Source organism: Schistocerca cancellata, chromosome 11 (genome assembly GCF_023864275.1).
Source record: "Schistocerca cancellata isolate TAMUIC-IGC-003103 chromosome 11, iqSchCanc2.1, whole genome shotgun sequence".
NCBI classification, from domain to species: Eukaryota; Metazoa; Arthropoda; class Insecta; order Orthoptera; family Acrididae; genus Schistocerca; species Schistocerca cancellata.
This window is the reverse complement of record NC_064636.1, coordinates 78332216-79485648: the sequence shown is the minus strand read 5'-3', so window position 1 is coordinate 79485648 and position 1153433 is coordinate 78332216. Positions and strand designations below refer to the sequence as shown.

At 45.7% G+C, this 1153433-nt stretch overlaps 1 protein-coding gene, 2 non-coding genes and 3 pseudogenes across 3 annotated transcripts; 3 read left to right on the top strand and 3 right to left on the bottom strand.

Annotated features, from left to right (window-relative positions):
* The first annotated feature begins 207156 nt into the window (after positions 1-207156).
* LOC126108225 (uncharacterized) lies at positions 207157-1134511 on the top strand. The gene is made up of 6 exons (XM_049913457.1): positions 207157-207918; positions 293404-294997; positions 372692-372788; positions 526408-526531; positions 662647-662713; positions 1134293-1134511. The coding sequence occupies exons 2-6, from the start codon at positions 294257-294259 to the stop codon at positions 1134509-1134511; spliced, it is 1248 nt and encodes a 415-aa protein (XP_049769414.1). The 5' UTR covers positions 207157-207918; positions 293404-294256.
* Positions 335224-335341, bottom strand: LOC126109030 (5S ribosomal RNA; annotated as a pseudogene).
* Positions 646537-646611, bottom strand: Trnas-cga (transfer RNA serine (anticodon CGA)). Its single transcript has one exon. It is a non-coding gene; the product is annotated as a tRNA-Ser (tRNA).
* LOC126109045 (5S ribosomal RNA) lies at positions 675210-675327 on the top strand (annotated as a pseudogene).
* LOC126109063 (5S ribosomal RNA) lies at positions 677259-677376 on the top strand (annotated as a pseudogene).
* Trnas-cga (transfer RNA serine (anticodon CGA)) lies at positions 746463-746537 on the bottom strand. Its single transcript has one exon. It is a non-coding gene; the product is annotated as a tRNA-Ser (tRNA).
* Positions 1134512-1153433: the final 18922 nt, after the last annotated feature.

The window sequence follows — 1153433 nt, the reverse complement described above, 5'->3', positions numbered from 1 at the left end:
TCAGCTGGTGCAGCTAGCCTGCAGTGGCGTGGCCAGCTGCAGCTCACACGTAGAGAGGGACGAGCAGAGGAGCAACACGGCTTAGAGTGGCGTTTAATTTTTAACCAGAATGAAATAATACACTGCAAATCTCCCACAATACGCTCCTTTGACGACTAGACGAAAACCGCAACACGTTATCGTTTTTAGCTAACGTACTATTGTAATTAAAAACAAAGGTGATGAAAATGACTTAACAAAAGGGTAATTTTGCTCCATAGCTGTGTGTAACGTAAGAGGGAATGAAGGATATCGCCGTATAGTTAAATATTGAAGCCACTTCGCTCCTTTCTTATCCGATTCCGAGAAACACTTTCTCGTTATGGAAGTGTCTCCTGCTACGTTGATAACGATAACAGAATCCACGAAGCCAATCAGGCACAGAATTTTCTCTTCGTCTTTTTATGACGAGCTGTTCTATATACCGCCAACGTTCGGCAGTGGCGTGTGAAAAACCTGCGTGCGTTACTTCCACTACGTCTGGGACCTCAACAATCTTGTCACTTCTCGGACCAAATCCCGCAACTTGGCTCCAGATCAGTTCTGTTGGGTTCATATTGTAATGGTACAACAGCAAATGTAAAAAATGCAGGATTTGTATGATGTGCTCGATGTTGTGAAAATGACTGTTTTTCATGTTTCTACGATACTTATCTACCTCTGTGGCATAAAACGATGGACATACTCCTAATAAAGAGGATTTGGTCTTTCATTTTTGTCTTAAAACATTAAACTGTAATGTTTCCTTAACTTAAACAACTTTTGTGAACAGTCTTTCATAAAACATTGATAATTAAGAATTGTATTTGAAATGGAAACAGTAATTTCGCGCCCAATATGTAATTAGAAACAATAAGATGCGCATTATTCCTAAAAAAAATGATGATGAGTTTTATAACTACGAGATGTAGGTATTTCAAATTGGACGAGAAAAAAGTGATATTGTGAAGATTTGAACTAACGCACGAATATCCGCTTAAGGTTCACAATCCATTACGCTTTTTTTGCTTTTTGTTTTTTTATTCCCACAAAAATAGGAACAAAAATAGCTAGCTTATAATAGAATGATATAAATAAGGTGGCAGATAATTGCAGTAATAGAATGAGGAATGATATTCAGTCTTTAGCAGTAGCAGCCGGCGGTTCTAGGCGCTACAGTCTGGAACCGCGCGACCGCTACGGTCGCAGGTTCGAATCCTGCCTCGGGCATGGATGTGTGCGATGTCCTTGGGTTAGTTACGTTTAACTAGTTCTGAGTTCTAGGGGACTGATGACCTTAGAAGTTAAGTCCCATAGTGCTCAGAGCCATTTGAACCATGTAAGTGCCGTATCTTACAGATTGCGCCGTCTATATTACGCGCAACAGCATTCAAAGAAAAATAACCAATAAATCCGCAAAAGATGTCGAATGTTAGGTGTTCACGTGCACTTGTGCTATTACACGGGAGCCGCCACTGATTTTAATTTATAATCGGACTTCGTAATGTAAAAATAATTGCAGATTCTAACGGAATCTAAGACAAAAGATAGCTGCGCATGAAATGGTGCCTGGAAAATTACGTGGACAAAAAAAAAAAAACATCCTTATATTATTATTTCACAATTACTAATCTTGAAAGGAAACCAGTGGTATTTTAAATGAAGTAAAAATGAATTTAACAATACATTCAAAGTAACTCACACACACACATTTGATCATAACAGCAAGTAATCGATAGTTATGATGGAAAAGCAATAAATGTTATCTTTCAACGCAATACTTTCATATGATTCCTATTGTAACATCCACGAGATAAATTTTAGCTGCAGTGCGGCGAAAGGAAGTTATACCTCTGACAGTTATAAACATCATGTGTTCGACATATGAAAAAACAGTGAAAACGATGATAAATATTAATTATTTATGTAATGTTTTGTGATGTGGTTAGACATATCGATGTGTGTCATGCAAAGACAATGATAATTGTAAATTCCTTTTATGATCTGCGTTTGTCTTCCTTTGTTTTTACCTTTGGTTGGTTGGCTTTTGTAGGTTCAGGACGCAAGACGCATATCAAACTGAGGTCTGTTAAGAAATAGTAATTATTTGTTAATTATTTCTTGAGAATATAGTTCATTATTATTATAAATATGAGTGAATAGTTATTTGTAACTTTAATTCCTCTCTCAGTAAGCATTATCTGTGTTCATTATTTCTTTCCGCTGCAAGGAGCGCAGCCATTGATGACAGCGATTTGTATCGCGTTTTTTGTCTATGTTTTCCTTAGAAAAAAATCAAATGTTTGCTTGATGAAGTCTAAATAGTGCACAATACGAAAGTAAAGTTTAATAAGCATTTCAAATACTTATCCTATTTGCTCTAACAATAGAAAGTCTCTATCAATTGTCTGCCGCCATCTTAACAATTATCTCAGCGGCAAATTCAAATTACACAACTCTACAGGCATAAATGCCGAAGGTACAAAAATGTTTAAAAATAAATGTGCATCGGTGGTCCCGAACTCATTTTAATGAAAATAATTCGAATCAGATTGGTTATTTAAAAATAGTGCTCATAGCGCGATCCATATAACAAACTTTTCTAGCTGATGTATGGAGCCGAAATTAATTAAGCACGAATTGCGAAGAATATCGTTTCAGGTAACATACGTCAGCGTTGTGCGCGGCTGATATTCGGTGGTTTTAATGATCATTTTGCTGAAGATAACTGTTTCCATCATAATCTGAACTGCGATTTAGTGACACTTACACAACTTACAGACAACACTTTAACACGACGTTAACTTGGAGTTCTTTAGCAACTCGACCAAATCTTTAGCCGGGAGAAAAATTATTTAGTAATTACTCAATGTAATAAAATAAGATTATCATTTTCATTTACAAATTAATAAAATACCAAACCACCGAATAACACAGCGAACGCCACACTATACATTTAATTATTCTCGGAATCTGTGTAAACATTTATTCTCTAGGTAGGAATTAAAGCCGAACACCCAGCTAAATTAACATCATATCAAAGCTACAGCAATTCAGAACCGAGCGCCCTTAAAATACGAGCGAGCAAAGTAAGCAATGAGATCCAAATGTGAGACTGAGGACCTTCGTACAATGGTTTATAAAACCACTTATGTCCAAGGGCGCTGAATTTCCAAAATTTCTGTGGGTACATAAAAAATTGGAAATACGTGAGTTCCCATGGGACCAAACTGCTGAATCGGTCCCTAGGCTTACACACTACTTAATCTAACTTTAATCAATCTACGCTAATTACAATACCCACACTCACGCCCGAGGGAGGATTCGAACCTCCGACAAGGGGGGGGGGGGCGAACCGTGACAAGGCGCCATACACCTCACGTCTACCCCGTACAGCTGTGGGTACATGTCAGGGGCGGAATGTAGTATATGTTTACTAGGGACTCTCGATATTTTTTAAAATGATTACTTCTGAAGTGAGACGAAGTGAAGGGATACGAAAATTTAATAGTCATTGGTGACTGGAATTCGAGTGTAGGAAAAGGGAGAGAAGGAAACGTAGTAGGTGAATATGGATTGGGGCTAAGAAATGAAAGAGGAAGCCGCCTGGTAGAATTTTGCACAGAGCACAACTTAATCATAGCTAACACTTGGTTTAAGAATCATGATAGAAGGTTGTATACATGGAAGAACCCTGGAGACACTAAAAGGTATCAGATACATTATATAGTGGTAAGACAGAGATTTAGGAACCAGGTTTTAAATTGTAAAGACATTTCCAGGGGCAGATGTGGACTCTGACCACAATCTATTGGTTATGACCTGTAGATTGAAACTGAAGAAACTGCAAAAAGGTGGGAATTTAAGGAGATGGGACCTGGATAAACTGAAAGAACCAGAGGTTGTACAGAGTGTCAGGGAGAGCATAAGGGAACAATTGACAGGAATGGGGGACAGAAATACAGTAGAAGAAGAATGGATAGCTTTGAGGGATGAAGTAGTGAAGGCAGCAGAGGATCAAGTAGGTAAAAAGACGAGGGCTAGTAGAAATCCTTAGGTAACAGAAGAAATATTGAATTTAATTGATTAAAGGAGAAAATATAAAAATGCAATAAATGAAGCAGGCAAAAAGGACACAAACGTCTCAAAAATGAGATCGACAGGAAGTGCAAAATGGCTAAGCAGGGATGGCTAGAGGACAAATGTAAGGATGTAGAGCAGTATCTCACTAGGGGTGAGATAGATACTGCCTACAGGAAAATTAAAGAGACCTTTGGAGATAAGAGAACCACTTGTATGAACATCAAGAGCTCAGATGGAAACCCAGTTCTGCGCAAAGAAGGGAAAGCAGAAAGGTGGAAGGAGTATATAGACGGTCTATACAAGGGCGATGCACTTGAGGACAATATTATGGAAATGGAAGAGGATGTAGATGAAGATGAAATGGGAGATACGATACTGCGTGAAGCGTTTGACAGAGCACTGAAAGCCCTGAGTCGAAACAAGGCCCCCGGAGTAGACAACATTGGAACTACTGACGGCCTTGGGAGAGCCAGTCCTGACAAAACTCTACCATCTGGTGAGCAAGATGTATGAAACAGGCGAAATACCCTCAGACTTCAAGAAGAATATAACAATTCCAATCCCAAAGAAAGCAGGTGTTGACAGATGCGAAAATTACCGAACAATCAGTTTAATAAGCCACAGCTGCAAAATACTAACACGAATTCTTTACAGACGAATGGAAAAACTAGTAGAAGCCAACCTCGGGAAAGATCTGTTTGGATTCCGTAGAAATACTGGAACACGTGAGGCAATACTGACCTTACGATTTATCTTAGAAGAAAGATTAAGGAAAGGCAAACCTACGTTTCTAGCATTTGTAGACTTAGAGCAAGCTTTTGACAATGTTGACTGGAATACTCTCTTTCAAATTCTAAAGGTGGCAGGGGGAAAATACAGGGAGCGAAAGGCTATTTACAATTTGTACAGAAACCAGAAGGCAGTTATAAGAGTCGAGGGACATGAAAGGGAAGCAGTGGTTGGGAAGGGAGTAAGACAGAGTTGTAGGCTCTCCCCGATGTTATTCAATCTGTATATTGAACAAGCAGTAAAGGAAACAAAAGGAAAATTCGGGGTAGGTATTAAAACCCATGGAGAAGAAATAAAAACTTTGAGGATCGCCGATGACATCGTAATTCTGTCAGAGACAGCAAAGGACTTGGAAGAGCAGTTGAACGGAATGGATGGTGTCTTGAAGGGAGGATATAAGATGATCATCAACAAAAACAAAACGAGAATAATGGAATGTAGTGGAATTAAGTCGGGTGATGTTGAGGGTATTAGATTAGGAAATGAGACACTTAAAGTAGTAAAGGAGTTATGGTATTTGGGGAGCAAAATAACTGATGAGGGTCGAAGTAGAGAGGATATAAAATGTAGACTGGCAATGGCAAGGAAAGCGTTTCTGAAGAAGAGAAATTTGTTAACATAGAGTATAGATTTAAGTGTCAGGAAGTCATTTCTGAAAGTATTTGTATGGAGTGTAGCCATGTATGGAAGTGAAATATGGACGGTAAATAGTTTGGACAAGAAGAGAATAGAAGCTTTCGAAATGTGGTGCTACAGAAGAATGCTGAAGATTAGATGGGTAGATCACATAACTAATGAGGAAGTATTGAATAGATTTGGGGAGAAGAGAAGTTTGTAGCACAACTTGACCAGAAGAATGGATCGGTTGGTAGGACATGTTCTGAGGCATCAAGGGATCACCAATTTAGTATTGGAGGGCAGCGTGGAGAGATAAAATCGTAGGGGGAGACCAAGAGATGAATACACTAAGCAGATTCAGAAGGATGTAGGCTGCAGTAGGTACTGGGAGATGAAGAAGCTTGCACAGGATAGAGTAGCATGGAGAGCTGCATCAAACCAGTCTCAGGACTGAAGACCACAACAACAACAACTTTTCATTTAAAATCTTTTATAAGCACTGCCTGTGTCATAAAGATCTGTGTTCTGATAAAGTAAAATATACCGGTTCTATTAGCGTTTGAAGAGACTGCCCAAGCTCAGTATCGCAGCTGATTTAAAAGCAACAGAAATGAGATCAGACTCGGGCTCAACCGTACTTGGGCGAACCTGCATATCCGGAGGCGTCACGTACGTCATAGGGGCACCCACCTGCAAAAATAAAAATCCTGACCCCTAACATAAAATAAGTAACCTACATTAACGAGCGCAACTTTCATTACAGCAGGTAGAAACAGAAATGTAATGGAGTGTGTTGTGAATTGTTGTTGTTGTTGTGGTCTTCAGTCCTGAGACTGGTTTGATGCAGCTCCTACTCTATCCTGTGCAAGCTGCTTCATCTCCCAGTACCTACTGCAACCTACATCCTTCTGAATCTGCATGGTGTATTCATCTCTTGGTCTCCCTCTACGATTTTTACCCTCCACGCTGCCCTCCAATACTAAATTGGTGATCCTTTGATGCCTCAGAACATGTCCTACCAACCGATCCCTTCTTCTAGTCAAGTTGTGCCACACCCTTCTCTTCTCCCCAATCCTATTCAACACCTGCTCATTAGTTATGTGATCTACCCACCTAATCTTCAGCGTTCTTCTGTAGCACCACATTTCGAAAGCTTCTATTCTCTTCTTGTCTAAACTAGTTATGGTCCATGTTTCACTTCCATACATGGCTACACTCCATACAAATAATTTCAGAAATGACTTCCTGACACTTAAATCTATAATCGATGTTAACAACTTTCTCTTCTTCAAAAACGCTTTCCTTCCCAGTGCCAGTCTACATTTTATATCCTCTCTACTTCGACCATCATCAGTTATTTTGCTCCCCAAATAGCAAAACTCCTTTACTACGTTAAGTGTCTCATTTCCTAATCTAATTCCCTCAGCATCACCCGACTTGATTCGACTACATTCCGTTATCCTCGTTTTGCTTTTGTTGATGTTCATCTTATATCCTCCTTTCAAGACACTGTCCATTCCATTCAACTGCTCTTCCAATACCTTTGCTGTCTCTGACAGAATTACAATGTCGTCGGCGATCCTCAAAGTTTTTATTTCTTCTCCATGGATTTTAATACGTACTCCGAATTTTTCTTTTGTTTCCTTCACTGCTCGTTCAATATACAGATTGAATAACATCGGGAAGAGGCTACAATCCTGTCTCACTCCCTTCCCAACCACTGCTTCCCTTTCAGGCCCCTCAACTCTTATAACTGCCATTTGGTTTCTATACAAATTGTAAATAGCCTTTCGCTCCCTATATTTTACCCCTGCCACCTTCAGAATTTCAAAGAGAGTATTCCAGTCGACATTGTCAAAAGCTTTCTCTAAGTCTACAAATGCTAGAAACGTAGGGTTGCATTTCCTTAATCTAGCTTCTAAGATAAGTCGTAGGGTCAGTATTGCCTCACGTGTTCCAATATTCCTATGGAATCCAAACTGATCTTCCCCTAGGTCGGCTTCTACCAGTTTTTCCATTCGTCTGTAAAGAATTCGCATTAGTATTTTGGAGCCGTGACTTATTAGACTGATAGTTCGGTAATTTTCACATCTGTCAACACCTGCTTTCTTTGGGATTGGAATTATTATATTCTTCTTGAAGTCTGAGGGTCTCCTGATAACAACGTCCTCTTGAGTAGTCCCCATCCGGAGATCCGAATGGGGGACTAGTTTACCTCCGGAATATTTTACCCAAGAGAACGCCATCATCATTTAATCATACAGTAAAGCTGCATGCCCTCGGGAAAAATTACGGCCGTAGTTTCCCCTTGCTTTCAGCCGTTCGCAGTACCAGCACAGCAAGGCCGTTTTGGTTAGTGTTACAAGGCCAGATCAGTCAATCATCCAGACTGTTGCCCCTGCAACTACTGAAATGGCTGCTGCCCCTCTTCAGGAACCACACGTTTGTCTGGCCTCCCAACAGATACCCAACCGTTATGGTTGCACCTATGGTACGGTCATCTGTATCGCTGAGGCACGCAAGCCTCCCCACCAACGGCAAGGTCCATGGTCCATTAGGGGGGAGGGGGGTTGTGAAATCCCAAGTAATATCAACTAACCAGGAAAGTACTTGTGCTCGAACAAACACAAATGCGTCAAAATCGTGTGAGAAATAATGTAAAGGTCTCTTATTGCACTAGTGATACTCCCGCATCTGCAAAACTCTGCAGTCGTCCGTTATAGGCCTCTGCCGCATTGCACACTGACCTGCCGGTACGCCAGTCGGGACCAGTAGGGACGGTACAGTGTGCCTCTGAAGTTACGCTTTGTGACATTATTTGTGTGTTGAAGCGTCAGATGGCTCGGCAATTGGTAATCAATCCTGCTAATGTATTGCGATTGGTTGAGATGAAGTTACGAAGAACCCTTCTTCGTGAAGATGGTATTGGTGAAGAAGACGAATCATTCGCATGTTTTCTGGTATCTACGAGGTGCATATAAGTTCTAAGGCCTCCGATTTTTTTTTCTAATTAACTACTCACCCGAAATCGATGATACTGGCGTTACTTCTCGACGTATTCGCCCTGCAGACGTACACATTTTTCACAACGCTGACGCCATGATTCCGTGGCAGCAGCGAAGGCTTCTTTAGGAGTCTGTTTTGACCACTGGAAAATCGCTGAGGCGATAGCAGCACGGCTGGTGAATGTGCGGCCACGGAGAGTGTCTTTCATTGTTGGAAAAAGCCAAAAGTCACTAGGAGCCAGGTCAGGTGAGTAGGGAGCACGAGGAATCACTTCAAAGTTGTTATCACGAAGAAACTGTTGTGTAACGTTAGCTCGATGTGCGGTTGCGTTGTCTCGGTGAAACAGCACACGCGCAGCCCTTTCCGGACGTTTTTGTTGCAGTGCAGGAAGGAATTAGTTCTTCAAAACATTTTCGTAGGATGCACCTGTTACCGTAGTGCCCTTTGGAACGCAATGGGTAAGGATTACGCCCTCGCTGTCCCAGAACGTGGACACCATCATTTTTTCAGCACTGGCGGTTACCCGAAATTCTTTTGGTGGCGGTGAATCTGTGTGCTTCCATTGAGCTGACTGGCGCTTTGTTTCTGGATTGAAAAATGGCATCCACGTCTCATCCGTTGTCACAACCGACGAAAAGAAAGTCCAATTCGTGCTGTCGTTGCGTGTCAACATTGCTTGGCAACATGCCACACGGGCAGCCGTGTGGTCGTCCGTCAGCATTCGTGGCACCCACCTGGATGACACTTTTCGCATTTTCAGGTCGTCATGCAGGATTGTGTGCACAGAACCCACAGAAATGCCAACTCTGGAGACGATCTGTTCGACAGTCATTGGGCGATCCCCCAAAACAATTCACTCCACTTTCTCGATCGTGTCGTCAGACCGGCTTGTGCGAGTCCGAGGTTGTTTCGGTTTGTTGTCACACGATGTTCTGCCTTCATTAAACTGTCGCACCCACGAACGCACTTTCGACACATCCGTAACTCCATCACCACATGTCTCCTTCAACTGTCGATGAATTTCAGTTGGTTTCACACCACGCAGATTCAGAAAAAGAATGATTGCACGCTTTTCAAGTAAGGAAAACGTCGCCATTTTAAGTATTTAAAACAGTTCTCATTCTCGCTGCTGGCGGTAAAGTTCTATCTGCCGTATGGTGCTGCCATTCTGGGACGTATTGACAATAAACGCGACCTCATTTTAAAACAATGCGCATGTTTCTATCTCTTTCCAGTCCGGAGAAAAAAAATCGGAGGCCTTAGAACTTGAATGCACCTCGTATTATAGTATGAGCATAAGTTAGAAACAGATACTGTTGTAACACTAACACATAATGATGATGATAGGGATGATAATGACGAACGACTCATTGCAAACGGTAGTGCTACGGCAAGTGCGGGAAGAGGCGATTGAAGCAGTGACAGTGAATACCAACCGTCTCCCAAGAAGGAGGTTAAAGTTGCAAGTATCATCACGGCGTTTGATGACAACACACTGGAGAACATGTACGATGATTATTACGTAAGAGGTTTCGACACACACGACAAGCTTCTGAAAAGATACCCTAAACTGAAGTCTAAAAGCAATATACTGGATTACGTGGCAAAGAAAAGAGAAGGAAATATAGTTTTCAAAGGAAATCGTACACTGCTGTTCGAGACCATCAAGGAGCGTGTAATGGCGAAATTCGATGAAGCGCGAGAATGCGGTTCCGCCGTTCATTATTGGTATTTACAGCATTGGGCATTGGACGTAGCCAGAAATCTCGGGTGTACAAACTTTACAGCTTCACTAGGATTTATTACTAATTTGAAAAAGGAGTTTAGGATAACATCATGCCGTATCACTATGCTCCAAGCACGAAAAGATAAGGATGACGAAGTAGAGCTGATTGAAAGGGCTCAAACGTTTGTTGCTGACGTCAATGAGCATATCACGAGAGAAAACATGGATATTAGTTCTGTATCGAACTGGGATCAGAGTCAGTTCAACTATGAACTTTCTTGTGACAGAGCACTATCCATGAAAGGGGAGAGAAACACTGTCGCGATGTTGCAATCAGTTAACTGTGCAACACATAGTTAGATCGATGTTGCTATATCAATGGACGGACGATTGGCAGACAAACTGCTTCCAAGAACCCAGTGGAAAGTTTGGACCCCGCGTGTCAGGGGAAATAGAAACGCGGTGCCCTCCAAATGTCGTCGTCGACGCAAGTGTGAGTGGGAAGATGACGAAACAACATCTGAAGACGTTTTCTCTGTCAGTTTTGAATCCACATTTGTCGAGAAAGTCATTAGTACTTTGTGACTCCTGGTCTGGACATAAGGACGAACGAGTACTACTGGAAGCAACTGGCGGAAAACATGTAGACTTAAAAAATCATTCCGTGTAAAACTACAAAATATGCACAACCTCTGGATGTGTGTTTCTTCTACATCTACATCTACCTACATGTCTACTCCGCAATTCACATTTAAGTGCTTGGCAGAGGGTTCATCCAACCGCAATCATACTACCTCTCTACCATTCCACTCCCGAACAGCGCGCGGGAAAAACGAACATCTAAACTTTTCTGTTCGAGCTCTGATTTCTCTTATTTTATTTTGATTATCATTCCTACCTATGTAGGTTGGCCTCAACAAAATATTTTCGCATTCGGAAGAGAAAGTTGCTGACTGAAACTTCGTAAATAGATCTCGCCGCGACGAAAAACGTCTTTGCTTTGATGACTTCCATCCCAGCTCGCGTATCATATCTGCCACACTCTCTCCCCTATTACGTGATAATACAAAACGAGCTGCCCTTTTTTGCACCCTTTTGATGTCCTCCGTCAATCCCACCTGGTAAGGATCCCACACGGCGCAGCAGTATTCTAAAAGAGGACGAACGAGTGTAGTGTAAGCTGTCTCTTTAGTGGACTTGTTGCATCTTCTAAGTGTCCTGCCAATGAAACGCAATCTTTGGCTCGCCTTCCCCACAATATTATCTATGTGGTCTTTCCAACTGAAGTTGTAACACCCAGGTACTTAGTTGATTTGACAGGCTTGAGAATTATACTATTTATCGAGTAATCGAATTCCAACGGATTTCTTTTGGAACTCGTGTGGATCACCTCACACTTTTCGTTAGTTAGTGTCAACTGCCACCTGCCACAATATACAGCAATCTTTTCTAAATCGCTTTGCAACTGATACCGGTCTTCGGATGACCTTACTAGACGGTAAATTACAGCATCATCAGCGAACAACCTAAGAGAACTGCTCAGATTGTCACCCAGGTCATTTATATAGATCAGGAACAGCAGAGGTCCCAGGACGCTTTTCTGGGGAACACCTGATATCGCTTCAGTTTTACTCGATGATTTGCCGTCTATTACTACGAACTGCGACCTTCCGGACAGGAAATCACGAATCCAGTCGCACAACTGAGACGATACCCCGTAGGCCCGCAGCTTGATTAGAAGTCGCTTGTGAGGAACGGTGTCAAAAGCTTTCCGGAAATCTAGAAATACGGAATCAACTTGAGATCCCCTGTCGATAGCGGCCATTACTTCGTGCGAATAAAGAGCTAGCTGCGTTGCACAAGAACGATGTTTTCTGAAACCATGCTGATTACGTATTGCATTGTGCATCTCTTCGTCGGAAACAGAATTTATAAATTTTGGGAAAATGATTTTGAAGAAATGCTTAAGATTATACATACCCTCACATTTGCTCTGTTACTTGGCTACAATAACGTCCAAACAGCCATTAAAATGTCTCATTTCTTTGTCAAAGATATAATCGACGGCATTGCTTCTTAAAAATTGTGTCGATAGAAAGATAAATTATCAGCTGCATCTGAACAAGAGAATTCGCTTTATCAAGCTCTACATTTTCTGATTGCATAGATTAGATGCTAAATTGCAACACTTTGATTACAGCGCTAATCTCAAAAATGAATACACATTCTGTAATTGGTTTTTCAAATCAATAGCTTGTTCTCTTTCTTCCCTTGACTAAGATATCAATATTACTGTTTACGGAGCCTTAAGCAGCCTAATAGACATAAGCATAACGAAAGTCTTTTACACACTGATATCTCGAAGACGAACGTGTTGGGTCAAGCTTTTTTAAGAGCAAGAAGATACCAGAAGTTCCCATCTTTTAATTCTATGACTGATGACAAGCTAAAACGTTTCTACTGCGTCGTACAAGGACCTGACTTCTTGAGTTCCACATGTAGCATCGTCAATTGCTAGACTTAAAGTGTTCACTGCACAGTGTCTATATTTTGCAGTCATTTGTCTTTGTTGAATTCTTGTCCTTGATAGCTCTGTGTATGCCTGACATATTGGCACAACCGTCATAACCCTAACCGCAACAGTCCGTTAAAAAGTTTTTTTTTCAGCTCTTGCACTTAGTATTTGCTTTACTGTTCCTAATACACTTTGATCTTTTGTTTCAGGAAAACTAAAAAAGCTTTCATTTATCTTTACGTCACAAGCCTTTCCAAGGTTCTTTTCTTCTTCTTTCGCTTACGCCATAGTCCTGCAGCGATCGCAGGGTCGGCGTAGTTACAACGGATTTAACGTATCTAAATATCTGAATTAGCTGATATCTTTTGCAATGTCTTATATTGTATGTGTAATCATAGAAAATAAAAGGCAACGTTAATGTCACTGATAACTTCTTTTTCAACTGCATGGCATTGGGTATTTCGAGTGGAAAGGATAAGATATTTTTGCGTGTAAGCCTGTTTTGGTTTATTTAGTAGATAGCGTAGTACCGGGGAGTTTGATGGTTGCCAAAAAGTGTCCACTGTTTGATTTTCCTGTATTCTCGCTGTGTCTCCGAAAAGCTATATTATTGGATTCCATTGTTATTGTCATACTCACAATAAGCTATTCACACGTTGTGACTTTTCGTTAGCTATGAATACATACTGGCGTCCACTGTATTTTTCTCACACCATGAATTGAATACAACGCATGCATTCAGACGTGCATATAGTTTTGTGTCACACTACGCTTTTGGTTAGCCACGTCTAATTTCACACCACTTCCCTCCAAGCTGAAGGATTTTGTCAAACAAAGAACTTTTTAGTTTGATCATTTACATCCAATTGATAATCTGCGCGAATCGTCTGCGATATTATAACAGGTCTAATTACGTTTATGGCGCTTTTGCTACCATCTTCTAATCCGCCTTGATAATTTCCGCTGTAGTTTTTCACTTCAGAATAGCACTCACTTGATACTGCAAACTTCTGTAACCGTTGTGCTATAGTGAGTAGACAGCCCGCTATTATACTACTACTTCTTACTGGGTAATCGACAGTTTCTGGCACTCTAAACATCCAGAATGGATAATTCTCTACGTAAATGTGATATTTTGGCATACATTTTCATTGTCGTCATTCTTTTGTAATAATTAATATGAGCCACATTTCTCTGAGATCCGAGGAACATGTTGCAGTTAAAGCACTATTAGAGACGCCAGGGACAAGCATTGTTTACATATTCTGTGCTAAGCTCAATTTAGCGTTGACTGCTTCTAAGAAATCGTGTTGATCTGACCATTTCTATGCGTTTGGCTTCACTGTTTATCGTATACATATTTCTTGTTTACATTTGTACACTCCTGGAAATTGAAATAAGAACACCGTGAATTCATTGTCCCAGGAAGGGGAAACTTTATTGACACATTCCTGGGGTCAGATACATCACATGATCACACTGACAGAACCACAGGCACATAGACACAGGCAACAGAGCATGCACAATGTCGGCACTAGTACAGTGTATATCCACCTTTCGCAGCAATGCAGGCTGCTATTCTCCCATGGAGACGATCGTAGAGATGCTGGATGTAGTCCTGTGGAACGGCTTGCCATGCCATTTCCACCTGGCGCCTCAGTTGGACCAGCGTTCGTGCTGGACGTGCAGACCGCGTGAGACGACGCTTCATCCAGTCCCAAACATGCTCAATGGGGGACAGATCCGGAGATCTTGCTGGCCAGGGTAGTTGACTTACACCTTCTAGAGCATTGTCCTGTTCGAACAGCAAGTTCCCTTGCCGGTCTAGGAATGGTAGAACGATGGGTTCGATGACGGTTTGGATGTACCGTGCACTATTCAGTGTCCCCTCGACGATCACCAGTGGTGTACGGCCAGTGTAGGAGATCGCTCCCCACACCATGATGCCGGGTGTTGGCCCTGTGTGCCTCGGTCGTATGCAGTCCTGATTGTGGCGCTCACCTGCACGGCGCCAAACACGCATACGACCATCATTGGCACCGAGGCAGAAGCGACTCTCATCGCTGAAGACGACACGTCTCCATTCGTCCCTCCATTCACGCCTGTCGCGACACCACTGGAGGCGGGCTGCACGATGTTGGGGCGTGAGCGGAAGACGGCCTAACGGTGTGCGGGACCGTAGCCCAGCTTCATGGAGACGGTTGCGAATGGTCCTCGCCGATAGCCCAGGAGCAACAGTGTCCCTAATTTGCTGGGAAGTGGCGGTGCGGTCCCCTACGGCACTGCGTAGGATCCTACGGTCTTGGCGTGCATCCGTGCGTCGCTGCGGTCCGGTCCCAGGTCGACGGGCACGTGCACCTTCCGCCGACCACTGGCGACAACATCGATGTACTGTGGAGACCTCACGCCCCACGTGTTGAGCAATTCGGCGGTACGTCCACCCGGCCTCCCGCATGCCCACTATACGCCCTCGCTCAAAGTCCGTCAACTGCACATACGGTTCACGTCCACGGTGTCGCGGCATGCTACCAGTGTTAAAGACTGCGATGGAGCTCCGTATGCCACGGCAAACTGGCTGACACTGACGGCGGCGGTGCACAAATGCTGCGCAGCTAGCGCCATTCGACGGCCAACACCGCGGTTCCTGGTGTGTCCGCTGTGCCGTGCGTGTGATCATTGCTTGTACAGCCCTCTCGCAGTGTCCGGAGCAAGTATGGTGGGTCTGACACACCGGTGTCAATGTGTTCTTTTTTCCATTTCCAGGAGTGTATATATTTTAATTTTCTTATTTTAATTTTATTTCTTAATCAGATAACAATAATCTTTTACTTTCTGCGGACCGCTTAAGTACCAGGCTGGCACGCATTGCAGCCCTAACTTAACACCACAGTTTAATAAATAGTGACGGCGCTCTCTGGTACGAAAGTTGTTACCGTTTGACAACTGGAGCGAGACTAGCACTCCAAGCGGTGAGAAAGCAGACAGTCAGACGCGTCGTAAGGATAATGTTTGGTTTTAATTATTTTCTACTTAATTAACGAAATATTTGTTCTATTTCTGCGTTCCACGTGCTAGTGGGTTACTAAAAGACATGAATTATCGTGAAATACATGTAAAAACAGCGGACTCACACTGATTGGAAGACATAAGCCAGAACTCATTCATGCAGAAATATTTCTGAATACGTCTATATTTGCAGGTTATTCTGCTGAAAGCAAGAGAATATAAACACATGTCATGAATGAGAAGCACATATTTCTGTTGCTACACTACTGGCCATTAAAATTGCTACACCACGAAGATGACGTGCTACAGACGCCGAAATTTAACCGTCAGGAAGAAGATGCTGTGATATGCAAATGATTAGCTTTTCAGAGCATTCTCACAAGGTTGGCGCCGGTGGCGACACCTACAACGTGCTGACATGAGGAAAGTTTCCAACCGATTTCTCATACACAAACAGCAGTTGACCGGCGTTGGCTGGTGAAACGTTGTTGTGATGCCTCGTGTAAGGAGGAGGAATGCGTACCATCACACTTCCGACTTTGATAATGGTCGGATCGTAGCCTATCGCGATTGCGGTTTATCGTATTGCGATATTGCTGCTCGCGTTGGTCGAGATCCAATGACTGTTAGCAGAATATGGAATCGGTGGGTTCAGGAGGGTAATACGGAACGCCGTGCTGGATCCCATGGCTCCTGAAACTCAATCCTTCCAAGACCCAGGCAATCATCGTAGGTCGTACCACTCGCTCCTTCTGGCTCCTGGATTTCTCCCTTACTGTCTGCGCCTGTCCTGTCCACCTCACCCCCACCCTCACCTACCTTGGCCTCACCATTGACCGTCACCTCACCTGGATCCCTCATCTCCGCTCCATCCAATCCAAAGCCCAAAGCCCACAACCGCCTCCGACTCCTCAAACTCCTCTCTGGCCGGACATGGGGGCTGCACCCCTCTACCATCCTCCACACCTACAAATCCTTAATCTGTCCCATCCTCTGTTATGCCAGTCCTGCCTGGATATCTGCCCCCCCCCCCAAATTCTATCAGTCTCTCCAAATCCTTGAGCGTAATGCACTCCGCCTCGCCTTCCGTATCCCCCTCCCGCCCCCCACGCGGATCCTCTATGATCTCATTCCTTTCCCCCATCTGCTCCTATTCCTCGAACATATCCGCATCCTCTACACCTCCCGCCGTCTTGAACCCCCTCACCCCCTGGTTGCTCCTCTCCCATCCCCGCCCCCTGCCACGTATTCACCGTTGTGTCCCCCCTACCCTCCATATCTACACCCTCCATCTCCTTTCCCAAGGTGGCTTCCGTCAACTCCCCCTCCCGGACGATGCCCTCTCTCCCTCCATTTATCCTTCCTATCAACTCTGATTCTCACTCCCCCTCCTTTCCCCTGTCCTTTCCCTGGGCTCCCTCTTCCCCCCCCCCTTCCGTCCTGTTTTCTCCCCATTAAACCTCTCCCTACCTCCCTTCTCCCCCCCCCCCAAGTCCTTGTGTATTCCCCTCCTCTGCCTACCCCACTGCCTGTCGCGTCTGCCCCCCACCCCTCTTATGGGTCCTCATCCTCCATCAGCTCCTTTCCCGGTTCCCCCCTTCGATTTTACTCTCCTTTCCCCCCTTTTTTGTTTTCCCATCTTCTGTCCAGTTTCCCCCCACCTGCTCTCGACTGGGGATGTCACATTTGCCAACTTTTTAGTGCAGTGTTCCAGTGACTATTCAGTGTTGTTTGTCTTTCTCGTGTTGCGAACAGAAACCATGCTGTCGCTAGGTGTGAATTTTATGTCTTTTGCGAACAGAATCCAGACTGTCGCCGTGTTTTTTAATTGTCTGTCTATTGTTTTCCCTGTCTGCTTCGTATGTATTTTATTAGCATCATCATCCCTCTGTTGTTTGTTTTAAGTTTCACGATTTCTTTTCGCCATGTTACTCTTTAAGTCTCCGATTTTATCGCCTGTTTTTTATTACTTATTCTCTTGATCTTACTCACAAAATCTGTAGGCTGAAGAGCGGCATACTAAGCTGCTGCCAGCTCGCCCCCTTCGGGGAGGGAATTGAAATTCAATAAAGAAAAAAAAAAAAAACTGGATCCCAACGGCCTCGTATCATTAGCAGTCGAGATGACAGGCATCTTATCCGCACGGCTGTAACGGATCGTGCAGCCACGTCTCGACCCCTGAGTCAACAGATGGGGACGTTTGCAAAACAACAAACATCTGCACGAACAATTTGACAACGGTTGCAGCAGCACGGACCATCAGCTCGGAGACCGTGGCTGCGGTTACCCTTGACGCTGCATCACAGACAGGAGCGCCTGCGATGGAGTACTCGACGACGAACCTGGGTGCACGAATGGCAAAACGTCATTTTATCGGATGAATCCAGGTTCTGTTTACAGCATCTCGATGGTCGCATCCGTGTTTGGTGACATCGCGGTGGACGCACATTGGAAGCGTGTATTCGTCATCGCCATACTGGCGTATCACCCGGCGTGACGGTATGGGATGCCATTGGTTACACGTCTCGGTCATTTCTTGTTCACATTGACGGCACTTTGAACAGTGGACGTTACATTTGAGATGTGTTACGACCTGTGGCTCTACCCTTCATTCGATGCCTGCGAAACCCTACATTTCAGCAGGATAATGCACGGCCGAATGTTGCAGGTCCTGTACGGGCCTTTCTGGATACAGAAAATGTTCGACTGCTGCCCTGGCTAGCACATTCTCCAGATCTCTCACCAACTGAAAACATCTGGTCAATGGTGACCGATCAACTGGCTCGTCACAATACGCCAGTCACTACTCTTGATGAACTGTGGTATCGTGTTGAAGCTGCACGGACAGCTGTACCTGTACACGCCATCCGAGCTCTGTTTGACTCAATGCCCAGGCGTATGAAGGTCGTAATTGCGGCCAGAGGTGGTTGTTCTGGGTACTGATTTCTCAGGATCTATGCACCTAAATTGCGTGAAAATGTAATCACAGGTCACTTCTAGAATAATATATTTGTCCAATGAATACCCGTTTATCATCTGCATTTCTGCTTGCTGTAGCAATTTTAATGGCCAGTAGTCTATTATCGCACGCACTTTAAAATTTTTGATGGAGTGCAGCGATTCGCCGTTTCTTACACTTCAATCGATTTTCTAATGCACGCATATTTTTGTAAATGTAATTACTTTCGCTTCAAAAGCGAATGTGTTGAACATTCTTGCGGTTTGTGGCTCGTATTTAGCAACAATTGTAGAATTCAAAATTGTTAAGGCTTTCGTGGCCACTTGTTGACAAACTGCCTATTGGCTTCTGTCTCGGGTTCCTCGGCCGACGTTCATCTAATGATTTTTCTGACGTTTCGCCAGCCACTCGTGCTGGAGAAACGTCAGAAAAATCATTAGATGAACGTCGGCCGAAGAACCCGAGACAGAAGCCAATAGGCAGTTTGTCAATTGTAGAATTGGTATCTCCTTTGTTGAGAAAGTTTTATTGCTTTTGACGATTTGTTATGATGTCTGTGTGGTTTTCCCTTAACCTAGAGTTGAAGTGGCATATTCGATGTTTTAAATAATGTAGATATTGCATTCCCTATAGGTATTCTGTGTTCCGCACTCACTCATTTGACTTTATTGGATAGATGTCAATCTTTGTGTAAAAGATGAGGTCTTCTGGTGTCTACTAGCAATTTTTTGTAATTAATGGAAACTGACATTATTCAGTAAACTTCTGTAACTCACAAGAGAATTGTAAATAAACTGTCCTGTAATGCACCGTTTCTTATCTCCCACGGTCCTTAGGAAGCTAAATAATCACAAATGTGGTGTAATGGTTTGGCTATTCGACTTTAACGGGACTTCATACACTTATATTGTCTCCAGATTGTTATCCAGATTGTGGAATTTGCTCAATGTGACCCAGTGAAGACTATTTGCAACAAACGTTTATATTGATTTGTGACTACATACACTTATATTGTGTATGTAGTCACAAATCAATATAAACGTTAGTTGCAAATAGTCTTCAGAGGTTTCCCACTGGGTCACATTGCGCAAATTCCACAATCTGGAGACTAGAAATCTACTCTGTAGGTATCAGCATGGGTTTCGAAAAAGACGATCGTGTGAAACCCAGCTCGCGCTATTCGTCCACGAGACGCAGGGGGCCATAGACACGCGTTCCCAGGTAGATGCCGTGTTTCTTGACTTCCGTAAGGCGTTCGATACAGTTCCCCACAGTCGTTTAATGAACAAAGTAAGAGCATATGGACTATCAGACCAATTGTGTGATTGGATTGAAGAGTTCCTAGATAACAGAACGCAGCATGTCATTCTCAATGGAGAGAAGTCTTCCGAAGTAAGAGTGATTTCAGGTGTGCCGCAGGGGAGTGTCGTAGGACCGTTGCTATTCACAATATACATAAATGACCTTGTGGATGACATAGGAAGTTCACTGAGGCTTTTTGCGGATGATGCTGTGGTACATCGAGAGGTTGTAACAATGGAAAATTGTACTGAAATGCAGGAGGATCTGCAGCGAATTGACGCATAGTGCAGGGAATGGCAATTGAATCTCAATGTAGACAAGTGTAATGTGCTGCGAATACATAGAAAGAAAGATCTCTCATCATTTAGCTACAATATAGTAGGTCAGCAACTGGAAGCAGTTAATTTCATAAATTATGAGTACGCATTAGGAGTGATTTAAAATGGAATCATCATATAATGTTGATCGTCGGTAAAGCAGATGCCAGACTGAGATTCATTGGAAGACTCCTAAGGAAATGGAATCCGAAAACAAAGGAAGTAGGTTACAGTACGCTTGTTCGCCCTCTGCTCGAATATTGCTCAGCAGTGTGGGATCCGTACCAGATAGGGTTGATAGAAGAGATAGAGAAGATCCAACGGAGAGCAGCGCGCTTCGTTACAGGATCATGTAGTAATCTCGAAAGCGTTACGGAGATGATAGATAAACACCAGTGGAAGACTGCAGGAGAGACGCTCTCTAGCTCAGTGCGGGCTTTTGTCGAAGTTTCGAGAACATTCCTTCACCGAGGAGTCAAGCAGTATATTGCTCCCTCCTACGTATACCTCGCGAAGAGACCCTGAGGATAAAATCAGAGAAATTAGAGCCCACACAGAGGCATACCGACAATCCTGCTTTCCACGAACAATACGAGACTGGAATAGAAGGGAAAACCGATAGAGGTACTCAAGGTGCCCTCCGCCACACACCGACAGGTGGCTTGCAGAGTATGGATGTAGATGCAGATGTAGAACGTGATCCGGTGGCAAACCCATGAAGACTATTTACAACATATCCGCCGGGGAACCTTGAAGAGTCCAATACGTTAGTGTTCGCACTCGTCCGATATCGTATTCCGAAGTGTCGCTTGCTGGCCGCTTGGCGCGCTACTATCGCTGGACGTAACCATAGAGTAATTATCTCTGGAGTGAGCATTCACATGCGCTGAACAATTTTGTGTTGTCAAGATACATTGCCGGTCTGGTCACGTGATCTCGGGACGTCGTGTGTTTGTCCGTATGGCGCCCTGTATATTTCGAATGTCACTACATCCCTACTACAGAGGGATTCTTTTCGTACGTGTCGTGGATTACTTATATATGTTGCGCAGACATTTTAACAGTATCCATTTGATACCGGGAATAAACCAGCTACGTAACTTTTAAGGACAAGTGATATTGTATTCTGCTTCTTTGCGATAGGTGTTGTAAGTAGGCTGTTTATGTTTTCTTTATGTAAGTAGGCTGTTTATGTTTTCTCTATGTAAGTAGGCTGTTTATGTTTTCTCTATGTAAGCAGGCTGTTTATATTTTCTTATTGGCAAAGTTACGTAGCGCTCTATATGAAAATCACTGGCTGTGCTGTGTGCAGTCTGTGGCTAGTTTGCATTGTTGTCTGCCATTGTAGAGGGGCAGCTGGATGTGAACAGCGCATAGCGTTGCGCAGTTGGAGGTGAGCCGCCAGCAGTGGTGGATGTGGGGAGAGAGATGGCGGAGTTTTGAAAAATGTCATGAACTGCTGTATATATTATGAATATTGAGGTAAATACAGTGTTTGTTCTCTATTAATATATTTCATTTGCTAACTATCCCTATCAGTAGTTAGTGCCTTCAGTAGTTTGAATCTTTTATTTAGCTGGCAGTAGTGGCGCTCGCTGTATTGCAGTAGTTCCAGTAACGAAGATTTTTGTGAGGTAAGTGATTTGTGAAAGGTATAGGTTAAAGTTAGTCAGGGCCATTGTTTTGTAGGGATTATTGAAAGTCAGATTGCGTTGCGCTAAAAACATTGTGTGTCAGGTTAAGCACAGTCTTGTATAAATTGTTCTAAGGGGACGTTTCATATGTCGACCCTTAGCCTAGGATACCTCACTGGAATCTTCTGATTTTTTCTTGTAGTTTGTGTATTTAGTGTAGCTTATGTTTATTGCTAGCGCGTAATTGTAGAGAGAATCTCCTTTGTAGTTGCAGTCTTTCATTGTTGTCTTGTGACAGCGAGAGCGAGAGCACCAGCAGCAGCACAGTACTGTTTGTATAAAGCGTTTATTTTGCATTTTGTTTACGACCTTCCACTAAGGAAGGGATTCTATTTGTGTTTATCTGCTCTGCATAGTAACTAACAGTTCTTGATAAAACTTTACGTAGTTTCCGTGTTAGATTTCTTAGTGTTTTCTTGATCGTTTAGAACAGAAAGCGCCCTAAAACCGTCTTTGTTTGTTTCGCGGCCGTTAGCCACTAGTCACTTGAATCAGCAGTTGTCTTGTGACAGCCAGAGCGAGAGCACCAGCAGCAGCACAGTACTGTTTGTATAAAGCGTTTTTGTACTTATTTGCTGCGCTTAGCTTTTAAATAGTTTTTCTGGGAAAACCTAGCGTAGTTTTCGCGTCTCGTATTTCAGTGAGTGTTTCTTGATTATCAGAGTAGCTCATCAGAAGATTATCTTGGGAATTTGTCACCGTATAGGGTAGGTTAAAAATAGTCATGTGTAGGGACTGTGGTTGTTGTGAGCGGACGCAAGGAGAATTGGCCACTCTTCGGGGGCAGGTGGAGGCTTTGTCTGTTAGGCTCATCGAGCTCGAGGCGCAGGCGTCGGCTCGTAGTGGCGTTGGGGCAACTGTGGTGAGACCTATGCCTACTTCGGTGGCCTTGGAATCACATGGAACCCCTGATGTCGCTGCGTCTTCCGGCAGTGAGCATCTTACCAGTCAGCCATCACTCCAGGGTGAATGGCGGACAGTGGTGGGCTCTCGCGTGCCTGGCCGAAAGGCGAAGGTGGGATCTGGCCGCGTGGCAGCTGCCTTACCCCTTTCCAACAGGTACGGGGTGCTTCCTAGTGGTGATGACATCGTTTCCGAGCCACCACAGGATGCCTCGCCTGTTGGGCCAGTGGCCGATTCTCCGGCAAGGTCCCGACAGTCACAGAGGGCGGGCCTATTAGTTATAGGGAGCTCCAACGTTAGGCGGGTTATGGAGCCCCTCAGAAAAATAGCGGGTAGGTCGGGGAAGAATGCCAGTGTGCACTCGGTGTGCTTGCCGGGTGGTCTCGTCCGTAATGTGGAGGAGGCCCTTCCGGCAGCTATTGAACGCACTGGGTGTGACCGGCTGCAGATAGTAGCACATGTCGGAACGAATGACGCCTGCCGCTTGGGTTCTGAGGCCATCCTTGGTTCCTTCCGGCGGCTGGCTGATTTGGTGAAGACAACCAGCATCGCACGCGGAGTGCAAGCTGAGCTTAATATCTGCAGCATAGTGCCCAGAGTCGATCGCGGTCCTCTGGTTTGGAGCCGTGTGGAGGGTCTAAACCAGAGGCTCAGACGACTCTGCGACTATAATGGTTGCAAATTCATCGACCTCCGTTATTGGGTGGAGAACTGTAGGGCCCCCCTAGACAGGTCAGGCGTGCACTACACACCGGAAGCAGCTACTAGGGTAGCAGAGTACGTGTGGCGTGCACACGGGGGTTTTTTAGGTTAGAGGGACCCCCCCTTGGGCGAAACGATAAAATACCTGACGGCTTACCAGAGAGGACATTATCATCGTTGATAAAGAACGTCCGTCCTCAGAGACCAAAAACAGGAAAAGTTAACGTAATATTGGTAAACTGCAGGAGTATCCAGGGCAAGGTTCCTGAATTAGTATCTCTTATTGAAGGAAATAGTGCGCATATAGTCTTAGGAACGGAAAGTTGGTTAAAACCGGAAGTGAACAGTAACGAAATCCTAGACACAGAATGGAATATATACCGCAAGGATAGGATAAACGCCAATGGTGGAGGAGTATTTATAGCAGTAAAGAATTCAATAATATCCAGTGAAGTTATTAGCGAATGCGAATGTGAAATAATCTGGGTTAAGCTAAGTATCAAAGGTGGGTCAGATATGATAGTCGGATGCTTCTATAGACCACCTGCATCAGCAACCGTAGTAGTTGAGCGCCTCAGAGAGAACCTGCAGAATGTCGTGAAGAAGTTTCGTGATCATACTATTGTAATAGGGGGAGACTTCAATCTACCAGGTATAGAATGGGATAGTCACACAATCAGAACTGGAGCCAGGGACAGAGACTCTTGTGACATTATCCTGACTGCCTTGTCCGAGAATTACTTCGAGCAGATAGTTAGAGAACCAACTCGTGAAGCTAACGTTTTAGACCTCATAGCAACAAATAGACCGGAACTTTTCGACTCCGTGAATGTAGAAGAGGGTATCAGTGATCATAAGTCAGTGGTTGCATCAATGACTACAAGTGTAATAAGAAATGCCAAGAAAGGAAGGAAAATATATTTGCTTAACAAGAGTGATAGGGCACAAATCGCAGAATATCTGAGTGACCACCATCAAACGTTCATTTCTGAGGAAGAGGATGTGGAACAAAAATGGAAAAAATTCAGAAACATCGTCCAGTACGCCTTAGATAAGTTCGTACCGTCTAAGGTCCAAAGCGAGGGGAAAGATCCACCGTGGTATAACAATCATGTACGAAAGGTACTACGGAAACAAAGAAAGTTTCATAATAGGTTTAAGAGTAGTCGAATCATAGCTGATAAGGAAAAGCTGAACGAAGCGAAAAAGAGCGTAAAGAGAGCAATGAGAGAAGCATTCAACGAATTCGAACATAAAACATTGGCAAACAATCTAAACAAGAACCCTAAAAAGTTTTGGTCATATGTAAAATCGGTAAGCGGATCTAAATCCCCTATTCAGTCACTCGTTGACCACGATGGCACCGAAACAGAGGACGACCGAAGAAAGGCAGAAATACTGAATTCAGTGTTCCGAAACTGTTTCACTGCGGAAAATCGTAACACGGTCCCTGACTTCAGCCGTCGCACGGACGCCAAAATGGAAAATATTGAAATAAACGATATCGGAATTGAAAAACAACTGCTATCACTTAGTAGCGGAAAAGCATCCGGACCAGACGAGATACCCTTAAGATTCTACAGTGATTATGCTAAAGAACTTGCCCCCTTTCTATCAGCAATTTATCGTAGATCGCTGGAAGAACGTAAAGTACCTAGCGACTGGAAGAAAGCGCAGGTCGTTCCCATTTTCAAGAAGGGTCATAAATCAGATGCGAATAATTATAGGCCTATTTCGCTTACGTCAATCTGTTGTAGAATAATGGAACATGTTTTGTGTTCTCGTATTATGACGTTCTTAGATAATACAAATCTCCTTCATCATAACCAACATGGATTCCGCAAACAGAGATCATGTTAAACTCAGCTCGCCCTATTTGCCCAAGAAATTCACAGTGCCGTAGACACTGGCGAGCAGATTGATGCCGTATTCCTGGACTTCAGGAAGGCATTTGATACGGTTCCGCACTTACGTTTAATGAAAAAAATACGAGCTTACGGAATATCGGACCAGGTTTGTGATTGGATTCAGGATTTCCTAGAAGAAAGAACACAACATGTCATTCTTAACGGTTCAAAATCTGCAGATGTAGAGGTAATTTCGGGAGTACCGCAAGGAAGCGTGATAGGACCTTTATTGTTTACAATGTACATAAATGACTTAGTTGACAACATCGGTAGCTCCGTGAGGCTATTTGCAGATGACACGGTTGTCTACAAGAAAGTAGCAACATCAGAAGACTCGTACGTACTCCAGGAAGACCTGCAAAGGATTAATGCATGGTGCGACAGCTGGCAGCTTTCCCTAAACGTAGATAAATGTAATATAATGCGCATACATAGGGGCAGAAATCCATTCCAGTACGATTATGCCATAGGTGGTAAATCATTGGAAGCGGTAACGACCGTAAAATACTTAGGAGTTACTATCCGGAGCGATCTGAAGTGGAATGATCACATAAAACAAATAGTGGGAAAAGCAGGCGCCAGGTTGAGATTCATAGGAAGAATTCTAAGAAAATGTGACTCATCGACGAAAGAAGTAGCTTACAAAACGCTTGTTCGTCCGATTCTTGAGTATTGCTCATCAGTATGGGACCCTTACCAGGTTGGATTAATAGAAGAGATAGACATGATCCAGCGAAAAGCAGCGCGATTCGTCATGGGGACATTTAGTCAGCGCGAGAGCGTTACGGAGATGCTGAACAAGCTCCAGTGGCGGACACTTCAAGAAAGGCGTTACGCAATACGGAGAGGTTTATTATCGAAATTACGAGAGAGCACATTCCGGGAAGAGATGGGCAACATATTACTACCGCCCACATATATCTCGCGTAATGATCACAACGAAAAGATCCGAGAAATTAGAGCAAATACGGAGACTTACAAGCAGTCGTTCTTCCCACGCACAATTCGTGAATGGAACAGGGAAGGGGGGATCAGATAGTGGTACAATAAGTACCCTCCGCCACACACCGTAAGGTGGCTCGCGGAGTATAGATGTAGATGTAGATGTAGATGTAAAACAGTTGTGGCATGCATGTAGATTTGCACCAAGTATTTCGCAGCTGCAATTAACTAGATATTATTTTCAGTGCTATATTAATTTGTTCTCCTATTTTTGCTCTTCAAATTGTGTTTTTCTGTGTTATCGTGTGAAATATTGTCACAATAATGGCGTGTGAAAAACGTAACACTCGGCTCCAAAGTAAACTGAGAAACGACAGTGAAGACGAAAGCAATGTGTTAGCGCCACTGTGTAATGAGTTAACTAATGTTCAAAGTAGTAATTTGGTAACTGTGCATAGGGAAAAGGAGCGGGCGTCAAACAATGGCGTAGACAGTCAAACAGGTAGTGAACAGGGAAGCATTATCGATCGATCGGTCGGCAACAGCTCGCCTCAGGAATCCGAAATGACAGAACACAATATTGCAAATACTGTAGACTTAGGTTTTGGGTCCTCACCGGTTTCTCAAATGAGTCAAGACACATTTTCTGCTTGTCAAAATGTGAATGCTGCCGGTGACAACGCACTGCCGAAAAGAGTAGAGGAACAGATTCCAGACACTAATGCGTTGTTATTACAACTAATGCAACAAATGGAACAAAATCAGAGACAAACACAGCAACAGTTAGACACAATGGGACAAAATCTTCAAAAGTTAGACACAATGGAACAAAATCAGAGACAAACACAGCAAAAGCTTCAAAAGTTAGACACAATGGAACAAAATCAGAGACAAACACAGCAAAAGCTTCAAAAGTTAGACACCACACTTGAACAAACACGTGAAGATTTAACTACTGAGTTACATAACATTGAATCGAAATGTCAAAAAGTCTGTAATGACGTAAAAACACAAATTTGCGAACATTTTCAACCTATTTTTTCGCGGCATGAAAATGCATTACAGAATCACGAAGCAGCCATAAAAGAACTGCAAACTATTGTTCATGAAAATCATGAGACCTTGCAAGCTAAAATGGACTCAGTTGCATCTACCGATTCGGTTACGCAACTTGCAAAAACTCAGGAAAACTTAAAGGACACAGTAGAAAGACACATGGAGGAAATTAGTTCATTATCAGAGAAAGTAGCCGAACTTTCGGATCAGGTCACTAACTTATCTACAAAGGTAGATGATGATCTGAATGTCACAAGACCCGTAGCCTTCACTGACACAGAAGAGTATGAACAAATAAGAAAATTCAAACAACATCAGAATCAAATTAATACGCAATACAAAAGAGAAATGCGGGAAGTACAAGATCAGCTGACACAGGTAATACAAGAATTACGTATTTCAGAGGACACTCGCGCCCCAATAAGGGAAGAGGGACATAGAAATACGGAACAGCCACAAAATAATAACACAGGGCGTTTCGGTAATTATGAAAGAAATTGGCAAGGTACACCGAATTTTGAGATGGAACCGCCGACACGACGTAACAATGACCGATATGCTACTCGCCGACACGATGATTTTGACTATAAGCTGTTCATTACTACACGTAAATTCAAAACGTTTAAGAATTCTGCCAACGACATTCATCCACAAGCATGGCTCCATCAATTCTCTCATTGTTTCCCTCCCAACTGGTCATTGGAGCACAGGTTAGAATTTATGTGTGGCTACTTAGAGAATGAACCAGCTGTAAGAATGCGATCGGTCATTCACAATTGCCACAGTGAAGGAGAATTTTACCATGCCTTCCTCTCAGCATATTGGTCTCAAACCACACAAGACCGCGTAAAACATAGCATCATAATGATGAAACACTTCGAACAATCTGAATTTTCCAGTCTTGTGAAATATTTTGAAGACATGTTGCACAAGAATCAATACCTGTCAAACCCATACAGCCCCTCAGAACTCATCCGCATTTGCTTAATCAAACTGCCTGAACATTTGAGACATATTATTTTAGCTGGGCGTTGCAAAGACGACATTGAAGCTTTTCAGGGACTCTTACAAGAATTAGAAATTGACACAGACAGTCGCGGGATGCGAAAACAGGAAAACAATCACTATAGGTCACATCCGTCACAATTCCGTGACGACAGAAACAATAACAGGACACGTCAATTCTATTCTTACAACGTAAATCGTGACCCAAAGAGACACCACCCGTATGACAACCACTGGCAGAGTAATATTTACAGAGAAAGATCGCATTTCCGTAGTAATGAATATGACAGAGATAACCATAGAAACAGACAATATGGTAATCAGAACTATTATTATCAAGGGAGACAGAATAATTTCAGACGCAACAGTTCAGCGCGCAGTTACGATTCCGTGAGAAATTCTCCACCACATGACCGACAAACAAGAAACTATGTAAACTACCGACAAAACGACAGACGTGAATTTCATCAGAACTGGCGGGTTTCTAACAGAGCTGGGCCCTCTGGGCAAGGTGAATTTGTGGAAGTTAGGCCTCCTAATCCCAGTAACGGCGCGCGCCAACAAAGAAACAGACAATGACTCGCACCACAGGCAGCCACCTGCGCCCGCTGGCTCAGGGAAAAATAACATTGACGCTAACCTTGAGCAAAGTTCCAGTATTCTTTACGGACGAATACCGCATGATAATTGCATTCAAGTTGAAATTCTGCATACTGAGAAGAGTAAAGGTTTACACCACATTTCACATGTAGAACCGTTTATTGAAAGATAATCTGCTTTTTAACTTTGTCTTTGCCATAAAATTTTTCACTTCACTTTACTAGTACTCTTTGTCACACTTACAAACTGTTAAACAGGCAACTATGTTTTAAAGCTAACTAACCATCCAGTCAAGAACATAGGTAACTTAGACAAGTAATTGCGAATGCATTGTTATTGCGAACAGACGACTCAGTGTTGTTATTTATACATTCCTCCTTGTTAGTTGCACGATTACGTAACGAATATACGGTTTACATACTTAGAACATATACCAGCACTGCTAATGAAATTTTCATGCAACATTTTGGTTTGCTTGAGAGTGGATTCTGGATTTGAGGTGCTTTCTGTGAAATGCCAGATGACACAGTGGTTAGTTTATGTGACAGCTACACGATTTTATCACGACGCTGCTAATGCGTGACAATTTACAATGTTGCTTTTGCGGTGTATCTGTTTTATATCTGCACAGTTTTTTCTGAATTCTTCTATAAAGTGAGACATGTTTTAGTGGTGACTTTTGTGGTATAGCTACAAGGAAACAGCCTTTTCTGTAGCACAACAATACGTTACAGCACAGTACTTTCTTCATCACGGCAATAAGCGTAATAAGTATGATATCTATACGCAAAGCATTTCACTTTGTTTATCATGAGGTAAGTACATTGACTTCTGCAGAACTTAGCTTTCGGAGGACAATAACTACGACACTTCCCAGAGATTATCTTACAGCAAGACGCACATTCAGCGCTACAGGACATGTATTTGAGTGATTAATTTTGTACTTAAAACATTTATTTTTAGAGATTTTTGAATTACAAAGAAAGTTTTTCGTGATACATTTCATTCCATTGCTGTAATCTGTAATACCTGAGGGTACAATTACAATAAACCTCAGGGGGGTACACGCCTACTTTGTGTACCATGTGTTTGGCAAGCACAAGGAACCCTAGCTAATATGGTATTTGCTTATACAACTTTACACATCGGTACCATATTTCTCTAACACATAAATTACACAGCTATATGATCATTTAACAGAGAAACAAACATCTTTTTACTACGTCAGTGACAGATGTTTACGCAATTACACAGTTGGGTAACTTCACACTTAAGAAATTGTATTTTGTCTGTACTTTGTGCACTGTTCATATTTTTTTGGTACCATTGTGATACTATGAGAGCTTTGAATGATGTATTTGGTAAAGGAGCATGATTTTAAAGTACGTTTGAGGCAGATGACACTTTTGACATGAGCAGAGAATTTTCTTTAGGTTTTGAAACAATTGCAGAAAGCTACGACATTTTTGAGATTTGACTGAGGTGTTATGATGTTATTATTACGACGACGATGTGTATTATGCTGCTGATGTATGTTTATGATCAATAAGCTAATGCTATATGAGTTATTTGATTATGCCACATATGTTATGATGAAATATTGAAGAAGTATTGACGAATAAGGTAAGGAATAATGAATAGAAGTTAGGGACTCTTGACTTGTGAAAAAGGATGTTGGAAACCGAGAATCGTACTTTAAGAGTTATGAAATGTGCGTGTAAATGCGTGAATGTATCACAATGGCGGCGAAAATTTTTTTGGACAATGTTATATTCATAGGATTTTGTTTCTACACATTTGCAACGTAAATTCTCGACCTGTGAAATTTTTATATGAGACTGTCACTGTAGCGGAAACTGCTGTCGTAAATATTTCCGTAAGAAAGTTAAGTGACCACCTGCACGTGCGTCGTCGGGACACAGCTGTGTCAAACACCTGGAGAACAAGCCATTAGGGTGTGCCTTTCATCGCTAATGCGACACCCTTGTTACTTGAAAACATATGATTACTCGCACTTTGTGCTAATTATTGAAATGTTTATGAATTGATGGGAAATATTCGTACATCTGCACACCTGATTATGACAAGTGTCTTTCTCCGAGAGTTGAGTGCTACTGACTTACGAAATGCCACATGACTATTGAATGATATTTTTATGCTTTGCTTTTCATAGTTGCTTATTTCATTTAATATCTGGTTTCCAGCTGTGTTGCAGCATTAGTTTTATAAAATAAACTTAGATGCATTTGCTAATGTGAACTCTTTCTGTCAACAGATCTATTAAATAATTATTTTATGATCCACATTCTTTAAAAAAGGAGCACTTGGAAAGGAAAGAACAATAAGAAGGAACTAGTAACAGTAATACATAATTTTCTTTTCAAGTACATAGTAATATTTTTTTTTACAATCAGTTGTTATGGTGCACCACTTTAATTACATATACATTAAGATGTGAATAGACATTTCCCTTTTCTGCATTGTAGTTTTTACTGTAATATTTTTTCTGCTTGAGCTATGTCATGTTTAGGTATAAGTTGCTGCTGTTTGCCAGGCATAGTGTTATTGAATTTGACTTCTGCTAATTTCTTAATGCTGCTTGCTTCGCAAATCTGCGTTTTTTTTATTGCTGTTTATATTAACTGTTTTATGTGCTGCATTGCCTCGTCCCTTAGTTTAGCATCTGAGCTCAGTAGATTTAAGTTAGCTTAAGAGGGGGTAGACTATATAAGAAACTGACTATGGAGAATAGGTAAAGAATGCAATGCGAAGTTATATGAAAAAGATTTGGCCCCAAATGAGTATTGTACAATCAGAAATAATTATTTTGAAAGAAATATGAATAGAATACAGGAAGGAGGTATAGATAGGACTTTTTGGGAATAATGATGAATGAAGGGCGATCTCCGAGAAGTAAAGAAAGTTTTGTTTGCAAAATACTGCAGTAAAACAAACCTTGTCCTTTCCTTCGGTGTTATCCCACTATATGTTTGTGTACCCTTGTGTATTTGTGTTTTTCCTGTCTTTATGTGTTTAGCTGATGAGAGCTATGTTGTAGAATTTTTCTAATACTCTGTTATTTTCTTTGTAAAGATGCTTAGACATTATTTATTCTGTGTTGTTTTAATGCTCATGTGTGAAGTTGACGTTTCAAAAGTGATTCTGATCTTTTATTTTTGTACTCATGTCATCATTCCTGTAACACTGATGTATATGTTTATTTCTATTCTTTTGTAAAGCCTGTACTACAAATGTAATCTGTACTGTTATGTTTTTAATGATGTATTTTGTATCTTTGTAATTGTATTCTTATGTTATATAATTGTAATTGACGCCAGTTAATCAAATTAAGTAACTTGTAAGCATTCATTTCACTGCACACATTTCTGTTGGTCATAGTATATGGACAATATGTGAGAAGTAGGGACTGTTAGTGTTTGCACGTGTGTTACTAATTCAGCAAGGGACTGGATAACAGCATTGCTGGTTCTAAGGACAATTCCCTAAAACTTTGTGCGTGCACAAGTGATGGTTTATGGACTTGCTATCTTCTCTGCAAGATTCTTCGATGGTGATTGTGCACCTGCACAGTCGCAGCAGATGGCTGCTGGCCATCTCAACCAGGACTACAGTGGGTCTACACCTTTGATGACCCACCAATACCATTATTTCTACAAGGACTACAGTGGGTCTGTCCACACTTTCTACAAGGACTGCAGTGGGTCTGCACCTCTGGTGGCCCACCAATACCACAATCTCTACCAGGACTACAGTAGGTCTACTCTGTGATGACCTATCTACCAATCTTCTTCAAAACGTCGAATGACTCTGCTGTGGGTTTGCTCTGTTGTGGCCCATTACCTGTCTGCATGTCAAGAGTCAGCACTGTCTTTCCGTTGGAAGGACCACACTACTTCTTCAAGACTGCATGGAAATCCACTACTTCTGTGTGCAATTTTTTTTACTAATGAGACAATGTGAAAAAAAAACTGTAATTACTATTATGATGAATGAGCAGGACTATCTTTATGGACTGTGAGAAAATTTTAGCTTTTGACCAACATTGTATCAATAAGTGTGTGCATTTTATATCTTTGTTACCGTAATTGTGAAAAAATTTTTTCAAATCTGTATTGGCCACTGGCCAAAAAAATTTGTACATTTTTTTTGTGGGGAGCATGGGGCTATGTAAGTAGGCTGTTTATGTTTTCTTTATGTAAGTAGGCTGTTTATGTTTTCTCTATGTAAGTAGGCTGTTTATGTTTTCTCTATGTAAGTAGGCTGTTTATATTTTCTTATTGGCAAAGTTACGTAGCGCTCTATATGAAAATCACTGGCTGTGCTGTGTGCAGTCTGTGGCTAGTTTGCATTGTTGTCTGCCATTGTAGAGGGGCAGCTGGATGTGAACAGCGCATAGCGTTGCGCAGTTGGAGGTGAGCCGCCAGCAGTGGTGGATGTGGGGAGAGAGATGGCGGAGTTTTGAAAAATGTCATGAACTGCTGTATATATTATGAATATTGAGGTAAATACAGTGTTTGTTCTCTATTAATATATTTCATTTGCTAACTATCCCTATCAGTAGTTAGTGCCTTCAGTAGTTTGAATCTTTTATTTAGCTGGCAGTAGTGGCGCTCGCTGTATTGCAGTAGTTCCAGTAACGAAGATTTTTGTGAGGTAAGTGATTTGTGAAAGGTATAGGTTAAAGTTAGTCAGGGCCATTGTTTTGTAGGGATTATTGAAAGTCAGATTGCGTTGCGCTAAAAACATTGTGTGTCAGGTTAAGCACAGTCTTGTATAAGTTGTTCAAAGGGGACGTTTCAGTGTCACAGTTCAGATGCACTCGATTTTTGGTAGTTTTCGGTATGATACGGCACTTTAGAGTATTACAGAGCCTGACGTACGTTTTTGCAGGGATAGTATTGCAAAACGACTTGACAGTACGCTAGTACTTTTGCAAGTGTCCGAAAAACACCGAATTTGCCTCACATTACCGATTATAACCCTGCTAATTCGTCCTTTTTTCTGCTATTTCTGCGTACTTATTTTCTCGTTTTTGCGACCTAAACCACAATTTTTCTTACTGGTGGCACTTTGAAGTATTTATTTACCGCATTTGACTTACTTGCTCCCAGTTTATTAAATAAAGAATAGACTGAGTAATCTATATACGTAATCGACAAGTCACTGATAAATGCATGGAGGATGGTATTTGCTGAAACAACTAACCATACCTCTTCCTGTTCCACTATCAAATTTACGAGAGGAAGCGATTGTTTGTAAGCTTTTGTACGAGCCGTAATATCTATTATATGGTCATAAAATCGTAGAAAAATAGGTCTACAAAATCAAGCCTTCATTATAATGTGTCTCGAAATTTTTAAACGTATACTGTGTCTCTTACTAATATGATAACTATAATTAGAGCTACACGTTATGTACCCATGAAAAGTTACTATCCCTGCTTTCACATGTTTTTCTTTGCATCTGTAGGAACAACAGTAATTCACCATCGCTATTACTCTATCAACAAACGGTGAAACACAGCAAAAACTCTTGATATTATAAACTTCAAACGCTGCAGAAAGCACACACGCACAGGGAAGTCCCGAAAACACGTGACAATCCTGGTTTAATGTTGACAACATGCGCAGAACACAATGCTCACTCCAGAGATATTTACTCTATGGTTACACCCCCTGCACACCTGAACTGGCCGTATATTTCCGAGATCTTCTTAGTCTGAAATAAGAACTGTGGGCAACCATGGGACCAAAGCGACTCACTGACCACGTGTCCGCCCGTTCGACCATAAATATAATAGACTGGCCCTGACGTCATTTTCGTGGCTCCAACATCTCTGAGCTGAAGTCACGTGAATGTTGGCAAAACATGGTTGTTTCGTGTTGTGCTTATGGCTGTACTCAGCGTTTTATGGGGGAAATGGCATTACATTTCACGTGTAAGTGTTTCTATGATAGTGCAGATGCGTTTATTGAAATCTGCTGAAGTGACTTTTATATGTTTTTTACACTTGAAATAGAGTATCACATAAATTAAAGTGTTGAAAGTGATGCCTGTAAAGTTAGACTCATATTACATTTTGGAAAGTATCTGTAATAATTCGGTTGCAGAAGTAAGTATAATCGTTTCTCGTTCCTACTCATAGGTTCCCTAAGGATGAAAACCGAAGGCGGCTTTGGATACAGGCCCTGAAACGGAAAACCTTTAAGCCATTTGCACATACGCGCCTTTGCTCGAAGCACTTCGCGGAGAAGTGTTTTGATAGGTTAGTTATTATTTACAATTTATATCTATAATTTGTATTTACAGTGTCTGTCATTTTTAAACCTAGGCTCCAAAATTATTTTCTGAAACTGCAAAGTCTCACCTTTCATCTAAAATATCATTTTTTTAAACTGATAGTTTAAACTTTTGTAAAAATAGTGGGAACTGAACTTTTGAAGTGCACCTAAAATTGATACTCTAAAATGGACCTGCTCCTAAAGTAAACAATTTTGACACCTATAGTTGACATAATTCCCATAGCCCATTTTCTTTTATAAGTTACTAGAGCTCGAAACGTGGCCAATACAATGTTTAAAGTTTTGACACGAGCCCACTCTTACTGTTTAAAAGAATTTAACGACATTTTACTATAATTGATAGTTTATAGTAATTTCGTCCCGCTGCCCACTAGAGTGGCGTTCGATGTATTTGTTAGATTTTATAAATGGTACTTTGAACAAATCCAGGTCAAATGTAGTTCTGGCTTAATTTTTCACAAGTAAAAAAGTAGTTTTTGTTGGAAGCGTTTGGTAGTCAATTGAGAAATGTGGGTAAAATCCGATACAAACATAGGATGGCAGACCGCTGATTTGAAATCCCACCACGTTTTGCCAACAGTCATGTGGTTTATGTTGGAGCCACACTAGCCCCATAGCTTCTGCACAGCAAGGCCAGTCTACTAGTATCTATGGTCGAAGGTCCGCCCACACAAAGGCCTCTGTGACAGGCTCTGGCCTGCAAGATCTGTCGCGCTAGTGGGTTTGGGTTATAAGGATAATTTACACGTTGTCTTTGTACGCCAATTGGCACGTGTTTCACGGCATGAGCGCCACTTGTCCTGGTTTCAGAGTAACTACGCTCGCCGATTACACTCAGTCGGTTGTGAGCTCTGCAAGATCCATGAGCTATTTTTTATTTACGTGACAAACCCTAATTCTAGGGCTATCTTTTATTTTTGACAAATAGATCTATGCCGACAATTGTAAAAACGGCGATGGTACATTAGTCCTTACTAATGTAAAATTGTAAGTACCAGTCGTCGTTATCATATTTCTGTAATGCAAGAGTTCTCTAATTTGTGTTAAAATTTGTTCTTGGCTTAAGTTTCATACTTTTCTAATGCAAGCTATGATTTTCATTGTCCTTAGGCTACCTTCTGAAGAAGACAAATTTATATTTGTCGGAACCTAGGTAAAGAATTTCTTTGTCCATTGAAACTGGTCGGCTGGTCATAATTCTATTATAAGGATAAGTTAAAAACGAATATTCTCGAAGTTTGTGATCGTAACATTAACCGATTCCTTTTGCATTAAATTATTTGTCTTTTTACAACTTTTAATTCACTAGCAAAATGCCAATTAGATCTGTATCAGTTATTGTATACTTTAAACAACTCACATGCACAGTGATTGCAAGCTGCAATGATGGTATCAAAATGTTTCTAAAGGAAAATACCACATTCGTACAAATTAAAATGAAAAATATAAATCAGATAGTTTTCATTTATTGGAGAAAGAACTATGCAAAGATTTATTTGCCAACAGAACTGCAAAATAACTCACTTTACATACCAAATAATAATCACGACATATTAACTTTGAGTATAAACACTTTCCTTCCTAAGTCATTTGCACATATGTATTTGTTTGCAACTTTGGTAATATCAATATTTTTAGTCATTTATTTATGAACATGCAAAATTGCCAAATTATTCAGTCTTTTCTGTGTCATTGTTGACCGCAAAATCGTTTTCAGTCTAATAAGTGCTGAAAACGATCGCTCAGAGGTACGAGAAGTAACAAGTATAGTAAAAATCATTCGAACAAAGTTCACAAATTCTGTGAGTTTTTCACACGTCGGGCCACTGTTTTCTCCACTTAAAATATTTGTAACGTCTGACAGGTTGGCCACTTCCTCTTTCTTCGTTCTGTACATATCTAGAAACATGTTCGTGTGCAATGTTACCTTGTCTTTATCAAATTCTGCCCCATGGAACTGCAGAATTCGATCAACACCAATTTGACTGAGAGCAAACGTTTCGAGTTGTCAAATTAGTTCCACAACCTTTGAGTCAAATCTGTGATTTAACGATTCCACACATTTATCAATTATTTCAAAAAATATTTATCTGTACATTCCCTCTGACATTTGATACGTATGAGGATCACTACCTTCATCGTAGTGTCTTGGCATCTTCCATCCTCCTTTTTCTAGACAAAACTGGTTCATCAATTTTAAATTCTTCCGCTTACCCAACGGTTTCATTGCACAACTCAAAAAATATATCCCTTTGTGAATCTAAATTTGCGGATTAAGTCCCTACCAGTCTCTTCTGAAATGAAGAATAAAGTCGCTCAACCCTGCCGAAAACTTAAATTAATATTTTGAGGGAAATACGAGATATGAATTGACGTAAGTTTGAAAAATATCCTCTAGCATTCCCAACGGCTTCATCTTTTTCTTGTGACAGATCTTCCAGTAATTTCAAGAGAACGTCATAACTAGTGTCCAGTAATTTTAGTGACAGTAGGCTGACACACCACCTCATATGACAGAATGGTCGCAAAGCCTGTGAAAGTTTTTGACACCACCATCTTTGTTGTCTTCTTGTAGCGACTGAAATACCGCTAGCCTCTTTGGAGAATGTCTTACAAATGATATTAATTAGCGAAGAATCACCAGAAAGTCTCGCACATAACTAATACGTTGCATCGAATCTTGTACTACCAAGTTCAAATTATGCGCCGAACATTGAACAAAAGTATAGTAGCCTTCGGCTCCAACTGAGTAATCCTACTTCGTAGTTCTGTTAAATGTCCACTGACACTGCTCGTCCGCAGCTCGTGGTCGTGCGGTAGCGTTCTCGCTTCCCGCGCCCGGGTTTCCGGGTTCGATTCCCGGCGGGGTCAGGGATTTTCTCTGCCTCGTGATGACTGGGTGTTGTGTGATGTCCTTAGGTTATTTAGGTTTAAGTAGTTCAAAGTTCTAGGGGACTGATGACCTCAGATGTTAAGTCCCATAGTGCTCGGAGCTAGTTGAACCATTTTGACACTGCTCGCGTTATCGTAACATTGACCACGACAGTATTTTAAGCCGAGGGACAAACGTCCTGTGATGTCTTGAACGACTTCAAACTGTGTCGTAGAACTCGAAGCTACTTCATAGAAGCCCATAGAAACTTCTTCAACTTGAAGATTTTTATCGATATATCTGAAACATACAAGTAGTTATCCCTTTACTGATATGTCTTATCTACAATAAGAGAAAAATATAGTGCCTCCTGACTAGATTTCACAATGTTTTGCTGTACATCGCTGCATAATAACGGGACAATTTCGTTCAATATATCGTGAGAAACACACTTATGTGAAGTTAGCTGCAGCCAAGATTTCAAGTCAGGAGCATCTTCTGCTCTAAGCAGCAGCAGCTCATGAACATTTGATGCTTCATCGGTCTGACCACAAATTGCTATTCCTTGCTGACCTGCAACCTGGAGGGTCGATGCTATCTTTAAAATCGCCTTGTATATCTTTTTCATATCTTCAAGTTTAGCCGGCCTCCGGTGGCCGAGCGGTTCTAGCCGCTACAGTCTGGAACCGCACCACCGCTACGGTCGCAGGTTCGAATCCTGCCTCGGGCACGGATGTGTGTGATGTCCTTAGGTTAGTTAGGTTTAAGTTGTTCTAAGTTCTAGGGGACTGATGACCACAGTAGTTAAGTCCCATAGTGCTCAGAGCCATTTGAACCATTTTGCAGTTACCCTTGACGCTGCATCACACACAGGAGCGCCTCGATGGTGTACTCAACGACGAACCTGCGTGCAGGAATCGCAAAACGTCATTTTTTTCGGATGAATCCAGGTTCTGTTTACAGCATCATGATGGTCGCATCCGTGTTTCGCGACATCGCGGTGAACACACATTGGACGCGTGTATTCGTCTGGCGTACCACCCGGCGTGATGGTATGGGGTGCCATTGGTTACACGTCTCGGTCACCACTTGTTCACACTGACGGCACTTTGAAGAGTGGACGTTACATTTCAGACGTGTTACGACACGTGGTTCTACCCCTCATTCGATCCCTGCGAAACCCTACATTTCAGCAGGATAATGCATGACCGCATGTTGCAGGTCCTGTACGGGCCTTCCTGGATACAGAAAATGTTCGACTGCTGCCCTGGCCAGCACATTCTCCAGATCTCTCACCAACTGAAAACTTCTGGTCAATGGTGGTCGAGCAACTGGCTTGTCACAATACGCCAGTCACTACTCTTGATGAACTGTGGTATCGTGTTGAAGCTGCATGGGCAGCTGAACCTGTACACGCCAACCGAGCTCTGTTTGACTCAATGCCCGTGCGTGTCAAGGGCGTTATTACGGCCAGAGCTCGTTGTTCTGGGTACTGACTTCTCAGGATCTATGCACCCAATTTTCGTGAAAATGTAATCACATGTCAGTTCTAGTATAATATATTTGTCCAATGAATACCCGTTTATCATCTGCATTTCTTCTTGGCGTAGCAATTTTAATGGCCAGTAGTGTATGTTTAGTCATGTAGTGATGTAGCGTAATTGCTGAATTTTGTAATTCCTAATGTAATTTGTCAAAAAAATTGTCATTGAATTAATTTTACATTAAGCCAAGAATCGATACTTTAAGAAGTTGGGGTGAGTGCCTTATCATCATGTTTATCTTTGCAGTATCATCTTTGGAATCAATGACGTACTTTGAAAATGGGTTTATAACCCGAAACCCAGATTGTGCAGTAACCATAATAAAATTTGTGAAACAAGCCAAGAAACAGTGTTTGTTTAAATAAAAAAAATAACTATTGAGGAAGTTTATAAGAATCGTCTTCTTTGTATCTCGGATTATTCATTAGTATTGCTCAATGCTGCCAAGCAGATATTTTAAAACAATTGACGAATGGAGTGGGCGTATTGTAGCGTGTCACTTTTAAGGATACATGAGAGGAAGCCGAAAAGACGGAATTTCATTCACAGCTTAGTGCGACTGTTATTCTGGGGAGAGCCTTTGAGATGGCCACAGAAAGGCAAGGAACGGGGGAGTCTGTTGCTTGGTTGCCTTTGCACAAAGACACCCGAAACAAACACATGTGTTAGAAGTCAGAAATTTTAACTTTTTGACGAAGGCAAGTGAGAAATATTTGTTTTTATCAAACTAAACTTTTATGGGTGCGGCGCACCGACAAGATTATTTATGTGGGTGCTCTAGCCTCGGCCCACCCTCATAGCCGGTGTGCATGCTTATGTCGATGATCTTTGTCACTTAGACATTACATTTATTTCCAATTCTAGTATCCCTGATATATAGTTCCTATATCCCTGAAGTTTTATACTTTTCGTTTGCGCACTTTACAGCGTCTGAATCCAAATACACTGGTGTCCAAAATTACAGCAACAAACTGCTATTTTCCCGTCCTGTAGTTAAGTCACGATATAATAAGACAAACTGTCAGAACTTTCGTGTTCTGCAGGGAAGATGGCATTCCGATCAACGGACAACCACACCAGTAATGACGCCAGGAGCGGGGTAGTGTTAGCAGGGTAGTCCCACATTCACAATCGCTGTGCGTACAGGCACAGACGGTGCAGTGTGCCACAAAGAAGACGCCTATAAACTACGCTATGTGATCGAAAGTGTCCGGACACCTGGCTGAAAATGAATTACAAGTTCGTGACGCCCTCCATCGGTAATGCTGGAATTCAGTATGGTGTTGGCCCACCCTTAGCCTTGATGACAGCTTCCACTCTCGCAGGAATACGTTCAATCAGGTGCTGGAACGTTTCTTGGGGAATGGCAGCCCATTCTTCACGGAGTGCTGCACTGAGGAGAGGTATCGATGTCGGTCCGTAAGGCCTGGCATGAAGTCGGCTTTCCAAAACATCCCAAACGTGTTCTATAGGATTCAGGTCAGGACTCTGTGCATGCCAGTCCATTACAGGGATGTTATTGTCATGTAACCACTCCGCCACTGGCCGAGCATTATGAACAGGTGCTCGATCATGTTGAAAGATACAATCGCCATCCCCGAATTTCTCTTAGTGAGAAGCAAGAAGGTGCTTAAAACGTCAATGTAGGCCTGTGCTGTGATAATGCCACACAAAAACAAGGGGTGTAAGCCCCCTCCTTGAAAAACACGACCACACCACTACACCATCGCCTCCGAATTTTACTGTTGGCACTACAAACTCTGGCCGATGACGTTCACCCGGCATTCGCCATACCCACACCCTGCCATCGGATCGCCACATTGTGCACCGTGATTCGTCACTCCACACAACGTTTCTCCGGTGTTTGTCATTTACCGGCGTGATGTGTGGCTTACGAGCAGCCGCTCGACCATGAAATCCCAGTTTTCTCACCTCCGGCCTAACTGTCACAGTACTTGCAGTGGATGCTGATGCAGGTTGGAATTCCTGTGTGATGGCCTCGACCGTCTATAACACATTACAAATGGCCACAACTGTCAGTGATCTCTGTATGCTTTTGTGCTGTGCGTGTCCCTTCACGTTTCCACTTCACTATTACTTCTGAAAGAGTGGACCTAGAGATGTTTAGGAGTGTGGAAATCTCGCGTACAGGCGTATGACACAAGTGACACCCAATCACATGACCACGTTCGAAGTCCCTGAGTTCCGCAGAGCGCCCATTCCGCTGTCTCACGGTGTCTAATGACTACTGAGGTCGCTGATATGGAGTACCTACCAGGAGGTGGCAGCACAATGCACCTAATATGAAAAACGTATGTTATTGGGGGTGTTCGGATACTTTTGATCACATAGTGTATCTGCTGTGGAGAGTCATAGGAAGAATGGAAGCAGGAAAGTCACAAACTGATGTGGCCCGATGGCTTAATGGGAACCATTCTTTTGTTTCTCAGATGAGGCGACAATTTATAAGAGACCGAAACTGTCGTATGGTCCAGGGGTCGCTTAACAACAAAAAATGTAACCCGAAACTATAAACGCGTTTTCCAAATAGTCGGCAAATATAACCTGAGAATGGTACATTCGGTTTTCATAGGAATTTGATTCTCTGTCAGCGTACGTAACTGTTTTGCAATATCTTCAAAAGTATACTTTCGATCTCGATGTTATCTACATCTACATCGACGTAATTACTCTGCTATTCACAGTAAAGTGCCTGGCAGAGGGTTCAATGAGCCACCTTCAAGCTATCTCTCTACTGTTCCGGTCTCGAAACGCACGCGGGAAAAACGAGCACTTAAATTTTTCTGTGCGAGCCCTGATTTCTCTTATTTTATCGTGATGATCGTTTTCTCCCTATATAGGTGGGTGCCAACAGAATGTTTCCGCAATCGGAGGAGAAAATTGGTGATTGAAATTTCCCGTCGCAACGGAAAATGCCTTTGTTTTAATGATTGCCACTCCAATTCATGTATCATGTCTGTGACACTATCTGTCCTATTTCGCGATAATGAAAAACGAGCTGCCCTCCTTTGTACTTTTTCGATGTCATCCGTCAGTCCCACCTGATGCGGATCCCACACCGCGCAGCAATACTCCGGAATAGGGCGGACAAGCGTGGTGTAAGCAGTCTCTTTGGTAGACCTGTTGCACCTTCTAAGTGCTTTGCCAACGTATCGCAGTCTTTGGTTTGCTCTACTCACAATATTATCTATGTGGTCGTTCCAATTTGGGTTATTTGTAATTGTAATCCGTAAATATTTAGCTGAAGTTACAACCTTCAGATTTGTGTGACTTATCGCGTAATCAAAATTTAGCTGATTTCTTTTAGCACTCATGTGAATAACTTCACACTTTCCTTTATTCAGGGTCAACTGCCACTTTTCGCATCATACAGATATCTTATCTGAATCATTTTGCAAGTCATTTTGATCAGGTGATGACATTACAAGACGGTAAATGACAACATCATCTGCAAACGGCTACTCAGATTGTCTCCTATGTCGTTAATGTAGATTAGAAACAATATAGGGCCTATAACACTTCTTGGGGAACGCCGGATATTACTACTGTTTTACTCGATGACTTTCCGACTATTATAACGAACTGTAACCTTTCTGACAGGAAATCACGAATCCAGTCGCACAACTGAGGCGATACTCCGTACGCACGCAGTTTGGTTAGAAGACGCTTGTGAGGAACGGTGTCGAAAGCCTTCTGGAAATGTAAAAATATGGAATCAGTTTGACATCCCCTGCCGACAGCACTTATTACTTGATGAGTATAAAGAGCTAGTTGTGTTTCACAAGAACGATATTTTCTCAATCCGTGTTGACTGTGTGTCAATAAATCATTTTCTACGAGGTACTTCATCATGTTTGGATACAGTATATGTTCCAAAACCCTACTGCAAATCGACGTTAGTGATATAGGCCTGCAATTCAGCGGATTACTCCTACTTCCCTTTTTCAGTATTGGTGTGACTTGAGCAATTTTCCAGTCTTTAGGTACGGATCTTTCTGTGAGCGAGTGGTTGTATATAATTGCTAAATATGGAGCTATTTTATCAGCATACTCTGACAGGAACCTGACTCGTACGCTATCTGGACCGGAGGTCTTGCCTTTATTAAGTGATTTAAGCTGTTTTGTTACACCGATGATGTCTACTTTTATGTTTCTCATCTTGGCAGTTGTTGTTGATTGGGATTCAGGAATATTTACTTCATCTTCTTTGGTGAAGAAGTTTCGGAAAACCGTGTTTTATAACTCTGCTTTAGTGGCACTGTCATCAGTGACTTCACCGTTGTTATCGCGCAGTGAAAGTATTGACTGCGTCTTGCTACTGGTGTGCTTTATGTATGACCAGAATCTCTTTGGGTTTTCTATCAGATTTCGAGACAGAATTGTGTTGTGGAAATTACTGAAAGCATCTCGCATTGAAGTACGCGCTATATTTCGAACTTCTGTAAAACGTTGCCAATCTTGGGGATTTTGCGTTCTTTTAAATTTGGCATGGCATTTTAGTTCCTTCTGCAACACCGATCTGACCCGTTTTGTGTACCTTAGGGGATCAGTAGCATCACTTATTAATTTATGTGGTATATCTCTCTCAATTGCTGTAGATACTATTTCTTTGAAAACATTCCACATCTTTTCTACACTTGCATGATCAGATCGGAAGGAGTGAAGACTGTCTCTTAAAAAGGCGTAAGGAGCATTTTTTATCAACTTTTTTTACATAGATATACCTTGCATTTCTTTTTTATGGTTGTAGGTGTTACAGTATTCAGCCTAGCAGAAACTGCCTTGTGGTCGCTAATCCCTGTATTCGTCACAATACTCACTATACTCACGAGGATAATGGAATGTAGTCGAATTAAGTCGGGTGATGCTGAGGGAATTAGGTTAGGAAATGAGACACTTAAAGTAGTAAAGGAGTTTTGCTATTTGGGGAGTAAAATAACTGATGATGGTCGAAGTAGAGAGGATATAAAATGTAGACTGGCAATGGCAATGAAAGCGTTTCTGAAGAAGAGAAATTTGTTAACGTCGAATATAGATTCTAGTGTCGGGAAGTCGTTTCTGAAAGTATTTGTATGGAGTGTAGCCATGTATGGAAGTGAAACATGGACGATAAATAGTTTGGACAAGAAGAGAATAGAAGCTTTCGAAATGTGGTGCTACAGAAGAATGCTGGAGATTAGGTGGGTAGATCACATAACTAAACAGGAGGTATTGAATAGAATTGGTGAGGAGTTTGTGGCACAACTTGACTAGAAGAAGGGATCGATTGGTAGGACATGTTCTGAGGCATCAAGGGATCACCAATTTAGTATTGGAGGGCAGCGTGGAGGGTAAAAATCGTAGAGGGAGACCAAGAGATGAATACACTAAGCAGATTCAGAAGGATGTAGGTTGCAGTAGGCACTGGAAGACGAAGAAGCTTGCACAGGATAGAGTAGCATGGAGAGCTGCATCAAACCAGTCTCAAGACAGACCACAACAACAACAAACTCACTATTTGTTCAAAAATGGTGCAAATGGCTCTGAGCACTATGGGACTTAACAGCTGTGGTCATCAGTCCCCTAGAACTTAGAAGTACATAAACCCAGCTAACCTAACGACATCACACACATCCATCCCCGAGGCAGGATTCGAACCTGCGACCGTAGCAGTCGTCACTATTTGTCCAGGATTATTTGTTGTTAAGAGGTCAAGATGCTATCGCAACCAATTACGCTTCGAGTGGGCTCATGAACTAATTGTTCAAAATACACTCCTGGAAATGGAAAAAAGAACACATTGACACCGGTGTGTCAGACCCACCATACTTGCTCCGGACACTGCGAGAGGGCTGTACAAGCAATGATCACACGCACGGCACAGCGGACACACCAGGAACCGCGGTGTTGGCCGTCGAATGGCGCTAGCTGCGCAGCATTTGTGCACCGCCGCCGTCAGTGTCAGCCAGTTTGCCGTGGCATACGGAGCTCCATCGCAGTCTTTAACACTGGTAGCATGCCGCGACAGCGTGGACGTGAACCGTATGTGCAGTTGACGGACTTTGAGCGAGGGCGTATAGTGGGCATGCGGGAGGCCGGGTGGACGTACCGCCGAATTGCTCAACACGTGGGGCGTGAGGTCTCCACAGTACATCGATGTTGTCGCCAGTGGTTGGCGGAAGGTGCACGTGCCCGTCGACCTGGGACCGGACCACAGTGACGCACGGATGCACGCCAAGACCGTAGGATCCTACGCAGTGCCGTAGGGGACCGCACCGCCACTTCCCAGCAAATTAGGGACACTGTTGCTCCTGGGGTATCGGCGAGGACCATTCGCAACCGTCTCCATGAAGCTGGGCTACGGTCCCGCACACCGTTAGGCCGTCTTCCGCTCACGCCCCAACATCGTGCAGCCCGCCTCCATTGGTGTCGCGACAGGCGTGAATGGAGGGACGAATGGAGACGTGTCGTCTTCAGCGATGAGAGTCGCTTCTGCCTTGGTGCCAATGATGGTCGTATGCGTGTTTGGCGCCGTGCAGGTGAGCGCCACAATCAGGACTGCATACGACCGAGGCACACAGGGCCAACACCCGGCATCATGGTGTGGGGAGCGATCTCCTACACTGGCCGTACACCACTGGTGATCGTCGAGGGGACACTGAATAGTGCACGGTACATCCAAACCGTCATCGAACCCATCGTTCTACCATTCCTAGACCGGAAAGGGAACTTGCTGTTCCAACAGGACAATGCACGTCCGCATGTATCCCGTGCCACCCAACGTGCTCTAGAAGGTGTAAGTCAACTACCCTGGCCAGCAAGATCTCCGGATCTGTCCCCCATTGAGCATGTTTGGGACTGGATGAAGCGTCGTCTCACGCGGTCTGCACGTCCAGCACGAACGCTGGTCCAACTGAGGCGCCAGGTGGAAATGGCATGGCAAGCCGTTCCACAGGACTACATCCAGCATCTCTACGATCGTCTCCATGGGAGAATAGCAGCCTGCATTGCTGCGAAAGGTGGAGATACACTGTACTAGTGCCGACATTGTGCATGCTCTGTTGCCTGTGTCTATGTGCCTGTGGTTCTGTCAGTGTGATCATGTGATGTATCTGACCCCAGGAATGTGTCAATAAAGTTTCCCCTTCCTGGGACAATGAATTCACGGTGTTCTTATTTCAATTTCCAGGAGTGTAATTTTCTGAAAAAGCATTCAGTACAATTTCGGATGACGTTTTATGCCTGCCGCCGGTTTTGAACGTATAATTTCTCCAGCATACCGAGGGTTCATTGAAGTCACCACCGACTATAATTGTATGAGCGGGGTACTTACTTGAAATGAGACTCAAGTTTTCTTTGAACTGTTCAGCAACTACACTCCTGGAAATTGAAATAAGAACACCGTGAATTCATTGTCCCAGGAAGGGGAAACTTTATTGACACATTCCTGGGGTCAGATACATCACATGATCACACTGACAGAACCACAGGCACATAGACACAGGCAACAGAGCATGCACAATGTCGGCACTAGTACAGTGTATATCCACCTTTCGCAGCAATGCAGGCTGCTGTTCTCCCATGGAGACGATCGTAGAGATGCTGGATGTAGTCCTGTGGAACGGCTTGCCATGCCATTTCCACCTGGCGTCTCAGTTGGACCAGCGTTCGTGCTGGACGTGCAGACCGCGTGAGACGACGCTTCATCCAGTACCAAACATGCTCAATGGGGGACAGATCCGGAGATCTTGCTGGCCAGGGTAGTTGACTTACACCTTCTAGAGCACGTTGGGTGGCTCGGGATACATGCGGACGTGCATTGTCCTGTTGGAACAGCAAGTTCCCTTGCCGGTCTAGGAATGGTAGAACGATGGGTTCGATGACGGTTTGGATGTACCGTGCACTATTCAGTGTCCCCTCGACGATCACCAGTGGTGTACGGCCAGTGTAGGAGTTTGCTCCCCACACCATGATGCCGGGTGTTGGCCCTGTGTGCCTCGGTCGTATGCAGTCCTGATTGTGCCGCTCACCTGCACGGCGCCAAACACGCATACGACCATCATTGGCACCGAGGCAGAAGCGACTCTCATCGCTGAAGACAACATGTCTCCATTCGTCCCTCCATTCACGCCTGTCGCGACACCACTGGAGGCGGGCTGCACGATGTTGGGGCGTGAGCGGAAGACGGCCTAACGGTGTGCGGGACCGTAGCCCAACTTCATGGAGACGGTTGCGAATGGTCCTCGCCGATACCCCAGGAGCAACAGTGTCCCTAATTTGCTGGGAAGTGGCGGTGCGGTCCCCTACGGCACTGCGTAGGATCCTACGGTCTTGGCGTGCATCCGTGCGTCGCTGGGGTTCGGTCCCAGGTCGACGGGCACGTGCGCCTTCCGCCGACCACTGGCGACAACATCGATGTTCTGTGGAGACCTCACGCCCCACGTGTTGAGCAATTCGGCGGTACGTCCACCCGGCCTCCCGCATGCCCATTATACGCCCTCGCTCAAAGTCCGTCAACTGCACATACGGTTCACGTCCACGCTGTCGCGGCATGCTACCAGTGTTAAAGACTGCGATGGAGCTCCGTATGCCACGGCAAACTGGCTGACACTGACGGCGGCGGTGCACAAATGCTGCGCAGCTAGCGCCATTCGACGGCCAACACCGCGGTTCCTGGTGTGTCCGCTGTGCCGTGCGTGTGATCATTGCTTGTACAGCCCTCTCGCAGTGTCCGGAGCAAGTATGGTGGGTCTGACACACCGGTGTCAATGTGTTCTTTTTTCCATTTCCAGGAGTGTATATCTTCTGAGTCGGGGGTCGGTAAAACGATCCAATTAATAGTTTAGTCCGATTGTCAGGTATAACCTCTACCTATACCATTTCACACGAACTATCTACTTCAGTTTCACTACAAGGCAAACTACCTCTGACAGCAAGGAATACTCCACCACCAACTGCGCCAGACGCTTGTTGTCGCGTATAGCGTTTTTGGCGCTTCAGTGTATAAGCTTCGTGCGTTCTCTTTCTGGACTACATGCGTGATTTTCGTGGTGTACTTTCACAGCCAGAATCCATTTTCTTTACTGTAACAATAGTAATAATAAGCGCCCAATGTGTGTGTTGCCAAGAGTTTGGAGCGGATGTCAACGTTTTTCGACAGCTGAAACTAGTTTTAAGCTTGCAGAACTCGCAGCAGTTTGCTAAACTTGCAACAGTCGTGTGGTTTTGTTTGATGGAGTTGCTTTTCAGTGTGAAATTAATTCTCTATGCAGTGATTTATGAGGAATTCATAACGTGAGTAATCACTGATCTTGCGCAGAGGCGAAATGTATTGCATGGAACTCATAACGTGAGTAATCACTGATCTTGCGCAGAGGCGAAATGTATTGCATCAAAAGCGGACACCATATTCCCCGATCGTTTCAAGCGGACATTGCATCAAAAGCGGACTCCATAATTACCTGCTATTTCAAACGACGATTGTACGCTTATTCCTTCAGGCTGTTATGGTTATATAACATTCACACGCGTAAATCGCCTGCGCGAATTACCCACTGAGATACAGGGTGTCCAGAAAAGGACTCCCTGATTTCAAAATTAAATATCTCGAAAACAAAGATCGATAGAGGAATGCAGTAAACGGTATGTTTATTGTGAAAGCTGTAAGAAGTTTATACAGCAGTTTGAAATAATAGTTACGAAAGCTGCTAACAGATGGCGCTGTACGCTGTACAGCTCATATCAGCATACATAAGTGAAATAATCGTATGAAAACAATCTTTGCAAACAATCACATCACAATGTTTTCAAAATGTTCACCATTGGCACTACAGAGGTGGCGGAAACGAAGAATGAAATTCGCCATCACATTTCGTAGTGTCTCAATCGAAATGGATTCATGTGCCACAGAGATCGCCGATTCAAGCTCGTCCAGTGTGGCGGGATGCTTCGGGTAGACCATGTCTTTCATTGTGCCCCACAAAAAAAAGTCACAGGGAGTCAAATCCGGCGAATATGGAAGCCAATCCATGCCTGCACCAGTAAATTTGGGATATTCCAAAGCAATGACGCTATTCCCGAAGTATTCCTCAAGAAATCGAAACACTTGTTCGGTTCGATGTGGTCGGGCTCCATTTTGCATAAACCATTCAGTACCTGGTCGATCCTCTAACGCTTGCTGTGCGGCGACAAATTGTTCCAAAATTGCAACGTAACGTGGACCAGTAACCGTTTCTCGAATGAAAAAAGGGCCAATAATTCCTCTGCTGCATACTGCAGCCCACACAGTAACTTCAGGAGAATACAGGGGTTTCGCTTCGCACCAATATGGCTTTTCGGAACCACAAAATCGCCAGTTCTGCTTATTCACGTATCCATTCAGGTGGAAGTGTGCTTCATCTGTAAACCAGATGCAGCCAACATCAAATCCTTCACTATCAATCATTGTGAGCATCTGATTAGCAAAGGCAACCCTTTGTTGCACAGCTTGTACTGGTATGGCATGGTGCGTTTGAATTTTGAATGGAAACATGTGTAGGCTCTTTCTCAGTATTTTCTGCGTGCTGGAACGCTTCAAACCAGTCTCAGATGCAATTCTACGGACGGATGACATTGGATTTCGCTGAATAATTCCAGAAACTGTGGCGATATTTTCAGGCGTAACTGCGGTTTGCTTGCGGCCAACATGCCCCACTAGATCATCAGTTACGCTGCCCGTTCGTTGAAATTTTGCGAAGAGCGTACGAATGGTTTTCGCATCGGGTCCTTTTGGAACATTAAATCGTGCTTGAAAACTTCGCCTTGTTGCCGTAGGACTCTCTTCTAACCTGTGGTACTCTTAGCACCAGAAAAACGCGTTGTTCAATGGAGTACATGGTTTTTATCTCTTCCTTCGGTACGCTAACCTCCTTTCACGTTTCAGTAGTGGAACCGATCGCTCTGGGCTTCGGATCACTATTTACACTAGGCGTTACGTATGGCGATTACAGCGCCATCTGTTAGCAGCTTTTGTAACTATTATTTCAAACTGCTGTATAAACTTCTTACAGCTTTCACAATAAACATACCGTTTACTGCATTCCTCAATCGATCTTTGTTTTCGAGATATTTAATTTTGAAATCAGGGAGTCCTTTTATGGACACCCTCTATGAACCTGCTGTAACTTTGTCTATATACATCTACAAAAGAGGGGGAATTATTCTACATTAGTGTCATATCCTCCAAAATAAGTCCGTGCTATATATTATACAGCTATTAACGCGCTTTTTCATCCTGTACACCTCCCGTAAACTTGATCCTCCTCACCCGCTCGTGTCCCCGATCCTCTCCCACCCCCGCCCGCTGCCGCGCCTGTATTCCCACATCCCACCTGGTCTCCATCTCTCCACCCTCCTTACCCTCTCCCAAGGTGGCTTCCGCCAGCTCCCCCTCCCTGATGATGTCCTCCTCCCCTCCATATACCCCTCCTATCAACTTTGATCCTTCCCCCCCCCCACCTCCTGTGTCCTTTCCTTTAGGCACCCTCCCTCCCCCCTTTCCCTTCCCTTCTCTTTCCTTTCCCCCCTCCCTCCTACCCTCTCCTCCGGGCTTCCCCTCCCCCTTCCTCCCTCCCCCCCTCTCCTTTGCCCATGGCATCTCTGCTCTCCCCTCTCCCATCTCCCCTTCCTCCTCCTTCACCTCCACTCTTGGCAGGTCTCCGGACTCGTACACGCTGAGTGAACATTCGCGCGCCGGAGGTCATCGCCATCAGTGTATCGTGTGTGCCGTCGTGTTTAGTGTTCAGTGTTGCCGTCGTACTCCATCGTTCACCTGTGCCATCGCCATCTTCAGTGTTCGTGCGTCGTGACAACAGTTTGCAGTGAATTATCGTCGAGTGTGAACGGCTCCGTGTTTGTCTTTATGTGTCTCCTTTTTATTAACCAACGTTATGTCGCATTTGTGTATTCTTTCTGTTTTTTCTTATCTCCTCTACGGCTGAAGAGCGGCGTACCATGCTGCTGACAGCCTGCCTGTTTGTGCGGGTTTTAAAATAACAATAAAGAAAAAAAAAGCGCTTTTTCCAATTGATCTTCTGGGTAGCTATCAGCTCTCTCAGCGATGCGTTTCTACTCCACATAGAATTGTAAAGCTCACATCGCACCATGTCTGGCAGATATGGAGGTTGAGGCGTCATTACACTACTGTTTTTGGACAAAAATTCACCAACGAGCAGAGAAGTGTGAGCAGGTACATTATCGTCCTGCAAAAGACATGACTGTTTCACCAAAAATACGGGCGTTTTTTTCGGATTCCTTCAAGGAAACGTCGTTGAACTAGTAAGTACAGCGTGGTGCAAATAAAAGTGGCCCGGACGCGTCGATACGAGTGGACGTCAAAGTATGCATTTAACGGAGGAGGAAAAGACCCGCAGTTACTTCCAACAGGACGGAGGAACTGGCGAACGTTGGAGCACACAATCTTCAATCCTGACGATTTGTTGATGTTCATCTTATATTCTCCTTTCAGGACACTGTCCATTCCGTTCAACTGCTGTTCCAAGTCTAGTCGAATTAAGTCGGGTGACGCTGAGGGAATTAGATTAGGAAATGAGACACTTAAAGTAGTAAAGGAGTTTTGCTATTTGGGGAGCAAAATAACTGATGATGGTCGAAGTAGAGAGGATATAAAATGAAGACTGGCAATGGCAAGGAAAGCGTTTCTGAAGAAGAGAAATTTGTTAACGTCGAGTATAGATTTAAGTGTCAGGAAGTCATTTCTGAAAGTATTTGTATGGAATGTAGCCATGTATGGAAGTGAAACGTGGACGATAAATAGCTTGGACTAGAAGAAGCTTTCGAAATGTGGTGCTACAGAAGAATGCTGAAGATTAGATGAGTAGACCACATAACTAATGAGGAGGTATTGAATAGAATTGGGGAGAAGAGGAGTTTGTGGCACAACTTGACTAGAAGAAGGGTTCGGTTGGTAGGACATGTTCTGAGGCATCAAGGGATCACCAATTTAGCATTGGAGGGCAGCGTGGAGGGTAAAAATCGTAGAGGGAGACCAAGAGATGAATACACTAAGCAGATTCAGAAGGATGTAGGTTGCGGTAAGTACTTGGAGATGAAGAAGCTTGCACAGGTTAGAGTTGAATGGGGAGCTGCATCAAACCAGTCTCAGGACTGAAGACCACAAAAAATAACTCTGAGCACTATAGGACTTAACATCTGAGGTCATCAGACCCCTAGAACTTAGAACTACTTAAACCTAACTACTCTAACGACATCACACACATCCATGCCCGTGGCAGGATTCGAACCCGCGACCGTAGCGAGTGCTACAGAAACAACGACTGATTTGTTAGCAGAGGCCAGCCCCGTCGTGGCCCTAGCTTAGGGATCCAGATCATCTGATCTCTCAGTGTGCAGTTAGTTTCTGTGGGGAGCCCTCACGTCTAACGTGTATCGCAACAACCCTCACAGTGAAATTTCCTGGTAGATTAATACTGTGTGCCGGACCGAGACTCGAACACGGGACCTTTGCCTATCGTAGGTAAGACCATGTAAGAATGCATGTTGAATGTTACTTAATTTCTTCTACCTGGTCCATTGATGAATGAATGCGAAATTTACATGCTTCACAGAATTTATTCGCGTTAATTGGCATTCTAACTGCACACTCGTCATGTGCAAACATAACACGGACACACTTCACTGATGTCTTTGACTTCCAAAAGTAACTTTCATACTGACTGCCCACAGAACCGCTGCATATCTTTATATACAATTCTAACAGTAACTTACAAAATAAAGCATTATTAATTTTGTACATTTTGATGGTACAATTAAAATTTACAAAGCGTTACGAAACTGATGTTACAGCCAAATACGGTATAAAATACAATATTCTATAAGAAAATCATTCTGAACTTTAATTACAATAATGTCTCTCGTATTATTTTAGTTACGTAATTAATTACAGTTTGGATTTGGTTACTAATATTCAATGGTAGTAGGCATCTCGTGTTCTGTCCGATTACATACATAAAATGCACAAATAAGGCCACATATTCTGGAAATTAGAAAACTGTGAGGTGTAAACAATTCGTGAGTTAATTAGAAAAGTAATTACAAAGAATATTAATTACAGGGGAGGACATAAAAATAGATAACAAATGAAAATACATCGCCTGGTAATAACTTTTAAGCTGTTTCTCAAGCTAGTGAGGCCTTCTGTTACTGGATTTTTAGATTACCATTTTGTTAATTAGAAGTATTGATTTTCCATGTTAACATCTCCGCAGTCTCTAGTTATTTATTGCTAAGGACTTATTACTTCAGTATCTTGATTAGTTACTTAATGTAGTATATGTACATAATTTTATAAATGACAAAAATAAATGCGACAACGCACGTCCTTCCAGAACATTCCACATGCCTTCGCAATGAACATCAATTTTTTTTATTAAGTAGGATAGAATGATACATATAAAGACACACATACAAGGCCTTAGGAAGCACTGAATTGTCCGGTAACTATCCGGATGCATCTTCTTCTTCTTCTTCTTCTTCTTCTTCTTGCGTTCCGGCCTCTGTAGGACCACGGGTAGTCCCTTCGTGGACTGCATTTTCCTCTTCTTCTCCCAGAACCTCCTCATTCTTTCTCTTTTCCTCTCCCGCTCTTCTTCCGAGATCTTCAGTTTCCGTTTCTCCTGGCGGCTCCACTGGTGACATTCTCATCTTTCCCTGTATTCTTCTCTGTCATTGATCTCCGGCATATTTGTCGGTGTATATTTGTTCCTCCAGTTTTCCTTTCCTTCGACCTTGATCCCCAATTCCAACCAGTCCTTCCGAAGTTCAACAATCCACTTGGTTCCTGTCTTTCCGGATGCATATAAAAAAAAGGTGGTATCGAACATTTCATATGAGTTCTGGGGCAGCCTGTGCCGTTACAACCGTTTGAAAAGGAAAGAGATGGCAAGGGAATTTAAGAACATTAAGAAAGAAAGCGCAGGAAACGGCGAATCTTTGCTAGCTGAAACTGATTTACAAGCTGTGCTTTGCTGCCCTAAAATGACTGCAAATGCAGTATTGTATAAAAGAAGGCTCTCCGTGCACAATCTCACAGTTCTTAGTGTAGGAGAAAACAAAACCGATTGCTACATGTGGGACGAGACAACAGCAAAAAGGGAGCCCACAGATGTAGCTTCATGTCTATGGGATTTTTTGAAAAATCCTGCACAAGGAAAACCGATGACCTTGTTTTCTGATACATGTGGGGGCCAGAACAGTAATGCCAACACGAGCACCGTGTGTTTGCATGTAGTGAATACACTGGACATTTCCACTATCGACCAACGCGTTTTTGAGCGCGGACATTAACAAATGTGCTTGCGAGCGTCGAAAGAAAAAGTAAACATATGGATCTTTTTTATCCGATTGGCTGGTGTGCAACTGCAAGAATGACCTCCAACAAGTACAGAGTGACATAAATGGATTGTTGTTGTTGTTGTGTCTTCAGTCCTCAGACTGGTTTGATGCAGCTCTCCATGCTACTCTATCCTGTGCAAGTTTCTTCATCTCCCAGTGCCTACTGCAACCTACATCCTTCTGAATCTGCTTAGTGTATTCATCTCTTGGTCTCCCCCTACGATTTTTACCCTCCACGCTGCCCTCCAATATTAAATTGGTGATCCCTTGATGCCTCAGAACATGTCCTACCAACCGATCCCTTCTTCTGGTCAAGTTGTGCCACAAACTTCTCTTCTCCCCAATCCTATTCAATACTTCCTCATTAGTTATGTGATCTACCCATCTAATCTTCAGCATTCTTCTGTAGCACCACATTTCGAAAGCTTCTATTCTCTTCTTGTCCAAACTATTTACCGTCCATGTTTCACTTCCATACATGGCTACACTCCATACAAATACTTTCAGAAATGACTTCCTGACACTTAAATCTATACTCGATGTTAACAAATTTCTCTTCTTCAGAAACGCTTTCCTTGCCATTGCCAGTCTACATTTTATATCCTCTCTACTTCGACCATCATCAGTTATTTTGCTCCCCAAATAGCAAAACTCCTTTACTACTTTAAGTGTCTCATTTCCTAATCTAATTCCCTCAGCATCACCCGACTTAATTCGACTACATTCCATTATCCTCGTTTTGCTTTTGTTGATGTTCATCTTATACACTCAAATTTTAGATTTCAACCAGCTTCAGAAGATAATGATTCAGAATAGGTTAAAATGCTGAGAACGGAGAAACTGTGAAACGGCTTGTTTGGATGGAATATACGAAAGATCAGCCTTATTTTTTGATTTTTTTTCGAGTATTCCTACAATGATCGTGACTTTCCGGTTTTGCACACCAAGAAAAGAGCTGACGTACGAAATTCTTTGAATTCAGGACCTGAAGACATTAAATACACAACTGGCGATTAAAATTGCTACACCAAGAAGAAATGCAAATTGGACAAATATATTACACTAGAACTGACATGTGATTACATTTTCACGCAATTTGGGTGCATAGATCCTGAGTAATCAGTAGACAGTACAACCTCTGGCCGTAATAACGGCCTTGATACGCCTGGGCATTGAGTCAAACAGAGCTCGGATGGTGTTTACAGGTACACCTGCCCATGCAGCTTCAACACGATACCACAGTTCATCAAGAGTAGTGAGTGACTGGCGTATTGTGACGAGCCAGTTGCTCGGTCACCATTGACCAGACGTTTTCGATTGGTGAGAGATCTGGAGAATGTGCTGGCCAGGGCAGCAGTCGAACATTTTCTGTATCCAGAAAGGCCAGTACAGGACCTGCAACATTCGGTCGTGCATTATCCTGCTGAAATGTAGGGTTTCGCAGGAATCGAATGAAGGGTAGAGCCACGTGTCGTAACACACCTGAAATGTAACGTCCACTGTTCAAAGTTCCGTCAATGCGAACAAGAGGTGACCGAGACGTGTAACCGATGGCACACCATACCATCACGCCGCGTGATACGCCAGTATGGCGATGACGAATACACGCTTCCAATATGTGATCACCGCGATGTCGCCAAATACGAATGCGACCATTGTGATGCTGTAAACAGAACCTGGTTTCATCCGAAAAAAATGACATTTTGCCATTCGTGCACACGGGTTCGTCGTCCAGTACACCATCGCAGGCGCTCCTGTCTGTGATGCAGCGTCAAGGGTAACCGCAGCCACGGTCTCCGAGCTGATAGTCCGTGCTGCTGCAAACGTCGTGGAACTGTTCGTGCAGATGGTTGTTGACTTACAAACGTCGCCATCTGTTGACTCAGGGATCGAGTCGTGGCTGCATGATCCGTTACGGCCATGCGGATAAGATGCGTGTCATCTCGACTGCTAGTGATACGAGACAGTTGGAATCCAGCAGGGCGTTCCGTATTACCGTCCTGAACCCACCGATTCCATAGTGTGCTAACAGTCATTGGATCTCGACCAACGCGAGCAGCAATGTCGCGATACGAATAACCGCAATCGCGATAGACTACAACCCGACCTAATTTTGGCTCGTTTAAATGTCTATGTTGTATTATTTTCTGAAACAGTAATCCACGAGCAGAAAAACAGGTGTGAGGGAGCACTGCGGATTCCTTAAAATGATTTTTCTTATGTTTGTTATGTGAAGATTAAAAGTTTACATGAAATAGCTAAGGTGACGAACTAGCAACAATAATAAAGGAGATAAAAGCAGAAAATAAACATGAAGTCTATTCCTGTGATTCTTCGTTTTCCTGATTTTCTAAATCGTTAGCAGCATTGAGTCCATGATATAATGTGTGATACCTAGGAGGTATAATACCCTTATTGCATAAATCTATAAGATCTTTTTCTTTTCTTTACTTGTGCAGAGAGGACTGTGATATGCTGGGCACAGAGTATTTACTGTCTTCAGGTCCTGAATTCGAAGAATTTCGTAGGCCAGGTCTTCTCTTGGTGTGCAAAACTTGAAAGTCACAATCATCGTAGGAATACTTGAAAAACATCGTTAAGGCTGATCTTTCATATATTGCATCCAAACAATGTTAAGCCGTTTCACAGTTTCTCCATTCTCAGCATTTTTCCTATTCTGAATCATTATCTTATGAAGCTGGTTGAAATCTAAAATTTGAGTGTTATCCATCTACGTCACTCTGTACTTGTTGGAGGTCATTCTTACAGTTGCACACCAGCCAATCGGATAAAAAAGATCCATATGTTTACTTTTTCTTTCGATGCTCGCATGCACATTTGTTAATGGCCGCGCTCAAAAAAGCGATGGTCGATAGTGGAAATGTCCAGTGTATTCACTACATGTAAACACACGGTGATCATGTTGGCATTCCTGTTCTGACCCCCGCACGTATCAGAAAACAAGGTTATCGGTTTTCCTTGTGCATGACTTTTCAAAAACTCCCTTAGAAATGAAGCCACCTCTATGGACTCCCCTTGCTGTTGTCTCATCCCACATGTAGCAGTCGGCTTAGTTTTCTCCTACACTGCCGGCCGGAGTGGCCGTGCGGTTCTAGGCGCTACAGTCTGGAGCCGAGCGACCGCTACGGTCGCAGGTTCGAATGCTGCCTCGGGCATGGATGTGTGTGATGTCCATAGGTTAGTTAGGTTTAAGTAGTTCTAAGTTCTAGGCGACTGATGACCTCAGAAGTTAAGTCGCATAGTGCTCAGAGCCATTTGAACCAATCTCCCACGCTAAGAACTGTGATATTGTACACGGAGAGCCTTTTTTTATACAATACTGCCTTTGCCTTCATTTTAGGGCAGTAAAGCACAGATTGTAAATCAAATTCAGCTAGCAAATATTCGGCATTTCTTGCACTTTCTTTCTTAATGTTCTTAAATTCCATTGCCATCTCTTTCCTTTTCAAATGGTTGTAACGGTACAGCCTGCCCCAGAACTCATATGAAATGTCCGATACCACCTTTTTTTCTATGCATCCGGATGGTTACCGGACAATTCAGTGCTTCCTAAGGCCTTTAATGCGTCTCTTTATATATATCATTCTGTCCTATTTGATAAAAACCTTGATATTCATTGCGAAGGCATGTGCAATGTTCTGGAAGGACGTGCGTTGTCGTATTTATCGGTGGATTGTTCTCATTGATAAAATTATGTAAATATCCTAAATTAAGTAACTAATCAAGAAATAGAAGTAATAAGTCCTTAGCAATAAATAACTAGAGACTGAAGAGATGTTAGCATGAAAAATCAATGCTTCTAATTAACAAAATTGTAATCTAAAAATACAGTAACAGAAGAAACAGCTCAAAAGTTACTACCAAGCGATGTATTTTCACTTGTTATCTATTTTTATGTCCTCCTCTGTAACTAATATTTTTTGTAATTACATTTCTAATTAACTCTCCAATTTTTTACACACTACAGTTTTCCAATTTCCACAATTTGAGAGCTTATTGGTGCATTTTATGCATGTAACCGGATAAAGCACGAGCTCCGTAGTACCATTGAATATTAGTACCCAAACCCAAATTGTAATTAATTATCTAAGTAAAATAATACGAGAGACATTATTGCAAGTAATATTCAGAATGATTTTCGTCTGGAATATTGTAATTTATACCTCATTTGGCTATAACATCAGTTTTTTTTTACGTTTTGTAAATTTTAATTGTAACATCAAAATGTACAAAATTAATAATGCTTTATTTTAGAAGTTATTGTTAGAATTCTATATAAAGCGATGCAGCGATGCTGCGGGGAGTCAGTTTTGAAATTACTTTTGGAAGTCTAAGAGATCATTGAAGTCTGTCCGTGTTTTGTTTACATGACGAGTGTGCAAAATGGTACAAGTGGCTCTGAGCACTATGGGACTTAACATCTGAGGTCATCAGTCCCCTAGAACTTAGAACTACTTAAACCTAACTAACCTAAGGACATCACACACATCCATGCCCGAGGCAGGATTCGAACCTGCGTCCGTAGCGGTTGCGCGGTTCCAGACTGAAGCGCCTAGAACCGCTCTCACGAGTGTGCAGCTCGGATTACAATTAATGTGAATAAATTTTGTGAAGCATGTAAATTTCGCATTCACTCATCAGTGGACCAGGCAGAATAAACTGAAGTTAGTAACATCCAATATGAATCGTTACATCGTCTTGCCTACGATAGGCAAACGTCCTGTGTTCGAGCCTCGGTCTGGTTCACAGTTTTAATCTGCCGGGAAGTTTCGCTATGAGGGTTGTTGCGATACATGTTAGACGTGAGGGCTCCCCACATGACCTAATCGCACACTGACGAATCAGATGATCTGGATGGCAAGATAGGGCCACGACGGGACTGGCCTCTGCTAACAAATCAGTCGTTGTTGTTGTTGTGGTCTTCAGTCCAGAGACTGGTTTGATGCAGCTCTCCATGCTACTCTATCCTGTGCAAGCTTCTTCATCTCCCAGTACCTACTTCAGCCTACATCCTTCTGAATCTGCTTAGTCTATCCATCTCTTGGTCTCCCTCTACGATTTTTACCCTCCACGCTGCCCTCCCATGCTAAATTGGTGATCCCTTGATGCCTCAGAACATATCCTATCAACCGGTCCCTTCTTCTCGTCAAGTTGTGCCACAAACTCCTCTTCTCCCCAATTCTATTCAATACCTCCTCATTAGTTATGTGGTCTACCCATCTAATCTTCAGCATTCTTCTGTAGCACCACATTTCGAAAGCTTCTTCTTGTCCAAGCTATTTATCGTCCATGTCTCACTTCCATACATGGCTACACTCCATACAAATACTTTCAGAAACGACTTCCTGACATTTAAATCTACACTCGATGTTAACAAATTTCTCTTCTTCAGAAACGCTTTCCTTGCCATTGCCAGTCTACATTTTGCATCCTCTCTACTTCGACCATCATCACATATTTTGCTCCCCAAATAGCAAAACTCATTTACTACTTTAAGTGTCTCATTTCCTAATCTAAATCCCTCATCATCACCCGACTTAATTCGACTAGATTTGGAACAGCAGTTGAACGGAATGGACAGTGTCCTGAAAGGAGAATATAAGTTGAACATCAACAAATCAGTCAGGATTGAAGATTGTGTGCTCCAACGTTCGCCAGTTACTCCGTCCTGTTGGAATTAACTGCGGGTCTTTTCCTCCTCCGTTAAATGCATACTTTAACGTCCACTCGTCTCCACTCCTCCGGGCCACTTTCATTTCCACCACCCTGTACTTACGAGTTCAATAACATTTGGCGGAACAATCATGTCTTTTACAAGATGATAATGTACCTGCTCATACTTCGTTGCTCATTGGTGAAATCTTGGCCAAAAACAATAGTGTAATGATGTGTCAGCCTCCATATCCGCCAGACATGGTCTAGGTGGAGTAAAAACAGTTCGCTGAGAGAGTTGATAGCTACCCCGAAGATCAATTTCGAGAAATTTTTTGGTGGTTGGAAAAAGCGCTTTAGTAGCTGTATAATATGTAGCGCGGACTTATTTTTGAGGATATGACACTGATGTAGAATTATTCCTATCCTTTTGTAGATGTATATAGCAAGAGTTACAGCAGGTTCATATCTCAGTGGGTAATTCGCGCAGGCGATTTACGTGTGTGAATGTTATATATAAGTTCAAGTAAAACGAGCTCCAATGAGTAATAATACAATCGTCGCTCGAAATAACAGGCGAATATTTAGTCCGTATTGCAATACATTCCGCGTCTGGACAAGAACAGTCACTTCTTACAACATAAATTACTCAGAAGTATTTAAATTTAGAGCTAACTTAAAGGCAACCTCACAGTGAAAAACAACAACTCCATCTAACAAAAACGCACCACTCCTGTAAGTTTAGCGAACTTGCAACTGTTGGGAGTTTTGCAAGCTTACAACTAGTATCAGCTGTCGCAAAATATTGACAACCGTTCAAACTCTTGTGAACACACACTATGAGCATCTTCAACTTTTTTAGTCCTGTCTTCCTCAGTTGCGTGTAATATTACGGAATATTGATAATTTTTACTTACGGACCGTCTGACAGCAACTGAATAAAACACAATTTTAGTGCCATACGCGTTTCGCCTTTATTTTCTGCAAGACATCATCAGAGGCAGGTTGCGTGGACAATTTCTTGCATATTACGCTCCTGTTGCATTTTTGGTGTTGTTCTTCTTCTTATGAACGCCAATGTGCGGTATTTTCCACAGCACTCTGCACTAAACTCTTGTTTTAATGCAATGTTTTTGGTTTCTGCCAAAAATGCAACAGGAGCGTAATACGTAAGAAATTGTCCACGCAACCTGCCACTGATGATGCCTTGCAGAAAATAAAGGCGAAACGCGTATGCCACTAAATTTGTGTTTTATTCAGTTGCTGTCAGACGGTCCATAAGTAAAAATTATCAATATACCGTAACACACAATGGGCGTTTATTATTATTATTATTATTATTATTATTATTGTTACTACAGTAAAGAAAATGGATTCTGGCTGTGAAGGTACACCACGAAACTCAAGCATGTAGTCCAGAAAGTTTTTGTTGCAAAGAGAAACGCACTGAAGCGCCAAAGACACTGTTATAGGCATGCGTATTCAAATACAGTGATATGTAAACACGCAGAATACGGCGCCGCGGTCGGCAACGCCTATAATGGTTGTGCTGCTACAATGGCAGGTGATCAAGATTTAAGTGAGTTTGAACGTGGCGTGATAGTCGACGCACGAGAGATGGGACGCAGCATCTGCGAGGTAGCGACGAAGTGGAGTTTTCCCGTACGACCATTTCACGAGTGTACCGTGAATATCAGGAATCCGGTAACACATCAAATCTCCGACATCGCTGCGGAAAAAGATCCTGCAAGAACGGGACCAACGACGACTGAAGAGAGTCGTTCAACATGACAGACGTGCAGCCCCTGCGCAAATTGCTGCAGGTTTCAGTGCTGGGGCATCAACTAGTGTCAGCGTGCGAACCATTCAACGAAACATCGTCGATATGGGCTTTCGGGGCCGAAGTCCCACTCGTGTACTGCACGACACAAAGCTTTACGCCTCGCCTAGGACCGTCAGCATTACAATGGACTGTTGATGACTGGAAACATGTTGCCTGGTCGGACGAGTCTCGTTCCAAATTGTATCGAGCGGATGGACGTGTACGGGTTGTAAGGTGTCAGGCAAATCCAACACCTTCCATGAAAACCCTGACATGATAAGCAAATCCAGTAGTATGTCACATAGCTCCGAATAAATCGTGACATTAAATTAACCAAAGTAATACGAGTAACGAGCGAGCAAATGGAATACCACAGACTAACACAAGAATGCCTAAATGCATGCCATACCTTCCCACCGTGAGACAGACGCAGTTCCGAGGGGAGAAACGAGAACGGAAGCCGAGAGCAGAACCGTGTTAATCTAGAAGGCCCTACGATAAGGGACGGACTGGACATCCACGTTGCCAGCTAACCACTAGGACCACCCCAGCTGCAAGTTTTTAGCGTGAGACTTTTTCGCGTCTCTGTTACGTCAGGACCACCCCCCAGCCCAAAAATGGTTCAAATGGCTCTGAGCACTATGGGACTTAACATCTATGGTCATCAGTCCCCTAGAACTTAGAACTACTTAAACTTAACTAACCTAAGGACAGCACACAACACCCAGCCATCACGAGGCAGAGAAAATCCGTGACCCCGCCGGGAATCGAACCCGGGAACCCGGGCGTGGGACCCCCAGCCCATGTTAAAAGCTAGAGCCCTCCAGAAGAACAGTACAGATCTTACGATAACACAAAAAGGGCCACACACCACCCGCAAGTTTTTAGCATGAGACTTTTTCGCGTCTCTGTTATGTCAGGACCACCCCCCCGCCCATGTTAAAATCTAGAGCCTTCTAGAAGAGCAGTATAAACCTTATGATAACACTAAAGGGGCCACACCAGCCGCAAGTTTTAGCGTGAGACTTTTTCGCGTCTCTGTTACGTTGCAAACGTTAAAAACATTGCCCCACCACGAAAAGTAACCGCCAGGACCACCCCCCCCAGCCCATGTTAAAAGATAGAGCCTTCCAGAAGTATAGATCTTACGATAACACTAAAAAGGCCACACACCACCCGCAAGTTTTTAGCATGAGACTTTTTCGCGTCTCTGTTATGTCAGGACCACCCCCCCGCCCATGTTAAAAGCTAGAGCCTTCTAGAAGAACAGTATAAACCTTATGATAACACTAAAGGGGCCACACCAGCCGCAAGTTTTAGTGTGAGACTTTTTCGCGTCTCTGTTACGCTGCCAACTTTAAAAACATTGCCCCACCACGAAAAGTATAACATTTCTCATTGGATAGATAGAATTTTTGTAGGCTGCTTCCGAGACGGCGAGGTGAGCAGAGCTGTGCCGCCTGCCGCCCCCTGACGAACACTGACAAGGTAATGAACACACGCGATGTCGCATAACAGCGCATAAGGCTTCACTCAGAACTGCAGAAGTCTCATCTGTTACACCCCCTTTTTTGCGTAATACTAGTGTCGATCGTCAATTAAAGCTCATGGTGTTCACATTTGTCACTTGAAGTAAAAATCTGAAACGCGATGATTTTTCTGTTATATAGTTATTGAGAAGCCACATCAGCCACTGTAATTTACGACAAGTTAGATAAGTAATTAAAGATAATTGAGGGTCACTGTAGACCGTTTTTGATAGTTTTCTCTCTTGTCAAACTTAATTTAAACCTAGATTATAGATGTCATATGGCATAGGTCATCCTTCGATCCATTGTAGAACTTGGAAAACCACTCAGGGAATATTCGTTCACATTTTTGTTGAACGCAGTTGGTTTTTATCATCCTGTATTAAAACATTTCCTTTTATCAATAGTGCAATTTATAAACAATGTTTTGTGAGTAGAATAAAATTTCCAATGGTAAACATAACTGCTTTTTCGACGTTATTTTACCAGCTAACAAAAAATAGGAAAGCCTTGAACCCCTTCCACTAAATTTAGTCAGTATTAAGATTCTTTTACAGGGAGTGTAGTGGAGCTGACGCTGAAATCATTAAGTATTTGGTTATATCATCGCTAGTCTCACTGAACTCTTCTGAATTCTACATCTCATGTGTGGTCTGGCGTCTCCTTACCAGCAACAGGTACCAGGTTCAAACTAGTCAATTCCCTACAAAACACGCTCAGAGCGTCGGTTCGCGAAAGTGGTAGGGAGACACGACATAGAACAGACAGACACCACGCAGAATGTTAGAGGGTAAGGAAATAATGTTACGAATCCGTGGACCCTGCATGTCAGTGGGGACTGTTGAAGCTGGTGGAGGCTCTGTAATGGTGTGGGGCGTGTGCAGTTGGAGTGATATGAGACCCTGATACGTCTAGATACGACTCTGACAGCTGACACGTGCGTAAACGTGCTGTCTGATCACCTGCATCCATTCGTGTCCATTGTGCATTCCGATGGACTTGCGCAGTTCCAGCAGGACAATGTGACACGCTAAACGTCCAGAATTGCTACAGAGTGGCTCCAGGAACACTATTCAGAGTTTAAACACTTCCGCTGGCCACCAAACTCTCCAGACATGAACATTATTGAGCATATCTGGGATGCCTTGCAATTTGCTGTCCAGAAGATATCTCCACCCAATCGTACCCTTACGGAGTTATGGACAGCCCTGCAGGATTCATAGTGTCAGTTCCCTCCAGCATTACTTCAGACATGCCACGTCGTGTTGCGGCACTTCTGCGTGCTCGTGGGGGCCCTACACGATATTAGATAGGTGTACCAGTTTGTTTGGCTCTTCAGTGTAATTAGGTATTGCAGGTATATTGTATACAGTTAAGGTTTCAAGAATTTTTTCGGTAACATGTGTGCAATTCGAAGAACGCTTGAGCCTAGTAGCATCAGATATTCAACGGAAAGACGAATTTTAGACCTCCAGAACAGCTTACTGTAAACCTTCGATATTTGGCAAAAGGTGACATATGTACAAGTTTAATATAGGCCTACTCACTGGGCACTCACTCTCACTGGGCAAGATTAATGAAACGTGATTTAGAGTGGGCTGGATTATCGTGAATGTGCTCGAGGACTTTGTAAAAGTACTCTGGAGTCGCCATTGTACAAACACAAGAACGAAACAATGCAGACGAGATGGCAGTGCGCATACACCAGTCACCCAACTCTGCCGTGTTTTTGCTTACTGATCATAAGCTACAAACCCGAGACAAAATTTCCCTCAAATATGTTTTTCAAACTCGCAATTTCGAACTGCAGTTGAATACTAAGTGAAACACAGAATTGAAAACATTTTTTGAAGCGAGTTTGTTGGAGTTGGTTTTCGTTCTGAAGGTACCTTTATGAAACTTGCTTTAAATTTCAGGTAAGCATTGTCGGTAGAAAATTCCACTATATTTTTCGCCCCGCTGGGCCACTCCACATGTATTTTTGAGCGACAACTAAAAATTGCCGGTTTTCGACTTCTGTCACTTTTCTTGCTGGGATGTGTGATACGTACAAGAAATACCCGCATTCTTTACGGTTCAGCAGTTTCTAAACTTCTTTCAGGCTAACATCTTAACATCAGACATGTAACACATTAACTCATTTGTAAACTAATCAGACGTCCGACGTTGTTTTATATTCGGGGGTGCGATTCTTTAAAGGAACGAGGCCGGGTGGTTCTACTGGGTAATTTCCGAAGAAGCTGAGGTGTGAATGTTATCCTTGGATTTGTTCAGGAAACAGTAATTTGAGTGCTGTTTCTTCTGCAGAAGTCTCACGAGAGACTGATCTTGCCTGTACCGTCTTTCCCAGCTCAGTTTTGCGTTCAACTTTGGTATTAATGGGAGGGGAAAAACTGTTTTCTGTAAAAAAAAAAAAAATGGTGGAAATTACGAAGATTACAAATGGTTCAAATGGCTCTGAGCACTATGCGACTCAACTGCTGAGGTCATTAGTCGCCTAGAACTTAGAACTAATTAAACCTAACTAACCTAAGGACATCACACACATCCATGCCCGAGGCAGGATTCGAACCTGCGGCCGTAGCGGTCGCTCGGTTCCAGACTGTAGCGCCCAGAACCGCACGGCCACTCCGGCCGGCACGAAGAGTACAGATCGCACATTTAATTCAACTGTCATTCCTCTGTCTCATTTAATCTCGACAGTTCTACAACGTGATAATCATTTTCATATAAAGTAAAGAGGAGTGTCCCAAACGTAGGAACAGCATCACATTGCTGCTAAAGTACCTTATTTGTACAAACAGTTGGGGTCGCCAGATTACCATCAGGTTCATAAAAATATTCAGAGCATAATGGTAGGCAAAATATAAAATTGTTAATGGTTTCATCACCTGGAGTTAACAACTTTATATTTCGCCTAACATTATGCTCTGAATATTTTTATGAACCTAATGATAGTCCAGCAACACATTCCCAACTTGATGTCCACACACTACATTCGTAGTGCCCCTGCCCATTACAATAATTACTCGCGGCAGACAATCTTACCGAGTCCCGTAGGAGTTTGGGCAGTGCGTGTGCATCCAGCACAGAATAAGAAGGTCAATGGCCGGTTAGCCTTAACTATATGAAGATGGCATCTTTCGGAAATGACCGAACATCAAGTTGGAAATGTGGGTCTCACGGGGAGCGCGCAAGGGATAGATCCCTGCAGTCGCACTATCCTCTGTGTCCTCGGCGGCTCAGATGGATAGAGCGTCTGCCATGTAAGCAGGATCCCGGGTTCGAGTCCCCGTCGGGGCACACATTTTCAACTGTCGCCGTTGACTTCTATCAACGCCTGTCGACAGTTTAGGGTCTTGATTTAATTATCATTTAATGACATTGATGACGTTATTGACAGCATGCTCCGTATTTGTCAGGACGACGGTTCAATCCCGCGTCCGGCCATCCTGATTTAGGTTTTCCGTGATTTCCCTAAATCGCTCCAGGCAAATGCCGGGATGGTTCCTTTGAAAGGGCACGGCCGAGTTCCTTCCCCGTCCTTCCCTAATCCAATGAGACCGATGACCTCGCTGTCTGGTCTCCTTCCCCAAACAACCCCAACCCCCGTATTTGTCAGGCCTGTACTGCTGCCAGAGGTGGTCACACCCCATACTGAGCATGTTAACCAGTTGGAGCGTGTACAGAAATCTGTTAAGTTGAAAAAAAAAAAACCGAAGAACGTTTTCCTCTATTGTTGTGCACGTTACGGTTGTTAACGTTCTGTATCCTATTCATTGTTTCTACTTTGCTATCATCTGTTTAAACTATTTTGTGCCGGAAACAAAAGATGCCTTGCAAAATTTCCAATTCTTGCTTTAATTTTGGGTAGCAGTCTATTAGTTTGGTACATAAGTTTGTACCGTTATTCTTTTGAATGGTGGTATTCCGGTTGCTATGGGTTTATTTATCGATTCTCATTATTTAGTTGTTTTTACATATTGTCATCCGGGGACGCTAGAAAATGGAGTGCCAGATGGAGCAATCGGAAAATTTCCGACGTATCCCTCTGTTTGTATTCAACGGAAGGGTGACGGCAGAGGAGACAGCCACAAACACTTGCGCCGTGATGAATTCTTCTCGTGCTATCAGCCGAGTGGTGGCGTCGTCTTGTCGCAACGTTTCAATGCAGTAGAAAGAATTCTAAAAAAACAGTGGAAACACACCGTCGTTTGTCCACTTGGGAGAACAAGACCATTCACCTCCAAAATTTTTGCGCACTTAGAGAGTGACGTAGGACAGGAAATTAAAACTCCAATGAGCTATTTCAGCGAGTACTACCCAGAAGATTTTTTTCAGTTAGCATCTGACTGCACTAACAGTTACTACTTTTCGAAGAAAGGGAAGTTGCTTCATACAAATCCTCACGAGATAAAAAAGCTGTGTGGGATGCATGTACTTATGGGATGCATTAGATATCCTCGTACACGTATGTACTGGCAGAAGTAATTGCGTATGCCAAATACTGCAGATTGTATGCCTAGAGACAGGTTCTTCACTCTCAGAACAGCACTGCATGTTGTGGACATTAACAACATTCCACGTGAATCAGAAACTAATACACTCCTGGAAATTGAAATAAGAACACCGTGAATTCATTGTCCCAGGAAGGGGAAACTTTATTGACACATTCCTGGGGTCAGATACATGATCACACTGACAGAACCACAGGCACATAGAGACAGGCAACAGAGCATGCACAATGTCGGCACTAGTACAGTGTATATCCACCTTTCGCAGCAATGCAGGCTGCTATTCTCCCATGGAGACGATCGTAGAGATGCTGGATGCAGTCCTGTGGAACGGCTTGCCATGCCATTTCCACCTGGCGCCTCAGTTGGACCAGCGTTCGTGCTGGACGTGCAGACCGCGTGAGACGACGCTTCATCCAGTCCCAAACATGCTCAATGGGGGACAGATCCGCTTGCCGCTTGCTGGCCAGGGTAGTTGACTTACACCTTCTAGAGCACGTTGGGTGGCACGGGATACATGCGGACGTGCATTGTCCTGTTGGAACAGCAAGTTCCCTTGCCGGTCTAGGAATGGTAGAACGATGGGTTCGATGACGGTTTGGATGTACCGTGCACTATTCAGTGTCCCCTCGACGATCACCAGTGGTGTACGGCCAGTGTAGGAGATCGCTCCCCACACCATGATGCCGGGTGTTGGCCCTGTGTGCCTCGGTCGTATGCAGTCCTGATTGTGGCGCTCACCTGCACGGCGCCAAACACGCATACGACCATCATTGGCACCAAGGCAGAAGCGACTCTCATCGCTGAAGACGACACGTCTCCATTCGTCCCTCCATTCACGCCTGTCGCGACACCACTGGAGGCGGGCTGCACGATGTTGGGGCGTGAGCGGAAGACGGCCTAACGGTGTGCGGGACCGTAGCCCAGCTTCATGGAGACGGTTGCGAATGGTCCTCGCCGATACCCCAGGAGCAACAGTGTCCCTAATTTGCTGGGAAGTGGCGGTGCGGTCCCCTACGGCACTGCGTAGGATCCTACGGTCTTGGCGTGCATCCGTGCGTCGCTGCGGTCCGGTCCCAGGTGGACGGGCACGTGCACCTTCCGCCGACCACTGGCGACAACATCGATGTACTGTGGAGACCTCACGCCCCACGTGTTGAGCAATTCGGCGGTACGTCCACCCGGCCTCCCGCATGCCCACTATACGCCCTCGCTCAAAGTCCGTCAACTGCACATACGGTTCACGTCCACGCTGTCGCGGCATGCTACCAGTGTTAAAGACTGCGATGGAGCTCCGTATGCCACGGCAAACTGGCTGACACTGACGGCGGCGGTGCACAAATGCTGCGCAGCTAGCGCCATTCGACGGCCAACACCGCGGTTCCTGGTGTGTCCGCTGTGCCGTGCGTGTGATCATTGCTTGTACAGCCCTCTCGCAGTGTCCGGAGCAAGTATGGTGGGTCTGACACACCGGTGTCAATGTGTTCTTTTTTCCATTTCCAGGAGTGTATGTAAGATAATCCCGACCCACACAATCGTGTGGGTTCAAAATTTGTGTCAAAATTAAAAAATAAAATTTTCTAAGCAATTGGTCCACGATTCTTTTTTTTTTTTTTTTAGTTACAAAAATGGATTTGTTTCAAAATTTTCATTTCAGGTTTGGGTGGGGGTCTGAAAGCGCTATGGAACTTCTGAGGTCATCAGTCCCCTAGAACTTAGAACTACTTAAACCTAACTAAGCTAAGGACATCACGCATATCGGAGGCAGGACTCGAACCTGCGATCGTAGCGGTCGCGCGGCTCCAGACTGAAGCGCCTAGAACCGCTCGGCCACCTCGGCCGGCTCTTCGCGAAAAGATGGGTACGAATCTCGTTGAAACGTTGCGACAAGACGACGCCACCACTCGGCTGATAAAGCGAGAAGAATTCATCAGTGGAATACGCCGAGAAGAACTGCAATCGCATACTTGCGCCAAGTATGGGGATAATGTCACTGGGCAGAGAAGGGCAAAAAATGGTTTTTCTCTTTTTAAGGAGGATCGTTTTGATATTAGTGGCTCTGCACGTCTGCACGTTCGAAAGACCTTTAGGGTTTGGTGAAGATCGTTTAAGCATTTTAATCCACAACAAACCACATCACTGTACTCGAGAGCTGGCAAAAGTGATGAACTGTGACCTTTCCATCATCGCGCTACTTTTCCACGCGATGGGTAAGATCGAATATCGGATGTATGGCTACCGCATGCTCTATGACAAAAGCACAAAAACCAATGGCTAGCCGCATGTGTGTCTCTGATTGCTCGTCGTCAATTGACTCGTGAACAACATCAAAAATGGGTTCAAATGGCTCTGAGCACTATGGGACTTAACAGCTATGGTCATCAGTCCCCTAGAACTTAGAACTACTTAAACCTAACTAACCTAAGGACAGCACACAACACCCAGCCATCACGAGGCAGAGAAAATCCCTGACCCCGCCGGGAATCGAACCCGGGAACCCGGGCGTGGGAAGCCAGAACGCTACCGCACGACCACGAGATGCGGGCGTGAACAACATCGCCCATTCCTATCCCGTAACGTTACTGGTGATGAGAAATGGTGTTTTCATGCTAACACCAGGAAAAGCAAGGAATTATTGAGCCCAAACAAAGCAGCAACTTCCCGAACGAAGACCTGCGCGCATCCACAAAAAATAATGTTCTGCATCTGGTGGAACAGCGACGAATTGCTCTCCCCTATGTGTGACATTCGGGAGGACGAAGGTTCAATCCCGATTTAGGTTTTCCGTGATTTCCCTAAATCGCTTCAGGCAAATGCCGGGATGGTACCTTTGAAAGGGCACGACAGACTTCCTTTCCCATCCTTCGCTAATCCAATGAGACCGATGACCTCGCTCTTTGGTCTCTTCCTCAAACAACCCCAAGCTGCTGTGTGTAACCGTCACTGCTGACACGTATTGTCAACAAGTGAGACGTCTTGCAGATGCAATCCGAGAACAACGACGAGGAAGACTGCGTGAAGTGACTCTACTCCACGATAACGGCCGCCCGCATTCTGCTAGACTGACCAAAAAACACTTTACTGGAGTTGGCTTGGGAAGTCATTCCGCACTCACCTCATGCACCTGATGTTGCCCCATCAGATTGTCACCTTTCCGCTTCTTACCGCACAACCTTCAAGAACCTTCGTTTCCCTATGAAAATGCGTTCTGCACGTAGTACGACGGGATCTTCCCCTCAAAACCATGTGATTTCTACGGACGCGGAATCGAAATGTTATCCCAGCGATTGCAGACTGTCGTAAATAACGAAGGAGAATATATCATTGCTAAGGTCTCTGTTATGTACACTCCTGGAAATGGAAAAAAGAACACATTGACACCGGTGCGTCAGACCCACCATACTTGCTCCGGACACTGCGAGAGGGCTGTACAAGCAATGATCACACGCACGGCACAGCGGACACACCAGGAACCGCGGTGTTGGCCGTCGAATGGCGCTAGCTGCGCAGCATTTGTGCACCGCCGCCATCAGTGTCAGCCAGTTTGCCGTGGCATACGGAGCTCCATCGCAGTCTTTAACACTGGTAGAATGCCGCGACAGCGTGGATGTGAACCGTATGTGCAGTTGACGGACTTTGAGCGAGGGCGTATAGTGGGCATGCGGGAGGCCGGGTGGACGTACCACCGAATTGCTCAACACGTCGGGCGTGAGGTCTCCACAGTACATCGATGTTGTCGCCAGTGGTCGGCGGAAGGTGCACGTGCCCGTCGACCTGGGACCGGACCGCAGCGACGCACGGATGCACGCCAAGACCGTAGGATCCTACGCAGTGCCGTAGGGGACCGCACCGCCACTTGCCAGCAAATTAGGGACACTGTTCCTCCTGGGGTATCGGCGAGGACCATTCGCAACCGCCTCCATGAAGCTGGGCTACGGTCCCGCACACCGTTAGGCCGTCTTCCGCTCACGCCCCAACATCGTGCAGCCCGCCTTCAGTGGTGTCGCGACAGGCGTGAGTGGAGGGACGAATGGAGACGTGTCGTCTTCAGCGATGAGAGTCGCTTCTGCCTTGGTGCCAATGATGGTCGTATGCGTGTTTGGCGCCGTGCAGGTGACCGCCACAATCAGGACTGCATACGACCGAGGCACACAGGGCCAACACCCGGCATCATGGTGTGGGGAGCGATCTCCTACACTGGCCGTACACCACTGGTGATCGTCGAGGGGACACTGAATAGTGCACGGTACATCCAAACCGTCATCGAACCCATCGTTCTACCATTCCTAGACCGGCAAGGGAACTTGCTGTTCCAACAGGACAATGCACGTCCGCATGTATCCCGTGCCACCCAACGTGCTCTAGAAGGTGTAAGTCAACTACCCCGGCCAGCAAGATCTCCGGATCTGTCCCCCATTGAGCATGTTTGGGACTGGATAAAGCGTCGTCTCACGCGGTCTGCACGTCCAGCACGAACGCTGGTCCAACTGAGGCGCCAGGTGGAAATGGCATGGCAAGCCTTTCCACAGGACTACAGCCAGCATCTCTACGATCGTCTCCATGGGAGAATAGCAGCCTGCATTGCTGCGAAAGGTGGATATACACTGTACTAGTGCCGACATTGTGCATGCTCTGTTGCCTGTGTCTATGTGCCTGTGGTTCTGTCAGTGTGATCATGTGATGTATCTGACCCCAGGAATGTGTCAATAAAGTTTCCCCTTCCTGGGACAATGAATTCACGGTGTTCTTATTTCAATTTCCAGGAGTGTATATCATTTTGTTCATTCAGACTTCTGCAAAATAAAATGTAAATCTCGTCTGACTATGGCCTCCCGTCGGGTAGACCGTTCGCCAGGTGCAAGTCTACATCTGCATCTACATCCATACTCCGCAAGCCACCTGACGGTGTGTGGAGGAGGGTACCTTCAGTACCTCTATCGGTTCTCCCTTCTATTCCAGTCTCGTCTTGTTCGTGGAAAGAAGGATTGTCGGTATGCCTCTGTGTGGGCTCTAATCTCTCTGATTTTATCCTCACGGTCTCTTCGCGAGATATACGTAGGAGGGAGCAATATACTGCTTGACTCCTCGGTGAAGGTACGTTCTCGAAACTTCAACAAAAGCCCGTAGCGAGCTACTGAGCGTCTCTCCTGCAGAGTCTTCCACTGGAGTTTATCCATCATCTCCGTAACGCTTTCGCGATTACTAAATGATCCTGTAACGAAGCGCGCTGCTCTCCGTTGGATCTTCTCTATGTCTTCTATCAACCCTATCTGGTACGGATCCCACACTGCTGGGCAGTATTCGAGCAGTGGGCGAACAAGTGTACTGTAACCTACTTCCTTTTTTTTCGGACTGCATTTCATTACGATTCTTCCAATGAATCTCAGTCTGGCATCTGCTTTACCGACGACCAACTTTATATGATCATTCCATTTTAAATCACTCCTAATGCCTACTCCCCTATAATTTATGGAATTAACTGCTTCCAGTTGCTGACCTGCTATATTGTAGCTAAATGATAAAGGATCTTCCTTTCTACGTATTCGCAGCACATTACACTTGTCTACATTGAGATTAAATTGCCATTCCCTGCACCATGTGTCAATTCGTTGCAGATCCTCCTGCATTTCAGTACAATTTTCCATTGTTACAACTTCTCAATATACCACAACATCATCCGCAAAACGCCTCAGTGTCTTTCGATTTGACGCCACTTCGGCAACTTGAGCGTTGATGCGCATGAAATAATGATGCTTAGGACAACACAACAGCCAGTCCCTGAGCGGAGAAAATATTCGACCCAGCCGGGAATCGAACCCGGGCCCTTGGGATTAACATTCTGCCGCGCTGACCACTTTTTTTTTAATCTCATTTTGTTCGTTAATGGTCGTTGTATTTGTTCGGGGCGGACGTCCGATGACGCTTGTTCAAGCACATCGTTGGTCCATTAACTCAGTTTTTTTACTGCAGAGAGCAGCTTACCCTCTGAGTGAACACCCTGAGCTATCGTGCGGGCTTTTATATTCGATATTGTTGGCTGAATTTGTTCGGGGCGGACGTCCGATTACACCCGTTCAGGTTGTTTGTTGATCTGTTGACTCAGTTCTTATTTTTATTACAGAGGGTAGCTAACCCTCTGACCGAACACGCTGAGCTACAGTGTCGGCAGATGGAAAACCATCCACAGAGGGGCCGGTTCACAGGACCTCGACACAAGTCCGCCTGGCGGATTCGTGCTGGGGACCAGGTGCTCCTTCCCAGTCTGCAACATATGCAAAAACGCAACGAACATATGCACCAATCGAATATTTCACGGTGAATTTCGAACGACTTGCACCATTTTACTTTGGCAAAAGCATTTTCTTCGTGAGTAGATCGTTGGTAGGTTTCTCGATTTTTCTTCAGTCTTGCACAGCGTCAGAACTGTGTAAGTCGTTGTGGTCTTCTGACCTTCGTTGCTTACATGTTCCGCCCTCACAATCATATTCTGCACATCAAGACGCTTCATTCGAACCCAAATTCGATAAGATAAAGTCAATGTTGTATGAATTCATGAAAACGATATGCAAAAAGCAAGTAAGCGCACCTTGGTTGAAATACTCGAGGCTGGCGTACACACATACATTCCAGACACGACGGTCACAGGAGCTTTTAGTTCGACAGAGGCAGACCGCACGCTGGCAGGCTGGTCCCTTCAGAGAACGAATCAATCTTGGCCACCTGTGGAGTGGACAGTGTTTGCCCGAGTGAAAGGGGAACGACCCCGTGTTCTGCTTAAAAGCAAATTCGGCTACATTGTGTGGGAGCGGCCAGCCTACGAATTCTTTACAAATATACCATGCAGTTTCAGAGATTTTCATAGGGAGACAGCAAACGCCAAACGCCGATGCTACAGATTTCCGGATTGGTCGCCTTAAACGAAACGTCATTCTACCGTTTTAGAAGAGCAATGCTGATTGGCAGACGATATTTCTGACGCCTTGAGCTGAAGGAATAATGGAAGAGACCGAAAGATATACCCCTTCACATATGGCATGGAGAGGCGCCGTTCCGTTGTCGCTCTTGGAGCGAGAACGCGTAACGAGAGCGTGCGCGCTCGTACGTCTACTCAAAGAGCGAGGAACAAGTCTCTCCTCAGTACTTCACTGGGAGAGCACCTCTGTCGAGAGCGAATCGGAGTGTGATTCTACATTGAGTCCTTGCGATTAAGTGTTGTTCACTGTGTTGGCCGCCACACTTATTGTGCAATGTGAACGGACAGAGTAACAGTTAATCACCCGCGAGCGAATTTTTGAGTGGCATCATGGTGGACTGGTTATCTGACTGGTGTACCACGCTGGTAGTTAGACTAGGGGCGAATAGCAGTCCTCGACTTCATCAAGGTGTATAGAGAGTTTGATTGGCGAAGGTCAACCCAGATAGAACGAGAGTTATCTTATTTGTCGGCAGCGAGCAGCACAGACAGCAGTCATCGCAGCTTATGGTATTGTGCGCTACAGCTCTTGTGAGCCCCATATTTCCTCCGCAACAGTACACTTCACTGCATTTCACACGTGACAGCCTCGATTGTATCTAGTAGCATTCTAATGGATAATTATTCAAGTTGAGTAGGCGCGGCTCTAAGCCATTCTGCCAAGTTAATAACAATCTTAAACTTTGTATAGAAATTTCCTTAGCGAATCCTATCCTTGAGAAGTAACTTCACATTCCGAAAAAAAACCGGAAATAAATTGTTCAGTTCATAACTAAAGGTGACATTGTGATTTCTCAGAATTTTAGCAAAATAAATAATAATTTTCGTTAGTTTCATGTTTTTCTTACACGAAGTAGCACTACTACTCCAGTACCCAAGTATCCCACTAGTTACGTAAGAAATTTTCTGAATTTTTGTGTCATTTCCTTACAGTGGACAACTCCAGAAGATATTTATCGCAGAAAATTTTTCAGGCATTTCTCTTTAGAACGTTAGGAGGGTCTGTCTGACTTCTGTAGTAGTGTGGGGGTGGAAACTGCATCTTGCAGGAGCCACAGGGTAAAGGGTACATCTCAGATTAATGACAGAACAGCACCCACACGCTCACAACTGCCTTTCTGGTACCTTACCGTTCCTAAAGCCAAACTGATCCTTCTTTTCCACGCTTCTGTATATTATTCTCATCAGAACATTTAGGAGAATTAAGAAAAACTCCTTAAAAAAAAACTCAACGAAGATGAATGAATAAAATTCTTACCAAAATAGAAATATTGTCTTAATTTTCTGCATTCAGCTCGTATTTGGAGATAGAAAAAGTGATAGCAAAAGTTCAGACAGTGCTCTCAAGAACGGGCAGCCGCTCTCACCGCCAGTAGATGTTGCGCCTCCATTGGTGCCGGGGGCTTGCCGCCGCTGTAAAACAGGCTCCCGCGGCGACGGGTCGATAGATTGAATCGTGCGATACCTCGAGTTGCTGAAGTCTCCAGGTTTCTGAGCTCCTCGGTTCTACGCTTCGAAATTAGCAGCCACGTCTGGCGAGAAAAACAGCGAGGAAACCGCGCAGAAGGCGTGTGCCACCCTGGGCTGGCACTGTGGGCTGCAAGGGGAGGGATGGGGGGGAGGCCGGGGGTTAAGCAGGGTAAAAGTACTCCTGGCCCGCACTCCCGAAGGGTGCCCGCTACCTAACTGAATACAGATCAAACGCGAGTTTAAAAATCTGCACCTGTGGTTCTGAATAAAAGGTCTGAATGCTGGAGGTCGTCACTGAACACGTGCGTGTGTGTTTTTTTTTTAAAATAAAACATCTTTATGGAGCAACGGGACAACATATACACACATTAACCCTTTATTTGGCAAATGGTGAAAATAAAAAAAAATTTCACTGCTTATACAGGGAGCTACAAAAAGGTACGGCCAAACTTTCAGGAAACTTTCACAACACACAAATAAAGAAAAGATGTTATGTGGACATGTGTCCGGAAACGCTTAATTTCCATGTTAGAGCTCATTTTAGTCTCGTCAGTATGTACTGTACTTCCTCAATTCACCGCCGGTTGGCCCAATTGAAGGAAGGTAATGTTGACTTCGGTGCTTGTGTTGACATGCGACTCATTGCTCTACAGTACCAGCATCAAGCACATCAGTACGTAGCATCAACAGGTTAGTGTTCATCACGAACGTGGTTTTGCAGTCAGTGCAATGTTTACAAATGCGGAGTTGGCAGATGCCCATTTGATGTACGGATTAGCACGGGGCAATAGCCGTGGCGCGGTACGTTTGTATCGAGACTGATTTCCAGAACGAAGGTGTCCCGACAGGAAGACGTTCGAAGCAATTGATCGGCGTCTTAGGAACATTCCAGCCTATGGCTCGCGACTGGGGAAGACCTAGAACGACGAGGACACCTGCAACGGACGAGCCAATTCTTCGTGCAGTTGACGATAACCCTAATGTCAGCGTCAGAGAAGTTGCTGCTGTACAAGGTAACGTTACCCACGTCACTGAATGGAAAGTGCTACGGGAGAACCAGTTGTTTCCGTACCGTGTACAGCATGTGCAGGCACTATCAGCAGCTGATTGGCCTCCACGGGTACACTTCTGCGAATGGTTCATCCAACAATGTGTCAATTCTCATTTCAGTGCAAATGTTCTCTTTACGGATGAGGATTCATTCTAACGTGATCAAATTGTAAATTTTCACAATCGACATGTGTGGGCTGACGAGAATCCGCACGCAATTGTGCAATCACTTCATCAACACAGATTTTCTGTGAACGTTTGGTCAGGCATTCTCTCGATTGGGCCCCATGTTCTTCCACCTACGCTCAATGGAGCACGTTATCATGATTTCATACGGGATACTCTACCTGTGAAGCTAGAACATGTGCCTTTACAAGGGCGACACAACATGTGGTTCATGCACGATGGAGCTCCTGCACATTTCAGTCGAAGTGTTCGCACGCTTCTCAACAACAGATTCGGTGACGGATGGATTGGTAGAGGCGGACGAATTCCGTGGCCTCCACGCTCTCCTGACCTCAACCCTCTTCACTTTCATTTATGGGGGCATTTGAAAGCTCTCGTCTACGCAACCCCGGTACCAAATGTAGAGACTCTTCGTGCTCGTATTGTGGACGGCTGTGATACAATACGCCATTCTCCAGGGCTGCATCAGCGCATCAGGGATTCCGTGCGACGGAGGGTGGATGCACGTATCCTCGCTAACGGAGCACATTTTGAACATTTCCTGTAACAAAGTGTTTGAAGTCACGCTGGTACGTTCTGTTACTGTGTGTTTCCATTCCACGATTAATGTGATTTGAAGAGAAGTAATAAAATGAGCTCTGACATGGAAAGTAAGCGTTACGGGACACATGTCCACATAACATGTTTTCTTTCTTAGTGTGTGAGGAATGTTTCCTGAAAGTTTGGCCGTACCTTTTTGTAACACTCTGTATTTATTTATTATGCTTAAAGAAATGCAATTCAGTCAGTTTAAAATTTTTTGACAAAAATTATGAAAATTGTGAAATGTTGCTTACAAGCAACATTGCCAACAGTAGACCACATTTATACATATTATAGAAAAAAAGTGTTTGCCAATAACCTCAAGCAAAAGGTTTCCTGTACGTGAGTAATTTAATTTATAAACACATTTATGCATTCCTGTTGTGTAATAGAACTGTTTCATTTTCCCTTCTAGTTCTTCTTGCAATGGAATGGAAACAGTTCCTCTTTGGAACGAAGCACAATACTAGACTGCATTTTGAACACATGATTGTAGAAAATCCAGATGGACAATAACGACAATGACCTTTGGGCCTGTATACAGGCCAATGCTCCATATTATCAAATCGGACATCTTGTGTAACAGTCGGAGCTGTTGGCTTCCTCTTCTTCTTTTGTGGTGGTGTTATGTCTATTGAGGGCCTTCCTACTTTTCTTTTCCCTGAAAACCTCAAACCATTGGCAATGTCTACCCTCAATGACTTCCGTTAGGTCTTCTTGTCCAGAGATTCTCTTCGAAATACCAGCCAGGCATTTACAACACTCAGATCTAGCATAAACCCAAACAATCTCATGTACCAACACCTAGTTTTCATTGGTACTCTGTAGAGCTCTATCAGCATACCAGCAAGATCAACTCCTCCCATGTGCTTGTTGTACTGACATGAAATACTGGGACAGGGCACATCGATTCTTCTTTTTTCATTGCTCACACCACAAAATGAGCTTGCAAGTGTTACGATTTTATTGTTTTGAACATCCGCCATGTTGTTGTTGTGGTCTTCAGTCCTGAGACTGGTTTGATGCACTTCTCCATGCTATTCTACCCTCTGCAAGCTTCTTCATCTCTCAGTACCTACTGCAACCTACATCCTTCTGAATCTGCTTAGTGTATTCATCCCTTGGCCTCCCTCTACGATTTTGACCCTCCACGCTGCCCTCCAATACTAAATTGGTGATCCCTTGATGCCTCATAACATGTCCTACCTACCGATCCCTTCTTTTGGTCAAGCTGTGCCACAAAATCCTCTTCGCCCCAATGCTATTCAATAACTCCCCATTAGTTATGTGATCTACCCATCTAATCTTCAGCATTGTTCTCTAGCACCACATTTCGAAAGCTTCTATTCTCTTCTTGTCCGAACTATTTATCGTCCATGTTTCACTTCCATACAAGGCCACACTCCATACAAATACTTTCAGAAACGACATCCTGACACTTAAATCTATACTCGATGTTAACAAATTTCTCTTCTTCAGAAACGCTTACCTTCTCATTGCCAGTCTACATTTTATATCTTCTCTACTTCGACCATCATCAGTTATATTGCTCCTCAGATTGCAAAACTCCTTTACTACTTTGTCTGATTTCCTTATCTAATTCCCTCAGCATCACCCGATTTAATTCGACTACATTCCATTATCCTCGTTTTCCTTTTGTTGATGTTCATCTTATATCCTCCTTTCAAGTCACTGTCCATTCCGTTCATCTGCTCTTCCAAGCCCTTCGCTGTCTCTGACAGAATTACAATGTCATCGGTGAAACTCAAAGTTTTTATTTCTTCTCCATGGATTTTAATACCTACTCTGAACTTTTGTTTTGTTTCCTTTACTGCTTGCTCAATATACAGATTGAACAACATCGGGGACAGCCTACAAACCTGTCTCACTCCCTTCCCAACCGCTGCTTCCCTTTCATGCCCCTCGACTCTTATAACTGCCAGCTACTTTCTGCACAAATTGTAAATAGCCTTTCGCTCCCTGTATTTTACCCTTGACACATTCAGAATTTGAAAGAGTGTATTCCAGTCAACATTGTGAAAAGCTTTCTCTAAGTCTACAAATGCTAGAAACGTAGGTTTGCCTTAGCTTAATCTATTTTCTAAGATAAGTCGTAAGGTCAGTATTTCCTCACGTGTTCCAACATTTCTACAGAATCCAAAGTGATCTTCCCCGAGGTCGGCTTCTACTAGATTTTCCATTCGTCTGTAAAGAATTCGCGCTAGTATTTTGCAGCTGTGACTTATTAAACTGATAGTTTGGTAATTTTCACATCTGTCAACACCTGCTTTCTTTGGGATTGGAATTATTATATTCTTCTTGAAGTCTGAGGGTATTTCGCCTGTCTCATACATCTTGCTCAGCAGACGGTAGAGTTTTGTCAAAACTGGCTCTCCCAAGGCCGTCAATAGTTCCAATGGAATGTTGTCTACTCCCGGCGCCTTGTTTCGACTCAGGTTTGCTCTGTCAAACTCTTCACGCAATATCGTATCTCCCATTTCATCTTCATCTACATCCTCTTCCATTTCTGTGATATTGTCCTCAAGTACATCGCCCTTGTATAGACCCTCTATATACTCCTTCCACCTTTCTGCTTTCCCTTCTTTGCTTAGAACTGGGTTTCCATCTGAGCTCTTGATATTCACAACCATACAGTAAAGCTGCATGCCCTCGGGAAAAATTACGGCCGTAGATTCCCCTTGCTTTCAGCCGTTCGCAGTACCAGCACAGCAAGACCGATTTGGTTAATGTTACAAGACCAGATCAGTCAATCATCCAGACTGTTGCCCCTGCAACTACTGAAAAGGCTGCCGCCCCTCTTCAGGAACCACACGTTTGTCTGGCCTCTCAACAGATAGCCCTCCGTTGTGGTTGCACCGACGCTACGGCTATCTGTATCGCTGAGGCGCGCAAGTCTCCCCACCAACGGAATGGTCCATGGTTCATGGGGGGAGGATATCCGCCATAAGCATATGTAATATACTAATGGCACATGTCCCAGCCGGCCGCGGTGGTCGTGCGGTTCTGGCGCTGCAGTCCGGAACCGCGGGACTGCTCCGGTCGCAGGTTCGAATCCTGCCTCGGGCATGGGTGTGTGTGATGTCCTTAGGTTGGTTAGGTTTAAGTAGTTCTAAGTTCTAGGGGACTTATGACCTAAGATGTTGAGTCCCATAGTGCTCAGAGCCATTTGAACCATTTGAACCACATGTCCCAACTATGGGCAATGTTGCTCACAGGCAACATAAAAGTTTTATACTATTTACGTAATTCAAAACAATATTAGATTGAAATATTTCTGCTGTAAACTCACCTCTGGGTATTTCTTGAAGAAAATCTGCTAAGATTACTGCCAATTTATTGAAATCCACTCTTTCAGAACCAAAATAAGACACTCCTGTTGCTCACACGAGGTGATCTCTGTAACACCCCTGCACAAACTGCCATCTCGTGTGGAAAACCTTGAACTATTACAACAACTGGCATTCGCAGTGTGTAAAGGAACGTTGCCTGGAGGCAACAATGCCAGTAAAAGGCACTGGGAAGTGTTTGTTGTCCCATAAGGGCAACGTAAATTTGATGTTGCTCGAGAGCAACACTGCCAAATAAAGGGTTAAAAGAAGTTTTACATCACCTCGGTTCCGAGAGTTCCGGAACCTGTAGAGACAAATGGAACAGAGATAAACATAAACACTATTTCCGCCCTCTTTATTGCTCATGAAAATGGCACATTGCATGTTGTACCACCATACAGCGAGATCTTCCCAGGTGGTGGTCCCGATTGCTATACACACCGGTACTTCTAATACACACTAGCACGTCCTCTCGCATTGACGCATGTCTGTATTCGTCGTGGCTCACTATCCACAGGTTCATCAAGGCACTGTTGGTCCAGATTGTCCCACTCCTCGACGGCGTAGACCCCTTAGAATGGTAGCTGGGTCACATCGTGAGGCAGTTTCTCGCGTCACCCGAGCACTGTGGGAGTGGAGGAGAGAGGAGGGTATAATGTATTAATTTAAGGAGAATAGATGCTGAATGTTGAATGCGTGCAGCTTGCCGCTATCTTTGTGTAATGTCTTGTCTGTATAGACGTGTATCTGTTGCCTTTAAGATCCCTTCACTTTCACACATAAAACTATACAGTAAAGTAAGGGCCTCCCGTTTTGTCTTTAGGCTGATCCGTGATAAGACAGGCGAAAAATTAGACTAATGGAGGATTATTAGTATTTTCTCTAATTTTCATTCGCTCTCTCTCTCTCTCTCCTTTATCTATGTACAGTTTTAAATATAATATTTCATTACGTGAAATCAGCCCAATAGAATCTCTGGTGGAGCCCTTCGTCTTAGTATTCAGCGGCTGGCTTGCTGTAAAAGATCTTTACATTTATTATTATTGTTAAGCGCTGCATTCAGTTGGGAAAAATCAATCGTTTGAACAATTCGTTCCTTTTACGAAAGATTTCGAATTCCAGATGTGTACGAAGCCTTTTTGGACGATTTAACAAAGACTCGGTGATTGCAGGCTCTCTTCGACACAGCTGAAACTTCCCCACTAATTACAGGGCCAACGCGATCATCAATGATTCAGACAGAGAACTCATTCGTTCATTCACTCCAGAATAAAAGGGTCACAAACCTTATTTATGAAGGAAATTGTATATTCAATCCATCTCCATTATATGTCCAGATTTCTGTTGATTCCAAGTCTTAATTAATTTCCGTTTACAGTCTTTCTCTCTCTTCAAATAACCCGTTAGTGGCACAAATGTTAATAGCTCACTTTAGCGAGAAGAAAAGCAAATATGTCTCTTTTAGAAACCCGTCAATCTTTCGACAGATACTTCCGAAGCTGTCCTCGTTACCCGTCTAACAACCTAGGAGAATACATACATGTATCTCCGTTATTCCAAAGAATAAACGTTCTAGAACATACTTTGGCGTCGACGAGCTGTCGGCGCATATATTACTAGAAAACCAGATCAGATACTTTTCAAAAGTGAATAAATGTGGATGATTTGATTGACAATGATTAATTGGTGCGTGGTAGAGGGTATTTTTCTGTGGGGACATTACAAGGGGGAAGGCAGCTCTGCCGTATGCTCACTCCGGCATGGCGCATATGGGCAGCGGAAGTATTGCCCATCCGAAAAATACGCCCTTACTGTACACTGAATTCTATTATCACTGAGTAGTGTCTCGTTTTTTCGGCATTTAAGCGCTCCATCTCTTTTCGTTAGTACATAATACTTTTCAGTTACATATATCTGCACAGTTCATATCTACATCTACATCTACATTTATACTCCGCAAGCCACCCAACGGTGTGTGGCGGAGGGCACTTTACGTGCCATTGTCATCACCTCCCTTTCCTGTTCCAGTCGCGTATGGTTCGCGGGAGGAACAACTGTCAGAAAGCCTCTGTGCGCGCTCTAATCTCTCTAATTTTACATTCGTGATCTCCTCGGGAGGTATAAGTAGGGGGTAGCAATATATTCGATACCTCATCCAGAAATGCACCCTCTCGAAACCTGGCGAGCAGGCTACACCGCGATGCAGAGCGCTTCTTTTGTTTTGCTTCTTCTTTTGTCCACAACAATGATCAGTTCAATAACTGGTGAGCCATTAGCCTCTGGGATTATATCTTCTGCCTCCACAATGTTTTAAGATCTAAAAAAGGGGCAGACGATTCATCGTGAGGGTATTGAACAAGGAAGTAAGCAATATTGTAAAATCACGTGATTTAGAAGCAAGGCGGGAAAATAAAACTCGCTGCTTGTCACGCTCATATATCTCTGCAATCTGTTACAAAAAGTCGAAATGGCGTAAGTTCGACAAGTATGACCCCCTTGTGCTCCTGGTACAAAGCGTCCAAGATATGAAGTACATAAGTTTCACTATCATTACTTGGTTATGCACGTAATAAGAGACATTCATTATACTACATACATGTGGACACTGCATTTTCACTGCAAACTAGAAACAGTCGAAAAGCCCTCACAAATAACAGTGTTTCAATCAGCTTGTCGTGACGTGAAAAAGCACTTCAGTGATTGCATACACACTATCAGGATTAATAAACTAATTACACAACAGGCTACACAAATGAAGTAGTGGTCGGAATTATTCCCAAAATATGAGTTTCCTGAAAGATGTGGTGATTAGATATATTTAATTTGTTGAAATGTATTGCTGACAAAGGCAAAACTAGTTTCGTGACAATGTTACTCGAACGACGTCAATTTTTCCTCCCACAAGACAATTGACTAGCTTCCGCATGCCTGTCGTGCGCATTATTCTCAGCTGCTGACGATACACTGACCATCCTGTTGCGCGACGAATCAGTTGTTTACTCTTCTCAAGAACAACTATTTTATACGACAATCACACATTGTCAGTTTGGCAAGCCGTAGGTGAGTAACCAGCATCTGATATGAGCGTGTCATTATTTTCACACTACTTAGATGAACAAAAAGAATAAAATCCTTTGGTTCAAATGGTTCAAATGGCTCTGAGCACTATGGGACTCAACTGCCGAGGTCATTAGTCCCCTAGAACTTAGAACTAGTTAAACCTAACTAACCTAAGTACATCACAAACATCCATGCCCGAGGCAGGATTCGAACCTGCGACCGTAGCGGTCTTGCGGTTCCAGACTGCAGCGCCTTTAACCGCACGGCCACTTCGGCCGGCTAAAATCCTTTGGTAATCATGTCCATTATAATTATCTGGGCTGTTATGCCGTGGTCGGTTGATGAATTCTGTGGTGATTCCCAACGTTTCGTCTCCGACTGCGGGAGACATCTTCAAGGGGGTCCTTAGCTCGATGGAAGGTCCGACACACCCACTGGCTCGCTACTGACTGCCGCTAAATTCCGTGTCCGCGCGCTCCCGCGCCGCGGCGTGACGTCACGTGTTTTGAAAAAGTCAGTGCAATTGGCCGCTGTCCGCTGCCATCACCCAGTAGTGGACGGGTGGTACACATCTTCTTCAACACCGGCATCCATATACCGTTTAATTTCACGCCCTCCTCCTTTCGACTGAAATTATTTGGGTGTTTAGCGATTTCGATTGCTTCCCTGTAGAGCCTTTCGTAATATCCGCTCGTGGCCGCTAGTACTTGCGTCTCCTCGAAACGAATATTGTGGTTCCCTGGCTGGAAAGCATGCTCCGCAAAAGCTGATCGTTCCGTTTCTCCTCTTCTACAATTTCCCTCGTGCTCTTCCAAACGTTTAGAAACAGTTCTTTTAGTGGTACCCACATAAACATCACCACAGCTGCATGGGATCCTATACACTCCAGATTTTTCCAATGGTTTGCGAGCGTCCTTGGCAGGCCTAAGGTATTCCTGTATTTACAAGCCCACCAGGAAGATACAGGAATACCTTAAGCCTGCCAAGGACGCTCGCAAACCACTGGAAAAAGCTGGAGTGTATAGGATCCCATGCAGCTGTGGTGATGTTTATGTGGGTACCATAAACGTTTGGAAGAGCACAAGGGAAATTGTAGAAGAGGAGAAACGGAACGATCAGCTGTTGCGGAGCATGCTTTCCAGCCAGGGAACCACCATATTCGTTTCGAGGAGACGCAAGTACTAGCGGCCACGAGCGGATACTACGAAAGGCTCTACAGGGAGGCAATCGAAATCACTAAACACCCAAATAATTTCAGCCGAAAGGAGGAGGGCGTGAAATTAAACGGCATATGGATGCCGGTGTTGAAGAAGATGTGTACCACACGTCCACTACTGGGTGATGGCAGCGGACAGCGGCCAATTGCACTGACGTTTTCAAAACACGTGACGTCACGCCGCGGCGCGGGGGCGCGCGGACACGGAATTTAGCGGCAGTCGGTAGCGAGCCAGTGGGTGTGTCGGACCTTCCATCGAGCTACGGACCCCCTTGAAGATGTCTCCCGCAGTCGGAGACGAAACGTTGGGAATCACCACAGAATTCATCAACCGACCACGGCATAACAGCCCGGATAACTATAATGGAAATGATATTTCCGGCCGTGAAAGTCTACATTTTAGTATCCTTTGGTAAGTTTCCATTCCAGACGTTCACTGTTAAAAATACGATGGGTTACGCGGATTCAACCATAATTCCAACAGAATTGGCGATTTATTTTTGTCTCAATTGTTTCTCATTCGAACAAGCATCAGCATTTATGAGTATCGGCTACATTTCTCTTGTTGACACGTTTAATTGTACTTATTTTGCCAAAACACAGTATAATTTGCACAAAGTCATTTTTGCAGTAGCTATTCTGACAGCATTCTGAAACAGACTGGCCGGCAGGAGTGGCCGAGCGGTTCTAGGCGCTACAGTCTGGAGCCGCGCGACCGCTACGGTCGCAGGTTCGAATCGTGCCTCGGGCATGGATGTGTGTGGTGTCCTTAGGTTAGTTAGGGGACTGATGACCTCAGAAGTTAAGTCCCATAGTGCTCAGAGCCATTTTTTTTTAAACAGATTGTCTCATTAAACAAGTAAAGTTACAGTCACTAGAGGAGAAAAAATAAAAAATAAAGTACAACTTCTGATATACCCCCATAAATAACAAAATTCAGTGTGTACACGAACCAGCAAAATACTCTCCTCTGTGCCGTCATTCGCCAAAATCTCGTTTCGATGTCTCGAGCGGTTTAGGAGATACGAGGGATGTAAGAATATTTCATTCCCGCGGGCGTGAGATCAGGAGTGAACTCGCTTCGTACACTATGTGATCAGAAGTATCCAGACACCTGGCTGAAAATAACTGACAAGTTCGTGCCGCCCTCTATCGCTAATGCTGGAATTCAGTATGGTGTTGCCCCACCCTCTATCTGTATCCCTCTAGTGCCATGGATGTCATTCCCTTATGTCTTAACAGATGTCCTGTCATCCTGTCCCTTCTCGCCAGCCGCAGTGGCCGAGCGGTTCTAGGCGCTACAGTCTGGAGCTGTGCGACCGCTACGGTCACACGTTCTAATCCTGCCTGAAGCATGGATGTGTGTGATGTCCCTAGGTTAGTTAGGTTTAAGTAGTTCTAAGTTCTAGGGGACTGATGACCTCAGAAGTTAAGTCCCATAGTGCTCAGAGCCTCCATCGGTAATGCTGGAATTCAGTATGCCGTTGCCCCACCCTTAGCCTTGATGACAGCTTCCACTCTCGCAGCCGTACGTTCAGTCAGGTGCTGGGAGGTTTCTAGAGGAATAGCAGCCCATTCTTCACGGAGTGCTGCACTGAGGAGAGGTATCGATGTCGGTCGGTGAGGCCTGGCACGAAGTCGACGTTCCAAAACATCCCAAAAGTGTTCTATAGGATTCAGGTGAGGACTCTGTGGAGGCCAGTCCATTACAGAGATGTTATTGTCGTGTAACCACTCCGCCACAGGCCGAGTACTATGAACAAGTGCTCGATCGTGATGAAAGATGCCATCGCCATCCCCGAACCTGCTCTTCAACAGTGGGAAGCAAGAAGGTGCTTAAAACATCAATGTAGGCCTGTGCTGTGATAGTTCCACTCAAAACAACACAAGGGGTGCAAGCCCTTTTTCATTGCAAACTTTTCGAATTTTGCGCAGTGTCTTACTGAAATGTCTATATCAATTACCGTTAGCGAGATGTTTGGCACTTCGCCACGAAGCTGACATGTAACGCTACAAGTATGGCAAAAATAAAATATTTTTACTGAATAGTTTGTGTAAAATCGGTTGAGGAATATTACAGTGCGCGCGCTCTCTTCGATTCTGTCGCCAATCGGCGTGTGCGGAATACGTGTACGCGTCTCAATATGCGCAGGACCAGCACGACAGGTGCGAAACTTGGGCGTCGCGCTGTAGTGTCGAGTCACGTCACACGTGCTACAAATGTCTCAATTGGCGCTTAGTCCAGACCCAAGAGGACGCCATCATCATTTAACCATACGGTAAAGCTGCATGCCCTCGGGAAAAATTACGGCTGTAGTTTCCCCCTGCTTTCAGCCGCTCGCAGTACCAGCACAGCAAGGCCGTTTTGGTTAGTGTTGCAAGGCCGGATCAGTCAATCACCCAGACTGTTGCCCCTGCAACTACTGAAAAGGCTGCTGCCCCTCTTCAGGAACCACACGTTTGTCTGGCCTCTCAACAGATACCCCTCCGTTGTGGTTGCACCTACGGTACGGCTATCTGTATCGCTGAGGCACGCAAGCCTCCCCACCAACGGCAAGGTCCATTGGGGGGGGGGGGTTGATTGTCTACATCTCGTAATCATCATTTTTTATGAATAACGCACGTCTGGTTGTTTTACATATTGGCCCGCCGGGGTGGCCGGGCGGTTCAAGGCACTTCAGTCTGGAACCGCACGACCGCTACGGTCGCAGGTTCGAATCCATCCTCGGGCATGGGTGTGTGTGATGTCCTCAGGTTAGTTAGGTTTAAGTAGTTCTAAGTCTAGGGGACTGATGACCTTAGCAGTTAAGTCCCATAGTGCTCAGAGCCATTTAAACCATTTTTTACATACTGCAAGTGAAATACGTGTTTTCATTTCAAACATTAATTCCCAATTATCGATATTTTATGAAAGACTTAATAACGGCTGCTTAAAATAAGAAAACATAAAAACTTAATTACTTAAGGCAAAAATTAAAAAATCAGTATACATTATTTGGACTATGTCCACTGTTTTATAGCACAGATGTAGATATGTCCCGTAGAAACATGAAAAACAATCATTTTCACAGAAGCGATCTCACGATACAAATGCTGCATTTTTACATTTGCCACTGTTCCATTACAATATGAATCCAACAGAACTGACCTGGAGCCAATTTGAGGGATTTGGACCGAGAAATAACTAGACTGTTAAGCCGACAGACATACTGGAACTAACGCAGGCAGCTTTTTCACACGTCACTGTCGAACCCTGGCGGGATATAGAACGGCTCGTCATGAAAGAAGAGCAGAAAATGCCGCGCCTTGGTGTCTTCGTGGACTCTGTTGTTGATCTACTCGTTATCAACGTAGCAGTTGACAGACAGTTCCAATACTGAAATGTATTTCCCGGATTCGGATAAGGAAGGAGCTAGAGACCGCAGGTGACTACTATAGTCTAGAGATGAGTTGTTCGCCAACTAACGGGTGGAACGGTTCACCAAGATAAACGGAACGAGCGAGGAACGAATTCTAAGGAACGGTCTTTCATACACTCCTGGAAATGGAAAAAAGAACACATTGACACCGGTGTGTCAGACCCACCATACTTGCTCCGGACACTGCGAGAGGGCTGTATAAGCAATGATCACACGCACGGCACAGCGGACACACCAGGAACCGCGGTGTTGGCCGTCGAATGGCGCTAGCTGCGCAGCATTTGTGCACCGCCGCCGTCAGTGTCAGCCAGTTTGCCGTGGCATACGGAGCTCCATCGCAGTCTTTAACACTGGTAGCATGCCGCGACAGCGTGGACGTGAACCGTATGTGCAGTTGACAGACTTTGAGCGAGGGCGTATAGTGGGCATGCGGGAGGCCGGGTGGACGTACCGCCGAACTGCTCAACACGTGGGGCGTGAGGTCTCCACAGTACATCGATGTTGTCGCCAGTGGTCGGCGGAAGGTGCACGTGCCCGTCGACCTGGGACCGGACCGCAGCACGCACGGATGCACGCCAAGACCGTAGGATCCTACGCAGTGCCGTAGGGGACCGCACCGCCACTTCCCAGCAAATTAGGGACACTGTTGCTCCTGGGGTATCGGCGAGGACCATTCGCAACCGTCTCCATGAAGCTGGGCTACGGTCCCGCAACCGTTAGGCCGTCTTCCGCTCACGCCCCAACATCGTGCAGCCCGCCTCCAGTGGTGTCGCGACAGGCGTGAATGGAGGGACGAATGGAGACGTGTCGTCTTCAGCGATGAGAGTCGCTTCTGCCTCGGTGCCAATGATGGTCGTATGCGTGTTTGGCGCCGTGCAGGTGAGCGCCACAATCAGGACTGCATACGACCGAGGCACACAGGGCCAACACCCGGAATCATGGTGTGGGCAGCGATCTCCTACACTGGCCGTACACCACTGGTGATCGTCGAGGGGACACTGAATAGTGCACGGTACATCCAAACCGTCATCGAACCCATCGTTCTACCATTCCTAGACCGGCAAGGGAACTTGCTGTTCCAATAGGACAATGCACGTCCGCATGTATCCCGTGCCACCCGACGTGCTCTACAAGGTGTAAGTCAACTACCCTGGCCAGCAAGATCTCCGGATTTGTCCCCCATTGAGCATGTTTGGGACTGGATGAAACGTCGTCTCACGCGGTCTGCACGTCCAGCACGAACGCTGGTCCAACTGAGGCGCCAGGTGGAAATGGCATGGCAAGCCGTTCCACAGGGCTACATCCAGCATCTCTACGATCGTCTCCATGGGAGAATTGCAGCCTGCATTGCTGCGAAAGGTGGATATACACTGTACTAGTGCCGACATTGTGCATGCTCTGTTGCCTGTGTCTATGTGCCTGTGGTTCTGTCAGTGTGATCATGTGATGTATCTGACCCCAGGAATGTGTCAATAAAGTTTCCCCTTCCTGGGACAATGAATTCACGGTGTTCTTATTTCAATTTCCAGGAGTGTATTTCACTTCCACTGCCGACTGCTCATAGTTCAGTATCGAGTTGTTCGTTTTGTTCGCTTCGCACGCCCATTCTAGATCTGTTTCAAACCGTTTTTGGACACTGAACCTCTACTTCTTTTCGTATTCTATTCAGCGTCCACGACCAGTAATTAAAATGTATTTTATTATTACGTAAATTACTTAAAAATTACGTGGTATCTCATACATCTTTTCATGTATCAAAACGGCACATCAGCTTACTTCACTATTTCGATAAACAGCAGAAGAAGTACTTGTAAAAAGGCGAAATTTTTTTGTTATTACACATGCAAAGAAAGTCGGCACGGCACACACGAGTGGCAATTTTTTTTTTTTTTTTGATCCAAGGTAAAAGAGCACGTTCATTTTTATGGAAGGTAGACCGACTTACAACCGACTGAAGCCCGCGCTTCGTAATCGAGTGTCTGGTGTCACATTTTGTAAAGAGAGTATGATAACTCCTACAATATCATTTCAGTGGTACAGGGTGGCGCCACGAAAAATCGGCCCCGAGTCCTAGACTGCTCAATGTCCCCCACCAATCTTCATCTATTGTTTCGAAGTTCTTTGCATTAGCCTATTTGAGATTTCTTCACTGCCTAATTATTACGTGTTTATCTATTCTGCACGCAGCGGTCAACGAATCGTGCGTAACTGGCGAGCAGTCTGTACTCGGGGCCGGTTTTTTCGTGCTCCACCTTATACACTACCGGCCATTAAAATTGCTACACCACGAAGATGACGTGCTACAGACGCCAAATTTAACCGATAGGAAGAAGATGCTGTGATATGCAAATGATTAGCTTTTCACAGCATTCATACAAGATTGGCGCCGGTGGCGACACCTACAAAGTGCTGACATGAGGGAAGTTTCCAACCGATTTCTCATACACAAACAGCAGTTGACCGGTGTTGCGTGGGGAAACGTTGTTGTGGTGCCTCGTGTAAGGAGGAGAAATGCGTACCATCACGTTTCCGACTTTGATAAAGGTCGGATTGTAGCCTATCGCTATTGCAGTTTATCGTATCGCGACATTGCTGCTCGCGTCGGTCGAGATCCAATGACTGTTAGCAGAATATGGAATTGTTGGGTTCAGGAGGGTAATACGGAACGCCGTGCTGGGTCTCAACGGCCTCGTATCACTAGCAGTCGAGATGACAGGCATCTTATCCGCACGGCTGTAACGGATCGTGCAGCCACGTCTCGATCCCTGAATCGACACATGGGGACGTTTGCAAGACAACAACCATCTGCACGAACAGTTCGACGACGTTTGCAGCAGCACGGACTATCAGCTCGGAGACCGTGGCTGCGGTTACCCTTGACGCTGCATCACAGACAGGAGCGCCCGCGATTGTGTACTCGACGACGAACCTGGGTGCACGAATGGCAAAACGTCATTTTCTCGGATGAATCCACGTTCTGTTTACAGCATCACGATGGTTGCATCCGTGTTTGACGACATCGCGGTGAATGCACATTGGAAGCGTGTATTCGTCCTCCCTATACTGCCGTATCACCCGGCGTGATGGTATGGGGTGCCATTGGTTACACGTCTCGGTCACTTTTGTTCGCACTGACGCCACTTCGAACAGTGGACGTAACATTTCAGATGTGTTACGAGCCGTGGCTCTACACTTCATTCGATCCCTGCGAAACCGTATATTTCAGCAGGATAATGCACGACCGCATGTTGCAGGTCCTGTACGGGCCTTTCTGGATACAGAAAATGTTAGACTGCTGCCCTGGCCAGCACATTCTGCAGATCTCTCGTCAATGGTGGCCTAGCAACTGGCTCGTTACAATACGCCAGTCACTACTCTTCACGAACTGTGGTATCGTGTTGAAGCTGCATGGGCAGCTGTACCTGTACACGCCATCCGAGCTCTGTTTGACTCAATGCCCAGGCGTATGAAGGCCGTTATTACGGCCAGAGGTGGTTGTTCTGGGTATTGATTTCTCAGGATCTATGCACCCAAATTGTGTGAAAATGTAATCATATGTCAGTTCTAGTATAATATATTTGTCCAATGAATATCCGTTTATCATCTGCGTTTCTTCTTGGTGTAGCAATTTTAATGGCCAGTAGTGTATTATTTCACTGCGATCAGCCACAGAATGCTACAATTGGCTAAACGAGATGTTTTGCAGAATCACGTAAATTACAAGTGTGTGAGAATTCCTTTATGAACAAAAACTCTGTACTCCTGAGGGGAGGCAAGTGCTCCCCCCCCCCCCTCCGCTCTTGGCGCCTTCCAACCTTCACTCACCTGTGCTACTAATTTTCAGTTTTTCGTGAGAACTATATACCAAGCACAATGAACGGTGAACGAGTAAAAATGAATGGTTGCCAAAAAAGAGCACTCGATCACCAGTGAACTAGTTCCCAAGGATGAACGACTTTGCCCACCTCGTATATAGTCCGATTCATGAACGATGGTGGCTCGCGCCTACCGAGGCACGGAGGGGGATGGCATCGTTGATGGCATTCCAAACGACAGTTGCGGTACGCGCATGCGCGTCCTTTCGACTTGAAGGAAGCGTATATCCCGCAAATTACATCTCTCGCTTCCATATGCAGCATTTACCACTTACAACCACCATCAACGATAACAACTAGCAATAAATGAAATCGAAATTCACTAAACAACTCTCTACGATCATAAACGTTCGTGACATAAGCTATAATTTTTAGAAGGTTTTTTGTTTTTATAGGACACCAAGGATACCACTCCCCCCACGCATGGAGCACGGTCAGAATGACTGGCCGGCCGGTGTGGCCGAGCGGTTGTAGGCGCTTCAGTCCGGAACCGCGCGACCGCTACGGTCGCAGGTTTGAATCCTGCATCGGGCATGGATGTGTGTGATGTCCTTAGGTTAGTTAGGTTTAAGTACTACTAAGTCTAGGCGACTGATGACCTCAGATGTTAAGTCCCATAGTGCTCAGAGCCATTTGAGCCAGAATGGTTGTTATGCCGATCTGCGTGAGTCTTGCTATAGTCTGGTTTAACGTGGACGATGTTCGGCAGTATTTGGTACATTCCAGCTATAGCGGTCGGGGGGTCTTGAATGACGCCCTCTGTGTGACTGATGAGAAGCTAGTGCTGAATGTCTGGAACTGGGGCCTGACATCTGTACACGTGGTCGTACGGACGAGACCGAAAATTTTTAAAGTAAATGAATCCAAAACAGCTATCCAGTTACAACAAAAGGCGGTGTTATTCGAACATTGATTCGACGGACATCTACCAGTCTTCTTCTGAAATGCGTGTAAATAAAAAGGAGTATATGGAGGGTCTATGCAAGGGCGACGTACTTGAGGACAATATTACGGAAATGGAGATGAAATGGGAGATATGATACTGCGTGAAGAGTTCGAGAGACCTATGTCGAATTAAGGCCTCGGGAGTAGACAACATTCCATTAGAACTACTGATACCCTTGAGAGAGCCAGCCCTACAAAACTCTACCATCTGGTGAGCAAGATGCATGAGACAGGCGAAATACACCCCAGATTTCAGAACAATATAATAATTCCAAGCCCAAAGAAAGCACGTGTTGACAGATGTGGAAATTACCGAACTATCAGTTTAATAAGCCACGGCTTACACGAATTCTTTACAGACGAATGGAAAAACTGGTAGAAGCCGACCTCGGGGAAGATCAGTTTGCACTCCGTAGAAATATTGGAACACGTGAGGCAATACTGACCTTACGACTTATCTTAGAAGAAAGATTAAGGAAAGGCAAACCTACGTTTCTAGCATTTGTAGACTTAGAGAAAGCTTTTGACAATGTTGACTGGAATACTCTCTTTCGAATTCTGAAGGTCGCAGGATCAAATACAGGGAGCGAAAAGCTATTTACAATTGGTACAGAAACCAGATGGCAGTTATAAGAGTCGAGGGACATGAGAGGGAAGCAGTAATTGGGAAGGGAGTGAGACAGGGTTGTAGCCTCCCCACTGTGTTATTCAATCTGAATGTTGAGCAAGCTGTAAAGGAAACAACAGAAAAGTTCGGAGTAGGAATTAAAATCCACGGAGAAGTAATAACAACTTTGAGGTTCGCCGATGACATTGTATATCTGTCAGAGACAACAAAGGACCTGGAAGAGCAGTTGAACGGAATGGGTAGTGTCTTGAAAGGATTATATAAGATGAACATCAACAAAAGCAAAACGAGGCTAATGAAATGTAGTCGAATTCAGTCGGGTGATGCTGAGGGAATTAGATCATGAAATGAGACACTTAAAATAGTAAAGGAGTTTGGCTATTTGGGGAGCAAAATAACTGATGATGGTCGAAGTAGAGAGGATATAAAATGTAGACTGGCAATGGCAAGGAAAGCGTTTATGAAGAAGAGAAATTTGTTAACATCGAGTATAGATTTAAGTGTCAGTAAGTCGTTTCTGAAAGTATTTGTATGGAGTGTAGCCATGTATGGAAGTGAAACGTGGACAATAAATAGTTTAGACAAGAAGAGAATAGAAGCTTTCCAAATTTGGTGTTACAGAATAACGCTGAAGATTAGATGGATAGATCACATAAGTAATGGGGAGGTATTCAATGAAATTGGGGAGAAGAGGAGTTTGTGGCACAACTTGACCAGAAGAAGGGTTCGGTTGGCAGGACATGTTCTGAGGCATGAAGGGATCACAAATTTAGCATTGGAGGGCAGCGTGGAGGGTATAAAGCGGGAAATCCGGGTTCGAGTCGTGGTCCGGCACCAATTTTCATTGTCGTCAGTCCATTATACAGTTGAAGATAGTATTTATTACTAATTGCGAATTCATTTGATGTGCTTCGTAGCGTCTGTGGTCGCCACAGTGCCTGTTCCTTTGGACATGCATGCATGCATGTATGATGCAGCAGTCAGGTTGGTATACCAGCGCTGTTTGAAGCGTCTTCAGACATCTTCAGCCTGGAACCCCACTGACGAGAGTAGAATTTTTGTGAGTTGATTGCCACGTTATTTGTCAGATTTGCTCTAAAATAGTTTGTTAATTGTTATGATTTAAAGATTTCAGGTGCATCAGGAAAGGAATTCGACTATACAAGTTGGTCTATTGATAGTGACCGGGACGCATATCTCACGAAATAAGCATCAAACGAAAAAACTACAAAGAACGAAACTCGTCTAGCATGAAGGGGGAAACCAGATGGCGCTAAGTTTGGCCCACTATATGGCACTGCCATAGGTCAAACGGATATCAACTGCGTTTTTTTTTAAATAGGAACCTCCATTTTTATTACATATTCGTGTAGTACGTAAAGTAAGACCCACCATAAGAAGGTAGACAGTGGGTCATAACAAATAAGCAGCTAGTGAAAAAAAAGTACGTAAGGAAGTATGAATGTTTTAATTGGACCACTTTCTTCGTGTTTTTTTTTTTTTTTTTTTTTAATACATGGCGCCGTAAAACGTAAACGTACGTGGTATCACGTAACATTCCGCCAGTGCGGACAGTAATTGCTTCGTGATACACTGCCCGTGTTAAAATGGACCGTTCAACAATTGCGGAAATCCCGGCGGAGGCTCGATTCCTCCCTCGGGCATGGGTGTGTGTGTTTGTCCTTAGGATAATTTAGGTTAAGTAGTGTGTAAGTTTAGGGACTGATGACCTTAGAAGTTAAGTCCCATAAGATTTCACACACACCAATTGCGGATAAGGTCGATATCGTCTTGACGTATGGCTATTGTGATCAGAATGACAAACGGGCGTGTGCTATGTATGCTGCTCGGTATCCTGGACGACATCATCCAAGTGTCCGGACCGTTCGCCGGATAGTTACGTTATTTAAGGAAACAGGAAGTGTTCAGCCACATGTGAAACGTCAACCACTCCTGCAACAAATGATGGTGCCCAAGTAGGTGTTTTAGCTGCTGTCGCGGCTAACCCGCGCATCAGTAGCAGACAAACTGCGCGAGAATAGGGAATCTCAAAAACGTCGGTGTTGAGAATGCTACATCAACGTCGATTGCACCCGTACTATATTTCTATGCCCCAGGAATTGCATGGCGACGACTTTGAACGTCGAGTACAGTTCTGCCACTGGGCACAAGAGAAATTACGGGACGATGACAGATTTTTTTGCACGCGTTCTATTTAGCGACGAAGCGTCATTCACCAACAGCGGTAACGTAAACCGGCATAATATGCACTACCGGCAAGGGAAACTCCACGATGGCTGCGACAAGTGGAACATCAGCGACCTTGGCGGGTTAATGTATGGTGCGGCATTATGGGAGGAAGGATAATTGGCCCCCATTTTATCGATGGCAATCTAAATGGTGCAATGTATGCCGATTTCCTACGTAATGTTCTACCGATGTTACTACAAGAGGTTTCACTGCATCACAGAATGGCGATGTACTTCCAACATGATGGATGTCCGGCACATAGCTCGCGCGCGGTTGAAGCGGTATTGAATAGCATATTTCGTGACAGGTGGATTGGTCGTCGAAGCACCATACCGTGGCCCGCACGTTCAACGGATCTGACGTCCCCGGATTTATTTCTGTGGGAAAGTTGAAGGATATTTGCTGTCGAGATCCACCGACAACGCCTGACAACATGCGTCAGCGCATTGTCAATGCATGTGCGAACATTACGGAAGGCGAACTACTCGCTGTTGAGAGGAATGTCGTTACACGTATTGCCAAATGCATTGATGTTGACGGACATAATTTTGAGCATTTATTGCATTAATGTGGTATTTATAGGTAATCACGCTGTAACAGCATGTGTTCTCAGAAATGATAAGTTCACAAAGGTACATGTATCAAATTGGAACAACCGCAATAAAATGTTCAAACGTACCTACGTTCTGTATTTTAATTTAAAAAACGTACTTGTTACCAGCTGTTTGTCTGAAATTGCGAGCCGTATGATTGCGACTATTACAGCGCCATCTGTCACAAATCGAAAAAAGTGATCCAACTAAAACATTCATATTTCTTTACGTACTACACGAATATGTAATAAAAAATAGGGGTTCCTATTTTTTTAAAAAAAACGCAGTTGATATCCATTTGAGCTATGGCAGCGCCCAACCACAGCGCCATCTGGTTTCCCCCCTTCAAGCTAGACGAGTTTCGTTCTTTGTAGCTTTTTCGTTCGACGCTTATTTCGTGAGATATAAGTCCAGTCACTATCAATGGACCACCCTGTATAACATTTTAGGGCTATGATTTTTTACCATTTTAAATTGTCATTAATGGCCAAACAATTTGAAGGTTGGCTTAGAGATGCATTTACCGAAGAAGCTCAATCTAAAAGCAGCTATCCATAATTGGTACAACGAATGAGCTTGAGTGACATAAAAGTACAGGGCTATTACAAATGATTGAAGCGATTTTATAAATTCACTGTAGCTCCATTCATTGACATATGGTCACGACACACTACAGATACGTAGAAAAACTCATAAAGTTTTGTTCGGCTGAAGCCGCACTTCAGGTTTCTGCCGTCAGAGCGCTCGAGAGCGCAGTGAGACAAAATGGCGATAGAAGCCGAAAAAGCGTATGTCGTGCTTGAAATGCACTCACATCAGTCAGTCATAACAGTGCAACGATACTTCAGGACGAAGTTCAACAAAGATCCACCAACTGCTAACTCCATTCGGCGATGGTATGCGCAGTTTAAAGCTTCTGGATGCCTCTGTAAGGGGAAATCAACGGGTCGGCCTGCAGTGAGCGAAGAAACGGTTGAACGCGTGCGGGCAAGTTTCACGCATAGTGATGTGAAAGATTCAGTGTTTAAACCTCCTCTACCAAGAAACGTGCCAGAACTGCGAGCTCGCATCAACGATGCTTTCGAACTCATTGATGGGGACATGCTGCGCCGAGTGTGGGAGGAACTTGATTATCGGCTTGATGTCTGCCGAATCATTAAAGGGGCACATATCGAACTTTTGTGAATGCCTAAAAAAACTTTTTGAGTTTTGTATGTGTGTGCAAAGCATTGTGAAAATATCTCAAATAATAAAGTTATTGTAGAGCTGTGAAATCGCTTCAATCATTTGTAATAACCCTGTGTATATGGTAGGTGTTGCGAAACAACTCATATCACTTAAGAATAGCAAGTCTTCCGGTCCAGGTGGTATACCAATCAGGATCCTCTCAGAGTATGCAGACACAATAGCGCCTTTCTTAGCAATCATATACAACCCCTCACTTGAGGCAAGTCTGTTCCCAAAGACTGGAAAGTAGCACAGGTTACACCAGTATTCAACAAAGGAAATAGGAGTAACCCATTGAATTACAGACCAATATCACTGACGTCAATTTGCAGTAGGATTTTGGAGCATACACTACTCGAACATTATAAATGACGTTTAAGATAACCAACACGGATTCAAGAAATATCATCTTGTGCAACACAGGTAATTCTTTATTCGCATGAAGTAATGAGTCCTGTCGACAAGGGATCTCAGATCGATTCCATATTCCTAGATTTCCAGAAGGCTTTTGATACCGTTCCTCACAAGCGACTATTAATCAAATTGCGTGCATATGGGCTATCGTCTCAGTTGTGTCACAGGATTCGTGATTTCCTCTCAGAGAGGTCACAGTTCGTAGTGACAGACGGTAAATCATCGAGTAGAACAGACGTGATATCTGGCGTCCCGCGAGGTAGTGTCATAGGCCCTCTGCTGTTCCTGACTTACATAAATGATCTAGGTGATAATATGAGCAGCCCCCATTCAATGTCTGCAGATGACGCTGTAATTTACCGTCCAGTAAAATCATCAGAGGATCAATTCCAATTACGAAATGGTCTAGAGAGGATTTCTGCATGGTGCGAGCCAGCCGGAGTGGCCGAGCGGTTCTAGGCGCTACAGTCTGGAACCGCGCCCCCGCTACGGTCGCAGGTTCGAATCCTGCCTCGGGCATGGATGTGTGTGATGTCCTTACATTAGTTAGGTTTAAGTAGTTCTAAGTTCTAGGTGACTGATGATCTCAGAAGTTAAGTCCCATAGTGCTCAGACCCATTTGAACCATTTGTATGGTGCGAAAAGTGACAATTCGCACTAAATAAAGAAATGTGCGAGGTCATCCACGTGGGTACTAAAAGAAATCCGATAAATTTTGGGTATAGATAAACTGCGCAAATCTAAGAGCTGTCAGTTCGATTAAGTACCAAGGAATTACAATTACGAGCATTAAATTGGAAATACCACATAGACAATATTGTGGGGAAGGTCAAACAAAGATTGCGCTTTTTTGGCAGAACACTTAGAAGATGCGACAAACCCACTAAAGAGACAGCCTACATTACACTTGTCCGTCGTCTGCTGGAATACTGCTGCGCGGTGTGGGATCCTTACCAGGTAGAATTGACGGAGGACATCGGAAAAGTCCAAAGAAGGGCAGCTCGTTTCGTGTTATCGCGCAATAGGTGTGAGAGTGTCACTGATATGATACGCGAGTTGGGCTGGCAGTCACTGAAACAAAGACGGTTTTCTTGGCGGCGAAATCTATTTACGAAATTTCAGTGACCAACTTTCTCTTCCGAATGCGAAAATATTTTGTTGACATCCAACTACGCCGGGAGAAATGCTCATCATAATAAAGTAAGAGAAATCAGAGCTCTAACGGAAAGATTCAGGTGTTCCTTTTTTCCACGCGCTATTCGAGAGTGGAATGGTAGGGAAGTACTATGAAAATGGTTCGATGAACCCTCTGCCAGGCAGTTAAGTGTGAACTGGAGAGTAACCATGTAGATGTAGATGGAGAATTCAGAAGCGATCGGTGTTTCGTCAGTGACGAATTTCGAGATGGCCGCTCAAGAACTGCTGATGAAAATATTGCCGCTACTCCAACAGTGTTTGAAGGAGATCGACGGACATCTTATGAATTTATTTGGGCGAGATTGGGCACTGGTATGAGTGAAACCCATAACATTCATTTTACATCTACTGTTAGACGTGAGAGAACTTCGTTGTCTATGGATTCCACATAAACTGACTATCGATCAAAAACAATACTGTACTGACTGGTGCTGAAAAAATCTGGAAGAATTGGTTGCTTGGTTGGTTGGTCTGGGGGATGGGACCAAACAGCGAGGTCCCATCGGATTAAGGAAGAATGGGAAAGGAAGTCGGCCGTGCCCTTTCAAAGGAACCATCCCGGCATTTGCCTGAAGCGATTTAGGGAAATCACGGAAAAACTAAACCAGGATGGCCGTACGCGGGTTAGAACCGTCGTCCTCCCGAATGCGAGTCCAGTGTGGTAACCATGGAAGAATTCCAAGACGTCATTCCACATTTGCTTTGGAATATCGTTACTGATGATGAATGATGAACTATGATTCATAGTTGTGATTCCGAAAATGAAGAGTCAGTCAACTGAGTGGGTCTTTCAAACAGAAGCTAAGCCTAGAAAAGTTCGACGAAATTGCAGTATTCGTAAGAAAATTGTTGCTAGTTCTCTTTTCTTTTTTTTTGTAAAACGGGCCGTATTGGTTCTGTAGCATTAGGAAATGGACATACTGTTACTGCTGATTGATACACAAATGTCCATTTACCGAAAGTTTTTGAACAAATTCGTGAAAGAAAAAAATGGTTTTCCATCTTGACAAAGCATCATGGCATATAAAAAATTAACGACTGAGTATCTGTATGCATTAAAGGTAAGCGCCATAGGCTCTCCACCACACAGCCCTGATCTAGCACCTTGTGATAATCATTTTCTTTCTGTCATCAGCTAAAGTAGGGGAACCAGGTCTCAAAAGTACCTAAGGACCGGTTTCTTCGAATAGAAAAATGTTAAGATGTAAAATGGGAATATTGGAAAACAATAAAATCACTTACATTTCTGGAAGGTGACTATCAACAGCCGTCAAATAATGTATAAAATGCATGTTTGACCATCAGTTGCTTTTATTTTAAGTATTGGTATGTTTACTTCTATAAACCCTGTGTATATATTTATATTCTTGACATGCTCTACACATTATTCAAGTAGTGACAAAGGTAATGTTGTGGATTAACCCTTCTTAACCCTTATCCGTGAATATGGTCCAAGACTGAAACTGGTTGATATTTGGGTTTAAAATAAATATTTAACAATTATATACAACCGCTCGTTCGTAGAAAGATCCGTACCTAAACACTGGAAAATTGCTCAAGTCACACCAATACCCAAAAACAGAAATAGGAGTAATCAGTTGAATTACAGGCCCATATCACTAACGTCGATTTGCAGTAGGGTTTTGGAACATATAGTGTGTTCGCACATTATGAATTACCTCGAAGAAAACGATTTATTGACACATAGCACGAATTCGGAAAACGTCGTTCTTGTGAAACACAACTAGCTCTTTATACTCATGAAGTAATGAGTGCTATCGACAGGGGATGTCAGTTTGATTCCATATTTTTAGATTTCCAGAAGGCTTTCGACGCCGTTCCTCACAAGCGTCTGCTAACCAAACTGCGTGGCTACGGAGTATCGCCTCAGTTGTGCGACTGGATTCGTGATTTCCTGTCAGAAAAGTCACAGTTCGTAGTAATAGACGGAAAGTCATCGAGTTAAACAGAAGTAATATTCGGCGTTCCCCAAGGAAGTGTTACAGGCCCTATATTGTTCTTGATCTATATTAACGACATAGGGGACAATCTGAGTAGCCGTCTTAGATTGTTTGCAGATGATGCTGTCATTTACCGTCTTGTAAAGTCATCAGATGACCAAAACGAATTGCAAAATGATTTAGATACGATATCTGTATGGTGTGAAAAGTGGCAATTGACCCTGAATAAGGAAAAGGGTGAAGTTATTCACATGAGTACTAAAAGAAATCAGCTAAATTTTGATTACGCGATAAATCACACAAATCTGAGGGCTGTAAATTCAACTAAATACTTAGAGATTACTATTACAAATAACCTAAATTGGAACGATCACATAGTAGAGCAAGCCAAAGACTGCGATTCATTCACAGAACACTTAGAAGGTGCAACAGGTCTACTAAAGAGACTGCTTACACCACGCTTGTCCGCCCTATTCTGGAGTACTGCTGTGCGGTGTGGGATCAGCATCAGGTGGGACTGACGGATGACATCGAAAAAGTACAAAGAAGGGCAGCTCGTTTTGTAGTATCACGAAATAGGGGAGATAGAGTCACAGACATGATACGTGAATTGGAGTGGCAATCATTAAAACAAAAGCGTTTTTCGCCGCGACGGGATCTTGTCATGAAATTTAAATCACCAGATTTGTCCTTCGACTGCGTAAACATTCTATAAACAAAGAGAAATCAGGGCTCGCACAGAAAAATTTAAGTGCTCGTTTTCCCGCGTGCCGTTCGACAGTAGAACGGCACAGAGACTTGAAGGTGGTTCATTGAACCCTCTGCCAAGCACTTCATTGTGAATCTACATCTAGATCTACGTGATTACTCTGCTATTCACAATAAAGTGCCTGGCAGAGGGTTCAATGAACCACCTTCAAGCTGTCTCTCTACCGTTCCACTCTCGAACGGCGCGCAGGAAAAACGAGCACTTAATTTTTTCTGTGCGAGTCCTGATTTCTCTTATTTTATCGTGATGATCATTTCTCCCTATGCAGGTGGGTGCCAACAGAATGCGGAGGAGAAAACTGGTGACTGAAATTTCATGAGAAGATCCCGTCGCAACGAAAAACGCCTTTGTTTTAATGATTGCCACTCCAATCCACGTATCATGTCTGTGGCACTATCTCCCCTATTTCGCGATAATACAAAACGAGCCGTCCTTCTTTGTACTTTTTCGATCTCATCCGTCAGTCCCTCCTGTTGCGGATCCCACACCGCACAGCAATACTCCAGAATAGGGCGGACAAGCGTGGTGTAAGCAGTCTCTTTAGTAGACCTGTTGCATCTTCTAAGTGTTCTGCCAATGAAACGGAGTCTTTGGTTTGCTCTACCCACAATATTATCTGCATCTACCTCTACATCTACATCCATACTCTGCAAGCCACCCGACGGTGCGTGGCGGAGGGCACTTTGAGTACCTCTATCGGTTCTCCCTTCTATTCCAGTCTCGTATTGCTCGTAGAAAGAAAGATTGTCGGTACGCCTCCGTGTGGGCTCTCTCTGATTTTATGGCATCTTCGCGAGATATACGTAGGAGGGAGCAATATACTGCTTGACTCCGCGCAGAAGGTATGTTCTCGAAACTTCGACAAAAGCCCGTACCGAGCTACTGAGCGTCTCTCTTGCAGAGTCTTCCACTGGAGTTTATCTATCATCTCCGTAACGCTTTCGCGATTACTAAATGATCCTGTAACGAAGCGCGCTGCTCTCCGTTGGAACTTCTCTATCTCTTCTATCAACCCTATCTGGTACGGATCCCACACTGCTGGGCAGTATTCAAGCAGTGGGCGAACAAGTGTACTGTAACCCACTTCCTTTGTTTTCGGATTGCATTTCCTTACGATTCCTCCAATGAATCTCAGTCTGTCATCTGCTTTACTGACGACCAACTTTATATGATCATTCCATTTTAAATCACTTCTAACGTACTCCCAGATAATTTATGGAAATAACTGCTTCCAGTTGCTGACCTGCTATTTTGTAGCTAAATGATAAGGGATCTATCTTTCTATGTATTCGCAGCACATTACACTTGTCTACGCTGAGATTCAATTGCCATTCCCTGCACCATGCATCAATTCGTTGCAGATTCTCCTGCATTTCAGTACAATTTTCCATTGGCATAACCTCTCAATATACTACATCATCATCCGCAAAAAGCCGCAGTGACCTTCCGATGTCATCCACCAGGTCATTTATGTATATTGTGAATAGCAATGGTCCTATGACACTCACCTGCGGCACACCTTAAATCACTCTTACTTCGGAAGGCTTCCCTCCATTGAAATTGACATGCTGCGTTCTGTTATCTAGGAACTCTTCAATCCAATCACACAATTGGTCTGATAGTCCATATGCTCTTACTTTGTTCATTACACGACTGTGGGGAACTGTATCGAACGCCTTGCGGAAGTCAAGAAACACGGCATCTACCTGGGAACCCGTGTCTATGGCCCTCTGAGTCTCGTGGATGAATAGCGCGAGCTGGGCTTCACACGATCGTCTTTTTCGAAACCCATGCTGATTCCCACAGAGTAGATTTCTGGTCTCCAGAAAAGTCATTATACTCGAACATAAAACGTGTTCCAGAATTCTACAACTGATCGACGTTAGAGATGTAGGTCTATAGTTCTGCACATCTGTTCGACGTCCCTTCTTGAAAACGGGGATGACCTGTGCCCTTTTCCAATCCTTTGGAGACCTACGGTACACCGCTGCGAGAAGGGGGGCAAGTTCCTTCGCGTACTCTGTGTAAAATCGAACTGGTATCCCATCAGGTCCTTCGGCCTTTCCTCTTTTGAGCGATTTTAATTCTTTTTGTGTCCATCTGTCATCTATTTCGATATCTACCATTTTGTCATCTCTGCGACGATCTCGAGAAGGAACTACAGTGCAGTCTTCCTCTGTGAAACAGCTTTGGAAAAAGACATTTAGTATTTCGGCCTTTAGTCTGTCATCCTCTGTTTCAGTACCTTTTGGTCACAGAGTGTCTGGACATTTTGTTTTGATCCACCTACTGCTTTGACATAAGACCAAAATTTCTTAGGATTTTCTGCAAAGTCAGTACATAGAGCTCTACTTTCGAATTCATGCCTCTCGCATAGCCCTCCTCACACTACATTTCGCTTCGCGTAATTTTTGTTTGTTTGCGTGGCTGTGGCTGTGTTTATGTTTGCTGTGAAGTTCCCTTTGCTGCCACAGCAGTTTTCTAAATCGGTTGTTGTACCGCGGTGACTCTTTTCCATCTCTTACGATCTTGCTTGGCACAAACTCATCTAATGCATACTGTACGATGGTTTTGAAATTTGTCCACTGATCCTCAACGCTATCTGTACTTGAGACAAAGCTTTTCTGTTGAGCCGTCAAGTACTCTGAACTCTGCTTTTTGTCACTTTTGCTAAACAGAAAAATCTTCCTACCTTTTTTAATATTTCTATTTACGGCTGATATCATCGATGTAGTAACCGCTTTATGATCGCTGATGCCCTGTTCTGCGCTAACTTTTTCAAATAGTTCGGGTCTGTTTGTCACCAGAAGGTGTAATATGTTATCGCCACGAGTCGGTTCTCTGTTTAACTTCTCAAGGTAGTTTTCAGATAATGCACTTAAAAAAATTTCACTGGATTCTGTGTGATCGTTCCAATTTAGGTTATTTGTAATTGTAATCGCTAAGTATTTACTTGAATTTACAGCCTTCAGATTTGTGTGACTTATCGCGTAATCGAAATTTAGCTGATTTCTTTTAGTACTCATGTGAATAACTTCACACTTTTCCTTATTCAGGGTCGATTGCCACTTTTCGCACCACACAGATATCTTACCTAAATCATTTTACAAGTAGTTTTGATGATCTGATGACTTTACAAGACAGTAAATGTCAGCATGATCTGCAAACAATCTGAGACGGCTACTCAGATTGTCTCCTATGTCGTTAATATAGTTTAGGAACAACAGAGGGCCTATAACACTTCCTTGGGGAACGCCAGATAAAACTTCTGTTTTACTTTATGACTTTCCGTCTATTACTGCGAACTGTGACCTTTCTGACAGGAAATCACGAATCCAGTCGCACAACTTGGGCGATACTCCGTAGGCACGCAGTTTGGTTAGAAGACGCTTGTGAGGAACGGTGTCGAAAGCCTTATGGAAATCTAAAAATATGGGATGAATTTGACATCCCCTGTTGATAGCACTTATTATAGTAACAGCAACAGCCGAGTAATCACGTAGACGTAGATGAAAAGCACCTGATGGTCAAACATGCATTCTATACAAAATCACCTACATTTTTTTAAATTATCTTACTAAAATTATTTTACTAAAACGTTATTTTACTAAAACGTTTCAGTGCTGCCGTCGTAACAGTGCCAACTGCAGCAAACTTTACATGCGCCTCAGCTCTGGTAAGACGCGGAATTCGTCGCTCTTCGCAGAAATTATTCACGGTCTCCTGTGGAATGCCGGGTGATCTCAAGGTGAAATTGGACCGTTACTTCAACCTCCCCCCCCCCCCCCCGCTCTTAGCACCCTCTGGGATTGGTCGGCGAATTAACAGTTCCATTTCGTCGCGAAGCACTCGGCGCGGGAGTTGCCGCGTCACAAAAACGCTCGCGAAAGCTACAGGACGTTCCTCAAGTCACACCGCGCCGACGGAAGACGCTCGGAATTGCTCCCGCCAACACTCTCGCCGCCGAGTCATTGCTTTGGGAACACCCTGTGCAGAGGCGCGCGGCGCGCTAGCCGACTAATGAAAAACTCGTCAGGGGACGGCTGTACAGCTGCCGCGCTGTCGGCGTCGTCGTCTTCGTCGCTAGCGACCGGAGTCTGCTTCCGCGTCTGCTCTCATGTACATCTACATCTACATTTATACTCCGCAAGCCACCCAACGGTGTGTGGCGGAGGGCACTTTACGTGCCACTGTCATTACCTCCCTTTCCTGTTCCAGTCGCGTATGGTTCGCGGGAAGAACGACTGCCGGAAAGCCTCCGTGCGCGCTCCAATATCTCTAATTTTACATTCGTCATCTCCTCGGGAGGTATAAGTAGGGGGAAGCAATATATTCGATACCTCATCCAGAAACGCACCCTCTAGAAACCTGGACAGCAAGCTACACCGCGATGCAGAGCGCCTCTCTTGCAGAGTCTGCCACTCGAGTTTGTTAAACATCTCCGTAACGCTATCACGGTTACCAAATAACCCTGTGACGAAACGCGCCGCTCTTCTTTGGATCTTCTCTATCTCCTCCGTCAACCCGATCTGGTACGGATCCCACACTGATGAGCAATACTCAAGTATAGGTCGAACGAGTGTTTTGTAAGCCACCTCCTTTGTTGATGGACTACATTTTCTAAGGACTCTCCCAATGAATCTCAACCTGGTACCCGCCTTACCAGCAATTAATTTTATATGATCATTCCACTTCAAATCGTTCCGCACGCATACTCCCAGATATTTTACAGAAGTAACTGCTACCAGTGTTTGTTCCGCTATCATATAATCATACAATAAAGGATCCTTCTTTCTATGTATTCGCAATACATTACATTTGTCTATGTTAAGGGTCAGTTGCCACTCCCTGCACCAAGTGCCTATCCGCTGCAGGTCTTCCTGCATTTCGCTACAATTTTCTAATGCTGCAACTTCTCTGTATACTACAGCATCATCCGCGAAAAGCCGCATGGAACTTCCGACACTGTCTACTAGGTCATTTATATATATTGTGAAAAGCAATGGTCCCATAACACTCCCCTGTGGCACGCCAGAGGTTACTTTAACGTCTGTAGACGTCTCTCCGTTGATAAGAACATGCTGTGTTCTGTTTGCTAAAAGCTCTTCAATCCAGCCACACAGCTGGTCTGATATTCCGTAGGCTCTTACTTTGTTTAGCAGGCGACAGTGCGGAACTGTATCGAACGCCTTCCGGAAGTCAAGAAAAATAGCATCTACCTGGGAGCCTGTATCTAATCTTTTCTGGGTCTCATGAACAAATAAAGCGAGTTGGGTCTCACAGGATCGCTGTTTCCGGAATCCATGTTGATTCCTACATAGTAGGCTACCACAAACTACCGTATGCGAGGGGCGTTTGAAAAGTCCGTGCAGTCCGATAGATACATTGATGAACGATTGAACTTCCACGAACGCATGCGAATATGCACAAACAAAGCAGAAACGATACTACACAAACTGGCTAGGCTAAATTCGGAACAGTTCAGACTACTACCCCTGTCAGTGACACGAACATACCATTGCGCTCTCCTCGAGTCAGTACTACGCTTTGCTGCCAGTACGTGGGTCCACAGGTTAAATCTGTCAACCAACAGAACCATTGTACGTCGAGGCCAAAGAAGTGTTCTACTTCGACTAATGCGGGCATTCAACACAACATCAAATGACGCACTATACAGTGTGTTACAAAAAGGTACGGCCAAACTTTCAGGAAACATTCCTCACACACAAAGAAAGAAAATGTGTTATGTGGACATGTGTCCGGAAACGCTTACTTTCCATGTTAGAGCTCATTTTATTACTTCTCTTCAAATCACATTCATCATGGAATGGAAACACACAGCAACAGAACGTACCAGCGTGACTTCAAACACTTTGTTACAGGAAATGTTCAAAATGTCCTCCGTTAGCGAGGATACGTGCATCCACCCTCCGTCGCATGCAATTCCTGATGCGCTGTTGCAGCCCTGGAGAATGGCGTATTGTATCACAGCCGTCCACAATACGAGCACGAAGAGTCTCTACATTTGGTACCGGAGATGTGTAGACAAGAGCTTTCAAATGCCCCCGTAAATGAAAGTCGAGAGGGTTGAGGTCAGGAGAGCGTGGAGGCCATGGAATTGGTCCGCCTCTACCAACTGTTGTTGAGCAGCGTACGAACATTTCGACTGAAATGTGCAGGAGCTCCATCGTGCACGAACCACATGTTGTGTCGTACTTGTAAAGGCACATGTTCTAGCAGCACAGGTAGAGTATCCCGTATTAAATCATAATAACGTGCCCCATTGAGCGTAGGTGGAAGGACATGGGGCCCAATCGAGACATCACCAACAATGCCTGCCCAAACGTTCACAGAAAATCTGTGTTGATGACGTGATTGCACAACTGCGTGCGGATTCTCGTCAGCCCACACATGTCGATTGTGAAAATTTACAATTTGATCACACTGGAATGAGAACATTTGCACTGAAATGACGATTGACACATTGTCGGATGAACCATTCGCAGAAGTGTACCCGTGGAGGCCAATCAGCTACCGATAGTGCCTGCACATGCCGTACACGGTACGGAAACAACTGGTTCTCCCGTAGCACTCTCCATACAGTGACGTGGTCAACGTTACCTTGTACAGCAGCAACTTCTCTGACGCTGACATTAGGGTTATCGTCAACTGCACGAAGAATTGCCTCGTCCATTGCAGGTGTCCTCGTCGTTCTAGGTCTTCCCCAGTCGCGAGTCATAGGCTGGAATGTTCCTAAGACGCCGATCAATTGCTTCGAACGTCTTCCTGTCGGGACACCTTCGTTCTGGAAATCAGTCTCGATACAAACGTACCGCGCCACGGCTATTGCCCCGTGCTAATCCGTACATCAATTGGGCATCTGCCAACTCCGCATTTGTAAACATTGCACTGACTGTAAAACCACGTTCGTGATGAACACTAACCTGTTGATGCTACGTACTGATGTGCTTGATGCTAGTACTGCAGAGCAATGAGTCGCATGTCAACACAAGCACCGAAGTCAACATTACCTTCCTTCAATTGGGCCAACTGGCGGTGAATCGAGGAAGTACAGTACATACTGACGAAACTAAAATGAGCTCTAACATGGAAATTAAGCGTTTCCGGACACATGTCCAGATAACATCTTTTCTTTATTTGTGTGTGAGGAATGTTTCCTGAAAGTTTGGCCTTACCTTTTTGTAACACCCTGTATTAATCAGCAGTCTGAACACCTGAAATCATTAAGTTTCTCCCTTTATCACCTGACATCTCGAAAATGGAGAATTATTCCAAATCTGACATACAATTTCCCTTATCTGAAAGATTCGTCTAATTTAAATCTTTGACTCCGAATTCCCTGTACTTCTAACAGCCGTGTACCGCAAGTGTCTAGAGGAACGGAAGGTTCCAAATGATTGGAAAAGAGCACAGGTAGTCCCAGTCTTCAAGAAGGGTCGTCAAGCAGATGCGCAAAACTATAGACCTATATCTCTGACGTCGATCTGTTGTATAATTTTAGAACATGTTTTTTGCTCGCGTATCATGTCATTTCTGGAAACCGAGAATCTACTCTGTAGGAATCAACATGGATTCCGGAAACAGCGATCGTGTGAGACCCAACTCGCTTTATTTGTTCGTGAGACCCAGAAAATATTAGATACAGGCTCGCAGGTAGATGCCATTTTCATTGACTTCCGAAAGGCGTTCGATACAGTTCCGCACTGTCGCCTGATAAAGAAAGTAACAGCCTACGGAATATCAGACCAGCTGTGTGGCTGGATTGAATAGTTTTTAGCAAACAGAACACAGCATGTTGTTCTCAATGGCGAGACGTCTACAGACGTTAAAGTAACCTCTGGCGTGGGAGTGGTATGGGACCATTGCTTTTCACAATATATATATAGGTGACCTAGTAGATAGTGTCGGAAGTTCCATGCGGCTTTTCGCGGATGATGCTGTAGTATAGACAGGAGTTGCATACATTAGAAAATCGCAGCGAAATGCAGGAAGATCTGCAGCGGATAGGCGCTTGGTGCAGGGAGTGGCAACTGACCCATAACTTAGACAAATGTAATGTATTGCGAATACATAGAAAGAAGGATCCTTTATTGTATGATTACATGATAACGGAACAAAAACTGGTAGCAGTTACTTCTGTAAAATATCTGGGAGTATGCGTACGGAACGATTTGAAGTGGAATGATCGTATAAAATTATTTGTTGGTAAGGCGGGTGCCAGGTTGAGATTCATTGGGAGAGTCCTTAGAGAATGTAGTCCATCAACAAAGAAGGTGGCTTACAAAACACTCGTTCGACCTATACTTGAGTATTGCTCGTCAGTGTGGGATCCGTACCAGGTCGAGTTGACGGAGGAGATAGAGAAGATCCAAAGAAGAGCGGCGCGTTTCGTCACAGGGTTATTTGGTGAGCGTGATAGCGTTACGGAGACGTTTAGCAAACTCGAGTGGCAGACTCTGCAAGAGAGGCGCTCTGCATCGCGGTGTAGCTTGCTGTCCAGGTTTCGAGAGGGTGCGTCTCTGGATGAGGTATCGAATATATTGCTTCCCCCTACTTGTACCTCCCGAGGAGATCACGAATGTAGAAGTAGAGTGATTCGAGCGCGCACGGAGGCTTTCCGGCAGTCGTTGTTACCGCGAACCCTACGCGATTGGAACAGGAAAGGGGGTAATGACAGTGGCACGTAAAGTGCCCTCCGCCACACACTGTTGGGTGGCTTGCGGAGTATAAATGTAGAAGTAGATGGGAATATTCCCCATAGATATCACCATCAGGTACCGCGCAGCAATGTACTGGCTTAGGATGGGGAGAATAGACCAGGTTCGGCAGATCACTGGTCTACCGATTGAGACGACACGTCAACTCAGAGCATGGCGAGTGGATACCTGGCAGAGCGAGTGGGCCAACAGCGATAAGGGCCGCCGTCTATACAACTTCTTCCCTGACATCCGGGAAAGACTGAAACTAAGACATATCGATCCCAGCCGCGGTATGGTACACTTCATCACAGGACATGGCCCTTATCCCACGCACCTGTACCGCGTGAGTCTGCAGCAGACTAATAGATGCACCTGCTGGGAAGAAGGTTCCCGTGAACATACTGTCTTCTTCTGCGGATAACGCACAAACATAAGACACACAGTACACATAAATCGCCTGAACACACGGAACGAACTACATGCCATAATACGCGACCCGGAAAGGTGGACTGAACTCAACAAACTGACGGACGAAATCTCGAAGATCCAACAAGTAGAATACTTGCGCAACAGACCCTGCCGAAGGCAAGTCGGTGCAAACAGACATCGCGATGCCCAGGGGCACACAGATATGATTAGCAGCACGGGTGATGAAGAAGGAACAGATACAGACCAGGGCACCAACACAGCGTCCAGCGCGGATGATCCGTAGTGTCAACCAAGTCAACTTCAAAGAACAGAGTGGAACAACCGACAAGAGTTGCACAAGTCACACACAATCCTAAAAACAGATTGCACCAATTATGTAAATAGTTAACAGCATCTCCATGTCTAATAAGAGCTTAAAGCTAGGTACCTCTTCAAGGGACATACGCCTTCCGTTAAGAGGCAGCGCACGGTCTGGATGGAAGGATCTTAATTGTGGTCCCTCTCTTTTGAGCCCAACCCGACGGATACCTATGGTAGATCGGGGAAAACCACCGTTCAGGTCATGTCGCCAGGGCCGGGAGGTGCTTGCGCCTGATGTACTCTACCAGGAGCCTTGTAGGCTCAACACAAACCGTTAGCGTCATTACCTTATTACTTTTACCAGAAGTACCCTTTCATTAGCAACTTTGAGCCAAGCACAAAATCTGTTATCTCTCTATTGTATATCGTAAATAGTTTAGCAGGCTGGACATTGAGGTCTTAGTCTTAGTTTCTAGCTTTGTTGTTGTTGTTGTGGTCTTCAGTCCTGAGACTGGTTTGATGCAGCTCTTCATGCTACCCTATCGTGTGCAAGCTTCTTCATCTCCCAGTACTTACTGCAACCTTCATCCTTCTGAATCTGCTTAGTGTATTCATCTCCTGGTCTCCCTCTACGATTTTTACCCTCCACGCTGCCCTCCAATGCTAAATTTGTGATCCCCTGATGCCTCAGAACATGTCCTACCAACCGCTCCCTTCTTCTTGTCAAGTTGCGCCACAAACTCCCCTCCAATTCTGTTCCTCCTGAGTTACGTGATCTACCCATCTAATCTTCAGCATTCTTCTGTAGCACCACATTTCCAAAGCTCCTATTCTCTTCTTGTCCAAACTATTTACCGTCCATGTTTCACTTCCATACATGGCTACACTCCATACAAATACTTTCAGAAACGACTTCCTGACGCTTAAATCTATACTCGATGTTAACAAATTTCTCTTCTTCAGAAACGCTTTCCTTGCCATTGCCACTCTATATTTTATATCCTCTCTACTTCGACCATCATCAGTTATTTTGCTCTTCAAATGGCAAAACTCCTTTACTACTTTTAAGTGTCTCATTTCCTAATCTAATACCCTCAACATCACCCGACTTAATTCGACTACATTCCATTACTCTCCTTTTGCTTTTGTTGATGTTCATCTCACATCCTCCTTTCAAGACACTATCCATTCCGTTCAACTGCTCTTCCAAGTCCTTCGCTGCCTCTGACAGAATTACAATGTCATCAGCAAAGCTCAAAGTTTTTTATTTCTTCTCCATGGATTTTAATACCTACTCCGAACTTTTCTTTTGTTTCCTTCACTGCTTGCTCAATATACAGATTGAATAACATCAGGGAGAGGCTACAACCCTGTCTCACTCCCTTACCAACCACTGCTTCCCTTTTATGTCCCTCGACTCTTATAACTGCCATCTGCTTTCTGTACAAATTGTAAATAGCCTTTCGCTCCCTGTACTTTACCCCTGCAGCCTTCAGAATTTGAAAGAGAGTATTCCAGTCAACATTGTCAGAAGCTTTCTCTAAGGTTTCTAGCTTAAACGTACCCTAATCTCTTCTAGTGAAGTTAGTTTTTAGGATGGTAGGTGTTAAAGGCATGGTGAGCCATGGCCATCGTCTTGAGGGTCATTCCAAGACCCGGGCCGCCGCCTACAACCAGGTGACAGACAATATTACACCTATCTCTTCTCTATTCAATTCCCTTCCTTCCTTCTTTCTAAACATTTAATTTCGTTTTGTTTATTAATATCTCACTTGATTTTGTATTAGTTATAAGTTTGTCTAATGCTGCACAAAAAAAGATATCAAATGGATCTAAACAATTAGAGCCCACCTCCATGTGGCGGGACACGGGCAACGGTGTGAGTGGGGACGGGAGCCGGTGTGGTGTTACTTTCAGTCACTCCGGACCCTGGACCCAGTCACAGCAACATACGACCCACCATAAGAAATTAGACGGTGGGTCACAAAATATAAGCAGCTAGTGAAAACAAAAGTCCGAGAGATGGCACCACCGGCGCGTATCGAGGTCATGCTTAGTTACTAGCATCTTTGGAAAGAACGCACAGCAAGTTTCAGCCATATTGGTCTATTTCTTTGTGTTTGGCATTGGTGTGAATCAAGGAAATCGAGTGGTTGTCAAAAAATGGACGAAAAAGAATTTCGTGTAGTGATTAAACATTACTTTATGGAAGGCAAAACGCCTCGGGAGACTAAAGAGAAGCTTGATGAACATAACGGTGATTCTGCACCTTCGATTAGAACAGTTTATAAGTGGTTTCAAAATTTTCGCACTGGCCATATGGGCACAAGTGATGTTGAACGTTCTGGACGACCTGTGAAGGTTACGACTCCAGAAATCATTAATATGGTGATGGATGACAGAAGAGTTATGATGTGTGGGATTGCTAGTGCTGTGGGCATCTCGAATGAATGGGTACATAATATTTTGCATAAACATTTGGCATGAGAAAGCTATCCGCAAGATGGGTTCCGCGATTGCTCACGCTTGACCAAAAACGAAATACTGTGAAGTGTTGCAAGGATGGTCTGCAGGACTTTAAAGCGTAGTTTCGTCACTGTGGATGAAACATGGATATATTACTATACTCCTGAGACCAAACAACAATCTAAACAATGGGTTACCAAGGGAGAATCTGCACCAAAAAAGGCGAAGACCATTCCTTCGGCCGGACATGTTATGGTAACAGTCTTTTGGGATTCGCAAGGGATAATCAAATGGTTCAAATGGCTCTGAGCACTATGGGGCTCAACATCTGAGGTTATCAGTCCCCTAGATCTTAGAACTACTTAAACCTAACTAACCTAAGGACACCACACACATCCATGCCCAAATCAGCATTCGAACCTGCGACCGTAGCAGTCCCGCTGTTCCGGACTGAAGTGCCTAGAGCCGGCCGCGGTGGTCTAGCGGTTCTAGGCGCTCAGTCCGGAACCGTGGGACTGCTACGGTCGCAGGTTCGAATCCTGCCTCGGGCATTGATGTGTGTGATGTCCTTAGGTTAGTTAGGTTTAAGTAGTTCTAAGTTCTAGGGGACTCATGACCACAGATGTTAAGTCCCATAGTGCTCAGAGCCATTTGAACCATTTTTTTGAAGTGCCTAGAACCGCACGACCGCCGCCGCCGGCAAGGGGATAATCCTCATCGACTATCTGGAAAAGTGTAAAACTATTACAGGTGCATATTATTCATCGTTATTGGACCGTTTGAAAACCGAGCTGCAAGAAAAACGCTGGCGATTGGAGCGCAAAAAAGTCCTTTTCCATCACGACAATGCACATACATACACCTCTGCATTTCTGGTGGTAAAATTAATGGAAATAGGATTCCAACTCGTTTCACATTCCCCCCATTCTCCAGACTTGGCTCCCTCGGACTACCATTTGTTCTCCAATTTGGAGAAATGGCTGGTGGGGCAAAGATTTTATTCAGACGAGGAGGTGATTGCAGCAACTAATAGCTATATTGCGGACTTGGGCAATTCGTATAATTCGGAAGGGATCAACAAATTAGAACAGCATGGGACGAAGTGTTTAAGTCTAAAAGGAGACTATGTCGATAAATAAAAAAAGGTTTACCCCAAACACGTAACTAGTTTTTATTTTTGCATGGACTTTTCAAATGCTCTTCGTATTTGCATGTTAGCAGGAATACGGTACAAGAATTAAGATTCAGGAGGAAGGAATATAGAACTTTAAAAATATCTTGTGTCATATTGCATTATATGCTGCGTTATCCTAGCCGCCTACCGTCAAGGGTTTTGTTCCTCCGAGGACTTTATAATACCTCGCTTTCCTCTCCGGTGGTAGACCAGTTAAAGAATTACCATGTCGCTAATGCTCTGGTATTAACTTGGAATAAGGCATCAGATCCGAAATGGAAGTATTACACGTAAGAAGCCAGGTGCTGTCATAACTTGACCATTATTGTGCGATTTGTTTCGCGTAGTAACGATCGGCAGTGATACAAAAATGTACAAAATAATACGGAAACCAGCTAGTGAAATGTTGCTCCGAAATGATGAATTAATTTTGACTCTGTTTGCAAATTACTGAAAATAAACGGTCGCCACTTCACTTGGTATGAGCGAAATCATCTATACGCCGTTCATCATACGAATAAACTTGATGTAAACAAACAAACCAAAAAAGGCGATGGTTGGTCAGAAGCCGTAGCACACACAACCGGTGTTGTTACGCTCTTGGAAGTCCTAGATACACTATGTGATCAAAAGTATCCGGACACCCCCCAAAACACACGTTTTTCATATTAGGTGCATTGTGCTGCCACCTACTGCCAGGAGCTCCATATCAGCGACCTCAGTAGTCATTAGACATCGTGAGAGAGCAGAATGGGGCGCTCCGCGGAACTCACGGACTTCGAACGTGGTCAGGTGATTCGGTGTCACTTGTGTCATACGCCTGTACGCGAGAATTCGACACTCCTAAACATTCCTTGGTCCACTGTTTCCGATGTGATAGTGAAGTGGAAACGTGAAGGGACACGTACAGCACAAAAGCGTACATCGAAACTCGTCAGTTGACTGACAGAGACAGCCGAGAGTTGAATAAGGTCGTAATGTGTAATAGGCCTACATCTATCCAGACCATCACACAGGAATTCCAAACTGCATCAGGATCCACTGCAAGTACTATGACAGTAAGGTGGGAGGTGAGAAAACTTGGATTTCATGGTCGAGCGGCAGGATCCACTGCAAGTACTGTGACAGTAAGGTGGGAGGTAAGAAAACTTGGATTTCATGGTCGAGCGGCAGCTCATAGCCACACATCACTCCGGTAAATGCCAAAACACGACTCGCTTGTTGTAAGGAGCGTAAACATTGGACGATTGAACAGTGGAAAAGCGTTGTGTGTGCAGTGACGAATCACGGTACACAATGTGGCGATCCGATGGCAGGGTGTGGGTATGGCGAATGCCCGGTGAACGTCATCTGCCACCGTGTGTAGTGCCAACAGTGAAATTCGGAGGCGGTGGTATTATGGTGTGGTCGTGTTTTGCAAGGAGGGGGCTTGCACCGCTTGTTGTTTTGCGTGGCACTATCTCAGCACAGGCCTGCATTGATGTTTTAAGCACCTTCTTGCTTCCAACTGTTGAAGAGCAATTCCGGGATGGCGATTGCTTGTTTCAACACGATCGAGCATCCGTTCATAACGCTCGGTCTGTGGCGGAGTGGTTACACGACAATAATATCCATGTAATGGACTGACCTGCACAGAGTCCTGACCAGAATCCTACAGAACACCTTTGGGATGTTTTGGAACGCCGACTTCGTGCCAGGCCTCACCGACCGACGTCCATTCCTCTCCTCAGTGCAGCACTCCGTGAAGAATGGGCTGCCATTCCCAAAGAAACCTTCCAGCACCTGACTGAACGTATGCCTGCGAGGGTGGAAGCTGTCATCGAGGCTAAGTGTGGGCCAACTCCATACTGAATTCCATCATTACCGATGGAGGGCACCACGAACTTGTAAGTCATTTTCAGCCAGGTGTCCGGACACTTTTGATCACACAGTGTATGTATTAGATATATTATTACTAAGTTGCATTACATGAATCTTTAAGATATTTTAATTTATTAACAGCCACCAACGTTTGTCCCAATCACGCTTTAGCTATGTAAATTTATTTCAAAAATCGTGTACAGTCACAGCCTCTGCACTATTGTGCTCCGATGGTCGCCCTGTTGATGCGCAGTATGAAAAGGGCTGAGGCTGCTTCCTGTGACGTAGAGAAACATGCGTGTGGAACACGGTTAAAAAGTACCAAGAAATAGGTTCTTCTTAATATTTTTCATAAAGTTACAAAGATAGTCGGCTTTGAAGTTTAGCCAGCCACTGTATTCCATTCAGTTGAGACACACATTCATACTGTACATGTAGTAGAATCAGTAGCGTAATTGATTGGAAATATTACAGTCCATGGTTTGCTGGTTCACATCTACATCTACGTAATTACTCTGCTATTCACAATAAAGTGCCTGGCAGAGGGTTCAATGAACCACCTTCAAGCTGTCTCTCTACCGTTCCACTCTCGAACGGCACGCGGGAAAGACCAGCACTTAAATTTTTCTGTGCGGGCCCTGATTTCTCTTATTTTATCGTGATGATCATTTCTCCCTATGTAGGTAGTAGATGAACATCAACAAAAGCAAAACGAGGATAATGGAATTTGGTCGAATTAAGTCGGGTGATGCTGAGGGAATTAGATTAGGAAATGAGACACTTAAAGTAGTAAAGGAGTTTTGCTATTTGGGGAGCAAAGTAACTGATGATGTTCGAAGTAGAGAGGATATAAAATGTAGACTGGCAATGGCAAGGAAAGCGTTCCCGAAGAAGAGAAATTTGTTAACATCAAATATTGATTTAAGTGTCAGGAAGTCGTTTCTCAAAGTATTTGTATGGAGTGTAGCCATGTATGGAAGTGAAAGGTGGACGATAAACCGTTTGGACAAGAAGAGAATAGAAGCTTTCGAAATGTGGTGCTACACAAGAATGCTGAAGATTAGATGGGTAGATCACATAATTAATGAAGAAGTATTGAATAGAATTGGGGAGAAGAGGAGTATGTGGCACAACTTGACAAAAAGAAGGGACCGGTTAGTAGGACATGTTCCGAGGCATCAAGGGATCACAAATTTAGCATTGGAGGGCAGCGTGGGGGGTAAAAATCGTAGAGGGAGACCAAGAGATGGATACACTAAGCAGATTCAGAAGGATGTAGGTTGCAGTAGGTACTGGGAGATGAAGAAGATTGCACAGGATAGAGTAGCATGGAGAGCTGCATCAAACCAGCCTCAGGACTGAAGACCACAACAGGTGGGTGCCAACAGAATGTTTTCGCAATCGGTGGAGTAAACTGGTGATTGAAATTTCATGAGAAGATCCCGTCGCAACGAAAAACGCCTTTGTTTTAGTAATTGCTACTCCAGTTCACGTATCATATCTGTGGCACCATTCCCCTATTTCGCGATAATACAAAACGAGCTGCCCTTCTTTGTACTTTTTCGATGTCATCCGTCAGTCCCACCTGATGCGGATCCCACACCGCACAGCAGTACACCAGAATAGGGCGGACAAGCGTGGTGTTTTTCTCGTTCAATTTGAAATACCAGCATGTCACAGTTGTAACAGTCATCATCATTTTTTGTGAATAATGCATGTATTCTTGTTTCTAATTACACATTGGACGCGAAATTCCTGTTTTCATTTCAATTACAAATTCTTAATTATCGATGTTTTATGAATGACTGTTCACAAAAGTTGCTTAATTTAAGAAAACATAATAATTTAATTTTTAAGGCAAAAGTGAAAAATCAAATACCGTCTATTTGGACTATGACCATCGTTTTATACGACAGATATATGTAAGTGTCGTAGAAACGTGGAAAACAATTTTCACAGCATCGAACACACCATACAAATGCTACATTTTGCTACTGTACCAACTGAAAGAACCAGACGTTGTGCCGGCCGCGGTGGTCTAGCGGTTCTGGCGCTGCAGTCCGGAACCGCGGGACTGCTACGGTCGCAGGTTCGAATCCTGCCTCGGGCATGGGTGTGTGTGATGTCCTTAGGTTAGTTAGGTTTAAGTAGTTCTACGTTCTAGGGGACTTATGACCTAAGATGTTGAGTCCCATAGTGCTCAGAGCCATTTGAACCATTTGAACCAGACGTTGTACGGAGTTTCAGGGAGAGCATAAGGGAACAATTGACAGGAATGGGGGAAAGAAATATAGTAGAAGAAGAATGGGTAGCTTTGAGGGATGAAGTACTGAAGGCAGCAGAGGATCAAGTAGGTAAAAAGACGAGGGCTTGTAGAAATCCTTGGGTAACAGAAGAAATATTGAATTTAATTGATGAAAGGAGAAAATATAAAAATGCAGTAAATGAAGCAGGCAAAAAGGAATACAAACGTCTCAAAAATGAGATCGACAGAAAGTGCAAAATGGCTAAGCACGCATGGCTAGAGGACAAATGTAAGGATGTAGAGGCTTATCTCACTAGGGGTAAGATAGATACTGCCTACAGGAAAATTAAAGAGACCTTTGGAGATAAGAGAACCACTTGTATGAACATTAAGAGCTCAGATGGAAAGCCAGTTCTAAGCAAAGAAGGGAAAGCAGAAAGGTGGAAGGAGAATATAGAGGGTCTATACAAGGGCGATGTACTTGAGGACAATATTATGGAAATGGAAGAGGATGTAGATGAAGATGAAATGGGAGATATGATACTGCGTGAAGAGTTTGACAGAGCACCGAAAGACCTGAGTCGAAACAAGGCCCCCGGAGTAGACAACATTCCATTGGAACTACTGACAGCCTTGGGAGAGCCAGTCCTGACAAAACTCTACCATCTGGAGAGCAAGATGTATGAAACAGGCGAAATACCCTCAGACTTCAAGAAGAATATAATAATTCCAATCCCAAAGAAAGCAGGTGTTGACAGATGTGAACATTCCGAACAATCAGTTTAATAAGTCACAGCTGCAAAATACTAACGCGAATTCTTTACAGACGAATGGAAAAACTGATAGAAGCCGGCCTCGGGGAAGATCAGTTTGGATTCCGTAGAAATGTTGGAACACGTGACGCAATACTGACCCTACAACTTAGAAAACAGATTACGTTTCTACCATTTGTAGACTTAGAGAAAGCTTTTGACAATGTTGACTGGAATACTCTCTTTCAAATTCTGAAGGTGGCTAGGGCAAAATACAGGGAGCGAAAGGCTATTTACAATTTCTACAGAAAGCAGATGGCAGTTATAAGAGTCGAGAGGTATGAAAGGGAAGTACTGGTTGGGAATGGAGTGAGACAGGGTTGTAGCCTATCCCCGACGCTATTCAATCTGTATAATGAGCAAGCAGTAAAGGAAACAAAAGAAAAGTTCGGAGTAGGTATTAAAATCCATGGAGAAGAAATAAAAACTTTCAGGTTCGCTGATGACATTGTACTTCTGTCAGAGACAGCAAAGAACTTGGAAGAGCAGTTGAACGGAATGGAGAGTGTCTTGAAAGGAGGATATAAGATGAACATAAACAAAAGCAAAACGAGGAGAATGGAATGTAGTCGAATTAAGTCGGGTGATGCTGAGGGAAGTAGATTAGGAAATGAGACAAAGTAGTAAAGGAGTTTTGCTATTTGGGGAGCAAAATAAATGATGATGGTCAGAGTAGAGAGGATATAAAATGTAGACTGGCAATGGCAAGGAAAGCGTTTCTGAAGAAGGGAAATTTGTTAACATCGAGTATTGATTTAAGTGTCAGGAAGTCGTTTCTGGAAGTATGGAGTGTAGCCATTTATGGAACTGAAACATGGACGATAAATAGTTTAGACAAGAAGAGAATAGAAGCTTTCGAAATGTGGCGCTACAGAAGAATGCTGAAGATTAGATGGGTAGATCACATAACTAATGAGGAGGTGTTGAATAGGATTGGGGAGAAGAGGAGCTTGTGGCACAACTTGACCAGAAGGAGGGATCGGTTGGTAGGACATGTTCTGTGACATCGAGGGATCACCAATTTAGTATTGGAGGGCAACGTGGAGGGTAAAAATCTTAGAGGGAGACAAAGAGATGAATATACTAAGCAGATTCAGAAGGATGTATGCTGCAGTACGTACTGGGGGATGAAGAAGCTTGCACAGGATAGAGTAGCATGGGGAGCTGTATCAAACCAGTCTCAGGACTGAAGACATCAACAACAACAGGGAAACAGAGACGATTTATGTCGTTAGTGAGTCGGATGTCTGGTGTTGTTGACGTTTCTTCGGCGAATTGTCTCACATGGAAGGATCTAATTCCATGTTTATCCAGCGTAGAAAATTGTTTGAATTTTTGTCGCTAATATGGAGTACTACCGGACGAGGAAAGAAGGGACTGTGCAGGCTGTGGTGGTGCGAAGTGTGTAGAACTTGCTAAGAACATTTTCGATGCTGAAATACCGTTACACTTTCATTACTGACAGTGCGGAAAAGGAACAAGTATCAGAAAGAATTCATGGTTCGACTCTACCAAATTATCCATCCAGAACACCGTAATGGACTTTCTCGTGACAACACCGACGACGTGTAAGGTAAGTCATCTCCTTTGCAATCACAAATATTTTTGTAACGCTCTTCTTTTGTCGTTGCTGTAGTGACGAACGTAAACATACTCATAACGCCCGCCACCGGAGTCGCATGATCGATGTCCGATGGCACATTCGATATGTATCTTTTGGACCCAGACTTCGATAGGCAATCATTCTTGGAAATTACCCAGGAAATTATCAAAACGTATATACATCACAAAAATATACCCAACATACTTATACAGTTTATTTAAATATACATAGTTGATAAAGCAGGGAAAAATTTGTATGTGGGCGCTTCGTTGTTGTGTTACAGCTCCGCTCCCTTTCCTTTCCGATATGTGACATTGCTATTCTCAGTGGAAGTGAAGAAGAATTACAGGATATGCTTGAGTGGAATGAATAGTCTAATGAGAATAGAGTATGTACTGCGGTAGAAGAAAGACGAGAGTAATGAGAAGAAGTAAAAAGGTGTGCTGTTACCGCCAGACACCACACTTGCTAGGTGGTAGCCTTTAAATCGGCCGCGGTCCGTTAGTATACGTCGGACCCGCGTGTCGCCACTACCAGTGATTGCAGACCGAGCGCCGCCACACGGCAGGTCTAGAGACTTCCTAGCACTCGCCCCAGCCGTACAGCCGACTTTGCTAGCGATGGTTCACTGACAAAATACGCTCTCATTTGCCGAGACGATAGTTAGAATAGCCTTCAGCTACGTCATTTGCCACGTCCTAGCAAGGCGCCATTACCATTTACTATTGATGCTGTAAAACATGTACCGTCAAGAGCGACGTTCACCATTTATGGATTAAAGTTAAGTATTCTACCAGTTACCTCCTTTTTTGCTAGTCTCATTTCCTTGTCCTGTTCCAGACCTCACGCCAGCCTGCGTGAGCTTAAACGCGTGCCTTTCGGCTTCCTGTCATAGTGGGTTGGCTGTCTTGCCAGTCCACAACAAAAGGAGAACAGCGAGCTACGCAACATCAGCACTGGTGATCGCGAAGTACTTAGGTTGGGGTTGGGTTGATATTGGCGGAGGACACCAAAAAGCGAGGTCCTCGGTCTCATCGGATTAGAGAAGGATGGGAAGGAAGTTGGCTGTGCACTTTCGAAGGAAGCATCCCGGCATTTGTCGGAAGTGAACCTAAATCAGAATGGCCGCACGCGGGATTGAACCGTCGTCCTCCCGAATGCGAGTCCAGTGTGCTAACCACTGCGCCACCTCGCTCGGTGATCACGGAAGTAGATGAAGTTAAGGAATTCCGCCAGCTAGGCAGCAGCAAAATAAACTATGACGGATGGAGGAAGGAGGACGTAAATCGCACACTAGCACTGGCAAACAGACGATTCCTAGTATCAACCATAGGCCTTAATTTGAGGAAGAAATTTCTGAGATTGTACGCATGGACCACAGCACTGTATGGTAGTGAAACATGGACTGTGGGAAAACCGGAACAGAAGAGAATCACAGGGCTATTACAAATGATTGGAGCGATTTCATAAATTCACTGTAGCTCCATTCATTGACATATGGTCACGACACACTACAGATACGTAGAAAAACTCATAAAGTTTTGTTCGGCTGAAGCCGCACTTCAGGTTCCTGCCGCCAGAGTGCTCGAGAGCGCAGTGAGAGAAAATGGCGACAGGAGCCGAGAAAGCGTATGTCGTGCTTGAAATGCACTCACATCAGTCAGTCATAACAGTGCAACGACACTTCAGGACGAAGTTCGACAAAGACCCACCAACTGCTAACTCCATTCGGCGATGGTATGCGCAGTTTAAAGCTTCTGGATGCCTCTGTAAGGGGAAATCAACGGGTCGGCCTGTAGTGAGCGAAGAAACGGTTGAACGCGTGCGGGCAAGTTACACGCGTAGCCCGCGGAAGTCGACGAATAAAGCAAGCAGGGAGCTAAACGTACCACAGCCGACGGTTTGGAAAATCTTACGGAAAAGGCGAAAGCAGAAGCCTTACCGTTTACAATTGCTACAAGCCCTGACACCCGATGACAAAGTCAAACGCTTTGAATTTTCGGCGCGGTTGCAACAGCTCGTGGAAGAGGATGCATTCAGTGCGAAACTTGTTTTCAGTGATGAAGCAACATTTTTTCTTAGTGGTGAAGTGAACAGACACAATGTGCGAATCTGGGCGGTAGAGAATCCTCACGCATTCGTGCAGCAAATTCGCAATTCACCAAAAGTTAACGTGTTTTGTGCAATCTCACGGTTTAAAGTTTACGGTCCCTTTTTCTTCTGCGAAAAAACGCTACAGGACACGTGTATCTGGACGTGCTGGAAAATTGGCTCGCGCCACAACTGGAGACCGACAGCGCCGACTTCATCTTTCAACAGGATGGTGCTCCATCGCACTTCCATCATGATGTTCGGCATTTCTTAAACAGGAGATTGGAAAACCGATGGATCGGTCGTGGTGGAGATCACGATCAGCAATTCATGTCATGGCCTCCACGCTCTCCTGACTTAACCCCATGCGATTTCTTTCTGTGGGGTTATGTGAAAGATTCAGTGTTTAAACCTCCTCTACCGAGAAACGTGCCAGAACTGCCAGCTCGCATCAACGATGCTTTCTAACTCATTGATGGGGACATGCTGCGCCGAGTGTGGGAGGAACTTGATTATCGGCTTGATGTCTGCCGAATCACTAAAGGGGCCCATATCGAACATTTGTGAATGCCTAACAAAACTTTTTGAGTTTTTGTATGTGTGCGCAAAGCATTGTGAAAATATCTGAAATAATAAAGTTATTGTAGAGCTGTGAAATCGCTTCAATCATTCGTAATAACCCTGTACATTTACATCTACATGTTTACTCTGCAATTCACACTTAAGTGGCTGGCAGAGGGTTCATCGAACCATTTTCATACTGCTACTCTACCATTTCACTCTCGAATGGCGCGTGGGAAAAAGGAACGCCTAAATCTTTCCGTTCGAGTTGTGATTTCTCTTATCTTATTACGATGATCACTTCTCCCTACGTAGATGGGTCTCAACATAATATACACGCATTCGGAAGAGAAAGTTGGTGACTGAAATTTCGTAAATAGATCTCGTTGTAAAGAAAACCGCCTTTGTTTCAGTGACTGCCACCCCCAACACGCATATCATATCAGTGACTCTCTTGCCCCTACACCGCGATAACACGAAACGGTTTGTCCGCAGCTCGTGGTCGTGTGGTAGTGTTCTCGCTTCCCGTGCCCGGGTTCGATTCCCGGCGGGGTCAGGGATTTTCTCTGTCTCGTGATGACTGGGTGCTGTGTGCTGTCCTTAGGTTAGTTAGGTTTAAGTAGTTGTAAGTTATAGAGGACTGATGACCATAGATGTTAAGTCCCATAGTGGTCAGAGCCATTTGTACCATTTTTTGAACACGAAACGAGCTGGCCTTCTTTTCACTTTTTCGATGTCCTCCGTCAATCCTACCTGGTAAGGATCCCACACCGCGCAGCAATATTCCAGCAGAGGACGGCCAAGTGTAATGTAGGCTGTCTCTTTAGTGGGTTTGTCGCATCTTCTGCCAACAAAGCGCAGTCTTCGTTTCGCCTTCCCCACAATATTATCTATGTGGTCTTCCCAATTTAAATTGCTCGTAATTGTAATTCCTAGGTATTTAGTCGAATTGACAGCCCTTGGATTTGTGCGATTTGTTGTATACCCAAAATTTATCGGATTTCTTTTAGTACCCATGTGGATGATCTCGCCCTTTTCTTTGTTTAGTGCTAATTGCCACTTTTTGGACCATACAGAAATTCTCTCTAGATCATTTTGTAATTGGAATTGATCGTCTGATGATTTTACTAGACGGTAAATTACAGCGTCATCTGCAAACAATCTAAGGGGGCTACTCAGATTATCACCTAGATCATTTATGTAAGTCAGGAACAGCAGAGGGCCTATGAAACTACCTTGCGGAACGCCAGGTATCACTTCTGTTATACTCGATGATTTACCCTCTATCACTACGAACTGTAACCTCCCTGAGAGGAAATCACGAATGCAATCACACAACTAAGACGATACTCCATATGCACGCAATTTGATTAATAGTAGCTTGTGACGGGTGGTATCAAAAGCATTCTGGAAATTTAGGAATATGGAATCGATCTGAGATCCCTTGTCGACAGAATTCATTACCTCATGGGAATATAGAGTTAGCTGTGTTGCATAAGAACGATATTTTCTGAACCCGTGTTGTTTTATGTATCAATAAGTCAGTTTCTTCAAGGTGATTCACAATGTTCGAGTACAGTACATGCTGCAAAATCCTACCGCAAATTGAGGTCAGTGATATGGTTCGCTAATTCAATGGGTTACTCTTATTTCATTTCTTGAATATCGGTGTGACCTGTGCTACTTTCCAGTCTATTGTGTCTGCATACTCTGAGAGGATCCTGACTGGTGTACCATCTGGACTGGAAGACTTGCCTTTTTTGAGTGATCTGAGTTGCTCCGGAAGCCTTTCAGTTGTGGTGCTACAGAAGAACGTTGAAAAATATGTGGACTGATTAAGGTAAGGAATAAGGAGGTATTTGCACAGAATCGGCGAGCAAAGGAATGTACGGAAAATACTGAGAAGAAGGAGGGACAGGATGATAGGACATGTGTCAAGATGTCAGAGAATGACTTCGATAGTACTAGACGGGGCTGTAGAGGGTAAACGCTGTAGAGGAGGACAGAGATTGGAGTACATCCAGCAAATAAGTGAGGACGTAGGCTGCAAGTGCTACTCTGAGATGCAGAGGTTGACACAGGAGAGGAATTCGTGACAGGTCGCATCAAACAAATCAGAAGACTGATGACACGTAATGCGCAGGTGCACATAGTGGACGTGTGTGTAGCTTGGTGTTGTGCTTGTACTGTATGGAGAAAACATACAGTCTACTCCTCTCGAATAGCATCATCTGCATGTCATCACTACTCCATAAGCCACCTGAGAGTGTGTGTCGGAGGGTACTTCTGGCACCGCTAACTGATCACCCCCTTCTCTGTTCCACTCACGAATGGCTTTGCGTGGGAGGAATGATCGTAGCTAAGCCTCCGTTTTAGCTCTAATTTCTCGAATTTTCTCATGTTGGTCATTACGCGAGACGTATGTGGGGAGAAGTAATACGAGGTGCATTCAAGTTCTAAGGCCTCAGATTTTTTCTCTCCGGACTGGAAAGAGATAGAAACATGCGCATTGTTTTAAAATGAGGCCGCGTTCATTGCCAATACGTCCCAGAGATGGCAGCACCGTACGGAAGATGGAATTTTACCGCCAGCGGCGAGAATGAGAACTGTTTCAAATACTTAAAATGGCGACGTTTTCCCTACTCGAACAGCGTGCAATCATTCGTTTTCTGAATTTGCGCGGTGTGAAACCAACTGAAATTCATCGACAGTTGAAGGAGACATGTGGTGACGGAGTTATGGATGTGCTGAAAGTGCGTTCGTGGGTGCGATGGTTTAATGAAGGCAGAACATCGTGTGACAACAAACCGAAACAACCTCGGGCTCGCACAAGCCGGTCTGACAACACGATCGAGAAAGTGGAGAGAATTGTTTTTGGGGATTGCCGAATGACTGTCGAAGAGATCGCCTCCAGAGTTGGCATTTCTGTGGGTTCTGTGCACACAATCCTGGATGACGACCTGAAAATGCGAAAAGTGTCATCCAGGTGGGTGCCTCGAATGCTGACGGACGACCACACGGCTGCCCGTGTGGCACATTGCCGAGCAGTGTTGACGCGCAACGACAGCACGAATGGGACTTTCTTTTCGTCGGTTGTGACAATGGATGAGACGTGGATGCCATTTATCAATCCAGAAACCCAAAGCGCCAGTCAGCTCAATGGAAGCACACAGGTTCACCGCGACCAAAAAAATTTCGGGTAACCGCCAGTGCTGAAAAAATGATGGTGTCCATGTTGTGGGACAGCGAGGGCGTAATCCTTACCCATTGCGTTCCAAAGGGCACTACGGTAACAGGTGCATCCTACGAAAATGTTTTGAAGAACAAATTCCTTCCTGCACTGCAACAAAAACGTCCGGGAAGGGCTGCACGTGTGCCGTTTCACCAAGTCAATGCACCCACACATCGAGCTAACTTTACGCAACAGTTTCTTCGTGATAACAACTTTGAAGTGATTCCTCGTGCTCCCTACTCACCTGACCTGGCTCCTAGTGACTTTTGGCTTTTTCCAACAATGAAAGACACTCTCCGTGTCCGCACATTCACCAGCCGTGCTGCTATTGCCTCGGCGATTTTCCAGTGGTCAAAACAGACTCCTAAAGAAGCCTTCGCCGCTGCCATGGAATCGTGGCGTCAGCGTTGTGAAAAATGTGTCCGTCTGCAGGGCGATTACGTCGAGAATTAATGCCAGTTTCATCGATTTCGGGTGAGTAGTTAATTAGAAAAAAAAAATCGGAGGCCTTAGAACTTGAATGCACCTCGTATGTTGCTTTCTCGAAATTCCAATAGTGTATCTCCCTATGATGTACAAGGGCTCTCTTGTATCGTCTGCCAGTGCAGTTTTTTTAGCATCCCCGTAACGCCCTCTCGCCAGCTAAACGATCCCTTCACGAAACGCGCCGCTCTTCATTGGATCTTATCTATTTCTTCTATCAGTCCTATGTGGTAGGCATCCCAGATTGATGAACAATACTCAAGAAAAGGGCGAATAAGCGCCTTATAAGCCAGTTCCTTCGTGGATGAGTACAGTTCCTTAAGATTCTTCGGGTCAACTGAAGAATGGGATAAAACCCGTGAGCTTTTACTAATGACGTCGTGGTTTACCCATGTATATCAATATCTTTATTTTCGACCCACAGATAATAAATCGGTTGTCTTCTGTGGCGAGGCGTCATCACTGTAAATCGAAATAAATGAACGTGCTTTTAAAAAGACAAGGTTAGACACAGTGTACGATATTTGTCTCTTATATTAATTTAAATCATTTGTTCGTTCCAATACATTCTTAATGGGTTTTAGATATTTTAGAAAAAAAAATTTTTTCTGGTCACTTTGTACTTTTTGATTTTCGTTTGTAGGTACGGATTTATCTGTTTCTACAAATATGTAAGACTTGAAGCATGATAACAATAATATTATCTTGGAACTCTTCCATTTGGTCCGTGTTTGCATAGAAAAACAGTAATATCACAAACTGAGTCCGCCTTGAAGCAAAACGCCTTGTTATTCGTTTATTTAGTTATTATCCCAAACTAGTTTCGGCGACATATATCACCATCATCAGTTTTTTTTTTAATCTAAAAATGCAGAAACTGTGTACAAACACAGTAAAACTTTATTACATTTTTACAAACCATCTTTTGAAATATAGTTTTATATTGATACTTTCATACTACCTTATTTATTGTATGCTTCAGCATGTTTTAAGCAATTATGCGCGCTGTTTGTGACGAAACTCTGTGTTCTTTTTTCTGTTGCCGTCTTTTTACTTAGTGAACATCATGTCATGTGCAACCATGTGAGCGTCTGTTAGTAAACAAATACTCAAAGGAGAACTTCGTATGTCAGCAGTATATACTTGGGGTTGTGGTAGCGTTGTGGAAAACAGTTATTTTGGTGTGTATTTAGCTGTTGCTTGGCCATTCGTGTGCTCACGTTCGTTGGATGGTGTGTGGCTGCTTTTTACACAGGAAAACAAAACTTTTGCACTTTATTTCAGATCCTGAATATAACTAACAATAGGAGAAAATTACCACATACAAAAGGCTATAGTCGAAGGGAGAAATGTAATAAATCAAAACACAACACTCTGCAACAACACACTATTTACTGCTCTGAGAGAACTGACCAAGGACACAGAATAGAAAGTACACACACGCAAAAGAACCACTTCCCCATCACACACAGAGACATAAATAATCAACAGAAGTCGTCGTAATTCGGACTACACTTGGGATACGCCTCTCGCGACAAGCGCGAACAGCAAGATGGCGTAATATTCTGGATCAGAAATAAAGTGCAGTGTCAAATGCATGGCATCAATCTAAGTGCCATTGTCTACAGCAATATGCATTTCATGGAGGAACAGAGCGAACTGAGTTTTGCGCGATCTACACTCATGCTCATAAATTAATGCTGATAGATGGTGAAACAGCGCTCTGGTGGGCGGTTTTCGGGTTTAAATCACCTCGGGATGTGACCGTCCGGTGCATTTGACTTGTGGTCGTCGCACGGTGGTGCTGGCAGCAGTCCACATACGCAGAGGTGTGTTGGTGCATGTCAGAGTACGGTGCAGCGAGTAAGTGTGCAGACGTTTTCACACGTGCTAATGGTGACTGTGTGTTGAAAATGGCTCAAAGAACACATATTGATGACTTATGAGGGGGTAGAATACTAGGGCGATTGGAGGCTGGTCAAACACAGCAGGTCGTAGCACGGGTGTGCCACAAAGTGTGATGTCAAGACTATGGCAACGATTCCAGCAGACAGGAAACGTGTCCAGGCGCTACAGTACGGGACGTCCACAGTGTACAACACCACAAGAAGACCGATATCTCACCATCAGTGCCCGCAGACGGCCACGGAGTACTGCAGGTAGCCTCGCTCGGGACCTTACCGCAGCCACTGGAACAGTTGTCTCCAGACACACAGTCTACAGACGACTGAACAGACACGGTTTATTCGCCCGAAGACCTGCAAGGTGCATTCCACTGACCCCTAGTCACAGGAGAGCCCGTAAAGCCTGGTGTCAACAACACAGTACATGGTCATTGGAAGAGTGGTCCCAGGTTATGTTCACGGACGAGTCCAGGTATAGTCTGAACAGTGATTCTTACCGGAATTTCAACTGACGTGAACCGAGAACCAGATACCAACCACTTAATGTCCTTAAAAGGGACCTGTATGAAGGTCGTGGTTTGATGGTGTGGGGTGGGATTATGATTGGTGCACGTACACTCCTGCATGTCTTTGACAGAGGAACTGTAACAGGTCAGGTGTATTGGGACATCACTCACCAGTATGTCCGCCTTTTCAGGGGTGCAGTGGGTCCCACCTTCCTCCTGATGGATGATAACGCACGGCCCCACCGAGTTGTCACCGTGGAGGAGTACCTCGAAACAGAAGACATCAGGGAAATGGAGTGGCCTGCCTGTTCTCCAGACCTAAACCCCATCGAGCACGTCTGGGATGCTCTCGGTCGACGTGTCGCTGCACGTCTTCAAACCCCTACGACACTTCAGGAGCTCCGACGGGCACTGGTGCAAGAATGGGAGGCTACACCCCAGCTGCTGCTCGACCACCTGATACAGGGTATGCCAACCCGTTGTGCGGCCTGTGTACGTGTGCACGGTGATCATATCCAATACTGATGTCTGGGTACAAGTGCAGGAAACAGTGGCGTTTTGTTTCACGTGTGTTTCGGGACGGTTTTTTCAAATTATCATTAATCATTATCTTTAATACAGCATCCTCTTTCTCTCCCAGACTGATAGACACTGAATGCTGGGCGCCATGCGCTCTGTTACTCCAACACTACAGTCTCAGACCAGAAGCAGTATCTTTGGTTCTGCAATCGTGCGAAGTCAGCGATCCGCTTTATAGAACCCACTAGAGACATAAATCATTTACGATATAATAGTTTCATTTTTGTTTATATTAGTATCATTACAATATCCGGGGGGCATATACACTCCTGGAAATTGAAATAAGAACACCGTGAATTCATTGTCCCAGGAAGGGGAAACTTTATTGACACATTCCTGGGGTCAGATACATCACATGATCACACTGACAGAACCACAGGCACATAGACACAGGCAACAGAGCATGCACAATGTCGGCACTAGTACAGTGTATATCCACCTTTCGCAGCAATGCAGGCTGCTATTCTCCCATGGAGACGATCGTAGAGATGCTGGATGTAGTCCTGTGGAACGGCTTGCCATGCCATTTCCACCTGGCGCCTCAGTTGGACCAGCGTTCGTGCTGGACGTGCAGACCGCGTGAGACGACGCTTCATCCAGTCCCAAACATGCTCAATGGGGGACAGATCCGGAGATCTTGCTGGCCAGGGTAGTTGACTTACACCTTCTAGAGCACGTTGGGTGGCACGGGATACATGCGGACGTGCATTGTCCTGTTGGAACAGCAAGTTCCCTTGGCGGTCTAGGAATGGTAGAACGATGGGTTCGATGACGGTTTGGATGTACCGTGCACTATTCAGTGTCCCCTCGACGATCACCAGTGGTGTACGGCCTGTGTAGGAGATCGCTACCCACACCATGATGCCGGGTGTTGGCCCTGTGTGCCTCAGTCGTATGCAGTCCTGATTGTGGCGCTCACCTGCACGGCGCCAAACACGCATACGACCATCATTGGCACCAAGGCAGAAGCGACTCTCATCGCTGAAGACGACACGTCTCCATTCGTCCCTCCATTCACGCCTGTCGCGACACCACTGGAGGCGGGCTGCACGATGTTGGGGCGTGAGCGGAAGACGGCCTAACGGTGTGCGGGACCGTAGCCCAGCTTCGTGGAGACGGTTGCGAATGGTCCTCGCCGATACCCCAGGAGCAACAGTGTCCCTAATTTGCTGGGAAGTGGCGGTGCGGTCCCCTACGGCACTGCGTAGGATCCTACGGTCTTGGCGTGCATCCGTGCGTCGCTGCAGTCCGGTCCCAGGTCGACGGGCACGTGCACCTTCCGCCGACCACTGGCGACAACATCGATGTACTGTGGAGACCTCACGCCCCACGTGTTGAGCAATTCGGCGGTACGTCCACCCGGCCTCCCGCATGCCCACTATACGCCCTCGCTCAAAGTCCGTCAACTGCACATACGGTTCACGTCCACGCTGTCGCGGCATGCTACCAGTGTTAAAGACTGCGATGGAGCTCCGTATGCCACGACAAACTGGCTGACACTGACGGCGGCGGTGCACAAATGCTGCGCAGCTAGCGCCATTCGACGGCCAACACCGCGGTTCCTGGTGTGTCCGCTGTGCCGTGCGTGTGATCATTGCTTGTACAGCCCTCTCGCAGTGTCCGGAGCAAGTATGGTGGGTCTGACACACCGGTGTCAATGTGTTCTTTTTTCCATTTCCAGGAGTGTAGTTCAATAACACAGCTCTGCCAAAAAAAAATTTTTGTCACCTGCTTGACATATTTTTACTGAATTATATGTTTCAGAATGCGCTGATTTCAGAAGTGATGTCCATTTCTTTCTATCACATAAGGTTTTTTTTTGCAAATTCAGACACAGAAAATTGGTAAAAGCACTCGTTTGTTCGAAATTATCAAACATAATATTTTTTTACGACCAATTAAACATTATTTTGAGACATATAGTAACAATATTATACTGATTCATGTTTTTTATGAAACCTTTTCTTGTTTTCCTTGATACTTCGTAGAGTCCTTTTGCGATTTCCATCTTTAGTTTCCGGCTTAAGCGTCCAACAGTAGTCAGCATGCCTAGTGACATTCCATTTTCCTTGGTACCGTCTCTCAATATGTGAGACCCCTCCCTCTGTTCTTCACTGTAAGCTCCCAGGTGTAAAAAAATGGGCCTTCAAGCTCATCTTGCAGCCTTGAGCTTCGTATGCTGCCAGCAGCCGTTGAACCATGGTTTTGTAGTCAGGATCCTTAGTATTTCCCAAAAACTTTCGCACTACATCCTTGAACGATACGCAAGCTTCTTTTTCCTTCTCATTCATGCATTCCACAAAGAGGATGTCGGTTAAAAGTTTTCTTATGTCGGGGCCAGTGAAAACTCCCTTTGCTTCTGACAGCTTCGAGAATTTTGTACATAGATAATTAAAACAGTCCCCACCCTTTTGCAGCGATTTTACAAATTGTTTCATCAGTTACAATTTGATATGGAGAGGGGGCAACAAAACCTTTTCTGGTGGTACCAAAGTAGTATTGATAACATTTTTCTCTCCAGGTTTTAAAGTTTCTCGGGGTGGCCAATCACTTTTAGTCCGGTGCTGTTCTCTGGCACTACTATCCCACAAGTATAAGAAGCATGGGTATTTAGCAAATAGCCTCCCTGCTGACCCAAAAGCATCGTGAGTATTTTGACGTTCCCACAAACCATTCATTGATGGTCCTGATGTTTTCCAGGATAATATCCAAATCGTTATAGTTTTCGTCCATATGCACAGAATGTCCCATCGGAAGCGATGCAAATTTGTTTCCATTGTGCAATAATACTACTTTGACACTAGTTTTCAATGAATCAATCAATAGGCGTCATTCAGATGAGTTATACTGAATATCAAAGCAATGCGCGAATGCTGCCACATCACTGCAAAAAAATAAATTTCCTTCTCTTGAGAAAAACTGGATAAATTCTTTTTCCGGGTGTCTGTACCATGAAAATGAGGTGCCAGATGATAAAAGGTTTTTATTTTTTAACCTGGAAAATAACAGTTCGGCTGCATCTTTTGAAAGACCTAAATCTCTTACTAGATTATTGAGCTCACTTTGAGAAAATAGTTGAGGCCTTTCATATTAATCTGAAGAAAAATAAGAGCTTGATGCACACTGAGGAGGTAATGTAATTTCGTCCTCCAACTCACTCGGGTATTCATCCAAACTGGAAGGTGGCTGTGGGATAGGTGCTTCAGAGATATGAGGCACTGGACGTGTAGCTGAGTCAAGGTTAAGATAACTTATGCTTCTTTTCTTGTTGATTTGAATCCCTTTACCTCAACTGAATCGAAGCAGCAATCAGTGGTATAGTTTTTCTGCTCACGCCATATCATAGGAATTCCATATCGAAATGCATTTCTCTTGCCCTTAAACCACAAACGAAGATCTTCTTCAAATCTTCTACATACATTATGCGTGGCCCATGGTTTGTCTAGATCACCAAGTTTTAATTTAAAGTAAGCAAGATAAACTTTCCTCACAAAATCACTTATGTTTCTCTATTGACTTTCAATTGTGTATTCACCACAGATATAACAAAAAGTGTTTGAATAAATAACACAACCTCTTGTAGCTACAGCTAGACAGACTGTTCACTTGAATAGCAATATGTCTACTGAGAGTTTTTCTTCATTTCATGCGAGATACAAATCATCATTTGAATTGTCGCAACACTATAAAACTGAACAATAAGATTGTTGCTTTTGCTTCTGGCGCCCAGGAGTTCACAGTAAAACCTGCAAGTAGTAACAAAGAATAGTTAACATTGTAAATTTTTTAAATTTAGGTTTATCAATTATAATTGATACAATTTTTAATAATTATTAAATTAAAAAACCACATAGGTTTATTACTGTTGTTGTTGTTGTGGTCTTCAGTCCTGAGACTGGTTTGATGCAGCTCTCCATGCTACTCTATCCTGTGCAAGCTCTTTCATCTCCCAGTACCTACTGCAACCTACATCCTTCTGAATCTGTTTAGTGTATTCATCTCTTGGTCTACCTCTACGATTTTTACCCTCCACGCTGCCCTCCAATACTAAATTGGTGATCCCTTGATGCCTCAGAACATGCCCAACCAACCGATCCCTTCTGCTAGTCAAGTTGTGCCACAAACTTCTGTTTTCCCCGATCCTATTCAATACCTCCTCATTAGTTATGTGATCTACCCATCTAATCTTCAGCATTCTTCTGTAGCACCACATTTCGAAAGCTTCTATTCTCTTCTTGTCCAAACGGTTTATCGTCCACGTTTCACTTCCATACATGGCTACACTCCATACAAATACTTTGAGAAACGACTTCCTGACACTTAAATCAATACTCGATGTTAACAAATTTCTCTTCTTAAGAAACGCTTTCCTTGCCATTGCCAGTCTACATTGTATATCCTCTCTACTTCGACGATCATCAGTTATTTTGCTCCCCAAATAGTAAAAGTCATGTACCACTTTAAGTGCCTCATTTCCTAATCTAATTCTCTCAGCATCACACGACTTAATTCGACTAATTACTAATGAACATAAATACTGCAATATACATAAAAAACTATGTGACAGAATTTTTTAAATATTTTTCCTGTTTTTGGGAGGTCAGAATCTATAAGAAAATGTTAAAAAATTCTATGCAGCTTTTTAGTCGCAGACCTGTGTAATTATCACCCTGTACACTGTTGGTATGTTGTGACAGAGACTAACTTGCTTCCTGGCGAAGTGGTGTGTGTGTTTGTGTTAGTTAGCTAGTTACGTGTTCCATTGATGAATAGCACGAAAAAGCCTTTATGATGTGGAACGTGTCAAATGCGCACAGGATACAAGTTTTTTTATTGTTTACAGTATAATGTTGTACCTAAATATTTCTATTATCTATTCCATTCCCTTAAATGGCACAAAATGCATATATTATATCTCCAGATTTATTTACTCATATTCAAGAATTCATCTGTGGTATAGAAGGAGTTGTCAAGGAGGTATGATTTCAATTTCTTTTTGAAACTATTACTGCTGTCTGACATTTTATTTCATCTGGTAATTATTCAAAAAGTTTTATAGCAGCAAATTTTACCCCTTTCTGTGCCACAGATAGGTTAAGTAAAGGATAGTGTAGGTTTTTCTTTTTTCTGGTATTGTAATCATGAATGTCGCTGTTGATTTTAAACTGGTCCATGTTGTTGAGAAAAAAACTTCATTACTGATTGAATGTACTATTTTTTTTTTTTTTTTTTTTTTTTGGTCATCAGTCTGCTGACTGGTTTGATGCGGCCCGCCACGAATTCCTTTCACCTCAGAGTAGCACTTGCAACCTACGTCCTCAATTATTTGCTTGACGTATTCCGATCTCTGTCTTCCTCTACAGTTTTTGCCCTCTACAACTCCCTCTAGTACCATGGAAGTCATTCCCTCATGTCTTAGCAGATGTCCTATCATCCTGTCCCTTCTCCTTATCAGTGTTTTCCAAATATTCCTTTTCTCTCCGATTCTGCGTAGAACCTCCTCATTCCTTACCTTATCAGTCCACCCAATTTTCAACATTCGTCTATAGCACCACATCTCAAATGCTTCGATTCTCTTCTGTTCCGGTTTTTCCACAGTCCATATTTCACTACCATACAATGCTGTACTCCAGACGTACATCCTCAGAAATTTCTTCCTCAAATTAAGGCCGGTATTTGATATTAGTAGACTTCTCTTGGCCAGAAATGCCTTTTTGCCATAGCGAGTCTGCTTTTGATGTCCTCCTTGCTCCGTCCGTCATTGGTTATTTTACTGCCTAGGTAGCAGAATTCCTTAACTTCATTGACTTCGTGACCATCAATCCTGATGTTAAGTTTCTCGCTGTTCTCATTTCTACTACTTCTCATTACCTTCGTCTTTCTCCGATTTACTCTCAAACCATACTGCGTACTCATTATTCTAACTACTTTCTTTTGAGCAGTGAATACCTTTTGCCTAAGTGTTGAGTTGCCCCAGAATATTATTCTGTATGACATCAGAGAGTGGAAGTATGGAAAGTATGTTAGCTTACTAATTTCTACATCCTCAAAATTGGCAATTATTCTGATTGCAAAAGTTGTTGAACCTAGTCGCTTTAGGAGATACAAAATATGACTTTTCCAATTAAGATTCTCATCTATATGCACACCCAAAAACTTAGTATGCTCTACCCTGGCCACTGACTTCTTTTGATGTGTTATGTTTATTGAAGGAATTATGCTTTTTGCAGCAGAAAATTGGATTTACTGTGATTTTTCAAAGTTCAGAGCAAGCCCATTCCCGGAAAACCAATTAATAACTTTTCCAAAGACCTTATTTGTGTGGCTAGTGCCATTGCCAACTGTGGACCACGCAGGCAAACTGTTCTCTGCTATTACTGTAAGAACGACAGCACTCGGCAACTGTATTGCTTTTAATGGTTTAGTGTGATTTAGCATTCTGCTTAGTCTTGTGTGTTGCAGATAACGCGCGCCATCTTATCTTGCTATTAAGTGGTGCAGCTAATGTACTTGCAACACTCTTATTTCAATAGCTGTTTGCCTAAGGTGGGCCGCTTAACCGGTCCGCAAATATCGAATATTTACTGTGGTTCGGTTGCTAATAACATGTGTCTGTTGCAAATTTTGCTATGTTAACCTGTATCTTAAATTACTGTCTACCGCTGCAGCTGTGCTGGTTTCGAATGTAAATTCAGTAGTTTTTGTTATTGTTTAGCAAGAAAACTGGGCGAGTTTGGTCAGAGGTTGAAAATTAAGCTTTAATACTTAGCTTTTGGTGTGCCTGCTCTGTTCAGTGTTAAATTTTAAATTTTTGAAGTCGTTCTTAAGAACCTAATTTAATTCTGCAAGATGCTTAATTCTTGTAACTGCATTTTGCTGGTATCGTTCCGTTTGTGCTTGTATTTTAGTGTGCTTGCTCTTTTTCATATTCAATTCCTGAAGTCCTCCTTGAAAATCAGAATCAAGCAGTAATTTAATTCTGCAGGAGGCTTAATTCTTATAATTGCATTTTGCAGGCTTCGTTCTGTTTGTTCTTATACTTATATTTCGGTGCGCTTGCTCTGTTTAATGTTAAATTTTAAATTTTCTGAAGTCGTTCTTGAGAACCTAATTTACTTCTGCGCGAGGCTTACTTCTTAGAATTGTATACTTCTCGCCCCGTTCTGTATGCTTGCTATGTTCAGTATTAAATTTTAAATTTCCTGGAGTCGTTCTTAAAAACCCGGATCAAGTAGTAATTTAATTCAGCAAGACGCTTAATATGTATACGTTTCTTTGGGTGGCCATCTTCCGCAGCAGCTGTTAAAATCTCTTACTATTGGTTATCCGCCTTGAGCTGACTGCAATTTAATCAAAAAGAGTTACACCAGACGCGTTTCGCTTACATTTATAAAGCATCTTCCGTAGTTATTCTGCAAACTGGATACGTACGTTTGTACATTTTCGGTTGTTTTAGATTAAGAGCAGCGTTTCGTTTGTAAAGTTGGCGTGCAAGTTACGTACGGTGTTCCTTTACATATTCTGCTCCCTCCCTCCTTGCTAACAGCGGTTCACGTCGAAAGACTTTTCGATTCACATTTTGCCATTCTGCAGTATTTCTTGCGCTGCTTCATTTACACTTCACTTTTGTAAAATGTTTCTCATTCCGCAAAGTAACAGTGTTCATGTCTGTTCGTTTGTTTTCATTCACGTTGTGAGTGCTGCCAACCTCTGAAACTATTTGTGTGATATATATATATATATATATATATATATATATATATATATAGAGAGAGAGAGAGAGAGAGAGAGAGAGAGAGAGAGAGAGATAAACAGAGATGGAGAGAGGTAGTGAAAATTTGTGAAATTGTCCGTATGTTAGGTAGAGATGTGAGAGGAGTGGGAGTGGGTTGACAAAAAAAAAGTCGTTTCACAGGGTTGGCACCACTCACAACGTGAACGACAACAAATGAACAGAAGTAACAAAGTCACTGTGGCTGAATGAGAAACAGTTTAAAAAAGCGAAGTGTAAACGACGCAGCGCAAGAAATACTGCAGAATGGCAGAATGTGAATCGACGCTTTCGATATCAACCGCTGCTACCAAGGAGGAAGGGAGCAGAATATGTAAAGGAATACCGTAAGTAACTGACACAACCAGCTTTATAAACAAAACGCTGTTTGAACCTAAAACAACCGAAAATGTACAAACGCACGTATCCAGTTTGCAGAATAACCATGGAAGATGCTTTATAAATAAAGGCGAAACGCGTCCAGTGTAATTCTGTTTAATTAAACTACAGTCAGCTCAAGACGGATAACCAATAGGAACAGATCTTGATTCTTATAATTGTGTTATTCTGTCCTCCCTCTGTTTATGCTTATACTTGTATTTCGGTGTGCTTCCCTGCTTAATATTTAATTTTCTGAAGTCGGTCTTGACCATGTGGAGAAAGCAGTAACTTAATTCCACAACAGGCCCAATTTTTTATATGTTGCCTCTTTTAATTTTTTAAAATTTTACAATGTAAATTTTAAATTTCAATTTAAAGATTCAGTTGAACACTAAGAGTGTTGCACGGCCGGTACCCTGTGTTGGTGGAAGGTATTTTCCTTAATTACTGCGGCTAAGTGCTAATGTAGTTCCATTTTGTCAAAATATCATGCCGCTTCCAACCCAGGAACCTTGTTTCCTGGCTCGACCGGCTTTGAGGTCAATTTCCTTTCGCCTTGTGGAAGGAGATATCGCCGTAATTCGTGAGCATTAAACATGTTATATAATTCTACTACAGCAGACAATAGTGATATAGGCGTATAATTACGTGCATCTGTGCTACGATTTGAAAACGGGAATGACCTGCGCTTTTTTTTTAGTCGCTATGTACCTTTCGTTGCTCCTGCGATCTATGAGGGCAGAAAAGAGAGCAAATTCATTCGCTTAATCTTTGTGGAATCTTACAAGTACCTCACCTTGTAATGGTACTTGAATTTACGTAACCATTATGGTACCTCACCTGAACCTCTCGATACCAGTAATATTCTACTGTATTTCTGTTAACTACTTAACATATTTCTGAGACAACATTCAGATTTGATTTCACTTTTGATACATCGATATGTTTATATTGCAATGATATTATTCTTATGCGTATTCTTTCTTTTGTCACTTCGATCTTTGACGTACTTGTAACTCTGATTTTTGGGCGCGTAAGCGATAGTTAGTTAGTTGTTGAGTTGTTAGGGAGTGGGACGTTGAGAACGTCAAGTCTTGGACGTCATGTTGGAAAGACGCGTATTGTAGTCCGTTTATAAAATGTGAACTTTAACAGTGACTGTGAGGGGGATGTTATCAAGTATGTTTTGTATTGTGAAGTGATGTTTTGTGTGTCACGTGATATTGCAATTAAAAGGAAGTGTAACTTAAATTCGGAGTGCTGATTGCTTTTTTTACATCACCATTGTCCTGCAAAAGTGTGATCTTCAAGAATGATTTGTGAAGCGCATCTACAAAACTTTTGAATATAGCAGAATAAAACCTAGGCCCCTTTGCATCCGAGCTTGGAATCATAACCACCTAGATTTTCAACGATTGAGCCATGATTTTACGACGAGACCAGCGTGAGAAACACAAAAAGATGATTGCCTAGTTTTGTATTATTACATGAAATGAGTATTAACTGTGCTCTAATGACACTTGACACATAATATGACTGTTGTTGCCCGAAAATGCAGTATTTACCAGCGTGAGCAACACCACAATCAAAAAGAAGTTTTGCATCACCCCAGTTCCCAGAACTCCAGAAGACAGACGTTTACTTTGGATATTGTCTCACATAGACTGTTCAGAGATGTCAGTAACCCCGCCGAAAGATCTAAGCAACCATGTATGAGCAGCGCCTATTAGACGGAGGGAGTCCGACAGGCGATCAGTTCCAGTCATTCCACCAGGAAGGAGGTACACGGTGCCTAGAGGGTCAATACCGTGGTTCGATCGCGTCCGCATTGTTACTTTGTGCCAGGAAGGGCTCCCAACAAGGGACGTATCCAGGCGTGTCGGAATGAACCAAAGCTCGGACATGGAGGAGATACAGAGAGACAGGAACCGTCGATGACATGCCTCACTCAGGGCGCCCGAGGGCTACTGCTGCAGTGGATGACCGCTACCTACGTATTAATGTTCGGAGGAACCCTGACAGCATCGCCACCATGTTGAATAATGCTTTTCGTGCAGCCACCATGTTGAATAATGCTTTTCGTGCAGCCACAGGACGTCGTGTTACGACTCAAACTGTGCACAATAGGCTGCACGATGCGAAACTTCTCTCGACGTCCATGGAGAGGTCCATCTTTGCAACCACGACACCATGCAGCATGGTACAGATGGGCCCAACAACATGCCGAATGGACCTCTCGGGATTGGCATCACGGTCTCATCACCGATGGAGTGTCGCATATGCCTTCAACCATACAATCGTCGGAGACGTGTTTGGAGGCAACCCGGTCAGGCTGAACGCCTTAGACACACTGTCCAGCGAGTGCAGCAAGGTGGAGGTTCCTTGCTGTTTTGGGGTGGCATTATGTGGGGCCGACGAACCCCGCTGGTGGTCATGGCAGTCGCCGTAATGGCTTTACGATACATGAATGCCATCCTCCGGCCGATAGGGCAATCATATCGCCAGCATATTGGCGAGGCTTTCGTCTTCCTGGACGACAATTCGCGCCCCCACCCAATTCGCGCCCCCAACGTGCACATCTTCTGAATGACTTCCTTCAGGATAAAGACATCGCTCGACTATAGTGGCCAGCGTCTCCATACATGAAGCCTATCAAACATGCCTGGGATGGATTGAAAAGGCCTATTTATGGACGACGCGACCTATCAACCACTGTAAGGGATCTACGCCGATTCGCCGTTGAGGAGTGGGACAAAAAATGGTTCAAATGGCTCTGAGCACTATGGGACTTAACATCTGTAGTCATCAGTCCCCTAGAACTTAGAACTACTTAAACCTAACTAACCTAAGGACATCACACAGATCCATGCCCGAGGCAGGATTCGAACCTGCGACCATAGCAGTCGCTCGGCTCCCGACTGAGCGCCTAGAACCGCGAGACCACCGCGGCCGGCAGGAGTGGGACAATCTGGACCAACAGTGCCTTGATGAACTTGTGGATAGTATGCCACAACGAGTACAGGCATGCATCAGCGCATGAGGGCAGCTTACTAGGCACATACTTTCCACATCAGGAACAGTTCTGTCACTGGTTTCTTCATCAGGCAACCACTCTCACCCATCCTATTCACAGATTATGCCACCTTTACACAGAGGGGTATCTTCAGCTTTCGTAACAGTTATCACTGTGATAGTATGCAGAAGCCACATGGCATGGTGACAGCGAATCATCAGCATTGGTGCAGCCGGAATGTGTAGGCCGGAATAATTGGTCACCGTATTTTGGGACCAGTCTTCCTTCCACGTCGCCTAACAGGCCGGAACTATCGGTATTTCTTGCAGGTCACTTTGGAAGCGCCATTGATGATTCGAAGGGTTACGAGGCTGCTCCAGCCCACTTCGCCATTAACGTCTGGACGCATCTCAATCGTTTCTTCCCTGGTTGATGGATCGAACAGGGGGGTGGGGGGTCCAGTTGCATGCTTGTTCGCCGGATCTTAACGCGTGTGATTCATCTCAGAAGTATCGTGTATGCAGAGCTCATTCCAGATGTAGAGACACTGGAGCAACGTGTTCATGCTGACTCTGACACTGTTCGGATGCAGCCTGGCCGATGTGAACGTGTGAGGCAGAACATGCTACAGCACATACATGCATGTGTTGAGACACACGCAAACCATTTTCAACACATACTGTAACTGTGGCTGCATGCTACAGCGCATATTAGGCCACAGTCTCTGTAATAAAGTGTTGTTGTTGTGGTCTTCAGTCCTGAGACTGGTTTGATGCAGCTCTCCATGCTACTCTATCCTGTGCAAGCTTCTACATCCCCCAGTACCTACTGCAACCTACATCCATCTGAATCTGTTTAGTGTATTCATTTCTTGGTCTCCCTCTACAATTTTTACCCTCCACGCAGCCCTCCAATACTAAATTGGTGATCCCTTGATGTCTCAGAACATGTCCTACCAACCGATCCCTTCTTCTAGTCAAGTTGTGCCACAAACTCCTCCTCTGCCCAATTCTATTCAGTACCTCCTCCTTAGTTATGTGATCTACCCATCTAATCTTCAGAATTCTTCTGTAGCACTACATTTCCAAAGCTTCTATTCTCTTCTTGTCCAAACTATTTATCGTCCATGTTTCACTTCCGTACATGGCTACGTTGAAAATTAGCCACCAATTAAGCATTTATATTTGTTCATGAAATAATTGCGAAGTTTGCGCTCATTCCATATTACATCAACTGAAAAACACGAAATGGGACTCGAAATGCAAACACATATTTAAAATTTTCAAAAGAAGAACTGGAAGACTTTCTCGGTGGCACAGTAGCCGTTGGTGAGCCGCGCATCCATCACTACGGATCACAGAATAAGCTCCAGAGCGTTCATCTATACAAGAAAATTAAAAAGCCGAGCTTCTGCAATAAAGATGTCAGTTGCAGTATGAAAAGTCCATTGTCAATCAGTTGCACCGCTAAAGATCGAAGAGTGATTTTAGCCGTCCAGTATGATGTTTTTCTTATGCCCCATTGAAATTCACTGTCTGACAAAAAGATGAAGCAGCCAGAAGACGTGATCGGATCTCAAAGTAACTTCCAACACGTACACACCGTGGGCAAGTATGTTAATGATTAGAGTTGTAGTTCTGACAATATTATGAAAACGATAGTTGCTCATTCGTAGATAGGCACAACGAAAAGTCTGTCTGCAAGTGAGCTTTTGGCTAAAAAGGCCTTTGTCAGAAGTAGACAACGTACACTCACACAAATGCAAGTCATACAAACATGACCACAGTCTCTGGCTACTGAGGCCAGACTGTGAGCAGCAGTACGTGATGGGAAAGGCAACTGTGTGGTGGGGGCAAGCAGGAGGCTGGGGTGGGGGAGAGGGAGGGATAGCACAGTAGGGGTGGGGGGCAGTCAAGTGCTGCTTCTGGGAGCATACAGGGATGAGGTGGGGAGAGCGTAGGGCAGCTGGGTGCAGTTGGGAGATTAGACAGAGGATGGTGGCGAGGTACCAGAAAAGGAGAGAAGTAAAAAGACTGAGGGTGCGGTAATGGGATAGAGGGCTGTGTGGTGCTGGAATGGGAACAGGTAAGACGTCAGATGCGTAAGGACAATGAGTAACAAAGGTTGAGGCCAGGGTTACAGGAATGTAGGATATTTGCAGGGCAATTCAGGAAAGCTGGCTTTGGTCGGAAGGATCCAAATGGCACAGGCTGTTAAACAGTCATTGAAATGAAGAACGTCATGTTGGGTGGCATGCTTACCAGTGGGGTGGTCTAGTTCTTCAAAAAAATGGTTCAAATGGTTCTGAGCACTATGGGACTCAACTTATGAGGTCATTAGTCCCCTAGAACTTAGAACTAGTTAAACCTAACTAACCTAAGGACACCACACACATCCATGCCCGAGGCAGGATTCGAACCTGCGACCGTAGCGGTCTCGCGGTTCCAGACTGCTGCGCCTAGAACCACATGGCCACTTCGGCCGGCCGGTCTAGTTGTTTCTCAGCCACAGTTTGTCAGTGGCCATTCATGCAGTCAGGTTGGTTGTTGTTGTGCCCATGCAGAGTATAGCACAATGGTTGCAGTTTAGCTTCTTCATCACATGACTGGTTTCACAGGTAGCCCTGCCTTTGATGGGACGATGCTTGTGACCATACTGAAGTAGGTGCTGGTGGTAGGATGTGTGAGTCAGGTTCCCATTTATGTCTTTTACTGGGCTATGAATCATGAGGCGAAGGGTTGATAACAGGGGTCGTGTAGGGACAAATAAGGATATTACATAGGCTCGGTGGGCAGTGTAATAACATTGTGGGAGGGGAGGAAAGGAAAGTGGGAAGGATATTCCTTTTTGGCCATAGGCTGACTTTTTGGTGTGTCTATTTGTGACTCAGCATCTCCCCTAACGGGGAGTAGGAACAATCCTTTTCATAGTATTGTCATTATTCTATCCTGTAAAAAGAAATGGAAATGAGCATGTGGCATTGTTGGCCGGGAGGCCCCATTTGGGAAATTCAGCCTCCGAGTGCTAGTCTTATTTCAGTCAATGCCACATCAGGCGACTTGCGTGCTGGTGATGAGGATGAAATGATGATGAGGACAACACAATGCCCAGTCCACGAGTGGAGAAAATCCGACCGAGCGAGGTGGCGCAGTGGTTAGCACACTGGACTCGCATTCGGGAGGACGACGGTTCAATCCCGTCTCCGGCCATCCTGATTTAGGTTTTCCGTGATTTCCCTAAATCGCTTCATGAAAATGCCGGGATGGTTCCTTTGAAAGGGCACGGCCGCTTTCCTTCCCCATCCTTCCCTCACCCGAGCTTGCACTCCGTCTCTAATGACCTCGTTGTCGACGGGACGTTAAACACTAATCTCCTTCTCCTCCTCCTTGGAGAAAATCTCCAACGCGGCCAGGAATCAAACCCAGGCCCGCTGCATGGGAGGCATGCACGTAACCACCCAGCTAGGCAGGTGGACTTGCATCCTGTATTTTCCATTGTTAGAACTGTAGTTACCTGAGACAGGTAGAATGACCAGCAGAACACATTAGTGTAGTTTGTCTTTAGCATTGTTCCAAAACCATGTGGGGTATATAGGAGGCGTGAACAGTGTCAGGCGCTCAGTAGTCCCTATCAAGGACCGGGAGATGCAGCATACTCATATGAGACAGCATCATCAGCAATCCACACTTCTCGGTCATGGCTCCACTTCTAAAGCAACCTTTCATACTGCTGTGTTAATGGCAGCTGCAACTGGTCTCAGGTCAGAATGTTGCACAAAGACCATTACCGGTTCTCTGATGGCAGACGCAGATGTGTAGGGGCTATGATGTGGTCGGTGGACAGTACGGTAATCCTCCCTCGAGGGAGTTAGAAAGGGAGTGACTGTGAGTCTCCATTTGGCAAACTGTTGTACCATGAAACATACAGATTTATGGTGTATTAAGGTGAAACAGTGGCCCAATGTTGGACTTCACAGGTTCTGGTTGATCGGGCCTGATCGCCTTGAGGACCACCGTACTATCCACTGACCACATCATAGCCCCTACGTGTCTGCCATCCGAGAACCAGTAACGGACTCTGTGCAACATTCTGGTCAGAGGCCATTTGCAGCCGGACTAGGCCGCCACTGTTCCGAGCTCAGGCTGCTGTTAGCACAGCAGTACGAGGGGTTGTTTTTTGAGTGATACCATCACCAGGAAGGGTGGACTGCTGATGAAAGCCATCACATTGTCTTCAGTGACAAACAGCGTTTCTGCACTGCACCGGCTGACCGTCATCGGCGGGTATGGTGGGGACCTGTCTAGAGGTCTCACTGTTCCAGGTGCAGTTGTTTCACTCCAGGCCTCATGGTGTAAGAAGCCTTCAGGTCGAAGCTGGTACTGACTGAGGCAACTCTGACGGAGCAGCAGTACGAAGTGCTGCAACAAAGAAAATGGGCTGATTGTTGCGAACACTTCTGGCTTTGTTGATGATGAAGACAAGAGTCTGGGAATAACCATAGAGCCGGCCAGAGTGGCCGAGCGGTTCTAGGCGCTACAGTCTGGAACCGAGCGAGCGCTACTGTCGCAGGTTCGAATCCTGCCTCGGGCATGGATGTGTGTGATGTCCTTAGGTTAGTTATGTTTAAGTAGTTCTACGTTCTAGGGGACTGATGACCTCAGAAGTTAAGTCCCATAGTGCTCAGGGCCATTTGAACCATTTAATAACCATAGGACCCTCACTGAGACGCGTACAAAATTTCACGCCAGTGTGGTGGTTAGACTGGCTGTAAGCCATCTCAGAAACGGTTCGTGTGTTTGAGCTTCATCGGAATTATGCCATGCTCTAAAGTGGAACAGAACGGGTTGGCGCAGTGGTTGGCACACCTGGGTTGCCACAAGTTTCCCGAAGTGAAATTCCCTGATAGTTCCCTGATTTCCAGACAAGTTTTAGTATTTTCCCCAGACAAATTTTGAGATCTCAGTGATACATTAAGACCTAAGTTGACAATCTGTCTTCCCAGCTATGGTACAAGAAACAAAAATGCAAACGAGGAAATATAAAAAAAATCTTGCAAGCAGATAGCATTCCCTGATGTGAGCAAAAGTCTTAAGAACTAACATCAACGTCTTTTGTAATGGACTGTTTTTAGACGGAGATAGCAAGCCATATGGTGTATGTGGTTTATTAAGACCACTCATGTTATTTTATTTCAATAGAACGAAACAAATTTGGTGAGAAAATACGCATTTGCTTGGAGTCGAAAGACTGGTTTAAAATACCTTCATTGATTTCAGTAATAACGTCAGAAAAAAGTAGGCTTCTTGAAAGAAGTGTATAAGGCCGGGAAGAATTGTGTAAACCCTTACTGTAGGTAATCGCTAAACACCCAAATAATTTCAACCGAAAGGAGGAGGGCGTCAGATTAAACGGTATATGGATGCCGGTGTTAAAGAAGATGTGTACCACTCGTCCACTACTGGGTGATGGCAACGGCGATCGACGGCGACGGACAGCGGCCAATTGCACTGACGTTTTCAAAACACGTGACGTCGCGCCGCAGCGCGGGGGCGCGCGGACACGGAATTTAGCGGCAGTCAGTAGCGAGCCAGTGTGTGTGTTGGACCTTCCATCAAGCTACGAACCCCCTTGAAGATGTCTCCCGCAGTCGGAGACGAAACGTTGGGAATCACCATAGCATTCATCAACCGACCACGGCATAACAGCCCGGATAATTATAATGGACATAATATCAGGTATTAAAAAATGGGAGTATTTAAAAGCTTAAGCGACAAGCCGTTATTCTAATGGATAATAATATAGGCGTGGAACATTGTAAATCATTATTTTTTTAAATTTTTTTACATAATGAACTATAAAAAGGAGAACATACGCATTTCCAATCAGACATATGTTAGGTAAACTTCATTGTTTACTATTACTGAACGGTGGGCAAGGTACATTAGTGTTACGTTTGCAAAATTCTGTACTGTCGTCATACTAAGGTAACAGTGGCGTAATTTACTTAGACAACTTCGTTCCTAACATCACGAAAGGAATGATAAGAGACCGAATAAAATAGTGTGAAACCCAGTTGATACAAGGTAGTCAATAGTGTAAAATACAAACTAATCAATTTAAAAAACTCTTCATTCCAATACATTGTTCATCGCCCTCCCTCGTACCACTGTACAAATATTTGCGACTATACGAATTATTTCCCATATTCGACCTTCTTTGGTCTTCATTGACTGGGCTACTACGCAACCGTCTTGGTGGCGCATTTAAAAATTGTAAAATGGACGTTTGTGTAAATTTTGCCTCACAGTTCTTGTGAATGTTAACGCTATAAAATTAAAGCAATTAAATCGTTTTGTTTGTCTAGCGTTCTTACTACGAAACTACTGTGCTTGTAATGTTTCAGTTTAGACCGATACGTAATTATCTTTAGAATAATGTTACAAAAACGTTTTTCCTTTTGTTACCTTCACGGGAAAGTTGAAATTAATAATATTAATAAAACAGCTGACTAAACCAGTGGCTAAAACACACACACACACACACAGTATTACGTAAATATGCCTACAGTGAGACAGAAGAAAAGTAAAAACAAAAAAAAAAATCTGGAAGTTAGCGTCACTTACAGAAACAAATGATATACAAGACACGAAAAATAACGGCTGAAGTAATATTATCTTACGTAATCACAGTGAGCGTACAGAAACAAGTACGGCTTTCAACTGTTTTTGAACCTGATGGCATACTACATGATCTTCAGGTGATGAATTATATGTTTTATCATAACCAGCTTTCCATTTTGTTACAAAATAATTACATGAACTGTTTCAAATTAAAAAACGAATAATTATGTGAAAATGGAACGTCATGCAGTATTCCGGAATACTCACTGTGGGTGTCTTTGAGATGAAAACCGACTGGCCGTATAAATAAAATAAAAAAATTCATGTGCAGCATGAAAAAAGGCATTTCCTCTCTAACTACTACAATTTACAAATATGTGCATACACATACATAAACATTTGCTCACGGATATATGTTGTTGTTCTTGTGGTCTTCAGTCCTGAGACTGGTTTGATACAGCTCTCCATGCTACTCTATCCTGTGCAAGCTTCTTCATCTCCCAGTACCTACTGCAACCTACATCCTTCTGAATCTGCTTAGTGTATTCATCTCTTGGTCTCCCTCTACGATTTTTACCCTCCACGCTGCCCTCCAATGCTGAATTTCTGATCCCTTGATGCCTCAGAACATGTCCTACCAACCGGTCCCTTCTTCTAGTCAAGTTGTGCCACAAGCTACTCTTCTCCCCAATCCTATTCAGTAGCTCCTCATTAGTTATATGATCTACCCATATAATCTTCAGCATTCTTCTCTAGCACCACATTTCGAAAGCTTCTATTCTCTATTCACTTCCATACATGGCTACACTCCATACAAATACTTTCAGAAACGACTTCCTAACACTTAAATCAATATTCGATGTTAACAAATTTCTCTTCTTCAGAAACGCTTTCCTTGCCATTACCAGTCTACATTTTATATCCTCTCTACTTCGACCATCATCAGTTGTTTTGGTCCCCAAATAGCAAAACTGCTTTACTACGTTAAGTGCCTCATTTCCTAATTAATTCCCTCAGCATCACCCGACTTAATTCGACTACATTCCATTATCCTCGTTTTTCTTTTGTTGATGTTCATCTTATACGCTCCTTTCAAGATACTGTCCATTCCGTTGAACTTCTCTTCCACGTCCTTTGTTGTCTCTGACAGAATTACAATGTCATCGGCGAACCTCAAAGTTTTTATTTCTTCTCCATGGATATTAATACCTACTCCGAATTTTTCTTTTGTTTCCTTCACTGCTTGCTCAATATACAGGTTGAATAGCATCGGGGAGAGGCTACAACCCTGTCTTACGCCCTTCCCAACCGCTGCTTCCCTTTCATGTCCCTCGACTCTTATAGCTGCCCTCTGGTTTCTGTACAAATTGTAAAGAGCCTTTCGCTCCCTGTATTTTACCCCTGCCACCTTCAGAATTTCAAAGAGAGTATTCTAGTCAACATTGTCAAAAGCTTTCTCTAAGTCTACAAATGCTAGAAACGTAGGTTTGCCTTTCCTTAATCTTTCTTCTAAGATAAGTTATATATATGTTAAAAAACCGGAACACCTTGAACGTCTAGGGACAGGACGTACATATTCACAGGAACCTATACATTAGTATGTTCTGCAGAAATGATTAGCATTTCAGTCACCTCGATTCAGCATCGGTCCTGTGGCCTAGTTGGCACAGGGTCCGCCAAGAGCCCTAATAACTTTTTCCATGCGTTGTGGCATCGCCCCGTACAAGGCGCGAAAGGTGTCCCGCGGTAATAGCATCCATGCTGCCATTGACATGGTTCCAAAGTTGCTGGCACTGGGTCACAGCACTGCACCATGTGCCACACATTTTCGATTGGTAAGCTGGCGGGCCCTGTGACACCAAGAATGCAAGTGTTCTTGCAAAACATGTGATCGTGCATTGTCTTGCTGAAAAATGGCGTCTGGGATACTGTGCAGGAGGGGTATGGCTACAGGTCGCAACATGTCATTCATGTAGGCCACACTGGTCACAGTGCCCTCGACCAACACCGACTCAAAGGAAGGCCTCGCCGCTTGCTGGTGACGTCACGTCAGCTAGGCACGGCGAACGCCAGGTCTGTTGCAGGCAGAAACGCATGGCCGTGCTTATCCCCATAAATCTCTTATTTTTGGACAAACTGTTTGGTATTGTTTTGGATTCTGCAGTTCTATTTAGATGAAAGATTTTCTTACTATCGTAAAGCTACAAATGAAGATCGTAGTTCTGTATTACTGAATCCTGTCGCAACAAACGTAGATCAATATGAGAAGATGCTTTGCCCCACTGCAAGATTCGGAAATTTTACATTCGAGTAACTATATTTACTTGATCCATTTTGTTATCGAAACTTACCCCAACCCCCTTACAATGAACTCGTTTCTTTTATTTATTTATTTATTTATTTTAGTTCGTCATCGTCACTGGAAATGTGAACTAATTTACATGTGAACTATGTCCAACTGTTGCCAGTCATTAGATTACAGTCGTTTTCAACGAAAGGAATTCTAAACAGGAAATAAAATAGCTTCATACATCGAAAATGCTGCTGAGCTTAAACTTTTTTAAACATGTACATTAGAAAAGATCCATATTCCCCTCTTGCAACTGAAAGGAGAAACTTTATAAGATAAAAAAATTTTATTTGATACAACAAGTAGCTCTCTTTTGCCTCTTCTTCTGTCCCCCACCCCTCCCCCAGTGTGTACAATCGCAAGATATTTCATTAACATTCAGTGCTCCTCACCCCATAGTCAACCAAGATACCTAAAGAAGAGCACCAATATGTCCACAGTTTCTTGTAAAAGCAACCCAGTACAAACGTAACTTACTCGGATTTACAAATAAGGTAAAGAAGCACGAATTCTGTTGCTGCTGGACCACGAAGTTGTTTTTGTATGTCAATCCTTAAAACAGGTGGAAATTTAAGTTCAGGAGTACACTATTTGTTAAGAAGTGTAATGAATTGCACAATTAATTGATTGCAGAAATCTCTCAGAACAATGTGTGTTGGTCAATTACCGCCAATAGCTTCACATTTTCCTGTGTCAGAGAGGGAGACACCACCATTATGAGTATGCCTGCAACAGACCTGGCGTTCGCCGTGCCTAGCTGACGTGACGTCACCAACAAGCGCCGAGGCCTTCCTTTGAGTCGGCGTCGCCTCGGCACGCAACAGCTCTGACTTGCGGCTGTACCCAACAGCACCCCTCACCGTAAGGGCTCGAGTTGGCACTGCATGTCTTCTGCGAATGCAGTCAGTGTGACGCCTGTCTCCCTGTCTGTAGTGAACCAAAATGCGGCCATCATTTTCAAACAAACAGAACCTGGATTCGTCGAAAAACGCTGTCTGATGCCTTTCCTGTTCACAGTGACATCATTCCATTCACCGTTGTCGTCTAGCACGCTACTGCACATAGGTCACAGGCAGGCGGAAAAGCGGACGACGCGCCTGTACGCCGTGCCACAATAACCGGCGACGAACTCTGACCCCTGATACTGTACGATGTCTTCCACTGTCCCACTGTTGTGCCAGAGCCGAAAAGGTCGCAGATCTGTTCTGGAATGCCATTAGGATGAGATGTCGATCTTACCAGGGAGTGGTCTGCGTTGTGCCACCTGACCCATCTGCCGGCCGGAGTGGCCGTGCGGTTCTAGCCGCTACAGTGTGGAGCCGCGAGACCGCTACGGTCGCAGGTTCGAATCCTGTCCCGGGCATGGATGTGTGTGATGTCCCTAGGTTAGTTAGGTTTAAGCAGTTGTAAGTCTAGGGGACTGATGACCTCAGAAGTTGATCCATTACCCTCGGTCTATACCTACAAGGAGACCCAAAGGCACATTTTACTGGTGGGTGATATTGCACCGCGATATCGATATTGTCGCTGAATCCGAGGGCCGACATGGTTCAAATGATAAATACTTTTGCAGAACATAATACTACTATACATGTCCTCTGAACATGGACGTCCTATGTCTACTCCTTCAATCTGTTCTGTTTTTTCTGAACACACACACACACACACACACACACACACACACACACACACACACACACACACATATATATATATATATATATATATATATATATATATATATATATATATATATAAAGTTTTGCATCAATCACCCCTGTTCCCAGAACTATGCCTATTCACTGCTTTCATATGGCATCATATTTTGGGGCAATTGGTCATCAAGAGAGAAAGTATTCATTGCACAAAACCATATAATCAGAATAACAAAAAATGGTTCAAATGGCTCTGACAAGGGAACATCCCCATCGCACCCCCCTCAGATTTAGTTATAAGTTGGCACAGTGGATAGGCCTTGAAAAACTGAACACAGATCGATCGAGAAAATAGGAAGAAGATGTGTGGAACTATGAAAAAATAAGCAAAATATACTAACTGGGTCGTCCATGCGTAAGATAGGCAATATTAACGGCACTGTAAGGCGAGGATGTCAGTGGTCCCGTGATTAGCGTGAAAAGCTGCGGAAAGAGAGGTCCTTGGTTCAAATCTTCCCTCGACCGAAAATTTTAACTTTTTATTTTCAGTTTATGTGAAAAACTCTTATGTTTTCATCACTTTTTTTGGAGTGATTATTACATCCACAAGAAAACCTAAATCGGGCAATGTAGAAGAAACTATTCACCTATTCGCCAAGTGTACTAGTTAGGTGGGTCGACAACATATTCCTGTCATGTGACGCACATGCTGTCACCAGTGTCGTATACAAAATATCAGACGTGTTTTCCTGTGGAGGAATCGGTTGACCTATGACCTTGCGATCAAATGTTTTCGGTTCCCATTGGAGAGGCACGTCCTTTCGTCAACTAATCACACGGTTTTGCGGTGTGGACGCAAAACACAGACACTAAACTTATTACAGTGAACAGAGACGTCAATGAACGAACGGACAGATCATAACTTTGCGAAAATAAAGAAAGCAAAATTTTCAGTGGAGGGCAGATTTGAACGAAGGACCTCTCGCTTCGCAGCTGTTCACGCTAACCACGGGACCACGGCGCTCCTCGCTTGACATTGCTCTTAATATTGCCTATCTTACGCATGGACGACCCAGTTTGTATATTTTGCTTATTTTTTCATAGTTCTACACAATTTCTTCCTGTTTTCTCGATTGATCTGTGTTCAGTTTTTCAAGGCCTATCCATTGTGCCAACTTATAACTAAATCTGAGAGGGGTGCGATGGGGATGTTCCCATGTGAGCACTATGGGACTTACCTGCTGAGGTCATTACTCCCCTAGAACTTAGAACTACTTAAACCTAACTAACCTAAGGACATTACATACATCCGTGCCTGAGGCGGGATTCCAACCTGCGACCGTAGCGGTCGCGCGGTTCCGGATGTAGCGCCTAGAACCGCTCGGCCACCACGGCCGGCTCAGAGTAACAGCTGGAGCCCATTCGAGATCACCTTGAGACATTTATTTAAGGAACTCGGGATATTCACAGTACCTTTGCAATACATATATTCACTTATGAAATTTGCCATTAATAACCCACCCCAACTGAAAAATAGCAGCGAAGTGCACAGCTGCAGCACTAGAGGAAAGGATTATCTTCACTATTCTGGATTAAATCTCACTTTCGCACGGAGAGGGGTGAATTATGCTGCCAGAAAAACCTTTGGTCATTTGCTAAATAGTATTAAAAGTCTGACAGATAGCCAGCTAGCATTTAAAAGTAAATTAAAAGAATTTCTGAATGACAACTCCTTCTTCTCAACTGATGAATTCTTAGATATGAAGTAGGAACTGTAAAAAAATATATATATAAAAAATAATTAATTATTTTGTGTAGAGAAAACATATGTTACAGTGACACATTCCACATGTTTACCAAATGTCGTATTCCTGATCTATGGAACAAGGATTAATCTATGTATGTATGTACTCCTGAAGATTCACGTTGACTGTGGACATTACATCACAGACCCAATCCGTTTGACTGTTCAGAGATGGTACTAAACCCGCCCAAAGATGTAAACAACCATGCATGAGCAGCGACTATTAGACGGAGGGGGTCCTACAGCCGATCAGTTCCAGTCATTCCAGCAGGAAGGAGGTACACGGCTCGTGTTGTCTGCAGTTCAACCGTGCCTAGACTGTCAATACCGCGGTTCGATCGCGTCCGCATTGTCACTTTGTCCCAGGAAGGGCTCTCAACGAGGGAAGTGTCCAGGCGTCTCGGAGTGAACCAAAGTGATGTTGTTCGGACATGGAGGAGATACAGAGAGACAGGAACTGTCGATGACATGCATCACCTCGGTTCCGAGAGCTCCGGAACCTGTACAGAAAATTGGAATAGAAATCAACATAAACACCATTTCCGCCCATTTTTATTGCTCATGAAAACCACACATTGCATGTTGTACCACCATACAGCGAGACATTCAGAGGTGGTTGTCCAGACTGCTGTACACACCGGTACCTCTAATACCCAGTAGCACATTCTCTTGCGTTGATACATGTCTGTATTCGTCGTGGCATACTATCCACCAGTTTATCTAGGCACTGTTGGTCCAGATTGTCCCACTCCTGAACGGCGATTCGGCGTAGATCCCTCAGAGTGGATGGTGGGTCATGTCGTCCATAAACAGCCCATTTCAGCCTATCCCAGGCATGTTCGATAGGGTTCATGTCTGGAGAACATGCTGGCCACTCTAGTCGAGCGATGTCGTTATCCTGAAGGAACTCATTCAGAAGATGTGCAAGATGAGGGCGCGAATTGTCGTCCATCAAGACGAATGCTTCGCCAATATGCTGCCGATATGGTTGCACTATCGCCCGGAGGATGGCATTCACGAATCGTACAGCCGTTACGGCGCCTTCCATGACCACCAGCGGCGTACGTTGGCCCCACATAATGCCCACCCTTAAACAGCGGGGAACCTCCACCTTGTACACTCGCTGGTCAGTGTGTCTAAAGTGTTGAGCCTGGCCAGGTTGCCTCCAAACACATCTCCGACGATTGTCTCGATGAAGACATATGCGACACTCATCGGTTAAGAGCGCGTGATGCCATTCCTGAGCGGTCCATTCGGCACGTTGTTGGGCCCATCTGTACCGCGCTGCACGGTGTCATGGTTGCAAAGATGGACCTCCCCGTGGACATCTGGAGTGAAGTTAAGCATCGTGCAGCTTATTGCGCAGAGTTTGAGTCCTAACACGACGTCCTGTGGCTGCACGAAAAGCATTATTCACCATGGTGGCGTTGCTGTCAGGGTTCCTCTGAACCGTAGTCCGTAGGTAGCGGTCATCCACTGCAGTAGTACCCCTTGGGCGGCCTCAACGAGGCATGTCATCGACAGTTACGGTCTCTCTGTATCTCCTCCATGTCCGAACAACATCGTTTTGGTGCACATCATCGAACAGCGGTATTGACTGTCTAGGCTGAACTACAGACAACACGAGCCGTGTACCTCCTTCCTGGTGCAATGACTGGAACTGATCGGCTGTCGCACCCCCTCCGTCTAATAGGCGCTGCTCATGCGTGGTTGCTTACATCTTTGGGCGGGTTTAGTAACATCTCTGAACATGCAAAAGGGACTGTGTCCGTGACACAATAACCACAGCCAACGTCTATCGTAAGTAGTTCTGCGAACTGGGGTAATGCAAAACTTTTTTTGATGTGCTTATACACTCCTGGAAATTGAAATAAGAACACGGTGAATTCATTGTCCCAGGAAGGGGAAACTTTATTGACACATTCCTGGGGTCAGATACATCACATGATCACACTGACAGAACCACAGGCACATAGACACAGGCAACAGAGCATGCACAATGTCGGCACTAGTACAGTGTATATCCACCTTTCGCAGCAATGCAGGCTGCTATTCTCCCATGGAGACGATCGTAGAGATGCTGGATGTAGTCCTGTGGAACGGCTTGCCATGCCATTTCCACCTGGCGCCTCAGTTGGACCAGCGTTCGTGCTGGACGTGCAGACCGCGTGAGACGACGCTTCATCCAGTCCCAAACATGCTCAATGGGGGACAGATCCGGAGATCTTGCTGGCCAGGGTAGTTGACTTACACCTTCTAGAGCACGTTGGGTGGCACGGGATACATGCGGACGTGCATTGTCCTGTTGGAACAGCAAGTTCCCTTGCCGGTCTAGGAATGGTAGAACGATGGGTTCGGTGACGGTTTGGATGTACCGTGCACTATTCAGTGTCCCCTCGACGATCACCAGTGGTGTAGGGCCAGTGTAGGAGATCGCTCCCCACACCATGATGCCGGGTGTTGGCCCTGTGTGCCTCGGTCGTATGCAGTCCTGATTGTGGCGCTCACCTGCACGGCGCCAAACACGCATACGACCATCATTGGTACCAAGGCGGAAGCGACTCTCATCGCTGAAGACGACACGTCTCCATTCGTCTCTCCATTCACGCCTGTCGCGACACCACTGGAGGCGGGCTGCACGATGTTTGGGCGTGAGCGGAAGACGGCCTAACGGTGTGCGGGACCGTAGCCCAGCTTCATGGAGACGGTTGCGAATGGTCCTCGCCGATACCCCAGGAGCAACAGTGTCCCTAATTTGCTGGGAAGTGGCGGCGCGGTCCCCTACGGCACTGCGTAGGATCCTACGGTCTTGGCGTGCATCCGTGCGTCGCTGCGGTCCGGTCCCAGGTCGACGGGCACGTGCACCTTCCGCCGACCACTGGCGACAACATCGATGTACTGTGGAGACCTCACGCCCCACGTGTTGAGCAATTCGGCGGTACGTCCACCAGGCCTCCCGCATGCCCACTATACGCCCTCGCTCAAAGTCCGTCAACTGCACATACGGTTCACGTCCACGCTGTCGCGGCATGCTACCAGTGTTAAAGACTGCGATGGAGCTCCGTATGCCACGGCAAACTGGCTGACACTGACGGCGGCGGTGCACAAATGCTGCGCAGCTAGCGCCATTCGACGGCCAACACCGCGGTTCCTGGTGTGTCCGCTGTGCCGTGCGTGTGATCATCGCTTGTACAGCCCTCTCGCAGTATCCGGAGCAAGTATGGTGGGCCTGACACACCGGTGTCAATGTGTTCTTTTTTCCATTTGCAGGAGTGTATGTGTTTCTGCTGTACGTCTCCCCACGCAGTAAAATTAATCTCCATGTGGAACGGATGAGTAACATTAACATGCATGACGGAATTAATTACGTTGCAAAGCGGCAAATGTCGTTTCGTGTTTTTCATTCCGCATACTTGTGTCTCCCTCTTTGCTTTGGGAGACTTTTGGTGCGGACGCGCTGGCTGTGTGTGTGTGTGTGTCGGCGCCGCTAATTTAAACCGATCCGCCGGTCGGCGCACTTCACAGGCGGAGCCTGTAATAAGATTACGCGCGCGGCCGCCCGGTGTACCCCACCGGTTCTAAGCGGGCTGCAACTGGCGATGTAATTGCCGTCTATAAGCTGATGCTGAAAGCTGCGATTGGCTTCTACCGCCGGCCCGATTCGCGTTCACAGCCACAAAGAGGCCGCTCCCCCCCCCCCCCCCCCCCCCCACACACACACATACACCAGAGTCACGTAATGCAAGGCGTCTCTTAATTACACGCTATTAAACACTGGCTCTCCGCAGCGCAATGCGCTAATTTGATTGCGCACTCGATGCGGAAGTAATGTGACTGCTAGGTGATACGTTCCAGGCAATGCTCGGTGTTGGCACGGATACTACGAGTGAAAATTGGCATCAAACATCCGTATTACTGAACTCATAACGCGATGGACTATCCCAGTCGCAGCTTGCGTACCTAATTGATCCTACGGTCTACAAAAATCTAATTTTCGGTCTTTCGTATACCAAGGACATCCAAAAAGTACGCAACACGTTTGTTCCGAAAGCACGTCGGTATCAAGTCGTATTTTACTTATTTCACCTTCATACTGCGCAAACATTGTATAGTGTCATACTAATTCTATTTTGCGCTAAATTCTTGTCAGGTATTATAAATACAAAGTTTTTGTAATTGATGTATCTATTCTTAGAAACTATACCGTCCCCAGTGAAATACCAAGAAAAAAAAGCAGTATTTATAAGGAAGAGGCATTTAAAAATTAAATAATACACTACTGGCCATTAAAATTGCTACACAACGAAGATGACGTGCTACAGACGCGAAATGTAACCGACACGAAGAAGATGCTGTGATATGCAAATGTTTAGCTTTTCAGAGCATTCACACAAGGTTGGCGCCGGCGGCGACACCTACAGCGTGCTGACATGAGGAAAGTTTTTAACCGATTTCTCATACACAAACAGCAGTTGACCGGCGTTGCCTGGTGAAACGTTGTTGTGATGCCTCGTGTAAGGAGGGGAAATGCGTACCATCACGTTTCCGACTTTGACAAAGGTCGCCGGCCGCAGTGGTCTAGCGGTTCTGGCGCTGCAGTCCGGAACCGCGGGACTGCTGCGGTCGCAGGTTCGAATCCTGCCTCGGGCATGGGTGTGTGTGGTGTCCTTAGGTTAGTTAGGTTTAAGTAGTTCTAAGTTCTAGGGGACTTATGACCTAAGATGTTGAGTCCCATAGTGCTCAGAGCCATTATTGATAAAGGTCGGATTGTAGCCTATCGCGATTGCGGTTTGTCGTATCGCGACATTGCTGCTCGCGTCTGTCGAATGCAATGCCTGTTAGCACAATATGGAATCGGTGGGTTCAGGAGAGTAATACGGAACGCCGTGCTGGATCCCAACGGCCTCGTATCACTAGCAGTCGAGATGACAGGCGTGGCTGTAATGGATCGTGCAGCCATATCTCGATCCCTGAGTTAACAGATGGGAACGTTTGCAAGACAACAACCGTCTGCACGAACAGTTCGACGACGTTTACAGCGGCACGGACTGTCAGCTCGGAGACCGTGGCTGCGGTTACCCTTGACGCTGCATCACAGACAGGAGCGCCTGCGATGGTGTACTCGACGACGATCCTGGTTGCACGAATGGCAAAACGTCATTTTTTCGGATGAATCCAGGTTCTGTTTACAGCATCACGATGGTCGCATCCGTGTTTGGCGACATCGCGGTGAACGCGTGCATTCGTCATCGCCATACTGGCGTATCACCTGGCGTGATGGTATGGTGTGCTATTGGTTATACGTCTCGGTCACCTCTTGTTCGCACTAACGGCACTTTGAACAGTGGACGTTACATTTCTGATGTGACACGACCTGTGGCTCTACCCTTTATTCGATCCCTGCGAAACCCTACATTTCAGCAGGATAATGCACGACCGCATGTTGCAGGTCCTGTACGGGCCTTTCTGGATACATAAAATGTTCGACTGCTGCCCTGGCCTGCACATCCTCCAGATCTCTCACCAACTGAAAACGTCTGGTCAGTGGTGGCCGAGCAACTGGCTCGCCACAATACGCCAGTCACTACTCTTGATGAACTGTGGTATCGTGTTGAAGCTGCATGGGCAGCTGTACCTGTACACGCCATCCGAGCTCTGTTTGACTCAATGCCCAGGCGTATCGAGGCCGTTATTACGGCCAGAGGTGGTTGTTCTGGGTACTGATTTCTCAGGATCTATGCACCCAAATTGCGTGAAAATGTAATCCCATGTCAGTTTTAGTATAACATATTTGTCCAATGCATACCCGTTTATCATCTACATTTCTCCTTGGCCAGGCGAACATATATTTTTCTCATATATCCGTATTATAACAATATCTCTAAGTAAGTTTCGAGGGCAAATAAATATACAGATGCACCCGAAACAAAATGATCTAAAGAGGCGACAAGATGGGCTCTTTTGTTAATTTTTTTAGTCGTCTTCACTTCTCTTTTCTTGGTTTACACTGCAACAATCGCAGCGGCCGATGCAGCCAACGACGCCGTTACAGGGCGATATTCTTTTGTTTTGCTTGTGCCTGTTTTCCCGCGGAGAGGGGGTCGGCATGGTTAATCCGATTTGGCAATGGTAGTTTAAGGGGTGGTGGGATGCCCTTCCTGCCGCCACCCTGTACCCCCCGGGATGGAATTAGTGTACCCCAACAGTCAGCGACTAGTGTAATCCATGAAATAGTGCGAAAGTGTTCAGATATCTGCGAGCCATGTAACTGACGCGGAACGTGGGGACCAGCCCGCTATTCATCTAGTGGGATGTGGAAAACCGCCTAAAAACCACATCCAGGCTGGCTGGCACACTGGCCCTCGTCGTTAATCCGCCAGGCAGATTCGATCCGGGGCCGGCGCGCCTACCCAAGTCCAGGAAGCAGTGCGTTAGCGCGCTCTCGGCTAACCTGGCGGGTTCATTACGGGGCGATATTAACTTGTAAAAATTAGCGGAAGCGGAAGACTCGCCCGCTATTAACATAATGCCCGACGCTGCAGAAAATACGTAGCTTTAAGGTTCTTGTTTTCAGTACAACAGCCGAGAGCCAGGGCCAGGACTCCGAGTACAATGCAGTGGTTAACGGAGGTAAGCAGAAAACCTCTCGCGCGTGTGTGGGCCGCAATTGTAATTGATAACTAAAGATTTTTTGCTTTAAAGTGAACTGACTAGCCGAGGAAATTAATATGAAAAGTTTATTCCATTGTTCAACTTACAGGGTGTTTCAAAAATGACCGGTATATTTGAAACGGCAATAAAAACTAAACGAGCAGCGATAGAAATACACCGTTTGTTGCAATATGCTTGGGACAACAGTACATTTTCAGGCAGACAAACTTTCGAAATTACAGTAGTTACAATTTTCAACAACAGATGGCGCTGTGGTCTGGGAAACTCTATAGTACGATATTTCCCACATATCCACCATGCGTAGCAATAATATGGCGTAGTCTCTGAATGAAATTACCCGAAACCTTTGACAACGTGTCTGGCGGAATGGCTTCACATGCAGATGAGATGTACTTCTTCAGCTGTTCAATTGTTTCTGGATTCTGGCGGTACACCTGGTCTTTCAAGTGTCCCCACAGAAAGAAGTCACAGGGGTTCATGTCTGGCGAATAGGGAGGCCAATCCACGCCGCCTCCTGTATGTTTCGGATAGCCCAAAGCAATCGCACGATCATCGAAATATTCATTCAGGAAATTAAAGACGTCGGCCGTGCGATGTGGCCGGGCACCATCTTGCATAAACCACGAGGTGTTCGCAGTGTCGTCTAAGGCAGTTTGTACCGCCACAAATTCACGAAGAATGTTCAGATAGCGTGTGCAGTAATCGTTTCGGATCTGAAAAATGGAGCAGTGATTCCTTTGGAAGAAATGGCGGCCCAGACCAGTACTTTTTGAGGATGCAGGGACGATGGGACTGCAACATGGGGCTTTTCGGTTCCCCATATGCGCCAGTTCTGTTTATTGACGAAGCCGTCCAGGTAAAAATAAGCTTCGTCAGTAAACCAAATGCTGCCCACATGCATATCGCCGTCATCAATCCTGTGCACTATATTGTTAGCGAATGTCTCTCGTGCAGCAATGGTAGCGGCGCTGAGGGGTTGCCGCGTTTGAATTTTGTACGGATAGAGGTGTAAACTCTGGCGCATGAGACGATACGTGGACGTTGGCGTCATTTGGACCGCAGCTGCAACACGGCGAACGGAAACCCGAGGCCGCTGTTGGATCACCTGCTGCACGAGCTGCGCGTTGCCCTCTGTGGTTGCCGTACGCGGTCGCCCTACCTTTCCAGCACGTTCGTCCATCACGTTCCCAGTCCGTTGAAATTTTTCAAACAGATCCTTTATTGTATCGCTTTTCGGTCCTTTGGTTACATTAAACCTCCGTTGAAAACTTCGTCTTGTTGCAACAACACTGTGTTCTAGGCGGTGGAATTCCAACACCAAAAAAATCCTCTGTTCTAAGGAATAAACCATGTTGTCCACAGCACACTTGCACGTTGTGAACAGCACACGCTTACAGCAGAAAGACGACGTACAGAATGGCGCACCCACAGACTGCGTTGTCTTCTATACCTTTCACATCACTTGCATCGCCATCTGTTGTTGAAAATTGTAACTACTGTAATTTCGAAAGTTTGTCCGCCTGAAAATGTACTGTTGTACCAAGCATATTGCAACAAACGGTGTATTTCTATCGCTGCTCGTTTAGTTTTTATTGCCGTTTCAAATATACCGGTCATTTTTGAAACACCCTGTATACGCTCATGTTTTAAGATTCAGCAAGTCTTACGTCATTAACATAACAAATAATTTCCACTGAAGATTAATATTGTTAAAAAAAGAGACAATTTCACAAAAGCATTTAATTGTAAGTCAAAATTGAATGAAATATCATTTTGTATAAGGCCCATCACGTAAGTCGGCAACAATCACTATTACCAATCCATTTGTGTAGTAAATAATTAATTAAATTACGACGGCCGACGGACGCGAGAAAACGTAACTATACTTCAATATCTTTGCAAAAAATCAAAATGGTCGAAACGAAAAAATGCTACTTTTCTGTCAGTTTTACAATTTTCTGGATCCCAAAATTTTTGTGTATGCATTCTGTGATAACCAAGAACTCCACGTATGGATTTGAAAAAATTATAATTTTTTCAAAAATCAGAAGTTAAGGAAAAAAAAGAAACAGTTGGGAAATTGGCGTCGGCACTGTTGTGGACCATAGGACGCTAACATTTACGAGGGACGTCCAATTGGTAATGGAACACTTTTGTTGTGAAAGCGCGTTGGTTTTATTCAGGATTCTAATACACCATATTATCCCCCACTTTTTTGGCTGCAAAACTCTACTTTTTAACGCAATCTCCGGTCAATATCACGGTCTTACGCCATCTTTCTGGGAGCGTCAGTATGCCCACATGGTCCAGTCCGCAGTTCGAGGTCCCGCGGTTGCGTTCTAGCTTCCCGGGGTCCCGCGTCCGATTCCCGGCAGTATCAGGGATTTCCACCAGCCTCGAGATGACTGGGTGTTTGTGTTGTCCTCATCCTTTCATCCTCATTCATGAAAGTGGCGAGTTTGGACTGAGCAACGGTTGGGACTTTGTACGGGCGCTGATAACCGCGCAGTTGAGGGCCCAACAAACCAATCATCATCATCATCATCATCATCATCATCATCATCTACTGGTCGACCTCGAAGCGAACGTTTTGCAGTATCAACAACGGCCGCCTGAAACTTCCTGGCAGATTAAAACTGTGTGCCGGACCGAGACTCGAACTCGGGACCTTTGCCTTTCGCGGGCAAGTGCTCTACCATCTGAGCTACCGAAGCACGACTCACGCCCGGCACCCACAGCTTTACTTCTGCCAGTATCTCGTCTCCTACCTTCCAAACTTTACAGAAGCTCTCCTGCGAACCTTGCAGAACTAGCACTCCTGGAAGAAAGGTTATTGCAAGGACATGGCTTAGCCACAGCCTGGGGAATGTTTGCAGAATGCGATTCTCACTCTGCAGACGAGTGTGCGCTGGTATCAAACTTCCTGGCAGGTTCGCAGAAGCGTGAGTATGGATAGTAAGAGACGAGGTACTGGCAGAATTAAACCTGTGAGGACGGGGCGTGAGTCGTGCTTGGGTAGCTCAGATGGTAGAGCACTTGCCCGCGAAAGGCAAAGGTCCCGAGTTCGAGTCTCAGTCCGGCACACAGTTTTAATCTGCCGGGAAGTTTCATATCAGCGCACACTCCGCTGCAGAGTGAAAATCTCATTCTGCAAACATCCCCCAGGTTGTGGCTAAGCCATGTCTCCGCAATATCCATTCTTTCAGGAGTGCTAGTTCTGCAAGGTTCGCAGGAGAGATTCCGTGAAGTTTGGAAGCTAGGAGGCGAGGTACTGGCAGAAGTAAGTCTGTGAGGAGGGGGCGTGAGTCGTGGTTGGGTGGCTCAGTTAGTAGAGCACTCGCCGGCGAAAGGCAAAGGTCCCGAGTTCGAGTCTCGGTCCTGCACAGAGTTTTAATCTGCCAGGAAGTTTCATATTTTCTAAATGTTCTCCCAATAAGACGCAGTCTCTGGTTTGCCTTCCTCACATTTTCTACTTATTGCTTCCAGTTTAAATTGTTCGTAATTCCTAGTTATGTATTTGAATTTACGGCCTTTATATTTGACTGATTTATCTTGTAATCGAAGGTTAACGGATTCCTTTTAGCACTAATGTGGATCATCTTACACTTTTCATTATTTAAGGTCAATTACCAATTTTCGCACCATTCAGATAGCTTTTTGTAAATCTTTTGCCATTTGTTTCGATCTTCTGCTGAGTTTACTAGACGATAAACGATAGCATCATTTGTAAATAACCTAAAACGGCTGTTCAAATTGTCTCCCAAATTGTTTATATGCAGTAGATAAGGAACAGCGGAGGGCCTATAACACAATCTTGGGGAACGGCTGAAATCAATTGTACTTTACTCGATGACTTTCCGTCAGTTACTACGAACTATGATATCTTTGACAGGAAATCAAGAATCCAGTCGAATAACTGACACGGTATTCCGTAAGCATGCAGTTTGACTACAAGCCGCTTGTGAGGTGCAGTGTCAAAAGCCTTTTGGTAACACAGAAATTCTGCATCAATCTGAAATCCCTTGTCGATAGCACTCAACATTTCGCGTGAGTAAAGAGCTAATGCTGTTTCACAAGAACTGTGTTTTCTAAATGCTTGTTCACTGCGTGTCAATACACCGTTCTCAATGAGGTAATTCATAACGTTCGAACACGATACATGTTGCAAAATGCTATGCATATCGACGTTAATGATATGGCCCCGTGTTTTAGTGGTTTACCCCTACTGCCTTTCTTGAATGTTGGTGTGACCTGTGCAACTTTCGTCGAGCGAACGGTTGCGTATGAGTGTTAACTATAGAGTTATTGCATTAGCCAAGTCTGAAAAAAACTTTACTGGTATACAATCTGTACCAGAAGACTTGCTTTTATTAAGTGATTTAAGTTGCTTCACTGCTCCGAGGATATTTACTTCTACGTTACTCATGTTGGTACCTGTTCTTGATTCGAATTTTGGAATAATTACTTCGTCTTCCTTGGTTAAGGAATTTCGGTTGGCTGTGTTTAGTAACTCTGCTTTGGCAGCACTGTCATGTGCAGTATTTCTATTGCTATCGCGCAGACAAGGCACTGATTGTGTCTTGCTGCTAGCATAGTTTACATACGACCAGGATCTCTTAGGACTTTCTCCCAAGTTTCGAGACAACGTTTCGCTGTGGAAACTATTATAAGCATTTCGCATTGAAATCCGCGCTAAATTTCGAGTTTCTGTAAAAGATCGCCAATCTTGGGGACTTTGCGTCTGTTTAAATTTGGCATGTTTGTTTCGTTGCTTCTGCAACAGTGTTCTGACCCGTTTTGTGTACCAAGGAGGATCAGCTCCGTCGTTTGTTAATTTATTTGCTATAAATCTCTCAATTGATGCTGATACTATTTCTTTGAATTCAAACTACATCTGGTTTACACGTACCGGGTGATCAAAAAGTCAGTATAAATTTGAAAACTTAATAAGCCACGGAATAATGTAGATAGAGAGGTAAAAATTGACACACATGCTTGGAATGACATGGGCTTTTATTAGAACCAAAAAAATACAAAAGTTCAAACATGTCCGACAGATGGCGCTTTCGGTTTCGCTGGCATTTAAAATTGATAGTTTAATTGCTGTTTTGTAATAAGTAATTTTGGCAATTAAAGATAAGCATTTTCATTATAGAGGTTTTGCACTAATCCTAAACTTTTATGAGCTTTTTGTATTGTTTCTTGTTGTGCATATTTTTCAGAGAAAATTTCTGCTAGATATTTAAAGTGTTATACTCTGTTAATTTCTCCATATTTTGTTTGCAATTTGAAAATTTCTAAATTTGTTATTGTTAACACTGTCTTTTCAAATGATATGTGCAGGCCAACTTTCTCTGCGCATTCTGTTAGAGTTTCTATCTGGATTGTAGCCATATCACAAGAATCTCTCATTATTGTGAGATCGTCCGCAAAGGCGAAGTACGGGATTCGCAGGTTATTTTTTTGGTTCCTAATGAAATTGGTTTCCACCAATTTTCTTCTTCAAGTTTCTTTTCCCATTCTTCCATGACTCTATCTAGAATTACATTGAACAATAAAGGCCATAATCTATCATCTTGTCTAACCCCAGTTTTTATCTCGAATGGTTTTGAAAGTTTTCCCACAAATTTCTCTTTGGATGTTGTATTTGTTAATGTCTGCTGAATGATTTTCTGTACTTTCCGATCCAATCCTTTTTCTTCAAGTATAGGCCTTTTTGAAGTCAACAAAGTCATATACCACATCTACACATCTACATCTACATTTATACTCCGCAAGCCACCCAACGGTGTGTGGTGGAGGGCACTTTACGTGCCACGGTCATTACCTCCCTTTCCTGTTCCAGTCGCGTATGGTTCGCGGGAAGAACGACTGCCGGAAAGCCTCCGTGCGCGCTCGAATCTCTCTAACTTTCCATTCGTCATCTCCTCGGGAGGTATAAGTAGGGGGAAGCAATATATTCGATACCTCATCCAGAAACGCACCCTCTCGAAACCTGGAAAGCAAGCTACACCGCGATGCAGAGCGCCTCTCTTGCAGAGTCTGCCACTTGAGTTTGCCAAACATCTCCTTAACGCTATCACGCTTACCAAATAACCCTGTGACGAAACGCGCCGCTCTTCTTTGGATCTTCTCTATCTCCTCCGTCAACCCGACCTGGTACGGATCCCACACTGATGAGCAATACTCAAGTATAGGTCGAACGAGTGTTTTGTAAGCCACCTCCTTTGTTGATGGACTACATTTTCTAAGGACTCTCCCAATGAATCTCAACCTGGTACCCGCCTTACCAACAATTAATTTTATATGATCATTCCACCTCAAATCGTTCCGCACGCATAGTCCCAGATATTTTACAGAAGTAACTGCTACCAGTGTTTGTTCCGCTATCATATAATCATACAATAAAGGATCCCTCTTTCTATGTATTCGCAATACATTAGATTTGTCTATGTTAAGGGTCAGTTGCCACTCCCTGCACCAAGTGCCTATCCGCTGCAGATCTTCCTGCATTTGGCTGCAATTTTCTAATGCTGCAACTTCTCTGTATACTACAGCATCATCCGCGAAAAGCCGCATGGAACTTCCAACCCTATCTACTAGGTCATTTATATATATTGTGAAAAGCAATGGTCCCATAAGACTCCCCTGTGGCACGCCAGAGGTTACCTTAACGTCTGTAGACGTTTCTCGATTGATAACAACATGCTGTGTTCTGTTTGCTAAAAACTCTTCAATCCAGCCTCACAGCTGGTCTGATATTCCGTAGGCTCTTACTTTGTTTATCAGGCGACAGTGCGGAACTGTATCGAACGCCTTCTGGAAGTCAAGAAAAATATCATCCACCTGGGAGCCTGTATCTAATATTTTCTGGGTCTCATGAACAAATAAAACGAGTTGGGTCTCACACGATCGCTGTTTCCGGAATCCATCTTGATTCCTACAGAGTAGATTCTGGGTTTTCAAAAACGACATGATACTCGAGCAAAAAACATGTTATAAAATTCTACAACAGATAGACGTCAGGGATATAGGTCTATAGTTTTGAGCATCTGCTCGACGACCCTTCTTGAAGACTGGGACTACTTGTGCTCTTTTCCAATCATTTGGAACCTTCCGTTCCTCTAGAGACTTGCGGTACACGGCTGTTAGAAGGGGGGCAAGTTCTTTCGCGTACTCTGTGTAGAATCGAATTGGTATCCCGTCAGATCCAGTGGACTTTCCTCTGTTGAGTGATTCCAGTTGCTTTTCTATTCCTTGGACACTTATTTCGGTGTCAGCCATTTTTTCGTTTGTGCAAGGATTTAGAGAAGGAACTTCAGTGCGGTCTTCCTGTGTGAAACAGCTTTGGAAAAAGGTGTTTAGTATTCCAGCTTTACGCGTGCCATCCTCTGTTTCAATGCCATCATCATCCCGGAGTGTCTGGATATGGTGTTTCGAGCCACTTACTGATTTAACGTAATACCAGAACTTCCTAGGATTTTCTGTCAAGTCGGTACATAGAATTTTACTTTCGAATTCACTGAACGCTTCACGCATAGCCCTCCTTACGCTAACTTTGACATCGTTTAGCTTCTGTTTGTCTGAGAGGTTTTGGCTGCGTTTACACTTGGAGTGAAGCTCTCTTTGCTTTCGCAGTAGTTTCCTAACTTTGTTGTTGAACCACAGTGGGTTTTTCCCGTCCCTCATAGTTTTACTTGGCACGTACCTGTCTAAAACGCATTTTACGATTGCCTTGAACTTTTTCCATAAACACTCATCATTGTCAGAACAGAAATTTTCGTTTTGATCTGTTAGGTAGTCTGAAATCTGCCTTCTATTACTCTTGCTAAACAGAGAGATACTGCAGGCTCCCCTCACTTCTTTCTTATTCTTGTGATTAATTTTAGGTTTGAAATTTGCTCCGAGTACGATCCGTTTGGCCTGAAACCAGCTTGGAAATCTGAGAGTTTGGGTTCTAGCAGTTGTTGTGCTCTTTCAAGAATACAAGCTGATAATATACGTGACAGGGAGTAGAGAAATTCCTCTGTAATTATTCACGTCACGTTTGTCCCCTTTTTTATGTAATGGGTGTATTAAGGCACACTTCCAATCTGGGATTTATTCGGTGACCCCTATAATTTGAACAATTCTTACTAGCTCCTTTCTTGAATTAGGCCCTAGACTTTTGAGAAATTCGGTTAAAATTCCATCCTCCCCAGAGGCTTTGTTATTTTTGAGTTTCTTTATGCGTTTGATAATTTCCACTTCTGTCCGCCTCTGGTAGCTGAATGGTCAGTGCGACAGAATGTCATACCTAACGGCCCGGGTCCGATTCCCAGCTGGGTCGGAGATTTTCTCCGCTAAGGGACTGGGTGTTGTGTTGTCTTTATCATCATCATTTCACCCCCATCGACACGGAAGTCGCCGAAATGGCGTCAAATCGAAAGACTTGCACCAGGCGAACGGTCTACCCAACGAGAGGCCCTAGCCACACGGCATTTCCATTTCATTTTGTTCTTCTGTTGGTGATGTAGAACATTTTTGTGGCGGACCTATGATGTTGGATATTTGGAAGATTTTTGTTGGTTCTGGACAGTTTAGTAGCGTTTGAAAATATTCGGCTAGTACTTCACAATTTTCTGCATCGCTTGATGCTAAATTCCCATCTGGTTTACGGAAACAAACATTTTGACTGTTTTACCCAATAATTTTGTCTACAGAGGTCTTTATTTTTTTATTTCTTTGCGAAGTTATTTATTATTATTATTATTATTATTATTATTATTATTATTATTAATAATATTACTACACTCCTGGAAATGGAAAAAAGAACACATTGACACCGGTGTGTCAGACCCACCATACTTGCTCCGGACACTGCGAGAGGGCTGTACAAGCAATGATCACACGCACGGCACAGCGGACACACTAGGAACCGCGGTGTTGGCCGTCGAATGGCGCTAGCTGCGCAGCATTTGTGCACCGCCGCCGTCAGTGTCAGCCAGTTTGCCGTGGCATACGGAGCTCCATCGCAGTCTTTAACACTGGTAGCATGCCGCGACAGCGTGGACGTGAACCGTATGTGCAGTTGACGGACTTTGAGCGAGGGCGTATAGTGGGCATGCGGGAGGCCGGGTGGACGTACCGCCGAATTGCTCAACACGTGGGGCGTGAGGTCTCCACAGTACATCGATGTTGTCGCTAGTGGTCGGCGGAAGGTGCACGTGCCCGTCGACCTGGGACCGGACCGCAGCGACGCACGGATGCACGCCAAGACCGTAGGATCCTACGCAGTGCCGTAGGGGACCGCACCGCCACTTCCCAGCAAATTAGGGACACTGTTGCTCCTGGGGTATCGGCGAGGACCATTCGCAACCGTCTCCATGAAGCTGGGCTACGGTCCCGCACACCGTTAGGCCGTCTTCCGCTCACGCCCCAACATCGTGCAGCCCGCCTCCAGTGGTGTCGCGACAGGCGTGAATGGAGGGACGAATGGAGACGTGTCGTCTTCAGCCATGAGAGTCGCTTCTGCCTTGGTGCCAATGATGGTCGTATGCGTGTTTGGCGCCGTGCAGGTGAGCGCCACAATCAGGACTGCATACGACCGAGGCACACAGGGCCAACACCCGTCGTCATGGTGTGGGGAGCGATCTCCTACACTGGCCGTACACCACTGGTGATCGTCGAGGGGACACTGAATAGTGCACGGTACATCCAAACCGTCATCGAACCCATCGTTCTACCATTCCTAGACCGGCAAGGGAACTTGCTGTTCCAACAGGACAATGCACGTCCGCATGTATCCCGTGCCACCCAACGTGCTCTAGAAGGTGTAAGTCAACTACCCTGGCCAGCAAGATCTCCGGATCTGTCCCCCATTGAGCGTGTTTGGGACTGGATGAAGCGTCGTCTCACGCGGTCTGCACGTCCAGCACGAACGCTGGTCCAACTGAGGCGCCAGGTGGAAATGGCATGGCAAGCCGTTCCACAGGACTACATCCAGCATCTCTACGATCGTCTCCATTGGAGAATAGCAGCCTGCATTACTGCGAAATGTGGATATACACTGTACTAGTGCCGACATTGTGCATGCTCTGTTGCCTGTGTGTATGTGCCTGTGGTTCTGTCAGTGTGATCATGTGATGTATCTGACCCCAGGAATGTGTCAATAAAGTTTCCCCTTCCTGGGACAATGAATTCACGGTGTTCTTATTTCAATTTCCAGGAGTGCATTTCTCACCAGAATTCCAGCAGTCGCTCGTGCCTTCGGATGGTGGAACATCCAAACGTGTCTTCTCGAAATTTTTAAAGGAGATTCCGTTTGTAATTCGTCTCCAAAACAAGCAACCGCATCTCAATCCACTTGAGTTATTCGAGCACGCTTTCCGGACTGACCCAAAGCTCTACAGGTCACCGTCTGACCACGTACTGCATCCGTTTAGTTGCCTTGATTCCCGCCAGTGTATGTGTCTTACGGTGTACTATCCAACGTCCTCAAGATATCAGTTAAAAACAAACATTGTAAAATAGTAACTATCTAACAATGGGGAGAAGCTACTTTCGCCCGGTTGTCATTGGGAATTGGCGTCAAAATGACTCATCGTCCATAAAAATCGATAGCAGTCGACAAACGAAGAACTATGGACTCCATATTGCATTTCGTCTTAGTTCGTTGTTATCGTATTTAACTTGCGTTTTATGACAGTTCGCCATTTCAAGGCAACGATTCATTGAAGACGTATTTATACAAGTGCACCACTCTTGGTACGATTTAGTATAATTAAATGTCAGCGGTAAAAATGTTCACGAGAGTCTAATGTGGCAGATACTGCTGTTGAAAACTGTATTTATTGACCGTGGTGTAAGGGTCGGCGACGTGGAATTCCGAAGCTGAAGGAATCAGTTTCACTTCCTGCAAAATTTTGTGCGTCTTTTTTTTATTAATGTTGAAATGTACGTGTGTACATTTTTCTGGGAATTTTTCTTGTTTTGGATGTCTGGAATCGCGCTCGTAACGTCTGAATTGCTTAAGCTGGGTTCACACACGCATTTAATGTGGCGCCACAGCTAGCGGCTTGCTGTAGTGGCATCGTGAGCTACCGTTCACACAGCATGCCACAAATTCTGCGTAACTTCTCAGCTTTCAATATGGCGTCAACCTGAAATCATATGGGTGGGTACTGCAGGTTATGGTCTTAGAGCTGTGACAGAAGTTAGATACAACTAAAAACAGAACCCACATGCTGGATCCGAAAAGAGTTTTTGCACAGGAATAAATCAACGGCAACAAACACATTTATAAAAGAGATTTCAGAGATGAAAATGCTGTCTGTAAAGGCAAACTATCCAACAGTTGGCATGTAAATATCATCTGCAGACGCGCTACTCTTCCAAGATTTTAGAATCTTATTGTATTCGTTGATATAGACAATTTGAATTACTAACTTTTAGTCTAAACAGTTGCTGAATCACCCTCTGGAGCTATCTCCTGCATATAACCTACACTTTGGTCTCACAAATTACGAAGTTTATACGACACGCTTTATTGGTTACATACAAACAGTGAAGGAAACAAAAGAAAAATTCGGAGTAGGTATTAAAATCCATGGAGAAGAAATAAAAACTTTGAGGTTCGCCGATGACATTGTAATTCTATCAGAGACAGCAAAGGACTTGGAGGAGCAGTTGAACAGAATCGACAGTGTCTTGAAAGCAGGATATAAGATAAACATCAACAAAATCAAAACGAGGATAATGGAATGTGGTCGAACTAAGTCGGGTGATGCTGAGGGAATTAGATTAGGAAATGAGACACTTAAAGTAGTAAAGGAGTTTTGCCATTTGGGGAGCAAAATAACTGATGATGGTCGGAGTAGAGAGGATATAAAATATAGAGTGGCAATGGCAAGGAAAACGTTTCTGAAGAAGAGAAATTTGTTAACATCGAGTATAGATTTAAGTGTCGGGAAGTCGTTTCTGAAAGTATTTGTATGGAGTGTAGCCCTGTATGGAAGTGAAACGTGACGATAAACAGTTTGGACAAGAAGAGAATAGAAGCTTTCGAAATGTGGTGCTACAGAAGAATGCTGAAGATTAGATGGGCAGATCACATAACTAATGAGGAGGTATTGAATAGGATTGGGGAAAAGAGAAGTTTGTGGCACAACTTGACTAGAAGAAGGGATCGGTTGTTAGGACATATTCTGAGGCATCAAGGGATCACCAATTTAGTATTGGAGGGCAGCGCAGAGGGTAAAAATCGTAGAGGGAGACCAAGAGATGAATAATACACTAAGCAGATTCAGAGGGAGATAGGTTGCAGTAGGTACTGGGAGATGAAGAAGCTTGCACAGGATAGAGTAGCATGGAGAGCTGCATCAAACCAGTCTCAGGACTGAAGACCACAACAACAACAACAATATTAAGTTTATTTATTTATTCCTCCGTGGGATATGTTTGAAAATATTGCTCGCACACACACACACACACACACACACACACACACACACAGCTCCAGAAAATCAAACATAGGTTGCTGATCTTATAGTTCTAGAAGCTGCCGACCATTGTTTTCACTTTTTTTCAGATATAAAATTAAAAAAATACTGACATCGACTTGAGTACAGCAGCAATTACTGCACGATAATTCATGTTTCGCAATACTGCCGCCAGGGTGCAGTGGTGGTAGGAAAGTGGCGCAACTATGTGCAACCAAACTGAACCTTTTGTAGTGTGACAAAAATTTCGTGTGTTAAGTTGCGCCACTAAAAACTGGGAGTTCACACATGCAACTGCAATGCAACTGCAGTGAGCCATTAGCAGTAGTGATACCTCTGTTGCGTGTATGAACTCGGCCTTGACATGCACGCGCGGGCTCGGTAGAGATGCTACGCCATACAGAGATGAGTCAGAGGTGATCTTTGCTCTGCAAAGATGCGCGCCAGATTTATCTGTTGATCGCGAGGAGAGGACAGAATACAGACAAGTGAGCTTTGCTGTTAGATGTGAACAGTCGAGTAATGGCAGTAAGCAACAAACAATGTAGATTTTTGGGAACTATATTACGGATTAATGGATGATTTATTGTGGAGAGAAAAAGAATCGATTTTTACATTGGTACGATACACTCTTGGTGAAGAATGGATTACAGGTAATGATCAAGTTTTTTTTTTTTTTTTTTTTGCGGCAGCCGTTTCATGATACAGTATTTTTGGTTCGACAGACATTCAGATCAAGAATCTTTTTTTTTTCATTTTTTTATTAGGGTTTATCGATTAGTGTGAGAGAAATGGATTTAAGAATTAAGTTTTAGAGTTTTGTCCAAGGAAATATTATACATGTGAAGTTTAATTTTTGTAATTTTTGGATTATAGTTACGTGATTTCAGAGGAAGCTTAACTGCAATTGAAGTTTCATTAAATGTTATGAAGTCAAATGATATGAGATTGCTATTGAGTTCATTTAACACAGAGATATTAACCACATCGCAAGAGTCAACTAATTCTCAATTCTTTAAAAACCACAATCAAGAATTATGAACTTAATATGACAGGAATGTCTTTAGAGAAAGCATTGCACCTTTGCGTATCTCAGTAGTTAGATTTTGCAGCTGTGTTATCGCCACGCGCTGTAGCTACGTGAGCCGGCCGGAGTGGCCGAGCGGTTCTAGGCGCTTCAGTCTGGAACCGCGCGACCGCTGCGGTTGCAGGTTCGAATCCTGCCTCGGGCATGGATGTGTGTGCCGTCCTTAGGTTAGTTACGTTTAAGTAGCTCAGATGTTAAGTGCCAAGGGCTCAGAGCCATTTGAACCATTTTTTTGTAGCTACGAGAGCGGTTTGCACGGTGTTATCCAGTGCGACCCAGGTGAGCGAGATAGTGTAGAAAAGATATTATTTCTTTAATTAAATTTCACAGAACCAACTTTAGTATCAAAGTAATCAGTTTTTCGTCAAATTTCAAAGTCGGATTTTGTGATAACAATAAGTTTCAGGCAGTGCACGATTTTGTTAAAATTCTCGTTGTCAGATTTCTCTATGCATTATCGCATTTGCCGCCGGCCTTGCCACAGTGGTAATACCGGTTCCCGTCAGATCAGCGAAGTTAAGCGCCGCCGGGCTTGGCTAACTCTTGGATGGTCCAACAACCCTACCACAACAGTGGTCAAAATTTCATAATATACACTCCTGGAAATTGAAATAAGAACACCGTGAATTCATTATCCCAGGAAGGGGAAACTTTATTGACACATTCCTGGGGTCAGATACATCACATGATCACACTGACAGAACCACAGGCACATAGACACAGGCAACAGAGCATGCACAATGTCGGCACTAGTACAGTGTATATCCACCTTTCGCAGCAATGCAGGCTGCTATTCTCCCATAGAGACGATCGTAGAGATGCTGGATGTAGTCCTGTGGAACGGCTTGCCATGCCATTTCCACCTGGCGCCTCAGTTGGACCAGCGTTCGTGCTGGACGTGCAGACCGCGTGAGACGACGCTTCATCCAGTCCCAAACATGCTCAATGGGGGACAGATCCGGAGATCTTGCTGGCCAGGGTAGTTGACTTACACCTTCTAGAGCACGTTGGGTGGCACGGGATACATGCGGACGTGCACTGTCCTGTTGGAACAGCAAGTTCCCTTGCCGGTCTAGGAATGGTAAAACGATGGGTTCGATGACGGTTTGGATGTACCGTGCACTATTCAGCGTCCCCTCGACGATCACCAGTGGTGTACGGCCAGTGTAGGAGATCGCTCCCCACACCATGATGCCGGGTGTTGGTCCTGTGTGCCTCGGTCGTATGCAGTCCTGATTGTGGCGCTCACCTGCACGGCGCCAAACACGCATACGACCATCATTGGCACCAAGGCAGAAGCGACTCTCATCGCTGAAGACGACACGTCTCCATTCGTCCCTCCATTCACGCCTGTCGCGACGCCACTGGAGGCGGGCTGCACGATGTTGGGGCGTGAGCGGAAGACGGCCTAACGGTGTGCGGGACCGTAGCCCAGCTTCATGGAGACGGTTGCGAATGGTCCTCGCCGATACCCCAGGAGCAACAGTGTCCCTAATTTGCTGGGAAGTGGCGGTGCGGTCCCCTACGGCACTGCGTAGGATCCTACGGTCTTGGCGTGCATCCGTGCGTCGCTGCGGTCCGGTCCCAGGTCGACGGGCACGTGCACCTTCCGCCGACCACTGGCGACAACATCGATGTACTGTGGAGACCTCACGCCTCACGTGTTGAGCAATTCGGCGGTACGTCCACCCGGCCTCCCGCATGCCCACTATACGCCCTCGCTCAAAGACCGTCAACTGCACATACGGTTCACGTCCACGCTGTCGCGGCATGCTACCAGTGTTAAAGACTGCGATGGAGCTCCGTATGCCACGGCAAACTGGCTGACACTGACGGCGGCGGTGCACAAATGCTGCGCAGCTAGCGCCATTCGACGGCCAACACCGCGGTTCCTGGTGTGTCCGCTGTGCCGTGCGTGTGATCATTGCTTGTACAGCCCTCTCGCAGTGTCCGGAGCAAGTATGGTGGGTCTGACACACCGGTGTCAATGTGTTCTTTTTTCCATTTCCAGGAGTGTATGTGGTGTTGCTCACGCTGCTAAATACTGCATTTTCGGGCAACAACAGTCATATTACGTGGCAGGCGTCATTAGAACACAGTTAATAAAGTCATTTCATGTAATAATGAATAAACTAGGCACTCATCTTTTTGTGTTTCCCACGTTGGTCTCGTTGTAAAATCAAGGCTCAATCGTCGAAAATCTAGGTGGTGATGATTCCAAGCTCGGATGCAAAGAGGCCTAAGTTTTATTCTGCTATATTCAAAAGTTTTATAGAATTGTTTCAAAAAACCATTCTTGAAGATTAAACCTTTGAAAGTTAGCACAATGGGGACGTAAAAAAATAATCAGCACTCCGAATTTAAGTTACACTTCCTTTTTATTGCTTTTGTAGCAATATCACGTAACACACAAAACATCACTTCACAATACAAAACATACTTGAAAACATCTTCCTCACTGTTAAAGTTCACATTTTATAAGCTGACTGCAATATGCGTCTTTTCACCATGGCCGGCCGCGGTGGCCGAGCGGTTCTAGGCGCGTCAGTCCGGAGCCGCGCGACTGCTACGTTCGCGGGTTCGAATCCTGCCTCGGGCATGGATGTGTGTGATGTCCTTAGGTTAGTTAGGTTTAAGTATTTCTAAGTTCTAGGGGACTGATGACCTAAAATGTTAAGTCCCATAGTGCTCAGAGCCATTTGAACCATTTTTCAACATGACGTCCAAGACTTCACTTTTTCAAGGTCCCACTCTGTAACTAATAACCGCTTACGCGCCCAAAAATCAAGAGTTACAACTACGTCGAAGATCATAGTGACAAAAGGAAGAATACACACAAGAATAATATCATTGCAACATAAACATATCGATGTATCAAAGTACGAGGGCAGTTCAATAAGTAATGCAACACATTTTTTTTCTGAAGCAGGGGTTGTTTTATTCAGCATTGAAATACACCAAGTTATTCCCCAATCTTTTAGCTACACAACACTATTTTTCAACGTAATCTCCATTCAATGCTACGGCCTTACGCCACCTTGAAATGAGGGCCTGTATGCCTGCACGGTACCGTTCCACTGGTCGATGTCGGAGCCAACGTCGTACTGCATCAATAACTTCATCATCCGCGTAGTGCCTCCCACGGATTGCGTCCTTCATTGGGCCAAACATATGGAAATCCGACGGTGCGAGATCGGGGCTGTAGGGTGCACGAGGAAGAACAGTCCACTGAAGTGTTGTGAGCACCTCTCGGGTGCAAAGACTTGTGTGAGGGCTTGCGTTGTCACGAAGAAGAAGTTCGTTCTGATTTTTGTGCCTACGAACACGCTGAAGTCGTTTCTTCAGTTTCTGAAGAGTAGCACAATACACTTCAGAGTTGATCGTTTGACCGTGGGGAAGGACATCGAACAGAATAACCCCTTCAGCGTCCCAGAAGACTGTAACCGTGACTTTACCGGCTGAGGGTACGGCTTTAAACTTTTTCTCGGAAGGGGAGTGGGTGTGGCGCCACTCCATTGATTGCCGTTTTGTTTCAGGTTCGAAGTGGTGAACCCATGTTTCATCGCCTGTAACAATCTTTGACAAGAAATTGTCACCCTCAGCCACATGACGAGCAAGCAATTCCGCACAGATGGTTCTCCTTTGCTCTTTATGGTGTTCGGTTAGACAACGAGGGACCCAGCGGGAACAAACCTTTGAATATCCCAACTGGTGAACAATTGTGACAGCACTACCAACAGAGATGTCAAGTTGAGCACTGAGTTGTTTGACGATGATCCGTCGATCATCTCGAACGAGTGTGTTCGCACGCTCCGCCATTGCAGGAGTCACAGCTGTGCACGGCCGGCCCGCACGCGGGAGATCAGACAGTCTCGCTCGACCTTGCGGCGATGATGACACACGCTTTGCCCAACGACTCACTGTGCTTTTGTCCACTGCCAGATCACCGTAGACATTCTGCAAGCGCCTACGAATATCTGAGATGCCCTGGTTTTCCGCCAAAAGAAACTCGATCACTGCCCGTTGTTTGCAACGCACATCCGTTACAGACGCCATTTTAACAGCTCCGTACAGCGCTGCCACCTGTCGGAAGTCAATGAAACTATACGAGACAAAGCGTGAATTTTTGAAAATATTCCACAAGAAATTTCCGGTTTTTTCAACCAAAATTGGCCGAGAAAAAAAATGTGTTGCATTACCTATTGAACTGCCCTCGTACCTCTACATTAGTGAAATCAAATCTGAATGTTGTCTCAGAAACATGTTAACTACTTTACAGAAACACCGAGCGGGGTGGCGCAGTGGTTAGCACACTGGACTCGCATTAGGGAGGACGACGGTTCAATCCCGTCTCCGGCCATCCTGATTTAGGTTTTCCGTGATTTCCCTAAATCCTTTCAGGCAAATGCCAGGATGGTTCCTTTGAAAGGGCACGGCCGATTTCCTTCCCCGTCCTTCCCTCACCCGAGCTGGCGCTCCGTCTCTAATGACCTCGTTGTCGACGGGACGTTAAACACTAATCTCCTCCTCCTCCTTTACAGAAACAGCAGAATATTGCTGGTATCGACAGGTTGAGTTGAGGTGCCGTAATGGTTACGTAATTCAAGTACCATTACAACGGGTCAGCGCCCAATTTCCCCAAGCCCTGGTGGCAAGCGGGGTACACTGGGGCCTCTTGAGGCTAACTGAGGAGCTACTTCACTGAGAAGAAGCGACGCTGGTACCGAAAGCTGAAAATTGCTGGGAGAGCTGTGTGCTGAAAGCATGCCCCCTCTGCCCCCCCGCCCCACGCCCCCCCCCCCCGCCACTCTACCTGCATCCGGTGACGCATAAGCCTGAAGACGACACGGCGGTCGGTCGGTTCTGTTGGACCTTCGAGGCCTGTTAGGACGGTATTTATTTGTTTTGTTTGTATTCTCGCATTTGAATTTTGACTCGAGCAGTTACCGTTACACCAGCTATCAGCCTTAAGGTCTGATATGCGCAGCATTCAAAACAGGAAGCCTGAAGTTTACCGTATAAGAGACAATTTAACATAAAAAACATAATCAGAATTATAGACCCACTTTCACTATAATCAATTCAAACGGATAACTTTCAATGTAACAGAATAATGTTCTGCAGTGTTCTATGTTACGAGGGCTATCCACAAAGTACAGGGCTATTACAAATGATTGAAGCGATTTCATAAATTCACTGTAGCTCCATTCATTGACATATGGTCACGACACACTACAGATACGTAGAAAAACTCATAAAGTTTTGTTCGGCTGAAGCCGCACTTCAGGTTTCTGCCGTCAGAGCACTCGAGAGCGCAGTGAGACAAAATGGCGACAGGAGCCGAGAAAGCGTATGTCGTGCTTGAAATGCACTCACATCAGTCAGTCATAACAGTGCAACGACACTTCAGGACAAAGTTCAACAAAGATCCACCAACTGCTAACTCCATTCGGCGATGGTATGCGCAGTTTAAAGCTTCTGGATGCCTCTGTAAGGGGAAATCGACGGGTCGGCTTGCAGTGAGCGAAGAAACGGTTGAACGCGTGCGGGCAAGTTTCACGCGTAGCCCGCGGAAAATTGGCTCATGCCAGAACTGCAGACCGACAGCGCCGACTTCATCTTTCAACAGGATGGTGCTCCACAGCACTTCCATCGTGATGTTCGGCATTTCTTAAACAGGGGATTGGAAAACCGATGGATCGGTCGTGGTGGAGATCACGATCAGCAATTCGTGAGTGAGTTTCTCCCGACTTAACCCCATGCGATTTCTTTCTGTGGGGTTATGTGAAAGATTCAGTGTTTAAACCTCCTCTACCAAGAAACGTGCCAGAACTGCGAGCTCGCATCAACGATGCTTTCGAACTCATTGATGGGGACATGCTGCGCCGAGTGTGGGTGGAACTCGATTATCGGCTTGACGTCTGCCGAATCACTAAAGGGGGACATATCGAACATTTGTGAATGCCTAAAAAAACTTTTTGAGTTTTTGTATGTGTGTGCAAAGCTTTGTGAAAATATCTCAAATAATAAAGTTGTTGTAGAGCTGTGAAATCGCTTCAATCATTTGTAATAACCCTGTACATTACGTTTTGGAATTAAAAATAAATAAAGTATTGGAATTTTTTTATTATATACAGATGAAAGCCACACTTAAATACTAGTTTTCTACATAGTTGCCATTTAAATTAAGGCACTTATCGTAGCGATGGACGAGCTTTGAAATTCCTTCGTCGTGAAAGACGGCCGCCTGCGCCTTCAACCACGTGGCTACCTCTGCTTTTGGGACAGAAAAGGCGTGATTTTTGTGGATTTCCTGGAAAGAGGCACTACAGTAAACTCTCAGAGGTATTGCCAAACTCTGCACAACCTCAGAAGAGCAATACAAAACAAGCGCAGGGGAAAGTTGGGCTCAAAGATCTTGCTGATTCACGACAACGCCCGGGCCCACACGGCAAATGCCACTCGTGAAGTTCTCGAATCTTTTAAGTGGGAGTCGTTTCCTCATCCGCCGTACAGTCCCGACCTGGCACCGACCGACTCCCACTTATTCCCAGCAATGAAGAAGTGGTCGGCTATGCAGTGTTTTGATGACGACACACAGCTTCAAGAAGAGGTAACCACGTGGTTGAAGGCGCAGGCGGCCGAATTTTACGACGAAGGAATTTCCGAGCTCGTCCATCGCTACGATAAGTGCCTTAATTTAAATGGTAACTACGTAGAAAAGTAGTATTTAAGTGTGGCTTTTATCTGTATATAATAAAAAAATTTCCAATACTTTACTTACTTTTAATTCCAAAACGTAATGTACTTTGTGGATAGCCCTCGTACTTGCACATCAGACTACTCTGCTCCAGGAGTGAGTTTCTTCGATTTTGTGACTTAACTGTGATTAAAAAATGAGATATTAAAATCAAAAAATCAAATGGCTCCAAGCATTATGGGACTTAATATCTGAGGTCATCAGTTCGCTAGACTCAGAACTACTTAAACCTAACTAACCTAAGGACATCACACACATCCCTGCCCTAGGCAGGATTCGAACCTGCGATCGTAGCAGCAGTGCGGTTCCGGGCTGAAGCGCATTGAACCAGTCGGTCACAGCAGCCGGTAGAAATTAAACTGCTGCGAGTGGAACGAGCACTCGAATCCAGTCAACAAATGTGCAGCGTCATTACAACGTCGCTTTCCATTAAGAATCGGGAGAAAGTAACTTCTCCTCCAGCAGTTACTCTGCGCGCTCTCTAGAAAGGGGACTATCGATACTGCATCGAGGTAGACAGCGATATTACAGTTTTTCACAATCTGAGGAGACATCTGAACCGTGGCAGTACACCATATATTATATGTCTTGATAGCAATGAAAAAAAAAAAAAAAACAGGTAGATAATTGATATCAGTTGTTTGAACAACTATCTTTAGAGCTACGAAAAATGCTGTGAAACAGTTATCGGCAAGGGAAATCACGTTGGTCGATAGCTCAGGATGTGACAAATTAATCTTTTTTTAATACATTTTAAAATTAGCTCTGATCAGGACAACAGGGTACAACACCGAATGCAGCCGATACCGTAGTGCACATTGTGAGATATATCCAAAACTCTGTTATATCTTAACCTGTCGCCATATACATCTACATATATACTCCGCTAGCCACCAAGCGGTGTGTGGCGGAGGGCGCAAATCGCGCCAAAATCATATTTTCCCCCCTCTGTTCCAGTCGCGGATCGCGCGAAAAACGACGGTCTGAACGCCTCAGTACGAGCTCTAATTTCCCTTATCTTTGAATGGTGATCATTGCGCGAGCTGAAAGCTGGTGGTAATAATATATGCTCTACATCCTCGGTGAAGATTGGATTTCACAATTTAGTGAGCAGCCCTTTCCATTTAGCGCGTCGTCTATCTGCAAGTGTGTCCCACTTCAAAGTTTCTATGAGATTTGTAACGGTCTCACGATGGCTGAATGTACCAGTCACTAATCTTGACGCTCTTCTTTGGACCTTCTCAATCTCTTGAATCAGACCCAACTGGTAAGGGTCCCATACAGACGAACAATACTCCAAGACTGGACGAACTATTGTAAGCTATTTCCTTTCTTGAAGGACTGCATCGCTTCAGGATTCTACAAATAAACCGCAATCTAGAGTTCGCCTTTCCCGTTACTTGTGTAATCTGATCATTCCATCTGAGATCATTTCGAATAGTCGCACCCAATTACTTGACGGACGTTACCGCTTCCAAAGACTCATCATTTATTTTGTACTCGTACATTAATGGGGATTTTCGCCTTGTTATACGCAGTGGGTGACACTTACTAATATTGAGAGATAACTGCCAGTCATTACACCACGCATTTTTTTCTGCAAATCCTCATTGATTTGCTCACCACTTTCGTGTGGTATCACTTTCCTGTAGACTACAGCAACATCGGCAAACAGTCTAAGGCCGCTGTCAACACCATCAACCAGATCGTTTATTGTTGTTGTTGTGGTCTTCAGTCCTGAGACTGGTTTCATGCAGCTCTCCATGCTACTCTATCCTGTGCAAGCTTCTTCATCTCCCAGTACCTACTGCAGCCTACATCCTTCTGAATCTGCTCTTGGTCTCCCCCTACCATTTTTACCCTCCACGCTGCCCTCCAATACTAAATTGGTGATCCCTTGATGCCTCAGAACATGTCCTACCAACCGATCCCTTCTTCTGGTCAAGTTGTGCCACAAACTTCTCTTCCCCCCCAATCCTATTCCTTACTTCCACATTAGTTATGTGATCTACCCATCTAATCTTCAACATTCTTCTGTAGCACCATATTTCGAAAGCTTCTATTCTCTTCTTGTCCAAACTATTTACCGTCCATGTTTCACATCCATACATGGCTACACTCCATACAAATACTTTCAGAAATGACTTACCGACACTTAAATCTGTACTCGATGTTAACAAATTTCTCTTCTTCAGAAGCGCTTTCCTTGCCATTGCCAGTCTACATTTTATATCCTCTCTACCTCAACCATCATCAGTTATTTTGCTCCCCAAATAGCAAAACTCCTTTACTACTTTAAGTGTCTCATTTCCCAATCTAATACCCTCAACATCACCCGACTTAATTCGACTACATTCCATTACCCTCGTTTTACTTTTGTTGATGTTCATCTTATATCCTCCCTTCAAGACACCATCCATTCCGTTCAACTGCTCTTCCAAGTCCTTTGCTGTCTCTGACAGAATTACAATGTCATCGGCGAACCTCAAAGTTTTTATTTCTTCTCCATGGATTTTAATACCTACTCCGAATTTTTCTTTTGTTTCCTTTACTGCTTGCTCAATAACATCGGGGAGAGGCTACAACCCTGTCTCACTCCCTTCCCAACCACAGCTTCCCTTTCATGTACCTCAACTCTTGTAACTGCCATCTGGTTTCTGTACAAATTGTAAATAGCATTTCGCTCCCTGTATTTTACCCCTGCCACCTTTAGAATTTGAAAGAGAGTATTCCAGTCAATATTGTCAAAAACTTTCTCTAAGCCTACAAATGCTAGAAACGTAGGTTTGCCTTTCCTTAACCTAGCTTCTAAGATAAGTCATAAGGTCAGTATTGCCTCACGTGTTCCAATATTTCTACGGAATCCATACTGATCTTCCTCGAGGTCGGCTTCTACCAGTTTTTCCATTCGTCTGTAAAGAATTCGTGTTAGTATTTTGCAGCTGTGGCTTATTAAACTGATTGTTCGGTAATTTTCACATCTGTCGACACCTGCTTTCTTTGGGATTGGAATTATTATATTCTTCTTGACGTCTGAGGGTATTTCGCCTGTTTCATACATCTTGCTCACCAGATGGTAGAGTTTTGTCAGGACTGGCTCTCCCAAGGCCGTCAGTAGTTCCAATGGAATGTTGTCTACTCCGGGGGCCTTGTTTCGACTTAGGTCTTGCAGTGCTCTGTCAAACTCTTCACGCAGTATCGTATCTCCCATTTCATCTTCATCTACATCCTCTTCCATTTCCATAATATTGTCCTCAAGTACATCGCCCTTGTATAGACCTTCTATACACTCCTTCCACCTTTCTGCTTTCCCCTCTTTGCTTAGAACTGGGTTTCCATCTGAGCTCTAGATATTGATACAAGTGGCTCTCTTTTCTCCAAAGGTCCGTTTAATTTTCCTGTAGGCAGTATCTATCTTACCCCTAGTGAGATAAGCCTCTACATCCTTACATTTGTCCTCTAGCCATGCGTGCTTAGCCATTTTGCACTTTCTGTCGATCTCATTTTTGAGACGTTTGTATTCCTTTTTGCCTGCTTCATTTACTGCATTTTTATATTTTCTCCTTCATCAATTAAATTCAATATTTCTTCTGTTACCCAAGGATTTCTACTAGCCCTCGTTTTTTTACCTACTTGATCCTCTGCTGCCTTCACTACATCCCTCAAAGCTACCCATTCTTCTTCTACTGTATTTATTTCCCCTATTCCTGTCAATTGTTCCCTTATGCTCTCCCTGAAACTCTGTACAACCTCTGGTTCTTTCAGTTTATCCAAGTCGCATCTCCTTAAATTCCCACCTTTTTGCAATTTCTTCAGTTTTAATCTACAGGTCATAACCAATAGATTGTGGTCAGAGTTCATATCTGCCCATGGAAATGTCTTACAATTTAAAACCTGGTTCCTAAATCTCTGTCTTACCATTATATAATCTATCTGATACCTTTTAGTATCTCCAGAGTTCTGCCATGTATACAACCTTCTATCATGATTCTTAAACCAAGTGGTAGCTATGATTAAGTAGTGCTCTGTGCAAAATTCTACCAGGCGGCTTCTTCTTTCATTTCTTAGCCCCAATCCATATTCACCTACTACGTTTCCTTCTCTCCCTTTTCCTACACTCGAATTCCAGTCACCCATGACAATTAAATTTTCGTCTCCCTTCACTACCTGAATAATTTCTTTTATTTCATCATACTTTTCTTCAATTTCTTCGTCATCTGCAGAGCTAGTTGGCATATAAACTTGTACTACTGTAGTAGGTGTGGGCTTCGTATCTATCTTGGCCACAACAATGCGTTCGCTGTGCTGTTTGTAGTAGCTTACCCGCATTCCTATTTTCCTATTCATTATTAAACCTACTCCTGCATTACCCCTATTTGATTTTGTGTTTATAACCCTGTAGTCACCTGACCAGAAGTCTTGTTCCTCCTGCCACCAAATTTCACTAATTCCCACTATATCTAACTGTAACCTATCCATTTCCCTTTTTAAATTTTCTAACCTACCTGCCCGATTAAGGGATCTGACATTCCACGCTCCGATCCGTAGAACGCCAGTTTTCTTTCTCCTGATAACGACGTCCTCTTGAGTAGTCCCCGCCCGGAGATGCGAATGGGGGAGCATTTTACCTCCGGAATGTTTTACCCAAGAGGACGCCATCATCATTTAATCATACAGTAAAGCTGCATGCCCTCGGGAAAAATTACGGCCGTAGTTTCCCCTTGTTTTCAGCCGTTCGCAGTACCAGCACAGCAAGGCCGTTTTGGTTAATGTTACAAGGCCAGATCAGTCAATCAACCAGACTGTTGCCCTTGCAACTACTGAAAAGGCTGCTGCCCCTCTTCAGGAACCACATGTTTGTCTGGCCTCTCAACAGATACCCCTCCATTGTGGTTGCACCTACGGTACGGCCAACTTGAAGTTACCCCATTCAGTCGACATACTGCTCTCTGTCAGAAAACTTTCTATCCAACCGCATATGTCATCGGATGGACCGTAAGCTCGCACTTTTTGTGCCAAGCAACAGTGCGGAACTGAGTCGAACGCCTTTCGGAAGTCGAGAAATATGGCATCAACCTGGGAACCGGTATCTAGAACCTGTTGAATATCATGCACAAAGAGGGCCAGCTGTGCTTCGCATGACCGCTGTTTCCTAAAACCGTGCTGCTTTCTGCAGATGAGCTTCTCAGAGTCTAGAAATGTCATTATGTCTGAACACAAAATATGTTCCATGATTCTACAACAAATCGATGTCAGTGAAATTTTCCGGTAATTATGTGCATACCATTTTCTACCCTTTTTATAGATTGCCATGACCTGGGCCTTCTTCCAGTCCCGTGGAACTTTCCGCTGTTCCAATAATCTCTGATAGATGACGGATAAGAACGGTGCTATATTTGTAGCACAGTCAACATAAAATGTTACGGGGATACCGTCTGGGCCAGATGCCTTTCTGGCGTCTAAGGATCTTAACTGTTTTACAATCCCAGATACACTAAACACTATGTCAGCCATCCTTTCGTTTGTTCAATAATTGAAAGGGTAAATGGTGTTGCAGTCCTCTACCGTAAACGAGTTTTTGAAAGCTAGGTTTAGAATTTCGGCCTTCTGTTTATTATCATCCGTTACTTTATCTGTACTGTCAGCAAGAGAAGGTATTGAATTATTTGTAACGTTCATAGATTTTACGTACGGCCAAAATTTTTCGGGGTTATTTTTAGAATCTGCAGATAAAATATTTCATTCGAATTCATTAAAATAATCTCTCATTGACCTTTTCATAGCTGCTTTCGTTTCGCATAATTTCTGTTTGTCAGCGGGGCAATGACTACGTTTAAAACGAGTGTGCAAAATTCTCTGCTTTCTCAGCAACTTCCTAATGTTTGTTGTACCAAGGTGGATCCTTTCCTTCCCCTATACTTTTGCTAGGCGCATACTTCTCTAGCACATGGTGGACAATACCTTTAAATTCCGACCAAAGATGCTCAATATCTTTGTGTCCCGCGGTGAATGCTTGGAGCTGACTATGAAGATATTCATTAATGACACATGACACTTTTATTTGCTTTCCCAAACAAGAAAACTCTACGCTGTTTTTTTTTGTTTTTTTTTTCCAACTTCCACTGACATAGAAGCCACAACGACATTATGGTCGCTAATACCTTCTTCTAGCTTAACTTCCTCAAAGAGATCAGGTCTGTTTGCCGCCAAGATATCTAATATGTTCCCATCTCGAGTTGGTTTTCTAACCAACTGCTCAAGGTTGTATGTTGAGAGCGCTCCTAGAATAACGTCACACGAATCTTTGTTTCTGCCCCCTGTGATAAACGTGTAATTTTCCAGTCGATGGATGCTAGATTAAAGTCTCCACCTATAACTAGTGGATAACTTGGATATTTACTTCCTATGTACTCAAGACTTTCCCTGAAAAGTTCTGCGACGTTTGTTGCGGATGCTGGTCGTCGAGAAAGACATCCTAATAGAATGGTCAATCCTTGTCTGATTGGCAGCTTTATCCAGGCTACCTGACAGTCCGACGCAGTATCGATCTCAACAGCGTGTAAACAGCTTTGAACTGCATTGTGGTTTCCCTTACTCACAACCATAATTTATCGTACATGGTTGTTGAACAGCTGTAACCTGTTCCTACCTGGTTCTTTATACTGCGATGCAGCTAAATACAGGGTGAACATTTTTGAACTACACTCCTGGAAATTGAAATAAGAACACCGTGAATTCATTGTCCCAGGAAGGGGAAACTTTATTGACACATTCCTGGGGTCAGATACATCACATGATCACACTGACAGAACCACAGGCACATACACACAGGCAACAGAGCATGCACAATGTCGGCACTAGTACAGTGTATATCCACCTTTCGCAGCAATGCAGGCTGCTATTCTCCCATGGAGACGATCGTAGAGATGCTGGATGTAGTCCTGTGGAACGGCTTGCCATGCCATTTCCACCTGGCGCCTCAGTTGGACCAGCGTTCGTGCTGGACGTGCAGACCGCGTGAGACGACGCTTCATCCAGTCCCAAACATGCTCAATGGGGGACAGATCCGGAGATCTTGCTGGCCAGGGTAGTTGACTTACACCTTCTAGAGCACGTTGGGTGGCACGGGATACATGCGGGACGTGCATTGTCCTGTTGGAACAGCAAGTTCCGGTCTAGGAATGGTAGAACGATGGGTTCGATGACGGTTTGGATGTACCGTGCACTATTCAGTGTCCCCTCGACGATCACCAGTGGTGTACGGCCAGTGTAGGAGATCGCTCCCCACACCATGATGCCGGGTGTTGGCCCTGTGTGCCCCGGTCGTATGCAGTCCTGATTGCGGCGCTCACCTGCACGACGCCAAACACGCATACGACCATCATTGGCACCAAGGCAGAAGCGACTCTCATCGCTGAAGACGACACGTCTCCATTCGTCCCTCCATTCACGCCTGTCGCGACACCACTGGAGGCGGGCTGCACGATGTTGGGGCGTGAGCGGAAGACGGCCTAACGGTTTGCGGGACCGTAGCCCAGCTTCATGGAGACGGTTGCGAATGGTCCTCGCCGATACCCCAGGAGCAACAGTGTCCCTAATTTGCTGGGAAGTGGCGGTGCCGTCCCCTACGGCACTGCGTAGGATCCTACGGTCTTGGCGTGCATCCGTGCGTCGCTGCGGTCCGGTCCCAGGTCGACGGGCACGTGCACCTTCCGCCGACCACTGGCGACAACATCGATGTACTGTGGAGACCTCACGCCCCACGTGTTGAGCAATTCGGCGGTACGTCCACCCGGCCTCCCGGATGCCCACTATACGCCCTCGCTCAAAGTCCGTCAACTGCACATACGGTTCACGTCCACGCTGTCGCGGCATGCTACCAGTGTTAAAGACTGCGATGGAGCTCCGTATGCCACGGCAAACTGGCTGACACTGACGGCGGCGGTGCACAAATGCTGCGCAGCTAGCGCCATTCGACGGCCAACACCGCGGTTCCTGGTGTGTCCGCTGTGCCGTGCGTGTGATCATTGCTTGTACAGCCCTCTCGCAGTGTCCGGAGCAAGTATGGTGGGTCTGACACACCGGTGTCAATGTGTTCTTTTTTCCATTTCCAGGAGTGTATATGAAATGAAATTGTCATTACTTGCCGGCCTAGGTGGTCGAGCGGTTCTAGGCGCTTCAGTCCGGAACCGCGCGACTGCTACGATTAGGTTCGAATCCTGCCTCGGGCATGGATGTGTGTGGTATCCTTAGGTTAATTCGGTTTAAGTAGTTCTAAGTTCTGGGGGACTGATGACCTCAGATGTTAAGTCCCACAGTGCTCAGAGCCATTTGAACCATTTTGTCTTTACTTCTGAACTGTTTGCGTTACGACGTTCAAACTGCATAGCTGGCCACGGGGCATGGTGGGACCATGCGTATGCATGGTTTGGTTTACCAGTGAAGCTCACTTTCATTTGGATGGGCTCGTTAATAAGCGAAATTGGCGCATTTCGCTATCGAGAAGTGTCTTCACCCACAACGGGTGCATGTATGATGTGCAACGTCCAGTCACGGAAGAATTGGTGCGATATTCCTTGATGGCACGGTTGTAAGTAGGCTGTTTAGGTTTTCTTATTGGCAACGTTATGTAGCGCTCTGTATGAAAAATCACTGGCTGTGTTGTGCACAGTCTGTGGGTAGTTTGCATTGTTGTCTGCCATTGTAGTGTTGGGCAGCTGGATGTGAACAGCGAGTAGCCCAATGAAGGACGCAATCCGTGGGAGGCACTACGCGGATGATGAAGAAGTTATTGTTGCAGTACGATGTTGGCTCCGACATGGACCAGTGGAATGGTACCGTGCAGGCATACAGGCCCTCATTTCAAGGTGGCGTAAGGCCGTAGCATTGAATGGAGATTACGTTGAAAAATAGTGTTGTGTAGCTAAAAGATTGGGGAATAACCTGGTGTATTTCAATGCTGAATAAAACAACCCCTGTTTCAGAAAAAAAATGTGTTGCATTACTTATTGAACTGCCCTCGTACTAGTCCACCGCATGGCTCGGGGTCACAGCACGAACTAATAACACCAGGAGATGGGCGTATAAGTGCCCGAAACCGGACGTCTAAATAAAAGAACCTTACAACTGTAGCGGTGTTTGAAACCTCTGGTATAGTGCTCAGTTGCGGATGTTCGTCCGACAGGTTTGTTTGGCCCAAAACCACTGCCGTGCTGAAAACAGCCATTCAAGAGGTCATCGACGGCATCGATGTTACGAAACTTCAGCGGGTCATGTAGAATTTCGCTATTCGTCTGCACCACATCATCGCCAATGACGTCCGCCGCTCGTGGTCTCGCGGTAGCGTTCTCGCTTCCCGAGCACGGGGTCCCGGGTTCGATTCCCGGCGGGGTCAGGGATTTTCACCTGCCTCGAGATGACTGGGTGTTTGTGTTGTCCCCATCATTTCATCATCATCCAGGAAAGTGGCGAAATTGGACTGAGCAAAGATTGGGTAATTGTACGGGCGCTGATGACCACGCAGTTGAGCGACCCACAAACCAAACATCATCATCGCCAATGACTGCAGACATATCGAACACGACATAACCTAAATCTGAATATCTGTAGTGACGTTTACATGTTGAATAAAGTGTGTGCAAGACGTACTTTGTAACTAATCTAGGTTTTTTTTCGTATAGTTCAGTAACTGTCACTCTAAGTTGATAACGAATTAGCAGGATCCACCTTCTTGCTAGAATACAGTGACGTCATCAGTTAATTTTCCTTTCACTGCTTCTGAAATATATACGTACAAAACTTTTTGTGGATTAGGAATATGAATATCTTGATTAAAGTTTTTTTGTTTTGTTTTTGCACAGGGTGTATCGAACAGGTCTCAGGCTACGTAAGACACAAAGGAATTGCAGGTTTTAGCTGCGAGTGGCCATTGATTCAAATCAATGGGGAAAGTTTAAAATTTTCACCAGGCAGGGATTCGAACCAGGGTCTCATGCTTAGTAGGCAGATACGCTGACATGTCCGAAAGAACAGATACCACATACTATTTCTCTACCGTTCCTCTCTAGTCTGTCACACGGCAAAAAGCAAGGAGGGAAGGAAGATTGGGTTTAACGTCTGTGATGACCTCAACCCACAGGAAAAATTATCATCAAAATCTGAACTGTGAAGTCATCCGAAATTCTAGTTGGGAAACCACACTCTTTCTTATACTTCTCCATTGGTCATGATCCCACTTTGTTTATGAACTGAAAACTCTAATATTCACGAGAAACTGCTCTGAAATCAACCTGAACCGACAAAATTGTGTATATATTCTCTGAAACTTCAAAGACATCTAAGACAATATCTGAAAGGAATTAGAAGAAGTGACACAATTTCGTGAATACTACTGTTAATAATTGCATGAACACTGGGGGGGGTTCACCATACATCTACCCACTTTTGAGTATAACTGGTGTCCTTTAATACTACAACTCGTAGCAATACAGTACCAAAAACTTTTATTACTGGGTAAACAGTCCCTACGTGATTTGACAGCTGACATTTATAAATCACGCCCACGTCAGGAAATGCACCAATACTTTTACGTTATTGGTCAGAACACAAGCAATTACGGCGGTCGCCGTAATTTTCGCGCGAAGCCATATTTCGCGATAAAATACTCTTATTAGTCATTGTCATATATCTAGTCTCATAACAATACATAAAACTACATAAAATAACTACAATAATTTTGACATGCAAGGAGAATTAGTTCTAATGAGAGGAAGAAGTTTATACACTCCTGGAAATTGAAATAAGAACACCGTGAATTCATTGTCCCAGGAAGGGGAAACTTTATTGACACATTCCTGGGGTCAGATACATCACATGATCACACTGACAGAACCACAGGCACATACACACAGGCAACAGAGCATGCACAATGTCGGCACTAGTACAGTGTATATCCACCTTTCGCAGCAATGCAGGCTGCTATTCTCCCATGGAGACGATCGTAGAGATGCTGGATGTAGTCCTGTGGAACGGCTTGCCATGCCATTTCCACCTGGCGCCTCAGTTGGACCAGCGTTCGTGCTGGACGTGCAGACCGCGTGAGACGACGCTTCATCCAGTCCCAAACATGCTCAATGGGCGACAGATCCGGAGATCTTGCTGGCCAGGGTAGTTGACTTACACCTTGTAGAGCACGTTGGGTGGCACGGGATACATGCGGACGTGCATTGTCCTGTTGGAACACCAAGTTCCCTTGCCGGTCTAGGAATGGTAGAACGATGGGTTCGGTGACGGTTTGGATGTACCGTGCACTATTCAGTGTCCCCTCGACGATCACCAGTGGTGTACGGCCAGTGTAGGAGATGGCTCCCCATACCATGATGCCGGGTGTTGGCCCTGTGTGCCTCGGTCGTATGCAGTCCTGATTGTGGCGCTCACCTGCACGGCGCCAAACACGCATACGACCATCATTGGCACCGAGGCAGAAGCGACTCTCATCGCTGAAGACGACACGTCTCCATTCGTCCCTCCATTCACGCCTGTCGCGACACCACTGGAGGCGGGCTGCACGATGTTAGGGCGTGAGCGGAAGACGGCCTAACGGTGTGCGGGACCGTAGCCCAGCTTCATGGAGACGGTTGCGAATGGTCCTCGCCGATACCCCAGGAGCAACAGTGTCCCTAATTTGCTGGCAAGTGGCGGTGCGGTCCCCTACGGCACTGCGTAGGATCCTACGGTCTTGGCGTGCATCCGTGCGTCGCTGCGGTCCGGTCCCAGGTCGACGGGCACGTGCACCTTCCGCCGACCACTGGCGACAACATCGATGTACTGTGGAGACCTCACGCCCCACGTGTTGAGCAATTCGGCGGTACGTCCACCCGGCCTCCCGCATGCCCACTATACGTCCTCGCTCAAAGTCCGTCAACTGCACATACGGTTCACGTCCACGCTGTCGCGGCATGCTACCAGTGTTAAAGACTGCGATGGAGCTCCGTATGCCACGGCAAACTGGCTGACACTGACGGCGGCGGTGCACAAATGCTGCGCAGCTAGCACCATTCGACGGCCAACACCGCGGTTCCTGGTGTGTCCGCTGTGCCGTGCGTGTGATCATTGCTTGTACAGCCCTCTCGCAGTGTCCGGAGCAAGTATGGTGGGTCTGACACACCGGTGTCAATGTGTTCTTTTTTCCATTTCCAGGAGTGTATTTACTGGTGTTTCAACAATGACTACCAGGCAACTTTTAATTCACTGATTGTAATTTTATTTAGCAGAAAGCAAACATAAACTAAACAAAGAATTCATTTTAATAGAGTCTGTAGTTCTTATACTTTTAATAGAGAAAGAAAGTTTCTAGGTGAGGGGATAGCGTTCGGCGAAATCTCTTAACTTTTTGTTGCATACGAAGCGTTGCGTTGGGCAGCACGATGTCGGCGGGTTACGATGATGAGAGCAGGATACAGGCAGTTCCGCTGGTTAAGCTTCTCCGGCGAAACGCAAATAAAGTTCCGGCACAGCTGTATCATTAACCCCGTGGTGATTAACAAACCACAAGACGCCGGTATACGAGTCCTCTCTTTCAAAGTACATTACGCAGACATCGCTCGTTTTTACACTTTATGCACTGTCCGTGACGGTATCGTCCATAATTACACAGTTCGTCACATTCATATAGTCTTAGCCGCAAATACACAGTTCATAGAATTGCTCTTCGTGTGTCAAGCACACCGTAAACAATGTCCACTCTGTTCTCGCATCTCAAACTTCGACAACGACACTGAAAGTGGTTTATATTGTACAGTTAACTAAAGTCTTCACTTTCACGGCTTGATAGAATGTGATAGACAACAGTTCCACCACCCAAAACCAATATCAGCAAAGTTCATTCGCATAAAAGCACTGTTCGTGTCGGCCACAACAAAGTTATTGCTAGCGGCACTTTCACAGTCCGGTTTATTTGCAATAATGTTCGCTGGCGATGGCGTTACATACCGCAGTGGTAAAGAGAATTAACAATCTGATAGTTCGGTATCACTGTCCATAGAATTACGTATGCTTTTCATAAAACACAGTACTATTTTTCCGCGCACGCTTCACAGACACCATCCACCATCCCCTCTACTACACAACCAACTATCTACTATCGATATCACTATCGCTGTCCCCTGTCTATAGATGTTATATTGTTATCGTAAATAACATAAATCTTTATAAATGTTATTGACTGCATTTTTTACAGTTAATAATACTCCAAAAGAGAACTTTACAAACTTTACCACAGGTACAAAGTAAGAAACATATTTATCCATTGGCAAACGAAATAATCACATCTTTACATTTAAAAACCACAGTAGAATGTTACATAATCACAATTAGAAATGCCCATATAAACAAAAGAAAAAAAAATAGAAATCTAAAGAAAAGCACGAAATAATTTTATATGCGTAATTAGCAACGCCTTCACACGTCCCGTCGACATCGAGGTCATTAGAGATGGAACACAAGCTCGGATTGTGTCAAAGATGGGGATGGAAGTCGGCCGTGCCCTTGCAAAGAAACCATTTCCGCATTTGCCTGCTGCGATTTTATCACGTGGCAAAAACGAACACTTGAATCTTCGAGTGAGAGCTCTGATTTCTCTCATTCTATCACGATGGTCATTCCTCGCTATGCAGCTGGTAGTAACGAAAATATTTTCGCGTTCGAGGGAGAAAGTTGGTGATTCAAATTTCACGCAAACATCTCGTCGCAGCGAAAAACGCCTTTGTTTTCATGACTGCCACCCCAACCTGCGTTTCATATTCGTGACACGCTCTCCAATTTTTCGCTCTTCGTTAAACTTTCTTGATGAATTCCGTCAATCCTATCCAGTAAGGATCCGAAACCGAGCAGCAATACTCCAGAAGAGGGAGGATAAGCGTAGTGTAGCCAGTCTCCTCTTTAGTAGATTTGTTACATCTTCTTAGTGCTAAGCTAACAAAAGCAGCTTCGTTTGGCCTGACCAAAACACTATTTACTTGACCGTTCCACTTTAAGTTGTTTCCTAGGTTCACTCTACGACAATAAAATTAAATAAAAAATTTAAGACTGACATCAAAGATGCACCTTCTGATCTCAAAACTGGTAATAACTACTCGTACATCTCTCGAGTAGAAGAATTTAAATATTTAGGTGAATTGACTGCAGAAAATTGTAATGAAAAGAAATCTGTCAGATCAAGAGTCCAGAAAATGGAGACGGCGTTTCAGTTAACATTTACAACAAAAAGAGTCTCTCGTGGAACTGTAAAATACGACACTACACAACAGTAATTAAATCCGAAGCTCTCTACGCATCTGAAACACTAAACCTTCAACACAGAACACTAAAAGGCGAATTAGAAGTGAAAGAACGTAAAGTAATGAGGAAAATCCTCTGACCAAGAACTAAAGATGGTGTGCATTATCCAAAACCCAATGCAGAAATATATAAAAACATCCCCAAAATAAGACACAATACGCATGAGAAGAATCCAATTCATGGGGCATTTACAAAGAATGAACTCAAACAGATTAACAACACAAAATCCATACATTTTTAAAGAACAAAACTACAAGACCGAACTGGTACAAACAGACGGAAAAAGACCTGAGAGAATTAGGGTCTCCAAATCTACATGACAGAAATGAAATCAGAAAAATCACAAACACTCGGGATTTTGAGGAAGAAGAGAGAAAAACTAACCGACATACGTGGTCTACGTAACGAAAGCAAGCCCATTCGTTGCTTATGAAGGAATACTGGGCGAAAAGGAAGGCCGACAAATGTTGATTACGCATGGTCCTAACTGATCCATCCGCGAAGAGGAGGAGGAGGAAATAAAATAAAATAAAATAAAAGAATAATCGCGCGACGAAGTAATTACCCGAATGGGACAGATATCGGTAGACATGACGTACCTTTACAGAAAAAATAATGATTACGATTTAAAAAAAAATCATCTCTTTCTTCAGAGACAAACAATGACCGATACGACAATTAGTGTGAACAACATTAAGTCGCGACAAGACAGCCTCATCAGCTGTAGCCATTTCATTCGACACAAATATTACAAGCCCCGAAAGTATAATTGTTAGGCCTGGCTTATTTTTTACATTAACAGTTACAGGCCGACCTCCAACAGTTCTTTTTAATGTACCTACGTATTGCTCCCTCCTACACCTCGCAAATTCCTCAAACAATATTAACGTGTTGGTCCACTTCTGGCCCTTACGCAAGCAGTTATTCTGCTTGGCATTCACTGATATTGTTGGATGCTCTTATGAGGGACAAGGTGCCAAATTCTGTCCTGTTCTGTCATTTAAATTTATTTAAGTGTCTTTCCCATTTTTGAAAATTGTGATTTTGTACGCCTGTTATATGTCCCCTCGGAAGGACTGTAACCAGATAAATTAATAAGAGCAGAATGTTCAGCTACAAAGCAATGAATAATATTTCAAGTCACTGGCATTTCAATTACGTTAATCCATCGTCCGAATTAATTTAAATGAAATTAATATTGCCCATTGAATTAATTATTCAACTTATGTTTCAGTTCACTCATTCTTAATAGATAGGAAAGGCTAGGGTTGGTGGCAATCCTGTTTTACTATCCTAGATTTGTCTCTAATAGTGGCTTAACCACGCAAAAGCGAGGACCTTTGCGAAGCTTGTACGTGATAACAAAATCGCTGCAAACTTTAAAATTCGTTTTTAGACTAGGTCCTGATTAGTCCCTCACTAATCTCCCCTTCACCCCCCTCCCCCCTCCCCCCCCCCCCAACGAACCATAGACCTTGCCGTTGGTGAGCCTCATCGAATCAGATAGCCGTACCGTAGGTGCAACCACAACGGAGGGGTATCTGTTGAGAGGCCAGACAAACGTGTGGTTCCTGAAGAGGGGCAGCAGCCTTTTCAGTAGTTGCAGGGGCAACAGTCTGGATGATTGGCTGATCTGGCCTTGAAACAATAACCAAAACGGCCTTGCTGTGCTGGTACTGCGAACGGCTGAAAGCAAAGGGAAACTATAGCTGCAATGTTTACCGAGGGCATGTAGCTCTACTGTATGGTTAAATGACGATGGCGTCCGCCTGGTATAATATTCCAGCGGTAAAAAATAGTTCCCCATTCGGATCTCCGGGCGGGGACTACTCGAGAGGACGTCATTATCAGGAAAAAGAAAACCGCCGTTCTACGGATCGGAGCGTGGAATGTCAGATCCCTTAATCGTGCAGGTAGGATAGCAAATTTAAAAAGGGAAAAGGATAGGTTAGAGTTAGATATAGTGGGAATTAGTGAAGTTCGGTGGCAGGAGGAACAAGACTTCCGGTCAGGTGAATACAGGCTTATAAATACAAAATCAAACAGGGGTAATGCAGGAGTAGGTTTAATAATGAATAAAAAAAAATAGGAGTGCGGGTAAGCTACTACCAACAACATAGTGAACACATTATTGTAGCCAAGAAAGACACGAAGCCCACGCCTACCACAGTAGTACAAGTTTATATGCCAACTAACTCTGCAGATGAGGAGACTCAAGAAACGTATGATGAGACAAAAGAAATTATTCACATAGTTGAGGGAGACGAGAATTTAATAGTCATGGTGGAGTAGAATTCGATAGTAGCAAAAGGATGAGAAGGAAAAGTAGTAGGTGAATACGGACTGGTGGTAAGGAATGAAATAGGAAGCCACCTGGTAAAATTTTGAACAGAACATAATTCAATCATAGCTAACACTTGGTTTAAGAATCATGAAAGAATGTGGAAGAGGCCTGGAGACACTGGAAGGTTTCAGACAGATTACATAATGGTAAGGCAGAGATTTCGCAACCAGGTTTTAAATTGTAAGAAATTTCCAGGAGCAGATGTGGACTCTGACCACAATCTATTGGTCATGAACTGCAGATTAAAGCTGCAGAAAGGCAGGAATTTAAGGAGGTCGGATCTGGATAAAGTGAAAGAACCAGACATTGTAGAGAGTTTCAGAGGGAGCATTAGGGAACGACTGACAAGAACGTGGGAAAGAAATACGGTAGAAGAAGAATGGGTAGCTTTGACAGATGAAATAGTGATGGCAGCACACGATCAAGTAGATACAGAGATGACGGCGAGTAGAAATCCTTGGGTAACAGAAGTGATATTGAATTTAACTGATGAAACGAGAAAATACAAAAATGCAATAAATAAAGCAGGCGGAAAGGAATACAGACATCTCAAAAATGAAATCGACAGGAAATGCAAAATGGCTAAGCACGGATGACTAGAGAACAAATGTAAGGATGTAGAGGGATACATCACTAGAGGTAAGATAGGTACTTCCTACAGAAAAATGAAAGAGACGTTTGGAGAAAAGAGAACCACCTGTATGAATACCAAGAGCTCAGACGGAGAACCAGTTCTACGCATAGATGGGAAAGCAGAAAGGTGGAAGGAGTATATAGAGGGTCTATACAAGGGCGATGTACTTGAGGGTAATATTATGGAAGAAGAAGAGGTCGTAGATGAAGATGAAATTGTAAGTAGGCTGTTTATGTTTTCTTATTGGCAACGTTACGTAGCGCTCTGTATGAAAAGTACTGGCTGTGGTGTGTGCAGTCTGTGGCTAGTTTGCATTGTTGTCTGCCATTGCAGTGTTGGGCAGCGGCAGCTGGATGTTAACAGCGCGTAGCGTTGCGCAGTTGGAGGTGAGCCGCCAGCAGTGGTGGATGTGGGGAGAGAGATGGCGGAGTTTTGAAATTTGTAATACTGGATATCATGAACTGCTATGTATATTATGATTTTTCAACACTATTAAGGTAAATACATTGTTTGTTCTCTATTAAAATCTTTCATTTGCTAACTATGCCTATCAGTAGTTACTCACTTCAGTAGTTTGAATCTTTTATTTAGCTGGCAGTAGTGGCGCTCGCTGTATTGCGGTAGCTTGAGTAACGAAGATTTTTGTGAGGTAAGTGATTTGTGAAAGGTTAATGTTAGTCAGGGCCATTCTTTTGTAGGGATTTTTGAAAGTCAGATTGCGTTGCGCTAAAAATATTGTGTGTCAGTTTAAGCACAGTCTTGTATAATTTTTCTAATGTGATGTTTCAAAATGGGAGACATTATACTGCGTGAAGAGTTTGACAGAGCACTGAAAGACCTGAGTCGCAACAAAGCTCCGGGAGTAGACAACATTCCATTAGAACTACTGACAGCCTTGGGAGAGCCAGTCCTGACAAAACTCCACCATCTGGTGAGCAAGACGTATGAGACAGGCGAAATACCCTCAGACTTCAAGAAGAATATAATAATTCCAATCCCAAAGAAAGCAGGTGTTGACAGATGCGAAAATTAGCGAACTATCAGTTTAATAAGTCACAGCTGCAAAATACTAACGCGAATTCTTTACAGACGAGTGGAAAAACTGGTAGAAGCCGACATCGGGGAAGATCAGATTGGATTCCGTAGAAATGTTGGAACACATTAGGCAATACTACTGACCCTATGACTTATGTTAGAAGAAATATTTAGGAAAGGTAAACCTCCGTTTCTAGCTTTTGTAGACTTAGAGAAAGCTTTTGACAATGTTGACTGGAATACTATCTTTCAAACTCTAAAGGTGGCAGGGGTAAAATACAGGGAGCGAAAGGCTATTTACAATTTGTACAGAAAGCAGATGGCAGTTATAAGAGTCGAGAGGTATGAAAGGGAAGCAGTGGTTGGGAAGGGAGTGAGACAGGTTTGTAGCCTCTCCCCGATACTATTCAATGTGTATATTGTGCAAGCAGTAAAGTAAACAAAAGAAAAGTTCGGAGTAGTTATTAAAATCCATGGAGAAGAAATAAAAACTTTGAGGTTCGCTGATGACATTGTAAATCTGTCAGAGGCAGCAAAGGACTTACAAGAGCAGCTGAACGGAATGGATAGGCTTAGTGTCTTGAAAGGAGAATATAAGATGAACATCAACAAAAGCAAAACGAGGATAATGGAATGTTGTCTAATTAAGTCAGTTGATGCTGAAGGAATTAGATTAGGAAATGAGACACTTAAAGTAGTAAAGGAGTTTTGGTATTTGGGGAGCAAAATAACTGATGATGGTCGAACCAGAGAGGATATAAAATGTAGACTGGCAATGGCAAGGAAAGCGTTTCTGAAGAAGAGAAATTTGTTAACACCGAGTATAGATTTAAGTGTCAGGAAGTCTTTTCTGAAAGTATTTATATGGAGTGTAGCCGTGTATGGAAGTGAAACATGGACGATAAACCGTTTGGACAAGAAGAGAATAGAACCTTTTGAAATGTGGTGCTACAGAAGAATGTTGAAGATTACATGGGTAGATCACATAACTAATGATGAGGTATTGAATAGGACTGGTGAGAAGCGAAATTTGTGGCACAAATTGACTCGAAGAAGGGACCGGTTGGTAGGACAATTTCTAAAGCATCAAGGGATCACCAATTTAGTATTGGAGGGCAGCGTTGAAGGTAAAAATCGTAGAGGGAGAACAATAGATGAAGACACTAAACAGATTCGGAAGGATGTAGGTTGCAGTAGTTACTGGGAGATGAAGAAGCTTGCACAGGATAGAGTAGCATGGAGAGCTGCATCAAACCAGTCTCAGGACTGAAGACCACAACAACAACAACAAAGGCTTCAATCTTCAATCCATCACACAAGTCGTAGCCAATTTATGGAATTGGGAAGATGTTAAGTTAATAAATTGTTATACCGTGGTCAAGACGTCGCTGCGTCGCGTGTTCAATAACTACAGGACGCAATTCCAGAGCCGGCCGGTGTGACCGAGCGGTTCTAGGCGCCTGAGTGTGGAACAGCGCGACCGCTACGGTCACAGGTTCGAATCCTGCATCGGGCATGGATGTGTGTGTTGTTCTTAGGTTAGTTAGGTTTAAGTAGTTCTACATTCTAGGGGACTGATGACCTCAGATGTTAAGTCCCATAGTGCTCAGAACCATTTGAACCATTTAAATCCAGAGATAACATATACTTAAGCAATGTTCAGAATGCGTCGTAATCTTGGGACAAATCGATGACTGTTCACTGTTAATTAATCATGAATTCACTTTTCACTTCACAATATTCTAACAGTCAATTAATTTTAACTAATAAACACGATAATGTCTATTCAGTTATGTAGGCGACAGGAAGAATTACAATTTGAATCCAATTTCATTGTTCCTCGTAATTAATTGTTCCTACGCTGAGCACGCACGGGATCTCCCACTCAGGGAATTGCTTCCGTTTGCATCAGTAATCCTGTCGTTGACGACAACTTCTGACAACTCGGCGCAATTGTACGTTCTTCGTGTTTGCGTTTGTCTGTTACCTTGTCGAGACTAGTAATTGTTTTTCTGTCGGCGATCTTTCCTTTTCAATGTCCTTGAATGTTGCTTATTTAGCATTACGAAGGCTAAAGTCCCATCACAAACGTCACACGATTTAATTTCGTCGCAAATCTCCGTATCCTGTTATCTTGCTAACGGTAAAAATGACTTTGCTTTAGTATGAGCCGCGCGGGATTAGCCGAGCGGTCTAAGGCACCGCAGTCATGGACTGTGCGGCTGGTCCCGGCGGAGGTTCGCGTCCTCCCTCGGGCATGGATGTGTGTTTTTGTCCTTAGGATAATTTAGGTTACGTAGTGTGTAAGCTTAGGGACTGATGACCTTAGCAGTTAAGTCCCATAAGATTTCACACACACACACACACACATATGACTTCTGAATAATACTTCAGTCTATATCGCAAAACTATAAAACTTGCGATTAGCTTAAAACAATCTAGTAGCGCTTACGTACATGCTGCTATAGTAATAGTAGTAGAGAGCGACTAGATACCAACTGAAGCTAACATTTCCATTTCCGAGTTACGTTGTAGTCACATCGACCTTAATTTTCGATGAAGCTACAACACTCTTCTATGGTAAATGTTTTGGCCAATTTACCATCTGGGCTTTAACCTTCGTTATTAATTATTTTGCATTTCTTTCTTTCATGTTTTTGTTGCGTATCCTATCGTATTCTTTCATTTAGTCTCTATTTCACGATAAATATTATTATTCACATGACATTCCTGTTGATCAATTGTCACAAGTGTAAATTTTGTAGTCAGTAGCGGCCGTAACCGCCAGGATGACTAATTTTAGTACTTCAGTTACAACAAAGGGTTGTTAATTAGCGTTTCTGTAATTGGGCGTTGTACCATTTTCTGCAAGAAACGAATTTCTAGTTATAAGTCAGATACAAAGGTTCCTGCGTGAGAAGTTGTGACATGTGGCTTGTGTTAAATGTGTGAATGTACGAAGTATACCACACAGTTTAACTGGAATTATATATTTTCTAATGCCTATGTTATGTGTGGTATATTGTATACCACAATATTGGTATATTGTATACCAAATTTGTAGTTAATGATCTCTCTGGCTATATGGTTAATTCCAAAGACCAATAAATTACCAAAAAAAACCGCTACGAGTAATGTCTAAGTCCGATGAATGTGGAGAGTAGTTGACAGGTGTAGCTAACTGTTCCAAAGAAAGTATTTCTGCTTATCACTATGGGTTCCATTCGCGACCTATACGAACTTACTTTCTGGACAACCGTTGTATGACAACCCCCGCCCGCCACCCCTCTCTCCGATACGGAATGTGAAGATGAGAGTAGATTTATCCATCATTTTGATTTGCAGCTCCTTGTATTGGCCGTGTTTGCAGTTAAAGTTGTTGGATGTGAGGTCCACACCGTTTTTCTCAGTACCAAAGCACATTTCGGGACCACTGTGCCATCATCAGTGGGTTTTCGTTTTTATTTATTCTGAAATGTGAAAATTTTTGTTAAATGATTATGAAATTATGTGCATTTTTAGTTCAAACAACAGATCGTTTCTTTTCGTAAATACCTTTAGTGTGCATGAATTTTCTGGATCACTTGTGTGTTAATTATTATAGGTAGCTTGTCATCTGCAACCAAACGATGTTGATGATATTTTTTTTCTTTTTTTTCTTGCTGGGTGTTAACCTATCTTCTAGAATGTAATTCAGATTAACTACAGCAGGCACAGAGGCATTCAATCATTTTTCACGCTCTCCATTCTTGAACGGGACAAGGCTCTAATAAACTGGCATACACGTACGTACCCTCTGCCATGCTCTTCACAGTGGCTTGCAGAGTATTGATATAGATACAGAGTTCTAATTGACTAATGGTTCAAATGGCTTTAAGCACTATGGGACAACATCTGAGGTCATCAGTCCTCTAGATTTAGAACTACTTAAACCTAACTAACTTGAGGACATCATAAACATCCGTGCCCGAGGCAGGATTCGAGCCTGCGACCATAGCAGCAGCGCGGTTCCGAACTGAAGCGTCTAGAACCGCTGGGCCACAGCGGTCGGCTCTAATTGACGAGCCCTGGGCGTAGATATTGCGCAATAATATTGCGCTGTTCGTGACCCATCCGCTCGCGCAATATATTGACACAATTTTTTTTTTGCAAAATAAATATTGAGCGTGTGAGGGCCCCAGAAGAACCTGAAAACATATACGAATGTCATTTGTTTTGAGAATCATGGCATTCAAAAATTTTCTAGGTCTCCATCGTAGATGAAGCTGTCGTGTAGCTGAAGCGGCCAGTCGCCAGATTTCGACGCAGAATCTTATTACGGGCGACAAAATGAGAATTGTATCTCTCGTCGAGCGCCTTTGCCAGCGGCTAGCGATTATGCCTACGCTGAAAGTGGCTTGCCGGCGCATCTGCCAGCTGGCCGTAATCCCACCGCCACTCCTCCCTCTCCCTCTCTCCCTCCCCTCCCCTCCTTTCTCCTAGTGCTCTCGCAAATCCCTCCCCCCCCCCCCTTATCCAACCATCCGCTCACGTGCGCGCCGCACCTGGTGTTATCAGCGCCGCGGCCAGATTACGACTGCCGGGACAGTAGAATGCCGCCGGAGATAAGACGCTCAGTCGAGTCGCGAGCTCCGCTCGGGCAACTTCGCGACACTTCGGCGCCGCTCCGCTCGGGCCACGCGCGCAACAGCCACCGAACGATACGAAAATATTCGCTGGCGGATTTCGCGACTCGCTCGCTCTCTCTTTCTTCGCGTTCCGTTCTCTTTCTCCCCCGTCCGCGGTACGGAAGTGACCCGGTTCTTCCTCTCGGCGTGTTCTAACCGCTCACCGGCTCTCTTCTTCGTTGTTTCCGCGTTCTCCCCTTTCTCGACTTCGTGTTTTCTTTGTGGAGTGCGCTTCGTGCCGCATTTGTTCCGGCGTTCTTGTGCCCCCCACCCAATTTTTTTTTTTTTTCTTACGCCCAGCTGTGCCTTTTCGCTGTACGAAGAGACTTGCTAACGCGAGTGACATAGAAATACACAGAGGCGGGAAATAATATTTTCTGTGCGACTTTCCAAACACGGGTAGGCACTCAAGTGTTGTGTTGACTCTGCAGACAGACTTGTGCATATTACATTGCGCACGGAGCGCGTAACATATGTGTGAGTGAGCGTGTGCGTTTCTTCACGACGGATGTGACTGAGCTCTTGCAGCGACTGCGGAAGATGAACAAACACATCATTGCTGTGCGGGCCTCTACGTAGAATATTTATAGACGCGCTACAAATAACCCCTGTCTGCGAGTTATTCGCGGCAAGAAGACAATGAACAAAGCGCCTGAAGAAGTTCCCAAATATCCGGTTGAAACGTCTGCCTCAGAGATTACTTCAAGGACAAATATGGCATAACGAGTGTAAACTAGCGCAATCCAATGAAGACGAGAAAACATAGAAAAGGAACCGGAATACGGACTACATGCTGTCGCATTTCTTCACAATTTGAAGTGATTCCCGTGTTTGCTTCGCTACCGGCGACGAATGTGAATAACCGTTGCATCTCATTCGCTGTTGATCGACAGTGAGAAGAAACTTTTCGTTTCAACTGGGATGTGCCGCCGTTTCATTAGCCGAGAACTGACAGACAGAGATAAAACTGGTTCTTGGTATTGTTGACCTTCGCAATTGCACGTGTCATAGACTGAAAAGTTACGTAAATTCTGAGAATAGCATCGGAGAGAGTGTCTCATTGAAGCAGTAAATGTGTCGGACTGTTCGTTGCAGACAAGAGAACGTATTATAATACAGGAGTGTTCAGTTGCTCAAACTTCTGTGGACAGTGAAACCTAACTCAGGGCCCCTTTACAACTTTTATTGGATCTGTCCCTTTCTGTGTGCTATCTCCGGAGTTCGGCGATTAAGTGGGAGTGTTATCAGTTAAGCGTTGTTCCCGATGGATGGGTGACGTAAGAGTTTTGGCGAAGTACGCAACAGCTGAAACTCATCGGTCAACAACGGTGCCGCCATTTTAGGTAAGTGAATTTCGTGTACGTCTTTTGTTTGGCTTATAGTCGACTGCTTATCGCTGAATAGCATGCTTTCGACGGGAAGTTGTTTCAAGCGAGTGACGTATTTGTAGAGACTTGCCTGATGTCCTGTTTCATTCGGCGCACTTGTATCTTATCTTAGTGTACATTTATCGCTACTCTCACGCACAGCGAAAATTTCCAAATGACTGGCAAAATAGTTCCAGATATTCCTGTTTATCATAAGATTATATGTTATTTACCAAAAATTACGTACATGGCCTCCTCTGCATTTTTCGTAGTTCATATACGATGTGTTTGCGTAACAGGCATGAAAATACGCGTCGGAGACTTGTCCGTTACCTAATATACCCAGTAGTTTTAATTTTTTAAATATGCCGCTGAAGTAAACATTAGGATACGCTATAGGTCAGTATGTTACCGCAGCCTTTCTTTGGCATTCACATTTGTTAGCTCCGCTGGCTGTAAACCACATTATCACCATTCAACCAAACCTTAAACTTAAGCTACTCTACAGATCAGTCAAGATTTCAGCGGGGGAAGGAGTGTCAAACATCAAACTAGCCTATTATTTTATGAAATAGAGAGTGTCCGATTTATGAAAATAAAAACGTATCAAGAAAATGTTGTTTAGCTACAATGAGGACATTAACCAGCATGTCTGCCTTCCTTATAATTTCGTTCGTTACAAAGATAATCAACAGTAGCAGCCCAAATTTGTTTATTCGGCAGTCCATTTCCTCTCAGTAAGACCTGTTCAAAAACGCATCGCAGTGTACCATTCACGTAAACATTACGTCATTAAAAACGTAAAACACAGAGTCTACAGTGAGGTTACGCGGGGTACATTGCAAACACTAAACAGATGGAAAACAAGGAAAATGCAGACGTATATTCCATATTGATGAGTAATAATGCTACATTCAGGTCAGTCGTATGTGAACTTGCATGCAACACGTCGCAGTCAGTATACATAGGACTAAATGCAGTAACTTTGAAACTAGATATTCAGAAGACCTCAGAGCGGTAAACATTTTACAATAGAAACAGACTGAAAAATACTAGATGCAGCTACAGCGTATACCATAAACTAACAATAGAGAAAACTTCCACATCCAGAAGGCAGTATCGTAAGGAAAAGAGGTTATAAGTGAATACACTACACTATACAAAGGCACACCCTTTGCTAGATTAAAGGAACTCCTCAAATATGTGTGTACAGCCAGTAAGTACACACACACACACACACACACACACACACATACACACACACACAGAGGGAGAGAGAGAGAGAAAAATAGAAGGTAAACATATTTCAAAGTCGGTGCCAAACTCACTTGAGAAAAAGTGAACGCTAACTAGATTGGGACACAGAATCATTACATTTATACCGTGTTTTGGTGAAATAAAAATTATTAGTTACAAACAAAATTCTGCAAAATATGTTTTATTTGTGCGTGGCTCTGTGCCAAAGAAATATATGCGCGAAATATCTTGACACAAGAAAATTACATTTAATCATAAAGTGATGTGTTAATTCGTCAACCAAATTCACGTTATCACCACTTGGTTGCAAATGACAAGCCATCAGTGCGTGATAATGTGCAAATGGTCCTGCGTAACCGTGTAATGTAACATTAAGGTAATGACAAAACAAACAAAAACCGTCTTTAGGCTTAAATTTCGTAGATTAGTTATTATTTAAAATATGTTCACATTTCACACATTTGAATAAGGAAAAACCTAATAAGATGACACAGAGCTGCTGAAACACGAAAAATTTGGGTTTTGCATAATAGGCTGACCTCATATTCATTAACCAGGTGGCAAACCCGACATTATCCGGGTATTCATTTTGGCAGTTTCCTATCAGAAACGAAAACAAAAAAGACTTGTGTCTGTAACGTAATATAGAAAAAAAAAATTCCTTTCCGTGTAATCGTGAATATTTTTTATTTTATTTTGAGCTTTTCCTCATAACATAATAATTTACTCGCAAATTACAATACAAAGAATAACAGTTCTTAAACTATATTTTCAAAATATTCCTCCAGGTGTTTCGATTTTTGTGTCTGTCCTCTTCGGGCCGGCCGCGGTGGTCTCGCGGTTCTAGGCGCTCAGTCCGGAGCCGCGCGACTGCTACGGTCGCAGGTTCGAATCCTGCCTCGGGCATGGATGTGTGTGATGTCCTTAGGTTAGTTAGGTTTAATTAGTTCTAAGTTCTAGGGGACTGATGGCCATAGTGCTCAGAGCCATTTGAACCATTTGTCTCCTCTTCCTTTGCGCCCATTCTCCTCATTGTGTGCTGTACATTTTGGAGCCAGATGGTCATTGGTCGTCCTTTTCTTCTTCTCCACCTCCGGTTCCCACTCCAGTATCAATTTTGGTTTTCTAGCTTCCTCAATTCTTCGTAAATGCCCGTACCACTGTAATTTCTTCCTATCCATTACGTCATATATTCTTTCTTTTATTTCCATTCTCCGTATTATTTCGGTGTTCCTTACTTCTCTTTCCTGGAGAGTCTTGCGATTTTCTCCAGAAGTCCATCTCCAGAGCCTGTAATTTTTTAATGTCCTTCAGGTTAATTGGAGGCCAACAGGAACGGGAAACAACTCTTGGATTTCTGTGCCAGTATGGGCTTAGTAATCACAAACTCCTTTTTTAAACATAAGAACATTCACCGGTATACTTGGGAAGGCAGGGGAACCAGATCTGTCATTGACTATATAATAACAGATCAGGAATTCAGGAAGGCTGTGAGGGACACACGTGTATTCAGGGGATTCTTTGATGACACTGATCATTATTTAATCTGCAGTGAAATTGGGATTGTGAGGTCGAAAGTGCAGGAGGTCAGGTCCATATGTAGGAGGATAAGAGTGGAGAAACTTCAGGATAAGGAAATCAGGCACAAGTACATAACAGCGATCTCAGAAAGGTACCAGTTAGTTGAATGTAGTCAATTACAGTCATTGGAAAAGGAATGGACAAGGTACAGGGACACAGTACTAGAAGTGGCTAAAGAATGTCTTGGAACAGTAGTGTGTAAAAGTAGGATGAAGCAAACAGCTTGGTGGAATGATACGGTCAAGGCAGCCTGTAAAAGGAAAAAGAAGGCGTATCAAAAATGGCTACATACCAGAACCCAGGTAGACAGAGAAAGTTATGTTGAAGAAAGAAACAAAGCCAAACAGATAATTGCAGCATCCAAGGAGAAATCGTGGGAAGACTTTGGAAACAGGTTGGAGACTATGGGTCAAGCTGCTGGAAAACCATTCTGGAGTGTAATTCGCAGTCTTCGAAAGGGAGGTAAGAAGGAAATGACAAGTATTTTGGACAGGTCAGGAAAACTGCTGGTGAATCCTGTGGATGCCTTGGGCAGATGGAGGGAATATTTTGAAGAGTTGCTCAATGTAGGTGAAAATGCGATCAGTAATGTTTCAGATTTCGAGGTAGAATGGGATAGGAATGATGATGGAAATAGGATCACATTTGAGGAAGTGGTAAAAATGGTCAATAGATTGCAGTGCAATAAAGCGGCTGGGGTGGATGAAATTAAGTCCGAACTCATCAAATACAGTGGAATGTCAAGTCTTAAATGGCGACACAGGATAATTGAAATGGCCTGGGAGTCGGGACAGGTTCCATCAGACTGGACAAAAGCAGTAATCACACCAATCTTTAAACATGGAAACAGAAAAGATTGTAACAACTACAGAGGTATCTCTTTAATCAGCGTTGTGGGTAAAATCTTCTCAGGTATTGTTGAAATGAAAGTGCGAGTATTAGTTGAGGACCAATTAGATGAAAATCAGTGTGGGTTTAGGCCTCTTAGAGGTTGTCAAGACCAGATCTTTAGCTTACGGCAAATAATGGAGAAGTGTTATGAGTGGAACAGGGAATTGTATCTATGCTTTATAGATCTAGAAAAGGCATATGGCCGGGTTCCTAGGAGGAAGTTATTGTCTGTTCTACAAGATTATGGAATAGGAGGCAAACTTTTGCAAGCAATTAAAGGTCTTTACATGGATAGTCAGGCAGCAGTTAGAGTTGACAGTAAATTGAGTTCATGGTTCAGAGTAGTTTCAGGGGTAAGACAAGGCTGCAACCTATCTCCACTGTTGTTCATATTATTTATGGATCATATGTTGAAAACAATAGACGGGCTGGGTGAGATTAAGATATGTGAACACAAAATAAGCAGTCTTGCATATGCGGATGACTTAGTTGTGATGGCAGATTCGATTGAAAGTTTGCAAAGTAATATTTCAGAGCTAGATCAGAAATGTAAGGACTATGGTATGAAGATTAGCATCTCCAAAACGAAAGTAATGTCAGTGGGAAAGAAATATAAACGGATTGAGTGCCAAATAGGAGGAACAAAGTTAGAACAGGTGGACGGTTTCAAGTGCTTAGGATGCATATTCTCACAGGATGGCAACACAGTGAAAGAACTGGAAGCGAGGTGTAGCAAAGCTAATGCAGTGAGCGCTCAGCTACGATCTACTCTCTTCTGCAAGAAGGAAGTCAGTACCGAGACTAAGTTATCTGTGCACCGGTCAATCTTTCGACCAACTTTGTTGTATGGGAGCGAAAGCTGGGTGGATTCAGGTTATCTTATCAACAAGGTTGAGGTTACGGAATGAAAGTAGCTAGGATGATTGCAGGTACTAGTAGATGGGAACAATGGCAGGAGGGTGTCCACAATGAGGAAATCAAAGAAAAACTGGGAATGAACTCTATAGATGTAGCAGTCATGGCGAACAGGCTTAGATGGTGTGGTCATGTTACACGCATGGGAGAAGCAAGGTTACCCAAGAGACTCGTGGATTCAGCAGTAGAGGGTAGGAGGAGTCGGGGCAGACCGAGGAGAAGGTACCTGGATTCGGTTCAGAATGATTTTGAAGTAATAGGTTTAACATCAGAAGAGGCACCAATGTTAGCACTGAATAGGGGATCATGGAGGAACTGTATAAGGGGGGCTATGCTCCAGACTGAACGCTGAAAGGCATAATAAGTCCTAACTGATGATGATGATGATGATGATGAGGTTAATTGTCCAGGTCTCCGTTCCATATAGAACCACACTCTATAATACATATCTGTATATTGATTTTTTAGTTCTACTCATTACATTCCTGGTCCATAAGACTGAGTTAAGCATCCCAATGGCCTTCCGTCCGCTACTAATTCTTTTATTGATTTTTGACCCTGATTTTCCCTCGATTTCTAAAATGAAGTCCGAAAAACAAAAAGGGTTTATCTTTTTGATTTTCTTTCCTTCAATGTATAGCTCATCTGGATCATTAGTCAAGTATTCTGTTTTTTGGTAATTAATCTTCAAACCCCAAGTTTTGTATGCTGCTGCTAGTTGATTGCACATATAGTTAGCATCCTCCCCATCTTGTGCTACGACTACTTGATCATCAGTAAACAATAAATGATGCAGGTAAACTCCATCTCTTATTTCTGATCCCATACTATTTCATTTACGTGACCATATTCTAAGGCTAATATCGATATAGGTTTTAAATAATGATGGTGACATGGGATAGCCCTGTAAAAGGCCTTTGCTTGTTCTAAATTTCTGTGAAAGTTTATTACCAACTTTCACGTGGCAAATTTTATCTTTACACATCTCTTGTATTATTTTAATCAAAGAAGGATTTATGTTTGCCATATGTAGTGCGCTACGAACACTACAATCGTGCAATTGTTGGTGTTGTTGTGGTCTTCAGTCCTGAGACTGGTTTGATGCAGCTCTCCATGCTACTCTATGCTGTGCAAGCTTCTTCATCTCCCAGTACCTACTGCAACCTACATCCTTCTGAATCTGCTTAATGTATTCATCTCTTGGTCTCCCTCTACTATTTTTACCCTCCACACTGCCATCGAATACTAAATTGGTGATCCCTTGATGCCTCAGAATGTGCCTTACCAACCAATCCCTTCTTCTAGTCGTGCCACAAACTCCTCTTCTCCCCAATTCTATTCAATACCTCCTCATTAGTTACGTGATCTACCCATCTAATCTTCAGCATTCTTTTGTAGCACCACATTTCGAAACCTTCTGTTCTCTTCTTGTCTAAACTATTTATCGTCCGTGTTTCACTTCCATACATGGCCACACTCCATACCAATACTTTCAGAAACGACTTCCTCACACTTCAATCAGTACTCGATGTTAACAAATTTCTCTTCTTCAGAAACGCTTTACTTGCTATTGCCAGTCTACATTTTATATCCGCTCTACTTCGACCATCGTCAGTTATTTTGCTCCCCAAATAGCAAAACTCCTTTACTGCTTTAAGTGTCTCATTTCCTAATCTAATTCCCTCAACATCACCCGACTTAATTCGACTACATTCCATTATCCTCGTTTTGCTTTTGTTGATGTTCATCTTATATCCTCCTTTCAAGACACTATCCATTCCGTTTAGTTGCTCTTCCAAGTCCTTTGCTGTGTCTGACGGAATTACAATGTCATCGGCGAACCTCAAAGTTTTCATTTCTTCTCCATGGATTTTAATTCCTACTCCAAACTTTTCTTTTGTTTCCTTTACTGCTTGTTCAATATACAGATTGAATAGCATCTGGGAGAGGCTACAACCCTGTCTCACTCCCTTCCCAACCACTGCTTCCCTTTCATGTCCCTCGACTCTTATAACTGCCATCTGGTTTCTGAAGAAATTGTAAACAGCCTTTCGCTCCCTGTATTTTACACCTGCGACCTTCATAATTTGAAAAGAGTATTCCAGTCAACATTGTCAAAAGCTTTCTCTAAGTCTAGAAATGCTAGAAACGTCGGTTTGCCTTTCCTTAATCTAGCTTCTAAGATAAGTCGTAGGGTCAGTATTGCCTCACGTGTTCCAATATTTCTACGTAATCCAAACTGATCTTCCCCGAGGTTGGCTTCCACCAGTTTTTCCATTCGTCTGTAAAGAATTCGCGTTAGTATTTTGCAGCTGTGACGTATTAAACTGATAGTTCGGTAATTTTCACATCTGTTAACACCTGCTTTCTTTGGGATTGGAATTATTATATTCTTCTTGAAGTCTGAGCAGACAAACTATGTTTCTACACCTGTTAACTCGTAGCTAGGTGCGTACGTACAAACGAGAATTGCATCTTGTTCTAGAAACCGCTATTATGGAGACCTACAGTTAGTACTCCTACAATGATAGAAAGTGCCGGGTGATCAAAAAGTCAGTATACATTTGAAAACTTAATAAACCACGGTATAATGTAGATAAAGAAGTACAAATTGACACACATGCTTGGAATGACATGGGGTTTTATTAGAACCAAAAAAATACAAAAGTTCAAAAAAATGTCCGACAGATGGCGCTGGACAGCAAAACGTCAGTGACTGCGCATGCCAATCGTGTATAAAAGGAGCTGTAATGAGAGAGAGGACCAGATGCTCCAGCAGTCGCAGCATGTTGACGTTACCTGAAAAGGCGCTTTTAGTGAAGCTGTATTATCAGAATGGGGAATGTGCTAGTTCAGCGTTACGATCCTATCGCCGTAGGAAGGGGATTCGAACGGGTAAAGGTCCGTCGACAAATGCAGCTGTGGCGAGAATGATTTCGAAGTTCGAAGCCACGGGTTGTTTAGACGATAGACCCCGTATTGGCCGACCGAGCACAAGGCGTAATGCTGCTGAGACAGTTCAGGAAGAAATGGAGACTGTAGCGGGTTCGTCTACGCACGGGGAAGTCAGCGCTCGTGCAGTCGCACGTCGCGCCGGCATTCCGTACACTACTGTTTGGTTGGCACTTAGGCGAATCCTCCGGTGCTATCCGTACAAAATCCACCGGCATCGTGAACTGTTACCTGGCGATTTAGTGAAGCGGAGGGCATTTGCGGTGTGGGCGTTTGAAAAGATGGCGGAAGATGACGATTGGTTGAGTAACGTGTTGTGGACCGACGAAGCTCATTTCCGAGGGTCTGTCAACGCCCACAACTGCAGAATATGGGCTACCAAAAGTCCTAGAACTGTCGTGGAAACCCCATTGCACGACGAGAAAGTCACGGTACGGGTTGTATTTACCACATCTACCGTTATCGGGCCTTTTTTCTTCGAGGAAATGCGTGATTCTGGTTTTGTAACTGCTACCGTGACGGGTGAGAGGTACGCCGATATGTTACATAATCGCATCATCCCCAGCCTGGCTGATAAACACCTGCTGGAACGTTACGATGTTTATGCAGGATGGCGCTCCACCACGTATTGCTAGACGCCTGAAAGATCTCTTGCGCGCGTCTTTTGGTAATGATCGTGTGCTCAGCCGCCAGTTTCGTCATGCTTGGCCTCCCAGGTCCCCAGACCTCAGTCCGTGCGATTATTGGCTTTGGGGTTACCTGAAGTCGCAAGTGTATCGTGATCGACCGACATCTCTAGGGATGCTGAAAGACAACATCCGACGCCAATGCCTCACCATAACTCCTGACATGCTTTACAGTGCTGTTCACAGCATTATTCCTCGACTACAGTTATTGTTGAGGAATGATGGTGGACATATTGAGCATTTCCTGTAAAGAACTTCATCTTTGCTTTGTCTTACTTTGTTATGCTAATTACTGCTATTCTGATCAGATGAAGGGCCATCTGCCGGACATTTTTTGAACTGTTGTATTTTTTTTGGTTCTCATAAAACCCCATGTGATTCCAAGCATGTGTGTCAATTGTTACCTCTCTATCTACATTATTCCGTGATTTATTCAGTTTTCAATTTTATACTGACTTTTTCATCACCCGGTTCATAGGCCTACTAATAACTTATTACGGCTCTACTGACAAGGGAACCTCCCCATCGCACCCCCCTCAGGTTTAGTTATAAGTTGGCTGAGTGGATAGGCCTTGAAAAACTGAACACAGATCAATCGAGAAAACAGGAAGAAGTTGTGTGGAAGTATGAAAAATTAAGCAAAATATACAAACTGAGTAGTTCATGCTGAAGATAGGCAACATAAAGGACAATGTGAGACAAGGAGCGCCGTGGTCCCGTGGTTAGCGTGAGCAGCTGCGGAGCGAGAGGTTCATGGTTCAAATCTTCCCTCGAGTGAAAAGTTTATTTTCTTCAATTTCGCAAAGTCATGATCTGTCCGTTCGTTCATAGACGTCTCTGTTCACTGTAATAAGTTTAGTATCTGTGTTTTGCGACCGCACCGCAAAACCGTGCGATTAGTAGACGAAAGGACGTGCCTCTCCAATGGGAACCTTGTTATTGAAGTCGCGAGCTACACTCCTGTAAATTGAAATAAGAACACCGTGAATTCATTGTCCCAGGAAGGGGAAACTTTATTGACACATTCCTGGGGTCAGATACATCACATGATCGCACTGACAGAACCACAGGCACATAGACACAGGCAACAGAGCATGCACAATGTCGGCACTAGTACAGTGTATATCCACCTTTCGCAGCAATGCAGGCTGCTATTCTTCGATGGAGACGATCGTAGAGATGCTGGATGTAGTCCTGTGGAACGGCTTGCCATGCCATTTCCATCTGGCGCCTCAGTTGGACCAGCGTTGGTGCTGGACGTGCAGACCGCGTGAGACGACGCTTCATCCAGTCCCAAACATGCTCAATGGGGGACAGATCCGGAGATCTTGCTGGCCAGGGTAGTTGACTTACACCTTCTACAGCACGTTGGGTGGCACGGGATACATGCGGACGTGCATTGTCCTGTTGGAACAGCAAGTTCCCTTGCCGGTCTGGGAATGGTAGAACGATGGGTTCGATGACGGTTTGGATGTACCGTGCACTATTCAGTGTCCCCTCGACGATCACCAGTGGTGTACGGCCAGTGTAGGAGATCGCTCCCCACACCCTGATGCCGGGTGTTGGCCCTGTGTGCCTCGGTCGTATGCAGTCCTGATTGTGGCGCTCACCTGCACGGCGCCAAACACGCGTACGACCATCATTGGCACCAAGGCAGAAGCGACTCTCATCGCTGAAGACGACACGTCTCCATTCGTCCCTCCATTCACGCCTGTCGCGACACCACTGGAGGCGGGCTGCACGATGTTGGGGCGTGAGCGGAAGGCGGCCTAACGGTGTGCGGGACCGTAGCCCAGCTTCATGCAGACGGTTGCGAATGGTCCTCGCCGATACCCCAGGAGCAACAGTGTCCCTAATTTGCTGGGAAGTGGCGGTGCGGTCGCCTACGGCACTGCGTAGGATCCTACGGTCTTGGCGTGCATCCGTGCGTCGCTGCGGTCCGGTCCCAGGTCGACGGGCACGTGCACCTTCCGCCGACCACTGGCGACAACATCGATGTACTGTGGAGACCTCACGCCCCACGTGTTGAGCAATTCGGCGGTACGTCCACCCGGCCTCCCGCATGCCCACTATACGCCCTCGCTCAAAGTCCGTCAACTCCACATACGGTTCACGTCGACGCTGTCGCGGCATGCTAGCAGTGTTAAAGACTGCGATGGAGCTCCGTATGCCACGGCAAACTGGCTGACACTGACGGCGGCGGTGCACAAATGCTGCGCAGCTAGCGCCATTCGACGGCCAACACCGCGGTTCCTGGTGTGTCCGCTGTGCCGTGCGTGTGATCATTGCTTGTACAGCCCTCTCGCAGTGTCCGGAGCAAGTATGGTGGGTCTGACACACCGGTGTCAATGTGTTCTTTTTTCCATTTCCAGGAGTGTATATTTGCTGGATTCATATTGCCCACGGAATACATCTCACATATTTAATGCACTCCCGTCCAAACTGCCAGCAAGCCAGGGAGCCTCGTTAGCAGGAATACTCTCTCTTCCGTGCGCTGGGGTCCACTGACGTCGTGTGTTTCGATGTTTGTTTAGGTGTGGCGTCCCCATACTACGGCGCGGTTACCTCGCATCGGACGGACGGACGGACAGGTCTGAAAATAAAAAAACTAAAATTTTCACTCGAGGGAAGAGTTGAACCAAAAACCTTTCGTTCCGCAGCTGCTCACGCTAACCACGGGACCACAGCGCTCCATAGCTCACGTCGTCCTTAATGTTGCCTATGTTGCGCATGGACTACCCAGGTTGTATATTTTGCTTATTTTTTCATACTTCCACACAACTCCTTCGTGTTTTCTCGATTGATCTGTGTTCAGTTTTTCCAGGCCTATCCACTGTGCCAACTTATAACTAAATCTGAGGGGGTTGCGATGGGGAGGTTCCCTTGTGAGGTACAATAAAATTAAAATCATGTCAGAATGAATGTCAGTAGCATAAGGCATCACATCCTGTATGAAATGAGGACTGTTAAGCAGAAGAGACTAAATACTACAAACAAGCCGTTATTTCATTTATGCCGAGAACTGATCGTAAGTTTTGTTGTACGAGTAGTAATCAGTAAGACTTGGTAATACCAGATTCCAGTAGAAGATGCAATTCTCGTTAGTACGTACGCGCTCAGCCGCGAGTAAACAGGTTTAGAAACGTAGTTTGTCTGCTCAGCTGAGCGAGCGAGCGAGTTCGAGCCTGTGTTCGTGACGCACGCGCCGCAGCCTGTCTTTCTCGTGGGCCACGTGCTCGCCCCAGCAGACTACACGGTAACGTTTGCGCGCCCGTTTCAACCGTGGGCGGGTTCCTAGCTCTGCTTAGGCCGATATTACACTGTCAAATTTATTTATCAAAGATTTGATCAAAGAGGTCATCAAATATTCGTCAAATACACTCCTGGAAATGGAAAAAAGAACACATTGACACCGGTGTGTCAGACCCACCATACTTGCTCCGGACACTGCGAGAGGGCTGTACAAGCAATGCTCACACGCACGGCACAGCGGACACACCAGGAACCGCGGTGTTGGCCGTCGAATGGCGCTAGCTGCGCAGCATTTGTGCACCGCCGCCGTCAGTGTCAGCCAGTTTGCCGTGGCATACGGAGCTCCATCGCAGTCTTTAACACTGGTAGCATGCCGCGACAGCGTGGACGTGAACCGTATGTGCAGTTGACGGACTTTGAGCGAGGGCGTATAGTGGGCATGCGGGAGGCCGGGTGGACGTACCGCCGAATTGCTCAACACGTGGGGCGTGAGGTCTCCACAGTACATCGATGTTGTCGCCAGTGGTCGGCGGAAGGTGCACGTGCCCGTCGACCTGGGACCGGACCGCAGCGACGCACGGATGCACGCCAAGACCGTAGGATCCTACGTAGTGCTGTAGGGGACCGCACCGCCACTTCCCAGCAAATTAGGGACACTGTTGCTCCTGGGGTATCGGCGAGGACCATTCGCAACCGTCTCCATGAAGCTGGGCTACGGTCCCGCACACCGTTAGGCCGTCTTCCGCTCACGCCCCAACATCGTGCAGCCCGCCTCCAGTGGTGTCGCGACAGGCGTGAATGGAGGGACGAATGGAGACGTGTCGTCTTCAGCGATGAGAGTCGCTTCTGCCTTGGTGCCAATGATGGTCGTATGCGTGTTTGGCGCCGTGCAGGTGAGCGCCACAATCAGGACTGCATACGACCGAGGCACACAGGGCCAACACCCGGCAACATGGTGTGGGGAGCCATCTCCTACACTGGCCGTACACCACTGGTGATCGTCGAGGGGACACTGAATAGTGCACGGTACATCCAAACCGTCATCGTACCCATCGTTCTACCATTCCTAGACCAGCAAGGGAACTTGCTGTTCCAACAGGACAATGCACGTCCGCATGTATCCCGTGCCACCCAACGTGCTCTAGAAGGTGTAAGTCAACTACCCTGGCCAGCAAGATCTCCGGATCTGTCCCCCATTGAGCATGTTTGGGACTGGATGAAGCGTCGTCTCACGCGGTCTGCACGTCCAGCACGAACGCTGGTCCAACTGAGGCGCCAGGTGGAAATGGCATGGCAAGCCGTTCCACAGGACTACATCCAGCATCTCTACGATCGTCTCCATGGGAGAATAGCAGCCTGCATTGCTGCGAAAGGTGGATATACACTGTACTAGTGCCGACATTGTGCATGCTCTGTTGCCTGTGTCTATGTGCCTGTGGTTCTGTCAGTGTGATCATGTGATGTATCTGACCCCAGGAATGTGTCAATAAAGTTTCCCCTTCTTGGGACAATGAATTCACGGTGTTCTTATTTCAATTTCCAGGAGTGTATATTTGACAAAGATCTTTGACGTGCCGCTTAAAAGGCGTATGACACTGTCATCTGCCTCGGGCATGGATGTGTCTGATGTCCTTAGGTTGATTAGGTTTAAGTACACTACTGGTCATTACAATTGCTACTCCACGAACATGACGTGCTACGCACGCGAAATTTAACCGACAGATGCTGTGATATACAAATGATTAGCTTTTCAGAGCATTCACACAAGTTTGGCGCCGGTGGCGACACCTACAACGTGCTGACATGAGGAAAGTTTCCAACAGATTTCTCATACACAAACAGCAGTTGACCGGCGTTGCCTGGTGAAACGTTGTTGTGATGCCTCGTGTAAGGAGGAGAAATGCGTACCATCACGTTTCCGACTTTGATAAGGGTCGGATTGTAGCCTATCGCGATTGCGTTTTATCGTATCGCGACATTGCTGCTCGCGTTGGTCGACATCCAATGACTGTTAGCAGAATATGGAATCGGTGGGTTCAGGAGGGTAATACGGAACGCTATGCTGGATCCCGACGGCCTCGTATCACTAGCGGTCGAGATGACAGGCATCTTATCCGCACGGCTGTGACGCATCGTGCAGCCATGTCTCGATCCCTGAGTCAACATATGGGGACGTTAGCAAGGCAACAACCATCTGCACGAAAGTTCGACGACGTTTGCAGCAGCACGGACTATCAGCTCGGACCGAGCGGGGTGGCGCAGTGGTTAGACACTGGACTCGCATTCGGGAGGACGACGGTTCAATCCCGCGTCCGACCATCCTGATTTAGGTTTTCCGTGATTTCCCTAAATCACTCCAGGCAAATGCCGGGATGGTTCCTCTGAAAGGGCACGGCCGACTTCCTTCCCGATCCTTCCCTACTCCGATGAGACCGATGACCACGCTGTCTGGTCTCCTTCCCCAAGCCAACCAACCAACTATCAGCTCGGAGACCGTGGCTGCGTTTACCCTTGACGCTGCATCACAGACAGGAGCGCCTGTGATGGTGTACTCGACGACGAACCTGGGTGCACGAATGGGAAAACGTCATTTTTTCGGACGAATCCAGGTTCTGTTTACAGCATCACGATGGTCGCATTCGTCTTTGACGACATCGCGGTGAACGCACGTTGGAAGCGTGTATTCGTCATCGCCATACTGGCGTATCATCCTGCGTCATGTTATGGGGTGCCATTGGTTACACGTCTCGGTCACCTCTTCTTCGCATTGATGGCTCTTTGAACAGTGGACGTTACATTTCAGATGTGTTACGACGCGTGGCTCTACCCTTCATTCCATCCCTGCGAAACCCTACATTTCACCAGGATAATGCACGACCGGACGTTGGGTCCTGTACGGGCCTTTCTGGATACATAAAATGTTGGACTGATGCCCTGGCCAGCACATTCTCCAGATCTCTCCCCAATTGAAAACGTGTGGTCAGTGGTGGCCGAGCAACTGGCTCGTCACAATACGCCAGTCACTAGTCTTGATGAACTGTGATATCGTGTGGAAGCTGCACGGGCAGCTGTACCTGTAGACGCCATCCAAACTCTGTTTGACTCAATGCCCAGGCGTATCAAGGCCGTTATTACGGCCAGAGGTGATTGTTCTGGGTATTAATTTCTCAGGATCTATGCACCCAAATTGCGTGAAAATGTAATCACATGTATAGTTTAATATATTTGTCCAATGAATACCCGTTTATCATCTGCATTTCTTCGTGGTGTAGCAATTTTAATGGCCAGTAGTGTAGTTCTAAGTTCTAGGGGACTGTTGACCTCAGATGTTAAGTCCCATAGTGCTCAGAGCGATTTGAACCATTTGAGCACTGTCATCATATTTTCCGTCAAAGTTCAAGATGGCTGTCAACAACAATCCATTATTAACCGCAGCTGTTTCATGTACCACAATTGCACTGTGTGCACATGCGGAAGAGAAGTGGGGTGGGGGGGGGGGGGGGAAGGAAACGTATCTGGGTGAAGCAGTGGGTGTTACGACGACACGATAAAAGCATTCAACAGAACTTGTTAAGTGAGCTTATAGTGGAGGACGTCACGTCGTACATAAATTACTTAAGAGAGGATGAGCATACATTTCAGTATGTGCTCAGTAAAGCGTATTGTCATATCACAAAGCACATACTCACTTAAGAAGTGCTGTATGTGCAAAAGACAGGCTCACTGTAACAGTCCGATTCCGTGCTACAGCCGGCCGTTGTGGCCGAGCGGTTCTAGGCGCTTCCGTCTGTAAGCGCGCTGCTGGTACGGTCGCAGGTTCGAATCCTGCCTCGGGCATGGATGTGTGTGATGTCCTTAGGTTAGTTAGGTTTAAGTAGTTCTAAGTTCTAGGGGACTGATGACCTCAGATGTTAAGCCCCATAGTGCTCACAGCCATTTGAACCTTGCTACAGGAGAGAGTTTGGTTAGGTTAGGATAGGTCTCCAATCTTCTTAATCTGTTTTTGTATTCAGGGTGCCTCACATTGGAAAACGCCTCATCAGCTTCATACACCTCTATTAATTTTGTAGTTGTCGCTACACACCAATTTACCGGCAATGTTTATAAAAACACTACAGACGAAAGAATGCTGCAGCGATGCTAGAGCTTGATGTGGTAACATGTCACATTCCAGTGAAAAGAAGACAAGCGACTTCTTTGAACAAATCTAGAGCGAGGCCCTAGATTTCATCAAATATTTGACGACATTTCACCAAGTTCCCTATTACACCATCAAATTTCTTTGACAAAGGTATTGGACAAAGAAATTTGATCGTGTAATACCGGCCTTAGCTACAGGCCGGCATCTTTATTGACGGTGTAGTCACAAATTTTTTAGTATGGGTCGCTTCTTTTATGACGCTATCCCAGAAACTATTACAGTAGAGTCTCGATTATCCGATCTTCCGTCATTCGACCTGCTGTGTTGTCCGACCCACCCTTTTCACCGCACCGGCCGTGCGCCAGCCGACGGGGGTCAGTGACGTAACATGTTGTTTGTTGACACTCAGTTCATTGTCGCCGTCTGCTACTCCTCACTTCTCACAAGGGAACATCCCCATCGCACCCCCCTCAGATTTAGTTATAAGTTGGCACAATGGATAGGCCTTGAAAAACTGAACACAGATCAATCAAGAAAACAGGAAGAAGTTGTGTGGAACTATGAAAAAATAAGCAAAATATACAAACTGGGTCGTCCATGCGTAAATAGGCAATATTAAGGGCTATGTGAGGCTAGGAGGGCCGTGGTCTCGTGGTTAGCGTGAACAGCTGCGGAACGAGAGGTCCTTGGTTCAAATCTGCTCTCCACTGAAAATTTTGCTTTCTTTATTTTCCTCAAAGTTATGATCTGTCCGTTCGTTCATTGATGTCTCTGTTCACTGTAATAAGTTTAGTGTGTGTGTTTTGCGACCGCACCGCAAAACCGTGTGATTAGTTGACGAAAGGACGTGCCTCTCCAATGGGAACCGAAAACATTTGATCGCAAGGTCATAGGTCAACCGATTCCTCCACAGGAAAACACGTCTGATATATTCTATACGACACTGGTGACAGCATGTGCGTCACATGACAGGAATATGTTGTCGACCCACCTAACTAGTGCATTTGGCGAATGGGTGAAAAGTTTCTTCTACCTTGCCCGCTTTAGGTTTTCTTGTGGATGTAATAATCACTCCAAAAAAAGTGATGAAAACATAAGAGTTTTTCACACAAACTGAAAATAAAAAGTTAAAATTTTCGGTCGACGGAAGATTTGAACCAAGGACCCCTCGTTCCGCAGCTGTTCACGCTAATCACGTGACCACGGAGATCGTCCACTGACATTGCCCTTAATATTGCCTATCTTACGCATGGACGACGCAGTTTGTATATTTTGCTTATTTTTGCATAGTTCCACACAACTTCTTCCTGTTTTCTCGATCGATCTGTGTTCAGTTTTTCAAGGTCCATCCACTGTGCCAACTTATAACTAAATCTGAGGCGGGTGCGATGGGGAGGTTCCCTTGTCAGTGCTAACTTAGATCTGTACTGGAGTGGACGTGTTGCACTTTGTTTATCGCAAAAATTTGTGGTGATGGCTTCAAAACGGAAAAATGTGTTTCTTTTCAATGGAAGAAAAACTTAAAGCTTTAAAAAGAACAGACAATGGTGAAACTTTATTAAAAGTGGCGTAAGATTATAACGTCGGGAAAACAACAGTTGGAGACTGGAAAAGGAACCGCAATGAAATTGAGAAGTGGTGTTCGCAGCGAGCAACCTCGGCTGTTTTGGAAGATCGGAAAACCGTGAAAAAATGTGATTATGAAAAAGTAAGTGAAGCTTTGTTCCTATGGTCCACTCAGCATAGAGATAAAGGTGTACCCATGTCGGCACCTATTTTGCAGGAAAAAAGCCTTAAAAGTTTCGGAACGAACTAAACGAAGGTGAACCTGATTTCACAGCTAGTGTAGGCTGGCTCGATAGATGGAAGAAAAGATACGGAATTCGGCAACTTAATGTCTGTGGTGAAAAGCTTTCAGCAAATTTTGAAGCTGTTCAATTGTTTAGGAATAAACTCCGCAAGGTATTGGACAAGGAAAACTTAACAGGCGATCAAATTTTTGACTGCGACGAGACTGGTCTCGATTGCAAAATGTTACCGGAAAAAAGCATTAGCGTCAAAGGCCGAAAAGGCAGCGCCAGGCTACGAACGTGGCAAAGGAGTGACAATTCTTGCATGCAGTAACGCCACAGCAAATTTGAAAATGAAACTGTGTGTGGTGTCACCGCCAGACACCACACTTGCTAGGTGGTAGCTTTAAATCGGCCGCGTTCCATTAGTACATGTCGGACCCGCGTGTCGCCACTGGCAGTAATTGCAGACCGAGCGCCACCACACGGCAGGTCTAGAGAGACGTACTAGGACTCGTCCCAGTTGTACGACGACTTTGCTAGCGACTACACTGACGAAGCCTTTCTCTCATTTGCCGAGAGACAGTTAGAATAGCCTTCAGCTAAGTCCATGGCTACGACCTAGCAAGGCGCCATTAACCATATCTGAGAGTATCACTTGTATTATCAAGAGCGATGTACCACAAGGACGAATTAAAGTTAAGTAAACAGAAGCTCCGTACTTTTCTTTATAGGATTCAATAAGTATCCTGTTTCAGACCTCACGCCAGCCGGCGTGTGTGTACGCGTGCATTTCGGCTACTTCCGAGTGGCGTGGCTGTCTTGCAACGCCACAACACTGTGTATGATAGGTAAGCCAAAAAAAAACCGAAGCATTTAAAAATTTATGTACAAATGCTTTACCGGCGAAATATTACAACAAAAAAAAATGCTCGGATGAGATGAGACATTTTTAAAGGATGGTTTTTTAACGAGTTCGTGTCACAAACTGAAAAGTTTTTGAAAGCCAACAAAACTTGCCCTGCAAAGTACTGTTGCTTCTAGACACAGTAGACACAGTAAATATCTATTCAGTCTAATTTGATTTCTATTGTATTAAATATTTTAACTCGTGTGGCCTACTTTAGTTTAATTTTTGTGTTTTTTTGTGTTATTTTCCGTGTTATGCTCCCCGCTTTCCCACCTTGCCGCGGCCGGTTTAGGTCGGATAATCGAGACTCTGCTGTAATCCGTGCAATGACGGACGTCCCATCGAACGCAATGCGGCGACCTTTATCCACAGCATGCTCCGCTACCACCGAATTCTCAGGATACCGGAGGCGAAAACATCTCTCTCATTCTAAACTGCGCTGTTTAGTAGTATGCACATTCCGTAATACAGGAAACTGCCCACACCCACACGGTATTTTACACACTCCCGACGTTCTGACGCCTACACCGTCATTCACAGGTGTCACGAGTTGCGGAATTTTTGCTGGAGCCCTCAAGACCGAGACAGTTTTACGCCTCTTTAGAAGCAGGCTAATCTTTCCTGTTACTGGCAAAGGAGAGCTCCACATCGCAATCCCCTCAGATTTGCAGATGCCGCTCTCGTTTATCGACTATAAAAGTCATTAGAAGTGTGGTGTCACCGCCAGACACCACACTTGCTAGGTGGTAGCTTTAAATCGGCCGCGGTCCATTAGTACATGTCGGACCCGCGTGTCGCCACTGTCAGTAATTGCAGACCGAGCGCCACCACACGGCAGGTCTAGAGAGACGTACTAGGACTCGTCCCCAGTTGTACGACGACTTTGCTAGCGACTACACTGACGAAGCCTTTCTCTCATTAGCCGAGAGATAGTTAGAATAGCCTTCAGCTAAGTCCATGGCTACGACCTAGCGAGGCGCCATTAACCATATCTAGAGAGCGTCTCACTTGTATCATCAAGAATGCTGTATACAAATGATGGATTAAAGATAAGTATTTCAGCAGCTACGTACTTTTCTTTATAGCATTCATTACGTATCCTGTCTCAGACCTCACGCCAGCCGGCGTGTGTAACGCGTGCATTTCGGCTACTTTCGAGTGGCGTGGCTGTCTTGTTACGCCACAACAAGAAGGTCAAAACAAACTGCAAAACGATTTAGAAAAGGTATCTGAATGGTGCGTAAGTTGGCACTTGACCCTAAATAAAGTGTGAGGTCATCCATTTTAGTGCTAAAAGGAACTCGTTAAACTTCGGTTACACGATAAATCAGTCAAATATAAAGACCGTAAATTCAACTAAATACCTAGGTTCTCTGCCTCGTGATGACTGGGTGTTGTGTGATGTCCTTAGGTTAGTTAGGGTTAAGTAGTTCTAGGGGGCTGATGACCATAGATGTTAAGTCCCATAGTGCTCAGAGCCATTAAACCATTTGAACCTAGGTATTACAATTACGAACAACTTAAATTGGAAGGACACATAAAAAATGTTGTGGGGAAGGCTAGCCAAACACCGCGTTTCATTGGCAGGATACTGAGAAAATGTAACAGACCTACTAAGGAGACTGGCTACACTAAGCCTGTCCGTCCTCTTTTAGAATACTGCTGCGCTGTGTGGGATCCTTAGCAGATAGGACTGACGGAGTACATCGATAAAGTGCAAAGAAAGGCAGCACGCTTAGTATTATCGCGAAATAGGGGACAGCGTGTCACAGAAATGATACAGGATTTGGGCTGGAAATCATTAAAAGAAAGGCGTTTTTCTTTGCGACGGAATCTTCTCACGAAATTCCAATCACCAACTTTCTCCTCCGAATGCGAAAATATTTTGTTGACGCCGACCTACATAGGGAGAAACGATCACCATGATAAAATAAGGCAAATCAGCGCTCGTACGGAAAGATATAGGTGTTCATTCTTTCAACGCTCTGTACGAGATTGGAATAATAGAGAATTGTGAAGGTGGTTCCATGAAACCCTGCCAGGCACTTGAATGTGATTTGCAGAGTATCCATGTAGGTGTAGAAAATTCTCGAACAGCTGTGCAACTAAGATGTTTCCAGAATGAGATTTTCACTCTGCAGCGGAGTGTGCGCTGATATGAAACTTCCTGGCAGATTAAAACTGTGTGCCCGACCGAGACTCGAACTCGGAACCTTTGCCTTTCGCGGGCAAGTGGTCTACCATCTGAGCTACCGAAGCACGCCGCACGCCCGGTACTCACAGCTATACTTCTGCCAGTATCTCGTCCCCTACCTTCCAAACTTTACAGAAGCTCTCCTGCGAAACTTGCAGAACTAGCACTCCTGAAAGAAAGGATATCTCATTCTGGAAACATCCCCCAGGCTGTGGCTAAGCCATGTCTCCGCTATATCCTTTCTTTCAGGAGTGCTAGTTCTGCAAGTTTCGCTGGAGAGCGTGTGTAAAGTTTGGAAGGTAGGAGACGAGATACTGGCAGAAGTAAAGCTGTGAATACCGGGCGTGAGTCGTGCTTCGGTAGCTCAGATGGTAGAGCACTTGCCCGCGAAAGGCAAAGGGCCGAGTTCGAGTCTCGGTCGGGCACACAGTTTTAATCTGCCAGGAAGTAACTAAGATGTTATTTTATTTTGACGACAACCAATTTCGGCATTCCATTATGCCATCTTCAGGCCCCATATGCATCTCTTAAAATAAACGATATGCCATACAGTGCCATATATCCGTGGATTTCGTGAAATCAAACCGTTTCACATGTGCTTCATTTGAAGACTTGATAACAATCTCACAGTTAATGGTAAAATGGCACAATGGATAGCCCGCTGTCAAAAACTGAACACAGATCAAGCATGAAAACAGGCAGGAGGTGTACTGAAATGTTAAAAGAAAAGCAAAATAGAAACAGTGAACGGTCGAGGCTCAACATATGCAAAATCGAGCTAATAACAAGAACCGCACCGTTGTGGTCGCTTGGCCATAATGTTGGACTGCAAACCGGGATATCCGTGTTGAAATCTCCCTCATGTTTCTTTTTTTTTCACAAAATTATGAACTTTCCGTGTGGTCACCGACGTGTCTGCTATCCTGCTGTCTTTGCAATTGTCATAATACAGGGTGTATCAAAAAGAATCGTCCGATTTGGCAGGTCTCTATTTCTGAAACTAATAAACAAATACGATTGAAAGTTTGCAAAGTAATATTTCAGAGCTAGATCAGTAATGTAAGGACTATGGTATGAAGATTAGCATCTCCAAAACGAAAGTAATGTCAGTGGGAAAGAAATATAAACGGATTGAGTGCCAAATAGGAGGAACAAAGTTAGAACAGGTGGACGGTTTCAAGTACTTAGGATGCATATTCTCACAGGATGGCAACATAGTGAAAGAACTGGAAGCGAGGTGTAGCAAAGCTAATGCAGTCAGCGCTCAGCTACGATCTACTCTCTTCTGCAAGAAGGAAGTCAGTACCGAGACTAAGTTATCTGTGCACCGGTCAATCTTTCGACCAACTTTGTTGTATGGGAGCGAAAGCTGGGTGGATTCAGGTTACCTTATCAACAAGGTTGAGGTTACGGATATGAAAGTAGCTGGGATGATTGCAGGTACTAGTAGATGGGAACAATGGCAGGAGGGTGTCCACAATGAGGAAATCAAAGAAAAACTGGGAATGAACTCTATAGATGAAGCAGTCAGGGCGAACAGGCTTAGATGGTGGGGTCATGTTACACGCATGGGAGAAGCGAGGTTACCCAAGAGACTCATGGATTCAGCAGTAGAGGGTAGGAGGAGTCGGGGCAGACTGAGGAGAAGGTACCTGGATTCGGTTAAGAATGATTTTGAAGTAATAGGCTTAACATCAGAAGAGGCACCAATGTTAGCACTGAATAGGGGATCATGGTGGAACTGTATAAGGGGGGCTATGCTCCAGACTGAACGCTGAAAGGCATAATCACTCTTAAATGATGATGACGATGATGATGATGATGATTAACAAATACAATCAATTTTGATGAACTCAAAAAGTTATTTTTTCATACCTTTTCAGAGGTCATCATTTCTTCTGTTTCCCTCTTTCGTTGCTCCAAATTCATGGAGATATGTACCGTCTATGCAACTAAATGAAGGCAGTTTGTTTATTGTCTTCATTTAGTTGCGTAGACGGTACATACCTCCACGAACGTTTCATAGATGTTCAATGTGCCTGCCCTTTCAGATGCACGGTATATGTCAATGCGGTATGGCGGTTGTGTTCGACGCCTGTGTCAGACACGCTGGCATAGCCAGACGATTTGCCTTTACACAAAAAAACCTGTTTCTTGGAATTGTTCGTGTCATCGTCTAACCCTCTGTGCTGTAGGAGGATCTGGACCATTGTTGTTGTTGTTGTGGTCTTCAGTGCTGAGACTGGTTTGATGCAGCTCTCCATGCTACCCTATCCTGTGCAAGCTTCTTCATCTCCCAGTACTTACTGCAACCTACATCCTTCTGAATCTGCTTAGTGTATTCATCTCTTGGTCTCCCTCTACGATTTTTACCCTCCACGCTGCCCTCCAATACTAAACTGGTGATCCATTGGTGCTTCAGAACATGCCCTACCAACCGATCCCTTCTTCTAGTCAAGTTGTGCCACAAACTTCTCTTCTCCCCAATCATATTCAATACTTCCTCATTAGTTATGTGATCTACCCATCTAATCTTCAGCATTCTTCTGTAGCACCACATTTCGAAAGCTTCTATTCTCTTCTTGTCCAAACTAGTTATCGTCCATGTTTCACTTCCATACATGGCTACACCCCATACAAATACTTTCAGAAATGGCTTCCTGACACTTAAATCTATACTCGATGTTAACAAATTTCTCTTCTTCAGGAACGCTTTCCTTGCCATTGCCAGTCTACATTTCATATCCTCTCTACTTCGACCATCATCAGTTATTTAGCTCCCCAAATAGCAAAACTCCTTTACTACTTTAAGTGTCTCATTTCCTGATCTAATACCATCAACATCACCCGACTTAATTCGACTACATTCCATTATCCTCGTTTTGCTTTTGTTGATGTTCATCTTATATCCTCCCTTCAAGACACCATCCATTCCGTTCAACTGCTCTTCCAAGTCAATTGCTGTCTCTGACAGAATTACAATGTCATCGGCGAACCTCAAAGTTTTTATTTCTTCTCCATGGATTTTAATACCTACTCCGAACTTTTCTTTTGTTTCCTTTACTGCTTGCTCAAGATACAGATTGAATAACATCGGGGAGAGGCTACAACCCTGTCTTACTCCCTTCCCAACCACTGCTTCCCTTTCATGCCCCTCGACTCTTATAACTGCCATCTGGTTTCTGTACAAATTGTAAATAGCCTTTCGCTCCCTGTATTTTACCCCTGCCACCTTCAGAATTTGAAAGAGAGTATTCCAGTCAACATTGTGAAAAGCTTTCTCTAAGTCTACAAATGCTAGAAACGTAGGTTTGCCTTTCCTTAATCTTTCTTCTAAGATAAGTCGTAAAGTCAGTATTGCCTCACGTGTTCCAGTATTTCTAAAGTCACGCTGAACGGTTATTATTGACTTACACTGCGCAAAAAGTAGAACACAAAACGGCTTTCTGTTGTCCCGACAACGTTTTTACTAGAACTGAAATCGGCGCACATTGCTGCTAGCGGGAATCATGTAAAACTCGAGCGTTTGCTCTTTCGAACAGTACGTCGGTCAAGAACATATCTCAAATTACATTCCGAGCGAGGTGGAGCAGTGGTTAGACACTGGACTCGTATTCGGGAGAACGACGGTTCAATCCCGCGTCCGGCCATCCTGATTCAGGTTTTCCGTGATTTCCCTAAATCGCTCCAGGCAAATGCCGGGATGGTTCCTCTGAAAGGGCACGGCCGACTTCCTTCTCCATCCTTCCCTAATCCGATGAGACCGATGACCTCGCTGTCTGGTCTCCTTTCCCAAACAACAAAAAAAAAAAAAAAAAAAAAAAAAAAAATCGAATTACGTAATAGTTATGATATTTTTAAACCAGATGATTCTTTAAAATACATAGGTTATACAGGGTCGTCCGTTGATCGTGACCGGGCCAAATTTCTCATGAAACAAGTGTCAAACGAAAAAACTACAAAGAACGAAACTTGTCTAGCTAGAAGGGGGAAACCAGATGGCGCAATGGTTGGCCCTCTAGATGGCGTTGCCGTAGCTCAAACGGATATCAACTGCGTTTTTTTAAACAGGAACCCCCATGTTTTATTACATATCCGTGTAGTACTTAAAGACATATGATTGTTTTAGTTGGACCACTTTTTTCACTTTGTGATACATGCCGGTGTAATAGTCACAAACGTATAAGTACGTGGTATCACGTAACATTCCGCCGGTGCGGACGGTATTTACTTCGTGATACATTGCCCGTGTTAAAATGGACTGTTTACCAATTGCAAACAAGGTCGATATGGTGTTGATGTATGGCTATTGTGATCAAAATGGACAACGGGCGTGTCCTATGTATGCTGCTCGGTATCCTGGACGACATCATCCAAGTGTCCAGACCGTTCGCCGTTATTTAAGGAAACAGGAAGTGTTCAGCCACATGTGAAACGTCAACCACGACCTGCAACAAATGATGATGCCCAAGGAGGTGTTTTAGCTGCTGTCGCGGCTAATCCGCACATCAGCAGCAGACAAATGGACTATCCTGTAGAATATGGGTCATGTGGTAAGAATATACCGTGGCAAGTAAATGTGGCCGAGCGGTTCTAGGCGGTTCAGTCTGGAACCGCGCGTCCGCTACGGTCGTAGGTTCGAATCCAGGCTCGGGCCATGGATGTGTGTGATGTCGTTAGGTTTAAGTAGTTCTAGGGGACTGATGACCTCAGATGTTAAGTCCCATAGTGCTCACAGCCATTTGAGCCATATCACAGAGACATCTCACAGAAATGAAAACAGCAAATAAACGGGTGTGAATTCTGTTACAACAAAGGAATTCAAAGGAATTGAAGCGGCAAGACTTCCAAAACGGAACGCAAGAGTCATAACATGCAGTACTTGTGTAGAACGAATAGGAGGTAGCTGCGTCTCGAGGGCCCTTCCTTGAACCTCACTGTCGCTAACGAATCTTACACCACGACACAGGCACAAATCTGAATGCAGCGAACAGATATGTCAATGACAGGACGGCCCGTCGATAATTTTGTGAAAATAAATGTGGGGCGCGAGGGAGATTTGAATACCGATCTCCCACTTCGGAATCTGACACACTGATCACACAACCACGACGACGCGATGCCGATGATTTTTGTAATTATATAATAATGGACTGCAACATGCATTTCGGAGATGCTGAAGCCTTTCTTAATGAAAAAGTGTACAGTCAAGAGAGGTAATGCAATCTGCGAACAGACACTGTCAGCTGCATTCCGAAATAAGTGATGAAACACGTAAGCGGAAGGGTCGCGAGGCGGAATATAAGAGGCTGCGAGGGAAACACTCCATCCCAAGCGGCAAAACTAGATTTAGTGGTAAGATGTGGAACTTCCCCTCTGAATGTAAAGAATGACTGTGCTGGTAAACTTCTACGTCATTTGATGCTGAAACAGCTGAGTAAAACTGAACTCACTCAGACATTTATCTCTTTACTTATTCTGAGCCGGCTGCGGTGGTCTAGCGGTTCTGGCGCTGCAGTCCGCAACCGCGGGACTGCTACGGTCGCAGGTTCGAATCCTGCCTCGGGCATGGGTGTGTGTGATGTCCTTAGGTTAGTTAGGTTTAAGTAGTTCTAAGTTCTAGGGGACTTATGACCTAAGATGTTGAGTCCCATAGTGCTCAGAGCCATTTGAACCATTTTGAACTAATTCTGAACCAAAGGATTGGAAAAGGGCACAGGTCATCCCCGTTTTCAAGAAGGGACGTCGAACAGATGTGCAGACCTATACACCTATATCTCTAACGTCTATCAGTTGTAGAATTTTGGAACACGTATTATGTTCGAGTATAATGACTTTTCTGGAGACTAGAAATCTACTCTGTAGGAATCAGCATGGGTTTCGAAAAAGAAGATCGTGTGAAACCCAGCTCGCGCTATTCGTCCACGAGACTCAGAGGGCCGTAGACACGGGTTCACAGGTAGATGCCGTGTTTCTTGACTTCCGCAAGGCGTTCGATACAGTTCCCCACAGTCGTTTAATGAACAAAGTAAGAGCATATGGACTATCAGACCAATTGTGTGATTGGATTGAAGAGTTCCTAGATAACAGAACGCAGCATGTCATTCTCAATGGAGAGAAGTCTTCCGAAGTAAGAGTGATTTCAGGTGTGCCGCAGGGGAGTGTCATAGGACCGTTGCTATTCACAATATACATAAATGACCTGGTGGATGACATCGGAAGTTCACTGAGGCTTTTTGCAGATGATGCTGTGGTGTATCGAGAGGTTGTAACAATGGAAAATTGTACTGAAATGCAGGATGATCTGCAGCGAATTGACGCATGGTGCAGGGAATGGCAATTGAATCTCAATGTAGACAAGTGCAATGTGCTGCGAATACATAGAAAGATAGATCCCTTATCATTTAGCTACAATATAGCAGGTCAGCAACTGGAAGCAGTTAATTCCGTAAATTATCTGGGAGTAGGCATTAGGAGTGATTTAAAATGGAATAAGCATATAATGTTGATCGTCGGTAAAGCAGATGCCAGACTGAGATTCATTGGAAGAATCCTAAGGAAATGCAATCCGAAAACATAGGAAGTAGGTTACAGTAGCCTTGTTCGCCCACTGCTTGAATACTGCTCAGCAGTGTGGGATCCGTACCAGGTAGGGTTGATAGAAGAGATAGAGAAGATCCAATGGAGAGCAGCGCGCTTCGTTACAGGATCATTTAGTAATCGCGAAAGCGTTTCGGAGATGATAGATAAACTCCAGTGGAAGACTCTGCAGGAGAGACGCTCAGTAGCTCGGTACGGGCTTTTGTCGAAGTTTCGAGAACATACCTTCACCGAGGAGTCAAGCATTATATTGCTCCCTCCTACGTATATCTCGCGAAGAGACCGTGAGGATAAAATCAGAGAGATTAGAGCCCACACAGAGGCATACCGACAATCCTTCTTTCCGCGAACAATACGAGACTGGAATAGAAGGGAGAACCGATAGAGGTACTCAAGGTACCCTCCGCCACACACCGTCAGGTGGCTTGCGGAGTATGGATGTAGATGTAGATATAGATCATTTCTGAACTGACACACAATATTTTAGCACAACGCAATCTGACATTTAATAATACCAACAAAGGAATAGCCCTGGCAAACAACAACCTATCCTTCGCAAAAATCTTCTTTTCTGGAACTACTGCAATACAGCGAGCGCCAGTACTGCCAGCTAAATAAAAGATTCTAACTACTGAAGGCACTAACTACTGATAGACGTATAGTTAGCAAATGAAAGATTTTGATAGAGAACAAACAATATATTTATCTTAATAATGTTCAGAAGTGATAATATATTCGTGACATCCAGTTTGACAAATATCCTTTTTCTCACGGACATACGTCCAGATCGTCCGCTCATAGTAACCTCTCAAAACTCCGCCATCTCTCTCCCCACATCCACCACTGCTGGCGGCTCACCTCCAACTGCGCAACGCTACGCGCTGTTCACATCCAACTGCCCAACACTACACGAGCGAATATTTCAACAGTGAGTCCAACCAGCCACAGACTGCACACAGCACAGTCAGCGATTTGAATACAGAGCACTATAAGGCGTCACCAGCATAAAAACCTAAGCAGCCTACTTACAGATGGCCCAGCGCATAGCCTGTCAAAAACTGAACACGGATTAAAAATGAAAACAAGAAGAAGGTGTACTGAACTGTGAAAAAAAAAAGAAACGAAATGGAAATAGTGGACGAACCAAGCTCAAGATACGCCACATCTCGCAAATTACAAGAACCTCAATGTTGTGGTTGTGTGGTCACGGTGTTGAACTGCAAAGTGGGAGATCCGTGTTCAGTCTTTTCACGTGCCCCTGTTTTTCACAAAATTATTAACTTCCCTTCTAGACATTGTTGTCCTGTAGTCACATTATGCACTGATTAAAGAACATGAGTCACGTGGTAAGAATATATTACCATTGCAAGTAAATGTGATGAATAGTGACAACAGGCGAGATCCCGCACAGACCTCTCACAGAAATGAGAACAACAAATAAACAGGTGTGAGCTACGTCACAACAAAGGAATTCAAGAGCCAAAACTTGCAAAACGAAACGGAAGAGTCATAACGTGTGGCACTTGTGTAGAACAAATACACTCCTGGAAATAGAAATAAGAACACCATGAATTCATTGTCCCAGGAAGGGGAAACTTTATTGACACATTCCTGGGGTCAGATACATCACATGATCACACTGACAGAACCACAGGCACATAGACACAGGCAACAGAGCATGCACAATGTCGGCACTAGTACAGTGTATATCCACCTTTCGCAGCAATGCAGGCTGCTATTCGCCCATGGAGACGATCGTAGAGATGCTGGATGTAGTCCTGTGGAACGGCTTGCCATGCCATTTCCACCTGGCGCCTCAGTTGGACCAGCGTTCGTGCTGGACGTGCAGACCGCGTGAGACGACGCTTCATCCAGTCCCAAACATGCTCAATGGGGGACAGATCCGGAGATCTTGCTGGCCAGGGTAGTTGACTTACACCTTCTAGAGCACGTTGGGTGGCACGGGATACATGCGGACGTGCATTGTCCTGTTGGAACAGCAAAGTTCCCTTGCCGGTCTAGGAATGGTAGAACGATGGGTTCGATGACGGTTTGGATGTACCGTGCACTATTCAGTGTCCCCTCGACGATCACCAGTGGTGTACGGCCAGTGTAGGAGATCGCTCCCCACACCATGATGCAGGGTGTTGGCCCTGTGTGCCTCGGTCGTATGCAGTCCTGATTGTGCCGCTCACCTGCACGGCGCCAAACACGCATACGACCATCATTGGCACCAAGGCAGAAGCGACTCTCATCGCTGAAGACGACACGTCTCCATTCGTCCCTCCATTCACGCCTGTCGCGACACCACTGGAGGCGGGCTGCACGATGTTGGGGCGTGAGCGGAAGACGGCCTAACGGTGTGCGGGACCGTAGCCCAGCTTCACGGAGACGGTTGCGAATGGTCCTCGCCGATACCCCAGGAGCAACAGTGTCCCTAATTTGCTGGGAAGTGGCGGTGCGGTCCCCTACGGCACTGCGTAGGATCCTACGGTCTTGGCGTGCATCCGTGCGTCGCTGCGGTCCGGTCCCAGGTCGACGGGCACGTGCACCTTCCGCCGACCACTGGCGACAACATCGATGTACTGTGGAGACCTCACGCCCCACGTGTTGAGCAATTCGGCGGTACGTCCACCCGGCCTCCCGCATGCCCACTATACGCCCTCGCTCAAAGTCCGTCAACTGCACATACGGTTCACGTCCACGCTGTCGCGGCATGCTACCAGTGTTAAAGACTGCGATGGAGCTCCGTATGCCACGGCAAACTGGCTGACACTGACGGCGGCGGTGTACAAATGCTGCGCAGCTAGCGCCATTCGACGGCCAACACCGCGGTTCCTGGTGTGTCCGCTGTGCCGTGCGTGTGATCATTGCTTGTACAGCCGTCTCGCAGTGTCCGGAGCAAGTATGGTGGGTCTGACACACCGGTGTCAATGTGTTCTTTTTTCCATTTCCAGGAGTGTATTACCATTGCAAGTAAATGTGATGAATAGTGACAACAGGCGAGATCCCGCACAGACCTCTCACAGAAATGAGAACAACAAATAAACAGGTATGAACTACGTCACAACAAAGGAATTCAAGAGCCAAAACTTGCAAAACGAAACGGAAGAGTCATAACGTGTGGCACTTGTGTAGAACAAATAGAAAGTACACTACGTGATCAAAAGTATCCGGACACCTAGCTGAAAATGAATTACAGGTTCGTGGTGCCCTCCATCGGTAATGCTGGAATTCAGTATGGTGTTGGCCCGCCCCTAAGCCGTCGGCACACGGACCGTGCTGTCGAACGTTATTGTTGAGCGTGCCGAGTTCAACGTGCTGCTGAACGCTCAGGAACGATGCGACTTGTGCACACGGTGCTTGGGTCCCAACGTGGTACACGCCATCGCAACGCACTCCAGCGGCCGTTGAGGGACGTTTCTAGTTCGTAAATCACACTGTTCACTCAACGGGCGCGCGTAAAATTCCCATGTTAGCTCTATGGAAACGCACATTTCCTCCATCGTCCACGAAAAGGAAAGTACCATGTCCAATCAATAAGGACACAGGCGTATGAAAGTTCCATTAAAAATAGTGCGGTGCAAATTTGAAATACTTCTCCGCATAAGATAAACATTATTTCATCATTCCCACATTTTAGTAAAACCCCAGGGTCTGTCTTACTTGATCACTGTTCCTACCCAGTAGCAGAATCTTTGCAACATGTGAATTACGAAGTGTAAAATGAGCAGAATATCTTTATACAGGTAGCGCAAGCTGTCCTGTAGATTAAGCCAATCGGACAAAGTCACCCCTCAAAAAATGGTGAACTTATATTTACATAACATCAAATTTTATAGTATATACTTATATTAAATTAATAATAAAGTATCAGAACCTTATAAAAACGCGAATGTTAGGGGAAAAAAATTGGAAATCTTACGACGCGAACTACCGCCCCCACAAATAACTATTATAGTTATACGCTAAACCAACAGTACCTCTGAACTGTCTAATATTTACTTAGCCGTTAGTAAAAACGTTAATCGTACGTAATCATGTTACTAATTGAAATTTAATTATAACATTGTACCAAGAACAGTGCGTTTTGGGTGGATCTTCAGTGTGTCGCTGCCTTCAAATAGCGTACTCTCATAATACGCAAGTTACAATAATTCTTTGGCTTCGAATATGATGTTCGTTGGTTGGTTTGGGGAAGGAGACCAGACAGCGTGGTCATCGGTCTCATCGGATTAGGGAAGGATGGGGAAGGAAGTCGGCCGTGCCCTTTCATAGGAACCATCCCGGCATTTGCCTGGAGTGATTTAGGGAAATCACGGAAAACCTAAATCAGAATGGCCGGACGCGGGATTGAACCAAATATGATGTTTCTCATTAATTTATTGGATCGAATCACACAACTAACAACGGGTTTTCCAGTGATTCTCAATTTGCTGGTGCTCAGAAACGGCATATATACATATAGGTTTGAATTGAATTCCAAAATGGCGCCTCACAACTCTGTACTGAAGGGAGACGGCTTGCGTGTGACGTTGTTCCATCTCATTGGCGAACGCTCAGACGCACGCTCAGAATATCTGACACGCCGGATATTGCTCTGCACGTTCGGAAAGACTCCCGAGCGTGCTGTTCCACGCTATGACGTCAGAAACTCGGCACGCTCAACGTTCGGATGCACGGTCCGTGTGCCGACGGCTTTAGCATTGATGACAGCTTCCACTCTCGCAGGCATACGTTCAGTCAGGTGCTGGAAGGTTGCTTGGGGAATGGCACCCCATTCTTCACGGAGTGCTGCTCTGAGCAGAGGTATCGATGTCGGTCGGTGAGGCCTGGCACCAAGTCGGCGTTCCAAAACATCCCAGGAATGTTCTATAGAATTCAGGTCAGGCCAGTCCATTACAGGGATGTCACTGTCGCGTAACCACTCCGCCACAGGCCGTGCATTATCAACAGGTGCTCGATCGTGTTGAAAGATTCAATCGCCATCCCCGAATTGCTCTTCAACAGTGGGAAGCAAGAAGGTGACTGAAACATCAATGAAATCCTCTGCTGTGATACTACTACGCAAAACAACAATGGGTGCAAGCCCCCTCCATGAAAAACACGACCACACCCTAACACCACCCCTTCCGAATTTTACTGTTGGCACTACACACGCTGGCAGATGACGTTCACCGGGCATTCGCCATACCCACACCCTGCCATCAGATCGCCATATTGTGTACCGTGATTCGTCACTCCACACAACGTTTTTGCACTGTTAAATCGTCCAATGTTCACGCTCCTTACACTAAGCGAGGCGTCGTTTGGCATTTACCGGCGTGACGTGTGGCTTATCAGCAGCCGGTCAACCATGAAATCCAAGTTTTCTTACCTTCTGCCTAACTGTCATAGTACTTGCAATGGATACTGATCCATTTTGAATTCCTGTGTGATGGTCAGGGTAGATGTCTGCCTATTACACATTACGACCCTCTTCAACTGGCGGCGACCTCTGTCAGTCAACAGACGATGTTGACCTGCATGTTTTTGAGACGTGCCCCTTCACGTTTCCACCAGACTATTACATCGGAAACAGTTGAAAGGTGGCTACACTGAGCCACAGCGCCAAAGATCGCGCCAGAGAGTATTGTTCCGCCGCCTCCACTGGCAGTGCTTATTGAGACGTAGCGGCAGGCAGTTCTTACCGAGAAGTTGTGGTGGACACTGCTTGTCGTGAAGTCAGAGTGAGACGTGGTAGTGGAGAGTGTTGTTCCATGTTTTATGCAGTGGTTTGATGGGAGAGATAGCAGATGTTGTTCTAATGGAGATATTGTAATGGTCAGAGTGCACTTCGTCAATATATATGGAGGTATTTTCTTTTATTCTTTTATTCTTTCAGTGACCTGAATAATGTATCATTACAGGTTCAGTCAACAAAGCATCTGGCGTGTGTTCTTGTATTCGAGTGTAATTTTGGTTTTCTTGCACAATTATAGTATTTGTAATTTTCTTTTATCACGTCAGTATAATTGGTATTTAAAAATTCTTGTCTTGTTGAAGAAGAACCGTGCCAGATGTGCGTTGAGTCATACTACCACATACAGAACAGCTACACTTGTGCTTTGTTGGTTTCGTAGGTTTTATAGTTGCTGGGGACTTAATTAATTAACTGTGTTAACGAAAATTTTCTTTCATTGTTTGTTGTTATTCTATGCAGTCAGATTGCGTACTAAAACTAGTCAGGGCCAGCCGTTTACGAGACTTGCGTAATCGGACATACAGTTACCAAAAAATATTTTCATTAATATTTAATAAAGCCCCCATGCACAGTGGACCTAGGAACGTTTAGGAGTGTGGAAATCTCGCGTAAGTGCACCCAATCACCTGAACCACATTCGAAGTCCGTGAGTTTCGCGGAGCGCCCCATTCTGCTCTCTCACGATGTCTAATGACTACTGAGGTCGCTGATATGGAGTACCTGGCAGAAGGTGGCAGCACAATGCATCTAATATGAAAGACGTATGTTTTTGGGGCTGTCCAGAGACACAGTATACGTACGGCTGGAGATCGCTTCCTTGCAGCTCACTGTTACCAACGGACGTTACACCACGACAAAGACACAAATGTGAATATAGTGAATGGTCACGTGAGTTATCTGATGCACAGTTCATAATTTTGTGAAAAAAAATGGTGCACGAGGGAGATTGTTCGCAGTGCAACACTTTCACCATGTAACGATGACGCAGTTGCTATTCAACCTCGCTCGATGATGCTCATGTTGAGCCTCGACGGTTGACTGTTTCTGTTTTGCTTCTTTTTTCTACAGTTCAGTACTGCCTACAGGAAAATTAAAGAGACCTTTGGAGAAAAGAGAACCACTTGCATGAATATCAAGAGCTCAGATGGAAACCCAGTTCTAAGCAAAGAAGGGAAAGCAGAAAGGTGGAAGGAGTGTATAGAGGGTCTATACAAGGGCGACGTACTTGAGGACAATATTATGGAAATGGAAGAGGATGTAGATGAAGATGAAATGGGAGATACGATACTGCGTGAAGAATTTGACAGAGCACTGAAAGACCTGAGTCGAAACAAGGCCCCCGGAGTAGACAACATCCCATTGGAACTACTGACGGCCTTGGGAGAGCCAGTCCTGACAAAACTCTACCATCTGGTGAGCAAGATGTATGAGACAGGCGAAATACCCTCAGACTTCAAGAAGAATATAATAATTCCAATCCCAAAGAAAGCAGGTGTTGACAGATGTGAAAATTACCGAACAATCAGTTTAATAAGCCACAGCTGCAAAATACTAACACGAATTTTTTACAGACGAATGGAAAAACTAGTAGAAGCCGACCTCGTGGAAGATCAGTTTGGATTCCGTAGAAATACTGGAACACGTGAGGCAATACTGACCTTACGACTTATCTTAGATGAAAGATTAAGGAAAGGCAAACCTACGTTTCTAGCATTTGTAGACTTGGAGAAGGCTTTTGACAATGTTGACTGGAATACTCTCTTTCAAATTCTAAATGTGGCAGGGGTAAAATACAGGGAGCGAAAGGCTATTTACAATTTGTACAGAAACCAGATGGCAGTTATAAGAGTGGAGGGACATGAAAGGGAAGCAGTGGTTGGGAAGGGAGTGAGACAGGGTTGTAGCTTCTCCCCGATGTTATTCAATCTGTATATTGAGCAAGCAGTAAAGGAAACAAAAGAAAAATTCGGAGTAGGTATTAAAATCCATGGAGAATAAATAAAAACTCTGAGGTTCGCCGATGACATTGTAATTCTGTCAGATACAGCAAAGGACGTGGAAGAGCAGTTGAACGGAATGGACACTGTCTTGATAGGAGGATATAAGATGATCATCAACAAAAGCAAAACGAGGATACTGGAATGTAGTCGAATTAAGTCGGGTGATGCTGCGGGAATTAGATTAGGAAATGAGACGCTTAAAGTAGTAAAGGAGTTTTGCTATTTGGGGAGCAAAATAACTGATGATGGTCGAAGTAGAGAGGATATAAAATGTAGGCTGGCAACGGCAAGGAAAGCGTTTCTGAAGAAGATAAATTTGTTAACATCGAGTATAGATTTAAGTGTCGGGAAGTCATTTCTGAAAGTATTTGTATGGAGTGTAGCCATGTATGAAAGTGAAACATGGACGATAAATAGTTTAGACAAGAAGAGAATAGAAGCTTTCGAAATGTGGTGCTACAGAAGAATGCTGAGGATTAGATGGGTAGATCACATAACTAATGAGGAAGTATTGAATAGGATTGGTGAGAAGAGAAGTTTGTGGCACAACATGACCAGAAGAAGGGATCGGTTGGTAGCACATGTTCTGAGGCATCAAGGGATCACCAATTTAGTATTGGAGGGCAGCGTGGAGGGTAAAAATGGTAGGGGGAGACCAAGAGATGAATACACTAAGCAGATTCAGAAGGATGTAGGTTGCGGTAGGTACTGGGAGATGAAGAAGCTTGCACAGGATAGAGTAGCATGGAGAGCTGCATCAAACCAGTCTCAGGACTGAAGACCACAACAACAACAACAACAACAACAGTACGCCTTCTTCGCATTTTCATGCTTGATCCGTGTTCAGCTTTTGACGGGCTATCCCATGGACCATCTTACCACTAAATTTGAGGGGGAGAGCTGAGAAACTGTGTATATGACTGGAAGGAGCTTACCTCACGGTGCGCAATATTACCTAGACTGTACTTATCAGGTATTTGTGAGTGAGAGCATTTAATGATTTCCAACCAACTTTACACATAATTTCAAATCTTTTCTCGGTGCTATTTTTAAACCAAGTATTTACACATCAGCTCATTTGTAGCGCAGTCAAAACTTTGAAGCCGTTTTCTACATTGGAGATCTATCCTCTGAAGAATCAGAGGTTCACTGGTTATAAGATAAGAGAGATTAGAGTGTGCACGCACGTACGGGGTGATTTACAACTTCGGAATGATATAGAATTGAGATATGTTAGGGAACCGGTAGATGTGTCATTTTTTGTAGCAAACAACCTCAAGTTTTCACCAGCTGCGACGTAGTCGCCAATACCAGCAGTGATCCAATACTGTCAAATGTTTTTTATTCCAGTCTTTGATCACAACATCAATTCCTCTGACGATGACGAGTAGCCATTTGCAAAAATGACTGTTTGGACGGTGTGGCCTATTCTACACCTTGTTTTAGATCTTTGTGCCGACGCTGTGCTGACTATATTTATATGTTTTGTCGATGGCATTACGGCCTTATCACATTAGGACATGGTGTTGAACACATCTGACGATGGTCACTGCGGATTGAAACCGGTCATCGCCAAAGGAATTGATATTGTGATTAAAGACTGGAATAAAAAACATTTAACCTCAAGAAACTTCCTGGCTGATTAAAAGTGTGTGCCGTGCCGAGACTCAGGAGAGGTTCTGCAAAGTTTGGAAGGTAGGAGACGAGGTACTGGCAGAAGTAAAGCTGTGAGTACCGGGCGTGAGTCGTGCTTGGGTAGCTCAGTCGGTAGAGCACTTGCCCGCGTAAGGCAAAGGTCCCGAGTTCGAGTCTCGGTCCGGTACACAGTTTTAATCTGCCGCGAAGTTTCATATCAGCGCACACTCTTCCGCAGAGAGAAAATCTCATTCTGGAAACATCCCCCAGGCTGTGGCTAAGCCATGTCTCCGCAGTATCCTTTCTTTCAGGAGTGCTAGTTCTGCAAGGTTCGCAGGAGAACTTCTGTAAAGTTTGGAAGGTAGGAGACGAGGTAATGGCAGAAGTAAAGCTGTGAGGACGGGGCGTGAGTCGTGCTTGGGTAGCTCATTTGGTAGAGCACTTGCCCGCGAAAGGCAAAGGTCCCGAGCTCGAGTCTCGGTCGGGCACACAGTTTTAATCTGCCGCGAAGTTTCATATCAGCGCACACTCCTCCGCAGAGAGAAAATCTCATTCTGGAAACATCCCCCAGGCTGTGGCTAAGCCATGTCTCCGCAATATCCTTTCTTTCAGGAGTGCTAGTTCTGCAAGGTTCGCAGGAGAGCTTCTGTAAAGTTTGGAAGGTAGGAGACGAGGTACTGGCAGAAGTAAAGCTGTGAGGAGGGGGCGGGAGTCGTGCTTGGGTAGCTCAGTTGGTAGAGCACTTGCCCGCGAAAAGCGAAGGTCCCGAGTTCGAGTCTTGGTCCGGCACACAGTTTTAATGTACCAGGAAGTTTCATATCAGCGCACACTCCGCTGCAGAGCGAAAATTTCATTCTGTAATTCCTAGGTATTTAGTCGAATTGACAGCCCTTAGATTTGTGCGATTTATCGCATACCCAAAATTTATCGGATTTTTTAGTAGCCATGTGGATGACATCGTTGTTTAGTGCCAATTGCCACTTTTCGCACCGTACAGAAATTCTCTCTAGATCATTTTGTAATGCGAATTGATCGTCTGATGATTTTAGTAGACGGTAAATTACAGCGTCATCTGCAAACAATCTAACGGCGCTGCTCAGATTATCACCTAGGTCATTTATGTAAATCAGGAACAGCAGAGGCCCTATGACACTACCTTGTGGAACGCCAGATATCACTTCTTTTATACCCGATGATTTGCCGTCTATCAGTACGAACTGTGACCTCTCTGAGAGGAAATCACGAATCCAGTCACACAACTGAAACGATACTCCATATGAACGCAGTCTGATTAATAGTCGCTTGTGAGGAACGGTATCAAAAGCCTTCTGGAAATCTAGGAATATGGAATCGATCTGAGATCCCTTGCCCACAGCACTCATTACTTCATCGGAATAAAGAGCTAGCTGTGTTGCACAAGAACGATATTTTCTGAATCCGTGTTGGTTATGTACACTCCTGGAAATGGAAAAAAAACACATTGACACCGGTGTGTCAGACCCACCATACTTGCTCCGGACACTGCGAGAGGGCTGTACAAGCAATGATCACACGCACGGCACAGCGGACACACCAGGAACCGCGGTGTTGGCCGTCGAATGGCGCTAGCTGCGCAGCATTTGTGCACCGCCGCCGTCAGTGTCAGCCAGTTTGCCGTGGCATACGGAGCTCCATCGCAGTCTTTAACACTGGTAGCATGCCGCGACAGCGTGGACGTGAACCGTATGTGCAGTTGACGGACTTTGAGCGAGGGCGTATAGTGGGCATGCGGGAGGCCGGGTGGACGTACAGCCGAATTGCTCAAGACCGTAGGATCCTACGCAGTGCCGTAGGGGACCGCACAGCCACTTCCCAGCAAATTAGGGACACTGTTGCTCCTGGGGTATCGGCGAGGACCATTCGCAACCGTCTCCATGAAGCTGGGCTACGGTCCCGCACACCGTTAGGCCGTCTTCCGCTCACGCCCCAACATCGTGCAGCCCGCCTCCAGTGGTGTCGCGACAGGCGTGAATGGAGGGACGAATGGAGACGTGTCGTCTTCAGCGATGAGAGTCGCTTCTGCCTCGGTGCCAATGATGGTCGTATGCGTGTTTGGCGCCGTGCAGGTGAGCGCCACAATCAGGACTGCATACGACCGAGGCACACAGGGCCAACACCCGGCATCATGGTGTGGGGAGCGATCTCCTACACTGGCCGTACACCACTGGTGATCGTCGAGGGGACACTGAATAGTGCACGGTACATCCAAACCGTCATCGAACCCATCGTTCTACCATTCCTAGACCGGCAAGGGAACTTGCTGTTCCAACAGGACAATGCACGTCCGCATGTATCCCGTGCCACCCAACGTGCTCTAGAAGGTGTAAGTCAACTACCCTGGCCAGCAAGATCTCCGGATCTGTCCCCCATTGAGCATGTTTGGGACTGGATGAAGCGTCGTCTCACGCGGTCTGCACGTCCAGCACGAACGCTGGTCCAACTGAGGCGCCAGGTGGAAATGGCATGGCAAGCCGTTCCACAGGACTACATCCAGCATCTCTACGATCGTCTCCATGGGAGAATAGCAGCCTGCATTGCTGCGAAAGGTGGATATACACTGTACTAGTGCCGACATTGTGCATGCTCTGTTGCCTGTGTCTATGTGCCTGTGGTTCTGTCAGTGTGATCATGTGATGTATCTGACCCCAGGAATGTGTCAATAAAGTTTCCCCTTCCTGGGACAATGAATTCACGGTGTTCTTATTTCAATTTCCAGGAGTGTATGAGTGAGTCATTTTCTTCAAGGTGATTCATCGATCTGGAGAATTAAAAAGTTTTCAACGATATCCAGGTACACAACAGCAGTGACAGTGGTCGCTACGAAGAAGAAAGGACTGTACACCTTCAGTTTGCTAAGGGTGCAAAACACCTTAACTTCGTGGCTGTCTCGAACGTGATCCAGAGTTGTAAGTTGATATTCACTGCCCCGTATTCTGCAGTTGTGGAAGTTGACTATGCCACATGTTGACTGATCGCTGAAAATTGTGTACAGGAATGTCTAGTCGTCGTCTATCCGATGCAACATTTCCGCACATAATCTCCCAAGAGCAACATTATGTTCTGTGCCATTGAGAACCTGTACAGTTTCAAATGTAAGTTAGTTGTTAGTTAGTTAGTTACGTGTTCCATTGATCAATAGCAGGGAAGAACCGTTATGATATGGAGCGTGTCAAATGCACAAGAAATGCGCACAGGAAACAGGTTTTTTTATTGTTTACAGTATAGTGTTATACCTAAATATTTCTATTATCTATCCCATTCCCTTAAATGGTACAAATTGGATATACTATATATGCAAATTGCATATATTATATCTCCAGATTTATTTACTCATACTCATGAATTCATCTGTGGTATAGAAGGAGTTGTCAAGGAGGTATGATTTCAGTTTGTTTGTGAAACTATTACTGATGTTTGTCAGACATTTTATTTCATCTGGTAATTTATCAGAAAGTTTTGTAGCAGCATATTTTACCCCTTTCTGTGCCAAAGATAGGCTAAGTAAAGGATAGAGAAGGTCTTTCTTTTTTCTGGTATTGTAATCATGAATGTCGCTGTTGATCATCCATCTTGCTGAGAAAAAATTTCATTACTGAGTAAATGTACTGTGAAGCAGTTGTAAGAATTCGTAGCCTTTTAAACAGATCCCTACAAGATGTGCGACTATGAACCCCACACATTATTCTAACTACTTTCTTTTGAGCAGTGAATACCTTTTGCCTAAGTGTTGAGTTGCCCCAGAATATTATTCCGTATGACATCAGAGAGGGGGAGTATGGAAAGTGTGTTAGTTTACTAATTTCTACATCTTCAAAATTGGCAATTATTCTGATTGCAAAAGTTGCTGAACCTAGTCGCTTTAGGAGATCCAAACCAAGACTTTTCCAACTAAGATTCTCATCTATATGCACACCCAAAAACTTAGTATTCTCTACCCTGGCTACTGACTTCTTTTGATGTGTTGTGTTTATTGAAGGAATTATACTTTTTGCAGCAGAAAATAGGATGTACTGTGTTTTTTCAAAGTTCAGAGCAAGCCCATTCCCGGAAAACCAATTAATAACTTTTCCAAAGACCTTATTTGTATCATTTTCTATCGGACTTTCTTTTACTGGATTAATAATTGTGCTTGCATCATCAACAAACAGTGTCAGTTCAGTATCTTGTTTCACATAAGAAGGGAGGTCATCCACATATATCAAGAAGAGGAGAGGACCCATGATCGGACCTTGTGGAACACCTAATGTCCGATTAAATCCGGAATCAGCGCTTCCTCAACACTGTAGAATTACGCTGTATCTAGAACTCATCCGAACAGTGCTAAATACGAATTCGCAGTGTGGGGAAACTCAGACAATACCCCTATTAGTCGGCAAGGGTTACAACGGGGAACCATGCGACTCGCCTTCGTAAGTAATAGAACCCAATACGTTGTCCTCGATGGTGAGTGTTCGTCAGAGGTGAGGGTATCATCTGGAGTGCCCCAGGGAAGTGTGGTAGGTCCGCTGTTGTTTTCTATCTACATAAATTATCTTTTGGATAGGGTGGATAGCAATGTGCGGCTGTTTGCTGGTGATGCTGTGGTGTACGGGAAGGTGTCGTCGCTGAATGACTGTAGGAGGATACAAGATGACTTGGACAGGATTTGTGATTGGTGTAATGCATGGTAGCTAACTCTAAATATAGATAAATGTAAATTAATGCAGATGAATAGGAAATAGAATCCCGTAATGTTTGAATACTCCATTAGTAGTGTAGCGCTTGACACAGTCACGTCGATTAAATATTTGTGCGTAACATTGCAGAGCGATATGAAGTGGGACAAGCATGTAATGGCAGTTGTGGGGAAGGCGGATAGTCGTCTTCAGTTTGTTGGTAGAATTTTTGGAAGATGTGGTTCATCTGTAAAGGAGACCGCTTATAAAACACTAATACGCCCTATTCTTGAGTACTGTTCGAGCGTTTGGGATCCCTGTCAGATCGGATTGAGGGAGGACATAGATGCAATTCAGAGGCGGGCTGCTAGATTTGTTACTGGTAGGTTTGATCATTACGCGAGTGTTACTGAAATGCTTCAGGAACTCGGGTGGGAGTCTCTTAGAGGAAAGGAGGCGTTCTTTTCGTGAATCGCTACTGAGGAAATTTAGAGAACCAGCATTTGAGGCTGACTGCAGTACAATTTTACTGCCACCAACTTATATTTCGCGGAAAGACCACAACAATAAGAGAGATTAGGGCTCGTACAGAGGCATATAAGCAGTCATTTTTCCCTCGTTCTGTTTGGGAGTGGGACAGGGAGAGAAGATGCTAGTTGTGGTACGAGGTACCCTCCGCCACGCACCGTATGGTGGATTGCGGAGTATGCATGTAGATGTAGTGTGTTTATTCTCGTGTGGCTAACAAGGAAAATCGATGAGTGACTTTACTCATCTGTAAGCATGTAATTGTGGTACTCGCAACAGGTGTGACGGAGCTGTACTAAGACGGAACATCTCCCTCCACCGGGGTGGGGGGGAGGGGGGGAGTGAGAAAGAGAGTGTGATGGCGGGGGGGGGGGGGGAGTAGGCGCAGAGAGAGAAAGGACACGCATATGACGTCATCGGAAGACAAGCGAACAGCGAGTGAATCATAACGGGATGATGAGACAGCTAATCGCAGATGTTCACCGTCTTTTTATATCCCCCGCAAGTGACGTCACCATCGCGTCACTGCAGATGGCTTTGTAAAGCCGGTCACAGACAGCAGCGAATGGAGGCGAACACAAGGAGAATTAGTCTGCGCAGACAATTCGCCAGTGTTCGCTAACATTCGCTTGTGTCTGTGAACAAGTATTCACACTAGAGGGTTACGGTGGAGAACGCGGGAACGCGCTGGCTTACTGCTTTCTGGCGCCAATAATCGTCAGACAGGATACAACGCTGTGTGGTTACGGCCACGCTGCAAAACCCTGGTGTTGGGAAAGGATTATTTTGCACGGCGAACACAATATTTTTGCTGCCTTCTCATTACAGTAGAGAAGGAAATTTAAATGCAAAACGCTGATCAAATCGCTCTGAGCACTATGCGACTTAACTTCTGAGGTCATCAGTCCCCTAGAACTTAGAACTACGTAAACCTAACTAACCTAAGGACATCACACACATCTGTGCCCGAGGCAGGATTCGAACCTGCTACCGTAGCGGTCGTGCGGTTCCAGACTGTAGCGCCTACAACCGCTCGGCTACTCCGGCCGGCGGAACACTGATCACGGACGACCAACATAATATGAAGAAAGGCTAGCGTTTACACTCTGGTTATTAGAAACCTTACATTAGCGATTCTTTCACAAAGTACAAAGGCAACTCGTGTCAACAATGTAAGTGGAGAAGACACCTGACGAAAGTTTTGCGTACTGCTAGCGGCGAAGTGAAGATGAGGCGAACTTCCTTTGATGGTTCGCTGAAAGATGTACAATCAGCCGAACATGTCTGAACACTGGCGAATGCGAGCCGAACAGGACCGAATGCAGTTGGCACGCGCTCGCCTACACAGGAGAGAATTCTCGTTCGCTACTGCATGTTCGCTTGTGTTCGTTCCGGTTCAGACTAGGCCTTAGACTGGATTCCTCCCATCACAGTAGACCAGAATCTTCTCGCAGTTTGGATTGTTGTGTTCTCGTGGTTCAAACGGCTCTGAGCACTATGGGACTTAACATCTGAGGTCATCAGTCCCCTAGAACTTAGAACTACTTAAACCTAACTAACCTAAGGACATCGCACACATCCATGCCCGAGGCAGGATTCGAACCAGCGACCGTAGCGGTTACGCGGTTCCGGACTGAAGCGCCTAGAACCGCTCGGCCACCACGGGCCGGCACGTAGCGCTACTTTTCACTAACCTTGTCCATGCAGAATTAGTAAATTTTATAATTTTGGAAGTACGTATAACAAAATAAAGCATCGTTGAATAAAAATCATATAAATGAACTGTATTGACTGAAAAAAAAGCGCGGAGTTAAATACACTCCTGGAAATGGAAAAAAGAACACATTGACACCGGTGTGTCAGACCCACCATACTTGCTCCGGACACTGCGAGAGGGCTGTACAAGCAATGATCACACGCACGGCACAGCGGACACACCAGGAACCGCGGTGTTGGCCGTCGAATGGCGCTAGCTGCGCAGCATTTGTGCACCGCCGCCGTCAGTGTCAGCCAGTTTGCCGTGGCATACGGAGCTCCATCGCAGTCTTTAACACTGGTAGCATGCCGCGACAGCGTGGACGTGAACCGTATGTGCAGTTGACGGACTTTGAGCGAGGGCGTATAGTGGGCATGCGGGAGGCCGGGTGGACGTACCGCCGAATTGCTCAACACGTGGGGCGTGAGGTCTCCACAGTACATCGATGTTGTCGCCAGTGGTCGGCGGAAGGTGCACGTGCCCGTCGACCTGGGACCGGACCGCAGCGACGCACGGATGCACGCCAAGACCGTAGGATCCTACGCAGTGCCGTAGGGGACCGCACCGCCACTTCCCAGCAAATTAGGGACACTGTTGCTCCTGGGGTATCGGCGAGGACCATTCGCAACCGTCTAGTTGAAGCTGGGCTACGGTCCCGCACACCGTTAGGCCGTCTTCCGCTCACTCCCCAACATCGTGCAGCCCGCCTCCAGTGGTGTCGCGACAGGCGTGAATGGAGGGACGAATGGAGACGTGTCGTCTTCAGCGATGAGAGTCGCTTCTGCCTTGGTGCCAATGATGGTCGTATGCGTGTTTGGCGCCGTGCAGGTGAGCGCCACAATCAGGACTGCATACGACCGAGGCACACAGGGCCAACACCCGGCATCATGGTGTGGGGAGCGATCTCCTACACTGGCCGTACACCACTGGTGATCGTCGAGGGGACACTGAATAGTGCACGGTACATCCAAACCGTCATCGAACCCATCGTTCTACCATTCCAGGACCGGCAAGGGAACTTGCTGTTCCAACAGGACAACGCACGTTCGCATGTATCCCGTTCCACCCAACGTGCTCTAGAAGGTGTAAGTCAACTACCCTGGCCAGCAAGATCTCCGGATCTGTCCCCCATTGAGCATGTTTGGGACTGGATGAAGCGTCGTCTCACGCGGTCTGCACGTCCAGCACGAACACTGGTCCAACTGAGGCGCCAGGTGGAAATGGCATGGCAAGCCGTTCCACAGGACTACATCCAGCATCTCTACGATCGTCTCCATGGGAGAATAGCAGCCTGCATTGCTGCGAAAGGTGGATATACACTGTACTAGTGCCGACATTGTGCATGCTCTGTTGCCTGTGTCTATGTGCCTGTGGTTCTGTCGGTGTGATCATGTGATGTATCTGACCCCAGGAATGTGTCAATAAAGTTTCCCCTTCCTGGGACAATGAATTCACGGTGTTCTTATTTGAATTTCCAGGAGTGTATATTAATGTGCTTAATAAATACAAACTGTGTAAACTTGGTGAAAATGTTGCACATAACAAAATCGTTAGCTTATTTTTTATGGCAGCTGCTGTACATTAGTTTTAGTACAGCTACCTCTACATCTACATCGATACTCACCAAGCCACCATAAGGTGCACAGCGGACGGTACCTGTCCACGATAGTGGTCAGCCTGGTGCCTACCACGGTTTAACTCTACAACTGGAGAGTTAAGTTGATAATGAATAGAAATGTTAACTTTGCACGAAATATTGGAAGTTGCGGGAACAACTAGGTGTGTTTCTTATTTTCAGGACTGTGTCTGCTTCGAACCTCTCAAGTGCGCCAGTGTACTGTTCGCACTAGCAAGTCGGGCTTCGTAAATTAAAAAAAAAAAAAAAAAAAAAAAAGCAGTCTGGTTCTGAATGATTGATACAGTTTGTAGCAGTCTCAGTGAGATGGTAATGGTGGCTAAGCAGGCTTCGTACACACTGGTTATTCGCGTTTATACGACCAGCCTCTACCCGGACTGTCACTGTAAAACCTGTGAATAACTTCCCAATATAGTAACATGACACAAGCTGCTAGCAGAAAGGAGTACTATTCTCAATTAAGGAAACCTACATTGATACATGCGTCTTGACAGATAGCAGGTAGGAGGAGTGTAAGTGAAGAGGGGCGAACAAGTGAAGTATCGGTACGTCAGACCAGAGACGGATTTTGTTTTACAACGATAACGTTTTCTAAACTGATTACTCTAGACTTTTCGCATTATGACTGAATGTGTCATGTGTTTTTTTAGTTGAACTATTATATTATTTTGTACGGGGTCTTCAAAAAGTCTCTGCGCAGTGCCTTATGATTGTTAGCCGCGCGTGTCGTATGCCACAGTGAATATACTGAAATGAAACTCAGTGAAATACAAGTTATTAATTTATTGAATATTCACTTTTACTTACAAATTTTGACAATAAACGTTGAAAGTGTCCCCCCCTGTTCTTGAATACGCAATTCTGTGACGGAAGCAATGAAAGTGGATATTGCAGTTTTCAATTCATCGATGGATTTTGGAAGGTTTTTATAGACAGTTGCTTTCGCTGCACCTCAGAAGAAAAAGTCAGGTGGTGTTAGGTCAGGCGATCGTGGAGGCGAAAGTCCCTGTGAAATTATGCGATCACCAAAAACATCAGCAAGCAGTGACACTGAAGCGCGAGCTGTATGCGCGGTTGCACCATCTTGTTGCAAATAACCGTTCAATATTTGACTTAACACGAGTTCTCCTCTGAAAGGGTACAGAATATCACTGCAGTATCGTTGTGCGTTTATTGTTTCGTTGAAAAATATGGGACCCACACTCCGACGTCTAGAAATTGCAATCCAAACTCCTATTTTCACAGAATGAAGTGGATCCTCATGAATACACAATGGATTTGCAGTATCGCACATACGAGAATTTTGCGAGTTCATGTACCCGGCTAAATGAAACCACGCATCAGTGAATAACGTTTCATTAAGAATACCCCTTCGACTTTGTTGAACGAAATTTTTGAACCGTTGACAATAATCCAGTGTCTTGCCATGATAAATATTTTTCAGTTCTTGCACGACTGTCACTTTGTATGGGAAAAGTTTTGTTTCCTTACAGCTGTGTGGGCCGTTCCGACACTAACACCGATTTCCTGGGCGAGTTTTCTCACTGACTTGTTCGGACTCGTGGACGTTTTATCGGAAATATCGAGCAGTTTATCCTCAGACAAAACGCTAGGACGACCACTTCTCGGTGCATCTGTCACTGAACCCGTACTTCGAAATTTGTTGATCAGATCTCGCTCAGTATCGCGATGTGGGAGTGTGGTCTCCGGGTAAACTGTGTTAAATTTTTGACGAACTGAAACTGTGTATTTACCGCCAGCTTTGAACACTTGTTCGACTAAAAACACACGTTATTCAATGGTTAGCATTGTAACAGCGACAAAAACGAAACAAACGAACAAAGGAACTAAACTCAAACGCTCACGTCGACACGTAACGACACACACCAACGATGTTACTGACGCTGTGTGAGATAAACGAAACAGTGGAATGTTGGGAGAGTCCACTTGGAGGGAAGTAACCAAGGCAGGCGAACAATCATACGGCAAGCGCGGCTAACAATCACACGGCACTGCGGAGAGAGAAAAAAAATGGCTCTGAGCACTATGGGACTTAACTTCTAAGGTCATCAGTCCCCTAGAACTTAGAACTATTTAAAGCTAACTAACCTATGTTGCTTAAAATCCGTCTTGATTGCAAAAAAAAAAAAATTTTTTTTTTTTTTTTTTATTATTCATATGACCGGTTTCGGTTGATTCAGAACCATCTTCATATCTGATATTTCAGTTACAGGAGTAACCCGTCCATGTGACGTAGCATGTGAAAGTTGCTGGATTTGGACGGGTTACTCCTAACTGAAATATCAGATCTGAAGATGGTTCTGAATGAACCGAAACCGGTCATATGAATAATAAAAAAAAAAAAAAAATTTTTTTTGCAATCAAGACGGATTTTAAGCAACATTATAAAATCACTGATTGCTGTTATCCCATAAGACATTATGTCTGTTTTTGCTAACTAACCTAAGGACATCACACACAGGATTTGAACCTCCGACCGTAGCGGTCGCGCGGTTCCAGACTGTAGCGCCTAGAACCGCTCGGCCACCGCGGCCGGCCTGCAGAGAGAGTTTTCGAACACCCCGTATATTATATTTGCCCTAAAATAAAATTGTTTTATCAAAACAAGAAAAAAGGAGAAAATTACTAATATGTCGTTATAGCGGTAGGCGGTCAGGGGTTAATGATATTGATAATTACGTTTTGGAAAGATTTTAACGTAAACTATTTCGTAAGTCATTGTTATTATATGCTTGCAACTCTGCTTAATAGATTTTGTAACACAAAGTAACTTTCATAATTTGTAAATCGCCATTAACATAGAACTGGTAACAGAGATACAAAAGTGGGCGATAGCTAGAAAAAGTTGACTACCCCTGTTCTACCGCTACTGGTCATTTAACCTCGGAAACAGAGCGAGGGAAAAAAAAACGACTGTCTATATGCCTCCTTGTGAGTCCAAATTTCTCTTATCCTCTCTTCGCAGTCCTTATGCGACATGTACATTGCCTGCTATAGAATCGTTCTGCAGTCAGCTGCATATGCCGGTTCTCTATATTTTCTCAATTCTGTTCTGCGGAAAGAGTGCCCCTTTTCATTCCTGGGATTCTTATACGAGGCATGACCCTAACACTTAGGTGTTGTTCGAATCACCGGTAACAAATGGAGCATCCCGCCTCTGAATTGCTTCGATGTCTTCCTTTAATCAGACCTGGAGCGGATCCCAAACCCTCGAGCAGTATTCAAGAACGGTTTCTGCTACTGTTCAATACGGGGCCTGCTTTATTCAGTGCTTGACAAGTAATACACTTGCTGGTACATGACAACATTATAATACGGTAATACACCGCACCAAAGATCTCTACGAAATGTGAATACATAAAACTGCAATCAGTCACTTTTTTTGAATAGTTATTTATTATTCTATGAGCCGGTTTTTGAACCTTTTCAGGTTCATCTTCAGATGGTTTTCCGGAAGTTACGTATCTATTTCTAGCATAAAGCTGGGTGCTGACTCTGTGACGAGAAGATGGAACATGCTTTAATTTTTTTTTTCTGACCATCTGTTTGCTTCCGTTTTGATGGTCAGTTGGTACATCACTTCATACACTTTTACACAATCTGTGTGCATTTACACCGTGACAGCGAAACTTTGCCAGCGTCCAGAATGTGCTGTACAACTGTTGCTTGTTACAAAGATCCCGACAAAAAGATATGGCATAGGCATACTTTGCTCAGGGATATTATTTGTATTTGTTTCAATGTATTAAAATCAATGCCGGCCGCGGTGGCCGTGCGGTTCTGGCGCTGCAGTCCGGAACCGCGGGACTGCTATGGTCGCAGGTTCGAATCCTGCCTCGGGCAAGGATGTGTGTGGTGTCCTTAGGTTAGTTAGGTTTAAGCAGTTTTAAGTTCTAGGGGACTGATGACCTAAGATGTTGAGTCCCATAGTGCTCAGAGCCATTATTAAAATCAATATGTGGGCAATCAGACTGGCGTTAATATGAGAGCGTAAAAGAATAAACTTCATCGTTAATGCTGGAATTCAATATGGTATAGGCCCATCCTTAGCCTTGATGACAGCTTTCACTGTCGCAGGCATACGTACAATCAGGTGCTGGAAGGTTTCTTGGGGAATGGCCGCCCATTCTTCACCGAGTGCTGCACTGAGGACAGGTATCGATGTCGGTCGGTGAGGCCGGGCACGAAGCTGGCGTTCCAAAACATCCCAGAGGTGTTCTTTAGGATTCAGGTCAGGACTCTGTGCAGGCCAGTCCATTACAGGGATGTTATTGTCGTGTAACCAGTCCGCCACAGGCCGTGCGTTATGTAGAGGTGCTCCATCGTGTTGAAAGATGCAGTCAGCATCCCCGAATTGCTCTCCAACAATGGGAAGGAAAAAGGTGCTGAAAACAAGGGGTGCAAGCTGTCTCCATAAAAAAACACGACCACACCATAACACCAGCGCCTCAGAATTTTACTGTTGGCACTACACACGCTGGCAGGTGACGTTCATCGGGCATTCGCCATACCCACACCCCGCCATCGGATCGGCACATTGTGTACCGTGATTCGTTACTCCACACAACGTTTTCCCACTGTTCAGTCGTGCAGCCTTTACGCTCTTTACACCAAGCGAGAAGTCGTTTGGCATCTACCGGCTTGATATGAGGCTTATCAGTAGCCGCTCGACCATGAAATCATGTTTTCTCACCTCCCGCCTGTCATAGTACTTACTGTGGATCCTGATGCAGTATGGAATTCCTGCCTATTACACGTTACGACCCTCTTCAACTGTCGGCGGTCACTGCCAGTCAACAGACGAGGTCGGCCTGTACGCTTTTGTGTTGCACGTCTCCCTTCAGGTTTCCACTTCACTATCACATCGGAAGCAGTGGACCTAGGGATGTTTAGGAGTGTGGAAATCTCGCGTACAGACGTATGACTCAAGTGACACTCAATCACCTGACCACGTTCGAAGTCCGTGAGTTCCGCGGAGCGCCCCATTCTGCTCTCTCACGATGTCTAACAGCTACTTAAACCGGTGACATGGAGTACCTGGCAGTAGGTGGCGGCACAATGCACCTAATACGAAAAAACGTATGTTTTTGGGGGTGTCCGGATACTTTTGATCACATAGTGTATATGGGAACCAGTCATTGGCAGTTTTATTTATTCGTCCGCAGCTCGTGGTCGTGCGGTACCGTTCTCGCTTCCCGCTCCCGGGTTCGATTCCCGGTGGGGTCAGGGATTTTCTCTGCCTCGTGATGACTGGGTGTTGTATGATGTCCTTAGGTTAGTTAGATTTAAGTAGTTCTAAGTTCTAGGGGACTGATGACCATAGATGTTAAGTCCCATAGTGCTCAGAGCTATTTTTTTTATTTATTCCTAATGATTCTAGGTTATTGTTGTTGTTGCTGTGGTCTACGGTCCAGAGACTGGTTTGATGCAGCTCTCCATGCTACTCTATCCTGTGCAAGCTTCTTCATCACCCTGTACCTACTGCAGCCTACATCCTTCTGAATCGCTTACTTATTCATCTCTTGGTCTCCCTCTACGAGTTTTACCCCCACACTTCTGTACGATACTAAACTGGTGATCTCTTGATGCCTCAGAATGTGTCCTACCAATCGATCCGTTCTCCTAGTCAAGTTGTGCCACAGTTCTATTCAGTACCACCTCATTTATTACGTGAGCTACCCACCTAATCTTCAACATTTTTCTTCAAAAGCTTCTTTTCTCTTCTTATCCAAACCGATTATCGTCCATGTTTCCCTTCCATTCATGGTTACACTCCATACAAATACTTTCAGAAAAAGACTTCCAAATTCTGAACTTATGCTCGATGTTAACGAATTTCTCTTTTTCATAAATGCTTTTGTTGGTATTGCTGTTTTGTTCTTCGGCCATCATCAATTACTTTGCTGCCGAAGTAGCAAAATAAATCTGCTACCTTTAGTGTCTGATTTCCAAATCCAATTCCACTAGCATCTTATGATTTAGTTCGACCCTCGATATTCTTCTGTTGACATTCATCTCTCAAACTCTTAGCAAGACACTGTAAATTTCTTTCAACTTCTCCTCCAAGTCCTTTGCTGTCTCTGATAGAATTACAAGGTCATCGGCAAAGTTTTTATTTCCTCTCCGTGAACTTTAATTCCCTTTCCAAATTTGTCTTTGGTTTCCTTGACTGCTTGCTCAGGATACAGATTGAATAACACCAAGGATAGGCTACAACCCTGCCTCACTCCCTTCTCAACCACTGGTTATCTTTCATGTCCCTCGACTCTTTATAACTGCCGTCTGGTTTCTGTACAAGTTCCGTACAATTTTTTGCCATCTGTATTTACTTATTCCTTTTACCTTCAGAATTTAAGACCATATTGCCGTTAACATCGTCAAAAGATATATATTAATCTAGAAATATTGTTAAGGTAGGTTTGAATTTCTTCAAACGTCTTTGCTAAGGTGAACACCGTTTCGCGTGTTCCGCCATTTCTCCCCAACTCAAATTGATCTTTCCCTACGTGGCTTCTACCAGTTTTTCCATTCTCCTGCAAATAATTCAGTATTGATATCTAGCAAGTACTATTGTGTATGTGACTTGAATTACCTATTCTTTCCATGACAGACTAGCCTTGGAAGAAACTGAAATTTGAAATTTGTGGTAAGGTTCTGTGAGACCGATTTGCTGAGGCCATCTGTCCCTAATTAATGTAACTTAATCTAACTTACGCTAAGGACAACACACACACCCATGCCCGAAGGAAGACTCGAACCACCGAAGGGGGGGGGGGGGGGGGGGCGAACCGCGCGAACCGTGACAAGACGCCCAAGACCGCGTGGCTACCCCGCGCAGCGAAGAAAATGAAAGTACCACTGTCTGCACCTAATCTGGAAAGTCCGTGGAACGTGAAACCGTTTACGGCGTGTTATCTGTAACAGACGTATCATAAAGTGGTACCGCTAAAGAGAGGAATGTGGTTTTTTATCTCGCCTACAGGTGTCTCACCGGTGGTTATCTGACGGCACTGATCTATGGCCCAGTTTCGGCGAAATCACTTTCTCTTAACTTGCCATCGGCCAGCAAACCTGCCCTAGTTAATCTGTAGTGTTATTTTGGGAAAATCACCCAGTACAATGATGGTGTACTACATAGTAATCGCAAACTGTTTCGACACATTTCGTTTATCTTCAGGGCGCATACAAACGACTTTTTGTGAAGCGTGCTAAGCGACGTTGTTGTGGCATAATAACTCGGTCACTCATTTCCGTTCGTCGTAAACACGCCCTTCATGTAACACATGCAGGTAGCAGCCTTATGTGCCTTGTTGCGCTCCACTGTTTCGTTGTTTCTAGAAGCATATACTGATGCTACAGCTTCATCTTTGGCACGCGGATGTAGTGGATGCCGCGACACCAGCTAACTCCGCGCAAGTCCCACACTTATCTGTGTCTTGATACCCTTCCCAGCAGCTATGGCATCTTCCAGCATGATAACGCTCTCCATCTACATCTACAGGGTGGTCCATTGGTAGCCACCGGGCCAAATATCTCACGAAATAAGCATCTAACGAGAAAGCTACAAAGAACCAAACTTGTCTAGCATGAAGGGGGAGCCGGTTCTAGACGCTTCAGTCGGGAACCGCGCGACCGCTACGGTCGCAGGTTCGAATGCTGCCTCGGGCATGGATGTCTGTGATGTCCATAGGTTAGTTAGGTTTACGTAGTTCTAAGTTCTAGGGGACTGGTGACCTCAGAAGTTAACTCCCATAGTGCTCAGAGCCATTTTAAAGGGGGAAACCAGATGGCGCTATGGTTGGCCCGCTAGATGGCGTTGCAATAGGTCAAACGTATACCAACTGCGTTTTTTTTTTTTAAAAAAGGAACCCCCATTTTTATTACATATTCGTGTAGTACGTAAAAAAGTGTGAATGTTTTAGTTGGACCATTATTTTCGCTTTGTGATAGATGATGCTGTAATAGTCACAAACGTATAAGTACGTGGTATCACATAACATTCCGCCAGTGCGGACAGTATTTGCTTCGTTATAAATTTTCCGTGTTGAAATGGACCGTTTACCAATTGCGGAAAAGGTCGATAACATGTTGATGTATGGCTATTTTGATCAAAATGCCCAACGGGCGTGTGCTATGTACGACTCAAATTGTTCAAATGCCTCTGAGCACTATGGGACTTAACTTCTAAGGTCATCAGTCCCCTAGAACTACTTAAAGCTAACTAACCTAACGACATCACACACATCCATGCCCGAGGCAGGATTCGAACCTGCGACCGTAGCGATCGCGCGATTTCAGACTGTAGCGCCTAGAACCGCTCGGTCACCCCGGCCGGCTGCTATGTATGCTGCTCGGTATCCTGGACGACATCATCCAAGTGTCCGGACCGTTCGCCGGATAATAACGTTATTTAAGGAAACAGGAAGGGTTCAGCCACATGTGAAACGTCAACCACGACCTGCAACAAATGATGATGCCCAAGTAGGCGTTTTAGCTGCTGTCGCGGCTAATCCGCACATCAGTAGCAGACAAATTGTCCGAGAATCGGGAATCTCAAAAACGTCGGTGTCGAGAATGCTACATCAACATCGATTGCACCCGTACCACATTTCTATGCCCAGGAATTGCATGGCGACGACTTTGAACGTCGTGTACAGTTCTGCCACTGGGCACAAGAGAAATTACGGGACGATGACAGATTTTTTGCCGCGTTCTATTTAGCGACGAAGCTTGATTCACCAACAGCGGTAACGTAAACCGGCATAATATGCACTATTGGGCAACGGAAAATCCACGATGGCTGCGACAAGTGGAACATCAGCGACCTTGGCGGGTTAATGTATGGTGCGTCATTATGGGAGGAGGGATAATTGGCCCCATATTATCGATGGCAGTCAAAACGGTGCAATGTATGCTGATTCCCTATGTAATGTTCTACCGACGTTACTACAAGATGTTTCACCGCATGACAGAATGGCGATGTACTTCCAACATGATGGATGTCCGGCACATAGCTCAAGTGCGGTTGAAGCGGTACTGAATAGCATATTTCATGACAGGTGGATTGGTCGTCGAAGCACCATACCGTGGCCCGCACGTTCACCGGATCTGACGTCCCGGGATTTCTTTCTGTGGGGAAAGCTGAAGGATATTTGCTATCGTGATCCACCGACAACGCCTGACAACATGCGTCAGCGCATTGTCAATGCATGTGCGAACATTACGGAAGGCGAACTACTCGCTGTTGAGAGGAACGTCGTTACAGGTATTGCCAAATACATTGATGTTGACGGACATAATTTTGAGCATTTATTGCATTAATGTGGTATTTACAGGTAAACGCGCTGTAGCGCCATGCGTACTCAGAAATGATAATTTGACAAAGGTACATGTATCACATTGGAACAACCGAAATAAAATGTTCAAAGGTACCTACGTTCTGTATTTTAATTTAGTAAACCTACTTGTTACCAACAGTTCGTGTAAAATTGTGAGCCATATGTTTGTGACTATTACAGCGCCATCTATCACAAAGCGAAAAGAGTGGTCCAACTAAAACATTCGTATTTCTTTACGTACTACACGAATATGTAATAAAAAATGGGGGTTCGTATTTAAAAAAATTAGTTGATACCCGTTTGAGCTATGGCAGTGCCATCTAACGGGCCAACCATAGCGCCATCTGGTTTCCTCCTTTGTAGTTTTTTCGTTTGACTCTTATTTCGTGCGATATTTGGCCCGGTCACGATCAATGGACCACCCCCTTATACTGGCGGTACTTATTATGTCAGCCAATCAGTTTGTCACAAGCAATTTAGACTAGATATTTTGTAATTCCGAAAGTAGATAAAATTTACTAAAAACAAAATGCAATTCGTTTCTATGAAATAAGTAAAGGAAGTTGCTTGAAGGTTCTTCAATAGAGGGCGGAAAAGGTGAAAATCTGAGAGCGCATGATTAGGTGTGAAGAAGGTGGGTCGGAATGACTCCCACAACCAACTCTTGTGCGGTGTTTTTCGTCAGTCTAGCAGAATGCAGGCGGACGTAATCCTTGAGTGGCGTCACATCACGCAGTCTTCCTGGTCGTTGTTCTTGGATTGCGTCTGCAAGAATCTGTCTTCGTATGTTGTGTCGCTGTTTTATTTCGGCTCAACCATTCCTTTCTTGTCCTTGTGTCACCATCAACACACCATTGCTCATCACCAGTAAGGATGTACGATAAGAATGGTCGGTGTCGTTCACGAGCCAAATGATGACGAATTGAGTGGCGTCACATCACGCAGTCTTCCTGGTCGTTGTTCTTGGATTGCGTCTGTAAGAATCTGTCTTCGTATGTTGTGTCGCTGTTTTATTTCGGCTCAACCATTCCTTTATTGTCCTTGTGTCACCATCAACACACCATTGCTCATCACCAGTAAGGATGTACGATAAGAATGGTCGGTGTCGTTCACGAGCCAAATGATGACGAATTGAGTGGCGTCACATCACGCAGTCTTCCTGGTCGTTGTTCTTGGATTGCGTCTGTAAGAATCTGTCTTCGTATGTTGTGTCGCTGTTTTATTTCGGCTCAACCATTCCTTTATTGTCCTTGTGTCACCATCAACACACCATTGCTCATCACCAGTAAGGATGTACGATAAGAATGGTCGGTGTCGTTCACGAGCCAAATGATGACGAATTGAGTGGCGTCACATCACGCAGTCTTCCTGGTCGTTGTTCTTGGATTGCGTCTGTAAGAATCTGTCTTCGTATGTTGTGTCGCTGTTTTATTTCGGCTCAACCATTCCTTTATTGTCCTTGTGTCACCATCAACACACCATTGCTCATCACCAGTAAGGATGTACGATAAGAATGGTCGGTGTCGTTCACGAGCCAAATGATGACGAATTGAGTGGCGTCACATCACGCAGTCTTCCTGGTCGTTGTTCTTGGATTGCGTCTGTAAGAATCTGTCTTCGTATGTTGTGTCGCTGTTTTATTTCGGCTCAACCATTCCTTTATTGTCCTTGTGTCACCATCAACACACCATTGCTCATCACCAGTAAGGATGTACGATAAGAATGGTCGGTGTCGTTCACGAGCCAAATGATGACGAATTGAGTGGCGTCACATCACGCAGTCTTCCTGGTCGTTGTTCTTGGATTGCGTCTGTAAGAATCTGTCTTCGTATGTTGTGTCGCTGTTTTATTTCGGCTCAACCATTCCTTTATTGTCCTTGTGTCACCATCAACACACCATTGCTCATCACCAGTAAGGATGTACGATAAGAATGGTCGGTGTCGTTCACGAGCCAAATGATGACGAATTGAGTGGCGTCACATCACGCAGTCTTCCTGGTCGTTGTTCTTGGATTGCGTCTGTAAGAATCTGTCTTCGTATGTTGTGTCGCTGTTTTATTTCGGCTCAACCATTCCTTTATTGTCCTTGTGTCACCATCAACACACCATTGCTCATCACCAGTAAGGATGTACGATAAGAATGGTCGGTGTCGTTCACGAGCCAAATGATGACGAATTGAGTGGCGTCACATCACGCAGTCTTCCTGGTCGTTGTTCTTGGATTGCGTCTGTAAGAATCTGTCTTCGTATGTTGTGTCGCTGTTTTATTTCGGCTCAACCATTCCTTTATTGTCCTTGTGTCACCATCAACACACCATTGCTCATCACCAGTAAGGATGTACGATAAGAATGGTCGGTGTCGTTCACGAGCCAAATGATGACGAATTGAGTGGCGTCACATCACGCAGTCTTCCTGGTCGTTGTTCTTGGATTGCGTCTGTAAGAATCTGTCTTCGTATGTTGTGTCGCTGTTTTATTTCGGCTCAACCATTCCTTTATTGTCCTTGTGTCACCATCAACACACCATTGCTCATCACCAGTAAGGATGTACGATAAGAATGGTCGGTGTCGTTCACGAGCCAAATGATGACGAATTGAGTGGCGTCACATCACGCAGTCTTCCTGGTCGTTGTTCTTGGATTGCGTCTGTAAGAATCTGTCTTCGTATGTTGTGTCGCTGTTTTATTTCGGCTCAACCATTCCTTTATTGTCCTTGTGTCACCATCAACACACCATTGCTCATCACCAGTAAGGATGTACGATAAGAATGGTCGGTGTCGTTCACGAGCCAAATGATGACGAATTGAGTGGCGTCACATCACGCAGTCTTCCTGGTCGTTGTTCTTGGATTGCGTCTGTAAGAATCTGTCTTCGTATGTTGTGTCGCTGTTTTATTTCGGCTCAACCATTCCTTTATTGTCCTTGTGTCACCATCAACACACCATTGCTCATCACCAGTAAGGATGTACGATAAGAATGGTCGGTGTCGTTCACGAGCCAAATGATGACGAATTGAGTGGCGTCACATCACGCAGTCTTCCTGGTCGTTGTTCTTGGATTGCGTCTGTAAGAATCTGTCTTCGTATGTTGTGTCGCTGTTTTATTTCGGCTCAACCATTCCTTTATTGTCCTTGTGTCACCATCAACACACCATTGCTCATCACCAGTAAGGATGTACGATAAGAATGGTCGGTGTCGTTCACGAGCCAAATGATGACGAATTGAGTGGCGTCACATCACGCAGTCTTCCTGGTCGTTGTTCTTGGATTGCGTCTGTAAGAATCTGTCTTCGTATGTTGTGTCGCTGTTTTATTTCGGCTCAACCATTCCTTTATTGTCCTTGTGTCACCATCAACACACCATTGCTCATCACCAGTAAGGATGTACGATAAGAATGGTCGGTGTCGTTCACGAGCCAAATGATGACGAATTGAGTGGCGTCACATCACGCAGTCTTCCTGGTCGTTGTTCTTGGATTGCGTCTGTAAGAATCTGTCTTCGTATGTTGTGTCGCTGTTTTATTTCGGCTCAACCATTCCTTTATTGTCCTTGTGTCACCATCAACACACCATTGCTCATCACCAGTAAGGATGTACGATAAGAATGGTCGGTGTCGTTCACGAGCCAAATGATGACGAATTGAGTGGCGTCACATCACGCAGTCTTCCTGGTCGTTGTTCTTGGATTGCGTCTGTAAGAATCTGTCTTCGTATGTTGTGTCGCTGTTTTATTTCGGCTCAACCATTCCTTTATTGTCCTTGTGTCACCATCAACACACCATTGCTCATCACCAGTAAGGATGTACGATAAGAATGGTCGGTGTCGTTCACGAGCCAAATGATGACGAATTGAGTGGCGTCACATCACGCAGTCTTCCTGGTCGTTGTTCTTGGATTGCGTCTGTAAGAATCTGTCTCCGTATGTTGTGTCGCTGTTTTATTTCGGCTCAACCATTCCTTTATTGTCCTTGTGTCACCATCAACACACCATTGCTCATCACCAGTAAGGATGTACGATAAGAATGGTCGGTGTCGTTCACGAGCCAAATGATGACGAACAAGCCGAGATGCAAATAGGACCACGCGCTTATTTTCGCGATTTTGGCTTAGAGCATGCTGCACACATACACCCGATATTCGAATGCACTGCATGCAAATGTCACACGGTGGTGGAACAATCACAGTTCATGACATTTGCCACTTATCGCGTTGCACTGAAGTGGATCACTGTGGATTTATGCGTTTAAACGATCTTCATCAAACACCGAATACGCTCCTGAACGTGGAGAGTCACTAAGATCTACATCTACATCACTCACTCCGTCTTCAGGCCACAAGTGGCCGACCGGGATCATCCGACCGCCGTGTCATCCTCCGTGGAGGATGCGGATAGGAGGGGCGTGTGGTCAGCACACCGCTCTCCCGGTCGTTATGATGGTTTTCTTTGACCGGAGCCGCAACCATTCGGTCGAGTAGCTCCTCAGTTGGCATCACGAGGCTGAGTGCACCCCGAAAAATGGCAACAGCGCATGGCAGCCCGGATGGTCACCCATCCAAATGGCGGCCACGCCCGAGAGCGCTTAACTTCGGTGATCTCAGGGGAACCGGTGTATCCACTGCGGCAAGGCCGTGACCCACATCTACAGGGTTGCTCTGCAATTCACAGTTAAGTACGTGGCAGAGGGTTCATCGAACCATTTTCGTACTACCTCTCTACCATTCCACTCTCTAATGGCGCGTGGGAAAAAAGGAACATCTAAATCTTTTCGTTCGAGCTCTGATTTCTCTTATTGTATTATCATGATCATTTCTCCCTACGTAGGTGGGTGTCAACAGCCGGCCGCGGTGGTGTACCGGTTCTAGGCGCTCAGTCCGGAGCCGCGCGACTGCTACGGTCGCAGGTTCGAATCCTGCGTCGGGCATGGATGTGTGTGATGTCCTAAGGTTAGTTAGGTTTAAGTAGTTCTAAGTTCTAGGGGACTGATGACCTTAGAAGTTAAGTCCCATAGTGCTCAGAGCCATTTGAACCATTTTGAGCCATTAGGGTGTCAACAAAATATTTTCGCATTCGGAAGAGAAAGTTGGTGAATGAAATTTCGGAAATAGATCATCTCGCCACAAAGAAGAGCTCCTTTGTTTCAGTGTTTGCCACCCCAACTCGCGTATCATATCAGTGACACTCTCACCCCTACTGCGTGATAGCGCGAAACGAGCTGGGCTTCTTTTCACTTTTTCGATGTCGTCCGTCAATCCTACCTGGTAAGGATCCCACACTGCGCAGCAGTAAAATGGTTCAAATGGCTCTGAGCACTATGCGACTTAACTTCTGAGGTCATCAGTCGCCTAGAACTTAGAACTATTTAAACCTAACTAACCTAAGAACATCACACACATCCATGCCCGAGGCAGGATTCGAACCCGCGACCGTAGCGGTCGCTCGGTTCCAGACTGTAGCGCCTAGAACCGCACGGCCACTCCGGCGGCCGCGCAGCAGTATTACGGCGGAGGACGGACAAGTGTAATGTAGGCTGTCTCTGTAGCGGCTCTATCGCATCTTCTAAGTGTTCTGCCAACAAAGCGCAGTCTTCGTTTCGCCTTCCCCGCAATAATATCTACGTGGTCTTACCAATTTAAGTTGCGCGTAATACGAGGTGCATTCAAGTTCTAAGGCCTCAGATTTTTTTTTCTAATTAACTACTCACCCGAAATCGATGAAACTGGCGTTACTCCTCGACGTAATCGCCCTGCAGACGTACACATTTTTCACAACGCTCACGCCACGATTCCGTGGCAGCGGCGAAGGCTTCTTTAGGAGTCTGTTTTGACCACTGGAAAATCGCTGAGGCAATAGCAGTACAGTTGGTGAATGTGCGGCCACGGAGAGTGTCTTTCATTGTTGGAAAAAGCCAAAAGTCACTAAGAGCCAGGTCAGGTCAGTAGGGAGCATGAGGAATCACTTCAAAGTTGGTATCACGAAGAAACTGTTGCGTAACGTTAGCTCGATGTGCGGGTGCGTTGTCTCGGTGAAACAGCACACGCGCAGCCCTTCCCGGACGTTTTTGTTGCAGTGCAGGAAGGAATTTGTTCTTCAAAACATTTCCGTAGGATGCACCTGTCACCGTAGTGCCCTTTGGAACGCAATGGGTAAGGATTACGCCCTCGCTGTCCCAGAACATGGACACCATTTTTTCAGCACTGACGGTTCCCCGAAATTTTTTTGGTGGCGGTGAATCTGTGTGCTTCCATTGAGCTGACTGGCGCTTTGTTTCTGGATTGAAAAATGGCATCCACGTGTCATCCATTGTCACAACCGACAAAAAGAAAGTCCCATTCGTGCTGTCGTTGTGCGTCAACATTGTTCGGCAACGTGCCACACGGGCAGCCGTGTGGTCGTCCGTCAGCATTCGTGGCACCCACCTGGATGACACTTTTCGCATTTTCAGGTCGTCATGCAGGATTGTGTGCACAGAACCCACAGAAATACCAACTCTGGAGGCGATCTGTTCGACAGTCATTCGGCGATCCCCCAAAACAATTCTCTCCACTTCCTCGATCGTGTCGTCAGACCGGCTTGTGCGAGCCCGAGGTTGTTTCGGTTTGTTGTCACACGATGTTCTGCCTTCATTAAACTGTCGCACCCACAAACGCACTTTCGACACATTCGTAGCTCCATCACCACATGTCTCCTTCAACTGTTGATGAATTTCAATTGGTTTCACACCACGCAAATTCAGAAAACGAATGATTGCACGTTGTTCAAGTAAGGAAAACGTCGCCATTTTAAGTATTTAAAACAGTTCTCATTCTCGCCGCTGGCGGTAAAATTGCATCTGCCGTACGGTGCTGCCATCTTTGGGACGTATTGACAATGAACGCGGCCTCATTTTAAAACAATGCGCATGTTTCTATCTCTTTCCAGTCCGGAGAAAAACAATCGGAAGCCTTAGAACTTGAATGCACCTTGTAGTAATTCCTATGTATTTAGCCGAATTGACAGCCCTTAGACTTGTGCGATATATCGTATACCCAAAATTTATCGGATCTCTTTCAGGACCCATGTGGATGACCTCGGATCTTTGTTTAGTGCCAATTGACACTTTTCGCACCATACAAAAATTATCTCTAGATCATTTTGTAATTGAAATTCACCGTCTGATGATTTTACTAGACGGTAAATTACAGCATCATCTACAGACAATGTAAGGGGCCTGCTCATATTATCAGCTAGATCATTTATGTAAATTAGGAACAGCAGAGGGCCCATGACACTAACTTACGGAACACCAGATATCACTTCTGTTCTACTCGATGATTTACCGTCTATCACTACGAACTGTGACCTCTCTGAGAGGAAATCACGAATCCAGTCACACAACTGAGACGATACTCCATATGCACGCAATTTGATTAATAGTCGCTTGTGAGGAACGGTATCAAAAGCCTTCTGGAAATCTAGGAATATGGAATCGATCTGAGATCCCTTGTCCACAGCAAAGAATAAAGAGCTAGTTGTGTTGCACAAGAACGATGTTTTCTGAACCCGTGTTGGTTATGAATCAAGAAGTCATTTTCTTCAAAGTGATTCATAATGTTCGAGTAGAGTATACGCTCCAAAATCCTACTGCAAATTGAGGTCAGTGATATGGGTCTGTAATTCAATGGGTTACTCCTATTTCCTTTCCTGAATATTGGTGTGACCTGTGCTACTTTGCAGTCTTCGGGAACAGACCTTTCGTCAAGTGAGCGGTTGTGTATGATTGCTAAGGAAGGCGCTATTGTGCCTGCTTACTCTGAAAGGAACCTGAGTGGTATACCGTCTGCACCGGAAGAATTACCTTTCTTAAGAGATTTGAGTTGTTTCGCAACACCCAAGATATCTACTTTTATGTCACTGATGCTAACAGCTGTTCTGGTTTCGAATTTTGGAATATTTACTTCGTGTTCTTTCGTGAAGGAATTACGGGAAACTGTCTTTAGTGACTCTGCTTTAGTGGCACCATCATCGGTAACATTTCCATCGCTATCGCGCAATGACGGTATTGACTGTTTTTCTGCCACTAGTGTACTTTACATACGATCAGAATGTCTTTGGGTTTTCTACCACATTTTGAGACAATTTCATTGTGGAAACTATTAAAAGCATCTCGCATTGTCGTCCGCACTAAATTTCGAGTTTGCGTGAAACTTAGGGAGTCTAACGTCGAAACCATCCTCCTCAAAACGAGAAAACAATTTTCTTGCCGTGCTCCTTCGACTGGCATTAGCCGAACACACGGCGCAAATGTTTCTGGTTGCCTCGGCTACTGTCAGCCTTCTGCTGAAGTTAAGGGCGGTAGGAGGTCAAACGGGCCGACTTGGAGCAGGAGATACACCACAGGACATTTTAAATTCCACTGCCTATACTTCTACAAATAAATTCATAAAACTGTGTCAGTATGACGAGGAAGGATTCAGGATTCACACTCGTAGCAGTGAAAGCTCAAAAACATAAAGAAATAAATTTTTTTACATGTGTAATTTCATACTTTTTCACTTACTATTGGCTTCATTTGTTGGTATAGGTACACTTTTCTTCATAAGTAAGTGAGACTCTTCCACGAATTTTGCACTGCTTGTTAAACACAAACTCCTTAATGGAAAACTCTAGAATTTTCCAAATCTATTAAAATCTGTGGTGAAAGTTGAAATAAAGAATTTCTTCTAAACATGAAGTTTAAAACATAACAGCTTATTCATTTTTCCACAAATTAAATAAATTCCAGAGTTTCATACTCAAGTAAGTATGGTTTGTATGCTGTCCAAAATTCACTGAAGAATCTCTCTTACTTATGAAGAAAAGTGTACCTATAGCAACAAATGCAGCCAATAGTAAGTGAAAAAATTATGAAATTTCACTTCTAAAAACAATTATTTGGTTATTTTTTTGAACTTTCATTCCTATAAATGTGAATCTTGCATCCTTCCTGGTCATGCTGACAAAGTTGTAAGAATTTATTTGTAAAAGTATAGACAGTGGAAATTAAAATGCCCTGTGGTGCCTCTCCTGCTCCAAGTCGGCCCGTTTGACGTCCAACCCCCCCCCCCCCCCCCTTAAAACTGGAGATTACTGTATCTCGGAAGTGTTGCGATTTCTCCACTTGGCACTCCGGTTTCTGGCGTCCACATTTCGACCCACTACTAATAAATCAGAAAATGGCGATGGGCAGCCTCAAATAGCGACAGTGAATTGCCCCCTCCCCCCCCCCCCCCGCCCAAATGTGCCAATTTTGTTTATTGACTAACCCGTGGAAATGAAAGTCGGCTTCGTCGCTAAACGAAGCCATAGAGCGCAAACTAATCCCTATCATGCCCCGCGGCCAAGAGTGCAGTTTGAATACCCAAACGCAAATCCTTCCGATATTATGACGATTTTATTTCATGTAGTTCACAATTGTCACCCTTTGTGCAGAGTAAAAAGAAGAAGAAACACGCGAAGAGAATTCGGTCGCGACGTCTCCAGTTCGAGTGCCGGTGCTGTGGGCAGAGACGAATGTAGGGGATTTGTGAGCGGTCGGATGTTTGTAGGAAGCGGTAGCTGCGGGCCGAATGGAGTTTTGTGGGCGCGGCGCGGTCGCGAAACTGGCCGCGTCTCCGGGGAAAACTTGTGGCGTTGCGTTGCGGAGCTGCGCGGACCGATAAGATAAGCCGGGGCGAGGCGAGCGAGCCAGGCCGGCTGTGGGACTCTGCCAGCTGGCGAACGCAGTCTCAGGGCGACTTCTGCCCTCTGCCCCCACATCTTGCACTCTCTGTCTCTCTCTCTCTCTCTGTCTCTCTCTGTCTCTCGCGCGCACGCACGCACACACACACACACACACACACACACACACACACACACACACACACACTTCGCGCCGGCCAGGGTGGTCGAGCGGTTCTAGGCCCTTGTCCAGAACCGCGCGACCGCTACGGTCGCAGGTTCGAATCCTGCCTCGGACATTGATGTGTGTGATGTCCTTAGGTTAGTTAAGTTTAAGTACACTCCCGGAAATTGAAATAAGAACACCGTGAATTCATTGTCCCAGGAAGGGGAAACTTTATTGACACATTCCTGCGGTCAGATACATCACATGATCACACTGACAGAACCACAGGCACATAGACACAGGCAACAGAGCATGCACAATGTCGGCACTAGTACAGTGTATATCCACCTTTCGCAGCAATGCAGGCTGCTATTCTCCCATGGAGACGATCGTAGAGATGCTGGATGTAGTCCTGTGGAACGGCTTGCCATGCCATTTCCACCTGGCGCCTCAGTTGGACCAGCGTTCGTGCTGGACGTGCAGACCGCGTGAGACGACGCTTCATCCAGTCCCAAACATGCTCAATGGGGGACAGATCCGGAGATCTTGCTGGCCAGGGTAGTTGACATACACCTTCTAGAGCACTTTGGGTGGCACGGGATACATGCGGACGTGCATTGTCCTGTTGGAACAGCAAGTTCCCTTGCCGGTCTAGGAATGGTAGAACGATGGGTTCGATGACGGTTTGGATGTACCGTGCACTATTCAGTGTCCCCTCGACGATCACCAGTGGTGTACGGCCAGTGTAGGAGATCGCTCCCCACACCATGATGCCGGGTGTTGGCCCTGTGTGCCTCGGTCGTATGCAGTCCTGTTTGTGGCGCTCACCTGCACGGCGCCAAACACGCATACGACCATCATTGGCACCGAGGCAGAAGCGACTCTCATCGCTGAAGACGACACGTCTCCATTCGTCCCTCCATTCACGCCTGTCGCGACACCACTGGAGGCGGGCTGCACGATGTTGGCGCGTGAGCGGAAGACGGCCTAACGGTGTGCGGGACCGTAGCCCAGCTTCATGGAGACGGTTGCGAATGGTCCTCGCCGATACCCCAGGAGCAACAGTGTCCCTAATTTGCTGGGAAGTGGCGGTGCGGTCCCCTACGGCACTGCGTAGGATCCTACGGTCTTGGCGTGCATCCGTGCGTCGCTGCGGTCCGGTCCCAGGTCGACGGGCACGTGCACCTTCCGCCGACCACTGGCGACAACATCGATGTACTGTGGAGACCTGACGCCCCACGTGTTGAGCAATTCGGCGGTACGTCCACCCGGCCTCCCGCATGCCCACTATACGCCCTCGCTCAAAGTCCGTCAACTGCACATACGGTTCACGTCCACGCTGTCGCGGCATGCTACCAGTGTTAAAGACTGCGATGGAGCTCCGTATGCCACGGCAAACTGGCTGACACTGACGGCGGCGGTGCACAAATGCTGCGCAGCTAGCGCCATTCGACGGCCAACACCGCGGTTCCTGGTGTGTCCGATGTGCCGTGCGTGTGATCATTGCTTGTACAGCCCTCTCGCAGTGTCGGGAGCAAGTATGGTGGGTCTGACACACCGGTGTCAATGTGTTCTTTTTTCCATTTCCAGGAGTGTAGTTCTAAGTTCTAGGGCACTGACGACCTCAGAAGTTAAGTCGCATACTGCTCACAGCCGTTTCAGACCATTCTCACAAACGACACCATCATCTCCAAACAAGCTAATACGGCTGCTCAGATTGTCTCCTAAATCGTTTACATACACTACTGCCCATTCAAATTGCTACACCACTAAGACGACGTGCTACAGACGCGAAATTGAACCGACAGGAAGAAGATGCTGTGATATCCAAATGATTAGCTTTTCAGAGCATTCACACAAGGTTGGCGCAGGTGGCGACACCTACAACGTGCTGACATGAGGAAAGTTTCCAACCGATTTCTCATACACAAACAGCAGTTGACCGGCGTTGCCTGGTGAAACGTTGTTGTGATGCCTCGTGTAAGGAGGAGAAATGCGTACCATCACGTTTCCGACTTTGATAAAGGTCGGATTGTAGCCTATCGCGATTGCGGTTTATCGTATCGCGACATTGCTGCTCGCGTTGGTCGAGATCCAATGACTGTTAGCAGAATATGGAATCGGTGGGTTCAGGAGGGTAATACGGAACGCCGTGCTGGATCCCGACGGCCTCGTATCACTAGCAGTCGAGATGACAGGCATCATACCCGTATGGATGAATCGGATCGTGCAGCCACGTCTCGATCCCTGAGTCGACAGATGAGGATGTTTGCAAGACAACAACCATGTGTACCAACAGTTCGACGACGTTTGTAGCAGCACGGACTATCAGCTCGGAGACCGTGGCTGCGGTTACCCTTGAAGCTGCATTACAGACAGGAGCGCCTGCGACTGTGTACTCGACGACGAACCTGGGTTCACGAATGGCAATAAGTCATTTTTTCGGATCCATCCAGGTTCTGTTTACAGCATCATGATGGTCGCAACCGTGTTTGCCGACATCGCAGTCAAGCATATTGTTGTTGTTGTGGTCTTCAGTCCTGAGACTGGTTTGATGCAGCTCTCCATGCTACTCTATCCTGTGCAAGCTTCTTCATCTCCCAGTACTTACTGCAACCTACATCCTTCTGAATCTGCTTAATGTATTCATCTCTTGGTCTCCCCCTACGATTTTTACCCTCCACGCTGCCCTCCAATACTAAATTGGTGATCCCTTGATGCCTCAGAACATGTCCTACCAACCGGACCCTTCTTCTAGTCAAGTTGTGCCACAAACTCCTCTTCTCCCCAATCCTATTCAATACCTCCTCATTAGTTATGTGATCTACCCATCTAACCTTCAGCATTCTTCTGTAGCACCACATTTCGAAAGATTCTATTCTCTTTTTGTCCAAACTATTTATCGTCCATGTTTCACTTCCATACATGGCTACACTCCATACAAATACTTTCAGAAGCGACTTCCTGACACACAAATCTATACTCGAAGTTAACAAATTTCTCTTCTTCAGAAAGGCTTTCCTTGCCATTTCCAGTCTACATTTTATATCCTCTCTACTTCAACCATCATCAGTTATTTTGCTCCCCAAATAGCAAAACTCCTTTACTACTTTAAGTCTCTCATTTCCTAATCTAATTCCCTCAGCATCACCCGACTTAATTCGACTACATTCCATTATCCTCATTATGCTTTTCTTGATGTTCATCTTATACCCTTCTTTCAAGACACTCTCCATTGCGTTCAACTGCTCTTCCAAGTCCTTTGCTGTCGCTGACGGAATTACAATGTCATCGGCGAACCTCAAAGTTTTTATTTCTTCTCCATGGATTTTAATACCTACTCCGAACTTTTTTGTTTCCTTCACTGCTCGCTCAATATACAGATTGAGTAACATCTGGAGAGGCTACAACCCTGTCTTACTCCCTTCCCAACCACTGCTTCCCTTTCATGCCCCTCTACTCTTATAACTGCCATCTGCTTTCTGTACAAATTGTAAATAGTCTTTCGCTCCCTGTATTTTACCCCTGCCACCTTCAGAATTTGAAAGAGATTATTCCAGTAAACATTGTCAAAAGCTTTCTCTAAGTCTACAAATGCTAGAATCGTAGGGTTGCCTATCCTTAATCTATTTTCTATGATTAGTCGTAGGGTTAGTATTGCCTCACGTGTTCCAACATTTTTGCGGAATCCAATCTGATCTTCGCCGAGGTCGGTTTCTACCAGTTTTTCCATTCGTCTGTAAAGAATTCGCGTTAGTATTTTGCAGCTGTGACTTATTAAAGTGATAGTTCGGTATTTTCACATCTGTCAACACCTGCTTTCTTTGGGATTGGAATTATTATATTCTTCTTGAAGTCCGAGGGAATTTCGCCTGTCTCATACCTCTTGCTCACCAGATGGTAGAGTTTTGTCAGGACTGGCTCTCCCAAGGCCGTCAGTAGTTCCAATGGAATATTGTCTGCTCCCGGGGCCTTGTTTCGACTCAGGTCTTTCAGTGCTCTGTCAAACTCTTCACGCAGTATCTATCTCCCATTTCATCTTCATCTACATGCTGTTCCATTTCCATAATATTGTCCTCAAGTACATCGCCCTTGTATAGACCCGCTATATACTCCTTCCACCTTTCTGCTTTCCCTTCTTTGCTTAGAACTGGGTTTCCATCTGAGCTCTTGATATTCATACAAGTGGCTCTCTTTCCTCCAAAGGTCTCCTTAATTTTCCTGTAGGCAGTATCTATCTTATCCCTAGTGAGATAAGCCTGTACATCCTTACATTTGTCCTCTAGCCATCCCTGCTTAGCCAATTTGCACTTCCTGTCGATCTCATTTTTGAGACGTTTGTATTCCCTTTTGCCTGCTTCATTTATTGCGTTTTTATATTTTCTCCTTTCATCAATTAAATTCAATATTTCTTCTGTTACCCAAGGATTTCTACTAGCCCTCGTCTTTTTACCTACTTGATCGTCTGCTGCCTTCACTACTTCATCCCTCAGAGCTACCCATTCTTCTTCTATTTCTTTCCCCCATTCCTGTCAATTGTTCCCTTATGCTCTCCCTGAAACTGTGTACAATCTCTGGTTTAGTCAGTTTATCCAGGTCCCATCTTCTTAAATTCCCACCTTATTGCAGTTTCTTCAGTTTTAATCTACAGTTCATAACCAATACATTGTGGTCAGAGTCCACATCTGCCCCTGGAAATGTCTTACAATTTAAAACCTGGTTACTAAATCTGTGTCTTACCATTATATAATCTATCTGATACCTTCTAGTATCTCCAGGATTCTTCCACGTATACAACCTTCTTTTATGATTCTTGAACCAAGTGTTAGCTATAATTAAGTTATGCTCTGTGCAAAATTCTACCAGAAGGCTTCCTCTTTCATTTCTCTTCCCCAATCCATATTCACCCTCTATGTTTCCTTCTCTCCCTTTTCCTACTCTAGAATTCCAGTCACCCATGACTATTAAATTTTCGTCTCCCTTGACTACCTGAATAATTTCTTTTATCTCATCATATATTTCATCAATTTCTTCATCATCTGCAGAGCTAGTTGGCATATAAACTTGTACTACTGTAGTAGGCATGGGCTTTGTGCCTATCTTGGCCACAATAATGCGTTCACTATCCTGTTGGTAGTAACTTACCCGCACTCCAATTTTTCTGTTCATTATTAAACCTATTCCTGCATTTTTTATTTACAACCCTGTATTCACCTGACCAAAAGTCTTATTCCTCCTGCCACCGAACTTCACTAATTCCCACAATATCTAACTTGAGCCTATCCATTTCCCTTTTTAAATTTTCTAACCTACGTGCCCGATTAAGGGATCTGACATTCCACGCTCCGATCCGTAGAACGCCAGTTTTCTTTCTCCTGATAACGACGTCCTCTTGAGTAGTCCTCGCCCGGAGATCCGAATGGGGGACTATTTTACCTCCGGAATATTTTACCCAAGAAGACGCCATCATCATTTAACCATACAGTAAAGCTGCATTCCCTCGAGAAAAATTACGGCTGTAGTTTCCCCTTGCTTTCAGCCATTCGCAGTACCAGCACCGCAAGGCCGTTTTGGTCAGTGTTGGAAGGCCAGGTCAGTCAATCATCCAGACTGTTGCCCCTGCAACTACTGAAAAGGCTGCTGCCCCTCTTCAGGAACCACACGTTTGTCTGGCCTCTCAACAGAGATACCCCTCCGTTGTGGTTGCACCTACGGTACGGCCATCTGTATCTTTGAGGCACGCAAGCTTCCCCACCAACGGCAAGATCCATGGTTCATGGGGGTAGGTAACGCACATTGGAAGTGTGTATTCGTCATCGCCATACTGGCGTATGACTCGGCGTGATGGTATGGGGTGCCATCGGTTACACGTCTCGGTCACCTCTCGTTCGCATTGACGGCACTTTGAACAGTGGACGTTACGTTTCAGATGTGTTACGACCCTTGGCTCTACCCTTCATTCGATCCCTACGAAATCCTACATTTCAGCAGGATAATGTACGACCGCATGATGCGGTCTGAATGTTCTGGATACAGAAAATGTTCGACTGCTGCCCTGGCCAGCACATTCTCCAGATCTCTCACCAACTGACAACGTCTGGTCAGTGGTGGCCGAGCAACTGGCTTGTCACAATACGCCAGTCACTACTCTTGATGAACTGTGGTATCCTGTTGAAGCTGCACGGGCAGCTGTACCTGTACACGCCATCCGAGCTCTGTTTGACTCATTGCTCAGGCATATCAAGGCCGTTATTACTGCGAGAGGTGGTTGTTCTAGGTACTGATTTCTCAGGATCTATGCACCCAAATTGCGTGAATATGTAATCACATGTCAGTTTTAGTATAATATATTTGTCCAATGACTACCCGTGTATCTTCTGCATGTCTTCTTGGTGTAGCAATTTTAATGGCCAGTAGTGTAGATAAGGAAGAGCAGAGCACCTACAACATTGGCTTGGGGAACGCCAGAAGTCACTTCTGTTCTACTCTATGACTACAACGAGCTTTGTCCGCGGCTCGTGGGCTGCGGTAGTGTTCTCGCTTCCTGCGCATGGGGTCACGGGTTCGATTCCTGGCAGGGTCAGCGATTTTCGCTGCCTCGTGATGACTGGGTGTTGTGTGTTCTTCATCATCCGAAGTGGCGTTAAAGAACTTGCAATACGGCGACCGAACTTTCCCTCATAGGGCCTCCCGGCCAACAATGCCAAACGCTCATTTCATTTCATTTTCACAACGAACTTTCACCTCTCTGACAAGAAATCACGAATGCAGTCACATAATTGAGACGATATTCCATAAGCACGCAATTTCACTAGAAGCCGCTTGCTTGGTACCGTTTCAAAAGCCTTCCGGAAATCCAGAAATACGTAATCCATCTGAAATCCTCCCCATTTGTACTCAACACTTCGTGCCAGTATAGAGCTACTTGTGTTTCACAAGAACGATGTTTTCTAAATCCGTGTTGACTGTGCGTCAGTACACCGTTTTCACTGTTGCAGAAACAACAAAATAAAGCACGCCAAATTTAAACGGACGCAAAATCCCAAGATTGGCGATCTTTCACAGAAGCTCGAAAGTTAGCGCGGACTGCAGTGGGAGATGCTTGTAACAGTTTCGACAAGGAAACTTCATCTCGAAACCTGGCAGAAAATCCAAAGACATTCTGGTCGTACGTAAAGTTGTAACCTCCCCACAAAATATAAAATTGAAATTAAAAATAATTATTATGGATGTTGTTGTTGTTGTGGTCTTCAGTCCTGAGACTGGTTTGATGCAGCTCTCCATGCTACTCTATCCTGTGCAAGCTTCTTCATCTCCCAGTACCTACTGCAATCTACATCCTTCTGAATCTGCTTAGTGTATTCATCTCTTGGTCTCCCTCTACGATTTTTACCCTCCACGCTGCCCTCCAGTACTAAATTGGTGATCCCTTGATGCCTCAGAACATGTCCTACCAACCGATCCCTTCTTCAGGTCAAGTTGTGCCACAAACTTCTCTTCTCCCCAATCCTCTTCAATACCTCCTCATTAGTTATGTGATCTACCCATCTAATCTTCAGCATTCTTCTGTAGCACCACATTTCGAAAGCTTCTATTCTCTTCTTGTCCAAACTATTTACCGTCCATGTTTCACTTCCATACATGGCTACACTCCATACAAATACTTTCAGAAATGACTTCCTGACACTTAAATCTATCCTCTATGTTAACAAATTTCTATTCTTCAGAAACGCTTTCCTTGCCATTGCCAGTCTACATTTTATATCCTCTCTACTTCGACCATCATCAGTTATTTTGCTCCCCGAATAGCAAAACTCCTTTACTACTTTAAGTGTCTCATTTCCTAATCTAATACCCTCAACATCACCCGACTTAATTCGACTACATTCCATTATCCTCGTTTTGCTTTTGTTGATGGTCATCTTATATCCTGCCTTCAAGACACTGTCCATTCCGTTCAACTGCTCTTCCAAGTCCTTTGCTGTCTCTGACAGAATTACAATGTCATCGGCGAACCTCAAAGTTTTTATTTCTTCTCCATGGATTTTAATACCTACTCCAAATTTTTCTTTTGTTTCCTTTACTGCTTGCTCAATATACAGATTGAATAACATCGGGGAGAGGCTAAAACCCTGTCTTACTCCCTTCCCAACCACTGCTTCCCTTTCATGTCCCTCGACTCTTATAACTGCCATCTGGTTTCTGTACAAATTGTAAATAGCCTTTCGCTCCCTGTATTTTACCCCTGCCACCTTTAGAATTTGAAAGAGAGTATTCCAGTCAACATTGTCAAAAGCTTTCTCTAAGTCTACAAATGCTAGGAACGTAGGTTTGTCTTTCCTTAATCTTTCTTCTAAGATAAGCCGTAAGGTCAGTATTGCCTCACGTGTTCCAGTATTTCTACGGAATCCAAACTGATCTTCCCCGAGGTCGGCTTCTACTAGTTTTTCCATTCGTCTGTAAAGAATTCATGTTAGTATTTTGCAGCTGTGGCTTATTAAACTGATTGTTCGGTAATTTTCACATGTGTCAACACCTGCTTTCTTTGGGATTGGAATTATTATGTTCTTCTTGAAGTATGAGGGTATTTCGCCTGTTTCATACATCTTGCTCACCAGATGGTAGAGTTTTGTCAGGACTGGCTCTCCCAAGGCCGTCAGTAGTTCCAATGGAATGTTGTCTACTCCGGGGGCCTTGTTTCGACTCAGGTCTTTCAGTGCTCTGTCAAACTCTTCACGCAGTATAGTGTCTCCCATTTCATCTTCATCTACATCCTCTTCCATTTCCATAATATTGTCCTCAAGTGCATCGCCCTTGTATAGACCCTCTATATACTCCTTCCACCTATCTGCTTTCCCTTCTTTGCTTAGAACTGGGTTTCCATCTGAGCTCTTGATATTCATACAAGTGGTTCTCTTTTCTCCAAAGGTTTCTTTCATTTTCCTGTAGGCAGTATCTATCTTACCCCTAGTGAGATAAGCCTCTACATCCTTACATTTGTCCTCCAGCCATCCCTGCTTAGCCATTTTGCACTTCCTGTCGATCTCATTTTTGAGACGTTTGTATTCCTTTTTGCCTGCTTCATTTACTGTTTTTTTATATTTTCTCCTTTCATCAATTAAATTCAGTATTTCTTCTGTTACCCAAGGATTTCTACTAGCCCTCGTCTTTTTACCTACTTGATCCTCTGCTGCCTTCACTACTTCATCCCTCAAAGCTACCCATTCTTCTTCTACTGTATTTCTTTCCCCCATTCCTGTCAATTGTTCCCTTATGCTCTCCCTGAAACTCTGTACAACCTCTAGTTCTTTCAGTTTATCCAGGTCCCATCTCCTTAAATCCCTACTTTTTTGCAGTTTCTTCAGTTTTAGTCTACAGGTCATAACCAATAGATTGTGGTCAGATTCCACATCTGCCCCTGGAAATGTCTTACAATTTAAAACCTGGTTCCTAAATCTCTGTCTTACCATTACATAATCTATCTGATACCTTTATGGATAGCGATTCTAATTTTTGTGTGACCTCAGAACAAAATTGGTTCCCATTTATAATCTCCGCGCACAAATGCATTCACATTTAATGTACCCACAAAATTCTTTTCTCATTTAATGTAAGCTCGAAACAGAAAAATTCTTAAACCTCATAATAAAATAAATAAATTCAGTAACCTGGTAAAATTTGGACGACACCCCACTCGTATACCGTTCACCAATGCAGGACACGAAGCTTTACGCCTCGCCTGGGCCCGACAGAACCGACAATGGATTGTTGATGGCTGGAAACATGTTGCCTGGTCGGACGAGTCTCGTTTCAAGCCGGCCGGTGTGGTCCTGCGGTTCTAGGCGCTTCAGTCCGGAACCGCGTGGCCGCTACTGTCGCAGGTTCGAATCCTGCCTCGGGCATGGATGTGTGTGATGTCCTTAGGTTAGTTAGGTTTAAGTAGTTCTAAGTTCTAGGGGACTGATGACCTCAGATGTTAAGTCCCATAGTGCTCAGAGCCATTTGGACCATCTCGTTTCAAATTGTATCGAGCGGATGGGCGTGTACGGGTATGGAGGCAACCTCATGAATCGGTGAATCCTGCATGTCAGCAGGGGTCTATTGAAGCTGGTGGAGGCGTGTGCAGTGGGAGTGATATGGGACCCCTGATACGTCTGGATACGACTCTGACAGGTGACACGTACGTAAGCATCCTATCTGATCACCTGCATCTATTCTTGTCCATTGTCCATTCCGGCGGGTGGGCAATTCCAGCAGGACAATGCGACACCCCACACGTCCAGAATTGCTGCAGAGTGACTTCAGGAACACTTCCACTGGTTAGCAAACTTTCTAGATACGAACATTATTGAGCAAATCTGGGATGCTCTGCAACGTTCTGTTCAGAAGAGATCGTGTGCGGGTATGGAGACAACCTCATGAATCCACGGACCCTGCATGCCAGCATGTTACTGTTCTGGCTGGTGGAAGCTCTGTAATGGTGTGGGGCGTGTGCAGTGGGAGTGATATGGGACCCCTGATACGTCTACATACGACTCTGACAGGTGACACGTACGTAAGCATCCTGTCTGATCACCTGCATCCATTCTTGTCCATTGTCCATTCCGACGGACTTGGGCAATTCCAGCAGGACAATGCGACACCCCACACGTCCAGAATTGCTGCAGAGTGACTCCAGGAACGCTCTTCTGAGTTTAAACACTTCCGCTGGTTAGCAAACTTTCTAGATACGAACATTATTGAGCAAATCTGGGATGCTTTGCAACGTTCTGTTCAGAAGCGATCGTGTGCGGGTATGGAGACAACCTCATGAATCCACGGACCCTGCATGCCAGCATGATACTGTTCAGGCTGGTGGAGGCTCTGTAATGGTGTGGGGCGTGTGCAGTGGGAGTGATATGGGACCCCTGATACGTCTACATACGACTCTGACAGGTGACACGTACGTTGGCATCCTTTCTGATCACCAGCATCCATTCTTGTCCATTGTCCATTCCGACGGACTTGGGCAATTCCAGCAGGACAATGCGACACCCCACACGTCCAGAATTGCTGCAGAGTGACTCCAGGAACACTCTTCTGAGTAAACACTTCCGCTGGTTAGCAAACTTTCTAGATACGAACATTATTGAGCAAATCTGGGATGCTGTTCAGAAGCGATCGTGTGCGGGTATGGAGACAACCTCATGAATCCACGGACCCTGCATGCCAGCATGATACTGTTCAGGCTGGTGCAGGCTCTGTAATGGTGTGGGGCGTGTGCAGTGGGAGTGATATTCGACCCCTGATACGTCTACATACGACTCTGGCAGGTGACACGTACTTAGGCATCCTGTCTGATCACCAGCATCCATTCATGTCCATTGTCCATTCCGACGGACTTGGGCAATTCCAGCAGGACAATGCGACACCCCACGCGTCCAGAATTGCTACAGAGTGACTCCAGGAACACTCTTCTGAGTTGAAATACTTCCGCTGGCCACCAAACTCTCCAGGCATGAACATTATTGAGCATATCAGGGATACCCTGCAACGTGCTGTTCTCCACCCCCTCGTACTCTTACGGATTTATGGGCAGCCCTGCAAAATTCAGGGTGTCAAATACCTCCAGCACTACTTACTTCAGACATTAGTCGCGGCCATGCAACGTCGTGTTGTGCCACTTCTGCGTGCTCCCGCCGGCCCCTGTAGCCGAGCGGTTCTAGGGGCTTCAGTCCGGAACCGCGCTGCTGCTGCGGTCGCAGGTTCGAATCCTGCCACGGGCATGGATGTATGTGATGTCCTTAGGTTAGTTAGGTTTAAGTAGTTCAAAGTCTAGGAGACTCATGACCTCAGATGTTGTCCCATGATGCTTAGAGCCATTTGCGTGCTCGCGGGGGCCCTACACGATATTAGCCATGTGTACCGGTTTCCTCGGCTCTTCAGTGTATAATGCAGTCGAGACCACAACATATATCAGGCCTCCAAGCCGGCGGCACGAACGTAGAGCCGAAGAGACAAGATTATACAACCATAGTAACAGACATTAGAGTAGATGGCGTTGGTTAAACAACATACTTAAGAAAAGCAGCTGGGCAGCTAAATTACATATGCGAAAGCAAAGAAATTAGGCAAACAATCAAATTATTTACATTAGCGCGGGTATAGTGATACAATAAGTGGGGGTAAAATGACTTCCGTAAAGCATGAAATTGTCAAAACCTGCCTGACAATAAAGCTTAAAATGAGAGTGGAACATTAAGTCAGAACATAAAAAACCAGTTAGAAGAAAAAGCAAAGAATAAAGTAGCGTAACGTCCACGATAAAGAACTATTGATGGCGTAGTATAGTGGGTGCCAACAGCCTTACCGCAATGGTTACACTGGTTCCCGTCAGATCACCGACGTTCAGCGCTGTCGGGCTGGGCTAGCACTCAGATGGGTGACCATCCGGTCTGCCGAGCGCTGTTGACAAGCGGGGTGCACTCAGCCCTTGTGAGGCAAACTGAGGAGCTACTTGACTGAGAAGCAGCGGCTCCGGTCTCGGAAACCGACATAGGGCCGGGAGAGCGGTGTGCTGACCACGTGCCCCTCCATATCCACATCCACTGACACCTTTGGGCTAAGGTAGACATGGCGGCCGGTCGGTGCTGTTGGGCTCAAATGGCTCTGAGCACTATGGGACTTAACAGCTGTGGTCATGAGTCCCCTAGAACTTAGAACTACTTAAACCTAACTAACCTAAGGACATCACACACATCCATGCCCGAGGCAGGATTCGAACCCGCGACCGTAGCAGTCGCACGTTTCCGGACTGCGCGCCCACAACCGCGAGATCACCTAGGCCGGCGCTGTTGGGCCTTCATGGCCTGTTCGAGCGGAGTTTTTTAAGCGTAGTGGGTATCATAATACAACTGGTTTCTGCCTACCAATTGATCATTCAGTAATCTACCTTTATGTGCGCCAGAGTGCTTGAGACCATCCATTTCCTCTAAAAGATTTAGCCTTTTCCCTTTGCGGGCACATGGAGTCCATTTAAGTTCTTCAACGTCGGGAGCCGGTGGCCACTAGATTTTAGGTTGCAAAAGCTGAATGCTGTTTAATCTGTCCTTTTCTTGATCAGTAAATGTTCACTAAATCTTGGTCAAAATTTTCTGTCAGTCCCGGTTTCTGGTCCCGTATGATTTTATTTCCCTAATGACGATAGGACGATATTTCCTTGTGCTTTTGTCTTGATACCTTACTCCGGCATTAAAGGACCGATATTGGCTCACCACATTACTTCTTACGTAAGTTCACAGTTGTTGTCACTTGTAGAGACGGCTACACATCCTGGAACTTTCCCTCACAATACCTCCAGCCCCCATTTCTAAAGTACCTACGCCTCACAATGTTATTTGACATCCCTAAGTTAATCTGAAGATGCCCCATAAGGGCGAAACGCCTCGTAGCCAATAAATAGATAAAATAGTTTGCAACTAAGACTGTCTATACAATGGATCCAGCATGGAATGGAACCAGTTTTACTTGAATACAGATTTGTCTGCCATTTCTATGAAATGATAAAAGAGAAAGAAAATTATGGTATGTTGTTGTTCTTGTGGTCTTCATTCCTAAGACTGGTTTGATGCAGCTCTCCATGCTACTCTATCCTGTGCAAGCTTCTTCATCTCCCAGTACCTACTGCAACCTACATCCTTCTGAATCTGCTTAGTGTATTCATCTCTTGGTCTCCCTCTACGACTTTTACCCTCCACGCTGCCCTCTGATGCTAAATTTGTGATCCCCTGATGCCTCAGAACATGTCCTACCAACCGGTCCCTTCTTGTCAAGTTGTGCCACAAACTCCTCTTCTCCCCAATTCTATTCAATACCTCTTCATTAGTTACGTGATCTACCCATCTATTCTTCAGCATTCTTCTGTAGCACCACATTTCGAAAGCTTCTATTTTCTTCTTGTCCAAACTATTTATCGTCCATGTTTCACTTCCATACATGGCTACACTCCATAAAAATACTTTCAGAAACAACTTCCTGACACTTAAATCTATACTCGATGTAAACAAATTTTTCTTCTTCAGAAACGCTTTCTTTGCCATTGCCAGTCTACATTTTATATCCTCTGTACTTCGACCATCATCAGTTATTTTGCTCCCCAAATAGCAAACCTCCTTTACTACTTTAAGTGTCTCATTTCCTAATCTAATTCCCTCAGCATCACCCGACTTAATTCGACTACATTCCATTATCCTCGTTTTGCTTTTGTTGATGTTCATCTTATATTATCCTTTCAAGACACTGTCAATTCCGTTCAACTGCTCTTCCAAGTCCTTTGCTGTCTCTGACAGAATTACAATGTCATCGGCGAACCTCAAGGTTTTTATTTCTTCTCCATGGATTTTAATACGTACTCCGAACTTTTCTTTTGTTTCCTTTACTGCTTGCTCAATATACAGATTGAATAACATCGGGGAGAGGCTACAACCCTGTCTCACTCCCTTCCCAACCACTGCTTCCCTTTCATGCCCCTCGACTCTTATAACTGCCATCTGGATTCTGTACGAATTGTAAATAGCCTTTCGCTCCCTGTATTTTACCCCTGCCACCTTCAGCATTTGAAAGTGAGTATTCCAGTCAACATTGCCAAAAGCTTTCTCTAAGTCTACAAATGCTAGAAACGTAGGTTGCCTTCCTTAATATTTTTCTAAGACAAGTCGAAGGGTCAGTATTACCTCACGTGTTCCAACATTTCTTCCCCGAGGTCGGCTTCTAGCAGTTTTTCCATTTGTCTGTAAAGAATTCGCGTTAGTATTTTGCAGCTGTGACTTATTAAACTGATAGTTCGGTAATTGTCACATCTGTCAACACCTGCTTTCTTTGGGATTGGAATTATTATATTCTTCTTGAAGTCTGAGGGTATTTCGGCTGTCTCATACATCTTGCTCACAAGATGGTAGAGTTTTGTCAGGACTGGCTCTCCCAAGGCCGTCAGTAGTTCTAATGGAATGTTGTCTACTCCCAGGGCCTTGTTTCGGCTCAGGTCTTTCTGTGCTCTGTCAAATTCTTCACGCAGTATCGTATCTCCCATTTCATCTTCATCTATATTCTCTTCCATTTCCAAAATATTCTCCTCAAGTACATCGCCCTTGTATAGACGCTCTATATACTCCTTCCACCTTTCTGCTTTCCCTTCTTTGGTTAGTAATAAATTAAAAATCTAACAACAGTTCGTGCATAGTGTACAGTAACAATGGAAAGTATCTGCTCTGCCGCCTTTGTCTAGATAGTATGCCTTTATCTGCTTGTAGTCCTTGAAAACGGACAAATTAACACGAAATAACTCTTCAGTCTCAGTTTTCACCCTTTAGTACTGACTGTTCGGAATGCCTGAATAGTGGCATGATCCCCGATACAACATGATTTTTAGCAGAGTTTCAAAAAACTGGAATTAACAGGAAATTTTTTGTAGTATTCAACCATATTTCAATTTTCGAGAAAAGCAGCGAACGGTGACTGGACTAAGTTTTCTTTTATTTGCGTACTTAGCTGTGGTTCTATGTGTCTTGAAACTGAATCAAAATATTTCTTTGTTTGTCTGATTTCTACATTTCTTCCTCTCCTCTGCCAATCTTTTCATCTCAGAGTAACATTTGCAAACTAATTCCTCAATTATTCGCTGGCTGTATTCCTAATCTCTGTCGTCCTCTACAGTTTTTAGCCTCTACAACTCCCACTGGTTACAAAATGGTTCAAATGGCTCTGAACACTATGGGACTTAACTTCTGTGGTCATCAGTCCCCGAGACTTAGAACTAATTAAGCCTAACTAATCTAAGGACATCACACACATCCATGCCCGAGGCAGGATTCGAACCTGCAAGCCGCGTGGTTCAGGACTGAAGCGCCTAGAACCGCTAGGCCACAGCGGCCGGCCACTAGTAAGTACCTGGGATGTTATTGTCTGATGTCTCAACACACACGCTGTCTTTCTGTCACTTTTTGTTCTCAATGTTTACCGTATGTTCGTGCTACCGTACTGTTACTTCTCCTTGTCAGTGTTTTCCGTATGTTCCTTTCCTCCCCAATTCCGCGGAAAAGCTTTTCATTTCTTATCTTATCGTGCACCTAATTTCAACATCCTTCTGTACCACGTATCGCAAACATTCCGGTTTTCTACTTTCCTGGTTTTCCGCACAGTTCGTAATTCACTATTGTACAACGCTGTGTTTCAAACGCGTCAGAAATTTCTTCCTTAAATTACGGCTTGTAACCTCCCCCTCACTTATCGACCTTAATGACAGTGAAAAATTAAACCGCGTGTACCTAATGGAAATTTGGGAAAAAGCAATCGTGACCGAAGTTAATTTGTCGGTAAAGAGGGAGGAAAGGGTTACATCTAAATGAAAGGAAAAATGCAAATGAAACAGGTGGAAATTAATTTTGAAAAGGGGTAAAGTTAATAAAGAAAGTAAATGTGCGGCCGTTACGTTAACAATTAACTAGCGGTAATTAGATATTTGAGATTTGGGGAAAATTACGGTCACCAGTCCTAAGGACAATTACTACAGTAACTGAAAAAGAAAGGTTATTACACATATAATTAGCACTAGATGTGTGGCAACTGAAGGTTGACACGTGTAGTGTGAAAACTGAAAGTTTGTCAGCAGTAATAAATTTCGCTACACTCTGACATAATTTAGCAAAAGAATTAATAAAATCGGAAAATCGAAAGTTAATTTAGTGACTGAAGTTAGTAGTGAGCTTTCTTTCTGAAGCACATCGAAATTCAGTAAAATACGGTTAGTCTTGGACTACCTCAACAATCATTCCAAAAACTACTTGAATCTACGCAATTTAGAAATAAGGGATTTAACTTTGATCTTGAATTAAATGATTCTGAACAATTAACAGTAGTAAAATTTAGTACGTACCAAGCTGAGCTGCAGTCACAGGTAAGCTAAAATACGGTAACAAAACTCGCACTCTTAATTTGTGCTTGTGTAATCTGAATATTGTAGCCAGCTATGAATACCTTAACTGAACTTTGAAATTAAAGCAGTGAAATAGAATAATGTTACTTTAATGCTGGCGTTTGAATTTCAACGACACTCGGGTTCATTCCGGAAAAGGAAGGGACCCTGCTTGGTAATGCAATTGGGACAATGAGCAACAAAGGTTCATGCTAAGTTGCTGTAATTTTGTGATGCAACAATTTTAAAAGTTTGAAAAGCTGAGGTCTGCCATACAGTTCTAAAACTTTACGTGCTTCCAGTCTTCCTTGTTGGTTGATTGAAGGTTTGAAGCTGTCGATCGAGGAGGTGGCGACAGTCACTCATTGTCGGTCGTCGCTGTTGCAGAAGCTGCATGTTGGCGCGCCTTCTTCTCGACGCGGTCACCAGGCGAAACGGGCTCTCGATGTGCGCCAGCTAATGCTTCCCGTCCGCGACACTGTGTCAGAAACTATCATCGCAAGTCGAGTACAATTACATGCTGCCCAACCCCGAAAGCGCGGCAACTCGAGGGAGCTTCACACAACACACCTGCTCCACTGCACCACCCCAGCCAGACTCTCTCTGCCCGCGCTCCACGCGACAGAGTTAAACTACCAAAGATCCTACACACTCTGGTTCTCCACACGACCTATCGATGTATTCGTTCGATAGCATAGTTTTCCCTAGGCCAGACCCAGCGTGAAAATACAAATAATATTTACAAAAAAAAAAAAAAACAATTATACATCGACATAAATGCATAAATACATACAAATAGTAAAACAATTACAATATACAAAGACACAGAAATGTTATATCTTCAGGTAACAAAATAAGGGAAAAAAATTTGCAGTGCGATAGATGGAAATAGGAGGATATGCATTTCCGGCGTTACAGGCTGATTTTTGATACTACTGGACATTTTTAGCAGAAAAGCCCTCTTCATCTCTGTTCTCCGTCTCCTCCTTGCTTCGTCTGTCATTTTGCTTCCAAGGCACGAGAATTCCTCAACTTCGTCTACTTGGTGGTCTACCATTTTGAGGTTCAGTTTATCCCTCCTTTCACTTCTGCTGCACCTCATTATTTTCGTATTTCTTCGAATTATTCTCAGTCCTTATTCTCTACTCATTCACAGAACCTGCAATTTTTCCCACTTTTACTGAGTACAGCAAAGTTATTAGCGAATCTTATCATTGATACCTTTTCTCCCATAATTTTTAACCGATTCCTGCACTTTTATTTCCGTCATACGTTCTATCTGTTCCATTAATCTAGTTCTTGATATATTCTCCAGATATCATAATAACGCTCAAGAGCAGAATGAATGAGGAGTTTGTTAGCGACTCTCCTTACGGTTGAATTATACCCCTGTAAAAGTATTTCCATAACTCTGCGTTCCACACTGCTAGATTTTTACATTTATTTCCCTTAAATCGGTCTGGACAGGTACTACAAGATTCCTGGCTAATTGCGACAATGACACTTGCTTCTTAGCGATCAACAGTTGGCACGCAGTCAAAACCTGGCTAAAACCTTGGACAACGTGTTTGTTAGAACCTTTTAACAATATAAGGAATAGTTTTGTGAGAATGTTATATAATTTGCATTGAGGCTTATACTTTGGTGCAAAAGCAACCATATATTGGAACAGGTCACTTCCTAGCAATAGCAGAAGTGCATCTGTTTTTCAGATGTCTATGATTAGCAGAGTAATACGAGAAAAAAATCCTAAGTAAAGCTCAATTTTTTGTTATGATTTAATAGGAGTAGTTGTGTATTTAAATGCATCGAGAAAATTTCTACTTTTGTGTTGAAATATACACTGCTGGCCATTAAAATTGCTACACCATTGGACAAAATATTATACTAGAACTGACATTTGATTACATTTTCACACAATTTGGGTGCATAGATCCTGAGAAATCAGTACCCAGAACAACCACATCTGGCAGTAATAACGGCCTCGATACGCCTGGGCATTGAGTCAAACAGAGCTCGAATGGCTTCTACAGGTACAGCTGCCCATGCAGCTTCAACACGATACCACAGTTCATCAAGAGTAGTGACTGGCGTATTGTGACGAGCCAGTTGCTCGGCCACCATTGACCAGATGTTTTCACTTGGTGAGAGATCTGGAGAATGCGCTGGCCAGGGCAGCAGTCGGACATTCTCTGTATCCAGAAAGGCCCGTACAGGAACTGCAACATGCTGTCGTGCATTATCCTGCTGAAATGTAGGGTTTCGCAGGGATCGAATGAAGAGTAGAGCCACGGGTCGTAACACATCTGAAATGTAACGTCCACTATTCAAAGTGCCGTCAGTGCGAACAAGAGGTGACCGAGACGTGTAACCAGTGGCACCCCATACCATCACGCCGGGTGGTACGCCAGTATGGCGATGACGAATACACGCTTCCAATGTGCGTTCAACGCGATGTCGCCAAACACGGATGCAACCATCATGATGCTGTAAACAGAACGTGGATTCATCCGAGACGTTTTGCCATTCGTGCACCTAGGTTCGTCGTCGAGTACATAATCGCAGGCGCTCCTGTCTGTGATGCAGCGTCAAGGGTAACCGCAGCCACGGTCTCCGAGCTGATAGTCCGTGCTGTTGAAAACGTCGTCGAACTGTTCGTGGAGATTGTTGTTGTCTTGCAAACGTCCCCATCTGTTGACTCAGGGATCGAGACGTGGCTGCACGATCCGTTACAGCCGTGCGCATAAGATGCCTGTCATCTCGACTGCTAGTGATACGAGGCCGTCGGGATCCAGCACGGCGTTCCGTATTACCCTCCTGAACCCACCGATTCCATATTCTGCTAACAGTCATTGGATCTCGACCAACGCGAGCAGCAATTTTGCGATACGAGAAACCGCAATCGCGATAGGCTACAATCCGAGCTTTATCAAAGTCGGAAACGTGATGGTACGCATTTCTCCTCCTCACACTATGCATCGCAACAACGTTTCACCAGGCAACGCCGGTCAACTGCTGTTTGTGTATGAGAAATCGGTTGGGAACTTTCCTCATGTCAGCACGTTGTAGGTGTCGCCACCGGCGCCAAACCTTGTGTGAATTCTCTGAAAAGCTAATCATTTGCATATTTGTTGGTTAAATTTCGCATCTGTAGCACGTCATCTTCGTGGTGTAGCAATTTTAATTGCCAGCAGTGTATATCATCGATTTCCATTAGCTGAAAGAATTTTTTTCTTTTAATTTCCTAAAATGAAAGTATCATTTAATATATTATCTTTCTTTGGCATTGTGTGTGTATAACACAATTGTTTAAGGATGTAATTCCTAAGAAAGAAGTTAAAAACTTTGTGACTCCCGTAGGCAACAAACGATTCCACTGTATCTCAGCCAGTAGATTCAATACAACTTCAATGAAGATAATTTTAATAGTCCGAGATGGAATATTTTGATCGAAGTTCTTGATTTAATGTTTCATTTTCAAAGAAAATTAAATTATACCTTATTCAACACTCTTTTCTGTTTTCACAGACCCTATTTTACTATTACTCAACATCAAGTTTCAATAATTATCATTAATTTTTGTTCATTGACTTCTAGAATATGGTATGACACCTTTAATTTCATTATTAAACTTCATTTCTGAAACATATAATGGCTTGAAAAATGTCTGTACATCTGTTTTAACAAAACACTCACGTTTTGTATGTGTATTTGCGTTTTGGCCCCACTGTCTGTGATGGTCAAATCGAACAATACAAATTTATCTGTCTTTTTTTCAAACTAACATTATTTTTCAATGATTACTTTAAATTTACATAAAATAAATTCTGCAAATTTCTAAAACACATATCATCACTTTCATAGTGAGTAGTTTCAGAAACAGTATAAGTACATATTTTGGCCAGTTTTTCTAGTTCCAGAGCTACTATGCAATGGTGTAATAAAAAATATTCTTTTTCGCACGTATGGTCCCATTAGATCAGACTTGATTATATCCATATTTATCTGCCAGTATTTACACTGTATGTTTATCAACTGCAGATTTTTCTGCAATTTACAGCATTAATAATGATACATGGTGTATACATACATGTTCCTCTGCTCACAAAATTTTATTCTAATAAAAGACTCCCCCCTCTCTTTCTGTTTCAGTTGGACGCTCGAAATACTGGAAGCTGAATTTTTCTGCAAGGATGCAGTTGAGTGGAAGAAGCAAAGCCACGAGCAGAACAAGCTGCAAACATACAAACTTCTTTCAGGATTGCCATATGAAATTTATTCCCCGCAATTTTGTGATGTTCCGAATTTGCTAACAACAAAATATTGAGCACTGTGTGCATGAATTTTTAAGACTTTCGAGATAGTTGTTCAGCAACAGTGGGACCACATTAGCAATGTGAAACTGGATATTTATTATTGTCGTGATCACATTGTTTGCCTTATGGACCGTTATCCTCGTAAGTAGTAATCTTCACAAAACTGTAGCTGAACTTTTGTAGTTAGACTGTTAGGTAGAGTATGATGCAGTACAAGTGATTTTTTTTTTTGTGATAGCAGTGCACATAGCCAAAGTTTCGTTTCTAGTCTGTTTTTCTGTCTTGCATGTGACTATTTTTTCACGTTTTACAACTAGATTGCACCGTGTTAAACATATTGTGGTCTTTTTTTATGCAATGCTGTGTTGAGAATGTTCATCACGTAGTTATTTTGGTGTGCACGTATTTAATACAGTATACAGAGAAACAATACGCAGATAAGAGCATCCTAGTGTCTTCGCAAATAATAAGAGTGAGATTTTTTCAGTGATTACTTTATGGCAGAAGTACGTTTCGCAAAACTGAGAGATGACTGTGTATTTTAATGATATAAGTGGGTTTTTGTTATTGAGAGCAGTTTGGTTCCGTTATTTGTGAGTAATTGTTAGCGTAGTTGCTGTTTCGAAATTCGTTGGTCGACTGATTTGTAAAATTCAGGAGAGCTAGTGGAACTTACGAAATAAAGAAACATGACGCTTTCAGAGCAAATTCAGGGACAGAGGAGGTCCTCAAAAAAGTCTAAGAACAAAGCGCAGGCGTCAGGGAACACTGCGCCAGCCGCAACAAATTCAAACCCGCGAACGAAGCCAGAGGCGCAACAAAAGAAGGCGCGCAAGTCCGGCGCGGGCAACACAACGGCTGCAGCTGCGGCGGCGGCGGCGGCGGCGGCCAAAGATCCCAAGCGCGACAGACGCTCCACTCTGCCTGCAACCAGAGATGCTGCTGCCGAAGGCAGGGCCGGCGCAGATGCTGCGCCAGCGTCGGGCTCCGGTCTGCAGGGCAGGGACAGAGGTCTGAGAGGAAGCTTTAAGGCGCTGAGGAGATCCACCGAAGACCTGTCCAATGCGGCGTCAGCGATCAAGAAGACGATCGGCAGCTTCGTGAGGAGCTCGCCACTGAGGAGGAGTTTCAGCTTCGGCCGGGACCTCAACAAGGTGGGCGGCCTCAAGAAGACCGCGTGGTCAGCGTCGCTCCAGTCCCTCCAGGAGGACGTGCCGGAAGAGGAGGCGGGTGCCGGCAAGTTCCTCGTCGACGACAAGAGGGACAGCTTCATAGAGGACGAGGAGGACGCGGAGCTGATGAAGGAGCAGAGGGCGGTGGCGAAACCCACCGATGCCGTCGTCGGCGTGCCCACCAAAGACCTGGAGTTCAAGACACGCAGTCTGGTCATCGAGGACTCTGGAGCCTACAGCAAGGATCCAGAATTCCAGGTATGTCCCTCTGATGGTTTTAAAATTACCTGCAACCAGGCCATCACTTCGTGGCTTCTCAAATCCGTTTTTCTTGTATAGTCATTATACAAAGTTTCCCCTGTATTCTCCTTTAAACAATGCTGTCCATTAAAATTGCAGCAATACAAGCAAATATTAAATAACAAAACTTTACTCACTGTGTGCACACAGTGTAGTGGCAAGAATTATTGTTTACTCCCGGCATTATACCTCAAATTTTATTTTTGTTTCCTATTTGTACCTGTGTTGCAAATGCTGGGATGGTTCCTTCGAAAGGGCACCGGTGAATTCGTTCCTCATTCTTCCGTAATCAGATGGGACTGATGATCTCACTTTTTGGTCCCCTCCCCCGAACCAGCAGCAGCAGTCATTTTTTTCTTTTTTTTCTTTTTTTTTTCTTTATTGATTTTCAATTCCTCCCCCCCCCCCCCGAAGGGGGTGGGCTGGCAGCAGCTTAGTACGCTGCTCTACAGCCTACAGGCTTTTTTTTTAGAAAAAGGAAGAAGAAAGAAACAAGGAAAAACAGGCGATAAAATGGTGACATAAAGTGTAAAATGGCGTAAAAATGTGGAAAGTTAAAACAGGAAGCAAAAGGTGTTGGCAATGTTGATAAAATACACAGGAATCAGACAAGTAACATAGTAGACACACAATTAAAAAACAGGGCGACAGTCTGGTTTCTGTTCGCAAGAGATAAAAACAAAAGCACACCCAGCGACAGTATGATGGCTGTTCGCTACACTTCCCAAAAGACACAACACGGGACACTCACTGGAAAAACACACACTGTAAAACACTGCACGAAAATGGCGGCACAAATATGGCACTCCCGAGCCAAAGGCAGATGGGGGGGGGGGGACCTGGAGGAGGGGGAAAAAGAAGGAGGGAGGAGAGGAAAAAACGAAAAGTGGGGGGGGAACCAAGGAGGGAGAGGACTAATAAAGGGGGAGAAGGGCAGACGCGAGAGAGAATGAGAGGAGGCAGAGGAGGGAAATGAAAAGGACTCGGGGTGAGAGAAGGGGGAAGGGGGGAGAAAGAGGATGGAAGGGGGGGGAGTGGGAGCCCGGGAAAAGGACGGAGGAAACGAGGGGAGGTTGAGGATCAGAGTTGATAGGAGTGATAAATGGAGGGAGAGAGGGCATCATCCGGGAGGGGGAGTTGATGGAAGCCACCTTGGGAAAGGAGATGTAGGGTGTAGAGATGGAGGGTAGGGGGGACACAACGGTGAAGACGTGGCAGGGGGCGGGGATGGGAGAGGAGAGGAGCAACCAGGGGGTGAGGGGGATCAAGGCGGCGGGAGGTGTAGAGGATGCGGATGTGTAGCAGTCCTTCATGCATCTACATATACATCTACAAAGATACTCTGCAAGCTACTGAATGGTGCCGTGATGGACGGTACCCTGTGCCATTACTGATCATTTCCTTTGCTGTCCCACTCGCAAATAGAGCGAAGGAAAAACGACTATATGCAGGGTGGTCCATTGATCGTGACCGGGCCAAATATCTCACGAAAAAAGCGTCAAACCAAAAAACTACAAAGAACGAACCTTGTCTAGCTTGAAGCGGAAAACCAGATGGCGCTAGGGTTGGCCCGCTAGATGGCGCTGCCATAGGTCAGACGGATATCAACTGCGTTTCTTAAAATAGAAACCCTCATTTTTTATTACATATTTGTGTAGCACGTAAAGAAATATAATTGCTTTAGTTGGACCACTTTTTTCTCTTTGTGATAGATGGCGCTGTAATAATCACAAACACATGGCTCACAATTTTAGGTGAACAGTTAGTAACAGGCAGGTTTTTTAAATTAAAATACAGAACGTAGGTATGCTTGAACATTTTATTCCGGTTGTTCCAATGTGATACATCTACCTTTGCGAATTTATCATTTCTGAGAACGCAAGCTGTTACAGTGTGATTACCTGTAAATACCCCATTAATGCAATAAATGCTCAAAATGATGTCCGTCAACCTCAATGCATTTGGCAATACGTGTAACGACATTCCTCTCAACAGTGAGTAGTTCGCCTTCCGTAATGTTCGCAGATGCATTGACAATGCGCTGACGAATGTTGTCAGGCATTGTCGGTGGATCACGATAGCAAATATCCTTCAACTTTCCCCACAGAAAGAAATCCGGGGACGTCAGATCCGGTGATCGTGCGGGCCACGGTATGGTGCTTCGACGACCAATCCACCTGTCATGAAATATGCTATTCAATACCGCTTCAAGCGCACGCGAGCTATGTGCCGGACATCCATCGTGTTGGAAGTACATCACCATTCTGTCATGCTGTGAAACATCTTGTAGTAACATCGGTAGAACATTGCGTAGGAAATCAGCATACATTACACCATTTAGGTTGCCATCGATAAAATGGGGACCAATTATCCTTCCTCCCTCAATGCCGCACCATACATTAACCCGCCAAGGTCGCTGATGTTCCACTTGTCGCAGCCATCGTGGATTTTCCATTTGCCAATAGTGCATATTATGCCGGTTTACGTTACCGCTGTTGGTGAATGACGCTTCGTCGCTAAATAGAACGGGTGCAAAAAAATCTGTCATCGTCCCGTAATTTCTCTTGCGCCCAATGGCAGAACTGTACACGACGTTCAAAGTCGTCGCCATGCAATTCCTGGTGCATAGAAATATGGTACGGGTGCAATCGATGTTGATATAGCATTCTCAACACCGACGTTTTTGTGATTCCCGATTCTCGCGCAATTTGTCTGCTACTGATGTGCGGATTAGCCGCGACAGCAGCTGAAACACCTACTTGGGCATCATCATTTGTTGCAGGTCGTGGTCGACGTTTCTCATGTGGCTGAACACTTTCAGTTTCCTTAAATAACGTAACTATTCGGCGAACGGTCCGGACACTTGGATGATGTCGTCCAGGATACCGAGCAGCATACACAGCACACGCCCGTTGGGCATTTTGATCCCAATAGCCATACATCAACACGATATCGACCTTTTCCGAAATTGGTAAACGGTCCATTTTAACACGGGTAATGTATCAAGAAGCAAATACCGTCCGCACTGGCGGAATGTTACGTGTTACCACGTACTTATACGTTTGTGACTATTACAGTGCGATCTATCACAAAGCGATAAAAGTGGTCCAAGTAAAACATTCATATTTCTTTACGTACTACCCGAATATGTAATAAAAAATGGGGGTTCCTGTTAAAAAAAAAACGCAGTTGACATCCATTTGACCTATATCAGCGCCATCTAGCGGGGCAACCATAGCGCCATCTGGTTTCCCCCTTCAGACAAAACGAGTTTCGTTCTTTGTAGTTTTTTCGTTTGACGCTTATTTCGTGAGATATTTGGCCCGGTCAATATCAATGGACCACCCTGTACATACGAGGGTAATTCCAAAAGTAAGGTCTTCTGTCCTTTTATAAGTACATAGACCTTCTCTCTACAGTGGTTTACATCAGTTTACAGCTTGAACATTTAGCTATTTTTCGACATAATCACCATTTCTGTCGATGCTCTTTTGTAGACGCTGTGTCAGTTTTTGTATGCCCATATCATACCAGCTCGCCGCCATGCTGTTCAGAAAGTTACGAACCTCTTCTTTCACCTCGTCGTCGGAGCTGAATCGCTTTCCGGCCAAATTTTCTTTTAACCTAGGGAACTGGGCGCCAAGTCAGGACTGTAGGGTGGGTGGGTGATTGTGTTCCACTGAAACTGTTGCAGGAGAGCAACGGTTTGCCGAACGATGTGTGGGCGAGCGTTGTCATGGAGAATGTGTACTCCCTTGGTCAACATTCCTGGAGTGCCCATCTGAGTTTTTGCGGAGTCCCACAGTACCTGTCAGCGTTAATTGTGGTTGCAATGGGCATAAAGTCGACCAACAATACCCCTTTCCGATCCCAAAAAACGGTTGTCATGACTTTACCGGCAGACTGTGTTTGTTTGAATTGCCGCGGCTTTGGCGGAGAAGGATGCCGCCACTGGCGTGATTGTTGCTTGGTCTCAGGTGTAAAGTGGTACGCCCAGGTTTCGTCACCCGTGACAATTGAGTCCAGAAAGTTGTCCTGTTTGGGTGCGAGGCGGTGAAGAAATGCGCGGGAAGCATCAACTCGTTGCCGCATGTGGTCCTCAGTCAGCATGCGTGGCACCCATCTTGCGCACAGCTTCCGGCAGTTCAATGTTTCTGTTAAAATTCTGTGAGCGGTCCTTCGGGAAACCTCAGCAACCAAGGTGCAGAGACCATCCTGGGTGATCCTCCGATCTTCACGCACGCTTTGCTCAACCTTCGACACTGTCTCCTCAGAAATTGACGGTCTGCCGCTCCTTTGTTCGTCGTGAATTTCGGTCCGACCAGCTGCAAACCCTCTAGACCACTTTACGAACATTTTTGACATCCATGCACGACTCACCACACGTTTCCGACAATTGGCGATGGATTTCAATCGGCGCAGTGCCCTTTGCGTTCAAAAACTGAATAACTGCGCGGAATTCGGACTTGGCGGTAACATCCAACGGGAGCTCCAGTCTCGACGGCTGCCAAGCCAAGACTGAGCGCCTCAGCGCGGCGTGCGCATGTTTACACACAGCGCGTGAATCACTCTTCATAGCAGTGTTACCAACTGACACACGAACAGAGTTCTGTACTTATAAAAAAATATGGGCCCTTACTTTTGGGATGACCCTCGTACTTCCATACGAGCCCAATTCCCTCTAATCGTATCTTCACAGTCATTACGCGAACTACGCTGGTGGGTAGCAGAATCGTTCTGCAGTCAGCCTCAAATGTCGGTTCTCTAAATTTTCGCAATAGTCTTCGTCCGGAAGAACGTCGCCTTTCCTCCACTGACTCCCATTTGGATTTCTGAAGCACCTCCTTAATACCTGCATGTTGTCCGAACCTAATGGCAACAAATCTGGCAGCCTGCCCTTGGAACTGTTTCGAAGTCTTCCTTTAACCCGACCTGGTGCAGATACCAGACACTTGAGCAGTATTCAAGAGTAGGTCGCACTAGCATCCTACGTGAGGTTCTCTGTACAGATAACGCACTTTCCTAAAATTTTCCTAGCAAGCTCAAGTCGATCATTCTTCATCCCTTCAATCCTCACACGCTCGTTCCATTTCATATCGCTTTGCAGCGTTATGCTCAGATACGAGGGCAGTTCAATAAGTAATGCAACACATTTTTTTTCTGAAACAGGGGTTGTTTTATTCAGCATTGAAATACACCAGGTTATTCCCCAATCTTTTAGCTACACAACACTATTTTTCAACGTAATCTCCATTCAATGCTACGGCCTTACGCCACCTTGAAATGAGGGCCTGTATGCCTGCACGGTACCATTCCACTGGTCGATGTCGGAGCCAACGTCATACTGCATCAATAACTTCTTCATCATCCGCGTAGTGCCACCCACGGATTGCGTCCTCCATTGGGCCAAACATATGGAAATCCGACGGTGCGAGATCGGGGCTGTAGGGTGCATGAGGAAGAACAGTCCACTGAACTTTTGTGAGCTCCTCTCGGGTGCGAAGACTTGTGTGAGGTCTTGCGTTGTCATGCAGAAGGAGAAGTTCGTTCTGATTTTTGTGCCTACGAACACGCTGAAGGGAAGACAGAGATGTCAAGTTGAGCACTGAGTTGTTTGATGGTGATCCGTCGATCATCTCGAACGAGTGTGTTCGCACGCTCCGCTATTGCAGGAGTCACAGCTGTGCACGGCCGGCCCGCACGCGGGAGATCAGACAGTCTTGCTTGACCTTGCGGCGATGATGACACACGCTTTGCCCAACGACTCACCGTGCTTTTGTCCACTGCCAGATCACCGTAGACATTCTGCAAGCGCCTATGAATATCTGAGATGCCCTGGTTTTCCGCCAAAAGAAACTCGATCACTGCCCGTTGTTTGCAACGCACATCCGTTACAGACGCCATTTTAACAGCTCCGTACAGCGCTGCCACCTGTCGGAAGTCAATGAAACTATACGAGACGAAGCGGGAATTTTTGAAAATATTCCACAAGAAATTTCCGGTTTTTTCAACCAAAATTGGCCGAGAAAAAAAAATGTGTTGCATTACTTATTGAACTGCCCTCGTATTTAAACGAAGTGACTGTGTCAGTAGGCCGGCCGCGGTGGCCGACCGGTTCTAGACGATTCAGTCCGGAACCGCCCGACTGCTGCGGTCACAGGTTCGAATCCTGCCTCGGGCATAGATGTGTGTGATATCCTTAGGTTAGTTAGGTTTCGGTAGTTCTAAGTTCTAGGGGACTGATGACCTTAGATGTTAAGTCCCATAGTGCTCAGAGACATTTGAACCATTTTTGTCATTAGGAAACTAGTAATCTGAATATTATAGGTCTTTTTTTCCTACTCGTCCGCGTTAACTTACGTTTTTCTACATTTAGAGATAAACTATGTGATCAAAAATATCCGGACACCTGGCTGAAAATAACTTACAAGTTCGTCGCAGCCTCCATCGGTAATTCTGGAATTCAATATGGTGTTGGCCCACTTTAGGCTTGATGACAGCTTCCACAGTCGCAGGTTTACGTTCAGTCAGCTGCTGGAAGGTTTCTTGGGGAATGGCAGCCGATTCTTCACGGAGTGCTGCACTGAGGAGAGGTATCGATGTCGGTCGGTGAGGCCTGGCACGAAGTCGGCGTTCCAAAACGTCTCAAAGATGTTCTATAGGATGCAGGTCACGCATCTGTGAAGGCCAGTCCAAACAGGCATGTTATTGTCGTGTAACCACACCGCCACAGGCCGTGCATTATGAACAGGTGTTCAGTCGTGTTGGAAGATGCAATTGTCATCCCTGAATTGCTCTTCAACAGTGGGAAGCAAGAAGGTACTTAAAACATCAATGTAGGCCTGTGATGTGACAGTGCCACCAAAAACAACAAGGAGTGCAAGCCCCTTCCGCGAAAAACGCGATCACACCATAACACCACCGCCTCCGAATTTTAGTGTTGGCACTACACACGCTGGCAGATGACGTTCTCTGGGCGTTCGCCGTACCCACACCCTGCCATCGGATCGCCACACTGTGTACCATGATTCGTCACTCCACACAACGTTTTTCCCTCTGTTCAATCGTCCAGTGTTGACGCTTCTTACACCAAGCGAGGCGTTGTTTGGCATTTACCGACGTGATGTGTGGCTTATGAGCAGCCGCTCGACCATGAAATCCAAGTTTTCTCACCCCCAGCCTAACTGTGATAGCACTTGCAGTGGATCCTGATGCAGTTTGGAATTCCTGTTGGGTGGTCTGGATAGATGTCTGCCTATTACACATTACGACTCTCTTCAACTCTCGGCGGTCTCTGTATGCTTTTGTGCTGTACGTGTCCCTTCACATTTCCACTTCACTATCTCATCGGAAATAGTGCACCTACGGATGTTTAGGAGTGTGGAAATCTCGCGTACAGACGTATGACACGACACTCAATCACCTGACCACGTTCGAAGTCAGTGACTTCCGCTCGGGACCCTAGGTCGAGTCTCGGTCCGGCACATAGTTTTAATCCGCCAGGAAGTTTCAAGTTTCAGATGCAATACCTGAATCTGAAACATGTTGCTTAAGCTTTCCGTACATGCAAAATGAATACGGCGTGTATAGCTGGCCTGTGTGGCTGCAGAGAAATGCTAACCACCTGCATAGCTCAGTATGCAGTACAGTTCCGGCTAGTTGCGTGCCACCTTACATGATGTTGTAGTTATGATGGTTACCAGTCGATGACATTGCCTGGGAGGTACTTGTTCACCTAAGAATTTTTGAATGATTGTTAGTATTAACAATCAGACATAGTAATAATGTTAGCTTTTCTGTACTCTGGCTTCAATGACATCCGTAGAGGGACAAGGTTCGTGCCAGTGCACGTTGCAGTGTTGCCAAATTTATTCAAGATGGCGGCGATGACGTCATCCAAGATGGCGGCATGTAGACTTGGCAACAGTGCATGACGTCATCTAAGATGGCGGATTTTGGCGGGAGAATAGTCCAATTGTGCTATGTCCACTAACCTAACCACAAGAAAAAATGGCGGGAAGTTTGAATTTTGGCGGGAAAATAGGCCAATTGTGCTAAGTTCACTAGCCTATGCCTCCAGAAGAAAAAATGGCGGCAAGTTTGAATTCCAACATGATAATGCATGCAAAACTGTACTTGTATTTATTATTATTATTATTATTCATTATTATTGATTGTCATTTATTAACATTCATTATCATTTATTATTATTTATTATCATTTATTATTATTTATTATTATTGACCTGTCTCCACTAAAAAATTCCCTCCAAATTCAGATTCCAACATGGTAATGGCTGCAAAACCTTACTGTTGTTTATTATTCATTATCATTTATTAACATTCATTATCATTCAGTCATTCATTATCTTTTATTATCATTTATTATTATTTACTCTCATTTATTACTATTTACTATTGTTGACCTGCCTCCACTAGAAAATTCCCTCCAAATTCAAATTCCTACACGATAATGGCTGCAAAACCTTACTTTTGTTTATTATTATTCATTATCATTTGTTAACATTCATTATCATTCATTGTCATTTATTATCATTCATTATCATTTATTATTGTAGGCCTACCTGCACTAGAAAATTGCGCCAAATTCAAATTCCAACACGATATTGTCTCGAAAACTGTTCTTCTATTTATTATTATCATTTATTATTTATTCAAGATGACCGATTTTCTCGGTGGGAAAGCCATTTTCCTTACATCCATACAAAAATCTATCACAAGTTCAAATACCAACACCATAATTGATCACACGTACGAGCTTTCTCCGTCACTTATCTTTTTTCACTGGTAGCCTATCATACCTGCGCCAAGTAATAAACTGCACTTATAGTAACGTAAGTCATGTCCTTTGATTTTGCAGGGGGGAAGGGACTGAAGGCTTTATTTCAAGCAGTACGGTCATCACTTGTTCTCCAACACAGTCAGCACACACATCTTTGACATCGCAGTGCAGTCACCACGATGTCCGCGCTCCAACTGAATTAGTTCAAATCCTCGCCACCAACCTGGCCAGCGCGCGGAGACACTGCCTACGCCTGTCACGTGAGGCGGGGGGCGATCCCAGCGATCGTTCCCACGTCGTAAACATGTTTTCGCTGGACGCGCTGGAACTTGCCGAGTTTGACGTCACAGCGGTCCCTTGTCCGCTCACCACGTGCATTCGTCGCCTCCGCACGTTTCCCGCCAAAATTGTCTCACTCGGAGCTGAATCGCACAACGGTCGTCTCTTCACTGCCACACTTTTGGCGCCAAAGCTGTTTTCCTGGTCACGTTCAGACCTGTCGATCCCGGCCGCTCACCGTCCATCACGTGTCCCTGTGCAAGCGAGAACGGATTGCTACACTTTTGGAGGCAAAGTTTGCTCGACAGTGGGATCCGCCATGACTATATAACAGCACGTTTGGTCCGCACTAGAACGCTCGCTAATTGACTCGCTCTCGCGCGCGCGTAATAACTGGCTCCGCCGCCTGCCCGCTTACGTCACACATGCTCCATACACGCGACGGACATAGTCTTCTGTAAATACCTAAGTACTTAATTCCATTTCGATTTTAATCATATTAAATAATTCAATTTACAATTTCGTACACGTATGCAAAGGTGTTCAACTACCTAATTTCAGCTACTTTTCGAGGACCAGACAGCCACCTCTTCCTACGAACCAGCGCCGAGTTTGAATTCTGGCAGTAAAGAAAGGGCATTTGTACCAACCTCCTAAGAAACAGTCCCAAGTTTGAAATCTGTCAGTAAACAAAGCTCACTCGCGCTCCCGCCACCAACCTAAGAAAATTGTTGCAAACGAAGCTCATCACCACGGAACTAAGCCACCAGCACTCAACCTCTTCCTACACGTTTCGGCTAAAAGGACTCACCCTGCACTAGGCCTATGGATGGAGGAACCATCATCATCATCATCATCATCATCATTTAAGACTGATTATGCCTTTCAGCGTTCAGTCTGGAGCATAGCCCCCCTTATACAGTTCCTCCATGATCCCCTATTCAGTGCCAACATTGGTGCCTCTTCTGATGTTAAACCTATTACTTCAAAATCATTCTTAACCGAATCCAGGTACCTTCTCCTCGGTCTGCCCTGACTCCTCCTACCCTCTACTGCTGAATCCACGAGTCTCTTGGGTAACCTTGCTTCTCCCATGCGAGTAACATGACCCCACCATCTAAGCCTGTTCGCCCTGACTGCTACATCTATAGAGTTCATTCCCAGTTTTTCTTTGATTTCCTCATTGTGGACACCCTCCTGCCATTGTTCCCATATACTAGTACCTGCAATCATCGTAGCTACTTTCATATCCGTAACCTCAACCTTGTTCATAAGGTAACCTGAATCCACCCAGCTTTCGCTCCCATACAACAAAGCTGGTCGAAAGATTGAACGGTGCACAGATAACTTAGTCTCGGTACTGACTTCCTTCTTGCAGAAGAGAGTAGATCGTAGCTGAGCGCTCACCGCATTAGCTTTGCTACACCTCGCTTCCAGTTCTTTCACTATGTTGCCATCCTGTGAGAATATGCTTCCTAAGTACTTGAAACCGTCCATCTGTTCTAACTTTGTCACTGAATTACTTTCGTTTTGGGGATGCTAATCTTCATACCATAGTCCTTAGATTTCTGATCTAGCTCTGAAATATTACTTTGCAAACTTTCAATCGAATCTGCCATCACTACTGAGTCATCCGCATATGCAAGACTGCTTATTTTGTGTTCACATATCTTAATCTCACCCAGCCAGTCTATTGTTTTCAACATATGATCCATAAATAATATGAACAACAGTGGAGACAGGTTGAAGCCTTGTCTTACCCCTGAAACTACTCTGAACCATGAACTCAATTTACCGTCAACTCTAACTGCTGCCTGACTATCCATATAAAGACCTTTAATTGCTTGCAAAAGTTTGCCTCCTATTCCATAATCTTGTAGAACAGACAATAACTTCCTCCTAGGAACCCGGTCATATGCCTTTTCTAGATCTATAAAGCATAGATACAATTCCCTGTTCCACTCATAACACTTCTCCATTATTTGCCGTAAGCTAAAGATCTGGTCCTGACAACCTCTAACAGGCCTAAACCCACACTGATTTTCATCCAATTGGTCCTCAACTAATACTCGCACTTTCCTTTCAACAATACCTGAGAAGATTTTACCCACAACGCTGATTAAAGAGATACCTCTGTAGTTGTTACAATCTTTTCTGTTTCCATGTTTAAAGATTGGTGTGATTACTGCTTTTGTCCAGTCTGATGGAACCTGTCCCGACTCCCAGGCCATTTCAATTATCCTGTGTAGCCATTTATAGACCTGACATTCCACTGTATTTGATGAGTTCCGACTTAATTTCATCCACCCCAGCCGCTTTATTGCACTGCAATCTATTGACCATTTTTTCCACTTCCTCAAGTTTGATCCTATTTCCATCATCATTCCTATCCCGTTCTACCTCGAAATGTGAAACATTACTGATCGCATTTTCACCTACATTGAGCAACTCTTCAAAATATTCCCTCCATCTGCACAAGGCATCCACAGGATTCACCAGCAGTTTTCCTGAACTGTCCAAAACCAATTTACTTTATTTAGGAATGGAGTGTATGTATCATACCGACATGTTCCACACCATACAGACCTGCAAAACACTCCTACATAATTCATTTATAATTTTTTCCAGACACACGCTTGCTAATTGTAAACAGTTAAAAATAACTCATGGCACAGCCCACAGACATGCGAACCGCTCGTAAATAATGCAAAACATTTACCTCCAAATAGCCAAACAACTGCTAATTTTCCGCAATAATTTCAGTGCATAGGCTGATGGAAGGAAGAACAAGTGTACTTTATTTATTTGCGACATATCATTTTGAAACTTTTACTTCTCATAGGGTTCGATATGTAAGGCAGACATAAGGCAGTTTCTGAACTCCAGTAGTGCACTACACTTGACAACACAACCACACCCATCAACATATTCATTCCAATCCAGACCTGTAACCCCTCTACAGATAAATTTGTCCACTTATTTGTCTACTCACTCACTTTCTGACCAGATTGCCGTTATTGCGCAAAAACAGCTCAGACTGCGCTGTGCTGCTCGGGGAAGTAAGGAAGGGCTGCACTCTGTTTATTTGGAGCCCTTTTCTTTTGTCGTGGAGTATATTTGTCACAAAACACCCGCACTGATCCCACTGTGGTCATCTGACACAGGCCACAAAAACGGAAACAACTCCTAATTTCACCGCACAATAGCAAACAGCTCTTACAGGGTGTTTCAAAAATGACCGGTATATTTGAAACGGCAATAAAAACTAAACGAGCAGCGATAGAAATACACCGTTTGTTGCAATATGCTTGGGACAACAGTACTTTTTCAGGCAGACAAACTTTCGAAATTACAGTAGTTACAATTTTCAACAACAGATGGCGCTGCGGTCTGGGAAACTCTATAGTACGATATTTTCCACATATCCACCATGCGTAGCAATAATATGGCGTAGTCTCTGAATGAAATTACCCGAAACCTTTGACAACGTGTCTGGCGGAATGGCTTCACATGCAGATGAGATGTACTGCTTCAGCTGTTCAATTGTTTCTGGATTCTGGCGGTACACCAGGTCTTTCAAGTGTCCCCACAGAAAGAAGTCACAGGGGTTCATGTCTGGCGAATATGGAGGCCAATCCACGCCGCCTCCTGTATGTTTCGGATAGCCCAAAGCAATCACACGATCATCGAAATATTCATTCAGGAAATTAAAGACGTCGGCCGTGCGATGTGGCCGGGCACCATCTTGCATAAACCACGAGGTGTTCGCAGTGTCGTCTAAGGCAGTTTGTACCGCCACAAATTCACGAAGAATGTCCAGATAGCGTGATGCAGTAATCGTTTCGGATCTGAAAAATGGGCCAATGATTCCTTTGGAAGAAATGGCGGCCCAGACCAGTACTTTTTGAGGATGCAGGGACGATGGGACTGCAACATGGGGCTTTTCGGTTCCCCATATGCGCCAGTTCTGTTTATTGACGAAGCCGTCCAGGTAAAAATAAGCTTCGTCAGTAAACCAAATGCTGCCCACATGCATATCGCCGTCATCAATCCTGTGCACTATATCGTTAGCGAATGTCTCTCGTGCAGCAATGGTAGCGGCGCTGAGGGGTTGCCGCGTTTGAATTTTGTACGGATAGAGGTGTAAACTCTGGCGCACGAGACAATACGTGGACGTTGGCGTCATTTGGACCGCAGCTGCAACACGGCGAACGGAAATCCGAGGCCGCTGTCGGATCACCTGCTGCACTAGCTGCGCGTTGCCCTCTGTGGTTGCCGTACGCGGTCGCCCTACCTTTCCGGCACGTTCGTCCGTCACGTTCCCAGTCCGTTGAAATTTTTCAAACGGATCCTTTATTGTATCGCTTTTCGGTCCTTTGGTTACATTAAACCTCCGTTGAAAACTTCGTCTTGTTGCAACAACACTGTGTTCTAGGCGGTGGAATTCCAACACCAGAAAAATCCTCTGTTCTAAGGAATAAACCATGTTGTCTACAGCACACTTGCACGTTGTGAACAGCACACGCTTAGAGCAGAAAGACGACGTACAGAATGGCGCACCCACAGACTGCGTTGTCTTCTATATCGTTCACATCGCTTGCAGCGCCATCTGTTGTTGAAAATTGTAACTACTGTAATTTCGAAAGTTTGTCCGCCTGAAAAAAGTACTGTTGTCCCAAGCATATTGCAACAAACGGTGTATTTCTATCGCTGCTCGTTTAGTTTTTATTGCCGTTTCAAATATACCGGTCATTTTTGAAACACCCTGTAAATAATGCAGTACACAATATCAGCAGACGAGCTCTGTACTCTTAAACTCTGCAAATAAAGCAGCGCACAGTTCACAGACATTCTCGCAAAGTAGTGCAACAGACGTGCCCAAACACCACCAGCTGCTAATCTGACCAAAAGTCTCTGCTCGGCCTCCCCCAAAACATAACCTCAACACAGTCGCATTCGCACCTATCACCGGAGAAATTGATATCGCCTATGCGCCTTAGATTACGCTCCAAGGCAGGCCGCGCGCGCGTGTGGTCGGCGGTGGAGGGGATTCCAGAGTCTCCAGCCAAGTTCAGCTTCCGAGCGCTCGTGACAGCCGACACACTGGAAAGCTGCATTGTCCTTGTCATGTATACCGCCGGCGTCTCAGGTCTGGACCTGCCTTCACGTCTATTGTCGGAATAGCTCATAGCTCGTTGACACACACTATTAACGCGGCCGGGAAAACATTTACTACTAGCATGCAACCGAGACGGTGACGGAAAACCAATCACTCTGATCTGCGCTGCAGGCGCGTGTAATCATTGAGAACACCCTGTTTATTTTTTTCGGACAACTTGTTTAACCATACAGTGTATCTATCACGCTATCAGAAAACACCAATCCCAGATGTGCCCTGGGCCATGTTGCACAGCCCACAGACACGCACCCAGTCATAATTTCAGTACACACTATAGCAAACTGCTACTAGAATGAGGTTTTCACTCTGCAGCGGAGTGTGCGCTGATATGAAACTTCCTGGCAGATTAAAACCGTGTGCCCGACCGAGACTCGAACTCGGGACCTTTGCCTTTCGCGGGCAAGTGCTCTACCATCTGAGCTACCGAAGCACGACTCACGCCCGGTCCTCACAGCTTTACTTCTGCCAGTACCTCGTCTCCTACCTTCCAAACTTTACAGAAGCTCTCCTGCGAACCTTGCAGAACAAGCTCTCCTGAAAGAAAGGATACTGCAGAGACATGGCTTAGCCACAGCCTGGGGGATGTATCCAGAATGAGATTTTCACTCTGCAGCGGAGTGTGCGCTGATATGAAACTTCCTGGCGGATTAAAACCGTGTGCCCGACCGAGACTCGAACTCGGGACCTTTGCCTTTCGCGGGCAAGTGCTCTACCATCTTAGCCACCGAAGCACAAAGGTGGGAGACGAGATACTGGCAGAAGTAAAGCTGTGAGGACCGGGCGTGAGTCGTGCTTCGGTAGCTCAGATGGTAGAGCACTTGCCCGCGAGAGGCAAAGGTCCCGAGTTCGAGTCTCGGTCGGGGACACGGTTTTAATCTGCCAGGAAGTTTCAAACTGCTACTAAATAATACATCACACAGATGTGTAGATACGCTCAGTACTCGTAAACCTTCCTAATAACGCATAGCAGAGCCTGCAGATCCGCTCGCAAAATAACTCAGCAGATGAGCACAGGTACCCCCCCACTCCGCACCCTGCCCACAGGATCGTGAAGTCACCCATCCGTCTGATTTCAGACCTCGCACAGCCGCTGCTCGGCTTTCGCAAGCGTGAGTTGGCGCGGTCAACGCGCTCGTCAGCGGTCAAAGCACACACATACACTCCTGGAAATGGAAAAAAGAACACATTGACACCGGTGTGTCAGACCCACCATACTTGCTCCGGACACTGCGAGAGGGCTGTACAAGCAATGATCACACGCACGGCACAGCGGACACACCAGGAACCGCGGTGTTGGCCGTCGAATGGCGCTAGCTGCGCAGCATTTGTGCACCGCCGCCGTCAGTGTCAGCCAGTTTGCCGTGGCATACGGAGCTCCATCGCAGTCTTTAACACTGGTAGCATGCCGCGACAGCGTGGACGTGAACCGTATGTGCAGTTGACGGACTTTGAGCGAGGGCGTATAGTGGGCATGCGGGAGGCCGGGTGGACGTACCGCCGAATTGCTCAACACGTGGGGCGTGAGGTCTCCACAGTACATCGATGTTGTCGCCAGTGGTCGGCGGAAGGTGCACGTGCCCGTCGACCTGGGACCGGACCGCAGCGACGCACGGATGCACGCCAAAACCGTAGGATCCTACGCAGTGCCGTAGGGGACCGCACCGCCACATCCCAGCAAATTAGGGACACTGTTGCTCCTGGGGTATCGGCGAGGACCATTCGCAACCGTCTCCATGAAGCTGGGCTACGGTCCCGCACACCGTTAGGCCGTCTTCCGCTCACGCCCCAACATCGTGCAGCCCGCCTCCAGTGGTGGCGTGAATGGAGGGACGAATGGAGACGTGTCGTCTTCAGCGATGAGAGTCGCTTCTGCCTTGGTGCCAATGATGGTCGTATGCGTGTTTGGCGCCGTGCAGGTGAGCGCCACAATCAGGACTGCATACGACCGAGGCACACAGGGCCAACACCCGGCATCATGGTGTGGGGAGCGATCTCCTACACTGGCCGTACACCACTGGTGATCGTCGAGGGGACACTGAATAGTGCACGGTACATCCAAACCGTCATCGAACCCATCGTTCTACCATTCCTAGACCGGCAAGGGAACTTGCTGTTCCAACAGGACAATGCACGTCCGCATGTATCCCGTGCCACCCAACGTGCTCTAGAAGGTGTAAGTCAACTACCCTGGCCAGCAAGATCTCCGGATCTGTCCCCCATTGAGCATGTTTGGGACTGGATGAAGCGTCGTCTCACGCGGTCTGCACGTCCAGCACGAACGCTGGTCCAACTGAGGCGCCAGGTGGAAATGGCATGGCAAGCCGTTCCACAGGACTACATCCAGCATCTCTACGATCGTCTCCATGGGAGAATAGCAGCCTGCATTGCTGCGAAAGGTGGATATACACTGTACTAGTGCCGACATCGTGCATGCTCTGTTGCCTGTGTCTATGTGCCTGTGGTTCTGTCAGTGTGATCATGTGATGTATCTGACCCCAGGAATGTGTCAATAAAGTTTCCCCTTCCTGGGACAATGAATTCACGGTGTTCTTATTTCAATTTCCAGGAGTGTACGTCCGTCCAGGACCGCGATCCCGAGCAGCGACCACCGAACGCGTGTGAAAGCCGACTTTATATCAACGTAGCATAATTCCAAAGCGCAGCCTCCGTACGCTAGACACATCATAGCAGCACCTGTCTTTACCTCCTATGACACTGTAGCACACCGCACATTGCTCCTTACAAGACATTACACGGTCCTTTAACTAAACATAACTACACATCCCTGCTCTCGCCTCGTCGCGTGACCAGCCATCTAAAAACCTTCCCAATATTATTCCTACTTTACAACTTTTTTTTTTTTTAATAAGATCTAATTTGCACCTCCCACCGCACCTAACCTCACACCCGTCCCACCATGAACATACGCAAACGTCCTCAACCCTATCTTGACACTCATATATCACTCCACAACCCATGCCCATCAATCAATTTACGATTCTCATCCCCCCTTTTCGAATTACAAACGTAGCCTCTAACACCAATCAACTCATCTTTCTCGCACTTTCAACAGTAATATTAATTTTACACACATCCAGAAATACCAAACGCAATTAAAGAGTCAAACTTTTATACAGAGCATCAAGCACATACGACAACATTCAAAGCCCAGTCCATATTTACCACCTCCACCTTCAATTAAATATTATTACCGTTCCCCCAACTTTCTGCCATCGCTCGATTTGTACCTATTTTTCCGCTCTTAACTGTTGTCACTAGCAGTCGAATACCACTATTTATAGATTGCATAAATTTCCACATAAAAAAATCTGGCCCCGCCGCTTAGAGACTCCTATATCCGAACACATAGCATCATTCAACTATCACTTGCTCTTATCTAATAATTCATCCATCAAGTCTGGGGGCAAGGTCATCCCTTTCTTTCTTTCTTTTCTTTCTTTCAGCAGCAGACAGCTATTTTTTTTTACAGTGGTAGCTAAACTGAGCCATCAACTTAACATCACCATTCGCGAAACATATCTTCAAATACGTAAACACACTTACTCAATTACACAGTGGTCCCGCTGAGGACATGACCTTCAATATTACAGTTCTTAATCCAATAACCACCCAAACAAGTACTAAATGCTGAAACTAATCCCATAGCGCCTTACAGAGCGAGTGTCCGAGTGCCGCCGGCGGCATGTCGAAGCCACATAGCTGTCCATCGAAACAGCCGTCCACTCTGCCCCCAGGACCAGAATGCTGAAGTGGACTCTCCCTATACCTGCTCTCCAGCTATTGTCTAACGACATACAGTGCACAAATGGATTCCTGAAGAGCGCAGATCTCTATCACCGCCTTCCATCTCCAACAGGACATGTAAACAGTGTCTCCCGCAGCCAGCGAACCTGACGTCATTCACCCTTCGCTAACAATTTCCACTCACAAATCTTAAACACTCGCATATACACTCCTGGAAATTGAAATAAGAACACCGTGAATTCATTGTCCCAGGAAGGGGAAACTTTATTGACACATTCCTGGGGTCAGATTCATCACATGATCACACTGACAGAACCACAGGCACATAGACACAGGCAACAGAGCATGCACAATGTCGGCACTAGTACAGTGTATATCCACCTTTCGCAGCAATGCAGGCTGCTATTCGCCCATGGAGACGATCGTAGAGATGCTGGATGTAGTCCTGTGGAACGGCTTGCCATGCCATTTCCACCTGGCGCCTCAGTTGGACCAGCGTTCGTGCTGGACGTGCAGACCGCGTGAGACGACGCTTCATCCAGTCCCAAACATGCTCAATAGGGGACAGATCCGGAGATCTTGCTGGCCAGGGTAGTTGACTTACACCTTCTAGAGCACGTTGGGTGGCACGGGATACATGCGGACGTGCATTGTCCTGTTGGAACAGCAAGTTCCCTTGCCGGTCTAGGAATGGTAGAACGATGGGTTCGATGACGGTTTGGATGTACCGTGGACTATTCAGTGTCCCCTCGACGATCACCAGTGGTGTACGGCCAGTGTAGGAGATCGCTCCCCACACCATGATGCCGGGTGTTGGCCTGTGTGCCTCGGTCGTATGCAGTCCTGATTGTGGCGCTCACCTGCACGGCGCCAAACACGCATACGACCATCATTGGCACCAAGGCAGAAGCGACTCTCATCGCTGAAGACGACACGTCTCCATTCGTCCCTCCATTCACGCCACCACTGGAGGCGGGCTGCACGATGTTGGGGCGTGAGCGGAAGACGGCCTAACGGTGTGCGGGACCGTAGCCCAGCTTCATGGAGACGGTTGCGAATGGTCCTCGCCGATACCCCAGGAGCAACAGTGTCCCTAATTTACTGGGAAGTGGCGGTGCGGTCCCCTACGGCACTGCGTAGGATCCTACGGTCTTGGCGTGCATCCGTGCGTCGCTGCGGTCCGGTCCCAGGTCGACGGGCACGTGCACCTTCCGCCGACCACTGGCGACAACATCGATGTACTGTGGAGACCTCACGCCCCACGTGTCGAGCAGTTCGGTGGTACGTCCACCCGGCCTCCCGCATGCCCACTATACGCCCTCGCTCAAAGTCCGTCAACTGCACATACGGTTCACGTCCACGCTGTCGCGGCATGCTACCAGTGTTAAAGACTGCGATGGAGCTCCGTATGCCACGGCAAACTGGCTGGCACTGACGGCGGCGGTGCACAAATGCTGCGCAGCTAGCGCCATTCGACGGCCAACACCGCGGTTCCTGGTGTGTCCGCTGTGCCGTGCGTGTGATCATTGCTTGTACAGCCCTCTCGCAGTGTCCGGAGCAAGTATGGTGGGTCTGACACACCGGTGTCAATGTGTTCTTTTTTCCATTTCCAGGAGTGTATTTCTAAGACCTCGCGCATAGTACTCGATCAATCTCTCTGTGTATGGCGGTCACAGAGCTATGTAGTCCTCTTGCGTTAAAAGACCATCCTCACCTCGGCATGGACCTACCTACCCGCAACATCGCTACCCAATTATTCCTCAACCGAGCAGACGAATACAACTACACTCCACCTCTCTCGACTGAATAGAGCTTTCCTAGTCCTAATCCATCCAAGTGCACCACATTTCTCGAAATGTAACCAACTCTTGGAGCTTAGCACACCATATCGATCTATAGTAACAGATCTCAAAGTGCCTTAATTTAATAGCATACAGTTAAGAAGAACAAGAACGGAGCGATATTTATACACAACATAGTTCGCTAGATTTTTAAGCAAATCATCCAATCTATCATGTGTAAAGTATTGTTCTAAAGTCCACGATCGGTGCATCGAAGGTTCCGGTAGGAGAGAGAGAGAGAGAGAGAGAGAGAAAGAGAGAGAGAACATACACACACACTCCTAAGACTAGAACCTTCAGCACTTAAAAACGGGCAATAACCTTAGATCGCTTACTTTTCCGTCCTGTCAGACATACATCCTTCTACGGGCAATAACCTTAGATCGCTTACTTTTCCGTCCTGTCAGACATACATCCTTCTCCCCGGTCACCCTACGCTGAGCTATCTCTACTCCAATCGTAAAACTTTTCCTTTCTATGATAGAGCCCAATATAGCCCTGCGGACACGTCTAGTGCCCAATGATCACACCAGATCACGAGTCAGAAATAATACTATTACTCCATCAGGTCTAAATAAAAAATGATAGTTATTAGCAGCCGGCACATCCTACAAGCAAACACATACGTATAACAGCAGCGTCCAACATGTGAAAATTAAAAGTCATCCCGTCACCGACTCTGTAAACACCCGTCTGTCGGGTAAGTGTGTACACAATGATTACAGGCCCTCACAAATACCCACAGCTAACTTAGTTATGACGCTGAAGTCTCGATTTTACACCAGGCATGCGACAGGGTGGGGATCGCGTAAATCAGTGCACTTAGAGGAATTTGTCAACCTTCATCACACGTGAGATGGAAGTCCTCTGATGACCGACGGGTTCACCGTTAACGATCGCAAGTAGACAGCGCTTTAAACCACTTTTTTTTTTTGGGTCATCAGTCTACTGACTGGTTTGATGCGGCCCGCCACGAATTCCTTTCCTGTGCTAACCTCTTCATCTCAGAGTAGCACTTGCAACCTACGTCCTCAATTATTTGCTTGGCGTATTCCAATCTCTCTCTTCCTCTACAGTTTTTGCCCTCTACAGCTCCCTCTAGTACCATGGAAGTCATTCCCTCATGTCTTAGCGAATGTCCTATCATCCTGTCCCTTCTCCTTATCAGTGTTTTCCACATATTCCTTTCCTCTCCGATTCTGCGTAGAACCTCCTCATTCCTTACCTTATCAGTCCACCTAATTTTCAACATTCGTCTATAGCACCACATCTCAAATGCTTCGATTCTCTTCTGTTCCGGTTTTCCCACAGTCCATGTTTCACTACCATACAATGCTGTACTCCAGACGTACATCCTCAGAAATTTCTTCCTCAAATTAAGGCCGGTATTTGATGTTAGTAAACTTCCCTTGGCCAGAAATGCCTTTTTTGCCATAGCGAGTCTGCTTTTGATGTCCTCCTTGCTCCGTCCGTCATTGGTTATTTTACTGCCTAGGTAGCAGAATTACTTAACTTCATTGACTTCGTGACCATCAATCCTGATGTTAAGTTTCTCGCTGTTCTCATTTCTACTACTTCTCATTACCTTCGTCTTTCTCCGATTTACTCTCAAACCATACTGCGTACTCATTAGACTGTTCATTCCGTTCAGCAGATCATTTAATTCTTCTTCACTTTCACTCAGGATAGCAATGTCATCAGTGAATCGCATCATTGATATCCTTTCACCTTGTATTTTAATACCACTCCAGAACCTTTCTTTTATTTCCATCATTGCTTCCTCGATGTACAGATTGAAGAGTAGGGGCGAAAGGCTACAGCCTTGTCTTACACCCTTCTTAATATGAGCACTTCGTTCTTGATCGTCCACTCTTATTATTCCCTCTTGGTTGTTGTACATATTGTATATGACCCGTCTCTCCCTATAGCTTACCCCTACTTTTTTCAGAATCTCGAACAGCTTGCACCATTTTATACTGTCGAACGCTTTTTCCAGGTCGACAAATCGTATGAAAGTGTCTTGATTTTTCTTTAGCCTTACTTCCATTATTAGCCGTAACGTCAGAATTGCCTCTCTCGTCCCTTTACTTTTCCTAAAGCCAAACTGATCGTCACCTAGCGCATTCTCAATTTTCTTTTCCATTCTTCTGTATACTATTCTTGTAAGCAGCTTCGATGCATGAGCTGTTAAGCTGATTGTGCGATAATTCTCGCACTTGTCAGCTCTTGCCGTCTTCGGAATTGTGTGGATGTTGCTTTTCCGAAAGTCAGATGGTACATCGCCAGACTCATATATTCTACACACCAACGTGAATAGTCGTTTTGTTGCCACTTCCCCCAACGATTTTAGAAATTCTGATGGAATGTTATCTATCCCTTCTGCCTTATTTGGCCGTAAGTCCTCCAAAGCTCTTTTAAATTCCGATTCTAATACTGGATCCCCTATCTCTTCTAAATCGACTCCTGTTTCTTCTTCTATCACATCAGACAAATCTTCACCCTCATAGAGGCTTTCAATGTATTCTTTCCACCTATCTGCTCTCTCCTCTGCATTTAACAGTGGAATTCCCGTTGCACTCTTAATGTTACCACCGTTGCTTTTAATGTCACCAAAGGTTGTTTTGACTTTCCTGTATGCTGAATCTGTCCTTCCGACAATCATATCTTTTCCGATGTCTTCACATTTTTCCTGCAACCATTTCGTCTTAGCTTCCCTGCACTTCCTATTTATTTCATTCCTCAGCTACTTGTATTTCTGTATTCCTGATTTTCCCGGAACATGTTTGTACTTCCTCCTTTCATCAATTAACTGAAGTATTTCTTCTGTTGCACATGGTTTCTTCGCAGCTACCTTCTTTGTACCCATGTTTTCCTTCCCAACTTCTGTGATGGCCCTTTTTATAGATGTCCATTCCTCTTCAACTGTACTGCCTACTGCGCTATTCCTTATTGCTGTATCTATAGCGTTAGAGAACTTCAAACGTATCTCGTCATTCCTTAGTACTTCCGTATCCCACTTATTTGCGTATTGATTCTTCCTGACTAATGTCTTGAACTTCAGCCTACTCTTCATCACTACTATATTGTGATCTGAGTCTATATCTGCTCCTGGGTACGCCTTACAATTCAGTATCTGATTTCGGAATCTCTGTCTGACCATGACGTAATCTAATTGAAATCTTCCCGTATCTCCCGGCCTTTTCCAAGTATACCTCCTCCTCTTGTGATTCTTGAACAGGGTATTCGCTATTACTAGCTGTGAAACTTATTACAGAACTCATTTAGTCTTTCTCCTCTTTCATTCCTTGTCCCAAGCCCATATTCTCCTGTAACCTTTTCTTCTACTCCTTCCCCTATAACTGCATTCCAGTCGCCCATGACTATTAGATTTTCATCCCCCTTTACATACTGCATTACCCTTTCAATATCCTCATACACTTTCTCTATCTGTTCATCTTCAGCTTGCGACGTCGGCATGTATACCTGAACTATCGTTGTCGGTGTTGGTCTGCTGTCGATTCTGATTAGAACAACCCGGTCACTGAACTGTTCACAGTAACACACCCTCTGCCCTACCTTCCTATTCATAACGAATCCTACACCTGTTATACGATGTCAAAGTTAGCGTAAGGAGGGCTATGCGTGAAGCGTTCAGTGAATTCGAAAGTAAAATACTAGGTACCGACTTGACAGAAAATCCTAGGAAGTTCTGGTCTTACGTTAAATCAGTAAGTGGCTCGAAACATCATGTCCAGACACTCCGGGATGATGATGGCATTGAAACAGAGGATGACAAGCGTAAAACTGAAATACTAAACACCTTTTTCCAAAGCTGTTTCACAGAGGAGGACCGCACTGCAGTTCCTTCTCTAAATCCTCACACCAACAAAAAAATGGCTGACATTGAAATAAGTGTCCAAGGAATAGAAAAGCAACTGGAATCACTCAACAGAGGAAAGTCCACTGGACCTGACGGGATACCAATTCGATTCTACACAGAGTACGCGAAAGAACTTGTCCCCCTTCTAACAGCCGTGTTCCACAAGTCTCTAGAGGAACGGAAGGTTCCAAATGATTGGAAAAGAGCACAGGTAGTCCCAGTCTTCAAGAAGGGTCGTCGAGCAGATGCGCAAAACTGTAGACCTATATCTCTGACGTCGATCTGTTGTAGAATTTTAGAACATGTTTTTTTCTCGTGTATCACGTCGTTTCTGGAAACCCGGAATCTACTATGTAGGAATCAACATGGATTCCGGAAACAGCGATCGTGTGAAACCCAACTCGCTTTATTTGTTCATGAGACCCAGAAAATATTAGATACAGGCTCCCAGGTAGATGCCATTTTCCTTGACTTCCGGAAGGCGTTCGATACAGTTCCGCACTGTCGCCTGATAAACAAAGTAAGAGTCTACGGAATATCAGACCAGCTGTGTGGCTGGATTGAAGAGTTTTTAGCAAACAGAACACAGCATGTTGTTCTCAATGGAGAGACATCTACAGACGTTAAAGTAACCTCTGGCGTGCCACAGGGGAGTGTTATGGGACCATTGCTTTTCACAATATATATAAATGACCTAGTAGATAGTGTCGGAAGTTCCATGCAGCTTTTCGCGGATGATGCTGTAGTATACAGAGAAGTTGCAGCATTAGAAAATTGTAGCGAAATGCAGGAAGATCTGCAGCGGATAGGCACTTGGTGCAGGGAGTGGCAACTGACCCTTAACATAGACAAATGTAATGTATTGCGAATACATAGAAAGAAGGATCCTTTATTGTATGATTATATGATAGCGGAACAAACACTGGTAGCAGTTACTTCTGTAAAATATCTGGGAGTATGCGTGCGGAACGATTTGAAGTGGAATGATCATATAAAATTAATTGTTGGTAAGGCGGGTACCAGGTTGAGATTCATTGGGAGAGTCCTTAGAAAATGTAGTCCATCAACAAAGGAGGTGGCTTACAAAACACTCGTTCGACCTATACTTGAGTATTGCTCATCAGTGTGGGATCCGTACCAGATCGGGTTGACGGAGGAGATAGAGAAGATCCAAAGAAGAGCGGCGCGTTTCGTCACAGGGTTATTTGGTAACCGTGATAGCGTTACGGAGATGTTTAACAAACTCAAGTGGCAGACCCTGCAAGAGAGGCGCTCTGCATCGCGGTGTAGCTTGCTCGCCAGGTTTCGAGAGGGTGCGTTTCTGGATGAGGTATCGAATATATTGCTTCCCCCTACTTATACCTCCCGAGGAGATCACGAAGGTAAAATTAGAGAGATTAGAGCGCGCACAGAGGCTTTCAGACAGTCGTCCGCCGCTCGTGGTCTCGCGGTAGCGTTCTCGCTTCCCGAGCACGGGGTCCCGGGTTCGATTCCCGGCGGGGTCAGGGATTTTCACCTACCTCGAGATGACTGGGTGTTTGTGTTGTCCTCATCATTTCATCATCATCCAGGAAAGTGGCGAAATTGGACTGAGCAAAGATTGGATAATTGTACGGGCGCTGATAACCACGCAGTTGAGCGCCCCACAAACCAAACATCATCATCATCATCAGACAGTCGTTCTTCCCGCGAACCATACGCGACTGGAACAGGAAAGAATGACAGTGGCACGTAAAGTGCCCTCCGCCACACACCGTTGGGTGGCTTGCGGAGTATAAATGTAGATGTAGATGTAGATATACCATTTTCTGCTGCTGTTGATATTACCCGATACTCATCTGACCAGAAATCCTTGTCTTCCTTCCACTTCACTTCACTGACCCCTACTGTATCTAGATTGAGCCTTTGCATTTCCGTTTTCAGATTTTCTAGTTTCCCTACCACGTTCAAGCTTCTGACATTCCACGCCCCGACTCATAGAACGTTATCCTTTCGTTGATTATTCAATCTTTTTCTCATTCATACCGAACACGTAACCGCATACGACTAGAACGCTGGCTATATCACGTGACTAAAGCATCCAAATAGAATACTGGAAAAAAAAATCTTCAGCAACCCGTCGTTCTCTAGAATAAATGAGTCAACGTTTGAATCGTACCTAGTTGCAGCTCTGTCTCAATCCATCATCCCGTACACCCTCTGTTATGATTTAACACAGATGTAAGTTTAGACGTGAATGATTCTCTGTCCTCCTGAAAAGCATCAAATACAGTATTCAACTAGCCGAATGCGGGTGGGCATTACTTCACGCAGTCTTCCTGGTCGTTGTTCTTGGATTGCGTCTGCAAGACTTCTCATCTCTTGACAATAAATGTCAACAGTGATGGTTACACCTCGGGGAAGCAATTTGTGGTACACCACACCGTCACCGTTCCACCAGATGCATAACATCATACACTCCTGGAAATTGAAATAAGAACACCGTGAATTCATTGTCCCAGGAAGGGGAAACTTTATTGACACATTCCTGGGGTCAGATACATCACATGATCACACTGACAGAACCATAGGCACATAGACACAGGCAACAGAGCATGCACAATGTCGGCACTAGTACAGTGTATATCCACCTTTCGCAGCAATGCAGGCTGCTATTCTCCCATGGAGACGATCGTAGAGATGCTGGATGTAGTCCTGTGGAACGGCTTGCCATGCCATTTCCACCTGGCGCCTCAGTTGGACCAGCGTTCGTGCTGGACGTGCAGACCGCGTGAGACGACGCTTCATCCAGTCCCAAACATGCTCAATGGGGGACAGATCCGGAGATCTTGCTGGCCAGGGTAGTTGACTTACACCTTCTAGAGCACGTTGGGTGGCACGGGATACATGCGGACGTGCATTGTCCTGTTGGAACAGCAAGTTCCCTTGCCGGTCTAGGAATGGTAGAACGATGGGTTCGATGACGGTTTGGATGTACCGTGCACTATTCAGTGTCCCCTCGACGATCACCAGTGGTGTACGGCCAGTGTAGGAGATCGCTCCCCACACCATGATTCCGGGTGTTGGCCCTGTGTGCCTCGGTCGTATGCAGTCCTGATTGTGGCGCTCACCTGCACGGCGCCAAACACGCATACGAACATCATTGGCACCAAGGCAGAAGCGACTCTCATCGCTGAAGACGACACGTCTCCATTCGTCCCTCCATTCACGCCTGTCGCGACACCACTGGTGGCGGGCTGCACGATGTTGGGGCGTGAGTTCAAGACGGCCTAACGGTGTGCGGGACCGTAGCCCAGCTTCATGGAGACGGTTGCGAATGGTCCTCGCCGATACCCCAGGAGCAACAGTGTCCTTAATTTGCTGGGAAGTGGCGGTGCGGTCCCCTATGGCACTGCGTAGGATCCTACGGTCTTGGCGTGCATCCGTGCGTCGCTGCGGTCCGGTCCCAGGTCGACGGGCACGTGCACCTTCCGCCGACCACTGGCGACAACATCGATGTACTGTGGAGACCTCACGCCCCACGTGTTGAGCAATTCGGCGGTACGTCCACCCGGCCTCCCGCATGCCCACTATACGCCCTCGCTCAAAGTCCGTCAACTGCACATACCGTTCACATCCACGCTGTCGCGGCATGCTACCAGTGTTAAAGACTGCGATGGAGCTCCGTATGCCACGGCAAACTGGCTGACACTGACGGCGGCGGTGCACAAATGCTGCGCAGCTAGCGCCATTCGACGGCCAACACCGCGGTTCCTGGTGTGTCCGCTGTGCCGTGCGTGTGATCATTGCTTGTACAGCCCTCTCGCAGTGTCCGGAGCAAGTATGGTGGGTCTGACACACCGGTGTCAATGTGTTCTTTTTTCCATTTCCAGGAGTGTATTTGTTTTAAAAATTATCATTCGATTTTACAGTGATTGCAGCAATTGGCCCAGTTTACAGATATTGCAATTTTACAACTTATAGCTCGGGTATATTGCAAAATGGCTAAGCAGGGATGGCTAGAGGAAAAATGTAAGGATGTACAGGCTTATCTCACTAGGGGCAAGATAGATACTGCCTATAGGAAAACTAAAGAGACATTTGGAGAAAAGAGAACCACTTGTATGAATATCAAGAGCTCAGATGGAAACCCAGTTCTAAGCAAAGAAGGGAAAGCAGAAAGGTGGAAGCAGTACATAGAGGGTCTATACAAGGGCGATGTACTTGAGGACAATATTATTGAAATGGAAGAGGATGTAGATGTAGATGAAATGGGAGATACGATACTGCGTGAAGAGTTTGACAGAGCACTGAAAGACCTGAGTCGAAACAAGGCCCCCGGAGTAGATAACATTCCATTGGAACTACTGACGACCTTGGGAGAGCCAGTCCTGACAAAACTCTGCCATCTGGTGAGCAAGATGTATGAGACAGTCGAAATTCCCTCAGACGTAAAGAAGAATGTAATAAATCCAATGCCACAGAAAGCATGTGTTCACAGACGTGAAAATTACCGAACTATAAGTTTAATTAGTCACAGCTGCAAAATAATAATGCGAATTCTTTACAGATGAATGGAAAAACTGGTAGAAGCCGACCTTGGGGAAGATCAGTTTGGATTCCGCAGAAATCTTGGAACACGTGAGGCAATACTGACCCTACGACTTACCTTAGAAAATGGATTAAGGAAAGGCAAACCTACGCTTCTAGCAATTGTAGACTTAGAGAAAGCTTTTAACAATGTTGACTGGAATACCCTGTTTCAAATTCTGAAGGTGGCAGGGGTAAAATACAGGGAGCGAAAGGCTATTTACAATTTGTACATAAACCAGATGGCAGTTATAAGAGTTGAGGGACATGAAAGGGGAGCAGTGGTTGGGAAGGGAGTGAGACAGGGTTGTAGTCTCTCCCCGATGCTATTCAATCTGTATATTGAGCAAGCAGAATTGCTTTGGTGTAGGAATTAAAATCCATGGAGAAGAAATAAAAACTTTGAGGTTCGCCGATGACATTGTAATTCTGTCAAAGACAGCAAAGGACTTGGAAGAACAGTTGAACGGAATGGAAAGTGTCTTGAATGGAGGATATAAGATGAACATCAACTAAAGCAAAACGAGGATGATGGAGTGTAGTCGAATTAAGTCTGGTGATGCTGAGGGAATTAGATTGGGAAATGAGACACTTAAAGTAGTAAAGGAGTTTTGGTATTTGGGGAGCAAAATAACTGATGAGGGTCGAAGTAGAGAGGATATAAAATGTAGATTGGCAATGGCAAGGAAAGCGTTTCTGAAGAGAAATTTGTTAACATTGTTAGCATTGGAGGGCAGCGTGGAGGGTGAAAATCGTAGAGGGAGACCAGGAGATGAATACCCTAAGCCGATTCAGAAGGATGTATGTTGCAGTAAGTACTGGGAGATGAAGAAGCTTCCACAGGATAGAGTAGCATGGAGAGCTGCATCGAACCAGTCTCACGACTGAAGACCACAACAACAACAACATATTATATGCTAATCTCGACACACATGTCGACGGGCAAGACGGAATTGCGTTGGCCAAATGTATACCACCAAAGTCTCCCAGTATTTTACATGGGACATCCACTATGTGTGGAGGATAACGGGCAAACTGGGGACCAGATACTTTACCACAGGGGGGTCAGATTTCCGAAATTAAACGAGAACATTCATTACTTTATACAATCCGAAACTGGAAATAAAAGAATTAGTGCAAATATTCAAATACCTCTCTTCTACGCGTGAACATCGAGGCAGACGCACTGAGGGCATGTCTGCTCATTTAACCAGAATATGGCGGGCACCCGGAAAAAATAGGCTGACATCGAAATAAGTGTCCAAGGAATAGAAAAGCAACTGGAATCACTCAACAGAGGAAAGTCCACTGAATCTGACGGGATACCATTTCGATTCTACACAGAGTACGCGAAAGAACTTGTCCCCCTTCTAACAGCCGTGTTCCACAAGTCTCTAGAGGAACGGAAGGTTCCAAATGATTGGAAAAGAGCACAGGTAGTCCCAGTCTTCAAGAAGGGTCGTCGAGCAGATGCGCAAAACTGTAGACCTATATCTCTGACGTCGATCTGTTGTAGAATTTTAGAACATGTTTTTTTCTCGTGTATCACGTCGTTTCTGGAAACCCGGAATCTAATCTGTAAGAATCAACATGGACTCCAGGAATAGCTATCGTGTGAGACCCAACTCGCTTTATTTGTTCATGAGACCCAGAAAATATTAGATACAGGCTCCCAGGTAGATGCTATTTTTCTTGACTTCCGGAAGGCGTTCGATACAGTTCCGCACTGTCGCCTGATAAACAAAGTAAGAGCCTACGGAATATCAGACCAGCTGTGTGGCTGGATTGAAGAGTTTTTAGCAAACAGAACACAGCATGTTGTTCTCAATGGAGAGACGTCTATAGGCGTTAAAGTAACCTCTGGCGTGCCACAGGGGAGTGTTATGGGACCATTGCTTTTCACAATATATATAAATGACCTAGTAGACAGTGTCGGAAGTTCCATGCGGCTTTTCGCGGATGATGCTGTAGTATACAGAGAAGTTGCAGCATTAGAAAATTGTAGCGAAATGCAGGAAGATCTGCAGCGGATAGGCACTTGGTGCAGGGAGTGGCAACTGACCCTTAACACAGACAAATGTAATGTATTGCGAATACATAGAAAGAAGGATCCATTATTGTATGATTACATGATAGCGGAACAAACACTGATAGCAGTTACTTCTGTAAAATATCTGGGAGTATGCGTGCGGAACGACTTGAAGTGAAATGATCATATAAAATTAATTGTTGGTAAGGCGGGTACCAGGTTGAGATTCATTGGGAGAGTCCTTAGAGAATGTTGTCCATCAACAAAGGAGGTGGCTTACAAAACACTCGTTCGACCTATACTCGAGTATTGCTCATCAGTGTGGGATCCGTACCAGATCGGGTTGTCGGAGGAGATAGAGAAGATCCAAAGAAGAGTGGCGCGTTTCGTCACAGGGTTATCTGGTAAGTGCGATAGCGTTACGGAGATGTTTAGCAAACTCGAGTGGCAGACTCTGCAAGAGAGGCGCTCTGCATCGCGGTGTAGCTTGCTCGCCAGGTTTCGAGAGGGTGCGTTTCTGGATGAGGTATCGAATATATTGCTTCCCCCTACTTACACCTCCTGACCAGATCACGAATGTAAAATTAGAGAGATTCGAGCGCGCACGGAGGCTTTCTGGCAGTCGTTCTTCTTGCGAACCATACGCGACTGGAACAGGAAAGGGAGGTAATGACAGTGGCACGTAAAGTGCCCTCCGCCACACACCGTTGGGTGGCTTGCGGAGTATAAATGTAGATGTAGATGTAGGTCTTCCTGGGCCCCTGTGGTGGGGATGGTCGAACCACTTGGCCGTGACCAACTCTCCACCCCAAATCTTGTGACACCAGAACGTCTCTGACTTTTACCGGTGTGCGGACACTTGCCACGGTTTTACCTGCTCCGAAGGGTTGGGTCCCTTCCCCCCCCCCCCCCCCCTCCTCCTCCTCATCGCTGTCGCGCAGTAAAGGTACTTACTGAGCCTTTCCGCTGGTTTACTTAACATAGGACCAGAATCTCTTTGGATTTTATGCCACATTTTTAGAGAGACTTTCTTTGTGAAAACTATTAAATGCATCTCGCATTTCGAGCCTCAGTAAAACTTCGCCAATCTTGGAAATTTTGCATTCGTCTAAATTATACGTGCCTTTTTGGGTGCTCCTGCAGCAGCTTTCTGTCATGTTTTGTGTACCATGGGGGATCACTTCCGCCTCTTATTAATATATTTGGTATGAATGTCTCGAGTGCTCTTGATACTATTTCTTTGAACTTAAGCCACATATGGTGTTCACTTACATAGTTTGGAAAAGGGCACAGGTCATCCCCGTTTTCAAGAATGTACGTCGAACAGATGTGCACAACTATAGACCTGTATCTCTAACGTCTATCAGTTGTAGACATTTGGAACACGTATTATGTTCGAGTATAATGACTTTTCTGGAGACTAGAAAGCTACTCTGTAAGAATCAGTATGGGTTTCGAAAAAGACGGTCATGTGAAACCCAGCTCGCGCTATTCGTCCACGAGACTCAGAGGGCCATACACACGGGTTCCCAGGTAGATGCCGTGTTCTTGACTTCCGCAAGGCGTTCGATACAGTTCCCCACAGTCGTTTAATGAACAAAGTAAGAGCATATGGGCTATCAGACCAATTGTGTGATTGGATTGAAGAGTTCCTAGATAACAGAACGCAGCATGCCATTCTCAATGGAGAGGAGTCTTCCGAAGTAAGAGTGATTTCAGGTGTGCCGCAGGGGAGTGTCGTAGTACCGTTGGCTATTCACAATATACATAACTGACCTTGTGGATGACATCGGAAGTTCACTGAGGCTTTTTGCAGATGATGTTGTGGTGTATCGAGAGGTTGTAACAATGGAAAATTGTACTGAAATGCAGGATGATCTTCAGCGAATTGACGCATGGTGCAGGGAATGGCAACTGAATCTCAATGTAGACAAGTGTAAGGTGCTGCGAATACATAGAAAGAAAGATCCCTTATCATTTAGCTACAAAATAGCAGGTCAGCGACTGGAAGCAGTTAATTCTATAAATTATCTAGGAGTAGGCATTACGAGTGATTTAAAATGGAATGATCATTAAAGTTGATTGTCAGTAAAGCAGATGCGAGACAGACTCATTGGAAGACTCCTAAGGAAGTGTAGTCCGAAAACAAAGGAGTGGGTTACAGTACGCTTGTTCGCCCACTGCTTGAATACTGCTCAGCAGTGTGGGATCCATATCAGATAGGGTTGATAGAAGATATAGAGAAGATCCAACGGAGAGCAGCGCGTTTCGTTACAGGATTATTTAGTAATCGCGAAAGCGTTACGGAGATGATAGATAAACTCCAGTGGAGGACTCTGCAGGAGAGACGCTCAGTAGCTCGGTGCGGGCTTTTGTTAAAGTTTCGAGAACATACCTTCACCGAGAAGTCGAGCAGTATATTTCTCCCTCCTACGTATATCTCGCGAAAAGACCGTGAGGATAAAATCAGAGAGATTAGAGCCCACACAGAGGCATACCGACAATCCTTCTTTCCACGAACAATACGAGACTGGAATAGAAGGGAGAATCGATAGAGGTACTCAAGGTACCCTCCGCTACACACCGTCAGGTGGCTTGCGGAGGATGGATGTAGATGTAGATGTAGAAGTAGAATGATTGTCTCTTAGAAAGACGTCAATCGAATTTTTAGCTGCTTTTATAAATAGATATATTTCGCGTTTAGTTTTGGTGAATTTTATTTGTTACGGAGGGGTCAAGTGTGTTTTCGTAACCATTTACAATTTGAATGGCCTCGTGAACTAATTGTTCAAAATTATTTTAAAAAAGCATTTAGAACAATTACGGGAGTTGTTTTCTATCTACAATAGGGTCTGAAAATATATTTTTGTCAACATACGGAAGGTAGATTGAATTCACTGCCAACTATAGTTGTACGAGTAGCGTACCTATTTGTGATAAGACTCAAGTTTTCTTTGAACTGTTCAGCAACTGTTTCATCTGGGACCGGGGTCAGTAAAAGGAGCCAGCTATTAATTTATTCCCGTTGTCGAATATAACCTCTGCCCATACTAAGTCACAGCAACTATCTGCTTCAAAGTCGCTTGTGAGCTGAAACACACATTACATTATTTTTCCTTAAGCTGTGTTTCTTATTTTAGTTGTAGTACAGATCATTAGAATTACGGCTTTTCCCTCCAAAACCCCGGATGCTTTCTCTGTGACCCTGTAAATACCAGAGCTAAACAATGTAGAACAACAACGTACGTTACAGGCGTAGCATTTTGTATTACTTCATTTCCTTATTTCTAACATTTTAAAATTGTACGTCGACTTTAGATGGCATGTCAATAAATGATGTTTGTCTATTTAGTGAAAGTATTTTCAGTCATGTTTTGAACATCCTCCCGTTACAATTTATTAACTAATGTTTCGCAGCAAGGGATATCGGATTTTAGAGAGTAAATTAATACGTAGTATGTCGTTCTTCTTTTCAAACATTCCCATTCCCATTTCTTCTTTCCTTATTGTCTTTTGGGCATGCAGTTATAGTAATTAAAGTAGGCACAAATGCAGTGATGCAAAAGAAATGATTAGCGTACATTCGCATTCTTTTTACACCGTTCCTTTCTTGTTGCTCTCCTGCCGATGGACTGTTTCTATCGCAATCAGTAAGCGTGAAAGGAAGCTACTGTACAGACAGAGGAATCTATATTTATATTTGGCAGAACTAATTACATACTGACATAATCGTCGGTATTGCTCTCGTTTCCCAAAAGGTATAAATATTTCGATTTCGGAAAAGAAGTTCTGTATTTCGCCAAGATGTCGAAGAAGAAGGTCCCTTACGTGCTGGTTGTATCGAGTAAGATGTGGAGACGGCGGTTCGAAAGCGGACAGAAGAAGTACGAGGAAGGGCGTCCCTTACCTGAGGCATCGCTGCCTGGCGAAGGGGCAGGTGCGGCTAACTGGCTTATGTCCGGCGTGGCAAATGTCCGGCATTCCTTTTACCTGCCTGAGCTGTCTATCTAATCACCTACCCAGGAGTAAGGTTGGCACTACTATGCTACAGAACTACTTCCCAACTAAGATTTGGCCACGCTTTATGGAAAGGTGTGAGGAGGATTAGGAAAGTTCATGTGCAGATTCACATTCACGTACAACAAGTGCGTAATACACGACCCATATAAATAGCGTATTATGAAGCCTGACACATTTCTTTCCTGCCGGCCGGTGTGGCCGTGCGGTTCTAAGCGCGTCAGTTTGGAACCGCGTGACCGCTACGGTCGCAGGTTCGAATCCTGCCTCGGGCATGGATGTGTCTCATGTCCTTAGGTTAGTTAGGTTTAAGTAGTTCTAAGTTCTAGGGGACTGATGACCTTAGTAGTTAAGTCCCATAGTGCTCAGAGCCATTTTAGCCACATATCTTTCCACCCGTCCACATGGGTTCTGTTGCACCCGCGGCCGGCCGCGTCGTGCAATAAAATTGGCGGCGGAGCCGCCTCCGTTTGTACTAACCGGTGCGAGCGAGCAGCGAAACCTGCCGCTTATGGAGCGGAAACTACTGTACCGTTTCAGTGTTACCTATCTCTTCTGCCTTTTTTATTCTTAAGTCCTCCAAAAATCTCTTCAATTCCGATTCTAACACTGGATCCCCTGTCTCCTGTAAATCGACTCCTGTTTCTTCTTCCCTGACATCAGACATACACTCCTGGAAATGGAAAAAAGAACACATTGACACCGGTGTGTCAGACCCACCATACTTGCTCCGGACACTGCGAGAGGGCTGTACAAGCAATGATCACACGCACGGCACAGCGGACACACCAGGAACCGCGGTGTTGGCCGTCGAATAGCGCTAGCTGCGCAGCATTTGTGCACCGCCGCCGTCAGTGTCAGCCAGTTTGCCGTGGCATACGGAGCTCCATCGCAGTCTTTAACACTGGTAGCATGCCGCGACAGCGTGGACGTGAACCGTATGGGCGTATAGTGGGCATGCGGGAGGCCGGGTGGACGTACCGCCGAATTGCTGAACACGTGGGGCGTGAGGTCTCCACAGTACATCGATGTTGTCGCCAGTGGTCGGCGGAAGGTGCACGTGCCCGTCGACCTGGGACCGGACCGCAGCGACGCACGGATGCACGCCAAGACCGTAGGATCCTACGCAGTGCCGTAGGGGACCGCACCGCCACTTCCCAGCAAATTAGGGACACTGTTGCTCCTGGGGTATCGGCGAGGACCATTCGCAACCGTCTCCATGAAGCTGGGCTACGGTCCCGCACACCGTTAGGCCGTCTTCCGCTCACGCCCCAACATCGTGCAGCCCGCCTCCAGTGGTGTCGCGACAGGCGTGAATGGAGGGACGAATGGAGACGTGTCGTCTTCAGCGATGAGAGTCGCTTCTGCCTTGGTGCCAGTGATGGTCGTATGCGTGTTTGGCGCCGTGCAGGTGAGCGCCACAATCAGGACTGCATACGACCGAGGCACACAGGGCCAACACCCGGCATCATGGTGTGGGGAGCGATCTCCTACACTGGCCGTACACCACTGGTGATCGTCGAGGGGACACTGAATAGTGCACGGTACATCCAAACCGTCATCGAACCCATCGTTCTACCATTCCTAGACCGGCAAGGGAACTTGCTGTTCCAACAGGACAATGCACGTCCGCATGTATCCCGTGCCACCCAACGTGCTCTAGAAGCTGTAACTCAACTACCCTGGCCAGCAAGATCTCCGGATCTGTCCCCCATTGAGCATGTTTGGGACTGGATGAAGCGTCGTCTCACGCGGTCTGCACGTCCAGCACGAACGCTGGTCCAACTGAGGCGCCAGGTGGAAATGGCATGGCAAGCCGTTCCACAGGACTACATCCAGCATCTCTACGATCGTCTCCATGGGAGAATAGCAGCCTGCATTGCTGCGAAAGGTGTATATACACTGTACTAGTGCCGACATTGTGCATGCTCTGTTGCCTGTGTCTATGTGCCTGTGGTTCTGTCAGTGTGATCATGTGATGTATCTGACCCCAGGAATGTGTCAATAAAGTTTCCCCTTCCTGGGACAAGGAATTCGCGGTGTTCTTATTTCAATTTCCAGGAGTGTATCTTCCCCCTCATAGAGACCTTCAGTGTACTCTTCCCACCTATCCGCTTTCTCTTCTGCATTTAACAGTGGAGTTCGTGTTGCACTGTTAATGTTATCACCCTCGCTTTTTAATTTCACCGGAGATTGTTCTGACTTTCCTTATGTTAGCGTAAAGACACTACTTCTCGTCACTATAGTTCAATTCTTTTATCTTGGCGGCTCGCGCATGCCCGCCCAGAGGCGGGAGATTGCTGCGTTGCCAGTTGCAAACAACGCACGCGCCAAGAGAAGCAGCACCATGGTATAGTATAGTTCGCAAACTTAGTTTAGGGGGGTTCGCAGTTTATAAAGTAGAGCCACCACAGACGCATTAACCCTTTCGCTGCTACACAGAGGTGCTCCCCGCATTCCGCGCTGTGTTTGTCATCAGTGCACTGCTCACATGTGCTGACACATGGTGTTCCGACTGCTTTGATACACTTATCATTCTATTTCACAATAGCTATCTGGCCCAAAAATTTGATTTTTACACATCTTCTTGACTGATACCTTCCCCCCATAAATGAGTGAATTTTGTTTCGATGTTCAACGCAGTTATTGTGCAGCATTAGATGTAGTAAACCATTGCACGAAATTTTGAAGAGTTTGCAGAGGTAAAAGACCATAGCGTATACTTTCCGTATGGTCGATTTTAGTTGCCACAATGTTGAGAATGAAATGTGGACAATATACCTAAATTTCATATAGAATTTACTGTATAATGGCTCTGAGCACTATGGGACTTAACATCTGTGGTCATCAGTCCTCTAGAACTTAGAACTATTTAAACCTAACTGCCTAAACCTAACTAACCTAAGGACATCACACACATCCATGCCAGAGGCAGGATTCGAACCTGCGACCGTAGCGGTCTCGCGATTCCAAACTGTAGCGCCTAGAACCGCATGGCCACACCGGCCGACTTTACTGTATAACAATATCTCATTTAATTTAAGTACCAGGTAGGTGTCGTATGTAATACTGAGAAATTATCTGTTTTTCGCGACTGTAATAAAAGTTTTGTTTATACCAGAGTCATTTCGTCTTTTTCTAAAAAGTTCTGATTAAAACAAAATTGGCGAAGTACACAAAACTGAATTATGGACGTAATAAAACATAGAAACTGGAATGTATTGTCAGTGAGGCGCAGTGCGCAAACAATTTGTGTTTGTCACAACGGACAGCAAATAGTCTGCCAAAACATAGATCAGTTGACGAAAACATTGATTATGATGATATTGCGAAGCAGCGAAGCAAAGAATTGCGTCAGACGATCAAGTAGCTCGGCAACGTACGAGCCGAAATTCAGCTCTAAATAATACTTTTAATACTGTCGCAAAGAATATATTTCAATATGAATAGTAAAACAGCGGCTGCGGAAGAGAAGATATACAAACAAAACAGATAACATGAATATTGTATGTATGCTTTTTCATTGTTTTTAATTGCTGTGGAAAGAATTATTGGAGGACAAAATTAGAAAAACCGAAAAGTTATTATGATTATAATGAAGAGACAAAGAACTAGAAATTTCAAAAAATTACATTCAAACGAATAAAATTCATGAAGTAAGGCACTTCGATATCGTTTTTAAATAAACAAAATAGTAAGCACCGAACAATGTTTGAACTCAAAACCTTTCACTTCACAGTCCAACACCTAAACCATTACGCTATCGTAGCTCGTCATTCAAATAATCTCTGGGAGGACTTTAAGACATCGTGCACAATACCGACAAACACTGTTGGTATGTCTATGAATTATTCACATTTGGTCGAAGTACAATAGGAAATAAACAATTACCGCTGTTCTTTATTGTGAAAAAGCGGTTCGTGAGAATGATACAAACCCCTTCCTTGCTATCGCCTGATTTAGGAGGCTTATTGCTTGTTTGGTTTAATTAATCAATAGCATATGAAGCAATTGGTATAAAGAATGCTTTTTCCAAACTTTCTATACAAGAAAGTCTGCTATCAAGACATTGCTTTTGTTCAGTTACTTTATTTATGACTGAACGTTTCTAAAACTGAAGACACTCGTCCGTGCTCTGCACTGCAGTCGAGCTCTGGCAACGTCGTTCTCTGTTCATTGGCTGGCTGTGTTTTGTGACGTCAGATGCGCAGAACGAACCTAAACTAGGCCGCGGTCGTAAGTGACGCGCACTATAGTAATGATACGGAATGGGAATAGTCGGCGTTCTTCAGGAGCCAATTGATGACGACCAAGCAGACATTCACATATGGCCGCCCGCTGATTTTTGTCATTTTGACTTACAATGCTGATTTTTGTCATTTTGGCTTAGAGCGTGCGGTGACCCTACACCCGATTTTCGAAACTTTCCCATCGGAAGCATTTGTCACACAATGGTGGAATGATCACAGTTCATCGCATTTGCCATTTCTCGAATACAATCATGTGGATCATTGTGGATTAATGCGTTTAAACGATCCTCATCGGAACCCCAAGATCATCCTGAACGTCGATATTCACTAATGTCAAAATGATCCTCCTTGAAACGAGAAAACCATTTTCTTGCCGTGCTTTGCCCAATGGCATTACCCCCATACACGACACAAATGTCTCTGGCGTAAGTCCGCAGCTGTCGCCCCTATACTGAACTCAGACGAGAGAATATGTCAGAAATGTCTCGACTTCACCACTGGGCACTCCATTTTCTAGTGTGTCAGACCTCAACTGACTATATCCTAATGAGAAAACGACATGAAACTTCCCGGCAGATTAAAACTGTGTGCCAGACCGAGACTCGAACTCGAGACCTTTTCCTTTCGCGGCCAAGTGCTCTACCATCTGAGCTACCGAAGCACGACTCATGCCCGGTACTCACAGCTTTACTTCTGGCAGTATCTCGTCTCCTACCTTCCAAACTTTACAGAAGCTCACCTGCGAACCTTGCAGAACTAGAACTCCTGAAAGAAAGGATATTGCGGAGACATGGCTTAGCCACAGCCTGGGGGATGTTTCTAGAATGAAATTTTCACTCTACAGCGGAGTGTGCGCTAAGCCATTTCTCCGCAGTATCCTTTGTTTCAGGAGTGCTAGTTCTGCAAGGTTCGCAAGAGAGCTTCTGTAAAGTTTGGAGGGTAGGGGACGAGGTACTGGCAGAAGTAAATCTGTGAGGACGGGGCGTGAGTCGTGCTTGGGTAGCTCAGTTGGTAGAGCACTTGCCCGCGAAAGGCAAAGGTCCCGAGTTCGAGTCTCGGTCCGGCACACAATCTGCCAGGAAGTTTCATATCAGCGCACACTCCGCCGTAGAGCGAAAATTTCATTCTAGAGAAAATGACAGTTTGTAAAATCGAATAGAAACAGTGGACGAGAAATACAAAATGACAATCGGTAAATAAACCGATAGAAACCGGGAAAAACGCAAACGCTACGAACTTAACGAACCAACATAATACATACACATGCTCTAGAACTGACGAGGAGATATACACCATGTGGCCCAGATCTGTTAAATCTAGGGTTGCCATATCTAGCCAGGACCTCGTCGAGGCACTCTGTGACTGGGGTATAGCACTCCGTCTTCAGGCCACGAGTGGCCATCGGGACCATCCGACCGCCGTGTCATCCTCAGTTGAGGATGCGGAAAGGAGGGGCGTGTGGTCAGCACACCGCTGTCCCGGTCGTGATGATCGTTTTCTTGGACCAGAGCCGCTACTATTCGGTCGAGTAGCTCCTCAATTGGCATCACGAGGCTGAGTGCACCCCGAAACATGGCAACAGCGCATGGCGGCCTGGATGGTCACCCATCCAAGTGCCAGCCACGCCCGACAGCGCTTAACTTGGGTGATCTCACGGGAACCGGTGTATCCACTGCGGCAAGGCCATTGCCTGACGGGGGTATAGAGATCAAGTAAAAAATTTATTTAGCTTAAGGTTTTTGACATGGCTGTCATCCAGTTGTACAATGCAAAATTTTGAAAAACACAGTCCTCAGACGCGAACACAATTAATTTGTAATCTAGGTTTCGGTGTCACAAGGGACACCTTCTTCGGACAAATTAATTGTGTTCGCGACTGAGGTCTGTGTTTTTCAAAATTTTGTATTATAAAACAGTCGCTGATTGACAGCCATGTTAAAAACCTTAAGATTTTTGCCTGCCCAGGTATCTAAGGCTGTATCTAAATACACTCCTGGAAATTGAAATAAGAACACCGTGAATTCATTGTCCCAGGAAGGGGAAACTTTATTGACACATTCCTGGGGTCAGATACATCACATGATCACACTGACAGAACCACAGGCACATGGACACAGGCAACAGAGCATGCACAATGTCGGCACTAGTACAGTGTATATCCACCTTTCGCAGCAATGCAGGCTGCTATTCTCCCATGGAGACGATCGTAGAGATGCTGGATGTAGTCCTGTGGAACGGCTTGCCATGCCATTTCCACCTGGCGCCTCAGTTGGACCAGCGTTCGTGCTGGACGTGCAGACCGCGTGAGACGACGCTTCATCCAGTCCCAAACATGCTCAATGGGGGACAGATCCGGAGATCTTGCTGGCCAGGGTAGTTGACTTACACCTTCTAGAGCACGTTGGGTGGCACGGGATACATGCGGACGTGCATTGTCCTGTTGGAACAGCAAGTTCCCTTGCCGGTCTGGGAATGGTAGAACGATGGGTTCGATGACGGTTTGGATGTACCGTGCACTATTCAGTGTCCCCTCGACGATCACCAGTGGTGTACGGCCAGTGTAGGAGATCGCTCCCCACACCATGATGCCGGGTGTTGGCCCTGTGTGCCTCGGTCGTATGCAGTCCTGATTGTGGCGCTCACCTGCACGGCGCCAAACACGCATACGACCATCATTGGCACCGAGGCAGAAGCGACTCTCATCGCTGAAGACGACACGTCTCCATTCGTCCCTCCATTCACGCCTGTCGCGACACCACTGGAGGCGGGCTGCACGGTGTTGGGGCGTGAGCGGAAGACGGCCTAACGGTGTGCGGGACCGTAGCCCAGCTTCATGGAGACGGTTGCGAATGGTCCTCGCCGATACCCCAGGAGCAACAGTGTCCCTAATTTGCTGGGAAGTGGCGGTGCGGTCCCCTACGGCACTGCGTAGGATCCTACGGTCTTGGCGTGCATCCGTGCGTCGCTGCGGTCCGGTCCCAGGTCGACGGGCACGTGCACCTTCCGCCGACCACTGGCGACAACATCGATGTACTGTGGAGACCTCACGCCCCACATGTTGAGCAATTCGGCGGTACGTCCACCCGGCCTCCCGCATGCCCACTATATGCCCTCGCTCAAAGTCCGTCAACTGCACATACGGTTCACGTCCACGCTGTCGCGGCATGCTACCAGTGTTAAGACTGCGATGGAGCTCCGTATGCCACGGCAAACTGGCTGACACTGACGGCGGCGGTGCACAAATGCTGCGCAGCTAGCGCCATTCGACGGCCAACACCGCGGTTCCTGGTGTGTCCGCTGTGCCGTGCGTGTGATCATTGCTTGTACAGCCCTCTCGCAGTGTCCGGAGCAAGTATGGTGGGTCTGACACACCGGTGTCAATGTGTTCTTTTTTCCATTTCCAGGAGTGTATATGCACAAAACCAAAAATCGTACACGGAGCAAATATCGATACACATCGCTGCTGCTACAAGTAGAAGGAAGAAGAACCATCTACATCTACATCTACATGTACATCTACATCCATACTCCACGAGGCACCTGACGGTGTGTGGCGGAGGGTACCCTGAGTACCTCCATCGGTTCTCCCTTCTATTCCAGTCTCGTCTTGTTCGTGGAAAGAAGGATTGTCGGTATGGCTCTATGTGGGCCCTAATCTCTCTGATTTTATCCTCGTGGTCTCTTCGCGAGATATACGTAGGAGGGAGCAATATACTGCTTGACTCCTCGGTGAAGGTATGTTCTCGAAACTTCGACAAAAGCCCGTACCGAGCTACTGAGCGTCTCTCCTGCAGAGTCTTCCACTGGAGTTTATCTGTCATCTCCGCAACGCTTTCGCCATTACTAAATGATCCTGTAACGAAGCGCGCTGCTCTCCGTTGGATCTTCTCTACCTCTTCTATCAACCCTATCTAGTACTGATCCCACACTGCTGAGCAGTATTCAAGCAGTGGGCGAACAAGCGTACTATAACCTACTTCCTTTGTTTTCGGATTGCATTTCCTTGGGATTCTTCCAATGAATCTGTCTGGCATCTGCTTTACCGACCATCAACTTTATATGATCATTCCATTTTAAATCACTCCTAATGCGTACTCCCCGATAATTTATGGAATTAACTGCTGCCAGGTGCTGACCTGCTATATTGTAGCTAAATAATAAGGGATCTTTCTTTCTATGTATTCGCAGCGGAAGACTTCTCTCCATTGAGAATGACATGCTGCCCTCTCTTATCTAGGAACTCTTCGATCCAATCACACAATTGGTCTGATACTCCATATGCTCTTACTTTGTTCATTAAACGATTGTGGGGAACTGTATCGAGCGCCTTGCGGCAGTCAAGAAAGACTGCATCTACCTGGAAACCCGTGTCTATGGCCCTCTGAGTCTCGTGGACGAATAGCGCGAGCTGTGTTTCACACGACCGTCTTTTTCGAAACCCATGCTGATTCCTACAGAGTAGATTTCTAGTCTGCAGAAAAGTCCTTATACTCTAACATAATACGTGTTCCAAAATTCTACAACTGATCGACGTTAGAGATATAGGTGTATAGTTCTGCACATCTGTTCGACGTCCCTTCTTGAAAACGGGGATGACCTGTGCCCTTTTCCAATTCTTTGGAACGCTACGCTCTTCTAGAGACCTACGGTACACCGCTGCAAGAAGGGGGGCAAGTTCCTTCGCGTACTCTGTGTAAAATGGAACTGATATCCCATCAGGTCCAGCGGCCTTTCCTCTTTTGAGCGATTTTAATTGTTTCTCTATCTCTCTGTCGTCTATTTCGATATCTACCATTTTGTCATCTGTGCGACAATCTAGAGAAGGAACTACAGTGCAGTCTTACTCTGTGAAACAGGTTCTGTGAACCAAGACATAACTGCAACAAGGGAGGGAAACCAAAGACAGATACACAGCGAAGTTCACGAAAACGCATAGTTGGGAGTGATCACGGCTCAGGTGTACGAAGGCACTACAAAAAGAACTGTCAGAAAACGACTAGAAGAGCACGAGGGAAATTGCAGAAGACGGGACTGATGGACCAGCTGTCCCAGAACACGCTTTGGAGCCAGGAGACAGCCACATTAAGCGAGAAGTGCTGCCACTAGCGGCAGAGTTCACAAACAGCTCTCGTCCGATGCAACCCACTGCCCAGCACGAAACTAACATTCCCCTGATAGGAATTTTCTGTGAACCGATCTACACTGCTAAACGCCTAGAATGCACATTGTTCCGGTTGCAGGTCCCTATCTAACAACTTCCAGGGCCAAGAAAAATTAAAATGATGCATAATCTGCTCACTAAGAGGTATAATCTTACGCTAAAAGCTCAACACAATTAGTCAAGCATTAAAGCTGTATATGTGATGAGACAGACTATATCACGGACGCGAATTACCTAGACTATATTCATGCAGTATTTTAAAATGAAGACACTTGGCGATTTCCAAGAAATTAACACATGATTTCAAACCTTTTTTCAATCTCTTTCTCGCTGACACCCCTGCAGCCGGCCGGAGTGGCCGTGCGGTTCTAGGTGCTACAGTCTGGAGCCGTGTGACCGCTACGGTCGCAGGTTCGAATCCTGCCTTGGGCATGGATGTGTGTGATGTCCTTAGGTTAGTTATGTTTAAGAAGTTCTAAGGGACTGATGACCACAGCAGTTAAGTTCCATAGTGCTCAGAACCATTTGAACACCCGTGCAAAACAGTGAGAGCAACTTGTATCACTTACTCTGATTTCGTTCTTCATGCTCTCAAAGTTTGGCATCAAGCATGGCCTTTTAATTATTGCCTGTCTCCTAGTGGTTCTTTTCCCTACACAGTTTGAGACAGATGTCCACTGAGTGTACCTGAAAAATTATATCATTGCACGACTCACAGGTCAGGAAATATGACACGATAAGCATTGAGATGCTTGAAATGGAGAGCAAATTAGCAGCTCTACACTCATGCAGTGGATGGTAATGAGAACGCTTAACGGTTTCTGATAAACTTCAAACACAGTTTCAAACATATTCTACACTTTTTCATTAGTCTTTGTGTTAATAAAACAAAACTAATATAAGCAACATAATTATGGCTTTGCGTTTTAAAGCATAAAGGTTTTACGTGCTTGACGTCAAATACGAGTGGGTGCTGAGAAGTAATGCCTCCGAATTTTTTGTGTACCCTCTTAAAGCTTTTAAAGTAAAACGAACTTAATTAACATTCTACATCTTTATTTCTCGTGTCTATCACTTGAGCCTTGTCCCTCAGTTACGCAGGGTCGGCCGTGGTTAATCGGATTTGGCAAGGTTAGGATGAAGGGGTGGGCGGATGTCCTTCCTAGCGCCACCCCGTACCCCACGGGATGGAATTAGTGTACCCCAGCTGTCTGCATCTAGTGTAATCCATGGAATAGTGTGAATGTGTTCAGATGTCTGCAAGCCTTGGAACTGAGGCGGAACGTGGGGACGAGCCCAGTATTCACGTAGCGGGATGTGGAAAACCGCCTAAAACCCACATCCAGGCAGGCCAGCACACCGGCCCTCGACGTTAATCCGCCGGGCGGATTCGATCCGCTGCCGGCGCGCCTACCCGAGCCCAGGAAGCAGCGCATTAGCGCTCTCGGCTAACCTCGATGGTCTTTATGTCTCATGTCACGTTTATTTCTAAACGTAGCCACCCTCACTTTGTTGATACCATTACTGCAGAAAGTTTGACTTTGTAGACAGACCTCACCTCTGCTTGCACAGCTTCAGCACTATCAAAGTGAAGTCCTCGAACATGTTCTTTAAGTTGGGCAAATAGGTGTAAATCGGGTGAGTGCGTCTTCAACTTTTGTAGTCCTGTCAGCCTCAGTTGCGTCTAATATTACCATATGTTGGTAATTTTTGCTTTTGGACCATCTTAGTTACAACCCAATGAAACAATTTTCGTGCCATACGCGTTTCGCTTTTACACTCCTGGAAATTGAAATAAGAACACCGTGAATTCATTGTCCCAGGAAGGGGAAACTTTGACACATTCCTGGGGTCAGATACATCACATGATAACACTGACAGACCCACAGGCACATAGACACAGGCAACAGAGCATGCACAGTGTCGGCACTAGTACAGTGCATATCCACCTTTCGCAGCAATGCAGGCTGCTATTCTCCCATGGAGACGATCGCAGAGATGCTGGATGTAGTCCTGTGGAACGGCTTGCCATGCCATTTCCACCTGGCGCCTCAGTTGGACCAGCGTTCGTGCTGGACGTGCAGACCGCGTGAGACGACGCTTCATCCAGTCCCAAACATGCTCAATGGGGGACAGATCCGGAGATCTTGCTGGCCAGGGTAGTTGACTTACACCTTCTAGAGCACGTTGGGTGGCACGGGATACATGCGGACGTGCATTGCCCTGTTGGAACAGCAAGTTCCCTTGCCGGTCTAGGAATGGTAGAACGATGGGCTCGATGACGGTTTGGATGTACCGTGCACTATTCAGTGTCCCCTCGACGATCACCAGTGGTGTACGGCCAGTGTAGGAGATCGCTCCCCACACCATGATGCCGGGTGTTGGCCCTGTGTGCCTCGGTCGTATGCAGTCCTGATTGTGGCGCTCACGTGCACGGCGCCAAACACGCATACGACCATCATTGGCACCAAGGCAGAAGCGACTCTCATCGCTGAAGACGACACGTCTCCATTCGTCCCTCCATTCACGCCCGTCGCGACACCACTGGAGGCGGGCTGCACGATGTTGGGGCGTGAGCGGAAGACGGCCTAACGGTGTGCGGGACCGTAGCCCAGCTTCATGGAGACGGTTGCGAATGGTCCTCGCCGATACCCCAGGAGCAACAGTGTCCCTAATTTGCTGGGAAGTGGCGGTGCGGTCCCCTACGGCACTGCGTAGGATCCTACGGTCTTGGCGTGCATCCGTGCGTCGCTGCGGTCCGGTGCTAGGTCGACGGGCACGTGCATCTTCCGCCGACCACTGGCGACAACATCGATGTACTGTGGAGCTCTCACGCCCCACGTGTTGAGCAATTCGGCGGTACGTCCACCCGGCCTCCCGCATGCCCACTATACGCCCTCGCTCAAAGTCCGTCAACTGCACATACGGTTCACGTCCACGCTGTCGCGGCATGCTACCAGTGTTAAAGACTGCGATGGAGCTCCGTATGCCACGGCAAACTGGCTGACACTGACGGCGGCGGTGCACAAATGCTGCGCAGCTAGCGCCATTCGACGGCCAACACCACGGTTCCTGGTGTGTCCGCTGTGCCGTGCGTGTGATCATTGCTTGTACAGCCCTCTCGCAGTGTCCGGAGCAAGTATGGTGGGTCTGACACACCGGTGTCAATGTGTTCTTTTTTCCATTTCCAGGAGTGTATTTTCTGCAAGGCACATTCAGTGGTCTGGAATATGTACATACTTTTACTGTTTAGTTTACGTATTGCGACGATATATACATATACGTTATGAACAGTTCCGGTGATTGGCATTTCTGCAGTGTAGCAGTATTCTAATGCTACTTACAAGTTCTGTGGACGATTTTGTACATGTTGTGGTTCGTTCCATTTTTGGCGCCGTTCTTCTTCTTATAATTGCAATTTGGGTGTTTGTTTCCCACACTTCACAAAAATAGGAACACAACATTTGTTTTGGTGCTATGTTTTGGTTTGTCTTGTTGACTGTTGTATGTTATTGCCAACGATCAGATGTTATTACCATCTTTCGAGTGTTGTTTGAGACATCTATGATCTGTTTTTACATGTGTGTGTGTGTGTGTGTGTGTGTGTGTGTGTGTGTGTGTGTGTCTATGTGAAATGCAATTTGTTCTGGTATGCTCGAATCAAATTTAAGCCAAAGCAACAACCAAGAGGGATAAATTCCAGGGATCATAATATAAACTTGAATGCCGAAGTTGTGAGGCAATATACATAGACATCACATGGAGGAATTTTAGAACACAGTACAAAGAACACATCAGGTGTTGGAAGTATGAAACAAACCATTCAACATCTGCAGAGCAATTAAAACACCATAACCACTATCGTACAAACATGAACAAAGAAATGGAAATAGTGAGAATAAACAAATACCTTATACAAATGCAGGGAAACTTCCACATTCAGGAAGCCTTTGCTGAGAACAAACATTTGATAAATGACAAAACACACGTTAGTGCAGACTCCCTATTACACTTAATGAACTCGCATTCGGGAGGACGACGGTTCAATCCCGCGTCCGGCCATCCTGATTTAGGTTTTCCGTGATTTCCCTAAATCACTCCAGGCAAATGCCGGGATGGTTACTTTGCTAGGGCACGGCCGACTTCCTTCCCTAATCCGATGAGACCGATGACCACGCTGTCTGGTCTCCTTCCCCAAACCAACCAACCAACCAACACTTAATGAAAGAAGTGATAAGATAAAAATCATCCCTCTTGTGCATGCAGCCATATTAAAACAAAAACATATCTTTCTCTCTCTCTCTCTCTCTCTCTCTCTCTCTCTCTCTCTCTCTCTCTTCCCACATTCTGGTCTCTGACACACACACACACACACACACACACACACACACACACACATACACAAACAGAGATCTCAAAAATTATACTCGAAAGTTGGCACTAACACCCGATCTTTGACAGCAACTTCGGCAAGACAAACCAAAACACAGCATCAAAACAAGTGTTCGGTTTCTAGTGCTGTGAAGTTTGGAAAACAAAAACCCAAATGGTAATTATAAGAAGAAGAACAGCGCCAAAAATGGAATAAAAACACAACATGTAGAACATCATACGTAGAGCCCGAAAGTAGAATTTAAAGTTTTAGTACGCCACATAAAAGCCAACCACCAGAACTGTTTATAACCTATATAAACATGGTCCCAAAGTGTAAAGTAAATAGTAAAAATGTGTATATATTCCTGGCCACTGAAGATGTGTTGCAGAGAATAAAGGTGAAGTGCGTATGTGTTTCACTCAGTTGAGTTAGACGGTCCAAAAGCAAAAATTATCAATATGCTGGATGCGTCCAAGTCGGGACTGTATGCGGGATGGCCGACGACAGTGAATCCCAGGCGCTGGGTTGTTGCAGATGTCGCAGCAAAAGTGTGTGGTCCGGCACTGGCACGTGAAGTAGAGGGTGCTCCACGTGTGAACCAACTCTTCGAATTGGCGCTTTCACTTTTCTCAGGGTCTCACACTGTTGTTCTTGTTGTGGTCTTCAGTCCTGAGACTGGTTTGATGCAGCTCTCCATGCTACTCTATCCTGTGCAAGCTTCTTCATCTCCCAGTACCTACTGCAACCTACATCCTTCTGAATCTGCTTAGTGTATTCATCTCTTGGTCTCCCTCTACGATTTTTACCCTCCACACTGCCCTCCAATGCTAAATTTGTGATCCCTTGATGCCTCAAAACATGTCCTACCAACCGATCCCTTCTTCTAGTCAAGTTGTGCCACAAACTTCTCTTCTCCCCAATCCTATTCAATACCTCCTCATTAGTTACGTGATCTACCCATCTTATCTTCAGCATTCTTCTGTAGCACCACATTTCGAAAGCTTCTGTTCTCTTCTTGTCCAAACTAGTTATCGTCCATGTTTCACTTCCATACATGGCTACACTCCATACAAATACTTTCAGAAACGACTTCCTGACACGTAAATCTATACTCGATGTTAACAAATTCCTCTTCTTGAGAAACGCTTTCCTTGCCATTGCCAGTCTACATTTTATATCCTCTCTACTTCGACCATCATCGGTTATTTTACTCCCTAAATAGCAAAACTCCTTTACTACTTCAAGTGTCTCATTTCCTAATCTAATTCCCTCAGCATCACTCGACTTAATTCGACTACATTCCATTATCCTTGTTTTGCTTTTGTTGATGTTCATCTTATATCCTCCTTTCAAGACACTGTCCATTCCGTTCAACTGCTCTTCCAAGTCCTTTGCTGTCTCTGACAGAATTACGATGTCATCGGCGAACCTCAAAGTTTTTACTTCTTCTCCATGAATTTTAATACCTACTCCGAATTTTTCTTTTGTTTCCTTTACTGCTTGCTCAATATACAGATTGAATAACATCGGGGAGAGGCTACAACCCTGTCTTACTCCTTTCCCACTCCTTACTCCTTACTCCTTTCTCACACTACTTTGCAGATATCGTAGCTTAGACGTGGGACTTAGGCAAAGCAGGAAAACGTGTGGATGGGGTCTAATCAGTTACCGTTGGTTGCTCAGAAAACAAATCCACTTCATTTTAAAAAAATAACTCTCAACAATCATTTCAAAAGATTTAACTACACTGACAGCTGAAGGCCTTACTACGAAAGAATTGCAAATTGTCAGCTGAAGGCCACAGGCAATGTTACACACAATGAATGGGTGAAGGCCTGATTAAGAAAGAACTGCAAATTATTGGTCGGCTGAAAGCCACAAGAAATTTCAGAACACACAACGGCTGAAGGCCTGAATTACAAGTGAAGAAGGGGGTTACACACTAAAACATTAGGGTAAATTTTTAAACAATTATGACGACTTCACCAAGTAAGACCAAGTGGTCCACAGACAGTGCTCCCTGGATCGGCCTGAGGAAGGTGACTACAGCTGTGTAAGAGGTGAGACAGGCAGCCAAGAGTAATGCTCACCTAGCTGGATGGCACTTCAAAATAGAGACAGTTTAGACGCCAGTCAATCCTCTTACCAAATCCACCCTATGTGTCATAACTACGAGGGCTATCCACAAAATACATTACGTTTAGGAATTGAAAATAAATAAAGTATTGGAATTTTTTCTATTATATACAGATGAAAGCCAACACTTAAATACTACTTTTCTACATAGTTGCCATTTAAATTAAGGCACTTATCGTAGCGATGGAAGAGCTCGGACCTTCCTTCGTCGTAAAATTCGGCCGCCTGCGCCTTCAACCACGTGGTTACCTCCTCTTGAAGCTGTGCGTCGTCATCAAAACCCTGCAAAGCCGACCACTTCTTTTCATTGCTGGGAATAAGTGGAAGTCTCTCGGTGCCAGGTCGGGACTGTACGGCGGATGAGGAAACGACTCCCACTTAAAAAATTCGAGAACTTCACGAGTGGCATTTGCCGTGTGGGCCCGGGCGTTGTCGTGAATCAGCAAGATCTTTGAGCCCAACTTTCCCCTTCGCTTGCTTTGTATTGCTCTTCTGAAGTTGTGCAGAGTTTCGTAATACCTTTGAGATTTCCAGGAAATCCACAAAAATCACACCTTTTCTGTCCCAAAAGCAGAGGTAGCCACGTGGTTGAAGGCGCAGGCGGCCGAATTTTACGACGAAGGAATTTCCGAGCTCGTCCATCGCTACGATAAGTGCCTTAGGGGGCTCCGGAAAGGCTCAAAATCATGAAAAGTTCAATTTTTACTTTTTTGCGTTTTCTGAATCTGCAGACTATTACCTTTTAATAGATATATAATTTATTCAATTCCGAGGACTACAACTATTTTTAAATTTTTTTAAAAATGTGTTCTACATGAGCGTGACCCACTGTGGCGCTGTTAAACTGCTGTCAAATGGTGTTATTATTAACGTCCGTGTTCATCAGGCACATTTTAGTGATGTGAGATGCAATAATGGAGGTGATAAAACCTATTTTCAGAGACTTAGCAGCACCTGAACTGTTGAAAAAGTGTATTCACGGAAAAACCTCAAAACCCCAATGAAAGTGTAAATAGTGTTATATGGTCGAGAATCCCCAAGACTGTATTTGTTGGAATAGAAACACTTCACTTTGGTGTGTATGATGCTGTTGCGACTTTCAATGATGGCAACATTGTAAGGTGCAAGGTATTTAGAAATATGGGAATGAAGATAGGTTCTAACACGGTACGAGCGATGCTTGCTTTAGACAAGGAACGCCTTCGGGCTGCAGACAGGGCTGTAAAGAATCTAGAAATACAAGCAAGAGTAAACAGGAGGAGGAACAAGAGGAAGCTGGAGGAGAAGTTTGCAGAGGATGAAGATAATCCATCCTATGGACCTGGAATGCACTAAAAAGTTAATCTAATGTTTGTCGCTCGATTCCCAAAACTTTTATTTTCTCATACTAATTACATGTTTTCTAAGGATCTTCCAAACATATTTGTTTCAAACTTTCAGTAAATGTTACACAGTACCTTCTGCATAATTTAACACAACCTTTTTCCAAAAAACTGTATATTTTTGAATATATAAATAAAATATTGCAAAAAAATGTTGTGAATTTTCATTACAATTGAAAAAAAATCATCTTTAATAACTGAACTAAAATTTTGTAAAATCCCTGTGTTAAGTTGTAGCCCATATTCCAATAAATAATCTGTAAAAAGTTCAACTTCCTACCTCAAATACTTTGTGAGGAAAGATGTAATTTATAAGCGTTATTTTAACATTTCAAGTATATGACGTTCCGGACCCCTTGATTTAAATGGCAACTATGTAGGAAGGTAGTATTTAAGTGTGGCTTTCATCTGTATATAAAAAAATTCCAATACTTTATTTATTTTTAATTCCAAAACGTAATGTACTTTGTGGATAGCGCTCGTAACACAACGGTGGAATAATCTGAGCGAGGCCGAAGTGACAGACACCTCCGGTGTTTAAAACATCGAAAGGCGGAAGGAACGACTACAACCAAGATAGACTAAAGAAACCACAGTCCACACCACAGTCAAGGAGCGTGTCGAACTACACGTCCTGCCGGACAGCATCGGAAAGACGAGGAAAAGGACGCTGCCGCAAAAATACGCTAACCTCCAGGCCAGGTAACTGGGGTGTTACCGGCCACAAGGCAGAAAATACCGCTGGCTGAACTTCACTAATAAGAACAATACTAAATCCAAACTAACATCGAGGAGTAGAAGGCAGCTAACAAGGGAACCTCCCCATCGCACCCCCCTCAGATTTAGTTATAAGTTGGCACAGTGGATAGGCCTTGAAAAACTGAACACAGATCAGTCGAGAAAACAGGAAGAAGTTGTGTGGAACTATTAAAAAATATAAGCAAAATATACAAACTGAGTAGTCCATGCGCAAGATATGCAACAGCAAGGAGCGTGTGAGCCTAGGAGCGCCGTGGTCCCGTGGTTAGCGTGAGCGGCTGCGGAACGAGAGGTCCCTAGTTCAAGTCTTCCCTCGAGTAAAAAGTTTAATTTTTTATTTTCAGACAATTATTATCTGTCCGTCCGTTATGTTTTCATCACTTTTTTGAGAGTGATTATCACATCCAGAAGAAAACCTAAATCGGGCAAAGTAGAAGAATCTTTTTACCCATTCGCCAAGTGTACAAGTTAGGTGGGTCAACAACATATTCCTGTCATGTGACGCAGATGCCGTCACCAGTGTCGTATAGATTATATCAGACGTGTTTTCCTGTGGAGGAATCGGTTGACCTATGACCTTGCGATCAAATGTTTTCGCTTCCCATTGGAGAGGCACGTCCTTTCGTCTACTAATCGCACGGTTTTGCGGTGCGGTCGCAAAACACAGACACTAAACTTATTACAGTGAATAGAGACGTCAATGAACGAATGGACAGATGATAACTTTGCGAAGATAAAAAAAGTAAACTTTTCACTCGAGGGAGGACTTGAACCGAGGACCTCTCGTTCCGCAGTCACTCACGCTAACCACGGGACCACGGCGCTCCTTAGCTCACCTTGTCCTTGATGTTGCCTATCTTGCACATGGACTACTCAGTTTGTATATTTTGCTTATTTTTTTCATAGATCCACACAACTTCTTGCTGTTTTCTCGATCTATCTGTGTTCAGTTTTTCAAGGCCTATCCACTATGCAAACTTATAACTAAATCTGAGGGGGGTGCGATGGGGAGGTTCCCTTGTAAGAGCTTCCTCTAACCTGACAGACTCCACTTGTTGCGGTTGGTATCACTGACCCTGGGAGCAGCAACACGCAAACAGCAGCGAGATCTCAAACAGTGGAGGTCTCACTACTGGATACGGTTCACTGAACTTCAAACGTCCTGGGTTCGGTCATCGGCTACAGCCCCTCGATCCGACAGTGCCCGCACACCGCCAGCAGTCCCGGGCCGCCCCCGCGCTGCAGACCTCCTCGCTGCTCCGTCCGAAGCCCAACCGCCTGACACACACGACGACCCGGAAATACAAGCAGCCCCGTCAAAGATAGTACCACAGTACTGGCTATCGGTAACCGCTGCTGCTGCCACTCGCAGACAAACAATACTAGCAAAGTCAGTGGCGCCTTTAACACAAGAAGGAAACGAGACGCCTCAACAAGACGCCAAGTACGAACGGAAAGAACGCGAGCCGCACACGGCTCAGAGTGTGTATTCAAATACAGAAATATGTAAACAGTCACAATACAGGGTTATTACAAATGATTGAAGCGATTTCACAGCTCTACAATAACTTCATTATTTGAGATATTTTCACAATGCTTTGCACACACATACAAAAACTCAAAAAGTTTTTTTAGGCATTCACAAATGTTCGGTATGTGCCCCTTTAGTGATTCGGCTGACATCAAGCCGATAATCAAGTTCCTCCCACACTCGGCGCAGCACGTCCCCATCAATGAGTTCGAAAGCATCGTTGATGCGAGCTCGCAGTTCTGGCACGTTTCTCGGTAGAGGAGGTTTAAACACTGAATCTTTCACATAACCCCACAGGAAGAAATCGCATGGGGTTAAGTCGGGAGAGCGTGGAGAACGTGACACGAATTGCTGATCGTGATCTCCACCACGACCGATCCATCGGTTTTCCAATCTCCTGTTTAAGAAATGCCGAACATCCTGATGGAAGTGCGATGGAGCACCATCCTGTCGAAAGATGAAGTCGGCGCTGTCGGTCTCCAGTTCTGGCATTAGCCAATTTTCCGCGGGCTACGCGTGAAACTTGCCCGCACGCGTTCAACCGTTTCTTCGCTCACTGCAGGTCGACCCGTCGATTTCCCCTTACAGAGGCATCCAGAAGCTTTAAACTGCGCACACCATCGCAGAATGGAGTTAGCAGTTGGTGGATCTTTGTCGAACTTCGTCCTGAAGTGTCGTTGCACTGTTATGACTGACTGATGTGAGTGCATTTCCAGCACGACATACGCTTTCTCGGCTCCTGTCGCCATTTTGTCTCACTGCGCTCTCGAGCGCTCTGACGGCAGAAACCTGAAGTGCGGCTTCAGCCGAACAAAACTTTATGAGTTTTTCTACGTATCTGTAGTGTGTCGTGACCATATGTCAATGAATGGAGGTACAGTGAATTTATGAAATCGCTTCAATCATTTGTAATAGCCCTGTACATTGCTGCAGTCTGGAACGCCTGTATAAGACAAAGAGTCTGGCGTAGTTGTTAGGCCGGTTGCTGCTGCTAGCCGGCCGGTGTGGCCGAGAGGTTCTAGGCACTTCAGTCTCGAACCGCGCTGCTGCTACGGTCGCACGTTCGAATCCTGCCTCGGGCATGGATGTGTGTGCTGTCCTTAGGTTAGTTAGGTTTAAGTAGTTCTAAGTTCTAGGGGACTCATGACCTCAGATGTTGAGTCCCATAGTGCTCAGAACCATTTGAACTCAACCTGAGAGACTCCACTTTTTGCGGTGGATTTCACCGACCCTGGGAGCAGCAACACGCAAACAGCGAGATCTCAAACTGTGGAGGTTTCACTTCTGGATAAGGTTCACTCAACTTCAAACGTCCTGCATTCGGTTGTCGGCTACAGCCCTTCGATCCGACAGTGGCTCCACGCTGCCAGCGGTCCCTGTCTGCCTTCGCGCTGTGGACCTCCTCACTGCTCCGTCCGAAGCCCAACTACCCATACCAGAACGCAGACAGCATTTAACTATCTGCACATCAAAAACCACACAAGATGCAGAGAATTCTGCAAAGGCAATTCCACAATGTCTCAAACAGTACTAAAACCAATCACTGTGAAACAACACGGACGAATTATAAAGCCGTCGGCACACGGACCTTGCTGTCGCACGTTAACGTTGAGCGTGGTTGAGTTCAACGTGCTGCTGAACGCTCAGGAACGTTGGGTCTTGTGCACACGGTACGTGGGCCCCAACGTGGTACACGCGATCGCAACGCACTCCAGCGGCAGTTGAGGGACGTTACCAGTTCGTAAACCACACTGTTTACTCAACGGGCGAGCGTAAAATTCCCACGTTAGCTGTATTAAAACGCTCAGTTCCTCCGTCGTCCACGAAAAGGAAAGTAGCATGTCCAATCAATAAGGACTCAGGATTATCAAAGTTCCACTACAAACAGTGCGGTACAAATTTGGAATACTTCTCCGCATAAGATAAACATTATTTCATCATTCCCACATTTTAGTAAAACCTCAAGGTCAGTCTTACTTGATCACTGTTCCTACCCAGTATTAGAATCTTTGCAACATGTGAATTACGAAGCGTAAAAGAAGAAGCAGCAAAATATACACTCCTGGAAATTGAAATAAGAACACCGTGAATTCATTGTCCCAGGAAGGGGAAACTTTATTGACACATTCCTGGGGTCAGAAACATCACATGATCACACTGACAGAACCACAGGCACATAGACACAGGCAACAGAGCATGCACAATGTCGGCACTAGTACAGTGTATATCCACCTTTCGCAGCAATGCAGGCTGCTATTCTCCCATGGAGACGATCGTAGAGATGCTGGATGTAGTCCTGTGGAACGGCTTGCCATGCCATTTCCACCTGGCGCCTTAGTTGGACCAGCGTTCGTGCTGGACGTGCAGACCGCGTGAGACGACGCTTCATCCAGTCCCAAACATGCTCAATGGGGGACAGATCCGGAGATCTTGCTGGCCAGGGTAGTTGACTTACACCTTCTAGAGCACGTTGGGTGGCACGGGATACATGCGGACGTGCATTGTCCTGTTGGAACAGCAAGTTCCCTTGCCGGTCTAGGAATGGTAGAACGATGGGTTCGATGACGGTTTGGATGTACCGTGCACTATTCAGTGTCCCCTCGACGATCACCAGTGGTGTACGGCCAGTGTAGGAGATCGCTCCCCACACCATGATGCCGGGTGTTGGCCCTGTGTGCCTCGGTCGTATGCAGTCCTGATTGTGGCGCTCACCTGCACGGCGCCAAACACGCATACGACCATCATTGGCACCGAGGCAGAAGCGACTCTCATCGCTGAAGACGACACGTCTCCATTCGTCCCTCCATTCACGCCTGTCGCGACACCACTGGAGGCGGGCTGCACGATGTTGGGGCGTGAGCGGAAGACGGCCTAACGGTGTGCGGGACCGTAGCCCAGCTTCATGGAGACGGTTGCGAATGGTCCTCGCCGATACCCCAGGAGCAACAGTGTCCCTAATTTGCTGGGAAGTGGCGGTGCGGTCCCCTACGGCACTGCGTAGGATCCTACGGTCTTGGCGTGCATCCGTGCGTCGCTGCGCTGCGGTCCGGTCCCAGGTCGACGGGCACGTGCACCTTCCGCCGACCACTGGCGACAACATCGATGTACTGCGGAGACCTCACGCCCCACGTGTTGAGCAATTCGGCGGTACGTCCACCCGGCCTCCCGCATGCCCACTATACGCCCTCGCTCAAAGTCCGTCAACTGCACTTACGGTTCACGTCCACGCTGTCGCGGCATGCTACCAGTGTTAAAGACTGCGATGGAGCTCCGTATGCCACGGCAAACTGGCTGACACTGACGGCGGCGGTGCACAAATGCTGCGCAGCTAGCGCCATTCGACGGCCAACACCGCGGTTCCTGGTGTGTCCGCTGTGCCGTGCGTGTGATCATTGCTTGTACAGCCCTCTCGCAGTGTCCGGAGCAAGTATGGTGGGTCTGACACACCGGTGTCAATGTGTTCTTTTTTCCATTTCCAGGAGTGTAATAATAAAGTATCAGAACCTAATGACAACCCGAATGTTAGGAAAAAAAATTTGGATGTGTCAAGACGCGAACCACCGTCCCACTAAACAACTGCATTTAGAACAGTAACGGTACTCATCACGTTTTTTTTTTTCTTTTTTTTTTTAAGTCTCATTTTGTTCGTTTTTGTTCGTTGTATCTGCTCGGTGCGGACGTCGCAAGACACCCGTTTCAGTTCGTCGTTGATCCATTATTTCAGTTTTTTTATTACAGAGGGCAACTAACTCTCTGACCGAACACGCTAAGTTACCGCCGGCCGCGGTGGTCTCGCGGTTCTAGGCGCTCAGTCCGGAACCGTGCGACTGCTACGGTCGCAGGTTCGAATCCTGCCTCGGGCATGGATGTGTGTGATGTCCTTAGGCGACTCATGACCTCAGAAGTTAAGTCGCATAGTGCTCAGAGCCATTTTCTTTCAACATTTTCGATGCCCTCTATTAATCCTATCTGTTACGGATTCCAAACCGCACAGCAATACTCCAGAAGAGGGCGGAAGAGCGTGAAGTACGCATTCTCTTTAGCAGACCTGTTGCACCTTCTAAGTGTTCTGCCAATTAATCGCAGACTTTGGTTTGCTTCTCCCACAACATTGTCTTTGCGATCGTTCCAATTTAGGTTATTAGTAATTGTAATCCCTAATTATTTAGTTGAATTTACAACCATTAGATTTGCGCGATTTGTCGCGTAACCGAAATTTACCAGATTTCGTTTCGTACTCGTGTAGATGACTTCACACTTTTCGTTATTAAATTGCCACTTCTCGCACCATACTCCTCACCCCCTGGTTGCTCCTCTCCTCTCCCATGCCCGCCCCCTGCCACGTCTTCACCGTTGTGTCCCCCCTACCCTTCATCTCTACACCCTACATCTCTTTTCCCAAGGTGGCTTCCATCAACTCCCCCTCCCGGACGATGCCCTCTCTCCCTCCATTTATCCTTCCTATCAAATCTGATCCTCGCTCCCCCTCCTTTCCTCTGTCCTTTCCCTGGCCTCCCTCTCCCCCCCCTTCCATCCTGTTTTCTCCCCACTAAACCTCTCCCTACCTCCCTTCTCCCCCCCCCCAAGTCCTTTTGTATTCCCCTCCTCTGCCTACCCCACTCCCTGTCGCGTCTGCCCCCCACCCCTCTTATGGGTCCTCATCCTCCATCAGCTCCTTTCCCGGTTCCCCCCTTTTTTGTTTTCCCATCTTCTGTCCAGTTTCCCCCCACCTGCTCTCGACTGTGGTACGTCACAATTGCCAACTTTATAGTGCAGTGTTCCAGTGACTATTCAGTGTTGTTTGTCTTTCTCGTGTTGCGAACAGAAACCATGCTGTCGCTAGGTGTGAATTTTATGTCTTTTGCGAACAGAATCCAGACTGTCACCGTGTTTTTTTAATTGTCTGTCTATTGTTTTCCCTGTCTGCTTCGTATGTATTTTATTAGCATCATCATCCCTCTGTTCTTTGTTTTAAGTTCCACGATTTCTTTACGCCGTGTTACTCTTTAAGTCTCCGATTTTATCGCCTGTTTTTTTTATTATTTATTCTCTTGATCTTTCTCACACAAAGTGAGAGCGGCATACTAAGCTGCTGCCAGCCCGCCCTCTTGGGGGGGAATTGAAATTCAATAAAGAAAAAAAAAAAGCACCATACAGATGTCTAAATGGTTTTGACCATCTGAGGCTTTAACGTATTAATACACCTCTTAATGAGCAGATTGTGGCAGCATTTTAAATTAGGCCAGTAATTAAATAAAACATTCAATTATCAAAGTTTTGTTACCCCTGCAAGCCACCAGAGACAGGCAACCTGAAACTAAGAGCGTGCACCGATATAGCTGTTTAATGATATAAATTTAGAACGCGGATGTGATGAGGTGTCTTGAACAGAACGACTCCTTCGAGGCCGACGAGCAAAACATCTGTCATGTGAAACTCAATTCGCGTTTTCGTCTCATGGAACCTTGAAAGACGTGCGTCAAGCCAATGAGATGCAGACAGTACTTCTCAGTCGTGCGTGGATAGCTCAGTCGATAGAGAATTTGGGCGGAAAAGACACAATTTCTGGGTTCGAGTCCCGGTGCGGCACGCAGCTTTCACGTGCCTGGAAGTTTGCAGGCAACTTGTCATAAATCTTGAGAAATGCAAAAATCAGTTACCAAGCACAAATGAGACACAAAAGCCATCAGTCAACTCATAAAATTACCGTACGGTACGTGGCGGAGGGTACCTTGTACCAGTCCTACTCGTTTATTTTCCTGTTCCACTGGCAAATATATGAGGGGGAACGACTGTCTATATACCTCCGTATGAGCCCTAATTTCTCATATACCGTCGTTTCTCGCACTTTACCTTCGTGGTCCTTACGCGCCGTGTATATTGGCGGCAGTAGAAAAATTCCGCAGTCCGCTTTAAATGCCGGTTCTATAAATTTTCTCAATAGTGTTTCTCGAAAAGAACGTCGCCTTCTGCTCAGGGATTCCCATGTGAGTTCCGAAGCATGTCCATAACACTTAAGTTTTGTTCAGATCTACCGGTAAAAAATCTAGCAACCCGTCTCTGAACTGCTTCGATGTCTTTCTTCAGTCGGGCTTAGTACCAAGTCTCGAGCAGTATTCAAGAATAGGTGGCACGAGCGTCCTGTATGCGGATCCTTTACAGGTGAACCACTCTTTCCTAAAATTCTCCCATTAAATTGAAATCGACCATTCCCGTTACCAAACACAGTTCTCACATGCTCATTCCAGTTCATATCGCTTTCCACAATTACGCCCAGATATTTAAACGACGTGACTGCGTCAAACAGGACACTAGTAATATTGTCTCCGAGAAATTACAGGTCTGATCTTCCTCTTCAACCGAGCGGGGTGGCGCAGTGGTTAGACACTGGACTCGCATTCGGGAGGACGACGGTTCAATCCCGCGTCCGGCCATCCTGATTTACGTTTTTCGTTGTTGTTGTTGTTGTTGTTGTCTTCAGTCCTGAGACTGGTTTGATGCAGCTCTCCATGCTACTCTATCCTGTGCAAGCTTCTTCATCTCCCAGTACCTACTGCAACCTACATCCTTCTGAATCTGCTTAGTGTATTCATCTCTTGGTCTCCCCCTACGATTTTTACCCTCCACGCTGCCTTCCAATACTAAATTGGTGATCCCTTGATGCCTCAGAACATGTCCTACCAACCGATCCCTTCTTCTGGTCAAGTTGTGCCACAAACTTCTCTTCTCCCCAATCCTATTCAATACTTCCTCATTAGTTATGTGATCTACCCATCTGATCTTCAGCATTCTTCTGTAGCACCACATTTCAAAAGCTTCTATTCTCTTCGTGTCCGAACTATTTACCGTCCATGTTTCACTTCCATACATGGCTACACTCCATACAAATACTTTCAGAAATGACTTCCTGACACTTAAATCTATACTCGATGTTTAACAAATTTCTCTTCTTCAGAAACGCTTTCCTTGCCATTGCCAGTCTACATTTTATATCCTCTCTACTTCGACCGTCATCAGTTATTTTGCTCCCCAAGTAGCAAAACTCCTTTACTACTTTAAGTGTCTCATTTCCTAATCTAATACTCTCAGCATCACCCGACTTAATTCGACTACATTCCATTATCCTCGTTTTGCTTTTGTTGATGTTCATCTTATATCCTCCCTTCAAGACACCGTCCATTCCGTTCAACTGCTCTTCCAAGTCCTTTGCTGTCTCTGACAGAATTACAATGTCATCGGCGAACCTCAAAGTTTTTATTTCTTCACCATGGATTTTAATACCTACTCCAAATTTTTCTTTTGTTTCCTTTACTGCTTGCTCAATATACAGACTGAATAACATTGGGGAGAGGCTACAACCCTGTCTCACTCCCTTCCCAACTGCTGCTTCCCTCTCATGCCCCTCGACTCTTATAACTGCCATCTGGTTTCTTTACAAATTGTAAATAGCCTTTCGCTCCCTGTATTTTACCCCTGCCACCTTTAGAATTTGAAAGAGAGTATTCCAGTCAAGATTGTCAAAAGCTTTCTCTAAGTCTACAAATGCTAGAAACGTAGGTTTGCCTTTCCTTAATCTTTCTTCTAAGATAAGTCGTAGGGTCAGTATTGCCTCACGTGTTCCAGTATTTCTACGGAATCCAAACTGATCTTCCCCGAGGTTTTCCGTGATTTCCCTAAATCACTGCAGGCAAATGCCGGGATGGTTCCTCTGAAAGGGCATGGCCGACTTCCTTCCCCGTCCTTCCCTAATCCAATGAGATCGATGACCACGCTGTCTGTTCTCCTTCCCCAAAGAATCCAACCAACCAACCTTCCTACTCATCAGCATTCCGTTTTCCCACATTTAGAGCTAGCTGCCATTCACCACAACAATCACTCGACTTAGACACTTTACCGTACACAGTAAACAACTGCAAATTGCTCCCCAGCCTGTCTGCCAAATCCTTTATGTATACAGAGAACACCAGCGGTCCTACCACACTTCCCTGTGGCACACCTGACGAGATCCTGGTCTCTGACGAACACTCGCCGTCGAGGACAACACACTGGGTTCTGCTATTTAAGAAGTGTTCGAGCCACTCACATATCTGTGAACTTATTCCATATGGTCATACGTACCTTCGTGTGAACAGCCTGCAGTCCGCAGCTCGTGGTCGTGCGGTAGCGTTCTCGCTTCCCGCGCCCGGGTTCCCGGGTTCGATTCCCGTTGGGGTCAGGGATTTCCTCTGCCTCGTGATGGCTGGGTGTTGTGTGATGTCCTTACGTTAGTTAGGTTTAAGTAGTTCTAAGTTCTAGGGGACTGATGACCATAGATGTTAAGTCCCATAGTGCTCACAAGGGAACACCCCCATCGCACCCCCCTCAGATTTAGTTATAAGTTGGCACAGTGGATAGGCCTTGAAAAACTGAACACAGATAGATCGAGAAAACTGGAAGAAGTTGTGTGGAACTATGAAAAAATAAGCAAAATATACAAAGTGGGTCGTGCATGCGTAAGATGGGCAACATCAAGGGCATTGTGAGCCGAGGAGCGCGGTGGTCCCATGGTTAGCGTGAACAGCTGCAGAACAAGAAGTCTTCAGTTCAAATCTTCCCTCGACCGAAAATTTTAACTTTTTATTTCCAGTTTATGTGAAAAACTCTTATGTTTTCATCACTTTTTTTGGAGTGATTATTACATCCACAAGAAAACTTAAATCAGGCAAGGTAGAAGAATCTTTTCACCCATTCGCCAAGTGTACTAGTTAGGTGGGTCGACAACATATTCCTGTCATGTGACGCACATGCTGTCACCAGTGTCGTATACAAAATATCAGACGTGTTTTCCTGTGGAGGAATCGGTTGACCTATGACCTTGCGATCAAATGTTTTCGGTTCCCATTGGAGAGGCACGTCCTTTCGTCTACTAATCGCACGGTTTTGCGGTGCGGTCGCAAAACACAGACACTAAACTTATTACAGTGAACAGAGACGTCAAGGAACGAACGGACAGATCATAACGTTGCGAAAATAAAGAAAGCAAAATTTTTCAGTCGAGGGCAGATTTGAACCAAGGACCTCTCGTTCCGCAGCTGTTCACGCTAACCACAAGACCACGGCGCTGCTCACATAGCCCTTAATGTTGCCTATTGAAAGGTGGCTACACTGAGCCACAGCGCCAAAAATCGCGCCAGAGAGAGTATTGTTCCGCCGCCTCCACTGGCAGTGCTCATTGAGAGGTAGTGGCAGGCAGTTCTTGCCGAGAAGTGGTGGACACTGCTTGTATCGGAAGTTGGAATGAGATCGGGTAGTAGTGAGTGTTTTTCCATGTTATGCAGTGGTTTGATGGGAGAGATAGCAGATGTTGTTCCAATGGAGACATTGTAATGATCTGAGTGCTTTTCGTCAATATAAATTAAGGTAACTAACTACTGTTCTTTATCATCTTATTATTTGTGTGTCCTGAATAATGCTTCATTACAGGTTCAGTCAACAAAGCATCTGGCGTGTGTTCTTGTATTAGAGTGTAATTCTGGGTTTCTTGCACAATTATAGTATTTGTAATTTCTTTTATCACGTCAGTAAATGGTATTTAAAATTTCTTGTCTTGTTGAAGAAGAACCGTGCCAGATGTGCGTTGAGTCACACTCCCACACACAGAACAGTTATACTTGTGCTTTGGTTTCGTAGGTTTTATAGTTGCTGGGGACTTAATTAATTAATTGTGTTAACGAAAATTTTCTTTTCATTCTTTGTTGTCATTCTATGCAGTCAGATAGCGTAACAATTAGTTGTCAGGGCCAGCCGTTTACGAGACTTGCGTAATCGGACATACAGCGACAGAAAATTAAAAAGTATTTGCATTGCATTTTATTAAGCCCCCATGCACTATCTTACGCATGCACGACCCACTTTGTATATTTTGCTTTTTTTTTTTCATAGTTCCACACAACTTCTTCCTGTTGTCTCGATTGATCTGTGTTCAGTTTTTCAAGGCCTATCCACTGTGCCAACTTATAACTAAATCTGAGGGGGGTGCGATGGGGAGGTTCCCCTTGTCAGAACCATTTGAACCATTTGAACAGCCTGCAATGGGGCACCGCACCGCGTCAAATGCTTTCCGGAAATCTAGAAATATGGAATCTGCCTGTTGCCCTTCATACATAGTTCGGCGTATATTAAATGTACACTCCTGGAAATGGAAAAAAGAACACATTGACACCGGTGTGTCAGACCCACCATACTTGCTCCGGACACTGCGAGAGGGCTGTACAAGCAATGATCACACGCACGGCACAGCGGACACACCAGGAACCGCGGTGTTGGCCGTCGAATGGCGCTAGCTGCGCAGCATTTGTGCACCGCCGCCGTCAGTGTCAGCCAGTTTGCCGTGGCATACGGAGCTCCATCGCAGTCTTTAACACTGGTAGCATGCCGCGACAGCGTGGACGTGAACCGTATGTGCAGTTGACGGACTTTGAGCGAGGGCGTATAGTGGGCATGCGGGAGGCCGGGTGGACGTACCGCCGAATTGCTCAACACGTGGGGCGTGAGGTCTCCACAGTACATCGATGTTGTCGCCAGTGGTCGGCGGAAGGTGCACGTGCCCGTCGACCTGGGACCGGACCGCAGCGACGCACGGATGCACGCCAAGACCGTAGGATCCTACGCAGTGCCGTAGGGGACCGCACCGCCACTTCCCAGCAAATTAGGGACACTGTTGCTCCTGGGGTATCGGCGAGGACCATTCGCAACCGTCTCCATGAAGCTGGGCTACGGTCCCGCACACCGTTAGGCCGTCTTCCGCTCACGCCCCAACATCGTGCAGCCCGCCTCCAGTGGTGTCGCGACAGGCGTGAATGGAGGGTCGAATGGAGACGTGTCGTCTTCAGCGATGAGAGTCGCTTCTGCCTTGGTGCCAATGATGGTCGTATGCGTGTTTGGCGCCGTGCAGGTGAGCGCCACAATCAGGACTGCATACGACCGAGGCACACAGGGCCAACACCCGGCATCATGGTGTGGGGAGCGATCTCCTACACTGGCTGTACACCACTGGTGATCGTCGAGGGGACACTGAATAGTGCACGGTACATCCAAACCGTCATCGAACCCATCGTTCTACCATTCCTAGACCGGCAAGGGAACTTGCTGTTCCAACAGGACAATGCACGTCCGCATGTATCCCGTGCCACCCAACGTGCTCTAGAAGGTGTAAGTCAACTACCCTGGCCAGCAAGATCTCCGGATCTGTCCCCCATTGAGCTTGTTTGGGACTGGATGAAGCGTCGTCTCACGCGGTCTGCACGTCCAGCACGAACGCTGGTCCAACTGAGGCGCCAGGTGGAAATGGCATGGCTAGCCGTTCCACAGGACTACATCCAGCATCTCTACGATCGTCTCCATGGGAGAATAGCAGCCTGCATTGCTGCGAAAGGTGGATATACACTGTACTAGTGCCGACATTGTGCATGCTCTGTTGCCTGTGTCTATGTGCCTGTGGTTCTGTCAGTGTGATCATGTGATGTATCTGACCCCAGGAATGTGTCAATAAAGTTTCCCCTTCCTGGGACAATGAATTCACGGTGTTCTTATTTCAATTTCCAGGAGTGTATATTACGTGACAAAAGAGCAGGATGAGTTTCGCACGAGCGATGCTGTCTAAAAAACCACGATTCGTGGACATGACCTTGTCACTTTCAAGAAAGTTTATTCTGTTCGAAGTGTAAATAAGTTCAGGGATTCTGCAGCAAAAAGAAGTTAGGCATATTGATCTGTAATTTTTCAGGTCCGTTCTTTTACCCTTCTTATGTACTGAAGTCATCTGCGCTCTTTTTGCAGTCGCTTGAGACTTTGTGCTCGGCGAAAGATTCGCGCTAAATGCAGGCTAGGTAAGGGACCAGTGCCGTAGAGTACTCTTTGTAAAACCGAATAGGGATTCCATCTGAACCTGGCGATTTGTTTGCTTCAAATCTTTCAGGTGTTTCTCTACGCCAGGGATGCTTATTACGATGTTGCCCATACAGGACTCAGCCCGATGGTCGACTTACGAGGGCAGTTCAATAAGTAATGCAACACATTTTTTTTCTGAAACAGGGGTTGTTTTATTCAGCATTGAAATACACCAGGTTATTCCCCAATCTTTTAGCTGCACAACACTATTTTTCAACGTAATCTCCATTCAATACTGCGGCCTTACGCCACCTTGAAATGAGGGCCTATATGCCTGCACGGTACCATTCCACTGGTCGATGTCGGAGCCAACGTCGTACTGCATCAATAACTTCTCCATCATCCGCGTAGTGCCTCCCACGGATTGCGTCCTTCATTGGGCCAAACATATGGAAATCCGACGGTGCGAGATCGGGGCTGTAGGGTGCACGAGGAAGAACAGTCCACTGAAGTTTTGTGAGCTCCTCTCGGGTGCGAAGACTTGTGTGAGGGCTTGCGTTGTCACGAAGAAGGAGAAGTTCGTTCAGGTTTTTGTGCCTACGAACACGCTGAAGTCGTTTCTTCAATTTCTGAAGAGTAGCACAATACACTTCAGAGTTGATCGTTTGACCACGGGGAAGGACATCGAACAGAATAACCCCTTCAGCGTCCCAGAAGACTGTAACCGTGACTTTACCGGCTGAGGGTATGGCTTTAAACTTTTTCTCGGCAGGGGAGTGGGTGTGGCGCCACTCCATTGATTGCCGTTTTGTTTCAGGTTCGAAGTGATGGACCCATGTTTCATCGCCTGTAACAATCTTTGATAAGAAATTGTCACCCTCAGCCACATGACGAGCAAGCAATTCCGCACAGATGGTTCTCCTTTGCTCTTTACGGTGTTCGGTTAGACAACGAGGGACCCAGCGGGAACAAACCTTTGAATATCCCAACTGGTGAACAATTGTGACAGCACTACCAACAGAGATGTCAAGTTGAGCACCGAGTTGTTTGATGGTGATCCGTCGATCATCTCGAACGAGTGTGTTCGCACGCTCCGCCATTGCAGGAGTCACAGCTGTGCACGGCCGGCCCGCACGCGGGAGATCAGACAGTCTTGATTGACCTTGCGGCGATGATGACACACGCTTTGCCCAACGACTCACCGTGCTTTTGTCCACTGCCAGATCACCGTAGACATTCTGCAAGCGCCTATGAATATCGGAGATGCCCTGGTTTTCCGCCAAAAGAAACTCGATCACTGCCCGTTGTTTGCAACGCACATCCGTTACAGACGCCATTTTAACAGCTCCGTACAGCGCTGCCACCTGTCGGAAGTCAATGAAACTATACGAGACGAAGCGGGAATCTTTGAAAATATTCCACAAGAAATTTCCGGTTTTTTCAACCAAAATTGGCCGAGAAAAAAAATGTGTTGCATTACTTATTGAACTGCCCTCGTATATCACCTGATACCAGCAAACATTTTAAACTACGTGTAGAGGCGTGTAGTGCAACTAGTTTCGGCTACAGACAGAGAAAGCTCTATCCAAAGATCATTATGCATTTTCTTACAGCGTAGGCGTGTGATCGAGGAAGAAGACCACCCCAAGGCGAGTGGACATTTTCTGTAGGTTGAACGAACTAATGGCACCGGTGCAACACACTCCCTTGGATCAGACCAAACTATGACGATTCTTTCTAAACGTTGAGTGTTCCCTGTTAGTCCTGTTGCTACGGGTCCCCATCACTTGAGCGATATTGTAGTATCGGTCACTCGAGCGCTTTTTAAATCAGTCTCTTTTTTAGACTGCATACTCCCAGTATCGAGGTCTGGCACCTGTTTTGTCTACAACTGAACCTATGTGATAGTTCCATTTCCTATTCTGAAACGGGACGGACAAGCGTAGTGTAGGCAGTCTCCTTAGTAGGTCTGTTAAGTTTTCTAAGTGTCCTGCCAACGAAACGCAGTCTTTCGATCGCCTCTCCTACAACATTTTCTGTGTGTTCCTTCCAATTTTAGATGTTGGTAATTGTAATTTCTAGATATTTTGCTGAATTTAGTACCTTTAAATTGGTGTGGTTTATTGTGTAACCGAAGCCTAACGGATTGCTTTCAGCACTCATGTGGATCACCTCACACTTTTCATTATTTAGGTTCAATCGCCAATTTTCGCACTACACAAATATCTTTTCTAAATCGTTTTGCAATATGTTTTGATCTTCTGATGACTTTAGTAGTCGATAAACGACACCATAATCGGCAAGCAACCTAAGACGGGTGCTCAAATTGTCTCCTAAATCGTTTATGTAGATAAGAAACAGCAGTGGGCCTATATCAGTGCATTGGGGAACGCCAGAAATCAATTCTGTTTTACTCAATGACTTTCCGTCAGTTACTACTCTCTGACAGGAAATCACGAAACTGTAGACGATATTCCATAAGCACGCAATAATGCTTCAAATGGCTCTGGTAACTATGGGACTTAACATCTGAAGTTACCAGTCCCCTAGACTTACGAGGTGCATTCAAGTTCTAAGGCCTCCGATTTTTTTTCTAATTAACTACTCACCCGAAATCGTTGAAACTGGCGTTACTTATCGATGTAATCGCCCTGCAGACGTACACATTTTTCACAACGCTGACGCCATGATTGCATGGCAGCGGCGAAGACTTCTTTAGGAATCTGTTTTGACCACTGGAAAATCGCTGAGGCAATAGCAGCACGGCTGGTGAATGTGCGGCCACGGAGAGTGTCTTTCATTATTGGAAAAAGCCAAAAGTAGGAGCCAGGTCAGGCGAGTAGGGAGCACGAGGAATGACTTCAAAGTTGTTATCACGAAGAAACTGTTGCGTAACATTAGCTCGATGTGCGGGTGCGTTGTCTCGGTGAAACAGCACACACACAACCCTTCCCGGACGTTTTTGTTGCAGTGCAGGAAGGAATTTGTTCTTCAAAACATTTTCGTAGGATGCACCTGTTACCGTAGTGCCCTTTGGAACGCAATGGGTAAGGATTACGCCCTCGCTGTCCCAGAACGTGGACACCATCATTTTTTCAGCACTGGTGGTTACCCGAAAGTTTTTTGGTGGCGGTGAATCTGTGTGTTTCCATTGAGCTGACTGGCGCTTTGTTTCTGGATTGAAAAATGGCATCCACGTCTCATCCATTGTCACAACCGACGAAAAGAAAGTCCCATTCGTGCTGTCGTTGCGCGTCAACATTGCTCGGCAACGTGCCATACGGGCAGCCGTGTGGTCGTCCGTCAGCATTCGTGGCACCCACCTGGATGACACTTTTCGCATTTTCAGGTCGTCATGCAGGATTGTGTGCACAGAACCCACAGAAATGCCAACTCTGGAGGCGATCTGTTCGACAGTCATTCGGCGATCCCCCAAAACAATTCTCTCCACTTTCTCGATCGTGTCGTCAGACCGGCTTGTGCATGCCCGAGGTTGTTTCGGTTTGTTGTCACACGATGTTCTGCCTTCATTTAACTGTCGCACCCACGAATGCACTTTCGACACATCCCTAACTCCATCACCACACGTCTCCTTCAACTGCCGATGAAGTTCTGTTGGTTTCACACCACGCAAATTCAGAAAACGAATGATTGCACGCTGTTCAAGTAAGGAAAACGGTGCCATTTTAAGTATTTAAAACAGTTCTCATTCTCGCCGCTGGCGGTAAAATTCCATCTGCCGTAAGGTGCTGCGATCTCTGGGACGTATTGACAATGAACGCGGCCTCATTTTAAAACAATGCACATGTTTCTATCTCTTTCCAGTCCGGAGAAAAAAAATCGGCGGCCTTAGAACTTGAATGCACCTCGTAGAACTACTTAAACCTAACTAACCTAAGGACATCACACACATCAATCCCCGAGGCAGGATTCGAACCTGCGACCGTAGCAGCAGCACGGTTCCGGACTGAAGCGCCTAGAGCAGCTCAACCACAACGGCCGGCCATAAGCACGCAATTTGATGGTAAGCCGCTTGTCAGGTATAGTGTCAGAACCGTTCTGGAACTCTAGAAATACGGAATCGATACGAAATCCCTTGTCAATAGCACTCAACACTTCATGACAATAGAGTTAGTTTCGTTTTACCAGAACGATGTTTTCTAAATGTGTGTCGACTGTATGTCAGTAGGCCGTTCTCCTCGAGGCAAAAGCTTGAGCACACAAAATTCTTCTGCATATCGACGTTAATGATACGGGCCTGTAATTTAGTGGATTACTCCTACTACCTTTGTTGAATACTGGTGTGACCTGTGCAACTTTCCAGTCCTAGGGTACTGATCGTTTGTCGAGCAAGCGGTTGTAAGTCATTGTTAAATAAGCAGCTAATGCATCAGCATGCTCTGAAAGGAACCTAATTCGTATACAGTCTGGACCTGAAGACTTGGTTTCATCAAGTGATTTAAGTTGCTTCACTACTCCGAGGATATCGAATTCTAAGGTATTCATGTAGGCAGCTGAGATTCGAGATCTGGAATATTTACTTCGTGTTCTTTTGTGAACGCATTTTGGAAGCTGTGTGTTTAGTAACACTGCTTTTACAGGACTGTCTTCGATAGTATCTCCACTGCTAATGCGCAGAGAAGGCATTGATTGTTTCTTGCCGCTGACATACTTCACGTACGACCAGAATCGCTTTGGATTTTCTGCCAGGTTTCGAGACAAAGTTTCGTTGTGGAAACTGTTATAGGCGTCTCCCATTGAAGTACGCGCTAAATTTCGAGCTTCTGTAAAAGATCGCCGATCTTGGGGATTTGTTTAAATTTGGCGTGCTTTTTTCGTTGTTCCTGCAACAGTGAAAACGGTCTACTGACACACAGTCAACACGGTTTTAGAAAACATCGTTCTTGTGAGACACAACTAGCTCTATTCTAACACGAAGTGTAAAATGCTATTAACTAGGGTTTCAAATGGATTCCGTATTTCTGGATTTCCGGAACGCTTTTGACACTGTACCACACAAGCGGCTCATAGTGAAACTGAATACTTATGGAACATCGTCTCAGTTACGTGACTGGATTTGTGATTTCCTGTCAGAGAAGTCAAAGTGTTTTGTAACTGGCGGAAAGTCATCGAGTAAAACGGAAGTGATTTCTGGCGTTGCCCAAGGCAGTGTCGTAGGTCCTGTGCTGTTCCTTATCTACAGGGTTATTACAAATGATTGAAGCGATTTCACAGCTCTACAATAACTTTATTATTTGAGATATTTTCACAATGCTTTGCACACACATACAAAACCTCAAAAAGCTTTTTTAGGCATTCACAAATGTTCGATATGTGCCCCTTTAGTGATTCGGTAGACATCAAGCCGATAATCAAGTTCCTCCCACACACGGCGCAGCATGTCCCCATCAATGAGTTCGAAAGCATCGTTGATGCGAGCTCGCAGTTCTGGCACGTTTCTTGGTAGAGGAGGTTTAAACACTGAATCTTTCAAATAACCCCACAGAAAGAAATCGCATGGGGTTAAGTCGGGAGAGCGTGGAGGCCACGACACGAATTGCTGATCGTGATCTCCACCACGACCGATCCATCGGTTTTCCAATCTCCTGTTTAAGAAATGCCGAACATCATGATGGAAGTGCGGTGGAGCACCATCCTATTGAAAGATGAAGTCGGCGCTGTCGGTCTCCAGTTGTGGCATGAGCCAATTTTCCGCGGGCTACGCGTGAAACTTGCCCGCACGCGTTCAACCGTTTCTTCGCTCACTGCAGGCCGACCCGTTGATTTCCCCTTACAGAGGCATCCAGAAGCTTTAAACTGCGCATACCGTCGCCGAATGGAGTTAGCAGTTGGTGGACCTTTGTTGAACTTCGACCTGAAGTGTCGTTGCACTGTTATGACTGACTGATGTGAGTGCATTTCAAGCACGACATACGCTTTCTCGGCTCCTGTCGCCATTTTGTCTCACTGCGCTCTCGAGCGCTCTGACGGCAGAAACCTGAAGTGCGGCTTCAGCTGAACAAAACTTTATGAGTTTTCTACGTATCTGTAGTGTGTGTCGTGACCATATGTCAATGAATGGAGCTACAGTGAATTTATGAAATCGCTTCAATCATTTGTAATAGCCCTGTATATAAACGACTTAGGAGACAATCTGAACAGCCGTCTTAACTTGTTTGCAGATGATGCTGTCATTTATCAACAAGTAAATTCATCAGAAGATCAAGGCAAATTGCAAAACGATGTTGGAAAGATATCTGTACAGTGCAGAAATTGGCAATTGACCCTAAACAACGGAAAGGGTGAGGTCATCCACATGAGTGGGAATCCATTAAACTTCGGTTGCACGATAAATGTCAAATCTAAATTGAACTACATACCTAGGAACTGCAATTACGAACAACTTAAATTGGAAGGAACACATAGAAAAAGTTATGGGGAAGGCTGCGTTTTATTGGCAGGACACTTAGAAAATGTAACAGACGTACTAAGGAGACTGCCTAGACTACGGTTGTCCGTCTTCTTTTAGAATACTGCTGCGCGGTGTGGGATCCTTACCACATAGGACTGACGGAGTACATCGAGAAAGTTCAAAGGACGACATCAGGTTATGTATGTTATCTGGAAATATGGGAGAGAGGGTCAGTGAAATGACACAGGAGTAGGGCTGGACATCATTAAAAGGAATGTGTATTTTGTTGCGACGGAATCTCCTCACGAAATTCCAATCACCAACATTCTCCTCCGAATGCGAAAATATTTTGTTGACGCCGACCTACAGAGGGAGAAAAGATCACCACGATAAAATAAGGGAAATCAGAGAGGTGTTCGTTGTTGCCGCAAGCTATACGAGATTGGAATAATAGGGAATTGTGAATGTGGTTCGATGAACTACGAGCCAGGCACTTAAATGTGGTTTGTTTGCAGAGTATCCATGTAGATGTAGATGTAGACCCGTTTTGTGTACCGAGGGGGATCATGTCCGTCGACTGTTAATTTATTTGGTACAAATCTCTCATTTGCTGTCGGTACTGTTTCAAGGGAACCAGTAATTTGTAATCATTCCCTGCTTGGTGGCGTCTCTCTTCAGCCCATGCTCGAGCGTTTCTTAGCAGTACGATTTTCTACAACCACACTCCTCAAGGCCGTGCGGTTCTAGGCGCTTCAGTCTGGAACCGAGTGACCGCTACGGTCGCAGGTTCGAATCCTGCCTCGGCCATTGATGTATGTGATGTCCTTGGGTTAGTTAGGTTTAAGTAGTTCTAAGTTCTAGGGGACTGATGACCACTGGTGTTAAGTCCCATAGTGCTCAGAGCCATTTTTTGAACACTCCGCAATGTTGCATGGTCCCCGCTCTTCAGCCGGCCGCGGTGGTCTAGCGGTTCTGGCGCTGCAGTCCGGAACCGCGGGACTGCTACGGTCGCAGGTTCGAATCCTGCCTCGGGCATGGGTGTGTGTGATGTCCTTAGGTTAGTTAGGTTTAAGTAGTTCTCAGTTCTAGGGGACTGATGACCACAGATGTTAAGTCCCATAGTGCTCAGAGCTATTTTTTGAACACTCCGCAATGTTGCATGGTCCCCGCTCTTCAGCCGGCCGCGGTGGTCTAGCGGTTCTGGCGCTGCAGTCCGGAACCGTGGGACTGCTACGGTCGCAGGTTCGAATCCTGCCTCGGGCATGGGTGTGTGTGATGTCCTTAGGTTAGTTAGGTTTAAGTAGTTCTCAGTTCTAGGGGACTGATGACCACAGATGTTGAGTCCCATAGTGCTCAGAGCCATTTGAACCATTAGCACCCCGCTTTTCAGAACACGAGGTCTGCTTAGTAACGGTGTAGCTACGGTTATTCGTTCGCGTTCCCACCTTCGAATCACATCATTATCAGTCAACTTGAGCAGCTTTAGGAGGGTTGACATGTCCCTGATGGATCTTTTTAACCAGTTGACATTCAATGTCCGCCCCGGGTAGTTGAGTGGCTGAGTTAACCGATCAACGAACGAACTTAAACGGGTATCTTATGACTTCCGCTCCGAGCAGATGCAACGAACGAAAGCGAATAAAATGAAATTTAAAGGAAAAAGCGGTCAGCGCGACAGAATGTTAATCCTAAGGGCCCGTGTTCGATTCCCGACGGGGTCGGAGATTTTTCTCCGTTCAGGGACGGAGTGGCGTCAAATCGAAAGACTTGCACCCGGCGAACGGTCTACCCGACGGGAGGCCCTAGCAACACGGCATTTCCATTTTTAAGAATAAACCTGAATGTAAACATGACGCCTTGTATCTTTCCGCGTCTGCTTGAATCTCCTTGGATTGGAGCGGAAAGGCAAGCTGTGACCAGTACAGTCAGCTGCGACCATAAGGATACGATTTACGCTGTGTTACACGCACGTGCTGAGCGATAATGCGGGACAACAGCTTCACCGGCGCATTAAACTTGGACAGCACTGCCGAGGCAGCGGTCCAGCTAACCTGCAATGGTGTGAGCAGTTGCAGGTCAGACGTAAAAAGTGACGAGCAGAGAAACAATATAGCTTCGAATATCATTTAATACTTAAAGAGACTGAAATAATATTCGGCAAAACTCCAGCACTACTGCTCGCTTCTTCGGTGACCAGACGGAAAGCATAGCATGCTCTCGTTCTCACCTGACATAGTGTTCTAATTACAAACAAGCGTGATGAAAATTCCTAAATTAAAAACTCAGGGTAATTTTTCTAAGCGAGCTGTGTGTAATGCAAAAAGCATACTGCAGGGATTTCACCGTAGTGTTGAATACTGAAGCCACTGAAGGTATTATTTACAGCCAGTCGTCTGGTAATCTCTTAGCTCCTTTCTTATCCGAATCCGGGAAATAGATTTCAGTACTTGAACTGTCACCTGCTACGTTCATAACGTGTCTGTCAACAACAGTATCCACGAAGACACTCAGGCGCGGCATTTTCTGCTCTTCTTTTATGCCGTTCCATATCCCGCCAGCGTTCGGCAGTGACGTGTGAGAAAGCTGCGTGCGTTAGTTCCAGTACGTCTGGTGGCTTAACAGTCTTGTTATTCCTCGGGCCAAATCCCTTTAAGTTGGCCGGCCGAAGTGGCCGAGCGGTTCTAGGCGCTACACTCTGGAGACGCGCGACCGCTACGGTCGCAGATTCGAATCCTGCCTCGGGCATGGATGTGTGTGATGTCCTTAGGTTAGTTAGGTTTAAGTAGTTCTAAGTTCTAGGGGACTGATGACCACAGCAGTTAAGTCCCATAGTGCTCAGAGCCATTTGAACCATCCCTTAACTTGGCTCCAGATCAGTTCTGTTGGGTTCATATTGTAATGGAACAGTGGCAAATCTAATAATGCGGCATTTGTATGGTGTGCTCGATGTTGTGAAAATGATTGTTTTTTCATGTTTTTACGACACATATCGACATCTGTGATGTAAAACAATGGACGCAGTCCATATAAAGAATACTATATTTAGTTTTTCATTTTTCCCTCAGCAATTAAATTATGTTTTCTTAATTTAAGCAGCTTTTATTTAAGTCTTTCATAAAAATCCATATTTAGGGATTTGTGTTTGCAATGAAAACCGGAATTTCGCGTGCAATATGTAATTTGAAACAAGAAGACGTGCATTATTCATAAAAAATGATGATGAATTGTACAGTTGTGAGATGTAGGTATTTCAAATTGAACGAGAAAAGAAAATGACTCAGACGAGAGCGTCAAATCGAAAGACTTGCACCCGGCGAACGATGTACACGGCGGGAGGCCCTAGTCACCCGACATTTATTTAGCACTTTTAACAGTCAGGTTAAACTAAAAAATTAAACTCCTCCCGAACAGGCCATGAAGGCCCAACGATACCGACCGGCCGCCGTGTCATCCTTAGCGCACAGGCGTCACTGGATGTGGATATTAGAGTGCTGCAACGCTCCATGTTTGACCGGTCACGGCTCGCCTGTTGACATGGGGACGGAGCCGCTCGTGTCCGGCCCCATACGACTCGGCTCGGTCACGTATTCGCGCCATGTCTGTTGTCCGGATTCCGGACACGCGGATAACCGAGCATGACCGGTCACCGCTGACGTCTCACCTCGCCTCGCTCCGGCTCGCTGCTCTGTACTTTACTGTACAAATCCAACGCCTCTCTCTCTCTCTCTCTCTCTCTCTCTATTTCTCTCTCTCTCTCTCTCTCTCTCTCTCTCTCTCTCTCTCTCTCTCTCTTTCTTTTAATACAAAAGTAACTTTTCCAAGAACGGGTACGTTACACAGCTAAATTCATAGAGCACTTTCTTTTATAATATTTACTCCCGTCTTCCTAACGTCCGGGAATTTTGTTGTAAATAAAACATTGATCAGAAGAGACCAATCTGTGTTAATGTAATGAGATGTAAGCGTCAAATAGTGTACCTGATTATGCGAATCAGTCCACAAATCAGCTATCGCAGCACATGTTTTATTAATAACTTCCGCAATAACAGAAGCCATAATACTGTTTCGTATTGCATCAGCTTGTTCTTCGACATGTCTGCTTATAGTATAGGGATGTGGCATGACGTCTGCCGCGTTAACTTTTCCATAATGCGCACCTAGATGTATTAATTCTTGGCCTAGTTCTCTGAAACCTTCACCGCAAACAGCATTAAAAGGTCTCATATCTTTAGCACACATTGCAACACACTTTGCTGTAATACTATTTTTTATTACTGCCGGTATTCCTGAAGGAGCTGTATCTTCGTGAGGTTTCTTGCAACTGTGTTTCTTTAAAAGAGTGGTTCCCGATTGGAAACACAATAATGTGGAGCAGTTTATGCACGATACGTATCCATAGACGCACTCTTTTCGTCTACAAACACCAAAAATATGCTCCGTACTTGGCTTTTTAGACCTTCCCGTCTCTTCAAAGTGTAAACATTGATTTCAATCTTACGTCTTACTGCACTGGTTTCCTCGCACTGCATGATTGTAGAGAGAGAGAGAGACACGCACCACAAATGAGAAGCCCGTACTGGCTGCAGTCTCACACGGATAATAACACGTGTAATGTGTTTGCAGTTACGTGCTACGTATTCGGTACGGCTTGTATGTTCCGTCACAAGAACTAGTGCGGGCAGCCTATCTAGTTAGGGTGTGCTCGCCCCATCTCGTATTTTGTGCTCGCTTACTCGGTCATGCAGGACTCTAGTGGATATGGAGCCGCATGTGGTCAGTACACCGCTCTCCCTGCCGTATGTCAGTTTCCGAGACCGGAGCCGCTACTTCTCAGTCAAGTAGCTCCTCAGTTTGCCTCACAAGGGCTGAGTGCAGCCCGTTTGCCAACAGCGCTCGGCCGACAGGATGGTCACCCATCCAAGTGCTAGCCCAGCCCGACAGCGCTTGACTTCGGTGATCTGACGGGAACCGGTGTTACCTGGCATGGAATAAAACGGTATAACTGAAAACCGGGTGTTTCGGCGATACCTGCCATCCTTAGACATCCAGTGTTCAGTTGTGCATTCACTAGGGGTGCGTGCATACTTCTGACCAAACATTGTAGCCGGCCGCAGTGGCCAAGCGGTTCTACGCGCTTCAGTCCGCAACCGCGCGACCGCTACGGTCGCTGGTTCCAATCCTGCCTCGGGCATGGATGTCTCTGATGTCCTTACGTTAGTTAGGTTTAAGTAGTTCAAAGTTCTAGGGGACTGATGATCTCCGAAGTTAAGTCCCATAGTGCTCAGAGCCATTTGAACCATTTTTGAACCAAACATTGTATCTGAAAAGTTGCATCCTTTGCACACATTTAGGTGTCCACCGTTCTCTGAGGAGGTGGACAGATGTTGGAAACATCCTGAAACGGTCGCCTGTTTCAGGACTTGTCGGAGGTGTCGAGGAGGAGGACCCAGTCGTACAGCGCGGTCCAGAGGGTGGGACTGCTGGACCCCAGCGATGAGGCGGACACCACGCTGGGTAAGTCCATGTGCTCTCAGCTTAACTCTCCTTACATCTGAACTCTGCCCCAGAGACCTTTCTGCCTCGCTGCTGTGAGAGTTGGCAATACTCTCTTAGGATTTAAAGGTTGGCTACAGCGCGCATACACAAGCTCTGGAATCTAAGATATTGTTGTCGCGCCTCGCAGCGCACGGATTGATTTAGTGGCAGTTTGGAAGCCAGTGCAGGAGTCCGCCTGCCGTGGTGCGCACGTGTGTTGGGCGAGGGGTCGTCGCCGAGCTGCCGTACTGCCGTGTCCGCCAGCAGCGACACAGGATCTGGTAGTGAGTTGATGTTTTTTTTATAATTTGCAGCGAGCTTATTAATTTAAAGAAAAGGGTTTGTGTATGTGCGTAGCAGCAGACGGTAATTTTGATAATGATAGGAGTTGAATTCTTAAGGGGAAACCATTGTTAGATTAAGTATTGATTTTTGTCATTGATTTCTTTTGTAATTGTCAGGAAATTGTTTCACTATGTGTTTAATTGAGAAGTATTTCAGTCTGTCTCAAGAGTTTGATTAATTTGTAATATTGCTTTAATGCCACTGGAGGTAGATTTACAAACGATGCGATTGTTCAAATAGCTTCTAGCGTTTTGTTAATTGAATGAGAAAGAATCGCTTTCGGAATGTATTTTTTCTTAAAAAAAAAAGGAATTAGATTTGACCAAACCCTTTCTCTTCAATTATACGTAGTTGTAGTAAGCAGCAGCAGTCGCAGCAACAGCAGGAGCCGCCACACAGAACATGCATTGCACTCAGCATGAATAATCGGTTTTTTTATGTTTTTGTTAAATAATGGAACGCAGCAGATCAAGCAGTGGCAGCAGAAAGACCAAGTAAGTTATTTGTTGCGCGCAGGACCAATTTTAAGAAAAAATAAGCTTTAGGCGATCTCTGTAATAGTAAAGTTAACAAGAGTACAAGCACGAGATTTTCAGTAGAAAACACGAGATAAGAAGACAGAGCTCGCGACTTTGAACTGCATCGTACTTACTTACTAGCTGGAAAGTTATTGGATATAGGTTCCGCCATTTTGAGAAACTGTAAACAGTGAACATATTTTAATTTTATTCATATTTTGGCACTGCAATCGTGATTGTATTCAATACACTGGAAATATGAATTAAAAAAAACTCCTTCAGTCACAGATTTTCGTGTTTTATTAGCTTCACGATGTATTACGGACCCCGTGGGTTCATCCTCAGGTGTAAGTTGTAATACATGATTTATTTTTGCTCTTGAGTAAGTTGAAGTGCATGTCCTCATGCATGTAACTTCACTCATGCATGAACAGGATCAACGTATGATGGTGTTAAAAAGTTTAAAACGCTTTTCTTGGATTATGTGGAACATGCACTTCACCTCATTCAAGAGCAAAAATCAATCACATACACTCCTGGAAATTGAAATAAGAACACCGTGAATTCATTGTCCCAGGAAGGGGAAACTTTATTGACACATTCCTGGGGTCAGATACATCACATGATCACACTGACAGAACCACAGGCACATAGACACAGGCAACAGAGCATGCACAATGTCGGCACTAGTACAGTGTATATCCACCTTCCGCAGCAATGCAGGCTGCTATTCTCCCATGGAGACGATCGTAGACATGCTGGATGTACTCCTGTGGAACGGCTTGCCATGCCATTTCCACCTGGCGCCTCAGTTGGACCAGCGTTCGTGCTGGACGTGCAGACCGCGTGAGACGACGCTTCATCCAGTCCCAAACATGCTCAATGGGGGACAGATCCGGAGATCTTGCTGGCCAGGGTAGTTGACTTACACCTTCTAGAGCACGTTGGGTGGCACGGGATACATGCGGACGTGCATTGTCCTGTTGGAACAGCAAGTTCCCTTGCCGGTCTAGGAATGGTAGAACGATGGGTTCGATGACGGTTTGGATGTACCGTGCACTATTCAGTGTCCCCTCGACGATCACCAGTGGTGTACGGCCAGTGTAGGAGATCGCTCCCCACACCATGATGCCGGGTGTTGGCCCTGTGTGCGTCGGTCGTATGCAGTCCTGATTGTGGCGCTCACCTGCACGGCGCCAAACACGCATACGACCATCATTGGCACCAAGGCAGAAGCGACTCTCATCGCTGAAGACGACACGTCTCCATTCGTCCCTCCATTCACGCCTGTCGCGACACCACTGGAGGCGGGCTGCACGATGTTGGGGCGTGAGCGGAAGACGGCCTAACGGTGTGCGGGACCGTAGCCTAGCTTCATGGAGACGGTTGCGAATGATCCTCGCCGATACCCCAGGAGCAACAGTGTCCCTAATTTGCTGGGAAGTGGCGGTGCGGTCCCCTACGGCACTGCGTAGGATCCTACGGTCTTGGCGTGCATCCGTGCGTCGCTGCGGTCCGGTCCCAGGTCGACGGGCACGTGCACCTTCCGCCGACCACTGGCGACAACATCGATGTACTGTGGAGACCTCACGCCCCACGTGTTGAGCAATTCGGCGGTACGTCCACCCGGCCTCCCACATGCCCACTATACGCCCTCGCTCAAAGTCCGTCAACTGCACATACGGTTCACGTCCACGCTGTCGCGGCATGCTACCAGTGTTAAAGACTGCGATGGAGCTCCGTATGCCACGGCAAACTGGCTGACACTGACGGCGGCGGTGCACAAATGCTGCGCAGCTAGCGCCATTCGACGGCCAACACCGCGGTTCCTGGTGTGTCCGCTGTGCCGTGCGTGTGATCATTGCTTGTACAGCCCTCTCGCAGTGTCCGGAGTAAGTATGGTGGGTCTGACACACCGGTGTCAATGTGTTCTTTTTTCCATTTCCAGGAGTGTATTACAACAACTTACACCTGAGGATGGACCCACAGAGTCCGAAATGAATCTTGTGGTTAATAAAACACTAAAATTTGTGACTGGAGGCGTTTTTTAATTCATATCTCCTGTGAACACAGTTAAGGTTGTAACTGATCCAACAAAATGAGGTCTAAAGACAGTTTTTATTCGTTTTTGTTCTTATCTTGCTTTCACACTATATGGTTTTGCAGGAGCATCTGCAAGGTGTCCTACGCTGACAGCTTTCACCTGCAAACCAAACGATGTAAACGTGAATTTTATCAGCGAGTTAACACACCCCTTGATTTTTAGAAACGTGCTTTCGCTGTGGTAAAACGTTTTGTTATTACTCACGTTTTGATGTGATTCAAGCTTCTTCTTTCACGCTTTGAGGTCAGTGAACGCACATATTAATGTACTTCGTGTAATTTTGGTTTTTACAAAACGTGAGTAGTAACAAATATACGCACGCAAAACATTGTAGCAGATAAAAAGCACGTTTGTAAAAAATCAGTGTTAACACACTGGTAAAATACATATTTACATCGTTTGGTTTGCAGATGACAAGCTATCGGTGCAGGGCACAATAGCGATAGTCATGCAAAATCATATAATGGAAATTCACGGTACTAACAAAAACGAACAAAAATTACTTTTAGGCTGCATTTTCTTCGACCAGTTAGAACATGTTACCTTTTTACAGTTTTTAGATAAACGAAACACACTGATGATCACATATAGGTGCCGAAACATGTCTGGGCAACATGAAAAAACAGTGTTTTGTAAAAGAGGCGGAACGTATATCCAATAATTTTAACTACAAACACGGAAAAAGTACAAGGACTGCAAATCCAAATGATAAATATAGCCGTAAAGCTTCAGCTTTGCGTGCCTTTTTTTCTGCATTTCTTTTCTAAACTGGATGAGAATCTGCAGTTAATCTTCTCATTTGTATAGTGGCTATCTTATTCAAAGTACATTGTTGTAAACTACATTTGCCATTTTGCTTCCACGTGCAAAGACGCAAAGGTTTTGTGGTTATCCAACAGGCGAGCGCACTACGTGCAATTTCCCGTGCGACAAGCACGATTCATTTAATTTCACTCCGCAACATTGTAAAGTATGCCCACGTGCTTTATTGATAGTACGGTGATCTTACCGCGAATTGGAGCCTTTTAAAGCGGAATGGTAAGTTAGTGGAATTCGTGACATGAACTCTGACTCGCGTGCCGTCGTCTTTTCAGGTTAATATCCCCGCTTCTGTGATGTTGTTCACAGGTTTCTTTTTGCAGTGACATACCAGAAACATTGAGCGAATATGGCAGTTCTGTTCGAAAGTTTACGCTTTCATCTAGATTTATCATTGAATCAATGGATGTAAATACTTTTTCTTTCTCTGATACTGTGTATTTGCTGATTTGTTTGTAGAAATACATCATTTTTTTTTTCGCTGCTAAGCCTGTTCGCACACACAACTGAACTCTGTTTTCGTAATAAATGGAAAGCAATTGATTGCTTCTGTTGTACATTATTAATTTATTGTGTTAACCGGTTTTCGTTTACAAGGCCATCATCAGACATTTGTCGACAAAGAAGTTGTACTATCTGTAAACGTGACTGGAAAAGAAGTTACACAACTAGATTGAAGTACAAGCGTACGGTATATGACATCTTTCACAGTGTGGTGGTAATTCAGTGAAAAAATTAAAAATAACTCAACAATAAATAGATATAAAGGGAGTAAACAGCAAAAAATTTTAACACAAAACTGGAAAAACATGCCTACATCACGGTTTATATTAATATGCAATTAAATAAAATAAAATTAGTACTTGACAAGGCTAATTGAAGAGGTATAAAAGATGGAGAATGATACACAAACCAATTAAATGAAAGAATTGTGAGTTGTAACCAAAGAATGTATGAGTAACTTAAGCAACACCAATAAGATAAACAGAAACGAATAAATGCAGGAAATTGGAAGAATGTGAGAGAACATACCGTAAATGGCATCTCTGAGAGTGTGGTGGTACTGCATTTTAAAAAGTAAAAAGTTGAACAATTTACAAATACAAAGGGAGCAAACAGGAAAAACCTTAACACTATCTCAGAAACTGTGCCTATGTAATACTTTGCATTACGTAAATGAAGTAAAATAGTAAGAAACAACTTCAAGAGGTATTAAGCATAGAAAGTAATACAAGTATCATTTAAAATGAAAGACTCAACTGTTGTAATTACAGACTATAAGTATTGTATGTTAACCGGGGACCTAGAAACGACGGAGAGGCTCCGTCCCCACTGCAGCCACAGTGGTCCACAACCCCACGACGACTACCGCAGTCCACTTCACCCCTCCGCCGCCCCACACCGAACCCAGGGTTATTCTGCGGTTCGGCCCCCGATGCCCCCCTCCAGCTCCCAGCCCCACCCCCCCCCCACCGCAGGGAACGTCTCACTGGTGTACGCGTACGTGGAGAACTTGTTTGCGCAGCAATCGCCGACATAGTGTAGCTGAGGCGGAATAAGGGGAACGAGCCCGCATTCACCGAGGCAGATGGAAAACCGCCTAAAAACCATCCACAGACCGGCCGGCTCACCGGACCTCGACGCAAGTCCGGCGGGCGGATTCGTGTCGGGGACCAGGCGCTCCTTCCCGCTCCAGAAGGCCTTGCTCTACATCTACGTGATTACTCTGCTATTCGCAGTAAAGTGCCTGGCAGAGGGTACAGTGAACCACCTTCATGCTGTCTCTCTACCGTTCCACTCTCGAACGGTACGCGGGAAAAACGAGCACTTAAATTTTTCCGTGCGAGCCCTGATTTCTCTTACTTTATCGTGATGATCGTTTCTCCCTATGCAGGTCGGTGCCAACAGAATGTTTTCGAAATCGGAGTAGAAAACTAGTGATTGAAATTTCATGAGAAGATCCCGTCGCAACGAAAAACGCCTTTGTTTTAATGATTGCCACTCCAATCCACGTATCATGTCTGTGACACTATCTCCCCTATTCCGCGATAATACAAAACGAGCTGCCCTTCTTTGTACTTTTTCGATGTCATCCGTCAGTCCCACCTGATGAGGATCCCACACCGCACAGCAATACTCCAGAATAGGGCGGACAAGCGTGGTGTAAGCAGTCTCTTTAGTAGACCTGTTTCACCTTCTAAGTGTTCTGCCAATGAATCGCAGTCTTTGGTTTGCTCTACCCACAACGTTATCTATGTGATCGCTCCAATTTAGGTTATTTATAATTGTAATCCCTAAGTATGTAGTTGAATTTACAGCCTTCAGATTTGTGTGACTTATTGCGTAATCAAAATTTAGCTGATTTCTTTTAGTACTCATGTGAATAACTTCACAGTTTTCTTTATTCATGGACAATTACCGCTTTTCGCACCATACAGATACCTTATGTAAATCATTTTGTAATTCGGTTTGGTTATCTCAGGGGCGGGCAAACGTTGCACGCGGGTCATGAGCGCACAGCGCTGCACGTGTGTTGCTGGCGCGCAGGCGTCGACCGGGGCTGTGGAGACAGCCGGCAGGTTGCGGCAGTGTGGTGCCAGGCTAAGCTGCGGACGTTGATGCGAAGCGAGCACTATGTAGTGAACGTTGTATTTCAAGAAACGGAGAGGTGGAGATTTGCTATCTTTTAAAAAGTAATGGGAGAATCATTTTTTCTTTGTGCAAAAACGTGAAAATTCGAAATGTTTAATATGTGGCAGTATTCTCGCTGGTCAACGGAAGTTTAGTATTGAAGGCCATTATAATAAATTTCACAAGGACGAGTACAATTTATTGTCGGATTCTGAGCGGATGGGGAATTGACTGAGCTTAAGAAGAGCGATCTGACGATACCAGATGAATCTGTCGTAGTTGGCCGGCCGGAGTGGCCGAGCGGTTCTAGGCACTACAGTCTGGAACCGCGGGACGGCTATGGTCGCAGGTTCGAATCCTGCCTCGGGCATTGATGTGTGTGATGTCCTTAGGTTAGTTAGGTTTAAGTAGTTCTAAGTTCTAGGGGACTGATGACCACAGCAGTTAAGTCCCATAGTGCTCAGAGCCATTTGAATTTGTCGTAGTTGCTGTTGTCACGAGAGATCTGCGACTTTCTCTCGTCATGTCTCTCATGTAACTGATTTAACGTTTTATGGAGCACTGTTTTCAAGTTTTCAGGACGACAACAATAATAGCCCAGCGGTATGTGCAAGTTATAAGACTGCGCTTAATATAGCGAGAGCTGGAAAACCATTTGCTGAATTAATAAGTCTCGGTTAAGAGCAAACATCAGTGATGAAAATTTACGCAACTGTTTGTGTTTGTCTGTATGTAGAAATTTTGTTCCAGATATTAAACGTATTGTAAACTCCACCTGTGATAATAAAATAAAACCTATCGTAGGTAATAGGTACTCTTTCAAACCATGATTTCTTTCAAGCACTCCTACTAACCTCATTCATTCACTCAATAAAGCAAGCTAGGAAACAAAACGCATTGCAGAGGAAGGAGCGGACAGAAGGTATGGTGGGGATGGGAGATAAGCGGGTGGCCAGCTTGCCCCTGTGTGCATGCGGAACACCTGTTAACTGCACGCGTGCAAGTGCACCGCACATGTGCAGGATTCCTGCCCGACCCTGGGTTATCTGATGACTTTACAAGACGGTAAATGACAGCATCATATGCAAACATTGTAGGCGCTACAGTCTGGAGCCAAGCGACCGCTACGGTCGCAGGTTCGAATGCTGTCTCGGGCATTGATGTGTGTGATGTCCTTAGGTTAGTCAGGTTTAATTAGTTCTAAGTTCTAAGCGACTGATGACCTCAGACGTTAAATCGCATAGTGCTCAGAGCCATTTGAACCATATGCAAACTATCTAAGACGGCTACTCAGATTGTCTCCTATGTCGTTAATGTAGACCAGGAACGATAGAGGGCCTATAACACTTCCTTGGGGAACGCCGGATATTACTTCTGTTTTACTCGATGACTTTCCGTCTATTACTACGTTTCTGACACGAAATCACGAATCCAGTCGCACAACTGAGGCGATACTCCGTAGGCACGCAGTTTGGTTAGAAGGCGCTTGTGAGGAACGGTGTTGCTCGGCTAACCGGGCGGGCGTACAGATTGTGTGGGTTACATAGGCAGTTTCAACAAAATAAAAAACTCAGTAAAAATAGGAAAATTGGGGACTATGAGGGAACAGGCAGTGTGGGAAGTAATGAAGAATTGAAAGGATTATGTGAAGTTTAGAAGAGAGGAAGTGTTAAGCTGTGTCTGGTCATTTAGGTCTGGACTGTGAGCTAGATGTCTGTTAGTTTCCAGGGCTTCCAGCTGATTGAGCTTTTGACGTTTATTTGATAAGGGAAGGACGTGGGACTCTGGCTGGCTGTTGCGGCCCTCACTCAGTACATGCTCAGAAAATGTGGAGTCAGAATTCTGCAACCCCCAGCTGCGTTCACGTTCAGGCAGCCTAGCTGCTACGTCTCCACCTGACTGACTTATGTAAAACTTGTCACAGTCCGAACAGGTAATTTTGTAAACACCACTTTTTGCTACCAGGGTCGTTCCGAAATTTATTTTCTGTATTGCAATTTTAGCACCTCATACAGGCGGGCTGTCAGCAGCATAGTACGCCGCTCTTCAGCCTTAAGTGGTACAATCATGTGACAAAGAGGCGACATAGACAATACAATGAAAATGGCGGGCAAAAAAAGTAGAGACAAAAAAACAATAAACATGAAGCTGTTCACGCTGGACGATAAAAACACTAACACTTGTTGACACGGTGCACAGAACACGGAGGACGGTGACGGCACATGCGAACAGTGGAGTCGTAACTGCGAAAGAACGCGAAACACAAAACGAAGCACACACACGAGACACTGATGGCGATGACCTCCGGCGCGCGAATGTTCACCATGCGTGTGCGAGTCCGGGGACCTGCCAAGAGAGGAGGAGGAGGAGGAGGAGGGGGAGTGGGAGAGCGAGAGGGGAGAGCAGAGATGCAACGGGCAGGGGAGATAGGGGGAGGGAGGAAGGGGACGGGGGAGCCCGGGGGAAGAGGCGTGGAGGTAGGGGACGGGGGAAAAGGAAAGAGAAGGGAAGGGAAGAGAAGGGAGGGAGGGTGCCGAAAGGAAAGGACGCCGGAAGTGGGGGTTGGGGCAGGGTCAAAGTTGATAGGAGGGGTCGATGGAGGGGAGGAGGACATCACCAGGGAGGGGGAGCTGGCGGAAGCCACCGTCGGAGAGGGTAATGAGGGTGGAGAGATGGAGATGGGGTGGGATGTGGGAATACAGGCGCGGCAGCGGGCGGGGGTGGGAGACGATCGGGGACACGAGCGGGTGAGGAGGATCGAGTTTATGGGAGGTGTGCAGGATCCATATCCTTTCAGGGAAAAGGAGGAGGTGGGGGAAGGGGATGAGATCATAGAGGATCCGCATGGGGGAGGGGAGACGGATGCGATAGGCGAGGCGGAGAGCGTGGCGTTCAAGGATTTGGAGGGATTTGTAAAAGGTAGGGGGGGGGGCGGAGATCCAAGCTGGATGGGCATAACAAAGGATAGGGCGGATGAGGGATTTATAGGTGTGGAGGATGGTGGAGGGGTCCAGACCCCACGTACGGCCGGAGAGGAGCTTGAGGAGACTGAGGCGGGAGCGTGCCTTGGCTTGGATTGTCCGGAGGTGGGGAGTCCAGGAGAGGCGACGGTCGAGGGTGACGCCAAGGTACTTAAGGGTGGGAGTGAGGGCGATGGGACGGCCATAGATGGTGAGATAGAAATGAAGGAGGCGGAGGGAAGGGGTGGTTTTGCCTACAATGATCGCCTGGGTTTTGGAGGGATTGACCTTGAGCAACCACTGGTTGCACCAAGCGGTGAACCGGTCAAGATGGGATTGGAGAAGGTGCTGGGAGGTCGTTCCGAAAGTGATGCCTTCTATTTTTATGCATCCAAAGTACAGGAGATCCGTACGAGGGGAGGGGAGTTGAAAAGTCCGTGCAAAGTCCGAGAGATGGCTCCACCAGCGTGTATCGAGGTCATGTTTACTCATTAGCATCTTTGGAAAGAACGCACACCAAGTTTCAGCCACAGTCTAAAATAACAGTCGCTACATTCACTGTTGTAAAAGTTGTTAGCGTTTGACAGATGGAGAGACACTAGCGCTCCAAACGCCGAGTAAGGTGAACGTCAGACGCGTCGTAAGCATAATGTTTGTTTTGCATCCATTTCCTACGTAATTTACGAAATATTTGAGTTATTTTCTTGCCCCCAAGGGTTTGTGTAGTATCAGAAGGAATATATGTTTCTAAAAATGATTCTAAAACAAGCGCAAGTATTGACAAAAACCGTGACTCGAGTGGCAAGCTACAGCACATTCGTAAAGAAACACTTGTCATGTTGGATAGAACTGCAGCTTACCACGTTGATATCAAATGAATATAAACACAGAGATTCACACGTACGAAGCACAGACATGCACCTCTACATGCAAAAGCGATCGACACCTCGTTTATCGTTCTGTAGGCTTACTGTGTTTGTCATTGTCGCCTGTTGCCACAAGTACGATCTTCATCTTTATATTATTCTAAGTGGGACAAGCAACTGCCAAATACTGGGAGACATATGCTGAAAATGAGCTGATTACATTACATTTCACGCAAAACCAAATATTTGAATAATTTTCAAACAATCTGTCAGTGAACAAGGTGCTAACAAAATAATGTCATCATGCGAAGGAAGCAAGGAAAATTAAGATACTAACAACAGAAGTGAATGAAACACATACCAAACATTACACTCTTGTAAGACACGAGTAACTTCACTTAATCTAACCACTTCATCGTCAAAGCAGGTCTGTGTTGACGATTCACACGCATCTAGCACTGATACAAGGAGAGTTGAACTGTCTGCTTTTGTGTCATAGGACTGTTTTACAGCTTTAGATGGATTGTCGAATCTTTGTGGTAGTTTCCTCTCCGTCGTCAGTTGAGGTGGCTTATTTGGGATGGCAAACAGTGTGGGTATTGCATTCCACATGAGTTTATTATTGTCTGCGTTCATGAACTGGTTTCGCCTGAAATGTAGCGAGCAAAATCTAATATTATTATACAGGTAAACTGGGTCGTTTTTCATACAGTCTTCTCGTCTGCTATTAACTAGCCATTTTCTGCTTCTAAAACGAAACAGTAATCATTAATACACATGTAGTTTGCAAGTGAATCTTGAAGATACAGTTTAGTAACATGATGGTATGTACCTCTCAGGATCCTTAAGGAACCTAAAAAAAGACATCTGTGGTGTCTTCTTCCTGCTGTTGCTGCAATTTATTGCGCTAAAAACGCTTCCGCTTGTGAAAACCATTGTAGGAATCAAAATAAACAACCACTACTCGCTTTTACGAACGCGCCGAACTCGGTTTAAGTTACTGGCCGCTTGGGGCGCTGCTGGCGCGGCAGACAACAAAATGGAGAGGAAGTGTCGCGACTGTTATGTTAGACTGTGGTTTCAGCCATATTGGGCAATTTTTTTGACATTCGTGTGAATCAAGGAAGTCGCGTGACTGTAAAAAAAATGAACGAAAAAGAATTTCGTGTTGTGATTAAACATTACTTTATACTAACACGAATTCTTTACAGACGAATGGAAAAACTGGTAGAAGCCGACCTCGGGGAAGATCAGTTTGGATTCCGTAGAAAAATGGGAACACGTGAGGCAATACTGACCTTACGACTTATCTTAGAAGAAAGATTAAGGAAAGGCAAACCTACGTTTCTAGCATTTGTAGACTTGGAGAAGGCTTTTGACAATGTTGACTGGAATACTCTCTTTCAAATTCTAAAGGTGGCAGGGGTAAAATACAGGGAGCGAAAGGCTATTTGCAATTTGTAGAGAAACCAGATGGCAGTTATAAGAGTCGAGGGACATGAAAGGGAAGCAGTGGTTGGGAAGGGAGTAAGACAGGGTTGTAGCCTCTCCCCGATGTTATTCAATCTGTATATTGAGCAAGCAGCAAAGGAAACAAAAGAAAAATTCGGAGTAGGTATTAAAATCCATGGAGAAGAAATAAAAACTTTGAGGTTCGCCGATGACATTGTAATTCTGTCAGAGACAGCAAAGGACTTGGAAGACCAGTTCAACGGAATGGATGGTGTCTTGAAAGGATGATATAACATGGACATCAACAAAAGCAAAACGAGGATAATGGAATGTAGTCGAATTAAGTCGGGTGATGTTGAGGGTATTAGATTAGGAAATGAGACACTTAAAGTAGTAAAGGAGTTTTGCTATTTGGGGAGCAAAATAACTGATGATGGTCGAAGTAGAGAGGATATAAAATGTAGACTGACAATGGCAAGGAAAGCGTTTCTGAAGAAGAGAAATTTGTTAACATCGAGTATGGATTTAAGTGTCTGGAAGTCATTTCTGAAAGTATTTGTATGGAGTGTAGCCATGTATGGAAGTGAAACATGGACGGTAAATAGTTTGGACAAGAAGAGAATAGAAGCTTTCGAAATGTGGTGCTACAGAAGAATGCTGAAGATTAGATGGGTAGATCAGGTAACTAATGAGGAAGTATTGAATAGGATTGGGGAGAAGAGAAGTTTGTGGCACAACTTGACCAGAAGAAGGGACCGTTTGGTAGGACATGTTCTGAGGCATCAAGGGATCACCAATTTAGTATTTGAGGGCAGCGTGGAGGGTAAAAATCGTAGGGGGAGACCAAGAGATGAATACACTAAGCAGATTCAGAAGGATGTAGGTTGCAGTAGGTACTGGGAGATGAAGAAACTTGCACAGGATAGAGTAGCATGGAGAGCTGCATCAAACCAGTCTCAGGACTGAAGACCACAACTACAACAACAACAACAACAACAATGAAAGGCAAAACGCATCAGCAGACTAGAGAGAAGCTTCATAAACATTACGGTGACTCTGCACATACGATTAGAGCTGTTTATAAGTGGTTTCAAAATTTTCGCGTGTCGGCATTCCCTGGAATGTTTTTTGGATTCTCGCTCGTAGTGGTGACACAACGTCTCATCTCCGGTGACTATGCTATTCGGAAAATTGTCACCTCCAGCTTCATTTTGGTTCAGCAGGTACCGACAAATTTCCATTCGATGATTTTTTTGTTCTTCTGTAAGCATCCACAGCAAACATCTCGCACAGACTGCCGGCCGAGGTGGCCGAGCGGTTCTAGGCGCTCCAGTCCGGAACCGCGCGACCGCTACGGTCGCAGGTTCGAATCCCGCCTCGGGCATGGATGTATGTGATGTCCTTAGGTTAGTTAGGTTTAAGTAGTTCTAAGTCTAGCGGACTGATGACCTCAGATGTTGAGTCCCATAGTGCTCAGAGCCATTTTTTCGCACAGACTTTGCGATAACCGAGATGTACCGACACTGTTTCCTGGGCATTGTAGCCGACATTCAGCTTTACACGTTCTGCCGTTCACCACAGATGAGTTGACGAAACTGCTCTTCATTGCGAGGTATGCCGTACCCATCACCTCAAGTTGTTCCATACACCTTTAGCGAGCGTCGATAGATTTCAACCGGCGCAATATCTCCAGCAGTGAGGAATTGAATCACACGTCGTTGTTCTATACGCGCTTGCTTATTAGACTCAATTTTGGAACATTCCCCTGCTGGCAAAACTACCGCAGAACAACGGAACCGCCTGCAAATGAAAGAGGAAGGGTTTCAGCATTAGCACTATAATCCGGTCATCATAAGAATGCACTATGTATTCTTCAGCGTTTGCTGGAACCTCATTGGATTTTCGTTTCACGTGGGACTGCAGCCAAGCTGTCTCGAGTACTAACAAGGGAACCTCCCCCCCCCCCCTCCCCTCAGATTTAGTTATAAGTTGGCACAGTGGATACGCCTTGAAAAACTGAACACAGATCAGTCGAGAAAACAGGAAGAAGTTGTGTGGAACTATAAAAAAAAATAAGCAAAATATATAAAGTTGGTAGTCCATGTGCAAGATAGGCAACATCAAGGACAGTGTGAACTCAGGAGCGCCCTGGTCTCGTGGTTAGCGTGAGCAGCTCCGGAGCAAAAGGTCCTTGGTTCACGTCATCCCTCGAGTGAAAAGTTTACTTTCTTTATTTTCGCAAAGTTATCATCTGTCCGTTCATTCGTTGACGTCTCTGTTCACTGTAATAAGTTTAGTGTCTGTGTGTCAGGTGTGCCGCAGGTGAGTGTCATAAGACCGTTGCTATTCACAACATACGTAAATGACCTTGCGGATGACATCGGAAGTTAACTGAGGCTTTTTGCAGATGATGCTGTGGTGTATCGAGAGGTTGTAACAATGGAAAATTGTACTGAAATGCAGGAGGATCTGCAGCGAATTGACGCATGGTGCAGGGAATGGCAATTGAATCTCAATGTAGACAAGTGTAATGTGCTGCGAATACATAGAAAGATAGATCCCTTATCATTTAGCTACAAAATAGCAGGTCAGCAACTGGAAGCAGTTAATTCCATAAATTATCTGGGAGTACGCATTAGGAGTGATTTAAAATGGAATGATCATATAAAGTTGATCGTCGGTAAAGCAGATGCCAAACATATTGATTGGAAGAATCCTAAGGAAATGTAGTCCGAAAACAAAGGAAGTAGGTTACGGTATACTTGCTCGTCCACTGCTTGAATACTGATCACCATAGTGGGATCGGTACCAGATAGGGTTGATAGAAGAGATAGAGAAGATCCAACGGAGAGCAGCGCGCTTCGTTACAGGATCATTTAGTAATCGCGAAAGCGTTACGGAGATGATAGATAAACTCCAGTGGAAGACTCTGCAGGAGAGACGCTCAGTAGCTCGGTGCGGGCTTTTGTTGAAGTTTCGAGAACATACCTTCACCGAGGAGTCAAGCAGTATATTGCTCCCTCCTACGTATATCTCGCGAAGAGACCGTGAGGATAAAATCAGAGAGATTAGAGCCCACACAGAGGCATACCGACAATCCTTCTTTCCACGAACAATACGAGACTGGAATAGAAGGGAGAACCGATAGAGGTACTGAAGGTACCCTCCGCCACACACCGTCAGGTGGCTTGCGGAGTATGGATCTAGATGTAAATGTAGATATGTGTCAAGTTATATTCTGGAACATTCGAAAATTTTATAGTACCTGGTGATCAAAAAGTCAGTATAAATTTCAAAACTTAATGAACCACTGAATTATGTAGATAGAGAAATAATAATTGACACACATGCTTGGAATGGAATGGGGTTTTATTAGAACAAAAAAAAGGTTCACAAAATGTCCGACACATGGCGCTGCACAGCAAAACGTCAGTGAGTGTGCATGACAATCGTGTAGAAAAGGAGCTGTAATGAGAGAGAATCAGATGCGCCAGCAGTCGCAGCATGTTGACGTTACCTGAAAAGGCGCTTTTAGTGAAGCTGTAGTATCGGAATGGGGAATGTGCTAGATCAGCGCTACGATCCTATCGGCGTAGAAAGGGGATTCGAACCGGTAAAGGTCCGTTGACAAATGCAGCTGTGGCGAGAATGATTTCAAACTTCGAAGCCACGGGTTGTTTAGACGATAGACCCCGTAGTGGCCGACCGAGCACAAGGCGTAATGCTGCTGAGACAGTTCAGGAAGAAATGGAGACTGTAGCGGGTTCGTCTATTAGTGAAGCGGAGGACATTTGTGGTGTGGGCGTTTCAAAAGATGGTGGAAGATGACGATTGGTTGAGTAACGTGTTGTGGACCGACGAAGCTCATTTAACGCTCCGAGGGTCTGTCAACGCCCAGAACTGCAGAATTTGGGCTACCGAAAATCCTAGAACTGTCGTGGAAACTCCACTGCACGACGAGAAAGTCACGGTATGGGTTGGATTTACCACATCTACCGTTATCGGTCCTTTCTTCTTCGAGGAAATGCGTTTTTCTGGCTTTGTAACTGCTACCGTGACGGGTGAGAGGTACGCCGATATGTTACAGAATCGCATCATCCCCAGCCTGGCTGATAAACACCTGCTGGAACGTACGATGTTTATGCAGGATGGCGCTCCACCCCATATATTGCTAGACGCGTGAAAGATCTCTTGCGCGCGTCGTTTGGTGACGATCGTGTGCTCAGCCGCCACTTTCGTCATGCTTGGCCTCCCAGGTCCCCAGACCTCAGTCCGTGCGATTATTGGCTTTGGGGTTACCTGAATTCGCAAGTGTATCGTGATCGACCGACATATTGCTTTTCACAATATATATAAATGACCTAGTAGATAGTGTCGGAAGTTCCATGCGGCTTTTCGCGGATGATGCTGTAGTGTACAGAGAAGTTGCAGCATTAGAAAATTGTAGCAAAATGCAGGAAGATCTGCAGCGGATAGGCACTTGGTGCAGGGAGTGGCAACTGACCCTTAACATAGACAAATGTAATGTATTGCGAATACATAGAAAGAAGGATCCTTTATTGCATGATTACATGATAACGGAACAAACACTGGTAGCAGTTACTTCTGTAAAATATCTGGGAGTATGCGTGCGGAACGATTTGAAGTGGAATGATCATATAAAATTAATTGTTGGTAAGGCGGGTACCAGATTGAGATTCATTGGGAGAGTCCTTACAAAATGTAGTGCATCAACAAAGGAGGTGGCTTACAAAACACTCGTTCGACCTATACTTGAGTGTTTCTCATCAGTGTGGGGTCCGTACCAGATCGGGTTGACGGAGGAGATAGAGAAGATCCAAAGAAGAGCGGCGCGTTTCGTCACAGGGTTATTTGGTAAGCGTGACAGCGTTACGGAGATATTTAGCAAACTCAAGTGGCAGACTCTGCAAGAGAGGCGCTCTGCATCGCGGTGTAGCTTGCTCGCCAGGTTTCGAGAGGGTGCGTTTCTGGATGAAGTATCGAATATATTGCTTCCCCCTACTTATACCTCCCGAGGAGATCACGAATGTAAAATTAGAGAGATTAGAGCGCGCACGGAGGCTTTCCGCCAGTCGTTCTTCCCGCGAACCGTACGCGACTGGAACAGAAAAGGGAGCTAATGACAGTGGCACGTAAAATGCCCTCCGCCACACTCCGTTGGGTGGCTTGCGGAGTAGAAATGTAAATGTACATGTAGATCTCTAGGGACAACATCCGACGCCAATGCCTCACCGTAGCTCCGGACATGCATTACAGTGCTGTTCACAACATTATTCCTCGACTACCGGTATTGTTGAGGAATGATGGTGGACATATTGAGCATTTCGTGTAAAGACCATCATCTTTGCCTTACTTTGTTATGCTAGTTATTGCTATTCTGATCATTTGAAGCACCATCTGTCGGATATTTTTGATACTTTTGATTTTTTTCGTTCCAATAAAACCACATGTCATTCCAAGCATGTGTGTGATTTATTCAGTTTTCAAATTTATACTGACTTTTTGATCACCCGGTATGTTAGAAAACATTAGTTAACATTAGAGATTATCGTAAAAGCTCGAGAAAGTCAAAGAAAAATGTCGACGATTTTCCCTTGAAAAATGCGTTGACGCGGAAGAGGCAGAAAGATGTCAGGGTGACCAGCATGATGTGATGGCGAGCACTTCAGATACTCATTGTTCCACTGTCACAGCAACCACCACCGCACAAGCACGATAGTAGGCAATGGAGGAGCAGAGAATAGCACCAGAGAGAAAAACAGTGATTCACTGTGGGTGGACTTACATGTATATCTACATCCATAATCCGCAAGCCACCTGACGGTGTGTGGCGGAGGGTACCTTGAGTACCTCTATCGATTCTCCCTTCTATTCCAGTCTCGTATCGTTCGTGGAAAGAAGGATTGTCGGTATGCCTCTGTGTGGGCTGTAATCTCTCTGATTTTATCCTCACGGTCTCTTCGCGAGATATACGAAGGACGGAGAAATATACTGCTTGACTCCTCGGTGAAGGTATGTTCTCGAAACTTTAACAAAAGCCCGCACCGAGCTACTGAGCGTCTCTCCTGCAGAGTCTTCCACTGGAGTTTATCTATCATCTCCGTAACGCTTTCGAGATTACTAAAGGATCCTGTAACGAAGCGCGCTGCTCTCCGTTGGATCTTCTCTATGTCTTGTATCAACCCTATCTGGTACGGATCCCACACTGCTGAGCAGTATTCAAGCAGTGGGCGAACAAGCGTACTGTAACCTACTTCCTTTGTTTTCGGATTGCATTTCCTTAGGATTCTTCCAATGAATCTCAGTCTGGCATCTGCTTTACCGACAATCAACATTATATGATCATTCCATTTTAAATCACTCCTAATGCGTACTCCCAGATAATTTATGGTATTAACTGCTTCCAGTTGCTGACCTGCTATTTTGTAGCTAAATGATAAAGGATCTATCTTTCTGTGTATTCGCAGCACCTTACACTTGTCTACATTGAGATTCAATTGCCATTCCCTGCACCATGCGTCAATTCGCTGCAGATCCTCCTGCATTTCAGTACAATTTTCCATTGTTACAACCTCTCGATACACCACAGCATCATCTGCAAAAAGCCTCAGTGAACTTCCGATGTCATCCACAAGGTCATTTATGTATATTGTGAATAGCAAAGGTGCTACGACACTCTCCTGCGGCAAACCTGAAATAAGTCTTATTTCGGAAGACTTCTCTCCATTGAGAACGACATGCTGCGTTCTGTTACCTAAGAACTCTTCAATCCTATCACGCAATTGGTCTGATAGTCCATATGCTCTTACTTTGTTCATTAAACGACTGTGGGGAACTGTATCGAACGCCTTGCGGAAGTCAAGAAACACGACATCTACCTGGGAACCCGTGTCTATGGCCCTCCGAGTCTCGTGGACGAATAGCGCGAGCTGGGTTTCACACGACCGTCTTTTTCGAAACCCATGCTGATTCCTACAGAGTAGATTTCTAGTCTCCAGAAAAGTGATTATACTCGAACATAATACGTGTTCCAAAATTCTGCAACTGATAGACGTTAGAGATATAGGTCTATAGTTCTGCACATCTGTTCGACGTCCCTTCTTGAAAACGGGGATGACCTGTGCCCTTTTCCAATCCTTTGGAACGCTACGCTCTTCTAGAGACCTACGGTACACCGCTGCAAGAAGGGCGGCAAGTTCCTTCGCGTACTCTGTGTAAAATCGAACTGGTATCCTATCAGGTTCAGCGGCCTTTCCTCTTTTGAGCGATTTTAAATGTTTTTCTATCCCTATGTCATCTATTTCCATATCTACCACTTTGTCACCTGTGCGACAATCGATATCGTCAAATAGACAGACAAACACTTCAATGTACGCACGAGGATTACAGAATTTGTGGTATAGCCATATGGGCATACACAGACGACTGTAGTGTAGCGTAGACAAGGTATTAAAACGACAAGGCATGGGCGGAAGCTGTCATTTGTATTCAGGTCATTCATGTCAGAAGGTGTCTGACACGGTTGTGATCGCACGACGGGAACTAACAGACTTTCAACGCGGAGAGACGGTTGCGATCGCACGACGGGAACTAACAGGCTCTGAACGCGGAGAGGTAGTTGCAGCTAGATGCACGGGACATTCCGTTTCGGAAGTCGTTAGGGAATTCAGTATTCTGAGATCCACAATGCCAAGGGTGTACCGACAATACCAGATTTCAGACATTGCCTCTCACCACGAGCAACGCAGTGGCCGACAGGCTTCACTTAACGACCGAGAGCAGCGGCGTTTCCGTAGAGTTGTCGGTGCTAACAGACAAGCGACACTGCATGTTATAACCGCAGAAATCAATTTGGGACGGAAGACGAACTTATTTGCTAGGTCATAGTGGCGAAACGTGGCGTTAATGGTCGATGCCAGCACACGACCAACGCGAGTGCCTTTGCTAACAGCACGACCACATCGCCTGCAGCGCCTCTCTCGTTTCCTGGGTTGGACCTTAGACGACTGGAAAATGGCGGCCTTGTCGGATGAATCCCGGTTTCAGTTGGTGAGAGCTTCTGGCAAGGTTCGAGTGTAGCGGAGATCCGACGAAGTTGCGGAGCCAAGTTCTCAATAAGGTACTGTCGAAGCTGTTGCAGGTGCCATACATCTACATCTACATGTCTACTCCGCAATTCACATTTAAGTGCTTGGCAGAGGGTTCGTCGAACCACAATCATACTATCTCTCTACCATTCCACTCCCGAACAGCGCGCGGGAAAAACGAACATCTAAACCTTTCTGTTCGAGCTCTGATTTCTCTTAATTTATTTTGATGATCATTCCTACCTATGTAGGTTGGGCTCAACAAAATATTTTCGCATTCGGAAGAGAAAGTTGGTGACTGAAACTTCGTAAATAGATCTCGCCGCGACGAAAAACGTCTTTGCTTTAATGACTTCCATCCCAGCTCACGTATCATACAAAACGAGCTGCCCTTTTTTGCACCCTTTCGATGTCCTCCGTCAATCCCACCTGGTAAGGATCCCACACCGCACAGCAATATTCTAACGGAGGACGAACGAGTGTAGTGTAAGCTGTCTCTTTCGTGGACTTGTTGCATCTTCTAAGTGTCCTGCCAATGAAACGCAACCTTTGGCTCGCCTTCCCCACAATATTGTCTATGTGGTCTTTCCAGCTGAAGTTGTTCGTAATTTTTACACCCAGGTATTTAGTTGAATTGACAGCCTCGAGAATTGTACTATTTATCGAGTAATCGAATTCCAACGGATTTCTTTTGGAACTCGTGTGGATCACCTCACACTTTTCGTTATTTAGCGTCAACTGCCACCTGCCACACCGTACAGCAATCTTTTCTAAATCGCTTTGCAACTGATACTGGTCTTTGGATGACCTTACTAGACGGTAAATTACAGCATCATCTGCGAACAACCTAAGAGAACTGCTCAGATTGTCACCCAGGTCATTTATATAGATCAGGAACAGCAGAGGTCCCAGGACGCTTCTCTGGGGAACACCTGATATCACTTCAGTTTTACTCGACGATTTGCCGTCTATTACTACGAACTGCGACCTTCCTGACAGGAAATCACGAATCCAGTCGCACAACTGAGACGATACCCCGTAGGCCCGCAGCTTGATTAGAAGTCGCTTGTGAGGAACGGTGTGAGGAGCGGTGTGGGTTGTGTTTACGTGGAATGAACTGGGTCCTCTGGCCCACTGAGACTGAACCGATCGTTGACTGGAAATGGCTGTGGTGAGACCATTTGCAGCCGTTCATGGACTTGGAATTTTTATGGATCAGAATGCGTCGTGTCACTTAGCCGCAGTTGCTCGCGATTTCGTTGAAGAACGGTTTGGACAGTTCGAGCGAATGATTTGGCCAGCCAGATGGCCCGATATGAATGCAGTCGAACTTTTATGGGACTTAATCGAGAACGCAGTTCGTGCAAAAAATCCTGCTCCGGCAAAACTCAAAACTTTCGCAGTTACGGGGGTGGGGGGAGGGGGGGCGCTTTGAGGCAGTTAGGATGATTATTTCTGCAGGTGACTTCCAACGACTTGTTGAGTCAAATGGTTCAAATGGCTATGAGCACTATGGGACTCAACTGCTGAGGTCATAAGTCCCCTACAACTGAGAACTACTTAAACCTAACTAACCTAAGGACATCACACTCATCCATGCCCGAGGCAGGATTCGAACCTGCGACCGCAGCGGACTTCTTGAGTCCACGCCACGTGGAGATGCTGCACTAAGCTGCACAAAAGGAGATCCGACACGATATCTCATGACGTTCCTCACCTCACTGTATATGGAGTCAGTTTGAGTCGTCATATCACAGAGTGCGCGGACCCTCCCGTCCGAGGTTCGAGTCCTCCCTCGGGCATGGGTGTGTGTCTGTTGTTCTCAGCGTAAGTCAGTCTAAGTAGTGTGTAAGTCTAGGGACCGATGACCTCAGCAGTTTGGTCCCTTAGGAATTCACACACATTTGAAAACTTACAGGGGAACCTCCCCATCGCACCCCCCTCAGATTTTAGTTATAAGTTGGCACAGTGCATAGGTCTTGAAAAACTGAACACAGATCAATGGAGAAAACAGGAAGAAGTTCTGTGGAACTACGAAAAAAATATGCAAAATATACAAACTGAGTACTCCATGCGCAAGATAGGCAACATCAAGGATAGTATGACCTCAGAAGCGCCGTGGTCCCGTGGTTAGCGAGAGCGGCTGTGGAACGAGACGTCCTTGGTTCAAGTCGTCCCTCGAGTGAAAAGTTTACTTTCTTTATTTTTGCGAAGTTATGATGTGTCCGTTCGTCCATTGACGTCTCTGTTCACTATAATTAGTTTAGTGTCCGTGTTTTGCGACCGCACCGCAAAACCGTGCGATTAGTAGACCAAAGGACGTGCCTCTCCAATGGGAACAGAAAACATTTGATCGCCAGGTCATAGATAAACCGATTTTTCCACAGGAAAACACGTCTGATATATTCTATACGACTCTGGTGAGGGCATGTGCGTCACATGACAGGAATATGTTGTCGACCCACCTAACTTGTACACTTGGCGAATGGGTAAAAAGATTCTTCTACTTTGCCCGATTTAGGTTTTCTCGTGGATGTGATAACCACTCCCAAAAAAGTGATGAAAACATAATAGTTTGTCACATAAACTGCAACAAATGAATGCAACAGTCTCACAGTCGCACAGTTTTCCCTGTGCTCTGTCAAAACATATGTTTTTAACGTTTTCAAATTTTTCCGTGTGTAGACCGTAAATTCCTGCATATGTCCAAGCAAATCTGAACATGTCCTGGAATTTTGGAGAGCGAAGTTGATTATGTGTGAGTGCTTCAACTTTGATAATTGTCTGAAAATAAAAAAAATAAACTCTTCACGCCAGGGAAGACTTGAACCAAGGACCTCTCGTTCGGCAGCTGCTCACGCTAACCAGGGGACCACGGCGCTCCTGAGCTCACACTATCCTTGATGTTGCCTATCTTGCACATGGACTACTCAGTTTGTGTATTTTGCTTATTTTTTTCCTAGTTCCACACAACGTCTTCTGTTTTCTCGATTGATGTGTGCTCAGTTTTTCAAGGCCTAACCACTGTCCCAAATTATAACTAAATCTGAGGGGCGTGCGATGGGGAGGTTCCTTTGTTAGCGTCGACGGAAACATTGCAATCAAAATGGGGTTTAATCCGGGATTTTACGTGGCCATTCGACACGGCGGTCACAAATAGCGTAACGCGATATTCGTTTTAGCGACATCTATAAACGGGGATCTTAAAACAGGAAGAATAGCCACTAGTCCAGCAACGGCAGCACCTGCGTGGCCCTCGCTGAGTGCTACCGCCATGCCAAAGCGCTCCTCATTCTCTGTCACCATATCGAGGGCAGTTCAATAAGTAATGCAACACATTTTTTTTCTGAAACAGGTGTTGTTTTATTCAGCATTGAAATACACCAGGTTATTCCCCAATCTTTTAGCTACACAACACTATTTTTCAACGTAATCTCCATTCAATGCTACGGCCTTACGGCACCTTGAAATGAGGGCCTGTATGCCTGCACGGTACCATTCCACTGGTCGATGTCGGAACCAACGTCGTACTGCATCAATAACTTCTTCATCATCCGCGTAGTGCCTCCCACGGATTGCGTCCTTCATTGGGCCAAACTTATGGAAATCCGACGGTGCGAGATCGGGGCTGTAGGGTGCACGAGGAAGAACAGTCCACTGAAGTTTTGTGAGCTCCTCTCGGGTGCGAAGACTTGTGTGAGGTCTTGCGTTGTCATGAAGAAGGAGAAGTTCGTTCAGAGTTTTGTGCCTACGAACACGCTGAAGTCGTTTCTTCAATTTCTGAAGAGTAGCACAATACACTTCAGAGTTGATCGTTTGACCGTGGGGAAGGACATCGAACAGAATAACCCCTTCAGCGTCCCAGAAGACTGTAACCGTGACTTTACCGGCTGAGGGTGTGGCTTTAAACTTTTTCTTGCTAGGGGAGTGGGTGTGGCGCCACTCCATTGATTGCCGTTTTGTTTCAGGTTGGAAGTGATGAACCCGTGTTTCATCGCCTGTAACAATCTTTGACAAGAAATTGTCACCCTCAGCCACATGACGAGCAAGCAATTCCGCACAGATGGTTCTCCTTTGCTCTTTATGGTGTTCGGTTAGACAACGAGGGACCCAGCGGGAACAAACCTTTGAATATCCCAACTGGTGAACGATTGTGACAGCACTACCAACAGAGATGTCAAGTTGAGCACTGAGCTGTTTGATGGTGATCCGTCGATCATCTCGAACGAGTGTGTTCGCACGCTCCGCCATTGCAGGAGTCACAGCTGTGCACGGCCGGCCCGCACGCGGGAGATCAGACAGTCTCGCTTGACCTTGCGGCGATGATGACACACGCTTTGCCCAACGACTCACCGTGCTTTTGTCCACTGCCAGATCACCGTAGACATTCTGCAAGCGCCTATGAATATCTGAGATGCCCTGGTTTTCCGCCAAAAGAAACTCGATCACTGCCCGTTGTTTGCAACGCACATCCGTTACAGACGCCATTTTGACAGCTCCGTACAGCGCTGCCACCTGTCGGAAGTCAATGAAACTATACGAGACGAAGCGGGAATGTTTGATAATATTCCACAAGAAATTGCCGGTTTTTTCAAGCAAAATTGGCCGAGAAAAAAAATGTGTTGCATTACTTATTGAACTGCCCTCGTACTCCGAGAGTTGTATACACTACTGACCATTAAAATTGCTCACCACGAAGATGACGTGCTACAGACGCGAAATTTAACCGACAGGAAGAAGATGTTGTGATATGCAAATGATTAGTTTTTCAGAGCATTCACACAAGGTTGGCGCCGGTGGCGACACCTACAACGTGCTGACATGAGGAAAGTTTGCAATCGATTTCTCATACACGAACAGCAGTTGACCGGCGTTGCCTGGTGAAACGTTGTTGTGATGCCCCGTGTAAGGAGGAGAAAGGCGTACCATCACGTTTCCGACTTTGATAATGTTCGGATTGTAGCCTATCGCGATTGCCGTTTATCGTATTGCGACATTGCCGCTCGCGATCCAATGACTGTTAGCAGCATATGGAATCGGTGGGTTCAGGAGGGTAATACGGAACGCCGTGCTGGATCCCAACGGCCTCGTATCACTAGCAGTTGAGATGACAGACATCTTATCCGCACGGCTGTAACGGATCGTGCAGCCACGTCTCGATCCCTGAGTCAACAGATGGCGACGTTTGCAATACAACAACCATCTGCACGAACAGTTCGACGACGTTTCCAGCAGCACGGACTATCAGCTCGGAGACCGTGGCTGCGGTTACCCTTGACGCTGCATCACACACAGGAGCGCCTGGGATTGTGTACTCGTCGACGAACCTGCCTGCACGAATGGCAAAACGTCATTTTTTCGGATGAATCCAGGTACTGTTTACAGTATCACGATGGTCGTATCCGTGTTTGGCGACATCGTGATGAACGCACGTTGGAAGCGTGTATTCGTCATCGCCATACTGGCGTATCACCCGGCGTGATGGTATGGGGTGCCATTGGTTACACGTCTCGGTCACCTCTTGTTCGGATTGACGGCACTTTGAACACTGGACGTTCCATTTCAGATGTGTTACGACACGTCCCTCTACCCTTCAAAAAAATGGTTCAAATGGCTCTGAGCACTATGGGACTTAAAATCTTTGGTCATCAGTCCCCTAGACCTTAGAACTACTTAAACCTAACTAACCTAAGGACATCACACAACACCCAGTCATCACGAGGCAGAGAACTCTACCCTTCATTCGATCCCTGCGAAACCCTAAATTTCAGCAGGATAATGCGCGACCGCATGTTGCAGGTCCTATACGGGCCTTTCTGGATACAGAAAATGTTCGACTGTTGCCCTGGCCAGCACAATCTCCAGATCTCTCACCAATTGAAAACGTCTGGTCAACGGTGGCCGAGCAACTGGCTCGTCACAATACGCCAGTCACTACTCTTGATGAACTGTGGTATCGTGTTGAAGCTGCATGGGCAGCTGTACCTGTACACGCCATCCAACCTCTGTTTGACTCAATGCCCAGGCGTATCGAGGCCGTTATTACGGCCAGAGGTTGTTGTTCTGGGTACTATGCACCCAAATTGCGTGAAAATGTAACCACATGTCAAGTCTGGTATAATATATTTGTCCAATGAATACCCGTTTATCATCTGCATTTCTTCTTGGTGTTGCAATTTTAATGGCCAGTAGTGTATCTCAGGAGTTTTTTCTCCTTACTGTATACGGTATTTTTTTTTTTTTTTTTTGTGGGCCCCATATTCTCTGATGTTTCGGCAGATATTTGCAGCTTCGTTCCTCCAGTGCTGAGTTCGAGTCATTCCAGACAAGTACTGCTCATCACGACGCCTAGTTCCGAAAGAAATAGAAAATTTGTGTCCCATTACAATCAAAACCGGGTTTAAAGCGGAATTTTACGTAGCCATTCTATAGAGCAGTCCCAAATAGCGTAATGCGATATTCGTTTTAGCGATATCTATAAACAGGAATTGTAAAACACGGAGAATAGCCAGTGCACCAGTAACGACAGCACCTGACTGGCCCGCGCTGACTGCTACCGCCATACATAAGTGGTCCTCATTCTCAGCCACAAAATACTCCGGGAGATATATATTTTGCGATGTATACAACTCGCGAATTTATAGTCGCTGAACGAAACATTATGGACAGACCAACATCTAGCATCCAAACCACAGTCGATGTTTACAGCGATGTACTGTAGACTGAAGTATGTATTAATCCCAACTGGGAATGGGCGAGAGCTCGAAACGCTTTTTCGCATAGATGAAAATACGTAAAAAAGTGGCTGGTTCGCGTATTTATTAATATAATACTCTGCCAGAGAAAAAATTACTACGCCATTTCCGAGGTTTTCAGTTCACTCAAAACTGATTTCAAAGAATTACATTTTCCTGGAAAGATATGAGTCTCAAGTTGAGCTTCGCTAAGGAGAGAGGCTGAATTAATGAATTAAAATTTTTGTTACAACTAGGACTTCAACCCAGTTCTCATGCTTATTACACGTATTTGCTAACCACTACACCGCCACACCACTGGGGTTGCCATAATTGCATGGTCGACCGTAGGCCAAAACCCTCACATCGATTCACACCTTCAGCCGATTTTCGCCTTCTTAAATCGTCAGTACTAGTGAGGCACTCCAATATTGAAACACCACCGCAGCTTTGTACGTAATGGGAAAATCCTGCCTGTATCTCAGGGACAGGGTGTCTACTGATTTGATGGAATTACATTTGCCAGGAGACATATGAGTCTCAAGTTTACCTTTGATAACGATAGAAACTGAAATAATGAATTAAAAGTTGTGCCTTGGCCAGGACTTGAACCCATGCCTCTTGTTATGGTGGTGTAACGGTTAACACATCTATACACTAAGCAGGAGAGCCAGGTTCAAGACCCAACCGTAGCACTAATTTTAATTCATTACTTCATCTTCTATCTTTATCACTCAAGATGTATTGGTCCAGCAATGCATATGGAGTACAAGGAACAAAGCCTCAAGCAACACAATAACTACATGTCAATAGCACCAGTGGTTCTGAGGTACTACGGGTTGATCCATGCTGAAACACGTGTATTGGTACGTGGTGTAGCCTCCATGGACGACAATGCAAGCTCTGACTGTGGCACCTAATCAGTTATACAGGTGGCGAATACTGTCCTGGTATAAAGTTATGCCACAGGTGCTAGACCTGTTCACATACTTATGTAAGAGTTCTTAGCTGACAAGTCACTTCTCGTCCCATGGTGTCGCACACATGCTCGACTAAGGACAAGTTGGTTCAAATGGCTCTGAGCACTATGGGACTCAACATCTGAGGTCATCACTCCCCTAGAACTTAGAACTACTTGAACCTAACTAACCTAAGGACATCACACACATCCATGCCCGAGGCAGGATTCGAACCTGCGACCGTAGCAGTCGCGCGGTTCCGGACTGAAGCGCCTAGAACCGCTCGGCCACACCGGCCGGTTGAGGACAAGCCCAGAGATTGTGCTGGCTAGGGAAGTTGCTGTGGGTCTTACAAAGCACATTGAGTTTCGTGGGAAGTGTGTGAGACAGCACTATCCTGTTGGAAGAACACATCCTCCTCCTGTTGCAATAATGGCAAAATAATGGATCAAACTTCGTTCTGCACGTACCAAGAACTGTTTAGAGTCCCGTCCAGACACACAAATAGGTGAATGAGAGTTGTAGCTTATCGCACTCCCGACTCTAAGGCCTTGGATGGGGGCTGTGTGTCTCAGATGAATGCACTCTATGACGCTCTCCAAGTCCACATTGTATGTGCAAATGATCACTTCCGAGCAGGCAGAATCAGCTGAAATCTACAACGCGCCATTCCATCTTCCAAGTGAAGTGGAAATGCCGTGTGGCTAGGGCCTCCCGTCGGTTAGACCATTCGCCGGGTGCAAGTCTTTCGATTTGATGCCACTTCTACATCTACATCTACATTTATACTCCACAAGCCACCCAACGGTGTGTGGCAGAGGGCACTTTACGTGCCACTGTCGTTACTTCCCTTTCCCGTTCCAGTCGCGTATGGTTCGCGGGAAGAACGACTGTCTGAAAGCCTCCGTGCGCGCTCGAATCTCTCTAATTTTACATCCGTGATCTCCTCGGGAGGTATAAGTAGGGGGAAGCAATATATTCGATACCTCATCCAGAAACGCACCCTCTCGAAACCTGGCGAGCAAGCTACACCGCGATGCAGAGCGCCTCTCTTGCAGAGTCTGCCACTCGAGTTTGCTAAACATCTCCGTAACGCTATCACGGTTACCAAATAACCCTGTGACGAAACGCGCCGCTCTTCCTTGGATCTTCTCTATCTCCTCCGTCAACCCGATCTGGTACGGATCCCACACTGATGAGCAATACTCGAGTATAGGTCGAACGAGCGTTTTGTAAGCCACCTCCTCTGTTGATGGACTACATTTTCTAAGGACTCTCCCAATGAATCTCAATCTGGTACCCGCCTTACCAACAATTAATTTTATATGATCATTCCACTTCAAATCGTTCCGCACGCATACTCCCAGATATTTTACAGAAGTAACTGCTACCAGTGTTTGTTCCGCTATCATATAATCATACAATAAAGGATCCTTCTTTCTATGTATTCGCAATACATTACATTTGTCTATATTAATGGTCAGTTGCCACTCCCTGCACCAAGTGCCTATCCGCTGGATATGTTCCTGCATTTCGCTGCAATTTTCTAATGCTGCAACTTCTCTGTATACTACAGCATCATCCGCGAAAAGCCGCATGGAACTTCCGACACTATGTACTAGGTCATTTATATATATTGTGAAAAGCAATGGTCCCATAACACTCCCATGTGGCACGCCAGGGGTTACTTCAACGTCTGTAGACGTCTCTCCATTGATAACAAGATGCTGTGTTCTGTTTGCTAAAAACTCTTCAATCCAGCCACACAGCTGGTCTGCTATTCCGTAGGCTCTTACTTTGTTTATCAGTGCGGAACTGTATCGAACGCCTTCCGGAAGTCAAGAAAAATAGCATCTACCTGGGAGCCTGTATCTAATATTTTCTGGGTCTCATGAACAAATAAAGCGAGTTGGGTCTCACACGATCGCTGTTTCCGGAATCCATGTTGATTCCTACATACTAGATTCTGGGTTTCCAAAAACGACATGATACTCGAGCAAAACACATGTTCTAAATTTCTACAACAGATCGACGTCAGAGATATAGGTCTATAGTTTTGCGCATCTGCTCGACGACCCTTCTTGAAGACTGGGACTACCTGTGCTCTTTTCCAATCATTTAGAACCTTCTGTTCCTCTAGAGACTTGCGGTACACGGCTGTTAGAAGGGGGGCAAGTTCTTTCGCGTACTCTGTGTAGAATCGAATTGGTGTCCCGTCAGGTCCAGTGGAGTTGGTTGAGTGATTCCAGTTGCTTTTCTATTCCTTGGACACTTATTTCGATGTCAGCCATTTTTTCCTTTGTGCGAGGATTTAGAGAAGGAACTGCAGTGCGATCATCCTCTGTGAAACAGCTTTGGAAAAAAGGTGTTTAGTATTTCAGCTTTAGGCGTGTCATCGTCTGTTTCAATGCCACCACCATCCCAGAGTGTCTGTATATGCTGTTTCGAGCCACTTACTGATTTAACGTAAGACCAGAACTTCCTAGGATTTTCTGTCAAGTCGGTACATAGAATTTTACTTTCGAATTCATTGAACGTTTCACGCATAGCCCTCCTTATGCTAACTTAGACATCGTTTAGCTTCTGTTTGTCTTCGGCGACTTGCGCGTCGATGGGGATGAAATTATGATGATAAGGACAACACAACACCCAGTCCCTGAGCGGAGAAAAATCTCCGACCCAGTCGGGAATCGAACCCGGGCCCTTTGGATTGACAGTCTGTCGCACTGACCACTCAGCTACCGGTGGCGGACATGTTCCAAGTGGTCCTCTGACGGCACCAGTCTAGCCGTTCACAGCGATGCTGTGACGTGATTGGAAGACGGGGTAGAGGTGTGCGTGCCCGTAGTCCCACTGCTAGTAACTGGTTCACACGTGCTGAAACGTCTGGCTTGACGATCCCTATTATCTCTGCTGTGGTAGCTGCACGATGTGCCACTGCTGTCCTTGGAATAACACGATCCTGGCAGGCATCCACAATCTCATCTCTGGGTGTGAGAATGTTCACGTGACCACTGGTACCAGCACCATTGCACAGCCTACGCAGCAACTTGTGTGGAAGGATCATCCCACCATTTGGTAAGCCACAATTACACTCCAGTCATACTGCCTCAGTTGGCTGTAGGAAGCACGAGTGAATCTCCATGGCATGGTTGCCTGCTTTCTTGACACATCTGCACCACACTGAACCTTCTGGTATTTTTTTTTTTTTTTCCTTTATTGCATTTCGATTCCCCCTGAAGGGGGCGGGCTGGCAGCAGCTTATTACGCTGCTGTGCAGCCTACAGACTTTTTAAAATGTAAGGAGAAGTTAAGAAACAATAAAAGCAGGCGGTAAAACGGAGATTTAAATTCTAAAGCGGCGGAAAATTGTGGAAAGTTAAAACATAAAGCAAAGGGTTGGCAAAGCGAATAAAAATACACAGGATGCAGACAGGTAACACAGTAGACAGACAATTAAAGAACATGGCGACAGTCTGGTTTCTCAGTAATTAAAACTTCCGGGCTAAGAGGCCGTGGTCCAATAGTAGAAATACCTCTCCCTGACGTTTCGTAGCCAGCTGCGGGCAACATCATCTGAGGTGAGGCTGAATTAGACTCACCTCAGCTGATGTTGCCCGCAGCTGGCAACGAAACGTCAGGGAGAGGTATTTCTACTATTGGACCACGGCCTCTTAGCCCGGAAGTTTTAATTACTGAAGACGCCGGCCGTGAAAGCCTACACGCTATGATTAGTCTGGTTTCTGTTCGCAAGAGATATAAAAAATCACACCCAGGGACGGCATGATGTCCGTTCGTAACACTTCGGAAAAGACACACAACACTGAACACCCACTGTAGACACTGCACTAAAATGTCGGCACTAAGACGGCACGCCATAGCCAAGGGCAGATTGGGGGGGGGGGGGGGGGGTGGAGACCTGGACAGATGGGGGGAAAACAAGGAGGGAGGAGAGGATAAACGAAAGGGGGGGAACCAAAGGAGGGAGAGGACCCATAAGGACGGAAACCTTCTGGCTGTGAGCATTCCCTATTAAAGGGTACACACAGGTGGCGTTGTGGTAGCTATGCAACTACGCTATCTGTTGGCCGACGACGTTCAAATCATTATCAGTACATCTGCTATCCCCCACAAGGCATACGCCGTCATCGGATCAAAATCGACGTCGTCTTTCCTTTCCAGGTGCACTAATTTTTTTTCCGGAAGCCTATATTTCACAGCTGCACAGCTCAACAACTAACAAAATGGATAGATTATTATTGACCACTTTAAATATCGCGGTTTCGACGTACCAGCTGTTACCAAACTGCCGGCCGTTGTGGCCGAGCTGTTCTGGGCGCTTCAGTCCGGAATCGCACTGCTGCTATGGTCGCAGGTTCGAATCCTGCCTCGGGCGTGGATGTGTGTGACGTCCTTAGGTTAGCTAGGTTTAAGTAGTTCTAAGTTCTAGGGGACTGGTGACCTCAGATGTTCAGTCCCTTAGTGTTCAGAGCCATTTGAACCATTTGTTACCAAATTGGCTCATGAACAGACGTACCATTATGTCTAGTACAACGAATATCTCATTCCATGCCTATGCCCACTGAGATTCTGACATGGAAGAAGCTGTCGAGATCAGAATGTCTACCAAAAGTTGTGAACGAGATGCTGAAAGGCAAGAAAGAATTCAGCTAACTTACTTAAAGTAGTGAAGGAGTTTTGCTATTTGGGGAGCAAAATAACTGATGATGGTCGAAGTAGAGAAGATATAAAACGTAGACTGGCAATGGCAAGGAAAGCGTTTCTGAAGGAGAGAAATTTGTTAACATCTTGTATAGATTTAAGTGTCAGGAAGTCGTTTCTGAAAGTATTTGTATGGAATGTAGCCATGTATGGAAGTGAAACATGGACGATAAATAGTTTGGACAAGAAGAGAATACAAGCTTTCGAAATGTGGTGCTACAGAAGAATGCTGAAGATTAGATGGGTAGATCACATAGCTTATGAGGAGGTATTGAATAGGATTGGGGAGAAGAGAAGTTTGTGGCACAACTTGACCAGAAGAAGGGATCGGTTGGTAGGACATGTTCTGAGGCATCAAGGGACCACAAATTTAGCATTGGAGGGCAGCGTGGAGGGTAAAAATCGTAGACAGAGACCAAGAGATGAATACACTAAGCAGATTCAGAAGGATGTAGGTTGCAGTAGGTACTGGGAGACATGAAGAAGACTGCACAGGATAGAGTAGCATGGACAGCTGCATCAAACCAGTCTCAGGAATGTAGACCACAACAACAACAATACCTAACATCTAAAGAAATCCGCATCGGTAACATGTTCTTGACTCATGGACATCGAGGTAAGCTCCGATAAAGTACGGAAGTTCCGTGATTTCGTGACGTGTGCACGACGGAATTCAGCCAAGTAATGTACCGAACGGCCTGCCGAAATCTAATCCTCTCGACGGCGGTGGAGTCCGTCCCCAGTAGCTGAGTGGTCAGCGCGACATAATGTCAAATGGCTCAGATGGCTCTGAGCACTATGGGACTTAACTTCTACGGTCATCAGTCCCCTACAACTTAGCACTAGTTAAACCTAACTAACCTAACGACATCACAGACATCCATGCCCGAGGCAGGATTCGAACCTGCGACCGTAGCGGTAGCGCGGTTCCACACTGTAGCGCCTAGAACCGCTCCGCCACCCCGGCCGGCACAGAATGTCAATCCTACATCTACATGATTACTCTGCAATTCACATTTAAGTGCTTGGCAGAGGGTTCATCGAACCACAATCATACTATCTCCCTACCATTCCACTCCCGAACAGCGCGCGGGAAAAACGAACATCTAAACCTTTCTGTTCGAGCTCCGATTTCTCTTATATTATTTTGATTATCATTCCTACCTATGTAGGTTGGGCTCAACAAAATATTTTTCGCATTCGGAATAGAAAGTTGGTGACTGAAATTTCGTAAATAGAATTCGCCGCGACGAAAAACGTCTTTGCTTTAATGACTTCCATCCCAACTCTCGTATCATATCTGCCACACTCTCTCCCCTATTACGTGATAATACAAAACGAGCTGCCCTTTTTTGCACCCTTTCGATGTCCTCCGTCAATCCCACCTGGTAAGGATCCCACACCGCGCAGCAATATTCTAACAGAGGACGAACGAGTGTAGTGTAAGCTGTCTCTTTAGTAAACTTGTTGCATCTTCTAAGTGTCCTGCCAATGAAACGCAACCTTTGGCTCGGCTTCCCCACAATATTATCTATGTGGTCTTTCCAACTGAAGTTGTTCGTAATTTTAACACCCAGGTACTTAGTTGAATTGACAGCCTTGAGAATTGAACTATTTATCGAGTAATCGAATGCCAACGGATTTCTTTTGGAACTCGTGTGGATCACCCCACACTTTTCTTTATTTAGCGTCAACTGCCACCTGCCACACCATACAGCAATCTTTTCTAAATCGTTTTGCAACTGATACTGGTCTTCGGATGACCTTACTAGACGGTAAATTACAGCATCATCTGCGAATAATCCTAAGGGCCCGCGTTCGATTCCCGGCTGGGTCGGAGATTTTCTCCGCTCAGGGACTGGCCGAAGTGGCGTCAAATCGAAGGACTTGCACCCGGCGAACGGTCTACCCGACGGGAGGCCCTAGTCACACGGCATTGGGTTGGACGGCGACGGAGGAATTCCTCGGAGGCTTGGGGCTGATGAATCTGACGAAGCAACAACTGCGAAAAACTACGTTCCCAAACAAAAATTTAATTACGTGGCTTTATATTTTCGTGTTGATAATTGAAACACCGTCAGTAGCGCCCGTACGAGGAATTTTCGCATCAGCTGAGGTATCGCTGAAGAACTCTGCAAGGCATCGCTGGAGAACTGAGCGCACCTGGAGATTCGAAGAAATTTCTGAACGTCGACTACTTTTAATTCGTGTCGCGTATCAAGTGGCAGAGCAGCAATTTTCCCGGAGCGTGTAATTGCGTTTCTCGCAGCGATACTTGCGTTTCGGGAGACAGTCTGCTCCTGGATTAATTACGAACGGAACAGCTGCGCAAACAGCCGAGGTAATGTCTCTGCGCGCACTGCGAGACTAATTAACTGCGGAGCCAGATAAGACAACGGGGAACCTACACGACTGGACAAGGAACAGCGCTATGTCGTACGTGGAAAGTCGGATTTTGTTCTGAAACTTGGTAAGGAGGGTCGAAAAACCGTGTTTCCTAAATAGTGATTATCATAATCGTACAAAGTTGAAGAGAATCGACGTACAAGAAAGTGGAATATTGAAGTTTTGAGCTGTGATGATGTGCGCCTGATGTTGTCCGAGAGTGTAGAAACTGCGGTAATGGTACGGTGAGCAGTCTGGCTGAAGGCAAACTATAGTGCAGGTCATTTACGACGGCGGCCGAGTTTTGGTTCGTTCTGCGCATCTGACGTCACAAAACACAGTCGGCCAATGAACAGAGAACGACGTTGCCAGAGCTCGGCTGCAGCACAGAGCATGGACGAGTGTCTTCAGTTTTAGAAACGTTCAGTCATAAATAAAGTAATTGATCAAAAGCAATGTCTTGATAGCAGACTTTCTTTTATAGAAAGTTTGGAAAAAGCATTCTTTATACCAATTGCTTGATATTCTATTGATTAATGAAATCAAACAAGCAATAAGACTTCTAAATCAGGCGATAGCAAGGAAAGGTGTTTGTATCATTCTCACGAACTGCTTTTTCGCAATAAAGAACAGCAGTAATTGTTTATTTCCTATTGTTCTGCGACAAAACATGAGTAACTCATAGTCATACCAACGGTGTTTGTCGGTATTGTGCGTGATGTCTTAAAGCCCTCCCGGAGATTATTTGAATGATGAGCTGCGATAGTGTAATGGTTGGGGTGTTGGACTGCTAAGTGAAAGGTTTTGAGTTGAAACATTGTTCGGTGCTTACTATTTTCTTTATTTAAAAACAATATCGAAGTGTCTTAGCCAGCCGGTGTGGCCGTGCGGTTCTAAGCGCGTCAGTTTGGAACCGCGTAACCGCTACCGTCACAGCTTCGAATCCTGCTTTGGGCATGGATCTGTGTGATGTCCTTAGGTTAGTTAGGTTTAAGTAGTTATAAGTTCTAGGGGACTCATGACCTCAGTAGTTAAGTCCCATAGTGCTCAGAGCCATTTGAACCATTTGAAGTGTCTTACTTCATTAATTTTATTCGTTTGAATGTAATTTTTTGAAATTTCTAGTTCTTCGTCTCTTCATTATAATGATAATAAGTTTTCGGTTTTTCTAAGTTTGTCCACCAATATTTCTTTTCACAGCAATTAAATACAATGAAAAGGCACACATACAATATTCATGTTATCTGTTTTGTTTGTGTATCTTCTCTTCCGCAGTCGCTGTTTTACTATTCATATTGAAATATATTCATTGCAACAGTATTAAAAGTATTATTTAGAGCAGAATTTCGGCTCGTACGTTGCCGAGCTACTTGATTGACGCAATTCTTTGCTTCGCTGCTTTGAAACATCATATTCAATGTTTTCGTCAACTGGTCTATGTTTTGGCAAGTATTTGCTGTCCGTTGTGACAAATACAAATTGTTTGTGCACTGCGCCTCACTAACAATCTATTTCAGTTTCTATGTTTTTTACGTCCATAATTCAGTTTTGTGTACTTCGCCAATTTTGTTTCAATCGGAACTTTTCAGCAAAAAGCGAAATGACTCTGGTATAAACAAAACTTTTATTACAGTTGCGAAAGACAGCATATTTCTCAGTATCACATACGACACCTATCTGGTACTTGGCCAAATAGTTTTTCTGAAATCGAATGATATGTGTGTCAAAGCAGTCGGAACACCATGTGTCTGCACAGGCGAGCAGTGCAGTGATGACAAAATGTGGGGAGCACGTCTCTGCAGCAGTGAAAGGGTTAATGCGGCCGTGGTGGCTCTACTTCATAAACTGCGCGCTCCCCCCTAAACGTAAGTTTGCGAACTATACTATGGCGCTGCTTCTCTTGGCGCGTGCAACTGGCAACGCAGCAACCTCTCGCGTCTGGACGGGCATGCGCGAGCCGCCAAGATAAAAGAATTCAACTATAGGCGGAATCTGAACAAAGAAATACTGGACTTTTCTTAAATTAAATTTTCCCTGAGACATTAAAGTCTCTAGTTTATCTATGATAACGTTGGAAGCTGAAAAAGTGAATTAAAATTTGTGCTGCAACCGGGACTTTTTTTTCCAACAATATGTAAAACTTTATTTCAATTCAGAGATATATAATAGATATAAGTTAAGTTTTAGAATTCATTACATTTCGTTTTCAGTTTTCCATTTTCATAGTTACTGTTTTTATTGCATTACTGTGTTGAGTTCGTTTATTTCATTTGTAAAATTTTTTTCGTTTGTATTGAAATTTTGTCGAATTTGTTTCTGTCTGTGTCATGGTAATGGACTTGACGGTTTCTAATTGTGAGTTTTCTGGCAACGATAAATGTGCACAATAATTTTCTAATGTATTAGAAAAACACAGGGACATAGAATTGGGAATTGATTATTTGCTCAGTTTGGAACCACGCGACTCTACGGTTGGAGGTTCGAATCCTGCTTCGGGCATGGATGTGTGTGATGTCCTTAGGTTAGTTAGGTTTAAGTAGTTCTAAGTTCTAGGGGACTGATGATCTCAGATGTTAAGTCCTATAGTGCTCAGAGCCATTTGAACCATTTTTGATTATTTGCTTCGAACCCGGGTCTTCTTGTGTACTAGGGAGATACACTGACCATTACACCACCAGAGCTTTAAGGCAAACATAGCTACACGAACGACACAAGTCAAATGCTCTCCCCAACACAAACTCCAATTCACATCTCCCCTTATATTGTCACATTGGAATAGCACCCCAAGCATTGGACGTAACGGGAAAGTGCTGTACTACATGTGATTGTATAGGTCTTAAATTAAATTTTCTCTGAGAGATTTAAGTCTCCAGTTTATCTACGATAAGTTTGGAAGCTGAAGAAGTGAATTAAAATTTGTGCTGCTGGAACTGAGAACATTACCTCAGAACAACTACAAAACAGAAAAATGACGCATAGTGGCGATGCAGTGCATGGGGGCTTAATTAAATAAAAATGCAAATATAATAATTTTAGTAGCTGTATGTCCGGTTATGAAGTCTCGTAACCGGTTGGCCCCGAATAGTATCAGTACGTGATCTGACTGCATAGAATAACAACAAAGAGTGAAAGGAAATTTCCGTTAACACAGTTGATTAATTAAATCCCCAGCAACAATAGAAGCTACGAAACAATAAAGCGCAAGTGTAACTGTTCTGTGTGTGGAAGTGTCATTCAACGTACTCATCTGGCACGGTTCTTCCTCAATACGACAAGATATTTCAAACATCATTTACAATGAAGTAATTAAAAAACCAGAAATACTATAATTGCACATAGAAACCATAATTACAGTCTAATACATGAACACAAGCCAGATGCTTTGTTGACTGAACCTGTGACCAAGAGGCATTGTCATTTAGGAAATTTGAAATAAAAAATTTTGTGTTACCTTCATATATATTGACGAAAAATACACTGTGATCATTGCAACATCCCCAATCGAACAGCATCTGCTGTCTCGCCCAACAGAACGACGACACACGACATGCACTCAAATAGTACTGCTATCGACATCCTCTCAACAAGCACTGCCCACAGCAACCTCTGAACTACTACTGCCCCAGTGGAGGCGGCTGAATAATACAGGGCTATTACAAATGATTGAAGCGATTTCATAAATTCACTGTAGCTCCATTCATTGACATATGGTCACGACACACTACAGATACGTAGGAAAACTCATAAAGTTTTGTTCGGCTGAAGCCGCACTTCAGGTTTCTGCCGCCAGAGCGCTCGAGAGCGCAGTGAGACAAAATGGCGACAGGAGCCGAGAAAGCGTATGTCGTGCTTGAAATGCATTCACATCAGTCAGTCATAACAGTGCAACGACACTTCAGGACGAAGTTCAACAAAGATCCACCCACTGCTAACTCCATTCGGCGATGGTATGCGCAGTTTAAAGCTTCTGGATGCCTCTGTAAGGGGAAATCGACGGGTCGGCCTGCAGTGAGCGAAGAAACGGTTGAACGCGTGCGGGCAAGTTTCACGCGTAGCCCACTGAAGTCGACGAATAAAGCAAGCAGGGAGCTAAACGTACCACAGCCGACGGTTTGGAAAATCTTACGGAAAAAGCTAAAGGAGAACCCTTACCGTTTACAATTGCTACAAGCCCTGACACCCGATGGCAAAGTCAAACGCATTGAATTTTCGGCGCGGTTGGAACAGCTCATGGAAGAGGATGCGTTCAGTGCGAAACTTGTTTTCAGTGATGAAGTAACATTTTTTCTTAATGGTGACGTGAACAGACACAATGTGCGAATCTGGGCGGTAGAGAATCCTCACGCATTCGTGCAGCAAATTCGCAATTCACCCAAAGTTAACGTGTTTTGTGCAATCTCACAGTTTAAAGTTTACGGCCCCTTTTTCGTCTGCGAAAAAAACGTTACAGGACACGTGTATCTGGACATGCTGGAAAATTGGCTCGTGCCACAACTGGAGACCGACAGCGCCGACTTCATCTTTCAACAGGATGGTGCTCCACCGCACTTCCATCATGATGTTCGGCATTTCTTAAACAGGAGATAGGAAAACCGATGGATCGATCGTGGTGGAGATCACGATCAGCAATTGATGTCATGGCCTCCACGCTCTCCCGACTTAACCCCGTGCGATTTCTTTCCGTGGGGTTATGTGAAAGATTCAGTGTTTAAACCTCCTCTACCAAGAAACGTGCCAGAACTGCGAGCTCGCATCGACGATGCTTTCGAACTCGTTGATGGGGACATGCTGCGCCGAGTGTGGGAGGAACTTGATTACCGGCTTGATGTCTGCCGAATCACTAAAGGGGCACATATCGAACATTTGTGAATGCCTAAAAAAACTTTTTGAGTTTTTGTATGTGTGTGCAAAGCATTGTGAAAATATCTCAAATAATAAAGTTATTGCAGAGCTGTGAAATCGCTTCAATCACTTGAAATAACCCTGTACTCTTTGGCGCAATCTCTGGAGCTTTGACTCAGTGAAGTCACCTTTCAGCAGTTACGAGAGTTGCCCAGAAAGTAGTGCACGGCATTTTTTTCTTCAACAATTGTTTATTAAATATAATGAGAATTACACACAAGAAACAGTAGTCTTACCTACACACCCTGTTTTTCCACGTAATCTCCATCCCGTTCTATGGCCTTCCTCCAGTGCGGATCAAGGGCGTGTATGCCCTGTCGGTACCAGTACCTATCCTGCTGGCGGAACCAGTGGTTCACTGTGTGAATTTCCTTTGCTGACTGACAGATGTAGCGCCAACTGCCGAGTCGTAATGCGTCTGTCCCCGAGAATGACACCAGGTCGCTGCAATAAGTCAGGTGAGACAGCCGTGGATGGTCTCCCCGACCGCTGCAAATCGTGGAGCTCTGTCGAACCACCTTCTGATGGCCTCGCCCCCCGTGCCCAGCGACTAACTGTACATCTGTCGACAGCAGGTGCTCCGTAGACCTTGCACAACCGTTTCTGAATATTCCCCACAGTTTCTTTTTCTGCAGTGAGAAATTCAATGACGGCATGTTGCTTGTACGAGGTGCATTCAAGTTCTAAAGCCTCCGATTTTTTTTCTCCGGACTGGAAAGAGATAGAAACATGCACATTGTTTTAAAATGAGGCCGCGTTCATTGTCAATACGTCCCAGAGATGGCAGCACCGTACGGCAGATGGAATTTTACCGCCAGCGGCGAGAATGAGAACTGTTTTAAATACTTAAAATGGTGATGTTTTCCTTACTTGAACAGTGTGCAGTCATTCGTTTTCTGAATTTGCGTGGTGTGAAACCAATTGAAATTCATCGACAGTTGAAGGAGACACGTGGTGACGGAGTTACGGATGTGTCGAAAGTGCGTTCGTGGGTGCGACAGTTTAATGAAGGCAGAACATCGTGTGACGACAAACCGAAACAACCTCGGGCTCGCACAAGCCGGTCTGACGACACAATTGAGAAAGTCGAGAGAATTGTTTTGGGGGATCGCCGAATGAGTGTGGAACAGATCGCCTCCAGAGTTGGCATTTCTGTGGGTTCTGTGCACACAATCCTGCACGACGACCTGAAAATGCGATAAGTGTCATCCTGGTTCAAATGGTTCAAATGGTTCAAATAGCTCTGAGCACCATGGGATTTAACATCTGAGGTCATCAGTCCCCCAGAACTCAGAAAGCGCCTAGAACCGCTCGGCCACACAGGTTGGCTGTCATTCAGGTGGGTGCCACGAATGCTGACGGACGACAACACGGCTGCCCGTGTGGCACGCATTATTTTCTGGGCAACCCTCTTAAAAGTAGCGCACTCCCGTTGCAGTGCAAATGCAATATTTCGACTTCTAGAATAGAGTAAACGGCCACAACAACGGAGAGTTTAATGCAGGGGTCTCCAAACGTTTTAGTCCGCGGGCCACATTGACTCCTCCACGAAGTCATAAGGGCCAAGATCTACCTAGTGGGATTAAAGCACCCTAGCACTCAATGATCACCGTAATGTAAGCCGAAAGGAAAGATGAAATCGCAAAAATCTTAGGTTGTGGGAATTGCTAGCACTGAAACGAACTACGATTTTTATTTAATTACATAATTTTGATTGGTGGACGTACCTGACCGAAATTCTGGCGTATTTTATTCTGGCGAATTTAACCGACAAAAAAGTATGTCACTGCAGATTCTTCACGAAAGCGTCCTGCAAAGTTAACGAAATCTCAAAATCATTGTTAGCAACACTATTACCGCAAGACGTAACAGAGGTAGAGTATGTCAACGCATTGTTATTTCAAGCGGCGCAACAATAAGTTTAGTTATGTAGTCTTGTAGTGAGTAGCAGAGCCAGGGCATATATTTGATAGTTCTGCTGCGTGATTGTGTCTATGTTGCGAGTGTCTCACGAGTTTTTTAGTGTTTTATGCGCTGTACTAGTAGGTGTGGGACAATTAAAAGTTTGAATTCGAAGAGACAAGGAAAATCTGAAAATCGAAATACGTGAAGAAAGTGAAACCTTGCTTAAGAAGCATCTTCCATAATGATTAATTACGAAGGCTAGTCGCCGAATTGGCGTCCATTTGAAAGACTTGCACCAGACTCGTGAGTAGAATAAAATGCAAAGAATTTTTTTACTTAAAATGTTTTCGCCAAACTAGTCTGTTAAGTGGTTTTTTTTCCCACTATGGCACGGAGAGTGGTCTGTCTGTGGATAGGCCGGTATTACACTATCAAATTTCTTTGTCGAATATCTTTGTCCAAAATCTTTGTCAAAGATATTTGATGGTGTAATAGGAACTTTGTCAAATGTCGTCCAATATTTGATCAAATCTAGGGCCTCGCTGTAGATTTGATCAAAGAAGTCGCTTGTCTTCTATTCACTGCAATGTGACATGTTACGACATGGAGCGCTAGCATCACTGCAGCATTCTGTCACCTGTAGTGTTTTTATAAACATTGCCGGTAAATACAATTGGTGTGTGCCGACAACTACAAAATTAAGAGATGTATGAAGCTGATGAGGTGCTTTACAACGTGAGACACCCTGAATACAAAAATAGATTACGAATATTGGAGACCTAACCTAACATAACCTAACCTAACATAACCCTCTCCTGTGGCAAGGAATCTGAGTGTTACAGTGAGCCTGTCTTCCGCAGTTCTTAAGTGAGTATTGTGCTTTGTGATATGAGGATACACTTCACTGAGCACATACAGAAACGTATGCTCATCCATTCTTAAGTAATTGATGTACGACTTGACGTCTTCCACTGTAAGCTCACGTAACAAGTTTTGTTGAATGCTTTTGTCGTGTCGTCGTAAAGCCCACGGCTTCACCCAGATTAGATTAGTTTTTCGTTCCATAGATCCGTGCTGAGGAGAGCCTCGTGGATGTGGAACATGTCGATTTTTTTTAAGCTGAAATAACAATACTAATAGTATGAATAAATACAATACATCATTTGTTTCTATTAAAAATTTCGTCAATGGAGTAGAAGGAGTTGGCTACTAGTAATTCTTTCAGGCTCCTTTTAAACTGATCTTTATTTGTAACTAAATTTTTTTTGTTTGCTGGCAAGTTATTGAAGATGAGTGTTCCTAAGTAGTGGACCCCTTTTTGAACTAAACTAAGTGCTTTTAAGTCCATGTGCAGATAATTTTTGCTCCTGGTATTGTATGTATGAACTGAGTTGTTTGTTGGAAAAAGAGATATATTAATTTAGGACAAATTTCATTAAGGAGTAAATATACTGAGAGGCAGTAGTTAGTATACCCAGTTCTTTGAAGAGGTTTCTGCAGGACGTCCGTGAATTTACTGGACTCTGAAAACTTTTGTTTGACTTGATGAGTTACCCCAAAATATTACACCATATGACATTATGGAATGAAAGTAGGCAAAGTATGCAAGCTTTTGCACTTTTATGTCGCCTATGTCTGCTAACACTCGAATTGCAAATACAGATTTGTTAAGGCGTTTCTGCAGTTCTGTGGTGTGCTTCTCCCAACTGAATTTATTATCAAGCTGTAATCCCAGGAATTTAAGACTGTCAACCTCATATGTATGGTTCCATTTCCCCCCCCCCCCCCGACTTTTACACATGTGCACACAATGCAACTGGGGTACGTGCAACTGCTTGCGGTTAATAACAAGTTTTTGTCACCCATCTTGAACTTTGACGAAAAATTTGATGACAGTGTAATACCTTTCTAGCGCTACGTCAAAGATCTTTGTCAAATATATTGGACGGAATATTTTATCACATCTTTGATCAAATCTTTGACAAAGAAATTTGATAGTGTAATACCGGTCATAGCCAGAAGTTTAACCGTGACCTTCCGCATTGTAAAGTAAGAGCTCCGACAGTGTCGCGGTATATTGGTCGCGATAGGCCTTGAAACTCAGTTGTTGGCAGTGTTGCTGCGACCTCAAATACACTCCTGGAAATGGAAAAAAGAACACCATGACACGTGTATGAGACCCACCATACTTGCTCCGGACACTGCGAGAGGGCTGTACAAGCAATGATCACACGCACGGCACAGCGGACACACCAGGAACCGCGGTGTTGGCCGTCGAATGGCGCTAGCTGCGCAGCATTTGTGCACCGCCGCCGTCAGTGTCAGCCAGTTTGCCGTGGCATACGGAGCTCCATCGCAGTCTTTAACACTGGTAGCATGCCGCGACAGCGTGGACGTGAACCGTATGTGCAGTTGACGGACTTTGAGCGAGGGCGTATAGTGGGCATGCGGGAGGCCGGGTGGACGTACCGCCGAATTGCTCAACACGTGGGGCGTGAGGTCTCCACAGTACATCGATGTTGTCGCCAGTGGTCGGCGGAAGGTGCACGTGCCCGTCGACCTGGGACCGGACCGCAGCGACGCACGGATGCGCGCCAAGACCGTAGGATCCTACGCAGTGCCGTAGGGGACCGCACCGCCACTTCCCAGCAAATTAGGGACACTGTTGCTCCTGGGGTATCGGCGAGGACCATTCGCAACCGTCTCCATGAAGCTGGGCTACGGTCCCGCACACCGTTAGGCCGTCTTCCGCTCACGCCCCAACATCGTGCAGCCCGCCTCCAGTGGTGTCGCGACAGGCGTGAATGGAGGGACGAATGGAGACGTGTCGTCTTCAGCGATGAGAGTCGCTTCTGCCTTGGTGCCAATGATGGTCGTATGCGTGTTTGGCGCCGTGCAGGTGAGCGCCACAATCAGGACTGCATACGACCGAGGCACACAGGGCCAACACCCGGCATCATGGTGTGGGGAGCGATCCCCTACACTGGCCGTACACCACTGGTGATCGTCGAGGGGACACTGAATAGTGCACGGTACATCCAAACCGTCATCGAACCCATCGTTCTACCATTCCTAGACCGGCAAGGGAACTTGCTGTTCCAACAGGACAATGCACGTCCGCATGTATCCCGTGCCACCCAACGTGCTCTAGAAGGTGTAAGTGAACTACCCTGGCCAGCAAGATCTCCGGATCTGTCCCCCATTGAGCATGTTTGGGACTGGATGAAGCGTCGTCTCACGCGGTCTGCACGTCCAGCACGAACGCTGGTCCAACTGAGGCGCCAGGTGGAAATGGCATGGCAAGCCGTTCAACAGGACTACATCCAGCATCTCTACGATCGTCTCCATGGGAGAATAGCAGCCTGCATTGCTGCGAAAGGTGGATATACACTGTACTAGTGCCGACATTGTGCATGCTCTGTTGCCTGTGTCTATGTGCCTGTGGTTTTGTCAGTGTGATCATGTGATGTATCTGACCCCAGGAATGTGTCAATAAAGTTTCCCCTTCCTGGGACAATGAATTCACGGGGTTCTTATTTCAATTTCCAGGAGTGTATTTGGCGGGTCGTGTACCGGGGGTGTCCGGCCAGCTAACGCGGGCCGGTTTGCCGGCCCTCGCGGGCCGTAGTTTGGAGACCCCTGGTTTAATGCAATGATCGATTGTTAGTATTCTTCTGTCGGCTTTTCAGTTTATTTCATCAGTGAAGTTAGACGTTTGTCTCTGCAGTCTGCAAAATGACTTTCTCGATGCAGGGAAGAATTGAAACTGTGGAAGCGTACATGAAAACAGGATCGATTAAGGAAACTCGCGAAATTTTCGGGGTCTAGTATCCGGATAGAGGCCTACCAGCAAAGAGAGCAATAGAGAGCTATGAAGAAATCCAACCGATCCGTGCAATACGACGAAGAATTCCTTCAATTCTCACACCTCGAGTTATTGCTGATATTCACCGAAGAATTATTCACAGCCCAAAGAAGTCTACACATTAACTGACTCAACAGGTGCGTCTGAGTAGGAGGAGTTGTCAACGGATATTGGAAAGTATTGATCTGAAGCCATATCGTGCGACGGTTGTGCAGGAATTACGGGATGACCACAGTGGCTTTTGAATAACATCAACGATGGTTTGTTAGAACCTTTCCATTACGTCAGGAGTGATGAAGCACAGTTTCGTCTTTCCGGTCGTGTGAATTCACAGAACATGAGGTACTGGGCAACGGAGAACCCTAACATTGTGTGTCAGCGACTACTGCATGATGAAAAAGTTGGCGTTTGGTGCAGTTTAACAAGAAAGAGCGTCATTGGCCCAATATTTTTGGACACTAACCTCAACGCGGTCGCATACATGAAAATTTTTGTTACATTTCATGCTCACCTCACTAAATAAGAAAGACAATACTGCTTCTTCCAGTAACATGGGGCAGCATGCCACATCTCTAAGATATCCCTGGAAAGAGTCCACTGAGGATCGAACTGTCAGCAAGTATTTATGGCCACCACGTTCGCCGGATCTAACGGCGTGAGATTTTTTCGTGTGGGGACAGTTCAAGAGCAAGCTCTATGAAACAAAGCTACACACAGTACAAGAACTGAAAGACGACATCAGTCACGAAGTTGCCGCCTTCTATATCCGAACGTTACGCCGGATGTATCTGAATATGCTTAGAGGTGCACAGCAGTTCAAATGGATGTCACCGCCATGGGACTAGTCATCATTCCCCTAGAACTTAGAACTACTTAAACCTAACTAACCTAAGGACATCAGACACATCCATGCCCGAGGAGGGATTCGAACCTGCGACCGTAGCGGTCGCGCGGTTCCAGACTGTAACGCCTAGAACACTGCACTATCCTGCTGAAATTTAGGGTTTCGCAGGGATAGAGCCACGGGTCGTAACACATCTGAAATGTAACGTCCACTGTTCAAAGTGCCGTCAATGCGAACAAGAGGTGACCGAAACGTGTAACCGATGGCACCCCATACCATCACGCCGGGTGATACGCCAGTATGGCGATGACGAATACACGCTTCCAGTGTGCGTTCACCGCGATGTCGCCAAACACTGATGCGACCATCACGATGCTGTAAACAGAACCTGGATTCATCCGAAAAAATGACGTTTTGCCATTCGTGCACCCAGGTTCGTCGTCGAGTACACCATTGCAGGCGCTCCTGTCTGTGGTGCAGTGTCAAGGGTAACCGCAGACACGGTCTCCGAGCTGATAGTCCGTGCTGCTCCAAACGTCGTCGAACTGTTCGTGCAGATGGTTGTCGTCTTGCAAACGTCCCCATCTGTTGACTCAGGGAACGAGACGTGGCTGCACGATCCGTTACAGCCATGCGGATAAGATGCCTGTCATCTCGATTGCTAGTGATACGAGGCCGTTGGGATCCAGCACGGCGTTCCGTATTACCCTCCTGAACCCACCGATTCCATACTCTAGTATAGTTCAATTCTTTTATCTTGGCGGCTCGCGCATGCCCGCCCAGACGCGGGAGATTGCTGCGTTGCCAGTTGTACGCGCCAAGAGAAGCAGCGCCATAGTATAGTTCGGAAACTTATGTTTAGCGGGGAGCGCGCAGTTTATGAAGTAAAGCCACTACGGCCGCATTAACCCTTTCGCTGCTACAGAGACGTGCTCCCCGCATTCCGCGATTTTGCCATCATCGCACTGCTCGCCTGTGCAGACACATGGTGTTTCGACTAGTTTGACACACTTTATCATTCGATTTCACAAAAACTATTTGGCCTAAAAATTTGATTTTTACACATGTTCATGACTGATACCTTTCCCCCAAAAATGACTTAATTTTGTTTCGATGTTGAACGCAGTTATTGTGCAGCATTAGATGTAGTAAACCATTGCACGAAATTTTGAACTGTATGTAGAGGTAAAAGTCCATAGCGTATACTTTCCGTATGGTCGATTTTAGTTGCCACTAGAAATTTCAAAAAATTACATTTAAACGAATAAAATTCATGAAATAAGACTGTTCGATATTGTTTTTAGGTAAAGAAAATATTAAGCACTGAACCAGGTTTGATTTGCGAACCTTTCCCATATCAGCCATACACTTTAACCGTTACGCTAATGCAATGCGTCATCCAATGTAACTCCTGGAGGACTTTAAAATGTCACGCTAAATACCGACAAACACTGTTGGTATGACTATGAATTACTCACGTTTCGTCGAAGTACAATAGGAAATAAAGAATTACCGCTGTTCTTTATCGCGAAAAAGCGGTTCGTGAGAATGATGCAAACACCTTTCCTTGCTATCGCCTGAATTAGGAGGCTTATTGCTTGTTTGGTTTACTTAATTAATAGAATATGAAGCAGTTGGTAAAAGAATTATTTTTCCGAACTTTCTTTTATAGAAAGTCTGCTATCAAGACCTTGCTTTTGTTCAGTTACTTTATTTATGACTGATCGTTTCTAAAACTGAAGACACTCGTCCGTGCTCTGCACTGCAGTCGAGCTCTGGCAACGTCGTTCTCTGTTCATTGGCTGGCTGTGTTTTGTGACGTCAGATGCGCAGAACTAACCTAAACTCGGCCGCCGTCGTAAATGACGCGCACTTTAACAGTCATTGGATCTCGACCAACGCGAGCAGCAATGTCGCGATACGATAAACCGCTACAATCCGACCTCTAACAAAGTCGGAAACGTGATGATACGCATTTCTGCTCCTTACACGAGGCATCACAACAACGTTTCACCAGGCAACGCCGGTCAACTGCTGTTTGTGTATGAGAAGTCGGTCGGAAACTTTCCTCATGTCAGCACGTTGTAGGTGTCGCCACCGGCGCCAACCTTGTGTGAATGCTCCGAAAAGCTAATCATTTGCATATCACAGCCTCTTTTTCCTGTCGATTAAATTTCGCGTCTGTAGCCCGTCATCTACATCTACATCTACATTTATACTCCGCAAGCCACCCAACGGTGCGTGGCGGAGGGCACTTTACGTGCCACTGTCATTATCTGCCTTTCCTGTTCCAGTCGCGTATGGTTCGCGGGAAGAACGACTGTCTGAAAGCCTCTGTGCGCGCTCTAATCTCTCTAATTTTACATTCGTGATCTCCTCGGGAGGTATAAGTAGGGGGAAGCAATATATTCGATACCTCATCCAGAAACGCACCCTCTCGAAACCTGACGAGCAAGCTACACCGCGATGCAGAGCGCCTCTCTTGCAGAGTCTGCCACTTGAGTTTGTTAAACATCTCCGTAACGATATCACGGTTACCAAATAACCCTGTGACGAAACGCGCCGCTGTCCTTTGGATCATCTCTATCTCCTCCGTCAACCCGATCTGGTACGGATCCCACACTGATGAGCAATACTCAAGTATAGGTCGAACGAGTCTTTTGTAAGCCACCTCCTTTGTTGATGGACTACATTTTCTAAGGACTCTCCCAATGAATCTCAACCTGGTACCCGCCTTACCAACAATTAATTTTATATGATCATTCCACTTCAAATCGTTCCGCACGCATACTCCCAGATATTTTACGGAAGTAACTGCTACCAGTGTTTGTTCCGCTATCATATAATCATACAATAAAGGATCCTTCTTTCTATGTATTCGCAATACATTACATTTGTCTATGTTAAGGGTCAGTTGCCACTCCCTGCACCAAGTGCCTATCCGCTGCAGATCTTCCTGCATTTCGCTACAATTTTCTAATGCTGCAACTTCTCTGTATACTACAGCATCATCCGCGAAAAGCCGCATGGAACTTCCGACACTATCTACTAGGTCATTTATATATATTGTGAAAAGCAATGGTCCCATAACACTCCCCTGTGGCACGCCAGAGGTTACTTTAATGTCTGTAGACGTCTCTCCGTTGATAACAACATGCTGTGTTCTGTTTGCTAAAAAACTCTTCAATCCAGCCACACGGCTGGTCTGATATTCCGTAGGCTCTTACTTTGTTTATCAGGCGACAGTGCGGAACTGTATCGAACGCCTTCCGGAAGTCAAGAAAAATAGCATCTACCTGGGAGCCTGTATCTAATATTTTCTGGGTCTCATGCACATATAAAGCGAGTTGGGTTTCACACGATCGCTGTTTCCAGAATCCATGTTGATTCCTACATAGTAGATTCTGAGTTTCCAAAAACGACATGATACTCGAGCAAAACACATGTTCTAAAATTCTACAACAGATCGACGTCAGAGATATAGGTCTATAGTTTTGCGCATCTGCTCGACGACCCTTCTTGAAGACTGGGACTACCTGTCCTCTTTTCCAATCATTTGGAACCTTCTGTTCCTCTAGAGACTTGCGGTACACGGCTGTTAGAAGGGGGGCAAGTTCTTTCGCGTATCTTGGTGGTGTAGCAATCTTCATGGCCAGTAGTGTACCACAGCAGAGTGAAGGGGCAGACAACCTGAAACCTATCGAGCTGGACCGTTGAAAGGATAGTGCGAGAGCGGCTCGCCCCCCGCAGGCCGTGTGTAGAGTCGTGCCACAGTGCAGGCATTCCTGAAGTCTCAGTTTCCTGGTGGCCTTTGTTTCGCGACTTCCACGTGCTCTGGACGCAGTGCTTTCTTTCCTTTTCCACGTTAAGAGTCGCAGCGCAGATAAGCGCTTATCTGTGACCAGCGTCAAGTACTCCGTGTTGTCCGACCGCAGAAAGATTACCCGCCGGGATGGACTTCGATCCTGTGATCGTACGTCCGCTCGCTGTAGAGTAGTCTTGTGTAGTTCGCGTACGAACTACACTCCTGGAAATGGAAAAAAGAACACATTGACACCGGTGTGCCAGACCCACCATACTTGCTCCGGACACTGCGAGGGCTGTACATGATCACACGCACGGCACAGCGGACACACCAGGAACCGCGGTGTTGGCCGTCGAATGGCGCTTGCTGCGCAGCATTTGTGCACCGCCGCCGTCAGTGTCAGCCAGTTTGCCGTGGCATACGGAGCTCCATCGCAGTCTTTAACACTGGTAGCATGCCGCGACAGCGTGGACGTGAACCGTATGTGCAGTTGACGGACTTTGAGCGAGGGCGTATAGTGGGCGTGCGGGAGGCCTGGTGGACGTACCGCCGAATTGCTCAACACGTGGGGCGTGAGGTCTCCACAGTACATCGATGTTGTCGCCAGTGGTCGGCGGAAGGTGCACGTGCCCGTCGACCTGGGACCGGACCGCAGCGACGCACGGATGCACGCCAAGACCGCAGGATCCTACGCAGTGCCGTAGGGGACCGCACCGCCACTTCCCAGCAAATTAGGGACACTGTTGCTCCTGGGGTATCGGCGATGACCATTCGCAACCGTCTCCATGAAGCTGGGCTACGGTCCCGCACACCGTTAGGCCGTCTTCCGCTCACGTCCCAACATCGTGCAGCTCGCCTCCAGTGGTGTCGCGACAGGCGTGAATGGAGGGACGAATGGAGACGTGTCGTCTTCAGCGATGAGAGTCGCTTCTGCCTTGGTGCCAATGATGGTCGTATGCGTGTTTGGCGCCGTGCAGGTGAGCGCCACAATCTGGACTGCATACGACCGAGGCACACAGGGCCAACACCCGGCATCATGGTGTGGGGAGCGATCTCCTACACTGGCCGTACACCACTGGTGATCGCCGAGGGGACACTGAATAGTGCACGGTACATCCAAACCGTCATCGAACCCATCGTTCTACCATTCCTAGACCGGCAAGGGAACTTGCTGTTCCAACAGGACAATGCACGTCCGCATGTATCCCGTGCCACCCAACGTGCTCTAGAAGGTGTAAGTCAACTACCCTGGCCAGCAAGATCTCCGGATCTGTCCCCCATTGAGCATGTTTGGGACTGGATGAAGCGTCGTCTCACGCGGTCTGCACGTCCAGCACGAACGCTGGTCCACCTGAGGCGCCAGGTTGAAATGGCATGGCAAGCCGTTCCACAGGACTACATCCAGCATCTCTACGATCGTCTCCATGGGAGAATAGCAGCCTGCATTGCTGCGAAAGGTGGATATACACTGTACTAGTGCCGACATTGTGCATGCTCTGTTGCCTGTGTCTATGTGCCTGTGGTTCTGTCAGTGTGATCATGTGATGTATCTGACCCCAGGAATGTGTCAATAAAGTTTCCCCTTTCTGGGACAATGAATTCACGGTGTTCTTATTTCAGTTTCCAGGAGTGTAGGTCGGAAGAGCAGTCCCACAAGCGAACTAGTACACGGAATAACCTCGCTACTTTGTTCGTTCGCTCTTTTCCGAAGACCGACGGACCAAGGTCCGTAAAAAAAAATAAGGTTGAGCAGTAAGCGCTCTGTCCTGCCATTGGCTGAGGCTGTGACGTCACGAAGGAACCGCCGCTGCCTCTGGAACAGCACTACAAGACGCAGCCCGCGCATTTAAGCGATGTATTTGTGAAATGTTTCAGTTTCTACAGAAATAGTAAAAGGTAAATTGTTATTCTGCTATTTCTAGAAAGTTACTGCTGTATTCTGTAGCTTGTCCAGCTTTAAACAGACACTGCTGAGTGCTGACTTTAATAAAATCAAGCGTCTATAGAGCAAACTATACAAAAATAGGTGCAAAGTACAGTCTGTTTTGCAGTACTCGACGAAGTAAACGTTGGAAATTAGCATTCAATTTTCTAACTTTGCCTCTGGGAAAAGTGTTAACTTGTAAACAAGCTCTATGTAACGCTCATTTATATCCTGTTTACATCACATCTACAAACACACTGTCGTTTTCACTCAAGAAATTATGCAATTGCCTTATTTGTAGGAAGCATTTGAATTACCTACCTGAACTGACACACACACACACACACACACACACACACACACACACACATTCTTAATTTTCTCACACTTCAAACCTTTGGCTTATATTTTTATCAAAGTGGATATATAATGTTTGCCCTAGTTGTTAAAATTCACTTATATAAAAGGGCATTGAATCAAAAAATGTGCTGCAAAATGCGATTTACAGGAAATATTCGTAAATTAACTTACCCAGTCCGCCGTTCAGCAAAGTTGGTTATGTAGTGTGGGAAACAACAAGCCAATCCTTGGCACTGTCAGTTTAGAGACTTGCTAGTTGTGAAACAAACACAGTCTGAGGACCTTCACTTCTATCACTAAGTTTATATATTATTTAACTTTCACAAATATTGTTTATTTACATTCTAAAGCGATGACAAATACCACCACTTCCTTGCTTTCCGTTGCTGAGCGGCAACTGCTTTCTTCGACTTGTCCTTTGCAGACAGCCAACGCAGTCGGATAAATGTTCTCGTCCTAGCGTAAATCTTAATGATTTCTGGGTGAATAGTGGGGAATCGCTCGGTAAGTATAGCGCACAGGTTCTTGATGACACCAGTTTCCCTGGACAAACTGTCGTGTCCATGCATCTTGGCAAAAATTAATTCAAATTTGCTGATTGTTTCGAGCCACGTTTCTGAAGGCAATAACAGTCTTATCCGGCTCTTTACCTCGAATGGCGATGGATGATCATAAAAACGTCTACAAAGATAACCAAACGGAAACGACAACACGCACGAAACGCAACACGGACGAACCACGACAACACAAAGCTCAAACGTACACTTCGCGCGCGCCAAGAGCTGTTCGTCAGTGACGTCATGCGCAGAACGTCAGAAATGGGTTTGCTTCTGCGCAGCAGTTACTGCTCCCTCGTAATAGCGAGACGGAGCAGTAGGCTTAAAAAAAATCACGTGCTCCCCCTCCCCTCTCCGCCCTCCCCCCCCATCCCCCCGCCAATGAACGTCATATCGTGCTGAGCGTCTGTTTTACGGCATTCTGCACTGCAGTGTCTGACATATAACCACAGTGTCAAGAAGTAAAATCGTACACAGCGTTAGGTAAGTACAGTACCTAAAATGTGTAATGTAAAATGACTATCATCACATAACAATGGACTTCTACAATGCGATGATGTGGAGTACGGTAATGCGTATCGGTTGATTATAGGGTTACTATGTTTTGTTTTAGGCTGTTTATTACGATATCATCAAAAAGGAAACATAGTTCCTTGTGGACACATTTCACTGAAGACACAGATAAAAAAAAGCAAAATTTAACGACTCTTCAACATTAATAAGTATTGCAGGAGGCCCAAACGGAAATTTAATCCGGCATATGAAAACAAAACACCCTGTAATCCCAATTACGTTGGAAAGACAACCAACGACAATTTCTAGTTTAAACTCACTGCAAGCAAATCAAACTACATCCTTATTGCAGAATGTTATTTCGGTATCAGCGTCCCAACAATCAATGAACCAACATATTCGAAGACCACCGTCAGTCCCAAAGGTTGAAGAAATAGACAGACAAGTTTTCAAGATGGTAGCTAAGGGGCATCGCGCTCTACGAATTGTGGAAGAAAAAGATTTTAGAAAACTGATAGAACTAGTTTCTCATTGCCCAAACTACAGACTTCCATCAAGATAAACGTTATCGGAAAATTTAATATCAAGGGTTCACAATGACATAATTGATGAAGGTGCAAGGTGTATCTTCGTCATCTCTCAGTACTGATGGTTGGACGTCGAGGTATAATGAAAGCTAACTAAGCTAAGGACATCACACACACCCATGCCCGAGGCAGGATTCGAACCTGCGACCGTAGCGGTCACGCGGTTCCAGACTGAAGCGCCTAGAACCGCACGGCCACAGCGGACGGCGGTTACTGGTTGTTTTTGTTTATTTACTAGCTGCAAAAGGCCCGCTCCGCATGGTTTTTATTCTTATTTTTTTTTCTACAAACATTCCATATCACTCTGCACGATTCAAAAACGTAGTAAAAGCGAACATTGAAAAGAATGTTAGGCTACGCCACTCTAATAGCTACCCTCAAATACTCAGAAATACTGGCCAGTAATCTTTAAATCAATCGAAGTATTCAACAATAACTTAATATAAAATAATGTTCTCTGACAAGCACGTACTTATCGAACCCAGAGAAGATTCCAAAACATTCGAGAACTTAAAGTAACAGAAAGACATGAAATTTTTATAACATTCTTAAAGTTAGCACATTTGAAAACATTCCTTAGCGTTCAAATATATGCATAAAATCTCGACAACATAGCTACACCCTCGAACTTCTTCTCTTGAGATTTACCAGGCTTGCTCAGAAAGTAATGCTCCACATTTTTTTCTTCAACAATTCTTTATTCAACACAGTGCGAACTATACACAGAAAAGAATAATTCTATGGCCTTCCGGAACCGCGAGACCGCTACGGTCGCAGGTTCGAATCCTGCCTCGGGCATGGATGTGTTTGATGTCCTTAGGTTAGTTAGGCTTAAGTAGTTCTAAGTTCTAAGGGACTGATGACCTCAGATGTTAAGTCCCATAGTGCTCAGAGCCATTTGAACCATTTTACGGCCTTCCTCCAGCGCGAAACGAGGGTGTGTATGCCCTGTCGGCGCCAATCCTTCTTCTGGTGGCGGAACCAGTGGTTTTGCCACATGAGTGGGACGTACACTATGCGGTCAAAAGTTTCAGGGAACCCCCAAAAACGTACGTTTCTCATATTAGGTGCATTGTGCTGCCACCTACTGCCAGGTACTCCATATCAACGACCTCAGTAGTCATTAGATGTCGTGAGAGAGAAAAATGGGGCGCTCGGCGGATCTCACGGACTTCGAACGTCGTCATGTGATTGGGTGTCACTTGTGTCATACGTCTTCTGTAGGCGAGATTTGCACGCTTCGAAACATCCCTAGGTCCAGTGTATCCGATGTGATAGTGAAGTGGAAACGTTGAAGGGACACGTACAGCACAAAAGCGTACAGGCCGACCTCGTCTGTTGACCGACAGAGACCGCCGACAGTTGAAGAGGGTCGTGATGTGTAAAGGGCAGACACATATCCAGACCATCACACAGGAATTCCAAACTACATCAGGATCCACTGCAAAGTACTACACTCCTGAAAATTGAAATAAGAACACCGTGAATTCATTGTCCCAGGAAGGGGAAACTTTATTGACACATTCCTGGGGTCAGATACATCACATGATCACACTGACACAACCACAGGCACATAGACACAGGCAACAGAGCATGCACAATGTCGGTACTAGTACAGTGTATATCCACCTTTCGCAGCAATGCAGGCTGCTATTCTCCCATGGAGACGATCGTAGAGATGCTGGATGTAGTCCTGTGGAACGGCTTGCCATGCCATTTCCACCTGGCGCCTCAGTTGGACCAGCGTCCGTGCTGGACGTGCAGACCGCGTGAGACGACGCTTCATCCAGTCCCAAACATGCTCAATGGGGGACAGATCCGGAGATCTTGCTGGCCAGGGTAGTCGACTTACACCTTCTAGAGCACGTTGGGTGGCACGGGATACATGCGGACGTGCATTGTCCTGTTGGAACAGCAAGTTCCCTTGCCGGTCTAGGAATGGTGGAACGATGGGTTCGATGACGGTTTGGATGTACCGTGCACTATTCAGTGTCCCCTCGACGATCACCAGTGGTGTACGGCCAGTGTAGGAGATCGCTCCCCACACCATGATGCCGGGTGTTGGCCCTGTGTGCCTCGGTCGTATGCAGTCCTGATTGTGGCGCTCACCTGCACGGCGCCAAACACGCATACGACCATCATTGGCACCAAGGCAGAAGCGACTCTCATCGCTGAAGACGACACGTCTCCATTCGTCCCTCCATTCACGCCTGTCGCGACACCACTGGAGGCGGGCTGCACGGTGTTGGGGCGTGAGCGGAAGACGGCCTAACGGTGTGCGGGACCGTAGCCCAGCTTCGTGGAGACGGTTGCGAATGGTCCTCGCCGATACCCCAGGAGCAACAGTGTCCCTAATTTGCTGGGAAGTGGCGGTGCGGTCCCCTACGGCACTGCGTAGGATCCTACGGTCTTGGCGTGCATCCGTGCGTCGCTGCGGTCCGGTCCCAGGTCGACGGGCACGTGCACCTTCCGCCGACCACTGGCGACAACATCGATGTACTGTGGAGACCTCACGCCCCACGTGTTGAGCAATTCGGCGGTACGTCCACCCGGCCTCCCGCATGCCCACTATACGCCCTCGCTCAAAGTCCGTCAACTGCACATACGGTTCACGTCCACACTGTCGCGGCATGCTACCAGTGTTAAAGACTGCGATGGAGCTCCGTATGTCACGGCAAACTGGCTGACACTGACGGCGGCGGTGCACAAATGCTGCGCAGCTAGCGCCATTCGACGGCCAACACGGCGGTTCCTGGTGTGTCCGCTGTGCCGTGCGTGTGATCATTGCTTGTACAGCCCTCTCGCAGTGTCCGGAGCAAGTATGGTGGGTCTGACACACCGGTGTCAATGTGTTCTTTTTTCCGTTTCCAGGAGTGTATGACAGTTGGGTGGGGGGTGAGAAAACTTGGATTTCATGGTCGAGGGGCTGCTTATAAGCCACCCATCACTCCGGTAAATGCCAAACGACGCCTCGCTTGGTAAAACATTGGACGATTGAACAGTGGAAAAACGTTGTGTGGAGTGACGGATCACGGTACACAATGTGGCGATCTGATGGCAGGGTATGGGTATGGCGAATGCCCGGTGGACGTCATCTCCCAGCGTGTGTAGTGCCAACCGTAAAATTCGGAGGAGGTGGTCTTATGGCGTGGTCGTGTTGTTTCGCGTGGCACTATCACAGCACAGGCCTACATTGATATTTTAAGCAACCTCTTGCTCCCACTGTTGAAGAGCAATTCGGGGATGGCGATTGATCTTTCAGCTCGATGGAGCGCCTGTTCATAATGCACGGCCTGTGGTGGAGTGGTTTCACGACAATCTTCTTCTTCTTCTTCTTTATCGTCACCTTTTCCCGCGTCACGTAGGGTCGGCGTTGCTCTTCTGGATCCTTCTCGTCCATTGTACTGTATCCATTGCCTCTTCCTTCTTCCATCCTTTCTTCCTTAGGTCCCCCAATATATCCTTCCACCTCATCTTCGGTCTTCCTCTCCTTCTCGCTCCTTCAATCTTTCTATCTTCAACTCTGTTTCCGATATACTCTTCCCCTTTTCTCTGTAAGTGTCCGTACCACCTTAGTCTGCTCTCTTGTATCTTTTTCCCCATAAGTTTGACTTTCACAGCTCCTCTAACAAATTCATTTCTAATCCTGTCCTTCCTTGTTACCCCACACATCCACCTCAGCATCCTCATTTCCGCCACTTCCATCTTCCTTTCCTGGGCTACTTCGATTGGCCACGTCTCTGCCCCGTATATCATAGCAGGCCTTACCACCGATTTGTACACTTTCCCTTTCAACCCAATGCTCACCTTCTTGTCACACAACGCTCCATTCATTTTCCTCCACTTGTTCCAACACCAATTTATTCGGTATCGTATCTCGCTTTCCAGTCCTCCGTCTCTCTGTATGTACGACCGCAGGTATTTAAATTTGCAGACCGTTTCACGACAATAACATCCCTATAATGGACTGGTCTAGACAGAGCGCTGACCTGCATCCTATAGAACAGCTTTGGGATGTTTTGGAACGCCGACTTCGTGCCAGGCCTCACCGACCGACAGTGCTATCTCTCCTCAGTGCAGCACTCCGTGAAGAATGGGCTGCCATTCCCCAACAAACATTCCAGCACCTTATTGAATGTATGCCTGAGAGAGTGGAAGCTGTCATTAGCCGGCCGGAGTGGCCGAGCGGTTAAAGGCGCTACAGTTATCCCGACTGAAACCTAGGTAAATTGTAGGCAAACGGTGCAACTGAGGCCGTTAATTATCAAAATTAAAATTAATATTCACACAGTTGCTGACAGGGCCGCGAAATGTTGAAGACATTTAATCTGTTAAATATTTAATGTTAACCATGTAAGCGCGAAAATGTTTGAAATAATGTTTAAAGTTTGTTGGAAGTCGCCAAATGCTCGCACTATTAAACACTGTAGGAGTATATTTGCGAAATTTGCTCTTCGTTGTAAGAAAAGCTAAATCTTCACGCAACACAATGTTTATCACGTCATATGGCCGAAACTGTGTGTCGTACAATAAAGTAAATTTACGGATACGTTCAGCGCTGTATGTGGATACCAATTGCCAAATGTGCTGCGCATAGAGTGGATAGCAAAGAAGTAATAAATTAAAACGCCATGCCTGATGCTTAGGCTTTACAGTGTGAATGGCGAAAATGTAAACGTTTTTCCTTTTATCACTTTGTGGGGATGTCAGCGAGAAAAAATTTCGTTTATGTATGAAATTATGAGCGAAGTGTGTTCGAAGTCGCCAAGTGCTCACATTCTAAGCTACTCTATGAATATAGTCTGGGTAATTTTCACGCCATCCTACCTCAAGACATATACACAGTTACTAAATGTGTCACTTGTCTTACTGTGTTAAAATTTTAACATATGGTTGTAGTTCTTAATGAGTAAATTACGACAGCATGTTAAAAATTTAAATTCGATCAATAATCATACGGAATACTGAAAAACCAAATATTTGTGGTCCAACTAAAACATTCATATTTCTTTACGTACTACACGAATATGTAATAAAAATTGGGGGTTCCTATTAAAAAAAAGGAGTTGATATCCGTTTGAGCTATGGCAGCGCCATCTAGCGGGCCAACCATAGCGCCCTCTGGTTTCCCCCTTCAAGCTAGACGAGTTTTTTTGGTTTGACGCTTATTTCGTGAGATATTTGGCCCGGTCACCATCAATGGACCTGCCTGTATACTGAAGAAAATTGCTTATTTCGTATGTCGCCCTTTGCTTGCGAAACATCTGTGTAATTGACGAAGTTAAGCGTTGTAATCTTTTCATTTCGTAATAAAACTCATTAATGCGATTTGTCCGGATGTTGTCTAGTGATCGGAGAAAGCGGGTTTCCTTGACGTCCCGCCCGGTCTCCATCTCTCCACCCTCCTTACCCTCTCCCAAGGTGGCTTCCGCCAGCTCCCCCTCCCTGATGATGTCCTCCTCCCCTCCATCTACCCCTCCTATCAACTTTGATCCTCCCCCCCCACTTCCTGTGTCCTTTCCTTTAGGCACCCTCCCTCCCTTCTCTTCCCTTCCCTTCTCTTTCCTTTTCCCCCGTCCCCTCCCTCGACCCCTCTTCCCCCGGGCTTCCCCTCCCCCTTCCTCCCTCCCCCTATCTCCCCAGCCCGTGGCATCTCTGCTCTCCCCTCTCGCTCTCCCACTCCCCTTCGTCCTCCTCCTCTCTTGGCAGGTCCCCGGACTTGTACACGCACAGTGAACATTCGCGCGCTGGAGATCATCGCCTTCGTTTGTGTGTAGTGTTTTTTCGCCGTCACGCCACCACCGTTCACGTGCCGTCGCCATCAGGCCTGTTCTGTGCACCGTGTCGCCTAGTGTTAGTGCTGTTTCTCGTCCAGCGTGAACGGCTCCATGTTTTTTCGATTTTTTAGTGTCTACATTTTTTGCCCACCGTTTTGACTGTCTTCTCTGTGCCACCTTTATGTACTACTTGTTGTCAAACTCAAGGCTGAAGAGCGGCGTATTGTGCCGCTGACAGCCCGCCTTTGTTTAAGGCAGGGGCGGGCAGGAATCCTGCACGTGTGCGGTGCACTTGCACGCATGCAGTTAACAGGTGTTCTGCGTGCACACAGGGGCAAGCTGGCCACCGCTTACCTCACCTCCCCACCATACCTTCTGTCCACTCCTTCCTCTGTAATGCGTTTTGTTTTTCTAGCTTGCTTTATTGAATGATGGAATAAGGTTAGCAGGAGTGCTTGAAATAAATCATGGTTTGAAAGAGCACCTATCACCTACGATACGTTTTATTTAATTATCACAGGTGGAGTTTACAATACGTTTAATATCTGGAACAAAATTTCTGCATACAGACAAACGCAAACAGTTACGTAAATTTTCATCACTTATGTTTGCTCTTAACCGAGGCTTATTAATTCAGCAAATGGTTTTCCAGCTCTCGCTATATTAAGCGCAATTTTATAGCTTGCACGTACCGCTGGGCTATTATTGTTGTCGTCCTGAAAAACTGAAAACTGTGCTCCACACAATATTAAATCAGTTAGATGAGAGACATGACGAGAGAAAGTCGCAGATCTCTCGTGACAACGGCAACTAGGACAGATGCATCTAATATCGTCAGGTCGCTCTTCTTAAGCTCAGTCAATTTCCCCATCCGCTCAGAATCCGACAATAAATTGTACTCGTCCTTGTGAAATTTATTATAATGGCCTTCAATACTAAACTTCCGCTGACCAGCGAGAATACTGCCACATATTAAACATTTCGATTTTTCACGTCTTTGCACAAAGAAAAAAATGATTCTCCCATTCCTTTTTAAAAGATAGCGAATCTCCACGTCTCCGTTTCCTTGATTCACTCTGCATTTTCCGGTTCTTGAAACACAACGTTCACTACGCAGTGGTCGCTTCGCATCAACGTCCGCGGCTTAGGCCGGTATTACACTATCAAATTTCTTTGTCCAATATCTTTGTCCAATATCTTTGTCAAAGATATGTGATAGTGTAATAGGGACTTTGTCAAATGTCGTCCAATATTTGATCAAATCTATTGCCTCGCTGTATATTTGATCAAAGAAACCGCTTGTCTTCTGTTCACTGTAATGTGACATGTTACCATATGGAGCGCTAGCATCGCTCCAGCGTTCTGTCGTCTGTAGTGTTTTTGTAACCATTGCCGGTAAATACAATTGGTGTGTGCCGACAACTACAAAATTAATAAAGATGTCTGAAGCTGATGAGGCGCTTTACAACGTGAGGCACCCTGAATACAAAAATAGATTAAGAAGATTGGAGACCTGACCAGAACTGACCTGACCTAACCTAACCTAACCTAACCTAACATAACATAACATAACCTTCTCCTGTAGCAAGGAATCGGAGTGTTACAGCGAGCCTGTCTTCTGAAGATGTAGCAGTTCTTAAGTGAATATTGTGCTTTGTGATATGAGGATACACTTCATTGAGCACATACAGAAATGTATGCTCATCCATTCTTAAGTAATTGATGTACGACTTGACGTCTTCCACTGTAAGCTCACGTAACAAGTTTTGTTGAATGCTTTTATCGTGTCGCCGTAAAACCCACGGCTTCACCCAGATTAGATTAGTTTTTCGTTCCATAGATCCGTGCTGAGGAGATCCTCGTGGGTGTGGAACATGTCGATTTTTTTAAGCTGAAATAACAATACTAATAGTATGAATAAATACAATACACCATTTGTTTCTATTAAAAATTTCGCCAATGGATTAGAAAGAGTTGGCTAGTAGTAAGTTTTTCAGGCTCCTTTTAAACTGATCTTTATTTCTAACTAAATTTTTTGTGTTTCCTGGCAAATTATTGAAGATGAGTGTTCCTGAGTAGTGGACCCCTTTTTGAACTATAGTAAGTGCTTTTAAGTCCTTGTGCAGATCATGTTTGAACTGAGTTGTTTGCTGGAAAAAGAGATATATTATTTTCGACAAATTTCATTAAGAAGTAAATATACTGAGAGGCAGTAGTTAGTATATCCAGTTCTTTGAAGAGGTTTCTGTGTAGGACGTCCGTGAATTTACTCCACAAATAATACGTATTACACGCTTTTGGACTCTGAAAACTTTTGTTTGACTTCAAGATTTACCCCAAAATAATATCCCATATGACATTATGGAATGAAAGTAGGCAAAGTATGCAAGCTTTTTCATTTTTATGTTGCCTATGTCTGCTAACACTCGAATTGCAAATACAGATCTGTTAAGGCGTTTCTGCAGTTCTGTGGTGTGCTCCTCCCAACTGAATTTATTATCAAGTTGTAATCCCAGGACTTTAAGACTGTCAACCTCGTATGTATGGTTCCATTTTTCCCCCACTTCTTTTCCGCATGTGCACACAATGCAATTGGGGTACGTACAACTGCTGCGGTTAATAACAAGTTGTTGTCAGCCATCTTGAACTTTGACGAAAACTTTGATGACAGTGTAATACCCCTTCTAGCGCTACGTCAAAGATCTTTGTCAAATATATTGGACGGAATATTGGATCACATCTTTGATCAAATCTTTGACAAAGAAATTTGATAGTGTAATACCGGCCTTAGCCTGGCACTACACTGCCGCAACCTGCCGGCTGTCGCCACAGCCCCGGTCGACGATTCCACGCGAGCAGCACACGTGCAGCGCTGTGCGCTCGTGAGCCGCGTGCAACTTTTGCCCGCCCCTGGTCTAAGGCGTTTAAAATCACAATAAAGAACAAAAAAAAAAAAATTTCCTTGACACCCAATATTTGACGACGAGCGGGTAGACGTGATAACGCCGCCAGCAGATGAAGTCGCCACACGACTCGGTTCATAGCGGCCTCACGTCCCAACGTAACGGGAACAAAATTGGATTGTTATCAGAGCCACCCGCCTGCGAGGCAGACTACTTTACACGCCGGCTGTACATCATACTGCCCGGGGTCGCAGAGACACACGTGTTACCGCGCTAATGACGCGGCCGTCGACACGCAAATACGCCGCGCCTGCTCTTATCAGGGCACGCATCTGCCCTCGCGGCAACAACAACAACAACAAAGTGTGGGCGTGCGCCGAGAACTGCCCGGGTAAGCGGGGGCTGTTGCTGCAGTCTGTACGAGGTCGCCGTTCGCCGCACACGTTATCTTGTGTGTGTCGCGTATTACGTGGGCGCGGAACAGGAAGTGCTCACACATATCGCCCTTGGTAACTACACACAACAGAACAGCTAGCTGCGGTACGTGACTCAGCCCTGTCACAGAATTCAAGCATTTTTTTCTTTGTTTTTTGACTGGTGCATGGGGGCTTAATTAAATATGAATGAAAATATTTTTTTTTTTGTAGCTGTATGTCCGATTACGCAAGTCTCGTAAACGCCTGGCCTTGACTAGTTTTAGTACGCAATCTGACTGCTTAGAATGACAACAAAGAATGTAAGAAAATTTCTGTTAGCACAATTAATTAATTAAGTCCCCAGCAACTATAAAACCTACGAAACAACAAAGCACAAGTGTAGCTGTTCTGTATGTGGTAGTATGACTCAACGCACATCTGGCACGGTTCTTCTTCAACAAGACAAGAATTTTTAAATACCAATTATACTGACTTGATAAAAGAAAATTACAAATACTATAATTGCGCAACAAAACCAGAATTACACTCTAATACAAGAACAGACGCCAGATGCTTTGTTGACTGAACCTGTAATGACACATTATTCAGGTCACTGAAAGAATAAAAGAATAAAAGAAAATACCTCCATATATATTGACGAAATGCACTCTGACCATTACAATATCTCCATTAGAACAACATCTGCTATCTCTCCCATCAAACCACTGCATAAAACATGGAACAACACTCTCCACTACCACATCTCACTCTGACTTCACGACAAGCAGTGTCCACCACAACTTCTCAGCGAGAACTGCCTGCCGCTACGTCTCAATAAGCACTGCCAGTGGAGGCGGCGGAACAATACTCTCTGGCGCGATCTTTGGCGCTGTGGCTCAGTGTAGCCACCTTTCACTGGTTTGATGCGGCCCGCCATGAATTTCTCTCCTGTGCCAACTCTTCATCTCAGAGTAGCACTTGCAACCTACTTCCTCAATTCTTTACGGGATATATTCCAAACTCCGTCTTCGTCTACAGTTTTTGCCTTCTACAGCTCCCTCTAGTATCGTGGAAGTCATTCCCCAGTAGTCCTATACTCCTGTCCCTTCTCCTTGTAAGTGTTTTCCACATATTCCTTTCCTCACTGACTCTGCCGACAACCTTTTCATTCCCTACCTTATCAGTCCACCTAATTTTCAACATTCGTCTGTAGCACCATGTCTCAAATACGAGGGTGAGTCAAATGAAAACCTTAAATTTGTAAAAAAAATTGAAATCTCGCGCCGTTATCTACATCTACATCTACATTTATACTCCGCAAGCCACCCAACGGTGTGTGACGGAGGGCACTTTACGTGCCAATGTCATTACCTCCCTTCCCTGTTCCAGTCGCGTATGGTTCGCGGGAAGAACGACTGTCTGAAAGCCTCCGTGCGCGCTCTTTCTAATTCTACATTCGTGATCTCCTCAGGAGGTATAAGTAGGGGGAAGCAACATATTCGATACCTCATCCAGAAACGCACCCTCTCGAAACCTGGACAGCAAGCTACACCGCGAAACAGAGCGCCTCTCTTGCAGAGTCTGCCACTTGAGTTTGTTAAACATCTCCGTAACGCTATCACGGTAACCAAATAACCCTGTGACGAAACGCGCCGCTCTTCTTTGGATCTTCTCTCTCTCCTCTGTCAACCCGACCTGGTACGGATCCCACATTGATGAGCAATACACAAGTATAGGTAGAACGAGTGTTTTGTAAGCCACCTCCTTTATTGATGGATTACTTTTGCTAAGGACTCTCCCAATGAATCTCAACCTGGTGCCCGCCTTACCAACAATTAATTTTATATGATCATTGCACTTCAAATCGTTCCGCACTCACACTCCCAGATATTTTACAGAAGTAACTGCTACCAGTGGGGTACAATCAAGTGGGGGTTGCCCCAGGGATCAGTGTTGGGGCCACTCCTGTTACTTATTTATATAAATGATATGCCCTCTAGTATTACAGGTGAGTCTAAAATATTTCTGTTTGCAGATGGCACTAGATTGGTAGTGAAGGATGTTGTGTGTAACATTGGCTCGGTTTCAAACCGTGCAGTTCATGACCTAAGTTCATGGCTTGTAGGAAATAAACTAACGCTCAATCACAGCAAGACTCAGTTTTTGCAGTTTCTAACACACAATTCAACAAAACCTGACGTTTTAATATCGCAGAATGGGCATATGATTAGTGAAACTGAACAGTTCAAATTTCTAGATGTTCAGATAGATAGTAAACTGTCGTGGAAAGCCCACGTTCAGAATCTTGTTCAAAGCCTTAATGCTGCCATTTTTACTATTCGAACGGTATGTGAATTAAGTGGTCGTTCGACACGAAAATTGGTCTACTTTCTTTATTTCCATTCGCTTATGTCGTATGGTATTATATTTTGGGGTAATTCCCGTTCTAAAAGGATATTTTTGGCTGAGAAATGGGCGGTTCGGGCAATAAGTGCTGTAAGTTCACGAACCTCTTGTCAACCCCTGTTCACGAGTCTGGGTATTTTGATACTGGCCTCTCAATATATGTATTCGTTACTATCTTTTCTTGTTAATAATATTAGCTTATTCCCAAGAATAAGCAGCTTTCGCTCAGTGAATACTCGCAGGAATCCGACCTGCATTTGGATCGGATTACCTTAACTCTTGTGCAGAAAGGTGTGGAGTATACTGCTGCATCCATTTTCGGTAAGCTACCACGGGAATTCAAATATCTTATCAGTAATCCACGCGCTTTCAAATCGAAGCTGAAGAGTTTCCTCGTGAGTCACTCCTTTCATTCTGTCGAGGAATTCCTTGAAAAATTGAGCTGGTCCTTGTTGTATTGTTGATTGCGTTTACTTAAAGTTATGGACTGACTTTATTCGGGTTCATAAACATTTTTTTGTCTGTTACTACTTTTATGTCGTAATTTCATGTACTGACATGTTCCATGACCTTGGAGGTTTGCTCCCCTATGTGGTCCTACGGAACTTGACGCGTAAATAAATAAATGTAATTCTTCTGCACTTTCACTCAGGATAGCAATGTCATCAGGGAATCGTATGACTGATATCCATTCACATGAATTTTAATCCCACCCTTGAACGTTTCACTTATTTCCGTCATTGATTCTTCGACACACAGACTGAATAGTAGGGCCGAAAGACTACGTCCCTGTCTTACGCCCTTTTTAATGCGAGCACATCGTTCTCTTATTGTTCCGTCCTCAGCTCGTGGTCTCGCTTCCCGAGAGCGGGGTCCCGGGTTCGATTCCCGGCGGGGTCATGGATTTTTCACCTGCTACGAGATGAGTAGGTGTTTGTGTTGTCCTCATCATTTCATCATCATTCATGCACGTGGCAAGACTGGAATGAGAAAAGGTTGGGAATTTGTACGGGCGCAAATAACCGCGGAATTGAGGGCCCCACAATCCAAACATCATCATGATGGTTTTATTGATGCCTCTTCGTTCTTATTCATATTGTACATTGCCCGCCTCTCCGTATAGAGTAAGCGTATTTTTCTCATGCTTTCGAACGTCTTGCACCTTTGACATACCGGTCATAAAGTGCTGTGTTGCTGTTGTCACGAAGTGAGCCATATGTGAAGAATACGGTTATAAGAAATGTATTCTGCGTAATTTTGACCCTGAATTAGTGTGATAACTTGATGAGGTAAAGCGTGATGAAGTAAATTTTGATTGTTCACACTCGTAAGAACTCTTTTTTTACCTCAGATGTTAATGAAAGAAACCATTTCAAAATTTGTTAATGAAGCCTAAAATAATACCAATGACCAAAAAAATCCAAATAATGATGGAACATACTGCAGTGTTGCTCAGTTACAGCTGTGAAAGGCAAAGAAACTAGCATTTGGTCTTGGCAATGTGGTAATACGACATTCTGGTCAGGTGACTACAGGGTTATAAACACAAAGTCAAATAGGGGTAATGCAGGAGTAGGTTTAATAATGAATAGGAAAATAGGAATGCGGGTAAGCTACTACAAACAGCATAGTGAACTCATTATTGTGGCCAAGATAGATACGAAGCCCACACCTACTACAGTAGTACAAGTTTATATGCCAACTAGCTCTGCAGATGACGAAGAAATTGAAGAAATATATGATGAAATAAAAGAAATTATTCAGACAGTGAAGGGAGACGAAAATTTAATAGTCATTGGTGACTGGAGTTCGAGTGTAGGAAAAGGGATAGAAGGAAACGTAGTAGGTGAATATGGATTGGGGCTAAGAAATGAAAGAGGAAGCCGCCTGGTAGAATTTTGCACAGAGCACAACTTAATCATAGCTAACACTTGGTTTAAGAATCATGATAGAAGGTTGTATACATGGAAGAACCCTGGAGACACTAAGGTATCAGATAGATTATATAATGGTAAGACAGAGCTTTAGGAACCAGGTTTTAAATTGTAAGACATTTCCAGGGGCAGATGTGGACTCTGACCACAATCTATTGGTTATGACCTGTAGATTAAAACTGAAGAAACTGCAAAAAGGTGGGAACTTAAGGAGATGGGACCTGGATAAACTGAAAGAACCAGAGGTTGTACAGAGTTTCAGGGAGAGCATAAGGGAACAATTGACAGGAATGGGGGAAAGAAATACGGTAGAAGAAGAATGGGTAGCTTTGAGGGATGAAGTAGTGAAGGCAGCAGAGGATCAAGTAGGTAAAACGACGAGGGCTAGTAGAAATCCTTGGGTAACAGATGAAATATTGAATTTAATTGATGAAAGGAGAAAATATAAAAATGCAGTAAATGAAGCAGGCAAAAAGGAATACAAACGTCTCAAAAATGAGATCGACAGGAAGTGCAAAATGGCTAAGCAGGCATGGCTAGAGGACAAATGTAAGGATGTAGAGGCTTATCTCACTAGGGGTAAGACCGATACTGCCTACAGGAAAATTAAAGAGACTTTTGGTGAAAAGAGAACCACTTGTATGAACATCAAGAGCTCAGATGGAAACCCAGTTCTAAGCAAAGAAGGGAAAGTAGAAAGGTGGAAGGAGTATATAGAGGGTCTATACAAGGGCGATGCACTTGAGGACAATACTATGGAAATGGAAGAGGATGTAGATGAAGATCAAATGGGAGATACGATACCGCGTGAAGAGTTTGACAGAGCACTGAAAGCCCTGAGTCGAAACAAGGCCCCCGGAGTAGACAACATTCCATTGGAACTACTGACGGCCTTGGGAGAGCCAGTCCTGACAAAACTCTACCATCTGGTGAGCAAGATGTATGAAACAGGCGAAATACCCTCAGACTTCAAGAAGAATATAATAATTCCAATCCCAAAGAAAGCAGGTGTTGACAGATGTGAAAATTACCGAACAATCAGTTTAATAAGCCACAGCTGCAAAATACTAACACGAATTCTTTACAGACGAATGGAAAAACTAGTAGAAGCCGACCTCGGGGAAGATCAGGTTGGATTCTGTAGAAGTACTGGAACACGTGAGGCAATACTGACCTTACGACTTATCGAAGAAAGATTAAGGAAAGGCAAACCTACGTTTCTAGCCTTTGTAGACTTAGAGAAAGCTTTTGACAATGTTGACTGGAATACTCTCTTTCAAATTCTAAAGGTGGCAGGGGTAAAATACAGGGAGCGAAAGGCTATTTAAAATTTGTACAGAAACCAGATGGCAGTTATAAGAGTCGAGGGACATGAAAGGGAAGCAGTGTTTGGGAAGGGAGTGAGACAGGGTTGTAGCCTCTCCCCGATGTTATTCCATCTGTATATTGAGCAATCAGTAAAGGAAACAAAAGAAAAATTCGGGGTAGGTATTAAAATCCATGGAGAAGAAATAAAAACTTTGAGGTTCGCCGATGACATTGTAATTCTTTCAGAGACAGCAAAGGACTTGGAAGAGCAGTTGAACGGAATGGACGGTGTCTTGAAGGGAGGATATAAGATGAACATCAACAAAAACAAAACGAGAATAATGGAATGTAGTCGAATTAAGTCGGGTGATGTTGAGGGTATTAGATTAGGAAATGAGACACTTAAAGTAGTAAAGGAGTTTTGCTATTTGGGGAGCAAAATAACTGATGATGGTCGAAGTAGAGAGGATATAAAATGTAGACTGGCAATGGCAAGGAAAGCGTTTCTGAAGAAGAGAAATTTGGTAACATCGAGTATAGATTTAAGTGTCAGGAAGTCATTTCTGAAAGTATTTGTATGGAGTGTTGCCATGTATGGAAGTGAAACATGGACGATAATTAGTTTGGGCAAGAAGAGAATAGAAGCTTTCGAAATGTGGTGCTACAGAAGAATGCTGAAGATTAGATGGGTAGATCACATAACTAATGAGGAGGTACTGAATAGGATTGGGGAGAAGAGGAGTTTGTGGTGCAACTTGACCAGAAGAAGGGATCGGTTGGTAGGACATGTTCTGAGGCACCAAGGGATCACCAATTTAGTATTGGAGGGCAGCGTGGAGGGTAAAAATCGTAGGGGGAGACCAAGAGATGAATACACTAAGCAGATTCAGAAGGATGTAGGTTGCAGTAGGTACTGGGAGATGAAGCAGCTTGCACAGGATAGAGTAGCATGGAGAGCTGCATCAAACCAGTCACAGCACTGAAGACCACAACAACAACATTGACTCTAAACACAGTTCTCGTGCCGCGGGGACTGGCCGCGCGGTTGGAAGCGCCATGTCACGGATTGCGCGACCCCTCCCGATGGAGGATTGGAAAAGGGCACAGGTCATCCCTGTTTTCAAGAAGGGACGTCGAACAAATGTGCAGAACTATAGACCTATATCTCTAACCTCTATCAGTTGTAGAATTTTGGAATACGTATAATGACTTTTCTGGAGACTAGAAATCTACTCTATAGGAATCAGCATGGGTTTCGAAAAAAGACGATCGTGTGAAACCCAGCTCGCGCTATTCGTCCACGAGACTCAGATGGCCATAGACACGGGTTCCCAGGTAGATGCCGTGTTTCTTGACTTCCGCAAGGCGTTCGATACAGTTCCCTACAGTCGTTTAAAGGACAAAGTAAGAGCATATGGACTATCAAACCAACTGTCTGATTGGATTGAAGAGTTCCTAGATACCAGAACGCAGCATGTCATTCTCAATGGAGAGAAGTCTTCCGAAGTAAGAGTGATTTCAGGTGTGCCGCAGGGGAGTGTCGTAGGACCGTTGCTATTCACAATATACGTAAATGACCTTGTGGATGACATCGGAAGTTCACTGAGGCTTTTGCAGATGATGCTGTGGTGTATCGAGTGGTTGTAACAATGGAAAACTGTACTGAAATGCAGGAGGATCTGCAGCGAATTGACGCATTGTGCAGGCAATGGCAATTGAATCTCAATGTAGACAAGTGTAATGTGCTGCGAATACATAGAAAGAAAGATCCTTTATCGTTCTGCTACAATGTAGCAGGTCAGCAACTGGAAGCAGTTAATTCCATAAATTATCTGGGAGTACGCATTAGGAGTGATTTAAAATGGAATGACCATATAAAAAGCAGATACCAGACAGAGATTCATTGGGAGAATCCTAAGGAAATGCAATCCGAAAACAAAGGAAGTAGGTTACAGTACGCTTGTTCGCCCACTGCTTGAATACTGCTCAGCAGTGTGGGATCCGTACCAGATAGGGTTGATAGAAGAGATAGAGAAGATCCAACGGAGAGCAGCGCGCTTCGTTACGGGATCATTTAGTAATCGCGAAAGCGTTACGGAGATGATAGATAAACTCCAGTGGAAGACTCTGCAGGAGACACGCTCAGTAGCTCGGTACGGGCCTTTGTCAAAGTTTCGAGAACGTACCTCCAGCGAGGAGTCAAGCAGTATATTGCTCCCTCCTACGTATATCTCGCGAAGAGACCGTGAGGATAAAATCAGAGAAATTACAGCCCACACAGAGGCATACCGACAATCCTTCTTTCCGCGAACGATACGAGACTGGAATAGAAGGGAGAACCGATAGAGGCACTCAAGGTACCCTCCGCCACACACCGTCAGGTGGCTTGCGGAGTATGGATGTAGATGTAGATGCAGATGTAGAGGTTCGAGTCCTCCGTCGGGCATGGTTGTGTTTTGTTCTTATGGAATAGTTTAAGTAGTGTGTAAGTGTAGGGAGCGATGACCTCAGTAGTTTGGTCGCTTAGGAATACACACACACACTTTTCAACAGTTCTGGTGCGGCACTGCAGTATCTGTGTTACGCACGACGATGCAATCTTCCTTCGGACATGCGTGCGTGTCCAGAGGAAGGGGCACTGCGGCGGCACAAGCCGTTACAAAATACACTCCTGGAAATTGAAATAAGAACACCGTGAATTCATTGTCCCAGGAAGGGGAAACTTTATTGACACATTCCTGGGGTCAGATACATCACATGATCACACTGACAGAACCACAGGCACATAGACACAGGCAACAGAGCATGCACAATGTCGGCACTAGTACAGTGTATATCCACCTTTCGCAGCAATGTAGGCTGCTATTCTCCCATGGAGACGATCGTAGAGATGCTGGATGTAGTCCTGTGGAACGGCTTGCCATGCCATTTCCACCTGGCGCCTCAGTTGGACCAGCGTTCGTGCTGGACGTGCAGACCGCGTGAGACGACGCTTCATCCAGTCCCAAACATGCTCAATGAGGGACAGATCCGAAGATCTTGCTGGCCAGGGTAGTTGACTTACACCTTCTAGAGCACGTTGGGTGGCACGGGATACATGCGGACGTGCATTGTCCTGTTGGAACAGCAAGTTCCCTTGCCGGTCTAGGAATGGTAGAACGATGGGTTCGATGACGGTTTGGATGTACCGTGCACTATTCAGTGTCCCCTCGACGATCGCCAGTGGTGTACGGCCAGTGTAGGAGATCGCTCCCCACACCGTGATGCCGGGTGTTGGCCCTGTGCGCCTCAGTCGTATGCAGTCCTGATTGTGGCGCTCACCTGCACGGCGCCAAACACGCATACGACCATCATTGGCACCAAGGCAGAAGCGACTCTCATCGCTGAAGACGACACGTCTCCATTCGTCCCTCCATTCATGCCTGTCGCGACACCACTGGAGGCGGGCTGCACGATGTTGGGGCGTGAGCGGAAGACGGCCTAACGGTGTGCGGGACCGTAGCCCAGCTTCATGGAGACGGTTGCGAATGGTCCTCGCCGATACCCCAGGAGCAACAGTGTCCCTAATTTGCTGGGAAGTGGCGGTGCGGTCCCCTACGGCACTGCGTAGGATCCTACGGTCTCGGCGTGCATCCGTGCGTCGCTGCGGTCCGGTCCCATGTCGACGGGCACGTGCACCTTCCGCCGACCACTGGCGACAACATCGATGTACTGTGGAGACCTCACGCCCCACGTGTTGAGCAATTCGGCGGTACGTCCACCCGGCCTCCCGCATGCCCACTATACGCCCTCGCTCAAAGTCCGTCAACTGCACATACGGTTCACGTCCACGCTGTCGCGGCATGCTACCAGTGTTAAAGACTGCGATGGAGCTCCGTATGCCACGGCAAACTGGCTGACACTGACGGCGGCGGTGCACAAATGCTGCGCAGCTAGCGCCATTCGACGGCCAACACCGCGGTTCCTGGTGTGTCCGCTGTGCCGTGCGTGTGATCATTGCTTGTACAGCCCTCTCGCAGTGTCCGGAGCAAGTATGGTGGGTCTGACACACCGGTGTCAATGTGTTCTTTTTTCCGTTTCCAGGAGTGTACATGAAATGTGTTCGCGGTTGACAATATGGACAACCATTCCCCGTACATCCAACCATGGCCGAAGGAACTGCAATATGGCATTTATCCGTCAATGGACTTTCAAGTAAAATGTCTCCCTGTTCGGGAATATAGACTCCAGGAAAAAAAAAATAAACAGAACACCTTGAACGACTAGAGTTTGGAGGTTCACATTCACAGGACAAGTACATTAGTATGTTCTGTAGGAATGACTAGCATTTCAGTCACCTCTGTTCAGCATGTGTTCTGTTGCCTAGTAGGCACAAGATCTGCTATCGGCCCTTATAAGGGGTTCACCACCCTGCTGAAACAAATGTAATCGCGATGTATTGCTCACTTGCTGGAACGACCATTCACAGGCGCTGCCTGAGACATAAAATGTTTTTCACCCTGTCAAGAGAGAGCTGCAATAGAGTCGCGGGTGAGAGCAATGTCTGCAGCATTTGCAGTCGCTCGCTGCTACAGTGTAGTTGTAGTCTGTCGCTGGTACAGCACAGTTTATAGTTAGTAGTTGTTAAAGTGACAGTTAATAAGTCACAGCTGCAAAATACTAACGCGAATTCTTTACAGACGAATGGAAAAACTGGTAGAAGCCGACCTCGGGGAAGATCAGTTTGGATTCCGTAGAAATGTTGGAACACCTGAGACAATACTGACCTTACGAGTTATCTTAGAAGAAAGATTAAGGAAAGGCAAACCTACGTTTCTAGCATTTGTAGACTTAGAGAAAGCTTTTGACAATGTTAAGTGAAATACTCTCTTTCAAATTCTGAAGGTGGCAGGGGTAAAATACAGGGAGCGAAATGCTATTTATAATTTGTACAGAAACCAGATGGCAGTTATAAGAGTCGAGGGACATGAAAGGGAAGCAGTGGTTGGGAAGGGAGTGAGACAGGGTTGTAGCCTATCCCCGATGTCATTCAATCTGTATATTGAGCAAGCAATAAAGGAAACAAAAGAAAAATTCGGAGTAGGTATTAAAATTCATGGAGAAGAAGTAAAAACTTTGAGGTTCGCCTATGACATTGTAATTCTGTCAGAGACAGCAAAGGACTTGGAAGAGCAGTTGAACGGAATGGACAGTGTCTTGAAAGGAGGATATAAGATGAACATCAACAAAAGCAAAACGAGGATAATGGAATGTAGTCAAATTAAGTCGGGTGATGCTGAGGGAATTAGATTAGGAAATGAGACACTTAAAGTAGTAAAGGAGTTTTGCTATTTAGGGAGTAAAATAACCGATGATGGTCGAAGTAGAGAGGATATAAAATGTAGACTGGCAATGGCAAGGAAAGCGTTTCTCAAGAAGAGGAATTTGTTAACATCGAGTATAGATTTAAGTGTCAGGAAGTCGTTTCTGAAAGTATTTGTATGGAGTGTAGCCATGTATGGAAGTGAAACACGGACGATAACTAGTTCGGACACGAAGAGAATAGAAGCTTTCGAAATGTGGTGCTACAGAAGAATGCTGAAGATAAGGTGGGTAGATCACGTAACTAATGATGAGGTATTGAATAGGATTGGGGAGAAGAGAAGTTTGTGGCACAACTTGACTAGAAGAAGGGATCGGTTGGTAGGACATGTTTTGAGGCATCAAGGGATCACCAATTTAGTATTGGAGGGCAGCGTGGAGGGTAAAAATCGTAGAGGGAGACCAAGAGATGAATACACTAAGCAGGTTCAGAAGGATGTAGGTTGCAGTAGATACTGGGAGATGAAGAAGCTTGCACAGGATAGAGTAGCATGGAGAGCTGCATCAAACCAGTCTCAGGACTGAAGACCACAACAACAATAAAGTGACAGTGCAGGACAAATTGTAAAATTTTATTATATGGAACTGAATAATAATTGTGATCAGCCGCAGAGCTAAGTGATACCATGGAATGAGATGATGATGAACAAATGAATAATTGAAATGAAATGAGCGTTTGGCGTCATTGGCCGGGAGGCCCCTCGTGGGGCAGGTCAGGCCGCCTCGGTGCCGGGGCTAGCAGTGTATTTAACACTAAATTCTCCTAGAATCTACATATGTAAATGATGCTCTAAGCCCCCGCTATTCTAACTCCGACTTTTGCTGTTGCACAAGGATTAAAAAATATACCTGAACTGACTGTAATCAACCCTGCAAGTGGAGTAGAAAAGAGTTTGGCACCTGCAATAATTTAATTTGATAAATAAGTTAAATAAAGGAAGGTTTCATTAACGTAGTGAGAAATGATAGGTTTGCTCTACCGATGAACAGAATGAAAGTTCTGTCCAAAATAACAATATGATTTATTAAGACTAAACACAAAATAATAAACAAAAACACATGAAACATTTACAATACATCAAATTCGTTCAAATTGGATACTCAAATAAACGCTGTGAAGGTGAAGTTGTCCCTAAACTAGATTGTGACGTTTATAACGAAGTGGTATGTGGAGCCATTTCCTTGCAACTCAAATCTTAAGACAGACACACAGCTAACCCAACATTAATTGCTGCTACATTAGTGAGAACTCAGACAATGAACACTCAAGATAGAACAAAGTCAGAAAAGCCGAACGGGCGCGCTCTGCTGAACTCTGATTATCGCCTAGCAAAAATGCCTGCTTTGCCGGTGCTGCGGACGTACATTGCCAAGCTGTCTTCTTAGTTGCAAGGACACAATCTGGCGTACTGGAAGCGATGGCTGGTTGCTTCGATGTCCCGTCGTGCTGATGATAATGTCGCGAGTATAGCCCGAAACAAATTATCCTGGTCTGGTTGTTCCAGAGTAAAGACTTCCTAGCAACACAAATGCGCCTCTGAGGGAGACGAAGAAGGCTCGCCACACAATCACTGATTCTTGGCGCCAATTTCTGCACTGATTTTGCTACGTCACGGAGCTATGCACTGAGCAAGCCAATCACAGTTACGATTTTGCAGAAAGCGCGGGAATTTGCCCGCCACAACTGCCTGGGTACACAAGTCATTCCCACGCCTCGCTGGTAGCCCGCCAGAAAGTGTTTTTGCTACGTTTCTGCGAAGTAACGGAACCTCTAGCCCAGCCGCTACTTCAGACCCCTCCGGGCGTGTCTTTTGACAATGTCGGCGTCTGCAAAGCATTCACTCGACTTCCTCACACCCGTCGGCTTAATCCTCTCCAGATCAGCAGAGCCCGCCTGTCACCGGACCACCCGGGTGACGAGAGACGCTGTGTGGGAAGTCCGCGTGTGAAGGAATAGCGACTTTTCACTGCACGCAATTAGAGAGGAAAATCGTAAGATAGAAATATGAGAGGGGGCTCATGCCACCTCTCACAGGTTTCATTACATTCGACGTCACATTGGGCGACCTGCGCGCTGGATGGGGATGAAATGCTGACGAAGACAACACCCATTCCCTGAGAGGAGAAAATCGCTAACCCAGCCGGGAATCAAACCCGGTCCAGTAGGACGGCAATCCATCGCCCTGACCACTCAGCTATCGGAGAGGACCATGTTAATACACTACTGGCCAGTAAAATTGCTACACAACGAAGATGAGATGCTACAGACGCGAAATTTAACTGACGGGAAGAAGATGCTGTGATATGCAAATGATTAGCTATTCAGAGCATTCACACAAGGTTGGCGCCGGTGGCGACACCTACAACGTGCTGACATGAGGAAAGTTTCCAACCGATTTCTCATACACAAACAGCAGTTGACTGGCGTTGCCTGGTGAAACCTTGTTGTGTAATGAGGAGAAATGCGTACCATCACGTTTCCGACTTTGATAAAGGTCGGATTGTAGCCTATCGCGATTGCGGTTTATCGTATCGCGACATTGCTGCTCGCGTTGGTCGAGATCCGATGTCTGTTAGCAGAATATGGAATCGCTGGGTTCAGGAGGGTAATACGGAACGCCGTGCTGGATCCCGACGGCCTCGTATCACAAGCAGTCGAGATGACAGGCATCTTATCTGCATGGCTGTAACGGATCGTGCAGCCACGTCTCGACCCCTGAGTCAACAGATGGGGACGTTTGCAAGACAACAACCATCTGCACGAACAGTTCGACGACGTTTGCAGCAGCATGGTCTATCAGCTCGGAGACAATGGCTGCGGTTACCCTTGACGCTGCATCACAGACAGGAGCGCCTGCGATGGTGTACTCGACGACGAACCTCGGTGCGCGAATGGCAAAACGTCATTTTTTCGGATCAGTCCAGGTTCTGTTTGCAGCATCACGATGGTCGCATCCGTGTTTGCCGACATCGCGGTGAACGCACATTGGAAGCGTGTATTCGTCATCGCGATACTGGCGTATCACCCGGCGTGATGGTATGGGATGCCATTGGTTACACGTCTCGATCACCTCTTGTTCGCATTGACGGCACTTTGAACAGTGGACGTTAGATTTCGGATGTGTTACGACCCGTGGCTCTACCCTTCATTCGACCCCTGCGAAACCCTACATTTCAGCAGGATAACGCACGACCGCATGTTGCAGGTTCTGTACGGGCCTTTCTGGGTACAGAAAATGTTCGACTGCCGCCCTGGCCAGCACATTCTCCAGATCTCTCACCAATTGGATACGTCTGGTGAATGGTGGTCGAGCAACTGACTCGTCACAATACGCCAGTCGTGTGGTATCGTGTTGAAGCTGCATGGGCAGCTGTACCTGTACACGCCATCCGAGCTCTGTCTGACTCCATGCCCAGGCGTATCGAGGCCGTTACTACGGCCAGAGGTGGTTGTTCTGCGTACTGATTTCTGAGGATCTATGCACCCAAATTGTGTGAAATGTAATCACATGTCAGTGCTAGTATAACGTATTTGTTTAATTAATACCCGTTTATCATCTGCATTTCTTCTTGGTGTAGCAATTTTAATGGCCAGTAGTGTAATTTAGTAGCATCCTGGGGGGGTCCTACATCATGTTCCTGTACAAAGGTTACGTTGCACCATCAGCTCTTACCAACCAAAATGGGGACTTATCTGATCAGGCCACAGTGTCACATTCACCTAGGGTCCAGCGGATATGGTCACGAACCCAGGACAGGCGCTGAAGGCGATGTCGTGCTGTTAGCAAAGGCACTCGCGTCGGTCGTCCTCTGGATTAGTGGGAAATTTCTGTCCTAATAGATACATTCATCGTATGCCCCATATTGATTTCTACGGTTATTTCACGCGATGCTGCATGTCTGTTAGCACTGGCAGCTCTGCGCAAACGCCTCTCCTCTCCGTCGTTAAGTGAAGAACGTCGGCCACTGTGTTGTCCCTGGTAAGGTGATTAGGTGTTCTTGGTGTAAGACATGTGAATTTCTATTGTCTATTGTCAACCCACAATTTTTGAAAGATGTTTGTATTTTATTAATAGGATTAAGTACGAATAATTAATATTTGTCATGTTGGAAATAATTGTGGTAGCAGGGAATGTCTGCACCAAAGTATTGTTTGCAAGAGAGACCGCACATTGATATAATTTTAAAAAGGGTGGGAGAGACGGCGTATGGATACATTTAAGCGGGAAAGACCGCGCATTGATACATTTTGTAATGGTAGCAGCGATTGTCTGCACCAGAAAGCACTGTTGGCGGGAGAGACCGCACTTTAGCGTTCGTAGGAAGTCAGTAGTGAGCGAGAAGTGCAGCGAGTGGGTAGCAGGTCTGAAGCGAGAGGTTCAGAGGAGCGGTGTGCCTGCCAGCCACCAGCTGTGACTTACAAGAGATTATAAACGGGTGTACAGAGACACCAGCTAACTATTATCATCGGAGGAACTAATATTATTGAATAATTTTTTTGAGAAACTGAACACTACTGAAGGTATGTTTGCGCAATCCTAACTGTAAGATTATTTTAAAAAGTATGTCCCATTTGAACGTTTGTAAAATCACTTCATTACCAATAGTAAATATTTGAAGAATCGTTCTCAGAATGTAATTAATTTTTGCCAGCAATATTGCATTACTGATTATAATCCACCCCAAAAGCCATCAACGTAAAACTTTGCAAAATTTTATTGTTGTCAAGAAAAAGTTTAACTCTGAATTACGTAACTTCAGTCAATTTAATTACAGAATAACGTCAGCTTTGCTATTAAAGAATAACGTCAGCTTTGGCAATAAATACAGCCACTTATTATGACAGCCCACCAGCAGCTAACACAGTATAGTAAAACAGAGTAAGTATATTCATGTCTCAGTTCGATGTAGCAGTCAGGTGGCGATCCAGTAACAGTAAAAAAGGTGAGGAACAGTTTTGGGTTATTGCAGATAACGACTGAGGGCCACAACGACACATTCTATGTTTCGTCGAAATAATCAGAAAATCACTTTTGATAAGCAGCACTTAAATTTGTATGCGAAGACTGAGAAAGAGAATTAATTTCAAATGGAAAATTTCATTTGTTATTATTAAGCAAGAGACAGAAATCTTAAGGGGTTTCATAGAATATTGTGGAAGGGAAGGTTGAGTAACAAAAGAGAGATAGAGGACACGGTTATTGCGTAACACAAGACAGATATGGAGGAGACGGGAAGGTTTCATTGGGTCTTGTGACGAGCTTTTTGTGAGTGGACCGCATTCGTATGATTGTACCGCTGGAGACATACAGAATGTACATCTCCTGTCCTCCCACAATCTTGTCAAGAGTAGCAGTCTTGGCGTTTGTCCCACATATAACACCGGGGGCAACGATTAATTCTGTTCGCCTGTGTAGCCGCCTGTTTAGCGAACTGCTTACACAGCTTGCAGCATTGTTTACTCAGCGTGGCTAGCGCACGTCAACAGTGAGGAATGGAGCGATCGCAAGCGAGAGACACAACCCGGCGAATAGCTGGCTGCTGAAATGTATGAGCCCACAAGGCACTCGAATCCTACTGATTTACACTCATGCTCGTAAATTATGGATAATTCTGATAAATGGTGAAACAATGTTCTGGTGGGCGGTTTGCAGGTATAAATCACCTCTGGGTACGACCAAGCGGTGCATTTGACCTGCGGTCGTCGCACGGTGGCGCTGGCAGCAGTCCACATACGCAGAGGTGTGTTGGTGCATGTCAGAGTACGGTGCAGCGAGTAAGTGTGCAGACGTTTTCAGGCGTGCTAATGGTGACTGTGTGTTGAAAATGGCTCAAAGGACACATATTGATGACGTTATGAGGGGTAGAATACTAGGGCGACTGGAGGCTGGTCAAACACAGCAGGTCATAGCACGGGCCCTCCGTGTGCCACAAAGTGTGATCTCGAGATTATGGCAACGATTCCAGCAGACAGGAAACGTGTCCAGGCGCTACAGTACGGGACGTCCGCAGTGTACAACACGGCAAGAGGACCGATACCTCACCATCAGTGCCCGCAGACGGCCACGGAGTACTGCAGGTAGCCTCGCTCGGGACCTTACCGCAGCCACTGGAACAGTTGTCTCCAGACACACATTCTATAGACGACTGAACAGACACGGTTTATTCACTCGGAGACCTGCAAGGTGCATTCCACTGACCCCTGGTCACAGGAGAGCCCGTAAAGCCTGGTGTCAAGAACACAGTACATGGTCATTGGAACAGTGGTCCCAGGTTATGTTCACGGACGAGTCCAGGTATAGTCCGAGCAGAGATTCTCGCCGGATTTTCATCTGGCGAGAACTAGGAATCAGATACCGACCCCTTAATGTCGTTCAAAGCGACCTGTATGGAGGTCGTGGTTCGATTGTGTTGGGTGGGATTATGATTGGTGCACGTACACCCCTGCATGCCTTTGACAGAGGAACTGTAACAGGTCAGGTGTATCGGGACGTCATTCTGCACTAGTATGTCCGCCTTTTCAGGGGTGCAGTGGGTCCCACTTTCCTCCTGATGGATGATAACGCACAGCCCCACCGAGCTGCCATCGTGGAGGAGTACCTCGAAACAGAAGATATCAGGCGAATGGAGTGGCCTGCCTGTTCTCCAGACCTAAACCCCATCGAGCACGTCTGGGATGCTCTCGTTCGACGTATCGCTGCACTTCTTCAAACCCCTACGACACTTCAGGAGCTCCGACAGGCACTGGTGTAAAAATGGGAGGCTATACCCCAGCAGCTGCTCGACCACCTGATCCAGAGTATGCCAACCCGCTGTGCGGCCTGAGTACGTGTGCACGGTGATCATATCCCATACTGATGTCGGGGTACATGCGCAGGAAACGGTGGAGTTTTGTAGCACATGTGTTTCGGGACGGTTTTCTCAACTTATCACCAATACCGTGGACTTGCAGATGTGTGTGGTGTATGTTCCCTATGTGCCTATGCTATTAGCGGCAGTTTTGTGTAGTGCCACGTTGTGTGGCACCACATTCTGCAATTATCCTTAATTTATGAGCATGAGTGTAGTATTTGCACTACGTGCTGAAGTGAGAGATAGGACTGTTTTAAAGTCTGTTCTCTCATTTTGACATCAGGTACATTGCACACAATCACATCACGCAACATACGAAGCACCGCAAGCACAACTGAATTTGCATTTCCCTGTCAAACCGTGCAAATCTGTCACCCAATCACGATACGTTTCTCTCGACCGTTTTTTGCAATTGAAGAATTGATACCTATCTGCTACCACATTCTCATGTTGTTCATAATAGTATGTTAGTGAGCCTACCACTGCATCGTCAGCAAGTGCCGTTAGGAAAGAATTTTTGAATTAATCTGAACACTGCACTTCCTACTGTGGAAAGTACCGGATGATCAAAAGCTCAGTATAAATGTGAAAACTGAATAAATCACGGAATAAAGTAGATAGAGAGGTACAAATTGACACACATGCTTGGAATGACACGGGGTTTTATTAGAACCAAAAAAATACAAAAGTTCAAAAAATGTCCGACAGATGGCGCTTCATCTCATCAGAATAGCAATAATTAGCATAACAAAGTAAGACAAAGCAAAGATGATGTTCTTTACAGGAAATGCTCAATATGTCCACCATCATTCCTCAACCATAGCTGTCGTCGAGGAGTAATGTTGGGAACAGCACTGTAAAGCATGTCCGGAGTTATGGGGAGGCATTGGCGTCGGATGTTGTGTTTCAGCATCCCTAGAGATGTCGGTCGATCACGATACACTTGCGACTTCAGGTAACCCCAAAGCCAATAATCGCACGGACTGAGGTCTGGGGACCTGGGAGGCCAAGCATGACGAAACTGGCGGCTGAGCACACGATCGTCACCAAAAGACGCGCGCAAGAGATCTTTCACGCGTCTAGCAATATGGGTTGGAGCGCCATCCTGCGTAGACATTGTACGTTCCAGCAGGTGTTTATCAGCCAGGCTGGGGATGCTGCGATTCTGTAACAATATCGGCGTAGCAGTTACAAAACCAGAATCACTCATTTCCTCGAAGAAAAAAGGCCCGATAACGGTAGATGTGGTAAATCCAACCCATACCGTGACTTTCTCGTCGTGCAATGGAGTTTCCACGACAGTTCTAGGATTTTCGGTAGCCCAAATTCTGCAGTTGTGGGCGTTGACAGACCCTCGGAGCGTGAAATGAGCTTCGTCGGTCGTCGGTCCACAACACGTTACTCAAGCAATCGTCATCTTCCGCCATCTTTTGAAACGCCTACACCGCAAATGCCCTCCGCTTCACTATATCGCCAGGTAACAGTTCACGATGCCGACGGATTTTGTAAGTACGGATAGCATCGGAGGGTTCGCCTAAGTGCCAACCAAACAGTAGTGTATGGAATGCCGGTGCGACGTGCGACTGCACGAGCGCTGACTTCCCCGTGCGTAGACGAACCCGCTACAGTCTCCATTTCTTCCTGAACTGTCTCAGCAGCATTACGCCTTGTGCTCGGTCGGCCACTACGGGGTCAATCGTCTAAACAACCCGTGGCTTCGAACTTCGAAATCATTCTCGCCACAGCTGCATTTGTCGACGGACCTTTACCCGTTCGAATCTCCTTCCTACGGCGATAGGATCGTAACGCTGAACTAGCACATTCCCCATTCCAATAATACAGCTTCACTAAAAGCGCCTTTTCAGGTAACGTCAACATGCTGCGACTGCTGGAGCATCTGATCCTCTCTCTCATTACAGCTCTATTTATACACGATTGTCATGCGCAGTCACTGACGTTTTGTTGTCCAGCGCCATCTGTCGGACATTTTGTGAACCTTTTTTTTTTTGTTTCTAATAAATCCCCATGTCATTCCAAGCATGTGTGTCAATTTGTACCTCTCTATCTACATTATTCCATGGTTTATTAAGTTTTCAAATTTATACTGACTTTTTGATCATCCGCTAGATAAGGAAGTTTGACACTACCTGGGACGCTGTGAGCTAGCGTGCGGGCATCGAACTGGTGCAGCCACTCAAGCCGTTCCTCGTTCGCAAAACTGTGCAAAAGGTGGCGCAGCAGCTGCAGTAGGCGTATAACACTCCCTTTCTGCTACTGCTATACCATAACCTCGAAACTGGAGGCAGTTTGCAAAACAGAATTATTTTGTTAGAGTGATAATGGTAAAAAGCAACAGAGCAGTGTTACCCTCTGAGAGGAATTTTGTTATGTTGACCGTGTTGTACCTAACGGAGGTGGCTTATCGGGAGTGAAAGTCAGAATTACGTAAATATTTGAACAGTAACAAACAAAATTTTGCCTATCTGCACTGTTTAACTGATAAAGAAAACGGTCGCCAGCCTAACTAGGCAAGAAAATGATTGACATTCTCGTTCAAGAAAATAGTTATTAGTAACTTTAATGGATAAACACAACCTATACTTTGTCACACGCGAGTGCAGTGAACTGTGACACATACATATGTTTACGGTAAGATTGAAACTAACAGAGCAGCAGAAACTATTTGCAAAATTATAAGAGACACCGAAACACACTATTACTTTCAATGTAAGATACTGACTCACCTTCTGCGATTTACAACAAGCATTAAAGTGATCATTTACTAAGCAAAACTTTATAAGCCTCAGTGTTAAGAATTTTTAATCTGAAGTTGGCAACAACACATTAATAAGCAGTTTTACTAGGAAAATTATTTTCAACAAGCATCATTAACTGTAACTCAATCTCTTGCCACATTAACTTTAACTTTCTTTTTACTATGTTGAAGAGGCATTAATTAACAAAATACTGGGCTTTAATGTTCTTTTAGTAAGGACACTCGGATATCACTTTAGCTCAAAAGGAGAGGAACCTGAGAGGTGTTATGATGAGGAGAAAAGGTAGGTACATAAATTCAGATACAAATTACCTTATATTTGAGCACACTAACGCATCCAATAAGCTGATCCTTCACTGTACATCATTATAGTATTACGTTACAGTGATTGCGCAACGTGGTGGCAACTGCATGTTGGTAGATGGATTCGCGGACAGAATTGCTGGACTCTGTCATTTCTTGGTGGCGACGACAGATACAAATTCCGGAATAGTTCCAGCTATTTATCCATCCATCCGAGGCATTGGAAAGCGGCAGGAAAAGCCTCTCTCGGAACCAGCACGATATGCAACATTTACATGACAGTGCACAGTTTGGTAGCTCGTCTCCGACTCGTAGCTGGTCTCCGACTCGTAGCTCGTCCCCGACTGACTATCAGTTACACCTTTTCCACCTAGGCCAACCACAATTTGCGCGCGCTACACAGTTCCGTTCCCGAGGGGAACCACTACACCATTTACATATAAACTAACTATGAACCCTAAGTGAGGATCAGCAATTTACATAACAGCAAACAAATGCATTAAATAAATAAAACATTTACACATATTGACAACTCTACAAAAAATTATTCACACAAAATTACAATTATATACAGTAAGTTTTGTTCCCTCCAAATGGGACAAAGAGTTTAAATGAAAGATACACTACTTTGCATTGAAACAAACCATGACATCAAAGTTTGTACAAAGAAAGGAGTATAAAATTCTGTGTTATCGATTCAATCAAACAATATTTACAGAAGCTCAGCGATGTAACGTTAAATGAAACAAAAGCAAAATAAATCAGTACAGCATTAGAGCTATGGTGTTACAGGCGGTGCTCGTTCCGCTGGGCGTGCAGCGTTGGCCAGTAGCTGCTGCGCCGCGTTGAGCAGGGTAGAAGTCTGCCGTGTCTAAAACTGAAACATCTGCACGAGCTGTGTGGCATCTGACGCTTGCGGGTGTGGCGCCTGAGCAGAGAGGGGGGGGGGGTGCACATGTTGGAAGATTAGCACACTGGACTCGCATTCGGGAGGACGACGGTTCAATCCCGGGTCCGGCTGTTCTGATTTAGATTTTCCGTGATTTCCCTAAATCGCTCCAGGCAAACGCCGGGATGGTTCCTTTGAAAGGCCACGGCCGACTTCCTTCCCTGCCCTTCCCTAATCCGATGAGACCGATGACCTCGTAGTTTGGTCTCTTCCCCCAAACAACCCAAACCCATGTTGGAAGACGTTCTTCGAAACTGAACATCTCCTCTATAAAAATCAACATCGATTCCGCATACAGAGATCCTACGAAACTCAGCCCGCTCTGTTCCTCCGTGAGATCCACAGCGAAGTGGGCAACGGCGCTCAGGTTGATGCCGTGTTCTTTGATTTCGGTAAGGCATTTGACACCATCCCGGATTGCTGGTTGATGAACAAAATACGAGCTTACGGAGTTTGGAGCAGACCTGCGATTGGATTCAAGAGTTTTTTGCAGGTAGAACTCAACACGTTGCTCTTAACGGAACGAAATCCATAGATCTAAAGGTAATATCCGGAGTACCACAGGGAAGTGTGATAGAACCGTTGCCCTTTACAGTAAATATGAATGATATAGTAGAAAGCGTCGGATTCTCTTTAAGGCTATTCGCAGATGATGCACTTGTCGATACCAAAGTAGCAGCGCCAGAGTATAATAAGAATTTGCAGAACGACCTGCAGAGAATTGATGAATGGTGCAGACTCTGGCAGTTGACTCTGAACGTAAATAAGTACTATATTGCGCATTCATAGGAAAAGAAATCGACTACTGTACAGCTAGACTATTGATGACAAACCGCTGGAGACAGCGTCTGCGTTAAAATAGCTAGGCGTAACTATCCAGAGCTACCGTAAGTGGAATGACCATATAAAACAGATAGTGGGCAAAGCAGACACCAGACTTAGATTCATCGGAAGAATCTTAAAGAAATGTAACTCATCCACGAAAGAAGTGGCTCATAAGGCACTTGTTCGCCCGATTATTGAGTATTGTTCATCTATCTGGGATCGCTATCAGGTAGGTCTGATAGAGGAGATAGAGGAGATCCAACGAAGAGCGGCGCGTTTCGTCACGGGATCGTTTAGCTGGAGAGAGAGCGTTACGGAGATGCTAAACAAACTCCACTAGCAGACGTTACAAAACAGGTGTCGTGCATCACGGAGAGATTTACTATTGAAATTTTGGAACAGCACTTTTCAGGAGGAGTTAAACAACATATTACTTCCCTCACGTACATCTCGCGTATTGACCAGGAGGGGAAAATTCGAGAAATTAGAGCCAATACAGAGGCTTACCGACAATCATTCCTCCCACGCACTATTCGCGAGTGGAACAGGCTTGGAGGGATCAGATAGTGGTACCGAAAGTACTCTCCGCCACACACCATGAAGTGGCTTGCGAGGTATGATGTAATGTTTCGGCAATTCAGTATGCCATCTTCAGGCTTCATTTGCGCCTCTCACAAATCATCGATATTGGCATACTGAGGCCATCTGTTTCTGGGTGTCGTGAATTGTCAAGTGCTTCCTTCGAAGATTTGACTGCAGTCAGCACTTGAGAACTCAGGACATGCGGGAACAGATGACGCCAGTACGCCAATATCGATGATTTTTAAGAGGTGCATATCAGGCCTGAAGATGGCATACTGAATTTCCGAAACTCTACAAGTAGTTGAAATGGCTCTAAGCACCAAGGGGCTTAACATCAGTCCCATAGACTTAGAACTGCCTAACCTAACTAACTTGCGGCCGCGGTGGCCGAGCGGCTCTAGGCGCTTCAGTCCGGAACCACGTGGCTGCTACAGTCGCAGGTTCGAATCCTGCCTCGGGCATGGATGTGTGTGATGTCTTTAGAATAATTAGCTTTACGTAGTTCTAGGGGACTGATGATCTCCGATGTTAACTCCCATAGTGCTTAGAGCCATTTTGAACCTAACTAATGCAATCCGAAAACAAAGGAAGTAGGTTACAGTACGCTTGTTCGCCCACTGCTTGAATACTGCTCAGCAGTGTGCGATCCGTACCAGATAGGGTTGATAGAAGATATAGAGAAGATCCAAAGGAGAGCAGCGCGCTTCGTTACAGGATCATTTAGTAATCGCGAAAGCGTTACGGAGATGACAGATAAACTCCAGTGGAATACTCTGCAGGAGAGACGCTCAGTAGCTCGGTACGGGCTTTTGTCGAAGTTTCGAGAACATACCATCACCGAAGAGTCAAGCAGTATATTTCTCCCTCCTTCGTATATCTCGCGAAGAGACCGTGAGGATAAAATCAGAGAGATTAGAGCCCACACAGAGGCATACCGACAATCCTCCTTTCAACGAACAATACGAGACTGGAATAGAAGGAAGAACCGATAGAGGTACTCAAGGTACCCTCCGCCACACACCGTCAGGTGGCTTGCGGAGTATGGATGTAGATGTACACTCCTGGAAATGGAAACAAGAACACATTGACATCGGTGTGTCAGACCCACCATACTTGCTCCGGACACTGCGAGAGGGCTTACAAGCAATGATCACACGCACGGCACAGCGGACACACCAGGAACCGCGGTGTTGGCCGTCGAATGGCGCTAGCTGCGCAGCATTTGTGCACCGCCGCCGTCAGTGTCAGCCAGTTTGCCGTGGCATACGGAGCTCCATCGCAGTCTTTAAAACTGGTAGCATGCCGCGACAGCGTGGACGTGAACCGTATGTGCAGTTGACGGACTTTGAGCGAGGGCGTATAGTGGGCATGCGGGAGGCCGGGTGGACGTACCGCCGAATTGCTCAACACGTGGGGCGTGAGGTCTCCACAGTACATCGATGTTGTCGCCAGTGGTCGGCGGAAGGTGCACGTGCCCGTCGACCTGGCACCGGACCGCAGCGACGCACGGATGCACGCCAAGACCGTAGGATCCTACGCAGTGCCGTAGGGGACCGCACCGCCACTTCCCAGCAAATTAGGGACACTGTTGCTCCTGGGGTATCGGCGAGGACCATTCGCAACCGTCTCCATGAAGCTGGGCTACAGTCCCGCACACCGTTAGGCCGTCTTCCGCTCACGGCCCAACATCGTGCAGCCCGCCTCCAGTGGTGTCGCGACAGGCGTGAATGGAGGGACGAATGGAGACGTGTCGTCTTCAGCGATAAGAGTCGCTTCTGCCTCGGTGCCAATGATGGTCGTATGCGTGTTTGGCGCCGTGCAGGTGAGCGCCACAATCAGGACTGCATACGACCGAGGCACACAGGGCCAACACCCGGCATCATGGTGTGGGGAGCGATCTCCTACACTGGCCGTACACCACTGGTGATCGTCGAGGGGACACTGAATAGTGCACGGTACATCCAAACCGTCATCGAACCCATCTTTCTACCATTCCTAGACCGGCAAGGGAACTTGCTGTTCCAACAGGACAATGCACGTCCGCATGTATCCCGTGCCACCCAACGTGCTCTAGAAGGTGTAAGTCAACTACCCTGGCCAGCAAGATCTCCGGATCTGTCCCCCATTGAGCATGTTTGGGACTGGATGAAGCGTCGTCTCACGCGGTCTGCACGTCCAGCGCGAACGCTGGTCCAGCTGAGGCGCCAGGTGGAAATGGCATGGCAAGCCGTTCCACAGGACTACATCCAGCATCTCTACGATCGTCTCCATGGGAGAATAGCAGCCTGCATTGCTGCGAAAGGTGGATATACACTGTACTAGTGCCGACATTGTGCATGCTCTGTTGCCTGTGTCTATGTGCCTGTGGTTGTGTCAGTGTGATCATGTGATGTATCTGACCCCAGGAATGTGTCAATAAAGTTTCCCCTTCCTGGGACAATGAATTCACGGTGTTCTTATTTCAATTTCCAGGAGTGTAGATGTAGAACCTAAGGACATAAGGCACATCCATGCCCGAGGCAGGATTCGAACCTGCGACCGTAGCTACAGCGCGATTCCGGTCTGAAGCGCCTAGAACCGCTCGGCCACAAAGGCCGGCTACAACTTTCGACTCTGTCGCTTCCAGACCACGGTACCTCACTTCAAATCGATACATTTACCATTGTCAATCATCTCTTGAAGTTTGTAACGTCGTCGTGGACTCACCCTGTATAAATGTGGTATACCTTTGGGGTCGTGTGTAATCACACCCTCGGAAATCGTGCCGTATTCGCAAATAAACAGTCAGATATTTGTGACAAGCGAAAGTAGAACGTCAGTCTTTCCACACGCAGGAACAAAATCGAAGACATTCACTCCTGATAGCCGACACACTTGCTTGTACATAACATCGAATACTGCAGGAAATACTTGTATTAAGAAGGAAGTCCTAGAAGCTTGAAGCTATATTAGAATATAGCAGGACCTACTACACGAGAAAGAATCGTCTTTCAGTGACTGTAGACGGATAGAAAATGAATAGTTAGAATTTATGTTTCGTTATGATGAATTGCACCTTGCTCTAAATACAGAAAAATGTAAGTTAATGCAGATGAGTGGAAAAAACAGCGCTGTAACGCTCAAACGTACAGACGAATGGAAAAACTGGTAGAAGTCGACCTGGGGGAAGATCGGTTTAGATTCCGTAGAAATTTTGGAACACGTGAGACAACACTAACCCTAAGACTTATCTTAGAAGACAGGTTAAGGAAAGGCAAACCTATGTTTCTGTCATTCGTAGACATAGAAGAAGCTTTTGACAATGTTGACTGGAATAGTCTCTTTCAAATTCTGATGGTGGCAGGGGTCAAATACAGGGAGTAAAATACTATTTACAATTCATACCGTCGAGAAACATTAAAGGGAAGCAGTGGTTGGGAAGGGAGTGAGACTGGGTTGTAGCCTATCCTCAATGTTATTCAGTCTGTATATTGAGCAAGCAGTAAAGGAAACAAAATTAAAATTTGGAGTAGGCATTAAAATCCGTGGAGAAGAAATACAAACTTTCAGGTTTGCCGATGGCATTGTCATTCTGCCATAGACAGCAAAGGATCTGGAGAAGCAGTTCAACGGAATGGACAGTGTCTTGAGAGGAGGGTGTAAGACGAACATCAAGAAAAGCAAAACAAGGATAATGGAATGTAGCCACACTAAATCAGGTTATGCTGAGGGAATTAGATTAGGAAATGAAACACTTAAAGTAGGAAAGGAGTTATGCTATTTGGGGAGCAGAATAATTGATGATGGTCGAAGTAGAGAGGATATAAGATGCAGACTGGCAATGGCAAGGAAAGCGTTTCTGAAGAAGAGAAATTTGTTAACATCGAGAATAGATGTTTCAGGAAGTCATTTCTGAAAGTATTTGTATGGAGTGCAGCCATGTATGGAGTGAAACACGGACGATAAATAGTTCAGACAAGAAGAGAATAGAAGCTTTCGAAATGTGGTGCTACAGAAGAATGCTGAAGATTATATGGGTAGATCACATAACTAATGAGGAGTTACTGAATAGAATTGGGAAGAAGAGAAATTTGTGGCACACCTTGACTAGAAGATGTGATCGGTTGGTAGGACATGTTGTGAGGCATCAAGGGATCACCAATTTAGTATTGGAGGGCAGCGTGGAGGGTAAAAATCGTAGAGGGAGACGAAGACATGAATACACTAAACAGATACAGAAGGAAGTAGGTTGCAGTAGGTACTGGGAGATGAAGAAGCTTGCATAGGGTAGAATAGCATGGAAAACTCCATCAAACCAGTGTGGGGACCGATGACCAGAGCAACCACAATATATAAATACAGCTTTAGTAAGAGTATGAAACGTCCCCTTAGAACAATTATACAAGACTGTGCTTAAACTGACACAATATTTTTAGCGCAACGCTACCTGACTGAGAAATCCCTACAAAGGAATGGCCCTGACTAACATTAACCTGTACCTTTCACAAATCACTTACCTCACAAAAATCTTCGTTACTCGAACTACTGCAATACAGCGAGCGCCACTACCGCCAGCTAAATAAAAGATTCAAACTACGGAAGGCACTAACTACTGATAGGCATAGTTAGCAAATGAAAGATTTTGATAGAGAACAAACAATGTATTTACCTTAATAGTCATCAAAAGTCATAATATATACAGCAGTTCATGACATCCATTTTTACAAATTTCAAAACTCCGCCATCTCTCTCCCCACATCCACCACTGCTGGCGGCTCACCTCCAACTGCGCAACGCTACGCGCTGTTCACATCCAGCTGCCGCTGCCCAACACTACAATGGCAGACAACAATGCAAAATAGCCACAGACTGCACACAGCACAGCCAGTGATTTTCATACAGAGCGCTACGTAACGTTGCCAATAAGAAAACATAAACAGCCTACTTACAAACGTTACAAAGCGATATGAAATGGATCGAGAATGTAAGGACGCTGGCAGGTAATGTGAATGATCGATTTCGGTTTATTAGGATAGTTTCAGGAAATTGTTGCTCAGGTACAAAGGAGACCGAGTGTAGAACACTTGTGCAACCCATTCTTTAGTCCTGCTCGAGTGTTAGGGATCTCCACTAGAACGGGTTAAAGGGAGAGAGATCGAAACAGTTCAGAAGCGGACTGATAGATTTGTTACCGGTCGGTTCGATAAACATGCGCAAATGCTGCCCGAACTCAAATGGATTCTTTCCGCGAAACGCTATTGAGAATATTTAGAGAACTGTCATTTGAAGCTGACGGCAGAATGAATCCATTGCCGCCACCACGCGTTTTGCGTAAGGACACGAAGACAGGGCATGGGAAAATACGGCTGGTAAGGAGCCGTATAGATAGCCGTTTTTGCCTCGTTGTATCTGTGAGTGCAACAGGAAATGAAAAGGCAACTGCTAGTTCAAGGTAGTGTCCGTTTGCTGGGTATATACAGGGTGGTTATGATTAAACTTTCAAACCGCTGTAGAAATAACACCACTGATCAGAATGACGTCAAACTGCAACGGAATATTATTGGAGAAGAGGGAAAATGTATGGCGGAACAGAAATAAATAGTTACAAAATGTAGCAATAGATGGCGCTGTAAGCATCATAATTTAATAGTGGTCGACTAAAAATGACAAATGAATCATACAACAAAGCCTAAGGTGTACGTTTAAACAAACTGTACTAATCGGTGTGCATGGGTGCACAGGTGTGTACTGTTAGTTACGTAACCCCATCCACCACGGCAAGGTCATATCGTATCGGATTGGAAAAATCTTTTTAATTCAAATGTTGGTGTTGGGACAGCAACCAGCCACAAATTTACTTTCAGTTCCTTTACTCAAAGGGTACCGTTACCGGTTTACATGCTTTTCTTATAACATGTGGTGCGTTTTTTTGCAGATTAATTGTTCTAAAATATAACTAATACATAATTATAAGCACGCCACACACAGATGGTTGAGTTACAGATTTTCATTGGATGTGACTTACGTCAAATGTCGGTTTGGAGTGTTTGTTTTCGTAACATTCGTCCAACAGATGTGAATACATTCCCACTGCATTCTTATCGTTATGTACGTAAATTTCTTTTCACTGAACACTTTAGATTTGTCACTGAAAAGATTTACACCCCGCACCATATGTTTTCATACATACAAAGTGCTTACAAACATATGAGTATCAAACATGGTATGATATATTTTAACATTTGATGATGTCCCATGTCTGAAAAATGATCACATTTTCACTTATGCAACTGAAACGCCTTTTACACTGGGTGACGATCTGAGCAGTTCTCTTAGGTTGTTCGCAGATGATGCTGTAATTTACCGTCTAGTAAGGTCATCCGAAGACCAGTATCAGTTGCAAAGCGATTTAGAAAAGATTGCTGTATGGTGTGGCAGGCGGCAGTTGACGCTAAATAACGAAAAGTGTGAGGTGATCCATACGAGTTCCAAAAGAAATCCGCCGGAATTCGATTACTCGATAAATAGTACAATTCTCAAGGCTGTCAATTCAACTAAGTACCTGGGTGTTAAAACTACGAACAACTGCAGTCGGAAAGACCACCTAGATAATATTGTGGGGAAGTCGAGCCAAAAGTTGCGTTTCATTGGCAGGACACTTAGAAGATGCAACAAGTCGACTAAAGAGACAGCTTACACTACACTACACTCGTTCGTCCTCTGTTAGAATATTGCTGCGCGGTGTGGGATCCTTACCGGGTGGGATTGACGGAGGACATCGAAAGGGTGCAAAAAAGGGCAGCTCGTTTTGTATTATCACGTAATAGGGGAGAGAGTGTGGCAGATATGATACGCGAGTTGGGATGGAAGTCATTAAAGCAAAGACGTTTTTCGTCGCGGCGAGATCTATTTACGAAATTTCAGTCACCAACTTTCTCTTCCGAATGCGAAAATATTTTGTTGAGCTCAACCTACATAGGTAGGAATGATCATCAAAATAAAATAAGAGAAATCAGAGCTCGAACAGAAAGGTTTAGGTGTTCGTTTTTCCCGCGCGCTGTTCGGGAGTGGAATAATAGAGAGATAGTATGATTGTGGTTCGATGAACCCTCCGCCAAGCAGTTAAATGTGAATTGTAGAGTAATCATGTAGATGTAGATGTGTAACGCATGGCTATCACAAGGAATTTTTCGAGAGAGATAAAAATACGCAGTTTGTTCAACCTCATTATAAGAAAGGTGAGAGTAAACAAATAATCATCGTCCGATTTCCTTACTGTCATTTTTTTTTTCGAGATATTCGAGAATGTTATGTAGTCAAGAGTAGTCTCACATTTAAGGAGAAACAGTTTCTTTACCAAATGTTCAAATGTGTGTGAAATCTTATGGGACTTAACTGCTAAGGTCATCAGTCCCTAAGCTTACACACTACTTAGCCTAAATTATCCTAAGGACAAACACACACACCCATGCACGAGGGAGGACTCGAACCTCCACCGGGAACAGCCGCACAGTCCATGACTGCAGCGCCTAGACCGCTCGGCTAATCCCGCGCGGCAGTTTCCTTACCGTATCACAGTTTGGACTGCAGTGTGTTGTTTATACAGGTTTGTTCCGTGATGAAGTTAGAAACTTTCAGGAATGATGGAGAAGGGTAAACGTATCAATTTGAGGTAAAGGTGTAAGTAGCCGCCGGCCGAAGTGGCCGAGCGGTCGCAAGTTCGAATCCTGCCTCGGGCATGGATGTGTGTAATGTCCTTAGGTTAGTTAGGTTTAAGTACTTCAAGTTCTAGGCGACTGATGATCTCAGCGGTTCAGTCCCATAGTGCTCAGAGCCATTTGAACCATTTTTTTGGTAAGTAGGCTGCTTAGGTTCTTACGTTGGTAACGCCACGTAGCGCTCTGTATGAAAATTACTGACTGTGCTGTGTGCAGTTCGTGGCTGGTTGCCATTGTTGGAATATTCGCTATTGTAGTGTTGGGCAGCGGCAGCTGGATGTGAACAGCGCGTAGCGTTGCGCAGTTGGAAGTGAGCCGCCAGCAGTGGTGGATGTGAGGAGAGAGATGGCGGAGTTTTGAGAGCGGATGATCTGGACGTGTGTCCACCAGAAAGAGTAAATTTGTAATACTGTATATCATGAACTGATTTTTGACACACTATTAAGGTAAATACATTGTTTGTTCAAATGGCTCTGAGCACTATGGGACTTATCATCTATGGTCATCAGTCCCCTAGAACTTAGAACTACTTAAACCTAAGGACAGCACACAACACCCAGCCATCACGAGGCAGAGAAAATCCCTGACCCCGACGTGAATCGAACCCGGGAACCCGGGCGTGGGAAGCGAGAACGCTGCCGCACGACCACGAGATGCGGGCCTGTTTGTTCTCCATCAAAATCTTTCATTTGCTAACTATGCCTATCAGTAGTTAGTGCCTTCAGTAGTTTGAATCTTTTATTTAGCTGGCAGTAGTGGCGCTCGCTGTATTGCACTAGTTCGAGTAACCAAGATTTTTGTGAGGTAAGTGATTCATGAAAGGTATAGGTTATTGTTAGTCACGGCCATTCTTTTGTAGGGATTATGGAAAGTCAGATTGCGTTGCGCTAAAAATATTGCGCGTCAGCTTAGTGATGATTGGAATAAGTATAGAGAGAAATGTCTGATTACTTTCAGTTTTGCTCAGCTGTTTGAAAATCAAATAACGTAAGGGGCTTACCAAAACAAGCACAGTAATTCATCAATTTTTCTAAGGGGAGGTTTCAAAGGAACCTCTTCCGGAAATGACAGAGCCGAAAGCTATAACCGAAATTCGGTCAGACGGTCCATAAGTAAAAATTATCAATATACCGTAATATTACACGCAACTGAGGAAGACAGGACTACAAAAGTTGAAGATGTCGTTATGACAAAACTGACGGTGAAATATATGTACCGGTACTGTTTTTGCTAAAATTGTAGGGTAGGAAACTTTCAGAGATAGTAGAGTGGCCCTCAACAAGAAATAAGTGTGTGGTAAACATGGGTCCTAAAATACCCTGTGTGCAGTATAAACGATACGGTGCAACTTGAAACACCAAACACTTCGGGTACCTCGCTTACGGAAACTCCCCACAGTATGAGCACCAAAAATTTAGTTCAAATTGACTTAGCATCGAGATAATGGACTCACTTCTGCACACAACACTGTTCTAACAGGTGCCCTTTGTGTTCAAATCCAAGAGCGCAACCTGCAGACGCGAGTAGCAATTGCATTTACGTTCGAGTGTGCCGTTTTCGCGATATTTGCAAACCCTGTACATAGATACTGTTCACTTGCTCCACATGTAGGCGCCACGGCCCGTGGGAAATGCGTGCCAGCGGCACGAATATCCAGCGGAGAGCGTTTCAAACTTGCGGCGCGTCCTCAGGCAGGAAGAGAGTCGGCGATAAAGCAGCCGCAGCAGCAGGCGGGCTTCCGCCGCCCGAGTTCCCGGAAGTGCAGGCCCCACTAGGAAGTGGCGTATGGCGGACGTCCCCCGCGTTTCCAGCAGCGGGTATCGGCGGGATTTATTGCTCGAACCTCTCCAGCGCGACTGGGCGCCCGTGTCTGGCTTCGCCACTCCAGAAATAGAATTCCAGCGTATCGCTTAACGTCGCGCAATTTAGACCGCTTTACACAACCGACGTCCTTGCTCTCTCTTAGAGCTACAACCTCATTCGCCCCTTCCCACTGCTGCCATCTGTTCTCACTGTCACCATCTCGCTCTACCTCGTTGCCCTACACACTGCCTCTCATTATTACTGGCTCTTTCTCACTTCCACTTCCTCTTTCTCTTTATTCCTCCCACCCCCACCCTACCCCTACCCCCTCTCCGGCATTGTCTCCTCGATATTTTTCCTAAATTGTTCTGTCACAGTCTACTATGTTCCCCTCCCACTGTGTTCCTCTCTTTCTCTCACGCTCCATTATCTCCTTCACTCTCTCTACACCACAACCTCATTCTACTACACTCATGCTCATAAATTAAGGATAATTGCACAATGTGGTGCCACACAACGTGGCAGTACACAAAACTAGCGCTAATAGCATAGGCACATAGGGAACACACACGACACAGATCTGCAAGTCCACAGTATTGGTGATAAGCTGAGAAAACTGTCCCGAAACACATGTGCTACAAAATGACAGTTTCCTGCGCATGTACCCCGACATGGGATATGTCCACCTTGCACACGTACACGAGCCACATAACGGGTTGGCATGATCTGGATATGGTGGTTGAGCAGCTGCTGGGGCATAGCTTCCCATTCTTGCACCAGTGCCTGTCCGAGCTCCAGAAGTGTCGTAGGGGTTTGAAGGCGTGCAGCGATACGTCGACCGAGAGCATCCCAGACGTGCTCGATGGGGTTTAGGTCTGGAGAACAGGCAGGCCACTCCATTCGCCATATCTTCTTTTTAAGGTACTCCTCCACGATGGCAGCTCGGTGGGGCTGTGCGTTTTCATCCATCAGGAGGAAGGTGGGACCCACTGCACCCCTGAAAAGGCGGACATACTGGTGCAGAATGACGTCCCGATACACCTGACCTGTTACAGTTGCTCTGTCAAAGGCATGCAGGGGTGTACGTGCACCAATCACAATCCCACCCCACACCATCAAACCACAACCTCCATACAGGTCCTTTTCAAGGATATTAAGGGGGTTACTGTTTCACGCCAGAATGAAAATACGGTGAGAATCACTGTTCAGACTATACCTGGACTCGTCTGTGAACATAACCTGGGACCACTGTTCCAATGACCATGTACTGTGTTCTTGACACCACGCTTTGCAGGCTCTCCTGTGACCAGGGGTCAGTGGAATGCACCTTGCAGGTCTCTGGGGAATAAACCGTGTCTGTTCAGTCGTCTGTAGACTGTGTGTCTGGAGACAGCAGTTCCAGTGGCTGCGGTAAGGTCCCTAGCGAGGCTACCTGCAGTACTCCGTGGCCGTCTGCGGGCACTGATGGTGAGATATCGGCCTTCTTGTGGTGTTGTACACTGTGGACGTCCCGTACTGTAGCGCCTGGACACGTTTCCTGTCTGCTGGAATCGTTGCCATAATCTTGAGATCACACTTTGTGGCACACGGAGGGCCCGTGCTACGACCTGCTGTGTTTGACCAGCCTCCAGTCGCCCTGGTATTCTACCCCTCATAACGTCATCAGTATGTGTTCTTTGAGCCATTTTCAACACACAGTCACCATTAGCACGTGTGAAAACGTCTGCACACTTACTCGCTGCACCGTACTCTGACATGCACGAACACACCTCTGCGTGTGTGGACTGCTGCCAGCCCGCATCTCGTGGTCGTGCGGTAGCGTTCTCGCTTCCCACGCCCGGGTTCTCTGGTTCGATTCCCGGCGGGGTCAGGGATTTTCTCTGCCTCGTGATGGCTGGGTGTTGTGTGCTGTCCTTAGGTTAGTTAGGTTTAAGTAGTTCCAAGTTCTAGGGGACTAATGACCACAGCAGTTGAGTCCCATAGTGCTCAGAGCCATTTGAACCATTTTTTTGACTGCTGCCAGCGCCACCGTGCGACGACCGAAGGTCAAACGTACAGCACGGCCATACCCCGAGGTGATTTAAACCCGCAAACCGCGCACCAGAGCGTTGTTTCACCATCCATCAGCATTATCCTTAATTTATGAGCATTGGTGTATTTATTACTTTTCCGTCTGATCCTCACTGCGGCTGTCTCCTTCTCTCTCAGCCTGCAAAGGCGCAAATATGATCGTATGCGAAAATGTTTGAGAATATTTTTAAAAGTCCTGAGGAAAGTAGAATGAGGCAGCTGGTACTCCACGTTTCAGTCAGAATCTTTTAAATAAACGCGAATATATTAGCATTTTTTTGTCCTCCAATAGAAGCGTTTTTCCGCTGGTTCCATTCTTTTCCCTGGTGCAGCAGGGCATGTACCGCGTATGAGAAGAAATGCATTCGTTAGTAAAATTTAAATAGTTTAGTTGATTGAGATTGAAGTAATGCAATATTATACTCTTCCGGCCGGATTTTACGTGCAAATAATTTTGCGTGTGCTTCAGTACTACATCACGGCGTTGCCAGATAACAGAGACAGTTTACAGCATATTTTTTCATCTTACGCCGCTTAATAAGCCACCTATTTGACTCACACCGGATTTTACGTGTGTTTTTAGGGTGTTTGATGATAGTGGATAAAGATTTCTGAAACCGATCGTGGCTCTTCTAGATAAATGCGTGGAGAATATACCGTGGAATTTTGGGCAATTTGCTGCGGTTATTTATTATTTAAGTTTCTCTTCATATCGGACTTTATGTGTACAAGTTGGATAACTTTGAATCTTTGTATCTTAGAAACAGTTAAGATACACTGTCTGATCAAAAGTATCCGGACACTTGGCTCTAAATGACTTAAAAGTTCGTGGCGCCCTCCATCGGTGATGTGTTGGTCCACCTTTAGCCTTGATCAGAGCTTCCACTGTCGCAGGCATACGTTGAGTCAGCTGCTGAAAGGTTTCTTGGGGAGTGGCAGTCCATTCTTCACGGAGTGCTGCGCTGAGGAGAGGTATCAACGTCGGTCGGTGAGGCCTGGCACGAAGTCGGCGTTACAAAACACCCTACAGGGTTCAGGTCAGGACTCTGTGCAGGCCAGTCCATTACAGGGATGTTATTGCCGTGTAAGCACTCCACCACAGGCCGTGCACTATGAACAGCTGCTCGCTCGGACTTGGAATATGCAATTGCCATCCTCGAATTGCCCTTCAGCAGTGGCAAGCAAGAGGATGCTTAAAACATCAATGTAAGCCTGTTCTCTGATAGTGCCACGGAGAACTACAAGGCGTCCACATCGCCTTCATGAAAAACACCACCGCCTCCGAATTTTACTGTTGGCGCTACACACGCTGGCAGATGACGTTGTCCGGGCATTCGCCATACCCACACCCTGCCTTCGGATCGCCACATTATGTACCGTGATTCGTGACTCCACACAACGTTTTGCGACTGTTCAATCGACCAAAGTTTACGGTCCTGACACCAAACGAGGCGTCGTTTGGCATTTACCGACGTAATGTGCGCCTTACGAGCAGCCGCTCGACCATGAAATCCAAGTTTTCTCACCTCCCGACTAGCTGTCATAGTACTTGCAGTGGATGCTGATGCAGTTTGGATTCCCGTGTGATGGTCTGGATAAATGTCTCTGCCTATTACACATTACGACCCTCTTCAACTGTCGGTGGTCTCTGTCAGTTAACAGACGAGGTCGGCGTGTACGCTTTTGTGCTGTACGTGTCCCTTCACGTTTCCACTTCACTATCACATCGGAAAGTGGACCTAGGGATGTTTAGGGGCATGGAAATATCGTGTATAGACATCTGACACAAGTGGCACCCAATCACCTGACCGCGTTCGAAGTCCATGAGTTCCGTGGAGCGCCCCATTCTACTCTCTCACGATGTCTAATGACTACTGAGGTCGCTGACATGGAGTACCTGGCAGTAGGTGGCAGCACAATGCACCTAATATGAAAAATGTACGGGCATGTTTTTGGGGGCGTCCGAATACTTGTGATCACATAGTGTATCAAGAAACTATTGAAGGCTGTTCGACACCTGGATACCAACAGATTCTAAACATTTCACTCATTTTGTTTGCATAGTCGTCTTCGAATGCTGGGCTGGGTTACGGTGCGCTGTTGACGCCGAAAATACAGTGAAAAAAGGTTTGTGGCACTTTCCGAGGGACTGCCCACGAACTAATGTTGCCTCCACAAGTCTCGTCAATCCTACCGTAGACTACATCAACTGCAAAAACAACAAACCTATTTGCTCCATTTGCCTAAGCAGAACGAAGTGTGTATACTTCGTCTCTGTACTGTAGGACAGGGACATTAAGATGATCTTTCTGTTGTGTATGCAAATCGTTCGCAGCCAAAGGTGTCATCCAAAACAGGTGACCTCACCTTTTTATCACCAATAGAACCCGATGTGCGAGCACTGGAAAATGCCGTTTTGATGCGCAGCATTTTCCAGTATATTACACTACTGGCCATTAAAATTGCTGCACCACGAAGATGACGTGCTACAGACGCGAAATTTAACCGACAGGAAGAAGATGTGTGCATGCTCTGAGAAGGTAATCATTTGCATATCTCACAGCAAGGTTGGCGCCGGTGGCGACACCTACAATGTGCTGACATGAGGAAAGTATCCCACCCATTTCTCATACACAAACAGCAGTTGACCGGCGTTGCCTGGTGAAACGTTGTTGCGATGCCTCGTGTAAGGAGGAGAAATCTACCATCACGTTTCCGGCTTCGATAAAGGTCGGATTGTAGCCTATCGCGATTGCGCTTTATCGTATCGCGACATTGCTGCTCGCGTTGGTCGAGATCCGATGACTGTTGGCAGAATATGGAATCGGTGGGTTCAGGAGGGTAATACGGAACGCCATGCCGGAGCAAGCAGTAAAGGAAACAAAAGAAAAATTCGGAGTAGGTATTAAAATCCATGGAGAAGAAATAAAAACCTTGAGGTTTGCCGATGACATTGTAATTCTGTCAGAGACAGCAAAGGACTTGGAAGAGCAGTTGAATGGAATGGATAGCGTCTTGAAAGGAGGATATAAGATGAAAATCAACAAAAGCAAAACGAGGATAATGGAATGTAGTCGAATTAAGTCGGGAGATGCTGAGGGAATTAGATTAGGAAATGAGACACTTAAAGTAGTAAAGGAGTTTTGCTATTTGGGGAGCAAAATAACTGATGATGGTCGAAGTAGAGAGGATATAAAATGTAGACTGGCAATGGCAAGGAAAGCGTTTTTGAAGAAGAGAAATTTGTTAACATCGAGTATAGATTTAAGTGTCAGGAAGTCGTTTCTGAAAGTATTTGTTTGGAGTGTAGCCATGTATGGAAGTGAAACGTGGACGATAACTAGTTTGGACAAGAAGAGAATAGAAGCTTTCGAAATGTGGTGCTACAGAAGAATGCTGAAGATTAGATGGGTAGATCACATAACTAATGAGGAAGTATTGAATAGGATTGGGGAGAAGAGAAGTTTGTGGCACAACTTGACCAGAAGAAGGGATCGGTTGGTAGGACATATTCTGAGGTATCAAGGGATCACCAATTTAGTATTGGAGGGCAGCGTGGAGGGTAAAAATCGTAGGGGGAGACCAAGAGATGAATACACTAAGCAGATTCAGAAGGATGTAGGTTGTAGTAGGTACTGGGAGATGAAGAAGCTTGCACAGGATAGAGTAGCATGGAGAGCTGCATCAAACCAGTCTCAGGACTGAAGACCACAACAACAAATGCTGGATCCCAACGGCCTCGTATCACTAGCAGTCGAGATGACAGGCATCTTATCCGCATGGCTGTAACGAATTGTGCAGCCACGTCTCGATCCCTGAGTCAACAGATGGGGACGTTTGCAAGACAACAACCATCTGCACGAACAGTTCGCCGACGTTTGCAGCAGCTCGGATGGGTGACCATCCGGATCGCCATGCGCTGTTGCCATATTTCGGGGTGCACTCAACCTCGTGATGCCAGTTGAGGAGCTACTCGACCGAATAGTAGCGGCTGCGGTAAAAAAAAAAAAAAAAAAACAACAACAACACAACATCATAACAACCGGGAGAGCGGTGTGCTGACCACACGCCCTTTCTATCCGCTTCATCATCTGAGGATGACACGGCGGGCAGATGATCCCGATGGGCCACTTGTGGCCTGAAGATGCAGTGCTTTCACTTCCATACATGGCTACACTCCATACAAATACTTTCAAAAACGACTTCCTGACACTTAAATCTATATTCGATGATAACAAATTTCTCTTCTTCAGAGACGCTTTCCTTGCCATTGCCAGTCTACATTTTATATCCTCTCTACTTCGACCATCATCAGTTATTTTGCTCCCCAAATATCAAAACTCCTTTACTACTTTAAGTGTCTCATTTCCTAATCTAATTCCCTCAGCATCACCTGATTTAATTGGACTACATTCCAATATCCTCGTTCTGTTTTTATGTTATGTGTTACTGATAGCAAAATCGCATTGCTACTCGGAAGGCCAAATTTAAAAAAAAAAAAAAGTTTAAAAAAGGCTGACATGACTCGAAGCAGGCAAGTAATTGATTCAATTAAGCAAATATTTCGCTGTTTTTGAGTGTTTCTACCATGCACATAATGTGAATGCTAACTATCCAGCAGCATTTCTAGCTCATTTTTGCACTCTGGGGCGAAGCTGAGACAACTGCGAATGAAACAAAACAAGGCAGAACGCGACGAGGGGCAGAATCACAAGCTGAGACATTCCAGGACTGCACCCCTAAAGCCAGTGCGTTCCAAGACAAGAGTTTCTCAATCTACTACAGCCGAAAAATTTATGAAACTACCAGAAGAATTGGTAGCTGTTGCTGGGACTTCGGAAATCACATCGGGCAGATTGGTAGCATTCGCTGGAACTGCTGGAAGAGCATCGTCACTCTGTCACCGAAGCTTGTAACGGGTTTTCCAGACTGACTCGGAAGAAAATGTGAAAAAATACAGTAATAGGTAAAAAGGCAAAACTGTAATAATGAACTCCTCTCCGTACAAAAATGATTATGAAACTGCCTAAGAAGGCAGAAAAGAGAAAGGAAGAACCAGACATTGTACGTGGAACAACGAAAGGGCCAAGCTGTAAAGGAGGAGAGAAAGCAAAAAACGAGAGCTGCAATGACTAGGTAGAAAAAGAAAGAAAGAAAGAGAGAGAGAGAAAGAGAGAGAGACAGATTCTTCCGAGTCATCGTGCTAAGAAGACCCAGAAGAAAGAACCACGTTTTGTACAAGGCGATATTCATACTAATTATAGAAAGAGGGGTGGGTCCAGTGACTATGTAGTCGGGGCGTGCCTGGTCTCACGAACAACGTTCCAGTGTTGACAAAGAAGACAGCTACTTCGTCTGCCACTACAGCTGTTAATAATGTGTCTTCTGTTCTTTACATGACGACCAATTACTTTCGTACATTAGTGTAACAGTTCGAAAAATTGTTCAAAACTAGATCGGAACTTACAATAGATTTGTGGTATTTCTTGCAAATATTTCTAACGACTTCTGTATGTTTTCACATATTTTTGGCAGCAGAATGACTTTTTTCATGTTCAAGTTTTTTCCATCCATTTAAATGCCCATACCGATCTCACAGAAAACGAAGTATTTTGTACTACACTCCTGGAAATGGAAAAAAGAACACATTGACACCGGTGTGTCAGACCCACCATACTTGCTCCGGACACTGCGAGAGGGCTGTACAATCAATGATCACACGCACGGCACAGCGGACACACCAGGAACCGCGGTGTTGGCCGTCGAATGGCGCTAGCTGCGCAGCATTTGTGCACCGCCGCCGTCAGTGTCAGCCAGTTTGCCGTGGCATACGGAGCTCCATCGCAGTCTTTAACACTGGTAGCATGCCGCGACAGCGTGGACGTGAACCGTATGTGCAGTTGACGGACTTTGAGCGAGGGCGTATAGTGGGCATGCAGGAGGCCGGGTGGACGTACCGCCGAATTGCTCAACACGTGGGGCGTGAGGTCTCCACAGTACATCGATGTTGTCGCCAGTGGTCGGCGGAAGGTGCACGTGCCCGTCGACCTGGGACCGGACCGCAGCGACGCACGGATGCACGCCAAGACCGTAGGATCCTACGCAGTGCCGTAGGGGACCGCACCGCCACTTCCCAGCAAATTAGGGACACTGTTGCTCCTGGGGTATCGGCGAGGACCATTCGCAACCGTCTCCATGAAGCTGGGCTACGGTCCCGCACACCGTTAGGCCGTCTTCCGCTCACGCCCCAACATCGTGCAGCCCGCCTCCAGTGGTGTCGCGACAGGCGTGAATGGAGGGACGAATGGAGACGTGTCGTCTTCAGCGATGAGAGTCGCTTCTGCCTTGGTGCGTGTTTGGCGCCGTGCAGGTGAGCGCCACAATCAGGACTGTATACGACCGAGGCACACAGGGCCAACACCCGGCATCATGGTGTGGGGAGCGATCTCCTACACTGGCCGTACACCACTGGTGATCGTCGAGGGGACACTGAATAGTGCACGGTACATCCAAACCGTCATCGAACCCATCGTTCTACCATTCCTAGACCGGCAAGGGAACTTGCTGTTCCAACAGGACAATGCACGTCCGCATGTATCCCGTGCCACCCAACGTGCTCTAGAAGGTGTAAGTCAACTACCGTGGCCAGCAAGATCTCCGGATCTGTCCCCCATTGAGCATGTTTGGGACTGGATGAAGCGTCGTCTCACGCGGTCTGCACGTCCAGCACGAACGCTGGTCCAACTGAGGCGCCAGGTGGAAATGGCATGGCAAGCCGTTCCACAGGACTACATCCAGCATCTCTACGGTCGTCTCCATGGGAGAATAGCAGCCTGCATTGCTGCGAAAGGTGGATATACACTGTACTAGTGCCGACATTGTGCATGCTCTGTTGTCTGTGTCTATGTGCCTGTGGTTCTGTCAGTGTGATCATGTGATGTATCTGACCCCAGGAATGTGTCAATAAAGTTTCCCCTTCCTGGGACAATGAATTCACGATGTTCTTATTTCAATTTCCAGGAGTGTATTTTTTGTGGTCGTCTCTCTTCTGACTGGTTTGATGCAGCCCGCCACGAATTCCTTTCCTGTGCTAACCTCTTCATCTCAGAGTAGCACTTGCAACCTATGTCCTCAACTGTTTGTTCTATGTATTCCAATCTCTGTCTTCATCTACACTCTTTACCCTCTACAGCTGCCTCTACTACCATGCAAGTCATTTCCCAATGGCTTAACAGATGTCCTATCGTACTGTCCCTTCTTCGTGTCAGTCTTTTCCCCGTGTTTCTTTACTCGCCGATTCTGCGTAGCCGGCCGCTGTGGCCGAGAGGTTCTAGGCGCTTCAGTCCGGAACCGCGCTGCTGCTACGGTCGCAGGTTCGAATCCAGCCTCGGGCATGGATGTGTGTGATGTCCTTAGGTTATGGTCCAAATGGCTCTGAGCACTATGGGACTTAACATCTATGGTCATCAGTGCCCTAGAACTTAGAACGACTTAAACCAAACTAAGGACATCACACAACACCCAGTCATCACGAGGCAGAGAAAATCCCTGACCCCGCCGGGAATCGAACCCGGGGACCTGGGCGCAGTCCTTAGGTTAGTTAGGTTTAAGTAGTTCTAAGTTCTAGGCGACTCATGACCTCAGAAGTTAAGTCCCATAGTGCTCAGAGCCATTTGAACCATTTTTGATTCTGCGGAGAACCTTCTTATTCCTTACTTAACTTGTCCACCTAATTTCCAATATTCTTCTGTAGCACCACATTTGAAACCCTTCGATTCTCTTCTGTTACAGTTTTCCTACGGTCCATGTTTCACTACAACGCGAAGCTGCGCTCTAAACGTACATTCTCAGAAATTTCGTTCTCATGTTAAGGCGTTATGTTTGATACTCTTGGCCTGGAATGCCTTCTTTGGCGGTCATAGTCTGCCTTTTATGACCTCCTTACTCCGACCGTCACGAATTATTCAGCTTTCAATGTACCAGGACTCCTTAACTTCCTTTACTTCTGATAACCGATGTTGATGTTAGGTTTCTCGCTTCTCTCATTTCCGCTGCTTCTCATTAATGTCGTCTCTCTTCGATTTACTCTCAATCCGTATTCCGTGCCCATTGGACTGTCCGTTCCGCTTAACGCATGCTGTAATTCTTCTTTACTTTCACCGAGAACAGCAATACCATCAGCGAATCTTAACGTTGACATTCTTTCATCTTGAATTTTGATTGCATTCTTGAACGGTTTCTTATCTCCGTCTTTACTTGTTCGATGTATAGATCGAACAGTAAGGGCGAAAGGCTGTACGTTACCTTACACCCTTTATAATCCGAGCATTTCGCTCTTAGTCTTCCAGGCTTATGTCCCCCTCTTGATACTTCTACACATCGTACGCCTGCGATAGCATGCGTATCTACAGTACTGGGCATTAAAACTGCTACACGAAGAAGTAATGCAGATGACAAACGGGTATTCATTGGACAAATATATTATAGTAGAACTAACATGTGACTACATTTTCACGCAATTTTGGTGGATAGATCCTGAGAAATCAGTACCCAGAACAACCACGGCCTTGATACGCCTGGGCATTGAGTCAGAGCTTGCATGGCGTGTACACGTACAGCTGCCCATAAAGTTTTAACACGATACCACAGTTCATCAAGAGTAGCGACTGGCGTATTGTGACGAGCCAAGTTGCTCGGCCACCATTGACCAGACGTTTTAAATTGGCGAGAGATCTGGAGGATGTGCTGGCCAGGGCAGCAGTCGAACATTTCCTGTATCCAGAAAGGCCCGTTCAGGACCTGCAACATGCGGTCGTGCATTATCCTGCTGAAATGTAGGGTTTTGGAGGGACCGAATGAAGGGTAGAGCCACAGATCGTAACACATCTGAAATGTAACGTCCACTGTTCAAAGTGCCGTCTATGCGAACAAGAGGACACCGAGACATGTAACCAATGGCACCCCATACCATCTCGCCGGGTGATACGCCAGTATAGTGATGACGAATACACGCTTCCAATGTGCGTTCACCGCGATGTCGCCAAACACGGATGCGACCAGCAGGATGCTGAAAACAGAACCTGGATTCATCCGAAAAAATGACGTTTTGCCATTCGTGGACCCAGGTTCGTCGTCGAGTACACCATAGTAGGCGCTCCTGTCTGTGATGCAGCGTCAAGGGTAACCGCAGCCACGGTCTCCGAGCTGATAGTCCGTGCTGCTGCAAATGACGTCGAACTGTTCGTTCAGATGGTTGTTGTCTTGAAAACGTCCCCATCTGTTGACTCAGGGATCGAGACGTGGCTGCACGATCCGTTACAGGCGTGCGGATAAGTTGCCTGTCATCTCGACTGCTAGTGATACGAGACATGTTGGGATCCAGCACGGCGTTCCGTATTACCATCCTGAACCCACCGATTCCATATTCTGCTAACAGTCATTGGATCTCGACCAACGCGAGCAGCAATGTCGCGATACGATAAACCGCAATCGCGATAGGCTACAATCCGACCTTTATCAAAGTCGGAAACGTGATGGGTACACATTTCTCCTCCTTACACCAGGCGTCACAACAAAGTTTCACCAGGCAACGCCGGTCAGCTGCTGTTTGTGTATGAGAAATCGGCTGGAAACTTTCCTCATATCAGCACGTTGTAGGTGTCGCCACCGGCGCCAACCTTGTGTGAATGCTCTGAAAAGATAAATCATTTGTATATCACAGCATCTTCTTCCTATTGGTTAAATTTCGCGTCTGTATCACGTCATCTTCGTGGTGTAGAAATTTTAATGGCCAGTAGTGTAGATGACGTCATAGGAGCCGCTGACGAGCGTAAAGCGAATACACAGAGTTCATTCCTGATCTGTAGTTTACACACGTAGGCGGAAGATGGGGAGCAGAATTCGGAACGCAGCGTGAGGAAATAGCAGCGAGGTAGGCCCTTTATTCCGTTCAGAGGCGGGCACAGTGTTTGCTCACTGTTTTTTTCCCTCTTTTTTTTTTAGTTATTGTTGGCCCTGCGCGATAGGCGACGTATGATAATGCGGCAACGCGGGTGAGTGAACAATGATGGGCGGGTAGAGAGGGGAGAGGGGGTCGGGGATGGGTGTAGGGTTTGAACAGCGCCTGCCAACAAGCGGGAAGCGAATCGGGAATCAGGTGGTGTGCAAACAGACCGGGGGGCAGCGCAAACAGCTGGCGTGGGTGGGGTGGGTGTTTGACACTGGGGGCGGCCCGCTCTGGTAATACTCTGAGCGCCCGTCTGCGCGAACCACGGCTGTCTCTGACGCTTCACCGGCGAGCATTCCTTGTTCGCCGTGTCTGGGAGTGTAGGCATAAAAAGGCTGCTCCTGTTGGGAAGAAAAATAAAACCTTACCTTCGGCCTTGGCTGATGTGATAGACGAAAGTCACACAGTACCGGCCCCTTAATTCGACCACACCGTCGTTAAAGGCAAACCTATTTCTAGCATTTGTAGACTTAGAGAAACCTTTCCACTATGTTGACTGGAATACTCTCTTCCAAATTGTGAAGGAGGCAGGGGTAAAATACAGGGAGCGAAAGGCTATTTACAATTTGTACAGAAACCAGATGGCAGTTATAAGAGTTGAGGGGCATGAAAGGGTAGCAGTGGTTGGCAAGGGAGTGAGACAGGGTTGTAGCCTCTCCCCGATGTTATTCAATCTGTATACTGAGCAGGCAATAAAGGAAACAAAAGAAAAGTTCGGAGTATGTATTAAAATCCATGGAGAAGAAATAAAAACTTTGAGGTTTGACATTGTAATTCTGTCAGAGACAGCAAAAGACTTGGAAGAGCAGTTGAATGGAATGGACAGTGTCTTGAAAGGAGGATATAAGATGACCATCAACAAAAGCAAAACGAGGATAACGGAATGCAGTCGAATTAAGTCAGGTGATGCTGAGGAATTAGATTAGGAAATGTGACACTTAAAGTAGTAAAGGAGTTTTGCTATTTGGGGAGCAAAATAACTGATGATGGTCGAAGTAGAGAGGATATAAAATATAGACTGGCAATGGCAAGGAAAGCGTTTTTGAAGAAGAAAAATTTGTTAACATCGAGTATAGATTTGAATGTCAGGAAGTCGTTTCTGAAAGTATTTGTACGGCGTGTAGCCATGTATGGAAGTGAAACATGGACGATAACTAATTTGGACAAGAAGAGAATAGAAGCGTTCGAAATGTGGTGCTACAGAAGAATACTGAATATTAGATGGCTAGATCACATAACTTATGAGGAGGTATTGAATAGGATTGGGGAGAAGAGAAGTTTTTGGCACAACTTGACCAGAAGAAGGGATCGGTTGGTAGGACATGTTCTGAGGCATCAAGGGATCACCAATTTGGTGTTGGAAGGCAGCGTGGAGGGTAAAAATCGTAGAGGGGGACCAAGAGATGAATACACTAAACAGATTCAGAATGATTTAGGCTGCAGTAGGTACTGGGAGATGAAGAAGTTTGCACAGGATAGAGTAGCATGGAGAGCTGCATCAAACCAGTCTCAGGACTGAAGACCACAACAACAACAACAACCGTCGTTAAGGTCGAAAGAAATCGATTTCTGATTTTCATCATATTTCAATAGATTAAGATTTTATTGAAGTATTCCGAAAAGGATTTTTCTGAAAATTTTTTTTCCGAGGGTTTAAAGAGCACTTTCCTACCACGTGTGTTTATGTGCCACGCCCACTTTTCTGTCACCCACTGTCAACCCATCCACTGCCAACTCTAAGCCATATGGAGATGCCATTATTAGCAAAATAGAATGTGTAGGCCATGTTCAAAAACGTTTGGGGACAAGGCTGAGATAACTAAGTGTTGATATGAGAGGGAAAAAAAATTGGAAGATGGAAAATTGTTGACCAGACAGGGTCGGTTAACTAAAACCGAAATAAAAAACTTACAGGCAACTAGAGAATTTTATTCTCACCAGCATTCTCTTCCTGCTGCTGTCATTACAGCAATTAAACCTATTTTCAGACACTTGGCTCACCCTGACCTTCTAAGGAAATGTCTGCATGGGCAGACACAGAACACAAATGAATGTTTCAACAGCATAATTTGGAACCGCCTTCCTAAAACTGTATTTGTAGGCATGCATACAATGAAACTAGTAGTTCATGATGATGTTATTCCATTCAGTTGTGGTAATATTGGAAAGTGTTGGGTACTGAAAAGGCTGGGAATTAATCGTGGTGAAAATGTGATCACTCGGCCGCAACATTGCGATAAAATGAGGATAGCTGATGCACATAGGTCTGCATCTAATATGGCCAAGAAGGCAAGATGAACATCCAGGAAGGTGAAAAAGAAGCTGAAAGACCTGCTAGAGGCCAAAGAAGGGCCATCATATGCAGCAGGACAGTTTTGATTAACTGTAAGTAACAAATTTCAAAACTCAATTTCCCGCAAACTAAAATTTTCAGTACATAGGCTCCATTAATCAGAAACTATCATAAATGAATGAAATTTTGAGAGACTCTGCATGACATAAAAATCCACCTCTGGTACTACATCCATTAATATTCCCCTGGTAAAAAGTTCACAAAAAATATTTTCTGCAGAAAAAGCTTAACATTTTTTGTGTTAATAAATTTAAAAAAGTATTTCATAAAAACTATAAAATGGATAACGCAGATTTTAGTACAGTCGACTCTGTTAGCATCATGTAACATACAGTAAAAATATTAAGGTCCTGCATCAAACAGTTTTTTCAGAAATAGGGCCAAATACTTGCCTAAATTAACATGGGTTAGATAGGTAGAGTGTCGTTCCCTTAACCTTTTCACTTGTAAAATGGGAAATATTTAAAAATTTTGGACTTTAATAAGGTAATCTGGTACTTAAAGTAATGCCTCATGGATGCACGTTTATTATTACACTGAAATTTTACAAAAGCGACAGCTCATGTAGAAGTAAAAAGAGGCTGTTTCTCAGTCAATACAAAAATTGTCTTCGAGTACCGGCCAGTGCCACTCTAGGAATATTTTCAGGCTTTGTTGATAAAAAACACCCCTACTGTTCAGTCGGTATATCGAAGAAGCAATGATGGAAGTAAAAGAAAGATTCAGGAGTGGAATTAAAATTCGAGGTGAAACGATATGAATGAAAGGATTTGCTGATGACATTGCTATCCTGAGTCAAAGTGAAGGAGAAATACATGATCTGCTGAGTGGAATGAAAAGTCTAATGAGTACAGAATAAGAATTGGGAGTCAATCGAGGAAAGACGAAAGTAATGAGAAGTAGCAGAAACGAGAACAGCGACAAATTTAACATCGGCGCTGATGGTCACGAAGTCAATGAAGTTAAGGAATTCTGCTACCTAGGCAGTAAAATAACCAATGACGGACATCAAAAGCAGACTCGCTATGGCGAAAAAGGCATTTCTGGCCAAGAGAAGTCTACTAATATCAAATACCGGCCTTAATTTGAGGAAGAAATTTCTGAGGATGTACGTCTGGAGTACAGCATTGTATGGTAATGAAACATGGACTGTGGGAAAACTGGAACAGAAGAGAATCGAAGCATTTGAGATGTGCTGCTATAGACGAATGTTGAAAATTAGGTGGACTGATAAGGTAAGGAATGAGGAGGTTCTACGCAGAATCGGAGAGGAAAGGAATATGTGGAAAACACTGATAAGGAGAAGGGACAGGATGATAGGACACCTGCTAAGACATGAGGGAATGACTTCCATGGTACTAGAGGGAGCTGTAGAGGGCAAAAACTGTAGAGGAAGACAGAGATTGGAATACGCCAAGCAAATAATTGAGGACGTAGGTTGCAAGTGCTACTCTGAGATGATCAAAAGGTTGGCACAGTGTACTATCTTTGGCCCGAAAAAAGCATGTTCTTTGAGAAAATTTTTTCTCGGGATATGTTATGGATATTAATGTCAAATTTGGTCACAATATTTATAGATATTTCCTCTACAAATCGGAATTTTTTCGACCGGAAATGTCAAAGAGCAAAGGCGGAAGTGCCGTCGGAACGAAACAAAATATCGATGTATGTCACAGGTCAGCCGGCTCGTCTGAAATCAAAATTGAGTCAACATTATTGAAGTATATAAGATTCTTTAGGAATTGTACCTCGCTTAAGTTATTTGGACCATAGGAAACAAAATGGCGTCCATTTGAAAGAAATATTTTTTTTTCATCGATTTTTCGACTTCTTCGGCCAAGTAAAAATATTTATAGTTGATGGATCGGAATAAAGGTGGTACAACTCCTAGACAATTTAGTTAGCTTCGTCGGAAACAAAGGATAATGCCAGTCGGTTCAGTATATTGGAAGTTACCATACCGCGCGATAAAAAAAAGGCATTTCGAGAAAAACGCGTTTGAAATTTTGACTACGTATAAATGCAATATTATGGAACGCACGTTCAATCTGCTATTCCGGGTACATAAACTAGTCCTTCCTCTTCCTCACAGAGGGCGTTCTGCTCGATCTGGGCCACCCTGCGCTGCTCCAGAGCCGCTCGTACGGCCGGTGACAAGCGGTTCTCGGCCGCTCGAATCCGGTGGTCGTCCGAATGCTCGGCGAACTGCGTCGAATTGAGTCCCAGGGTGACGTCCATCGTTGTCATGGTCTTCACAATTACTGAATACCCTTCGTTGAAGCTGCTCACTGCCAGGAGAGTCGCAATCTCCACAGTCTTCGCACCAGAATGCAAATGCTTGGGGGCTAACTTCCAAACACACGCGTTCAAACTTTCATTAGAATTTTGTGTGTTTCCTCCCAAGCACCGGTACAATAACTCGTCCTCCGATAGAAAAAAAACTAGTGCGTGAGAAACACCGATTTCAGGCAGGTGCATTTTTTTCGTTCAGCCACGAATAACAAAGATTTGCGTCCCGTATTCGGAAAAACCGTTTCAGGGGTGGATTCTAAACACTTTTATGGATCCAAAAATGCAGTTTAAAAAAATCGATTTTTTGAACCAAAAGATAGTAAACACATTATTATATGCTGTACTCGTTGCCGTCGTCTTCACTCTGAAAACTGCTTCGACGCAGCTCCCCAACCTAGTCTTTCCATTACAAGGTCGCCTTGTTATGGCGCTAAGTTTTACTCGGAAACTGACGGTCAGTAAGAAACACAACAAGGTTGATAATACAAGCATGCGAGGACAATAACTAATCCTCTATGATTTCTGTAAACGTTATTAGAAGAACAGTGACCTCAGTACCAGTTTCTTTTATCTGAAAAATTAAGAGATTCTAACATTCTGCGTGGTGTCTGTTTGTTGTAAGTCGTGTCTCCCTACCACTTTCGCGCAACGACGCTCTGAGCGTGTTTTTTTAGGGAATTGAATAGTTTGAACCTGGGGCCTGTTGCTGGTAAGGAGACGCCAGACCACACATGACACGTAGAGTTCAAAAGAGTTCAGTGAGACTAGCGATGATATAACCAAATACTTAATGATTTCAGCGTCAGCTCCACTGCACTCCCTGTAAAAGAATTTTAATACTAATTAAATTTAGTGCAAGGGGTTCAAGGCTTCCCTATTTTTAGTTAGCTGGTAAAACAACGTCGAAAAAGCAGTCAAGTTTACCATTGGAAATTTTACTCTACTCACAAAACATTGTTTATAAATTGCACTATTGATAAAAGGAAATATTTTAATACAGGATGATAAAAACCAACTGTGTTCAGCAAAAATGTGAACGAATATTCCCTGAATGGGTTTCCAAGTTCTACAATGGATCGAAGGATGACCTATGCCATATCACATCTATAACCTAGGTATAAATTAAGTTTCACAAAAGAGAAAACTATCAAAACGATATACAGTGACCCTCAATTATCTTTAATTACTCATCTAACTTGTCGTAAATTACAGTGGCTGATGTGGCTCCTCAATAACTATATAACAGAAAAATCATCGCATTTCACATTTTTACTTCAAGTGGCAAATGTGAACACCATGAGCTTTAATTGACGATCGACACTAGTGTTACGCGAAAAGGGGGTGTAACAGATGAGACTTCTGCAGTTCTGAGTGAAGCTTTATGCGCTGTTATGCGGCATCGCGTGCGTTCATTACCTTGTCGGTGTTCGTCAGGGGGCGGCGGGCAGCACAGCTCCGCTCACCTCGCCGTCTCGGAAGGAACTCTCTCCTAACTTCTCCTTACTACAATTTACCGAAGTTGGTTTAAAAAAACTATCTGGCTGTGTTTTCATCTGACCAATCAGGGTCTCAATGTTAACCTTAAACTCCGCCTACAAAAATTCTGTCTATCCAATGAGAAACGTTATACTTTTCGTGGTGGGGTAATGTTTTTTAGGTTTGCAGCATAACAGAGACGTGAAAAAGTCTCACGCTAAAACTTGTGGCTGGTGTGGCCCTTTTAGTGTTATCGTAAGATCTATACTGTTCTTCTGGAGGGCTCTAGCTTTTAACATGGGCTGGGGGGGTGGTCCTGGTGGTTAGCTGGCAACGTGGGCGTCTGTCCCTTATCGTAGGGCCCTCCAGCTCAACACGGTTCTGCTCTCGGCTTCTGTTCTCGTTTCTCCCCTCGGAACTGCGTCTGTCTCACGGTGGGAAGGTACAACATGCATTTCGGCATTCTTGTGTTAGTCTGTGGTATTCCATTTGCTCACTCGTTACTCGTATTACTTTGGTTAATTTAATGTCACGATTTATTCGGAGCTACGTGACATACTACTGGATTTGCTTATCATGTCAGGGTTTTCATGGAAGGTGTTGTATTTGCCTGACACCTCAAACAGCTAGATTACTGTAGTTCTAGCTTTCACTGTGTAGGATCACACAGGTCAGTGTGAAAGAGATTTTATTGATCTGTCATCCCACATTTTGTGAGCTGTATCGATGTACTGAGACTGCAACTGTAGTTTTTAGCGGTGCGTGTCTTAGTCTATAAAAACGGTACCCTTATACTAGGATAACTTTGTCGTCTGTGTGTTCCTCTCTCTTCTGCTCGACTGTTGGAAGGCCTTTTTCTCAGGAATGGGTAGACGTATGTAGTGAGGTCTGTGGTCCATTGGTAGTGTAAAAAAATTGAAGGTTCTAAATCAATGCAGTCATAAGATACGGCCATTTATATAACATATTTTGATAATCGTAAAGTGATTCATAAAATGTTTGTTTTGTAAATAAAAACCGCCCTTCCGTGGTGCAATGTATTTTATTTGTACCAGACACGTCTTGCCTTTCACTTTAAGGCATCTCCAGTGCAGTCTAGAAAGATAGAGTTTTATTTCGATATGTGATATTTGTAAGTTACAAAACAGTTCACGTCTCTTTTTTTTTGCCTAAATAAGTGATTACTTACAGTTAATCGTGTTTTGGCTGGCATCGATGTTTCCATTCAGCTGATCACATGCTAGAGGTCACATTATAACTTCACTCCCAAAACATATGCACGGTTTCATGTTACGAACTTTTTGCTTCACAGCAACCAGATATAAAGGACATCTTGTAAGGAAAAATGGCAGTAACACCCAAAATTCGTCTTGTGCCGACCACCTTCTGATTACAGGTCACGCGCCTAAAGCTATTCACGATATCAACATTTTGCACACCGAGAAGAAAGGGCGTAGATTGGATATTCTTGAAGGATTAGGAACTAGATATAGCCTCATTCTCAGTGAGCAGCTGCAGTTGCGTGATAAAAATTTCTTCAACGGTATCACAGTCTAATATTAGACTGTGACGGTACAAAGCCGTTACTTCACATTTAATTTCGGACCTCCTCGTGCAGTTATCGAAATGTTCTTTCCATCTAAGTGAGCTCATAATTTTTTTTTATTAAATGGTTTATTGGCCGTATTTCATGATGTATCGTTTTCCACAGACTGTGTCATTCAGCCCTTTTTGTATTTTCTATAATGATGTTTTCATACTTTAAACTCTACTTCTAACAAGGGAACCTCCCCATCGCACCCCCCTCAGATTTCGTTATAAGTTGGCACAGTGGACAGGCCTTGAAAACCTGATCAATCGAGAAAACAGGAATTGTAAGTAGGCTGTTTATGTTTTGTTATTGGCAACGTTACGTAGCGCTCTGTATGAAAATTACTGGTTGTGCTGTGTGCAGTCTGTGGCTAGTTTGCATTGTTGTCTGCCACTGTAGTGTTGGGCAGCGGCAGCTGGATGTGAACAGCGCGTAGCGTTGCGCAGTTGGAGGTGAGCCGCCAGCAGTGGTGGATGTGGGGAGAGAGATGGCGGAGTTTTGAAATTTGTTATACTGGATATTATGAACTGCTATATATATTATGACTATTAAGGTAAATACATTGTTTGTTCTCTATTAAAATCTTTCATTTGCTAACTATCCCTATCAGTAGTTAGTGACTTCCGTAGTTTGAATCTTTTATTTAGCTGGCAGTAGTGGCGCTCGCTGTATTGCAGTACTTCGCGTAACGAAAATTTTTGTGAGGTAAGTGATTTGTGAAAGGTATAGGTTAATGTTAGTCAGGGCCATTCCTTTGTAGGGATTTCTGAAAGTCAGATTGCGTTGCGCTAAAAAATATTGTGTGTCAGTTCAAGCACAGTCTTGTATAATTGTTCTAAGCGGACGTTTCAGAATAAGTTGTGTGGAACTATGAAAAAAATAAGCAAAATATACAAACTGAGTACTCCATCCGCAAAATAAGCAACATCAAGGAACTAGTGAGCTAAAGAGCGCCGTGGTCTCGTGGTTAGCGTGAACAACTGCGGAACGAGCGGTCCTTGGTTCAAGTCTTCCCTCGAGCGAAAAGTTTAATTTTTTATTTTCAGACAATTACCAAAGTTCAGGCACTCACACATAATCATCTTCGCTCTCCAAAATTCCAGGACATGTTCAGATTTGCTTGGGCATATGCAGGATTTGACTGTCTACACACGGAAAAATTTGAAAACGTTAAAAACATACGTTTTGACAGAGCACAGGGAAACCTGTGCGACTGGGAAACTGTTGCATTCATTTGTTGCAGTTTATGTGACAAACTCTTATGTTTTCATCGCTTTCTTGGGAGTGATTATCACATCCACAAGAAAACCTAAATTGTGCAAGGTAGAAGAATCTTTTTACCCATTCGCCAAGTGTACAAGTTAGGTGGGTCGACAACATATTCCTGTCACGCGACGCACATGCCGTCACCAGTGTGGTATAGAATATATCAGACGTGTTTTCCTGTGGAGGAGTCGGTTGACCTATGACCTTGCGATCAAATGTTTTCGGTTCCCATTGGAGAGGCACGTCCTTTCGTCTGCTAATAGCACGGTTTTGCCTTGCGGTCACAAAACACAGACACTAAACTTATTACAGTGAACAGAGACGTCAATGAACGAACGGACAGATCATAACTTTGCGAAAATGAAGAAAGTAAACTTTTCACTCGACGGAAGACTTGAACCAAGGACCTCTCGTTTTTCAACTGCTCACGCTAACCACGAGACCACGGCGCTCATGAGCTCGTATTATCCTTGATGTTGCTTATCTTGCGCATGGACTACTCAGTTTGTATATTTTGCTTATTTTTTCATAGTTCCACACAACTTCTTCCTGTTTTCTCGACTGATCTGTGTTCAGTTTTTCAAGGCCTATCCACTGTGCCAACTTATAACTAAATCTGAGGGGGGTGCGATGGGGAGTTCCCTTGTAAGCTCTGAGGTAGACAAAATATTACACTATCTGCCGCTATTAAACAAAATATTGACTTTTACGTCATGTACCGTATAATGTTCATCATAACATTCGTCATGTCTATAATTGAATGTCAAGTAGCCAAGTTATAGTTGCGGGCACTACATGGCGCTCTCGGTGCAACTTTCACCAGTCCGCAGATGTTAAGGGGCTCCGGAAAGGCTCAAAATCATGAAAAGTTCAATTTTTACTTTTTTGCGTTTTCTGAATCTGCAGACTATTACCTTTTAATAGATATATAATTTATTCCATTCCGAAGACTACAACTATTTTTAAATTTTTTTTGAAATGTGTTCTACATGGGCGTGACCCACTGTGGCGCTGTTAAACTGCTGTCAAATGGTGTTATTATTAACGTCCGTGTTCATCAGGTACATTTTAGTGATGTGAGATAAAGTATGTGTTGTGGCTAACCTGTGATGGTTCAATATATATCGCTGGTGTGATTGTCGATTGTCTCATGTTTATTTACTCTGTCGTTATCTCGAAAATATTCGTAATTAATTCTGTTTCTTGAGTCTCTGTTTTGTTGAAGTATAATAATGAGTAAAAGTAAAGTTATTAGAAATCCTTTCAATGATGGCAACATTGTAAGGTGCAAGGTATTTAGAAATATGGGAATGAAGATAGGTTCTAACATGGTACGAGCGATGCTTGCTTTAGACAAGGAACGCCTTCGGGCTGCAGACAGGGCTGTAAAGAGTCTAGAAATACAAGCAAGAGTAAACAGGAGGAGGAACAAGACGAAGCTGGAGCAGGAGTTTGCAGAGGATGAAGATAATCCATCCTATGGACCTGGAATGCACTAAAAAGTTAATCCAATCTTTGTCGCTCGATTCCCAAAACTTTTATTTTCTCATACTAATTACATGTTTTCTAAGGATCTTCCAAACATATTTGTTTCAAACTTTCAGTAAATGTTACACAGTACCTTCTGCATAATTTAACACAGCCTTTTTCCAAAAAACTGTACATTTTTGAATATATAAATAAAAAATTGCAAAAAAAAGTTATGAATTTTCATTACAATTGAAAAAAAATCATCTTTAATAACTGAACTAAAATTTTGTAAAATCCCTGTTTTAAGTTGTAGCCCATATTCCAATAAATAATCTGTAAAAAGTTCAACTTCCTACCTCAAATACTTTGTGAGGAAAGATGTAATTTATAAGCGTTATTTTAACATTGCAAGTATAGGGCGTTCCGGAGCCCCTTAACGTGGTCGCCTCAGTCTGATGCGACCTGTAGCTCGACAAATGTGAGCAGCCCGTCTTGCTTTCCACGCATTATAGTTTAAAAACTGTGACTAAAGCTTTCTCGCTTTAAATTTATTTCATACGTGACGTGTGAGTACTGCTTCTTTTTGTACCGTTAGTCAGTTTTCAAACTGGATTTCTATGCTTTTACATAAGCAAAAACTTTCCATGTCTGCTGTTGTCATGTAAAACTTTGTGTCTGAATTCGTGTACTAAATGCTGTGTATATTTTAAATGTTAAGTAGCCTGCTTATATTTATAGCTACTAGATGACGCTCTTGGTGTAACGTTCACCTGCCCGCACTTTCTAACGCGGGGGCCGCTGTCTGTTGCTACCTGTGACTTTATAGGTATGAGCAGCCCACAGTGGCTAGCCGTCCATGTATTCTTATTGAAATATTCGTGACTAAAGCCCTTCTGGCTTGTTATTTTATTTTATACGTGACATGTAAGTACTGTCTCCCTCTTGTACCGTTAGTCAGTACTTACACTTTTATATAAAAAATTTTTCTTTTCCCATTAATTTGTAATTATGTTATAGGCCACTATAAATATTTAAATTCTGATGAAGGCACTCTTCGAAGTATTGAAACCTGGTCAGAAAGACTAAAAAATCTGACCGGTGGCTTATTTAGTTCATCTTTGGTTTTTATATTGTTTGTTCTTCTTCCTGTTGAGCAAAGGATGTAGAGGCATATCTCACTAGGGGTAAGATAGATACTGCCTACAGGAAAATTAGAGAGACATTTGGAGAAAAGAGAACAACTTGCATTAATATCATGAACTCTGATGGAAATCCAGTTCTAAGCAAAGAACGGAAAGCAGAAAGGCGGAAGGAGTATATAGAGGGTCTATACAGGGGCGATGTTCTTGATGACAATATTATGGAATTGGAAGAGGATGAAGATGAAATGGGAGATAAGATACTGCGTGAAGAGTTTGACAGAGCACTGAAAGACCTGAGTCGAAACAAGGCCCTGGGAGTAGACAACATTCCATTAGAACTACTGACAGCCTTGGGAGAGCCAGTCCTGACAAAACTCTACCATCTGGTGAGCAAGATGTATGAAACAGGCGAAATACCCTCAGACTTCAAGAAGAATATAATAATTCCAATCCCAAAGGAAGCAGGTGTTGACAGGTGTGAAAATTACCGAACTATCAGTTTAATAAGCCACGCCTGCAAAATACTAACACGTATTCTTTACAGACGAATGGAAAAACAGGTAGAAGCCGACCTCGAGGAAGATCAGTTTGGAGTCCGTAGAAATGTTGGAACACGTGAGGCAGTACTGGCCCTACGAGCTATCTTAGAAAATAGATTAAGGAAAGGCAAACCTACGTTTCTAGCATTTGTAAACTTAGAGAAAGCTTTTGACAATGTTGACTGGAATACTCTCTTTCAAATTCTGAAAGTGGCAAGGGAAAATACAGGGAGCCAAAGCTATTTACAATTTGTACAGAAACCAGATGGCAGTTATAGAAGTCGAGGGACATGAAAGGGAAGCAGTGGTTGGGAAGGGAGTGAAAGAGGGTTGTAGCCTATCCCCGATGTTATGCAATTTGTATATTGAGCAAGCAGTAAAGAAAAAAAAAGAAAAATTCGGAGTAGGAATTAAAGTCCATGGAGAAGAGATAAAAACTCTGAGGCTTGAGAATGAGATTGTAATTCTGTCAGAGACAGCAAAGGACTTGGAAGAGCAGTTCAGCGGAAAGGACAGTGTCTTGAAAGGAGGATATAAGATGAACATCAACTAAAGCAAAACGAGGATAATGGAATGTAGTCGAATTAAATCTGGCGATGCTGAGGGAATTAGATTAGGAAATGAGACACTTAAAGAAGTAAACGAGTTCTGCTATTTGGGGAGCAAAATAACTGATGATGGTCGAAGTAGAGAGGATATAAAATGTAGACTGGCAATGGTAAGGAAAGCGTTTCTGAAGGAGAGAAATTTAACAAACATCGAGGATAGATGTGTCAGGAAGTCCTTTCTGAAAGTATTTGTATGGAATGTTGCCATGTATGGAAATGAAACATGGACGATTAATAGTTTAGACAAGAACAGAATAGAAGCTTTCGAAATGTGGTGCTACAGAAGAATGCTGAAGATTAGATGGGTAGATCAGATAACTGATAAGGAGGTATTGAATAGAATTGGGGAGAAGAGAAATTTGTGGGACAACTTGACGATAAGAAGGGATCGATTGGTAGGACATATTCTAAAGCATCAAGGGATCACCAATTTAGTATTGGAGGGCAGTGTGAAGGGTAAAAATCGTAGAGGGAGACCAAGAGATGAATACACTAAGCAGATTCAGAAGGATGTAGGTTGCAGTAGGTACTGGGAGATGAAGAAGCTTGCACACGATAGAGTAGCATGGAGAGCTGCATCAAACGAGTCCCTGGACTGAAGATACAAAAACAACACGCTGTGGAGCGCTATTAATCTTCTGTCACTAGTTGTAGATATTTTGCCGAAAAGTACTGCGTGTTCACTTGTTTTATCCTGTTCGGTTTGTGTATGTACATGTTGCCATCCTTACGAAGTATATGCTGAGAACAAGCATCATTTCTGTGTGTGTGTGTGTGTGTGTGTGCGTGTGTGTGTCTGTCTAAGAGGTTGGGGACATGTACGTAAACAAACCAAGCAGCATGAGTCACAAAGTGAGCACACAGTAGTTACGACTTTAAATCACAGGCTTCGGTAAAATACCTACAACTGACGACACAAGACTATTAGTGCTCCACAGTAATGAGGCAAACAATATGAAAACTGTGAAGCAAAAAATTCTTAAAATGAAACCGTGCTTATGTTTCGTAAGTGAAGATATAATGCCGCTTACAGCGCGTGGCCCGGTGAGAGAAAACGCACACCCCAGCCAAAAATGGGAATCGCTATTCTACTGAAGATGCCTTAAAGTAATAGGCGAAACGAGTCTGGAAGAAATGAAATACACTGCAGCTGATAAACACGCAAACAAACTTGTGACTCATCAAAACCTATAGCGTACTTCCCGTTGGCCTAGAACGATGAAATTTCGCAGAAAGGAATGTTTTACAATACAGACAAAGGGAAAGATCCCAAGACAGTACATTTGTAATTACGTCGCACGAATTTTGTTTTTCATTTCTTGGCTGACACCCTCGTTTACGTCTCTCTGTTAAGTCCCGTTTTTCTCAAGAACGCGTAAACGTATCAAGTTGAAATCTGTGTCACATACTGTGATCTACGGCCCCTTGGCGGTGTAGTAAATGTAAACGTCCGACTCACTGCAACCGGAAGCTGTGGTGTTTTCATAGTCACAACCTCAATCAAAACTACAGAGTATATCCCTGTGATTTACAGTGATGGAATTTGGCAAGAAGTAAGGTATCAGAGTACAAGTAAAGGAAAAATCCTAAAGAACACCTTTGGGATGTTTTGGAACGCCGACTTCGTGCCAGGCCTCACCGACCGACATTGATACCTCTCCTGAGTGCAGCACTCCGTGAAGAATGGGCTGCCATTCCGCAAGAAACCTTCCAGCACCTGGTTGAACGTATGTGTGCGAGAGTGGAAGGTGTCATCAAGGCTAAGGGTGGGCCAACACCGTGTTGAATTCCAGCATTACCGATGGAGGGCTCCACGAACTTGCAAGAGATTTTCATCCAGGTGTCCGGATACTTTTGATCACATAGTGTAGGTAAGGAACATTGCCGTGTTTATACTCGATGTATCGACAAGGAGTTCAGGAACGGTCCATGGAGGTCAGTCTTCGTTCTCAGAAGCGATTGCTAGTGCTTGAGTACCTGACATTTCACGTAAAACTGCTCCTTCCCTGTGAGACCTAAGTTTCTCCTGGCGTATACAATTTTCAAATAATTGGCGGGAATTCAGCCAGATAATACTGATAGAGACCGCCAATATTTCGGCGGAAGAGCACCCCGCACTTTTCAAGGCACAAACTGCAACGGAGAGGCGGTGTACAACCTCGGTTCTCGGAGTAATTCGGGAAAGGTAACATACACACACGCTGAACAATAGTGCCACCAAACATGACCAAAGTCAGAGGCATCAGTAGTGAAAGACTACGAACTAGCAGGTGAGGTAACATTGACTCTGTCCCTCTGTTTCTTGACAGGGGAGGTAGCAGGAATCCAAGGAGTGTTTAAACAAAAACCTCTATCCCTGTTTAGAAGGTAACTCGCTAATTTAATCTCAACTGCCTCCTTAATAACACTGCCCCAATAGGTGGACGTGCATGCCAATATCTCGGTATCTAAAGGATTATGTTGGTTTGCGTAAGACGGGTGTATATCGCATTCTACATCTACATCTACATCTACATCCATACTCCGCAAGCCACCTGACGGTGTGTGGCGGAGGGTACATTCAGTACCTCTATCGGTTCTCCCTTCTATTCCAGTCTCGTAATGTTCGTGGAAAGAAGGATTGTCGGTATGCCTCTGTGTGGGCTCTAATCTCTCTGATTTTATCCTCATGGTCTCTTCGCAAGATATACGTAGGAGGGAGCAATATACTGCTTGACTCTTCGGTGAAGGTATGTTCTCGAAAATTTGACAAAAGCCCGTACCGAGCTACTGAGCGTCTCTCCTGCAGAGTCTTCCACTGGAGTTTATCTATCATCTCCGTAACGCTTTCGCGATTACTAAATAATCCTGTAATGAATCTCAGTCTGGCATCTGCTTTACCGACAATCAACATTATATGATCATTCCATTTTAAATCACTCCTAATGCGTACTCCCAGATAATTTATGGTATTAACTGCTTCCAGTTGCTGACCTGCTATTTTGTAGCTAAATGATAAAGGATCTATCTTTCTGTGTATTCGCAGCACATTACACTTGTCTACATTGAGATTCAGTTGCCATTTCCTGCACCATGCGTCAATTCGCTGCAGATCCTCCTGCATTTCAGTACAATTTTCCATTGTTACAACCTCTCGATACACCACAGCATCATCTGCAAAAAGCCTCAGTGAACTTACGATGTCATCCACCAGGTCATTTATGTATATTGTGAATAGCAACGGTCCTATGACACTCCCCTGCGGCACACCTGAAATTACTCTTACTTCGGAAGACTTCTCTCCATTGAGAATAACATGCTGCGTCCTGTTATCTAGGAACTCCTCAATCCAATCACACAATTGGTCTGATAGTCCATATGCTCTTACTTTGTTCATTAAACGACTGTGGGGAACTGTATCGAACGCCTTGCGGAAGTCAAGAAACACGGCATCTACCTGTGAACCCGTGTCTATGGCCCTCTGAGTCTCGTGGACGAATAGCGCGAGCTGGGTTTCACATGACCGTCTTTTTCGAAACCCATGCTGATTCCTACAGAGTAGATTTCTAGTCTCCAGAAAAGTCATTATACTCGAACACAATACGTGTTCCAAAATTCTACAACTGATCGACGTTAGAGATATAGGTCTATAGTTCTGCACATCTGTTCGACGTCCCTTCTTGAAAACGGGGATGACCTGTGCCCTTTTCCAATCCTTTGGAACGCTACGCTCTTCTAGAGACCTACGGTACACCGCTGCAAGAAGGGGGGCAAGTTCCTTCGCGTACTCTGTGTAAAATTGAACTGGTATCCCATCAGGTCCAGAGGCCTTTCCTCTTTTGAGCGATTTTAATTGTTTCTCTATCCCTCTGTCGTCTATTTCGATATCTACCATTTTGTCATCTGTGCGACAATCTAGAGAAGGAACTACAGTGCAATCTTCCTCTGTGAAACAACTTTGGAAAAAGACATTTAGTATTTCGGCCTTTAGTCTATCTTCCTCTGTTTCAGTACCATTTTGGTCACAGAGTGTCTGGACATTTTGTTTTGATCCACCTACCGCTTTGACATAAGACCAAAATTTCTTAGGATTTTCTGCCAAGTCAGTACATAGAACTTTACTTTCGAATTCATTGAACGCCTCTCGCATAGCTCTCTTCACACTACATTTCGCTTCGCGTAATTTTTGTTTGTCTGCAAGGCTTTGGCTATGTTTATGTTTTCTGTGAAGTTCCCTTTGCTTCCGCAGCAGTTTTCTAACTCTGTTGTTGTACCACGGTGGCTCTTTTCCATCTCTTACGATCTTGCTTGGCACATACTCATCTAACGCATATTGTACGATGGTTTTGAACTTTGTCCACTGATCCTCAACACTATCAGTACTTGAGACAAAACTTTTGTGTTGAGCCAACAGGTACTCTGAAATCTGCTTTTTGTCACTTTTTCTAAACAGAAAAATCTTCCTACCCTTTTTAATATTCCTATTTACGGCTGAAATCATCGATGCCGTAACCGCTTTATGATCGCTGATTCCCTGTTCTGCGTTAACTTTTTCAAATAGTTCGGGTCTGTTTGTCACCAGAAAGTCTAATATGTTATCGCCACGAGTCGGTTCTCTGTTTAACTGCTCAAGGTAGTTTTCAGATAAAGCACTTAAAAAAATTTCACTGGATTCTTTGTCCCTGCCACCCGTTATGAACGTCTGAGTCTCCCAGTCTATATCCGGCAAATTAAAATCTCCACCCAGAACTATAACATGGTGGGGAAATCTACTCGAAATATTTTCCAAATTATCCTTCAGGTGCTCAGCCACAACAGCTGCTGAGCCAGGGGGCCTATAGAGACATCCAATTACCATGTCTGAGCCTGCTTTAACCGCGACCTTCACCCAAATCATTTCACATTTCGGATCTCCGTCAATTTCCTTCGATACTATTGCACTTCTTATCGCTATAAACACGCCTCCCCCTTCACTGTTCAGCCTGTCTCTGCGGTATACATTCCAATCTGAGTTTAGGATTTCGTTACTGTTTACGTCTGGTTTCAGCCAACTTTCTGTCCCTAGTATGGGCGTTGTGATCGTTTATTAATGAGAGCAGTTCTGGGACCTTTCTATAGACGCTCCTGCAGTTTACTATTAGCACATTAATATTGTTATTCCCTGTTGCATTTTGCCTACTCCTATCTTGCCGCGTCTCAGGAGGCGTCTTGTCGGGCCTAGGGAGGGGATTCTCTAACCTAAGAAACCCCCATGTGCACTCCACACGTACTCCGCTACCCTGGTAGCCGCTTCCGGCGTGTAGTGCACGCCTGACCTATTCAGGGGGACCCTACATTTCTCCACCCGATACCGGAGGTCGAGAAATTTGCACCCCAGATCTCCGCAGAATCGTCTGAGCCTCTGGTTTAAGCCTTCCACTCGGCTCCAAACCAGAGGACCGCGATCGGTTCTGGGAACGATACTACAAATAGTTAGCTCTGATTCCACCCCGCGAGCGAGGCTTTCCGCCTTCACCAATTCCGCCAACCGCCTGTACGAACTGAGGATGACCTCTGAACCCAGACGGCAGGAGTCATTGGTGCCGACATGAGCAACAATTTGCAGTCGGGTGCACCCAGTGCTCTCTATCGCCGCCGGCAGGGCCTCCTCCACATCTCGGATGAGACCCCCCGGCAAGCAGACAGAGTGAACACTGGCCTTCTTCCCCGACCTTCTCGCTATTTCCCTAAGGGGCTTCCTTGTAGCTGTGGCATGGCATGTGTTGGTCAAACTATCAGCACCGTGGAGGACCGATGTACTGAGCATAAACGGCGCACACGATCACAGCAGCCAAGTAGATAGTAGGGACCAAAACAAGAAAAGTGTTCAGCAAATGTGAGTCTAAAGTAGATGTCTTAAAAGCTATGACCACGTGCTCGCTAGAACAGTTGTGTTTCGTAGCAGCAAAGATGAACAACTGCCCATAGTCCTTAAGGTGCGCATTTTAGAGCCCATTGTGCACACTACCACCTTTGAAAGCTGCCTACCCTAGAATCTTAATAACAACAGAATTGGTTACACGTATTCCACTGTGAGAGGTATCACAATGACTTTCGCCTCTAACTTTCGACTCTGTCGTATCCGGAAGAGGGTCCTTCAGCTCATAGTCGTATATTTAGCCTTGTCCGTCATCCCTGGAAGTTTGTGACATCACCACGGAAACGCGCTGTATGTCTCGAGGCATGGCCCGCAAATTACCCGGATTATATTCATCCAGTGTTTGACCAAGAGAGCAGCTAACGTCTTCCAGCAAAATTTATAGCCGGCTGGCGTGACCGGGCGGTTCAAGACGCATCAGTCTGGAACCGCGCGACCGCTACAGTCGCAGGTTCGAATCCTGCCTCGGGCACGGATGTGTGTGATGTCCTTAGGTTAGTTAGGTTTACGTAGTTCTAAGTTCTAGGGGACTGATGACTTCAGATGTTAAGTTCCGTAGTGCTCAGAGCCATTTGAACCATTTTTGAAAAAGTTTATGGCTTACTACTTTTTCGCTGTTGTTGCGGTAAAACATCAGTATTAGGCGTGCCTTTTTAATTTATTAGCTCATTATTACCCAACTACATTGGCAACACATTTCGCAGACATTATCCGTATCTATCGGAGAACGTACTTGCACAACTATGTAAAAATACGACCCGCCATTCCGTAGCTACGACGAAATTATATCATTGTACGACACATTGTTCAGCATACATCAAATGCATTGCCAGTTGCCACTATGGACAACCATCAGCTGGATAAGCGAATGACGACAATGAAAATTTGTGCCGGAGCGGGACTCCAACCCGGACATCTCGCATATCCCGAGCGGCCACCTTGCCATTATGCTGTCAGAACAACACCCACGGCTCGATCCAAACTTTCATACCCAGGGTGGTCCATTGATCGTGACCGGGCCAAATATCTCACGAAATATGCGTCAATGGAAAAAACTACAAACAAAGAATCTCGTCTAGCTTGAAGGGGGACACCAGATGGCGCTATGTTTGGCCCGCTAGATGGCGCTGCCATAGGTCAAACGGATTTCAACTGCGTATTTTTTTAAAAAATAGGAACCCCCATTTTTATTACATATTCGTGTAGTACGTAAAGAAATATGAATGTTTTAGTTGGACCACTTTTTTTTGCTTTGTGATAGATGGCGCTGTAATAGTCACAAACATATGGCTCACAATTTTAGACGAACAGTTGGTAACAGGTAGGTTTTTTAAATTAAAATACAGAACGTGGGTACTTTTGAACATTTTATTTCGGTTGTTCCAATGTGATACATGTACCTTTGTGAACTCATCATTTCTGAGAACGCATGCCGTTACAGCGTGATTATCTGTAAATACCACATTAATGCAATAAATGCTCAAAATCATGTCCGTCAACCTCAATGCATTGTGCAGTAGGTGTAACGACATTCCTCTCAACAGCGAGTAGTTCGCCTTCCGTAATGTTCGCACATGCATTGACAATGCGCTGACGCATGTTGTCAGGCGTTGTCGGTGGATCACGATAGCAAATATCCTTCAACTTTCCCCACAGAAAGAAATCCGGGGACGTCAGATCCGGTGAACGTGCGGGCCACGGTATGGTGCTTCGACGACCAATCCACCTGTCATGAAATATGCTATTCAATACCGCTTCAACCGCATGCGAGCTATGTGCCAGACATCCATCGTGTTGGAAATACATCGCCATTCTGTCATGCAGTGAAACATCTTGTAGTAACATCGGTAGAACATTACGTAGGAAATCAGCATACATTGCACCATTTAGATTGCCATCGATAAAATGGGGGCCAATTATCCTTCCTCCCATAATCCCGCACCATACATTAACCCGCCAAGATCGCTGATGTTCCACTTGTCGCAGCCATCGTGGATTTTGCGTTGCCCAGTAGTGCATATTATGAAGGTTTGCGTTACCGCTGTTGGTGAATGACGCTTCGTCTCTAAATAGAACGCGTACAAAAAATCTGTCATCGTCCAGTAATTTCTCTTGTGTCCAGTGGAAGAACTGTACACGACGTTCAAAGTCGTCGCCATGCAAATTCTGGTGCATAGAAATATGGTTCAGGTGCAATCGATGTTGATGTAGCATTCTCAACACCGACGTTTTTGAGATTCTCGATTCTCGCGCAGTTTGCTACTGATGTGCGGATAAGCCGCGACAGCAGCTAAAACACCTACTTGGGCATCATCATTTGTTGCAGGTCGTGGTTGACGTTTCTCATGTGGCTGAACACTTCCTGTTTCCTTAAATAACGTAACTATCCGGCGAACGGTCCGGACACTTGGATGATGTCGTCCAGGATACCGAGCAGCATACATAGCACTCGGCCGTTGGGCATTTTGATCACAAATAGCCGTACATCGACACGATATCCACCTATTCTGCAATTGGTAAACGGTCCATTTAACACGGGTAATGTATCACGAAGCAAATACCGTCCGCACTGGCGGAATGTTACGTGATAGGACGTACTTACACGTTTGTGACTATTACAGCGCCATCTGACACAAAGCGAAAAAAGTGGTCGAACTAAAACATTCACATTTCTTTACGTACTACACGAATATGTAATAAACAATGGAGGTTCCTATTTTTAAAAAAACGCAGTTGATATCTGTTTGACCTATGGCAGCGCCATCTAGCGGGCCAACCACAGCGCCATCTGGTTTCCCCCTTCAAGCTAGACGAGTTTCGTTCTTTGTAGTGTTTGACGCTTACTTCGTGAGTTATTTGGCTCGGTCACTATCAATGGACCACCTTGTACACAATCTTCCATATGTCTACAACCTTGACCGAGCGAAGTGGCGCAGTGGTTAGACACTGGACTCGCGTTCGGGAGGACGACGGTTCAATCCCGCGTCCGGCCATCCTGATTTAGGTTTTCCGTGTTTTCCCTAAATCACTCCAGGCAAATGCCGGGATGGTTCCTCTGAAAGGGCACGGCCGACTTCCTTCCCCGTCCTTCCCTAATCCGATGAGACCGATGACCACGCTGTCTGGTCTCCTTCCCCGAAACAACCAACCAACCAATCTACAACCTTGACTCGTACATTCATTATGTACACTTATGTTCAGAAGAAACAGAACACCTCGAACGAATAGAAATAGGTCGTTCATGTTCACAGGACAAGTACATTAGTATGTTCTCGAGAAATGATTAGTATTTGAACCACGTCTTCGCGCGGGTCAAAGTCAACACCGATACCGTGTCGCGACACTTGAGCAGACGTGCACGGTGCCTCGTATACAACGCGCGAACCGTACCGTCAAATGAGTGAGTTTGAAAGAGAGCGCATCATTGACATGAGAGAATGTAATGCATTAGCTCTTAACATTTTTATACCAGGTACGAACTGTAGGCATTAATTCTCGCAGGTGAAGAAATGGAGCGATCCTATACAAAGAAAAAAACCGTGCGTCCAATCGGAATTCAAACGTACATAGGTTCTGCTCATATTGCGATTGTTCGTGTAGATGCGTGTCTCTGATGAGGTCGAACCATAATAACATGTGTTACATCTTACTAGTAAGCCCGTGATTCTAGTGATTTCCCTAAATCACTCCAGGCAAATGCTGGGATCGTTCTTCTGAAAGGGCACGGCCGACTTCCTTCCCCATCCTTCCATAATCCGATGAGACCGATGACCACGCTGTCTGGTCTCCTTCCCCAAAACAACCAACCGTGATTCTATAGAGATTATAATTCCCACTTAAAATCAGCTTTAAACGTTTGCGTATTTAAAAGATGAATAAATGCGTTTACTATTTGACTTAAACGCAGTAAATGAAGCAGGCAAAAAGGAATACAAACGTCTCAAAAATGATATCGACAGGAAGTGCAAAATGGCTAAGCAGGGATGGCTAGAGGACAAATGTAAGGATGTAGAGGCTTATCTCACTCGGGGTAAGATAGATACTGCCTACAGGAAAATTAAACAAACCTTTGGAGAAAAGAGAGCCACTTGTATGAATATCAAGAACTCGGATGGAAACCCAGTTCTAAGCAAAGAAGGGAAAGCAGATAGGTGGAAGGAGTATATAGAGGGTCTATACAAGGGCGATGCACTTGAGGACAATATTATGGAAATGGAAGAGGATGTAGATGAAGATGAAATGGGAGATACGATACTGCGTGAAGAGTTTGACAGAGCACTGAAAGACCTGAGTCGAAACAAGGCCCTGGGAGTAGACAACATTCCATTAGAACTACTGATAGGCTTGGGAGAGCCAGTCCTGACAAAACTCTACCATCTGGTGAGCAAGATGTAGGAGGCAGGCGAAATACCCTCAGACTTCAAGAAGAATATAATAATTCCAATCCAAAAGAAAGTAGGTGTTGACAGATGTGAAAATTACCGAACTATCAGTTTAATAAGCCACGGCTGCAAAATACTAACACGAATTTCTTACAGACGAATGGAAAAACTTGTAGAAGCCGACCTCGGGGAAGATCAGTTTGGATTCCGTAGAAATATTGGAACACGTGAGGAGATACTGACCCTACGACAGATTAAGGAAAGGCAAACCTATGTTTCTAGCATTTGTAGACTTAGAAAGCTTTTGACAATGTTGACTGGAATACTCTCAAATGCTGACGGTGGCAGGGGTAAAATACAGGGAGCTAAAGGCTATTTATTTGTGCAGAAACCAGATGGCATTGATAAGAGTCGAGGGACATGAAAGGGAAGCAGTGGTTGGGAAGAGAGTGAGACAGGGTTTTAGCTTATCCCCGATGTTATTAAATCTGTATATTGAGCAAGCAGTAAAGGAAAAAAAAGAAAAATTCAGAGCAGGTATTAAAATCCATGGAGAAGAAATAACAGGGTGTCTACGACCCAGGACAACCGGGAAATCCGGGAAAAACCCGGGAATTTTTTCATCCGGGAGAAAACCGGGAAAAATCCGGGAATTTTTCGGAATTCCGGAAATTTTTCATTGTTTTAGCTTTCAGTTAAATTTTTGTAATTTTGACTGCAGAATTGATTCTCTAGCAAAGAATGTTATTATATCCTGCTACTGGAGAATGATACTGCAGCAAGAAAATATAAACGAGAGGGAAAAAAAATAAAACTTTAGTGGCAAAGGAAACGTGTAATTTACAACAACAAAACACCGTGCACGCACAAGCGTCTGTAAATAGCAAAAATATGTCAAAGGCCGTAGCGCGCAGACTGTAATTCTTCGTAACAATAAACGGCTTGCTATGAGCATGACGTCAGAAGTTTGGCTGTTAGCTGTATTGGTAGTAGCAGCAAGCAGCCAGATGCAAACGAGAAAATTTTTTCTCGCGCGCCCTAGCTGCCAGATTCACGCTTGCACAGAGTTGTAGTGGGGAGGGGGTTAGTCTCCACGTGACACGAGTTTACGTTAAGTGATTTCACTGCTTCTCTTCGTGTACAGCTCCCACATCAAATGAAAACAAAACGGATTTCTGTGGCCGGAAGTTATCAAGTGAATTAAAATACATTCACATAATTACGGAGGGCAAAAATATATTATTAATTTCAGTTTTCTGGTTTTATTTTACTTCCAAGTTTGTAGCAGTCAAGCATTAATCGCCTTGCAGAACAGTGAAGTTAATTTTGCAAGTTTGCTAAAGAAATTTGGCTTTATTAATCTTTCCGCTGAGGCAGTCATTTTATTTGAAACGAAGTGTTTCATTCTACAGTATTGCCTAGTTCCAAGCGAAGCTAATTTCAAGTGCATGTTATCATCTTCTGCCATATATGGCATTATGCCATAATAAAGAACCAAAAATGAGATCGCAGAGTACTGGTACTCCAAGAAAATTTATCTCCCAAAAACCACACTGACAAGCTTAATACACACGAACATGCGGGCTTCCTACACCAATACAGTTGCACACGCACAATAGTGCCTGTTTTTCTGGCGCTCTCTGGCAACTGGTAAATCGAACCTATTTCTAACAGTCTCCGGATAGTATTGCTAACGGTGGTTAGAAAAGCGTTACTTTCAAAGTAAATTTCTTTTTACGCAAGGTGAATTATGTTACGCGTGAGAAAGTGGGATGGATATCTAAATCACAGAGCATTCGAAACTGAACAGTTTGAGGACCAGCCATTTACAAGAATTTCGAGCCGAGACATTTATGTCAGAATATTAAACTTACTGGCACATTTGTGTGATGTATCTTGAAGTATAACACACGCAAAAAAAAAAACCACACAATATTACATGTGAAAACTTAGCTTCTGTTGTAGCCTGTTAATCTTAGAGACCAAAATTATATGTGAAAGCTTAGCTTTTCTTGTAGATATACGGTACTGTGTACATTAATGTAAACCGTTAACTTTTCCTCTTGCATGTTCGCGCTATGTAACCAGTGATCTTGCTATTGGCTGACCATAACACGTGTCCTATGCTCTGAATAGCTGCTGTCATCGGCTGGCGAGATCTCGTGGCTTGAGATATGACTCGCTTACAAAAGGACATCGCAACCTCGGTTTCAACGCTCCGGAAACTAACGCGCTGTGTTTGATGCAATTCGAATTTATACTTTCGTAATACGAAATTATGCAGCGTATATGTTGCTGCAAATCAAAGGTCTTTCCAAAACTTCTCTCCTTTTCGTCTCTTCTTTTTTTTCCCGGGAAGTTCTGCGTGATTGTACAAAACGTTAACCATTCAAAGGATTGATAAGTTTTACAGTTCCGAAGGAAAATCTACGGAAGACCTACTGTCACTTAGCACAGAAAAAGTGTATTTTCGCCCGGGAAAAAGCATATTTTTTAAACAGAATATCCGGGAGAAATCCGGGAATAATCCGGGAATTTTTTTTTCCTTGTCCCCGTATACACCCTGAATAAAAACTTTGAGGTTCGTCGGTGGCATTGTAATTCTGTCAAAGACAGCAAAGGACTTGGACGAGCAGTTGAACGGAATGGGCAGTGTCTCGAAAGGAGGATATAAGATGAACATCAACAGCTACTCACCAACTAGTGGAGATGCTGAGTCGCGATAGGCACAACAAAAAAGTTCACACAATTATAGCTTTCGGCCACTAATCCTTTGTCAACAGTAGACACACACACACACACACACACACACACACACACACACACGCAACTTGCACACACGTCTGCAGTCTCAGAAAATTGAAACCACACTGCGAGCAGGAGCACCAGTGCATGATGGGAGTGGCGACTGGGTCGGGGTAAGGAGAAGGCTGGGGGAGGGGGAGGGATAGTATGGTGGGAGTGGTGGACAGTGAAGTTCTGCAGGTTAGACGGAGGTTAGGAGAGAAGGTTCGGATGGGGGAGGGGGTAAGTAGCGGAAAGGAGAGAAATAAAAATAAAAAAAAGACTGGGTGTGGCGGTGAAATGACGGCTGTGTAGTGCTGGAATGGGAAGAAGCAGGGGGCTGGGTGGGTGAGAACAGTGACTAATGAAGGTGGAGGCCCGGAGGATTACGGGAACAACCGATTCCTCCACAGGAAAACACGTCTGATATATTCTATACGACACTGGTGACGGCATGTGCGTCACATGACAGGAATATGTTGTCGACCCACCTAACTTGTACACTTGGCGAATGGGTAAAAAGATTCTTCTACCTTGCCCGATTTAGGTATTCTTGTGGATGTGATAATCACTCCCAAAAAAGTGATGAAAACATAAGAGTTTGTCACATAAACTAAAAATAAAAAATTGAACTTTTCACTCGAGGGAAGACTTGAACTGAGGACCTCTCGTTCCGTAGCTGCTCTCACTAACCACGGGACCACGGCGCTCCTTCACTCCCAGTCTCCGAATATTACCTATCTTCGCATGGACTACTCAGTTTGTATATTTTGCTTATTTTTTTCATAGTTCCACACAACTTCTTCCTGTTTTCTCGATTGATCTGTGTTCAGAATTAGAAACAAATTTATGTGACTAGAAAAGCACAGACAAGTTTTAAATTGCATTGTAGTAAAGCGCATGGCGAAGTCTTACTATTATACAGGGTGTAAATTTTAAGTTCACACGAAAAAAATGTGTAGAATCCAAAGTTGATTAGTTTCGAGGGGAACATGTGCTGGTGCTAAAATTAGGCCACCCCTGGGGGTGGGAGGCAACTTTTAAATTTCAGGTGGGAACCCCCTTTTTTTTATTGCAGAATCAGATTCTACATAAAAAAATACGTACATTGTATCTTAAACATTTCTTTTGATTCTTGGTAGTTGGCCCTGTAATTCAGGAAGATACATGTTCTTATTTTTGCATGGAAAGTATTCACGGATAAATAAAAATTACTTATTTACTTCATAAATTTTGATTCGCTAAAACTAAAACTCTCCTACTCTCCCTCTCTCCCAATAGGGTGGGCTTTGAGAGAGAGGAATTAGAGTTTTACAAATGTTCACCTACATATTAATTTTTTCCGCTGATCATTTGTAAAACTGTCTACTGAAATGGACAGCTAACACAAATTCTTTATTTTAGTTTACTCTTCTGCAACCTATGTAGCTTTATTTGTCTGAACTTTAGGTACTTCGATACAGGTAAACGTAACTTATGTGTGGGTGCCAGCTACAAAACTAGTTGATCCCTCCAGGAAAGGTAATGGAAAAAAAACACGTACATCCCACAGCGTCTTTGGTCCATCATATTTAGACACTTCAACAGAGCTCTTAAGGCGTTGGCGATTCGCGACCCTCTACAGTTCCTAAAATGAAATTTGGCCACTCGTCTTTAATAGTGATTCAACTCTCAGTTCTTTTTATTTATTTACATGTCTAGTTCCGTAGGACCAAATTGAGGAACCAATCTCCAAGGTCATTGAACGCGTCAGTACATTAAATTACAACACAAAAGTAATAACAGATAAAATGAAATGTTTATGAACCCAAAAAAAGTCGAGTCATAAAATGGTTCAAATGGCTCTGAGAACTACGGGACTTAACATCTGAGGTCATCCGTCCCCTAGACTTAGAATTACTTAAACCTAACTAACCTAAGGACATCACACACATTCATGCCCGAGGCAGGATTCGAACCTGCGACCGTAGCGAGTCGAGCGAGAAGTTTAAGTAAATACAGTCAACAATATAACATAAGAATCAGCTTAATTTTTCATGGAACTCCTCAACAGAATAGAAGGAGTGACCCATTAGGAAACTCTTCAGTTTCGATTTCAAAGCGCGTAGATTACTGCTAATATTTTTGAATTCTAGTGGTAGGTTATTGAAAATGAGTGCACAAGGTTTAAGGAAGTGCAATCCAAATGCAGACTGGATTTCTGCCAACTACTAACTGAGAGAAACCTGCTAATTCTTGGGGGTAAGCTGATACCGTTAACAAGAAACGACAGTAAACAATACATATATATTGAGAGGCCAATGTCAAAATATCCAGACTAGTGAACAGAGGTCGACAAGAGGTTCGCGTACTTACACCACTTATTGCACGAAGTGCCCATTTCTGAGACAAAAATATCCCTTTAGAATGGGAAGAATCACTCCAAAATATAATACCATACGACATACATGAATGAAAATAACGAAGTAGACTAATTTTCGTGTCGAATGATCACTCTCTTCAGATGCCGTTCGAATAGTAAAAATGGCGGCAAGTCTCTGAACAAGATCCTGAACGTGGGCTTTCCACGGCAGCTTACTATCTATCTGAACACCTATAAATTTGAACTGTTCAGTTTCACTAACTATATGCCCTTTCTGTAAAACGTCGGGTTTTGTTAAATGGTGTGTCAGAAACTGTAAAATCTGGGCGTTGCTGTGATTTAATGTTAGTTTATTTTCTACAAGCCATAAACGTAGGTCACGAACTGCACTATTTGAAACAGAGCCAATGTTGCACACAACATCCTTTACTACCAACATAGTGTCATCAGGAAACAGAAACACAGGGTGTACATAAAGTCGGGGAACACTTATTTATTGCACAAGAACCAAACATTGTACAAATGTCATACATATTGAATTTTGAAGAGAAACTCTGAAAGTTTTTTTTTTCTTTTACAAACGTTCGGTGTGCGAATCATGAGTGACCCGGCAGTCGTCAGTACGGTAATCAAATTCTTGCCATAGCCGTCCCAGCATGGCACAAGCAACCCATCGTAACGAATTAGTTGTGCCAGTGGTAAATGGCCTTCCTTGTTGGTGGCTGCTTACCGTACTTGGTTCTAAACATCCGTTGAACAGCTGTAGCTCACTTGTTTTTGTCGAACTCCAACACACAGAAAGCTCGCTCCACACCTGAACTAGCCATGTTTGCGACTAGCGCTAACTATCGACAAATTACCAAACTACGCTGTGGCGGTATACATGAAATAAAAAAAACTTTCAGGTTTTCTGTTCAATATGACATACGTATGATATCTGTACAATGTTTCATTCTTCTGCAATAAATAATTGATAGTGTTTCCGGACTTTTATGTTCACCGAGTATTTCAGAGCTACCGTTAATACTAGAGGGCATATCATTTATATAAATAAGGGACAGGAATGGCCCCAACACTGATCCCTGAGGCAACCCCATTTGACTGTACCCCACTCAGACCGCACATCACAGCCATTCTCAACACTGTGAATAATGACCTTTTGTTGTCTATTGTTGAAGTAAGAGATGAACGAGTTGTGAGCTACTCCCCGTTTTCTGTAATGGTACAACTTCTGGAGCAATATTTTGTAATCAACACAATCGAATTCCTTAGTTAAATAAAAAAAAATATGCCTAACTTTCGAAACCTTTTGTTTAATCCATCTAATACCTCACAAAGAAAAGAGAATACAGCATTTTCAACTCTTAAACCACTTCTAAACCCGAACTGTACATTTGATAGTGAATCGTGTGATATAAAATGATTAATTATCCTTACATGCACAGCCTTTCCAATAACTTTAGCAAGCAATGAAGGCATAGAAATAGCTCTAAAATTGTGTACATTATCCCTTTCTCCCTTTTTCTAAACCGGCTTTACTACTGAGTACTTTAATCGTTGAGGAAACTGACCATTCGGAAAGGAAAAATTACACATATGGCTACGTGCTTTTCGTTTGATGGTTCCTCTTTACTGGGTTTTACTTTAAACAACGGTCAAGGGCAGGAGCAACTCAAATTATTGCGGGCAACACCAGTATTAACAACTCAAACGATTCCGTTTGTAATCAAGGTAGCGCCTACACATCCAATAACACGCACTAGGGTCAGTACATCGCTGGGGGGGACCTCAAAAGCAGGCAATTTTCTACAAAATAAGAGCAACAGTCTAATTACTTCTCGGGGTACCTGCAGCCAACCAGCAGAAGGAGACGGATAAAAATCGGATAACTTCCGACACAGCAATAACTACCATGTGGCTATTACAATTCCTTCCACGTAAACCATTAATCATTACTTCCGGCTACAAAATGTTATTAATCAATAAATATCTTCCTTGCCAGTAGCAAACAATTCGTAGGAGCGAAACTACATCTATATCTACATGGATACTCTACAAATCACATTTACGTGCCTGGCTGTGGGTTCATCGAACTACCTTCACAATTCTCTATTATTCCAATCTCGTATAGTGCGCAAAAAGAACTAACACCTATATCTGTCCGTACGAGCTCTGATTTCCCTTATTTTATCGTGGTGATAGTTTCTCCATATGTATGTTGGTGTCAACAAAATATTTTCGCATTCGGAGGAGAAAGTTGGTGATTGGAATGCCGTGAGAAGATTCCATCGCGACGAAAAACGCCTTTCTTTTAATGATTTCCAGCCCATATACTGTATAATTTCTGTGACACTCTCTCCCATAATTCGCATTAATACAAAACGTGCTGCCCTTCTTTGAACTTTTTCGATGTACTCCGTCAGTCCTACCTGGTAAGGATCCCACACCGCGCAGCAGTATTCTAAAAGAGGACGAACAAGCGTAGTGTAGGCAGTCTCCTTAGTAGGTCTGTTACATTTTCTAAGTGTCCTGCCAATAAAACGCAATCTTTTGTTTGCCTTCCCCACAACATTTTCTGTGTGTTCCTTCTAACTGAAATTGTTCGTAATTGTAATACCTGTGTATGTATGTAGTTGAACTTACGGCTTTTAGATCAGACTGATTTATCGTGTAACCGAAGTGTGACGAGATTCTTTTAGCACTCATGTGGATGACCTCACGCTTTTCGTTATTTGCGGTCAACTGCCACTTTTCGCACAAATTATATATCTTTTCTAAATAGTTTCGCAATTTGTTTTGATCTTCTGATGACTTTATTAGTCGATAAACGACAGCGTCATCTACAAACAACCGAAGACGGCTGCTGAGATTGTCTCCCAAATCGTTTGTGTAGATAAGGAACAACAAAGAGCCTTATAACACTACCTTGGGGAACGCCAGAAATCACTTCTGTTTTACTCGATGACTTTCCCTCAATTACCACGAACTGTGACAGGAAATTACAAATCCAGCCACATAACTGAGACGATATTTCATAAGCACGCAATTTCACTACAAGCCGCTTGTGTGATACAGTGTCAAAAGTCTTCCGGAAATCCAAAAATACGGAATCGATCTGAAATCCGTTGTCAGTAGCACTCAACACTTCATGCGAATAAAGAGCTAGTTGTGTTTCACAGGAACGATGTTTCCTAAACTCACGTTGACTGTGTGTCAGTAGACTGTTTCCTTCGAAGTAATTCGTAGTGTTCGAACACAATATATGTTCTAAAATCCTGGTGCATATCGACGTTAACGATATGGACCTGTAATTTAGTGGATTACTCCTACTACCTTTCTTGAATATTGGTGTGACCTGTGCAACTTTCCAGTCTTTGGGTACGGATCTTTCGTCGAGCGAACGGTTGTATATGATTGTTAAGTATGGTGCTAATGCATCAGCATACTCTGAAAGGAACCAAATTGGTATGCACTGTGGACCGGAAGACATCCTTTTATTAAGTGATTTAAGTTGCTTCACTACTCAGAGGATATTTACTTCTACGTTAGTCATGTTGGCAGCTGTTCTCGATTCGAATTCCGGAATATTTGCTTCGTCTTCTTTGCTGAAGGCATTTCGGAAGGCTGTGTTTAGTAACTCTGCTTTGGCAGCACTGTCTTAGATAGTATCTCCATTGTTATCGCCCAGAGAAGGCATTGTTTGTTTCTTGCCGCTAACACACTTCACATACGACCAGAACCCCTCTGGATTTTCTGCCAGGTTTCGAGACAAAGTTTCGTTGTGGAAACTGTTATAGGCGTCTCGGATTGAACTCTGCGATAAATTTCGAGCTTCTGTAAAAGATCGCCAATCTTGGGGATTTTGCGTCTGTTTATATTTGGCATGTTTGTTTCGTTGTTTCTGCAACAGTGTTCTGACCCGTTTTGTGTACCAATGAGGATCAGCTCCGTCGTTTGTTAATGTATTTGGTATAAATCTCTGAAATGCTGCCGATACTATTTCTTTGAATTCAAGCCACATCTGGTCTACACTTATATTATTAATTTGGAGTGACTGGAGATTGTCTCTGAGGAAGGCACCAAGTGAATTTTTATCTGATTTTTTGAATAGGTACCAGCGGAAACTATTCGTGCACAGTTGGTCGTAAATCGGTCTTGGGAGAAAAAAATCTTGCAGCCAAGCCAGTTAACGGTAGTCTCTTCACGACATTCGCGTTAGCTAACCCGTCAATCTGCTTATCAGAAAGTCTGGTCCCAGCAGACCACGAATCAGACCTCCATCGAAAACGGACTTTGAGCTTATAACACTTCCGTCTGCTACTACTGTACCATAACCTCAAAGCCTAAGGCATTTCGTATAAAGGAATTATTGTTATTCTAGTAATTATAGTGTGAAGAAGCAGAGCAGTGTTACCCTCTGAGAGGAATTTTGTTATGTTGACGGTATTGTACCTAACGGAGGTGGCTTATCGGAAGTGAAAATCAGAATTACGTAATTATTCAAACAGTAACAAATAATGTTTTACCTAGCTACACTGTTTAAAGAATAAGGAAAACGGTCGCCAGAAAGAGAAAGATTAACGTTCTTGTTTAAGATAGTAGGTGTGAGTAACTTTAATGGACAAACACAACCTATACTTTGCCACACGCGAGTGCAATGAACTCTGACACCTGCATATGTTAACGTTACGGTTGGAACTAACAGCTAGAGCAGCACAAACTATTTGCAAAAATATAACAGATAACGGAACACACTATTACTTTCAGGGCTTATTCAAACTGAATGGTCTTATAACGTTACTATTAATATTCGCTGCAGAACCATTAATTGGACGTAGGTTCAGTATTATTATTCAAACATTTTCATAGCCGACATAAATTTATAAATGTAGCTCACTGCAAAATTATGAACTGATCACAGGGTAAGTCTCTCTCAACTAAATACTTTTCTATTAAGAATGAAGGTTAAATGGAGTTCATTAACAGGTTACTTCTCACTGTCTTTTGAATAAAGAAATTAATGTTTTCATAGATAGTGGTCTTCCTGTTACTTGTTACCTAACATTGACATAATAGACAAACTGTGGATCCTGTTATACTATTAATATGCACTTCCAATACCCGAAAGAAACAAGTGCTTGGCAAGCAAATATAACTTTCCACAACTGCAATTCACGACTTTTGCTGCAGTGAGACACAGTGTTGACAAATTTACAAGAAAGTGACTCACCTTTTAAAATTTACTACAGGCAGCACTATGATCATTAACTAAGCAAAACTTTATAAGCCTCAGTTTTAAGAGCTTTTAATTTTTAAAAGAAACAGCAAATTGTCTTTATTACCACAGTCTTCTAATTTCATGATTCAATAGGTGACTTTGACACTCAAAGACACTTTAAATTGGACTGTTTCCATCACTGGGAGGCTTTCATTTTTTTTACAAACTAGGACACTCGCTAATGATAGTTCAAATGGAGAGGAACCTGACAGGTGTTGTGATAGGGAAAAATCAAGGTAGCTACATGAATTATATTTGAGCACACTAACACATCCAATAAGCTGATCCTTCACTGTACATTATTATAGTATTCCGTTACAGTGATTGCGCAATGTGGTCGCAACTGCATGTTGGTAGATGGATTTGCAGGCAGAATTGCTGGACTCTGTCCCTTCTTGGTGGCGATGATGGATACCAATTCCAGAATCGTTCCAACTACACTCCTGGAAATGGAAAAAAGAACACATTGACACCGGTGTGTCAGACCCACCATACTTGCTCCGGACACTGCGAGAGGGCTGTACAAGCAATGATCACACGCACGGCACAGCGGACACACCAGGAACCGCGGTGTCGGCCGTCGAATGGCGCTAGCTGCGCAGCATTTGTGCACCGCCGCCGTCAGTGTCAGCCAGTTTGCCGTGGCATACGGAGCTCCATCGCAGTCTTTAACACTGGTAGCATGCCGCGACAGCGTGGACGTGAACCGTATGTGCAGTTGACGGACTTTGAGCGAGGGCGTATAGTGGGCATGCGGGAGGCCGGGTGGACGTACCGCCGAATTGCTCAACACGTGGGGCGTGAGGTCTCCACAGTACATCGATGTTGTCGCCAGTGGTCGGCGGAAGGTGCACGTGCCCGTCGACCTGGGACCGGACCGCAGCGACGCACGGATGCACGCCAAGACCGTAGGATCCTACGCAGTGCCATAGGGGACCGCACCGCCACTTCCCAGCAAATTAGGGACACTGTTGCTCCTGGGGTATCGGCGAGGACCATTCGCAACCGTCTCCATGAAGCTGGGCTACGGTCCCGCACACCGTTAGGCCGTCTTCCGCTCACGCCCCAACATCGTGCAGCCCGCCTCCAGTGGTGGCGCGACAGGCGTGAATGGAGGGACGAATGGAGACGTGTCGTCTTCAGCGATGAGAGTCGCTTCTGCCTTGGTGCCAATGATGGTCGTATGCGTGTTTGGCGCCGTGCAGGTGAGCGCCACAATCAGGACTGCATACGACCGAGGCACACAGGGCCAACACCCGGCATCATGGTGTGGGGAGAGATCTCCTACACTGGCCGTACACCACTGGTAATCGTCGAGGGGACACTGAATAGTGCACGGTACATCCAAACCGTCATCGAACCCATCGTTCTACCATTCGTAGACCGGCAAGGGAACTTGCTGTTCCAACAGGACAATGCACGTCCGCATGTATCCCGTGCCACCCAACGTGCTCTAGAAGGTGTAAGTCAACTACCCTGGCCAGCAAGATCTCCGGATCTGTCCCCCATTGAGCATGTTTGGGACTGGATGAAGCGTCGTCTCACGCGGTCTGCACGTCCAGCACGAACGCTGGTCCAACTGAGGCGCCAGGTGGAAATGGCGTGGCAAGCCGTTCCACAGGACTACATCCAGCATCTCTACGATCGTCTCCATGGGAGAATAGCAGCCTGCATTGCTGCGAAAGGTGGATATACACTGTACTAGTGCCGACATTGTGCATGCTCTGTTGCCTGTGTCTATGTGCCTGTGGCTCTGTCAGTGTGATCATGTGATGTATCTGACCCGAGGAATGTGTCAATAAAGTTTCCCCTTCCTGGGACAATGAATCCACGGTGTTCTTATTTCAATTTCCAGGAGTGTAGTTTCTGGCTGTACCGTGTGCGGGCAGTTGGTCAGTTGGCGTGGAGCAGCGAGGAAGTATCTGTGGCGCATAGTTTAGCCGGGGCAGCTGGTGGCGTCCACTCGCGGTCGGAGTGTGAGGGGCTGTTCCCATTGCTACGAGGTCCGTGGCTCACCGATCCCAGACACCAAAGTTGAGTCTTTACTTGATCTACCAGCCAGCCCCAAATGTTCACATTGTGTCATCTGAATTTCGCTGTGAGCTGTTGGGACATGCCCGCAAGCAACAACGTGTGTCTTCAAGTTGGTGAAATTCTTGCCGCCCTCTTGTGGAGTTTAGCTTAACTTGATTATTTTTGAATTGCAGTGCACCAGCGGAATCTTCTGCCTTGTGGCCGTTAACGTTCCTGTTACCTGCCCCGGTCGTTGATGTAAATTCAGGCAGTGCCTTTTCCTTGTCCTGTTGTGGCTGTCCAGCACGGCGTGTAGTTTGACAGCCGAATGTGTAGTTCATTGTGGGCGCCAATACCTTCTCCATTCTTCCATAGAACTCCGTGTTGTGTGCTGGTCGGGTGGAGTGGAAGTTATCCTCTCGCTTCGTCCGTTGGCTGTTTGTCGGTTGGGTTGCCGTCGGATTGAGAATTGTTGGGCCGACTGCCTGTCTCACCTAAGCGAGCGTTAGTATTTGAATTTCAGGCCGAGCCTTGGAAACTTCTGAGCGCCGTTTCATATGCTGCCTTTTCCTAGTTGCCCTTGTTGTTTGTTTATGTATGGCTTCTAGCCTATTTTAAAATTAAAGTTGTTTTGGCAATAAGGCGTGTGACTGTTTGGGCCTTCAGCCTAATTTAGAGAAGTGTTTTAAGACGAGATCTTCTGCCTGTTAAAATTCGAATTCTTGTTTTTGAGTCTTAAGTGATTGCCCTTCAGCCGGTTTTAAATTAGAGTTGTTTTCCCCTTGAGGAGTGACACTGAATCGGACATTTAGCCGGAAATTAATTTCTGAAATTAATGTTTGGCTTGCTCTGTTTTTAATGATTTCATTACTCTTGTATGTTTTTGTTGTTGTTGTTGTGGTCTTCAGTCCAGAGACTGTTTTGATGCAGCTCTCCATGCTACTCTATCCTGTGCAAGCTTCTTCATCTCCCAGTACCTACTGCAACCTACATCCTTCTGAGTCTGCTCAGTGTATTCATCTCTTGGTCTCCCTCTACGATTTTTACCCTCCGCGCTGCCCTCCAATCCTAAATTTGTGATCCCTTGATGCCTCAGAACATGTCCTACCAACCGGTCCCTTCTTCTCGTCAAGTTGTGCCACAAACTTCTCTTCTCCCCAATCCTATTCAATACTTCCTGATTAGTTATGTGATCTACCCATCTAATCTTCTGTAGCATCACATTTCGAAAGCTTCTATTCTCTTCTTGTCCAAACTATTTATTGTCCATGTTTCACTTCCATACATGGCTACACTCCGTACAAATACTTTCAGAAACGACTTCCTGACACTTAAATCTATACCCGGTGTTAACAAATTCCTCTTCTTCAGAAACGCTTTCCTTGCCATTGCCAGTCTACATTTTATATCCTATCTTCTTCGACCATCATCAGTTATTTTGCTCCCCAAATAGCAAAACTCATTTACTACTTTAAGTGTCTCATTTCCTAATCTAATTCCCTCAGCGTCACCCGACTTAATTCGACTACATTCCATTATCCTCGTTTTGATTTTGTTGCTTCATCTTATATCCTCCTATCAAGACACTGTCCCTTCTGTTCAACTGCTCTTCCAAGTCCTTTGCTGTCTCTGACAGAATTACAATGTCATCTTAAAGTTTTTATTTCTTCTCCATGGATTTTAATACCTACTCCGAATTTTTCTTTCGTTTCCTTTATTGCTTGCTCAATATACAGATTGAACAACATCGGGGAGAGGCTACAACCCTGTCTCACTCTCTTCCCAACCACTGCTTCCCTTTGATGTCCCTCGACTCTTATAACTGCCATCTGGTTTCTTTACAAATTGTATATAGCTTTTCGCTCCCTGTATTTTACTCCTGCCACCTTCAGAATTTGAAAGAGAGGATTCCAGTCAACACTATCAAAAACTTTCTCTAAGTCTACAAATGCTAGGAACGTCGGTTTGCCTTTCCTTAATCTATTTTCTAAGATAAGTCGTAGGGTCAGTAGTGCCTCACGTGTTCCAGTATTTCTACGGAATGCAAACTGATCTTCCCCGAGGTCGCCTCTTACCAGTTTTTCCATTCGTCTGTAAGGCCGTGACTTATTAAACTGATAGTTCGGTAATTTTCACATCTGTCAACACCTGCTTTCTTTGGGATTGGAATTACTATATTCTTCTTGAAGTCTGAGGGTATTCCGCCTGTCTCATACATCTTGCTCACCAGATGGTAGAGTTTTGTCAGGACTGGCTCTCCCAAGGCTGTCAGTAGTTCTAATGGAATGTCGTCTACTCCCAGGGCCTTGTTTCGACTCAGGTCTTTCAGTGCTCTGTCAAACTCTTCACGCAGTATCGTATCTCCCATTTCATCTTCATCTACATCCTCTTCCATTTCCATAATATTGTCCTCAAGAACATCGCCCATGTATAGACCCTCTATATACTCCTTCCACCTTTCTGCTTTCCCTTCTTTGCTTAGAACTGGGTTTCCATCTGAGCTCTTGATGTTCATACAAGTAGTTCTCTTATCTCCAAAGGTCTCTTTAATTTTCCTGTAGGCAGTATCTATCTTACCCCTAGTGAGATAAGCCTCTTGTAATGTTTGTCAAATGAGTAAAGTAGTAAGTTCGAGTGCAACTGACAGCCACTCATTTTGGCCCCTTTCCACAAAGTAAACTATCTGCCCTGTTCTGCAGGTATAGCAGGGGATCTCACAGGACAGTCGCAAACTTGTGGCCCTGTGGCTTAGAGTGAATCGTTCTGTTGCTTCTCACATGTGGTGAAAGTGTACACAGGCCGAAACTGTATCCTAGAGACCAGGGCAGGGCCGAACACGTGTTACTTCAGAAAGAGTGGACCGTTATTTGACTGTAAGGGCACGACGTAAACGCTGTACTATTGCAAGGCAACTGGCATCTGACCTCGCAGCATCCCCTGCACCTGCTGTATTTAGGCGACCAGTGTACAGAAGGCTTCGGCAGAGTGGCGTTTATTGTCAGAGAGCTACTGTCTACCTATGACGCATCTTCATAGAAGCAACGTCCAGAGTGGAGCTGGTTCAAATGGCCCTGAGCACTATGGGACTTAACATCTGTGGTCATCAGTCCCCTAGAACGTAGAACTACTTAAACCTAACTAACCTAAGCACATCACACACAGCCATGCCCGAGGCAGGATTTGAACCTGCGACCGTAGCAGCCGCGTGGTTCCGGACTGAAACGCCTAGAACCGTTCGACTACAGCGTCCAGCTGGAAGAAGCAGTGTTGCTTTTCATATTTTGTGAGTTGAGCATGAAATGTATCAAACATTTTCATATATGGAACCGTGTTGAGGGCAGTGTCAAAAAATTTCGATCCAATGATGCGCGTTCCTGTTACACAGCGCCAAACGCCACTTTTTTCATCATGCAGTGGTCGCTGACACACAATTTTAGGAGGAAATTAGAATTAAATACAGACCATTACCTGCTTACAGGCGCTGATAAATATCAACGGGGAGAGCTGAATATGTGTGCCCCGACCGGGATTCGAACCCAGGCTCTCTTGCTTACATGGCAGACGCTCTATCCGATTAAGGGGCTCCGGAAAGGCTCAAAATCATGAAAAGTTTAATTTTTACTTTTTTGCATCTTCTGAATCTGCAGACTATTACCTTTTAATAGATATATAATTTATTCAATTCCGAAGACTACAACTATTTTTAAATTTTTTTTGAAATGTGTTCTACATGGGCGTGACCCACTGTGGCGCTGTTAAACTTCTGTCAAATGGTGTTATTATTAACGTCCGTGTTCATCAGGTACATTTTAGTGATGTGAGATAAAGTATGTGTTGTGGCTAAACCTATTTTCAAAGACTTAGCATCACCTGAACTGTTGAAAAAGTGTATTCACGGAAAAACTCAAAACCCCAATGAAAGTGTAAATAGTGTTATATGGTCGAGAATCCCCAAGACTGTATTTGTTGGAATAGAAACACTTCACTTTGGTGTGTACGATGCTGTTGCGACTTTCAATGATGGCAACATTGTAAGGTGCAAGGTATTTAGAAATATGGGAATGAAGATAGGTTCTAACATGGTACGAGCGATGCTTGCATTAGACAAGGAACGCCTTCGGGCTGCAGACAGGGCTGTAAAGAGTCTAGAAATACAAGCAAGAGTAAACAGGAGGAGGAACAAGAGGAAGCTGGAGAAGGGAGTTTGCAGAGGATGAAGATAATCCATCCTATGGACCTGGAATGCACTAAAAAGTTAATCCAATCTTTGTCGCTCGATTCCCAAAACTTTTATTTTCTCATACTAATTACATGTTTTCTAAGGATCTTCCAAACATATTTCTTTCAAACTTTCAGTAAATGTTACACAGTACCTTCTGCATAATTTAACACAGCCTTTTTCCAAAAAAAAAAAAAACTGTATATTTTTGAATATATAAATAAAAAATTGCAAAAAAATGTTGTGAATTTTCATTACAATTGAAAAAAAATCATCTTTAATAACTGAACTAAAATTTTGTAAAATCCATGTGTTATGTTGTAGCCCATATTCCAATAAATAATCTGTAAAAAGTTCAACTTCCTACCTCAAATACTTTGTGAGGAAAGATGTAATTTATAAGCGTTATTTTACCATTGCAAGTATAGGGCATTCCGGAGACCCTTAAGTATATACAGAGAACTCAGAGCATAGTACGGCTGCAGGGGTACGCTCCCCGTGAGACCCACGTTTCCAACTCCCTGTCCACACACTACATTTGTAGTGCCCCTGCCCAGTATACTCGTTACCCGCGGCAGTCAATCTACCGATTCCCATAAGAGTTCGGGCTATGCAAGTGCATCTGCACTGAAGAAGATTACTGGCCGGTAAGCTTTATCTACACACATCAAAAAAAGTTTTGCATCACCCCAGTTTCCAGAACTCCTTAAGATAGACGTTGACTGTGGATATCCTATCACAGACACACCGCCGGCCGAAGTGGCCGAGCGGTTAAAGGCGCTGCAGTCTGGAACCGCAAGGCCGCTACGGTCGCAGGTTCGAATCCTGCCTCGGGCATGGATGTTTGTGATGTCCTTAGGTTAGTTAGGTTTAAGTAGTTCTAAGTTCTAGGGGACTAATGACCTCAGCAGTTGAGTCCCATAGTGCTCAGAGCCATTTGAACCACCACAGACACAGCCCCTTTGACTGTTCAGAGATGTCACTAAACCCGCCCAAACATGTAAACAACCACCGATGAACAGCGCTTGTTAGACGGAGGGGGTCCTACAGCCGATCAGTTCCAGTCATTCCACCAGGAAGGAGGTACACGGCTCGTGTTGTCTGTAGTTCAACCGTGCCTAGACGGTCAATACCGCGGTTCGATCGCGTCCGCATTGTTACTTTGTGTCAGGAAGGGCTCTCAGCATGGGAAGTCTCCAGGCGTCTCGGAGTGAACCAAAGCGATGGTGTTCGGACGTAGAGGAGATACAGAGAGACAGGAACTGTCGATGACATGCCTCGCTCAGGCCGCCCGAGGGCTACTACTCCAGTTGTTGAATAATGCTTTTCGTGCAGCCACAGGACGCCGTGTTACGACTCAAACTGTGCACAATAGGCTGCACCATGCGCAACTTCACTCCCGACGTCTACATCTACATCTACATCTACATCCATACTCCGCAAGCCACCTGACGGTATGTGGCGGAGGGTACCTTGAGTACCTCTATCGGTTCCGTGGCGAGATCCATCTTTGCAACCACGACAGCGTGCAGCGCGATACAGATGGGCTCAACAACATGTCGAATGGACCGCTCAGGATTGGCATCACGTACTCTTCACCGATGAGTGTCACATACGCCTCCGACGAGACAATCGTCGGAGACGTGTTTGGAGGCAACCCAGTCAGGCTGAACGCCTTAGACAAGCTGTCCAGCGAGTGCAGCGAGGTTGAGGTTCCCTGCTGTTTTGGGGTAGCATTATGTGGGACCGATGTACCCTGCTGGTTGTAACGGACGGCACCATAACGGCTGTACGATACGTGAATGCCAACCTCCGACCAATAGGGCAACCATCTTGTTAATGACTTCCTAGAGGATAGTGACATCGCTCGGCTAGAGTGGCCACCATAGTCTCCAGACATGAACCCTGCCGAACACGCCTGGAATGGATTGAAAAGGGCTGTTTATGGACGAGGTGACACACCAACCACTCTATGCCGAATCGCCGTTGAGCAATGGGACAACCTGGACCAACAGTGCCTTGATGAACTTGTGGATAGTATGCCACGACGAATACAGGCATGCATCAATGCAAGAGGACGTGCTACTGGCTATTAGAGGTACTGATGTGTACAGCAATCTGGACCACCACATCTGAAAGTCTCGCTGTATGGTGGTACAACATGCAATGTGTGATTTTCATGAGCAGTAAAAAGGGCGGAAGTGATGTTTATGTTGATCTCTATTCCAATTTTCTGTACAGGTTGCGGAACTCTCAGAATCGCGGTGATTCAAAACTTTTTTTTTTAATGTGTGTGATAGCCGGCCGGTGTGGCCGATCGGTTGTAGGCGCTACAGTCTGGAACAGCGCGACCGCTACGGTCGCAGGTTCGAATCCTGCCTTGGGCATGGATGTGTGTGATGTCCTTAGGTTAGTTAGGCTTAAGTAGTTCTAAGTTCTAGGGGACTGATGACCTCAGAAGTTAAGTCCCATAGTGCTCAGAGCCATTTGAACCATTTGATGTGTGTAATAGGATGACAAACTACCCCTGAAGTGCAGGAAAGTAGCGTCCCGCCGATCTACAGGTGAACAGCTGCTATGGGGGATATAAGGATGAGGAAACATGCCAAACTGTGGGACTGGCTGTCATTTGCGTTCATGTTCGAGAATGGATATCTCGCTGTCTTCCCATACCTTTGTCATTCACCTGCAGCTGTTCTTAAAACTGAGCGTGTGTTTCGTAATAAGAACATTTAGCGACTTCCAAGAAGCTGTAAACGTAATCTCAAGCGGTTTCTTATGAGTGGTAAATTTACCTCTTTAATTATTTTTTATTGTACACTGACCTACAGAATTTTACCTGACAAAGACGACACAAACTTAACCTCTTCAAAATATACAAGCGCAACGCAATCTGACTGCTATACATTCACAACATGACTTCCAATAATTAACACAAAAGAATGGCCCTGAACTGCAAGAAATCCTAACAATAATACGAATCCAGAAAATATGAAATTAAAGAAATATGAAACTACCTCTAATTCATCCCACCCGGCTAGCCGCGCTGTCTAACGCGCTGCTTCCAGAGTGGGAAGGCATGCCGGTCCCCGGCACGAATCCGACCGGCGGATTAGTGTCGAGGTCCAGTGTGCCGGCCAGCCTGTGGATGGTTTTTAGGTGGTTTTCCATCTGCCTCGGCGAATGCCATCTGGTTCCCCTTATTCTGCCTCAGTTGCAATGTGTCGGCGATTGCTGCGCAAACACTGTCTGCATGTACTCGTACACCATAATTACTCTGCCATGGAAACATTTGGGGCTACACTCGTCTGGTATGAGACGTTCCTGGGGAGGGTCCACTGGCGGCCGAACCGCACAATAACCCTGGGTTCGGTGTGGGGCGGCGGTGGGGTGGGTGGACTGCTGTGGTCTGTTGTGGACCACTGAGGGCTACGGCAGGACGAAGCCTCTCCGTCATTTCTAGGTCGCCAGTTTCAACATGTTGTGTACATAGTTCCGCGTAGTCAGCGCGTACACAACTTTCCCACTAGAGCGCACCCCGCTAAGCACAACAGCGCAGGAGCAGCGCTCGTCTGCCTCTGCATTAAGGGATGGCGCTGCCATAGAGATGGACCAAATTCTGCTTCCGCCTATCCGCGTATTAATATGTAACGCAGCCAACGAGATTGCTGCTTATGTAGAACCTTTTCTCCTCGCGGATCACACTCGCGCAGTGATACATGAACGTATGAGGTATTATAACGAGTGTCCAGACCTCCGATTAGTCAGTCTGCATTTGTCTGCACCAGTCTGTACCAGTCTATAGTCAAGTTTCAGTCTGCACCTAATAAGATTACCGTATTCCTGTACATAGCCATGAAGGTAAATGTATAGACACTTTTGTCAAGTATCAGAGATGTATGTGAGAATAAGATTAACGTACCAATATCAAAGGAACTTCAGATTGTCAATTGTAAAGAGCATCCAGAACCAAGTTAAGTAATTTTTATGCTTGTTATTATTTTAATAAATGTGTGTGAAAATTAATGAAGTTCTGTTTGAAGTTGGTCACCGTCAATCTGCTACTATAAGTGTGCGAGTGGCATTTCTATCGTCTGACGTAACGGCAGAAGATAAACACGCCACGATAAGACCACGAGACATATTGCTCACACTCGCCTACTTCGTTAGAGCGACAAGTCAAATAATCTGAGGGTGTGTGTACTGAAGGTCTTACAGTACGCACACCACACAATACACAATACACGTCCAACTCTGTTAATTGCCTAAACTTGTTTCAGTCACGAATCCCAACAGTCCAAACCCCATTCTTTTTTCATAAGTCACTTGCCTCACAGAAAATCTTCATAACACCAACTACAGTGATTTACAGCAAGTAGCAATAACAGCCAGCTAAATAAAAAGATTCTAACTACTATAGACTCTAACTACTAGGAGGCATATGGTTAGCGAAAGAAAGATTTTATTGAAGAGCAAACGAAGTATTTAGAAAATTTTACCTTATTCATGTGACACCCAGTTCCAAAAATTATATAGTTGTCATTAATTCCACAGCCCAAACTTTATCAACCATCCATCCGTCCCCATACATTTCCTTGCGTATTTTCTTACAAACACATCATTTCATCTCGCTTTACAATACATGTCCTACCAACACAGAGTCTCCACTAACATGTCCATACACTTCCCTGTCCACTCGCTGACTGCTATAGTTCAATTCTTTTATCTTGACGGTTCGCGCATGCCCGCCCAGACGCAGAGGATTGTTGCACTGCCAGTTGTTCGCGCCAAGAGAAGCAGCGCCATAGTATAGTATAGTTGGCAAACTTACGTTTAGGGGGGAGCGCGCAGTTTATGAAGTAAAGCCACCACGGCCGCATTATTCCTTTCGCTGCTACAGAGACGTGCTCCCCGCATTCCGCGATTTTGTCATCACTGCACTGCTCGCCTGTGCTGACACATGGTGTTCCGACTGCTTTGACTCTCTTACCATTCGAATTCACAAGAACTACAGTATTTGGCCCAAAAATTTGATTTTTACACATCTTCTCGACTGATACCTTCCCCCCCATAAATGACTTAATTTTGTTTCGATGTTCAACGCAGTTATTGTGCAGCATTAGATGTAGTAAACCATTTCACGAAATTTTGTAGAGTTTGCAGAGGTAAAGTCCATAGCGTATACTTTCCATATGGTCGATTTTAGTTGCCATTAGAAATTTCAAAAAATTACATTCAAACGAATGAAATTCATGAAGTAAGACCCTTCGATATTGTTTGTAAATAAAGAAAATATTAAGCACCGGACAAGATTTGAACTCAGAAACTTTGACACAGCAGCCATACACTTGAACCATTACATTAACGCTGCTCATCATCCAATGCATCTCCTGGAGGACTTTAAAGTAGGACGCAAAATACCGACAAACACTGTTGGTATGACCGAATTACTCACGTTTCGTCGAAGTACAATAGGGAATAACAATTACCGCTGTTCTTTATTGCGAAAAAGCGGTTAGTGAGAATGACACAAACACCTTTCCTTGCTATCGCATCAAGTAGGAGGCTTATTGCTTGTTTGGTTTAATTAATTAATAGAAATTGAAGCAATTGGTATAAAGAATGGTTTTTCCAAACTTTCTATAAAAGAAAGTCTGCTATCAAGACATTGCTTTTGTTCAATCACTTTATTTATGACTGATCGTTTCTAAAACTGAAGACACTCGTCCGTGATCTGCACTGCAGTCGAGCTCTGGCAACGTCGTTCTCTGTTCATTGGCTGACTTTGTTTTGTGACGTCAGTTGCGCAGAACTAACCTAAACTCGGGCGCCGTCGTAAATGACGCGCACTTTAGTCCGTCCAACCACAGAATCTCTTGTCGAGGGCGCAGAGTGCTGTCAGCGATATTAACACAGTCTACAGCGCTGCCAACATACAAACAGGCTACTTACGGAGCGATCTCGATTATTTAAAGAGTGGGTGGCGTGGTCGTTACTGGTTCTACCTAATATGAGACTCGCTTAAGTAATTAAAAGATTAATGAAGTAGTATGTCAAACATTGGTAAACAATGTGGTTTTTTTCTATCCTGTAGGCTCTCGGAGTCACCGGCCGCACTCGCTTTCTGCTTACCATTTGGCTGGAGAACGGGGCAATCCCCTGGAGCTGGAACGACTGCTGCCTGCCAGATCGACGGCGACTCTTCCAGCGAAGAAACCGTGAGTACCTGCCGCAAACATCTATCTGCAGTGTCTTTTGGTCTGTTACTCGTCGTTAAAGCACAAAGGCAACGACCTACTTACCAGTGTAGTCGCTCTCTCTCTCTCTCTCTCTCTCTCTCTCTCTCTCCCTCCCTCGTGAATTGGTGAAGATCACATTGTTGTCAGTCCGTCTGTTGAAAACTCTTGGTCGACCTACCAAGTTGGAATCTTTGTCACATATTACATTCTGCGGTCCCTTGTTGATAGTAAACATAGAAGCTCCTAGTGTACTGCGATCAAAAGATACGACTTTGGTGTCACCGCCAGACAGCACACTTGCTAGGTGGTAGCCTTTAAATCGGCCGCGGTCCGCTAGTATACGACGGACCCGCGTGTCGCCACTGTCAGTGATAGCAGACCGAGCGCCGCCACACGGCAGGTCTAGAGAGACGTCCTGGCACTCGCCCCAGTTGTACAGCCGACGTTGCTAGCCATGGTTCACTGACAAAATACGCTCTCATTTGCCGAGACGATAGTTAGCATAGTCTTCAGCTACATTTGCTACGACCTAGCAAGGCGCCGTATTCGATTGATAATTAATATTATGAAGCATGTACCGTAACGAGAGATGTTCTACAATTGTGGATTAAAGTTAAGTATTATGTCAACTACTTACTTCATTTGCAATTCTCAAGATATTGTCCTGTTCCAGACCTCACGCCAGTCAGCGTGTAATTAAACGCGTGCATTTCGGCCTCCTCTAGAAAAACAGTGTTGGCTCTTCTGCCAACACTGCAACGACCATTTACGTCACATACACTATCTAATCAAAAGTATCAGGACACCCCCAAAAAACATATGTTTTTCATATTAGGTGCATTGTGCTGCCACCTATTGCCAGGTACTTCACATCAGCGACCTCAGTAGTCATTAGACATCGTGAGAGAGCAGAATGGGGCGCTCCGCGGAACTCACGGACTTCGTACGTGGTCAGGTGATTGGGTGTCGCTTGTGTCATACGTCCGTGTCTAACAATCCCTAGGTCCGCTGTTTCCGATGTGATAGTGCAGTGGAAACGTGAAGGGATACGTACAGCACAAAAGCGTACAGGCCGACCTCGTCTGTTTAATGACAGAGACTGCCGACAGTTGAAGAGGGTCGTAACGTGTAATAGGCAGACATCTATCCAGACCGTCACACAGGAATTCCAAACTGCATCAGGATCCACTGCAGGTGCTATGACAGTTAGGCAGGAGGTGAGAAAACTTGGATTTCACGGTCGAGCGGCTGCTCATAAGCCACACATCACATGTGTAAATGCCAAACGACGCCTCGTTTGCTGTAAGAAGCGTAAACATTGGACGATTGAACAGTGGAAAAAATTGTGTGGAGTGACGAATCATGGTACACAATGTGCCGATCCTATGGCTGGGTGTGGGTATGGCGAATGCTCGGTGAACGTCATCTGCCAGCGTGTGTAGTGCCAACAGTAAAATTCGGAGGTGGTGGTGTTGTGGTGCGGTCGTGTTTTTCATGAGGGGGGGGGGGGGGAGGGGGGCGCTTGCACCCCCTGTTGCGTGTCACTTTCACAACACAGGGCTACATTTATGTTTTAAGCATCTTCTTGCTTCCCACCGCTGAAGAGCAAAATAGGGACGGCGATTGCATCTTTCAACACGATCGAGCACCTGTTCGTAATGCACGGCCTGTGAAGGAGTGATTACACGACAATAACATCCCTATAATGGATGGCCTGCGCAGTGTTTTGGCCTGAATCCTATAGAACACCTTTGGGATGTTTTGGAACGCCGACATCGTGCCAGGCCTCACCGACCGACATCGATACCTCTCCTCAGTGCAGCCCTCCGTGAAGAATGGGCTGCCATTCCCCAAGAAACCTTGAAGCACTTGATTGAACGTAGGCCTGCGAGAGTGGAAGCTGTCATCAAGGCTAAGGGTCGACCAATACCATATTCAGTTCCAGCATTACCGATGGAGGGCGCCACGATCTTGTAAGTCATTTTCAGCCAGGCGTCCGGATACTTTTGATCACATAGTGTATTTTAACCATTTTAATACTCGGAAATTCACTCATCAGAAACTGATTCAATTTTCCCATTATGAGAGTACTGAAGGGCGATCTGTTGCAATTGTAAAAAAACATTCAAAAGTCAAGATAGCACAAAATATTTTTTTATTCAAGAAAACCCGATTCAACAATATCAGCTGTCATATTCAGATCTTAAACATTGTTTTTTAATATAAAACACGTTCATTTTACGCTGACCTCCTGCACAAGACGTATCATATGTACAGCGATACGTCCACCGAGAGCATCCCAGACGTGCTCGATGGGGTTTAGGTCTGGAGAACAGGCAGGCCACTCCATTCGCCTGATTTCTTCTGTTTCGAGGTACTCCTCCACAATGACTGCTCGGTGGGGCCGTGCGTTATCATCCATCAGGAGGAAGGTGGGACCCACTGCACCCCTGAAAAGGCGGACATACTGCTGCAAAATGACGTCACGGTACACCTGACCTGTTACAGCTCCTCTGTCAAAGACATGCAGGAGTGTACGTGCACCAATCATAATCCCACCCTACACCATCAAACCACGACCTCCATACAGGTCCCTTTTAAGGACATTAAGGGGTTGGTATCTGGTTCCTGGTTCACGACAGATGAAAATCCGGCGAGAATCACTGTTCAGACTATACGTGGACTCGTCCGTGAACATAACCTGGGACCACTGTTCCAATGACCGTGTACTGTGTTCTTGACACCAGGCTTTACGGGCTCTCCTATGACCAGAGGTCTGTGGAATGCACCTTGCAGGTCTCTGGGCGAATAAACCGTGTCTGTTCAGTCGTCTGTAGACTGCGTGTCTGGAGACAACTGTTCCAGCGTCATCAGTATGTGTTCTTTGAGCCATTGTCAGCACACAATTAGCACGTCTGAAAACGTCTGCACACTTACTCGCTGCACCATACGCTACACGCACCAACACACCTCTGCGTATGTGGACTGCTGCCAGCACCACCGTGCGACGACCGCAGGTCAAATGCACCGCATGGTAATACCCCGAGGTGATTTAAACCCGCAAATCGCCCATCAGAGCCTTGTTTCACCATTGACCAGCATTATCCTTAATTTATGAGCATGAGTGTATGAACTAGTAAAGTTGATACTGCCTGTGTCTGCACTACTGAAGCTGCTGCAACTAATAATGATAATAAGAAAAATAATAATTATTATAATAACAATGACAATAGTAAGTGTAATGATAGTGACAAATATTAAAAGAATTTATAGATGTTTCATGATATAGCGAGTTCTGCGGAAACGAATTTTAGGGAGACTGCACCAGCTAAGAATACTGCAAAAAAGAGGAAGATATGGTGGTTGGTTGGTTGTTTTGGGGAAGGAGACCAGACAGCGAGGTCATCGATCTAATCGGATTAGGGAAGGATGGGGAAGGAAGTCGGCCGTGCCCTTTGAAAGGAACCATCTCGGCATTTGCCTGGAGCGATTTAGGGAAAACACGGAAAACCTAAATCATGATGGCCGGACGCGCGATTGAACCGTCGTCTTCCCGAATGCGAGTCCAGTGTCTTACTCGCTCGGTAAGATATGGTGGGAAGGAAGGATATACAAGAGAAGCGAGTGCGTACAGGGACAATCGTAATCATTAGTTTTGCTGTAGCAGATATGTCATTAACTGTTTTCTGAAGCTCAGTTCTGTAATAGAATGCGGGAGGTTATCCCAGACGCGGGTTCCTGCTACTGACGTGGACGTCGAGAACGTGGCTGAAGGATGGAGTGGCGCAGAAAGGATTTTGCTCTGACGAGAGCGGATGTTTCTGATGTGTTGTTCAGACAAGAGCACTAAGGTCGAGGACAGATGTGAGGGGCAGCGTTCGTTGATAAGACAGCGGAGAAGGCGGAGGGGTACGGGAGACTGTGCGCTTGCTTGCGCGCAGATGGGATATGTGGTGTGACCGCCAGACACCACACTTGCTAGGTGGTAGCTTTTAAATCAGCCGCGGTCCGCTAGTATACGACGGACCCGCGTGTCGCCACTGTCTGTGATTGCAGACCGAGCGCCGCCACACGGCAGGTCTAGAGACAGATCCTAGCACTCGCCCCAGTTGTACAGCCGACGTTGCTAGCCATGGTTCACTGAGAATTACGCTCTCATTTGCCGAGACGATAGTTAACATAGCCTTCAGCTACAGTTGCTACGACCTAGCAAGGCGCCGTATTCAATTGCTATAATACTTCTGTATCATCAAGGGCAATGTTCTACAAATGTGGATTAAAGTTAAGTATTCCAGAAGCTACGTACTTTTCTTTATAGCATTCATTACGTATGCTGTTTCAGACCTCACACCAGCCTACTTGAGTTTAACGCGTGCATTTCGGCGTTCTCTAGCTATACAACAGGATAGCTGTGCATATCACGGTGAAATGTGATCCAAGACTCGAACGTCACAGGTCTATTTTATTGCCGGCCGGGGTGCCGAGCGGTTCTAGGCGCTACAGTCTGGAACGGTGCGACCGCAGGTTCGAATCCTGCCTCGGGCATGGATGTGTGTGTTGTCCTTAGGTTGGTTAGGTTTAACTAGTTCTAAGTTCTAGGGCTTCCGAAATGTGGTGCTACAGAAGAATGCTGAAGATTAGATGGGTAGATCACATAACTAATGAGGAAGTATTGAATAGCATTGGGGAGAAGAGAAGTTTGTGGCACAGCTTGACCAGAAGAAGGGATCGGTTGGTATGACATGTTCTGAGGCATCAAGGGATCACCAATTTGGTATTGGAGGGCAGCGTGGAGGGTAAAAATCGTAGGGGGAGACCAAGAGATGAATACACTAAGCAGATTATGAAGGATGTAGGTTGCAGTAGGAAGTGGGAGATGAAGAAGCTTGCACAGGATAGAGTAGCATGGAGAGCTGCATCAAACCAGTCTCAGGACTGAAGACCACAACAACAACAACAAGTTCTAGGGGACTGATGACCTCAGAAGTTAAGTCCCATAGTGCTCAGAGCCATTTGAACCATTTTTTGTATTTTATTCCGTAAAGTGTCTTGAGGTTGAGCATTCCAGCGGACGAATCCAGTCAGAATTTGAAAGTCTATGATCTCGGAAAATTTGCAGCGAAGTTTCTAATTCGATGTTGAAAAGATGCAATATTTGCACAGAACAGCGTGGAGACCACTTTGAGTAACTTTTGTAGGTTCATCGAACTCGTATTTCAGTACCTCCGTGACATTTATACTACAATCTAAACGAAGTTCTTATTACACTACATTTGTCTACATTTTATGTATTTATGCAAGGGCAAAATGTGGAAAAGTATATTGATCGCAAATTACGATAAAAATAGCCGTCACTGGTTAATTATTAATCTCTTAATTAGACTTTGATTATAAAAAAATGGTTCAAATGACTCTGAGCACTATGCGACTTAACTTCTGAGGTCATCAGTCGCCTAGAACTTAGAACTAATTAAATCTAACTAACCTAAGGACATCACACAGATCCATGCCCGAGGCAGGATTCGAACCTGCGACCGTAGCGGTCACGCGGTTCCAGACTGAAGCGCCTAGAACCGCACGACCACACCGGCCGGCAGACTTTGATTATAAATTACACGTTACTTTGACCATATACATGATAATTTAATTTCCGAAAATAAATTAGTCGTGGGGTTAAATCGTGTAATAAATCGTAAATCGAGTGTTAATGAACTCGACCGGATTTTTTAGTAAGTTAAGACACAATGCGGTGCGGCTTCGCAGCATGTGTATTTGTACATTGATCAGCTATTGCAAGACAAGAGTAATCTGAATAATGACGGGTAAAACCTTTTATAGTTTATGTTACTTAAAATCCGTCTTGATTGAAATTTTTTTTTTATTATTATTCATATGGCAGGTTTCGGTTCATTCAGAACCATCTTCAGATCTGATATTTCAGTTACAGGAGTAACCCGTCCAAATCCAGCAAATATCTGAAGATGGTTCTGAATGAACCGAAACCGGTCATATGAATAATAATAATAAAAAAAAAAATTGCAATCAAGACGGATTTTAAGTAACATAAAATCACTGATTGCTGTTATCCCATAAGACGTTACGTCTGTTTTTGCAAAATTTTATAGTTTACCCTAAGGCCGCAAGCAAGCAGACGGTGGACAACTATTTTAAAAACGGTCCTCATTGCTCTTTAGAAATTATCGATATCAGCTATTTCTCCTAAACAAGTAGCAGATTTATTATTTACGTGCTACTGCATACTCTTCCATGGACCAGACAAATATGTCACCATTCGTGCTGCCCTTCTCTGTATACGTTCCATGTGTCTCATTTGTCCTGTTTGGTGTGAGTCACACAGTGCACCAGATAGTCTAGGATGGGTCAAACGAGTGATTTTCAAGCAATGTATTTTGCAGACGGACTGCATTTTCATAGCGTTCTAAGAATTAGCCGAAGTCTGCCCCCTGTTTTACGTGCTACTGAGCTTACGTGAGCGTTCCTTTACACAGCCCAACATGTAATTACATCCATAAATTTGTAACACTTGACTGGTTCCAGCAGCAGCTCACTGACATGTTTTGTGAAGTAGACAGTTTTACATTTCTGAGTATTTCGAGCAACTTGAGTATTTCAAGCAACTTCAGCATATTCAAAATACAGGGTGTTTCAAAAAGAGTACCACAACTTTAGGAATTTAAAACTCTGCAACGACAAAAGGCAGAGCTAAGCACTATCTGTCGGCGAATAAAGGGAGCTATAAAGTTTCATTTAGTTGTACATTTGTTCGCTTGAGGCGCTGTTGACTAGGCGTCAGCGTCAGTTGATGCTAAGATGGCGACCGCTCAACAGAAAGCTTTTTGTGTTATTGAGTACGGCAGAAGTGAATCGACGACAGTTGTTCAGCGTGCATTTCGAACGAAGTATGGTGTTAAACCTCCTGATAGGTGGTGTATTAAACGTTTTCTGTGCCATTTCAGCCAATAAAGTTTTTGGTCCCTTTTTCTTCGAAGGTGCTACTGTAACTGGACTACAGTATCTGGAGATGTTAGAGAATTGGCTGTTCCCTCAGCTCGAACAAGAAGCACAACAATTCATATTTCAGCAGGATGGAGCGGCACCACATTGGCACTTATCTGTCCGTAACTACCTGAACGTCAACTACCCGAGGCGATGGATCGGCCGCCAGGCAGCCCGTGACAGAGCACTTCATCACTGGCCTCCAAGAAGCCCTGATCTTACCCCCTGCGATTTTTTCTTATGGGGGTATGTTAAGGATATGGTGTTTCGGCCACCTCTCCCAGCCACCATTGATGATTTGAAACGAGAAATAACAGCAGCTATCCAAACTGTTACGCCTGATATGCTACAGAGAGTGTGGAACGAGTTGGAGTATCGGGTTGATATTGCTCGAGTGTCTGGAGGGGGCCATATTGAACATCTCTGAACTTGTTTTTGAGTGAAAAAAAATGTTTTTAAATACTCTGTAATGATGTATAACAGAAGGTTATATTATGTTTCTTTCATTAAATACACATTTTTAAAGTCGTGGTATTCTTTTTGAATCACCCTGTATATAGGTCAAACGGTGCATAAATGTGAATTCGAGAAAACATGGATGACCTTGAGTGTGTGAGACTGAATTGACTGTGTGTGTGTGTGTGTGTGTGTGTGTGTGTGTGTGTGTGTGTGTGTGCGCGCGCGCTCGGGAGAGAGGAGAAGGAGAGAGAGAGATGGGGGGGGGGGGGGGAGATCGGCAAAATGAAATCACGCTACACCTGAATATAAGTTAATGAATATTGTATAAATGGCAGGTTTGTAAAAGTTACCTTTAGTAACTGCGTTCAACAGAAGAGACAGACGAGTGCTAGAACAAGAAAATGGCCTATACAACAACTGAAATGAAACTGGCAATAACACTAAGACAAAACAAAAGATGCGGGTGTTCGACAATAAGTCGAATAACTACCACGTGTAAAACGTAACCCGGAAACGGTGTAAAATACGTCATTGAAAACTTCTATATAATTGCAAATACAGTCGATACCGTGGTTTTTAAAGACATGTTGCCTATATAGCGAAATCTAACGGTCCTATGTAAACGCCATATCTAAAAAAATCTGGTGAAACGACATCGCTTACTGCGACTTATCCTATAAAGCGACGTACTTTTGTTACATTCCGAAGAAATATATCGTCTATAACGTCTAATGTTCGTTTCTGTTTGTTACGTATTTGAGCATTACTGACAACAATGCTTATTTTTAAACTCTTGTTTTCTGCAAATTGTTGGTTTCAAATCAGCCGTCAAAACGAATCACCAAATGCAGCATTCATACGTACATCGTAGATGCAAGAGGCGAACAAACATAACTGATTATCGTAAGTAAAACAGTATGCGTACTTAGTATGCGTTACTGTACTGCATTTTAAAGTTAAAGCACCTGGTCAAAAAAACTAAACAGCACTCTCTTTGTGTGATCATAGAAAAATAGAAAATTAAATTCCAGTCAGTGTCATTTTTCAAAGTACAGAAGTGAAATAACAGTGCATTCGTAACTGATGTTGGGGTTATGTGTGTTACATATTTTCAATTTGTTAGGTACAGTACATCGCATTTGTTTAACATTTTGAAGAAAATTATAGGAGAAAGTGTAGGCCTTCGTGTACTTTACGTATAGAATACTGTCTTTTAATTTTATTACTGTTGATTAAGTTTTTTAGTACAGTGACGGCAACGAAAGTGTCTCATCAATGACTTACTATAGTATGCAGCAATTACAGTAAGTTTTAAACATCCCCAACATTTTATCTCATTCATTATCCAAAATCGTTTTCGAAATTGTTCAACAATTTACAGTATCACTACTTCTTTCTTTACTTATCGGTTTTTACTTTTTACTGGCATTTCATAGCTGTACGTACTGCAGAACATAAGAAAAATTTCTCTTCAGTCCATCTCCACAAATACTGCATTGAAAATACTGCAGGTGTAATGTTCTTCTGCTACTCTGTGACAGCCTAAAATTTACAGAACCCAAATTTTTATCAAAAAGCAAAGCAAAAAGCCGGTTTGTGCGACCATCGGCTATAACGATCGTAAACCATCGGTCTCCGGTATACGGAGTAACCGGTGTCGACTGTACATAACTTACACTGAATATTCGTGATTAGAGTCATACATGCAAACCTACCATTTATTCCCAAAATATGCGTCTTATAGGCCTAATCTCTTTACAAGGCGCTATCCAATTCATTTAGCTGCACTCCAAAAACCTCGCCATCACATACGTTCAGCGATGACATTGTCACTCCGATAGAGTTTTTTTCTTTGTTTTATTTTTTTCTCCTGACCTTTATTCGCGTTCAAAATTTTCTTTGTTTTCCTTCACAGCGTGTTCGATGTACATACTGAATAACACGTGGTATACGCTACAGCCCTGTGTCACTTCCTCCACAACGACTTTCATCTCTGGCCGAGAGGTTCTAGGCGGTTCATTCCAGAACCGCGCTGCTGCTACGGTCGCAGGTTCGAATCCTGCCTCGGGCATGGATGTTTGTGATCTCCTTAGGTTAATTAGGTTTAAGTAGTTCTAAGTATAGGGGACTGATGACCTCAGATGTTAAGTCCCAGAGTGCTTATATATAGCCATTTTTTAACTACTTTCATGTTCTACGAGCTGTGGTAATAAGCAAATATCGTTCGGTTCTTACGTAAAGAGACCGCCATAGACTGTAGATCATTCTTTACTACACTACCTAGATTTCAGCTTAACGCCATTTTCAAGTGCTCCAGCTCGAATAAATGAATACACTATATGTACTTAAATAAAACCTTAATCTATCGTAATATGATGAAAATCAGAAAGCAATTTTTTTCGACCTTAACGACGGCTGTTGTTGTTGTGGTCTTCAGTCCTGAGACTGGTTTGATGCAGCTCTCCATGCTACTCTATCCTGTGCAAGCTTCTTCATCTCCCAGTACCTACTGCAACCTACATCCTTCTGAATCTGCTTAGTGTATTCATCTCTTGGTCTCCCTCTACGATTTTTACCCTCCACGCTGCCCTCCAGTACTAAACTGGTGATCCCTTGATGCCTCAGAACATGTCCTACCAACCGATCCCTTCCTCTGGTCAAGTTGTGCCACAAACTTCTCTTCTCCCCAATCCTATTGAATACTTCCTCATTAGTTCTGTGATCTACCCATCTAATCTTCATCATTCTTCTGTAGCACCACATTTCGAAAGCTTCTACTCTCTTCTTGTCTAAACTAATTATAGTCCACGTTTCACTTTCATACATGGCTACAGTCCGTACAAATACTTTCAGAAATGACTTCCTGACACTTGAATCAATACTCGATACTAACAAAAAAATGGTTCAAATGGCTCTGAGCACTATGGGACTTAACATCTTAGGTCATTAGTCCCCTAGAACTTAGAACTACTTAAACCTAACTAACCTAAGGACATCACACACATCCATGCCCGAGGCAGGATTCGAACCTGCGACCGTAGCGGCCCCGCGGTTCCGGACTGTAGCGCCAACAACCGCACGGCCACCGCGGCCGGCGATACTAACATATTTCTCTTCTTCAGAAACGCTTTCCTTGCCATTGACAGTCTACATTTTATATCCTCTCTACTTCGACCATCATCAGTTAGTTTGCTCTCCAAATAGCAAAACTCCTTTACTACTTTAAGTGTCTCACCTCCCAATCCAATTCCCTCAGCGTCACCTGATTTAATTCAACTACATGCCATTATCCTTGTTTTGCTTTTGTTGATGTTCATATTATATTCTCCTTTCAAGGCAATGTCCATTTCGTTCAACTGCTCTTCCAAGTCCTTTGCTGTCTCTGACAGAATTACAATGTCATCGGCGAAACTCAAAGTTTTTATTTCTTCTCCATGGATTTTCATACCTACTCCCAATTTTTCCTTTGTTTTCTTTACTGCTTGCTCAATATACAGATTGAACAACATCGGGGAGAGGCTACAACCCTGTCTCACTCCCTTCCCAACCACTGCTTCCCTTTCATGCCCCTCGACTCTTATAGCTGCCATGTGGTTTCTGTACAAATTGTAAATAGCCTATCGCTCCCTGTATTTTGCCCCTGCCACATTCAGAATTTGAAAGAGAGTATTGCAGTCAATGTTGTGAAAAGCTTTCTCTAAGTCCACAAATGCTAGAAACGTAGGTTTGCGTTTGCTTAATCTTTCTTCTAATATAAGTCGTAAGGTCAGTATTGCCTCACATGTTCCAACATTTCTACGGAATCCAAAGTGATATTCCCCGAGGTCGGCTTCTACCCGTTTTTCCATTCGTCTGTAAAGAATTCGCGTTAGTATTTTGCAGCCGTGACTTATTAAACTGATAGTTCCGTAATTGTCACATCTGTCAACACCTGCTTCCTTTGGGATTGGAATTACTATATTCTTCTTGAAGTCTGAGGGTATTTCGCCTGTCTGACACATTTTGCTCACTAGATGGTAGAGTGTTGTTAGGCCTGGCTCTCCCAAGGCTGTCAGCAGTACACAATAATACAACAAATACACCCATGTTAAAAAAAAACACACAGAACGCCTTGAACGACTAGAGGACGGACGCTCATTTTCGCAGGCCATGTACACTGGCATGTTCTGGAGAAGTGATTAGCATTTGAATCAAGTTGCCCTCCGGGTTCAAGGTCAACATTGATATCGTGGCGCAACAGCACCTCGTACCGGCAAATGAGTGAGTTTGAAAGAGGGCGCATTATTGGCGTGACAGAATGTGAGGCATCCATCCGGAAAACTGCTGCTCGTGTGGGACGAAGTGTTTCGGCAATGGAACTGGTGGGTGCAGAATGGTTCACTGAAGGCCGTAAAACACGACGAGATGGGTCAGGTCGCACCACACAGACCATCCTCCAAGTTGGTCGACACCTCATCCGAATGGCAGATCTGCGTCCTCCTCGACTCTGGCGCAACAGAGGAAGAGTGTGACACATCGTACACTATCAGGGCTCACAGTTCGTCGCCGTTTATTACGGCATGTGTTACGCGCGAGTGCTCTACTTCTCCACCTACCTTTGACGAACGTGATACTCGGTAATGGTGTACGAAAGAATGTCACTGGGGACAGGAATGGCATCAGATAGTGTTTCCGGATGCACTCCTGTTTGTTTGAAAATGAAGGCCACATTTCGGTTCGCTTACTCCGAAGTAAGAGTGATTTCGGGTGTGCCGCAGGGGAGTGTCATAGGACCGTTGCTGTTCACAATATACATAAATGACCTGGTGGATGACATCGGAAGTTCACTGAGGCTTTTTGCAGATGATGCTGTGGTGTATCGAGAGGTTGTAACAATGGAAAATTGTACTGAAATGCAGGAGGATCTGCAGCGAATTGACGCATGGTGCAGGGAATGGCAATTGAATCTCAATGTAGACAAGTGTAATGTGCTGCGAATACACAGAAAGAGAGATCCTTTATCATTTAGCTACAAAATAGCAGGTCAGCAACTGGAAGCAGTCAATACCATAAATTATCTGGGAGTACGCATTAGGAGTGATTTAAAATGGAATGATCATATAAAGTTGATCGTCGGTAAAGCAGATGCCAGACTGAGATTCATTGGAAGAATCCTAAGGAAATGCAATCCGAAAACAAAGGAAGTATGTTACAGTACGCTTGTTCGCCCACTGCTTGAATACTGCTCAGCAGTGTGGGATCCGTACCAGATAGGGTTGATAGAAGACATAGAGAAGATCCAACGGAGAGCAGCGCGCTTCGTTACAGGATGATTCAGTAATCGCGAAAGCGTTACGAAGATGATGGATAAACTCCAGTGGAAGACTCTGCAGGAGAGACGCTCAGTAGCTCGGTACGGGCTTTTGTCAAAGATTCGAGAACATACCTTCACCGAAGAGTCAAGCAGTATATTGCTCCCTCCTACGTATATCTCGCGAAGAGACCGTGAGGATAAAATCAGAGAGATTAGAGCCCACACAGAGGCATACCGACAATCGTTCTTTCCGCGAACAATACGAGACTCGAATAGAAGGGAGAACCGATAGAGGTACTCAAGGTACCCTCCGCCACACACCATCAGGTGGCTTGCGGAGTATGGATGTAGATGTAGATGTAGACGTCACTGTGACTGCATTCGCACAGGACATTCAGCGCCAGCTCGAGGACTTATGATGTGGGGTGCCATTGGGTAAAACCACAAGTCGCAGCTGATGCGTGTCCAGGGCACTGTGACCAGTGTGGTCTTCGTGAATGCGGTCCTGCGACCCGCAGCCAAACCCTTTCTGCACAACACCCCAGATGCCACTTTTCAGCAAGACAATGCACGACCACATGTTGCTGCACGAAGACGTGCCTTATGGTGTCACAGGATGTCAGCCTCTTGCCCTGGCCCGCCAGGTCAAAAGACTTGTCGCCAATTGAAAATTTGTGATATGGTGAAACGACGGATACAGCGCTGAGACCCAATGCCAACCACTACAGATCGGCTTTGGAACCATGCGATTGCAGCGTGGATGCTATACCACAGGACGCCATTCGTGCCTTGTACTCGCCGATGCCATCACGCGTAGATTATCAGGACCCACGGCAGACACCGTTCCTAGTAGGCAACAGGACACATGTTGAACCGACATAACTGGAACGCTAATCATTTTCACAGAACATACTAAAGTACATGTCCTGTGAATATGAACGTCGTATCTCTAATCGTTCAAGGTGGTCTCTTTTTTTTGAACATGAGTGTAGCAGTAAATCAGAGCAAAAATACACTCCTGGAAATTGAAATAAGAACACCGTGAATTCATTGTCCCAGGAAGGGGAAACTTTATTGACACATTCCTGGGGTCAGATACATCACATGATCACACTGACAGAACCACAGGCACATAGACACAGGCAACAGAGCATGCACAATGTCGGCACTAGTACAGTGTATATCCACCTTTCGCAGCAATGCAGGCTGCTATTCTCCCATGGAGACGATCGTAGAGATGCTGGATGTAGTCCTGTGGAACGGCTTGCCATGCCATTTCCACCTGGCGCCTCAGTTGGACCAGCGTTCGTGCTGGACGTGCAGACCGCGTGAGACGACGCTTCATCCAGTCCCAAACATGCTCAATGGGGGACAGATCCGGAGATCTTGCTGGCCAGGGTAGTTGACTTACACCTTCTAGAGCACGTTGGGTGGCACGGGATACATGCGGACGTGCATTGTCCTGTTGGAACAGCAAGTTCCCTTGCCGGTCTAGGAATGGTAGAACGATGGGTTCGATGACGGTTTGGATGTACCGTGCACTATTCAGTGTCCCCTCGACGATCACCAGTGGTGTACGGCCAGTGTAGGAGATCGCTCCCCACACCATGATGCCGGGTGTTGGCCCTGTGTGCCTCGGTCGTATGCAGTCCTGATTGTGGCGCTCACCTGCACGGCGCCAAACACGCATACGACCATCATTGGCACCGAGGCAGAAGCGACTCTCATCGCTGAAGACGACACGTCTCCATTCGTCCCTCCATTCACGCCTGTCGCGACACCACTGGAGGCGGGCTGCACGATGTTGGTGCGTGAGCGGAAGACGGCCTAACGGTGTGCGGGTCCGTAGCCCAGCTTCATGGAGACGGTTGCCAATGGTCCTCGCCGATACCCCAGGAGCAACAGTGTCCCTAATTTGCTGGGAAGTGGCGGTGCGGTCCCCTACGGCACTGCGTAGGATCCTACGGTCTTGGCTTGCATCCGTGCGTCGCTGCGGTCCGGTCCCAGGTGGACGGGCACGTGCACCTTCCGCCGACCACTGGCGACAACATCGATGTACTGTGGAGACCTCACGCCCCACGTGTTGAGCAATTCGGCGGTACGTCCACCCGGCCTCCCGCATGCCCACTATACGCCCTCGCTCAAAGTCCGTCAACTGCACATACGGTTCACGTCCACGCTGTCGCGGCATGCTACCAGTGTTAAAGACTGCGATGGAGGTCCGTATGCCACGGCAAACTGGCTGACACTGACGGCGGCGGTGCACAAATGCTGCGCAGCTAGCGCCATTCGACGGCCAACACCGCGGTTCCTGGTGTGTCCGCTGTGCCGTGCGTGTGATCATTGCTTGTACAGCCCTCTCGCAGTGTCCGGAGCAAGTATGGTGGGTCTGACACACCGGTGTCAATGTGTTCTTTTTTCCAGTTCCAGGAGTGTATAATTAATGCATAGATTACATTACTTGTTTTCTACCTACATGTCAAAAATGTACGTCTTCAGATATACACACATCAAAATAACGTTTACATCACCCTGGTTCCCAGAACTCCTGACTATAGACGTTGGCTGTGGATATTGTATCACATACACAGTCCCATTGACTGTTCAGAGATGTCGCTAAAACCCGCCCAAAGATGTAAACAACCATGCATGAGGAGCGCCTATTAGATGGAGTCATTGCAGCAGGAAGGAGCTACACGGCTCATGTTGCCTGTAGTTCAACAATGCCTACACGATCAGTACCGCGGTTCAATCGCGTCCACATTGTTACGTTGTGCCAGGAAGGGTTCTAAATAAGGGCAGTATCCAGGCTTCGTGGAGTGAACCAAAGCGAGGTTGTTCGGACATGGGGGAGATGCACAGAGAGACAGGAACTGTCGATGACATGCCTCGCTCAGGCCGCCCAAGGGCTACTACTGCAGTGGATGACCGCTACCTACGGATTATGGCTCGGAGGAATCCTGACACCAACGCGACCAAGTTGAATAATACTTTTCGTGCAGCCACAGGACGTCGTGTTACGACTCAAACTCTGCGCAGTTGGCTGCATGATGCGCAACTTCACTCCTGACGTCGATGGCGAGGTCCATCGTCGCAACCACGATATCGTGCAGCGCAGTACAGATGGACCCGAGAACATGCCGAATGGACCGCTCAGGATTGGCATCACGTTCTCTTCACCGATGAGTGTCGCATATGTCTTCAACCAGATAATCGTCGGAGACGTGTTTGGAGGCAACCCGGTCAGGCTGAACGCCTTAGACACACTGTCCAGCGGGCGCAGCAAGGTGGAGGTTCCCTGCTGTTTTGGGTTGGCATTATGTGGGGCTGACATACCCCGCTGATGGTCATGGCAGGCGCCGTAATGGCTGCACGATACGTGAATGGCCTCCTCCGACCGATAGTGTAAGCATATGTGCAGCACAAGGACGACAATTTGCGCCCCCCATCGTGCACATCTTGTGAATGACTTCCTTCAGGATAACGACAGCGATCGACTAGTGGCCATCATGTTCTCCAGACATGAACCCCATCGAACATGCCAGGGATGGACTGAAAAGGGCTGTTTATGGACGGCGTGACCCACCAACTACTCTAAGGGATCCACGCCGAATGGCCGTTGAGGAGTGGGTCAATCTGGTCCAACAGTGCCTTGATAAACTTGTGGACAGTATGCCACGACGAATACAGGCATGCATCAATGCAAGAGGACGTGCTACTGGGTATAAGAGGTATCGGTGTCTACAGCAATCTGGACCACCTCTGAATGTTTCGCTGTATGGTGGTACAACACGCAATGTGTGGTTTTCATGAGCAATAAAAAGGGCGGAAATGATGTTTATGTTGATCTCTACTCCAATCTTCTGTACAGGTTCCGGGACTCTCGGAACCGAGGTGGTACAAAACTTTTTTTTATGTGTGTATATACCCGATGTTTGCTAAGTAAAAGCGAGAACATTTCTGTGATATGTTAATTGGCTGGCGACTTGCATGACTTATTAACAGGATAAGACTATGAAATAAAACAGATGACCCGATCACAGATTTACACTTCGTTTCACTGTGTCTAAGCAGCAAACAACTTAAACGTAAGTGAAACGATAATCAAAGATCGTCACAGAGATATCACAGTCTGCAGCGAGCAGCCTATGGTTACGTCAGGGAACAGCTAGTTCAAATGTTTATTTAACAAGCTGGTTGCTTTATCTTCGCGATAGGTATAAGACGCCAGTGTTTACATTATATGCCTTTGGGAACCAACTTCACAATGTCCATGTAAAGATCGGGACATACACGGTCGTAAATAAGGAGACAGAGAAACTCAACCCTATGAGATTGTTAAATATTTCATACATGGTTCGTTATAAAAATAAATAGTTGTTGTAGTTGTGGTCTCCAGCCCTGAGACTGGTTTGATGCAGCTCTCCATGCTACTCTATCCAGTGCAAGCTTCTTCATCTCCCAGTACCTACTGCAGCCTACGTCCTTCTGAATCTGCTTAGTGTATTCATCTCTTGGTCTCCCCCTACGATTTTTACCCTCCACGCTGCCCTCCAATACTAAATTGGTGATCCCTTGATGCCTCAGAACATGCCCTACCAAGCGGTCCCTTCTTCTAGTCAAGTTGTGCCACAAACTCCTCTTCTCCCCAATTCTATTCAATACCTCCGCATTAGTTATGTGATCTACCCATATAATCTTCAACATTCTTCTGTAGCATCACATTTCGAAAGCTTCTATCCACTACTTGTCCAAACGATGTATCGTCCATGTTTCACTTCCATACATGGCTACACTCCATACAAATACTTTCGGAAACGACTTCCTGACACTTAAATCTATACTCGATGTTAACAAATTTCTCTTCTTCAGAAACGCTTTCCTTGCCATTGCCAGTCTACATTTTATATCCTCTCTACTTCGACCATCATCAGTTATTTCGCTCCCCAAATAGCAAAACTCCTTTACTACTTTAAGTGTCTCATTTCCTAATCTAATTCCCTCAGCATCACCCGACTTAATTCGACTTCATTCCATTATCCTCGTTTTGCTTTTGTTGATGTTCATCTTATATCCTCCTTTCAAGACACTGTCCATTCCGTTCAACTGCACTTCCAAGTCCTTTGCTGTCTCTGACAGAATTACAATATCATCGGCGAACCTCAAAGTTTTTATTTCTTCTCCTTGGATTTTAATACCTACCCCGAAAAACATCGTTTAGGATTAGAACCAGCTTACACAGAAGCATGTCTGGTCCATGATTTCTGAAATAAATGGTTACAAACATCGTTGGTGGAGGGTTGTGGGTGATGTGGAAAGCAATATAAGATGGAGTGGTATGATCTAAGTACGTGGAGAAACAGCAGGGAGAAGGATTTGATTCGACATTTTCTATGGTGATACGCTTTCGTTATCAGTTTTATTCCGCAGGTTGTATGCAGACGGTAAAAATAATAATGAAGGATTATTTTCTGCCTGATCAGCGAAAGATACCTGCAAATCCTGGGACTAGCACAAAGCGACGCTTGTTTTTTCCCAGCATCCGTAATATTGCACGAGCCAGAACTGTCAACCTCTCGGGAAGCTTTGGTGCGCTGGCGTCAGATTAATTGTATTGCCAACACTGTATTCCGGAACTGGCTTTTAATCCCGTCGAGCGACTGTGTAAGCCGATTTCCAGCGTGGTTTTGCATTAGCTAATTGCAGCCCGGCATTAGCCGAAATCCCGTTATTTTTTACCGCGCGTTTCTGCGTCGGCTTAAGCCAGTCGAAAGCACTCCAGCGGTACATCAAAAACGGAACAACCCCCGAACAAGTGTCGCCAACGTGCAACTAATAAACTTTTATGCTCAAGTCATCAGCCTTTTCACCTTGTTTCGTGTCCTCAGCCACCTGTGCCCCAAACTTTCCTTCTCTGCCTAAATGCGCGTCTCAGCGCATGTCCTATCATTCTGCCCCTTCTTCTTCTTCACAGTGCTTTCCATGTTCTACTTTTGTAAAGGGGCATCTTCCTCTAGCATTACCTTTGCTCAACAGTGGTAGTCGTTACGAGTAATATTTTTCGAAATTTGGACATGTCAATATTACCTCAAGGGTAACGGACTTGCCGCAATGGATACACCGGTTACCGTTAGATCACCGAAATTAAGCGGTGTCGGGCGTGGCCGGCACTTGGATGGGTGACTGTGGTGAGTGTACTGTAAGACCTTCGGTACACACACCATCAGATTATTTGACTTGTCGCTCTACAAAGTAGGCGAGTGTCAGCAATATGTCTCGTGGCCTTATCGAGGCGTGTTTATTTTCTGCCGTTAGGTCAGACGCTTAGAGTAGCAGATTGACGGTGACCAACTTTAAACATTTATTAAAATAATAAAAATCATAGATATTACATAACTTGATTCTGGATGCTGTTTACAATTGACAATCTGAAGTTGCTTTGGTCTTGGTACGTTAATCTTATTCTCACAAATCTCTGATACTTGACAAAGTGTCTATACATTTCTCTTCATGGCTATGTAGAGGAATATGATAATCTTATTAGGCGCAGACTGAAGCTTGACTATAGACTGGTACAGACTAATGCAGACTAAGGCAAACTAATGCAGACTGACTAATCAGAGGTCTGTACACTCGTTACAATACCTCGCGCGTTCAGGTATCACTGCGCGAGTGTGATCCGCGACGAGAAAAGGTTCTTTGTTAGCAGCAATCTCATTGGTTGCGTGACGTTTTAATACGCGGATCGGCGGAAGCAGAATTTGGTCCGTCTCTAAGACAGCGCCATCTCATAGTGCGGAGATGGACGAGCGCTACGCCTGCGCTCTAGTGGGAAAGTTGTGTACGCGCTGACTACGCGGCACTATGTACACAACAGTGACCATCCGGGCTGCCATACGCTGTTGCCAATTTTCGGGGTGCACTCAGCCTCGTGATGTCAATTGAGGAGCTACTCGACCGAATAGTAGCGGCTCCAGTCAAAGAAAACCATCATAACGACCGGGAGCTGACCACACGCCCCTCCTATCCGCATCTTCACCTGAGGATGACATGGCGGTCGGATGGTCCCGATAGGCCACTTGTGCCCTGAAGAGGGAGTGCAATATTATCTCAGCTGTTTTTCTGAATAATTTCATATAAATTTATACACAGTATGTTATACAGGGTGTCCCACTCAAACCTCCCTTAAGTCAAAGACCTAGGAAAGAAAAGTAGATACGACACTCAAAAATACACCACATTGTAGAGCATCTCAAAGAATCATCAATACACCTCTAGGTGTGAACCACTTGTGATGGCATCCGTCCATCCTTGAGGGATGATGGTGTAACACGCTTGGTTCAGAGTCTGCAGCATCTGCTGCGGTTAAAAAGTGCCACTCGAGAGTGGCAGTCCCTACTGCAGTTTGGACATGTGAAATTTGAGGGACTTCGAACAGAAGCCGCTCTGTCTCTTCGCTTTGTCCTCTTCCTGATTTGTTCCTGCGTGCGTTCGTCCTCTGAGAGCTTGACGCCGTCGCGCACAGTTACTCGCCACTGGACACGGCCATCTGCAATGCTTTCCCAGCGACTTGGACTGATTCTGGTCTCGGTCAAGTCTCTCTTGCAGACATCCTCGAAACGAAGATGCGGTCGTCCCACTGGCCTCACACCTTCCTGAAGTTCTCCGTACAGCAGCTGCTTCGGTATCCGTTCAGGATCCATGCGCCTGACGTGTCCCAACCATCTTAGACGTCGATGACTCAGGAGTGCAAAGATGCTGGTTGTGCTTGCATGATGAAAGACTTCGGTGTTGCGTACTGTATCTCTCAAAGAGGTCTAAAGGATCTTCCGGAGACAATTAAAATCGCTCAAAAGAGGAAAGGCCGCTGGACCTGATGGGATACCAGTTCCATTGTACACAGAGTACGCCAAAGAACTTGCCCCCCTTCTTGCAGCGGTGACCCGTAGGTCTCTAGAAGAGCGTAGCGTTCCAAAGGATTGGAAAAGGGCACAGGTTTTCAGGAAGGGACGTCGAACAGATGTGCACAACTATACACCTATATCTCTAACGTCGATCAGTTGTAGAATTTTGGAACACGTATTGTGTTCGAGTATAATGACTTTTCTGGAGACGAGAAATCTACTCTGTAGGAATCAGCAGGGGTTTCGAAAAAGACGATCGTGTGAAAGCCGGCTCACTTTATTCGTCCTCGAGACTGAGAGGGCCATAGGCACGGGTTCACAGGTCTATTTTTCTTGACTTCCGGAAGGCGTTCGATACAGTTCCGCACTGTCGCCTGATAAACAAAGTAAGAGCCTACGGAATATCAGACCAGCTGTGTGGCTGGATTGAAGAGTTTTTAGCAAACAGAACACAGCATGTTGTTATCAACGGAGAGACGTCTACAGACATTAAAGTAACCTCTGGCGTGCCACAGGGGAGTGTTATGGGACCATTGCTTTTCACAATATATATAAATGACCTAGTAGATAGTGTCGGAAGTTCCATGCGGCTTTTCGCGGATGATGCTGTAGTATACAGAGAAGTTGCAGCATTAGAAAATTGTAGCGAAATGCAGGAAGATCTGCAGCGGGTAATCACTTGGTGCAGGGAGTGGCAACTGACCCTTAACATAGACAAATGTAATGTATTGCGAATACATAGAAAGAAGGATCCTTTATTGTATGATTATATGATAGCGGAACAAACACTGGTAGCAGTTACTTCTGTAAAATATCTGGGAGTATGCGTGCGGAACGATTTGTAGTGGAATGATCATATAAAATTAATTGTTGGTAAGGCGGGTACCAGGTTGAGATTCATTGGGAGAGTCCTTAGAAAATGTAGTCCATCAAAAAAGGAGGTGGCTTACAAAACACTCGTTCGACCTATACTTATTGCTCATCAGTGTGGGATCCGTACCAGATCGTGTTGACGGAGGAGATAGGGAAGATCCAAAGAAGAGCGGCGCGTTTCGTCACAGGGTTATTTGGTAAGCGTGATAGCGTTACGGAGATGTTTAACAAACTCAAGTGGCAGACTCTGCAAGAGAGGCGCTCTGCATCGCGGTGTAGCTTGCTCGCCAGGTTTCGAGAGGGTGCGTTTCTGGATGAGGTATCGAATATATTGCTTCCCCCTACTTATACCTCCCGAGGAGATCACGAATGTAAAATTAGAGAGATTAGAGCGCGCACAGAGGCTTTCAGACAGTCGTTCTTCCCGCGAACCATACGCGAGTGGAACAGGAAAGGGAGATAATGACAGTGGCACGTAAAGTGCCCTCCGCCACACACCGTTGGGTGGCTTGCGGAGTATAAATGTAAATATAGATGCCGTGTTTTTTGACCCCCGCAAGGCGTTCGATACAGTTCCCCACAGTCGTTGAATGAACATATGAGCAAATGGACTACCAGAGCAATTGTGTGATTGGATCGAAGAGTTCCTAGATAACAGAGCGCAGCATGTCATTCTCAACGGAGAGAAGTCTTCCGAAGTAAGAGTGATTTCAGGTGTGCCGCAGGGGAGTGTCGTAGGACCGTTGCTATTCACAGTATACATACATGACCTTGTGGTTGACATCGGAAGTTCACTGAGGCTTTTTGCGGATGATGCGGTGGTATATCGAGAGGTTGTAACAATGGAAAATTGTACTGAAATGCAGGAGGATCTGCAGCGAATTGACGCATGGTGCAGGGAATGGCAATTGAATCTCAATGTAGACAAGTGTAATGTGCTGCGAATACATAGAAAGATAGATCCCTTATCGTTTAGCTACGATATAACAGGTCAGTAACTGGAAGCAGTTAATGCCATAAATTATCTGGGAGTACGCATTAGGAGTGATTTAAAATGGAATGATCATATAAAGTTGATCGTCGGTAAAGTAGATACCAGGCTATGATTCATTGGAAGAATCCTAAGGAAATGCAATCCGAAAACAAAGGAAGTAGGTTACAGTAAGCTTGTTCGCCCACTGCTCGAATACTGCTCAGCAGTGTGGGATCCGTACCAGATAGGGTTGATAGAAGAGATAGAGAAGATCCAACGGAGAGCAGCGCGCTTCGTTACAGGATCATTTAGTAATCGCGAAAGCGTTACGGAGGTGATAGATAAACTGCAGTGGAAGACTCTGCAGGAGAGACGCTCAGTAGCTCGGTACGGGCTTTTGTCAAAGTTTCGAGAACATACCTTCACCGAAGAGTCAAGCAGTATATTGATCCCTCCTACGTATATCTCGCGAAGAGACCATGAGGATAAAATCAGAGAGATTAGAGTCGACACACAGGCATACCGACGATCCTTCTTTCCACGAACAATACGAGACTGGAATAGAAGGGAGAACCGATAGAGGTACTCAAGGTACCCTCCGCCACACACCGTCACGTGGCTTGCGGCGAATGGATGTAGATGTAGATGTAGACAGTAGATATGGTAGCTGTTGAGTCGAGTTTCATACTTCGAAAGAGTTGTCCATGTCTCACAGCTATAGAGATGGGTGCTTATAACACAAGCGTTGTAGACTTCTAATTTAGTTTTTGTGGTAAGCAGTCCGTTGTTCTATACTCTGTTTTTCAATATAGCCATGACAGATGATGCCTTTGCGATTCTGTTAGTAATTTCAGTGTGCATGGACAAGTTGCTACATATTGTGGATCCCAAGTAGGTAAAGTCATCAACTACTTGGAGAGGATTGCCATCAATGCTGATGGATGGAAGGTTGGTAGTGCTCTGCGCCATGATCTTAGTCTTTTGAAGGTTGATGAGTAGACCAAGCTTTTCACATGAGATGATGTTTGGTTTGTGGGGCGCTCAACTGCGTGGTTATCAGCGCCCGTACAATTACCCAGTCTTTGCTCAGTCCAATTTCGCCACTTTCCTGGATGATGATGAAATGATGAGGACAACACAAACACCCAGTCATCTCGAGGCAGGTGAAAATCCCTGACCCCGCCGGGAATCGAACCCGGGACCCCGTGCTCGGGAAGCGAGAACGCTACCGCGAGACCACGCGCGGCGGACAAGCTTTTCACATGCGTGTGATAATTTGTTGATTATATACTGCAGCTCATCTTCTGTGTTCCTTAATAGAGCTGCATCGTGCGCATATACCAACTCACGGATAACAACTGTATTTACTTTGGTGTTGGCCTTGAGGCGAGCAATGTTGAAAAGATTTCCATCAGACCTCGTATGCAGATACGCTCCCTCCTCACAAAGTCAAATTGAGCAGAAGGGAAAAGTAAATCCCAAATAATGTAGGAGCTAAGACACACCCCTGTTTCACACCGCTATTAACAGGGAATGCATCTCATTCGAGAATGAGATTTTCACTCTGCAGCGGAGTGTGCGCTGATATGAAACTTCCTGGAAGATTACAACTGTGTGCCGGACCGAGACTCGAACACGGGATCTTTGCCTTTCGCGGGCAAGTGCTCTACCATCTGAGATACCCAAGCACGACTCACGCCCGGTACTCACAGCTTTACTTCTGCCAGTACCTCGTCTCCTACCTTCCAAACTTTACAGAAACTCTCCTGGGAACCATGCAGAACTAGCACTCCTGAAAGAAAGGATACTGCGGAGACATGGCTTAGCCACAGCCTGGGGGATGTTTGCAGAATGAGACTTCCACTCTGCAGCGGAGTGTGCGCTGATATGAAACTTCCTGGCAGATTAAAACTGTGTGCCCGACCGAGACTCGAACTGTAAAGTTTGGAAGGTAGGAGACGAGGTACTGGCAGAAGTAAAGCTGTGAGTACCGGGCGTGAGTCGTGCTTGGGTAGCTCAGATGGTAGAGCACTTTCTCGCGAAAGGCAAAAGGCCCGAGTTCGAGTCTCGGTAGGGCACACAGTTTTAATCTGCCAGGAAGTTTCAATGCTTCTGATGTTTTACCGTTGAAGCAGATTGTTGCTTGTGTTTTCTCAAAGAAAGAGACAATTATCTGTAGTAGTTTAGGTGGGCATCCAATCTTCTGCAACAGTTTGAAAAGCCCATTTCTGCTCACTAAATCAAACGCTTTAACAAGGTCAGTGAAAGCAATATAAAGTGGTCTCTGCTGCTCACGATATTTCTCTTGTAGCTGTCTTAAGGAGAAGATCATATCTACGGTTGATCGGCCGGGCCTGAAGCCACACTGAGATTCTGGAAGCTAAGATCTGTAATCGCATTAGGATGACTCTTGCATAAGCTTTCCCGGCTACACTTACAAGGGAACCTCACCATCGCAACCCCCTCAGATGTAGTTATAAGTTGGCACAGTGGATAGGCCTTGTAAAACTGAACACAGATCAATCGAGAAAACAGGAACAAGTTGTGTGGAACTATGAAAAAAGTAAGCAAAACATACAAACTGAGTAGTCCATAGGCAACATCAAGGAAAGTGTGAGTTTAGGAGCGCCGTGGTCCCGTGGTTAGCGTGAGCAACTGCGAAGCAAGAGGTCCTTGGTTCAAGTCTTCCCTCGAATGAAAAGTTTAATTTTTTATTTTCAGACAATTATTATCTGTCCTTCCGTCCGCTGTATTTGCTGGATTCATATTGCACACGGAATACATCTCACGTATTTAATGCACTCTCGTCCAAAGTAGCGACCAGTCAACTGCCAGCCAGGGAGCCTCGTTAGCAGGAATACTCTCTCTTCCGTGCGCTCTAGTCGACTGACTTCGTGTGTTTCGATGTTTGTTTAGGTGTAGCGTCCCCATACTACGGCGAAGTTACCTCGCATCGGACGGACGGACAGATAATAATTGCCTGAAAACAAAAAAAAAAAAAAATTGAATTTTCACTCGAGGGAGACTTGAACCCAAGACCTCTTGTTCCGCAACTCCTCATGCTAACTACGTGACCACGGCACTCGTCACACTATCCTTGATGTTGCCTATCTTTCGCATGAACTACTCAGTTCGTATATTTTGCTTATTTTTTTCATAGTTCACACACAACTTCGTCCTGTTTTCTCGATTGGTCTGTGTTCAGTTTCTCAAGGCCTATCCACTGTGCCAACTACATCTGAGCGGGGCGCGATGGGGAGGTTCCCTTGTTAGTAATGAAATGCCTCAGTAATTGTTAGAGTCACTTCTGTTTCCTTTCTGTTTATACAGGGTGTTACAAAAAGGTACGGCCAAACTTTCAGGAAACATTCCTCGCACACAAATAAAGAAAAGATGTTATGTGGACATGTGTCCGGAAACGCTTTATTTCCATGTTAGAGCTCATTTTAATTCTTCCACCTACGCCTAATTGAGCACGTTATCACGATTTCATACGGGATACTCTACCTGTGCTGCTAGAACATGTGCCTTTACAAGTACGACACAACATGTGGGTCATGCACGATGGAGCTCCTGCACATTTCAGTCCAAGTGTTCGTACGCTTCTCAACAACAGATTCGGTGACCGATGGACTGGTAGAGGCGGACCAATTCCGTGGCCTCCACGCTCTCCTGACCTCAACCCTCTTGACTTTCATTTATGGGGGCATTTGAAAGCTCTTGTCTACGCAACCCCGGTACCAAATGTAAAGACTCTTCGTGCTCGTATTGCGGATGGCTGTGATACAATACGCCATTCTCCAGGGCTGCATCAGCGCATCAGGGATTCCATGTGGTTCAGGGCGCTGCAGTCTGGAGCCGAGCGACCGCTACGGTCGCAGGTTCGAATCCTGCCTCGGGCATGGATGTGTGTGATGTCCTTAGGTTAGTTAGGTTTAATTAGTTCTAAGTTCTAGGCGACTGATGACCTCAGAAGTTAAGTCACATAGTGCTCAGAGCCATTTGAACCATTTGATTCCGTGCGACGGAGGGTGGATGCATGTATCCTCACTAACGGAGGACGCTTTGAACATTTCCTGTAACAAAGTGTTTGACGTCACTCTGGTACGTTCTGTTGCTGTGTGTTTCCATTCCATGATTAATGTGATTTGAAGAGAAGTAATAAAATGACCTCTAACATGGAAAGTAAGCGTTTCCGGACACGTGTCCACATAATGTATTTTCTTTCTTTGTGTGTGAGGAATGGCTAAAAAGGGCTCTGAGCACTATGGTACTTAACAGCTGTGGTCATCAGTCCCCTAGAACTTAAACCTACGTAAACCTAACTAACGTAAGGACATCACACACATTGCATGGGGGCTCAATTATAATAAAGATATAAGAATGCAATGCAAATACTTTTTAATTTTCTGTCGCTGTATGTCCGATTACGCTGTTTCGTAAACGGCTGGCCCTGACTAGTTTTAGTACGCAATCTGACTGCTTAGAATGACAACAAAGAATGTAAGAAAATTTTCGTTAACACAGTGAATTAATTAAGTCCCCAGCAACTATAAAACCTACGAAACCAACAAAGCAGAAGTGTAGCTGTTCTGTATGTGGTAGTATGACTCAACGCACATCTGGCACGGTTCTTCTTCAACAAGACAAGAATTTTTAAATAGCAATTATACTGACGTGATAAAAGAAAATTACAAATACTATAATTGTGCTAGAAAACCAAAATTACACTCTAATACAAGAACACAAGCCAGATGCTTTGTTGACTGAACCTGTAATGACACATTATTCAGGACACACAAATAAATAAACAACATAATATTTATTACCTTCATATATATTGACGAAAAGCACTCTGATCATTACAATATCTCCATTGTAATAACATCTGCTATCTCTCCCATCAAACCACTGCATAAAACATGGAACAACACTCTCCACTACCACATCTCACTCTGACTTCACGACAAGCAGTGTCCACCACAACTTCTCGGTAAGCACTGCTTGCCGCTACGTCTCAATAAGCACTGCCAGTGGAGGCGGCGGAACAATACTCTCTGGCGCGATCTTTGGCGCTGTGGCTCAGTGTAGCCACCTTTCAACATCCATGCCCGAGGCAGGATTCCAACCTGCGACCGTAGCAGTCGCGCCGTTCCGGACTGGGCGCCTAGAACCGCGAGACCACCGCGGCCGGCATGTGAGGAATGTTTGCTGAAAGTTTGGCCGTACCTTTTCGTAACACCCTGTATAGAGTAACTATCCTCGAATTCCGCATACTCATCGGGACATAACCTTCTTCCCAGCTGGTTGTGATAAGTGAATATAAATGTTTGAGAAGAACAGACTTGTTGTTGTTATACTTAATAACCTCTGCAGGGATCCCATCTTCACCTGGGGCCTTTCCGTTAGCAAGAGAATCTATTTCTCTACTGAGTTCTTCCATAGTTGGCATTGCATCGTTGCAGCACGAAGAATATCGAGTCTATATTCAATTTCTTGCCAAGTTCTTTGTAACATTTCCTCTGTTATTGTTGCAATCGCATTAGTGATACGATGTCGCAACGTAGGATATCGTCCACTTCGGTCGCATACACGCGGTCCTTCACGATTCCCCACATGAAGAAATCAAGCGGCGTAATGTCGGGTGAACGTGGTGGCCAGGCATTGGGTCCTGCGTGTCTGACCTAACGATTGGGAAATTTCCTGTCCAGGAACTTGCGAACAGCCGTTGAGCAATGCGGCGGAGCTCCGTCTTGTTGGAAAATGATGTTGGGTTGCAAGTCTTGTATCTGAGGGTAGACAAACTGCTCCAACATGTCCAGATACACTGACCCATTCACTGATTGTTCTGCAAAGAAGAACGGTCCGTCAATCCTGTCGCGCATTAGCGCGCATCAGACGTTTAGTTTAGGGCTTAAGTAATAGAACCCAGTACGTTGTCCTCGATGGTGAGTGCTCATCGCAGGTGAGGGTATCATCTGGAGTGCCCCAGGGAAGTCTGGTAGGTCCGCTGTTGTTTTCTATCTACACTCCTGGAAATTGAAATAAGAACACCGTGAATTCATTGTCCCAGGAAGGGGAAAGTTTATTGACACATTCCTGGGGTCAGATACATCACATGATCACACTGACAGAACCACAGGCACATAGACACAGGCAACAGAGCATGCACAATGTCGGCACTAGTACAGTGTATATCCACCTTTAGCAGCAATGCAGGCTGCTATTCTCCCATGGAGACGATCGTAGAGATGCTGGATCTAGTCCTGTGGAACGGCTTGCCATGCCATTTCCACCTGGCGCCTCAGTTGGACCAGCGTTCGTGCTGGACGTGCAGACCGCGTGAGACGACGCTTCATCCAGTCCCAAACATGCTCAATGGGGGACAGATCCGGAGATCTTGCTGGCCAGGGTAGTTGATTTACACCTTCTAGAGCACGTTGGGTGGCACGGGATACATGCGGACGTGCATTGTCCTGTTGGAACAGCAAGTTCCCTTGCCGGTCTAGGAATGGTAGAACGATGGGTTCGATGACGGTTTGGATGTACCGTGCACTATTCAGTATCCCCTCGACGATCACCAGTGGTGTACGGCCAGTGTAGGAGATCGCTCCCCACACCATGATGCCGGGTTTTGGCCCTGTCTGCCTCGGTCGTATGCAGTCCTGATTGTGGCGCTCACCTGCACGGCGCCAAACACGCATACGACCATCATTGGCACCGAGGCAGAAGCGACTCTCATCGCTGAAGACGACACGTCTCCATTCGTCCCTCCATTCACGCCTGTCGCGACACCACTGGAGGCGGGCTGCACGATGTTGGGGCGTGAGCGGAAGACGGCCTAACGGTGTGCGGGACCGTAGCCCAGCTTCATGGAGACGGTTGCGAATGGTCCTCGCCGATACCCCAGGAGCAACAGTGTCCCTAATTTGCTGGGAAGTGGCGGTGCGGTCCCCTACGGCACTGCGTAGGATCCTACGGTCTTGGCGTGCATCCGTGCGTCGCTGCGGTCCGGTCCCAGGTCGACGGGCACGTGCACCTTCCGCCGACCACTGGCGACAACATCGATGTACTGTGGAGACCTCACGCCCCACGTGTTGAGCAATTCGGCGGTACGTCCACCCGGCCTCCCACATGCCCACTATACGCCCTCGCTCAAAGTCCGTCAACTGCACATACGGTTCACGTCCACGCTGTCGCGGCATGCTACCAGTGTTGAAGACTGCGATGGAGCTCCGTATGCCACGGCAAACTGGCTGACACTGACGGCGACGGTGCACAAATGCTGCGCAGCTAGCGCCATTCGACGGCCAACACCGCGGTTCCTGGTGTGTCCGCTGTGCCGTGCGTGTGATCATTGCTTGTACAGCCCTCTCGCAGTGTCCGGAGCAAGTATGGTGGGTCTGACACACCGGTGTCAATGTGTTCTTTTTTCCATTTCCAGGAGTGTACATAAATGATCTTTTGGATAGGGTGGAAAGCAATGTGCGGCTGTTTGCTGATGATGCTGTGGTGTACGGGAAGGTGTCGTCGTTGAGTGACTGTAGGAGGATACGAGATGACTTGGACAGGATTTGTGATTGGTGAAAAGAATGGCAGCTGACTCTAAATACAGATGAATAGGAAAAAGAATCCTGTAATGTTTGAATACTCTATTAGTATTGTAGCGCTTGACACTGTCACGTCGATTAAATATTTGGGCGTAACATTGCAGAGCGATATGAAGTGGGACAAGCATGTAATGGCAGTTGTGGGGAAGGCGGATAGTCGTCTTCGGTTCATTGGCAGAATTTTGGGAAGATGTGGTTCATCTGTAAAGGAGACCGCTTATAAAACACTAATACGCCCTATTCTTGAGTACTGCTCGAGCATTTGGGATCCCTATCAGGTCGGATTGAGGGAGGACATAGAAGCAATTCAGAGGCGGGCTGCTAGATTTGTTACTGATAGGTTTGATCATCACGCGAGTGTTACGGAAATGCTTCAGGAACTCGGGTGGGAGTCTCTGGAGGAAAGGAGGCGTTCTTTTCGTGAATCGCTGCTGAGGAAATTAAGAGAACCAGCGTTTGAGGCTGACTGCAGTACAATTTTATTGGCGCCAACTTATATTTCGCGGAATGACCACAAAGATAAGATACGAGAGATTAGGGCTCGTACAGAGACATATAAGCAGTCATTTCCCCCCCCCCCCCCCCCGTTCTGTTTGGGAGTGGAACAGGGAGATAAGGTGCTAGTTGTGGTACGAGGTACCCTCCGCCACGCACAGTATGGTGGATTGCGGAGTATGTATGTAGATGTAGATGTAGGGCTATCACGAACATGTTCGATGACAATGTGCGGATTTTGCGAACCCCAAATCCGAACATTATGCCTATTAACCCTTCGTGATAGATGAAAGGTTCCCTCATCTCAGAATAAACATCTTTACAGGAAGTTGGCATCCGTATCAATACGCTGCACAATATCCACAGCAAATAGTTGTCGGCGCGGTTTGTCGTTCGGCGTTTGATGTTACAGAATTTACACTTTGTAAGCACACGTACGAAGACGCCGGTGAGCTACACGATGCAGTGTCGATCGAGGTACATCAAGTTGCCTAGATACTTGATGAATTGACTTACGTGGGATTCTGAGAAACGTTTGTCTGATGTCCTTCACTGTCTCTTCTGAAACACCGTAACGTGCACCGCCAGAATGTTTCAGAACACTTCGTATTGCCAGAAACTTTCTATGTTGTTGTTGTTGTTGTTGTTGTTGTTGTAGTGGTGGTCTTCAGTTCTGAGACTGGTTTGATGCCTCTCTCCATGCTACTCTATCCTGTACAAGCTTCTTCATCCCCCAGTACCTACTACACCCTACATCCTTCTGAATCTGTTTAGTGTATTCATCTCTTGGTCTCCCTCTACTATTTTTACCCTCCACGCTGCCCTCCAATACTAAATTGGTGATCCGTCGATGTCTCAGAACGTGTCCTACCAACCGATACCTTCTTCTAGTCAAGTTGTGCCACAAGCTCCTCTTCTCCCCAATCCTATTTAATACTTCATCATTAGTTATGTGAGGCAATACTGACCTTACGACTTATCTTAGAAGAAAGATTAAGGAAAGGCAAACCTACGTTTCTAGCATTTGTAGACTTAGAGAAAGCTTTTGACAATGTTGACTGGAATACTCTCTTTCAAATTCTAAAGGTGGCAGGGGTAAAATACAGGGAGCGAAAGGCTATTTACAATTTGTACAGAAACCAGATGGCAGTTACAAGAGTCGAGGAACATGAAAGGGAAGGAGTGGTTAAGAAGGGAGTAAGACAGGGTTGTAGCCTCTCCCCGATGTTATTCAATCTGTATATTGAGCAAGCAGTAAAGGAAACAAAAGAAAAATTCGGAGTAGGTATTAAAATCCATGGAGAAGAAGTAAAAACGTTGAGGTTCGCCGATGACATTGTAATTCTGTCAGAGACAGCGAAGGACTTGGAAGAGCAGTTGAACGGAATGGATGGTGTCTTGAAGGGAGTATATAAGATGAACATCAACAAAAGCAAAACGAGGATAATGGAATGTAGTCGAATTAAGTCGGGTGATGCTGAGGGAATTAGATTAGGAAATGCGACACTTAAAGTAGTAAAGGAGTTTTGCTATTTGGGGAGTAAAATAACTGATGATGGTCGAAGTAGAGAGGATATAAAATGTAGACTGGCAATGGCAAGGAAAGCGTTTCTGAAGAAGAGAAATTTGTTAACATCGAGTATAGATTTAAGTGTCAGGAAGTCATTTCTGAAAGTATTTGTACGGAGTGTAGCCATGTATGGAAGTGAAACATGGACGGTAAATAGTTTGGATAAGAAGAGAATAGAAGCTTTCGAAATGTGGTGCTACAGAAGAATGCTGAAGATTAGATGGGTAGATCACATAACTAATGGTCCGCCGCTCGTGGTCTCGCGGTAGCGTTCTCGCTTCCCGAGCACGGGGTCCCGGGTTCGATTCCCGGCGGGGTCAGGGATTTTCACCTGCCTCGAGATGACTGGGTGTTTGTGTTGTCCTCATCATTTCATCATCATCCAGGAAAGTGGCGAAATTGGACTGAGCAAAAGTTGGGAAATTGTATGGGCGCTGATAACCACGCAGTTGAGCGCCCCACAAACCAAACATCATCATCATCATCATCATCACATAACTAATGAGGAAGTATTGAATAGGATTGGGGAGAAGAGAAGTTTGTGGCACAACTTGACCAGAAGAAGGGATCGGTTGGTAGGACATTTTCTGAGGCATCAAGAGATCACCAATTTAGCATTGGAGGGCAGCGTGGAGGGTAAAAATCGTAGGGGGAGACCAAGAGATGAATACACTAAGCAGATTCAGAAGGATGTAGGTTGCAGTAGGTACTGGGAGATGAAGAAGCTTGCACAGGATAGGGTAGCATGGAGAGCTGCATCAAACCAGTCTCAGGACTGAAGACCATAACAACAACAAGTTATGTGATCTACCCATCTAATCTTGAGCATTCTTCTGTAGCACCACATTTCGAAAGCTTCTATTCTCTTCTTGTTAAAACTATTTATCGTCCACGTTTCACTTCCATACATGACTACACTCCTTACAAATACTTTCAGAAACGACTTCTTGACATTTAAATCAATACTCGATGTTAACAAATTTCTCTTCTTCAGAAACGCTTTCCTTGCCATTTCCAGTCTACATTTTATATCCTATCTTCTTCGACCATCATCAGTCATTTTGCTCCCCAAATAGCAAAACTCCTTTACTACTTTAAGTGTCTCATTTCCTAATCTAATTCCCTCAGCATCACCCGAATTAATTCGACTACATTCCATTATCCTCGTTTTACTTTTGCATCCTATGCCATTCCTTGTTTTCACATCAGGTGGATCACATTCATACACACGACAATAATTTATTTGCACAGTAATCGGCGATTCTATTTCTGCAAACCACACTACTGCTTGCGCGCTGCTGTGGAGTCGCCATTTTCAGTTCATGCGACCATGCTGCACTCTAGCGACGATACTTCGCACTTCTGACGCGGGAATACAAATTCTGTGAGATGCTCTACATTGCGGTGCATTTTTCACTGTCGTATCTACTGCGGTTTTTCCTCTCCTGGGTCCTTGAAATCAGGAAACTGTGGTGTCACCGCCAGACACCACACTTGCTAGGTGGTAGCTTTAAATCGGCCGCGGTCCATTAGTACATGTCGGACCCGCGTGTCGCCACTGTCAGTAATTGCAGACCTAGCGCCACCACATGGCAGGTCTAGAAAGACGGACTAGCACTCGCCCCAGTTGTACGACGACTTTGCTAGCGACTACACTGACGAAGCCTTTCTCTCATTTGCCGAGAGACAGTTAGGATAGCCTTCATGCTATGGCTACGACCTAGCAAGGCGCCATCAACCATATCTGGAGAGAGCCTCATTTGTATAGTCAAGAGCGATGTACCACAAGGATGAATTAAAGTTAAGTAAACAGAAGCTACGTACTTTTCTTTAGTGCATTCATACGTATCCTGTTCCAGACTTCACGCCCGTCTGCGTTAGATAGCGTGCATTTCAGCCTCCTCTATCTACAAGGTGTTGGCACATTTGCCAACACATCAGGAAGTTTGAGTGGGACACCCTGTATTTCAAGCTGAAATGAAATGAAATGATCGTGTGGCACTGATGGCCGGTTGCCCCCTTCTGGGGAAGTTCAGCCGCCGAGTTGCAAGTCTTATTGCGGGTGACGCCGCATTGGGCGACTTGCGTGTCGCTGTTGATGATGATGATGATGATTATGATGATGACAGCACAACACCCAGTCCACGAGCGCAGAAAATCTCTAACCCGGACGGGAATCGAACCCAGGCCTGCTGCATGGTAGGCAAACACGCTACCACTCAGCTTTTTTTTAATTTTATTTTTTATCGTTGTGTTCGGTCGTTGCGGACGTCACAATGACGTCCGTTCGACTTCGTTTGTTGATCCTTCCACTCAGTTTTTTTATTACAGAGGCCAAGCGGCTCTCTGACCGAACACGCTGAGCTACCGTGCCGGCTTCAGCTAAGCAGGCAGACATATTTCAAGCTAAAATTTATGAAAAGTAAATAGTTTACTTGTGCTGGTACGATCGATATGTACTAGCTCCGAATGTACAGTTATATAATTTTTTGTAGAAACATTTTCAATAACGAAATTTTTGGCAAAGTTAAAATTTCTATTATTAATTACGCAATCTAGCAATGTTTATTATGTTTACTTTTGAATGCATTATGGGAATAGCAGTGATCAATGTCTTATAAATAATTACTATTAAAAACAGTCTTGATCACAATTTATTTAACAAGGTGACCGGTTTCGATTCTCCAACAGAAAGAGATTCCTACTCAATGGTCTGAAGATGACCACAGTAGTGGTCGAAACCGGTCACCTTGTTAAATAAATTGTGATCAAGACTGTTTTTAATAGTAATTATTTATTATGTTTATTTCTGGATTCGTTTATAAAAGTATAATTTGAACTACAGGAAATTCATTTCCCAAGAGAAAGATTGTAAACCCTTTGGAATATTGTTATTACCGGAGAGTGTAGTTCTAGTAAGCATGCCTCTGATGTGATCGGAAGAACAATGAAATTTCGGCTTTTTTAATATGAAGATTCAAAAGACAGTGTGATATAGTGAAACGTAACACAATATTATCGTCAAAACAGAAATTGTGCAACGACAACAAGTACTAGGGACAGAAAGTTGGCTGAAACCAGACGTAAACAGTAACGAAATCCTAAACTCAGATTGGAATGTATACCGCAGAGACAGGCTGAACAGTGAAGGGGGAGGCGTGTTTATAGCGGTAAGAAGTGCAATAGTATCGAAGGAAATTGACGGAGATCCGAAATGTGAAATGATTTGGGTGAAGGTCGCGGTTAAAGCAGGCTCAGACATGGTAATTGGATGTCTCTATAGGCCCCCTGGCTCAGCAGCTGTTGTGGCTGAGCACCTGAAGGATAATTTGGAAAATATTTCGAGTAGATTTCCCCACCATGTTATAGTTCTGGGTGGAGATTTTAATTTGCCGGATATAGACTGGGAGACTCAGACGTTCATAACGGGTGGCAGGGACAAAGAATCCAGTGAAATTTTTTTAAGTGCTTTATCTGAAAACTACCTTGAGCAGTTAAACAGAAAACCGACTCGTGGCGATAACATATTAGACCTTCTGGTGACAAACAGACCCGAACTATTTGAAAAAGTTAACGCAGAACAGGGAATCAGCGATCATAAAGCGGTTACGGCATCGATGATTTCAGCCGTAAATAGGAATATTAAAAAGGGTAGGAAGATTTTTCTGTTTAGAAAAAGTGACAAAAAGCAGATTTCAGAGTACCTGTTGGCTCAACACAAAAGTTTTGTCTCAAGTACAGATAGTGTTGAGGATCAGTGGACAAAGTTCAAAACCGTCGTACATTATGCGTTAGATGAGTATGTGCCAAGCAAGATCGTAAGAGATGGAAAAGAGCCACAGTGGTACAACAACCGAGTTAGAAAACTGCTGCGGAAGCAAAGGGAACTTCACAGCAAACATAAACATAGCCAAAGCCTTGCAGACAAACAAAAATTACGCGAAGCGAAATGTAGTGTGAAGAGAGCTATGCGAGAGGCGTTCAATGAATTTGAAAGTAAAGTTCTATATACTGACTTGGCAGAAAGTCCTAAGAAATTTTGGTCTTATGTCAAAGCGGTAGGTGGATCAAAACAAAATGTCCAGACACTCTGTGACCAAAATGGTACTGAAACAGATGATGACAGACTAAAGGCCGAAATACTAAATGTCTTTTTCCAAAGTTGTTTCACAGAGGAAGATTGCACTGTAGTTCCTTCTCTACATTGTCGCACATATGACAAAATGGTAGATATCGAAATAGACGACAGAGGGATAGAGAAACAATTAAAATCGCTCAAAAGAGGAAAGGCCTCAGGACCTGATGGGATACCAGTTCAATTTTACACAGAGTACGCGAAGGAACTTGCCCCCCTTCTTGCAGCGGTGTACCGTAGGTCTCTAGAAGAGCGTAGCGTTCCAAAGGATTGGAAAAGGGCACAGGTCATCCCCGTTTTCAAGAAGGGACGTCGAACAGATGTGCAGAACTATAGACCTATATCTCTAACGTCGATCAGTTGTACAATTTTGGAACACGTATTGTGTTCGAGTATAATGACTTTTCTGGAGACCAGAAATCTACTCTGTAGGAATCAGCATGGGTTTCGAAAAAGACGGTCGTGTGAAACCCAGCTCGCGCTATTCGTCCACCAGACTCAGAGGGCCATAGACACGGGTTCCCAGGTAGATGCCGTGTTTCTTGACTTCCGCAAGGCGTTCGATACAGTTCCCCACAGTCGTTTATTGAACAAAGTAAGAGCATATGGACTATCGGACCAATTGTGTGATTGGATTGAGGAGTTCCTAGATAACAGGACGCAGCATGTTATTCTCAATGGAGAGAAGTCTTCCGAAGTAAGAGTAATTTCAGGTGTGCCGCAGGGGAGTGTCATAGGACCGTTGCTATTCACAATATACATAAATGACCTGGTGGATGATATCGGAAGTTCACTGAGGCTTTTTGCAGATGATGCTGTGGTGTATCGAGAGGTTGTAACAATGGAAAATTGTACTGAAATGCAGGAGGATCTGCAGCGAATTGACGCATGGTGCAGGGAATGGCAACTGAATCTCAATGTAGACAAGTGTAATGTGCTGCGAATACACAGAAAGATAGATCCTTTATCATTTAGCTACAAAATAGCAGGTCAGCAACTGGAAGCAGTTAATACCATAAATTATCTGGGAGTACGCATTAGGAGTGATATAAAATGGAATGATCATATAATGTTGATCGTCGGTAAAGCAGATGCCAGACTGAGATTCATTGGAAGAATCCTAAGGAAATGCAATCCGAAATCAAAGGAAGTAGGTTACAGTACGCTTGTTCGCCCACTGCTTGAATACTGCTCAGCAGTGTGGGATCCGTACCAGATAGGGTTGATACAAGACATAGAGAAGATCCAACGGAGAGCAGCGCGCTTCGTTACAGGATCATTTAGTAATCGCGAAAGCGTTACGGAGATGATAGATAAACTCCAGTGGAAGACTCTGCAGGAGAGACGCTCAGTAGCTCGGTACGGGCTTTTGTCAAAGTTTCGAGAACATACCTTCACCGAAGAGTCAAGCAGTATATTGCTCCCTCCTACGTATATCTCGCGAAGAGACCATGAGGATAAAATCAGAGAGATTAGAGCCCACACAGAGGCATACCGACAATCCTTCTTTCCACGAACAATACGAGACTGGTATAGAAGGGAGAACCGATAGAGGTACTGAAGGTACCCTCCGCCACACACCGTCAGGTGGCTTGCGGAGTATGGATGTAGATGTAGATGTAGAAACCATTAAAACCTAAAATGTGACAAATTCAGCTTCAAGAATCAGACCCATAAACGTGCAAAATTGGAGTCAACTCTGCGAGAAAAGATAAGTAAAAGATTTATTGTGAATCTCACTCCTCTCGAATCTTCTGAAAAGACTTTATCATAGCGGACAGCAGCAACATCGAAGGAGGGAGGGGTGTATTACACTTTCTTCGCGGATTCTTCAGAGATGCTCCTCATTCGCTACCTTATCAGTCCACCTAATTTTCAACATTCGTCCGTATCACCACTTCAGTCGCTTCCAATCTCGTGTTTTCCGGTTTTCCCACACTCCATGTTTCACTACCACACAATGCTCCGCGCCAAGCCTACATTCTCACAAATTAACACCTATTTTTGGCACTGTTTCTGTTGGCCAGCATTGCCCTTTTTAACAGTTCTAGTATGCCTTCTATGCCGTCCTTGCTGTGTCCATCGGGGGTTATTTTGCTGCCTAGGTAGTAGGATTCCTTAAAGTCGTCTACTTCGTGATCCACAAACCTGATGTTAAGTTTCTCCCTCTTCTAATTTCTGCTATTTCTCATTACTTTCGTCCCTCTTCGATTTACTCACAGTGCACATTCTTTAGCCATTACACTGTTCACATCATTCAACACATCCTTCCCTTAAAAAAAAATAATAATAATAAAAATAAAAATAAAAAAATAAAAAAAGGTTCAAATGGCTCTGCGCACTATGGAACTTCTGAGCTCATCACTCTCCTACAACTTAGAACTACTTAAACCTAACTAACCTAAGGACATCACACACATCCATGCCCGAGGCAGGATTCGAACCTGCGACCGTTCCGGACTGTAGCGCCTAGAACCGCTCGGCCACCGCGGCCGGCGGATGATAGGACATCTGTTAAGACATCAGAGGCTGACTTCCACTTTCACCTTGAATTTTATTTTCATTCTTGAACCTTTCGTTTAGCTTCCTCACTGCATCTTCGATGTGTATGTTGAAGCGAAGGGCGAAAGACTGGATCTCTGTCATACACCCTTTTTGGATCTGAGCACTTCGTGTTTGGTCTTTCATTCTTGTTGTTCCTTCTTGGTTTTTGTACATCTGTACTGCAGTACAAATTAATTCAAATTTGTTACAAAAAATCTCGGAAAGTTCATGAATGATTCACTTTTTTACACGTTAGTCTAATAAATGTTCTGACGGACATAGGCTACATATTTTAATACATACAGGGTGAGTCACCTAACGTTACCGCTGGATATATTTCGTAAACCACATCAAATACTGACGAACCGATTCCACAGACCGAACGTGAGGAGAGGGGCTAGTGTAATTGGTTAATACAAACCATACAAAAATGCACGGAAGTATGTTTTTTTAACACAAACCTTCGTTTTTTTAAATGGAACCCCGTTAGTTTTCTTAGTACATCTGTACATACAAACAAATACGTAATCAGTGCCGTTTGTTGCATTGTAAAATGTTAATTACATCCGGAGATATTGTGCTCTAAAGTTGACGCTTGAGTACCACTCCTCCGCTGTTCGATCGTGTGTATCGGAGAGCACCGAATTACGTAGGGATCCAAAGGGAACGGTGATGGACCTTAGGTACAGAAGGGACTGGAACAGCACATTACGTCCACATGCTAACACCTTTTTATTGGTCTTTTTCACTGACGCACATGTACATTACCATGAGGGGTGAGGTACACGCACACACGTGGTTTCCGTTTTCAATTACGGAGTGGAATAGAGTGTGTCCCTACATGTCAGGCCAATAGATGTTCAATGTGGTGGCCATCATTTGCTGCACACAATTGCAATCTCTGGCGTACACGCCGCAGTACATCTGGTGTAATGTCGCCGCAGGCTGCCACAATACGTTGTTTCATATCCTCTGGCGTTGTAGGCACATCACGGTACACATTCTCCCTTAATGTACCCCACAGAAAGAAGTCCAGAGGTGTAAGATCAGGAGAACGGGCTGGCCAATTTATGCGTCCTCCACGTCCCATGAAACGCCCGTCGAACATCCTGTCAAGGGTCAGCCTAGTGTTAATTGCGGAAAGTGCAGGTGCACCATCATGCTGGTACCACATACGTCGACGCGTTTCCAGTGGGACACACTCTATTCCACTCCGTAATTGAAAACGGAAACCACGTGTGTACGTGTACCTCACCCCTCATGGTAATGTACATGTCAGTGAAAAAGACCAATAAAAAGGTGTTAGCATGTGGACGTAATGTGCTGTTCCAGTCTCTTCTGTACCTAAGGTCCATCACCGTTCCCTTTGGATCCCTACGTAATTCGGTGCTCTCCGAGACACACGATCGAACAGCGGAGGAGTGGTACTCAAGCGTCAACTTTAGGTTACAATATCTCCGGATGTAATTAACATTTTACAATGCAACAAACGGCACTGATTACGTATTTGTTTATATGTTCAGATGCGCTAACAAAACTAACGTAGGTTTGTGTAAAAAAACATACTTCCGTGCATTTTCGTATGGTTTGTATTAACCAATTACACTAGCCCCTCTCCTCACGTTCGGTCTGTGGAATCGATTCGTCAGTATTTGATGTGGTTTACGAAATACATCCAGCGGTAACCTTAGGTGACTCACCCTTTATATATAGGGTGTTTCAGTAAATGTGTTTGCCTCTGTAATTTACGAAGTAATAGGCGACGGAATTATTTATTGCTTTACACTGTCTGCGGAGCTATGAACATACACTCCTGGAAATGGAAAAAAGAACACATTGACACCGGTGTGTCTGACCCACCATACTTGCTCCGGACACTGCGAGAGGGTTGTACAAGCAATGATCACACGCACGGCACAGCGGACACACCAGGAACCGCGGTGTTGGCCGTCGAATGGCGCTAGCTGCGCAGCATTTGTGCACCGCCGCCGTCAGTGTCAGCCAGTTTGCCGTGGCATACGGAGCTCCATCGCAGTCTTTGACACTGGTAGCATGCCGCGACAGCGTGGACGTGAACCGTATGTGCAGTTGACGGACTTTGAGCGAGGGCGTATAGTGGGCATGCGGGAGGCCGGGTGGACGTACCGCCGAATTGCTCAACACGTGGGGCGTGAGGTCTCCACAGTACATCGATGTTGTCGCCAGTGGTCGGCGGAAGGTGCACGTGCCCGTCGACCTGGGACCGGACCGCAGCGACGCACGGATGCACGCCAAGACCGTAGGATCCTACGCAGTGCCGTAGGGGACCGCACCGCCACTTCCCAGCAAATTAGGGACACTGTTGCTCCTGGGGTATCGGCGAGGACCATTCGCAACCGTCTCCATGAAGCTGGGCTACGGTCCCGCACACCGTTAGGCCGTCTTCCGCTCACGCCCCAACATCGTGCAGCCCGCCTCCAGTGGTGTCGCGACAGGCGTGAATGGAGGGACGAATGGAGACGTGTCGTCTTCAGCGATGAGAGTCGCTTCTGCCTTGGTGCCAATGACGGTCGTATGCGTGTTTGGCGCCGTGCAGGTGAGCGCCACAATCAGGACTGCATACGACCGAGGCACACAGGGCCAACACCCGGAATCATGGTGTGGGGAGCGATCTCCTACACTGGCCGTACACCACTGGTGATCGTCGAGGGGACACTGAATAGTGCACGGTACATCCAAACCGTCATCGAACCCATCGTTCTACCATTCCTAGACCGGCAAGGGAACTTGCTGTTCCAACAGGACAACGCACGTCCGCATGTATCCCGTGCCACCCAACGTGCTCTAGAAGGTGTAAGTCAACTACCCTGGCCAGCATGATCTCCGGATCTGTCCCCCATTGAGCATGTTTGGGACTGGATGAAGCGTCGTCTCACGCGGTCTGCACGTCCAGCACGAAACGCTGGTCCAACTGAGGCGCCAGGTGGAAATGGCACGGCAAGCCGTTCCACAGCACTACATCGAGCATCTCTACGATCGTCTCCATGGGAGAATAGCAGCCTGCATTGCTGCGAAAGGTGGATATACACTGTACTAGTGCCGACATTGTGCATGCTCTGTCGCCTGTGTCTATGTGCCTGTGGTTCTGTCAGTGTGATCATGTGATGTATCTGACCCCAGGAATGTGTCAATAAAGTTTCCCCTTCCTGGGACAATGAATTCACGGTGTTCTTATTTCAATTTCCAGGAGCGTAGTTTATTCCGTTATTATCCAAAGAGTTACAGCAAAAAGATACAATTTTTTAAATGCAACATTAGTTGTTTCTATGATGCACTGGAATCAGTAATACCAGCTGTGCATACATCAGGTTAAATTGCATTCCTGTCGCTTTTAGTTTGGGAGCTACAACCCTTAAAAGTACCAGGGCAGATGCCATACACACTGTGCATAACGCAGTGCGACTTCTAAATGTGGTGTGGCCGAGTTGTAACGTGGCCTGTGTCACGGAGCGAGAAGCTTCCTTGATGCGCTGTTAGTCTGCCGACAGTCGCCGCACACGGCCGTATACCCGACAGTTCGAGCCACACAAACAAACGGGGCTCAACATACGACAGTTACTGACATCGGATGAAGATGGCGTACACGAGCAACGAGTACGTTGACATGTTGCTGATGCTCGGCTAGTGCCGACACGATGCCAATGAAGAAGCCATGGCGTACGCCGTGAGACATCCCAGGCGAAGAGCTCCGGCAGCCATTACGTTCTTACGTGCTGGGTTCGAGTCTCGCCTCGGCACACAGTTTTTACCTGCCAGGAGGTGTCAGGGTGTAAGTAGGCTGTTTAGGTTTTCTTATTGGTAACGCCACGTAGCGCTCTGTATGAAAATCACTGGCTGTGCTGTGTGCAGTCTGTGGGTAGTTTGCATTGTTGTCTGCCATTGTAGTGTTGGGCAGCGGCAGCTGGATGTGAACAGCGCGTAGCGTTACGCAGTTGGAGGTGAGCCGCCAGCAGTGGTGGATGTGGGGAGAGAGATGGCGGAGTTTTGAAATTTGTAATACTGGATGGCATGAACTGCTATATATATTATGATTATTAAGGTAAATACATTGTCTGTTCTCTATTAAAATCTTTCATTTGCTAACTATGCCTACTAGTAGTTAGTGCCTTCAGTAGTTTGAATCTTTTATTTAGCTGGCAGTAGTGGCACTCGCTGTATTGCAGTAGTTCGAGTAACGAAGATTTTTGGTGAGGTAAGTGATTCGTGGAAGGTATAGGTTATTGTTAGTCAGGGCCATTCTTTTGTAGGGATTTCTGAAAGTCAGATTCCGTTGCGCTAAAAATATTGTGTGTCAGTTTAAGCACAGTCTTGTATAATTTTTTCTAAGGGGACGTTTCATATGGCGACCCTGCCAGGATACCTCACTTCAAAAATCCCTACAAAAGAATGGCCCTGACTAACATTAACCTATACGTTTCACAAATCACTTACCTCACCAAAAATCTTCGTTACTCGAACTACTGCAATACAACGAGCGCCACTACTGCCAGCTAAATAAAAGATTCAAACTACGGAAGGCACTAAGTACTGATAGGCATAGTTAGCAAATGAAAGATTTTAATAGAGAACAGACAATGTGTTTACCTTAATAATCATAATATATATAGCAGTTCATGCCATCCAGTATTACAAATTTCAAAACTCCGCCATCTCTCGCCCCACATGCACCACTGCTGGCAGCTCACCTCCAACTGCGCAACGCTACGCGCTGTTCACGTCCAGCTGCCGCTGCCCAACACTACAATGGCAGACAACAATGCAAACTACCCACAGACTGCACACAGCACAGCCAGTGATTTTCGTACAGAGCGCTACGTGGCGTTACCAATAAGAAAACCTAAACAGCCTACTTACAAGGGCTCTTTTTGTCAGGCGCTGGGGTACGCGTCTATGCAGCACTAGGTGTCAGATAGCGAATGGTGGTGGTGGTGCGCGGTGTGGGACGCGCTTGACCGCCCACGCGGCAGAGGTCATCGCCGCCGCCGGAGGCAGCTATTCCCAGGTAGGCAGGTGGCTCGTAATGGATGGGCGAAGCATCACGCGATCTCTCGTGTTGGCTGCCTCCGCCGTCCGCCGCGCCAGACACGGGATCGACCCGCGGTGAGCCCTCCTACACGACGAGGCGCTGCCGGATTGGTTCCCCGCCCTCTGCCTTACGCCGACACCGGTTGTACCGCGGTCACCGCTTAAACGGCCGACAGGGTCCTCCGCCTAGAATCACTTCCGCCAGAGCTCCCGCGCGTCTGCCCGCCGGCGGGGGTTCCCCTAAATCCACCTCGCTCGGCTCGACGGCGCGGCTACGCGGTTTTGTCGTGCCTGTGGCGTTGGAAGTCGCAACCCCTGAGGACTGTATCGTATCTCTTTGACAAAGAAATGTCATAAAATATTTGTCATATTTCTTCGGCAAGGACTTTCGACGTGGCGCTAAAAAGGGGTATTACGCTCCTGATGGTAAACCTTTCACGATGTGAGGTCGTGATCCAAGAAACTCTTCTGTTCCTTGACGTTTCGTGTGGGACTGCGCTGGACATCCTCAGAGGGGCTCCTCCGCTGAATCTTGCCGACGGACCGGGTAGACGTCCGAGGGCGACATAAATACTGTAGCAAAGGGGGCGTGGCCCAAGTAACACGTTATGACCAGAGATAATCCATAATCCTTGTCAGAGATAAAACTTAAACCTGGAATGTCGTCTTGTCAAAGATAAAATATTCGTCAAATTTCTTCGGCAATGACCTTTGACGTGGCGCAAAAAACGGGTATTACACTGCTGCTGGTAAACCTTTCAAGATGTGAGGTCGTGATCCAAGAAACTCTTCTGTTCATTGACGTTTCGTGTGGGACTGCGCTGGACATCCTCAGAGGGGCTCCTCCGCTGTGTCTTGCTGACGGACCGGGTAGACGTCCGAGGGCGACATAAATACTGTAGCAAAGGGGGCGTGGCCCAAGTAACACGTTATGACCAGAGATAAACCATAATCCTTGTCAGAGATAAAACTTAACCCTGGAATGTCGTCTTGTCAAAGATAAAATATTCGTCAAATTTCTTCGGCAATGACCTTTGACGTGGCGCAAAAAACGGGTATTACACTGCTGCTGGTAAACCTTTCAAGATGTGAGGTCGTGATCCAAGAAACTCTTCTGTTCCTTGACGTTTCGTGTGGGACTGCGCTGGACATCCTCAGAGGGGCTCCTCCGCTGTGTCTTGCTGACGGACCGGGTAGACGTCCGAGGGCGACATAAATACTGTAGCAAAGGGGGCGTGGCCCAAGTAACACGTTATGACCAGAGATAAACCATAATCCTTGTCAGAGATAAAACTTAACCCTGGAATGTCGTCTTGTCAAAGATAAAATATTCGTCAAATTTCTTCGGCAATGACCTTTGACGTGGCGCAAAAAACGGGTATTACACTGCTGCTGGTAAACCTTTCAAGATGTGAGGTCGTGATCCAAGAAACTCTTCTGTTCCTTGACGTTTCGTGTGGGACTGCGCTGGACATCCTCAGAGGGGCTCCTCCGCTGTGTCTTGCTGACGGACCGGGTAGACGTCCGAGGGCGACATAAATACTGTAGCAAAGGGGGCGTGGCCCAAGTAACACGTTATGACCAGAGATAAACCATAATCCTTGTCAGAGATAAAACTTAACCCTGGAATGTCGTCTTGTCAAAGATAAAATATTCGTCAAATTTCTTCGGCAATGACCTTTGACGTGGCGCAAAAAACGGGTATTACACTGCTGCTGGTAAACCTTTCAAGATGTGAGGTCGTGATCCAAGAAACTCTTCTGTTCCTTGACGTTTCGTGTGGGACTGCGCTGGACATCCTCAGAGGGGCTCCTCCGCTGTGTCTTGCTGACGGACCGGGTAGACGTCCGAGGGCGACATAAATACTGTAGGAAAGGGGGCGTGGCCAAAGTGAAACGTGATGAGCAAAGATCCATAATCCTTGCTAGTGTTAAAGTTAACTATCGATTGTCGTCTTGTCAGACATTAAACTGTTTAGCGATTCTGCAGAGCTACTGCTAGTATGTCGCTAAGTTTCATTGCCTCCTCTTTCCTATTAAAATTATCCTGATGCTTATAAATTTCAGTAGCTTCTCTACATAGGCGTGGATAATAATTTGACGTTCTAGATAAAATTTCTGTTTCTAAAAACCTCACTTCGTAATTTCCTGACTGAAGAGCGTATTCTGCTACGGCTGATTTCTCTATTTTTTCTAGTCGGCAAAGACTTTTGTGCTCTTTTAGCCGTGTATTTACGCTCCTCTTGGTAGTTCGAATATAAACTTTACCACACGTACACGGAATTTGGTACACACTAGATGTCGATAGAGGAGGGCGTTTATCATTCAAAAAATGGCTCTGAGCACTATGGGACTTAACTTCTGAGGTCATCAGTCCCCTAGAACTTAGAACTACTTAAACGTAACTAACCTAAGGACATCACACACATCCATACCCGAGCCAGGATTCAAACCTGCGACCGTAGTGGTCGCGCGGTTCCAGACTGCAGCGCCTAGAACCGCTCGGCCATCCCGGCCGGCGGCGTTTATCCTTCACTGATCGGAGTACTTGACTTATTTTCTTTGTTCGTCAAAAGGCCAGTCTGATGTCATGTTTCTGTAAAATCTTACCGATCTGATCAAATTGGTTCAAATGGCTCTGAGCACTATGGGACTTAACATCTGAGGTTATCAGTCCCCTAGGACGTAGAACTACTTAAACCGAACTAACCTAATGACATCACACACATCCATACCCGAGGCAGGATTCGAACCTGCGACCGTACCAGCAGCAAGGTTCAGGACTGAAGCGCCTAGAACCGCTCTCCCACAGCGGTCGGCTCCGATCTGATCCGTTATTTTTTTAATAAAAAGAAGAGAAACGGTATTTTTCCGTCGTTGTGGGTCATCCTTGTCCTTCGTTTTTCTGTTCCTTGGTCGCAAAACTCTCTTTCCCTCTTTCGCTGAGTAGCCATTTCTCTCGAAAGCGCGCTTGAGATGTTTTATTTCAGCGTCCAGGTGTTCCGAGTGCATATCTGTTCAGCTCTATCCACAAGACTTTTATTAACACCTCTCTTTTGTTGTGGATGGTGACTGGAGTCTTTATGCAAATATCTGGCCGTGTGTGTTACTTTCAGAAAAACTTCATGTTCCAAACTTCAATCGGGCTGCCTAATAACTACAACATCCAAGAAAGTTGTGCTGTTATCATTTTTCATTTCCTTGCTGATCTGGATTTTTGGACTAATTTTATTTACATGATCAAAGAATTCGTGCAGATCCTTTCTACCATGGGACCATACCACAAATGTGTCATCTACGAACTGGTACCAGAGAGATGGTTTCGTGTTTGCTTCGTCCAGATCCGACAGTTCGAATTTCTCCGTACAGAAATTAGCGATCGCAGGACCTAATGGGCTACCCATTCCTGCACCATCAAGTGCTCATTAAATTCATCGTCCATCTGACTCGAGGGAGAAACAGAAGAGTTCCTTGGGCCACGACCTCACATCCCGAAAGGTTTACCAGCAGCCATGTCAGCCGCTCGTGAAAGCCTTCATTCTGTGATCAGAAGGGTATTACACTGTTGTCATAATTTTTGTCGCAGTTCAAGATGGCGGACGACAACAACTTGTTACTGTACGCTGCAGCTGCTTGTACCACAGTTTGCATTTGAGTGTGCATTCGGAAGAGAAGTGACGGAAAAATGAAACATACTTTGCTGAAGCCGTGAGTTTTATGTCGAGATAGTAAAAGCATTGAGACAAATTTGTTGCGAGAGCTACAAGTGGCGGACGCCAAGTCTTATACGAGGGCTATCCACAAAGTAAATTACGTTTTGGAATTAAAAATAAGTAAAGTATTGGAAAATTTTTTTTATTATATACAGATGAAAGCCACACTTAAATACTACTTTTCTACATAGTTGCCATTTAAATTAAGGACTTATCATAGCGATGGACGAGCTTGGAAATTCCTTCGTCGTAAAATTCGGCCGCCTGCGCCATCAACCACGTGGTTAATCAGTAACCCGGTAGAAATACGATTTTTGTGGATTTCCAGGAAACAGGCACTACAGTAAACTCTCAAAGGTATTGCCAAACCCTGCACAACCTCAGAAGAGCAATACAAAACAAGCGCAGGGGAAAGTTGGTCTCAAAAATCTTGCCGATTCGCGACAACGCCCGGGCCCACACGCCAAATGCCACTCGTGAAGTTCTCGAATCTTTTAAGTGGGAGTCGTTTCCTCATCTGCCGTACAGTCCCGACCTGGCACCGAGCGACTTCCACTTATTCCCAGCAATGAAGAAGTGGTTGGTTTCGATGACGACGCACAGCTTCGAGAAGAGGTAACCACGTGGCTGAAGGCGCAGGCGGCCGAATTTTACGACGAAGGAATTTCCGAGCTCGTCCATCGCTACGGTAAGTGCCTTAATTTAAATGGCAACTATGTAGAAAAGTAGTATTGAAGTGTGGCTTTCATCTGTATATAACACAAAATTTTTCCAGTACTTTATTTATTTTTAATTCCAAAACGTAATGTACTTTGTGGATAGCCCTCGTACACAGGGCGACAATTATTGAACTATGAAACCGTCGTAACTTCTGAACGGTTTGCGTTGGGACGTTCAAACTGCACGGTTGGCTGCGGGGCATGATGGGAATTAGTGTCCACATGCGTGGTTTGGTTTAGCGACGATGTGCTCGTCAACAAGCAAAGTCTCTTCACCCTCAACAGGTGACTGTGTCGTGTGCAGTGTCCAGACACGGAATACAGGGTTATTACAAATGATTGAAGCGATTTCACAGCCGTACAATAACTTTATTATTTGAGATATTTTCACAATGCTTTGCACACACATACAAAAACTCAAAAAGTTGTTTTAGGGATTCACGAATGTTCGATATGTGCGCCTTTAGTGATCTGGCAGACACCAAGCCGATAATCAAGTTCCTCCCACACTCGGCGCAGCATGTCCCCATCAATGAGTTCGAAACCATCGTCGATGCGAGCTCGCAGTTCTGGCACGTTTCTTGGTAGAGGAGGTTTAAACACTGAATCTTTCACATAACCCCGCAGAAAGAAATCGCATGGGGTTAAGTCGGGAGAGCGTGGAGGCCATGACATGAATTGCTGATCGTGATCTCCACCACGACCGATCCATCGGTTTTCCAATCTCCTGTTTAAGAAATGCCGAACATCATGATGGAAGTGCGGTGGAGCACCATCCTGTTGAAAGATGAAGTCGGCGCTGTCGGTCTCCAGTCGACTTCTGCGGGCTACGCATGAAACTTGCCCGCACGTGTTCAACCGTTTCTTCGCCCACTGCAGGCCGACCCGTTGATTTCCCCTTACAGAGGCATCCAGAAGCTTTAAACTGCGCATACCATCGGCGAATGGAGTTAGCAGTTGGTGGATCTTTGTTGAACTTCGTCCTGAAGTGTCGTTGCACTGCTATGACTGACTGATGTGAGTGCATTCCAAGCACGACATACGCTTTCTCGGCTCCTGTCGCCATTTTGTCTCACTGCGCTCTCGAGCGCTCTGGCGGCAGAAACCTGAAGTGCGGCTTCAGCCGAACAAAACTTTATGAGTTTTTCTACGTATCTGTAGTGTGTCGTGACCATATGTCAATGAATGGAGCTACAGTGAATTTAAGAAATCGCTTCAATCATTTGTAATAGCCCTGTAGTCGGTGCGATATTCCTCGATGACACGGTGACTACCGAACTGTACGTGAAAGGTTCGGGAAGACGATTTTGTCCCAGTTATCCATAGTCACCCTGATTTCGACAAGATGTGGTTCATGCAAGGCGGATGTCGACCCAACCGAAGCAGGAGAGTGTTTGATGTCCTGGAGGAGCACTTTGGGGACCGCATTCTGGCTCTGGGGTACCCAGAGGCCACTGCCATGGGACTCGATTGGCCGCCATATTCTTAGCATCGGAACACATGCGACTCCTTCCTACGAGGCTGTATTAAAGATTATGTGGTGTCACTGCCAGACACCACACTTGCTAGGTGGTAGCTTTAAATCGGCCGCGGTCAATTAGTACATGTCGGACCCGCGTGTCGCCACTGTCAGTAATTGCAGACCGAGCGCCACCACACGGCAGGTCTAGAGAGACGTACTAGGACTCGGCCCAGTTGTACGGACGACTTCGCTAGCGACTACACTGACGAAGCCTTTCTCTCATTTGCCGAGAGACAGTTAGAATAGCCTTCAGCTAAGTCCATGGCTACGACCTAGCAAGGCGACATTAACCATATCTAGAGAGAGTCTCACTTGTAACATCAAGAACGCTGTATACAAATGATGGATTAAAGATAAGTATTATAGAAGCTACGTACTTTTCTTTATGGCATTCATTACGTATCCTCTTCCAGACTTCACGCCAGTCGACGTGAGTTGACGCGTGCCCTTTCGGTTTCCTCGCCTTGTGTCTAGACTGTCTGGTCTAGACACAACAGATTAGGTGTACAGCAATAACTCCAAAACCATTGCTGAGCCATTCAGGAGGACATCGATAGCATCGATGTCCAGACACTTCGGCCGGTCATGCACAATTTCGCTATTCGTCTGCGTCAGATCATCGCCAAGGATAGTAGGCATATCATAACCTAAATCCGAATGTATGTACTGACGCGTTTACGTGTTGAATAAAGTGTGTGCACCCCGTAGTTTGTAAATACACTCCTGGAAATGGAAAAAAGAACACATTGACACCGGTGTGTCAGACCCACCATACTTGCTCCGGACACTGCGAGAGGGCTGTACAAGCAATGATCACACGCACGGCACAGCGGACACACCAGGAACCGCGGTGTTGGCCGTCGAATGGCGCTAGCTGCGCAGCATTTGTGCACCGCCGCCGTCAGTGTCAGCCAGTTTGCCGTGGCATACGGAGCTCCATCGCAGTCTTTAACACTGGTAGCATGCCGCGACAGCGTGGACGTGAACCGTATGTGCAGTTGACGGACTTTGAGCGAGGGCGTATAGTGGGCATGCGGGAGGCCGGGTGGACGTACCGCCGAATTGCTCAACACGTGGGGCGTGAGGTCTCCACAGTACATCGATGTTGTCGCCAGTGGTCGGCGGAAGGTGCACGTGCCCGTCGACCTGGGACCGGACCGCAGCGACGCACGGATGCACGCCAAGACCGTAGGATCCTACGCAGTGCCGTAGGGGACCGCACCGCCACTTCCCAGCAAATTAGGGACACTGTTGCTCCTGGGGTATCGGCGAGGACCATTCGCAACCGTCTCCATGAAGCTGGGCTACGGTCCCGCACACCGTTAGGCCGTCTTCCGCTCACGCCCCAACATCGTGCAGCCCGCCTCCAGTGGTGTCGCGACAGGCGTGAATGGAGGGACGAATGGAGACGTGTCGTCTTCAGCGATGAGAGTCGCTTCTGCCTTGGTGCCAATGATGGTCGTATGCGTGTTTGGCGCCGTGCAGGTGAGCGCCACAATCAGGACTGCATACGACCGAGGCACACAGGGCCAACACCCGGCATCATGGTGTGGGGAGCGATCTCCTACACTGGCCGTACACCACTGGTGATCGTCGAGGGGACCCTGAATAGTGCACGGTACATCCAAACCGTCGTCGAACCCATCGTTCTACCATTCCTAGACCGGCAAGGGAACTTGCTGTTCCAACAGGACAATGCACGTCCGCATGTATCCCGTGCCACCCAACGTGCTCTAGAAGGTGTAAGTCAACTACCCTGGCCAGCAAGATCTCCGGATCTGTCCCCCATTGAGCATGTTTGGGACTGGATGAAGCGTCGTCTCACGCGGTCTGCACGTCCAGCACGAACGCTGGTCGAACTGAGGCGCCAGGTGGAAATGGCATGGCAAGCCGTTCCACAGGACTACATCCAGCATCTCTACGATCGTCTCCATGGGAGAATAGCAGCCTGCATTGCTGCGAAAGGTGGATATACACTGTACTAGTGCCGACATTGTGCATGCTCTGTTGCCTGTGTCTATGTGCCTGTGGTTCTGTCAGTGTGATCATGTGATGTATCTGACCCCAGGAATGTGTCAATAAAGTTTCCCCTTCCTGGGACAATGAATTCACGGTGTTCTTATTTCAATTTCCAGGAGTGTAGTTCAGTATTGCTATATGTGCACAAGACAGGCACACCATAACACTGCGACTTCTCGCTACAGCAGAGCGCTATTCTAGCTTACAATACAGCTGTCTAAAACCACAGAGCACATTGTTAACTCCTGCCTGGTCGTCAAATATGGGATGTCTAGAAAACCTGCTTTCTCGGATCACTAACAACATTCAAACAAATCGTATTAATGACTTTTATTAGAAAAGGAGCAGTTACAATACATAACTTTGTGTTACACACATGTGTCGTAAGCAAAGGGCGACATGCAAAATGACCAATGTTCTTCAATGTAAATACTCCAAAGTCGCTGCTATAGAACGTCCTAATCGTGAAGCTGCTCTTTAACTCCGCTGCTGTTGCGTTGTCGTCGTGGAGAGGGGTCGGTCAGCGAGCGATTGGCTGACTTCTTCTCACAGCCCTCTCTTCTGCGAGGGTGAGTCAAATGAAAACCTTAAATATTTTTTAAATATTATTTATTGTACAGAAGTGGCACAAATCTGTATCACTTTTCAACATAATCTCCCCAACGCTCAACGCAAGTCCTTCAGTGCTTACAAAGTGCATAAATTCCTTTAGAAAAAAATTCTTTTGGTAGTCCGCGCAACCACTCATGCACCGCGTGGCGTACCTCTTCATCAGAACGGAACTTCTTTCCTCCCATTGCGCCTGTGAGTGTTCCAAACATATACTTGGGGCAAGGTCTGGTGAGTACGGTGGATGTGGAAGACACTCAAAATGCAGGTCTGTCATTGTTGCAACTGTTGTACGGCCAGTGTGGGCCCTTGCATTGTCATGTTGCAGAAGGACACCTGCTGACAGCAATCCAAGTCGCTTTGATTTGATTGCAGGCCGCAGATGATTTTTTAGGAGATCTGTGTATGATGCACTGGTGACAGGGGTCCCTCTAGGCATGTAATGCTCCAAACGCCTATTTCGTCCCAAAAGAGAGTCAGCATAACCAACCTTCCATGTTGATGGCTCTGTTCGAAACTTCTTTGGTTTTGGTGATGAGGAATGGCGCCATTCCTTGCTCGCCCTCTTCGTTTCCGGTTGGTGGAAGTGAACCCAGGTTTCGTCCCCAGTAACGATTCTTGCAAGGAAGCCATCACCTTCTCGTTCAAAGCGCCGAAGAAGTTCTGCACGAGCATCGACACGTCTTTGCCTCATTTCAGGACTCAGCTGCCGTGGCACCCATCTATCAGACACTTTGCGAAACTGGAGCACATCGTGCACAATGCGGTGTGCTGACCCGTGACTAATCTGTAAACATGCTGCAACGTCATTCAGTGTCCCTCGGCGGTTTTCCTTCACTACGGCTTCAACTGCTGCAGTGTTCTGTGGAGTCACAACTCGTTGTGCCTGACCTGGACGAGGAGCATCTTCCACTGAAGTCACACCATTTGCGAACTTCCTACTCCATTCGTAGACTTTCTGCTGCGACAAACATGCATTCGTGCAGACATCGTAACAGAGACGGGGTGCAGCGAATCAGCAATAAGCTGTAGCCACTTGTTTAACGCTGTCACGCAACAGTACGAGCGAATACTGTAATTTGGAAATGTTACGACTTCCTGGCACGCCGTGTGGTTCTTTAGTGGAACAGACTCCGTTCGTGAACAGACAATTCAGATGCTAGGGTTGGAACTTAAATAGTGGCAGCTACACTCCTGGAAATTGAAATAAGAACACCGTGAATTCATTGTCCCAGGAAGGGGAAACTTTATTGACACATTCCTGGGGTCAGATACATCACATGATCACACTGACAGAACCACAGGCACATAGACACAGGCAACAGAGCATGCACAATGTCGCCACTAGTACAGTGTATATCCACCTTTCGCAGCAATGCAGGCTGCTATTCTCCCATGGAGACGATCGTAGAGATGCTGGATGTAGTCCTGTGGAACGGCTTGCCATGCCATTTCCACCTGGCGCCTCAGTTGGACCAGCGTTCGTGCTGGACGTGCAGACCGCGTGAGACGACGCTTCATCCAGTCCCAAACATGCTCAATGGGGGACAGATCCGGAGATCTTGCTGGCCAGGGTAGTTGACTTACACCTTCTAGAGCACGTTGGGTGGCACGGGATACATTGTCCTGTTGGAACAGCAAGTTCCCTTGCCGGTCTAGGAATGGTAGAACGATGGGTTCGATGACGGTTTGGATGTACCGTGCACTATTCAGTGTCCCCTCGACGATCACCAGTGGTGTACGGCCAGTGTAGGAGATCGCTCCCCACACCATGATGCCGGGTGTTGGCCCTGTGTGCCTCGGTCGTATGCAGTCCTGATTGTGGCGCTCACCTGCACGGCGCCAAACACGCATACGACCATCATTGGCACCGAGGCAGAAGCGACTCTCATCGCTGAAGACGACACGTCTCCATTCGTCCCTCCATTCACGCCTGTCGCGACACCACTGGAGGCGGGCTGCACGATGTTGGGGCGTGAGCGGAAGACGGCCTAACGGTGTGCGGGACCGTAGCCCAGCTTCGTGGAGACGGTTGCGAATGGTCCTCGCCGATACCCCAGGAGCAACAGTGTCCCTAATTTGCTGGGAAGTGGCGGTGCGGTCCCCTACGGCACTGCGTAGGATCCTACGGTCTTGGCGTGCATCCGTGCGTCGTTGCGGTCCGGTCCCAGGTCGACGGGCACGTGCACCTTCCGCCGACCACTGGCGACAACATCGATGTACTGTGGAGACCTCACGCCCCACGTGTTGAGCAATTCGGCGGTACGTCCACCCGGCCTCCCGCATGCCCACTATACGCCCTCGCTCAAAGTCCGTCAACTGCACATACGGTTCACGTCCACGCTGTCGCGGCATGCTACCAGTGTTAAAGACTGCGATGGAGCTCCGTATGCCACGGCAAACTGGCTGACACTGACGGCGGCGGTGCACAAATGCTGCGCAGCTAGCGCCATTCGACAGCCAACACCGCGGTTCCTGGTGTGTCCGCTGTGCTGTGCGTGTGATCATTGCTTGTACAGCCCTCTCGCAGTGTCCGGAGCAAGTATGGTGGGTCTGACACACCGGTGTCAATGTGTTCTTTTTTCCATTTCCAGGAGTGTATTTATTCACAACCGACACAAAAGAGTTACATGTTTGCACCTGTTAGTAGTCGGCCACTGTGGCCGAGCTCGTTCTAGGCGCTTCAGTCCGGAACTACGTGGCTGCTACGGTCGCAGATTCGAATCCTGCCTCGGGCATGGATGTGTCTCATGTCCTTAGGTTAGTTAGGTTTAAGTAGCTCTAAGTCTACGGGACTGATGACCTTAGATGTTAAGTCCCATACTACTTAGAGCCATTTGAGCACCTGTTACTGTCCTTCAACGTAGTCACCAGCGTTGTGTTGTTTAACGTTGTCACGCAACAGTACGAGCGCACTATAATTTGGAAGATGTTACGACTTCCTTGAACGCCGTGTGGTTCTTTACTCGAACAGATACAGACAGAGACACAGTAAATGGAATGACACCATTAATAAATAGAGACTTCGATCAGAAATCGGTAGCTTAGGTAGAACATTCAAAATATCTAGGTGCATGCATTGATGAGGGGTTTAACTTGAAAAAACACACTGAGGATCTGCTGAAACTTTTGAGTTCAGCTACTTATGCTATTAGGGTCATTGCAAATTTTGAAGATATACATCTGAGTAAATTAGCGTACCAAGACTATTTTCATTCTCTGCTTTCGTATGGCATCATATTCTGGGGTAACTCATCATTGAGTAAAAGTGTGTTCATTGCACAAAAGCGTGTAATCAGAATAACTGCTGGAGTTCATCCAAGATCATCCTGCAGACACTTATTTAAAGAGCTAGAAATCTTCACTGTAGCCTCACAATGTATATATTCACTTATGAAATTTGTTATTAACAATCCGAATGAATTCAAAAGTAATAGCAGTGACATGGCTACAACACTAGGAGAAAGGATGATCTTCACTACTCAAGGTTAAATCTAACTTGCCCGCATCTCGTGGTCGTGCGGTAGCGTTCTCGCTTCCCACGCCCGGGTTCCCGGGTTCGATTCCCGGCGGGGTCAGGGATTTTCTCTGCCTCGTGATGGCTGGGTGTTGTGTGCTGTCATTAGGTTAGTTAGGTTTAAGTAGTTCTAAGTTCTAGGGGACTGATGACCATAGCAGTTGAGTCCCATAGTGCTCAGAGCCATTTGAACCATTTGAATCTAACTATGGCTGAGAACGGGGTAAATTATGCTGCCACGAAACTCTTTGCTCACTTACCTAATAGCATCAAAAGTCTGACAGACACCCATATAGCATTTAAAAGGAAATTAAAAGAATTTCTTAATGGCAACTCCTTCTACTCATTAGATGAATTTTTGGATATAGTAAGTGGGTAATTTCCCCAACACCGACAAAAAAAAATTAAAAATATTGAGTGCCATGTAATATTTTGTGTAATGTAATATCTTGTATAGACACCTTTTATTAACCTGAGACGTTCCACATCATTACGAAGTGTCGTATTCATGATCTATGCTACAAGTTCTAATCTAATCTAATCTAATCTAATCTAACCCGTTGCCAGCGATGTGGCAGGCGTACTATACCGTTACCTCAGCCTTCAACTGACGGTAGTTCACGCAATGACGGGTGTGCATTCTACTTGTGTTTACATTTGTCCTCTGTCAACGCCAGCACGTGGATGTGGCCCATTACCCCGAGTACCTGCACTAAGCGCTGGGAGCGTCAACGTCAGTGTTGTGTTGTGTAATTAATGACGTTGTGTTTCAGTGAATTGTAGACTGTGGTACATTTTTGGATAAATCTTTAGGAGAGGAAATGACGTACCCAATAAAATATACAGGGTGCCATTTAAAAAAGTCATACCGTTGTGCATATCTTTGTAAAAAACAAAGCTACAATGATGTCCCCCCAGATGGTTACAGTATTTAGTTAGGGTGGTCAAGATAAATCCTACGTCCTATATATATAGGGTGGTCCATTGATCGTCACCGGGCGAAATATCTCACGAAATAAGAGTCAAACGAAAAACTACAAAGAACGAAACTCGTCTAGCTTGAAGGGGGAAATCAGATTGCGCTATGCTTGGCCCGCTAGATGGCGCTGCCATAGGTCAAACGGATATCAACTGCGTTTTTTAAAATAGGAACCCCCACTTTTTATTACATATTCGTGTAGTACGTAAAGAAATATGAATGTTTTAGTTGGACCACTTTTTTTGCTTTGTGAAAGATGGCGCTGTAATAGTCACAAACATATGGCTCACAATTTTAGACGAACAGTTGGTAACAGGTAGGTTTTTTAAATTAAAATACAGAACGTGGGTACTTTTGAACATTTTATTTCGGTTGTTTCAATGTGGTAGATGCACCTTTGTTAACTTATCATTTCTGAGAACGCATGCTGTTACAGCGTGATTACCTGTAAATACCACATTAATGCAATAAATGCTCAAAATGATGTCCGTCAACCTCAGTGCATTTCGCAATACGTGTAACGACATTCCTCTCAACAGCGAGTAGTTCGCCTTCCGTAATGTTCGCACATGCATTGACAATGCGCTGACGCATGTTGTCAGGCGTTGTCAGTGGATCACGATAGCAAATATCCTTCAACTTTCCCCACAGAAAGAAATTCGGGGACGTCAGATCCGGTGAACGTGCGGGCCACGGTATGGTGCTTCGACGACCAATCCACCTGTCATGAAATATGCTATTCAATACCGCTTCAACCGCACTCGAGCTATGTGCCGGACATCCATCATGTTGGAAGTACATCGCCATTCTGTCATGCAGTGAAACATCTTGTACTAACAGCGGTAAAACATTACGTAGGAAATCAGCATACATTGAACCATTTAGATTGTCATCGATAAAATGGGGGCCAATTATCCTTCCTCCCATAATGCCGCACCATACATTAACCCGCCAAGGTCGCTGATGTTCCACTTGTCGCAGCCATCGTGGATTTTCCGTTACCGAATAGTGCATATTATGCCGGTTTACGTTACCGCTGTTGGTGAATGACCCTTCGTCGCTAAATAGAACGCGTGCAAAAAATCTCTCATCGTCGCGTAATTTCTCTTGTGCCCAGTGGCAGAACTATACACGACGTTCAAAGTCGTCGCCATGCAAATCCAGGTGCATAGAAATATGGTACGGGTGCAATCGATGTTGATGTAGCGTTCTCAACACCGACGTTTTTGAGATTCCCGATTCTTGCGCAATTTGTCTGCTACTGATGTGCGGATTAGCCGCGACAGCAGCTAAAACACCTACTTGGGCATCATCATTTGTTGCAGGACGTGGTTTACGTTTCACATGTGGCTGAACACTTCCTGTTTCCTTAAATAACGTAACTATCCGGCGAACGGTCCGGACACTTGGATGATGTCGTCCAGGATACCGAGCAGCATACATCACAATACGCATACATGAACACTATATCGATCTTTTCCGCAATTGGTAAACGGTGCATTTTAACGCGGGTAATGTAACACGAAGCAAATACGATCGGCACTGGCGGAATGTTACGTCATACCACGTACTTATATGTTTGTGACTATTATATCGCCATCTGTCACAAAGCGAAAAGAGAGGTCCAACTAAAACATTCATATTTTTTTACGTACTACACGAATGTGTAATATAAAACCGGGTGTTCGTATTTAAATAAAACGCAGTTGGTATCCGTTTGAGCTATGGCAGCGCCATCTAGCGGGCCAACCATAGCGCCATCTGGTTTCGCCCTTCAAGCTAGACGAGTTTCGTTCTTTGTAGTTTTATTGGTTTTTCGCTTATTTCGTGAGATATTTGGCCCGGTCACGAACAATGGACCACCCAGTATAAATGAAAATTCACGAAAAGCTGTATGACTGGTTTCTCTGATATTTACTTAAATGTGGTGTCAACGGTGGTGTGCGTTAGGTTCCTATGGATCTCAGCGCCTCATTTGTGTTCTAGTCAAGTGACCGTGGTGGTTGACATTACTGCTTGAGTTTAATCATTTCCATAGACTGCACTTTGTGTTTGGAGCTGGTTGTTTACTGTGCTTGAATCGGGTTCAAATGGTTCAAATGGCTCTGAGCACTATGGGACTCAACATGTATGGTCATCAGTCCCCTAGAACTTAGAACTACTTAAACCTAAATAACCTAAGGACAGCACACAACACCCAGCCATCACGAGGCAGAGAAAATCCCTGACCCCGCCGGGAATCGAACCCGGGAACCCGGGCGTGGGAAGCGAGAACGGTACCGCACGACCAGGAGATGCGGGCGCTTGAATCGGGTTTCATGTGCATTGTTAACATGAACTATGTTTACTTATTTTTAATGCTAACAGAAAAGTAAAACCGTGAGGGCGGGCGGTGAGTCGTGATTGCGTTGCTCAGTCGGTAGAGCAATTGCCCGCAAAAGGCAAAGGTCCTGAGTTCGAGTCTCGGTCCGGCACACAGTTTAATCTGCCAGAAAGTTTCATATCAGTGCACACACCGCTGCAGAGTGAAAATCTCATTCTGGGAACGGAAAAGTAAGTTACTAGGTCGGGTTAGCCGCAAAATAACTAGGGCCTCCGAGAACAGATCCTTTGTTGAGAGAGTGACGAGATCCAATAAGCGTGACTACAGGCGAACATTTAACAAGTATGTGCACAATTAATGCAAGCTGCTGTGTGGGTGCAGCGAAAGAATATCCTAAGGACATCACACACATCCATGCCCGAGGCAGGATTCGAACCTGCGACCGTAGCAGCAGCGCGGTTCCGGACTGAAGCGCCTAGAACCGCTCGGCCACACCGGCCAGCTATTGAATGTAAACTGCGGAGTAAAATAAGGGTGTGGTCTCTGTGGTGTCACCGCCAGACACCACACTTGCTAGATGGTAGCTTTTAAATCGGCCGCGGTCCATTAGTACATGTTGGACCCGCGTGTCGCCACTGTCAGTACTTGCAGACCTAGCGCCACCACATGGCAGGTCTAGAAAGACGGACTAGCACTCGCCCCAGTTGTACGACGACTTTGCTAGGGACTACACTGACGAAGCCTTTCTCTCATTTGCCGAGAGACAGTTAGAATAGCCTTCAGCTAAGTCCATGACTACGACCTAGCAAGGCGCCATTACCCATATCTGGAGCGAGTCTCTTTTGTATAACCAAGAGCGATGTACCACAATGATGGAATTAAAAGTTGAGTATTAACTTAGATACGTACTTTTCTTTATAGCATTAATTACGTATCCTGTTCCAGACTTCACGCCCGTCTGCGTTAGATAGCGTGCATTTCTGCCTCCTCTATCTACAAGGTGTTGGCACATTTGCCAACACATCAGTCTCTGACCAGGCCTTTTAGATATACACCGGCTGTTTCAAAAATAGTTTCACAACTTTGGAGACGGGACCCGGTTCTTCAATTCTTCCCTGTTCTGTGGGAGTATTGGTATATAAACGTTGTTTTTAACGAAACCCCACAGGAAGAAGTCAGAGGGTGTCAAATTCGGTGACCTCGGAGCCCAGCTGAGACACGCTAAGTCGCCAGCTCCGTGACGACAAATCCAGCCGTTCGGTGGAGTTTCATTCAGACATTCAGGCACTTGGCGACTCCAGTGAGGCGGTGCCCCGTCTTGTTGTTGTAGGCAGTTGTAACTCCCTATTAGCTCGACGGGTTCATTTTGAAGGACTACGTTGGAAAGCAGTTTGAATTCGTGCAACATTTTCTTCAGGACCACGAGTGCGGCCAGGACGCTTTCCTTTACATACACATCCTGTATCTAGAAACTGGGAAACCATCTGCGAATGTTCCACTCATTCGGAGCATCAATTTGGTACCTCAACCTGAAACGTCTTTGCACTCTAATCACGGAACTGCACTTCGCGAACCCGAGAACAAAAAATGATTTCTGCTGCGGAGTAGCCATTTTAAACATATGACGGTTACCAAGCAAAACAGAAGACAACTGACATCTAGCGGTTATTAATATAAACTAGACTATGTATTCGTTTCTCCAATAGCCGAGCCGAGGCGCAGCGATTAATTTTTTGGACAAAATAATACTTTATAATTCGTATATTCTTTTTGAAACACCCTGTACAATGCTCTCCATGGCAGACGCGCGCGTGGTATCTCTTTGAATCATGTGCGAATGTTCCATCCATTCGGAGGATCAATTTGGTACGTCGACCTGAAACGTCTTTGCACTCTAATCACGGAATTGCACTTCGCGAAACTCGAGAACAAAAAATGATTTCTGCTGCGGAGTAGCCATTTGAAACATATGACGGTTACCAAGCAAAACAGAAGGCAACTGACATCTAGCGGTTATTAATACAAACTAGACTACGTATTTGTTTCTCCAATAGCCGAGCCGAGGCGCAGCGATCAATTTTTTGGACAAAATAATACTTTGTAATTCGTATATTCTTTTTGAAACACCCTGTACAATGCTCTCCATGGCAGGCGCTCGCGTGGTATCTCTCTGAAGTCGTCACCGGGAGAAGTGGCGCCACGGTTTGCACGCTGGACTCTCATTTAATTTTAGCGCAGACCCGTCAATGCGGGACGCTTTTAATAGTTTCCACAACGGAACTCTGTCTCGAAATCTGGCAGAATGACCGAAGAGACGCTGCTCGTGTATAAATTACACCAGCGGCAAAACACAGCCCGTAACTTCACAGCACGTTAGCGATGGTAATGTTGCCGACAACACTGTCACTAGAGTGCAGTTACTACACGCGCTTTTCCGAAATTCCTTCACCAAAGTTGGAGTAAATACACTCCTGGAAATTGAAATAAGAACACCGTGAGTTCATTGTCCCAGGAAGGGGAAACTTTATTGACACATTCCTGGGGTCAGATACATCACATGATCACACTGACAGAACCACAGGCACATAGACACAGGCAACAGAGCATGCACAATGTCGGCACTAGTACAGTGTATCTCCACCTTTCGCAGCAATGCAGGCTGCTATTCTCCCATGGAGACGATCGTAGAGATGCTGGATGTAGTCCTGTGGAACGGCTTGCCATGCCATTTCCACCTGGCGCCTCAGTTGGACCAGCGTTCGTGCTGGACGTGCAGACCGCTTGAGACGACGCTTCATCCAGTCCCAAACATGCTCAATGGGGGACAGATCCGGAGATCTTGCTGGCCAGGGTAGTTGACTTACACCTTCTAGAGCACGTTGGGTGGCACGGGATACATGCGGACGTGCGTTGTCCTGTTGGAACAGCAAGTTCCCTTGCCGGTCTAGGAATGGTAGAACGATGGGTTCGATGACGGTTTGGATGTACCGTGCACTATTCAGTGTCTCCTCGACGATCACCAGTGGTGTACGGCCAGTGTAGGAGATCGCTCCCCACACCACGATGCCGGGTGTTGGCCCTGTGTGCCTCGGTCGTATGCAGTCCTGATTGTGGCGCTCACCTGCACGGCGCCAAACACGCATACGACCATCATTGGCACCGAGGCAGAAGCGACTCTCATCGCTGAAGACGACACGTCTCCACTCGTCCCTCCATTCACGCCTGTCGCTACACCACTGGAGGCGGGCTGCACGATGTTGGGGCGTGAGCGGAAGACGGCCTAACGGTGTGCGGGACCGTAGCCCAGCTTCATGGAGACGGTTGCGAATGGTCCTCGCCGATACCCCAGGAGCAACAGTGTCGCTAATTTGCTGGGAAGTGGCAGTGCGGTCCCCTACGGCACTGCGTAGGATCCTACGGTCTTGGCGTGCATCCGTGCGTCGCAGCGGTCCGGTCCCAGTTCGACGGGCACGTGCACCTTCCGCCGACCACTGGCGACAACATCGATGTACTGTGGAGACCTCACGCCCCACGTGTTGAGCAATTCGGCGGTACGTCCACCCGGCCTCCCGCATGCCCACTATACGCCCTCGCTCAAAGTCCGTCAACTGCACATACGGTTCACGTCCACGCTGTCGCGGCATGCTACCAGTGTTAAAGACTGCGATGGAGCTCCGTATGCCACGGCAAACTGGCTGACACTGACGGCGGCGGTGCACAAATGCTGCGCAGCTAGCGCCATTCGACGGCCAACACCGCGGTTCCTGGTGTGTCCGCTGTGCCGTGCGTGTGATCATTGCTTGTACAGCCCTCTCGCAGTGTCCGGAGCAAGTATGGTGGGTCTGACACACCGGTGTCAATGTGTTCTTTTTTCCATTTCCAGGAGTGTAATTGCTAAATATGGAGCTATTTTATCAGCGTACTCTGAGAGGAACCTGACTGGTATTCAATCTGGACTGGAGGCCTTGCCTTCGTTATCCCAAGGATATCTACTTCTGTCTTTCTCATCTTGGCAGTTGTTCTCGATTGGAATTCAGGAATGTTTGCTTCGTCTTTGGTGAAGGAGTTTCGGAAAACCGTGTTTAATAGCTCTGCTTTAGTGGCACTGCCGTCAGTGACTTCACCGTTGTTATCGCGCAGTGAAGGTATTGATTGCGTCTTGACACTGGCGTGCTTTACGTAAGGCTAGAATCTCTTTGGGTTTTCTGCCACATTCCGAGATAGTGTTCCGTTGTGAAAATTAAAAGCATCTCGCATTGAAGTACGCGTTATATTTCGAACTTAGGTAAAACTTTCCGAATCGTGGGGATTTTGCGTTGTTTTAAATTTGCCATGCTTTTGCCGTTGCTTCCGCAACAGCGATCTGAGGAGACAATGTGTGTAGCCCTCTTAGATGGTTTGCAGATGACATTTACCGTCCTGTAAAGTTATCAGATGACAAAAACGAATTGGATAACGATTTAGATATCTGTATCGTGCGAAAAGTGGCAGTTGACCCTGAACAAAGGAAAGTGTGAGGTTATTCACATGACAACTAAAAGAAATCAGCTAAATTTGGATTATGCGATAAGTCACACAAATCTGAAGGCTGTAAATTCAACTAAATACTCAAGGATTACAATTACAAATAACCTAAATTGGAACGATCACATAAATACTGTTGTGGGTAGAGCAAACCAAAGACTGCGTTTCATTGGCAGAACACTTAGAAGATGCAATAGGTCTACCAAAGAGACTGCTTACACCACGCTTGTCCGCCCTATTCTGGAGTATTGCTGTGCGGTGTGGGATCCGCATCGGGTGGGACTGACGCATGACATCGAAAAAGTACAAAGAAGCGCAGCTCGTTTTGTATTATCGCGAAGTAGGGCAGATAGTGCGACAGGCATGATCGTGAATTGGAGTGGGAATCATTGAAACAAAGGCGTTTTTCGTTGCGACGGGATATTCTCATGAAATTTCAATCGCCATTGTTCTCCTCCGATAGTGAAAACATTGAGTTGGCATTCATGTTCATAAGGAGAGATCACGATAAAATAGATCAGGGCTCGCACAGAAAAATTTAAGAGCTCGTTTTTCCCGCGCGCCGTCAGAGAGTGGAACGCTAGAGAGTCAGCTTGAAGGTGGTTCATTGATCCCTCTGCCAGGCACTTTATTGTGAATAGCAGAGTAATCACGCAGATGTATATGTAGATGCGAACTCTTGAAAATTGCCGTCTGGCATCTGTGCAGACGTGATGTTGACTCCATGAAAGGCGCCATTCCGGTCCAGCCACGCAGATGTCGACAGTTGGGCTTTTAGGACCCGACCTAGGGAAGGGGCCGGCGCTTTCTCGTGTTCTGAATAATGCCTTGGGGGCATACCAAACTTACGCTCTCCTTAGGAAACACGGCTTGCAGAAAAATAAGAACCTAGCCTCGCGTGCAGCTTTCACTTTCGGCGGATGTAGGCGCTACGATGTCCGAAGTGTGCGGCGACAGCAGACGGCCTTGTCGCAGTAGGAACACCTGTTCCCGTCAGATCATCGCAGTTAAGCGCTGTCGGGCTGGGCTAGCACTTGGATGGGTGACCATCCGGTCTGCCGAGCGCTGTTGGCAAGCGGGGTGCACTCACAAGGGAACCTCCCCATCGCAACCCCCTCAGATTTAGTTATAAGCTGGCACAGTGAATATGCCTTGAAAACCTGAACACAGGTCAATCGAGAAAACAGCAAGAAGTTGTGTGGAACTATGAAAAAAATAAGCAAAATATACAAACTGAGTAGTCCATGTCCAAGATAGGCAACATCAAGCATAATGTGAGATCAGGAGCGCCGTTGTCCCGTGGTTAGCGTGAGCAGCTGCGGAACGAGTGGTCCTTGGTTCAAGTCTTCCCTCGAGTGAAAAGTTTAATTTTTTATTTTCAGACAATTATCAAAGTTCACATATAATCAACTTCGCTCTCCAAAATTCCAGGACATGTTCAGATTTGCTTGGACATATGCAGGATTTGACGGTCTACACACGGAAAAATTTGAAAACGTTAAAAATATATGTTTTGACAGAGCACAGGGAAAAGTGTGCGACTGTGAAACTGTTGCATTCATTTGTTGCAGTATATGTGACAAACTATTACGTTTTCAGCACTTTTTTGGAGTGATTATCACATCCACAAGAAAACCTAAATCGGGCACAGTAGAAGAATCTTTTTACCCATTCGCCAAGTGTACAAGTTAGGTGGGTCGACAACATATTCCTGTCACGTGACGCACATGCCGTCACCAGTGTCGTATAGAATATATCAGACGTGTTTTCCTGTGGAGCAATCGGTTGACCTATGACCTTGCGATCAAATGTTTTCGGTTCCCATTGGAGAGGCACGTCCTTTCGTCTACTAATCGCACGGTTTTGCGGTGCGGTCGCAAAACACAGACACTGAACTTATTACAGTGAACAGAGACGTCGATGAACGAACAGACAGATCATAATTTTGCGAAAATAAAAAAAGTAAACTTTTCACTCGAGGGAAGGGTTGAACCAAGGACCTCACGTTTCGCAGCTGCCCCACGCTAACCACGGGACCACGACGCTCCTGAGGTCACACTATCCTTGATGTTGCCTATCTTGCACATGGACTACTCAGTTTGTATACTTTGCTTATTTTTTTCATAGTTCCACACAACTTCTTCCTGTTTTCTCGATTGATCTGTGTTCAGTTTTTCAAGGCCTCACTACTGTGCCAACTTACAGCTAAATCTGAGGGGGGTGACGGCCAATAAACTGCGGTTGGTGAAGTCAAACACTCGGCCGTGGCGTTCCTCCTGCCGGCTGCTCAGGCGGGAAGAGCTGGCGCTCACACGTCTTCGGATCGGGCACTGCCCTCTGACACATAGCTATTTGTTACGGCTGGAGGATCCTCCGTTTTGTAATGCTTCTGGTGTGCACATCTCTGTCCGGCACATTTTAACAGACTGCATTTTATACCGTGATGCAAGGGCAGAAGCACAAGTTGATGGGGATCTGCCATGTGTTTTAGCTAACGATGAGACGTGTGTGTCTAGGGTTTTTAAGTTTTGTGATGCGTCTGGACTCTGGCCTAAACTTTTAGGCTGGAGGTGTTAGTGTATTGCAGAGTGGCTGACTCCTCCCTTTTTTCCTTGCGGTCAGCCAGCCACTTCCATCTGCTACATTGTTTTCGCACGCTCTACCTTTTTCTTCCCGTGTTGTTCATGTTTTACTGTTGACGCCCTGCTTCATCCCACGCTTCGGTGTGGGTGAGCACATGTTTTTCAATGATTGTTCCCCGTGTTTTCTGTTCCGTTATATGTAAATGTTCTGAGTTTTTTTCTTGACACCCGTCTCACTATGATACTGAACGGGCGCTGAAGACCTTGCTGTCGTGCGCCCACACAACCCTTCTACTAGTACTACTACTGAGGGGGGTGCGAAGGAGAGGTTGCCTTGTCAGCCCTTGTGAGGCAAACTGAGGAGCTACTTGACTGAGAAGTAGCGGCTCCGGTCTCGTAAACTGACATACGGCCGGGAGAGCGGTGTGCTGACCACGTGCCCCTTCATATCTGCATCCAGTGACGTCTGTGGGCAGAGGATGACATGGCGGCCGGTCGGTAACCGTTGGGCCTTCATGGCCTCTTCGGGGGGAGACGTCTATAAACAGGGAATTGTAAGGCGAGCTGGAGTTCCGGAAGCGCTCATCGGGGCTACAAATACCCGTAACAGGGAAATGTGGTGCCGAAGCCTTATGAGGCGTACGCTGTGGACCGGTGGAAGAAACTCATTCGGTCGGATGAGTTTTGTTTCACCTTGTTTCTGACTTATGGCCGAGTTTACATCCCGAGTGAAACACGGCGGGGGTCAGGTGATGATTTGGCCAGCGGCGTTGTGGTACTGCATGGCGCACATGCTTTCTTTGCAACGTCGTACTGTGCTGCCACCGATTGTGTGAACGTTAAGGCTGGTCACGTCCATCTCTTGGTACCACATTTGTTCCCCAATTGTGGTGCTGTGTTGTAAGTCGACAAGCCCGCTATTCACGCAGCTCGTACCGTCCAGGAATGGTGGTGTGAGCACGTACTTGAATTGTCCCATCTCCCATGGCCAGCAAATTACAGAGGGGTCGAAAACAATGTATCCACTGTTCTAACATTCTGCGTAGTGTCTGTCTGTTCTATGACGTGTCTCCCTGCCACTTTCGCGCAACGACGCTCTGAGCGTATTTTTCAGGGAATTGACTAGTTGGAACCTGGGACCTGTTGCTGGTAAGGAGACGTCAGACCACACGTGACATGTAGAGTTCAGAAGAGTTCAGGGAGACTAGCGATGATATAACCAAATACTTAATGATTTCAGCGTCAGCTCCACTGTACTCCCTGTAAAGGAATCTTAATACCAACTAAATTTAGTGGAAGGGGTTCAAGGCTTTCCTATTTTTAGTTAGCTGGAAAAATAATGTCGAAAAAGCAGCTAAGTTTACCATTGGAAATTTTATTCTACTCACAAAAGGTTCAAGGCTTTCCTATTTTTAGTTAGCTGGTAAAACAACGTCGAAGAAGCAGTTAAGTTTACCACTGGAAATTTTATTCTACTCACAAAACATTGTTTATAAATTGCACTATTGATAAAAGGAAATGTTTTAATACAGGACGGTAAAAACCAACTGCGTTCAACAAAATTGTGAACGAATATTCCCTGAGTGGGTTTCCAAGTTCTACAATGGATCGAAGGATGACCTATGCCATATCACAACTATAATCTAGGTTTAAATTGAGTTTCACAAAAAAAGAGAAAACTATCAAAATGGTCTACAGTGACCCTCAATTATCTTTAATTACTTATCTAACTTGTCGTAAATTACAGTGGTTGATGTGGCTTCTCAATAATTATACAACAGAAAAATCATCGCGTTTCAGATTTTTAACTTACGTAGCAAATGTGAACACCATGAGCTTTAATTCACGATCGACACTAGTATTACGCAAAACGGGGATGTAAGAGATGAGACTTCTGCAGTTCTGAGTGAAGCTTTATGCGCTGTTATGCGGCATCGTGTGCGTTCATTACCTTGTCGGTGTTCGTCAGGGGGCGGTGGACAGCACAGCTCCGCTCACCTCGCCGTCTCGGAAGCAACTCTCTCCTAACTTCTCCTTACTACAATTTACCGAAGTTGGTTTAAAAAAAACTATCTGGCTGTGTTTTCATCTGACCAATCAGGGTCTCAATGTTAACCTTAAGCTCCGCCTACAAAAATTCTGTCTATCCAATGAGAAACGTTATACTTTTCGTGGTGGGGCAATGTTTTTAAAGTTTGCAACGTAACAGAGACGCGAAAAAGTCTCACGCTAAAACTTGCGGCTGGTGTGGCCTTTTTAGTGTTATCGTAAGATCTATACTGTTCTTCTGGAGGGCTCTAGCTTTTAACATGGCCTGGGGGGGTGGTCCTGGTGGTTAGCTGGCGACATGGGTGTCTGTCCCTTATCGTAGGGCCTTCCAGCTTAACACGGTTCTGCTGTCGGCTTCTGTTCTCGTTTCTCCCCTCGGAACTGCGTCTGTCTCATGGTGGGAAGGTATGACATGCATTTAGGCATTCTTGTGTTAGTCTGTGGTATTCCATTTGCTCACTCGTTACTCGTATTACTTTGGTTAATTTAATGTCACGATTTATTTGGAGCTATGTGACATACTACTGGATTGGCGTATCATGTCAGGGTTTTCATGGAAGGTGTTGCATTTGCCTGACATCTTACAGGGTCCAAAAAAATGTATCAACTGTTTAAAAGTCCATAACTGGCAAACTAATTGACGGAGTTGTCTCATTTTTGGTGGAAGTGTAGCTTAAAGTCCAACTTAAAAGATACCACTGTAGGTGTTCGAAATGGTCACCATTAACATCCACACACAAACGATGCCGCCGAACTGCAGCACCAACTACTGACTGCAACGTGTTCAGTTGGATATTTGCACATGAATCTACCACGGATTCTCGAAGTTCATGCAATGTGCGTGGCTTTTGTCGATAAACGACGTCCTTTAGTGTTCCCCACAGGTAAAAGTCCAGGGGAGTTAGGTCTGGGGAACGTGGTGGATACTCCACAGCACCTCAACGGCCTACCGGTCTTCCTCGTAGATTTTCGTCGAGATACGCCCTAACACGATTTTGGTAGTGGGCTGGGGCACCATCTTGTTGAAAGTAAACTCTTCCGTCTCCATACAAGTCTCGGATGGCAGGTAGAATGGACGTCTGAAGCTTCTGAAGGTACACCTCACCGGTAACTGCCGTCAAAGAAGAATGGCCCAATCGAGCCCCGGTAAGACAACCCACACCACACATTTACTCCTGGCAAATTCACCGCTTTGCCTACATGGACATTCGGATTTTCGGCGGCCCAGTAGATGCAATTGTGGCGATTGAGACTGAACTGTGCCTCATCAGACCACACAATCATCTCTGCAAACTCTTCACCGTTATCCACCATGTTAGTAGACCACTCGCAGTACTCCATTCTACGATCTGGGTCGTCCTCGTTCATTGCGTGTAGCAATCGTGGGATGTAGCACTTCCACTTTCCTGTCTTCAAAACACTGAAGGACGTCGTTTATCGACAAAAGCCACGCACATTGGAAGAACTTCGAGAATACGTCGTACATTCATGTGCAAATATCCGACTGAACACGTTGCAGTCAGTAGTTGGTGCTGCAGTTCAGCGGCATCGTTTGTGTGTGGATGTTAATGGTGACCATTTCGAACTCCTACAGTGATATCTTTAAGTTGGACTTCAAGCTACACTTTGATCAAAAACCAGACAACTCCGTCAATTATTTTGCCAGTTATGGACTTTTAAACAGTGGTTACATTTTTTTGGACCCCTCTGTATATAGATCTCAATAGTAATGAGGCGTTGTGGTTTACTTTGGAGAGAGCTGAGCGTGATAGCTACTCACCTCTGTCATCGCTGCTTGGACTTGCAACTATTTTGTGGGAGAAACGGCGTAAGATCCCCTTGAAAATCATACAGGACCTGTATTTACCCAACCCAAGGAAGCTGTTTTGAACGCAGATGGTTTTCTACATTGTACGAGGGTGAGTCAAATGAAAACCTTAAATTTGTAATAACAAATCGAAATTTCGCGCCGTTATCCTGTAAGTTGGTAAGCGTGGTAGAAACAGCGTGCAGAATGGCCTGTAGGTGGCAGCATAGTGCAGATGCACACATACCGTCGCAGTACCAGTATAAAGATGGGCGTCCCAGTTGCGACTTGCACCAGGGAAGAACAGCGTTCTGTTATTCCGTTTTTGCGTAGTGAAGGTGTGAAACCTATTGAAATTCATCGACGAATGAAGGTTCAGTACGGTGATGCACGTTTGTCGCAGCAGCAAGTCTACGAATGGAGTAGGAAGTTCGCAAATGGTGTGACTTCAGTGGAAGATGCTCCTCGTCCAGGTCGGGCACAACGAGTTGTGACTCCACAGAGCATTGCAGCAGTTGAAGCCGTAGTGAAGGAAAACCGCCGAGTGACACTGAATGACATTGCAGCATGTTTACAGGTTAGTCACGGGTCAGCACACCACATTGTGCACGATGTGCTCCAGTTTCACAAAGTGTCTGCAAGACGGGTGCCACGGCAGCTGACTCCTGAAATGAGGCAAAGACGTGTCGATGCTCGTGAAGAACTTCTGCGGCGCTTTGAACGAGAAGGTGAGGGCTTCCTTGCGAGAATCGTTACTGGGGACGAAACCTGGGTTCACTTCCACCAACGGGAAACGAAGAGAGCGAGCAAGGAATGGCGCCATTCCTCATCACCAAACCCAAAGAAGTTTCGAACAGAACCATCAGCAACGACGGTTATTGCTGACTCTTTTGGGACAAAAAAGGCGTCATTTTGGAGCATTACATGCCTATAGGGACCACTGTCACCAGTGCATCGTACACAGATCTCCCAAAAAATCATCTGCGGCCTGCAATCGAATCAAAGCGATGTGGATTGCTGTCAGCAGGTGTCCTTTTGCAACATGACAATGCAAGGCCCTACACTGCCCGTACAACAGTTGCAACAATCACAGACCTGCATTTTGAGTGTCTCCCTCATCCACCATGCTCACCAGACCTTGCCCAAAGTGATTTCCATATGTTTGGACCACTCAAAGATGCAATGGGAGGAAAGAAGTTCCGCTCTGATGTACGCCACGCGGAGCATGATTTGTTGCGCGGACTACCAAAAGAATTTTTTCCTAAAGGAATTTATGCACTTTGTAAGCGCTGGAGGACTTGCATTGCGCATGGGGGAGATTGTGTTGAAAAGTGATACACCTTTGTACCACTTCCGCACAGTAAATAATATTTAAAAAAGGAATTTAAGGTTTTCATTTGAGTCACCCTCGTATTACGCATGGTAATGTGTTGTGGTCTTTTAAAAAAAAAGTGGCTCTGAGCATTATGGGACTTAACATCTGAGGTGATCAGTCCCCTAGAACTTAGAACTACTTAAAGCTAACTAAGCGAGGGAGATCACACACATCCATGCCCGAGGCAAGACTCGAACCTGCGACCGTAGCGGTCTCGCGATTCCAGACTGAAGCGCCTAGAACCGCTCGGTCACACCGGCCGGCCAGGTCTTTTCATTTTTTTTCCAACCCCTGTACTTATAATCCTTGATACGTGCCATTCCCCTGCAGTTTACCCCAAGCCCCAATCACCATTCAGCAACCGTAAAAAATGTCTTTCTTGCTTTAATAGTGACAGGAGGCGTCAAGGCGGCAATCCACTACGCTACTGACAATAAGCTAGCCAGACGCTGTCTTCTTTTAGGGGAAAAAGCAACTCACAGCCGAAAGTCAAATGAGAAAAGTGGCAGCTGTCGGGCGACATAAATACCTGGCCAGGGGCAGCAGTAGTTGCTCCCACCCTCCGCCACTCGCCTCCGTTAATATAGAACTTCCACTGCGGGAAAACTTTTTGGCATCGCGAGGCTGTTTCCCTCGTAATCTGCCCGCCCTCTGAGCGTTATTTGACGCGCGTCCTGTTAAGGAAAAAAAAAAAGAAGAAGAAACCGCCTCAAACTTCCTCGTTTTCGCCCACGTGTTTGCGACTAAAGTGGTCGGACCAATGACGCACATCATTACTAAGGCACGGCAAAATATCCGTCTACCTGGCGAGAAGTTTCAGTTTGCGACTGGTGTAGAAGACGGCTTTATCTACTCTTCTGTCAAAGCAGGCGATAAGCAAACGTAACAATAGACATTGACATAGTGTGTGGTGTGGTGTGTGTGTGTGTGTGTGTGTGTGTGTGTGTGTGTGTGTGTGTGTGTCTGGGAAACAGTTTGTTGACGAGTACGCCGGCCGGAGTGGCCGAGCGGTTCTAGGCGCTTCAGTCCAGAACCGCGCTGCTGCAGCGATCGCAGGTTCGAATCCTACCACGGGCATGGATGTGTGTGATGTCCTTAGGTTAATTAGGTTTAAGTAGTTCTAGGGGACTGATGACCTCAGATGTTAAGTCCCATCGTGCTAATGGTTCAAATGGCTCTGAGCACTATGGGACTTAACTTCTGAGGTCATCAGTCCCCTAGAACTTAGAACTACTTAAACCTAACTAACCTAAGGATATCACACACATCCATACCCGAGGCAGGATTCGAACCTGCGACCGTAGCAGTCACGCGGTTCCAGACTGTAGCGCCTAGAACCGCTCGGCCACTTCGGCCGGCGGTAGAAGAGAGAATGTTTTCGAAGATGCAGAATTGCAGACATTGGCGAGTGAAGACTAGCGCCAAACTCGAGAAGAATTGGCACGATTAATGGGAGTGACACAGCAAGCCATTTCAAAATGACTGAAGGCTGTGGGCATGATTCAGAAAGAAGGAGCTTGGGTCCCGTGTGAGCTGAAACCGAGAGACGTTGAGCGGCGTTAGTGTGTTGGTGAACAGTTGCTTCAGAGGCAAAAACGGAAGGGATTTCTGCATCGCATTGTGACCGGGGACGGAACATGGGTTCATTACGATAACCCTAAACGTAAAAAAGTCACGGGAATATCCCGGCCATGCTTCCACGTCGACGGCCAAACCGAATATTCACGGCTCCAAAGTCATGCTCTGCATTTGGTGGGACCAGCTCGGCGTCGTGTACTGTGAGGTTTTAAAACCAAGTGAAGCAATCACAGGTGCTCGTTACCGAACGCAATTAATGCATCTGAGCAGAGCATTAAAAGACAAACGGCCGCAATACAGCGAGAAGCACGATAAGGTGATTTTTCAGCACGATAACGCTCGACCCCACGTTGCAAAAGAGGTCGAAACGTACTTTGGAAACGTTAAAATGGGAAGTCATGCCCCCACCAGCCGTATTCTCGAGACATTGCTCCCTCTGACTATCACCTGTTTAGATCAGTGCCGCATGGCGTGGCTGACCAACACTTCCGATCTCATGAAGAAGTCACAAATTGGATCGATTTGTGGATCGCTTCAAAAGATGAACAATTTTTTCGACGCGAGATTCCTACATTGCCCGAAAGATGGTAGAAAGTAGTGGCCAGTGAAGGAAAATACTTTGAATGATGCATGTATAACCAATTTGTTTTATTAAAGCCTCAAATGTTGGGGAAAAAACGGTGGAAGCAAGGTTGTACACCTTGTAGTTTCTAGTTAAGGAAAACGTTTGTTGTCATATTTACTAGAAAATATCTTTCTGAACGTGACGTGTGTGAACAGCAGTCGCAAATGCAAGCGCATGTAAACAGCATGGAAAACACAGTAGCATTCTGTTTCCGATCGGTGGTGCGAAGTTTCGTAACTGTGATTTCGTTTTCATAGGAGAGAACTGTCAAGTCGTTTTACACATAAGTTAAAATATTATTTCGGATTACGTTAGAACCAGCGATCCATGCACATCGTCCTACAGAATTCGACGGTCCACCTCTCTAACAACTGAGCTACCGAATAATTGAGATGTACTTGCGTGAAAATATAATTTTCGCCAGGAGTGTTTAATTTCGTTGAGTGACGCTACCCTTCGTTGTAAGAGTGGGAGAGCGTATCTGGGAGGTAAATTAATTTTAACTTCACAGTGGAACACACCTGTAATTAGGTTAGTGAGCTTGTGTGTCGAGCTGGTAGCAATTTGTCGATACCGTGCAACCACATTTTACGCATCTTCTCGTCTTCTGGCACACTCGGCAACAACTTTTCAGGAGGTTTTGTAGAAATGTTTGTACAGTATGATAATGAAATGCACAACAAATTACAGCAGAACCCCATTTATCACAAGTTTTGTAGACACCACTTTCTCGTACTACAATTTAAAATTTGATCAATTTCTGTACAGGAGTACCGAACAAATTTCAAAACGCAATTACTGAAGGGGGTAAGAGGTCAAACGGGCCGACTTGGAGCAGGAGAGGCACCACAGGACATTTTAATTTGTACTGTCTATACTTTTACAAATAAATACATCAAACTTTGCCAGCATGACTAGGAAGGATTCAGGGTTCACACTCATAGCAGTGGAAGTTCAAAAACATAACAAAATATTTTTTTTACATCTCAAATTCCATCATTTTTTCACTTTCTGTTGGCTGCAGTTGTTGCTATAGGTACACTTTTCTTTATAAGTAAGAGAGATCCTTTGATGCATTTTGCACAGCATACAAGCACAGCACACAAACCATACTTACAGGTGCAGAAACTCTAGATTTTACCAAATCTATTAAAAACCGTGGTAAAAATTGAGGTAATTAACTATAAAATTTGAGTTTTTTTCTGAATATGAAGTTTAAAATGAAACATCTCATTCATTTTTTTATAAATTAAATAAATTCTAGAGTTTCATACACCTGTAAGTACGGTTTGTATGCCGTGCAAAATTCATCGAAGAATATCTCTTACTTATGAAGAAAAGTGTACCTATAGCAACAAATACAGCTCATTCATTTTTTCATAAATTAAATAAATTCTAGAGTTTCATACACCCGAAAAAAATTCCATCAGTTTTTCATTTTCTGTTGGTTGCGTTTGTTGCTATAGGCACACTGTTCTTCATAAGTAAGAGAGATTCTTCCATGAATTTTGCACAGCATACAACCAAGTGAAAAATGACGAAATTTCACACGTAAAAAAATTATTTTGGTATGTTTTTGAACTTTCACTGCTATGAGTGTGAATTGTGAATCCTTCCTGGTCATGCTGACAAAGTTTTGTGAATTTATTTGTAAAATTATTGACGTCCTACCCCACTTAATTCAAGAACGAATCTGCATGCACTGCTACGTCAATGGGTTGCAGAGCAGTAACTCGTAATCTTATTTTGTTTCACACATTTTTTGCGCTCGCTTTCTGGCCAATTCATTACACACTTAATTACTTGGCGTGACAAGACTGAAACATAAATCAGTTATCCATGGTGGCACACAAGTATGGAAATAGTTGTCTACGCTGGGGCAACCTCAATGACAACCTTGTAACACGAACGATTAAAACCAACAAATGAGCAGTCCCAAGGTATTGGAACTAACGGCGCCACACAAGGGTAGACTCGATTACAGTTTTGCAAAAAGAAACAGCTAAAACACACAGATCGGCAAGTACTCAAGAATAAGGTTACTAAGCTTCACGAGGAGCTACACTGTGTGGTCAAAAGTATCCGGACATCTGGCTGAAAGTGACTTACAACTTCATGGTGCCCTCCATCCGTCATGCTGAAAGTCAATATGGTATTTGCCCACCCTTAGCCTTGACGACAGCATCCTCTCTCGCAGACATACGTGCTGGAAGGTTTCTCGGGCAATGGCAGCCCATTCTTCACGGAGTGCTGCACTGAGCAGAGGTATGGATGTCGGTCGGTGAGGCCTGGCACGAAGTCGGCGTTCCAAAACATCCCAAAGGTGTTCTACAGGATTCAGGTGAGGACTCTGCGCAGGCCAGTCCATTACAGGGATGCTATTGTCGTGTAACCACTCCGCCACAGGCCGTGCATTATGAGCAGCTACTTGATCGTGTTGAAAGATGCAGTCGACATCCCCGAATTGTTCTTCAACAGTGGGAAGCAAGAAGGTGCTTAAAACATCAATGTAGGCCTGTGCTGTGATGGTACCACGCAAAACAACAAGGGGTGCAAGCCCCCTCCATGAAAAACACGACCACACCATAACACCACCTCCTCTTAATTTTACTGTTGGCACTAGACACGCTGTTAGATGACGTCCACCAGGTATTCGCCATACCCACACCCTGCCATCGGATCGCCACATTGTGTGCCGTGATTCGTCACTCCACACAACGTTTTTCCACTGTTCAATGGCCCGATATTTACGCTCCTTACTCTAAGCGAGGCGTCGTTTGGCATTTACCGGCGTGGTGTGTGGCTTATGAGTAGCCGCTTGACCATGAAATCCAAGTTTTCTCACCTCCCGCCTAACTATCATAGTACTTGCAGTGGATCCTGATGCAGTTTGCAATTCCTGTGTGATGGTCTGGACAGATGTCTGCCTATTACAAATTACGATCCTCTTCAACTGTCGGCGGTCTCTGTCAGTCAACAGACGAGGTCGGCCTGTACGCTTTTGTGCTGTACGTGTCCCTTCACGTTTCCACTTCACTATCACATCGGAAACAGTGAACCTAGGGACGTTTAGGAGTGTGGAAATCTGGCGTACAGACGTATGACACAAGTGACACCCAGTCACCTGACCACATTCGAAATCCGTTGAGTTCCGTGGAGCGCCCCATTCTGCTCTCTCACGATGTCTGATGACTACTGAGGTCGCTGATATGGAGCACCTGGCAGTAGGTGGCAGCAACAATGCACCTAATATGAAAAACGTATGTTTTTGGGCGTGTCCGGGTACTTGTGATCACATAGTGTATTTGATGTCATAACCGCTGAGATACATGAAAAATTGCCACATCATGTATAATGTGGTGAACCGGATTCGATAAAATTTGGTAAAGAGAGAGCCTGAACCCTGAGGAAGAACAAAGGTTACTTTAGGAAATGTGCACTACAATACAGGTGTTGATTTGAAGAATATTAAGCGAATTCGGTCGCGGGTTCGAATCCTGCCTCGGGCATGTATGTGTGTGATGTCCTTAGGTTAGTTAGGTTTAACCAGTTCTAAGTTCTAGGGGACTGATGACCTAAGATGTTAAGTCCCATTGTGCTTAGAGCCATCTGAACCATTACGCGAATTAGGGAAGAATGTTTATTCTTTGAAAAAGGTATTTACTATTCGACTTTTGAACGTTATCATATTTGTCAAAATGGTTTTTTTTGTTTATATCTGGTAGGTGATACGATTCAAAATAGTCAGTACAATACTTTTACAATCTCAAAGTGTTTAATCATTGCTTCCACAATATTTGCTGCATAATCTGTAGCTTATGTGCACACTATCCAGTATCTTAGGACGAGAGACCATAGCGACTTGCAACAGATTGGAAACCTTTACGAAACGTTTTCTCCCCGAAATCACTTCTTGCTGTTCGTGGAGTGAAACTGAGGCATTTGAGTTGACATCATAATGTTTAGAGGTATTGTTTTTCCGATGTTGACGCTATTTGCATCACATTTAGCAAATAGTATCTACACATGCTGTTAAATGAACCTACAAAATTATATCTTTGTATGACACATAGTTCAGGAGATATGCGGGAAGGAGTGGATACTGAGAGGGAGGTGGAAGAAGAGATGAACAGAGAAAGGGAAGAGGAGGAGATAGACACAGAGAGGGAAGAGAAAGAAGTGGACTGAGAAATGGAAGAGGAGGAGATGGAGAGGGGAAGGAGGAGTGGACAGAGAAATGCAGTAGGAGGAGATGGACAGGGGGGTAAGAGGGGGTGGATGTAGGAAGAAAAGAGGAGGAGGTGGACTGGGAGGGGAAGGAGGAGATAGAAAGAGAAAGGGAAGAGGAGGAAATGGAGAAAGAAAGGAAAGAGAAGGAGATGCACAGGGGGATAGAAAGGAAAGAGGAGGATGAAACTTCCTGGCAGATTAAAACTGTGTGCCCGACCGAGACTCGAACTCGGGACCTTTGCCTTTCGCGGGCAAGTGCTCTACCAACTGAGCTACCGAAGCACGACTCACGGCCGGTACTCACAGCTTTACTTCTGCCAGTACCTCGTCTCCTACCTTCCAAACTTTACAGAAGCTCTCCTGCGAACCTTGCAGAACTAGCACTCCTGAAAGAAAGGATATTGCGGAGACATGGCTTAGCCACAGCCTGGGGGATGTTTCCAGAATGAGATTTTCACTCTGCAGCGGAGTGTGCGCTGATATGAAACTTCCTGGCAGATTAAAACTGTGTGCCCGACCGAGACTCGAACTCGGGACCTTTGCCTTTCGCGGGCAAGTGCTCTACCAACTGAGCTACCGAAGCACGACTCACGGCCGGTACTCACAGCTTTACTTCTGCCAGTACCTCGTCTCCTACCTTCCAAACTTTACAGAAGCTCTCCTGCGAACCTTGCAGAACTAGCACTCCTGAAAGAAAGGATATTGCGGAGACATGGCTTAGCCACAGCCTGGGGGATGTTTCCAGAATGAGATTTTCACTCTGCAGCGGAGTGTGCGCTGATATGAAACTTCCTGGCAGATTAAAACTGTGTGCCCGACCGAGACTCGAACTCGGGACCTTTGCCTTTCGCGGGCAAGTGCTCTACCAACTGAGCTACCGAAGCACGACTCACGGCCGGTACTCACAGCTTTACTTCTGCCAGTACCTCGTCTCCTACCTTCCAAACTTTACAGAAGCTCTCCTGCGAACCTTGCAGAACTAGCACTCCTGAAAGAAAGGATATTGCGGAGACATGGCTTAGCCACAGCCTGGGGGATGTTTCCAGAATGAGATTTTCACTCTGCAGCGGAGTGTGCGCTGATATGAAACTTCCTGGCAGATTAAAACTGTGTGCCCGACCGAGACTCGAACTCGGGACCTTTGCCTTTCGCGGGCAAGTGCTCTACCAACTGAGCTACCGAAGCACGACTCACGGCCGGTACTCACAGCTTTACTTCTGCCAGTACCTCGTCTCCTACCTTCCAAACTTTACAGAAGCTCTCCTGCGAACCTTGCAGAACTAGCACTCCTGAAAGAAAGGATATTGCGGAGACATGGCTTAGCCACAGCCTGGGGGATGTTTCCAGAATGAGATTTTCACTCTGCAGCGGAGTGTGCGCTGATATGAAACTTCCTGGCAGATTAAAACTGTGTGCCCGACCGAGACTCGAACTCGGGACCTTTGCCTTTCGCGGGCAAGTGCTCTACCGCGAAAGGCAAAGGTCCCGAGTTCGAGTCTCGGTCGGGCACACAGTTTTAATCTGCCAGGAAGTTTCATATCAGCGCACACTCCGCTGCAGAGTGAAAATCTCATTCTGGAAAGAGGAGGAGATGGACAGAGAAATAGAAGAGGAGGAGATAGACAGGGAGAGGGGACAATGGATAGAGAAAGGGAAGAGGGGGAGATAGACAGAGAGAGGGGAAGGAGAAGATGGACAGAGAAATGGAAGAGATGAACAGGGAGAGATGAAGGAGAAGATGGAGAAAGAGAAGGAAGAGAGGCAAGTGGACAGAGAGAGGGGAAGGAGAATATGGACAGAGAAATAGAAGAGGAAGAGATGAACAGGGAGAGATGAACAAGAAGATGGAGAGAGGAAGAGGGGAAGATGGACAGAGAGAGGGGAAGGAGAAGATGGACAGAGAGAGGGAAGAGGGGCAGATGGACAGGGAGAGATGAAGGAGAAGATGGAGAGAGGAAGGGAAGAGGGGCGGATGGGAAGGAGAAGATGGACAGAGAAAGGGAAGAGGGGGAGATGGACAGATAGAGGGGAAGGAGAAGATGGACAGAGAAATGGCAGAGGAAGAGATGAACATGGAGAGATAAAGGAGAAGATGGACAGAGAAAGGGAAGAGGGGGAGATGGATAGAGGGGAAGGAGAAGATGGACAGAGGAATGGAAGAGGAAGAGACAGAGAGAGATGAAGGAGAAGATGGAGAGAGGAAGAGAGGGAGATGGAGAGATGAAGGAGAAGATGGACAGAGAAGTGGAAGAGTAAGAGATCAAGAGGGAGAGATGAAGTAGAAGAAGGAAAGAGAAAGGGGTAGATGGACAGAGAGAGGGGAAGGAGAAGATGGACAGAGGAATGGAAGAGGAGGAGACAAACAGGGAGAGGGATAGAGGAGATGGACATGGAAAGGAACAGGGAGAATGGAAGGAGGAGATGGACAGTGAAATGGAAGTGGGGGAGATTGACTGGGGGGGGGGGGTGCAAGAGGAGGTGGATGTAGAAAGAAAAGAGAAGGAGGTGAGAAGGAGGAGATGGACAGAGAGAGAGAGAGAGAGAGAGGAGAAGGAGGAGTGGGGGTAACAGAACTGAAATAAACACATACCAGGGCAGCGCTATGTATGAGCTAGTATAAAATAATGTTATTTCAAAGGGGAATGTTTTGACTGTGACACACACACGCACACACACACACACACACACACACACACACATGCAGAATTGTGCGTTAAATTTTGTGCTAGGGAGGGAGAGAGAGAGTGGGGGGGGAACCTTGTTGCTCCAGCCATAAGACACAGGTAGAGCCGCAAGACATGATGAGACACGTGGGCGGTGGTGGGGCCGTACAGACGCGGCAGTCAGCCGGCTGTGTGGCTCGAGGTCTGCCTGCTCGGTTTTGAGTGCTGGCACAGTTGTTGCTCAGGGCCGGCCGCGCTCCGTGGCAGGTGTCTGGCGAGCTAAAGATAGCGGCCGCAGACCGGCGGCCCTGGGATCGATGCCCGCGCGCGCCGTCACGCGATCGCGGCTCGAGGGTTCCCCCGAAACTTCGCGACGCGGCCGGTGCTGAACAGGTTAACAGCAGGGCCCGAACCTACGTGGCCGGTCGTGTCCCGTGACGCGATTTGGACCACTCGCGAGCATGGGAGACGGTACCGGGTGGAACGGGGTTGCACGGCCACAGTTCTACGAGGCTGTAGGCACACGTGCTATTTGCGCAGCAGAAATCGAGCTGCAAGAAACGTGGCAGAGCTGTTAACTCTAGTGAAACTTCCTGGCAGATTAAAACTGTGTGCCCGACCGAGACTCGAACTCGGGACCTTTGCCTTTCGCGGGCAAGTGCTCTACCAACTTAGCTACCCAAGCACGCCTCACGCCCGGTACTCACAGCTTTACTTCTGCCAGTACCTCGTCTCCTACCTTCCAAACTTTACAGAAGCTCTCCTGCGAACCTTGCAGAACTAGCACTCCTGAAAGAAAGGATATTGCGGAGACATGGCTTAGCCACAGCCTGGGGGATGTTTCCAGAATGAGATTTTCACTCTGCAGCGGAGTGTGCGCTGATATGAAACTTCCTGGCAGATTAAAAGTGTGTGCCAGACCGAGACTCGAACTTGGGACCTTTGCCTTTCGCGGGCAAGTGCTCTACCAACTGAGCTACCGAAGCACGACTCACGCCCGGTACTCACAGCTTTACTTCTGCCAGTACCTCGTCTCCTACCTTCCAAACTTTACAGAAGCTCTCCTGCGAACCTTGCAGAACTAGCACTCCTGAAAGAAAGGATATTGCGGAGACATGGCTTAGCCACAGCCTGGGGGATGTTTCCAGAATGAGATTTTCACTCTGCAGCGGAGTGTGCGCTGATATGAAACTTCCTGGCAGATTAAAAGTGTGTGCCAGACCGAGACTCGAACTTGGGACCTTTGCCTTTCGCGGGCAAGTGCTCTACCAACTGAGCTACCGAAGCACGACTCACGCCCGGTACTCACAGCTTTACTTCTGCCAGTACCTCGTCTCCTACCTTCCAAACTTTACAGAAGCTCTCCTGCGAACCTTGCAGAACTAGCACTCCTGAAAGAAAGGATATTGCGGAGACATGGCTTAGCCACAGCCTGGGGGATGTTTCCAGAATGAGATTTTCACTCTGCAGCGGAGTGTGCGCTGATATGAAACTTCCTGGCAGATTAAAAGTGTGTGCCCGACCGAGACTCGGACTCGGGACCTTTGCCTTTCGCGGGCAAGTGCTCTACCAACTTAGCTACCCAAGCACGACTCACGCCCGGTACTCACAGCTTTACTTCTGCCAGTACCTCGTCTCCTACCTTCCAAACTTTACAGAAGCTCTCCTGCGAACCTTGCAGAACTAGCACTCCTGAAAGAAAGGATATTGCGGAGACATGGCTTAGCCACAGCCTGGGGGATGTTTCCAGAATGAGATTTTCACTCTGCAGCGGAGTGTGCGCTGATATGAAACTTCCTGGCAGATTAAAAGTGTGTGCCAGACCGAGACTCGAACTTGGGACCTTTGCCTTTCGCGGGCAAGTGCTCTACCAACTGAGCTACCGAAGCACGACTCACGCCCGGTACTCACAGCTTTACTTCTGCCAGTACCTCGTCTCCTACCTTCCAAACTTTACAGAAGCTCTCCTGCGAACCTTGCAGAACTAGCACTCCTGAAAGAAAGGATATTGCGGAGACATGGCTTAGCCACAGCCTGGGGGATGTTTCCAGAATGAGATTTTCACTCTGCAGCGGAGTGTGCGCTGATATGAAACTTCCTGGCAGATTAAAAGTGTGTGCCCGACCGAGACTCGGACTCGGGACCTTTGCCTTTCGCGGGCAAGTGCTCTACCAACTTAGCTACCCAAGCACGACTCACGCCCGGTACTCACAGCTTTACTTCTGCCAGTACCTCGTCTCCTACCTTCCAAACTTTACAGAAGCTCTCCTGCGAACCTTGCAGAACTAGCACTCCTGGAAGAAAGGATATTGCGGAGACATGGCTTAGCCACAGCCTGGGGGATGTTTCCAGAATGAGATTTTCACTCTGCAGCGGAGTGTGCGCTGATATGAAAGGCAAAGGTCCCGAGTTCGAGTCTCGGTCGGGCACACAGTTTTAATCTGCCAGGAAGTTTCATATCAGCGCACACTCCGCTGCAGAGTGAAAATCTCATTCTGTTAACTCTAGTGTCTGACATTTAGTGAAGATCACCTCTAGTGTTGCCATGTCCAAAAGCAGAATATCCCGACTGGGTGTTGTATTTTGCCCTATAAACTGAACCATCAGTTTTAAATGGAAATACTCAGCTGCGTATGTTCAGTCGTTTGTTAATAATTAAACTGATATTTTGCAAGATCAAATTAAGTGTGTTTCAGCTAAAAGAGAACTATCAGTAGACAGCCTGTAAGTAGGCTGTTTAGGTTTTTATATTGGTAACGCCACGTAGCGCTCTGCATGAAAACCACTGCCTGTGCTGTGTGCAGTCTGTGGCTGGTTGGACTCATTGTTGAAATATTCGCTATTGTAGAGTTGGGCAGTTGGCTGTTAACAGCGCATAGAGTTTCGCAGTTGGAGGTGAGCCGCCAGGAGTGGTGGATGTGAGGAGAGAGATGGTAGAGTTTTGAGAGCGCATGATCTGGACGTGTGTCCATCAGAAACAGTAAATTTGTAAGACTGGATGTCATGAACTGATTATATATATATATATGACTTTTGAACACTATTAAGGTAAATACATTGTTTCTTCTCCATCAAAATCTTTCATTTGCTAACTATGCCTATCAGTAGTTAGTGCCTTCAGTAGTTTGAATCTTTTATTTAGCTGGCAGTATTGGCGCTCGCTGTATTGCAGTAGTTCGAGTAACGAAGATTTTTGTGAGGTAAGTGATTCATGAAAGGTATAGGTTTTCGTTAGTCAGGGCCATTCCTTTGTAGGGATTTTTTAAAGTCAGACTGCGTTGCGCTAAAAATATTGTGTGTCAGTTTAGTGTTGATCAGGATAAGTAAAGAGAGAAAAGTCTTAGTACGTTCAGTTCTGCTTAACTGTTTGAAAATCAAATAACGTAAGAGGTTTATCAGCACTGTCATTCATAATTTTTCTAAGTTTCAAACCCAGTTATAGTAGCAACTATGTGTTGAAACCTGTTAATTACTAAGTATCAAAGTGAAGCAAAATTTCTTCATTAAATTAAATAAACAATAGTCTTTTTTTCTGAGATCGAAAAGGAAGAAGTATTCCAATACCATTTATCATTTCTATTACACTTATCAGGCAACGGCCTTGCCACAGTTCCCGTCAGATCATCGTAGTTAAGCGCTGTAGGGCGTGGTCGGCGCTTGGATGGGTGACCATCCAGACTGCCATGCGCTGTTGCCATTTTTCGGGGTGCACTCAGCCTCGTGATGCCAGTTGAGGAGCTACTCGACCGCATAGTAGCGCCTCCGGTCAAAGAAAACCATCATAACGACCGGCAGAGTGGTGTACTGACCCCATGCCTCTCCTATCTGCATCCGCCACTGAGGATGACACGGCGTTCGGATGGTCCCGGTAGACCACTCGTAGCCTGAAAACAGATTGCTTTTTTTATTACACTTATGAAGGAAATAGCGAAATTTTTTGCAGTTGCTAAATAAGTATGGGAAGTCTACATTTGTCCTAATCTCCTTCTCTCCCCTCTCTTTGTCCATCTCCTTGTCCACCCTCTCTCTCTGTCTCCCCCCACACATCCTCTTTGTGCATCTCCTCCTTCTCCTCCTCCCACTCACTGTCCATCTCCCCCTCTACCTTCTCTCTGTGCTTTTCTTCACCACACTCTCTTTATCCATCTCCTCCACGTCACCCCTCGCACTGTCCGTCTTCCTCTCTACCACCTTTTTGTCCATTTGCTCCACCAACCTGTCTTCCACCATCTCCTTCTCCACTCTCTCTTTGTCAGTTCCTCCACCTCACCCTTCACACTCCCACCTGCCTCCCTACCCCCTCTTTGTCTATTTCCTCTACCAACCTCTCGTTGACCATCTCCTCCTCCACTCTCTCTTCATCCAACTCCTACACCTCCCTATCTCTGTGCCTTCTTCTCTTTCATCATACCTCTCTCTACCTCCTCCTCTACCTCCTCTCTCTCTCACACACACTGAGCCTTGTATATTGTTATTGCAAATGAAATCTCGATTGGGACTAGAGGTCGCTTAAAATGAATGGGTAAATCGGTTGGGATCATTGGTGTTAGGGATATGAGACACTACTCCCTGGATCTGTGAGGACAGTAGTTTCAATGAGAGCATTTCGCATAGTTTGATCTGCAAATGTGTAGGATTGCAAAATTTTGGACAGTTTACATTTCATAGTGTTATTCTAATCTGAAGATGAAAGGCCATAAATACAACTTTCCCGTTTTTTGTAAAACCGACAGTGAGGAAGGAAACAAAACAGCACATAGCTGTGCACACATTATTGTTTAAAAAATATAGTCTATGTAAACGTAGGCTTTCGCGGCCATTGTCACAGTTAGTTAGCAATACACGCTGAGGAAGGCGCCTTGCAACAGTCGCCAAAATGTCGGAATTTTACGGATTACAATGCGGCCTCAAACCCAGAAGAATTTAATCAAATATAGCCTATGTCCGTCTGAATGTTTATTAGAGCCGGCCGGAGTGGCCGTGCGGTTCTAGGCGCTACAGTCTGGAGACGAGCCACCGCTACGGTCGCAGGTTCGAATCCTGCCTCAGGCATGGATGTGTGTGATGTCCTTAGGTTAGTTAGGTTTAATTAGTTCTAAGTTCTAGGCGACTGATGAACTCAGAAGTTAACTCGTATAGTGCTCAGAGCCATTTCAACCATTTTGTTTATTACATTATTATGCAAAAAATTTTAAGTAAGTGAGTCAAGAATGTTTTGAGGCTTTTACTAAAAAATTTCCCCTTACCATAGATTATAATTAAATTTATATAGAAGATAAATATGAAAAATATTTAACCTATATCCTACGCTTATTGGAGTACCATGTAAAACTTTTTAGTCAATTGGTGAGACATTTTCGAGATTTTTACTAACAACGTTTTCCTTTTATATACGGGGTGTTACAAAAAGGTACGGCCAAAATTTCAGTGAAACATTCCTCACACACAAAGAAAGAAAATATGTTATGTGGACATGTGTCCGGAAACACTTACCACGTTCGAGCTCATTTTATTACTTCTCTTCAAATCACATTAATCATGGAATGGAAACACACAGCGACAGACCGTACCAGCGTGACTTCAAACACTTTGTTACAGGAAATGTTCAAAATGTCCTCCGTTAGCGAGGATACGTGCATCCACCCTCCGTCGCACGGAATCCCTGATGCGCTGATGCAGCCCTGGAGAATGGCGTATTGTATCACAGCCGTCGACAATACGAGCAAAAAGAGTCTCTACATTTGGTACCGGGGTTGCGTAGACAAGAGCTTTCAAATGCCCCCATAAATGAAAGTCAAGCGGGTTGAGGTCAGGAGAGCGTGGAGGCCACGGAATTGGTCCGCCTCTATCAATCCGTCGGTCACCGAATCTGTTGTTGAGAAGCGTACGAACACTTCGACTGAAATGTGCAGGAGCTCCATCGTGGATGAACCACATATTGTGTCGTACTTGTAAAGGCACATGTTCTAGCAGCACATGAAATCGTGATAACGTGCTTCATTGAGCGTAGGTGGAAGAACATGGGGCACAATCGAGACATCACCAACAATGCCTGCCCAAACGTTCACAGAAAATCTGTGTTGATTACGTGATTGCACAATTGCGTGCGGATTCTCGTCAGCCCACACATGTCGACTGTGAAAATTTACAATTTGATCACGTCGGAATGAAGCCTCATCCGTAAAGAGAACATCTGCACTGAAATGAGGATTGACACATTGTCGGATGAACCATTCGCAGAAGTGTACCCGTGGAGGCCAATCAGCTGCTGATAGTGCCTGCACACGCTGTACACGGTACGGAAACAACTGGTTCTCCCGTAGCACTCTCCATACAGTGACGTGGTCAACGTTACCTTGTTCAGCAGCAACTTCTGTGACGCCGACATTAGGGTTATCGTCAACTGCACGAAGAATTGCCTCGTCCATTGCAGGTGTCCTCGTCGTTCTAGGTCTTCCCCAGTCGCGATTCATAGGCTGCAATGTTCCGTGCTCCCTAAGACGCCGATCAATTGCTTCGAACGTCTTCCTGTCGGGACACCTTCGTTCTGGAAATCTGTCTCGATACAAACGTACCGCGCCACGGCTATTGCCCCGCGCTAATCCGTACATGAAATGGGCATCTGCCAACTCCGCATTTGTAAACATTGCACTGACTGCAGAACCACGTTCGTGATGAACACTAACCTGTTGATGCTACGTACTGATGTGCTCGATGCTAGTACTGTAGAGCAATGAGTCGCATGTCAACACAAGCACCGAAGTCAACATTACCTTCCTTCAGTTGGGCCAACTGGCGGTGAATCGAGGAAGTACAGTACATACTGACGAAACTAAAATGAGCTCTAACATGGAAATTAAGCGTTTCCGGACACTTGTCCACATAACATCTTTTCTTTATTTGTGTGTGAGGAGTGTTTCCTGAAAGTTTGGCCGTACCTTTTTGTAACACCCTCTATACCCTATGTCCGTAATCAAGTAAATGAGCCAAGAACTTTTGGAGATATTTGGTAGCAATGTTGAGCAACGACTTGTTTTCATATCGTAGTATAGATTTTATTAATATTGTTACATACCTTAAATATTAAAAGTGAGTGGTCTATACCCGTGCGAATGTTTATTAGAGTGTCATGTAAAAATCGGAGATAAATCGTTCGTAATGTAGAAGAGTGAAGTTTCCCCTGGTTGACTTGTCACGTACTGTAGGGTGAACTCATCTTTTCCTCAGCTGCGTATAATTTCGTGGACCAACGTCGTGCGGAAACTGAGTTGTTACACAACGAAACGCTGTCCATTGCTGTCGTCGCGAAGTTGCCTCTGCGGTACCAGTACCTGGCAGAGGCGGTCACTCATTCCGCTTTTAAGAAGCCGGTGCTTGCCTGTTAGCCAGCAAGGCGAGCTGCCGCATGTTACCAGCAGGACGGGCAGGCTGCCCCTCTCCCCTCGCCTCAGCGTCATCCCTCTGCTTTACGCCACTCACAAGGCAACCTCCCCATCGCACCCCCCTCAGATTTAGTTATAAGATGGCACAGTGGATAGGCCTTGAAAAACTGAACGCAGATCAATCGAGAAAACAGGAAGAAGTTGTATGGAACTATGAAAGAAATAAGAAAAATATAAAAACTGAGTAGTCCATGTGAAAGACATGCAACAGCAAGGAGAATGTGAGCTCAGGAGCGCCGTGGTCCCGTGGTTAGCGTGAGCAGCTGCGGAACGAGAGGTCCTTGGTTCAACTCTTCCCTCGAGTGAAAAGTTTACTTTCTTTGGCTCAAATGGCTCTGAGCACTATGGGACTTAACATCTGTGGTCATCCGTCCCCTAGAACTTAGAACTACACTACTGGAAATTGAAATAAGAACACCGTGAATTCATTGTCCCAGGAAGGGGAAACTTTATTGACACATTCCTGGGGTCAGATACATCACATGATCACACTGACAGAACCACAGGCACATAGACACAGGCAACAGAGCATGCACAATGTCGGCACTAGTACAGTGTATATCCACCTTTCGCAGCAATGCAGGCTGCTATTCTCCCATGGAGACGATCGTAGAGATGCTGGATGTAGTCCTGTGGAACGGCTTGCCATGCCATTTCCACCTGGCGCCTCAGTTGGACCAGCGTTCGTGCTGGACGCGCAGACCGCGTGAGACGACGCTTCATCCAGTCCCAAACGTGCTCAATGGGGGACAGATCCGGAGATCTTGCTGGCCAGGGTAGTTGACTTACACCTTCTAGAGCACGTTGGGTGGCACGGGATACATGCGGACGTGCATTGTCCTGTTGGAACAGCAAGTTCCCTTGCCGGTCTAGGAATGGTAGAACGATAGGTTCGATGACGGTTTGGATGTACCGTGCACTATTCAGTGTCCCCTCGACGATCACCAGTGGTGTACGGCCAGTGTAGGAGATCGCTCCCCACACCATGATGCCGGGTGTTGGCCCTGTGTGCCTCGGTCGTATGCAGTCCTGATTGTGGCGCTCACCTGCACGGCGCCAAACACGCATACGACCATCATTGGCACCGAGGCAGAAGCGACTCTCATCGCTGAAGACGACACGTCTCCATTCGTCCCTCCATTCACGCCTGTCGCGACACCACTGGAGGCGGGCTGCACGATGTTGGGGCGTGAGCGGAAGACGGCCTAACGGTGTGCGGGACCGTAGCCCAGCTTCATGGAGACGGTTGCGAATGGTCCTCGCCGATACCCCAGGAGCAACAGTGTCCCTAATTTGCTGGGAAGTGGCGGTGCGGTCCCCTACGGCACTGCGTAGGATCCTACGGTCTTGGCGTGCATCCGTGCGTCGCTGCGGTCCGGTCCCAGGTCGACGGGCACGTGCACCTTCCGCCGACCACTGGCGACAACATCGATGTACTGTGGAGACCTCACGCCCCACGTGTTGAGCAATTCGGCGGTACGTCCACCCGGCCTCCCGCATGCCCACTATACGCCCTCGCTCAAAGTCCGTCAACTGCACATACGGTTCACGTCCACGCTGTCGCGGCATGCTACCAGAGTTAAAGACTGCGATGGAGCTCCGTATGCCACGGCAAACTGGCTGACACTGACGGCGGCGGTGCACAAATGCTGCGCAGCTAACGCCATTCGACGGCCAACACCGCGGTTCCTGGTGTGTCCGCTGTGCCGTGCGTGTGATCATTGCTTGTACAGCCCTCTCGCAGTGTCCGGAGCAAGTATGGTGGGTCTGACACACGGGTGTCAATGTGTTTTTTTTTCCATTTCCAGGAGTGTACTTAAACCTAACTAACCTAAGGACGTCACACACATCAATGCCCGACGCAGGATTCGAACCTGCGACCGTAGCGGTCACGCGGTTCCACACTGAAGCGCCTAGAACCGCGCGGCCACACTGGCCGGCTTACTTTCTTTATTTTCGCAAAGTTATGATCTGTCCGTTCGTTCATTGACGTCTCTGTTCACTGTAATTAGTTTAGTGTCTGTGTTTTGCGACCGCACCGCAAAACCGTTCGATTAGTAGACGAAACGACGTGCCTCTCCAATGGGAACCGAAAACATTTGATCGCAAGGTCATACGTCAACTGATTCCTCCACAGGAAAACACGTCTGATATATTCTATACGACACTGGTGACGGCATGTGCGTCACATGACAGGAATATGTTGTCGACCCACCTAACTTGTACACTTGGCGAATGGGTATAAAGATTCTTCTACCTTGCCCGATTTAGGTTTTCTTGTGGATGTGATAATCACTCCGAAAAAAGTGATGAAAACATAATAGTTTGTCACATAAACTGCAACAAATGAATGCAACAGTTTCACAGTCGCACAGTTTTCCCTGTGCTCTGTCAAAAGATATGTTTTTAGCGTTTTCAAATTTTTCCGTGTGTAGACCGTCAATTCCTGCATATGTCCAAGCAAATCTGAACATGTCCTGGAATTTTGGAGAGCAAAGTTGATTATGTGTGAGTGCCTGAACTTTGATAATTGTCTGAAAATAAAAAAATTAAACTATTCACTCGAGGGAAGACTTGAACCAAGGACCTCTCGTTCCGCAGCTGCTCAAGCTAACCACGAGACCACAGCGCTCCTAATCTCACACTATCCTTGATGTTGCCTATCTTACTCATGGACTACTTAATTTGTAATTTTGCTTATTTTTTTCATAGTTCCACACAACTTCTTCCTGTTTTCTCGATTGATCTGTGTTCAGCTTTTCAAGGCCTATCCACTGTGCCAACCTACAACTAAATCTGACGGGGGTGCGATGGGGAGGTTCCCTTGTAAGCAGTGTTTATTCCGTACACTTTCACTGCAGCTTTACGGGTAAGGTTTGGAAGGTGAGAAACATACCCAAGTATCACGAAACAACGCTCAATACATATATACAAGGTGGTTCATTGATAGTGACCGGGCCAAATATCTCACGAAAAAACTACAAAGAACTAAACTCGTCTAGCTTGAAGGGGGAAACCAGATGGCGCTATGGTTGGCCCGCTAGATGGTGCTGCCGTAGGTCAAACGGATACCAACTGCGTTTTTTAAAAATACGAACCCCCATTTTTTTTATTACATATTCGTGTAGTACGTAAAGAAATACGAATGTTTCAGCTGGACCACATTTTTCGCTTTGTGATAAATGGCGCTGTAATAGTCACAAACGTATACGTACGTGGTATCACGACTTCCTGACACTTAAATCTATACTCGATGTTAACAAATTTCTCTTCTTCAGAAACGCTTTCCTTGCCATTGCCAGTCTACATTTTATATCCTCTCTACTTCGACCATCATCAGTTATTTTGCTCCCCAAATAGCAAAACTCCTTTACTACTTTATGTGTCTCATTTTCTAATCTAATTCCCCCAGAATCACCCGACTTAATTTGACTACATTCCATTATCCTCGTTTAGCTTTTGTTGATGTTCATCTTATATCCTCCTTTCAAGACACTGTCCATTCCGTTCAACTGCTCTTCCAAGTCCTTTGCTGTCTCTGACTGAGGTTCGCCGATGACATTTTTATTCCTTCTCCATGGATTTTATTACTTACTCCTTTACTGCTTGCTCAATATACGAATTGAATAACATCGGGGATAGGCCTCAACTCCGTCTCAGTCCCTTCCCAACCACTGCTTCCCTTTCGTGCCCCTCGACTCTTTATAACTGCCATCTGGTTTCTGTACAAATTGTAAAAAACCTTTCGCTCCCTGTATTTTACCCCTGCCACCTTTAGAATTTGAAAGAGAGTATACTAGTCAACATTGTCAAAAGCTTTCTCTAAGTCTGCAAATGCTAGGAACGTAGGTTTGCCTTTCGTTAATCTTTCTTCTAAGATAAGTCGTAAGGTCAGTATTGCCTCACGTGTTCCAACATTTCTACGGAATCCAAACTGATCTTCCCCGAGATCCGCTTCTACCAGTTTTTCCATTCGTCTCTAAAGAATTCGCGTTAGTATTTTGCAGCTGTGACTTATTAAACTGATAGTTCGGTAATTTTCAGATCTGTCAACACCTGCTTTCTTTGGGATTGGAATAATTATATTGTTCTTGAAGTCTGAGGGTATTTGGCCTGTCTCGTACATCTTGTTCACCGGATGGTAGAGTTTTGTCAGGACTGGCCCTCCCAAGGCTGTCAGTAGTTCTAATGGAATGTAGTCTACTCCCGGGGCCTTGTTGTTTCGACTCAGGTCTTTCAGTGCTCTGTCAAACTCTTCACGCAGTATCGTATCTCCCATTTCATCTTCATCTACATCCACTTCCATAATACTGTCCTCAAGTAAATCACCCTTGTACAGACCTTCTATATACTCCTTCCACCTTTCTGCTTTCCCTTCTTCGCTTAGAACTGGGTTTCCATCAGAGCTCTTGATTTTCATACAAGTGGTTCTCTTTTCTCCAAAGGTCTCTTTAATTTTCCGGTAGGCAGTATCTATCTTACACCTAGTTATATATAGCTCCACATCCCCTACATTTGTCATCTAGCCATCCCTGCTTAGCCATATTGCACTTTCTGTCGATCTCATTTTTGAGACGTTTGTATTCCTTTTTCCCTCCTCCATTTTTATATTTTCTCCATTCATCGATTAAATTCAATATTTCTTCTGTTACCCAAGGATTTCTACTAGCCCTCGTCTTTTTACCTACTTGATCCTCTGCTGCCTTCACTGCTTCATCCCTCAAAGCTACTCATTCTTCTGCTGTATTTCTTTCCCCCATTCCTGTCAATTGTTCCCTTATGTTCTCCCTGAAACTCTGTACAACCTCTGGTTTAGTTTATCCAGGTGCCATCTCCTTAAATTCCCACCTTTTTGCAGTTTCTTCAGTTCTAATCTACAGTTCAGAAGCATTAGATTGTGGTCGGAGTCCACACCTGCCCCTGGAAATGTCTTACAGTTTAAAATCTGGTTCCTAAATCTCTGTCTTACCATTATATAATCTATCTGATAGCATCTAGTATCTCCAGACTTCTTCCATGTATACAACCTTCTTTCATGATTCTTGAACCAAGTGTTAGCTATGATTAAGTTATGCTCTGTGCAAAATTCTACCAGGCGGCTTCCTCTTTCGTTTCTTACCCCTAATCCATATTCACCTACTACGTTTCTTTCTCTTCCTTTTCCTACTATCGAATTCCAGTCACTCATGACTACTAAATTTTCGTCTCCCTTCACTACCTGAATAATTTCTTTTATCTCATCATACATTTTGTCAATTTCTTCGTCATCTGCAGAACTAATTGGCATATAAACTTCTACTACTGTAGTAGACGTGGGGCTTCGTGTCTATCTTGGCCACAATATGCGTTCACTATGCTGTTTGTAGTAGCTTACCCGCACTCCTATTTTTTATTGATTATTGAACCTACACGTGGGTTACCCCTATTTGATTTTGTATTTATAACCCTGTATTCACCTGACCAGAAGTCTTGTCCCTCCTGCCACCGAACTTCACTAATTCCCACTATATCTAACTTTAACCTATCCATTTCCCTTTATAAATTTTCTAACCCACCTGCCCGATTAAGCGATCTGACATTCTACGCTCTGATCCGTAGAACGCCAGTTTTCTTTCTCCTGATAACCTTTTTCACCATACTCAGCAGAATTTTCGTAATTGAGGATACGACGTCAGTTATAGAGCTGGAAGATATTCAGGAGGAGAATACTGCAAGAGGAGTCCTCAAAGCAAGTAATTTGCGAAACATTCTACGCAAATATTTATTTTCAAGTGTAGGCAGAAGTATGTACTTTCCGAAATACGTTCTCTGTTTTTCGTCCACATCATAAAAGAAGCGCTAGAAATTCCCAGGAAACATTGACGCCAAGCTTTTCTGGTAGCATCTTGGTCCTTGAATATGTCGAGGGTTTTATCACACAAAAGAGGCATTTCTTGAATCAATGAAATTAATATTTCATTGTCAGTGTCTAGATTACTCATGTTTTCAATAGAAAAAAGTAACAACTGTCTACACTTCCGAAGGTACAGTTGTTATCCAACGAAACAAGCTATCGACGGTAGAAGACCCGCTCTGTGTGTAAACGTGCTGTGGGTAATGTGCTCAGAAGATCTTTACGTTGCAGGCGTTTCCTGACTTAATGAGGTATTTTTTTTTTTATCGTGACAGCCATGGTGGGCTATCACCAAAAAATGTTTTATTTGTAGAAATATAAACATAACTGGAATATTATTTTCGTTTATTTCCTTTTGAGAGAGCGATTGAACTTGAGTAGTCATGATTTCTTCTTCGTTCTTCCCAAATTCTCTCCATACTTTCAGTGTGTTCTCTCTTGCGCTCTTCCGACTATCTTTTTCCCGATCTGTTCTCCGTATGTTCTTGTTTAAGGGTATGTTTCTGTATGATGTTTATAAACTGTTCTCTGTTGTTTATGTTGTGTGATCCCCAGTTCTTTAAAGTCTTCTTCTGCTTCAGTGATCCACTTTGTGTTGTTTTTGCTCTTGTTTACTATCTCAAAGTTTTGTCTTCTGAGCCTGCTTTTATTCATCCTGCTGATATGGCTATCAAATTTCATCCTTCTCTTTCTAATGGTATCTGTTATTGTTTCTATGTCTGTAAATCTCTCTAGTTGGCCTCTTCATCCAAATTCCTTCGCGAAACACTGGTCCATATATTTTCCTTAGAATTTTTCTTTCCTGCTTTTCAATCTCTCTGATCTTAGTACGACCATGAATAACTGTAGTTTCTGGTAGGACTACTGTGTTGTAATGCCTTAGTTTCGCACTGACAGAAACAGATTTCTTATTATAGTGATTACAAGTGAGCTTATATGCTTTTTGTTATCCGGAGATTTTATCTTTATTGGCTATTCATTGCTGATGGTTGGATTATCTCTCCCAGATATCTGAAGTGGGTAATTTGTGCCACTTTCCCATATTGAGTAGTAATAAGGAGATTATCTAGAGGTTTGTTTTCCACGTACTGTGTTTTCTCCTACGAGATTTGTAGTCCAGTTTTCTGTAAGATTTCGTGTAGTTTTTCCGGTGCAAGTTAGGCTTCCTCTCTATTAATTTGTTAGAATGGCAACATTGTCTGCGAAAGCCAGACACTTCACCCTAATTCTCTGCTGTTTTTTAATCCCAAGCTGAATTCCTTTTACTTCCTTTTCGCATGTCCTCACAATTTTTTCCAGAACCATGTTAAACAGAAGGGGGGGACATTCCATCTCTCTGGCGAACACCAGTAAGCTTCTGATGTTTCTCCCATGAATTTAGCTTTGGAGGTTGTATCTGTTAATGCCTGTTGAATAACTGACCTTCTTTTCCTTTTTTCACTAAGAAAGCTGCCAATTTTACAATTATGTGTGTTGTCGACATCATGCCGTTCCAAATGCCCTGATAGCTTCAACATCTACCAGCACACGCTTCCTACACTTGAAACAAAACATTTACATAGAATATTTCTCAAATTGTTTGCTCTGAGGACTCTTCACTTCCTGAATATTTCTCAAATTGTTTGCTCTGTGGACTCCTCTTTACAATATTTACTTCCTGAATATGCTCCAGCCCTGTAAGTGGCGCAATAAATACGGTTACCTTTAAACTTGCCTCTAAAACTATTGATTATCCCACAATTACCCCAGTATTATTACAACCATTTCTACAGGCTGAATTGCTAATTTTGGTAACTTTGGGCTGAATAGTATCTTTCTGCCCATGGAGTGGGCAGCAGGAGTCACTGACGTTCTCATGTAACTGAAGAATTTCGTGTCATCCTGTGTTGACTCATCAAACAATGTCACTGCCCAAGTAGTGGCGTATGTAACCAATGCCTCCCCTCTTTGTTCATCAATTCGACTAACCCAAGATGGTAAAGTTTTCCTCTCCTTTTCATTCGTCGACGCAAAAGCAATAAATCTAGAATTTCCTCTCTGGTGGTTAAACCACCGTGGGCGCCATTGGCCGCTGGCAGTCGCACAGCTATCACGGCCAGCAGTTTTGCTGCTCTTATTTTCCGCATCATGGGCAAGCTCTATTTACTAGAGATGGGCAAAACTGTTCTTTTCAGAGATCGGATCAGAACTGTTCACTCCCTGAAATGAACTAGCTCTTTTTCATGACTCACCACTCATTCACAATAGAAAATAAATGGAAGGCACATTGACCTTTAAACTTGGTTTATTCCAGTACTATACTTATATTTTGATCTTATTTGATCCTATTTTGAAGTAACACAGATAATGAGTAAGAATTTTGTATTGTTTATTGAAATTTCCACAATATGACAAAGTTTTTGATTACTGATTTATTTTGCACTATCGTGGTTTTTTGGGTGATCGGAAAATGTTGTAACTTGAGATTTACATTAACAATATATTTGGCTATAATGTATTAAAATTTCATTAACCTCGTACAAATACATCGCAAGCCATATATTTGTAAAGTGAACGTTTCCTTCCGAAGACGCCTAAAATCGCAAAATGCGTACCAGAATAAGAAAAAAAAATATAAATTTGATTGTAAGACTAAAGTGCTGCATATAGCCTTACGCAGAATAAAACAAGGAGAATATTGGTGTATCACATTTTGCGATACGTTTATCGGTTCGCTCATAATTAAAGCGTAAATTCGAGTGTCCATAATAAAAATCCTATAGTAAGAGGAGTCGTCAGGAACCTAATCTGGTTTAAACAAATAAAAATAAAATAAAAACAAATGATGTATACATAACATAATAATGTAATATACATAGCGGTATTACTACGAAGAACAATATCCAGTAGAGACGAACTCCGATGCAGAGGCGCTGAGTCAAGCAGGTCGAGACGCGAGCTGTATTACTGCGTGAGCTAAGACCGCAGAGACCAGAGTGACACCTGAGTTGCTTTACTCAACGCTCTGGCTAGAGTCGAGACGGTGGGGTGAGCGTGGAGCGGGCGAGTTCCGAGGGTGGGGGGAACGGTGAACTCACGCGCTCCGAGACAAACCGTCCGTTCCCTTGCGAGCAGGTTTTTGCAAGTAGTTCCTATGTTATCCGCTAGGTGGCTCTCTGTCCTGTTGCTCGCATCAACTGCCCAGAGGGCAGGACGTGCGACTGAAACGATCGCCGACAGAGTGCGATGCGAAGTTACGCTGCGCCAGACACTGCAGGCGGCAGACGACACACAGAGACGGCACGGCATATGTGAAACACAAAATCCAATGGGGCACTGCACAATGCAGGCAGCCAAGGTAGAAGCAGGGCAGAGGCCGGCGCTGGCTGTGTTGTGTGGCGTGCACTGTGCTCTGACCAGCAGAGGCGCTGCTGATATGCTCCGTCTCTCTCTCTCTCTCTCTCTCTCTCTCTCTCTGCCGTGGGAAACGTTTGGAGCTACCGTTTTTTTTTCTGAATCACTGATTGTTCACTCCTTTGAAAGATTCAACTATATGAATCAGTTCAGGAGCGGATCCCCCATCTCTACTATTTACTTCAGTACCCTACTGTTGGCAGGACGGCAAGGGTGAAATGATCGCTGTGGAAAAGTCCTCCGTGTGCGCAAACCAGCCTTACTGTACAAAGCTCTAGTACAAAGGCGAGCGCAGCGCCTCGTTACGACAGGCAGGGAGTCACAAGCAGGCGTACCAGCTGGCGGCACCTCGTCCGGGGGTTCCCCTTTCTGAGGGGGAGCGCGCCGCGGCAGAGGGCGCGCAGGCGCACGGCGCCCGCCTTTTGTCCCGGGGGTTCCCCTCGCTATAAGGCAAGAGCGCTGCGCAGGGAACACCGCCGCGGCAGGGTAAGGCACCGCCTCGGGGACGTCTTTTGCAACTGTACCCTACCAAATTACAGTCCAGCGCGGAGACATTCTTCGTTTCCCTGCAGGTCCTTTGGTAACTGAAGAAAGGCACGGGCAGGCTTTGGTGATTCGCGGGCCCGATTGGTGTAATTACCTAAGCTCGCGGGCCGTCCCGTCACGTGACATGACAGCAGTGCTCCAAACTAAGGTTTGTGGGAGTAGACCTGGCACTCATTTTGTAACTGCTCGCAGCTCGGAATGCAACAGTGCTCTGTAACTGTTCACATTTATTAAAGAACTAAAAACCCGCCTCGATTGCGAAAAAAGCACCTAGTGTTAACCTAGGTTTCGGCGTAGATAACTACACCTCCTTCAGAACAACAATAAAACCCGCAAGTGCCTAAGAAGACATTTGTCAATGATTAAAAGAACACCATAGCTACACATTTACAAACGAAAAATAAAATCCAGTTAATATCGAGTTACTTCTTGCCGAGATTAAGGGCTTAAAACTGGATGCTTTGGAAGAAATTCAGATCTTTAAGCATCTACAACATGATAAAGACAATATCCTTAACGACCAACTCCTACTAAGAAACAGAAAAATTTTTTGAAGGGTTCGCACCATTAATTTGTTCTTCATACTTGTAAATCTGATGATCTGGGGATTTTCACATGCGTGCGTTGATTGGCGAGCGCAGTTGGTCAAGCTGTTCATCTTGTTTCTTTTTACCTTCATTTTCCTTTTACGATGAAGGTGATTTTAGCCCGTTGAACACCTCACGTTTTATCCCTATAGCTTTATTACCGCGACGTCTTTAGATTACATCCCCTCAGCCCCCCCAGGCTAACTACTAGCTTTAGGTATAGTGTTTAAGAGTTCCTCCTGTTGTCGTCATAGGTAGCTTCTTATATAAGTTTCCTTACTAGCGTAAACAACCACGTGCGGTTATTTTTAGGTTTCATCTCCCATTTAGGTCGTCACTTATTCTGTCCATTCCATTTTTTGATATACGTTGATCCACGGTTGGGAATATATGGGCTATTTAGCCCCGACCCATGTATAAACTTCCTCGTATGCGCATTCAAGTAACTTCCCTTGTCTTGCGCATGTGCGTAGATAGCGGGTCAGGCTTGTAAGTGAGCGACAGTTTGTAGCTGCACTTTATGGTGGGTCATGGCCCATCGAACATTGGCCCGTGTGAGGTGCAGCGTGCACCATTCAGTTAAGTAACGGTTTTGACTTTGTACGTATGTACTGTTTGTGTTTTCCTTTTCTTTTTCGTTTATAAATGTATAGCTATGGCGTTCTTTTAATCATTGACAAAGGTCTTCTTAGGCACTTGCAGGTTTTATTGTTGTTCTGAAGAAGGTGTAGTTATCTACGCCGAAACCTGGATTAACACTAGGTGCTTTTTTCGCAATCGAGGCGGGTTTTTAGTTTTTTAATATATTAACCAACGGTTGCTGACGCGCTGCAATGTTGAAGGTTCTTAAATTCGTACTGTTAACATTATTCAAGCGTCCAACGAATGAACAGTAGGCACCAAATTATAGTATGACCAATATAATCTAAACAACAGAAGACACATTCATAGTCGCTGTATAATTGTAATATGGGACATTTCAAAAAGGCTGACCTGATTTCAAAACTCCGTATTTATTGATAAAAACATACTACAAACATGAGATGGACTTGCTAAAACAAAATCGTTAAGTTTGAGCTGTGCTATTACAGATGCTCCATGTCCAACGAGCAACAGCAGCACAAACATCTGTGTTGTTGTTGTGGTCTTCAGTCCACAGACTGGTTTGATGCAGCTCTCCATGCTACTCTATCCTGTGCAAGCTTCTTCATCTCCCAGTACCTACTGCAGCCCACATCCTTCTGAATCTGCTTAGTGTATTCATCTCTTGGTCTCCCTCTACGATTTTTACCCTCCACGCTGCCCTCCAATACTAAATTGGTAATCCCTTGATGCCTCAGAACATGTCCTACCAACCGATCCCTTCTTCTGCTGTTGTGCCACAAAATTCTCTTCTCCCCAATTCTGTTCAGTACATCTTCATCACTTGCGTGATATACCCATCTAATCTTCAGCATTCTTCTGCAGGACCACATTTCGAAAGCTTCTATTCTCTTCTTGTCTGTTTATCGCCCATGTTTCGCTTCCATAAAATACTTTGAGAAAAGACTTGCTGACCCTTAAATCTACACTCGATGTGAACAAATTTCTCTCCTTCAGAAGCGCTTTCCTTGCCAGAGCCAGTCTACATTTTATTTCCTCTCTACTTCGACAATCATCATTTCTTTTACTCCCCAGACAGCAAAACTCATCTACTACTGTACATCTATACAATAGCAAAATTCATCGTAAACTTTACACAGTGTACCTGTTTACGGAATTTATGGCGGCTGTTATTCTGTTCTACACTTCTTCCACGTCGTGAGGTAAAGGCGAGATGAACACGCAGTCCTTCACATATCCCCACGAGAAAAAATCGCATGGCGTTATGAAAAAGTGTACGGTTTCTTCTTTTTTGAGGAAAACAGCGACTGGAATATGCAGGAAAATTGGCTTTTTCCACAATTTTGGAAAGAGTCCGTCGACTTGGTTTTCCAACAGGATGGAGCTCTACCACACAACGAAGTACGTCAGTTACCCAGCGACGCTCTGCCTCAACACTTGATAGGGCGCCCTGCGTTTTTAGCCTCCAAGGTCGCCAGACATGACTCGACACGATTTTTTTCTTGTGGGGATACATGAAGGAAACTGTGTCCATCTTTCTTTCACCTCGCGACACAGTAGAAGTGGAGAACGGAATAACAGCCGCCATAACTTCTGTACAAACAGACACATTGTGTTAAGTTTATGACGAATTTAACTCTCGTCTAGACTTCGTTCATCCTGCTATTGGTGGACACATACAGTAAAAGTAACAGTGTAACTTAAACTGAAAGATCTTGCGAATGTTTTGCAATTCACAACTTGTTTGTAGTATGTTTTTACCAATAAGTTATATAGTTCTGGCAAGACCGACCAAGACCTTCGTCTTCTGTGCGGATGCACACATATTCCCCGAACTCTTACGGTACTTGGTAAGAATGTCTTCCACGAGTAATGAGTGTGTTGGGGGTGGGACACTACGAATGTAGTGTGTGGACATACAAGGTGAAAAGGTGGGTCTCGCGGGAGGCGTGCGCAAGATAGTCCCTGCAGTCGCTCTATCCTATCCTCTGTGCCCTCGGTGGCTCAGATGGATAGAGCGTCTGCCATGTAAGCAGGAGATCCCGGGTTCGAGTCCCCGTCGGGGCACACATTTTCATCTGTCCCCGTTGATATATATCAACGCCCGTCAGCAGCTGAAGGTATTAATATAATTCTTACAAGGGAATGGTCAGACTTGTCATGTCGAAACCTGTGTTGCTTTTTTTACCACTGTGAGTTAACATTGCAAGAAGTCTGTATGCAGAATTTTAGCTGCTGACATGACCTGGAAGTCTGTAAACAATTTTATGAAGTAAGACATTATTGCCGCATGGTTTTCGCGCTTACAACTGCCTCTGGTACAACGCTGACCTCTCTCGCTACGTTATACCAACGCCATCTAGGGACAAGGTGGCGTTAGCTACGCGCCGCTCTCTTGCCACAGCAGTGAGTGAGCTGATTCCCCCAGTGAAAGCGATCATATGATAATTAAACATTCGTTGACAAATATGGCTGATATGTTATCTACAACATTCTTTCCAAATAGCTATGAAATAGACACAAATAAATATACGGTTTAGAACACGTCCAAATTTTATTTCTTGTAATTATCGCAAAAATGCGAAATATTGATACAATGTACAAAACAGGTTTTTTGTGCAACAAGAACATACAAGCAAAGACGACATATGACAGCTCTGCGAATCACAGACGTTGTTAGATGTCCGTAGACAAAACTGGGCTGGTGTTAGGAATGAATCAGGCCTAGTATGAGTATATTTCGAGGAGTGCACGCATATTTAATCAAATTCTGGAAACGTGGGGAGGAAAATTGATAACGTACTACTGATTGCAGCTTGACAATATTGTCACGGTGATAGACAGGAAATTGCAGTGACCTGCACACAATAATTTTCTCTGTTAGTTTTCTGTAAAATGCCTTTCACTGACGGAAATATTCTCTGTCTAAAGGTTGAATTACGTTCGTCGTGCCGGGTGGAATCTGAAGTATCTCTACTTCTTTGTCAGGGTGGGCTCGAAATACAGCTTTTAATGAATCAGACCTTTTATGACCTGACCACGAATCTAGTAGGAGAAGAGATTTCTTCCCGCAGAACGGAAGAAAAGCATGACGCATGAAAAGTGTAACGTTTTCACTTCCCATTTTTCCAGACTTCGATGCGTCTAGAGAAGATTGTTTGTGTAGAACATTGTTCTTTTGACACGTGGTCCAAAACGTCCAGTTCTTGAAGACACACATGTAGTTTAGGCAGCAATGAACCATCCAGACTAACTGTGGGCATTGTAGTGTATGAAAGGGTGAGTGCAGTCGTGGACTGCGCAATCGCCTCAATATGTTTTTCCCCTTTGAATGACAGTGTTCTTTTCGCACGCATTTCGTTTTGGAAACCTGGCTGATCTGCATCGTACACGTGCGATTCACTAAAACTAGCGATCTTATCTTTTGCATTCGTAAGAAAAGCTTCTATCATTTAGATTTGTGTAACTTCATTTTCCGACCTGTTTCTCGATACAAATTTCGTTATTTTTCTTGCCACACTTTTATGTGATCTTTTGAATCGACTAATCCAACTTTCAGAAGCTGTAAATTCTTTAGCGCCTATCGCGTTGGCAATCTCTAACGCCCAATGACGCAAAGTTGTATCGCTGACACTAAATGACTGTTGTCTGGCATCGGTAAATAGCTCAAAAAGTCGCGCATTTATCTCCGTCGTAATTTCCAGTCGACTCTTACGTCGTCCAGCGACTTGCTTTTTCCATCTATACAATTCACGTTCAGAACGCACAAAGCGATACTTGTTTTGAACAGTACTGACACGTAGGCGTTTCTTACAACTTTCGTTCAACCAATACGTCACCGCTTTTTCTTTGTCTGATAAGGTAATTGTAGTTGCTGGTGTTACTTTCGGAGATAACTGATGATGGTACGTGGCACTATCACTCGAAGAGTCTTCATGAGTGCAACTTGCGTCGGTGTCTTCGCCGTCTGTAGATTCACAGACTGCAATATCGAGTGCTTCAGTTGTTTCTAGCCACATGCTGCGCCATTTACATGCTCGTCTACAAGTTTAACAACCATGTCGCACAACACATAATTTTCACGCGTGTTTTCTGTTGATTGCTTCAGTTGGGGTCTGTGGTATATCTCCATGGCAAGCAGCAAAACATTTACAGGGTTCGCCATCACTTGTGAGGGCAGATTGAATGGTCACCGTAAAGTGGCTTGCGGAGTATAGATGAACATGGACAGAACATCTTTCACATCTCTAACCAGTTTCAGGACGGTATGTTTCGAAATACGTACCAGAAATTAAAAGGACGTGGATGCCACAGAAACGAATATTCGTTTCCCCTTTCCACCAAAACAGTGCAGCGATATTCCTCTTTAGTGAATGCCGCAGTAAGACGGCCGCTCTTCCCGACCATGCGCACAACGCTCGCGACTCGCCATTTCCAGGGGTGGCCAGCCGTCACTGCTGGCGCCAAGCAGGAAACACAGCCATGTTCGTGATTTTTTTAAGGTGACTTCCAGTTCATCTCAGCAGCTACAATTTTGCATACGGACCTTTTGCACAGTTAAATACCAGTGCTAAAAAAAGCAATACATGTTTCGGCATGACAAGTCTGACCATTCCCTTAGTTAAAAAGTATAGAGTTTGGAAATCATGTCATTGTTTCTGAAAGCGTTTGTACATTTTAAAAATTAGTAAACAGGAGAGAATACTGGCTTAGGTAACGACATAAAGCTTTAAACACTCACCTCAGTTATTCGTGCTCCCATATATCTGCAATAAATGAATTTCTTTCAGCAGATGTTTGCTTTCCTTTACGAATTCGTTGAATTCCGTTCGGACACTGTGGAGTTGTGTATAGTCCAAAGTAAGTATATAAAGAACCTTTTAGCTGTGCAATACGTCCTACAACACGCACTCGCCCAACGAAATACGCATGAAAGCATTAGCGTTGTCACTAAAGAAATTCAGCTCAGTAATTCCAACTTCAGCGCAAGTATTGCTGAAGAGCTCGAACTTGAACGCGTCATCAAGTAGGCCATGCGAACGCATTTCATAATACGGAATCCCATTTTATGTTAAATTAGGGATACGATATTGAAATGAACTATAAATACTTTTACAACGCTAGAAATACAAAAAGCTATAATGTTGAAACCTCACATGACTGAGAAATTAATTTGATTTCTAAAAGTCAGATATTTAGGCATCTCGGCAGAACCCGATGGGAACAAGGGGACAGGACTCCAAAAATCGGATCTGTCCCGGCCAAACCATGACGTATGCTCACTTTACCCAAACGCATGTCAAAACTATGACGTTCATGATGATAGTATTTATGGGATAATTCAACGATACGGATGGCACCCGTTTCTGTGGATGGCGATTATCGCTAAAACGACTGGTTTTCGGTTACATCTTTTCTTTTCCACTCCAGATTAACCTGCCTGTTACAACCTCTCGTAGTAACGAGTTCATGAAATTACCGATTTTCCGTTTTTTATTGTCATTATATCCTGTAATAAGTATCTTCGTAGAATCGCTAGTCTTGATAATAAACAGATCAGCCTCCTAACGTACTTTGCATATTTCCACTCAGTAATGTCTTATGGAATAGTTTTCTGGGGTAACTCACCACTTAAACATAAAGTACTGATTGCACAAAAGAGAGCAGTGAGAATAATCAGTGGTGTTCACCCAAGGGCGTCATGTAGGCACCTGTTCAAGGAGTTAGGTATTTTAACTGCACCATCAGAGTACATATATTCGATAATGAAATTCGTTACAAATAAACCGTCTCAATTCGCGAGGAACAGTGATGTTCATACGTACAACACTAGAGGGAAACTGACCTTTCCTATCCCTTGTTGAAGCTGTCAGTTGCTCAAAAAGGAGTACATTATTCAGCAACAAAAATCTTTGATCATTTGCCCAACAATATAAAGTGCCTGGCAGGTAGCGGATCAAGTTTAAAATCTAGCTTAAAATCATTTCTTTTGGACAACTCCATCCACTCCATTGACGAGTTTTGGTTCAGAAATGGTAAAAAAAAGAAGATTGTACCTCTAAATGTAGTTGCATGTGTAGAACTAAAAATTTCAGTAATATATTAGCACTATTCATGTTGACTGGAATAGTGTCTTTCAAATACTGAAGGTGGCAGGGGTAAAATACAGAGAGCGAAAGGCTATTTACAATTTGTACAGAAACCAAAAGGCAGCTATAAGAGTCGAGGGGCGTGAAAGGGAAGCACACGTTGGGAAGGGAGTGAGACAGGGTTGTAGCCTCTCCCCGATGTTATTCAATCTGTATATTGAGCAAGCAGTAAAGGAAACAAAAGAAAAATTCGGAGTAGGAATTAAAATCCATAGAGACAAAATAAAAACGTTGAGGTTCGCCGATGACATTGTAATTCTGTCAGAGACAGCAAAGGACTTGGAAGAGCAGTTGAACGGAATGGACAGTGTCATGAAAGGAGGATATAAGATAAACATAAACAAAAGCAAAACGAGGATAATGGGATGTAGTCGAATTAAGTCGGGTGTTGCTGAGGGAATTAGATTAGGAAATGAGACACTTAAAGTAGTAGGCTAAAGGAGTTTTGCTATTTGGGGAGCAAAATAACTGATGATGGTCGAAGTAGAGAGGATATAAAATGTAGACTGGCAACGGCAAGGAGGGCGTTTCTGAAGAAGAGAAATTTGTTAACATCGAGTATTGATTTAAGTGTCAGGGAGTCATTTTTGAAAGTATTTGTATGGAGTGTAGCCATGTATGGAAGTGAAATATGGACGATAAATGGTTTGGACAAGAAGAGAATAGAAGCTTTCGAAATGTGGTGCTACAGAATAATGCTGAAGATTAGATGGGTAGATCACATAACTAATGAGGTGTTGAATAGGATTGCGGAGAAGAGAAGTTTGTGGCACAACTTGACCAGAAGAAGGGATCGGTTGGTAGGACATGATCTGAGGCATCGAGGGATCTGCAATTTAGTATTGGAGGGCAACGTCGAGGGTAAAAATCGTAGAGGGAGACCAAGAGATGAATACACCAAGGAGATTCAGAAGGACGTAGGTTGCAGTAAGCACTGGGAGATGAAGAAGCTTGCACAGGATAGAGTAGCATGGAGAGCTGCATCAAACCAGTGTCAGGACTGAAGACCACAACAACAACAACAATTCATGTGTGTATATATATCTTGTAATCTGACCTGTTCCACATTATATAGATAAAATAATCGGCAAAATGATCTACCGAACATGACATAACTAAAACTAAACTAAAACTAGAGGTTTGGAACTTTAATAGTGGCAACTATTTATTTACAGCTCATACAAAATGGATACATGTTTCAAAGTTTTACTGATCTTCAAAGTAGTCACCAGGATTGTGTATAACTCTCTAAGTTGGTCGTAGCTTGAATTCCAAAAATGAACAGCTGGACCTGACCATCATTTTGCAGGACAATGCTCAAACACGTGCAGTGCAAGCTGTTACTGATTTTTTTGACTGATGGGACTGCTGAGTGCTATACCACCTACCGCACTCCCCTGACTTGAGCCCTCGTGAGTTCAACTCGATTTCTAAACTGAAGGACACACTTCAGGGCATTCGCTTCAGAACTGCTACAAATTCGTCGGGCAATACACCGCGCCGCTCGAACTGTCAACACAACTGGCACTGCTAAGAGTATCCTACGCCTTCCACATCGCTGGCAACGGGTTATACACAATGCTGGTGACCAGTTTGAACGTTAGTAAAACTTTGAAACACGTATCTATTTTGTACGAGCTGTAAATAAATAGTTGCCACTATTAAAGTTCCAAACCTCGTAGAATCAAAATATTAAATTAAACAGGCAAATAAAAGAAAACTTAGTCCGTGCACCCTTTGCTAATTTTCTCAGAAAGGTATAAGTGATTGAATGCTAGAAAATATCGCCAGCGTTCTCCGATTGATTCTGATATTTCTAAATCATGTTGGAATCGGAGGACATACCACTGTTTGGGCATTACGATTAGTCGGTGCTAAAGGGTGAAGACAGGTTGAAGCGCTCTGTTTTTCGTGTTAATTTGCCCGTTTGTAAGGGCTACAAGTTCAAATGGCTCTGCGCACTACGGGACTTAACTTCTGAGGTCACCAGTCCCCTAGAACTTAGAACTACATAAACCTAACTAACCTAAGGACATCACACACATCCATGCCCGAGGCAGGATTCGAACCTGCGACCGTAGCGGTCGCGCGGTTCCAAACTGTAGCGCCTAGAACCGCTCGGCCAATCCGGCCGGCGGGCTACAAGTAGATGAAGGCATTTATGTAGATATAGGCAGCTAGTTTCTATCTTCATTTTATAGAGCGAATGAATTATACGAGGGTAACCCCGAAAGTAAGGTCTCCTATTTTTTTTTTATAAGTACAGAACTCTGTTTGTGTGGCAGTTGACCACACTGTTATGACAGGTGCTCCACGCGCTGTATGTAAACATGCGCATGACGTGCTGAGGCGCTGTCCTGGCTTGTAGAGGTGGGTCGAACTCGTTCATTCCCGTGAACTACTTCATTCACTTCACTCTTTGCCGTGAAGCGTTCAAACGAAGTAGTTCATTCATGAAGTACGGAGGCCTGGCGAAGTTGCCCAGTTCGCCGCTCAGCCGCTGCTACGCTCGCTTCGCCTCGCTCGTACAATAATGCTTCGTAATACTTCACAATTTTACCAACAGATGGCGGAACTATGGAGTAACGTGCACGCAACATTTTACGCTCTTACAGCGTCTGAGTTATCTTTAATAGAGCATGGTCGAAGGGGACAAAGGGCGTTTCTGTCTGTGTCGACGTGTCTGAACAATTTTATCTTGGACTCTACGCCCGTGAACGGCACCTTGTATTTTAAAAAGTGTTTGGCTCCGTTTATATGTCCACCATCTTTTTTCTCTAATTGTCTTCATTTCTATCTTTTGTGTTTCTCTGCGGCCAAAGAGCGGCGTAGTATGCTGCTGCAGGCCTGCCTGTATACAGGTTTCAAAATGACAATAAAGAAAAAAAAAAAGGGGGACAAAGGAAAGATAAACAGAGAAGGCTGTCACATATAAAGAAGGTACTACATTTAATCTTGCTCGACAATTTCTCATGAAGCGCCCAAAAAAGTCTTTATCTGCCAAATGAGACATTATTTGTTGTATTCATGAACTGAAAAATAGGGCTACCAACGAAATGCAGTCCAATTTTATGTTCCTTTTAAAATTTAATCCAAAATAGAATGAGTATGTTTAACACTGTCACAAAGTCTATATACCTACGTTAAGTAATTATTCAGAAGTTTTCCTGTAGATTTTATTTTTGTTGACAATAATAACCCACTAGATTCAAAACGTAAACTGTCACCTGTAGTCACTGGTACGATTTCAGGTAAAATCCCTCTTTCAGTGTTATAAACAAACCTTTTATTTTCATGTTTGCTGTGCGTGCTCACACAGATAGCCACTTCGTTTCTATCTTTAATATTCATTTGTCTTCAAGCGCTGCCAACGGTAGGCTACCCGTAGACGCGAAGTTTAACTGCACAAATAGTCACGGGTAATGATGTCAGCACTGCAGGTAGCAGCTGACGCTCCCTTCTCCTCACCCCTCACCTCCCTCACCCGTCCTAAACCTATCGTTCCCCACTAATACCGCGTGATTCGTCGACAGGCAGGACAGAAGTGATGGGAGGAGGAGTGACGTGCGTGAGGGAGAGGGGAAGAGATGAAATTGAATGGTTAGTTCACACTTCACAGGAGTGAAGCGTTCATTTGAACGACTCATTCACGAGCTCCCCATCACTACTGTCCTGGCTTGGCAACCGTCGAGAGTGGAGCTCCCGTTGGATGTTACCGCCAAGTGCGAATTGCGCGCACTTGTTCGGTTTTTGAACGCAGAGGGCACTACGCCGATTGAAATCCATCGCCAATTGACGGAAACGTGTGGTGAGTCGTGCATGGATGTCAAAAATGTTCGTAAGCGGTGTAGAGAGTTTGCACCTGGTCGGACCGAAATTCGCGACGAACAAACGAGCGGGAGATCGTCAATTTCTGATGGGACAGTGTCGAAGGTTGAGTAAAACATGCGTGAAGATCGGCGCATCACCCTAGATCAGGGGCGGGCAAACGTTGCACGTGGCTCATGAGCACACAGCGCTGCACGTGTGCTGCTCGCGTGCAGTCGTCGAATAGGGCTGTGGCGACAGCCGGCAGGTTGCGGCAGTGTGGTGCCAGGCTAAGCTGCGGACGTTGATGCGAAGCGAGCACTATGTAGTGAACGTTGTATTCCAAGAAACGGACAAGTGGAGATTTGCTATCTTTTAAAAAGTAATGGGAGAATCATTTTTTCTTTGTGCAAAAACGTGAAAATTCGAAATGTCTAATATGTGGCAGTATTCTCGCTGGTCAACGGAAGTTTAGTATTGAAGGCCATTATAGTAAATTTCACAAGGACGAGTACAATTTATTGTCGGATTCTGAACCGATGGGGAATTGACTGAGCTTAAGAAGAGCGATCTGACGATTCCAGATGAATCTGTCGTAGTTGGCCGGCCGGAGTGGCCGAGCGGTTCTAGGCACTACAGTCTGGAACAGCGCGACCGCTATGGTCGCAGGTTCGAATCCTGCCTCGGGCATGGATGTGTGTGATGTCCTCAGGTTAGTTAGGTTTAAGTACTTCTAAGTTCTAGGGGACTGATGACCACAGCAGTTAAGTCCCATAGTGCTCAGAGCCATTTGAATTTGTCGTAGTTGCTGTTGTCACGAGAGATCTGCGACTTTCTCTCGTCATGTCTCTCATCTGATTTAACATTTTATGGAGCACTGTTATCAAGTTTTCAGGACGACAACAATAATAGCCCAGCGGTATGTGCAAGTTATAAGACTGCGCTTAATATAGCGAGAGCTCGAAAAGCGCTTGCTGAATTAATAAGTCTCGGTTAAGAGCAAACATCAGTGATGAAAATTTACGTAACTGTTTGTGTTTGTCTGTATGTAGAAACTTTGTTCCAGATATTAAACGTATTGTAAACTCCACCTGTGATAATTAAATAAAACGTATCGTAGGTAATAGGTACTCTTTCAAACCATGATTTATTTCAAGCACTCCTACTTACCTTATTCATTGACTCAATAAAGCAAGCTAGGAAAGAAAACGCATTGCACAGGAAGGAGCCGTCAGAAGGTATGGTGGGGAGGGGAGATAAGCGGGTGGCCAGCTTGCCCCTGTGTGCACGCAGAACACCTGTTAACTGCACGCGTGCAAGTGCACCGCACATGTGCAGGATTCCTGCCCGCCCCTGCCCTAGATGATCTCTGCACGCTGGTTCCTGAAGATTCCCGAAGCACCGCTCACACAATTTTAACGGAAACATTGAACTACCGGAAAGCGTGCGCAAGATGGGTGCCACGCATGGGGCAACGAGTTGATGCTGCCCCCGCATTTCTTCACCGCCTCGCACCCGAACAGGACAACTTTCTGGGCTCAATTGTCACGGGTGACGAAACCTGGGCGTACCACTTTACACCTGAGACCGAGCAACAATCACGCCAGTGGCGGCGTCCTCCTTCAGCAAACCCGCGGAAATTCAAACAACAAACACAGTCTGCCTGTAAAGTCGAGATGGGACCGGAAAGGGTTATTGTTGGTCGACTTTATGCCCACTGGGACCACAATTAACGCTCACAGGTACTGTGGGACTCTGAAAAAACTGAAACGGGCAATTCAGAACCGGAGACGACTAATGTTGAGCAAGGGCGTACACATTCTCTGTGACAACGCTCGCCCACACATCGCTCGGCAAACAGTTGCTCTCCTGCAACAGTTTCAGTGGAACACAATCACCCACCCACCCTATAGTCCTGACTTGGCCCCCAGTTCCCTAGGTTAAAAGAACATTTGGCCGGAAAGCGATTCAGCTCCGACGACGAGGTGAAAGAAGAGGTTCATAACTTTCTGAACAGCATGGCGGCGAGCTGCTATGACATGGGCATACAAAAACTGCCACAGCGTCTACAAAAGAGCATCGACAGAAATGGTGAGTATCTCGAAAAATAGCTAAATGTTCAAGCTGTAAACTGATGTAGACCATTGTATAAATAAACAGGTCTATGCACTTATAAAAATATAGGAGGCCTTACTTTCGGGATTACCCTCGTATGTAAACTGAAGGTGGGAAGAAAGAAAAGGAAAGAGGGCAAGAAATTTCAGCATCGCAGCGCGTCAGCAATCGTAAGTATCGAAATAATTATGAAAAATCCGCCTCGATTGCACAAACTACCTGGTGGTTACCTAGGTTTCAGCGTGGGTAACCACGCCTTCTTCAGAACAAATATAAAAAAGCTTCCCTAATTTTTTTTTTTTGGTCATCAGTCTACTGACTGGTTTGATGCGGCCCGCCACGAATTCCTTTCCTTTGCTAACCTCTTCTTCATCTCAGAGTAGCACTTGCAACCTACGTCCTCAATTATTTGCTTGACGTATTCCAATCTCTGTCTTCCTCTACAGTTTTTGCCCTCTACAGCTCCCTCTAGTACCATGGAAGTCATTCCCTCATGTCTTAGCAGATGTCCTATCATCCTGTCCCTTCTCCTTATCAGTGTTTTCCACATATTCCTTTCCTCTCCGATTCTGCATAGAACCTCCTCATTCCTTACCTTATCAGTCCACCTAATTTTCAATATTCGTCTATAGCACCACATCTCAAATGCTTCGATTCTCTTCTGTTCCGGTTTTCCCACAGTCCATGTTTCACTGCCATACAATGCTGTACTCCAGACGTACATCCTCAGAAATTTCGTCCTCAAATTAAGGCCGGTATTTGATATTAGTAGACTTCTCTTGGCCAGAAATGCCATTTCTGCCATAGCGAGTCTGCTTTTGATGTCCTCCTTGCTCCGTCCGTCATTGGTTATTTTACTACCTAGGTAGCAGAATTCCTTAACTTCATTGACTTCGTGACCATAAATCCTGATGTTAAGTTTCTCGCTGTTCTCATTTTTCCTACTTCTCATAACCTTCGTCTTTCTCCGATTTACTCTCAAACCATACTGTGTACTCATTAGACTGTTCATTCCGTTCAGCAGATCATTTAATTCTTCTTCACTTTCCCTCAGGATAGCAATGTCATCAGCGAATCGTATCATTGATATCCTTTCACCTTGTATTTTAATTCCACTCCTGAACCTTTCTTTTATTTCCATCATTGCTTCCTCGATGTACAGATTGAAGAGGAGGGGCGAAAGGCTACAGCCTTGTCTTACACCCTTCTTAATACGAGCACTTCGTTCTTGATCGTCCACTCTTATTATTCCCTCTTGGTTGTTGTACATATTGTATATGACCCGTCTCTCCCTATAGCTTACCCCTACTTTTTTCAGAATCTCGAACAGCTTGCACCATTTTATATTGTCGAACGCTTTTTCCAGGTCGACAAATCCTGTGAAAATGTCTTGATTTTTCTTTAGGCTTGCTTCCATTATTAGCCGTAACGTCAGAATTGCCTCTCTCGTCCCTTTACTTTTTCCTAAAGCCAAACTGATCGTCACCTAGCGCATTCTCAATTTTCTTTTCCATGCTTCTGTATATTATTCTTGTAAGCAGCTTCGATGCATGACCTGTTAAGCTGATTGTGCGATAATTCTCGCACTTGTCAGCCCTAAATAGGCATAGTCAAAGGCTACAATCAACACCTACAGCGGCGAAACCCTATGGGAATTTTTACAAATACACGGTACATATGTACCAAGTCAGTTATCTCAACCCTGTGTGTGCTGTCTCGCCCCAGCCAGCGTACGTTGGTCACAGGCTCAGTTCGGTGGAGTGCCTTCCCTATTTAGGGAAACTATTCAAATGGCTCTGAACACTATGGGACTTAACATCTATGGTCATCAGTCCCCTAGAACTTAGAACTACTTAAACCTAACTAATCTAAGGACATCACACAACACCCAGTCATCACGAGGCAGGGAAAATCCCTGACCCCGCCGGGAATCGAACCCGGGGACCCCGGCGCGGGAAGCGAGAACGCTACCGCACGACCACGAGCTGCGGACCTTTTAGGGAAACTGTTTTATATTTGTTCTCAAGAAGGCGTGGTCACCTACGCTGAAACATATGTAAACACCAGGTAGTTTGCGCAATCGAGGTGGATTTTTCGTAATTATTTGAAAGACAGGGCATCATTGCTGTTAGCTGCATTGGGACGCTAAGCGGTATCGGCGGCTAGGGGTGAAAAGGCTTACCGCACTGGGATTCGAACCCGGGACCTCCTGCTTACTAGGCAGGTGCAGTATCAGCTGCTCCGTATGGGATACAGCGTTATGGCAACTGCACGGACTATCTCGGCAGACCCCAGGGCCGATCCACTCTCCCACCGACCGCTACATATCATAGTCTCTGCCCATTCTACTCCCGTCTCTGCCCATTCTACTCCCGTCTCTGCCCATTCTACTCCCGTCTCTGCCCATTCTACTCCCGTCTCTGCCCATTCTACTCCCGTCTCTGCCCATTCTACTCCCGTCTCTGCCCATTGTACTCCCGTCTCTGCCCATTCTACTCCCGTACGCTACTCTGAGATTCACACAGGACGTCGGACGTATTTGTGCATCTGCATTGGAGCCGGCCTGGGTGGCCGAGCGGTTCTAGGCGCTACAGTCTGGAACCGCGCGACCGCTACGGTCACAGGTTCGAATCCTGCCTCGGGCATGGATGTGTGTGATGTCCTTAGGTTAGTTAGGTTTAAGTAGTTCTAAGTTCTAGGGGACTGACGACCTCAGATGTTGAGTCCCACAGTGCTCAGAGCCATTTGAACCATCTGCACTGAAGAAAGTGTTCATTGGATTTGCTGAAAGTGGTTTTAAAGTAATAGGTGCAAATAAAGGCTTTCACAGATTACTGCAACCATTGAGTGGCTGTAGGAAGGTACGAGACAACTTAGACAAAATTTCTAGCTGGTGTGAGGAATGTTGAAAAATATACGTTAATGAGAATGAGTAGTGATGTTCCGATGCAGCATTATTAGTGTCCTGCTTAATACAGTCACATCGTTTAAACACACTACTGGCCATTGAAATTGCTACATCACGAAGATGACGTGCTACAGACGCGAAATTTAACCGACAGGAAGAAGATGCTGTGATATGCAAATGATTAGCTTTTCAGAGCATTCACACAAAGTTGGCGCCGGTGGCGACACCTACAACGTGCTGACATGAGGAAAGTTTCCAACCGGTTTCCCATACACAAACTGCAGTTGACCGGCGTTGCCTGGTGAAACGTTGTGATGCCTCGTGTAAGGAGGAGAATTCCGTACCATCACGTTTTCGACTTTGATAAAGGTCGGATTGTAGCCTGTCGCGATTGCGGCTTATCGTATCGCGGCATTGCTGCTCGCGTTGGTCGAGATCCAATGACTGTTAGCAGAATATGGAATCGGTGAGTTCAGGAGGGTAATACGGGACACCGTGCTGGATCCCAACGGCCTCGTATCACTAGCAGTCGAGATGACAGGCATCTTATCCGAATGTCTGTAACGCATCGTGAAGCCACGTCACGATCCCTGGGTCAACAGTTGGGGACGTTTGCAAGACAACAACCATCTGCACGAACAGTTCGACGACGTTTGCAGCAGCACGGACTATCAGCTCTGAGACCGTGGCTGCGGTTACCCTTGACGCTGCATCACATAGGAGCGCCTGCCAGCCGCGAGACCGCTACGGTTGCAGGTTCGAAACCTGCCTGGGGCATGGATGTCCTTAGGTTAGTTATGTTTAAGTAGTTCTATGTTCTAGGGGACTGATGACCTCAGAAGTTAAGTCCCATAGTGCTCAGAGCCATTTGAACCAGGAGCGCCTGCGATGGTGTACTCGACGACGAACCTGATTGCACGAATGGCAAAACATCATTTTTTCCCATGGTTCCGTTTACAGCATCACGATGGTCGCATCCGTGTTTGGCGACATCGCCGTGAACGCAAATTGGAAGCGTGTATTCGACATCGCCATACTGGCGTATCAGCCAACGTAAATGTATGGGGTGCCATTGGTTACACTTCTCGGTCACCTCATGTTCGCATTGACGGCACTTTGACCAGTGGACGTTACATTTCAGATGTGTTATGACCCGTGGCTCTACCCTTCATTCGATCCCTGCGAAACCTACATTTCAGCAGGATAATGCACGACCGGTGTTGCAGGTCCTGTATGGGCCTTTCTGGATACAGAAAATGTTCGACTGTTGCCCTGGCCAGCACATTCTCCAGATCTCTCACCAATTGAAAACGTCTGGTCAATGGTGGCCGAGCAACTGGCTCGTCACAATACGCCAGTCACTACTCTTGATGAACTGTGGTACCGTGTTGAAGCTGCATGGGCAGCTGTGCCTGTACACGCCATCCAAGCTCTGTTTGACGCAATGCCCAGGCCGTTATTACGGCCAGAGGTGGTTGTTCTGGGTACTGAGTTCTCAGGATCTATGGACTCAAATTGCGTGAAAATGTAATCACATGTCAGTTCTAGTATAATATATTTGTCCAGTGAATACCCGTTAATCATCTGCACTTCTTCTTGGTGTAGCAATTGTAATGGCCAGTAGTGTAATTAATGAAGGAATAGTGCACCTCCATACTATTATCTATCCATGTGCCCCACCGTTTTCGTTTTAAGCCTTATAAGTATTTTGATAGCTAATAAAAATTCACTATCACTAGTTTTCAGGAGTGCCTGCATGATGTTCAGAATTTGTGTGGTGCAAGTAGAAATTTATACTTATTCGTCTCATTGAAAACTGGATACTAATGACTTTGTAGTCACATTCAGGCTAATCCAGTTTCCCCTACCCATGAGTTTTATGCAGCCCGCAACACACTAAAATAGCACTCAAACGTTTTGATATACTCTCAGTCACTATGTGCAAACGGTTAGACGTAGTCCTATAGAAAAATGAACAGCGCATTTTCGTAGGAAATTCAGTGTAGTTAAATTTTGCACTGTGATACGTTAGAGACCTTAGTTTTCGAATTATTCGAGAAAATTTACAAAAGTGACCTTCAGATGGGGATTTTTTGAGTAGCTCGATAACCATGGCTTCCAGCAAAATCGTATCCCAGTACACTAAATATCCTGATAAAGGTCCTGTTCCTTTTCTTTCTGAAGGACTAATAGTTAGTGCATAGGGAGAGAGAGAATATGAAAATCATGCAAGTGGTTTTTGAAGGCGTTGCAGGTTGCATAGAGGTATCGGGTAGGGGCAACTGGATGACACTGTATGTTCATTGAAATTCACCCCAAGTCTCCGTTTTAATTCACATAGAAGATACACACTTGTGAAAACTGACGAATCCTTGTAATTTACCCCTCGTACTGTGGTAGCGATAAATTCAGAATACGAATGTCTTGAATTTCCTCTGCCGGACGGCAGAAGACGTGCCTGCAGTCTAAGTTCGTGGTTCTGTGCTGCCCCTGTTTTGTCGCCTTCCCGCCGCACACATTTCTCCTTATCTGCAACTTGTCGCGACCACTTCTGCACGCTCCTAGTCTCGGTCTGATTAAGCGTGTTTAATTTCCGCCCACTCTGCAAGCCTGGGCCGTTAATATCTCCGCACTTTCCGTCTGTTTCCACAGTTGAGAGATACAAACCAACTCCACTACACTCACAGGAAGTACAAAAGCCAACAGCTCCCTCAGTGTCATCTACAAATTTGAGACACGTTACATTTTTTTGGTAGTCCTTAGAAACGACGTTTGTTTGATACATCCAATGCCTACTGCTTGCAGCTCCGTCTACTATCATGGAAGTTATTACTTGATGCCCATAACACATGCCCAACCACCGGGTCTGTTTCTTCTATCTTCTTCGTCAATTCTAAATCTACATTTCTACACTCACGCTCATAAATTAAGGATAATGCTGATACATGGTGAAACAACGCTCTGGTGGGCGGTTTGTTCCTTTAAATCACCTCGGGGTATGACCATGCGGTCCATTTGACCTGCGGTCGTCGCACGGTGGTGCTGGCAGCAGTCCACATACGCAGAGGTGTGTTGGTGCATGTCAGAGTACGGTGCAGCGAGTAAGACGTTTTCAGACGTGCTAATGGTGACTGTGTGTTGGAAATGGCTCAAAGAACACATATTGATGACGTTATGAGGGGTAGAATACTAAGGCGACTGGAGGCTGGTCAAACACAGCAGGTCATAGCACGGACCCTCCGTGTTCCACAAAATGTGATCTCAAGATTATGGCAACGATTCCAGCAGACAGGAAACGTGTCCAGGCGCTACAGTACGGGACGTCCACAGTGTACAACACCACAAGAAGGCCGATATCTCACCATGAGTGCCCGCAGACGGCCACGGAGTACTGCAGGTAGCCTCGCTCGGGACCTTACCGCAGGTCTCCAGACACACAGTCTACAGACCACTGAACAGAAATGGGTTATTTGTATGGAGACCTGCAAGGTGCATTACACTGACGTCTGGTCACAGGAGAGCCCGTAAAGCCTGGTGTCAAGAACACAGTACATGGTCACTGGAACAGTGGTCCCAGGTTATGTTCATGGACGGGTCCAAGTATAGTCTGAACATTGATTCTTGCCGCGTTTTCATCTGGCGTGAACAGGGAACCAGATACCAATCCCTTAATGTCCTTCAAAGGTCGTGGTTTCATGGTGTTGGGTGGGATTATGATTGATACACGTACACCCCTGCATGTGTCTGACAGAGGAACTGTAACAAACAAAAAAAATGGTTCAAATGGCTCTGAGCACTATAGGACTTAACATCTGAGGTCATCAGTCCCCTACAACTTAGAACTACTTAAACCTAAGGACATGACACACATCCATGCCCGAGGCAGGATTCGAACCTGCGACCGTAGCGGTCACGTGGTTTTTGGCTGAAGCGCCTAGAACGGCTCGACCACAGCGGCCGGCCAGGAACTGTAACAGGTCAGGTGTATCGGGACGTCATTTTGCACCAGTATGTCCGCCTTTCCAAGGGTGCAGTGGGTCCCACCTTCCTCCTGATGGGTGACAGTGCACAGCCCCACCGAGCTGCCATCGTGGAGGAGTACCTTGAAACAGAAGATATCAGGCGAACGGAGTGGCCTGCCTGTTTTCCAGACCTAAACCCCATCGAGCACGTCTGGGATGCTCTCGGTCGACGTATCGCTGCACGTCTTCAAACCCCTACGACACTTCAGGAGCTCCGACAGGCACTGGTGCAAGAATGGGAGGCTATACCCCAGCAGCTGCTCGACCACCTGATCCAGAGTATGCCAACCTGTTGTGCGGCCTGTGTACGTGTGCACGGTGATCATATCCCATATTGATGTCGGGGTACATGCGCAGGAAACAGAGGCGTTTTGTAGCACATGTGTTTCGGGACGGTTTTCTCAAATTATCACCAATACAGTGAAAGAACATGGCTCTGAGCACTATGGGACTTAACATCTGAGGTCATAAGTCCCCTAGAACTTACAGCTACTTAAACCTAACTAACCTAAGGACATCACACACATCCATGCCCGAGGCAGGATTCGAAACTGCGACCGCAGCGGTCGTGCGGTTCCAGACTGAAGCGCCCAGAACCGCTCGGCCACACCGGCCGGCCGTGTGTGTTCCCTATGTGCCTATGCTATTAGCAGCAGTTTCGTGTAGTGCCACGTTGTGTGGCACCACATTCTGCAATTATCGTTCACTGTGAGCATGAGTGTATACATACTTCGCAACCCACCCTGTACCGCTAAAATCGTCTTCTTTGTTTTTCCACTCGCATATAGAGCCTCCATATGAGCACTGGTTTCTCCTAAGTTCGTAGTACTTTTGTATGTATGTATGTATGTATGTATGTATGTTGGCGGCAGTAGGATCGTTCTGCAGTCAGCTGCAAATACCTGTTCTCCAAATTTTTTTGTCAATAAGGTTCCCCGAAAAGAATGCCGCCTTTCCTCCAGGGATTCACATTTGAGTTCCCGAAGCATCTCTGTAACACTTGTGCGTTGTTTCATATCAGCGCACACTCCGCTGCAGAGTGAAAATCTCATTCTAACCTACCGGTAACAAACCTGGCAGCCCGCCTCTGAATTCCTTGGATGTCTTCCTTCAATCCGACCTGGTGCAGATCTCAAACACTTTAGCGGTACTCAAGAATAAGTCGCCCTAGCCTCTTATACGCAGTGTCCTTTACAGTTGAACCGCACCTTCCCACCATTCTCCCATAAATCGAAATTGACCTTTTGCCTTACCTTCCACAATCCGGACATGCTCGTTCCATTTCACATCCAACGTTGCGCTCAGATATTTTACTCCGCGGAACTGACTGACTTGGAACGTGGTCAGGTGACTGGGTGTCACTTGTGTCGTACATCTGCACGCGAGATTTCCACACTACTAAACATCCCTAGGCCCAGTGTATCCGATGTGATAGTGAAGTGGAAACGTGAAGGGACACGTACAGCACAAAGCGTACAGGCCGACCTCGTCTGTTGACTGACAGATTACCACTAGTGCTGTATCCGAACATTACGGATTTCTTTTTCTATTCATCCGCATTAACGTACATTTTTCTACATTTAGAGTTAGCTGCTGTAATCTTGATGTTAAATCGTTGGAATCTTAGTCAGCCGGTTCGTATGAATGTCGCGTAATAAATATTTCGCGTGAAGCCCGGTTGCAACTCGGGCAAAGGTCAGTTGTGGAAACGAAGCCACTGGATGAAACTTCCTGCCAGATTGAAACTGTGTGCCGGACCGAGACTCGAACTCGGGACCTTTGCCTTTCGCGGGCAAGCGCTCTACCAACTGAGCTACCCAAGCACAACTCACGCCCCGTCCTCACAGCTTTACTTCTGCCAGTACCTCGTCTCCTACCTTCCAAACTTTACAGAAGCTCTCCTGCGAACCCTGCAGAACTAGCGCTCTTGAAAGAAAGAATATTGCGGAGACATGGCTTAGCCACAGCCTGGGCTATGTTTCCAGAACGAGATTTTCACTCTGCAGCGGAGTGTGCGCTGATATGAAACTTCCTGGCAGATTAAAACTGTGTGCCGGACCAAGACTCGAACTCGGGACCTTTGCCTTTCGCGGGCAAGCGCTCTACCAACTGAGCTACCCAAGCACAACTCACGCCCCGTCCTCACAGCTTTACTTCTGCCAGTACCTCGTCTCCTACCTTCCAAACTTTACAGAAGCTCTCATATCAGCGCACACTCCGCTGCAGAGTGAAAATCTCATTCTGGAAACATCCCCCAGGCTGTGGCTAAGCCATGTCTCCGCAGTATCCCTTCTTTCAGGCGTGCTAGTTCTGCAAGTTTCGCAGGAGAGCTTCTGTAAAGTCTGGAAGGTAGGAGACGAGGTACTGGCAGAAGTAAAGCTGTGAGTACCGGGCGTGAGTCGTGCTTCGGTAGCTCAGATGGTAGAGCACTTGCCCGCGAAAGGCAAAGGTCCCGAGTTCGAGTCTCGGTCGGGCACACAGTTTTAATCTGCCAGGAAGTTTCATATCAGCGCACACTCCGTTGCAGAATGAAAATCTCATTCTGAGCCACTGGGTATTAAAAGTAATGATACTAAGGAATACACCCGACTGACTACACAAAACAAGAGGGCACGTACATTCGCGAGTGAGTAGATCGAAATAAGAATTAATACTGTGAAGAGAATGGGTCATAAGTATAGTTACGTTGGTACACACTCAGATGTATGCGAATGTACGATCGGCATAGAGGCACGTACGTTCTAAACACTATCATTGCCCGTGACATGGGTAAAGAGAGTTGTGGTTAAAACACATTTACTCATGTAGGAAAGAAAATAATTGGACTTCGTAATTAAATGGAAAGAAAGATTGCAGGTTCTGAATGTCGCGTAATAGGTATTGAAATTGACATTGGCGGTCACGAAGGGAGAGAGATGAACTCATTCACGTACCTCTATTGTGAAGATCGTCGCCTCTATCTAAATTCTCCATACAAAATTAAGATAATAATCATCTTCCACAGTTACAGGAGCTCGGATCGATGCTATCGTAAATGAGAAAGTCGTTGTTTCGAAACTGCTTTCGTTATTTAGCACAATTTCTCTTTAAAATTACACAGCAGGCCTTATCACCAGGACCTGGGAACAACGAAAGGGTAACTAATACTAAAACTAATAAAGGAAGAGCGTAAATCTTCATTTGTCAGTCAGTGTTAAATTATTTTCAAGCGTATGTTTGGTGTGAGAGTCGAGTAATATCAATAAGATAAATAAGTTATTAACTTTCTTTATACTGCCATTCATCTCACCGACTATAAATTTTGTCTAAGTCATCTTGTGTCCTTCTACAGTCACTCAACTTCGACACCTTACTGACACGTTCCACATCATTACGAAGTGTCGTATTCATGACCTATGGAACGAGTACTAATCTAACCTTATCTACTGTACACAACAGCAGCATCATCAAACAACCTCAGAAAACAACCGCAGATTGCTGCACATCCAGTCCGCCAAATGATCCACGGATATAGAGAACAACAGCCGTCCTATCACACTTCTATGCGGCATTCCAGACGACTGCTCCTGATGGACACTCGCCGTCGAGGACAACATACTGGGTTCTATAATTGTCGAAGCCTTCAAGACACTCACATTGTAACTAACCTGTTACTACGGGTTATTCCTTATTATTGGGAATGGAAATACTTATTGCTTATGAAATTAACGTGAGAAGAGTAGGGTCGCCACCGGCTCTAACCATACAACTAATCAAAGATTTGGTCGGGTCGGAAAATAAATTAATTTGATCACAGACCAAAAACTCACAAAAATGGATACGTAGTGATGTAGCTCATAGGGGATGCGACGTAATTAATAGTGTTCCCCGTGCACTGTTCACGACAATCAAACATTTAAAATAAAATAGCACATGCAAGAACACTGTGCAGAAGATCAGCTCCCAGCAACACACCTGAAAATAAGACTTAATCTAAAGCATTTGTTATAAAATACAAGGGGAGACTAATCACTGGACCTGTGCATAAGGAAACGCATTGGATGTGCTAACGGGAAAGCTACGAGGTGAGTGGCTTAGGTGCAAAAACGTAATCTAGGAACACAAGAGAAAATTGTAGGTAAAATCATTTATTCCTAAGGTAAGGATGTGAGGCCTCTACACGATTCCTGATAACACGTGGTTTGTGGAGACACAATTTCTAGGTATAGTGCCCAAATTGCAACAGTTAGTGATGCTGGTAGCCCAACAAACTATAATGTTCTACCACGTGGTTGGCTCCCCACGCACGAAAGACACATAAAGCAAGGAAAATTTACGAGAAGGCAAAGTTCTAAATATTTAGAAAGGTGAAAGCTTATGCAGGCACAGCTGAAGGCAAACAGACATTCATACAGAAGCGAGTGCTCACTTCTTATCGACACCTTTGTGTGGCGCTCTTCCGGCGGATCCAAGTCTGCTAAAGAAATTGGCTAAAAGAAAAATCTGCCAAAGTTTAGCATTCCTTGCTGCGACAAGGCAACGCAATCTTCCAGATTTGAAAAGCGAGACCAAAAGGTAACAGCTCTCCCCTCGCCAAGTAACAACGCCCCACGCGGTCAGTCTAACTCACCCTTCTTCGACCGGAGCACAGCTGTGGACGCTTCCCGTACCGGCGGCAGACTGCCTCCCTTTTTCTTCTCGAGCCTCTTCCAGGCTCCGCGTGGCCCGGAAAACCCAAAGATACCATTTCCGCCACCAACCTAACGCAGGTGGATTTCTCACAAGTAGCGAAAACCTCTTTGCCGACTTGACCACTACGAGAGTTGGCTATTCTGTACCAGGGCTGCTGAATCTGTACGACTATCGCAGACTTTCTGCAGCAGACTACGCCACCGTCTAGCAACGTGACACACGACCACATTCATTCAATCACACCACTATGATAATTATGGGAAAAGAGAAACAAGGAAGGAAAGAGAAATACTAGTGAAAATGGGCTACCGGACTAATGAAAGGTTGCTACAGGACCCTTTCAACATGACTGTGAACCTATTCTCGCTTTATTGGAAACTTACTATATTCGAAATCAGAATATGTTCTAGGATTGGATTGGATTGTTTGGGGGAAGAGACCAAACAGCGAAGTCATCGGTCCAATCGGATTAGGGAAGGACGTGGAATGAAGTCGGCCGTGCCCTTTCAAAGGAACCATCCCGGCATTTGCCTGGAGCGATTTAGGGAAATAACGGAAAACATAAATCAGGATGGCCGGACGCGGGATTGAACCGTCGTCCTCCCGAATGCGATATGTTCTACAATTCTGCAGCAAACCCATGTTAAGGATACTTTTTATATAAAAGACGCATCTGCGCTTTTTCCAGTCGATTGGGACCTTACGCAGGATTCTGCGGAGAGCCTCCTTATTCCTTACCTTATCGGCCTACTTAATTTTCGACATTCTTCTGTAGCACCACATCTGAAAGGCTTCGATTTTCTTCTGTTCCGGTTTTCCCACAATCCATGTCTCACTACCATACAATGCTGCGCTCCAAACATACATTCTCAGAAATTTCTTCCTCCAATAAAGGCATATGTTTGAATTTTCAACATTGCAGCACGGGCAGCAATCGTGATAATCTAATATATAAGAAACTATCAGCCTCGATTCCGGTAATGAAACCAACCTGTACCTAGCTTTCAGCCCAAGTAATTGAGCCTTCTTCAGAAGATATACCTGAATCTATAATATGTCTAGAAGGGCATGCTCGTGGTCTCGCGGTAGCGTTCTCGCTTCCCGAGCACGGGGTCCCGGGTTCGATTCCCGGCGGGGTCAGGGATTTTCACCTGCCTCGAGATGACTGGGTGTTTGTGTTGTCCTCATCATTTCCTCATCATCCAGGAAAGTGGCGAAATTGGACTGAGCAAAGGTTGGGAAATTGTACGGGCGCTGATAACCACGCAGTTGAGCGCCCCACAACCCAAACATCATCATCATCATCATAGAAGGGAATGGTCTAGATATAAAACAGCCTGAATATTAAACGGATCTTTTATGCAGATGATGAACAGCACGGGGTCTATAACACTTTCTTGGCGAGCTCCACGTATTACTTCTGTTTTACTCAATAACTTTCCGTCAGTCATTACGAACTGTGACCTCTCCGACACGAAATCACGGATCCAGTCACACAACTGAGACGGTAGTCCATAGGCACACAGTTTAACTAGAAGTCGCTTGTGAGGAACTGTTTCAAAAGCCTTCTGGAAATCCAAATATATCGAATCAATTGGACGTCTCCTGTCGATGCTACTCATTATTTCGTGAGGATAAAGTGCTAGTTGTATTTCACAAGAACGATACTTCCTAAATCCGTGTTGTCTACATGGCAATAAATCATTTAATTCGATGTGATTCATATGTCCAACCTCTGTATACACTATGTGATCAAAAGTATCCGGACACCTGCTGAAAATGACTTACAAGTTTGTGGCGCCCTCTATCGGTAGTGCTGGAATTCAGTATGATGTTGGCCCACCCTTAGCCTTGGTGACAGCTTCCACTCTCGCAGGCATACGTTCAGTCGGGTGCTGGAAGGTTTCTTGGGGAATGGCAGCCCATTCTTCACGGAGTGCTGCACTGAGGAGAGGTAGCGATGTCGGTCGGTGAGGCCTGGCACGAAGTCGGCGTTCCGAAACATCCCAAAGGTTTTCTATAGGACTGTGTGCAGGCCAGTCCATTACAGGGATGTTTTGTAGTGTGACCACTCCGCCACAGGCCGTGCAGTATCAACAGGTGCTGGATCGTGTTGAAAGATGTAATCGCCGTCCCTGAATTGCTCTTCAACAGTGGGAAGCAAGAAGGTGCTTTGGGCCTGTGCTGTGATAGTGACACGCAAAACGACAAGGGGTGCAAGGCCCTTCCATCAAAAACACGACCACACCATGATACCACCGACTACGAATTTTACTGTCGGCGCTACACACGCTGGCAGATCTGGTTTACCGGGCATTCGCCATACCCACAGCCTGCCATCGGATCGCCACATTGTGTAACGTGATTCCCGTGATTCGTCACTTACACAGAAAGTTTTTGACTGTTCAATTGTCCAATGTTTACGCTCCTTACACAAAGCGAGGCGTCGTTTGGCATTTACCGGCGTGATGTGTGGCTTATGAGCAGCCGCTCGACCATTTAATCCAAGTTTTCTCACCTCCCGCCTAACTGTTATAGTACTTGTGGATCCTGATGCAGTTTGGAATTCCTGTGTGATGGTCTGGATAGATGTCTGCCTATTACACGTTACGACCCTCTTCAACTGTCGGCGGTCTCTGTCAGCCCACAGACGAGGTCGCCCGCATCTCGTGGTCGTGCGGTAGCGTTCTTGCTTCCCACGCCCGGGTTCCCGGGTTCGATTCCCGGCGGGGTCAGGGATTTTCTCTGCCTCGTGATGGCTGGGTGTTGTGTGCTGTCCTTAGGTTAGTTAGGTTTAAGTAGTTCTAAGTTCTAGGGGACTGATGACCATAGATGTTAAGTCCCATAGTGCTCAGAGCCATTTTTTGAACAGACGAGGTCGGCCTGTACGCTTTTGTGCTGTACGTGTCCCTTCAGGTTTCCACTTCACTATCACATCGGAAACACTGGACCTAGGTATATTTAGCAGTGTGGAAATCTGACGTACAGACGTATGACACAAGTGACACCCAATCACCTGAACATGTTCGAAGTCCATGAGTTCCTCAGAACGCCCCATTCTGCTCTCTCTCGATGTTTAATGGCTACTGAGGTCGCTGATATGGAGTACCTGGCAGTAGGTGGCAGCAAAATGCACCTAATATGAAAATGTATGTTTCTGGGGGTGTCCGGATACTTTTGATCACATAGGTTACGTACAGCATTTGGAGGTCAGCCCAGACATCAATATCGCAGCGCAGTACCAAGCTTTTCAATCAAAAGCGCCCGGAAAAAAATAATAAGTTTGGAAGTTAGAAGACTTCCGACCAGTTATTAGCACAACATATTTCTAGACAAAACATTTCTAGATAATTTACATACTCGTCGCTACCCGAGACAGTTGGTTGGCTGGTTGATTCGGGGGAGGAGATCGAACTGTGAGGTCATCGGTGCCATGGGATTAGGGAAGGATGGGGAAGGAAGTCGGCCGTGCCCTCTCAGAGGAACCATCCCGGCTGAGACAGTAGCGAGATAGGATTGTATTCGTCATGCCGTTGATTCGAATCTTACCAGTGGCAACCTTTTGTGCATAAAAATGCATATTTATTAACAAATGGAAGTGTTAAGTAACAAACATCGAATCACAATTATAGTAAAAAACGTTTTATTCGTAAATATTGGCGTACGAAAATAAATTAAAATTTGACACAGAGATGTCGGGTAATATATCCTTCCAGGATGAGATTTTCACTCTGCAGCGGAGTGTGCGCTGATATGAAACTTCGAACTCGGGACGTTTGCCTTTCACGGGCAAGTGCTCTACCAACTGAGCTACCCAAGCACGACTCACGCCCCGTCCTCACAGCTTTACTTCTGCCAGTACCTCGTCTCCTACCTTCCAAATTTCTCTTCTTCAGAAACGCTTTCCTTGCCATTGCCAATCTACATTTTATATCCTCTCTACTTCGACCATCGTCAGTTATTTTGCTCCCCAAATAGCAAAACTCCTTTACTACTTTAAGTGCCTCATTTCCTGATCCAATTCCCTCAGCATCACCCGACTTAATTCGACTACATTCCATTATCCTCGTGTATGTTTCACAATCCTAGTGCAAATCGACGTTAGTAATATAGGTCTGTAATTCAGCGGATTACTCTTGTTTCTTTTCTTGAATATTCGAGTGACTTGTGCGACTTTCCAGTCTCTGGGTACGGATCTGTCGTTGCACATGATTTGGAAGCGTGGAGCTATTATATCAGCACATTATGAAAGGAACCTGACTGGAATACAATCTGGACCGGCAGCCTTGCCTTTCTCAAGTGTTCTAAGCTGCTTTCCTACACCAAATATATCTGATTCTAAGTTAATCGTGTTAGCTGCTGTTCTTGATCGGAATTCTGCGGTATTTACTTCGCCTTGTTTGGTGAAGGAATTTCGGAATACCGTGTTTAGTAATTCTGCTTTAGAGGCACTGTCATCAATAATATTACCATGGCTACCGCGCAGTGAATGTACTCATTGTGTCTTCCTGCTTGTGTACTTTACATACGACCAGATAGTCTGTGGGTTTTCTGCCACATTTCAATTCTGAGTGAATTGAATTATGGTAACTATTAAAAGTATCTTGAATTGAAGTCCACGCAGTTTGGAGCTTCTGTAAATTTGAAAAATTGTTCAACTGGCTCTAAGCACTATGGGACTTAACATCTGAGGTCATCACTCCCTTAGACTTAGAACTACTTAAACCTAACTAACCTAAGGACATCACACACATCCATGCCGGAGGCAGGATTCGAACCTGCGACCGTAGCAGCCACATTGTTCCGGACTTAAGTGCCTAGAACCGCTCGGTCCAGGGGCCGGCAATTGGTCATAATTTGGCATGATATCTACATTACATACATACTCCGCAATCCACTATACGGTGCGTGGCGGAGGGTACCTCGTACCACAACTAGCATCTTCTCTTCCTTGTTCCACTCACAAACAGAACGAGGGAAAAACGACTGCCTATATGCCTCCGTACGACTTTGGTCATCTTTGGTGGGACTAGTGTTCAAATGGTTGTGAGCACTATGGGAATTAACATGTCAGGTTATTAGTCCCTTAGACTTAGAACTAATTAAACCTAACTAACCTAAGGACATCACACACATCCATGAACGAGGCAGGATTCGAACCTGCGACAGTAGCAGCCGCGTGGTTCTAGACTGAAGTGCCTAAAACTACTCGACCACAGCGGCCGGCTTTAACTTTGGAGATTTTATGTTCGTTTAAATTTGGCATGTTTCTTTTGGTTGCTTCTGCAATAGTGCTCTGACCAGTTTTGTGTACCATGTGGTATCAGTATCATCTCGTATTAGTTTAAATGGTATGTATCTCTCCATTGCCGCCAATAGTATTTCTTTGGAGCCAAACCACATCTGGTCTACGCTTATACGGTGAGATTCGAAGGAGTGGAAGGTGTCAAGCAAATATTTTTTTTTAATACGATGGAGTGTAAGAAAAAAAAGACGGAATAACAGTGCCGTGGGCGGAGCTTGTGTAGTGCACATTTCTGCCGGCAGGCGTGTATAGCACAATTCATTGTCAGTTCAGTACAGCGTGTGTGGTGTAGATTTGGCTTGTTCTGTTGATACGCAGTGATTGTTTTTGCTAGCATTGTTTTGTTCTTGTTCGTTTTTTATGATGGCATGTTCAAGTGAACAACGTGCAGATGTGAAAATTTGTTTTCTACTCGGTAAAAATGCAGGTGAAAGTGTTGTATTATTGAAAACACCGTATCGAAATGACGCTATGGGGAGAACTCAAATGTACGAGTGGTTTGCTCGATTTAAAAATGGTGGCATGTCGACTGATGAGAAACCTCGTTCTGAACGTCCATTAACTGCAAGAATCGACGAATATATTGTAAAAATTCGAGAACTTGTGCTCACAGACTGTCAATAGATAACTGGGCAACTGTCAGATATTAGTGGGTTATCTTGGATCTCGGTCAGCGAATTTTAACGGAAGATTTGGGAATGACAAAGGTTGCTGCCAAGTTTGTTCCTTGTGCTCTGACTGATAATCAAAAGGAACGTCGAGTTGAAGCACGTGTTTTGAAATTACTTCTCTAAACTGATCCAGATTTTCTGACGAAAGGTCATTTACTGGTGATGTCATAGTGCTATGGTTACGACCCAGAAACAAAACAATAAAGCCAATGGTAGACGTCATCATCACCCCGTCCAAAAAAATGTCGTCAAGTCAAATCAGCCATCAAACCACAAAACAATGCTGATTTGCTTCTTTGATGCCGGGGGCGATTCTAGGGTTGAGGGAATGGAACATCGCTTAACAAAAGGAGAGTTCGGGTCCTCCACCGACAAATTTGGTGTTTCCTAAAGGTAGTTTCTGGTAACTGTTTTGGAGTTCAGGGTAAAAGCGTGACAGAGAATGTGTGTGCCCGGGAAAATAACACGAGATGTCCGGTGATTTCGAAGTTTTTGTCTGGGGTCAGCAATTTAAACATTGGCAAGCATACCCGGCATATTTAGTTTTCTTCATTATTGTAAGTGGTACTTGTATATTAATATACATACAATGTCTATTACTAAATAATAAGACGCCCATTTTAAGTTAAATGATACTTATTGGTTTCGACAGTAAGCTATTTGCCGCTCTTATTCTGTTGTTAAAATGTATTTGAAATATTTTGCAACCTATATTGCTACATAATTATGAAAAAACTAAGTGAATGTGTTGAAGTAATATATTCGATGATTACTGAAGTCATTTTATCCAGTGCAATATGATATTCCATTTGGGGGGGGGGGGGGGGGCAATAGCCCCCTTAGCATCCCCCCCCCCTTGCCGCTGTCCCTGTTCGATGCCAAGGGCGTAGTTCTTTCAGAGTTTGTTCCCCCAAGTTAGACCCTGAATCAAGCCTTTTATTTGGAGGTTTTAAGAAAATTGCGCAATGCTGTTCGTCAAAAAAGACCCAATTTGTGGCAGACAGGAGACTGGTTCTTCCACTGCGACAACACAACTGCACACACAGCCATCTCTGTTAGACAGTTTTTGGCTGAAAATGACACGGTTCTACTGCCCTATGCACATTCCTTGCCTGACCTGGCTCCGTCAGACTTTTTCTTATTTCATGGACAAGAAGGTGTGAGAAAGGACAATGATTTGACCTTGAATAAGTGAAAAAAAAAAAAAACAAAACGGGCGAGCTGTCAGCCATTTCTAAAAATGACTACAAGAAATGTTTCGCACAGTGGAAACAAGGGTGGGACAAATGTTTTGGTTGTATTTCAGAGCATTTTGTAGAGGATAAGTTTGTTTTGTAAACAATATGAAAGTATATGGCTTTTAAAAAATCTCCTATATGTATTTTGCGTTTACACTTCTGACCATTAAAATTGCTACATCACGAAGATGACGTGCTACGGACGCGAAATTTAACCGACAGGAAGGAGATGCTGTGATATGCAAATGATTAGCTTTTCAGAGCATACACACAACGTTGGCGCCGGTGGCGACACCTACAACGTGCTGACATGAGGAAAGTTTCCAACCGATTTCTCATACACAAACAGCAGCTGACCGGAGTTGCCTGGTGAAACGTTATTGTGATGCCTCGTGTAAGGAGGAGAAATGCGTACCATCACGTTTCCGACTTTGATAAAGGTCGGATTGTAGCCTATCGCGATTGCGGTTTATCGTATCGCGACATTGCTGCGCGTGTTGGTCGAGATCCAATGACTGTTAGCACAATATGGAATCGGTGGGTTCAGGAGGGTAATACGGAACGCCGTACTGGACCCCAACGGCCTCGTATCACTAGCAGTCGAGATGACAGGCATCTTATCCGCATGGCTGTAACGCATCGTGCAGCGACGTGTCGATCCCTGAGTCAACATAGGGGGACGTTTCCAAGACAAGAACCATCTGTACGAACAGTTCGACGACGTTTGCAGGGGCACGGACTATCAGCTCGGAGACCGCGGCTGCGGTTACCCTTGACGCTGCATCACAGACAGGAGCGCCTGCGATGCTGTACTCCACGGCGAACCTGGGTGCACGAATTGCAAAACGTCAGTTTTTCGGATGAATCCAGGTTTTGTTTACAGCATCATGACGGTTGCATCCGTGTCTGGTGACATCGCAGTGAGCGCACATTGGAAGCGTGTATTCGTCATCGCCATACTGGCGTATCACCCGGCGTGATGGTATGGGGTGCCATTGCTTACACGTCTCAGTCACCACTTGTACGCATTGACGGCACTTTGAACAGTGGACGTTACATTTCAGATGGGTTACGACCCGTGGCTCTACCCTTCATTCGATCCCTGCAAAACCCTACATTTCAGCAGGATAATGCACGACCGCACGTTGGAGGTCCTGTGCGGGCCTTTCTGGATACAGAAAATGTTCGACTGCTGCTCTGGCCAGCACAATCTCCAGATCTCTCACCAATTTAAAACGTCTGGTCATTGGTGGCCGAGCAACTGGCTCGTCACAATACGCCAGTCACTACTCTTGATGAACTGTGATATCGTGTTGAAGCTGCATGGGCAGCTGTACCTGTACACGCCATCCGAGCTCTGTGTGACGCAATGGCCAGGGGTATCAATGCCGTTATTACGGCCAGAGGTGGTTGTTCTGGGTACTGAGTTCTCAGGATCTATGGACCCAAATTGTATGAAAATGTAATCACATGTCAGTTCTAGTGTAATATATTTGTCCAATGAATACCCGTTTATCATCTGCATTTCTTCTTGGTGTAGCAATTTTAATGGCCAGTAGTGTATTTTGTGTGGGTTTGGATGCAGAGCAAACGTAGCTGTCAGATGAGGCAAATATTCAGTGGACAGTCAAGGGCCCGCATCTCGTGGTCGTGCGGTAGCGTTCTCGCTTCCCACGCCCGGGTTCCCGGGTTCGATTCCCGGCGGGGTCAGGGATTTTCTCTGCCTCGTGATGGCTGGGTGTTGTGTGCTGTTCTTAGGTTAGTTAGGTTTAAGTAGTTCTAAGTTCTAGGGGACTGATGGCCATAGATGTTAAGTCCCATAGTGCTCAGAGCCATTTGAACCATTTTTTGACAGTCAAGGTAGAGTCGACACGAGTTCATTAGGATCGTGGCCGTCGAGATAGCAGCGCCACGCAATTGGACGGCTGGTACTTCGAGACCCGGCCAATGCGGACAGGAGCACGTCACCGCGGCTATCGTTCCGGAAATATTGGAGCCTCTTCGGACTTCCGCCCGACGCGAGTCCCGGGAGCGGGGGAGTGCGACATTCTGTGTGCGGGTGAGCTGGGCTGGAAGGGCCAGATAATAGAGCGGCCGGGTTATCGAGGGGCTGGGCGCGCGAATAATTTGGGGTGGAGCGGTCCAATCACGTGGCGGCTGTCACTGCGGGAGGAGGCAGACAATAGCCGCTTCCCAAAAATAGCTACCAGCTGCCTAGTACGGCAATGAGGTAACAAAAGTCATCGGATAACGATGTGCACATAGGCTGTATACAGGGTGGTCCATTGATTGCGACCGGGCCGAATATCTCACGAAATAAGCGTCAAACGAAAAACCTACAAAGAACAAAACTTGTCTAACTTGAAGGGGGAAACCAGATGGCGCTATGGTTGGCCCGCTAGATGGCGCTGCCATAGGTCAAACGGATATCAACTGCGGTTTTTTTTTTAAATAGGAACCCCCATTTTCTATTGCATATTCATGTGGTACGTAAAGAAATATGGATGTTTCAGTCATCATCATCATCATCATCATTTAAGACTGATTATGCCTTTCAGCGTTTCAGTCTGGAGCATAGCCCCCCTTACACAGTTCCTCCATGATCCCCTATTCAGTGCTAACATTGGTGCCTCTTCTGATGTTAAACCTATTACTTCAAAATCTTTCTTAACCGAATCCTGGTACCTTCTCCTCGGTCTGCCCCGACTCCTCCTACCCTCTACTGCTGAACCCACGAGTCTCTTGGGTAACCTTGCTTCTCCCATGCGTGTAACATGACCCCACCATCTAAGCCTGTTCGCCCTGACTGCTACCTCTATAGAGTTCATTCCCAGTTTTTCTTTGATTTCCTCATTGTGGACACCCTCCTGCCATTGTTCCCATCTACTAGTACCTGCAATCATCCTAGCTACTTTCATATCCGTAACCTCAACCTTGTTGATAAAGTAACCTGAATCTAACCAGCTTTCGCTCCCATACAACAAAGTTGGTCGAAAGATTGAACGGTGCACAGTCTCGGTAACGACTTCCTTCTTGCAGAAGAGAGTAGATCGTAGCTGAGCGCTCACTGCATTAGCTTTGCTACACCTCGCTTCCAGTTCTTTCACTATGTTGCCATCCTGTGAGAATATGCATCCTAAGTACTTGAAACCGTCCACCTGTTCTAACTTTGTTCCTCCTATTTGGCACTCAATCCGTTTATATTTCTTTCCCACTGACATTACTTTCGTTTTGGAGATGCTAATCTTCATACCATAGTCCTTACATTTCTGATCTAGCTATGAAATATTACTCTGCAAGCTTTCAATCGAATCTGCCATCACAACTAAGTCATCCGCATATGCAAGACTGCTTATTTTGTGTACACATATCTTAACCTCACCCAGCCAGTCTATTGTTTTCAACATATGATCCATAAATAATATGAACAACAGTGGAGACAGGTTGCAGCCTTGTCTTACCCCTGAAACTACTCTGAACCATGAACTCAATTTACCGTCAACTCTAACTGCTGCCTGAGTATCCATGTAAAGACCCTTAATTGCTTGCAAAAGTTTGCCTCCTATTCCATAATCTCGTAGAACAGACAATAACTTCCTCCTAGGAACCCGGTCATATGCCTTTTCTAGATCTATAAAGCATAGATACAATTCCCTGTTCCACTCATAACACTTCTCCATTATTTGCCGTAAGCTAAAGATCTGGTCCTGACAACCTCTAAGAGGCCTAAACCCACACTGATTTTCATCCAGTTGGTCCTCAACTAATACTCGCACTTTCCTTTCAACAATACCTGAGAAGATTTTACCCACAACGGTGATTAAAGAGATACCTCTGTAGTTGTTTCAATCTTTTCTGTTTCCATGTTTAAAGATTGGTGTGATTACTGCTTTTGTCCAGTCTGATGGAACCTGTCCCGACTCCCAGGTCATTTCAATTATCCTATGTAGCCATTTAAGACCTGACACTCCACTGTATTTGATGAGTTCCGACTTAATTTCATCCACCCCAGCCGCTTTATTGCACTGCAATCTATTGTTTTAGTTGGACCACTTTTTCCGCTTTGTGATAGATGCCCATGCAATAGTCACAAACGTATAAGTACTTGGTATCACGTAACATTCCGCCAGTGCGGACGGTATTTGCTTCGCGATACATTACCCGTGTTAAAATGGACCGTTTACCAATTGCGGAAAAGGTCGATATCGTGTTGCCGTGTGGCTATTGTGGCAAAATGCTCAACGAGCGTGTGCTATGTATGCTGCTCGGGGACTTGGACGACATCATCCAAGTGTCCGGACCGTTCGCCGGTTAGTTACGTTGTCTAAGTAAACAGGAAGTGTTCAGCCACATGTGAAACGTCAACCACGACCTGCAAGAAATGATGATGCCCAAGTAGGTGTTTCAGCTGCTGTCGCACATCAGTAGCAGACAAATTGCGCGAGAATCGGGAATCTCAAAAACGTCTGTGTTAAGATGGTTACATCAACATCAGTTGTACCCGTACCATACTTCTATGAACCAGGAATTGCATGGCGACGACTTTGAACATCGTGTACAGTTCTGCCACTGGGCACAAGTGAAATTACGGGACGATGACCGATTTTTTGCACGCGTTCTATTTACCGACGAAGCTTGATTCACCAACAGCGGTAACGTAAAACGGCATAATATGCACTATTGGGCAACGGAAAATCCACGATGGCTGCGACGAGTGGAACATCAGCGACCTTGGTGGGTTAATGTATGGTGCGGCATTATGGGAGGAAGGATAATTGGCCTCCATTTTATCGATGGCAATCTAAATGGTGCAATGTATGCTGATTTCCTACGTAATCTTGTACCGATGTTACTACAAGATTTTTCACTGCATGACAGAATAGCGATGTACTTGCAACATGATGGATGTCCGGCACATAGCTCGCGTGCGGTTGAAGCGGTATTGAATAGCATATTTCAAGATAGGTGGATTGGTCGTCGAAGCACCATACCGTGGCCCGCATCTTCACCGGATCTGACGTCCCCGGATTTCTTTCTGTGGGGAAAGTTGAAGGATATTAGCTATCGTGATCCACCGACAACGCCTGACAACATGCGTCAGCGCATTGCCAATGCATGTGCGAACATTACGGAAGGCGAACTACTCGCTGTTGAGAGGAATGTCGTTACAAGTATTGCCAAATGCATTAAGGTTGATGGACATCATTTTGAGCATTTATTGCATTAATGTGGTATTTACAGGTAATCACTCTGTAACAGCATGCATTCTCAGAACTGATAAGAAAACAAAGGTACATGTATGACATTGGAACAATCGAAATAAAATGTTCAAACGTACCTACGTTCTGTATTATAATTTAAAAAACCTACCTGTTACCAACTGTTCGTCTAAAATCGTGAGCAATATGTTTGTGACTATTACAGCGCCATCTTTCACAAAGCGAAAAAAGTGGTCCAACTAAAACATTCATATTTCTTTACGTACTACACGAATATGTAATAAAAATGTGGGTTCCTATTTTTTAAAAAAACGCAGTGGACATCCGTTTGAGCTATGGCAGCGCCATCTAGCGGGCCAACCCTAGCGCCATCTGGTTTCCCTCTTCAAGCTAGACAAGTATCGTTTTTTGTAGTTTTTTCGTTTGACTCTTATTTCGTGAGATATTTGGCCCGGTCACGATCAATGGACCACCCTGTGTATATCGCCCCAACAACATGTGTAAGTTATAGTAAAACATCATTAGCCTCCCTAGTTTTGTCTTTTGAGGAAGACTGATAGAAAATTCCTCTGCAGGCTTTCAGATACCTCGTTTAAAGTGCAGGGTTCAAGGCGAAGGTCACACGCCCTGCACTAATGACCGCTGGTAGCTGTGCGCATATTTTTGACCGGTGTGTGTTACTACTGGTAGTCTATGTGTTGACGTGGCAACAACCACTTATTTGGGAGTAACTGGTAACTACGTGTTTGTTGCAGGATGCGGCAGAATTCGGAATCCAGCACCCTCTTCTCCAGGGGCTTCTGGCACGACGTCTTCTCCAAGGTGAGTACAGCAGAGGAATTGTTTTCTTACCCTGCAGTGCCAGAGGTGCGAAACTGTCTCATCTGTACATAACAACGCAGCTGGATCAAAAGTTTCCTGACGCACACAAAAGATTCTTCCCGATTTTCTCCTTTATTTTCCTTTTTTTATTGCACTTTTCTCCTTTTAGATATACGAGGGTCACTCCAAAAGTAATGCAACTACCTTTGTAAAAATACAGTTTTCATTCCCGCATGTGTGAAAGTTTTTCTGTGTGTAGATACATCCTTCCCGCTTGTTTTCAAACTTTGTTCAACCTGTTCCCGTGAGTGGCGCCGTCACAGCATGTCTTTAAGATGGCTGCTACACTTGACGTTCGTCAGAAACAACGTGCCGTCATAGAATTCCTGTGCTGTGAAAACAAGACAGTGGGAAACATCCACAAGAGCTCGAAAAAGGTGTACGGAGATGCTGCCGTCGATCGCAGTACAGTTAGTCGGTGGGCGAGCAGGTTACGTGACGAAAGCGGGCACGGCAGTATCGAGGATTGTCCTCGCAGTGGCAGGCCTCGTACTGCACACACTCCAGATAATGTGCAGGGAGTTAAGGAATTGGAGACTGCTGACAGACGCGTCACAGTGAACGAATTGTCACGCCACGTTGGGATAGGGGAAGGAAGTCTATGACAGTGGCTCACAAAGATACAAGGTATGCAGCGAACTTTTGGAACAGTACGAGAATGGTGGAGATAAATTTGGCTGGTTCAAATGGCTCTGAGCACTATGCGACTTAACTTCTGAGGTCATCAGTCGCCTAGAACTACTTAAACCTATCTAACCTAAAGACATCACACACATCCATGCCCGAGGCAGGATTCCACCCTCGACTGTAGCGGTCGCGCGGTTCCAGACTGTAGCGCCTAGAACCGCACGGCCACTCCGGCCGGCTATTTTCATAGTAAATTCGATACATGTGTGCTTCAGACACCGCGCTATTACTTCCGCATACCCTGTCTCTATACTGATTTCCACTACTGTATTAGCTACAGATGCTCTACCTGTTGGTGACATATGAAAATTTGTGTCAGACTGGGATTCGAACCCGGAGTAAGCTAATGGGGAGCGGGAAATCCCTGTTCACTCTGGTCCGGCACAAATTTTCGCATTTCACCAACAGGTAGAACATATGCACCTAACACAGCTGACACCGAGTTATTTGCGTCCTGTGAACTTATTCCGATCTAATTTAGAATGGCTGTCAGTCATCATTAATGTAAATACCTGTCATATTGGCAGAATCGCTGCAAACAGTGGATGTCACCATGAGCAGGAAATGGTCAGAAAATTAGAAACGTAGAATAATATTGTCCATGAGCAATAACAGACCCCCATAAGACCCGGTAAAAGACTAGTCGGAAAGAATTGCGGTGACGTGCTTGGAAAACAATTAATACGGTTCTTACAGGCCATGGTGTCTTTGCAGAAAATCTCCACCAGTGAGGAAAGGCTGCATCTCCACAATGTGACCTTGGTGGAGGACATCAGATCGTAAACATAATGTTACAACATTTAGCGTGTGAGCTCACTCTGGAAATCTGGAATATTTCTTTGAAGTGAGAGGGTCAGCCATTGAATCACTTAAAATTTTAGTTATTAATTTGTAGATTTAGCTGTTTAGTTCAATTCCCTTTATGAAATCATACAGTTCATGTATATTAATTGGAGTTCAGTTTGTATGCACATGTTGTTGTGGTCTTCAGTCCTGAGACTGGTTTGATGCAGCTCTCCATGTCACTCTATCCTGTGCAAGCTTCTTCATCTCCCAGTCCCTACTGCAACCTACATCCTTCTGAATCTGCTTAGTGTATTCATCTCTTGGTCTCCCTCTACGATTTTTACCCTCCACACTACCCTCCACTACCAAATTTGTTATCCCTTGATGTCTCAGAATTTATCCTATCAACCAGTCTCATCTTCTAGTCAAGTTATGCCACAAATTCCTTTTCTCCCCAATTCCATTCAGTGACTCATCATTAGTTACTCGATCTGCCCATCTAATCTTCAGCATTCATTTCGAAAACTTCTATTTTCTTCTTGTCTAAACTGATTGTTGTCCATGTTTCACTTCCATACATGACTACACTCCATACAAATACTTTCAGAACAGACTTCCTAACACTTTAATCTATACTAAATTCTCTTCTCCACAAAGCTTTTCTTGCCATCGTCAGTCTACATTTTATATCCTCTCAACTTCGACCATCATCAGCTATTTTATTACCCAAACAGCAAAATTCATCTACTACTTTCAGTGTCTCATTCCCTAATATAATTACCCCGGCAATAACCGATTTAATCGACTACATTCCATTACCTTCGTTTTGTTTCGTTGATGTTCATCTTATAATCTTCTTTCAAGACACTGTCCATTCCGTTAAACTGCTCTTCCAAGGCCTTTGCTGTCTCTGACAGGATTGCAATGTCGTCGGCAAACGTCAAAGTTCTTATTTCTTCTCCCTTGAATTTAATTCCTACTCCAAATTTTTCTTTGCTCTCTGTTACTGCTTGCTCAATATACAGATTGAATAACATAAGGGATAGGCTACAACCATGTCTGAATCTCCTCTGCACCACTGCTTCCCTTTCATGCCCCTCGACTCTTACAACTGCCGTCTAGTTTCTGTGCAAGTTGTAGATACGAGGGTCACTACGAAAGAAATGCACACTATTTTGTAGGAATACGGTTTTCATTCTGCATGTGTGAAAGTTTTACAGTGTGTAGCTACAGCCTTCCCGCTTGTTTTCAAACTTGGTTCAACCTGTTCCCGTGAGTGGCGCCGTCACAGCATGTCTTCAAGATGGCTGCTACACTTGACGTTCGTCAGAAGCAACGTGCTGTCATAGAATTCCTGTGCTGTGAAAAACAGACAGTGGGAAACATCCACAAGAGGCTGAAAAAAGGTGCACGGAGGTGCTGCTGTCGATCGCAGTACAGTTAGTCGGTGGGCAAGCAGGTCACGTGATGAAAGCGGGCACGGCAATATTGAGGACTGTCCTCGCAGCGGCAGGCCTCGTACTTCACACACTCCAGACAGTGTGCAGAGAGTTACCGAATTGGAGACTGCTGACAGACGCATCACAGTGAACGAATTGTCACGCTACGTTGGGATAGGGGAAGGAAGTCTATGACAGTGGCTCACAAAGAAACAAGGTATGCAGCGAAATTTTGGAAGAGTACGAGAATGGTGGAGATGAATTTGGCTGGTTCAAATGGCTCTGAGCACTATGCGACTTAACTTCTGAGGTCATCAGTCGCCTAGAACTAATTAAACCTAACCAACCTAAGGACATCACACACATCCATGCCCGAGGCAGGATTCGAACCTGCGACCGTAGACTGAAGCGCCTAGAACCGCACGGCCACTGCGGCCGGCTGTCGTCTAACACATGGAGCTCACACTGAATGCATAAAAACGTGTACTTTTCTCTTTCAATGAACGTTGGAATTGTGTTTTGCAGCCACGCGAGACTAGCCGAGCGGTCCAAAGCGCTGCAGTCCGGGACTGAGCTGCTGGTTCCGGCGGAGGTTCGAGTCCTTCCCCGGCATCAGTGTGTGTGTGTGGTAATTCCAATCACCAACTTTCTCCTTCGAATGCGAAAATATTTTGTTGACACCGACCTACATAGGGAGAAACGATCACCACGATAAAATAAGGGAAATCAGAGCTCGTACGGAAAGATATAGGTGTTCATTCTTCCCGCGCGCTATACGAGATTGCAATAATAGAGAATTGTGAAGGTGGTTCGATGAACCCTCTGCCAGGCACTTAAATGTGATTTGCAGAGTATCCATGTAGATGTAGATCAAAGATATCGTATTTATACCTCCTTTGCAGGATTCTCTACGTGAACGTAGAGCAAGAATTTACACCGCCACTGAGCAAGTTACACCTGGCTGGGAAGAAATGGACTTCTGTTGGGATGTGTGCAGGATAATCAACGGAAGCCACATACACCTTTAGTTTAAGGCAAAAATCTTGATGTGTTTCCCTACAAAATAACGCTAAACCCAGCTCTATATCTTCTTTCAATGAATTTATATGAATTTTTAAACTCGTAAAGTCATTTTTTGAAACATCCTATACAAAAATAGCACAACCATAGTCTTCGTCCTAACGTCCACATCTGGTTAAGTCATGCTGACGGTCTTTTGGCACCTGAAGTGGGTATTCTGCTTGATTTCATCCCTCATGGTGCAGCGATCAACTATGATGTGTACCGGTGTACTCTTAGAAAATTGAAAAACTACTTCATCGTGTTCCTCACCACAAAAATGCTAACGAACTTTTTTCTCTATGACAACGCAAAGCTTCACACAATTTTGCGCTCCCGAGAAGAGTTTCCTCATCCATTATACAGTCCGAAATTGCACCCGCAAAACTAATATCAATGCCCTCCCACGCCCTACCCTTCTTCCCATGTGCATTGAAAGTGCGCTCTTGCTTTTGTGTACAGTTGCCTGCGTTTAGTTTTCCATTCTGACTTTTTGCAAACCCATATAGCAATACATAATTAGATAGAAAAAAGGAACGGTGAATGAGTGAAAATGTACGGCTCCCAAAAAGAACACGCCACCAGCAAACTAGATCCCAGAGATAATCGCGTTTGCCCATCTTTAGTAAACACGTGTAATGGACTCGCGGATCTATTTGTATGCGCGCTGCGTAGGCGGAGCGCATGTGTTAATCTGTAGCTCGCATGCTGTTAAGAGGCCCGCCGCAGCAACAAACAGGCTGTGTGAATCATGCGTCTGGCCCATTGTCCCCACCTAACCGTGAATTATGTGACGTCACACGCTGCAATTAAATCCCGTCCGCAAACGAGGCTACCCCGGCAGAGCGGCCGCCAGTGGTTGTCGTGCCTGCCGCAAGGCAGCGCTGCGGTCGCGCGGCGCTACCGCCGCCACGCGGCACGCTTCGCAACAGCAGCGCGCGACAGAACTCGGCGCGTCAGTTTGCGCTCGGCGTCCGAAGCGGATGGTGGTGGTCCTAGACTTCGCTGGGTCCTACGCTGCTGGACTTCGCACGCGTGATTTTTCTCGTGTCTCGGCGCGCGGGCTTCGGGTCGTCCGCCGCAAGATGCTTGACACCGCACTCGTGTCGGTAGCGAGTGCGCATCCTTCTTCCATTCGCGAGTGCACGGCGAGGCAAATTTAACGTGTCAACCGAAAAAACCGGAGTTACAGGAATGAACCAGCGACGCACAGACTTCCGATACAACCCCGTCACCTTATTTACTGAGGATTGAAAACAAACAAATCCAGAGAAAAATAAAAGAAATATATACCAGTTGAACACACGCGACAGAAAAAAAAAGTGAATGTCAACATGATAACAGTTGATGGTGGGTCGTCCAAAGATACTACGCTTAGCATTGTTTACTTATTTTTCGCTTTTTCTGCTTTTGTTTTAGAGGAATATAGGCAGTAGTTGCAGGAGATTAGTGGTTTTAGTTTTAATCTGCTTTTATCGCCCATCCATTTTTTAGTTAGTTATTTTCTTGGTTTATTTCTTTTTTCAGAAACTGAAAAAAGTTAAATGTTCAGGAGTTTTTCTTCCACAGAGAATATTACATGTAAATGGCGTAATTTTTTCTGGATACATGTTGTTATAAAATCAATTGTTGCGAAATGGAAAACTTCATCACGATACAACAATACGTATTTGTAAGTGTTGTTGCACATTGACTGGAATGCAACAATGTGTCATTTCTTATAATATCTGTCAAACGGGTGTTCATTTGCACAAATCCTGATCTTTAATGGACGTAGTCAACTCTCGTGCGAGAACGTGAATTATCTGCAAAAGCTATCGGCGAAACTGGAAATTAATATGATCCGTTTTTATAGCAGTTGTTGCAAAATAGGGAACTTAACTAAGATTTCGCGATAACAAGCACGTACAAGCTTCGTTCACTGGTGACTTGAAAGCAGCGATGTGTAATTCATTCTAATACCTATAACACAGCTGACCATTTCTACAAGTTATGATCTCTAGCGGACGTAGCCCATTCGCGTGCAAGAGCATCTGCAACAGTTGCGGGGCCAAAATGAAAATAAATAAGATGTTGCTCGTACGGTACTAAAAACGTGCTTAGACGTTGATACACCGAAAGGGCCGTGTGTGCTGTTAAATAGTTGGTGCGAAATGAAATGATGCCATGGCAATATTTACTGTGCTGTATGCATTGTCTGTTGACATGGAAGCAACACTGTTGTTATTTATTAGAGTCAGAAAACAATACATTGTAATTACAATTACAAAGAATGAAAGAATTATCAAGCTACACTATTCTTGAACAAAATCTTGCAACTTCAGTTGCACTGGGTGTTGCAGGCAGAAGACCTTCTTTGTGCAATATGCAGGACATAGCTGACAATCCAGTAGGTGCCCCATGGTCTGTGGTTCTCTGCAGTCACAGTTTGTGGTATCCAAAGCGAAGCACCATTTGTGGAAGTTACTCCCGTACCTTCTCGACTGCAGGACCGACACGGTTGAGTGGCCATCGCACGACCCAGTTCAGTTGATGCAAGTGGGAGGATTAGTGTCAAGCCGTGAGAACGACAATTGTGTTCTTGCTGCAGCTGCTGTTGTTTACAAAACTGAATTGTTCTTCTGGTAACTTCTTCAGGACAGAGTTACTGGAACGTGCCCTTGTAGCGTATGGTTTTCCTATTAAGCCTGATTTTTCACTCCACATTGTCAGCTTCTATACGACGAATATCTGGTTGCGAGTGGCAAAGGTTTAAGACAAGCTGCAATAGATACATCCTGGGTTTGTGTACACTACCGAATCGTAAAAAATGCATGCAGTACTGCATCTCGTATCATTAAACATCCATAGTGAGGCAGTAAAACAATAAAATTATGCATTGGCAAAAATCACTCCTATATTTATCTCTGTTTTCTTCTAATATAGGACAGAATAACAAATTTCTCCTAATTTTCTTCAGTTAGGGTCATGTTTTTATCAGACAGAACATTTAGGTACACAGAATATGATCGTTCTACGCCAAAAGAAGTGACAGTTGCATACTTATTTGAATAAAGCTTGGACAAAGTTAGATCAACTTGAAAATCTACGTTTTTGTCAGTCAACTTCATAAAGCCAAAATTAGGGTTTAATCCGAATGTTCATCTTACATTTTGCTTCGACACATACTTCTCCACAGGAGCCCGCCGGTGTGGGCGAGCGGTTCTAGGCGCTTCAGTCTCGAACAGCGCGACCGCTACGGTCGCAGGTTCGAATCCTGCCTTGGGCATGGATGTGTGTGATGTCCTTAGGTTAGTTAGGTTTAAGTAGTTCTAAGTTCTAGGGGACTGATGACCTCAGATGTTAAGTCCCATAGTGCTCAGAGCCATTTGAACCACGTTCTGTGAAGGGTCTTGAACGTCCAACCATTTAGCGCCTAGTGGTAGTTTCACAGTCCTTCCACCTCTTTCCGTAGATAGTCACGACAGTAGCACGTGAACATTCCACCAGCTTCGCCATTTTCGAGCTATTCGTTCACATGCTCTGCGTAATAATAATCTGCCCTCTGCCAAAGCCGCTTATCTCAATGAATTTCCCTATTTTCAGCCCATATGTTCGCTAGGATTATCCCCCATCCGTGTCATCTCCGCTTACATAATTCTGTTACCGCGTGACGCGCCCACAACGTCACCATGCGGAATCCAACTTCGCGGTGGGCAGTAGTCATAATTGCATCTACTTTTTCCTAATAATTTAAATAAAACAACGCTGTTATTGTTGTTCAGGAATGCTGCCTCATACTTGATGAACGTCGTAAATGCTATTAAAATACATTACTGGCCATTAAAAATGCTACACAAGAAAAATGCAGATGATAAACGGGTATTCATTGGACAAAAATATTATACTAGAGCTGACATGTGATTATATTTTCACGCAATTTGGGTGCATAGATCGTCAGAAATAAGTACCCAGAACAACCACCTCTGGCCGTAATAACGGCCTTGATACGCCTGGGCATTGAGTCAAACAGAGCTTGGATGGCGTGTACAGGTACAGCTGCCCATGCAGCTTCAACACGATACCACAGTTCATGAAGAGTAGTGACTGGCGTATTGTGACGAGGCAGTTGCTCTGCCACCATTGACCACACGTTTTCAATTGGTGAGAGACATGGAGAATGTGCTGGCCAGGGCAGCAGTCGAACATTTTCTGTATCCAGAAAGGCCCGTACAGGACCTGCAATGTGCGTCGTGCATTATCCTGCTGAAATGTAGGGTTTCGCAGGGATCGAAGGAAGGGTAGAGCCACGGGTCGTAATACATATGAAATGTAACGTCCACTGTTCAAAGTGCCGTCAATGCGTACAGGAGGTGACCGAGACGTGTAACCAATGGCACCCCATACCATCACGCCGGGTGATACGCCAGTATGGCGATGACGAATACACGCTTCCAATGTGCGTTCACTGCGATGTCGCCAAGGGTAACCGCAGCCATTGTCTCCGAGCTGATGATCCGTGCTGCTGCAAACGTCGTCGAACTGTTCGTGCAGATGGTCGTTGTCTTGCAAACGTCCCCATCTGTTGACTCAGGGATCGAGACGTGGCTGCACGATCCGTTACAGCCGTGCGGATAAGATGCCTGTCATCTCGACTGCTAGTGATACGAGGCCGTTGGGATCAGGCACGGCGTTCCGTATTACCCTCCTGAACCCACCGATTCCATATTCTGCTAACAGTCATTGGATCTCGACCAACGCGAGCAGCATGTCACGATACGATAAACCGCAATCGCGATGGGCCACAATCCGACCTTTATCAAAGTCGGAAACGTGATGGTACGCATTTCTCCTCCTTACACGAGGCATCACAGCAACATTTCACCAGGCAACGCCGGCCAACTGCTGTTTGTGTATGAGAAATCGGTTGGAGACTTTCCTCATGTCAGCACGGTGTAGGTGTCGCCACCGGCGCCAACCTTGTGTGAAAGCTCTGAAAAGCTAATCGTTTGCATATGATAACATCTTCTTCCTGTCGGTTAAATTTGGCGGCTGCAGCACGTCATTTCGTGGTGTAGCAATTTCAATAGCCAGTAGTGTATTTCAGCTTTGTTTAAACATGTTTTGACCTCGTCATATTTTTTATTCAATAATGAATTTTATGGACTTACGGTGTCTTCATGGGTAGTCCTTTTGTCGCCTTTGGTGGTCAACTCCATTATGGAGGACTTCAAGGAGGAGGCGCTGGAATCTGCTAGCTTGAAGCCCACAGTGTTTTGGAGGTATGTTGACGACACGTTTGTAGTTTGGCCCCATGGTGAAGACAAGTTAAAAGAATTTTTAGATCATCTCAATTCCATCCACAGGAAAATTCAGTTCACGATGGAAATCTGAAAAGATGGATGCCTTCCATTTTTGGGTGTGTTGGTACGGCGCAAATATAATGGCACTTTAGGACAAGCAGTATATCGAAAACCGACCCATAGGGTTTTATACACTCCTGGAAATTGAAATAAGAACACCGTTAATTCATTTTCCCAGGAAGGGGAAACTTTATTGACACATTCCTGGGGTCAGATACATCACATGATCACACTGACAGAACCACAGGCACATAGACACAGGCAACAGAGCATGCACAATGTCGGCACTAGTACAGTGTATATCCACCTTTCGCAGCAATGCAGGCTGCTATTCTCCCATGGAGACGATCGTAGAGATGCTGGATGTAGTCCTGTGGAACGGCTTGCCATGCCATTTCCACCTGGCGCCTCATTTGGACCAGCGTTCGTGCTGGACGTTGCACCGCGTGAGACGACGCTTCATCCAGTCCCAAACATGCTCAATGGGGGACAGACCCGTAGATCTTGCTGGCCAGGGTAGTTGACTTACACCTTCTAGAGCACGTTGGGTGGCACGGGATACATGCGGACGTGCATTGTCCTGTTGGAACAGCAAGTTCCCTTGCCGGTCTAGGAATGGTAGAACGATGGGTTCGATGACGGTTTGGATGTACCGTGCACTATTCAGTGTCCCCTCGACGATCACCAGTGGTGTACGGCCAGTGTAGGAGATCGCTCCCCACACCATGATGCCGGGTGTTGGCCCTGTGTGCCTCGGTCGTATGCAGTCCTGATTGTGGCGCTCACCTGCACGGCGCCAAACACGCGTACGACCATCATTGGCACCGAGGCAGAAGCGACTCTCATCGCTGAAGACGACACGTCTCCATTCGTCCCTCCATTCACGCCTGTCGCGACACCACTGGAGGCGGGCTGCACGATGTTGGGGCGTGAGCGGAAGACGGCCTAACGGTGTGCGGGACCGTAGCCCAGCTTCATGGAGACGGTTGCGAATGGTCCTCGCCGATACCCCAGGAGCAACAGTGTCCCTAATTTGCTGGGAAGTGGCGGTGCGGTCCCCTACGGCACTGCGTAGGATCCTACGGTCTCGGCGTGCATCCGGGCGTCGCTGCGGTCCGGTCCCAGGTCGACGGGCACGTGCACCTTCCGCCGACCACTGGCGACAACATCGATGTACTGTGGAGACCTCACGCCCCACGTGTTGAGCAATTCGGCGGTACGTCCACCCGGCCTCCCGCATGCCCACTATACGCCCTCGCTCAAAGTCCGTCAACTGCACATACGGTTCACGTCCACGCTGTCGCGGCATGCTACCAGTGTTAAAGACTGCGATGGAGCTCCGTATGCGTCGGCGAACTGGCTGACACTGACGGCGGCGGTGCACAAATGCTGCGCAGCTAGCGCCATTCGACGGCCAACACCGCGGTTCCTGGTGTGTCCGCTGCGCCGTGCTTGTGATCATTGCTTGTACAGCCCTCTCGCAGTGTCCGGAGCAAGTATGGTGGGTCTGACACACCGGTGTCAATGTGTTCTTTTTTCCATTTCCAGGAGTGTATGTTGACCCCACGACACCGTCAGCTGCGATTGCAGTCGGCACGGGAGCCGACCGTCGATCAATGAAAACGTGTCGGTTCTTCAGGTGAATCACATCTTTGCTACACTGCGTCGCTGGTCGTCTCCACAAACGCCGCTATCGAGGTGAACGGCGGCTCGAAACGTGCAGTGCGCCACGGAGCTGGTGGGAGCTGTCTTAAGCTACGAGAGAGATTCTCCTGCGCTCGCATCAGACATGTGGTAGTAATCGTAGACACGCTTTCAGCTGCCAACACCTGTATCCCTACATGCGTGATTTTCCCGGGGACGACGTCATCTTTCAGCAGTACAGCTGTCCGTGTCTCGGAACCAGAACCGTGATACAGTGAACCATTCCATATAGGCTTTCACGGCCGGCGTCTTCATCAGTAAACTCTTCCCGGCTAAGTTGCCGTGGTCGATCTGTAGAACTTCTTCTCCCTGACGTTTCGTTCTCAACTACGGAGAACATCTTCCGAGGTGAGTCGACGACTGGCTGCTAGGAGTTTTTTTTTTTTTTCCTTTATTGGGTTTCGATTCCCCCTAAAGGGGGCGGGCTGGCAGCAGCTTATTACGCCGCTCTTCAGCCTACAGAAGTTGTTTTAAAAAGATCAAGATAATAAAAAATAATAACAGTTGGCGATAAAAGCGGTGACTTAAAGGCAAAAATGGCAGAAAATTCTGGAGCATAAAACATAAAACACAGGGTCGATGAAGCTAATAAAACACACAGGAAGCAGAAAAACAACAGACAGACAATTAAAAAAACACGGCGACAGTCTGGGTTCTGTTCGCAAGAGATATAAAAAGCACACCCAGCGACAGCACGATTTTCGTTCGCAACACTGTGGAAGGACGCACAACACCGAACACTCACTTAAACACTGCGCTAAAAGTTGGCACAAATACAACATACCACACCCGAGAGCAGGTGGGGGAAACTGGTCAGATGACGGGAAAAAGGGGGGGGGGAAGGAGAGGAAAAGTGAAGGGGGAGGGGGAGCTGCTAGGAGCTGGGGCCGCCGCTTATATGGAGATCGTAGGAGGCGCCACCACACGTCACGTGGCGTCGATGTGCAGCTATCTCTGTCGCTTGGGACATATCGACAAATCGGCAGTAGCGGAACATGTTCTTAAGGATAGAGATCACGAAATAAAATTTTGTGGAACAAGCGTGCTAGCGAGGACGTCGCACTATTATACACGTATGTATAGAGAGGCAATTGAAATCCACAAACATCAATACAATTTTAATCGTAAAGAAGAAGGATTAAAATTGGATAAGATATGGCGGTCGACGTTGCATCAATCACGTGACAATCGATTGCCTGCAATCGAGAGAACAGACGATAGCCAGAGATAGCTGCACATCGACGCCACGTGACGTGCGGTGGCGCCGCCTACGATCCGTGATACAGTGGTGTGTGGAGCGTTATAGTGAACTCACGTTGATGTCTAGGCGACGAAATTCGCCTGATGTAAATCCTATGCGACGCCATCACCACGTACACAGATAAGCGGCCCGTTATTAACCGGATTACATGATATGTGGGCAACGGCCTTGCCGCAGTGCCTACACCGGTTCCCGTGAGATCACCGAAGTTAAGCGCTGCCGGGCGTGGTCGGCACTTGGATGGGTGACCGTCCAAACCGCCATGTGCTGTTGCCATTTTCCGGGGTGCACTCAGCCTCGTGAAGCCAATTGAGGAGCTACTCGACCGAATAGTAGCGGCTTCGGTCAAGAATACCATCTTACGACCGGGAGAGGGGTGTGCTGACCCCACTCCTCTCTTATCCGAATCCTCAACTGAGGATGACACGGCGGTCGGATGGTCCTGGTCGGCCACTCGTGGCCTGAAGACGGAGTGCTTTTTACATGATACGTGTGTAGACATCTAGAGCCAGATACCTCCACAAACCTACCAACGAACTGTCGGATCCCTGATACGCCGCCGGCCGAAGTGGCCGTGCGGTTAAAGGCGCTGCAGTCTGGAACCGCAAGACCGCTACGGTCGCAGGTTCGAATCCTGCCTCGGGCATGGATGTTTGTGATGTCCTTTGGTTAGTTAGGTTTAACTAGTTCTAAGTTCTAGGGGACTAATGACCTCAGAAGTTGTGTCCCATAGTGCTCAGAGCCATTTGAACCATTAGAACCTGATACGCCGAATCAATGGTGTACTTCGTTCCAAAGACGGGAAGCAATTTATTAAGCCGGTGGTCGTAATGTTTTGGGTCATTAGTGCATGTCCACAGTTCGTGGTCTGGTGGCTAGCGTTGCTGCCTCCGGATCACGGTATTCCGGGTTCGATTCCCGGCCGTGTTGGAGATTTTCTGTGTCCAGGGACTGGCTGTTTGTGTTGTCCTTATCAATCGTTAACATGGGGAGACTGGACTGTGTAAAGATTGGGACTTTGTATGGGTGCTGACAAAGGCGCAGTTGAGGACCCCACAAACCAATCATCATCATCATCATTGAATACTGACTTCTGCCGACATCTGTTAAGCCGCACTAGGGCACTTGAGCGTGTACTAAGTGTATAGAATCTAACAAAATTCGCGAAATTCGTAATGTTCTGCGCTTCTGACGTAATTGATTGCAAAGAAAAATCGATTAAAGGTGCTATTATGCAAGGTATTTGCAGTATATGCGCTGAAGCTATTCCCAGTCCCATCGGCCGAACAGAGCAGCCACAGCTTGCGCAGTATGTGCCCGCGCATTGTCGTGCAAAATGATGGGTGGGTTGTACAGAAAGTGTCGCGGCTTCTTTCGCAAAGCTGGTCGCGGGTGATGCTGCAAAAACGAACAGCTTTGGAAAGAAGTGGCGACACTTTCTGCGCAACCGACCAATCATTTTGCACGACAATGCGCGGGCGCATACAGCGCAAGCTGTGGCTGCTCTGTTCGGCCGATGGGACTGGGAAGTACTGTACCATCCACCATACTCCCCGGACTTAGTCCCCGGGACTTTGACTTGGTTCCGAAGATGACGGAACCAGTTCATGGCATTCGCTTCAGAACTGTTCCGGAGATTCGACAGGCAGTAGACCGCTCCATTCGCACCATCAACGGAACAGGTTCTGCTAGCTGTATACTACGCCTTCCACATCGCTGGGAACGGGTTCTACACAACGCTGGTGACCACTTCGAAGAACAGTAACAGGGGCAAACGTGTATCTGTTGTGAATAAGTAGTTGCCACTATTTAAGTTCCAACCTTAAATCTTTTAGGTAAAATTGAAACAGGTGATAAGGGGTTCAGAACTGATTATATTGAGACAGGGAACCAATGGTCGGAAACGGACATTTATTGTGTTATGGATGTGCTCAACGTACATCACGTAACAACAACGTAGCTGACAGTAATTGTACAAAGCGACAACCGCCAGTCTGAGAGCATGTATTGCAACTGCGTACGCAGTTCTGTCGCATACTCTCAAAGATCCCCCAGGAATGCTGTTCATCAATGGTGGCACAAAAGGTCGAATCACCAGACTGACGTACAGTTTTGGTGTCTGGGTGCGTGAGGTAACCACCAGAGGTTCCTGCTGTCATACGATATCGCTCCCCACACCGTAATTCCAAGTGTAGGTCTAGTATGTGGGCAACGACCTTGCCGCAGTGAATACACCGGTTCACGTGAGATCACCGAAGTTAAGCGCTGTCGGGCGTGGTCGGCACTTGGATGGGTGACCATCCGGGCCGCCATGCGCTGTTACCATTTTTCGGGGTGCACTCAGCCTCGTGATGCCAATTGAGGAGCTACTCGACCGAATAGCAGCGGCTTCGGTCAAGAATACCATCATAACGACCGGGAGAGCGGTGTGCTGACCACACGCCCCTCCTATCCGCATCCTCCACTGAGGATGACACGGCGGTCGGATGGTCCCGGTCGGCCACTCGTGGCCTGAAGACGGTGTGCTTCTTACATGATCTGTGCGTAGATGCCACATACCTCGACAAACCTACCAACGAAATGTCGGATCCCTGATACGGAGAATCAGTGGTGTTTCGTTCCAAAGACGGGCAAACAAGCTATTAAGCCGGTGGTAATAATGTTTTAGCTAAAAGAGTGCATGTCCGCTGTTGGTGGTCTAGTGGGTAGTGTTGTTGCCTCTGGATCACGGTATAGCGTGCTCGATTCTCGGGCGTGTTGGAGATTTTATCTGCCCAGGCACTGGGTGCTTGTGTTTTCATCATCGTTAACATGGCGGGGCTGGACTGTGTAAAGATTGGGACTTTGTATGAGTGCTGATAACCGCGCAGTTGAGCACCCCACAAACCAAACATCATCATCATTAACGAACATTGACTTCTGCCGCCATCTGCTAAGCCGCACTAGGGCACTTGAGCGTGTATTACGTGTATAGACTGCAACGAAATTCGCGAAATTATTAATGTTCTGCATTTCTAGCGTAATTCATTGCACAGAAAAACTCGATAAAAATGTATTATGCAAGTTATTGCAGTATATGCACTGAAACTAGAAAAATGATGTAATATGCTTTTTAAATGTTTCCAAAGACGTTAGCCATATTTGGGATTTGAAATGAACCAGTGGCAACAGATGACAATTTGTGCTGGATCGGAACCCAAATCCGGATCTCCTACTTAACGCGAGCGGTCGCTTAGACACAGTCGGTCATCCGAGCACACTTCCCATACGACCCGAACTGCCAGCTAGTTCACGCTACTAGCGTAGCGTCACTCACCCATGAAACCCTTTTTCGCCATTTGGGATTCCCGGAAGCGATCGGACGTGGCGTGCGTCCAGGGAGAACGAACTGATTTTTAGTCGTCGCACCTTATACAGGGTGGTCCATTGATAGTGACCGGGCCAAATGTCTCACGAAATAAGCGTCAAACGAAAAAACTACAAAGAACGAAACTCGTCTAGCTTGAAGTGCGAAACCAGATGGCGCTATGGTTGCCCCGCTAGATGGCGCTGCCGTAGGTCAAACGGATATCAACTAGGTTTTTTTTTAAATGGGAGCATCCATTTTTTATTACATATTCGCGTAGTACGTAAAGAAATATGAATGTTTTAGTTGGACCACATTTTTCGCTTTCTACATCTACATCCATACTCCGCAAGCCACCTGACGGTGTGTGGCGGAGGGTACCTTCAGTACCACTATCGATTCTCCCTTCTGTTCCAGTCTCGTATTGTTCGTGGAAAGAAGGATTGTTGGCATGCCTCTGTGCGGGCTCTAATCTCTCTGATTTTATCCTCATCTCTTCGCGAGATATACTGCTTGACTCTTCGGTGATGGTATGTTCTCGAAACTTTGACAAAAGCCTGTACCGAGCTACTGAGCGTCTCTCCTGCAGAGTCTTCCACTGGAGTTTATCTATCATCTCCGTAACGCTTTCGCGATTACTAAATGGTCCTGTAACGAAGCGCGCTGCTCTCCGTTGGATCTTCTCTATGTCTTGTATCAACCCTATCTGGTACGGATCCCACACCGCTGAGCAGTATTCAAGCAGTGGGCGAACAAGCGTACTGTACCCTACTTCCTTTGTTTTCGGATTGCATTTCCTTAGGATTCTTCCAATGAATCTCAGTCTGGCATCTGCTTTACCGACGATCAACATTATATGATCATTCCATTTTAAATCACTCCTAATGCGTACTCCCAGATAATTTATGGTATTAACTGCTTCCAGTTGCTGACCTGCTATTTTGTAGCTAAATGATAAAGGATCTATCTTTCTGTGTATTCGCAGCACATTACACTTGTCTACATTGAGATTCAATTGCCATTCCCTGCACCAGGCGTCAATTCGCTGCAGATCCTCCTGCATTTCAGTACAATTTTCCATTGTTACAACCTCTCGATACACCACAGCGTCATCTGCAAAAAGCCTCAGTGAACTTCCGATGTCATCCATCAGGTCATTTATGTATATTGTGAATAGCAACGGTCCTATGACACTCCCCTGCGGCACACCTGAAATCACTCTTACTTCGGAAGACCTCTCTCCATTGAGAATAACATGCTGCGTCCTGTTATCTAGGAACTCCTCAATCCAATCACACAATTGGTCTGATAGTCCATATGCTCTTACTTTGTTCATTAAACAACTGTGGGGAACTGTATCGAACGCCTTGTGATAGATGCTTTGTGATAGATGGCGCTGTAATAGTCATAAACGTACAAGTACGTGGTATCACGTAACATTCCACCAGTGCGGACGGTATTTGCTTCGTGATACATTACCCGTGTTAAAATGGACCGTTTACCAACTGGGAAAAGGTCGATATCGTGTTGACGTATGGCTGTTGTGATCAAAATGCCCAACAGGCGTGTGCTATGTATGCTGGTCGGTATCCTGGACGACATCATCCAAGTGTCCGGACCATACGCCGGATAGTTACGTTATTTAAGGAAACAGGAAGTGTTGAGCCACATGTGAAACGTCAACCACGACCTGCAACAAATGATGATGCCCAAGTAGGTGTTTAGCAGCTGTCGCGGCTAATCCGTACAACAGTAGCAGACAAACTGCGCGAGAATCGGGAATCTCAAAAACGTCGGTGTTGAGAACGCTACACCAACATCGATTGCAACCGTACCATATTTCTATGCACCAGGGATTGCATGACGACGACTTTGAACGTCGTGTACAGTTCTACCACTGGGCACAAGAGAAATTACGGGACGATGACAGGTTTTTTTGCACGCGTTCTATTTAGCGACGCAGCGTCATTCAACAGCGGTAACGTAAACCGACATAATAGGCACTATTCGGCAACGGAAAATCCACGATGGCTGCGACAAGTGGAACATCAGCGACCTTGGCGGGTTAATGTATGGTGCGGCATTATGGGAGGAAGGATAATTGGCCTCCATTTTATCGATGGCAATCTAAATGGTGCAATGTATGCTGATTTCCTATATAATGTTCTACCGATGTTACTACAATATTTTTCACTCCATGACAGAATGGCGATGTACTTCCAACATGATGGATGTCCGGCACATAGCTGGCGTGCGGTTGAAGCGGTATTGAATAGCATATTTCATGACAGGTGGATTGGTCGTCGAAGCACCATACTGTGGCTCGCACGTTCACCGTGACGTCGCCGGATTTCTTTCTGTGGGGAAAGTTGAAGGATAGTTGCTAGCGTGATCCACCGACAACGCCTGACAACATGCGGCAGCGCATTGTCAATGCATGTGCGAACATTAAGGAAGGCAAACTATTCGCTGTTGAGAGGAATGTCGTTACTCGTATTGCCAAATGCATTGAGGGTGACGGACATAATTTTGAGTATTTATTGCATTAATGTGGTATTTATAGGTAATCACGCTGTAACAGCGTGCGTTCTCAGAAATGATATGTTCACAAAGGTGTTGGTGTAGGGTAAGGTGTCGAGATTGAGTGACTGTAGGAACATAAAATACGACTTAGACAAATTTTCCAGTTGGTGCGATGAATGGCAGCTAACCCTAAATGTGGAAAAATCTAAGTTAATGCTGGTCAGTAGGAAGATGAAACCTGTAATTTCTCGTATACAGTATTACTACTGTCCTGCTTGATGCAGTCAAGTCGTTTAAAAATCTCGGTGTAGCGTTACAAAGCGATATGAGGTGGAAAGATCATGTGAGAACTGTGATAGGAAACGTGAATGATCGACTTCGGTTTATTGGGAGAATTTTGGGAAAGTGTTCACCTGTAAAGGAGACCTAATATTGGACTATGGTGCGACCTATTCTTCAGTGGTGCTGGAGTCTTTGGGATCCATACCAGGTCGGATTGAAGGAACCACACATAGGACGCTAGTGCGACCAGTTCTTGAGTACTGCTCCAGAGTTTGGGATCCGTACCAGGTCGGATTGAAGGAACCACACATAGGACGCTGGTGCGACCAGTTCTTGAGTACTGCTCCAGAGTTTGGGATCTGTACCAGGTCGGATTGAAGGAACCACACATAGGACGCCAATCCGACCAGTTCTTGAGTACTGCTCGAGAGTTTGGGATCCGTACCAGATCGGATTGAAGGAACCACACATAGGACGCTGGTGCGACCAGTTCTTGAGTACTGCTCCAGAGTTTGGGATCCATACCAGGTCGGATTGAAGGAACCACACATAGGACGCTAGTGCGACCAGTTCTTGAGTACTGCTCCAGAGTTTGGGATCCGTACCAGGTCGGATTGAAGGAACCACACATAGAACGCTGGTGCGACCAGTTCTTGAGTACTGCTCCAGAGTTTGGGATCCATACCAGGTCGGATTGAAGGAACCACACATAGGACGCTAGTGCGACCAGTTCTTGAGTACTGCTCCAGAGTTTGGGATCCGTACCAGGTCGGATTGAAGGAACCACACATAGGACGCTGGTGCGACCAGTTCTTGAGTACTGCTCCAGAGTTTGGGATCCGTACCAGATCGGATTGAAGGAACCACACATAGGACGCTGCTGCGACCAGTTCTTGAGTACTGCTCCAGAGTTTGGGATCTGTACCAGGTCGGATTGAAGGAACCACACATAGGACGCCAATCCGACCAGTTCTTGAGTACTGCTCGAGAGTTTGGGATCCGTACCAGATCGGATTGAAGGAACCACACATAGGACGCTGGTGCGACCAGTTCTTGAGTACTGCTCCAGAGTTTGGGATCTGTACCAGGTCGGATTGAAGGAACCACACATAGGACGCCAATCCGACCAGTTCTTGAGTACTGCTCGAGAGTTTGGTATCCGTACCAGGTCGGATTGAAGGAAACACACATAGGACGCTAGTGCGACCAGTTCTTGAGTACTGCTAGAGAGTTTGGGATCCGTACCAGGTCAGGTTGATGGAACCACACATAGGACGCTACTGCGACCAGTTCTTCAGTACTGTTCGAGAGTTTGGGCACCGTACCAGGTCGGGAGTGATGGAACCACACATAGGGTGCTAGTGCGACCAGTTCTCGAGTATTGCTCGAGAGTTTGGGACCTGTACCAGGTCGGATTTAAGGAAGACAGTGAACCAATTCAGAGGCGGGCTATTGGATTTGTTACTGGTAGATTCGAAGAAAACGCGTGTTACAGAGATGGTTTGGCAACTCGAATGGGAATCCCTGGAGGGAAGGCGGCGTTCTTTTCGGAAACATCATTCAGAAAGTTTGAAGCTGCCTGCCAAACGATTCTATTGCTGCCAACATACACTGCATGTAAGCGCCACAAAGATAAGATACGAGAAATTAGGTCTCATACGGAGGCATATAGACAGTCGTTTTCCTTCGCTCTGTTCGCAAGTGGAATGACAAGTAGTGATACACTATCCGACATGCACCTTACTGTGTCTTGTGGTGTACCTGTGTAGATGTAGATGTAGATAACCACCATGCAGTTTCTGTATGGTTGCTCCTGCGTGCGAGCTCACTAATTCGAATGCCGATTTATGCCCGCCCTGCTCATTATAAGCACCCCTGTGAATAGACTCATTTGCTTGTTAACTGCAAAGCAACACTCTATTATCTTTTAAAGTCTGCAAATCGCCCGTTCATGTCTAGAGCTATTGAACTGTAACGTACGTAGCCAACGCGCGAGCAAGAACGTGAATTATCCGCGACAGTTGTGGGGGCGAAAATGAAGATTAATGAGATGTTGCATCCATTGTGCTAAAACGCTCGCGAGGGAAGTATCACACACAATAGTTGCTTTCAGCATTCTATAGCAGGCAGCGTTTTCTAGGAATACTGTCTTACGTACCACGGCACGGAGTAGCACTATTGTACAGGGGAACGGGGGATGTAAGACTATATCTGTCTTTTTTACACGCAGCATGGGACTTCAAGCATTTTGAAATACCCTTACGAGAAAACTACTGAAGAGTGCAATTCGGTGATGGGATTACAGGATATTTAATTCTGCGTGCTGGAAATAATAAGAGAGTTAATTTTTAATTTATAATTGAATTTCGTGTGACTGATTATTTGTACATCTTTTCGACCACGGGAAATGGGAAGAATAGTGTCTTGAAAATAGGTTATTAATATGGTATTCGGAAAAAGTAAAACACGGGTAAAGAATTGTAGTCGAATTACTTTGCGTCATGCTACAGGAATATAACGGTGATTCCGTGATGAGGTTACAAACTTTCAGAGACAATGGAGAAATATGAATGTATCAGTTGCATGTAAGAGACCCTTGTTTGAAAACTGACAGAGTCGAAAGTTAACAAACGAAATTGGTTCTGATACTTCTGAAAGTGGAATACATGTGGCGGTAGTGTTGTTGCTAAGTCCGAAGGGTATGCAACTTTCAGAGGCGGTAGGACACACGAAAACAACACGGAAAAGGTGTCTTGAATGCATACTTGTTCATCTTCAGTACTCCGAAACACATCTCTTCTACTTCAGGCTCTTTGGTTTTACACGGTTGTAGCGACTAAAGTAAGAAAAAACTGTTCACTAAACAAGGGCTCCGAAGGGCATACGTTTAAAAAGAGTTATGGGGACGTCTTCAGTAGAAGAGATGTGTTTCATCCTACGCAAGATGAACGTGTGCTCATAAGTTTTCAGTACCTGTTTTAGAGCCCTTTTCATTTGTTTCGGTCCATACTACCACCACCTCTGGAAGTTACCTCCCCTACATTCTTAGTAACGACATTACCAATACACATATTCCACAGTCAGAGATATCGGAACGGTTTTCGCTCATAACTTTCGACTCGTTAGTTTCCGATACACGGACACTTACGTCAAATTGATACATTTTTCTTCTCCATCGTCGCTGAAAGTTTGTAAAATGGTCAGGAACTCACCCTGTATACTGGTGAGCGGCTAAAAGTGTCACCCTATGCAACCAACCCCACCAACAACATTTTGATTTTCTGTGTTCATTACCGTGAGCAAATGTGAAAAGTACCGGTGAACAAGACTCCATAGCACCAAGACTGTGCGGTGGCCGTGCGGTTCTAGGCGCTTCAGTCCGGAACCGCGAGACAGCTACGGTCGCAGGTTCTTATCCTGTCTCGGGCATGGTGGTGTGTGATGTCGTTAGGTTAGTTAGGTTTAAGGAGTTCTAAGTTCTAGGGGACTGATGACCTCAGATGTTAAGTCCCGTAGTGCTCAGAGCCATTTGAACCACTAAGACTGTAAACAAACCTGCTCTTGATAGCCCTTAATCGCCAAAATCGGGTCACTAGACCCATTACTTACACACGGAAGTGAAACGTGACGATAAATAGTTCAGACACGAGCACAATTCAGTCTTTTGAAATGTGGTACTACAGACGAATGCCGATGATTGGATGGGGAGAGTACTTTGAAATGATAGAAGCCATGGGACGCTGATATGCACATAAACAATGGCGGGTATCACGTACACAAGGTATAAAACGGCAGGGCAATAGCCAAGCTGTCATTTGTACTTACAAGGGAACCTCCCCATCGCATCCCCCTCAGATTTAGTTATAAGTTGGCACAGTGGATAGGCCTTGAAAAACTGAACACAGATCAATCGAGAAAACAGGAAGAAGTTGTGTGGAACTATGAAAAAAATAAGCAAAATATACAAACTGAGTAGTCCATCTGCAAGATATGCAACATCACAGGAAAACGTGAGCTTAAAAGCGCCGTGGTCCCGTGGATAGCGTGAGCAAGTGCGGTACGACAGGTCTTTGGTTCAAGTCTTCCCTTCAGTGAAAAATTTTTCTTTCTTTATTTTCGCAAAGTTATGATCTGCCGTTCGTTCATTGACGTCTCTGTTCACTGTAATAATTTTAGTGTATATGTTTTGCGACCGCACCGGAAAACCGTGCGATTAGTAGACGAAAGGACGTGCCTCTCCAATGGGAACCGAAAACATTTGATCGCAAGGTCATAGGTCAACCGATTCCTCCACAGGAAAACACGTCTGATATATTCTATACGACACTGGTGACGGCATGTGCGTCACATGACAGGAATATGTTGTCGACCCACCTAACTCGTACACTTGGCGAATGGGTAAAAAGATTCTTCTACCTTGCCCGATTTAGGTGTTCTTGTGGATGTGATAATCACTCCCAAAAAAGTGATGAAAACATAAGAGTTTGACACATAAATTGCAACAAATGAATGCAACAGTTTCACAGTCGCACTGCTTTCCCTGTTTAACGTTTTCAAAACTTTCCGTGCATAGACCGTCAAATCCTGCATATGTCCAAGGAAATCTGAACATGTCCTGGAGTTTTGGAGAGCGAAGTTGATTACGTGTGAGTGCCTGAACTTTGATAATTGTCTGAAAATTAAAAATTAAACATTTCACTTGAGAGTGGAATTGAACCAAGGACCTCTCGTTCTGCAGCCGCTCATTCTAACCACGGGACCCGGGGCTCCTTGGCTCGTAAGTGCCTGTGATGTTGCTTATGTTGCGCATCGACTACTCAGTTTGTATATTGTGCATATTTTTTTCATAGTTCCACACAACTTCTTCCTGTTTTCTCGATTGACCTGTGTTCAGTTTTTCAAGGCCTATCCATTGTGCCAACTTACAACTAAATCTGAGGGGGGTGCGATGGGGAGGTTCCCTCGTTAGGTGGTTAGGGCCACACGATGGGAATTAACAAGCTTTGAACGCGGAGTGGTTGTTGTAGCTAGACGCATGGGACATTGGAATTTGGAAATCGTTGGGGAATTCAATAGTGCGAGATCCACAGTGTCAAAAGTGTGCCGAGAACACCAAATATAAGGCATTACCTCTCACCACGGGCAACACAATGGCCGACGGACTTCACTTAACGACCCAGAGCAGCGGCGTTTCCACTGAGTTGTCAGTGCTAACAGACAAGCAACACTGCGTGAAATAACCGCAGAAATCGATGCGGGATGTACGAGGAACGTATCCGTTAGGACAGTGCGGAAAAATTTGGCTTTAGTGAGCTACTGTAGCAGATGACCGATGCAAGTGACTTTCTTAAGAGCACGACATCCCTTGCAGCGCCTCTCCTGGGCTTCTGTCACCATATTGGTTGGACCCTAGACGACTGGAAGACCGTAGCCTTGTCAGATGAGTCCCGATTTCATTTGGTAAGAGTTAATGGTATTGTACGACGGGGGACCCAAAAGAAACCGGTCTCCGGGGGCGCTGCCACTCGTAGACGTAGTGCAGGGTTCTCACGCTAGATGGTGTTAGTAGAGACCTTCATGAAACAGCTGTGCAGACGGCGTCAGTGTAGAGCTGAACGTGCAGGTGTGGTATTTAGTCCAGTGAAACTGTCAGAAAAAAAGCCTGTACCTTGCAAAAGGTGGGGCAGAAGATTTTATTTTTTTAACTCGTTCATATTGTTGGAAAGGTTAGAAAACCAAGTTGCCAACAAAATTTCTCTTGAAAAAACTTTCTGCAGTCAAAAACCTTCGAAAATTTCGGACTTTTTTCAGTTTTTTTTCAAAATATCTCACTTTCATTTGCTCCTATCGCTTTGACGTCTATTTTCTTTTTTAAAGAGCACAAAATTCTGTACAAATATGATTCTTACCATTTTTTTCTACTCCCAGTATCTAAGGAGCTACAGCGTGTCAAAAAATGCCAATTTCTCAAAATTCGAGCAAAGTGGCAAATTACCTAATTTTTGAACACGTTATTTGTGTATGCTCAAAATTTGAAAAATTGGCGCCGGCCGATGTGGCCGTGCGGTTCTAGGCGCTCTAGTCTGGAACTGCGTGACCGCTACGGTCGCAGGTTCGAATCCTGCCTCGGGCATGGCTGTGTGTGATGTCCTTAGATTAGTTAGGTTTAAGTAGTTCTAAGTTCTAGGGGACTGATGACCACAGATGTTAAGTCCCATAGTGCTCAGAGCCATTTGAACCATTTGAAAAATTGGTATTTCTTGAGGCGCTGTAGCACCTTAGATATTGGGACTAGAAAAAAATGGCAAGAATCAAATTTGTAGAGAATGTTATGCTCTTTAAAAAAGAAACTAGACGTTAAAGCGATAGGAGCAAGAAAACTGAGACATTTTGAAAAAACTGAAAAAAGGCCGAATTTTTCCAAGTTCTTTGACTGCAGAAAGTTTTCTCAAGCGAAATTTTGTTGGCAAAACTCGGTTTTCTAATCTTTCCAACCATATGAACGAGTTTGAAAAAATTAACTCTTCTACCCCACCTTTTGCAAGGAATATCTGCTATTTGACTGGACTAATTGTGTTTCTCTGACTATTGGCGGGTTACCTCTGCGAAGTCGTTATGGCAACTTTAAAAGAACAAAGAGTGCGTGTGAAATTTTGGTTCTTGCTTAAAAAAAAACTGCAACGGAGACACACCAAATGCTTCAGGAAGCTTTCCAGGAGGACGCTATGAGCCGCACACAGGTTTTCGAATTGTTTGGGCGCTTTAAACGTGGTGAGATGTGTGTTGAAGGCCGAGCTCGTTCCCTTCAACATCGCGAAATGAGGAGAACATTGAAAAGGTCCGCCAAAAGATCAACGAGGATCGTCGCCAAACGATCGACCAAATTTCAGCAGAGACAGGAATCAGTTGGAGCTCGTGTCAGCGGATTTTGAGTGAGGATTTGCACACGAGACGTGTTGCTGCTAAACTTGCTCCGCGCCTTCTCACACAGGAGCAAAAAACCATCCGAATGAATGTGTGTCAGGACTTGAAAACAGAGATTGCACGTGATCCAAAATCCTTGAACAAAGTCATTACAGGGGATGAGAGTTCGTGTTACGGGTATGACCCAGAAACCAAGCAAGCGTCAAGCCAGTGGAGGACTCCCAACTCTCCCAGACCAAAAAAAGCGAGGCAAGTGAGGTCAAAATGTGAAGACGATGATAACTGTCTTTTTTTTATGTTCGTGGAATTGTGCATCGGGAATTCGTACCCCCTGGCCAGACTGTTAGCCAGCACTTTTCCTTGGATGTTTTAAGGCGTCTGCGAGAGGATATGAGGAGGAAACGCCCGGAACTTTGGCGGTCAGGTGACAGGTTTTTCCATCACGACAACGCTCCAGCACACACGGCCTTACGAGTGACCCACTATTTGGCATCTCAGAGGTGGTCTGTCGTTCCCCACGCTCCGTATTCGCCGGACCTAGCCCCGTGCGACTTTTTCCTGTTTCCACGAATGAAAAAAACCGCAAAACGGGGAGCGTTATGACGATGTGGAGGCGGTAAAAACAGCTTCGCAAAGAGCACTGGACAATATCAAACTTGAAGAGTTCCAAACATGCTTCCAACAGTGGGAAAAGAGACTTGACAAGTGCATCGCATGTAATGGAGAGTATTTTGAAGGTGACTGAAGTAAAAAGGTTCATCAGTAAATTTTTTATGACAACAATCCGGTTTATTTTGGGTCCCCCCTCGTATTGTATGTTAACCGGGGGCCTAGAAACGACGGAGAGGCTCCGTCCCCGCCGCAGCGACAGTGGTCGACAACCCCACGACGGCTACCGCAGTCCACTTCAGCCCTCCGCCGCCCCACACCGAACCACTCTTTCAGGGTTATTGTGCGGTTCGGCCCCCGGTGGACCCCCCAGGGAACGTCTCACACCAGACAAGTGTAACCCCTATGTTTACGTGGTAGAGTAATGCTGGTGTACGCGTACATGGAGAACTTGTTTGTGCAGCAATCGCCGACATAGTGCAGCTGAGGCGGAATAAGGGGAACCAACCAGCATTCGCCAAGGCAGATGGAAAACCGCCTAAAAACCATCCACAGACTGGCGGGCTCACCACACGTCTACACAAGTAGTGCCGGGGACCAGGCGCTCCTTCTCAATCCAGGAAGCTGTGCGTTAGACCGCATGATAATTAATGGCAGGGTTCGAGTGTGGCGGAGATCCCAAGTTGTCAACAAAGCACTGTGCAAGCTGGTGATGGTTCCGTAATTGTGTGGGCTGTGTTCACAAGAAGTGGACGGAGTCCTCTGGTCCAACTGAACTGACCGTTGACTTGAAAGGGCTATGCTGAGTATCTGGAGACTACATGCAATCATTCATGGACATCCTGTTCCCAAACGATGAAATCATGTCAACCGGTAACAGTCGTTTGCCATTAGTTTGAAGAACATTCTGGATAATTCGAATGAATGATCTGGCCACCCAGATCGCCCGACATGAATCCCATCGAACATTTATGGGACGTAATCGAGAGAGTTCGTGCACAATATCCTGCACCGAGAACACTTTTGCCGTTATAGACGGCTTTAGAGACAGGCAGCATGGCTGAGTACGAGGTGCATTCAAGTTCTAAGGCCTCCGATTTTTTTTTCTAATTAACCACTCACCCGAAATCGATGAAACTGGCGTTATTTTTCGACGTAATCGCCCTGCAGACGTACACATTTTTCACAACGCTGACGCCATGATTCCATGGCAGCGGCGAAGGCTTCTTTATGAGTCTGTTTTGACCACTGGACAATCGCTGAGGCAATAGCAGCACGGCTGGTGAATGTGCGGCCACGGAGAGTGTCTTTCATTGCTGGAAAAAGCCAAAAGTCACTAGGAGCCAGGTCAGGTGAGTAGTAGGGAGCACGAGGAATCACTTCAAAGTTGTTATCACGAAGAAACTGTTGCGTAACGTTAGCTCGATGTGCGGGTGCGTTGCCTTGGTGAAACAGCACACACGCAGCCCTTCCCGGACGTTTTTGTTGCAGTGCAGGAAGGAATTTGTTCTTCAAAACATTTTCGTAGGATGCACCTGTTACCGTAGTACCCTCTGGAACGCAATGGGTAAGGATTACGCCCTCGCTGTCCCAGAACGTGGACACCATCATTTTTTCAGCACTGGCGGTTACCCGAAATTTTTTTGATGGCGGTGAATCTGTGTGCTTCCATTGAGCTGACTGGCGCTTTGTTTCTGGATTGAAAAATGGCATCCACGTCTCATCCATTGTCACAACCGACGAAAAGAAAGTCCCATTCGTGCTGTCGTTGCGCGTCAACATTGCTCGGCAACGTGCCACAAGGGCAGCCGTGTGGTCGTCCGTCAGCATTCGTGGCACCCACCTGGATGACACTTTTCGCATTTTCAGGTCGTCGTGCAGGATCGTGTGCACAGAACCCACAGAAATGCCAACTCTGGAGGCGATCTGTTCAACAGTCATTTGGCGATCCCCCAAAACAATTCTCTCCACTTTCTGGATTGTGTCGTCAGACCGGCTTGTGCGAGCCCGAGGTTGTTTCGGTTTGTCGTCACACGATGTTCTGCCTTCATTAAACTGTCGCACCCACGAACGCACTTTCGACACATCCATAACTCCATCACCACATGTCTCCTTCAACTGTCGATGAATTTCAATTGGTTTCACACCACGCAAGTTCAGAAAACGAATGATTGCACGCTGTTCAAGTAAGGAAAACGTCGCCATTTTAAGTATTTAAAACAGTTCTCATTCTCGCCTTTGGCGGTAAAATTCCATCTGCCATACGGTGCTGCCATCTCTGGGACGTATTGACAATGAACGCGGCCTCATTTTAAAACAATGCGCATGTTTCTATCTCTTTCCAGTCCAGAGGAAAAAAATCGGAGGTCTTAGAACTTGAATGCACCTCGTATTTCTGGAGGTGACTTCGATCTGCTGAGTCGATACAACGTGGATTTGCTACACTACATCGGGCAAAAGCAGGTCCGGCTCATTATTAAGGAAAAGCACTCCGTCTTCAGGCCACAAGTGGCCCATCGGGACCATCCGACCGCCGTGTCATCCTAAGGTGAGGATGCGTATAGGAGGGGCGTGTGGTCAGCACACCACTCTCCCGGTCGTTAAGATGGTTTTCTTTGACCGGAGCCGCTACTATTCGGTCGAGTAGCTCCTCAATTGGCATCACGAGGCAGAGTGCACCCCGAAAAATGGCGACAGCGCACGGCGGCTGGATGGTCACCCATCCAAGCGCCGGCCACGCCCGGCAGCGCTTGACTTCGGTGATCTCACGGGAACCGGTGGATCCACTGCGGTAAGGCTGTTGCCCGATATTAGGAAGTATCCCATAAAGTGTTTTGATTTTAATGAAAGATATGGTCGCGATTTTTGGGACATAGGTAAAGGATATTTAATACGCTTTTGCCGTCGCGTATAATTCTGCACGGTCGTAAATGCGGCTTACATATACGCCGACCATAATCAAGAAAAAGGTTCCTACACATACGCAAATGTTAGTAAAAATGGGTACAGTTATGCTTGTAATTGTTTAAGTACGTTATCCCAACTCGCGGCTAGCTGAAAGATAGTCACAAGTAGTGTGAAATTATAACTGTTACTGCCCCTTAAATTAGTTGGTTGCAAAGAGAGTGCTGATAAAACTACCTACGTTGCGAAAGGATTTGCACTCACGACAAATAGTTTCATAGCTATCACACTGGCCTCATTTTAGATTAAGAATTTCCTTGACAGAAATAAATTTAACTACAAACTCAAAGATATCATGAAGCAAATCCGTAAAAATTCTGGTAAAATGAACTTTCCAAATATTAGTGCTTGAAAATTATTATCAGTATTCAAAGTATTTATTATGTTAACTCGAGGGCCTTATATTTCATATTTTAATCAAGTTCCACGCAATGGCCGCCTGTGCACAGTTGTTGCCTACTATCCATGCAATTCCGTAAAAATTCTGATAAAATTAATTTTACGAATATTAGTGCCTGAAAATTATTATCAGTGTAAGTATTTATTACGTTAAGTTGAGGACCTGATATATTTAATATTTTAATCAAAGTCTACTTAATGGCCGCCTGTGCGCAATTACGACAAAAGAAAGCCATATGGGCAATCTTTTACAGAACTCACTTCAAATATTTCCACAGGAGGGGCAGGGGTGGGGGGTGGGGGGAGGTTTTGAATAAGAAGAGGGAAAATTCACTTTTTACCATATATTGTAACAGAAAATACGTACAACAGCTACTTCATGGGTCTGAACATGTAAGCGACTTAATTCTCCAACAGCAAAGACAAATGTAGTAGTCGATCTCTGAATCAAGTCTTTCTAACCTTAATGAGATAAAATGTCTTTACATTGTGTAATTACTCTTTAATACAAAAGTACGTTTTATTAACTTTTTTTTTGTGGAAAAAACGACATTTTGTCAATGGAGTTAGTGAATGATTATTTTATAAAAAATTTTTGTTTATTTATAGACGCAATCACATTCTTATGACAGAGTCATAACCGGTTTCGGCCGTACAATGACCATCTTCAGATTCTGTAACAATACAAAAGAAAATTTATATTCTAACCTAAAAATAAGTGCAATATTTAGCTAGGCTTATTAGTAATCTACTGAGATTATGCGAAAAACGTCTAGTTCATATCTAAAGGCGGCATACATTGAACACAGGTTCATGCGTTGTCAGACTAGCTCTGTATGAGTTGGAACAAAATCTGACAAAATTTTTATATCTATATAAGACCGGGGTTTTACATTTTATAGCTGGTTTGACAACGCATGAACCTATGTTCGATGTATGCCGCCTTTAGATCTGAACTATATGTATTTCGCATAAATTCAGTAGATTACTAATAAGCTCGGTTAAATATTGCACTTATATTTAGGTTTTAATATAATTTCTTTTTTGTATTGTTATAGAATCTGGTCATTGTATGGCCAAAACCGGTTATGACTGTGTCATAAGAATGTGATTGCGTCTATAAATAAACAAAACATTTTTGTTAACATTTTTAACACAAAAAATTGGTATTAATGAATTGTAGATTTCTTAGTTATCAGTCGTTTTATCGGCATAAATAGTCTGTTTCGTGCTTTCTTTACACTTCACGTTACACGTGTGGTATCGGATTAATTTAATTTTTCTAGGACTTACCAGGAGACGTCACACCATGCCTTTTGTCACCTCGTAGTGAGTAAAACTAAGTAGGACATACTGACCCGAATTGGAGGAAAAAAGAAATTTGTGGCACAACTTAACTAGAAGTAGGAATTGGTTGGTAGGACATGTTCTGGGGCATCAAGGAATCACCAATTTAGTATTGGAGGGCAGCGTGGAGGGTAAAAATCGTAGAGGGAGACCAAGAGATGAATACACTAAGCAGATTCAGAAGGATGTAGGCTGCAGTAGGTACTGGGAGATGAAGAAGCTTGCACAGGATAGAGTAGCATGGAGAGCTGCATCAAACATGTCTCAGGACTCAAAGAGTGCCACCAGCACAAGAAAGTCAGAAGGGTTGTATTTTTCCAACTGAACCGGAGAGTGTGTATGGGCAGTAGAAATTAAAAAAAAACGCGTGGCAAGGAAACGGCTGCGGACAATTTTTACCCAGTTGCCGAAACATTTCGTGGGATGCACGCTTGTAGAATATAGCTGTTGTCAGTCTCAGACTGTGTGTATTTAGCGTGGACCACCAACACGATCAGTGAACTTTAAGACAAAAATCGCCATTGTAATGTGGACCAAGACGCGTTACTGACAAAACAGTGTTGAAGGCGTTTTGTTTGTCGCTCATTCCGAGGAAATTGTAGTCGAAAGTTCTGGCAGTAACAACGTCCTTTAGAACAAAAATTATATAACAGCCTCATGTTGCAAAATCACCACTTCAATGGTAGAACCCTGTACTGTTACCAGTGCCAATTCCGTTATTATGAGACTGCACCTGACTTAAAAACAGCTTCTGTAAATACCCAATACTCCGCAGTTAAATATTATTTTTCGCTTTGTCGCATTTTCTGGAGCTTGTATATCCGCTTAATATTAATGTACATTTTCATTATTAAATAGCTGATTATCCGTTGTTGTCCTGTTACATATTTATCCCAATTTTATATTAGTAAAGGAAACAAAGCTGTATATAGTGTACATAGTGTATGTACAGGGTTATTACAAATGATTGAAGCGATTTCACAGCTCTACAATAACTTTATTATTTGAGATATTTTCACAATGCTTTGCACACACATACAAAAACTCAAAAAGTTGTTTTAGGCATTCACAAATGTTCGATATGTGCCCCTTTAGTGATTCGGCAGACATCAAGCCGATAATCGAGTTCCTCCCACACTCGGCGCAGCATGTCCCCACCGATGAGTTCGAAAGCATCGCTGATGCGAGCTCGCAGTTCTGGCACGTTTCTTGGTAGAGGAAGTTTAAACACTGAATCTTTCACATAACCCCACAGAAAGAAATCGCACGGGGTTAAGTCGGGAGAGCGTGGAGGCCATGACATGAATTGCTGATCGTGATCTCCACCACGACCGATCCATCGGTTTTCCAATCTCCTGTTTAAGAAATGCCGAACATCGTGATGGAAGTGCGGTGGAGCACCATCCTGTTGAAAGATGAAGTCGGCGCTGTCGGTCTCCAGTTGTGGCATGAGCCAATTTTCCGCGGGCTACGCGTGAAACTTGCCCGCACGCGTTCAACCGTTTCTTCGCTCACTGCAGGCCGACCCGTTGATTTCCCCTTACAGAGGCATCCAGAAGCTTTAAACTGCGCATACCATGGCCGAATGGAGTTAGCAGTTGGTGGATCTTTGTCGAACTTCGTCTTGAAGTGCCGTTGCGCTGTTATGACTGACTGATGTGAGTGCATTTCAAGCACGACATACGCTTTCTCGGCTCCTGTCTCCATTTTGTCTCACTGCGCTCTCGAGCGCTCTGGCGGCAGAAACCTGAAGTGCGGCTTCAGCCGAACAAAACTTTATGAGTTTTTCTACGTATCTGTAGTGTGTCGTGACCATATGTCAATGAATGGAGCTACAGTGAATTTATGAAGTCGCTTCAATTATTTGTAATAGCCCTGTACATGTTTTACAATTATTTTATAATTATACAGTTAGATCTTTTAAAAATACCTTCAAACATCAGTGTTGCAAGAAACTTGATTAAATGCAATTGCTGTCAATATAATTCTTCTGGGTGTTTGACCACGCTGTCGATATCTAAAATTCTTCGACGTTTCGGCCACTGTTCGAAATGGCGTTCCTCAAGGTGTCTTGCGTTGAAGTCAGCAACACAGTTTCTCGCTGTTCTCACGTTTGCTATTTCTCAATACTTGTGTCTTTTTCCAGTTTTCTTTCAGCCTACATTCTGTACTCATTAGACTGGTCATTCCATTCAGCAGATCTTGTATCTCTTCTTCACATTTACAGGGTATAGCAATATCATCAGCTGATCATATTATCTGAATTTTAATTAGAGTGCAGCGGAGTGTGCGCTGATACGAAACTTGAGCTCTGAGGACGGGGCGTGAGTCGTGCTTGGGTAGCTCAGTTGGTAGAGCACTTGCCCGCGAAAGGCAAAGGTCCCGAGTTCGAGTATCGGTCCGGCACACAGTTTTAATCTGCCAGGAAGTTTCATATCAGCGCACACTCCGCTGCTGAATAATATCTAGCTATTCTATCTCTTCCCTATCGACTCCTGTTTCATCTTCTATCACATCAGACCTGTGCTGCCCGTGGTATAGGCCTCCAATACACTCTTTCTGCCTGTCCGCTCTCTCACCAGCGTTTAACAGTGGAATGCCCATTGCTCTGTTAATGGCACCACCTTGCTTTTAATGTCACCGAAGATCGTTTCGAGTTTTGTAAATGCTGAGTCAGCCTTCTAACAGCCGTGTACCGCAAGTCTCTAGAGGAACAGAAGGTTCCAAATGATTGGAAAAGAGCACAGGTAGTCCCAGTCTTCAAGAAGGGTCGTCGAGCAGATGCGCAAAACTATAGACCTATATCTCTGACGTCGATCTGTTGTAGAATTTTAGAACATGTGTTTTGCTCGAGTATCATGTCGTTTTTGGAAACTCAGAATCTACTATGTAGGAATCAACATGGATTCCGGAAACAGCGGTCGTGTGAGACCCAACTCGCTTTATTTGTTCATGAGACCCAGAAAATATTAGATACAGGCTCCCAGGTAGATGCTATTTTTCTTGACTTCCGGAAGGCGTTCGATACAGTTCCGCACTGTCGCCTGATAAACAAAGTAAGAGCCTACGGAATATCAGACCAGCTGTGTGGCTGGATTGAAGAGTTTTTAGCAGACAGAACACAGCATGTTGTTATCAACGGAGAGACGTCTACAGACATTAAAGTAACCTCTGGCGTGCCACAGGGGAGTGTTATGGGACCATTGCTTTTCACAATATATATAAATGACCTAGTAGATAGTGTCGGAAGTTCCATGCGGCTTTTCGCGGATGATGCTGTAGTATACAGAGAAGTTGCAGCATTAGAAAATTGTAGCGAAATGCAGGAAGATCTGCAGCGGATAGACACTTGGTACAGGGAGTGGCAACTGACCCTTAACATAGACAAATGTAATGTATTGCGAATACATAGAAAGAAGGATCCTTTATTGTATGATTATATTATAGCGGAACAAACACTGGTAGCAGTTACTTCTGTAAAATATCTGGGAGTATGCGTGCGGAACGATTTGAAGTGGAATGATCATATAAAATTAGTTGTCGGTAAGGTGGGTACCAGGTTGAGATTCATTGGGACAGTCCTTAGAAAACGTAGTCCATCAACAAAGGAGGTGGCTTACAAAACACTCGTTCGACCTATACTTGAGTATTGCTCAACAGTGTGGGATCCGTACCAGGTCGGGTTGACGGAGGAGATAGAGAAGATCCAAAGAAGAGCGGCGCGTTTCGTCACAGGGTTATTTGGTAACCGTGATAGCGTTACGGAGATGTTTAACAAACTCAAGTGGCAGACTCTGCAAGAGAGGCGCTCTGCATCGCGGTGTAGCGGGGTGCGTTTCTGGATGAGGTATCGAATATATTGCTTCCCCCTACTTATACGTCCCGAGGAGATCACGAATGTAAAATTAGAGAGATTAGGGCGCGCACAGAGGGTTTCAGACAGTCGTTCTTCCCGCGAACCATACGCGAGTGGAACAGGAAAGGGAGGTAATGACAGTGGCACGTAAAGTGCCCTCCGCCACACACCGTTGGGTGGCTTGCGGAGTATAAATGTAAATGTAGATGTAGATGTTCTAGACAGTTACTTCTTTTTCGACTTTTTCACATCTTTCCTGCTTCATTTCGCGTAGACTGCCCTGCACTTCCTATTCATTTCATTACTGATCCGTATTACCGTATTCCTACCTTCCCGAAACATTTTTGTATTTTTTTCTTTCACCGATATATTGTCATGCTTTTCCTATTTTCATTCACAAATGTCTTATGGGATCACATTCTGTGGTAACTAGCCATTGACAAAGAAAACGTGTGTAATAACGATAATTTGTCGTGTCAACCTCATCTACATCTACATCCATACTCCGCAATTCACCTGACGGTCTGTGGCGGAGGGTACCTTGAGTAGTTCTCCCTTCTATTCCAGTCTCGTATTGTTCGTGGAAAGAAAGATTGTCGGTATGCATCTGCGTGGGCTCTAGTCTTTCTGATTTTATCCTCAAGGTCTCTTCGCGAGATATACGAAGGAGGGAGCAATATACTGCTGGACTCTTCGGTGAAGGTATGTTCTCGAAACTTCGACAAAAGGCTGTACCGAGCTTCTGAGCGTCTCCCCTGCAGAGTCTTCCACTGGAGTTTATCTATCATCTCCGTAACGCTTTCGCGATTACTAAATTATGCTGTAACGAAGCGCGCTGCTCTCCGTTGGATCTTCTCTACCTCTTCTATCAACCCTATCTGGTACGGATCCCACACTGCTGAGCAGCATTCGAGCAGTGGGCGAACAAGCGTACTGTAACCTACTTCCTTTGTTTTCGGATTGCATTTCCTTAGGATTCTTCCAATGAATCTCAGCCTGGCATCTGCTTTACCGACGATCAACATTATATGATCATTCCATATTAAATCACTCGTAATGTGTACTCCCAGATAATTTTTGTAATTAACTGCTTCTAGTTGCTGACCTGCCATATTGTAGCTAAATGATAAGAGATCTTTCTTTCTATGTATTCGCAGCACATTACACTTGTCTACATTGAGATTCAGTTGCCATTCCCTGCACCATGCGTCAATTCGCTGCAGATCCTCCTGCATTTCAGTACAATTTTCCATTGTTACAACCTTTCTATATACCACAGCATCATCCGCAAAAAGCCTCAGTGAACTTCCATCCACAAGGTAATGTACGTATAATGTGAATAGCAACGGTCCTACGACACTCCCCTGCGGCACACTTGAAATCCCTCTTACTTCGGAAGAATTCTCTCCATTGAGAATGACATGCTGCGTCCTGTTATCTAGGAACTCCTCAATCCAATCACACAATTGGTCTGATAGTCCATATGCTCTTATTTTGTTCATTCAACGACTGTGGGGAACTGTATCGAACGCCTTGCGGAAGTCAAGAAACACGGCATCTACCTGGGAACCCGTGTCTATGGCCCTCTGAGTCTCGTGGACGAATAGCGCGAGCTGGGTTTCACGCGATCGTCTGTTTCGAAACCCACGCTGATTCCTACAGGGTAGATTTCTAGTCTCCAGAGAAGTCATTATACTCGAACGTAATACGTGTTCCAAAATTCTACAACTGATCGACGTTAGAGATATAGGTGTATAGTTCTGCACATCTGTTCGACGTCCCTTCTTGAAAATGACCTGTGCCCTTTTCCAATTCTTTGGAACGCTACCTCTTCTAGAGACCTACGGTACACCGCTGCAAGAAGGCGGGCAAGTTCCTTCGCGTACTCTGTGTAAAATCGAACTGGTATTGTAGACAGCTTCAGTAAACAGCTGGTAGACTGACGAACGTCTCAGAGTTCATTTACTGCCCTATGGGGCCTGTCGTCAACCATCTATTGCAACTGCAAAGCGTCTGTAGCTGTCATAAATACAGCAGCAGGAGGAGAAAAGATTTACACTGTCCTTCATTCACTAGGAGGCCGCGTGGAAATTTTTGTAATTTTTTTTTTTTTTTTTTACATTTATACAACACGAAGTTCAGAATTCAAATATCAGTCCACCAAAGCTCTTCGATGCAACTCTCAGAAATTGTCGACAAACTCGACTGAATATTTCCGAGGATTTATAGCTCACAATGAGCCGTATGGTTCACGCGGTAGCGCCAGAGAATGGTAATCGGGCAATCAGTGGATCGCTGAATCGAATTTCACTGTGCTCTCACTTTTCATTTTTATTTTTTTTTTTGATTCAGTAGGAACATCTAGATAATTAAAATTAAGACTTCATGAAATAAATATGCTAATTAACACGTCTTATCACCATTTTCTCTGAAAAAAAAGCACATCATCTTATTTGTGATGACAAAGCACACATAAAATTACAGTTTTCGTTGAAAATCTAAATTCTTAGTTATCAACATTTTATAAGAGATAATACTGATTCTTAAATACCGATTTTTATTAAAAAATGTTAATAATTCCGTAATCTTTCTTTTAAATTCAAGCATTGTTTATTAATAATCTTTTCTAAAATATCGACACATAAGAATTTATCTTTGCAATGTGCGCAATATGTAATTAGAAACAAGAAGATGTGCATTTTTCATAATCACTGGTGGTTAGATATGTGCTAATTAGCATATAGTTGAAGAATTTAATATTTAAATAATGTAGCTATTCGAGCTGAAATTCGATGACCCGAGTACCATTCACCACTGCTAGCGAGTAAACCATGTCCCCTGTCGCGTAAAATCGCCTTAATTTTAGTAAATTAAAGTTCCTCAGGAGACTTCAACGTCGATTTTCTCGAGCATTTATTGAGAGTTGCACTGAACTGCTTTTGAAGATTGATGCTTGAGTTCTGAGTTTCATGTGCCATACATGTAGAAGATAGGAAAAATCTGATTGACGTGTGGTCTCTTCGAAAGCCTTAGGGTGGCACAGAAATGAGTGCCCCATCCAATCATTAAAATACCACGACACCTACCATGTGGTGTAAGGAATTCAGTGTATATAAATAAAAATAAGTCGCTGTGTGTGCGTGAAAGATCATCACCTGAGAATGGCTTGACATATTGGTTGATGTTTTTTGTTGTGTTCGTTTTATCAATTAATGACCACTCGACAGATTTGGTTGATGTTTGTGTTTCCTGTGTTCGTAATTCTCAGGACTTGTGTAAGAGAAATTTTTTGGAAAATCCACTAGACAAGTCCGATATTAAAAGCAGCTGTGAAAGATTATCACTTCAGGACTTGTCGATGCTAATGGTTTTTTTAATTTAATCTTATGGGACTTAACTTCTAAGGTCATCAGTCCCTCAGCTTACACACTACTTAACCTAAATTATCCTAAGGACAAACACACACGCATGCCCGAGGGAGGACTCGAACTTCCGCCCAGACCCAGCCACACATTGCGTGATTGCAGCGCCTGATACCGCTCGGCTAATCCCGCGCGGCCATGCTAATGGTATTTTTGGTATGAAAAAGAAAATTGAAAAAAAAAAATCATTCAGTTTGGCACTTCTCCTGTCACACAGATTCGCAGCAAAAGAATCAGTTGGACAGTTATATACACTCCTGGAAATGGAAAAAAGAACACATTGACACCGGTGTGTCAGACCCACCATACTTGCTCCGGACACTGCGAGAGGGCAGTACAAGCAATGATCACACGCACGGCACAGCGGACACACCAGGAACCGCGGTGTTGGCCGTCGAATGGCGCTAGCTGCGCAGCATTTGTGCACCGCCGCCGTCAGTGTCAGCCAGTTTGCCGTGGCATACGGAGCTCCATCGCAGTCTTTAACACTGGTAGCATGCCGCGACAGCGTGGACGTGAACCGTATGTGCAGTTGACGGACTTTGAGCGAGGGCGTATAGTGGGCATGCGGGAGGCCGGGTGGACGTACCGCCGAATTGCTCAACACGTGGGGCGTGAGGTCTCCACAGTACATCGATGTTGTCGCCAGTGGTCGGCGGAAGGTGCACGTGCCCGTCGACCTGGGACCGGACCGCAGCGACGCACGGATGCGCGCCAAGACCGTAGGATCCTACGCAGTGCCGTAGGGGACCGCACCGCCACTTCCCAGCAAATTAGGGACACTGTTGCTCCTGGGGTATCGGCGAGGACCATTCGCAACCGTCTCCATGAAGCTGGGCTACGGTCCCGCACACCGTTAGGCCGTCTTCCGCTCACGCCCCAACATCGTGCAGCCCGCCTCCAGTGGTGTCGCGACGGGCGTGAATGGAGGGACGAATGGAGACGTGTCGTCTTCAGCGATGAGAGTCGCTTCTGCCTTGGTGCCAATGATGGTCGTATGCGTGTTTGGCGCCGTGCAGGTGAGCGCCACAATCAGGACTGCATACGACCGAGGCACACAGGGCCAACACCCGGCATCATGGTGTGGGGAGCGATCTCCTACACTGGCCGTACACCACTGGTGATCGTCGAGGGGACACTGAATAGTGCACGGTACATCCAAACCGTCATCGAACCCATCGTTCTACCATTCCTAGACCGGCAAGGGAACTTGCTGTTCCAACAGGACAATGCACGTCCGCATGTATCCCGTGCCACCCAACGTGCTCTAGAAGGTGTAAGTCGACTACCCTGGCCAGCAAGATCTCCGGATCTGTCCCCCATTGAGCATGTTTGGGACTGGATGAAGCGTCGTCTCACGTGGTCTGCACGTCCAGCACGAACGCTGGTCCAACTGAGGCGCCAGGTGGAAATGGCATGGCAAGCCGTTCCACAGGACTACATCCAGCATCTCTACGATCGTCTCCCTGGGAGAATAGCAGCCTGCATTGCTGCGAAAGGTGGATATACACTGTACTAGTGCCGACATTGTGCATGCTCTGTTGCCTGTGTCTATGTGCCTGTGGTTCTGTCAGTGTGATCATGTGATGTATCTGACCCCAGGAATGTGTCAATAAAGTTTCCCCTTCCTGGGACAATGAATTCACGGTGTTCTTATTTCAATTTCCAGGAGTGTATATAACATATAAATAAAAATGTAATATATAAGTAGGAACATTGTTACCGAAAATCACGAAGAGTTTTTTTTTACTGATTTAATACAAATTATTGCCAGCCGGTGTGGCCGTGCGGTTCTAGGCGCTTCAGTCTGGAACCGCGTGACCGCTACGGTCCCAGGTTCGAATCCTGCCTCGGGCATGGATGTGTGTGATGTCCGTAGGTTAGTTAGGTTTAATTAATTCTAGATTCTAGGCGACTGATGACCTCAGAAGTTAAGTCGTATAGTGCTCAGAGACATTTGAACCATTTGAATACAAGTTATTACACGACACCGTAAAGAAAAGTTCCTACAGCCTGTAGCCTATATCCACCGGGTGATTCCATGATGATATCACAGACTCTCTTGGCTGATGGAGAACGCTAAATGTATCAGTTTGAGGTAAGGATCTCTGTACCGCTAATGAACAAGTCGAAAGTTAAAAGTGAAAACTTCGCTGATACCTCTGACAGTGGAATACATGAACTGGTACTGTTGTTCCTAACAAGGGAACCTCCCCATCGCAACCCCCTCAGATTTAGTTATAAGTTGGCACAGTGGATAGGTTAGAAAAACTGAATACAGATCAATCGAGAAAATAGGAAGAAGTTGTGTGGAACTATGAAAAAATTAGCAAAATATACAAATTGAGTAGTCCATGTGAAGATAAGCAACATCAAGGAGAGTGTAAGCTCAGGAGCGCCGTGGTCCTGTGGTTAGCGTGGGCAGCTGCGGAATGTAAGGTCCTTGGTTCAAGTCTTCCCTCGGGTGAAAATTTTACTTTCTTCATTTTCGCCAAGTTCTTTCGTTCATTGACGTCTCTGTTCACTGTAATAAGTTTAGTGTCTGTGTTTTGCGACCGCACCGCAAAACCGTGCGATTAGTAGACGAAAGGACGTGCCTCTCCAATGGGAACCTAAAAATTTGATCGCAAGGTCATAGGTCAACCGATTCCTCCACAGGAAAACACGTCCGATATATTCTATACGACACTGGTGACGGCATGTGCGTCACATGACAGGAATATGTTGTCGACGCACCCAACTTGTACACTTGGCGAATGGGTAAAAAGATTCTTCTACCTTGCCCGATTTAGGTTTTCTTGTGGATGCGATAATCACTCCCAAAAAAGTGATGAAAACATAAGCGTTTGTCACACAATCTGAAAATAGAAAGTTAAACTTTTCACCCGAGAGAAGGCTTGAACCAAGGACCTCTCATTCCGCAGCTGCTCGCGCTAATCACGGGACCACGGCACTCCTGAGCTCGCGCTTTTCTTGTTGTTGCCTATGTTGCGCATGGACTACTCAGTTTGTATGTTTTCCTTATTTTTTTCATAGTTCCATACAACTTCTTCCTGTTTTCTCGATTGTTCTGCGCTCAGTTTTTCAAGGCCTATCCACTGTGTCAACTTATAACTAAACCTGAGGGGGGTGCGATGGGGAGGTTCCCTTATAAGATTGTAGGGTAGAGAACTTTGAGAAGTGGTAGTAGGGACCAGAAAAAGTCTACTAAACATGGGCTGTTAAATGCATACCTTAAGAACTATGACCAATTTTTCAACAGAGGAGATGTGTTTCCCACCAGCGAAGGTGAACAAGTGTTCATAGCTCCGCAGGTATGCATTTTAGAGGCCTTGTTTACTAGACGTTTACCTTGGTTTGGTCCATACCACTATCTCCGTAACTTGTGTACCCTTTAATCTCAGCAACAATACCAGTTCAGGTATTCCACCGTCAGAGGTATCAGAACGGTTTACGCTTTAACTTTCGACTCGTTTCGGTAGAGGGGGCCTTACTTCGAATTGATACATTCATACTTTTCCATTATCCAAGAAAGTATGTAACATCATCGCGGAAGCACACCTTACGTACATACATTTACAGACGCTGGAGCCTAAAACTGACATTCTGTAGCGTCGTTAGGTGACTTCGCCAGACATGGGCTTCTACGTAAAACTTGATCTGCTAAGTCGCCCCTGAAACGTCTGAAAGTGTGTAACATGAATTGTGAAACAATCTGTATATGTAATATGCAGGGTGAAAAGTATTTAAAGCGACAAACTCTGGGAAGTTGTAGGGGACATCAAACAAACATTTTTCCCTAATGTCATTTTTTCCTACGAGGATTATTTAAACCGGTGGAGACCGTATTACGCTCTGCAGTTGTTAGAGAGCGTATTACGCTCTTCAGCTGTAGGAAACTGCTGTCCACCAGTGTAGTAGTGCATCGTCTCTGTTTACTAATGGTTCAAATGGCTCTGAGCACTATGGGACTTAACATCTATGGTCATCAGTCCCATAGAACTTAGAACTACTTAAACCTAACTAACCTAAGGACATCACACACACCCATGCCCGAGGCAGGATTCGAACCTGCGATTGGAGCGGTCACGCTGTTCCAGACTAGAGCGCCTAGAACCGCACGGCCACATCGGCCGGCGCCAATTTCTCAAATTTTGAGCATACACAAATAACAGTGTTCAAAAATTAGGTAATTTGCCACTTTGCTCGAATTTTGAGAAATTAGCATTTTTTGACACGCTGTAGCTCCTTAGATACTGGGAGTAGAAAAAAATGGTAAGAATCATAATTGTAGAGAATTTTGTGCTCTTTAAAAAAGAAAATAGACGTCAAAGCGATAGGAGCAAATGAAAGTGACATATTTTGAAAAAAACTGAAAAAAGTCCGAAATTTTCGAAGGTTTTTGACTGAAGAAAGTTTTTTCAAGAGAAATTTTGTTGGCAAAACTTGGTTTTCTAACCTTTCGAACAATATGAACGAGTTAAAAAAATAAAATCTTCTGCCCCACCTTTTGCAAGGTACAGGCTTTTTTTCTGACAGTTTCACTGGACTAAATACCACACTTGCACGTTCAGCTCTACACTGACGCCGTCTGCACAGCTGTTTCATGAAGGTCTCTACTGACACCATCTAGCGTGAGAACCCTGCACTACGTCTACGAGTGGCAGCGCCCCCGGAGACCGGTTTCTTTTGGGTCCCCCGTCGCACAATACCATTAACTCTTACCAAATGAAATCGGGACTCATCTGACAAGGCTACGGTCACAACACCCAGCCATCACGAGGCAGAGAAAATCCCTGACCCCGCCGGGAATCGAACCCGGGAACCCGGGCGTGGGAAGCGAGAACGCTACCGCACGACCACGAGATGCGGGCAAAAATGTTCAAATGTGTGTGAAATCTAATGGGACTTAATTGCTAAGATCATCAGTCTCTAAGCTTACACACTATTTAACCTAAATTATCCTAAGGACAAACACACACACCCATGCCCGAGGGAGGACTCGAACCTCCGCTGGGACCAGCCGCACAGTCCATGACTCCAGCGCCTTAGACTCTGTTTACTAACGGAGCGATACGCCTGGAGTGACTACACTGATATGGTTGGTGCGTACTACGTAGCGCACCACAACGGACGGGCTGCACAGCGGGTTTATCAACAACAATATCCTAATCGCCGTATCCCGCATCGTACGACCTCTGCTGCTGTGTAGTAACATCAAAAGCATACTCGCTATGGCAAAACGGCATTTCTTGCCAAGAGAAGTCTACTAATATCAAATACCGGCCTTAATTTGAGGAAGAAATTTCTGAGGATGTACGTTTGGAGTACAGCATTGTATGGTAGTGAAACATGGACTGTGGGAAAACCGGAACAGAAGAGAATCGAAGCATCTGAGATGTGGTGCTATAGACGAATGTTGAAAATTAGGTGGACCGATAAGGTAAGGAATGAGGAGGTTCTACGCAGAATCGGAGAGGAAAGGAATATGTGGAAAACACTGATAAGGAGAAGGGACAGGATGATAGGACATCTGCTAAGACGTGAGGGAATGACTTCCATGGTACTAGAGGGAGCTGTAGAGGGCAAAAACTGTAGAGGAAGACAGAGATTGGAGTACGTCAAGCAAATAATTGAGGACGTGGGTTGCAAGTGCTACTCTGAGATGAAGAGGTTAGCACAGGAAAGGAATTCGTGGCGGGCCGCATCAAACCAGTCAGTAGACTGATGACATAAAAAAAAAAGTAACGTCTGTGTGAGACCGGGTCATTTAGCAGATTACCTGGGTAGAGACGCCGTCGCACGGTAAGAACGCTGCAATTTGAGGAAGCTGTCTTGTAGCATGTGGAGCGGGATCCTTCTATCAGCATTCGTGCAAGTGCTCGTAACATGGGAACGAATCAGAGGAATCTAAGAACAGCCCTTCGAGAGCAATTGGTACGTCAATTTCACTTACATTGTGTCCACAACCTGGAACCAGTTGATTATCCACCCAGAGCACAGTTTTTGCAGTGGTACCTGGAACAGTGAGAAATGCATCCTACATTTCCAGCCTCTGTGTTGCTTACCGATGAAGCAACGTTCGGGCTTGATGGAGTCTTCAACATGCACAATTCTCATGTTTGGAGTGTGGACAACCCACATGCCACAGTTACTAGCGCTCATCAAGTGCGGTTCTTCGTTAATGTGTGGGTCGGTGTTGTTGGGTACTATTTAATTGGGTCGTGTGTGCTACCTAGGCCATTAAATGGCACGCATTATTACAATTTTCTCGCCAGAGCATTGCCGGTATTGCTGGAAGACGTCCCGCTCCCTACAAGACAACACATGTGGTTCCAAGATGACGGGGCGCCGGCGCATTTCAGTCGTCGTGTGCGTCGATTCCTGGACCGACGGTTCCCACTTCCCAGAAACGTGGATTGGCAGAGGTGGTCCTGTACCATGGCCTGCTCGAACCCCAGATATGTCCCCTGTGGACTTTTTGTGTGGGGAGAGATGCGCAACCCTGTTTACACAACTCCTGTTGCATCAGAAGAGGACCTGGTTGCCTTCATAGTAGGGGCAGCAGGAACAATTCAGGATACTCCTGGGGTTTTTCCCCGTGTTAGACAGACGGTGTAACCTTTGTTTACGTGTCAATGGAGGCATTTTTGAAACTCTACTGTAATTGAAATTGGGTTGTGTTAATGCGTTGTGTCTTGGTCATAAAAAAATGGAAAAGTGTTTGTTGGTTTAATTAATTTGCCGCCAGAGAAATCTTCCCCTACCGGTTTAAATACTCCTCATAGGAAAAAATGACATTAAGGAAAACTATTTGTTTTGATGTCCCCTACAACCTCCCAGAGTTCGTCGGTTTAAATACTTTTCACCCTGTATAAAGAGGAAGCGTAGTTACCACAAATCTCGAAAAGTTATTGACAGACTTACTTCAGATTTACTAACACTCGGACGCACTCAGCCTAATAAGCTATATATTTTTGTAATATATACACTCCTGGAAATGGAAAAAAAAAACACATTGACACCGGTGTGTCAGACCCACCATACTTGCTCCGGACACTGCGAGAGGGCTGTACAAGCAATGATCACACGCACGGCACAGCGGACACACCAGGAACCGCGGTGTTGGCCGTCGAATGGCGCTAGCTGCGCAGCATTTGTGCACCGCCGCCGTCAGTGTCAGCCAGTTTGCCGTGGCATACGGAGCTCCATCGCAGTCTTTAACACTGGTAGCATGCCGCGACAGCGTGGACGTGAACCGTATGTGCAGTTGACGAACTTTGAGCGAGGGCGTATAGTGGGCATGCGGGAGGCCGGGTGGACGTACCGCCGAATTGCTCAACACGTGGGGCGTGAGGTCTCCACAGTACATCGATGTCGTCGCCAGTGGTCGGCGGAAGGTGCACGTGCCCGTCGACCTGGGACCGGACCGCAGCGACGCACGGATGCACGCCAAGACCGTAGGATCCTACGCAGTGCCGTAGGGGACCGCACCGCCACTTCCCAGCAAATTAGGGACACTGTTGCTCCTGGGGTATCGGCGAGGACCATTCGCAACCGTCTCCATGAAGCTGGGCTACGGTCCCGCACACCGTTAGGCCGTCTTCCGCTCACGCCCCAACATCGTGCAGCCCGCCTCCAGTGGTGTCGCGACAGGCGTGAATGGAAGGACGAATGGAGACGTGTCGTCTTCAGCGATGAGAGTCGCTTTTGCCTTGGTGCCAATGATGGTCGTATGCGTGTTTGGCGCCGTGCAGGTGAGCGCCACAATCAGGACTGCATACGACCGAGGCACACAGGGCCAACACCCGGCATCATGGTGTGGGGAGCGATCTCCTACCCTGGCCGTACACCACTGGTGATCGTCGAGGGGACACTGAATAGTGCACGGTACATCCAAACCGTCATCGAACCCATCGTTCTACCATTCCTAGACCGGCAAGGGAACTTGCTGTTCCAACAGGACAATGCACGTCCGCATGTATCCCGTGCCACCCAACGTGCTCTAGAAGGTGTAAGTCAACTACCCTGGCCAGCAAGATCTCCGGATCTGTCCCCCATTGAGCATGTTTGGGAGTGGATGAAGCGTCGTCTCACGCGGTCTGCACGTCCAGCACGAACGCTGGTCCAACTGAGGCGCCAGGTGGAAATGGCATGGCAAGCCGTTCCACAGGACTACATCCAGCATGTCTACGATCGTCTCCATGGGAGAATAGCAGCCTGCATTGCTGCGAAAGGTGGATATACACTGTACTAGTGCCGACATTGTGCATGCTCTGTTGCCTGTGTCTATGTGCCTGTGGTTGTGTCAGTGTGATCATGTGATGTATCTGACCCCAGGAATGTGTCAATAAAGTTTCCCCTTCCTGGGACAATGAATTCACCGTGTTCTTATTTCAATTTCCAGAAGTGTAGTTATGCACTGCAGCGCCAAAGAACCAGATAGAGACAGAATACGGCGCTGCGGTCGGGAACGCCTTTACAAGACAACAAGTGTCTGGCGCAGTTGTTAGATCGGTTAATGCAGCATCTCCGAGGTAGCGATGAAGTGGGGATTTTCCCGTACGACCGTTGCTCTAGTGTACCGTGAATGTCAGGAATCCGGTAAGACATCAAATCTACGACATCGCTGCGGCCGGAAAAAGATCCTGCGAGAACGGGACCAACAACGACTGACGAGAATCGTTCAACGTGACAAGGAGTGCAACCCTTCCGATTGCTGCAGATTTCAACGCGAGGGCATCAAAAAGCGTCAGAGTGCAACCGAAACATCATCAGTTTGGCCTTTCAGAGCCGAAGACACACTCCTGTACCCTCGATGACTGCACGACACGAAGCTTTACACCTCACCTGGGGCCGTCAACACCGACATTGGACTGTTGATGACTGGAAAAATGTCACCTGGTCGGACGAGTCTCGTTTCAAATTGTATCGAGCGGATAGATGTGTACGCGTATGGAGACAACCTCACGAATCCGTGAACCCTGCATGTCAGCAAGGGACTGCTCAAGCTGGTGGGGGCTCTGTAATGGTGCAGTTGGAGTGATATGGGACTCCTGATACGTTTAGATACGACTGTGACAGGTGACACGTACGTAAGCGTCCTGTCTGATCACCTGCATCCATTCGTGTTCACTGTGCCATTCGACGGACTTGGGCAATTAAAAAAAAAATGGTTCAAATGGCTCTGAGCACTATGGGACTTAACATCTGAGGTCATCAGTCCCCTAGAACTTAGAACTATTTGAACCTAACTAACCTAAGGACATCACACACACCCATGCCCGAGGCAGGATTCGAACCTGCGACCGTAGCGGTCGTGCGGTTCCAGACTGAAGCGCCTAGAACCGCTCGGCCACACCGGCCGGCACTTGGGCAATTCCAGCAGGACAATGCGACAGCCCACACGTCCAGAATTGCTACAGAGTGGCTCCAGGAACACTCTTGTGAGTTTAAACACCACCGCTGCCCTTCAAAGTAGCCCAGACATGAACATTATTGAGCATATCTGGTGAAATCTGGTTTCGGAGGACAGAGCGGATCAGTTTGTGGAAAGCGGCCCAAATGGGTTGCTGTTAGTTGCAGAAACATACAGACTTTATTTTGCCGAAACGCGTAATCACATATGCCCTTAAAAGAATTCAGAAACAATACTGCTGAAGGCCAGAATAGAAGTTATTAAAACTGCTTTGAGAAATAGCCAGGGGCCGCGCGGGATTTGCCGAGCGGTCTGGGGCGCTGCAGTCGTGGACTGTGCGGCTGGTCCCGGCGGAGATTAGAGTCCTCGCTCGGGCATGGGTGTGCGTGTTTGTCCTTAGGATAGTTTAGGTTAAGTAGTGTGTAAGCTTAGTAACTGATAACCTTAGCAGTTGAGTCCCATAAGATCTCACACACATTTTTCAATACACACGGATGAAGGCCTCAGTTAGAAAATAGAAGAACTGATGGCTTAAGGCCCGGATAACAAGAATCTCAGTAAGAAAATTTGAAAAGGTTTTAAACAAATGACGTTTCAGATTTTAATTTAAGTTTGCTGAAGTCCTTATCTTAAAATATTTCCCATGAAACTTCCTGGCAGATTAAAACTGTGTGCCCGACCGAGACTCGAACTCGGGACCTTTGCCTTTCGCGGGCAAGTGCTCTACCAACTGAGCTACCCAAGCACGACTCACGTCCCGTCCTCACAGCTTTACTTCTGCCAGCACCTCGTCTCCTACCTTCCAAACTTTACAGAAGCTCTCCTGCGAACCTTGCAGAACTAGCACTCCTGAAAGAAAGGATATTGAGGAGACATGGCTTAGCCACAGCAGGAGAGCTTCTGTAAAGTTTGGAAGGTAGGAGACGAGGTACTGGCAGAAGTAAAGCTGTGAGTACCGGGCGTGAGTCGTGCTTCGGTAGCTCAGTTTGTAGAGCACTTGCCCGCGAAAGGCAAAGGTCCCGAGTTCGAGTCTCGGTCGGGCACACAGTTTTAATCTGCCAGGAAGTTTCACATCAGCGCACACTCCGCTGCAGAGTGAAAATCTCATTCTGGATTTCCCATGAAATCCGGCTGAGGACCATATACTGAACATAGAACAATTCAAGGCTTGAGGCCTGGATAGCAAAATTAAGATAGAAAGGAAAATTCTGAAATTTTCAAATGATTTTTCAAATTTTAATTTAAGGCGGCTGAAGGTCTTATCTTAAAATATTTCACATAAGGTTCGGCTGAAGGATATATATATATACACTCCTGGAATTTGAAATAAGAACACCGTGAATTCATTGTCCCAGGAAGGGGAAACTTTATTGACACATTCCTGGGGTCAGATACATCACATGATCACACTGACAGAACCACAGGCACATAGACACAGGCAACAGAGCATGCACAATGTCGGCACTAGTACAGTGTATATCCACCTTTCGCAGCAATGCAGGCTGCTATTCTCCCATGGAGACGATCGTAGAGATGCTGGATGTAGTCCTGTGGAACGGCTTGCCATGCCATTTCCACCTGGCGCCTCAGTTGGACCAGCGTTCGTGCTGGACGTGCAGACCGCGTGAGACGACGCTTCATCCAGTCCCAAACATGCTCAATGGGGGACAGATCCGGAGATCTTGCTGGCCAGGGTAGTTGACTTACACCTTCTAGAGCACGTTGGGTGGCACGGGATACATGCGGACGTGCATTGTCCTGTTGGAACAGCAAGTTCCCTTGCCGGTCTAGGAATGGTAGAACGATGGGTTCGATGACGGTTTGGATGTACCGTGCACTATTCAGTGTCCCCTCGACGATCACCAGTGGTGTACGGCCAGTGCAGGAGATTGCTCCCCACACCATGATGCCGGGTGTTGGCCCTGTGTGCCTCGGTCGTATGCAGTCCTGATTGTGGCGCTCACCTGCACGGCGCCAAACACGCATACGACCATCATTGGCACCAAGGCAGAAGCGACTCTCATCGCTGAAGACGACACGTCTCCATTCGTCCCTCCATTCACGCCTGTCGCGACACCACTGGAGGCGGGCTGCACGATGTTGGGGCGTGAGCGGAAGACGGCCTAACGGTGTGCGGGACCGTAGCCCAGCTTCATGGAGACGGTTGCGAATGGTCCTCGCCGATACCCCAGGAGCAACAGTGTCCCTAATTTGCTGGGAAGTGGCGGTGCGGTCCCCTACGGCACTGCGTAGGATCCTACGGTCTTGGCGTGCATCCGTGCGTCGCTGCGGTCCGGTCCCAGGTCGACGGGCACGTGCACCTTCCGCCGACCACTGGCGACAACATCGATGTACTGTGGAGACCTCACGCCCCACGTGTTGAGCAATTCGGCGGTACGTCCACCCGGCCTCCCGCATGCCCACTATACGCCCTCGCTCAAAGTCCGTCAACTGCACATACGGTTCACGTCCACGCTGTCGCGGCATGCTACCAGTGTTAAAGACTGCGATGGAGCTCCGTATGCCACGGCAAACTGGCTGACACTGACGGCGGCGGTGCACAAATGCTGCGCAGCTAGCGCCATTCGACGGCCAACACCGCGGTTCCTGGTGTGTCCGCTGTGCCGTGCGTGTGATCATTGCTTGTACAGCCCTCTCGCAGTGTCCGGAGCAAGTATGGTGGGTCTGACACACCGGTGCCAATGTGTTCTTTTTTTCATTTCCAGGAATATATATATATATATATATATATATATATATATATATATATATATATATGTGTGTGTGTGTGTGTGTGTGTGTGTGTCAAACTCCGAGACACAACGAGCCGGGAAAACGAGCGGTCGCTTCAAAGATAATATGACAGTGCTGTTATCGATAATCGCTGCTGCTGCCACTCACGGACAAGCAAGTCAGCAACTTAATGACGCCAGTAAATGGAATAGGAAACGAGGCGACAGTTCTGTAAAGACAAGCTGTCAAGGAAGAAACAGCATGAACACGAGCCGCGCAATGCTCATTTGGGATGCCTTGCAACGTGCTATTCAGAAGAGACCCCCACCCGTCGTGCTCTTACGAATTTATGGACAGCCCTGCACGATTCGTGGTTTTAGTTCCCTCCAGCACCACTTCAGACATTAGTATGAATCCATGTCACATCGTGCTGCGGCATACTGCATGCTTGCGTGGGGTACGACCCCACGATATTGGGCTGGTGTACCATTTTCTTCGACTGTTCAGTGTACAGGGTTATTACAAATGACTGAAACGATTTCACAGCTCTACAATAACTCTATTATTTGAGATATTTTCACAATATTTTGCACACACATACAAAAACTCAAAAAGGTTTTTTAGGCATTCACAAATGTTCGATATGTGCCCCTTTAGTGATTCGGCGGACATCAAGCCGATAATCGAGTTCCTCCCACACTCGGCGCAGCATGTCCCCACCGATGACTTCGAAAGCATCGTTGATGCGAGCTCGCAGTTCTGGCACGTTTCTTGGTAGAGGAGGCTTAAACACTGAATCTTTCACATAACCCCACAGAAAGAAATCGCATGGGGTTAAGTCGGGAGAGCGTGGAGGCCGTGACATGAATTGCTGATCGTGATCTCCACCACGACCGATCCATCGGTTTTCCAATCTCCTGTTTAAGAGATGCCGAACATCGTGATGGAAGTGCGGTGGAGCACCATCCTGTTGAAAGATGAAGTCGGCGCTGTCGGTCTCCAGTTGTGGCGCGAGCCAATTTTCCAGCATGTCCAGATACACGTGAAACTTGCCCGCACGCGTTCAACCGTTTCTTCGCTCACTGCAGGCCGACCCGTCGATTTCCCCTTACAGAGGCATCCAGAAGCTTTAAACTGCGCATACCATCGCCGAATGGAGTTAACAGTTGGTGGATCTTTGTTGAACTTCGTCCTGAAGTGTCGTTGCACTGTTATGACTGACTGATGTGAGTGCATTTCAAGCACGACATACGCTTTCTCGGCTCCTGTCGTCATTTTGTCTCACTGCGCTCTCGAGCGCTCTGGCGGCAAAAACCTGAAGTGCGGCTTCAGCCGAACAAAACTTTATGAGTTTTTCTACGTATCTGTAGTGTGTCGTGATCATACGTCAATGAATGGAGCTACAGTAAATTTATGAAATCGCTTCAGTCATTTGTAAAAGCCCTGTATATGTAATATACCGGGTGATCAAAAAGTCAGTATAAATTTGAAAACTTAATAAACCACGGAGTAATGTAGGTAGAGAGGTAAAAATTGAGACACATGCTTGGAATGACACGGGGTTTTATTTGAACCAAAAAAATTGCTAGACGCGTGAAAGATCTCTTGCGCGCGTCGTTTGGTGACGATCGTGTGCTCAGCCGCCACTTTCGTCATGCTTGGCCTCCCAGGTCCCCAGACCTCAGTCCGTGCGATTATTGGCTCTGGGGTTACCTGAAGTCGCAAGTGTGTCGTGATCGACCGACATCTCTAAGGGATGCTGAAAGACAACATCCGACGCCAGTGCCATAGCTCCGGACATGATTTACAGTGCTGTTCACAACATTATTCCTCGACTACAGCTATTGTTGAGGAATGATGGTGGACATATTGAGCATTTCCTGTAAAGAACTTCATCTTTGCTTTGTCTTACTTTGTTATGCTAATTATTGCTACCGAGCGGGGTGGCGCAGTGGTTAGCACACTGGACTAGCATTCGGGAGGACGACGGTTCAAACCCGCGTCCAGCCATCCTGATTTAGGTTTTCCGTGATTTCCCTAAATCGCTCCAGGCAAATGCCGGGATGGTTACTTTGCAAGGGCACGGCCGACTTCCTTCCCTGTCCTTCCCTAATCCGATGAGACTCATGACCTCGCTGTTTGGTCTCCTCCCCCAAACAATCCAATCCAATCCAATTATTGTTATTCTGATCAGATGAAGCGCCATCTGTCGGACATTTTTTGAACATTTGAATTTTTTTTTGTTCTAATAAGACCTCATGTCATTCGAAGCATGTGTGTCAATTTGTACCTCTCTATCTACATTATTCCGTGATTTATTCAGTTTTCAAATTTATACTGACTTTTTCGATCACCCAGTATAAAGAGGGTACTGTTGTTACCTTGAGTCTCGAAAAGATCGTGACGGGTTTGCTTCACATTGTGGCGAAATAAATAAAAAAAATTAAATTTATTGATTTTTTTTTTTTTTGAAAAGAGGAAAAAGTTACGGACATGGAACTGTAACTTTAGAATTTTTGAAGGGCTTTTTTTACGGACTGTATTGACCGGCTTGAATGCGGACAAATTCAGTGCTGCGTGAAATATGCCTATAATATAATTTACCATTCCGATTAATTACATTTTTGAATTCTGCGTCATTGTTGATTTATTCAGAGTTCTCACCTTAGACGTAGAGTTAGGCCTCCTGCCACAATATTAATTCATTAGTCGCCATCGATGTTCTTCTCTTTGTCTTCCTGAGTCGGCATCGGTTCACTTCACGAAGACGGTGGAAATCAAGGAATACAATGCTACGTCGCTTTAAATAATTTTCGTAACACTTCGATACTTCTCACTATTTTTTATTCACAACACAATAAGACTTGCTGTGCTCGTCGCACAAACCATAATTACTAACAACATGGCTGCCTTTCCGCACAGTCCAAAAATCACGTCCATCCTCCACAAGGCAACAATCGAAAGTGTCTCTTAGCTCCTTCTTGGAGTATGAAACAAAAGAGAATCCAATGTGAACATTACAAAGATTATAATCTACATGCCTCTCAATTTAATCTTTGGCGCAGCTTTTAAGGTATTGTACGTCTCTGCGTCGGAATGTGTCATTACAACATTTTTACACGATCCTCTAATGGACACTCAGACGGAAATAGAAACGGCGTAGGAGGAGATAGACGCGGGAGGAGGTTATCCTGAGATGGGTGGGGGAGAAGGGAGAAGGAGATGAAAGGGCAGAGAGTGGGAAGACGAAGAGTGGAAGAGAGAAGGGGAAGGGCAAGAAATTTAAGAAGTACACTCCTGGAAATTGAAATAAGAACACCGTGAATTCATTGTCCCAGGAAGGGGAAACTTTATTGACACATTCCTGGGGTCAGATACATCACATGATCACACTGACAGAACCACAGGCACATAGACACAGGCAACAGAGCATGCACAATGTCGGCACTAGTACAGTGTATATCCACCTTTCGCAGCAATGCAGGCTGCTACTCTCCCATGGAGACGATCGTAGAGATGCTGGATGTAGTCCTGTGGAACGGCTTGCCATGCCATTTCCACCTGGCGCCTCAGTTGGACCAGCGTTCGTGCTGGACGTGCAGACCGCGTGAGACGACGCTTCATCCAGTCCCAAACATGCTCAATGGGGGACAGATCCGGAGATCTTGCTGGCCAGGGTAGTTGACTTACACCTTCTAGAGCACGTTGGGTGGCACGGGATACATGCGGACGTGCATTGTCCTGTTGGAACAGCAAGTTCCCTTGCCGGTCTAGGAATGGTAGAACGATGGGTTCGATGACGGTTTGGATGTACCGTGCACTATTCAGTGTCCCCTCGACGATCACCAGTGGTGTACGGCCAGTGTAGGAGATCGCTCCCCACACCATGATGCCGGGTGTTGGCCCTGTGTGCCTCTGTCGTATGCAGTCCTGATTGTGGCGCTCACCTGCACGGCGCCAAACACGCATACGACCATCATTGGCACCAAGGCAGAAGCGACTCTCATCGCTGAAGACGACACGTCTCCATTCGTCCCTCCATTCACGCCTGTCGCGACACCACTGGAGGCGGGCTGCACGATGTTGGGGCGTGAGCGGAAGACGGCCTAACGGTGTGCGGGACCGTAGCCCAGCTTCGTGGAGACGGTTGCGAATGGTCCTCGCCGATACCCCAGGAGCAACAGTGTCCCTAATTTGCTGGGAAGTGGCGGTGCGGTCCCCTACGGCACTGCGTAGGATCCTACGGTCTTGGCGTGCATCCGTGCGTCGCTGCGGTCCGGTCCCAGGTCGACGGGCACGTGCACCTTCCGCCGACCACTGGCGACAACATCGATGTACTGTGGAGACCTCACGCCCCACGTGTTGAGCAATTCGGCGGTACGTCCACCCGGCCTCCCGCATGCCCACTATACGCCCTCGCTCAAAGTCCGTCAACTGCACATACGGTTCACGTCCACGCTGTCGCGGCATGCTACCAGTGTTAAAGACTGCGATGGAGCTCCGTATGCCTCGGCAAACTGGCTGACACTGACGGCGGCGGTGCACAAATGCTGCGCAGCTAGCGCCATTCGACGGCCAACACCGCGGTTCCTGGTGTGTCCGCTGTGCCGTGCGTGTGATCATTGCTTGTACAGCCCTCTCGCAGTGTCCGGAGCAAGTATGGTGGGTCTGACACACCGGTGTCAATGTGTTCTTTTTTCCATTTCCAGGAGTGTATATGGAATTCCCAAGCGTGTTTGGCAGTTGCGAAGCATTGCCGCATTAGCTAGTAGATATAAAATCAACTTCAAACACAAACATAAGTAGGGTGACCAGATGCTGTTGTTTAAAATGGAGAACAAACAGCTTCAAAAAGGAGGGCAAAGGAAGAAAGAAAGAGGACACATGAAACGGGTCAACTGCAGATTGCAGATTAGGATACCACCCGTCAGCTTTGGACAAGTCACGTGACTGCCGGCAATTACCGGTAAAACTAGTAGTTGATTGTTACTGGTGGTCAGGTGGTGTTTATCAGAGCAAAAGTTTTTTTTTTTATTTTGAATTAAAAACATTGATTGTGGTGACAGTGTGGCGTCAATTGTTTTGTTATGTCAACAACACGGTATTGTTTACAAAGCGAGAAACTTAGCCGGCCGCGGTGGCCGTGCGGTTCTAGGCACGTCAGTCCGGAACCGCGTGACTGTGTGTGATGTCCTTACGTTAGTTAGGTTTAATTAGTTCTAAGTTCTAGGGGACTGATGACCTCAGATGTTGAGTCCCATAGTGCTCAGAGCCATTTTTTGAGAAACGTTAAGACCAATCACCTCCCTTCATTCGACGCACCGCCACCAACATCTGCAATTCGAGCAGCAGCTGACGACATGTAAACTGCACTTTAACCTTCCGAACACAAATTAACTGAGTGACTATGAAATAAAACCAATACAGTTAATCTGTCGAGTTATTTCTTACCTTTATGGGCCACTGAGACTTACGTTCCAGCTCCACAAATGTTACATTCCGCTTCAAATTCTTTTCTCCCTTTCTTGAAAGCCGGACATTTGCAGGAAAGGACATCAGAAAATGCACACTTCCGTTTAGGCATAGCCAAATATTTTACGTAACTCACTCGGTTCAAAATTACACTCACAAATCTCACGTGCACTACAGGAAGCCAGGCCAATACAAAGCGAAGATACGAAACGAAAATTTTAAATAATCGATATTTGCATTCACTTATAGGTCGATCAACGATAACATCGACGATCCTGGTGCCACCTACTAACACAGCCTTCGTGCGTGTTTGTCACGAAGGCTGTGCCAACAGTCAAAGTATTTAAGAAATTAGCAATAGAGCGGGACGAATTGTAAATTTAACTGTACTACGCTCAACTTTGCGAAAAAGCCGGGCACTGTAGAAATCAGCCCGGACCCCGGACAAAGAGCTAAAAAGGAGGACATGTCCCTTCGACCATAAATATAATAGACTGGCCCTGACGTCATTTTCGTGGCTCCAACATCTCTGGGCTGAAGTCACGTGAATGTTAGCAAAACATGGTTGTTTCGTGTTGCGCTTATGGATGTACTCATCGTTTCGTCGGGGAAATGGCATTACATTTCACGTGTAAGTGTTTCTATGATAGTGCAGATGCGTTTATTGAAATCTGCTGAAATAACTTTTGTATGTTTTTTACACTTGAAATAGAGTATCACGTAAATTAAAGTGTTGAAAGGGATGCCTGTAAAGTCAGACTCATATTACATTTTGGAAAGTATCTGTGATAATTCGGTTACAGAAGTAAGTATAATCGTTTCTCGTTCCTACTCATAGGTTCCGTAAGGATGAAAACCGAAGGCAGCTTTGGATACAGGCCCTGAAACGGAAAAATTTTAAGCCGTTTGCACATACGCGCCTTTGCTCGAAGCACTTCGCAGAGAACTGTTTTGTTAGGTTAGATATTATTTACAATGTATATCTACAATTTGTATTTACAGTGTCTGTCATTTTTAAACCTAGGCTCCAAAATTATTTTCTGAAACTGCAAAGTCTCACCTTTCATCTAAAATATCATATTTTTTAAACTGATAGTTTAAAGTTTTGTAAAAATAGTGGGAACTGTACCTTTGAAGTGCACCTAAAATTGATACTCTAAAATGGTCCTGCTCCTAAAGTAAACAATTTTGACACCTATAGTTGACATAATTCCCACAGCCCATTTTCTTTTATAAGTTACTAGAGCTCGAAACGTGGCGAATACAATGTTTAAAGTTTTGACACGAGCCCACTCTCACTGTTTAAAAGAATTTTAACGACAGTTTACTATAATTGATAGTTTATAGTAATTTCGTCCCGCTGCCCACCAGAGTGGCGTTCGATGTGTTTGTTAGATTTTATAGATGGTACTTTGAACAAATCCAGGTCAAATGTAGTTCTGGCATAATTTTTCACAAATAAAAAAGTAGTTTTTGTTGGGAGCGTTTGACAGTCAATTGAGAAATGTGGGGAAAATCCAATACAAACATAGGATGGCAGACCGCTGATTTGAAATCCCGCCACGTTTTGCCAACAGTCACGTGGTTCATGTTGGAGCCACACTAGCCCCATAGCTTCTGCACAGCAAGGCCAGTCTACTATAGTTCAATTCTTTTATCTTGGCGGTTCGCGCATGCCCGCCCAGACGCGGGAGATTGCTGCGTTGCCAGTTGTACGCCCCAAGAGAAACAGCGCCATAGTATAGTTCGCAAACTTACGTTTAGGGGGGGGGGGGGCGTAGTTTATGAAGTAAAGCCACCACGGCCGCTGCTACAGAGACGTGCTCCCCGCCTTCCGCGATGTGCGCGATTTTGTCATCATTGCACTGCTCGCCTGTGCAGACACGTGGTGTTTCGACTGCTTTGACACACTTTATCATTCGATTTAACAAAAACTATTTGGTCCAAAAATTTGATTTTTACACGTCTTCTTGACTGATACCTTCCCCCCATAAATGACTTAATTTTGTTTCGATGTTCAACGCAGTTACTGTGCAGCATGAGATGCAGTAAACCATTACACGAAATTTTGAAGAGTTTGCAGAGGTAAAAGTCCATAGCGTATACTTTCCGTATGGTCGATTTTAGTTGCGACTAGAAATTTCAAAAAATTACATTCAAGCGAATAAAATTCATAAAGTAAGACACTTTGATATTGTTTTTAACTAAAGAAAATATTACGCACCGATCAAGGTTTTAACTCAGAACCTTTCGCTTAGCAGCCACACACTTTAACCATTACGCTAACGCAGCTCATCGTTCAATGTATCTCCCAGAGGCCTTTAAATATCACGCAAAATACCGACAAACACTGTTGGTATGATTATGAATTACTCACGTCTCGTCTAAGTACAATAGGAAATAAACGATTACCTCTGTTCTTTATTGCGAAAAAGCGGTTAGTGAGAATGATACGAACACCTTTCCTTGCTATCGCCCGAATTAGGAGGCTTATTGCTTGTTTGGTTTAATTAAGTAATAGAATATGAAGCAATTGGTATAAAGAATGCTTTTTCCAAACTTTCTATAAAAGAAAGTCTGCTATCAAGACATTGCTTTTGTTCACTTACTTTATTTATGACTGAACGTTTCTAAAACTGAAGACACTCGTCCGTGCTCTGCACTGCAGTCGAGCTCTGGCAACGTCGTTCTCTGTTCATTGGCTGACTGTGTTTTGTGACGTCAGATGCGCAGAACGAACCTAAACTCGGCCGCCGTCATAAATGACGCGCACTTTAGTATCTATGGTCGAAGACATGTCCGGATTAATCCGGACGCCTGGTCACCCTAAACGTAAGTCATACCAGTTTGGCGACCACTCGTACCCCATAGAAAAAGTTTTAAGTGTGTAAGAATATGGTATGTGTGTGCGTATGAGAGAGAGAGAGAGAGAGAGAGAGAGAGAGAGAGAGAGAGGGAGAGGACGTTCCGGCACGCGGACTCAGCGACCAAAATGCTGATAGTTCATCTCGCGTCCGCCGGCCACGTGCGGCGCTGCAGTGCGATATGCCAGGCGCCATGAGTGCACCAGCGCTGATATGCAAAGCAGGCCGGTGGGGGGAGGGGGGGGAGGGTGCAATAAGTTGGGAACGACCCCTTCTGCGCTCCTCTGGGGACGGAGGACTCCTGTCCCATGACGGCAGTAAACCGCCCACACAGTCGTCTTGACTTTTCTCTGTGGGGCGAGCCACAGGCAACGAACGATGCATTAGTTATCAAGAGCGAGAGCAGATACGGAAAGAACCGTGATGTGCGGGGTCAGTAAAAAGTACCCTCTGCCTCTCGCATCTCACTAGACCGTAGTGTGCAGAAGTTCTGAAGATATCGTAGGTTTTTTTTTTTGAAGTACATCTTTCCGCCCGTGACTTTTGTAAATTTTTATGACACTATTCCATTTTAGGCCTTAGGCCACTATCAGGTGCTGATATTATGGCTTTAAGCCATGTCAACGTAATGTAAGCTGCCACATTTGTATGTCGCTGTCAATACTATTAAATACACTCGTGACGTTGTTACACAGTGTATTTAACAGTATTGACAACAACATACAAATGGCCGGCCCGGAGTGGCCGAGCGGCTCTAGGCGCTTCAGTCTGGAACCGCGCGACCGCTACGGTCGCAGGTTCGAATCCTGCCTCCGACATGGATGTGTGGCTCTGAGAACTATGGGACTTAACATCTATGGTCATCAGTCCCCTAGAACTTAGAACTACTTAAACCTAACTAACCTAAGGACAGCACACAACACCCAGCCATCACGAGGCAGAGAAAATCCCTGACCCCGCCGGGAATCGAACCCGGGAACCCGGGCGTGGGAAGCGAGAACGCTACCGCACGACCACGAGATGCGGGCGACATGGATGTGTGTGACGTCCTTAGGTTAGTTAGGTTTAAGTAGTTCTGAGTTCTAGGGGAACTGATGACCTCAGCTGTTAAGTACCATATAGCTCAAAGCCATTTGTACAAATATGTCAGCTTACAATACGTTGACAGGCTTAAAGCCATAATATCAGCACTTGATAATGGCCTTAGTCCGAAACTCAAATAGTGGAATAAAAACTTACAACAGTCACTGGCGGAAAGATGATGTCCTAAAAAAATTTTTTTTATGACTGTGAATTCCACCTACAACAAGGTATCATAGATTTTTACTTATTACCTCGAAAAAATGTACGTACATATCCAGGCTGAACCACTTGACTACGGCACAGGAGCAGTCGGTGGAAAGCTCGTGAATTTTAAGCCACTTGGCTTCATCAAAAAATGGGCTCTGAGCACTATGGGACTTAAAATATCAGGTCATCAGTCCCCTAGAACTTAGAATTACTTAAACCTAAGTAACCTAAGGACATCACACACAGCCATGCCCGAGGCAGGATCCGAGCCTGCGACGGTAGCGGTGGCGCGGTGCCAGACTGAAGCGCTTAGAACCGCTCGGCCAGAATTTCATCGATATAATTTAGCCGCCGAGCCATGCATTCACGTGCGAACAGTTATCACCTAAAACTTGCTGCGCAAATATCGCGGAAATCGAAAGCGCTGTTGATGTGCGGTTTTTACAGACTGGGGCGGTAGTCAGAGGCTCATATTGTTAGCCAATAAACAGATATTTTTGTGCAAAGACACGCTTTTTGAATGGAACAATGCCTGTTGACATTAACAAAATAAACGTAGGGTAAATTCAGAATGTCAGTGGTGTTTGTTGCGGGATTCTAGTGCGAGTCGTTAACGTGATGTCGCATTTTGAAAAGTTTCCTCGCCAACAAGTACGATGTTGTTATGTTTGCTTACATTGTGCTTGCGCGGTCCTTGAGTGCATTGCAACTTGCTAGTCAGTGAGCGTGTGTCAGTCGAGGCAGTAGGCTTTAAGGGGCTCCGGAACGCCCTATACTTGCAATGTTAAAATAACGCTTATAAATTACATCTTTCCTCACAAAGTATTTGAGGTAGGAAGTTGAACTTTTTACAGATTATTTATTGGAATATGGGCTACAGCTTAACACAGGGATTTTACAAAATTTTAGTTCAGTTATTAAAGATGATTTTTTTTCAATTGTAATGAAAATTCACAACATTTTTTTGCAATTTTTTATTTATATATTCAAAAATGTACAGTTTTTTGGAAAAAGGCTGTGTTAAATTATGCAGAAGGTACTGTGTAACATTTACTGAAAGTTTGAAACAAATATGTTTGGAAGATCCTTAGAAAACATGTAATTAGTATGAGAAAATAAAAGTTTTGGGAATCGAGCGACAAAGATTGGATTAACTTTTTAGTGCATTCCAGGTCCATAGGATGGATTATCTTCATCCTCTGCAAACTTCTCCTCCAACTTCCTCTTGTTCCTCCTCCTGTTTACTCTTGCTTGTATTTCTAGACTATTTACAGCCCTGTCTGCAGCCCGAAGGCGTTCCTTGTCTAAAGCAAGCATCGCTCGTACCGTGTTAGAACCTATCTTCATTCCCATATTTCTAAATACCTTGCACCTTACAATGTTGCCATCATTGAAAGTCGCAACAGCATCATACACACCAAAGTGAAGTGTTTCTATTCCAACAAATACAGTCTTGGGGATTCTCGACCATGTAACACTATTTACACTTTCATTGGGGTTTTGAGTTTTTCCGTCAATACACTTTTTCAACAGTTCAGGTGCTGCTAAGTCTCTGAAAATAGGTTAGCCACAACACATACTTTATCTCACATCACTAAAATGTACCTGATGAACACGGACGTTAATAATAACACCATTTGACAGCAGTTTAACAGCGCCACAGTGGGTCACGCCCATGTAGAACACATTTCAAAAAAAATTTAAAAACAGTTGTAGTCTTCGGAATTGAATAAATTATATATCTATTGAAAGGTAATAGTATGCAAATTCAGAAAACGGACAAAAGTAAAAATTGAACTTTTCATGATTTTGAGCCTTTCCGGAGCCCCTTGAGTGGACGGTGGGATTTACCAATGCACAAAAAGCCAATTTACTCGTGGTGTATGGAGAGTGTAGGAAGAATGCAGTTGGTTCTTGTGCGGTGTATGCGACAAGATATCCTGATAGACGTCAACCATTTGGGCAATTTATTTATCAACCTCGTCAACCAGTTACGTGAAAGTGGTAGTGTAACACCCAGACGACGTAGCAGAAGGAAACAAGTGGCAATGTTCTTGCGCAATCGCATGAGGAAGCGGCAATAGTCAGGCAAGTGTTCTACGCATTTCCCATCGACATAGATTCCATCGCTATCACATCTGTCTCCATCAAGAGTTGCATGGTTCAAAATGGTTCAAATGGATCTGAGCACTATGGGACTCAACATCTGAGATCATCAGTCCCCTAGAACTTAGAACTACTTAAACCTAACTAACCTAAGGACATCACACACACCCATGCCCGAGGCAGGATTCGAACCTGCGACCGTAGCAGTCCCGCGGTTCCGGACTGCAGCGCCAGAACCGCTAGACCACCGCGGCCGGGAAGAGCTGCATGGAAACCATTACCAGGACCATGTTAACTTCTGTGCATGGGGTTTAAGATAGGGTCCTCCAGATGTACAGGGTGTTTCAAAAATGACCGGTATATTTGAAACGGCAATAAAAACTAAACGAGCAGCGATAGAAATACACCGTTTGTTGCAATATGTTTGGGACAACAGTACATTTTCAGGCGGACAAACTTTCGAAATTACAGTAGTTACAATTTTCAACAACAGATGGCGCTGCGGTCTGGGAAACTCTATAGTACGATATTTTCCACATATCCACCACGCGTAGCAATAATATGGCGTAGTCTCTGAATGAAATTACCCGAAACCTTTGACAACGTGTCTGGCGGAATGGCTTCACATACAGATGAGATGTACTGCTTCAGCTGTTCAATTGTTTCTGGATTCTGGCGGTACACCTGGTCTCTCAAGTGTCCCCACAGAAAGAAGTCACAGGGGTTCATGTCTGGCGAATAGGGAGGCCAATCCACGCCGCCTCCTGTATGTTTCGGATAGCCCAAAGCAATCACACGATCATCGAAATATTCATTCAGGAAATTGAAGACGTCGGCCGTGCGATGTGGCCGGGCACCATCTTGCATAAACCACGAGGTGTTCGCAGTGTCGTCTAAGGCAGTTTGTACCGCCACAAATTTACGAAGGATGTCCAGATAGCGTGATGCAGTAATCGTTTCGGATCTGAAAAATGGGCCAATGATTCATTTGGAAGAAATGGCGGCCCAGACCAGTACTTTTTGAGGATGCAGGGACGATGGGACTGCAGCATGGGGCTTTTCGGTTCCCCATATGCGCCAGTTCTGTTTATTGACGAAGCCGTCCAGGTAAAAATAAGCTTCGTCAGTAAACCAAATGCTGCCCACATGCATATCGCCGTCATCAATCCTGTGCACTATATCGTTAGCGAATGTCTCTCGTGCAGCAATGGTAGCGGCGCTGAGGGGTTGCCGCGTTTGAATTTTGTACGGATAGAGGTGTAAACTCTGGCGCACGAGACGATACGTGGACGTCGGCGTCATTTGGACCGCAGCTGCAACACGGCGAACGGAAACCCGAGGCCGCTGTCGGATCACCTGCTGCACTAGCTGCGCGTTGCCCTCTGTGGTTGCCGTACGCGGTCGCCCTACCTTTCCAGCACGTTCATCCGTCACGTTCCCAGTCCGTTGAAATTTTTCAAACAGATCCTTTATTGTATCGCTTTTCGGTGCTTTGGTTACATTAAACCTCCGTCGAAAACTTCGTCCTGTTGCAACAACACTGTGTTCTAGGCGGTGGAATTCCAACACCAGAAAAATCCTCTGTTCTAAGGAATAAACCATGTTGTCCACAGCACACTTGCACGTTGTGAACAGCACACGCTTACAGCAGAAAGACGACGTACAGAATGGCGCACCCACAGACTGCGTTGTCTTCTAGATCTTTCACATCACTTGCAGCGCCATCTGTTGTTGAAAATTGTAACTACTGTAATTTCGAAAGTTTGTCCGCCTGAAAATGTACTGTTGTCCCAAGCATATTGCAACAAACGGTGTATTTCTATCGCTGCTCGTTTAGTTTTTATTGCCGTTTCAAATATACCCGTCATTTTTTAAACACCCTGTATAACGTATCTTGGTTGGTTGGTTTAGAGAGGGAGGAAGGGACCAAGCCGCTAGGTCATCGGTCATTCACGTATCTTGTTTAGTGATAAAGGAGCATTTGGTCTGTTGACAAGCCTCGTTGGCTTAGTCTTGTGCAACGTCGTGAAGAGCAAACGTGTGGTGCGTCATAGTGAACCATCAGCTCATAGGCCCGTTTTTCATATACGGAACACTGAACGTGCACAGGTATCTCAGCCTCCTAACAAACCGCCTTCCATATATGCTAGAAGACGTTCCTCTGCTCACTAGGAGGGACCTGTGGCACCAACGTGATGGCCCATAGTGCACGAAGAACTACAGCATGCCTTCAAGAACTGTTTCCAAATCGTTGGATTGGACGCTGAGGTGCTGTACCTTGGTACGCCCGTTCCCCGGATTTCCTGACTCTAGGCTCCTTTCTGTGTGGAAAGCTGAGAGACGTGAAAATGAATTCCAGGTTCGTGGCGCCATCCATCAGCAATGCAGGAATTCAGTATGGTGTTGGCCCACCCTTAGCCTTGATGACAGCTTCCACTCCCGCAGGCTGGAAGGTTTCTTGGGGAATGGCAGCCCATTCTTCACGGAGTGCTGCACTGAGGAGAGGTAGCGATGTCGGTCGGTGAGGCCTGGCACGAAGTCGGCGTTCCAAAACATCCCACAGATGTTCTGTAGGATTCAGGTCAGGACTCTGTGCAGGCCAGTCCATTGCAGGGATGTTATTGTCGTGTAACCACTCCGCCACAGGCCGTGCGTTATGAACAGGGGCTTGATCGTGTTGAAAGATGTAATCGCCATCCCCGAATTGTTCTTCAACAGCGGAAGCAAAAAGCTGCCTAAAAGATCAATGTAGGCCTGTGCTGTGATAGTGCCACGCAAAACAACAAGGGGTGCAAGGCCCCTCCATGAAAAACACGACCACACCGTAACACCACCGTCTCCTTATTTTACTGTTGGCACTACACACACTTGCAGATGACGTTCACCGGGCATTCGAACACCCACACCGTGCCATCGGATCGGCACATTGTGTACCGTGATTCGTCACTCCACACGACGTTTTTCCATTCTTCAGTCGTCCATTGTTTACGCTCCTTACACCAAGCGAGGCGTCGTTTGGCATTTACCGGCGTGATATGTGGCTTATGACCAGCCGCTCGACCATGAAATCCAAGTTCGCACACCTCCCGCCTAACTGTTACAGTACTTGCAGTCGATCCTGATACAGTTACTATGCGCATGCATGATTTGGTTTAGCGTGGAAGCTCACTTTCAGTTGTTTGCGTTCATCAATAACCAAAACTGGCACATTTGGGGGACTGAGAATCCGCATTTCCGAGAAGTCTATTCACCCTCAACTGGCGACTGTGTGGTGTGCAGTGTCCAGTCACGAAATAATCGGCGCGATTTCCCGTGATGCAACAGTTGACTACCGAACGGTACGTGAAAGTTTTGGAAGATTATTTCATCCGCGTTGTCCAAATGGACCCCGATTTCGACAAGATATGGTTCATGTAAAATGGAGCTCGACCCCACCGAAGCAAGAGAGTGTTTCATGTCATGAAGAGCACTTTGGGGACCGCATCTGGCTCTGGGGCACCCAGAGGCCACCCCCTCTTACCCCCCTGTCCATCTCCTCCTACTGCATTTCTCTGTCCACTCCTCCTTCCCCTCTCCATCTCCTCCTCTTCCATTTCTGAGTCCACTTCTTTCTCTTCCCTCTCTGTGTCTATCTCCTCCTCTTCCCTTTCTCTGTTCATCTCTTCTTCCACCTCCCTCTCAGTATCCACTCCTTCCCGCATATCTCCTGAACTATGTGTCATACAAAGATATAATTTTGTAGGTTCATTTAACAGCATGTGTAGATACTATTTGCTAAATGTGATGCAAATAGCGTCAACAGCGGAAAAACAATACCTCTAAACGTTATGATGTCAACTCAAATGCCTCAGTTTCACTCCACGAACAGCAAGAACGTAGGTGATTTCGGGGAGAAAACGTTTCGTAAAGGTTTCCAATCTGCTGCAAGTCGCTACGTTCTCTCGTCCTCAGATACTGGATAGTGTGCACATAAGCTGCAGATTATGCAGCAAATATTGTGGAAGCAATGATTAAACACTTTGAGATTGTATAAGTATTGTACTGACTATTTTGAATCGTATCACGTACCAGATATAAACAAAAAAAAAAACCATTTTGACAAATATGATAACGTTCAAAAGTCGAATAGTAAATACCTTTTTCAAAGAATAAATATTCTTCCCTAATTCGCGTAATGGTTCAGATGGCTGTAAGCACAATGGGACTTAACATCTGAGGTCATCAGTCCCCTAGAACTTAGAACTACTTAAACCTAACCAACCTAAGGACATCACACACATACATGCCCGAGGCAGGATTCGAACCTGCGACTGAATTCGCTTAATGTTCTTCAAATCAACACCTGTATTGTAGTGCACATTTCCTAAAGTAACCTTTGTTCTTCCTCAGGGTTCAGGCTCTCTCTTTACCAAATTTTATCGAATCCGGTTCACCACATTATACATGATGTGGCAATTTTTCATGTATCTCAGCGGTTATGACATCAAATACACTATGTGATCAAAAGTACCCGGACACGCCCAAAAACATTCGTTTTTCATATTAGTTGCATTGTGCTGCCACCTACTGCCAGGTACTCCATATCAGCGACCTCAGTAGTCATTAGACATCGTGAGAGAGCAGAATGGGGCGCTCCGCGGAACTCAACGGGTTTCGTACGTGGTCAGGTGATTGGGTGTCACTTGTGTCATACGTCTGTACGCCAGATTTCCACACTCCTAAACGTCCCTAGGTTCACTGTTTCCGATGTGATAGTGAAGTGGAAACGTGAAGGGACACGTACAGCACAAAAGCGTACAGGCCAACCTCGTCTGTCGACTGACAGAGACCGCCGACAGTTGAAGAGGGTCGTAATGTGTGATAGGCAGACATCTATCCAGACCATCACACAGGAATTCCAGACTGCATCAGGACCCACTGCAAGATGACAGTTAGGCGGGAGGTGAGAAAACTTGGATTTCATGGCCGAGCGGCTGCTCATAAGCCACACATCACGCCGGTAAATGCCAAACGACGCATCGCTTGGTGTAAGGAGCGTAATCATTGGACGATTGAACAGTGGAAAAACGTTGTGAGGAGTGACGAATCACGGTACACTATGTGGGGATCCGATGGCACGTTGTGGGTATGGCGAATGGACGGCGAACGTCATCTGCCAGCGTGTGTAGAGCGAACAGTAAAATTCGGAGTCGGTGGTATTATGGTGTGCTCGTGTTTTTGAAGGAGGGGGCTTGCACCCCTTGTCGTTTTGCGTAGCACTATCATAGCACAGGTCTACATTGATGTTCTAAGCACCTTCTTGCTTCCCACTGTTGAAGAGCAATTCGGGGATGGCAATTACATCTTTCAACACGATCGAGTACCTGCTCATAATGCACGGCCTGTGGCGGAGTGGTTACACGACAATAACTTCCCTGTAATGTACTGGCCTGTACAGAGTCCTGACGTGAATCTAATAGAACACCTTTGGGACGTTTTGGAACGCCGACTTCGTGCCAGGCCTCACCGACCGATATCGATACCTCTCCTCAGTGCAGCATTCCGTGACGAATGGGCTGCCATTCCCCAACAAACCTTCCAGCACTTGATTCAACGTATGACTGGAAGCTGTCATCAAGGCTAATGGTGGGACAACACCATATTTAATTGCAGGATTACCAATGGAGGGCGCCACGAACTTCTAAGTCATTTTCAGCCAGGTGTCCGCATACTTTTCATCACATAGTGTACTTCATAACATCAACAAAAGCAAAACGAGGATAATGGAATGTAGTCGAATTAAGTCGGGTGATGCTGAGGGAATTAGATTAGGAAATGAGACATTTAAAGTAGTAAAGGAGTTTTGCTATTTGGGGAGCAAAATAACTGATGATGGTCGAAGTAGAGAGGATATAAAATGTAGACTGGCAATGGCAAGGAAAGCGTTTGTGAATAAAGATAAATTTGTTAACATCGAGTATAGATTTAATTGTCAGGAAGTCGTTTCTGAAACTATTTGCATGGAGTGTAGCCATGTATGGAAGTGAAACGTGGACGATAAATAGTTTGGACAAGAAGAGAATAGGAGCGTTCCAAATGTGGTGCTACAGAAGAATGCTGAAGATTAGATGGGTAGATCACATAACTAATGACGAAGTATTGAATGGGATTGGGGAGAAGTTTGTGGCACATCTTGACCAGAAGAAGGGACCGGTTGGTAGCACATGTTCTGAGGCATCAAGGGATCACCAATTCCTGTGGGCTCAGGATGACATGGTGGCCGGTCGGTACCGTTGAACGGAGTTTAGTGTAGATTATATTAAAGACAAGGCGTACAGTAATAACCCCAAAACCATTGCTGAGCTAAAAACAGCCGTTCAGGAGGTCATAGACAGCCTCGATGTTCCGATACTTCCGCAGGTCTTGCACAATTCCGCTATTCGTCTCCGCGACATCATCGCCAATGACGGCAGGCATATCGAACATGTCATAACCTAAATCCGAATATCTGTAGTGCCGTTTACACGTTGAATAAAGTGTGTGCACGCCGTAGTTTTTTAACTAATTTACGTTTTTCATATAGCTCAATAATAGCACCATCTACATTCTAACAGCTGTGTCTCTGTAACCAGTAAAAAATGTAAGCTATATAAGACTGTTCCTACAGTTGCTTGCATTGTTATAATTACGCTACGGCCAGCGCGACAGGATGATGTAGAGGGTGTTACGCTACCGTTACAGGGCAGGAACAGTTTATAAGAACAAGTCAAGAGACTCGCGATGAATAAGTCGGCCGCATACCGACGAAACGTGCCGCCTTTAATCTCGGCAGCAAATTATCCGCTAAAACAGCAGGCAGTGTTCATTTCCGCGGAACAGAAGTAAGAATCTCGGGGGGGGGGGGGGCAGCGCACCTTACGGAATAAAAACACAAGACAGGGGCAGTGCCTTAAAAAAAAAGAACCTGTGGAAAGATAAAGAGACTGCGTTGAAATGGGAAAAGTTTCGCGAAATATGTAAAAAAGAAATATCGCGACTCTGGTCCGTTTACTTCCCCCGAGATAACACCCACTTCTTTCATCTCGTAGTTTTCTTTTTTCTTAATTTTTAATGCCGGACTGGGTGACTTAATGTTCTTACGACTACTTGCAGGTCCGTGCGCAAAGAATAAACGACCTTAGCGCACAACGTAGAGGGAGGAATTGGCCAAGACGACTAATTCAAAACAGCCAGTGTACGCAGGCAGGGATTTGTAAGTTTACTGAGCACTTAGTTAAATCTGTAGATGATAAAATATCGCCGGTTGGGATCTTCTGTTACTTTTCGAAGATTGTGTCGACGAGCTACATTACTATACGTTAAACCCGGTTCTTGGTTGACAATTCAAGTTACGGGTTGTCTACCTAACGGTTCGCAGGGGAAACAGAAGTTTGATTTTCAATCTATATACGAGGGTAATCCCAAAAGTAAGGGTCTTTTTTTTTGTAAGTACATAGACCTGCTTATTTCTACAATGATTTACATCAGTTTACGGCTTGAACATTTAGCTTTTTTCTACATAATCACCATTTCTATCGATGCATTTTAGTGGACGCTGTGGCAATTTTTGTATGCCCATGTCATACCAGTTCGCCGTCATGCTGTTCAGAAAGTTATGAACCTCTTCTTTCACCTCGTCATCAGAGCTGAATTGCTTTCCGGCCAAATGTTCTTTTCACCTAGGGAACAGGTGATAGTCACTGGGCGTCAAGTCGGGACTATAGGGTGGGTGGGTGATTGTGTTCCACTGAAACTGTTGCAGGAGAGCAACCGTTTGCCGAGCGATGTGTGGGCGAGCGTTGTCACGGAGAATGTGTACGCCCTTGCTCAACATTCCTCTTCTCCGGTTCTGAATTGTCCGTTTTAGTTTTTTCAGAGTACCTGCCAGCGTCAATTGTGGTTTCAGCGATTCAGCTCCGACGATTAGGTGAAAGAAGAGGTTCATAGCTTTCTAAACAGCATGGTATGACATGGGCACTCACAAATTGCCACAGCGTCTAAAAAATGCATCGACGGAAATGGTGATTATGTTGAAAAATAACCAAATATTCGAGCCGTAAACGTATGTAAACCATTGTAGAGATAAACAGGTCTATGTACTTATAAAAAAGTAGGAGACCTTACTTTTGGGATTACCCTCGTAAATAAAAATGTGTTGCCGTATTTATGAAAGGTCCATCACTTGTGAACGGTTCTACCGATCTGGCTGATTTTCTTGTTTAGCTGTGTTCGTAATCGTCAGGACAAGGTTTGTACGAAAGGGAAGCTTTGGAAAATGCACCGGAGAAGTCGGATATTTGGATGGTATTTTGGTACGAAATCGCAGTGAAAGAAATGTGACAATCGTATTACAGTTCTGTTGTGATATGTTTTCATAACAAAAAAAAATTAGGTTCAGTTTGATAGTTCCTGCTGTCGTATGGTTTCATAGGAACAAATTCCGCAGTGAATACTGATATTTTGCGAAAAAATATATTCAATGTGATACGAGGCATTTGTGATCCTGCACGGCGTTCCGTATTATCCTCCTGAAAAAATGGTTCAAATGGCTCTGAGCACTATGGGACTCAACTGCTGTGGTCTAAGTCCCCTAGAACTTAGAACTACTTAAACCTAACTAACCTAAGGACATCACACACATCCATGCCCGAGGCAGGATTCGAACCTGCGACCGTAGCGGTCGTGCGGTTCCAGACTGTAGCGCCTTTAACCGCTCGGCCACTCCGGCCGGCCTACCCTCCTGAAATCATCGATTCCATATTCTGCTAACAGTCATTGGATCACGACCAACGCGAGCAGCAATGTCGCGATGCGATAAACCGCAATCGCGATAGGCTACAATCCGTCCTTTATCATAGTCGGAAACGTGATGGTACGCGTTTCTCCTCCTTACACGAGGCATCACAACAACGTTTCACCAGGCAACGCCGGTCAACTGCTGTTTGTGTATGAGAAATCGGTTGGAAATTTTCCTCACGTCAGCACGTTGTAGGTGTCGCCACCGGCGCCAACCTCGAGTGAATGCTCTGAAAAGCTAATCATTTGCATATAACAGCATCTTCTTTGTGTCGGTTAAATTTCGCGTCTGTAGCACGTCATCTTCGTGGTGTAACAATTTTAATGGTCAAGTAAATGAGACTGACGAAAAGTGCAGACAGCATTTGGGTTCAAATGGTTCAGAGCAGTATGGGACTCAACTTCTCAGGTCATTAGTCCCCTAGAACTTAGAACTAGTTAAACCTAACTAAGCTAAGGACGTCACACACATCCATGCCCGTGGCAGGATTCGAACCTGCGACGGTAGCGGTCTCGCGGTTCCAGACTGCAGCGCCTAGAACCGCACGGCCACTTCGGCCGGCGACAGCATTTGGGGGCAAATCGAATAAATATTTCCCAACGCGATGCATTGTGCCTCTGGGACGACGGATACAGCTGAGATCGACTAGCTCAGTTGGACCTTACGCACAAAATACACTCCTGGAAATTGAAATAAGAACACCGTGAATTCATTGTCCCAGGAAGGGGAAACTTTATTGAAACATTCCTGGGGTCAGATACATCACATGATCACACTGACAGAACCACGGGCACATAGACACAGGCAACAGAGCATGCACAATGTCGGCACTAGTACAGTGTATATCCACCTTTCGCAGCAATGCAGGCTGCTATTCTCCCATGGAGACGATCGTAGAGATGCTGGATGTAGTCCTGTGGAAAGGCTTGCCATGCCATTTCCACCTGGCGCCTCAGTTGGACCAGCGTTCGTGCTGGACGTGCAGACCGCGTGAGACGACGCTTCATCCAGTCCCAAACATGCTCAATGGGGGACAGATCCGGAGATCTTGCTGGCCAGGGTAGTTGACTTACACCTTCTAGAGCACGTTGGGTGGCACGGGATACATGCGGACGTGCATTGTCCTGTTGGAACAGCAAGTTCCCTTGCCGGTCTAGGAATGGTAGAACGATGGGTTCGATGACGGTTTGGATGTACCGTGCACTATTCAGTGTCCCCTCGACGATCACCAGTAGTGTACGGCCAGTGTAGGAGATCGCTCCCCACACCATGATGCCGGGTGTTGGCCCTGTGTGCCTCGGTCGTATGCAGTCCTGATTGTGGCGCTCACCTGCACGGCGCCAAACACGCATACGACCATCATTGGCACCGAGGCAGAAGCGACTCTCATCGCTGAAGACGACACGTCTCCATTCGTCCCTCCATTCACGCCTGTCGCGACACCACTGGAGGCGGGCTGCACGATGTTGGGGCGTGAGCGGAAGACGGCCTAACGGTGTGCGGGACCGTAGCCCAGCTTCACGGAGACGGTTGCGAATGGTCCTCGCCGATACCCCAGGAGCAACAGTGTCCCTAATTTGCTGGGAAGTGGCGGTGCGGTCCCCTACGGCACTGCGTAGGATCCTACGGTCTTGGCGTGCATCCGTGCGTCGCTGCGGTCCGGTCCCAGGTCGACGGGCACGTGCACCTTCCGCCGACCACTGGCGACAACATCGATGTACTGTGGAGACCTCACGCCCCACGTGTTGAGCAATTCGGCGGTACGTCCACCCGGCCTCCCGCATGCCCACTATACGCCCTCGCTCAAAGTCCGTCAACTGCACATACGGTTCACGTCCACGCTGTCGCGGCATGCTACCAGTGTTAAAGACTGCGATGGAGCTCCGTATGCCACGGCAAACTGGCTGACACTGACGGCGGCGGTGCACAAATGCTGCGCAGCTAGCGCCATTCGACGGCCAACACCGCGGTTCCTGGTGTGTCCGCTGTGCCGTGCGTGTGATCATTGCTTGTACAACCCTCTCGCAGTGTCCGGAGCAAGTATGGTGGGTCTGACACACCGGTGTCAATGTGTTCTTTTTTCCATTTCCAGGAGTGTTATTTGGGACGTCGTCAGAACAGGCGACAAACGTATCTAGCTTCTGGTACGCCTTGCATTCGCAATGACGATTAATAAATCACAAGGCCAGTCGTTGGAAGTGTGTGGAATAAACCTTGAGATGTTGTTTTCTTTCCCCATGGGCAGCACTATGTGGCGTGCTCAAAAGTCAGTAAACGATCGGCGCTATTCGTTTCCTCTCCGAACCGTAAGACACAAATATATCGTTTATCACCAAGCGTTGCGATGACCTCATTAAACATACAGATTATAGTCGAGACAATGAATTGTGATTCATTTGATTTCAATGAATTCATAATCTTACTGAAATTGTTTTGTTTCAGTTGACACAAATTCAAGGAAAGATTAGTTCGGGTGAATCCCTTCGCGACCGACTCACTGACCGACAATGCACAGTCTAAACCACTGGAGATACGAGGTGTTTTCAAGTTCTAAGGCCTCCGATTTTTTTTCTGCGGACTGGAAAGAGATAGAAACATGCCCATTGTTTTAAAATGAGGCCACCTTCATTGTCAATACGTCCCAGAGATGGCAGCACCGTATGGCAGATGGAATTTTATCGCCAGCGGCGAGAATGAGAACTGTTTTAAATACTTAAAATGGCGACGTTTTCCTTACTTGAACAGCGTGCAATCATTCGTTTTCCGAATTTGCGTGGTGTGAAACCAATTGAAATTCATCGACAATTGAAGGAGACATGTGGTGACGGAGTTATGGATGTGTCGAAAGTGCGTTCGTGGGTGCGACAGTTTAATGAAGGCAGAACATCGTGTGACAACAAACCGAAACAACCTCGGGCTCGCAAGAGCTGGTCTGACGACACGATCGAGAAAGTGGAGAGAATTGTTTTGGGGGATCGGCGAATGACTGTCGAACAGATCGCCTCCAGAGTTGGCATTTCTGTGGGTTCTGTGCACACAATCCTGCATGACGACCCGAAAATGCGAAAAGTGTCATCCAGGTGGGTGCCACGAATGCTGACGGATGACCACACGGCTGCCCGTGTGGCACATTGCGAAGCAATGTTGACGCGCAACGGCAGCACGAATGGGACTTTTCTTTTCGTCGGTTGTGACAATGGATGAGACGTGGATGCCATTTTTCAATCCAGAAACAATGCGCCAGTCAGCTCAATGGAAGCACACAGATTCACGGGCACCAAAAAAATTTCGGGTAACCGCCAGTGCTGAAAAAATGATGGTGTCCATGTTCTGGGACAGCGAGGGCGTAATCGTTACCCATTGCGTTCCAAACGGCACTACGGTAACAGGTGCATTCTACGAAAATGTTTTGAAGAAGAAATTCCTTCCTGCACTCCAACAAAAACGCCCGGGAAGGGCTGCGCGTGTGCTGTTTCACCAAGATAACGCACCCGCACATCGAGCTAACGTTACGCAACAGTTTCTTCGTGATAACAACTTTGAAATGATTCCTCGTGCTCCCTACTCACCTGACCTGGCTCCTATTGACTTTTGGCTTTTTCCAACAATGAAAGACACTCTTCGTGCCCGCACATTCACCAGCCGTGCTGCTATTGCCTCAGCGATTTTCCAGTGGTCAAAACAGACTCCTAAAGAAGCCTTCGCCGCTGCCATGGAATCATGGCGTCAGCGTTGTGAAAAATGTGTACGTCTGCAGGGCGATTACGTCGAGAAGTAACGCCAGTTTCATCGATTGCGGGTGAGTAGTTAATTAGAAAAAAAATCGGAGGGCTTAGAACTTGAATGCACCTCGTAGAGGCGTGTGACACAGTAAACATTTCCTGTTAAGCAGTTTGTGGGAAGGAACACGTTAAGCTGTGCTGGGAAAAAGTGTGGTTTTGTTTTCCTTTTCGCAGTCGTTTTCAAAAGAAAACAGGAAAGTTGTGTTTATAGCTAACTTTATAATCCTGTCAGTTTGTTGATTAAAACCGTGCGAAATGCTGTCATTGAATCTATCCTCACATACCCAGCAGCTGGAACGTCTCTCTCATACCCCGTGTACTAATGATTCCAAACGATTTACCCATTCATTTTGACTGCTATTCCCTGGCAAGGTTCCATTTGTAATAACAATAAATAAGGTGAGAGAGAAAGAGGATATGGATAGAGAAAGGGGAGGGGGAGGAAATGGATATAAAGAAGGGGAAAGACGGTATGGACAGAGAGATGTAGGGGGAGGAGATGGGACAGAGAGAATGTGTGATAAGAGGTGTACAGGGAGTGTGGGGAAGGTAATGGAGAGACATAGGGAGGAAGAGGGGGGGTAGAGAAAAGGAGGGGCGGGGTGAGAACGTGAGGGATAGAGGGGGAGAGAGAGAGAGGCGACGGTGATATTACGACATATATCCAATTCCCGTACACACTTAGGAATTGCGAAGCACTGCCGAGTTCGCTAGCATTTCGTATTATTATTGAGACAGAATTTAAAAATTTCAGTAAGTCAAGTACCAAAGCTGGCAACTGTGCATATGTTTTGAGGCAGACGTAACAAACGTTGTGACATTATGCAAATTATATTCACCTGGCTTTTGAAAATGAGAGGACTTAGCAACTTGCAACAAAGTTTTATCAAACTTTTTCTCTCTGACACCCACCACAAAATGACGAAATGAATAAAGTTTATCTCTTACTACATTTTCACTGCTCGTGGAGTCTACCGTCAGGCAAGATGTTTTAATTTATTACTTATTTATTACTAACTCAATGCGGAACACATTTTTCTATACCAGGTCTGTCCAAAAATTTCCGGAACTTTGTCCTCAGAATTTTTTACGCTTACCCTTTATTATTTTACGCGGTCTCCGAAATACTCTTCTCCACAATTGACACACCGTTCCTAACGCCGTTTCCACTTCCGGAAACAGTGTCTGTACGCCTCTTGCTCCATCGCGCTAAGTGCCGTTGTAAGGTCCCCTTCGAAAAATTTATAAATGACAGTACTGGAAAACCTCTTACGTTATTTGATTTTCAAACAGCTGATCAAAACTGAACGTACTCACGCAGTTCTCTCTTTACCTATTCTGATCATCACTAAAGTGACACACAATACTTTTTTTTGGCGCAACGATCTGAGTTTGAATAATCCCTACAAAAGAATGGCCATGACAAACAATAACCTATACCCTTCATGAATCACTTACCTCACAAAAATCTACGTTACTCGAACTACTGCAATACAGCGAGCGCCAATACTGCCCGCTAAATAAAAGATTCTAACCATTGAAGGAACTAACTACTGACAGGCATAGTTAGCAAATGAAAGATCTTGATAGAGAACAAACAATTTATTTAGCTTAATAATGTTCAAAATTCATATATATACAAAAAGATACGGCCAAACTTTGAGGAAACATTCCTCACACACAAAGAAAGAAACGCTTACTTTCCATGTTAGAGCTCATTTTATTACTTCTCTTCAAATCACATTAATCATGGAATGGAAACACACAGCAACAGAACGTACCAGCGTGACTTCAAACACTTTGTTACAGGAAATGTTCAAAATGTCCTCCGTTAGCGAGGATACGTGCATCCACCCTCCGTCGCACGGAATCCCTGATGCGCTGATGCAGCCCTGGAGAATGGCGTATTGTTATCACAGCCGTCCACAATACGAGCACGAAGAGTCTCTACATTTGGTACCGGGGTTGCGTAGACAAGATCTTCCAAATGCCCCCATAAATGAAAGTCGAGAGGGTTGAGGTCAGGAGAGCGTGGAGGCCACAGAATTGGTCCGCCTGTACCAATCCATCGGTCACCGGATCTGTTGTCGAGAAGCGTACAAACACTTCGACTGAAATGTGCAAGAGCTCCATATGCATATTCGTGTAGTACGTAAAGAAATATGAATGTGTTAGTTGGACCACTTTTTTCGCTTCCTGATAGATGGCGCTGTAATAGTCACAAACACATGGCTCACAATTTTAGACGAACAGTTGGTAACATGAAGGTTTTTTAAATTAAAATACCGAACATAGGTACGTTTGAACCTTGTATTTCGTGAGTTATTTGACCCGGTCACGATGAATGGACCACCACCCTGTGTATATCTATCAATTCGTGACATCCATCTTCACAAATTTCCTTTTTGTTTATAGCTACATCTCAAAACTCCGCCATCTCTCTCCCCACATCCAGCACTGCTGGCTACAGTTGTGGCGATTCGTGAATGAGTCGTTCATTTGAACGACTCTAAATAAAGAATCGTAAGAATCGAATCGTGATACGGACGAATCGTCGTTCAAAAGAATCGTAAGAACGATTGCGTGTTTCCGAGTCGTGACGATTCGAAGTTCCTACGATTCATCGATTCTTAGTACGCTATGCTTCGAAGGCAACTTCCGAATCATGCCGAGTCGTGCCGAATGACTACGACCGCCAGATGGCAGTCAAGTGGAGGATGCGTGTGAACAAAGGAAGCTCGGAACGAACAAACGAAGTTCGTGGGCCGTGAAAACCAAGCTGACGGGAACGAGCGTAAAGGCATTTCCCATTTACTATCGCTTACCATCAGCCACCGCGCCGACGTGAGCTTAGTTTGCGCGATTAATATACGAACTAGCGATGACAGAAACGATATACAGCGAGTACACAGCTCCCAATACACACGATTAAAATCAAGAAATCCAAGTATGATGAATAAATATGTACCTCTTATTTGTTGCAGATGCAATGCAAAACGCACACACCTTCTTTACACACGAGCAATAGCACTTGGACTATGTAATATATATCGCGTATCTCGAAAACGGCCCTAATGATTTGGATGAAAATTTGTATTTAGACTGGATTTTGCTTTTTGAGTTCACCTACACAGTCCCAGTCTTTCGTAAAAAGTCAATTTTACAATATATATATCCTACATAGTTCAATTCGTAATAACGCAATTTTATATTATAAAAACGCTATTTCACATGTTTTTATAACGCCATCTCGTAAAACTTTGTCAGTACGTAATAAAACAATAGATGCAATCAAATCAAACGTGACCTTTCATCAATAAAGGCATTACACGTATAAATCGAGAATCACACTTGTAACGTCATACGCATGTTTACTCATAAATAAACTATTTCTGGCATATCTTATCATGACACAGTTCGATTCTAACCCCATTGTCAATTTCAGACATGTCCTGCCATCTGTGAGTAAGACGTAGAACTTTTTGCATTCCGTTAAGAATCGTGCCGTCGCAGACTAGAATGAATCGTGAAAGAGCCGTAGGAATCGATTCGCAATGTGAGATTGAATCGTATGAATCGAATCGGGAAAAAGAATCGTGTTGCCCAACTCTACTGCTGGCGGCTCACCTCCAACTGCCCAACGCTACGCGCTGCTCACATCCAACTGCCCAACACTACACTAGCGAATATTCCAACAATGAGTCCAACCAGCCAAAGACTGCACACAGCGCAGTCAGCGAATTTCATACAGAGCGCTACGTGGCGTTACAAACATAAAAACCTACACAGCCTACGTCTGCGAATTTTCTTGTAATTCATCTGAAACATCCCCTTATGAAAATTTCATACAAGACTGTGCTTAAACTGACACACAATATTTTTAGCGCAACGCAATCTGACTTTCAAAAATCGCTACAAAAGAATGGCCCTGATTAACATTAACCTAAACCTTTCACAAATCACTTACCTCACAAAAATCTTCGTTACTCGAACTACTGCAATACGGCGAGCGCCACTACTGCCAGCTAAATAAAAGATTCAAACTACGGAAGGCACTAACTACTGATAGGAATAGTTAGCAAATGAAAGATTTTGATAGAGAACAAACAATGTATTTACCTTAATAATGTTTAAAAATCATATATATACAAAAACGTACGGCCAAACTTTCAGGAAACATTCCTCACACACAGAAAGAATATACCGTATGTTATGTGGACATGTGTCCGGAAACGCCTACTTTCCATGTTACAGATCATTTTATATATGCCATCCAGTATTACAAATTTCAAAACTCCGCCAGCTCTCTCCCCATATCCACCACTGCTGGCGGCTCACCTCCAACTGCGCAACGCTACGCGCTGTTCACATCCAGCTGCCGCTGCCCAACACTACAATGGCAGACAACAATGCTAACTAGCCACAGACTGCACACAGCACAGCCAGTGATTTTCATACAGAGCGCTACGTAGCGTTGCCATTTTTTTTTTTTTTTTTTTTTTTTGTAGTAGTAGTAGTAGTAGTAGTAGTAGTAGTAGTCACGCACCAACAGGGACGAATGTGCGGGTGCGTTATCGTGATGCAAGGGCCGTGAGTTCTCTCGCCACACTTCAGCCTGTTTCCTTCTCACAGTATTTCATGCCCCCCCATGAACCTTGGACCTTGCCATTGGTGGGGAGGCTTGCGTGCCTCAGCGATACAGATGGCCGTACCGTAGGTACAACCACAACGGAGGGGTATCTGTTGAAGGCCAGACAAACGTGTGGTTCCTGAAGAGGGGCAGCAGCCTTTTCAGTAGTTGCAAGGGCAACAGTCTGGATGATGGACTGATCTGGCCTTGTAACAATAACCAAAACGGCATTGCTGTGCTGGTACTGCGAACGGCTGAAAGCAAGGGGAAACTACGGCCGTAATTTTTCCCGAGGGCATGCAGCTTTACTGTATGATTAAATGATGATGGCGTCCTCTTGGGTAAAATATTCCGGAGGTAAAATAGTCCCCCATTCGGATCTCCGGGCGGGGACTACTCAAGAGGATGTCGTTATCAGAAGAAAGAAAACTGGCGTCCTACGGATCGGAGCGTGGAATGTCAGATCCCTTAATCGTGCAGGTAGGTTAGAAAATTTAAAAAGGGAAATGGATAGGTTAAAGTTAGATATAGTGGGAATTAGTGAAGTTCGGTGGCAGGAGGAACAAGACTTCTGGTCAGGTGACTACAGGGTTATAAACACAAAGTCAAATAGGGGTAATGCAGGAGTAGGTTTAATAATGAATAGGAAAATAGGAATGCTGGTAAGCTACTACAAACAGCATAGTGAACGCATTATTGTGGCCAAGATAGACACGAAGCCCACGCCTACTACAGTAGTACAAGTTTATATGCTAACTAGCTCTGCAGACGACGAAGAAATTGAAGAAATGTATGATGATATAAAAGAAATTATTCAGATAGTGAAGGGAGACGAAAATTTAATAGTCATGGGTGACTGGAATTCGAGTGTAGGAAAAGGGAGAGAAGGAAACGTAGTAGGTGAATATGGATTGGGGCTAAGAAATGAAAGAGGAAGCCGCCTGGTAGAATTTTGCACAGAGCACAACTTAATTATAGTTAACACTTGGTTTAAGAATCATGATAGAAGGTTGTATACATGGAAGAACCCTGGAGATACTAAAAGGTATCAGATAGATTATATAATGGTAAGACAGAGATTTAGGAACCAGGTTTTAAATTGTAAGACATTTCCAGGGTCAGATGTGGACTCTGACCACAATCTATTGGTTATGACCTGTAGATTAAAACTGAAGAAACTGCAAAAAGGTGGGAATTTAAGGAGATGGGACCTGGATAAACTGAAAGAACCAGAGGTTGTACAGAGTTTTAGGGAGAGCATAAGGGAACAATTGACAGGAATGGGGGAAATAAATACAGTAGAAGAAGAAAGGGTAGCTTTGAGGGATGAAGTAGTGAAGGCAGCAGAGGATCAAGTAGGTAAAAAGACCAGGGCTCTTAGAAATCCTTGGGTAACAGAAGAAATATTGAATTTAATTGATGAAAGGAGAAAATATAAAAATGCAGTTAATGAAGCAGGCAAAAAGGAATACAAACGTCTCAAAAATGAGATCGACAGGAAGTGCAATATGGCTAAGCAGGGATGGCTAGAGGACAAATGTAAGGATGTAGAGGCTTATCTCACTAGGGGTAAGATAGATACTGCCTACAGGAAAATTAAAGAGACCTTTAGAGAGAAGAGAACCACTTGTATGAACATCAAGAGCTCAGATGGAAACCCAGTTCTAAGCAAAGAAGGGAAAGCAGAAAGGTGGAAGGAGTATATAGAGGGTCTATACAAGGGCGATGTACTTGAGGACAATATTATGGAAATGGAAGAGGATGTAGATGAAGATGAAATGGGAGAAGAGTTTGACAGAGCACTGAAAGACCTGAGTCGAAACAAGGCCCCCGGAGTAGACAACATTCCATTGGAACTACTGACGGCCTTGGGAGAGCCAGTCCTGACAAAACTCTACCATCTGGTGAGCAAGATGTATGAAACAGGCGAAATACCCTCAGACTTCAAGAAGAATATAATAATTCCAATCCCAAAGACAGCAGGTGTTGACAGATGTGAAAATTACCGAACAATCAGTTTAATAAGCCACAGCTGCAAAATACTAACACGAATTCTTTACAGACGAATGGAAAAACTAGTAGAAGCCCACCTTGGGGAAGATCAGTTTGGATTCCGTAGAAATACTGGAACACGTGAGGCAATACTGACCTTACGACTTATCTTAGAAGAAAGATTAAGGAAAGGCAAACCTACGTTTCTAGCATTTGTAGACTTAGAGAAAGCTTTTGACAATGTTGACTGGAATACTCTCTTTCAAATTCTAAAGGTGGCAGGGGTAAAATACAGGGAGCGAAAGGCTATTTACAATTTGTACAGAAAGCAGATGGCAGTTATAAGAGTCGAGGGACATGAAAGGGAAGCAGTGGTTGGGAAGGGAGTGAGACAGGGTTGTAGCCCCTCCCCGATGTTATTCAATCTGTATATTGAACAAGCAGTAAAGGAAACAAAAGAAAAATTCGGAGTAGGTATTAAAATCCATGGAGAAGAAATAAAAACCTTGAGGTTTGACATTGTAATTCTGTCAGAGACAGCAAAGGCCCTGGAAGAGCAGTTGAACGGAATGGACAGTGTCTTGAAAGGAGGATATAAGATGAACATCAACAAAAGCAAAACGAGGATAATGGAATGTAGTCGAATTAAGTCGGGTGATGCTGAGGGAATTAGATTAGGAAATGAGACACTTAAAGTAGTAAAGAAGTTTTGCTTTTGGGGAGCAAAATAACTGATGATGGTCGAAGTAGAGAGGATATAAAATGTAGACTGGCAATGGCAAGGAAAGCGTTTCTGAAGAAGAGAAATTTGTTAACATCGAGTATAGATTTAATTGTCAGGAAGTCGTTTCTGAAAGTATTTGTATGGAGTGTAGCCATGTATGGAAGTGAAACATGGACGGTAAATAGTTTCGACAAGAAGAGAATAGAAGCTTTCGAAATGTGGTGCTACAGAAGAATGCTGAAGATTAGATGGGTAGATCACATAACTAATGAGGAAGTATTGGATAGGATTGGGGAGAAGAGAAGTTTGTGGCACAACTTGACCAGAAGAAGGGATTGGTTGATAGGACATGTTCTGAGGCATCAAGGGATCACCAATTTAGTATTGGAGGGCAGCGTGGAGGGTAAAAATCAAAGAGGGAGACCAAGAGATGAATACAGTAAGCAGATTCAGAAGGATGTAGGTTGCAGTAGGTACTGGGAGATGAAGAAGCTTGCACAGGATAGAGTAGCATGGAGAGCTGCATCAAACCAGTCTCAGGACTGAAGAGCACAACAACAACAGCAATGCACGACCGCATGTTGCAGGTCTTGTACGGGCCTTTCTGGATACAGAAAATGTTCGACTGCTGCCCTGGCCAGCAAATCCTCCAGATCTCTCACCAATTGAAAACGTCTGGTCAATGGTGGCCGAGCAACTGGCTCATCACAATACGCCAGTCACTACTGTTGATGAACAGTGGTATCGTGTTAAAGCTGCATGGGCAGATGCACCTATACACGCCATCCGAGCTCTGTTTGAATCAATGTCCAGGCGTATGAAGGCCGTTATTACGGCCAGAGGTAGTTGTTGTGGGTACTCATTTCTCAGGATCTATGCACCAAAATTGCGTGAAAATGTAGTCACATGTTAGTTCTAGTATAATATGTTTGTCCAGTGAATAACCCTTTATCATGTGCATTTCTTCTTGGTGTAGCAATTTTAATGGCCAGTAGTGTAGTTCTAAGTTCTAGGGAACTGATGACCTCAGATGTTAAGTCCCATAGTGCTCAGAGCGATTTGAGCCAAAATGTTCTCCACCCGTGCCTCACTACACGTCACTGCGGCCATTACCGTTACGTCACTGATATAGGTCAAAAGCCGGGGTTGGAAATTTCTCTTGATACATGCGTGTAACAGTGAGCTAAAGGACACTGTTCTCTTTCCTAAACTACTGCAATAATGTGTAAGCGAGTAAACAGAAAACAAAATTACTACGTGTCAGCAGCAGGGCTGACGAGTATCGTCAAAACAACCGGTTTTCAGATACAAGTTTTTCATCCCAAATTTAATCTAGCTCTTAAAACCACTCACAATAACCCGTTTCGAAAAAATTTCGATCTTCGGTTTCTTACTGCTGTTATTTCGAACAATAAACGCAGACGACGCACAAAAGTTGAAAAATTCTACGACTTCCTCAGACTTTTGCATTATACGTTTCAGGATACACAGGATCAAAACACCAACTGAAGTAGATAAATAAAGGAAAACGTAGACCTTTCACCTTTCGCTGCTTTTCTCGAAATATAACTTTAGTTTAAATACTACGAAAAATTCACCAGTATTCACGTACTGATTCGAATTTTCTGTATCTCTGTTAAAAAAAATAACGTTTTAATCGAAGATCATACCACTTTCTCGGCATTACGAATAGTCAGGGCTAAAGAATGAAAACTGAAGTTGGAGAACTCTGTTTTCCGTCTTCAGTGATCGATTTATAAGGGCTGCAAGCAGGTACAGGCATATTAGCTAGACACAGGCAGCAGATCACGTAATTTCCATTTTATTAGAAACTATGAACGATTTGTTCAGTTTTTAATTTATTACTTTTGCCATATATTCGTTTCTGAAACTTCCTGGCAGATTACAACTGTCTGCCGGACCGAGACTCGAACTCGGGACCTCTGCCTTTCGCGGACAATTGCTCTACCAACTGAGCTACCCAAGCACGACTCACGCCCGGTACTCACAGCTTTACTTCTGCCAGTACCTCGTCTCCTACCTTCCAAACTTTACAGAAGCTCTCCTGCGAACCTTGCAGAACTAGCACTCCTGAAAGAAAGGATACTGCGGAGACATGGCTTAGCCACAGCCTGGGGGATGTTTCCAGAATGAGATTTTCACTCTGCAGCGGAGTGTGCGCTGATATGAAACTTCCTGGCAGATTAAAAGGTCGCGAGTTCGAGTCTCGGTCCGGCACACAGATTTAATCTGCCAGGAAGTTTCATATCAGCGCACACTCCGCTGCAGAGTGAAAATCTCATTCTCGAAATATTCGTTTCTCTATCATTATTGCATAGAAATGGCGGACAAATAATAAAGTCTTCTCTAAGATTTGTAGCGTTCATTTTGTTCAACTGTTTCGAATGGAAAGGCCGTTAAACTGGCACACCTGCCTAATAGGCCGAGGGCCACCCCCCCCCCCCTCCCACCAAACATATACACTCCTGGAAATTGAAATAAGAACACCGTGAATTCATTGTCCCAGGAAGGGGAAACTTTATTGACACATTCCTGGGGTCAGATACATCACATGATCACACTGACAGAACCACAGGCACATAGTCACAGGCAACAGAGCATGCACAATGTCGGCACTAGTACAGTGTATATCCACCTTTCGCAGCAATGCAGGCTGCTATTCTCCCATGGAGACGATCGTAGAGATGCTGGATGTAGTCCTGTGGAACGGCTTGCCATGCCATTTCCACCTGGCGCCTCAGTTGGACCAGCGTTCGTGCTGGACGTGCAGACCGCGTTAGACGACGCTTCATCCAGTCCCAAACATGCTCAATGGGGGACAGATCCGGAGATCTTGCTGGCCAGGGTAGTTGACTTACACCTTCTAGAGCACGTTGGGTGGCACGGGATTCATGCGGACGTGCATTGTCCTGTTGGAACAGCAAGTTCCCTTGCCGGTCTAGGAATGGTAGAACGATGGGTTCGATGACGGTTTGGATGTACCGTGCACTATTCAGTGTCTCCTCGACGATCACCAGTGGTGTACGGCCAGTGTAGGAGATCGCTCCCCACACCATGATGCCGGGTGTTGGCCGTGTCTGCCTCGGTCGTATGCAGTCCTGATTGTGGCGCTCACCTGCACGGCGCCATACACGCATACGACCATCATTGGCACCAAGGCAGAAGCGACTGTCATCGCTGAAGACGAGACGTCTCCATTCGTCCCTCCATTCACGCCTGTCGCGACACCACTGGAGGCGGGCTGCACGATGTTGGGGCGTGAGCGGAAGACGGCCTAACGGTGTGCGGGACCGTAGCCCAGCTTCATGGAGACGGTTGCGAATGGTCCTCGCCGATACCCCAGGAGCAACAGTGTCCCTAATTTGCTGGGAAGTGGCGGTGCGGTCCCCTACGGCACTGCGTAGGATCCAACGGTCTTGGCGTGCATCCGTGCGTCGCTGTGGTCCGGTCCCAGGTCGACGGGCACGTGCACCTTCCGCCGACCACTGGCGACAACATCGATGTACTGTGGAGACCTCACGCCCCACGTGTTGAGCAATTCGGCGGTACGTCCACCAGGCCTCCCGCATGCCCACTATACGCCGTCGCTCAAAGTCCGTCAACTGCACATACGGTTCACGTCCACGCTGTCGCGGCATGCTACCAGTGTTAAAGACTGCGATGGAGCTCCGTATGCCACGGCAAACTGGCTGACACTGACGGCGGCGGTGCACAAATGCTGCGCAGCTAGCGCCATTCGACGGCCAACACCGCGGTTCCTGGTGTGTCCGCTGTGCCGTGCGTGTGATCATTGCTTGTACAGTCCTCTCGCAGTGTCCGGAGCAAGTATGGTGGGTCTGACACACCGGTGTCAATGTGTTATTTTTTCCATTTCCAGGAGTGTAGAAGCGCCGCAACACGATGTGGCATGAACTCGTCTAATGTCTGAAGTAATGCTGGAGAGAACTGACACCACGAATCCTGCTGTGCTGTCCATAAATCCGTAAGAGTACAAGGGGGTGGAGATCTCTTCTGGACAGCACGTTGCAAGGCATCCCAGATATGCTCAATAATGTACACGTCTGAGGAGGTTGGTGGCCAGTGCAAGTGTTTAAACTCGGAAGAGTGTTCGTGGAGCCACTGTGTAGCAATTCTGGATGTGTGGCGCGTCGCATTATCCTGTTGGAATTGCCCATGTACGTCGCAGTGCACAGTGGACATGAATGGATGCAGGTGATCAGACAGGATTCTTACGTACGTGTTACCTGTCAGAGTCGTATCTAGACGAATATCAGTCCATCTGCGTATTCGCCCCCCCCCCCCCCACCACCACCACCACCACCATTACAGAGCTGCCCACAAATCAGTAAGAGTACGAAGGGCTGGAGATCCCTTCTGAACAGAACGTTCCAAGGCATGCCCGATATGCTCAATAATGTTCATGTGTGGGGAGTTTGCTTGCCAGCAGGAGTGTTTAAACTCAAAAATAGTCCTCTTGGAGCGACTCTGCAGCAATTGTGGACGTGTGAGGTGTCGCATTGTCCTGCTGGTATTGCCGAAGGCCGTCGGAATGCAGAATAGTCATGAATGGATGCAGGTGATCAGACAGGACGCTTGCCCCGACTGTGACACCACGTTCAAGCTGACTTAAATCTTGATATCCCGGCAGTGTAGGAGCAGTAACCGATCTATCAAGTACGCTAGACGCTTCCAGAATGAGATTTTTCACTCTGCAGCGGAGTGTGCGCTGATATGAAACTTCCTCGCAGATTAAAACTGTGTGCCGGACCGAGACTCGAACTCGGGACCTTTACCTTTCGCGGGCAAGTGCGCTACCAACTGAGCTACCCAAGCACGACTCACACCCCGTCTTCACATCTTTACTTCTGCCAGTATCTCGTCTCCTACCTTCCAAACTTCACAGAAGCTCTCCTGTGAACATTGCTCTTGCCCGCGAAAGACAAAGGTCCCGAGTTCGAGTCTCGGTCCGGCACACAGTTTTAATCTGCCAGGAACTTTCACGCCAGACACTTGTGTTACATAGGCGTTGCCGACCGCAGCACCGTATTCTGGCTTTGGCGCTTCAGTGGATATACCTTTAATCTTAACGGGAATTTTGATACAGTTAATATTTTGCTGACAAAATCGAAAGTTCTCTCTCGAAAAATTCATATGTACAGTTCTGATAGTGGGGAAAAATGTAACATTTACCATCAACAATTTCGTGACAATAGCAAAAATTTAAATAATGAATTAATCCAGTGGAAAAGCCGGCCGCGGTGGTCTAGCGGTTCTGGCGCTACAGTCCGGAACCGCGGGACTGCTACGGTCGCAGGTTCGAATCCTGCCTCGGGCATGGGTGTGTGTGATGTCCTTAGGTTAGTCAGGTTTAAGTAGTTCTAAGTTCTAGGGGATTTATGACCTAAGACGTTGAGTCCCATAGTGCTCAGAGCCATTGGAACCATTTTGGAATCCAGTGGAAAACATTAGGTGTCCAATGTGTTCATAAATATTTGTCCTATAATGTGTCGATTTATAAGTAGACTCCTTTCACCAGAAACAGCACTTTTCAATGACGATATCAGTCTTACAGTTGTGACAGAACACTCTTATCAAATACGCTTAAAAATATGTAAAACCAAAAATTTTAGTACCACTGTTATGGCAAACTGTGATGTGGATGTTTTTTGTTTTATGGGACTTAACAGACGTGGATGAACGAAAAATCAGTACCTGTTATAATCGAGACTGAACAACCACTGGAAAATACCGGTTATTCGTAACTAGAATTGTGGTGTCACCGCCAGACACCACACTTGCTAGGTGGTAGCTTTAAATCGGCCGCGGTCCATTAGTACATGTCGGACCCGCGTGTCGCCACTGTCAGTAATCGCAGACCGAGCGCCACCACACGGCAGGTCTAGAGGCGGACTAGCACTCGCCCCAGTTGTACGACGACTTTGCTAGCGACTACACTGACGAAGCCTTTCTCTCATTTGCCGAGAGACAGACAGAATAGCCTTCAGCTAAGTCCATGGCTACGACCTAGCAAGGCGCCATTAACCCTTTCTGGAGAGAGTCTCATTTGTATAGTCAAGAGAGATGTACCACAAGGATGAATTAAAGTTAAGTAAACAGACGCTACGTACTTTTCTTTAGTGCATTAATAACGTATCCTGTTCCAGACTTCACGCCAGTCGGCGAGTGTGTACGCGTGCCTTTCGGTTACCCGTCACTGTGAACTGGCTGTCTTACACTCCTGGAAATGGAAAAAAGAACACATTGACACCGGTGTGTCAGGCCCACCATACTTGCTCCGGACACTGCGAGAGGGCTGTACAAGCAATGATCACACGCACGGCACAGCGGACACACCAGGAACCGCGGTGTTGGCCGTCGAATGGCGCTAGCTGCGCAGCATTTGTGCACCGCCGCCGTCAGTGTCAGCCAGTTTGCCGTGGCATACGGAGCTCCATCGCAGTCTTTAACACTGGTAGCATGCCGCGACAGCGTGGACGTGAACCGTATGTGCAGTTGACGGACTTTGAGCGAGGGCGTATAGTGGGCATGCGGGAGGCCGGGTGGACGTACCGCCGAATTGCTCAACACGTGGGGCGTGAGGTCTCCACAGTACATCGATGTTGTCGCCAGTGGTCGGCGGAAGGTGCACGTGCCCGTCGACCTGGGATCGGACCGCAGCGACGCACGGATGCACGCCAAGACCGTAGGATCCTACGCAGTGCCGTAGGGGACCGCACCGCCACTTCCCAGCAAATTAGGGACACTGTTGCTCCTGGGGTATCGGCGAGGACCATTCGCAACCGTCTCCATGAAGCTGGGCTACGGTCCCGCACACCGTTAGGCCGTCTTCCGCTCACGCCCCAACATCGTGCAGCCCGCCTCCAGTGGTGTCGCGACAGGCGTGAATGGAGGGACGAATGGAGACGTGTCGTCTTCAGCGATGAGAGTCGCTTCTGCCTTGGTGCCAATGATGGTCGTATGCGTGTTTGGCGCCGTGCAGGTGAGCGCCACAATCAGGATTGCATACGACCGAGGCACACAGGGCCAACACCCGGCATCACGGTGTGGGGAGCGATCTCCTACACTGGCCGTACACCACTGGTGATCGTCGAGGGGACACTGAATAGTGCACGGTACATCCAAACCGTCATCGAACCCATCTTTCTACCATTCCTAGACCGGCAAGGGAACTTGCTGTTCCAACAGGACAATGCACGTCCGCATGTATCACGTGCCACCCAACGTGCTCTAGAAGGTGTAAGTCAACTACCCTAGCCAGCAAGATCTCCGGATCTGTCCCCCATTGAGCATGTTTGGGACTGGATGAAGCGTCGTCTCACGCGGTCTGCACGTCCAGCACGAACGCTGGTCCAACTGAGGCGCCAGGTGGAAATGGCATGGCAAGCCGTTCCACAGGACTACATCCAGCATCTCTACGATCGTCTCCATGGGAGAATAGCAGCCTGCATTGCTGCGAAAGGTGGATATACACTGTACTAGTGCCGACATTGTGCATGCTCTGTTGCCTGTGTCTATGTGCCTGTGGTTCTGTCAGTGTGATCATGTGATGTATCTGACCCCAGGAATGTGTCAATAAAGTTTCCCCTTCCTGGGACAATGAATTCACGGTGTTCTTATTTCAATTTCCAGGAGTGTATAAGTGCACTACAAGAATGACGGTATCTGTTGTAACCGGTCAGTCTTTTCCCGTCCCCAGTCACTAGCAGGTGGTGAGGTGGTGTCAGAAAGTCAGTGCCGGCAGCTGCGGCTATTGTCTCCCAGCGAGAAACGCCTCGCCGCCCGGATGTGGGATCGATCTTTGTAGTCGTGGCCTCGCTGTTTGGTTTCCATGGAGACGCGCCGTGCCGCGTCACGACGGCCGCTGCTAATTGGCGCCGCCTTACGTTACACGGGGCCGTACGCTCCGCCCGCATCTCCACCCACAAGATTTCTGAGGTCGTCCAGAGTCACTTGGTGAGCGTGCGGGTGTAAGCGATCTGTCGCTTCCAGCGGATCGGTGCGGGGCAATTGTATTTAGTCTGATTTCCTACCACCATTCATCTTTCTACACTAATGGCCATTAAAATTGCTACAGACGCGAAATTTAATCGACAGGAAGAAGATGCTGTGATACGCAATTGATTAGCTTTTCAGAGCATTCACACAAGGTTGGCGCCGGTCGCGACACCTACAACGTGCTGACACGAGGAATGTTTCCAACTGATTTCTCATACACAAACAGCAGTTGACAGGCGTTGCCTGGTGAAACGTTGTTGTGATGCCTCGTGTAAGGAGGAGAAATGCGTACCATCACGTTTCCTACTTTGATAAATGTCGAATTGTAGCCTATCGCGATTGCGGTTTATCGTATCGCGACATTGCTGCTCGCGTTGGTCGAGATCCAATGACTGTTAACAGAAGATGGAATCGGTGGGTTCAGGAGGGTAATACGGAACGCCTGGCTGGATCCCAACGGCCTCGCATCACTAGCAGTCGAGATGACAGGCATCTTATCGGCAAGGATCGTGCAGCCACGTCTCGATCCATGGGTCAACAGAAGGGGACGTTTGCAAGACAACAACCATCTGCACGAACAGTTCGACGACGTTTTCAGCAGCACGGACTATCAGCTCGGAGACCGTGGCTGCGGTTACCCTTGACGCTGCATCACAGACAGGAGCGCCTGCTATGGTGTCTCGACGACGAACCTGGGTGCACGAATGGCAAAACGTCATTTTTTTGGATGAGTCCAGATTCTGTTTACAGCGTCACGATGGTCGCATCCGTGTTTGGCGACATCGCGGTGAACGCACATTGGAAGCGTGTATTCGTCATCGCCATACTGGTGTATCACCCGGCGTGATAGTATGGGGTGCCATTGGTTACACGTCTCAGTCACCTCTTCTTCGCATTGACGGCTCTTTGAACAGTGAACGTTAGATTTCAGATGTGTTACGTCCCGTGGCTCTGCCCTTCATTCTATCCCTGCGAAACCCTACATTTCAGCAGGATAATGCACGACCGCATGTTGCAACTCCTGTACGGGCCGTTCTGGATACAGAAAATGTTCGACTGCCGTCCTGGCCAGCACATTCTCCAGATCTCTCACCAATTGAAAACGTTTGGTCAATGGTGGCCGAGCAACTGGCTCGTCACAATACGCCAGTCACTACTCTTGATGAGCTGTGGTATCGTGTTGAAGCTGCACGGGCAGCTGTACCTGTACACGCCATCCGAGCTCTGTTTGACTCAATGCCCAGGCGTATCGAGGCCGTTATTACGGCCAGAGGTGGTTGTTCTGAGTACTGATTTCTCAAGATCTATGCACTCAAATTGCGTGAAAATGTAACCACGTGTCAGTTCTACTATAATATATTTGACCAATGAATATTCGTTTATCATCTGCATTTCTTGTTGGTGTAGCAATTTTAATGGCCAGTAGTGTAGCTTCACCAAATCTACATCTACACTGCCGGAAAGAAAATTAGTACACCATTTTGGAGGTTTCCAATTAACTTAAGATTTATTGTTGCAACAGCATATGGAGTGCATTTACAGATCAGTGGCACAAGGGGTTCTGTGATTCCAGGTATCGATCCCTGATGGAACGCCCATATTAGTATGTGGTGTACCTCCAGGGGTGCCAACGCAGGCCAGCACTCTGGCATCCAGTCGATCGTACAGATGGCGAATACTGTCCTGAGTTATGTTACCCCACGCCTGCTCGCCTTTCTCTTGTAGTTGTGTAAGAGCTGTCGGTTGACGAGTTGCTGGGGTCACTTCTCGTTCCGTCAGATGCTACACGTGCTCGACAGGAGACACGTCTGGAATACATGCTATCAGGAAAGCCACAGCAGTTCTTTCATAGTACGAGGTGCATTCAAGTGCATTTTTTCTAATTAACTACTCACCCGAAATCGATGAAACTGGCGTAACTTCTCGACGTAATCGCCCTGCAGACGTACACATTTTTCTCAACGCTGACGCCACGATTTCATGGCAGCGGCGAAGGCTTCCATAGGAGTCTGTTTTGACCACGGGAAAATCGCTGAGGCAATAGCAGCACGGCTGGTGAATGTGCGGCCACGGAGAGTGTCTTTCATTGTTGGAAAAAGCCAAAGGTCACTAGGAGCCAGGTCAGGCGATTAGGGAGCATGAGGAATCACTTCAAAGTTGTTATCACGAAGAAACTGTTGCGTAACGTTAGCTCGATGTGCGGGTGCGTTGTCTCTGTGAAACAGCACACGCGCAGCCCTTCCCGGACGTTTTTGTTGCAGTGCAGGAAGGAATTTGTTCTTCAAAACATTTTCGTAGGATGCACCTGTTACCGTAGTGACGATTACGCTCTCGCTGTCTCAGAACATTGACACCATCATTTTTTGAGCACTGGCGGTTACCCGAAATTTTTTTGGTGGCGGTGAATCTGTGTGTTTCCATTGAGCTGACTGGCGCTTTGTTTCTGGATTGAAAAATGGCATCCTCGTCTCATCCATTGTCACAACCGACGAAAAGAAAGTCCCATTCGTGCTGTCATTGCGCGTCAACATTGCTCGGCAACATGCCACACGGGCAGCCGTGTGGTCGTCCGTCAGCATTCGTGGCACCCACCTGGATGACACTTTTCGCATTTTCAGGTCGTCGTGCAGGATTGTGTGCACAGAACCCACAGAAATGCTAACTCTGGAGGCGATCTGTTCGACAGTCATTCGGCAATCCCCCAAAACAATTCTTTCCACTTTCTCGATCACGTCGTCAGACCGGCTCGTGCGAGCCCGAAGTTGTTTCGGTTTGTTGTCACACGATGTTCTGCCTTCATTAAACTGTCACACCCACGAGCGCACTTTCGACACATCCGTAACTCCATCACCACATGTCTCTTTCAACTGTCAATGAATTTCAATTGGTTTCACACCACGCAAATTCAGAAAACGAATGATTGGACGCTGTTCAAGTAAGGGAAACGTCGCCATTTTAAGTATTTAAAACAGTTCTCATTCTCGCCGCTGGCGGTAAAATTCCATCTGCGGTACGGTGCTGCCATCTATGGGATGTATTGACAATGAACGTGGCCTCATTTTAAAACAATGCGCATGTTTCTATCTCTTTCCAGTCCGGAGAAAAAAAATCGGAGGCCTTAGAACTTGAATGCACCTCGTATATATAATCATCTGAGGTCATCAGTCCCCTGGACTTAGAACTAATTAAACCTAACTAACCTAAGGACATCACAGACATTCATGCCTGAGGCAGGATTCGAACCTGCGACCGTAGCAGTCGCGCCTAGAACTGCTCGGCCAGCGCGGCCGGCCGGTCGATGAACTGCCGCAGTGCATAGATTAGATTAGATTAGATTAGATTAATACTTGTTCCATAGATCATGAATACGACACTTCGTAATGATGTGGAACGTGTCAGGTTAAAAAAAGGTGTCTGCACAAGATATTAAATTACAGAAAATATTGCGTGACACATTTTTTTCCCGCCATTACTGAAACGAAGCTGGTATCGTAAACTTCGGTTAATTCACAAAGATGCCGTTGCCCTCGATTTGTTATAAACGACACTGACAACTGTTGTTCCTCTCGCACCGATACTCGCAGCTGGTTGTGGATTCGACTCCTGACACCCACTACTACTCTTGAGGCTGTTCTGTTTTTTCGAGGCCTGCACTGATATTCCGAGAGGCGGACACACTGCTCTGAGTGTTTCGCAGCTCCGGTGGATGTGACAGCCGGTGAAATCTTAATAATAAACTGAGCGACGGGGCGGGAATTGGGCATCTGCCTATCGAATTCGCTTCGAGCAACAATTTCGGCCGCGGTAATCTGTCGCAGTCAGCCGTCATCGCATTTAATGGGATGCAGTGTGCTGGCGGCAGACCGTTCGATGGGACAGTCCCAGTCCCATTACGGCGGTAATTTTCGACGATTCCGGCCAGTAAATGCTGTCTGCTAACTGCACAGCTGCTGTTTCCACACGGCTGTGTACTCGGACCGCCGCTTTTGTGCGACTGAGCATCACGTCGTCACACACGTCGTTCAGTTTACTCCGTATGCTCCCGAAAAACTACACTTCCACTCAGCACCAGAGATAAGTGTGTTATGGGAAGTCCGATCGCGCAGAAGAATCAAGCGAGATTTTTTCTGCATGGAACTGTTTCCTGTCCTTTCTGCCCTTGCTGGATATTAATGGTCTTGCAGACAATGTTAATACGAGGCGTGTTTTTTGAAGTAAGTACCGTTTTGAAATTACAAAAAGACATGCTAAGATATCTCAATAATTTTATTTTTACATGAAAGCCTGTACCTTAATCTAAGCACTGACGCTATTACAGTCTGATTCTTCCTTGTTTACGTTGTGTATGGCTCAAATGGCTCTGAGCACTATGGGACTTAACTACTGAGGTCATCAGTCCCCTAGAACTTAGAACTAGTTAAACCTAACTAACCTAAGGACATCACACAGATCCATGCCCGGGGCAGGATTCGAACCTGCGACCGTAGCGGCCGCGCGGTTCCAGACTGTAGCGCCTAGAAACGCTCGGCCACTTCGGCCGGTTACGTTGTGTACTGAGTGTTTTAAGATGCCTCCGATAATCGTGAGTCCCGCCGACTGTGAAGTGCGGGCTGTTGTAAGATTTCTTAGTGCTGAAGGCCTAAAAGCGATCGATATTCATCGTGAGATCTGTGCAGTTTACGGAGAAAACATTATTCGTGACGGAATGGTAAGAAAGTGGGTGACAGCATTTAAAGATGGCCGCGTAAATGTGCACGATGAAAAACGGAGTGGGCGTCCTTCGGTCGTTAATGAAAGTTTGGTGCAGGAAGTGGACAATAAGGTGACACAAAACAGACGCTTTACGATTTCCTCCTTGCGGGATGACTTTCCTAATGTTTCTCGTAGTGTTTTGTATGGCATTGTGACCGACCACTTAAATTACCGAAAATTGTGCGCTCGTTGGGTACTGAAAATGTTGACGACAGATGTGCACAAAACCAAACGTTTAGACAGTGCATCGACTTTCCTTGAGCGGTACCACTACGACAGTGATGATTTCTTAAGCCAAATTGTTACGGACGATGAAACGTGGGTGGCCTACACGAGAATCAAAGCAACAGTCCATGGAAGTTGAGCAAGGGCATCGCTTTGCTGCAAGACAATGCCCGTCCGCATGTGGCGAATCAGACCAAAGACGTCATCACATCTTCTCGATGGGAAACTCTAGACCATCCTTCGCACAGCCCCGATCTTGCGCCCAGTGACTGCCGTCTGCTCCTGCACTTGAAGAAACACCTCGGCGGCCAGCGTCTTCGAGACGATGACGGAGTCAAAACAGTGGTGATGCAGTGGTTAAAACAAGTCAGGCGGAAGACTTCTATGAGGAGGGTATTCAAACACTGGTACAACGTTATGACAAGTGCCTCAATACTGACGGAAATTATGAAAAAAAGTAGATTAAGGTACAGGATTTCGTAAAAAAATAAAATTATTGAGATATCTTAGCACGTCTTTTTTTAATTTCAAAACGGTACTTACTTTAAAAACACGCCTCGTAGTACTCACAGACATTTTGTAGTTATGTATAATGGAATAATCACATAAGCTCAATCGGGGGGGGGGGGGTAGTTGCGTGGTTTAAGGCAACTTGCCACGGTTCGCGCGGCTTCCCCCGTCGCAGGTTCGAGTCCTTCCTTTGGCATGGGTGTGTTTGTCGTCCTTAGCGTAAGTTAGTTTAACTTGGATTAAGTAATGTGTAAGCCTAGGGTCCCATGGGAACTTACGTACACCACTACTCAGGCGTTGATAAAGCAGGGGGCAGACTTCGGTTTATAGGCACAATATTCAGGAAGTTCGGTCTACAAATGAGATACTTAAGAATACACTGCTGGCCATTAAAATTGCTACACCACGAAGATGACGTGCTACAGACGCGACATTTAACCGACAGGAAGAAGGTGCTGTGATATGCAAAGGATTAGCTTTCCAGAGCATTCACACAAGGTGGGCGCCTGTGGCGACACCTACAACGTGCTGACATGCGGAAAGTTTCCAACCGATTTCTCATACACAAACAGCAGTTGACCGGCGTTGCCTGGTGAAACGTTGTTGTGATGCCTCGTGTAAGGAGGAGAAATGCGTACCATCACGTTTCCGACTTCGATAAAGGTCGGATTGTAGCCTATCGCGATTGCGGTTTGTCGTATCGCGACATTGCTGCTCGCGTTGGTCGAGATACAATGACTGTTAGCAGAATATGGAATCGATGGGTTCAGGAGGGTAATACGGAACGCCGTGCTGAATCCCAACGGCCTCGTATCACTAGCAGTCGAGATGACAGGCATCTTATCCGCACGGCTGTAACGGATCGTGCAGCCACGTCTCGATCCCTGAGGCAACAACCATCTGCACGAACAGTTCGACGACGTTTGCAGCAGCACGGACTAAGCTCTGAGACCGTGACTGTGGTTACCCTTGACGCTGCATCACAGACTGGAGCGCCTGCGACGGTGTACTCGACGATAAACCTGGGTGCACGAATGGCAAAACGTCATTTTGTCGGATGAATGGAGGTTCTCTTTATAGCATCATGATGGTCGCATCCGTGTTTGGCGACATCGCGGTGAACGCACATTGGAAGCATGTATTCGTCATCGCCATACTGGCGTATCACCCGGCGTGATGGTATGGGGTGCCATTGGTTACGTGTCTCGTTCACCTCTTGTTACCATTGACGGCACTTTGAACAGTGGACGTTACATTTCAGATGTGTTACGACCCGTGGCTCTACCCTTCATTCGATCCCTGCAAAACCCTACATTTCAGCAGGATAATGCACGACCGTATGTTGCAGGTCCTATTCGGGCATTTCTGGATACAGAAAATGTTCGACTGCTGCCCTGGCCAGCACATTCTCCAGATCTCTCACCAATTGAAAACGTCTGGTCAATGGTGGCCGAGCAATTGGCTCGTCACAATACGCTAGTCACTACTCTTGATGAACTGTCGTATCGTGTTGAAGCTGCATGGGCAGCTGTACCTGTACACGCCATCCGAGAATTGTGAAGGTGGTTCCATGAAACCCTGCCAGGAACTTAAATGTGATTTGCAGAGTATCCATGTAGGTGTAGAAAATTCTCGAACAGCTGTGCAACTAAGATCTTACCAGAATGACATTTTCACCCTGCAGCGGAGTGTGCGCTGATATGAAACTTCCTGGCAGATTGAAAGTGTGTGCCGGACCGAGACTCGAACTCGGGACCTTTGCCTTTCGCGGGCAAGTGCTCTACCAACTGAGCTACCCAAGCACGACTCACGCCCCGTCCTCACAGCTTTATTTCTGCCAGTACCTCGCCTCCTACTTTCCAGGAGAGCTTCTGTGAAGTTTGGAAGGTAGGAGACGAGGTACTGGCGGAAGTAATGCTATGAGGACGGTGTGTGAGTCGTGCTTGGGTAGCTCAGTTGGTAGAGCACTTGCCCGCGAAAGGCAAAGGTCCTGAGGTCGAGTCTCGGTCCGGCAGATAGTTTTAATCTGCTAGAAAGTTTCATGATACACCTTGTATATAAGACTTGACGTCCTCCTTGTGCACCCCTCGCAACAAATTTTGCTGTATGCTTTTATTATTTCGACGTAAAATCCATGGCTCTACCGAAGGGCTTTTTTTTTTTTTCGCCAAACCTCTTCAAAATGCAAACACAATGCAATATTGTTGTATAAGCAACTGCAGCGCATAATAACAAGTTCTTGTCCGCCATCTTGAACTTTGACGAAAAATACGACAGTGAAATGAAATGAAATGTCGTGTGGCTAAGGCCCCCTCGTTGGGTAGACCGTTCGCCTGGTGCAGGTCTTTCGATTTGACGCCACTTCGGCGACCTGCGCCGTCGATGGAGATGAAATGATGATGATTAGGACAACACAACACCCAGTCCTTGAGCGGAGAAAATTTCCGACCCAGCCGGGAATCGAACCCGGGATCTTAGGATTGACATTCCGTCACGCTGACCACTCAGCTACCGGGGCCGGAACAATACGACAGTGTAATACCTTTTCTAAGGCCGGTATTACACTATCATATTTTTATGTCAAAGTTGATAACTGAAATACTTACATCAAAGAATTTTGATGGTGTAATAGGGATCTTCGTCAAATCTCGTCTGTCGTCAAATAAATATGATCAAATCAGCAATCTTCTCATCCTACTTTGTCTACTTTTGAACTCTGTACGGCATAAGTTAAAAAGCATTACATCTGTTTCGTACTATTTATTACTTTTTTAGTTGTTGGAAAACTAATTCCATTAATTAAATTATTCACAATTAAAAATAGTTCATTTTGAACCACCTGATGACTCCCCAGGTCTTATCGAGCACCCTGCGTCTACCAAACATATATGCCACTCTGGTTGGACCCTAGACGATTGGAAACCGCTGCCTCGTCAGATGATTTCACTTGGTAAGCGCTGTTGTTGTACTCCGTCTTCAGGCCACGAGTGGCCCATCGGGACCATCCGACCGCCGTGTCATCCTCATAGGAGGATGATGCGGATAGGAGGGGCATGTATTCAACACAACGCTCTCCCAGTCGTGACGATGGTTTTCTCTGACCGGAGCCGCTACTATTTTTTTTTGTTGAGATTCGAACTTTTTTTTATTTATTCACCAAAAACTGTACCAAAAATGGCTACAATGAAATGACATAAATAATGTGACAGATAATTGCAGTCATAAATTACAGCATTCAAAAAATGAGTCTTTAGCAGTAGCACAAATTTAGCACCTTCACTGTCACCTTCAACTGGTGGCAGTTCAGCACGCACATTTTCTTCTTCTGCAGCCTGAGGTTCCTCATCATCATTTCCCAGACCCAAATTAATCATTCAGTAAATCCTTGATGTGTGTTCCTTCCAGGGTAAATTACGTGGACAGAAGAGAAGTCTCGAACAGCGACATCGCAAAATACTTCACTGCCTTGTTATTTTTGTCAGTTTCAGCCTTCTAAGCGCATCCTTAGGCTGTTCAAGATCTTCCTTTATATCAGACACCTAATGTTTCTCGCCATATTCTTGTATCTGCTGTACCAGTGATTTATTTTCCATGTGTGACTTGCAGGTGAGATTAGGGTCGGGAACGTGCCCCAGTCCATTCCCTCTCTACTAGGAATCCAGTTCCTAACCTATACCCATTCGGTTGAAGACAATTCCGAGAATGTTACCATATTTCTTATTGTGATTCTGATATTTGAGTATTTTCTCGAATTCATTTTCCATATACATCTTGTATTCAATATATTCATCGCTCCCAATATTGTTAAAAAGATAACTTGTATATTTGCCCATTAACCAAATCACTGGGTTATTTTTTGCCTGAGGGTAGTAACTTTCCTCTGGTCTGAAGAAAATGTTAGTCGGTACATTGTTTGCTGAAGTTCTTGTTATTTGAGCAATTTTCTCCCTGGTCCACCTCCAGCTGATAATCCTATCTCCACAAGTGTAACGATGAGGCACACTATCAACGAGGTTGCATTTGCTGCAGAGGTTAGTGTCACTTAAACCGATGGGTCGAGTAGCTCCTCACGATGCTGAATGCAGCCCGAAAAAATGGCAACAGAGCATGGCGGCTGGATGGTCACCCATCCAAGTGCCGGCCACGCCCGACAGCGCTTAACTTCGGTGATCTCACGGGAACCGGTGTGGCCACTGCGGCAAGGCCGTAGCCATGGCCCATATAGTGCATTAAACATTTATTTACCGTCACATATTCCCCTTTCAGTGCTTTGTAAACCGCTTCACACGCGTCTCGAATATTTCTGGTCAATGTGTACTGTTGTATTCGAGTGTTACTACAGTAGCTCTCTCCTGTATCAAGATATCGTAGTGTCACGTTGAGCCTGTCTTCTGCACGTACATCATTTCAGGGCCGCGAAATGCTGAAAGTATTTAATTTCTCAAGGGATTAGTCTGTTTTGTAATATAAGAAGTCACTTTACTGAGCAAATACTGAAATACGCTCTCATCCATTCGTAAGTAATTTATATAAGACTTGAAGTTCCCCATGTGCAGCTCTCGTAACAAATTTGTCAAAATGGTTGAAATGGCTCTGAGCACTATGGGACTTAACCTCTAAGGTCATCAGTCCCCAAGAACTTAGAACTAATTAAACCTAACTAACCTAAGAACATCACACACATCCATGCCCGAGGCAGGATTCGAACCTGCGACCGTAGCGGTCGCGCGGTTCCATACTGTAGCGCCTAGAACCGCTCGGCAACCCCGGGCGGCCAAATTTGTCCGAATGCTTTTAGTATCTCGTCATAAAGCCCACGGGTTGGCTCAAGTATGTTCGTTTTTTTTTTCGCCAATTCTCTTCCAACAGCAGACACAATGCAAATATTGTAGAAGCAACTGCAGCGCATAATAACAAGTTGTTGTTGTCCGTCTTGAACTTTGACGGAAAAAATATCATGGCAGCGTAATATCCCTTTTTAGCGCCACGTCATAGATCTTTGTCAAAGCAGTTTGACGAATAATTGATCATATTTCCTTGTCAGAGAAACATGATCGTGCAATACTGGCCTTAGTGCCTGTGGGCCTGCCGGCCGCGGTGGCCGAGCGGTTCTAGGTGCTTTAGTCCGGAGCCGCGGTGCTGCTACGGTCGCCAGTTCGAATCCTGCCTCGGGCATGGATGTGTGTGATGTCGGTAGGTTAGTTAGGTTAAGTAGTTCTAATTCTAACTATACAGAAACCAGATGGCAGTTATAAAAGTCGAGAGACATGAAAGGGAAGCAGTGGTTGGGAAGGGAGTGAGACAGGGTTGTAACCTCTCCCCGATGTTATTCAATCTGTATATTGAGCAAGCAGTAAAGGAAACAAAAGAAAAGTTCAGAGTAAGTATTAAAATCCTTGGAGAAGAAATAAAAACTTTGAGGTTCGCCGATGACATTGTAGTTCTGTCGGAGACAGCAAAGGACCTGGAAGAGCAGCTGAACGGAATGGACAGTGTCTTGAAAGGAGGATATAAGATGAACATCAACAAAAGCAAAACGAGGATAATGGAATGTAGTCGAATTAAGTCGGGTGATGCTGAGGGACTTAGATTAGGAAATGAGACACTTAAAGTAGTAAAGGAGTTTTGCTATTTGGAGAGCAAAATAACTGATGATGGTCGAAGTAGAGAGGATATAAAATGTAGACTGGCAATGCCAAGGAAAGCGTTTCTGAAGAAGAGGAATTTGTTAACATCGAGTATATATTTAAGTGTCAGGAAGTCTATTTGAAAGTATTTGTATGGAGTGTAGCCATGTACGGAAGTGAAACATGGACGATAAATAGTTTGGACAAGAAGCGAATAGAAGCTTTCGAATTTTGGCGCTACAGAAGAATGCTGAAGATTAGATGGGTAGATCACATGACTAATGAGGAGGTATTGAATAGAATAGGGTAGAAGAGGAGTTTGTGGCACAACTTGACAAGAAGAAGGGACCGGTTGGTAGGGCATGTTCTGAGGGATCACAAATTTAGCATTGGAGGGCAGCGTGGAGGGTAAAAATTGTAGAGGGAGACCAAGAGAAGAATACACTAAGCAGATTCAGAAGGATGTAGGGTGCAGTAGGTACTGGGAGACGAAGAAGCTTGCACAGGATAGAGTAGCATGGAGAGCTGCATCAAACCAGTCTCAGGACTGAAGACCACAACAACAACAATTCTAGGGGACTGATGACCTCAGCTGTTAAGTCCCATAGTGCTCAGAGCCATTTGAACCATAAGCCTGTGGGCTACTGGCTACCTTGAGGTGTCTAATTTCGTGACGGCTAGTTATTTCGGATCTCTGGGAACGGGTGCTGACATTAGTAGGTAATTCGGAATTCTTGTGTGGCTTTTTGGAGCTTGTTACGACGTCAGTGGCAGGGTTCGATGGGTGTATAACCTCAGAACTACGCCTGCATGGCGTCTAACGCGTTACCCTTGGTCCTTTCCCACTTTCTTTGCCCTACATCTGCTTTTGCCCAGGGGGAGAAGTTCGCGAGCGCGAGACAGTTCGAACAATACCGGCCCCTTCCTGGAAACAGCGCCCGGACGTATTGTTTCCAGCTGGAGGGAGATCGCGGCGTGTTCTCCAGCCGGGCAGAATTCGGCCGCTGCATTATGCACGCTTAAACTCTTGCTGCGACGGCGAATCGCTGTCGGGTGGTCGGACAGCCGGGCGAGCAGAAACACGCAACCCCGGGCCCCGCGCAACAGGCCTACATTATTCACGCGACCAGCGCTCCGGCAGAATACAGGGTGTTTCAAAAAGTACTTCAAAACTTTAAAAATTCATATAAATTTATTGACAGACGATATTGAGCTACGTTTAGTGTTATTTTGTAGGGAAACAAATCAAATTTTTTTTTACCTTAAACTAAAGATGTATGTGGCTTCTGTGGTGTCACCGCCAGACACCACACTTGCTAGGTTGTTGTTGTTGTTATGGTCTTCAGTCCTGAGACTGGTTTGATGCAGCTCTCCATGCTACTCTATCCTGTGCAAGCTTCTTCATCTCCCAGTACCTACTGCAACCTACATCCTTCTGAATCTGCTTAGTGTATTCATCTCTTTGTCTCCCCATACGATTTTTACCCTCCTCGCTGCTCTCCAGTACTAACATGGTTATCCCTTGATGCCTCAGAACATGTCCTACCAACCGATCCCTTCTTCTGGTCAAGTTGTGTCACAAACTTCTCTTCTCCCCAATCGTATTCAATACTTCCTCATTAGTTATGTGATCTACCCATCTAATCTTCAGCATTCTTCTGTAGCACCACATTTCGAAAGCTTCTATTTTCCTCTTGTCCAAACTATTTACCGTCCATGTTTCACTTCCATACATGGCTACACTCCATACAAATACTTTCAGAAATGACTTCCTGACACTTAAATCTGTACTCGATGTTAACCAATTTCTCTTCTTCAGAAACGCTTTCCTTGCCATTGCCAGTCTACATTTTATATCCTCTGTACTTCGACCATCATCAGTTATTTTGCTCCCCAAATAGCAAAACTCCTTTACTACTTTAAGTGTCTCATTTCCTAATCTAATACCCTCAACATCAACCGACTTAAATCGACTACATTCCATTATCCTCGTTTTGCTTTTGTTGATGTTCATCTTATAGCCTCCCTTCAAGACACCATCCATTCCGTTCAACTGCTCTTCCAAGTCCTTTGCTGTCTCTGACAGAATTACAATGTCATCGGCGAACCTCAACGTTTTTATTTCTTCTCCATGGATTTTAATACCTACTCCGAATTTTTCTTTTGTTTCCTTTACTGCTTGCTCAATATACAGATTGAATAACATCGGGGAGAGGCTACAACCCTGTCTCACTCCTTTCCCAACCACTGCTTCCCTTTCATGTCCCTCGACTCTTATAACTGCCATCTGGTTTCTGTACAAATTGTAAATAGCCTTTCGCTCCCTGTATTTTACCCCTGCCACCATTAGAATTTGAAAGAGAGTATTCCAGTCAACATTGTCAAAAGCTTTCTCCAAGTCTACAAATGCTAGAAACGTATGTTTGCCTTTCCTTAATCTTTCTTCTAAGATAAGTCGTAAGGTCAGTATTGCCTCACGTGTTCCAACATTTCTACGGAATCCAAACTGATCTTCCCCGAGGTCGGCTTCTACCAGTTTTTCCATTCGTCTGTAAAGAATTCGTGTTAGTATTTTGCAGCTGTGGCTTATTAAACTGATTGTTCGGTAATTTTCACATCTGTCAACACCTGCCTTCTTTGGGATTGGAATTATTATATTCTTCTTGAAGTCTGAGGGTATTTCGCCTGTTTCATACATCTTGCTCACCAGATGGTAGAGTTTTGTCAGGACTGGCTCTCCCAAGCCTGTCAGTAGTTCTAATTGAATGTTGTCTACTCCCGGAGCCTTGTTTCGACTCAGGTCTTTCAGTGCTCTGTCAAACTCTTCACGCAGTATCGTATCTCCCATTTCGTCTTCATCTACATCCTCTTCCATTTCCATAATATTGTCCTCAAGTTCATCGCCCTTGTATAGACCCTCTATATACTCCTTCCACCTTTCTGCTTTCTCTTCTTTGCTTAGAACTGGGTTTCCATCTGAGCTCTTGATGTTCATACAAGTGGTTCTCTTATCTCCAAAGGTCTCTTTAATTTTCCTGTAGGCAGTATCTATCTTACCCCTAGTGAGATAAGCCTCTACATTCTTACATTTGTCCTCTAGCCATCCCTGCTTAGCCATTTTGCACTTCCTGTCGATCTCATTTTTGAGACGTTTGTATTCCTTTTTGCCTGCTTCACTTACTGCATTTTTATATTTTCTCCTTTCATCAATTAAATTCAATATTTCTTCTGTTACCCAAGGATTTCTACTAGCCCTCGTCTTTTTACCTACTTGATCCTCTGCTGCCTTCACTACTTCATCCCTCAAAGCTACCCATTCTTCTTCTACTGTATTTCTTTCCCCCATTCCTGTCAATTGTTCCCTTATGCTCTGCCTGAAACTCTGTACAACCTCTGGTTCTTTCAGTTTATCCAGGTCCCATCTCCTTAAATTCCCACCTTTTTGCTAGGTGGTAGCCTTTAAATCGGCCGCGGTCCGTTAGTATACGTCGGACCCGCGTGTCGCCACTATCAGTGACTGCAGACCGAGCGCCGCCACACGGCAGGTCTAGAGAGACTTCCTAGCACTCGCCCCAGTTGTACAGCCGACTTTGCTAGCGATGGTTCACTGCCTAGATACGCTCTCATTTGCAGAGACGACAGTTTAGCATAGCCTTCAGCTACGTCATTTGCTGCGACCTAGCAAGGCGCCATATTCAGTTACTATATGTCTTCTGAACAGATAGTATTGTGAATCATGTACCGTCAAGAGCGACGTTCATCATTAATGGATTAAAGTTAAGTATCAAAGTAATTACGTCCGCTTTCTGAATTCTCATTCCTTGTCATGTTCCAGACCTCACGTCAGTATAGTCCTTCCCTCCTCACGCCAGCCTGCGTGAGCTAAGACGCGTGCATTTCGACCTCCTCTAGTAACACGGTGTTGGCTCTTCTGCTAACACAAAAGCTTCTATTGGGTATTCTCTACACATCCCATCGGAAGTCAATTTCTTCCCAAACGCGCTGCAGCATTACAGGTGTGTCCAGAATGAGAGTTTCACTCTGCAGCGGAGTATGCGCTGATATGAAACTTCCTGGCAGATTAAAACTGTGTGCCCGACCGAGACTCGAACTCGGGACCTTTGCCTTTCGCGGGCAAGTGCTCTGCAAGGTTCGCAGAAGAGCTTCTGTTAATTTTGGAAGGTAGGAGACAAGGTACTGGCAGAAGTAAAGCTGTGAGTACCGGGCGTGAGTCGTGCTTCGGTAGCTCAGTTGGTAGAGCACTTGCCCGCGAAAGGCAAAGGTCCCGAGTTCGAGTCTCGGTCGGGCACACAGTTTTAATCTGCCAGGAAGTTTCATTACAGGTGTGGCTTGCTCAGTGGCGGCGTAAATTCTTGCTCTAAGTTAGTGTAGAAGATCCGGGACAGGAGGTACAAACACGTTATTCTTGATGAATGCCCATTAAAAAAAATCGGGAGGTATCAGGTAAGGGGAACGTGGGGGCCATGCAATTGGTGCATCCCGGCCAGTCCATTGACCTGGAAATCAGTCGCTGGGAAAATACCGGATGTAAGCCAGAGAGTCGGGTGGTGCACCATCTTCCATGAAGTAAACATTTAGTTCTTGGTCATCCTGATAGATAGACTCCAGTGGAAGACTCTGGAACAGAGACGCTCAGTAGCTCGGTACGGGCTTTTGTTGAAGTTTCGCACACATACGTTCACCGAGGAGTCAGGCAGTATATCGCTCCCTCCTACGTATATCTCGCGAAGAGACCGTGAGGATAAAATCAGAGAGATTAGAGCCCACACATAGGCATACCGACAATCTTTGTTTCCACGAACAATACGCAACTGGAATAGAAGGGAGAACCGATAGAGGTACTCAAGGTACCCACCGTCACACACCGTCAGGTGGCTTGCGGAGTATGGATGTAGATGTAGATCCTCATCGATCTGTGGTATTAGAAATTGTTGTAACATATCCAGGTGCACAACACCGTCGATGGTTCTCTCATGAAAAAAAAAGGGGCCATGCACTTTGTTCTTGCTCAATGCACAAAAACGTTCAGTTTAGGGCTATCACGAAGATTTTGCAAAGTTTGATGTGGATTTCCATTGCTCAAACTCTTAGAGTTGTGTGTGTTAACCTTGCCACTTAAGTAAAAAGTCGACTCGTCAGAAAAGATGATTTAGTCCAAGAAATTTTCAACCTCATGTAATCGATTTAACATATCCGCACAGAAGTTCTTGCGAGCAATTTTGTCAGCGTCTTTTCTTGCTTGTACGATCGTCAATCTGCACAGTTTCAAATGCAAACGGTTTCTCAACACACGCCAGTCGTATGTGGGATTTGCAGTTCGCACGATGCACTCCGGGTCGATTCCGCAGGGCTGTTGACAAAACGTTGTCTCACTCGCTCAACTACGTTGCCAGATGTGCTTGGACCACCTGATGATTCCGCATGTCTTACCGAGCAGCCTGTTCCTTGTTTCTACCAAACATTTATGCCACTCTGGTTGGACCCTAGACGACTGGAAAACCGCTGCCTCGTCACATGAGTCCCGATTTCAGTTAGTAAGAGCTGACAGTAGTGTTTGAGTGTGGCGGAGACCCCACAAAACCTTGGACCCAAGTTGCCAACAATGCTGGTGGTAGCCTCAGTAATGTCAGGCGTATTCACATTCAATGGACTGGGAGATTCGGATACTTCGAGACCATTTCCACCCATTTATGGGCTCCAGCTTCCAGAAAAACGATGGAACTTTTATGGATAACAGTGTACCATATCACCGGCTCACTATTACTCGCGATTAGTCTGAAGAACATTCCGGGCAGTTTCAGCGAAAGGTTTGGCTACCCACATCCTCCGACTTGAATCCCATCGAACATACACTCCTGGAAATGGAAAAAAGAACACATTGACACCGGTGTGTCAGACCCACCATACTTGCTCCGGACACTGCGAGAGGGCTGTACAAGCAATGATCACACGCACGGCACAGCGGACACACCAGGAACCGCGGTGTTGGCCGTCGAATGGCGCTAGCTGCGCAGCATTTGTGCACCGCCGCCGTCAGTGTCAGCCAGTTTGCCGTGGCATACGGAGCTCCATCGCAGTCTTTAACACTGGTAGCATGCCGCGACAGCGTGGACGTGAACCGTATGTGCAGTTGACGGACTTTGAGCGAGGGCGTATAGTGGGCATGCGGGAGGCCGGGTGGACGTACCGCCGAATTGCTCAACACGTGGGGCGTGAGGTCTCCACAGTACATCGATGTTGTCGCCAGTGGTCGGCGGAAGGTGCACGTGCCCGTCGACCTGGGACCGGACCGCAGCGACGCACGGATGCACGCCAAGACCGTAGGAACCTACGCAGTGCCGTAGGGGACCGCACCGCCACTTCCCAGCAAATTAGGGACACTGTTGCTCCTGGGGTATCGGCGAGGACCATTCGCAACCGTCTCCATGAAGCTGGGCTACGGTCCCGCACACCGTTAGGCCGTCTTCCGCTCACGCCCCAACATCGTGCAGCCCGCCTCCAGTGGTGTCGCGACAGGCGTGAATGGAGGGACGAATGGAGACGTGTCGTCTTCAGCGATGAGAGTCGCTTCTGCCTCGGTGCCAATGATGGTCGTATGCGTGTTTGGCGCCGTGCAGGTGAGCGCCACAATCAGGACTACATACGACCGAGGCACACAGGGCCAACACCCGGCACCATGGTGTGGGGAGCGATCTGCTACACTGGCCGTACACCACTGGTGATCGTCGAGGGGACACTGAATAGTGCACGGTACATCCAAACCGTCATCGAACCCATCGTTCTACCATTCCTAGACCGGCAAGGGAACTTGCTGTTCCAACAGGACAATGCACGTCCGCATGTATCCCGTGCCACCCAACGTGCTCTAGAAGGTGTAAGTCAACTACCCTGACCAGCAAGATCTCCGGATCTGTCCCCCATTGAGGATGTTTGGGACTGGATGAAGCGTCGTCTCACGCGGTCTGCACGTCCAGCACGAACGCTGGTCCAACTGAGGCGCCAGGTGGAAATGGCATGGCAAGCCGTTCCACAGGACTACATCCAGCATCTCTACGATCGTCTCCATGGGAGAATAGCAGCCTGCATTGCTGCGAAAGGTGGATATACACTGTACTAGTGCCGAGATTGTGCATGCTCTGTTGCCTGTGTCTATGTGCCTGTGGTTCTGTCAGTGTGATCATGTGATGTATGTGACCCCAGGAATGTGTCAATAATGTTTCCCCTTCCTGGGACAATGAATTCACGGTGTTCTTATTTCAATTTCCAGGAGTGTATGTGGGACGTAATCGACAGGTCAGTTCGTGCACAAAATTCTGCACTGGAAACACTTACGCAATTATGGACGGCTATAGAGGCAGCATGGACCAATTTTTCTGCAGGGGCTTGCAACGACTTGTTGAGTCCATGGCAGATCGAGTAGTTGCAATACGGCGGGAAAAAGGAGGACACAAACGGTATTAGGAGGTTAGGAAGTATCGACTGACTTTTGTCACCTCAGTGTAAGGCAGGGCCGGGCAGGAATCATGCAGGTGTGCGGTGCTCTTGCACGCGTGCAGTTAACAGGTGTTCCGCGTGCACACAGGGGCAAGGTGGCCACCCGCTTCTCTCCCCTCCCCACCATACCGTCTCTCCGCTTCTTCCTGTGTAATGCGTTTTGTTTCCTGGCCTGCTTTATTGAATGAAGCAATAAGGTTAGTACGAGTGCGTGAAAGAAATCATGGTTTGAAAGAGTACCTATTACCTACGATACGTTGTATTTAATTATCACAGGTGGAGTTTACAATACGTTTCATATCTGGAACAAAATTTCTACATACAGACAAACGCAAACAGTTACGTAAATTTTCATTACTGATGTTTGCTCTTAACCGAGACTTATGAATTTTCATAACGGAAAAAAATCTCTCGCAAACGTATGTCGAGCCAAACATATTATCTTCGCGGCTCCACGATGGAGACGAGGAAACTCTTGCTGTGGAAAGTTGTGATAATAATCTATTACACGTCTTGCCAAAAGGAACTTGTCTCTCATACGAGAATTACGCTGTAGAATCTACATTGTAGATCTGTTAATTCCATTTGCAAACTGGGATGAATATCATCTACAGAAACAGCAAATTGTCTCGAGAACTATTCAAAACCTTGGGATAAGTATGATATATTCCCAAATCGCTTGAGAATCTCCTCTTTTATTGCACTAAGTACGGGAACATACTGAAATTTATTATAATGGCGTTCAATATTAAACTTCCGCTGACCAGCAAGAATAATGTCATTTCGAATTTTCACGTTTTTGCACAAAGAAAACATGATTCTCCCATTCCTTTTTAAAAGATAGCAAATCTCCACTTCTCCGTTTCCTTGATTCACTCTGCATTTTCCGGTTCTTGAAATACAACGTTCACTACGTAGTGGTCGCTTCGCTTCGACGTCCACGGCTGGCACTACACTGCCGCACCCTGCCAGCTGTCACCATAGTCCCATTCGACGATTGCACGCGAGCAGCACATGTGCAGCGCTGTGTGCTCATGAGCCGCGTGCAACGTTTGCCCGCCCCTGGTGTAAGGTAACAGCCGCCTGCTCGGCTAGCCGCGCGTTATAACGCGCTGCTTCTCGAGCGGTAAGGCGTGCCGGTCCCCGGCACGAATCCGACCGGCGGATTAGTGTCGGGGTCCGGTGTGCCAGCCAGCCTGTGGATGGTCTTTAAGGCGGTTTTCCATCTGCCTCGCCGAATGCTGGCTGGTTCCCCTTTTCCGTCTCAGTTACATTATAATTATACTTATATATGGTGCGGGAGGACGACGGTTCAATCCCGCGTCCAGCCATCCTGATTTAGGTTTTCCGTGATTTCCATAAATCGCTCCAGGCAAATGCCGGGATGGTTCCTTTGAAAGGGCACGGCCGACTGCCTTTCCTGTCCTTCCCTAATCCGATGAGACCGATGACCTAGCTGTCTGGTCTCCTCCCCAAAAACAACCCAACCCAACTCATATATGGTGTCTGTTCTTTCGCCCGCATCTTATGCTCGTGTGGTAGCGTTCTCGCTTTCCACGCCCGGGTTCCCGGGTTCGATTCCCGGCGCGGTCAGGGATTTTCTCTGCCTCGTGATGGCTGGCTGTTGTGTGCTGTCCGTAGGTTAGTTAGGTTTAAGTAGTTCTAAGTTCTAGGGGACTTACGACCACAGCAGTTGAGTCGCATAGTGCTCACAGCCATTTGAACCATTTTTTTGTCTGTTCTTTCGGACATCTCACCGCGCGGGATTAGCCGAGCGGTCTAGGGCGCTGCAGTCATGGACTGTGCGGCTAGTCCCGGCGGAGGTGTGTGTGTTTGTCCTTAGGATACTTTAGGTTAAGTAGTGTGTAAGCTTAGGGGCTGATGACCTTAGCAGTTAAGTCCCATAAGATTTCACACACATTTTCTTCGGACATCTCCGAAAGAACAGACACCACTGATGACCGGCAGCCGTCTAGAAGGAAATTGGAATTATATATTAATACCTTCAGCTGGTGACGGGCGTTGATATAATTCAACGGCGACAGGTGAAAATGTATGCCCCGACCAGGACTCGAACCCGGGATCTCCTGCTTACATGGCAGATGCTCTATCCGTCAGAGCCACAGAGCGGAAAGAGGATAGTGCGACTGCAGGGACTATCTCGCGCACGCCTCCGCGAGAATCATATTCTCACCATATATGTCCACACACTACATTCGTAGTCCCTACCCAACATACTCATTACTCGTGCAAGACCTTATATATATATATATATATATATATATATATATATATATATATATATATATATATATATATATATATATATATATATATATATATACTCCTGGAAATTGAAATAAGAACACCGTGAATTCATTGTCCCAGGAAGGGGAAACTTTATTGACACATTCCTGGGGTCAGATACATCACATGATCACACTGACAGAACCACAGGCATACAGACACAGGCAACACAGCATGCACAATGTCGGCACTAGTACAGTGTATATCCACCTTTCGCAGCAATGCAGGCTGCTATTCTCCCATGGAGACGATCGTAGAGATGCTGGATGTAGTCCTGTGGAACGGCTTGCCATGCCATTTCCACCTGGCGCCTCAGTTGGACCAGCGTTCGTGCTGGACGTGCAGACCGCGTGAGACGACGCTTCATCCAGTCCCAAACATGCTCAATGGGGGACAGATCCGGAGATCTTGCTGGCCAGGGTAGTTGACTTACACCTTCTAGAGCACGTTGGGTGGCACGGGATACATGCGGACGTGCATTGTCCTGTTGGAACAGCAAGTTCCCTTGCCGGTCTAGGAATGGTAGAACGATGGGTTCGATGACGGTTTGGATGTACCGTGCACTATTCAGTGTCCCCTCGACGATCACCAGTGGTGTACGACCAGTGTAGGAGATCGCTCCCCACACCATGATGCCGGGTGTTGGCCCTGTGTGCCTCGGTCGTATGCAGTCCCGATTGTGGCGCTCACCTGCACGGCGCCAAACACGCATACGACCATCATTGGCACCGAGGCAGAAGCGACTCTCATCGCTGAAGACGACACGTCTCCATTCGTCCCTCCATTCACGCCTGTCGCGACACCACTGGAGGCGGGCTGCACGATGTTGGGGCGTGAGCGGAAGACGGCCTAACGGTGTACGGGACCGTAGCCCAGCTTCATGGAGACGGTTGCGAATGGTCCTCGCCGATACCCCAGGAGCAACAGTGTCCCTAATTTGCTGGGAAGTGGCGGTGCGGTCCCCTACGGCACTGCGTAGGATCCTACGGTCTTGGCGTGCATCCGTGCGTCGCTGCGGTCCGGTCCCAGGTCGACGGGCACGTGCACCTTCCGCCGACCACTGGCGACAACATCTGTATACTGTGGAGACCTCACGCCCCACGTGTTGAGCAATTCGGCGGTACGTCCACCCGGCCTCCCGCATGCCCACTATACGCCCTCGCTCAAAGTCCGTCAACTGCACATACGGTTCACGTCCACGCTGTCGCGGCATGCTACCAGTGTTAAAGACTGCGATGGAGCTCCGTATGCCACGGCAAACTGGCTGACACTGACGGCGGCGGTGCACAAATGCTGCGCAGCTAGCGCCATTCGACGGCCAACACCGCGGTTCCTGGTGTGTCCGCTGTGCCGTGCGTGTGATCATTGCTTGTACAGCCCTCTCGCAGTGTCCGGAGCAAGTATGGTGGGTCTGACACACCGGTGTCAATGTGTTCTTTTTTCCATTTCCAGGAGTGTATCTCACAGTCTTTCACTTAAGGTTGTGGGCAAGCGGCATGCCAAATACGTGACGAATCGGCAGGCCTTTTCCCTTTGGGACACGGGGAGTACTCGGTAATCCTATATAACCTGCTTACGTCGGATGACGTCACAGGAACGTTTGTGCTGGCGCACAAAGGCTTCGTCGAGTTGCTGTTGTGTTCACCACGGGGCACAGTGGTCAAGGCTGAAGCAGATAGCGGCTTATCAGCTGCCAGTATTTGTCAGAATCCCACACGTGTGCAAAGCGTTCAGCCGAAGCACAGCTATCTAAACTCTAACCGGGACTATGAACTACGCCAACGATTTTATCTTGCGCGTCCCATTTCTTCACTTCCCTCGCGTACGCTTACTAGGCCGTATTGTACGGCAATGTGTGGCCGCAAAAGTGTTGCCGTCAACAGTCGTGCAATGTTGCTGCAGTACTCAATGGTATTACTGTATCGCTGGACAGTACTAACTGTTCAAAGTAACTGCCGAGGTTTTAACAATGCTACTACTACTACGTGACACGCCCTGTGGACCGCACGCATGTACAAGTTTCCTCCTCCACTGTATTCTGCCCATTGCTGCTATCCGCCATCCGTCCACATCTATTGACACTTGGTTTAAGGGGCTCCGGAACGCCCTATACTTGCAATGTTAAAATAACGCTTATAAATTACATCTTTCCTCACAAAGTATTTGAGGTAGGAAGTTGAACTTTTTACTGATTATTTATTGTAATATGGGCTACAACTTAACACAGGGATTTTACAAAATTTTAGTTCAGTTATTAAAGATGATTTTTTTTTCAATTGTAATGAAAATTCACAAAATTTTTTTTGCAATTTTTTATTTATATATTCAAAAATATACAGTTTTTTGGAAAAAGGCTGTGTTAAATTATGCAGAAGGTACTGTGTAACATTTACTGAAAGTTTGAAACAAATATGTTTGGAAGATCCTTAGAAAACATGTAATTAGTATGAGAAAATAAGTTTTGGGAATCGAGCGACAAAGATTGGATTAACTTTTTAGTGCATTCCAGGTCCATAGGATGGATTATCTTCATCCTCTGCAAACTCCTCCTCCAGCTTCGTCTTGTTCCTCCTCCTGTTTACTCTTGCTCGTATTTCTAGACTCTTTAGAGCCCTGTCTGCAGCCCGAAGGCGTTCCTCGTCTAAAGCAAGCATCGCTCGTACCATGTTAGAACCTATCTTCATTCCCATATTTCTAAATACCTTGCACCTTACAATGTTGCCATCATTGAAAGTCGCAAGAGCAACTTTACTTTTACTCTTTATTACACTTCAACAAAACAGAGACTCAAGAAACAGAATTAATTACGAATATTTTCGAGATAACGACAGAGTAAATAAACATGAAACAATCGACAATCACACCAGCTTTATATATTGAACCATCACAGGTTAGCCACAACACATACTTTATCTCACATCACTAAAATGTACCTGATGAACACGGACGTTAATAATAACACCATTTTACAGCAGTTTAACAGCGCCACAGTGGGTCACGCCCATGTAGAACACATTTCAAAAAAAATTTAAAAATAGTTGTAGTCTTCGGAATTGAATAAATTATATATCTATTAAAAGGTACTAGTCTGCAGATTCAGAAAACGCAAAAAAGTAAAAATTGAACTTTTCATGATTTTGAGCCTTTCCGGAGCCCCTTAAATCTTCATGGAGTCCATCCCTCCAACGCTTCTTGGGTCTCCCTGGCGGTCTCTTTCCTGTAGGTGTGAAATCCAGAAGCTTCCGAGGCCATCTGTGATCCTCCATCACATGGCCGGCCCACTGCATTCATTTGGCTCTGGAAGTTCCTGCTATGTTGGGCTGCTGGTATAGTTCCTCAGGCTCTCGGTTGTATCTGATCCTCCATCCCCCTGTATCTGCATCCAGAACCAGACCGAAGATCTTACGAAGCACTTTTCTCTCAAAAACAAGGAGCTTATGGAAGTCCTGTTTCAGGATACTCCATGTCTCACAGCCGTATAGAACAGCAGGCTGGATCAGGGTTTTGTACAGAAGTTTTAACAATGGGCGCGCAGTTTAAGACGCCATGTCACGGATTGCGCAGCCCCTCCCGCCGGAGGTTCGAGTCCTCCCTCGGGCATGGGTGTGTGTGTTTGTCCTTAGGATAAGTTAGCTTAAGTAGTGTGTAAGTCTAAGGACCGGTGACCTAAGCAGTTTGGTCCCATAGGCATTTACAGTGAAATGAATTCCCTTAGCTGCATACGGGCGTTGATATACGAGGGTGACTCAAATGAAAAGCTTAAATATTGTTTTAAATAGTATGTATTGTCCGCCCCGGTAGCTGAGCGGTCAGCGTGACAGACTGTCACTCCTAAGGGCCCGGGTTCGATTCCCGGCTGGGTCGGAAATTTTCTCCGCTCAGGGACTGGGTGGTGTGTTGTCCTAATCATCATCATTTCATCCCCATCGACGCGCAGGTCGCCGAAGTGGCGTCAAATCGAAAGACCTGCACCAGGCGAACGGTCTACCCGACGGGAGGCCCTAGCCACACGACATTTCCATTTATAGTATGTATTGTGCGGAAGTAGTACAAAGCTGTATCACTTTTCAACATAATCTCCCCCACGCTCAATGCAAGTCCTCCAGTGCTTACAAAGTGCATAAATTCAATTAGAAAAAAACTTCCTCTGGTAGTCCGCACAACCACTCATGCACCGCATGGCGTACCTCTTCATCAGAACGGAACTTCTTTCCTCCCATTGCGTCTCTGAGTGGCCGAATCATATGCAAATCACTTGGGGCAAGGTCTGGTGAGCATGGTGGATGAGGAAGACACTCAAAATGCAGGTCTGTGATTGTTGCAACTGTTGTATGGTCAGTGTGGGGCCTTGCATTGTCATGTTGGAAAAGGACACAGCAATCCACGTCGCTTTGATTTGATTGCAGGCCGCAGATGATTTTTTAGATCTGTGTATGATGCACTGGTGACAGGGGTCCCTCTAGGCATGTAATGGTCCAAAATGACGCCTTTTTCGTCCCAAAAGAGAGTAAGCATAGCCTTCCCTGCTGATGGTTCCGTTCGAAACTTCTTTGGTTTTGGTGATGAGGAATGGCGCCATTCCTTGCTCGCTCTCTTCGTTTCCGGTTGGTGGAAGTGAACCCAGGTTTCGTCCCCTGTAACGATTCTTGCAAGGAAGCCATCACCTTCTCGCTCAAAGCGCCGAAGAAGTTCTTCACGAGCATCGACACGTCGTTCTCTCATTTCAGGAGTCAGCTGCCGTGACACCCATCTTGCAGACACTTTGTGAAACTGGGGCACATCGTGCACAGTGTGGTGTGCTGACCCGTGACTAATCTGTAAACATGCTGCAGTGTCATTCAGTGTCCCTCGGCGGTTTTCCTTCACTATGGCTTCAACTGCTACAATGTTCTGTGGAGTCACAACTCGTTGTTCCTGACCTGGACGAGGAGCATCTTCCACTGAAGTCACTCCATTTGCGAACTTCCTACTCCATTCGTAGACTTGCTGCTGTGCCAAACATGCATCACCGTACTGAACCTTCATTCGTCGATGAATTTGAATAGGTTTCACACCTTCACTACGGAAAAAGCGAATAACAGAACGCTGTTCTTCCCCGGTGCAACTCTCAAGTGGGGCGGCCATCTTTATACTGATACTGCGACGGTATGTGTGCATCTGCACTATGCTGCCATCTACCGGCCATTCTGCACGCTGTTTCTAGCACGCTTACCAACATACGGGACAACGGCGCGAAATTTCGATTTGTTATAATAAATTTAAGGTTTTGACACACCCTCTCATAAGTCAACGGGGACAGGTGAAAATGTGTGCCCCGACCGGGATCCGAATCCGGGATCTCCTGCGTACGTGCCAGACGCTCTATTCATCTGAGCCACCGAGGACACAGAGGACAGTGCGACTGCAGGGACTTACCTCTGGCACGCCTCCCGTGAGACCCACATTCCCAACTTATTGTCCCGCACTATATTCATAGTGCCCCCGTCCATCATACTCATTAGTTGCGGCTTTTCTGCCGATTCCCGTAAGAGTTCGGGCACTGTTTGTGCACTCTCACAGAAGAAGATGGTCAAATCGCCGGTGAGCCTTAAGTATATACTACTGGCCATTAAAATTGCTACACCAACAAGAAATGCAGATCATAAACGGGTATTCATTGGACAAATATATTATACTAGAACTGACACGCAATTTGGGTGCATAGATCCTGAGAAGTCAGTACCCAGAACAACCACCTCTGGCCGTAATAACGGCCTTGATACGCCTGGGCATTGAGTCAAACAGAGCTTCGATGGCGTGTACGGGTACAGCTGCCCATGCACTTCCAACACGATACTTCAGTTCATCAAGAGTAGTGACTGGCGTATTGTGACGAGCCAGTTACTCGGCCACCATTGACCAGACGTTTTCAATTGATGAGAGATCTGGAGAATGTGCTGGCCAGGACGGCAGTCGAACATTTTCTGTATCCAGAACGGCCCGTACAGGAGTTGCAACATGCGGTCGTGCATTATCCTGCTGAAATGTTGGGTTTCGCAGGGATCAAATGAAGAGTAGAGCCACGGGTCGTAACACATCTGAAATGGAACGTCCACTGTTCAAAGTGCCGTCAATGCGAACAAGAGGTGACCGAGACGTGTAACCGATGGCACCCCATACCATCACGCCGGTTGATACACCAGTATGGCGATGACAACTACACGCTTCCAATGTGCGTTCACCGCAATGTCGCCAAACACGGATGCGACCATCATGATGCTGGAAACAGAACCTGGACTCATCCGAAAAAAAGACCTTTTGCCATTCGTGCACCCGGGTTCGTCGTCGAGTACACCATCGCAGACGCTCCTGTCTGTCATGCAGCGTCAAGGGTAACCGCAGCCACGGTTTCCGAGCTGATAGTCCGTGCTGCTGCAAACATCGTCTAATTGTTCGTGCAAATGGTTGTCGTCTTGCAAACGTCCCCATCTGTTGACTCAGGCATCGAGACGTGGCTGCACGATCCGTTACAGCCGTGCGGATAAGATGCCTGTCAGCTCGACTGCTAGTATACAAGGCCTTTGGGATCCAGCACGGCGTTCCGTATTACCCTCCTGAACCCACCGATTCCATATTCTGCTAACAGTCATCGGATCTCTACCATGTCGCGATACGATAAACCGCAATCGCGATAGGCTAGAATCCGATCTTTATCAAAGTCGGAAACGTGATGGTACGCATTTCTCCTCCTTACACGAGGCATCACAACAACGTTTCACCAGGCAACGCCGGTCAACTGCTCTTTGTGTATGAGAAATCGGTTGGCAACTTTCCTCATGTCAGCACGTTGTAGGTGTCGCCACCGGCGCCAACCTTGTGTGAATGCTCTGAAAAGCTAATCATTTGCATATCACAGCATCTTCTTCCTGTTGGTTAAATTTCGCGTCTGTATCATGTCATTTTTGTGGTGTAGCAATTTTAATGGCCAGTAATGTATTTAACACAGAGTCAAAGATCTTACCCACTACTGATTCAGCACGCATATTTACAATAGCAGGAAACATATGAAAATCTTATTACTATTTCGCAAGAATAAAGACCCAGTTGTGTTTCACAAAAACGATATATATATATATATATATATATATATATATATATATATATATATATATATATATATACTGAATCCGTGCCGGTTGTGTGTCAATAGATCAGTTTCTTCGAGGTAATTCATAATATTCGAACACACTATATATTCCAAAACCCTACTACAAATCGATGTCAGTGCTATTGGTGTATAATTCAGCGGATTACTTGAATTTCCTGTATATTGGTGCGAATTGTGCAACTTTCCATTCTGTAGGTACGGATCTTTCTACGAGCGAGCGGTTGTATGTGTTTCTACATCTACATGGATACTCTGCAAATCACAGCCGGCCGGAGTGGCCGAGCGGTTCTAGGCGCTACAGTCTGGAACCGCGCGACCGCTGCGGTCGCAGGTTCAAATCCTGCCTCGGGCATGGGTGTGTGTGATGTCCTTAGGTTAGTTAGGTTTAAGTAGTTCTAAGTTCTAGGAGACCGATGACCTTAGAAGTTAAGTCCCACAGTGCTCAGAGCCATTTGAACCATTTTTACAAATCACATTTAAGTGCCTGGCAGAGGGTTCATCGAACTACCTTCGCAATTCTCTATTATTCCTATCTCGTATAGCGCGGAAAGAACGAACACCTGTATCTTTCCGTACGAGCTCTGATTTCCCTTATTTTATCGTGGTGATCTTTATCCCCTATGTACTTCGGTGTCAACAAAATATTTTCGCATTCGGAGGACAAAGTTGGTGTTTGGAATTTTGTGAGACGATTTCGTTGCAACGAAAAACGCCTTTCTTTTTCATGATGTCCAACCCAAATCCTGTATCATTTCTGTCACACTCTCTCCCCTATTTCGTGATAATACAAAACGTGCTGCCCTTCTTTGTACTTTTTCGATGTACTCCGTCAGTCTTATCTGGTAAGGATCCCACACCGCGCAGCAGTATTCTAAAAGAGGACGGACAAGCGTAGTGTAGGCAGTCTCCTTAGTAGGTCTGTTACATTTTCTAAGTGTCCTGCCAATAAAACGCAGTCTTTGGTTAGCCTTCCCCACAACATTTTTTATATGTTCGTTCCAATTTAAGTTGTTTCCTAGGTATTTAATTAATAGAATTTATAACCTTTAGGTTTGACTGATTTACCGTGTAACCGAAGTTTAACTAATTCCTTTTAGCACTCATGTGGATGACCTCAACTGCCAATTTTCGCACCAGTCAGATATATTTTCTAATTAGTTTTGCAATTTGTTTTGATCTTCTGATGACTTTATTAGACGATAAACGACAGTGACATCTGCAAACAACCGAAGACGGCTGCTCAGAATGTCTCCCATATCGTTTATATAGATAAGGAACAGTAATGGGCTTATAACACTACCTTGGGGAACACCAGAAATGACTACTGTTTCACTCGATGACTTTCCGTCAATTGCTACGAACTGTGACCTATCTGAAAGGAAATCAAAAATCCTGTCATATAGCTCAGGCGATACTCCATAAGCACGCAATTATCGCGAAATGCAGGAAGATCTGCAGCGGGTAATCACTCGGTGCAGGGAGTGGCAACTGACCCTTAACATAGACAAATGTAATGTATTGCGAATACATAGAAACAAGGATCCTTTATTGCATGATTATATGATAGCGGAACAAACACTGGTAGCAGTTACTTCTGTAAAATATCTGGGAGTATGCGTGCGGAACGATTTGAAGTGGAATGATCATATAAAATTAATTTCGGTAAGGCGGGCACCAGGTTGAGATTCATTGGGAGAGTCCTTAGAAAAAGTAATCCATCAACAAAGGAGGTGGCTTACAAAACACTCGTTCGACCTATACTTGAGTATTGCTCATCAGTGTGGGATCCGTACCAGATAGGGTTGACGGAGGAGATAGAGAAGATCCAAAGAAGACCGGCGCGTTTCGTCACAGGGTTATTTGGTAACCGTGATAGCGTTACGGAGATGTTTAACAAACTCGAGTGGCAGACTCTGCAAGAGAGGCGCTCTGCATCGCGGTGTAGCTTGCTGTCCAGGTTTCGAGAGGGTGCGTTTCTGGATGAGTTGTCGAATATATTGCTTCCCCCTACTTATACCTCCCGAGGAGATCACGAATGTAAAATTAGAGAGATTCGAGCGCGCACGGAGGCTTTCAGACAGTCGTTCTTCCCGCGAACCGTACGCGACTGGAACAGGAAAGGGAGGTAATGACAGTGGCATGTAAAGTGCCCTCCGCCACACACCGTTGGGTGGCTTGCGGAGTATAAATTTAGATGTAGATGTTGTGTGGTACAGCGTCAAAAGCCTTCCGGAAATCGAGAATTACGGAATCGATCTGAAATCACTTGTCAATAGCACTCAACACTTCGTGTGAATAAAGAGCTAGTTGTGTTTCACAGGAACGATGTTTTCTAAACTCATGTTGACTCTTCGTCAATAGTTTTCTTCGAGGTAATTCATAATGTTGGAACACAATATAGTATGTTCCAGAATTCTGCTGCATATCGACGTTAACGACATGGGCCTGTAATTTAGTGGATTACTCGTTGCTGAAAATGGAGCTATTTCATCGGCATACAACGAAAGGAAGCTGACTGGTACACAATCTGGCCTTTACTAAGTAACTTGTCTCGAAAGACATAGGGCAGCTGATCTCGTTTCGAATTCTGGAATATTTACTGCGTCTTCTTTGGTGAAATAGTTTTCGCAAACTGTGTTTAGGACCCCACATTTGTACTTATGAAACATTACGCCATTGAACGGCAATAGAGGACAGATTACATGTTGTTGAGGGCATATCATCTAATTTTTGTGTAATGTCACGTGATACCGCTCAAGCCGACGAAGGTAGCCGATCGTCAACAAAAAAGGCGTTTCTTTCAAATTAAAAAGCAGGGTCATGCAGCAAAATTACATTTTTCAAGAACCAAGCCTACGATAGACAGTAGGTTCTGTAGATGTAGTGCATGTCTTTTGTCACCTGTTTTCATTTAACTAATTATTATTCTGCTGTTTGATTTTTTTGGTCCCTTTCTCCGCAGCTAGAAACATTAAATATATTTTGCAGTGTTTCCCAGTTAGTTCTTTTACCCTTCTCGCTACACCAGTATGAAGATTATTAGCTTGGGACGTGCAACCAAGGTTGAAGTTCGCTTCTTGTTTGTAGGCTGAAGATGCGACGGCAGACGACGGACGAAACGCAGTGGAATGGTGCGTGGTGAACCCGACATCGTCACAAGAGAGAAACCGCTTAAATCTCCCCGAGTGCAGATAGAAATGTGGACTACAGAATTTTCGGTTCGTTAAAGCTGTAGGTAAAAAAAAACCCTGCAGAACAATTTTTGCCATGGGCTTGGTCGTCGCCTACGAAGGAAAATAAAAAAAACTGACACTAATTCGACAGTATGAGCTGTCATACTGTTTTTAAGTCGATAAGTAAAAAATATATATGTAATATATAAACCTTAAACTGGGTTAGTCAGGTGAGGAATGTGGAAGATGCAGTTATGTTCTTGGAGAAGAAATGTGTTGAGTGGTTCCTGAAACTTTGTAAGACCATGTGTAGCTGAGGGATAAATGTGCGAATTTTAGTGGAACTATTACGCAAATGTGAAATATTTTTCAGGACTTGTCGCAAAACGTGTACGTATACTTGTCTAGTTGTGGCCGGTGAGAGTATTTCCTTGAGGCATTTATAGACAGCCTGTGTAAAGGATTTTCTATTTGGAAAAGTGCTCTCTGATCTCCAACACAAATAGAAACCATTGCCGCTTTTGCTGCCACGTTCCGTTCATAAAACATCGAAGCATCCCTTTGGAACCTCAAATCTTTTTTGTCCACTGTCGGTCTATTTTTGTAGCGTACGAATTAATTACTGGAGAGCGGACGCAATAAAACGTGCAGAGAACTGTGTTTACGGGCATGCGAGTAGAAAGTAAATATACAGTGCGACAGTGAGCCATCTGTTAATTTAATCTCCCACGCGAGTGAAAATTGCACAACGTCCAAACTTTAATCAAGTTTCGGAACGGCTACACCGCAGAAGAGCGGGCCAATAAAGAAAATGATTAAAAAAAATATATTGTGCGGTTTTGAGCCTTGCGCCGAGAAACGCTGTGTCTTTTACCGACTCAGCAAAAGCAGAAACGTTTGACAAAACACCAGGAAGGGAGAACGAAGTGAAGGAGGTTTTAATGCAGACATTTGCGTTAAACAAACCAGGAAAGTCTCCGTGGATACTCCATACTAATACTGAAATAGGATAAGGGTGCATTCAGTGCAGAATAAGGCGGAAATCGGATGAAACCGACAAAGGAGTAAGTATGAGATGGAGAGATAGTGGAATTGAATAGAAGAGCAGATGGAAAAAGAAAAGCGGAAATATTTGGCGTAGCTCCTTTAAATGCCACATTGTCGGTATATCGGATTCGGCACCGGTTCTGGCAAAATTCGGATCTGAGAAGAAAAGGGAGAAAACAGTTTTTCTTTTAACAAACAGTAGTCACCAAAACTTGTGTGCAATTGTAGAAAATTCTGGAACTTTCTGAGACTTTTATAAATTGTATTTATGGCACGCTACTGTTATATTTAACACGAAGGAAGTTATAAAGTGATTTTGAGGAAATATGTATGAAAAAGCAAGGGAGTAAGCCTGAAATACCTTACAACATTCGCTACAGAAAAATACAAATGTTTTGTACACTGTCAGTTACCCAGTTCTGATGAGGTTCAACTTTGATTGGTTCACAAATAGTGGACAGCGTTCCTAGATACTGTGAAGAGCACTAATCAAGTTGATTGTAGCATCGCAGACATTGCTAATAAGTTATGACAGAAAATTGTGTAACACTTTAGGAAAATGTACTAAGAGCGACATGAAAGACTAGTGGAAAAGCAAGTGACGTTATTAAAATCCTTACTATAGGTCCCTAACTGCATGAAAGAAAAAAAATTGAAATGTAATATTTTTGGAATAGTAAAGTATTCGTGTATCTAAAAAATCTAAAAGGCAGCAAGCAGATCTCTTTGGAATAAGTGTAACTGCTTTAAACTATGAGAGAGAGGTTAGTATTAAAGTTGGTTGAAGAAAAAGCTGAACTTGCAGCGTAGAATTGGGGAGAAAGAGATATTGTGGGTCAAATTGATGTGCAAAGTGTGAGAAGTTAAAGCAGAAGTTGGTGAAGTGGCGCACTGTGAAAATGTAATGTTGGAAATTTCAAATAAATCACCATGATGAGCAAGTGGCGAATGTAAGTGTCGAAATGAATAACTTTAGTAGGAAGAATATGTTTAGAAGTGGTGAAGAGTGAGATTTGGCAGGGTATGATGAAAAGTTGTATGGCAAATTGGAGTGAAGGTGGAGAGAAGGCTTTCAGCTCGAGAGCGGAGCGCTGAGCACAGAGCAGGTACAAACTGGGTCGCCAGTCCTGCCTGAGGCCTAGGCTGACAAGGTCCCTATCGTTCAAGACGGGCACGGCCCCTCGGAGTGGAGGTGGGGGTGGCGGGGGCGGACGGCGGGGCGATGGGGAGGCGGCAGCGGCGCGCATGGCCAGTATGCAGACGGACGCCACCCCCGGAGGCGGCGGCTCCGTCAAGTCCGCGCACGAGTGGAGGCGGAAGCTGGTCGGCTCCATTCGGAGGAAGGTGCGTGGGGGCAGCGAGGGGGGCGGCGGTAGCGGGGGCGGCAGCGAGGTGCAGGAGCTCCCGCCCCCAGCGGGGAACCACTCCAGGGACCACTCACCCACTTACGACCGCCTGGAAGTGTCCGAGACGCCTGGGAGCGGAGCGAGGTCCGGGACCTCCCCGACAGTAGCGAACGAAACGTCCCTCGGGGATGCGGTACGGTCTAGAGTGAACTACACCGGTGGTGGTGACGGGAAGACTACCAGGAGCGTTAGCCCAGATGGCAGCACTGTAGTCACCAAGAGGTCCCCGGCCACGGAAGTCGACCGACAGCGCCGGAGGCCCCAACCGCCTGCGTTCCTGCGGTCCTCGGACCAGGCCGTCAGGGACGACTTCCTGAGGGCGGCCATGAGCATCCTCCTCGTGGTGTCACCGCCCGGGAGGAGGCTACAGGTAACCAGCTCAACCATCTGCGTTACCTGACAGCTACCCATTCTCTGCTTGCTCAGATCCTTAGAACTGTAGAAGTTTCTGCACCCTAGACACTTCATATGACAGTCATTCTGAAAGGGATGCCATACTTTGACTGAGGTCATGTTGGAAAAGACCGTTTCAGCTGTACAACGAAAGTTTATGATCGATACAGTTTTGTGGTGTTAGAGCTGCATCTTCTACATCTACATCTACATACATACTCCGCAATCCACCATGCGTGGCGGAAGGTACCTCGTACCACAACTAGCATCTTCTCTCCCTGTTCCACTCCCAAACAGAAAAAATGACTGCCTATATGCCTCTGTACAAGCCCTAATCTCTCTTATCTTATATTTGTGGTCTTTCCGCGAAATGGGCAGTAAAATTGTACTGCAGTCAGAGTCAAATGCTGGTTCTCTAAATTTCCTCAGCAGCGATTCACGAAAAGAACGCCTCTTTTCCTCTAGAGACTCCCACCCGAGTTCCTGAAGCATTTCCATAACACTCGCGTGATGATCAAACCTACCAGTAACAAATCTAGCAGCCTTCCTCTGAATTGCTTCTATAGCCTCCCTCAATCCGACCTGATACGGATCCCAAACGCTCGAGCAGTGCTCAAGAATAGGTCGTATTAGAGTTTTATAAGCGGTCTCCTTTACAGATGAACCACATCTTCCCAAAATTCTAACAATGAACCGAAGACGACTATCCGCCTTCCTCACAACTGCCATTACGTGCTTGTCCTGCTTCATATCGCTCTGCAATGTTACGGCCAAATATTTAATCGACGTGACTGTGTCAAGTGCAACACTACTAATGGAGTATTCAAACATTACGGGATTCTTTTTCCTATTCATCTGCATTAATTTACATTTATTTATATTTAGAGTTAGCTGCCATTCTTTACACCAATCACAAATCCTGTCCAAGTCATCTTGTATCCTCCTACAGTCACTGAACGACGACACCTTCTAGTACACCACAGCATCGTCAGCAAACAGCCGCACATTGCTATCCACCCTATCCAAAAGATCATTTATGTACATAGAAAACAACAGCGGACGTACCACACTTCCCTGGGGCACTCCAGATGATACCCTCACCTCCGATGAACACTCACCGTCGAGGACAACGTACTGGGTTCTATTACTGAAGAAGTCTTCGAGCCACTCACATACTTGGGAACCAATCCCATATGCTCGTACCTTAGTTAGGAGTCTGCAGTGGGGCACCGAGTCAAACGCTTTCCAGAAGTCAAGGAATATGGCATCCGTCTGATACCCTTCATCCATGGTTCGCAAGTTATCATGTGAAAAACGAGTTGCGTTTCGCAGGAGCGATGCTTTCTAAAGCCGTGCTGATGCATGGACAGCAACTTCTCTGTCTCTTGAGCGACACCCATTTATTTCATAATTTAGTTCAAGCGATTACCAGTACATGACTCATCATTCTTTCTCCAGTTGTGATAAAGATGTCCAAGTGTCAAAATGTTGGTTGTCCGATTAAAATATAGCCGAATGCAGGTATCATCATCCAGATACAGGAAGTCTGAGGCGCAAAGTGACCGCCTAGACGAACTGAGGTAGCCCGCTGCTGTCTCATGTCGTCACGCCTTTGATTTCATGTATCAGGATGATGATCCTTGCATTCTGCCATATTTTGGACTACCAACCTCTTGACGATTAAATATTTCTGACGGACAAACAAAGTTTGGCCATCTACTGGTAATCGCTTGAAATTATGATATAAATATGTAACCCTGAAGATGTGGCTCCCCTGCCGCGAAACTAGTTGGATCATAAATAAATATTCATCATACAGCGGTCTTTTTCAGAATGATATAATTCTACAGCTGTGGATGCTCACAATATAAGATTTATGACTGACATTTCAGTGAGTCTTTTGGTAGGGGCCGGGTATAAGCCATTCACGACTGTTTCTCCAGCTCCAAGGGCTCGCTGTGTTGAACATTGTATGGGCACAAACAAGAGACGTGGGGCTACAAGAGATGCGAATGGACCGGGTGTGGCAGACCCCATGGGGTATTTCTTTTTTTGAGCACATGAGCATGCTGCATGTTGCATATGAACCAGCAACTCCGCTCCCCATCACAAACTTATTTTAGTCAAAGTATATATAGTTTAGAAGTGAAATTCTTTTGTGTAGCTAGGCCATGTGGAAGAAGGCTACAGTTAAGCAGTCCAAACATCGGTGTTACCTGACCACTCTCTGTGCCCTGCCTGTTCCGAGCCGTAGGACTGTAGAAGTTATACTGTGCTCAGGCCTGGACACCTTTTTTGAAAGTCCCTCAGAAGAGACTGCTGTGCACTGACGGTAAAATATTCTGCACAGCTAGGCTGTGTCACATTGTTTCTCCAAACTCGACTTATAAACCCCTCTGCAGGAATGCTGTTCCCAGATGCCAGAGTGTTCAATCACCAAGGAACATCTGGGAACTCACGAGGAAGACCATAACATATGCGTTGAAGTGTTGAGTCTATGGACTAACATTACATTGATAACTGTCCAGAAGATTACTCAAACAATGGTTTTGGGTCACCTGTCTTTTGACTGGTTTGATGCAGTGCACCTCAGTTTCCTGTTCGAGTAGTCCTTGCATCCAATGTTCTCAGTTATTTGTTGGATATATTCCAATCACTGACTTCCTCTACAGTTTTTACCCTCAACATGATGCGTTGCTGCCGGTCGGTGTTGCCGAGCGGTTCTAGGCGTTTCAGTGTGGAACCGCGCGACCGCTACAGTCGCAGGTTCGAATCCTGCCTCGGGTATGGATGTATGTGATGTCCTTTGGTTTAAGTAGTTCTAAGTTCTAGGGGACTGATGACCTCATAAGTTAAGTCCCATAGTGCTCAGAGCCATTTGAACCATTTTGATGCACTACTAAAACATCCTAGTATGTGTAAAGTACTGGATCTGGTGTTAATCTGCATTCATACTTTGAGCATTTTAGTGCATCAATGAACTCCATCGATGCCATCATGCAGACAACCATTTACCACTTCCACAGTTATGTATTTCTTCTGTGCTGGGTGCTGCATGTTTTAGACTATATAATGTCCATATATGTGTGTTCCACCAACCATAGAAGAGATACCGACTTCATGTATAATACTACATTTCACTGATTTTCACATAATCTCTTTATGATATCCTCAGAATCACAATATCCAATCTTATGATACTACATTCACGATTTGTTCTTTTCCTAGACTCCCAATAACTCTAAACCCCCTTTATTAATTTTCAGGTACCTCCAGTGACTCTGACCTACCTCCAGTAACTTTCTGCTGTGTGCAATAATTTGAAATATGTGCACTGACTTTCACCTATGTCCAGCGAGTTTCAACTACATCAAATGACTTTCAAGTTTGTCTAATACCTTTTAGCTAGTCTGTTATCCACTATGTCCAAGGTTTGCAACTATGTTGAGCAATATTCAAGAACATCAGATAGGTCTCAACTACTTTCAGTATCCTAAAACTGTGTCCAATGATTTTCATCTATGCCAAATGTCTTACAACTATGTTCAATAATTTCCACCTAAATAACAATCAACTCCATTCAGTGTCTTTCAACTACGTTCCATAACCTTCAACTGGGTCAATTCACTTTCAGCTATGTCCATTGTCTTGCAGTTATGTCCAATAACTGTCAACTACATCCAATAACTGTCATATACATCCAGCAACTTTCAAATGTTTCCAGTAATTTTCAATTACATCCAGTGAACTGCAGCTACGTCCAATAATTTTCATCTCTATCCAGTAACTTCCAACTGCATACAATGACTTTCAGTCATGTTCAGTAATTTTTATCTAGGTTCAGTATGAATTGCATCCAGTGACTTTCAGCTGTGCCCAGTGACTTTCACTTGTTTTCAACAAGTTCGGTAACTTTCGACTTTGTCTTCATCTATATCCAATAACTCTGAACTATATCCAGTGACTTTCAACCATGTTCAGTGACTTTCACCTGCGTTCAGTAACTTTCACCCATGTTCAATAACTCTCAACTTTGTCCAACGATTTAGAAGTATGTTTAATAGCTGTGAATTATGCCCAATGAGTTGCAACCAAGTCGAATGACATGCAACTATGTCCAGTGACTTGCAACCAAGTCCAGTGACATGCAACTATATCCAGTGACTTGCAGTTATGTCCAGTGACTTGCAACTATGTCCAATGACGTGCAACTATGTCCAATGACGTGCAACTATGTCCAGTAACTTTCATCTCTGTCCACCAACTTTCAACCTCGTCAAATGACTTACTGCCACACCTAAGAAGTTCCATCTATATGAAGTAACTTTCATTTAGCGCCAAAAACTTTCCCCTGTCTCTAACAACTGTCTCTACAACAATATTGATCATTCAGGAGTTCTAAAGCCTTTTTTCTATAGACATTTCGTTCTGTCATTTCACCTGATATTTTGTCACTTTCTCACTCTGTTAACAGTACAGAGTTCACAATGTTCTGCGTATACCCCAAAGTTTCGTTCTCGTTCAGGACGTAAAAATACTGAACATCTGGAAGAAATGATGCTACTGTAGATGTTTAAGATCAAGTGTGCCATCGTAGAACGTGGATCCTACCGTGTAACAGATACCTTGTTGACCAGTACATGACAGATAACTCCTGTAGGCGAGATCATGGCATGACATACGTTCTTTGATAGTTTGGGAATTATCCTTTAGGTCACGTCAGATATATTTCAGTAGTGTGTAAAGAATATATCTTTGTAGAAATTATGTAGTGTGCATGGTTGTAGAGCAGACATCCGGCCGTGAGATGTCGCTTAGTGCCTAGTCCACATTCCTTGTAGGGTTGTATTTTGCAGATGCCACTGCTATACAAGTACTGCATGCCAGCCACAGCTGATTTGTGGGAATGTAGCGCATAAGTTGTAAGGTTTCTGCTGTTAGGTGTGATAAACGAGTTAAGTCCGAGTGTGCCCTGAATTAAGGGGAGCCGGAGGTGGTCAAATCCAAAAAATTACGATTTTTTTTGTTTTTTTTTTTTTTGTGCTACCGAAAATTAATTGGAACATTCCTCTCTAATGTAAACTTTGAATTATTGTTCTACTCGCCCTGGAAGTGGAGTTATTACCATTTTCCCCCACGCCTGCAGAGGAAATGGGCGGGCGCTGAATGCATCTAACACCCTTTCGCGACTTCCTGGCGAACTGCTTGGGATTTTCTCGGCCTGTTACGCATACAGCGCCTTATGTTACGCATTCAGTGAGTGTGCAAGGGTTGGCTACATTGTTTTCTGTGACAAATGAAGCGCTAAGAGCGCGGAACATCGTCTCTTTGCTGTTTACCGTTTCGAATTAGTTCAGTGTTGCGCCTGTTGTTGGTTGTATTATCCTTCTTGTGTAAAGCGTTGTTCTGGTTACGATGCTACGTTTTAGTAACCGTGTATATAAGAAGAGGAAGAACGTAGGGAAAAGAAAATTAACACTAATACCAAGTTGCGATACTACAATTACTGAAACAGTGCGTTCTTCTGCTAAGCAACACATGGCCGGCCATAACCGTGTGACATCTTGTAGCAAGAAGCTGGACTGGTGGAAGTGACAGATTTCGTAAATACGTTAGTGACAGTGATGATATTTTTCATGACTTAGCACAGCCAGAATTGTTACACAAATGTCTACACGGAAAGACGCAGAATCCTAATGAGAGCGTAAACAATTTGATTTGGAAAGTGATTCCTAAAAGGGTGTTTGTAAGCATAAAAACACTGCACTTTGGCATTTATGATGCAATAGCAACCTACAACCAAGGCAACAGTGTGAAGTGTGGAGGCATTAGGATTTACAGCTGGGGTGAACACTGTACGAGCACTAAGAAATATTGACAGAGAAAGGATAAGAGGAGCAGAAAGAAGAGAAAGGCATATGAAGTATGATGGAACAACAGGCCAGAAAAGAAGACAGAAGAGGAAGCTTTCGGAGGATGAAGACCCTGATAATCCGTCCTATAGCGCAAGAATGTATTGAGAAACTTTAATAGCCATCTCCCGTACATTAGAGTTTTTCGAATATAAGGAACATTTTCTCAAAATCCACTCAAGCTAGAGAGATGAAATTTTTATACAGCACTCCTAGTGGTCAAACTTACATTGTAACACAGCCATTTGGCAATATGTTCAGTAGTTTCATTTCAGTTTAATTATAAAGCAATTATTTGTAAAAAAAATTGGGTCATTAATAAAAAAAAATAATTGGAAGGAAACTAGAAAAGATACTCCAAAATCCCTCTGTCATAACTGCAATACTAAACCACTCTATATGTAAAAAAAAAATTCAAATTTTTCTATTTGGTAGTTTATTCATAAATGTTCCTCAAACTTAGTGATTTTAACATGGGCAGCATAGGCACCTCCGGCTCCCCTTAAGAAAAATGCCATCTCGTATACAGTGTTTAGACTCCCCAAATAAAATTGGTAACGCGCTCTGACTGCATGAATGTTATTGGCCTGTGCATGAAAATGCACAGTACCAATATACGAGGGTTGGAACTTAAATAGTGGCAACTATTTATTCACAACCGATACAAAAGAATTACATGTTTGCACCTGTTACTGTCCTCCAAAGTAGTCACCAGCGTTTTTTGGAACCCGTTGCCAGCGATGTGGAAAGCGTAGTATACCATTAGCAAGCCTGTCTTGTTGATGGTGCAAATGGAGCGGTTTACTGCATGTCGAATCTCTGGAACAGTTCTGAAGCGAATGCCACGAAGTGGTTCCTTCGTCTCCGGAATCAAATCAAAGTCACAAAGACAAGACCGGGGAGTATGGTGGATGGTACAGTACTTCCCAGTCCCATCGACCGAACAGAGCAACCACAGCTTGCGCTGTACGCGCCCGTGCATTGTCGTGCAAAATGATGGGTGGGTTGCGCAGAAAGTGTCGCCGCTCATTTCGCAAAGCTGGTCGCAGCTGATGCTCCAAAAACCAGCAGTAATACTGTGCATTGACGGTCTGCCGTGGAGGAACGTAATGTGTTAAGATAACACCATTACAGTCGTACACGAGAATCACCATTGAAACGTCCCCTTTGAACATTTATATAGGACTGTGCTTAAACTGACACACAATATTTTTAGCGCAACGCAATCTGACTTTCAATAATCCCTACTAAACAATGGCCCTGACTAACATTAACCTGTACCTTTCACGAATCACTTACCTCACCAAAAATCTTCGTTACTCGAACTACTGCAATACGGCGAGCGCCACTACTGCCAGCTAAATAAAAGATTCAAACTACTGAAGGCACTAACTACTGATAGGTATAGTTAGCAAAGGAAAGATTTTAATAGAGAACAAACACTGTATTTACCTTAATAGTCATAATATATATATATATAATTTCAGAACTCCGCCATTTCTCTCCCCACATCCACCACTGCTGGCGGCTCACCTCCAACTGCGCAACGCTACGCGCTGTTACGATCCAGCTGCCCAACACTACAATGGCAGACAACAATGCAAACTAGCCACAGACTGCACACAGAACAGCCAGTGATTTTCATATAGAGCGCTACGTAACGTTGCCAATAAGAAAACATAAACAGCCTACTTACATAAAGAAAACATAAACAGCCTACTTACACCATAACTTTCACCACACTGGAGCTCTGGAGCCACTATGTAAGTTCCAACCCTGGCATGTTCCAAAAAGCCGATCGCTAAAGTGCAGTTTTTCAGGGGTTCATGTATAGGATTCTATTGATCACAGAGATAATGGATCAAGTTTCGTAGCTATTCTACAGTACAGGATGAAAATCTGAACGTTTCACACTTCTTCCACCGTAGACAGATTGAGGAAATCGGTTGGTTCTTTCGCTTTACGTGTAGTCTACATGGTGGACCTTAGGCGGATTAATCAGCACCATTTTGTCATCGGCGGTTCGTGAGGAAAACTCGAAAAAGCATGATTTTTGGGTGCGAAAATACTTCCACAGGGGGATTTTTTTCCCTCCGTGCACAAGCTCTAGGGACTGATTAATGAGAGGATATGGAACAAAAAAGGTCTAATGAACTTATATCTGGAAATGCATGGTTTGCACGCTACAGACCGTTCATTCAGTCATACCTTGTCACAGAGACTGCGGTCTAATGCGCGGGCAGTCACAGTTGCAGTAAGTGGTGAAAATGGTTTCGATGTGCTTTAATGCATGCGTGTACGTCCCATAGTACATTCTGCCACACACGTTCACATCGGCCAGGCTGCATCCGAAAAGTGTCAAGCCGCGTGGTCTTAGGCGCGTTGTCACGGTTCGCGCGGCTGCCCCCGTCGGAGGTTTGAGTCCTCCCTCGGGCATGGGTGTGTGTGTGTTGTCCTTAGTTTAAGTCAGATGAAGTAGTGTGTAAACTTAGGGACCGATGACCTCAGTAGTTTGGTCCCATAGAACTTACCACAAATTTCAATTTTTCAACAGTGTCAAAGGCAACCTGAGTATGCTGCTCCAATGTCTGCATGTCTGGAATGGTATCTGCATACACGATACTTTGAGATGGCGCCATAACCACAAATCGCACGTGCTGAGATCCGGTGAACGAGCAGGCCATGCAACTGTGTCCCCTCGTCCGATCCGTCGACCAGGAAAGACACTAATGAGATGCGTCCGGACGTTAATGCCGAAGTGGGCTGGAGTACCATCACGTAGCAGCCACATAACTCTTCGAATCATCAATGGCACTTCTTCTAGCGGGCGAGGCGAAGTCACCCGCAAGAAACGCCGATAATTCCGGCATGTTAAGCGATGTGGAAGGAAGGCACGTCCCAAAATACGGTCGCCAATTATGCCGGACGGCACGTCCCGGCTGCACCGATGCTGATGATTCGCTGTCACCATACCATGGGGTCCTGCATACTAAGCCACACACGACTGTTATGAAAGATGAAAATACCACTCCGCATAACAGTGGCATCAACACACGACTTTTCTGAAAGCTGAAAATACCACTCTGCATAAAAGCGGCATCAACACAAGACTGCTATGAAAGCTGAAAATACCATTCTGCATAAAAGTGGCATCAACACACAACTGTTATGAAAGCTGAAAATACCACTCCGCATAAAAGTGGCATCATCACACGACTGTTCTGAAAGCTGAAAATACCACTCCGCATAAAAGTGGCATCAACACACGACTGTTATGAAAGCTGAAAATACCACTCCGCATAAAAGTGGCATCAACACACGACTGTTCTGAAAGCTGAAAATACTACTCCGCATAAAAGTGGCATCAACACACGACTGTTCTGAAAGCTGAAAATACCACTCCGCATAAAAGTGGCATCAACACACGACTGTTCTGAAAGCTGAAAATACCACTCCGCATAAAAGTGGCATCAACACACGACTGTTATGAAAGCTGAAAATACCACTCCGCATAAAAGTGGCATCAACACAAGACTGTTATGAAAGCTGAAAATACCACTCCGCATAAAAGTGGCATCAACACACGACTGTTCTGAAAGCTGAAAATAGCACTCCGCATAAAAGTGGCATCAACACAAGACTGTTATGAAAGCTGAAAATACCACTCCGCATAAAAGTGGCATCAACACACGACTGTTATGAAAGCTGAAAATACCACTCCGCATAAAAGTGGCATCAACTGTGAATTAGATAGAAGACACCTATCCGGGAATCGTGGTTGCCTGGTGAAGAAAACAGTGACAAAAGTGCTCCCAATCTGGAAATTCTGTCGCTAGTAAGGCCGGCACACGCTGTGTGATAATCATAATAACAATTGTCATGGAGAATTTTCTGCACGGTCATCTGGCTTATCCTGTACTGGTGGACTAACTGTCTGGTACTGACATGGCGGTTGCGTTCCACAGTGTTAATCACATGTTCCTCCAAGTCTGTTGTTCGAACATTTCGGGTACGTCCTTCATGATTCCGTGCTTCCTGAAACAACCCTGTCTCAGACAAACGGCGAAACACTGTTGCAAACATTGGATGCTGTGATTGTCGTCGGCAGGGACAGGTCTTCTGATACAACCTTTCTGCCCACCGCCCGTTTCCGTAAGTAAACCCCATGTCGGCAAGCTCTTGATTCCAATACGGAAGCATTGTGTGCAACGCTGTATCACATCCACTACAAGATGAGTCAGCAAGACAAGTGAATCGGACACAACATTAGCAATGACTATAACAGGAGAGGGCGCTAGGGCGTAATGTATGAGGAACAGTACCACCCTCTAGGAGGAAACCTCGCATACTGTAACTGTGGCTGCATGGTACAGCGCATATTAGACCGCAATATCTGTAACAAAGTATCACTGAATTAAAAAAAGCCTGTACCATGGAAACCAAGCATATCTGGGCAGAAGTTCTTTAGATCTTCTTTGCTCCGTATCCTCTCATCGATCAATCCCTACAGTTTGTACACGGTGGGAAAAATCACACTTTATAATTTCTATTCATGGAGAGTCGCCGAAAATTTTTGTGTTCTTAAGATGATGATTTGGGGGACCTAGAAGCTCTTGGAGGTATCATTATCCGTTACGACATCCAGAGGTTCATAGCTATAGCTCTAATGTAGAAAACAGCAAAACCGGTTTCAGCCGTTGTTTGCACCGTGGGAAACAATTATGTAAATAATTAACCATAGAAAATGACTCAAATTATAACTGTACAGTCTTTAGATATTCATCTACGAACGCCATTTTGCTCTTTTGGAAAATTTGCGTCCGTTGTCAAGATATTCCCCAAAAACCGCTCATTTTAGGTGCCGAAAGTACCACTTGTGGACATGAACAGTTTCATAATTTCTGTTCATAGCAAATTGTCCATATTTTCACCATACGTTCTTAAGTTGATGTTCTGGGGAAATCTTGATACTTTGATCGCTATCATCATCCGTTACCGAGATCCAGATGTTCAAAGTTATCCGCATAAAATATGCACGTAATACGCGGTCTGAGGCGCAAATGTCGCTTTAAATAACGTAGTGAACACATGGCATGAGTTCTAGGGTCATGGCAGTGGTCACCATACTATGCATTTGGTCAGCACTTTTACACCGATAGGTGGCCGAGCGTTTCTAGGCGCTACAGTGTGGAACCGCGCGACTGCTACGGTCGCAGGTTCGAATCCTGCCTTCGGGCATGGATGTGTGTGATGTCCTTAGGTTGGTTAGGTTTACGTAGTTCTAAGTTCTAGGGGACTGATGACCTCAGATGTTAAGTCCCATAGTGCTCAGAGCCATTTGAACCATTTTTACACCGATAAAACCTTACAGTGCGCTCTCTTTGTATAAACAGGCACTTCACCCCTATACAAATGTAACCGAGATGGTACTGAAATGACAAAAAAATTGCTGAAAAGTGTCTTAACGTGCCTAGAAGGAACTTAAAATGTCAGCCAAAACTTACGTAAAACTGGGAAAACTAAAAATGGAGTAAAATACTTCAAACAACTTTTTGACTCTTTCAAGAGACAAATCAAAAGTCAGGCGTTTTCGATGAACTGCAATCGATGAGAGGAAGGTATCGATGTAAAATACAAAAGCAAAGGATTTTATAGTAACCTATATCATGCATAATTATTTGTTGTGAATATGTGTAAAAATATATAAAGCAATCGAAGTATATAAATAAACGATCAACATTTTGCTGACCTATAGCATTCGCTTTATATAAGCAGCACACATCGCTTTAGCAAGGGAAAGAAGGGAAGAAGCAGAAAAACGCTTTTCTTGGAACATAAAAAAGGCGAATGTGTTCCTCTAACTATCCGAGTAGCTGTCTCAGGTTGTTTGCACATGACACTGTCGTTTATCGTCTAGTAAAGTCATCAGAAGATCAAAACAAATTACATATCGATTTAGCAAAGAAACCTGTACGGTTCAAAAATTAGCGATTGACCTTAAATAAGGAAAAGTGTGAGGTCATCCACACGAGTGCGGAAAGGAATCCGTTAAACTTCGGTTACAAGATGAATCAGTCAAATCTAAAGGTCATAAATTCAACTAAATATCAAGGAATTTCGGTTACGAACAACTTAAATTGCGAAGAACACATGGAGAATGTTGTGCGGAAGCCGAACCAAGACCACGTTTTATTGATAGAACACTCAGGAAGTGTAACAGACCTACTAAGGAGACTGCCTACACTACGCTTGTCCGTCCTACTTTGGAATACTGCTGCGCGGTGGGAGATCCTTACCGAGTAGGATTAACGGAATACGTCGAGAAAGTTCAAAGAAGGGCAGCACGTTTTGTAATATCGCAAAAGAGGGAAGTGTGTCACTGACATGATACATGATTTGGGGTGGACATCATTAAAGCGAAGGCGTTTTTCGTTGAGGCGGAATCTCCTCACGAAATTTCAGTCACCTACTTCCTCCTCCGATGCGAAAATATTTCATTGACGTTGACCTATGTAGGGGGAGTGATCGTCATAATTAAAAAAAGGGAAATTAGAGCTCACAGGGAAAGACATAGGTATTCGTTTTTTGCGCGCGCTGTTCGCGTTAGGAAGAATGGAGGATTGTGAAGGTGGTTCGATGATGAACCCATTGGCAGGCACTTGAATGTGATTTGCAGGGTATCCGTGTCGATGTAGATGTATACCGTGACAGAAAAGTGGGAAACCACGTTCCGCTTCCGTCACCAAATATTTTGGCGTGTGAACATATTCATGCTTCTGTGCTGAAAAAGAGTAGTAGAGAGAATGTGAGTACGGAAGAGAGAGAGAGAGAGAGAGAGAGAGAGAGAGAGAGAGAGAGAGTTCAAAATGGTTCAAATGGCTCTGAGCACTATGGGACTCAACTTCTGAGGTCATAAGTCCCCTAGAACTTAGAACTACTTAAACCTAACTAACCTAAGGACATCACACACATCCATGCCCGAGGCAGGATTCGAACCTGCGACCGTAGCGGTCTCGCGATTCCAGACTGTAGCGCCTAGAACCGCACGGCCACTCCGGCCGGCAGAGAGAGAGAGAGAGAGAGAGAGAGAGAGGGGTGGGGGGTGGGGGACAGAACTAGTGGGAGGCAAAGAGAGAGGAGACAGTTGTGGTGGGAGAGAGAAAGTGACAGTGAAAGTATGTGTGTGTGTGAGTGTGTGTGTGTGTGTGTGTGTGTGTGTGTGTGTGTGACAGAGAGAGAGAGAGAGAGAGAGAGAGAGAGAGAGAGAGAATGGGGAACGAAAGAGAGAGTAGATATTGATGTTCAGTGATAGACAGCGACAGCAGAAGAGAAAGAGAGATCGATGGAGAGAGAAGCAGTGGGAGCGAAAGAGGAGACTGTAGAAATGAGAAATACGATGAATGGAGACCGTACATAGGCTTGCGGGGTCCGGAATTTTAACACGAAAGTATAGGGCAGGGCGCATATTGGTCAAAAATTTTAATATTTGGGTATAGGGGAGAAAATGACTTAGAACTCCCAGAATTTTTTGAGCTGCCGAGGTGCGGTGGAGACAGCCGCTTCAACGGACGCAGGAAGGCGCGCCGATCTCCCGTCTTTCCTGGTCCGCACCAACTGCCCGCTGCTGCGTCCGCGACTGCTGCTCCGTCGCGACAGCCCTGCTGGTGCGTCTCCCACTCACTTCCAGGCACACGACGGCGGAAATACTGGCTCGGACCCAACCGTGCAGAGGAAACACGCTCGCTGGCAGAAAGACACCCCTGCACCAGGCAAGGACCGAGCCAAGCTCCACAAGATGGTAGCTGAAGGGGTCCAGAAGCGCTCAGAGAACCAGTTAAACCACGGCTTCGCAGCTCGCACCGGCCAGACCGGTGTGTGGGTTGACTCGTGTTGCTCTCGTGTCGGCCGCGAAGCCACTACCCCTCGCTATACGGCGCGGCCCACTGGACTCAAGTGGCGACCCCACATGCGCCGACGCTCGAGGCGGACGAATCATCTGGTATCTCAGTGCGCGACCGACCAACCGATCGATCCAACCGCCAATGACCGTTGCTCGAGCAAACCCGAGCAGACTGGCGGCCTAACGCGCAGACTCAGACGCAGTAACTCAGCCCCGACCGGGCGACCACTCGCTGAGTTCTCTTACTGGTGGTGTGGCAACACTCTCATTTTCCCGGCCTTAAAGGTTGATCCGAACGACTGACATACTAGCACTCTGCACGACAGACAGACACTAACTACACTCCTGGAAATGGAAAAAAAGAACACATTGACACCGGTGTGTCAGACCCACCATACTTGCTCCGGACACTGCGAGAGGGCTGTACAAGCAATGATCACACGCACGGCACAGCGGACACACCAGGAACCGCGGTGTTGGCCGTCAAATGGCGGTAGCTGCGCAGCATTTGTGCACCGCCGCCGTCAGTGTCAGCCAGTTGGCCGTGGCATACGGAGCTCCATCGCAGTCTTTAACACTGGTAGCATGCCGCGACAGCGTGGACGTGAACCGTATGTGCAGTTGACGGACTTTGAGCGAGGGCGTATAGTGGGCATGCGGGAGGCCGGGTGGACGTACCGCCGAATTGCTCAACACGTGGGGCGTGAGGTCTCCACAGTACATCGATGTTGTCGCCAGTGCTCGGCGGAAGGTGCACGTGCCCGTCGACCTGGGACCGGACCGCAGCGACGCACGGATGCACGCCGAGACCGTAGGATCCTACGCAGTGCCGTAGGGGACCGCACCGCCACTTCCCAGCAAATTAGGGACACTGTTGCTCCTGGGGTATCGGCGAGGACCATTCGCAACCGTCTCCACGAAGCTGGGCTACGGTCCCGCACACCGCTAGGCCGTCTTCCGCTCACGCCCCAACATCGTGCAGCCCGCCTCCAGTGGTGTCGCGACAGGCGTGAATGGAGGGACGAATGGAGACGTGTCGTCTTCAGCGATGAGAGTCGCTTCTGCCTCGGTGCCAATGATGGTCGTATGCGTGTTTGGCGCCGTGCAGGTGAGCGCCACAATCAGGACTGCATACGACCGAGGCACACAGGGCCAACACCCGGCATCATGGTGTGGGGAGCGATCTCCTACACTGGCCGTACACCACTGGTGATCGTCGAGGGGACACTGAATAGTGCACGGTACATGCAAACCGTCATCGAACCCATCGTTCTACCATTCCTAGACCGGCAAGGGAACTTGCTGTTCCAACAGGACAATGCACGTCCGCATGTATGCCGTGCCACCCAACGTGCTCTAGAAGGTGTAAGTCAACTACCCTGGCCAGCAAGATCTCCGGATCTGTCCCCCATTGAGCATGTTTGGGACTGGATGAAGCGTCGTCTCACGCGGTCTGCACGTCCAGCACGAACGCTGGTCCAACTGAGGCGCCAGGTGGAAATGGCATGGCAAGCCGTTCCACAGGACTACATCCAGCATCTCTACGATCGTCTGCATGGGAGAATAGCAGCCTGCATTGCTGCGAAAGGTGGATATACACTGTACTAGTGCCGACATTGTGCATGCTCTGTTGCCTGTGTCTGTGTGCCTGTGGTTCTGTCAGTGTGATCATGTGATGTATCTGACCCCAGGAATGTGTCAATAAAGTTTCCCCTTCCTGGGACAATGAATTCACGGTGTTCTTATTTCAATTTCCAGGAGTGTATCTAACAAATGCGTACGAGAGACCGACCCAGACTGACTCAGACTGACCCAGACTGACCCCAGACTCACCTACACTGACCCACTGACTCAGACAGACCGCCGACTGACCGACTGGCGAGCGCATAGCGCCACTTAAATGCACGTGAATAGCCAACCTTTCCCCTTTCCCACCAGAGGGAGACACAAAAGATGCGGTTGCCACAGCGGCGCCACCGCCAGAAACGGAGGGCGACTGCTTCACACTACGCGCTGCGGCGCGCTCTCAAAAACAGCAATTTTTTACCACGGCTCACTGGTACCCTCCGCACACTCTTGACGCTGTGGATCTTGGAATATTCAGTTAGCCTAACGATTTCCGAAATGGAGTATCGCATGCGTCTAGCTCCAGCTACAACTGTGGGTTCACAGTCTGTTAATTACCGTGGTGCGGGCGAAGTTAGGACGGAAAGTAGAGTGCTGCAACGCTCAATGTTTGACCGGTCACGGCTCGCCTGTTGACGGGGGGACCGAGCCGCTCGTGTCCGGCCCCACTCGACTCGGCTCGGCCACGTACTCGCCCCATGTCTGTTGTCCGGATTCCGGACACGCGGATAACCGAGCATGACCGGTCACCGCTGACGTCTCACGTCGCCTCGCCCCGGCTCGCTGCACTGTACTTTACTCTACAAATCCAACGTCTCTCTCTCTCTCTCTCTCTCTCTCTCTCTCTCTTTTAATACAAAAGTAACATTTCCAAGAACGGGTACGTGACACAGCTAAATTCATAGAGCACCTGGAAAGTAAAATGTTATTTCAATACAATCGCGGATAGAAGACGAGTCTCATGTCCAAACAAAAGAGATATTTTTCCTTTCATTTATAGGAAACATGAAATAAGTGCTTTCCCTGTAATCTGGAAGACAACCATCTTCATAAAGAAAGCATACAAAGGACATTAAACATTTACAGACGTAACTTGTCATACGTTTCAATTGTTTGCAACATAAACAAAATTATAGTTGTTGTTGATCAGCAGGAAATCACTAACGCGTTCCGGATTTAATTGGCTGCGGCAATTTGTTATTAACATGCCGGCTTTACTAAAGCACCTTCCACTAAGCGCTTGTTGCTGGGATACATAAAATACGTCTTGCAACTGCAGCGAAACCTGGCAGATCTGTTTCATGTCTGCTCCACCACTTTAAGATGCCATCATCATCTCCGGGGTGCATTAAAATGTACGGATGTACTTCATCTGCTGCGGATGATCTGTTGTTCGTCCATTCCTTGAAACGAGCTCTCTTTCTGGGTGGTGATGACACAGTACTTCAAGGATCTATGATAATAAACAAAAGAGACAAGTAATACAGAACTGATATGGAAATCATCGAAACATTCCCGTAAGAGACCGATGACCTCGCTGTTTGGTCTCTCCCCCCAAACAACCCGACCCCCGTTCCCATAAAAACGAGATGTTTTACGTTAATGAAATATTATACGAGTCACAACATTCCCGTTTCTCTATAATACACATTCCACTAACTATGCAAAAACGATTACGTTAATGATTGAATCTTGTACCTGCGTACGTAGCGCACATTTGTCGCACATTGTTAAGAATTTCCTGCTTTTCACTTATTTCAAGCATATTAAGATAACGGAAGGACGGCCAAAGAAACGATCTTTGTGAGGTTTCTTGCAACTGTGTTTCTTTACATGAGTGTTTCCCGACTGGAAAAACAATAAAGTGGAGCAGTTTATGCACGATACGTACCCAGTAGACGCAATGTTTTCATCTACAACCAACAGAAATGTACTCCGTACTTGGCTTTTTAGACCTTCCCGTTTCTTTAATGTGTAAACATTGGTTTCAATCTTACGTCTTACTACACTGGCTTCCTCGCGCTGCATGATTACAGGGAGAGACACACCACAAATAAGAAGCCCGCACTGGCTGCAGGTTCATACGGATAATGACACGTGTAATGTGTTTGAAGTTATGTGCTACGTATTCGGTCACGGCTTCTATGCTCGGTCACAAGAACTAGTGCGGGTAGCCTATCCAGTTAGGGTGTGCTCGCCCCACCTCGTATTTTGTGCTCGCTTACTCGGTCATGTAGGACTCTAACGGAAAGCTTTTCAGATGAATCACCCGAGTCGGCATGAATGACAGCTCCGCCAATGCACTGACCTTTTATACCTGGTGTACGCGATACTACCGGCTTGTGTATACGTGCATATCACCATCCCGTGACCTATGTCACCTCAGTGTACTGAGGACAAAAGAATGTGTGAAATCTAATGGGACTTAACTGCTAACGTCATCAGTCCCTAACCTTACACACTACTTAACCTAAACTGTCCTAAGGACAAACACACGCACCCATGCCCGAGGGAGGACTCGAACCTCCGCCGGGATCAGCCGCCCAGTCCATGACTGCAGCGCCCCAGACCGCTCGGCTAATCTCGCGCGGCGTACTGAGGACAATGGACAGGCGTCGTCCGTGATCAAATAGAACAGCGCAACCACGAGGCTTGGCTAGCATCTTCATTTATGTTCCAGCAGGTGTTTCATGCGATGTTTCCGTATTTTTGTCCAAATCCTGTAGCTACAGTCCGCAGCTCGTGGTCGTGCGGTAGCGTTCTCGCTTCCCACGCCCGGGTTCCCGGGTTCGATTCCCGGCGGGGTCAGAGATTTTCTCTGCCTCGTTGTGACTGGGTGTTGTGTGATGTCCTTAGGTTAGTTAGGTTTAAGTAGTTATAAGTTCTAGGGGACTGATGACCATAGATGTTAAGTCCCATAGTGCTCAGAGCCTGTAGCTACACCCGGCTCTCACAGACCGGACATAAGATGCGACGGAGCGCAGCGTCGACAGCGCTGACTCTACGCTGTATAAGAATGCCGAAATTACAGCTGCGGCCTCGTCGTTTTTATGTTCGGTGGTGAAGAAAGCGGTAGAAATTCGTTCAGCGAAAAATTTATGCAATAAAGATGGTGTTTTCAGCTTGAGCAAAGCTCGGAACCTGGCGGTGTATTTACTAAGAGGCGTTCTGCGGTACAGTTCCTAACTATAGGCCTACTTCTATCTCCGAGAATAGATTCAATATAATCAAGCAGATTAAAACTGTGTGCCGGTCCGAGACTCGAACTCGGGACCTTTGCCTTTCGCGGGCAAGTGCTCTACTAACTGAGCTACCCAAGCACGACTCACACCCCGTCCTCACAGCTTCACTTCTGCCAGTAACTCGTCTCCTACCTTCCAAACTTTGCAGAAGCTCTCCTGCGAACCTTGCGGAACTAGCACTCCTGAAAGAAAGGATATTGCGGAGACATGGCTTAGCCACAGCCTCGGGGGATGTTTCCAGAATGAGATTTTCACTCTGCAGCGGAGTGTGCGCTGATATGAAACTTGTAAGACGTGCTTGGATAGCTCAGTTGGTAGAGCACTTGCCAGCGAAAGGCAAAGGTCCCGAGTTCGAGTCTCGGTCCGGCACACAGTCTGCCAGGAAGTTTCATATCAGCGCACACTCCGCTGCAGAGTGAAAATCTGATTCTGGAAACATTCCCCGTGCTGTGGCTAAACCATGTCTCCGCTATATCCTTTCTTTCAGGAGTGCTAGTTCTGCAGGGTTGGTAGGAGACGAGGTACTGGCAGAAGTAAAGCTGTGAGCACGGGGTGACAGTCGTGCTTGGGTAGCTCAGTTGGTAGAGCACTTGCCCGCAAAAGGCAAAGGACCCGAATTCGAATCTCGGTCTGGCACACAGTTTTAATCTGCCACGAAGTTTCATATCAGCGCACACTCCGCTGCGGAGTGAAAATCTCATTCAGGAAATATAATCAAGATTCAACAGGATCACACCTTTTTTCCGGCGCGTGTGTACATTGGGGATGGCGATTATTGCTGAAAGAACCGGTTTTCGTTTATATCGCTTTTGCCACGCCACTTTAATCTGGATGTTACAATCGCTCGAAATAATCGGTTTCTGAAATAAACTGTTTTCCGTTTTCCTCTAATAACTGTAGAAATAGAACAAAAATTGAAAATGTTGACTCTCCTACTTTCAAGATACATAGAATCAAAATATTAAATTAATTAGGCAAAAAAAGAAGAAAACAGCCCATCCACTGTTTGCCGCTTCTCTCGGAAAGTAATAACTGTTTGGAACATCATCATCATTTCCTTTGGGCCTTTGTCCCACTTCAACGCGGGGATGGTTTTGTTACTGTGGATTTGGCGGTGTTAGTTGCAGAGGCAGGCCAGATGCCTTTCCTGTCGCCACCCCAATCTCCCCCTGGACGGAAATAATGTACCCCAGCTGTCGAGTCGTGTAACTGAGGCGAAACTTGGGGACCAGCTCGGTATTCACCTAGCAGGATGTGGAAAACCGCCTAAAAACATTCAGGCTGGCCAGCATACCGGCCATTGTCAGTAATCCGGTGGGCGGATTTGATCCGGGGCCGGCGCAGCCAGGAAGCAGCGCATTAAGCTCTCCGCTACCCTGGTGGGTTAATAACTGGTTGGAAAGTAAAAGAAAAATCTCTTATTGATTCTAAGTTTCTTAAACTCCGCTCAAAAATCGTGTTGTAACTGGGGATCACACCACTATTTGGGCATTACAAGTAGTAGTGCTGAAGGGTGAACACTGTGGTTGAAAGGACAAGGGCTACAAGCATATAATGCTTGTTAGTTTCTTTACGATTAGACCTACAGTGAAATATATATCTTGAAAGTGAATTGTAAATAAGGTTCCAGTATTACTGCTTAAAACATTTACTGAGTTACTTATAATCCGTCTTGATTGTAAAATTGTTTATTCACATGACCGGTTTCGGTTCCTCTAGAACCATCTTCAGATCTGCAATATCGGTTACAGGAGTAACCCGTCCACACACAGCAACCATCACATGTAATGCAGCATGTAAACTATTACAGGTGAAAATTATTCATCGTTATTGGACCGTTTGAAAACCGAGCTGCAAGAACAACGCCGGCGATTGGACCGCTAAAAAGTCCTTTTCCATCACGACAATGCACCAGCACACACCTCAGCAGTTGTGGTCGCAAAATTCATGGAAATTGGACTCCAACTCTTTTCACATCCCCCCTATTCTCCAGTCTTGGGTCCGTCGGACTACTATTTGTTCCCTAATTTGAAGAAATGGCTGGCGGGCCAAAGATTTTATTCAAACGAGGAGGTGATTGCAGCAACTAATAGCTATTTTGCAGACTTGGACAATTGCTATTATTCGGAAGGGATCGACAAATTAGAACAGCGTTGGACGAAGTGTATAAGTCCAAAATGAGAATATGTCGGCCGGCTGGGGTGGCCGAGTGGTTCTAGGCGCTACAGTCTGGAACCGCGCGACCGCTACGGTCGCAGGTTCGAATCCTGCCTCGAGCATGGATGTGTGCGATGTCCTTAGATTAGTTAGGTTTAAGTAGTTCTAAGTTCTAGGGGACTGATGACCTCAGAAGTTAAGTTCCTTAGTGCTCAGAGCCATTTGAACATTTTTTTTAATTTTTTTTTATTTTATATTTTTTAGTTTTGAGAATATGTCGAAAAATAAGAAAGGTTTACCCCAAACACGTAAGTAGGTTTTATTTTTACACGGATTTTTAAACTCCCCTCCTATCACTTGCTTATACTGTTTTGTGGAAAAATAAACGCAACCTTGCAAAATTTCCGTTTGTTGCTTACTCTTCGCTTAGTTCTATTGAAAACTGTTGCAACAGACACTAGAATAATACGTGTGACCAGAAATTTTAGTATTAGTGCCACCAATTTTTTCACGTGCTCCAAGCTTACACATGGTTCAAATGGCTCTGAGCACTATGCGACTTAACTTCTGAGGTCATCAGTCGCCTAGAACTTAGAACTAATTAAACCTAACTAACCTAAGGATATCACACACATCCATGCCCGAGGCAGGATTCGAACCTGCGACCGTAGCGGTCGCCCGTCTCCAGACTGTAGCGCCTAGAACCGCACGGCCACACCGGCCGGCTCCAAGCTTACAATCTTAGCACAAAATGCTTCTTGATGTACAGAACAAAGGACCCCATGCGTCGATCGTGGCTCTTTCATTGTCAACTTGAGCTTTAAATTATTTCTGCATGGTAATGTAATTTCATTTCATTGCAAATATGCAGTGCCTGCCGCTTATGCGAATTGGGAATCCACATCCTTATCTTTTGTCATTCCCATTGGGTCACGAAGATAGATCACTAGATTGTCTCCCTTCCTGCCGAACTTAGGGGTTGTGCCGATAGAAAATTGCTGCACCGCAGTGCAAAATGGAGCGTCGCGCTTTTCCAAATACTTCCCAGGAGAACGAAGCAAAGCTGAGTGATACCCAACTAAATGTTGGCCATTACTCTGTATTAAAGGACATCGTGGCATTCTCCGTACTTCAAATGTTGTCCGCCTTGCCAAGAGGAGGATTACAGAAGGACAGTTCAAAAAAAATGGTTCAAATGGCTCTGAGCACTATGGGACTCAACTGCTGTGGTCATAAGTCCCCTAGAACTTAGAACTACTTAAACCTAACTAACCTAGGGACATCACACACATCCATGCCCGAGGCAGGATTCGAACCTGCGACCGTAGCGGTCGTGCGGTTCCAGACTGTAGCGCCTAGAACCGCTCGGCCACTCCGGCCGGCAAGGACAGTTCCGCCGAACGCTGATCCCTTATACGGATCTCACATCGATGATACGGAAGGCTGCTTTCACGATAGGAACTGTGAATGGCATGTCTCTCAGCGCTCTAAGGTCGGCCTCCTGGCGGCCATACAACCGAACTTCTCTTCTCGACCATGGTTCACCTCGGTGCTGCTAGGACACGGGTGTTGCCCTGCGCATCTACAGCGTGTTACAAAAAGGTACGGCCAAACTTTCAGGAAACATTCCTCACACACAAAGAAAGAAAATATGTTATGTGGACATGTGTCCGGAAACGCTTACTTTCCATGTTAGAGCTCATTTTATTACTTCTCTTCAAATCACATTACTCATGGAATGGAAACACACAGCGACAGAACGTACCAGCGTGACTTCAAACACTTTGTTACAGGAAATGTTCAAAATGTCCTCCGTTAGCGAGGATACGTCCATCCACCCTCCGTCGCACGGAATCCCTGATGCGCTGATGCAGCCCTGGAGAATGGCGTATTGTATCACAGCCGTCCACAGTACGAGCACGAAGAGTCTCTACATTTGGTACCGGGGTTGCGTAGACAAGAGCTTTCAAATGGCCCCATAAATGAAAGTCTAGAGGGTTGAGGTCAGGAGAGCGTGGAGGCCACGGAATTGGTCCGCCTCTACCAATCCGTCGGTCACCGAATCTGTTGTAGAGAAGCGTACGAACACTTCGACTGAAATGTGCAGGAGCTCCATCGTGCATGAACCACATGTTGTGTCGTACTTGTAAAGGCACATATTATAGCTGCACAGGTAGAATATCCCGTATGAAATCATGATAACGTGCTCCATTGGGCGTAGGTGGAAAAACATGGGGTCCAATCGAGACATCACCAACAATGCCTGGCCAAACGTTCACAGAAAATCTGTGTTGATGACGTGACTGCACAATTGCGTGCGGATTCTCGTCAGCCCACACATGTTGATTGTGAAAATTTACAATTTGATCATCAGAATCGAGGAAGTACAGTACATACCGACGAAAGTAAAATGAGCTCTAACATGGAAAGTAAGCGTTTCCGGACACATGTCCACATAACATATTTTCTTTCTTTGTGTGTGAGGATAGTTTCCTGAAAGTTTGGCCGTACCTTTTTGTAACACCCTGTATATCGGCTGAAGATGGTTGAAAGTTATCACGTGTGGACACTGCGACAAGGACACAACGGGAGTAGCGGACCTTAACCACATGCTATTGGCATGTTCCAAGTACACGACTGCATAATCAGACTTATTGGGTGCCAGGGGTCACCCCCACCCCACAAGTATTCCGGTATTAATAGAACTTCCTCACATGCTATTTGAAAACCACCAGCATACAAATTTAATTTATGAGTTGCCGAGGTTTCAATATTCACATGGCGTCAGCCCGGTTCGTAACCAGGTGGGTAATTTTGTGTTTTAATTTGCGTACAGAAATCTGTTTGTACATTAAATTTTCATTACTGCTCTCTTGCGCATTTTATATCACTGTTCTGCTGCCACTATAGTACCTACCGTTGGTCGTATAGTGCTTGTCATTTCGTTTTTTTTTTTTTTTAATGCGTTTGTGAGTATGCTACATTCAAATTTTTGTTTGATGTTATTTGCAATTTTGTTCTTCACCTATTGTTGTACTTATTGTATGATGTACGGTGTTTGCCCTTTCGTGTTTTGTCTCTCACGTTAAGAGCATATACAAGCTCGTCATAATGTTGTTGTACAGTGCTGTTTGTAATTCGGGAAAGGTTTTTTTTTTTTTTTTTTTTTTTTTTTTTTTTTTTTTTTTTTTTTTTTTTTTGAAATCTGTGGTAAGTTCCTATGGGGCGAAACTGGTGAGTTCATCGGTCCATACGCTTACACACTACTTAGTCTAACTTAGACTAACTTATGCTAAGAGCAACACGCACACCCATGCCCGAGGGAGGACTGGAACTTGAACTCTGCTCCATTGTAATCGTTATCACTGCCGTCGGTTGCCTGACGTTTATCCAACTGCGTTTTTATTTCACTTTAAGCCTTTCGTGAGCCGTGGGGGATATGCTTCCCACTAAACGTATTTCTTTACAGCGTTCAAAGGAGTATATGTTACCACTTCTGTACGCTCCTGGCACCGAGAGGCTGTCCGCTGCACCTGCTATAGTTTCTGTTTGTTGTGAAATACAGCCTTCAGGACTGTGTTAGGTAAATACCCCACCAAACCACTTTGTTTTAATGGTTATTGGGAAGTATGGTTACCACCAAAGAAGTGTCTGGAAGTGGCTCGGGAAGTATACTTACCACAAAATTGCCGGCCGGTGTGGCCGAGAGGTTCTAGGCGCTTCAGTCTGGAACTGCGGGACTGCTACGGTCGCAGGTTCGAATCCTGCCTCGGGCATGGATGTGTGTGATGTCCTTAGGTTAGTTAGGTTTAAGCAGTTCTAAGTTCTAGGGGACTGATGGCCTCAGATGTTAAGACCCATAGTGCCCAGAGCCATTTGAACAATTTTTTTGCCACAAAATTAATCTGCCATTTGTGGTCCTTACAACTTAGGAGTATCCAAAAGCTTTTGTGAATACGTCTTACCACCTCTGTCTATGTCTGACATCTTGCGGTAATACACTCCACCTGATGTATGAAAACTGCTACAACAATCAGTTTCTGTTTGTCGTGGGATCACTGTTTTTGTCGTAACAATGTCTCTGAGCACTATGGGACTTAACATCTGTGGTCATCAGTCCCCTAGAACTTAGAACTACTTAAACCTAACTAACCTAAGGACGTCACACACATCCATGCCCGAGGCAGGATTCGAACCCCCGACAGGGGGAGCCGCACGAACCGTGACAGGACGTCCGAGACGTCGCGGCTACCCTGCGCCGCTCTGAAATATACACTCATGCTCATAAATTAGGGATAATGCTGATACGTGGTGAAACGACACTCTGGTGGGCGGTTTGCGGGTTAAAATCACCTCGAGATATGATCTTGATGTGCATTTGACCTGCGGTCGTCGCTCGGTGGCGCTGGCAGGAGTCCACATACGTAGAGGTGTGTTGGTGCATGTCAGAGTGCGGTGCAGCGAGTAAGTGTGCAGACGTTTTCACACGTGCTGATGGTGACTGTGTGTTGAAAAGGGCTCAAAGAACACTGAGGGGTAGAATATAAGGGGTAGGAGACTAGGGCGACTGGAGGCTGGTCAAACACAGCAGGTCGGAGCACGGGCCCTCCGTGTGCCACAAAGCGTGACCCCAAGATTATGGCAACGATTCCAGCAGACAGGAAACGTGTCCAGGCGCTACAGTACGGGACGTCCACAGTGTACAACACCACAAGAAGGCCGATATCTCACCGTCAGTGCCCGCAGACGGCCACGGAGTACTGCAGGTAGCCTCGCTCGGGACCTTACCGCAGCCACTGGAACAGTTGTCTCCAGACACACAGTCTGCAGACGACTGAACAGACACGGTTTATTCACTCGGAGACCTGCAAGGTGCATTCCACTGACTCCTGGTCACAGGAGAGCCCGTAAAGTCTGGTGTCAACACAGTACATGGTCATTGGAACAGTGGTCCCAGGTTATGTTCTCGGACGAGTCCAGGTAAAGTCTGAACAGTGATTGTCGCCGGGTTTTCATCTGGCGTGAAACAGGGACCTGAAACCAACCCCTTAATGTCCTTGAAAGGGACCTGTATGGAGGTCGTGGTTTGATGGTGTGGGATGGGATTACGATTGGTGCACATACACTCCAGCATGTCTTTGACAGAGGAACTGTAACAGGTCAGGTGTATCGGGACGTCATTTTGCACCAGTATGTCCGCCTTTTCAGGGGTGCAGTGGGTCCCACCTTCCTCCTGATGGATGATAACGCACGGCCCCACCGAGCTGCCGTCGTGGAGGAGTACCTTGAAACAGAAGATATCAGGCGAATGGAGTGGCCTGCCTGTTCTACAGACCTAAACCCCATCGAGCACGTCTGGGATGCTCTCGGTCGACGTATCGCTGCACGCGTTCAAACCCCTACGACACTTCAGGAGCTCCGACAGGCACTGGTGCAAGAGTGGGAGGCTGTACCCCAGCAGCTGCTCGACCACCTGGTCCAGAGTGTGCCAACCCGTTGTGCGGCCTGTGTACGTGTGCACGGTGATCATATCCCATTCTGATGTCTGGGTACACGCACAGCAGACAGTTGCGTTTTGTAGCACATGTGTTTCGGGACGGTTTTCTCAACTTATCACCAGTGCCGTGGACTTACAGATCTGTGTAGTGTGTGTTCCCTATGTGCCTATGCTATTAGCGCCAGTTTTGTGTAGTGCCACGTTGTGTGGCACCACATTCTGCAATTATCCTTAATTTATGAGCATGAGTGTACATTATTAAGATGTGTATCAGCTCATACCTTTATTACATGATCAAGTTTTAAGGATTGTTTTCTCATTGTGGCAAGTAAACTTTAATATCGGTAACGAATATTTTTAAATAAAGTGAAAGAAAACATAAAATAAAAACAGAAAACACTGTTAAATACCTTTTTACGTGTAATGCCAACACGTAACAGCTCACAAAAGGCAAGTGGGAAATCCATTTACCACCATGGTTTCCATACCTCACAAAGGTGCTGTGGTGAAGTATGTACCACCATAGTTTTTGGTCGTAAATCAAAAATAAATTTATCAAAAATAAATATAGTCAATTTATCACAATTCTAATAGAATAAAAAAATTATCTTCGCTGGGTTGCTACAGAAAAGAGTTAAGAGTGTGTTTGTATGCCAACTCCGTAATTTTGTTCTATTCTGCTTTTTTTGAAATTATCTTTCTTAGGCATTTTATAACCGTTGTTGACTGTATGGTCCTTGTGAGCGAAACCCAAAATGAAAACATAAAAATAAAAAATAGCCGAATGACATGTAGTGCTTTGGCCCGCCGCAGCACAAGTGAAGTTTAGCACGCTGTGTCCTACACTTATGTATTCGAAAGCGGCTTGTTTGTGTAATTGTATATGAGATCATACACCTGCCCGTAGAAAAGCGCTTGGCAAATAGAAATATTGACAGTAACTGTTCTCGTTTTTTCTTTTTTTGTTTTGTAAGAAATAGGAGCCACATACACTACTGGCCATTAAAATTGCTACACCAAGAAGAAATGCAGTTGAAAAACGGGTATCCATTGGACGAATATATTATACTAGAGCTAACATGTGATTCCATTTTCACGCAATTTGGGTGCATAATTCTTGAGAAATCGGTGCCCAGAACAACCACCTCTGGCCGTAACAACGGCCTTGATACGCCTGGGCATTGAGTCAAACAGAGCTTAGATGGCGTGTACAGGTACAGCTGCCCATGCAGCCTCAAAACGATACAACAGTTCACAAGATTAGTGACTCGCGTATTGTGACGAGCCAGTTGCTCGGCCACCATTGACCAGACGTTTTCAAATGGTGAGAGATCTGCAGAATGTGCTGGCCAGGGCAGCAGTCGAACATTTCCTGTATCCAGGAAGGCCTGTACAGGACCTGCGACATGCGGTCGTGCATTATCCTGCTGAAATGTAGGGTTTCGCTGGGATCGAATGAAGCGTAGAGCCACGAGTCGAAACGCATCTGAAATGTAACGTCCACTGTTCAGAGTGCCGTCAATGCGAACAAGAGGTGACCGAGACGTGTAACCGATGGCACCCCATACCATCACGCCGGGTGATACGCCAATATGGCGATGACGAATACACCCATCCAATGTGCGTTCACCGCGATGTCGCCAAACACGGATGCGACCATCATGATGATGTAAACAGAACCTGGATTCATCCGAAAGAATTACCTTTTGCCATTCATGCACCCAGGTTCGTCGTCGAATACACCATCGCAGGCGCTCCTGTCTGTGATGCAGCGTCAAGGGTAACCGCAGCCACGGTCTCCGAGCTGATAGTCCGTGCTGCTGCAAACGTCGTCGAACTGTTCGTGCAGATGGTTGTCGTCTTGCAAACGTCCCCATCTGTTGACTCAGGGACAGAGACGTGACTACACAATTCGTTAGAGCCATGCGGATGAGATGCCTGTCATCTCGACCGCTAGTGATACGAGGCCGTTGGGATCCAGCACGGCATTCCATATTACCCTCCTGAACCCACCGATTCCATATTTTGCTAACAGTCATTGGATCTCGACCGACGCGAGCAGCAATGTCGCGATACGATAAACCGCAATCGCGATAGGCTACAATCCGACCTTTATCAAAGTCGGAAACGTGATGGTACGCATTTCTCCTCCTTACACGAGGCATCCCAACAACGTTTCACCAGGCAACGCCTGTCAACTGCTGTTTGTGTATGAGAAATCGGTTGGAAAGTTTCCTCATGTCAGCATGTTGTAAGTGTCGCCACCGGCGCCAACCTTGTGTGAATACTCTGAAAAGCTAATCATTTGCATATCACAGCATCTCCTTGTTATCGGTTGCATTTCGCGTCTGTAGCACGTCATCTTCTTGGTGTAGCAATTTTAATGGCCAGTAGTGTACATTTTAAGGAGGGTTCTGTACTCACAACACACGCCGGTAAATATTTTCATTCGAAAACGAGGGTAATTTATTCAGAAATAACTCATTCCGGAGTGTACGTAAACAGTATTTGTGAATCAGTCTTTTGTATGTGCATCTGGAAAAGGAAACAAGCTATTTGTGACCCGCGAATGGCGGCTGTGTATCGGTCTGAAGCGGCGGTACTGTACGCTATTGAGCCCGGAGCCAAAACGGCAGCTGTGTGATAGCCTGCTAACTTGTCCGGACTCGTCCCAAAGCTCATTCTAGCGCGCTGATCGCTTTCTTCCACCGCACTGACCGCGTCATTACAGCGATGGGAACGGATACGCCGTTGCGCCAACATGATTCTCGTGCACGTTTTAAGCGACTCGCAGTGGCCGCCATTTCGGCACTGGCAGACCAGAGAGGTTACTAGAAGCCAACACCATAGAGTAAATATCTCTGGACTGAGCACTGTGTTCTGCGCATGCTGTCAACATTAAACCTGGGTTGTCACGCGTTTTTGGGATTTCCCTGTGTGTGTGTGCTTTCTGCAGCGTTTGAAGTTTATAATATCAAGAGTTTTTGTTGTGTTTCACCGTTTCTTGATAGTGTAATAGCGACGGCGAATTACTGTTGCTGCTACGGATACAAAGAAAAGTATATGAAAGGGGGGATAGTAACTTTTCATGGGTATATACCATGTAGCTCTAATTATAGTTATCATATTAGTAAAAGACACTGTATATGTTTAAAATTTTCGAGACGCCTTATAGTTAAGGCTTGATTCTGTATACCTATTTTTCTACGATTTTATGACTGTATAATAGATATTACGGCTCGTACAAAAGCTAACAACAGTCGCTTCCTCTCGTAAATTTGCTAGTGGAATAGGAAAGGGGATGGTTAGTTGTTTCAGTAAATACTACCCTCCATGCATTTATCAGTGACATGTCGATTATGCATATACATTACTCAGTCTACTACTTATTTTATAAGCTAGGAGCAAGTACTTAAAATGCGTTAAATAAATGCCTCAAAGTGCCACCAGTAAGAAAAATTGTGCTTTAGGTCGCAAAAACGAGAAAATAAATACGCAGAAATACAAGAAAAAAGGACGAATTAGCAGGGTATGATCGCTAATGTGTGGCAAATTCCGTGTTTTTCGGACACTTGCAAAATACTAGCGTACTGTCATGTCGTTTTGCAAGACTATCACAGCAAAAATGTACGTCAGGCTCTGTAATACTATAAAGTGCCGTATCATACCGAAAACTACCAAAAATCGAGTGCATCTGAACTGAGACACCTATCACAAAGAAGCAGGATGTAATATCACTTGCCCTTAAAACTTACGTACCTGATTTATTCCCGGTATCAAATGGATACTGTTAAAATGTCTGCGCAACATATATAAATAATCCACGACACGTACGAAAAGAATCCGTCTGTACTAGGGATGTAGTGACATTCTAAATATACAGGGCGCTATACGGACAAACACACGACGTCCCGAGAACATGTGACCAGGCCGGCAATGTATGTAGACAACACAAAATCTGTTCTGCGCATGTGAATGCTCACCCCAGAGATATTTACTCTATGGCCAACACCAGAGATACTAATTGTTGGGAAAGTTTGCAACTATCGACACTGGTGCTCGATTCAAAATCGTTAATTAATAAGAACGAAAATCAAGAACAAAATTTGGTGAATATAAAGATGTGGTTGAAACACGGACTGATATGATGTGCAAGTGGTCATTGGTTTGCATTTCAGTTGAATCTTCTTCATTACTTTACAGTGATAATTATGAAGTTGGTTGAAACCTGGAATCACACTATGTCCTTTCAACTTTTTAAACGTCAGCCAAATCTTCATAATTCAAACAGTAATTCTGTCAGCAAAGAAGTAGTAATTTACAAGGAAAATTAATCCAAGCATTAATGGTGTCTATAAAGGCCTTTGACATTACACCTTGTGTAAAGTCAAATTATTGGACCAGAACAGCAAACATTTTTACATGCTTGTAATTAACAGCATCTGTACTCATCCCAACATAGTTAATTTTTGATAGACTATTTTTAACATACTTCAAGAAGAATAGAATAATTCCAATCCCAAAGGAAGGAGGTGTTGACAGATGTGAAAATTGCCGAACTATCAGTTTAATAAGTCACGGCTGCAAAATACTAACGCGAATTCTTTACAGACGAATGGAAGAACTGGTAGAAGCCAACCTCGGGGAAGATCAGTTTGGATTCCGTAGAAATGTTGGAACACGTGAGGCAATACTGATCCTACGGCTTATCTTAGAAGCTAGATCAAGAAAAGGCAAACCTACGTATCCTAGCATTTGTAGACTTAGAGAAAGCTTTTGACAATGTTGACTGGAATACTCTCTTTCAAATTCTAAAGGTGGCAGGGGTAAAATACAGGGAGCGAAAGGCTATTTACAAGTTGTATAGAAAGCAGATGGCAGTTATAACAGTCGAGGGGCATGAAAGGGAAGCAGCGATTGGGAAGGGAGTGAGACAGGGTTGTAGCCTCTCCCCTATGTTATTCAATCTGTATATTGAGCAAGCAGTAAAGGAAACAAAAGAAAAATTCGGAGTAGGTATTAAAATCCACGGAGAAGAAATAAAAACTATAAGGTTTGCCGATGACATTGTAATCCTGTCAGAGACAGCAAAGGACTTGGAAGAGCAGGTGAACGCAATGGACAGTGTCTTGAAAGAAGGATATAAGATGAACATCAACAAAAGCAAAACGAGGATAATGGAATGTAGTCGAATTAAGTCGGGTGATGCTGAGGGAATTAGATTAGGAAATGAGACACTTAAATCAGTAAATGAGTTTAGGTGTTTGGGGGGCAAAATAACTGATGATGGTCGAAGTAGAGAGGATATAAAATGTAGACTGGCAATGGCAAGGAAAGCGTTTCTGACGAAATTTGTTAACATGGAGTATATATTTAAGTGTCAGGAAGTCGTTTCTTGAAGCATTTGTATGGAGTGTAGCCATGTACGGAAGTGAAACATGGACGATAAATAGTTTGGACAAGAAGAGAATAGAAGCTTTTGAAATGTGGTGCTACAGAGGAATGCTGAAGATTAGATGGGTAGATCACCTAACTAATGAGGAGATATTGAATAGAATTGGGGAGAAGAGAAGTTTGTGGCACAACTTGACCAGAAGAAGGGATCGGCTGGTAGGACATGTTCTGAGGCATCAAGGGATCACCAATTTAGTATTGGAGGGCAGCGTGGAGGGTAAAAATCGTAGAGGCAGACCAAGAGATGAATACACTAAGCAGATTCAGAAGGATGTAGGCTGCAGTACTTATTGGGAGATGAAGAAGCTTGCACAGGATAGAGGAGCATGGAGAGCTGCATCAAACCAGTCTCAGGACTGAAGTCCACAACAACAACAACATTTGTAACATTGTCTTTTATGAAATGTGCTATAACATTGATAACAATTTCTTCAGTTTTAGTTTTTGCACTTTAAAACTAAACTGCTACCTTTGAATCACTAAAAATTTCACTAATGATTTTTGATGTACAAGGCGAAGAATCGTATGAATGGTGGTGTTTCACAGCATGAAACGCGAATGTTGCTTCTGCTGCAGCAGCCTTTTTAGATTCTGTCTGATTATCACTAAAAAAACTGGTCAGCTGTTTGGAAGTTGAAACAGAATTCACAGCTCTTGTGTGTTTCTTGCTTGTTACATGGTCATTGAGAGCTCGTTTCCCTCCATTGGCGATTGAAATGTAGCAACTGTAATTAAATAATTTAGGATTAGTTGCCATTTAACCAAAAGCGCGAATTAACATTTTAGTTTATGTACGGTATTGCGTAAAAGTGCAAAATCTATTGCGCTACGTTTCAAAGTGTCACAACTACTAAATTTGTACGCCTCAAAACACACGTTTTTGACAGCTCACTCTCAAAACTAAATTTGATGGCACGGTGAAAATATTTTTTTCAATAGCTGGAACCTATCGCCAGAAAATAAAATTACGAGAGACTTGGTTTTTAAACACGTAAAGTTGAGTAATCTGATCAGTTATAATACTCATTTGTATGCTTTCTACAATGATAGGCATTGTTTACTGTTACGTACCTACAATGCATTGTACTTACCCACTCACTTTGCAAATAACCTCATGTTCGTTTCTTCTTGGAAACGCTTCAATATATTCTTCTCGAAAATGTACTTTTCGTTTCGACATTTTAAATTTCAAATTCTTTGCAATAACAACACCAGAAGTACACTTAGCACAGCCGAATATTAACTTTACACGACCAAAGAATATCAGATACCGACAGCAGAGGCTTTGTAAACCAACAGCGGAAAACTGGAACAATCGCAAAGAATCGAATATTGCACTGCTTCCACAGTCTGTTCTGAAAATAGTCTGATTCTGAAGTGACACTGAATATCAGCACAGGTTTCAAAGTCTATCGTCAAGTTTGCAGGAGTTACGAAACACGTGATCGGTGGCCAGTGGCAAAACTTGCGTAAAAAAATTTCTTTTTGCTTACTAGCCACTTTTTTCGCGGACATTTTCCTCTTCGTGCAGGACAGCCGTCTTCGAGCATAAAATCGCGGACTGTCCGCGAAATCCGCGACGTATGGCAACCCTACCCCTGTTTGAAGGTGCTATAGACACCTTTCGATTCAAGGTGTGCATTACCAAAACAGGCAACGATTAGAAACATAGTCTGTGTAATTTTAACTTCTCTCCCCATGAAGTTGAAGTTAAATTATTATAACTGAATAATATCTAGTTACTTGAATGGAAACTTTTTGGCAAGAGAATTCGCTTCCCCACTACTTTAACAAAAATATCACACACACTACCAGGTATACATTTAGTTCCTAATGGAATAATGAACCCTATAAAACAAAATTATTTGACAGTTTCAGTTCATAATCATACTATTGTCTGCCTCTCGATGTCAAAGTCAGCACCTGCAATAAAATTTATATGGCTCTGCAGAATTCCGAAGCGCGTCGACTCTGAAAATTCTTAAAATAGTCAGAGGCAAAGTCGAACGGTGTGAGGAAGCCGCCTTGTATGCGGTGAAGTACTCGCCCTGCAGCTTTGGAACCAGTGTCCAAGCTGCGTATTAATTTCGATAAAAATCCAGAAATTAATCTCTGAAAATAGAGCATAAACGACCGTGGTGATTTCCCAGGGTACAGAGTTCCCTACGAGTTACGACAAACCAAATAATGTTCTGAGCCACAGGCAAGGGACAAGTTAAAACAACCAAAGAGTTAAACGTAACTTTTCCATTCATGAGATTTTATTTTTCCATAAATGATCTTCGTAGATGAAACGTTATCGTAATTAATCAAATTATATTCCGTATTAAAAATGGCAACTTACAATAATGCCACTAATTATAGTTCCGCACGAATCACACTCTCCGCAGTTCTAAATCAGAAGTAAGTAAATAGATTGTACACGTAGTGTTCCACATTATATCCGCAGTTTTTGTATGACGAGCCAGACACAATCTGTCTCTCGCAGTCGTAATAAAAGTTTTCATCCATGCAGTTACGCATAAACGTTTGCACGGAAGGGAAAAAGAATGAGAGAAAACGGGTGATACCACAAACTTAACAAAAACGAAAAACCGCTACGCTGATACTATTTGTGGCTACGCCAGATTAATATAACGTAGTGAAGTAGAAGGGAAGCTACTCCATCCTCACAATTAAATTGCCTTTGTCGCTAGCGCAGTATTAGTTTGATTACATCGATATTTTTGAAAAGGATTACTTTGCTGCAGCTGGTCACAACAATGAAATTAAATATTGTAAACAGCATTCTGAAACAAGAACTGACTTAGTTTCGTGTTATATCGAAAATCCTGTTGATTGCCTTTGAAGAACTAAGTGGCGATTTTCAAAGAAAAAAAGTGCCAAAGTAACCACCATTCAGAGAAGTTACAGTATGAACAGATATGATAGAACGGGAATTAAGTAATCCTTAAATGTCTAAGTACATGCAGTATACGTTGAGTGAGCACAGATTCAATTAATACAATCAACTAAATGAAAACAATTCTTTATGAAAGTGCTAGTGAAACAACTGGAAGCGAGGTGTAGCAAAGCTAATGCAGTGAGCGCTCAGCTACGATCTACTCTCTTCTGCAAGAAGGAAGTCAGTACCAAGACTAAGTTATCTGTGCACCGTTCAATCTTTCGACCAACTTTGTTGTATGGGAGCGAAAGCTGGGTGGATTCAGGTTACCTTATCAACAAGGTTGAGGTTACGGATATGAAAGTAGCTAGGATGATTGCAGGTACTAGTAGATGGGAACAATGGCAGGAGGGTGTCCACAATAAGGAAATCAAAGAAAAGCTGGGAATGAACTCTATAGATGTAGCAGTCAGGGCGAACAGGCTTAGATGGTGGGGTCATGTTACACGCATGGGAGAAGCAAGGTTACCCAAGGGACTCGTGGATTCAGCAGTAGAGGGTAGGAGGAGTCGGGGCAGACCGAGGAGAAGGTACCTGGATTCGGTTAAGAATGATTTTGAAGTAATAGGCTTAACATCAGAAGAGGCACCAATGTTAGCACTGAATAGGGGATCATGGAGGAACTGTATACGGGGTGCTATGCTCCAGACTGAACGCTGAAAGGCATAATCAGTCTTAAATGATGATGATGATGCTGATGATGATGATGATGATGATGAGTGCTATGGAAACAGATATTCTGTTAAGTACATTCATCCACATCTAATTGATTACTCTGCAGTTCACACTAAAGTGTCTGGCCGAGGGTTCTTTAAACCACCTTCAGACTGAATATCTCCTTTTAAAATTACGTAGGAAAGATAATTGGGAACTCAACTCATGATAGATGTACAGGGTGTATCAAAAAGGACGGCGCAAACTTGCACGGCTGAAAGTACGCGATAATAGAAGCACAAATATCCCAGTAAACACGGGTCTGCCCAAACGACCACTTGCGAGATAATCACGACTGTATGGTTCCACGCCGCCACTGACGGCATTGTGTGTAACATCGTCCGGTTCGCCCCTTGCGCACTTGAGGCCGTCCTATGTTCGCTGTTCAGACGTCGGAACACTGCACAGAGGGGGAGTAGGAATCACACCATATACGCAGAACGTACAAGACGGATGCAGTACACAGTTTCAAAGGGTATCAGTCGCGTCTGACAAGGGAACCTCCACATCGCACCCCCCTCAGATTTAGTTATAAGTTGGCCTTGAAAAACTGAACAGAGATCAATCGAGAAAACAGGAAGAAGTTGTGTGGAACTATGAAAAAAATAAGCAAAATATACAAACTGAGTAGTCCTTGCGCAAGATAGGCAACATCAAGGATAGTGTGAGCTCAGGAGCGCCGTGGTCCCGTGGTTAGCGTGAGCACCTGCGGAGTGAGAGGTCCTTGGTTCAAGTCTTCCATCGACTAAAAATTTTACTTTATTTTCGCAAAGTTATGATCTGTCCGTTCGTTCATTGACGTTTCTGTTCACTGTAATAAGTTTAGTGTCTGTGTTTTGCGACCGCACCGCAAAACCGTGCGATTAGTAGACGAAAGGACGTGCCTCTCCAATGGGAACCGAAAACATTTGATCGCAAGGTCATAAGTCAACCGATTTCTCCACAGGAAAATGCGTCTGATATATTCTCTACGACACTGGTGACGGCATGTGCGTCACATGACAGGAATATGTTGTCGACCCACCTAACTTGTACACTTGGCGAATGGGTAAAAGGATTCTTCTACCTTGCCCGATTTAGGTTTTCTTGTGGATGTGACAATCACTCCCAAAAAAGTGATGAAAACATAACGGACGGACAGATAATAATTGTCTGAAAATAAAAAATTAAAGTTTTCACTCGGGGGAAGACTTGAAGCAAGGACCTCTCGTTCCGGAGCCGCTCACGCTAACCACGGCACCACGGCGGTCCTTATCCCACCCTCTCCTTGATGTTGCCTATCTTGCACATGGACTACCCAGTTTGTATATTTTGCTTATTTTTTTTCATAGTTCCACACAACTTCTTCCTGTTTTCTCGATTGATCTGTGTTCAGTTTTTCAAGGCCTATCCACTGTACCAACTTATAACTAAATCTGAGGGGGGGGGGGGGGGGATGCGATGGGGAGGTTCCCTTGTGAGGAGTGGCACGTGTGCTGTGTTGTAGTTGCCTCTCGGCAATGTTCCGTCGTGTAATAGCGGTGCACAAAGATTTCCATTGGGACGCAGACAGAAAAGTGGCTCTGAGCACTATGGAACTTAACACCTGAGGTCATCAGTCACGTAGAAAAAAATGGTTCAAATGGCTCTGAGCACTATGGGACTCAACATCTGAGGTCATCAGTCCCCTAGAACTATTTAAACCTAACTAACCTAAGGACATCACATACATCCATGCCCGAGGCAGGATTCGAACCGTAGCGGGCGCGCGGTTCCAGACTGAAGCGCCTAGAATCGCTCGGCTACCTCGGCCGTCTAGGAACAAAGACACATTGCAGCCACAAGAACCAGGTTTTTTGTAGAGTGCACCTACACACTGAAGAGCCAAAGAAACTGGTACACCAGTCTAATATCCTGTATGGCCCCCACGAGCCCGCAGAAGTGCCGCAACACGACGTGGCGTGGACTCTACTAATGTCTGAAGTAGTGCTGGAGGGAGCAGACACCATGAATCCTGCAGGGCTGTCCCTAAATTCGTAAGAGTACGAGGGTGTGGAGGTATCCTCTGAACAGCACTGCAGCGCCTAGAACCGCTCGGCCACCCCGGCCGGGTGTGTGTGTCATTTGCTGTGTGTGTTTACTATGTTTTAGGCCCTTTATCATAGCAGAGATAGTTGTTTTGTGAACTCTGTCAGTGAACTTGATCAAAGTATTCTGGAAAGTGTGCTTCTCATGTGCCATCAGGATGTGTTCAAATCACTTAGGAAAGGCAAGACTTCCGGTCCAGATGGTATACCAATCAGTTCCTTTCAGAGTATGCAGACACAATAGCGCCTTTCTTAGCAATCACATACAACCGTGCACTTGACGAAAGGTCTGTTCCTGAACTAGCACAGGTCACAACGATATTCAAAAAAGCAAATAAGAGTGTTGTTGTGGTCTTCAGTCCTGAGACTGGTTTGATGCAGCTCTCCATGCTACTCTATCCTGTGCAAGCTTCTTCATCTCCCAGTACCTACTGCAACCTACATCCTTCTGAATCTGCTTAGTGTATTCATCTCTTGGTCTCCCTCTACGATTTTTACCCTGCACGCTGCTCTCCAATACTAAATTGATGATCCCTTGATGCCTCAAAACATGTCCTACCACCCGATCCCTTCTTCTGGTGAAGTTGTGCCACAAACTTCTCTTCTCCCCAATCCTATTCAATACTTACTCATTAGTTATGTGATCTACCCATCTAATCCTCAGCATTCTTCTGTACCACCACATTTCGAAAGCTTCTATTCTCTTCTTGTCTAAACTATTTATCGTCCATGTTTCACTTTCATACATGGCTACGCTCCATACGAATACTTTCAGAAACGACTTCCTGACACTTAAATCTATACTCGATGTTAACAAATTTCTCTTCTTCAGAAACGCTTTCCTTGCCATTGCCAGTCTACATTTTATATCCTCTCTACTTCGACCATCATCGGTTATTTTACTCCCCAAATAGCAAAACTCCTTTACTACTTTAAGTGTCTCATTTCCTAATCTAATTCCCTCAGCATCACCCGACTTAATTCTACTACATTCCATTATCCTCGTTTTGCTTTTTGTTGATGTTCATCTTATATCCTCCCTTCAAGACACCATCCATTCCGTTCAACTGCTCTTCCAAGTCCTTTGCTGTCTCTGACAGAATTACAATGTCATCGGCGAACCTCAGCGTTTTTATTTCTTCTCCATGGATTTTAATACCTACTCCGAATTTAATAGGAGAATTTAATAGGAGTAACCCATTGAATTACATACCCATATCATTGACCTCAATTTGCAGTAGGACTTTGGAGCGTATACTACTGTAGTCGAACATTATGAATCACCTTGAAGAAAATGACTTACTGGTACATAACCAACACGGATTCAGAGAATATCGTTCTTGTGCAACACAGCTAGCTCTTTATTCCCATGAAGTAATGAGTGCTGTCGACAAAGGATCTCAGATCGATTCCATATTCCTAGATTTCCACAAGGCTTTTGATACCGTTCCTCACAAGCGACTATTTATCAAATTGCGTGCATATGGAGTATCGTCTCAGTTGTGTGACTGGATTCGTGATTTCCCCTCAGGGAGGTCACAGTTCGTATTGATAGACGGTAAATCATCGAGTAGAACAGAAGTGATATCTGGCGTTCCGCAAGATAGCGTCATAGGCCCTCTGCTGTTCCTAATTTACATAAATGATCTAGGTGATAATCTGAGCAGCCCCCTTAGATTGTTTGCAGATGACGCTGTAATTTACCGTCCAGTAAAATCATCGGACGATTAATTCCAATTAAAAAATTATCTAGAGAGAATTTCTGTATGGTGCGAAAGGTGGCAATTGGCACTAAACAAAGAAAAGTGCGAGGTCATCCACATGCGTGGTAAAATAAATCCGATAAATTTTCGGTATAAGATAAGCCGCACAAATCTAAGGGCTGTCTATTCGACTAAATACCTGGGAATTACAATTACGAGCAACTTAAATTGGGAAGACCACATAGATAATATTGTGGGGAAGGCTTTGTTGGCAGAACACTTTGAAGATGCGACAAACCCTCTAAAGAGGCAGCCTACATTACGCTTGTCTGGTGGATTATTGCTACGCGGTATTCTTACGAGGTGCGATTGACGGAGGACATCGAAAAAGTGCAAAGAAGGGCAGCTCGTTTCGTGTTATCGCGCAATAGGGGTGAGAGTGTCACTGATATGATACGCGAATTGGGGTGGCAGTCACTGAAACAGAAGCGGTCTTCTTTGCGGCGAGATCTATTTACGAAATTTCATTCACCAACTTTCTCTTCCGAATGCGAAAATATTTTGTTGACTCCCACCTACGTAGGGAGAAATGATCATCATAATAAAAGAAGAGAAACCAAAGCTCGAACGGGAAGATTTAGGAGTTCCTTTTCCCCATGCGCTATTCGAGAGTGGAATGGTAGAAAAGTAATATGAAAAGAATGTTCAAATGTGTGTGAAATCTTATGGGACTTAATTCTAAGGTCATCAGTCCCTAAACTTACACACTACTTAACCTAAATTATCCTAAGGACAAACACACACACACCCCCATAGCCGAGGGAGGACTCGAACCTCTGCCGGGACCAGCCGCACAGTCCATGACTGCAGCGCCTTAGACCGAAGTAGTATGAAAATGGTTCGATGAACCCTCTGCCAGGCACTTAAGAGTGAATTGTAGAGTAACCATGTAGATGTAGATGTAGATGATGTGTATTACTCCACAAGTGTGAGAATCTGACTTTTTTTTCCTTTGGTCGGCTAAATCACCGTATAATATCACTGTGATGGTTTACAGGATGTTGACGGTGTTATGAGCCGCTGGTGTGGTACTGATATAAGCTTGTACTGGCTGCAGGCAAATTTGTACGGTTCCACACTGATTTCCAGCTTTGTGGAACAGGCACATCCGACTTCTCGGCTTGAGCCAGCTTATTTGCAGTTAACGTGTGCAGTGTTTCCACCCGCCTGACGTACTGTTTGCATTGCTGTGCGCTGCGTCACGAGACAGACAGCTTACCAACGAACGTCTTCCCAGGAACGTCAAACAGGCTAGTGCACGTATAATTGTACCTATTTACCAGCGCTTATAAAAGGCATTTACGAGGAAATGCTTTCGCACTGTCACATACCCCGCAGTGGAGTTTGTTGCTGTCAAGAAAAATCGATTTTTAGCTGAACTGCGGTTTGCACAAAATATTTTTGTATTCGGACGAAAACGGCGGTGATTAAATCCTCGGGAAAAGAAGACCCCGCCACACCTGTCTTTTGGTGATTATCAGCATAACTCGCTTATCAGATCCGTGACACTGACTCCCCTACTTGACGATAGTACAAAACGCGCTGCCTTGCTATGAAGTTTTCAGATGTCCTGTGTCAATTATAGCTGGTTAGGATCCCACACCGCGCGGCAATATTCCGGAAGTGGGTTCAAAAATAGTTCAAATGGCTCTGAGCACTATCGGACTTAGCATCTGAGATCACCAGTCCCCTGGAACTTAGAACCACTTAAACCTAACTAATCCAAGGACGTCACACACATCCACGGCCGAGGCAGGATTGGAACCTGGGACCGTAGCGGTCGCGCGGTTCCAGACTGAAGCGCCTAGAACCGCTCGGCTACCCAGGCCGGCCCGGAAGTGGGCGCAGAAAGGCAGAGTACGCCGTCTCTATAGAAATTTGAAACGTCTTCTCAGTGTTCTGCCACTAAAACAGTGTCTGCAGTTCGCCTTCCCCGTCTTTTCTGTGTGACGGTTCCAGTTCACATTTTCATAATTGTAATAACTAGGTTTACACTTGAATCTTCAGTCTTTAAATTTGTGTGAGTTATTCTGTAATCGAAATTTTACGGATTTTTTTTTTTAATTTTCAGCAGTTACCATGTTTTCACTCCCCCCCCACCCCTTTTGCCTCCAAATTCGGTTTCTTTAAAGAATCGAACTCCCATCTACAAAACAGCTTAAACGCTCTGATTACGTTATACGCTCAAGCGTTACAGAAACTGGTATAGGCATGTGTATTCAAATACAGAGATATGTAAACAGGAAGAATATGGCGTTGCGGTCGGCAACGCCTGTGTAAGACAAGTGTCTGGCGCAGTTCTTAGATCGGTTACTGCTGCTACAATTGCAAGGTTATCGAAATTTAAGTGAGCTTGAACGTGGTGTTAAAATCGGCAAACAAGGGGTGGGACACAGCATCTCCGAAGTAGCGATGAAGTGGCGATTAAGTAGCGATGAAGTGACGATTTTCCCGTACCACCATTTCGCGAGTGTACCGTGAATATCAGAATTCCGGTAAAACATCAAATTTCCGACATCGCTGCGGCCGAAAAAAGATCCTATAAAAGCGGGACCAACGACGACTGAAGAGAATCGTTCAGCGTGACAGAAGTGCAACCCTTCTGCAAATTGCTGTAGATTTAAATGCTGGGCCAGCAACAAGTGTCAGCGTGCGAACCATTCAACGAAACATTTTCGATATGGGCTTTCGGAGCCGAAGGTCTACTCGTGTAAAAGCTTTACGCCTCGCCATGGGCGCTTCAACACCGACATTGGACTGTCGATGACTGGAATCATGTAGCCTGGTCGGACGAGTCCCGTTTCAGATTGGATCAGGCAGATGGGCGTGTACGGGTATGGAGACAACCTCCTGAATCCGTGGACGCTGGATGTCAGCAGGGGACTGTTGAAGCTGGTCGAGGCCCTGTAAGCCGGCCGTGGTGTCCGAGCGGTTCTAGGCGCTTCAGTAGCAGGTTCGAATGGGCATGGATGTGTGTGATGTCCTTAGGTTAGTTAGGTTTAAGTGGTTCTAAGTTCTAGGGGACTGATGACCTCAGATGTTACGTCCCATAGTGCTCAGAGCCACTTGAACCATTTGAGGGTCTGTAACGGTGTGGGGCGTGTGCAGTTGGAGTGATATAGGGCCTGTAATACGTGTAGATACGATTCTGACAGGTGACGCATACGTAAGCATTCTGTCTGATCCACAGCATCCATTCATGTCCATTGTGCATTCCGACGGACTTGGGCAATTCCAGCAGGACAATGCAACGCCCAACACGCTCAGAATTGCTACAGAGTGGCTCCAGGAACACTCTTCGGAATCGAAACACTTCCGCTGGCCGCCAAACCCCCCCCCCCCCCGGACATGAACATTACTGAGCATTTCTGGGACGCCTTGCAACGTGCTGTTCAGAAGAGATCTCCACCCCTCGTAATCTTACGGATTTATGGACAGCCCTGCAGGATTCATGGCGTCAGTTCCCTCCAGCACTACTTCAGACATTAGTCGAGTCCGTGCCACGTCGTACTGCGGCTCTTCCGCGTGTTCCCGGGAGCCTTACACGATATTAGGCAGAAGTATCAGTCAGGTTACCCTCCATTCAGACGCTGCTGCACGCAGCGACTGTTATTGACTTGTAAAGATTTCAGCTATCAGTCGTCCTTTTGAAATTTTATTGGCAGATCTAGATTTCAGCTAGAAACTAGCCATTGTCAATGCACTATCATTTTTGATCAATGCATGTAATGCCTGTTGGTCGGGCTTCATCCACAGTTCATTGAATACCCAGTATTCAGTAAACTGTATAATCTGTGTAAACATACATTAGCGCAAACCATTTCAGATGAGGCTGTACCGAGACCTTCTCATCTGAAATAGGTAGAAATAGGCCATTACCAACCAACATGCTGCTTAGACTGTATTACTCATCCAAATACAGCATATGACTTCCGTCTATATATTGCAAATTATTCTTTACCACGCTCATTGTGTTACATTTTCTTTTTTTTTCTTTGTCATCTGCATTGTATAAATTATATTCTCATCAACTAGCTAGTAACAAATTATATGGAACCATTTTAACGGTTGTTAAGCATTCAATTCGATGTAACCTCAGATAAATCTTTATATATTATGTTATTTATATTATTTAAAAAAAGCATTAACAACTCTATACCAATAAGACTGTAACAATGAGAAGTGAAACGTCCCCTTAGAAAAATTAATGAATTACTGTGCTGATAAACCTCTACGTTATTTGATTTTCAAACAGTTGAGCAGAACTGAATGTACCGGAGACATCACTAAACTGACACACAATATTTTTAGCGCAACGCTATCTGACTTTCAGTAATCCCTACAAAAGAATGGCCCTGACTAACAATAACCTATACCTTTCATGAATCACTTACCTCACAAAAATCTTCGTTACTCGAACTACTGCAATACAGCGAGCACCAATACTGGCAGCTAAATAAAAGACTCAAACTACTGAAGGCGCTAACTACTGATAGGAATAGTTAGCAAATGAAAGATTTTCATAGAGTCAAACAATCTATTTACCTTAATAGTGTTCAAAAGTCATATATATCAGTCCATGACATCCAGTCTTACAAGTTTACTGTCTCTGATGGACACACGTCCAGATCATCCGCTCTCAAAACTCCGCCATTTCTCTCCCCACATCCACCACTGCTGGCGGCTCACCTCCAACTGCGCAACGCTACGCGCTGTTCACATCCAGCTGCCCAACACTACAATAGCAAATATTCCAACAATGCCAACCGGCCACTGACTGCACACAGCACAGTCAGTAATTTTCATGCAGAACGCTACGTGGTGTTACCAATATAGAAACCTAAACAGCCAACTTACATAGCCCCCATGCTCCCCACAAAAAATTTTACAAATTGTTTTGGGCAGTGATGAATAGAAATTTGAGAAAAATTTTATAATTGCAATAACAAAGAAATGAAATGCACACACTTATTGATATACTGTTGGTCAAAAGCAAAGATTTTCTCACAGTTCATAAAGACAATCGTGATCGTTCATCACAGTAAAATTGCAGTGTTTTTCTCAAAGTTTGAACAGTAAAAGAAAATGCACACGGAAGTAGTGGATTTCTGTGCAGTCTTGAAGAAGTAGTGTAGTCCTTCCAACAGAAAGACAGTGCCGACTCTTGACATGCAGACAGGTAATGGGCCACAACAGAGGAAACCCACAGCAGAGTCAGTGATTTTCATACAGAGCGCTACTTGGTGTTACCAATATAAAAACCTAAACAGCCTACTTACAGAAGTCTTTGCTATTAGATTCAGAAGCATCCGGCCCACCTTACATTTCAAGGCGGTGGGTTACTCTGTACTGTTACTGAAACAAGTAAATAAATAATAAATACACTCCTGGAAATTGGAATAAGAACACCGTGAATTCATTGTCCCAGGAAGGGGAAACTTTATTGACACATTCCTGGGGTCAGATACATCACATGATCACACTGACAGAACCACAGGCACATAGACACAGGCAACAGAGCATGCACAATGTCGGCACTAGTACAGTGTATATCCACCTTTCGCAGCAATGCAGGCTGCTATTCTCCCATGGAGACGATCGTAGAGATGCTGGATGTAGTCCTGTGGAACGGCTTGCCATGCCATTTCCACCTGGCGCCTCAGTTGGACCAGCGTTTGTGCTGGACGTGCAGACCGCGTGAGACGACGCTTCATCCAGTCCCAAACATGCTCAATGGGGGACAGATCCGGAGATCTTGCTGGCCAGGGTAGTTGACTTACGCCTTCTAGAGCACGTTGGGTGGCACGGCATACATGCGGACGTGCATTGTCCTGTTGGAACAGCAAGTTCCCTTGCCGGTCTAGGAATGGTAGAACGATGGGTTCGATGACAGTTTGGATGTACCGTGCACTATTCAGTGTCCCCTCGACGATCACCAGTGGTGTACGGCCAGTGTAGGAGATCGCTCCCCACACCATGATGCCGGGTGTTGGCCCTGTGTGCCTCGGTCGTATGCAGTCCTGATTGTGGCGCTCACCTGCACGGCGCCAAACACGCATACGACCATCATTGGCACCAAGGCAGAAGCGACTCTCATCGCTGAAGACGACACGTCTCCATTCGTCCCTCCATTCACGCCTGTCGCGACACCACTGGAGGCGGGCTGCACGATGTTGGGGCGTGAGCGGAAGACGACCTAACGGTGTGCGGGACCGTAGCCCAGCTTCATGGAGACGGTTGCGAATGGTCCTCGCCGATACCCCAGGAGCAACAGTGTCCCTAATTTGCTGGGAAGTGGCGGTGCGGTCCCCTACGGCACTGCGTAGGATCCTACGGTCTTGGCGTGCATCCGTGCGTCGCTGCGGTCCGGTCCCAGGTCGACGGGCACGTGCACCTTCGGCCGACCACTGGCGACAACATCGATGTACTGTGGAGACCTCACGCCCCACGTGTTGAGCAATTCGGCGGTACGTCCACCCGGCCTCCCGCATGCCCACAATACGCCCTTGCTCAAAGTCCGTCAACTGCACATACGGTTCACGTCCACGCTGTCGCGGCATGCTACCAGTGTTAAAGACTGCGATGGAGCTCCGTATGCCACGGCAAACTGGCTGACACTGACGGCGGCGGTGCACAAATGCTGCGCAGCTAGCGCCATTCGACGGGCAACACCGCGGATCCTGGTGTGTCCGCTGTGCCGTGCGTGTGATCATTGCTTGTACAGCCCTCTCGCAGTGTCCGGAGCAAGTATGGTGGGTCTGACACACCGGTGTCAATGTGTTCTTTTTTCCATTTCCAGGAGTGTAACTTCTCTTGATGACTAAACTAGTAGTGTATGTGATACGGCGTTGTACACAATGCTTCCGTATTGGAATCGAGAGCTTGCCGACGTGGTGTTTACTTACGGAAAGGCAAATGGAAATGGGCGGCGGGCAGCAAGGTTGCGTCAGGAGGGCTATCCCTGCCGACAACAACCACAGCACTGAATGTTTGCAACCGTGCTTTGCCGTTTGTCTGAGACAGAGTCGTTTCAGGAAACAGGAAATCATGTAGGAAGTACCCGAAATGTTCGGACACCAGACTTGGAGAAAAATGTGATTAAGACTGTGGAAGGCGACCGCCGTATCAGTACGAACCAGTACAGCCGTTACTGCCCTTACCACTTACAGCGTGCGCGGGGCTTATCAGCGACAGACTTTCCATATCGGGAGCAGTTGTGTCACTGGTTTCTTCACCAGGCAACCAAGATCCCAGGATAGGTGTCATCGATCTTATCCACAGTCGAGGCCACCTTTTTGCGGAGTGGTATTTTCAGCGTGTGTGGGATAGTATGCAGAACCCCATTGTATGGTGACAGCGAATCATCAGCATCGGTGCAGCCGGAATGTGTGGGCCAGGATAACTGGCGACCGTATTTTGGTGCCTGTCTTCCTTCCAAGTCGCTTAACATGCCGGAATTGTCGGCGTTTCTTGCGGGTGACTTTGCCTCCCCTGCCGGAAGAAGCGCCATTGTCTATTCGAAGGGCCATGTGGCTGCTACATAATGGTGCTCCAGGCCACTTCGCAATCGTAAAATGCGTTTTAGACAGGTACGTGCCGAGTAAAACTGTGAGGGACGGGAAAAACCCACCGTGGTTCAACAACAAAGTTAGGAAACTACTGCGAAAGCAAAGAGAGCCTCACTGCAAATTTAAACGCAGCCAAAACCTCTCAAACAAACAGAAGCTAAACGATGTCAAAGTTAGCGTAAGGAGGGCTATGCGTGAAGCGTTCAGTGAGTTCGAAAGTAAAATTATGTGTAACGACTTGACAGAAAATCCTAGGAAGTTCTGGTCTTACGTTAAATCAGTCAGTGGATCGAAACAGCATATCCAGACACTCCGGGATGATGATGGCATTCAAACAGACGATGACACGCGTAAAGCTGAAATACTAAACACCTTTTTTCCAAAGCTGTTTCACAGAGGAAGACCGCACTGCAGTTCCTTCTCTAAATCCTCGCACGAACGAAAAAATGGCTGACATCGAAATAAGTGTCTAAGGAATAGAAAAGCAACTGGAATCACTCAACAGAGGAAAGTCCACTGGACCTGACGGGATACCACTTCGATTCTACACAGAGTACGCGAAAGAACTTGCCCCCTTTTAATAGCCGTGTACCGAAAGTCTCTAGATGAACGTAAGGTTCCAAATGATTGGTTAAGAGCACATGTAGTCCCAGTCTTCAAGAAGGGTCGTCGAGCAGATGCGCAAAACTACAGACCTATATCTCTGACGTCGATCTCTTGTAGAATTTTAGAACATGTTTTTTGCTCGCGTATCGTGTCATTTCTGGAAACCCAGAATCTACTCTGTAGTAATCAACATGGATTCCGGAACAGCGATCCTGCGAGACCCAACTCGCTTTATTTGTTCATGAGACCCAGAAAATACTAGATACAGGCTCCCAGGTAGATGCCATTTTCCTTGACTTCCGGAAGGCGTTCGACACAGTTCCGCACTGTCGCCTGATAAACAAAGTAAGAGCGTACGGAATATCAGACCAGCTGTGTGGCTGGATTGAAGAGTTTTTAGCAAACAGAACACAGCATGTTGTTATCAACGGAGAGACGTCTACAGACGTTAAAGTAACCTCTGGTGTGCCACAGGGGAGTGTTATGGGACCATAGCTTTTCACAATATATATAAATGACCTAGTAGATAATGTCGGAAGTTCCATGCGGCTTTTCGCGGATGATGCTGTGGTATACAGAGAAGTTGCAGCATTAGAAAATTGCAGCCAAATGCAGGAAGATCTGCAGCGGATAGGCACTTGGTGCAGGGGGTGACAACTGACCTCTAACGTAGACAAATGTAATGTATTGCGAATACATAGAAAGAAGGATCCTTTATTGTATGATTATGTGATAGCGGAACAAATACTAGAAGCAGTTACATCTGTAAAATATCTGGCAATATGAATGCGGAACGATTTGAAGTGGAATGATCATATAAAATTAATTCTTGGTAAGGCGGGTACCAGGTTGAGATTCATTGAGAGAGTCCTTAGAAAATGTAGTCCATGAACAAAGGAGGTGGCTTACAAAACACTCGTTCGACCTATACTCGAGTATTGTTCATCAGTGTGGGATCCGTACCAGGTCGGGTTGACAGAGGAGATAGAGGAGATCCAAAGAAGAGCGGCGCGTTTCGTCACAGGGTTATTTGGTAACCGTGATAGCGTTACGGAGATGTTTACCAAACTCGAGTGGCAGACTCTGCAAGAGAGACGCTCTGCATCGCGGTGTAGCTTGCTCGCCAGGTTTCGAGAGGGTGCGTTTCTGGATGAGGTATCGAATATATTGCTTCCCCCTACTTATACCTCCAGAGGAGATCACGAATGTAAAATTAGAGAGATTGGAGCGCGCACGGAGGCTTTCCGGCAGTCGTTCTTCCCGCGAACCGTACGCGAGTGGAACAGGAAAGGGAGGTAATGACAGTGGCACGTAAAGTGCCTTCCGCCACACACCGTTGGGTAGCTTGCGGAGTATAAATGTAGATGTAGATGTAGAACGTCCGGACGCATCTCAGTCCGTTTGCATGGCCTGCTCGTTCAATGGCTCTCAGCCCGTCCGATTTGTGGTTATGGGACCATCTGCAGAACGGGTATGCAGAATGTTGTGTCTAGACAAGACAGTCTAGACACAAGGCGAGGAAGCCGAAAGGGCACGCTCTTAACTCACGCAGGCTTGCTTAGGTCTGAAACAGGATATGTAATGAATGCTATAAAGAAAAGTACGTAGCTGCTGGAATACTTAACTTTAATCCATCATTTGTATACAGCATTCTTGATGATACAAGTGAGACTCTCTCTAGAAATGGACTTAGCTGAAGGCTATTCTAACTATCTCTCGGCTAATGAGAGAAAGGCTTCGTCAGTGTAGTCGCTAGCAAAGTCGTCGTACAACTGGGGCGAGTGCTGGTCCGCCTCTCAAGACCTGCCGTGTGGTGGCGCTCGGTCTGCAATGACTGACAGTGGCGACACGCGGGTCCGACATGTACTAATGGACCGCGGCCGATTTAAACCTACCACCTAGCAAGTGTGGTGTCTGGCGGTGACACCACACAGAACTCATTCCAAATGTGGAGACACTGGTGCAGCGTATTCATGCTGCCTTGAATACTGTTCGGATGCAGCCTGGCAGATGTGAACGTGTGAGGCAGAACATGCTAAGGCGCGTACACGCATACGTTGAGGCTGACGTACTGTGTTCCGGCGCAGTGACAAGCGCCGGCACGACGATCAAGAATGGAAGAGCGGAGACGGCTGTGAGATGACTTCAGCCAATAGAATGCTGACCGACCCCTCTCTAGGCCGACTCCAAGACACGCGCGGCCTCTACACGAAGAGAATATGGGCGCCGCGCCGCCTAGCCGCGGGCAGAGTGGAAGACGAGCCGTCATACAAACGCTGCAGCAGCGACTTATGGACAGTATGATTTTGCTTGCACTGAATTGTACACTACTGGCCATTAAAATTGCTACACCAAGACGAAATACAGATGGTAAACGGGTATTCATTGGACAAATACACTCCTGGAAATGGAAAAAAGAACACATTGACACCGGTGTGTCAGACCCACCATACTTGCTCCGGACACTGCGAGAGGGCTGTACAAGCAATGATCACACGCACGGCACAGCGGACACACCAGGAACCGCGGTGTTGGCCGTCGAATGGCGCTAGCTGCGCAGCATTTGTGCACCGCCGCCGTCAGTGTCAGCCAGTTTGCCGTGGCATACGGAGCTCCATCGCAGTCTTTAACACTGGTTGCATGCCGCGACAGCGTGGACGTGAACCGTATGTGCAGTTGACGGACTTTGATCGAGGGCGTACAGTGGGCATGCGGGAGGCCGGGTGGACGTACCGCCGAATTGCTCAACACGTGGGGCGTGAGGTCTCCACAGTACATCGATGTTGTCGCCAGTGGTCGGCCGAAGGTGCACGTGCCCGTCGACCTGGGACCGGACCGCAGCGACGCACGGATGCACGCCAAGACCGTAGGATCCTACGCAGTGCCGTAGGGGACCGCACCGCCACTTCCCAGCAAATTAGGGACACTGTTGCTCCTGGGGTATCGGCGAGGACCATTCGCAACCGTCTCCATGAAGCTGGGCTACGGTCCCGCACACCGTTAGGCCGTCTTCCGCTCACGCCCCAACATCGTGCAGCCCGCCTCCAGTGGTGTCGCGACAGGCGTGAATGGAGGGACGAATGGAGACGTGTCGTCTTCAGCGATGAGAGTCGCTTCTGCCTCGGTGCCAATGATGGTCGTATGCGTGTTTGGCGCCGTGCAGGTGAGCGCCACAATCAGGACTGCATACGACCGAGGCACACAGGGCCAACACCCGGCATCATGGTGTGGGGAGCGATCACCTACACTGGCCGTACACCACTGGTGATCGTCGAGGGGACACTGAATAGTGCACGGTACATCCAAACCGTCATCGAACCCATCGTTCTACCATTCCTAGACCGGCAAGGGAACTTGCTGTTCCAACAGGACAATGCACGTCCGCATGTATCCCATGCCACCCAACGTGCTCTAGAAGGTGTAAGTCAACTACCCTGGCCAGCAAGATCTCCGGATCTGTTCCCCATTGAGCATGTTTGGGACTGGATGAAGCGTCGTCTCACGCGGTCTGCACGTCCAGCACGAACGCTGGTCCAACTGAGGCGCCAGGTGGAAATGGCATGGCAAGCCGTTCCACAGGACTACATCCAGCATCTCTACGATCGTCTCCATGGGAGAATAGCAGCCTGCATTGCTGCGAAAGGTGGATATACACTGTACTAGTGCCGACATTGTGCATGCTCTGTTGCCTGTGTCTATGTGCCTGTGGTTCTGTCAGTGTGATCATGTGATGTATCTGACCCCAGGAATGTGTCAATAAAGTTTTCCCTTCCTGGGACAATGAATTCACGGTGTTCTTATTTCAATTTCCAGGAGTGTATATTATACTAGAACAGACTTGTGATTACATTTTCACGCAGTTTGCGTGCATAGATCCTGACAAATCAGTATTCAGAACAACCACCTCTGGCCGTAATAACGGCCTTGATACGCCTGGGCATTGAGTCACACAGAGCTCGGATGGCGTGTACAGGTACAGCTGCCCGTGCAGCTTCAACACGATACCACAGTTCATCGAGAGTAGTGACTGGCGTATTGTGACGAGCCAGTTGCTCGGCCACCATTGACCAGACGTTTTCGACTCGTGAGAGATCTGGCGAATGTGCTGACCAGGGCAGCAGTCGAACATTTTCTGTATCCAGAAAGGCCCGTACAGGACCTGCAACGTGCGGTCGTGCATTATCCTGCTGAAATGTAGGGTTTCGCAGGGATCGAATGAGGGGTAGAGCGACGGGTCGTAACACATCTGAAATGTAACGTCCACTGTTCAAAGTGCCGTCAATACGAGCAAGAGGTGACCGAGACGTGTAACCAATGGCACCCCATACCATCACGCCGGGTGATACGCCAGTATGGCGATGGCGAATACACCCATCCAATGTGCGTTCACCGCGGTCTCGCCCAACACGGATGCGACCATCGTGATGCTGTAAACAGAACCTGAATTCATCCGAGAAAATGACGCTTTGCCATTTGTGCAGCCAGGTTCGTCGTCGAGTGCACCATCGCAGGCGCTCCTGTCTGTCGTGCAGCGTCAAGTGTAACGAGCTGATAGTCCGTGCTGCTGCAAACGTCGTCGAACTCTTCGTGCAGATGGTTCTTGTCTCGGAAACGTCTCCATCTGTTGACTCAGGGATCGAGATGTGGCTGTACAAGCCGTTACAGCCGTGCGGATAACATGCGTGTCATTTCGATTGCTGGTGATACGACGCCTTTGAGATCCAGCACGGCGTTCCGCATTACCCTCCTGAACCCACCGATTCCATATTCTGCTAACAGTCATTGCATCTCGACCAACGTGAGCAGCAATGTCGCGATACCATAAACCGCAATCGCGATAGACTACAATCCGACCTTTATCAAAGTCGGAAACGTGATAGTACGCATTTCCCCTCCTTACACGAGGCATCAGAACAACGTTTCACAAGGCAACGCCGGTCAACTGCTGTTTGTGTATGAGAAATCGGTTGGAAACTTTCCTCATGTCAGCACGTTGTAGGTGTCGCCACCGGAGCCAACTTTGTGTGAATGCTCTAAAAAGCTAATCATTTTCATATCGCAGTATCTTCATCCTGTCGGTTAAATTTCGCGTCTGTAGTACGTCATCTTCGTCGTGTAGCAATTTTAATGGCCAGTAGTGTATATACCGAAGTACACTGATAATTTGACGTCGCCATTTGCTGGCGACACACCGTTGTGAACTCGCAAAGTTAAGTATTGTCAGTTTAACTTTCTGTAGTAAACAGCATTAATACGATTGGCTTGAATTGTTGTCTAGCGATCCGAGCAAACAGCTTCCTAGGCACCCTGATTTGGACAGTGGGCGTAACACTATATACTGTAATTGTTTCTGCACGGGACAGCGCGCATTAGACCGCAGTCTGTGTGACAATCTTTGATTGAATAAATGGTGTCAAACATGGAAACCATGCATTTACGGGTATAAGTTCATTAGATCTTTTTTGTTCCGTATCCTCTCAGCGATCAATCTGGAGAGTGGAAAAAGTCACGCTGTTTATCCTCATTTTACAATTTGCTGGTATTGATTTTGACCAGAGCGTCTCCCTGAAGGAATACAATCAATTCATTCTCACTGCTGTTCTTTCTAAGCTATTGTTGCCGGTAAACCAAGATTCCATGTATATGAACTGGTGAACACTCTTGTACCTCATGGCTGCTTTGTATCTCAAGGGATACTTTATGCTCTTGCCTTCTGCCTAATTGCAGGAACTCCGTTTTGTCTTGATTCACCTTTAGCCCAACCTTCTGTGCGTAGTTGTACATTTTCTGGTACCTTTGTTTCAGCTCTTGGATTGATTAACTTACCAGTACTACACTCCTGGAAATGGAAAAAAGAACACATTGACACCGGTGTGTCAGACCCACCATACTTGCTCCGGACACTCCGACAGGGCTGTACAAGCAATGATCACACGCACGGCACAGCGGACACACCAGGAACCGCGGTGTTGGCCGTCGAATGGCGCTAGCTGCGCAGCATTTGTGCACCGCCGCCGTCAGTATCAGCCAGTTTGCCGTGGCATACGGAGCTCCATCGCAGTCTTTAACACTGGTAGCATGCCGCGACAGCGTGGATGTGAACCGTATGTGCAGTTGACGGACTTTGAGCGAGGGCGTATAGTGGGCATGCGGGAGGCCGGGTGGACGTACCGCCGAATTGCTCAACACGTGGGGCGTGAGGTCTCCACAGTACATCGATGTTGTCGCCAGTGGTCGGCGGAAGGTGCACGTGCCCGTCGACCTGGGACCGGACCGCAGCGACGCACGGATGCACGCCAAGACCGTAGGATCCTACGCAGTGCCGTAGGGGACCGCACCGCCACTTCCCAGCAAATTAGGGACACTGTTGCTCCTGGGGTATCGGCGAGGACCATTCGCAACCGTCTCCACGAAGCTGGGCTACGGTCCCGCACACCATTAGGCCGTCTTCCGCTCACGCCCCAACATCGTGCAGCCCGCCTCCAGTGGTGTCGCGACAGGCGTGAATGGAGGGACGAATGGAGACGTGTCGTCTTCAGCGATGAGAGTCGCTTCTGCCTTGGTGCCAATGATGGTCGTATGCGTGTTTGGCGCCGTGCAGGTGAGCGCCACAATCAGGACTGCATACGACCGAGGCACACAGGGCCAACACCCGGCATCATGGTGTGGGGAGCGATCTCCTACACTGGCCGTACACCACTGGTGATCGTCGAGGGGACACTGAATAGTGCACGGTACATCCAAACCGTCATCGAACCCATCGTTCTATCATTCGTAGACCGACAAGGGAACTTGCTGTTCCAACAGGACAATGCACGTCCGCATGTATCCCGTGCCACCCAACGTGCTCTAGAAGGTGTAAGTCAACTACCCTGGCCAGCAAGATCTCCGGATCTGTCCCCCATTGAGCATGTTTGGGACTGGATGAAGCGTCGTATCACGCGGTCTGCACGTCCAGCACGAACGCTGGTCCAACTGAGGCGCGAGGTGGAAATGGCATGGCAAGCCGTTCCACAGGACTACATCCAGCATCTCTACGATCGTCTCCATGGGAGAATAGCAGCCTGCATTGCTGCGAAAGGTGGATATACACTGTACTAGTGCCGACATTGTGCATGCTCTGTTGCCTGTGTCTATGTGCCTGTGGTTCTGTCAGTGTGATCATGTGATGTATCTGACCCCAGGAATGTGTCAATAAAGTTTCCCCTTCCTGGGACAATGAATTCACGGTGTTCTTATTTCAATTTCCAGGAGTGTATATATCATCTGCATATGCGAGACAACTCCGGCCCCTTGCTGTTGCCTGCATAATGTTACTACTTTCTCTGATATTACAAATGGTTCAAATGGCTCTGAGCACTATGGGACTTAACATCTGTGGTCATCAGTCCCCTAGAACTTAGAACTACTTAAACCTAACTAACCTAAGGACAGCACACAACACCCAGCCATCACGAGGCAGAGAAAATCCCTGACCCCGCCGGGAATCGAACCCGGGAACCCGGGCGTCGGAAGCGAGAACGCTACCGGACGACCACGAGATGCGGGCAGATATTACAAGGAAGAGAACACATGAGGCAGCATCGCCTTGAGTGAGATTTGTTTCAATCTCGAATCTTTCTGATGTGACTCCTCGGAAACGGTCTGCTGCACTTCATCCATCTATACCGCTCTTACTAGCTTCTCAGGGATTCTCAAGTCACGCAGTTCACTGTATAGACTACTTCTGTGGATGCTGTCGGATGCACGTTGAAAAATCGACGAACAGACTATAGGTATTTTTATATATCTCCAGAGTTTTTCAAACAACTTAGAGTATTCATTGTCGATCGGTTTTGCCGCACTACATGAACATCGACAATGTAGTAAGCGGGTACCTTTCTTCCTTTCACCGTTTCGTGGGGTGTGTCAGCGAGAGAAAGTTTTGTAAAGCTGTAAGTCGCGCGCTATATTTGTTTCTGTCTGAAATTTAGCCTAACATTACAGAACCTAATATGATCTGAACTGATCTGAATGCAACCCGTCTTGCTATTAAATGCGCAACCGAAGTGAAACAATTACCTGGCCCTAATTAAAATTTCCACTTATCTTGCGTCTTAAAATATTGTTAGACCTGAGTTAGCAGGAAGGATGATGGCTCATTGGGACATGCAGTCTACAGGAAACCTACTCACACCGACTTGTACTTACTGGCTAATACTTGTCACCATCCGGCTCAGCATGAAGGGGTACTTCGTACCTTGGTACACAGGGCACATGTCGTTTCCGACGCTGAGACTTTGCCAGCTGAGCTAACCATCTTGAAGTTACTTTTCGTCAAAATGGTTACAGTGATAGACAGATTGAACGTGCGTTGCGCTATCGACCAACTGTACATCGGGTGATTGATGGTAATTCTGAGTCGACACCTAAGTCTACTGCCTTTTTGCCTTACGTAGGAAACACGTCCAACAAGATCGGTCGTATTTTACGGAAATACGATGTGAAATGTGTTTTCCGACCTCCATCTAAAATTAGAGCACTTTTGAGTTCCGTTAAGAATGATCTTGGACTGCGTAAGGCGGGTGTACGAGCTGCTTTCAAGTTCTAAGGCCTCCGATTTTTTTTCTAATTAACAACTCACCCGAAATTGATGAAACTGGCGTTACTTCTCGACGTAATCGCCCTGCAGACGTACACATTTTTCACAACGCTGACGCCATGATTCCATGGCAGCGGCGAAGGCTTCTTTAGGAGTCTGTTTTGACCACTGGAAAATCGCTGAGGCAATAGCAGCACGGCTGGTGAATGTGCGGCCACGGAGAGTGTCTTTCATTGTTGGAAAAAGCCAAAAGTCACTAGGAGCCAGGTCAGGTGAGTAGGGAGCACGAGGAATCACTTCAAAGTTACCACGAAGAAACTGTTGCGCAATGTTAGCTCGATGTGCGGGTGCGTTGTCTCGGTGAAACAGCACACGCGCAGCCCTTCCTGGACGTTTTCGTTGCAGTGCAGGAAGGAATTTGTTCTTCAAAACATTTTCGTAGGATGCACCTGTTACCGTAGTGCCCTTCGGAACGCAATGGGTAAGGATTACGCCCTCGCTGTCCCAGAACGTGGACACCATCATTTTTTCAGCACTGGCGGTTACCCGAAAATTTTTTGGTGGCGGTGAATCTGTGTGCTTCCATTGAGCTGACTGGCGCTTTGTTTCTGGATTGAAAAATGGCATCCACGTCTCATCCATTGTCACAACCGACGAAAAGAAAGTCCCAATCGTGCTGTCGTTGCGCGTCAACATTGCTCGGCAACGTGCCACACGGGCAGCCGTGTGGTCGTCCGTCATCATTCGTGGCACCCACCTGGATGACACTTTTCGCATTTTTAGGTCGTCATGCAGGATTGTGTACACAGAACCCACAGAAATGCCAACTCTGGAGGCGATCTGTTCAACAGTCATTCGGCGATCCCCCAAAACAATTCTCTCCACTTTCTCGATCGTGTCGTCAGACCGGCTTGTGCGAGCCCGAGGTTGTTTCGGTTTGTTGTCATCACATGTCTCCTTCAACTGTCGATGAATTTCAATTGGTTTGACACCACGCAAATTCAGAAAACGAGTGACTGAACGCTGTTCAAGTAAGGAAAACGTCGCCAGTTTAAGTATTTAAAACAGTTTTCATTCTCGCCGCTGGCGGTAAAATTCCATCTGCCGTACGGTGCTGCCATCTCTGGGACGTTTTGACAATGAACGCGGCCTCGTTTTAAAACAATGCACATGTTTCTATCTCTTTCCAGTCCGGAGAAAAAAAATCGGAGGCCTTAGAACTTGAATGCACCTCGTATATTGTATTCCTTGTAGCTGCAGCATGTTCAAACTATCGGGACCGTGGAGGACCGATGTACTGAGCATAAACGGCACACACGATTACAGCAGCCTAGTAGGTCTGCTATTGCCGAACATTGCTTGGGTACTGGTCACCCCATGTTATATAATAACACCGAGATATTGGCATGCACGTACAGCTATTGCGACCGTGTTATTAGGGAGGCAGTTGAGATTAAATTAGAGAGCAACCTCGTTAACAGGGATGGACGTTTCTGTTTAAACTCTGGAATCCGGCTCTCTCCATTGTCAAGAAACAGAGGGACAGAGTCAATGCTACCTCACCTGGGAATTCATAGTCTCACTATCGATAGATCTGACTTTGGTCATCTTTGGTGGCACTAGTGTTCAGTGTGTGTGTTATCTTTCCTGCTTCAGTCCGAGAACCGAGGTTTTAAATTTGCATGTATGCCGCCTGTCCGTTGCAGTTTGCCTTGAAAATGGCGGGGTGTTTTCCCGCCGAAATATCGGCGGTCGCTGAAAGTGTTACCTGGCTGAATTCCCGGAAGTTATTTGAAAATATTGTTGCAGATTTCTCGAAAGGACAACAGCAGACAGCTAGGAGGCAGCGGCTGAGGTAGATTTCTGTTTCTAAATAAAAATTCAAAGTGTTGCGTGTGGTAATGCATAATGATAAGCAGTGGGGTGGGGAAGCAACTATCCCAATGAAATGATACGCCAAGACAACGATTTTAGAACGAAATATATATTGAAAAAGACTGTGAGATACTTCGGGTGATCTTTACAGAAACATTGGTCTGAACAATACTATGCTTATGAAAGTGAAGAATGATGTAAAAAGGGTGCAATGTTAACAGAGAATTTCTGTAAAAGTACTATTGGTAGTAGTAGCTTTGATCATCTATAGATATCTTTTTACAAGGATATGGGACATGTCAAAGTATTTACAAATGAAGATCAATTTAAAATAAGCTAATTCGTATACACATATATTTACAGACTTCTAGTTAGAGACAATCGTTAGATTTACTCCTGGTATACCATACTTTTTCTACAAATAACTTATTAAATAATGAATGACACATTGTTCACTCATATCTCACTATCAGTCACTGCACACACTATAGGTCGCACACACATTGTTTCATAATACTTCACACACACACACACACACACACACACACACACACACACACACACACAAACACACACACACTGGCGTTCTCTGGGCCATCTTCTGTACCACAACTTCCCATTTGCTATCCTGAAAAACTGAGTCAGCATCCCTCCATAATGAGTGAGTTGTTGAACTCAGAAAGAGGAAGAGGTGTTAGTACTGTGCCATGCATAGCTTGGGGGCAAGCATTTCTAGAAAGGAAAAAAAAAGAAGGAAAACAACATAAAGTGAAGCTGTTAAGTGGAATGTTGCATATTTTATAATCACTATTATTATTATTATTATTATTTATTTGTGTAACATTTTTTTACAAACCCCTACTCTGTTTTAGCTAAGTAACCTTTCAGTGTATCAAATGTATTGCATAAGAGGTACTTTTAGATGCCTTTTAAATAAGTGTATTTTTGCAATTTCTTTAATCTCTTTTGGTAATTTATTGTACAGTCAAACAGCTTAATCAATTAATATGCAAATTCGTGATTCAGGGAAGTGGAGTGGTGTTTCTCTGATCTCGGAGGTAGTTAACTAACTGACAATAATCATTCCTAGATTCGCAATGCTGCAGTATTACCTCAAAACTTCTTCTCTTCAGAAAATAATAACATTATTCGCAATTTACATTCTCTTCGCTTTCTACTGTATACATCTTATACGTCCTTGCTGTTCTTTACAATCAATCATTCTTCATCTAACAGATACAATCACAAGTCCACACAATACTACTGAATACTTCCATCACCTACCACACTTCAGCTAAGAATTTATCAGACTGCGTAGAGGCAAGGACTGTGCCACGACAAGACCAAAGGTTACTTTTAACAGTAACGTAACTTTCTCTCCCTCTGACGTACACGTCGATAACATACATAGATCAATATGACATGAGCGCCTTAACAAGGCTTTGAAACTACACTCCTGGAAATGGAAAAAAGAACACATTGACACCGGAGTGTCAGACCCACCATACGTGCTCCGGACACTGCGAGAGGGCTGTACAAGCAATGATCACACGCACGGCACAGCGGACATACCAGGAACCGCGGTGTTGGCCGCGAATGGCGCTAGCTGCGCAGCATTTGTGCACCGCCGCCGTCAGTGTCAGCCAGTTTGCCGTGGCATACGGAGCTCCATCGCAGTCTTTAACACTGGTAGCATGCCGCGACAGCGTCGACGTGAACCGTATGTGCAGCTGACGGACTTTGAGCGAGGGCGTATAGTGGGCATGCGGGAGGCCGGGTGGACGTACCGCCGAATTGCTCAACACGTGGGGCGTGAGGTCTCCACAGTACATCGATGTTGTCGCCAGTGGTCGGCGGAAGGTGCACGTGCCCGTCGACCTGGGACCGGACCGCAGCGACGCACGGATGCACGCCAAGACCGTAGGATCCTACGCAGTGCCGTAGGGGACCTCACCGCCACTTCCCAGCAAATTAGGGACACTGTTGCTCCTGGGGTATCGGCGAGGACCATTCGCAACCGTCTCCATGAAGCTGGGCTACGGTCCCGCACACCGTTAGGCCGTCTTCCGCTCACGCCCCAACATCGTGCAGCCCGCCTCCAGTGGTGTCGCGACAGGCGTGAATGGAGGGACGAATGGAGACGTGTCGTCTTCAGCGATGAGAGTCGCTTCTGCCTTGGTGCCAATGATGGTCGTATGCGTGTTTGGCGCCGTGCAGGTGAGCGCCACAATCAGGACTGCATACGACCGAGGCACACGGGGCCAACACCCGGCATCGTGGTGTGGGGAGCGATCTCCTACACTGGCCGTACACCACTGGTGATCGCCGAGGGGACACTGAATAGTGCACGGTACATCCAAACCGTCATCGAACCCATCGTTCTACCATTCCTAGACCGGGAAGGGAACTTGCTGTTCCAACAGGACAATGCACGTCCGCATGTATCCCGTGCCACCCAACGTGCTCTAGAAGGTGTAAGTCAACTACCCTGGCCAGCAAGATCTCCGGATCTGTCCCCCATTGAGCATGTTTGGGACTGGATGAAGCGTCGTCTCACGCGGTCTGCACGTCCAGCACGAACGCTGGTCCAACTGAGGCGCCAGGTGGAAATGGCATGGCAAGCCGTTCCACAGGACTACATCCAGCATCTCTACGATCGTCTCCATGGGAGAATAGCAGCCTGCATTGCTGCGAAAGGTGGATATACACTGTACTAGTGCCGACACTGTGCATGCTCTGTTGCCTGTGTCTATGTGCCTGTGGTTCTGTCAGTGTGATCATGTGATGTATCTGACCCCAGGAATGTGTCAATAAAATTTCCGCTTCCTGGGACAATGAATTCACGGTGTTCTTATTTCAATTTCCAGGAGTGTATATGTAATGTTTGTCAGACAGATCGGCACCAAACATTGTGTGTCCACAGAGTATCAACCAAAACACCGATTTAGTTTGTGCTGTATGCTGTCTTCCAGTAGAAGATGCACAAACAGTAGTTCAGAGTATCGCCAGATCTACGGAATGTAGGGAACTGATGGGTCTTCTTTTCCGCGTTAAATACCTGGAATTGTCTGTGTTTTATAAAGCTTTCATCAATGTGATATCTGTGAGCTTTGAATGTGAAGATCTATGGTGAGTTGGTACAGCGTCACATTCTCGTGCTACATATCCCGAATTCGAAATCCAATGATCGTGACTTCTATTTGAACAGATTACGCGTGAAACTGTTGTATGCGTGAACATTTTTCTGTCTTGTAAAAGGACGTTTTGGAGTGTGTAGCAATGTTCTTTTGGGAGCCTTCTTTCGCTTCGTTAGTTGAAAGTAGCAAACCTATAGAGTACTTTCGTATAGATATGTGTGGTGTTATCTATACAAATGTACGCTACAGTTCTGTTACTTTCAACTACCGGAGCGAAAGCAGACTGCCAAAACAACATTGCTACAAACTCCGAAACGTCCTTTAACATGGCAAAAAAAAAAAAAAAAAAAAAAAATGGCTCCGAGCACTAAGGGACTTAACATCTAAGGTTTTCAGTCCACTAGAACTTAGAACTACTTAAACCTAACTAGCCTAAGGACATCACACACATCCATGCCCGAGGCAGGATTAGAACCTGCGGCCGTAGCGGTCTACATCTACATCTACATTTATACTCCGCAAGCCACCCAACGGTGTGTGGCGGAGGGCACTTTACGTGCCACTGTCATTACCTCCCTTCCCTGTTCCAGTCGCGTATGGTTCGCGGGGAGAACGACTGTCTGAAAGCCTCCGTGCGCGCTCTAATCTCTCTAATTTTACATTCGTGATCTCCTCGGGAGGTGTAAGTAGGGGGAAGCAATATATTCGATACCTCATCCAGAAACACACCATCTCGAAACCTGGCGAGCAAGCTACACCGCGATGCAGAGCGCCTCTCTTGCAGAGTCTGCCACTCGAGTTTGCTAAACATCTCCGTAACGCTACCACGGTTACCAGATAACCCTGTGACGAAACGCGCCGCTCTTCTTTGGATCTTCTCTATCTCCTCCGTCAACCCGATCTGGTACGGATCCCACACTGATGAGCAATACTCAAGTATAGGTCGAACGAGTGTTTTGTAAGCCACCTCCTTTGTTGATGGACTACATTTTTAAGGCCTCTCCCAATTAATCTCAACCTGGTACCCGCCTTACCAAGAATTAATTTTATATGATCATTCCACTTCAAATCGTTCCGTACGCATACTCCCAGGTATTTTACAGAAGTAACTGCTAATAGTGTTTGTTCCGCTATCATATAATCATACAACAAAGGATCCTTCTTTCTGTGTATTCGCAATACATTACATTTGTCTATGTTAAGGGTCAGTTGCCACTCCCTGCACCAAGTGCCTATCCGCTGCAGATCTTCCAGACTGAAGCGCGTAGAACCGCTCGGCTACAGCTACCGGCTTTACGTGGCAGAAAAATGTTCTCCTATATAACAATTTCACGCGTAATCTGTTTTTTTTTTTTTTTTTTTTTTTTTTTTTAAGAGGTTACGATTAGTGGATTTCGAATTCGGGACCTCTATCACAGCAATCTGACGCTCCTCCAACTTTTCTACCACAGATCTTACATACATACACACATTAGTCCTTGTTCCATAGATCATGGATACGACATGTCACTTTAACATAAGTTTCTTTACACAAAATAATTAGTTATGTCCGCCCCCGGTAGCTGAGTTGTCAGCGCGACAGAATGTCAATCCTAAGGGCCCGGGTTCGATTCCCGGCTGGGTGGGAGATTTTCTCTGCTCGGGGACTGGGTGTTGTCTTGCCCTGATCATCATCATTTCATCCCCATCGACGCGCAAGTCGCCGAAGTGGCGTCAAATCGAAAGACTTGCACCCGGCGAACGGTCTTCGGGAGGCCACAGTCACACATTTTTTTTTTTTTTTTTACATTTGTTACTTTATATCTGAAAATTCATCTATTGAATAGAAGGAGTTGTTATTCAGAAATTCTTTTAATTAGTTTTTAAGTCAGACTTTTAATGCTATTTGGCAAATGATCAAAGATTTTTATGGCAGCATAATTCACCACTTTCTCCGCCAAACTGAGATTTAATGCAGAATAGTGAAGATCATCCTTTCTTCTAGTGTTGTAGCTATTCATTTCGCTGTTATTTTTGAACTGGGGTGGGTTATTAATGACAAATTTCCGAAGCGAATATATGTATCACGAAGATACTGTGAATATCCCGAGTTCCTTAAATAAATGTCTGCAAGGTGATCTTGGGCAGGCTCCAGCTATTATTCTGATTACACACTTTTGTACAATGAATACTTTTCTCTTAATCATTAGTTACCCCAAAATACACTCCTGGAAATTGAAATAAGAACACCGTGAATTCATTGTCCCAGGAAGGGGAAACTTTATTGACACATTCCTGGGGTCAGATACATCACATGATCACACTGACAGAACCACAGGCACATAGACACAGGCAACAGAGCATGCACAATGTCGGCACTAGTACAGTGTATATCCACCTTTCGCAGCAATGCAGGCTGCTATTCTCCCATGGAGACGATCGTAGAGATGCCGGATGTAGTCCTGTGGAACGGCTTGCCATGCCATTTCCACCTGGCGCCTCAGTTGGGCCAGCGTTCGTGCTGGACGTGCAGACCGCGTGAGACGACGCTTCATCCAGTCCCAAACATGCTCAATGGCGGACAGATCCGGAGATCTTGCTGGCCAGGGTAGTTGACTTACACCTTCTAGAGCACGTTGGGTGGCACGGGATACATGCGGACGTGCATTGTCCTGTTGGAACAGCAAGTTCCCTTGCCGGTCTAGGAATGGTAGAACGATGGGTTCGATGACGGTTTGGATGTACCGTGCACTATTCAGTGTCCCCTCGACGATCACCAGTGGTGTACGGCCAGTGTAGGAGATCGCTCCCCACACCATGATGCCGGGTGTTGGCCCTGTGTGCCTCGGTCGTATGCAGTCCTGATTGTGGCGCTCACCTGCACGGCGCCAAACACGCATACGACCATCGTTGGCACCAAGGCAGAAGCGACTCTCATCGCTGAAGACGACACGTCTCCATTCGTCCCTCCATTCACGCCTGTCGCGACACCACTGGAGGCGGGCTGCACGATGTTGGGGCGTGAGCGGAAGACGGCCTAACGGTGTGCGGGACCGTAGCCCAGCTTCATGGAGACGGTTGCGAATGGTCCTCGCCGATACCCCAGGAGCAACAATGTCCCTAATTTGCTGGGAACTGGCGGTGCGGTCCCCTACGGCACTGCGTAGGATCCTACGGTCTTGGCGTGCATCCGTGCGTCGCTGCGGTCCGGTCCCAGGTCGACGGGCACGTGCACCTTCCGCCGACCACTGGCGACAACATCGATGTACTGTGGAGACCTCACAGCCCACGTGTTGAGCAATTCGGCGGTACGTCCACCCGGCCTCCCGCATGCCCACTATACGCCCTCGCTCAAAGTCCGTCAACTGCACATACGGTTCACGTCGACGCTGTCGCGGCATGCTACCAGTGTTAAAGACTGCGATGGAGCTCCGTATGCCACGGCAAACTGGCTGACACTGACGGTGGCGGTGCACAAATGCTGCGCAGCTAGCGCCATTCGACGGCCAACACCGCGGTTCCTGGTGTGTCCGCTGTGCCGTGCGTGTGATCATTGCTTGTACAGCCCTCTCGCAGTGTCCGGAGCAAGTATGGTGGGTCTGACACACCGGTGTCAATGTGTTCTTTTTTCCATTTCCAGGAGTGTATGATGCCATATGAAAGCATTGAATGAAAATAGGCATAGTAGGCTAATTACTGATATGTTTATCACTAAAATTTGCTATAATCCTATTAAAATAAGTAGCTGAACCTAACCGTTTGAGCAGATCATCGATGTGTTTCTTCCAGTTCAATTTCTCATCAATGCACACACAGATATCGTTTCCCCATACTCTGTAGTTCTGGCGTTGCTTTTAATTACAGTTCACACATGTTCTACTGGAGGACAACACACAGCACGAACTAAATTGGTGTTTTCGTTGATACTCTATCGACACAAAGCGTTTGATACCGATGTGAGCGTCTGACATCTGACGGTTTGGCTGTAAGTACTCTCTTTCTTAAATACTGGGTGAGTATATTCCGGCTATCTGCTCGCCTTCAGTTACGTTGCTTCGAAGCATATACATTGTTTCTAAGCGTAGTTTGTGTTTAATTGTGTTAAATTTTTAATGAAAGATTACGCACCTTGATCCGAAGATCACGACACCATTTAAAATTTTCGAATTAGCTGAATAATTATATGAAATACGAAAAGCCAAACTTTTGTTCCCTCTAGATTCCATTAGATAGCAACGTCTAGCCGGGTTAGTGTACCATGAACGGAATGAGCCGTTTAGTGGAATAGGTGATACCTGTGACCGAAAAGCGTCATAAGGAATAATAGACTCGTCGATGTCTGTGTGTAAGGATTTGTTTTGTAGGTGTGGTCGAGGCCGAGGTCATCTTTGACAGCAGCCTCTAATGCACCGACATGTCTGCCACAGCAGGGACCTGGATCTGAGTTATTATTGCCTATGGGATCCTGCTCTGGTGGGAGATAGGATTTGTTCCTGATCTGTTTGTCCAGCTTAGAATATCCTACTATCAGGATGTTGGATGAGGTTTAAGTGTGTGTCAGTTCCCATTTCTGTACCTTACATTTCTGTGCTATAAACACAAATCATCATTAGCGTTTATTGCGTCCAAAGTTCTAAAAGTATGTTAAAATTTGTTTTACTATTTGTTTCAGGTCAGTATCCTGCGCCAAGTTGCGAGTAAAGCTTTCTGCCTGGCATGTGGTGAGTAGGTTCATACTGCTTCATTTGCTAATTTGGATAGTTACGTTGCGGTATTTGTCGGCAGATGGAGCAGGCGATGATGCAGTAGAAGTGTCACATGAACGTGACAATACGAGGCACTTTCTTGGAAATCTGACTCGCAAACCCACCACAGAGGCTCTGTATTGTTCTAGTCGGTCGGGTCGGTTGGGTCTGCCTGGGCGCTTGTGGCAATGTACACTACCTCTGGCCAAAGCAGTCTGCACTATAGTGCGCGTCATTTACGACGGCGGCCGAGTTTAGGTTCGTTCTGCGCATCTGACGTCACAAAACACAGCCAGCCAATGAAGAGAGAACGACGTTGCCAGAGCTCGATTGCATTGCAGGGCACGGACGAGTGTCTTCAGTTTTAGAAACTTTCAGTCATAAATAACGTAACTGAACAAAAGCAATGTATTGATAGCAGACTTTCTTTTGCAGAGAGTTTGAACAAAGCATTCTTTATACCAATTCCTTCATATTCTATTAATTAATTAAACCAAACAAGCAAAAAGCCTCCTAAATCAGGCGATAGAAAGGAAAGGTGTTTGCATCATTCTCATGAACCGCTTTTTCTCAATAAAGAACAGCGGTAATTGTTTATTTCCTATTGTACTTCGACGAAATGTGAATAATGAATAGTCGTACCAACAGTGTTTGTTGGTATTTTACGTGATATTTTGGAGTCCTCCAGGAGTTATGTTCAACAGCGAGCTCTGTTAGCATAGTGGTTAAGGTGTTTGGCTGCTAAGGGAAAGGTTCTGAGATCAAACCTTGGCTGGAGCATAATATTTTCTTTATTTAAAAACAATACCGAAGTGTCGTACTTCAAGAATTTTATTCACTTGAATGTAATTTTTTGAAATTTTTGGTGCTTTGTCTCTTCTTTAGAATCATAGTAAGTTCTCGGTTTTTCTAATTTTGTCCTCCAATATTTCTTTTCACAGCAACTGAAAACAAGGAAAAGGCACACGTACAAAATTCATGTTATCTGTTTTGTTTGAGCCGGTCGGAGTGGCCGAGCGGTTAAAGGCGCTGCAGTCTGGAACCGCACGACCGCTACGGTCGCAGGTTCGAATCCTGCCTCGGGCATGGATGTGTGTGATGTCCTTAGGTTAGTTAGGTTTAAGTAGTTCTAAGTTCTAGGGGACTTATGACCACAGCAGTGGAGTCCCATAGTGCTCAGAGCCATTTGAACCATTTTTTGTTTTGTTTGCATATCGTCTCTACTGCAGTCGCTGTTTTACTATTCATATTATTCTTTTGCGACAGTATTAAAAGTATTATTTAGAGCAGAATTTCGGCCCGTATGTTGCCGAGCTGCTTGATTGTCTGACGCAATTCCTGCTTTGGCAACATCATATTCAATGTTTTCGTCGACTGACCAATGTTTTGGCAAGTATTTGCTGTCTGTTGTGACAAACACAAATTGTTTGCGCACTGCGCCTCACTGACAATATATGTTAGTTTATATGTTTTATTATGTCCACAATTCAGTTTTGTGTTGTTCGCCAACTTTGTTTTAATCAGAACGTTTTGGAAAAAAAGCGAAATGACTGGTATAAATAAAAGTTTCCCAATATATAAACACTGTTTATGTTATAAAGTGTGTTCATTTTAACTGGGGACATGCTTTTGTAAGTCCACAGTTTGTTTAATGTATTTTGTCTACTTCCTTTTGATTGACTGAAGTGCTTTAAAATAAAGCCAAACGCGCCCGGTGTAAATAAAAGTTTTATTACAGTCGCGAAAGACGGAATATTTTTCAATATTACATACGACACCTATCTGGTACTTAAATTAAATGAGATATTGTTATGCAGTAAATTTTATATGAAATTTAGGTATCTTGTCCACATTACATTCTCAACATTGTGGCAACTAAAATTGACCACACGGAAAGTATACGCTATGGACTTTTACCTCTGCAAACTCTTCAAATTTCGTGCTACGGTTTACTACATTTAATGCTCCACAATAACTGCATTGAACATCGAAACAAAATTCAGTCATTTATGGGGGGAAGGTATCACTCAATAAGATGTGTAAAAATCAAATTTTTGGGGCAAATAGTTGTTGTGAAATCGAACGATAAGTGTGTCAAAGCAGTTGGAACACCATGTGTCTGCACAGGCGAGCAGTGCAGTGATGACAAAATCGCGCACAGAGTGCGGAATGCGGGGAGCACGTCTCTGTAGCAGCGAAAGGGTTAATGCGGCCGTGGTGGCTTTACTTCATAATCTGCGCATTCTCCCCTAAATGTAAGTTTTGCGAACTATACTATACGATGGCGCTGATTTCTTGGCGCACACGTCGTGTGCAACTGGCAACGCAGCAATCTCCCACATCTGGGCAGGCATGTGCGAGCCGCCAAGATAAAAGAATTCACCTATAGTGCATCACTGTCCTGGAAACTGGCGACCCTGCAAGGAAACTACTTCTGTGCTACGAGGGTCACTCAGTAATTAAAGAAACAAATTGGTCTGGATGAAAAAGCGTTTATTTTTACAAAACAAAACTTTTTCTACTTTTCAACATAATCCAACATTTGTGCACTTGTTCCAATGGGCTACAAGCTTTTTTATTCCAGCAGCAAAGAACACTTTGTCTTGACATTTGAACCAATTTCCCACAAACTTTGTCACGTCCTCATTGCCTTGGAACTTCCTCACACGTAATGCCTCCTTCAGCGCACCAAACAAATGGAAATCACCAGGTGCTAAATCAGGACTGCAAGAGATATAAGGTAGTACTTCCCAGCCCAGTTTGTCGATGGTTTCACAGGTTAGTTGAGCATTATGACGACGTGTGTTGCCTTTCTGGAGAATCACACCGCTCCTCTCAGATCCACGACGTCTCTCTCTCACAGCTGGCTTCACCTTGTTTAAAAGCAAATCCGAGTAGTAATGGCTGTTCATTGTACGCTGATCTTCGAGACAATCACAAAAAACTGGACCTTCAGCATCCCAAAACACCGTCAACACGTCTTTTCCTGCTGATGCTTGGGTTTTGAATTTTTTCTTGACAGATGGGTTGGTGTGCTTCCACTCCATGCTTTGTCTTTTTGATTCTGGCTCATCATAGTGAACCCAAGTCTCATCACAAGTTAAAATTTGAGGAAGTTCTCACTTTCTCTTTCATGACGTTCCTGTAGCTCTGTGCACACTATCAACCTTGTTTCCTTGTGTAGCCGTGTCAACTCCTTTGGGACCCATCTTGCACATGTTTTGCGGTACTTCAGCTTGTTGCAGATAATGTTATGAACTGTACCAATACTAACTTGGACCTTATCAACTGTTTTTACACAGCCACAGTGCGGTCAGCACGAATGATGTCATCAATTCGTCTTTCAAATGAGGGACTTGAAACTGCAACTGGTCGCCCAGTCACTGAATCGTGACCATTTTTGGACTGCTGTACCAACTTGTAAAAATTTGAACTATTCACACAACCTTCACCCTCAACTTTAGACATTGTACAGTATATACTAACTGCTTTATCGCCTTCAGCAAGTAGAAAACCAACAACAACGTAGTTCAACTGATGTGGATGTTTCAAGCGGACTCGCCATCTTGAAATGTATTTTTGAGGTTGTAAATAAAACAGTGTTGATACCTCAGCTGATGAGGGCTTGTCCCAGTGATGCCAACTTAAAACCATAAAAGTACCAAACTTTCCCTACTAACAGCTTTTTCCCCAGGCCAATTTGTCTCTTTTAATTATTGAATGACCCTCGTATTCCGATGATCATCTTCAAACACGTCTTGGGCTGTTGTTTGTTATCCCTACACATAAAGCCCTCCACATATATCCCCATCTTGTGTCATCACTCAACGTCTCATCTTCCTTCTACATATACAGTATATCCTCATACTCCGCACGCCACTGTATGATGCATGGCGGAGGGTAGCATGTACCCTTACTAGTCATTTTCTTTCCTGCTTCACTCGCAAATAGATCTAGGTAGAAACTCTGTCTATATGCCTCTGTACGATCCCTAATCTCTGTAATCCACACGCAAAATGTACGATGGCGGATGTAGGATCATTCTGCAGTCGGTCTCAATTGTGGAGTCTCTAAATTTTCTCAGCAGTGCTCCTCGGAAAAAGCGTAGCCTTCACTCAAGGGTTTCGCATTTGAGTTCGCGAAGCATCCCCATAATACCTGTTTGTTAAACGAACCTACCACGAACATATGTACCAGCCCAACTCTGAGGTATATCGATGTCTCCCTTTAATCCAATGTGGTGCAAGTCCCAAGTACTCCAACAGGACTCAAGAATGGATCACACTAGTGAGTTCGCAAAGCATCCCCATAATACCTGTTTGTTAATCAAACCTACCACAAACATATGTACCAGCCCAACTCTGAGGTATTTCGAAGTCTCCCTTTAATCCAATGTGGTGCAGGTCCCAAGTACTCTAGCAGGACTCAAGAATGGATCACACTAGTGAGTTCGCGAAGCATCCCCATAATACCTGTTTGTTAATCAAACCTACCACGAACATATGTACCAGCCCAACTCTGAGGTATATCGATGTCTCCCTTTAATCCAATGTGGTGCAAGTCCCAAGTACTCCAGCAGGACTCAAGAATGGATCACACTAGTGAGTTCGCGAAGCATCCCCATAATACCTGTTTGTTAATCAAACCTACCACAAACATATGTACCAGCCCAACTCTGAGGTATTTCGAAGTCTCCCTTTAATCCAATGTGGTGCAAGTCCCAAGTACTCTAGCAGGACTCAAGAATGGATCACACTAGTGAGTTCGTGAAGCATCCCCATAATACCTGTTTGTTAATCGAACCTACCACGAACATATGTACCAGCCCAACTCTGAGGTATTTCGATATCTCCCTTTAATCCGATGTGTTGCAGGTCCCAAATACTATAGCAGGACTCAAGAATGGATCACACTAGTGAGTTCGCGAAGCATCCCCATAACACCTGTTTGTTAATCGAACCTACCACGAACATATGTACCAGCCCAACTCTGAGGTATTTCGATATCTCCCTTTAATCCGATGTGTTGCAGGTCCCAAATACTATAGCAGGACTCAAGAATGGATCACACTAGTGTCCTGCATGTGGTCACCTTTACCAATGGACCGCAATTTCCTAGAATTCACCCAGTATACCAAAGTCGACCATTCGGTTTGCCTGTTACCGTCCTTATGTTTTCATTGCATTTCGTTTCGCATGGCAACATTACGCCTAGATATTTAATCTACGTGACTACGTCAAGGAGCACACTACTAATACTTTACTCGAACATTACGGGTTTGATTTTCCTATCCAGCTGCAATAACTGACATTTTTCTACGTTTAGAGCTAGCAGCCATTCATCGTACCAACTAGAAATGTTGTCTAAGTCATCTTGTATCCTCCTACAATCACTCAACGACGACGCCTTGTTGTACACCACAGCATCATCAACAAACAGGTCCGCCCCCGGTAGCAGTAGCTGAGTGATCAGCGCGACAGAATGTCAATCCTAAGTGTCCGGATTCCATTCCCAGCTGGGTCGCAGATTTTCTCCACCCAGGGACTGGGTGTTGTGTTGTCCTAATCATCATCATTTCATCCCCATTGACACACAAGTCTCCGAAGTGGTGTCAAATCGACAGCCTTGCACCCGGCGAACGGTCTACCCGACAGGAGGCCCTCTCTGACAGATCATTTATGTATGTAGAGAACAATAGCGATCATATCACACTTCCTTGGGGCACTCCTATTGATATCCTTGCCTCTGATGAACACTCCCTGTCGAGGACAACATACTGTGTTCTGTTACTTGAAAAGTCCTTAGGATTGACATTCTGTCGCGCTCACCACTCAGCTACCGGGGGCGGACATAACTAATTATTTTGTGTAAAGAAACTTATGTTAAATTGACATGTCGTATTCATGATCTATGGAACAAGGACTAATGTATGTATGTACACTCCTGGAAATTGAAATAAGAACACCGTGAATTCATTGTCCCAGGAAGTGGAAACTTTATTGACACATTCCTGGGGTCAGATACATCACATGATCACACTGACAGAACCACAGGCCCACAGACACAGGCAACAGAGCATGCACAATGTCGGCACTAGTACAGTGTATATCCACCTTTCGCAGCAATGCAGGCTGCTATTCTCCCATGGAGACGATCGTAGAGATGCTGGATGTAGTCCTGTGGAACGGCTTGCCATGCCATTTCCACCTGGCGCCTCAGTTGGACCAGCGTTCGTGCTGGACGTGCAGACCGCGTGAGACGACGCTTCATCCAGTCCCAAACATGCTCAATGGGGGACAGATCCGGAGATCTTGCTGGCCAGGGTAGTTGACTTACACCTTCTAGAGCACGTTGGGTGGCACGGGATACATGCGGACGTGCATTGTCCTGTTGGAACAGCAAGTTCCCTTGCCAGTCTAGGAATGGTAGAACGATGGGTTCGATGACGGTTTGGATGTACCGTGCACTATTCAGTGTCCCCTCGACGATCACCAGTGGTGTACGGCCAGTGTAGGAGATCGCTCCCCACACCATGATGCCGGGTGTTGGCCCTGTGTGCCTCGGTCGTATGCAGTCCTGATTGTGGCGCTCACCTGCACGGCGCCAAACACGCATACGACCATCATTGGCACCAAGGCAGAAGCGACTCTCATCGCTGAAGACGACACGTCTCCATTCGTCCCTCCATTCACGCCTGTCGCGACACCACTCGAGGCGGGCTGCACGATGTTGGGGCGTGAGCGGAAGACGGCCTAACGGTGTGCGGGACCGTAGCCCAGCTTCATGGAGACGGTTGCGAATGGTCCTCGCCGATACCCCAGGAGCAACAGTGTCCCTAATTTGCTGGGAAGTGGCGGTGCGGTCCCCTACGGCACTGCGTAGGATCCTACGGTCTTGGCGTGCATCCGTGCGTCGCTGCGGTCCGGTCCCAGGTCGACGGGCACGTGCACCTTCCGCCGACCACTGGCGACAACATCGATGTACTGTGGAGACCTCACGCCCCACGTGTTGAGCAATTCGGCGGTACGTCCACCCGGCCTCCCGCATGCCCACTATACGCCCTCGCTCAAAGTCCGTCAACTGCACATACGGTTCACGTCCGCGCTGTCGCGGCATGCTACCAGTGTTAAAGACTGCGATGGAGCTCCGTATGCCACGGCAAACTGGCTGACACTGACGGCGGCGGTGCACAAATGCTGCGCAGCTAGCGCCATTCGACGGCCAACACCGCGGTTCCTGGTGTGTCCGCTGTGCCGTGCGAGTGATCATTGCTTGTACAGCCCTCTCGCAGTGTCCGGAGCAAGTATGGCGGGTCTGACACACCGGTGTCAATGTGTTCTTTTTTCCATTTCCAGGAGTGTAGTTCAGAGATAAAATCACAATACTGAACGAAGCAGACATATGTTCATCAAAGAACATCAGGCTATCATTTAGTATCATTTTATCATTCTTCGATCCTCAGATGAAGTGAATAAATATTCAGGTTAAGGTAGTGACAAGTTACATTACCCGACATCTATGTATCAAATTTTAACTTATTTTCGTACGCCAATATTTACGAATAAAACGTTTTTTATTATAATTATGATTCAACCTTTGTTAGTTAACACTTCCATTTGTTAATAACTATCTATTTTTTATGCGCGAAAGGTTGCTACTGGTAAGATTAAGAATCAACGGCATGACGAATACAATCCTATCATGCTAGTGTAACAGCCGGGATGGCCCCTTTGAAAGGGCGCGCCGAGTTTTTTCACCATCCTTCCCTAATCCCATGGCACCAATGACCTCGCAGTTTGATCTCCTCCCCATAATAAACCAGCCAACCGACTGTCTGAGGTAATAACGAATATGTAAATTATCTGGAAATGTTTCGTCTAGAAATATTACTAATCACTGGTCGGAAGTTTTCTAACTTTCGAAGTTATTATTTTTTCCGAGCGCTTTTGATTGAAAAGCTTGCTACTGCGCTGCGATATTGATGTCCGAGCTGACCTCCAAATGCTGTACGTAACCTATATGATCAAAGCTATCCGGAAACCCCCAAAAACTTCCGAATTAGGTGCATTGCAGTGTGCGATTTGTGCTTTTACCAGGGGGGGGGGGTGTCTTAGGGGGTTAGTATAATTACACTCCTGGAAATGGAAAAAAGAACACATTGACACCGGTGTGTCAGACCCACCATACTTGCTCCGGACACTGCGAGAGGGCTGTACAAGCAATGATCACACGCACGGCACAGCGGACACACCAGGAACCGCGGTGTTGGCCGTCGAATGGCGCTAGCTGCGCAGCATTTGTGCACCGCCGCCGTCAGTGTCAGCCAGTTTGCCGTGGCATACGGAGCTCCATCGCAGTCTTTAACACTGGTAGCATGCCGCGACAGCGCGGACGTGAACCGTATGTGCAGTTGACGGACTTTGAGCGAGGGCGTATAGTGGGCATGCGGGAGGCCGGGTGGACGTACCGCCGAATTGCTCAACACGTGGGGCGTGAGGTCTCCACAGTACATCGATGTTGTCGCCAGTGGTCGGCGGAAGGTGCACGTGCCCGTCGACCTGGGACCGGACCGCAGCGACGCACGGATGCACGCCAAGACCGTAGGATCCTACGCAGTGCCGTAGGGGACCGCACCGCCACTTCCCAGCAAATTAGGGACACTGTTGCTCCTGGGGTATCGGCGAGGACCATTCGCAACCGTCTCCATGAAGCTGGGCTACGGTCCCGCACACCGTTAGGCCGTCTTCCGCTCACGCCCCAACATCGTGCAGCCCGCCTCGAGTGGTGTCGCGACAGGCGTGAATGGAGGGACGAATGGAGACGTGTCGTCTTCAGCGATGAGAGTCGCTTCTGCCTTGGTGCCAATGATGGTCTTATGCGTGTTTGGCGCCGTGCAGGTGAGCGCCACAATCAGGACTGCATACGACCGAGGCACACAGGGCCAACACCCGGCATCATGGTGTGGGGAGCGATCTCCTACACTGGCCGTACACCACTGGTGATCGTCGAGGGGACACTGAATAGTGCACGGTACATCCAAACCGTCATCGAACCCATCGTTCTACCATTCCTAGACCGGCAAGGGAACTTGCTGTTCCAACAGGACAATGCACGTCCGCATGTATCCCGTGCCACCCAACGTGCTCTAGAAGGTGTAAGTCAACTACCCTGGCCAGCAAGATCTCCGGATCTGTCCCCCATTGAGCATGTTTGGGACTGGATGAAGCGTCGTCTCACGCGGTCTGCACGTCCAGCACGAACGCTGGTCCAACTGAGGCGCCAGGTGGAAATGGCATGGCAAGCCGTTCCACAGGACTACATCCAGCATCTCTACGATCGTCACCATGATAGAATAGCAGCCTGCATTGCTGCGAAAGGTGGATATACACTGTACTAGTGCCGACATTGTGCATGCTCTGTTGCCTGTCTCTATGTGCCTGTGGTTCTGTCAGTGTGATCATGTGATGTATCTGACCCCAGGAATGTGTCAATAAAGTTTCCCCTTCCTGGGACAATGAATTCACGGTGTTCTTATTTCAATTTCCAGGAGTGTATATATGTTACTAGCTTGGACCGTGGCGTTACCCATGGTTAAACAGTTACTTGTAAATAGATGTTAATGCCGAAGCTCACTATTCACGCGTATGCACTATCAGAAAAGCCATACCTTGTTATATCTTTAAAAGTACATTATAGGTACAGCTTATTTATAAAATCATCTACATATATGTATACGAGGGAAATTCAAAAAGTAAAGACACATTTGTGAAAAGCTGTACTTATTCTGATGATAGAAAACCGAAACATGCGTTATTTTTCTACGTAACCTCCCTGGACTTCAATGCAGTTTTCCCGACGTTTTACGAGGTTTTTTTATTTCATCAGAAAATACGTTTTTCGGTTGCATCTGCAACCAATTTTGCACCACAGAATTGACGTCTTCGTCACTTTCAAATCTTCTTCCCTGCAGTGCTTCCGTTAAGGGTCCAAACATGTGAAAATCGCTTGGAGCCAGGTCTGTACTGTATGGTGGATGTTCCAGCACCACGAATCTCGACTCCTTTATTGCGTCGGCTGCCAGTTTGGCAGAATGTGGGCGAGCGTTATCTTGCTGCAGGGTGACACCTCTTCGCAGTTTTCCACGACGTTTGGGTCTGATTGCAGGTTTTAGTTTCGTACGCAACACGTCACATCCACCGTACAATACAGACCTGGCTCTAAAGCCTCGTTTACGCTGGGGCGACATCTTGCAACATTGTGGCATGCTACGGAAATGTGGCGTGCGTCGTCTTGTCATTTAGTTCTAAATGTTTTGAAATGCTTATCTACTGCATAACACTTTTTCAAAATTAATAAGCAAACATATCAATAGTGTTAATAGTAAGACTGTATTAAAAACTTTCAGTGTTCGGTTCCACAAATTTAAATTATATCTAAAGTTTTACTCCAGTGCGTGAGAAATAAACATCCCAGGTTGGGATGCATAAACTAAAACCAGAGGAGGGGATAGTCTGATGCAGAGGGGGGGAAATCCCCCCCATCCCCCCCTGCAAATCGCAGACTGGTGCATTGTGCTGCCACCTACTGCCAGGTACTCCATATCAGCGACCTCAGTAGTCATTGGACATCGTGAGAGGGAAGAGTGGGGCCCTCCGCGGAACTCACGGACTTCCAGTGTGGTCAGGTGATTGGGTGTCACTTGTGTCATACGTCTGTAGGCGAGATTTACACACTCCTAAACATCCCTGGGTCCACTGTTGCCGATGTGATAGTGAAGTGGAAACGTGAAGGGACACGTACAGCACAAAAGCGTACAGGCCGGCCTCGTCTGGTGACTGACTGAGACCGCCGACATTTGAAGAGGGTCGTAATGTGTAACAGGCAGACATCCAGACATCCATCGAAACCAGCACGCAGGAATTCCAGACTGCATCAGTATCCACTGCAAGTACTATCACAGATAGGCGGGAGATGAGAAAAATTGGATTTCATGGTCGAGTAGCTGCTAATAAGCTACACATCACGCCGGTAAATGCCAAACGACGCCTCGCTTGGTGTAAGGAGCGTAAACGTTGGACGACTGAACAGTGGAAAAACGTTGTGTGGAGTGACGAATCACGGTACACAATGTGGCGATCCGATGGTATGGCGAATGCCCGGTGAACGTCATCTGCCAGCGTGTGTAGTGGCAACAATAAAATTCGGAGGCGGTGGTGTTATGGTGTGGTCGTGTTTTTCATGGAGGGGGTTTGCACCCCTTGTTGTTTTGCATGGCCTTATCACAGCGCAGTCCTACACTGATGTTTTAAGCACCTTCTTGCTTCCCACTGTTGAAGAGCAGTTCGGGGATGTCGATTGCATCTTTCAACACGATCGACCACCTGTTCATAGTGCACGGCCTGTGGCGGAGTGGTTACGCGACAGTAACATTCCTGTAATGGACTCGCCTGCACAGAGTCCTGACCTGAATCCTATAGAACACCTTTAGGGATGTTTTGGAACGCCGACTTCGTGCCAGGCCTCACCGGCCGACATCGATACCTCTCCTCGGTGCAGCACTCCGTGAAGAATGGGCGGCCATTCCCCAGGAAACCTTTCAGGACCTGATTGAACGTATGCCTGCGAGAGTGGAAGCTGTCATCAAGGCTAAGGGTGGGGTAACATTATATTGAATTCCACCATTACCGACGTACGGCGCCACGAACTTGTAAGTAATTTTCAGCCAGATGTCCGGATACTTTTGATCACATAGTGTATAAACGAGTTGGAAGAGTGCCAGTTGAGAAGATATGTTCGTGAGATCAGACGTTTAGCTCAAAAAGAGACAAAACTGGAGGGTTTTAGAGTTGGAAGAGACGCACATACATTGGTAGAAACTAGGCCACAAACAGAAAGGTTAAAAAAAATCCGAATGGCAGTACTTCACCAGGTATAAATTCCGTATATGTGCTATAATTGTAGCATAATGCACAGCCCTAAATAACTGGTAATGCGTGTTTCCAGTGGCAGCATGGCGGAACAGGCGTGTTGATAGCCGCAGGAACGAGTTACGTAATGGCGGAAGTGATTATCGATACGGCCCGGTGCGTGCAACGCGTTAGCCGCTGGCCGAATACAAATTACGGTCTGCAACCCCCGTAAAGTCAGCAGAGCGGCGTTTCAACAGATACACCAGGCGAGTTGCATAAAGGCGCTTCCAGTGCTTCTGCACAAACTAGGATCACTGCATAAAATACACTCTAAGACAGAAAAAAACGAGGCACCGCGAAGGAATCACCTGAATGGGGCGGAAATGGGTAGATGCATTGTACGCATACAGAATTTTTTTTGTCATCAGTCTATTGACTGGTTTGATGCGGCCCGCCACGAATTCCTTTCCTGTGCTAACCTCTTCATCTCAGAGTAGCACTTGCAACCTACGTCCTCAATTATTTGCTTGACATATTCCAATCTCTGTCTTCCTCTACAGTTTTTGCCCTCTGCAGCTCCCTCTAGTACCATGGAAGTCATTCCCTCATGTCTTAGCAGATGTCCTATCATCCTGTCCCTTCTCCTTATCAGTGTTTTCCACATATTCCTTTCCTCTCCGATTCTGCGTAGAACCTCCTCATTCCTTACCTTATCAGTCTACCTAATTTTTAACATTCGTCTATAGCACCACATCTCAAATGCTTCGATTCTCTTCTGTTCCGGTTTTCCCAGAGTCCATGTTTCACTACCATACAATGCTGTACTCCAGACGTACATCCTCAGAAATTTCTTCCTCAAATTAAGGCCGGTATTTGATATTAGTAAACTTCTCTTGGCCAGAAATGCCTTTTTTGCCATAGCGAGTCTGCTTTTGATGTCCTCCTTGCTCCGTCCGTCATTGGTTATTTTACTGCCTAGGTAGCAGAATTCCTTAACTTCATTGGTTTCGCCACCATCAATCCTGATGTTAAGTTTCTCGCTGTTCTCATTTCTACTACTTCTCATTACCTTCGTCTTTCTCCGATTTACTCTCAAACCATACTGTGTACTCATTAGACTGTTCATTCCGTTCAGCAGATCATTTAATTCTTCTTCACTTTCACTCAGGATAGCAATGTCATCAGCGAATCGTATCATTGATATCCTTTCACCTTGTATTTTAATTCCACTCCTGAACCTTTCTTTTATTTCCGTCATTGCTTCCTCGATGTACAGATTGAAGAGTAGGGGCGAAATGCTACAGCCTTGTCTTACACCCTTCTTAATACGAGCACTTCGTTCTTGATCGTCCACTCTTATTATTCCCTCTGGGTTGTTGTACATATTGTATATGACCCGTCTCTGCCTATAGCTTACCCCTACTTTTTTCAGAATCTCGAACAGCTTGCACCATTTTATATTGTCGAACGCTTTTTCCAGGTCGACAAATCCTATGAAAATGTCTCGATTTTTCTTTAGCCTTGCTTCGATTATTAGCCGTAACGTCAGAATTGCCTCTCTCGTCCCTTTACTTTTCCTAAAGCCAAACTGATCGTCACCTAGCGCATTCTCAATTTTCTTTTCCATTCTTCTGTATATTATTCTTGTAAGCAGCTTCGATGCATGAGCTGTTAAGCTGATTGTGCGATAATTGTCGCACTTGTCAGCTCTTGCCGTCTTCGGAATTGTGTGGATGATGCTTTTCCGAAAGTCAGATGGTATGTCGCCAGACTCATATATTCTACACACCAACGTGAATAGTCGTTTTGTTGCCACTTCCCCCAATGATTTTAGAAATTCTCATGGAACGTTATCTATCCCTTCTGCCTTATTTGACCGTAAGTCCTCCAAAGCTCTTTTAAATTCCGATTCTAATACTGGATCACCTATCTCTTCTAAATCGACTCCTGTTTCTTCTATAAGTGATTACGATTTCATAAATACTGCGTGATTTATACAAGGGGCAGACCGTCACAAATTGAGCAACTCAGTTACGCGTTGGTCCACCTCTGGTCCTTATGCAAGTAGTTATTCGGCTCAGCATTAACTGATATACGAGGTGCGACAATAAAGGAATGAGACTGATGTGGAAAAAAATGTAGCTTACCGTTTTAGTCAAGTTTACTGTTGTCTCCTTCAAAGTAGTTCCCTTCTGATTGCACACACTTTTTCCAGCGCTTCTGCCATTGATGGTAACATTTCTGGAACTCATTTTCTGTTAAAACGGTTCAAATGGCTCTTAGTACTATGGGACTTAACATCTGAGGTCATCAGTCCCCTAGAACTTAGAAGTAATGTTTAACTAACCTAAGGACATCACACATATCCATGCCCGAGGCAGGATTCGAACCTGCGACCGTAGCGATCGCGCGGTTCCAGACTGAAGCGCCTAGAACCGCTCGGCCACTCCGGTCGACACTCATCTTCTGTAATATCCTCCAAGACCCTCTTCACAGCTTTTTGGACGTCTTGTGTTATTTGAAAATGGTGTCGCTTGACCGCCGTTTTGACTCTTGGAAATAGAAAAAAGTCGCACGGAGCGATATCTGGTGAATAAGGTGGCTGTGGTAGTACTGAAATTTGTTTTGAGGTCAAAAATTGCTGTACTGGCAGAGCAGTATGGGATGGCGCATTATCGTGATGCAAAATCCAATTACCAGCAATGATGGCACGGACACGAAGAACTCTTTTTACGAAGTCTTTCTAAAATTTCTTTGCAGTAATATCGGTTAACTGTTTGTCCAGGAGGCACGCACTCTTTATGAACAATTCCCTTGGAATGAAAGAAGCACACAAGCGCGCATTTCACTTTTGACTTTGACATGCGAGCTTTTTTTGGTCTGGATGACTCCTTTGAGCACCATTGCGAACTTTGGCGTTTTGTCTCTGGATCGTACAGAAAAAACCAACTTTCATCACCAGTGATAACACGGCTCAACAATTCTGCATTGATTTCCGTTTGCTCTAACAGATCGCCTGCCACACTTTCACGTGTTTCTCGCTGTTGTGGTGTGAGATTTTTTGGGGACCATTTTTGCACAAATCTTTCCCATCCCAAGATCTTCAGTTATTATTAGACGAACCGTTTCTCGATTGATGTTCAGTTCTCCTGCAATCATTTTCGCGGGTAATCTTCGATCAGATCGTACGAGTTCACGCACCATGGCCAAGTTGACATCTGTCCGTGAGGTTGACGGCCGACCACTGCGGTCTTCATCTTCAACATTCGTTGTGCCTCCTCTCCAAAACCCTTCTGAAGCTTACTGTAAGTTGTCGTCGCGTTTTCACCCAATTTAACGCAAAAAGAAATGGCAAGCCGTTGCGCAATATTATGCGGTTCCATTTCCGTGACGAGAGACACAAACGCGTGTTAACGTATTACAGCACAACTCAGGACTGAGCAGTTGCATCGATGTGCCGCTTGGACTAGAAGCAGCTTATAGACCGAGGTCAAAGATATTGCTCGTACACCAGCCTGCAGGACTGCCACATCTTGCTAAGAAAATCAGTCTCATTACTTTATTGTCGCACCTTGTACTTGTCGAATGTCCTCCTGAGGATACGGTGCCAAATTCTGTCCGACTGGCGCATTTGTTCGTCAAGATACCGAGATTGTTGGAGGGCCCTGCCCACAATGCTTCTAATGTTCTCAGTTCGGGAGAGATACGTCTGCCTTGCTGGCCAAGGGAGGCTTTGGCAAGCATGAAGGCAAACAGTAGAAACTTTCACCGTGTGCGAGCAGGTGTTATCTTGCTGAAATGCAAGTCTGGGATGGCTTGGCATGAAGCGCAATAAAAAAGGACGTCCTATTTCGTCGGTGTACCGCCTTGCTGCAGGTGAAACCAAAGGGGTCCTGCTATGGAAAGAAATGGCACCAACATTCGTTGTGCCTCCTCTCCAAAACCCTTCTGAAGCTTACCGTAAGTTGTCGTCACGTTTTCACCCACTTTAACGCAAAAAGAAATGGCAAGCCGTTGCGCAATATTATGCGGTTCCATTTCCGTGACGAGAGACACAAACGCGTGTTAACGTATTACAGCACAACTCAGGACTGAGCAGTTGCATCGATGTGCCGCTTGGACTAGAAGCAGCTTATAGACCGAGGTCAAAGATATTGCTCGTACACCAGCTTGCAGGGCTGCCACATCTTGCAAAGAAAATCAGTCTCATTACTTTATTGTCGCACCTTGTTCAAAAAACGGCTCTGAGCACTATGGGACTCAACATCTTAGGTCATAAGTCCCCTAGAACTTAGAACTACTTAAACCTAACTAACCTAAGGACATCGCACACACCCATGCCCGAGGCAGGATTCGAACCTGCGACCGTAGCAGTCCCGCGGTTCCGGACTGCAGCGGCAGAACCGCTAGACCACCGCGGCCGGCAGTCGCACCTTGTACTTGTCGAATGTCCTCCTGAGGATATGGTGCCAAATTCTGTCCGACTGGCGCATTTGTTCGTCAAGATACCGAGATTGTTGGAGGGCCCTGCCCACAATGCTTCTAATGTTCTGAGTTCGGGAGAGATACGTCTGCCTTGCTGGCCAAGGGAGGCTTTGGCAAGCATGAATGCAAACAGTAGAAACTCTCACCGTGTGTGAGCAAGTGTTATCTTGCTGAAATGCAAGCCTGGGATGGCTTGGCATGAAGGGCAATAAAAAAGGACGTCGTATTTCGTCGGTGTACCGCCTTGCTGCAGGTGAAACCAAAGGGGTCCTGCTATGGAAAGAAATGGCACCAACATTCGTTGTGCCTCCTCTCCAAAACCCTTCTGAAGCTTACCGTAAGTTGTCGTCACGTTTTCACCCACTTTAACGCAAAAAGAAATGGCAAGCCGTTGCGCAATATTATGCGGTTCCATTTCCGTGACGAGAGACACAAACGCGTGTTAACGTATTACAGCACAACTCAGGACTGAGCAGTTGCATCGATGTGCCGCTTGGACTAGAAGCAGCTTATAGACCGAGGTCAAAGATATTGCTCGTACACCAGCTTGCAGGGCTGCCACATCTTGCAAAGAAAATCAGTCTCATTACTTTATTGTCGCACCTTGTTCAAAAAACGGCTCTGAGCACTATGGGACTCAACATCTTAGGTCATAAGTCCCCTAGAACTTAGAACTACTTAAACCTAACTAACCTAAGGACATCGCACACACCCATGCCCGAGGCAGGATTCGAACCTGCGACCGTAGCAGTCCCGCGGTTCCGGACTGCAGCGGCAGAACCGCTAGACCACCGCGGCCGGCAGTCGCACCTTGTACTTGTCGAATGTCCTCCTGAGGATATGGTGCCAAATTCTGTCCGACTGGCGCATTTGTTCGTCAAGATACCGAGATTGTTGGAGGGCCCTGCCCACAATGCTTCTAATGTTCTGAGTTCGGGAGAGATACGTCTGCCTTGCTGGCCAAGGGAGGCTTTGGCAAGCATGAATGCAAACAGTAGAAACTCTCACCGTGTGTGAGCAAGTGTTATCTTGCTGAAATGCAAGCCTGGGATGGCTTGGCATGAAGGGCAATAAAAAAGGACGTCGTATTTCGTCGGTGTACCGCCTTGCTGCAGGTGAAACCAAAGGGGTCCTGCTATGGAAAGAAATGGCACCAACATTCGTTGTGCCTCCTCTCCAAAACCCTTCTGAAGCTTACCGTAAGTTGTCGTCACGTTTTCACCCACTTTAACGCAAAAAGAAATGGCAAGCCGTTGCGCAATATTATGCGGTTCCATTTCCGTGACGAGAGACACAAACGCGTGTTAACGTATTACAGCACAACTCAGGACTGAGCAGTTGCATCGATGTGCCGCTTGGACTAGAAGCAGCTTATAGACCGAGGTCAAAGATATTGCTCGTACACCAGCTTGCAGGGCTGCCACATCTTGCAAAGAAAATCAGTCTCATTACTTTATTGTCGCACCTTGTTCAAAAAACGGCTCTGAGCACTATGGGACTCAACATCTTAGGTCATAAGTCCCCTAGAACTTAGAACTACTTAAACCTAACTAACCTAAGGACATCACACACACCCATGCCCGAGGCTGGATTCGAACCTGCGACCGTAGCAGTCCCGCGGTTCCGGACTGCAGCGGCAGAACCGCTAGACCACCGCGGCCGGCAGTCGCACCTTGTACTTGTCTACATCTACATCTACATCCATACTCCGCAAGCCACCTGACGGTGTGTGGCGGAGGGTACCTTCAGTACCTCTATCGGTTCTACCTTCTATTCCAGTCTCGTATTGTTCGTGGAAAGAAGGATTGTCGGTATGCCTCTGTGTGGGCTCTAATCTCTCTGATTTTATCCTCATGGTCTCTTCGCGAGATATACGTAGGAGGGAGCAATATACTGCTTGACTCTTCGGTGAAGGTATGTTCTCGAAACTTTGACAAAAGCCCGTACCGAGCTACTGAGCGTCTCTCCTGCAGAGTCTTCCACTGGAGTTTATCTATCATCTCCGTAACGCTTTCGCGATTACTAAATGATCCTGTAACGAAGCGCGCTGCTCTCCGTTGGATCTTCTCTATGTCCTGTATCAACCCTATCTGGCACGGATCCCACACTGCTGAGCAGTATTCAAGCAGTGGGCGAACAAGCGTACTGTAACCTACTTCCTTTGTTTTCGGATTGCATTTCCTTAGGATTCTTCGAATGAATCTCAGTCTGGCATCTGCTTTACCGACAATCAACATTATATGATCATTCCATTTTAAATCACTCCTAATGCGTACTCCCAGATAATTTATGGTATTAACTGCTTCCAGTTGCTGACCTGCTATTTTGTAGCTAAATGATAAAGGATCTATCTTTCTGTGTATTCGCAGCACATTACACTTGTCTACATTGAGATTCAGTTGCCATTCCCTGCACCATGCGTCAATTCGCTGCAGATCCTCCTGCATTTCAGTACAATTTTCCATTGTTACAACCTCTCGATACACCACAGCATCATCTGAAAAAAGCCTCAGTGAACTTCCAATGTCATCCACCAGGTCTTTTATGTATATTGTGAATAGCAACGGTCCTATGACACTCCCCTGCGGCACACCTGAAATTACTCTTACTTCGGAAGACTTCTCTCTATTGAGAATAACATGTTGCGTCCTGTTATCTAGGAACTCCTCAATCCAATCACACAATTGGTCTGATAGTCCATATGCTCTTACTTTGTTCAATAAACGACTGTGGGGAACTGTATCGAACGCCTTGCGGAAGTGAAGAAACACGGCATCTACCTGTGAACCCGTGTCTATGGCCCTCTGAGTCTCGTGGACGAATAGCGCGAGCTGAGTTTCACATGACCGTCTTTTTCGAAATCCATGCCGAATGTCCTCCTGAGGATTGGTGCCAAATTCTGACCGACTGGCGCATTTGTTCGTCAAGATACCGAGATTGTTGGAGGGCCCTGCCCACAATGCTTCTAATGTTCTGAGTTCGGGAGAGATACGTCTGCCTTGCTGGCCAAGGGAGGCTTTGGCAAGCATGAAGGCAAACAGGAGAAACACTCACCGTGTGCGAGCAGGTGTTATCTTGCTGAAATGCAAGCCTGGGATGGCTTGGCATGAAGGGCAATAAAAAAGGACGTCGTATTTCGTCGGTGTACCGCCTTGCTGCAGGTGAAACCAAAGGGGTCCTGCTATGGAAAGAAATGGCACTCCAGAACATGACTCCTTGTTGTCAGGCTGCGTGGCGGGCCATGGTCAGGCTGGCATCTCACTGTTGTCTGAGGCTCTCCAGCGATCTCCGGTGATCGGGGTTCAGTTCGAAGCGGGACTCACCACTGAAGACCTGTGTCCTCCAGTCAGTGACGTTCGAGGCCGAAGACGTATCTGGAGATAGTGGACAATGGGGGATACCAACCTGACTGTCGCCCACAATACTGAGTGACAGCCAGGAGTGGTGGTCTCAGATGCCATTTCATTTCGCACCTGGATGACTCTTCTTGTCGTGCGCGGCATCCTTACAGCACAGCGGTATGTTGACGATTTCTACGCCCCGTTTTGTTGCCCTTCAAGGCACCCCATCCTGAGCTTACATCTCAGGAAGATAATAACCCTTCCGCAAACTGCAAAAGTTTCTACTGCTTGTCTTCGCGCTTACCAAACCCTATTTTGGCCAGCAAGGACGCCGGGTTTCTCCCTAGTTGACAACGTTGGAGCATTGTAGATGGCTTGGTTCAAATGGCTCTGAGCACTATGGGACTTAACTGCTGTGGTCATCAGTCCCCTAGAACTTAGAACTACTTTAACCTAACCAACCTAAGGACAACACACATATCCATGCCCGAGCAAGGATTCGAACCTGCGACCGTAGCGGTCGTGCGGTTCCAGACTGTAGCGCCTAGAACCGCTCGGCCACTTCGTCGGCGAGCATTGTAGACAGGGCCCTGGAACCGTCTCGGGATTTTGTCGATGTATCACACGAATTGATCAGAATGAGGCACTATGTCCCACAGGTCAATGTCCAACAACTCTGTCAGTCGATGCTAAGGCGCTCACATAAAGGCCAGAGGTGGACCAGAGTGTTACTGACGTGCTCAATTTGTGAAGCTCTATCTCGTGAATAAATCATCCACGTTTTCTATATTTGTAATCCATTGTTTGGCTGTAGAGATATGTCGTTACTACCGATTTCCGTTCCATTTGGACAACTTCATCGTGGTGGCTCGTATTTTTTGTCTCCGAGTGTACTGGACACGCCTTTCAAGTCGCACACTGGGTTCGTGGAGTGGTGTTGAAATTGCAGAACTGGTACGGGGCGATAACGTGACAGTCCACCCGTGACGTAAGTCACGGGCGTTAAGCGGTCTGTGTTTGAGTGTCGGTTGTGCAGAATCAGCTGAGTGAGATGGTGCTACGTGCAGAAACAAGCTGTCGTGTGTGGGCCACACCGTGACACTGAAGTTTCCCGATATTTCAAAATGGCTCTGAGCACTATGGGACTTAACATCTGAGGTCATCAGTCCCCTAGAACTTAGAACTACTTAAACCTAACTAACCTAAGGACAGTACACAACATCCAGCCATCACGAGGCAGAGAAAATCCCTGACCCCGCTGGGAATCGAACCCGGGAACCCGGGCGTGGGAAGCGAGAACGCTACCGCACGACCACGAGATGCGGGCTACCGATATTTCGACGAATCGATGCAGACTGTCCGTCGTGTCTACAAAGAATGGTGCGCCAGTTGGTGCCATGTAACATCGTAAAACAACAGTAGCAGTAAAAAATACCACGACCGACGAGGACCGGAATCGAATGTTGTCCCTTCTCAACAACGATTGGCTTCAAACCAGAAATTAGCATACTCGAAGTTGTAAGGAACCTCTTGTTGAGCATCTGCGTAGCGTTCTCGTGCATTTTACTTTCAGTTTTGCTATTTCATATACGTGAAGGCCTGAAATACCTAAGTCCAAACAAGCCACCGGGAGTAGACAACATTCCATTAGAACTACTGACAGCCTTGGGAGAGCCAATGACAAAACTCTACCATCTGGTGAGCAAGATGTATGAGACAGGTGAAATACCCTCAGACTTCAAGAATATAATAATTCTAATCCCAAAGATAGCAGGTGTTGAAAGTTGTCAAAATTACGGAACTATCGGTTTAGTAAGTCACGGCTGCAAAATACTAATACATTCTTTACAGACGAATGGAAAAACTGGTAGAAGCCGACCTCGGGGAACATCAGTTTGGATTCCGTACAAATGTTGGAACTCGTGAGGTAATACTAACCCTACGACTTATCTTAGAAAATAGATCAAGGAAAGGCAAAACTACGTCTCTAGCATTTGTAGACTTAGAGAAAGCTTTTGACAATATTTACTGGAATACTCCCTTCCAAATTCTGAAGGTAGCAGCGGTAAAATACAGGGGGCGAAAGGCTATTTACAATTTGTACAGAAACCAGATGGCAGTAACAAGAGTCGAGGGACATGAAAGGGAAGCAGTGGTTGGGAAGGGAGTATGACAGGGATGTAGCCTCTCCCCGATGTTATTCAATCTGTATATTGAGCAAGCAGTAAAGGAAACAAAAGAAAAGTTCGGAATAGGTATTAAAATCCATGGAGAAGAAATAAAAACTTTGAGGTTCGCCGATGACATTGTAATTCTGTCAGAGACAGCAAAGGACTTGGAAGAGCAGTTGAATGGAATGGACAGTGTCTTGAAAGGAGGATATAAGATGAACATCAACAAAAGCAAAACGAGGATCATGGAATGTAGTCGAATTAAGTCGGGTGATGCTGAGGGAATTAGATTAGGAAATGAGACACTTAAAGTAGTAAAGGAGTTTTGCTATTTGGGGGGCAAAATAGGTGATGGTGGTCGAAGTAGAGAGGACATAAAATGTAGACTGGCAATGGCAAGGAAAGCGTTTCTGTAAAAGAGAAATTTGTTAACATCGAGTATAGATTTAAGTGTCAGGAAGTGGTTTGTGAAAGTATTTGTATGGAGTGTAGCCATGCATGGAAGTGAAACATGGACGATAAATAGTTGGGACAAGAAGAGAATAGAAGCTTTTTGAAATGTGGTGCTACAGAAGAATGCTGAAGATTAGATGGGTAGATCACATAACTAATGAGGAGGTATTGAATAGAATTGGGGAGAAGAAAAGTTTGTGGCACAACTTGACTAGAAGAAGGGACCGGTTGGTAGGACATGTTCTTAGACATCGAGGGATCACCAGTTTAGTATTGGAGGGGAGCGTGGAGGGTAAAAGTCGTAGAGGGAGACCAAAAGATGAATACACTAAGCAGATTCAGAAGGATGTAGGGTGCAGTAGGTACTGGGAGATAAAGAAGCTTGCACAGGATAGAGTAGCATGGAGAATTGCATCAAACCAGTCTCTGGACTGAAGCAGAAACGCTTTCCTTGCCATTGCCAGTATACATTTTATATCCTCTCTACTTCGACCATCGTCAGTTATTTTGCTCCCCAAATAGCAAAACTCCTTTACTACTTTAAGTGTCTCATTTCCTAATCTAATTACCTCAGTATCACCAGACTTAATTCGACTACATTCCATTATCCTCGTTTTGCTTTCGTTGATGTTCGTCTTATATCCTCCGTTAAAGACACTATCCATTCCGTTCAACTGCTCTTCCGAGTCCTTTGCTGTCTCTGACAGAATTACAATGTCATCGGCGAACCTCAAAGTTTTTATTTCTTCTCCGAATTTTTCTTTTGTTTCCTTTATTGCTTGCTCACTATACAGATTGAATAACATCGGGGATAGGCTACAACCCTGTCTCACTCCCTTCCCAACCACTGCTTCCCTTTCATGTCTCTCGTTACAACTGCCATCTAGTTTCTGTACAAATTTCGCTCCCTATATCTTACCCCTGCCACCTTCAGAATTTGAAAGAGAGTATTCCAGTCAACATTACCAAAAGCTTTCTCTAAGTCTACAAATGCTAGAAACGTAGGTTTGCCTTTCCTTAATCTATTCTCTAAGACAAGTCGTAGGGTCAGTATTCCCTCACGTGTTCCAACATTTCTACGGAATCCAAACTGATCTTCCCCGAGGTCGGCTTCTACCAGTTTTTCCATTCGTCTGTAAACAATTCGCGTTAGTATTTTGCAACCGTGGCTTACTAAACCGATAGTTGGGTAATTGTGACACCTTTCAACACCTGCTTTTTTTGGGATTGGAATTATTATATTCTTCTTGAAGTAAGAGGGTATTTCGTCTGTCTCATACATCTTGCTCACCAGATGGTAGAGTTTTGTCAGGACTGACTGTCCCAAGGCTGTCAGTAGTTCTAATTGAATAATAATAGCAATAAAACAATATTAATTTTTTGCATTTGCAGCTCTTGTATTTCTTCCGGCTTTGCAGTTATAATTATTGGAAGTAGGTTCCGTCTTTTTTCTTCTTACCTTGATTTTACTTTAGTGTATATGATTTTGCAGCACCATGTGTATGATGTACTGCACTGACAGCTCGTCATCTGCAAATCAGACGATGTAAACGTGAATTTTATCAGCGATTTAACTCATCTCTTGATTTTTTTTAAAAAAAGCGTTCAAATGTGTGTGAATTCCTAAGGGACCAAACTGCTGAGGCCATCGGTCCCTAGACTTACACACTACTTAAAGTAACTTAGGCTAAGAACAAAAAACACACACACACACACAGACACCCATGCCCGAGGAAGGACTCGAACCTCCGGCGGGAGCGGCCGCGCAATCCGTGACATGGCGCCTCAAACCGCGCGGCCACTCCGCGCTGCTGGAAAAATGTTTGCATATTTACTGTTACTCACCTTTTGATGTGACTGATCCTTCTTCCTTGCCGTTCCGAGGGTATTGCACACTCATATTAAATGTACTTCGCGTATTTTCGGTTTTTCCACTTTGAAAAAGGCGGTGAACACGATGTTGTGTGTCCTAACCCCGTCGGCGTTCATTTGTTCGCTCTTACAACATCGTGTGCACCGCGTTTTGCAAAGTGAAAAGGCGATTGCAAAATCGAAAGTACGCAGAGTACATTTAATGTGTGTGTGCAGTACCCTCGGAACGAGAAAGAAACTGGAACAGTCACAACAAAACGTGAGTAATAACAAATACATACGCAAAAGATACTCGCTGATAAAATTCAGAGTTACATCGTTCAGTTTGTGGACGACAAACTATCAGTTCAAAACCATGTAACGTTGTCAATGTAGGAACAAAAACGAACAAAAAGGCCTCATTTTGTTACGCCAATCACAACATAAAATATGTTCACTTTTTCACAGGTGTCCAATAAACAAAACGCACTCATGATGGCACAGAGGTGCTGAAACATGTTTGGGTAACAATAAAAAACAGTGTTTTGGATAATGGGCGGAACCTGTATCCAATAGTAATAAAAAAACACCAAAATCTGCTGTTTCAGAAACGGGTTACTCCCAGCTGTTTTAACAGCCAGGCCTAACTGGATAGGAAAAAACCGCTTTAACCGAAAGCCAGTAGTTTCAGCTATGACCGCCGTCCGTAGTTCCCACTGCAGTGGACTCGATGCGTTTGCAGCCTGAGGAATGCGACGGTAATAACCGAAAGGTTAAAACTCATAGTGGTATTTTAGTTCGGAATAACAGGTATTCTTTCGTTATTTCCTTCGTGTCGGTTATATAGGTGTTTTCTTCATTTTTTACCGACAAACGAGTTAAAACACCGAAATATCAATTAGCCACAGCACCAGTGCTAAAATTTTTAGTGTTTAAATAAACCTTTATTTTTATAAAAAGGAGGAATTTTTATTCGCAAAATTTTGGATAGGATTGAAATATTCTGGTATTACAGAAAATGGGAAAAGAGATGAGCGCTATTTTAATAACAATGCCGACAGAGCCGGCCGGTGTGGCCGTGCGGTTAAAGGCCCTTCAGTCTGGAACCGCGTAACCGCTACGGTCGCAGGTTCGAATCCTGCCGCGGGCATGGATGTGTGTGATGTCCTTAGGTTAGTTAGGTTTAATTAGTTCTAAGTTCTAGGCGACTGATGACCTCAGAAGTTAGGTCGCATAGTGCTCAGAGCCAATGTCGACAGAAACGAGCAACAAACACGTAGCATAAGAATTGCTACAGCGGTGCTGTGGCAATAAAGTACTTGTTATCACGTGACGTGGCCTATTGGATGGCACGCGTATACATACAGTGTGCGAAACTTCGACTATGTGGTGTGTACGGCGGTTTGTTGTTGTTGTTGTTGTTGTTGTCGAACATCAGTTGTGTTACAGAATGCCACCTTGCCCAATTGGGAAATATTTTACTAAGTGCAGTATTAGTGAAGTAGAATGCCGCATTTGCTTTTAAAGATTAAGAATGGGAGGAGCCACAACAAACCTGCGACGTCGTATGAGGAGGAAACATAAAACTTAACAGTTCATTCGTACTTTACAATAAAAATGGAAGGTAGCTGATCTGTTTGCTGACTGGTTCTACATACATATGCCTTTACGTGACTGTAACCCTTTAAAACGGGCAAATTAGCTTGAGAAAAAAAAGTTCTTCAACCTCAGTTTTCACCTTTTAACACTGACTATTCGAAATATTCAAATAGTGGTATGTTCCCCGATTACGACATGATTTTTGAGCAGAGTTGCAAAAAATTAGAATCAATAGAGTGCTGCTGTCCGACTGCTTGGCTGAGTGGTCATGTCCTTGCCTCCCTTGCAGCGGACACGGGTTCGAGTCCCGGCCGGGTTGGAGATTTTCCCCGCTCGTGGACTGGGTGTTGTTGTTGTCCTCATCACCGTTTCATCTTCATCACTGGCGCGCGGGTCGCCCAACGAAGACAAAAAATTGCAAAACATAGAAAATGATTTCAAGAAAAACAATTCCCGAAATTTCTACAGAGTATTCAAACAAAAATTAACAAAGTACTCTCCTCCATCACTCCAGTTCAAAAATGACCATGGGGAAATTGCTCATACCAACACCGAAAACTGTGAAATTCTTGCTAAATACTTTTCTAAATTACTGAATTGTGAGAAGCCTGCAGAAAAATTTGAGTTCCATCGTACACAACGAAACCCAGACTCAAAGCCACCAAGTTTACAAGAGATTAAAGAGATAATTCAGTCACTGAAAAATAACAAAGCATCAGGAGAAGACCAAATCATCGCAGAATTATGGAAAAATGCAGGAGAAAATCTTATTGCAAAACTCAAAGAAATTATACATGAAATCTGGAAAACTGAAAAAATCCCCACAGATTGGAAGACTGCAATCATCCTCTGTACAAAAAAGGAAGTAAAACAGACCCCAACAACTATCGTGGAATCTCTTTATTGTCAATAACATACAAAATTCTGTCTAAAGCCGTACTAAACCGCGCAGAACCTCAGCTGGATTCAAAACTAGGCGAATACCAAGGTGGGTTCAGAAAAGGTCGATCTTGCGTAGAACAAATCCTTAACTTGAAAAACTCAATGAAATATTTACATAGTACTTCAAACAAAAATTATGTCATCACGTTTGTCGACTTTAAAAAAACATATGACAGTATACACCGAGAATCCCTTTTTAAAGTATTAGCAGAATTTGGACTAGATCAAAAGACAACAAACATCATAAAAGAAACACTCACAGAGACCAAATCCAAAGTAAAATTTATGGGAGAATTGAGCACAGAATTTGAAATAGACACAGGAGTACGACAAGGGGATGTACTGTCCCCAGTGCTCTTCAATTGTGCTCTTGAAAAAGTTGTTAGAGAATGGAAAAAAGCAGGTGCACCAGCACACAGACTGGGACCAAGACATAACGGCATAGAATTAGACTGTTCAGCATTTGCCGATGACATGGCACTGATCGCACAAGACATTACCGATGCACAGAAACAGCTAGAATTATTACAAGAGCAAGCAGCAAATATAGGATTACAAATTTCATTTGAAAAAAAAGAAATTATGACTGACGTCAAAGATGCACCTTCTGATCTCAAAATTGGTATTAACTACATCTCTCGAATAAAAGGATTTAAATATTTAGGTGAATGGATTGCAGAAAATAGTAATGAAAAGAAATTTGTCAGATCAAGAGTCCAGAAAATGGAGACGGCGTTTCAGTTAACGAAAAACATTTACAACAAAAAGAGTCTCTCGTGGAACTGCAAAATACGACACTATACAACAGTAATTAGACCCGAAGCTCTCTACGCATCTGAGACACTAAACCTTCAACACAGACCACTAAAAGAGGAATTAGAAGTGAAAGAACGCAAGATAATGAGGAAAATCCTAGGACCAAGAACTAAAGATGGGGTACATTATCCAAAGCCCAATGCAGAAATACATAAAAATATCTCCAAAATAACAGACACAATGCGCATGAGAAGAATCCAATTCATGGGGCACTTAGAAAGAATAGACTCAAACAGGTTAACGCACAAAATCCATACATTTTTGAAGAACAAAACTACAAGGCCGAACTGGTACAAACAGACGGAAAAAGACCTGAGAGAATTAGGATCTCCAAATCTACATGATAGAAATGAAATCAGAAAAATCACAAACACACGGGGTTTTGAGGAAGAAGAGAGAAAAACTAACCGACATACACGGTCTACGCAACGAAAGCTAGCCCAATCGTTGTTTATGAAAGAATACTGGGCGAAAAGGACGGTCAACAAATGTTGATTACGCGTGGTCCTAAGTGATCCATCCGCGGAGAAGAAGAAGAATACAGGGTGTTACAAAAAGGTACGGCCAAACTTTCAGGAAACATTCCTCACACACAAATAAAGAAAAGATGTTATGTGGACATGTGTCCGGAAACGCTTAATTTCCATGTTAGAGCTCATTTTAGTTTCGTCAGTATGTACTGTACTTCCTCGATTCACCGCCAGTTGGCCCAATTGAAGGAAGGTAATCTTGACTTCGGTGCTTGTGTTGACATGCGACTCATTGCTCTACAGTACTAGCATCGAGAACATCAGTACGTAGCATCAACAGGTTAGTGTTCATCACGAACGTGGTTTTGCAGTCAGTGCAATGTTTACAAATGCGGAGTTGGCAGATGCCGGTTTGATGTATGGATTAGCACGGGGCAATAGCCGTGGCGCGATACGTTAGTATCGAGACAGATTTCCAGAACGAACGTGTCCCGACAGGAAGACGTTCGGAAGCAATTGATCGGCGTCTTAGGGAGCACGGAACATTCCGCGACTGGGGAAGACCTAGAACGACGAGGACACCTGCAATGGACGAGGCAATTCTCCGTGCAGTTGACGATAACCCTAATGTCAGCGTCAGAGAAGTTGCTGCTGTACAAGGTAACGTTGACCACGTCACTGTATGGAGAGTGCTACGGGAGAACCAGTTGTTTCCGTACCGTGTACAGCGTGAGCAGGCACTATCAGCAGCTGATTGGCCTCCACGGGTACACTTCTGCGAATGGTTCATCCGACAATGTGTCAATCCTCATTTCAGTGCAAATGTTCTCTTTACGGATGAGGCTTCATTCCGACGTGATCAAATTGTAAATTTTCACAATCGACATGTGTGGGCTGACGAGAATCCGCACGCAATTGTGCAATCACGTCATCGACACAGATTTTCTGTGAACGTTTGGGCAGGCATTGTTGGTGATGTCTCGATTGGGCCCCATGTTCTTCCACCTATGCCCAATGGAGCACGTTATCACGATTTGATACGGGATACTTTACCTGTGCTGCTAGAACATGTGCCTTTACAAGTACGACACAACATGTGGTTCATGCACGATGGAGCTGCTGCACATTTCAGTCGAAGAGTTCGTACGCTTCTCAACAACAGATTCGGTGACTGACGGATTGGTAGAGGCGGACCAATTCCGTGGCCTCCACGCTCTCCTGACCTCAACCTTCTTGACTTTCATTTACGAGGGCATTTGAAAGGTCTCGTCTGCGCAACCCCGGTACCAAATGTAGAGACACTTCGTGCTCGTATTGTGGACGGCTGTGATACAATACGCCATTCTCCAGGGCTGCATCAGCGCATCAGGGATTCCAGGCGACGGAGGGTGGATGCACGTATCCTCGCTAACGGAGGACATTTTCAACATTTCCTGTAACAAAGTGTTTGAAGTCACACTGGTACGTTCTGTCGCTGTTTGTTTCCGTTCCATGATTAATGTGATTTGAATAGAAGTGATAAAATGAGCTCTAACATGGAAAGTAAGCGTTTCCGGACACATGTCCACATAACATCTTTTCTTTATTTGTGTGTGAGGAATGTTTCCTGAAAGTTTGGCCGTACCTTTTTGTAGCACCCTGTATATTTTTTAAATTTTGTCATACGGTTCACTACATCATCACCAGCCTTCCGCTGTCTAACTGTGTTGGTGAGCCAGTAAATATAAACCATAGGCCAATAACAGTTTCACTGGAATACACTTCGGAGGTGTGGCGGTGGGACTTGGAGTCCCATACCACCCTGACAGCACACGTCTGTCCAGCAGAAAACGTAGTCCGACATGGGCAGGTAAGATTGGAAAGTCGTGGACGTGGAATGGAGGGCTAGTCCTGGCAAAGGAGGCAGCCGTGGTGGGCGTGCCAGGCCCAGAACTAGTCCAGTTCGGAAGCCGATTCCTTGATGATGGTCAGCGGAACAAGATGGCATTGCCAGCGACGTGGATGTGTTGTCCCAACTTGGCGTAGCCCACGGACAGTGACCCGTAGGGCACCCGCGCGTAGTTGCGTACGGTCTCGTTGAGGGGGACGATACCTGCTTCCTCGTGGAGAGTCACAATCCTCGCGAGTGGCGGAGCGTCCAGGCTGCACCTGAGCACCTTGTTCTGCAGGCGCTGCAACGCCCACATCGTGGTGACACTAATCGTGGCCCATGGAGTGGGGCCATACGCGAGGGCAGGCAGGATAAAGGCCCGGTAGATACGGAGCTTGGTAGGCAGGTTAAGGTCCCTACTGTGGAAGAGGGGGCACGAGGCCCTGGTCAGATTTTGCACCTCGGTGGCGACGTACTCTGCATGACAGTGGAACACCAGCTTTTGGTCCATCCGGACCCTGAGATAGGTGGTTGTTGGAGACCAGGGCACCTGCACGCCTGCAATCGAGATATTGCGGCGGAGGACTGGGCGCTGTTTAGTAAAATGGACTGCCGTAGTTTTGGCGGCATTGAGAGCGATTTTGTTTGTCCAGCAGCAGATGATGGTGGCGTCCACCTGTCGTTGGAGGCGGGCGATGATGGCGTTGGTGATACGCCCAGTAGTATAGAGCGCTGTGTCATCAGCATATTGTGCCAGGTGGCACTCGGGGATGACAATAGTATACTACTGATTTTTGGTAGTATTCAAACACTTATCACTTCTCGAGAGAAGCAGCCAACAGTGGAGGGACTAATTTTTCTTTTATTTTCCTATTTAATTTAATGTTATAATTCTGTCTCTCTTCAAACTGGGGAAATCGAAATTTTTTAGTCTTCCTTCGACTACTACGTTTATTACAAGAAGTAATAGGATTAAAAAAACCTGTGGTATCGATAGCTACGATGCCACAACACAGGTACGCTCTCGTAGGTTGGCATCACAAGAGCGGACGCACAGCGCCGACCACAGCGCCCTCTAGCTGGTGCTGTGGAGCTCGACGAGCCCATTTGATCACAAGTAGACGACCAAGCAACATCGTTTCTATTTCATAGTGGGCGAGCCATTACAGGTTTTGCCTTTGTAACTTCTAGTCGATGTTAGCTTGGATTGATGTACGGCTTCGCACCTATGTGCTCATCTCAGCCAAAGTATTCACATTTATCATTGTGTTGCCCCCCACCCTCACCTACCTTGGCCTCACCATTGACTGTCACCTCACCTGGATCCCTCTCCGCTCCATCCAATCAAAAGCCCACAACCACCTCCGACTCCTCAAACTCCTCTCTGGATGGACATGGGGGTTGAACCCCTGTACCATCCTCCTCACCTAGAAATCCTTACTGCCCCATCCTCCGTTATGCCAGTCCCGCCTGTAAGTCCGCCCCCCCCCCCAAATTCTGTAAGTCCTTCCAGATCCTCAAGCGTCATGCACTCCACCTCGCCTTCCATCCCACATGTGGGCCCTCTACGACCTCATTCCTGTCCCTCATCTGCTCCTATTCCTCGAACATGTCCACATACTCTACATCTCCCGCCGCCTTGATCCCCCTCATCCCTTGGTTGCTCTTCTCCTCTCCAACCCCCGCACTCTGCCGCTCCTTCACTGTTGTGTCTCCCCTACTCTCCATCTCTACGCCCTTCATCTCCTGATCCTAATCTCCCCCTCCTTTCGTTTGTCCTTTCCCTGGGCTCCCTCCATCTTCCCCCCCCCCTTCCATTCTGCTTTTTCCCCACCTACTCTCTCTACCTCCCTTCTCTGCCCCCCTTTTACATTCCCCTCTTCTGCCTTCCCCACTCTCTCTCAGGTCTGCCCAGCCCCCCCCCCTTATGAGTCCTCGTCCTCTGTCGGCTTCTTCCTCCCCTCTCCCCCCACTTCGTTTTTCCTCTCCTTCTCCCCCCCCCCTTTCTTTCCCCATCATCTATCCAGGTTACCCCCATCTGCCCTCGGTTGTGGTGTGTCATATTTGTGCCAACTTTTTAGTGCAGTGTTCAAGTGAGTGTTCAGTGTTGTGCATCTTTCCAAAGTGTTCCAAACAGAACTGCTACTGTTGCTGTGAGTGATTTTTATATCTCTTGCAAACAAAACCAGACTGCCGCTGTGTTTTTTTAATTGTCTGTCTATTATTTTACCTGTCTGCTTCCTGTGTATTTTATTAGCATCGCCAACGCTATGTTTTATGTTTTAAGTTTCACAATTTTCCGCCATTTTACCATTTAAGTCACCGATTTTATCGCCTGCTTTAATTATTATGTTCATTTTTTTTAAAACAAATCCTGTAGTTTGAAGAGCGGCGTACTAAGCTGCTGCCAGCCCGCTCCCTTCGAGGGGAATCGAAACAATAAAGGAAAAAAAACATTGTCTTGAGATATACGAGGGCAGTTCAATAAGTAATGCAACACATTTTATTTCTGAAACAGGGGTTGTTTTATTCAGCATTGAAATACACCAGGTTATTCCCCAATCTTTTAGCTACACAACACTATTTTTCAACGTAATCTCCATTCAATGCTACGGCCTTACGCCACCTTGAAATGAGGGCCTGTATGCCTGCACGGTACCATTCCACTGGTCGATGTCGGAGCCAACGTCGTACTGCATCAATAACTTCTTCATCATCCGCGTAGTGCCTCCCACGGATTGCATCCTTCATTGGGCCAAACATATGGAAATCCGACGGTGCGAGATCGGGGCTGTAGGGTGCACGAGGAAGAACAGTCCACTGAAGTTTTGTGAGCTCCTCCCGGGTGCGAAGACTTGTGTGAGGTCTTGCGTTGTCACGAAGAAGGAGAAGTTCGTTCAGATTTTTGTGCCTACAAACACGCTGAAGTCGTTTCTTCCATTTCTGAAGAGTAGCACAATGCACTTCAGAGTTGATCGTTTGACCACGGGGAAGGACATCGAACAGAATAACCCCTTCAGCGTCCCAGAAGACTGTAACCGTGACTTTACCGGCTGAGGGTATGGCTTTAAACTTTTTCTTGGTATAGGAGTGTGTGTGGCGCCACTCCATTGATTGCCGTTTTGTTTCAGGTTCGAAGTGATGAACCCATGTTTCATCGCCTGTAACAATCTTTGACAAGAAATTGTCACCCTCAGCCACATGACGAGCAAGCAATTCTGCACAGATGGTTCTCCTTTGCTCTTTATGGTGTTCGGTTAGACAACGAGGGAGCCAGCGGGAACAAACCTTTGAATATCCCAACTGGTGAACAACTGTGACAGCACTACCAACAGAGATGTCAAGTTGAGCACTCAGTTGTTTGACGGTTATCCGTCGATCATCTCGAACGAGTGCGTTCGCACGCTCCGCCATTGCAGGAGTCACAGCTGTGCACGGCCGGCCCGCACGCGGGAGATCAGACAGTCTTGCTTGACCTTGCGGCGATGATGACACTCGCTTTGCCCAACGACTCACCGTGCTTTTGTCCACTGCCAGATCACCGTAGACATTCTGCAAGCGCCTACGAATATCTGAGATGCCCTGTTTTTCCGCCAAAAGAAACTCGATCACTGCCCGTTGTTTGCAACGCACATCCGTTACAGACGCCAATTTAACAGCTCCGTACAGCGCTGCCACCTGTCGGAAGTCAATGAAACTATAGGAGACGAAGCGGGAATATTTGAAAATATTCAACAAGAAATTTCCGGTTTTTTCAACCAAAATTGGCCGAGAAAAAAAATGTGTTGCATTACTTATTGAACTGCCCTCGTAGTAAAGCCACTTTTAGTTTAATTGCAGTACCACGAGTTCTACCCCACCTGCTCCTCCTAGCTTCCTACATTCGGCCTACCCTCTAAATTACAGGAGCAGACCCACGCGCCGCCGTCCGGGCGGGATACAAAACGACCGAAAATAGGTTATTTCAGAAACAGGTTATTCTGAACGGTCTTAACACTCAGGTTAAAAAAAAACGCCCCAAAACCGGTTGCTTTAGAGACAACCGCCTTCGTTACCCCATAACCACCAATAGCTGTCGACTGCAATGGAAACTGCGCACCGCAGCGCTTGAGGTGAGAAAATGCGCGACGTTACATCTACATCTACATCTACATCCATACTCCGCAAGCCACCTGACGGTGTGTGGCGGAGGGTACCTTCAGTACCTCTATCGGTTCTCCCTTCTATTCCAGTCTCGTATTGTTCGTGGAAAGAAGGATTGTCGGTATGCCTCTGTGTGGGCTCTAATCTCTCTGATTTTATCCTCATGGTCTCTTCGCGAGATATACGTAGGAGGGAGCAATATACTGCTTGACTCTTCGGTGAAGGTATGTTCTCGAAACTTCAACAAAAGCCCGTACCGAGCTACTGAGCGTCTCTCCTGCAGAGTCTTCCCACTGGAGTTTATCTATGATCTCCGTAACGCTTTCGTGATTACTAAATGATCCTGTAACGAAGCGCGCTGCTCTCCGTTGGATCTTCTCTATGTCTTGTATCAACCCTATCTGGTACGGATCCCACACTGCTGAGCAGTATTCAAGCAGTGGGCGAACAAGCGTACTGTAACCTACTTCTTTTGTTTTCGGATTGCATTTCCTTAGGATTCTTCCAATGAATCTCAGTCTGGCATCTGCTTTACCGACAATGAACATTATATGATCATTCCATTTTAAATCACTCGTAATGCGTACTCCCAGATAATTTATGGTATTAACTGCTTTCAGTTGCTGACCTGCTATTTTGTAGCTAAATGATAAAGGATCTATCTTTCTGTGTATTCGCAGCACATTACACTTGTCTACATTGAGATTCAGTTGCCATTCCCTGCACCATGCGTCAATTCGCTGCAGATCCTCCTGCATTTCAGTACAATTTTCCATTGTTACAACCTCTCGATACACCACAGCATCATCTGCAAAAAGCCTCAGTGAACTTCCGATGTCAACCACCAGGTCATTTACGTATATTGTGAATAGCAACGGTCCTATGACACTCCCCTGCGGTACACCTGAAATCACTCTTACTTCGGAAGACTTCTCTCCATTGAGAATAACATGCTGCGTCCTGTTATCTAGGAACTCCTCAATCCAATCACACAATTGGTCTGATAGTCCATATGCTCTTACTTTGTTCATTAAACGACTGTGGGGAACTGTATCGAACGCCTTGCGGAAGTCAAGAAACACGGCATCTACCTGTGAACCCGTGTCTATGGCCCTCTGAGTCTCGTGGACGAATAGCGCGAGCTGGGTTTCACATGACCGTCTTTTTCGAAACCCATGCTGATTCCTACAGAGTAGATTTCTAGTCTCCAGAAAAGTCATTATACTCGAACACAATACGTGTTCCAAAATTCTGCAACTGATCGACGTTAGAGATATAGGTCTACAGTTCTGCACATCTGTTCGACGTCGCTTCTTGAAAACGGGGATGACCTGTGCCCTTTTCCAATCCTTTGGAACGCTACGCTCTTCTAGAGACCTACGGTACACCGCTGCAAGAAGGGGGGCAAGTTCCTTCGCGTACAGGTGGGCGTATTCTGCCGGCTGCGGTTCGAGGCTGTAGTGGACGGAAGTCCCGCGTCACAACATGGCGCTGCAGCAGCTGCTGTGGTCTTGGTGGCTTTGGTGGGGGTGAGGGGGGGGGGGGGAGAGAGAGGGCAGGCGGTAGAGCGAGACGCCGAAAGACAACAGCAGGACTGTGTTGTTCGGAAACTGGGTCAGCGGCTCCTGCTCTCTGCTGACATTTCGGGCTGCGTAGCCACGGGGCTGGCGGTGGCGCCTGGACGGCATGTGCTGTGTCTGCGTGCGCGCGTCTGCCTCCTGTTGCGTAGCTGCGTTGTGCCCGGTTAGTGCATCTACATCGACGTAAATGTTCAGCGACGCAGTGCACGGCGGAGGGAACATCCTACCAGCATTATCCATTTTCCGCCCTGTTTCATTTGCGTGTTGAGGAAGACAGGAAACGACACTCCCTCCTTCCCCCCCCCCTCTCTCTCTCCCTCCCCCCCCCTCTCTCTCTCCCTCCCTCCACCCCCCCTCTCTATCTTCTCTCTCTCTCTCTGGCCATTAAAATTGCTACACCACGAAGATGACGCGCTACAAGCGCGAAATTTTTAACCGATAGGAAGACGATGCTGTGATATGCAAAAGATTAGCTTTTCAGAGCATTCACACAAGGCTGGCGTCGGTGGCGACACCTACAACGTGCTGACATGAGGAAAGTTTCCCACCGATTTCGTATACACAAATAGCAGTTGACCGGCGCTGCCTGGTGAAATGTTGTTGTGATGCCTCGTGTAAGGAGGATGCTTACCATCACGTTTTCGACTTTGATAAAGGTCGAATTGTAGCCTATCGCGATTGCGGTTTATCGTATCGCGACATTGCTGCTCGCGTCGGTCGAGATCCAATGACTGTTAGCAGAATATGGAATCGGTGGGTTCAGGAGGGTAACACGGAACGCCGTGCTGGATCCCAGCGGCCACGTATCACTAGCTGCAACGGATCGTGCAGCCACGTCTCGATCCCTGAGTCAACAGATGGGGAAGATTGCAAGACAACAACTTTCTGCACAAACAGTTCGACGACGTTTGTAGCAGCACGGACTATCAGCTCGGAGACCGTGGCTGCGGTCACCCTTGACGCTGCATCACAGACAGGAGCGCCTGCGATGGTGTACTCGACGACGAACCTGGGTGCAGGAATGACAAAACGTCATTTTTTCGGATGAATCCAGGTACTGTTTACAGCATCATGTTGGTTGCATCCGTGTTTGGCGACATCGCGGTGAACGCACATTGGAAGCGTGTATTCGTCGTCGCCATACTGGCGTATGGCGCATCACCCGGCGTGATGGTATGGGGTACCATTGGTTACACGTCTCGGTCACCTCTTGTTCGCATTGACGGTATTATGAACAGTGGACGTTACATTTGAGATGTGTTACGACCCGTGGCCCTACCCTTCATTCGATCCCTGCGAAACCCTACATTTCAGCAGGATAATGCACGACCGCATGTTGCAGGTCCTATACGGGCCTTTCTGGATACAGAAAATGTTCGACTGTTGCCTTGGCCAGCACAATCTCCAGGTCTCTCACCAATTGAAAACGTCTGGTCAATGATGGCCGAGCAACTGGTTCGTCACAATACGCCAGTCAGTACTCTAGATGAACTGTGGTATCGTGTTGAAGCTGCATGGGCAGCTGTGCCTGCACACGCCATCCAAGCTCTGTTTGACTCAATGCCCAGGCGTATAAAGGCCGTTATTAAGGCCAGAGGTGGTTGTTCTGGGTACTGATTTCTCAGGATCTATGCACCCAAATTGCGTGAAAATGTAATCACATGTCAGTTCTAGTGCAATATATTTGTCCAATGAATACCCGTTTATCTGCATTTCTTCTTGGTGTAGCAATTTGAATGGCCAGTTATATATCCTGGTGTTCGGCAGGGCGATGGAAGCCCCCCCCCCCCATCCCCCGCGCCTTTCTGTTTAACACGGTTCTGGAAAAAATTGTGAGGACATGGGAAAAGGAAGTAGAAGGAATTCAGCTTGGGATTAAAAAAGAGCAGAGAATTGTGGTAATGTGTCTGCCTTTCGCGGACGATCTTTCCATTCTAATGAACAAAGCCTTTCTAAAGCCAAACTTCCGTTTGAACACTACACGAAATCTCACAGAAAACTGGGCTAAAAATCTCCTACGAGAAAACACAGTACATGGAAAACAAACCTATAGATAATCTCCCCATTACTACTCAATATGGGAAAGTGGCACAAGTTGCCCACTTCAGATATCTGGGAGAGATAATCCAACCATCAGGACTGAACTCAATAGCCAATAAAGATAAAATCTCCAGATTTGAAAAAGCATATAAGCTCACTTGGAATCACTATAGTAAGAAATCTATTTCTGTCAATGCGAAACTGAAGCATTACAATGCAGTAATACTACTAGAAGCACTTTATGCTGCAGAAACTACAGTGATTCATGGTCATGCGAAGATCGGAGAGATTGAATAGCAGGAAAGAAAAATTCTGAGGAAAATATATGGACCAGTGTTTCTGGAAGGAATTTGGATGAAGAGGCCAACTAGAGAAATTTACAAAGACATAGAAACAATAACAGACACCATTAGAAAGACAAGGATGAAATTTTTTGGACATATCAGCAGGATGAATAAAAGCAGGCTGACAAATCTTTGAGATAGTAAACAAGACGAAGTGGATCACTGAAACGGAAGAAGGCATCAAAGAATTGGGGACCACACAAGTCAACATAAACAATAGAGAACAGTTTAGAAACATCATACAGAAGCACACACTTAAACAAGAACACACGGAGAACAGAACGGCAAAAAGATGGTCGGAAGAGAGAACACAGGGAATGTATGTAGAGAATTTAGGAAGAACGAAGGAAGAAGAAGAAATCATGACTACTCAAGTTCAATCGCTCTCTCAAAAGGGAATAATCAAAATTCCTCATCAGCAAAACCAAAGAAGTTTAGAACAGAACCAGCAGCAGGGAGGGTTGTGCGGACTCCCTTCGGGGACGAAAAAGGCGTCATTTTGGAGCAGTAAATGCGTAGAGGGGCCACTGTCACAAGAGCATCATACACAGATCTCCTAAAAAATCGTTTACGGCCTGCAATCAAATCAAAGCGACGTGGACTGCTGTCAGCAGGTGTCCTTTTGCAACGTGACAATGCAAGGCCCCACACTGCCCGTACAACAGTTGCAACAATCACAGACCTGCATTTTGAGTGTCTTCCTCATCCACCATACACACCAGACCTTGCCCCCAAGTGATTTCCATATGTTTGGACCACTCAGAGACGCAATGGGAGGAAAGAAGTTCCGCTCTGATGAAGAGGTACGCCACGCGGTGCATGAGTGGTTGCGCGGCCTACCAAAAGAATTTTTTTCTAAAGGAATTTATGCACTTTGTAAGCGCTGGAGGACTTGCATTGCGTATGGGGGAGATTGTGTTGAAAAGTAATACAGCTTTGTACCACTTCTGCGCAATAAATAATAATTAAAAAAATACACTCCTGGAAATTGAAATAAGAACACCGTGAATTCATTGTCCCAGGAAGGGGAAACTTTATTGACACATTCCTGGGGTCAGATACATCACATGATCACACTGACAGAACCACAGGCACATAGACACAGGCAACAGAGCATGCACAATGTCGGCACTAGTACAGTGTATATCCACCTTTCGCAGCAATGCAGGCTGCTATTCTCCCATGGAGACGATCGTAGAGATGCTGGATGTAGCCCTGTGGAACGGCTTGCCATGCCATTTCCACCTGGCGCCTCAGTTGGACCAGCGTTCGTGCTGGACGTGCAGACTGCGTGAGACGACGCTTCATCCAGTCCCAAACATGCTCAATGGGGGACAGATCCGGAGATCTTGCTGGCCAGGGTAGTTGACTTACACCTTCTAGAGCACGTTGGGTGGCACGGGATACATGCGGACATGCATTGTCCTGTTGGAACAGCAAGTTCCCTTGCCGGTCTAGGAATGGTAGAACGATGGGTTCGATGACGGTTTGGATGTACCGTGCACTATTCAGTGTCCCCTCGACGATCACCAGTGGTGTACGGCCAGTGTAGGAGATCGCTCCCCACACCATGATGCCGGGTGTTGGCCCTGTGTGCCTCGGTCGTATGCAGTCCTGATTGTGGCGCTCACCTGCACGGCGCCAAACACGCATACGACCATCATTGGCACCAAGGCAGAAGCGACTCTCATCGCTGAAGACGACACGTCTCCATTCGTCCCTCCATTCACGCCTGTCGCGACACCACTGGAGGCGGGCTGCACGATGTTGGGGCGTGAGCGGAAGACGGCCTAACGGTGTGCGGGACCGTAGCCCAGCTTCATGGAGACGGTTGCGAATGGTCCTCGCCGATACCCCAGGAGCAACAGTGTCCCTAATTTGCTGTTGAAGTGGCGGTGCGGTCCCCTACGGCACTGCGTAGGATCCTACGGTCTTGGCGTGCATCCGTGCGTCGCTGCGGTCCGGTCCCAGGTCGACGGGCACGTGCACCTTCCGCCGACCACTGGCGACAACATCGATGTACTGTGGAGATCTCACGCCCCACGTGTTGAGCAATTCGGCGGTACGTCCACCCGGCCTCCCGCATGCCCACTATAAGCCCTCGCTCAAAGTCCTTCAACTGCACATACGGTTCACGTCCACGCTGTCGCGGCATGCTACCAGTGTCAAAGACTGCGATGGAGCTCCTTATGCCACGGCAAAATGGCTGACACTGACGGCGGCGGTGCACAAATGCTGCGCAGCTAGCGCCATTCGACGGCCAACACCGCGGTTCCTGGTGTGTCCGCTGTGCCGTGCGTGTGATCATTGCTTGTACAGCCCTCTCGCAGTGTCCGGAGCAAGTATGGTGGGTCTGACACACCGGTGTCAATGTGTTCTTTTTTCCATTTCCAGGAGTATATTTAAGGTTTTAATTTGACTCACCCTCGTAGATTACTTTTGGCAAGGAATCTCTTTTTGCGTATGCTGGTCTGCTTTTGATGATCTGTCTGCTTCGCCCAGGATGTGATACTTTTTTCCAAGGTAACAGTATTTGTTAAGTTCGTCTGCTCCCTAACTTGATATGTTTATCTCTAATTTCAGTACTTCAGTATCTTTCATTACTTGCGTCTTTGTCTGATTTACTCCAAATCCATATTCTGTTCATTTCAGTAGGTACTGTAATTCGTCGTCACTTTCAATACCATCAGCGAAGACGTTCTGAAGACAGAGAACGAATAAGCTATTAAGCAGGCGGTCATAATGTATTGCCTCATCAGACTAATTTGAGACCGCTCTGTCGAGAGGGCACGCAAAATTCCAATTTGAATATAATTTTGGTTGTAATGGGAAGCAAAGCGACGCATTCCATCGGTGCTGGGCGTCGTATAAAACACGTGATGTGCAGTATTTGTTTGGGCTGACTGTAGCTACACTTGCAAAAGTCGACATTAGAAACTTTCTTTTAAAAATTCTTTTCGTCTGATTTGCTTTTGAACTGCCTCGGCTCGTTGGTTGTAACTCTGTCGTTGATTAGCTTTGGGTGACTTGGTGCATTTACAACTACGAGAGAAACGAAATATATCTGCTTACAAGAATGCAACATGAAATTGGACCTGTTTTATAAACTTTCAACAAAAAAGTTGTGCAAACTGATTAAGTCCTGATATAACTATTAATCTCTTTAATTTGTGGTCCTTGTGCGTTAACGATCTGCCTAATAATGCTGTTCATGACATGGTCCCTGTGCGTTGACAATTTTCGTAGCGAACTGATCCTGAAATGAAAATGCCTTACCTCGTAATGTAATAGCTTGGAAACATAGTCCTTGCTGCTCTCTATGCGCCTGCTGAATATTGCAGTTCCTGACAGCTTAGTGCAGTGCTACAGACAGCAAATAGACTGGTCAATACACATCACTGAGTGCGACACTTACTTAAACACAAATGACTTGGACCGAGGATGTGGACAATGCTCTTAGGTGAAATGTTTCTGTAACAAACTGTTTTTAAATTATCTGATATGTTATTACTTGTATGAAATTCATGTTACAACTGTCATTAAAATTGACAGAGGGCAACCTTGATAATAAATTCTTACTCTCACTAAACTTGGACAAACCATTAATTACCATGAAAAATACCATATAGTGAAAATTACTCAATATTTGTCGAAAATTCTAAAACAACTAAACTCCTCCCGCAGAGGCCATGAAGGCACAACGGTACCGACCGGCCGCCGTGTCATCCTGAGCTCACAGGCGTCACTGGATGTGGATATGGAGGGGCATGTGGTCAGCACACCGCTCTCCCGGCCGTGTGTCAGTTTCCGAGACCGGAGCCGCTACTCCTCAGTCAGGTAGCTCCTCAGTTTGCCTCACATGGGCTGAGTGCACAACGCTTGCCAACAGCGCTCGGCAGACCGGATGGTCACCCATCCAAGTGCTAGCCCAGCCCGACAGCGCTTAACTTCGGTGATCGTACGGGTGTTAAAGAAAAAGTTTTAATCTGCCAGGAAGTTTCGTATCAGCGCACACTCCGCTGCAGAGTGAAAATCTCATTCTGGAAGCATCCCCCAGGCTGTGGCTAAGCCATGTCTCCGCAATATCCTTTCTTCCAGGAGTGCTAGTTCTGCAAGGTTCGCAGGAGATCTTCTGTTAGGTCTGGAAGGTAGGAGACGAGGTACTGGCAGAATTAAGGCTGCGAGGACGGGGCGTGAGTCGTGCTTGGCTAGCTCAGTTGGTTGAGCACTTGCTCGCGAAAGGCTAAGGTCCCGAGTTCGAGTCTCGGTCCGGCACACAGTTTTAATCTGCCAGGAAGTTTCATATCAGCGCACACTCCGCTGCAGAGTGAAAATCTCATTCTGGAAACATCCTCCAGGCTGTGGCTAAGCCATGTCTCCGCAATATCCTTTCTTCCAGGAGTGCTAGTTTTGCGTGGTTCGCAGGAGAGCTGTAATGTTTGGAAGGTAAGAGACGAGGTACTGGCAGAATTAAGGCTGTGAGGACGGGGCGTGAGTCGTGCTTGGGTAGCTCAGTTAGTTGAGCACCTGCCCGCGAAAGGCAAAGGTCCCGAGTTCGAGTCTCGGTCCGGCACACAGTTTTAATCTGCCAGGAAGTTTGATATCAGCGCACACTCCGCTGCAGAGTGAAAATCTCATTCTGGGAACATCCCCCAGGCTGTGGCTAAGCCATGTCTCCGCAATATCCTTTCTTCCAGGAGTGCTAGTTCTGCAAGGTTCGCAGGTTCTGTAAAGTTTGGAAGGTAGGAGACGAGGTACTGGCAGAATTAAGGCTGTGAGGACGGGGCGCGAGTCGTGCTTGGGTAGCTCAGATGGTAGAGCACTTGCTCGCGAAACGCAAAGGTCCGGAGTTCGAGTCTCGGTCCGGCACACAGTTTTAATCTGCCAGGAAGCTTCATATCAGCGCACACTCCGCTGCAGAGTGAAAATCTCATTCTGGAAACTGGTGTTACCACTGCGGCAAGGCCGTCGGCAACGAAAATTCTAAAGTTCTCTGATACGGATGTCTCGTTCAACAATGAATCTTAATTAAGAGACTGCAGTGCCGATAAATAAAAATATTACCTCCATTGCTCTTCATACTCTTTTCACTATATCGCTAACCAAATCCATCTCGTCTGTATCACAATATCCAATCTACAAAGCATTTTACTTAAACTCTGTTGCACTTAACATGAAGTCCACATTGCCACGAGTCACCTGCTCGGCGTCTGTCTTACTGCTCTTCTAAGAATTGACCTCCGGCGCTCCTCGCTGCCACGCAGCCATGACAAAAGCAGGCACATCTCACAGCGCGACACGGCTGCTCTGAGCAGAGACTGCGTGCGAATAGTAAGAGATTCCAGATTGTCGCTTAGCGAGTGAGACGTCCATAGTAGGTGCAAACTCCAGAAATGCGAATAAGAAACTCCCAACAGACCTCTTACAAAATGAACCAGAATTCCGCCGACAAACTTTCAGAAGTCGCAGTATGGATTAAGACAAGAAAAAAAGTCTAGTAAACATCGACTCTAAAATCATACCTTGAGCTACACTAAGGAGCCAAACAAACTGGTGCACCTGCCTAGCCGGCCGCTGTGGCCGAGCAGTTGTAGGGGCTTCAGTCCGGAACCGCGCTGCTGCTACGGTCGCGGGATCGAATCCCGCCTCGGGCATGGATGTATCTCATGTCCGTAGGTTAGTTAGGTTTAAGTAGTTCTAAGTTCTAGGAGACTGATGACCTCAGGTGTTAAGTTCCATAGTGCTCAGAGCTATTTGAGTTTTTTTTTTTTTTTTTTTTTAGAACCTGCCTAGTATCGTGTAGGCCCCCACGAGACCGCAGAAGTGCCACAACACCACGTGGCATGGACTCGACTAATGTCTCAAGCAGTGCTCGAGGGAATCGACATCATGAATCCTACAGGGCTGCCCGTATATCCGTAACAGTACGAGGGGTGGTGGAGATCTCTTACGAACAGAATGTTGGAAGGCATCCCAGGTATGCTCAATAATGTTCATGTCTGGGAAGTTTGGTGGCCAGCGGAAGTGTTTAAACTCAGAAGAGTGTTCCTGGAGAAACTCTGTAGCAATTCTGGAAGTGTGGGGCGTTGCATTGTCCTGCTGGAAATGCCCAAGTCCGTCGGAGTGCACAATGGACATGAATGGATGCAGGTGATCAGACAGGATGCTTACGTACGTGTCACCTGTCAGAGTCGTATCTAGACATATCAGGGGTCCCATATCACTCCAACTGCACACGCCCCACACCATTACAGAGCCGTCACCAGCTTTAAGAGTCCCCTGGTGACATGCAGGGTCCGTGGATTCATGAGGTTGTCTCCATACCTGTACACGTCCATCAGCTCGATACAATTCAAAACGGGACTCGTCCGACCAGGCAACATGTTTGCAGTCATCAACAGTCCAATGTCGGTGTTGATGGGCCAAGGCGAGGCGTAAAGCTCTGTGACGTGCAGTCATCAAGCGTACACGAATGGGCCTTCGGCTTCGAAAGCCCACATCGATGATGTTTCGTTGAATGGTTCGCACGCTGAGTTTTGTTGATAGCCCATAATTAAAATCTGCATCAACTTGCGGAATGATTGCACTTCTGTCACGTTGAACGACTGTCTCGAGTCGTCGTTGCTCCCATTCTTGACGGATCTTTTTCCGGCTGCAGCGATGTCGGAGATTTGATGTTTTACCTGATGCCTGATATCCACGATCCACTCGTGAAATGGTCGTGCGGGAAAATACCCACTTCATCGCTACCTCGGAGATGCTGTGTCCCATCGCTCGTGTGCCGACTACAACACCACGTTCAAACTCACTTAAATCTTGATAACCTGCCATTGTAGCAAACAGTAACCGATCTAACAACTGCGCCAGACACTTGTTGTCTTATATAGACGTTGCCGACCGCAGCGCCGTATTGTGGCTGTTTACATATCTCTGTATTTGAATACGCGTGCCTATACCAGTTTCCTTGGCGTTTCAGCGTATAAGCAATTTTCCATCTTCACTGCCGTCGAACACTAATACGGCTAGTGGTTGGCACACTGGACTCGCATTCGGGGGGACGACGGTTCAATCCCGTCTCCAGCCATCCTGATTTAGGTTTTCCCTGATTTCCCTAAATCGTTTCAGGCAAATGCTGGGATGGTTCCTTTGAAAGGGCACGGCCGATTTCCTTCCCAATCCTACCCTAACCCGAGCTTGCGCTCCGTCTCTACTGACCTCGTTGTCGACGGGACGTTAAACACTAAGCACCACCACCACTAATACGGCTGCTGTATTGAACAGCCGGCCGCGGTGGCCGTGCGGTTCTAGGCGCTGCAGTCCGGAACCGCGGGACTGCTACGGTCGCAGGTTCGAATCCTGCCTCGGGCGTGGATGTGTGTGATGTCCTTAGGTTAGTTAGCTTTAAGTAGTTCTAAGTTCTAGGGGACTGATGACCTCAGATGTTAAGTCCGGTAGTGCTCAGAGCCATTTGAACCATTTGTGTGTGTGTGTGTGTGTGTGTGTGTTACTTTGAAGCGCAGTGTACTTTGTCGCATATTGCAGAAACAATGAAGCGGTGTCAAGCGTGACATTACTTTACGGAAGTAACACGACTCAGGGTTAAAGCAACAAGAGGTGGCGGGGGGGGGGGGGGGGGTAGCGGGAGAGAGAGAGAGAGAGAGAGAGAGAGAGAGAGAGAGAGAGAGAGAGAGAGATTGCTGCTACAATCTGGTAAAGTAGGTCACAGCCTCCACTCACAATGACAAAGACGTGCAATACTTACAAAAGCCGCAATCTTCCCCTCCCTCGAGACGACGTCACTGCCCGACATTTCCACCCCCTGAAACCCTGCCTCACTCTCTGCCAACTCCCCCACTCTGCATCGCTCCCCTTTCCTCCCGCCCACGCCTCGCACAACACGCAAACAGGCGTAATACGACTGCAAATGTTATCTGCTCCTACAGGGTGTTTCCGTAACAGCGTGCAAAAACGTAACAGGGCGTAGAGGATTCTCCACTGAACAATTTTAGTTAGGGAACCCGGGCTCGGAGGAGCCAGCTTAAGGAAATACGAAAGTAAACTTGTCTACCGGTCCGTCCAGCATTACTGTTTTCGCTACGGTCGCAGGTTCGAATCCTGCCTCGGGCACGGATGTGTGTGATGTCCTTAGGTTAGTTAGGTTTAAGTAGTTCTAAGTTCTAGGCGCACAAGTTTACACATAATGTGCTGTTTATTGACATGTACACCCTTTGTTTCCTGCAAGTAATCACGGAGGACAATCTCACTGGGCCATATCTTCTACCTGGCCGCCTGAGTAGCCGCCTGTTCTTGAGATTCGTGCAAAGAGTTCTGCCTGAGTTGTTGGAGAACGTACCCTTGGCTGTTCGTGAGAGGATATGGATGCCACATGACGGTGCACCGCCTAACTTCAGTGTGGATGTCCGGAACCATCTTAGTGTTGTATTTCTCTGTTTTCGAAGGGGAGGTCATATTCCGAGGCCTGCGAGGTCACCTCACCTGAATCCTCTCGATTACTTCCTACGGGGATATCTAAAGTCACTTGTGTATGAGACCTCATTGGATAGGGAGATAGAAATTGTTGCCAGAATTGTAGCTGCCTGAAATGTACGAGGTGCATTCAAGTTCTAAGGCCTCCGATTTCTTTTCTCCGGACTGGAAAGAGATAGAAACATGCGCATTGTTTTAAAATGAGGCCGCGTTCATTGTCAATACGTCCCAGAGATGGCAGCACCGTACGGCAGATGGAATTTTACCGCCAGTGGCGAGAATGAGAACTGTTTTAAATACTTAAAATGGCGACGTTTTCCTTGCTTGAACAGCGTGCAATCATTCGTTTTCTGAATTTGCGTGGTGTGAAACCAATTCATCAACAGTTGAAGGAGACATGTGGTGACGGAGTTATGGATGTGTCGAAAGTGCGTTCGTGGGTGCGACAGTTTAATGAAGGCAGAACATCGTGTGAGAACAAACCGAAACGACCTCGGGCTCGCACAAGCCAGTCTGACGACAGGATCGAGAAAGTGGAGAGAATTGTTTTGGGGGATCGCCGAATGACTGTCGAACAGATCGCCTCCAGAGTTGGCATTTCTGTGGGTTCTGTGCACACAATCCTGCATGACGACCTGAAAATGCGAAAAGTGTCATCCAGGTGGGTGCCACGAATGCTGACGAACGACCACACGGCTGCCCGTGTGGCACGTTGCCGAGCAATGTTGACGCGCAACGGCAGCACGAATGGGACTTTCTTTTCGTCGGTTGTGACAGTGGATGAGACGTGGATGCCATTTTTCAATCCAGAAACAAAGCGCCAGTCAGCTCAATGGAAGCACACAGATTCACCGCCACCAAAAAAATTTCGGGTAACCGCCAGTGCTGAAAAAATGATGGTGTCCATGTTCTGGGACAGCGAGGGCGTAATCCTTCCCCATTGCGTCCCAAAGGGCACTACGGTAACAGGTGCATCCTACGAAAATGTTTTGAAGAACAAATTCCTTCCTGCACTGCAACAAAAACGTCCGGGAAGGGCTGCGCGTGTGCTGTTTCACCGAGACGACGCACCGGTACATCGAGCTAACGTTACGCAACAGTTTCTTCGTGATAACAACTTTGAAGTGATTCCTCGTGCTCCCTACTCACCTGACCTCGCTCCTAGTGACTTTCGGCTTTTTCCAACAATGAAAGACACTCTCCGTGGCCGCACATTCACCAGCCGTGATGCTATTGCCTCAGCGATTTTCCAGTGGTCAAAACAGACTCGTAAAGAAGCCTTCGCCGCTGCCATGGAATCGTGGCGTCAGCGTTGTGAAAAATGTGTACGTCTGCAGAGCGATTACGTCGAGAAGTAACGCCAGTTTCATCGATTTCGGGTGAGTAGTTAATTAGAAAAAAAATCGCAGGCCTTAGAACTCGAATGCACCTCGTAATACGAAACGCACCACCGATATTTTTCAGTGTGCGTCGGAATCTGTGTCGCTGATTTCATGCTTGCATTGACGTTGATGGCCGAAGATTCAGCACCTTTTGTAAGATACCGTACAAATGGTACGTTCATTCTGTCAGTGATTGAACTGTGAATTGTCCGCTGCTCGTGGTCGTGCGGTAGCGTTCTCGCTTCCCGCGCCCGGGTTCGATTCCCGGCGGGGTCAGGGATTTTCTCTGCCTCGTGATGACTGGGTGTTGTGTGATGTCCTTAGGTTAGTTAGGTTTAAGTAGTTCTAAGTTCTAGGGGACTGATGACCATAGCTGTAAGTCCCATACTGCTCAGAGCCATTTGAACCATTTTTTGAACTGTGAATTTACTTTCAAAACTTTTTCTTAGGAATTTACTTTATTTACTACCGATTCCTCAAGAACATTAACACATTTAATCACACTATGTGAGAGTGGAAGTAGTTGCCAGTGGGTAACTGATGCAAACAAATCACATTTCTTTCAACAAATGGAAATTTTATTCCTAAAAGCTTTTTTTTAATAATAAACAGATTTAAAATTATAAGCAGAAATCACCCTCTAAATAACGTGGTCCAACTAAAATATTCAAAAATGGTTCAAGTGGCTCTGAGCACTATGGGACTTAACATCTTAGGTCATAAGTCCCCTAGAACTTAGAACTACTTAAACCTAACTAACCTAAGGACATCACACACATCCATGCCCGAGGCAGGATTCGAACCTGCGACCGTAGCAGTCGCGCGGTTCCGGACTGAAGCGCCTAGAACCGCTAGACCACCGCGGCCGGCCCGGTGGAGGATTCCGTTGACTTGTCTCCTTGTCATCAAAGGTTTGCGGTTCCCCCTTTCTGCTGCTAATAGAGTGGATGTGCAGAATCAACTGTCATTACAAGTCCCTTCCTTACAAGTCGCTTTTGCCAACGGACGATACAGCACGACACAGGCACAAATTTGAATAAAGCGGAAAAAAAATTGCCGCGAGGGAGTTCTGATCACGGCTCGCCCGTTTGATGGTCCAACAACATAACCACTTGAACTAGCGCTCTATATTCCACTTCTTCTTCTTGCACCGTTCACTCTTTCTACTTTCCTTTTTTTCACAATCCAGTACACCTTCTTCCTCTTTTCATGCTTGACTTGTGTTCAGTTTTCGACGGACTTTCCACTGGGTCCTTTTACAACTACGTCTCACCTTGTTCGCAGATGATGCTATAATTTACCGTCTAGTAAGGTTACCCGTTAACATCGAGTATAGATTTAAGTGTCAGGAAGTCGTTTCTGAAAGTATTTGTATGGATTGTAGCCATGTATGGAAGTGAAACGTAGACGATAAATAGTTCGGACAAGAAGAGAATAGAAGCTTTCGAAATGTGGTGCTACAGAAGAATGCTGAAGATTAGATGGGTAGATCACGTAACTTACGAGGAGGTATTGAATAGAATTGGGGAGAAGAGGAGTTTGTGGCACAACTTGACTAGAAGAAGGGACCGGTTGGTAGGACATGTTCTGAGGCATCAAGGGATCACAAATTTAGTACTGGAGGGCAGCGTGGAGGGTAAAAATCGTAGAGGGAGACCAAGAGATGAATACCCTAAGCAGATTCAGAAGGATGTAGGCTGCAGTAGGTACTGGGAGATGAAGAAGCTTGCACAGGAGAGCTGCATCAAACCAGTCTCAGGACTGAAGACCACAACAACAAGGTCATCCGAAGAGCAGTATCAGTTGCAAAGCGATTTAGAAAAGATTTCTGTATGGTGTGGCAGGTGGCAGTTGACGCTAAATAACGAAAAGTGTGAGGTGAACCACACGAGTTCCAAAAGAAATCCGTTGGAATTCGATTACTCGATAAATAGTACAATTCTCAAGGCTGTCAATTCAACCAAGTACCTGGGTGTTAAAATTACGAACAACTTCAGTTGGAAAGACCACATAGATAATATTGTGGGGAAGGCGAGCCAAAGGTTGCGTTTCATTGGCAGGACACTTAGAAGATGCAACAAGTCCACTAAAGAGACAGCTTACACTACACTTCTTCGTCCTCTGTTAGAATATTGCTGCGCGGTGTGCGATCCTTACCAGGTGGGATTGACGGAGGACATCGAAAGGGTGCAAAAAAGGGCAGCTCGTTTTGTATTATCACGTAATAGGGGAGAGAGTGTGGCAGATATGATACGCGAGTTGGGATGGAAGTCATAAAAAGAAAAGACGTTTTTCGTCGCGGCGAGATCTATTTACGAAATTTCAGTCACCAAATTTCTCTTCCGAATGCGAAAAATAGATAGGAATGATCATCAAAATAAAATAAGAGAATTCAGAGCTCGAACAGAAAGGTTTAGGTGTTCGTTATTCCCGCGCGCTGTTCGGGAGTGGAATGGTAGAGAGATAGTATGATTGTGGTTCGATGAACCGTCTGCCAAGCACTTAAACGTGAATTGCAGAGTAATCATGTCAATGTAAATGTAGATGTAGAAGTCTGAGGGGGTCGTGACTTTCCAACGAATGTGTCTAGAGTTTTAAAGTTCTGTAAATTGTCCAACATTTTCCCCAAGATTTTAGGGTGATGGTCGTGATGTGTTGAGTGGTCCGCCGGTCACCACATTTGCCTGTGCCGTTGTTTTGACACCTGTGTCGTTTCGGTTGTGTTTTAATCCTCCGTGTAGCACCTTCCATCCTCTGTTCGTTTTGTTCAGGCGTGTGCGGTGCTGTGATTGTATGGCTGAATGCGAGTGAGGTGGGAATGATTACATGAGTGTCGATTTGTATTATTCAACAATTTTCTTTTAAAATGTGTCAGGGTGGTGATAAAATCTCGCCGTTGAGAGCCTGTAAAGTCAAATCACTTAAACAGGGGATTAACAGGTATATCCAGTTCCCATAGATAGTTAGCACTTGCGAAACATTGCTGGTTTCGCCTAGTCATGTTTATTACCTGTCTTTCCCTATAGCTCACACCAACTTTCCTGCGAATTTAAAAGATTCTGTAGCAGGTCGAATGCTTCTTGTGGGTCCAGAAATCCTGCGGTGTCTGTCCTCGATTATCTGCTTAGAAAAGTTCTGGACGCGACTTGCAGGCCACTTACTGATATTCAGTTTCTTACGTAAGAATATCATAGAGACGGTGCATGTCCAGCCATACTACACTCCTGGAAATGGAAAAAAGAACACATTGACACCGGTGTGTCAGACCCACCATACTTGCTCCGGACACTGCGAGAGGGCTGTACAAGCAATGATCACACGCACGGCACAGCGGACACACCAGGAACCGCGGTGATGGCCGTCGAATGGCGCTAGCTGCGCAGCATTTGTGCACCGCCGCCGTCAGTGTCAGCCAGTTTGCCGTGGCATACGGAGCTCCATCGCAGTCTTTAACACTGGTAGCATGCCGCGACAGCGTGGACGTGAACCGTATGTGCAGTTGACGGACTTTGAGCGAGGGCGTATAGTGGGCATGCGGGAGGCCGGGTGGACGTACCGCCGAATTGCTCAACACGTGGGGCGTGAGGTCTCCACAGTACATCGATGTTGTCGCCAGTGGTCGGCGGAAGGTGCACGTGCCCGTCGACCTGGGACCGGACCGCAGCGAAGCACGGATGCACGCCAAGACCGTAGGATCCTACGCAGTGCCGTAGGGGACCGCACCGCCACTTCCCAGCAAATTAGGGACACTGTTGCTCCTGGGGTATCGGCGAGGACCATTCGCAACCGTCTCCATGAAGCTGGGCTACGGTCCCGCACACCGTTAGGCCGTCTTCCGCTCACGCCCCAACATCGTGCAGCCCGCCTCCAGTGGTGTCGCGACAGGCGTGAATGGAGGAACGAATGGAGACGTGTCGTCTTCAGCGATGAGAGTCGCTTCTGCCTTGGTGCCAATGATGGTCGTATGCGTGTTTGGCGCCGTGCAGGTGAGCGCCACAATCAGGACTGCATACGACCGAGGCACACAGGGCCAACACCCGGCATCACGGTGTGGGGAGCGATCTCCTACACTGGCCGTACACCACTGGTGATCGTCGACGGGACACTGAATAGTGCACGGTACATCCAAACCGTCATCGAACCCATCGTTCTACCATTCCTAGACCGGCAAGGGAACTTGCTGTTCCAACAGGACAATGCACGTCCGCATGTATCCCGTGCCACCCAACGTGCTCTAGAAGGTGTAAGTCAACTACCCTGGCCAGCAAGATCTCCGGATCTGTCCCCCATTGAGCATGTTTGGGACTGGATGAAGCGTCGTCTCACGCGGTCTGCACGTCCAGCACGAACGCTGGTCCAACTGAGGCGCCAGGTGAAAATGGCATGGCAAGCGGTTCCACAGGACTACATCCAGCATCTCTACGATCGTCTCCATGGGAGAATAGCAGCCTGCATTGCTGCGAAAGGTGGATATACACTGTACTAGTGCCGACATTGTGCATGCTCTGTTGCCTGTGTGTATGTGCCTGTGGTTCTGTCAGTGTGATCATGTGATGTATCTGACCCCAGGAATGTGTCAATAAAGTTTCCCCTTCCTGGGACAATGAATTCACGGTGTTCTTATTTCAATTTCCAGGAGTGTATAAGAACATTCGCCACATATACATACAAGATATCAAGTACGCTCCATATGTGAATGGAACGGGAGGTATGTTTATTACGGAGTAAAAAGTACGCTCTCGCACGTCTTTAGTATTTCGTAGAGTATAAATGATTTGGAAGCAGGAGAGACACCGACTGGAAGTGCACCACAGACATTAAAACAAGGATAGGAATGGCAAAAGAGGTGTTTTATAAGAAAAGGAGAATCTTCTGCAGCGGTCTGGACAGAGAACTCAGGAAGAGGCTCATAAAATGTGTTGTATAGAGTGTTCTTCTATATGGCGCTTAAACATGGACTATGAGGAAAAAAGACAGAGAAAGGCTGGAGGCTTCCGAGATCTAGACATGGCGGAAGATGGAAAGAATAAGTTGGATGGACAGAGTAAAAAATGAAGAGGTACTGAGAAGAGTGGGAGAGAAAAGACAGTTACTAGATGTAATAAAGAGAAGAAAAAGAAATTGGATTGGGCATATATTAAGAAAGAATGACGGACTGATAAAAACAGTTTTAGAAGGTTATGTTGAAGGGAAAAGGAAGCGAGGAAGGAAGAGATTCCAGATACTGGATGACATGATGGACGGTACAACATACAGCAGCCTTAAGAAGGAAGCAATGGATAGCAGAAAATGGAGAGGCAAAGGACCTGGTAATATAGCAGATAACTGATGATGATGAGAGTATAAATATAGTCGCAGACACTACATAAATTTCACAATTCCTCTAGAAAGAAAGTATCAATTACGATAGCAATTGCGTATTGTAATGTATGTCTTGCAAGCGGGCCGCAGAATTGTAATGTATGTCTAGTTATATCGCAGGGGCAACTGCGTTCGCCATTACTGGAGTATTCCGTTCTGTTTACGCAATATGCATCAAAGCTATTACTGCGTTATTTGCACAGCTGACGGGCAGCTTCCGCTATATTGTTCCACACTGCAGGAAATTCAATCAATTTTCGCGTTTGTAAAGGAGGTAAGCTACTCGTACTTGCTGAATGTAAAGTGAAACATACACTACTGGAAATTGAAATAAGAACACCGTGAATTCATTGTCCCAGGAAGGGGAAACTTTATTGACACATTCCTGGGGTCAGATACATCACATGATCACACTGACAGAACCACAGGCACATAGACACAGGCAACAGAGCATGCACAATGTCGGCACTAGTACAGTGTATATCCACCTTTCGCAGCAATGCAGGCTGCTATTCTCCCATGGAGACGATCGTAGAGATGCTGGATGTAGTCCTGTTGAACGGCTTGCCATGCCATTTCCACCTGGCGCCTCAGTTGGACCAGCGTTCGTGCTGGACGTGCAGACCGCGTGAGACGACGCTTCATCCAGTCCCAAACATGCTCAATGGGGGACAGATCCGGAGATCTTGCTGACCAGGGTAGTTGACTTACACCTTCTAGAGCACGTTGGATGGCACGGGATACATGCGGACGTGCATTGTCCTGTTGGAACAGCAAGTTCCCTTGCCGGTCTAGGAATGGTAGAACGATGGGTTCGATGACGGTTTGGATGTACCGTGCACTATTCAGTGTCCCCTCGACGATCACCAGTGGTGTACGGCCAGTGTAGGAGATCGCTGCCCACACCATGATGCCGGGTGTTGGCCCTGTGTGCCTCGGTCGTATGCAGTCCTGATTGTGGCGCTCACCTGCACGGCGCCAAACACGCATACGACCATCATTGGCACCGAGGCAGAAGCGACTCTCATCGCTGAAGACGACACGTCTCCATTCGTTCCTCCATTCACGCCTGTCGCGACACCACTGGAGGCGGGCTGCACGATGTTGGGGCGTGAGCGGAAGACGGCCTAACGGTGTGCGGGACCGTAGCCCAGCTTCATGGAGACGGTTGCGAATGGTCCTCGCCGATACCCCAGGAGCAACAGTGTCCCTAATTTGCTGGGAAGTGGCGGTGCGGTCCCCTACGGCACTGCGTAGGATCCTACGGTCTTGGCGTGCATCCCAGGTCGACGGGCACGTGCACCTTCCGCCGACCACTGGCGACAACATCGATGTACTGTGGAGACCTCACGCCCCACGTGTTGAGCAATTCGGTGGTACGTCCACCCGGCCTCCCGCATGCCCACTATACGCCCTCGCTCAAAGTCCGTCAACTGCACATACGGTTCACGTCCACGCTGTCGCGGCATGCTACCAGTGTTAAAGACTGCGATGGAGCTCCGTATGCCACGGCAAACTGGCTGACACTGACGGCGGCGGTGCACAAATGCTGCGCAGCTAGCGCCATTCGACGGCCAATACCGCGGTTCCTGGTGTGTCCGCTGTGCCGTGCGTGTAATCATTGCTTGTACAGCCCTCTCGCAGTGTCCGGAGCAAGTATGGTGGGTCTGACACACCGGTGTCAATGTGTTCTTTTTTCCATTTCCAGGAGTGTATTTTGCACTCTAAAAAAGATCCCGCTTTTACATTTAGTTTAGTTCTAATAATATCTCTGAAATAACAGTAAAGGTAGTTGAGTGCCTTCGTTCCTGCAATTTTGGATGTTCAATCATATACTAGGAATATATTTGCAGTTATCGCAGTATTCTGGATTTTTCGCCAACGTCAAACTGCGATATCACACGACTAGAATATATCACTATTTATTTATATTTTGTACTAAGACTGAAACTTTAATACTAAGCGTATATCCCCTGTTTCCTAACATTCATTTATTAGTAACAGCAACGATGAGTAGTAATTGCTGCTGCTACGACTGAAAATCGAAATTCGAGAAAAGAGGAAAAGCTGTTTTTTTGTAGGCAAGTAGAACAAAAGTGTAATTGTGCATATCACACTGGTAAAATGCCTTATGTATGGAAAAATATGACGAGAAATGCCTTACGCAATCTGACATCATTATGGTCATCATCATCATCGTCGTCATCGTCATCATCATCATCATCATCATCATCATCATCACCACCACCACCATGATCTTGAACAGTTTCCAGCTCCAGGCTGGGTGTGTTTGGAACATGACCTTAGCAGTCGTCCCGTTACTCCATCGTTTTTCTGTGTTAATTCTGGCTCACGTCCCCACGACTTTCAGCCATCTATTCCGTTTCCTTCGCACCTCCATTCAGTCTGTCTTCTTTTGCATCCCCTTGTTTTCCAATCCCTGTAAGTGCCCATACATCTTGGCCTTGAGTTTCTATCCTGCTCAGTAAGGCTTCCTCTGTCACTGTCACCCGTACCGTTTCATTCCTCATACTACACTATGTGATCAAAAGTATCCGGAAACCCCCAAAAACATACGTTCTTATATTAGGTGCATTGCGCTGCCACCTTCTGCCAGGTACTCCACATCAGCGACCTCAGTAGTCATCAGACATCGTGAGAGAGCAGAATGGGGCGATCCGCGGAACTCACGGACTTCGAATGTGGTTAGGTGATTGGGTGTCACTTGTGTCATACGTCTGTACGCGAGATTTTCACACTCCTAAATATCCCTAGGTCCACTGTTTCCGATGTGATAGTGAAGTAGAAACGTGAAGGGACACGTACAGCACAAAAGTGTACAGGCCGATCTCGTCTCTTGACTGACAGAGACCGCCGACAGTTGAAGAGGGTCGTAATGTGTAATGGGGAGACATCTATCCAGGCCGTCACACAGGAATTGCAAACTGCATCAGGATCCACTGCAAGTACTATGACAGAAGGCGGCAAGTGAGAAAACTTGGATTTTACGGTTGAGCGGCTGCTCATAAGCCACACATCACGCCGGTAAATGCCAAACGACGCCTCGCTTGGTGTAAAGGAGTGTAAACATTGGGCGACTGAACAGTGGAGAAACGTTGTGTGGAGTGACGAATCTCGGGACACAGTGTGGCGATCCGATGTTAGGGTGTGGGTATGGAGAATGCCCGGTGAACGTCAACTGCCAGCGTGTGTAGTGCCAACAGTAAATATGGAGGCGGTGGTGTTATGGTGTGGTCGTGTTTTTCATGGATGGGCTTGCAACCCTTGTTGTTTTGCGTGGCACTATGACAGCACAGGCCTGCATTGATGTTTTAAGTACCTTCTTGCTTCCTACTGTTGAAGAGCAATTCGGGGATGGCGATTGCATCTTTCAACACGATCGAGCACTTGTCCCTGATGCACGGCCTGTGGCGGAGTGGTTACACGGCAGTAACATTCCTGTAATGGACTAGCGTGACCTGAATCCTATAGAACACCTTTGGGATGTTTTGGAACGCCGACTTCGTGCCAGTCCTCACCGACCGACATCGATACCTTTCCTCAGTGCAGAACTCCGTGAAGAATGGGCTGCCATTCCCCAAGAAACCTTCCAGCACCTGATTGAACGTATGCCTGCGACAGTGGAAGATGTCATCAAGGCTAAGGGTGGGCCAACACAATACTGAATTCCAGCATTAGCGATGGAGGGCGCCACGAACTTTTAAGTCATTTTCAGCCACGTGTCCGGATACTTTTGATCACACAGTGTATGGGGCAAAGTGCTTGGAATTTTCCATGATATTCAGATTATATTTACATAATTGTAATGGAAAAGTACTGAAATTTTCAGAAGCTCAATATATTGAAAGACATTAAAGTGGGGGAATTTTGTAGACTCTCTTGAATAGTTTCTGACAGAAAGGTTCATATACTAATTTTTGAAAATGAAACTTTTAGATTCCGTAAAAGAGTTAAATTTATATATAATCGAAAAAACTCATCATTAAATGTGTTAATTGCATTCGTTGTTGTTGTTGTTGTGGTCTTCAGTCCTGAGACTGGTTTGATGCAGCTCTCCATGCTACTCTATCCTGTGCAAGCTTCTTCATCTCCCAGTATCTACTGCAACCTACATCCTTCTGAATCTGCTTAATGTATTCATCTCTTGGTCTCCCCCTACGATTTTTACCCTCCACGCTGCCCTCCAATACTAAATTGGTGATCCCTTGATGCCTCAGAACGTGTCCTGCCAACCGATCCCTTCTTCTGGTCAAGTTGTGCCACAAACTTCTCTTCTCCCCAATCCTATTCAATATCTCCTCATTAGTTACGTGATCTACCCACCTTATCTTCAGCATTCTTCTGTAGCACCACATTTCGAAAGCTTCTATTCTCTTCTTGTCCAAACTAGTTATCGTCCATGTTTCACTTCCATACATGGCTACACTCCATACAAATACTTTCACAAACGACTTCCTGACACTTAAATCTATACTCGATGTTAACAGATTCCTCTTCTTGAGAAACGCTTTCCTTGCCATTGCCAGTCTACATTTTATATCCTCTCTACTTCGACCATCATCAGTTATTTTTCTCCCCAAATAGCAAAACTCCTTTACTACTTTAAGTGTCTCATTTGCTAATCTAATTCCCTCAGCATCACCCGACTTAATTTGACTACATTCCATTATCCTCGTTTTCCTTTTGTTGATGTTCATCTTATATCCTCCTTTCAAGACGCTATCCATTCCATTCAACTGCTCTTCCAAGTCCTTTGCTGTCTCTGACAGAATTACAATGTCATCGGCGAACCTCAAAGTTTTTACTTCTTCTCCATGAATTTTAATACCTAGTCCGAATTTTTCTTTTGTTTCCTTTACTGCTTGCTCAATATACAGATTGAATAACATTGGGGAGAGGCTACAACCCTGTCTCACTCCCTTCCCAACCACTGCTTCCCTCTCATGTCCCTCGACTGTTACAACTGCCATCTGGTCTCTGTACAAATTGTATATAGCCTTTCGCTCCCTGTATTTTACACCTGCCACCTTCAGAATTTGAAAGAGAGTATTCCAGTCAACATTGTCGAAAGCTTTCTCTAAGTCTACAAATGCTAGAAACGTAGGTTTGCCTTTCCTTAATCTTTCTTCTAAGATAAGTCGTAAGGTCAGTATTGCCTCACGTGTTCCAGTATTTCTACGGAATCCAAACTGATCTTCCCCGAGGTCGGCTTCTACCAGTTTTTCCATTCGTCTGTAAAGAATTCGCGTTAGTATTTTGCAGCTGTGACTTAGTTCCAATGGAATGTTGTCTACTCCGGGGGCCTTGTTTCAACTCAGGTCTTTCAGTGCTCTGTCAAACTCTTCACGCAGTATCTTATCTCCCATTTCGTCCTCATCTACATCCTCTTCCATTTCCATAATATTGTCCTCAAGTACATCGCTCTTGTATAGACCCTCTATATACTCCTTCCACCTTTCTACTTTCCCTTCTTTGCTTATAACTGGGTTGCCATCTGAGCTCTTGATATTCATACAAGTGGTTCTCTTCTCTCCAAAGGTCTCTTTAATTTTCCTGTAGGCAGTATCTATCTTACCCCTAGTGAGACAAGCCTCTACATCCTTACATTTGTCCTCTAGCCATCCCTGCTTAGCCATTTTGCACTTCCTGTCGATATCATTTTTGAGACGTTTGTATTCCTTTTTGCCTGCTTCATTTACTGCATTCTTAAATTTTCTCCTTTCATCAATTAAATTCAATATTTCTTCTGTTACCCAAGGATTTCTATTAGCCCTCGTTTTTTACCTACTTGATCCTCTGCTGCCTTCACTGCTTCATCCCTCAGAGCTACCCATTCTTCTTCTACTGTATTTCTTTCCCCCATTCCTGTCAATTGTTCCCTTATGCTCTCCCTGAAACTCTCTACAACCTCTGGTTCTTTCAGTTTATCGAGGTCCCATCTCCTTAAATTCCCACCTTCTTGCAGTTTCTTTAGTTTCAATCTGCAGTTCATAACCAATAGATTGTGGTCAGAATCCACATCTGCCCCAGGAAATGTCTTACAGTTTAAAACCTGGTTCCTAAATCTCTGTCTTACCATTATATAATCTATCTGATACCTTTTAGTATCTCCAGGATTCTTCCAGGTATACAACCTTCTTTTATGATTCTTGCATTCATACTGTAGTGCAAAATTTAATTGCTATATCCTAAAAATAGTGAATTTGGTGCATCTGTTAAACAGTGTTTTACATCGTCGTGCCCATTTTCCTAAAGCTTGGCTATAGGAAAATAAGGCCACGGCCTTACCGCAGAGGTATCACTGCTTCCCAGCAGATCGTCGAAGTTAAGTTGCGTCGGACTGCCGAGTGCTGTTGGCAACGGGTTGCGCTCAGCCCCTGTGAGGCCATTTATTAAGGACAGGCTTGACTGAGAACTAGCGGCTCTGGTCACAAATGCTGAAAATGGCCGTGAGAGTAGTGTGCTATCCACATGCCCCTCCGTATCAGCTTCTAATAGCCTGAGGCCTGAGGATGACATGATGGTCGGTCGGTACCGTTGGGCCATCGTGGTCTCTTGGGACTGAGCTTTATACGAAAGGAGGAGACACCTACAGCGCTATTTTTTAGGTGCTACACTGCATCGTATTTACCAGTCGCTGTTTGAGTAAATTATACCACTGCGTCATTGTGAAATGGCTTGCTAATGCACCAGTGTACCGATAAACGTCGAACACTGAGTTGCGGCATGCAGCAGATTAGTGACTTACGACACAATGAAATACACTCCTGGAAATGGAAAAAAGAACACATTGACACCGGTGTGTCAGACCCACCATACTTGCTCCGGACACTGCGAGAGGGCTGTGCAAGCAATGATCACACGCACGGCACAGCGGACACACCAGGAACCGCGGTGTTGGCCGTCGAATGGCGCTAGCTGCGCAGCATTTGTGCACCGCCGCCGTCAGTGTCAGCCAGTTTGCCGTGGCATACGGAGCTCCATCGCAGTCTTTAACACTGGTAGCATGCCGCGACAGCGTGGACGTGAACCGTATGTGCAGTTGACGGACTTTGAGCGAGGGCGTATAGTGGGCATGCGGGAGGCCGGGTGGACGTACCGCCGAATTGTTCAACACGTGGGGCGTGAGGTCTCCACAGTACATCGATGTTGTCGCCAGTGGTCGGCGGAAGGTGCACGTGCCCGTCGACCTGGGACCGGACCGCAGCGACGCACGGATGCACGCCAAGACCGTAGGATCCTACGCAGTGCCGTAGGGGACCGCACCGCCACTTGCCAGCAAATTAGGGACACTGTTGCTCCTGGGGTATCGGCGAGGACCATTCGCAACCGTCTCCATGAAGCTGGGCTACGGTCCCGCACACCGTTAGGCCGTCTTCCGCTCACGCCCCAACATCGTGCAGCCCGCCTCCAGTGGTGTCGCGACAGGCGTGAATGGAGGGACGAATGGAGACGTGTCGTCTTCAGCGATGAGAGTCGCTTCTGCCTTGGTGCCAATGATGGTCGTATGCGTGTTTGGCGCCGTGCAGGTGAGCGCCACAATCAGGACTGCATACGACCGAGGCACACAGGGCCAACACCCGGCGTCATGGTGTGGGGAGCGATCTCCTACACTGGCCGTACACCACTGGTGATCGTCGAGGGGACACTGAATAGTGCACGGTACATCCAAACCGTCATCGAACCCATCGTTCTACCATTCCTATACCGGCAAGGGAACTTGCTGTTCCAACAGGACAATGCACGTCCGCATGTATCCCGTGCCACCCAACGTGCTCTAGAAGGTGTAAGTCAACTACCCTGGCCAGCAAGATCTCCGGATCTGTCCCCCATTGAGCATGTTTGGGACTGGATGAAGCGTCGTCTCACGCGGTCTGCACGTCCAGCACGAACGCTGGTCCAACTGAGGCGCCAGGTGGAAATGGCATGGCAAGCCGTTCCACAGGACTACATCCAGCATCTCTACGATCGTCTCCATGGGAGAATAGCAGCCTGCATTGCTGCGAAAGGTGGATATACACTGTACTAGTGCCGACATTGTGCATGCTCTGTTGCCTGTGTCTATGTGCCTGTGGTTCTGTCAGTGTGATCATGTGATGTATCTGACCCCAGGAATGTGTCAATAAAGTTTCCCCTTCCTGGGACAATGAATTCACGGTGTTGTTATTTCAATTTCCAGGAGTGTATATTGTGTTTGAACATTATAAATTACCCTAAAGAAAACGGTCTATTGACACACAGTCAACATGGGTTTAGAAAACATCGTTCCTGTGAAACCCAACCATCTCTCTATTCACGTGAAGAGTGCTGTTGACAAGGGATTTCAGATCGATTCCGTATTTCTAGATTTCTGGAAGGCTTTTAACACTGTACCACACAAGCGGCTTGTAGTAAAATTGCGTGCTTATGATATATCGTCTCAGTTATGTGACTGGATTTGTGATTTCCTGTCAGGGAGGACACAGTTCGTAGTAATTGACGGAAAGTCATCGAGTAAAACAGAAGTGATTTTTGGCGTTCCCCAAGGTAGGGTCATAGACCCTTTGCTGTTGCTGATCTATAGAAACGATTTGGGAGAGCAACCGTCTTCGGTTGTTTGCAGATGACGCTGTCGTTTATCGACTAATAAAGTCATCAGAAGATGAAAACAACCTGCAAAACGATTTAGAAAAGGTATCTGAATTGTGTGAAAATTGGCATTTGATCCTGAATAACGAAAAGTGTGAGGTCATCCACATGAGTGCTAAAAGGAACTCGTTACACTTCGGTTACACGATATATCAGTCCAATCTAAAAGCCGTTAAGTTCAACTACATACCTTGGTACTACAGTTACGAAAAACTTAAATTGGAAGGAACACATAGAAAATGTAGTGTGGAAGGCTAACCAAAGACTGCGTTTTATTGGCAGGACACTTAGAAAGGAGACTGCCTACACTACGCTTGTTCGTCCTCTTTTTAGAATACTGCTGCGCGGTGTGGGATCCTTAGCAGATAGGACTGACGGAGTACATCGAAAAAGTTCAAAGAAAGGCAGCACGTTTTGTATAATCGCGAAATATGGGAGAGGGTGTCACAGAAATGATACAGGATTTGGGCTGGAAATCATTAAAAGAAAGGCCTTTTTCGTTGCGACGGAATCTCCTCACGAAATTCCAATCAGCAACTTTCTCCTCCGAATGCTAAAATATTTTTTTGACACCGACCTACAAAGGGAAGAACAATCACCATGATAAAATAAGGGAAACCAGAGCTCGTACGGAAAGATATAGGTGCTCGTTCTTTCCGCGCGCTATACGAGATTGCAATAATAGAGAATTGTGAAGGTGGTTCGATGAACCCTCTGCCAGGCACTTGAATGTGATTTGCAGAGTATCCATGTAGATGTAGATAAATTTCATGAACACTTTATGAAATTTTATTAACGTAGCAGCAATATGTATGCACTGATTCGCTGTTTACTCAGACAAATATGCAAATGTATCTAGTTTTTGTCTCGTAAACAGAGGGCCATCAAATGTCTACAAGACTTTATAATGCCGTGTCTCGATATTTTTCAACATGTAAAAGTGCCTCGCATCAGTATGACATTTACAGTTATACATTTGTTGTACATAGCTATGAAAAGTAAGTGGCCCTATTACAACTGTAGCAACGACAGTACTGCACCATAATTGTTACTAAAACTCAAAACGTGCAGAAACCAAGGCGAATACTTGTAATATTCGAGTTACGCTATTATCTCAAATTGTAGACAAGCAGCGTCATCCCAAAATCACGTGACTCGTCCGGTTTGATGTTAGAACACGCACAGTAGACTACGCTCACTCTATAGACACACGGAGTCTGTACTTGACAACGGAGATATTCCTACTGTGTGTCCGCAGCTCGTGGTCGTGCGGTAGCGTTGAAAGGTGGCTACACTGAGCCACAGCGCCAAAGATCGCGCCAGAGAGTATTGTTCCGCCGCCTCCACTGGCAGTGATTATTGAAAAGTAGCGGCAGGCAGTTCTCGCCGAGAAGTTGTGGTGGACACTGCTTGTCGTGAAGTCAGAGTGAGATGTGGTAGTGGAGAGTGTTGTTCCATGTTTTATGCAGTGGCTTGATGGGAGAGATAGCAGATGTTGTTCTAATGGAGATATTGTAATGGTCAGAGTGCATTTCGTCAATATATATGGAGGTATTTTCTTTTATTCTTTCAGTGACCTGAATAATGTGTCATTACAGGTTCAGTCAACAAAGCATCTGGCGTGTGTTCTTGTATTAGAGTGTAATTCTGGTTTTCTTGCGCAATTATAGTATTTCTAATTTTCTTTTATCACGTCAGTATAATTGGTATTTAAAAATTCTTGTCTTGTTGAAGAAGAACCGTGCCAGATGTGCGTTGAGTCACACTACCACACACAGAACAGCTACACTTGTGCTTTGTTGGCTTCGTAGGTTTTATAGTTGCTGGGGACTTAATTAATTAACTGTGTTAACGAAAATTTTCATTTCATTCTTTGTTGTTGTTCCATGCAGTCAGATTGCGTACAAAAAGTAGTCAGGGCCAGCCGTTTACGAGACTTGCGTAATCGGACTGACAGCAACTAAAAAATATTTGCATTCATTTTTTTTAATTAAGCCCCCATGCAGCGTTCTCGCTTCCCACGCCCGGGTTCCCGGGTTCGATTCCCGGCGGGGTCAGGGATTTTCTCTGCCTCGTGATGACTGGGTGTTGTGTGCTGTCCTTAGGTTAGTTAGGTTTAAGTAGTTCTAAGTTCTAGGGGACTGATGACCGTAGCTGTTAAGTCCCATAGTGCTCAGAGCCATTTGAGCCTACTGTATGCTTATAATCTTCGCGTTGACCGTTACGGAGCAATTTTTAGGTCTCGAAAACAAAATAAATTCGTGAGTGCAAAGACACATCAGTAAGTGAGCGACATAAGCAAGTAACAAGTTGGCGAGGATCCCCTCTTGCATACATTTATCTTTGAGCGAGTCATTTATACCGTATCGAATGCTTCTATTAATCAGAGTACCTGCTGATAGCTGCCTGCATAATTTACGCCGGGGACAGCGTCAGTGAAAGAGAGCACCTTCATTGTGGACTCTGTTTCATCACTGAGGACTGCCCTCCACTCAATATCGAAGTCCGTTTAATAATTCAGTGCGTCAATAGCTCGCTGTGTCAAAATGTAGCTAACCAGACCTCACGCCCCTCACAGCACACATACATTATACTGGCACCGTTTGTTTTAATGTAATGCTGCACACATTAAGGAGCTCCGCAACGCCCTATACTTGAAATCTTAAAATAACGCTTATAAATTACATCTTTCCTCACAAAGTATTTGAGGTAGGAAGTTGAACTTTTTACAAATTATTTATTGGAATATGGGCTACAACCTAACACAGGCATTTTACAAAATTTTAGTTCACTTATTAAAGATGATTTTTTTTCAATTGTAATGAAAATTCACAACATTTTTTTGCAATTTATTTATATATTCAAAAATATACAGTTTTTTGGAAAAGGCTGTGTTAAATTATGCAGAAGGTACTGTGTAACATTTACTGAAAGTTTGAAACAAATATGTTTGGAAGATCTTTAGAAAACATGTAATTAGTATGAGAAAATAAAAGTTTTGGGAATCGAGCGACAAAGATTGGATTAACTTTGTAGTGTATTCCAGGTCCATAGGATGGATTATCTTCATCCTCTGCAAACTCCTCCTCCAGCTTCCTCTTGTTCCTCCACCTGTTTACTCTTGCTTGTATTTCTACACTCTTTACAGCCCTGTCTGCAGCCCGAAGGCGTTCCTTGTCTAAAGCAAGCATCGCTCGTACCATGTTAGAAACCTATCTTCATTCCCATATTTCTAAATACCTTGCACCTTACAATGTTGCCATCATTGAAAGTCGCAACAGCATCATACACACCAAAGTGAAGTGTTTCCATTCCAACAAATACAGTCTTGGGGATTCTCGACCATATAACACTATTTACACTTTCATTGGGGTTTTGAGTTTTTCCGTGAATGCACTTTTTCAACAGTTCAGCTGCTGCTAAGTCTCTGAAAATAGGTTAGCCACAACACATACTTTATCTCACATCACTAAAATGTACCTGATGAACACGGACGTTAATAATAACACCATTTGACAGCAGTTTAACAGCGCCACAGTGGGTCACGCCCATGTAGAACACATTTCAAAAAAAATTTAAAAATAGTTTTAGTCTTCGGAATTGAATAAATTATATATCTATTAAAAGGTAATAATCTGCAGATTCAGAAAACGCAAAAAAGTAAAAATTGAACTTTTCATGATTTTGAGCCTTTCTGGAGCCCCTTAAGTAGAGGGGGCGAAACAGCTAAGGTGTCCATATTAAGTAATTCTTGAACCGTTTAATTTTCAAAATGGCTGTGAGCACTATGGGACTTAACTTCTGAAGTCATCAGTCCCCTAGAACTTAGAACTACTTAAACTCAACTAACCTAAGGACAGCACACACATCCCTGCCCGAGGCAGGATTCGAACCTGCGACCGCAGCGGTCGCGCGGCTCCAGACTGTAGCGCCTAGAACCGCTCGGCCACTACGGCCGGCTGAACCGTTTAAGGGGACTGGTTCGTGAACACGTGGGGATTCCTGAAAAATTTTGTCGGTTCTCTAGGTACAGGGCTATTCTAAATAATCTGTTTTATGAGTTTTGGGTAGACCATAGAGTCTAGGACACACAGATTTTCCTTTGAGACCCACAGTTAGTCCCATCAATTCTCTCATGTATGAAATAGCAAGATATCTGGCAACTCGTTTCGAACCATATATTGGGAAAACTGACTCATATATAAAAGACTCGCCTCGTTTGTTAAGAAACTTGAAGGGCTAATTCTGTCTCCTGAAGATATTGTTGTAAGTTTCGACATATTGTCCTCATTCAGTATGATTCCAGATAAAGAAGTTATGATTTTTAAACCAGATTCCCGGCAGAGGTTCGAGTCCTCCCTGGGGCATGTGTGTGTGTGTTTGTCGTTAGGATACTTAAGGTTAAAGTAGTGTGTAAGCTTAGGGACTGATGACCTTAGCAGTTAAGTCCCATAACATTTCACACACATTTGAACATTTATAACATATTTTTCCAGGAGATTCGACTGCTCTTTTTAGACACCGCCTTTCTTCTAGTCAGTTCGGGAGGGACGATGGATTTTATGAGCAACGTGATGCTGTAGCAATGGGCAACCATTACGTTCTGCGATCGCTGATCTGCTCAGGACAAAGCAAATAACAAAGCATCTCGCTGGGCCGACCAGGGTGGCCGAGCGGTTCTAGGTGCTACGATCGTAGGTTTGAATCCTGCCTCGGGCATGGATGTGTGCGGTGTCCTTAGGTTAGTTAGGTTTCAGTAGTTCTAAGTTCTAGGGGACTGATGACCAAAGAAGTCCCATAGTGCTCAGAGCCATTTGAACCATTTTTTTCTGTAAAATATCTGTCTGGTCACCTGCGTCCATTGATGTCCATTGCGCATTCCGACGGAGTTGGGCAATTCCAGCAGGACAATGCGAGACCCCACACGTCCAGAATTGCTACAGAGTGGCTCCAGGAACACTCTTCCGGGTTTAACCACTTGTGCTGCCCACGTGAACATTATTCAACATATCTGGGATGCTTTGCAACGTGCTATTCAGAAGATATCTCCACCCCCTTGTACTCTTACGGATTTATGGACAGCACAGCAGGATTCATGGTGTCAATGCCCTCCAGCACCACTTCAAACATTAGTCGAGTCCATGCAACGTCGTGCTGCAACACTTCTGTGTGCTCGCGTGGGCCCTACACGACCTTGGACAGGTGTACCAGTTTCTTTTCGGAAGGACAGACTCAGCGTACAGGAAAGACAAAACAACCTTTGGTGACATTAAAAGCAACGGTGGTAACATTAAGAGTGCAACGGGAATTCCACTGTTAAATGCAGAGGAGAGAGCAGATAGGTGGAAAGAATACATTCAAAGCCTGTATGAGGGTGAAGATTTGTCTGATGTGATAGAAAAAGAAACAGGAGTCGATTTAGAAGAGATAGGGGATCCAGTATTAGAATCGGATTTTAAAAGAGTTTTGGAGGACTTACGGTCAAATAATGCAGAAGGGATACATAACATTCCATCAGAATTTCTAAAATCACTGGGGGAAGTGGCAACAAAACGACTATTCACGTTGGTGTGTAGAATATATGAGTCTGGCGATATACCATCTGACCGAAGACGGCAAGAGCCGACAAGTGCGAGAATTATCGCACAATCAGCTTAACAGCTCATGCATCGGAGCTGCTTACAAGAATAATATACAGAAGAATGGAAAAGAAATTGAGAATGCTTTAGGTGACGATCAGTTTGGCTTTAGGAAAAGTAAAGGGACGAGAGAGGCAATTCTGACGTTACGGCTAATAATGGAAGCAAGGCTAAAGAAAAATCAAGACACTTTCACTTTCATAGGATTTGTCGACCTGGAAAAAGCGTTCGACAATATAAAATGGTGCAAGCTGTTCGAGATTCTGAAAAAAGTAGGGGTAAGCTATAGGGAGAGACGGGTCATATACAATATGTACAAGAACCAAGAGGGAATAATAAAAGTGGACGATCAAGAACGAAGTGCTCGTATTAAGAAGGGTATAAGACAAGGCTGTAGCCTTTCGCCCCTACTCTTCAATCTGTACATCGAGGAAGCAATGATGGGAATAAAAGAAAGGTTCAGGAGTGGAATTAAAATACAAGGTGAAAGGATATCAATGATACGATTCGCTGATGACGTTGCGATCCTGAGTGAAAGTGAAGAAGAATTAAATGATCTGCTGAACGGAATGAACAGTCTTTGAGAGTAAATCGGAGAAAGACGAAGGTAATGAGAAGTAGTAGAAATGAGAACAGCGAGAAACTTAACATCAGGATTGATGGTCACGAAGTCAATGAAGTTAAGGAATTGTGCTACCTAGGCAGTAAAATAACCAATGACGGACGGATCAAGGAGGACATCAAAAGCAGACTCGCTATGGCAAAAAAGGCATTTCTGGCCAAGGGAAGTCTACTAATATCAAATTCCGGCCGTAATTTGAGGAAGAAATTTGTGAGGATGTACGTCTGGAGTACAGCATTGTATGGTAGTGAAACATGGACTGTGGGAAAACCGGAACAGAAGAGAATCGAAGCATTTGAGATGTGGTGCTATAGACGAATGTTGAAAATTAGGTGGACTGATAAGGTAAGGAATGAGGAGGTACTACGCAGAATCGGAGAGGAAAGGAATATGTGGAAAACACTGATAAGGAGAAGGGAAAGGATGATAGGACATCTGCTGAGACATGAGGGAATGACTTCCATGGTACTAGAGGGAGCTGTAGAGGGCAAAAACTGTAGAGGAAGACAGAGACTGGAATACGTCGAGCAAATAATTGAGGACGTAGGTTGCAAGTGCTACTCTGAGATGAAGAGGTTAGCACAGGAGAGGAATTCGTGGCGGGCCGCATCAAACCAGTCAGTAGACTGATGGGAAAAAAAAAAAAAATTCTTTGGCTCCACACACACACACACACACACACACATATATACATATATATATATATATATATATATATATATATATATATAGAGTGAGAGAGGGGTGGAGGGAGGGAGGGGTTACGTTAGGTGTTCTGATTCTATTTCTGTTTACACTCTGGCTGTAGAGCACTTGTAGGTTGTATAGAGGAAGCCGTCTCCGACGTCAGCTGGCACGAACTTTATCCTCGCTACTGCGGGCTTTAGTGGGATTGGAATACAGAGTACAGGTAGACGTATAGGAGGAGGACGGCGGTGAGAGAGGGGAGGGAGGGGATGTTTTAACCCCCGCGGGAGGAACCCGTCATTAGCAAATTGCAGCCAGCGGCGAATTTGCACGTTTGCGTTCGCGCCTACAGTAACCCAGCGGACCGTGTTGCGTTCTTCGCTTCACGGAGGTAGCGCTCTGTTCTGCTGCGGGCATGGCGGAGTCTCACAGGGGCGGCCGGGGGTCTGCATCTACATCTACATCTACTAGCGTGTTCTGCAAGCCACATTGCGGTGTGTGATTACTCTGCTATTCACAAAAAAGTGCCTGGCAGAGGAACCACCTTCAAGCTGTCTCTCTACCGTTTCACTCTCGAACGGCACGCGGGAAAAACGAGCTCTTAAATATTTCTGTGCAAGCCCACATTTATCTCCTTTCATCGTTATGATCATTTCTCCCTATGTAGGTGGGTGCCAACAGAATGCTTTCGCAATCGGAGGAGAAAACTGGTGATTGAAATTTCATGAGAAGGTCCCGTCGCAACGAATTACGCCTTTGTTTTAATGATTGCCACTCCAATTCACATATCATGTCTGTGACACTGTCTTCCCTATTTCGCGTAATACACAACGAGCTGCCCTTCTTTGTACTTTTTCGATGTCATGCGTGAGTCCCACCTGATGCAGATCCCACACCGCACAGCATTACTCCAGAATAGGGCGGACAAGCGTGGTGTAAGCAGTCTCTTTGGTAGACCTGTTGCACCTTCTAAGTGTTCTGCCAATGAATCGCAATCTTTGGTTTGCACTACCCACAAAATAATCTATGCGATCGTTCCAATTTAGGTTATTTGTAACTGTAATCCCTAAGTATTTAGTTGAATTTACACCCTTCAGATTTGTGTGACTTATCGCGTAATCGAAATCCAGCTGTTTTTTTTTTTAGTACTCATGTGAATAACTTCACACTTTTCTTTACTCAGGGTCAATCGCCACTTTTCGCACCATACAGATATCTTATCTAAATCATTTTGCAATTCATTTTGGCCTTCTGATGACTTTACAAGACGGTAAATGACAGCATCATCTGCAAACAATCCAAGACGGCTACTCAGATTGTCTCCCATGTCGTTAATATAGATCAGGAACAATAGAGGGCCTATAACACTTCCTTGGGCATCACCCGATATTGCTTCTGTTTTACTCGATGACTTTGCGTCTATTACTACGAAATGTAACCTTTCCGACACGAAATCACGAATCCAGTCGCACAACTGAGGCGATACTCCGTAGGCACGCAGTTTGGTTACAAGACGCTTGTGAGGAACGGCGTCGAAAGCCTTCTGGGAATTTAAAAATACGGAACCAATTTGACATACCCTGTCGACAGCACTGATCACTTCATGAGTATGAAGAGCTAGTTGTGTTTCACAAGAACGATATTTTCTGAATCCGTGCTGTCAATAAATCGTTTTCTTCGAGGTACTTCATAATGTTCGAATACCGTATATGTTCGAGAACCCTACTGCAAATCGGCGTTAGTGATGTAGTTCCGCTGCCGTACTTGATAACCGCTTCGATTCGGTTGGGAAGCCAGCCTACAGTACCGTGCACTTACCTCTGTTCCAGGTTAGGTCAGTCGCCGAAGATCTGATTGCGCAGTTTATTTCCCTACCAATACTATTGTAATTTAGTTTACTTTTAGGTAAATAACAAAAAAATCTTTCCCTATGTTGTCACGTATACTATACCCCAACAGAACAAACAGTTCTGTTACGGGAAAAGCCACGTATAACCCTCTAACTAATATTTAGTTTAGTTTACAAATAAAGACAACTATAGAGGAATTTCCCTTTTGGACTGCACGTATAAGATCATGGCAAGAATACTATACAACCGCTGTAAAGATCAACTAGAACTGGAACTGGGAGAATATCAAGGAGGATTTAGATCCTGGAGAAGCTGCCCAGAACAGATAATCGCCTTGAAGTTAGTTATGGATATCTACAAAAGAAGGCAAAAACAACTAGTCATAACCTTTGTAGATTTCAAAAAGGCGTATGATTGCATCCATAGATCTTCAATGATGAAAATATTAAGGAATTTTGGACTTCATCCTAAATTAATAAAAATGATACAGTTAACCTTAACAAACACCAAATGCAAAGTAAAATTTAGAGGAGAAATATCTGAACCATTTACGATTAAAACAGGGTTGAGACAGGGAGATTGTTTATCACCATTGCTATTCAATTGTGCTCTTGAATATGTAATGAGAGAATGGTACAAGGAAAATCCTATGAATATTAAAATTGGAACTAAGAAAGATAAAATAAACCTAAATTGCTTGGGATTTGCAGATGACCTAGCATTACTAGCTAATAATATTCAGGAAGCCACAAAACAAATAACAAGCTTACAAAAATAGCACAAAAATTAGGACTCCAGATATCATTTGAAAAGACTGAAATAATGGTAACGGATCCACTTGTAATAGATCACATCACAATGGACAATAGGGAAATTAAAATAGTGAAACAATTTAAATACCTGGGTGAAATTATAACACATAAATTGGACGAGAAACCTGCATGGCGAGCAAGAACTAATAAAATGATAAAAGCTCAAAAACTAACATGGTCTACGTACAATAAAAAATGTCTATCAATTAAAACAAAATTAAAACATTACAAGACGGTGGTTCAACCAGAGGTTACATACGGAAGTGAAACTCTTTTTAAAGTCACCCAGAAAAACAAAATTGAGAAAATTTTAAAAGTAGAGAGAAGAATTGCTAGAACATGCATAAATAAGAAATATCAAAAAGCTGGGCAATGGCGGATAGTTCCAAATGAAGTGGTATACAGAGAACTGGAGCCCATCACCGATACTATACGAAAGAAAAGGATCTCTTTTTGTGGTCACATTCTGAGGACACCAGAAACCAGATTATCAAGGAAAAGTATTGAGAAACTCTGGAATTTGAAACAACAAGGAGGATGGCTTAAGGAAATAAGAGAGGATATGGAAGAACTGGAAATAACTGTGGATGATTTGCAGAACAAAACGCCAAATTTAAAGAAGTTGAGGGACACAGAAATAAGATTTAAACCAAAAATTGACAAACGACATACAATGAAAAGGGTATTTACAGGTGAGGAACGACGAAAAGCATCGGAACAAATGAAGAGATACTGGGCCACTCGGAAGGGGAAAATACCAAAGAAGAGGACCAGAAATGATTGACTGAAGTGGTCCAATGAGGCCGTAAAAGCAGAAGAAGAAGAAGAAGAAAGTACACTATGGGAGGATAGTTCAGTTAACAGGAAACGCTCATGAGTAGCGTTACCCTTTTTACAGAATTTGACCGTGCGGTGTGAATAATGGACAAGTATGACAGACTATTCAATTCTTTTCCTAAGATTTTACCCAGCGGTTAAATACACTCCTGGAAATTGAAATAAGAACACCGTGAATTCATTGTCCCAGGAAGGGGAAACTTTTTTGACACATTCCTGGGGTCAGATACATCACATGATGACACTGACAGAACCACAGGCACATAGACACAGGCAACAGAGCATGCACAATGTCGGCACTAGTACAGTGTATATCCACCTTTCGCAGCAATGCAGGCTGCTATTCTCCCATGGAGACGATCGTAGAGATGCTGGATGTAGTCCTGTGGAACGGCTTGCCATGCCATTTCCACCTGGCGCCTCAGTTGGACCAGCGTTCGTGCTGGACGTGCAGACCGCGTGAGACGACGCTTCATCCAGTCCCAAACATGCTCAATGGGGGACAGATCCGGAGATCTTGCTGGCCAGGGTAGTTGACTTACACCTTCTAGAGCACGTTGGGTGGCACGAGATACATGCGGACGTGCATTGTCCTGTTGGAACAGCAAGTTCCCTTGCCGGTCTAGGAATGGTAGAACGATGGGTTCGATGACGGTTTGGATGTACCGTGCACTATTCAGTGTCCCCTCGACGATCACCAGTGGTGTACGGCCAGTGTAGGAGATCGCTCCCCACACCATGATGCCGGGTTTTGGCCCTGTGTGCCTCGGTCGTATGCAGTCCTGATTATGGCGCTCACCTGCACGGCGCCAAACACGCATACGACCATCATTGGCACCAAGGCAGAAGCGACTCTCATCGCTGAAGACGACACGTCTCCATTCGTCCCTCCATTCACGCCTGTCGCGACACCACTGGAGGCGGGCTGCACGATGTTGGGGCGTGAGCGGAAGACGGCCTAACGGTGTGCGGGACCGTAGCCCAGCTTCATGGAGACGGTTGCAAATGGTCCTCGCCGATACCCCAGGAGCAACAGTGTCCCTAATTTGCTGGGAAGTGGCGGTGCGGTCCCCTACGGCACTGTGTAGGATCCTACGGTCTTGGCGTGCATCCGTGCATCGCTGCAGTCCGGTCCCAGGTCGACGGGCACGTGCTCCTTCCGCCGACCACTGGCGACAACATCGATGTACTGTGGAGACCTCACGCCCCACGTGTTGAGTAATTCGGCGGTACGTCCACCCGGCCTCCCGCATGCCCACTATACGCCCTCGCTCAAAGTCCGTCAACTGCACATACGGTTCACGTCCACGCTGTCGCGGCATGCTACCAGTGTTAAAGACTGCGATGGAGCTCCGTATGCCACGGCAAACTGGCTGACACTGACGGCGGCGGTGCACAAATGCTGCGCAGCTAGCGCCATTCGACGGCCAACACCGCGGTTCCTGGTGTGTCCGCTGTGCCGTGCGTGTGATCATTGCTTGTACAGCCCTTTCGCAGTGTCCGTAGCAAGTATGGTGGGTCTGACACACCGGTGTCAATGTGTTCTTTTTTCCATTTCCAGGAGTGTAGAAACGCAGTATGAATAGTATTATACTGGACCAGAGACACTCAGTTCCAAGTTCATTTAGTGGTTAAAAAATGTATTAATGGTCGCCAGCCTATCCCGACAATGAAACAGTGAAGTATTTGGGAAACCAGAAGTATGAATTTTGCCTACTTTTTTGCTACTGCTTTAAGTTGCTTCTCCCCTTATACATTACGTTTTTAAAAGAGAAAAAGCCCGGTAGATAACTTCAGAGAAGCTAAAAAAAATTTTGCCAGGGGGGACATATAGAAAAGCATTTTCTATAATAAACAAACTTAAATACTAAAATGCTTAGATACTATAGTACACACTTTTTATACTGATCATTTGACTTCAAGAATTTACTTTTAAAAACTGTTATTTTTTGAACTAACTCTGTATAGTCATTTACCGGATTCTAGTAACTTGGCTACACTCTGATTGATTTTTGCGTATATTGTTGTTGTTGTTGTTGTTGTTGTTGTGGTCTTCAGTCCTGAGACTGGTTTGATGCAGCTCTCCATGCTACTCTATCCAGTGCGAGCTACTTCATCTCCCAGTACCTACTGCAGCCTACATCCTTCTGAATCTGCTTAGTATATTCATCTCTTGGTCTCCCCCTACGATTTTTACCCTCCACGCTGCCCTCCAATACTAAACTGGTGATCCCTTGATGCCTCAGAACATGTCCTACCAACCGATCCCTTCTTCTGGTCAAGTTGTGCCACAAACTTCTCTTCTCCCCAATCCTATTCAATACTTCCTCATTAGTTATGTGATCTACCCATCTAATCTTCAGCATTCTTCTGTAGCACCACATTTCGAAAGCTTCTATTCTCTTCTTGTCCAAACTATCTATCGTCCATGTTTCACTTCCATACATGGCTACACTCCATACAAATACTTTCAGAAACGACTTCCTGACATTCAAATCTATACTCGATGTTAACAAATTTCTCTTCTTCAGAAACGCTTTCCTTGCCATTGCCACTCTACATTTTATATCCTCTCTACTTCGACCATCATCAGTTATTTTGCTCCCCAAATAGCAAAACTCCTTTACTACTTTAAGTGTCTCATTTTCTAATCTAATTCCCTCAGCATCACCCGACTTAATTCGACTACATTCCATTATCCCCGTTTTGCTTTTGTTGATGTTCGTCTTACACCCTCTTTTCAAGACACCATCCATTCCGTTCAACTGCTCTTCCAAGTCCTTTGCTGTCTCTGACAGAATTACAATGTCATCGGCGAACCTCAAAGTTTCTATTTCTTCTCCATGGATTTTAATTCCTACTCCGAACTTTTCTTTTGTTTCCTTCACTGCTTGCTCAATATACAGATTGAATAACATCGGAAGGAGGCTACAACCCTGTTTCACTCCCTTCCCAACCACTGCTTCCCTTTCATGTCCCTTGACTCTTATAATTGCCATCTGGTTTCTGTACAAATTGTAAATAGCCTTTCACTCCCTGTATTTTACCCCTGCCACCTTTAGAATTTGAAAGAGAGTATTCCAGTCAACATTGTCAAGAGCTTTCTCTAAGTCTACAAATGCTAGAAACGTAGGTTTGACTTTCCTTAATCTTTCTTCTAAGATAAGTCGTAGGGTCAGTATTGCCTCATGTGTTCCAGTATTTCTACGGAATCCAAACTGATCTTCCCCGAGGTCGGCTTCTACTAATTTTTTCCATTCGTCTGTAAAGAATACGTGTTAGTATTTTGCAGCTGTGGCTTATTAAAGTGATTGTTCGGCAATTTTCACAACTGTCAACACCTGCTTTCTTTGGGATTGGAATTATTATATTCTTCTTGAAGTCTGAGGGTATTTCGCCTGTTTCATACATCTTGCTCACCAGATGGTAGAGTTTAGTCAGGACTGGCTCTCCCAAGGCCGTCAGTAGTTCCAATCGACTGTTGTCTACTCCGGGGGCCTTGATTCGACTCAGGTCTTTCAGTGCTCTGGTAAGCAAACTTTTACTATAACACTTAGCAATTCTTAAGAAAAAACGCAAAAAACAGTTCAAATGGTGCATACTTGCATTAACTTGGCATTTCATAAGTCTGTAAAATAGGATATTCGGATTCATCAAACACCAGGATGGAACCCTATATTGGTGTATAATTAGGATGAAATAACAGGGTGATACAGTTTCTTTAAAGTTCAAGAATGATTATCACACTCAGAGTTTAAATTAATGGTTCACACTGTACAAAAGTAAATTTACAATTAAAAAAGTCTTATGTGGTGGCTATAGGCTTGGGTGTGGCGTACATTTATGGCGGCTACGCTACCCACAGCACGGCCTGCAAGTCTCTTGGTTTATGGGCTTAATTTCCTTCTTAGCATCGTTCAGTTCTACATACTGTTGTATAGCTAGAGAAGACCGAAATGCACGCGCTTAAACTCACGCAGGCTGGCGTGAGGTCTGAAACAGGATACGTAATGAATGCTATAAAGAAAAGTACGTAGCTTCTGGAATACTTAACTTTAATCCACATTTGTAGAACATTGCCCTTGATGATACAGAAGTATTATAGCAATTGAATACGGCGCCTTGCTAGGTCGTAGCAACTGTAGCTGAAGGCTATGTTAACTATCGTCTCGGCAAATGAGAGCGTAATTCTCAGTGAACCAGGGCTAGCAACGTCGGCTGTACAACTGGGGCGAGTGCTAGTACGTCTCTCTAGACCTGCCTTGTGGTGGCGCTCGGTCTGCAATCACTGACAGTGGCGACACGCGGGTCCGTCGTATACTAGCGGGCCGCGGCCGATTTAAAAGCTACCACCTAGCAAGTGTGGTGTCTGGCGGTGACACCACACATACAGTAGCCCAACAACCCGCATCTCTGCCGTAAGCCGTTTGCAGTGTTCATCCGAGGCATATTTGTGCGAATTTGCAGGCTTTCAAAGCTTCTCCTGCTCCACAAACGTGTTGCCTCAGTCACTGCTGCATACAGACTGTGTGACCTACTTCCCGCACTTGCTCTAGGTAGCGCGCCAATTCGCCCTTGCCACCGTTTCCACTCTCCAAAGCCACATTCGTTTTAAACAAAAGCACACTGGCTTTTAAATAACACCTATTTCTTATATTGTTGTTAACAAGGGAACCTCTCCATCGCACCCCCCTCAGATTTAGTTATAAGTTCGCACAGAGGATAGGCCTTGAAAAACTGAACACAGATCAATCGAGAAAACAGGAAGAAGTTGTGTGGAACCATGAAAAAAATTGGTAAAATATACAAACTGAGTAGTCCATGCGCAAGATATGCAACATCAAGGAACATATGAGGTCAGAAGCGCCCTGGTCCCGTAGTTAGCGTGAGTACATGCGGAGTGAGAGGTTCTTGGTTCAAGTCTTCCCTCGACTGAAAATTTTACTTTCTTTATTTTCGCAAAGTTATGATCTGACCGTTCGTTCATTGACGTCTCTGTTCACTGTAATAAGTTTAGTGTCTGTGTTTCGCGACCGCACCGCAAAACCGTGCGATTAGTGGACGAAAGGACGTGCCTCTCCAATGGGAACCGAAAACATTTGATCGCAAGGTCATAGGTCAACCGATTCCTCCGCGGGAAAACGCGTCTGATATATTCTATACGACACTGGTGACGGCATGTGCGTCACATGACAGGAATATGTTGTCGACCCACCTAGCTTGTACACTTACCGAATGGGTAAAAATATTCTTCTACCTTGCCCGATTTAGGTTTTCTTGTGGATGTGATAATCACTCCCAAAAAAGTGATGAAAACATAAGAGTTTGTCACATAAACTAAAAATAAAAAATTAAACTTTTCACTCGAGGGAAGACTTGAACCGAGGACCTCTCGTTCCGTAGCTGCTCTCGCTAACCACGGGACCATGGCGCTCCTTTACTCCCAGTCTCCGAATATTACCTATCGTCGCATGGACTACTCAGTTTGTATATTTTGCTTATTTTTTTCATAGTTCCACACAACTTCTTCCTGTTTTCTCGATTGATCTGTGTTCAGTTTTTCAAGGCCTATCCACTGTGCCAACTTATAACTAAATCTGGGGGGAGGGGGGGGGGTGCGATGGGAAGGTTCCCTTGTAAAAGTGACTATTTCTTAAATTGTCAAATGGTTCAAATGGCTCTGAGCACTATGGGACTTAACATCTGAGGTCATCAATCCCCTAGAACTTAGAACTACTTAAACCTAACTAACCTAAGGACGTCACACACATCCATGCCCGAGGCAGGATTCGAACCTTCGACCGTAGCAGTCCCGCGGTTCCGGACTGCAGCGCCGAGAACCGCACGGCCACCGCGGCCGGCACCCTACATTGTCAAACTTACATCAACGTGAACAGTTTGTTGTTGTTGTTGTTGTAGTCTTCAGTCCAGAGACTGGTTTGATGCAGCTCTACATGCTACTCTATGCTGTGCAAGCTTCTTCATCTCCCAATACGTACTGCAACCTACATCCTTCTGAATCTGTTTATTCATCTCTTGGTCTCCCTTTGAGATTTTTACCCTCCACGCTGCCCTACGATACTACATTGATGATTGCTTGATGCCTCAGAACATGTCCTACCAACCGGTCCCTCCTTCTAGTCAAGTTGTGGCACAAATTTCTCTTCTCCCCAATTCTATTCAGTACGTCCTCATTAGATGTATGATCTACCCATCTAATCTTCAGCATTCTTCTGTAGCACCACATTTCGAAAGCTTCTATTCCCTTCTTGTCCTAACTATTTATCGTCCGCGTTTCACTTCCATACAAATACTTCCTGACACTTAAATCTATACTCGAAGTTAACAAATTTCCCTTCTTCAGAAACGCTTTCCTTGCCGTTGCCAGTCTACATTTGATATCCTCTCTACTTCGACCATCATTAGTTATTTTGCTCTCCAAGTAGCAAAACTCATTTACTACTTTAAGCAACGCATTTCCTAATCTAATTACTGCAGCATCGCCCGATTTAATTCGACTACATTCCATTATCCTCGTTTTGTCTTCCAGGTCCTTTGCTGTCTCTGACAGAATTACAGTGTCATCGGCGAATATCAAATTTTTATTTCTTCTCCATGGATTTTAATTCCTACTCAAAATTTTTCTTTTGTTTACTTTATACACACAAATATTTTTAAATACGAAAGATCATCAGAAAATTGTGTTGTTGTTGTTGTGGTCTTCAGTCCTGAGACTGGTTTGATGCAGCTCTCCATGCTACTCTATCCTGTGCAAGCTTCTTCATCTCCCAGTACCTACTGCAACCTACATCCTTCTGAATCTGCTTAGTGTATTCATCTCTTGGTCTCCCCCTACGATTTTTACCCTCCACGCTGCCCTCCAATACTAAATTGGTGATCCCTTGATGCCTCAGAACATGTCCTACCAACCGATCCCTTCTTCTGGTCAAGTTGTGCCACAAACTTCTCTTCTCCCCAATCCTATTCAATACTTCCTCATTAGTTATGTGATCTACCCATCTAATCTTCAGCATTCTTCTGTAGCACCACATTTGGAAAGCTTCTATTCTCTTCTTGTGCAAACTATCTATCGTCCATGTTTCACTTCCATACATGGCTACACTCCATACAAATACTTTCAGAAATGACTTCCTGACACTTAAATCTATAATCGATGTTAACAAATTTCTCTTCTTCAGAAACGCTTTCCTTGCCATCGCCAGTCTACATTTTATATCCTCTCTACTTCGACCATCATCAGTTATTTTGCTCCCCAAATAGCAAAACTCCTTTACTACTTTAAGTGTCTCATTTCCTAATCTAATACCCTCAACATCACCCGACTTAATTCGACTACATTCCAATATCCTCGTTTTGCTTTTGTTGATGTTTTTTTTAATTACATGGGCTGCTTTTATCTGTGCTATCCAGTTCATTAGCGTGTTTCACAACACACTTGTTGAATGGTTGGCTGCTAACGTTGTAGTGGTGCATCAGGCGACAGCGCAGAACTGATTGTGTTGTTTGTTTGGTTTCAGGTCAGTACCGACAGACGAATGGTTCGTGATGCTGTTCGCGTTTCATGTGGTGAGTGGTTGCCCCGTGTGTACGGGGCACGCGTCGCCTTTGTATTCTCTTCTGTTACGCTGCAATTGTTGACTGTGTGCAAGTGGAGAGATACCGTCTTCTTGCCGCGGTACTTAATCACAGTGAATTTCCCGCATTTTCTTGTGCCCTCACCAGAAAAATATTAGTCACCCTGTCTGGAGAAAGTGGTGATTCCTCAGCAGCCTCCGACTATCGCCCACTGTCATTCCTTACATCATTTTCTAAAACTTGCGTTACTGCAAAGTCCTCTAGCGCTGTCACCCACCTGTGTGGTAATGCGACACTTAGCCAATGGTACGAGGCGTGTTTTTTTAAGTAACTACCGTTTTGACATTAAAAAAGACGTGCTGAGATATCTCAGTAATTTTATTTTTACACGAAAGCCAGTACCTTAATCTACTTTTCTACATAATTTCCGTCAATATTGAGGTACTTGTCCTAACGTTGTACCAGTTTTTCAATACCCTCCTCATAGAAGTCTGCCGCCTGACTTGTTAACCACTGCATCACCACTGTTTGGACTTCTTCATCGTCTCGAAGACGCTGACCGGCCAGGTGTTTCTTCAGGTGCAGGAGCAGACGGCACTCACTGGGCGTAAGATTGGGGCTGTACGGAGATGATCTATAGTTTCCCATCGAAAAGATGTGGTGAGATTTTTGGTCTGATTCGTCACATGCGGACGGGCATTGTTTTGCAGCAAAACGATGCCTTTGCTCAACTTCCACGGACTGTTGCTTTAATTCTGGTGTGACGTAGGCCACCCACGTTTCATCGCCCGTAACAATTCGGCTTAAGAAATCATCACCGCCGTTGTGGTACCGCTCAACGAAAGTCAGTGCACTGTCTAAACGTTCGGTTTTGTGCACATCCGTCAACATTTTCGGTACCCAACGTGCGCACAATTTTCGGTAATTTAAGTGGTCGGTCACAATGCCATACAAAACACTACGAGAAACATTAGGAAAGTCATTCCGCAAGGAGGAAATCGTTAAGCGTCTGTTTTGTGTCACCTTATTGTCCACTTCCTGCACCAAACCTTCATTGACGACCGAAGGACGCCCACTCCGTTGTTCATCGTGCACATTTGTGCGGCCATCTTTAAATGCTCTCACCCACTTTCTTACCATTCCATCACTCATAATGTGATGAACTGCACAGATCTCACGCTGAATATCGATCGCTTTTAGGCCTTCAGCACTAAGAAATCTTACAACAGCCCGCACTTCACAGTCGGCGGGACTCACGATTATCGGAGGCATCTTAAACACTCAGTACACAACGTAAACAAGCAAGAATCAGACTGTGATGGCGTCAGTGCGTAGATTAAGGTACAGGCTTTCATGTAAAAATAAAATTATTGAGATATCTTAGCACGTCCTTTTTTTTAAATTTCAAAACGGTACTTACTCAAAAAACACGGCTCGTAGTCTCGATTTCAAAAGGACCACCCTGCTGTTAGCTATTTATACATGCTGATTCCGTGATTATGTTACAAACTTTTCTGGGATGACGGAGAAACGTAAATGTATTAATTTGAGATAGTTCGAAAGCTATACACAAAAACCATCCTGATATCTCTGGCAGTGGAACTCTCTATCTGAAAGCTCTTTGCCTTTCCTGTTTTGGAGGGAGGTAGTATGGACTAAAAAAAATTAGGAGTAAACATCAGATCTAAACTGCGTACCTTAAGAGCTATAAGCACTTATCCGCTATAAAAGACGTGTTTCACAGTACTGAAGATGAACAAGTGCTCTTTGCTTTTAAGGTATGCACTCAAGAGCCCTTGTTTACTCAAATTTTTTTTATTGTTTTGGTCCATACTACCACACTCTAATATACGGAAAGCAAAGAGATTGCAGTAGAAGAGTTCCACTGTCAGAGGTAACAGAACGATTTTCGTGCATAACTTTCGACTTGGTCGTTTCTGGACCACGTAGTCGTACAAGTTGATGCGCTACTGGCCATTAAAATTGCTACACCAAAAAGAAACGCAGATGATAAACGGGTATTCATTGGACAAATGTATTATACTAGAACTGACATGTGATTACATTTTCACGCAATTTGCATGCATAGATCCTGAGAAATCAGCACCCAGAACAACCACCTCTGGCCATAATAACGGCCTCGATATGCCTGGGCATTGACTCAAACAGAGCTTGGATGGCGTGTACAGGTACAGCTGCCCATGCAGCTTCAACACGATAACACAGTTCAAGAGTAGTGACTAGCGTATTCTGACGAGCCAGTTGATCGGCCACCATTGGCCAGACGTGTTCAATTGGTGAGAGATCTGAAGAATGTGCTGGCCAGGGCAGAAGTCGAACATTTTCTGTATCCAGAAAGGCCCGGACAGGACCTGCAACATGCGGTCGTGCATTATCCTGCTGAAATGTAGGGTTTCGCAGGGATCGTATGAAGGGTAGATCCACGGGTCGTAACACATCTGAAATGTGACGTCCACTGTTCAAAGTGCCGTCAGTGCGAACAAGAGGTGACCGAGACGTGTAACCAGTGGCACCCCATACCATCACGCCGGGTGATACGCCAGTATGGCGATGACGAATACACGCTTCCAATATGCGTTCACCGCGATGTCGCCAAACACGGATGCGACCATCACGATGCACACGTTTTGCCATTCGTGCACCGAGGTTCGTCGTCGAGTACACCACCGCAGCGTCAAGGGTAACCGCAGCCGTGGTCTCCGAGCTGATAGTCCATGCTGCTGCAAACGTCGTCGAAATGTTCGTGCAGATGGTTGTTGTCTTCCAAACGTCCCAATCTTTTGACTCAGGGATCGAGACGTGGCTGCATGATCCGTGAGAGCCATACGGGTATGGTGCCTGTCATCTCGACAGCTAGTGATACGCGGCCATTGGGATCCAGCTCGGCGTTCAGTATTATCCTCCTGAAGCCACCGATTCCATATTCTGCTAACAGTCATTGGATCTCGACAAACGCGATCAACAATGTCGCGATACGATAAACCGCAATCGCGATAGGCTACAATCAAAGTCGGAAACGTGATGGTACGCATTTATCCTCCTTACACGAGGCATTAGAACAACGTTTCACCAGGGAACGCCGGTCAACTGCTGTTTGTGTATGAGGAATCGGTTGGAAACTTTCCTCATGTCAGCACGTTGTAGGTGTCGCCACCGGCGCCAACTCTGTGTGAATGCTCTGAAAAGCCGGCCGGGGTGGCCGAGCGGTTCTAGGCGCTACTGTCTGGAGCCGCACGACCGCTACGGTCGGAGGTTCGAATCCTGCCTCGGGCATGGATGTGTGTGATGTCCTTATGTTAGTTAGGTTTAAGTAGTTCTAAGTTCTAGGGGACTAATGAGCTCAGAAGTTAAGTCCCATAGTGCTCAGAGCCATTTGAACCATTTTTTCTCTGAAAAGCTGATCATTTGCATATCACAGCATCTTCTTCCTGTCGGAGAAATTTCGTGTCTGTAGCATGTCAACTTCGTGGTGCAGAAATTTGAATGGCCAGTAGTGTAATAAGTAAGAAATATATTGAAAGTGACATTTGTCGGTGAGTTTGAGGAACGTCACCCTTGAAGAAGTTTGTGCCCAGAAAACACTTTTGGTCCAATGGGTAGAGGTTGTCCTACCTTTCTAGGTTGCAAACACCAAGACAGAAAAGAGAGGAAACTCCGCAACTAGATCAAAATGACTAGGAATGAGTCTTCGGATTTCAAAAGAGAGATAACTATTTTTCAACAGGACAATTCACCACGCCACAATAGGTGCTTTGTTAGTGGGAAAACGTGCGGCTGGGGATTGAAACAGATAGTTGGAAAATCCCCCGTATTTATCAGATTTGTTTCCCATAATACCTGTGTGTTTCTACATCTACGAGAAACGACTAGAAGACGGTTCACGGGTCTAGTCAATGGTTTATGGCATCGGTAGGTGGATAATTTGCGCTTTTTCCAAAACGAACCCTCCAGAATCACGGTGGACTAAATGCGTTCCCCTAATAGGTATTCCAAAAATAAGGGCAACTATTTTTTGCTTGAAAATCTGCTGTTAAACTACAGGCCGAAAGTTTTTTTTTCCCCTGTGACCTCGTATACGGTAATACCACTGTAGGAAATTTAGTCACCTCGGTGTCGGAAGTTCGCAATGTAACGAAAACATACTCTCATTTCCGGCAATTCTCGCAGCTCGCTTATTAGGACGGAAAATTCCGTTTCCCGCTGCCGTGGTGACACGGGCCTAATTTAAATTAATTCCGTCCGCCCCACACCCCTCGCTCGCCAACTAGCCCGTCTCCGAGCCGAGACGAACTAATGGAAAATCGCGCTTCGTGGCAGGGGAAAACGCCGCCCGTTTGCGGGGAAAACGAATTAGACATTTTAATTCCGCACCGCCTCGCAACCTTGTTAATGTCTGCGTTTCCGGTGAAATGTGACCTTGTCGTATGTGTATCAGCCGCGAGACAAGCTGGCTTGATACAGTATTCACCTGAAGACCTACGCACGTGAGACTAGAAAGTTCTACAGGGAGAACCGCTCGACCACCGCGGCCGGCGATTTTCAGTACCGGTTGATCAAAAAGTCACTATAAATTTGAAAACTTAATAAACCACGGAATAATGTAGATAGAGAGGTAAAAATTGACACACATGCTCGGAATGGTATGGGGTTTTATTAGAACCACCCCATATTGCTAGACGCGTGAAAGATCTCTTGCGCGCGTCGTTTGGTGATGACCGTGTGCTCAGCCGCCACTTTCGTCATGCTTGGCCTCCCAGGTCCCCAGACCTCAGTCCGTGCGATTATTGGCTTTGGGGTTAGCTGAAGTCGCAAGTGTATCGTGGTCGACCGACATCTCTAGGGAAGCTGAAAGACAACATCTGACGCCAATGCCTCACCGTAACTCCGGACATGCTTTACCGTGCTGTTCACAACATTATTCCTCGACTACAGCTATTGTTGAGGAATGATGGTGGACATATTGAGCATTTCCTGTAAAGAACATCATCTTTGCTTTGTCTTACTGTAACCTCCCCACAAAATTTTGAAAGGACAATAATTAAATGTTAATGGGAATCGTGTTAAACGTAACCTCCCAGCAAATTCTTACAAGACAATTCAAATGTTAATGTGAACAGAGCCAAGTGTGATTTCCCAGCAAAAAAATAAAAAGAAAAGTGTATGATAATGAAAACGTGCCAAAAGTTATTTCCCCACAAGATTAATGAATAATAATGACCCAAATGTTGTTGAACTCCCACAAAACATCGTCAAATTGAAATAAAAGCGACTGTACCTTCGCTACAAAAATATTGAAAAATAATGACCCAATGTAAACTCGACACAAAAATTGAGAAATGAACATTCAATTGTAATGATTTTTTTTTAATAACGATTGCTTTGAAAACAGAATTATTATTGGGGCATTTCTTGAACAAATTAATTACAATTACAATACATTATTAGCTGAGCGCAATGCTGCTTCATTACCTTATTTAACAATATACCCCGTCCTGAATCGTGACCAGAGACCCATGTCGACCCCCGCCGACTCCTCACACTCTACTGTACTGACTGACTACTGCTCTCGAACTGCTAACTCGCAACTGAACTACATGCTCTCGCGACTCGCTACGTACCACAACTGCGTCCAACTCGGAACTGCGCACTCGCTCGGTTAAGCGCACACTAGCAACGATAAATAACTCTCTGGTCAGAGATTCTGTCATGCCTCGCCATCGCTGTACTGAATACACTGAACACATACGTGTTTCATTACTTTGTTATCCTAATTATTGCTATTCAGATGAAGCGCCATCTATCGGACATTTTTTGAACTTTTGTATTTTTTTTATTTTTTTTTTGTTCTAATAAAACCCCATGTCATTCCAAGCATGTGTATCAATTTTTACCTCTCTATCTACGTTATTCCGTGGTTTATTCAGTTTTCGAATTTATACAGACTTTTTGATCACCCGGTATTTCATATCGGTACGCATGCCAAAACGTCGCGCATAAAAAAAGAAATTATTTCAGGCCTCATACTGCGGGTTGTGTTGGTAATACACCGAAGATTTTTTTTTTTTTTTTTTTAAATGGACTTGTAGTCCGGGGTGATAGGTTACAATACAGCATCACCGGTCTATTGCGGTCTAACTGTGTTGGTGAGCCAGTAAATTTCCACTGTGCAGTGACTGCGTCACTGCAATTCACTTTGGAGGTGTGGCGGTGGGACTCGTGGTCCCGTACCACCCTCTGACGGTGATAGTACTACATGAGTCAGGCAGAATTTATTGCCTAACATGTGCGGGTGAAGGTGTGGCGGTGGGACTTATAGTATAGTCACGTACCGTGGGTGTGACCGAAGATCCAAAGACACTGGTACATATACCTAATACCGTGTACATCACCTGCGAGTTTGCAGAAGTGCCGCAACACGACGTGGCGTGGACTCGACTAATGTCTGAAGTAGCGCTGCAGATAACTGACACCATGAATCCTGCATGGCTGTCCATTAATCCGTAAGAGTTAGCAAACAGAACACAGCATGTTGTTATCAACGGGGAGACGTCTACAGACGTTAAAGTAAGCTCTGGCGTGCCACAGGGGAGTGTTATGGGACCATTGCTTTTCACAATATATATAAATGACCTAGTGGATAGTGTCGGAAGTTCCGTGCGGCTTTTCGCGGATGATGCTGTAGTATACAGAGAAGTTGCAGCATTAGAAAATTGTAGCGAAATGCAGGAAGATCTGCAGCGGATAGGCACTTGGTGCAGGGAGTGGCAACTGACCCTTAACATAGACAAATGTAATGTATTGCGAATACATAGAAAGAAGGATCCTTTATTGTATGATTATATGATAGCGGAACAAACACTGGTAGCAGTATATCTGGGAGTATGCGTGCGGAACGATTTGAAGTGGAATGATCATATAAAATTGTCGGTAAGGTGGGTACCAGGTTGAGATTCATTGCGAGAGTCCTTAGAAAATGTAGTCCATCAACAAAGGAGGTGGCTTACGCTCGTTCGACCTATACTTGAGTATTCCTCGTCAGTGTGGGATCCGTACCAGGTCGGGTTGAGGGAGGAGATAGAGAAGATCCAAAGAAGAGCGGTGCGTTTCGTCACAGGGTTATTTGGTAACCGTGATAGCGTTACGGAGATGTTTAACAAACTTAAGTGGCAGACTCTGCAAGAGAGGCGCTCTGCATCGCGGTGTAGCTTGCTCGCCAGGTTTCGAGAGGGTGCGTTTCTGGATGAGGTATCGAATATATTGCTTCCCCCTACTTATACCTCCCGAGGAGATCACGAATGTAAAATTAGAGAGATTAGAGCGCGCACGGAGGCTTTCAGACAGTCGTTCTTCCCGCGAATCATACGCGACTGGAACAGGAAAGGGAGGTAATGACAGTGGCACGTAAAGTGCCCTGCGCCACACACCGTTGGCTGGCTTGCGGAGTATAAATGTAGATGCAGATGTAGTGGAGATCTCTTCTGAAGAGCACGTTGCATGACATCCCAGATATGCTCAATAATGTTCATGTACGGACAATTTGGTTGCCAGCGGCAGTGTATAAATTCACTGGTCTTCGTGGAGCCACTCTGTAGTAATTCTGCACGTGTGGGGTGTAGCATTGTCCTGCTGGAATTGCCCTAGTCCGTCGGAATGCACAATGGACAAGAGTGGATGTTGGTGATCAGATGCTTACGAATGTGTCACCTGTCAGAGTCGTACCTAGAGGTATCAGGGGTTCCACATCACTCCAACTGCACACCCCCCCTCCCCCCCCCCACAGCATTACAGAGCCTCTACCAGGTTGTACAGTGCCATACTGACATCCAGGATTCATGAGGTTGTATCCAAACCATCCGCTCGATACAATTTGAAACGACTCCTCCGACCAGGCTACATGTTTCCAGTCACCAACAGTCCAGTGTAGGTGTTGAAGGGCCCAGGCGAGGCAAAAAGCTTTGTGTAGTGCAGTTATCAAGGGTACACGAGTGGACTTTCGGTTCCGAAAGCCCATATCGATGATGTCTCGTTGAATGGTTCGTGCCGGCCGCTGTGGCCGAGCGGTTATAGGCGCTTGTTTGAAATCGCGCGCCTGCTACGGTCGCAGGTTCGAATGCTGCCTCACGCATGGATGTGTGTGATGACCTTAGGTTTAAGTACGAGAGCAGTTCAATAAGTAATGCAACACATTTTTTTTTCTGAAACAGGGGTTGTTTTATTCAGCATTGAAATACACCAGGTTATTCCCCAATCTCTTAGCTACACAACACTATTTTTCAGCGTAATCTCCATTCAATGCTACGGCGTTACGCCACCTTGAAATGAGGGCCTGTATGCCTGCACGGTACCATTCCACTGGTCGATGTCGGAGCCAACGTCGTACTGCATCAATAACTTCTTCATCATCCACGTAATGCCTCCCACGGATTGCGTCCTTCATTGGGCCAAACATATGGAAATCCGACGGTGCGAGATCGGGGCTGTAGGGTGCATGAGGAAGAACAGTCCACTGAAGTTTTGTGAGCTCCTCTCGGGTGCGAAGACTTGTGTGAGGTCTTGCGTTGCCACGAAGAAGGAGAAGTTCGTTCAGATTTTTGTGCCTACAAACACGCTGAAGTCGTTTCTTCAATTTCTGAAGAGTAGCACAATACACTTCAGAGTTGATCGTTTGACCGTGGGGAAGGACATCGAACAGAATAACCCCTTCAGCGTCCTAGAAGACTTTAACCATGACTTTACCGGCTGAGGGTATGGCTTTAAACTTTTTCTTGGTAGGGGAGTGGGTGTGGCGCCACTCCATTGATTGCTGTTTTGTTTCAGGTTCGAAGTGATGAACCCATGTTTCATCGCCTGTAACAATCTTTGACAAGAAATTGTCACCCTCAGCCACATGACGAGCAAGCAATTCCGCACAGATGGTTCTCCTTTGCTCTTTACGGTTTTCGGTTAGACAACGAGGGACCCAGCGGGAACAAACCTTTGAATATCCCAACTGGTGAACAATTGTGACAGCACTACCAACAGAGATGTCAAGTTGAGCACCGAGTTGTTTGATGGTGATCCGTCGATCATCTCGAACGAGTGTGTTCGCACGCTCCGCCATTGCAGGAGTCACAGCTGTGCACGGCCGGCCCGCACGCGGGAGATCACACAGTCTTGCTTGACCTTGCGGCGATGATGACACACGCTTTGCCCAACGACTCACCGTGCTTTTGTCCACTGCCAGATCACCGTAGACATTCTGCAAGCGCCTATGAATATCTGAGATGCCCCGGTTTTCCGCCAAAAGAAACTCGATCACTGCCCGTTGTTTGCAACGCACATCCGTTACAGACGCCATTTTAACAGCTCCGTACAGCGCTGCCACCTGTCGGAAGTCAATGAAACTATACGCGACGAAGCGGGAATGTTTGAAAATATTCCACAAGAAATTTCCGGTTTTTTCAACCAAAATTGGCCGAGAAAATAAATGTGTTGCATTACTTATTGAACTGCCCTCGTAGTTCTAAGGCTAGGGGACTGGTGACCTCCGAAGTTAAGTCCAATAGTGCTTAGAGCCATTCGAATGGTTCGCACATTGACACCTGTTGATAGCGCAGAATTGAAATCTGGAGCAATATGCGCAGGTATTGCACTTATGTCTGGTTGAACGATTCTCATCAGTCGTCGTTGGTCCCGATCTTGCAGGATCTTTTTGTGGCGGCAGCGATGTCGGACATCTGATGTTTTACGAGATTCCTGATATTCACGGTACACTCGTGAAATGATCGTACGGGAAAATCCCCACTTCATCGCTACTTCGGAGATGCTGTGTCACATCGCTCGTGCGCCGACTTCAACACCACGTTCGAACTCACCTAAACCTTGATGACACTCCATTGTAGCAGCAGTAACCGATCTAACAGGTGCGCCAGACAATTGTTGTCAAATCTAGTCATTGTTGACTGCAGCGCCTTATTCTGCCTGTTTTCATATGAAACGTCCCCTTAGAATAGTTGTAAATGACTGTGCTGATAAACCTCTTACTTTATTTGATTTTCAAACAGATGAGCAAAACTGAACGTACTCAGACATTTGTCTTTTTACTTATTCTGACCATCACTAAACTGACACACAATATTTCTAGCGCAACGCAATCTGACTTTCAATAATCCCTACAAAAGAATGGCCCTGACTAACATTAACCTATACCTTTCATGAATCACTTACCTCACAAAGACCTTCGTTACTCGAACTACTGCAATACAGCTATCGCCTATACTGCCAGCTAAATAAGATTCCAACTACTGAAAGCACTAACTACTGATAGGCATACTTAGCAAATGAAAGATTTGATGGAGAAGAAACAATGTATTTACCTTAATAGTGTTCAAAAGTCATAATATATATATCAGTTGATGACATCCAGTCTTACAAATTTAGTCTCTCTGATGGACACACGTCCCGATCGTCCGCTCTCAAAACTCCGCCATCTCTCTCCCCACAGCCGGCCGGTGTGGCCGTGCGGTTCTAGGCGCTACAGTCTGGAACCGCGTGACCGCTACGGTCGCAGGTTCAAATCCTGCCTCGGGCATGGATGTGTGTGATATCCTTAGGTTAGTTAGGTTTAAGTAGTTCTAAGTTGTAGGGGTCTGATGACCGCAGATGTTAAGTCCCATAGTGCTCAGAGCCATTTGAACCATTTTTTTCTCTCCCCACATCCACCACTGCTGACGGCTCACCTCCAACTGCGCAACGCTACGCGCTGTTCACATCCATCTGCCCAATGCTACAATAGCGAATATTCCAACAATGCAAACCAGCCACAGACTGCACACAGCACAGTCAGTGATTTTCATACAGAGCGCTACGTGGCGTTACCACCACAAAAACCTAAACAGCTTACTTACAACTTTTGACAATGTACCACACAAGCAGCTTGTAGTGAAATTGCGTGCTTATGGAATATTGTCTCAGTTATGTGACTGGATTTGTGATTTCCCGTCAGAGAGGTCACAGTTCGTATTAATTGACGGTAAGTCATCGGGTAAAACAGAAGTGATTTCTGGCGTTCCCTAAGATAGTGTTATAGGCCCTTTGCTGTTCCTTATATATATACACTCCTGGAAATTGAAATAAGAACACCGTGAATTCATTGTCCCAGGAAGGGGAAACTTTATTGACACATTCCTGGGGTCAGATACATCACATGATCACACTGACAGAACCACAGGCACATAGACACAGGCAACAGAGCATGCACAATGTCGGCACTAGTACAGTGTATATCCACCTTTCGCAGCAATGCAGGCTGCTATTCTCCCATGGAGACGATCGTAGAGATGCTGGATGTAGTCCTGTGGAACGGCTTGCCATGCCATTTCCACCTGGCGGCTCAGTTGGACCAGCGTTCGTGCTGGACGTGCAGACCGCGTGAGACGACGCTTCATCCAGTCCCAAACATGCTCAATGGGGGACAGATCCGGAGATCTTGCTGGCCAGGGTAGTTGACTTACACCTTCTAGAGCACGTTGGGTGGCACGGGATACATGCGGACGTGCATTGTCCTGTTGGAACAGCAAGTTCCCTTGCCGGTCTAGTAATGGTAGAACGATGGGTTCGACGACGGTTTGGATGTACCGTGCACTATTCAAGGTCCCCTCGACGATCACCAGTGGTGTACGGCCAGTGTAGGAGATCGCTCCCCACACCATGATGCCGGGTGTTGGCCCTGTGTGCCTCGGTCGTATGCAGTCCTGATTGTGGCGCTCACCTGCACGGCGCCAAACACGCATACGACCATCATTGGCACCGAGGCAGAAGCGACTCTCATCGCTGAAGACGACACGTCTCCATTCGTCCCTCCATTCACGCCTGTCGCGACACCACTGGAGGCGGGCTGCACGATGTTGGGGCGTGAGCGGAAGGCGGCCTAACGGTGTGCGGGACCGTAGCCCAGCTTCATGGAGACGGTTGCGAATGGTCCTCGCCGATACCCCAGGAGCAACAGTGTCCCTAATTTGCTGGGAAGTGGCGGTGCGGTCCCCTACGGCACTGCGTAGGATCCTACGGTCTTGGCGTGCATCCGTGCGTCGCTGCGGTCCGGTCCCAGGTCGACGGGCACGTGCACCTTCCGCCGACCACTGGCGACAACATCGATGTACTGTGGAGACCTCACGCCGCACGTGTTGAGCAATTCGGCGGTACGTCCACCCGGCCTCCCGCATGCCCACTATACGCCCTCGCTCAAAGTCCGTCAACTGCACATACGGTTCACGTCCACGCTGTCGCGGCATGCTACCAGTGTTAAAGACTGCGATGGAGCTCCGTATGCCACGGCAAACTGGCTGACACTGACGGCGGCGGTGCACAAATGCTGCGCAGCTAGCGCCATTCGACGGGCAACACCGCGGTTCCTGGTGTGTCCGCTGTGCCGTGCGTGTGATCATTGCTTGTACAGCCCTCTCGCAGTGTCCGGAGCAAGTATGGTGGGTCTGACACACCGGTGTCAATGTGTTCTTTTTTCCATTTCCAGGAGTATATATATATATATATATATATATATATATATATATATATATATATATATATATATATATATATATATATATATATATACGTTTTGTGAGACAATCTGAGCAGCCGCCTTCGGTTGTTTGCAGATGACGCTGTCGTTTATCGACTAATAAAGTCATCAGAAGAACAAAGCAAATTGCAAAACGATTTAGAAAAGATATCTGAATGGTACGAAAATTGGTAGTTGACCCTAAATAACGAAAAGCCTGAGGTCATCCACATGAGTGCTAAAAGTAATTCGTTAAACTTCGGTTACACGGTAAATCAGTCGAATCTAAAGGCCGAAAATTCAGCTAAATACCTAGGAATTACAATTACGAACAACTTAAATTGGCAGGAACACTCACAAAATGTTGTGGGGAAAGCTAACCAACGCCAGGACACTTAGAAAATGTAACAGACCTATTAAGGAGACTGCCTACACTACGCTTGTCCGTCCTCTTTTAGAATACTGCTGCACGGTGTGGGATCCTTACCAGATAGCACTGACGGAGTACATCAAAAAAGTTCAAAGAAGGGCAGCACGTTTTGTGTTGCCGCGAAATTTGGGAGAGAGTGTCTCAGAAATGATACAGGACTTAGGCTGGACACCATTAAAAGAAAGGCGTTTTTCGTTGCGACGGAATCTTCTCACGAAATTCGAATGACCAATTTCTCTTCAGAATGCGAAAACATTTTGTTGACACAGACCTACATAGGGAGGAACGATCACCACGATAAAATAAGGGAAACCAGAGCTCGTACGGAAAGATATAGGTCTTCGTTCTTTCCACCCTCTATACGAGATTGGAATAACAGAGAATTGTGAAGGTGGTTCCGTGAACCCTCTGCCAGGCACTTGACGTTTGCAGAGTACCCACGTAGACATAGATGTAGATTTTCAGATAGACAATTCAGGTTATTAACATCTCTGCAGATAAAAACTATTGACGTCTCTAGACAGAAATTATTCCACCACGAGGTCTAGAAGTAGACCACTTCACACATGTTTACTTTGGGGTGCGGTGCACGACTTCCTTGCTACAGTTGGTATTCTGAGAGACCTAGTTTCTCACATTGTGTCAGTTCACATCCCAGGACACGTGAAAGGAAGCCTCGTCCGATAACATCATATTTTTCAGACAGTTTCGGTCGTCGTCTTTGCTGTTCCGTATCTCAATTGCAGTTGCTCGGTGCTTTGGCCTTGTCATTGGGTCAAAGCGCATGCGGCAGCTGCACCTTGTAGGCATGAAGCTTCAGCCTCGTGTGTAAGACACCGTGCACTGTGGTTTGAAGTACCTGCAACTGTCGAGGCCTTTAGGAATTGACTTGGTTGGGCTGTGTACCACTGTCTGGACAGAGGTGACGGTGATGCGCTTGTGTAACGTGTCCGAAAGTCCAGCTGGATTTGGATGTTAGACTTGCTCATTGTCAACCATCCCACACGCAGTGCCGTCAGCTGGGGGAGAGAGGTTGACGATTTCCGTCAATAACTAACCTGAAAAATGAGTACATAAGCTAAGATTATCACCAACTGCGACGTGGTCGCGTATACAAACAGTGATCCAATACTGTCAAATGTTTTTTATTACAGTGTTTGATCACAATATGAATTCTTTAGACGATGACAGGTTTCGGTTCGTAATGACCATCCTTAGATCTGTAATATACAAATATATACACCTAGTGAGCAGTGTTTTTTTTTTCTTTATTGTTATTTTGAAACCTGTGTACAGGCAGGCCAGCAGCAGCATACTACGCCGCTCTTGGGCCTCATAGAAACACAAAAGATACAAATGAAGACATTTAAAGAAAAAAATACGGTGGACATATAAACGGAGAGATACATGGAGCCTTTCACGGGCGTAGAGTCCAAGATAAAATTTGTTCAGACACTTCGACACATACATAGACGAAAATTGTCACACGAGAACGTAGGTGCACAAAACGAATAACACTGAACCACTTAAGCACAAAACGACGGCACACACAGAACACGAGGCGTTGATCTCCGGCGCGCGAATTTTCACTAACCGTGTACGAGTCCGAGGACCTGCCAAGAGAGGAGGAGGGGGGGAGTGGGAGAGGGAGAACGGAGAGCAGATGCCACGGGCAGGGGAGATAGGGGGAAGGGAGGAAGGGGGAGGTGAAGCACGGGGGAATAGGGGTGGGAGGGGACGGGGGAAAAGGAAAGAGAACGGAGGGAGGGTGCCTAAAGGAAAGGACACAGGAAGTGGGGGGGGGAGGATCAAAGTTGATAGGAGGGGTAGATGGAGGGGAGGAGGGCATCATCAAGGAGGGGGAGCTGGCGGAAGGCTCCTTGGGAGAGGGTAAGGAGAGTGGAGAGGTGGAGACTGGGTGGGACGTGGGAATACAGGCGTGGCAGCGGGCTGGGGTGGGGGTGGGAGAGGATGGGGGAGACGAGCGGGTGAGGAGGATCGAATTTGCGGGAGGTGTACAGGATCCGAATCCTTTCAAGGAAAAGGAGGAGGTGGGGGAAGGGGATATCGTATAGGATCCGCGTGGGGGAAGGGAGACGGATGCGATAGGCGAGGCGGAGAGCATGGCGTTCAAGGATTTGGAGGGATTTATAAAAGGTAGGGGGGAGGGGCGGAGATACAGGCCGGATGGGCGTAATAAAGGATAGGGCGGATAAGGGATTTATAGGTGTGGAGGATGGTGGAGGGGTCCAGACGCCACGTACGGCCGGAGAGGAGCTCGAGGAGACGGAGTCGGGAGCATGCCTCGGCTCGGATTGTCCGGAGATGGGGAGTCCAGGAGAGGCGACAGTCGAGGGTGACGCCAAGGAACTTAAGGGTGGGAGTGAGGGCGATAGGACGGCCATAGACGGTGAGATAGAAATCAAGGAGGCGGAAGGAAGGGGTGGTTTTGCATACAATCATCGCCTGGGTTTTGGAGGGATTGACCTTGAGCAACCACTGCTTGCACCAAGCGGTGAACCAGTCAAGATGGGATTGGAGAAGGTGTTGGGAGCGCCGCAGGTTGGGGGCAAGGGGAAGGAAGGCGATGTCTTCGGCAAACTGGAGAAGGTGTACGGGGGGTGACGGCGGCCGTAATGACCATCCTCAGATCTATAATATACAAATATATACACCTACTGAGCAGTGTGTGTTTCAACATAATACAGCAATACGTATCACAATATGCTATCATACAACAGGGGAGATGTACAGAAAATACGGTAAAATGTACGTTTTTTTACACCATGTCCTAAAGTGATTAGGCCATAATGGCATCGTCAAAACATATAATCAGCACAGCATCCTCATATAGATCTAAAATAAGGTGTAGAATAGGCCGCACAGTCATTATTGCCTACATCATCCCTAGATGTCGCTACTGTCGGCTTAGATGTAGTCATCATTTACGCAAAAAACGTAATCTGATGAAAACACATTACGAAAAATACATGTAGCAAACTTTTAAACTTGATAACAGTCATGGAAACTAAATTGTGATACATTAAAAGACGAATACAGTTACCCATATAAAATTATTAAAAGGAAATATACGAATAGAATAGGACCGATCCTTTTATGGTGAATTTATGGCCAACAATTAATATATGTATTACGTTGCCTGTAGCAACCTATAAATTGCCTATGAAAGATGAAATGTCTATATGACAGCTGAAAAAGGACAGATCAGTGATCAGCGCCCTCTGTTGGGTCGGCCGCCAGGATGTTATTTAGGCGTGCACCGATCGTAAGAACTTAACCACTATGGGCTTTACATACATCGTCATATGTCTCCCACAGAAAACGTTTAAACAACATATTAACAGTCAATATTTAAAATTACATAGTCTGGTTATACATTCAACGAATAGGTAGGACGTAATCATTTACAGGATTAGTGCGATTAATGTATGGCAGTAAGGCAAATGCATACTGTGCTCGACATAAATCATCTAGTAAGGCCAGGTATAAATACGCGAGGCATTATTTGGTTATCGTATCCTCTCCCATCCCCCTCCCGGATGATGCCCTCGCTCCCTCCATTTATCCCTCCTACCAACTCTGATCCTCACTCCCCCTCCTTTCCTCTGTCCTTTTCCCGGGCTCCCTCTCCCCCCCCCCCATACTCTTTCTTCCCCACCTCCCCTCTCTTTGCCCCCTTCTCTCCCCCGAGTCCTTTTCATTTCCCTCCTCTGCCTCCTCTCATTCCCTCTCGCGTCTGCCCTTCTCCCCCTTTCATAGTCCTCTCCCTCCTTGGTTCCCCCACCCTTTTCTTTTTTCCTCTCCTCCCTCCTCGTTTTTCCCCCTCCTCCAGGTCCTCCCCCCCATCTGCCTTTGGCTTGGGAGTGCCATATTTGTACCGCCATTTTCGCGCAGTGTTTTACAGTGTGTGTTTTTCCAGTGAGTGTTCCGTGTTGTGTCTTTTGGGAAGTGTAGCGAACAGCCATCATAATGTCGCTGGGTGTGATTTTTTTTTTATCTCTTGCGAACAGAAACCAGACTGTCGCTCAGTTTTTTTTAATTGTGTGTCTACTATGTTACTTGTCTGATTCCTGTGTATTTTATCATTACCAATCCCTTTTGCTTTCTGTTTTAACTTTCCTCATTTTTACGCCATTTTACACTTTAAGTCACCATTTTATCGCCTGTTTTTCCTTGTTTCTTTCTTCTTCCTTTTTTTAAAAAAAGTCTGTCGGCTGGAGAGCAGCGTACTAAGCTGCTGCCAGCCCGCCCCCTTCGGGGGGGAATTGAAAATCAATAAAGAAAAAAAAATTTGGTTATCGTAGTACGTTATCAAACAAAGCAAAGTAGACGTTGGTCCAATATCGCTTTGTGCATTGAATACGCTTGTGGGCTTACGCTTTTTCGCTTTGTGAATCTCCAACCCTTCCACCAAGTCAAGAGCGCGACCCTTCTCTACCCTGTGTACAATTGAAAGGGTACAGTACCGCCCGACATTGAAAATAGGTACAACATACTTCATTATTTTTGTCAGAACAACACATTCTTTTGTAAAATAACTCAATTTCAATTAATACAGCGAAGCCGGATACCAGTGTAGGAAAGAATGACAATTTATTTATTTAATTTATCATATGTGCACTCCCACAAAATAAATCCCTACATCCAGTTTGGTGAGATCTTTTGAAATGAATGAATGTGTGGTCGTCTGCTAACCGCATATAGTGAATGTGAATATATGATCATCTTTGAGTCGATCCTTTGGCCACCTTTGGTGGTACCAAAGAGATGAAATTTACCTGAGCTTTGAGCGCCTGAAATGTGGCTGACCAATAGGGTAGTAAGGTGCTCCCCCACTTCGACAGAGGGGTGAGAGGACCTCGAGAACGGCCATGTTTCAGCACTCTGCCGCTGGATCCTGTGCTGTTAACACCTGTTTTAGTTGTGCTCCGTAATGAGGAAAGAGTGGAGGCATGGTATGCATGTGGAATATTTAAGAGTAGTTTGAAATAATAATTTCTCTATTTCAGAAACTTTTGTGGGGAGAATTAAATGTCAGGCAGGTAATATTTATGGGATTGTAGTAATCTTCGGAAGTGACCAACGGTCACAATGAAACCACGTGTAGCAATAAGTTGAAATACTTCCGTGTGCTTAAGTTAAGCTGAATTACTAGCGTGTGTACAATAAGTTGAAATATTTAAGAAATAGCGTGTGTACCATAAGCTGAAATATTTAAGAAATGGCGTGTGCAGGACTTGAAATTAGAGACGAGTACTTCCACGTGGTGAGTACTGTGTGAGTCTCAATCTGTGTATGAGACAAAGGATAAAGAGAAGTACTCGTCCATGGTATCAGTTGAGGACTCGCGTGTGTGATGAATATGTTCTTAATATTACCTTGCGTGATATAATTCCGTGTGACGCTATATGCAAACTCTGAGAGAGAAACAAGGTGAGTCGGCCGTCTATCCAGCAACGCCACTTGGCTTGCATTGCACAGGAAGACGTGCATATATCTCCAGAGTTCATAGTAGGAAAGTAGAATTACCAAGTGGGGCAGTGTCGTGTGAAACTGGGATAAATATTGATTGAAGTGGGAAATCTGAAAGTGATAGTGTTGTGACTATTTAGTGTTTTATATTTCGTATTGCAGTGTGATGTATGTCATGTAATTAGGGGTATGTGTGGTTTGCATGGGAGAGTAGCAAGGTAGTTTCAAAAGATTAGTGGGTTATGCTTGTTCCTTCTGTACCGGTCGGTCTGGAGGAAAGTTTCGTGATGATGATTGTGAGAGTCGAAGTGTGAGAAATAATAAAGGATCCACCATCCTATCCAGAAAGTGCACTGTAGCGTTAAAATAATTACGAGACCATAATATAGAGATTCACCATTGTAAAGCCATGCCCACTGGGCGGAATTTCTCATGTGTTATTGTTGTAGGTTATAGAATTCGTGTGTTTAGGTTATAGAAATTACCGGAATAAATCAGATAGTGAAAAGAAAGAGATTGGTGGAATTTTCCTGCGAATTGTATGTTGTCATGATGTCCCGAATTTATAATGTGTGCGCCATTCATATTCAGTGCGGTGGCCACGTGTCGATAAAAGCCGTTAAATAAAAGACATAAAGAAAATGTGGTATTGCCAGTGCGTAGTGTACAGTCAGAGTTGTGTAAATTACTGATAGTCAGATGCGTGTTTCCGTTGCGTATTATTCATATAGGAGGATAACTTGTAACTTAGGTGTGAGTACTAGAGTTCATGTTACTCGATAAATAAGAATGAATCCACTCGCTTGGCAGACCACTCATCTTGCAGGCCTGACTGCTTGATGCCACAGTATGAGCAAGGCATGTGGGTGACTCTCACAATACGCGTACAACTCTCGATATTGTCTACAGTGTAGCCGGTCTCTGCCAAAAGCATTCCCAATGCAGTTTTGTTTTGTGCCTGCAAATGCTCCCTGAATCTAATTTTAAAAGAATGGCCAATTCGACCGATATAAAATTTGTCACAACTACTATACACTAGGTGTATATATTTGTATATTATAGATCTGAAGATGGTCATTACGGACTGAAACCGGTCATCGTCTAAAGAATTCATATTGTGATCAAACACCGTAATAAAAAACATTTAACAAAGTTTATGTCTGTGTGAACATTATGCTGCAAACTGCATCTTTCTATCTGTCCCCAGTTGAGAAATACGCTTTGTGAACAAGCTATTCTGACGTTGTGGTTGATAACGCGAGCAATACTGAAGCAAAATCAAAAAACCTTCGTAGGATTTATGGACCTGGAAGAAGCGTTCGACAGTGTAAATGGTGCAAAAACTTCGAAATTCTGAGAGAAGTAGGCGTAAGGTATGGGGAAAGGCCGGTAATATACACTACTGTCCATTAAAATTGCTACACCACGAAGATGACGTGCTACAGACGCGAAATTTAACCGACAGGAAGAAGATGCTGTGATATGCAAATGATTACCTTTTCAGAGCATTCACACAAGGTTGGCGCCGGTGGCGACACCTACAACGTGCTGACATGGGGAAAGTTTCCAACCGATTTCTCATACACAAACAGCAGTTGACCGGCGTTGCCTGGTGAAAAGTTGTTGTGATGCCTCGTGTAAGGAGGATAAATGCGTACCATCAAGTTTCCGACTTTGATAAAGGTCGGATTGTAGCCTATCGCGATTGCGGTTTGTCGTATCGCGACATTGCTGCTCGCGTTGGTCGAGATCCAATGACTGTTAGCAGAATACGGAATCGGTGGGTTCAGGAGGGTAATACGGAACGCGGTACTGGATCCCAACGGCCTCGTATCACTAGCAGTCGAGATGACAGGCATCTTATCCGCACGGCTGTAACGGATCGTGCAGCCATGTCTCGATCCCTGAGTCAACAGATGGCGACGTTTGCAAGACAACAACCATCTGCACCAACAGTTCGACGACGTTTGCAGCAGCACGGACTATCAGATCGGAGACCGTGGCTGCGGTTACCCTTGACGCTGCACCACAGACAGCCGCGCCTGAGATGGTGTACTCGACGACCCACCTGGGTGCACGAATGGCAAATGTCATTTTTTCGGGTGAATCCAGGTTCTGTTTACAGCATCATGATGGTCGCATCCTTGTTTGGCGACATCGCGGTGAACGCACATTGGAAGCGTGTATTCGACATTGCCATACTGGCGTAAGACCCGGCGTGATGGTATGGGGTGCCATTTGTTACACGTCTCGGTGACCTCTTGTTCGCATTTTCGGCACTTTGAGCAGTGGACGTTACATTTCAGATGTGTTACGACCCGTGGCTCTACCCTTCATTCGATCGCAGCGAAACACTACATTTCAGCAGGATAATGCACGACCGCATGTTACATGTCCTGTACGAGCCTTTCTGGATACAGAAAATGTTCGACTGCTGCCCTGGCCAGCACATTCTCCAGATCTCTGACCAATTGAAAACGTCTGGTCAATGGTGGCCGAGCAACTGGTTCGTCACAATACGCCAGTCACTACTCTTGATGAACTATGGTATCGTGTTGAAGCTGCATGGGCAGCTGTACCTGTACACGCCATCCGAGCTCTGTTTTTACTCAATGCCCAGGCGTATCAAGACCGTTATTACGGCCAGAGGTGGTTGTTCTGGGTACTGATTTCTCAGGATCTATGCACCCAATTTGCGTGAAAATGTAATCACATGCCAGTTCTAGTATAATATATTTGTCCAATGAATACCCGTTTATCATCTGCATTTCTTCTTGGTGTAGCAATTTTAATGACCAGTAGTGTACTAGAACTCGTCCTCAGCTCGGGGTCTCGCGGTAGCGTTCTCGCTTCCCGCGCACGGTGTCCCGGGTTCGATTCCCGGAGGGGTCAAGGATTTTCCCTGCCTCGAGATGACTGGGTGTTGTTGTGTTGTCTTCATCATCATCATCATCATTCATCCCCATTACAGTAGTGTGCAATATGTACAAGACAGAAGACGGAAAAATAAATGTGGGAGACCAACAACGAAGTGCTAGGATTAAAAAGATTGTGTACAGGGATATATATGTCGTTCCTACTGTTCAGACTATATCTCGAAGAAACAATGACAGAAATAAAAGGAAGTTTCAAGAGAGGGATTAAAATTCAAAGCGAAACGATATCATGAGTGATAAAATTCAGATAACATAGCTATTCGCAATGAAAGTGAAGGTTTTCCTGAATGGGATGAACAGTCTAATGAGTACAGATTATGGAATGAGGGTAAATCGAAGAAAGACGAAATTAATGAGAAGTAGCAGCGAGAAACTTAGCATCGTAATTCGGGATCATGATGTAGATGAAGTTAATGAACTTCGCTACGTATCTAGCAAAATAACACGAAAAGAACAGAACAAGAAGGATATAAAAATCTCACTGGTACTAGCAAAAAGGGCATTCCTGGCTAGGTGAAGTCTTCTATTATCAGACGTAGGCCTACATATGAGGAATAAATGTATTGTTTGAGCACGGCATTGTGTTGTTAGTGAGACAATGACTGTAGGAAAATCAGAACAAAAGAGACTCTAAGCGTTGAGATGTGACGCTACTGGAGAGTGTTGAGAATTAGGTAAGGGATGGGGAGGCCTCCGCAGAGCTGGCGAAGAAGCGAATATATGGAAACACTGAGAAGGAGAAGGGACAAGTTGATACGACTTGTGTTGATATTAGGGTATAATTTCAGTTGTGCTAGAGAGAGCTGTAGAGAGACTGGAATACATCCAGCAAATAATTGAGCACGTATAAGAACGTAAGGAATTAGATTAGGAAATGAGACACTAAAAGTAGTAAAGGAGCAAAATAACTGATGATGGTCGAAGTAGAGAGGATATCAAATGTAGACTGGCAATGGCAAGGAAAGCGTTTCTGAAGAAATTTGTTAACAAAGAGTATAGGTTTAAGTGTCATGAAGTCGTTTCTGAAAGTATTTGTATGGAGTGTAGCCATGTATGAAAGTGAAACACGGGCGATAAATAGTTTGGACAAGAAGAGAATAGAAGCTTTCGAAATGTGGTGCTACAGAAGAATGCTTGAGATTAGTTGGGGAGATCACATAACTAATGAGGATTAAATAGGATTGGGGAGAAGAGGAGTTTGTGACACAACTTGACTAGAAGAAGGGACCGGTTGGTAGGACATGTTCTGAGGCACCAAGGGATCACCAGTTTAGTATTGGAGGGCAGCGTGGAGGGTAAAAATCGTAGAGGGAGACCAAGAGATGAATACACTAAGCAGATTTAGAAGGATGTAGGTTGCAGTAGGTACTGGGAGATGAAGAAGCTGCACAGGATAGAGTAGCATGGAGAGCTGCATCAAACCAGTCTCAGGACTGAAGACCACAACAACAACAAAGAACGTAAGCTTCCGCGGCCGGTGTCATAGTGATTAAAATTCTTCTGGGTATTATGCCGCGTCATTACTAAAAACTAACAACAGTAATAAACTGAAACCGACGTTTCGGTCGAATTGAAACGGCCTTCCTCAGGGCACGACTGGCGTCAGTGAACGGCTAGGCAACGTCCTTCGCCGACGAGGTTTCAAACCGTTTTTTTTTCGAAGCAATCACAGGATCCACGAAATGATAGATTCCGCCAAGGATGTAGTCAACATTCTTAACACTGCAGGTGTTTACGAACTACGGTATGAGTGCGGATCTGCCTACGTAGGAGAAACGGGGGGACCTGTCAGCTTACGAGTAGCAGAACACGAACGCTACGTACTATTAGAACAACATAACAAATTGGCGATAGCGGAACACCACCGTGATTGTGGACAACCTATCGAGTTCCAGGAAGCCCGAGTACTGGCGAAAGAATCGTGGATGCGAAAACGCAAAATACGGGAGGCGATCGGAATTATGAAGCAGCCTGACAACATCAACAGAGAAGATGGCTACAAACTCCCGGCGTTCTGGCTGCCGGCCATCCTAGTCCAACGGGACGCGAGCTTCGCGGGGCAGAAGCTACACGGGACACGGGCGTGTCTACACAACCAGCTTATAATGGTCGCCTTGTCGTAGATATTGCTATAATCGCACTATTTCACGCCCATTTACGGTGCTTGTTAGCACTTGATGTTAGGTTGGCGCCATTAAAATGCATTGTGGTAATCGCTGCTGCTTGCTGGATCGCTGATGTGTCTCGATGCTAAAGCTGGCTCTAAATCTGGTTGTCTGGGAGTTAAAAGATGAGATCCCGTGTTTTTGATGTGATTCTGATGATAAATAATGAGTGAAACCGACAAAAATTTAAACTTCAAATGTTTACTACTCTAAAAATGGCTCTGAGCACTATGGGACTCAACTGCTGTGGTCATCAGTCCCCTAGAACTTAGAACTAGTTAAACCTAACTAACCTAAGGACATCACACACACCCATGCCCGAGGCAGGATTCGAACCTGCAACCGTAGCGGTCTCGCGGTTCCAGACTGCAGCGCCTAGAACCGCACGGCCAGTTCCGCCGGCGTTCACTACTCTGGTGGCCATCTTAATTCCACTGTCCACCAAAGACAATGACACAACACAAAGTAGCACTTCTTTGACACGTTCTTTGCAATGTTTATCCACCTCGAACAATAACACATATACACTTTACCAAAGTGACATTCAGACTCTGCTCCCGACCCTTCTTGCTGCTTGTATTTATAACCTTGTCAAAGAACTACTAAAAAGAGATATAGTTTATAAGTCACATGTACATCTGTTATCGTAATTTGTGCAGAAAAGTTATTAATTTATATCGAGTGACATAATTTAACAGGTTATTAAAATGACAGACAGATTTGTTGACTTGACAGAATAATTCTTTGTTACAAAAAGGCCGTTTTTTAGAAGTTTGTCAATTGACTTCTCTAATTTGCATAAATACGTAAATAACATGACTTATTAAGAATTACATTGATTTTCGTCTAAAATAGGAGTGTTTACGTGAATACTGATTGAAAACGGTCCAAGTGAACAAATAGGTTTCAGTGGGTGATTTTTAATTAAGGAGATCCAAAATACGTTAGTTGGCCACTATTTTTCGTACTTCATATTAATTATGTAAGTTGAACTTAGTGTTTTTACATGATGACATTTGCTGTATCAGTGATCAAGTGATATAAACTTTTGTGTGGGTCAGTTATTCAGTATAATTTAATGGGTTGACTGTTTATGGAGACATGTTATGCAATCATTGTTAACATGCACAATAACTTTTCTATAATCATAAATACTCGTTAAACTGGTTGAATTTGGAGGGTATCGCATACTTCGGTAAAGTAAAGTCTTTAATAGGTTCCGTTACAAGCTGTAGAGGAACTGTCAGTTCACTTCGCCGGCCGCGGTGGTCTAGCGGTTCTAGGCGCGCAGTCGGGAACCGCGCGACTGCTACGGTCACAGGTTCGAATCCTGCCTCGGGCATGGATGTGTGTGATGTCCTTAGGTTAGTTAGGTTTAAGTAGTTCTAAGTTCTAGGGGACTGATGACCACAGATGTTAAGTCTTCTAGTGCTCAGAGCTATTGGAACCATTCAGTTCACTTCCGCGTGCACCAGGAGGAAAACTTGCCGACCATAAGCCGAACGCTGATTGGCGGACAGCTACCAATCGTTGACGACATGGACAACTACGAATAGTCTCTTTCCCTTCCATCTTCCCTTACGTCATGACTAGCCAATCATATTAAAGGGACAATTAAAAGTTTTACAACAGTGAAATCAGACATCGATAGTCTGTAATAAACAGAAGCACCTACCCCATGCAAAACCAGTCGTGCCCTGAGGAAGGCCGTTGCAATTCGGCCGAAACGTCCGTTTTAGTTTATTATTGTTGTTAGTTTTTAGCAATGACGCGGCATAATACCCAGAAGAATCAATTGAGCACATAGGTTGCAAGTGCTTGTCTGAGATGGTTCAAATGGCTCTGAGCACTATGGGACTTAACTTCTGAGGTCATCAGTCCCCTAGAACTTAGAACTACGTAAACCTAACTAACATTAGGACATCACCCACATCCATGCCCGAGGCAGTGTAATGTCTTTTGCAGCGGTCTCTCCGCGATATTTTCAGAAATTTTATAAGTCATATAACTCGGTACATATCTCGAAATATCTCTTCTTATCTTACCGATTCCTAAACTTTAATATACGATAATTATCAATGCAATGTAGTTCCAAGCCCTATTACTCCTTGGAGCGTCCATTTACTCCATGGAATAGCTTCTCTGCTATCTACGTTTTCTCTTATGAAAAGAATGAAGGAGATCTTGCCGATTAGCCGTGAAAGGAGGAGGATGTGTATGTATGTATTGTTGAGCTAGTCGCCATCTTGATGAGATTCTGTATGAGAAGGAATTTAATACATGAACTAAACTAAAGTAAGTGTGTTCGCGTATCGTTTAACTCATTATTATTGGCAGTGTCTGCTTACTACGCTGTGTTGCACGGGATCAGTGGGGGACGTCTGATTTACACTGGACGAACCTGCCGTTTTGTATGCTCAATATATACAGTTTATTACTTCAAATAAATAGGCTAACACGGTCTTACCAGCAGATCTCCGGTCTTCCCCATGTGATCACCGAAAGTTGATAATTATTACAAATGTTTCCAGGAGATAGACTGACAATTTTCGTCGCACCGAGACTTCGAAATTGCTTCACTGCCTTATGGAATTTACGTTAAGCTCAATTTAATCAGGATAGAACAGTATTGAACTGTGTGAATCTGATAAGCCTGCTTTGTGAATGAAAATTCCCTTAACATACGCATGTTTTTACTATCCTGATCAGTGAAGCTAAATCAGGCCGGTGTGAGAGACGTTTTTAAATTCTTTGAATACCACCAAAAAAAAAATATTAAAGCAGGATTCTAACCAGCGGCCGTAGCGGTCGCGCGGTTCCAGACTGTAGCGCCTAGAACCGCTCGGCCACACCGGCCGGCGCTTCTCTGAGATGATCGTGTTGGCACAGGAGAATAATTTGTGGCGGGCCACATAAAAAAAAGAAAAAAAAACGTGATCGAAGTTGGAAATACCATTTTGGAGCAGCCTGTACTGTTCGTCAGTGATTGCTGATAACCAGTGTCACCGACTATTTCGTGACACTGCAGGACGGACACGGACCAAAGTCCAGACTGTCCACTGGACGAAGTTTGAGTATCTTTCTCGGTCCCCGCAGTCGCCGGATGAACCAGAAGTTCCCGGTCGGTCCATAGCGGAAGACATACAAGAGACAGCTATGTGTGTTGGGAGACGGGGGGTGAGAGAATTGAATTCCTCGCCATCCTCCCGCCTCCCTGGAGGCTCCAGAAGGGCACTGGGTCGATACACGCCACACGCCACACTCCAGCGGGGACGTATTCCGGCACGTGCTACTGGAGTCTCCACGCCCCCCTCCCCTTAACCCTGAACCCTCCCACTTTCCCCTCCCCCTACAGTCTTCTTGGGGCTTCACTCAAACCACTGTGCGTTTGTTATTCCGGGCGCAGTCCGAAACGAGGAACAAGGAGATTGAGTTCCCACCCAGCGGCGACAAAGGACGCGTGGGCGTGAGACGCCGTGCTGGCGGGTTGTCCTGCCGGCAGCTGCGGCGCTCTGTTGCGCTCCTGATAATGGACAGCGTGGTCGAAACATCGTCACAGCGGAAGCATCAGTTTTGCCTCGGATCATAATGAATTGGATAGAACACTTGCCAGCAGACAGAACCCAGCAGTGTCGATCTTTAAGAGAAAACGAAACATCCTATCTTGATAATGTAACATTAAATGAAACAACAAGTTTACTGTTACCAGTCACTTTTTATATATCTCCACGACGCTTTTCAAAGGTTTAAACCTCAACCATCTGGTGGAGTTACATTTGGTAGTATGACATTTGTGTCACGATTTTTTCGAGGAACTTGTGGCACTGCCTAGTGGAGAAACAAGCTTGAACTTCATACTCATAAGCTGTTTTAACTTGTCTAAATCGGACACATGTATACTACCTGACGTATTTGTTCCAACGCACGTGTTCGACCCCTCAAAACGAACATCACCAAATCCTTTAAAAAATTTATTCTGTAATAATGTTGTTATGATGTATATTCTTTGTACTTCTGACGTTTTCTCTTCTGTTGTACGATCCTTGCACCCAATAGTGTCCAGACACGATGTTTGTTTACAAAATATGACAGTATACATGTGATATACCGGGTGATAAAAAAATCTGTATAAATTTGAAAACTGAATAAATCATGGTATAATGTAGATAGAGAGTTAAAAATTGACACACACACTTGGAATGACACGGGGTTTTATTAGAACCAAAAAAATACAAAAGTTCAAAAAATGTCCGACAGATGGCGCTTAATCTAATCAGAGTAGTAATAATTAGCATAACAAAGTAAGACAAAGCAAAGATGACGTTCTTTACAGGAAATGCTGAATATGTCCACCATCATTCCTCAACAATAGCTGTAATCGAGGAATAATGTTGGGAACAGCACTGTAAAGCATGTCCGGAGTTACGGTGAGGCATTGGCGTCGGATGTTGTCTTTCAGCATCCCTAGAGATGTCGGTCGATCACGATACACTTGCGACTTCAGGTAACCCCAGAGCCAATAATCGCACGGACTGAGGTCTGGGGACCTGGGAGGCCAAGCGTGACGAAAGTGGCGGCTGAGCACACGATCACCACCAAACGACGCGCACAAGAGATCTTTCACGCGTCTAGCAATATGGGGTGGAGCGCCATCCTGCATAAACATCGTACGTTCCAGCAGGTGTTTATCAGCCAGTAGCAGTTACAAAACCAGAATCACGCATTTCCTTGAAGGAAAAAGGCCCGATAACGGTAGATGTGGTATATCAAACCCATACCGTGACTTTCTCGTCGTGCAATGGAGATTCCACGACAGTTCTAGGATTTTCGGTAGCCCATATTCTGCAGTTGTGGGCGTTGACAGACCCTCGGAGCGTAAAATGAGCTTCGTCGGTCCACAACACGTTGTTCAACCAATCGTCATCTTCCGCCATCTTTTGAAACGCCCACACCGCAAATGCCCTCCGCTTCACTAAATCGCCAGGTAACAGTTCACGATGCCGACGGATTTTGTACGGATAGCAACGGAGGGAACGCCTAAGTGCCAACCAAACAGTAGTGTACGGAATGCCGGCGCGACGTGCGACTGCACGAGCGCTGACTTCCCCGTGCGTAGACGAACCCGCTACAGTCTCCATTTCTTCCTGAACTGTCTCAGCAGCATTACGCCTTGTGCTCGGTCGGCCACTACGGGGTCTATCGTCTAAACAACCCGTAGCTTCGAACTTCGAAATCATTCTCGCCACAGCTGCATTTGTCAACGGACCTTTACCCGTTCGAATCCCCTTCCTATGGCGATAGGATCGTAACGCTGAACTAGCACATTCCCCCATTCCGATACTACAGCTTCACTAAAAGCGCCTTTTCAGGTAACGTCAACATGCTGCGACTGCTGGCGCATCTGATTCTATCTCTTTTTTTTTTTTCCTTTATTGTAATTTAAACACCTATACAGGTGGGCTGGCAGCAGCATAGTTCGCTGCTCTTCAGCCTTTAGTTGAACAAACATGAGAGAGATGTGATATACAAAAAAGACGGCGGGCAAAAACATGGAGACACAAAAAAAACAAGAGACAAGAAGCCGTTCACGTTGGACGAAAAAACACTAACACTGGGAAACACGGCGCACAAAACACGGAGAACGGCGACGCCACACGTGAACAGTTGAGTCGGGACTGCACGAAACACAAAACGATGCACACACACTAACACTGGTGGCGATGGTCTCCGGCGCGCGAATGTTCACTGAGCGTGTACGAGTCCGGGGACCTGCCAAGAGGGGGGTGGAGGAGGAGGAAGGGGAGATGGGAGAGGGGAGAGCAGAGATGCCATGGGCAAAGGAGAGAGGGGGAGGGAGGAAGGGGGAGGGGAAGCCCGGAGGAGAGGGTAGGAGGGAGGGGGAAAGGAAAGAGAAGGGAAGGGAAAGGGGGGGAGGGAGGGTGCCGAAAGGAAAGGACACAGGAGGGGGGGGGGAAGGATCAAAGTTGATAGGAGGGGTAGATGCAGGGGAGGAGGACATCATCAGGGAGGGGGAGCTGGCGGAAGCCACCTTGGGAGAGGGTATGGAGGGTGGAGAGATGGAGACCAGGTGGGACATGGGAGTACAGGCGCGGCAGCGGGCGGGGGTGGGAGAGGAGCGGGGAGACGAGCGGGTGAGGAGGATCGAGTTTACGGGAGGAGTATAGGATCCGTATCCTTTCGAGGAAGAGGAGGAGGTGGGGGAAGGGGATAAGGTCATACAGGATCCGCGTGGGGGAAGGGAGACGGATGCGATAGGCAAGGCGGAGAGCATGGCGTTCAAGGATTTGGAGGGATTTATAAAAGGAAGGGGGGGCGGAGATCCAGGCGGGATGGGCGTAACAGAGGATAGGGCGGATGAGGGACTTATAGGTGTGGAGGATGGTGGAGGGGTCCAGACCCCACGTTCGGCCGGAAAGGAGCTTGAGGAGACGGAGTCGGGAACGTGCCTTGGCTTGGATTGTCTGGAGATGGGGAGTCCAGGAGAGGCGACGGTCGAGGGTGACGCCAAGGTACTTAAGGGTGGGGGTGAGAGCGATGGGACGGCCATAAACGGTGAGATAGAAATCAAGGAGGCGGAAGGATGGAGTGGTTTTGCCTACAATGATCGCCTGGGTTTTGGAAGGATTGACCTTGAGCAACCACTGGTTGCACCAAGCGGTGAACCGGTCAAGATGGGATTGGAGAAGGTGTTGGGAGCGTCGCAGGGTGGGGGCAAGGGCAAGGAAGGCGGTGTCATCGGCAAACTGGAGAAGGTGGACGGGGGGTGACGGCGGCGGCATGTCCGCCGTGTACAACAAGTACAGAAGGGGGGAGAGGACGGAGCCTTGGGGCACACCGGCGGAGGGGAAAAAGGTGTAGGAATCAGTGTTATGGATGGTGACATGGGAAGGACGGCGGGAGAGAAAGGAACCGATCAGACGAACGTAGTTAAGGGGAAGGGCGAAGGTTTGGAGCTTGAAGAGGAGACCGGAATGCCATACGCGGTCATAAGCACGTTCGAGGTCAAGAGAGAGGAAGATTGCGGAGCGACGGGAATTGAGCTGTTCGGAAAGGAGATGAGTGAGGTGAAGGAGAAGATCGTCGGAAGAGAAGGACGGCCGAAAGCCACACTGGGTAACGGGGAGGAGGCGGTGCTGGCGGAGATGCTGGTGGATGCGGCGGGTGAGGATAGATTCCAGGACCTTGCTGAAGACCGAGGTAAGGCTGATGGGACGGTAGGAGGAAACGGCGGACGGCGGTTTGCCAGGTTTGAGGAACATGAGGATACGAGAGGTTTTCCACAGGTCGGGGTAGTAACCAGTGGACAGGACTACATTGTAGAGCCTGGCCAGGGTGGAGAGGAAAGAGACAGGAGCTTCACGAAGGTGACGGTAGGTGGCACGATCGTGACCAGGAGCGGTGTTGCGTTTGGTGCGGAGTGTAGTAATGAGATCCTGTGTAGTGATGGGGGCGTTAAGTTCCGTGTGTGGAATGTTGTCCAAGTACTGGAAACCAGGAGCGAGGGGAGGGACAGTGGTGTCAGTTCGATCGCGGATATCTGGGAAGAGGGAGTAATCGAACTGGGGATCATCAGGGATGGAAAACACATCGGACAGGTAGGAGGCAAAGTGATTGGCCTTACTAAGGGCGTCAGGGAAGGGGTGATCATCGTGGACTGATTCTATCTCTCATTACAGCTCCTTTTATACACGATTGTCATGCGCAGTCACTGACGTTTTGCTGTCCAGCGCCATCTGGCGGTCATTTTGTGAACTATGTTTTTTTTTTGTTCTAATGAAACCCCATGTCTTTCCAAGCATGTGTGTCAATTTTTACCTCTGTATATACATTATTACATGCTTTATTAAGTTTTCAAATTTATACTGACTTTTTGATCAGCCGGTATTACGACAGTGAAACGAATCTGTGACCAGTGGAGGTACTCAATTTTGCTTATAATACGTTTACCATTAGATATACGTTTAATTTTTTTGTCAAAAGAAACCCAAAACCATGTTCTGAAATAGTGGTTTGTTTCTCCACTAGATATGCAACAAGTTCCTCCAAAAAATCGTAACACAACACGCAGAAACAAATGTGATACAAACAACTGTAAATCCACCTGATGATGGAGGTTTAAAGCTTTGAAACGCGTCGTGGAGATAAATACGCAGTGACTGGTAGGAGTAAACTTGTTGTTTCATTTAATATCAATAACAGTCACGGTGGCCGAGCGGTTCTAGGCGCTACGGTCGCAGGTTCGAATCCTGCCTCGGGCATGGATGGGTGGGATGTCCTTAGGTTAGTTAGGTTTAAGTAGTTCTAAGTCTAGGGGACTGATGATCATATTAAGTCCCATTGTGCTCAGAGCCATTTTTGAACAGTCACAAAGCCTGACATAAAATGTTCGCATTTAATGTAAAATTATTTACTGTACAAGGTACATTATCTCAAAAACTGTGAAAGTAAAAGTTTTGAAATTTTTAGTTGTCGCACATACATACCTCATGTTACTGCACACGGTTTTAGTATTTCTGATACACTGAGGTTTGATAAGTACACTACTGGCCATTAAAACTGCTACACCAACAAGAAATGCAGATGATAAACGGGTATTCATTGGACAAATATATTATGCTAGAACTGACATGTGATTACATTTTCACGCAATTTGGGTGCATAGATCCTGAAAAATCGGTACCCAGAACTACCACCTCTGGCCATAATAACGGCCTTGATACGCCTACGCATTGAGTCAAACAGAGCTCGGATGGCGTATACAGGTACAGCTGCCCGTGCAGCTTCAACACGATACCACAGTTTATCAAGATTAGTGACTGGCGTATTGTGACGAGCCAGTTGCTCGGCCACCATTGACCAGACGTTTTCAGTTGGTGAGACATCTGGAGAATGTGCTGGCCAGGGCAGCAGTCGCAAATTTTCTGTAACCAGAAAGGCCCGTACAGGACCTGCAACATGCGGTCGTGCATTATCCTACTGAAATGTAGGGTTTCGCAGGTATCGAATGAAGGGTAAAGCCACGGGTCGTAACACATCTGAAATGTAACGTCCACTGTTCAAAGCGCCGTCAATGCGAACAAGAGGTGACAGAGACGTGTAACCAATGGTACCCCATGCCACCTCGCCGAGTGATACGCCAGTATGGCGATGAGGAAATCACGCTTCCAATGTACGTTCACCGCGATGTCGCCAAACACGAATGTGAGCATGACGATGCTGTAAACAGAACCTGGATTCATCCGAAAAAATGACGTTTTGCCATTCATGCGCCGAGGTTCGTCGTTGAGTACACCATCTCAGGCGCTCCTGTCTGTGATGCAGCGTCACGGGTAACCGCAACCACGGTCTCCGAGCTGATAATCCAAGCAGCTGCAAACGTCGTCGAACTGTTCGTGCAGGTGGTTGTTGTCTTGCGAACGTCCCCAACTGTTGATTCAGGGATCGAGTCGTGGCTGCACGATCCGTTACAGCCATGCGGATAAGATGCCTGACATCTCGACTGCTAGTGATACGAGACCGTTGGGATCCAGCACGGCGTTCCGTATTACCCTCGTGAACCCTCATATTTCATATTCTGCTAACAGTCATTTGAGCTAGACCAACGCGAGCAGCAGTTTCGCGATACGATAAACCGCAATCGCGATAGGCTAGAACCCGACCTATATCAAAATCGGAAACGTGATGGTACGCATTTCTCCTCCTTACAAGAGGCATCACAACATCGTTTCACCAGGCAACACCGGTCAACTGCTATTTGTGTGTGAGAAATCGGATGGAAACTTCCCTCATGTCAGCAAGTTGTAGGTGTCGCCACCGGCGACATCCTTGTGTGAATGCTCTGAAAAGCTAATCATTTGCATATCACAGCATCTTCTTGCTGTCGGTTAAATTTCACGTCTGTAGCACGTCATCTTCGTGGTGCAGCAATTTTAATGGCCAGTAGTGTTGTTGGTTACCTGCTAATATCGTGTCGAACTTCCTTTTGCCCAGCTTAGTTCAGCAACTCGACGTCGCATGGACTCAACAAGTCGTTGAAAGTCCCCTGGAGAATTATTGAGCCATGCTACATCAATTGTTGTTGTGGTCTTCAGTCCAGAGACTGGTTTGATGCAGCTTTCCATGCTACCCTATCCTGTGCAAGCTTCTTCATCTCCCAGTACCTACTGCAACCTACATCCTTCTGAATCTGCTTAGTGCCTTTGGTCTCCCCCTACGATTTTTACCCTCCACGCTGCCCTCCAATACTAAATTGGTGATCCCTTGATGCCTCAGAACATGTCCTACCAATCGATCCCTTCTTCGAGTCAAGTTGTGCCACACATTTCTCTTCTCGCCAGTTCTGTTCAATACCTCCTCATTAGTTATGTGATCTACCCATCTATAGCCGTCCATAATTGTGAAAGTGTTGCCGGTGTAGGATTTTGTGTACGAATTGACCTATCTATTAGGTCCCATAAATATTCTATGGAATTCATCTCGAGCGACCTGGATGGCCAAATCATTCGCTCGAATTGTCCAGAATGTTCTTCAAACCAGTCGCGAACAATTGTGGCCCAGTGACACGGCGCATTGCCATCCATATACAGGGTGATTCAAAAAGAATACCACAACTTTAGGAATTTAAAACTCTGCAACGACAAAAGGCAGAGCTAAGCACTATCTGGCGGCGAATTAAGGGAGCTATAAAGTTTCATTTAGTTGTACATTTGTTCGCTTGAGGCGCTGTTGACTAGGCGTCAGCGTCAGTTGATGCTAAGATGGCGACCGCTCAACAGAAAGCTTTTTGTGTTATTGAGTACGGCAGAAGTGAATCGACGACAGTTGTTCAGCGTGCATTTCGAACGAACTATGGTGTTAAACCTCCTGATGGGTGGTGTATTAAACATTGGTATAAACAGTTTACCTGAACGTCAACTACCCGAGGCGATGGATCGGCCGCCAGGCAGCCCGTGACAGAGCACTTCATCACTGGCCTCCAAGAAGCCCTGATCTTACCCCCTGCGATTTTTTCTTATGGGGGTATGTTAAGGATATGGTGTTTCGGCCACCTCTCCCAGCCACCATTGATGATTTGAAACGAGAAATAACAGCAGCTATCCAAACTGTTACGCCTGATATGCTACAGAGAGTGTGGAACGAGTTGGAGTATCGTGTTGATATTGCTCGAATGTCTGGAGGGGGCCATATTGAACATCTCTGAACTTGTTTTTGAGTGAAAAAAAAACTTTTTAAATACTCTTTGTAATAATGTATAACAGAAGGTTATATTATGTTTCTTTCATTAAATACACATTTTTAAAGTTGTGGTATTCTTTTTGAATCACCCTGTATATTCTATCGGAAATGGCTGCAATTAGTTTCCAAGTAGCCGAACATAACCATTTCCAGCGAATGGTCGGTTCAGTTGGACTACTGGAAAAAAATGGTTCAAATGGCTCTGAGCACTATGCGACTTAACATCTGAGGTCATCAGTACCCTAGAACTTAGAACTACTTAAAGCTAACTTAACCTAAGGACATCACACACATCCATGCCCGAGGCAGGATTCGAACCTGCGACCGTTGCGGTCGCGCGGTTCCAGACTGAAGCGCCTAGAACCGCTCGGCCACAACGGCTGGCTATCTCTACATTTCCATAGGCTTGCCTATACCAGTTTCCATGACGCTGCAGTGTAAATGCACCACACACATTCAGTGACGACCTATTCCAGCACCTCATGGTCCTCGTTGTCATGATTTTCATTGAGCGCATTGCGTGGGCTTCAGGTTCAGATAAAGTTGGAGGTACACCTCCGATTATGAAGTATTATTACGATGTATATGATGTAGACACTAAATTATGTTGTTAACCTTAGATAACAGCTACAAAATTGTGCGTTGTTGTTTTGGTAAGTATGAGAATGTATGTCCGAGAAATCGGTGACGCAGCTGTTCGTGAATGTTCGTATATTGTGTACAGTGTGGGGCTACAGGTATAGACACAGCTGGTTCACCATAACTTCTACAGACGTCGAGCACGTATGCTTTCTAGAGTGGTGACGGTGCACTTTAGGCCGTTATGGTTGTCAGACCCTCAAATTAATTGTAGCTCTGCAGTTATTCATATACAGGTTGTTACAAAAAGGTACGGCCAAACTTTCAGGAAACATTCCTAACACACAAATAAAGAACAGATGATACGTGGACATGTGTCCGGAAACGCTTGATTTCCATGTTAGAGCTCATTGTAGTTTCTTCCACCTACGCTCAATGGAGCACGTTATGATGATTCCATACGTGATACTCTACCTGTGCTGCTAGAACATGTGCCTTTACAAGTACGACACAACATGTGGTTCATGCACGATGGAGCTCCTGCACATTTCAGTCGAAGTGTTCGTACGCTTCTCAACAACAGATTCGGTGACCAATGGATTGGTAGAGGCGGACCAATTCCGTGGCCTCCACGCTCTCCTGACCTCAACCCTCTTGACTTTCATTTATGGGGCCATTTGAAAGCTCTGGTCTACGCAACCCCGGTACCAAATGTAGAGACTCTTCGTGCTCGTATTGTGGACGGCTGTGATACAATACGCCATTCTCCAGGGCTGCATCAGCGCATCAGGGATTCCGTGCGACGATGGGTGGATGCATGTATCCTCGCTAACGGACGACATTTTGAACATTTCCTGTAACAAAGTGTTTGAAGTCACGCTGGTACGTTCTGTTGCTGTGTGTTTCCATTCCATGATTAATGTGATTTGAAGAGAAGTAATAAAATGAGCTCTAAGATGGAAAGTAAGCGTTTCCGGACACATGTCCACATAAGATATTTTCTTTCTTTGTGTGTGAGGAATGTTTTCTGAAAGTTTGGCCGTACCTTTTTGTAACATGTTTATTTCTAACTAGTCAACCCTACAGACGTTGTTTCCTGTCCAAATTTCAATAAATCTGTTTGTGATCGTTCTGTGTGAGTTTGCGCGGAGATATTGGAAATGTTTAAACGAAGTAAAGATGAGAAAAATTTTTTTTTGAGTGATAATTGGATCTATTAAGTGTGGTTTCCATGGATATTCAGTCTGAAGAGGCGTACATTCAGAAGTACGCCAATGGGAAATTTTACATTCGAGATGAATTCGTGCACATTTATTGCGGCAGAGGAAGTCATTTGGAACCAATTCTCGTATTTCTGGACTTGTGGTAGGCAGTGTATGGAATGTGTTTGTGTTCCATACACCAACGAGCCCAATGGATCTCGTGGCGGCAGTCTGAGTTGGCCACTTGGCAACACAGTGCAAGGATTCCATTTCTGTATTACTGTGCCTTGGACTGTGGGCACACAACGATCCTGTTGAATTCCTAGTCGTCAAATGTGGGGTCTCTAGGAAAGCTGCTTTCTCGGATCGCTGGACAAACCATTGAGGCAAATCGTATTAATTCTCGCTCTATGCCGACAGATACTAGATGTACCCTTGTCCGGTTTTAAGCTACGCTACAGATCAATTTATTTATGAAAATACAAAGTACAATCACCAGCAAACTTTACATATTCACAAGTACTTTTGCCTTTGATTCAAATAAATACAGTTTCATTAGATGATAACTTACGTCTATTACGAGTATATAAAGTAAAGGGAGAGGGTGACATATAGGTAGATTTGCCAAAGTCTTTATTAGCGTTCTCAGTAACATGGTAAGTTCTATATGCGATGACATCACGGTCCACGTAGCTCTCCAGGCCGGATACAGAAGATATCGACGCCGTTCAAGACAGACAATTTATAAAACAATTGAAGACGTCGAAATGACAACATCTGCAGCAGACAAAAAAAAGAATACTATAAAGTCTGTCGCAGCACACTCTCTACTGGATGGACCAGCAGTCTTCTGTGGATGCCGTCTCAACTTCAGCATTGACATCAACGATTCCTTCACACATGGCAATGGGTGGTTAACTGTTGCTGTAGTACGAGGTGGATCCGGAGTTCCAAATGTATCCGGCCTGGAGAGCTTCGTATCTTTGAGAATTACATAGGTCTGTTGCAAGCGAAGGGCGGCATCCGAAATAAACAAGTTTCTTCAGTATAACAACTCCAAAACTGAGCTACAATACAGGGTGATTCAAAAAGAATACCACAACTTTAAAAATGTGTATTTAATGAAAGAAACATAATATAACCTTCTGTTATGCATCATTACAAAGAGTATTTAAAAAGGTTTTTTTTTCACTCAAAAACAAGTTCAGAGATGTTCAATATGGCCCCCTCCAGACACTCGAGCAATATCAACCCGATACTCCAACTCGTTCCACACTCTCTGTAGCATATCAGGCGTAACAGTTTGGATAGCTGCTGTTATTTCTCGTTTCAAATCATCAATGGTGGCTGGGAGAGGTGGCCGAAACACCATATCCTTAACATACCCCCATTAAAAAAAATCGCAGGGGGTAAGATCAGGGCTTCTTGGAGGCCAGTGATGAAGTGCTCTGTCACGGGCTGCCTGGCGGCCGATCCATCGCCTCGGGTAGTTGACGTTCAGGTAGTTACGGACAGATAAGTGCCAATGTGGTGGCGCTCCATCCTGCTGAAATATGAATTGTTGTGCTTCTTGTTCGAGCTGAGGGAACAGCCAATTCTCTAACATCTCCAGATACTGTAGTCCAGTTACAGTAGCACCTTCGAAGAAAAAGGGACCAAAAACTTTATTGGCTGAAATGGCACAGAAAACGTTCACCTTAGGCGAGTCACGTTCGTACTGAGTTGTTTCCCGCGGATTCTCAGTGCCCCATATACAGACATTGTGGCGGTTGACTTTCCCGTTAGTGTGGAAAGTTGCTTCATCACTAAACACAATATTTGAAACGGAAGATTCATCTGTTTCCATTTGAGCAAGGATAAAATCACAGAAATCGATTCTTTTAATCTTGCCAGCTGCAGACAGTGCTTGAACCAATTTCAGACGATAAGGTTTCATAACTAACCTTTTTCGTAGGACTCTCCATACAGTTGATTGTGGAATTTGCAGCTCTCTGCTAGCTCTGCGAGTCGATTTTCCTGGGCTGCGAACAAATGTTTGCTGGATGCGTGCTAGATTTTCATCACTCGTTCTCGGCCGTCCAGAACTTTTCCCTTTGCACAAACACCCATTCTCTGTAAACTGTTTATACCAACGTTTAATACACCACCTATCAGGAGGTTTAACACCATACTTCGTTCGAAATGCACGCTGCACAACTGTCGTCGATTCACTTCTGCCGTACTCAATAACACAAAAAGCTTTCTGTTGAGCGGTCGCCATCTTAGCATCAACTGACGCTGACGCCTAGTCAACAGCGCCTCAAGCGAACAAATGTACAACTAAATGAAACTTTATAGCTCCCTTAATTCGCCGACAGATAGTGCTTAGCTCTGCCTTTTGTCGTTGCAGAGTTTTAAATTCCTAAATTTGTGGTATTCTTTTTGAATCACCCTGTACTTCTTCAACTCACCATGTGTCCCCCTTTCATGACTGGGTAGTTCTTACTCTCACAGAGATTCTCTTCAGACTGTAAGTCATATGCGTGCCACGCTTGTGTGAAATCCGTCCAGAGCTTTAGGAGGTGATGGGCTATGTGATCAAAAGTATCCCCAGAAAACATACGTTTTTATATTAGGTGCACTGTGCTGCCACCTACTGCCAGGTACTCCATATCAGCGACCTCAGTAGTCATTAGACATCGTGAGAGAGCAGAATGGGGCGCTCCGTGGAACTCACGGACTTCGAACGTAGTCAGGTGACTGGGTGCCACTTGTGTCATACGTCTGTACGCGAGATTTCCACACTCCTAAACATCCCTAGGTCCACTGTTTCCGATGTGATAGTGAAGTGGAAACGTGAAGGCACACGTACAGCACAAAAGTGTACAGGCCGACCTCGTCTGTTGACTGACAGAGATCGCCGACAGTCGAAGAGGTTCGTAACGTGTAATGGGCAGACATCTATCCAGACCATCACACAGGAATTGCAAACTGCGTCAGAATCCACTGCAAGTACTATGACAGTTGGGCGGCGGGTGAGAAAACTAGGATTTGATGGATGAGCGGCTGCTCATAAGCCACACACCACGCCGGTAAATGCCAAACGACGCCTCGCTTGGTGTAAGCAGCGTAAACATTGGACGACTAAACAGTGGAAAAACGTTGTGTGGAGTGACGAATCACGGTACACAATGCGCCGATCCGATGGCAGGGCGTGGGTGTATCGAATGCCCGGTGAACGTCATCTGCCAGCGTGTTTAGTGCCAACAGTAAAATTGGGAGGCGGTGGTGTTGTGGTGTGGTCGTGTTTTTCATAGAGGACTGGCCTGCACAGAGTCCTGACCTGAATCCTACAGAACACTTCTGGGATATTTTGGAACGCCGACTTCGTGCCAGGCCTCACCGACCGACATCAATACCTGTCCTCAGTGCAGCACTCCGTGAAGAATGGGCTGCCATTCCCCAAGAAACCTTCCAGCAGCTGATTGAACGTATGCGTGCGAGAGTGGAAGCTGTCAGGCTAAGAGTGGGCCAACACCAAGCTGTATTCCAGCATTGCCGATGGAGTGCGCCACGAACTTGTAAGTCATTTTCAGCCAGGTGTCCGGATACTTTTGATCACATAATATACACGTACATGCATTTGTGTGTGCGTGTGTGTGTGTAGTTGACAAAAATTCCGTACTTTTTCCCTCTTCCGCTTGTCAGCAGGACAAGAAATGGCAGACGGGCAACCGTGTGTCGGGCATTGGAAATGGCGGCTGCGTTTGACGTCATGCGAGCAAATACGGAGAAAATTCATTACCGGAGCCGTACAGAGCACGACACAAAGGGATAGCTACCTGTCGACAAATTCTGTGTGTGTGTGTGTGTGTGCGTGTGTGTGTGAGCACGTGTGCGTGTGTGTACGTGTGTCCTCTTGGCTAGCGAACGCCTACGCACTATTGGGAATGAAAAAAACCCCTCTCGACGACAAAACTTGCTACTACACAGCCAAGGAGAAACTCCGAAAGGTTATCACTATAGCCCGGATCAATAACACACACATATTTATATGCTGAAAGTAGGTAAAATTTTTTAGGAAATATGTAGTATGACGAAAATACACTCCTGGAAATTGAAATAAGAACACCGTGAATTCATTGTCCCAGGAAGGGGAAACTTTATTGACACATTCCTGGGGTCAGATACATCACATGATCACACTGACAGAACCACAGGCACATACACACAGGCAACAGAGCATGCACAAGTCGGCACTAGTACAGTGTATATCCACCTTTCGCAGCAATGCAGGCTGCTATTCTCCCATGGAGACGATCGTAGAGATGCTGGATGTAGTCCTGTGGAACGGCTTGCCATGCCATTTCCACCTGGCGCCTCAGTTGGACCAGCGTTCGTGCTGGACGTGCAGACCGCGTGAGACGACGCTTCATCCAGTCCCAAACATGCTCAATGGGGGACAGATCCGGAGATCTTGCTGGCCAGGGTAGTTGACTTACACCTTCTAGAGCACGTTGGGTGGCACGGGATACATGCGGACGTGCATTGTCCTGTTGGAACAGCAAGTTCCCTTGTCGGTCTAGGAATGGTAGAACGATGGGTTCGATGACGGTTTGGATGTACCGTGCACTATTCAGTGTCCCCTCGACGATCACCAGTGGTGTACGGCCAGTGTAGGAGATCGCTCCCCACACCGTGATGCCGGGTGTTGGCCCTGTGTGCCTCGGTCGTATGCAGTCCTGATTGTGGCGCTCACCTGCACGGCGCCAAACACGCATACGACCATCATTGGCACCAAGGCAGAAGCGACTCTCATCGCTGAAGAGGACACGTCTCCATTCGTCCCTCCATTCACGCCTGTCGCGACACCACTGGAGGCGAGCTGCACGATGTTGGGGCGGGAGCGGAAGACGGCCTAACGGTGTGCGGGACCGTAGCCCAGCTTCATGGAGACGGTTGCGAATGGTCCTCGCCGATACCCCAGGAGCAACAGTGTCCCTAATTTGCTGGGAAGTGGCGGTGCGGTCCCCTACGGCACTGCGTAGGGTCCTACGGTCTTGGCGTGCATCCGTGCGTCGCTGCGGTTCGGTCCCAGGTCGACGGGCACGTGCACCTTCCGCCGACCACTGGCGACAACATCGATGTACTGTGGAGACCTCACGCCCCACGTGTCGAGCAATTCGGCGGTACGTCCACCCGGCCTCCCGCATGCCCACTATACGCCCTCGCTCAAAGTCCGTCAACTGCACATACGGTTCACGTCCACGCTGTCGCGGCATGCTACCAGTGTTAAAGACTGCGATGGAGCTCCGTATGCCACGGCAAACTGGCTGACACTGACGGCGGCGGTGCACAAATGCTGCGCAGCTAGCGCCATTCGACGGCCAACACCGCGGTTGCTGGTGTGTCCGCTGTGCCGTGCGTGTGATCATTGCTTGTACAGCCCTCTCGCAGTGTCCGGAGCAAGTATGGTGGGTCTGACACACCGGTGTCAATGTGTTCTTTTTTCCATTTCCAGGAGTGTATTTTCATCAGCTAAGAATTTGAACTGAAATCAACTTCTGAATGAGACCATAACCTAAAATATTAACTTTATGCGCTTAAACGTACCAGGAACACTAAATGCACTATGGGGAGGTATCTTTTATATCACTTGATCTTTTTTAGTCTGATAGCCTACAGCACGGTGATAAAAGAGAATTATTATAGGTAACATCTCTCTACTGAGATGTCCACATTCACTGGAACTGCTAATATATTCTACCTCACCTTTTATTTTGAAGCGTACTGGTCGGAGTGGCCGTGCGGTTGCAGGCGCTACAGTCTGTAACCGCGTGACCGCTACGGTCGCAGGTTCGAATCCTGCCTCGGGCATGGATGTGTGTGATGTCCTTAGATTAGTTAGGTTTAAGTAGCTGTGCGTTCTAGGGGACTGATGACAACAGCAGTTAAGTCCCATAGTGCTCGGAGCCATTTGAACCATTTGAACCGTTTTGAAGGGTAATAAATAACAAGGTACTATTGCAGTGACTGTATTGTTCAGAATTACGATGGAGACACTGCAGTCAGTACAGCCGTTACGAAAACCTGAAATGTATTCCCAGTTGCGAATACGAACAACCATCTGCTGTACAATGGAATGACGACGATAAAAATTTCTGCCTGAGTGGGACTCGAACCCAGTTTTCCCGCAGCGAGAGCCACACTTCCAGATGCCGTCGACCCTGTGTCTATAACCTGTACACGTACTTTCATTACGTGTTTTCCTGTACAAGGGAGACAAAAAAAAAAAATGGTCCAAATGGCTCTGAGCACTATGGGACTCAACATCTTAGGTCATAAGTCCCCTAGAACTTAGAACTACTTAAACCTAACTAACCTAAGGACACCACACACACCCATGCCCGAGGCAGGATTCGAACCTGCGACCGTAGCAGTCCCGCGGTTCCGGACTGCAGCGCCAGAACCGCTAGACCACCGAGGCCGGCACAAGGGAGACGTTTCAATTGAAATGCATGACCGAACGAACATTGTGACGCAATTCTGAACAACACAGGCAATCGAATATTGCATTTATTCACCGTCACCCAGCAGGCGACTTTCAATTACGATATCTCCCCTGTATGGGAGTGTTGTTGTTGTGGTCTTCAGTTCTGAGACTGGTTTGACGCAACTCTCAATTCCACTCCATCCTGTGCAAGCTTCTTCATCTCCCAGTACCTACTGCAACCTGCATCCTTCTGAATCTGTTTAGTGTATTCACTTCTTGGTCTCCCTCTATGATTTTTACCCACCACGCTGCCCTCCAATACTAAATTGGTGATCCGTTGATGCCTCAGAACATGTCCTACCAACCGATCCCTTCTCTTCTCCCCAATCCTATTCAATACCTCTTTATTAGTTATGTGATCTACCCATCTAATCTTCAACATTCTTCGGTAGCACCATATTTCGAAAGCTTCTATTCTCTTCTTGTCCAAACGGTTTACCGTCCATGTTTCACTTGCATACATAGCTACACTCCATACAAATACTTTCAGAAATGACTTTCTGACACTTAAATCTATACTCGATGTTAACAAATTTCTCTTGTTCAGAAACGCTTTCCTCGCCATTGCCAGTCTACATTTTATATCCTCTCTACTTCGACCATCATCAGTTATTTTGCTCCACAAATAGCAAAGCTCCTTTACTACTTTAAGTGTCTCATCTCCTAATCTAATTCCCTCAGCATCACCCGGCTTTATTCCACTACATTCCATTATCCTCGTTTTGCTTTTGTTGATGTTCATCTTATATCCTCCTTTCAAGACACTATCCATTCCGTTCAACTGCTCTTCCAAGTCCTTTGCTGTCTCTGACAGTATAAACAATTAATGTACAAGTGCAGGTTGTAGATGCAAGTTGTTGCTGAGGTCATCATTTTCATATGGCGTGGAAACGGTTCGTAATCGGGTGCGTAATTTTGTTCGGACCTCTATTTGCACATTACATTTGCTCCCTTGTGCACTTAATGTCACTGTTCTACTGGCAGTATTGTACATATGTATTGTGTTGGTCATTTTGGGTTTTTCTTTTAAGTACGTCTGTCTGTATGCAATAATTCTCACATTGTTATATGATGTTATCTGCAATTCTGTTCTTCAGCTACGTTTGTACTTATCGTATGATGTACGGTGCTTGTCCCTTAATGTTTTGCCTTTTCTGTGAGAGTATATGTAAAGGGCGAGTCAAAAGTCCTTGGACACCTTCATAAGCTGGAAGATTAAAGGGAAAATTGAAATGTGATGTTGGGAACGTGGGTTTGACGTGGAGCCGCAACTTTTGGAGTGAATGTCATTCACGGCCGCCATTTTGAAATCCGCCATTTTGGATTCAAGTCTTTTTTTTTTTTTTTTAAATCAGAAGGGGGTGTATGACACATCGGATAACATACGCTTTTGTTCTGGAATTGAGTGGTGTAATTTGTTTTTGTCTATCTTGTACAGTTGAGAGGTTATTAATGTTCAAAGTTACCTCGATACCGACTCATGTCTCGGGATGGACAACACGTAGAACACTTGTTGTAGCAATCGGTATGAACGTAATTTCCCAACTTTGAACATTAATACCCTCTAAACTGTACAAGATAGAAAAAAGCAAATTAAGCCACTAAATTCCAGAGCTCTAGCGAGTGTTATTTGATGTGCCATACACCCCGCTTCCCACTTTAAAAAAATGACTTGAATCCAAAATGGCGGATTTCAAGATGGCGTCCATCAATGACACTCAATCCAAAAGTTGCGGCCCCACATCAAACGTATGTTCCCATCATCACATTTCAATTTTCCCTTTAATCTTCCAACTTATGAATGTTTCCAAGGACTTTAGACTCGCCCTGTATTATAACGTTCTTTATTAAATAAAATCTTTTGGATACTTATTATAATTATTTTTCTTTGTATGGAATACACCCAATGACGGCGAGTGCAAACAAATATTTATATTGTCCTACCCCGGTGAAAAGCGATATATTCTGGTCTCTCATAAAAACAAAAAAAAAAAAATGCTAGCTACAAGCATAGCAGTGTGCAATGCTGGACATAATATTTTGAAATGCACATGAAATTCTTTTAGCTGATAAATGAAAACGTTTAAGAAAAATCCAGTTTCTTTGAAAAATATATGACCTGGACAGGGAGGCGGTACTGATTGTGGTGAATGATTTCTTTTAGCAAGATCATATTGCAAGTTAAATTTGTCTTTTGAAAAACTTCTGACTACTGTTGTTACGTTAGTCAGAGAAATACATCATATTTAGTAAATGATTCACGAACAATGAGATTTGTGCAGCAAGTACATAAGGACAGCAAGTACGTAAAGTCCGGGAACACTTTCAATTATTTATTGCCCAAGAACCAAACATTGTGCAGATATGGTAGATACAGGGTGTTACAAAAAGGTACGGCCAAACTTTCAGGAGGCCCCTGCGGGTTCGGGGGTTAGAATAGGCCCGCGGTATTCCTGCCTGTCGTAAGAGGCGACTAAAAGGAGTCTCACATGTTTTGGCCTTATGTGATGGTCCCCTCTCGGGTTTGACCTCCATCTTTCTAAATTATTCCGAAGAGCGAGCCAATTGGGGAAGGGCGCCTTACATGGTGCACTGTATCCGTCGTGCAATTAGACCTTTAGCCGTCTTTCTCGTCGTTGCAATGGTGTCCCGCTCGTTTTCGATCTCTTGGGCGATTACCACACTGCACTCTGCAGTGTTTCTTTTAACTGCGACGACGACCTTGGCCATTTTTGCACCTAAGATCCAGCACGGTAGCCAGTCCGTTGTGGTGGGGCCGCCATGTACCCTCTTGGTTGTAGCCCCCTGACAACACAGGGATCGCTCTACTGATGCCTGCGCCGTTAACTCCCCACGTATGCCAAGGAGTAGATGCCTATCCTCCTGGGGTATCAGGACTCCCGGCAACGGCCATCCTGCCAGGTGGCCTTTGCTGTGGCTGGGTGGCGCCCGTGGGGAGGGCCCTTGGTCGGAGTAGGTGGCATCAGGGCGGATGACCCGCAATGAAGCGTGGTACATCATCTCTCGCTGGCGGCCAGCCGCCAGCAGTCTCTAAGCGTTCTCGGGCTCAATTTAATGCACAGAAGTACGATCCGAAAACGTTCCCCTCCCTGGCCACGCCGTGGGAAGAGCGTAAGTCCCAGGATGGAGGTAACAGTTATTCGCCCCGATTCTTAGTTTGCACGAGAGCTGATGGGGAGTCTTTTCTCTCCACAAAGCCTCAGTTCTTCGTCGAGCATTTAGAGGACAAGTTTGGGGAGGTGGAGGGCTTGTCTAAAATGCGCTCTGGCTCAGTACTGATACAAACGGCATCCTCCGCCCAGTCACGCAGGTTACTTGCTTGTGACAAGTTGGGGGATGTTAACGTTACTATTACTCCACATAAGAGTTTAAATATGGTCCAGGGTGTTATTTTCCATAGGGACCTCCTTTTGCAGTCTGATGACGAGCTGCGCGCCAACTTAGAACGTAGAGGTGTTCATTTCGTCCGGCGCGTTCATCGGGGTCCGAGGGACAATCAGGTTGCTACCGGTGCCTTCATCTTGGCCTTCGAGGGTGATACGTTACCGGAAAAGGTCAAGGTGATGGTCTACCGATGTGACGTCAAGCCCTATATCCCTCCCCCGATGCGGTGCTTCAAGTGCTGGAAGTTCGGCCATATGTCTTCCCGCTGCACTTCCAGCCTCACATGTCGAGATTGCGGACGCCCATCTCATCCCGATACTCCATGTGCCCCGCCTCCCATCTGCGTCAACTGCGGGGAGCACCATTCACCTTGCTCGCCAGACTGCAGAATATTCCAGAAAGAGCGCAAAATCATGGAATATAAGACCCTGGACCGCCTAACTTATACTGAGGCCAAACGGAAATACGACCGATTACATCCAGTGCGAATGACAACTTCCTACGCCGCTGCTACAACACCTGTGCTAGCCCCATCAGTTTCGCGCCTTCCGGCCGGATCGACGAGTGGTACAACTCCTCCTGCCCCCTTGCCAGTGGGGGGCTGTACCCACCGGGTTGCTCCTGTGCCACCTACCTCAGGAGCAACACCATCCCCCCCATCGGGGACGTCGGTCCCCGCTTCTAAGCCGGAGAAGTGTCCAACTTCTTCGGCTTCTCACGCTCGCAAGGGGTCCCTTGGGTCCCTCCCTTCCCAGGTTTCCACCGGCGGGAAGGCTGACGATCGACAGTGGCGTAAGTGCCCACAATCTGCAGGTCGAAGGGCTTCCCGATCCTCCTCAGTCCCGGAGACTGAATCGGTGAAGCCCTCCCAGCCGGTTAAACCCAAGGAGCAGCGTGAGAAATCAAAGAAGAGCAGCTCTAAGCCCAAGGAACGCGCGGTGGTAGCCACCCCATCGCAACCTTCTAGCTCTGCGTCTGGGGACGAGGTGGAGATTCTGGCGTCCGCTGAGGACCTCGATCTCGCCGGTCCCTCAGACGCCGTGAATAGCAATAGCACTAGCACGGGTGCTCAATCGGAGGCAGCAGGTGACCCAGCGGCGTAATCTGCCGTCCCAGTCCCAACATGCCTTTCTCAGCCATGGACAAAACCATCCTCCAGTGGAACTGCAGCGGTTTCTTCCACCATCTAGCTGAGCTCCGCCAACTTATCAGCCTTCACCCTTTCCTCTGCATTGCTCTGCAGGAAACTTGGTTTCCAGCAATGCGCACCCCCGCCCTCCGTGGCTATCGGGGTTATTATAAGAACCGAGCAGCTTATGAAAGGGTGTCTGGTGGCGTCTGCATCTATGTCCTTAACTCTCTTCACAGCGAGTCTGTCCCTCTACAAACAGCTTTAGAGGCTGTCGCTGTTAGGGTGTGGACGCCGCAGGCTCTTACCGTCTGCAGTCTTTACCTTCCACCGGAGGGTGATGTCGCGCAGCATGTCCTGGCTGCGCTGATAGCCCAATTGCCGCCACCTTTCTTATTACTGGGCGACTTTAACGCCCATAACCCTCTGTGGGGTGGGTCAGTGGCAACAGGTCGAGGCGCCACCGTTGAGCATTTATTGTCGCAGCTCGATCTCTCGATTTTGAATGATGGTGCCTCCACACACTTCAGTGCGGCGCATGGCACCTACTCCGCCATTGACCTTTCAATCTGTAGTCCTAGCCTCTTACCATCTGTCCACTGGAGTGTGCATGACGACCTGTGTGGTAGTGACCACTTTCCGATTTTTCTGTCACTACCACAGCGTCACTCTTCTGGGCGCCCTAGCAGATGGGCTATGAATAAGGCTGACTGGGACTTGTTCTCCTCCACTGCCGCTATTGAGCCTCTCTCAACTGATGCCATTGATGCGGTGGTTACATCGGTCACCGCCGGCATCGTCACTGCCGCCGAGTCTGCCATTCCCCGTTCTTCTGTGTCCCCTCGGCGGAGGGCTGTGCCTTGGTGGTCGCCTGAGATCGCTGAAGCGATTAAAGATCGCCGGCGGGCGCTCCAGCGTCACAAGCGACATCCCTCCATGGACCACCTTATCGCCTTCAAACGGCTGCGTGCGCGGGCCCGCCTCCTTATCCGCCAAGGCAAGAAGGAGTGCTGGGAGCGGTATGTGTCCACCATTGGACTCCATGTCACTCCATCGCAGGTCTGGGCCAAGATTCGACGGGTCTTCGGCTATCGGACCCCTGCCAGCGTCCCTGCGCTCTCACTGAATGGAGCAGTTTGTACTGACTCCGACGTCATTGCAAACTGCTTAGCAGAGCATTTTGCTATGAGTTCCGCTTCTGCGAATTACCCCCAGGCCTTCCGCTCCATTAAAGAGCGGATGGAACGTCGGAGCCTTTCTTTTCGCACCAACGCTTCTGAACCCTACAACGCTCCATTCAGTGAGTGGGAATTTCAGAGTGCCCTTGCCGCTTGCCCTGATACCGCTCCCGGGCCAGATCGCATCCACTGTCAGATGCTGAAACACCTTTCAGTGGACTGCAAGCGACGCCTCCTCGACCTTTACAACCGTCTCTGGGTCGAGGGTGAGTTTCCGTCGCAATGGCGGGAAAGTATTGTCATCCCCATTTTGAAACCTGGAAAGAACCCTTTGGAGGTGGACAGCTACCGTCCCATTAGTCTCACCAACGTTCTTTGCAAGTTGCTTGAACGGATGGTGAGCCGGCGCTTAAATTGGGTGCTGGAGTCTCGGGGCCTTCTGGCTCCGTCTCAGGGTGGGTTCCGTAAAGGCCGCTCCGCCACCGACAATCTGGTGAGCCTTGAGTCGGCCATCCGTACAGCCTTTGCCCGCCGTCAGCACCTGGTCGCTGTCTTTTTCGACATGCGGAAGGCGTACGATACGACATGGCGTTATCACATCCTTTCTACGCTTCATGGATGGGGTCTTCGGGGCCCTCTGCCAATCTTTATCAGAAATTTTCTGTCGTATCGTACCTTCCGCGTGCAAGTCGCGGCCTCGTATAGTTCCTCCCTCGTCCAGGAGAATGGGGTACCCCAGGGCTCTGTCCTCAGTGTCTGCCTGTTTTTAATTGCAATAAACGGTCTCGCTGCGGCAGTAGGAAATTCTGTCTCCGCTTCCCTGTATGCTGACGACTTCTGTCTTTACTATAGTTCTATTAGCATTGCAGCAGCTGAACGTCAGCTACAGGGCGCAATCCGCAAGGCGCAGTCTTGGGCTGTAGCGCGTGGTTTTCAGTTTTCGGCTGCCAAGACCCGCGTTATGCATTTCTGCCGGCGCCGAACAGTCCATCCTGAGCCGCGGCTTTATCTTGCCGACGAACTTCTTGCTGTGGTGGAGACCCACAGGTTTTTGGGTGTACTTTTTGATGCCCGGTTGACTTGGCTGCCTCATATCCGGCAGCTTAAACAAGCGTGTTGGCGGCATCTCAACGCCCTGCGTTGTTTGAGCCACACCCGCTGGGGCGCCGACCGATCTACCCTGTTGCGGCTCTACCAGGCGTTAATCCAGTCTCGCCTGGATTATGGGTGCCTAGCTTATGGCTCAGCATCCCCATCTGCGTTGCGGGTGCTGGACCCAATTCTCCACAGCGGGATACGCCTTGCCACTGGTGCTTTCCGCACCAGCCCTGTGGACAGCGTCCTAGTGGAGGCAGGTGTACCTCCACTGCGGTTCCGACGCCAACGTTTGCTGGCCGCTTATGCTGCCCATGTTTTTAGCTTGCCCGGGCATCCAAATTATCGTGTCCTGTTCCCGCAGTCAGTCGTCCATCTGCCAGACCGTCGGCCCCGGTCGGGTTGTCCGATCGCCGTACGCATCAAGGAGCTTCTCTGCGGGCTTGGGTTTTTCCCAGTTCCACCTCCTTTCTGGGCGCCTCTGCGTACACCCCCGTGGTGTGTTCCTCGCCCTTGCCTTCGGCTCGACTTGGCACAGGGCTCGAAGGACTCGGTCCCTCCAGAGGCCTTCCGCCGCCGCTTTTATTCCATCCTGGCCACGTATCAGGGCTCTGGAATTGTTTACACCGACGGTTCGATGGTTGCTGGTCGTGTCGGGTATGCGCTAACTCTAGGGGACCATTCCGAACAACGGTCCTTGGCGGCTGGCTGCAGCGTTTACACTGCTGAGCTAGTCGCCATCTTTCGTGCCCTAGAGTATATCCGCTCCTGCTCAGGTGAGTCCTTCGTTATCTGTAGCGATTCCCTGAGCGGTTTACGAGCTCTCGACCAGTGTTTTCCTCGTTCTCGTCTGGTGATGGCTATCCATGAGTCCCTGCATACTCTTGCGTGTTGCGGCCGCTCTGTGGTCTTTGTGTGGACCCCCGGTCATGTCGGTATCCCGGGCAATGAACATGTTGACCGCCTGGCGAAAGAGGCCACGAGTAAACAGTCTCTGGACGTTGGCCTCCCAGAGACTGATTTGCGGGCAGTCCTCCGCCGAAAAGTTTTTGCGCTTTGGGACGCTGAATGGCGCAATCGGATCATGCCCAATAAACTCCGTGCCATCAAGGAGACGACGACTGTGTGGCGGTCATCCCTGCGAGCCAACCGCAGGGACTCTGTCGTCCTTTGTCGGCTCCGCATTGGCCACTCCCACCTGACACACAGTTATTTACTGCGCCGGGAGGACCCTCCTGTATGTCGCTGCGGGGCGGCTTTGACAGTGGCCCACATTTTGTTGGCCTGGCCCCTTTTAGCTGTGGTCAGGCAGACATTTGCGCTGCCTGATACGCTCCCTGCCCTTTTATGTGATGACCCTGGTATGGCTGACTTAGTTTTCCGTTTTATTCGGGCAGGGGTTTTTTATTATTTACTCTGAGTGTTTGTTATGTTCTTTTGTGTTGATTCTGGCCATTGGCCTACGATTTTACGCTGAGTTTTTAATGTGTTCTCAGTGGTTGGCTTCTCCTTTTTATCTCTATGGTCGGCCAACCACTGTCACACTCTGTGTGATTTTAATTTGTTTCGTCTGATCTCTGTAGGAGTATTTCTTGTCCTGTGTCATCTGACGTCTTTCCTGTTGTTCGTTTTTTTTTTTTTTTTTTTTTTATTCTCTTTGGGTGGTTTTACTTTTTTTTGGAAAAAGGGACCGATGACCGTCGCAGTCTGGTCCCTTTAATCCCCCCCAAACCAACCAACCAACCAAACTTTCAGGAAACATTCCTCACGCACAAATAAAGAAAGGACGTTATGTGGACATGTGTCCGGAAACGCTTAGTTTCCATGTTAGAGCTCATTTCAGTTTCGTCAGTATGTACCTTACTTCCTCGATTCACCGCCAGTTGGCCCAATTGAAGGAAGATAATGTTGACTTCGGTGCTTGTGTTGACGTGCGACTCATTGCTCTACAGTACTAGCATCAAGCACATCAGTACGTATCATCAACAGGTTAGTGTTCATCACGAACGAAGTTTTCCGTGAACGTTTGGGCAGGCATTGTTAGTGATGTCTCGATTGGGCCCCATGTTCTTCCACGTACGCTCAATGGAGCACGTTATCATGATTTCATACGGGATACTCTACCTGTGCTGCTAGAACATGTGCCTTTACAAGTACGACACAACTTGTGGTTCATGCACGATGGAGCTCCTGCACAATTCAGTCGAAGTGTTCGTACGCTTCTCAACAACAGATTCGGTGACCGATGGATTGGTAGAGGCGGACCAATTCCGTGGCCTCCACGCTCTCCTGACCTCAACCCTCTTTCATTTATGGGGGCATTTGAAAGCTCTTGTCTACGCGACCCCGGTACCAAATGTAGAGACTCTTCGTGCTCGTATTGTGGACGGCTGTGATACAATACGCCATTTTCCAGGGCTGCATCAGCGCATCAGAGATTCCGTGCGACGGTGGGTGGATGCATGTATCCTCGCTAACGGAGGACATTTTGAACATTTCGTGTAACAAAGTGTTTGAAGTCACGCTGGTACGTTCTGTTTCTGTGTGTTTCCATTCCATGATTAATGTGATCTGAAGAGAAGTAATAAAATGAGCTCTAACATGGAAAGTAAGCGTTTCCGGACACATGTCCACATAAGATATTTTCTTTCTTTGTGTGTGAGGAATGTTTTCTGAAAGTTTGGCCGTACCTTTTTGTAACACCCTGTATATCGTTTTGAAGAGAAATCGTATTTTTGCCATGTATACTGTCACAGCGTAGTTTGGTAATTTGCCGATATTTAGCGCTAGTCGCAAACATGGCGAGTTCAGGTACGGTGAGAGCTTTCTGTGTGTTAGCCCGCATCTCGTGGTCGTGCGGTAGCGTTCTCGCTTCCCACGCCCGGGTTTCCGGGTTCGATTCCCGGTGGGGTCAGGGATTTTTCTCTGCCTCATGATGGCTGGGTGTTGTGTGCTGTTCTTAGGTTAGTTAGGTTTAAGTAGTTCTAAGTTCTAGGGGACTGATGACCATAGATGTTAAGTCCCATAGTGCTCAGAGCCATTTGAACCGTTTTTTTTCTGTGTGTTGGAGTTCGATAATAACAAGTGTGCTACAGCTGTTCAACGGATGTTTCGTACCAAGTACGGTAAGAAGATAGCAACAAGGAAAGCCATTTACCACTGGCACAACAAATTCGTTACGACGGGTTGCTTGCGACTAGAAGCGAGTACGGAGACATTCATAAAGAGTCCAGAGAAATCGCATATCGAACGTCTCTTAAAAAAAAAAAACTTTCGGAGTCTTTTTCCACAACCTCCATACACGAAAGGCACTGTCCTAACTGACTGACTGAATCACTGACTTAGCAACACCCAGCCCCAACCGCTAAGGTTAACAACTTGAAATTTGCAGCGGATATGGGTCTTATACCGCATGTATTGTTTCTGAAGGGAATGTTCGAAATTCCACCGCTAAGGGGATGAAATAAGGGATGAAAGGCTTTCTGAAATTATTCCGCTATTAAGGGAATTTTGAAGACGGAACTATGAAAATTGGTTTTGGTTTCTCGATCAGAAACAAAAAAGAAATAAGCGTTTTAGCATTTTTGGAAATTCAACCAGTAAAAGCGTAAATGAAAGTTTTTTTTTTTTTGGAAATAAATCATTACTTAAGAACTGCTAGAACTTTTTTAAAGCTACACCTTTGAAAACTGGTATTTGACTTCTCGGTTGGAAAGTGAGAAAATACGTGTGTCAGTGTTTTTGGAAATTCCGCCCCCAAAGGGAGTGAAATAGGCGATGTAAAATTTTAGGAAATTATGTAATTATGAAAACATTTTGAAAGCTAAATCTATGAAAGTTTGTGTGTGCCTTCTCTGTTAGAAATTAAAAAAAAGTATGTGTTCGACTGTTTTTTAGGAAACTGAACCCCTAAGGGGGTGATATAGGGGAAGAAAAGTTTAAAAAAATACTTCATTACATTAAGGGGGGTTTACTACCTTTGGCCCGAAAAAAGCATGTTCTTTGAGAATTTTTTTCTCGGGCTGTGTTATGGATATCAATATCAATTAGGTCAAAATGTTTATTGACATTTCCTCTATGAACTGGAACTTTTTCGACCGGAAATGTCGAAGAGCAGAGGCGGAAGTGCCGTCGGAACGAAACAAAATTTCGATGTAGACCTCCACGCGCGGTATGTCACAGGTCAGCCGGCTCGTCTGAAATCAAAATTAAAATTAGAGGAGTATATGAGATTCTTTAGGAGTTGTACCTCGCTTAAGTTATTTGGACCATAGGAAACAAAATGGCGGCCATTTGAAAAAAAATGTTTTTTTTCATCGATTTTTCGACTTCGTCGGCTAATTAAAATTGTTTATAGTTAATGGATCGGAATAAAAGTGGTACAACTCCTAGACAATTTAGTTAGCTTCGTCCGAAACAAAGGATCATGCCAATCGGTTCAGTACATTTGAAGTTACCATACGGCCCGATAAAAAAAGTCATTTCGAGAAAAACGCGTTTGAAGTTCTGACTACATACAGGGTGTTTCAAAAATGACCGGTATATTTGAAATGGCAATAAAAACTAAACGAGCAGCGATAGAAATACACCGTTTGTTGCAATATGCTTGGGACAACAGTACATTTTCAGGCGGACAAACTTTCGAAATTACAGTAATTACAATTTTCAACAACAGATGGCGCTGCAAGTGATGTGAAAGATATAGAAGACAACGCAGTCTGTGGGTGCGCCATTCTGTACGTCGTCTTTCTGCTGTAAGCGTGTGCTGTTCACAACGTGCAAGTGTGCTGTAGACAACATGGTTTATTCCTTAGAACAGAGGATTTTTCTGGTGTTGGAATTCCACCGCCTAGAACACAGTGTTGTTGCAACAAGACGAAGTTTTCAACGGAGGTTTAATGTAACCAAAGGACCGAAAAGCGATACAATAAAGGAACTGTTTGAAAAATTTCAACGGACTGGGAACGTGACGGACGAACGTGCTGGAAAGGTAGGGCGACCGCGTACGGCAACCACAGAGGGCAACGCGCAGCTAGTGCAGCAGGTGATCCAACAGCGGCCTCGGGTTTCCGTTCGCCGTGTTGCAGCTGCGGTCCAAATGACGCCAACGTCCACGTATCGTCTCATGCGCCAGAGTTTACACCTCTATCCGTACAAAATTCAAACGTGGCAACCCCTCAGCGCCGCTACCATTGCTGCACGAGAGACATTCGCTAACGATACAGTGCACAGGATTGATGACGGCGATATGCATGTGGGCAGCATTTGGTTTACTGACGAAGCTTATTTGTACCTGGACGGCTTCGTCAATAAACAGAACTGGCGCTTATGGGGAACCGAAAAGCCCCATGTTACAGTCCCATCGTCCCTGCATCCTCAAAAAGTACTGGTGTGGGCCGCCATTTCTTCCAAAGGAATCATTGGCCCATTTTTCAGATCCGAAACGATTACTGCATCACGCTATCTGGACATTCTTCGTCAATTTGTGGCGGTACAAACTGCCTTAGACGACACTGCGAACACCTCGTGGTTTATGCAAGATGGTGCCCGGTCACATCGCACGGCCGACGTCTTTAATTTCCTGAATGAATATTTCGATGATCGTGTGATTGCTTTGGGCTATCCGAAACATACAGGAGGCGGCGTGGATTGGCCACCCTATTCGCCAGACATGAACCCCTGTGACTTCTTTCTGTGGGGACACTTGAAAGACCAGGTGTACCGCCAGAATCCAGAAACAATTGAACAGCTGAAGCAGTACATCTCATCTGCATGTGAAGCCATTCCGCCAGACACGTTGTCAAAGGTTTCGGGTAATTTCATTCAGAGACTACGCCATATTATTGCTACGCATGGTGGATATGTGGAAAATATCGTACTATAGAGTTTCCCAGACCGCAGCGCCATCTGTTGTTGAAAATTGTAACTACTGTAATTTCGAAAGTTTGTCTGCCTGAAAATGTACTGTTGTCCCAAGCATATTGCAACAAACGGTGTATTTCTATCGCTGCTCGTTTAGTTTTTTATTGCCGTTTCAAATATACCGGTCATTTTTGAAACACCCTGTATAAACGCAATGTTACGCGACGTACGTTCAATCTGCTATTGCGGGTCAATAAACTGGTCCTTCCGCTTCCTCACAGAGGGCGTTCTGCTCGATCTGGGCCATCCTGCGCTGCTCCAGAGCCGCTCGTACGGCCGGTGACAAGCGGTTCTCGGCCTCTCGAATCCGGTGGTCGTCCGAGCTCTTGGCTAATAGAGTACAAGGGTGACGTCCGTCGTTGTCATGGTCTTCAGAATTGCTGAATACTCTTCGCTGAAGCTGCTCACTGCCAGGAAAGTGGCAATCTCCACAGCCTTCGCACCAGAATGCAGATACTTGGGGGCTAACTTCCAAACGCACGCGTTCAGACTTTCATTTTAATTTTGTGTGTTTCCTCCCAAACACCGGTAGAATAACTCGTCTTCGGAAAGAAAAAAAGTTGTGCGTGGAAAAGGCCTATTCCAGGCAGGTGAATTTTTGTTGTTGTTCAACCGCGAATAATAAACATTTCCGTTCCGTATTCGGAGAAACCGTTTTAGGAGTGGTTTCTAAACACTTTTATAGATCCAAAAATGCAATTTTTAAAAAATCGGTTTTTTGAACCAAAAAACTAAAACTATGAGAACTGGTCCAGAATGAGGTTTTCACTCTGCAGCGGAGTGTGCGCTGATATGAAACTTCCTGGCAGATTAAAACTGTATGCTGGACCGAGACTCGAACTCGGGACCTTTGCCTTGCGGGCAAGTGCTCTACCAACTGAGCTATCGAAGCACGACTCACGCCCGGTACTCACAGCTTTACTTCTACCAGTACCTCGTTTCCTACCTTCCAAACTTTGCAGAAGCGCTCCTGCGAACTTTGCAGAATTAGCACTCCTAAAAGAAAGGATATTTCGGAGACATGGCTTAGCCACAGACTGGGGGATGTTTCTAGAATGAGATTTTCACTGTGCAGCGAAGTGTGCGCTGATATCAAACATCGGGGCAGATTAAAACTGTGTGCCGGACCGAGACTCGAACTCGGGATCTTTGCCTTTCGCGGGCAAGTGCTCTACCAAAGCTGTGAGGACGGGGCGTGAGTCGTGCTTGGGTAGCTCAGTTGGTTGAGCACTTGCTCGCGAAAGGCAAAGGTCCCGAGTTTCTGCCTCACTGGTCTCCTCCTGTCGGCATATTCGCCGGTCTCACTGTCAGCCCCAGTGATGATCTCGGATGTTCCGGCCCAGTTCCATTATATACGGTACTTCTTTCTTGAACTCAGTTATCTACACCTCACCTTACCAAGACCGCTTTCACTCAAGACAAAGGAAGTATACAATGTCCTCCAATTAGGTCGTCCACCCAACCCGATTGAACAAAAGTTCCCCCAGGTTGACTGGCGTCATGTACGGCGTGCGGTGTTCGCCTGTTACCTTGACACGAATGTTCAGTCTGTCTGGTACCTAACTGTCAATGGTAAGCAAATCAACCAATTTCGCCTTCATCGTATCCACCTCGCCCAATCACCTCTATGTTCCACGTGTGGAGTGCCAGACAATGATGAACATCGGTTTGTTTGCGGACCGGCGGCGGAGGTTTGGCACTTGGTTCGACGTATTGTGGCTTTTCTAACGCGGGACATTCCGGATCGGATTACTCCCCTTTCATTATTATTTCCGGAACGTGACTATTTTCCTCGGACAAAGACCAATGCTGTGAATTGAATTCGCGGACATGCCATTCACTACCTATTTGGACAAACTGTAGACTCTGTACTCGATTTTTGGACATACCTCAATGACCGTCAATATGTCGTTGTCCGTCACCCAAAATACAGACAATTTTTCTCGAACTTCCTTGGGAGTGCTTTCCACGACCCGCCTCGCAGCTGGAATGTGTTAAGCCAAGAGAGAAGAAGGTTTCCTGTTTGAACCAATGAACATTTCTGAACAATTCAACAGACCACATCCATTTCGAGAAGACGTGACTCAACATATTACCAGCGGGGCGCAGAAAGCCTCTGATCAAATACGCAACAAAACTACACAAAAAAAGAAAAAAAAATTAAATTAAAAAAAAGGAAGATTTTGTTGTTTGTAAGGATAGCCCTAACCTTGATTTCCCATATTTCCCCTGGTATATAGGCAGCTCTCTGGAGTAGGTTTAGCCAGGAGCCAACGCCTGAAGTGGACCAGATTTTTTTGTTACAGGATTAAAAGTGGCGGTGGCACTTAGGTTTTTTTTTAGTTCCATTTCATTAAGGGGCTTTCAAAAAAGCAATTAAAACAAAAAGATAAAATGAATAAAAAAAATAAAAAATAACAATAAAATGAAAAAATGTTGGGAGAGCGTTAGACTAAAGATCTAAAAAAAAAAAAAGTTGGTATAGCACTAGCCCGCGAAAGGCAAAGGTCCCGAGTTCGAGTCTCGGTCCGGCACACAGTTTTAATCTGCCAGGAAGTTTCATATGAGACTTGGTATTTGAATTTTCGGTAAGATGTAAAGAAATATTTGTTACGGGATGAAAGTTGCTTTGGAAATATCACTACAAGAACGCAAAAGACGTCATAAACAAAAACTTCGGAGTCCAGCTACCGGCATCGTTTTTTTTTTTTTTTTTTTTTTTTTTTAAGAAAGTACGTTCGTGAAAGACCGTGCTTCATGGCCTTAATCAGCGTGAATAGTTTACAAGCTGTTGCAGTTTATGAACACAACAAAAATGTGATTAAAGAAAAACAAAAAAGGTCAGGTGGTGACCATGCAGTGTACGCGAGCGAAGTTGCGCCCGCTAACCTGGATACGTATAGAGCTGTGACTTGTAAGTACAGGGCTATTACAAATGATTGAAGCGATTTCATACATTCACTGTAGCTCCATTCATTGACATATGGTCACGACACACTACAGATACGTAGAAAGAGTCATAAAGTTTTGTTCGGCTGAAGCCGCACTTCAGGTTTCTGCCGTCAGAGCGGTCGAGAGCGCAGTGAGACAAAATGGCGACAGGAGCCGAGAAAGCGTATATCGTGCTTGAAATGCACTCACATCAGTCAGTCATAACAGTGCAACGACACTTCAGGACGAAGTTCAACAAAGATCCACCAACTGCTAACTCCATTCGGCGATGGTATGCGCATTTTAAAGCTTCTGGATGCCTCTGTAAGGGAAAATCAACGGGTCGGCCTGCAGTGAGCGAAGAAACGGTTGAACGCGTGCGGGCAAGTTTCACGCGTAGCCCGCGGAAAATTGGCTAATGCCAGAACTGGAGACCGACAGCGCCGACTTCATCTTTCAACAGGATGGTGCTCCACCGCACTTCCATCATGATGTTCGGCATTTCTTAAACAGCAGATTGGAAAACCGATGGATCGGTCGTGGTGGAGATCACGATCAGCAATTCGTGTCATGGCCTCCACGCTCTCCCGACTTAACCCGATGCGATTTCTTTCTGTGGGGTTATGTGAAAGATTCAGTGTTTAAACCTCCTCTACCAAGAAACGTGCCAGAACTGCGAGCTCGCATCGACGATGCTTTCGAACTCATTGATGGGGACATGCTGCGCCGAGTGTGGGAGGAACTCGATTATCGGCTTGATGTCTGCCGAATCACTAAAGGGGCACATATCGAACATTTGTGAATGCCTAAAAAAACTTTATGAGTTTTGTATGTGTGTGCAAAGCATTGTGAAAATATCTCAAATAATAAAGTTATTGTGAAATCGCTTCAATCATTTGTAATAACCCTGTACTTAGCGTACCCTTCCAGCCGTAATTCCGAATCACCTCGCTGTTCCCGTGGTGGTGGGGGAAACCTCTCGTTCCGCCTAAGCTCACCTGACACCGTGTTTATTGTATGAGGAGTGCAGCGCTGAGCCTCGCTGGATAACCCTCGATGTGGGGGGGGGGGCATCCATCATAAGCAGACAGCTGCTCCGATTGTGCGCCCGGTTCGATTGGGTCCCTCCCCCCCCCCCCCTACCTTCCACCCCCAACCTTCCCCTCCCACCCCCTCCTCCGCGCACCAAATCCACCCTCGCTATCAGTCCGCCCACCCTTTCGGTTCGCGCCGACTGAAGATTCTTTCTCAGCCTATTTATACGAACACCGCCCGAACCATTGTACGGACGCGAGATGAAAAATTAATGCCTACACACCCACGCAAGGCGTTCATCACGCCGAAATCACTCTTTCTGTCCGCAGCTCGTGGTCGTGCGGTAGCGTTCTCGCTTCCCACGCCCGGGTTCCCGGGTTCGATTCCCGGCGGGGTTAGGGATTTTCTCTGCCCCGTGATGACTGGGTGTTGTGTGATGTCCTTAGGTTAGTTAGGTTTAAGTAGTTCTAAGTTCTAGGGGACTGATGACCATAGATGTTAAGTCCCATAGTGCTCAGAACCATTTTTGAACCATCACTCTTTCTCACGTTGCGGTTGATAACGGAAGCCAGACTAAAGCAAAATAAAGACACGTTCATAGGATTTGCAAGAAAGCGTTCAGCAATGTAAAATGGTGTAAGATGTTCGAATTTTTTAGAAACGTAGGAGGTAAGCTATAGTGTTTGGAAGAAAGCTTTCGGCATTGTAAAATGGTGCAAGATGTTCGAACTTTTGAGAAATGTAGGGGATAAGCTATAGGGGAACACGGGTAATGTAGGCCTACGATATACACGGCGGTCCAATGTTCGTGACCGGGCCAAATATCTCATGAAATAAGCGTCAAACGAAAAATCTACAAAGAACGAAACTTGTCTAGCTTGAAGGGGGAAACGAGATGGCGCTATGGTTGGCCCGCTAGATGGCGCTGCCATTGGTCAAACGGATATCAGCTGCGTTTTTTTAAATAGGAACCCCCATTTTTTATTACATATTCGTGTAGTACGTAAAGAGATATGAATGTTTTACTTGGACCACTTTTTTCGCTTTGTGATAGATGGCGCTGTAATAGTCACAGACATATGGCTCACAATTTTAGACGAACACTTGGTAACAGGTAGGTTTTTTAAATTAAAATAGAGACCGTAGGTACGTTTGAACGTTTTATTTCGGTTGTTCCAATGTGATACATGTACCTTTGTGAACTTATCATTTCTGAGAACGCATGCTGTTACAGCGTGATTACCTGTAAATACCACATTAATGGAATAAATGCTCAAAATGATGTCCGTCAAACTCGATACATTTGGCAATACGTGTAACGACATTCCTCTCAACAGCGAGTACTTCGCCTTCCGTAATCTTCGCCCATGCATTGACAATGCGCTGACGCATGTTGTCAGGCGTTGTCGGTGGATCACGATAGGAAATATCCTTCAATTTTCCCCACAGAAAGAAATCCTGGGACGTCAGATCCGGTGAACGCGCGGGCCACGGTATGGTGCTTCGACGACCAATCCACCTGTCATGAAATACGCTGTTCAATACCGCTTCAACCGCACGCGAGCTATGTGCCGGACATCCATCATGTTGGATGTACATCGCCATTCTGTCATGCAGTGAAACATCTTGTAGTAACATCAGTAGAACATTACGTAGGAAATCAGCATACATTGCACCATTTAGATCACCATCGATAAAGTGGGGGGCAATTATCCTTCCTCTGATAATGCCGCACCATACATTAACCCGCCAAGGTCGCTGATGTTCCGCTTGTCGCAGCCATCGTGGATTTTCCGTTGCCCAGTAGTGCATATTATGCCGGTTTACGTTACCACGCTACGCCGCTAAATAGAACGCGTACAAAAAATGTGTCATCGTCCCGTATTTTCTCTAGTGCCCAATGGCAGAACTGTACACGTTCTATTCCTGGTGCATAGAAATATGGTACGGGTGCAGTCGATGCTGATGTAGCATTTTTCAACGCCGACGTTTTCGAGATTCCCAATTCTCGCGCAATGTGTCTGCTACTGATATGTGATGACTGGGCGTTGTGTGCTGTCCTTAGGTTAGTTAGGTTTAAGTAGTTCTAAGTTCTAGGTGACTGATGACCATAGCTGTTAAGTCCCATAGTGCTCAGAGCCAATTGAACAATTTTTTTTGCTACTGATGTGCGGATTAGCCGCGACAGCAGCTAAAGCACCTACTTGGGCATCATCATTTGTTGCAGGTCGTGGTTGACGTTTCACATGTGGCTGAACACGTCCTGTTTCCTTAAATAACGTTAACTATCCGGCGAACGGTCCGGACACTTGGATGATATCATCCAGGACACCGAGCAGCACACATAGCACACGCCCGTTGGGCATTTTGATCACAACAGCCATACGTCAACACGATATCGACCTTTTCGGCATTAGGTAAACGGTCTGTTTTAACACGAGTAATGTATCACGAAGCAAATACCGCCCGCACTGGTGGAATGTTACGTTAAAATGGTTCAAATGGCTCTGAGCACTATGGGACTTAACATATATGGTCATCAGTCCCCTAGGACTTAGAACTACTTAAACCTAACTAACCTAAGGACATCACACAACACCCAGCCATCACGAGGCAGAGAAAATCCCTGACCCCGCCGGGAATCGAACCCGGGATCTCGGGCGTGGGAAGCGAGAACGCTACCGCACGACCACGAGCTGCGGGCGTCACTATCAATGGACCACCCTGTATGGAAGAGCCGAGAGGGGACAATAAGAGGGGAAGACCAAGAACGGACTGCTCAGATTAAAAAGGGTGTAAGACAGGAATGTAGTCTTTCGCCCCCTTATGTTAAATCTACATATCGCAGAAGCGATGATGTAAGTTAAATTTTCGAAAATGGAATTAAAATTCGATATCAATGATACGATTCATTGATGACATTGCTACGCTCGCTAAAAGTGAAGAAGAACTACAGGACGTGTTGAATGGAATGAACAGTCTAACGAGTGCCGAATGTGGATTGGGAGAAATTCAAGAAACACGGAAGTGCTGTGAAGTAGTAGAAATGAGAACAGCAACAAACTTAACATCAGGGTTGGTGATCACGAATGTTAAATCCGGCCTAGTCGTCAAATCTGGTGTGTCTAGAAAACGTCTTTCTCGGATCGCTAGACAACATCCCATCAAATCGTATTAATGAGTTTGATTACAAAAAGAAAAAGTACAATAGTTAACTGTGTGTTACAAAGTTGTGTCGCAAGCAAAGGGCGACAGACAAAATAAGAAATCTCTTCAGTATAATAATTCCCAAGTCCGTGTTACACAGACTGTACGAGGGTGGTTTGAAAAGTTCTCGGAATCATCACGAGAGGTCAGCGCTGGCGCAATGAATTGTTCTCGTGATATTCATTGGATTGTTGGCTGTGTACACGCGCCACATCACTGCTCTTGGAAGAGAGCTGTGGCGGTGACGTGGCTCTATTTTTGTTGCCTCGTAGTGATTTGCGAAGATGGAAAAAAATCGAGATTCGAGCAGTGATTAAATATTTCGCAGAGAAACGCGTGAAAGCAAAGGACATCGAAGCCGATTTCCAGAATACACTGGGGGACTCTGCTCCTTCATATTCAAGTGTTACCAACTCGACAAATGAATTTCAATTTGGTCGGGAGAACTTAGATGATGATCCTTGCAGTGGTCGGCCAAGATGTGTCACTTCTCCAGAAACCATTGCAAAAGTGCAAAAAATGGTCACGGAGGATCGCCGATTGAAAGTGTGTGAAATTGTTCACGCTTGCCAGAAGTCATCTGAAAGGGTATAACACGTTTTAACTGAAGCATTAGAAATCAAAAAAAATTACCTGCAAGATGGGTGCTGTGACGCTTGACGCTGGATCAAAAACGCATGAGAAAGGACATGTCGGAACAATGTTTGGCCCGTTTTAGGAGAAACGAACAAGATTTTCTGCGCCGGTTTGTGACCACAGATTGGGTGCACTACTTAACCCCAGAGTCAAAACAACAGTCAAAGCAGTGGAAACACGCTGATTCTCCGCCATCCAAGGAAACAAAGTCAACTCTTTCGGCGGGAAAGGTCATGGAATCAGTGTCCTGGGATGCGAAGGGGATTCTTTTTGTAGATTATCTCCTCACTGGGCAAAAAATTACTGGAGAATACTAAGCTAACTTCCTGGAGAAATTGCAACAAAAGATACGCGACAAAAGGCCAGGTTTAGCAAGGAAGAAAGTCATCTTCCATCAAAACAATGCGCGCCCGCACACACGTGCCATCGCCATGGCAAAATTACACGAGCTAAGGAGGTATGAATTGTTGGCACATCCATCTTATTCACTTGATATGGATGGCTCCGTCAGACTTCCATCTCTTCCCAAAACCGAAAATTTTTCTTGGTGGACGAAGATCCACTTCAAACGAAGAATTGATCCCAGAATTGACAACTATTTTGCAGGCCTGGAGGAAACGCATTTTCGAGACGGGATCAAGGCAGTGGAACATCATTGGACAAGTGCATTACTCTACAAGGATACTACATTGAAAAATACACTCCTGGAAATTGAAATAAGAACACCGTGAATTCATTGTCCCAGGAAGGGGAAACTTTATTGACACATTCCTGGGGTCAGATACATCACATGATCACACTGACAGAACCACAGGCACATAGACACAGGCAACAGAGCATGCACAATGTCGGCACTAGTACAGTGTATATCCACCTTTCGCAGTAATGCAGGCTGCTATTCTCCCATGGAGACGATCGTAGAGATGCTGGATGTAGTCCTGTGGAACGGCTTGCCATGCCATTTCCACCTGGCGCCTCAGTTGGACCAGCGTTCGTGCTGGACGTGCAGACCGCGTGAGACGACGCTTCATCCAGTCCCAAACATGCTCAATGGGGGACAGATCCGGAGATCTTGCTGGCCAGGGTAGTTGACTTACACCTTCTAGAGCACGTTGGGTGGCACGGGATACATGCGGACGTGCATTATCCTGTTGGAACAGCAAGTTCCCTTGCCGGTCTAGGAATGGTAGAACGATGGGTTCGATGACGGTTTGGATGTACCGTGCACTATTCAGTGTCCCCTCGACGATCACCAGTGGTGTACGGCCAGTGTAGGAGATCGCTCCCCACACCATGATGCCGGGTGTTGGCCCTGTGTGCCTCGGTCGTATGCAGTCCTGATTGTGGCGCTCACCTGCACGGCGCCAAACACGCATACGACCATCATTGGCACCAAGGCAGAAGCGACTCTCATCGCTGAAGACGACACGTCTCCATTCGTCCCTCCATTCACGCCTGTCGCGACACCACTGGAGGCGGGCTGCACGATGTTGGGGCGTGAGCGGAAGACGGCCTAACGGTGTGCGGGACCGTAGCCCAGTTTCATGGAGACGGTTGCGAATGGTCCTCGGCGATACCCCAGGAGCAACAGTGTCCCTAATTTGCTGGAAAGTGGCGGTGCGGTCCCCTACGGCACTGCGTAGGATCCTACGGTCTTGGCGTGCATCCGTGCGTCGCTGCGGTCCGGTCCCAGGTCGACGGGCACGTGCACCTTCCGCCGACCACTGGCGACAACATCGATGTACTGTGGAGATCTCACGCCCCACGTGTTGAGCAATTCGGCGGTACGTCCACCCGGCCTCCCACATGCCCACTATACGCCCTCGCTCAAAGTCCGTCAACTGCACGTACGGTTCACGTCCACGCTGTCGCGGCATGCTACCAGTGTTAAAGACTGCGATGGAGCTCCGTATGCCACGGCAAAGTGGCTGACACTGACGGCGGCGGTGCACAAATGCTGCGCAGCTAGCGCCATTCGACGGCCAACACCGCGGTTCCTGGTGTGTCCGCTGTGCCGTGCGTGTGATCATTGCTTGTACAGCCCTCTCGCAGTGTCCGGAGCAAGTATGGTGGGTCTGACACACCGGTGTCAATGTGTTCTTTTTTCCATTTCCAGGAGCGTAAAAGAAGTTTGAGTTATGTAAGTAGTTTTTTTCTATTCTGTTCCTAGAACATTTTAAAGCACCCTTGTAAAAGCAAAGTAATGTCGATGCTGCTGTAGAAGTCGGTAATATTGAAGTTAGTCTTCCACTGGGCCCTCACCAATCGGGTGCAGCGCTTATATCCTCTTCACATAGGGGCTGTTGTTGTCGCGTTGTCGTCCTGGAGGGAGGTCCGACCAGCGTGCCTGACTTCCTCTCACAGCCTTCTCTTCTCTTTCGTTCCCTACTGGCGTGCCGGCGCTTGACTGTACGCCGTGTCAACGAAGAAGACGAAGTTAAGGAATTCTGCTACCTAGACAGCAAAATAACCCACGATGGATGGCGCAAGGAGGACATAAAAAGATGACTAGCACTGGCAGGAAGGACATTCCTGGCCAAGAGAAGTCTGCTGTTATCAAACGTCGGTCGTAATTTGGGGAAGAAATTTGCGAGAAAATACGTCTGGAGCACAGCATTGTCTGGATTGTTTATGAACTCAACTGTAAGTATGTTAGTGAGACATGGAGTGTGGGAAACACGGAACAAAGGAGACTTGAGGGCTTTGAGATGTGGCGCTCCGTCTTCAGGCCACGAGTGGCCTACCGGGACCATCCGACCGCCGTGCCATCCTCAGTGGAGGATGCGGATAGGAGGGGCATGGGGTCAGCACACCGCTCTCCCGGTCGTTATGATGGTATTCTTGACCGAAGCCGCTACTATTCGGTCGAGTAGCTCCTCAACTGGCATCACGAGGCTGAGTGCACCCCGAAGTTCTGGTTATCGGGTCATCTCAAAACTATCATGTGTGTGGAAAATGGTTCAAATGGTTCTGAGCACTATGGGACTTAACATCTGAGGTCATAAGTCCCCTAGAACTTGGAACTACTTAAACCTAACTAACCCAAGAACACCACACACATCCATGCCCGAGGCAGGATGCGAACCTGCGACCGTAGCGGTCGCGCGGTTCCAGACTGAAGCGCCTAGAACTGCTCGGCCACAACGGTGGCGTGTATGTGGAGCCCAACCCAGATGTGTAGACACAAACAGCGTCTTCCTTCTGCCTTTGACACTGTTCAGATGCAGCCTCGTCAACGTGAACGTGCGAGAGAGAACATGTTACAGCATGTACACGTATGTGTTGAGGCACATGGAAACCATTTTCAACACACACGGTAATTGTGGCTCGATGGTATTAGACTGCAGTCTCTGTAGCAATGTATGATTAAATATTACTATTAAAAACAGTCTTGATCACGATTTATTTATCGAGGTGACCGGTTTCGACCACTGCTGTGGTCATCTTCAGACTATTGAGTGGGAACAGAAAGAGGTTCCTACTCAATTGTCTGAAGGTGATCACAGCAGTGGTCGAAACTGGTCACCTTGATAAATAAATCGTGATCAAGACTGTTTTTAATAGTAATATTTGTAACAAATTGATCACTGCCACTCCCATAATGTATTCAAAAGTAATTATGATTAAATAAATGGTCTCTAGCATGGAAACCATTTCCGGACGTAAGTTCCTTAGACCTTTTTTGTTCCGGATACTCTCGTCTATCAATACCTACAGTTTGTACAAGGTGGAAAAAATCACCCTGCACAGACATGACCGAAGCCGCTACTATTCGGTTGAGGAGCTCCTCAATTGGCATCACGAGGCTGAGTGGACCGCGAAAAATGGCAACAGTGCACGGCGGCCCGGATGGTCACCCATCCAAGTGCCGACCACTCCCGACAGCGCTTCGGTGATCTCACGGGAACCGATGTATCCACTGCGGCAAGGTTGAGACGTGGCGATAACAGAGGAATTTTGAAAATTAGGTGGAACAGTGAGGTTCTCCGCAAAATTGGTGAGGAAAGGAATGTATGGGAAACACTGGACAAGAAGAAGGGATACGATTGGCAGGACATCTGTTGAGGGATAACATCTGAGGTACTAGAGGAAACCTCAGACGGAGACAGAGGTTGGAATACATCCAGCAGATAATGGAGGACGTAGGTTGCAAGTGCTACTCTGAGATGAAGAGGTTGGCACGGGAGAGGAATTCGTGGCGGGCCGCATCAAAACAGTCAGAAAAATAAACACCCTTCCCACGACGGCACACTTGCTAGGTCAGTGAACGTGGCACAAGGTTTCTGGGTTTCTTACCTCAGTTAGTAAAACCGGAACCCATTATACACTACTGCCCATTAAAATTGCTACACCAAGAAGAAATGCAGATGATAAACGGGTATTCATTGGACAAATATATTATACTAGAACTGACATGTGATTACATTTTCACGCAATTTGGGTCCATAGATCCTGAGATATCAGTACCCAGAACAACCACCTCTGGCCGTAATAACGGCCTCAATACGCTTGGTATTGCGTCACACACAGCTCGGATGGCGTGTACAGGTACAGCTGCCCATGCAGCTTCAACACGATACCACAGTTCATCGAGAGTAGTGACTGGCGTATTGCGACGAGGCAGTTGCTTGGACACCATTGACCAGACGTTTTCAGTTGGTGCGCGATATGGAAAATGTGCTGGCCAGGGCAGCAGCCGAAGATTTTCTGTATCCGGAAAGGCCCGTACAGGATCTGCAACGTGCGGTCGTGCATTATCCTGCTGAAATGTAGGGTTTCGCAGGGATCGAATGAAGGGTAGAGCCACGGGTCGTAACACATCTGAAATGTAACGTCCACTATTGAAAGTGCCGGCAATGCGAACAAGAGGTGACCGAGACGTGTAACCGATGGCACCCCGTACCATCACGCCGGGTGATACGCCAGTATGGCGATGACGAATACACGCTTCCAATGTGCGTTCACCGCGATGTCGCCAAACACTGATGCGACCATCACGATGCTGTAAACAGACTGGATTCATCCGAAAAAATGACGTTTTGCCAATCCTGCACCTAGGTTCGTCGTCGAGTACACCATCGCAGGCGCTCCTGTCTGTGATGCAGCGTCAAGGGTAACCGCAGCCACGGTCTCCGAGCTGATAGTCCGTGTTGCTGCAAACGTCGTCGAACTGTTCGTGCAGATGGTTGTTGTCTTGCAAACGTCCCCATCTGTTGACTCAGGGATCGAGACGTGGCTGCACGATCCTTTACAGCCGTGCGGATAAGATGCCTGTCATCTCGAGTGCTAGTGATACGAGGCCGTTGCGATCCAGCACGGCGTTCCGTATTACCCTCCTGAACCCACCGATTCCACATTCTGCTAACAGTCATTGAATCTCGACTAACGCGAGCAGCAATGTCGCGATACAATAAACCGCAATCGCGATAGGCTACAATCCGACCTTTATCAAAGTCGGAAACGTGACGGTACGCATTTCTCCTCCTCACACGAGGCATCACAACAACGATTCACCAGGCAACGCCGGTCAACTGCTGTTTGAGAAATCGGTTGGAAACTTTCCTCACGTCAACACGTTGTAGGTGTCGCCACCGGCGCCAACCTTGTGTGAATGCTCTGAAAAGCTAATCATTTGCATATCACAGCATCTTCTTCCTGTCGGTTAGATTTCGCGTCTGTAGCACGTCGTCTTCCTGGTGTAGAAGTTTTAATGGCCAGTAGTGTAGTTCTAAGTGTAGGAAGTGATGACCTTAGATGTTAAGTCCCGTAGTGCTTAGACCCATTTTCTTCCCGTTGACCTAGTATTATTAAATTTGGTAACAAGCACAGTTTTACAGTACAAATAAAGTTAAAAAAAATCCGAAAATCGGTAATTTGTGTTGATATAACGCGACAAAAAATTTGTTGTCGTTTGTCATCCGGCGTCAACGTTGGAATTAAAACAGTGTGTAGTTCTCCATTCAGGTTCACTGGGTCGCAATGGTAAAAGTCAGGCATCAGATGAGGAACGACTTCATGGCTCATATGATGCGTTTCGGAATTCATCCGTCTTCAGGGATCCTGGAGCGACTACTGCACGCGGACTGCACGCGTAGTACGTGATCGCACCTGGATATGTGATGATGGATAAATTGTGAAAAGCGCCATATGAGCGATGAGTCATTCCTTGCGTGATGTCAGACATTTACCATTGCGACCCAATCAACCTGAATGGTGAACTAGTGGTCGTTATAATAATGTTTTTGTGTCACATTGATGTTACTAAATTTCAAACGTTCTCGATTGTCTTGCAATCCATGGGACCGATATCTTGCCAGTAGCCGGCCGCTGTGGCCGAGCGGTTCTAGGCGCTTCAGTCCAGAACAATGCGGCTGCTACGGTCGCGGGTTCGAATCCTGCGTCGGGCATGGATGTGTGTGATGTCCTTCGGTTAGTTAGGTTTAAGTAGTTATAAGTCTAGGGGACTGATGACCTCAGATGTTAAGACTCATAGTGCTTACAAGGGAACATCCCCATCGCACCCCCCTCAGATTTAGTTATAAGGTGGCACAGTGGATAGGCCTTGAAAAACTGAACACAGATCGATCGAGAAAACAGGAAGAAGTTGTGTGGAACTATGAAAAAATAAGCAAAATATACAAACTGGGTCGTCCATGTGTAAGATAGGCAATATTAAGGGCGGTATGAGGCGAGGAGCTCCGTGGTCCCGTGGTTAGCGTGAGCAGCTGCGGAACGAGAGGTCCTTGGTTCAAATCTTCCCTCGACCGAAAATCTTAACTTTTTATTTTCAGTTTATGTGAAAAACTCTTATGTTTTCATCACTTTGTTTGGAGTGATTATTACATCCACAAGAAAACCTAAATCGGGCAAGGTAGAAGTAACTTTTCACCCATTCGCCAAGTGTACTAGTTGGGTGGGTCGACAACATATTCCTGTCATGTGACGCACATGCAGTTACCAGTGTCGTATACAAAATATCAGACGTGTTTTCCTGTGGAGGAATCGGTTGACCTATGACCTTGCGACCAAATGTTTTCGGTTCCCATTGGAGAGGCACGTCCTTTCGTCAACTAATCACACGGTTTTGCGGTGCGGTCGCAAAACACAGACACTAACCTTATTACAGTGAACAGAGACATCAATGAACGAACGGACAGATCATAACTTTGCGAAAATAAAGAAAGCAAAATTTTCAGTGCAGGGCAGATTTGAACGAAGGACCTATCGTTCCGCAGCTGTTCACGCTAACCACGGGACCACGGCGCTCCTCGCCTCACATTGACCTTAATATTGCCTATCTTACGCATGGACGAACCAGTTTGTATATTTTGCTTATTTTTTCATAGTTCCACACAACTTCTTCCTGTTTTCTCGATTGATCTGTGTTCAGTTTTTCAAGGTCTATCCATTGTGCCAACTTATAACTAAATCTGAGGGGGGTACGATGGGGATGTTCCCTTGTTAGAGCTATTTGAACCACTTTTTTTTCTTGCCAGTACCAATATCGGTAACAAGCAAAAACGGTGGAGATTCTTGATTTGTGCAATGGATGGACTGTCTGTATACGTAATTAAGTTTGGCTGGAAGCTCCTGAGTGCTGATCCTGCTCCCACCTGGGCAATTTTTTTCTAGTGAGCAGCTTCTGCTTAGGGCTATTGATAAAATATCGATATTTTTTTGCAAATAGTATCGTTAATATCGGCGATATTTTCAGGAATGTATCTCAGTCGAAATGGCAGCATCGAGTGACGATATTTTTATTTTATATTGTTTCTTTTTCGAAATTTTCGATGAATATTTCAAGTGTTCTTTTGAAAAACAATGTTCAATGCAACAAGTGTGCAATTTCTTCACATGAGCATTTTTCAGAAATAGTTTCTGAGACTGATGAACAAAAATGTAAATGACAAGATTGGTCTTTACGGTGGGCGTGAGTGGAAATGATGACGTAATCGGCCCTCGGCGCTACCAACAAAAAAATGCAACATTTAGCTCCACCACGCAGTTTTGCCACTACAACCGCTAGGTCGCTGGTGTTTGCATACATGAAAAAAAAAAGGTAAGTCGACATGAAGAGTTTCGGACAAATCCGATATATAACGAAAGCGAACGACTTACCTATCAGACACCTTTCACTGCGCAACTTGCTTTCAGTTACCATTGTTAGCAAAGTGATTAGCACCAAGGGTGAACGTACATTGTTTTCAAAATGGTTCAAATGGCTCTGAGCACTATGGGACTTAACTTCTGAGGTCATCAGTCCCCCAGAACCTAGAACTACTTAAACCTAACTAACCTAAGGACATCACACACATCCATGCCCGAGGCAGGATTCGAACCTGCGACCGCTGCGGTCGCGCCGTTCCAAACTGCAGCGCCTAGAACCGCTCGGCCATTCTGGCCGGCTGCATTGTATTCCTTTCAGTTCTTGCTCTAAAGGGGGATAAGCAGGCAGCTAGCTTCTTGATGTACAGAATACCTAATAATAAATCAGTACTTAATCATACACCTCTAAAACTTGCAGTACTTTTAAATGCGCAGCCGATATTTTTTTGGCTAGTACGTCGATACATCTTCCCATCGATAAATAGAAAAAAAATTTCTGGGATAGGGAAGGCTAACGTTTTCTTTTTATTTTTTTTTTTTAATATCGGCGCATCTTTAGAAATATCAACAGTACTACGTTCCGATCTGGATACCGGATTTCGAAATTTTACAAGACACTTATCTGTGGCTCTCATCTGACAGAGCACGCTAAGAACCCACAGCTGCAGCCGGACAACTGTAATTTCGTCTGACCGGAGTGGCTGAGCGGTTCTAGGCGCTACAGTCTGGTATCGCGCGACCGCTACTGTCGCAGGTTCGAATCCTGCCTCGCGCATGGATGTGTGTGTGATGTCCTTAGGTTAGTTAGGCTTAAGTAGTTCTAAGTTCTAGGGGACTGATGACCACAGATGTTAAGTCCCATAGTACTCAGAGGCATTTGAACCGTTTGTAATTTTGTCTGGTCATAACAGTGTGCACACTCCCTGCAGAGTGAAAATTCATTCTGAAAAGTGATTATTCGATCAGCTCACTCAGAAAATCGTTTCCGCAACGAGAGCTACCTCTGAGGATATAAAACGCTGATCTCAGCTCTTTAATTATACGAATGTGTTTTAACTTGTTATCCACTTTACAACGTGTCTTTCGTTTAGTATACGACCTTTACGTGTACTTCAGGCGCCAGCAGTGAACCGCGAAACATCTCAGGTGTAGTTGGGCGTGACATTTGGTGCCGCTCTAACCCTCAAAGTGTCCACTTTGCAGCACTTTTCTTCGCCTCGCCCGTCCTAAACTCTTCCCTTTCGCAATAAACGGAAAGGCGTCTCGCTTGCTCCAGAGCTTCTTCGCGGCGTTCATGAATAATTGAAACACTCATCCCTGCTCAGTAGCACCGGAAACTCCGTGCGTTACTCCCCCCCGCCCCCCCTCTTCACTGTATCGTCCGGACAGGGAGAGGGCAGAGAAATGAATTTTTACATTTCCACTTCCTCCTAGCACCGGGGGGGTACTGCCATCTTTTCAGAAAGGAAATGGGTTTCGGCTGTAGTCGGTGAAAGCATCATCAGAAATGTTTAAGGTACATCCTCCTTCACTCTTTTACACTGCTCTCTCTGTCCCACCTTTTCACGTGGGCGACCTTTTCGATTAATTATTTCACTTGTTATATGTAAGGGGAAAAAATCTGATAATTTTTTTTTTAATCCTGCTTTGGGACTTCGTTCAGAGGGCTGATAATAGCAAAGCAACGTAGAGGTAATTGCATGAAGACGAAGAATAGCTGCTTGATAACTTGGATTTCGATTAATGTGAATGTAAACTGAAGGCACTTTGTATAATTCTTCAAATTTCTCAAGCAAAGTCGACGTTGGATAAAGATTAGCGACTGTCGAGATGGTAGGCTCCTGAGGCAAAAGAAAGTTTGTGCATATGGTCGTGACTGAAGATACGAATGTGGGAGAAACAGTATATGTTGAACGGGTTGGGAGTTGCTTCATTGCATTCGGTAATGCTGGAATTAAATATGGTGTTGGCAAACCCTTATCCTTGATGACAGCTTCCACTCTCGCAGGGATACGTTCAGTCAGGTGCTGGGAGGTTTCTTGGGGAATGGCAGTCCATTCTTCATGGAGTACTGCACTGAGGAGAGGTATCGATGTCGGTCGGTGAGGCCTGGCACGAAGTCGGCGTTCCAAAACAACCCAAAAGTGTTCGGTAGGATTCAGGTCAGGACTCTGTGCAGGCCAGTCTATTACAGGGATGTTATTGTCGTGTAACCACTCCGCCACAGGCCGTGCATTATGAACAGGTGCTCGACCGTGTTGAAAGATGCAATCGCCACCCCCGAATTGCCCTTCAACTATGGGAAGCAAGAAGGTGCTTAAAACATCAATGTAGGCCTGTGCTGTGATAATGCCACGCAAAACAACAAGGGTGCAAGCCCCCTCCATGAAAAACACGAGCACACCGTAACACCACCGCCTCCGAATTTTACTATTGGCACTACACACGCTGGCAGATGACGTTCACCGGGCATCCGTCATACCCACACCCTGCCATCGGATCGCCACATTGTATACCGTGATTCGTCACTCCACACAACGTTATCCTCTGTTCAATCGTCCAGTGTTTACGCTCCTTACCCCAATCTAGGCGTCGTTTGGCATTTACCGGCGTGATGTGTGGCTTATGAGCACCGCTCGACCATGAAATCCAAGTTTTCTCACCTCCCGCCCAACTCGCAGTGGATCCTGATGCAGTTTGGAATTCCTGTCTAATGGTCTGGATAGATGTTTGCCTATCACGTCGGAAACAGTCGACCCAGGGATGTTTAGCAGTGTGGGAATCTCGCGTACAGACGTATGACACAAGTGACACCCAATCACCTGAGCACCTTCGAAGTCCGCGAGTTCCAAGGAGGGCCCAATTCTGCTCTCTCACGATGTCTACTGAGGTTGAGGGTGATTCAGAAGATTGCGTGCAAATTGAAGAAGCTGACAGGTAAGACGAAGTACACTCCTGGAAATGGAAAAAAGAACACATTGACACCGGTGTGTCAGACCCACCATACTTTCTTCGGACACTGCGAGAGGGCTGTACAAGCAATGATCACACGCACGGCACAGCGGACACACCAGGAACCGCGGTGTTGGCCGTCGAATGGCGCTAGCTGCGCAGCATTTGTGCACCGCCGCCGTCAGTGTCAGCCAGTTTGCCGTGGCATACGGAGCTCCATCGCAGTCTTTAACACTGGTAGCATGCCGCGACAGCGTGGACGTGAACCGTATGTGCAGTTGACGGACTTTGAGCGAGGGCGTATAGTGGGCATGCGGGAGGCCGGGTGGACGTACCGCCGAATTGCTCAACACGTGGGGCGTGAGGTCTCCACAGTACATCGATGTTGTCGCCAGTGGTCGGCGGAAGGTGCACGTGCCCGTCGACCTGGGACCGGACCGCAGCGACGCACGGATGCACGCCGAGACCGTAGGATCCTACGCAGTGCCGTAGGGGACCGCACCGCCACTTCCCAGCAAATTAGGGACACTGTTGCTCCTGGGGTATCGGCGAGGACCATTCGCAACCGTCTCCGTGAAGCTGGGCTACGGTCCCGCACACCGTTAGGCCGTCTTCCGCTTACGCCCCAACATCGTGCAGCCCGCCTCCAGTGGTGTCGCGACAGGCGTGAATGGAGGGACGAATGGAGACGTGTCGTCTTCAGCGATGAGAGTCGCTTCTGCCTTGGCGCCAATGATGGTCGTATGCGTGTTTGGCGCCGTGCAAGTGAGCGCCTCAATCAGGACTGCATACGACCGAGGCACACAGGGCCAACACCCGGCATCATGGTGTGGGGAGCGATCTCCTACAGTGGCCGTACACCACTGGTGATCGTCGAGGGGACACTGAATAGTGCACGGTACATCAAAACCGTCATCGAACCCATCGTTCTACCATTCCTAGACCGGCAAGGGAACTTGCTGTTCCAACAGGACAATGCACGTCCGCATGTATCCCGTGCCACCCAACGTGCTCTAGAAGGTGTAAGTCAACTACCCTGGCCAGCAAGATCTCCGGATCTGTCCCCCATTGAGCATGTTTGGGACTGGATGAAGCGTCGTCTCACGCGGTCTGCACGTCCAGCACGAACGCTAGTCCAACTGAGGCACCAGGTGGAAATAGCATGGCAAGCCGTTCCACAGGACTACCTCCAGCATCTCTACGATCGTCTCCATGGGAGAATAGCAGCCTGCATTGCTGCGAAAGGTGGATATACACTGTACTAGTGCCGACATTGTGCATGCTCTGTTGCCTGTGTCTATGTGCCTGTGGTTCTGTCAGTGTGATCATCTGATGTATCTGACCCCAGGAATGTGTCAATAAAGTTTCCCCTTCCTGGGACAATGAATTCACGGTGTTCTTATTTCAATTTCCAGGAGTGTATAACAAGTTTACAACAGGAACGTTAGACCCAGAAGAAGGCCGCTGCAATCGTGGCCGAAACGTTGGCTTTTCTATAGCAGCAGCAGTTTTTTACATTATGACGCGGTTCCAAACCCAGAAAACTTTTATGTCGACTGACTCTGGCCGCGGAAGCCTACGCAATTATATAGGAACGTATTGTCTTGGAAGCATCCCTGAACCAGTGAAAACTTTGCAGTTTCAGGAACAACAAGGAGAACAATCTTTGAGCAACGATAATCTATAAGACAAAAGCCGGCCGGAATGGCCGAGCGGTTCTAGGCGCTACAGTCTGGAACCGCGCGACCGCTACGGTCGCAGGTTCGAATTCTGCCTCGGGCATGGATGTGTGTGATGTCCTTAGGTTAGTTAGGTTTAAGTAGTTCTAAATTCTAGGGGACTGATAACCGCAGCAGTTAAGTCCCATAGTGCTCAGAGCCATCTGAACCATTTATAAGACTGGCGTTGCTGCCACGGGGTCCCGGGTTCCATTCCCACTTGGGTTGGGTATTTTGTCTGCCCGGCGACTGGGTGTTTGTGTTGTCCTCAACTTTTCAACATCATCATTCGTGACACTGGCTAGATTGGACTGCGGAAAAAAATTGGAGTGTGTAAAAATTTGGACTTTGTGCGGGCGCTGAAGACCGCGCAGTTGTGCTCTTATTTCAATTTCCAGGAGTGTAGGTTCCTTGTAACCACCATCATTGGCCGTGAGGCAGAGCCAGCTTTCATCAAAAATCACAATAGACCTCCAAACTGCCCTCCAACGAGACCATGTTTGACACCACTCGTCGCAATCGCTGTGGTTTGTAGTCAGTGGAATAGAGGCTAAAAAGATGCCTGATAGCTGCCCTTGAAGTAGCCGATTTGTAACAGTCCGTTGTGTCACTGTGGTGCCAACTGCTGCTGCTGCTGCTGCAGATGCAGGTCGGTGCACCAGAGTCATGCGCCGAACACGACAGTCTTCGCTCTCGGTTAACTTTCGTTAATGTCGTACAGCTCCTTCTTGGTATTGTGATTTTTTTTTCAGTTAGTGTGTAAAGCACTACGTCTTCAGGCCACAAGTGGCCCATCGGGACCATCCGACCGCCATGCCATCCTTAGCTGCAGATGCGGGTAGGAGGGGCGTGTGGTCAGCACACCGCTCTCCCAGTCGTTGTGATGGTTTTGTTTGACCGGAGCCGCTACTATTCGGTCGAGTAGCTCCTCAATTGGCATCACGCGGCTGAGTGCACCTAGAAAAATGGCAACAGCGCATGGCGGCCTGGATGGTCACCCATCCATGCGCCGGCCACGCCCGACAGCGCTTAACTTCGGTGATCTGACGGGAACCGGTGTATTATCCACTGCGGCAAGTCCGTTGCCCAATCAGTGTATAGTTTCGAAATATTTTGTTTGTTCTATTATTGTGTATGCTGCGTATTAAACTGGGGACCTAGAAACGAGAGAGAGGCTTCGTCCCGCCATAGCCCTCAGCTGTTCAGAACAACAACAGGCCATATCTATCCCACCGCCACCCCACCCTGAACCCAGGGTTATTGTGCGGTTCGGCACCCAGTAGACACCACGCCCCCCCCCCCCCCCCCCCAGGGAAAGTCTCAAACTAGACGAGTGTAACCTCAAGTGTTTGCGTGGTAGAGTAACTATGGTGTATGCATACATGGAGATAGCGCTTGCACAGCAATCGCCGACACAGTGTAAGTGAGGCGGAATAAGGGGAACCAGCTGGCATTCGCCGAGGCAGATGGAAAACCGCCTAAAAACCATCCACAGGCGCGTTAGACTGCGCTGCTAGCTAGGCGGGCAAGTTTAATTACACTCCTGGAAATTGAAATAAGAACACCGTGAATTCATTGTCCCAGGAAGGGGAAACTTTATTGACACATTCCTGGGGTCAGATACATCACATGATCACACTGACAGAACCACAGGCACATAGACACAGGCAACAGAGCATGCACAATGTCGGCACTAGTACAGTGTATATCCACCTTTCGCAGCAATGCAGGCTGCTATTCTCCCATGGAGACGATCGTAGAGATGCTGGATGTAGTCCTGTGGAACGGCTTGCCATGCCATTTCCACCTGGCACCTCAGTTGGACCAGCGTTCGTGCTGGACGTGCAGACCGCGTGAGACGACGCTTCATCCAGTCCCAAACATGCTCAATGGGGGACAGATCCGGAGATCTTGCTGGCCAGGGTAGTTGACTTACACCTTCTAGAGCACGTTGGGTGGCACGGGATACATGCGAACGTGCATTGTCCTGTTGGAACAGCAAGTTCCCTTGCCGGTCTAGGAATGGTAGAACGATGGGTTCGATGACGGTTTGGATGTACCGTGCACTATTCAGTGTCCCCTCGACGATCACCAGTGGTGTACGGCCAGTGTAGGAGATCGCTCCCCACACCATGATGCCGGGTGTTGGCCCTGTGTGCCTCGGTCGTATGCAGTCCTGATTGTGGCGCTCACCTGCACGGCGCCAAACACGCATACGACCATCATTGGCACCAAGGCAGAAGCGACTCTCATCGCTGAAGACGACACGTCTCCATTCGTCCCTCCATTCACGCCTGTCGCGACACCACTGGAGGCGGGCTGCACGATGTTGGGGCGTGAGCGGAAGACGGCCTAACGGTGTGCGGGACCGTAGCCCAGCTTCATGGAGACGGTTGCGAATGGTCCTCGCCGATACCCCAGGAGCAACAGTGTCCCTAATTTGCTGGCAAGTGGCGGTGCGGTCCCCTACGGCACTGCGTAGGATCCTACGGTCTTGGCGTGCATCCGTGCGTCGCTGCGGTCCGGTCCCAGGTCGACGGGCACGTGCACCTTCCGCCGACCACTGGCGACAACATCGATGTACTGTGGAGACCTCACGCCCCACGTGTTGAGCAATTCGGCGGTACGTCCACCCGGCCTCCCGCATGCCCACTATACGCCCTCGCTCAAAGTCCGTCAACTGCACATACGGTTCACGTCCACGCTGTCGCGGCATGCTACCAGTGTTAAAGACTGCGATGGAGCTCCGTATGCCACGGCAAACTGGCTGACACTGACGGCGGCGGTGCACAAATGCTGCGCAGCTAGCGCCATTCGACGGCCAACACCGCGGTTCCTGGTGTGTCCGCTGTGCCGTGCGTGTGATCATTGCTTGTACAGCCCTCTCGCAGTGTCCGGAGCAAGTATGGTGGGTCTGACACACCGGTGCCAATGTGTTCTTTTTTCCATTTCCAGGAGTGTATGTTTCGAGTTATACAGTACCGGAAGAAAAATGCAAGACCCACAATGGAAAGGTCATTTTACTGAAAAATGGGGTGACAGGTAATTCGTCACTGGAGGAGCGTACGATAAGAAATTCAGACCAAATAAAATACACACGTCACAGCAAAGGGTGGCCAAAGAGTCGCATCAATACACACAGCGTACCCCACTCTGGCGGCAACACAGTATATTCTGGCAGGTGAACTGTGAAAGAGATGCCTTAAGGCACCCTACAATAGATGGTCCCAAGCAACTTGGTCCTCTTGTTCCACTTCCTCAATGGCTCTTCACGCTCCAGAGAGCGAGTAAGTTCGCATGGCATCATTCTCCATACGAGAGAGATCTATTGATCTCGCTGGTGAAGGAGACTGTTACGCACCGCGAGGAGCATTTCGTGCCGCAGCAGCAGTATGTGGACGTGCATTGTCATGCTGGAAAAGCACATCACCATTCTGTCGAAGAAATGACAATGGGGTATTTGACTGTTTTCCCAAACTGTTTCAAATGGCCAGTTACGTTACTTTATGCTCATAACATGCTTTTTTCCTCTTGAATTTCAGTATTTATAAAAACGAAAATGAAATTCAAATATTTTGAAAGCCCGCTAAAACGCTGTATTTGAGCCTGAGACGCCAATGGCGGGCTCGCTAATTCTATTGTCATACTGCTGACTCACAGCGATGATGATGATGATGATGACGGCGGCGGTGCACAAATGCTGCGCAGCTAGCGCCATTCGACGGCCAACACCGCGGTTCCTGGTGTGTCCGCTGTGCCGTGCGTGTGATCATTGCTTGTACAGCCCTCTCGCAGTGTCCGGAGCAAGTATGGTGGGTCTGACACACCGGTGTCAATGTGTTTTTTTTTCCATTTCCAGGAGTGTAGTTAGTCTGTAACCAACCTGTCTCCGTGGTAGACACACTAGACCTACACCTGGAATTATGGTCTGGGGTGCGATTTCGTGTGACGAGATCACTCTTCGGGCAATCCCGTACACCCTGACTGCAAATTTGTACATCACTCCCGTGATTCGACCTGTTGTGCTCCTATTCATGAACAATATTCCAGGGGGTACTTTCCAACAGGATAACGGTAGCCCACATAGCGCTGTTGTAACCCAACACGGTCCACAGAGTGTCGGCATGTTGCCTTGGCCTGCTGAATCATCAGATCTGTCTCCAATCGCGCACGTGTGGGATATCATCGGAATAGAACTCCAGCATCATCCACAGACAGTATTAACCGTTCCTGTATTAACTGATCGAGTGCAACAGGCATGGAACTCCATCCTACAAACTGACATCCGGCAACAGGCATGGAACTCCATCCCACAAACTGACTCAAGAAGAAAGGGAACTACATTCTAAAAGGATGAAGGAAATTTGCAAATCTAATACAATAAAACAATAATCCACCCGCTACATAAAAAGGGAGACAAACAAAATGTCAGTAATTACAGAGGAGTGTCACTTCTGTCAGTGGCATACAAAATGTTATCAAAAATTCTCATAGTGGTAGATACTTTAGACAAACAACTAGGAGAATATCAGGGTGGTTTTCGAAAGGGAAGATCCTGTGCAGAACAAATTTTTAACTTGAAGTCAATAATTCGCCATAGAATGTTAACCAGCAAACCAATACTAGTGTCATTTATAGATTTCAAGAAAGCATTTGATTGTATAGAAAGAGAAACGACAGATAAGGTCATTAGAGAATTTGATGTTAAATCAAAACTAGCAAACATAATTCATGAAATAATAACAGGTACAGTGTCTAAAGTCAAATTTATGAGAAGTATCTCAACCTTTTGAAATAAAAACTGGTGTTAGACAAGGTGATAGTTTATCACCTTTACTGTTTAACTGTGTTCTAGAAAAAATTGTAAGGATCTGGAATTCGCAGCTAAAAGTTGAACCAATAACTCTGGGAAGGAAAACAAATGGAATGAAGGTAAACTGCTTGGCTTTTGTGGATGATTTCGCAATACTTTCAGAAAACTTGACAGAAGCAGTTACTCAAATAAACATTCTGTAAAAATTAACAAACAGAACTGGTCTTAAAATTTCAGCTGAAAAAACAAAATTCATGACAAATATAAAAAATGCACCAAAATACATAGAAACACAAGTAGCTAAGATAGAACGAATAAATAAACTTAAATATCTTGGAGAAACTATACAACAGAATGGACTAGAAAAATCAGCACTAGATGTAAGAATTAACAAAATGGAAAGAGCATATGGTTTGACCAAAAATATTTACAACAAGAAATGTATATCTAGAAAAACAAAACTAAAGCACTACACCACAGTGGTACGACCAGAATGTTTATATGGATCTGAATGGCTAATGATGAACTATAAGATGGACAAACTAGAAGTACTGGAAAGAAGGATTATTAGAAAAATAATGGGTGCAATGAAAACTGCAGATGGGTGGAAAATAAGAAGTAATGAGGAGATGTACAAAAATATATAGAAAATATCTGAAGTAATGGCCAAACGAAGATTAACCTTTTTTGGTCATCTCTACCGAATGGATGGAAATAGACTAGCAAAACAAATACTCCTATATTTCTGGAAGAAGAAATCGACAATAGCATGGATTACAGAAGTAAGAAAAGATCTTGAAAGAAACAACATCAAAGAATCAGAAATAACAGAAAGAAACCGTTTTAAAAACAAAATACTAAATTTGGAAGGCTTTCAAAGCAGAAGAATTAAAAAGTCGGGAACAACATGGACAGAAGAGAGGAAGAGACTTCATGGGGAGAAAATGAGGAAATACTGGAAAAATAGGAAACAACAACAACAAAGGAAGAAGAGGAACTGAAGTTGTTGACGTGATCCTAGTTGGTCAATACGATTGTAAAAAAAAAAAAATAAAAAAAATTAATAAAAAAAAAGAGTAGCCGAAGTTCATCCTACTGTCCAAAGGGCTTATTCGAAAGAAGAAGAAAAGTTTCTAAGCAGCGATTTATGCCTCGCTCCATCCTTGCACAGAAGTTATTCCTTTGGTGCAAGCACCCTTCTACCACGCACTGAATCAACTCGCACAGTATTCCCGTAGAGGCAGTCGTCATGTAGGAATGTTACAACGCCACAATTTGTGGCGCAGTACGAGAATCGAAGACTCTCTCGCCCGCAAGCCGTAAAGTTTATCGCAAGCCAGTAACCTGCAGTGGTATTTGGCGTGTGTGATAGCGCCGTACGTGGGGATCCCACACGCTGCGGCCCCGCCCACGCATGATGCGTCGTCTCTCTCTCTCTCTCTATAACTCTGGCAGCTGTCACCTTTCTCTCCCTTCCCCCTCCTCACCCCCCCTGCCCATCCCCCCCCCCTGACGTAACAGCTTCCCCTACCACTCGACCGGCCGGGCGCCTAGCCACGCGGCGAGCGAAGAGCTCATACCGGGACAAACTGCCTGCCGCTACTAACCGCGCCGCAAACATCGCGCCGGGCTCGCTACTACCCGCGTAGCAGACATCGCCCTCGCCTTTAACTGGAGTGGGCGGCCCATTTTCGATGCGTCGGCCTTTTATCCGCCCGGCTTGACATTTTCATCCACAGTGTTTGCCGGCGGCCGGACGTGTTCTCGCACCCATCCCAACAAAATTACCTCAGTCTGTTCGACTGGGTCATTAAAAGTTCAAAATACATAGTCATCCACTTATTCTTAAAAACCATCCTCTAAACAGGTAACTTCATTTTATCCATCAGCCATTGGCTGTTACTGTGTGACATTTATTATGCAATAAGTAATTACTATAATTGATTAATTACTAGCCTATATACTTACAAATGTCGAATTTACCTTTCTTCTCAGAGGATCACTTTCCTGTCCGCCTGTGCAACTGTTAAAACCATTTTCTCAGGAACGGCGTATCAAGTTGAAATTTATGTCACATATTGAGCTCTATGGACCCTTGGCGGTGTAAAAAATAGAAGCTTCGAAGTGAATACAGTCAAAAGATACGGTCACTTATGTCACATGTTACCGATGATGGTGCCACTGAAGCGGAGTTACTAAATACAATTTTCCGCACATCTACATCTACATCCATACTCCGCAAGCCACCTGACGGTGTGTGGCGGAGGGTACCTTGAGTACCTCTATCGGTTCTCCCTTCTATTCCAGTCTCGTATTGTTCGTGGAAAGAAGGATTGTCGGTATGCCTGTGTGTGGGCTCTAATCTCTCTGATTTTATCCTCACGGTCTCTTCGCGAGATATACGGACGAGGGAGCAATATACTGCTTGACTCCTCGGTGAAGGTATGTTCTCGAAACTTCAACAAAAGCCCGTACCGAGCTACTGAGCGTCTCTCTTGCAGAGTCTTCCACTGGAGTTTATCTGTCATCTCCGCAACGCTTTCGCGCTTACTAAATGATCCTGTAACGAAGCGCGCTGCTCGCTGTTGGGTCTTTTGTCTCTTCTATCAACCCTATCTGGTACGGATCCCACACCGGTGAGCAGTATTCAAGCAGTGGGCGAACGAGCGTACTGTAACCTACTTCCTTTGTTTTCGGATTGCATTTCCTTAGGATTCTTCCAATGAATCTCAGTCTGGCATCTGCTTTACCGATAATCAACTTTATATGATCATTCCATTTTAAATCACTCCTAATGCGTACTCCCAGATAATTTATGGAATTAACTGCTTCCAGTTGCTGACCTGCTATTTTGTAGCTAAATGATAAGGGGTCTTTGTTTCTATGCATTCGCAGCACATTACACTTGTCTACATTGAGATTCAATTGCCATTCCCTGCACCATGCGTCAATTCGCTGCAGATCCTCCTGCATTTCAGTACAATTTTCCATTGTTACAACCTCTCGATATACCACAGCATCACCCGCAAAAAGCCTCATTGAACTTCCGATGTCATCCACAAGGTCATTTATGTATATGTGAATAGCAACGGTCCTACGACACTCACCTGCGGCACATCTGAAATCACTGTTACTTCGGAAGATTTCTCTCCATTGAGAATGACATGCTGCGTTCTGTTATCTAGGAACTCGTCAATCCAATCACACAATTGGTCTGATAGTCCATATGCTCTTACTTTGTTCATTAAACGACTGTGGGGAACTGTATCGAACGCCTTGCGGAAGTCAAGAAACACGACATTTACCTGGGAACCCGCGTCTATGGCCCTCTCAGTCTCGTGGACGAATGGCGCGAGCTGGGTTTCACACGATCGTCTTTTTCGAAACCCATGCTGATTCCTACAAAGTAGTTTTCTAGTCTCCAGAAAAGTCATTATACTCGAACATAATACGTGTTCCAAAATTCTACGACTGATAGACGTTAGAGATATAGGTCTATAGTTGTGCACATCTGTTCGACGTCCCTTCTTGAAAACGGGTATGACCTGTGCCCTTTCTCCAATCCTTTGGGACGCTGCGCTCTTCTAGAGACCTACGGTACACCGCTGCAGGAAGGGGGGCAAGTTCCTTCGCGCACTCTGTGTAAAATCGAACTGGTATCCCATCAGGTCCAGCGGCCTTTCCTCTTTTGAGCGATTTTAATTTTTTCTTTATCCCTCTGTCGTCTATTTCGATATCTACCATTTTGTCATCTGTGCGACAATCTAGAGAAGGAACTACAGTGCAGTCTTCCTCTGTGAAACAGCTTCCTTTACGAAAGAAGACGAAGTAAATATTGCAGAATTCGAAACCAGAACAGCTGTTACCACGAGTGACATAAAAGTAGGTATCTTAGGTGTTGTGAAACAATTTAAATCACTTAAGGAAGGCAAGTCTTCTGGTCCAGAAGGCACACCAATCAGGTACCTCTCAGACTATGGAGACACAATAGCGCCTTTCTTAGCAATCATATGCAACCGCTCACTTGACGAAAGGTCTGTTCCTAAAGAATGGAAAGTAGCACAGGTCACACAAATATTCAAGAAGGTAAATAGGAGAAACGTATTGAAGTACAGACCCATATCACTGACGTCAGTTTGCAGTAGGATTCTGGGACATATACTGTACTCGAACATTATGAATCACCTTGAAGAAAATGACTTATTGATACATAACCAACACGAATTCAGAAAATATCGTTCTTGGGCAACACAGTACTTTATTCCCATGAAGTAATGAGTGCTGTCGACAAGGGATCTCAGATCGAAACTATATTCATAGATTTCGAGAAGGCTTTTGATACCGCCCCTCACAAGCGACTATTAATCAAATTGCGTGCATATGGAGTACTGTCTTAGTTGTGTGACTGGATTCGTGATTTCCTCTCAGAGAGGTCGCAGTTCGTAGTGATAGGCGGTAAATCATCGAGTATAACAGAAGTGATATCTGGCGTTCCGCAAGGTAGTGTCATAGGTCCTCTGCTGTTCCTGATTTACATAAATGATCTAGGTGATAATCTGAGCAGCCCCCTTAGATTGTTTGCAGATGACGCTGTAGTTTACCGTCTAGTAAAATCATCAGACGATCAATTCCAATTACAAAATGATCTAGAGAGAATTTCTGCGTGGTGCGAAAAGTGGCAATTGGCACTAAACAAAGAATAGTGCGAGGTCATCCACATGGGTATTAAAAGATATCCGATTAATTTTGTGTATACGATAAATTGCACAAATCTAACGGCTGTCAATTCGACTAAATACCTAGGAATTAGAATTACGAGCAACTTAAATTTGAAAGACCCCATAGGTAATATTGTGGGAAAGGTGAAACAAAGACTGCGCTTTGTTGGCAGAATACTTAGAAGATGCGAGAAACCCACTAAAGAGACAGCCTACATTACGCTTGTCCGTCCTCTGCTGGAATATTGCTGCACGGTGTGGGATCCTTACCAGGTAGGATTGATGGAGGACATCGAAGAAGTGCACAGAAGGGCAGCTCGTTTCGTGTTATCGCGCAACAGGGGTGAGAGTGTCACTGATACGATACACGAGTTGGGGTGGCAGTCACTGAAACAAAGGCGGTTTTCTTTGCGTCGAGATCTATTTACGAAATTTTAATCACCATCTTTCTCTTCCGAATGCGTAAATATTTTGTTGACACCCATCTACGTAGGGAGAAATGGTCATCATAATAAAGTAAGAGAAATCAGAGCTCCAATGGAAAGAGTTAGGTGTTCCTTTTTCCCACGCGCCATTCGAGAGTGGAATACTAGAGAAGTAGTATGAAAATGTGAATTGCAGAGTAACCATGTAGATGTATATGTAAATACTTTGACACTCGCAAACTTAGGCATCAAAAGCTATAGGGTACTTCAAATTCACCCAGAATAATAAAATTGGTAGGAAGCAGGGTTTCACAGTACAACTAAAGGAAAAAATCCGAAAATGGCTAATTAGTATTTACATCACAGGAAAAAAAAATCTAATTTGTTGCCTGACTGTTTGCCTGTCCATCAGTTAAACCTGTTTTTCTAAGGTACAGGTAAACGTAATTCGTTGTGGGCACCGATACCTTCTGCATTGTTCCATTGAACTCCCTGTTGTGTGCTGGTCGGGTGGAGCGGAAGTTATCCTGTCGCTTGGTCCGTTGGCTGTCTGTCGGTTGGGTTGTCGTCGGATTGAGAATTTGTTGGGCCGACTACCGGTCGCCCGCAGCTGATAGTGTGGCAGAATAACTGTAAAAAGTTATTTGGGGTCATCTGAGTGCACGTTTTAAAGGTAAACTTGTATGTGTATTAAATTTAGTCAATACAATATTTACGCCCGCATCTCGTGGTCGTGCGGTAGCGTTCTCGCTTCCCACGTCCGGGTTCCCGGGTTCGATTCCCGGCGGGGTCAGGGATTTTCTCTGCCTCGAGATGGCTGGGTGTTGTGTGATGTCCTTAGGTTAGTTAGGTTTAAGTAGTTCTAAGTTCCAGGGGACTGATGACCATAGATGTTAAGTCCCATAGTGCTCAGAGCCATTGGAACCATTTGACTACCGGTCTCACCTAAGGGTGCGTTAGTGTTTGAATGCCAGGCCGACCCTTGAAAACTTCTGAGAGCCGTTTGGTGTGCCGCCTTTTCTTATTTGTTGTTGTTTGTTTATGTATGCCTTCTAGCCGATTTTAAATTAACGTTGTTTTGCCCTTAAGGCGTGAGATTGTCTGGGCCTTCAGCCTAATTAAGAGAAATGTTTTAAGATGAGGCCATCTGCCTTTTTAAAATACAAATTCTTGTTTTTGAGTCTTCTTCAACTGGTTTTAAATTAAAGTTGGGGAATTACGTTCTAAAATTAATGTTTGGCTTGCTCTGTTTTTAATGTTTTCTTTACTCTTTTAATGTTTGTCAAATGAGTAAAGTAGTATGTTCGAGTACAACTGACAGCCACTCATTTTGGCCCCTTTCCACAAATTAAACTATCTGTCCTCTACTGCAAGTATAGCAGGGGATCTCAGTTTAAGTTAGATATACTATGAAACGTCCCCTTAGAACAATTTATACAAGACTGTGCTTAAACTGACACACGCAATCTGACTTTCAATAATCCCTACAAAACAATGGCCCTGACTAACTTTAAACTACCTTTCAGAAATCACTTACCTCACAAAAATCTTCATTACTCGAACTACTGCAATACAGCGAGCGCCACTACTGCCAGCTAAATAAAAGATTCAAACTACAGAAGGCACTAACTACTGATAGGGATAGTTAGCAAATGAGAGATATTAATAGAGAACAAACAATGTATTTACCTTAATAGTCATAATATATATAGCAGCTCATAATATCCAGTATAACAAATTTCAAAACTCCGCCATCTCTCTCCCCACATCCACCACTGCTGGCGGCTCACCTCCAACTGCGCAACGCTACGCGCTGTTCACATCCAGCTGCCGCTGCCCAACACTACAATGGCAGACAACAATGCAAACTAGCCACAGACTGCACACAGCACAGCCAGTGATTTTCATACAGAGCGCTACGTAACGTTGCCAATAAGAAAATATAAACAGCCTACTTACAATACGAGTAGCAGTGTGTAAGCATAGGGACCTCAGCAGTTTGGTCCCATAGAAACTCACCACCAACCTCTTGCTGCATCAACAACCGCCTCTTCATCCACATACTACTTCCCGCGGAGTGCATCGTTCATTGGGCCAAACAGGTGGAAGTTGGAAGGTGCGAGATCCGTGCTGTAGGCTGAATGAGGAAGCACAGTCCGTTGAAGTTTTGTGAGCTCCTCTCAGGTGCACAGTCTTATTTGGGACCTTGAGTTGTCATGGAGAAGAAGTTCGGTAACAAGTTTTGGTGCGTTCAACACTCTGAAGTCGTTTCTTCAGTTTCCTGATAGTTGCAGAATACACGTCAGAGTTGATAGTTCCACCATGACGAAGCCGTCGAACAGAATAACCTCCTGATAGTCTCAGAAGACAGTCTCCATAACTTTATCGGCTGAGTGTGAGGCTTTGGACCTTTTATTCGGAGGAGAGGTGGTGTGGCACAAATTCAGACATAGCCGTTTTGTTTCCTGTTCGAAGTGATGAATCGGTGTTTCATCACCCGTGACGATGCTTGACAATAAACAGTCACGATCAGGTTCGTAACGCGCAAGCAGTTCTGTACGGATGGTCTTTCATTGGTCTTTATGTTCTTCTGTTAGGCTGCGTGGAGCCCAACTTGGACACACCAGTCGAGCAGCGAGGTGTTGGATTGTGATACGTGGATCACCTCGAATGAGTGTGTCCACACGTTGCAACACTGCAGGAGTCACAAGTATGTGCTGCTGTCCCCACACGCGGTAGGTCAGATAGGGTTGCGTGTTGCGTTGATGATAAACGCCTTGCCCAACGACTCACCGTGCTTTTGTTCACTGCCATATTGTTTCCTTCTCCTGTGGCCACACAGTGAAAATTAAAAGGATTTTAGCAAGCACAGGCGAAAAGGGAATTCCTTGCCAAGATAAGTTTATTAGTAGCGAACACAGGCCTTCATTTGAGAAAGAAATTTCTGCCAATGTACACTATGTAATTAAAAGTTTCCGGACGTCTGGTTGAAAATGACTTAGAAGTGAGGGTTGGACTTCTTATTCGGTGGAGATGCGGTGTGGCGCAACTCCAGATATTGCCGTTTTGTTTCCTGTTCGAAGTAATGAACCTGTGTTTCATCACCCGTGACGATGTTTGTCAATAAATGGTCACGATCACGTTCGTAAAGCGCAAGCAGTTCTGTACAGATGGTCTTTCGTTGCTCTTCATGATCCTCTATTAGGCTGCGTGGAACCCAACTGGCACACACCTTTGAGTACCCCAACTGGTGGACGATTATCTCAGCACTACCAATAGAGACGTGCAGTCGAGCAGCGAGGTGTTAGATTGCAATCCGTGGATCACCTCGAATGAGTGAGTCCGCACATTGCAACACTAAGAGCCACAGGTGTGTGCTACCGTCCAGCACGCGGTAGGTCAGATAGGTTGCGTGTTGCGATCATGATAGACGCCTTGCCCAACGACTCACCCTGCTTTTGTTCACTGCCAGGTCTCCGTAAACATTCAGCAAGCCCCTATGAATATCTACGATGCTCTGGTTTTCTGCCAAAAGGAACTCAGTGACAGATTTCAGATGCCGTTTTGAAACCACATATACCGCTACGACCAATGGGAACTTGATGAAATTATATGGGATCACCGGGAATGTCCCACGATGTCCGCCAACAAATTCCACATTTTTTGAACCGAAAATGTCTGACAGGAAAATGGGTTGCATTATTGAACGCTCCTCGTAGAAGCTTGGATTTAGATTTTATTGAAATTATACTACTGGCCACTAAAATTGCTCCACCACGAAGATGACGTGCTACACACGCGAAATTTAACCGACAGGAAGAAGATGCTGTGATATGCGAATGATTAGCTTTTCAGACCATTCACACAAGGATGGCGCTGGTGGCGACACCTACAACGTGCTAACGTGAGGAAAGTTTCCAACCGATTTCTCATACACAAACAGCAGTTGACCGGCGTTGCCTGGTGAAACGTTGTTGTGATGCCTCGTGTAAGGAGGAGAAATGCGTACCATCACGTTTCCGACTATGACAAAGGTCGGATTGTAGCCTATCGCGATTGCGGTTTATCGTATCGCGACTTCGCTGCTCGCGTTGGTCGAGATCCAATGACTGTTAGCACAATATGGAATCGGTGGCTTCAGGAGGGTAATACGGAACGCCGTGCAGGATCCCAGTGGCCTCGTATCACTAGCAGTCGAGATGACAGGCATCTTATCCGCACGGCTGTAACAGATCGTGCAGCCACGTCTCGATCTCTGAGTCAACAGATGGGGACGTTTGCAAGACAACAACCATCTGCACGAACAGTTCGATGACGTTTGCAGCAGCGCGGACTATCGGCTCGGAGACCGTGGCTGCGGTTACCCTTGACGCTGCATCACAGACAGGAGCTGCGATGGTGTATTCATCGACGAACCTGGGTGCACGAATGGCAAAACGTTATTTTTTCGGATGCATTCAGGTTCTGTTTACAGCATCATGATGGTCGCATCCGTGTTTGGCGTCATTGTGGTGAACGCACATTGGAAGCGTGTATTCGTCATCGACATACTGGCGTATCACCCGGCGTGATGGTATGGGGTGCCATCGGTTACACGTCTCGGTCACCTCTTGTTCGCATTGACGGCACTTTGAACACTGCACGTTACATTTCAGGTGTGTTACGACCTGTGGCTCTACCCTTCATTCGATCCCTGCGAAACCGTGCATTTCAGTAGGATAATGCAGGATCGCATGTTGCAGGTCCTGTACGGGCCTTTCTGGATACAGAAAATGTTCGACTTCTGCTCTGGCCAACACATTCTCCAGATCTCTCACCAACTGAAAACGCCTGGTCAATGGTGGCCGAGCAACTGGTTCGTCACAATACGCCAGTCACTACTCTTGATGAACTGTGGTATCGTGATGGAGCTGCATCGGCAGCTGTACCTGTACACGCCATCCGAGCTCTGTTTGACTGAATGCCCAGGCGTATCAATGCCGTTATTACGGCCAGAGATGGTTGTTCTGCGCTGCGGTCGCTGGTTCGAATCCTGCCGCGGGCATGGATGTGTGTGATGTCCTTAGGTTAGTTAGGTTTAAGTAGTTCTAAGTTCTAAGGGACTCATGACCTCAGATGTTAAGTCCCATGCTCAGAGCCATTTGAACCATTTTTTGGTTGTGCTGGGTACTGATTTCTCAGGATCTATGCACCCAAATTGCGTGAAAATGCGATCACATGTCAGTTCTAGTATAATATATTTGTCCAATGAATACCCGTTTATCACCTGGTTTTCTTCTTGGTGTAGCACAGTAGTGTATATGGGTTGCACTGTGAATATCCCACGATATCACCCAACAAATTCCACATTTTTTGAACCGCAAATGTCTGACAAGAAAATTGGTTGCATTATTGAACGCTCCTCGTCGAAGCCTGGATATAGATTTGTATGAAATTAGGAAGCAGCAAATTTTTGGGCAGCTGATAAAATAAGCGAGATTCGTTGGCGGTTCTGAAGAAGGCAAGAGGCCATCAGATTGCCGGCTAAATGAGTTTCGTCCCTTTATTTTTTTTCCGCTCTCTTCTTTGCGGCCAGAGCTAATTGCCGAGTTATCCACAACGGCGAGCTGTCCGCTGCGCCGTAATTGCAAACATAATTACGAAATATGAAACTGAGAGTCGTCAGGCGCTGTCTGGCTGTAATTAATTTTTTTTTTCCCCCAAGCTTGGAAACTGCATAAACGATCGACTGCGGAACAATGCTGAGGTAAAAACGCTGAAGAGGGAAAAGGCTGTTCTTCTGATGTGTCTGAGGTGAAACGCTGTACTAGACATCTATGATACTGTAAACTGTCTAGACAGAGTGTCTCAAACGTACTCCAGTCCCTGTTTCCCCCTACAATTTTTACCCTCTACGGGTCCCTCTAGTATGAAAGTCGTCATTCCTTGACGCCGAAACACATGTCCTGTCATGCAGTCCCTTTTCCTTGTCTGCGTTTTCGTTATCTCTCGTTTTCAGTGCTTCGGAGAACCTCCTCATTTCTTACCTTATCAGTCCACCTAATTTCAGCATCGCTCTATAACACCAATCGCCGAATGTTTCAGTTGTCTACTTTTCCCGTTTTTCCCACTGTGCATGATTCACTACCATACAACACTGTATTACAAACGTATATGCCCAGAAATTTTTTCCTGGAATTAAGGTCAATGGGCTGATAATATTACGAGGGTGAGTCAAATGAAAACCTTAAACTTGTAATAACAAATCGAAATATCGCGGGGTTATCCTGTAGGTTGGTAAGCGTGTTACAAACAGCGTGCAGAATGGCCTGTAGGTGGCAGCATAGTGCAGATGCACACATACCGTCGCAGTATCAGTATAAAGATGGCCGTCCCAGTTGCGACTTGCACCAGGGAAGAACAGCGTTCTGTTATTCCGCTTTCACGTAGTGGAGGTGTGAAACCTACTGAAATTCTTCGACGAATGAAGGTTGATGCATGTCTGTCACAGCAGCAAGTCTACGAACAGAGTAGGAAGTTCGCAAATGGAGTGACTTCAGTGGAAGATGCTCCTCGTCCAGGTCAGGCACAACGAGTTGTGACTCCACAGAACATTGCAGCAGTTGAAGCCGTAGTGAAGGAAATCCGCCGAGGGACACTGAATGACATTGCAGCATGTTTACAGATCAGTCATGGGTCAGCACACCGCATTGTGCACGATGTGCTCCAGTTTCACAAAGTGTCTGCAAGATGGGTGCCACGGCAGCTGACTCCTGAATGAGAGAACGACGTGTTGATGCTTGTGAAGAACTCCTTCAGCGCTTTGAACGAGAAGGTGATGGCTTCCTTGCAATAATTGTTACTGGGGACGAAACCTGGGTTCACTTCCACCAACCGGAAACGAAGAGAGCGAGCAAGGAATGGCGCCATTCCTCATCACCAAAACCAAATAAGTTTCGAACCGAACCATCAGCAGGGAAGGTTATGCTGACTCTCTTTTGGGACGAAAAAGGCGTCGTTTTGGAGCATTGCATGCCCAGAGGGACCACTGTCGCCAGTTTTTCATACACAGATCTTCTAAAAAATCATCTGCGATCAAATCAAAGCGACGTGGGTTGCTGTCAGCAGGTGTCCTTTTGCAACGTGACAATGCAAGGCCCCACACTGCCCGTACAACAGTTGCAACAATCAGAGACCTGCATTTTGAGTGTCTTCCTCATCCACCATACTCACCAGACCTTGCCCCCAAGAGATTTTCATATGTCTGGACCACTCAAAGATGCAATGGGAGGAAAGAAGTTCCGTTCTGATGAAGAGGTACAGCACACAGTGCATGAGTGGTTGCGCGGACTACCAAAAGAATTTTTTTCTAAAGAAATTATGCACTTTGTAAGCGCTGGAGGACTTGCATTGAGCTTGGGGGACGTTATGTTAAAAATCGATACAGCTTTGCATTACTTCTGCACAATAAATAATATTTAAAAAAATATTTAAGGTTTTCATTTGACTCACCCTTGTAGATTGTTTTTGGCCAGGAATGTCTTTTTGCGTATGCGGGTCTGCTTTTGATGTCCTGTTTGCTCCTCCCATCATGTGTTACTTTTTTCCATGGTAAGAGTATTCCTTAAGTTCGTCTGCTCCCTAACTTGATTTGTTTATCTCTAATTTCTGCACTTCAGTATCTTTCATTACTTGCGTCTTTCTTTGATTTACTCCCAATCCATATTCTGTTCATTTCAGTAGGTCCTGTAATTCGTCGTCACTTTCAGCACCATCAGCGAACCTTACCATTGACATCCTTTCAAACTTAAGTTTTAAACATAGTCCTGACCTAACATTTATTTCCATCATTGTTCCTTCACTATAGGCGCTGTACGGCAAGGGCAGAAGTCTGTATCGGTGTGCTACACTCCTCTTAATCCGAGAACCTCGTTCTTAGGCTTTTATTGCTATTTTTTTCCTCTTGGTTCTTCAACACATTGTACCAGGGGCGTTCAGTAAGTAATGAAGCATTTTTTTTTCTCGTCGAATTTCGATTGAAACAATACGTTATTTGTTGGAGTATGTCTTGGAAATTTTTCGGTTCAGACGTGCGCAGCAAGCAGAGTGCTGTCATTGCGTTTCTCTCGGCGGAAAACCAGAGCATCGCAGATATTCATAGGCGCTTGCAGAATGTCTACAGAGACATGTCAGTGAACAAAAGCACGGTGAGTCGTTGGGCGAACTGTATTTCATCATCGCAACAAGGTTGCGCAAACCTGTCCATTTCCCGCGTGCTGGCTGGCTGTGACTCCTTATATAGGCATCTTCAGGTTATCTTTTGTAGATGGACGCGAGAGGCACCAGGATCTGCATAACGCGTTCCAGTTCACAGGAGCGAGTAACAGAGTAAGATGGGGGCTCAGGTAGTAAGCATAATGCCAAAAGATAACCTGAAGATGCCTATATAAGGCGAAACGCGTCGTTGAAAAAAAAAATTGCAACCAAGACTGTTTTTAACCAATAACACATCAGGCTATGTGCAACATATTCACTACAGTTTCATTCCACGAGCAAGAAATCTCATCTTCCATATTGTTAAGGCTTCCTATATTGAAGTTCCTGGTACATAGTCATCTCTGGAGTGTCTGTGTGGACGTAAAATAAATTAGGAACAGAACATTGTGAAGCATCTTGATCGTTTACTTGTAAAAATATCTCAGGGGAGTAATGGAATGTCTTCAACATGAATAATGATTTATGCTTTCGTAGGTTTACGAGAAAAAATGGTTCAAATGGCTCTGAGCACTATGGGACTCAACTGCTGTGGTCATAACTCCCCTAGAACTTAGAACTACTTAAACCTAACTAACCTAAGGACATCACACACATCCATGCCGGAGGCAGGATTCGAACCTGCGACCGTAGCGGTCGTGCGGTTCCAGACTGTAGCGCTTTCAACCGCGCGGCCAGTCCGGCCGGCGTTTACGAGAAAAAACACTTTTTGCGTGGTACACTTATTATTAATTCAAAGCTGAGAACTTCCTTATCTGTGAAAAATCTCGTCACTTGAACAAAACATAGCCTGCCGCGGTGGTCTAGCGGTTCTAGGCGCTCAGTCCGGAACCGCGCGACTGCTACGGTCGCAGGTTCGAATCCTGCCTCGGGCAAGGATGTGTGTGATGTCCTTTTGTTAGTTATGTTTAAGTAGTTCTAAGTTCTAGGGGACTGATGACCACAGATGTTAAGTCCCATAGTGCTCAGAGCCATTTTTGAACAAAACATAGCTGTGAAGCGCCAACCACGAGAATTTGTTTTGATATCGATACTACTCGTTGCAAAATGAATGAAACTAATTTGACTTTAGTCTGTTTATTCGAGAAATTAATTGCAACCAATCTCGTATTGGCTCAACGCCATATATTATTGGTATTACTTGAAAAACAATCTGCCCTCTTGCAAATGGCGGCCAACAATGCTAATTACTACTCGCGCTGTACCGACAATTATTAATCTCTGAAACATGAACATTTAATTTTTCATACACGTAGGGATGCTAATTTTACTGAAATTAAGTGGTTTTGTTATCAGTGGCAGCCTGAATTTACCAGAAATACGTTACAAGGAACATACGTATCCATCCACGACTTTCTCGTTGGAAGATTCGAACCAGGGTAAAAAGATATTGAACATGTTTCGTAAATTATAGATTGCAGCGATCGGTCGTCCTTTTTAAATTTTACTATGCAGATCTAGATTTCGGCTAGAAGCTAGCCATTCTCAGTGCTAAGAATACAAGAAGTACATAGTTAGATGATGTCATAAAAAGTTACAAGTAATTGCTTAACTCATATGGTATGTATATTACTTACCACTATTATTTTTTTTAAAGTTTTACCCACCTGACGTAATTAAATGTTTTAATAATAATAACGGACTCACAAGGAGTGAACATGAAAAAAATATATTACTTGCTGGCAAATATGAAATATGAAACTTCCTGTTAGAAGTTGATGATGGGAGGTAATTGATGCAGCAAGACGTGGCCTCTGACGTAAGGCAGTAGTACAATGTGGAGATTCAGGCTCTCCCAGTAACGTGATGTAAGGCCGTCGGATGAATGGAGGTTGTGTTGAAAGTATTTTATAGCCAAAAAATTGGGGAATAATACGGTGTATTGGAATACAAAATAAAACCAACCTGGTTTCATAAAAAAAAGTGTTTTGCATTACTTATTGAACGCTTGTCTGTCCCTATAGCTCACCGATATTTTTCTGAGAATTCCCAAAATATTGCACTATTTCAAATTCGCCAATTTTTATTTCCCGGTCATGGTGTGTAATCGAGGTGTCTCGATTATTCGTAGCCCGTGGTTCCATTACAAAACGTTGTATCAGAAGTGCCTCTTTGGTGCCTAACTAAAGCCGAACTGATCGAGATGTGATAGACCCTCATTTTTTTCCCCTTCGGTCTGTGTGTTGTTCTTGTCAGCAACTTTAATACATCACCTTTTAAGGGGCTCCGGAACGCCCTATACTTGCAATGTTAAAATAACGCTTATAAATTACATCTTTCCTCACAAAGTATTTGAGGTAGGAAGTTGAACTTTTTACAGATTATTTATTGGAACATGGGCTACAACTTAACACAGGGATTTTTAAAATTTTAGTTCAGTTATTAAAGATGATTTTTTTCAATTGTAATGAAAATTCACAATATTTGTTTGCAATTTTTTATTTATATATTCAAAAATATACAGTTTTTTGGAGAAAGGCTGTTTTAAATTATGCAGAAGGTACCGTGTAACATTTACTGAAAGTTTGAAACAAATATGTCTGGAAGATCCTTAGAAAACATGTAATTAGTATGAGAAAATAAAAGTTTTGGGAATCGAGGGACAAAGATTGGATTAACTTTTTAGTGCATTCCAGGTCCATAGGATGGATTATCTTCATCCTCTGCAAACTCCTCCTCCAGCTTCGTCTTGTTCCTCCTCCTGTTTACTCTTGCTTGTATTTCTAGACTCTTTACAGCCCTGTCTGCAGCCCGAAGGCGTTCCTTGTCTAAAGCAAGCATCGCTCGTACCATGTTAGAACCTATCTTCATTCCCATATTTCTAAATACCTTGCACCTTACAATGTTGCCATCATTGAAACTCGCAACAGCAACTTTACTTTTACTCATTATTAAACTTCAACAAAACAGAGACTCAAGAAACAGAATTAATGACGAATATTTTCGAGATAACGACAGAGTAAATAAACATGAAACAATCGACAATCACACCAGCGATATATATTGAACCATCACAGGTTAGCCACAACACATACTTTATCTCACATCATTAAAATGTACCTGATGAACACGGACGTTAATAATAACACCATTTGACAGCAGTTTAACAGCGCCACAGTGGGTCACGCCCATGTGGAACACATTTCAAAAAAAAAATTAAAAATAGTTGTAGTCTTCGGAATTGAATAAATTATATATCTATTAAAAGGTAATAGTCTGCAGATTCAGAAAATGCAAAAAAGTAAAAATTGAACTTTTCATGATTTTGAGCCTTTCCGGAGCCCCTTAAGGCTCTTACTAACAACTCTACAACATCAATGAGCCACAACTACATCGACGCCACCTCTGTGCCAGCTGCGTACCTTTCCAGGGTGCCCTCGTACCAGTTCGGAAACAAAATGCAATCTCGACTTCTCTTCGCCCCTCTCCAACATTTTCCGCGTCACCTCCCCCACCACCGACCGCTACTCCATCAACGCCTTTGAACGGTGGAGACTTAATGGCCGGAAGTTACCCCCACCCAGGCGCCCGGCACGACACCTAAACACACACACACACACACACACACACACAGAGTAATGACGCTATTTCTCGGCCAGCTTTGATGGTGGCCCGCTAATGGTCCCACTCTGGCCACAATACGCTATTATACGGTTATTATTGTAGCTTCTGTGTGTGCGGCGGCTCCCACCGCAGACACAATAACTCGCGGATCGTTCAGACTTTTGTGTGTACGTCATCATGGGGAGAGGGGGGGGGGGGTGACAGAGAGAGAGAGAGAGAGAGAAAGTGTCTGTGTGAGACAGAGAGAGAGAGCTGCAAATGTCGTCACTGGGAGTGGCGACGATAAAAAGAAATGTCACGAAAAATTGAGACGCAGTCTGTCTCTCTCTCTCTCTCTCTCTCACACACACACACACACACACACACACAGAGAGAGAGACAGACACAGGGTAATTGAGCTACCCCTACCGATAGGTTTTATGCAACCCGCAACACCTTCAAAAACCACACACGTGGTGGTCATATTGTCGCTCTCGCTACGTGCGAGAAAAAAATGGATAGGTCCTTTTTGTAGGAAATTTAATGTTTATCAAAACTAGACATGGTTGTCTTAATGAGATTGCCGCGATCGTTCTGTAAATAAAAATATAGCATTTCAGTCTTTGATCGCTATTTTTTATTTTCAATGACCGGTTTCAGGCTAGCAGCCCGTCTTTAGATCTTATACTGCAGTTACAGAGTAACTTGTCAGAAAAAAACTATCGGTTCGCTGTCATGTACTGACAAGTTACTATGTAACTGCAATATATGATCTGAAGATGGGCTGCTAGCCTGAAAGCGGTCATTGAAAATAAAAAATATTCAATTTATATACAAAAACCGCCATTACTTGCAGCAGTGTATTTTATTTAATTCCGACAGGTTTCGCCTTCTACTTTCTTTTCCAGTGGAATAATCATCTCCAGTGGAATAATCATTTGCGTTTTCGGTTCACATCTGCCTTTCATCTCATTTGATTGCATGAAGGAGGTCACTATAACTTCACTTGCGAAACATAAGCGCGTTTTCGTGTTATTAAATTTTTTTCTTCACAATTTTCATATTCTTTACACTACTTGCTGAGGAGAACTATCAGCGGCATTCTGTCACTAGTGCAGATATTTTGTCGAAAACTCTGACCTAAACTCGTAACTATTGTTTGTTCGCTTTATGTATCTTACAGAAAGTTATGTTGCGACCTCCAGCATGTGGCCCGATGAGAGAAACTCAGATTCCAACCAGGAACGCGAATAAATACTCCGCTGAAGACGCCTGAAAAGCGAAATGCGTCTGGAAGGAATAAAATACACTACTGGCCATTATAATTGCTACAATACGAAGATGACGTGCTAGAGACGCGAAATTTAACCGACAGGAAGAAGATGCTGTGATATGCAAATGATTAGCTTTTCGGAGCATTCACACAAGGTTGGCGCCGGTGGCGACACGTACAACGTGCTGATATGAGGAAAGTTTCCAACCGAGTTCTCGTACACAAACAGCAGTTGACCGGCGTTGGCTGGTGAAACGTTGTTGTGATGCCTCGTGTAAGGAGGAGAAATGCGTACCATCACGTTTCCGACTTTGATAAAGGTCGGATTGTAGCCTGTCGCGATTGCCGTTTATCGTATCGCGAGAATGCTGCTCGCGTTGGTCGAGATGCAATTACTGTTAGCAGAATATGGAATCGGTGGGTTCAGGTGGGTAATACGGGACGCCGTGCTGGATCCCAACGGCCTCGTACCACCAGCAGTCGAGATGACAGGTATCTTATCTGAATGGCTGTAACGGTTAGTGCAGCGACGTCTCGATCCCTGAGCCAAAAGATGGGGACGTTTGCAAGACAACAACCATCTGCACGAACAGTTCGACGACGTTTGCAGCAGCACGAACTATCAGCTCGGAAACTGTGACTACGGTTACCCTTGACGCTGCATCACAGACAGGAGCGCCTGCGATGGTGTACTCGACGACGAACCTGGGTGCACGGATGGCAAGACGTCATTTTTTCGGATCAGTCCAGATTCTGTTTGCAGCATCACGATGGTCGCTTCCGTGTTTGGTGACATCGCGGTGAACGCACATTGGAAGCGTGTAATTGTCATCGCCATACTGATGTGTAACCCTGCGTGATGGTATGGGTTGCCATCGGTTACACGTCTCGGTCACCTCTTGTTCGCACTGACGGCACTTTGAACAGTGGACGTTACATTTCAGATGTGTTACGACCCGTGGCTCTACCCTTCATTCGATCCCTGCGAAACCCTACATTTCAGCAGGATAATGCACGACCGCATGTCGCAGGTCCTGAACAGGCCTTCCTGGATACAGGAAATGTTCGACTGCTGCCCTGGCCAGCACATTTTCCAGATCTCTCACCAATGGTGGCCGATCAACTGGCTCGTCACAATACGCCAGTCACTACTCCTGATCAACCTGGGTATCGTGTTGAAGCTGCATGGGCAGCTGTACCTGTACACGCTATCCGAGCTCTGTTTGACTCAATGCCCAGGCGTATCAAGGCCATTATTACAGCGAGAGGTGGTTGTTCTGGGTACTGATTTCCCAGGATCTATGCACCCAAATTGCGTGGAAATGTTATCACATGTCAGTTCTAGTGTAGTATATTACTCCAATGAGTACCCGTTTATCGTCTGCATTTCTTCTTGGTGTAGCAATTTTAATGGCCAGCAGTGTATCTGGACATAGCCCTTCAAACCGATGTGAAGTGGAACAAGCACGTGAGAACTGTGGTAGAGAAGACGAATGGTCGTGGGAGAGTTTTGAGAAAGAGTGGTTCACCTGTACAGGAGACGGCATATAGATCGCTGGTGCGACCTTCTCCTCGAGTATTCGGGATCCCCAGCAGGTCGTATTAAAGGAAGACATCGAACCATTCAGAGATGGACTGCTGGATTTGTCACCAATAGGGTCGAGCAACACTCTATTGTTATGGAGCTGCTTCAGGAGGTCACATGGGAATCGGTGGAGGGAAGCCGACGTTCTTTTCGAGGAACAGTGCTGAGAAAAATTATAGAAATGGAATTAGAATCTGACTGCAGAACGATTCTACTGCGGCCAATGTACGAGGGTGAGTCAAATGAAAACCCTAAATATTTTTTTAAATACTGTGCAGAGGAGGTACAAAGCTGTATCACTTTTCAACATAATCTCCCCCACGCTCTGTGCAAGTCCTCCAGCGCTTACAAAGCGCATAAACTCCTTTAGAAAAAAATTCTTTTGGTAGTCCGCACAACCACTCATGCTGTACCTCTTCATCAGAACGGAACTTCTTTTCTCCCATTGCGTTTCTGAGTGGTCGAAACATATGGAAATCACTTGGGGCAAGGTCTGGTGAGTATGGTGGATGAGGCAGACACTCAAAATGCAGGTCTGTGATGGTTGCAACTGTTGTACGGGCAGTGTGGGGACTTGCATTGTCATGTTGCAAAAGGACACCTGCTGACAGCAATCCACGTCGCTTCGATTTGATTGCAGGCCGCAGATGATTTTTTAGGAGATCTGTGTATGATGCACTGGTGACAGTGGTCCCTCTAGGCATGTAATGCTCCAAACTGACGCCTTTTTCGTCCCAAAAGGGAGTCAGCATAACCTTCCCTGCCGATGGTTCTGTTCGAAACTTCTTCGGTTTTGGTGATGAGGAATGCCGCCATTGCTTGCTCGCTCTCTTCGTTTCCGGTTGGTGGAAGTGAATCCCGGTTTCGTCCCCAGTAACGATTCTTGCAAGGAAGCCATCACCTTCTCGTTCAAAGCGCCGAAGTAGTTCTTCTCGATCATCAACACGTCGTTCTCTCATTTCAGGAGTCAGCTGCCGTGGCACCCATCTTGCAGACACTTTGTGAAAATGGAGCACATCGTGCACAGTGTGGTGTGCTGACCCATGACTAATTTGTAAACATGCTGCAATGTCATTCAGTGTCACTCGGCGGTTTTCCTTCACTGCTGCAATGTTCTGTGGAGTCACAACTCGTTGTGCCTGATCTTGACGAGGAGCATTTTCCACTGAAGTTACACTATTTGCGAACTTCCTACTCGATTCGTAGACTTGCTGCTGTGACAAACGTGCATCACCGTACTGAACCTTCATTCGTCGATGAATTTCATTAGGTTTCATACCTTTACTACGCAAAAGCGGAATAACAGAACGCTGTTCTTCCCTGGTGCAAGTCTCAAGTGGGGCGGCCATCTTTATACTGATACTTTGACGGTATGTGTGCTTCTGCACTATGCTGCCACCTACAGGCCATTCTGCACGCTGTTTGTAGCATGCTTACCAACTTACAGGATAACGGCGCGAAATTTCGCTTTGTTATTACAAATTTAAGGTTTTCATTTGACTTACCCTCGTGCATTACGCGTAGGGACCACAAAGACAGGATACGGGAAATTAGCGCTCATACCGAGGCATGTAGTCAATCGTATTTTCCTCGCTCTATTTGCGAGTGGAACCGGTAAGTAAAAGTCAATTAGTGTCAAACTAAACGCCTTTCAGCTGTCTTGTTCCCAAACCTATTTTATTAGGCAACCAGTTTCAGCGTTTTGCTACATCTTCAGGCCCCTGACCAACGTGTGGGAAAATTCTACCTCGGTTCTGATCAAAACAGGGGCCAGCAACAGTGCTATTAGTAGATTTTGATGGTTCAAGTGATCGCTATAGCAAAAAATCTACTGATACGAATGTTGCTCGCCCCTGTTTTGATCAGAAACAAGGTAGAATCTTCCTAGGTGTCGGTCGGGGGCTGAAGATGGCGTAGTAAATCGCTGAAACTAGAAGCCAAATAAAATAAGATTGGAAACTAGACGACTGAAAAGTGTTTGATTTGACATCGTGTATCGGAGAGCCGAGTCCAAAACTGTCTCTAAAAAGATGGACATAGAAAGGCTATTAGTGGTACAGCGTATCCTCCGCCATGAACTGCACTTTGGCTTGCAGTTGTAGGTGCACACTATGTGACCAAAAGTATCCGGACACCAAAAAAAAATCCGTTTTTCATATGAGGTGCATTGTGCTGCCACCTACTGCCAGGTACTGCGACCTCAGTAGTCATTAGACATCGTGAGAGAGCAGAATGCGACGGTCCACGGAACTCACGACCTTCGAACGTGGTCACGTGATTGGGTGTCACTTGTGTCATACGTCTGTACGCGAGATTTCCACACTCCTAAACATCCCTATGTCCACTGTTTCCGGTGACAGTTAGGTGAGAGGTGAGAAAACTTGGAATTCATGTTCGAGTGGCTGCTCACAATCCACACATCACGCCGGTAAATGCCAAACGACGACTCGCTCGGTGCAAGGAGCGTAAACACTGGACGACTGAACAGTGGAAAAACGTTGTGTGGAGTGACGAATCGCGGTACACAATGCGCCGATCCGATGGCAGGGTGTGGGTATGGCGAATACCTGATGAACGTCATGTGCAAGTATGTGTATTGCGAACAGTGAAATTTGGAGGCGTTGGTGTTATGGTGTGGTATTTTTAATGTAGGGGGGCTTGCACCTCATGTTGTTTTGGGTGTCACTATCTCAGCACAGGCCTACATTGTTTTCAACACCTTCTTGCTCCGCACTGTTGAAGAGCAAGTCGGGGACTGCGATTGCATCTTTCAACACAATGGAGGACCTGCTCATAATGCACGGCCTGTGGCGGAGTGGTTACACGACAGTAACATCCCTGTAATGGACTGGCCGGCACAGAGTCCTGACCTGAATCCTACAGAACACCGAAATCGGTACCTCTCCTCAGGGCAGCACTCCGTGAAGAATGGCCTGCCATTCCCCAAGAAACCTTGCAGCACCTGACTTAACGTATGCTTGCTAGAGTGGAAGCTGTCATCAAGGCTAGGGGTGGGCCAACATTACCGATGTAGGGCGCCACGAACTTGTAAGTCGTTTTCAGCCGGGTGTCCGGATACTTTTGACCACATAGTGCAGATCGTAATCCGTATGCTCGGTCCTTCGCTAACACTCTTTTCGAAAGTATAGGAATACGGAGTCTGCCTTTTTCATTTGTTTTGCCCATGGTTCAAAGGATATGATGTGAGAAAAGAACAAGCTGAGTTTGGCACGACGCTTTCTGAATCCGCGCTGATCTGTGGACGGGAGCTGCGCCTCGTCAGAACATGACGCAGAGGCGGAACGCCAAGTCGATCTGTTCCGACGGCAAACTGCCAGTCGATAGATGCATAATTCCGCTTCATCCCCCTCGCCTCGCCTCCCCTCTCCCGGTGAATGCGTTATTCGCGCCGCCAACTCGGACGAGTCTGTGCGGCCGCGGTTAATGGGCTGCAAATTCACACCTCAGGGCTCGTTACGTGAATTATTCCCGCAGAGCGGCTAGTCCAGCGCCGCATAACTCGGCATCTACATCTACATCGGCAGTCTGCAGCGTGCCCGGAGGGGGGGAATATGGCAGAGGGTACTTTGAGAGCTTCGTGTAAGGGGCAAGGCGTATGCTTTCCGTGATATGGGAACACTTTATAGATCGCTTTGAGTTGTATTATACAAAGACGTTTGAGAAACAGATTGTACCTTATGTTACCACCAACAACTTTCATATGGCGCAATGATAACCACTCAAAGATAAGGGAAATCAGAGCTCGTACTGAGGCGTTCAGACAGTCGTTTTTCCCTCGCGCGATCCGCGAGTGGAACAGAGGGGGGGGAAATAAGACTTTGGCGCGAATGGTGCCCTCCGCCACATACCGCTTGGTGGCTAGCGGAGTATATATGTACAGGGCCATTACAAATTATTGAAGCGATTTCATAAATTCACTGTAGCTCCATTCATTGACATATGGTCGCGACACACTACAGATACGTAGAAAAACTCATAAAGTTTTGTTCGGCTGAAGCCGCACTTCACGTTTCTGCCGCCAGAGCGCTCGAGAGCGCAGTGAGACAAAATGGCGACAGGAGCCAAGAAAGCGTATGTCGTGCTCCAAATGCACTCACATCAGTCAGCCATAACAGTGCAACGACACTTCAGGACGAAGTTCAACAAAGATCCACCAACCGCTAACTCCATTCGGCGATGGTATGCGCAGTTTAAAGCTTCTGGATGCCTCTGTAAGGGGAAATCGACGGGTCGGCCTGCAGTGAGCGAAGAAACGGTTGAACGCGTGCGGGCAAGTTTCACGCGTAGCCCGCGGAAGTCGACGAAAAAAGCAAGCAGGGAGCTAAACGTACCACAGCCGACGGTTTGGAAAATCTTACGGAAAAGGCTAAAGCAGAAGCCTTACCGTTTACAATTGCTACAAGCCCTGACACCCGATGACAAAGTCAAACGCCTTGAGTTTTCGGCGCGGTTGAAACAGCTCGTGGAAGAGGATGCGTTCAGTGCGAAACTTGTTTTCAGTGATGAAGCAACATTTTTTCTTAATGGTGAAGTGAACAGACACAATGTGCGAATCTGGGCGGTAGAGAATCCTCACGCATTCGTGCTGCAAAGTCGCAATTCACCAAAAGTTAACGTGTTTTGTGCAATCTCACGGTTTAAAGTTTACGGCCCCTTTTTCTTCTGCGAAAAAAAAGGTTACAGGACACGTGTATGTGGACATGCTGGAAAATTGGCTCGTGCCACAACTAGAGACCGACAGCGCCGACTTCATCTTTCAACAGGATGGTGCTCCACCGCACTTCCATCACGATGTTCGGCATTTCTTACACAGGAGATTGGAAAACCGATGGATCGGTCGTGGTGGAGATCACGATCAGCAATTCGTGTCACGGCCTCCACGCTCTCCCGACTGAACCCCGTGCGATTTCTTTCTGTGGGGTTATGTGAAATATTCAGTGTTTAAACCTCCTCTACCAAGAAACGTGCGAGAACTGCGAGCTCGCATCGACGATGCTTTCGAACTCATCGGTGGGGACATGCTGCGCCAAGTGTGGGAGGAACTCGATTATCGGCTTGATGTCTGCCGAATCACTAAAGGGGCACATATCGAACATTTGTGAATGCCTAATAAAAACTTTTTGAGTTTTTGTATGTGTGTGCAAAGCATTGTGAAAATATCTCAAATAATAAAGTTATTGTAGAGCTGTGAAATCGCTTCAATCATTTGTAATAACCCTGTAGATGTAGAGGTAGACACTGCGGTGACAAAAGTCACGTGATTGCGGAATGCACATAGACAAATAACGGCAGTATCGCGTACACAGGGTACAAAAGAACGGTGCATTGGCGGAGCTGTCATTTGTAACCAGGTGATTCATATTCAAAGGGTTCCGACGTGATTATGGCGACACTATGGGAATTAACAGATTCTGAACTCGGAATGGTAGCTCGAGCTAGATGCGTCGGACATCCCATTTCAGAAATCGATGGCGAATTCAATATTCTCAGATCCACAGCGTCCAGAGTGTGTGCCGAGAATATCAAATTTCAGGCATCACCTCTGACCACGGACCAAGCAGTGACCGTCGGTCTTCACTTAACGACCGAGAGCAGCCGCGTTTGCGTAGAGTTGTCAGTGCTAAAAGACAGGCAACACTGCGTGAAATAACCGCAGAAATGAACGTGGGGTCTACGACGACCGTATGCGTTTCGACAGTGTGGCGGAACTCGGCATACACTCCTGGAAATGGAAAAAAGAACACATTAACACCGGTGTGTCAGACCCACCATACTTGCTCCGGACACTGCGAGAGGGTTGTACAAGCAATGATCACACGCACGGCACAGCGGACACACCAGGAACCGCGGTGTTGGCCGTCGAATGGCGCTAGCTGCGCAGCATTTGTGCACCGCCGCCGTCAGTGTCAGCCAGTTTGCCGTGGCATGCGGAGCTCCATCGCAGTCTTTAACACTGGTAGCATGCCGCGACAGCGTGGACGTGAACCGTAAGTGCAGTTGACGGACTTTGAGCGAGGGCGTATAGTGGGCATGCGGGAGGCCGGGTGGACGTACCGCCGAATTGCTCAACACGTGGGGCGTGAGGTCTCCACAGTACATCGATGTTGTCGCCAGTGGTCGGCGGAAGGTGCACGTGCCCGTCGACCTGGGACCGGACCGCAGCGACGCACGGATGCACGCCAAGACCGTAGGATCCTACGCAGTGCCGTAGGGGACCGCACCGCCACTTGCCAGCAAATTAGGGACACTGTTGCTCCTGGGGTATCGGCGAGGACCATTCGCAACCGTCTCCGTGAAGCTGGGCTACGGTCCCGCACACCGTTAGGCCGTCTTCCGCTGACGCCCCAACATCGTGCAGCCCGCCTCCAGTGGTGTCGCGACAGGCGTGAATGGAGGGACGAATGGAGACGTGTCGTCTTTAGCGATGAGAGTCGCTTCTGCCTCGGTGCCAATGATGGTCGTATGCGTGTTTGGCGCCGTGCAGGTGAGCGCCACAATCAGGACTGCATACGACCGAGGCACACAGGGCCAACACCCGGCATCATGGTGTGGGGAGCGATCTCTTACACTGGCCGTACACCACTGGTGATCGTCGAGGGGACACTGAATAGTGCACGGTACATCCAAACCGTCATCGAACCCATCGTTCTACCATTCCTAGACCGGCAAGGGAACTTGCTGTTCCAACAGGACAATGCACGTCCGCATGTATCCCGTGCCACCCAACGTGCTCTAGAAGGTGTAAGTCAACTATCCTGGCCAGCAAGATCTGCGGATCTGTCCCCCATTGAGCATGTTTGGGACTGGATGAAGCGTCGTCTCACGCGGTCTGCACGTCCAGCACGAACGCTGGTCCAACTAAGGCGCCAGGTGGAAATGGCATGGCAAGCCGTTCCACGGGACTACATCCAGCATCTCTACGATCGTCTCCATGGGAGAATAGCAGCCTGCATTGCTGCGAAAGGTGGATATACACTGTACTAGTGCCGACATTGTGCATGCTCTGTTGCCTGTGTCTATGTGCCTGTGGTTCTGTCAGTGTGATCATGTGATGTATCTGACCCCAGGAATGTGTCAATAAAGTTTCCCCTTCCTGGGACAATGAATTCACGGTGTTCTTATTTATATTTCCAGGAGTGTATAAAGGCTGTTGCAGCACATGATCGACGCGAGTGTCTTTTGCCAACAGCACGACATCACCTGCAGCGCCGCCCCTGGGCACGTGACCATATCGGTTGGACTGTAGAGGACTGCAGAACCGTGGCCTGGTCAGGCGAGTGCCAATTTCAGTTGTTAAGAGCAGATGGTAGGGTTCCAAGTGTGGCGCTGACCCCATGAAGCCATCCACTTTACTGTGCAAGCTGGTGGTTGCTCCATAACGGTGTGGGCTGTGTTTGCCTGGAATGGACAGCATTTGCAGTCATGCGTGGGCTTCATCTTCCCAAACAACGACGAAATTTTTTGGGTGACAGCGCTCTTTGTCACTGGGTCGCATTCGTTCGCTATTGGCTTGAAGAACTGTCTGGACAGTTCGAACCAATGATTTGGCCACTCAGATCACCCAACGTGAATCCCATCGAACATTTATGGGACGTAACCGAGAGGTCAGTTTGTCCAGAATATCCTGCGCCGACAACATTTTCGCAGTTATGGACGGCTATAGAAAGAGCATGGTTCAGTATTTCTGCAGGGGTCTCCCATACTACAAGTTGCTGCACTGTATTGGACAAAAGGGAATATGATACCATATGAGGAAATATCCTATGACTTTTATCATGTCAGTGTGTGTTGTCCGTTTTATAATATTCGATAACATGTTGTTGTACATGACAGCTTGCTTCATTTTTTTTTCCAAATCTTATGGGACTTAACTACTAAGGTTATCAGTCCCTGAGCTTACACGCCACTTAACCTAAATTATCCTAAGGACAAACACACACACCCATGCCAGAGGGAGGACTCGAACCTCCACCGGGACCAGCCGCACAGCCCATGACTGCAGCGCCTCAGACCACTCGGCTAATCCACCGCGGTTCATGTTGTTAAGTGAGTACTATAGCCCCAGACCAATTGATGATGACAAAATGTCGAAATTGCAGTTTTGTGTGATGGACTACTGGCTCAAAACTGGTGCACAGATATTCACTTGTTCTTTTAAGATTTCAAAGTGGTGCAAAGAAGTGCAGCGTGCTTTAAATATTCAGAGATGCAAAAATGTTGCTCTTCAGAAAACGCAGAAAAATATAATCCTGTGGCTACAATCAGCAACTTCTCGCACCTCTGCTTGAAGAATCGAACTCCTACGTATAAAACATGTTCCATGTGCTGGAACAATAGACGGGAGTCTTGGTGAATATTTGAAGTAAATTTCCTGGTTATGTTACGATTTTAGGTGCAGATTTTACTGTGGACCGGGAGACTAGAGTGCACGGATAGACAATCAAGTGCAGTTGTCCCAAGTGCGTTATCCGAAAATTACGTAGACCAATTAATCAGAGAACCAACTCGTGAGGATAAAATCTTAGATCTGCAGCTAGCAAACACCCCCAACTTTTCGACTGGGTTAGCATAGAACAGAAATTCAGTGATCACTAGGCCGTCATAGCTTTACTGAATACGGGAGCGAATAGGAATACAGAGAATGGCAGGAAGAAGGAAGATCTTCCTGTTTAGCAAGACCGACAAGAAATACACTCCTGGAAATTGAAATAAGAACACCGTGAATTCATTGTCCCAGGAAGGGGAAACTTTATTGACACATTCCTGGGGTCAGATACATCACATGATCACACTGACAGAACCACAGGCACATAGACACAGGCAACAGAGCATGCACAATGTCGGCACTAGTACAGTGTATATCCACCTTTCGCAGCAATGCAGGCTGCTATTCTCCCATGGAGACGATCGTAGAGATGCTGGATGTAGTCCTGTGGAACGGCTTGCCATGCCATTTCCACCTGGCGCCTCAGTTGGACCAGCGTTCGTGCTGGACGTGCAGACCGCGTGAGACGACGCTTCATCCAGTCCCAAACATGCTCAATGTGGGACAGATCCGGAGATCTTGCTGGCCAGGGTAGTTGACTTACACCTTCTAGAGCACGTTGGGTGGCACGGGATACGTGCGGACGTGCATTGTCCTGTTGGAACAGCAAGTTCCCTTGCCGGTCTAGGAATGGTAGAACGATGGGTTCGATGACGGTTTGGATGTACCGTGCACTATTCAGTGTCCCCTCGACGATCACCAGTGGTGTACGGCCAGTGTAGGAGATCGCTCCCCACACCATGATGCCGGGTGTTGGCCCTGTGTGCCTCGGTCGTATGCAGTCCTGATTGTGGCGCTCACCTGCACGGCGCCAAACACGCATACGACCATCATTGGCACCGAGGCAGAAGCGACTCTCATCGCTGAAGACGACACGTCTCCATTCGTCCCTCCATTCACGCCTGTCGCGACACCACCGGAGGCGGGCTGCACGATGTTGGGGCGTGAGCGGAAGACGGCCTAACGGTGTGCGGGACCGTAGCCCAGCTTCGTGGAGGCGGTTGCGAATGGTCCTCGCCGATACCCCAGGAGCAACAGTGTCCCTAATTTGCTGGGAAGTGGCGGTGCGGTCCCCTACGGCACTGCGTAGGATCCTACGGTCTTGGCGTGCATCCGTGCGTCGCTGCGGTCCGGTCCCAGGTCGACGGGCACGTGCACCTTCCGCCGACCACTGGCGACAACATCGATGTACTGTGGAGACCTCACGCCCCACGTGTTGAGCAATTCGGCGGTACGTCCACCCGGCCTCCCGCATGCCCACTATACGCCCTCGCTCAAAGTCCGTCAACTGCACATACGGTTCACGTCCACGCTGTCGCGGCATGCTACCAGTGTTAGGAGCTCCGTATGCCACGGCAAACTGGCTGACACTGACGGCGGCGGTGCACAAATGCTGCGCAGCTAGCGCCATTCGACGGCCAACACCGCGGTTCCTGGTGTGTCCGCTGTGCCGTGCGTGTGATCATTGCTTGTACAGCCCTCTCGCAGTGTCCGGAGCAAGTATGGTGGGTCTGACACACCGGTGTCAATGTGTTCTTTTTTCCATTTCCAGGAGTGTATGTACCGAGCAGAACTGTGAGAGATGGAAAACAGTCACTGTATTTTGACAGCTGTGTTAGGAAGCAGCTGCGAAAACAAAGAGAGCTTCATTGCAAATTTATACGTAGCCAAAGTCTGACAGACAAACAAAAATTAAACAAAGCAAGCATTAGCGCAAGAAGGGCTACACATGTAGCTTTCAACGAATACGAAGGTAAAGCTCTATCCACCAACTTGATAGAATGTCCTAAGAAGTTCTAGTCTTATGTTAAATCAGTAAACGGATCATAGTCACCTGTCCAGACACTCTGTCGCCATAACGGCAGTGAAACAGAGGATGGCACCGAAAAGGTCGAAACACTAAACGTCTCTTTCCAAAACTGTTTCACGGATGTAGACCGCGCTGTAGTTCCTCCTTTAAATCGTCGCACGAACGACAAAATGGCAGATATCGAAACAAGTAGCTGCAGGGCAGGAAGAGAGCGAAATCATTCAACAGAGGGTAGGTCAATGGACCTGAGGGGATGCCAGTATGATTCTACACACAGTATGCGAAACAGCTTCCACCTCTTTCAGCAGCAGCGTACCGTTGGCCTACAGAGGAGCGAAGCGGTCAAAAATGGCTCTGAGCACTATGGGACTTGACCGCGTGGGATTAACCGACCGGTCAAAAGCGCTGCAGTCATGGACTGTGCGGCTGGCCCCGGCAGAACTTTGAGTCCTCCCTCTGGCATGGGTGTGTGTGTTTGTCCTTAGCATAATTTAGGTTAAGTGGTCTGTAAGCTTAGGGAGTGATGACCTTAGTAGTTAAGTCCCATAAGATTTCACACTCATTTGAACACTATGGGACTTAACATCTGACGTCATCAGTCCGCTAGGACTACTTACACCTAACTAACCTAAGGACATCACACACATCCATGCCCGAAGCAGGATTCGAATCTGCGACTGTAGTAGCAGCGCGGTTCCGGACTGAAGCGCCTAGAACCACTCGGCCACCACGGCCGGCCGCTAAGCGGTCGCTGTGATTGGAGAGTAGCATAGGTCATTGCCTGTTTCAAGAAGGGTTTCCCAACAGACGCACAAATCATAGGCCTACATCTCTGGCGTCAGGCTGTCGTAGAATTTGGAACAAGATTTAAGTTAATATATTATGACATGTATGTTGTTGTTGTTGTTGTGGTCTTCAGTCCTGAGACTGGTTTGATGCAGCTCTCCATGCTACTCTATCCTGTGCAAGCTTCTTCATCTCCCAGTACCTACTGCAGCCTACATCCTTCTGAATCTGCTTAGTGTATTCATCTCTTGGTGTCCCTGTACGATTTTTACCCTCCACGCTGCCCTCCAATACTAAATTGGTGACCCCTTGATGCCTCAGAACATGTCCTACCAACCGATCCCTTCTTCTAGTCAAGTTGTGCCACAAACTTCTCTTCTCTCCAATCCTATTCAATACCTCCTCATTAATTATGTGATCTACCCATCTAATCTTCGGCATACTTCTCTAGCACCACATTTCGAAAGCTTCTATTCTCTTCTTGTCTAAACTATTTATCGTCTCACTATCGTTTCACTTCCATACATGGCTACACTCCATACAAATACTTTCAGAAATGACTTCCTGACACTTAAATCTATACTCAATGTTAACAAAATTCTCTTCTTCAGAAACGCTTTCCTTCCCATTGCCAGTCTACATTTTATATCCTCTCTACTTAGACCATCATCAGTTATTTTGCTGCCCAAATAGCAAAACTCCTTCACTACTTTAAGTGTCCCGTTTCCTAATCTAATTTCCTCAGCATCACCCGACTTAATTCGACTACATTCCATTATCCTCGTTTTGCTTTTGTCGATGTTCATCTTAAATTCCCCTTTCAAGACATTTTCCATTCCGTTCAACTGCTCTTCCTAGTCCTTTGCTGCCTCTGACATAATTACAATGTCATCGGCGAACCTTAAAGTTTTTATTTCTTCTCGCGGAATTTTAATGCCTACTCTGAACTTTTATTTTGTTTTCTTTATTGCTTGCTCAATATACAGATTGAATAGCATCGGGGAGAGGCTACAACCCTGTCTCACTCCCTTCCCAACCACTGCTTCCCTTGACTCTTATAACTGCCATCTGCTTTCTATACAAATTGTAAATAGCCTTTCGCTGCCTGACATGTATGGCGACTGAAAATCTCTGTGCAAACCAACGTGGATTCCGAACACAGCGATCCTGCGAAACCCAGCACGCTCCGTTCGTCAGAGAGACCCAGAAAGCTGTAGCTACCGGAGCCCAGGTAAATAGCACGTTCCTTTAGTATTATTTTCGGCCATAGTGGCTACGTTTGTGAACGTGACTGTGTGGGATAATTATTTATTTGTAATTTCTGCTACCAGTCACTTTTATTTCTTTTATGTTCAATCTAACATAATACAACGCGTTTCGAAGAATTTCTGTTCATTATCAGTCGTTTATACATACATACATACGTACAGATTAATGTTATTCAAAATAAATTGTCTTAAATTAACTGAGAACTTCATGTCAATTGTTCGTTACTGTAGTGGCTGGTGTGGCATTTGGGGGGGGGGGGGTGGATGGCCAGAAATCGATACGAGTGATGTGTTCTGCTGGTTTTTCTTGTTGTTGGTTATGTATGACATCAGAGCCTGTATAGGACGCAGATAATTTTGCGGCAATTGTGTGTTCCGAAAATACCGTCAAAGGCTTTTATGTGACAGTTGATCACCTACGATCTTATCGCCTTGTAGCTTCACTTGCGTGAGCGGTGTAATGGCGGAACTGTTGAGCAACGTAAAGCTATTGCACTTTGTATTTTGCCACTGTTTTCCGACGTAATACACTGCACAAATTGTTTCGACATACATGTAAACATTATGTACTTAATACAAGTATAAGAGCATAATGTGCAAGTCTGTTAAATGCGTAACGTTTACATGTACATCGAAACAATTTGTGCAGTGAATTACGTCGGAAAACAGTGACAAAATACAAAGTGCAATAGTTTTACGTTACTCAACAGTTCTGATTCGTCATTGTAAATGTGCATGTCCCTGTCTCATAACTTATGTCACAAAAATGTTCAAATATGTGTGAAATCTTATGGGACTTAACTGCTAAGGTCATCAGTCCCTAAGCTTACACACTACTTAACCTAAATTATCCTAAGGACAAACACACACACCCATGCCCGAGGGAGGACTCGAACCTCCGCCGGGATCAGCCGCACAGTCTATGACTGTAGCGCCTGAGACCGCTCGGCTAATCCCGCGCGGCACTTATGTCACCTCATTGTAGTTAGTGTCATTTTAGAATCTGATAAGGTTATTACAGGTCAGTAAATCGAATAAAATTTGTTCTTTACCAATAATTCTGATCGCTTTGCTGACGTTTTGGATTGTATTGCACTTTGTATAAAATAAATTAAATAAATAGTTCCTGTCGAACATCTCTTCTTATCCTATCTTCTTTCTTAGTTGCCATTGTATTTATTTGTGTACTATGATTTTTGTGGACACAGAATAATTTTGTATCTCTGCTGTCTATTCCGGTTTTATTCAGGTTCCATTTCAAAAAGTTATAGTGCTGGTGACACCTTCGTAACGAAAAAAGTTACAAGAAAGGCACTCAAACTGGGTAAAGCCCACCTGGCAACTAAACATTTCCTTCATGCACCTTTTATTTTAGTTCTGGACAAAAAGTTATTTGAGACACCCACTATACCACTGCATTATTACAAACCAACAGCAATTTCCACGAAATATAGAGCATGGGAGATATTTGGAAATTATGTTATATAGCTCTGCAAGTGATGGCTGGTCCGGCTATAATCACAATGCAAGATGGAGTGGACTGTCTCAATAAAAAAAAGACAATGAAAGTGGTATTATAAGAATCTCACAAAGGGACACTTCACTTTAGTATTAATCTCGGAAAGACAGAGTTCTTTCTGCCTCTGGCGGGAGTTAAAAAGGATCAGAAGAATTCGAGGGCAGTTTAAACGGAGGTGTGAGATATTCTGTTCGCCCTCTGGCTGTACGGCCAGCTCCTGGAATTCCAGTCACGTCGCACCGTGCTTTTTCCAGTCAGTGGCCAATAATGCACCGTTCTGCGTTAGTCCAGCCTGGGGAAAAGGGGCACTCGTTATACCTCGATGTCTCGCAGCTTGTCACACCTCATCCTGACAGGGTCGCCAGTTCATTAAATGCGTCTGATCTCTCTATGATGGAACCAAGATTATTGCAAAGTTTAGATGGGTAAATCTTTTATATACACTTTGACAAATGAAAATGTCGCTTAAGGAAGTTCAAAGTTCAGATCCACAGTGGAACATATTCATTTAAAATTTCACAGCATTGCCCTGCAGAGTGGTGACAAACAGTCTACTAATTAGCAACCATCACGTGGCAGCGTGTGCTTCACAGCATTGATAAAAACATTTTGAAATTTGTTTCATCATTATTTGTCATTGTCTGTTACATTTTAAAATTGTAGATGTGTGGTATTCTCCATGGGAAAAATTGTGAAAGTCGTGAACGCGACTTCCGTAAGAGATAGATTGTATTTTTACAGATACCTCTGCATACCATAATACAAATTCCTCGTGATCATCGCAGTCCATGCATTACGTAAATAAAAATATTTGGGTCTAATGTCATAGTACAAAGTCATACTCAGTCATGTATGAAGTGTTCATTTACTTTGTGCTTTGAATCTATCGATAATAGTTGAACAAATCCAAATCGCAATACAGGTCTAAAATTTTCGTGTTGTTGTTGTTGTTATTGCCTTTATCAGTCCAAAGACTTGTTTGCCGGTGCTCTTCGCTCTATCTTGTGCAGACCTTTTCATCTCCACATAACTAATGCAGCCTACACTCACTTGTGCCTTCTCGCTGTAGTCAAGCTTTTATCTGCCTCTAAAATTTTTACCCCTCCCCCTCACACACGCACACACACACACACACACACACACACACCTGCATAGTGTTTCTGTGCTGCTTCATGACGTGTCCCGTCAACCGATATGTTCTTTTAGTCGAAATGCCCCATATATTTCTTTTCTCTCTTGTTCAGTACCTCCTCAACAGTTATCCGATGTACCAACCCAACCATCAATTTTTTTTTCATTTGTTGCTACTTCATTGCCTTGCCCCATACGGGCATAGACTAGACGTTGCATTTGACAAAAATGAACCTTTTGTGCAACAAAAATACATATCGTCAGTTGATACTGTGAGCAACCAGAACATTACGATCACCTACATAATAGCTAGAGTGTCTACCTCCGGCATGGATAACAGCAGCGACCCATCGTTTCATGGAAGCAATGAGATCTAGGTAGGTCTTTGGAGGGAGATGGCATCACACCTGCACATGCAAATCGCCTAATTCCCGTAAATTCCAGGGAGGGGGCCGATGAGCTCTGATGCCACGTTCAATCACGTCCCAGATGTGCTCAATCGGGTCTAGACCTGGCCATTTTAGGGCCTAGCACATCAGTTGGAACTGTCACTGTGTTCCACGCACCACTCTGTCACTTTCTTGGCCTTTTTACATGGTGCATTATCATGTTGAAAAATGCTACTGCCGCTGGGAAATACGATCGTGATGAAGGGATGTACGTGGTACGTAACCAGTATACGACAGTCCTTGGCCGTCATGGTTCCTTGCATTAGTTTCATTGGATGTCTACGTGAATGTTCCCCAGAGCATAATGGACCTGCCGCTAGCTTGTCTCCGAGCCACAGTACAGGTGTCAAGGAGCTGTTCTGCTTGAAGGCGACGAATTCGCTCCCTCCCATCAGAATGATGATGAAGGTATCAGGAATTATCATGCCGTGCAACACTCTGCCACTGTACCAACGTCCAGTGCTGATGGTCACCCACAGTAGTGGGTGACATGGTGATGACATTGTCACATGCAGGGATCGTCGGCTGCGGAGGCCGAGTGCTGTGTGTTCAGACACTCTTGTACCCTAGACAGCAGTAAAGTCTGATGCAAGTTGCGCCACAGTTTGCCGCCTGTCCTGTTTTACCAGTCCGCCCAGCCTATGGAGTCCAATATTTGTAATGAGGGGTGGACACCCAAGCGATCTAGACGTGGTTTGTCCTTGGTTTCGTCACGTGTTGGAGACACCCACTACAGCATGTCTGAAACACCCGACAAATCGTGCAGTTTCCGAAATGCTCGTGCTGAGCCCAAGGGACATCACAATGTGCCCTCGATCAAACTCAGATAGATCGCGCGCTTTCGCCATTCTACACACGGACAGCACGCTGACTGATACTACACGCACCTCGCGTGTGTGTCTGACTAGCAGTCATTGCTCGCCACGTGACGTTGCTGTCGTCTGGACGAGTTTATATGGACAGTAGGTCGGTGGCCATAATGTTCCGGCTGCTCAGTGTAAGTTAAAATATGCGGCACAGATGAATCGAAAATGAGTGTTGTAATCGTCGCCTGGTCGTAGATATTGCTAATTGCTATAATCGCACTATTTCACTCCCATTTACGGAGCTTGTTAGCACTTGATGTTAGGTTGGCGCCATTAAAATGCATTGTGTTGTGGTAATCGCTGCTACTTGCTGGATCGCTGCTGTCTCTCGATGCTGATGCTGGCTCTACATCTGGTTCTACATCTATCTACATCTACATTTATACTCCGCAAGCCACCCAACGGTGTGTGGCGGAGGGCACTTTACGTGCCACTGTCATTATCTCCCTTTCCTGTTCCAGTCGCGAATGGTTCGCGGGAAGAACGACTGTCTGAAAGCCTCTGTGCGCGCTCTAATCTCTCTAATTTTACATTCGTGATCTCCTCGGGAGGTATAAGTAGGGGGAAGCAATATATTCGATACCTCATCCAGAAACGCACCCTCTCGAAACCTGGACAGCAAGCTACACCGCGATGCAGAGCGCCTCTCTTGCAGAGTCTGCCACTCGAGTTTGCTAAACATCTCCGTAACGCTATCACGGTTACCAAATAACCCTGTGACGAAACGCGCCGCTCTTCTTTGGATCTTCTCTATCTCCTCCGTCAACCCGATCTGGTACGGATCCCACACTGATGAGCAATACTCAAGTATAGGTCGAACGAGTGTTTTGTAAGCCACCTCCTTTGTTGATGGACTACATTTTCTAAGGACTCTCCCAATGAATCTCAACCTGGTACCCGCCTTACCAACAATTAATTTTATATGATCATTCCACTTCAAATCGTTCCGCACGCATACTCCCAGATATTTTACAGAAGTAACTGCTACCAGTGTTTGTTCCGCTATCATATAATCATACAATAAAGGATCCTTCTTTCTATGTATTCGCAATACATTACATTTGTCTATGTTAAGGGTCAGTTGCCACTCCCTGCACCAAGTGCCTATCCGCTGCAGATCTTCCTGCATTTCGCTACAATTTTCTAATGCTGCAACTTCTCTGTATACTACAGCATCATCCGCGAAAAGCCGCATGGAACTTCCGACACTATCTACTAGGTCATTTATATATATTGTGAAAAGCAATGGTCCCATAACACTCCCCTGTGGCACGCCGGAGGTTACTTTAACGTCTGTAGATGTCTCTCCATTGAGAACAACATGCTGTGTTCTGTTTGCTAAAAACTCTTCAATCCAGCCACACAGCTGGTCTGATATTCCGTAGGCTCTTACTTTGTTTATCAGACGACAGTGCGGAACTGTATCGAACGCCTTCCGGAAGTCAAGGAAAATGGCATCTACCTGGGAGCCTGTATCTAATATTTTCTGGGTTTCATGAACAAATAATGCGAGTTGGGTTTCACACGATCGCTGTTTCCGGAATCCATGTTGATTCCTACATAGTAGATTCTGAGTTTCCAAAAACGACATGATACTCGAGCAAAAGACATGTTCTAAAATTCTACAACAGATCGACGTCAGAGAGATAGGGTTAAAAACATGAGGTCCCGTGTTTTTTATGTGCTTTTGATGATAAAGAACGAGCGAAACCAACAAATATGTAAACTTCAAATATTTATTACTCTGGTGGCCATCTTAATTCCACTGTCCACCAAAGACCATGACACAACACAAAGTAGTATTTCCATTACATGTTCTTTGCATTGTTTATCCACCTCAAACAATAACACACAAACACACTTTACCAAAGTGACATTCCGACTGCCTCTCGACCCTTCTTGCTGCTCGTATTTATAACATTGTCAAAGAACTACTAAAAAGAGATATAGTTTATAAGTCACATGTACATCTGTTATCATAATTTGTGCACAAAAGTTATTAATTTGCATTGAGTGACATAATTTAACATGTTATTAAAATGACAGATTTGTTGACTTGACAGAATAATTATTTGTTACAAAAAGGTCGTCTTTTAGAAGTTTGTCAATTGACTTCTCTAATTTGCATAAATACGTAAATAACATGAATTATTAAGAATTACATTGGTTTTCGTCTAAAATAGGATTGCTTACGTGAATACTGAGTGAAAATGCTCCTAGTGAACAAATAGGTTTCACTGGGTGATTTTTATTTAAGGAGATCCAAAATACCTAAGTTGGCCACTATTTTTCGTACTTCATATTAATTATTTAAGATGAACTCAGTGTTTTTACATGATGACATTTGCTGTATCAGTGATCAAGTGATATAAACTTTTGTGTGGGTCAGTTATTCAGTATAATTTAATGGGTTGACTGTTTATGGAGACATGTTATGCAATCATTGTTAACATACACAATACCTTTGCTATAATCATAAATACTCATTAAACTAGTTGAATTTGGAGGGTATCGCATACTTCGGTACAGTAAAGCCTTTAATATGTTCCGTTACAGTGTCCAACATGAGGAGCTAAAACCAGATAGACGGAAGCATTCAGTAAAACGGAAAGACCAATCTGTGACGTATTAAAGGAGATACATGGATGAGTGAAGAGATGAGTGGAAATAAACTGCCAGGGAGAAGGGTATCTGGGTAATACAGCATTTAACAAAACTTTTTGGCAGCACATCATATATATTATTTCTTAATGGTGTTACTTTTCTCGGTACGAAATATCTCGCGTATTTCTTAATCAAAATTAATGATTGATACATTATTTTAAAGATTTCGTTCACCATTCTTCTTCTTCTTCTTCTTCTTCTAGTGTTCAACCCTGAGGTTGGTTTGCAGCAGAGCGCCATTCCTCTCTTCTGTCTGCCTTCCTCTTCATTTCCACATATGTGTTACATCCAACGTCATTTACGATCTGTTGGATGTATGATATCCTTGGTCGGCCCCACCGACTCTTTCCCTTAGTAGCTCCAGAGATCTGGTTTCCTGTACTCTTCTAACAAGGGAACCTCCCCATCGCACCCCCCTCAGATAGTTATAATTTGGCACAGCGAATAGGCCTTGAGAAACTGAACACAGATCAACCGAGAAAACAGGAAGAAGTTGTGTGGAACTATGAAAAAATAAGAAAATATACAAACTGAGTAGTCCATGCGGGACATAGGCAACATCAAGGAGTATGCGAGCACAGAAGCGCCGTGGTCCCGTGGTTAGCGTGATTAATTGCGGAACGAGAGGTCCTTGGTTCAAGTCTTCCCTCGAGCGAAAAGTTTGCTTACTCTATTTTTGCAAAGTTATGATCTGTCCGTTCGTTCATTGACGTCTCTGTTCACTGAAATAAGTTTAGTGTCTGTGTTTTGCGACCGCACCGCAAAACCGTGCGATTAGTAAACGAAAGGACGTGCCTCTCCAATGGGAAGCGAAAACATTTTATCCAGGAAAACACGTCTGATATATTCTATACGACACTGATGACGGCATGTGCGTGACATGACAGGAATATGTTGTCGACCCACCTAACTTGCACAACTTGGCGAATGGGTAAAAAGATTCTTCTACCTTGCCCGATTTAGGTTTTCTTGTGGTTGTGATAATCACTCCCAAAAAGGTGATAAAAACATAAGAGTGTGTCATATAAACTGCAACAAATGAATGCAACAGTTTTACAGTCGCACAGTTTTCTCTGTGCTCTGTCAAAACATATGTTTTTAACGTTTTCAAATTTTACCGTGTGTAGACCGTCAAATCCTGCATATGTCCAAGCAAATCTGAACATTTCCTGGAATTTTGGAGAGCGAAGTTGATTATGTGTGAGTGCCTGAACTCTGATAATTGTCTGGAAATAAAAAATTAAACTTTTCACTCGAGGGAAGACTTGAACCAAGGACCTCTCGTTCCGCAGCTACTCACGCTAACCACGGGACCACGGCGCTCCTGTGCTCACATACTCCTTGATGTTGCCTATGTTCCGCATGGACTACTCAATTTGTATATTTTGCTTGTTTTTTCATAGTTCCACGCAACTTCTTCCTGTTTTCTCGATTGATCTGTGTTCAGTTTTTCAAGGCCTATCCATTGTGCCAGATTATAACTAAATCTGAGGGGGGTGCGATGGGGAGGTTCCCTTGTAAGCACCTCTTCATTTGTTACTTTGTCTCTCCAGCTGATCTTGATCATTCTTCTCCATGGCCTCTAGCCGTCTTCTCTCTTCTCTTCCAATTGTCCAAGTTTCACATCCGTATAGGGCCACACTCCAAGCGAAATCTTTCATGATACGTTTCCTTATTTTCAGACTGATGTACTTGCTGGTGAGTAAGTGCGTGCTCCGATTAAATGCCGTTTTGGTCTTTTGTACTCTGCTCGCAATTTCTTTCCAGCTTCTACCATTAACGACAGAAATTGCACAATTAGTTGAAAGTTATAGTTTTCCTTAAACTCCATTTTGAAGACATTTTTATAAAACCATTAATGAAGGCACCATCTGTTGACAATCTATTTAACTAACATGCACGGCAGATGGAGGAATTGTATAGATTATTTACGCAAGCGTAGTCTGTCACGTGATTTGAGTCATAGACATCGACATAAAGAATCTAATTTTACTATCAGACACAACTGCGGCTGGAATTGTTTTCTTTCTTTAAGCAAGCGTTGTGTACTCAGCAGATGAAAGAGCGATTTTCCCGTTATTTAATAGAACAAAGAAAGAATCCCACTGATGGTGCTGTGACTTCACCAAACATGTCTTGTTAGAGGTGACGGAAGGCTTGTGTTTGTTCAAGGCGGAAGCAATCGAAAGACAAATTTTAGTCTCTAAACCATCGACTGAATGTTTAATTCATTTGTACCCAAGAAGCGTTTCGGAAATTGCTTCATCCTCGGATTTATCGACGTCCAGTAAGTGAGGCTTATTTGAGTACTCCGCCGGACACGGGAAGTCCCCCTTCATTTCTCTGAAATTGCGGTGGGTATATAGCCGTAATTGAATCAAGCTTTGAAATATTTAGGAGTCTATCCCGGTGGATTAGTTGAAACTTCAGTTCGGACACCCCTACTGCGGGGCACAGTTTTACGTTCGCTTTCCGCGGCACGAATTTCGGTGAAAGGTTTGAGGAGTAAGTTCGGCAGCGGGCATCCGGACGCGTGTTCAGAGAGTGGACGAAGAGGTGACGGTAGCAGACTGTGATGTGACGTACGAGGTGTGTTCAGAAAATTCCGAAACATTAGTAATTTGGCGCCAGTAGTGTGCTGGAGAGGAATGCGGTTGGCATCCCTGCACATGCCTGTGTTTAGTGTGTAACTGCCGGAAGTTTCATTGTCGTATGTCTGTTAGTCATTGTTCAGGGCTGTATTGACTAGAACGTTATGTCGCACAGTTTGTTGATTTCGAGATGTCAGAGTCAAACACTTCTGCATTAAATTATACAGGATATCCGAAAAGTCTTCCCTGATTACATAAATTGATAACTCAGGATAGAAGTAAGATACAAATATGAAACTGGTGTCTAATTGTTTACAAACTATCAAAGTTTTTTTCGTACATCAGTAAACTTTTACACGAGCACCCTTGGTAGCACGTAGCACATCTAGGCGATATTCAGTTTCCGTCCACGCATTAGCCAACATCCCTGGAGGGATCGATTCAACGACTGTGGTTATCCGTTGCCGCAGGGTTTCAAGATCTGGTGCACGTGTTCGGTAGACCTCGTCCTTGACATAACCCCATAAAAAGAAGTCTAATGGAGAGCGTGGACGCCAAACCGTTGGTCCATAACGAGCAATCCATCGCCCAGGGAAGGTCATATCGAGGTATGCACGGACGTCCAAACACCAATGAGGCGGTGCACCGTCTTGCTCAGACAAGACATCGGGGTCATACTGAAGCATCTGAGGAACAGCATACAGTTGCAACATGTCCAGATACACTGCAGATGTGACGGTAGCCTCAGCGAAGAAGAATGGCCCGGTAATTCGATCGTGCAATTGCGCGCACCAGACATTCACCTTTGGACTGCCTCTGGTGCACTCCGTGACCTCGGCAGGGGGCTTTGAACCCCAAATGCGCACATTATGGGGATTCACTACTCCACTGACAAAAAAGATCGCTTCGTCGGAAAAGGTAATTCATCTGAGATAAACATCATCGTCCTCAATACGTGATAGCATTTCGACCGCAAAGTAGTATCGACGTGTACTGTCATTGGGCAACATGGCCTGAACGATTTGCACTTTGTATGCACGAAACAATAAACGTTTGTGTAAAATGTCACGGAGAGAGCTTTTTGGCACCTGTAATTCACGTGAGGCCCTGCGCACCGATTTCTTCGGACTTCGCAGAAAACACTGCCTTACAGCTTCCACCCTGTCTGCTGAGGTTCTTGGTCGACCAGGCCTCGGAAGGTCAGCAACCGGTCCTGTGTTCTTGAACTCCTCATACCAGGCTTTAATGCTCTTGACATCAGGTGGATTCCTTCCAAATGTTGTCTGGAAGTGTCTCTGCACTGTGGTTGGTGGTCGTGTCTCATGGTACCACAGGACACACTGTGCCTTCTCCTGATTGGTTAACATGGCTTCTTGGGCACTGCACCTCATCCAATACTTACGTACTGCGAACCTAAAACAGAAAAAAGAACCTTGATAGTTGTAAACAATTCGACACAAGTTTCATATTTGTATCTTACTTCTAGCCTGAGTTATCAATTTATGTAATCAGGGAAAGTCTTTTCGGACACCCTGTACTGCACACTCAAGAAAACCTTTGTCCATTATAATTATCGGGGCTGTTATGCCGTGGTCGGTTGATGAATTCTGTGTCGATTCCCAACGTTTCGTCTCCGACTTCGGGAGACATCTTCAAGGGGGTCTGTAGCTCAATGAAAGGTCCAACACACCCACTGGCTCGCTAGTGACTATCCGGGCTGTTATGCCGTGGTCGGTTGATGAATTCTGTTTCGATTCCCAACGTTTCGTCTCCGACTGCAGGAGACATCTTCAAGGGGGTCCGTAGCTCAATGGAAGGTCCAACACACCCACTGGCTCGCTACTGATTATCCGGGGTGTTATGCCGTGGTCGGTTGATGAATTCTGTTTCGATTCCCAACGTTTCGTCTCCGACTGCGGGAGACATCTTCAAGGGGGTCCGTAGCTCAATGGAAGGTCCAACACACCCACTGGCTCGCTACTGACTATCCGGGCTGTTATGCCGTGGTCGGTAGATGAATTCTGTGTCGATTCCCAACGTTTCGTCTCCGACTGCGGGAGACATCTTCAAGCGGGTCCGTAGCTCAATGGAAGGTCCAACACACCCACTGGCTCGCTACTGAATATCCGGGCTGTTATGCCGTGGTCGGTTGATGAATTCTGTGCCGATTCCCAACGTTTCGTCTCCGACTTCGGGAGACATCTTCAAGGGGGTCCGTAGCTCAATGGAAGGTCCAACACACCCACTGGCTCGCTACTGACTATCCGGGCTGTTATGCCGTGGTCGGTTGATGAATTCTGTGTCGATTCCCAACGTTTCGTCTCCGACTTCGGGAGACATCTTCAAGGGGGTCCGTAGCTCAATGAAAGGTCCAACACACCCACTGGCTCGCTACAGACTATCCGGGCTGTTATGCCGTGGTCGGTTCATGAATTCTGTGCCGATTCCCAACGTTTCGTCTCCGACTGTGGGAGACATCTTCAAGGGGGTCCGTAGCTCAATGAAAGGTCCAACTGAGTCAGTAGCGAGCCAGTGGGTGTGTTGGACCTTCCATTGAGCTACGGACCCCCTTGAAGATGTCTCCCGCAGACGAGACGAAACGTTGGGAATCGACACAGAATTCATCAACCGACCACGGCATAACAGCCCAGATAATTATAATGGACATGATATTTCCGGCCGTGAAAGTCTACATTTTAGTATAAGAAAACCTTTACATAGACACACCGAATGATGTAGAAAGCCTACGGTGATAAGTGCTTAAGTCGTGCTGGGTGTTACGAATGGTTCACCCGGAATAAAAATGACCGGACGGAAGTTAAAAGATGATCCTCGTTCAGGCCGCCCTTCGACGTTTGTGTCAGGAACATCAACGTAATTGTGCGTGCCAATCGAAAACTTGACTGTCCGAGAGATTCCGGAAGTACACTCCTGGAAATTGAAATAAGAACACCGTGAATTCATTGTCCCAGGAAGGGGAAACTTTATTGACACATTCCTGGGGTCAGATACATCACGATCACACTGACAGAACCACAGGCACATAGACACAGGCAACAGAGCATGCACAATGTCGGCACTAGTGCAGTGTATATCCACCTTTCGCAGCAATGCAGGCTGCTATTCTCCCATGGAGACGATCGTAGAGATGCTGGATGTAGTCCTGTGGAACGGCTTGCCATGCCATTTCCACCTGGCGCCTCAGTTGGACCAGCGTTCGTGCTGGACGTGCAGACCGCGTGAGACGACGCTTCATCCAGACCCAAACATGCTCAATGGGGGACAGATCCGGAGATCTTGCTGGCCAGGGTAGTTGACTTACACCTTCTAGAGCACGTTGGGTGGCACGGGATACATGCGGACGTGCATTGTCCTGTTGGAACAGCAAGTTCCCTTGCCGGTCTAGGAATGGTAGAACGATGGGTTCGATGACGGTTTGGATGTACCGTGCACTATTCAGTGTCCCCTCGACGATCACCAGTGGTGTACGGCCAGTGTAGGAGATCGCTCCCCACACCATGATGCCGGGTGTTGGCCCTGTGTGCCTCGGTCGTATGCAGTCCTGATTGTGGCGCTCACCTGCACGGCGCCAAACACGCATACGACCATCATTGGCACCAAGGCAGAAGCGACTCTCATCGCTGAAGACGACACGTCTCCATTCGTCCCTCCATTCACGCCTGTCGCGACACCACTGGAGGCGGGCTGCACGATGTTGGGGCGTGAGCGGAAGACGGCCTAACGGTGTGCGGGACCGTAGCCCAGCTTCATGGAGACGGTTGCGAATGGTCCTCGCCGATACCCCAGGAGCAACAGTGTCCTTAATTTGCTGGGAAGTGGCGGTGCGGTCCCCTACGGCACTGCGTAGGATCCTACGGTCTCGGCGTGCATCCGTGCGTCGCTGCGGTCCGGTCCCAGGTCGACGGGCACGTGCACCTTCCGCCGACCACTGGCGACAACATCGATGTACTGTGGAGACCTCACGCCCCACGTGTTGAGCAATTCGGCGGTACGTCCACCCGGCCTCCCGCATGCCCACTATACGCCCTCGCTCAAAGTCCGTCAACTGCACATACGGTTCACGTCCACGCTGTCGCGGCATGCTACCAGTGTTAAAGACTGCGATGGAGCTCCGTATGCCACGGCAAACTGGCTGACACTGACGGCGGCGGTGCACAAATGCTGCGCAGCTAGCGCCATTCGACGGCCAACACCGCGGTTCGTGGTGTGTCCGCTGTGCCGTGCGTGTGATCATTGCTTGTACAGCCCTCTCGCAGTGTCCGGAGCAAGTATGGTGGGTCTGACACACCGGTGTCAATGTGTTCTTTTTTCCATTTCCAGGAGTGTATGTGACATTTCAGGTGGGTTGTCATGAAGCCCCGACACAGCACCTTGGAATGCACCGTGTTGCCGCCCAGTTCGTCCCACGGCTCATGAGTCGAGACCAGGAAGACCTTTGCCTCGTAATCTGTGAAGAGCTTCTGGATAGCGCAAATGAGAAAGAGATGTTCCGCAAGAGAATAGTAACTGGCGATGAGATGTGGGTCTACATCTACATCCATACTCCGCAAGCCACCTGAAGGTCTGTGGCGGAGGGCACTTTGGAATACCTATATCGGTTCTCCCTTCTAATCCAGTCTCGTATTCTTCGTGGAAAGAAAGATTGTCGGTATGCCTCTGTGTGGGCTCTAATCTCTCTGATTTTATCCTCACGGTCTCTTTGCGAGATATACGTAGGAGGGAGCAATATACTGCTTGACTCTTCGGTGAAAGTATGTTCTCGAAACTTCAACAAAAGCCGTACCGAACTACTGAGCGTCTCTCCTGCAGAGTCTTCCACTGGAGTTTATCTATCATCTCCGTAAAGCTTTCGTAATTACTAAATGATCCTGTAACGAAGCGCGCTGCTCTCCGTTGGATCTTCTCTATCTCTCCTGTCAACCCTACCTATCTGGTACGGTCCCACACTGCCGAGCAGTATTCAAGGAGTGGGCGAACAAGCGTACTGTAACCTACTTCCTTTGTTTTCGGATTGCATTTCCTTAGGATTCTTCCAATGAATCTCAGTCTGGCATCTGCTTTACCGACGCTCAACATTATATGATCATTCCATTTTAAATCACTCTTAATGCGTACTTCCAAATAATTTATGGTATTAACTGCTTCCAGTTGCTGACCTGCAATTTTGTAGCTAAATGATAAAGGATCTATCTTTCTGTGTATTCGCAGCACATTACACTTGTCTACATTGAGATTCAATTGCCATTCCCTACACCATGCGTCAATTCGCTGCAGATCCTCCTGCATTTCAGTACAATTTTCCATTGTTACAACCTCTGATACACCACAGTATCATCTGCAAAAAGCCTCAGTGAGCTTCCGATGTCATCCACGAGGTCATTTATGTATACTGTGAATAGCAACGGTCCTACGACACTCCCCTGCGGCACACCTGAAATCACTCTTACTTCGGAAGACTTCTCTCCATTGAGAATGACATGCTGCGATCTGTTATGTTGGAACTCTTCAATCCAATCACACAATTGGTCTGATAGTCCATATGCCCTTACTTTGTTCATTAAACGACTGTGGGGAACTGTATCGAACGCCTTGCGGAAGTCGAGAAACACGGCATCTACCTGGAAACCCGTGTCTATGGCCCTCTGAGTCTCGTGGACTAACTAAATCTGAGGGGGGGGTGCGATGGGGAGGTTCCCTTGTTAGAAATGCTAGAGTGCACAGCACGCCAAATAAGCCCTTATATACTTACACATTTCAGGGTGTGTCCAGTAGAGGAGATTGGCAGAGAAGGAAAGAAGCGGGCAAACGGATGGAGCGGCCTCGTGTAATCGTGTTGTGCCGGACGCAATATCCCCTCTGGGCAGCGAGGGAGGGGAGGGCGGAGGACAGAAAGCCCTGCGGCCATTTGTCGCTGTCGCGATGAAATATTCAGCCGCCACTCTGCCCCACTGGCAAGCGATACACGCCACACGCCGGCCAATACTCTGCAATAGCGACCCGCTCGCTGCACAAACATGCCTCCCGACGGGCCATACATCTCCTGCCTTACCTGCTCTCTCTAAAGACGTGCCATGTTTGACTCTGCTCCGAGTGCTTGCCCACAGGGACGATGAAAAATTCCGGTGTTCCCCAAGGATGCGTTCTAGGGCCATTTCTATTCTTGTTACAAGTTATACAGGGTGTTACAAAAAAGGTACGGCCAAACTTTCAGGAAACATTCCTCACACACAAAGAAAGAAAATATGTTATATGGACATGTGTCCGGAAACGCTTACTTTCCATGTTAGAGCTCATTTTGTTACTTCTCTTCAAATCACATTAATCATGGAATGGAAACACACAGCAACAGAACGTACCAGCGTCACTTCAAACAGTTTGTTACAGGAAATGTTCAAAATGTCCTCCGTTAGCGAGGATACGTGCATCCACCCTCCGTCGCACGGAATCCCTGATGCGCTGATGCAGCCCTGGAGAATGGCGTATTGTATCACAGCCGTTCGCAATACGAGCACGAAGAGTCTCTACATTTGGTACCGGGCTTGCGTAGACGAGAGCTTTCAAATGCCCCCATAAATGAAAGTCAAGAGGGTTGAGGTCAGGAGAGCGTGGAGGCCACGGAATTGGTCCGCCTCTACCAATCCGTCGGTCACCGAATCTGTTGTTGAGAAGCGTACGAACACTTCGACTGAAATGTGCAAGAGCTCCATCGTGCATGAACCACATGTTGTGTCGTACATGTAAAGGTACATGTTCTAGCAGCACAGGTAGAGTATCCCGTATGAAATCATGATACCGTGCTCCATTGAGCGTAGGTGGACGAAACTAAAATGAGCTCTAACATGGAAATTAAGCGTTTCCGGACACATGTCCACATAACATCTTTTCTTTATTTGTGTGTGAGAAATGTTTCCTGAAAGTTTGGCCGTACCTTTTTGTAACACCCTGTATACAAGTCTACTAAAAAACCTAAACAATTAAACAGATAGTGCATTTTAACTCAAGTGTGATGCTTACGCCTTGAACCGTGGTTTTACTTTCAAAACTTCATTCTTAAGAATTTATTTTATTTACTAGCGATTCATCACGAACACACATTTAATCACACTATGTGAGCGTGGAAGTAGTTGCAAGGGAGTAGCTGATGAAATCAAAATGAAATTGCTTTTAACAAATGGCAATTTTATTCCTAAAAGCTTTTTTTTTATTTTTTTTATTTTATTTTATTTTTTTTTTTTTTTTTAAGAAACAGGTTTAGAATTATAAGCAGAAAGCACCCTCTAAATATCAAGTTACAATTTATTCAGAGGCAGAAAGAAACAAATTTTTGAGTGTATGACCTTTCGGGCTGAGAACCTTGCTGCTCCATTTTGACACGGCCGTAGTCACGACCGTTCACAACAACCTCTGAAAGACTACACTGGTGCAAATCTGCAACACACCAGATTACCTTAAAGTAAAAGTTTTAACATTTCACACAAGCACATAAACTGTGCACCCTGTAGGAGGGATGGAAATGGTACAAAACACTAAAATTAAAAGATTAACTTGCCACTGAAGGTGCAACTTGATTTTAACTTCTAACAAAAGTCTTACGGTGGAAGGGTGGCAACTTTATATACTAAAATGACCGTTTAAATAAAAGCCCATGAAATGCAATCGTACATAAAATTATACAAGGTTGGCCAAACATGCTCTACAGTACACATATACAGCCTCTCAAGATGATAGACAAGATCAAAAAGTATTTCAGGTTTTAGGGCGTTACACTTCAACCAATAAATTTTATCACACCAAATCCGACAAACATGACAGAGGCAGGCACTAACTGCCTAACAAATGCGGACGACGGACAGACAAGCAAGCTGGGGACGAGAGACTGACCCAGACTCCCTCCAACTGACTCCAGACTCACCCAGGCTGACCAACTGACCCCTGGCGAACTCATAGCGCCCCTTCAATGCACCCAATTTGGGTGCATAAATCCTGAGAAATCAGTACTCAGAACAACCACAGCTGGCCGTAATAACGGCCTTGATACGCCTGGGCATTGAGTCAAACAGAGCTTGGATGGCGCGTACAGGTACAGCTGCCCATGCAGTTTCAACACGATACCACAGTTCATCAAGAGTAAGTGACTGGCGTATTGTGAAGAGCCAGTTGCTCGGCCACCATTGACCAGACGTTTTCAGTTGGTGATAAATCTGGAGAATGTGCTGGCCAGGGCAGCAGTAGAACATTTTCTGCATCCAGAAAGGGCGTACAGGACCTGCAACATGCGGTCGTGCATTATCCTGCTGAAATGTAGGGTTTCGCAGGGATCGAATGAAGGGTAGAGCCACGGGTCATAACACATCTGAAATGTAACGTCCACCGTTCAAAGTGCCGTGACTGCGAACAAGACGTGTAACCAATGGCACCCCATACCGTCACGCCGGGTGATACGCCAGTATGGCGATGACGAATACACGCTTCCAATGTGCGTTCACCGCGATGTCGCCAAACACGGATGCGACCATCGTAATGGTGTAAACAGACGCTGGATTCATCCCAATAAATGACTTTTTGCCATTCGTGCAACCAGGTTCGTCGACGAGTACACCATCGCAGGCGCTCCTGTCTGTGATGCAGCGTCAAGGGTAACTGCAGCCACGGTCCCCGAGCTGATAGTCCATGCTGCTGCAAACGTCGTCGAACTGTTCGTGCAGATGGTTGTTGTCTTGCAAACGTCCCCATCTGTTGAATCAGGGATCGAGACGTGGCTGCACGATGCGTTACAGCCGTGCGGATAAGGTGCCTGTCATCTCTACTGCTAGTGATACGAGGCCGTTGGGATCCAGCACGGCGTTCCATATTACCCTCCTGAACCCACCGATTCCATATTCTGCTAACCGTCACTGGGAATAGAACAGCAGTGTGGCCACCAGCATGTGACCCGATGAGAGGAAACGCAAATGCCAACGAAAAACGCGAGGACGTATCGCATTGATGGTGCTTAAAACTGAAAGAGGCGAAACGCGTCTGGTAGAAATAAAATATAGCGTAGCAAAATAGGGCGATTTTTACACTGAAGCGTCAAAGAAACTGGTATAGGCATGCGTATTCAAATAGAGAGGTATGTAAACAGGCAGAATATGGCACTGCGGGCGGCGTTGCCTATATAACACAACAAGTGACTAGTGTGTTGTTGTTAGATCGGTTACTGCTGCTACAATGGCAAGTTATCAAGATTTAAGTGAGTTTGGACGTGGTGTTACAGTCGCCGCACAAGCGATGCGAGACAGAATCTCCGAGGAAGCGATGAAGTGGTGATTTTCCCGTACGACCATTTCACGAGTGTACCGTGAATATCAGGAATCCGCTAAAACATCAAATCTCCGACATCGCTGCGGCCGGAAGAAGATCCTGCAAGAACGGCAGCAACGACGACTGAAGAGAATCTTTCCACGTGACAGAAGTGCAACCCCTTCCGCAGATTGCTGCGGGTTTCTATGCTGGGCCATCAACAAGTGTCAGCGTGCGAACCATTCAACGAAACATCATCGATATGGGCTTTTGGAGTCCAAGTCTCACTCGTGTACACTTGATGACTGCACGACACAAAGCTTTACGCCTCGCCTGGGTCCATCAACACTGTCATCGAACTGTTCATGACTGGAAACTTGTTGCCTGGTCGGACGAGTCTCGATTCAAATTGTATCGAGTGGATAGACAACCTCATGAATCCATGGACCCTGCATGTAGCAAGGTACTCTTCAAACTATTGGAGACTCTACGAGGTGCATTCAAGTTCTAAGGGTCCGATTTTTTTCTAATTAACTACTCACCCGAAATCGATGAAACAGGCGTTACTTCTCGACGTAATCGCCCTGCAGACGTACACATTTTTCACAACGCTGACCCCATGTTTCCATGGCAGCGGCGAAGGCTTCTTTAGGAGTTTCTTTTGACCACTGGAAAATCGCCGAGGCAATAGCAGCACGGCTGGTGAATGTGCGGCCACGGAGAGTGTCTTTCATCGTTTGAAAAGCCAAAAGTCACTAGGAGCCAGGTCAGATGAGTAGGGAGCACGGGAAATCACTTCAAAGTTGTTATCACGAAGAAACTGTTGCGTAACGTTAGCTCGATGTGCGGGTGCGTTGTCTCGGTGAAACAGCACACGCGCAGCCCTTCCCGGACGTTTATGTTGCAGTGCAGGAAGGAATTTGTTCTTCAAAACATTTTCGTAGGATGGACCTGTCACCGTAGTGCTCTTTGGAACGCAATGGGTAAGGGTTACGCCCTCTCTGTCGCAGAACATGGACACCATCATTTTTTCAGCACTGGCGGTTACCCGAATTTTTTTTGGTGACGGTGAATCTGTGTGCTTCCATTGAGCTGACTGGAGCTTTGTTTCTGGAATGAAAAATGGCATCCACATCTCATCCATTGTCACAACTGACGAATAGATAGTCCCATTCGTGCTGCCATTGCGCGTCAACATTGCTCGGCAACATGCCACATGGGCAGCCATGTGGTTGTCCGTCAGCATTCGTGTCACCCACCTGGATGACACTTTTCGCATTTTCAGGCCGTCGTGCAGGATTGTGTGCACAGAACCCACAGAAATGCCAACTCTGGAGGTGATCTGTTCAACAGTCATTCAGCAATCCCCCAAAGCAATTCTCTCCACTTTCTCGATCGTGTCGTCAGACCGGCTTGTACGAACCCAAACTTGTTTCAGTTTGTTGTCACACGATGTTCTGCCTTCATTAAACTGTCGCACCCACAAACGCACTTTTGACACATCCATAACTCCATCACCACATGTCTCCTTCAACTGTCGATTAATTTCAATTGGTTTCACACCACGCAAATTCAGAAAACGAATGATTACACGCTGTTCAAGTAAGGAAAACGTCGCCATTTTAAGTATTTAAAACAGTTCTCATTCTCGCCGCTGGCGGTAAAATTCCATCCGCCGTACGGTGCTGCCATCTCTGGGACGTATTGACAATGAACACGACCGCTAGACCATCGCGGCCGGCTCTATCCACTTCATAACTAAGTTGTCAATATATAAATTAAATCAAGTGCGTGATAGACTGCACCAGTGCCGAACACCTTGGTTTATTAAAATTTCATGTAACATTTTCGAACCTGCACTTATTACTATAAAGAAGATGTTTGGGATAACCCATTTTTCAATATTTTCACGAAAGAGGTGTTTTACCTTATCAAAGGCTTTCTCGAAATCGATAAATACCAAATTCCCGACGTCATATTAGAATGACATTACACGATCGTCCCTTTCTAAAGCGTGATTGTTCTTCTGGGATCATTGCATCAGCGATAATTTGGAGCCTTTGATTAAGAATTTTCCCATAAATTTTATATTCTGCATGTAGTAAACTTATTCCTCTATATTCGAAGTCTATCCTATTGCTTTTTTAAAAATATGGAATCAACATTAGCTTTTTCCATTCTTCAGATACAGAACACTTTCTCCAGCTCATATTTAAAAATATGGACGAAGCAAAATTGTAAAATGGTTCTTCCATATTTGTTTAATTCAGCTGGTGTGGCCGAGCGGTTCTAGGCGCTTCAGTCTGGAACCGCGCGACCGCTGCGGTCGTAGGTTCGCATCCTCCCTGGGGCATGGATGTGTGTGTTGTCCTTAGGTTAGTTAGGTTTAAGTAGTTCTGAGTTCTAGGGGACTGATGACCTCAGATGTTAAGTCCCATAGTGCTCAGAGCCATTTCAATAATTTTAATTCAGCATTAATGCCACCTAGGCCAAATTTTTTGTGCTTTTTGTTACATTTAAGGCTACTTTTAATTGTTTTACGTCTGTTTGATCTACAGAAACATTATCAACTTTTGTAGAATAACTTTCTTCACAATGTTCATCATACCATACATTTCTGTTACGATGTGTGTATTGTGTCTCTGTTATTATGTCAACAGTATCTTCCTCCATTTTATTCTTATACTTCATAAGTTTAAACGCAATGTGCTGTCTTCTGTGGATGTCATGTTCAACATTAGCAATGAGCCGTTCCCATGATTCATAATGGTATCTGTTTATTAAAATCTTTGTTTTAATCCTTTTGTGTTTGTTATGGGTGATGCAGTTAAAAGCCGACCGCGGTGGTCTAGCGGTTCTAGGCGCTCAGTCCGGAACCGCGCGACTGCTACGGTCGCAGGTTCGAATCCTGCCTCGGGCATGGATGTGTGTGATGTCCTTAGGTTAGTTAGGTTTAAGTACACTCCTGGAAATTGAAATAAGAACACCGTGAATTCATTGTCCCAGGAAGGGGAAACTTTATTGACACATTCCTGGGGTCAGATACATCAAATGATCACACTGACAGAACCACAGGCACATAGACACAGGCAACAGAGCATGCACAATATCGGCACTAGTACAGTGTATATCCACCTTTCGCAGCAATGCAGGCTGCTATTCTCCCAAGGAGACGATCGTAGAGATGCTGGATGTAGTCCTGTGGAACGGCTTGCCATGCCATTTCCACCTGGCGCCTCAGTTGGACCAGCGTTCGTGCTGGACGTGCAGACCGCGTGAGACGACGCTTCATCCAGTCCCAAACATGCTCAATGGGGGACAGATCCGGAGATCTTGCTGGCCAGGGTAGTTGACTTACACCTTGTAGAGCACGTTGGGTGGCACGGGATACATGCGGACGTGCATTGTCCTGTTGGAACAGCAAGTTCCCTTGCCGGTCTAGGAATGGTAGAACGATGGGTTCGATGACGGTTTGGATGTACCGTGCACTATTTAGTGTCCCCTCGACGATCACCAGTGGTGTACGGCCAGTGTAGGAGATCGCTCCCCACACCATGATGCCGGGTTTTGGCCCTGTGTGCCTCGGTCGTATGCAGTCCTGATTGTGGCGCTCACCTGCACGGCGCCAAACACGCATACGACCATCATTGGCACCAAGGCAGAAGCGACTCTCATCGCTGAAGACGACACGTCTCCATTCGTCCCTCCATTCACGCCTGTCGCGACACCACTGGAGGCGGGCTGCACGATGTTGGGGCGTGAGCGGAAGACGGCCTAACGGTGTGCGGGACCGTAGCCCAGCTTCATGGAGACGGTTGCGAATGGTCCTCGCCGATACCCCAGGAGCAACAGTGTCCCTAATTTGCTGGGAAGTGGCGGTGCGGTCCCCTACGGCACTGCGTAGGATCCTACGGTCTTGGCGTGCATCCGTGCGTCGCTGCGGTCCGGTCCCAGGTCGACGGGCACGTGCACCTTCCGCCGACCACTGGCGACAACATCGATGTACTGTGGAGACCTCACGCCCAACGTGTTGAGCAATTCGGCGGTACGTCCACCCGGCCTCCCGCATGCCCACTATACGCCCTCGCTCAAAGTCCGTCAATTGCACATACGGTTCACGTCCACGCTGTCGCGGCATGCTACCAGTGTTAAAGGCTGCGATGGAGCTCCGTATGCCACGGCAAACTGGCTGACACTGACGGCGGCGGTGCACAAATGCTGCGCAGCTAGCGCCATTCGACGGCCAACACCGCGGTTCCTGGTGTGTCCGCTGTGCCGTGCGTGTGATCATTGCTTGTACAGCCCTCTCGCAATGTCCGGAGCAAGTATGGTGGGTCTGACACACCGGTGTCAATGTGTTCTTTTTTCCATTTCCAGGAGTGTAGTTCAAAGTTCTAGGGGACTGATGACCACAGATGTTAAGTCCCATAGTGCTCAGAGGCATTTGAACCATTTTTTTGCAGTTAAAAAGTAGCGCCCCTCCCCTTCTGAAGCAGAATAACCAGGCTACAGCAAAGGACAGTTTTACGCAATAATCGACTGTTAGCATTCTCCTGTCGGCCTTTCAGTTTATTTCACCAGTGAACGTAGACGTTTCTGTTTGTGGTCCGCGAGATGATTTTCTCGATAGAAGAAAGAATTGAAATAGTGGAAGCATTTGTGAAAAAAGGTTTAATTAAGGAAACACGCAGTGAGAGCAATAGAGAGTCTGTATAAAAACAGGCGCTTCTACGGATCTTCGCAAAATGCAAAATGACAAAAGAATTGCTTCAGTTCGCACACCGGAAGTTATTGGAGACATTCACCGAAGAATTATTCGGAGCCCAAGGAATCAGCACGCAATCTGGCGCAAGAGCCGCATGAAAGTAGGAAAATTTGGCAGCAGATACTGAAAAGTCTTAATCTGAAGCCATATCGTGTGATGGTTGTGCAGCAGTTACGGGAGGATGACTGACAGAAACGTGTAGAACACTGCAGGTGCGCTTTGAATAACGCTACCGATGGTTTGTTAGGCCCTTCGCATTACATCACGAGTGATGAAGCACGGTTTCGTCTTTCTGGTCACGCGAATTCACGCATGAAAGTAGGAAAATTTGGCAGCAGATACTGAAAAGTCTTAATCTGAAGCCATATCGTGTGATGGTTGTGCAGCAGTTACGGGAGGATGACTGTCAGAAACGTGTAGATTACTGCAGGTGCGTTTTGCATAACGCTAGCGATGGTTTGTTAGGCCGTTTGCATTACATCACGAGTGATGAAGCACGGTTTCGTCTTTCTGGTCACGCGAATTCACGCATGAAAGTAGGAAAATTTGGCAGCAGATACTGAAAAGTCTTAATCTGAAGCCATATCGTGTGATGGTTGTGCAGCAGTTACGGGAGGATGACTGTCAGAAACGTGTAGATTACTGCAGGTGCGTTTTGAATAACGCTAGCGATGGTTTGTTAGGCCCTTCGCATTACATCACGAGTGATGAAGCACGGTTTCGTCTTTCTGGTCACGCGAATTCACGCATGAAAGTAGGAAAATTTGGCAGCAGATACTGAAAAGTCTTAATCTGAAGCCGTATCGTGTGATGGTTGTGCAGCAGTTACGGGAGGATGACTGTCAGAAACGTGTAGATTACTGCAGGTGCGTTTCGAATAACGCTAGTGATGGTTTGTTAGGCCCTTTGCATTACATCACGAGTGATGAAGCATGGTTTCGTCTTTCTGGTCACGCGAATTCACGCATGAATGTAGGAAAATTTGGCAGCAGATACTGAAAAGTCTTAATCTGAAGCCATATTGTGTGATGGTTGTGCAGCAGTTACGGGAGGATGACTGTCAGAAACGTGTAGATTACTGCAGGTGCGTTTTGAACAACGCTAGCGATGGTTTGTTAGGCCCTTTGTTTTACATCACGAATGATGAAGCACGGTTTCGTCTTTCTGGTCACGCGAATTCACGCATGAAAGTAGGAAAATTTGGCAGCAGATACTGAAAAGTCTTAATCTGAAGCCATATCGTGTGATGGTTGTGCAGCAGTTACGGGAGGATGACTGTCAGAAACGTGTAGATTACTGCAGGTGCGTTTCGAATAACGCTAGTGATGGTTTGTTAGGCCCTTTGCATTACATCACGAGTGATGAAGCACGGTTTCGTCTTTCTGGTCACGCGAATTCACGCATGAAAGTAGGAAAATTTGGCAGCAGATACTGAAAAGTCTTAATCTGAAGCCATATCGTGTGATGGTTGTGCAGCAGTTACCGGACGATGACTGTCAGAAACGTGTAGATTACTGCAGGTGCGTTTTGAACAACGCTAGCGATGGTTTGTTAGGCCCTTTGCATTACATCACGAGTGATGAAGCACGGTTTCGTCTTTCTGGTCACGTGAATTCACGCATGAAAGTAGGAAAATTTGGCAGCAGATACTGAAAAGTCTTAATCTGAAGCCATATCGTGTGATGGTTGTGCAGCAGTTACGGGAAGATGACTGTCAGAAACATGTAGATTACTGCAGGTGCGTTTTGAATAACGCTAGCGATGGTTTGTTAGGCCCTTTGCATTACATCACGAGTGATGAAGCACGGTTTCGTCTTTCTGGTCACGTGAATTCACGCATGAAAGTAGGAAAATTTGGCAGCAGATACTGAAAAGTCATATCGTGTGATGGTTGTGCAGCAGTTACCGGACGATGACTGTCAGAAACGTGTAGATTACTGCAGGTGCGTTTTGAATAACGCTAGCGATGGTTTGTTAGGCCCTTTGCATTACATCACGAGTGATGAAGCACGGTTTCGTCTTTCTGGTCATGTGAATTCACGCATGAAAGTAGGAAAATTTGGCAGCAGATACTGAAAAGTCTTAATCTGAAGCCATATCGTGTGATGGTTGTGCAGCAGTTACGGGAAGATAACTGTCAGAAACGTGTAGATTACTGCAGGTGCGTTTTGAATTACGCTAGCGATGGTTTGTTAGGCCCTTTGCATTACATCACGAGTGATGAAGCACGGTTTCGTCTTTCTGGTCACGTGAATTCACGCATGAAAGTAGGAAAATTTGGCAGCAGATACTGAAAAGTCTTAATCTGAAGCCATATCGTGTGATGGTTGTGCAGCAGTTACGGCAGGATGACTGTCAGAAACGTGTAGATTATTGCAGGTGCGTTTTGAATAACGCTAGCGATGGTTTGTTAGGCCCTTTGCATTACATCACGAGTGATGAAGCACGGTTTCGTCTTTCTGGTCACGCGAATTCACGCATGAAAGTAGGAAAATTTGGCAGCAGATACCGAAAAGTCTTAATCTGAAGCCATATCGTGTGATGGTTGTGCAGCAGTTACGGGAGGATGACTGTCAGAAACGTGTAGATTACTGCAGGTGCGTTTAGAATAACGCTAGCGATGGTTTGTTAGGCCCTTTGCATTACATCACGAGTGATGAAGCGCGGTTTCGTCTTTCTGGTCACGCGAATTCACGCAGGAAAGTAGGAAAATTTGGCAGCAGATGCTGAAAAATGTCTTAATCTGAAGCCATATCGTGTGATGGTTGTGCAGCAGTTACGGGAGGATGACTGTCAGAAACGTGTAGATTATTGCAGGTGCGTTTTGAACAACGCTAGCGATGGTTTGTTAGGCCCTTTGCATTACATCACGAGTGATGAAGCGCGGTTTCGTCTTTCTGGTCACGCGAATTCACGCATGAAAGTAGGAAAATTTGGCATCAGATGCTGAAAAGTCTTAATCTGAAGCCATATTGTGTGATGGTTGTGCAGCAGTTACGGGAGGATGACTCAGAAACGTGTAGATTACTGCAGGTGCGTTTTGAACAACGCTAGCGATGGTTTGTTAGGCCCTTTGCATTACATCACGAGTGATGAAGCACGGTTTCGTCTTTCTGGTCACGTGAACTCACAGAACACGAGGTACTGGCCAACGGAGAACCCTAACATTGTATGGCAGCAAGCACTCAGCGATGAAAAAAAATCTGCGTTTGTTGCAGTGTAACGGAAATGCACATCTTTGGACTCATATGTTTTGACCGTACTCTCCACACAGTTGCATGTACAGAAATTTTTGAGGCTCAACTCATTGAATATGAAAGACAGTACTGTTTCTTCCAGCAAGACTGGGAACATGCCACACATCTAAGCTAACTCCGGAATGAGTCCATGTTGCCTTCACTGAGGAACGAACTGTCAGCAAACATTTATGACCACCGAGTTCGCCGAATCTAACGTGTGGTATTTTCCTGCGGGGACACTTGAAGAGCAAGGTCTATGAAGCAAATCGACTTGCAATACAGGAACTGAGCGACAATGTCAGTCGTGAAGTTGCCACCATCGATATCCAAACTTTACGTTGTGTTATCTTAATATGCTTAATGGTGCAAAACTGTGTACTGATGTTTCGGGAGGGGGGGGGGGGGGAGGGGGGGTTCATTAACAACACTTCCTGTAAACGTATTTTCCACTGTATTTTTCTTTGTAAATAAATGGTAAGTCCATTTCAGCTGTTCGTTTCTGTAGTTTCACTGCATTTCCTTTATACTCATACGGGCTACTTTTATCTGAGCCACTGTGTGTATTTCACAATCTTCATTTGTTCGTGATTGTACACTGCCGTTATAAGCATTGTGATTTTGTTTAATTTTCCTAGTGAAACTGTAAATGTGGTGTGGCTAGGGCCTCCCGTCGGGTAGACCGTTCGCCGGGTGCAAGTCTTTCGATCTGACGCCACTTCGGCGTCTTGCGCGTCGATGGGGATGAAATGATGACGATTAGGACAACACAACACCCAGTCCCTGAGCGGAGAAAACCTCCGACACAGCCGAGAATGGAACCCGGGCCCTTACGATTGACGTTCTGTCATGCTGACCACTAAGCTACCGGGGGCGGACATTTTCCTGCTTATTCAAATGTTCAAATGCGTGTGAATTCGTAAGGGGCGAAACTGCTGAGGTCATCGGTCCCTAGACTTACACATTACTTACACTAACTTACGCTAAGAACAACACACATAGCCGGCCGCGGTGGGCGAGCGGTTGTAGGCACCTCTGTCCGGAACCACGCGGCTGCTACGGTCGCAGGTTCGAATCCTGCCCCGGGCATGGATGTGTGTGATGTCCTTACGTTAGTTAGGTTTATGTAGTTCTAAGTTCTAGGCGACTGATGACCTCAGATGTTAAGTCCCATAGTGCTCAGAGCCATTTGATTTTGAACAACACACACACACACACACACACACACACACACACACACATACCTGAGGGAGGACTCGAACCTCTGGAGGGAGCAGCTATTCCTGTGTTCCATATTTTCAGACCTCTTTTTGGGTTTTATACTTTACTTTTCCCTAGTACCTTGCGAGGTGCCGGGGCAAGCAGTGTATTTAACACTAAGTTCTTCTAGAATCTCCATATGTAAATGATGCTGTAAGCCCCCCCCCCCCATTCTAACTCTGACTTTTGCTGTTGCACATGGATTAAAAAATATACGCGAACTGACTGTAATCAGCCCTGCAAGTGGAGTAGAAAAGAGTTTGGCACCTGCAATAATTTAATTTGATAAATAAGTTAAATAAAGGAAGGTTTCATTAACGTAGTGAGAAATGATGGGTTGCTGTACCGATTAACAGAATGAAAGTTCTGTCCAAAATAACAATATGATTTATTAAGACTAAACACAAAATAATAAACAAAAACACATGAAACATTTATAATACATCAAATTGGCTCAAACTGGATACTCAAACAAACGCTATGAAGGTGAAGTTGTCCCTAAACTAGATTGTGAGGTTTAAGAGGAAGTGGTATGTGGAGCCAATTCCTTGCCACTCAAATCTTAAGAGAGACACACAGCTAACCCAACATTAATTGCTGCTACTCAAGACAGAACAAAGTTAGAAAAAGACGAACAGGCGCGCTCTGCTGAGCTCTGATTATCACCTAGGAAAATCCCTATCTGCCGGTGCTGCGGACATACATTACCAAACTAACTGCCAGAACACGATCTGGCGTACCGGAGGCGATGGCTGGTTGTTTCGACGTCCTCGACCGAAAGGCGAGAGCCTTTCTTAGAGCACCTGTACAGCCCGAACACACAACATTCCCGCCCCCACGACAGTGGCCGTGGTTAAACGTTCCAATCAGCAACTCGAAAACCGGCGGAAAATTCCACTCTATTGCCGGAGCACTACCATTCCACCAATGGAGATACTTGGCGCCAATTTCTGCGCCGATTTTGCTACGTCACGGAGCTATGCCCTGAGCAAGCCAATCAGAGTTACTATTTTGCAGAAAGCGCGGGAATTTTCCCGCCACAGCTGCCTGGGTACACGAGTCATTCCCACGCCTCGCTGGTAGCCCGCCAGAAAGTGGTTTCGCTAAGTTTCTGCGAAGTAACGGAACCTCTAGCCCAGCCGCTACTTCAGACCCCTCCGGGCGTGTCTTTTGACAAGGTCGGCGTCTGCAAAGCATTCACTCGACTTCCTCACACCCGTCGGCTTAACGCTTGCCAGATCAGCAGAGCCCGCCTGTCACCGGACCACCCGGGTGACGAGAGACGCTGCGTGGGAAGGAATAGCGACTTTTCACTGCATGCAATTAGAGAGGAAAATCGTAAGATAGAAATACACTCCTGGAAATGGGAAAAAGAACACATTGACACCGGTGTGTCAGACCCACCATACTTGCTCCGGACACTGCGAGAGGGCTGTACAAGCAATGATCACACGCACGGCACAGCGGACACACCAGGAACCGCGGTGTTGGCCGTCGAATGGCGCTAGCTGCGCAGCATTTGTGCACCGCCGCTGTCAGTGTCAGCCAGTTTGCCATGGCATACGGAGCTCCATCGCAGTCTTTAACACTGGTAGCATGCCGCGACAGCGTGGACGTGAACCGTATGTGCAGTTGACGGACTTTGAGCGAGGGCGTATAGTGGGCATGCGGGAGGCCGGGTGGACGTACCGCCGAATTGCTCAAAACGTGGGGCGTGAGGTCTCCACAGTACATCGATGTTGTCGCCAGTGGTCGGCGGAAGGTGCACGTGCCCGTCGACCTGGGACCGGACCGCAGCGACGCACGGATGCACGCCAAGACCGTAGGATCCTACGCAGTGCCGTAGGGGACCGCACAGCCACTTCCCAGCAAATTAGGGACACTGTTGCTCCTGGGGTATCGGCGAGGACCATTCGCAACCGTCTCCATGAAGCTGGGCTACGGTCCCGTACACCGTTAGGCCGTCTTCCGCTCACGCACCAACATCGTGCAGCCCGCCTCCAGTGGTGTCGCGACAGGCGTGATTGGAGGGACGAATGGAGACGTGTCGTCTTCAGCGATGAGAGTCGTTTCTGCCTTGGTGCCAATGATGGTCGTATGCGTGTTTGGCGCCGTGCAGGTGAGCGCCACAATCAGGACTGCATACGACCGAGGCACACAGGGCCAACACCCGGCATCATGGTGTGGGGAGCGATCTCCTACACTGGCCGTACACCACTGGTGATCGTCGAGGGGACACTGAATAGTGCACGGTACATCCAAACCGTCATCGAACCCATCGTTCTACCATTCCTAGACCGGCAAGGGAACTTGCTGTTCCAACAGGACAATGCACGTCCGCATGTATCCCGTGCCACCCAACGCGCTCTAGAAGGTGTAAGTCAACTACCCTGGCCAGCAAGATCTCCGGATCTGTCCCCCATTGAGCATGTTTGGGACTGGATGAAGCGTCGTCTCACGCGGTCTGCACGTCCAGCACGAACGCTGGTCCAACTGAGGCGCCAGGTGGAAATGGCATGGCAAGCCGTTCCACAGGACTACATCCGGCATCTCTACGATCGTCTCCATGGGAGAATAGCAGCCTGCATTGCTGCGAAAGGTGGATATACACTGTACTAGTGCCGACATTGTGCATGCTCTGTTGCCTGTGTGTATGTGCCTGTGGTTCTGTCAGTGTGATCATGTGATGTATCTGACCCCAGGAATGTGTCAATAAAGTTTCCCCTTCCTGGGACAATGAATTCATGGTGTTCTTATTTCAATTTCCAGGAGTGTATGAGAGGGGGCTCATGCCATCTCTCAACCTCATTAGCTTTAGTCCAATGTTCAGACTTCTGTACGGCAGGTAAGCACACGATACGCGGCCCCCTCCTAGCTTCCCACCGCAGTGGGGGGACAGTTCCTCCCCAACTCCTCACGCGCAGCCGCCGCCTGGCTGCCCGTCTTCCAGCATTTAATTTAAGAGCCGGAACGCCGAGGGGCCGAGCAGTTGAGTCGCCGAATTGAGCGCCGCGGCCGGAGAGCAAAAGCCGGGCGGCGGCACAGATGCGGCTCCCCCGCGCCGCGCCTTAAATAATTCTGCGGGGGTGGAACAGCCCCTGGCGCGCGGCCAGCCCCCAGTCACCGCTAACAAGGCGGCCGGCTAACCGCCTTCCGCGGCGGAGCAAAACCCTCCGCTTCTGGGCGGGAATAATTCTCCCTCTGGCGTAGGCCTCGCCCCGTCAGCTGTCGACACGGCACCACTTACCGCTAACGTGTCGCGTGTGCAAACAAAATCTCTTTTACTGGAACCTCTTTCCTTTTTCATACACTACTGGCCATTAGAATTGCTGCACCACCAAGATGACGTGGTACAGACGCGAAATTTAACCCACAGGAAGAAGATGCTGTGATTTGCAAATGCTTAGCTTTTCAGAGCATTCACACAAGGTTGGCGCCAGTAGCGACACCTACAACGTGCTGACATGAGGAAAGTTTCCAACCGATTTCTCATACGCAAACGGCAGTTGACCGGCGTTGCCTGGTGAAACGTTGTTGTGATGCCTCGTGTAAGGAGGAGAAATGTGTACCATCACGTTTCCGACTTTGATAAAAGTCGGATTGTAGCCTATCGCTATTGCGGTTTATCGTATCGCGATATTGCTGCTCGCGTCGGTCGAGATCCAATGACTGTTAGCAGAATATGGAATCGGTGGGTTCAGGAGGGTAATACGGAACGCCGTGATGGATCCCAATGGCCTCGTATCACTAGCAGTTGAGATGACAGGCATCGTATCCGTACGGCTGTAACGGATCGTGCAGCCACGTCTCGATCCCTGAGTCAACACATGGGGACGTTTACAAGACGACAACCATCTGCAAGAACAGTTCGACGACGTTTGCAGCAGCACGGACTATCAGCTCGGAGACCGTGGCTGCGGTAACCCTTGACGCTGCATCACAGACAGGAGCGCCTGCGAAGGTGTACTCGACGACGAACCTGTGTGCACGAATGGCAAAACGACATTGTTTCGGATGAATCCAGGTTCTGTTTACAGCATCACGATGGTCGCATCCGTGATTGGCGACATCGCGGTGAGCGCATATTGGAAGCGTGTATTCGTCATCGCCATACTGGCGTATCACCTGGCGTGATGGTATGGGGTGCCATCGGTTACACGTCTCGGTCACCTCCGCATTGACGCCACATTTCAGATGTGTTACGACCCGTGGCTCTACACTACATTCGATCCCTGCGAAATCCTACATTTCAGTAGGATAATGCACGACCGCATGTTGCAGGTCCTGTACGGGCCTTTCTAGATACAGAAAAAGTTCGACTGCTGCCCTGGCCAGCACATTCTCCAGATCTCTCACCAATTGAAAACGTCTGGTCAATGGTGGGGGAGCAACTGGCTCGTCACAATACGCCAGTCACTACTCTTTTTGAACTGTGGATTCGTGTTGGGCAGCTGAATCTTTACACGCCATCCAAGCTCTCTTTGACTCAATGCCCAGGCGTATCAAGGCCGTTATTACGGCCAGAGGTGGTTGTTCTGGGTACTGATTTCTCAGGATCTACGCACCCAAATTGGGCAAAATCTAATCACATGTCAGTTGTAGTATAATATATTTGTCCAATGAATACCCGTTTATCGCCTGCATTTCTTCTTGGTGTATGAATTTTAATGGCCGAATAAAAAATACAGGGCGGCATTTAAAAAAGTCATAACGCTTTTCGTATCTTTGTAAAAAACAAAGCTACAAGGAACGCAATCATGCTGATTGATGTCGCCCTGACGGGTAAACAATAGTTGCTTGAAAAATTTTGTAATTTCCATCTGGACAAACAGTTATTTAGTGTGTTCAAGGCCGGCCGGAGTGGCCGAGCTGTTAAAGGCGCTACAGTCTGGAACCGCACGACCGCTACGGTCGCAGGTTCGAATCCTGCCTCGGGCATGGATGTGTGTGATGTCCTTAGGTTAGTTAGGTTTAAGTAGTTCTAAGTTCTAGGGGACTTATGACCACAGCAGTTGAGTCCCATAGTGCTCAGAGCCATTTGAACCATTTGAGTGCGTTCAAGATAAATGGGACACTCTGTATATACATCACATTAATGTGACTGGTTCCTTTAGTGTCATTTCAATTATTCTAAAGTGAAATTGATGACAAAATACAAAATTTTTGATTTTGGAAACAAATCGGTAAACGACTAAATACTCTCATACTGGGGAGCAGTAGTTGAAGTCTGAGGCTCCCCCTCCCCACTCTCTGTGTCTCTCTCACTCACTCTCTCTCTCTCTCTCTTTGTCGCACACGCACGGAGACAGTTTCTACGAGGGCAGTTCAATAAGTAATGCAACACATTTTTTTTCTCGGCCAATTTTGGTTGAAAAACCGGAAATTTCTTGTGGAATATTTTCAAAAATTCCCGCTTCGTCTCGTATAGTTTCATTGACTTCCGACAGGTGGCAGCGCTGTACGGAGCTGTTAAAATGGCGTCTGTAACGGATGTGCGTTGCAAACAACGGGCAGTGATCGAGTTTCTTTTGGCGGAAAACCAGGGCATCTCAGATATTCGTAGGCGCTTGCAGAATGTATACGGTGATCTGGCAGTGGACAAAAGCACGGTGAGTCGTTGGGCAAAGCGTGTGTCATCATCGCCGCAAGGTCGAGCAAGACTGTCTGATCTCCCGCGTGCGGGCCGGCCGTGCACAGCTGTGACTCCTGCAATGGCGGAGCGTGCGAACACACTCGTTCGAGATGATCGACGGATCACCATCAAACAACTCAGTGCTCAACTTGACATCTCTGTTGGTAGTGCTGTCACAATTGTTCACCAGTTGGGATATTCAAAGGTTTGTTCCCGCTGGGTCCCTCGTTGTCTAACCGAACACCATAAAGAGCAAAGGAGAACCATCTGTGCGGAATTGCTTGCTCGTCATGTGGCTGAGGGTGACAATTTCTTGTCAAAGATTGTTACAGGCGATGAAACATGGGTTCATCACTTCGAACCTGAAGCAAAACGGCAATCAATGGAGTTGGCTCCGACATCGACCAGTGGAATGGTACCGTGCAGGCATACAGGCCCTCATTTCAAGGTGGCGTAAGGCCGTAGCATTGAATGGAGATTACGTTGAAAAATAGTGTTGTGTAGCTAAAAGACTGGGGAATAACCTGGTGTATTTCAATGCTGAATAAAACAACCCCTGTTTCAGAAAAAAAATGTGTTGCATTACTTGTTGAACTGCCCTCGTAGCTGCGAGCCCTAAAAGCCTCGCTGTGTTTGGCGCATGCGCACAGTTTATCTTCCCCGCACCGTTTACCCCCATCAGCCCAGCAGCATGCACCGCGCCGAACTCTCTGCTTTTATCTGCTATCTCGTATCCCGTATCCGGTCCCTCTACTTTGAAGTCGGGCAGTGCTCAATGTACGTGTATTTGTGTGTGTGTGTGTGTGTGTGTGTGTGTGTGTGTGTGTGTGTGAGTGTCTGTGTGTGTGTGTGTGTGTGTGTGTGTGTGATTTCACATTCACTTTCAGTTTCCGCGTCGCCAGCTCCAACAAGCAGCCGCTTGGCCGGAGTATTTGCAGAGAGAAGCGTAACGGAACACAACTGAACGGTGCACGGATTCGATTTAAAACAAAGGGACCGCCGCGAACCTCTGGCGGTGGGCCAACGCCGCGGCGTTCCGTAACGCCACCTGCGACCCGCTCCTAGACATTGCGTCCCTGGTCTGCGTTACAACCCCTGCCGATTACGCGGATTTCCTAAGTGTTGCTTTATCCAGAAATAGATTTCCCAGTACAGTTTCTGGTCGGTTATGTAAGGCGAGATCGTTTACTGGAAACTATGCTTACCCTCTCAGGCCGGCCGGTGTGGCCGAGCGGTTCTAGGCGCTACAGTCAGGAATCGCGCGACCGTTACGGTCGCAGGTTCGAATACCTGCCTCGGGCATGGGTGTGTGTGATGTCCTTAGGTTAGTTAGGTTTAAGTAGTTCTGATCGGGCTGCCAAGGAGGCCTGCAGAGAGCCGGATGTGGTCCAGTGTCCTGTCCCCTTGCAGTCAGTCATTGCTGCACTCCACAGGAAGTGCACGGAGTTGTGGGAGGACGAATGGCTGGCGGTGACGGCCAATAAACTGCGGTTGGTAAAGTCGACCACTCGGCCGTGGCGTTCCTCCTGCCGGCTGCTCAGGCGGGAAGAGATGGCGCTCACACGTCTTCGGATCGGGCACTGTCCTCTGACACATAGCTATTTATTACGGCGGGAGGATCCTCCGTTTTGTGATGCTTGTGGTGTGCACATCTCTGTCCGGCACATTTTAACAGACTGCATTTTATACCGTGATGCAAGGGCAGTAGCACAAGTTGATGGGGATCTGCCCTATGTTTAGCCAACGATGAGACGTGTGTGTCTAGGGTTTTTAAGTTTTGTGATGTGCCTGGACTCTGGCCTAAACTTTTAGGCTGGAGGTGTTAGTGTATTGCAGAGTGGCTGACTCCTCCCTTTTTTCCTTGCGGTCAGCCAGCCACCTCCATCTGCTACATTGTTTTAGCACCCTCTACCTTTTTCTTCCCGTGTTGTCCATGTTTTACTGTTGACGCCCTGCTTCATCCCACGCTTCGGTGTGGGTGAGCACATGTTTTTCAATGATTGTTCCCCGTGTTTTCTGTCCCGTTATATGTAAATGTTCTGAGTTTTTTTCTTGACACCCGTCTCACTATGATAATGAACGGGCGCTGAAGATCTTGCTGTCGTGCGCCCACACAACCCTTCTACTACTACTACAGTTCTAAGTTGCAGGGGACTGACGACCTCAGAAGTTAAGACCCATAGTACTCAGACCCATTTGAAACATTTTGCCCTCTCACGATGGATTGAATTTAGGTCCACATACTTACACCTACAAATACAGCGTGTTTAAATAAAACCGGCCAAGTGTAGCTACGTACACCAAAGCGCCAAAGAAACTGGTATATGCTTGCTAGACGTGGTACTTAGGGAAAGAAGGAAAAAGTGTGGACGGGGCCACAGTAAACACATACACTTTATTTGAGGAAATAATTTTCAACAACCATTTTAATGGTATTTACAACACTGAAGGCTGAAGGCCTTACTAAGAAAGAATTAAAAATTATTTTTCGGCAGAAGGCCTCGAGCAACTTCAGAATACTCAGCAGCTGAAGGCCTGAATTAGAAGTGGGGAAAACAGTCATACGTTAGCAAATACTAAGATATTTTCTTCTTAAACAGTCAAAAAACTGTAACAAGCTAAAGTAAGGGCTGAAGGCCTTATTAAGAAAGAATTGTAAACTATTTGTCGGCTGAAGGCCACAAACAATGTTACACACAATCAACGGCTGAAGGCCTGGTTACAAAAAATTGAAAATTATTTGTCGGCTGAGGGCCACAAGCAATTTCAGAATACTCAACGGCTGAAGGCCTGAATTACAAGTCAGGACGGCAGTTACACGTTAAAACTACTAAAACCCTTTTAAAACAATCTTAACAAACTGTAACAAGCTATAGTGACGGCTGAAGGCCTTATTAAGAAAGAATTGAAATTATTTGTCGGCTGAAGGCCACAAGCAATGTTACACACAATCAACGGCTGAAGGCATGGTTTAAAAAAAAAAGGAAAATTATTTGTCGGCTGAGGGCCACAAGCAATTTCAGAATACTCAACGGCTGAAGGCCTGAATTACAAGTCAGGACGGCAGTTACACGTTAAAAATACTAAAACCCTTTTAAAACAATCTTAACAAACTGTAACAAGCTATAGTGACGGCTGAAGGCCTTATTAAGAAAGAATTGAAATTATTTGTCGGCTGAAGGCCACAAGCAATGTTACACACAATCAACGGCTGAAGGCCTGGTTTAAAAAAAAAAAGGAAAATTATTTGTCGGCTGAGGGCCACAAGCAATTTCAGAATACTCAACGGCTGAAGGCCTGAATTACAAGTCAGGACAGCAGTTACGCGTTAAAAATACTAAAACCCTTTTAAAACAATCTTAACAAACTGTAACAAGCTATAGTGACGGCTGAAGGCCTTATTAAGAAAGAATTGTAAATTATTTGTCGGCTGAAGGCCACAAGCAATGTTACACACAATCAACGGCTGAAGGCCTGGTTAAAAAAAAAATGAAAATTATTTGTCGGCTGAGGGCCCATCAGTTTCAGAATACTCAACGGCTGAAGGCCTGAATTACAAGTCAGGACGGCAGTTACACGTTAAAAATACTAAAACCCTTTTAAAACAATCTTAACAAACTGTAACAAGCTATAGTGACGGCTGAAGGCCTTATTAAGAAAGAATTGTAAACTATTTGTCGGCTGAAGGCAACAAACAATGTTACACAGTATCAACAGCTGAAGGCCTGGTTAAAAAAAAAATTGAAAATTATTTGTCGGCTGAGGGCCACAAGCAATTTCAGAATACTCAACGGCCGAAGGCCTGAATTACAAGTCAGGACGGCAGTTACACGTTAAAAATACTAAAACCCTTTTAAAACAATCTTAACAAACTGTAACAAGCTATAGTGACGGCTGAAGGCCTTATTAAGAAAGAATTGTAAACTATTTGTCGGCTGAAGGCAACAAACAATGTTACACAGAATCAACAGCTGAAGGCCTGGTTAAAAAAAAAAATGAAAATTATTTGTCGGCTGAGGGCCACAAGCAATTTCAGAATACTCAATGGCTGAAGGCCTGAATTACAAGTCAGGATGGCAGTTACACATTAAAAATACTAAAACCCTTTTAAAACGATCTTAACAAACTGTAACAAGCTATAGTGACGGCTGAAGGCCTTATTAAGAAAGAATTGTAAATTATTTGTCGGCTGAAGGCCACAACTAATGTTACAAACAATGAAAGGTTGAAGCGCTGAATTACAAGTTAGGAACGCAATTACACATTAAAACATTAATGTAAATATTAAAAAATTATGACGGAGTGATCCACAGACATTGGTCCACGGTTCGATCTGAGGAAGGTCACTCCAGCTGTGGAAGCAGTTAGACTGGCAGCCAAGAGTAATGTTCACCTAAGGAGGGCAACTCAAACTACAGACAGATTAATCGCTGATCAGCCCTCTTACCAGATCCACCTAACACCATATAACCAGTACAACGATGGAATGTTTCTGGCGACTGTGAAGTGACAGTCAGCACTGCATCTCCAGAATCCGGTGTTTAACACACCAATAGGCAGAAGGAACCTCTATGACCAAGGTAGACAAGGCAAACAATTGTCATACCCCAATCGAGGAAGCTGTCAAATTACACGTTATGCTGGACAGCTTTGGCAAGACGAGGAAAAGTACCGGGCGATCAAAAAGTCAGTATAAATTTGAAAACTTAATAAACCACGGAATAATGTTGATAGAGAGGTAAAAATTGACACACATGCTCGGAATGACATGGGGTTTTATTAGAACAAAAAAAAAAAAAATACAAAGTTTACAAAATGTCCGCCAGATGGTGCTGGACAGCAAAACGTTAGTAACTGCTACAGTGACGGGTGAGCGGTACGCCGATACGTTACAGAATCGCAGCATCCCCAGCCTGGCTGATAAACACCTGCTGGAACGTACGATGTTCATGCGTATTGCTAGACGCGTGAGAGATCTCTTGCGCGCGTCGTTTGGTGACGATCGTGTGCTCAGCCGCCACTTTCGTCATGCTTGGCCTCCCAGGTCCCCAGACCTCAGTCCGTGCGATTATTGGCTTTGGGGTTACCTGAAGTCGCAAGTGTATCGTGATCGACCGACATCTCTAGGGATGCTGAAAGACAACGTCCAACGCCAATGCCTCGCCATAACTCCGGACATGGTTTACAGTGCTGTTCACAACATTACTCCTCGACGACAGCTATAATTGAGGAGTGACGGTGTACATATTGAGCATTTCCTGTAAAGAACATCATCTTTGCTTTGTCTTACTTTGTTATGCTAATTATTGCTATTATGATGAGATGAATCGCCATCTGTCGGACATTTTTGAACTTTTGTATTTTTCTGGTTCTAATAAAACCCCATGTCATTCGAAGCATGTGTGTCAATTTGTACCTCTCAATCTACATTATTACGTGATTTATTCAGTTTTCAAATTTATACTGACTTTTTGATCACCCGATACACTGCCACAAATTACGCTAACCTCCAGGCCAGGTAACTGGGGCGTTAGCGGCCAGTAGGCAGTAAGATACCGCTGGTTGCACTTCGGCAATAACAACACCAAATTCAAGCTAATATCAAGCACCCCCCCACCCCCCACCCCCATGAACCATGGACCTTGCCGTTGGTGGGGAGGCTTGCGTGCCTCAGCGATACAGATAGCCGTACCATAGGTGCAACCACAACGGAGGCGTATCTGCTGAGAGGCCAGACAAACGTGTGGTTCCTGAAGAGGGGCAGCAGCCTTTTCAGTAGTTGCAGGGGCAAGAGTCTGGATGACTGACTGATCTGGCCTTGCAACACGAACCAAAACGGCCTTGCTGTGTTGTTACCGTGAACGGCTGAAAGCAAGAGGATAATAAGGCTGTGATTTTTTCTGAGAAGCCGGCCATGGTGGCCGAGCGGTTCTAGGCGCTACAGTCTGAAACCGCGCGACCGCTACGTTTGCAGGTTCGAATCCTACCTCGGGCATGAATGTGTGTGATGTCGTTAGGTTAGTTAGGTTTAAGTAGTTCTAAGTTGTAGTGAACCGATGACCTCAGAAGCTAAGTCCCATAGTGCTCAGAGTCATTTGAACCATTTTTTTCTGAGAACATGCAGCTTTACTGTATGGTTAAACGATGGTGGCGTGCTCTTGGGTAAAATATTCCAGAGGTAAAATATGTCCCCCATTCGGATCTCCGGGCTGGGACTACTCAGGAGGACGTTGTTATCAGGAGAAAAGCACAACTTGACTAGAAGAAGGGATCGGTTGGTAGGGCATGTTCTGAGGCATCAAGGGATCACCAATTTAGTATTGGAGGGCAGCGTGGAGGGTAAAAATCGTAGAGGGAGATCAAGAGATGAACACACTAAGCAGATACAGAAGGATGTAGGTTGCAGTAGGCACTGGGAAGTGAAGAAGCTCTCACAGGATAGAGTAACATGGAGAGCTGCATCAAACCAGTCTCAGGACTGAAGACCACAATAACATCAAGCACAAGAAGGCGGCTTCTGCCAACCTGACACAGTCTGGAATGGCGCGACCGCTACAGTCGCAGGTTCGAAGCCTGCCTCGGGCATGGATGTGTGTGTTGTCCTTAGGTTAGTTAGGTTTAAGTAGTTCTAAGTTCTAGGGGACTGATGACTTCAGATGTTGAGACCCATAGTGCTCAGAGACATTTGAACCCAACCTGACAGACTCCACTTGTCGCGGCTGGTCTCACCGACCGTGGGAGCAGCAACACGCAAACAACAGCGAGATCTCAAACTGTGGAGGTCTCACTACTGGATACGGTTCACTCAACGTCAAACATCCTGGGTTCGGTCATCGGCTACACCCCCTCGATCCGACAGTGCCTGCACATCGCCAGCAGTCGCGGCCCGCCCCCGCGCTGCAGACCTCCTCGCTGCTCCGTCTGGAGCCCAACTGCCTGACACACGACGGCCTGGAAATACAGGCAGCCCCATCAAAGATAGTACCACAGTACTGGCTATCGACAAGCGCTGCTGCTGCCACTCACAGAGAAACAATACTAGCAAAGTCAGTGGCGCCTTTAACACAAGGAGGAAACGAGACGCCTCTATAAGACGCTAAGTACGAACGGCAAGAACGCGAGCTGCATACGGCTCAGAATGTGTATTCAAATACAGAAATATGTAAACTGTCACAATAAAAAAATGGTTCAAATGGCTCTGAGCACTATGGGACTTGACATCAGTCCCCTAGAACTTTTTTTTTGTCATCAGTCTATTGACTGGTTTGATGCGGCCCGCCACGAATTCCTTTCCTGTGCTAACCTCTTCATCTCAGAGTAGCACTTGCAACCTATGTCCTCAATTATTTGCTTGACGTATTCCAATCTCTGCCTTCCTCTACAGTTTTTGCCCTCTACAGCTCCCTCTAGTACCATGAAAGTCATTCCCTCATGTCTTAGCAGATGTCCTATCATCCTGTCCCTTCTCCTTATCAGTGTTTTCCACATATTCCTTTCCTCTCCGATTCTGCGTAGAACCTCCTCATTCCTTACCTTATCAGTCCACCTAATTTTCAACATTCGTCTATAGCACCACATCTCAAATACTTCGATTCTCTTGTGTTCAGGTTTTCCCACAGTCCATGTTTCACTACAACGCTGTGCTCCAGACGTACATCCTCAGAAATTTCTTCCTCAAATTAAGGCCGGTATTTGATATTAGTAGACTTCACTTAGCCAGATATGCCTTTTTTGCCATAGCGAGTCTGCTTTTGATGTCCTCCTTGCTCCGTCCGTCATTGGTTATTTTACTGCCGAGGTAGCAGAATTCCTTAACTTCATTGACTTCGTGACCATCAATCCTGATGTTAAGTTTCTCGCTGTTCTCGTTTCTACTACTTCTCATTACCTTCGTCTTTCTCCGATTTACTCTCAAACCATACTGTGTACTCATTAGACTGTTCATTCCGTTCAGCAGATCATTTAATTCTTCTTCACTTTCACTCAGGATAACAATGTCATCAGCGAATCGTATCATTGATATCCTTTCACCTTGTATTTTAATTCCACTCCTGAACCTTTCTTTTATTTCCATCATTGCTTCTTCGATGTACATATTGAAGAGTAGGGGCGAAATACTACAGCCTTGTCTTACACCCTTACACCTAGAACTTAGAACTACTTAAACCTAACTAACCTAAGGACATCACACACATCCATGCCCAAGGCAGTATTCGAACCTGCGACCGTAGCAGTCCCGCGGTTCCGGTCTGCAGCGCCTAGAACCGCACGGCCACCGCGGCCGGCAAACAGTCACAATACAACGCCTATATAAGACAAGAGTATGGCGTAGTTGTTAGGCCGGTTACTGCTGCTACAATGGCAGGTAATCAAGATTTAAGTGAGTACGAGTGTGGTGTTATACACTCCTGGAAATGGAAAAAAGAACACATTGACACCGGTGTGTCAGACCCACCATACTTGCTCCGGACACTGCGAGAGGGCTGTACAAGCAATGATCACACGCACGGCACAGCGGACACACCAGGAACCGCGGTGTTGGCCGTCGAATGGCGCTAGCTGCGCAGCATTTGTGCACCGCCGCCGTCAGTGTCAGCCAGTTTGCCGTGGCATACGGAGCTCCATCGCAGTCTTTAACACTGGTAGCATGCCGCGACAGCGTGGACGTGAACCGTATGTGCAGTTGACGGACTTTGAGCGAGGGCGTATAGTGGGCATGCGGGAGGCCGGGTGGACGTACCGCCGAATTGCTCAACACGTGGGGCGTGAGATCTCCACAGTACATCGATGTTGTCGCCAGTGGTCGGCGGAAGGTGCACGTGCCCGTCGACCTGGGACCGGACCGCAGCGACGCACGGATGCACGCCAAGACCGTAGGATCCTACGCAGTGCCGTAGGGGACCGCACCGCCACTTCCCAACAAATTAGGGACACTGTTGCTCCTGGGGTATCGGCAAGGACCATTCGCAACCGTCTCCATGAAGCTGGGCTACGGTCCCGCACACCGTTAGGCCGTCTTCCGCTCACGCCCCAACATCGTGCAGCCCGCCTCCAGTGGTGTCGCGACAGGCGTGAATGGAGGGACGAATGGAGACGTGTCGTCTTCAGCGATGAGAGTCGCTTCTGCCTTGGTGCCAATGATGGTCGTATGCGTGTTTGGCGCCGTGCACGTGAGCGCCACAATCAGGACTGCATACGACCGAGGCACACAGGCCCAACACCCGGCATCATGGTGTGGGGAGCGATCTCCTACACTGGCCGTTCACCACTGGTGATCGTCGAGGGGACACTGAATAGTGCACGGTACATCCAAACCGTCATCGAACCCATCGTTCTACCATTCCTAGACCGGCAAGGGAACTTGCTGTTCCAACAGGACAATGCACGTCCGCATGTATCCCGTGCCACCCAACGTGCTCTAGAAGGTGTAAGTCAACTACCCTGGCCAGCAAGATCTCCGGATCTGTCCCCCATTGAGCATGTTTGGGACTGGATGAAGCGTCGTCTCAAGTGGTCTGCACGTCCAGCACGAACGCTGGTCCAACTGAGGCGCCAGGTGGAAATGGCATGGCAAGCCGTTCCACAGGACTACATCCAGCATCTCTACGATCGTCTCCATGGGAGAATAGCAGCCTGCATTGCTGCGAAAGGTGGATATACACTGTACTAGTGCTGACATAGTGCATGCTCTGTTGCCTGTGTCTATGTGCCTGTGGTTCTGTCAGTGTGATCATGTGATGTATCTGACCCCAGGAATGTGTCAATAAAGTTTCCCCTTCCTGGGACAATGAATTCACGGTGTTCTTATTTCAATTTCCAGGAGTGTAGTTGGCGCACTATGATGGGACACAGCATCTCTGAGATAGGGATGAAGTGGGGGATTTTCCTGTACGACCATTTCACGAGTGTAGCGTATCAGGAATCAGAACTCTGATGTCGCTACTGCCGGGAAAAGATCTGGCAAGAACTGGACCAATGACGACTGTAGAGAACCGTGCAACGTGACAGAAGTGCAACCCTTCTGTAAATTGCTGCAGATTTCAATGCTATGCCATCAACAAGAGTCCGCGTGCAGACCATTCAACGAAACATCATCGATAGGGAGCCGATGACTGCACGACACATAGCCTTACACCTTATATGGGCCCGTCACCACCGACGTAGAACTGTTGATGACTGGAAACATGTTGCCTGGTCGGACTCTGGTTACAAATTGTACGGAGTGGATAGACGTGTACGGATATGGAGATAACCTCATGAAACTATGAACCCTCTATGTCATCAGGGGACAGTTCAAGCTGGTGGAGGCTCTGTAATGATGTGGGATGTGTGCAGTTGGAGTGATATGCGAGCCCTGACACGTCTAGATACGACTCTGACATGTGACACGTACGTAAGCATCCTGTCCGATCACCTGCATCCATACATGCCCATTGTGCATTCTGACAGACTTGGACAATTCCAACAGGACAATGCAACATCCAAGAAATACAGAATTGCTACAGACCCCCGGTCATGTTGGGATACCCGGCAATGAACATGTTGACCGCCTGGCGAAAGAGGCCACCAGTAAACCATCTCTGGACGTTGGCCTCCCGGAGACTGATTTGAGGGCAGTCTTATGCCGCAAAGTTTTTGCACTATGGGACGATGAATGGCGCGAACTGACCACACGTAATAAACTCCGTGCTGTCAAGGAGACGACAGCTGTGTGGCAGTCATCCCTGCGAGCCACTCGCAGGGACTCTGGAGTCCTTTGCCGGCTCCGCATTGGCCACTCCCGGCTGACACACGGTTATTTACTGCGCCAGGAGGACCCTCCTCTATGTCGCTGCGGGGCGTCTTTGACAGTGGCCCACATTTTGTTGGCCTGCCCCCTTTTAGCTGTGGTCAGGCATACATTTGCGCTGCCTGATACGCTCCCTGCCCTTTTAACTGATGACCATGCTATGGCTGGCTTAGTTTTACGTTTTATTCGGGCAGAGGGTTTTTTATCGTTTAATCTGAGCGTTTGTTATGTCCTTTTGTGTTGATTCTGGCCTATGGCCTACGACTTTAGTCTGATTTTTTAATGTGTTTCTAAGTGGTTGGCTTTTCCTTTTTTATTTCTATGGTCGGCTAACCACCGTCACACTCTGTGTGATTTTACGTAGTTCGTTTTGTCTTGTCTTTGTCTAAGTTTCTCTCGTTCTGTGTCGTCTGTGATCTATTCTGTTAATCGTTTTTATTCTCTGTGGGTGTTCTTAGTATTTGGAAAAAGGGACCGATGACCGTTGCAGTCTGGTCCCTTTAACCTCCACAAACCAACCAATCAACACTCTTCTGAGCTTAAACACATCCGCTGGCCACCAAAGTCCCCAGACATGAACATTATTGAGCATATATTGCAACGTGCTGTTCAGAAGAGATCTCTACCCCCTCATACTGTTACGTATTTACGGACAGTCCTGCAGAATTCATGGTGTCAGTTCCCTCCAGCACTACTCCAGACATTACTCGAGTCCACGCCACGTCGTGTTGCGGCACTTCTGCGTGCTCGCAGGGGCCCCTACACGATATTAGGCAGGTGTACCAGTTTATTTAGCTCTTCAGTGTATATGGAAAGTTTGTTCATCCCAGGACTCGAGAATCTCGACAATTTTACCTGGTATCGATACTGGGAAGGTGTCGTCATCATCATCATCATCATCATCATCATCATTTAAGACTGATTATGCCTTTCAGCGTTCAGTCTGGAGCATAGCCCCCCTTATACAGTTCCTCCATGATCCCCTATTCAGTGCTAACATTGGTACCTCTATTACTTCAAAATCATTCTTAACCGAATCCAGGTACCTTCTCCTCGGTCTGCCCCGACTCCTCCTACCCTCTACTGCTGAACCCATGAGTCTCTTGGGTAACCATGCTTCTCCCATGCGTGTAACATGACCCCACCATCTAAGCCTGTTCGCCCTGACTGCTACATCTATACAGTTCATTCCCAGTTTTTCTTTGGTTTCCTCATTGTGGACACCCTCCTGCCATTGTTCCCATCTACTAGTACCTGCAGTCATCCTAGCTACTTTCACATCCGTAACCTCAACCTAGTTGATAAGGTAACCTGAATCCACCCAGCTTTCGCTCCCATACAACGAAGTTGGTCGAAAAATTGAACGGCGCGCAGATAACTTAGTCTTGCAGAAGAGAGTAGATCGTAGCTGAGCGCTCACTGCATTAGCTTTGCTACACCTCGCTTCCATTCTTTCACTATGTTGCCATCCTGTGAGAATATGCATCCTAAGTACTTGAAACCGTCCACCTGTTCTAACTTTTTTCCTCCTATTTGGCACTCAATCCGTTTATATTTCTTTCCCACTGACATTACTTTCGTTTTGGAGATGCTAATCTTCATACCGTAGTCCTTACATTTCTGCTCTAGCTCTGAAATATTACTTTGCAAACTTTCAATCGAATCTGCCATCACGACTAAGTCATCCGCATATGCAAGACTGCTTATTTTGTGTTCACATATCTTAATCTCACCCAGTCAGTCTATTGTTTTCAACATATGATCCATAAATAATATGAACAACAGTGAAGACAGGTTGCAGCCTTGTCTTACCCCTGAAACTACTCTGAACCATGAACTCAATTTACCGTCAACTCTAACTGCTGCCTGACTATCCATGTTAAGACCTTTAATTGCTTGCAAAAGTTTGCCTCCTATTCCATAATCTTGTAGAACAGACAATAACTTCCTCCTAGGAACCCGGTCATATGCCTTTTCTAGATCTATAAAGCATAGATACAATTCCCTGTTCCACTCATAACACTTCTCCATTATTTGCCGTAAGCTAAACATCTGGTCCTGACAACCTCTAAGAGGCCTAAACCCATACTGATTTTCATCCCATTGGTCCTCAACTAATACTCGCACTTTCCTTTCAACAATACCTGAGAAGATTTTACCCACAACGCTGATTAAAGGGAGACCTCTGTAGTTGTTACAATCTTTTCTGTTTCCATGTTTAAGATTGGTGTGATTACTGCTTTTGTCCAGTCTGATGGAACCTGTCCCGACTCCCAGGCCATTTCAATTATCCTGTGTAGCCATTTAAGACTTGACATTCCACTGTATTTGATGAGTTCCGACTTAATTTCATCCACCCCAGCCGCTTTATTGCACTGCAATCTATTGACCATTTTTTCCACTTCCTCAAATGTGATCCTATTTCCATCATCATTCCTATCCCATTCTACCTCGAAATCTGAATCATTACTGATCGCATTTTCACCTACATTGAGCAACTCTTCAAAATATTCCCTCCATCTGCCCAAGGCATCCACAGGATTCACCAGCAGTTTTCCTGACTTGTCCAAAATACTTGTCATTTCCTTCTTACCTCCCTTTCGATGACTGCTAATTACACTCCAGAATGGTTTTCCAGCAGCTTGATCCATAGTCTCCAACCTGTTTCCAAAGTCTTCCCACAAAGTCTGGGAAAGTGTCAGTCCCGGAAATTCCAAGAGCTTTTAGAATGTTTAAATTTTAAATTTTCTGTGTAATTTTGCTTTTGCTATAGTACGTTTTCGTTTATTTCATTACGTTTGGAGTTGTATGAAAATGTTATACTGAACGGCAATTGCGGATGCATTTACTTCGTCTGCTTTCATAGCTGTTGTGATTATTGGTAACATTTGACGGAAGTCACCAGAGAAGAAAACGGCTGTAGGGCTGTTGTTGTTACGCATATGTCGAGTCGTTCTGTAGAACCCTTCACCGAATATTTTCCGGGATGTTAGAACTTCATCCCAAACAACAGAAATACAGTGCTGCGTCAATTACCAATTGGCCATTAAGATTGCTACACCAGGAAGATGACGTGCACAGACGCGAAATTTAACCGACAGGAAGAAGATGCTGTGATGTGCAAATAATTAGCTTTTCAGAGCATTCACACAAGGTTGGCGCCGGTGGCGACACCTACCACGTGCTGATATGAGGAAAGTTTCCAACCGATTTCTCATACACAAACGGCAGTTGACCGGCGCTGCCTGGTGAAACGTTGTTGTGATGCCTCGTGTAAGGAGGAGAAATGCGTACCATCACGTTTCCGACTTTGATAAAGGTCGGATTGTAGCCTATCGCAATTGTGGTTTATCGTATCGCGACATTGCTACTCACGTTTCTCGAGAGTGCTGGATCCCAACGGCCTCGTCTCACTAGCTGTCGAGATGACAGGCATCCGCAAGGCTGTAACGGATCGTGCAGCCACGTCTCGATCACTGAGTCAACAGACGGGGACGTTTGCAAGACGACAACCATCTGCACGAACAGTTCGACGACGCTTGCAGCAGCACGGAGTATCAGCTCGGAGACCGTGGCTGCAGTTACCCTTGACGCTGCAGCACAGACAGGAGCGCCTGCGATGGTGTACTCGACGACGAACCTGAGTGCACAAATGGCAAAACGTCATTTTTTGGATGAATCCAGGTTCTGTTTACAGCCTCACGATGGTCGCATCCGTGTTTGCCGTCATCGCGGTGAACGCACATTGGAAGCGTGTATTCGTCATCGCCATACTGGCGTATCAGCCGGCGTGATGGTATGGGGTGCCATCTGTTACACGTCTCGGTCACCTGTTGTTCGCATTGACGGTACTTTGAACAGTGGACGTTACAATTCGGATGTGTTACGACCCGTGGCTCTGCCCTTCATTCTATCCCTGCGAAACCCAACATTTCAGCAGGATAATGCACGACCGCATGTTGCACGTCCTGTACGGGCCTTTCTGGATACAGAAAATGTTCGACTGCTGCCCTGGCCAGCACATTCTCCAGATCTCTCAGCGACTGAAAACGTCTGGTCAATGGTGGCCGAGCAACTGGCTCGTCACAATACGCCAGTCACTACTCTTGATGAACTGTGGTATCGTGTTGAAGCTGCACGGGCAGCTGTACCTGTGCACGCCATCCGAGCTCTGTTTGACTCAATGCCCAGGCGTATCAAGGCCGTTGTTATTACGGCCAGAGGTGGTTGTTCTGGGTACTGATTTCTCAGGATCTATGCACCCAAATTGCGTGAAAGTGTAATCACCTGCCAGTTCTAGTATAATATATTTGTCCAATGAATACCCATTTATCATCTTCATTTCTTCTTGGTGTAGCAATTTTAGTGGCCAGTAGTGTACTTTTTTATGAAGTATTGTAGAAGTTGTAGAGACATAGACTAAGGGAACGGCTATGTGTGGGGTGACCAGTTTGCAAAGGACCTGCAATGCTAGCTTCTCTGTGCCGCAGTACCTATGTGGCCTTACGCCGATCACCACTACATGGCAATGGCGTCGTTTCCACAATAGCAGGGCACTTTACTTCATCGTATCTCAGCCAGTTAGCACGAAACATATTTCAAAATTATCTACACAGACCTCGCTCCTCAATCGTTCTACCTGTTGCCGAAAACCAGATCAAAATACCCATAGGAGTTCCTGAAATTTTTGACAGATTACTGACACTGTGTAAATTTTTAATGATAAAAACATTTTTATCTGACGTAATTATACAGGGTGTTACAAAAAGGTACGGCCAAACTTTCAGGAAACATTCCTCACACACAAATAAAGAAAAGATGTTATGTGGACATGTGTCCGGAAACGCTTAATTTCCATGTTAGAGTTCATTTTAGTTTCGTCCACCTACGCTCAATGGAGCACGTTATCATGGTTCCATACGGGATACTCTACCTGTGCTGCTAGAACATGCGCCTTTACAAGTACAACACAACATGTGGTTCATGCACGATGGAGCTCCTGCACTTTCAATCGAAGTGTTCGTACGCTTCTCAACAACAGATTCGGTGACTGACAGATTGGTAGAGGCGGACCAATTCCGTGGCCTCCACGCGCTCCTGACCTCAACCCTCTTGACTTTCATTTATGGGGGCATTTGAAAGCTGTTGTCTACGCAACCCCAGTACCAAATGTAGAGACTCTTCGTGCTCGTATTGTGGACGGCTGTGATACAATACGCCATTCTCCAGGGCTGCATCAGCGCATCAGGGATTCCGTGCGACGGAGGGTGGATGCATGTATCCTCGCTAACGGAGGACATTTTGAACATTTCCTGTAACGAAGTGTTTGAAGTCACGCTGGTACGTTCTGTTGCTGTGTTTCCATTCCATGATTAATGTGATTTGAAGAGAAGTAATAAAATGAGCTCTAACATGGAAAGTAAGCGTTTCTAGACACATGTCCACGTAACATATTTTCTTTCTTTTTGTGTGGGGAATGTTTCCTGAAAATTTGGCCGTACCTTTTGGTAACACCCTGTACATTAATAATTTTAGGATTTCTTTCCTTTTCCGGCCGGAGTGGCCGTGCGGTTCTAGGCGCTGCAGTCTGGAACCGAGCGACCGCTACGGTCGCAGGTTCGAATCCTGCCTCGGGCATGGATGTGTGTGATGTCCTTAGGTTAGTTAGGTTTAAGTAGTTCTAAGTTCTAGCCGACTGATGACCTCAGAAGTTAAGTCGCATAGTGCTCAGAGCCATTTGAACCATTTTTTTCTTTCCGTTGATCCTTCTGTGAAACCCTGCTCTCTGCCAAATTTCGCAATTTTAAGTCAGTGAGGAGTACCCTAGAGTTTCTGACGAGCCAGTTTATATATATAAAAAAAACTATCGTATCTTTTGACTGCTTAGGTGTAGAGGGTTAAAATTCATACCCACTAAGCGACTCTACAACTCAGTGCAGGGCATAAATTTCAACTTCATACCTGTACCCGTTTCGGAGAAAAAGGGATCTCATCAGCTGGATAGACAGACAGGCAAAAAAGATTTTTTATGGCTGCAAAATTCTCAGAAATATAATAGAAGCAAAAGATATTGATATAGTTGTTATTGTTGTTGTTGTGGCCTTCAGTCCTGAGACTGGTTTGATGCAGCTCTCCATGCTACTCTATCATGTGCAAGCTGCTTCATCTCTGAGTAACTACTGCAACATACATTCTTCTGAATCTGCTTAGTGTATTCATCTCTTGGTCTCCATCTACGATTTTTACCCTCCTCGCTGCTCTCCAGTACTAAATTGGTGATCCCTTGATGCCTCAGATCGTGTCCTACCAACCGATCCCTTCTTCTAGTCCTCCCCAATTCCGTTCAATACCTCCTCATTAGTTACGTGATCTACCCACCTTATCTTCAGCATTCTTCTGTAGCACCACATTTCGAAAGCTTCTATTCTCTTCTTGTCCAAACTAGTTATCGTCCATGTTTCACTTCCATACATGGGTACACTCCATACAAATAATTTCAGAAACGACTTCCTCACACTTAAATCTATACTCGATGTTAACAAATTTCTCTTCTTCAGAAACGCTTTCTTTGCCATTGGCAGTCTATATTTTATATCCTCTCTACTTCTACCATCATCAGTTATTTTTCTCCCCAAATAGTAAAACTCCTTTACTACTTTAAGTGTCTCATTTCCTGATCTAATTCCCTCAGCATCACCCGACTTAATGAGACTACATTCCATCATCCTCGTTTTGCTTTTGTTGATGTTCATCTTATATCCTCCTGTCAAGACACTGTCCATTCCAAGTCGTTTGACAGAATTACAATGTCATCGGCCAACCTCAAAGTTTTTATTTCCTTTCGATGGATTTTAATACCTACTCCAAATTTTTCTTTTGTTTCCTTCACTGCTTGCTCAATATACAGATTGAATACCATCGGGGAGAGGCTACAACCCTGTCTCACTCCCTTCCCAACCACTGCTTCCCTTTCGTGTCCCTCGACTCTTATAACTGCCATCTGGTTTCTCTACAAATCCTAAATAGACTTTTGCTCCCTGTATTTTACCCCTGCCCCCTTGAGAATTTGAAAGAGAGTATTCCATTGTCAAAAGCTTTCTCTAGGTCTACAAATGCTTGAAACACAGGTTTGCCTTTCCTTTATCTATTTTCTAAGATAAGCCGTAGGGACAGTATTGCCTCACGTGTTCCAACATTTCTACGGAATCCAAACTGATATTCCCCGAGGTCGGCTTCTGCCAGTCTGTAAAGAATTCGTGTTAGTACTTTGCAGCCGTGGCTTTTTAAACTGATTGTTCGGTAATTTTCACATCTGTCAACACCTGCTTTCTTTGGGATTGGAATTATTATATGCTTCTTGAAGTCTGAGGGTATTTCGCCTGTCTCATACATCTTGCTCACCAGACGGTGGAGTTTTGTTAGGGCTGGCTCTCCCAACGCTGTCAGTAGTTCTAATGGAATGTTGTTTACTCCCAGGGCCTTGTTTCGACTTAGGTCTTTCAGTGTTCTGTCAAACTCTTCGCGCAGTACCATATCTCCCATTTCATCTTCATCTGCATCCTTTTCGATTTGCTTAATATTGTCTTCAAGTACATTGCCCTTGTGTAGACCCTCTATATACTCCTTCCACCTTTCTGCTTTCCCTTCTTTCCTTAGAACTGTTTTTCTATCTGAGCTCATGATATTCATACTATTAATACTCTTGTTATTCATAGCTCTTGATATTTATAGTTATGGTTTAGTTACGAACACTAATTCAATAATTACACCACGAGATGGGTCAGGTCATACCACCCAGACACCTTCCCCCCCCTCCCAGGGATATCGACACCTCATCTGAATCTCAACCAGATCTGCGTCCTTCTGGGCTCTGGCGCAACAGTGGAACAGTGTAACACATCGTACAGTCTGAGGGGTGACAGTCTGTCGTCAGTGTAACACATCGTACAGTCTGAGGGGTGACAGTCTGTCGTCAGTGGTTACACATCGTACAGTCTTGAGGGGTGACAGTCTGTCGTCAGTGCAACACATCGTACAGTCTGAGGGGTGACAGTCTGTCGTCAGAGTAACACATCGTACAGTCTGAGGGGTGACAGTCTGTCGTCAGTGTAACACATCGTACAGTCTGAGGGGTGACAGTCTGTCGTCAGTGTAACACATCGTACAGTCTGAGGGGTGACAGTCTGTCGTCAGTGTAACACATCGTACAGTCTGAGGGGTGACAGTCTGTCGTCAGAGTAACACATCGTACAGTCTGAGGGGTGACAGTCTGTCGTCAGTGTAACACATCGTACAGTCTGAGGGGTGACAGTCTGTCGTCAGTGTAACACATCGTACAGTCTGAGGGGTGACAATCTGTCGTCAGTGTAACACATCATACAGTCCGAGGGGTGACAGTCTGTCGTCAGTGTAACACATCGTACAGTCCGAGGGGTGACAGTCTGTCGTCAGTGTAACACATCGTACAGTCCGAGGGGTGACAGTCTGTCGTCAGTGTAACACATCGTACAGTCTGAGGGGTGACAGTCTGTCGTCAGTGTAACACATCGTACAGTCCGAGGGGTGACAGTCTGTCGTCAGTGTAACACATCGTACAGTCCGAGGGGTGACAGTCTGTCGTCAGTGTAACACATCGTACAGTCCGAGGGGTGACAGTCTGTCGTCAGTGTAACACATCGTACAGTCCGAGGGGTGACAGTCTGTCGTCAGTGTAACACATCATACAGTCTGAGGGGTGACAGTCCGTCGTCGTTTATTACGGCACGGCTTACGTATGCGTCGTCTACTTCTCTGCCTATCTTTGACGAATGTGCAGAAACATGCTAAACGGCAGTGGTGTATACAACGGCGTCACTGTGGACATGAATGGTATCAGATAGTGTTTTCGGACGAATCCAGGTTCTGTTCGTTTGAAAATGATGGCCGCATTTTGGTTCGTCCCAGACAGGGGGATCGGCATCACAGTGACTATTCGCACACGACATACAGCGCCAACTCGAGGCCTTATGCTGTGAGGTGCCATTGGGTACAGCCAAAAATCACAGCTGGTGTGTGCCCACGTCACTGTGACCTACGTGAATAACATGCTGCGACTCGCAGCTGTACCCTTTTGCACAACACTCCAGACGCCATTTTTCAGCATGACAATGCGCGACCACATGTTGCTGCACGAAAACTTGCCGTCTTGGTGTCACAGGATGTCATCATTTTGCCCTGTCCTGACAGATCACCAGACTTGTCGCCATTCGAAAGTGTGTGGGATTTGGTATGGATGCAGCAGCGTTGTGGCCCATTGCCGGCCACCACACATGAACTTTGGAACCAGGTGAATGCAGGATGACTGCCTATACCACACGACGCAATTCGCGCGCCTATACACGTCGATGCCATCACGCTTGGAAAAAGTTATCAGGGCCCATGGCGGACCATGCCCCTATTAGGCATTAATCGAGTAGTACCAACTACTATTCTTCCCACGTTCACGTTCGTTACATTTCTGTAGGGTCTTACTTCACCAGTAGGGCTAGCAACGTCCTTTGTAAATTATTTCGATGGCATAATTGGGGGAGGGCACACAGAAAACAGGTTTGGAATCTAGTGGATGCAGTGGCGCGAAACAATTCGCTTCCACGACATGCAAAAGGCTGCCTTAAAAGCTAGCCAGTGAAAACAATTGTATTTCCATTTCTGTGTTCATAGTACGTAGCTGCAAATACGGGGTTTGGAACTTTAACAGTGGCAACTATTTGTTTACAGCTCGTGCAAAATAGATCCGTGTTTCAAAGTTTTACTGACCTTCAAAGTAGTCGCCAGCATCGTGTATAACCCGTTGCCAGCGATGTGGAAGTCGTAGGATACTCTTAGCAGTGCCAGTTGTGTTGACAGATCGAGCGGCGCGGTCTATTGCCCGACGAATTTGTAGCAGTTCTGAAGCGAATGCCGTGAAGTGCTTCCTTCAATTTACAAATCGAGTTGAACTCACGAGGGCTTAATTCAGGGGAGTGCAGTAGGTGGTATAGCACTTAGCAGCCCCATCAGTCAAACAAATCGGTAACAGCTTGCACTGTACGTGCTTGAGCATTGTCCTGCAAAATGATGGTCAGGTCCTGCAGAAACTGCCATCACTTCTGTCTCTACGCTGTTCATTTGTGGAACACAACCTACGACCAGCTTAGAGACAGAAGTGATGACACTTTTTGCAGGACCTGACCATCATTTTGCAGGACAATGTTCAAGCACGTTCAGTGCAAGCTGTTACTGATTTCCAGAATGACATTTTCACTCTGCAGCGGAGTGTGCGCTGATATGAAACTTCCTGCCAAGTTAAAACTGTGTGTACTGGCGGAAGTAAAGCTGTGAGCTCGGGGCATGAGGCGTGCTTGGGTAGCCCAGTTGGTAGAGTACTTGCCCGCGAAAGGCAAAGGTCCCGAGTTCGAGTCTCGGCCCGGCATACAGTTTTCATTTGCCAGGAAGTTTGTTACTGATTTGTTTGACTGATGGGGCTGCTAAGTGATATACCACCTGCTGCACTCCCCTGAATTAAGCCCTCGTGAGTTCTACTAGATTTCTAAACTGAAGGAAAACACTTCACGGCATTCGCTTCAGAACTGCTACAAATTCGTCGGTGGGCGTCATCTGCCAGTGTGTGTAGTGCCAACAGTAAAATTCGGAGTCGGTGGTGTTATGGTGTGGTCGTGTTTCTCGGGGCTTGCACACATTGTGGTTTAGCGTGGCACCATCACAGCACAGGCGTACTTTGATGTTCTAAGCACCTCCTTGGTTCCTACTGCTGAAGAGCAATACGGGGATGGCGATTGCATCCTTCATCACGATCTGTTCATAATGCTCGGCCTGTGGCGGCGTGGTTACACGGCAATAACATTCCTGACATCGACAATAACTGGCCTGCACAGAGTCCTGATCTGAATCGTATAGAACAACCTTTGGGATGTTTTGATTCGACTTCGTGCCAGGCCTCTCTGACTGATATCGATACCTCTCCTCAGTGGAGCACTCCGGGGTGAATGGGCTGCCATTCCTGAAAATACCTTCCAGCACCAGATTGAACCTATGCCTGCGACAGTGGAAGCTGTCATCAAGGCTAAAGGTGGGCCAACACCATACTGTATTCCAGCAGTAGCGAGGAAGGGTGCGACGAACTTGTAAGTCATTTTCAGCCAGGTGTCCGGATACTTCTGATCACATGGTCTATGCAGGACCCAAGCACTGGGACCTAGTGCCTAGGCTGTCGCTACTGGACAGGACCCCCTAACAAGAATGCTCAAATGTGTGTGAAATGTTGTTGATAATTCTTCCGGGTTATATGGCCGTGGTCCATGGAATACTTCTGTTCCTAACGTTTCGTCCACTACTACGTTGGACATCCTCAGAGGTATGGCTGGTCCTGTTGAGTCCTGCCGACTGACGAGTCGGGAATTTTTTTTTCCTTTATTGATTTTCAACTCCCCCCGAAGGGGGCGGGCTGGCAGCAGCTTAGTACGCTGCTCCACAGCCTACAGACTTTTATATTAAAAACGGAAGAAGAAAAGAAACAAGAAAAACAGGCGATAAAACGGTGACGTAAAGTGTAAAATGGCGGAAAAATGCGTAAAGTTAAAACAGAAAGCAAAAGGGGTTGGCAATGTTAATAAAAGACACAGGAATCAGACAAGTAACATAGTACACACACAATTAAAAAACTCGGCGACAGTCTTGTTTCTGTTCGCAAGAGATAAAAAGCACACCCAGCGACAGTATGATGGCCGTTCGCAACACTTCCCAAAAAACACAACACGAAACACTCACTGCAAAACACTGCACGAAAAGGGCGGCATAAAGATGACACTCCAGAGCCAAAGGCAGATGGGGGGGGGGAGCATGGAGGAGGGGGAAGAACAAGGAGGGAGGAAGAAAAAAACGAAAAAGGTGGGGGGGGAACCAAGGAGGGAGAGGACTCATAAGGGGGGAGAGGGGCAGGGTAGATGCAAGAGGGAATGAGAAGAAGCAGAGGAGGCAAATGCAAAAGGGGGAGAGAAGGGGCAGAGAGAGGGGAGGTGGGGAAAAAAGAGGATGGGGAGGGGGGAGAGGGAGCCCAGGAAAAGGACAGAGGAAAGGAGGGGGAGTGAGGATCAGAGTTGATAGGAGGGATAAATGGAGGGAGAGAAGGCATCATCCGGGAGGGGGCGTTGATGGAAGCCACCTCGGGAAAGGAGATGAAGGGTGTGGAGATGGAGGGTAGGGTGGACACAACAGTGAAGACGTGACAGAGGGCGGGGACGGGAGAGGAGGGTAGCAACCAGGGGGTGAGGGGGATCAAGGCGGCGGGAGGTGTAGAGGATGCGGATATGTTCGAGGAATAGGAGCAGATGGGGGAAAGGAATGAGGTCATAGAGGATCCGCGTGGGGGACGGGAGGCGTATGCGGAAGGCGAGGTGGAGTGCATGACGTTTGAGGATCTGGAGGGACTGATAGAATTTGGGGGGGGGGGCAGGTATCCAGGCAGGACTGGCATAACAGAGGATGGGACGGATTAAGGATTTGTAGGTGTGGAGGATGGCAGAGGGGTGCAACCCCCATGTCCGGCCAGAGAGGAGTTTGAGGAGTCGGAGGCGGTTGTGGGCTCTCGATTGGATGGAGTGGAGATGAGGGATCCAGGTGAGGTGATGGTCAATGGTGAGGCCAAGGTAGGTGAGGCGGGTCGGGCGTCGGAGAGCGGCCTAAATACCGAGGAAAGTGGGCGTGGTCTAGCTTGCACATAGTAGCAGAGAGAAAACCAGTCTAAGATAAAATGTGACTATCGATAATAGTCCGTCATAGATAAAAATCACTTATCGATTCTGTAACGCCACTGTCCATATCTCGCTTCATTTCAAGGCCTCTTCTTTTCTATTAAAATTATCTTCATGTTTATAAATTTCAATAGCCTCCCTATACAGTCGTGGATAATAGTTCGTGGTAGCACTTAAAACTGTAGTATCAGAAAACTTAAGTACATGGTCACCGGACTGAAGTGCATTTTCCGCAATGGCCGGTTTATCTATTTTACCCATTCGGCATAGACTTTTATGCTCCTTTACCCTCGTGCTCACACTTCTTTTCGTAGTACCAGTATACACCTTGCCACAAGTACACGGAATTTTATACACACCGCTAGATGATAATGGTGGCCTTCTATCTTTAACAGAACGAAGTACTGGTAGGTTTGAATACCGGTTTCACTTTGTGTTTCAGCAAAATTTTGCCAATTCGATCTGTAACCTTACTAGTGAAAGGTAAAGACACCGTGTTCTTCCATTGCTGTGTACCTTCCTTGTCCTTTGGCGTGCTGTAATTAGGTCTTAAAACCCTATTACACTCCTGGAAATGGAAAAAAGAACACATTGACACCGGTGTGTCAGTCCCACCATACTTGCTCCGGACACTGCGAGAGGGCTGTACAAGCAATGATCACACGCACGGCACAGCGGACACACCAGGAACCGCGGTGTTGGCCGTCGAATGGCGCTAGCTGCGCAGCATTTGTGCACCGCCGCCGTCAGTGTCAGCCAGTTTGCCGTGGCATACGGAGCTCCATCGCAGTCTTTAACACTGGTAGCATGCCGCGACAGCGTGGACGTGAACCGTATGTGCAGTTGACGGACTTTGAGCGAGGGCGTATAGTGGGCATGCGGGAGGCTGGGTGGACGTACCGCCGAATTGCTCAACACGTGGGGCGTGAGGTCTCCACAGTACATCGATGTTGTCGCCAGTGGTCGGCGGAAGGTGCACGTGCCCGTCGACCTGGGACCGGACCGCAGCGACGCACGGATGCACGCCGAGACCGTAGGATCCTACGCAGTGCCGTAGGGGACCGCACCGCCACTTCCCAGCAAAATTAGGGACACTGTTGCTCCTGGGGTATCGGCGAGGACCATTCGCAACCGTCTCCATGAAGCTGGGCTACGGTCCCGCACACCGTTAGGCCGTCTTCCGCTCACGCCCCAACATCGTGCAGCCCGCCTCCAGTGGTGTCGCGACAGGCGTGAATGGAGGGACGAATGGAGACGTGTCATCTTCAGCGATGAGAGTCGCTTCTGCCTTGGTGCCAATGATGGTCGTATGCGTGTTTGGCGCCGTGCAGGTGAGCGCCACAATCAGGACTGCATACGACCGAGGCACACAGGGCCAACACCCGGCATCATGGTGTGGGGAGCGATCTCTTACACTGGCCGTACACCAGTGGTGATCGTCGAGGGGACACTGAATAGTGCACGGTACATCCAAACCGTCATCGAACCCATCGTTCTACCATTCCTAGACCGGCAAGGGAACTTGCTGTTCCAACAGGACAATGCACGTCCGCATGTATCCCGTGCCACCCAATGTGCTCTAGAAGGTGTAAGTCAACTACCCTGGCGAGCAAGATCTCCGGATCTGTCCCCCATTGAGCATGTTTGGGACTGGATGAAGCGTCGTCTCACGCGGTCTGCACGTCCAGCATGAACGCTGGTCCAACTGAGGCGCCAGGTGGAAATGGCATGGCAAGCCGTTCCACAGGACTACATCCAGCATCTCTACGATCGTCTCCATGGGAGAATAGCAGCCTGCATTGCTGCGAAAGGTGGATATACACTGTACTAGTGCCGACATTGTGCATGCTCTGTTGCCTGTGTCTATGTGCCTGTGGTTCTGTCAGTGTGATCATGTGATGTATCTGACCCCAGGAATGTGTCAATAAAGTTTCCCCTTCCTGGGACAATGAATTCACGGTGTTCTTATTTCAATTTCCAGGAGTGTAGTTTCTTTGTTTGAGTACCCATTCTTTTCAAAGGCCTGTTTCAGATGATTCAGTTCCGTATCCAGATGTTTCGGCGTACAAATCCGTTTTGCCCTGTCCACTAAACTTTTGATCACACCTCTTTTTTTGTTGTGGTTGATGATTGGAGTTCTTATGTAAGTACCTATCAGTATGTGTGCTCTTCCGAAACACTTTATGTTTTAGACTGCCATCGGTCTGTCTCATGACTAACACATCGAGAAACGAAATAGCCTGGTCTTTTTCCATTTCAATGGTAAACTGAATTTTAGAGTTTATGCTATTAAGATAATCAAAAAATTCGTCTAAGGCTTTTTTACAGTGTGTCCAAACCACGAATGTGTCGTCTACATAACGATACCAACAACATGGTTTCTTATTTGCTTTATTCAACGCTAATTGTTCAAATTTCTCCATGTAAAAATTGGCAACACCATCCACTTGCTCATAAAACTCCTCATCCAACTGAAACAGGCTAGATGTGAGACAGTGTCTAAACAGAGCGGTCAGATCTTCAGGGAAAACTTCCGTTATGTAAACCATAACTTCATTGAGCGCAATCATAGTAAACAGAGATAGAATATCAAAACTGACCAGAATGTCTTGAGGAGCCAAGGTTAGACCTTCAATTTTCTCAATAAAATGACGTGAATCCCTCACATGAGAATCAGTCTTAACAATGTATGGTTGTAGAAGAGTAGCTAGATACCTAGATATTTGATATGTAGGGGAATCAATCGCACTAATAATGGGTTTCAGAGGGAGATTTATTTTGTGAACTTTTTTTTTTTTTTTGGTCATCAGTCTACTGACTGGTTTGATGCGGCCCGCCACGAATTCCTTTCCTGTGCTAACCTGTTCATCCCAGAGTAGCACTTGCAACCTACGTCCTCAATTATTTGCTTGACGTATTCCAATCTCTGTCTTCCTCTACAGTTTTTGCCCTCTACAGCTCCCTCTAGTACTGTGGAAGTCATTCCCTCATGTCTTAGCAGATGTCCTATCATCCTGTCCCTTCTCCTTATCAGTGTTTTCTACACATTCCTTTCCTCTCCGATTCTACGTAGAACCTCCTCATTCCTTACCTTATCAGTCCACCTAATTTTCAACATTCGTCTATAGCACCACATCTCAAATGCTTCGATTCTCTTCTGTTCCGGTTTTCCCACAGTCCATGTTTCACTACCATACAATGCTGTACTCCAGACGTACATCCTCAGAAATTTCTTCCTCAAATTAAGGCCGGTATTTGATATTAGTAGACTTCTCTTGGCCGGAAATGCCTTTTTTTGCCCTAGCGAGTCTGCTTGCTCCGTCCGTCATTGGTTATTTTACTGCCTAGGTAGCAGAATTCCTTAACTTCACTGACTTCGTGACCATCAATCCCGATGTTAAGTTCATCGCTGTTCTCATTTCTACTACTTGTCACTACCTTCGTCTTTCTCCGATTTACTCTCAAACCATACTGTGTACTCATTAGACTGTTCACTCCGTTCAGCGGATCATTTAATACTTCTTCACTTTCACTCAGGATACCAATGTCATCAGCGAATCGTATCATTGATATCCTTTCACCTTGTATTTTAATTCCACTCCTGAACCTTTCTTTGATTTCCATCATTGCTTCCTCGATGTACAGATTGAAGAGTAGGGGCGATAGGCTACAGCCTTGTCTTACACCCTTCTTAATACGAGCACTTCATTCTGGATCGTCCACTCTTATTATTCCCTCTTGGCTGTTGTACATATTGTATATGACCCATCTCTTCTTATAGCTTACCCCTACTTTTTTCAGAATCTCGAACAGCTTGCACCATTTTATATTGTCGAACGCTTTCTCCAGGTCGACAAATCCTATGAAAGTGTCTTGATTTTTCTTTAGCCTTGCTTCCATTATTACCCGTAACGTCAGAATTGCCTCTCTCGTCCCTTTACTTTTCCTAAAGCCAAACTGATCGTCACCTAGCGCATTCTCAATTTTCTTTTCCATTCTTCTGTAGATTATTCTTGTAAGCAGCTTGTGAACTTTAGGTAAACCATAGAGTCTGGGACACTTAGCTTCACTCCTTAGCAAAACTTTTTTATCCTTCTGTGGAATGGAAGTAGAAGACTTTATCAACGTATTAGTTTTCCTCAAAATAACAGCCGTCGGGTCTCTTCTACGTTTATTGTAATGTCCCGCCACTAATAGATCCAAAGTCTTACTTCTGTAGTCCTCTTTGTTCATCACCACAGTGGCATTGTCTTCATCAGATGGAAGAACAACTATCCCTTCGCCCACTTTCCTCGGTATTTAGGCCGCTCTCCGACTCCTCAATCGGCAGGTATCAGCAGGACCAGCCATACCTCTGAAGATGTCCAACGTACTATTTGACGAAACGTTAGGAATAGAAGAATTCCGTGGACCACGGCCATATAACCCGGAAGAATTATCAACAACACTACCATCCGGTCGTGAAAGCCTTCATTGTATGTGTGTGAAATCTTATGGGACTTAACCGCTAAGGTCATCAGTCCCTAAGCTTGTAACCTCCCCCTCACTTATCGATCTTAATGACAGTGAAAAATTAAACCGCGTGTACCTAACGGAAATTTGGGAAAAGCAATCGTCACCGAAGTTAATCTGTCGGTAAAGAGGGAGGAAAGGGTTACATCTAAATGAAAGGAGAAATGCAAATGAAATTGGTGGAAATTAATTTTGAGAAAAGGGTAAAATTAATAAAGAAAGTAAATGTGCGGTCGTCACGTTAACAATTAATTGGCGGTAATTAGATATTTGAGATTTGGGGAAAATTACGGTCGCCAGTCCTATGGACAAGTACTACAATAACTGAAAAAGACAGGTTATTGCACATATAATTAGCACTAGAAGCGTGGCAACTGAAGGTTGACACGTGTAGTGTGAAAACTGAAAGTTTGTCAGAAGTAATAAATTTCGCTACACTCTGACTTAATTTAGCGAAAGAATTAATAAAACCGGAAAATTGAAAGTTAATTTAGTGACTGAAATTAATAGTGAGCTTTGTTTGTGAAGCACATCGAAATTCAGTAAAATAAGGTTAGTCTTGGGCTACCTCAACAATCATTTCAAAAGCTACTTGAATCTACGCAATTTAGAAATAAGTGATTTAACTTTGAACTTGAATTAAATGATTCAGAACAATTAACAATAGTAAAATTTAGTACGTACCAAGCTGAGCTGCAATCACAGGTAAGCTAAAATACGGTAACAAAACTCGCACTCTTAATTTGTGCTTGTGTAATCTAAATATTGTAGACAGCTATGAATACTTTAACTGAACTTTGAAATTAAAGCAGTGAAATGGAATGATATTTCTTTAATGCTGGCGTTTGAATTTCAACGACACTCGGGTTCATTCCGGAAAACGAAGGGACCCTGCTTGGTAATGCAATTGGGACAATGAGCAACAAAGGTTCATGCTAAGTTGCCGTATTTTTGTGATGCAACAGTTTTAAAAGCTGAGGTCTTCCATACAGTTCTAAAACTTTACGTGCTTCCAGTATTCCCTGTTGGTTGATTGAAGGCTGAAGCCTTCGATCGAGGAGGTGGCGACAGTCACTCATCGTCGGCCGTCGCCGTTGCAGAAGCTGGATGTTGGCGCGCCTTCTTCTCGACACGGTCACCAGGCGAAACGGGCTCTCGATGTGCGCCAGCTAATGCTTCCCGTCCGCGACACCGTGACAGAAACTATCATAGCAAGTCGAGCGCAATTACATGCTGCCAAACCCCGAAAGCGCGGCAACTCGCGGGAGCGTCACACAACACACCTGCTCCACTGCACTACTCCAGCCAGACCCTCTCTGCTCTGCCCGCGCTCCACGCGGCAGAGTTAACACTACCAAAGATCCTAAACACTCTGGTTCTCCACACGACCTATCGATGGATTCGTTCGATAGCATAGTTTTCCCTAGGCAAGACCCAGCGTAAAAATACAAATAATATTTACAAAACAACCAATTATACATCGACATAATGCGTATATATATATATATATATATATATATATATATATATATATATATACAAAAATAGTAAAACAGTTACAATATATAAAGACACAGAAATGTCATATCTTGAGGTAACAAAGCAAGGAAAAAAAAATAGTAGAATAGATGGAAATAGGAGAAGATGCATTTCCAGCGTTACAAGCTTACACACTACTTAACCTAAATTATTCTAACAAGGGAACCTCCCCATCGCACCCCCCTCAGATTTAGTTATAAGTTGACACAGTGGATAGGCCTTGAAAAACTGAACACAGATCAATCGAGAAAACAGGAAGAAGTTGTGTGGGAAAAAAAAAATAAGCAAAATATACAAACTGAGTAGTCCATTCGCAAGATTAGCAACATCAGGGACAGTGTGAGCTCAGGAGCGCCGTGGTCCCGTGGTTAGCGTGGGGCAGCCGCAGAACGAGAGGTCCTCGGTTCAAGTCTTCCCTCAAGAGAAAAGTTTCTTATTTTCAGTTTGTGTGACAAACTCATACGTTTTCATCACTTTTTTGGGAGTGATTATCACATCCACAAGAAAACCTAAATCGGGCAAGGTAGAAGAATCTTTTTACCCATTCGCCAAGTGTGCAAGGTAGGTGGGTCGACAACACATGCCGTCACCAGTGTCGTATAGAATATATCAGACGTGTTTTCTTGTGGAGGAATCGGTTAAACTATGACCTTGCGATCAAATGTTTTCGGCTTCCACTGGAGAGGAACGTCCTTTCGTCTACCAATCGCACGGTTTTGCGGTGCGGTTGCAAAACACAGACACTAAACTTATTACAGTGAACAGAGACGTTAATGAACGAACGGACACATCGTAATTTTGCGATAATAAATAAAGTAAACTTTTCACTCGAGGGAAGACTTGAACCAAGGATCTCTCGTTCCGCAGCTGCTCACGCTAACCACGGGACCACGGCGCTCCTGAGCTCACACTGTCTTTGATGTTGCCTACCTTGCGCATGGACTATTAAACAGCCGGCCGGAGTGGCCGTGCGGTTCTAGGCGCTACAGTCTGGAACCGCGTGACCGCTACGGTCGCAGGTTCGAATCCTGCTTCGGGCATGGATGTGTGTGATGTCCTTCGGTTAGTTACGTTTAAATAGTTCTAAGTTCTGGGGGACTGATGACCACAGCAGTTCAGTCCCATAGTGCTCAGAGCCATTTGAACCATTTTTGACTATTAAGTTTGTATATTTTGCTTATTTTTTCCATAGTTCTACACAACTTCTTCCTGTTTTCTCGATTGATCTGTGTTCTGTTTTTCAAGGCCTATCCACTGTGCCAACTTATAACTAAATCTGAGGGGGGTGCGATGGGGAGGTTCCCTCGTAAGGACAAACACACACTCCCATGGCCAAGGGAGGACTCGAACCTCCGCCGGGTCCAGCCGCACCCCCTAACAAATGTTCCCAGATTTTTCGGCTGAAGGACGCTGCGCTGGAGAGCTGGGAGCCGTCTGGGACAGGTAACTGTTGAGAGATGACGTCAGCGTGGAGTGCGGATGGGGGAGGTAATGGTGGGTGGTGGAGGGTGGGATTGGGGAGGAGAGGCCGCGTGCGAGATGACAGGTGATCGCTCGGTACGGGCGGTGCCTGGCGTGTGTGGGGGTGGCTGAGGGCGTTAAAGGAGGGTGGGTGGGTGGAGGGGGAAAGGGGGCGGGCGGCCGGAGAGCAAACAAGGCGAGGGCGCCGCCGCCAATATCGACCTGGGCGGTCGCGGGTCGCAGGACACGCCATATCGACCTCGGAGCTCGGTGATTCCCCGAGCTGCTGCCGCCGCGATAGACAGATAGCGCTTATCAGGCGGAGAGGCCGGAGGTCAGCAGTAGGTGGCGGAGGGTGCTTTCAGCCTGTCAACACCCGCCTAGGAGGAATCCGCAGCGGAAGGGCCGGCTGGCGATTACACTGATGTAACGGCCCAGATGGCAAGCGAATTGACATTTCTGTACAAGCTTTCTACGCTGTTAGCATTAAGCAGTTATTATTTAAGTAATTTAGTATCTTACTTTGTAATTATACAGTGGCCTAATTAGATTTGTGACAGGAATTCACTTTCGCTATTAAACTGATGCACTTGAAACGTCCCCTTGGAAAAACTTATAAATGACTGTGCTTAAACTGACACACAATATTTTAGCGCAACGCAATCTTTCAGTAATCCGTACAAAAGAATGGCCCTGACTAACATTAACCTATACCTTTCACAAATCACTTACCTCACAAAAATCTTTGTTACTCGAACTGCTGCAATACAGCGAGCGCCAATACTGCCAGCTAAATAAAAGATTCAAACTACGGAAGGCACTAACTACTGATAGGCATAGTTAGCAAATGAAAGATTTTGATACAGAACAAACAATGTATTTACCTTAATAGTGTTCAAAAGTCATAATATATATATCAGTTCATGACATCCAGTCTTACAAATTTACTGTCTCTGTCCAGATCATCCGCTCTCAAAACTCCGCCATCTCTCTCCCCACATCCACCACTGCTGACGGCTCACCTCCAACTGCGCAACGCTACGCGCTGTTCACGTCCAGCTGCCCAACACTACAATAGCAAATTCCAACAATGCAAACCAGCCACAGACTGCACACAGCACAGCCAGTGATTTTCATACAGAGCGCTACGTGGCGTTACGAAGATAAAAACCTAAACAGCCTACTTACACACTTACAATCAATCCCCATTTTATCATACACGCCTTCTGATCAGAATTATCCGGACACTTCTGTCTACTGCGGAACTCAACACTTGGTGCGACCATATCCGAACCTGAGCCAGTATACGAGGGTGACTCAAATGAAAACCTTAAATATTTTTTTTAATATCATTTATTGTGCAGAAGTGGTACAAAGCTGTATCACTTTTCAAAATAATCTCCCCCACGCTCAATACAAGTCCTCCAGCGCTTACAAAGTGCATAAACTCCTTTAGAAAAAAATTCCTTTGGTAGTACGCGCAACCACTCATGCAGCGCGTGGCGTACCTCTTCATCAGAACGGAAATTCTTTCCTCCCATTGCGTCTTTGAGTGGTCCAAACATATGGAAATCACTTGGGGGCAAGGTCTGGTGAGTATAGTGGATGAGGAAGACACTCAAAATGCAGGTCTGTCATTGTGCCAACTGTTGTACGGGCAGTGTGGGGCCTTGCATTGTCATGCTGCTAAAGGACACGAAGTAATGGCCGCTATCGACAGGGGATCTCCCCCAAGTTGATTCCGTGTTTCTAGATTTCCGGAAAGCTTTCGACATCGTTCCTCACAAGCGACTTCTAAACAAGGTGCGGGCCTATGGGCTATCGTCTCAGTTGTGCGACTGGATTCGTGATTTCCTGTCAGGAATGTCGCAGTTCGTAGTAATAGACGGCAAATCATCGAGTAAAACTGAAGTGATATCAGGTGTTATCTATATAAATGACCTGGGTGACAATCTGAGCAGTTCTCTTAGGTTGTTCGCAGATGATGCTGTAATTTACCGTCTAGTAAGGTCATCCGAAGACCAGTATCAGTTGCAAAGCGATTTAGAAAAGATTGTTGTATGGTGTGGCAGGTGGCAGTTGACGCTAAATAACGAAAAGTGTGAGGTAATCCACACGAGTTCCAAAAGAAATACGTTGGAATTCGATTACTCGATAAATAGTACAATTCCCAAGGCTGTCAATTCAACCAAGTACCTGGGTGTTAAAATTACGAACAGCTTCAGTTGGAAAGACCACATAGATAATATTGTGGGGAAGGCGAGCCAAAGGTTGCGTTTCATTGGCAGGACACTTAGATGATGCAACAAGTCCACTAAAGAGACAGCTTACACTACACTCGTTCGTCCTCTGTTAGAATATTGCTGCGCGGTGTGCGATCTTTACCAGGTGGGATTGACAGAGGACATCGAAAGGGTGCAAAAAAAGGGCAGCTCGTTTTGTATTATCACGTAATAGGGGAGAGGGTGTGGCAGACATGATACGCGAGTTGGGATGGAAGTCATTAAAACAAAGACGTTTTTCGTCGCGGCGAGGTCTATTTACGAAAATTCAGTCACCAACTTTCAGTTCAGAATGCGAATATATTTTGTTGAGCTCAACCTACATAGGTAGGAATGATCATCAAAATAAAATAAGAGAAATCAGAGCTCGAACAGAAAGGTTTAGGTGTTTGTTTTTCCCGCGCGCTGTTCGGGAGTGGAATGGTAGAGAGATAGTATGATTGTGGTTCGATGAACCCTCTGCCAAGCACTTAAATGTGAATTGCAGAGTAGTCATGTAGATGTAGATGTAGACACCTGCTGACAGCAATCCACGTCGCTTTGATTTGATTGCAGGCCGCAGATGATTTTTTAGGAGATCTGTGTATGATGCACTTGCGACAGTGGTCCCTCTAGGCATGTAAAGCTCCAAAATGACTCCTTTTTCATCCCAAAAGAGAGTCAGCATAACCTTCCCTGCTGATGGTTCTGTTCGAAACTTCTTTCGTTTTGGTGATGAGGAATGGAGCCATTCCTTGCTCGCTCTCTTCGTTTCCGGTTGGTGGAAGTGAAACCAGGTTTCGTCCCCAGTAACGATTGTCGAAAGGAAGCCATCACCTTCTCGTTCAAAGCGCCGAAGAAGTTCTTCACGAGCACGACACGTCTTTGCCTCATTTCAGGAGTCAGCTGCCGTGGCACCCATCTTGCAGACACTTTGTGAAACTGGAGCACATCGTGCACGATATGGTGTGCTGACCCGTGACTAATCTGTAAACATGCTGCAGTGTCACTCAGTGTCACTCGGCGGTTTTCCTTCACTGTGGCTTCAACTGCTGCAGTGTTCTGTGGAGTCACGACTCTTTGTGCCTGACCTGGACGAGGAGCATCTTCCACCGAAGTCACACCATTTTGCGAACTTCCTACTCTGTTCGTAGACTTGCTGTTGTGACGAACATGCATCAACGTACTGAACCTTCATTCGTCGAAGAATTTCAGTAAGTTTCACACCTCCACTACGTGAAAGCGGAATAACAGAACGCTGTTCTTCCCTGGTACAAGTCGCAACTGGGACGGCCACCTTTATACTGGTACTGCGACGGTATGTGTGCATCTGCACTGTGCTGCCACCTACAGGCCATTCTGCACGCTGTTTGTAGCACGCTTACCAAGTTACAGGATAACGGTGCGAAATTTCCATTTGTTATTACAAATTTAAGATTTTCATTGGACTCACGCTCGTAAAAGGAGACGTGTCAGTAGACAAGCAGTAACAGCACAGTCGGTGTTGAGAGCTCAGTAAGTTCTAACGTGACAGACCCGGATGTAGGGGGAAGGCAAACTGGGGTATCTGCTCTGGGCGGCAATTTCAGGGGGCACCCATTCTTGTTCCTGGAAAAAAAAAAAAAAAAAAAACTCTTTTCACAAAGCGCCTAGCATCCAACGCACGTTGGTCTATCCATTGTTCATACGATTTTGAAAGCGTCAAAAAAATGTTCAAATGTTTGTGAAATCTTATGGGACTTAGCTACTAAGGTCATCAGTCCCTAAGCTTACACACTACTTAACGTAAATTATCCTAAGGACAAACACACACACCCATGCCCGAGGGAGGACTCGAACCCCCGCCGGGATCAGCCGTTGAAAGCGTCCCTGTTAGTTTTTGAACATTTTCGAACACTATCTGATTTCTGAACGAATCGTAAGTTGCGTTTTGGATGCGTGTATAGTGTACGTGAAGTCTCTGCCAAGGGAATCCCCGTTGCATCTAGAAATAAAAAACTTTCCTGCAGTAGAAGGGGACCGGGCTATACGAGCTGAGCCGAATAAACTCGAACGGGTAAATACCAATCGCTGTTAGCTTATCTGGTTGATAGGATGTGCGAATGATATGCGTTGTTGTAAATATTAGCGACATCCGTAGATTCAGACTACCAAATTGGAAATAAACGACCAAGAGGTCAGAAAGATTACGTATTAACTTCTCGGTGCATCGAAGAAAATAAAATTTTTGCAGAAAATTTTTGCCAGATCGCTACACTACTAAGTGTCGGTTGTACAGTCCCCTGTTAGCACCCGCTTGTGTTCTCGGAAAAGCGCGGAAAACGCGTCGTACGAAAACATGATCGTACGAAAACATGATAACGCCTAACGGGAGAATGAACGCGGCGTAATTAAGCCAGTGATCCTGGAAGGGTTACTGAAAACAGGAGAATAAGTTTTGACAATGGCAGGAATAGTTACAAAATTAGTGATGACAAGATTGTTAGAAGGAGGAAGAAGAACAAACGGGGACATCACACAAATTATGTGGAAGAATATGACGATTCCAAATTTATATAAAAATTGAGTACTAGTACTACTTTTCGATCTGATGGTTGAGAAACTGGAGCATATGAATGAAATGGGAAACGGTCTCCTAAGATAAAACATTTTGTTTGTAATTAACCCAATAGGCATTTGATATTGGTACTTCGTGAATTATATGCGTCGTGTTACTTATGTAAATGTAGATAAAAATGACAATTTGTGCCAAAACAATCTCGTTTATTCGGCGTGTGTTAGAATTGCTGCAATATTAGAAAGGGCTATTTCGATTTATCTAGCAGACAGAGACAAAATACACTCCTGGAAATTGAAATAAGAACACCGTGAATTCATTGTCCCAGGAAGGGGAAACTTTATTGACACATTCCTGGGGTCAGATACATCACATGATCACACTGACAGAACCACAGGCACATAGACACAGGCAACAGAGCATGCACAATGTCGGCACTAGTACAGCGTATATCCACCTTTCGCAGCAATGCAGGCTGCTATTCTCCCATGGAGACGGTCGTAGAGATGCTGGATGTAGTCCTGTGGAACGGCTTGCCATGCCATTTCCACCTGGCGCCTCAGTTGGACCAGCGTTCGTGCTGGACGTGCAGACCGCGTGAGACGACGCTTCATCCAGTCCCAAACATGCTCAATGGGGGACAGATCCGGAGATCTTGCTGGCCAGGGTAGTTGACTTACACCTTCTAGAGCACGTTGGGTGGCACGGGATACATGCGGACGTGCATTGTCCTGTTGGAACAGCAAGTTCCGTTGCCGGTCTAGGAATGGTAGAACGACGGGTTCGATGACGGTTTGGATGTACCGTGCACTATTCAGTGTCCCCTCGACGATCACCAGTGATGTACGGCCAGTGTAGGAGATCGCTCCCCACACCATGATGCCGGGTGTTGGCCCTGTGTGCCTCGGTCGTATGCAGTCCTGATTGTGGCGCTCACCTGCACGGCGCCAAACACGCATACGACCATCATTGGCACCAAGGCAGAAGCGACTCTCATCGCTGAAGACGACACGTCTCCATTCGTCCCTCCATTTACGCCTGTCGCGACACCACTGGAGGCGGGCTGCACGATGTTGGGGCGTGAGCGGAAGACGGCCTAACGGTGTGCGGGACCGTAGCCCAGCTTCACGGAGACGGTTGCGAATGGTCCTCGCCGATACCCCAGGAGCAACAGTGTCCCTAATTTGCTGGGAAGTGGCGGTGCGGTCCCCTACGGCACTGCGTAGGATCCTACGGTCTTGGCGTGCATCCGTGCGTCGCTGCGGTCCGGTCCCAGGTCGACGGGCACGTGCACCTTCCGCCGACCACTGGCGACAACATCGATGTACTGTGGAGACCTCACGCCCCACGTGTTGAGCAATTCGGCGGTACGTCCACCCGGCCTCCCGCATGCCCACTATACGCCCTCGCTCAAAGTGCGTCAACTGCACATACGGTTCACGTCCACGCTGTCGCGGCATGCTACCAGTGTTAAAGACTGCGATGGAGCTCCGTATGCCACGGCAAACTGGCTGACACTGACGGCGGCGGTGCACAAATGCTGCGCAGCTAGCGCCATTCGACGGCCAACACCGCGGTTCCTGGTGTGTCCGCTGTGCCGTGCGTGTGATCATTGCTTGTACAGCCCTCTCGCAGTGTCCGGAGCAAGTATGGTGGGTCTGACACACCGGTGTCAATGTGTTATTTTTTCCATTTCCAAGAGTGTATTTTTCGTCAGCCCTAGTGTATGTCTGACTAGAGAAGTGCGAGGATTGTCGCACAATGTGATTAACAGGTCATGCATCCAAGTTGCTGACGAGGATAATATACAGGAGAATGGAAAAGAAAATTGAGGCTGTGCTAGCTAACGATCAGTTTGGCTTTAGATAAGGTAAAGGCACCTGAGAGGCCATTCTGACGTTGCGCTTGATAATGGAAGCAAGACTAAAGAAAGATCAAGACACGCTCAGAGGATTTGTCGACCTGGAAAAAGCCTTCGACAATGTAAAATTGTGCAAGATGTTCTAAATCCCGAGAAAAATAAGGGTAAGCTATAGGGAGAGACGGGTCATATACAATATGTACAAGAGCCAAGGGGGAACAATAACAGTGGACTACCGAGAACGAAGTGCTCGGATTAGAAAGGGTGTGAGACAGGGATGTAGCCTTTCGCACCTACTGTTCAATCTGTACATCTAATGTACAGAATGATGGAAATATAAGTAAGGTTCAGGAGTGGAGTTAAAATTCAAGGTGATCAATGTTACAATTCGCTGAGGACATTGCAATCCTGACTGAAAGTAAAGAAGAATTACATGATTTGCTGTATGGAATGAACACTCTAATTAGTGAAGAACATGGATTGATAGTAAATCGAAGAAAGACGTGATGAGAAGTAGTAGAAATGAGGACAGAGAGAAACTTAGGATTGATGGACAGGAAGTAAATGAAGTTAAGGAATTCTGCTACCTAGGCAGTAAAATAATCAGTAGCAGACGCAGCAAGGAGGACATCAAAAGCAGACTAGCATTGGCAAAAAGGGCATTCCTGGGCAAAGGAAGTGTACCAGATATAGGCCTCCATGGAGGAAAAAATTTCTGAGAATTTGCGTTTGGAGTACAGCATTGTATGGTAGTGAAACGTGGACTGTGGGAAAACCAGAACAGAAGAGAATGGAAGCATTTGAGACATGGGTAAGGAATGAGGAGGAAAGGAATATGTTGAAAACACTGATAGGGAGAAGGGACAGAATGATAGGACATTTGGGAATGACTTCCATGATACTAGAGGGAGCTGCAGAGGGCAAAACTGTAGAGGAAGACAGAGGCTGGGAGACATTCAGAAAATAAATGAGGACGTAGGTTCATCTACATCTACATTTGTACTCCGCAAGCCACCCAACGGTGTGTGGCGGAGGGCACTTTATGTGCCACCGTCATTACCTGACTTTCCTGTTCCAGTCGGGTACGGTTCGCGGGAAGAACGACTGTCTGAAAGCCTCCGTGCGCGCTCGAATCTCTCTAATTTTACATTCGTGATCTCCTCGGGAGGTATAAGTAGGGGGAAGCAATATATTCGACAACTCATCCAGAAACGCACCCTCTCGAAACCTGGCGAGCAAGCTACACCGCGATGCAGAGCGCCTCTCTTGCAGAGTCTGCCACTCGAGTTTGCTAAACATCTCCGTAACGCTATCACGCTTACCAAATAACCCTGTGACGAAACGCGCCGCTCTTCTTTCGATCTTCTCTATCTCCTCCGAGAACCCGACCTGGTACGGATCCCACACTGATGAGCAATACTCAACGAGGGTTTTGTAAGGCACCTCCTTTGTTGATGGACTACATTTTCTAAGGACGCTCCCAATCAATCTCAACCTGGCACCCGCCTTGTTGTTGTTGTGGTCTTCAGTCCTGAGACTAGTTTGATGCAGCTCTCCATGCTAGTCTATCCTGTGCAAGCTTCTCCCAGTACTTACTGCAACCTACATCCTTCTGAATCTGTTTAGCGTATTCATCTCTTGGTCTCCCTCTACGATTTTTATCCTCCACGCTGCCCTCCAATAGTAAATTGGTGATCCCTCGATGCCTCAGAACATGTCCTACCAACCGATCCCTTCTTCTAGTCAAGTTGTCACACAAAGTCCTCTTCTCTCCAATTCTATTCAGTACCTCCTCATTAGTTATGTGATCTACCCATCTAATCTTTAGCATTCTTCTGTAGCATCACATTTCAAAAGCTTCTAATCTCTTCTTGTCTAAGCTATTTATCGTCCACGTTTCACTTCCACACATGGCTACACTTCAAACAAATACTTTCAGAAACGAATTCCTGACATTTAATTGTATACTAGATGTTAACAAATTTCTCTTCTTTAGAAATGCTTTCCTTGCCATTGGCAGTCTACATTTTATATCCTCTCTAGTTCGACGTTCATAAGTTATTTTGCTCCCCAAATAGCAAAACTCCTTAACTACTTTAAGTGTCTCATTTCCTAATCTAATTCCCTCAGCATCACCATACTTAATTCGACTACATTCCATTATCCTCGTTTTGCTTTTGTTGATGTTCATCTTATACCCTCCTTTGAAGACACTCTCCATTCCGTTCAACTGCTCTTCCAAGTCCTTTGCTGTCTCTGACAGAATTACAATGTCATCGGCGAACCTCGAAGTTTTTATTTCTTCTCCCTGGATTTTAATACCTACTCCGAAATTTTCTTCTGTTTCCTTTATTGCTTGCTCAATATACAGATTGAATAACATCGGGGATAGGTTACAACCCTGACTCACTCCCTTCCCGCGTTACCAACAATTAATTTTATATGATAATTCCACTTCAAATTGTTCCGTACGCATACTCCCAGATATTTTACAGAAGTAACTGCTACCAGTGTTATTTTCGCTATCTCATAATCATACAATAAAGAATCCTTCCTTCTACGTATTCGCAATACATTACATTTTGCAAGTGCTACTCTGAATTGAAGAGGTTGCCACAGGAGAAGAATTCGTGGCAGGCCGCAATAAACCAGTCAGAATGATGATCCCCCTCCCCCGCAAAAAAAGTTTCTACAACGAATCAAAACATAGTCGAGGCAGAGATTTAATTTATCAGTATGCGAAATAAATTTCCTGAAAGAGTGTGCGATATTTGTGGTTATTTTGCGAATAAGTCTCAATTAAAAGCCTATTTAATTGTAACATCGCTATTTATGCCCATTGCAGACGATTGTGACGTACGGCTTCTAGAGAGCGTCGAAAAATTCTCTGCCCCTTTTTTTTAGATAGGAGTGTGGCCAGTCGATAAAGATCCATCGTCGACGTCTCATTTGCGGCGAGAGTCGTAATGTGGAGCCCTTAATAGCGTTACTGCCAGGGAACAGCCATAAAATCCCGGAGAGCGAAAAAAAAAGGGGGTACGTTCCGTTCTTTCCGTGCAGTTCTCATCCCAGCGCCGTGATTCACGACGGCCGTAAATCATTCGTAGACCGAACGGTCTCTCGCTCTCGTACCGTGTGTCTGTATGCGTGTGTGTGTGTGTGTGTGTGTGTGTGTGTGTGTGTTAGTGGTCGTAGTGGGCACACATGCGCATTATTTACTTCTCTGATGTATATTTGAAGACCTACGTAATATGAGACCTCCATAAAGCGAAAATTTTTCCTGCCAGCGTCCGTCTCCATTAGAGCCGAAAAAAAAAAAAAAAAAGGAAAAGGAAGAAATTTCCACCTGCAACTGTTACCCAGAAAATATTCTCTTGCCTCGGAATGGTTGTCCCACGAGCGACCATTTCAAAAACATTCATAATGCATGAAACTTTCTAGCGGTCGACATATTCAGCAGACGTGAATACTGTGTCTGACAGTGTAAACGAGACGGTAACGTAGCGTTACGATGAATCATTTGTCGTAGCGTATCAGTGCGGACGTTGTAGCGAAACGAAATAGCCGGCCGCGGTGGCCGAGCGGTTCTAGGCGCTCCAGTCCGGAGCCGCGCTGTTGCTCCGGTCGCAGGTTCGAATCCTGCCTCGGGCATGGATGTGTGTGATGTCCTTAGGTTAGTTAGGTTTAAGTAGTTCTAAGTTCTAGGGGACTGATGACCACAGCAGTTGAGTCCCATAGTGCTCAGAGCCATTTGAACCATTTTTGAAACGAAATAGGCCGTGTATCGGATACTACAACACTGTTATGTACGCTCATGTGTAGTCAAATAAAATATGTAGATGACCAGATACCCTTTAGTATACCGTCACTAATATTTATGCTCGTAGAGTCGCGTAATATCACTCTGTATTCTTGCGTATTGCTGACGCGTAGTTGTTATAATGTGTTCCCCATTCCTACATATGAGGTGATTCAGCAGTCCCTAGATATGTGTTTTATGCATCCTGCAGCGCCTTCAGTTACCACAAGGAAGATTTTCATATTTTCTCCCTGACTGTGCGCAAACTATTAGTCCTACAGAAAAAAATGAACGCGACGTTTTTGTAGGAAATTTAATATACTTAAATTTTGTGCTGGGATACATTTTTGCTATAGGCCTTAGTTTTCAAATCATTATAGGCCTTGCGAGAAAACCGGCCGGTGTGGCCGAGCGGTTCTAGTCGCTACAGTCTGGAACTGCGCGACCGCTACGGTCGTAGGTTCGAATCCTGCCTCGGGCATGGATGTTTCTGATGTCTTTAGGTTAGTTAGGTTTAAGTAGTTCTAAGTTCTAGGGGACTGATGACCTTAGAAGTTAACTGCCATAGTGCTTAGAGCCCTTCGAGAAAAACTTGCGAAAGTGACCTTCAAACTCGTTTTTCTTGAATAACTCCAAGACCGTGGTCTTCATCGAAAATGTGTTCGGGTACAAAATAAACTACATTAAATTTTCTACAAAAAGGCCCGTTCATTTTATTGTGCAGTACTAATAGTTAGCTTGTACCGAGCAACGGAATATGAAAATCTTGCTCAAGGTTTTTGACGGTTTTCGGTCGCATAAGACCCGGTAGCGCCAGCTGAATCATTTTATATGTATATATATATATATATATATATATATATATATATATATATATATGCAGGGTGTTTCAAAAATGACCGGTATATTTGAAACGGCAATAAAAACTAAACGAGCAGCGATAGAAATACACCGTTTGTTGCAATATGCTTGGAACAACAGCACATTTTCAGGCGGACAAATTTTCGAAATTACAGTAGTTACAATTTTCAACAACAGATGGCGTTGCAAGTGATGTGAAAGATATAGAAGACAACGCAGTCTGTGGGTGCGCCATTCTGTACGTCGTTTTTCTGCTGTAAGCGTGTGCTGTCCACAACATGCAAGTGTGCTGTAGACAACATGGTTTATTCCTTAGAACAGAGGATTTTTCTGGTGTTGGAATTCCACTGCCTAGAACACAGTGTTGTTGCAACAAGACGAAGTTTTCAACGGAGGTTTAATGTAACCAAAGGACCGAAAAGCGATACAGTAAAGGATCTGTTTGAAAAATTTCAACGGACTGGGAACATGACGGACGAACGTGCCGGAAAGGTAGGGCGACCGTGTACGGCAACCGCAGAGGGCAACGCGCAGCTAGTGCAGCAGGTGATCCGACAGCGGCCTCGGGTTTCCGTTCCCCGTGTTGCAGCTGCGGTCCAAATGACGCCAACGTCCACGTATCGTCTCGTGCGCCAGAGTTTACACCTCTATCCGTACAAAATTCAAACGCGGCAACCCCTCAGCGCCGCTACCATTGCTGCACGAGAGACATTCGCTAACGATATAGTGCACAGGATTGATGACGGCGATATGCATGTGGGCAGCATTTGGTTTACTGACGAAGCTTATTTTTACCTGGACGGCTTCGTCAATAAACAGAACTGGCGCATATGGGGAACCGAAAAGCCCCATGTTGCAGTCCCATCGTCCCTGCATCCTCAAAAAGAACTGGTCTGGGCCGCCATTTCTTCCAAAGGAATCATTGGCCCATTTTTCAGATCCGAAACGATTACTGCATCACGCTATCTGGACATTCTTCGTGAATTTGTGGCGGTACAAACTGCCTTAGACGACACTGCGAACACCTCGTGGTTTATGCAAGATGGTGCCCGGCCACATCGCACGGCCGACGTCTTTAATTTCCTGAATGAATATTTCGACGATCGTGTGATTGCTTTGGGCTATCCGAAACATACAGGAGGCGGCGTGGATTGCCCTCCCTATTCGCCAGACATGAACCCCTGTGACTTCTTTCTGTGGGGACACTTGAAAGACCAGGTGTACCGCCAGAATCCAGAAACAATTGAACAGCTGAAGCAGTACATCTCATCTGCATGTGAAGCCATTCCGCCAGACACGTTGTCAAAGGTTTCGGGTAATTTCATTCAGAGACTACGCCATATTATTGCTACGCATGGTGGATATGTGGAAAATATCGTACTATAGAGTTTCCCAGAACGCAGCGCCATCTGTTGTTGAAAATTGTAACTACTGTAATTTCGAAAGTTTGTCTGCCTGAAAATGTACTGTTGTCCCAAGCATATTGCAACAAACGGTGTATTTCTATCGCTGCTCGTTTAGTGTTTATTGCCGTTTCAAATATACCGGTCATTTTTGAAAAACCCTGTATATATATATATATATATATATATATATATATATATATATATATATATATATATATATATATATAATTGTGGCTAATGCATGACTTGCTTACACAGTGATCAAGTCTTGTACAGTACAAAAGTTTTTGATTACAAAAGATCAAATATTTTGTAAAGTAATGTTTATAAAGCTACGGAATAAAGCACATTGCATAAACATTTCACGCCTCTTTGAACAATGCTCGAAAACATTTACAGGAAATAATGTGCCAAACAACAGCAGACAGCACAGTCTATATAATCCTCTAGAGAAATTTCCTCTTTTACTCTTCGAAATTCTAAGATTCGGAGTTAAACATTGAACATTAAGTTCTCAATTGGCACCTCACTTACTGTACATGATTTCGATCACCATTGAAAGGTGCTTAAAATGTCTCTGTAATTTATTTTATTTCGTACTTTTAGACGAATGATTTCACAAATATTCGTTTTCCCCAGTTCCTTTTTAAATTATCAGGTTTTGCTCATTCATAGTCATTTAGCACACCAATGTAACTTTTTATGTGCAAAATAGCTAGCCCTTGAAGAGCTGAATTTTTGACACTCCTTTTTTCAATATTTGTTGACTTTGTGTCCATACAGCCATCTTAAAAGTGGAATGTCTGTTACGACGATACGGACGTACGGCGTTACGGTACCGCATAACTTTCACGATATTGGGACAGTTAGTTTTTTAGCATCATGTTTCACTTTTATTTCTTTATTTATGTAGCGAAGCGTTCAGAGGGCTATAAGTTCTATTGCCAAGTGACAGGTCGTTTCTTCGGAGTCTGTTTAGCTTCTCAGTGGGTTTTGTGGTTCGGGTGTGCATGCCGTCAGTACGTTACTTCAGTTCGTATTTTAATGATCTCTTTTGGCTTTCAACCGTTTCGTTATTGCATTATACATTCTCATCATTAATATTTATGTTGCTTTTGACCAGCTGACACGAGATTGTTTGCACCCTGCCTTATTAATGGTCTCTCTGATTGTTCCCTAGATATTGACTACTTTAACATACAATCCATATGCCTGTTTGCGTTTTGTATGTGCTCGTTCTTGCCTCATCTCCCATATCTGTGCGGCGTTTCTACGATTTGACAAACACTTGGTCCACATCCTGCCTCAGTCCTTTTTTCTTACTATCATATTTCTTACTATCATATTTTCTCACTACTTTAACGTATCAGTTTTATTCACAGACTGTTGTATTCTATACCATTACAGTTTATACCGATCGAATAGGTTTTTTTTTTTTTGTTACAATAATTCTCGTATTACGTTGTACAGTCATAGCTACTGTAAGGGGTGACTGACTTTTAGACTTCACTTCCTCAAAGCTTCTACGCCCGCACACGCAGCTTCAGACATTGGTTTATTAATGACTTGTGGTTTTATATTCTCTCGTGTCTTATACATTTTGTTACAGTTTTGAAATTTGTTTTTATGGTCGATATGACGTAGCCGACCGCTGTGGCCGAGCGGTTCTAGGTGCTTCAGTCCGGAACCACGCGGCTGCTACGGCCATAGGTTCGAATCCTGCCTCGGGCATGGATGTGTGTGATGTCCTTAGGTTACTTAGGTTTACGTAGTTCCTAGTCTAGGGGACTGATGACCTCAGATGTTAAGTCCAATAGTGCTTAGAGTCATCTGAACGATTTTCTTATATGACTTACGTGTAATAGGACGTATGAGTCATTTCTACGTACTAAAAAAAAATTACTCTCTCGATCATACACTCTTAGTTTGACCTAAATGCATGGCTCATTTCTGGTTTTCTAGTCTTTTGACGTTGATTGCATTCCTTAACAATTCATATACACTGTCTAGGTTAGGCTGCAATATTCCTTTTATCTTCTTTTATGCTTTCATTGTTTGGCTTCCTCGTTTTTCAATATTTATATATAGAGACAGATTCCCTGTTTTCAGAAAGTTTCGTTACAGTGCGTAATACCATTGTGTGCATTTTTCGGTGAGGGCCTTTCTGGTTACTACAATATGAGAAGTTTTACTTTGTTTCTTAATATTGTGTTAGCACTGTATTTTAAGCATTTAATGGGTACATGACAATTATGTCACCAATGTTGTATATCGTGCATTTTATTTTACCGCCTTGATGTCTTTGATCTCTCTTCTTATACTTTTTACTGATGGGTATGTGTGGTTAATTTATTTTTTTAAGTAATGACAACTGATCTTACGTATCAGGTTTGTTGTCTGATGTAAGCTCGATTTTGTCTAGTTATAGTGGTGTCTGAAGATAGTGCCAATGGAATATTGAAACTAGTAGTAAAAAAATAATTATTAAAAGTACGATTGTCGATGTTTATTTTCAAGAACAACAAAGCACCCAGTCCCCGAGTGGAGAAAATCTCCGGCACAGCCGGAATCGAACCCGGACCCCGTCAGTTAGCGATGCAGTGTGCAGACCACGCATCTACCGAGGCAGGCGTCTTGACACTTAATTCACAGAGATAGCAGCAGCTGTTCGTGAAATATTTCAGTGTTCCCTCAAATCACTGAATAAGTGTTTCTTAATTAAAGCGATTACTTTCAAGCAATTAAATACTTTTTACAAACCTACACTGCATGATAGTCTGTTTGATGCCCCATCTGTTAATTTGCCACTCTTACTTTGGCTACGAAAAGTCGGACAAATAAATCATTGTGTAATGTAGTACAACAATTAACTACAAAAACTACGTGTTTATGAAAAGTATTACCTTTCGATATTTCATACCTCGGTGGAAAGGTCAGAGAACGGAAATATTATTCTTAAAAACCAGGTCCGCCAAGATTGCTTCTTAATCTTTTTATTGTGTACTCGTTTCTAAAAATCTATGTTGTTATCGTCGGATCTTGTAACACATTAGCAGAAGTTCATATTTACAAACTTGCAAGCCACATGGAGACCGGTAATCGATAAGATTTATGAGCTACCTTGACGAACCTGGTTTTTAAGACCTATACAACAATTCAGATCGCCCCCATCAATGCACATAATGTCAGACATATATAGCATTTTAAGAAGTTATTGCCTTTCGATCATTCGTATAGCAGCGAAAAGCTTAGAGGACGGAGTAAACGCAGTGCATTTTATGTTATGCCAAAACTATTGAGCTGGGACAAAACTGTAGTATTAAATACGTAAATTGAGTCTCAAATCAAACTTTAGAACGAGTTTGCTCGCGTGGTCATTCTCCACAGTAAGCACATAAATATTTGTTTTGTAAATAAAAGACGCCTTCTCTTGCTGCGTTGTATTTTATTTCCCCAGACGCGTTTCACTAATATTGACAAAACACTAATATAGACGTACCTACTTTGACTTGAAGGTAAATCTCATCCTGTTTGGTTTGTTTACGTTCACTTACATGTTGCCAACGTAACCAAGTATATGCTAAAAACTAACGTCTATTCATTTCTGTTATGTTTATATGAACACGTGTATGTGTCTGTGTCTGTACGTATTTATGTGACCGAGAGAGAGAGAGAGAGAGAGAGAGAGAGAGAGAGAGAGAGAGAGAGAGGAAGTATACATTCATGGATTTTTTTTCATTTTATTTGAGTATTGGTTTAAATGTTTTGTGGAGAGGTTCATGGACAAGTGAGTGGAAAGGAGTTGGGAAGTATTCTTATTACACTCCTGGAAATTGAAATAAGAACACCGTGAATTCATTGTCCCAGGAAGGGGAAACTTTATTGACACATTCCTGGGGTCAGATACATCACATGATCACACTGACAGAACCACAGGCACATAGACACAGGCAACAGAGCATGCACAATGTCGGCACTAGTACAGTGTATATCCACCTTTCGCAGCAATGCAGGCTGCTATTCTCCCATGGAGACGATCATAGAGATGCTGGATGTAGTCCTGTGGAACGGCTTGCCATGCCATTTCCACCTGGCGCCTCAGTTGGACCAGCGTTCGTGCTGGACGTGCAGACCGCGTGAGACGACGCTTCATCCAGTCACAAACATGCTCAATGGGGGACAGATCCGGAGATCTTGCTGGCCAGGGTAGTTGACTTACACTTTCTAGAGCACGTTGGGTGGCACGGGATACATGCGGACGTGCATTGTCCTGTTGGAACAGCAAGTTCCCTTGCCGGTCTAGGAATGGTAGAACGATGGGTTAGATGACGGTTTGGATGTACCGTGCACTATTCAGTGTCCCCTCGACGATCACCAGTGGTGTACGGCCAGTGTAGGAGATCGCTCCCCACACCATGATGCCGGGTGTTGGCCCTGTGTGCCTCGGTCGTATGCAGTCCTGATTGTGGCGCTCACCTGCACGGCGCCAAACACGCATACGACCATCATTGGCACCAAGGCAGAAGCGACTCTCATCGCTGAAGACGACACGTCTCCATTCGTCCCTGCATTCACGCCTGTCGCGACACCACTGGAGGCGGGCTGCACGATGTTGGGGCGTGAGCGGAAGACGGCCTAACGGTGTGCGGGACCGTAGCCCAGCTTCATGGAGACGGTTGCGAATGGTCCTCGCCGATACCCCAGGAGCAACAGTGTCCCTAATTTGCTGGGAAGTGGCGGTGCGGTCCCCTACGGCACTGCGTAGGATCCTACGGTCTTGGCGTGCATCCGTGCGTCGCTGCGGTCCGGTCCCAGGTCGACGGGCACGTGCACCTTCCGCCGACCACTGGCGACAACATCGATGTACTGTGGAGACCTCACGCCCCACGTGTTGAGCAATTCGGCGGTACGTCCACCCGGCCTCCCGCATGCCCACTATACGCCCTCGCTCAAAGTCCGTCAACTGCACATACGGTTCACGTCCACGCTGTCGCGGCATGCTACCAGTGTTAAAGACTGCGATGGAGCTCCGTATGCCACGGCAAACTGGCTGACACTGACGGCGGCGGTGCACAAATGCTGCGCAGCTAGCGCCATTCGACGGCCAACACCGCGGTTCCTGGTGTGTCCGCTGTGCCGTGCGTGTGATCATTGCTTGTACAGCCCTCTCGCAGTGTCCGGAGCAAGTATGGTGGGTCTGACACACCGGTGTCAATGTGTTCTTTTTTCCATTTCCAGGAGTGTATTATTATTATTATGATAATAGTCTATTATTTTACCTGTTAGTGTAAACAATAAATTATTTGGTAGATGTACTTACTCATTCAACAGGATTGTCTTTCCTGCTTTTGTTTTCTGTATGCGGTAATTTTCTTCTTTAAAAACACGTTCACCTCACACATAGAATAGTGTCAACGTCGAGTTTGGATTTTCGCAACACGAAGATAGTATTTCAAACTTGAAATGTTGTAATGGAGTCTTTTAAGGTTATCGACAACAATCAGTGTGTTACTTGGGCTATTGAAAACAGGAATGCTAAATTGTATTCATATGGAATATGATCATTGCGCAGAGGTTGAGATACTACATTAAAGTTACCAACATCTGTTTGATATTTGAGCTAAATTCGACCAGTTATCGGTGACTTTCATAAATAAGTCCATATGCAAAATACAGGGTGATTCAAAACGAAAGAAGACATTTGAGTTGTTTATTACAGACAAACTATAAAAGATAGAGAAACATTCGGCATGTCACTGGACAGAAGAAGGTTCCAAGTTTTGATATACAGGGAGACAATTACTACATCAAACCAGTGTCTGGACTGAAGACCACAACATGAAAAAAACGTAAATTAGTTACAAACTACGGGGTGCACATAGTTTATTCAAAAAGTCACTACATATATTCGGATTTAACGTTGTGACACGTTCGATATGCCTGCCATCATTGGCGATGATGTGGCGCAGATGAATAGCGAAATTCTGCATGATACGCTCAAGTGTCGGAACATCGATGCTGTCGTTGACCTCCTGAATAGCTGTTTCCAGCTCGGGAATGGTTTTGGGGTTACTGCTGTGCACCGTATCTGTAATATAGCTTCACAAAAAGGAACCGCGTGTGTTCAGATCGGGAAAATACGGCGGCCAAGCGAGGCCTATGCCAGCGGCCTCTGGGTACCCCAGATCCAGAATGCGGTCGCCAAAGTGCTCCTTCAGGATGTCAGACACTCTGCTGCTTCGGTTGGGTGGAGATCCGTCTTGCACGAACCACGTCTTGTCGAAATCAGGGTCACTTTGGATAATAGGAATGAAATCACCCTCCAAAGCCTCCATATATCGTTCAGTAATCACCGTACCATCGAAGAATATCGCACCTATTACTCTGTGACTGGACGTTGCACACCACACAGTCACCTGTTGAGGGTGAAGAGACTTCTCGATCGTGAAATGAGGATTGTCTGTCACCCAGATGCTCCGATTTTGCTTATTGACGAACCCATCCAAATGAAAGTGGGCTTCGTCGCTAAACCGAACCATCATGCGCGTAATAATTCCCACCATGCCCCGCGGCCAGCCGTCCGACCACAAACCGTTCAGAAGTTATCACGATTTTATTTCTTATAGTTCACCTTGTACATGTAGATGTAGAGGCGAGGAAGCAAAATGAACATGTGCATTAGGTCCACATGGAGAACATTTATTATGACTTTATGTATTCATGACCTCCACTCACCTAAATTGTAAACTTTCATTAATAACTCGAACAATGAAGGATTTTCGGACATATCTTTATATGAACTTTTTTTGCGACCGCACCGCAAAACAGTGCGATTAGTAGACGAAAGGACATGCCTCTCCAATGGGAACCGAAAACATTTGATCCAGGAAAACACGTCAGATATATTCATACGACACTGGTGACGGCATGTGTGTCACATGACAGGAATATGTTGTCGACCCACCAAACTTGCACACTTGGCGAATGGGTAAAAAGATTCTTCTACCTTGCCCGATTTAGGTTTTCTTGTGGATGTGATAATCACTCCCAAAAAAGTGATGAAAACATAAGAGTTTGTCACACAAACTGCAACAAATGAATGCAACAGTTTCACAGTCCCACAGTTTTCCCTGTGCTCTGTCAAAACATATGTTTTTTACGTTTTCATATGTTTCCGTGTGTAGACCGTCAATTCCTGCATATGTCCAAGCAAATCTGAACATGTCCTGGAATTTTGGAGAGCGAAATTGATTGTGTGTGAGTGCCTGAACTTTGATAATTGTCTGAAAATAAAAAATTAAACTTTTCACTCGACAGAACACTTGAACCAAGGACCTTTCGTTCCGCAGCTGCTCACACAAACCACGGGACCACGGCGCTCGTATGCTCACAGGTTCCTTGATGTTGCATACGTTGCGCATGGACTACTCAGTTTGTATATATTGGTTATTTTTTTCATAGTTCGACACAACTTCTTCCTGTTTTCTCGATTGATCTGTGTTCAGTTTTTCAAGGCCTATCCACTGTGCCAACTTATAACTAAATCTGAGGGGGGTGCGATGGGGAGGTTCCCTTGTTAGTATATACCGACATCAGTATGTTAATTGTTTCTTTCTCTATGTCTGTTTTTCCACAAACACATAATTTACCATTAAGTGTACCATGCCGGTCAGTGTAGATTGATCACTTTGCATCCATGTGTCGACACTTGAACACGTCACCCGCTGCCCAGGGGAAGATAAACATTAATGGCTTGCTCTTGCCACACGTACTTGGAGACCCTACCCACCCTAAAAACACGCAACTCCTAGTAGCTATAATTATTAGTCTGCAAATAAAGTAAATACTGAAGTAATGGTGTTGAAAATATCTGCACTACTACCCATTACGCCGTATATGTGTAGTCTTTACACGTAGACACACACATTATATACAGGGTTAGTCACCTAACGTTACGCTGGATATATTTCGTAAACCACATCAAATACTGACGAATCGATTCCACAGACCGAACGTGAGGAGAGGGGCTAGTGTAATTGGTTAATACAAACCATAAAAAAAAATGCACGGAAGTATGTTTTTAACACAAACCTACGTTTTTTTAAATGGGACCCCGTTAGTTTTGTTAGCACATCTGAACATTTAAACAAATACGTAATCAATGCCGTTTGTTGCATTGTAAAATGTTAATTACATCCGGAGATATTGTAACCTAAAGTTCACGCTTCAGTACCACTACTCCGCTGTTCGATCGTGTGTATCGGAGAGCACCGAATTACGTAGGGATCCAAAGGGAACGGTGGTGGACCTTAGGTACAGAAGAGACTGGACCAGCACATTACGTCCACATGCTAACACCTTTTTATTGGTCTTTTTCACTGACGCACCTGTACATTGCCTCGAGAGGTGAGGTGCACGTACACACGTGGTTTCCGCTTTCAATTACAGAATAGAATAGAGTGTGTCCCGACATGTCAGGCCAATAGATGTTCAATGTGGCGGCCATCATTTGCTGCACACAATTGCAATCTCTGGCGTAATGAATGTCGTACACGTCGCAGTACATCTGGTGTAATGTCGCCGCAGGCTGCCACAATACGTTGTTTCATATCCTCTGGGGTTGTAGGCACATCACGGTACACATTCTCCTTTAACGTACCCCACAGACAGAAGTCCAGAGGAGTAAGATCAGGAGAACGGGCTGGCCAATTTATGCGTCCTCCACGTCCTATGAAACGCCCGTCGAACATCCTGTCAAGGGTCAGCCTAGTGTTAATTGCGGAATGTGCAGGTGCACCATCATGCTGATACCACATACGTCGACGCGTTTCCAGTGGGACATTTTCGAGCAACGTTGGCAGATCATTCTGTAGAAACGCGATGTATGTTGCAGCTGTTTGGGCCCCTGCAATGAAGTGAGGACCAATGAGGTGGTCGCCAATGATTCCGCACCATACATTTATAGTCCACGGTCGCTGTCGCTCTACCTGTCTGAGCCAGCGAGGATTGTCCACGGACCAGTAATGCATGTTCCGTAGATTCACTGCCCCGTGGCTTGTGAAACACGCTTCATCTGTAAACAGGTAGAACTGCAACGCATTCTCTGTTAATGCCCATTGACAGAATTGCAAAAAAAATGGTTCAAATGGCTCTGAGCACTATGGGACTTAACATCTATGGTCATCAGTCCCCTAGAACTTAGAACTACTTAAACCTAACTAACCTAAGGACAGCACACAACACCCAGCCATCACGAGGCAGAGAAAATCCCTGACCCCGCCGGGAGTCGAACCCGGGAACCCGGGCGTGGGAAGCGAGAACGCTACCGCACGACCACGAGATGCGGGCGAGAGAATTGCACTCGATGATTAAAGTCATCACCGTGTAATTGCTGATGTAGCGCCACATGAAACGGGTGAAAGCGGTGACGACGCCAGTGTTTGCTACAAAACGCAACTGAACGTTGGAGGTTTTAAGCTTCAACTTTAGGTTACGATATGTCCGGATGTAATTAACATTTTACAATGCAATAAACGGCACTGATTACGTATTTGTTTATATGTTCAGATGTGCTAACAAAACTAACGGGGTCCCATTTAAAAAAAACGTAGGTTTGTGTTAAAAAACATACTTCCGTGCATTTTTGTATGGTTTGTATTAAACAACTACACTAGCCCCTCTCCTCACGTTCGGTCTGTGGAATCGGTTCGTTAGTATTTGATGTGGTTTACGAAATATATCCAGCGGTAACGTTAGGTGACTCACCCTATATATATATATATATATATATATATATATATATATATATATATATAGTTTGTGTGTGTGTGTGTGTGTGTGTGTGTGTAAAGACCATATTTCTGACATCAATAAAGTGCGTCCTGGCGATGTCTGCAGTCCATAATGTAATTTAATGTTACGACTCTGTTTCTCTCATTTAATAACCTACAACTAATTATTTATTTGTTTCTTGTTTATTTATTTATCCGATATGATTAGGGCCATAAGGTCCTCCCTTACATCAGTACCTTTTTTACATCATAGTTACTTGAGAACTAACATTTGCAAAAACAGACATAATGTCTTATGGGATAACAGCAATCAGTGTTTTTATAATGTTGCTTAAAATCCGTCTTGATTGCAAAAAAAATTTTTTTTTATTCATATGACCGGTTTCGGTTCATTCAGAACCATCTTCAGATCTGATATTTTCGTTACAGGAGTAACCCGTCCAAATCCAGTAACTTTCACACATGATGTGACGTAGCATGTGAAAGTTACTGGATTTGGACGGGTTACTCCTGTAACGAAAATATCAGATCTGAAGATGGTTCTGAATGAACCGAAACCGGTCATATGAATAATAAAAAAAAAATTTTTTTTGCAATCAAGACGGATTTTAAGCAACATGAGAAATAACAGTTTTCACTTGACAAATAGTATTAATGTGATTTTATCGTCTGTAGTGATGACAGTATAACGAGGGCTATTCAGAAAGTAACAGACGTTCTGAAATACACTGAAGCACCAAAGAACTGGCATAGGCACGCGTATCCAAATACCGAGATATGTAAACAGGCGGAATACGGCGCTGCGGTCGGCAACACCTATATAAGGCAACAAGTGTCTGGGCCAGTTGTCAGATCGGTTACTGCTGCTACAACGACAAGTTATCATGATTTGAGTCAGTCTGAACGTGGTATTATAGACGGCGCACGAGCGATGGGGCACAGCGTCTCCGAGGTAGCGATCTGTGAAGTTTGGAAGGTAGGAGACGAGGTACAGCCGGAAGCAAAGCTGTGAGGACGGGCCTTAAGTCGTGCTTGGGTAGCTCAGCTGGTAGAGCACTTGCCCGCGAAAGGCAAAGGTCCCGAGTTCGAGTCTCGGTCCGGCACACAGTTTTAATCTGGCAGGAAGTTTCATATCAGCGCACACTCCGCTACTGCAGAGTGAAAGTCTCACTCTGGAGATGTGTGCTACTTTCAAAATATCCCTTCTAATGCTATGAACTAATGTAGTTATTGCCGGCAACAATAGTAATAATAGGAGTAATAATGATGATAAGAGTAATAACGACAGACAGTAGTAATGACTGGCAGCAGAGAGAGAGAGGTGTGACGCTGTGTGTTGTGTGTGTCCGCAGGGCCGTTCGCTGTCGCTGAGCCACATCGAGCAGGCCGGGGTGGAGCAGGAGCGGCCCGCCGCCCACGCAGCCAGCAGCAGCGCGGGGCTCACGCCGGCCGCGCGCGCCGTCCAGCCAGGTCAGCAACCACTGTGCGCGCCGCAACGGCTCTCACTCGGCCCGCTCTGCTGCGGCGCTAGACTGCACACACTACGCCTCCGTGGCATTATTCTCCACTGAATGGACACGTAACTGTATCCAACTTTGAAAAGACCCAATATATACATCATTGGGGGAAACTGGCAACAAAACGACTATTCACGTTGGTGTGTTGAATATACACTCCTGGAAATTGAAATAAGAACACCGTGAATTCATTGTCCCAGGAAAGGGAAACTTTATTGACACATCCCTGGGGTCAGATACATCACATGATCACACTGACAGAACCACAGGCACATAGACACAGGCAACAGAGCATGCACAATGTCGGCACTAGTACAGTGTATATCCACCTTTCGCAGCAATGCAGGCTGCTATTCTCCCATGGAGACGATCGTAGAGATGCTGGATGTAGTCCTGTGGAACGGCTTGCCATGCCATTTCCACCTGGCGCCTCAGTTGGACCAGCGTTCGTGCTGGACGTGCAGACCGCGTGAGACGACGCTTCATCCAGTCCCAAACATGCTCAATGGGGGACAGATCCGGAGATCTTGCTGGCCAGGGTAGTTGACTTACACCTTCTAGAGCACGTTGGGTGGCACGGGATACATGCGGACGTGCATTGTCCTGCTGGAACAGCAAGTTCCCTTGCCGGTCTAGGAATGGTAGAACGATGGGTTCGATGACGGTTTGGATGTACCGTGCACTATTCAGTGTCCCCTCGACGATCACCAGTGGTGTACGGCCAGTGTAGGAGATCGCTCCCCACACCATGATGCCGGGTGTTGGCCCTGTGTGCCTCGGTCGTATGCAGTCCTGATTGTGGCGCTCACCTGCACGGCGCCAAACACGCATACGACCATCATTGGCACCAAGGCAGAAGCGACTCTCATCGCTGAAGACGACACGTCTCCATTCGTCCCTCCATTCACGCCTGTCGCGACACCACTGGAGGCGGGCTGCACGATGTTGGGGCGTGAGCGGAAGACGGCCTAACGGTGTGCGGGACCGTAGCCCAGCTTCATGGAGACGGTTGCGAATGGTCCTCGCCGATACCCCAGGAGCAACAGTGTCCCTAATTTGCTGGGAAGTGGCGGTGCGGTCCCCTACGGCACTGCGTAGGATCCTACGGTCTCGGCGTGCATCCGTGCGTCGCTGCGGTCCGGTCCCAGGTCGACGGGCACGTGCACCTTCCGCCGACCACTGGCGACAACATCGATGTACCGTTGAGACCTCACGCCCCACGTGTTGAGCAATTCGGCGGTACGTCCACCCGGCCTCCCGCATGCCCCCTATACGCCCTCGCTCAAAGTCAGTCAACTGCACATACGGTTCACGTCCACGCTGTCGCGGCATGCTACCAGTGTTAAAGACTGCGATGGAGCTCCGTATGTCACGGCAAACTGGCTGACACTGACGGCGGCGGTGCACAAATGCTGCGCAGCTAGCGCCATTCGACGGCCAACACCGCGGTTCCTGGTGTGTCCGCTGTGCCGTGCGTGTGATCATTGCTTGTACAGCCCTCTCGCAGTGTCCGGAGCAAGTATGGTGGGTCTGACACATCGGTGTCAATGTGTTCTTTTTTCCATTTCCAGGAGTGTACATCATTGGCGGAACTGGCAACAAAACGACTATTCACGTTGGTGTGTAGAATATATGAGACTGGCGATATACCATCTGACTTTCGGAAAAGCATCATCCACACAATTCCAAAGACGGCAAGAGCTGACAAGTGCGAGAACTATCGCACAATCAGCTTAACAGCTCATGCGTCGCATCTGCTTACAAGAATAACATACAGAAGAATGGAAAAGAAAGTTGAGAATGCGCTAGGTGACGATCAGTTTGACTTTAGGAAAAGTAAAGGGACGACAGAGGCAATTCTGACGTTACGGCTAATAATGGAAGCAAGGCTAAAGAAAAATCAAGACACTTTCATAGGATTTGTCGACCTGGAAAAAGCGTTCGACAATATAAAACGGTGCAAGCTGTTCGAGATTCTGAAATAAGTAGGGGTAAGCTATAGGGAGAGACGGGTGATATACAATATGTACAACAACCAAGAGGGAATAATAAGAGTGGACGATCAAGAAGGAATGCTCGTATTAAGAAGGGTGTAAGACAAGGCCGTAGCCTTTCGCCCCTACTCTTCAATCTGTACATCGAGGAAGCAATGATGGAAATAAAAGAAAGGGTCAGGAGTGGAATTAAAATACAAGGTGAAAGGATATCAATGATACGATTCGCCGATGACATTGCCATCCTGAGTGAAAGTGAAGAAGAATTAAATGATCTGCTGACCGGAATGAACAGTCTAATGAGTACACAGTATGGTTTGAGAGTAAATCGGAGAAAGACGAAGGTATTGAGAAGTAGTAGAAATGAGAACAGCGAGAAACTTAACATCAGGATTGATGGTCAAGAAGTCAATGAAATTAAGGAATTCTGCTACCTAGGCAGTAAAATAACCAATGACGGACGGAGCAAGGAGGACATCAAAAGCAGACTCGCTATGGCAAAAAAGGCATTTCTGGCCAAGAGAAGTCTACTAATATCAAATACCGGCCTTAATTTGAGGAAGAAATTTCTGAGGATGTACGTCTGGAGTACATCATTGTACGGTAGTGAAACATGGACTGTGGGAAGACCGGAACAGAAGAGAATCGAAGCATTTGATATAGACGAATGTTGAAAATTAGGTGGACTGATAAGGTAAGGAATGAGGAGGTTCTACGCAGAATCGGAGAGGAAAGGAATATGTGCAAAACACTGATAAGGAGAAGGGACAGGATAATAGGACATCTGCTAAGACATGAGGGAATGACTTCCATGGTACTAGAGGGAGCTGTAGAGGGCAAAAACTGTAGAGGAAGACAGAGATTGGAATACGTCAAGCAAATAATTGAGGACGTAGGTTGCAAGTGCTACTCTGAGATGAAGAAGTTAGCACAGGAAAGGAATTCGTGGCAAACCAGTCAGTAGACTGATGACAAAAAATACACACACACACACACACACACACACACACATATATATATATATATATATATATATATATATATATATATATATATATACAATTCGGAACCCGTGGCCGGCCTGTGTGACCGAGCGGTTCTCGGCGCTTCAGTCCGGAACCGCGCTGCTAGACCGGTCGCAGGTTCCAATCCTGCCTCAGGGTAGTTAGGTGTAAGTAGTTCACATGCCTGTTCAAATACAGAGATACGCTACAGGCCATTACAATTGCTACACCACGAAGATGACGTGCTACAGACGCGAAATTTAACCGACAGGAAGAAGATGTTGTGATATGCAAATGATTAGCTTTTCAGAGCATTCACACAAGGTTGGCGCCGGTGGCGACACCTACAACGTGCTGACACGAGGAAAGTTTCCAACCGATTTCTCATACACAAACAGCTGTTGACCGGCGTTGCCTGGTGAAACGTTGTTGTGATGCCTCGTGTAAGGGGGAGAAACGCGTACCATCACGTTTCCGACTTTGATAAAGGTCGGATTGTACCCTAGACCGATTGCGGTTTATCGTATCGCGACATTGGTGCTCGCGTTGGTCGAGATCCAATGACTGTTAGCAGAATATGGAATCGGTGGGTTCAGGAGGGTAATACGGAACGCCGTGCTGGATCCCGACGGCCTCGTATCACTAGCAGTCGAGATGACAGGCATCTTATCCGCACGGCTGTAACGGATCGTGCAGCCACGTCTCGATCCCTGAGTCGACAGATGGGGACGTTTGCAAGACGACAACCATCTGCACGAACAGTTCGATGACGTTTGCAGCAGCACGGACTATCAGCTCGGAGACCGTGGCTGCGGTTACCCTTGACTCTGCATCACAGACAGGGGCGCCTGCGATGGTGTACTCGACGACGAATCTGGCTGCACCAATGGCGAAATGTCATTTTTTCGGATGAATCCAGGTTCTGTTTACAGCATCACGATGGTCGCATCCGTGTTTGGCGACAATGCGGTGAACGCACATTGGAAGCGTGTGTTCGTCGACGCCATACTGGCGTATCACCCGGCGTGATGGTATGGGGTGCCACTGGTTACATGTCTCGGTCACCTCTTGTTCGCACTGACGGCACTTTGCACAGTGGACGTTACATTTCAGATGTGTTACGACCCGTGGCTCTACCCTTCATTCGATCCGTGCGAAACCCTACATTTCAGCAGGATAATGCTCGAACGGATGTTGCAGGTCCTGTACGGGCCTTTGTGGATACAGAAAATGTTCGACTGCTGCCCTGGCCAGTACATTCTCCAGATCTTGCACCAACTGAAAACGTCTGTTGAATGGTGGCCGAGCAAGTGGCTCGTCACAATACGCCAGTCACTACTCTTGATGAACTGTGGTATCCTGTTGAAGCTGAATGTGCAGCTGTACCTGTACACGCCATCCAAGCTCTGTTTGACTCAATGCCGAGGCGTATCAAGGCCGTTATTACGGCCAGAGGTGGTTGTTCTGGGTACTGACTTCTCAGGATCTATGCTCCCAAATTGCGTGAAAATGTAATCACATGTCAGTTGTAGTATAATATATTTGTCCAATGAATAGTCGTTTATCATCTGCATTTCTTCTCGGTGTAGCAGTTTTAATGGCCAGCAGTGTAAATGGCGCGCTGCGTGGGAGGTGTGACGGCAGTGTTCGGTGGTGGTGCGGGCACAGCTGTGTCGGGACACGCCAGTCAGTGCACAGTTTTGACAACGGGTGTGCTTCAGAGCTTTGAATAGCACGACGGTGAACTCACGTTGTTGTGTTGGCCACTAACTTTTCCTGGTCTCAGTGTGATGGAATGCACAGCTGGGACACAGTTGTGTGCCAGGTTTGTCTCACAAAACAAAAGCCAGTAATTTACAGGAATTGTGTGCCGTGATGTGAGTCAATGACTGAGCATTTATCATACAGTGAGTCCAAAAACTATTCGTCTAGCTGCACATCTTTTAGAAAACAAAGTCTGTGTAATGTGTAAGATGAGACGAAATGTATACAAAACCGGCCGGAGTGGCCGTGCGGTTCTAGGCGCTACAGTCTGAAGCCGAGCGACCGCTACGTTCGCAGGTTCGAATCCTGCCTCGGGCATGGATGTGTGTGATAACCTCAGGTTAGTTAGGTTTAATTAGTTCTAAGTTCTAGGCGACTGATTACCTCAGAAGTTAAGTCGCATAGTGCTCAGAGCCATTTGAACCATTTGTATACAAAATCTAAACAGACCGTCATGTAAGAATTACTACTGTAAGTCATTTTTGTTGAAAAGCAAGGAAAGAAATACATCCAAATCCACAGCAGTGTTAACAAAACAGAAAAATGTAATACAAGAGCTAGTTCATAAAGTATCCGTCCACCATCTGAACATGCCGAAATTCTGCGCGCAGTGAGTAAACTATAGCGCCGACCCAAGGCACACGCTAGACTCAAACGGGCGCGGCCCCACCCAAAAAAAAAAAAAAAAAAAGGTTAAATCAAATGGTTGTAAAATCTTATGGGACTTAACTGCTAAGGTCATCAGTCCCTAAGCTTACACACTACTTAACCTAAATTATCCTAAGGACAAACACACACACCCATGCCCGAGGGAGGACTCTTTAATATTTTTTTTTTTTCCAAAAGTTTGAAAACCTCTCTCACACCGGCCTGATTTAGCTTCACTGATCAGGATAGTAAAAACATGCACATGTTAAGGGAATTTTCATTCACAAAGCAGGCTTATCACATTCACACAGTTCAATACTGTTCTATCCTGATTAAATTCAGCTTTACGTTAATTCCATAAGGCAGTGAAGCAATTTCAAAGTCTCGGTGCGACGAAAATTGTCAGTCGATCTCCTGGAAACATTTGTAATAATTATCAACTTTCGGTGATCACATGGGGAACACCGGAGAATTGCTGGTAAGACCGTGTTAGCCTATTTATTGGAAGTAATAAACTGGATATCTTGAGCGTACAAGACGGCAGGTTCGTCCAGTGTAAATCAGACGTTCCCCACTGATCCCATGCAACACAGCGTAGTAAGCAGACACTGTCAATAGTAACCAGTTAAATAATACGCGAACACACTTACTTTAGTTTAGCTCATGTATTAAATTCCTTCTCATACAGAATCTCATCAAGATGGCGACTAGCTCAACAATACATACATATACATCCTTCTTTCACGACTAATCGGCAAGAAGTCTCTATTCTTTTTCCTAAGAGAAAACATAGATAGCAGAGAAGCTATTCCATGGAGTAAATGGACGCTCCAAGGAATAATTGGGCTTGAAACTACTTTGCATTGATAATCGGTAAGATAAGAATAGATATTTCGAGATATGTACTGACTTATATAATTTATAAAATTTCTGAAAATATCGCGGTGAGACCGCTGCAAGAGACATTACAACTCGAACCTCCACCGGGAACAGCCGCATAGTCCATGACTGCAGCGCCTGAGACCGCTCGGCTAATACCGCGCGGCCGGCCCCACCCTATCGGCTGTTGTGGTTCTGAACGGCGCCGGTACAGTGCAATTAGCGCCATGGGCCGTAAGGGTAGTGAGACGACGCTGATCGAAAGGAAACTTGTTCTGCGCTTACATAATCAGTGCAAATCTTCTTACGACATTGCTATAGTAGTCGGTAGACCTAGAGCGACGGTTGAGTCGATAATAGATCGATTTTGCACAACAAAATCATTAAGAAACCGAACACGTACCGGACGCTCTCACACTTTGACGTGAGATTTACCATGAGGGAAATAAAACCTAAAATCAGCGCTCCTAAGTTGGTTGGGGAGTTAGAGTCCAGGGAAAAGGAGGTATGTACCAACACAATCAGAAATACCTTCAAAACGTCTACATCTACATCTGCATCTACATGATTACTCTGCAGTTCACATTTAAGTGCCTGGCAGAGGGTTTCTCGAACCACAATCATACTATCTCTCTACTATTCCACTCCCGAACAGCGCGCGGGAAAAACAACCACCTAAACCTTTCTGTTCGAGCTCTGATTTCTCTTATTTTATTTTGATGATTATTCCTACCTATGTGGGGTGGGCTTAACAAAATGTTTTCGCATTCGGAAGAGAAAGTTGGTGACTGAAATTTCGTAAATACTGTAGATCTCGCCGCGACGAAAACGTCTTTGCTGTAATGACTTCCATCCCAATTCGTGTGTCATATTTCCCACACTCTCTTCCTTATTACGTGATAATACAAAACGAGCTGCCCTTTTTTTGCACCCTTTCGATGTCCTCCGTCAATCCCACCTTATAGGGATCCCACACCGCGCAGCAATATTCTAACAGAGGACGAACGAGTGTAGTGTAAGCTGTCTCTTTAGTGGACTTGTTGCATCTTCTAAGTGTCCTGCCAATGAAACGCAACCTTTGGCTCGCCTTCCCGACAATATTATCTATGTGGTCTTTCCAACTGAAGTTGTTCGTAATCTTAACACCCAGGTACTTAGTTGATGACAGCCTTGAGAATTGTACTATTTATTGAGGTATCAAATTCCAACTTATTTCTTTTAAAACTCGTGTGGATCACCTCACACTTTTCGTTATTTTGCGTCAACTGCCACCTGCCACACCATACAGCAATCTTTTCTAAATCGCTTTGCAACTGATACTGGCCTTCGGATGACCTTACTAGACGGTAAATTACAGCATCATCTGCGAACAGCCTAAGAGAACTGCTCAGATTGTCACCCAGGTCATTTATATAGATTAGGAACAGCAGAGGTCCCAGGACGCTTCCCTGGGTAACACCTGATATCACTTCAGTTTTACTCGATGATTTGCCGTCTGCGTATCACGGCCCGGTAGCGCGCAAGAAGTTTTGGGTCAGAGAACAGAATCGAAAGAAACGTGTTCGTTTTGCGTTGACACATAGATTCACAAAGGAAGACTTCTGGAATGGAGTAATATTTTCTGATGAGAGTAAATATAACGTATTCGGATCGGATAGCAGGTGAATGGTATGGGTAAGAAGACTGCGGAGATGGGTACAATGGATGACCATATGCATATCAACATTTTAATAGACAATCTGAATCCTAGCGTCGAAAAATTAGGTCTGCAAGTAAATTACAAAAAAAAAAAAAAAATGTTCAAATGGCTCTGAGCACTATAGGACTTAACTTCTGAGGTCATCAGTCCCCTAGAACTTAGAACTACTTAAACCTAACTAACCTAAGGACATCACACAACACCCAGTCATCACGAGGCAGAGAAAATCCCTGACCCCACCGGGAATCGAACCCGGGCGCGGGAAGCGAGAACGCTACCGCAAGACCACGAGCTGCGGACAGCCCAGACATTAATCCTATTGAGCACCTTTGGAATGTATTGGAAGATAGCATCAGGGGAAGACACATTTGTAACAGGAGAGACCTAAAAGAAGCATTTCAAGACGAGTGGGACAAAATTCCAGCCTCTCTGACGGAAAACGTGGCCAAGGTGATGCCCAAATGACCACTAGCAGTAATAGCTGCAAAGGGAAAGACCACTAAATATTAATTTTTGTAATTGAAATCATATTTTCACATCGTAAATTTAAAAAAATATATGAGTGGACGAATACTTTTTGAAGTAGCCCTTGAATAAATTCTTCATTTTGTCAAATTTGCTATCGCTATGGATGTATGTACAGGGTTATTACAAATGATTGAAGCGATTTCACAGCTCTACAATAACTTTATTATTTGAGATATTTTCACAATGCTTTGCACACACATACAAAAACTCAAAAAGTTTTTTTAGGCATTCACAAATGTTCGATATGTGTCCCTTTAGTGATTCGGCAGACATCAAGCCGATAATCAAGTTCCTCCCACACTCGGCGCAGCACGTCCCCATCAATGAGTTCGAAAGCATCGTTGATGCGAGCTCGCAATTCTGGCACGTTTCTTGGTAGAGGAGGTTTAAACACTGAATCTTTCACATAACCCCACAGAAAGAAATCGCATGGGGTTAAGTCGAGAGAGCGTGGAGGCCGTGACATGAATTGCTGATCATGATCTCCACCACGACCGATCCATCGGTTTTCCAATCTCCTGTTTAAGAAATGCCGAACTGGCATTCTGCTTTAGCCTTTTCCGTAAGATTTTCCAAACCGTCGGCTGTGGTACGTTTAGCTACCTGCTTGCTTTATTCGTCGACTTCCGCGGGCTACGCGTGAAACTTGCCCGCACGCGTTCAACCGTTTCTTCGTTCACTGCAGGCCGACCCGTTGATTTCCCCTTACAGAGGCATCCAGAAGCTTTAAACTGCGCATACCATATCCGAATGGAGTTAGCAGTCGGTGCATCTTTGTTGAACTTCGTCCTGAAGTGTCGTTGCACTGTTATGACTGACTGATGTGAGTGCATTTCAAGCACGACATACGCTTTCTCGGCTCCTGTCGCCATTTTGTCTCACTGCGCTCTCGAGCGCTCTGGCAGCAGAAACCTGAAGTGCGGCTTCAGCCGAACTAAACTTTTTTCTACGTATCTGTAGTGTGTCGTGACCATATCTGAATGAATGGAGCTACAGTGAATTTATGAAATCGCTTCAATCATTTGTAATAGCCCTGTACTTCCTTGTCGATCAATAAAAATGGCTAACCAAGGTTCGTTGCATATGACTGGATCTATGCATTTTATGTTCCCTTCCTTTCACGTGACATATACTTAGTTCTTAAAAAAAAGTAACAACTAGACGAATGCTTTTTTAGACTCACTGCACCTCTGTGATTCTAACAATATCTGAACTTGGTGAACTATACAGTTAACAGACCTCTCCCCGTAAGGTCATGTGAAATATGAAGAAAAAGGCGCGTAACAGAAACTATTGAACATCCGAATTTAAACAGAAGTGGCCCAATCGAACTTGAAACAGGACTACGGAGCTTCGCATAGGCATACTGAGGAAGTGTTTCATAAAACTATGCAATGAAACTGAGGGTTTCAATGAAATCGTGTTTGACAGAATTGGAACTGTCGTACCGCAATATTACGGAAGGTGTAATTAGCACCCGGCTGATGTGCCGGACCGGTTCTAGGCGCTTCAGTCCAGAACCGTGCGACCGCTACGGTCGCGGGTTCGAATCCTGCCTCGGGCATGGATGTGTGTGATGTCCTTAGGTTAGTTAGGTTTAAGTAGTTCTAAGTTCTAGGGGACTGATGACCTCAGATGTTAAGTCTCATAGTGCTCAGAGCCATTTGAACCATTTGTAATTAGCAAATTAGAATTAAAATGGGAATGATGGTTCATATGACCACATTAGCTGTTTACTGTAGTCCTTTCAAACAGCCACAACCAGTTTCGTACCTTAAAGGTGCATTTACAGTCTTTCCATAATAAAACATCATCAATGAATTTAAAAAATTAAAAACTTATAAAAATTTTGAATTCTGTAGAGGTATTGCTAAGCAGCGTTGTCTTAAATAAACTTTAAGAAACTTTTATTACAAATGCCGTATTATATGCTGCTATTGATTGTAATTTTGCGTATTCATTACTTACAAGTAATCGCTTCATGCCTGACGAGAATTACGATGTTCCAAGCTGTAAATCAAAGTGACCGATCCCTCAGCGGTCATTTCAAACTGAAATGACTGTTAAACACCGATGGTGCGTCTCCAAAATAAAATCTGCTTGCTAAATGTGGGTGTGTGAGCTTCTACAGTGAAAAAATGCGGTAGGTCAAGAACTGGGAGTCATTTAGTGAAGTAACTAAAATGTTGCTTTGGGTTGTACAGGGCTATTACAAATGATTGAAGCGATTTCATAAATTCACTGTAGCTCCATTCATTCACATATGGTCACGACACACTACAGATACGTACAAAAACTCATAAAGTTTTGTTCGGCTGAAGCCGCACTTCAGGTTTCTGCCGCCAGAGCGCTCGAGAGCGCAGTGAGACAAAATGGCGACAGGAACCGAGAATGCGTATGTCGTGCTTGAAATGCACTCACATCAGTCAGTCATAACAGTGCAACGACACTTCAGGACGAAGTTCGACAAAGATCCACCAACTGATAACTCCATTCGGCGATGGTATGCGCAGTTTAAAGCTTCTGGATGCCTCTGTAAGGGGAAATCAACGGGTCGGCCTGCAGTGAGCGAAGAAACGGCTGAACGCGTGCGGGCAAGTTTCACGCGTAGCCCGCGGAAGTCGACGAATAAAGCGAGCAGGGAGCTAAACGTACCACAGGCGGCGGTTTGGAAAATCTTACGGAAAAGGCTAAAGCAGAAGCCTTACCGTTTTCAATTGCTACAAGCCCTGACACCCGATGACAAAGTCAAATGCTTTGAATTCTCGGCGCGGTTGCAACAGCTCGTGGAAGAGGACGCGTTCAGTGCGAAACTTGTTTTCAGTGATGAAGCAACATTTTTTCTTAATGGTGAAGTGAACAGACACAATATGCGAATCTTGGCGGTAGAGAATCCTCACGCATTCGTGCAGCAAATTCGCAATTCACCAAACGTTAACGTGTTTTGTGCAATCTCACGGTTTAAAGTTTGCAGCCTCTTTTCCTTCTGCGAAATAAACGTTACAGGACACGTGTATCTGGACATGCTGGAAAATTGGCTCGTGCCACAACTGGAGACCGACAGCGCCGACTTCATCTTTCAACAGGATGGTGCTCCACCGCACTTCCATCACGATGTTCGGCATTTCTGAAACAGGAGATTGGAAAACCGATGGATCGGTCGTGGTGGAGATCACGATCAGCAATTCATGTCATGGCCTCCACGCTCTCCCGACTTAACCCCGTGCGATTTCTTTCTGTGGGGTTATGTGAAAGATTCAGTGTTTAAACCTCCTCTACCAAGAAACGTGCCAGAACTGCGAGCTCTCATCAACGATGCTTTCGGACTCATTGATGGGGACATGCTGCGCCGAGCGTGGGAGGAACTCGATTATCGGCTTGATGTCTGCCGAATCACTAAAGGGGCACATATCGAACATTTGTGAATGCCTAAAAAAACTATTTGAGGTTTTGTATGTGTGTGCAAAGCATTGTGAAAATATCTCAAATAATAAAGTTATTGTAGAGCTGTGAAATCGCTTGAATCATTTGTAAAAACCCTGTATTATAGTATGAACGTTGCAATTCCGTTGACCAATGTATTATTTTAGCTATGGTTGCCGCACCTATAGAGTAGTTTGTGAACTGTTTATTACAAAGACGAATTAAGTCAAATCAAATAATTGAATATGCAAGACAGGTAATTGCAAAGTGCACAAAGGCTCAAATGAAGCATTAAACATACGTCATAACACTTTGACACAGGTGGGCGGAACTGGAAATGAAATGACACAGTTAACTCTGTGCATGTAACCCCGACAGATTGTTAAATTAGCGAATACGTTGTTAAAGACCCAGAATAGTACATATAAGCGCCAGCTCCGTTTCCTAAGCGCACAGTGAGTTCAACTAGCTTGAAGGCGTGAATTAATTCAGCAAAGCAAAACTCTGACTCGAAACAAACGACTGTACGGTGCCCTCGTCATGACGCACGCAAATGCAGATAACGCTTACCACCACTCTAAAAATAGTGACAGCTGAGAGTTCTACACTGAAGTTACAAAGCCATATGCACATACACAGATGGCGGCAGTATCACGTGCACAAAGTGTTGTGAGTGACAACTCGCAATTTTTCACAAACTTTTATTTATGTAAGTTTGCAAGGTTGATGACTGAACAAGAAAAGAAAAGTAGCAATAACGATGCCAGTAAAAGTCTCATAATTGAGGGAAACAAAAGTTTACTTCTACTTTTCCAGAAAGTTTCGTGGTAACACACACACACACACACACACACACACACACACACACACACACACACACACACACACACACGAGTAGAAGTCCAATTCAGAGATGAAGGCGTAATCTTCAGCGGTCGAAGTCCACGAGGTCGGCATCCCGAGTGAACTGAACTATAGGCTTTTTTTTTTTCCTTTATTGAGTTTCGATTCCCCCTAAAGGGGGCGGGCTGGCAGCAGCTTATTGCGCCGCTCTTCAGCCTACAGAATTTGTTTTAAAAAGATGAAGATAAATAATAACAGTTGGCGATAAAATCGGTGACTTAAAGGTAAAATGGCAGAAAATTCTGGAGCTTAAAACATAAAACACAGGGTGGATGATGCTAATAAAATACACAGGAAGTAGAAAAATAATAGACAGACAATTAAAATTTATTTCTCGTTCAGCTACAGGCAAAGCGTGATACACTTACAAACATCAACATAAAAATGTAAATTAACATTAGCAATGATTTACAATAAAATTTTCAGGGTTTCCAGCCACAAAAGTGCTTGGTCACTTATCACATGTATGTCCATCAGATTTCCTCCCTTAAGTCCGTGTACGTCGCACTCAACTATATGCTGCATGGTTTGACTCTCTCCGCACTCACAATTGGGGTCCTGGGAGAAACCCCACTTTTTCAACAAATATCCGCACCGACCAACACCTGTCCGCAGACGATTTAGAGTTACCCACACTCTACGTTGGAGTTGGAAGCCTGGAACTCGTTGAGATGGGTCCTCAGTAAGGAAACTGTTATTCACTTTGCTTTCCTGCCATTGCTGTTTCCACAGGTTATCGATATAAATCTGTTGTTTGAGTTCTTTCCAGAAGGGATTTCTTGACATCAATCTGTCAGGGGGAGGAGGTAGGTCCCTGAACTTTTCTTTGTACCTCTGGATTGCTCTTTCACGTCTAATCGAGGGTGGTTCGATATTGGCAAGGACGGGCAGCCAAGGTTTCGGGGTGGGTCTTACTGTTCCTGTTATGAGCCTCATTAAAAAAAACACGGCGACAGTCTGGGTTCTGTTCGCAAGAGATATAAAAAGCACACCCAGCGACAGCATGATTTCTGTTCGCAACACTGTGGAAGGAGGCACAACACTGAAGACTCACTTAAACACTGCACTAAAAGTTGGCACAAATATGACATACCACACCCGAGAGAAGGTGGGGGGAAACTGGTCAGATGACGGAAAAAAGAGGGGGGGAGAGGGAATGTGAGGGGGAGGTGGAGAAAGGAGCCACTGGAAGAGGAGGATCCATAAGAGGGGTGGGGGGTGCTGAGCAGACGTGGCAGGGAGTGGGGAAGGCAGAGGAGGGGAGTACTCGGCGGGGGGAGGGAGAAAGGAGAGAGGAAGAGGATAGGTGGGGAGGATCAGAGTTGATAAGAAGGATAAATGGAGGGAGAGAGGGCATCATGCGGGATGGGGAGTTGATGGAAGCCACCTTGGGAAAGAAGATGTAGGGTGTAGAGATGGAGGGTAGGGGGGACACAACGGTGAAGACGTGGCAGGGGGCGGGGATGGGAGAGGAGCAACCAGGGGGTGAGGGGGTTCAAGACAGCGGGAGGTGTAGAGGATGAGGATATGTTCGAGGAACAGGAGCAGACGGGGGAAAGGAATGAGATCATAGAGGATCCGCGTGGGGGACGGGAGGCGTATACGGAGGGCGAGGCGGAAACTACGGGCCTGGTTCTAGCCCCTAAATAGCTGTCTCCAGCCAATCAGGTTTTGGCATTGTGATACTTCCTGCAGGCCGTGACTCGAGCACCACACGCGGGAAGTAGTGCTCGGAATGTCTATTTCCAGTATCTTGTGTGTAAATTGCCGGTGTTGACCATGGCGATTTTGGTACGCCTTGGACATAGACAACCTCATCCTCTGTGGTGTAATGTGGGTTGCCGGCGCTCAGGGGCTACCTTGGCTCCGGCACAACACAACCATTGGCGGAGCTGTCATTTGTTCTCAGGTGATTCATATCAAAAGGTTTCCAAACTAATCTAGGCCGCATGACGGGAATAAACAGACCTTGTACAGGGAATGATAATCGGAGTTAGATGCATGGGACATTCCATTTCGGCACTCTTTAGGGATGATGTGATTATGTTTGGTTTGTGGGGCACTCAACCACGTGGTTATTAGCGCCCGTACAAATTCCCAACCTCTGCTCAGTCCAAACTCGCCACATTCATGGATGATGACGAAATGATGAGGACAACACAAACCCCCAGTCATCCCGAGGCAGGTGAAAATCCCTGACTCCGCCGGGAATCTAACCCAGGACCCCACGCTTGGGAAGCGAGAACGCGACCCCGCGAGACCACGAGCTGCGGACAACCTTTAGGGAGTCCGACATTCCGAGATATACAGTGTCAAGAGTATGCCGAGAATACCACATTCCAGGCATTTCGCTATGGAAAACACAATCGGCGACGGACTTCACTTAACGACCGAGAGCAGCGGCATTATCGTACTGTTGTCGGTGCTGACAGACAAGCAACAATGCGTGAAAAAAAAACGCAAAAATCAATGTGGGACGTACAGCGAACTTATCTGTTTGGACAGTGCAGCGAAATTGCAGCTAACGGGCTGTGGCAGCCAACGACCGACGCGAGTGCCTTTGCTAACACCACGACATCACCTGCAGCGCCTCTCCTGGGCTGGACCCTAGGCGACTGCAAAACCGCGACCTGATCAGATGAGTCCCGATTTCAGTTGGGAAGAGCTATGATAGGTTTCGATTGTGCCGCAGACCCCATGAAACCATGTGGTCAAGGCACTGTGCAACCTGATGGTAGCTCCATGACGGCTGTGTTTACATGGAATGGACTGAGTGCTGGGTTATGTTCGGCTTCTTGGAGACCATTTGCAGGCATTCATCCCATCGAACACTGGAATGTGGGACATAATCGAGAGGGCCCCTGGGAATGAACGAAGGAGGGCCCCTGGGAATGAACGGAGGAGGGCCCCTGGCAATGAATGGAGGAGGGCCCCTGGGAATGAACGGAGGAGGGCCCCTGGGAGGGAACAGAGGAGGGCCCCTGGAAGGGAACAGAGGAGGGCCCCTGGGAGGGAATGGAGGAGGGCCCCTGGGAGGTAACGGAGGAGGGCCCCTGGGAGGGAACGGAGGAGGGCCCCTGGGAGGGAACGGAGGAGGGCCCCTGGGAGGGAACGGAGGGGGGCCCCTGGGAGGGAAAAGAGGAGGTCCCCTGGGAGGGAAAGAGGAGGGCACCTGGGAGGGAAAAGAGGAGGGCCCCTGGGAGGGAAAAGAGGAGGGCCCCTAGGAGGGAAAAGAGGAGGGCCCCTGGGAGGGAAAAGAGGAGGGCCCCTGGGAGGGAAAAGAGGAGGGCCCCTGGGAGGGAAAAGAGGAGGGCCCCTGGGAGGGAAAAGAGGAGGGCCCCTGGGAGGGAAAAGAGGAGGGCCCCTGGGAGGGAAAAGAGGAGGGCCCCTGGGAGGGAAAAGAGGAGGGCCCCTGGGAGGGAAAAGAGGAGGGCCCCTGGGAGGGAAAAGAGGAGGGCCTCTGGGAGGGAAAAGAGGAGGGCCCCTGGGAGGGAAAAGAGGAGGGCCCGATAACCTTTGCAGTTAAGTACAGCTGTAGAGGGAGCATGGTTCAATATTTCTGCAGGGGTCTTCCAACCACTTGTTGCTTCCATGTGATGTCGAGCTGCTGTACTTGAAGTAGGGGAGGTATCGCGTGAGTTTTGCCACCTCTGTGTAAGTTCGCAGTGGCACCTTTGATCAGGTCTAGGATGAAGTCCTCCGTCTCTGCAATTGGAAGGTGGAGATGTGTGTCCCTTTGATGATCCAAGACGAAATGTCTGTCTGCTCTCCCTCTTAAAATCTTGCTGGTTCTGCTGGTGCTGGATTCCCCATAGCCAGTCGCTACCGACGTTCCGAGTTCTGACCAATGAAAAATTTATAACAACAGGAACAATCGGCCTTCTGCTAAAGAACCTGCTATGGTTACACATTTTTCTCTTAGAGTGGGGCAGAAAGCACAAGTTGTCTTCCACTATGAGAGTTTTTTCATGATTTGGCCCATGACTGTGGCTGCACGAAGGTGGAGATGTGTAATGCCACTTCCTCGGACGAGAAATGAAAATCAAAAATTAACTCCAAAATTCCCAAATATATCCTTAAAACTAGATCCATATTCCATGAAAAATGAACAAGCAAACAAATTTCCAGTTAACACTATTATTTGGATATTAAACAGTAACTGAATCAGGACTCTAATACTTAGTAATTTATTAACATACGAAAGAAAGATAGGATTTCAGTAAAATCAAACTCAAAATTCAAAATCATAGTAAATCGCAAAATCATTATAATTAAAATTCGCAAAGTAGAACCAACGTTTCCAGAATGAGATTTTCCCTCTGCAGCGGAGTGTGAGGTGATCTGAAACTTCCTGGCAGATTAAAACTGTGTGCCGGACCGAGACTCGAACTCGTAACCTTTGCTTTTCGCAGGCAAGTGCTCTGCCAACTGAGCTACCCAAGCACGACTCACGCCCCGTCCCCACAGCTTTGCTTCTGCCAGTACCTCGTCTCCTACCTTCCAAACTTTACAGAAGCTCTCCTGCGAACCTTGCAGGACTAGCACTCCTGAAAGAAAGAATATTGCGGAGACATGGCTTAGCCACAGCCTGGGGGATGTCTCCTGAATGAGATTTTCACTCTGCAGCGGAGTGTGCGCTGATATGAAACTTCCTGGCAGATTAAAACTGTGTGCCGGACAAAGACTCGAACTCGGGACCTTTGCCCTTCGCGGGCAAGTGCTCTACCATCTGAGCTACCCAAGCACGACTCACGCCCCGTCCTCACAACTTTACTTCTGCCAGTACCTCGTCTCCTACCTTCCAAACTTTACAGAAGCTCTCCTGCGAACCTTGCAGAACTAGCAATTAGAACCAACGTTTTCCAAAGAATACTCCATGTGAGTACTCTTTGAGATTCGTGAGTAATGGCTAAGGATAATTCACTACGTTACGAGAGTTAGCCGAAGCAGGTCATACTTCTGAATGCTCGCATATGTAGGCTCAATTAGATTGTTTTTTCAGAATTGATTATTGCGATCTACTATGACGGAGTGAAACGATAGACTTCAAATATTACGTTATTTAGAATTCAGATAGAGGACTTTCATATATTAGACAGAAGTGAATTTTTATTAGATAACCTGAAGTGGGACCGATGACCTCTGCAGTTTGGTCTCTTTAATCCTTAAACCAACCAACAAAGATAACCTGAAGTTGTAGATTAAAACTGAAGAAATTGCAAAAAGGTGGGAATTTAAGGAGATGGGACATGGATAAACTGACTAAACGAGAGGTTGTACAGAGTTTCAGGGACAGCATAAGGGAACAATTGACAGGAATGGGGGAAAGAAATACATTAGAAGAAGAATGGGTAGCCCTGAGGGATGAAGTAGTGAAGACAACAGAGGATCAAGTAGGTAAAAAGACGAGGGCTAGTAGAAATCCTTGGGTAACAGAAGAAATATTAGATTTAATTGATGAAAGGAGAAAATTTAAAAGTGCAGTAAATGAAGCAGGCAAAAAGGAATACAAACGTCTCAAAAATGAGATCGACAGGAAGTGCAATATGGCTAAGCAGGGATGGCTAGAGGACAAATGTAAGGATGTAGAGGCTTATCTCACGAGGGGTAAGATAGATACTGCCTACAGGAAAATTAAAGAGACCTTTGGAGAAAGGAGAACCATTTGTATGAACATCAAGAGCTCAGATGGAAACCCAGTTCTAAGCAAAGAGGGAAAAGCGGAAAGGTGGAAGGAGTATAGACCCTCTGTATAGTCTATACAAGGGCGATGTACTTGACGACAATATTATGGAAATGGAAGAGGATGTAGATGAAGATGAATTGGGAGATACGATACTGCGTGAAGAGTTTGACAGAGCACTGAAAGACCTGAGTCGAAACAAGGCCCCGGGAGTGGACAACATTCCATTGGAACTACTGACGGCGTTGGGAGAGCCACTTCTGACAACACTCTACCATCTGGTGAGCAAGATGTTTGAGACAGGCGAAATACCCTCAGACTTCAAGAAGAATATAATAATTTCAATCCCAAAGAAAGCAGGTGTTGACAGATGTGAAAATTACCGAACTATCAGTTTAATAAGCCACAGCTGCAAAATACTAACGCGAATTATTTACAGACGAATGGAAAA

What these genes read in the sequence shown, in the direction of transcription:
- LOC126108225 (XM_049913457.1), top strand. Translation starts at nt 294,257, where the DNA reads ATGACGCTTTCAGAGCAAATTCAGGGACAGAGGAGGTCCTCAAAAAAG. An exon ending in ACTCTTCCAGCGAAGAAACC is followed by an intron (nt 526,532 to 662,646) that starts GTGAGTACCTGC and finishes TGTTTGTTGCAG; the next exon opens with GATGCGGCAGAATTCGGAAT. An exon ending in GGCACGACGTCTTCTCCAAG is followed by an intron (nt 662,714 to 1,134,292) that starts GTGAGTACAGCA and finishes GTGTGTCCGCAG; the next exon opens with GGCCGTTCGCTGTCGCTGAG.